The sequence below is a fragment of the Cercospora beticola genome, chromosome 6 (assembly GCF_033473495.1).
Source record: "Cercospora beticola chromosome 6, complete sequence".
NCBI lineage: Eukaryota > Fungi > Ascomycota > Dothideomycetes > Mycosphaerellales > Mycosphaerellaceae > Cercospora > Cercospora beticola.
In genome coordinates this window covers 1348279-2406745 of record NC_088940.1, presented here as the reverse complement: position 1 = coordinate 2406745, position 1058467 = coordinate 1348279, and the positions used below count along the sequence as shown (strand labels likewise).

The 1058467-nt window shown below is 52.9% G+C and overlaps 429 protein-coding genes and 4 non-coding genes across 433 annotated transcripts in view; 212 read left to right on the top strand and 221 right to left on the bottom strand.

The window, feature by feature from the left end:
* Window positions 1-1359, bottom strand: part of RHO25_010026 (uncharacterized protein) — a gene marked incomplete at both ends in the record, with an annotated part of 6051 nt that extends 4692 nt beyond the window's left edge. Inside the window, 2 exons of the mRNA XM_023601547.1 lie at window positions 1-644; window positions 692-1359. The exon at window positions 1-644 is cut by the window's left edge and continues 1094 nt beyond it. Coding sequence (XP_023453780.1) covers window positions 1-644; window positions 692-1359 — 1312 coding nt within the window. The remainder of the gene's footprint in view (window positions 645-691) is intronic.
* A 635-nt stretch (window positions 1360-1994) lies between these two features.
* Window positions 1995-3370, bottom strand: RHO25_010025 (uncharacterized protein; the record flags this gene model as incomplete). The annotated part of the gene is made up of 4 exons (XM_023601546.2): window positions 1995-2337; window positions 2386-2801; window positions 2865-3105; window positions 3168-3370. 4 exons carry the CDS (start codon window positions 3368-3370, stop codon window positions 1995-1997), a joined length of 1203 nt encoding a protein of 400 aa, XP_023453779.1.
* A 691-nt stretch (window positions 3371-4061) lies between these two features.
* Window positions 4062-5264, top strand: RHO25_010024 (uncharacterized protein; the record flags this gene model as incomplete). Its single annotated transcript, XM_023601545.2, has 1 exon — window positions 4062-5264. The coding sequence occupies one exon, from the start codon at window positions 4062-4064 to the stop codon at window positions 5262-5264; it is 1203 nt and encodes a 400-aa protein (XP_023453782.1).
* Window positions 5265-7293: 2029 nt separating this feature from the next.
* Window positions 7294-8160, top strand: RHO25_010023 (uncharacterized protein; the record flags this gene model as incomplete). The annotated part of the gene is made up of 1 exon (XM_023601544.2): window positions 7294-8160. The coding sequence occupies one exon, from the start codon at window positions 7294-7296 to the stop codon at window positions 8158-8160; it is 867 nt and encodes a 288-aa protein (XP_023453781.1).
* Window positions 8161-9633: 1473 nt separating this feature from the next.
* RHO25_010022 (uncharacterized protein) lies at window positions 9634-11531 on the top strand (the record flags this gene model as incomplete). The annotated part of the gene is made up of 2 exons (XM_023601543.2): window positions 9634-9765; window positions 9963-11531. 2 exons carry the CDS (start codon window positions 9634-9636, stop codon window positions 11529-11531), a joined length of 1701 nt encoding a protein of 566 aa, XP_023453784.1.
* A 1264-nt stretch (window positions 11532-12795) lies between these two features.
* Window positions 12796-13577, bottom strand: RHO25_010021 (uncharacterized protein; the record flags this gene model as incomplete). Its single annotated transcript, XM_023601542.2, has 3 exons — window positions 12796-13055; window positions 13129-13329; window positions 13457-13577. 3 exons carry the CDS (start codon window positions 13575-13577, stop codon window positions 12796-12798), a joined length of 582 nt encoding a protein of 193 aa, XP_023453783.1.
* Window positions 13578-15098: 1521 nt separating this feature from the next.
* Window positions 15099-15698, bottom strand: RHO25_010020 (uncharacterized protein; the record flags this gene model as incomplete). The annotated part of the gene is made up of 1 exon (XM_023601541.2): window positions 15099-15698. One exon carries the CDS (start codon window positions 15696-15698, stop codon window positions 15099-15101), a length of 600 nt encoding a protein of 199 aa, XP_023453786.2.
* Window positions 15699-15948: 250 nt separating this feature from the next.
* On the bottom strand, window positions 15949-17662 carry RHO25_010019 (uncharacterized protein; the record flags this gene model as incomplete). The annotated part of the gene is made up of 5 exons (XM_023601540.2): window positions 15949-16139; window positions 16196-16436; window positions 16488-16801; window positions 16853-17199; window positions 17382-17662. 5 exons carry the CDS (start codon window positions 17660-17662, stop codon window positions 15949-15951), a joined length of 1374 nt encoding a protein of 457 aa, XP_023453785.1.
* A 1853-nt stretch (window positions 17663-19515) lies between these two features.
* Window positions 19516-19821, bottom strand: RHO25_010018 (uncharacterized protein; the record flags this gene model as incomplete). The annotated part of the gene is made up of 1 exon (XM_065603238.1): window positions 19516-19821. The coding sequence occupies one exon, from the start codon at window positions 19819-19821 to the stop codon at window positions 19516-19518; it is 306 nt and encodes a 101-aa protein (XP_065459310.1).
* Window positions 19822-21583: 1762 nt separating this feature from the next.
* Window positions 21584-22799, bottom strand: MPG1 (mannose-1-phosphate guanyltransferase; the record flags this gene model as incomplete). The annotated part of the gene is made up of 3 exons (XM_023601538.2): window positions 21584-21603; window positions 21665-22732; window positions 22787-22799. 3 exons carry the CDS (start codon window positions 22797-22799, stop codon window positions 21584-21586), a joined length of 1101 nt encoding a protein of 366 aa, XP_023453787.1.
* A 1801-nt stretch (window positions 22800-24600) lies between these two features.
* On the top strand, window positions 24601-25170 carry RHO25_010016 (uncharacterized protein; the record flags this gene model as incomplete). Its single annotated transcript, XM_023601537.1, has 1 exon — window positions 24601-25170. One exon carries the CDS (start codon window positions 24601-24603, stop codon window positions 25168-25170), a length of 570 nt encoding a protein of 189 aa, XP_023453296.1.
* Window positions 25171-25792: 622 nt separating this feature from the next.
* RHO25_010015 (uncharacterized protein) lies at window positions 25793-27484 on the top strand (the record flags this gene model as incomplete). The annotated part of the gene is made up of 1 exon (XM_023601536.2): window positions 25793-27484. The coding sequence occupies one exon, from the start codon at window positions 25793-25795 to the stop codon at window positions 27482-27484; it is 1692 nt and encodes a 563-aa protein (XP_023453297.1).
* Window positions 27485-28410: 926 nt separating this feature from the next.
* On the top strand, window positions 28411-30183 carry RHO25_010014 (uncharacterized protein; the record flags this gene model as incomplete). Its single annotated transcript, XM_023601535.2, has 4 exons — window positions 28411-28652; window positions 28710-29338; window positions 29393-29908; window positions 29984-30183. 4 exons carry the CDS (start codon window positions 28411-28413, stop codon window positions 30181-30183), a joined length of 1587 nt encoding a protein of 528 aa, XP_023453292.1.
* A 187-nt stretch (window positions 30184-30370) lies between these two features.
* Window positions 30371-31102, bottom strand: RHO25_010013 (uncharacterized protein; the record flags this gene model as incomplete). The annotated part of the gene is made up of 2 exons (XM_065603237.1): window positions 30371-30536; window positions 30630-31102. 2 exons carry the CDS (start codon window positions 31100-31102, stop codon window positions 30371-30373), a joined length of 639 nt encoding a protein of 212 aa, XP_065459309.1.
* Window positions 31103-32150: 1048 nt separating this feature from the next.
* Window positions 32151-33482, top strand: RHO25_010012 (uncharacterized protein; the record flags this gene model as incomplete). The annotated part of the gene is made up of 3 exons (XM_023601534.2): window positions 32151-32273; window positions 32323-33087; window positions 33138-33482. 3 exons carry the CDS (start codon window positions 32151-32153, stop codon window positions 33480-33482), a joined length of 1233 nt encoding a protein of 410 aa, XP_023453293.1.
* A 466-nt stretch (window positions 33483-33948) lies between these two features.
* On the top strand, window positions 33949-34743 carry RHO25_010011 (uncharacterized protein; the record flags this gene model as incomplete). The annotated part of the gene is made up of 2 exons (XM_023601533.2): window positions 33949-34043; window positions 34122-34743. The coding sequence occupies 2 exons, from the start codon at window positions 33949-33951 to the stop codon at window positions 34741-34743; spliced, it is 717 nt and encodes a 238-aa protein (XP_023453294.1).
* A 632-nt stretch (window positions 34744-35375) lies between these two features.
* On the top strand, window positions 35376-36151 carry RHO25_010010 (uncharacterized protein; the record flags this gene model as incomplete). Its single annotated transcript, XM_065603236.1, has 2 exons — window positions 35376-35413; window positions 35617-36151. The coding sequence occupies 2 exons, from the start codon at window positions 35376-35378 to the stop codon at window positions 36149-36151; spliced, it is 573 nt and encodes a 190-aa protein (XP_065459308.1).
* A 979-nt stretch (window positions 36152-37130) lies between these two features.
* Window positions 37131-38559, top strand: RHO25_010009 (uncharacterized protein; the record flags this gene model as incomplete). The annotated part of the gene is made up of 2 exons (XM_023601532.2): window positions 37131-37346; window positions 37408-38559. 2 exons carry the CDS (start codon window positions 37131-37133, stop codon window positions 38557-38559), a joined length of 1368 nt encoding a protein of 455 aa, XP_023453295.1.
* A 54-nt stretch (window positions 38560-38613) lies between these two features.
* On the bottom strand, window positions 38614-39571 carry RHO25_010008 (uncharacterized protein; the record flags this gene model as incomplete). The annotated part of the gene is made up of 2 exons (XM_023601531.1): window positions 38614-39336; window positions 39395-39571. 2 exons carry the CDS (start codon window positions 39569-39571, stop codon window positions 38614-38616), a joined length of 900 nt encoding a protein of 299 aa, XP_023453289.1.
* Window positions 39572-40979: 1408 nt separating this feature from the next.
* Window positions 40980-41543, top strand: RHO25_010007 (uncharacterized protein; the record flags this gene model as incomplete). Its single annotated transcript, XM_023601530.1, has 1 exon — window positions 40980-41543. The coding sequence occupies one exon, from the start codon at window positions 40980-40982 to the stop codon at window positions 41541-41543; it is 564 nt and encodes a 187-aa protein (XP_023453290.1).
* A 694-nt stretch (window positions 41544-42237) lies between these two features.
* Window positions 42238-44215, top strand: ADE13 (adenylosuccinase ade13; the record flags this gene model as incomplete). Its single annotated transcript, XM_023601529.2, has 5 exons — window positions 42238-42335; window positions 42630-42929; window positions 42982-43711; window positions 43764-43912; window positions 43966-44215. 5 exons carry the CDS (start codon window positions 42238-42240, stop codon window positions 44213-44215), a joined length of 1527 nt encoding a protein of 508 aa, XP_023453291.1.
* Window positions 44216-44413: 198 nt separating this feature from the next.
* Window positions 44414-44890, bottom strand: RHO25_010005 (uncharacterized protein; the record flags this gene model as incomplete). The annotated part of the gene is made up of 1 exon (XM_023601528.2): window positions 44414-44890. One exon carries the CDS (start codon window positions 44888-44890, stop codon window positions 44414-44416), a length of 477 nt encoding a protein of 158 aa, XP_023453298.1.
* Window positions 44891-45346: 456 nt separating this feature from the next.
* RHO25_010004 (uncharacterized protein) lies at window positions 45347-46444 on the top strand (the record flags this gene model as incomplete). The annotated part of the gene is made up of 2 exons (XM_023601527.2): window positions 45347-45609; window positions 45670-46444. The coding sequence occupies 2 exons, from the start codon at window positions 45347-45349 to the stop codon at window positions 46442-46444; spliced, it is 1038 nt and encodes a 345-aa protein (XP_023453852.1).
* A 1408-nt stretch (window positions 46445-47852) lies between these two features.
* RHO25_010003 (uncharacterized protein) lies at window positions 47853-49183 on the bottom strand (the record flags this gene model as incomplete). Its single annotated transcript, XM_023601525.2, has 6 exons — window positions 47853-47959; window positions 48015-48064; window positions 48113-48767; window positions 48828-48897; window positions 48949-48993; window positions 49049-49183. 6 exons carry the CDS (start codon window positions 49181-49183, stop codon window positions 47853-47855), a joined length of 1062 nt encoding a protein of 353 aa, XP_023453850.1.
* A 1628-nt stretch (window positions 49184-50811) lies between these two features.
* Window positions 50812-52178, bottom strand: RHO25_010002 (uncharacterized protein; the record flags this gene model as incomplete). The annotated part of the gene is made up of 5 exons (XM_023601522.2): window positions 50812-50949; window positions 51044-51763; window positions 51842-51877; window positions 51989-52038; window positions 52115-52178. The coding sequence occupies 5 exons, from the start codon at window positions 52176-52178 to the stop codon at window positions 50812-50814; spliced, it is 1008 nt and encodes a 335-aa protein (XP_023453847.1).
* A 2467-nt stretch (window positions 52179-54645) lies between these two features.
* RHO25_010001 (uncharacterized protein) lies at window positions 54646-56664 on the bottom strand (the record flags this gene model as incomplete). The annotated part of the gene is made up of 1 exon (XM_023601520.2): window positions 54646-56664. The coding sequence occupies one exon, from the start codon at window positions 56662-56664 to the stop codon at window positions 54646-54648; it is 2019 nt and encodes a 672-aa protein (XP_023453845.1).
* Window positions 56665-57643: 979 nt separating this feature from the next.
* Window positions 57644-58027, bottom strand: RHO25_010000 (uncharacterized protein; the record flags this gene model as incomplete). Its single annotated transcript, XM_023601519.2, has 2 exons — window positions 57644-57772; window positions 57842-58027. 2 exons carry the CDS (start codon window positions 58025-58027, stop codon window positions 57644-57646), a joined length of 315 nt encoding a protein of 104 aa, XP_023453844.2.
* Window positions 58028-58241: 214 nt separating this feature from the next.
* On the top strand, window positions 58242-61121 carry RHO25_009999 (uncharacterized protein; the record flags this gene model as incomplete). The annotated part of the gene is made up of 1 exon (XM_023601518.2): window positions 58242-61121. The coding sequence occupies one exon, from the start codon at window positions 58242-58244 to the stop codon at window positions 61119-61121; it is 2880 nt and encodes a 959-aa protein (XP_023453843.1).
* A 397-nt stretch (window positions 61122-61518) lies between these two features.
* Window positions 61519-63027, bottom strand: RHO25_009998 (uncharacterized protein; the record flags this gene model as incomplete). The annotated part of the gene is made up of 2 exons (XM_023601517.1): window positions 61519-62604; window positions 62659-63027. The coding sequence occupies 2 exons, from the start codon at window positions 63025-63027 to the stop codon at window positions 61519-61521; spliced, it is 1455 nt and encodes a 484-aa protein (XP_023453842.1).
* Window positions 63028-65131: 2104 nt separating this feature from the next.
* Window positions 65132-66201, top strand: RHO25_009997 (uncharacterized protein; the record flags this gene model as incomplete). Its single annotated transcript, XM_023601516.1, has 2 exons — window positions 65132-65437; window positions 65497-66201. The coding sequence occupies 2 exons, from the start codon at window positions 65132-65134 to the stop codon at window positions 66199-66201; spliced, it is 1011 nt and encodes a 336-aa protein (XP_023453841.1).
* Window positions 66202-67020: 819 nt separating this feature from the next.
* RHO25_009996 (uncharacterized protein) lies at window positions 67021-68034 on the top strand (the record flags this gene model as incomplete). The annotated part of the gene is made up of 1 exon (XM_023601515.1): window positions 67021-68034. One exon carries the CDS (start codon window positions 67021-67023, stop codon window positions 68032-68034), a length of 1014 nt encoding a protein of 337 aa, XP_023453840.1.
* Window positions 68035-68526: 492 nt separating this feature from the next.
* On the top strand, window positions 68527-69396 carry RHO25_009995 (uncharacterized protein; the record flags this gene model as incomplete). The annotated part of the gene is made up of 1 exon (XM_023601514.2): window positions 68527-69396. The coding sequence occupies one exon, from the start codon at window positions 68527-68529 to the stop codon at window positions 69394-69396; it is 870 nt and encodes a 289-aa protein (XP_023454124.1).
* A 222-nt stretch (window positions 69397-69618) lies between these two features.
* RHO25_009994 (uncharacterized protein) lies at window positions 69619-70706 on the bottom strand (the record flags this gene model as incomplete). The annotated part of the gene is made up of 4 exons (XM_023601513.1): window positions 69619-70156; window positions 70218-70435; window positions 70493-70600; window positions 70677-70706. The coding sequence occupies 4 exons, from the start codon at window positions 70704-70706 to the stop codon at window positions 69619-69621; spliced, it is 894 nt and encodes a 297-aa protein (XP_023453537.1).
* Window positions 70707-72173: 1467 nt separating this feature from the next.
* RHO25_009993 (uncharacterized protein) lies at window positions 72174-72971 on the bottom strand (the record flags this gene model as incomplete). Its single annotated transcript, XM_065603235.1, has 2 exons — window positions 72174-72861; window positions 72910-72971. The coding sequence occupies 2 exons, from the start codon at window positions 72969-72971 to the stop codon at window positions 72174-72176; spliced, it is 750 nt and encodes a 249-aa protein (XP_065459307.1).
* A 1013-nt stretch (window positions 72972-73984) lies between these two features.
* On the top strand, window positions 73985-74638 carry RHO25_009992 (uncharacterized protein; the record flags this gene model as incomplete). The annotated part of the gene is made up of 1 exon (XM_065603234.1): window positions 73985-74638. The coding sequence occupies one exon, from the start codon at window positions 73985-73987 to the stop codon at window positions 74636-74638; it is 654 nt and encodes a 217-aa protein (XP_065459306.1).
* Window positions 74639-75620: 982 nt separating this feature from the next.
* On the top strand, window positions 75621-76910 carry RHO25_009991 (uncharacterized protein; the record flags this gene model as incomplete). Its single annotated transcript, XM_023601511.2, has 1 exon — window positions 75621-76910. The coding sequence occupies one exon, from the start codon at window positions 75621-75623 to the stop codon at window positions 76908-76910; it is 1290 nt and encodes a 429-aa protein (XP_023454103.1).
* Window positions 76911-77299: 389 nt separating this feature from the next.
* Window positions 77300-78934, top strand: RHO25_009990 (uncharacterized protein; the record flags this gene model as incomplete). The annotated part of the gene is made up of 1 exon (XM_023601510.2): window positions 77300-78934. The coding sequence occupies one exon, from the start codon at window positions 77300-77302 to the stop codon at window positions 78932-78934; it is 1635 nt and encodes a 544-aa protein (XP_023453332.1).
* Window positions 78935-79328: 394 nt separating this feature from the next.
* RHO25_009989 (uncharacterized protein) lies at window positions 79329-81075 on the bottom strand (the record flags this gene model as incomplete). Its single annotated transcript, XM_023601509.1, has 3 exons — window positions 79329-79986; window positions 80040-80882; window positions 80936-81075. The coding sequence occupies 3 exons, from the start codon at window positions 81073-81075 to the stop codon at window positions 79329-79331; spliced, it is 1641 nt and encodes a 546-aa protein (XP_023453333.1).
* A 1887-nt stretch (window positions 81076-82962) lies between these two features.
* On the top strand, window positions 82963-84430 carry RHO25_009988 (uncharacterized protein; the record flags this gene model as incomplete). The annotated part of the gene is made up of 3 exons (XM_023601508.2): window positions 82963-83811; window positions 83870-84279; window positions 84331-84430. 3 exons carry the CDS (start codon window positions 82963-82965, stop codon window positions 84428-84430), a joined length of 1359 nt encoding a protein of 452 aa, XP_023453336.1.
* Window positions 84431-85611: 1181 nt separating this feature from the next.
* Window positions 85612-87595, top strand: RHO25_009987 (uncharacterized protein; the record flags this gene model as incomplete). The annotated part of the gene is made up of 2 exons (XM_023601507.2): window positions 85612-85867; window positions 85926-87595. 2 exons carry the CDS (start codon window positions 85612-85614, stop codon window positions 87593-87595), a joined length of 1926 nt encoding a protein of 641 aa, XP_023453337.1.
* Window positions 87596-88697: 1102 nt separating this feature from the next.
* RHO25_009986 (uncharacterized protein) lies at window positions 88698-89348 on the top strand (the record flags this gene model as incomplete). The annotated part of the gene is made up of 1 exon (XM_023601506.2): window positions 88698-89348. One exon carries the CDS (start codon window positions 88698-88700, stop codon window positions 89346-89348), a length of 651 nt encoding a protein of 216 aa, XP_023453334.1.
* Window positions 89349-89616: 268 nt separating this feature from the next.
* RHO25_009985 (uncharacterized protein) lies at window positions 89617-91258 on the bottom strand (the record flags this gene model as incomplete). The annotated part of the gene is made up of 2 exons (XM_023601505.2): window positions 89617-90854; window positions 90934-91258. The coding sequence occupies 2 exons, from the start codon at window positions 91256-91258 to the stop codon at window positions 89617-89619; spliced, it is 1563 nt and encodes a 520-aa protein (XP_023453335.1).
* Window positions 91259-92303: 1045 nt separating this feature from the next.
* On the bottom strand, window positions 92304-94999 carry RHO25_009984 (uncharacterized protein; the record flags this gene model as incomplete). Its single annotated transcript, XM_023601504.2, has 2 exons — window positions 92304-92407; window positions 92458-94999. 2 exons carry the CDS (start codon window positions 94997-94999, stop codon window positions 92304-92306), a joined length of 2646 nt encoding a protein of 881 aa, XP_023453885.2.
* A 3930-nt stretch (window positions 95000-98929) lies between these two features.
* On the bottom strand, window positions 98930-100306 carry RHO25_009983 (uncharacterized protein; the record flags this gene model as incomplete). The annotated part of the gene is made up of 1 exon (XM_023601503.2): window positions 98930-100306. One exon carries the CDS (start codon window positions 100304-100306, stop codon window positions 98930-98932), a length of 1377 nt encoding a protein of 458 aa, XP_023453884.1.
* A 436-nt stretch (window positions 100307-100742) lies between these two features.
* RHO25_009982 (uncharacterized protein) lies at window positions 100743-101538 on the top strand (the record flags this gene model as incomplete). Its single annotated transcript, XM_023601502.2, has 2 exons — window positions 100743-101243; window positions 101290-101538. 2 exons carry the CDS (start codon window positions 100743-100745, stop codon window positions 101536-101538), a joined length of 750 nt encoding a protein of 249 aa, XP_023453891.1.
* Window positions 101539-102360: 822 nt separating this feature from the next.
* RHO25_009981 (uncharacterized protein) lies at window positions 102361-103068 on the top strand (the record flags this gene model as incomplete). The annotated part of the gene is made up of 2 exons (XM_023601501.2): window positions 102361-102617; window positions 102681-103068. The coding sequence occupies 2 exons, from the start codon at window positions 102361-102363 to the stop codon at window positions 103066-103068; spliced, it is 645 nt and encodes a 214-aa protein (XP_023453890.1).
* A 459-nt stretch (window positions 103069-103527) lies between these two features.
* RHO25_009980 (uncharacterized protein) lies at window positions 103528-105042 on the top strand (the record flags this gene model as incomplete). Its single annotated transcript, XM_023601500.2, has 1 exon — window positions 103528-105042. One exon carries the CDS (start codon window positions 103528-103530, stop codon window positions 105040-105042), a length of 1515 nt encoding a protein of 504 aa, XP_023453893.1.
* Window positions 105043-105464: 422 nt separating this feature from the next.
* On the top strand, window positions 105465-106227 carry RHO25_009979 (uncharacterized protein; the record flags this gene model as incomplete). The annotated part of the gene is made up of 2 exons (XM_023601499.1): window positions 105465-105683; window positions 105739-106227. 2 exons carry the CDS (start codon window positions 105465-105467, stop codon window positions 106225-106227), a joined length of 708 nt encoding a protein of 235 aa, XP_023453892.1.
* Window positions 106228-106271: 44 nt separating this feature from the next.
* RHO25_009978 (uncharacterized protein) lies at window positions 106272-107582 on the bottom strand (the record flags this gene model as incomplete). The annotated part of the gene is made up of 3 exons (XM_023601498.1): window positions 106272-106944; window positions 106996-107097; window positions 107197-107582. 3 exons carry the CDS (start codon window positions 107580-107582, stop codon window positions 106272-106274), a joined length of 1161 nt encoding a protein of 386 aa, XP_023453887.1.
* A 63-nt stretch (window positions 107583-107645) lies between these two features.
* RHO25_009977 (uncharacterized protein) lies at window positions 107646-109208 on the bottom strand (the record flags this gene model as incomplete). Its single annotated transcript, XM_023601497.1, has 1 exon — window positions 107646-109208. The coding sequence occupies one exon, from the start codon at window positions 109206-109208 to the stop codon at window positions 107646-107648; it is 1563 nt and encodes a 520-aa protein (XP_023453886.1).
* A 138-nt stretch (window positions 109209-109346) lies between these two features.
* Window positions 109347-111119, bottom strand: RHO25_009976 (uncharacterized protein; the record flags this gene model as incomplete). The annotated part of the gene is made up of 1 exon (XM_023601496.1): window positions 109347-111119. One exon carries the CDS (start codon window positions 111117-111119, stop codon window positions 109347-109349), a length of 1773 nt encoding a protein of 590 aa, XP_023453889.1.
* Window positions 111120-112729: 1610 nt separating this feature from the next.
* RHO25_009975 (uncharacterized protein) lies at window positions 112730-114603 on the bottom strand (the record flags this gene model as incomplete). Its single annotated transcript, XM_023601495.2, has 4 exons — window positions 112730-114033; window positions 114085-114305; window positions 114402-114471; window positions 114531-114603. The coding sequence occupies 4 exons, from the start codon at window positions 114601-114603 to the stop codon at window positions 112730-112732; spliced, it is 1668 nt and encodes a 555-aa protein (XP_023453888.1).
* A 605-nt stretch (window positions 114604-115208) lies between these two features.
* RPL8 (60S ribosomal protein eL8) lies at window positions 115209-116344 on the top strand (the record flags this gene model as incomplete). Its single annotated transcript, XM_023601494.2, has 4 exons — window positions 115209-115211; window positions 115444-115524; window positions 115581-116090; window positions 116144-116344. The coding sequence occupies 4 exons, from the start codon at window positions 115209-115211 to the stop codon at window positions 116342-116344; spliced, it is 795 nt and encodes a 264-aa protein (XP_023453363.1).
* Window positions 116345-116930: 586 nt separating this feature from the next.
* On the bottom strand, window positions 116931-118468 carry RHO25_009973 (uncharacterized protein; the record flags this gene model as incomplete). The annotated part of the gene is made up of 2 exons (XM_023601493.2): window positions 116931-118160; window positions 118226-118468. The coding sequence occupies 2 exons, from the start codon at window positions 118466-118468 to the stop codon at window positions 116931-116933; spliced, it is 1473 nt and encodes a 490-aa protein (XP_023453364.1).
* Window positions 118469-119355: 887 nt separating this feature from the next.
* Window positions 119356-120834, top strand: RHO25_009972 (uncharacterized protein; the record flags this gene model as incomplete). Its single annotated transcript, XM_023601492.1, has 1 exon — window positions 119356-120834. One exon carries the CDS (start codon window positions 119356-119358, stop codon window positions 120832-120834), a length of 1479 nt encoding a protein of 492 aa, XP_023453365.1.
* Window positions 120835-121351: 517 nt separating this feature from the next.
* Window positions 121352-123300, top strand: RHO25_009971 (uncharacterized protein; the record flags this gene model as incomplete). The annotated part of the gene is made up of 3 exons (XM_023601491.2): window positions 121352-121399; window positions 121538-121668; window positions 121725-123300. The coding sequence occupies 3 exons, from the start codon at window positions 121352-121354 to the stop codon at window positions 123298-123300; spliced, it is 1755 nt and encodes a 584-aa protein (XP_023453366.1).
* A 333-nt stretch (window positions 123301-123633) lies between these two features.
* On the bottom strand, window positions 123634-125139 carry RHO25_009970 (uncharacterized protein; the record flags this gene model as incomplete). Its single annotated transcript, XM_023601490.2, has 1 exon — window positions 123634-125139. One exon carries the CDS (start codon window positions 125137-125139, stop codon window positions 123634-123636), a length of 1506 nt encoding a protein of 501 aa, XP_023453367.1.
* A 499-nt stretch (window positions 125140-125638) lies between these two features.
* On the top strand, window positions 125639-126937 carry RHO25_009969 (uncharacterized protein; the record flags this gene model as incomplete). The annotated part of the gene is made up of 1 exon (XM_023601489.2): window positions 125639-126937. One exon carries the CDS (start codon window positions 125639-125641, stop codon window positions 126935-126937), a length of 1299 nt encoding a protein of 432 aa, XP_023453368.1.
* A 169-nt stretch (window positions 126938-127106) lies between these two features.
* RHO25_009968 (uncharacterized protein) lies at window positions 127107-127655 on the top strand (the record flags this gene model as incomplete). Its single annotated transcript, XM_023601488.2, has 1 exon — window positions 127107-127655. The coding sequence occupies one exon, from the start codon at window positions 127107-127109 to the stop codon at window positions 127653-127655; it is 549 nt and encodes a 182-aa protein (XP_023453369.2).
* Window positions 127656-129911: 2256 nt separating this feature from the next.
* On the bottom strand, window positions 129912-132040 carry RHO25_009967 (uncharacterized protein; the record flags this gene model as incomplete). Its single annotated transcript, XM_023601487.1, has 6 exons — window positions 129912-130246; window positions 130306-130580; window positions 130635-130948; window positions 131003-131116; window positions 131226-131585; window positions 131645-132040. The coding sequence occupies 6 exons, from the start codon at window positions 132038-132040 to the stop codon at window positions 129912-129914; spliced, it is 1794 nt and encodes a 597-aa protein (XP_023453370.1).
* An 885-nt stretch (window positions 132041-132925) lies between these two features.
* Window positions 132926-134482, top strand: RHO25_009966 (uncharacterized protein; the record flags this gene model as incomplete). Its single annotated transcript, XM_023601486.2, has 1 exon — window positions 132926-134482. One exon carries the CDS (start codon window positions 132926-132928, stop codon window positions 134480-134482), a length of 1557 nt encoding a protein of 518 aa, XP_023453371.1.
* A 213-nt stretch (window positions 134483-134695) lies between these two features.
* Window positions 134696-135751, top strand: RHO25_009965 (uncharacterized protein; the record flags this gene model as incomplete). Its single annotated transcript, XM_065603233.1, has 1 exon — window positions 134696-135751. One exon carries the CDS (start codon window positions 134696-134698, stop codon window positions 135749-135751), a length of 1056 nt encoding a protein of 351 aa, XP_065459305.1.
* Window positions 135752-135832: 81 nt separating this feature from the next.
* On the bottom strand, window positions 135833-136464 carry RHO25_009964 (uncharacterized protein; the record flags this gene model as incomplete). Its single annotated transcript, XM_023601485.2, has 4 exons — window positions 135833-135924; window positions 135978-136175; window positions 136235-136370; window positions 136429-136464. 4 exons carry the CDS (start codon window positions 136462-136464, stop codon window positions 135833-135835), a joined length of 462 nt encoding a protein of 153 aa, XP_023453372.1.
* A 508-nt stretch (window positions 136465-136972) lies between these two features.
* On the bottom strand, window positions 136973-138163 carry RHO25_009963 (uncharacterized protein; the record flags this gene model as incomplete). The annotated part of the gene is made up of 3 exons (XM_023601484.2): window positions 136973-137774; window positions 137827-138038; window positions 138098-138163. 3 exons carry the CDS (start codon window positions 138161-138163, stop codon window positions 136973-136975), a joined length of 1080 nt encoding a protein of 359 aa, XP_023453856.1.
* A 1053-nt stretch (window positions 138164-139216) lies between these two features.
* On the top strand, window positions 139217-140396 carry RHO25_009962 (uncharacterized protein; the record flags this gene model as incomplete). The annotated part of the gene is made up of 2 exons (XM_023601483.2): window positions 139217-139492; window positions 139584-140396. 2 exons carry the CDS (start codon window positions 139217-139219, stop codon window positions 140394-140396), a joined length of 1089 nt encoding a protein of 362 aa, XP_023453925.1.
* Window positions 140397-140506: 110 nt separating this feature from the next.
* Window positions 140507-141889, bottom strand: RHO25_009961 (uncharacterized protein; the record flags this gene model as incomplete). Its single annotated transcript, XM_023601482.2, has 2 exons — window positions 140507-141399; window positions 141661-141889. 2 exons carry the CDS (start codon window positions 141887-141889, stop codon window positions 140507-140509), a joined length of 1122 nt encoding a protein of 373 aa, XP_023453480.1.
* A 542-nt stretch (window positions 141890-142431) lies between these two features.
* On the bottom strand, window positions 142432-144765 carry RHO25_009960 (uncharacterized protein; the record flags this gene model as incomplete). Its single annotated transcript, XM_023601481.2, has 1 exon — window positions 142432-144765. The coding sequence occupies one exon, from the start codon at window positions 144763-144765 to the stop codon at window positions 142432-142434; it is 2334 nt and encodes a 777-aa protein (XP_023453928.1).
* Window positions 144766-145453: 688 nt separating this feature from the next.
* On the top strand, window positions 145454-146983 carry RHO25_009959 (uncharacterized protein; the record flags this gene model as incomplete). The annotated part of the gene is made up of 1 exon (XM_023601480.2): window positions 145454-146983. One exon carries the CDS (start codon window positions 145454-145456, stop codon window positions 146981-146983), a length of 1530 nt encoding a protein of 509 aa, XP_023453927.1.
* Window positions 146984-147535: 552 nt separating this feature from the next.
* RHO25_009958 (uncharacterized protein) lies at window positions 147536-149374 on the top strand (the record flags this gene model as incomplete). The annotated part of the gene is made up of 1 exon (XM_023601479.2): window positions 147536-149374. One exon carries the CDS (start codon window positions 147536-147538, stop codon window positions 149372-149374), a length of 1839 nt encoding a protein of 612 aa, XP_023453926.2.
* A 4012-nt stretch (window positions 149375-153386) lies between these two features.
* On the top strand, window positions 153387-154172 carry RHO25_009957 (uncharacterized protein; the record flags this gene model as incomplete). The annotated part of the gene is made up of 5 exons (XM_023601478.2): window positions 153387-153442; window positions 153501-153558; window positions 153617-153853; window positions 153907-154045; window positions 154102-154172. 5 exons carry the CDS (start codon window positions 153387-153389, stop codon window positions 154170-154172), a joined length of 561 nt encoding a protein of 186 aa, XP_023453932.1.
* Window positions 154173-157245: 3073 nt separating this feature from the next.
* Window positions 157246-160503, bottom strand: RHO25_009956 (uncharacterized protein; the record flags this gene model as incomplete). The annotated part of the gene is made up of 1 exon (XM_023601477.2): window positions 157246-160503. The coding sequence occupies one exon, from the start codon at window positions 160501-160503 to the stop codon at window positions 157246-157248; it is 3258 nt and encodes a 1085-aa protein (XP_023453931.1).
* A 228-nt stretch (window positions 160504-160731) lies between these two features.
* Window positions 160732-161101, top strand: RHO25_009955 (mitochondrial 37S ribosomal protein mS37; the record flags this gene model as incomplete). Its single annotated transcript, XM_023601476.2, has 2 exons — window positions 160732-160879; window positions 160935-161101. The coding sequence occupies 2 exons, from the start codon at window positions 160732-160734 to the stop codon at window positions 161099-161101; spliced, it is 315 nt and encodes a 104-aa protein (XP_023453930.1).
* Window positions 161102-162850: 1749 nt separating this feature from the next.
* Window positions 162851-163282, top strand: RHO25_009954 (uncharacterized protein; the record flags this gene model as incomplete). The annotated part of the gene is made up of 1 exon (XM_023601475.2): window positions 162851-163282. One exon carries the CDS (start codon window positions 162851-162853, stop codon window positions 163280-163282), a length of 432 nt encoding a protein of 143 aa, XP_023453929.1.
* Window positions 163283-164078: 796 nt separating this feature from the next.
* On the bottom strand, window positions 164079-165917 carry RHO25_009953 (uncharacterized protein; the record flags this gene model as incomplete). The annotated part of the gene is made up of 1 exon (XM_023601474.2): window positions 164079-165917. The coding sequence occupies one exon, from the start codon at window positions 165915-165917 to the stop codon at window positions 164079-164081; it is 1839 nt and encodes a 612-aa protein (XP_023453408.1).
* A 782-nt stretch (window positions 165918-166699) lies between these two features.
* Window positions 166700-167803, top strand: RHO25_009952 (uncharacterized protein; the record flags this gene model as incomplete). The annotated part of the gene is made up of 2 exons (XM_023601473.2): window positions 166700-167053; window positions 167117-167803. The coding sequence occupies 2 exons, from the start codon at window positions 166700-166702 to the stop codon at window positions 167801-167803; spliced, it is 1041 nt and encodes a 346-aa protein (XP_023453409.1).
* Window positions 167804-168009: 206 nt separating this feature from the next.
* Window positions 168010-169590, bottom strand: RHO25_009951 (uncharacterized protein; the record flags this gene model as incomplete). Its single annotated transcript, XM_023601472.2, has 1 exon — window positions 168010-169590. The coding sequence occupies one exon, from the start codon at window positions 169588-169590 to the stop codon at window positions 168010-168012; it is 1581 nt and encodes a 526-aa protein (XP_023453406.2).
* A 1995-nt stretch (window positions 169591-171585) lies between these two features.
* RHO25_009950 (uncharacterized protein) lies at window positions 171586-173933 on the top strand (the record flags this gene model as incomplete). Its single annotated transcript, XM_023601471.1, has 3 exons — window positions 171586-171739; window positions 171790-172594; window positions 172646-173933. The coding sequence occupies 3 exons, from the start codon at window positions 171586-171588 to the stop codon at window positions 173931-173933; spliced, it is 2247 nt and encodes a 748-aa protein (XP_023453407.1).
* Window positions 173934-174258: 325 nt separating this feature from the next.
* On the bottom strand, window positions 174259-175473 carry RHO25_009949 (uncharacterized protein; the record flags this gene model as incomplete). Its single annotated transcript, XM_023601470.2, has 1 exon — window positions 174259-175473. One exon carries the CDS (start codon window positions 175471-175473, stop codon window positions 174259-174261), a length of 1215 nt encoding a protein of 404 aa, XP_023453404.1.
* A 469-nt stretch (window positions 175474-175942) lies between these two features.
* Window positions 175943-177912, bottom strand: RHO25_009948 (uncharacterized protein; the record flags this gene model as incomplete). The annotated part of the gene is made up of 5 exons (XM_023601469.1): window positions 175943-176217; window positions 176355-176675; window positions 176805-177281; window positions 177403-177548; window positions 177671-177912. 5 exons carry the CDS (start codon window positions 177910-177912, stop codon window positions 175943-175945), a joined length of 1461 nt encoding a protein of 486 aa, XP_023453405.1.
* A 623-nt stretch (window positions 177913-178535) lies between these two features.
* RHO25_009947 (uncharacterized protein) lies at window positions 178536-179362 on the bottom strand (the record flags this gene model as incomplete). The annotated part of the gene is made up of 2 exons (XM_023601468.2): window positions 178536-179246; window positions 179309-179362. 2 exons carry the CDS (start codon window positions 179360-179362, stop codon window positions 178536-178538), a joined length of 765 nt encoding a protein of 254 aa, XP_023453402.1.
* Window positions 179363-179850: 488 nt separating this feature from the next.
* On the bottom strand, window positions 179851-181087 carry RHO25_009946 (uncharacterized protein; the record flags this gene model as incomplete). Its single annotated transcript, XM_023601467.2, has 3 exons — window positions 179851-180186; window positions 180245-180803; window positions 180861-181087. 3 exons carry the CDS (start codon window positions 181085-181087, stop codon window positions 179851-179853), a joined length of 1122 nt encoding a protein of 373 aa, XP_023453403.1.
* Window positions 181088-181638: 551 nt separating this feature from the next.
* On the top strand, window positions 181639-183770 carry RHO25_009945 (uncharacterized protein; the record flags this gene model as incomplete). The annotated part of the gene is made up of 2 exons (XM_023601466.1): window positions 181639-181769; window positions 181844-183770. The coding sequence occupies 2 exons, from the start codon at window positions 181639-181641 to the stop codon at window positions 183768-183770; spliced, it is 2058 nt and encodes a 685-aa protein (XP_023453400.1).
* A 788-nt stretch (window positions 183771-184558) lies between these two features.
* On the bottom strand, window positions 184559-185077 carry RHO25_009944 (uncharacterized protein; the record flags this gene model as incomplete). Its single annotated transcript, XM_023601465.2, has 1 exon — window positions 184559-185077. One exon carries the CDS (start codon window positions 185075-185077, stop codon window positions 184559-184561), a length of 519 nt encoding a protein of 172 aa, XP_023453401.1.
* Window positions 185078-186590: 1513 nt separating this feature from the next.
* On the top strand, window positions 186591-187322 carry RHO25_009943 (uncharacterized protein; the record flags this gene model as incomplete). The annotated part of the gene is made up of 1 exon (XM_023601464.2): window positions 186591-187322. The coding sequence occupies one exon, from the start codon at window positions 186591-186593 to the stop codon at window positions 187320-187322; it is 732 nt and encodes a 243-aa protein (XP_023453978.2).
* A 450-nt stretch (window positions 187323-187772) lies between these two features.
* RHO25_009942 (uncharacterized protein) lies at window positions 187773-190487 on the bottom strand (the record flags this gene model as incomplete). The annotated part of the gene is made up of 2 exons (XM_023601463.2): window positions 187773-189798; window positions 189958-190487. The coding sequence occupies 2 exons, from the start codon at window positions 190485-190487 to the stop codon at window positions 187773-187775; spliced, it is 2556 nt and encodes an 851-aa protein (XP_023453977.1).
* A 729-nt stretch (window positions 190488-191216) lies between these two features.
* On the bottom strand, window positions 191217-192060 carry RHO25_009941 (uncharacterized protein; the record flags this gene model as incomplete). Its single annotated transcript, XM_023601462.1, has 2 exons — window positions 191217-191507; window positions 191557-192060. 2 exons carry the CDS (start codon window positions 192058-192060, stop codon window positions 191217-191219), a joined length of 795 nt encoding a protein of 264 aa, XP_023453969.1.
* A 1420-nt stretch (window positions 192061-193480) lies between these two features.
* RHO25_009940 (uncharacterized protein) lies at window positions 193481-194387 on the bottom strand (the record flags this gene model as incomplete). Its single annotated transcript, XM_023601461.2, has 2 exons — window positions 193481-193995; window positions 194060-194387. The coding sequence occupies 2 exons, from the start codon at window positions 194385-194387 to the stop codon at window positions 193481-193483; spliced, it is 843 nt and encodes a 280-aa protein (XP_023453968.1).
* A 24-nt stretch (window positions 194388-194411) lies between these two features.
* On the bottom strand, window positions 194412-194861 carry RHO25_009939 (uncharacterized protein; the record flags this gene model as incomplete). The annotated part of the gene is made up of 3 exons (XM_023601460.1): window positions 194412-194642; window positions 194705-194751; window positions 194816-194861. The coding sequence occupies 3 exons, from the start codon at window positions 194859-194861 to the stop codon at window positions 194412-194414; spliced, it is 324 nt and encodes a 107-aa protein (XP_023453971.1).
* A 741-nt stretch (window positions 194862-195602) lies between these two features.
* RHO25_009938 (uncharacterized protein) lies at window positions 195603-199447 on the bottom strand (the record flags this gene model as incomplete). The annotated part of the gene is made up of 10 exons (XM_023601459.1): window positions 195603-196897; window positions 196986-197505; window positions 197564-197919; window positions 197981-198420; window positions 198476-198601; window positions 198661-198852; window positions 198912-198940; window positions 198998-199158; window positions 199220-199292; window positions 199343-199447. The coding sequence occupies 10 exons, from the start codon at window positions 199445-199447 to the stop codon at window positions 195603-195605; spliced, it is 3297 nt and encodes a 1098-aa protein (XP_023453970.1).
* A 387-nt stretch (window positions 199448-199834) lies between these two features.
* RHO25_009937 (uncharacterized protein) lies at window positions 199835-201262 on the top strand (the record flags this gene model as incomplete). The annotated part of the gene is made up of 3 exons (XM_065603232.1): window positions 199835-200893; window positions 200931-201047; window positions 201098-201262. The coding sequence occupies 3 exons, from the start codon at window positions 199835-199837 to the stop codon at window positions 201260-201262; spliced, it is 1341 nt and encodes a 446-aa protein (XP_065459304.1).
* Window positions 201263-201651: 389 nt separating this feature from the next.
* Window positions 201652-203646, bottom strand: RHO25_009936 (uncharacterized protein; the record flags this gene model as incomplete). Its single annotated transcript, XM_023601458.1, has 1 exon — window positions 201652-203646. One exon carries the CDS (start codon window positions 203644-203646, stop codon window positions 201652-201654), a length of 1995 nt encoding a protein of 664 aa, XP_023453973.1.
* Window positions 203647-204560: 914 nt separating this feature from the next.
* AQP9 (Aquaporin-9) lies at window positions 204561-205882 on the bottom strand (the record flags this gene model as incomplete). The annotated part of the gene is made up of 5 exons (XM_023601457.1): window positions 204561-204753; window positions 204805-205337; window positions 205394-205421; window positions 205478-205543; window positions 205593-205882. 5 exons carry the CDS (start codon window positions 205880-205882, stop codon window positions 204561-204563), a joined length of 1110 nt encoding a protein of 369 aa, XP_023453972.1.
* Window positions 205883-207800: 1918 nt separating this feature from the next.
* RHO25_009934 (uncharacterized protein) lies at window positions 207801-209519 on the top strand (the record flags this gene model as incomplete). The annotated part of the gene is made up of 3 exons (XM_023601455.2): window positions 207801-207937; window positions 207990-208980; window positions 209028-209519. The coding sequence occupies 3 exons, from the start codon at window positions 207801-207803 to the stop codon at window positions 209517-209519; spliced, it is 1620 nt and encodes a 539-aa protein (XP_023453974.2).
* A 2497-nt stretch (window positions 209520-212016) lies between these two features.
* Window positions 212017-213560, bottom strand: RHO25_009933 (uncharacterized protein; the record flags this gene model as incomplete). Its single annotated transcript, XM_023601454.2, has 2 exons — window positions 212017-212021; window positions 212072-213560. 2 exons carry the CDS (start codon window positions 213558-213560, stop codon window positions 212017-212019), a joined length of 1494 nt encoding a protein of 497 aa, XP_023453981.2.
* Window positions 213561-214290: 730 nt separating this feature from the next.
* RHO25_009932 (uncharacterized protein) lies at window positions 214291-215118 on the bottom strand (the record flags this gene model as incomplete). The annotated part of the gene is made up of 1 exon (XM_065603231.1): window positions 214291-215118. One exon carries the CDS (start codon window positions 215116-215118, stop codon window positions 214291-214293), a length of 828 nt encoding a protein of 275 aa, XP_065459303.1.
* A 1475-nt stretch (window positions 215119-216593) lies between these two features.
* On the top strand, window positions 216594-216919 carry RHO25_009931 (uncharacterized protein; the record flags this gene model as incomplete). The annotated part of the gene is made up of 2 exons (XM_023601452.2): window positions 216594-216741; window positions 216801-216919. The coding sequence occupies 2 exons, from the start codon at window positions 216594-216596 to the stop codon at window positions 216917-216919; spliced, it is 267 nt and encodes an 88-aa protein (XP_023454134.1).
* Window positions 216920-217049: 130 nt separating this feature from the next.
* On the bottom strand, window positions 217050-218897 carry RHO25_009930 (uncharacterized protein; the record flags this gene model as incomplete). The annotated part of the gene is made up of 5 exons (XM_023601451.1): window positions 217050-217332; window positions 217398-217744; window positions 217806-218580; window positions 218645-218793; window positions 218850-218897. The coding sequence occupies 5 exons, from the start codon at window positions 218895-218897 to the stop codon at window positions 217050-217052; spliced, it is 1602 nt and encodes a 533-aa protein (XP_023454133.1).
* A 1077-nt stretch (window positions 218898-219974) lies between these two features.
* Window positions 219975-220850, top strand: RHO25_009929 (uncharacterized protein; the record flags this gene model as incomplete). Its single annotated transcript, XM_023601450.2, has 2 exons — window positions 219975-220137; window positions 220207-220850. 2 exons carry the CDS (start codon window positions 219975-219977, stop codon window positions 220848-220850), a joined length of 807 nt encoding a protein of 268 aa, XP_023454132.1.
* A 744-nt stretch (window positions 220851-221594) lies between these two features.
* Window positions 221595-222510, top strand: RHO25_009928 (uncharacterized protein; the record flags this gene model as incomplete). Its single annotated transcript, XM_023601449.1, has 2 exons — window positions 221595-221980; window positions 222039-222510. The coding sequence occupies 2 exons, from the start codon at window positions 221595-221597 to the stop codon at window positions 222508-222510; spliced, it is 858 nt and encodes a 285-aa protein (XP_023454131.1).
* A 1218-nt stretch (window positions 222511-223728) lies between these two features.
* On the top strand, window positions 223729-226562 carry RHO25_009927 (uncharacterized protein; the record flags this gene model as incomplete). The annotated part of the gene is made up of 2 exons (XM_023601448.2): window positions 223729-224699; window positions 224750-226562. 2 exons carry the CDS (start codon window positions 223729-223731, stop codon window positions 226560-226562), a joined length of 2784 nt encoding a protein of 927 aa, XP_023453175.1.
* A 570-nt stretch (window positions 226563-227132) lies between these two features.
* Window positions 227133-228542, top strand: RHO25_009926 (uncharacterized protein; the record flags this gene model as incomplete). Its single annotated transcript, XM_023601447.2, has 3 exons — window positions 227133-227900; window positions 227959-228128; window positions 228197-228542. The coding sequence occupies 3 exons, from the start codon at window positions 227133-227135 to the stop codon at window positions 228540-228542; spliced, it is 1284 nt and encodes a 427-aa protein (XP_023453171.1).
* A 333-nt stretch (window positions 228543-228875) lies between these two features.
* RHO25_009925 (uncharacterized protein) lies at window positions 228876-230744 on the bottom strand (the record flags this gene model as incomplete). The annotated part of the gene is made up of 4 exons (XM_023601446.2): window positions 228876-229084; window positions 229153-230404; window positions 230469-230650; window positions 230708-230744. 4 exons carry the CDS (start codon window positions 230742-230744, stop codon window positions 228876-228878), a joined length of 1680 nt encoding a protein of 559 aa, XP_023454136.1.
* An 870-nt stretch (window positions 230745-231614) lies between these two features.
* Window positions 231615-232585, top strand: RHO25_009924 (uncharacterized protein; the record flags this gene model as incomplete). Its single annotated transcript, XM_023601445.1, has 4 exons — window positions 231615-231690; window positions 231743-232029; window positions 232079-232505; window positions 232557-232585. The coding sequence occupies 4 exons, from the start codon at window positions 231615-231617 to the stop codon at window positions 232583-232585; spliced, it is 819 nt and encodes a 272-aa protein (XP_023454135.1).
* Window positions 232586-233063: 478 nt separating this feature from the next.
* RHO25_009923 (uncharacterized protein) lies at window positions 233064-233917 on the top strand (the record flags this gene model as incomplete). Its single annotated transcript, XM_023601444.2, has 5 exons — window positions 233064-233173; window positions 233224-233273; window positions 233331-233374; window positions 233421-233710; window positions 233761-233917. The coding sequence occupies 5 exons, from the start codon at window positions 233064-233066 to the stop codon at window positions 233915-233917; spliced, it is 651 nt and encodes a 216-aa protein (XP_023453692.1).
* A 409-nt stretch (window positions 233918-234326) lies between these two features.
* On the top strand, window positions 234327-235472 carry RHO25_009922 (mitochondrial 37S ribosomal protein uS7m; the record flags this gene model as incomplete). The annotated part of the gene is made up of 2 exons (XM_023601443.2): window positions 234327-234596; window positions 234648-235472. 2 exons carry the CDS (start codon window positions 234327-234329, stop codon window positions 235470-235472), a joined length of 1095 nt encoding a protein of 364 aa, XP_023453853.1.
* Window positions 235473-236103: 631 nt separating this feature from the next.
* Window positions 236104-238018, top strand: RHO25_009921 (uncharacterized protein; the record flags this gene model as incomplete). Its single annotated transcript, XM_023601442.2, has 3 exons — window positions 236104-236468; window positions 236533-236880; window positions 236932-238018. 3 exons carry the CDS (start codon window positions 236104-236106, stop codon window positions 238016-238018), a joined length of 1800 nt encoding a protein of 599 aa, XP_023453579.1.
* A 2567-nt stretch (window positions 238019-240585) lies between these two features.
* RHO25_009920 (uncharacterized protein) lies at window positions 240586-242052 on the bottom strand (the record flags this gene model as incomplete). Its single annotated transcript, XM_023601441.2, has 4 exons — window positions 240586-240705; window positions 240755-240805; window positions 240859-241683; window positions 241735-242052. The coding sequence occupies 4 exons, from the start codon at window positions 242050-242052 to the stop codon at window positions 240586-240588; spliced, it is 1314 nt and encodes a 437-aa protein (XP_023453580.1).
* A 3629-nt stretch (window positions 242053-245681) lies between these two features.
* RHO25_009919 (uncharacterized protein) lies at window positions 245682-246813 on the bottom strand (the record flags this gene model as incomplete). Its single annotated transcript, XM_023601440.2, has 2 exons — window positions 245682-245995; window positions 246060-246813. 2 exons carry the CDS (start codon window positions 246811-246813, stop codon window positions 245682-245684), a joined length of 1068 nt encoding a protein of 355 aa, XP_023453691.1.
* Window positions 246814-249615: 2802 nt separating this feature from the next.
* RHO25_009918 (uncharacterized protein) lies at window positions 249616-250866 on the top strand (the record flags this gene model as incomplete). The annotated part of the gene is made up of 1 exon (XM_023601439.1): window positions 249616-250866. One exon carries the CDS (start codon window positions 249616-249618, stop codon window positions 250864-250866), a length of 1251 nt encoding a protein of 416 aa, XP_023453833.1.
* A 1156-nt stretch (window positions 250867-252022) lies between these two features.
* On the top strand, window positions 252023-252961 carry RHO25_009917 (uncharacterized protein; the record flags this gene model as incomplete). Its single annotated transcript, XM_023601438.2, has 2 exons — window positions 252023-252135; window positions 252199-252961. The coding sequence occupies 2 exons, from the start codon at window positions 252023-252025 to the stop codon at window positions 252959-252961; spliced, it is 876 nt and encodes a 291-aa protein (XP_023453581.1).
* Window positions 252962-253258: 297 nt separating this feature from the next.
* Window positions 253259-254181, bottom strand: RHO25_009916 (uncharacterized protein; the record flags this gene model as incomplete). The annotated part of the gene is made up of 2 exons (XM_023601437.1): window positions 253259-253404; window positions 253458-254181. The coding sequence occupies 2 exons, from the start codon at window positions 254179-254181 to the stop codon at window positions 253259-253261; spliced, it is 870 nt and encodes a 289-aa protein (XP_023453582.1).
* A 1489-nt stretch (window positions 254182-255670) lies between these two features.
* On the top strand, window positions 255671-257866 carry RHO25_009915 (uncharacterized protein; the record flags this gene model as incomplete). Its single annotated transcript, XM_023601436.1, has 8 exons — window positions 255671-255835; window positions 255888-256223; window positions 256303-256444; window positions 256503-256575; window positions 256626-256849; window positions 256944-257276; window positions 257346-257437; window positions 257492-257866. The coding sequence occupies 8 exons, from the start codon at window positions 255671-255673 to the stop codon at window positions 257864-257866; spliced, it is 1740 nt and encodes a 579-aa protein (XP_023453583.1).
* A 74-nt stretch (window positions 257867-257940) lies between these two features.
* On the bottom strand, window positions 257941-259572 carry RHO25_009914 (uncharacterized protein; the record flags this gene model as incomplete). The annotated part of the gene is made up of 1 exon (XM_023601435.2): window positions 257941-259572. The coding sequence occupies one exon, from the start codon at window positions 259570-259572 to the stop codon at window positions 257941-257943; it is 1632 nt and encodes a 543-aa protein (XP_023453584.2).
* Window positions 259573-260812: 1240 nt separating this feature from the next.
* On the top strand, window positions 260813-261541 carry ISY1 (NineTeen Complex (NTC) component; the record flags this gene model as incomplete). The annotated part of the gene is made up of 1 exon (XM_023601434.2): window positions 260813-261541. The coding sequence occupies one exon, from the start codon at window positions 260813-260815 to the stop codon at window positions 261539-261541; it is 729 nt and encodes a 242-aa protein (XP_023453193.1).
* Window positions 261542-263131: 1590 nt separating this feature from the next.
* On the top strand, window positions 263132-266504 carry RHO25_009912 (uncharacterized protein; the record flags this gene model as incomplete). Its single annotated transcript, XM_023601433.2, has 2 exons — window positions 263132-266175; window positions 266231-266504. 2 exons carry the CDS (start codon window positions 263132-263134, stop codon window positions 266502-266504), a joined length of 3318 nt encoding a protein of 1105 aa, XP_023453192.1.
* Window positions 266505-266876: 372 nt separating this feature from the next.
* Window positions 266877-267719, top strand: RHO25_009911 (uncharacterized protein; the record flags this gene model as incomplete). The annotated part of the gene is made up of 1 exon (XM_023601432.2): window positions 266877-267719. One exon carries the CDS (start codon window positions 266877-266879, stop codon window positions 267717-267719), a length of 843 nt encoding a protein of 280 aa, XP_023453199.1.
* Window positions 267720-269072: 1353 nt separating this feature from the next.
* Window positions 269073-271654, top strand: RHO25_009910 (uncharacterized protein; the record flags this gene model as incomplete). The annotated part of the gene is made up of 2 exons (XM_023601431.1): window positions 269073-271102; window positions 271171-271654. The coding sequence occupies 2 exons, from the start codon at window positions 269073-269075 to the stop codon at window positions 271652-271654; spliced, it is 2514 nt and encodes an 837-aa protein (XP_023453198.1).
* A 502-nt stretch (window positions 271655-272156) lies between these two features.
* RHO25_009909 (uncharacterized protein) lies at window positions 272157-274748 on the bottom strand (the record flags this gene model as incomplete). Its single annotated transcript, XM_065603230.1, has 5 exons — window positions 272157-273546; window positions 273592-273656; window positions 273714-273841; window positions 273892-274476; window positions 274559-274748. 5 exons carry the CDS (start codon window positions 274746-274748, stop codon window positions 272157-272159), a joined length of 2358 nt encoding a protein of 785 aa, XP_065459302.1.
* A 1709-nt stretch (window positions 274749-276457) lies between these two features.
* On the bottom strand, window positions 276458-277959 carry RHO25_009908 (uncharacterized protein; the record flags this gene model as incomplete). The annotated part of the gene is made up of 2 exons (XM_023601429.2): window positions 276458-277545; window positions 277605-277959. The coding sequence occupies 2 exons, from the start codon at window positions 277957-277959 to the stop codon at window positions 276458-276460; spliced, it is 1443 nt and encodes a 480-aa protein (XP_023453200.1).
* Window positions 277960-278868: 909 nt separating this feature from the next.
* Window positions 278869-280749, top strand: RHO25_009907 (uncharacterized protein; the record flags this gene model as incomplete). Its single annotated transcript, XM_023601428.2, has 1 exon — window positions 278869-280749. The coding sequence occupies one exon, from the start codon at window positions 278869-278871 to the stop codon at window positions 280747-280749; it is 1881 nt and encodes a 626-aa protein (XP_023453195.1).
* Window positions 280750-281592: 843 nt separating this feature from the next.
* Window positions 281593-283139, bottom strand: RHO25_009906 (uncharacterized protein; the record flags this gene model as incomplete). Its single annotated transcript, XM_023601427.2, has 2 exons — window positions 281593-282987; window positions 283041-283139. The coding sequence occupies 2 exons, from the start codon at window positions 283137-283139 to the stop codon at window positions 281593-281595; spliced, it is 1494 nt and encodes a 497-aa protein (XP_023453194.1).
* A 501-nt stretch (window positions 283140-283640) lies between these two features.
* On the top strand, window positions 283641-285762 carry RHO25_009905 (uncharacterized protein; the record flags this gene model as incomplete). Its single annotated transcript, XM_023601426.2, has 3 exons — window positions 283641-283802; window positions 283913-285110; window positions 285290-285762. 3 exons carry the CDS (start codon window positions 283641-283643, stop codon window positions 285760-285762), a joined length of 1833 nt encoding a protein of 610 aa, XP_023453197.1.
* A 641-nt stretch (window positions 285763-286403) lies between these two features.
* Window positions 286404-286646, bottom strand: RHO25_009904 (uncharacterized protein; the record flags this gene model as incomplete). The annotated part of the gene is made up of 1 exon (XM_065603229.1): window positions 286404-286646. One exon carries the CDS (start codon window positions 286644-286646, stop codon window positions 286404-286406), a length of 243 nt encoding a protein of 80 aa, XP_065459301.1.
* A 1090-nt stretch (window positions 286647-287736) lies between these two features.
* RHO25_009903 (uncharacterized protein) lies at window positions 287737-289653 on the bottom strand (the record flags this gene model as incomplete). Its single annotated transcript, XM_023601425.2, has 1 exon — window positions 287737-289653. One exon carries the CDS (start codon window positions 289651-289653, stop codon window positions 287737-287739), a length of 1917 nt encoding a protein of 638 aa, XP_023453196.1.
* Window positions 289654-290942: 1289 nt separating this feature from the next.
* On the bottom strand, window positions 290943-291989 carry SHO1B (High osmolarity signaling protein sho1b; the record flags this gene model as incomplete). The annotated part of the gene is made up of 3 exons (XM_023601424.2): window positions 290943-291464; window positions 291516-291794; window positions 291843-291989. The coding sequence occupies 3 exons, from the start codon at window positions 291987-291989 to the stop codon at window positions 290943-290945; spliced, it is 948 nt and encodes a 315-aa protein (XP_023453441.1).
* Window positions 291990-293888: 1899 nt separating this feature from the next.
* Window positions 293889-294786, bottom strand: RHO25_009901 (uncharacterized protein; the record flags this gene model as incomplete). The annotated part of the gene is made up of 2 exons (XM_023601423.2): window positions 293889-294316; window positions 294399-294786. 2 exons carry the CDS (start codon window positions 294784-294786, stop codon window positions 293889-293891), a joined length of 816 nt encoding a protein of 271 aa, XP_023453443.2.
* A 1218-nt stretch (window positions 294787-296004) lies between these two features.
* Window positions 296005-296486, top strand: RHO25_009900 (uncharacterized protein; the record flags this gene model as incomplete). The annotated part of the gene is made up of 2 exons (XM_023601422.2): window positions 296005-296236; window positions 296299-296486. 2 exons carry the CDS (start codon window positions 296005-296007, stop codon window positions 296484-296486), a joined length of 420 nt encoding a protein of 139 aa, XP_023453566.2.
* A 466-nt stretch (window positions 296487-296952) lies between these two features.
* RHO25_009899 (uncharacterized protein) lies at window positions 296953-297772 on the bottom strand (the record flags this gene model as incomplete). Its single annotated transcript, XM_023601421.2, has 3 exons — window positions 296953-297224; window positions 297299-297478; window positions 297760-297772. The coding sequence occupies 3 exons, from the start codon at window positions 297770-297772 to the stop codon at window positions 296953-296955; spliced, it is 465 nt and encodes a 154-aa protein (XP_023453433.2).
* A 421-nt stretch (window positions 297773-298193) lies between these two features.
* Window positions 298194-299298, bottom strand: RHO25_009898 (uncharacterized protein; the record flags this gene model as incomplete). Its single annotated transcript, XM_023601420.2, has 3 exons — window positions 298194-298817; window positions 298871-299185; window positions 299260-299298. 3 exons carry the CDS (start codon window positions 299296-299298, stop codon window positions 298194-298196), a joined length of 978 nt encoding a protein of 325 aa, XP_023453683.1.
* Window positions 299299-300478: 1180 nt separating this feature from the next.
* Window positions 300479-301451, top strand: RHO25_009897 (uncharacterized protein; the record flags this gene model as incomplete). The annotated part of the gene is made up of 2 exons (XM_023601419.2): window positions 300479-300761; window positions 300823-301451. The coding sequence occupies 2 exons, from the start codon at window positions 300479-300481 to the stop codon at window positions 301449-301451; spliced, it is 912 nt and encodes a 303-aa protein (XP_023453684.1).
* Window positions 301452-302309: 858 nt separating this feature from the next.
* RSR1 (Ras-related protein rsr1) lies at window positions 302310-303128 on the bottom strand (the record flags this gene model as incomplete). The annotated part of the gene is made up of 4 exons (XM_065603228.1): window positions 302310-302748; window positions 302805-302814; window positions 302870-303001; window positions 303050-303128. The coding sequence occupies 4 exons, from the start codon at window positions 303126-303128 to the stop codon at window positions 302310-302312; spliced, it is 660 nt and encodes a 219-aa protein (XP_065459300.1).
* Window positions 303129-304444: 1316 nt separating this feature from the next.
* RHO25_009895 (uncharacterized protein) lies at window positions 304445-307283 on the top strand (the record flags this gene model as incomplete). The annotated part of the gene is made up of 2 exons (XM_023601417.2): window positions 304445-307192; window positions 307242-307283. The coding sequence occupies 2 exons, from the start codon at window positions 304445-304447 to the stop codon at window positions 307281-307283; spliced, it is 2790 nt and encodes a 929-aa protein (XP_023453688.1).
* A 550-nt stretch (window positions 307284-307833) lies between these two features.
* On the top strand, window positions 307834-308742 carry RHO25_009894 (uncharacterized protein; the record flags this gene model as incomplete). Its single annotated transcript, XM_023601416.2, has 3 exons — window positions 307834-307903; window positions 307960-308259; window positions 308324-308742. 3 exons carry the CDS (start codon window positions 307834-307836, stop codon window positions 308740-308742), a joined length of 789 nt encoding a protein of 262 aa, XP_023453685.1.
* Window positions 308743-309138: 396 nt separating this feature from the next.
* On the top strand, window positions 309139-311324 carry RHO25_009893 (uncharacterized protein; the record flags this gene model as incomplete). The annotated part of the gene is made up of 2 exons (XM_023601415.2): window positions 309139-309585; window positions 309636-311324. 2 exons carry the CDS (start codon window positions 309139-309141, stop codon window positions 311322-311324), a joined length of 2136 nt encoding a protein of 711 aa, XP_023453686.1.
* Window positions 311325-311897: 573 nt separating this feature from the next.
* Window positions 311898-314561, top strand: RHO25_009892 (uncharacterized protein; the record flags this gene model as incomplete). The annotated part of the gene is made up of 1 exon (XM_023601414.2): window positions 311898-314561. One exon carries the CDS (start codon window positions 311898-311900, stop codon window positions 314559-314561), a length of 2664 nt encoding a protein of 887 aa, XP_023453158.1.
* A 996-nt stretch (window positions 314562-315557) lies between these two features.
* Window positions 315558-317339, top strand: RHO25_009891 (uncharacterized protein; the record flags this gene model as incomplete). The annotated part of the gene is made up of 5 exons (XM_023601413.1): window positions 315558-315733; window positions 315797-316221; window positions 316270-316437; window positions 316508-316859; window positions 316907-317339. 5 exons carry the CDS (start codon window positions 315558-315560, stop codon window positions 317337-317339), a joined length of 1554 nt encoding a protein of 517 aa, XP_023453157.1.
* A 444-nt stretch (window positions 317340-317783) lies between these two features.
* RHO25_009890 (uncharacterized protein) lies at window positions 317784-318915 on the bottom strand (the record flags this gene model as incomplete). The annotated part of the gene is made up of 3 exons (XM_023601412.2): window positions 317784-318143; window positions 318208-318381; window positions 318439-318915. 3 exons carry the CDS (start codon window positions 318913-318915, stop codon window positions 317784-317786), a joined length of 1011 nt encoding a protein of 336 aa, XP_023453156.2.
* A 247-nt stretch (window positions 318916-319162) lies between these two features.
* RHO25_009889 (uncharacterized protein) lies at window positions 319163-319774 on the bottom strand (the record flags this gene model as incomplete). The annotated part of the gene is made up of 2 exons (XM_023601411.1): window positions 319163-319576; window positions 319631-319774. The coding sequence occupies 2 exons, from the start codon at window positions 319772-319774 to the stop codon at window positions 319163-319165; spliced, it is 558 nt and encodes a 185-aa protein (XP_023453155.1).
* A 438-nt stretch (window positions 319775-320212) lies between these two features.
* RHO25_009888 (uncharacterized protein) lies at window positions 320213-321703 on the bottom strand (the record flags this gene model as incomplete). The annotated part of the gene is made up of 4 exons (XM_023601410.1): window positions 320213-320352; window positions 320397-321004; window positions 321067-321317; window positions 321383-321703. The coding sequence occupies 4 exons, from the start codon at window positions 321701-321703 to the stop codon at window positions 320213-320215; spliced, it is 1320 nt and encodes a 439-aa protein (XP_023453154.1).
* An 871-nt stretch (window positions 321704-322574) lies between these two features.
* On the top strand, window positions 322575-322646 carry RHO25_009887. The gene has a single exon. It is a non-coding gene; the product is annotated as a tRNA-Gly (tRNA).
* A 766-nt stretch (window positions 322647-323412) lies between these two features.
* On the bottom strand, window positions 323413-325328 carry RHO25_009886 (uncharacterized protein; the record flags this gene model as incomplete). Its single annotated transcript, XM_023601409.2, has 5 exons — window positions 323413-324543; window positions 324595-324838; window positions 324897-324970; window positions 325026-325090; window positions 325265-325328. 5 exons carry the CDS (start codon window positions 325326-325328, stop codon window positions 323413-323415), a joined length of 1578 nt encoding a protein of 525 aa, XP_023453153.2.
* Window positions 325329-326733: 1405 nt separating this feature from the next.
* RHO25_009885 (uncharacterized protein) lies at window positions 326734-329380 on the bottom strand (the record flags this gene model as incomplete). The annotated part of the gene is made up of 2 exons (XM_065603227.1): window positions 326734-326743; window positions 326811-329380. The coding sequence occupies 2 exons, from the start codon at window positions 329378-329380 to the stop codon at window positions 326734-326736; spliced, it is 2580 nt and encodes an 859-aa protein (XP_065459299.1).
* Window positions 329381-331428: 2048 nt separating this feature from the next.
* Window positions 331429-332080, bottom strand: RHO25_009884 (uncharacterized protein; the record flags this gene model as incomplete). The annotated part of the gene is made up of 4 exons (XM_023601407.1): window positions 331429-331488; window positions 331562-331572; window positions 331643-331816; window positions 331894-332080. 4 exons carry the CDS (start codon window positions 332078-332080, stop codon window positions 331429-331431), a joined length of 432 nt encoding a protein of 143 aa, XP_023453151.1.
* A 1746-nt stretch (window positions 332081-333826) lies between these two features.
* RHO25_009883 (uncharacterized protein) lies at window positions 333827-336321 on the top strand (the record flags this gene model as incomplete). The annotated part of the gene is made up of 7 exons (XM_023601406.1): window positions 333827-334477; window positions 334536-334574; window positions 334625-334823; window positions 334912-334985; window positions 335038-335182; window positions 335239-335556; window positions 335609-336321. 7 exons carry the CDS (start codon window positions 333827-333829, stop codon window positions 336319-336321), a joined length of 2139 nt encoding a protein of 712 aa, XP_023453150.1.
* Window positions 336322-336782: 461 nt separating this feature from the next.
* Window positions 336783-338135, bottom strand: RHO25_009882 (uncharacterized protein; the record flags this gene model as incomplete). Its single annotated transcript, XM_065603226.1, has 1 exon — window positions 336783-338135. The coding sequence occupies one exon, from the start codon at window positions 338133-338135 to the stop codon at window positions 336783-336785; it is 1353 nt and encodes a 450-aa protein (XP_065459298.1).
* A 960-nt stretch (window positions 338136-339095) lies between these two features.
* RHO25_009881 (uncharacterized protein) lies at window positions 339096-340723 on the bottom strand (the record flags this gene model as incomplete). Its single annotated transcript, XM_023601404.2, has 3 exons — window positions 339096-339869; window positions 339923-340151; window positions 340206-340723. The coding sequence occupies 3 exons, from the start codon at window positions 340721-340723 to the stop codon at window positions 339096-339098; spliced, it is 1521 nt and encodes a 506-aa protein (XP_023453643.1).
* Window positions 340724-342389: 1666 nt separating this feature from the next.
* Window positions 342390-344235, top strand: RHO25_009880 (uncharacterized protein; the record flags this gene model as incomplete). The annotated part of the gene is made up of 4 exons (XM_023601403.2): window positions 342390-342661; window positions 342833-343083; window positions 343138-343958; window positions 344011-344235. 4 exons carry the CDS (start codon window positions 342390-342392, stop codon window positions 344233-344235), a joined length of 1569 nt encoding a protein of 522 aa, XP_023453644.1.
* A 574-nt stretch (window positions 344236-344809) lies between these two features.
* RHO25_009879 (uncharacterized protein) lies at window positions 344810-345433 on the top strand (the record flags this gene model as incomplete). The annotated part of the gene is made up of 1 exon (XM_023601402.2): window positions 344810-345433. The coding sequence occupies one exon, from the start codon at window positions 344810-344812 to the stop codon at window positions 345431-345433; it is 624 nt and encodes a 207-aa protein (XP_023453639.1).
* A 170-nt stretch (window positions 345434-345603) lies between these two features.
* Window positions 345604-346395, bottom strand: RHO25_009878 (uncharacterized protein; the record flags this gene model as incomplete). The annotated part of the gene is made up of 1 exon (XM_023601401.2): window positions 345604-346395. One exon carries the CDS (start codon window positions 346393-346395, stop codon window positions 345604-345606), a length of 792 nt encoding a protein of 263 aa, XP_023453640.1.
* A 398-nt stretch (window positions 346396-346793) lies between these two features.
* RHO25_009877 (uncharacterized protein) lies at window positions 346794-347990 on the top strand (the record flags this gene model as incomplete). The annotated part of the gene is made up of 1 exon (XM_023601400.2): window positions 346794-347990. One exon carries the CDS (start codon window positions 346794-346796, stop codon window positions 347988-347990), a length of 1197 nt encoding a protein of 398 aa, XP_023453641.2.
* Window positions 347991-348514: 524 nt separating this feature from the next.
* RHO25_009876 (uncharacterized protein) lies at window positions 348515-349369 on the bottom strand (the record flags this gene model as incomplete). The annotated part of the gene is made up of 1 exon (XM_023601399.1): window positions 348515-349369. The coding sequence occupies one exon, from the start codon at window positions 349367-349369 to the stop codon at window positions 348515-348517; it is 855 nt and encodes a 284-aa protein (XP_023453642.1).
* Window positions 349370-349522: 153 nt separating this feature from the next.
* On the bottom strand, window positions 349523-350320 carry RHO25_009875 (uncharacterized protein; the record flags this gene model as incomplete). Its single annotated transcript, XM_023601398.1, has 1 exon — window positions 349523-350320. One exon carries the CDS (start codon window positions 350318-350320, stop codon window positions 349523-349525), a length of 798 nt encoding a protein of 265 aa, XP_023453635.1.
* A 524-nt stretch (window positions 350321-350844) lies between these two features.
* On the bottom strand, window positions 350845-351369 carry RHO25_009874 (uncharacterized protein; the record flags this gene model as incomplete). The annotated part of the gene is made up of 1 exon (XM_023601397.2): window positions 350845-351369. One exon carries the CDS (start codon window positions 351367-351369, stop codon window positions 350845-350847), a length of 525 nt encoding a protein of 174 aa, XP_023453636.1.
* A 957-nt stretch (window positions 351370-352326) lies between these two features.
* RHO25_009873 (uncharacterized protein) lies at window positions 352327-352515 on the bottom strand (the record flags this gene model as incomplete). Its single annotated transcript, XM_065603225.1, has 1 exon — window positions 352327-352515. The coding sequence occupies one exon, from the start codon at window positions 352513-352515 to the stop codon at window positions 352327-352329; it is 189 nt and encodes a 62-aa protein (XP_065459297.1).
* A 159-nt stretch (window positions 352516-352674) lies between these two features.
* RHO25_009872 (uncharacterized protein) lies at window positions 352675-353490 on the bottom strand (the record flags this gene model as incomplete). Its single annotated transcript, XM_023601396.1, has 1 exon — window positions 352675-353490. The coding sequence occupies one exon, from the start codon at window positions 353488-353490 to the stop codon at window positions 352675-352677; it is 816 nt and encodes a 271-aa protein (XP_023453637.1).
* Window positions 353491-353777: 287 nt separating this feature from the next.
* Window positions 353778-355076, bottom strand: RHO25_009871 (uncharacterized protein; the record flags this gene model as incomplete). The annotated part of the gene is made up of 1 exon (XM_023601395.2): window positions 353778-355076. One exon carries the CDS (start codon window positions 355074-355076, stop codon window positions 353778-353780), a length of 1299 nt encoding a protein of 432 aa, XP_023453638.1.
* A 280-nt stretch (window positions 355077-355356) lies between these two features.
* On the top strand, window positions 355357-357072 carry MCCC2 (Methylcrotonoyl-CoA carboxylase beta chain, mitochondrial; the record flags this gene model as incomplete). Its single annotated transcript, XM_023601394.2, has 1 exon — window positions 355357-357072. One exon carries the CDS (start codon window positions 355357-355359, stop codon window positions 357070-357072), a length of 1716 nt encoding a protein of 571 aa, XP_023453257.1.
* Window positions 357073-358354: 1282 nt separating this feature from the next.
* RHO25_009869 (uncharacterized protein) lies at window positions 358355-359740 on the top strand (the record flags this gene model as incomplete). Its single annotated transcript, XM_023601393.1, has 1 exon — window positions 358355-359740. One exon carries the CDS (start codon window positions 358355-358357, stop codon window positions 359738-359740), a length of 1386 nt encoding a protein of 461 aa, XP_023453256.1.
* Window positions 359741-359752: 12 nt separating this feature from the next.
* On the bottom strand, window positions 359753-360992 carry RHO25_009868 (uncharacterized protein; the record flags this gene model as incomplete). Its single annotated transcript, XM_023601392.2, has 2 exons — window positions 359753-359785; window positions 359868-360992. 2 exons carry the CDS (start codon window positions 360990-360992, stop codon window positions 359753-359755), a joined length of 1158 nt encoding a protein of 385 aa, XP_023453249.1.
* A 615-nt stretch (window positions 360993-361607) lies between these two features.
* Window positions 361608-362726, top strand: RHO25_009867 (uncharacterized protein; the record flags this gene model as incomplete). Its single annotated transcript, XM_023601391.2, has 2 exons — window positions 361608-362149; window positions 362201-362726. The coding sequence occupies 2 exons, from the start codon at window positions 361608-361610 to the stop codon at window positions 362724-362726; spliced, it is 1068 nt and encodes a 355-aa protein (XP_023453248.1).
* A 1602-nt stretch (window positions 362727-364328) lies between these two features.
* On the top strand, window positions 364329-364841 carry RHO25_009866 (uncharacterized protein; the record flags this gene model as incomplete). The annotated part of the gene is made up of 2 exons (XM_023601390.2): window positions 364329-364409; window positions 364470-364841. The coding sequence occupies 2 exons, from the start codon at window positions 364329-364331 to the stop codon at window positions 364839-364841; spliced, it is 453 nt and encodes a 150-aa protein (XP_023453251.1).
* Window positions 364842-366413: 1572 nt separating this feature from the next.
* On the bottom strand, window positions 366414-367883 carry RHO25_009865 (uncharacterized protein; the record flags this gene model as incomplete). The annotated part of the gene is made up of 3 exons (XM_023601389.2): window positions 366414-367041; window positions 367094-367423; window positions 367489-367883. 3 exons carry the CDS (start codon window positions 367881-367883, stop codon window positions 366414-366416), a joined length of 1353 nt encoding a protein of 450 aa, XP_023453250.1.
* A 1574-nt stretch (window positions 367884-369457) lies between these two features.
* On the bottom strand, window positions 369458-370084 carry RHO25_009864 (uncharacterized protein; the record flags this gene model as incomplete). Its single annotated transcript, XM_065603224.1, has 1 exon — window positions 369458-370084. One exon carries the CDS (start codon window positions 370082-370084, stop codon window positions 369458-369460), a length of 627 nt encoding a protein of 208 aa, XP_065459296.1.
* Window positions 370085-370158: 74 nt separating this feature from the next.
* RHO25_009863 (uncharacterized protein) lies at window positions 370159-371274 on the bottom strand (the record flags this gene model as incomplete). The annotated part of the gene is made up of 1 exon (XM_065603223.1): window positions 370159-371274. One exon carries the CDS (start codon window positions 371272-371274, stop codon window positions 370159-370161), a length of 1116 nt encoding a protein of 371 aa, XP_065459295.1.
* A 725-nt stretch (window positions 371275-371999) lies between these two features.
* Window positions 372000-372800, bottom strand: RHO25_009862 (uncharacterized protein; the record flags this gene model as incomplete). Its single annotated transcript, XM_023601387.2, has 1 exon — window positions 372000-372800. One exon carries the CDS (start codon window positions 372798-372800, stop codon window positions 372000-372002), a length of 801 nt encoding a protein of 266 aa, XP_023453252.2.
* A 458-nt stretch (window positions 372801-373258) lies between these two features.
* On the bottom strand, window positions 373259-375085 carry RHO25_009861 (uncharacterized protein; the record flags this gene model as incomplete). The annotated part of the gene is made up of 2 exons (XM_023601386.2): window positions 373259-374335; window positions 374399-375085. The coding sequence occupies 2 exons, from the start codon at window positions 375083-375085 to the stop codon at window positions 373259-373261; spliced, it is 1764 nt and encodes a 587-aa protein (XP_023453255.1).
* Window positions 375086-375949: 864 nt separating this feature from the next.
* Window positions 375950-376952, bottom strand: RHO25_009860 (uncharacterized protein; the record flags this gene model as incomplete). Its single annotated transcript, XM_023601385.1, has 3 exons — window positions 375950-376074; window positions 376134-376361; window positions 376418-376952. The coding sequence occupies 3 exons, from the start codon at window positions 376950-376952 to the stop codon at window positions 375950-375952; spliced, it is 888 nt and encodes a 295-aa protein (XP_023453254.1).
* Window positions 376953-377862: 910 nt separating this feature from the next.
* Window positions 377863-378927, top strand: RHO25_009859 (uncharacterized protein; the record flags this gene model as incomplete). Its single annotated transcript, XM_023601384.1, has 2 exons — window positions 377863-378458; window positions 378525-378927. 2 exons carry the CDS (start codon window positions 377863-377865, stop codon window positions 378925-378927), a joined length of 999 nt encoding a protein of 332 aa, XP_023453753.1.
* A 322-nt stretch (window positions 378928-379249) lies between these two features.
* RHO25_009858 (uncharacterized protein) lies at window positions 379250-380908 on the bottom strand (the record flags this gene model as incomplete). The annotated part of the gene is made up of 1 exon (XM_023601383.1): window positions 379250-380908. One exon carries the CDS (start codon window positions 380906-380908, stop codon window positions 379250-379252), a length of 1659 nt encoding a protein of 552 aa, XP_023453754.1.
* Window positions 380909-381833: 925 nt separating this feature from the next.
* Window positions 381834-383707, top strand: RHO25_009857 (uncharacterized protein; the record flags this gene model as incomplete). The annotated part of the gene is made up of 2 exons (XM_023601382.1): window positions 381834-382345; window positions 382396-383707. 2 exons carry the CDS (start codon window positions 381834-381836, stop codon window positions 383705-383707), a joined length of 1824 nt encoding a protein of 607 aa, XP_023453751.1.
* A 504-nt stretch (window positions 383708-384211) lies between these two features.
* On the bottom strand, window positions 384212-384766 carry RHO25_009856 (uncharacterized protein; the record flags this gene model as incomplete). Its single annotated transcript, XM_023601381.1, has 1 exon — window positions 384212-384766. One exon carries the CDS (start codon window positions 384764-384766, stop codon window positions 384212-384214), a length of 555 nt encoding a protein of 184 aa, XP_023453752.1.
* Window positions 384767-385969: 1203 nt separating this feature from the next.
* On the top strand, window positions 385970-387387 carry RHO25_009855 (uncharacterized protein; the record flags this gene model as incomplete). Its single annotated transcript, XM_065603222.1, has 5 exons — window positions 385970-386183; window positions 386237-386516; window positions 386571-386640; window positions 386708-386785; window positions 386848-387387. 5 exons carry the CDS (start codon window positions 385970-385972, stop codon window positions 387385-387387), a joined length of 1182 nt encoding a protein of 393 aa, XP_065459294.1.
* Window positions 387388-390386: 2999 nt separating this feature from the next.
* RHO25_009854 (uncharacterized protein) lies at window positions 390387-391328 on the bottom strand (the record flags this gene model as incomplete). Its single annotated transcript, XM_023601379.2, has 1 exon — window positions 390387-391328. One exon carries the CDS (start codon window positions 391326-391328, stop codon window positions 390387-390389), a length of 942 nt encoding a protein of 313 aa, XP_023453894.1.
* Window positions 391329-391548: 220 nt separating this feature from the next.
* Window positions 391549-392334, top strand: RHO25_009853 (uncharacterized protein; the record flags this gene model as incomplete). Its single annotated transcript, XM_023601378.1, has 1 exon — window positions 391549-392334. The coding sequence occupies one exon, from the start codon at window positions 391549-391551 to the stop codon at window positions 392332-392334; it is 786 nt and encodes a 261-aa protein (XP_023453748.1).
* Window positions 392335-392355: 21 nt separating this feature from the next.
* RHO25_009852 (uncharacterized protein) lies at window positions 392356-392932 on the bottom strand (the record flags this gene model as incomplete). Its single annotated transcript, XM_023601377.1, has 2 exons — window positions 392356-392512; window positions 392580-392932. 2 exons carry the CDS (start codon window positions 392930-392932, stop codon window positions 392356-392358), a joined length of 510 nt encoding a protein of 169 aa, XP_023453749.1.
* A 284-nt stretch (window positions 392933-393216) lies between these two features.
* RHO25_009851 (uncharacterized protein) lies at window positions 393217-394519 on the bottom strand (the record flags this gene model as incomplete). The annotated part of the gene is made up of 2 exons (XM_023601376.2): window positions 393217-393794; window positions 393868-394519. 2 exons carry the CDS (start codon window positions 394517-394519, stop codon window positions 393217-393219), a joined length of 1230 nt encoding a protein of 409 aa, XP_023453746.1.
* Window positions 394520-395251: 732 nt separating this feature from the next.
* Window positions 395252-397010, top strand: RHO25_009850 (uncharacterized protein; the record flags this gene model as incomplete). The annotated part of the gene is made up of 2 exons (XM_023601375.2): window positions 395252-396026; window positions 396076-397010. The coding sequence occupies 2 exons, from the start codon at window positions 395252-395254 to the stop codon at window positions 397008-397010; spliced, it is 1710 nt and encodes a 569-aa protein (XP_023453747.1).
* Window positions 397011-397544: 534 nt separating this feature from the next.
* Window positions 397545-398318, bottom strand: RHO25_009849 (uncharacterized protein; the record flags this gene model as incomplete). The annotated part of the gene is made up of 1 exon (XM_023601374.1): window positions 397545-398318. One exon carries the CDS (start codon window positions 398316-398318, stop codon window positions 397545-397547), a length of 774 nt encoding a protein of 257 aa, XP_023453222.1.
* Window positions 398319-398958: 640 nt separating this feature from the next.
* On the bottom strand, window positions 398959-400486 carry RHO25_009848 (uncharacterized protein; the record flags this gene model as incomplete). The annotated part of the gene is made up of 8 exons (XM_023601373.1): window positions 398959-399046; window positions 399104-399348; window positions 399404-399437; window positions 399498-399581; window positions 399638-399806; window positions 399858-400059; window positions 400113-400239; window positions 400293-400486. 8 exons carry the CDS (start codon window positions 400484-400486, stop codon window positions 398959-398961), a joined length of 1143 nt encoding a protein of 380 aa, XP_023453221.1.
* Window positions 400487-401220: 734 nt separating this feature from the next.
* RHO25_009847 (uncharacterized protein) lies at window positions 401221-403008 on the top strand (the record flags this gene model as incomplete). The annotated part of the gene is made up of 1 exon (XM_023601372.2): window positions 401221-403008. One exon carries the CDS (start codon window positions 401221-401223, stop codon window positions 403006-403008), a length of 1788 nt encoding a protein of 595 aa, XP_023453226.1.
* A 311-nt stretch (window positions 403009-403319) lies between these two features.
* RHO25_009846 (uncharacterized protein) lies at window positions 403320-403872 on the top strand (the record flags this gene model as incomplete). The annotated part of the gene is made up of 2 exons (XM_065603221.1): window positions 403320-403471; window positions 403506-403872. 2 exons carry the CDS (start codon window positions 403320-403322, stop codon window positions 403870-403872), a joined length of 519 nt encoding a protein of 172 aa, XP_065459293.1.
* Window positions 403873-405065: 1193 nt separating this feature from the next.
* Window positions 405066-406710, top strand: RHO25_009845 (uncharacterized protein; the record flags this gene model as incomplete). Its single annotated transcript, XM_023601371.1, has 2 exons — window positions 405066-406514; window positions 406570-406710. The coding sequence occupies 2 exons, from the start codon at window positions 405066-405068 to the stop codon at window positions 406708-406710; spliced, it is 1590 nt and encodes a 529-aa protein (XP_023453225.1).
* Window positions 406711-406812: 102 nt separating this feature from the next.
* Window positions 406813-408734, bottom strand: RHO25_009844 (uncharacterized protein; the record flags this gene model as incomplete). The annotated part of the gene is made up of 3 exons (XM_023601370.2): window positions 406813-408041; window positions 408099-408674; window positions 408731-408734. 3 exons carry the CDS (start codon window positions 408732-408734, stop codon window positions 406813-406815), a joined length of 1809 nt encoding a protein of 602 aa, XP_023453224.2.
* Window positions 408735-410855: 2121 nt separating this feature from the next.
* RHO25_009843 lies at window positions 410856-410939 on the top strand. The gene has a single exon. It is a non-coding gene; the product is annotated as a tRNA-Glu (tRNA).
* A 789-nt stretch (window positions 410940-411728) lies between these two features.
* On the top strand, window positions 411729-413370 carry RHO25_009842 (uncharacterized protein; the record flags this gene model as incomplete). Its single annotated transcript, XM_023601369.1, has 3 exons — window positions 411729-412645; window positions 412700-412963; window positions 413013-413370. 3 exons carry the CDS (start codon window positions 411729-411731, stop codon window positions 413368-413370), a joined length of 1539 nt encoding a protein of 512 aa, XP_023453223.1.
* A 1639-nt stretch (window positions 413371-415009) lies between these two features.
* RHO25_009841 (uncharacterized protein) lies at window positions 415010-416605 on the bottom strand (the record flags this gene model as incomplete). Its single annotated transcript, XM_023601367.2, has 1 exon — window positions 415010-416605. One exon carries the CDS (start codon window positions 416603-416605, stop codon window positions 415010-415012), a length of 1596 nt encoding a protein of 531 aa, XP_023453229.2.
* A 471-nt stretch (window positions 416606-417076) lies between these two features.
* RHO25_009840 (uncharacterized protein) lies at window positions 417077-418168 on the bottom strand (the record flags this gene model as incomplete). The annotated part of the gene is made up of 1 exon (XM_023601366.2): window positions 417077-418168. One exon carries the CDS (start codon window positions 418166-418168, stop codon window positions 417077-417079), a length of 1092 nt encoding a protein of 363 aa, XP_023453228.1.
* Window positions 418169-423321: 5153 nt separating this feature from the next.
* On the top strand, window positions 423322-424662 carry RHO25_009839 (uncharacterized protein; the record flags this gene model as incomplete). Its single annotated transcript, XM_065603220.1, has 1 exon — window positions 423322-424662. The coding sequence occupies one exon, from the start codon at window positions 423322-423324 to the stop codon at window positions 424660-424662; it is 1341 nt and encodes a 446-aa protein (XP_065459292.1).
* Window positions 424663-425952: 1290 nt separating this feature from the next.
* Window positions 425953-427875, top strand: RHO25_009838 (uncharacterized protein; the record flags this gene model as incomplete). The annotated part of the gene is made up of 1 exon (XM_023601365.1): window positions 425953-427875. The coding sequence occupies one exon, from the start codon at window positions 425953-425955 to the stop codon at window positions 427873-427875; it is 1923 nt and encodes a 640-aa protein (XP_023453227.1).
* Window positions 427876-430219: 2344 nt separating this feature from the next.
* RHO25_009837 (uncharacterized protein) lies at window positions 430220-432942 on the bottom strand (the record flags this gene model as incomplete). Its single annotated transcript, XM_023601363.2, has 2 exons — window positions 430220-430249; window positions 430312-432942. The coding sequence occupies 2 exons, from the start codon at window positions 432940-432942 to the stop codon at window positions 430220-430222; spliced, it is 2661 nt and encodes an 886-aa protein (XP_023453704.1).
* Window positions 432943-433332: 390 nt separating this feature from the next.
* Window positions 433333-434333, top strand: RHO25_009836 (uncharacterized protein; the record flags this gene model as incomplete). The annotated part of the gene is made up of 2 exons (XM_023601362.1): window positions 433333-433385; window positions 433439-434333. 2 exons carry the CDS (start codon window positions 433333-433335, stop codon window positions 434331-434333), a joined length of 948 nt encoding a protein of 315 aa, XP_023453705.1.
* A 926-nt stretch (window positions 434334-435259) lies between these two features.
* Window positions 435260-436498, top strand: RHO25_009835 (uncharacterized protein; the record flags this gene model as incomplete). The annotated part of the gene is made up of 2 exons (XM_023601361.2): window positions 435260-435826; window positions 435875-436498. The coding sequence occupies 2 exons, from the start codon at window positions 435260-435262 to the stop codon at window positions 436496-436498; spliced, it is 1191 nt and encodes a 396-aa protein (XP_023453706.1).
* A 216-nt stretch (window positions 436499-436714) lies between these two features.
* Window positions 436715-437657, top strand: RHO25_009834 (uncharacterized protein; the record flags this gene model as incomplete). The annotated part of the gene is made up of 2 exons (XM_023601360.2): window positions 436715-436871; window positions 436924-437657. The coding sequence occupies 2 exons, from the start codon at window positions 436715-436717 to the stop codon at window positions 437655-437657; spliced, it is 891 nt and encodes a 296-aa protein (XP_023453707.2).
* Window positions 437658-437815: 158 nt separating this feature from the next.
* On the top strand, window positions 437816-438268 carry RHO25_009833 (uncharacterized protein; the record flags this gene model as incomplete). The annotated part of the gene is made up of 1 exon (XM_023601359.1): window positions 437816-438268. The coding sequence occupies one exon, from the start codon at window positions 437816-437818 to the stop codon at window positions 438266-438268; it is 453 nt and encodes a 150-aa protein (XP_023453708.1).
* A 360-nt stretch (window positions 438269-438628) lies between these two features.
* On the top strand, window positions 438629-439628 carry RHO25_009832 (uncharacterized protein; the record flags this gene model as incomplete). Its single annotated transcript, XM_023601358.1, has 2 exons — window positions 438629-438773; window positions 438826-439628. 2 exons carry the CDS (start codon window positions 438629-438631, stop codon window positions 439626-439628), a joined length of 948 nt encoding a protein of 315 aa, XP_023453709.1.
* A 742-nt stretch (window positions 439629-440370) lies between these two features.
* Window positions 440371-441093, top strand: RHO25_009831 (uncharacterized protein; the record flags this gene model as incomplete). The annotated part of the gene is made up of 1 exon (XM_065603219.1): window positions 440371-441093. One exon carries the CDS (start codon window positions 440371-440373, stop codon window positions 441091-441093), a length of 723 nt encoding a protein of 240 aa, XP_065459291.1.
* A 656-nt stretch (window positions 441094-441749) lies between these two features.
* On the top strand, window positions 441750-442759 carry RHO25_009830 (uncharacterized protein; the record flags this gene model as incomplete). Its single annotated transcript, XM_023601357.2, has 2 exons — window positions 441750-441906; window positions 441963-442759. The coding sequence occupies 2 exons, from the start codon at window positions 441750-441752 to the stop codon at window positions 442757-442759; spliced, it is 954 nt and encodes a 317-aa protein (XP_023453710.2).
* A 374-nt stretch (window positions 442760-443133) lies between these two features.
* RHO25_009829 (uncharacterized protein) lies at window positions 443134-444303 on the bottom strand (the record flags this gene model as incomplete). Its single annotated transcript, XM_023601356.2, has 1 exon — window positions 443134-444303. One exon carries the CDS (start codon window positions 444301-444303, stop codon window positions 443134-443136), a length of 1170 nt encoding a protein of 389 aa, XP_023453711.1.
* A 1046-nt stretch (window positions 444304-445349) lies between these two features.
* RHO25_009828 (uncharacterized protein) lies at window positions 445350-445964 on the top strand (the record flags this gene model as incomplete). Its single annotated transcript, XM_023601355.1, has 4 exons — window positions 445350-445414; window positions 445487-445590; window positions 445646-445710; window positions 445767-445964. 4 exons carry the CDS (start codon window positions 445350-445352, stop codon window positions 445962-445964), a joined length of 432 nt encoding a protein of 143 aa, XP_023453712.1.
* Window positions 445965-446646: 682 nt separating this feature from the next.
* On the top strand, window positions 446647-447309 carry RHO25_009827 (uncharacterized protein; the record flags this gene model as incomplete). Its single annotated transcript, XM_023601354.2, has 2 exons — window positions 446647-446792; window positions 446877-447309. 2 exons carry the CDS (start codon window positions 446647-446649, stop codon window positions 447307-447309), a joined length of 579 nt encoding a protein of 192 aa, XP_023453713.2.
* A 695-nt stretch (window positions 447310-448004) lies between these two features.
* RHO25_009826 (uncharacterized protein) lies at window positions 448005-449567 on the top strand (the record flags this gene model as incomplete). Its single annotated transcript, XM_023601353.2, has 1 exon — window positions 448005-449567. One exon carries the CDS (start codon window positions 448005-448007, stop codon window positions 449565-449567), a length of 1563 nt encoding a protein of 520 aa, XP_023453734.1.
* A 94-nt stretch (window positions 449568-449661) lies between these two features.
* RHO25_009825 (uncharacterized protein) lies at window positions 449662-450911 on the bottom strand (the record flags this gene model as incomplete). Its single annotated transcript, XM_023601352.1, has 2 exons — window positions 449662-450367; window positions 450433-450911. The coding sequence occupies 2 exons, from the start codon at window positions 450909-450911 to the stop codon at window positions 449662-449664; spliced, it is 1185 nt and encodes a 394-aa protein (XP_023453720.1).
* A 2220-nt stretch (window positions 450912-453131) lies between these two features.
* Window positions 453132-454691, bottom strand: RHO25_009824 (uncharacterized protein; the record flags this gene model as incomplete). The annotated part of the gene is made up of 4 exons (XM_023601351.1): window positions 453132-453567; window positions 453622-453956; window positions 454013-454521; window positions 454574-454691. The coding sequence occupies 4 exons, from the start codon at window positions 454689-454691 to the stop codon at window positions 453132-453134; spliced, it is 1398 nt and encodes a 465-aa protein (XP_023453736.1).
* A 1243-nt stretch (window positions 454692-455934) lies between these two features.
* RHO25_009823 (uncharacterized protein) lies at window positions 455935-456928 on the bottom strand (the record flags this gene model as incomplete). Its single annotated transcript, XM_023601350.2, has 2 exons — window positions 455935-456856; window positions 456912-456928. The coding sequence occupies 2 exons, from the start codon at window positions 456926-456928 to the stop codon at window positions 455935-455937; spliced, it is 939 nt and encodes a 312-aa protein (XP_023453737.1).
* A 1125-nt stretch (window positions 456929-458053) lies between these two features.
* RHO25_009822 (uncharacterized protein) lies at window positions 458054-462814 on the bottom strand (the record flags this gene model as incomplete). Its single annotated transcript, XM_023601349.2, has 1 exon — window positions 458054-462814. The coding sequence occupies one exon, from the start codon at window positions 462812-462814 to the stop codon at window positions 458054-458056; it is 4761 nt and encodes a 1586-aa protein (XP_023453738.2).
* A 1581-nt stretch (window positions 462815-464395) lies between these two features.
* Window positions 464396-466147, top strand: RHO25_009821 (uncharacterized protein; the record flags this gene model as incomplete). Its single annotated transcript, XM_023601348.2, has 1 exon — window positions 464396-466147. One exon carries the CDS (start codon window positions 464396-464398, stop codon window positions 466145-466147), a length of 1752 nt encoding a protein of 583 aa, XP_023453739.1.
* Window positions 466148-466720: 573 nt separating this feature from the next.
* Window positions 466721-467968, bottom strand: RHO25_009820 (uncharacterized protein; the record flags this gene model as incomplete). The annotated part of the gene is made up of 3 exons (XM_023601347.1): window positions 466721-466993; window positions 467087-467319; window positions 467392-467968. The coding sequence occupies 3 exons, from the start codon at window positions 467966-467968 to the stop codon at window positions 466721-466723; spliced, it is 1083 nt and encodes a 360-aa protein (XP_023453740.1).
* A 418-nt stretch (window positions 467969-468386) lies between these two features.
* On the bottom strand, window positions 468387-468807 carry RHO25_009819 (uncharacterized protein; the record flags this gene model as incomplete). The annotated part of the gene is made up of 3 exons (XM_023601346.1): window positions 468387-468554; window positions 468624-468737; window positions 468784-468807. The coding sequence occupies 3 exons, from the start codon at window positions 468805-468807 to the stop codon at window positions 468387-468389; spliced, it is 306 nt and encodes a 101-aa protein (XP_023453741.1).
* A 199-nt stretch (window positions 468808-469006) lies between these two features.
* RHO25_009818 (uncharacterized protein) lies at window positions 469007-470446 on the bottom strand (the record flags this gene model as incomplete). The annotated part of the gene is made up of 1 exon (XM_023601345.1): window positions 469007-470446. The coding sequence occupies one exon, from the start codon at window positions 470444-470446 to the stop codon at window positions 469007-469009; it is 1440 nt and encodes a 479-aa protein (XP_023453742.1).
* Window positions 470447-471478: 1032 nt separating this feature from the next.
* Window positions 471479-472651, top strand: RHO25_009817 (uncharacterized protein; the record flags this gene model as incomplete). Its single annotated transcript, XM_023601344.2, has 2 exons — window positions 471479-472042; window positions 472097-472651. 2 exons carry the CDS (start codon window positions 471479-471481, stop codon window positions 472649-472651), a joined length of 1119 nt encoding a protein of 372 aa, XP_023453743.1.
* Window positions 472652-478393: 5742 nt separating this feature from the next.
* On the bottom strand, window positions 478394-480133 carry RHO25_009816 (uncharacterized protein; the record flags this gene model as incomplete). Its single annotated transcript, XM_023601342.2, has 1 exon — window positions 478394-480133. The coding sequence occupies one exon, from the start codon at window positions 480131-480133 to the stop codon at window positions 478394-478396; it is 1740 nt and encodes a 579-aa protein (XP_023453233.1).
* Window positions 480134-481718: 1585 nt separating this feature from the next.
* RHO25_009815 (uncharacterized protein) lies at window positions 481719-483158 on the bottom strand (the record flags this gene model as incomplete). Its single annotated transcript, XM_023601341.2, has 1 exon — window positions 481719-483158. One exon carries the CDS (start codon window positions 483156-483158, stop codon window positions 481719-481721), a length of 1440 nt encoding a protein of 479 aa, XP_023453861.1.
* Window positions 483159-484120: 962 nt separating this feature from the next.
* On the top strand, window positions 484121-486160 carry RHO25_009814 (uncharacterized protein; the record flags this gene model as incomplete). Its single annotated transcript, XM_023601340.2, has 5 exons — window positions 484121-484280; window positions 484333-484462; window positions 484521-484574; window positions 484626-484818; window positions 484883-486160. The coding sequence occupies 5 exons, from the start codon at window positions 484121-484123 to the stop codon at window positions 486158-486160; spliced, it is 1815 nt and encodes a 604-aa protein (XP_023453860.1).
* Window positions 486161-486614: 454 nt separating this feature from the next.
* On the bottom strand, window positions 486615-488204 carry RHO25_009813 (uncharacterized protein; the record flags this gene model as incomplete). Its single annotated transcript, XM_023601339.2, has 1 exon — window positions 486615-488204. The coding sequence occupies one exon, from the start codon at window positions 488202-488204 to the stop codon at window positions 486615-486617; it is 1590 nt and encodes a 529-aa protein (XP_023453859.1).
* Window positions 488205-488354: 150 nt separating this feature from the next.
* Window positions 488355-488618, top strand: RHO25_009812 (uncharacterized protein; the record flags this gene model as incomplete). The annotated part of the gene is made up of 1 exon (XM_065603218.1): window positions 488355-488618. One exon carries the CDS (start codon window positions 488355-488357, stop codon window positions 488616-488618), a length of 264 nt encoding a protein of 87 aa, XP_065459290.1.
* Window positions 488619-490232: 1614 nt separating this feature from the next.
* On the bottom strand, window positions 490233-491275 carry RHO25_009811 (uncharacterized protein; the record flags this gene model as incomplete). Its single annotated transcript, XM_023601338.2, has 3 exons — window positions 490233-490274; window positions 490354-490916; window positions 491011-491275. 3 exons carry the CDS (start codon window positions 491273-491275, stop codon window positions 490233-490235), a joined length of 870 nt encoding a protein of 289 aa, XP_023453858.1.
* Window positions 491276-492397: 1122 nt separating this feature from the next.
* Window positions 492398-493177, top strand: RHO25_009810 (uncharacterized protein; the record flags this gene model as incomplete). Its single annotated transcript, XM_023601337.2, has 3 exons — window positions 492398-492568; window positions 492628-492842; window positions 492898-493177. The coding sequence occupies 3 exons, from the start codon at window positions 492398-492400 to the stop codon at window positions 493175-493177; spliced, it is 666 nt and encodes a 221-aa protein (XP_023453681.1).
* A 761-nt stretch (window positions 493178-493938) lies between these two features.
* On the top strand, window positions 493939-496209 carry RHO25_009809 (uncharacterized protein; the record flags this gene model as incomplete). Its single annotated transcript, XM_023601336.2, has 2 exons — window positions 493939-493947; window positions 494050-496209. 2 exons carry the CDS (start codon window positions 493939-493941, stop codon window positions 496207-496209), a joined length of 2169 nt encoding a protein of 722 aa, XP_023453679.1.
* Window positions 496210-496672: 463 nt separating this feature from the next.
* RHO25_009808 (uncharacterized protein) lies at window positions 496673-498496 on the top strand (the record flags this gene model as incomplete). The annotated part of the gene is made up of 1 exon (XM_023601335.2): window positions 496673-498496. The coding sequence occupies one exon, from the start codon at window positions 496673-496675 to the stop codon at window positions 498494-498496; it is 1824 nt and encodes a 607-aa protein (XP_023453863.1).
* A 240-nt stretch (window positions 498497-498736) lies between these two features.
* Window positions 498737-500497, bottom strand: RHO25_009807 (uncharacterized protein; the record flags this gene model as incomplete). The annotated part of the gene is made up of 1 exon (XM_023601334.1): window positions 498737-500497. The coding sequence occupies one exon, from the start codon at window positions 500495-500497 to the stop codon at window positions 498737-498739; it is 1761 nt and encodes a 586-aa protein (XP_023453862.1).
* A 451-nt stretch (window positions 500498-500948) lies between these two features.
* RHO25_009806 (uncharacterized protein) lies at window positions 500949-502036 on the bottom strand (the record flags this gene model as incomplete). Its single annotated transcript, XM_023601333.2, has 2 exons — window positions 500949-501899; window positions 501956-502036. The coding sequence occupies 2 exons, from the start codon at window positions 502034-502036 to the stop codon at window positions 500949-500951; spliced, it is 1032 nt and encodes a 343-aa protein (XP_023453548.1).
* Window positions 502037-502703: 667 nt separating this feature from the next.
* On the top strand, window positions 502704-506021 carry RHO25_009805 (uncharacterized protein; the record flags this gene model as incomplete). The annotated part of the gene is made up of 1 exon (XM_023601332.2): window positions 502704-506021. The coding sequence occupies one exon, from the start codon at window positions 502704-502706 to the stop codon at window positions 506019-506021; it is 3318 nt and encodes a 1105-aa protein (XP_023453549.1).
* Window positions 506022-506562: 541 nt separating this feature from the next.
* Window positions 506563-507327, top strand: RHO25_009804 (uncharacterized protein; the record flags this gene model as incomplete). The annotated part of the gene is made up of 1 exon (XM_023601331.2): window positions 506563-507327. The coding sequence occupies one exon, from the start codon at window positions 506563-506565 to the stop codon at window positions 507325-507327; it is 765 nt and encodes a 254-aa protein (XP_023453552.1).
* Window positions 507328-508021: 694 nt separating this feature from the next.
* RHO25_009803 (uncharacterized protein) lies at window positions 508022-509842 on the top strand (the record flags this gene model as incomplete). The annotated part of the gene is made up of 2 exons (XM_023601330.2): window positions 508022-508941; window positions 508993-509842. The coding sequence occupies 2 exons, from the start codon at window positions 508022-508024 to the stop codon at window positions 509840-509842; spliced, it is 1770 nt and encodes a 589-aa protein (XP_023453553.1).
* A 497-nt stretch (window positions 509843-510339) lies between these two features.
* RHO25_009802 (uncharacterized protein) lies at window positions 510340-511164 on the bottom strand (the record flags this gene model as incomplete). Its single annotated transcript, XM_023601329.2, has 1 exon — window positions 510340-511164. One exon carries the CDS (start codon window positions 511162-511164, stop codon window positions 510340-510342), a length of 825 nt encoding a protein of 274 aa, XP_023453550.2.
* A 962-nt stretch (window positions 511165-512126) lies between these two features.
* On the top strand, window positions 512127-513520 carry RHO25_009801 (uncharacterized protein; the record flags this gene model as incomplete). The annotated part of the gene is made up of 3 exons (XM_023601328.2): window positions 512127-512252; window positions 512307-512440; window positions 512494-513520. 3 exons carry the CDS (start codon window positions 512127-512129, stop codon window positions 513518-513520), a joined length of 1287 nt encoding a protein of 428 aa, XP_023453551.1.
* Window positions 513521-514188: 668 nt separating this feature from the next.
* PIC2 (Cu/Pi carrier) lies at window positions 514189-515255 on the top strand (the record flags this gene model as incomplete). Its single annotated transcript, XM_023601327.2, has 3 exons — window positions 514189-514300; window positions 514361-515132; window positions 515195-515255. 3 exons carry the CDS (start codon window positions 514189-514191, stop codon window positions 515253-515255), a joined length of 945 nt encoding a protein of 314 aa, XP_023453556.1.
* A 951-nt stretch (window positions 515256-516206) lies between these two features.
* RHO25_009799 (uncharacterized protein) lies at window positions 516207-517899 on the top strand (the record flags this gene model as incomplete). Its single annotated transcript, XM_023601326.1, has 5 exons — window positions 516207-516359; window positions 516498-516605; window positions 516696-516885; window positions 516969-517020; window positions 517080-517899. The coding sequence occupies 5 exons, from the start codon at window positions 516207-516209 to the stop codon at window positions 517897-517899; spliced, it is 1323 nt and encodes a 440-aa protein (XP_023453557.1).
* A 336-nt stretch (window positions 517900-518235) lies between these two features.
* Window positions 518236-518741, bottom strand: RHO25_009798 (uncharacterized protein; the record flags this gene model as incomplete). The annotated part of the gene is made up of 3 exons (XM_023601325.1): window positions 518236-518458; window positions 518541-518634; window positions 518699-518741. 3 exons carry the CDS (start codon window positions 518739-518741, stop codon window positions 518236-518238), a joined length of 360 nt encoding a protein of 119 aa, XP_023453554.1.
* Window positions 518742-519829: 1088 nt separating this feature from the next.
* Window positions 519830-521087, top strand: RHO25_009797 (uncharacterized protein; the record flags this gene model as incomplete). The annotated part of the gene is made up of 2 exons (XM_023601324.1): window positions 519830-519944; window positions 519997-521087. The coding sequence occupies 2 exons, from the start codon at window positions 519830-519832 to the stop codon at window positions 521085-521087; spliced, it is 1206 nt and encodes a 401-aa protein (XP_023453555.1).
* An 896-nt stretch (window positions 521088-521983) lies between these two features.
* On the top strand, window positions 521984-523555 carry RHO25_009796 (uncharacterized protein; the record flags this gene model as incomplete). Its single annotated transcript, XM_023601323.2, has 1 exon — window positions 521984-523555. The coding sequence occupies one exon, from the start codon at window positions 521984-521986 to the stop codon at window positions 523553-523555; it is 1572 nt and encodes a 523-aa protein (XP_023454113.1).
* Window positions 523556-524209: 654 nt separating this feature from the next.
* Window positions 524210-525319, bottom strand: RHO25_009795 (uncharacterized protein; the record flags this gene model as incomplete). Its single annotated transcript, XM_023601322.1, has 2 exons — window positions 524210-525167; window positions 525219-525319. The coding sequence occupies 2 exons, from the start codon at window positions 525317-525319 to the stop codon at window positions 524210-524212; spliced, it is 1059 nt and encodes a 352-aa protein (XP_023454112.1).
* Window positions 525320-528256: 2937 nt separating this feature from the next.
* Window positions 528257-529630, top strand: RHO25_009794 (uncharacterized protein; the record flags this gene model as incomplete). The annotated part of the gene is made up of 1 exon (XM_023601321.2): window positions 528257-529630. The coding sequence occupies one exon, from the start codon at window positions 528257-528259 to the stop codon at window positions 529628-529630; it is 1374 nt and encodes a 457-aa protein (XP_023454109.1).
* A 648-nt stretch (window positions 529631-530278) lies between these two features.
* Window positions 530279-531439, bottom strand: RHO25_009793 (uncharacterized protein; the record flags this gene model as incomplete). Its single annotated transcript, XM_023601320.2, has 1 exon — window positions 530279-531439. The coding sequence occupies one exon, from the start codon at window positions 531437-531439 to the stop codon at window positions 530279-530281; it is 1161 nt and encodes a 386-aa protein (XP_023454108.2).
* A 1567-nt stretch (window positions 531440-533006) lies between these two features.
* RHO25_009792 (uncharacterized protein) lies at window positions 533007-534316 on the top strand (the record flags this gene model as incomplete). The annotated part of the gene is made up of 3 exons (XM_023601319.2): window positions 533007-533697; window positions 533776-534224; window positions 534275-534316. The coding sequence occupies 3 exons, from the start codon at window positions 533007-533009 to the stop codon at window positions 534314-534316; spliced, it is 1182 nt and encodes a 393-aa protein (XP_023454111.1).
* A 559-nt stretch (window positions 534317-534875) lies between these two features.
* On the top strand, window positions 534876-536903 carry RHO25_009791 (uncharacterized protein; the record flags this gene model as incomplete). Its single annotated transcript, XM_023601318.2, has 4 exons — window positions 534876-535010; window positions 535064-535134; window positions 535205-536724; window positions 536785-536903. 4 exons carry the CDS (start codon window positions 534876-534878, stop codon window positions 536901-536903), a joined length of 1845 nt encoding a protein of 614 aa, XP_023454110.1.
* A 374-nt stretch (window positions 536904-537277) lies between these two features.
* Window positions 537278-538540, bottom strand: RHO25_009790 (mitochondrial 54S ribosomal protein mL46; the record flags this gene model as incomplete). The annotated part of the gene is made up of 3 exons (XM_023601317.2): window positions 537278-537616; window positions 537682-538442; window positions 538495-538540. 3 exons carry the CDS (start codon window positions 538538-538540, stop codon window positions 537278-537280), a joined length of 1146 nt encoding a protein of 381 aa, XP_023454105.1.
* Window positions 538541-540124: 1584 nt separating this feature from the next.
* On the top strand, window positions 540125-540922 carry RHO25_009789 (uncharacterized protein; the record flags this gene model as incomplete). Its single annotated transcript, XM_023601316.1, has 2 exons — window positions 540125-540287; window positions 540348-540922. The coding sequence occupies 2 exons, from the start codon at window positions 540125-540127 to the stop codon at window positions 540920-540922; spliced, it is 738 nt and encodes a 245-aa protein (XP_023454104.1).
* A 148-nt stretch (window positions 540923-541070) lies between these two features.
* Window positions 541071-541640, bottom strand: RHO25_009788 (uncharacterized protein; the record flags this gene model as incomplete). Its single annotated transcript, XM_023601315.1, has 1 exon — window positions 541071-541640. The coding sequence occupies one exon, from the start codon at window positions 541638-541640 to the stop codon at window positions 541071-541073; it is 570 nt and encodes a 189-aa protein (XP_023454107.1).
* A 181-nt stretch (window positions 541641-541821) lies between these two features.
* Window positions 541822-543912, bottom strand: RHO25_009787 (uncharacterized protein; the record flags this gene model as incomplete). The annotated part of the gene is made up of 1 exon (XM_023601314.2): window positions 541822-543912. The coding sequence occupies one exon, from the start codon at window positions 543910-543912 to the stop codon at window positions 541822-541824; it is 2091 nt and encodes a 696-aa protein (XP_023454106.1).
* Window positions 543913-544481: 569 nt separating this feature from the next.
* Window positions 544482-545947, bottom strand: RHO25_009786 (uncharacterized protein; the record flags this gene model as incomplete). Its single annotated transcript, XM_065603217.1, has 3 exons — window positions 544482-544823; window positions 544872-545748; window positions 545811-545947. 3 exons carry the CDS (start codon window positions 545945-545947, stop codon window positions 544482-544484), a joined length of 1356 nt encoding a protein of 451 aa, XP_065459289.1.
* Window positions 545948-548777: 2830 nt separating this feature from the next.
* Window positions 548778-550175, top strand: RHO25_009785 (uncharacterized protein; the record flags this gene model as incomplete). The annotated part of the gene is made up of 1 exon (XM_023601312.2): window positions 548778-550175. The coding sequence occupies one exon, from the start codon at window positions 548778-548780 to the stop codon at window positions 550173-550175; it is 1398 nt and encodes a 465-aa protein (XP_023453492.1).
* Window positions 550176-550371: 196 nt separating this feature from the next.
* On the bottom strand, window positions 550372-551866 carry RHO25_009784 (uncharacterized protein; the record flags this gene model as incomplete). The annotated part of the gene is made up of 2 exons (XM_023601311.2): window positions 550372-550956; window positions 551015-551866. 2 exons carry the CDS (start codon window positions 551864-551866, stop codon window positions 550372-550374), a joined length of 1437 nt encoding a protein of 478 aa, XP_023453497.1.
* A 396-nt stretch (window positions 551867-552262) lies between these two features.
* RHO25_009783 (uncharacterized protein) lies at window positions 552263-553361 on the top strand (the record flags this gene model as incomplete). Its single annotated transcript, XM_023601310.2, has 3 exons — window positions 552263-552318; window positions 552369-552517; window positions 552577-553361. 3 exons carry the CDS (start codon window positions 552263-552265, stop codon window positions 553359-553361), a joined length of 990 nt encoding a protein of 329 aa, XP_023453498.1.
* Window positions 553362-553623: 262 nt separating this feature from the next.
* Window positions 553624-554985, bottom strand: RHO25_009782 (uncharacterized protein; the record flags this gene model as incomplete). Its single annotated transcript, XM_023601309.2, has 1 exon — window positions 553624-554985. The coding sequence occupies one exon, from the start codon at window positions 554983-554985 to the stop codon at window positions 553624-553626; it is 1362 nt and encodes a 453-aa protein (XP_023453499.1).
* An 859-nt stretch (window positions 554986-555844) lies between these two features.
* Window positions 555845-558484, bottom strand: RHO25_009781 (uncharacterized protein; the record flags this gene model as incomplete). The annotated part of the gene is made up of 2 exons (XM_023601308.2): window positions 555845-558320; window positions 558378-558484. The coding sequence occupies 2 exons, from the start codon at window positions 558482-558484 to the stop codon at window positions 555845-555847; spliced, it is 2583 nt and encodes an 860-aa protein (XP_023453466.1).
* A 1044-nt stretch (window positions 558485-559528) lies between these two features.
* RHO25_009780 (uncharacterized protein) lies at window positions 559529-561419 on the top strand (the record flags this gene model as incomplete). Its single annotated transcript, XM_023601307.1, has 2 exons — window positions 559529-560127; window positions 560174-561419. The coding sequence occupies 2 exons, from the start codon at window positions 559529-559531 to the stop codon at window positions 561417-561419; spliced, it is 1845 nt and encodes a 614-aa protein (XP_023453493.1).
* Window positions 561420-562451: 1032 nt separating this feature from the next.
* On the bottom strand, window positions 562452-563735 carry RHO25_009779 (uncharacterized protein; the record flags this gene model as incomplete). The annotated part of the gene is made up of 1 exon (XM_023601306.2): window positions 562452-563735. The coding sequence occupies one exon, from the start codon at window positions 563733-563735 to the stop codon at window positions 562452-562454; it is 1284 nt and encodes a 427-aa protein (XP_023453494.1).
* A 698-nt stretch (window positions 563736-564433) lies between these two features.
* On the top strand, window positions 564434-566385 carry RHO25_009778 (uncharacterized protein; the record flags this gene model as incomplete). Its single annotated transcript, XM_023601305.2, has 4 exons — window positions 564434-565032; window positions 565089-565931; window positions 565991-566055; window positions 566111-566385. 4 exons carry the CDS (start codon window positions 564434-564436, stop codon window positions 566383-566385), a joined length of 1782 nt encoding a protein of 593 aa, XP_023453495.1.
* Window positions 566386-566562: 177 nt separating this feature from the next.
* RHO25_009777 (uncharacterized protein) lies at window positions 566563-568321 on the bottom strand (the record flags this gene model as incomplete). The annotated part of the gene is made up of 4 exons (XM_023601304.1): window positions 566563-567150; window positions 567209-567475; window positions 567552-568056; window positions 568122-568321. The coding sequence occupies 4 exons, from the start codon at window positions 568319-568321 to the stop codon at window positions 566563-566565; spliced, it is 1560 nt and encodes a 519-aa protein (XP_023453496.1).
* A 1004-nt stretch (window positions 568322-569325) lies between these two features.
* RHO25_009776 (uncharacterized protein) lies at window positions 569326-571232 on the bottom strand (the record flags this gene model as incomplete). Its single annotated transcript, XM_023601303.2, has 3 exons — window positions 569326-570516; window positions 570643-570903; window positions 571005-571232. The coding sequence occupies 3 exons, from the start codon at window positions 571230-571232 to the stop codon at window positions 569326-569328; spliced, it is 1680 nt and encodes a 559-aa protein (XP_023454049.1).
* A 1138-nt stretch (window positions 571233-572370) lies between these two features.
* NUO51 (NADH-ubiquinone oxidoreductase 51 kDa subunit, mitochondrial precursor) lies at window positions 572371-573958 on the top strand (the record flags this gene model as incomplete). Its single annotated transcript, XM_023601302.2, has 2 exons — window positions 572371-572907; window positions 572963-573958. The coding sequence occupies 2 exons, from the start codon at window positions 572371-572373 to the stop codon at window positions 573956-573958; spliced, it is 1533 nt and encodes a 510-aa protein (XP_023454048.1).
* A 697-nt stretch (window positions 573959-574655) lies between these two features.
* On the bottom strand, window positions 574656-575269 carry RHO25_009774 (mitochondrial 54S ribosomal protein bL12m; the record flags this gene model as incomplete). Its single annotated transcript, XM_023601301.2, has 2 exons — window positions 574656-574991; window positions 575051-575269. 2 exons carry the CDS (start codon window positions 575267-575269, stop codon window positions 574656-574658), a joined length of 555 nt encoding a protein of 184 aa, XP_023454057.1.
* Window positions 575270-575511: 242 nt separating this feature from the next.
* On the top strand, window positions 575512-590028 carry RHO25_009773 (uncharacterized protein; the record flags this gene model as incomplete). The annotated part of the gene is made up of 2 exons (XM_023601300.2): window positions 575512-582600; window positions 582661-590028. 2 exons carry the CDS (start codon window positions 575512-575514, stop codon window positions 590026-590028), a joined length of 14457 nt encoding a protein of 4818 aa, XP_023454056.1.
* A 152-nt stretch (window positions 590029-590180) lies between these two features.
* RHO25_009772 (uncharacterized protein) lies at window positions 590181-590989 on the bottom strand (the record flags this gene model as incomplete). The annotated part of the gene is made up of 5 exons (XM_065603216.1): window positions 590181-590400; window positions 590456-590465; window positions 590535-590645; window positions 590700-590824; window positions 590877-590989. 5 exons carry the CDS (start codon window positions 590987-590989, stop codon window positions 590181-590183), a joined length of 579 nt encoding a protein of 192 aa, XP_065459288.1.
* A 1775-nt stretch (window positions 590990-592764) lies between these two features.
* Window positions 592765-594184, bottom strand: RHO25_009771 (uncharacterized protein; the record flags this gene model as incomplete). The annotated part of the gene is given in 5 exon segments (XM_065603215.1): window positions 592765-593418; window positions 593473-593703; window positions 593752-593893; window positions 593957-593993; window positions 594010-594184. 5 exon segments carry the CDS (start codon window positions 594182-594184, stop codon window positions 592765-592767), a joined length of 1239 nt encoding a protein of 412 aa, XP_065459287.1.
* A 1416-nt stretch (window positions 594185-595600) lies between these two features.
* Window positions 595601-597465, top strand: RHO25_009770 (uncharacterized protein; the record flags this gene model as incomplete). Its single annotated transcript, XM_065603214.1, has 4 exons — window positions 595601-596041; window positions 596100-596127; window positions 596187-596634; window positions 596691-597465. 4 exons carry the CDS (start codon window positions 595601-595603, stop codon window positions 597463-597465), a joined length of 1692 nt encoding a protein of 563 aa, XP_065459286.1.
* Window positions 597466-598116: 651 nt separating this feature from the next.
* On the bottom strand, window positions 598117-599509 carry RHO25_009769 (uncharacterized protein; the record flags this gene model as incomplete). The annotated part of the gene is made up of 5 exons (XM_023601297.2): window positions 598117-598568; window positions 598627-598771; window positions 598820-598888; window positions 598940-599444; window positions 599499-599509. The coding sequence occupies 5 exons, from the start codon at window positions 599507-599509 to the stop codon at window positions 598117-598119; spliced, it is 1182 nt and encodes a 393-aa protein (XP_023454053.1).
* A 160-nt stretch (window positions 599510-599669) lies between these two features.
* RHO25_009768 (uncharacterized protein) lies at window positions 599670-601276 on the bottom strand (the record flags this gene model as incomplete). Its single annotated transcript, XM_023601296.2, has 2 exons — window positions 599670-601117; window positions 601168-601276. 2 exons carry the CDS (start codon window positions 601274-601276, stop codon window positions 599670-599672), a joined length of 1557 nt encoding a protein of 518 aa, XP_023454052.1.
* A 1096-nt stretch (window positions 601277-602372) lies between these two features.
* On the top strand, window positions 602373-603629 carry RHO25_009767 (uncharacterized protein; the record flags this gene model as incomplete). Its single annotated transcript, XM_023601295.2, has 1 exon — window positions 602373-603629. The coding sequence occupies one exon, from the start codon at window positions 602373-602375 to the stop codon at window positions 603627-603629; it is 1257 nt and encodes a 418-aa protein (XP_023454051.1).
* Window positions 603630-603989: 360 nt separating this feature from the next.
* Window positions 603990-604538, top strand: RHO25_009766 (uncharacterized protein; the record flags this gene model as incomplete). The annotated part of the gene is made up of 3 exons (XM_023601294.2): window positions 603990-604091; window positions 604152-604220; window positions 604341-604538. 3 exons carry the CDS (start codon window positions 603990-603992, stop codon window positions 604536-604538), a joined length of 369 nt encoding a protein of 122 aa, XP_023454050.1.
* Window positions 604539-606301: 1763 nt separating this feature from the next.
* RHO25_009765 (uncharacterized protein) lies at window positions 606302-606881 on the top strand (the record flags this gene model as incomplete). The annotated part of the gene is made up of 3 exons (XM_023601293.1): window positions 606302-606336; window positions 606393-606426; window positions 606480-606881. 3 exons carry the CDS (start codon window positions 606302-606304, stop codon window positions 606879-606881), a joined length of 471 nt encoding a protein of 156 aa, XP_023453630.1.
* A 518-nt stretch (window positions 606882-607399) lies between these two features.
* RHO25_009764 (uncharacterized protein) lies at window positions 607400-609033 on the top strand (the record flags this gene model as incomplete). Its single annotated transcript, XM_065603213.1, has 2 exons — window positions 607400-608796; window positions 608883-609033. 2 exons carry the CDS (start codon window positions 607400-607402, stop codon window positions 609031-609033), a joined length of 1548 nt encoding a protein of 515 aa, XP_065459285.1.
* Window positions 609034-609300: 267 nt separating this feature from the next.
* On the bottom strand, window positions 609301-610771 carry RHO25_009763 (uncharacterized protein; the record flags this gene model as incomplete). Its single annotated transcript, XM_023601291.2, has 2 exons — window positions 609301-609421; window positions 609477-610771. 2 exons carry the CDS (start codon window positions 610769-610771, stop codon window positions 609301-609303), a joined length of 1416 nt encoding a protein of 471 aa, XP_023454159.1.
* Window positions 610772-611408: 637 nt separating this feature from the next.
* On the bottom strand, window positions 611409-613880 carry RHO25_009762 (uncharacterized protein; the record flags this gene model as incomplete). The annotated part of the gene is made up of 1 exon (XM_023601290.2): window positions 611409-613880. One exon carries the CDS (start codon window positions 613878-613880, stop codon window positions 611409-611411), a length of 2472 nt encoding a protein of 823 aa, XP_023453299.1.
* Window positions 613881-615873: 1993 nt separating this feature from the next.
* On the top strand, window positions 615874-617423 carry RHO25_009761 (uncharacterized protein; the record flags this gene model as incomplete). The annotated part of the gene is made up of 2 exons (XM_023601289.1): window positions 615874-616539; window positions 616668-617423. The coding sequence occupies 2 exons, from the start codon at window positions 615874-615876 to the stop codon at window positions 617421-617423; spliced, it is 1422 nt and encodes a 473-aa protein (XP_023454157.1).
* Window positions 617424-618729: 1306 nt separating this feature from the next.
* RHO25_009760 (uncharacterized protein) lies at window positions 618730-620639 on the bottom strand (the record flags this gene model as incomplete). Its single annotated transcript, XM_023601287.2, has 3 exons — window positions 618730-618766; window positions 618817-618891; window positions 618943-620639. 3 exons carry the CDS (start codon window positions 620637-620639, stop codon window positions 618730-618732), a joined length of 1809 nt encoding a protein of 602 aa, XP_023454102.1.
* A 565-nt stretch (window positions 620640-621204) lies between these two features.
* Window positions 621205-622989, top strand: ALG8 (glycosyl transferase; the record flags this gene model as incomplete). The annotated part of the gene is made up of 6 exons (XM_023601286.2): window positions 621205-621281; window positions 621342-621420; window positions 621473-622169; window positions 622218-622357; window positions 622406-622716; window positions 622779-622989. The coding sequence occupies 6 exons, from the start codon at window positions 621205-621207 to the stop codon at window positions 622987-622989; spliced, it is 1515 nt and encodes a 504-aa protein (XP_023454156.1).
* Window positions 622990-623995: 1006 nt separating this feature from the next.
* Window positions 623996-627212, top strand: RHO25_009758 (uncharacterized protein; the record flags this gene model as incomplete). The annotated part of the gene is made up of 6 exons (XM_065603212.1): window positions 623996-624118; window positions 624173-624231; window positions 624287-624305; window positions 624356-624421; window positions 624474-624576; window positions 624625-627212. 6 exons carry the CDS (start codon window positions 623996-623998, stop codon window positions 627210-627212), a joined length of 2958 nt encoding a protein of 985 aa, XP_065459284.1.
* Window positions 627213-627642: 430 nt separating this feature from the next.
* Window positions 627643-628953, bottom strand: RHO25_009757 (uncharacterized protein; the record flags this gene model as incomplete). The annotated part of the gene is made up of 1 exon (XM_023601284.2): window positions 627643-628953. One exon carries the CDS (start codon window positions 628951-628953, stop codon window positions 627643-627645), a length of 1311 nt encoding a protein of 436 aa, XP_023454155.1.
* Window positions 628954-629299: 346 nt separating this feature from the next.
* RHO25_009756 (uncharacterized protein) lies at window positions 629300-631327 on the top strand (the record flags this gene model as incomplete). The annotated part of the gene is made up of 1 exon (XM_023601283.2): window positions 629300-631327. One exon carries the CDS (start codon window positions 629300-629302, stop codon window positions 631325-631327), a length of 2028 nt encoding a protein of 675 aa, XP_023453120.1.
* Window positions 631328-631823: 496 nt separating this feature from the next.
* RHO25_009755 (uncharacterized protein) lies at window positions 631824-633404 on the bottom strand (the record flags this gene model as incomplete). Its single annotated transcript, XM_023601282.2, has 3 exons — window positions 631824-633155; window positions 633206-633331; window positions 633378-633404. 3 exons carry the CDS (start codon window positions 633402-633404, stop codon window positions 631824-631826), a joined length of 1485 nt encoding a protein of 494 aa, XP_023453119.1.
* Window positions 633405-633872: 468 nt separating this feature from the next.
* RHO25_009754 (uncharacterized protein) lies at window positions 633873-638012 on the top strand (the record flags this gene model as incomplete). The annotated part of the gene is made up of 3 exons (XM_023601281.2): window positions 633873-634285; window positions 634670-637308; window positions 637357-638012. The coding sequence occupies 3 exons, from the start codon at window positions 633873-633875 to the stop codon at window positions 638010-638012; spliced, it is 3708 nt and encodes a 1235-aa protein (XP_023453214.1).
* A 464-nt stretch (window positions 638013-638476) lies between these two features.
* Window positions 638477-639742, top strand: RHO25_009753 (uncharacterized protein; the record flags this gene model as incomplete). Its single annotated transcript, XM_023601280.2, has 1 exon — window positions 638477-639742. One exon carries the CDS (start codon window positions 638477-638479, stop codon window positions 639740-639742), a length of 1266 nt encoding a protein of 421 aa, XP_023453213.1.
* A 934-nt stretch (window positions 639743-640676) lies between these two features.
* RHO25_009752 (uncharacterized protein) lies at window positions 640677-641324 on the bottom strand (the record flags this gene model as incomplete). The annotated part of the gene is made up of 1 exon (XM_023601279.2): window positions 640677-641324. The coding sequence occupies one exon, from the start codon at window positions 641322-641324 to the stop codon at window positions 640677-640679; it is 648 nt and encodes a 215-aa protein (XP_023453216.1).
* Window positions 641325-644644: 3320 nt separating this feature from the next.
* RHO25_009751 (uncharacterized protein) lies at window positions 644645-645988 on the bottom strand (the record flags this gene model as incomplete). Its single annotated transcript, XM_023601278.2, has 1 exon — window positions 644645-645988. One exon carries the CDS (start codon window positions 645986-645988, stop codon window positions 644645-644647), a length of 1344 nt encoding a protein of 447 aa, XP_023453215.1.
* A 575-nt stretch (window positions 645989-646563) lies between these two features.
* Window positions 646564-648303, top strand: RHO25_009750 (uncharacterized protein; the record flags this gene model as incomplete). The annotated part of the gene is made up of 1 exon (XM_023601277.2): window positions 646564-648303. The coding sequence occupies one exon, from the start codon at window positions 646564-646566 to the stop codon at window positions 648301-648303; it is 1740 nt and encodes a 579-aa protein (XP_023453218.1).
* A 336-nt stretch (window positions 648304-648639) lies between these two features.
* Window positions 648640-649788, bottom strand: RHO25_009749 (uncharacterized protein; the record flags this gene model as incomplete). Its single annotated transcript, XM_023601276.2, has 1 exon — window positions 648640-649788. The coding sequence occupies one exon, from the start codon at window positions 649786-649788 to the stop codon at window positions 648640-648642; it is 1149 nt and encodes a 382-aa protein (XP_023453217.1).
* Window positions 649789-650287: 499 nt separating this feature from the next.
* On the top strand, window positions 650288-651358 carry RHO25_009748 (uncharacterized protein; the record flags this gene model as incomplete). Its single annotated transcript, XM_023601275.1, has 2 exons — window positions 650288-650306; window positions 650361-651358. 2 exons carry the CDS (start codon window positions 650288-650290, stop codon window positions 651356-651358), a joined length of 1017 nt encoding a protein of 338 aa, XP_023453220.1.
* Window positions 651359-651492: 134 nt separating this feature from the next.
* RHO25_009747 (uncharacterized protein) lies at window positions 651493-652216 on the bottom strand (the record flags this gene model as incomplete). Its single annotated transcript, XM_023601274.2, has 2 exons — window positions 651493-651858; window positions 651914-652216. The coding sequence occupies 2 exons, from the start codon at window positions 652214-652216 to the stop codon at window positions 651493-651495; spliced, it is 669 nt and encodes a 222-aa protein (XP_023453219.1).
* A 148-nt stretch (window positions 652217-652364) lies between these two features.
* On the top strand, window positions 652365-653966 carry RHO25_009746 (uncharacterized protein; the record flags this gene model as incomplete). The annotated part of the gene is made up of 2 exons (XM_023601273.1): window positions 652365-653088; window positions 653176-653966. The coding sequence occupies 2 exons, from the start codon at window positions 652365-652367 to the stop codon at window positions 653964-653966; spliced, it is 1515 nt and encodes a 504-aa protein (XP_023453917.1).
* Window positions 653967-654356: 390 nt separating this feature from the next.
* On the bottom strand, window positions 654357-656510 carry RHO25_009745 (uncharacterized protein; the record flags this gene model as incomplete). Its single annotated transcript, XM_023601272.1, has 2 exons — window positions 654357-655702; window positions 655964-656510. 2 exons carry the CDS (start codon window positions 656508-656510, stop codon window positions 654357-654359), a joined length of 1893 nt encoding a protein of 630 aa, XP_023453918.1.
* A 502-nt stretch (window positions 656511-657012) lies between these two features.
* On the bottom strand, window positions 657013-658890 carry RHO25_009744 (uncharacterized protein; the record flags this gene model as incomplete). The annotated part of the gene is made up of 1 exon (XM_023601271.2): window positions 657013-658890. One exon carries the CDS (start codon window positions 658888-658890, stop codon window positions 657013-657015), a length of 1878 nt encoding a protein of 625 aa, XP_023453915.1.
* A 634-nt stretch (window positions 658891-659524) lies between these two features.
* RHO25_009743 (uncharacterized protein) lies at window positions 659525-660218 on the top strand (the record flags this gene model as incomplete). Its single annotated transcript, XM_023601270.2, has 2 exons — window positions 659525-660126; window positions 660203-660218. 2 exons carry the CDS (start codon window positions 659525-659527, stop codon window positions 660216-660218), a joined length of 618 nt encoding a protein of 205 aa, XP_023453916.2.
* Window positions 660219-666916: 6698 nt separating this feature from the next.
* RHO25_009742 (uncharacterized protein) lies at window positions 666917-667324 on the top strand (the record flags this gene model as incomplete). Its single annotated transcript, XM_065603211.1, has 2 exons — window positions 666917-666954; window positions 667030-667324. The coding sequence occupies 2 exons, from the start codon at window positions 666917-666919 to the stop codon at window positions 667322-667324; spliced, it is 333 nt and encodes a 110-aa protein (XP_065459283.1).
* A 2818-nt stretch (window positions 667325-670142) lies between these two features.
* On the top strand, window positions 670143-671806 carry RHO25_009741 (uncharacterized protein; the record flags this gene model as incomplete). The annotated part of the gene is made up of 3 exons (XM_023601269.1): window positions 670143-670570; window positions 670640-671327; window positions 671384-671806. The coding sequence occupies 3 exons, from the start codon at window positions 670143-670145 to the stop codon at window positions 671804-671806; spliced, it is 1539 nt and encodes a 512-aa protein (XP_023453594.1).
* Window positions 671807-673780: 1974 nt separating this feature from the next.
* On the bottom strand, window positions 673781-675628 carry RHO25_009740 (uncharacterized protein; the record flags this gene model as incomplete). The annotated part of the gene is made up of 7 exons (XM_023601268.1): window positions 673781-674413; window positions 674466-674707; window positions 674759-674908; window positions 674960-675061; window positions 675115-675187; window positions 675258-675351; window positions 675402-675628. 7 exons carry the CDS (start codon window positions 675626-675628, stop codon window positions 673781-673783), a joined length of 1521 nt encoding a protein of 506 aa, XP_023453595.1.
* Window positions 675629-677069: 1441 nt separating this feature from the next.
* RHO25_009739 (uncharacterized protein) lies at window positions 677070-677901 on the top strand (the record flags this gene model as incomplete). The annotated part of the gene is made up of 2 exons (XM_023601267.2): window positions 677070-677361; window positions 677441-677901. The coding sequence occupies 2 exons, from the start codon at window positions 677070-677072 to the stop codon at window positions 677899-677901; spliced, it is 753 nt and encodes a 250-aa protein (XP_023453596.1).
* A 1472-nt stretch (window positions 677902-679373) lies between these two features.
* RHO25_009738 (uncharacterized protein) lies at window positions 679374-680917 on the top strand (the record flags this gene model as incomplete). Its single annotated transcript, XM_023601266.1, has 5 exons — window positions 679374-679696; window positions 679757-679964; window positions 680017-680176; window positions 680236-680387; window positions 680444-680917. The coding sequence occupies 5 exons, from the start codon at window positions 679374-679376 to the stop codon at window positions 680915-680917; spliced, it is 1317 nt and encodes a 438-aa protein (XP_023453597.1).
* A 108-nt stretch (window positions 680918-681025) lies between these two features.
* On the bottom strand, window positions 681026-682584 carry RHO25_009737 (uncharacterized protein; the record flags this gene model as incomplete). The annotated part of the gene is made up of 2 exons (XM_023601265.1): window positions 681026-682007; window positions 682061-682584. 2 exons carry the CDS (start codon window positions 682582-682584, stop codon window positions 681026-681028), a joined length of 1506 nt encoding a protein of 501 aa, XP_023453598.1.
* Window positions 682585-683316: 732 nt separating this feature from the next.
* Window positions 683317-686802, bottom strand: RHO25_009736 (uncharacterized protein; the record flags this gene model as incomplete). Its single annotated transcript, XM_023601264.2, has 1 exon — window positions 683317-686802. One exon carries the CDS (start codon window positions 686800-686802, stop codon window positions 683317-683319), a length of 3486 nt encoding a protein of 1161 aa, XP_023453599.1.
* An 88-nt stretch (window positions 686803-686890) lies between these two features.
* On the bottom strand, window positions 686891-687445 carry RHO25_009735 (uncharacterized protein; the record flags this gene model as incomplete). Its single annotated transcript, XM_065603210.1, has 1 exon — window positions 686891-687445. One exon carries the CDS (start codon window positions 687443-687445, stop codon window positions 686891-686893), a length of 555 nt encoding a protein of 184 aa, XP_065459282.1.
* A 1367-nt stretch (window positions 687446-688812) lies between these two features.
* Window positions 688813-689334, bottom strand: RHO25_009734 (uncharacterized protein; the record flags this gene model as incomplete). The annotated part of the gene is made up of 2 exons (XM_065603209.1): window positions 688813-689100; window positions 689158-689334. 2 exons carry the CDS (start codon window positions 689332-689334, stop codon window positions 688813-688815), a joined length of 465 nt encoding a protein of 154 aa, XP_065459281.1.
* A 480-nt stretch (window positions 689335-689814) lies between these two features.
* On the bottom strand, window positions 689815-690570 carry PRP38 (U4/U6-U5 snRNP complex subunit prp38; the record flags this gene model as incomplete). The annotated part of the gene is made up of 1 exon (XM_023601262.2): window positions 689815-690570. One exon carries the CDS (start codon window positions 690568-690570, stop codon window positions 689815-689817), a length of 756 nt encoding a protein of 251 aa, XP_023454029.1.
* A 249-nt stretch (window positions 690571-690819) lies between these two features.
* Window positions 690820-691968, top strand: RHO25_009732 (uncharacterized protein; the record flags this gene model as incomplete). Its single annotated transcript, XM_023601261.2, has 1 exon — window positions 690820-691968. The coding sequence occupies one exon, from the start codon at window positions 690820-690822 to the stop codon at window positions 691966-691968; it is 1149 nt and encodes a 382-aa protein (XP_023454152.1).
* Window positions 691969-692447: 479 nt separating this feature from the next.
* RHO25_009731 (uncharacterized protein) lies at window positions 692448-694220 on the top strand (the record flags this gene model as incomplete). Its single annotated transcript, XM_023601260.1, has 1 exon — window positions 692448-694220. The coding sequence occupies one exon, from the start codon at window positions 692448-692450 to the stop codon at window positions 694218-694220; it is 1773 nt and encodes a 590-aa protein (XP_023454151.1).
* Window positions 694221-694318: 98 nt separating this feature from the next.
* MEF2 (Ribosome-releasing factor 2, mitochondrial) lies at window positions 694319-697098 on the bottom strand (the record flags this gene model as incomplete). The annotated part of the gene is made up of 3 exons (XM_023601259.2): window positions 694319-696726; window positions 696824-696884; window positions 696934-697098. 3 exons carry the CDS (start codon window positions 697096-697098, stop codon window positions 694319-694321), a joined length of 2634 nt encoding a protein of 877 aa, XP_023454150.1.
* Window positions 697099-697293: 195 nt separating this feature from the next.
* Window positions 697294-699297, top strand: RHO25_009729 (uncharacterized protein; the record flags this gene model as incomplete). Its single annotated transcript, XM_023601258.2, has 3 exons — window positions 697294-697860; window positions 697912-698365; window positions 698417-699297. The coding sequence occupies 3 exons, from the start codon at window positions 697294-697296 to the stop codon at window positions 699295-699297; spliced, it is 1902 nt and encodes a 633-aa protein (XP_023454149.1).
* A 284-nt stretch (window positions 699298-699581) lies between these two features.
* Window positions 699582-700607, top strand: RHO25_009728 (uncharacterized protein; the record flags this gene model as incomplete). The annotated part of the gene is made up of 1 exon (XM_023601257.2): window positions 699582-700607. The coding sequence occupies one exon, from the start codon at window positions 699582-699584 to the stop codon at window positions 700605-700607; it is 1026 nt and encodes a 341-aa protein (XP_023454028.2).
* A 1516-nt stretch (window positions 700608-702123) lies between these two features.
* TPK2 (cAMP-dependent protein kinase catalytic subunit) lies at window positions 702124-703604 on the top strand (the record flags this gene model as incomplete). The annotated part of the gene is made up of 3 exons (XM_023601256.2): window positions 702124-702846; window positions 702898-703526; window positions 703577-703604. 3 exons carry the CDS (start codon window positions 702124-702126, stop codon window positions 703602-703604), a joined length of 1380 nt encoding a protein of 459 aa, XP_023454027.1.
* Window positions 703605-704832: 1228 nt separating this feature from the next.
* On the top strand, window positions 704833-705613 carry RHO25_009726 (uncharacterized protein; the record flags this gene model as incomplete). The annotated part of the gene is made up of 3 exons (XM_065603208.1): window positions 704833-705037; window positions 705097-705544; window positions 705583-705613. The coding sequence occupies 3 exons, from the start codon at window positions 704833-704835 to the stop codon at window positions 705611-705613; spliced, it is 684 nt and encodes a 227-aa protein (XP_065459280.1).
* Window positions 705614-705742: 129 nt separating this feature from the next.
* On the bottom strand, window positions 705743-707232 carry RHO25_009725 (uncharacterized protein; the record flags this gene model as incomplete). Its single annotated transcript, XM_065603207.1, has 4 exons — window positions 705743-706546; window positions 706596-706963; window positions 707020-707026; window positions 707074-707232. The coding sequence occupies 4 exons, from the start codon at window positions 707230-707232 to the stop codon at window positions 705743-705745; spliced, it is 1338 nt and encodes a 445-aa protein (XP_065459279.1).
* A 272-nt stretch (window positions 707233-707504) lies between these two features.
* RHO25_009724 (uncharacterized protein) lies at window positions 707505-708908 on the bottom strand (the record flags this gene model as incomplete). The annotated part of the gene is made up of 1 exon (XM_065603206.1): window positions 707505-708908. The coding sequence occupies one exon, from the start codon at window positions 708906-708908 to the stop codon at window positions 707505-707507; it is 1404 nt and encodes a 467-aa protein (XP_065459278.1).
* Window positions 708909-709870: 962 nt separating this feature from the next.
* On the top strand, window positions 709871-711854 carry RHO25_009723 (uncharacterized protein; the record flags this gene model as incomplete). Its single annotated transcript, XM_023601253.2, has 2 exons — window positions 709871-709915; window positions 709965-711854. 2 exons carry the CDS (start codon window positions 709871-709873, stop codon window positions 711852-711854), a joined length of 1935 nt encoding a protein of 644 aa, XP_023453516.1.
* Window positions 711855-713258: 1404 nt separating this feature from the next.
* RHO25_009722 (uncharacterized protein) lies at window positions 713259-715433 on the top strand (the record flags this gene model as incomplete). Its single annotated transcript, XM_023601252.2, has 1 exon — window positions 713259-715433. The coding sequence occupies one exon, from the start codon at window positions 713259-713261 to the stop codon at window positions 715431-715433; it is 2175 nt and encodes a 724-aa protein (XP_023453515.1).
* A 481-nt stretch (window positions 715434-715914) lies between these two features.
* Window positions 715915-717241, bottom strand: RHO25_009721 (uncharacterized protein; the record flags this gene model as incomplete). Its single annotated transcript, XM_023601251.2, has 3 exons — window positions 715915-716366; window positions 716422-716867; window positions 716919-717241. The coding sequence occupies 3 exons, from the start codon at window positions 717239-717241 to the stop codon at window positions 715915-715917; spliced, it is 1221 nt and encodes a 406-aa protein (XP_023453522.1).
* Window positions 717242-717971: 730 nt separating this feature from the next.
* On the bottom strand, window positions 717972-719917 carry RHO25_009720 (uncharacterized protein; the record flags this gene model as incomplete). The annotated part of the gene is made up of 2 exons (XM_023601250.2): window positions 717972-718618; window positions 718669-719917. 2 exons carry the CDS (start codon window positions 719915-719917, stop codon window positions 717972-717974), a joined length of 1896 nt encoding a protein of 631 aa, XP_023453521.1.
* Window positions 719918-720875: 958 nt separating this feature from the next.
* On the bottom strand, window positions 720876-720947 carry RHO25_009719. Its single transcript has one exon. It is a non-coding gene; the product is annotated as a tRNA-Val (tRNA).
* An 894-nt stretch (window positions 720948-721841) lies between these two features.
* Window positions 721842-722834, bottom strand: CBR1 (NADH-cytochrome b5 reductase; the record flags this gene model as incomplete). Its single annotated transcript, XM_023601249.2, has 3 exons — window positions 721842-721991; window positions 722042-722694; window positions 722750-722834. 3 exons carry the CDS (start codon window positions 722832-722834, stop codon window positions 721842-721844), a joined length of 888 nt encoding a protein of 295 aa, XP_023453524.1.
* An 822-nt stretch (window positions 722835-723656) lies between these two features.
* On the top strand, window positions 723657-724394 carry RHO25_009717 (uncharacterized protein; the record flags this gene model as incomplete). Its single annotated transcript, XM_023601248.2, has 2 exons — window positions 723657-723804; window positions 723868-724394. The coding sequence occupies 2 exons, from the start codon at window positions 723657-723659 to the stop codon at window positions 724392-724394; spliced, it is 675 nt and encodes a 224-aa protein (XP_023453523.1).
* A 1445-nt stretch (window positions 724395-725839) lies between these two features.
* On the bottom strand, window positions 725840-726565 carry RHO25_009716 (uncharacterized protein; the record flags this gene model as incomplete). The annotated part of the gene is made up of 1 exon (XM_023601247.1): window positions 725840-726565. The coding sequence occupies one exon, from the start codon at window positions 726563-726565 to the stop codon at window positions 725840-725842; it is 726 nt and encodes a 241-aa protein (XP_023453518.1).
* Window positions 726566-727691: 1126 nt separating this feature from the next.
* RHO25_009715 (uncharacterized protein) lies at window positions 727692-728934 on the bottom strand (the record flags this gene model as incomplete). The annotated part of the gene is made up of 2 exons (XM_023601246.2): window positions 727692-728771; window positions 728824-728934. 2 exons carry the CDS (start codon window positions 728932-728934, stop codon window positions 727692-727694), a joined length of 1191 nt encoding a protein of 396 aa, XP_023453517.1.
* A 745-nt stretch (window positions 728935-729679) lies between these two features.
* On the top strand, window positions 729680-730947 carry RHO25_009714 (uncharacterized protein; the record flags this gene model as incomplete). The annotated part of the gene is made up of 3 exons (XM_023601245.1): window positions 729680-730078; window positions 730129-730420; window positions 730481-730947. 3 exons carry the CDS (start codon window positions 729680-729682, stop codon window positions 730945-730947), a joined length of 1158 nt encoding a protein of 385 aa, XP_023453520.1.
* Window positions 730948-731241: 294 nt separating this feature from the next.
* RHO25_009713 (uncharacterized protein) lies at window positions 731242-733639 on the bottom strand (the record flags this gene model as incomplete). Its single annotated transcript, XM_065603205.1, has 3 exons — window positions 731242-731700; window positions 731790-731899; window positions 731995-733639. The coding sequence occupies 3 exons, from the start codon at window positions 733637-733639 to the stop codon at window positions 731242-731244; spliced, it is 2214 nt and encodes a 737-aa protein (XP_065459277.1).
* Window positions 733640-734677: 1038 nt separating this feature from the next.
* Window positions 734678-735235, top strand: RHO25_009712 (uncharacterized protein; the record flags this gene model as incomplete). Its single annotated transcript, XM_023601243.1, has 1 exon — window positions 734678-735235. The coding sequence occupies one exon, from the start codon at window positions 734678-734680 to the stop codon at window positions 735233-735235; it is 558 nt and encodes a 185-aa protein (XP_023454036.1).
* A 168-nt stretch (window positions 735236-735403) lies between these two features.
* RHO25_009711 (uncharacterized protein) lies at window positions 735404-736741 on the bottom strand (the record flags this gene model as incomplete). Its single annotated transcript, XM_023601242.2, has 1 exon — window positions 735404-736741. One exon carries the CDS (start codon window positions 736739-736741, stop codon window positions 735404-735406), a length of 1338 nt encoding a protein of 445 aa, XP_023453444.1.
* Window positions 736742-737100: 359 nt separating this feature from the next.
* On the bottom strand, window positions 737101-738172 carry RHO25_009710 (uncharacterized protein; the record flags this gene model as incomplete). Its single annotated transcript, XM_023601241.1, has 2 exons — window positions 737101-737756; window positions 737815-738172. 2 exons carry the CDS (start codon window positions 738170-738172, stop codon window positions 737101-737103), a joined length of 1014 nt encoding a protein of 337 aa, XP_023454031.1.
* Window positions 738173-738349: 177 nt separating this feature from the next.
* Window positions 738350-740331, bottom strand: RHO25_009709 (uncharacterized protein; the record flags this gene model as incomplete). Its single annotated transcript, XM_023601240.2, has 4 exons — window positions 738350-738411; window positions 738480-738507; window positions 738564-740126; window positions 740272-740331. 4 exons carry the CDS (start codon window positions 740329-740331, stop codon window positions 738350-738352), a joined length of 1713 nt encoding a protein of 570 aa, XP_023454032.1.
* A 485-nt stretch (window positions 740332-740816) lies between these two features.
* RHO25_009708 (uncharacterized protein) lies at window positions 740817-742988 on the bottom strand (the record flags this gene model as incomplete). Its single annotated transcript, XM_023601239.2, has 5 exons — window positions 740817-740931; window positions 740984-741111; window positions 741405-741506; window positions 741556-742539; window positions 742698-742988. 5 exons carry the CDS (start codon window positions 742986-742988, stop codon window positions 740817-740819), a joined length of 1620 nt encoding a protein of 539 aa, XP_023453434.1.
* Window positions 742989-744230: 1242 nt separating this feature from the next.
* On the bottom strand, window positions 744231-745685 carry RHO25_009707 (uncharacterized protein; the record flags this gene model as incomplete). Its single annotated transcript, XM_023601238.2, has 2 exons — window positions 744231-745150; window positions 745223-745685. The coding sequence occupies 2 exons, from the start codon at window positions 745683-745685 to the stop codon at window positions 744231-744233; spliced, it is 1383 nt and encodes a 460-aa protein (XP_023453435.2).
* Window positions 745686-747230: 1545 nt separating this feature from the next.
* Window positions 747231-747981, bottom strand: RHO25_009706 (uncharacterized protein; the record flags this gene model as incomplete). The annotated part of the gene is made up of 3 exons (XM_023601237.1): window positions 747231-747307; window positions 747363-747797; window positions 747861-747981. 3 exons carry the CDS (start codon window positions 747979-747981, stop codon window positions 747231-747233), a joined length of 633 nt encoding a protein of 210 aa, XP_023454035.1.
* A 512-nt stretch (window positions 747982-748493) lies between these two features.
* RHO25_009705 (uncharacterized protein) lies at window positions 748494-749195 on the bottom strand (the record flags this gene model as incomplete). Its single annotated transcript, XM_023601236.2, has 1 exon — window positions 748494-749195. The coding sequence occupies one exon, from the start codon at window positions 749193-749195 to the stop codon at window positions 748494-748496; it is 702 nt and encodes a 233-aa protein (XP_023453442.1).
* A 1470-nt stretch (window positions 749196-750665) lies between these two features.
* RHO25_009704 (uncharacterized protein) lies at window positions 750666-751541 on the top strand (the record flags this gene model as incomplete). Its single annotated transcript, XM_023601235.2, has 1 exon — window positions 750666-751541. The coding sequence occupies one exon, from the start codon at window positions 750666-750668 to the stop codon at window positions 751539-751541; it is 876 nt and encodes a 291-aa protein (XP_023454033.1).
* Window positions 751542-751700: 159 nt separating this feature from the next.
* RHO25_009703 (uncharacterized protein) lies at window positions 751701-752541 on the top strand (the record flags this gene model as incomplete). The annotated part of the gene is made up of 2 exons (XM_023601234.2): window positions 751701-751830; window positions 751889-752541. The coding sequence occupies 2 exons, from the start codon at window positions 751701-751703 to the stop codon at window positions 752539-752541; spliced, it is 783 nt and encodes a 260-aa protein (XP_023454034.1).
* Window positions 752542-754021: 1480 nt separating this feature from the next.
* RHO25_009702 (uncharacterized protein) lies at window positions 754022-754261 on the bottom strand (the record flags this gene model as incomplete). Its single annotated transcript, XM_065603204.1, has 1 exon — window positions 754022-754261. The coding sequence occupies one exon, from the start codon at window positions 754259-754261 to the stop codon at window positions 754022-754024; it is 240 nt and encodes a 79-aa protein (XP_065459276.1).
* An 823-nt stretch (window positions 754262-755084) lies between these two features.
* RHO25_009701 (uncharacterized protein) lies at window positions 755085-756365 on the top strand (the record flags this gene model as incomplete). Its single annotated transcript, XM_023601232.2, has 1 exon — window positions 755085-756365. The coding sequence occupies one exon, from the start codon at window positions 755085-755087 to the stop codon at window positions 756363-756365; it is 1281 nt and encodes a 426-aa protein (XP_023453982.1).
* A 160-nt stretch (window positions 756366-756525) lies between these two features.
* Window positions 756526-757275, bottom strand: RHO25_009700 (uncharacterized protein; the record flags this gene model as incomplete). Its single annotated transcript, XM_023601231.2, has 1 exon — window positions 756526-757275. The coding sequence occupies one exon, from the start codon at window positions 757273-757275 to the stop codon at window positions 756526-756528; it is 750 nt and encodes a 249-aa protein (XP_023453397.2).
* Window positions 757276-757806: 531 nt separating this feature from the next.
* On the bottom strand, window positions 757807-757896 carry RHO25_009699. The gene has a single exon. It is a non-coding gene; the product is annotated as a tRNA-Lys (tRNA).
* Window positions 757897-758276: 380 nt separating this feature from the next.
* Window positions 758277-759484, bottom strand: RHO25_009698 (uncharacterized protein; the record flags this gene model as incomplete). The annotated part of the gene is made up of 4 exons (XM_023601230.2): window positions 758277-758395; window positions 758445-758580; window positions 758631-759170; window positions 759251-759484. 4 exons carry the CDS (start codon window positions 759482-759484, stop codon window positions 758277-758279), a joined length of 1029 nt encoding a protein of 342 aa, XP_023453396.1.
* A 333-nt stretch (window positions 759485-759817) lies between these two features.
* On the top strand, window positions 759818-760396 carry RHO25_009697 (40S ribosomal protein eS24; the record flags this gene model as incomplete). Its single annotated transcript, XM_023601229.2, has 3 exons — window positions 759818-759894; window positions 759954-760201; window positions 760317-760396. 3 exons carry the CDS (start codon window positions 759818-759820, stop codon window positions 760394-760396), a joined length of 405 nt encoding a protein of 134 aa, XP_023453302.1.
* Window positions 760397-763913: 3517 nt separating this feature from the next.
* On the top strand, window positions 763914-765021 carry RHO25_009696 (uncharacterized protein; the record flags this gene model as incomplete). Its single annotated transcript, XM_023601228.2, has 3 exons — window positions 763914-764158; window positions 764212-764271; window positions 764331-765021. The coding sequence occupies 3 exons, from the start codon at window positions 763914-763916 to the stop codon at window positions 765019-765021; spliced, it is 996 nt and encodes a 331-aa protein (XP_023453395.1).
* A 591-nt stretch (window positions 765022-765612) lies between these two features.
* RHO25_009695 (uncharacterized protein) lies at window positions 765613-766932 on the bottom strand (the record flags this gene model as incomplete). The annotated part of the gene is made up of 1 exon (XM_023601227.2): window positions 765613-766932. The coding sequence occupies one exon, from the start codon at window positions 766930-766932 to the stop codon at window positions 765613-765615; it is 1320 nt and encodes a 439-aa protein (XP_023453303.1).
* A 206-nt stretch (window positions 766933-767138) lies between these two features.
* Window positions 767139-768537, bottom strand: RHO25_009694 (uncharacterized protein; the record flags this gene model as incomplete). Its single annotated transcript, XM_023601226.2, has 3 exons — window positions 767139-767309; window positions 767363-767731; window positions 767821-768537. 3 exons carry the CDS (start codon window positions 768535-768537, stop codon window positions 767139-767141), a joined length of 1257 nt encoding a protein of 418 aa, XP_023453979.1.
* A 1095-nt stretch (window positions 768538-769632) lies between these two features.
* RHO25_009693 (uncharacterized protein) lies at window positions 769633-771389 on the top strand (the record flags this gene model as incomplete). Its single annotated transcript, XM_023601225.2, has 3 exons — window positions 769633-769721; window positions 769822-771011; window positions 771064-771389. 3 exons carry the CDS (start codon window positions 769633-769635, stop codon window positions 771387-771389), a joined length of 1605 nt encoding a protein of 534 aa, XP_023453399.2.
* Window positions 771390-771811: 422 nt separating this feature from the next.
* On the top strand, window positions 771812-776359 carry RHO25_009692 (uncharacterized protein; the record flags this gene model as incomplete). The annotated part of the gene is made up of 1 exon (XM_023601224.2): window positions 771812-776359. The coding sequence occupies one exon, from the start codon at window positions 771812-771814 to the stop codon at window positions 776357-776359; it is 4548 nt and encodes a 1515-aa protein (XP_023453398.1).
* A 1010-nt stretch (window positions 776360-777369) lies between these two features.
* On the top strand, window positions 777370-779133 carry RHO25_009691 (uncharacterized protein; the record flags this gene model as incomplete). Its single annotated transcript, XM_023601223.1, has 4 exons — window positions 777370-778301; window positions 778367-778644; window positions 778698-778887; window positions 778947-779133. 4 exons carry the CDS (start codon window positions 777370-777372, stop codon window positions 779131-779133), a joined length of 1587 nt encoding a protein of 528 aa, XP_023453854.1.
* A 190-nt stretch (window positions 779134-779323) lies between these two features.
* On the bottom strand, window positions 779324-780016 carry RHO25_009690 (uncharacterized protein; the record flags this gene model as incomplete). Its single annotated transcript, XM_023601222.2, has 1 exon — window positions 779324-780016. One exon carries the CDS (start codon window positions 780014-780016, stop codon window positions 779324-779326), a length of 693 nt encoding a protein of 230 aa, XP_023453855.1.
* Window positions 780017-781906: 1890 nt separating this feature from the next.
* Window positions 781907-783781, top strand: RHO25_009689 (uncharacterized protein; the record flags this gene model as incomplete). Its single annotated transcript, XM_023601221.1, has 4 exons — window positions 781907-782072; window positions 782126-782247; window positions 782298-782402; window positions 782456-783781. 4 exons carry the CDS (start codon window positions 781907-781909, stop codon window positions 783779-783781), a joined length of 1719 nt encoding a protein of 572 aa, XP_023453835.1.
* Window positions 783782-784127: 346 nt separating this feature from the next.
* RHO25_009688 (uncharacterized protein) lies at window positions 784128-785451 on the top strand (the record flags this gene model as incomplete). Its single annotated transcript, XM_023601220.2, has 3 exons — window positions 784128-784326; window positions 784400-784418; window positions 784485-785451. The coding sequence occupies 3 exons, from the start codon at window positions 784128-784130 to the stop codon at window positions 785449-785451; spliced, it is 1185 nt and encodes a 394-aa protein (XP_023453837.1).
* Window positions 785452-785781: 330 nt separating this feature from the next.
* On the top strand, window positions 785782-787107 carry RHO25_009687 (uncharacterized protein; the record flags this gene model as incomplete). The annotated part of the gene is made up of 1 exon (XM_023601219.2): window positions 785782-787107. The coding sequence occupies one exon, from the start codon at window positions 785782-785784 to the stop codon at window positions 787105-787107; it is 1326 nt and encodes a 441-aa protein (XP_023453919.2).
* Window positions 787108-787785: 678 nt separating this feature from the next.
* Window positions 787786-788778, bottom strand: RHO25_009686 (uncharacterized protein; the record flags this gene model as incomplete). The annotated part of the gene is made up of 1 exon (XM_023601218.1): window positions 787786-788778. One exon carries the CDS (start codon window positions 788776-788778, stop codon window positions 787786-787788), a length of 993 nt encoding a protein of 330 aa, XP_023453920.1.
* Window positions 788779-789633: 855 nt separating this feature from the next.
* Window positions 789634-792101, bottom strand: RHO25_009685 (uncharacterized protein; the record flags this gene model as incomplete). Its single annotated transcript, XM_065603203.1, has 2 exons — window positions 789634-791967; window positions 792054-792101. 2 exons carry the CDS (start codon window positions 792099-792101, stop codon window positions 789634-789636), a joined length of 2382 nt encoding a protein of 793 aa, XP_065459275.1.
* Window positions 792102-794456: 2355 nt separating this feature from the next.
* RHO25_009684 (uncharacterized protein) lies at window positions 794457-795707 on the bottom strand (the record flags this gene model as incomplete). The annotated part of the gene is made up of 3 exons (XM_023601216.2): window positions 794457-795328; window positions 795422-795613; window positions 795677-795707. The coding sequence occupies 3 exons, from the start codon at window positions 795705-795707 to the stop codon at window positions 794457-794459; spliced, it is 1095 nt and encodes a 364-aa protein (XP_023453922.2).
* A 399-nt stretch (window positions 795708-796106) lies between these two features.
* On the bottom strand, window positions 796107-799198 carry RHO25_009683 (uncharacterized protein; the record flags this gene model as incomplete). Its single annotated transcript, XM_023601215.2, has 3 exons — window positions 796107-798824; window positions 798877-799063; window positions 799119-799198. The coding sequence occupies 3 exons, from the start codon at window positions 799196-799198 to the stop codon at window positions 796107-796109; spliced, it is 2985 nt and encodes a 994-aa protein (XP_023453923.1).
* Window positions 799199-800172: 974 nt separating this feature from the next.
* RHO25_009682 (uncharacterized protein) lies at window positions 800173-801189 on the top strand (the record flags this gene model as incomplete). Its single annotated transcript, XM_023601214.2, has 1 exon — window positions 800173-801189. The coding sequence occupies one exon, from the start codon at window positions 800173-800175 to the stop codon at window positions 801187-801189; it is 1017 nt and encodes a 338-aa protein (XP_023453924.2).
* Window positions 801190-802000: 811 nt separating this feature from the next.
* Window positions 802001-809230, top strand: RHO25_009681 (uncharacterized protein; the record flags this gene model as incomplete). The annotated part of the gene is made up of 1 exon (XM_023601213.2): window positions 802001-809230. The coding sequence occupies one exon, from the start codon at window positions 802001-802003 to the stop codon at window positions 809228-809230; it is 7230 nt and encodes a 2409-aa protein (XP_023453425.1).
* A 663-nt stretch (window positions 809231-809893) lies between these two features.
* RHO25_009680 (uncharacterized protein) lies at window positions 809894-811641 on the bottom strand (the record flags this gene model as incomplete). Its single annotated transcript, XM_023601212.2, has 5 exons — window positions 809894-810156; window positions 810219-810513; window positions 810633-810961; window positions 811014-811191; window positions 811297-811641. The coding sequence occupies 5 exons, from the start codon at window positions 811639-811641 to the stop codon at window positions 809894-809896; spliced, it is 1410 nt and encodes a 469-aa protein (XP_023453424.2).
* A 1287-nt stretch (window positions 811642-812928) lies between these two features.
* RHO25_009679 (uncharacterized protein) lies at window positions 812929-814216 on the bottom strand (the record flags this gene model as incomplete). The annotated part of the gene is made up of 4 exons (XM_023601211.2): window positions 812929-813204; window positions 813255-813423; window positions 813485-813545; window positions 813604-814216. The coding sequence occupies 4 exons, from the start codon at window positions 814214-814216 to the stop codon at window positions 812929-812931; spliced, it is 1119 nt and encodes a 372-aa protein (XP_023453427.1).
* Window positions 814217-814661: 445 nt separating this feature from the next.
* Window positions 814662-815778, bottom strand: RHO25_009678 (uncharacterized protein; the record flags this gene model as incomplete). The annotated part of the gene is made up of 2 exons (XM_023601210.2): window positions 814662-815632; window positions 815691-815778. 2 exons carry the CDS (start codon window positions 815776-815778, stop codon window positions 814662-814664), a joined length of 1059 nt encoding a protein of 352 aa, XP_023453426.1.
* An 889-nt stretch (window positions 815779-816667) lies between these two features.
* RHO25_009677 (uncharacterized protein) lies at window positions 816668-818400 on the top strand (the record flags this gene model as incomplete). The annotated part of the gene is made up of 3 exons (XM_023601209.2): window positions 816668-816699; window positions 816753-816908; window positions 816966-818400. The coding sequence occupies 3 exons, from the start codon at window positions 816668-816670 to the stop codon at window positions 818398-818400; spliced, it is 1623 nt and encodes a 540-aa protein (XP_023453276.2).
* A 409-nt stretch (window positions 818401-818809) lies between these two features.
* RHO25_009676 (uncharacterized protein) lies at window positions 818810-819898 on the top strand (the record flags this gene model as incomplete). The annotated part of the gene is made up of 1 exon (XM_023601208.2): window positions 818810-819898. The coding sequence occupies one exon, from the start codon at window positions 818810-818812 to the stop codon at window positions 819896-819898; it is 1089 nt and encodes a 362-aa protein (XP_023453428.1).
* A 6098-nt stretch (window positions 819899-825996) lies between these two features.
* Window positions 825997-827902, bottom strand: RHO25_009675 (uncharacterized protein; the record flags this gene model as incomplete). The annotated part of the gene is made up of 2 exons (XM_023601207.2): window positions 825997-827353; window positions 827406-827902. The coding sequence occupies 2 exons, from the start codon at window positions 827900-827902 to the stop codon at window positions 825997-825999; spliced, it is 1854 nt and encodes a 617-aa protein (XP_023453430.1).
* Window positions 827903-829833: 1931 nt separating this feature from the next.
* On the top strand, window positions 829834-830972 carry RHO25_009674 (uncharacterized protein; the record flags this gene model as incomplete). The annotated part of the gene is made up of 2 exons (XM_023601206.1): window positions 829834-830356; window positions 830422-830972. 2 exons carry the CDS (start codon window positions 829834-829836, stop codon window positions 830970-830972), a joined length of 1074 nt encoding a protein of 357 aa, XP_023453429.1.
* Window positions 830973-831517: 545 nt separating this feature from the next.
* KGD1 (2-oxoglutarate dehydrogenase E1 component) lies at window positions 831518-834733 on the bottom strand (the record flags this gene model as incomplete). Its single annotated transcript, XM_023601205.2, has 2 exons — window positions 831518-831556; window positions 831611-834733. 2 exons carry the CDS (start codon window positions 834731-834733, stop codon window positions 831518-831520), a joined length of 3162 nt encoding a protein of 1053 aa, XP_023453432.1.
* Window positions 834734-837721: 2988 nt separating this feature from the next.
* Window positions 837722-839125, top strand: RHO25_009672 (uncharacterized protein; the record flags this gene model as incomplete). Its single annotated transcript, XM_023601203.2, has 1 exon — window positions 837722-839125. One exon carries the CDS (start codon window positions 837722-837724, stop codon window positions 839123-839125), a length of 1404 nt encoding a protein of 467 aa, XP_023453953.1.
* Window positions 839126-839348: 223 nt separating this feature from the next.
* Window positions 839349-841334, top strand: RHO25_009671 (uncharacterized protein; the record flags this gene model as incomplete). The annotated part of the gene is made up of 1 exon (XM_023601202.2): window positions 839349-841334. One exon carries the CDS (start codon window positions 839349-839351, stop codon window positions 841332-841334), a length of 1986 nt encoding a protein of 661 aa, XP_023453954.1.
* Window positions 841335-842538: 1204 nt separating this feature from the next.
* RHO25_009670 (uncharacterized protein) lies at window positions 842539-844051 on the top strand (the record flags this gene model as incomplete). The annotated part of the gene is made up of 8 exons (XM_065603202.1): window positions 842539-842614; window positions 842758-842853; window positions 843036-843065; window positions 843194-843216; window positions 843311-843352; window positions 843535-843587; window positions 843789-843813; window positions 843875-844051. 8 exons carry the CDS (start codon window positions 842539-842541, stop codon window positions 844049-844051), a joined length of 522 nt encoding a protein of 173 aa, XP_065459274.1.
* Window positions 844052-844302: 251 nt separating this feature from the next.
* On the bottom strand, window positions 844303-845154 carry RHO25_009669 (uncharacterized protein; the record flags this gene model as incomplete). Its single annotated transcript, XM_023601200.2, has 2 exons — window positions 844303-844770; window positions 844834-845154. 2 exons carry the CDS (start codon window positions 845152-845154, stop codon window positions 844303-844305), a joined length of 789 nt encoding a protein of 262 aa, XP_023453964.1.
* Window positions 845155-845860: 706 nt separating this feature from the next.
* On the top strand, window positions 845861-846430 carry RHO25_009668 (uncharacterized protein; the record flags this gene model as incomplete). Its single annotated transcript, XM_065603201.1, has 2 exons — window positions 845861-846293; window positions 846363-846430. The coding sequence occupies 2 exons, from the start codon at window positions 845861-845863 to the stop codon at window positions 846428-846430; spliced, it is 501 nt and encodes a 166-aa protein (XP_065459273.1).
* Window positions 846431-847083: 653 nt separating this feature from the next.
* Window positions 847084-849931, bottom strand: RHO25_009667 (uncharacterized protein; the record flags this gene model as incomplete). Its single annotated transcript, XM_023601199.2, has 2 exons — window positions 847084-847359; window positions 847412-849931. The coding sequence occupies 2 exons, from the start codon at window positions 849929-849931 to the stop codon at window positions 847084-847086; spliced, it is 2796 nt and encodes a 931-aa protein (XP_023453961.1).
* A 2525-nt stretch (window positions 849932-852456) lies between these two features.
* Window positions 852457-852882, bottom strand: RHO25_009666 (uncharacterized protein; the record flags this gene model as incomplete). Its single annotated transcript, XM_023601198.2, has 4 exons — window positions 852457-852477; window positions 852532-852626; window positions 852681-852777; window positions 852835-852882. 4 exons carry the CDS (start codon window positions 852880-852882, stop codon window positions 852457-852459), a joined length of 261 nt encoding a protein of 86 aa, XP_023453962.1.
* An 878-nt stretch (window positions 852883-853760) lies between these two features.
* Window positions 853761-857327, top strand: RHO25_009665 (uncharacterized protein; the record flags this gene model as incomplete). The annotated part of the gene is made up of 4 exons (XM_023601197.2): window positions 853761-854137; window positions 854196-854275; window positions 854407-854454; window positions 854518-857327. 4 exons carry the CDS (start codon window positions 853761-853763, stop codon window positions 857325-857327), a joined length of 3315 nt encoding a protein of 1104 aa, XP_023453959.1.
* Window positions 857328-861931: 4604 nt separating this feature from the next.
* Window positions 861932-863273, bottom strand: RHO25_009664 (uncharacterized protein; the record flags this gene model as incomplete). Its single annotated transcript, XM_023601196.2, has 2 exons — window positions 861932-862844; window positions 862897-863273. The coding sequence occupies 2 exons, from the start codon at window positions 863271-863273 to the stop codon at window positions 861932-861934; spliced, it is 1290 nt and encodes a 429-aa protein (XP_023453960.1).
* A 6855-nt stretch (window positions 863274-870128) lies between these two features.
* On the top strand, window positions 870129-870773 carry RHO25_009663 (uncharacterized protein; the record flags this gene model as incomplete). Its single annotated transcript, XM_023601195.1, has 1 exon — window positions 870129-870773. The coding sequence occupies one exon, from the start codon at window positions 870129-870131 to the stop codon at window positions 870771-870773; it is 645 nt and encodes a 214-aa protein (XP_023453957.1).
* A 637-nt stretch (window positions 870774-871410) lies between these two features.
* Window positions 871411-874105, top strand: RHO25_009662 (uncharacterized protein; the record flags this gene model as incomplete). The annotated part of the gene is made up of 2 exons (XM_065603200.1): window positions 871411-873846; window positions 873902-874105. The coding sequence occupies 2 exons, from the start codon at window positions 871411-871413 to the stop codon at window positions 874103-874105; spliced, it is 2640 nt and encodes an 879-aa protein (XP_065459272.1).
* A 1059-nt stretch (window positions 874106-875164) lies between these two features.
* On the top strand, window positions 875165-876510 carry RHO25_009661 (uncharacterized protein; the record flags this gene model as incomplete). The annotated part of the gene is made up of 2 exons (XM_023601193.2): window positions 875165-875280; window positions 875346-876510. 2 exons carry the CDS (start codon window positions 875165-875167, stop codon window positions 876508-876510), a joined length of 1281 nt encoding a protein of 426 aa, XP_023453510.1.
* A 2273-nt stretch (window positions 876511-878783) lies between these two features.
* RHO25_009660 (uncharacterized protein) lies at window positions 878784-879315 on the top strand (the record flags this gene model as incomplete). The annotated part of the gene is made up of 2 exons (XM_023601190.1): window positions 878784-879229; window positions 879297-879315. 2 exons carry the CDS (start codon window positions 878784-878786, stop codon window positions 879313-879315), a joined length of 465 nt encoding a protein of 154 aa, XP_023453330.1.
* Window positions 879316-881784: 2469 nt separating this feature from the next.
* Window positions 881785-882543, bottom strand: RHO25_009659 (uncharacterized protein; the record flags this gene model as incomplete). The annotated part of the gene is made up of 2 exons (XM_023601188.1): window positions 881785-882324; window positions 882376-882543. The coding sequence occupies 2 exons, from the start codon at window positions 882541-882543 to the stop codon at window positions 881785-881787; spliced, it is 708 nt and encodes a 235-aa protein (XP_023453329.1).
* Window positions 882544-884404: 1861 nt separating this feature from the next.
* On the top strand, window positions 884405-885187 carry RHO25_009658 (uncharacterized protein; the record flags this gene model as incomplete). The annotated part of the gene is made up of 1 exon (XM_023601187.1): window positions 884405-885187. One exon carries the CDS (start codon window positions 884405-884407, stop codon window positions 885185-885187), a length of 783 nt encoding a protein of 260 aa, XP_023453328.1.
* A 64-nt stretch (window positions 885188-885251) lies between these two features.
* RHO25_009657 (uncharacterized protein) lies at window positions 885252-887508 on the bottom strand (the record flags this gene model as incomplete). The annotated part of the gene is made up of 2 exons (XM_023601186.1): window positions 885252-885392; window positions 885451-887508. 2 exons carry the CDS (start codon window positions 887506-887508, stop codon window positions 885252-885254), a joined length of 2199 nt encoding a protein of 732 aa, XP_023453202.1.
* Window positions 887509-889330: 1822 nt separating this feature from the next.
* Window positions 889331-889856, bottom strand: RHO25_009656 (uncharacterized protein; the record flags this gene model as incomplete). Its single annotated transcript, XM_023601185.2, has 2 exons — window positions 889331-889645; window positions 889701-889856. The coding sequence occupies 2 exons, from the start codon at window positions 889854-889856 to the stop codon at window positions 889331-889333; spliced, it is 471 nt and encodes a 156-aa protein (XP_023453327.1).
* Window positions 889857-890727: 871 nt separating this feature from the next.
* Window positions 890728-891866, bottom strand: RHO25_009655 (uncharacterized protein; the record flags this gene model as incomplete). The annotated part of the gene is made up of 3 exons (XM_065603199.1): window positions 890728-891225; window positions 891358-891574; window positions 891646-891866. The coding sequence occupies 3 exons, from the start codon at window positions 891864-891866 to the stop codon at window positions 890728-890730; spliced, it is 936 nt and encodes a 311-aa protein (XP_065459271.1).
* Window positions 891867-893415: 1549 nt separating this feature from the next.
* On the top strand, window positions 893416-894612 carry RHO25_009654 (uncharacterized protein; the record flags this gene model as incomplete). The annotated part of the gene is made up of 3 exons (XM_023601184.2): window positions 893416-893527; window positions 893591-893858; window positions 893925-894612. The coding sequence occupies 3 exons, from the start codon at window positions 893416-893418 to the stop codon at window positions 894610-894612; spliced, it is 1068 nt and encodes a 355-aa protein (XP_023453326.1).
* A 198-nt stretch (window positions 894613-894810) lies between these two features.
* Window positions 894811-899502, bottom strand: RHO25_009653 (uncharacterized protein; the record flags this gene model as incomplete). Its single annotated transcript, XM_023601183.2, has 1 exon — window positions 894811-899502. The coding sequence occupies one exon, from the start codon at window positions 899500-899502 to the stop codon at window positions 894811-894813; it is 4692 nt and encodes a 1563-aa protein (XP_023453822.1).
* Window positions 899503-900520: 1018 nt separating this feature from the next.
* Window positions 900521-902317, top strand: RHO25_009652 (uncharacterized protein; the record flags this gene model as incomplete). Its single annotated transcript, XM_023601182.2, has 2 exons — window positions 900521-901981; window positions 902048-902317. 2 exons carry the CDS (start codon window positions 900521-900523, stop codon window positions 902315-902317), a joined length of 1731 nt encoding a protein of 576 aa, XP_023453823.1.
* A 470-nt stretch (window positions 902318-902787) lies between these two features.
* On the top strand, window positions 902788-903318 carry RHO25_009651 (uncharacterized protein; the record flags this gene model as incomplete). Its single annotated transcript, XM_023601181.2, has 1 exon — window positions 902788-903318. One exon carries the CDS (start codon window positions 902788-902790, stop codon window positions 903316-903318), a length of 531 nt encoding a protein of 176 aa, XP_023453828.1.
* A 575-nt stretch (window positions 903319-903893) lies between these two features.
* Window positions 903894-904644, bottom strand: RHO25_009650 (uncharacterized protein; the record flags this gene model as incomplete). The annotated part of the gene is made up of 5 exons (XM_023601180.2): window positions 903894-903928; window positions 903992-904330; window positions 904383-904398; window positions 904461-904517; window positions 904642-904644. 5 exons carry the CDS (start codon window positions 904642-904644, stop codon window positions 903894-903896), a joined length of 450 nt encoding a protein of 149 aa, XP_023453829.1.
* Window positions 904645-905139: 495 nt separating this feature from the next.
* On the top strand, window positions 905140-906410 carry RHO25_009649 (uncharacterized protein; the record flags this gene model as incomplete). The annotated part of the gene is made up of 2 exons (XM_023601179.2): window positions 905140-905186; window positions 905240-906410. The coding sequence occupies 2 exons, from the start codon at window positions 905140-905142 to the stop codon at window positions 906408-906410; spliced, it is 1218 nt and encodes a 405-aa protein (XP_023453830.1).
* Window positions 906411-906634: 224 nt separating this feature from the next.
* On the top strand, window positions 906635-907897 carry RHO25_009648 (uncharacterized protein; the record flags this gene model as incomplete). Its single annotated transcript, XM_023601178.1, has 1 exon — window positions 906635-907897. One exon carries the CDS (start codon window positions 906635-906637, stop codon window positions 907895-907897), a length of 1263 nt encoding a protein of 420 aa, XP_023453831.1.
* A 68-nt stretch (window positions 907898-907965) lies between these two features.
* RHO25_009647 (uncharacterized protein) lies at window positions 907966-908841 on the bottom strand (the record flags this gene model as incomplete). Its single annotated transcript, XM_023601177.1, has 1 exon — window positions 907966-908841. One exon carries the CDS (start codon window positions 908839-908841, stop codon window positions 907966-907968), a length of 876 nt encoding a protein of 291 aa, XP_023453824.1.
* Window positions 908842-909343: 502 nt separating this feature from the next.
* RHO25_009646 (uncharacterized protein) lies at window positions 909344-911971 on the top strand (the record flags this gene model as incomplete). The annotated part of the gene is made up of 1 exon (XM_023601176.2): window positions 909344-911971. One exon carries the CDS (start codon window positions 909344-909346, stop codon window positions 911969-911971), a length of 2628 nt encoding a protein of 875 aa, XP_023453825.1.
* Window positions 911972-912456: 485 nt separating this feature from the next.
* Window positions 912457-912766, bottom strand: RHO25_009645 (uncharacterized protein; the record flags this gene model as incomplete). Its single annotated transcript, XM_023601175.2, has 2 exons — window positions 912457-912510; window positions 912593-912766. The coding sequence occupies 2 exons, from the start codon at window positions 912764-912766 to the stop codon at window positions 912457-912459; spliced, it is 228 nt and encodes a 75-aa protein (XP_023453826.1).
* Window positions 912767-913784: 1018 nt separating this feature from the next.
* ACU5 (Acetyl-coenzyme A synthetase) lies at window positions 913785-915906 on the bottom strand (the record flags this gene model as incomplete). Its single annotated transcript, XM_023601174.1, has 2 exons — window positions 913785-915786; window positions 915839-915906. The coding sequence occupies 2 exons, from the start codon at window positions 915904-915906 to the stop codon at window positions 913785-913787; spliced, it is 2070 nt and encodes a 689-aa protein (XP_023453827.1).
* A 1127-nt stretch (window positions 915907-917033) lies between these two features.
* RHO25_009643 (uncharacterized protein) lies at window positions 917034-918956 on the top strand (the record flags this gene model as incomplete). The annotated part of the gene is made up of 2 exons (XM_023601173.2): window positions 917034-918779; window positions 918843-918956. 2 exons carry the CDS (start codon window positions 917034-917036, stop codon window positions 918954-918956), a joined length of 1860 nt encoding a protein of 619 aa, XP_023453362.1.
* A 1871-nt stretch (window positions 918957-920827) lies between these two features.
* On the bottom strand, window positions 920828-922519 carry RHO25_009642 (uncharacterized protein; the record flags this gene model as incomplete). Its single annotated transcript, XM_023601172.1, has 1 exon — window positions 920828-922519. The coding sequence occupies one exon, from the start codon at window positions 922517-922519 to the stop codon at window positions 920828-920830; it is 1692 nt and encodes a 563-aa protein (XP_023453361.1).
* A 1108-nt stretch (window positions 922520-923627) lies between these two features.
* On the top strand, window positions 923628-926165 carry RHO25_009641 (uncharacterized protein; the record flags this gene model as incomplete). The annotated part of the gene is made up of 1 exon (XM_023601171.2): window positions 923628-926165. The coding sequence occupies one exon, from the start codon at window positions 923628-923630 to the stop codon at window positions 926163-926165; it is 2538 nt and encodes an 845-aa protein (XP_023453358.1).
* A 578-nt stretch (window positions 926166-926743) lies between these two features.
* On the top strand, window positions 926744-928158 carry RHO25_009640 (uncharacterized protein; the record flags this gene model as incomplete). Its single annotated transcript, XM_023601170.2, has 4 exons — window positions 926744-927071; window positions 927230-927487; window positions 927566-927821; window positions 927891-928158. The coding sequence occupies 4 exons, from the start codon at window positions 926744-926746 to the stop codon at window positions 928156-928158; spliced, it is 1110 nt and encodes a 369-aa protein (XP_023453357.1).
* Window positions 928159-928760: 602 nt separating this feature from the next.
* On the bottom strand, window positions 928761-929859 carry RHO25_009639 (uncharacterized protein; the record flags this gene model as incomplete). The annotated part of the gene is made up of 2 exons (XM_023601169.2): window positions 928761-929687; window positions 929764-929859. 2 exons carry the CDS (start codon window positions 929857-929859, stop codon window positions 928761-928763), a joined length of 1023 nt encoding a protein of 340 aa, XP_023453360.1.
* Window positions 929860-930891: 1032 nt separating this feature from the next.
* Window positions 930892-931744, bottom strand: SSP1 (protein kinase ssp1; the record flags this gene model as incomplete). Its single annotated transcript, XM_023601168.2, has 4 exons — window positions 930892-930901; window positions 931037-931153; window positions 931262-931665; window positions 931742-931744. 4 exons carry the CDS (start codon window positions 931742-931744, stop codon window positions 930892-930894), a joined length of 534 nt encoding a protein of 177 aa, XP_023453359.1.
* A 431-nt stretch (window positions 931745-932175) lies between these two features.
* Window positions 932176-932751, top strand: RHO25_009637 (uncharacterized protein; the record flags this gene model as incomplete). The annotated part of the gene is made up of 2 exons (XM_023601167.2): window positions 932176-932264; window positions 932325-932751. The coding sequence occupies 2 exons, from the start codon at window positions 932176-932178 to the stop codon at window positions 932749-932751; spliced, it is 516 nt and encodes a 171-aa protein (XP_023453354.1).
* A 108-nt stretch (window positions 932752-932859) lies between these two features.
* RHO25_009636 (uncharacterized protein) lies at window positions 932860-933517 on the top strand (the record flags this gene model as incomplete). Its single annotated transcript, XM_023601166.2, has 3 exons — window positions 932860-932942; window positions 932992-933047; window positions 933120-933517. 3 exons carry the CDS (start codon window positions 932860-932862, stop codon window positions 933515-933517), a joined length of 537 nt encoding a protein of 178 aa, XP_023453353.1.
* Window positions 933518-934128: 611 nt separating this feature from the next.
* RHO25_009635 (mitochondrial 54S ribosomal protein uL14m) lies at window positions 934129-934604 on the bottom strand (the record flags this gene model as incomplete). Its single annotated transcript, XM_023601165.2, has 2 exons — window positions 934129-934521; window positions 934590-934604. The coding sequence occupies 2 exons, from the start codon at window positions 934602-934604 to the stop codon at window positions 934129-934131; spliced, it is 408 nt and encodes a 135-aa protein (XP_023453356.1).
* Window positions 934605-935191: 587 nt separating this feature from the next.
* RHO25_009634 (uncharacterized protein) lies at window positions 935192-937707 on the top strand (the record flags this gene model as incomplete). Its single annotated transcript, XM_023601164.2, has 2 exons — window positions 935192-935302; window positions 935359-937707. The coding sequence occupies 2 exons, from the start codon at window positions 935192-935194 to the stop codon at window positions 937705-937707; spliced, it is 2460 nt and encodes an 819-aa protein (XP_023453355.1).
* A 1191-nt stretch (window positions 937708-938898) lies between these two features.
* Window positions 938899-940747, top strand: RHO25_009633 (uncharacterized protein; the record flags this gene model as incomplete). The annotated part of the gene is made up of 3 exons (XM_023601163.1): window positions 938899-939179; window positions 939253-939995; window positions 940062-940747. The coding sequence occupies 3 exons, from the start codon at window positions 938899-938901 to the stop codon at window positions 940745-940747; spliced, it is 1710 nt and encodes a 569-aa protein (XP_023453873.1).
* A 6057-nt stretch (window positions 940748-946804) lies between these two features.
* Window positions 946805-948148, top strand: RHO25_009632 (uncharacterized protein; the record flags this gene model as incomplete). Its single annotated transcript, XM_023601162.2, has 1 exon — window positions 946805-948148. The coding sequence occupies one exon, from the start codon at window positions 946805-946807 to the stop codon at window positions 948146-948148; it is 1344 nt and encodes a 447-aa protein (XP_023453874.2).
* Window positions 948149-950803: 2655 nt separating this feature from the next.
* Window positions 950804-952721, bottom strand: PYR7 (CTP synthase; the record flags this gene model as incomplete). The annotated part of the gene is made up of 3 exons (XM_023601160.2): window positions 950804-952536; window positions 952592-952624; window positions 952688-952721. 3 exons carry the CDS (start codon window positions 952719-952721, stop codon window positions 950804-950806), a joined length of 1800 nt encoding a protein of 599 aa, XP_023453878.1.
* A 459-nt stretch (window positions 952722-953180) lies between these two features.
* On the top strand, window positions 953181-954209 carry RHO25_009630 (uncharacterized protein; the record flags this gene model as incomplete). The annotated part of the gene is made up of 1 exon (XM_023601159.1): window positions 953181-954209. One exon carries the CDS (start codon window positions 953181-953183, stop codon window positions 954207-954209), a length of 1029 nt encoding a protein of 342 aa, XP_023453879.1.
* A 159-nt stretch (window positions 954210-954368) lies between these two features.
* ERG1 (Squalene epoxidase) lies at window positions 954369-955868 on the bottom strand (the record flags this gene model as incomplete). Its single annotated transcript, XM_023601158.2, has 1 exon — window positions 954369-955868. One exon carries the CDS (start codon window positions 955866-955868, stop codon window positions 954369-954371), a length of 1500 nt encoding a protein of 499 aa, XP_023453875.1.
* Window positions 955869-958079: 2211 nt separating this feature from the next.
* RHO25_009628 (uncharacterized protein) lies at window positions 958080-960660 on the bottom strand (the record flags this gene model as incomplete). Its single annotated transcript, XM_023601157.1, has 2 exons — window positions 958080-959449; window positions 959502-960660. 2 exons carry the CDS (start codon window positions 960658-960660, stop codon window positions 958080-958082), a joined length of 2529 nt encoding a protein of 842 aa, XP_023453876.1.
* An 804-nt stretch (window positions 960661-961464) lies between these two features.
* RHO25_009627 (uncharacterized protein) lies at window positions 961465-963386 on the top strand (the record flags this gene model as incomplete). The annotated part of the gene is made up of 3 exons (XM_023601156.2): window positions 961465-961498; window positions 961558-961936; window positions 961988-963386. The coding sequence occupies 3 exons, from the start codon at window positions 961465-961467 to the stop codon at window positions 963384-963386; spliced, it is 1812 nt and encodes a 603-aa protein (XP_023453882.1).
* A 402-nt stretch (window positions 963387-963788) lies between these two features.
* On the top strand, window positions 963789-964945 carry RHO25_009626 (uncharacterized protein; the record flags this gene model as incomplete). The annotated part of the gene is made up of 4 exons (XM_023601155.2): window positions 963789-963860; window positions 963932-964252; window positions 964310-964468; window positions 964604-964945. 4 exons carry the CDS (start codon window positions 963789-963791, stop codon window positions 964943-964945), a joined length of 894 nt encoding a protein of 297 aa, XP_023453883.1.
* Window positions 964946-966439: 1494 nt separating this feature from the next.
* Window positions 966440-971284, bottom strand: RHO25_009625 (uncharacterized protein; the record flags this gene model as incomplete). Its single annotated transcript, XM_023601154.2, has 4 exons — window positions 966440-968266; window positions 968414-970987; window positions 971047-971187; window positions 971276-971284. The coding sequence occupies 4 exons, from the start codon at window positions 971282-971284 to the stop codon at window positions 966440-966442; spliced, it is 4551 nt and encodes a 1516-aa protein (XP_023453880.1).
* A 477-nt stretch (window positions 971285-971761) lies between these two features.
* On the top strand, window positions 971762-973663 carry RHO25_009624 (uncharacterized protein; the record flags this gene model as incomplete). The annotated part of the gene is made up of 1 exon (XM_023601153.2): window positions 971762-973663. The coding sequence occupies one exon, from the start codon at window positions 971762-971764 to the stop codon at window positions 973661-973663; it is 1902 nt and encodes a 633-aa protein (XP_023453881.1).
* Window positions 973664-974090: 427 nt separating this feature from the next.
* RHO25_009623 (uncharacterized protein) lies at window positions 974091-976273 on the top strand (the record flags this gene model as incomplete). The annotated part of the gene is made up of 2 exons (XM_023601152.2): window positions 974091-974493; window positions 974637-976273. The coding sequence occupies 2 exons, from the start codon at window positions 974091-974093 to the stop codon at window positions 976271-976273; spliced, it is 2040 nt and encodes a 679-aa protein (XP_023453652.1).
* A 998-nt stretch (window positions 976274-977271) lies between these two features.
* RHO25_009622 (uncharacterized protein) lies at window positions 977272-978606 on the bottom strand (the record flags this gene model as incomplete). The annotated part of the gene is made up of 4 exons (XM_065603198.1): window positions 977272-977656; window positions 977817-978009; window positions 978096-978102; window positions 978352-978606. 4 exons carry the CDS (start codon window positions 978604-978606, stop codon window positions 977272-977274), a joined length of 840 nt encoding a protein of 279 aa, XP_065459270.1.
* A 1091-nt stretch (window positions 978607-979697) lies between these two features.
* Window positions 979698-980833, bottom strand: RHO25_009621 (uncharacterized protein; the record flags this gene model as incomplete). Its single annotated transcript, XM_023601150.2, has 2 exons — window positions 979698-980770; window positions 980821-980833. 2 exons carry the CDS (start codon window positions 980831-980833, stop codon window positions 979698-979700), a joined length of 1086 nt encoding a protein of 361 aa, XP_023453647.1.
* A 1116-nt stretch (window positions 980834-981949) lies between these two features.
* Window positions 981950-982959, top strand: RHO25_009620 (uncharacterized protein; the record flags this gene model as incomplete). The annotated part of the gene is made up of 2 exons (XM_023601149.2): window positions 981950-982065; window positions 982116-982959. The coding sequence occupies 2 exons, from the start codon at window positions 981950-981952 to the stop codon at window positions 982957-982959; spliced, it is 960 nt and encodes a 319-aa protein (XP_023453648.1).
* An 809-nt stretch (window positions 982960-983768) lies between these two features.
* Window positions 983769-984931, bottom strand: RHO25_009619 (uncharacterized protein; the record flags this gene model as incomplete). The annotated part of the gene is made up of 3 exons (XM_023601148.1): window positions 983769-983911; window positions 983971-984312; window positions 984373-984931. The coding sequence occupies 3 exons, from the start codon at window positions 984929-984931 to the stop codon at window positions 983769-983771; spliced, it is 1044 nt and encodes a 347-aa protein (XP_023453645.1).
* Window positions 984932-986199: 1268 nt separating this feature from the next.
* On the top strand, window positions 986200-986692 carry RHO25_009618 (uncharacterized protein; the record flags this gene model as incomplete). The annotated part of the gene is made up of 2 exons (XM_065603197.1): window positions 986200-986467; window positions 986520-986692. The coding sequence occupies 2 exons, from the start codon at window positions 986200-986202 to the stop codon at window positions 986690-986692; spliced, it is 441 nt and encodes a 146-aa protein (XP_065459269.1).
* A 324-nt stretch (window positions 986693-987016) lies between these two features.
* RHO25_009617 (uncharacterized protein) lies at window positions 987017-987399 on the bottom strand (the record flags this gene model as incomplete). The annotated part of the gene is made up of 2 exons (XM_023601147.2): window positions 987017-987326; window positions 987383-987399. The coding sequence occupies 2 exons, from the start codon at window positions 987397-987399 to the stop codon at window positions 987017-987019; spliced, it is 327 nt and encodes a 108-aa protein (XP_023453646.1).
* Window positions 987400-988447: 1048 nt separating this feature from the next.
* On the top strand, window positions 988448-988822 carry RHO25_009616 (uncharacterized protein; the record flags this gene model as incomplete). The annotated part of the gene is made up of 2 exons (XM_023601146.2): window positions 988448-988546; window positions 988613-988822. The coding sequence occupies 2 exons, from the start codon at window positions 988448-988450 to the stop codon at window positions 988820-988822; spliced, it is 309 nt and encodes a 102-aa protein (XP_023453650.1).
* Window positions 988823-989544: 722 nt separating this feature from the next.
* On the bottom strand, window positions 989545-991198 carry RHO25_009615 (uncharacterized protein; the record flags this gene model as incomplete). The annotated part of the gene is made up of 4 exons (XM_023601145.2): window positions 989545-990240; window positions 990433-990480; window positions 990735-991003; window positions 991087-991198. 4 exons carry the CDS (start codon window positions 991196-991198, stop codon window positions 989545-989547), a joined length of 1125 nt encoding a protein of 374 aa, XP_023453651.2.
* Window positions 991199-995349: 4151 nt separating this feature from the next.
* Window positions 995350-997004, bottom strand: RHO25_009614 (uncharacterized protein; the record flags this gene model as incomplete). Its single annotated transcript, XM_023601144.2, has 2 exons — window positions 995350-996446; window positions 996506-997004. The coding sequence occupies 2 exons, from the start codon at window positions 997002-997004 to the stop codon at window positions 995350-995352; spliced, it is 1596 nt and encodes a 531-aa protein (XP_023453649.1).
* A 1004-nt stretch (window positions 997005-998008) lies between these two features.
* RHO25_009613 (uncharacterized protein) lies at window positions 998009-998562 on the bottom strand (the record flags this gene model as incomplete). The annotated part of the gene is made up of 2 exons (XM_023601143.2): window positions 998009-998228; window positions 998330-998562. The coding sequence occupies 2 exons, from the start codon at window positions 998560-998562 to the stop codon at window positions 998009-998011; spliced, it is 453 nt and encodes a 150-aa protein (XP_023453258.1).
* Window positions 998563-998982: 420 nt separating this feature from the next.
* Window positions 998983-1000545, bottom strand: RHO25_009612 (uncharacterized protein; the record flags this gene model as incomplete). The annotated part of the gene is made up of 1 exon (XM_023601142.2): window positions 998983-1000545. One exon carries the CDS (start codon window positions 1000543-1000545, stop codon window positions 998983-998985), a length of 1563 nt encoding a protein of 520 aa, XP_023453160.1.
* An 805-nt stretch (window positions 1000546-1001350) lies between these two features.
* Window positions 1001351-1002579, top strand: RHO25_009611 (uncharacterized protein; the record flags this gene model as incomplete). The annotated part of the gene is made up of 2 exons (XM_023601141.2): window positions 1001351-1001783; window positions 1001834-1002579. The coding sequence occupies 2 exons, from the start codon at window positions 1001351-1001353 to the stop codon at window positions 1002577-1002579; spliced, it is 1179 nt and encodes a 392-aa protein (XP_023453159.1).
* Window positions 1002580-1003275: 696 nt separating this feature from the next.
* Window positions 1003276-1003823, bottom strand: CYT21 (mitochondrial 37S ribosomal protein bS16m; the record flags this gene model as incomplete). The annotated part of the gene is made up of 2 exons (XM_023601140.2): window positions 1003276-1003479; window positions 1003548-1003823. 2 exons carry the CDS (start codon window positions 1003821-1003823, stop codon window positions 1003276-1003278), a joined length of 480 nt encoding a protein of 159 aa, XP_023453166.1.
* Window positions 1003824-1004019: 196 nt separating this feature from the next.
* Window positions 1004020-1005876, top strand: RHO25_009609 (uncharacterized protein; the record flags this gene model as incomplete). The annotated part of the gene is made up of 1 exon (XM_023601139.2): window positions 1004020-1005876. The coding sequence occupies one exon, from the start codon at window positions 1004020-1004022 to the stop codon at window positions 1005874-1005876; it is 1857 nt and encodes a 618-aa protein (XP_023453165.2).
* Window positions 1005877-1007826: 1950 nt separating this feature from the next.
* RHO25_009608 (uncharacterized protein) lies at window positions 1007827-1009432 on the bottom strand (the record flags this gene model as incomplete). Its single annotated transcript, XM_023601137.1, has 4 exons — window positions 1007827-1008138; window positions 1008208-1008459; window positions 1008516-1008953; window positions 1009082-1009432. 4 exons carry the CDS (start codon window positions 1009430-1009432, stop codon window positions 1007827-1007829), a joined length of 1353 nt encoding a protein of 450 aa, XP_023453167.1.
* Window positions 1009433-1011562: 2130 nt separating this feature from the next.
* Window positions 1011563-1011916, top strand: RHO25_009607 (uncharacterized protein; the record flags this gene model as incomplete). The annotated part of the gene is made up of 1 exon (XM_023601135.2): window positions 1011563-1011916. The coding sequence occupies one exon, from the start codon at window positions 1011563-1011565 to the stop codon at window positions 1011914-1011916; it is 354 nt and encodes a 117-aa protein (XP_023453161.1).
* Window positions 1011917-1012581: 665 nt separating this feature from the next.
* On the bottom strand, window positions 1012582-1013252 carry RHO25_009606 (uncharacterized protein; the record flags this gene model as incomplete). Its single annotated transcript, XM_023601134.2, has 2 exons — window positions 1012582-1013037; window positions 1013094-1013252. 2 exons carry the CDS (start codon window positions 1013250-1013252, stop codon window positions 1012582-1012584), a joined length of 615 nt encoding a protein of 204 aa, XP_023453164.2.
* A 538-nt stretch (window positions 1013253-1013790) lies between these two features.
* RHO25_009605 (uncharacterized protein) lies at window positions 1013791-1014110 on the top strand (the record flags this gene model as incomplete). Its single annotated transcript, XM_023601133.2, has 2 exons — window positions 1013791-1013868; window positions 1013925-1014110. 2 exons carry the CDS (start codon window positions 1013791-1013793, stop codon window positions 1014108-1014110), a joined length of 264 nt encoding a protein of 87 aa, XP_023453163.1.
* A 318-nt stretch (window positions 1014111-1014428) lies between these two features.
* Window positions 1014429-1015499, bottom strand: NUC1 (nuclease; the record flags this gene model as incomplete). Its single annotated transcript, XM_023601132.2, has 1 exon — window positions 1014429-1015499. One exon carries the CDS (start codon window positions 1015497-1015499, stop codon window positions 1014429-1014431), a length of 1071 nt encoding a protein of 356 aa, XP_023453546.2.
* A 490-nt stretch (window positions 1015500-1015989) lies between these two features.
* RHO25_009603 (uncharacterized protein) lies at window positions 1015990-1017684 on the bottom strand (the record flags this gene model as incomplete). The annotated part of the gene is made up of 1 exon (XM_023601131.2): window positions 1015990-1017684. One exon carries the CDS (start codon window positions 1017682-1017684, stop codon window positions 1015990-1015992), a length of 1695 nt encoding a protein of 564 aa, XP_023453547.1.
* A 1618-nt stretch (window positions 1017685-1019302) lies between these two features.
* Window positions 1019303-1020487, bottom strand: RHO25_009602 (uncharacterized protein; the record flags this gene model as incomplete). The annotated part of the gene is made up of 1 exon (XM_023601130.2): window positions 1019303-1020487. The coding sequence occupies one exon, from the start codon at window positions 1020485-1020487 to the stop codon at window positions 1019303-1019305; it is 1185 nt and encodes a 394-aa protein (XP_023453538.1).
* Window positions 1020488-1020853: 366 nt separating this feature from the next.
* RHO25_009601 (uncharacterized protein) lies at window positions 1020854-1021813 on the top strand (the record flags this gene model as incomplete). The annotated part of the gene is made up of 2 exons (XM_023601129.2): window positions 1020854-1021673; window positions 1021725-1021813. 2 exons carry the CDS (start codon window positions 1020854-1020856, stop codon window positions 1021811-1021813), a joined length of 909 nt encoding a protein of 302 aa, XP_023453539.1.
* A 625-nt stretch (window positions 1021814-1022438) lies between these two features.
* Window positions 1022439-1026071, bottom strand: RHO25_009600 (uncharacterized protein; the record flags this gene model as incomplete). The annotated part of the gene is made up of 2 exons (XM_023601128.2): window positions 1022439-1025767; window positions 1025861-1026071. 2 exons carry the CDS (start codon window positions 1026069-1026071, stop codon window positions 1022439-1022441), a joined length of 3540 nt encoding a protein of 1179 aa, XP_023453540.2.
* A 5940-nt stretch (window positions 1026072-1032011) lies between these two features.
* On the top strand, window positions 1032012-1036129 carry RHO25_009599 (uncharacterized protein; the record flags this gene model as incomplete). Its single annotated transcript, XM_023601127.2, has 2 exons — window positions 1032012-1035898; window positions 1035958-1036129. 2 exons carry the CDS (start codon window positions 1032012-1032014, stop codon window positions 1036127-1036129), a joined length of 4059 nt encoding a protein of 1352 aa, XP_023453541.1.
* Window positions 1036130-1036455: 326 nt separating this feature from the next.
* Window positions 1036456-1036925, bottom strand: RHO25_009598 (uncharacterized protein; the record flags this gene model as incomplete). The annotated part of the gene is made up of 2 exons (XM_023601126.2): window positions 1036456-1036751; window positions 1036817-1036925. The coding sequence occupies 2 exons, from the start codon at window positions 1036923-1036925 to the stop codon at window positions 1036456-1036458; spliced, it is 405 nt and encodes a 134-aa protein (XP_023453542.1).
* Window positions 1036926-1038226: 1301 nt separating this feature from the next.
* Window positions 1038227-1038931, top strand: RHO25_009597 (uncharacterized protein; the record flags this gene model as incomplete). The annotated part of the gene is made up of 1 exon (XM_023601125.2): window positions 1038227-1038931. One exon carries the CDS (start codon window positions 1038227-1038229, stop codon window positions 1038929-1038931), a length of 705 nt encoding a protein of 234 aa, XP_023453543.2.
* A 301-nt stretch (window positions 1038932-1039232) lies between these two features.
* RHO25_009596 (uncharacterized protein) lies at window positions 1039233-1042347 on the bottom strand (the record flags this gene model as incomplete). The annotated part of the gene is made up of 2 exons (XM_023601124.1): window positions 1039233-1041486; window positions 1041536-1042347. 2 exons carry the CDS (start codon window positions 1042345-1042347, stop codon window positions 1039233-1039235), a joined length of 3066 nt encoding a protein of 1021 aa, XP_023453544.1.
* Window positions 1042348-1043311: 964 nt separating this feature from the next.
* On the bottom strand, window positions 1043312-1044271 carry CDC42 (Rho GTPase; the record flags this gene model as incomplete). The annotated part of the gene is made up of 4 exons (XM_023601123.2): window positions 1043312-1043340; window positions 1043406-1043830; window positions 1043882-1044001; window positions 1044252-1044271. 4 exons carry the CDS (start codon window positions 1044269-1044271, stop codon window positions 1043312-1043314), a joined length of 594 nt encoding a protein of 197 aa, XP_023453545.1.
* Window positions 1044272-1045306: 1035 nt separating this feature from the next.
* RHO25_009594 (uncharacterized protein) lies at window positions 1045307-1047374 on the bottom strand (the record flags this gene model as incomplete). Its single annotated transcript, XM_023601122.2, has 2 exons — window positions 1045307-1046166; window positions 1046222-1047374. The coding sequence occupies 2 exons, from the start codon at window positions 1047372-1047374 to the stop codon at window positions 1045307-1045309; spliced, it is 2013 nt and encodes a 670-aa protein (XP_023453745.1).
* Between the last annotated feature and the right edge of the window lie 11093 nt (window positions 1047375-1058467).

Here is a 1058467-nt window from a genome sequence, read left to right as displayed (position 1 = left end):
ACGCTGGGTGCCTGTGTAGATTGATGTCTTTTCGATCTTTGGGGCGGTTCCACTCGGCATTGAGCAACAGGTCTTTTGTGAACAACAGCTTTTCGATTTTGCGAGCGTGATACTTCGGCCCATAAGGGATCGTGAAAGTGTGGTAATCGGAGACCTCGTCGGAGTCGACCCATTCGGCGACTTCATCTTCATAGTCGTCCTTGATGTTGTCTCGGATGCGATAGCGGCGTTGGAGATAGCGGTTGATAGCGGGTCTTCCGCGTTCTGCGCGACGCTGATCCAAGTACGCTTCTCTATCCTCAGTCTTCGGTAGTTTCTCCAAGATCAAGAGCCGAGCCAGGCCTTCGGTACGACCAAAAGAGCGCTCAAAGATGGTAGGATCGATACGAGAGCGGTCAAGGTTCGGCCAGTACACTTCGAAACCACGACGCGCGTACTTGGAAAGACGATTCTCGTACGAAGGGCTTCGGCGGCTGAGGTCGATCGTGTTTATCTGCGTGATGTATGCTGCTATGGCACGAGGGCTGGCGTAAACCTGCTTTCCATCGAAAGCGGCACAACTGCAGTCGACGTCGAAACCGGTCAAAATCTCCGAAATCGACTTGTAAATGCGCAAGACAATCTGAATGTGACGTGTCGGGTACCTGGCAACGTATCAGCGTGAGCAGCGCGTTTTCTGGGTTGAACTTACTGGCTAACAATCGTGATTGCATTTTTCGTGCGCACGGTTGTGGTCTCTGTGAGAATCGCGTCTCGAATGCTCTTCTCGATTTCTTTGATCTTCTCAATCGCTTGCTCTTCTGTTAAGTCATACAAGAAAAGATCGACGTCGGACGCTACCGCAATTTGCTCATGGTAGTACTGGCGCAGTGCTCTCTTTGATCCGCAATGTTCCTCCGGGACTGCAAGCAGGGGTGTGACAACACTGGAGCCGGCGGCGACCACATTGTCCCAGTTCAAGTCGACCAAGGAGGACTCGGAGAAGACATTGAAGTTGGTGTGAAAATCTTTGAAAGACTGTGCGATTGCTGGACTGCCGTTGGGTCTGCGTTCTTCATGCTTCAGTGGCATGATGTATGAATCTCGCGCCTTCTCATCTTCTGCTTGCAGATCTCGTGCGCGAGCGCGAAGCGTCTTCTCCTGTCCAGCGAAGACTGGCACTACGCTGGGAGTGGCAATGGCTTCGTGGCTCGGCAGCTGAGCGAACACTTTTCGCATCTCGAAGTCATATTGCTGGAAGGGCTGCAGAAGCTCCGCAACAGATCTGTCTCTGTTTCGATCGAGGTATCCAATGAAGTCTTCGTGTTTGACTGGCAGCTTTGGCAAGTCAATTCGGACTGGTTCCGCTTGGCTCGCCATTGTTTGATCTGTCGCTGAATTTGAGTTCTTCGTAGTTTGTTGAATGAGTGAAGGGCAGAAGGAGAGATGTTGGACGAAGGCAGTGAATATGTACACTTAGGGGTCGGTTTGGGAGTTATGGGCCTCGAGTTCATGCACAAGGCAGCTATAGTCTTCAGTCGTGCTGTGGTCCAATGGATAGCGGTCTGTTGCCTTAAGGATCGCCACCCAGCCTCACCTGAAAGCAGACGTCGGCTAAGAGCTTTGCGCATGCGCTTACTCGCTGTGACTGCTCGACTGCTGTGGTCGCTGATGACAGAATGCGATAAACGTTTGTGTCGCAGTGAAGCAGTGAAGAGTTGTGAGTTGCAGCCTGCTGCTGGAGACGCGTTGCGGCGCGATCGCGATCACCCGCGCGGGCGCCACTGTCGGGAACCTCGCGAGCACCACTTCTCCAACACGATGCGACACGACACAACACGCTGCTTCTATTAGCTTCCATGCATGAATTCCTGCACTGCAAGCTCTTGCAGCAGTTTCCGCGTTGTCAGGATTGGCTAAAGGTTCAGCTCCAGTGGCATACTGGTGAGAAGCCTCGAAGTGGACAGCTCCGAAGTAGTCCCACGACTGTCTAGTCTTAGGTTGTGTCTATCGATTTATGAAGGCAGGGTTCTAATCACTGTCCTTACGATCAACCATAGCGCAAGCGCTGCAAAGAAGCTCACACAGAGTTGGAGCATTTCGACAAAGTGCCAAAGCTCGATCTTGGCTAGCATGGGAGCGCCAGAAGAAGGGAATTTGCCGGTGCGCTGATGTTGCTGCAGGAGTTGCTCTTTCTCTGCCCACCGCTCGTATAGCCACTTGTCAAAAGCCTCGGCGTCTTCAAAGGGGATTGTGGAGACAGCGAAGCGTCGCCAGTGCATATGGGCAGTCGGCGGCTTGCGACCTTCGAAGTACAGATTAGGAAGGTTCCACACATCTTGACTGTCCACTCCTGGCCTGCTTATTCATGAGTAATGTGACCACGATGCGGAGCGAGTTACTCACGGAATGCCATCATATGCGATAGTGCAGTCGTACAACCAGTCCACGGTGCTAGCCAGTTCACGCAGGCAGAATTGTAGACCACGACTTCTTGGGATCAAGCTAAGATCAAAGTCCTTGGTCCCAACCTTGTCGGCCCATTTCTTGCTCATGCTGCGCGATCGAGCTGTAAGATTCGTGCCCTCAGGAAAGAGTAATAGCCACATAGGTACGCGATCTTGAGCAAGTCGGCCAAGGCTACGCTGCATTTCAACCTCGTCTGTTTCCCATTTACGGGAGAGGAAAATCCAGTTGAAGAACACCAGGCCAGGGCCGACAATCGGAATCTTCTTCAACGCATCTTTCAAGATGACAATCAAGTGTCCATGGTGTCGGGCTGTGTATGCGGACCACCAGAGGTATATCCAATCAGTGTAAATCTGTGAGCATGAGCAGAAGTTCTCCAATGTTGTTATGTGACTTGAGGCAGGACGGAAGCGTACCTGATGATTCGCGATCAAGACCATTCGATCCGGCGCATTGAACTCAATCTTCCCGTTGGATGTCCACTTGATCTGTCCTTTCACACTTTCATCCCAACTGATTTCGGCCGTGGTTGGTGCACGCCACTGGTTCAGTCCGATCAGAAGTACGGCTGTAGACGACTTGACAGCGTCTTGCCAGGAGCGATAGAGCCGACTCGACCAGTACAATGGTAGACCGAAAAATTGTTGAATATGAAGACTGTGAATGGCAGTCAGCCTGTGGCGGGCTCACTGAGTATATGAGGCTTGGCAGAGCAATACCATGCAGCGCATGTCAGAAAGCTGACAACGACCAGGACACCTTTGAGTCTCTCCAGCAGCCACTCCATGCTCGACTGGCTCACATGCTTGTAAATTGTGGCTTTCTTGCCTATGGAGGGAGTGCCCGTTGGGGGCGACAGCGTAGGGCCATGTCCAGATTTGGAAACAGGCCTCTGCACGACAGCGACTGATGAGGCGGTCATGCCTGCAAAGCGAGTGAACAACAGCACAGATGCTGCAGATCAGCAGGATTTTCCGAACAAATCGAGATCAAAAGGTACCCGAGGCATTGTTACACTGGGCAGGAAAAGTGCTGGAAGAACGGTCAGCGAATGTGATTATTTATTAGAGAAGGCAGCATGCTGGGATGTATATCCCGCGCATGCCGAGGCGAGAGTCTGGCCACCTACAAGGGCGATTGGCGACATGGGGGTAAGCAGACGATGAGTGTACGTGTTGTTAATGCTGATGTGAACGTCTCGACGAGCAAGTCGAATTCGGTGCGATTACGACCTCCGAAGGCGCAGTCGTGGAAGAACGCCACGCTTTGTTCCTGGAGGAGTAGGCGCGAAACTTGGTTGCACCACGTCAGCCATCCCTGGCAAGACGTTGATGCTGTTCAAAGTTTGACCCGTTATTTGACTAGTCCAAGTCTTGCCAAGACGGAGCACTACGAGCTGAGCTGAGTTGCTCCATTTCTTTGCTCGCCCAGCCAGCCGCTCACTTCCATCGGCATTATTGGAGTCCGAGCTATGTATGCTGTATCTGCAATACTCTGTAGGGCGGAGACAGATTTCCCTGCGGCTACGACATGTCCGGCCTACGTCATCAACGCCTGCCCACTGTGAACTTCTCTGAGACAAAGCTCGTTAGCTAGCTAAAACAGCAAAAAACATGGACGTTGCCCAACAATTGAAGAGCTCCGAGAATGCCATCCACTGTATCGATATGCATACAACAGGCGAGCCCACTCGCATCATATACGGCGGCTACCCGGCACTATCAGGCACGCTACTAGAACAGCGAGCGCAAGCGAAGCAACAGTACGACCACGTACGCCGCAAGCTCATGCTTGAGCCTCGCGGGCATAGGGACATGTACGGCGCTGTCCTTCGTCAAGATACAGAACACACGACAACCGGGAAAGCGCACATCGGGGTGCTGTTTCTCACCAATGAAGGCTACTCAACCATGTGCGGGCATGCTACCATAGCTCTTGGCAGATTCCTCGTAGACACCCATGATAAGAACGTTTTCCCTAGACGGGATGATGTGAAGCATGATGCGACTGCAAGAACTGCAAAATTGGTTCTGCACGCGCCTTGCGGGCTTGTTGAAGTCACTGTACCTACAAATGCCGATGGTACCAAGTCGGATCCCACAAGGCCTGTCTCGCACATTTCTGTGCCCTCTTTTGCCACTGGACTGAACGTCCGAATAGACATCCCCAGCGAGTACCGATGGCCAGGACTAGGTGAAAGAGCACACGTCACTGCTGATTTCAGCTACGGAGGCGCATTTTATTGCCTTATTTCTGGAGAGGAATTGGGGTTTGCGAGTGGACTCAGCTCCGCTGTCGATCTTGCTGCTATGGATCTCGCTACAAGAAATATCAAGGCTGCTGTCAACAAGGACCCCTCGCTGCGATACCTCTTCACCCATCCTGATCATGAGGACTTAGGGTTCCTGTACTCCGTAGTAGTTGTAGACTCTCAAGCGGGGACCCCACTGCCTGGCACAGCACGCGCTGAAGTTGGATTGTGCTTCTTCGCAGATCAACAGACAGACCGCTCGCCAACTGGGAGTGCAGTCGCCGCCCGGATCGCTTTGGAATCCGCGAAAGGCCTTGAAGAACCTGTGACCTACCATTCCCTGGTATCGCATGCAAATCGAGGTAGAGGGGGCTTTGCTGGCAAACTGTACGAACAATTCGGGGCCACGAATGAAGGTCTGCCGATAGTTCGAGTGCAAGTCGAAGGATTTGCATCGTACGTCGGAACAGCCAGTTTCGTGGTCGAAGACAGTGACGCGCTGGGAGACGACGGCTTCCTCTTTGAGCGGCTGTGCAGGGCAGACGCCATCAAAGATCACGATTGAGATTTTCCTCTCGGGCTTGTTGGCCAGTACGCATAGCGCGATTTGCGGGTCACTTCCCACGTGTCGCCCTTTCTTGTCTCCCTCCTGGATCGCTTGATGCTGTACTCGCCTGTATCAGGGGCCTTTGCAAGAGGTATTCTCATTGCGTTCTCAGCATTTCGAGGTGCGAGAGCTCGACGCCTGTCGGCTGTGCGTGAATCATTGTGGGTCTGTAGAGGCGCTCTGTCTGGAGGTCGCGGAGCCACTGGCAGAGTTGGCTGTCGGACCAGGACTTTCGGACTAGAAGTTGATCTTGACCTAGGAGATACTCGCGATGTGCCATAGGATAAAGATGAGATCGGGTGGCCGAGAGTGCTGCTTCCAACCGCCAAAGGTCTCTCAGGCGCGGCTTTTCTGACCAACTGCCTTGGGACTCGGCTCTTCCGCTGCTTGTCTGTAGCCTCCATGTCCTCATTGACTATCATGTTCGCTGTCGCCTCTCTCAACCTTATTTTGAGCTGCTCGGTCGAGTTTACTGGGCCGACGGAGCGGACGGTGACTCTGAGGATCGACATTAGGATGGTTGAGTGTTGGGCGCTCGGAGTAACGGCTTACGTTCGCGGGGTTCTCTGTAAAGCCATTCTAGTGGAGCGGAGAGATGGACGTCGAGCAGGTTTTATCAACTTCCGGCCAGATCTCGTGGAGCATGGCGGCAAACCGCACATGAGCGTGGGTTACATGTACATATCGTCGATGCGCAGGATTTGAGGTCGCACAGGACGTACGAGAGTGCGTTGTTGAGGCAGCAGGTGCGACGGATACGCGGCCTTGCACTTCGAGTTGCGCAGTCAGGCACGTCCCAGGCCGGGGCGTTACCAAGAGTACCATAAGCTGGGACAACACGAATCTGTGTCTCAGAAGCGCTCTGTGGTACACTCATGTCGCTTCGTCACACAAGGAAGCAGAGACCGACGACCTTTCTCGGAGGGAGACAAGCTCGAGTACATTCAAGTGAAAAAGATCCTCCTGGGGTAACATGTTCTCTCTTGAACGACGAGACCGGCAAGATGTGTGCCACTGGTATACCAACCAGATATTCGAGGTAATTAATGTGGGAAAAGGCCACTGCAAAAAGAAATGCCACCCGCCGGAATCGAACCAGCATCACATAGAGGACAGAGCTGCGCCAAACGCTGCCAATCGATCAGAGAAAGATTGGAAAATACGCGGGAGAAAACCCCGGACGCGCCTCTACGTGCCTTAACCATTAGACCAGAGCGGCCGAGAATGGACACGTCTGATGCTATTATACAGAAGAAACCCTTGTATCTAGTTTATCGCTGTGATTCGTGTCTTGGAAAGCCAAAGTTCGGTCCAAAATGATCGAGAAGTGAACGAACCGAAGCAAAAGTATTGTCGACCGCCGGAATTGAACCAAACATCCCGCAGAGATCGCATACGGCAAGCGTTGCCAACTTCGCAGTACGAGACTGGAGCTGGACTTTTCCAATTGGACTTTGCCTGGAGGACTTTGCCAATGATCTACTACGTGCCCTACCGTTAGACCAGGTCGACAGAGAGCCGCCAAATATGGAAGCCTTTGAAGGCTGCTTTTTCTTTGCCGCGCTGCGCGGAATCAACGATGAGAGTGAAAAGCTCTGGAGTGTTCGACTGGGGAAAAACGCAGATGGTCTTTCTTCCAACCCTTGGGTGAAGCGTGCTGTAGAATGTGTCTATCGAAGAGACGGAGCTCAAAGCAGATTCTCAGATTATGGCCATCTGCTCTGAGGCACCGAAAAGGAAAAGCCCCGCCGTTTGCCTCATTGCCGCGAATTGAGAGACCGCATGGTCTTTGACCGTTTGCGTAAGTATTTGACGCACAGTATCATCGCCAATCGGTTCTAGCAAATGTGAAGTGAAACTGCAGATCCGCACTGCTTCACTTCACATGAATGGCTTGGCACAGCCTTCGGTTCCGACGCACTGACAACCGTCAAGCAATCTGTTCAAATACTCGCACACGACATCAACATCACGAAATAAGCACAACATGGACATGCCGGGCGGCGCGGCACTCACTGCGCCGAATCACAACACCAACGGCCTTCAACTCCGAGCCAGCTTGAGCACCATCCCTCGCGAGCTTCGCGACGAGATCTACCGCCTCGTTGGCAGTACAACGCCATATCAGTGTCGCGTCTGTAGCGAGATTGTCTACGGCGGTGATGACACAGTCAAGTTCGAGACCCATTCTCGTACTCGGTTGAAATATCAGAAGCCCGACTCAAGCATCAAACACAAGCTCTCCCGCTGGCCACACATCAATCATCAATGCCGCGTGAAGACCTGGCGGCCCTGTGGCCCCGCGCATCGCATCACTTTCTTGCGCATCAACGCTAGCGATGCCACTCCCCTCCATCATGCTCATAAACGCCGACTGCAGGACTCCTCTGAGTCCACGCAACACACCGCGCAGCGAGCCGAATTCCCAACACTAGCCAAAGTCAATCAACAGCTGAGGTTTGATGTCCTCTCCAGCATGTTTCTGAAGAGTCGGCTCTATGGCACGGTCTTCGTCAAAGAAAAGGACGGTGCTGCCATCTTGCACAGAATCGGAGGGATGGGACAGGAGGCTGCCAGCACAATCAGGAAGCTCTACGTGATCTACAGCAAGAAGAAGGATTACAAGTACATTTCGAATGAGCTCTTGCCGGGTCTTAAGACAGCGGGCGTTCGTGTGGAAGACGGAGTCGTGGATGTTGTTCGTTTGATGCAGGAAAAGAACGTACCGAAGCCAGCCGCCCCTCAAGTTCTCGAGGAGAGAATGCTTCCGGGATGCAAATGCGAGTGCTGTATCGTACAGTTCTTGCGTGAGAAAGACCGAGAGGCGAGAGGTGTTCAGAGGATGAAGAATTAACAGGCGTAGGTCTGAAAGGATTTTACCGAGTTTGATGTACCCAGGTGTTGAGACTGTCTTACATCAGAGTGGGAATTATTGCACGCAGTCAGATCCCACAAAACCAAGAGGGGACTGGTACTAGCGTGCAGATGGCAAGATAAAAAGGATGAACGAAATTTCTTACGACCCAACACGTCTAATTGCACTAGTTCCTCTATTCTCTATGTCTATCACATTCTAGTGGTCGCGTCTCTTCTCGCTTTCCGAGTCACAAAGTTGGCGCTGACGAATGGTCAGCTACTTGCCGACGCGCAGCCAGAAGTTATCTGAGAGTCAACTCGTGGATTGTGTTGTCAGGGCAGGCAACGCCGTTGTACAGATCCAAACACAATCACTCCAGCGGGCTGGGTGGACGAGTGCACAGAAGGCAACAACGTTGCGGGTCACTGACCAGAAACTAGATCCATCAACATCGGACTTATGTTCCGGTCGTCATTGCCTGAGGGAAATCTTCTAGCAGGAAAGAACGAGCTCATTACCTTTTACGATCAGTTGACTGCGACGCACACTCTCGACAACTCAGCACTACAAGACCTCCACGATGTAAGATCCCAGCAGTGAGCAGGTCGAGACGCAATGGAGCTCGCTGGGAAAAATTGCGGCGTTGTCGGAGCAGGTTGGTACCTCCGCTGAACAGACCTCTTGTGTTCCCTTCGAGCTGCACATTTACAGTTACCCTCGAAACCTCTCCCAGCCTCACTTCCACAGCCTGTTCAGCTTAGTTCATCTCATCAGCAAGCGCTTCACTTCACAGAAAGGGAAGGTCGCGTGCACACGGCTCTGAAAGGCCCGCATCTGGCATCTGCGGTCGTAACAATGGGATAATTGGCAAACTTTGATGTGACAATCTTCACATCTCGAGAACAGCAGATGGCGTGATGATGGCGGCAGAACTGAGGATCAGATTAGATCCTGCAGGGCGATTTGCGTGCTTCCATTCGCAGGAACCTGTGGAAGTCTAAACCTGGCGGTGGTCTTCAGCGCCGCGTTTACTGCTTTCGTCTTGTGCGCGATGTGAGCGAAACTCTTCGTTCGACCAACATCGGCACGACCTGTCGCCAAAGTCAACGTGGTTCGATGTCGGCAGCGAAGCATGTGACGCGGAGAAAAGACCGGATCCTTCTTTCACCCTCAACGTCCACGCCGACTTCGCCTCAGCAATGACGCTGCGCAGATCTTCCTCGACTCGCCCTTCACCCATCATTATTCATCAACATTCGCGCCGACAGCCATCCACCACAGTCTCCGCATACCGCTCGATGTTCGCTCGCGTCGCACAGCTCCCTGGACTACGCCGACAAGGGTAGCTCGCTCGGTTCGCAGGCTGCCAGCACATGCGCGACACTTCCCGACATCTCGATCGGAACCCGGTCCACGCGCACTTCCGTCACACCACACCTCTGCACACCTTCGCCGTCGAAAGTCCCCGCCATGGGCAGCGTTGAAGTCGACAAGCTGATCGAGCAGCTTGCGGCTGGTTTCGATGCTCTACAAGATGAATACCAGAAGTTGTTTGGGAGACATTCTGCCTTGGAGAGGAAACTGGCCACGGCAAGAGAACAGGTACGATAGCACAGCGCTCCTCCATCCATACACACTGCCATCTTCCCTCGTGATGAATCAACATAGCTCTAGATCTGTAGTCGTCGGTTCCGGCGGCGTTGACAGACTGTTTTCAAATTGACTCTGACTCGCTTTGCTTGCTGGATCGCTACATCTCGAAACGCTAGCTTGACTACAACTAACACTTCTGTGTGTAGTACAACGAACTCGCAAAGCTATACCGTACCGACGCCACGACCACGCCGCCACTGAGCCTCATCTCTTCACCCGCTACAGCAAAAGACGAAAACTTCCCGCCGAAGACTACGCCAGAAATACTTGACCGAAGCAGCGACGAGCGATCAAAAAGGGCGGCGAATAAGATTAGAACAGCCATAATAGCAGCCAACGGACTCAGACACGCCGTGCCAGAAGTGATAGACGAGGGGGCTGTCAAGATCTGGTCTGGTCCTGCTGCAGATAATCCCGAGGGCTCGAGCTCTCTCATGCCGAGTATCGCGGAATCGCCGCTGGAGCAGGACTTCACTGTGCCGGGCAAGCCAAGTCAGCTGGGCTGTCCATTCGCCAGCATGGCCAAAAAGAAGCTGAGCTCACATGCTGCGAGCGTACTGAGCAGATACGAAAGGAATGGTAGTGGAGGAAGCACAGGGACAGGCAGTACACCTATCAGTAATGCAAGTCATGTCAACGGGAGAGAAAGTTTCTCGAAACGGCGAAGCAGAAGGGCGAGCATGCTGGATCCGATCAAGGCCGAGATATGCGGAATGTCCGATCATAGCGAATCTCCAGCGCATGCGAAAGCTCCCAGCCTCGTGGCGCCTAGCAAAGGACCGGCCGAGAAACAGATTGAAAATGCTGAAGTTGGCGTTTGTCCCATACGCTTTCTCGATCAGCATTCTCCGGAAGAGGTTGCCACCTATTTCGAAAATCACAAACACGAATTGCCACGAAGCCACGAAGTCTGCGTGATGCGATATCAGAGCAACGAAGAACAGATCAGGCAACTGGACGCCAAATACGGTAATCTCGTATCGATGATCCAGGGCCTTGGGCAGAAACATAAAGAATTGCTCCCAGAAGACATTGCCGTTGAGGACGAGCAAGAGGATGATGGGAGTGAAAGGGCGCTCAGCGATGAAAAGATCCGCAATTGGGCGAAGAGCGTCAGCGCGGAAGTACAAATTGGGGATGAGCTGGATGATGGAGAGGAGGAGCGCGTACCGCACTTCGAAAGGCCTGTTCGCGAAATCCGAGTGGGGGAATCTCCCAGTCGTCCCTGGGGCATTCATGTTCCGGCCAAATACACAGACGCGCAGAGTGCGGACGAGGTATCCAGCAAGGCTGCGCAACTTGCCTCTGTGCCTCCAGCAACGTATCCAGAGAAACCAGACGCGAGCTCAGTGCCCAAGGGAAGCGGAGGCAAATGTCCGTTTGATCACACCGCTATGGTCGGGGGCGGACAAGGTGGCGGAGGTCCCGAGGACTTCGGGGCCGCCCTTCGAGCCGCAATGGGAAACATGAATAACACTACGAATGCTATTGCCGAACCCGATACCACATTCGTGGCCCCGAAGACGGCACAGCAACAGCAGTCTCCCAACCCGCCCTTGCTCCGGGTGACCAAGGATGCGACTTCTGCACCTGTGGCGGCCGAGAAATCAGAGAAGCCTGCGATTGTGATCAATGGCCCGGTATTCTTTGGATACTCACCCGAAGACACAATTCGCATTTTGAAGGAGAGCGGGTTGAAGATGGCTGGGCAGTGAGTGAGGACTGCAAGAGGGCGTGATGACTTGTGCAACTTTCTGCTTTGCGTTCTGAGCGATTTGTTTCTCATGCAGCGGACGAATCATGAATCATGTGAACTTAGCATTACCTGTAATGGATAGATGGCTGACAATGAGACGTTGTTTCTATTTGCAGCTCGCCGCACGCCGGCTTGGGTGACGGTCGCTTCCCAATGGCCAAGGCTTAGGCTCTTGAAAAGGTTCAGCAGCATTTGGTAGTCTCTCAAGAATGATCAGGAGATCCTTGCTACTCTTCCAAAGCTTGAACCGCCTCATAGAGTCGAGTCCGACAAGAGATCAGAGCTCCATTCCTCCACCCCATGCGAAGCTTCCGAAGCATCAGACGGCAGACGATTGCGCCTGACCTTGATTCGGAGACAATGGGCTAATATGAGCAATGGAAACTCGAGAGAACTCACGAAAGCCCAAGCAGGATCTCCAACAACCCCGCGAGCTCTCCATCAAGTCATGAACAAATCAAATCAAGGCCAAGCAACTCACAAGAGAGACATCGTTCTAAGCTCCCAGCTATCCCACCACCGCAACATACCAGAACCATCGAACAACAGAGACAACACTTGTCCGTCATCAATCTGCAACCGAGCCGTTTCTGCAGTAGAGACAAACCACATCCCGCACCTTCGTGGCTGATCACTAAACTTTTCATGCATGCAGGCTTTTATTGTTGGAACTCAAACAGTAGTGTCTACTACAATAATCAACCCACATATTCCTCTGCAACAACCAGCAAAAAGCACGCGTAGCACTGAGGCTGAGTCCCTCGACCAAGACTTCTTCCAAATATGCCGATCGGTTCTTGGCATGGAATGCAGCTGCGGATCAAGAGCTCCGCGCCTGCAGGAACAGAGAAAGAAGCTCAACTGCCTAAAGCTCCACAAACTGGTACAATGACATAGACGCAGAGAATGAGGAGCACCATGAAAACGATCAATGAAAGCTTGGGAATTCAATTGCATTGCATTTGCACTCACTCATCTACATGTCGAGATAGAATCTAGATCAGTGAAAAGGAGCGCAAATGCGAGCCTGTTCCGACATTCTTGGGTTTATTGTGAGCATAAATCATTAACAACATCTTCGCAGCTATTCCTGTCAGAATACAGTACCGTTCGTGTTTCTCATCGCAGTCGTAAGTAAGGACAGTAAAGCACTTTGTCGTGCAGCCGTAACCACTCCTCGTCATTGCTCAGCACTCTCTCGTTGAAACCCCTTTTCGCTGCCATTAAACAGCGAGAAGGGCGGCCAGAATAGCAACACCAGCCATGGGAGTTGCCATCGCTCCAGCGCCAGTGGCTTGCATTGGTGTAGAAGTCGAGTTCTGATCATCATCATCGCCAGTCTGACCTGGTGCCGGAGCTGGGGTAGTGGCAGAAGGGGTCACGGTGGTCAGGGATGTGGAAGTGGTCGTGCCACCTTGACCAGGCACTGGCACGGGTGCTACCACAGTGTCATCATCGGTATCATCGTCTCCATCCTCTGTTCCTTTGACCGGGTCAGTGACTCTGCATTGTTTCTGGAGCATTTCTTCAGCTCCGCGCGTGTTGCAGCCCCTTACCATCGTCCTGGTCATCTAAATCCTCCCCAGTTCCCGGCGCTGGCGTTGGCGTGGGCTCAGTGCCAGGCACGGGCGCAGGAGCTGCCCCATCATCGTCCGAGTCTGGAGTATCGGTGTCTGGTGTATCTGGGGTCTCCTCATCGTCTGTATCGTCAGGAGTATTTGCAGAATCGTCCTGGCGTTTGAAAGTGGCGGGCACCCCTGTAAGCTGTTAGGGATCGATCTGTACGCTCCAGGTACTGAGGTCATCGCGAGGCAGCAAGAGTAGAAGGGCCAGGACCGTGTGTTGAACCGCAAATTGGAGAAGGGCTGTAGCAAAGCGACTCACATGGACTTCCCAGTGCCGCCTCACGACGCTCAATCATGAGCGACCTGTCGAGTGGCTCTGAGCTGACGAGGCCGGCAGCGGCAATGCTGAAAGCAGCAATGAGCGCGAACTTGCTGTGCATCTTGAGCGAGTGTGGTAGTTGCTTGTTTGTTGTGTTCTAGTCTGTGTTGATTCGATGACCTGGGAGGGTTACGGCGACGGCGACGGGCTGCTCAAATACTCTTCCTCTGCTCTGGCGACTTCCTTCAGCCACAACAGGTTGCGCGGTCGACGACAACCATAATAAGATCCACGAGAGCGCATGAACCGGGTAGAGCAACCGGTTCACAGTTCGCCATGCTTGTGATTGAATCAGCGGCTGAAGCCATCACTTGCTAGCAACGCGCGGAAGTCAAAGCCACAGCCAAAGTGCATTGTGGTACATCTTCCAAGCCGCTTCAAGGAAGTCAATCGTACGCAAGCAGCGAAAGAAGCGGGACCTTGACAGGTTTGGTTGACAGCACAGAGAGTTGTGGCGTTGTCCAAGAAGCTCGCCCTAGCTCGGCAAAGTGACAGCAGCCACGCCCTCACGCCAAGTCCGCGGGTACTCGTGTCTTGACAGCACGTAACGTTCCTGGCTATGCCTGATTCTTTCCGCTTTCTGGATGTTTCAAATGGTCGAATGCAGTCTAGCTTGTGACCGCAGTCTGCAGATCCAAGATGGCCACGAGGTGCGAGGCACGGTTTCAGCCTTGGTTGTCGGATCAAGTTGCGTCTGGACAGCGGAAAGTCGGGTGCGAGAAATGCTTGTGTACGCTCGAGAACGAATGCACGTCGGCGACAAGCGCACGTGTGTGGAGGGTTTGAGGGCTGCGGCGAACCTGGGGACGTGTCGTGTTGTCTGTCGTTGACGATCAGCGGGGTCATCTTTGGCAACGACTGCAGGTCGACTCGGCTGTCAAAGGTGGACCATTACAAGACTACTTACCACAGCGTGGCAGTGCCGATCGGTCGGGTGCAGAGATGTGCCGGTGACATGCTCGCTGCCCGCGCGTGAGAGGCATTCCAAATGCCCAATGCCGTTGCTGTTGAGTGGTGCTGAAAAAGTGCGGGCGATGATGGGAAGTGGAAGTGGAAGTTGGAGATGGAGGAGGAAGAGCAGGCAGAAGCGAGCGCTGCTTCCACTCCCAGCAGCTCGTCTCTGCCACTGCCCGACCTTCCAATCAAAACGCGTTTCTTTAGCGAGCCAAGTGCACACGCTCGGCCTTCCATTGGGAAGCAACCATCACTCAAACCGGCCTCGGAATCATGATCAGGTGCAGTCGTCTGCCGTCTGATGTTTCGAAATCTCGGAGTGCGCGAGAGAAATGGAGCAATAAGTTTTTGTTGGACTCGATTCTGTTTGCTTTCTGCAAGAGCTGCAAGAGTACTCTGGCCATTTTCAGAGACTATAAAGTGCTGCTGAACCTATTCGAGAGCCGAATGCAAGCCTTGTGTTACTTGTGGCTGCCTGTGCAGCCATCTGTGCGAAGAATGCCACACAGCCCTTTACCGCCACTTCGGATGTGAACCAGAACAAATGAAAAACAAAGGAGATTGAAATTTGGAAATTCCTTGCGCACTTACTCGTTCACCTTTATCGCCTCTTTGCCGGCCAATGGACTTACGCTTTCTTGCTACTCTCGGCTTCCTCTTGCTCAGTACTGGGAGAAGCAGGCGCTGGTAGCAGATTGGTCTCTTGCGGCTTCGTGCCTGGAAGAGCAACCAATACCGTACCCAACAGCTCCTTCGAGAACTTGAGACGGCCATCCATATATAGATGTGCTGAACCGAGTCTGTTGGAGCCCTTGAGATCGCCTTTGCCGTAATGGATTTCGTAGTGCTCGGGGTCAGTGGTACCATCGCGCTTGCGTGTTGCGTGGGGCTCGCCTCTGCTCTCAGTGTTAGTCGTTGCAATAGTCGATAGAGTTGCATGTGGGCGTTGAATATTGACAATGCCCTGGAGATAAGCCTGCAATAGGCAAAGGAATTGGTTGTGGAATACGAACTGGATGTTCGCGGAGGTGATCTTGCCGTCTTCAATATCCTTCCTGAGTTTAGGCACCATAGCGAAGCCGTCCTCGAGGGCTTTTGCTGCGATTTCCGGTGGCATACCGACCTGAGCATCCGGGCGTATAGTGCCAGTCAGGTACCATGTCAGACGAAGGCCAAGTTCTTTGGTTGCCATCTTTGCGGCGGTAGCGTATGTGCGAAGACCCTGCATGATGTTCTTCGTTCGATTGAGTGTTCTGGTCTTTCTTTCTGTGGAATGGTAGAGGAGAGTGTCTAATGCTCGAGCCTATGTTGTTGACCAAGTGAAAATCCCATTAGAACTTGCGAGCTTTTGTGCTGAAGGCGCTGTTGGTGAATGCATCTGCATTGTCTCTTCATGCGCAGAATCGGTGAATGTGTGGAATGGCCCTCATTGCATGTGATCGCTCAAGGGACGCATTGCAGCAGCTCATGTCGCGAAATTACTGCTCCGGCTCATTGACCAGCCAGGGGTGCGTCAGCAGCTCCTTTGCGGTCTTGCGGTCCTCAGCGTCCCAGCACAACATCTGCTTCATGAAGTCGATGAAGGCCAATTTGTCCTCCCCGTCCAGCGCCGTGATGCTACCTTCGAGTGACAGGTTTGGCGGCAACAAATCTGGGAAAGCGAACGAGTCTGTTGAAATCGTCAGCATATCGAACTACAATCTGTGATTTGTGAGGAAGGCGCACCGTCTTCAAGGAAAAATGGCCCGTGGTAAAGTCCGACAAAGGTACGATGCGTCTCTCCGTCATCATCTGTGACTCCGTAGGGAAGTGGTATATCTCTGCACCTCCGCTCCACTTGCAACAGGCTGGGTGGAGGTGGACCCAGAAATGCGATCATGTTTGCGAGATGGCACCGCGTGCTGTATTTCCCGCGTGCATCTCTGGTGTGTGCGAAAAGATCAGTGCCTTCCAGCAACTCCCAAATCTACGCACGAGTCAATAAAGGAACACTGCCAGACTCCCGTGAGAAGCTTACCAGGACGCCCAGGTTCCAGATGTCCACTTTGTAGTCCCATACCACCCCAAGCATGACTTCAGGAGCTCTGTATAGATTAGGCTGGGACGGATGCCGAAATCCGAGCCCTGGTTCCATGACCTCAGCATGGCCAATATCATGGATCTGAGGACATGACCAGATATCCTTGAGAAGACCAAACTCGACTTGCGATTGATAGATCGTGCGGTCGCCCACTACCTTTTGCGCAACTGGCTTTCGGCCGAGATTTTTGACGTATTCGGGCAGCACGGAATTGTCCTCGAAGCTCATCATGATGTTGGGAGGTGTCAGATCTGTACGGGCGTCAGCTAGATCGCAATGTAGCACAGAAACCAAAAACTGACCTGTGTGCACCACCTCGCATTCCGAGTGCAGGTAATCGAGTCCATGTAAGATGAAGCGGACGTATACCTTGAGGAGCGGCGCAGGCACTTTGCCATCGGGGAAGCGAGACTGCCAAAAAGATATGGGCTCCCTCATCGGCTCAAAGACCTGACAGAGATGCTTCTGGCCTGCAACACCTTCGGCTGTGAAGTTATGAGTCGCGCGTCGAACGAAGCCATGACCGTCGTGCGCAGGGCTCCTGGTCAGCCGCTGCTCGACCTCGTTCTGTCGCTTCTCGTACTCCTTCGTAGCAAGCGCTGCAGTTTGGACTTTGACAGTGGCGTATGCCGGTTTCTGCCAGAACCATCTAGAATTCCGTCAGCTCATGCTCAACGAGATGATGAGAATGCCTTCCACAGCGACCGCAAAAAGACCTGCTCCATCTCCGAACTCATTGAAGGACGCTCAACTGCCTGGCTGAGCCTCGCACGAGGCTCTGCCGCAGAAGACGCTGGGAGAGGTCACTAGCTCCGCCCCCAGGATACTTACCGCGAACGATCCTTCGTGAGCCAGACCGTAGAATAGCGGCCATACCCCAGCTTCGTCAGAACCTCGTACTTGCCGTTCAACACGTCGCCCGGATGCACCTGCAGAAATTGCTCGGCGCGGTAGCCAGGCGCCCTCTCTTCTTCAATGAGTCGATCCTCGGGCAACAGAACCGGCGCGTTCGCTGTCGCCCCCCTCGCTTTCGAGCCCATCGCTCGCACGTACTGACTCGACTGAGCGCTGCCGAATGCTAGTCGTCCCGAGCGCAGGAAGTGCCGCATCATCTTGGTGGCCGACGCGTACGAGCGGGCACACGAATGTCCGATCCTTTCTTGACTGTAGCGCTGGTCGTCATGGCTGGTGAAAATGTAGTCGCTGCACAAGTTGTTTGCTCGCCGGATCACTCGCCCATTCACCACCCTTTTTCACTTCACTTCTCACCTCGCCCCCACGAGTGAAGCCAAACTGAAGAAAGCACCTGCACAATCAGCCTAAACCCCTTCAGTCCTGATCACTAAACACCCAACAACCAACAAAAGCCCATCAAGACATGAAGTTCCAGAATCTCGGACTTTCCTCCACACTCTTGGCAAAAACCTTCCTGCCGCGTCTCAGGCAGGAACCTCCACAGGAAAGGAAAGCGCCACAAATTGGGCAGCAATACATGTACATGTACAGAACGCTCAACCACAACGGCACACCAAACGGCGCGTGAAACTGAATTCGTACCTCACATGTGTCTATCACTTGCAAGAAATGGTCTTGGTGGCGTTTTGTACATCGCGCAAGTTATGCAGATTGCAGCCAGATGGCTTAGGGCTTGTCGGATGGATGAAGCGAAGCGAAGCAAGGGTAAAGTATAAATGTTTTTGTGGTGTGTGCAGGTCGGAGGCGTCAAGTCGAACAACAGTAAAGATCATCCGGTCGACAAATGGTCGCTTTGCGATTGGTTGTTGCGTACGTCTATGTGTGACACGTTTGGATGACACGAGTACGAGATCTCACTCGCTTAAGGTACTGTAAGTTTTCGTGGTTGGGCATGAAGAAACGAACAGGCCACCTTGTATGGCAGGCCCAGGCAGGTGCATACGCAAGCCTCTCCAAGAAAGATCGATCGCGCCAAGGCCGCCAGGCGCGGAGAGGCATCGTGGAAAATCGAAACGTAGTTTCGATGAGATGTGATGAGATAGGGTTATGTGATGGGGCCAGATCGAACTCAGATGCTAGTGGCGGGTAGCAGATTCGACGAGGCGTTTGCAATAACATCGTTGCAGCGATTTTGGCCTACAGTAATAATACATGTGCTATGATGATTACAAGCTGCAGCGTGCTTATGGACGTGCAGCTTAAGGCTGCAGTAGAGCAGCAGGGGTGAAATGTGTGCTGACGACGAAAGGCCCCAGTGAGAGAAGGTCGGAGCGAATTCCTTTTTGAGCTTAGATACAACCCAGCGCTCGTGCAAGACCAGCCAGAATTCTAACGCAGATTGGCAGTCCAGAAATACGCAAGAGAAACATCATGGAGGACTCCATAGATCGTAGCTGTTGTGCACATGGAATCCGATCCCCGCCATTCTGCCGTAAGCTGTGTAAGTGTTGCCAAACGATGCCTCGTCAAGGTGCATATCGCTTAACGGGAGTTGAGATTCCTTCGCTAGAAACCGCAGCAGCTATCCATCCTTGGAAAACTCTTGATCGCTTCGCCCCCAGTGTTCCGCCTCAGGATCCCGTGCTTCATCTATGAATTTGACAAGAACGCGTGCAAGTAGGTCCACCGCGGCAGGAAGGTTGATACGTGAAACTTCGCTTGGACTAGACTATTCCTTAGCTTGGCGAAACAGGTTTCCAAAGTATGGAGACGGGCAGTGCTGTCCACAAAAGCTGGCCAATTGGCGCGGAATATTGATGCCATCTGACGGATGAAGGCCTTGAGGGTTCGCCTGGAAATGTGCGCTCTGGGGCAAATCTCGCAAATGGCAGACTCAGTGTTTCTGAGCGTCGGAAAAGCTCATGGGCGAGGGCCGAGTTCATTGGAATAGAGCCCATTTCTAAGTCCAGGAATAGGTCGGCTTGTGCATGCTCAAAGTCCCAAGGAAGATTTGGTGGTCATATCATCCGCCACCATATGGGATGGCCTCTCAAGTGATCGATCCGGTGACAGAAGCAGACGAAGGAGTCGAGGCCATTGAGTTCGCGCGCGGCGGAGGCGGAGGCCTCCACCAACACCCATCCCGAAAGGTCACATAGCCTCGCAAATAATCTCTGACAGCAGTCTCTCGCTCAAATGCCACCCAGTACCACTCCTCGGCGATAAGTCTCTGCTCGGTCAAGGTGAAGCCTTTGTGCTGGAGGGCCGGGTAGAATTGGTTCTCTCTTGTAGGATAAATGTAGCCTCCCAGATAGCTGATGATGCATGGGAAGCATAAACACAATGTCTTGTCCATGTTGCTGGCGAGGTGCTTTGGGTCCGGGCCTCCAGAAAAAGTTCAAAGGGGGAATGGGCCGGAATTGTACTTCAAGTATCCTTCATGGTGTCCGACAGTCCACCGTCGACGTGAGAGAAGATCTGGATGGTGAGAGAAACAGAGAGGTTCGTGGTGCAGCTCGCGTGATGGCAGCGCCATGCGACATTATATTGGCTGAGCAGCACCTTGCGCTCCCGCCTGCAGGTGCTGGGATCCTTCGCAAAAAGAGGGCGCAGAGGCAGGATGTCGAAGTCGCGGTCGACGGACCAACCAGCGTGTGGGCAGTTGACAAGCCATGAACCCTATGCGCGTTAGTGTGGAAAGTTGACGCACGAGATGTGCAAGCAGGCTCTCAAAGCAGATTAGCTTTGCACGCGCGGTCTTGACTGTCCAAACATGGCGAACTCTATGCTCGAGCGTTCGCTCCTTTTCCCGTACCAATGATGCGCGAGCGGGTCTGCGAGGGCCACTTCGCTGTAGGCCCGCGTCGCCTACACGCGAGGCGCCAGGGAGGCCGCCCAGCGGGAGACGACGTTCGCAGGCAAACGTGCAGCCCACGCGATGGGGGACGTCGGGAGGGTGAGCGTGCACTCCTGGCCGCTGCTGCTGAACACTGCACAGTGCACACCCGGTCTGGTCTGGTCTGGTCCGCGCTGAACCTCGCTGCAGACGATCTCAGATGCGCGCATCGGCCGTCCGCGCCGCTGCACACCGGACGGCACGGCGACGATTCTGCCTGCACGTCTCTGCACGTAACGCAGGACGGCAGCCAGCGGCCAATTGCGAACACCACCATCCTTCGCGTCTTCGTCCGCGCCGGCAAGCGCGCGCTGGGAGCATCCCGTGTTGCTGCACGCCATGCCATGCCATGCACCGAGACGACAGCACAGGCACGGTACAGGACAGGCACGCCGTGTCCACCGGGGCCCGAGCGAGCCAGCCAGAACAAATAATGTTGCAAGCTTGTGCTGTACGGCGACGAATTTGGCCGTGAGATGATGTGCCACGCCTGCTCGCTTCCGCCCCTGCTGTCTCATCACTCAAAAGAGCAGAAGACTTTGACCAATGCGCGCGCGTGGAACGAGTGGGCCGAGGGGCCGGACCCCTGCGAGGCAGAAGTGTGATGGGCACTTCTGAAGCATCTGACCGTGGGACGGCGTTGCCGCGATGCTTCGCAACAACCACCACGGCCACCACTGACTGCCCACCAGATCCTGTCTCCCACCGCATCGTTAGGGCTGCTGAGAGGCCTTGTCACATGCTGCACACTGCTCACGTACCGCGGTCAAGAAAACACGAGACCAGGCAAGACAAGGCTGACAAGCCCCTACAAAATCGCTCCGACTATTGGCAGCGCCCCATCGGTGACGGATGGCGTGGAGAGCCATGGGGAAACGGACACAACCCAGTCAAGCATCGCAAACATGCGTAATAAATTAAGTATGCATTCATCATGCTCGCATTTTCATCCATCGCCATTGGACGACTCGCCACCCCTCCAATACAAGGACGGGTAGCCACATCGGGCTGCAATGTGCCAATGTCACACATCGAGCCACCGAGCGTGGCGTCCGGGGGCGCCGACTACGCCGCAAACGCCTCTGTGTCCTCGCCATGTATATGCCTCCTCTAGCCTGGACCAATGCATTTTCCCTTGTGGGATATATCAGAGCGAAGAGCCGGCACTTCGCCAAAGCGGCATGACCAAAAGTCGAAGAAGAAGGACGCAAGTCCATGTACCTTACATGATAATCGCGGGAGCTGCACATGTATGTTAGCGGTCGCTCGGCAAGGGGGTGACGTGATGTCCATAGGTACGTACTCTCGACGTTCGCCTTGATGCTCTTGTGTGGAAGCACCGAAGCGCCATTGCAGTAGATCTCATCGCCAATCGACACATCGTCGCCAAGCACCGAGACGTTCTCCATGCGTGCCCATCTGCCGATGGTGCTGTTCCAGCCCACGATAGTGCTCTTGATCCACGCATGCTCCTTGACCTTGCTGCCAGCCAGCAGCACTGAGCGTTGTATCCGCACACCGTCGCCAATCACCACATTGGGTCCAATGACCACGTTGGGTCCGATCTTGCAGTTGTTGCCAATCTTGGCGGAGGGGTCGATCATGACATTTCCGCTGTGGACGAATGGCTCCGATGGCGACGTGAGGAGCTTGCTGCCCTTCTTGGTGAGGGAAGACAGGTAGAGGCAAGTACCGGAGAGGAAGTCCTTCGGCTGACCCACGTCCATCCAGAAGCCTTCCAGGTCGAATGAGTGCAGTTGCCCCTCTTTGACCATTTCTGGGAACGTCTCCTGCTCGATCGATGTGGGTCGCAGTTCAATGCGCTTCAACACCGACGGGTTGAGGATGTAGAGACCGGCGTTGATTCGGTTGCCGACGAACTCGACAGGCTTCTCGACGAAGCGATCAATGCGTGTAGGGTGGTCGGGCTTGTGAACAACCACACCGTATTTCGATGGCTCCTCCACCTTGGTCACAATAATGGTACCCTCCCCACCATGTGCCTTGTGTGCGTCAGCAAGCTCTTGGAATGGATACTCGCAGATGACATCGGAGTTGAGAACGAAGAATGGTTCATCGCCCTTTCCGAGAATGCGCTCCGCAAGCTTGAGCGGACCCGCCGTGCCCAAAGGCTCAGTCTCCACCGAGTATTCAATCTTGACACCGTATTGTTCCTCGTACTTCTTCAGCGCTGCCGTCATCATCTCAGGTCGGTAGTTTACTGCGAGCACAATATCGGTAACGCCGGCTGCTGCGAGAGCCTCGATCTGGTGGAGAATCATAGGGCGGTTGCCGAACTCGACAAGGGGCTTCGGGAGGGTGAGGGTCAATGGTCGCAGACGCGTACCAAAGCCTCCGACGAGGATCAATGCTGCACTCCTGTTAGACAATATTCCTCGAGTCGTCTCCGCCGCACTGCACGTACCTTTGAGACCCATGTCGTCTGTAGTGGTCGATGATTCGGCTCTGGGGTTAGTCGCAGGAACCAGCTGCTCTGCGGGGATCTATGCGCCTTTCGGTGTGACGTGTCGGTTCGAGCGAAGGATAGCGACCTTGCGATGGAGTACAAGATCCAATGGCGACGTCTGGGCAGTAGTACTGGCGGTGTTTGTGACGAAGGAGTCGGTGAAATAACTTTCTCTTGAACACGTAAGTTCCTCCCCAGGTATTCGAGCTCCAGGGTCTCGCCTTCTGTGCTAGTGCCGATGGACCAATGAAGCGGGGGCTTGGCGGGCGTGCTTGCTAAATAAAGGGGAAGGTTGCATCGTTCCAGCGACATCACAAGACCGATGAGGGATTGGATTACCCATGCCGACGCCCTCAGCCCATTTGTGGCGACACGTTCACCGCACTGTGGTGAATTTGCAACTTGTGACACACCAGCAGCGAAGATGAATGAACCTGAATGCGTGGTCAATGGCCTGCCGCGGGGACTCGAGCTGCTGAATCGTCGAGAACCCGGATCCCACGTGTTGAGGACGGATCTTATCTGCGGAAACCGGGCAAGATGGCAGCAACCTTTGACAGGCCACGGACAACGTGCATGACCGTGCAAATATTTTCAGAGGCCGAGACTGAAGATAAACTTTGCAGCAGATGCGCCTCGCGCCTCGCGCAACCACAGCTTGCCCATGCGGAGGTAGAGATACAGGGAAAGGCACACAGCTCCTTTCTGGCACTTGCTCCGGTCTACAGTCCTTCATGCCAACTTAGGCCAACACCGTCCGAGAATGCGCTTATAAATGTTCTGGAGGCATTGCTCGATGGCAGTCTCTCTCCGCTCACATTGATCTTCCGATGTCGTTCAGGTCAGAGTGAGTCTGCAGGCTTCAGCCGACGCTCTTTTTACTCGAGACAGTCTCAAACCTCGAAGTCTCTGAGCATATCCCATAGAATCCTCTGAGGTCTTCCCCTGTGATAACTCAGAAACTCTACAAACGTCGAAAGAAGATGGAGCTCAGCGTGTGTCTCTTCACAAAGTGACACATGGTCCGCTGTCCGAGATCGGACTGCAGACCGCGATTGAGAAATCTATCGCTTGGAAGCATGTCAGGTGTGCCTGACCCAGATGCTATAGGGATCAACACAGTCGCCAGGAAGCGCATCTTTCTCTTGTCTGTTATGCGACTGTCTTCAGTAAACCCACATGCGGAAATTGGTTTTCTTTTCACGAAACTGTGTGGACATTTTGCTCTTATCGAAGAGGCGCGATGGCGCCGCGACAGCTGTCGGAGGTATCATTGTCATTATCTGGTAGTCAGGAAGTGAGAACTTATTAAGACGTTGGCAGATACAGAGTGTAGAGTTGCAGGTAAACGCGCTAGCGACGTGACAAAGGCTTGGCGACCGCTTCTTCACGCGGTAAGCACGCGGCGCCGAACCGAGTAACAACATCCCGGCACAAATAAATGTAGCTCCTTACCACCTGCAGGGAACAGGTCTAGGAGTCTACCGAAAGCGAAGGACGAAGCGCGCAACTTCTCGTTGCCTGTCGAACCTGTGCTGAAAACAACTTCCAACCAAAAACTTGTTTGCATATCAACAACCACAAGCTCGTGCACAGTCACAACTCGTGACTGGCTCAGGATCGAAAATCTCTCCAATAGACGATTAGGCTAGTGCGGTTTCGAAGTCAGACAGTCTCGGACCAAGTTCGCGCAACGCGCTGCGCGTGATCCTGGCAACATCTAACCACGACTCTGCAATGACCACGCGACTGAGCGTCACCGCGAGCCACATATGGATATCGCGAACTCAAATCTGGTCCAGTGGATCGCCAGCATACATGCTGCTGGCGACGATCCCTTAGAAGGCTTCGTCGACGCGCCCGAAGCATCTGGCATCACTCTCACGCAGCAGGAGATCAACCGCAACCTGATCGAAAAGGCCATCTCTACTTTGCGCGGAATTGAGTCGGAAGCAAGTTTTCAAGAGAAGGACTTACGAGAGCCTTTCGTGCGGAGCTCTCTCAGAGCACCACATCATCGCCTTCGAGATGGTGCGTTGCCTTGGCAGGTTGTTAATCACCGTTTCGCGGCCGAGAGAAGTGCTTCTGCGTCCGTGGAACCAGATGTGATCCAGACTACTGCGGTAGACAGAGGCAGAAAGCGTCCTCATCCAGGTGACGATGTCGCGGCCATGGAGAAGCGCAAGCGGCGGCGAAGGGTGTTGAGCGAGGAACCGGATGACGATGAACGGCCGAACCCACGATCCGCAACTTCCAAATGCCGACAGAGAGTTTTGGCTGGTATCTGGCCTCGTGATGGGTTCCACGGTGTCCTTCGGAGAGGCGACCTCGTGCGAAGATGACGACGCATTATGAGAAGTTTTGACGATTCGCAGCATTTCTCGCTGGCGCTTTGGCACAGAAGCGATATGGTTCTGATCACCGCACTTTCGGAAGTCCATCATCTTGCTCTGTTGTGAGCTACATGGTTGGATTCTGTGGTGCAGCCACCAGAAGCGGTATGGCAAACCATATTGGCCACATTAAGTAAGAGAAGGCCGCAATGACCAGTACTACGGCGATCCGCTGACATCGCCTGAGGTCGCAGTCTACATGTGTACAGCGACACAACACACTCGGGAACGTCGGCTCTTGGGAGTCATCTCGCGCATACCGGTCTTGACGCGGCTTCGTCACTGGCGGATACGCTTTGTCGCGTTTATGGCCGGCTCTTATTTGCTTCGGCGTACATGTCGGCTGATGTTGTTAGCAAGCAAAGCCGTGACGCCGTCTGCTTGTCATTTGTAGGGCGAGAAGCAGGCACAACAGGGTTTTGGCGCAAGAACCGGAAGCGGAATTGTTCCACGTTTCCGACCGAAATCTCAGTGTCGACACATCAAAAGCCCACAACTTGACAGTTTTCGGCGCTGACAACAAACGCTTCTGATCACAACGACGTGCTGGTACTTGCAACTGTAAATCAACATGACGAACGCGTCTGGAACAGATGCCGCTGCCGGCGCAAATGGCCAAAGCAAACTCGATAACCGCACAGTTCCGCCATTGGGCATGACGGGCAAGCAGTTTCTGGAAGCGGCAACATCTTCACTCAACGAGATTGAGCAGTACTATTCCGATATCGCGGAGAGACCTGTACTGCCTTCGATTGAGCCAGGTTATCTTCCCAAGTTGCTGCCAGATACAGCTCCCGAAGTCGGCGAGCAATGGACCGATATCCAACAAGACATCGAACGAACGATTATGCCAGGCATCACGCATTGGCAGCATCCCAAATTCATGGCCTATTTCTCAGCTAGCTCGACATATCCGGGAATGTTGGGTGAGATGTGGAGTGCTGCTCTGACCGCACCCGCTTTCAACTGGATCTGCTCACCTGCAATCACAGAATTGGAAACTGTGGTGTTAGACTGGATGGCCAAAATCATTGCTCTGCCACAAGAGTTCCTCTCAAAAGGCCAAGGTGGTGGTGTAATCCAGGGTTCTGCTTCGGAAGCGATCGTCACTGTCATGGTCGCTGCAAGAGAGCGATGGGTGCGAAGACAAATCGAGAGGGAAGGTCTCACAGATGCAGAAGACATCGAGGATCGTTCATGCGAGTTGCGAGGCAAACTCGTTGCGCTGGCCTCTGACCAAGCTCACTCTTCCTCTCAGAAAGCAGCGACTATCGCCGGGACGCGTTTCCGAAGCATCAGAACACGACACGGAGAGGCTTATGCCCTCAAAGGTCAAGATTTGCGCAAGAAGGTTGAAGAGCTCCAAGCGAAGGGTCTCCACCCATACTACCTGACTGTGTCAATTGGTGCAACAGGTGTTTGCGCTGTCGATGACTTCGAATCGATTGCTGAAGTAGCTCGCGACTATCCTGATATCTGGATCCACTGCGATGCTGCCTACGCAGGAGCAGCTCTTGTGCTGCCAGAGTACCAACACCTTTCCAAACAGATGTCTATGGTTGATTCCTTCAACTTCAACATGCACAAATGGCTTCTCACAAACTTCGACGCGTCATGTCTATACGTTCAGAAACGCAGAGACCTCACGGACGCTCTCAGCATTACGCCCTCGTACCTGAAGAACGAGTACACCGAAAGCGGCCTTGTGACCGATTATCGTGACTGGCAGATTCCTCTGGGTCGCCGCTTCCGCTCTCTCAAGATCTGGTTCGTGCTCCGAACATGGGGCGTCAAAGGTCTACAAGAACATATCAGACATCACATCAACCTCGGAAACCTGTTCGCGGACCTGGTGCGTTCGCGGCCTGATCTCTTCAGCATTCTTGCTCCACCTGCTTTCGCCTTGACTGTGATCACCATCAATCCTCAAATGTGGCAAAACCTCAAACTTTCGCAGTCAGCGAACGGAGCGGATCCGCGACCGGAACAGGATTCAGTGGACACCAAAATTGCAGTAGATTCAAAAGCGGACGTGGACGATCCCACGTTGAGAGCTGCAAATGATGTGACGAAGGAAGTGTTCGAGTTGATCGATGCGAGGAAAGAATGGTTCCTGACTTCGACGATGGTCGGTGGAGTCTATGCGATCCGAATTGTGTCGGCGAATCCTTTGGCAGAGGAGAAATATGTCAGACAGGTGTTTGAGGAATTGGTGCGAACCACTGAAGAAGTCATGTCGAAGCATTTGGAAGGCGGAGCTTGAGCAGCAAACAGTAGACCGGGAACATTGCAAACGTTACAAAGCTGGCACGACAATTTCGGTATCGTGGACCTGCTCCGTTTGCGAGGCCAGGGACTTCCACCAGAAGTGCGGCGAGGATACCAAGCGATTCTCATCTGGCCGAACACCGTATGCATCTGTTACGCGTACATGGATGTGATTCCGGAGCCATTGCAGCAACTGGATCAGAAATTCTGTCAGCATACCATCCAGCGATGTAGCCATGAGCTGTTCCGGTGCACGCCACGATCACAGCACTTTGAGGTTGTACGAAATCACGAAGATAAGCGAAAGGTTGCTCCTTCGCTACATTGAAAGAGACATGTGGGCGACAAGCGAGCACACAAGAAGTCGGCAGGTCGACTTCACACGACATCAAAGAATTTCCTTACTTCTGTAGATATGTATATGTATCCAGCTAACACGAGTTTCTGGGCTGGAGAAGCGATTCGATACATACGTACACGGCCAGTTGCTAACAGCATAGAGCTCGCATCTCCAGGTTTTGAGATGGCTACAGGTTCTGCGCGAGTCACAACAATCCAAGCCAAGACTGTGGCGCTTGGAGAACCGCAGTGTGCTCCGCCGGAGCAGCCCATCTGCAAGCAGGGTCTGAGCTTGCTGGTCGAGTGGCCTAGCATCCGGCTACAAAGCCAACACGGAACTCTGAAATCATGAGACATGCGGAGAAGCCCTGTGCCGATTTTGCGACCTCTCTCCCGCTCACATCCACTAGCATAAGCAAATGGTAGAGCTATACCGAGGATGAGTCGTTGCACAGAAAAGCGGAGAAGCATGGTGATTTGAACGAACTCATAGAAACGGACCAGAGCTTAAATGGTCAAAGATTGCTGCTTGAAGACGAGATCTGCTTGGCTTGTTGCTGAGCGTTTGGTCATCTTGCTATCATGGGTCGCTACATTCCCAATGCTTTCAACCTGGCTGTGGTCATCTATGTGGCACTTGGCTCCACGGCTTGCTCGTATGGACTTGCTATTCTCGGCAGTACGATCGGTCAACCATCCTTCTTCAGGTCTCTTGATCTTGCACAGCAAGGCGAGCCAGGATATGATCGAACTGCGAATCTGTTTGCCGCCTTCAATGGTGTGAGCAGTGCGGGAGCGTGTTTGGGGGCGATCTTCAATAGCTGGTAAGTGCGAGACAGATTGAGATTGAAAACTGGTGTTGCTTACTCTCTTGCCTACAGGTCCGCGGATGCACTATCTCGGAAACATACAATTCAACTGGGAGCCGCTATCCTGAGCATTGGAGCCGGACTCTGTGCAGGCTCTGTCAATGTTGGCATGTTTGTCTTTGCTCGTCTGTTCGCAGGCTTCGGAATTGGAATCCTCGTCACTTGTATTCCAATGTACCAAGCCGAAGTGTCGACGCCCGAAACGAGAGGCTTCATGGTCTCGATGCACGGCATCATGTTCGCTATGGGCTACAGTCTATCCTCCTGGATCGGTTTCGGAGTATACTTCATTTCTGCGTCAGGCTTCGAAAGCACTTTCCCATGGCGTTTTCCACTCGCATTCCAGGCAGTTCCTGCACTACTGCTACTTGCAGGCTCATTCTGGCTACCATATAGCCCTCGATGGCTGATGCAAAAGGGACGATTTGAAGAAGCTGAGGGTGTCCTGAAGAGGCTGCATACCCGAGCTGGTGATACCCACCAAGAAGAAGCCGCGAAAGAATTCTACCAAATGAGGAAGCAACTCGAACAGGATCGCGCCCTGAAAGCCAAGATCAGTCAATTCGAGCTCTTCAAGACAGCTTCCAACCGGAAGAGAGCATTGATCTGCGCAGCAATGATGTGGTTCAATATGTTCACAGGTACAGCTCACGCTAGATTCGCCACGCATGAACTCTTCTGACCACTGTCCCCAGGCGTCCTCATCATAGCCAACTACGCCGTAATAATCTTCACCGACCTCGGTCTCTCAGGCTACATGCCTCTCCTTCTTCTCGCCCTCTGGGTAACCGCCTCCTTTCCCGGAAACATCCTAACAGCCCTCTACGTCGACCGCTGGGGCCGGCGAAAGTTCATGCTCGTAGGCGCCGTCGGCCTAACGATTTCCCTCCTCCTCGAAACAATTCTTCAAGCTCTCTATACCGGCACTTCCAACGTCGCTGGCCAACGTGCTGCGATTTTCTTTATCTTTTTGTTCATTATCTTCTGGAGTAGTTGTTTTGATGCAACGCAGTATTTGTACATGGCGGAGATTTTCCCGACGGATGTGAGGAGTCAGGGAACGGCTTGGGGGATGGCGAATCAGTTTGCGGCGCAGATTATCATTGTTGTGGCGGGGCCAATTGCGTTGGAGAAGATTGGTTGGAAGTTCTTCTTGGTGTTGTTGTGTCCGACGGCGGTGTATGTTGGGGTGATCTATTTCTTCTTTCCTGGTAAGTTCACTCAGTCTCTGTTTGGTGAAGTGAGGTGTTTTGTGAAAGTGAACATGCTGATTGGCGTTGGTGCAGAAACGAAGAATCGATCGTTGGAAGATATCAATGCCGAGTTTGGGGATAGTGTTGCGGTGCACTATTTTGGTGCTACGGAAGAGGAGCAAAAGGAGTATGCTAAGGCGATTGAGGCGGAAGGAAGAATTTCAGCACATATGTCACATGTGGGCGAAAAGGAAAATGGGGTGCAGCAATTTGAGACTGTGACTAAGGTATGACATTTTCAGGATCGGGACCAGGCAGCGCATACACGTTGAAGTACCACGGGACAGCCAGAAATGAGCTCCCTGCAAGTACGACGCCATGACGAAAAATACCTTCCACGCACTCACATCCCGATCTGAAAAGTCAAAACCTTTTGTCTGCTATAGAAGTCGAGCAAACTTCCTCGGGCAAATTCAGGTATCACTTTGGAGGATTCAGCAGATAATTCAGATCTGTGAGTCCCAGGCTGGAGAATTGTGTTAGCCTGTCCTCACTACTTTCTCCACGCTCAACCATCCTCGTCTGCAAATCGACTTTTAACAAGCTCGTTCCCAGCCACTTGATAGGAGTCCCATCAGGTACAGCCCTGGGGACTGGTCAGCGATATACCTCTATTGGTCTTCAGAAAGAAGTGCACGTCGCTGAGGGGCCACGAAACAAAGCGTAAAACAGGACTTACACTCCCATATTGCCCTTATTGGCTTTCGCGGAACCTTCATATCTCACAGCGATCTCATCACAACTGGCAAACGCGTGTACAACCCGTGCTTGGAACTCTTTGTAGATGCTGTTCGTTTCTCCAGTCGAGATACCTTTGTACGCTTCTAGAACCTCGTCCCTACTGTTGAACAATGGAGTATCGGGGCCAATGATATGACATTGGTCTCTGCTGCCACGGCACAATATTGCGTCGCCATCGATGTCGACGTAATGTGGTGTGAGCAGACACATGGGGATGTCTGTGCCGGTTGGAGATTGACCGGTCGAGTTTGTGTTGAAGAGTTGGACGAATTCTGAAGCGATATGCTGTGCTTCATTATTTGTAAGGCAAGCGCCCATCTCGTTGGCGGAGAGCGGATGTGCGGCAATGCTTTGAAAGAGGAGCGAGAAGAGGATTCCGGCTGCGAGGCTTGAGAGGAGTGAACCGAGCATTTTGTCGAAGTTGATTCGATGTCGTCGGTGTGAGGTAGTCGGGTATCAGACAGAGTCACAGACCTCTGCGGTGCAATATTGTCCAGAACGAACTGAGTGGGCCAGAGGCGAACAGTGAACGGCTTCGAAGAAAGTGGTGCCTTCAGGCGTTCGCTGCGTCCGAGAAGCGGCATCATGGCAGTTCATTGCAGCCATATTTATAAAGATACGCTGAAGACATTCAGTCACGCTTTTTTGACTAATGTATCTGGTACTTAGATCCAAGGTTTCTTCACGGTAAAGTTCCATGCAGCTTTGGGATGTTGCTCTCTACATTGAGTAGGGCAAATGTCAAACGGGGTCGGTATAATGCGAAAGCTAGACGACGTTGAAGACTGTGCTGCAGGTAAGCTGTTTTGACCATGCTCGCCGACCGATATGTTAGCAGTACGCGGAGCAATTCGATCGAGACCGTGTCTGATCAGGGCATTGCATGGTGCGTTGGTCAAGGATCGCCTTCGTTGTCCCTGCAGAAGCACAACACCCGGGAGAGCTTAGGTTTCCAAATACGACATCGTGGCTCTGAGTCACGTAGGGCTCGGTGCTGCAGGGCTTGATAATGTAGGGTTCGGTGATGGCATTGGCGAGGAACAGTTGTTGCATGTCTTGCGAGAAGCATTGAGTTGCTGCACGTGTCAACGCCGCGTGGTCATTCTTCAGCCACGCGTCATGTGCTCGGAACCTCAGAAACTGAGACTCGGTTCCACTCACGAGGGCGGAAGAAGGTCGATCACTTCAGAAGAGGTTCTCAAGTGAAGAGATAGAAGTGAAGCGAAAGTAAGGAAAGTGGTCGCGTCTTGGCCGGGGTGCTGATCCCAGTCAATGTTTGAAGCTCAGAGGCAAGCTGTCCCAACTCACCAACAATTCTTCCGGCATTAACCCAAGCCGCTGCTCACAGGCATCTTCAGGAGATTCTATTCTCTGACGTCGCTTGGAGATGATGGAGAGTCCTATCTTGTACACTAAAGCGCCAATATAAAACGACTGCACGCGTTCGAGCACAGCAACCATGGATTCCGCCGATTCAATACCAGAGGAAGTGTGGGACGGGATGGAAGTGATTGCAGAGCAGTCGCAGGTGGTGTGGTGGATTGCCATTGGAGCCACGATGTTATCGGGATTCGTTCTATGGGTACAGCAGCTGAATACGCACACTCGGAGTCAGACTGACACTTGTCTAGCTCTACTCAATAGTTTGGCTGTTCGCTCCCTCTCCACGTCCGCCGACCAAAGCTGAAAAGCAGTACATTACTGTGACTGCCGAAGGACAAATCTCACCTCCACAACCACTTCCCTGTTGGTACGACAATCATGTTGCGGTTAAAGAAATGTCGCGGAAAGGCCTCATACCCCGCGAAGAGTCCCACCAGATCACCGACGCCGAATGCTTCATGACACTTGTGATCCCCGCATACAACGAAATGCACCGATTGAATGGGATGTTGGAAGAGGCAGTGGAATACTTGGAAGAGCAATACGGACATCACGGAACACCGAGCAGGAGTAGTAGCAATAGCAAATTGCAGGCCAGTGGACAGCAGGGAGATCCGCGAAGAGGGTGGGAGATCATTCTGGTCAGCGATAGAAGTACGGATAAGACTGTCAATGTTGCTTTGAACTTTGCGAGGACGCATCAGCTCAGCAAGCCTCCGCCGACATACAAGGGGCCATGGATAGGAAATGGCGGGGCTAAGCCGACGACTATTGCGCCTGGCACGATTCGAGTAGTGAGCCTGGAACAGAACAGAGGGAAAGGCGGAGCGGTGACACACGGTATGAGACACGCAAGAGGAACATACATTGTCTTTGCAGACGCAGATGGAGCAAGCAGATTTACAGATTTAGGCAAGCTGGTCTTGGAGTGCGAGAAGGCAAAGGACAAGAAGGGAAGAGCTGTGGGCGTTGGCTCTCGAGCGCATATGGTTGGCACAGACGCTGTTGTAAAGGTGAGCTCTTTGGTGAAGCCAGTTCCACTCGCGCCTACTGACCTGCTCAGCGATCCGCTCTCCGCAATCTTCTCATGCGCGCTTTTCATCTCGGAATCTGGCTCCTTACAACGCCCAAAGTGGCTCAGATCAAGGACACGCAGTGTGGCTTCAAACTTTTCTCGCGGCCGGCTCTGCCTTATATCATTCCATATATGCACTCGGAAGGCTGGATCTTCGACGTAGAAATGCTCATGCTGGCTGAAAGCGCGGACATACCAATGGTGGAAGTGCCAATCGGTTGGAAAGAGGTCGTAGGGTCAAAGTTGAATGTCATCAAGGATAGTATAGGCATGGCGGTCGGCCTTGCGTTGCTGCGCGTGGCATGGGGTACTGGAATTTACAGAAGAGATTAATTCCAACGAGCTGGAATCTGGTCGTGCTTGAACCCGCCTGCCGCTAAGGAGCAAGACAGAAACCGTGCCCAACGCTGCGTACTCTGTTCCGGAAGTTCGAGTGCTCTTTCGATCCTTACCCTTTTCTCTGCCCAGAGCTGTGTCGCTAGGAACACTCTGTCTCGAGAAGCGCACTGGGCGTGGAAGCATTGTCGCGGTAAGTGCTCGCCATGTCTCCGGGTCCCTGTTTCGCTTCACGAGAGTCACTAGCATTGTATCGCTGCATGCGCTTCTTCGCCCAGACATGGAAGCCATGGAGAACCAGGACTTTTTTGGGTCGATCCCTTCACCTTCCGGAGAGCTTAAACGCCCCTGATGGGCCTGACCCATGTCCCTTCGCACACGCATAAGACGCGTCGTACTTCGACTGAACGCGTTGTTCCTCGACTGACCTTGTCGACGAGATCTGTTTCCACATTAGTGCACAATGAAGCGCGAACGCGAGGAAGACGACTCAGATAGCACAGCCATGCCACCACCATCGACACCACCACCGTCAACACCTGATAAATTCCCGCCACCGTAAGCCACTACGCTCGCACGTCGCCATTCGTCGACACAATCTCCTAGTACTCGGCACCTGGCTGACAACTTATACAGAAGTGCGTATGGTGAAACGGTGCAGATCAAAGTCGGGACAGATCGCACCAAGACATTTACTGTGCACAAATCAATACTCACTTTCTACTCTGGCTACTTCGCAGCTGCCTTTCGGCATGGAAACGCATTTCAGGAAGCCGAGACAGGACTCTTTAACTTGCCCGACGAAGATGTCAGGACTTTCGAAAAATTCGTTTGCTGGCTCTATAGCCGCCGGATCGACCTTATCGCTTCGGACAGCTCTTTTTTCGTTCTGTCCAGGTTGTGGGTCCTCGGCGATCGTCGACAAGTGCCATTGTTGATGAATGAATGCATAAACATGTTCCGAGACATGATCGTCCGCATGTGGAAGATACCTACAGCGTGCCTGCCGCTTATTTACGAAAACACAATGGACAGCTCGGCTTTACGCCAATTTGCTCTGGACATTATTGCGAAGACGGGCACCGCAAAGTTCTTGAAGGAAGGCAATGAATCTTTTGTCAAAGAGGCGCTGATAGATATCCTGAAAATTGTCTGGCAGGATGATCACAAGAGGTGGGCCAAGCACGATGTCGAAAAGCTGCAATTGTGCCCGCAGTACCATGTTCACGAAGAAGGTGTGACATGCAAGAAGGAATGATCTGACGCCCTCAGTCGAACATCTGCTCCTCGCCAGTGCGCTCTGAATCCAGATCTTTGCATGCGGATTGACATTTGGAAACGCGTTGGCTACGACCGGGACCATGTGGCAGAAAACGTCTGTTCATCGAAATCGGCCTCGGCGTGCAGGAGAAAATCGGAGCGTTCCTGCTGGTGTAGATCACAGTTTGTATTGCAAAAGGCTGAAGTATGCGAGACATAGTTCACGTTCCCCCGAAGCCCTTAGCCACGCAAAACGCGCTCGACCAGAGATCCCAGCAAGAGGTGGAGTCAGACAGATGTTGATGATCGACATGAAGCACAGAGTAACAAGGCACAGCTTATGTTCAGCCTCGCCTGCTGCATGTGCTGAAGTCGCAGCTCTATCTTCACATGATGAGAGAGTGAGCGCCAATAGTGAACCGGCAAACCTGTCCAAATGTGCTTGTAGTTGTTCAGATTGCAGCATGTGAATGCAGGGCACTGCTCATGGCACGTGCGGCACAGACAAACAGCAGACGATAATGCACGACTTGCATGAACATACAGACACGACCTTGCAGAGACTCTTTCGCTTTGCACATTGAGTGCTTCTTCTCTTGCACCCTTCAATCTACGCAGATATCTGCAGCAATGGCGCCCGCATCAACGGCATGCACATCTCCACCAAGGTCAGTCACACAATTCACCGCAGTATGAAAGCCGCGAACTCGCTCCTTTCAACAGGATAACTGACAAGCCGTCTTAGAAGCGCCTACGCCGAGACAGTGCAAGTCAAGATTGGGCCAGATCCGGGCGCGAAGGTCTTCACGATCCACAAAGGCATTCTTACATTCTACTCCGGCTAATTCGAAGGCGCACTCCGCCATCCCAGTACGTTCACAGAAGCACAAGACGGCATCTTCTGGTTGCCAGATGAAGAGATTGACGCCTGGGAACGATTCGTGCTGTTTCTGTACACTGGGAAAATCGACTTGACCGACCCTCCGCTCGCGATCGCCGACTCACCCAACCCTTCTGTCGACGTGCTCTGTCGCCTCTGGGTACTGGGAGATCGCCGCCAGGTTCCATTGCTCATGAATAAATGCATCGATGCTATTCACAGCGAAGTCGTCCATACCTGGTGCCCGCCAGTTCACATGCTGCCGTACGCCTACGCCAACACCGCGCCTGGTTCGGCTCTTCGTCGCTTTGTTTTGCTGCTTACCGCCCGAGCTGGCGAGTTGGCATTCGATCCGTCTATTGCCCATTTTTTTGACGAAGAATCTCTCCGCGATATTCTCCGGCTCATTTGGAATATCGAAGACATTCGGATTTGGAGACCACTTGAAGTGTTTATTCTCAAAACCTGTGCAGAATACCACAGTCACGGAGCGGGTGAAAGGGAGAATTGTGGAGAGGAGGAGTAGCAATACATCATGTTCGCGCCACGATTCACATCCTATTGGATGTCTCGCATGATATGAGAAGTTGGACATTGGCTGCGCGATGGAACAGACACAGGCACTGCTGAAGCTACGCAGCGCGATACCGCGCTTCGCAGATAGAGTGTTGCTGTGGGAAAGACGCATCTCTCTCCCGATCACTTCGTCTTTCGAAGCTTCTCTCGTCAAATAGCCTCAGAGCTACTTCATTGATAAAACTCCAGACAAACATGACGTCTCTCCATACTCCGTTACAATCCTACGCTTCTCTTACTATACATGCTCGTCAGACCCGATTTCCGACATTCGGGCAGTGTACCGATTACCGATTGTGATCAACGACTGCAACTACCTCCTAGTGATCCTCAGTGTGGCAGCCCTGGCATGATGTACCGGACTTGGGTCCGTTGCAGCGTGCAGGGTGCGGTTATGACTGTGAGGACCTCGAGTACCCTTTCAATCCTCGTGTCTCCGCCTTGTGCAGCGTAGCTAAGGCGCTCCGTCTCGACAAACGAAGCTGCCGCGGGATCGGGTTCGTGAGAGAGGTCGCAAAGTGAGCGTATCGCCCGGTTTCTATTTTGCTGTCCGCAGCTAGGGTGCGGCTAGAATGCAAGCCACGCATAGCGTTGCTCGGTCAGCACCATGCACACAGCGAAATCTCACAACAACACGAGAGTTGATGTGACGTGACGGTTCGAGGATAAGAGAGCAGAACCAGGGACGAAACATTCTCGTTTAGGTACCGATGAATAGGAGGCTTGGCGTTTGGCGTGGTGGATGCCAGAATCGCTGCGGTGGGCCTGATACCCGCCCGTGAACGTCCGCGTGCCTCTTTATCTTCGCTACGCGACCAACTGCCAGCGTCCGCACACTGCACCGGCTGTCCTCCTCCTATGGACGTAAACATCTTCGCACCGCCTGCGAGCCCTCCGAGTCCTGGCGACTACACATCCTGCGCACCGTGATGTCGGCCCTTGTGCCTCCTGCCGCCAACGAGCGATTCGAGCCGCCTGCCCTGGACTTGGGAGATCATCGCAGTAACATTGCTTCGAGCGTGCGGAGCGGCGCCCCTACCACGAATAGCATCGTCAAATCCAGCAGATGGGCGCGGAGGACAATTGGGCTTTTTCTGCTCACCGTCACCATCTTGGCCTGGACCAGCACCAACTTTCTCGCGAGTGTACGGCCCCCCTTAGTTCCCAATCCTACATGAGGGAGACAGCACACTGACATACGAGCAGTCCATCTTCTCCGACGATACCTACTCGAAACCCTACTTCGTCACCTACGTCAACACAGCATTCTTCATTATCCCACTGGTACCGATACTGATCAAGAGGTGGCGCGAAAATCCCGAAGCATTCAGGGCATGGATAGACGAGCTGCGCATGCGCGCAAAGGGCAGATACTCTGCTTTGAAGCAGGAAGAGGGAGAGAATGACCGCGGCTATCACGAGAGTCCCATTTTACGCAGCACAAGCGCGCTCCTGGACGAGCCTGTTGAAGGGAGCCAGGTGCTCAGCGGTAAGGACTTGGGCATTCCACCTTCGGACGCTGCCGAGGCGCCTCTGACGGTACTGGAAACCGCGCGACTCAGCTTGGAATTCTGCCCTCTCTGGTTTCTGGCAAATTACTTTGTGGCAGCGTGTCTGCAGTACACTACAGTGGCCTCCTCCACCATCCTGACCAGCACGAGTAGTGTCTTCACACTCATATTTGGAGCCATGTTCAGAGTTGAGCGCTTCACAGTGCGCAAATTGCTCGGCGTGCTTGCGTCGTTGGCGGGAATTACTCTCATCTCGTGTCTGGATCTGTCTGGTAAGACAAACGACGATGAACATCGAGGCGACTTCCCGCAAAAGTCGCTGAAGGAGATCGCAATCGGAGACTTCATCGCATTCCTCTCCGCAGTCATGTACGGACTCTATGCTGTTTTCATGAAGAAACGCATCGGAGACGAAAGCAAAGTCGACATGCCGCTTTTCTTCGGCTTCGTGGGCCTCATCAATGTCCTCATTGCCTGGCCTGGACTCATTATTCTGCATTACACGGGCGCCGAAACATTTCAGCTACCTCCGACTGGAGACGTGACACTGGTCGTCTTCCTGAACTCGGCGGGGAGCTTGATTGGAGACATTGCATGGGCATACGCAGTGCTATTAACCTCGCCCATCGTCGTTACCGTTGGCTTGAGTCTGACGATACCACTATCTCTGATCGGCCAGATCATCCTGGACAACCAGAGAGCGGGGCCGTGGTACTGGTTGGGAGCATGCATCGTGGTTCTATCGTTTCTTTTCATCAATCACGAAGAGAAGAAGGACGACGACATACCTACGCCTGCGGCAGGCGAAGGGCCCAGCGCAGAAAGACAGGACTTTCTAGCGCGATGATGATCACGTAATAATATGAATTGGAAATCCGCAATTTGCTTCAATTTCATCTTGCTATTCCATGTACTCTGGCTCGGCCCTCCTACTGCGCTTCAGCAGCTCATACGCCAACCCATTGATCTCCAATATCGCAACCTCGATCTCGGGCTTATCGAGCAAGCGGTTATGCCATCCTAGCGTATCTGCCACTGCTTCTCGCATATCTTTGTCGGAGGGAGGCGTGGACGAGTATACGACATGTATTGCCTCCGCTAATTCGACCGCATCCCAGTGTCGAGTCAATTGAATCTTGAATTTATCAAGACAAAGCGCTTTCAACCCGCCAACTCCGTACTGCTCAGCAGCAGCATACATTCGGGCATGCAAGACTAAATGAGGTTCTTGCGTTGCCAGCGGTGAAGGCTCAGGCGGGCTAGTCACCATGCTTCGATTTGCTTGCTGGCGCCTTCTGGGCTGGTTGGTGTTGTATGCTGTGTATTCTGTAGCCCCGAGGGGCATCGCATGCATTGTCAGAGCGGAGTCTGTACGCGATCTGAAAGGTGGTGAGAATGGTGATGCCGGGCCACCGAATGCGCTGATAGCGGACGTTCCATATACGTGGCCATAATTTCCTGCATCTGTTCGCACGCTCGTGGCGTCGGAACTATGTCTTGAAGCTGGTGTTGCGGGATCTGGAAGCCGGATGATGGGGTCGTAGTCTAGGAGATAGAAGTATTCTACTATGAGTCTCACGACTTCATCGTCTTCTGGTAGGGTTATTTGTCCTTCGACGCCTTCCTGAACTTGAGATCAGCAAATGAATTTGTGGTAGCACAGCGCAGTCGGTATATCTTACCCTCCATCTTCCTTCTTTACAAGCCCGATAAATGAATTCTGACCTCGGACACACAATTGCGCGATGCACCGCGTGCCTCGTACCCTCTCGCCCAAAAACCACAAGATCCGAGAAGTCCCGAGACTGATATATCGCAGCGAGCCCAGCAAGTAGATCTTGCTTAGATCGTTCTCCCATAGTAAGAGCTGAGGTCGATCTCATGCAACCAGGCCTCAAAATGCCTAGAAAGGAAGCGTCGTCATCTGATGAGGCAGAGCTACAGTTAAAGAAGCTACATAGCTCTGTCTGTGTTTCTTCTTTGCCATTGCGGCTGTGCTCTTGTACCCGGACAAGCCTGCGAAACGCAGATCAGGGAAGGGAAGGATCGTGCTATTCTGGTCTTTGTGGCTCGTAGGATTAGTTAAGATTATGGTCATCCATCATGGGCGTTCCTTGAGTACATTCGGAGAACCATGAAGCTGTCGTGCATATGATACGATGGAGTGCGATCTTTGCGCTCTCAATGTTGACGTGGTCTTCTTAGTGTTTCTCAGCGACAGTCTTGCCTTGTGGAATGCGGCAGTCGTGAAGCGTGGGTAAGGTGTAGATGACCTCGGAAGCCTTGGCGTTCTTAAAATAGCCGGGATTCTACGCTTTCCAGACTTCACGCATCCTCTTCCTCCTCTACTTTGCACAGATCGTCCATGCTCTATATTGTCAAAGCCAAGCGTGTTGATTCTGATATTACCAAATCACAGACAAGGCGACTACACCGGATCGTGCGCCGATGTCACGATAGCACAAGACAAGCGAAAGTTGACGAATGGATCCAGGAAGGCCATTGCAGAACATGGGATTCAACACCGCGTAGGACGTGCTCATCGTATTGGTGACAAGAGCCCAACACCATCATTGAAATTATTCGTCAAGCTTCATCGAGCATACCAAACTTTCTCAAAAATTTGTGGCCTCACCCAAATATGCCTGCTCCGTAGAGACGGCTACGTTCAGAGCCATCAAAGGTACGGAATTCAGGTCGTAGCTATGCCGATGGGTGGCACAGAGCTGGCCATTACAGATTCACTTCTTCGTCTCGGTTGGATGTTGCGAGTGGCGACGAGCTGCTTGCGGAGTCAACGGGCCTCAGACCTCATCTTGCAGACAGAAATGACAAAGTGTACGAACTTGCACCACCAGCTTCTGCAAGTGCCAGAGAAACGTAATCGCCGGCATGCCTGCTCGTAGCCCCTCAGTCCTCATTTTAGGAACGGAAGTCAAGGTGGAAAATATCTCTGATGAGATTCGCATCAAGTGGCCTCGACATGCGGGGCCAAAGTGCTTCAGTCCTCGTTCCAGAGATGGCATCGACGAAATAATGGAACTCCACTGGACAGCCAGCATTCAGTCATCCTCATTCTCTTTAGGAAGTGGTACTCGCCAAAGTCAGTTCCTTGAGGACAACGCCCACAACTTCATATACTACATGCCTCCCACTGTGCTCCCACTCCTAATATCATAGCTTCGCTCTCGCATTGCCCGATACTCAAGCATAGCCAATCTCGAAGTTTTCAGAGACAACCCACACACACTCACACACAGAAGCAAGATGGGAGGCCTCTCACCACTCGCCCAACGCTTCTCAGAGATTCACCCTGACCGCGCCCCCGTTGCGATCCACAACACCAGCTCAGGCCAGATTGGAATGGCCGAGAATGCCCAAAGACAGTACGATGAAAAGCGTGCCTCACGTCTCCGCGAGGTTCCCCAGCCACCGAAGGTGCAACGCGGCAACAAAGTGCTCTGTTCAGGCAGCAGAGACTCCATCCTGCGTGACCCCTTTCATCGCGGCAACCCAGAGGCAACGTACAGCCTCTCCTACTCTCGGTCCTACGAGCAAGGCGCTCTGAAGGGCACTCCTTCCGAGCGGCCCCCTAGTATGCCCCTTGGAGCGATCAAGGAGTCGGGGCCAAGGTGCCACAATGAGCGGAAGTGTGATATGCACGCCAAGGGGTATACGGCGGAGCAGACGCTCATCTTGGCGAGAGAGGATTTGTTGGAGGAGAAGCCTGGTCTCGTGTTGGGGATTGGTGGTCTCAAGGCTCAGGATCACGATGATGATGCCGAGTGGGAGGATATGGAGGATGGATCGACTGTGATCCGGCGGAGATGAGTTTGGGGATTGATCCAATCTCCATGAGATTGATGTGCACTGAGACACTCGGTGAGAGCATTTGAAAAAGTTTTGGAAATGGGATTTCTGGGGATTGGCAGATCTGGGACCGATCGCTCTGAAAGATAGATCTCTGCGTAGGCATTGAATGGAACGATGTCAATAAATTTTATGCTGCGATATTCAGGAGATGGAATTCGTGAATCCGCGCACGCAAGCGGACCTCGGGGGCTAGACGCGTCGAGAGCATGTGGGCTTCGTTGGGCACACTTGCACAAGATTAATAGCGCGCAAGAAAGATGGAGAAGAAACTGCTGGAAGAGGACAATAAGTGGAGGACGATAGTGGAGGACCGACAGCAGATTGCCAAAGCTAAATCAAATCGAGTTAGAAAGCTCATCAATTGACAGTGGCTTTCGCCAAGACATATCCACAATTGATCGGAGACCGTCCACTTCACCCAATACAACGCTTTCTAAGTACAGATTCCAATTTTCAATCGCTGTGACACGGGGATAGATAGGTACAAAGTTCTTCGAGGTACTTGCTCTGCGGTACGAGCAACAAATTCCTCACTTTTTGCAGTTAACCTGTGTCGTCTCTCGCTGACTCAAGAAGATTTTCGCTAAAACTCGGAATCCAAGAATCCTTCCCCAAAGCTTAAGTCGTGTGCAGCACAAATTTGGCCCGCGAAATGTCGACTGCGTACAAGATGTTCGATGGTGTACTGAGTCCTGGCGTTTCTGGACAACCGACTTCCATGATGACGACCGACCACCATGTTTACAACAAGTAAGTGTATTTCAATGCTTGCAAGATTGCTGGTTGGAAAAATGCCGTGCTATGACACATTCGACAAATTTTTGCTGTGCTGCTGCGAAGTCGGATTGATATGAGGGGCGTCGCGAAAAGGCGAGATCCCAGCTCTGGTCGTGCTTGCAGCAACAAAAGATCAAAGGATGCGCTCGAGTCGATCATCTGGTGGCAAGAGCACCTGCGGCATTGAGAATTGGGTCCGGCGCCGAAATCCTTCAGGCGGCATGCGATTGGCATTGAGACATGGGCAAATGGACTAACTAATCGCAGCCCCCTCAACTCGAGATACTGCTCGACGGAGATGAAGTACATCTTCTCTCCCCACAACCGCTTCAGCACATGGCGCCAACTTTGGGTCTACCTCGCAGAGTCCGAGAAGGAGCTCGGTCTGCCGATTTCAGATGTTGCCATTCAGCAGATGAAGGATCATATCAGCATTGAAGGCGACGAGTTTGGTGCTGCTGCTATCGAGGAGAAGCGCAGACGTCACGATGTCATGGCCCACGTCCACACGTATGGCGTTGTCGCACCTGAGGCAGCTGGTATCATTCACTGGGGAGCCACGTCATGGTACGAATTCCGTCTCGTTGATAGGTGTCTTGCGAAGCTCACGAGTCCCCAGCTACGTTACCGACAACGCAGATCTCATTTTCCTGCGAGATGCTCTTGACCTCATCTTACCTAAGTTGGCAGCTGTCATCCAGCGCCTCTCGGCTTTCGCAATGGAGTACAAGGATCTGCCTTGCCTTGGATACACTCACGGTCAAGCAGCTCAGCTCGTCACAGTCGGAAAGCGCGCATCCCTCTGGGTCACTGACCTCCTCCGCAACCTCCGTGGCCTGGAGCGCCAACGCGAGGAAATCCTCAATTCCTTCCGTGGCGTCAAAGGAACCACTGGTACGCAAGCCAGCTTCTTGACAATTTTCAAGGGCGATCATGCAGCTGTCGAGAAGCTTGACGAGCTCGTCACCGAGAAGGCAGGTTTCAAGAACGCCGAGATTTCTACCAGCCAGACATACTCTCGCTTGATTGACGTCGATGTCCTCCACGCATTGAGCTCGTTCGGTTGCGCATGTGAGCGCATTGGCGGCGATATTCGTCACTTGGCCATGTTCAAGGAGGTCGAGGAGCCGTTTGAAGCCGACCAGATCGGTTCGAGCGCGATGGCTTACAAGCGCAACCCAATGCGTTCGGAACGTCTCTGCTCGCTCGGAAGGAAACTGCGCAACTTCTCTGCCGATGCGGAGCAGACTTATGCTTCTCAATGGCTTGAGCGCAGTTTGGATGATTCTGCGATTCGAAGAATCAGTTTGCCTGAGTCGTTCCTGAGCGCTGATGCCTGTTTGATCTTGGTGGGTACCTGTCTTCCACCACTCTCGTTGCAGATTGCTGATTTGAATCTAGCTTAACAACATCTCAAATGGTCTTGTTGTCAACAAGGCTGTGATCGCCAATCGCATCGAGCAGGAGTTGCCTTTCATGGCCACCGAGAACATCATTATGGCCCTCGTGGAGAAGGGCAAGTCAAGACAGGAGGTGCATGAGGAGATTCGGTAAGTCATCAGTCCTTCGTTCATTGTCGACAATACAGCTAACCGAATCGAAGTGTGCTTTCTCACCAGGCCGGCGCCGTGGTTAAGCAAGAAGGCAAGCCAAACGACCTTATCGAGCGCATCCAGAACAACGAGTACTTCCAGCCTATTCTGTCTGAGCTCCCTGCACTGCTCGAGCCTTCAACGTTCATCGGCCGCTGCCCTCAGATTGTCGAGAAGCTGGTCAAGGATGTGGTCAAGCCAGCTCTCCAGCCTTACGCAGCAGATCTGGCGAACGCGCAGGTTGCTGAGTTGAGCGTGTAGATGCGGTTCCTTCGGGATGGTAGATGAAAAGGGGCAATGACTAGAGCGGACGACATTAACGAGAGTGGATGAACGACCATAGACGTCTGTACATACGAAACTGATTCAGTCATGCTTGTCTCTGCTCTGATTGCAAATTTCAAGGCGTGACTTCTCGCCTTGAGCATCCAACTGTTCCGCGCGCTATACCGAGTCCGCTCATGACCTCGTAAAGGGCCACGGGTCGTTCCTACCCCAATACAGCAACGAAGCTCCAACTGCCAGGTAGTTGATCATTGTGATCCCATGTGCCGAAGCCAACGCTTCATATCCATACTTCTTCACAATCGCGGCATCAGCCAACGAGCTCAAAGCGCCATACAGCACCGCAAACCCCAGCGACCTTCGATCGCGCGTATAACATGCCAGCGTCAAGATCAGAGCTCCATTCTGAATATTCCTGAACGATACAGCTTGCACCAGACCCTTTTGCGTCTTTTGGTTCTGAGTTAAAGCTTTGTTCTCGTCTTCGACCGCGTCGATTTCGAGGCCGTAGCCTTTACCGAAGGCCTTCGCGTCTGAGAGACCGCCGATACCAGAGATGATGAGTTCGGAGCAGCCGACGAGGATGGCGAGACATTCGGCCGGTGGCGGGAAGTGCGCGAAGAGGCCTTCGCCTGGGTATCGTGAGGCCATGATGGACGACTGGTTGTTGCTATGCGACTGGTGAAGAGATGGGCGGTGCACTGAGCTCATCAATGACGATCAACTGAAGCAACAGGAAACAGGTCAACAGCGAGCTCCCAATGCGGTCTAGCGTGGGCCAATGCTGGAGCTGGCAGACTTTGGGACGCGGCGACAGTCGGAGACATTGGAACGGAGCTCTGGAACGTCGTCTTGTCTCGCACTGGCCGAGGGCATGATGTCAAGCTACCATCTGCCAGCGACATGTCCACAGCATCTCCTCAACGAGGCTGTGGAGTCACAACGGCAGGAAGTCACACGACACGCGAGTCCGCACTCGCGTCTGCTGCCTCTCTTCGCTCTGGCCGAAACTCAAAGGCCGACTCCAGCCGACCCCCATTGCTCATGTCGACAGGTCCAGAATTTCTGATATTGAGCAACGACATTGTCTAGACATAACAACTCCTCATGGCAGACCAGCGATACATCTTCAGCAACAAAGAACTCGAAGTCTATTTTGACAGGATATGCCTGCCGGAACACAAGCGAGTCTACGATGTGACTGGACTCTCCAACGATGATCAGCTCGAATTCCTGCACCTGCTGCAAAAACACCAATTGGTCAAAGTACCATGGGAGAACTTGACCCAGCACTATAGCTGGCACAAAGTCATCAATTGCAAGCCCAAACACCTGTTTCGCAAGATCGTGCGTCAACCAGGTCGAGGCGGGTAAGTCCACCTATACAGTAACGAGTCGCGTGACATGAGCCTGCAACTAATATGACCTAGCTACTGCATGGAAGCCAACCCCTTCTTCCACCACGTCCTCTTAAGCCTCAAATTCGACGTCTACATGTGCGGAAGCCGCATCTTCCATGCCAAAACCCAAACCTACGGCGGCTTCACCCACGTGGTAAACCTCGTCACAATTGCTGGAACGAAATACCTCCTCGACGGCGGCTTCGGAGCCCAAGGTCCCTCTCGCCCCATGCCTCTCCACCACCGCGAAGTCCTAACCCAAATCTATCCCGCCCAAATGCGTCTAATCTTCGACACAATTCCCCAAAACCTCAACAGCAGCCACAAAGTCTGGCAATACCAATTCCGTTACTCCTCCCCTTCTCCCCGCTCCTCCCCAGCAACTTCTCCGGATCGAAGACAAGAACCCTGGCAAACAATGTACTGTTTCCCCGATATCGAATTCCTTCCTGCCGATATCGAGGCCATGAATCTCGAACCTTGGCTTAGTCCTCATACATTTCTCACGCACAAAGTCGTCGCTGTACGATTTACTACAGCTCTCGAACGGAATGGAACTAAAGGACCTGCGTCTCCTTATGAAACGGAACTGGAAGGCGAAATTGACGGGGCTATAGTTTTGAATCACGATGTGCTGAAATGGCGACGCAGAGGACAAAAAGTCGCTGAAATTCCATTTCGATGCGAAGCAGATCGCGTAGAAGCGCTAGGGATGTACTTCGGGATCACATTGAGTGAGGAGGACTTGGAGGGGATCAAAGGGACAGCGGCGGAAATTGGGGCTGGGGCATTGACGCATGGGTGAGATGAGAATCGAAGTAAGTGTTGGTCAGAGGGAAATGTGCTGTGTTCTGTTGGCCAGACTTCGCTTCCGAGACCGCTTGTAAATAAAATTTGTTTAGAATTGAGGGAGAGGTGATTGGAAAGTGGAGAAAAGGATTGTACATACATTGGAGAGTCGACTTGTCAACATATCAACATCAGCCCATGATATGGCTTTACTTCCTCACGCGCATCCTTCGCTGCAAGGTCTACATATATAATGCATGAACAACAAAGCATTCCGCAAGGCCAACACATCATGCATCACGCATGAAGAACGTGTCTAAGGCTGTACAACAATGAAGGCACTGACTGACAGCACAGCACAGCACAGCACATCACAGCACCGAAGAAATGGTATTTGACAGGCAGATCTGCAGCCCGTGCGAGCTTCGACAGCCCACCACGTGGCAATGTCAAGGTCATGGGCATGAAGGGAAACAACAAATGATGGCCAAGTTTCTTCTTCAGTATCATCCACAAAGGAAACCCTGGACAAGTTCTGTGACATCTGCGCGCTGGCAATTTCGACGTCACTTTGCGATCTGATGGAGTACGGCCAAGGTAAGTTCAGACTCTCCTGTGTCATGCCACAACGACGGCTCTTGTCACTCAACCTCTGATAGCGAATTGTTTTTCGTTGAAGGATGCACATATTATTCTTGGCAGTATTTTCTTCCGCTCTTTTTTTTTTCTCATCATCAAAAAGAGCCACAGGTTTTGGTAAGTAGCTGATATGCACACATGCTCGCTCGCTCGCCAGCTCTTTTGCTCCCGAACAAGTGAAACCATCACAGGAGTCGCAATCGACGGTCCCAGCACAAAAGCTGCTTTCCTCCTTCGTGCTACACCCTCGTAGTAATCATCAACATTTCATCGCTACCCGCTCCATGTGGCCAATGCATCATGTCAATATCAAAAGTAAACGCCAATTTGTATGCTGAGCTGAACAAGCATAAGAGAATCATTACGCATCTCCGGAGGTCCAAGTGGTCGCATCCGGATTGCTTAACTTCGTGGGTATCGAGCAGGACCGCCCATGTATGGCTCAAATCCAAGTCAGGGAAACGCCAACGCTTAGAGTGCTTGCGAGCTCCATTGAAGATGTGTTTGTTTACATCCAGCTGTAGGTGTGGATGTCATGTGGCCATATCCTGCAAGGCCTGGAGCACAGTCCGCGAACGTAGTAATGCATGAGGCCAATGTGCCCGGGTAGTGTGATACTGGCCAGTATGGATAGCCACATGATGGATCATGACACGAACACAAGGTAGTGCGATCCATGCCAGAGCGCCAATGACGGCCAGTGTGCCTCCTAGAGTGCGGTTGCACATATCCATAACGGCCAAGCCCACACCGGAGTCCAAATTGTCCACGAAATGTGGACGCAATCACCTCCTGCGGCGGTCGCTAGAAGAAGTGCCAGACAAGCCACCAAACACACTGGCACGGTTTGTGCGCGAGGATCCAGAGCTGGGTTGTGGGTTGCTTGGTGCAGCTGGCGCGACCCGTCAGTACGGGTCTACGCCTTGAATTCGCTCATGTGAACTTACGTCGACCAGCATATTGATCGTACTGCTGTGCGGGAATAGCACCGTATGGACTACTAAAGTCAGTAATGCGCGAGGAACAATGACCTGGAGAAGCGAACCTTTGCTGTGGTGGACTCGCAATGGGCTCACGATCCCGAGCGGACACGGAGGACACAGTGGCTGCCGGACTAGGGTAGGCGTACCTGGCGGGGTCTGCATAATCGGACTGAGGAGGATACCTTGTTTCCCTTGGATCACGACCTTGTGGAGGCGGTTGTGGATATCCTCCTGCGCCATATGGATCGGCGCGACCTGGTATTGATGGAGCAGTCTCATATCCGGATACCGGTACAAAGTAGTTGCCCTGTCTCACGTAGCCTGGCGGGGCTCCATCATTGGACTGCTGGTAGCTTGGAGCATACCTAGGTTCCTGACCATATGCACTGGTGACGGGAGGCTGACCAAAGCCGGACATGTTGGTATCCGCAGGATATGATGACCTACCGTCCGGCGCAAACCCTCTACTTTCAGAGGGAAATGGTCGGCCGTCAGGCTGATATGGGGCACGGCGATCCGGTGCAGGATAGCTTCCTCTGCTGGGCGCAGGCGGGTCCACCTGCATTCTGTCCACTGGTATCCTTTCCCGTTCACGCTCGCGTTGGGATGGGGGCAAGCCATACGGTCCATCCATGTTGGGCGAGTCTCCTCCCGAGCGTTTTTGTGACACCCTCCCCGCACTGGAAGCGTGGTATGTGGAAGAGCCCACATAAGGTTCTATTGAGTCGTCAGGTACTGTTAACCCCGATTTGATACTCATGGTAGGGCTCTTGCTACCTCTTGTGCCTGTCTGGCGCTGCTCCTGCCTCCATCGTGCAGAGTCTGCGCGCAGATCCGCAATCATTGCCTGCAGTCACGGTTAGCGAAGGAACGACGTCTGAGGGAAGGTGCGACACACTGATGTCAAATTCCGGTACGCCTTGATCCAGTAGCCTTGCACGCCCTGCCACGTAGTTAGTATTGCTTGCATCCGAGTGCCCTCAGTGAGAGTGGCTGACCTGGTTCTCGCCGGTTCCCACACCGGGTCGGACGGTCGCATCGTTGCCCAGGTATCTCTGGATGTCTGCGGAAATCACATGTCGGTCGATGCCCTCTCCCGGCACGAACCACTGGCGGGCGATCTCCTGAGGCATGGTGGGCACGCCGTTGGTCCTCACAACAAACAGGCACTGGACGACGCGGGCAGAGTCCTCCTAGAAATGGATGGCAGTGGGAAGAGGAAGCAGCAGCACTGAGGATGCAGGCTCCTGAGAGCACCGGTGCGCCGAGAGTGGATCCGGTGTGGGCAGGTCCTGTGATATGGCGGAGGAGAAATAGCAAGACGCCAAAGAGTCGCAGGCTCTGGCGGACCGTGACGACAGACCAGCAATGCCCGTCTTGGGCAGCGCTGAATCGGAGCAGTAGGCCAACTCAAAGCACGCCAAGGTTCAGCAGATCCGGGACTGTCGATGAGACAGGCTGGGGAATGGGGAGGGAAGTGATATGCGACCAAAGACGAAGCGCGGATGTTGATGTAGAAAGATGTGTGTTTCGCAGCGCAGCGAAGTGGCAGGCTGATGAGAGGGGCGGCGTGCGTGGGACAGCGGACGGGTGCCCAACGAGACCGTGACTTGACAGGCCTGTGCGGACACTGCAACAGGCTCAGCGCGAGCTCCGCCGCTGATAGGCTCCACCGCCCACGGCCACCGCAGAAGTCCACACGCCCACACCGACACCGACCAATCGAGCCGACGCGGGTGGCTGTCGCAGTCGAGCCGAGGAGACGCTGGCCCTGCTGCGCTGCGCGATGAGATGCGAGACGAATTGCAGCAGAAATGACGGCAGCTGCACTGCGCGACGATGCCTTTGTGACGCTGGCAGACAGCAGCAGGCGTGGCGGGCGCGCTGGGCCTCGCCGTGAGTGGCTCCCGCCGTGCAGGCCTGAGTTGGGCAGCAAGGCCTTGCATAACAGCGGCAACCTTGGTGCCACACCATCACCAACCTCTGACCGGCCGCGCTCGCCCAAACACCGGCTTGCGCTGTTGACTGACTGCCCTCTGACTGGCCAAGTGTTCAAGTGCGAGTGCGAGTACCGCAGAGCGTCGGTCTTCCCACGGCCACTCTCCAGCGACCGGCCTTCTGTCCGCTGCGCTGACCACGACCGCCACAGCGCAGCCTGTGGACTACCTTTAACGGGCCCAGACGTCACGCACGTTGTGACAACAAACACCTGCCAGCGCAAAGAGATACTTCCCGAAGCGACTTCCTGCGCAATGATCGAGCGTGTCCAGATGCGGCGCGACGGCATGCACCATGTCTCGTCTATGCACGTCTCGTACTACCGGGGCGTAGAACACTTCCCCACGAGCACTCCTTCTACCGCGATCCACCTTTCAACAGCAGAGCACCTGCACAGAACTGCGCTGCGGCAGCGACATCTCGGTCTCATTCGTCCCAGCAAGACACCAGACGCAACGTGCAATTCAGCGCATGTCGTGTCCGGCTGCCATTTGTCACGAGCAGAGTCCGCGAAGGCTTCGTCCGCAGTGTGCATGTGCATTGCATAGCGCTGTTCAACCGCGCAGGCAACCCACGTCGGCACCAGGAAGCCCGGTGTTCTTTAGGCATCATTCTCACTTCAGCGCGTCTATCTGCACTACCCAAACGACACAAGAGGACGTCGCAGACCGACACTGGCCGCGTGTTGTCTGCCCGAGCTATTCGCATTTCGGGAGCTACCCCATCCGTCTCCCCAATATGACACAAGCGACTGTCTTCAGGGTTAGAGCCTGGCGCCTTCACGAGATGCTTCAACCCGAAATGCCCATCTCGGAGCGTGTACATGAAGTTCGGCGCCCGACTTTGCCTGGATAGCGATGGCAACTTCATCTCGCGTGAGCTTGACGAGACGGCCCTCATCCTGAAGTATCGCGCCGTCAGTTATGTGTCAAGTCAATTTCCGAAGAACCAACACCAAATCAGGGCATGAGCGGCGCCGGGCAAGAGGTACTCACCTGATGTTGTGGTAGTCCACCGCCGTCCATCGGGAACACCTTCACGTGTTCGCCCTTCGTGAGCCCAAGCGGATCATTGGCATCAACCACCAATTGTCGATCATGGAACGCCGCAGATGTCACGGCATCCACCGCCTGCGCGCCCTGCAGCCTCAATGGTTTCTGCGCACGCTTCGTAGCCGCGCGCACAGCATCACGGTAACGGTGAATCCATGCGTGAACCTTCGGATATTGCTTCTCGGAGAAGTACGCTTGGTCAGGCATCAAGTCGCCCAGAAACCATTCGAGTGCCCAACCCCCCTCCAAATCCGCAAGCGAAACATTCTCCGTATTCCCTACCCACGTCCTCCCGTCCGCGAGCAACGCCTCAATAATGTCAAAACACTGGCGCAAGTGGACTGTGCCTTCGGGCTTGATCAGCTGAGGATTCCGCTTTTGATCCGCCGTACGAAATTCTGCGCGATCTTTCGCAAACTTGGGATCTTTGAGCATGGGCAGATCCTGGGGAATCTGCGACACCACTTTACTGAACACACTGACGTCCACCATAAGCTTCTGCAACAGACCTGCCAGACCCGTGGTCTCGGGCATCGAGAGGCCAGGATGCTCCGCAGACGCCGGGAACAGCTCCTCAAGCTTGGCGATCATTATGCGCGTATCGACGTAGACCTCCCGACCAATGGCCATGACCGGTGATCTGCGATACTTGACACCCAATGCCTAGTAGAAGGAAGTTATAAAGTGAGTATATGCTTCTCCTTGGGCGCATGTGGATTCAAGCCACACCGATCAACTCACCTCCATATCCGGGCGCGGGAGTATCGGTGGCTGAAGCTACTTGTTCGCAAGCCTCTGATCAGCATATGTGCCGAGCCGTGCCATTGCTGTGAATTGATACCCAAGCGGCTGGAGCTTTTTTGCTGGGATCAATAACCTTATACGTACACATTCTGCATATGGGATGTTTCGCAGCGCGAGGTAAGATGTCATTCGGCCTGGAGTTCACATATGATCAGCTTCTCGGCTTTCTCTGTATCCTCGTCGATATATTAATGTTGGGAGTACACATACGCCCGTACGGTGATGCTCGGTAATGGAACAGGACAATTTCGTTGGGCACATTGATGCCCGACATCTTGTTGCTCGTTCGTGTGGGTGCTTCGTTCCGTCTTGGTCTTCCTGCGCGTGCTGTGGCGTTTGGATATTAGACCAGTAGTCGTAAGTTTCTGTAACAGTTCCTGCTTAACTATACATGAACGTGGGATGTGACTGTGAAAAGAACGAAGTCAAACGCATCTGGACTCGCTCCTACCGAAGGAGTTAGCCGTAGCCGACACCAGAACGACGATCTTTCCTCGGCTCACAACTTTCCACTTCACAAGTTCATCAGACTTCCCGCGTCGATCTTCGTCCACACACGTGTGGTCGACCACGTGCTCTTTATTGATTCCTTTCATCATCGTCAAGAATTTAATATATGAGACTTCTTCTACGTTGTCTGTTCTTGTCGTCTGTTTGTTCCTCTTACCCGGCGATGCACAGACACCACGTCTCCCATCATTACATGGAAGCAGTGATATCGCAGAACACAGTACTTCATTGCTCTTCACACGCCAGTATGCGATAGAATATACGCGAGCCAGAAGTTCAAATGAAAAATGACTCGCATTTTCCTTTACCGGCATGAACTGAAGCGACACACGCAAATAGACGACCGAATATGCAAGGGTCTCACGTCGACGTCTGCAAACCGCTCCGCCGGACGTCTCGAGACGAACGGTTTCTGACAGGTCCAATGCCGTGGATTCTGCTGAGACGTTGGACATATATGTTCGGCAATGTACTGCTGCCCGAAGACGGTGAGATTGAGTTTCTGCGTGCCTTTGAACGAAGATCGTTGTCGGAGGGCGGTGCATGGTGCATGGAAAGGTATGGTATGCGGACGTGCCGCTGAGGTGTGATCAGAGCAATGGCTGTGTGGTTCATGTGGCTATCTTAGGAACCTGAGACAGCTATGACCTGAGACCGCTATCGACGCCTCAGCGTATGGCGGTGCTGCGTGCTCGAGAGGGCTGGACTTGGGGGGCGGTGATGCTCAAGTTCAACAATTGGAAAGGTGCTATACTACTGCCGGTCATCGCCGTGCTGTATGGAGTAGAGGAAGTTCCGCAGCCTGCCAGCCACAGAGGACGACCTTCTCCATACGCAATCGCTGTCAAATGTAGAGGAGCGATGGCGTACGATACCTCCAGCTGTCGACCATGTTTTTCAACCTGTTTTGACCAACGATCGTCGAGCTCGATTCTGGCACGATCTCGACAGCAACGCCCCTTGTGGCTGTGACCTTGATCGAAGAAGGGCGAATGTACAATGAGGCTCATGCACTGCTCGAAACACAGGGAAATTGTTCTCGCCATGATCGGTCTCGAGTCCGTCCATCAGCTGCGCCACAGGAATCGCACCCATTTCCCAGTCTCACAGCCATGCGAGTGGCACGCCGTCCATCATTTCCGTCACAATCGCCAACAAAGGCGCTTGAAACAGCTCAAAAGTGGCTGTTCTGTCGCACGCCAAGTTGGCCTGCTCCAACTTTTGCAGCGCAGATTGCACGCTTGGCGATGACGACAGACAATCAAGGCGCAGCACGCGCCTGCTGTTTTGTTTGGCGATGATGATGAAAGTGTCACAAGCTTTAGATTCCCTTTCCACCTATTCACAAGAAACAAAGTGAAGCTCGCGAAAGGGGATATATACCTTGCTCCATTCCTCTGCCTCCGCTGAACCAACAAGACATCGCATCCACTTCTTGAACCAAACCAGGAAACAACCCAATCATACGCCAAGGTTACCTTCTAAGCTTGAACTCTACCTTCACAACACCGCAACCATGCCTTTGATGTACACCAAGGTACGTTCTTTCCCACCTCTGGCTTCGCTCACGTCAGCGACAGATCACTGACATGCTCCACAGAACTGGGGCAACAAGCGTGTCGGAGGCGGCATGCGCGTCGACAAGCACGGTGTCCACCGCAACCCATTCCGCTTCAGCCTGGGCAGGCTCAACTGCTTCCGTTAAACATCGACTGCCGAACATGCCGAACACGAAAGAGGCATTATGAGAAATACTCATCACGACGACACGAAGTGGAGACAACAGCGAGGAGTATCGAGCGATTGTTGCAATAGATGATTCATTGTATGATGGACGGAACAAACAGCACGGTTTCTGTGAGAAGAGCATGGTGGTTTTATATCATAGCGAAGGGTAAAATACCAAATGTGAAATTGAACGAAGTTTTTGACAACCATCCATACTGTGTTGCAAGTGCGAAGGGTTATTACTGACACTGCCAAACCGAAATGGTTTATCCAACGACTGGGATTGGAAAGGCACGAGGAGGGTAGAGGCAAGACACGTAGGCAATGAGGTTCAGGGATACGTGCAATGCTTCGTACACCCATACACGGCTTTCGTTATAAGCCTCTGTCTGCGCCGTCGAAGCCGCAAGTCGGCGTGCGAAATCATGGGGACACAGGCCGTACCCGACAGAGATCCAACCTCCTACACTCTCCTGTCGTCCCAGCTCAGCGGAGTTCCTCTCTTAACGACCCCTGCCACGCCAGCCCCTCCCACCACGCCCACCACGACCGCCACGACCGCCACGACCGCCGTTGCCTCCACCGCGCTGCTGTCCTGGGAAGAAGCTGAAATTTCCAAGCCCCGGTTGCTGCGGGACCATGCCGTCCGGCCGGCCCACATTCGGCTCTTTCTTCAACCTCAAATAAAGCGCCTGCTCTTGATTGAGAGCCCACTTGAAGTACCCCTTCTCCATGCTGGCGTACACAGTACGTCTCAGAAGCAAAGTGAAGTCGCTAGCCGTCTGCGTAGGATCTCTGTTGTGCATAACCTTGAGGAATTCAGGAAAATTCTTGACAAGGTGGATGTTCTTGATCGTGGCAGCCAGCTCGGCAGCAGCATTGTTCGGCGGAGCTCCATGGCGGTCGAAGAGGGAATCGCGAAGCTGGGGAAGAGTCATCTTCTTCACCTCCTTGGTGTTCGGATCCGTTACATTGCGAGAGTTGCGAACGGTCTCCTGCATGAATTTGAGAAACATGAGCAGGCGCCAGCTCGTCTTGGAGGCTTCGAACGTCTGATGGAGTCGGTACTTTGATATCGTATCGGTTTCCATGAAGCTGAGCTCTGGCATGTCTCTGCCCTTTGCGTCGAGCGTCCAGACGACGTTGCGAGTGATTGCCTCTTCGATGATGCCGTCGATGACGGCCTCGTTGATCTCAATGTCCGAGATGAGAATCATGATGAGCAGATGGCCAAGATTAGGAACGTGGTCCTTGGAGCGAGAGCCGGATATGAAGCCGTCGATGGTCCTGTCAGCATTGCGGATGATTTCGTTGTTCTCGCACGCAAGACACAGGAGAAGGTGGAAGAGATGGAAGTACGATTCGATGGCTTTTTCGCTCGCGTGCGTCAGCGTCGATTTCGCAGATCCGTCGTCCAGAATGTATCTACCGCCATTCTCGAACTTTTCGGCCTCATTTGAGAGCCGCACCACAACCTCGTTCATAAAGGCGTAGATGACCTGCTCGGCGCCTCCGCTGATGTTGGCTTTGCTGGCGATGGCGTTGATGTCGCGTGACGAAGATTTTCTGACGCGTGCCCAGTGACTCTCTGCGAGTGGAAGTGGCAGCCAGCAACTGAATGGCAACCCCTGGATACTGGTACGTATGCCGAGCTGCTGGAAAGCGTCGCGGGAGAGTAGATCAAACTCTGATGTCAGTGCGCGGCCTTCAACGCGTACACCTACACCAAGCTCGAGCTCACGGAAGCTCTGCTTAAGGGCGAAGCATTGCAGCTCGCGAGTCCTAATGACATTGTACTCGCGCATGATATCTCCGAAGCCTTCCCAAGCTCGAGCTGCTGTGAAGATGTGCTCGTCATCCAGGTAATCCAACACGGACAGCAGGATTTCCGCCGGGAGGTCTTGCAGCGTGACAGGAACATGATGCGGGTCCTTGGACGTGGTCGAGATGGTCGAGACGGGCTCGTAGGCATTGGCAGTGTGAGCGGGCAAGGCAGAAGCCGCTGAATGGCGGGCATCGGCATCACCAAAGCCACATGAGGTGCAATTATAACTGTCCTTGAGGACTTTCAATCCCATGCCGTCGGTGCCACGGGCCTGCCACTTCTTTCTGTCGACCTTGCCGCCATTCTCACCCCACATCTGCTCGATGGAATCGGATGCAAAGAAACTCAGCAATTGGATGCAGATACCTTTTAGCGTGTAAGCAGGCGTGTAGGCGTTGTCGTAATCGAGCATGTTGAGACAAAGTCGGTCACCAAAGATGTTTGGATGACTGACGCTGGACTGAATAGTAACGTCAGGTGGGATCACTGGGTAGTGAGAACTGAACTCCAATTGAAGGTGCAGAGCCTCCTCGCCTTCTGGAGTCAGCACCAAGCATGCCTTGGTGATGTCGGACTCGTTGACATGGAGCTCGATGCCAGGATATGGCTCGCGCTGCAACTCGTCGATGTCTTTGAGAAGACGCTTGCGCATCATGGCCGTTGTGGCCTCGGTCTGGTGTCGGCTCTGGAAAGCCATGATGAGTGCAGTCGAGCTTCTTTTGTGGCCAGATTAGCAACAGAGAGTGGCGCTGCCCTGGCAAAGATAGTGTCCGAGATGTCGTCCAAGCTCGAGGTGTCGCCGAAGTCGAATTGTGAAGCGAAGATACGCGTGACAGCAGGTGGTGTCGCAAAAGCAGCAGCGAGGACAATTACGGCTAGGTAGATGGGCGTTTGTAGTATTGGTTCCTGTGTTTGAAGGTTCGAAGTGGGTCTGGAAACATAAGGAGCAAACGGGCGACGGCAAGCTGCAGGTGCCTGACCTAAGCAACCTAAACCGGTGAATCACCGGTGTCCGGATTCGGTAGTTTGCAGGAGAATGAGTAGGAAGCAGGAGCTTCGCGCTTTGCCTTGAGACAATTGGTCCGGTTGAAGCAGCGTAACAGGCCAAGGTTGCAGTCTCGCGCAAGGGGCGTGCCATGTGGCGAGAATGGAGAAGTCAAACCTTTCTCTGCAGAATGAGAGATTTCATAGCTCACGAGGTTCGCTACGGTTGAAAACAGGCCTTAAGGAATTGACGGAGATAAGACTCGTGATCGCGAGAAACCAGCCCTGTCTCTAAAATTCTCTGCTTCGAAGCCTAGCGAAAAGGCGCGGTGGCTCAGCAGTAAACTGCCCGAGACAACATTGCTTGTGTTCCTCTGGCTGACGAATTTGGGTGTTCCAGATAGTCCTCAGCAAAGCTGTCCACCATCAAAGGTATTATGCCATCGCCTTCTCATGCAGAGTTTGGTATCAATAGGTTCGATCCTTCTGTTCAACCATGATCCGCCCCGGCAACATATTCATCATCCGCCGCGTGAAGCGCAACTTACTGAGCTCGCGGTCCATCAGCACTTGAGTGGGCTCGCGAGGTAGCGCTGGAAGTGACCAGATCGCTGTGGCAGTTTTGTGGCAGACTCTGTCTCGCCAATAGTCTGCTCGCTTGGAACGGCGCAGAGTAATGCCTCCTCTCCTCTTCAAATGTTTCCGCCTTCTTCTTTCCACTTCTTGATGTATTCCTTTCCGTCCAGCGGGCTCTTCGTCTCGGTGTGCGCATAGCTTTCGCGTTCCGCTCGCTTCACGGTGTTTGCGACAAATGGACTCAACTTATCTCTGTCATCAGCTCCTGTTCCCACTTGATACGCGCAATCCACCCCTTCAACATTCCCACTCACATTGAAGTTCGTCAAGTCTGGGCAGACATATGTCCGCACTTTGTTCCAATCGATCACATATCCTCCCCATTTTGTATGTCGTCCCATAGCTCCTGTCCGGTTTCCCTTGTAGTAGTTGTGCGGACCTTGCTTGGTCGTGAGCGCCAAGCGCCTGAGAGCGCGCTGCATAGGCTGTGTGGGCTGCATGGTGGGCGATTCGATCGATGTGATGGACGATAGGTCGATGCAATGCAAGATGGTGCAGCATGTAGTCGCCGCGGGAGTGTCGTCTGGAGTCGATGCCAAGACTTCGAAGTGCCTCGTCTCGAGTCGCAGCTTTCCCCAGCCAAAATTTCGAGGTTCAATCCAAGTCGCAACCGCCACACCACTTCTTACAGACAGTCGCTTGTCTAGAGTAAAGATGCCTCCGCGCGTGTCCAGATCGAGTGTGCCTACCAATGGGCCGAAGCAAGGAAAGACGGCAAAGAACAAGTCCAAGAAGCGCAGCTTGGATGCATACGCCAGAGCAGAGAAACTCGTTCCGCAGGAACGGTTAGGAATCGCAAAGCACCGTCTGGGAGAAATCGAGGACGATGGCCCACGGCACAAACGGCAACGAAGAGACAGCAACGAAGAGAGTGACGAGAATGAAGACGAAGAGCCGCAGCGAAAGCGGCCAAGCCAGCGACGAACGAAGGGCGATGATGTCGACGCCGAGTTTGGTTCCGACAGTTCGGGCAACGAGTGGACCATGGGCGGGTTGGCTGAAGACGACGAGGACAGCGACCTGGACTCGGACGAAGCATTTGGGGAAAGCGACGAAGAAAAGTTCGAAGGTTTCACATTCAGAGGGAGCAGGAATCTGAAAGGCAAGAAAAGCAAAGGCGGCAGGACACCAAAAAGGAAAAACCTTGACCTCGATGAGCAAGAGCAGGAAGACGAGGATAGTGGAGACAGTCAGGACGAGGAAGGTTTGGGCTTTGGCGATGAGGCTGTCGATCTGGCTGCAATGTTGGACGATCCTGCGTCTGATGATGATGCACAGCAAGAAGGAAGTGGTAGTGATGAGGAGGATGAGGAAGGATATGATTCGGAGTCTGAGTCGGAAGAGGATTCGGATGACGATGTAAACGACGAGGAGAAGGCAGCACGAATGCGAGACCGTTTGGAAGCGCTCGACCCTAAATCGTCAAAGGAAAAGTCAGGAGCATCGACACCTGGAGCGGATATCGATATGAACGATTTATTTGCCGACTTCGCTGAGGATGTGGCACCCACGACGGGCACGTCAAAGAAGGCCAAGAAGAGAGCACAGCAAGCGCCTATCTCTGCTCCTCTTCCAAAGCGACAACAGGTCCGGATCGATCGGGAGATAGCAACAGCGAAAGCGAAGGAGACCCTCGATCGATGGAAGAACACAGTGATTCAGAACCGAAGGGCAGAGCATCTATCATTTCCGCTGCAGCATCCTGATGACACTGGTGTCACCGTTGGTAAGGAGAAGTTCACACCCGCGACTCAAGGTGCGCCCGCGAACGAGCTCGAAGAGAGCATTCAGCGCATTATGGAGGAATCGGGGCTTGCCACACAGCGAGATGCTGAAGGAGGAGCGGAAGAGGAGGAAGACGAGGAAACTGCTCTGTTGAAAGCCGAGGGAATGGCTGAGAAGCACATGGATGTGGAAGAGGTCATGAGACGTCGAGCGGAACTCCGGAAGCAGAGAGCATTGCTCTTTCGCGAAGAGATCAAGGCGAAGAGAATTGCCAAGATCAAGAGCAAGAGCTACCGAAGAGTGCACCGTAAGGAGCGTGAGAGAGCAAAGGAGCAAGAGCAGCTGGCTCTAGGCGGTCTGGACTACGATGCTATGGACGAGGACGCCAAAGAGAAGCACGACCGCCAAAGAGCTGAAGCTAGAATGTCCACAAGGCACAAAGACTCGAAATGGGCGAAGTCTTTGAAACAGACAAATCGCACAGCGTGGGATGATAGTGCTCGTGATGGAGCAGTTGAACAAGCTCGGCGGAACGAGGAGCTGAAAAGGCGAATGGCCGGAAAGGACATTTCTGACGACGAAGGGAGCTTGTCGCCTGATAGCGATGGTGACGAGGAGGTCACAGCCGAGCAGCTTGATGCATTGCAGAAAGAAGCTGGCAGCAAAAAGGGCTTGGCAGGCCTCAAGTTCATGCAAAAGTCTGAAGAGAAGCGCAGAAAAGCCAACGATGAGGCTGTTGAGCGTATACGAAGAGACCTGGCCATTGCGGACGGGGACGAAGCTGAGAGCGAAGACGAGGACGAAGGACTAGGACGAGCCATCTTTGGACCTTCTTCTAAGGAGCAGAAGCGTCAGGATAAGCAGAAGCAGGAGTTCGAGGCGCCTGAAGATTCTGATGAGGAGGCCGAAGAGCGCGAGGCTGCTGAAGCTGGCATTGTTGTCGACAGACCGCAGTCGAAGGGTACTTCAACATCGAACGGAGCTTCCAAGAAGAATACACCAGCGAGCGGTCCACTTGCCAAGGGCGTATCGAAATCATCTGAGCAAGCAGAATCCAAGAAAGAGTACGGAGGCTGGCTTTCCACTGGTGGGAGCAAATCGAAGAAATCCAATGCAGCTGTCGAAGCCGATATCATCACTCCCTCAGCCATCGCCGCAGCGCCCCAGGAGCCCGCCAAATCTAATGCTGGACAATCAAAGCCAAAGGAAACCGACTCTGCCGCAGGCAACACGAATGGTTGGACCACCGTCTCATATAAGAATGATGCTGCCAACGACGATGAAGACGCCTCCGACGCCGAACCCACCAACGCCATCCTCAATCCCAAAGAAAAGCACCAACTCTCCCTCCAAGAACGCGCCTTCGCAGGCGACGACGTCGTAGCAGCATTCGAAGCCGAGAAAGCCGACATAATCGCCTCCGAAGACGAAAAAGAAACCTCAAACTACCTCCCCGGCTGGGGCTCCTGGACCGGCACAGGTCTCAGCAAATCACTCAAAAAAGCCAACAAAAAGCAACAACATAATCCACTCTATAAAACGAAAGTCGCGGGTGTGAGAGCGAATGAAAGGAGTGATAGGAATTTGGATAAGGTTATTATTAGTGAGAAGCAGGATCGGAAGGGGAAGAAGTATCTTGCTCCGACGCTGCCGCATGAGTTTGAGACGAGGGAGCAGTATGAGAGGAGTAGGAGGTTGCCTGTGGGGCCGGAGTGGACTACGAAGGAGGTGCATCAGAAGATGGTTAGGCCGAGGGTTGTGGTTAAGAAGGGGGTTAATTTGGAGGCGATTGGGAGGCCGGTTGCGTAGGGTTCTTTGATGATATGAAGGCGAGTTCAGCATGACAGGCTAGATGAAATAAGAGTGTGAGCCCATATTGTGCATCGAATATTTGTTCGAATGATGATTGGCAAGATCTGAAGACAAGTCCAAGAATCCTGTTGCATACAAGTGGACAATTCTCTGTCGTTATTCTACTCATGACTGTCGTAATACTGCTCGCCAAGCATCGTCGCTTCAAGCAAGCCTCATGAGTTCTGTACCAAAAACGCCAAACGGGTATCTATCGTTCAAGCGCATCATGCCTTCGTATGCTCGATGCCATCGTGCATTCATGACTCTAAGGTGCAGCAATCTCTCAAACGCCCTTACCAGCAATACATCTGGCCCAGCCATGAGCGGTGCTCGATCATGAAGATGCAATTTCTCAAAAGCCCTTCCGGTGACTCCGCCTTCCAAGGTGTCGTGAAGCAAAGCGCTTGGGCCAAAACGGAACATGTACCTTCGCTCTCGTCCCCTCAGATCTCGCTGGCAGACCGCCTTGACCTTCGTCGCCATTGCTGGTAACACCAGCATTCGTCGTCTCTGAAGGAGGATCCAATGGGAAAGTACTCGTCACAGGCACAACTTCAATCGTCACGTTCGGTCCCGTCAACGGTACACGATTCGCGATCGTCAAACCCCAGGTTTCGTTCAAGAGAAGAAGAGATTGGACAGTTTCGAGTGCAGACATAGACTGGCCGACACCTGCAGAGCCATCGAAACCTCCTGTGTACCACTTCTGACCGCAAGTCGAAGTCCCAGGTGCACCAGAGCAGGCTTGAGCTGCGGCGATGGCGGAAGCTCGCAAGCGCTTGGCGATACTATCTGTGATGCTGGGATAGACGACGGCGGATTTGGCGAGCCAGCGCGAGAGATAAGCTTTGAAGGAGAACTGATCGTTATTGCAGGTTCCGTAGGGCTCACAGGCTGCTTCGTACATGACGTCGGTTGAGTTGTCGATGTCGTCGGTTGGGAGGAAGAAAGTGTTTTCGATCGAGGTCAGGAGTCCTTCGGTTCGGTCTTTCCACACTTGCTCATTGGTGAAGTTAGCCATCATGGCAGTGCCGTAGAGAAGCATGGCTGGGTTGTAGGACCATTGCGTGTGGTCGAGTTCGGTGCAGTTGATGAGGTCGTCAGAGCCGTCGAAGACTTGGTATGTGGATGAAATGAGGCCGATGCTGTCCATCCAGCCCCAGGTCTTCTCTGCCCAATCTGCATATGTCTGATTACCGGTGAACCGAGCAAGGCGAGCGGAGATCTGAAGGAAGGCACCATTGCTGATCGAGTTGCGGTAGTTGAAGCCCTTGTTGGATTCGAAGATCTGCCATTTTAGACCTCCTCCGCACTTTTCAGTGTTCCAGCGAGCGACTTGGGTGTTCCAGACAGCGACCGCGAGATCGATCCAGCTCGACACTCGTTGTCCAGGAGGGAAGGGAAAGCCATGTTCTTCAGCTGAGAGAACCGCAAGGGCCTAGGATGACATTAGCACCGTATTCGACAGTATCGCTTCCTTGAGGACACTCACCCAAAACGCCTGATCATCGTTGCCGAGAGAAGTGTAGTAGGCTGGAGGCATGTAGTCCCAGTCTGGGCCAACTTGCGCGAGTAGTGCTTGGGTGGTGACATTGACGTAGCTTGTGTCATTCGTGTACGCCCAGTAGTCGACCATGCCTCCCCACAAAGCACCGGCTTGCCACCAGTAGAGTGGTGCAGGAAGTGTTCCTATTGCAGTTGGTGCCGTGCCGCTTTGGTTGTTCTGGTAGTATGACTGAAGGCCGTATGCGATGGAGCGCGAAGTGTCGCGAACAGAGACCGGGTCGTCGACATTGATCTCAAGCGCATTCGTAGCCCCAAGCGAAGCAGCTAGAGCTGCCAGGATCGATGTGAGTATCATGGCTGCTAAAGCTCGTCCTAGCTCTGATGTGCTCTGTAACTTATTATGTCTGCAGCGGAAACCACAGTCCAGCTGTGATCTGGGCGCAAAGGAAAGCTGTGTAGAATGTTGATTTCGAGATGCTGTTCAAGGAAACAAGTGCTGGTGGCGATCGTTTCGCCACTGTTTGCGCGGCAAACAAGCGACTAGCGATCTCAGCTTGAGCTTGTCTTGGGCAAACGAATACTTGGCCTGGCGAGCGAAAGATCAGATATGTCGCTCGCAACAAAGAATCTCCTTGTCGCACGACAAGGGGTACGGGCACGAGTCCGATGTGTGCTTGTGCAATAGACTTTACCTCGATTCGTATAGGGCAATTTGCGTCGGCCAGTGAAAGATGCAAGTGGAGTCGTGACGCACACGGCTGAGCGTTGCCGGCGTCTGAGGTGGGAGCCGCGGGGTTCTGTTCAGCGCGCGTGTTTCGAAAACACGTCCCGATGTTTGGCGCTAACGCTGCGATTGGATGTGATGTTTGGGAGCAGTCGAATGTTTCGAGGAGAGTTAGGGATGTCGCTGGAGTGGCAGATTGGCAGTAGATATACCGCGCGCTGCTGCTATTGTTAGGCGTCTGTCTATTGTCACTGCGAGACTGCCTGATTGTCAGTCGCTATTGCCTGTTTTGAAGACGCGTTTCGTGCACTGATGAGCACTACAATAGCAAGTCCATTCACTATTCTTGTCACGCGCAAGTTGTCGAAGTCACATGAAGGGAGTCGCTTTCCTTTCCAGGATTCACGACATCCCGTCCACCGTCCACGTTGACGTGGCGGGAGCATTTCCACATGCAAAGCATCGTGAGCAGTCGCTTCCCGTCCAGTGCTGGCTCCTTCTGGTCCGTCTTGACCATTGCTCAAGGAGCCGAAAGTGGTTCGCGGTGCGCGTGTTATCAAGTTTGAATCAAGGCGGGTGGCGTGAATCACATGATATATGCACGCGTTTCCTGCGCAGCAGCCTGACATGTGTGATGACACTGATGGATGAAGACGATGATGAGTTAGCTGATGATGGAAAAGGTGAAGTGCATCAGTCAAACATTGGGTCTGAACGCTTTGGCCGGAATGCCAAGGAAACCTTTCGACCTCGCCTCCCTTCCAACGTTTGGGCAATGCCTCTTCCTTTCTCTACATTCTCGTATTCGTTCGTACTTCCAGTTTTCTCGTGATAGTTGCGTCTTCTCGATGCTCAAACGGCGACCCAAGCTGAAATCTCTGCTGCGTCTTTTCAACCAACCCTGGTACAGGGCACATCAGCATCAAGTCTCTCAGCTCAGTTGGTCTTCCGCAGTCTGGAGCCTTGAATGTCCAGACCAACGAATACCAGTACACCGCATGGGATTTCAAATTTGCCAGAGCTTGATGGGACGAAAGATGAATAGGCTTTTACGATGCCATGAACAGAACGAGTCTCCCACCCAATGAAGAAACGAGAAAAGAGCTCACAGTAAGATGGCCAGCTGTTATTCTATTGCTGCAGCTATCAGTGCTCCATGCATATTTACGAACGGACGTATTCGGCCTCCGCCGAAGTTTCCCGGGGCTCGTCGGCTTTCCTTGCTCGTCCCACGCAGCCTGCCTGCTCACTTTGCATGCTGTTAGGGGCAGAAAGGCTTCAGGCCGAACGCTCAGGCGTCCAGAATCGTTTCAACCGCTGACATCATGAACAGCCCGCTTAATGACATTGTTGTTGCGCTCTGTCCGTGTTGGATGTTTGCTTATTTTACGCCTTCCTCATCGAGCAGACCGAGAAAGTGATGTGTCTGGTTTGTGTTACATCGTCCTGCAAGGTCCAAGCCCTGTCGTCAAGATAGACTTGCATAGCCTGGAACGCCTGAATTTCAGGATGAGCTATGGAAGTCAGCAACCTTCTGGACGTCTCATTGGGCGACTCTCCCCCAAAGCGGCAACTTTGGACGCCTGATCGCCATCTGTCGTTCAGGCTCCCCAGCGGCCATGTATGACAACAGAAAGCATGAGATGCTTGTATAAAAAATCAAAATGTATCGATGTCGAGAAATTGTCCAACACGCAATTCACAATTCTCGCTGCACTCACCGCGCCCATCCATCATGTTCCCACTTCTGCTCCTCGCCGGCGTGGCTTCCGCCTCACCAACTCCGCTGTTCAAGAGGGAAGTCTTTCAGAACGATGTACTCCCAGATGTCGACTTCCCAGATCCATCTCTTTTCTACAACTATCTCAATTCTCAAATGTACGTCTACGCGACCGCCGCGGGAGGCAAGTGTATCCCATACACTTCGACCAGAACTTTTCCTTCCCGCGATTTTGCGCCTGTGCAGGAGGCCTTTCCGAGTGAAAATGCCCCTGGTTGGTCGCAGCCTTGCTCGTCTTGGGCTCCGGATGTCAATATTGCGGTGAGATTGAGTCTTTCCCCTATTTTCGATCACACCGGACTGATCCTCATTTCTTCCAGCCCAACAACGGAAAGTCGCATTGGATGTACTACGCTCCCGAGCTCAAGAACCAAACTGGCATTCACTGTATCAGTCTCGCAACATCCACACAACCCGGTGGTCCGTACATCGACACCTCGAGCGAGCCCATGATCTGTCCTGCGGCGGATGGCGGCGCTATCGATCCAGCTTTCTACAGAGACTCCTCCCCGGCCGATGGATCGTGCTACGTTCTATACAAGATCGATACGCCGAACAACAACAAAGGCCACACAATGTGCGACGACGACACTAATCACATGAGAACACCCATCATGCTCCAGCAGGTGGACTGTGATTCGGGACAGCCCACTAATGGCGGCCCGACGGAGATTTACAACAACAACGGCGATGTTGACCGATGGAATATCGAAGCACCATCACTCTACCGTGGAAGTGACGGGACGTATTTTCTCTTTTACAGTTCTGGTTGTTATAGCAATGAGTCGTATACGTGGAACTATGTTACCTCGCAGTTCTTGAAGGGGCCGTACGGTAACCCACAATCGGTTGTTCGGTCGGGAGAGAAGGGTAATTCTGGTCCAGGAGGCGCAGATATTGTACTTGGAGGTGCTTTTCCGGGAGCTGTTGCGTGGCATTCGTTGCGAGGAGGTGATATCAAGAATGGCCGTCAGTTGAATGTGGGAACTATGCAGTACAACGGTGCCAGTGCTCAGGTTGTGTAGGCTGTCGGGCTTGGGTCATACGTATAGGCCGTACTCTGTTGCGACCAGTCTCTTGTTGGCCGTAATTTTACCTGGAGCACATTGAACAGCCAAGATACAATCGTGTGCTTGAATATGAACATATTTCCCAATAAGATATTGTTACGGCAGGTGCCTCTGAACCTACATGCCATTTCAAAACTTTGTCGGACCAAGACGGGCAAAAAAACCCCTCACTGAGCTGCACGACGCTATTGAAGTACAATTTGCCTCTAAAAGAGCGTACTTTGTCTGCGGTACCTCATTGACGGAAAAGAGGCTAGCAGTGCCTGTGTCAGCTTCGATGGCGATGAAGACGTTCGTTAAGACACGAACATGCTCAACACTGAGGCAATGACAGGCCAACCTGGTTCATTTGTGTTGTGAGCAAAGTGCAAGATGGGAGGCTTTGGTATGCAAACAATGGTGTACAGTATTGGTCGAGAGAAGGACCGTGGCGTGGAGCGAGGAGAGGTTAGTTTTGCACGCCAAGCAATGTGACTGCCTTAGGCTGCGAGCTCCGACTCCTCTGTGCGATCCCAGGAGGCATTCCATCCCATCAAGGCCTCTTCTTGACAACGCCGCCCACCCGGAAAATCTGTCGCTGGTGAACAGAACACTGGGCACCGCAATGGGACCCATCACGGTCCTGAGCACGAGAGCTGCATGCTGCTGATACTATAGAACAAGAGCCAAAAACGCCACTGGTACTGACTCATCCAAGCAAAATGGCATTTATGCTTCGCTTTTGCATTCAACGCAAGAGAATCGTCTTGCTTCCCTCGGTCCAGAAACACCACCATGTCTTCGCCTGACGTTCTCGTCACAGGCTCCAGTGGCCATCTGGGCCATGCTTTGATGCTCGAACTGCCCAAATACGGGCACATCCCTCTTGGCCTGGACATTCTTCCCTCTGAGCACACAGCAATCGTATGCTGCATCTCAGACCGGCCGCTAATTCAGAAGACTCTGCAGGAGAATCCATCTCTCCGATATGTGCTGCACACTGCAACTCTGCATAAACCGCACGTGGGCTCTCACAGCAAGCAAGAGTTTATCGACACCAACATCACAGGCACCCTTGTACTCCTCGAAGAGGCTGTGAAGGCCGGTCATATACAAGCCTTTATATTCACAAGCACGACTTCAACTTTCGGTTCCGCTCTCTCACCTAAACCAGGTCAACCGGCAGCTTGGATTGACGAGACTGTCACGCCGATTCCCAAGAACATCTATGGAGCAACAAAAGTTGCAGCTGAAGACCTCTGTCATCTTGTCTGGAAGGAGAGCCGCATGCCGACACTAGTCCTGAAGACATCGAGGTTCTTTCCGGAAGAGGACGATGACGAGAAATCGCGCGCTTCCTACCAAGATGACAATCTGAAAGTCAACGAGCTACTCTACCGCAGAGCGGACATCTCCGACGTAGTTTCTGCGCACGTTCAGGCAATTCGAAAGGCAAGGGAAATCGGATGGGGCAAGTTCATCATCAGCGCACCACCACCATTCCAGCGTAGTGAGGAATTGCTGCGTGACCTCGACCAGCAAGCCCCGAAAGCCATTCAGGATACATTGCCGGAGCATTGTAAAATACTGCAGGAGCATGGGTGGAAGTTACCGGAGCGCCTAGACCGCGTCTATGATTCATCTCGCGCTGTCACAGCTCTAAATTGGCGACCCAAGTACACGTTCCAGCATGCTCTTGAGCTCATCCGAGATGGGAAAGATTACAGGAGTGATCTAACGCACAAGGTTGGCAAACGCGGCTACCATGCGACGCCCACAGGAGTCTATACAGTCGACAAGTCTCGCTGACACATCTGTCTGCAGCGCCATGCGCACATTAGAAGAAGTTCATGTGGCTGTGCCTTTCGACGCAGCAACCGACAATGTCTGGGGCATTTAAGCTGCGAACAGTATGCGTTTCTGGTCGCCATTATCTGCTTCCTACTATGCCTGTTAGTTCTGTGAGCTGTATGCTTGAGCATCCGGCTTGGCCGAATTGCTCGGAAGATCAATGCTTATGTCCGGCGTGGATCACGAAAACTGCGTCACACAGAATCGCCCTGTTTCCTTATGGTATGCGGATCGAATACAACTTCTAAGGCCGAAGAGCACGCCATGCGGAGGATGCTTGCATCCTCTTCGGCCGAGCTCTGTACTAGCGCAAGCGAGCTGAACAGTGCTTGATCCTTCTGACCCTATCCTACATATAATCCACCTCACCTCAATGCTCCTTTCACAACCACACCCAATCCTCATTCTCTTGCGACCGGGTTGGAAACTATTGATCATCTGGCACCGAAGATGGCCAGCAAAGAACTGAGCACAACAGCGACGAACGCTTCGAACCAAATTGCTCTGATAAATGAATATTTGACCGGTCCTCCTGCCCAAGAACTTGTACGCAGAGCTAAGATCTTCGAACACAAAGACAATACAGACAGCCATCCCCTCAACATCCTCGATAATGCCTCTGGCATCGGCACGTTGATCTTCCGCGCCCTCATCCCAAGCCTCGCCAACGATCAAATCGGAAGGATCATAGCCGGAGACCTTGATGAAAACTATCTCTCCTTCCTTCGTGAACGAGCTGAAAGTGCAGGCCTCCCAGCAAAGGTTGAAGCCATGAAACTCGATCAGCAGAAGCCCGGTCTCGAAAGCTCCAGCTTCGATTACATCTTCAACAATTTCGGCGTCTTCTTCGCACCGAATGACGACGCTGTACTGAAAGAGACACTTCGCATGCTGAAACCCGGCGGCATTGCAGGGCTCACTTCTTGGCATAAAATATCTTGGTGGGACGAGATATTTCTACCGGCGATGAAACGCCACCTTCCTGAGGCGCCTGCCCTTCCGAATCCAGCCAATCTGTTCCCAGCGAAGGGGTGGATGGAGACGGAGAGCGCGAGGACTAAAATGGAAGGGGCGGGTTTTGGTGATGTAAGCGTTGAGATATGGAGTTTCACGCCGGATGTGACCGCGGAGGATTGTGCCAGGGCGTGTGCGCATCTCGTGAAAGCTGTGGTGGCTAGGGCCTGGAAAGAGGAAGAGAGGGAGAAGTTTGGAGGGGATCGGATAGAGAAAGCCACGTTGGATTATCTGAACAGCGAGTTCGAAGGCGGAAAATGGACTGGTAAGATGAGAGCTGTTCTGACATTGGGAAGGAAACTCTGATCGACCGAAGTCCTACGGGACATGTTTGTCGACGAAATTTTGCAGCCGCCCAAGCTTGTCGTCTGGTCGTAAGCTCGAATCTTACACAATGATTCAATACCAGCTTAGATTTTGACCTGCTGCACACTAATAGTCGAATAGAGACCGAACCGGCAATACCAAAGCACAAATTCATACTCCTTTCGCCGTCATCTTACGTTCTCCTCTTGACCTATCGCAACACTACCAGTGCATCACTCTCTCGTAAGTCTTCTTTGCGAGATGGACCTCACGCTTACCCACAGAAGAACGCTTCTTCAAAGCATTGCCATCAATAGTCAAGCAGCCTTCGATCTGCTCGGCCGAGCACAGCGGCGTCAACGTCTTGGTTCCCATATCACAGTACTGTCCCTTCGAGTCAACGAAATCTGGACCCCAGGAAGTCGCAGACTCGCAAAGCTCCTTTGCAGAGTGTTGCTCAATGCTTGAAATGATTAGCTGCTCCGTCATCCACTGTGGCCGAATCGAAACATCGCGTTTGGCCGGAGTGCCTTCCACAGGAGTGTTGTCAACTCCGTAGATGGTCGATTGACAAGCATGGTTGTTTGAGATGGTGTCGCCGGCATTCTCGCCGTAAGCTCGAGTGCGGAACTTCATCGACGCATGGGAGCCGGTTGTGTGGTCGCCATCGAACCATGTGCAACGAGGCACGTATGGGTTGCCGTCTTTGTCTTTTCCGGCCTCTTGGGTCTGTGTATACCAAGTCTCGCCGCAGAAGGAGCTATCAAGGATCGGTTGTCAGCAAACACCACTATGTGAGCATTGTGGAGGAAAGGACTTACCCAACATCACCTGTCCAGGCACCGCCAGGGCTACCATCGTGCATCTTCACCGTGATCCAAGCGACGCAAACAGCGTCATTATCGAAGGTGACATCCACGAAGTCAGCCTGTGTGTCCGGAGCACCCTGATCGACAGTGCTCGAGAATAGGCCTCCTTCTGCAACGCTGCCTCCTTTGCCCTCGCCAAGGTATTGGTTGTCAGCATCGTAGGCGTAGACCTGTCGTTGTAGTCAGCATATTAGTCTCAAAAGCATCGACTCTTTTGATAGCTATACCGCCTTGATGCCTCCACCGGCCTCAGTCAGATTGGCTGCAAGACCAGCTTTGACGCTGATGATAGCTCCGTTTGGGCCATTGTCGCCTGGAAAGTTGCTCTTGGCGAACTATTCGCAGTCAGTCGATGGAAGTAGTCTCAGTATGGAGAGTGCTTGCACTGATGATACCGAGCACGCCGCTGACCAGACCAACAGCGTTCAGGAAGTCTGTCATCTTGGAAGGTTGAGGCTGGGTTTCGAGGCTGGTGGAGGACTTGAAACTGGTGATTGATGTCTTGGATGTGCTGAGGACTGAGACATTTATTCGTGGGCTCTCATGAGGCTTATATGCAACGTTCTACAATAGTCCCTCATCTTCCTATAGTAATTTGTTCTTCCATGATCGGGTAAAAGGTAGCATTGCACTGTTACAAATCTCGTAGCGAAGCTGTTGGACCTGAAGGACAGTGAATCCTCCACCAGGCATAGCCGGCCTGCTAAAAGGAACATTGACAAACGATAGCAGCTCAAAAGCATTTTACCAACTCGCGAAGGAATCCGCGGAGGAATTTTGCCTACGCTAAGCTAATGGATTTGCCTACGCTAAGTAAAGCACACTGCCTACGCTAAATGAAGGACGCTTCCTTCGATCCACAGTGCCAGAGTCTGAGCTTGTATACATCACTCGATTCCTTGGATGCTACTCGATCTCACATCTTAAGAGCACCACAATTCCCCGCAATGTTCTCACCATAATCTCATCATCAATTCCAACCGCCCATTCCATCTTCCCCTCCCCATCACTCAATCCAAAAGATGTACCACCGCCTCCAACTCCTCATCCTCGCCATCTGTGCATGGTCAGTCCTAGCCGACGTACCAGCATGCTCCAAAGGCGGCCAAGTTGACGGCCAAAATCCCATTGGACCCTGGACCACTCGTAAGTCATCTCACACCTTGTATACAGTAATAAGCAACATTTGCTGACACCAAGAAGCCGAGAGCTGCGCGGAAAAATGTTACTTTCAGGAGACCGACAGTAGTAGCTCAAACTACCAGATGCAATGCAAAGGCAAATGTGGATATGAGGTCCCGGCTTGCGGTACTTCGGTTTGTCCGCCTGGGGCGTATACTTGCACTGGTGAGTTAGGTGTTGTCGTGTGCTGCTTGATCACGTACTAATTCGATCATCGTGGCAGCTGAGTAGAATACGAGAATTAAGTGAGGCCGGTTGTGTGCTGTTGGAGCTCAGGACTGCAGTATGGTTTGTGAACTTTGTCGTGTGGGCGACTTGGACAGTCAGAGAATGGTGATTGGCAGACTAAGATGCATTCCTTAATATTCTCGCTTCTCATATTCACATGTCTTCCGTGTCTGATCTCCTCAATCATTGTCGTCTTGTTCAACCATAAGAGATCGTTTTACCCATGTGATGGTTCGCTGACACATGGACAACCGTGATATGGATGCCGTAGAGTGGTTTGTAGTACTAGATGCCCGGTTAGCGTGTTGATCTCGGCATTAGATTGTTGACTGTTGTTGTAAAAACTGTATTACCTTTTCAGAACATGCACAGCAGTGCCGCTGCTATCAGTATCTGTATTGATAAATTCTGACGACGTAGCTCTAATTTACACTGTGGAAGAAAAGATCGGCAATCTCTTCAAAGCCCGGTGTTATTGTCTCTTGACTTTGCCTCCAGCTAAACAGCCAACAAGACCGCGACAGCTGCGGATACCATAACCGTAAGTCCCACACGACTACTCACGCTCGCAGCCCCATTGACACCCTTGTTAGACATGACAGCATTGACGCAGCCACCTTTATCACCAGGATGTTGGCCGTATTCGAGACTTGATACCAGTATGCTCTTGGCACTGAAGGGCAGCGTACTGCAAAGTCCAGCCTCATTTTCGCAGTTCCACGAGTACCAGTTGCCAGCATTCTCGTTGGTACCGTTTCCAGGGCAGCCGGGTTCGCTGAAGACGCGCAGCCATAGATTTCCAAGTCTCTCCGAATCAGTATCTTGTTGATTTGGATCCGCACGTCGTTGCGTGTAAAAGATTTGACTGTAGTTGAAGGAGTTGGGAGACCATGATGGCGCCTCACTGCCCGAGGAGTTGAGCAAGCTGTACCTCACGCCATCGAATTGCATTGCCGAAGCAGGAGGATCACTTGGTAGTGCATAAGTTATGTTTGGGTTCATGAATACTTCGTCAAGATCCATGCAGACTGGTTCATCGTAGCCACCGATGCGGACGATGATTGTGGCAGCTTCGCTTGACATGTCTGGAGAACGACCACATTCTGCCGTGCGTGGATCTGAGAACGTGATGTTCATCATTGTATTGTTCAAGACCGGCGATGGCAATCGTGGAAGCTCATCTGGGCTGTGGAACGTCAGCTCGTCCAACGTTGGTCCGACTTGGAATACTGACTTGAAAACAGCCATAGAGGAAGGCACTAGCCAGAGCGCTGCGAGAAGCACGCTATTGCCCATTATGGTTCTTCTGATGATTGGTCGGAAGGCGGAGTAAATTAATCGTTTGGCTGTTGGATATTTCCTCACGCTGTCCTCAAAGCCAGAGAACTTGAACGTGCAACAGAGATGCCAAACAATTCGGCTGCCATCATCGTTAGTTCTAGTCTGATATTTGCTAATAAGTTTGAGGTGACATCAGAAGCTGAGCGCCATGGATCGTGGGGGTAAATCCTTCCGCAGCGTTAGTCGAAGGACAGTTGCATCCGCTAGCTCACGAAGCTTCTGCGTTCTTGGCTCGCATAGCTTTGCGAGAGCGTCTGTTCCACGAACCAGGCCATCACTTGCTGGTCGATCTCCTGACTTCGTATCAATAGCCGCACACTCTTGCATGCTTTGCTTATAGCTTGGTGCCATCTAAGACTTTGTTGGCTTGGCATTTTGGAGGAGACTGTCTCGCGGAACCGACGCATGTGCAAATCTCTGTTTAGTGTTTGCTACTTGTTGGAGGCACAGCGAGGCGACAAAAGTTTAAGAGATTGCCGCTCGTGGCCGAGAGACATCGAACTGAGATAGAACATGTGCATCGCGATCAAAGTAATGAACGCGAGCGAGTTCTTAAACTTCTGAGCAGTTGCGGTGTTGAGTAGTCCTTGGCAGTGGTATGCCACAGGACTGATGTTGAAGTGCAGAATAAGAACAGTCAAGCTTAAGCAAGCCTTTTCATGTGCCAGGGCGGACAGCCGAGGACAAGCGAAGCTTATTTTAGTATTATAGCCATGCAGCCATCGTCTTCTGATGATCGATCGATGTACGCATGAAGATGCCATGCTGGAAGTGATGGATCCCACAAGGTAAACCCAACATAGAAGCCCATGCGAGTTGCTTGAGCTGCATTTACACGGCGACTATCGGATCCTTCGCCTTTGCTAATTGTGCCTCCTGGGAAGGATGCATACAAGCAGGAAGTTTGGCATCTCTGCTCGGCATGCAACAAAACGGAAGCTCCACGGAGTGCAAAGAGCATTGCTTGGATGCTTGCGATCGATGACCCAACGGAGCACTTCTTGAAGGGAAAATTGTACCAAACAGCCTTGTCCATGGCTCAAAGCGACCACATGGCATCGACAAATGCTTCGACCTCTCAAATGCAGTTATGCGAACGTGCACCAGGCCGAGCCCCGCGAGGATCTGCGTACATGGACAACAGAAGTGGCCTTACGCAATGGTCAGCGTGGGACAGTCAAGATCAGCAACATGGGCCGCAAGCAGCGTGGACGCCCTCGCAACAAACCAGTGGGCAAGTCACAACATCGGCACAAGCCTCAGCAGCGGAAAGAGCTCTGGCCAGTCTGGCGAGCTTGACAGACGCTGAGCTGCTGCAAGCTTTCCTATCCAGTCTGCAAGACACCCAGCTTGAGGGTGAGACCGGTGCCCCGAAATCGCCCCAAGCTTCATCTGAGCCCATTTGCTACGATCATGGCTGCAATGGACGCCGCTTTTCCTCCTTCGAGAACTACAGGCGGCATGTGAGGGAGAAGGACCCCGAGCGGACGGTCACATGTCTTCTGTGCGATGCGAAATTCACTCGCAAGAGCAACTTGATGCAGCATATAAGCCAGTCTCGATGCAGAGCTCTGCGAATGCTCCAGCGGCAAGATGGCTGCGATGGACGGTATTGTGCGTAACTCGGCTCTGGTTCATACTCCTGTAGAAGCAGCGGGCAGAGGGAGTGGGTGGTGCATAGCGGAAAGCTGTATTCGCGAAGCTTGAGCTGCCAGCTGTTGTAAGATTGTGCTCAGACAAGCACGGGGACCAGTTGTTCGTCCATACCATACAGCATCTGAGGAATGATGGAGGTTGTGACAAAGCTGTTCTCGATGTTCACGCCAGTTCGTGCCAGGCCCTATTCCACGGATAAGGCCTTGTTCGTGTCGTTAGCGCTACCGAATAGGCCTTATTTCATGTCGTGCTTAGCGTCTACGAATAAGGCCTTATTTATGTTTTAAGCCCCGTTTTGATGTTCGTGTAATTGTCGCTTTCCGGCCGGCAACTGTTTAGCGCTTACAGTACTGTACGCCTACCTACGTAGGGCAGCTACGCACATTGCGAAAATTAGAGTCTGCTCTATATAGTCGCTAGGACGACGTATGCTCGTAACGACGACGACGACGACGACACAGTCTCTACCTAAGTTTAAGGCGACGTATAAACTTCCGGAAACTCGACGAACTGCAAAGCCGAACACAATACAATATGCACCTCCGTATGCACCTCTGCGTCGCTTGGGTGTATTAGCTACCCTTGCTTCTATATCGCGCGTAGTATGGAAAAGGCTTTATTTTATAGAATAGGCCTTGTTCTATATAAGGCTGTTTTCGTGTCCGCATGAAACGGCACGACATCAAATAAGCCTTGTTTCGCGGAATAGCCGCTGGCACGAACTGGCGATAACATCGACGAATGATATGGAATTGATGGCAAGCCACGTCAAAATTTAGCCAGCACGACCGGCAATCCGATTGCGGAAGCACTTGCTACCCCAGGCCCCGCGTGCAGGGATCACTGCATAATCCGTGACGTCGAACTACTTCTTCACTATCGTAGACTGTCTTGTGTTCCTTGTCCACTCCCACTACACCTCCTCGCAAGCCTGAAAGGCAACAGAAAATGGCATCTGTAGAAGCTCTCCCACGAACGCACTTGCTATCTCTCCCACCCGAGGTCCGCGAGGAGATCTACCGTCTCCTTCTCTGTCCCGCAGCGAATTGCACGGTGCACTCCGACGAATATATCACGTATCGCTATGGACCCGCCCTACAGCTCCTTCTCACGAACCGGCTCATCTACATTGAAGCCCGCAAAGTCTTCCGCGACCTAAACCAATTCGTCCGCATCGAAACTCCATGGCCCGAGGCACGAAACCACGTAGCGACCGAAGGGCACGTGCCCATCATAATCGCTGACCAGAAGGCTGCAAAATTTGATAAGCATGTTATGGTGATGAGCATCGATGCCCCCCAGCATTCGAGTTTGCAATGGGATGTTCAGAAATTTGTCATCTTGGCAGACGATGTGGACAAGTTCGCGGAGATGTGGATGTATTCAGGTCTCACGCATCCTGGTCTCAACGAACACTTGCGACTGATCCTAGAATTGCGAGATCCGTATCGCCTGGAGGGCGAGGAGAAGAAAATTTCAGAAGCCTTGCAGAAGAAGTTGTTGTTGCCGTTTGGTGTGATCAAGAACTTGAATGCTGTGTCGAGGGAGGATGGGACAGTATTTACCGGAACACTATGCCCGTCTCCGAATATCGAAAAAGAGTTGAGGAAATTGCAGACCGAGCCATATCACAGTCCGGAGCATTGCCTACGGGAGGCCACGAGGCTGAAATTCGAAGGGAATGCAGAGCTGGCAAAACGCAATTTCCAGGGTGCGCTGAAGTTATACAATGATGCATGGAAAGCGATGCATATTGTGGTGAAGGGAAAGCAACGCCACATTCACGCCGATGCGTTCTTTGCGCGAGAGCTGAGGGAAGAACCGTACACTGGGAAGAATGGCCAAACGGAGCGCTTGATGCTGAGGATACAACTCGTGGCGAACACGTGTGAGGTATACCTGAGGATGAAAGAATGGTGGTTGTGTCATTTTTGGGGAATGCGGACGATCAACATGCTACGAGATGCGATACATACAGAGAATGCTGAGCTTTTGGCCCCTGAAGACGAGGCTGTGCGAGAATTTCCGGGCGCTGCTCAGATGGGAAAGATTTATTACCGAACTGCTGTTGCATCAAAAGAGCTTGGTAATGAGTATGAAGCTCGAAGACTGTTGAGGGTAGCAAGAGCCTACCTGCCGGACGATGAAGCCGTGAAGAGAGAGATTGCGGCGACAGCGCTGAGTCTTGGAGGCCCTTCGCCACATCCATGGGCACGAACTTTCGCACCGCAAAGCTGAATTCTCGCTGGGAATTTCCAGTGACTGACGTCGACCTCAATATCCCTGCTCTTGGACATTGATCGGTCCGGCACAATCTTCACATGCGACTTGCATTGATCAGGACAAGTGAGGTGACACAGGGATGCCAGGCGCAAACGAAGAGCTCACTTCTTAGTCACTCATCTCACGTGGTTCACAACCTCCAATTCGTTCCTAACATCCACCTCGACTTCTGTGCAGACGACACTGAGACCTAGGAACTTACACCATTCACCCACGCCAGTGAGGTACGGAACAGTGGCAACGGTGACGCTGCGCTAGCGCGATCACTCCGCGACGAGTTGACATCGACTTTGATTTCCAGACGCAACAACGCTACCTCAGAGCGCTTTCGTCCTACCAACACCATGTCGACAGCAGGACAAAGTGTCACTTCCACCGAGGGGCCTAGCAACTTGTCTGCCCAGCGCTCAGCATCTGATGCAACAAGTTACTCAACACCGCAATCGGAAGGATTCCGTGGACTCGAAGAGGTTCGCAAAATGTCGCGAGCCAATTTTTGTAACACTTCGTTCCGCAACGGTTTCCAAGACATCGCCTTCTCCTCATATGTCAAACGAGCTCTCGATCACCCGGAAGCACGAACGAGTCATGTCAAGGATGTTAATCTCCGAGAGTTTCTAGTGAAGAAAACAATTCAGGAAAGTCGGACCTTAAAGAGTGATCCCGAGTACGATGCCCTCCATTTCGACATTCCGCCAACGCCGCACATTGCGCCTGCAGGATATGATGAGATCCACCTCAGAAATGTTTTCAACCATGACATCGCCTTTGCAGCACTGAAGCACACCAGAGCGGAGAAGTTGATCGAAGATCACGGACTGGTGATCGAGTACTCTGTTGCTGATGCCCACTTTCTGACCATCTTCGGTCATCTTCGCACTCCATCACATGATCCAGCATTACTGGAGGGCATTTCGTCAAACACCAGCTATGAAGTCTACCACGACCTGCGAAACGGCGTCGATATTGAGACTCAATTCTTGCACTTGGGCATCGAAGGCCATCTTGACCTGGGCGCCGAGATTCCTGAATACGACTTGCCACACGTGGAGGCTTTGCATGATGTCTACAAACGACCTTATCTGGTGCGCCGCATAGAGGACTTGAATTTCATCAAGGCATGGGAGAGTCTGACGAAGTCGGATTGCATGATGTGGTATGCCAGAGATCTGAAAGCAGACAAGTCTGTTTGGGTTACGGTCTCCTTCCACGATGCGATTCGAAAGGGGGATGATGGTGACAGATTGGGCTTCACGATGGATTTGAACACTGTTACTCTTCCGTATCATTGCGATCTGGACGGTGTACGGAGAGAGGAGGCGATTGAAGCACACAGAGAGTTTGAGCGAATGAAGGCGGAGCGGGAGGCAAAGGAGCAGAAGGCGCTCGAGCGAGCGGCGAAGCTGGACGCAAAGTTGAAGGTGGAGCTCGACCGAGTAGAAAAGCGGAAGGCACGGGTTGCGGAGAAGAAGAAGGCCAAAGAAGAACGAGAGGCAGAGGCTGCGACGAAGCAGCAGACCAAGCACGAGCAGAGTTCTATTCCACCGGCTACGAAGAAGAGAAAAGTCGAAGACGAGCGAGAAGTACCGGCGGCGAAGGATCAAAAGAGCGAGCACGAGCAGAGTTTGGACTCACTAGCTGCGAAGAAGAGAAAAGCCGAAGACCAGCAAGATGCACAGGCTGCAAAGAAGCGAAAGACCGAGCATGAGCATGAGCACGAGCAGAGTCCAGACACACCAAGTGCGAAGAAGAGAAAAGCTGAAGACGAGCAAGAACCACAAACTGCGAAGAAGCAAAAGACCGAGCATGAGTCGAGCTCAGGCACACACGCTGGGACAAAGAGAAAAGCTCAGGACCACGAGATTGCACAAGCTCTGAAAAAGCAGAGGACAGAGAACAGACACAGCCCGAGTGCACAAGTCGTGCCTGGACGGCCGCAGTCTCAGCAGTCTGCGCTGAAACAACCCAGCATGGAGTAGAATCAGACCGTATGATGGAGACCGATAGCCCCCTTCCCATCCAAGAGCATTCCACAGAGTGGCGGCCCTTGTTTAGCAGCATGAGGAGCATTGATGCTCTGCCTACTCTTTGGATCCATAATGAGTAGAGAGAATTGTATAGATGCAGCACAAATCGAGAACATGTCTTGAATCATATGCAATTGAAATCTTATTCGAAGAGCTTGCTCGTTTCCCATAGTGACGAAGTCTTTCTGTTCTCCCAGGTCAGGCTCGAGTGAATTTGTAATCGGCGGCATGTGGGCATCAAATAATGCAAGTGCAGCATACGAAGGGCTACCAGAGACACATCAACCATACCCATCTCCTCTGTATCATAAACCCCACCCCCAAAACCAAACCCATCAAGCCCCATCTAAATCATAAGTTCCATCCGATGAATCTCCGAATCCTTCGTCCACCTCCTCAACCTCTTCCCATAATAATAAAGCGGAACAGTCAGTACAACCGGCAGCATAGAAACCGCAAACTGAACCATAAAAACCGTCGTCCACCCATCCCTCATCATAACATCAAAAACCCAATAACTCAAACAAAACCCCAAAACATTCTTCAAAACCGTTCCTACAACCATAATTTCTCCAGAAATAGGTTTATAACAATCAATCGCATAAGCAATCGCAATCGATGGGATAGAAGTCACAGCTAAACCCGAGAATCCGAATCCGCAGACGATGATAGCTTGCCAGGGCCAGTGCCGTTGATAGCCTACGGCGCCGACGACGTGGGAGATGATGAAGAAGCAGCAGTAAGGCAAGAGAGCTGGGAGGCGCATTTCGGCTTCGCGGATTCCGTTGTTTTTGAAGGTCATTTGGCGGGCCCAGTAGTCGGAGAGGGGGCCGGAGGTGAGGAGGCCAATGAGGCCGCCGACGAAGAAGGCGAAGTTGGAGTAGCCGACTGCTTCGGGGCTCCAGTTGTAGGCGGGGGAGCTGAAGAGGCCGGATTCGGTGAGGTTGAAGAGGAGGAGGAGGTCGGCGGGGCCGGCGAGCATGAGGGCGGACCAGAAGACGATTCTGGGGAAGGTGTTAGTGTATGGTGTAACATGAAATGCACAGCTGATACTTACGGGTTGAAGAAGACAATGATGGGCGTGGTGATGTCCCGAATGATGAAGCTCATCCATCGGCTGTCTGGTTTGGTAAAGGGTGCAAATTGGGACTTGTCAGGACGACCCTTGCGGATGTATTGTCCAGATACTGCGTCGTCGTTGCTGTTCACTTCCGAGTCGACGACCCTTCCTTGCGCTTTTGATTGATCCTCGTCGCCCTTCGGTCGCTGGGATGTGCGCGGACTCGAACGATGATACTTCGTCTCTGGGTAGCAGAAGACAAGCAGAAGAGTGACGAAAGCGGTGAGTGCGGTAGATAGCCAGAAGAAGCTGCGCCAGCCATGGTGGCTGCCAATGGTACCCGCCATGATGGGTCCGAGGAAGGCTCCCGAGAAATAGAAGGTGAAGTACGCTGCCATCCATGTACCTCGTTCATGGAGGAAGAACATATCCGCAATCGTCTGCACCATTATCGTTTCGCTGGTTGCAGCAACGATACCATTACATGCGCGAGCTGCTAGTAGACTTTGATGGCTCGAGGCAAGCGCCTGCCAAATGTTGGTGAGGACGACCAGAACGCCGAAGAAGATGGCCGTGGGTCGACGACCAAAGATGTTGGAAATCGGAACGATCAAGACATTGGCAAACCCAAGGGTGATCACGTTGAGGCCGGTAAGTAGCGAGAGTTGTTGCTGATCTAGGTGGAACTCCTGGCCCAGGAAAGGAAACAATGGCGCCAGAGAGAGGGCGGTGCAGACCAGTACCCAGACGTAGAGTAGTTGCGAAGTCGCAACAATGAGCTTCCACGTCGTACTCCAATTCAATGGATCGTTGGCGTTATTCGAAGGTTGCGGAACGAGGCTATCAAAATGTCAGCCAAGACGCTCATGGTCGTTTCGCATGTCTTTGCATACACTGAGCCTGTGTCGGCACCACCAGCATGCGCGAAATGGATGTTCCCAAAGTCTTTCATGACTTCGGTACCTGGAATGATCTCGATGTCAAGCTGCTCTGGAGCTGAACGCTCTTCCGACTTGTCTGCCATTGTCGCCATTGTGTGGGTGGAAATTGATCTTCAGTAGAATGCCGAAGCGACAGACGCGTTTCTTATATCAGGTCCAATGAGTGTAAAGAAGTCAGCAAGACTCCACGGCTCCCCCGACGGCAAAAGGCAAGCGGTCAATGAATGTCACAAGTAAGCAGCATGAGCTCAGAAGTCGGAGGAAAAGGTGCATGGGGTCGACGCGCAACGACCGAGTACATATACATGTACACAGAGGGAGCAGAGACCAACGAATGGCTGGGAAACGGCACCGAGCAGCGTTTCTCCTGTTCAAGCCGACAGTTTCTGGCAACGTCGCCGCGACCGCGAAGCAGTCGACTGTGAAGAACAGCGGTCAGCTACAACGGCTAGGCCGCCTGGGGAGCCTCATTAAATATTCCAAGTGGTCGGAAAATGCACCTGTACCAATCTGTCATAAGCGTGCATCCGACGAAGTATCTGTCATCAGTGGACGTCAGCTGCATCGTCGGGTACTACCATCTTACAGGTGGCGTAATAGGGCTCTTAATCGGATGTTTGCTCATCATGGCCAACATCACCGTTCATCGCGCGTTGAATTGACCATGATTGACAAAAGAAAAAGTGAGATGCTTAGAGTGGGCGAGCGGTTTGGCGAAGGGATGTCAACTCAGAGCAGGGAGGTTCGGAACTGTATCCGTAACGCGCCAGCAACGGCGTACGGTTTCGTCTGCAGCCCCTGACGACCGAGGCAGGACGAACGTAGAATTGAGGCCTGCTGGAAGGTATTGCTCTGGTAAGGCTGATGGAACCTGCGGCCGCTGAAGGATGCTCTGTTGCTGGACTCCAGTCTCGTTGGAGACTCCCGGATCCAGCTCCTCCATTGTCCAAGGCAGCTGCCTGAAGGCTGTGCTCCAGGTTGGCTTGAATGTCATCAGCGTGATAACGAGAAGAGGTCAATTTGAAGAGAATGACAACTTGCAGACCTTGACAGGTTGGTCATGTACTGTGCTCGTCTTTGGCGGTCGTTGAAGAAGGATGGTGTGTAGAGTGTGGAGGTTTGCAGGTCTAAGTTAGCGCCACATGGAACGGGCCTTCTGCACGTTGATCCTTGTCGACCTCACAACTCCCATGCAAACTGCTCGCTCACCTTGGCCGTTCCAACGCCACGGATGGGGTCATCGCAGCGTCACGGGCAACGTTATCGCCGTGCCTGGGCGTGTGGTTTGACACGATCTGCGATGCCATACCACCCCATTCCATCCGAGCCTCGCGGGCGTCGCACCGGCGAGTGCATGCGCTGTGCCTGCCGCCGAGCTCCGTCGCAGCAGGAGCAGGAGCAGGATGAAGAGGAGGAGGAGGAGAAGGAGGAGTGTCGTGCATGGCAGGACTGCAGTGCGCTCAACGCATGGACGGACAAGGATGGTTGAGGCAACGGCCCAGCTGTGCCATGGTTTGTGGCATGCTCGGTTCATGTAGCGACCGCGCAGGGCTCCAAAGCAAGTCTGTGGTTCAGCACGGCAGTGGTACGGTGACAGACATGCATTCCACCTCCATCATCGCCATCGATAGCTCTTTGCTCATCTTCACATCACCCTCCACGCAGGCAGGTCCTCAATAGTACTTACTCCGCCCAAGCACTCGCCCGCCGACGCCTTCCCTGTCGAGGCCGCGCGAGAACTCGCGTGACAAACAGACCACAGGTACGCCATTGATTGTTCTCAAGTCACGGTCACGGTCAAGCAATTCCTCAGCCCACCCCCGCGAGCACACGACACTTGCCTGCTACACCTGCGCCGCGAGTTGTGCCAGAGCAGTCCTGCGATTCCAATCGAGGAAGCTCTTTCCATCATCCTCAGCTTTCACCACAACACATTCTCCCTCGGACAGCTTCATCACCAGCAGCGACCTACAACTAACATGACCTCGAAGCAATCGGATAACCCCACCACTTCCCCACAATCTTCTATCGATGCCATTGTCCAGGCACCCGTAGCCAAAGTTGTCGAAGCACTCCGCCCTCTCGTCAGTCTTCGCCCGTCTTGGATTGGTCCCAAAGCTCCTGCTCGACCTGTCACCCCAGGCGCCGTCGCCATGACCATTCCCATCACCATCGAATACACATCGCCAGGTCTTCAGCCGCCTGTCTATATCGCAACGTCCCTCAGTGACCCACAATGGGAGCCAATCGAGATGGAAGGCACCAAGAACGACGGCGGCGAGTACAAGTTTTCCAAAACGTTCAATGTGCAGGAGGGCGAATATCAGTACAAGCTGCGTCTCGGTCCAGGAGACTGGTGGGTTTGTGACGAACATGAGCCACAGGTCGACGATGGCAGGGGTAACAAGAACAACCTGGTCACTGTGAAGCCTGGCCAGCCTCAACACGATCGAACGGACTCGGTACATGACCACGGCGTGCCATTGATGCCGCACGAGAGTGGCAACCAGCCTCCACCTGTTTCGCCATTGCTACAATCGGAACGCAATGCCCCTCCTGCCACTCCAGGTGTGGAGCATCAAGCGCCCTTCTTTGCACACGAAACGCTGGCACCAGCCAAGTCGGCCGAAAAACATGACGAGGAACCCGAGCATGAGCAACACAGCCCACTCCTTCCTCACGAGTCTGCCAGTCCTCTGCACGAGGCGGTATCACCTTTGTTCCATCACGAGAGCACAGCCATCGATGACCAAAAGCACGAAGATCACCCGGACAAGTCGCCTTTGCTGGGCCGTAGAAAGCACAGCGGAGACTCGATACCACAGGAAGTGAGCCAAATCATGCTTTTGGCGATACGTTGACGCTCGCATACTGACACTATCTTAGGCGGATCCCAACGAACCCGGACTTGAGCATTTCCCAACGGATCATAGGGGCATCCTTGATTCTATTGCTCGCACCAAGAAGTCGTTGGCCGAAGATCAAACGCACGATCACTCGCCCTCTCCTTCCCCTCCTGCAAAGGCTGTGAAAGCGTCTCCCAGCCCGCCTAGCTTGGCAGAGGACGCCAAGGAAGAGGAGCTGGCAGATGCGAAGAAGAAGCCTCAGGTCGCAATCGCAGAAGGAGATAACCGACCCGCAGCTCCTATCACACCACCGATGACACCCACGAAAGAAAAGCAGGCCGATCCGATCATCGAGCGCATCCAAGAGAAGGCTCAGACAATCAAGGAGACAGTGCAGGCAGCGGCAGGACAGGCTGCCGAGAAAGTTGACAAGACGAACTACTCCGCAATGTATGTGATTCTGCCAGCGCTGACATCTGCAATTTACTGACCTGATCTTAGCCTCACTGGATCGATGTTCGCGTTCGCAGTCGCTCTCACCGCAGTCGGGCTTTGGTTTTTCTCGGAAGGCGGCAAGCCTCTCGACATCATCGACTCATAAACATTGGCAAGAGGGGCGATCATACAATAACACGGCAGCACAACCACTCCTATTCCATCGAGCATTGACCCGTAGTGCTTGATTGATTGGGCTGGTAAAATGAATGATTAACGATGATGGCGTGACGAGACATGAAAATGTGGAATGACCAATTGGGCATGGGCAGGTCCTAGTATTGAGCACGGAGTACGCATTGTATTGGAGTAGGCTGTAGCGTACAATTCTACACTTCTTCTGCGCTTTTTTCTTCGAGAGATCATACACTCTTCGCAACAGCTCAAGAGTCATCTGTTCGGGGACGAAATCAAGGGCTATGTGCAGTGTGGCTGCTGTCAAGGTTTGGCACAGCAGTCTCAGGCCTGCATCGATGATGTCCACTTCATGGGGCATCGCTTTGCAAAACAGCTCGAGCATGATAAATGTGGCTGTTGCACATGGTTCCCGCACGGCGATCGCACGCAGGATGCATTCACGTTCCCGCTCCGACACGTGAGTGGTGGCTGCTAGCGTTCCCCATTTAGCGTCGAAGCTTCATCATGGACTCTCTCTGGAGGAAGCGCAAACCATCGACACGTCTCCTCGAAACACATGCACATATTGTTTGCGCAAAGTTCTTGACAAACCGCAATCGTCACCATCCCGGTCCCGCAGCGGCTCTGCTTGCCACGAGTTTCGTGTGCCAAACTCTGAACCTCCCGTCTCGTCATATTTTGGGGGCCACTTCGAACGATCGGCGAGCACACTCCTTGCACTCTGGACAGCGACCACGCGATTTGCGTGAAGAGTAGAGCGCATACTATCATCGAATTATTCGCGAATCTAGCTACTGTAACCGCGACAATTGTCCCCAGTGGACTCGACACCGAGTACATCCCCGCAACACGACTCGGCCTTTCTCCCCTGCAACGTCGATAAGTGCATAAACCAGTGCGAGCATACTGTACCGACGAAGAATAGATCCAAGAGCCTGGGAAAGCGCAGCTGTGGCGTAGTATACTTCAGCGCACCACGGCGCCGGCCGTGTGGCCACGGTAGTAGAAGGGAAGGAGAAGCCACGAGTACACTACGTGGCCAGGAGTTGAGGCAGGAGGAATCGTTGAACTCAGGACAGAGCGTTCTGCGGCCAGCGTGCCAGAGGTTGCGCTGTACGCAGCCAAGTCGGATGCGGTCTCCATCTTGCGATGGATCCGCAAAGCCAGTCTTTTACCCCGTCGTTCAACATCAATAACAACGGCAATACTACGGGCATCATTGGCGGTAGCAACGGTGATCACTGGAGGGTTCAAAACGATCTGCTCCGTGTACAGCAAATCCAGGCGGAACACGCCGAGAGGATAGCGAGGCTGGAGAGGAAACAGGACGACGATGCTCGGATGAAGAGCGTATGGGGGAACCAGTCGCCTTTTCCGAGTGTGCTGAGTGGGACGCCGCAACACGGTAGGTTCTCCATATGCCTACTGCGGGCTGTGATAGGCATGGACTGACGACTTTGCAGGGCCGCTCCAGCAACCTGCTGCAGATCGTTTCGCAGGTTTCGACGACGAGGCCAACAACCTCATGAGCAGCCTCCACTTGGATGCCGAAGAGGAGCCTCGAAGCAGAGCCCTGGGCGCTACTTCGAGGGCGAACAGTGTACGATTCGATGAGAGCGCGAATCAGAACCACTTTTCGCATTCTTCGAGGCCTTCTATGGATTTCTTCTCTAGGACAGGGAGCGGATTAGGAGGATTGCAGATGACCGAGCGGACTTCGTCACATAAGTCGGAAGGACGTGCCAGCTCGGTGCACTCAATGCGCTCTGCAGCTTCCGGTCGTGCAAGTAGCCTCAACTTGGATACTGCTGCTTATGGACTGGATTCTGCACGATCGCCCTCTGAAGCACCAGGCCTGGCTCCGGGGCTTCTACTGTTAGGCGCTGTTCCTGCTATCATACGGTGTTGGATGAACACGAACTTCAAGCATGATGCTTTGCTCTATGCTGCAGTGTGTACAGGATCATACAAATCATTTCTGGATTTGCGACTCATTCAAAAGTTGGGATTCGAGGATGTCATCGTTGCTCATGAGGAAGGCTATCGGACAGTGGAGCTACCTATCTACTTTCCAGAGGCTGTGCCTCACCCTGCTTCTTCCAGGTCGAGCAGTCCTGCGCCACAGCTACCTTCGCTCCGGGTCGACTTTCGCGTGATCGAACAAGTGACACAAGACGACAACGACAAGTCAATACAGATCTTCATCGGAAGCGATGTTCTTCGTGCACACAACGCGGATATTCTATTCTCATCCAACAGCATGACACTGTATGATGACGAGCGAAGTAAGCTGAGCATACCACTGTCACGGCCCGAAAACGAAGCCGCCTTCAATTCACTGCATGTTCTCAGCGGATCGCTACCCGGAGCCGGCGTGAACGCTTCAAAAGCACGAGTTGTGACACCTGAGCGGCCCCCGTACCTCAATGGGCTGGGGCGTGGTAGCAGCACGGCTTCTGTGTCGTCCGCGGCAGCGAGTCCGCCGCCCGGCAAATACAGACCTCCCGGCATTGTAGCAGCCGAAACAGGCGCCACGGACTTGACCAAATCTGGCACAACTGGCTCCGACTCAGATTCGCGCCCTGGCCTTCCTGCTCGCCCTTCCTTGGCGATGCTTAACACCAAGACTGATCGAGAAGATCCGTCTTCAGACTCAGGCGGCACTTCGACGACTACTGGCAAATCTACTGTGGCTACTCCTGCCATCTGGAGCAGTTGGCGCCGTGATGGGTCGACTTCAGCTTCGGCCGCTCCCTCGTCATCAGCCGGTGGGTCCCTCGACTGGGCCAACGCAGGTAAGAACCGCGAGCTCGTATACCAACGCAAAGACACAGGCATCAAAGTCTTGAAACCGAAGACCGCATCGAGGACGGTATCTGCTGCCAATGCCCCTATCCCGTCGTCTTCTTCCGGCACAGCGAGTCCTGCACCTGTCACTGAGAGCAGTAAGAGCCGCTTCTTTGACGAAGGCAGACGGATCAGCACTGCCATTGGTAATGAGAGACTCACGAGGGAGAATACGAAGGAGAACTCGGGCGCTTTGGCGACGCCCACGACGCCTGGAGGGAGTACGGTGAAGACGAAAGCGAATCCTATAGGAGGGGCTTCGGCTTTTTCTTGGTTGGGGAAGTAGGTGTGCTTGTTGAACATCCATTGTCCGGACGGTTCAGCTGTGTGTATGGGTTCTTTGGAAGCGTACGTATGTTGACAGCTCGCTTTGCTAGTCGCACGTTTGGCAGCTGTTGGAATGCATGATGACAGTCCTGCAGTGGGAATCTTCCTCTCGTTGCGTGTTGGGTTTGGAGAATGAGAGTATGCTCAGGGCTTCACATTCATGCTGACGTGCTGTGGTAGGATGTGTGTTCGAATTGTATCTTTGACGAATGATGGTCGCTCTCATTACCCATCCATCGTCATCGATCACCATAACACTCATTCCCCTCGTTTAGACACACGGCTGACAGAATTTCCTCGATCCTCCGTCGCCATCGTCGTGCGAAAGCTTGCCCTGGCAGCTGGAGACAGTTGAAATTGAACTCGAACCTTACGATTTCGTGCCTGCGTCTCTTCGCTGCAGGAATTGGCACTTATTGGTTCGTTCGCTCTGAAGCTGGGATATTGCCCAACAGTCTACAGGCATCAAGCTCTTCACGGAAGAGTTTAACAAGCATTAAGCTTCTTTGATGTGGTTCGTGCCAACATGGGGGATTTCCGCTTTGGGGAAGCACGGACTGCGTTCCGTGGACTTCATTCGTTTCTTGAGCAGGGCTTATAGATGAGTATTTGGGAGTGAGTTTTGACGTGGACCATGGTATCGCGGTGGGTGATGAGGTGGTCCCGGTGCAGGACGGTCATTTGTTGGTCTGCTCGTGGTCAGAGGTGAGGAGATTTCGAGAAGGATTGGTTTGTTGTTGGATCTGCTCGCCATCGAATCCTTGGGGAAATTCGTTCAGGAGCCGAGGATGCTGTGGATCGATGGGCGTGGTTAACATGGTTGGCAGGTTGTGCGAGGGCGTAATCAAGGAGTTGAGCTTTGCGCACTGATGAGCTGGCCTGGGAGGTATAATTGCATGCTCGCGCACATTATTCTTTCTGCTGCTGACGACTTACGCCGACAACTCCGAGACGGCTCAGACGCCCGAGTCCAAACACCACTCAAGAGAGAGCGAGCTTGAATCAAGACATCTCAGAAGAGCCGCGCTGTCGACAGATAGCCGACGGAAACTACAGCGACCATGTTTTCCCTAAGCTGGACCTCACTCACTTACTTCCTCCTCGCCATCACAACCTTCACCTCTGCGCTCCCCGCCCAAGGAGACCATCAAGAACACCAAGACAAGCAAGACAAAAACGAGAAATCTGCCGTCAAAACCGTCTCCGATGACCTCCAAAGACTCAACAACGACGTGACCAACCTTTACTATGCCCTCCTCGCCTTTGATGGCTTCGACCTCCTAAGCGCCTCAACCAAAGGCCCCCCAATTCAAGCAGCCAACGACCAACTCCTCTACGACCTCCAAATCGCCACCCAAAACGCCTTCTACAACCCAATCGGACTCACAGAAGCCCTCACAATCCAATCCTTCGTGCAAAACAATTTGGCACCCAATATCGCCGCCACAAACCAACTTCTCATTTCTAAGAAGGGAAATTTCGATACGACTGGATTGTCTGCGGTGGTGTTGGACAATTTGGGAAAATTGTATCAGGCAACGCAGGCGTATGGGCAGGCTTTGCAACAAGCTAATCCGGGCATTGTGGCACAGGGTGTTCAGCAGTCTTTGCCGCAGCTTACGGGGCCGGTGGTGCAGGCTTATCAGGCTTTCCAGGATAGTAGTTCGTTTTCGTTTGCGAATGGGGCTGGGTTCCCGCCGCCGAGGGGTTGAGGGGTGATGGCTGGAGAGTGGACAGTCTGGAGAGGAGAGGGAAAAGGGAGGAGAGAGGTAGATGTCATGGTGTGTTGAAGTTGGGGTTCGAGAGCGAGAGAGAGAGAGGGAACGGCGGCTGGTGTATTGTAGATGAGATCTTCTTTGTTATCTAAAGTATAAGAATTGTTCGACTGGGTCGATACTGCTGATGTTGGTTCACTACTCTGGCCCTAGATTGTCGCTTCCCCAACTCATTGGTAACCTCTTCCACCATCGCCATTGATGTTCACACTTTCTTTAGATCAAAAAGTCCGTGCAAGGTCAGCCAGACTCTAGAGAACGTCTGGTCGGCCTGCTCTCGCTTTGCCAACTCATGTAGCTGCCACGAGCGCAGAAGCCAAATCGCCACTGCTCCAGCGAGGAAAGTGCAAGCCGTGAAGACTTGGGCGCTGACATATCCGCTCGCCGAGACCAATTCCAATGCCACTCCTTCGCCAAATGTGGCTGGGAGTACAAGTGGCAAGCAGATCATACCAAATGTGCTGGGCAGTCTCTGCAGACCAGTCACCTCAGCGGTGACCGGCACCACAGTTCCCCAGAAGGTTCCCGCCACGGTCCCACCTAAGATCGCGAAGAGTATGAGCACCCCGTAAGATTTGGCTGGAATCCAGATTCCAAGGCAGAGGATCCCACAAAGCGCGGTCATGCCCGTGGCAACATTAATGCGTCCAAAAACATCCGAGATCCATCCCACCAACGGCCTTCCAAAGCCCAACCCCAAACTCAGCATTGCTCCCACCACAGCACCCTGCTGACTCGAAAGCCCAATCGTCTGCGCATAATTCGGCAACGAATACAACAAGACCACAAATCCCAATTCCGTCATGAACCCCCAAGTGATCAACAACCACGTCTCCACCCTCGCATACTCCCTCACATCAAAAGCCTTGGTGCTCGGTCTGACAAGTCGATTCCGATCTTTCAACAAAATCGCACTCGTCAAATTCGTCACCAGCGTAGCAATCGCCAAAATGCGATACGTCCACCTCCAACCCAAAGTCTCCAGACCGGCTCCAGCACCCAAATTATACGCCAAACCTCCAAACCCCGATCCCGCAGATGCAAGTCCCATAGCCAAGCTCCGGCGTTTCGAGAACCATTGTGGTAGAATAGCAGCAGCGGTGATGTATAAACATCCCATTCCCCATCCGAAACATACTCCTTGGCTAAGAAACAGTTGCCAAACTTCCGTTGCGAACGAGGAAGTCAGCATCGAAGCGGAAAGCAAAAACGTCCCGATCAGAAGTGTAGTTCTTGTACCGAATTTCTCGTTCGAAAGGGCCACGAGGGGTGTAACCATTAAAGCCTGAGAGATGGAGAGACCTCCTATAAGAGCATATTCCAAATGTGTCGCGGAGCGAAATGTTGAGACTCGCAGGAAATATGCCAGAAAAACACCCCATGCGGCGTTGACGCCCCAGGTGTGAGCGTTGATGAGGCAGACGCAGAGGGTACAGATCCAGCCTGCGATGTGAATTATCAGTAAGTACGTTTCATCCACTCACTCGTTTGTGAGCAGAAGAAGATGAGTAGACAAACTCACCGTACCCCCCATCAGGCGGAACATCCTCTCGCAACGCAAAATTCCCCTCCGTTTGCCTCGAGGCAAAAGCTTGCAATTCGACATCTTCCTCTTCCTCCGCGCGGCTACTCGTCCTCGAATGCGCTCGGCTCACATTCTCAGACCAAGTCATCGGAGCCGCGATCTCAGCCGGCGTTTGAGGTTCATGCGCTTGTGCTTGAGTCTGTGAAGTCGTCACTTCGTCGCCGATCGACGACCTTGCCATTTCGATTTCAGTTCTTGTTTCGCGTTCGTTCTGCATCTTCATCGCGTTATCTCTATTCGTCCCTGCTTCGCCTTCAACCATGATCTTCCACAATAAAAAGTCTTCGTCGCAAAAGAGATCTATGCATAGACGCCGCTACAATATTCGTACTTGTTATCTTCGTCACTGTAGAAGAAAATCTGTTGTCAAGAAAGTGAAGTGAGTTGGCGGGAGTCATAGCCGCTATTTTATCGTCATGTGCTAGTAATGAAGAAAGGCTTGATGAAAGGGCGCAAGGCGTGCAGCAGTGTTGTCCGGGCCGGCGTCAACTGACGGTACAGAGCTCTGCCGAATAGCATTGGCGCTCCATTCTCCAGTTTTGTGCTGTCACAGTCGTTGAGAGTTCCGCTAGCTTTTCTCGGAAACAGAATCCATTCCCGCGTCTGCAGTACTGCAAACATTTCACTATGCATTCGCCATCTCAGCCCAACACAAGTAGGTGACATGTCGCGACAAGGGTGTGAGAAACTCAAAGCTTGAGTAAGTGAGTGAAGTCAACAGCCGTGCCATTTCATATTCCATGCTACGTCTACTTCGAGATTCGTGAATGCCATGCATCATATAACCGTAGGAGATAACAAGGGCTCCGTGACCCTCATTGTTTAGATGCCTGTCTGCATCTCACATGCAATTTCGATCGCTTTCATCCATATATCTTCCAACTGCCTTCGTAAAGTGATAAGAGAACGAAATTGGCAACATCTTCCAGAAGACAGATTTGTCAAGATCGTGATCCGTGAAATCTTCAACCCATTATCGAAAAGAAAAAATTGAAACGGAAAAAGTGGGAGAGCAAAGTCCATCCCAGTTCGGTGCGCTGAATGGTATCGTCGCAACGACATGTTGAGTCAACGCCTGGTAAGATGCAAGGTGGTACAAGGTCGTAGCTCCGGTAGGATAAGTTCAATGCGCTTGGTCCGGTAGCTCAAGAAAGGATAAATAAGAAACTGTGCTTTTCGTTCCGGTTCGTTTGTGTGTATTGCGGCCGTTATCGATGACTCGTGAGCACGTTGGGCATAGTCGAGTGCCGTCATGTTCTTCGTAATCGTTGAAATTGTAACACAGTCGGGGTTGATCAGGGGGGTGCCTAGTTCGCTTTGATAACAAGCTTGCTGAGGAACTTGTTGCTGAGGCAGTCAAAGTCGTCGCGGTTGAATGTAGCCGACTGTGCGCGCTCCCTGAGGTACTTTTCTGCACAACTGTTAGTGTCGAATAAGAGGACGGATCAGTGCAAAACTTACCATGTTTGTTGATGTGCCCGCGCACTTCGGTCAATGCATCACACACGGCCGGATTTGAGCCAAGCAACTGGTGGTGCTTCTTGGTGTCCCACTCCTGGAGGCCAGGCAGCTTTGTGGAGATGGCTGCGAAGAGACCAACAATCACACCAACAGGTGTGGTCTCCATATCGTCGCAGAATTTCTGCACAGCCTTCTCGTCTGGCACGCGGTAGTGACAGTCGAATTGCATCTCCTCCCAGATAGCAAGCAGGATGGTGGCCAGCATGAAGATTGTTGGCCAGTTCTTGAGCTTGTCACCAGAGTATACTGATGAGTAGAGAGCAGAAAGTTCCTCCAGAATGTCCTTTTGGAGTTCGCGCCACATGTCAGCAAGCGCGCACTTGACCTGGAAGTTGATCATCACGGGCGCGATGGTCTGCCCGTAGAACTTTGAGTGTGTGTCGTTGATCTTGCCAACGAACTGTTCCTCTTCTGAGAGACCAGTGACCATTGTGACATGTAACGTCAGGTTGTACGCCAGGACAAGCTTGAGAGCCTTTCGTATCGATGGCGTCTTCTCCTTGCGATAGTATCGGTAGCAAGTGATCAAGATCTCCGTCAGAAACTTGGTACCCTCGAAGTATTCATGCACGAACTCCTCAAAGCCCTCGTCGAGATGGCGATCAAGGTATTCTGACAGCATGGCAGTGCTGACGCCCTCCATACCGGCGCACAGCTTGGCAGTCGTAAGCTCAAATTCTTCAGGATCTTTGCTCTCGGTGGTCTCAACCCAGTCCATGCCAAAGCATTGATCGTCCTTGACGTAGACCTCGCGCGCATTGATGGGTAGGTAGTGGCCATAACCGTGGGTGATGTACAACACACGCTCATAAGAGCTGTAGCCCTTGACGTTGCCAACGCTGAAGCCGAGTGAAACATGACGATCGTAGTCTGCCTTCCAGTCTTTCATGAAATAGCCAATGTCCTTGATGTCCATGCGCGTGCACGGCACTTGCCACAAGCGGGCATGACTTGGTCGACAACCGCCACATGGCTCACCCTTGTCGCAAGTCTTTTTCAAGAACTTGCATCGCAAGCACGCACGGAGTTTGCGGATCTCGTGTGCTTGCAAGCGCTGGTCAGGTCGAAGAGGACCGCGTCTGCGGCCGACCTTCTTCTCGCCAGTAGCGGCATCGCGGCGCGTAATAGTCGTAGGCGAGTTCTTCTTGATGACTGCCTTTGTCGTCTTGGCCTCGAGGGGAGATTTGCGACGTCGAAGCGGTGGCGACACTGGACCAGATGAAGCGGGCGAGGTCGATGATGACCCTGATGACTGGTAAGACACGACGTTGTGTGGGCTGACAGCGGTAGACGGGCCAGAGGCAGACGGTGATGTGTGCTGATGTTGGTGCATGGCCATGTTGTGAGCGTTTTGTTGGTAGGCAGCATACTGTGCGTCGAGATAGTCTTGGCCGTGGAGGTCGTGTGGCGAATGCATGGGCCATGGGGCGATTTCCTCGTAGCTACCAGACAACTCTGCAGAGTGAGGCCCATCAGACGACGATGAATCTGAACTCGTGCGAATGTGCAGGTTTTGGCTGGGGTTCGAGACTGTGCCGAATGAGTCTAACGACGCGCGGTGGCTGTGATAGTTCACCATCGACCAGCCCTCGTTATCTGACAGCGACTGCACTTCCAGAATGGTGCCAGTCGGTGAGCTTCCAGGCAGACTTGAGTGTATTGAGTCGGAGGCATTTTGGGTATGCTGGGTGTGTTGCTGGAGGGCGGCCTGGTTCAATGCCATGGGAAACATCATGCCTTGCGAGTAGTCCTCAAGCGGATACACGAGAGCGTTCATCGACTCCATCGGGCCAGCCATGGTCATATAGTTCGTCGGGTCCATCCCAGCAGTGACGGCGTAGGTTCCGACAGTCGTTGCAGGCATGAAGTCGACCGGCGACGCCTGCAGCGATGTCCCGAATGAGGCCGGGTTGTAGGCGGTCATGTCGTTAAATGCCGGAGCGGTGTGGGCGGCGAATTGGGGCTGCTGCTGGGCAGACTGTGGGAATTGATACTGCCAGTTCGTGTCGGACATGATGCCCGAGTAATCGAGATCGAGGCCATGGGAGCCGAGATTCAGCGGTTGATTGCTGTGATTGCTGCTCGGACGACTCGTCTGGGACTTTTGGTCTTGACTCGAGGAAGCGGCCATATACGGCTGCTGCTGTTGCGGGTACTGAGCCTGCGCCTGCGCCTGCTGGTTGTGCTGCTGCTGTTGATGCTGCATCGCGACTTCCTGCGCGTACCGTTGTTGCTGCTCTAGGCTCACGAGTTGCTGCTGCGTGGGCCAGAAGGACTGCGGTTGTGGGTTCGACGCGGGAACGAACGGCGGGTATGTCTGCTGGAGCTGTTGTTGTTGTTGATGGAGATGCTGCTGCTGCCGCTGGTGTTGTTGCTGCTGCGGTTGCTGTGACGGCGGGTGGTGGACGGCAGTGGTGGGTGCTAGTTGCCCGCCAAAATCGAGAAATGCATCGTGGGCGGAGTAAGCAGCGAAGTCGTCCATGGTGGAAGAGTTTGGGCGCGCACGCTACGCTGCGGTGAGAGGGCGCTCAGATCGGACGGTCGGTCTGGCGGGCGTGTGGGCTGGGGCAGCGCTTGGTCGTCGCGGGCCTGGTCGAGTGCGCGCTCTTTCGTGCTCGCTCACCGCCGGACGCTGGTGGTTGTATTGAGGATGGTGAGAGCAACGGTGTCGCGGGTGGATTGAGCGGCGCCACGGCTTGCGCAGTCTGGCAGTCGAGCTGGCCACAGACAGCCTGCCCGCCGTGCGATCGTGGACCCGCAGCAGCGAGTAGCGACGTGGGAGGAAAGAGCGGTCTGCAGTCTGCACCTCGCGCATGAAAGGCTGGAGAGACCTGCAGTAGACCGGGGTGGCATTGGCTCGGCGGCTCCCGTAGGCTGCTCGATGAGCTGGCAGCCGCCTGTTCTCGCGGGCCATCCATCGCGGGCGCGCTGCTCGTCACCATCCTGTCGCGCAGGCGATGGGCAGACATATATACGGATGGTGTGAGGTGCGAACAACCACATCTCGCCCTCTTCCACCACCGCCGCCGCGCACCGCGCCGCTGCTGGCCTGTGTTGCGCGCGCCGACGAGCTCTTGCCTGCTCTGCCCGCCCGCACTGTCCCGCCAAGGCCCACGCAGCTGTCCCGACCAGGGTCCAAAATCGGCAAGCCGCGATCGACTGCGACTGGGAAGGTGCGGTGCAAAAGCGCCCATCACGTGCAACACCGCTACTTCGCCCGCTTTTGCTTCTGCTGCTGGTCTGCTGCTGTCCTCGATCGGACAAGGTCCACTCGCGCAATATCACGAAGCTTGCGCCGCTGCCGTCCAATATCACTTGCGCTGCGTCCTGCAGGGTCGCTATAACACCCACTCGTTACTTCCCACTGCTCCCTCCGTCGCTGTACCACTATTCCCTCAACCCGAGACATCTGCGGCCCCCAGTGCGCTCACTGTCAATTCCACGCGCGCGTGTACGCCGCTCCAAGACATGCCGACACTCTGCCCTCTCTCTTCCTGCTTCTCCCGACCGCCGGCCCTGCAGCAGCTGTGTCTCAAAGTCGCATGCGCTGGGCGAGGCTCTGTTCCTCCACGGCGTGCTGCCGCAAGGTCATCCCGAGCATCCAATGCGTGACCTGCAAGCCTGCACGGCCGACTAGTCCCATCGAATCTACCGGTTCTCTGAAACGCATGGTCGTGTAGCTTTCATGAGCCAAGTTCGGCGCAACACTCGAGAGAAGCTGTCTGCGGCTTAGACTCCGTTCACCGTCTTTCCTAGTCGCCGTCACCATTGCCCTTCCCGGACGGCTCGCTGCGTGCCTTGCTTCAGCTTCATCTCAGCTTACACTTGACGTAAGAAAGTCGATCGTGTACGACACGCTCGCTCCGAGCAGGATGCTGGGAAAGCTAAATGCAGGAACATGAGGGCCCGGTGATCATCGAGCCTACGATAGCGACGTGATGCTGCGCACTGTCTCACGACGTGTGGCCTCGTGCTCGGCGCTCACTGCAGCAGGCGACAGCGAGGTCCGGCGCCTAACATTCGTGCAGTCTCACCCTCTCACCACTCGGCTACGTGCAGCACAGCCCTCGTATCATCCGCACTTCCAGCGACACGAACCAGACTTCGTCGCGCGCACATGATCACCTCCAGCATCAGCACTATACGACGCGCGCGCTCTTCGAGTCTGGAGCGTGGACCATGGTAGATCCCAATGTCACATCTGCAGAGACATCAAATCAAGGTGCGTGTAACCAGAACGCATGCGTCCCCATCCGGGACATCAACGGATCCGGCCATCAAGTCCCATGCACAACACCCCACCCATATGCAGGTCATTCGAAGAATTCAACCACAATCAACTGGCATCCATGCACGACGAGTCAGCTCTTGCGCCATACAACGCACTCCACGTGACATGCACGCAGCACGATGACCGTCATACTGCTGCTGCGTGGCAACTCTGCCCTTGCCGCTTGGTTGTTTGCCTGCGCGTGGGTTGGTGTGCGCTGGCATGTCAAAGATGTGCTGCGAGCATGAGCAGAACTTCCTGTCACTGCACAGTAGATCGCGCATGCTTTGACGTGGTTCGATGGATGGAGTCTAACTTGACTACACACCAGTATACAATAGGACATGAGCGCAACGATAGCATGCCCGAGCCGGAGATGAGAGTCTCATCGACAGCAGAACGCCCCAGTTTGGGATGCCGAGTCGAGGCTCGCCGGCAGGTGATCGACTACCAGATCTAGTGGTACTTGCGCAGTGGCGAACGCGTATGTATCCGTTCTGCAATGAGTCTGCTGCTCGAGCAACTGTCGCTGATCCGTGGTCGTTAGCACAACGCAAGCTGGATATGCTTTCGACGCGTACTGCGAGATACCTTCAACTGCAGCTCATGCAACTGAACGAAGACCCTCATTGATCCTTCGTTGCCACTCTCAGCTCGAACCCCGGATTTGCAAGCTACGGACCGCGAGTGCTGCACTCAGCGTATGGTCATGAGACTTCGTCGGGCATTGTTATCGGGCTACAGTGAGGGAACGTAAGCCACCACGGTCTGGTCGGTGCCGGCGAAGGCGCTTCTCGGAATAATGCATCGACTTAGCAGAAACACTGCTTGGCATAGCAGTGGATGATCTTGGACTGACCTGCTACCACAGCACCTCACCTGAGTTCGCCATAGTGAGCAGCGAGAAACGCCAAGCCTTCCCAACCTCACCTCACCTCGACGCAACTTACCTCAATTTTCGCCTTATACCCACAGTATCATCATCTCCATCCGATATCCCTCCACCTTCTGCACCTTCTAAATCTTATCGGAAAGAGATGAAGTCCAGCCTCGTCCTCCATTATCCTCGTTACTCTCCACCCTCGTTCAAGGCACACCCCTGCGAGAGAACCTCCATGTTTCAGATATTTCTTAACAGAATAGTATTATAGATCAAATATCGCAGTCAAAGCTTCTTGCTCTGTATGGAGAGGGAAGAACCCGTTGAAGTCGGACACGAAAGGCACGATCTCTTCTCGACTCGCGATGACTTCCGAGCACATGGCGTTCGTCACCACGCTTGCCGGTATCTCGTTCATTTTGACTCGTGCTCAGTCCCAGGCGCATGGCTCAACGGTTTTCTATTGTTCTACTCTCTGTTCGTGAGTCGAGATGGGTCTGGAGTAGTATGCTTCTCCTCTTTTCGGGCACGCTTGCTTGGGAGTATGTACTACGTGGATGCCGTGTAACCGGGTCGTCCATCTTAATCGAGACCTAATAGTGCATATCTTGATTTCCATTTTGAATTCTCTCTCGCGAAGCTTGATGCTAACAAGAGACCCATATCGCTTCCGCCTGTGGCCATCTTTTTGAGGAGTTGAAAGTGGCTGGTCACCGCTCTTTTTTTTTCTTCTCGAGATTTTCAGAGGTTGAATGTATTTTTTTCGATTCGGTTTCTGACACCTCCAGTCCATCTGTTTCAATACCATCTGCTCCTACCTCCAAACCCTTATCGACGCGACCTAATCATTGAGAACGCGTGCTGGTGATCGAAGCATTCAGTGTGGAGTCTCGATAGACCAGGCTTTGAGACACAAGGGTTTGCTTGCGTGGATATCCGGGTCTGCGAGTCATTTCCATATGGCGCAATACGCGCCGGGCCTTATCCGGTCCTCGAGTCAGTGGCATCAATGGCAGCGATGGCAGTTGTGGGAGTCGGTGCCTTGCGTCTGGAGTGCATGCATGCTCGAGGAGAATGTCCGCGTGATCTGCTGGGGAAATGAATAGTTCTGCAAGCTGACGAGGAGGTTGCACAAAGGCAGCTTATTTGCGACCACCATTGTGGAGGGAGCTCGTGGCTTTGAGAGGAGGACGCGCTGTTGTCGCCGGCAAGAACAGTCATTAGGCCATGTCATCGAGCGTTGAGTACTAGCACCTTGAGCATTATTCCAACTTTTTGTTTTCCGGTATAGTTCCATCGCTTCCCTTCTCCTGCCACAACTGCCCTATAACCTGAGCAGTCTCCAATAATTGTTGATCCGTAAATCTCGCGGAAACCAACGACAACCCAACAGGCATACCACTTTGCCCTTTAAATCCCGGAACATGTATCACCGGACAATGCAGAACAGTCCACATCGAATTAAAGCTCATATCGCCCGTCCACTCCAGTCCAAGCGGCGCCTCATCCGGCACAGAAGGTACAACGACCACTTCATATTGCCCCGCGATCGAATCCCATACAGATCTTAATCGGGCACAATTATCATATGCTTCTGACTGTTGTTTCCGTGTGTATTTCTTCCGATCCTCGACGTGGCCCTGGATGGAATCTTCGAGTTTGGATTTGTCTGCGAGGTAGGCTCCGAGGAATGATGCTTGACCTTCTTTCGCGATGATGATGTCGTGCCAGTCGTTGAGGTGGGAGAAATCTTCTGGGAGTTCGAGATCTGTTATTTGGGCGCCTTCGGTGGTCAACAAAGTTTTTGCTTTCTCCCACGCGCTCTGTGTTCCAGGTCCGGCATTGGGCCATAAGGATGTTTTGCAGAAAGCGATGCGTGAAGATTTGATAGTGAACTGTCGTGGAGGAGTGTCATCTTCTATGCTGTATGCATCTAACAAGAGCTTCAGATCGTCGATGGTCCGCGAGAAGAAGCCACATGTATCATTCGTCGTACTCCACTGTCCAATTCCTTCTCGCGAGACAGCTCCCCAAGTCGGCTTGAATCCGTAGCACCCATTGAATGCTGCAGGCCGGATTATACTCCCTCCCGTCTGCGTTCCTAACGCCACTGGAATTTGAACATCAGCTACAGCTGCTCCTGAACCTGAAGAGGATCCTCCTGGAGTTCTATCTTCTGCATGAGCGTTCCTCGTCAGATTCTGATGCCAATTTCCTTGCTTCGAAGAAGCGAACTCAGTTGTGGTGGTCTTCCCAAATATCAATGCCCCTCGAGCTCGTAGCACGGCAATTGCTGCCGCGTCTGTTGCAATTGGTTCTGTGCTTTCGAATAGCTTCGAGTTGTACTGCGTCGGCATGTCTTTGGTCAACATGATATCTTTGATGCCAACTGGCAAGCCATGGAGGGGACCACGTTGGCCGACAGGTACTCGGTCCAAATCTTGTGCTTGATTCATGATTTGTGCTTTATCGAGATGCACCCAAGCTCGTACGGCTGCATCTCGCTCGGCAACTCTAGCCAACAATGCTGTCACATAAGTCTCGCATGTTAGCTCGCCAGATTGCATCAAGGAGACTGCTTCGGCGCCGGAGAGTTCATGGAGCGTACGATGCTCGATGCCGGTCTGCTTGTTCGCCATGATGAATGTTGATTGGAGCAAATGATAGTGAGTAACCTGAGCTTGATGAAATGGTCGAAGACTGCTGCGGAAAAGAAAAGGTGAAAGTGCATATTGGCCGACGGCGCGCCCTGCTCATCAAACGTCGGCTAGTGATACTCCGAACACTCATTGAACCTCACGATGATATCCTTGCCAGTCCATGGGCTAGGTCGACCCGGCGGCATGGTGTGCAGTAGTAGGAGCCGACTCCGCTCAACCGAAAGCGAAGTTCACGGCTTCCAAAGTTCATCCGCTCCCGTTCGCATTGACGACATTCGTACAACAATCCGATGAATCCTTCTCGCGAATAGCTACGAATCCGGCCGTGGCTGCGATAGCTCGCAGGCTACAATGGCGCGCGTCCTAGAATACACCAAATACTCATTGAGTGCAGGAGCCCCATAAAGAAGGCTCTATGCTCTTAGGTTCGTTGACTTCTCTGTCAGTGGACCACATCACACGAAACTTTCAGCCTGAACCTATTACCAACCCTGGCAATCCTGCAACCATGAAAGTCATCCTCACAGGTGCAACAGGCCACATTGGCGGAGCAGTTCTTCAACGTCTCTTGACCGTGCCGGCAGTAACATCTATCATCGTGCTTTCACGACGAGAACTCACCATCAAAAACGCCAAACTCAAGACCATCATTATCAAAGACTTTCTCCATTACGACAAAGATGTTCTGGATCAGCTTGCGGGGGCCGAAGCCTGTATTTGGGTCCTTGGCACTCCGACTCAAGGCAAAGACGTCCACAATGATATGACATTCGCAGCGACCAAAGCATTCGCCGAGAATGTCCTGCCGACGCTGGAGAAGGGGAAGCAATTCCGATACTTGTATACCAGCGGAGCTGCTGTTGTACGCGACCAGGATGCGGGCTTGTGGTTCCTGGATAAGACGCGCAAATTAAGGGTAAGATGTCGCTCTTGCACCTGGAGTTCATGCTGACGATGCACAGGGTGTGGTCGAAATTGGCGTCGTTGATCTCGAGAAGCAGCATGGTGAAAAATGGAAGTCGTATATAGTGCGACCCGCGGCTGTGACGACCGGCAAGCCCTTGTGGTCGTTCGTCTTCGGAGGTTGGTGGATTCCAAAAGAGGAACTTGCGGCGGCGATGGTTGACATTGCTGTGAATGGTGGAGAGAAGCAGACGCTGGAAAGTGCTGAATTACGGCAAAGAGGGCAGGCGTTGTTGGACCAGCAGTGACGGACAGCCTCGTTCAACTGCAATGGCAGGACATATCTGCCATATAGCACATTCTGCAAGTGCTTGGCAACCGGTGGTCTTGATGCGCATCCTATTCGCCCACATCGGCGCGTCTTGCGGTCGTTGTTTGATCGGATGATAATGGAATGGGAGTGTGAACAGATGGAGACATCAATATTTGACGCAGTCGGAGGTCGGAAGCATACCACCAATGAGCACCAAAGCCGATATCGATAGCGTCAAAGCTCACACTAGCGCCGTGTCAAGCATGAAGCTCGAGCTCCTCCAGCCATCTGATATTCGGATGCTCGAGCTCCCAAGAAAAGAAGTCTTCACTACCGCCCGTACCGAACAACATACGTACGCCAGACTGGGCATCGTCCAGCCATGATCAGTACGCGTAAACACCATACGAGTCCGCCGGGCTTCGTCGCTTCCCTGCGAGCACTGCCCGCTGCCCAGTGCCCAACAGAAACTCACAAGCCGCGGAAGGCCGGGATAGTCCTATATGCAAGCTTCCGTCACAAGAAGGCTGACCTTGATCGAGGTGGATGCGCATGAAACTGGTAAGAGCGGCTGACCTACCGACCTTCCTTCTTCCTTTTTCCTATCCCCAACCTGTCGTTCACCTGTTCTCCGTTCGTTGTCGCGAAAGTCTATCGCCTCGTCTGCTTGCGTGCTGGGTAGGGCTGGAGGAGGTTGCTGCCGCTGTGTTTGCTACTGTATTGCTTGCCGGGATTCGCAAACAGAATACACCAGACGGAAAAGAAAAGCCCTTCGACGCGATTTACACAAGCTTGAGCTCGAGCCCGAATCACCAGGATGATGCGCTTCAGTTGCGATGCGATGCGATCGCGCATATGGAGTGCGATAATCTTTGCGTTGAGCGCTTCGACGATGGTACTGGCACAGAACGTGGAGAACTTCACTGGATCATTACAAATTGTCAATGGGCAAGGGACATACAGTGGGACGTCTGGCGGTGGTAATAGTGGGAATGCAGCCGGGTCTCCAGCAGTGCAGGCGCAATGTCCAGCGAACTACCCTGTCAGCTGTACAAACATACAACAGCCTTACTAGTAAGTCCTACCTTGCCCGATGGGTATCTGTCAGAGGAGCATACTAACAGGCTTGCTCTTCAGCTGCTGTCCAGCCGACAACTACTGCTCTTGGGCAAATAGCCAGGTCGCCTGCTGTCCGAATGGCAAGACGTGCTCAGGCTACGCGCAACCGACTACCACTGTGTATCAGCAGCAGCAGCCTACAACTGTAGTGGTGGCCCCGGCAGCCGTGACTACGTACTACCAGCAACCTCAGACTACAGTCGAGAACCAAGGATACGCGGGACAGTATTGTAAGACGCTGGTTGCGGTAGGGCCCGGGCTACCAACTACAGAAGCAGGAGATTGTGGCACCATATTGATTGTCGAGGCGGACGCGATACGAGCAGCTGTTGTAAATTGGATGAAGGCGATTGGCATGGTCGTTGCGTTGCAGCTGTTGGGCGGCATTGTGCTCATGAACCGATGACAGGAAGTTTGGCCTTGAGAGTTCTGAAGCTTTGCATCATACGACAGTTACGCGACCACGAAGACATACGGTTCACACCAGAAACGGCAATTTGTTCCTATTCCCTAGCCCGTTAAAGAGCTTGGACAGGCATCATGAAGCTGGAGCTTGAGCACCTGCGTGGGTGTTATATTGCTCCGACCAAGTCTCCGGCCATGGGCTCTTCAAATTCAGATACATACCATCTTCTTCAACCTTCTACTTACCACAGTCTCATACTCTTTTACCATGGCTAGTATGCTCACTTTGGCACATACATGCTTCTTGTCCCGATGTACTGCCACGCGACCATGATAATCACCTACGAAATGTGACATCATCCTCTGAATCCTTGAATTCGCATGTGCTTCACTTTCTCCTTTGCGACATGCAACATGCATTCGCTTGCAACACACCTTTGTGATCCCTAGCCCTCTCATCATGGAGCCGCTGTTGTCGCGGCTGGCTGTGAGAGCTGCTCCGCGCGCACAGGGCCTACTCATATCGAGGACGGGAGCTTGGAGAACCGCCGCGACATCAGCCACCGCATCGCAACTTCGCCTCCAACGACTGTTCGCTACAACCGATCCTTCTAGAGTCAGAGAACAGAAGAAGCCATTCGATACAGCTTCTGCTCCCGACAGTCATTATTCCCAGCCTGCCTCGAATCTATCCAACAATGTCACGCAGCAAGAGAAGGATCACTTCAAGCGCGTACAGGAGCAGTCGAAGGAACTGCAAGCGCGAAGTCCGTGGATGCACGATGGTAGCGATGTGCCTCCAGTGGCAAGGCAGCGGAGTGCTGGAGCCATGACTAAGGGAAAGCTCTTGACAACACCGAGCAGGATGCTAAAGCTGATAGTACCTCTGACAACGAGAGACACCAACAATGACCGCAAAGATGTGGAACCACTGGCACTATTGGTTCATCCTCAACAGCCGTTGAGCTACTTAGAACGACTGATCCAGAGCGAGATTCCCTTCATCGAGGGCAAAGATGGGAAGTCACGGCCACCGAACGTGACGTTTCGAGCAGAAGACAGCATGGAAGAAAGCATGGGGCCAGACGAGACACGTGAAGAGCACAAGAAGGCTAGAGAAGCGGCAGAGGAAGTTGAGCAAGAAGAGTCGATGCAAAGTGCGGACGAGACTATGGTGGACGGCAAGCGGGAGAAGACCGGAGTCATATCAGGCTCACAGAAGGACAAGCGAAGCGAGAAAGATGAACAGGCACCACCAGCAGATTCTTCGCATCCTAACTTTGTGCGCTGGAGCCCATCCACCGAGATTGGCGATTTTATTCGAGACGCGGCTAGAGGCAAGGAATTTGCTGTCGACATCGAAGGCGCCCCGGAACCCATTTATGTCGGCGTCCCCAGCTTTCACGACCGCACATACTATCTTCGAATGCGATTACGAAAGGTCTCTAAGCGAATCTCGAGTATGGCGGATATCAAGCAGGAGTGCGATGAGCTCGCCCATCGCGGAGCGAAGAACGTCGCCCGTCTCGGCTTCACAGGCCTCGTAGGCTGGTGGGGAATAGTATTTTATCTGACTTTCGAAACAGAACTAGGATGGGACACGATGGAGCCTGTCACATATCTGGTGGGATTGACTGGTATCATAGGAGGTTACATGTGGTTCCTCTACCACAACAGAGAAGTCAGCTATAAGAGCGCTATGAACTTCACTGTCAGCCGGCGGCAAGCGCAGCTGTACAGCGCGAAAGGTTTCGATCTGCCTAAGTGGGAGATGTTGGTCGAAGAGGGCAACCGCTTGCGCCGGGAGGTCAAGATGGTCGCGGAGGAGTATGATGTTGAATGGGATGAGACGAAGGATGAAGGGGATGAGAAGGTGAGAGAGGCCTTGAGGAAGGAAAGGAAGAAGTCGGAGAAGAAGAAAGAGCAAGATGATGAGAAGGACAGTAAGAAGGAGAAAGATGATGACGACGATTGAGCAGATGAGGGGCTTGCGAGTACCAAACATCGACAGCATCGGACTTGAGGATAGAGGTTCCTGGGATTCAAAGCATAGCGAGGCTGGGACAGGTTGGGCCGGACGTAGACCTTGATGATACCCTAGACTTTAACAGAATGATATTGTTAACATTTCTACCTGCTTTCCATAGCAGCGACAGCAGCGAGGCACAGGACTCAATTTCTTATGATCAATCCGGATGGAAGTCTATGGGCCGGTGCCGCGGGATATGGTGGGTGGAGTGTCAAGTGCGCATGCGCGCCAAGGAAACGAAGTGAAGTGAAGTGAAGGGCGAAGCAAACGCTGCACACGCAAAACTTGAAGTGGAGCCCCAGGCGGCACAAAACAAGCACAACCTCGAAACCTCCGCGACAACAACTCCATCGCACTCTACCACCAACATGTCTCGCGCACGATCCAAGAAGGCGAAGCGCCTTCGCGAGTCGAGCGGCCTGACTACAATACCGCCACCAGCAAAAGTTCCTCGTCGACACAGAAAGAAACAGTGGGCTTTTGCGATGCTCGAGGGTGGCTCAAGCAATACTTTCCAGCCCAACACCAGCTCCGCATCGCAGCAGGACGGAGTGACAATGACGGACACACCGGAGAGCGACTTAAATGTAAGTTTAATCTCTTGCTCACTTGAGCCAACTCACATGGACTAACACGGCTCAGATTGCGAGTGACGACGAGCATTCCTCCATCGCAATGTCTACATACGGAGGCGACGAAGTAGCCGACGACGAGCCAGAGGAGGTGGAATACGATGGAGTCACCTATCGCATCGAAACCCACGGCAAGTCCTTGTTCAACAAAGCTCTTTATTTGTCCTACATCCGCGCGCGCTGCGGGATAAAGGCAGAAGACCTGATCGATACGGGAATCATTCCCAAGACCAGTGACACGGACGAGCCAGAGAATGAGCTGGATTGGAGTATGCTACTGCTCAGACAAGTCGTCTGGCTGGTGGAGATCACGGTCGATGTCAGGAAGATCAATTCCGAGCTGAAGCGGGCTGTTAAGACGCGTGTGGATCGGCATCGTACAAAGAAGAGCTACATCACGCATGTCATCGTCGGAGAGGTGGTAGAAATCTTCAGAGAGCGAAGCATCGCTTGGGCCAAAGAAGAAGGGGTAGAGTGGAGAGAGAAACTGGGATTGTAGGCGTGTAGCTGAGCAAAAGGTAGCCGCGCAAAGAGGCAGTAATCTCAGCGACCCCAAGCTCGGTACTTGTCATGCTGGTACAGCAAGACTTCATCTTCTTCGCGTTTCTTCATCTTCATAGGCTGTCCGAACGGTCCTTTGAAAGTCGCAACCTGAGCTTGAATATTCTTCCAAAGGACGCCACACTTGATCCGATCGTTTGGCTCAGTCTCTAGGCATTGATCAATCAGCGCAACCATTCGAGGCGGCAATCTTTCTTGCACCCCAGATCCGTACGTGGGAGGCGCCATACCAAACCGGAAAGGTTTCACGTTGGCCTTGTCAAGATTGGCCAGTGCAAGCATTACCCGACCGAGTGACCAGATGTCGGAGGCTTCCGAGGGCTCATGATGCCCGTACAACGAGTGATCTGATCCTTCATATGGCAAAACCTCTGGCGCCATCCACGCGGCTGTGCCTCCCCGCCGTGTGAGGTGATCGCCGGTGCTCTTTGGAACCACAAGGCCCCAGTCAGCGAGTTTTACAATCGGAAGCTCGGGCCAAACATCAGCATGTGGAGCCGCCAGCAGTATATTTGCAGGCTTGATGTCTCGATGTATCACAGGAACGATTTTCGGCCGTCGGTGGGTGTTTTCAGGAAGACGTCCTTGGTGAGCGAGGCATAAAGCTGAAGCTAATCCTTCGAAGATGCACCAGAGCAAGCGAGGTGAGATTCTCCTAGAAGTGTCGTCAGCTCAGCAGAAGGAGTGAATGAGTTAGCGTAGTTACCAATTTACAGCAGTTCCTTCGGCGGTCTGCAATTCCTGTGCTTCTCGATGTGCCTCCATGAGATCTTGAAGGGTTCCGTGTTCGGCATACTCCATGTAAATTCTGCGTCTTGTCAGTGAGTCTGCTTCGTTGCACTCTGTTCACAATGGCAAATCAGAGCTCCAGGGCGTTTGGTTCTCGTTTCGCGAGTGATAGACTGACCTGTACATGGTTTTCTCAGCGTAAACCGTTGTTTCGTAGTATTCTACGATATTTTCAGATCCGGGTAGAGCTTTGAGCTGCGTGACGATCTCAAACTCCACAGGTTTTCGAGAATCAATATTACCTGCCCAGTAGGCAGCATGGTTCCAACGACCGTCGATGAGGTACGTGTCTTTAAGGACTTGTCTGTTGATATGTCGGGCTTGGGCGTCTAGCTGGACCCATAAAGTGGCGGTGCCATAAGCTCCAGCACCGAGCTCGCCTTTGTAACACCAGAGTCCAGGCTGGCTTCCGTCGTACCCAATTTCCTTCGCCGTTGCCACACGGTCTTCCGGAATTTCATTAGGACGATATGTGAAGTCGTTGTCGACAAAAGCCTTCTGCATCTTGGCAAATTGCTGTATTAGACGTTCCTTTTCGGCGGGCTGCGCACTTCGTTTGCGTCTGTTTCATTCTGCTATGTCGAACTTGGCCTTTTCCAATTTGACGGTCTTCTTCACGAGATTGAGCGCATGGATAGCGATCGTCTCACCGTTCAGACTCGGTGGCATTATTAGCTCCTCCGGCTCGAAGTTGGAGTACTTGTCAACTATCGAGCGTTCCTTCCCAATCTGCGAGACATCAGCGTTGAGGTTGCTCTCAAGCCTCGAACACAGTAAATTCCAGCCTGCAGCCCAGCGTGCTCGCGCGGGTGCCATGCATCTGCGCTCCCGATCATCATAAACGCAAGCGCGACTCTTTTCCCACAGCCAGGAGCGTTTCTCTCCTTGATTAGCTTCCGCTTCCTCGATATATCGATTCCATTCTGGTGCACGAAACAGCCACGCGGCGCCGTAGGGGGCAGTCCCTTCATGGAGAACGTTCTCCATCATCTGCTCTTCCATCCGGCGGATCTCAACTCTCTCTCCAGGGAACCTTTCGGCATACTCGCTCCATTCAGATGCCTTGAACCAATCCTCAAAACTACAGGGCATTTCTCCTGCTTGTACAACTCCATCGATCATGTTCTGTCGTTGTTCTTCTATGCGGGTCGCCTGCTGATTGTTCTTCGCATCACGGCTAGCCATCTGCCAACTTGCTTGCCGCAGGTATGTATCGAAATCTTGTGGCTGGTGAATCCGGTCTGCCATGAGATCTTGCAGCATCCGGTCTCTAAGCACAATTGTTTCCTTTTTGTTCGACGAGTCTCTAATGGCATCTTCCCAAGACTGCACTTCCAGAAACTCTCGCGGAGGTCTTCCGGTCTCCAGTGTTCCCTCTCCAACAAGCTTGAGCATGACAGACCTTGATTCTCGCAAGCGTGCCTCTCCAATAGTGATACCTTCTTCCACTCTGTTCGCATCAATGTATTCTTCCCATTCCTTGTCGCGATAGAAAGTGGGCTTGACGACCGTCTGGTAGAAATCAAGCCATTCTTTAAAGTCACGGCCAGAGTGGCTAGTGGTCCATTCCGTGAAGAAGTTGCACGTCTGTCCGAAGTTCATGCTTTCGATCTCTCGGAGTTTCTGAAGCAGTTCGGGCAAGGCTTGGCTCGTGTCAGTGGCTGGATCATTGTTACCAGCACCAGAAGCTTCAGGGCCCGAGTCACGAATGCGGTCAGCACCCGCCTGGTCATTGAGAATCATGCGGCGACCTGGGTTTTGAAGCTCTAAATGCTTTTCATTGGGTTCGTGGTTGCTATCGCGCGCTACCATGTTTTTGGCGCGACGAGCTGCGCTTACGCCCATGGCTTCTGACAGACGGGTTCCGACGTTGTCGCGACTGGTGTGCTCAGCATCGGAGGCCCTCTCATGCCCGATGCGAAGGTTCTCGTTACGATCATGCTGTGTTATCTCAATTTGCTCTTCTCGGTCGTCGTTGGGATTGTTTTGTGGTGGAGCGATGGGTGCTCTCTTGGAAGCTTTCTGCCGTTTCCTGCTCTCCAGCGCAGGGGCGTCTTGCGAGCCATCACGATTCTTCCTCTTTCTCAAAGTACGACCTCCAATCGTGACAGAAGAAAGTTGCAAGTTCATTGCACAGTAGGCGTGCTTGCATAACAGTTAAGCTTTGTACGAGTTAGTGTTGGAACCTTTGCCTGTATCGATCGTGCACGTCTGAGTCTCAGTTGCACGGAAAGATCTATACGCGGCGAACAATGCGTATATTCTCTTTCACCAGATGGGTTCCAGAGTCCGTTTCCCCAGCAGAGAGGCTTCGACACAGTCCCTTAGGCATCCAAAGTGCACTTTTCTTCCTACAAGACCCGTTGCATAATGTGCATACTTTGCCGAATTCGTCATAATGTTTTCTTGCGGTCGATTCTCGCGCGTGATCGTAGACTCCCGAATCATGCACCAGCACGTATCTGTGATAACTTCCGCGCCAAACGCATCAAGCATCATTGCTATATTCTTCGAAGTGATCCTCTGGTGAACATCACGACTCGTCGTGATCATAAGGCGTACGCTGCTGGCTTTCATTCTCATCTTGCCTTCGCTGTCATGAAGCAACTGAGCCAACGTTTCGAATTCTTCGAAAGAGAAGTGTGGATTTCCGAGAGCGATGACACTCACAGAAGGCTCAATTGCAGTGTTGAGTCTCGTGAAACACTGCCTCAGGTCTGTTATTTCGAGGCGCTGCCTAAGCATCTCCGGGCGGAGAATACAATGCTCCGGCGTGACGCCCCTAACATGAAACATGCTCGCGGAAGAAGTCGTCGCGAAAGCTGCTCCAAACGCTTTCAGATCTGATATTCTAGGTTTGCTGTTTTCGAGGCCGAGCACGAGTGGGATACGATTGCCGCTGAGCTCTCCAACACAGTAGCCGAGTATGGACCAGAAGACATCTTTGTCAAAAGTTGTGGAATCTGGGGGAGGTGCATTAATAGCGATCGAGGGTAGGCGCCCTGCAGCTGTATGACATCCAGCCAACGGAGCACGGCCAACAAGTGCGATGCAGACATCAATGAGATCCGGATACTTCTGCGTCTTGGCGCCCAAAACGCTATTCGCGAACACTACTGCGTTCGACTCCGCCCAGGCGACTTGCTCGCCGGCCGAGGGAGCGCTATCAAGCAGATAAGGGGCACAAGTGAAAGTGGGTCTTGCACCCATCGTAACATAAGCATTTGCCAGTTTGTTGGCATTCGCTGCGAACTCCTCATCGATGCTGTGACTTTGCCACCGCTGCTGATCGATGCTGATTGCATTCATAGTCGTAGGCACGGTGAACTTCGCATCGCCAAGAGCAAGGAGTCGCTCTGCAAACATTAGAATTGCAGGGCCTGTGTACAGCACGGAGTCCAAGTGTGCCTGAGTAACGTCGATCAGCTCGGTCGCTCCCTGAACCTTTGCAAAAGTAATGATGATTTTCATCGCTATAGCAGCAGCGCTTCCTCGCTGCCCCTCCAGTACAGCAAGGTCGCTCGCATTCAGATTGATCCCAGTTGAATCGAAATGGCGTTTTGCGGGGACACCGTTCGGTGGACCGAATTCCATCGGCGCAGCTTCGTAATTGCGCCGCGTGGTGATGATCCCGTTCCGAATGCTCACGAATTTTCCTTCTTTCCCTTCCAACCTGTCAAATTTCTTCTTCTCATCTGTGATCACAACCGGCAGCTCGTGCCCAAATAGTTCTCGGGCAACAATCACTCCTGCCGTGACTATTTCCTCCCTCTCTTTGAAGATCAAAGCCTTAGGGGCGGTCGCATTCAATAGCATCTCCAGTATCACAGTGCTTCCCGTGCAAGAACCCCTGCTCCCAGGTATCGCCAGGATTGTGCCCTTTAGGTTGATACCACAGAGGTCATGATGTGCGTCAACGACTTTGCCAGTAGAAGGGTCGGTGCCGCCCCAGAAGCTCAGAGGGACTGGAGAGAAGAGTAGAACGCCAGTATCGCTACTGGGCTCCTCTTCTGAAAGCAAAGAATGGCAGCGGATTTCCATATTGGAGGCGAACTGGTGGAGATGGCGTTCATTGGGTGTGGGCCGGAAGGTGCTAGGGATACTTGTGCATTGCTTGCTCGTGCCGACCCAATGATTCAATTTGTTCGTACTATGCAGATTGATCGTGTCGAAGTGTTTGTTCGATGAAGCAAGTTAGGCCGGCAGTGGAGACCGTCAATCGTCGGGGCTCGGCCCGGTCGGCCTGCGCCCTATGCTTCGCTGCTGTCGCTGCTATGGCAAGCACCACCTCACGCATCACAGACCCGTGAATGGCCATCCGGATCGACAAGAGAAACTGGAGCCCACAGTACCTGTGAGCGAGGCCCAGAACCGAATGAGCCATTCAGTTCCACACGCTTTTGGACCATCGCTACTACCACCACCGGATCGATACTGACCACGACTTGGCACTGGAGAAGGTGCGTCAATCGAAGCACTTCTGAAGCGGCATGATCATTCCTCTTGCTTTCGAGAATCCTTGCAAATCAGAGCTGCATATTTGTCTCTCGCGTTGTCTCGCTCGGGGTACTCCTAGCGGGCAGAACATGAGATGCCTTGCAACTCAACCGCTACACCGGAGTCGCCTCTCCCTTGCCAACATCCTCGCTGTATCGATGGTCTCTGCTTCCTTGAGAGACCAATTGCCCCTGCTCACAGACATAGTCGGGTTCCAAACCGTTGGATCCAATTTTGGCGGGAGCAAGTGATCAAGCGTAGGAACCCGGGCGATGAGTGATGGGCGTTTGTTAACGAGGTTTCGGTAGTTGCTCTTAAAGCGTGTGCTTGTTCCAATGAAAGCACTTCGAGATCTGGACCAGTATTCGCCTCGGCCTGCTCACTGACCCTGCTTTTGGCTGAACGATGATCTGAGCCGCATTCTTCATAGTTGGGAACTTGTGGTTCCGGAGCGACTGGTCAGGTAGCAAAACCAACAGGGGTCCAGCGAATGTATCCAGCACATCCTCGACCGCTCTCTGCATGCCTGGAGCCCAGTCCGCGCAATCTGGTCGAATGACCTGCCTTGCGAGCAATGAGACCACCTTACAACTGCAAAAGTCGTGCCCATTGTGTCAATCTCTGATGTCGTGCAACTTGTTCTTCGCTTGCTGTTTCTATCGTCGACAACCTGGATCAGCACGCATCTTCTTGAGAACGACCTGCACGAAAACTTGCGACTCCGGGAACGAGTTCCACTGCGGATCAGGTACTCTGAGGATCCGACTTGCTCTTGGCCTCGGCCGCAGGACGGTGATAAGAAAATTGCGAATGCCTGTGCGAAAGGCCTGAGAAAACGAAAGAATCTTTACCATTCCGATCTCTCACGATATTGATCCCAAAATATAAAGCAAATATAGCAAGCAACTCGCAGCCGAACGAATGATATAACATCGACTGTGGGTATCAAGAACGTTATGCAAATGCAAGACCTGCGCCCGGAAGGAAATTGCCTCACCCCTTTCCGCAGCGCACCACCATACACTCCCCTCTTGCCCAGTCGCATCACCTCAAAGGAGGCACAGCTTTGCTAAGCCACCACACGGCACCCCTATGCCGAAATCTCTCTGCTCGTCTGCAGACAAGAATGCTATACCAAACTTTTCTTCCCTTTCCTAAAGATCAATTAGACTCTGACCCTGCTGTTGCTGCTGCTGGCCAGGTCTTGGTCCGAATGGATTACCTCCACCAAAGCCAGCTCCGGGACCGCCGAATTGCGCCGCGGGACCAGTTTGTGCGGGATACTGTGTTGGGGGCTGGCTGAAGAAGGGGTTATTGCCGGTCTTCGCGGCCTCCAATCTGCCCATAGAGCCAGCACCAGCAGAGTTGACATATGTGCCAGGAGCTGTGTGTTGAGCAGGAATACGGAGATCTCCAGTGTTTCCAAAAGTATCTTGTCCTTCGCCGCTCGACAACAATTCGTTGAGCTTCGCCTGATAAGGATCGACTGGCCTTTGCGTTTGCTGAGGCTGAATTGGTGATGGGGTTGGTTGTGGGACCGAGAAGTTCTGGATTGGGTTCGGCCTCGTCTGGAATTGCTGGGTTGTCTGTTGCTCTCGGAGCGTGTCGAGTGTGGGTTGTTTGAATGGGGAGGCGGTCTGTCGTTGGGAGTGCGATGCAAAGGGGTTGTTTGATCCGGTTGGCTGTGGGGCGATGCCCGATTGCGTCTGGCTGTTGTTAGTCGCCCATGGGTTGTTCGAGCCAGCTTGAGCAGTGGGCTGCTCCTGGATTGGCTGTTGCTGTTGCCCGAATGCACCTCCATTCATCTGATTTGCCCAAGGGTTAAAGGTATTTTGTGGCTGCAAAAACTGCTGAGCCGGCAGCTGCATTTGTTCCCAGCCCGTTTGTTGGGGCTGTTGGTAACCATAGCCGTTCTGGAATGCGGTCTGCTGTTGTTGCAAGCCGGTGGGTTGACTGTAGGCGTTGTTCAAATATCCAGTTGCCTGGGGTTGCTGCTGCTGCAAAGGATTGCCGAACCAGTCTACAGCGGCTTGTTGCTGATAGCCTTGGTTGAAGCCTGTTGGCTGAGGAGCCTGATCCGGAGTGTTGTCAAAGAGCAAGTCCTCCTGCTGCTGGTCCTCTAATTGCCGCTTGCGAAGCTCTTCCTCTTCTTTGCTCAACTTTATGGCCTTCGCCAGGTCATCATCGGTGTCAAAGCCACTGCGCTGCGCTCTCCTCGCAGCATCCTCCTCTGCTTCATTCTTGGAAGCTTCAATGGCCAGTCTGTATTCGAGATCGTCGTCGTCGTTCTGTGGTCGCCTTCGCTGCTGCTCTCGCTGCTTAGGCGTTGGGTCGCCCCCGAGACCAAATTCCTCAAGTCCGGTAACGCGCGATTTCCACGATCCCCTGTTCGCTCGTTCAGAACGCAGTCGCTCTTCGTCCAGGATCAAAGATGTCAGCTCCTTGGCAGAATGTCGGACTGAGTACTAGTCAGCATTTTCTGCGTGGCTTGCGCCTCTTCAAGACATACTGCTTGCTCCAACATCCCTTCCGTCTTCATCAATGTGAATGAATTCACGCAAGGTCTTGATGATGTAGATGTTCTTCCTAGCCCATGTAACCACCAATTCCGAGCCTTCATGTAGACAATAGTCCAGGACTTTCAGACTCTTGAGCACGTGCCGCCAGTTCTTGCCCTTGTCATTCAACCGCTTGTCCAGCATGTCCATGACCTCGTAGAAATCGGTCGAGCTGCGACCTCATAGTTAGCAAGAGTTACCGTGTTGCCCAGCAAAGACACGCAGGATGTGACAACGGCGCAAGGGCTTTGATCAGGAAATTCCGCACCTGTTGTAAGTGATTCGGGCGACATCCGCCATATCTGCGCCCGTGGGCCCCCATGGATCATTGCTCGTTGCTGGGTCGCGCGGTCAGCAGCCGTTCTGTAGTGATACCTTTCTGATTACTGTCACCCACCATTCCGGACCTTCACTTGCACGGAAGAGTAGCCCTTGGTGACATTCTTCACGCTTCGTAGAACGGAGGACATCTCGGCGGATTAGGCTGCAACCAATGTTGCGCTGAGGGGCAGTTGCTGTCGCCTTGTTCGTTCAGATCGCTGCAAGGCTACAGATTTGGTCTAGAAGTGTCGGAGCGCCGGACGTCGCGGGTGGTGGAGTTGAAGAAGTGTTTGTTGGAGCTCTGCGGAAGATCACTGACTGGCCTTCCACAATGCGCGGCAGATGATGTCAGCTGGGAGCGACGAATGAGGCTCCTGTGGCAGTCGGCTTCGCTAGGAACTCGGCGGCGCGGTGGCAGGATACACAGCCGCGGTCTGATGAGAAGATGACTTGAATGATTTGCGCAGCAGCAAGTGGCGAAATGAAGCTGCCTGGACCAATTGCTCTCTGCAATGCTTGGACGGGGACGTTGCTTGCGCGTTTTCCTCGACCCTCCAAGAAAGCTGGCGCAGCTTCCGAATCGGCTCCCAGCCCAGAAAGCGGCTAAACCCCCGGCCCGCGCGGGACTCTTGGCGCTGCCCACCAGAACTTCAATTCTGTTTGCGCGCAGCACTGTCTTCTGCTCTGCAAGCTCGTCGAAGCCAGAACAACACCACCCATCACCCTCCCTTCCTCCGAGCAGCACACCGTCAATATGGTAAGCATCGCACGAACCGGCTAGTCATTTGCCTCTGCTCGCTGATGGACATCTGCGCGATCTCTTTCGCACTTGGCGATTCGGCGGGCATGCAAATGGCAATGATCCCAAATTTTGCATCCACCATCGTCTCTGCGGAGCGATGCGTGTGACTATGGCTTGAGCTGCGTCGGGCAACCGCGCAGGCTCTCTAGAGAAGGCAACAGTCGCTGATTGTTCTTCTCAATGACAGCCTCCAAAAGCTGGTGGAAAGAAGGCCGCTCCGGCGCCTTTCCCTGCCTCCAAGGCCGGTGTTAGCAAGAAGCAGGCCAAGGTACGTTTCGCACTTCCCTCCCGTGTCCGCTAACAGACTACTCACTGCTTCTGCAGAACCCTCTCATCGAGCGCCGCCCACGCAACTATGGCATTGGCCAGGACATCCAGCCACGCCGCAACCTCTCCCGCATGGTGAAGTGGCCAGAATACGTCCGCCTGCAGCGCCAGCGCAAGATCTTGAACATGCGTCTCAAGGTCCCACCGGCTATCGCTCAGTTCAGCAACACCCTCGACCGCAACACCGCCGCCCAGGCTTTCAAGTTCCTCAACAAGTACCGACCAGAGACCAAGGCCGAGAAGAAGGAGCGTCTGCACAAGGAGGCCACCGCCGTCGCTGAGGGCAAGAAGAAGGAGGATGTCAGCAAGAAGCCATACGCCGTCAAGTACGGTCTCAACCACGTTGTGGCTCTGATCGAGGCCAAGAAGACTGCTCTCGTCCTCATCCCTAACGATGTCGACCCAATCGAGCTCGTTGTCTTCCTTCCAGCTCTCTGCAGGAAGATGGGTGTCCCATACGCCATTGTCAAGGGCAAGGCCCGTCTCGGAACTGTCGTCCACAAGAAGGTGTGTAGACAACCCGGAATGCGCTATTACGCACACGCTAACGTCTGCTCTAGACCGCTGCCGCCCTCGCCATCACTGAGGTCCGTGCTGAGGATAAGAACGAGCTCTCCAAGCTCGTTCAGGCCGTCAAGGAGGGCTACCTCGAGAAGAACGAGGAGGCCAAGCGCCACTGGGGCGGTGGTATCATGGGTGCCAAGTCTCAGGCTGCTACCCGCAAGGCCAAGCAACGGGCCGACCGTGAGATCAAGATCTAAATGTCCTGATCTTCTCTCTTGTGTATCATACGAAAGCACGGCGTTCAAAATAGCACGACAAGGGCTGTCTGCTGGGAGGGTTTTAGCTTATGGGAATGATACCACGCTGAATGAAAAAACGGCACTCAATACTGTGGCTGCTCTCCCGCAGCAGGACGTTCATCATGATCTCTTGTCTGTTCGTTTCTCTTCCACAATTCATCCATCGGTTCACCTGGAGTCGTTCTGACAGACTGGTTCTCCATCGCAGCTGTACTTTTCAGGCTCTCGACCAAAGCCCCGAACCTTGTCCTCGTAAACCCTACTTCCAAGCGAGTGTTCGGAGTCACCAGCGCCAGATGTTCTTGTCTAACCAACTGACCATGATGTAAGTCGAGGAGCACAGAAGCCTTTCCAGCAAGCATCTCAAGGTCAGTGGCGGAAGTGCCTTCCTGTCTCAATTGAGTATTCAGAACGACCTGTTGGTGAGGATTCAAGCTAAGCAGCAGAGAATCCCCAATGGAGAAAAGTTGTTAATCTAGCGATTACTCTGGCGTCAACAATCGTGGTAGTTGATATCAAGAAGTCACTCATGAAGCACACATGGCTACTCCGAACTCGCTCCCTCCACCACCGTAACTTCCTTCAAAGTAAAATACCGATTCCACACCTCTTCATTCCTAAAACTCTCTACTTCTGGCTTCACCAACCCGATATGAACATAACATCCCCTCCCGTCCGGCGGCAACTTCGGACCCACGAAATGCGCGCGTTGGTATTGCGCAGCGAATGCCCCGAGGTCCGTCGTAGTGAAATGCTTAGCTTCGTGACCGAGATGTTCGCCCCAGTCGACAAGAGGACCACCATCGCTGTCGCTATTCAGGAGAAGTTCGGAGTGGTAGAAGCTGGTCAATGCGACAATCTCAGGTTCGCTGGCGACCATGATGGGCCACCAGGAGAGAGAGAAAGGATGCCTCTTGCGAAGAGTGATGACGCCGTGGACGTGAGAGGGCGTGACAGCGGACATCGCGGCGCGGATGCGGGAGGCGAGAAGAGGAAGGCTGTCGGGTTGAGTGATCTCGCGGACTGTTGCGTGGGCAATGATGAAGTAGGTGAGGTTGCCAACCCAGGTTGAGGGGAGGCTCAGATACTTTCTTGCGTTGTGCGGAATGGTGAAAGAGCAGAGTTTGTCGATGTCAGTGAGTTCGCCTGTCGATACGCGAGAGATGATGAGGTTTCGCCAAAGGGCTGCAGAGATGGCATCATGTGTTGAGACGGGCGATATACTGCTGGCATATTCTTTGATCGCTTGCGCATTCTCTGCTGAGATGTTGTAGTAGTGTGGTTGGAACTGTGGTGGAGGCAATGGCTCGACACCATTGACTTCAAGAGGAGCTTCATCGTGGGATACTCCCGGTGTGAACACTTCTTCGCCAATCGAGTATGCCCCATGATGACTGATGTCGGTCAACCCTTCTGGTACATCGAACACAGCACGGCTGGTATCAAGCACATGTGGCGGAAGGTCACCCTGCGTCTCAGTCGCCTTCTTGCAATTCTCGGCCAGAGCTCGCATGATCGCATTCATGCCATTGCCATCGGTGAGGTGGTGATATATACACGAGCTCAAGAGAACACCCCCTCCGATAAAATTCAGCTGGAATTTCGAAACGGCGGCAGGTTCGGGCATGATAGGTCCTTCGATTGGCATGATCTCCGAGTCTCTGAATTCTGACAGCGGAAATCCAGAGCCTTCCAGTTGTTTGAAATTTGGCATGGTTGCAGTCAGGTCTTTGACCACCAGCTCGATACCTTGCCCGGGTGCCAGTTCTCTCCACTGAAGAGATCATCAGCTTGATGTAAATCCCAAATTTGAATATTTGCGTTTCCGCACCTACTCACAGGCTTGGTAGGATCGTGCAGAGCAGCATTTTGCACGACTATTGATGTAGCACCCAGCTCTGGTGTTCCCTGCACAAGTGCTTTCAGAGCACGCTGGAATACGTCCACGACCTTATCCTGGCTCAAGCTCAGAGGAAGTTCAAAGCACAAGACACGTCGAGAATACAACCCAGGAAGCCAGATATCGTTAGGAACCAACTTGAGTGATGGCTTCGGCCCCGTGAGAAATATGCTTCTGGTCATGATGAGCAATCCCTTGTAGCAGACTCGCAGACGATAGAAGAGCAAACGAGACGTCGTTGTCTTTCAGATTCCTGCAGCGCAAACTTATGCGGTTGATGGAAGAGCAGCACTTGGCAATTCGTCGTCTCGATCATACGGCGATATGGTACGATATATGTAGTCGCGCAGGATTCAGCCCCGGGCAGTTGCTTACATGCCGAATCCTTCGAGGCCTATTAGGTTTACAGACAAGAAAAACAAGCTAGGGCTTGCAACGATCGACGACCTTCCTATTGAGGCCCTAATGCGGCTGGAGCAATTGTCGCTGAGGAATTGAAGTATGCGGCAACAGTTCTATGCCCTGTTGTTCTCCACTCAGTCGGTGCCTGAGAAGTGAGGAAGTCTGCGATTCAACCTACAGCTCTGTGCAACAGTAGCTGCCACTTGTGCCGATCGTTCCGCCCTTGCAGCATCGTCTCGGACGGGGTGTGCGTCAGCCATCAGACTGCGTTATGGCAGAATGAGCACTTGAAGATGTTTGTCAGTGAGGTCGAAAAGGAGCGGCCTCGTGCTTCAGGTGCTGTCTTCTGTCAGTGCGATAGGCAGCTGTGGGGTGAGCTTGTTCTTGTGGTGTGGCAGCTTGAGCTCCCGATAAGCTCACATCGACTGGCAATTATTGGCACGCCCTTTGCAACTGGGCGCCAGGTCAAGATATAGTCTAGGGTACGCCACAGATAGGCACACGACGTACAGAATTGCCGTTTGTGGAGAGCAAGTCCAATCATGCTTCCCTCTCAACGAAGCTGCTCCCTTGGCGCCTGAGACGACCATGTTAGATAAGCAAGACCTCTCGCACGACCACACCTACGTAAGTTCAAGCTGAACTACATTCGATACACCTAGCCATCATGCTCTCTTTCGCCATCTGGGCGTTGCTGGCTGTGCTGGCCGGGTATGTGCTCTACTTCGCGATTAATGTTCAAGCAAGGCAGAAGCTTGCCGACAGATTGGGCCTTCAGCGAAGGCGCTGTTCTGTTGCAACAACACCACCGCGAGATTTGCCTTCGAAACAAATCGCGGAGGTTGATGCGAGCGCATTATACGTGCATGCGTTTCCGCCTCATCGCCGAAACGCGTTCGCAAAGCTCCCATCGACAGCAGGCAGTCAGCTCTCCAGATCTCCGCACGAACTCAGCCAACTTCCAGCGAACTACGAGAGACTACTGTCAGACAACGTGTCGCCGGATCCATTCCTACATGCACTTCACGCCACACCCACGGGCTTCACCCTGGCTGAGATTGAACAGCTTGGCCGGTTTCCAGATTATGCCACTCTCAGCGGAGTTCCGTTGCCCAAAGCCTGTCATGAGTTTGACATTGGTTCCGCACTATCGAGGCCGTACCGTCCCTTCAGATGGGCCTACCACCAGACGATGTCTATCACAAAGATGGAGCCGGACTGGTGGCTCGAGCTGAACCAGGAATACGCAGACACTATCAGGTGGCGAGTGCAGATTTTCGAGCAGCAATGTGATACCGTGTTGCAGACTCTTCCGGGATCCGAAGTGGCAACAAGAGAATTGATGGAAATTTGCTTGCAGTTCCTGTGCGCACGATGTCCGCACTACTTCCGTCTTGACCTGGAGCGAATGGTGTTCCATAACGACATTTTGAAGACTCAGACTGATCTGGCCTCTACGCCGCCGATGTTTGTACTGCTCCACAACGTTCCAGAAGACTTCGCCATCATGCTGAGGGATCCTGAGACTGGCTTGTACACCTTTCGAAGTGGCATGATCATGTCGAGCTTGGGATGGTCTCTGGGCACCAAAATTGGTCTGAAGCTGAGCGACATCCACAAACCCGTTCCGGACTACAAGGAGAAGATGGAGTTCTCAATGGACAGGTATTTCTCCAAAAAGCCAACTGACAAGCCGATCCAGCGCGGTTCCTGGGGTCTGGAAGTTGACAGGCCGCTGTTCATGCCACCTGGCGATCCGCATAGCATTGTCCGCGAGGCACAGAATCCTGATCACTCCATTGATCGCATGCACCTGAGAGTAGACTGGCAGACACTGAGGCGGCTGCCTCTTTCGGGGGCCATCGTGTTCAATTTCAAGGGTCTCTTTACGCCTGTGACGGAGTTTCGAGACGAGCCATATATCCCCTCGCTGGTGCTGAAGGTCCTAAAGGAAGGGAAGCAGAGTATCATGGAGTACAAAGATACTTGGCATACCGAGCATGTCGTAATTCCATATCTGGAGCAATGCGAGAGGGAGCAACTCGAGAAAGGTCTGATTGAGGCAGATTGGAAGCCCGAGACGCTGAGCGAGTCGCCTTTCTTTCCTGGCTGGGAGGAGAAGTGGCATAGACAGCAAGGATTCTGACCAGGTTGCGCGGGTAAACGCGTGGTGGCCGGGTTGTCGATTTCTCATCAATGCTGATGGTCAGCATCTTTATCAACCTCACCTGTGATGGTTGCGCGTATATCATGTTTATGTGCAACAACTTGCCTCAACTCAATTGATAGACTTCTTGTGCATGAATTGTACAGAAACCGTCAGGTTGGCATGTCGACGCGTGCTGCCGGTCGGAAGCACTTCGGCTCCACACAACTCCGCTTTTGAGTGCCGTCCCAGAGCTGCAGCTCCTCTTTCCCACTCGCGCCTCGCGCTTCGACATCCACCAAACGACTCGAGTGGCACTGCAAGTCATCCGAGGGTAAAGCAAATGGCGGTACGCGACGTGTACCGCACGGCAAGTATTCCGTAGAGCCACTAGAGCACCTCTCCTCTGTGATCTACATCCATCCTAGTTCATCTTCCACCTCGCTTTCAAGCTCACACTTCCTGCATCTGTATCTTTCTTTGAGCACAGACAGTACTACTCATACGACAGCTCACAATGGCAGGGGACAAGCCATGGCCAGAGGTGCCAATTGGCAACCAGAATGTAAGCCCAAGCAATGCAGTCCTCTACAGACGTCTCTTCGACTACAGACATGGACTGTGGTGGACAGCTGGACGACAGATTTAATGGGCTCTACCAATCTCCTTGGGGATGTGCTAACATTGTATCGAACACTCGCAGCATGCGAACGCCGCAGTTGTCATCATTGGTGGAGGCATCTCCGGCATGTGTGTCGCCATCGACTTGATCAAGCGAAACAACTGCCGGAACTTCATTCTGGTCGAAAAGAGTGCGGGAATTGGTGGAACATGGTATGCTGCGGCAGCGTCTTTGACAACTCGCACGCATTCACACTGACCTTGCGAAGGCTCGACAACAAATATCCAGGATGCTGCTGCGACGTCTGGTCCACCCTATATTCATATAGCTTCGCAAAGAACCCTGACTGGACACGCGAGTATCCTGGTCAAGAGGAGATCTTACAATACCTTATGAAGGTCGCTCAAGAGTTCCAGCTTTACCCACACTTCCGATTCAATACGAGCGTCGAAGGCGCGAAATGGGATGACGAGCAGAAGAAATGGATTGTGAGCGTCAAGACGGCGCCAGGTTCGAAAGAGGCAGAATTCAACCCAGCATATGATATCAAGGCGGACTTCGTGGTATCTGGTGTCGGACAATTAAATCAGCCCAAGTGGCCTGAGATTTCTGGTATCGACGAGTGGGATGGAAAGAAGATGCACTCTGCTCGATGGGACTGGTCTTACGACCTCGAGGGCAAGAAGATCGCCATGATTGGCAATGGCTGTACCAGCGTCCAGATCTTGCCCGAGATTGCCAAAGTAGCGAAGCACGTCACTGTCTTCCAGAGAACACCAAACTGGGTCGTGCCTCGCCTCGATGCCCCAGTGTCGCCTGTGATGCGATCGGTCTTACGATATGTACCCGGCGCGATGTCACGGAAGAGAGCAGCCCAGATGGATTTCCGTGAGAGCACACATGGTTTCATCTCACAAAAGGACGAAGCGCTCGGCCAGGCGTTCACGGATGCGCACAAGCAGATGCTGGAGTCACAGCTGGCTAATCGTCCAGAGCTGTGGGACAAGCTCACGCCGAAGTACAAGCTTGGATGCAAGCGAATCATCATCTCAGACGACTACTTCCCTGCCATTGCCCGTGACAACGTCAGCTTGGAAACCCGCTCAATCGACAGCATCCAAGGCAGCCAAGTAAAAGTCAAGAACGAAAACGGCGAAATCGTCGACAGCCTCGAAGGCGGCTACGACCTCCTCGTCTGCGCCACAGGTTTCAAAACCACCCAATTCCTCCACCCCATCGAATTCACCGGCCTCAACGGCCGCACACTATCCGATGTCTGGAAAGACGGCGCTCAAGCCCTCTACGGCATGACAGTCGAAGACATCCCCAACTTCGGAATGCTCTACGGCCCCAACACGAACTTGGGACACAACTCCATCATCCTCATGATCGAAGCCCAAAGTCGCTACATCAACGGCTTAATCAAACCCGTCCTCGAAGCGCGCAAGAACGGTAAAGCTTTAGCTTTGACGCCCAAGAAACAAGCTCTGAAAGAATTCAACGAGACTATCCAGCATGAATTGCAGAATTCTGCGTTCAATGATCCGAATTGTAACTCGTGGTATAAGAATGAAAAAGGTCTGATTACGAATAATTGGAGTAGGACTGTTGTGGAGTATCAGCAGATGGTGGAAGACGTTAATTATGAACGCGATTTTGAGGCTCATGGGAGCGGGAAAGAGTTTGTGCAGAGGAAGAAGAAATTGCATGTTGGGAGGGTGAAGGAGGAGACTTTGGTTTCGGATAGGACCTTGTTGGTCATGGGTGCTGTGAGCTCGGCTGCGCTTGTGGGTGGTTGGGTGCTGAGGAATTCGAAGTATTTGCAGGGTTTGAGGGCGAGGTAGATGGGGTGGTTGAGTGAAGGTCATGGGGTTGGTTTGTCATGATAGTATGAGTTTATGTTTTTAAAGCTGGGAGTCCTTTTGATGACAGAGCTATCAAATGGACTATATGCAACAATTGTCTCGTGTCAACAGGACGAATGATCGGGCGCCTCTCCAAAGTGCGAAATAGGCTATCCCGATGCGATCTTTGATTCTTCTTTGCCTCGCATCCCTCGGCAGCCGTCGGTTATCATGAACTCGGGATTCAAACAACTGTGTGTCATTCCAGCGCATACAATGCAAGATCTGTGACTGTTGTGCAATGGTTCTTCCTGTGACTGTAGCATTTCTCGATCAGAAGCCACCTTTCTGGAATTGCAATCTTGTCTTCTCTACCACGTCCATTGGCAGCACGAAGACGGGATGCACAGGCAAGACCAAGTCTTCCTTGTCAATCGCCCATGTATTCATCTCTTCGTTCGATGGCCCTTCAGCTATCCACTGGAAAGCAGCAGCTAACCTCCCACTCTCATCAACGGTCTCGCCTGTTACATCGTATTGGAAGTGGTTCATCGCCGCACTCAAACCAGCCAGCGAGTAGCAAGTGTGGTAAGCATCAGGTCTTGTGGAAGGTTTATCTCTCATACCGCCACGCTTGCCGGGTTGCTGACCGCAGCAGAGCAAGTATCTGATCTGACCTGCTCGACTCCAGAGATCGATCTGCTTGCCTGTGTGATTTGGTCCTGCGATTGCTGCTTGAATCAGCGACCAGCAGCTACCGACCCAGTGGCTGTAGCATGCGTCAACGAGCTTGTTGGTTCGCCCAGCAAAACCTCCTTCGGGTGATGCCTGGATACCTGCGAGCCAGGATAACAGGGAATCAATGTTGAGGTATTTGGGAATGCTTTTGTGTGGGGCATCGATAATGCTCAGGCATGCCAAGGCACAGAATGCATAGGCTCCGTGAGCTTCGTTGGTCGGTGCACCAGCAATGCCACCTTCATAGGTTTGGCATCTTCCAACCCATTCTCCGAGGCCGTCGAGGAATGTCGTCAGACCTGCCTTGCGAGCTGGTGCATCTGGTGGCAATTCAAGGGGCAAGTTGAGGATCGTGATGGCGGTCATTGCGCAATATGCCCCTCGAATGTCTTCCTCAGCATCAAGTGCCATTCGAAAACCACCATCTGCTTGCTTCACCTGGCCCAGGAAGTGCCACATTGCTTTGCGATCAACGACTTCCAGACCACCTACGGCGGAGAGCGCGAGTAGAGTCGCGTAGGTTGCCGCGCAGTGACTGAGTTGCCCGTGTCCGCCGCCGAACCCTCCCGATCGATTTTGCAGAGGTGTGACCGTCTCCATCAAACGTTGCTTGTAATTCGTCACGTCATTGCCCATGAATGTAAGCCCAGCCATCACCCAGTAGAAGACCCAGGGCCGCGATGCATCCATGGCAACGTACGGAGCCGGAAGGCCAGTCAGCCAGTCTTTGAGGAAATAGGCGTGCTTGTTCTGATTCAGATGAGGGATGCCGTGACTGTTGAGCGGCAACCCCAATGACTCGTCGCCCGTCAAAAGCGCTAGACATTCTGCTTCTGTCTTTGCTTGCGCCTCCGAAGTGGTTGTCTGTAGATCGTCTGGAATCAAGTTGAAGATCTCGCGATGCAGCAGCCAGGGTGGTAAGTTGAGTGGCTTCGATGGTTTCAGAAATGGTTTGCCAGGGAAAGGCACACCATCGATGCCATCGGACTCGACGTCTTCGTAGTCAGAGTCATCGTCGTCGGATGGCAATTCTTCGACTCTTGTATCTTTGATCGCTTCGTCCAATGTATCCTCGGCGTCTGTCTCTCGAAGCTCGACCATGTTTCCGGTTCTGGTTTGTCAAGTTGCTGTCATCTACTGGCACGAAGCTGACAACTTTTTTGTAGTCGTCGAACAAAGATCGCTTGGAGTTTGGCGATTGCTTAGTATTGTTTGCCTGGCATGTCGAACATGCCCGTTTCTGGGCGCGCGAGGGACAGGCGTACGATGAAATCCCAAAAGGCTTGAGATTCGCTTTATCTTACCAACAATCTTGTCAAGCTATTCCGCTCGTCGTGAGCAGAAGTCATGTAGGCCAAGAGTGTTGTGCAGTGAATGTGACTTTGGCTTTGGTGGAAGCTCGCCTAAGTAACGTCCCACGACTTTCAGCAGCCATAGTGGCTGGGATCTGCCTTAGTCGTCATCGCGTCTTCCACGAAATGAAGCTCAACACAACCACATCAACGACGGTCTCCGCCGACGTCTTACTCTCCCACATCCTCGACATGTGATAGCCACGCCGAGCAGCCCTCGAGCTGCACATACCACACGGTCGAGCAACATGGCGCGCAACACAGAGGCTCCGCGGCGCATTCTGCCCTTCCGCATCCCCATCTTCCGAGTCTTCTACAGCTTGACATATACCACGCTGTACTTCCTGACGCTCGTATTTCTGGCCATTAGTCCCGTCACAATGATCTACTCGGCCATTACACAGTCGGCAGTCCAATACACCTTCATGATCGGCGGCGTCTACGTTCTAACGGCCATCATTGCCATAGTCCTCTACAGCGGTCGACTTTACACGAACCGAAGGGTTCTATCTGATATCGGCAAGCCGTATATTCCGGTCGAGGATGGCGAAGTGAGCCGGCTGGTGCGAAAGATGATTGTTAAGCAGCTGGACAGGAGCGCGACTGTGGCTTGGGAGAGCCGACCGAGGGATTTGTACGGCGAGATTCTGCTTGCAGGGCAACAGGGCATTCTCCCCAACGATTCGGACAGTGTGAATGTCAATGAATACACTGTGGGCTCTATCATACAGGTGGATCCTGCTAATCCGCCATGGGGAGACATACAGCACCCGGGATGGTCGTCTCCAAGTCATCGCCCTGGCAACAAGAATCCGGACGTACGCTTTGCCGAGGTCGTTGCAGAGCTGCCGAATCTCATTGAGGCCCGAGCCGTTTCACTTGCTCCTCCAGATCCCATAATGACGCCAGTTCAAGACCAGCCACGAGTTGCAGATCCCGCGGTCGTTGATCTGCTGACCAGACCAAAGAACATGCCATTGCGCGACTATATGACCCAACTAGGGCTCTTGGGTCTTATTCAGCCGCCAGGGATCGGACAAATATTCGTCTCACAGTATGAGAGAGCTCGTTTTGGTTTCTCACCGGTAACGGTGAGTGAGTTCGATAAGCTCATGGCCACGTTCGCAGAGCTTCTGGCTGGCATGGATACACTCGATCCGGCGATTGTAGAGGAGATTCGCCTTCAGAACAGCGACAAGATCTCGATCCTGGATGTGCCATTCTTGTCTCTACCGGAAGATGCAACAAACGATGATGATCATTCCGAGATCCCAGCACGAGCTGTCACACCACAATCAAGCGTGATGAGTCCAGTGACAGCGCGGGAAGGCTACACATCTCGCATCAATACTCCTTATCTCTCCGACAGCAGCGGCAGTCAAGATAGTCTGAACTCCGTGCTCAGACACACCCCAGTCGAGCGAAACACTCCTTCACGAATGACTGACAATCGGGAATCATTCTACACAGTGCAAAGCCTGAGCTCTTCAACGTTGCCAAGTGACTCTGGTAGTGTCCTTGTTCACGACTTGGAAAGCGGCGGCTGAGATATGGCAGCTGTGCAAGACAGAAGGAGTGCGGCGCGCAAACATTCACGGGTGTATGTTTTGCGGCCGTTTGCATTTGAGACACTGATTGCTCATCCTGGCAAGTAGGATCTGCATGATCTTCTACACTTGTCGTCGCGGCACTTACAGCACCCATAACGTACTCGCGATGCTGTACAGAGAGTCCGCTGCTGTGTCTGGCAACAGCTCGACGCGTACTGTACCACAGATGAGGCGTCCGAAAGACGTTGTGGCTCCATCGAGCGACACCGCCAGACCCCTCAGTCCAGCCTCAGTAGGGTCTGCGAGCCAGCGTGGCGCGACATTGGCGTCAATAGCGAGTGAAGCAAGGCAAGATCTCACCGACGCTGTTGCCGTGTATGGCGCTGCGAGCAACTGCCATCACGCACTTTTCTGCCGCTACCTAGCCCTCGCCGAAAGACTCCGCGATAAAGTTGCAGGGAACATGATGACCACATTGGACAGCCTGGAGTGCGTCGCTGAAACGCTGGAAGCGTCTGCCACGAAGCTCAATGCCGCAGAAGTGGTACACGAACACCCGATTTCCGTGCTGGATGAAGGAGAGCTACGAGAAGTACAGCATGATATCCGCGAAGCAGGGAAGGCTGTCCATTATGTCCGCGCGAGGATCGACCGCCTTCAGAAGGCCATTGAAAGACTGGAAACAGCGAACGAGGACCGGCCTTTTCAACCTTGATCTGGATGGTGCACATCAAAACATGGAGTCTGAAATTGCCCTGTCGAGTTCGGAAATTCAGCTGAAGTCTCATAGTCGCATTCTCTAGCACCTTTGGTTCAGTTGAATGCAGATATCGCGTATTGCTGTTGAACCACGACAGTGATGGATTCTGATTGGATAATGGCTCATAGTCCATGAACAACGTGGAATCTCGGGACTTGCTCCGATTGCGACCGCACTTCTTTCTCACGTGAAGAACGCTGCGTGTTTTGCTAAATGTCACCCAATTGCGACCCCTTCGCCACTCGTCACGCTTGTATCCATCTCATCCTTCCAGCAGTGGTAGTTTGTCAACGGGATCTGCACTGCATTGCACTTCAACAAACAGCATCTCGCCATCGAAGCCCAAGCAAAAGGAGCAAAATACCCTCATCTACCACGAAGAAGTTTGGCAAGCCTGCCAGCCCGGCAGCAATAGCAAACCTGGCGACGAAGCGTTGCCAAATTCCGCAGCCTGGTCAAAGGCCTTGGCTAAGTCCTTCTGGTTCTGAATAATGCGTGTGAGAGGAGATCAGGGGCGAGCGTATTTACTCGTTGCCGAATGCAATGTAGCCCGTAGTCTACTACCTTACACTTCAGGATCCCTCTCATACGTTTGCACTATCACTGTCTCTCTTCATTCGCTTCTCCAGCCTAGGTAACACGACAGCGATCTTGGAGACACGATCGTTCCACAAACTTCGTCATCACTGTTTCCTTAGCAATCAAGCAAATGCCATGTCGTAGCTTCTTTATGACAACGCCCACCCTCCTCGGAAGCTCACTCATAAGTTTTTCCCTCATCCTCGCTGCATGACATAGGCCTGGTGAACGGATCCAAGCATATGATATAATCGTCGGTTGAGCAACGGCAAGCTAGATCTAAAACTGACGCCCTTACCGACCTTGGCATCGGTACCGGAGTTCAGCCAATGCACAGTCGATCCAAATCGCATCATCGCTGAGAGTGATCGATAAATATCATAGACGAGTTGAACGCGAGAAAAAAGCGACGGAATACGAACGCCACTCGAAAACATTGGAATGCCGGTCAAAGTGTTACCCAAGCGAAGACGAAGTCCGAATGTCACATCCAGATCTCGTACACAGGATCAGAATTTCTCACGACAAATCGACAAATTCGTCGTCAAAAGTCGAACCTGCCAAGAAGCTACGGACACTGCCACTTATTGCAGATGTCTTTTCGAAGATGTCGACATCGACGGCTGAAGACAAAATTTTGTCCAATACGACCATTACGCTAGCTTCGCTGGAGTCCTCGGACGGTTCTGGGAATGCAGGTTGCACAAACGACAGTAGCAGCGACAAAGATAAACCGCCGCCAATGCATCCTCCCACAGTCGATGGAGCAGCAGCCGATACTGCGTGGACAGCAGCGTTGTATAAATCTGACTGGAATGCCAAGGGGGCAAAATTTCTGGCCGAGGGGAAGTAGTGAATGATTTGAAGCATTGGGCGCTGCAATGAGCAGCATACTTTCCAGGAACAAGATCGCCTTCCTCATGCTGCTACGTGAAAAGATGCTAGGATCTATCGTCTTCACGGAGGACATTCGACTGCGAGCCATAGTGCATAGCGAGAGTCGCCTCTTCCTGTCATGAACACGGCAACAGATAAGCATCTCTGGAAGATATAAGAAATTCTGCCAGCGCGAAATGTTATCAGAAGTTCTAATCAAGCAACGGAAGAGACAGAAGACGAGTCGAAGCAAATTGTCACCCCTTGATCCAGCGGAAAGAGAGAACCATGTCCGAGTCGAACAAACTCCCACCTATGAAGAGCCCTCCTACTGCTCCGACAGGGTTTGCGAAACCTCATGCAAGAGAACCGAAGACCGAGGCGGGAGGGTGGGCAGATACGTTTTGGACGGCGGCGCTGTACAAACAGCATTGGAATAAGAAAGGGGCAGAGTACATAGCGCGTGGGAAGTGAGAACGAATGTATGGGAGACTGGATCGGTACGATGGCAGTGTTGACGAGCAAGCTGTTTCGAATTTCAGGGAGCACATCGAATGACTGAGCATATTGTTGAGGAGGCTTGCTCACAGCGTTAGGTATATGTAGCAATGTTGCGGAAAAGTGTATTATTAAGCGGCGATATTGCAGTCGATAGCCGCAGTCTCTCGTGCATGTGCTCACGCCAACATGGATCCAATTATCAAAGTGCATTTGTAGATCGTTGACTTTATTAACTCTCCTTTCTCGCAGTCCAGCCTAGCTCTCCGCAAACTTGCTTCTCGCTCTCAGTTTAGCGCCGAAGAAGTACAGAATATACACACCTGCTGAACAGCCACAACACAAGCCGGCGAGAAGCGTGACCCCTTTGTCCACGCCCATATTATCGAACATCGGAGTCGAGAACAGAATGGCAGCTGCGGCAAGCATTGCTCTCGAGAACCCATTTGCTGCGTACAGCGAGCCGGCGTACTTGGGATAGGTGAAGGGCAGGTAGATCAGCATGCACTGGGAGATAATGAAGACTCCGGCGATTGTGATGACGACACCAATAAGGGGTACCATCCAGTGTACAGATTCGCGAGATGTCCATGCTGTGACGGAAGGTTAGTGGTTGGGGGTTTGATGCAACTCGCAAAGATATTCAACTCACCATATAAAAACAATCCTGCCGGGATGAACCAGGTGAAGATCAGACCAGGTACAAGTCGAGCTTCCGGTGGTGGCATGGCTCCTGTAGCCATGATTTTGGCAAACGTCTTGTCGGCATAGAAGTAGAAATAGCCCACCCAGGCCAGGAACCCAAGAAGGACGCCGACAGCAATTGATAGAAAGGCAACTCCCATAATGCCGAATCGGAAGTTGTATATCTCCCCGAAAACCATGGGAAATGATTCGAAATAGGAGTAGTAGATCCCATACGTAAGCCTGCCAAAAGTGTCAGTGTAGTCAGAGACTCAGGGGGACGGGACGGCTCGTTACCCAGTATATACGGTCGTAAAGAGCACGGCAGGATCTTTCGCATTGATTTCCCACGGTTTTATGAGGGCGTCATACAAAACAGCTTTTCTGCTCTTCTTGCGCTGTCGCACTTCGCATTTGGCTTTGAGATCGGAGCGGCCGGTCAACTTACGAAGCCTTTTCGCGCGCTCCCGCAAGATCCAATCGGCAGAAGTCTCTGGCAGGGTGAAGAACATCAGCAGGAAGACAGGTCCACTAATCCAAAGCAGTTCCCAGAATGGCCAGCGCCAGTTTTCGCCTACGACGGCGAAGTTACCAATTACTGGCCCCAGAGCCTGTGTGTGTGTGGTCAGTGCTTGGAGAACTTTGTTGAGATGAGTAGACCTTACTGGACCGCATGAAGCGCCCGCTACCCAGAGTGCAATTGCATACGGCATCGCAATTGGACCGCAGAAGTCGCCATAACTGGCGCCACCTGATGCGAGAGCTGGACTGCCAAATGCCTGAAAGCGTCCCCTTCAAGTCAGCGCGCGTCTCAGCCATCATTTGTGGATACATCGAGTCAGAATGGTGCCCGATACACTCAAAGCTTCAAGTGCATGTTCGACTTACACCTGTGAGAAGTCGTAGCACAAGCATGCCAGCATAATGATCAACCATGGCCGTTGGGACGCACAGGATCACAAAGATAGCCATGCCGATGATATATGGCGGATTGCGTCCGATTGACGGAATCTCGGATAGTGGTGAAAGGATCATCGGCCCCAGGCCATACCCAACGACGTACAAGGCCATGCCCGCAGATGCTCCGACGGTACTCAAGTTCCACTTCTCCTTCATGGCTGGAATGGAGGAACTGTAAAGCGATGCGCCGATATAGACAGCAAGGGTGTAGAAAAGGATAACAGCACCGACCCATATCTTCTTTGTATTGCTCCAATTATGAGGGTTGTCTGGATCAGTGTCGGAATACTACAGCAACAGTAAGTAAGCACATTGGCCAGACGAGAATCTGCTGCAACTGCACCTACCCAAGTCACGATGGTGGTGCTATCATTGCTTGGCTGCACAGCGAGTGGCTGGAAATTTCTTTCTACATCAGCGGCAGAGTACTCCTCTTGCTGATCGCCATCCCATCGGATGCCACTCAGCTGGTCGGATGGTGACTCAGAAGGAATGTCTGATTTCCGTTTCTCCTCAAACTCAGAGGGAATTGCGCTTTGGCGTCTGTCGTCGGGTTCAGATGGTATCTCTGAATTACGCTTGTCATCGTTGTCGCCGGGCTGGATTGGAGTGGGAACTGAGACCAGTGCATATTTGGCAGGGAGTGCAAAGCTTTGTTTCTCTTCTGGCGCAGAAAATGTTCGACCGTTCGACAAGAACCGAACAGCTTGGCCGAAAGGGGCATCTCTGATCGTGTCATACATCGAGGATAGAACTTGGTACGCAGCGTGGGTGACACATGTCAGAAACACATATGGGGGACCGCCGTGCCACGATATATACTTGAGTCGATGGGCGTGGCGCTGCCCTTGTTCGAGACCGGGAAGGGAGAAAGGCTTCACACCATCCTGCTTGCAAAACTTATGCAGATGCCGCGCACAGAGCTCTGTAGAATGTCATGGACAGGTATACTGAACACACGAGTGGCTTGCCCTGCTCAGGCATTGAATTCTATGGTCGACCATGTGCCCCATTCGTGAATGTACCTAGTACGCAGGCATGCCGGATCGCACCGGAGGAGGTATGCACTGCACTGCTATTCCACGGGGTGGTTCAGTGATCTCGGACATAGCGCAGCTTACTGATATCTTCAGCACAGCGCTACATCCGTTCGTTGCTTCACAAGCGGCCCGGCGCATGCAGCCTCGATAAAGGTTTGTAGCAAAGGTCCATAGGCATGCACCTCATGCTGCTGATTCGGCACGCGTATCAGAGGGCTTGCTGGCCTTGCTCGTGCTGATGTCAGGCTCGGGGCCGCTCATAACTTTCTTGGGCATATGGTCATCAGTCTTCTTGGCAGGCGGACATTCGCAGTCTGCGGAGAGCGAGATGGAAGTGTGTTTCGATGTTCGCTGTGATGTAGTGCCGAAGGTGATGGAAGTTGGATTGTTTGGGAAATTGGGACGAAGCGCAGTGACAACGGACCGGAATTCGCTCCGCTTGTGACTTGTGACGTGGTGGGGCTGCGAGGCACATGTTTCGTGCTTCGAGAAGCTCGCAGAAGGGCAGACCTCGAGCAGCAATTTCACTGAACAGACGAAGCTTGCCGACGAGACATATCTCGGACTGTGAAGAGTGATACCGCCACCATGCCTGTCGACTACAGCAAGTGGGACGCGCTCGAGCTGAGCGACGACAGCGACATCGAAGTGCACCCCAACGTCGACAAGCGTTCCTTCATCCGCGCCAAGCAGAATCAGATTCACCAGCAACGTCTGGACCGAAAGCATCGCATCAACACCCTCAAGTACGAACGCGTCGTGAACGATGGCCTACTCCTCCGGATCGACGCCCTTCTCAAGGCCCTCAACAACCACAAGCAGGAGGTGCAGGACAAGAAAGACGCCGAGGGCATCGATGAGGCCGTATTCGATAGCTTGACCGATGTCGTCGGCGACACAAGCCTTGGGGAGGACCACCCGCCTGGACCTCCCCCAGGGGTACATTCCAAAGAAGAGCAGCCAAGCTATAGTAAGATGATGGGCGCATTGGTCGACCAGGTCAAGTCCGAGGTCGACAAGACCAATACGCAAGGTGCCGGCAGGTACGATGCATACATCCGTGAGATCGAGGGACACAACGGCAAGGTCAAGGGATTGCAAAAAGACCTCAATGTGGAGCTAACGAAGTTGGAGAAAGAGGAAAGCAGCAAAATCACCAGCGAGTCAATACACACCGGCTTCGACACATCACACGTTGCCAAAGCAAAGGCAGAGGAGGCACAAGCCGCCGCTAAGAAGACGGAAAAGAAGCCCGAGTTGCTGAACGCAGGCAGTGTGCAGCAAATCGGTGGCCCAAAGTCAGGCTATGAAGCAGGCGCAGAGGATAATTCGCTAAACCCTGCTCCTGGCGAGGATGAGGATGACATTCAAGAAGCTGCACCCATTGCGAAGAAATTCGGTGCAATCGCATATGGCGACTACAAGACTAGCTTGGCCTTCATCTCGTCCAATCCCAGCATCATGTCCGAAAAACACACCGATGGTCTGCTTGTGGAAGCTTTCACAGCCCAGCAGAACGCCAAATCCAAGAAGGAAGAAGACTATGCGCGACAATGCGTTCACCAGGCACTTTTGCTTCAATACTGCCGCCAATTGGGTAAAGACGGCGTTGGGTTGTTCTTCCAACGCGTGCAGACGCCGAATCACCAAGCACGCAAACTCTTCCTGGATGACGTGAACTCGACCTATGCACGAATCCGATCGCGCACAGCCGAGCTGGCGAAGCAACAAGCGGAAGAGGACACTGGTGACAAGGAGCAGATTCAACTTCATGCTGTTGATCCAAATACCACAATCAACATCGTCACGCCGCCCCCGATGGATCAATGTCAAACGGAGGATGAGAAAGCCGCGAGGACGATCTTTGAAAGTTTTCCACCAGGCTTACAGCGAGCGCTAGAAACAGGAAGTCTGGACAAAGTCAATGAAGTATTGGGCAAGATGAGCGTGGAAGAAGCCGAGGAGGTGGTAGAGCTGCTGGGCAACGGCGGCATGTTGAGCTTAGAGGAAGGAGTGATCGATGCAACCACCGACGAGGGCAAGAAGACCATCGAGGAGATTGAGCGGACGCATAAGATGCCGGGACAGCAACAGCAGCAGCAGCAGCAGCAGGACAGGGTGGTTGAAGTCGAAGACATGGACTAATATGTAGACTTGTAGACGTCTTGCAGGAGCGCGCTTGCTAATGTATCACAACAAGCGCCAAGAACCTGCACGTTGACACAACATGCATAAAGCTCCTTCCTCAGTTCCTCTTTCCCTTTCCCCTCCAACAAATAATTCTCGAACAGCATTAACTCACTGAATGACTACTCACCCAAACAGACTCCCGACCAAAACTTGAGAAAGTCATCCAAAATGTACAACATCGACCCAACCTCCCTCACAGTCTCCGGTTTCAGCGCCGGAGGCTTCATGGCCGCCCAACTCGCCATCGCCTACTCAAGTAACTTCTCCGCACGTTTCGGCGTCTTCGCCGGAGGTCCCTACGACTGCGCCCGCACTCAAGATTTCTGGACCGCTTGTATGCACAACGCAACACCTTCAATCGAAGCCTCGCTATCCAATATCAAACGATGGAGCGCAGAAGGCAAAATCGACAACATCGAGAATTTGTCTTCAAGTCGAAGTAGGGTTTACGTTCAAACTGGATTCTTAGATGAAACGGTCGGGGTGGGTGTAACAGGGCAGTTGGTCAGGCAGTTGGAGGAGTTTGGGTTGCCGGAGAGTAGGTTGAAGTATGTCGAAATGGGAGGGGCGGCGCATGTTTTTCCTACGGATTTTGAGGTTTCTCTAGAGGGGAAAGTTGGTGTACCTTGTAATGAGTCGGTTCATCCTTTCATCGCTGATTGCGGATATGATGGTGCTGGAGAGATGTTGAAGTGGTTGTATGAGAATGAGACCTTTGCGTTGCAGCCGAGAAAAGCGAGGGGTAAGTTGTCAGGTGTGCTGGAGAAGTATGAGCAGACTGGCGCTTTGGGTGCTATTGGTTTGGCGGAGTCGGGCTATATCTATGTGCCAGCCAGTTGTGCTGGAGATGGACAGTTTCGTCACGGAGTGGCAACTTCGTGTAAACTTCACGTTGCTCTTCATGGGTGCACGATGTCGTTTCTCGATATTGGAGAGACCTGGGTTCGTGATGCAGGTTATCTGGAATGGGCTGATACAAACGACATGATCGTCGTATTTCCTCAAGCAGGCCATGACGATACGAAGCGGCCGATCTGGTTTCCAAATGGGACGGAATATCCTGGTGGGGCCATTGCCTGTTTCGATTGGATAGGGTGGTCAGGCGAGGATGCAGACTGGAGAGGTGGAGCACAAATGCAAGTGATCATGAATGTTGTTGAAAAGTTGCTGCAAGAAGATGATTCAGTGAGCGCGAAACCGAACTGGCAACACGAAGAATTGTAAGCATTATTAAATGTATGATTTGCGTGTGAAGCTTATAGATTCTTCAAAACAGATCTTCGACATGCTCTTCGGTAGAGCATCCTACAACTGGCCACGAAGCACATTTCCGGCCTTGATGAACAAGGTGAAGATGATTCCCAACCCAGTCAAGTATGCCACACTGCGGGCGTTGGCTGTTCCTCGGTCAGCGTTGAGTCAAAAGCCAATCCTGAAGGCCCAGACTCACCCATCGCATCCGTAGTATTGTTGATGTAGATAAGGTTGTACGCCACTCGACTGAGCAAATAGCCACCAGACAAAACGTTCAAGGTCCAATTGTCCAATCTGACGATATTGCCTGCAACGACAGCAGCAGCGAAGAGTCCGAGGTTCTCGAAGCCATTCTGCTGGGCTCCTTCAGCGCGGACGATCTTCTCTTTGGTTGCTGTTATCACGTTAGTCCGCAGTTCACGAGACTTTCAGTAAACTTGAATCATTCGGCACCTTTATCGATGCTCTGATCGTTCGCGGTCTCCTTGGTATAGGTTCTCGGGCTCTTGTTGTCAAACTTTCCAAGACCTGCGGCGTAGAAGTGAGGCGCGATGGCCACAACCCATGCTGCTGGGACTGTATAGAAGGACTATCCACATTGCAATTAGACGTTTGTTGTGTTCGCAAGGCTAGTAGAAATTGCGTACAAAGTTGCGCGTGAGGTCCAAAGCTGCGGCTGCCATTTTGGTGGATGAAGTGATGGATGTTGAGTTTAAGAATAGGTGTTGATTCGACACTGTTGGGATGGAATGGAAAAAGAAGAATTGGGTCCAATGTGAAGACGCGTGAAGTCAATGCTTTCCACGCTCCTCGCGAGTAGTGACGTACATAGCGTATGCAAGACCCGTGCTCAAATTATTTGCATTCGTATGCACACTAGGCCGGATAAGCCCGTTGCCGTCTGCTCTAGGCGCATAACGTGGGAAGTGGAGTGAGAGGCACTGTGCCTGCAGCTACCGTCTTCGATTTGAGGAGCATTTGACTTGTCAAGAATCTTTACTGTATCTGTCTGCACTGACCCGCGCTCGATTTGCTGCAGTAATCCGTACGTCAATGCACCAGAGGTGCGAACATCGTGCTTGCTATGTGGCCATTGAAGGACGGTACTCGGAAACTATAACACGTCTGTTGAGTGCGACTGGAGAACAGTCCATCGCGTCCAATACTGATGCAGGGAGCAGAAAATCTCGCTCATTCCATCTCGGGCGTGATGATATTGCTCTTACCACCATCTATCAGCACATCTCTTAGTGTTTCACAGCTCTTGACTCGAATATCGACGAAGCTTTCCGGGCTGTAGAACGCCGTATGACATGTCAGTACCATTCTGCCCTCCAGCCAGGGCTCTTTGTTGCGATACGCCTTGATCAGGGAATGAACATTGTCCTCGGGTATGGGTTCGATAGGAACGACATCTAGTGCAGCACCAGAGATGATGTTCTCTCGAAGACATTGTTCGACGCCGTCCAGGTTGAGCACCTCTCCGCGAGACGTGTTCACCAGCACTGCACCTTTCGGCAACAGCGAGAGCAAGTCGTACCCGATCATGTTCCGCGTCTCTCGCGTGCAAGGGCTATGCAAGCTCAAGACATTGCTTCTCCTGAAAAGCTCTTTGATATCCTTGGTTCGCTCAATGTCCAAGCTCTTGTCCACACCGTTGGGCACGTACGGATCGTAGAAGAGCACTTTGAAGCCGAATGCCTTCGCTCTCAGCGCCGCTGCTGTTCCAATTCTCCCAAGACCAAACACGCCGAAGGTCGACTTTTGCAATCGTGCGACTAAAGGTGTTTCGATGGGCATCCACGGATCGGGAGGGGTCGCTCGTTGTCGTTCGTTGTGTAGCAAGATGCCACGCCGCAAGGATAGCATGAGCCCAATGGCATGGTCGGCGATTTCTGCTGTTCCATAGTCTGGCACGTTGCAAACTATCACACCTTTCTTTGCCAGGGCTGAACGATCAAGGCGATCGTAACCCACGCCCATTCGCACGATACTGCCAGAACTTAGCACCTGTCACTCGCGGGGGCTGAGATGTGGCCACTGACACTTTCAGCTTTGGAAACAGCTCTACGTCTGACTCTGTGAAGCCAATCTTCAACACCATGATGCCGTCTATCCTGTTGCGAAGCTCTTCTGGGATGGCAGACCACGGCTTCGACTGCGGCGTACCGGTTGGCCATAACCCTGTAGAGACGAAGTCGAGTTTGTAATTCTGTCCAGGACGTGGAGCGAATATCTGCTGTTCGACTGAATCATCCTACAAGGTCGGTGAGCATGCTGCGAAGTCGTGCAGCCATGGTGTCTGTTGCTGCTGACCGGATACAGTCCGTCTGCCTGGATGATCGTAAAGGTGGGAATGCCATCAGCGTTCGAGTCAGCCATCTTGACGACCTACAGAGTAATAGAAAATGTAGCTACGAGGCAGTTGCAGCATCGAACTGAGCATATGAGCGATCGCCTACGCTGCCCGCCATTGCCCGCAAGCCTGCCCTTCGGCATCTGCTGCGGTGGAGCAGGAGCCGAGATCGGTGCAATGCGATGTCCTTGCCAATGTTGCCATCGTCTTGACTGGTGGGGCCCACAAAGACAGCGCGAATGGCAGGCTGGTATTGTGAACAGCGGATGTAAGTGAGTCCAGTGGTTGGAGAAAAGCATGGAGGTCGTCGCCAGGGAAGAGCACTTCGGACATCGGCAAGGTGCACGACCCAAACGGCGGGCGGGATTTGACGAGACAAATTGAAGGCACTCTTCTGCCTTCCGCATTCAACCTCGCCTCTGCCTCTGATCAACGCAAGACGAAGGATATGCGTGTCACCAGAGCTCGGAAGATGAGCAACAGCAAGGCCGACGACACAGGTGCGATGGCCGCCTCTGAGATGCACGAAGAAAAGTAAATGGTTCAAATTGATGAGCAAGTGAACTGCCATGCTGCCTGTTGCTTGCGATTCAGGTTCTCCTGTTCCCCAGTTCCATTCGAATGCATATCTCAATGTTCTTGGCGCCGAAAAGACAGCAGGTGCCTAGGTGCCTTGACCGCAGCACAGCGTAAGCTGATTGCATCGCAAAGGCCGAGTCAGCGAAGAAACGATCTACATCAATATTTGCTTAAGTCTCCAGGTCAGAACAGCGTGCCGAGCTCCAGGGCTGTAAGCCTCACGCCTCGGCTTTCAGCTGACTAGTTAGCTCACACGGTTATGGTAGCATGGGAACGGCATCCTGATAGGTCACTTCGTGACCTCTATTCACGAAGAACAACCTAGTTCATTGTCGCCGCCACATTGCCGAGTCTTCGAAGGTCCCAGATAATAACATAAGGATACTCCTCACTTCTGCACTCATCAACATAAGGGCTTAATTCCCACCAAGGACTCCGCCACGAAACACTCTGGTGACCAGTAACATCCGGCGTGGTTTCACCATTCCTCAATCTTCATCATGGCGCCCCTAACAACTGCGCTGACGACTTTACTCAAAGTCCAGCATCCTATCATGCTGGCAGGAATGGACCAAGTCGCCGGTCCCAAGCTGGCAGCCGCCGTGACTGCCGCCGGAGGCTTCGGAACTGTCGGCGGAGCACGATACACGCCAAAGATGCTTAGAGAAATGCTCGCCGAGCTCAAGGACGAGCTGAAGGCGAGAGGTTGCGAAGGTGCACCATTTGGAGTCGATTTACTGCTCCCACAAGTTGGCGGCAGCGCCAGGAAGACGAACGTGAGTTGTACTCGGTCATATGATAGGCTCGTGATCGCTATATGAGTCGAGAATGTGATTCTTCAAATTCACATTGAGCTGACTTTAACAGTATGACTACACAAGCGGCAATCTGGAGGAACTGCTAGACATCGTGATCGAACATGGCGCCACTCTCTTCGTCTCAGCAGTAGGAGTTCCCCAGCCTTGGGTCATTGAGAAACTACACAAAGCCGGAATTCTGGTCATGAATATGGTCGGACATCCCAAGCACGTGCACAAAGCCTGTGCCGCTGGCGTGGACCTCATCTGTGCTCAAGGAGGCGAAGCCGGAGGTCATACTGGTGACATCCCCAGCATGGTTCTCATCCCAGCATGTGCAGATATTTGCGCCAAGTACACTTCACCTCTGACCAAGAAGCCGGTCGTTCTTGTCGGAGCTGGTGGTATCAATGACGGGAGAAGTGTGGCGGCAGCGATGATGCTCGGCGCAAGCGGCGTATGGGTCGGCACACGTTTCATCCCAAGCGTGGAATCCAAAGCACCAGAAGTCTTCAAGAATCAAGTCATCGCTGCTGGGTACGACGACTGGGTGAAATTGGAAGTCTGGTCTGGAAGACCTTTGCGCGCTTTGAGGAATCCTTACCTTACAGACTGGGAGAAGAACCGACAGGCTGAGATCAAGGATCTGACTTCGAGAGGAATTGTGCCGCTACCATATGAGCTCGACCGATTGCACGCTGCTGGGAAGTTGACAGATGAGATTGAGGATGGTGCGGCTATGCGACCAGCCGGAATTGTGGCGGGATCGGTGAACAAGCCGAACCAGACTGCGAAGGATATCGTAACGGAAATGGTTGACGAGGCGAAGCGCGCACTTGATCAAGCCCGACAAGTCTCGCAAGGGACCGGGTCAAAATTGTAGTGGTATCGAAGAAGAAACCTGATATATGATTGCTCAGCAACTGGCCTCCAGCTTCAATTTTGACTTGACTTCAGGGCGTCTGGCTGCGATACATTATGGATGGCTTAAGCTCAATAAGTCTTCTCAAAAACTCTCTTCGCCAGCCCAGCAAAGTCCAACTTCTCGTTCTCGTCCACAATCTCCCACAAATTCGGCTGCGTGAACACAGCCAAAGTATTACGTGCAATCTTCCTCTCCTTTCCATCATCACCCATCACGCTCGCAGGTCCTCGCACGAAGTGTGGCACAGCTCTGAACTTTCCTCTCGTAATCAATTGCAAAGCCTCACCAGTCTGAAAAGCAAGACAGTCTCGTGGGATATCCACTTGCGTTGTCCGCCCCGCGCGGTCTTTGATCCACAGCCCAGCTTTCGGATCAGGATGTTTCTCCAATTCCGACAAATCTGCAAGGAGACCATTCTTGTCTCGTTGTGCTTGCTTCACATCAGGAGAATTCGTCGTTTCGTCGATGAACATATTCGAAGTCAACCCAGTCAAAGCACCAAGATCCATATGCGTTCCACACCAATCATCATCGCCCTTGTCTTCGGCCCCAGCAGCTTTCGGAGGCGGAGGAAAATAATGTAACAATCTTGCCTTGGTACTGACACTCCCTCTCACAATCTTCTCCAGAGTCCCATTTTGATAGCCATCAAGTTTCGCCACACCATAGCGACCACAGCTTCTTGCAACGAGCCCTGCAACGTCGACGATTAACCGACATAGCTGTTCGAAGATTTGCTCGAAGCCTGGCATCGCTTCCTCACTCGGCCAGACATTGGGACTTGTCATATCTGGAATGTGCGGGAAAAGTTCTCGCGCCTTGGCTTCTAGTTTGCCGTCTTCTGAATGGATCGGTTGGACATAATATGAGCCTTTGAAGGTATCGAATTGTCCATTGTCGAGTTTCTCTTTGCCGCAAGACCAGCCGACATTGTAGCGTGCTTCTGGGATTTCGACTTTCTCTGTTATAAGTTGTCAGCTTGACGACTTTCATACGAAGATTGCGCATGGCAATCGCAACATGTCATGATTCCCTCGTGATCCTTCAGGAAATAAGGAACCAACAATCCAGATCACAAACCACTCATTACGTCCATTACCGCAAGCGAAATGCGGATAGCCCCAGTCAGATCACTAACAGCGCCCAGCTCAGGAACCACTCTTCTACCCAATAAACCGCAACACCACGAATCATCCAGAAGAAAAGAAATACCAGAACTCACCCAACTCCTCCCTAGGCAAATTCGCCAAATAACTCGCATAACTCAGCACCTTCCTCCTCAACCCCACAAACTCCTCCGGCAAGTCCCTCACAACGATAATCCCCAGACTCTCAGGTCCAAACGCCCTTTCCAAAGTCTCCAGATCTACACTTCCATTCTTCAGTTCTTGCAGTGAAACGGAAACGGCACTGGGGCGGAGGACATCCTCGTCGTGGGGAATAGAGCCCATGGTTGCTTGTCTAGATATGGGAGTGAGGAGGTACGAAGACAATCAGCAACGAGATTTCGCGACTTGGAGGGGACAGGAGATAGATTCGTATCGCACACTCGGTTGTTCACGCCGAGACCTGAAGTCCCCCCCAGAATCTGCGCCTAGAACTACCGCATGTCGGAGCTGACCGACGAAGAGCAAGAACTAATCAGTCGCCGCACCTGCCGTTTCGGGAAGGGCAGTCAGTAAATATAGCAAGCGAAGGACAACCAGCTTCACGTGGAGTCGGAGAGAGATCTTCTTCATTCTGATGAACTCTCTTATTATGTTAAGTGGCCATCGCACAAGACGCCACTGAAATTTGCCATATAACGCCATGACCTCATCTAGACTAAGAATGAATCCATCCCGTCTTCTCTTTTCAGAATTTTTCGCTGATGAATCGATCAATCGACTTGCTTTCTTCTACACCCAAACACCAACGCTAAAGTTTCCATCAATCGCTTCAAACTCCAATTTCCAGCTCTAAAATTTCGCTAAATTCATGCAGCCCATCAGTTTCAGGGCTGCCCATCATGTGTATTATATTGTTCGTCTCCAAAACATAGCATTCGGACTTCACAGTCCTCACTTCCACTAGCGACACGACTGTCGCTCAACCAAGAGCACGTCACCGGACCTTGATGGCCCGTGAAAGTTCTTTCGCACTTGCCCGTTCGGGGGTCCCACACTTTCATCATCCGGTCCTCGCTTCCGGAGATCATCCTGAGATGGTCCGCTGAAAGAGCCCATATGCCTTCGACGTGACCAAAGAAAGTGCGCACGCACGCTTGAGCGCGAGGCAAGTGGGAGTTGGTCAGAGGGTCTGTTGGCAGGATGTCGAATCCAGATGAATTGAGGTGTGGCGAAGGCTCCCGTGTGGGCTTGCTCCTGAAATGCGTGTCCCAGAGACGGATCGTAGAGTCCAGAGCGCCAGTAATCATGTAGCGAGGTGGCGCTGGTCTGTCAGCATCGTTCGGCCAGAATGGATCGGAATCATTAGGGCTGCTATTGATGTGTTCTCGGTGCGACTGGGCGATCGTTACAGAGCTAACGCTGGTTTCATCGTCGTCCTTGTCGTTGGGAGTGAGTACGATGTCGTCCAAATTGAATTCAGGAGGCATGGGTACGACTTGTTGCACTTGACCAACATGACCAGTGAACTCACGGATGCACTCGCGCGTATCCAGATCCCACAGGCGAACAGTCAGATCGTCCGAGGCAGAAAACAGCGTGCGTGAGGCATCGTCGATCTTGACACTGTTCACCCAATCTGAATGCCCTCGAAGTGTATAGGTCGAGCCATTCTTGTGGTCCCAGACGCGGATCGTCCGATCTCGCGATCCAGATGCCATATAACGTGATGTGAAAGTCACACTGATGACACCATCGCTGTGAGGGTGGAATGACCTCAACAGTTCACCAGTTCGCCAGTTCCAGAGCTTTACTGTTGAGTCCAGACTGCCAGTGACGAGCTTCTGGTCGTTGAATTGCAGGGCCCGAATGCCGCTCGTGTGGCCGGTCAACGTTCGAATTTCTTCTCCAGTATTGATGTCCCAGACCTTTACTGTCGTGTCGTATGAGCCTGTGATCAAGACGTTTTCATTGAATTGCAGGCACATGACACCGTTGGTGTGGCCCTTGAATACTTTCGTGGAGCATCTGCCATACTTCCACGCTGTCCCAACCTTGAAACGAGCCTTGTAGACATCCTTCCATGGCCTCTTTCGTGGCGCAAAATAAGCGTCATTCCCGTCAACACCGACGACACCACTGTCCTGGGATGATGTGGAACAATGTCGCTTCGCGAGTTCTGGCGAGCCCACGGAAGTGGCGTCTATGGATCGCTTTGTGCCGCGGCTGCTGCCTGCCTCTCCGTCCAGTGGTTGAAGTGGAGGCATCGAAGCCTCAGCATCTTCCGGAATCGGAGTAATGTCTGGTGACCATTGGTTGAGCCCCCTGCCTGTCGCGCGCAATTGTATCTGTCTCTTCTCAATCCGCAATCTCTTTCTCTCCAGCAAAGGCAATCCCCAACCACATTTGGTGCACTTTCTATCGATATGCTGTTCGCACATCTTGTGCCATACCACATCATCATCTGCCAGGCTTCTCCATCGCTGACTGACCTGGGCGGCCTTGCACAGCGAAGTGGTGTCCAAATAGCAGAGAATCTTGAAGCCAAGCTCGGGTGGAAGCGCAGACAAGAAGTCGATCTTGATCAGATCGCGGATGTTGGCTGAGATGAAAGAGAGCTGCGGGAAACAGCATTGTGCGAGGATGCCTTGCAGCATGAGGTTGCGGTGTTTGGCGGGGGCGGCAGAGAAGGAGGACCAGACTTGGGAGATGACCTGCTGATCCATTTGCGGGAGTCCCGATAGCTCATGCTGCAGTTGTTCCATTGACGTCTCATTTGCTTGCCGCCGGCACTTCAGATCAGGTCGGTGTCGGTAGCAGAACTTCGTGTTCGGTCTTTGCTCTTCGGCGTCGTGGTCGCGGTGGTCTTTGTGGGCGTGGGCGCTGCTGTTGTCGCCAGTGGGATTGTAGGAGCCCGGGATGTGCTCATGGAGAAAGGAGGAAAGATTCATATCGGCGTGCTTGGTGTGTGGAGGCGGGTGTTGGAGGGTGTCTCTCTTCAGGCTGCTTTCGTGCTCGTGATCGTGATGCGAGGTGTAGAGCTCACCATGTCCGTGCTCGTGATGGCGTGACGGTAGCGAGAAGGGTTCGTGATTTTCTGTTTTGGCGCTGGTGTCGTCGTCGTCCCCAGGCGTGGGCTGCTGCTGGGCGATGGAGGGACGAGCGGCGGCGGTGGTAGCGGTGTGGCTCCGGCCTGCGGAATTATGATGTAGCACAGACATGGCGACATAAAGCACGCCAGCGCTGGGTAGTGATGGCGTCCCAGGGGACGAGAGCCTCCATGCAGTCCCGGTCCTGGCGCGCACAGTCGCTCTCGTGTGCTCGTCTGTGGCGGAACAGATAGGCGGGCCGGCGTGATCCTCGCACGTTGTCAATGGGGAACGCAATCCGAATGGGCGGTGTCGTTGTGCGATTACTGGGCGGCCGGGGTGGCGACGCGCAAACAGTGTCGCGATGTGAACTGCTTGCGAAGTGAGGTGCTTGCTTGCGATGTGAGGTGCTCGCGATGAGGTGATGCTTAAGCCGGCTGTCGCAATTGCCAGCAAGCTTTCTTTCACCAATCGCGGGCCTGCACCCCCGAAAATCTCGCGGTTGTCCCGGTTTCCTTGTCCACTGATCCTGAGGTAATAAAGGCTCGCTGAGAACTCTGTGCCGTTTGCACCGTTCACTGGGAACGACCCGGCAGTGTTGAGGCGGTTCAGCAGTCGTGCAGAGCAGCAAAGTCGGGTGCTTGGCGGCGGGCGGGCAATCCCTGCATCTCGCTCGCTCGCTCTACGCTTTCCACGTGTGAACGCCACCTGACCTGACCAATCTCTCACCAACACTTCATAGTCGAGATAGCCTACCGCCAGCACTGCTGTTCTGGAGCTGATCCCGCTCGGCCATGTTCGGCAGCGCCGCGATATCGCCATGAGCAGCGACTCATCTTCGGCCGAGCTATCCGCTTCGCCATCTCCATCGCCGCCGCGCTCGCCGGTAACGCATCATCTGCCTGGCCTGCAAGATCTGGTCGTGCACTTCGTGGACGCGAAGAAATCTCTGAGCGCCACCAGCCATGTCTACCGTGCCAACGAGGTGGTGACTAACTCCAGAGCGCTGATCGAAGAAATCGCTGTTCTCAATGCGAAGAACACCTATGCACGCCGAGGCCTCGATGAGCAAGTCAGCACGTTGGAGGCCATCAGAGAGGCTCTCGTTGATGATGGGACCAAGATTTCAGATGAATTTGATGTTACTATCGCCGACTTGGACAAGGCGCATGCGAGGCTCGATAAGACCTTGAGTCAGCTGAGGAAGACTATTGTTGCAGAGCGACACTCCCTTTCCCGACAGCGCACTAACGACACAGTTACGAATGCGGCAGAGAAGTCGGACGAAGATGAAAACAAGACACTCTTCGACTTTGTCGACGAGGACACACATGAGAACCTCTTGTCTACTCTCCGTAGTCTGATCGATCAGTACAACGATGCCCGTGGTGACCTCAACGACAACCTGTCTAGCTTCGAATCCTCGATACATTCTATCAAGGACAAGCTACTAGAGAATGCAGGGGGTGCTTCGACTCTCAAACCAGAGAAGCCCACGATCTATGATAACCCTCCGCCCTCCATATCCTCCATCTTCGAGGGTATGGAGGAACATGCCACAGAGATGGCCGGCCTGCTGGAGAATCTTGTCAACCACTACGATTTATGCGTCTCAGCCCTCAAGCATACTGAAGGAGGCGGTGAAGCTGCGCGCGCCGCTACTGCGGATATGAAAGAGGCCACACCTGGCACCGAAGAATCCTTGTACGATAAGACTGTCGCCGAGGCCATTTCCGATGAGGAACGAGTTGAAATGTTGCAAGTTCTCCTGAAGGATGCTCAGGAAGTCGATGATGTGGTGGCCGAAATCCGCGATAGGGCGAGCGAGATGGAAGACCAATACTCTCTGCTGACAAAGTATGCCAAGAAAGCAAGAGCGCAACATCAATCTCTACAGCAAGTCCTGGAGACGATGCGTGAAATTCGTGCTGCCATTCCTGGTCATTTGGATGCTGCGGGTCACTTCCGAGAGCGATGGCAGAGTATCAGTGTTGATATTCGTGCAAAGACACAAGAGCTGGCGGAGCTCAGTGTCTTCTACGAGCAATTCCTTGCTGGATATGGGAAGTTGCTGCGGGAAGTGGAAAGGAGAAAAGTGAGCGAGTTGGCTATGAAGAAGATTGTGGAAAAGGCGCGAAAAGATCTGGATAGGTTGCACGAAACGGATCGAGTCGCTCGGGAGGAGTTCATGGAGGATGTAGGAGCCTATCTGCCACGAGATTTAGGCGTTTGGCATGGATTGGATGAGGAGCCGCTCAGATGGGACGTGAGACCGGTGTACGACGAAAGATCGCTTGGAGAAGAGGACGTTGGCGGGCAGGGATCGCCAAGATTATTGGATGGGTCGTGAGACATTCATATGTGCCGGAACAATGACATATGCTGTTTCCCACCCTCCATCTCGAATTTTTGCGGGAGTGCAGCCTCGTTCCTGAGACCTCCACTCAATGACATGAGCTCACTGCTATTGCTTATGCAGAGTCTGAACGGTTTTGTAGGCCAAGATGGCTGTGCAAAGGTCAGTCCGAGCCCTTTGTGACGCATTCGACAGTCAAAGGCATGGACACTGTCAATGTCTGATGACACATAAGATAGCGCAGCGGCTGAAGTGAAGTGAAGTGTAAAAGTGGATAGACTCTACTGACTCATAATTTGGATCCTGAACGCATCGACCATCGTTCTTCTAGCACGACGGTACTTAAGATGAGTCTCCACTGGCACAGGTCTTCTTACTACTCCACACTAAAACACTTGTAAAGTCAACAACTGAGAACAACTACTGTCAAAACTGGCCCTATTTCGTGATGTTCATGCAACGCTAGGAAAGATGTGCTGACTAAGCATGACGCACATCCTTGCACCAGCACACACTGCATCAAGACACCTCACACTCAATCGCAATATGGAAAATCCTAAGACGAAGCAGCCGACAACCTTTGGCGATCTTCCACCTGAGCTCTGGGATCACATCACCAACTATTTGCCGTCCGCGCGGTCCATCGCCACCCTTGGAAGAACTTGCAAAAGCTTACACACCTTCGTGGAGAAGGACGCTTGGAAGTCTTTCGTGAAGAATCGCTTTCCGACGTTATGCCCTCAAGACATCTCATCCCCCAAGGATGTGGCGCGAACGCTGACGAGCCTTTCGAGGGCTTGGGATAGAAGAGCGTTCGTGGCGACTCATGTCGAGCCTCGACTCAAAATCACCACATTTCCAGGCAGGAGGAAGGCTGAGAAATGGAAGCGGCCACGAGGTCAGACCATTGGCTTCACACCGCAAGTGGATGTATACGAGGACATTCAGGCGTCATGGCGCGATAGGACAGAGGTTTTTGCGTTCAGTGCTGGTGCCGAAGTATGCATTCGCCACACAACCCGAGGCGCGGGACCTGATGATGTGAGATGGAACACATATCGGCCATTATCAGCACGTGAGGGTCGAGATGATATCACTGCAATGCATTTGCTACGACCTGGCGCCAGTATTGGAGACGAGCGACAACATGTACTGACCGGTACTGCAAACGGCGATTTGCAACTGCTTGGCATTCCTATCGATGATCCCTACGACCAGGACGTGCGAACTACATACTTCACAACACAAGGCATGCCCGTGAGGTCGAGTAGCTTGTTACAAGAACAGTTCCTTCCCTCGCTTCTCGCTGCGAATTTGGGAGACTCCCGTATAGCTCTCTACACTGTGGACCCAGAACAGTCCAAAATTGGTTCCTCGAGCCAGTTCGACCTCAAGCCAGCATTGCGAGCAGATGGCAACCCGTCTTCAAGTCATCGTGCGTGGTCTACCAATTTCTTATCAAGAAAGCTGTTAGCCGTAGGCGCTGGGCCTTCTGATGAGCCAATCCACATTTACCCAATCACCGAAAGTGGTCTACATCGAGACGACGTGAGAAAGATCAGCCTTCGCAAAAATTTCGATGCACAAAATGGCGACATGGTTCCCAACGGAGTACCGAGAAAATCGACCTCCAACGTGTACACCACGGTGCCATTGCCAGCCGGCATGGGATCTTCAGGCAACGGTGAGGTTTTCCTCTCCGGCGCATACGATGGTATTGTGCGCTTGCATGATTTACGCTCCGACCGTCAAGTAGAGCAAACTTATATCGATCCAGCGGACGATAGCGCAATCTATACGATCTTGCCTCGAGGCCAGGAGAGGCTACTTGCTGGAACTAGTCGGCACAACCTGCTGAAAGTCTTCGACATGCGACTTGGCGCGAAGTGCTACAGCTACTTGGATGTTGAGGGTCAGGAAAAGAGCAGTTCTGGAGAGCGTGATGCAGCAGACGACTACAATATCTTCCTCCGAGCGAGCAATCCAGCTTTCATCGCTCGCGGTAGTAGCTGGAATCGTAACAGAGTTCTCGAATCCAGTGTCTACTCGCTTGCATCGCCATCAATGCATTCTCCTTATGTCTTTGCTGGGGTGGAGAATGCAATCATGTCGCTCGCGTTCACCGAGATGCTCGATCCGCATCCCGACCCCACCTTCTTCAGACCACATTCCGGCGAGCGAGAAAGCAATGGAGATCTTCCTCACGAAGTCGACAGCAAAGACATCCTCAACCTCGCCATGTACGATCAGGACGCGAACATGAAGCTTTACGTCCAGCGTAACGTGTGGGAGACCCACCGGATCAAGGGGCTGAGATCGGGCGATGCGGGCCAGCGGAAGCCACTCGATCAGAGGTGGAGAGGAGCAGATGATGCTTGGCCTTAAAGCTATGTCGCCGCTTCGTGGCATCGACTGGAGCACGTTAACCGAGGGATTTATGACCAGACTCTTGCATATCGGGGGCAGAACTGGTCTTGAGGTTTTGCTGTCTGTCTATCACCGTAAAGCAAGATAGGAACATAATAACTTTCGGATTCATACCTTCTCGACTGCATCCTCTACCATGGGGAAAAGAGTACTTCTCTCCGTTTTTGGTGGACTTGTCTTTTGGCCAGCAGATTCAACACATTCTGTGTATTCTGGTCATCCTGGCAACACACTGCAGCCAACAATGGGCATGAAGTCGATAACCAAAGCCAGTAGTTGTATCCAAGGCCGGTTTTGATGGGCTAGTCAAGCCAAGTGGATGCTGAGCTACTCCTTCGTCGAGATCCGGACTTCTTTCCACGCCTTCGCGTATAATACGCTTTTCCTTGACAAACAATGACAGCGTTGTGTGATTGTGTTTCGACAGCACATCGATCAATAATTTGGCCAAGCTAGACGAAGCACGAGTCCCGACAAGGGTCAACAAGTGGTCCTCCATGTGGCTCTGCTCGCGTGTCCTTCGTGAAGAAGCCCTCCGCCTCGAATTACAGATCCTCTCTTCCCAGCGCAAAGAGCGATGCAAGCGCGCATGAGACTTGTTTCGAGGCGTCACATGCGTTTAAGCGGGTCTCCAGCATTGCAGTTGGACGTTTAGAGGTATTCCAGACGCCCCTATTGGGATAAATACGACGGCTAATGCAAGCATCCAAAAGATTAGTAGATAGCATCTCGCACTTGCGTAGACACGAGGCCCAATATCGGAAGCTGCGTCGATACGATCAAAGCGTCCTATTCATTGATTCTTGCACTCAACCTATCGACCTTGTGGCCAGATCAATAGTGGTTCTCCAGGTCTTGACAACCTGGTAGTCCATTCCTCGTCAGCCAGATGACGAGTCTGCACGATTACAGCACTGTGATGCTTCAGTCCCCACAATCATCCAAGCTTCGTTCCCTGGACGGCGGGATCGGAGTCATCTGGAATCTCCGGGAGATGGGAAGCCACAGTAGCACCAAACGCATGTGGTGCTTGCCGTGAAAGAGCACTGCCTTCATTGTAGCTACTCGTCGAGGAGGCGAGACGCAGACGAGGCTCGCCAAAGATGAAGCACGGCAGATGGTTGCGTAGGCTAAACGAGGTCTTGTTACGAAGTCTTACGAAGGAGACACAATAATCGGCAATGCGGTTGACAACAACCACGGTGGGTCTTCTTGGGCAAGCGAAGAAGTGCTCGGGCTCTACGCGATGTATTCCATACTGTCAAAGCTCAGGAGCTTCTAGGATGTAGCTGCAGGAGGCAAGCCGCGCTCCAAGTATGGGGGCAAGAGCTTCCAGTGTTGGGTGTCGTGCCCGAAATCGAGACCAGCCTGGCCGCCTAGGTCTGGAGCCGACAGTACTTTGCCCGCCAGATCATTCGGGCGCGAAAGTCTGTCTGTCTATCTGTCAGTTAGACTTCTTAGGCCGTCTATGCTTCGACGACTGCTGAGACCAACCACCCGCAGCTCTCATCTCCTGATCAGCGATCACACGCGCAAATACCGTTCCTCTTGCGATTCTCTGAAGGATGGATGGGTCCCCCAAAATTTCAAATAGCGTGTTTCAGCAGCAAATCATTTTCCCTGCTCAATGCAGCAGCTCACAAGTTGTGGGTCCCTGTTGCGCTCGTGGTCACAGCTCGTTGGGCGGACCTCCCGTCAATGAACCACCTCGAGGAGATTGACCGTCACATTGGATCCTTCCGTCCTACGAGAAGACCGTTTGTAGCCGTGCGCTGGTTGTCTCGCCAGCTGTCACCATGACCTCTGCGCAGTTCCATCATGAGTTCTACTATGTTCCTTCACCGGTGGCCCTTGAACTGCTCGTGTTCTGCAGCAGCTCTACATACAGGGAGGCGGAAGGGGGAAAGGAAGGTTGCCGCTTTGCTTTAATGTCGGTTATCCGCTAGTAATGGACATGCGATGGCATACTTTATGAGCGTGCTGAGAGCGACAGAAAAGCATCAGCACATATGGCATCGCACAAAGGCCTAAAGTCCGGGCATCCAAGTTCAATCTGGTTGCGCATCTGATTTGACGGGTTCATTGCACTGTGATTCCAGCTGTTCAAATCTGGACACCGACTTTCCCTTCTTCGGGAGGATCCTGGAGAAGCAGAGTGCTGTGCGACCGTCAGTGCATCTCTTCGCTACCTCTGAGCTGCTGTGAACTTGCTCCCTCCTTCAAAGTTCTCCTCTAGACATGACTCGTTAGGAGATCACGCCACAGTGTTCATGCTAAAGATTCGTCATGAAGCAGCGAGGATGCAGACCGAGAAAGAAGACGGACGGTTCGTCACCAGTTTCAACGTCGCTGTCGCTGCACTGTATTCGCACGGAGCATTGCCCATCAGGACATGCAGCATTGGTTCAACGCGACGCTATGAGTCTCGATTGGAACTTATTGGACAAAATTGCAGGGTCTGTGAATCAGCAAGAGCGATGACTGCGGCAGTTGAGAAATTTTGCTGGCAAAATCGGAGCAGACGCCGAAAGGGTCAGGCGTGGATCGTGCTGACCATGAGGCAGGTGACGTGGAATTTCATCCATCTGTAACGATGCGATCGCACACTCACATCAGCTATTAAGGAAACTGGACACACCGCCTTGAAATTTCCCCCGTAGCATCGATAAATACACAGCATGATGCGCGAAAGAAGGCTCGTCGTTGAGCATTCAGTATCGTCCAGCGTTGCAAGCACGATTCATGGGGTACATGCAGGAGCTTCCTCTCGCAGCTTGGCGCTGAAAAGGATGGCAGACAACGACTTGGCTTCGGCTCGGGACAATATGACGACGTGCGGCGTAGCATATCGGGCTGTCCACTGTGCGGCTGCAGCCTGCAGACCACGCCTACCCGCCTTGGTGTGTGCATGGAGACGGGATTCACGGCAAGCGGGCTCCACATATTTTGGCATGACAAGCAGCGAATTGCCTTTTTCTTTAGGCGGGCTCTTCACGGGTGCAGGTGCATGTGCATGAGATATGTGACCACGCTTGGGCCACTTCGTCAGGATTGCGTGCCATTGCAGCCTCTGCACTTCTTGCGAAAGGCAACGAACAAATCACAGTATGCTACTTTGAGGATCATAAATTGCCGAGAGTGAGGCTGCTCACGTCGGTCCCGACGAAGAGGCCGGGATTCGTCAAGCCGTAGCAAGTTGCAAGTATCCGATTCGAATGATGGGGCTGAAGAAGAGAGAAATTCCGTCAATCTGTGAATCGTACCAACCATATTGTGGCGCATGAAGGGTGTGCAACCAGCAAATATGCTGGTGGCGATGGCGAAGTTGTCTGGTTGCCGCCAGTCTAGTTCTAGTGCATCCGTGCGTCTGTTGATATGGCGGACCAGCCGTATAACGACCTCGCCATTGTGACGAAGCGCAGAAGCACTGCTTGCACTGTACTGTTCCACTTTAGTGGGGCAGCAAGAACTAGGGGCCTCCCGGGGGTCACAGGCGTTGATGCTGTTGGATGGTTCCTTTGTCTAGTGCCATGCGTGTCGGCATTGGCCCCTCGCCACCTGCCGTCCTGGTTGTGGTGAGGACACGCACGAACGGAAAGGGCAAGGAACGTGGTCCTGCGATGGCTACTGTCAGGCGGGCTCGTACTGCCGTCCGCCTGAAATTGGCCAGATCGAACTGTTCAATGGGTTACACAACAGACAGGTTTATCAGCGTCCCGTCACGCTTGAGATCCTACTCGCGGGCGAGCTGCTCCGCCATGCACTCATCTCGCCCTCGACCACATACCCCAGCGTGTTGCTCAATCTATGAGTGCAGATCACAGCCAGCTCAACCAGCTGCGGAGGCTCGCTCGCATGTGTGGTTCTGCAGGCTTCAACGCGAGATCCATAAGACCAGAGCGCCCATCTATGTGCTGGTTGCTCCACGATCGTCTTGAGTTCTGCTCGTCCAAATTTGTCCTCTCACACCATGTCGCCAGCTCTCCCTGCTCTTCCGCGAAGCGATAGTAAAGCCAGGCTCTTGAAGTGAGTGTGCGGCGGATATATCGTTGCGCGGTGTGTGGGTTAACGTCTGCCACTCTAGCCACATCGGTCTAGACATGAGGGACAACATGCATCGCCGGATCTATACGCTAATGAAAGTGCGTGGTTGTCTTCTTCACAGAAACTAGCGCAGCTTCTCACAACAAGTTTTCCCAGCTCGAAGCCAGCGAAGGCCGAAAACGAATCATTGCAGTCCTCGATGCTCGTGCAACGGCGGTCGGGGCCGTTCCTGGCAGCAGCAGGCAGTCTTCATATAGTACTTCGCAAGTCGATGAAGAGATCATGGATGAAGAAGTTCGGCGGATATATCACACGGCACAACCGACCACGAAGACACTATACGATCTCGCCGTAGATCCGGAGCTCCCAGAACGACCGAACTGGATCATACGGGTGCGTCAAAGCCTTTCGCGTTCAGCTGAAACGTTGTTTACAGGTTTTCGCAGTGGATGCTCTGGCATGTTTTCAGGTATCGCGATGGTCGACAAGCACAGAAACCTGTTGGCGCAAACGACGCTGTCGGAAACGGCGATGAGTCGCCCTCGCCCACATCGCAAGTTGCAGTGCCAGTGACAATGACGCGAGGTACGAATTCGGGAGTGGCTCCGAACATGATGTAACTAACTGATAATCGCTGCCAGGTTCTGGTGCTGACGGTCATGGTCATTACCGTGGCTACTTCGATCCGGTCCGTGGGAGGTATCGGAATTGAGCATCGGCTCTGGAGGAGGAATCCTGATACGCCAAGCAATGCAATACATTGATTGCATTGGTTGCCGCAGAATGCTCCATGTAACACATTCGGTGCGAAGCCCGTCGCTACTACTTGCCGCTTGGTGCTATGGATCCCGCGCCGCGAGCCAGCTTGCTGATGGACTGTTGTAAAGCGTGGCAGCCATGAGACGATGAACGGTGCTAATATTGGACCACAAATTACGATACAATGCGCAAATAGGAAACTTCTATGGCCATAATCACAAACTTCTCCAGTGCTAACAGCCAAGCTGTGCCGCATGCGTCTGAATGATGTAGTGGCTGCGAGATAGTATCGGTTCTTGGACACATCTGCGGGACCCACAATGGGGGGGGGCTGTCGCGGACTCGGTCCTGTGTCCTGCACAAGGGAAGTGGAAGCCGCATGTGGTATCCACGTGCTAGACTGCGCAGGGATGCTATCTGTCGACTTCTTACTGGCACGACTGGGCGACAAGATTGCTGCCCGATTGCAAATGGTAGGTGATAGCTGTAGCTCCTGCAGCAGATGCCCATTTTTCCTGCGCTCAGTGGCGTGATGGTTGCTCGGTAGCTGAGGCACAGGCGTTTCCAGAAATACATTTAAACAAGCCACCTGTATCGTACAGTGTAAGGCGTATGAGGTGTAGACCGTGTTCGGCTGTAGGCTTCTTGAGCACTCCAAATGACATATCCATCGAACTTGTCAGGGCTGAGCGAAAAAGAACACTCATCTATCGTCTGTCTCTTGATCGGGGAGGCCGGAACCTCAACATCACAAGTGCTCTATTGCACCAAAGTGACCAGCATTGGACTGCTGTAACGAAAGACACTCATTGCTCCGGGCCTCTGAAAGTGGCTCTCAGAGTGGCAGAGTGAGAAGCTTTGACATTAGTTGCCAATCGTGGCAGCTGGCTGGCACTGCAGCTAGTAAGAGCGCTGGGACGGTCTCGCATAGCAGGCTGTTTGGAGAAACTTGACGCACGAGTCGTGTATATGCAATTCCGGGTCCGGAGATGGAGCTTATTGGTCGCTTGACCTAGCTTCTACGCAGGTAAAGCGTTGGACACACTTGAGAGTGATGTTTGATTTTCAAGTCCAGTACGAAATGTTGTTGCCTCAACAAGCTCAACAAAAGTTGGGTCCCGGTACTGGTCTCTGAAAAGCCTCAGAGCAAGGAGACTTCAATGCATGATCGTCGCGCGGAAATGCAACGCGGACTCGGCCTTTTCGCCGGCGTGGCTATACTCCATCTTACATAGTCCACAGTAACATCCAGGGGTGCACATTTGACATATCTCAAACCTTTGTCGAATGTTTGCACTGGAGGGCGCGGTCAATCGTCCAACCCTAGTACGTCTTCAATTTTGGTTTGCGTAACTCTGCCTTGTCCGGCGCAGGGGGCGACGAGATGCTGGAAAGTGAGAGGCAATGAAAGGCACAATCTTTCTCGCAATGTTCTGATAAAGCTGGCACGATCTGTGAACTGTTCGAATCCCGGAGAAAGGCTTGCGTTGGGCCGTTCTGTTGAAAGGCTGCCACTCATCATCGTTGATACCAGTCCCGGTGCTGCCGTGATATCTCTGATGGCATTTTCCTTTCCGAATTGAGTGAGTATGTCTGGCTTCCAAGGCTTTAGTAAGCCCTTGCGTAAGACAATGCACATACGCATACCGCCCTTCACCCCCGGAAAACGAGATTGAAGCACATCATACAAGAACACAGCCAGGAAGCAAGCACCCCGAGCACCATGTCACAAGTCTAGTCAAGCTGAGATCGTGCCCTGCTCCATTGAACCACCCTGTACTTGGAACAAAAACATACGTGGGACATGGAGCTGGCCGTGTGGTGTCCCGGTGAAGTCGGATCGCAGCGACGGAGAAGGGCCCGACTGCAGCTACATCAGCTAGCCTGACGCCGCACGTATCCAATGGAAGTACCGCCTAGTCCAAGCTATCCGCCATTGCAAACTTTCCAGTGTGAAACTTGCATTTTACTCAGGATCTCCTGCATACAGCACAGGGATGTGGAGTCGGGTCTGTGAGCAAAGTGCGAGTTCGACGACAGTCCTCTCTGCCGTCGATTCTGCTGCAAGGTGTTATGTAGCTGATTTCGTTGATTATTTGCTGATCATGGAAGATCCATGTTCGCGAAATCCTCAATGTGGATCTGGAAGAATGCAGGACCAGAAAGCGTGCGCAGGCGCGACTTTCCTCGGGAGAGGACTATCGGATTGGACGAGCTGAAGCAAGCTTCCAAATGCTGCAAGCTGCCGATACCGACAGGCGACTTTCCCCAGCCGAGCAATGGATTCATCGGAGGCGGGCACGAGGTGCGAATATGCAAGGAAGGAAGTGGGTGCGCTTCGGATGTGAGCCGACGATCATGGAGCTTCCTCCGGGCCTACGACGAGCCTATTTCGACCTCACTTTCATGCACCGTGATAGCGCCATATCTAACGCCGGCCCGAAGCAGGATTGCCCGAGAGAGATCCGTGCTTCCATCAAAGAACCTCGTTGGACTGCTCGTTCGCCTGGACAGGTTCTCACTACTGAGTGATGATCCCAGATTCTGACGATGCTTAGGCGTAGTCCCGGCCACTGATCCACCTCTCCCGCAAGCGAGCTGCTTTGCAACGCAGGTCGATGGGCCTTCATGTGGCTACGAACATTGTCATATCAAGAGTATAGGGTTGTGACACCAAGAACTCTTGGCTGGAATCTTGGAGCATCGCACCGGCCTCGCAGCCCTGAGGTCATGCGAAACTGTAGGAGAAATTCCACTCGTACTCGTGGGGGAATGGATGGGCTAGGGATTGTGTGGCGTGACATCGTGACTTCGTCAAGAGAAGTAAAAATACGTACAAATTGTGGTCAGCTGCGTGGGAACAGCCGCGCTTGTAACGCGACTTGCTAGCAAGACGAACTGTTGGATCGTGTATGAGGCCCAACAATGGCAACCGGCACATTTGCAGTCGATTTCATTCGTGCAAGAGGGTCGCCCATGAAAGTGGTGATCTGCAGATGGTGCAACAGAACATGGGGCCGACCGCCTTAGCTGATCATCCGCCTGGTAGTCCTTTTCTTGGCTGGGCTTTTCAATGACATTTCACCATGCTTGATGTCCTGATCTTCAACCCCTACTCCAACACCGAGCACGATGCCCCTTGCCACCTCCTTCCCTGGTAGCATACGTGCACTCTTCTTTGGTGGGCTGGATATTAAGCTTGCCTCGGGCCCATCATTCCCTGCGCGGCCTTTGGATGCCTTCTGAATGTCAAATTTTGGAGCAGCCGCAAGGCTCCTAGGCTCGCCTGACTGTCCCAATTTCATAGGCGCCGCAGCAGCGTGAGCGGACGTCTTCGTCATCCGCTTCTTAGGTGGAGATGCGATGAGGTTGTTCTCTTTGCCGGTAGTGGGAAGCGTGGCAGTCGGCGCTGGCAGCCTGGTCCCGGTCGTCCTTTTAGACGCGGGGGTTGGAATAGATCTCTTCAACTTAGCCACAGGATGATCTTGAACGGTTGAAGAGGCGTCAGGTGGCACAATGAACTGCAGAGTATCGTCACCGGCCACGACTGTGTCATCGTCGTCAACATTTGATGGCGCACCTCGCTTCGGCTTCGCAGGTGTCGCGATGCGTGAGACCTGTCGCTTTACTGACGTTGAGGATCTGGGCTTCTTGTCCGTGGTCGTGGCCGCCTGAGTCTCACCTTCGGTCACCGGGGCCGATTGCCCAGCTACGGGCTTAGCTTTGACAGGCGTGCTCGCAGTCCTTGATGGTTTCAGACGTCTCATTCTCGGTTTGCTAGGCGTTGCCCTGGCAGGCGGTGCTTCTGTCACAATTCCTGCCTCCAATCCAGTGACGGTGTCATCCTGTGACGAGAGTGGATCTAGTGAAGCATCTTCCGTCATTATGCTGATTTCAGGCTCCTCGCCTTGGTAGAATGACACCAAAGTCTCGGACCACGTGATGCCCTTCCGTCCTGCTGGCTTTTCAATCTCCATCATGTCGCTTCCAAGTTCGGGACTGCGTTTTGCTAAAGCCTCCGCTTCCTCGCGTAAGGTCTTGAGTCGCACCAATGGCATGACAGCACCCTTCTTGTTACCCTGAGTATTTTTCCTGGTCTCCATGGCCAACCTATGAGCCTCCGTCTGCTTGAGCACAACGCCCTCACTTCTGCCCTTGATGGAGATCTTTGCCGGCCCCGAGTACGTGCTCGCTGACAAAGTCTCGGGCTTCTTCTTGGTTCGACCGCTTTTGCGACTCGCTGTGGGCCTTGGGCGTTGGATTGTCTGTGAAGCAAGTTCATCCTCGTCATGATCGTCTGAAATTGGATCTTCGGCATTCGACGGCTGATTGTGCATCGCAACGTGAAGTGTCATGGACGCCTTGCGCGGAGATGGGCTGTTAGGGTCCAGATCTCCCAACACATCCTTCGAGGTCGGCGCGACTTGTACAAGGGAACTGCTGGCCAGCGCTTGGGGCACGACTGATCCTTCAGCCTGCCTCTCAAAGGATTCGCGTCTTGCCGTGTCCGACACCCGCTTAACGCTCTTGCTCTCAGAAGCCCGCTTGAGAAACGCTTCGAGCAAAGCAGTGTCGTCAGATATGCGCGGCTGCTGGTGTCTTCGCGGTGACATCTGTGGCTCCTCCGGTGGTGCAGAAGATGATCGTGCGGCTCGATCAGGGTTATCATCTCCAATTGCGATCCCTGATGGCACAAAAGGTAAGGGCGAACTATCACCACGGAAAGCGGCTTGCTCGGACCTCTTGATGGGTGTGAAAGCAATCAAATGAGGTTTCTGCGTGGACTTCAAGATACTTTTCCGCTTGAAGGGGCTGCTGGACTGTCTTCTAGGCGAACGTCGAAGTGGTAACCGCGGATGTGATCCAGCGATGCTGGGGACTGGACTAGAGAACCTGGCCGCCGTAGAGTCATCTGGGACACGGGCCGACGGACTCGACGTCGGAGTAGGTAGACTCTCGGTTGACTCCATGCTATCTTCTTGCCCAAATGTTGTTTGCCGCTGCTGCTTGATGTAAGCTTGCTCAGGGGTGAGAACGCAAGCGTCTTCCTGCGGAGAATCGTGCTGCTCATCAGGAACGTTATACCTGGAGTCAGATTGCGCGTCGTTTTGCACGGCCGCTTGTCGTGCTGCAAAGTCCTTTGGAAGTGTCCTCCGTCGACTGGCGTTCTGCGCTTTGACCTGGCTAATCGGGCGTCTTCGGGCGACGGCAGGTGAGACGAAACCGGGTGGTAAGCTCGTCTGGTCATTCGACAGCACTTTCGATAGTCTGTCCGTGGCATCTGTGGAGCCGGAGTTCTCACGTAGATCTGTCGTGTCGCCCTTTCTTGACTCCGAAGAGCTAGGAGAGAAGCGTCGAAGGTACTCGCCGAGCGGAATGCCCAAGGATTTAGCTTCTTTTCTCCTCTCCTCAGGCAGCTCATCGCGTAGCTTCTGCCATCCTCTCGCGCTTTCTTCTTCGTCGTCCACTTCTGTGGCATCATCATCGACATCGCTTTCGGCGAGAGACTCTTCGCAACGTGTCGTTGGAGGAGTAGATCGATCCTGCTGGGGCGCGGCTTCTGACTGATCAGGTGTATGGTCAATGTCGTCTGAGTCCGAAGCATCATCACTTTCATCGGTCCATTCGTCGTCATCCACGTCATTAGAAGCAAGGTCCATCTTCATACCGCTCTCATCGAGGATCTCAATCATGGTTCCTTCAGGGTCGTCTGGGGTTTCGCGTTCGAGTGCGTTGTCGGCGACAAGTGCGGTCACGTCCATATCATTTGTTGGGCAATCTTGATCCTCGTCTTCGTCCGCCAATGCAATTAGTTGCTCATCGCCACGACCACTTCTCGTCACGATTCTGCGATTTTGCGGACTGCCCCGCCCGTCCCAGTTGCTGACAATGCTCGATGTGCGATCCGACGCACCGCTCCCAACGCGCATCTTCTTGACCGCCTTCAGCGGCGTGCCTTCGGTGGCGCCTGTGTTTGCAGGCTCGCGAATGTGCACGTTAAACATGCCGGGAGGTGCGAGTGTGTTGCCTGACCCAGTCCGCTTCATGATCTTCCCGACTTTGAATCGTCGCCTGGCAAACGGCGATGCAGGCTTGCGCTCCCACGCGCGCTGCACCTTTGCGATGTGAACAAGATTTGGCGCAAGCGCAGCGGCATCGCCCATGTCCCACTCGAGTTGCGCCGATGCGGCGGCGGAGTCGTCGTCGGAGCTCGTGGCGGTGGGGAGCATTGCATCGGTGGGACCGGTATGGATGTCGTGTATAGATGTCGTGTCCGCGTCCATGGTTCCTTGTTGCGGTCGGACGTGCAGCGGCGCGTGTGGAGTGTGTTTGTGCCTGAGAGCGCGGCGAAAGTGGAACCCCAAACAACAAGCTCGTGCCCGTGCCCAGGCGACAGCGTCTCGCCAAAAACACGCTAGCATGTGACTTGCATCTGAATCGAGACACACGCCGCGGGAGTCGTCCACTGCTTGTGAGTGCGCTGAGCAGCGAACATCACCACATCCGTCAAAATGGTGGCCGGAAAGACATCTCGTGAGGCTCTGGCCAGGGCTGCGCAGACAACGACGCCGAAGCTCCCTCCCTTACCGAAACTCCGCGTTCGCAAGCCCAACAAAGGCGAAGCAAACCCATGTCTGGGCATCATGAGCAGCATGCTAGGTACGCTCGCATGGTGTATCATGAAGCAGTCGCATCTGGCTAACTGACCTCTCAGGATGCTGGGCGTCATCGGGTTATAGTGCAGCAGGTTGTGCTGCTCTGGAACAACAACTACGAGGATGCATGGATGCTCGAAAGGCGACGCAGCAATCCAAAAGCTCAATCAACCACCACTTGTCGAGATTCTACCCACAAATTATTGGCCCACACAAGAGAAAATAAAGTATTCTGGTGGCGGTGGACACTAGAGCATCGCCGACAGGCGAAATGTACAGAAGACGAATGATACCATTAGCGGCACGGGCGGCGTTCTGAGGCAATTGATTAGGAGAACAGATGATACGAATCATCATGTAAAAGTACATGCTGTGCGACTCTCGGGCAAGGAAGGAAAGTTGCAAGCTGCGATGTATGGAGATGCTCGTACGGACGCGCATCGATGCCAATTGGTATACTGGACAATGTGCCATCTTGGTGCTTGGAGGGCGTCTACACGGCTACTTGTCACACAGGGAGTCGCAGCTTTCCGCAGTCGCTGACATGAGACAAACGGCCCGGGACTGCTGCGAACGGCACTGGAAAGTGGCCATCAGACGGGACAGGCTTGTAATGTAACTCTTCCGCAGGACTCACTCCTCCACATGCAAGCAGCAGAACCGTCCATCTTTTCTGTCCCCTCCGAAGAGTGTCGCCTCATGTGGCCTGAAGATCTCACATAGAGCACGGTCTAGACATTTCTGCGTCTTTCGAAGTCCATCTCATGCTCCAACACTCCTGCGTCTAACCATGCTGCATTTCCCGGAGGTGTAGCTTGTGGAAGCGGATTTAGGCGCATGACCAAGCAGCTTCGCAGGAGTATGATACCTCCTATTACGCAACAGTTTAAACTGCACTCGGGAGGATGGCACATACTTTCATGAACTTTCGCTGTACTCACGGAACTGGCATGCGTTGCGCACAGCATACGCCGAGCAGAGTTGTCATCGGATGAAGTTCCGAAGCATCGTCGATCGCCTGCATTTTGCATGATCTCCTTGCTGTGTTGGGCAATCTTCGCTTCGCAAGCGTACCTCAAGTCGTGCAGTCCAATGCCAGTCAAGATCTTGCGAGTTCACGGCACGCGCAGGGCCATGCTCGCCGTTGAAGGCCCATAACGATTTGCCTCCGTCCTTACCTCTGTTGAGAACCTGTAGAAGCTGAAAAGCGTCTGGAGAAGAGCGTCTGCCAGACCATGTGAACTGCATCTACACAGAACTGTCGATGCGGCGGTAAGAACGTCGTCGAAGAAGGCAGGATATCGCTCAAACAGTGTGTTACTGCAATCAGCCAATGCAGAATCTCTACGTTTTCGCCACAGTGCCATAAGCTCGCTCCTGCACGTGGGCAGAACCGACTCCATCTCCCGGGAGGCGACCGAGAACTCACCTGCACAGTTCCGAGGCCCACAAAAGCCGTCGCAATGCACTGATCGGGCAAGAACTCGGAGTTTGCGTCTGCAGCCTGTGAATCCGTCCTGTTTCATTATATGAGTTCGAAGTTCAGCAGAGCCTCCTCGCTCAACATTGCCCAGTCAGAAGCTCAGGCAGCGAGCAGGGATGCTAAGCGGTTCAACGCAAGCGACTTATCGGCACACCTAGTTTGCCACTTCCAATCCATACCTAAAATCCAACCATAAAGCGAATCAACCCTGATCCTGCGGTACATGTCTTGGAAGAATGGCAGACAATCAATGCACAAAGAAGCGACAGAAGCGAAGCCCAGGATCAGCAGATCGACCTAAAATGTTGCAAGTGGCTTGTTGGACGTGTCGACGAAGGAAAACTCGCGTATGTGTCTTTTCATTCCCCGCTCTCGAGTGATGAAAATTTCTCATAAGCTATTCAGTGCGACGGAGGACGTCCATAATGCGCAAACTGCGTTGAGAAAGGGGAGCCATGTATCTACGAAACTCAAGAAGGCGAAAGTCGCGGCATGGCCATGCGTCGAGAGAACGGATTGCTACAGGATAGGGTCAATCAGCTCGAAGCCGAAGCTGAAGCCTCAAAACCGTCGTCGCTCTCTGTCAACTCGGGCAACTCGTCAGCCGGCTCGGTCTTCGACTTTTCCGAACAACAGCGAGCAGATAATCTGGCCGCAGGACACACATTCTCCCGCGCCATAGACCTCCTGCATTACATGGCAACAAGTTCCGACCAAGATGCTTCTATGATCCTAGCGAAGCTTCGCTCGGGCTACAGCTGGGAACAATTGGCTGGTGAAGCTGAAGCTGTATTGCGAGAGAAAGTAACACCGGATGCGTCTTCGAACCCAACCAGATCAGGAGCTTCCAGCGCGCAGCCACAAGACTGGCAACGAGACTTCCAGCAAAACTTGGACCCCGCACTACAAGGTCCAGGTCCATGAAGGCTGAACCCTTTACGCCAACGCGCAACGGATATCATACCCATGCTCGACGAGAGCATCAGGGGAAACAAATTGGCTCATGTTGAGAGCAATCAACGCACCGATGAAGAGCGTAGAGCGGCGATGCGATTTCATAATACCGCATCTGCACTATGTTTCGCGGCCATTTTGGGCGCCAGTGAGACATGAAACTGTTCGATGAAGAACCCAAAGTGCAGGGGAAATAACGCTGTCCACCACCAAGAAAAGCTGTGGCCAGGACCAGCGAGGCCTTTGAGTGTGAAACAGAGCCACATAATCGCAGTGGGAGAAAAGCAGGAAAAGAAAAGGCTGGTTTCAGCTGACCGAAAAGATGTGATTCTTTCGCAACAAGCTGATCGTTGGCGACAGTTGTCAACTCCGCGACAGCGGCAAGGGCTGACAGCACACAGAAATCCCGCCGCAGCACATTTCGAGATCACTTCGCGCGATCAACTTCGTCCACGGAAGGAGCTTTGGTCAATGTTGTGCTCTAGCAAGAAAGAATTGCAAGCTGTCCGTAAGCATGAAGAACAGTAGCCGAGGGTAAGGTTATTTCGTACTTTTTCACAAACGTCAGAACAGACAAAAGAGCAAACTAGTAACAGTGGGAGAACTGAAATGGACCTTGAGTCCTTGTAGCGTTATGTTATTATTGGTAGCGAATACACAGCTACTTATTTCGGAAGCGTCGCCGTGAAGCACATAAGTGCACAGCAAGTCCATGATCACACCTACTGATAGAAGCTTGGTGCCATGGCTCAACGGGTGCCCCTGCTCACTTTTCTCCGCCGTTGTCGACGTAGCTTGGGATGACGGGCAGGACAAGCTTTTCGAAGCCACTCATATCGCCGTTAAGCGTCAAGTAAACCTTCTGAGCAAACTCCTCCAATTTCTGTGCCACCTTTTCCTGATCAGCTTTCTTCTGCAAGTCCGCAAGAAGGAGGACATTCGTGACTGTGATCTCTTCCAGATTGCCACCCAGAGGGACGACCTCTCCTGCTGATGACAAGTCAAGAACGGCAAGGGCTTTGAGCATGCTGAGCAGGGCCTTCTCGGCCGCATCGAAATCGAGTAGCTTGGAATAGATTGCGAAAAGGCGAGAGTATGCTTCTGCTACGACAAGACGTGGCAGTGTATTGTCGTCGTACTCGGCATATGTTGCTTCAGCGTCAGTGACCAGAGCTTTCGAGTCGGAGACCAAAGCGGCATCGAGCTTCGCGGGCAATGGAGCAGAGACTCGAGCCCGGAGAGCTTCGCGGCGGTTCAAGAGATCTTCTGTGTCACGCCCCTCTGCTCTGCATAGCTCGCACTCGCACTTGAAGCCCCAGATGCGGTAGAGAGCGCGTTGTTTCTCGGCCAGATTGCTGAATTCGCCGTATGAGATGGTAATCTCCTCGTCCTCTTTTATGGTGCGAGTTGCTCGTAGGGTCAGCACGCCATTCTTGATGCTCTTTTCTGCGTTCGGCATGCAGGAGTGATTGCAGTAGGCTGTGCGACACCACAGCCCTGAAGCTGATGCGATGTCCTCGGAGAGGCGGCCGGGAAATGCCTTGTCCTCAACAGATACCGGGCATGCAATCGCGTTTGTGGCCCATACCTCGTGAATATGGAAGATATCGAGAACAGGCTTGCCATCGACGCGGATCTCAGCGTCGCAGGGCGCTGTGATAGCTCCTGAGTAAAGATCGAACACCTTGGAAGCCAGGGTGGAATCGTGCAGGAGCTTTCGTGCGAGCTCTTTGTAAGGCGCACCAACACGATCATCCGTCATCATGTTCCTGCTCAGGTCATATTTGAGAGCGTGATAAGTGTTGTCATCCTTCACGGACATCAAGAATGCTGCGCGTTCAGCGAGAATCTGATCCCCGAGCTTGAAGGACTTTGCTGCGAACAACCCTCGTCCCGCTTGTGGAGTGCTACGCACTTCCGTCTGGTCAGTCTCGTCAGAATGGTCCTTGACGCTTCCGGTGATCTCAATGTCTGTCTGAACCACTGTCGAGGCCATAGCGTCGGACACTGCAAGTCCATCGATGCGCCAATGAAGTGGGACCACTTGATCCACAGGGTCCAAAAGAACCAAATCGGTCGGGTGAGAAACCTTGATGCGAGCATCGCCCCTGCCATCGACTTTGCAAAAAGGCTCCTTGATGGCGAAAGCTGCGCCAGCCGGAAGGATATCGTCTCCGGCAAAGTTGAAAGCATCTACCAGAAGCAGCTCGGTGGTTCCCTCAGCATCCTCCACACCGTATGTGCCTCCGACAGCATTCGTGACAACGGAACCGAAGCGGCGTAAGATGATGGCCCTTCCATCGTGCCGGGTCTCGAGAAGCATGTCCTTGATTGAGAGCGTACAATCGAGTTCTCGTACTGACTTGGAGCATGCTGGGTAAGGATGCCCAACGATCAAGACATGTAGACTGTTCTCAGCAGAGTCCGCCGTCTGCAATTGTTGCTCGTGGCCAGCCTTGAGAGTTTGAAGAATTGCATCCCTGCTCAGGAAAGGCAGCTGGTTGCGTGGCTTTCCTTTCAGCTGGTCGGCTTGTTGCTTCTGAGCGGCACACGCGGCGCGAAAGTGATCGACAACAGAGTGCTTCTGTTGCTCCATTTCGGCCATCTTGTTCGAATGTCCTGTGCAGTCAGTGCGGAGAACTGCAGACGATGGTGGTAAGTAGACAGCGCTGATGTATCCGCTGTTAAGGACGAGCCGCGTCGCTCAGTTTGCTGCACGACAAAATGGCTGCTTGTTCCCATCATCGTTTGCTTCACTTCACGCCGCTTCTCGCTACTTCGGCTTCACTTCACTTAACTTCAGATGCATTTTGCCGATTGTTCGCTCACAGCACATAACCGGGTCGAGCCATTGCTGAGAGATGGTCTTCGGCACGAGCGAGTACTCTGTATAGCAGGAGATGAAAGTCCCATTGCCGACCGTTCTCGTGATGAAGGGCAAGAGAAAGGAAGCGCGTAGAAGTGGAGGTGGATCTGCAAGCCACAAGCCACCTCGGCTCGGCCTTTCCTTTTGCCGACTCAGGCACGCGTGCTTCGTCGTGATTCTAGAAACGCAGCTTCTGAGAATATGTTTGAAGCTGTGGTCTGCTCTGTTACTCACTGACGACTTTCAGATGCTTTGAAAGGTGAGTGCATATTCTTCATGGTCCAATCCAATCACGCCGGTATTCCTCACACCACACGAGATGTTGCACTTCTACAATCCTCGTTTAGCATGGCTCAAGACCTCATCCTTCCCTGCTATCTTTCTCTGCTGGCCATTGGCTTGTACCTTCGCATATAGCAAGCATGATGTTGACTAAATGTCCAGGTGTACCCTATCAGATTCCAACGATTCTTCTCTTCGAAACAAATCGTCCCCTCCAGTAACCCCACCACCCCACCAAGATGGTCCTCCACAACCCAAACAACTGGCACTGGGTCAACAAGGACGTCTCCACCTGGACTAAGGACTACCTCGACAAGGACTTGGTAGGCATCAAAGCTGAGAAGAATGGCGTCAATGCAGAGGTCAGCAAAGTGCTGAGCATGGACGGTGATGTGGAAGTCGCACAGCGGAAAGGCAAGGTCATCACCATCTTCGATGTGCGGTTACAATTGGAGTGGACGGGCAATATCCCAGTGAAAGAAGAGCACGAAAATGACGACGGAACCAAAGAAGAGCGCGAAGGCACGAAGGACGTGAGCGGAACAATCACGATACCAGAGGTCGCACACGACACAGAAGAGGACGAATATGTCGTATGTTCTACCCGATCAGCCAGTCGATCAGTCAGAGTCACAGTACTAACAGCGTTCTTCTAGTTCGAAGTAGAGCTCTACTCTTCATCCCTCGAAAAAGAACCCGCCAAAGAGCTCGTCCGCAAAGAAATCACCCCTCAACTTCGTTCACACTTTCAAAAGCTCGGTCCAGCCTTGATCGCAGAACACGGCAAAGACGTCCAGCACGCCCCCGGCGAAAACCCCTCCGCCAAGTTCACCGCAGCGAAAACCTACAGCAACTCCGGCATCAACAAATCCGGCGAGAAATCCGCCTCCACAACCACCACAACCAACAACGGCAACACCTCCGTCGTCAACACAACCACCCTCTCCGACCAACAAGAATTCCGCACAACAGCCGACCAAGTCTACGAAGTCTTCACCGACCCCCAACGGATCGCAGCCTTCACCCGCGGTGCGCCCAAACTCTTCGAAGGCGCCCACGAAGGCGGGAAATTCGAGATTTTTGGCGGAAATGTCTCAGGCAGCTACGTGAAACTCGAGAAGCCGACGTATTTGGAGCAGAAGTGGAGGTTGGCGCAGTGGCCGCAGGGACATTACAGTACGTTGAAGATTCGATTTGAGCAGAATGATGTGGATGCTGTGACGATTATGAGGGTGGATTGGGAGGGTGTGCCGATTGGGCAGGAGGAGCCGACCAAGAGGAATTGGGATGAGTATTACATTCGGAGTATCAAGACGACTTTTGGGTTTGGTACCATCCTATAGGTGGCGGGAAGGGCGAATAGGTAGGGAAGAAAGAGGCAAAGAAAGAGAGGAACGATGCTTAGACGTGTAGATGATTAGACGAGATCAAGGATCAGTGAAGGTATTGAATCTTCATCATACAGCTTATCGCTCCGTTCATTCATCTGGCATTAATCATTATTATATCCACCATATGGCCTGCGTCTCCAATGTCGCAAAGGTCCTGTTCATCCATCGTCACGTCCTGTCACAGCCGCAACAGCAAGTTCATCAATGCGTTGCTTATACAATTCCATCCGATGCATTTCCGGATCACCAAAGATTACATCCCTCAATTCCTCATCCGTTACCTGCACAGCTTCGATAGCTCTTCGTTTGCTGCCGGGTTTCTCTCGCAACAACACCATTCTGCCCGCATTCGAAAGAGTAGCCGGTGGGACTTCCCATCGTGGTGGTTGGTATTTGTTTCCAGGTTGGTATCCGCCTTTCATTGTCTGTCGTGAAGCATATTTTCGTAATGTGTTCGTCGTGGTTGGGGTTGACATGGGTGAAGGAGCAGCTACGATTCGCACGATGGTGCTCATGTAGGATCTGTCCGCTCTGACGACGACGTCGCCTTCATTTGCGAAGTGAAGGAAGATGTTGCGTTCGTATCGCTTTCCTGATGGCTTCTGCAGTGGAAGGAAAGAGACGGGCGGTGTTCCGAATGTGATGCAGTGCACGCGCTTGAAGAAGCCTGTGAGATCGTTCAGTTCGGATTCGAAGCTCGTCGACATCATGTGCATGAAGAGCAGACTTGCTACTGCTCCGCCAGCACTGTGTCCGGTGAGGATCAGTGAGGGAGGGCCACGGGCGTAGCTTTGCTCGAGCATACTTCGCAGGCGAGAGGCGACGGGCGCGACCATGGCGCGGGCTATCTGCAGGAAACCAGCGTGAACAGCATTTCCAGTATCATCGAGAAAGCCACTAGGTTCAGTGGGTAGTGTTCTGAAGTTGATGGCCCAGTCGACGGGATTCCATGTTTTGCTGCCTCGAATCGCGAGCACGATGATGTTCTTATCATCAACGGGACGCGTTTTGATGACCATGGCCTTCGTGCCTCGCTGCCAATCTGCCTCGACGAAGTCTTCTCGCTCGCCTCGTCGTGGTCTGCGGTATACATCTGATGAAGCTTGTGCCACCATGCAGATGATTTGCCATGTGGGAATGTAGATCTTCATGGGCAGCATGAACGGCGGTAGACGAGAATTGGCATACATCCACGTCTTCTTGAAGTCTACTAGAGGCGAGGACTTGCTTCTGCTGGTAGGCTCGTTCTCGTTGATCGTCATGAGTCCTCCCGTAGCTTCTTCGAGCTCGTCGTCGCTCTCCCTTTCGCTGTCGTCGATCCGCGCGAAAACATCGTTCACTCTGGCCGCAACATTTGCTACTCGGTCACACAAAGCCGAGCCTTGATTCATGGCTTGTACTAGAGGACAATCATTCTGTCTTGGAGCTGGTCGCGTTGGCAGAGGGGGTGCACTGAGATTCACACTACTCTGCCATGCTTGCTGCTGTGATCCGGTGTTCTGATACACTTGCCCAAGGTCGACTGTAGATGCCCATGCCGATGCCTGCCTTCGAAGTCTGCCATCTTGTCTTGCTATTGCTTCTGCAGGCACATGCACCCGTTGCTGACTCTGCACGGGCCGCAGATAGAATGCTCTGCTCGGCTGTTGTCCGTAGTCATACTGGTTCTGGACGGGATCGTACGGCGGCGGCGGCGTCATTGGGACGTGCATTTGGCTCTGCGTGTAGTCGCCAGGCATTGCGTGCCCATTGCTGGTATATACAGGATTGCCGTGGGCATACTGCTCCGTCTGCCAGCTCTGCCAGGCTGTGGGAGGGTGACTGGATCGCGGAAAGCAGCTCATTCTCGACTGTGCTCGTGCCTGCAGATCTTGGTGCCGAGTGAGGGCCCTTGCAGACTCGTGGCGACTGGAGTCCAATCTTGGCCAGTGGGAGGACGACACATTTATCTCGCGCCGGCTCGTCGCACACGCGTCGACGGTTCGCACAATGTACCAGGATGCAAGAGTTCGCGATGCAGCAAGGCGATATCCACGAGGCCGCGCCGTTCCTGCGAGGTGGGACGGGGAGCAAGAAGAGAGCAGAAGCATCTGCGACGAGACGCCGCTGCGCCTCGTTTGGTCCACTCAGAGCTGCAAATGCCGCCAACCGCGCACCGTGGGACGATTCAAGACATCGACGCTGCCCAGACGTGTGGCACGCCCGGCCTGAGACGCTTCCGCGCACAGCGACTATTCATCGCTGCGGTGGCTGCTTCTGATGCAGGCGACTCCACGTTTGCAGTCGGAGAGGCACAAGGCACTGCCTGTCGGACTCCATCCGCATACCGCGATGCAAGCTGCCGTCTTCAGCCCTCCTTCCAATAGGTCAAAATCGGTGCCAGCGAAGCGTACAGCAGGTCAACCTGCTCAGATGATGACGCTTAGAAGACATGCGACTATCAGACGCCTTCCGACACTGAGCCTGCATCTCCAACGCTACACGGGAGGCTCACAAACGCACGAAGCAGCCTTCAGGAGCAAAAGCAGGTGACCTTCCGCTGGAGGACCATGGCTCACTAGCCGTAGGGCTGAGTAGCAATGTGACCTGAAGCATGAATGGCGGATATTCATTCGGGAGCAATTGTTTGCTACCGCCGACTGCCAGTGAGCACCAAAGAGGCATATGCGGCCTCCATGGGTCACGATCTGTGATGAGAGCGTAAGAAGGACATTATCGACACGTGTAGTATTAACATGAGCCGCTGCCACAGTGCTCAGCCCTACGGATGATTCGAAGATCATACCGGCAAATACATCGCACAGGCCTCCCGATCCGGTCTTGTGGACATTCAATGGCTCTCCAGGAGCCACCAGTGCTACCAGGCTGTACACTCCACCGCCCTCTTCACTTACGCAAACATGCTCATCAGATGCATTTCAGCCTGAATTTGCTCTTGTGACAGCGTCCACCCACGCGCCAGAAGCTGTTGTGATATACATCAAAATGTCCTTCTGGTGACGATAGGCTGCCCCATGCGTGGCGATGCCCGTGTAGGCAAGCGCAGTGTGCTCTGGACCAGTCCGCGGGTGGGTAGAACTACACCGGTCCAAAGCAAATGAATCTCTGTCCAAACTGCCCCACGGATTCGTATTCTGGTCCGATTTGCAGTAGAAGCTGCGCAGGAGCTATGAGAATTGGCCCAGGTCCATCTGCAGGTGTGGCGTTTGGCGTACTAAGAATTCGCAGCTAACGGTTCATTGTCATTGTTGAAATTCGGCAGTCAGTTGTGCCTGCAGACAGCGAGGGGTCGGTCCTCACAGATCGCAGCAAGACAAATCAGCTGGTTGCTTGCCCGCTGCTAAGAGATGCAGCCGTCTAGGACCAAAGATGCATTGCTAAGGTCGTGCGACATTACTGGGAAGCCGTTTAATTCTTCTGACAGCAATCACGCACATCGATCTTAACATCATTATTCTAGTTTCAGAGCGTATGCCTTATGGCCTTACAAAGGAGGCGAGCTCATCGGATGGTGTCAGAATCACCCGATCAATTCTCTTCCAAATTATACAGCGTAACAACAGCAAGAACCTAGTCTAGCATACCCAAGCAAGCGCCGTCAACACGCCTCAGAGCTTGTACAGGATAACCTTGCCCTGTCAGCGGGCATCAGGAAATGGCAGCCGCGTCCCGCCGACTCCGTCGCTGCCAACATCGACCTCACCTGTCCAACGTATCCTGTCTCATACATCAACATGGCGCCTCGTTTAGCTACGATCTCCAGCTGGAGTTCTGCTATTGCAATACTGGCATCTACCACAGCACCCGTACAGGTTGAAGCTTACAAGACACAACAGTACAGTTGGTACAAGAACTATTATCCACGCGTGGATCAGTACTGCTTTGAAGGTGAGATTCATGCTTAGCGGAAGACGTAACCAAGACACTAATTGTCTCAGGTTGCTTCAATGCCATCAATGCCATTACATTCGACTACAAACCCGCCAGCAATGATAGCCAAGACTGGAAAGTAGACCGATGCTCCAATACGCTGAAGATAAACTCTGGTTTCTACTGCGCACAAACATATTGCACTGTAGCAGAGAGACATGCTGGCCTGACAACGCTAACAACACTTTGCGATGAAGTGGGAATTCGCATCCCGACCGTCGAGGAAGCTGCATTGCCAGAATCAGAATTGCGCGATATACTCGTGCTCGACCACACCGCAGCGCACACCACTGCTGAAACGCCGCTCGTTGTACCCGCTATCCCGGATGCCGAATGGCAGGCACGCGCCACACGCACCGTGAGAACATTCTACAAAGCATGGGATCTTGGCTTCAATTTCTCGTTTCTGCTCGCGCTATTCTGGATCGCCGCGATTGCAACTGGCATAACGTATCGAGTTCAGCAGTCGACTAGGAAAGCTGCAGATGACACGTCGTCCACCTTGTGGTTGTATGTTCGCAGAAATCTCCTGTTCCCGGCGACCTTTGGCAGCAAGGAAGCTGTAGCGATCGGAAACGTTGGGACGATACCACCGCGGCTCGAGAGCATTTTGTTTACCGTGTACGTGGTGATCAATTTTATGATGTGCTTCCCCGGGTACAGCGTCTTTACTGAACATGTCTGGTATCCTGACAAGAGGGTCCAATGGGCACGATATATCGGCGACAGAACTGGATTTTTGTCAATTGCTCAATTGCCGATGGTCTGGGTATTTGCTTCTCGCAACAACCCCATTATGTGGTTGACAGGCTGGTGAGTTTCCCGAAAACTTTGTATCCGGCAGTAGTCGCTAACAGTCTCCAGGTCATTCGCAACCTTCACCAGATTCCATCGTCTCGTTGCCAGAATTTGCGTCATTCACGCCGTTGTCCACTCCGTGGCATGGACAGCCTTCGCTCTCCTCTTCGACGTATACGACGCATACAAAATCCAAGCCTACTGGCGAAATGGAGTTGCCGCGACCGTGATCGGTTGCTTCATGCTTCTCGCATCGATCTACTACCTTCGCGAGAAGTACTATGATTCCTTCCTCGTGGTCCACATCGGCCTGTCAGTCCTCTTCTTCGTCACAACCTGGTACCATGTCATCATCTTCGATGGCGAATTCAACTATTTTCTCTACCCGTGCATAGCCATATGGGTCCTGGATCGGATTCTGAGGCTCAAGAGCCTGGTCCTGGTATCTGTAATGCCTCGATTCTTTAAAGGCGTCAAGGCTACTGTTACCTGCAACCCAGAAATGGATATGGTTCGGCTCGATATTACGGACTTTCTTGACAACACACGGATCGCACCTGGTGTGTACTATTATTTGTACATACCTGATGGCTTACGCGGTTACGAAGGTCACCCATTCACTCTTTGCTCTTGGCGAAGGCCGCAAGCTGCGAACTCCGAACCACTGTCGCCGACTGAAGTCATTAAAGAGAAACAGAGCGATCTGAGCATCCGACCGGCTTTAAGAGAATACGCCGTGGGCGGCGAGATTGCCCATACGCTGCTCGTACGGCCATACAAAGGCATGACGGGCCGAATGCAAAGGAAACTGCTTTCCAGAGCCTCACTCGGGCCAGCACAACAGACAGTCTTCCTCGAAGGACCGTATGGCCGAAAGCTGGATCTGTCAACCTACTCCGAAGTGCTCGTCCTATGCGGAGGCTCCGGCATCACGACAGCAGTTTCACACGCGAACTTTCTCGCCGAAAAGAACTCTCAGACCCGTATGCACATTTACTGGGCCGTCCCACAGCGTGAGCTAGCAGATGACGTTTGCGCGAACGAGCTCGCAGCAGTGCTCGAGGCCGGACGTCTTAACATGACTGTCCACTTGACAGCTGACGCGGAAGATGAAGAGGGTATTGCAGAGCATCATCGAGGTCGTTCGAAGCATCGACAGCCATATGAGGTGATACTGGGCAGGCCAGATATTGAAGCTGTGATGCGGAGACATCGCAATCTGGCGACGAGGAGTTTGGCAATTCTGACTTGTGGGCCGCCTCAGTTCAGTGAGGCCTGCCGAGCTGCGGTTGTGAAGATCCTGGGTGAAGAGGGAGTTGAGGTTGGGTGGTATAATGAGAGCATGACTTGGTAGATGTCGTGAGCTGCAGTTCTGGCATGAGTGGAACTTGACAGCATGTCCAAAAGTAAAGATGAATAACTCTGTTTTCGTGAATATACTGTTTGAGATTTCGCTGAGACCTTTCTGCAATCCTATATGTGCCTGTTGCGTGGCGGCCAGGGCTGCCGCTGTTGATGTTCTGGTGGCCAGTGCTATGCTCGCCTCGAGCTTGTGCGAACGCGCAGTCCACAGTGGAAGATCGAGCAGCGCTAAGGCCATAGTGTAACTTCGTTATCGTAGGAGTAAAGAAGGGTCCACTTCTTGAGTGGGGATCGTCAATCCAGTACAGGGAGGTCCTTCATCCCCATCGGCCACCACCGCCACTCATGCCAAATGTCTCCAAGTCAGCAGCCTGAGTGAAACCTCCCAAATAGCCTTTCACATTCGAGCATCCGGCCGCGTCCATCTTCGCCTCAGCCTTCGGCAACCACTCCCTAATCTGCTCCATCCGATTATGACTGCTCGGATGCGTGCTCATAAACTGCGGCGGCGCCCCACCCATCCTCTTCTCCTCCGCCTCCATCCTCTCCCAGAGTCCCACCGCCGCCTGCGGATCAAAACAACTCTCTGCCATCATCAACAGTCCAATATAATCCGCCTCTTGCTCCTGACTCCGACTTCCCGGCAAACTGAAAGCAATCTGTCCCACTTGCCCAGAAATATTCGGATCGATCCCAAAAAGCCATCCGACCAACACCAGAGGCAACATCCACGCCGATTGACTCATTCGCTCTGCAGCGTGATGAGCTACATTATGTGCGATTTCATGGCCCAAGACAGCAGCTAAACCATCTTCCCCTTGACAAACATCCAATATCCCTCGAAACACAAAAACTTTCCCACCAGGCACCACAAACGCATTCTTCATATCATCATTAATAACATGAACCTCCCACTCCTCACCTTCCAATCCACAATGCGGCAACAACCTCTGCAAAACCCTCTCCACCATGCGATGTTCCTTCGAACTCGGCGGCATAATCTGTCGTCCATATTCTTGTACAACTTGCTGATAAGATTGTATTCCCATCTTTTTCTCTGTTTCGGGGCTTATAATATTGAAGCGTTTCCGGCCGGAAACGGCGACTGTTTCGAGGTTGTAAATGTAGATTCCTACGACTCCGCCGGAGAGGAAGGCGACTTCGTAGTAGAAGGTTGGGCGGGCTGCCCAGCGTCGGAGGAGAGTTGAGGCCATTTGGAATTGGCTTTGGTTGAACATGGGGCGGGCATATTGGCGTTTTTGTTGGTTATGCGACTGCTGCCAGGCGCGCTGCCAGTTTGTGTTGCTTCGAGGTCGGGTTCGGGAGGCTGAGGAGAAGGCGTTTCGTTGTGCGCTGCGGTATATGTCGTGCCATTGTGTTCGTGTGGTAGGGCGGGCTCGTTGTAAGGTGCCGGAAGCGTGTAGAGAAGGCTGGTAACGCGCGTTGATGGTCGAGGTGGAGTAGCTGGGAGTGTTTCGAGGACCGGCCCTCAGCAGCGTTCGCAAAGACGCTGCTATTCTTTGCGACGCCATTTCGCAGGTTCTGGAAGGCGGAGATGGAGGTCAGACGTCATGAGAATGGAGAACGGGCGAGGTCCAGCTTAGTAGTGAAGCTGTGAAGACGAGAGACGGCGATAGCCGGAGTTAGGGTCACGATGAAGTCACGGAGGTATGGAATATGGTGGAACATGAGAAGAACACTGCTGTCATTTGTGACATGCTCGAAACGCTATGGCGCATTGTAAGAAGCCATGTGCGCCCATCTTAGAATATTTGCGCTGTCTTCTCTTCCCATGATCCCGACCAACTTGTATGGCCCACTAAACCTCGGCAGAGGTTCAGGTAGCGGGCAGGTGTATCCAGCGCAGACACATACCCAGCCAGGTTTGTCATGAAGAGCCAGTTCCAATATAACCCACAGACTTCTTGCTGAGGCATAGCCAAGTACTCCGGTGCGCCCTCGCTAAGATGTTGAGCGTCTTCTTCGGCTCGGTTTGTCGACCTATTCGTCAGCCATGACTTCGTCCTCGCCCTTGTTCTCGTTCTCATTCTGGATCGGCACTGCTCCGTCAGCCTCATTCTCCTCTGCATCAGCAGCACGAAGAGTAATTTCAGCCTGGATTCTGGCGATTGCGGTCTCAGTACGCCAGCCCGGTCGGTCCACGCGTGCGCTCTCGAAGATGAGAGGCAGCATCTCTTGGTCGACGGCATCGAAATCAGCATCCTCGGCGGAACCCAGTGATGTGAGTGCTTCTTGTAGACTCATGCGCATTGCAGCTGTTCCAGAGAAGATTAGCATGTCTCAGACAGATATGACAATTCCTTTGTTTATGAAGTCAAGCGCCCGACCACAGCTTTCCGCCCTGCAATTAGAGCTACTGCACAGTGCAGGTTCTGTGATGATTTGAACTTACCTGAGGTAACCTCTGGCCTCGCCTTGCCCTCTTGCTCGCCATTGACATCGGGGACAACTTCACGGCAAACCGGACAAGTGTTGTGGTGTCGAAGCCACTGAACAAGGCATTCCTCGTGATACTTGTGGCCACATGAAAGTTGCAGCAGTGTACAGTCGCTCTCGAATGACTGTAGATCGATCGGGCACAGCTCATCTTCTCCCTGGAATGTGACCTCGCTACGCTTCTTTCGAGGAAGGGCGGCGATCGTCTCTTTAGAAGCTGGCTGAAGGTTCACGATGGCATTAGGATCTTGGGCCTCTGCCCAGTGCTCGTATTCTCCTAGAGTAAGTGTCAGGGGATGTTCATTTCCATCGCGTCTCACCTTCGCGCATTTGCGCTTGCTGCCGCCGCCGCACTAGCCAGTGGGTTGAATCACAGGATGAAGATGCACAGGGTGTCTTCACTTACCGTCGTCATATCCGTCTTGGTCCTCCGAGAGCATGTCCCCAAATGCCATACCCCAACGCCGCTCATCAAACTGGACGAACTGATAGCCGAGAGCATTGCGGCGCGCTGCAACCATGCCGTGGTAATCGACAATTGCCGTGAAGCGCATAAGGTTATTCACCAACAAATCATGTTGAAGACCTTGTTGCTCTTGCAGAAGACCTGGCCCAATACACACGGGGCAGAGCGGCTTCTCCAAGAATGCCGGGACCACTCCCGCATTGCTCTGCTCGTACACCAACATCTCCGGGGTATAGTTCTCCACCATGTCGCTGAGGCAAGAAAGACTATCGAGAAATCCGTTCGTGCAAGTATCCAAACAACGCCGAGGGGACATGATGACGCTCCTGATGTAGTCACCAGTTGGACTTACCAAGAAGACGGAAGCATCCGAGGCAACCTGTTTGATACTAGTGGCAAAGGGGCACGTTTCGTCGCCTGAAAAGATGGTCAGCATATGAAGGGCTCCCGTGAGGGATGCCGTGGTGCAGTTGAGCCAATGGGACTCAGATTCCGTCATTTGTATAATCGAACGGGGACACCAAACGGTGATACTCACATTCATGGGATGCCCCGCACCGATCTCCGAAGATATGGTAGTTGTGTCCTCCATACTGGGCACCGACTTTGTCGCTGAAAGCCAAGGGTGCGATGCTGATGTCGACGATCTCGTCAGCATCTTTGGTGATGCTTACGATGATGTACCTATTGAGCTCCATTAGCATGTATCTCCGAAATGCTTGCGTCTAGCTGATCTTCCGTCAAGCTGCATTTCACTGCTTGCGCCTGAAATGGGGGCGAAGAAAAATGCTCCATCGCCTACTTACATGGTTGGCTTGACGGACTCGCCGTCGTCGGCATCGCTCTCATCGTCGTCGCTGGTGGAGCTTGAATCATCGCCGTACTCGTCGCCGTCTTCATCACGATCGGATTCATTCTCCTCGTCGCTCTCGTACTCCGCGTCGTCATCTGAGTCGTACTCGACCTTCTCCACGAAGATGAGGTCGCCGACATTGACGCCCTGAAGGTCGACGTTCTGCGTCACTGTAAGCCCCTCGATAGCAGCCATTTTGAATCCAGTGGTTTGCCAAATGTGCGATGTCCGATCCGGCGCGGTGCGCTGTCCTTGGAAGCCAAAATAATGTGTACGAAGAGGCCAAGACCTTTAGAGCAGTGAGTGCATTCGCTGACGACCGCGTGTCGTTGCGCGGTGGTGGCGACACGTCGAAGGACGTTGTGGGTGTGATGGATGGCAGGAGAAAGCTCGCTTATGACTCCAGCAAATGCAGCGCGAGGTGAGCGCAAGTGAAGGCGCCCAGCGCTTCACGTGGTCGTCCAGTAACGGCCGCACGCACTTCGTATCGCTGAAGCGCGCCGTCGCTCCAGCGCTTGGTGGCTCGCGTGGTCGCGCGCGCGTTCTCGAATCCGCTCCCTGTGAGTATGAAGGTGCGAGATTAGCAGCAACGAGTTTCGAAAAAGAGGAAAGCTGTTGTGGCATGGGGAAGCAGAAGCTTAGCTGCCAGCATGCGCAAAATCAGAAGTATCAACTCCATCAGATTGCCAATTCTAGTGGCAAGGCTGCGGCAGCAGCCTGCGGTACCAAGGACAGATCAGGCAACAACTCACCTTGCCTCGCACCAACACCACGCCTATGTACACGTGTATGGCATTCAATCGTATACCGAGTCCACTCTACAACGCGCCCAATTCCTTGAGCTTCGAGATCATGCCATCGACGTCCTCCACTTTACCGCCGCCTTGCCTCGCCGCTGGCTCAGCGACTTTGATCGTCTTCAGCCTCTTCTCGCCGTCTAGCCCATAGTCCTTGAGCGTCTTCTTGTCCAACGGCTTCTTCTTCGCCTTCATAATATTCGGCAGCGACGCATACCTCGGCTCGTTCAACCTCAGGTCCGTGGTGATAATCATGGGCAGCTTGGCCTTCAAAGTCTCCACTCCGCCATCCACTTCCCTCGTCACAGTGACCGCTCCGTCGTCTGCAATATCGACCTTGCTAGCTTGTGTCGCTTGCGGCCAGTTGAGGAGCCCCGCAAGCATTTGTCCCGTCTGATTCGCATCATCGTCGATCGACTGCTTGCCCAGAATGACCAGATTCCGGTCTTCTTGCTCCACGACCTTCTTCAGCAGTTTCGCGACACCCAAGGGCTCCAATTCCACTTTGTCTTCTTGCACCAAAATGCCCCGATCGGCACCCATAGCCATCGCAGTGCGCAGAATGTCCTGGCTCTTGGCTGGCCCAGCGGAGAAAGCAAGGATGTCCTCGACAGGCTTTTTCGCTTCGCGCATACGGACGGCCTCTTCGATCGAAAGTTCGTCGAACGGATTCATCGAGTGCTTGACGTTCGTCTCGACGCCCGTCTGGGCCTTGTTGACGCGAGGTTTGACCTGTCATGACACGATTCAGTCGTTGCCCAGCAGGGTGCGATACCATTGGAGGGCGAGCCTACAGCATAGTCAATGACACGCTTCACTGGCACCAATATCCGTAGTTTGGTGGCCATGTTTGCTGTTCTGAAGTAATGCAGACAGTTCTCGGACGGTTTCTGTCAAAGAAGACGTCAGTTACGGCTATGCGATCTCGGCATAAGAAACAAGAGCTCAGACGATTTTGTGGGGACGTGCAGAGCCGAGGGCAAGGATGCATACAACAAAGCTTCACCGATATGCACATGCAAACACGCAAACCACAAGCCCCGGACCAAGTTCTGGAGTTGAAAACTTGCACAACCAGGTTGTCTCAATGTGTTCATATCTAAAACTACATCGAATACAATGTGCAGAATGGCATAAACTCGTCGCATCTCATGTTCAAATCGATGTCAACATTGAGCGGTGTTCTTCTTCCTTTCGTTTGTCCCACCGCAGCCCGATTTCGCCCAGAACTCTGCAGCGTATGTCCATACCAGATAGCCAAGATGCTGCATAGAACAGGCAAGAAGTGGAGGAGAGGCAAGACAGATTTTCAGGCGCGCTAGCGAGAATCTCCCGCTCAAGCAGTGGCAGTGTTGACGTTGGCAGAGCCCTCAGCAGTCGATGGCTCGGCGTCAACGCCAGTCTCGCCAATTGGTGCGTTTGGGTCCTCGTCCTCCTTGCCTGGGCTATCAATCGCGACCTTAACGGCAATTTCACGTCCCTCGATCTCTTTGCCGTTCATGTCCTCGCAAGCCTTCTGTTGGAGCTCGGTGCTAGCGAGCGTGACGAAGCCGAAGCCGCGACCCTTGCGTGGCTCGTTGCGTGCCTGAAGCTTGCGAACCATGAATTTGGGGATGGGGCGGAGCGCAATCTTAGCGGAGGTGGGCTGGTAGTCGGCGAAGATCTCAAGCAGCTTCTAAAAGGTCAGCATCAGGCAGGAACGATTACTCTGAGACTCAGTGGAAACATACCTTCTCTTCGCGAAGATCGTAAGGCAAGTTGGCAACCATGATCTTCGTCTTGCTTGGAACGCCGTCCTCTGGAGGTCCGCGTTGCTTGCGTGGCTCGCGTGGGGCACGGGACTTGCCCTGCTTGCCGTCCACGGTGATGGTACCCTCCTCGCCCTCTTGGCCGGTAAGAGCCTCGTTTGTGGTCTGTGTCAGTGGGTTGACAGCAGCAGGAACGTTGGTGGGGCCGTTGGTGCCCTCGGTAGCCTCGCCGTTGGTCTCAGCGCCTTTGCGGCCTCCACGACCTGCGCGTCCACCTCGTCCACGGCCGCGACCACGGCCACGGGTAGATGAGCGGCGACGCTGTTGGCCTTCACCACCCTCTGCGTTCTCGGATGTGGCAGTCTTCTCGGCAGCAGGCTCTGGCTTGCGGGCGAGCTGGACGGAGACCTTGCGATCCAGGATGGTCTTGCCGTTCAACTCGTTGATGGCACGCTCAGCCTCGGTAGGGGTGGACACGTCAACGAAGGCGTATCCGACTGGGCGAGTCGTGCGTGGGTTGGTTGGGATCGAAGTGGTTTCGCTGTAATAACAGTCAGCACGCGACTTCCTGTGCAACGAGGCGGCAGGTGCAACGTACACAAGGTAGTCCTTGAAGAACTCCTTCAACTCTCCCTCGGTGGTCGCGTACGCGAGGTTTCCGATATACAGTCGCCGACCCTCGGCGGCGCTTGCGATGACAGCCTCATTCTGTGATGCGTTGATGGGCTTGTCGCCGCCAGCTCCGACACTGGCGCCTTCCGCGGTGCCGGTAGGCTCGTTGAGGGTGGTGTTTGCCAATTGGGCGGTGGCAGCTTCAACAGACATATTGTTTGCAGGTTGATGACACGAAAAAGGTCTTTGTGGGTATGGTATTGACTGGGGTCGTGTGGTGGTTAAGGAAACTAGGTGCCCTGGTCCGCTGATGGAAACAGATTGTCAAGCTGTAGAAAGTGTGTCAGTCAGGACGATGCGCTTGTCGCGTGCGCGGCGTTTCTGCGGGGGCGACGTACGGAGAGTTGTCGTGGCTAGCTTCGTGGCCTGATCGTGAGATTTTGGGTGTTGTGGTGATGGTGTTGTTGATTGACGATGGAGAGAAGGAGAAGCGTCGGAAAGGAGTTCGAGAATCATCAACATTTCGCATGCCAAGCGGGACCCCTGCCTTCGCCGCACAGCAGGCGCAACTGGAGGCGGGAGCTAAAGTGAACGGAGCCAATGACGCTCACTCGACCCGGCCATGTCGTGTGCATGCTGGTGAATTTTTGCCCGTGGCCGCCACCGCTCGACCCATCATGCGACGATGATCGAGCCTCAGCAGCACATTTGCTCTTCGGCCCCTGCACATGTGCCAATGAGTTTGTCGCTACACCGCCCTCACGATGCCATTCACGGAAAGCACTGGCCACGATGCAGCAGCAGGAGCGGGCGTTGCTGAGGGCAGGCAGAGTCAACGGTACGGCACCACAACACCACCTCCCTCGCACTCGCCACAGTCGCCAGCACTGCAGCAGTAGGCGCGTGTGACACGGCAGCCGATGCCTTCTTCCTCCGCCAGGATCACGACGCTGATGCGGCAAGACGCAGGAGCCCGCCGCGCACTGCCCTGATTCTCTATGGCTCTGAGACAGGCAATGCTCAGGATGTGGCAGAGGAGATTGGTCGCATGACTGAACGTCTGCGATTCGACACGACCGTCCTCGACCTCGACTCGGTCGTGTTGAAAGACCTCTTGCGGCCGACGATAGTCATCTTCTCCATCTCCACCACCGGACAAGGTGAGATGCCACAGAATGCCCGCGGCTTTTGGAAGAAGCTGCTCAGCAGCGCCTTGAAGCCGGGCATTTTCCGTAGACTTCGTTTCTCTTCCTTTGGTCTTGGTGACAGCTCATATGCACAGTACAATGTGGCCCATCGTCTCGTCTGCGGCCGCCTCACCCAACTTGGAGCACAGAGCTTTTGCGAACGAGGTGAAGGCAACGAACAACATCCAGAGGGTCACAGTGCGGGCTTTCGTGAATGGATCGTGCAGCTCAAGCAGAAGTTATTGGAAGCATTTCCTCTGGCCGACGACGTCGAGCCGATAGCAGATGACTTCTTTGTCGAGCCCAAATGGAAGCTTGTGGCACAGCCGGCTGGAGATGTGCTACATGCTAACCTGAATATCAATGGCGTGCACAGTACCACGGATGCAAGCGCAGACTCGGCGGATGCGGGCCTACCGTCTTCATCTCTGCTGCCAGTAGTCGGCTCATATGCTGCCCATATTGAGCACAACGATCGCATTACGCCTACGAAGCATTTCCAGGATGTGAGACTGCTAGATCTCCGCGTTGAGGAGCAGGTGACTTATGGTCCAGGCGCGGTCGCAGTGATATATCCCAAGAACTTCCCGGAAGACGTGCAAGCTTTCATCGAACTAATGAAGTGGCAAGATGTCGCAGACCTTCCGCTGTCGCTCATTACCAATCAAGATATGTTGAACAACAAGCTCTCCACGCCTTCGCCGTTGCGGAATTTCAAGTTATCAGAAGTGAATCTGACCTTACGATGGCTACTGGAGAATGTACTCGACATCATGTCCATACCTCGGAGATCATTTTTCGCCGGATTGGTGCATTTCGCTGGGGAAAGTACAGAAGATGAGGCGTATCAAAAGGAGCGTTTACTAGAGCTTGCCAATCCAGAGCTGATCGATGAGCTGTGGGACTACACCACGCGACCGAAACGAACGATAGTCGAAGCTATGATGGACTTTACCCTTATCAAAATCCCTTGGCAATACGCGCTGACCGCGCTTCCTATCATGCGAGGCCGGCAGTTCAGTATTGCTAGTGGTGGCGCATTGAAGGCTGACGACAGTGGCCGCACAAGGGTACAGCTCTTGATTGCCATTGTCGACCCTCCCAGTCCGATCATTAAGTATCGCAGGCGATACGGCGTGTGCACGAGGTACATCGCCACATTGAAGGAGAATCAGAAGATCAGTATTGGGCTCCAGGCAGGCTATCTCGACGTCCGGCCTTCAGAACTTGAGGTTCCCGTGGTCATGGTCGGGCCTGGTACCGGGCTGGCGCCAATGCGTTCGATGGTCCATGAGCGACTGTTATGGGCACAGGAAGCGCAAAGTGGAAAGGATCCGACGTCTCTGACTGGTGATATTCTTTTCTTTGGTTGTCGCAACGAGAACAGCGACTACTTCTTCCGCGACGAATGGCGGGCATTCGCGGAAAACGATGGACTTGCTGTTTGCACCGCCTTCTCTCGTGACCAGGACAAGCCGAGACAATACGTCCAAGACCAGATTCGAGCCAATGGAAACAAGGTCTGCGAAGCTCTGTTACAGAAGCACGGCAAAGTCTATGTCTGCGGATCGTCTGGGAACATGCCCAAAGGTGTTCGTCAAGCATTGATAGATGCTTTTATGGAACACGGCGCAATGTCTGCAGAAGAAGCCGAGGCATACCTGGAGAACATGGAGAAGAGCGGCCGCTACAAGCAAGAGACGTGGTAGACATGGCGGCATTGTGGATCTCAGCGACGAATAGAAAAATGTGCGGACCAGCCAATCCGCACTCTCAATAGAAGAGTTCGAGGCAATTGGCAGCGTTGAGCTCCATGATTCGTGCACAGCACTATTATAGCACGTGCTGGAGAGAATTGTACAACCACGGCCATGGGCTAGTCTACCACTATTGCAAGCCACTCAAAGATGAGAGGAAACGTTTGAGATGGTTTGGGGCTCATCGCTACCACTGGTACTGCGTGAGCTTAAGGACGATAAGACATGCAAACGTTTGGGTCTTGGCCGATCCACCCACGTACAAGAGCTAGTGTGACAGTCTTGTGAACCTGTCGGAGTTTGAAGATGGCAACGATGTCTCTGATGGGCCTGGCTCGCTTGGGCATCGAGAGAAGGACGTTGACTAGTGCGCCGGTTGCAATGGCCAATGTGATGGGAATCGAGAACAGAAGGTCGAATTGGTACCACCACAAATATGGCAATTTGATGCCGGGTACATATGAAATCGATGATGCCGATGCGTCGATGCATAGATGAAATCCGCCTTGATGCCATGCTCCACCCTACGAGATGCAACAGAATGCACCCATTCGCCCTTTTGCCAAAATTGCGTCCTGCGCATTTGGCATCACTCTCACATTTATGTGAAAGTGCCCCAAAGTTTCCCTTTTCTCCGTTCCCATACCGTTGAGAGCAACGCATTGTTCCCACTCAACTCCCCTCCTCCCTTCCATGTAACCCTCAAATGATCTGCAGTCGCTCACAACCCAGTGCCTCGTCTACCGTCCCTCCACCTCCACAACCCCCTCCAACCCTCCACCCCTCCTCTCACTCCCCGTCCCCTCATGCACCGGATCCCGACTCAAAGTCTGCAACCTATACCTCTCAAAATCACTAATCTGCCCATCACCATGCACATGCGCATTCAACGGCAAAGGCGGTACTTCCCCCGCCGAAATCCCAAATGCATTCCCCTCCGAATCGTTCTTCATATTACCCGGAGCATTCAATCCCGGTCCACCATATTTCACGAATGAAGCCGGTGAGCGTGTCAAAGAAGATTTTCGAGGCGTTCTGTTGCGGAAGGATTTGGATCTTGTGGGAGAGGGGACGTGGGTTCCGTCTTGAGAGCGTCGGTATTCGTTTTCGTAGCGTTCGTCGTTGAGTTGTTCCATGCGTTGTTCGGCGGGGGAGAGGTTGCGGTTCTCGTAGTCGGATGATGTGATGGTGCTGCTTTGGGTGGAACTTGCTGTGTTGCTGCGTTTGCGGACGGAGAGTTTGCGTTTGAGGAAGTCCATCTTCACTGTTGCTGTTACGAGGTGAATTGGTGGACGCGTATGTTTTCGAGTGAAGAGTGGAAACGAGGACGTGGACCGGGAACGGGAGTAAGATCGATGATTTGTACGCTATGACAAGGAGTTACAAATAATCTGATCACTTTCCTAGTCGAATGGATGTGTTGGATCCATGCGTCATAGGCCACATCATCTTCGCAACGGTCGCGGGGAGCGGGTATCTTGGTATCGCATTCCTAGCCTGGGCGGCGGGCGGCAATGTCTTGCATGCGAATACATGGCTGCGGGAACTCCGGATGTGAGGTGAAGGCGTTGTGGCATGGTTGTAAGACGGAAGCTGGAAGCTGCAGAAAACGCCGGACGTATCGGAGTCTTCGCGTACGTGAGAGCTCCCACCTGGCTCCTTCTCAGTGCCATCCGTCGATCCTGATAGGTGTGAAATTTGATGGGGATTTGAGGGACGTCAATCAATTATTTGATGGATACGACGAGCACGACACCAGAAAGAGTGTGAATGGGAATCTGTCGAGCCGAGAGAGTCATGAACTAGCTTGCTCACTGCAGTCACCATTCATCATCGAAGCGCAAGAACGTCCGTGCCTGACGTTTGTCCGACAGCCAAGACATACATGAGCTAGCTCCGGCTGAGCCCGCCAGCGGTGATTCGTTGGCAGCCCGGAAGCCAGCCGAACAGCTATTTTTTCCACGGAGCGCCTTCCAGCTTCGAAGTTCTTCTCTCCAACATATGGAGACTCACTACAGAAGACCACGCAACAATGTGCTTAGTGGAAATCATTTCGTGTCGTCGTCTTCAGCAACATCACGAACCTCTTCCTGCTGCACTCGTGCGACTTCTGACAACTTTCACGCACTGTCGACTGCAGCGGTCACGATGTCTCTCAAACCGATAATGATTGTGCTGACCCATTGAATCGGACGTCCTGGTACTAGCTCAGTCTGCCCTCTCCGTTCCTTCGGCCTCCTTGAGTTGAGTTACCGCGGTCAAAATACAATGCACTCTCTGAATAAAGGAACACGCGAATTTCTTTCAAGCCAAACTCACAATGGCACAAGAGAATAAAGAACACAACTTCCAACAATGCACCGAGTAGCGGCTGTCAAACGAATTCTGAAGTGTGAGAGCATCTCATGGTATCTACATAAATATGAACACCCACCCTGTGTACGTTCTGCTCATACCAAGCACCTCGACCCGCAGGAACCGGTCGAGCAACATCAACGAACACATCGCTTGAAATCTCTTGACACACCTACAGCTCGGTATCACAGTATGACGACCCTACCACCGAAGATCGATTTTCTCATGGGCGACGGACTGGTTCCGTGCCCACCAACCGACTGTCTGATCTGCTTGATCAGCGAGGCCATCGAACCAACCAAGATCTCAGTATGCTCTCACACAGACGCCTACTGCGGCACATGCATCGTTCGCTGGCTGACAGACCACAGTAACTGTCCCTCGTGCAGAAAGAGGCTCTACGAACATGACCACGACATGGACCAGGAAAGCGTTTCCGATGAGGAAAATCACGAGTACTTAAGCCAACTGGACGACATGGAAGACTTCTCACATGGAGACCAGGTCATGAGTGAAGAACAAACCGGCGAAGAAGCAAATTTCGTCGACGAAGCAGCAAGACGCCACGAAGTCACTCCCAGAGAGTCCACCCTCGGCCTCCCAGTAAGTCTCCAACCCAACCACCACCACTACGTCCTCGACGAAGTCGAAAATCCAGACTGGATGAACCGCTTCCTCGTGCAGTATGCTCGCTGGCGTAATAGCCTTCCCGACGCATCCTTCTCCCGCCCCGTCACCGATGATATTTCCCGCCCCTGCCTAATCGAACCCAACATCCTCACAACCCAACTCCTCCAAACCGCAAACGCAACCCTCGCCCACAAATCCGCCTACTTCACCACCATCGAAGACGAGAAATTCGTCTTCCAAACCCTCATCACCACCACATTCGATTGTATCCTCCTTCTCGAAGGCCAGAATTTCGAATCCCCTGACGCACTCTACTTCCATTTCGCAGAGCTTCTCTGCAAAGAATTGAGTAGCCGTTCGCCGGCTTTTGAGATTTTCGTTACGGCTGAGGGTGATTTGATTGAGACTTTGCCGGAACAAATGAGTTTTACGCAGGAGTATGTTTGGCATGTGATTAAGGAGGTTGTTGGTGAGGCGGAGAGGATTAAGGAGTTCATGGATACTGTGCATTGGGAATAGAGGGGTCGCTTGTAAAGACGCAGTAGAAAGAGCATAGGATGATTTCGTGGTTGATCTTATAAAGAGATAGTGGGAAGAGCATAGGATAGAATCGTGTCTGATCGTTTAGTTTTCGGCAAATGGTATGATCTTCTGCAAAAATGGTTACCCTCTTTCATATTTCACATCATTAGCACTCAATTGACAGAAAAGTCCAGGTAACGAGCTCAATCTGACCTCAAGTCAGACAATTGATGTAAAATAATCTAGCTCGGCATGTGCAAGAATAGGGTATCCGCTGTCACACTCATCTCACTCACTAGGGAAGACCCAAAAATGCTCAATATCCAACGTGTTCCAACAACGCCATCGCTCGTATGCCCGCTATGCAAAAGGTGACTCCCACGAGAACCTCGCAGTACGCTCCACAGCCTTGCGCGAAACATCAAAACGCATCAAAGTGGGGCATGCTCATTCAGCAATCCCGTTGGCAACCGGAGGCTCTTCCGCAGCAACAGGCGGAGACAGTGGCTCTCCCATGCTCTCACGCTTCTTTCGCTCCTTCTCCTTGGCTTGCGCCTCGGCGGTCTTTCGCTGCTTTTCTTGCAATATAGCGAGCTTCTCCATCTTCTTCTTTTGCTTCTCCTCCTGCTCACGCTCCTTTTGCTTTTGTTCCTCAGTCTTTCCCGCATTCTCTTGCTCAGCCAAGTCTTTCCAGTGTCGCCATCCATCGTAGTCGATGATCGCCATCATCGAACCCCACTCCTTGACTTTGCGTTCAAGCCAAACGAAATTAACAGGCTTGGTCAAGAAGTCATTGCATCCGGCGGCCAGTGCCTCATGTCGATCGGACTGCAGCGAGGATGCAGTAAGCGCCACGATGATGATGGGCGACTTAAATAGGCCCTTCGACATGTCGAGCTTGTCATCGTCTGGATTATGGGTCTTTTCCTGATCCTGACCGCTGCCATTGGCGTCCAATGGGCCTTTCTCGGTATTACTCCCGGGAGTCGAGCTGAAAACACCTATCCCGTTGACTCTTTCCAGTCTCCGGATCTCTTTCGTAGCTTGCAATCCATTCATGACTGGCATTTGAATGTCCATTAGCACCAAGTGATATCCTCCTGTCCTCCACTTGTCCACCGCTATCTGCCCATTCATCGCTGTCTGCCATCGAACTTTCAACCTCTTCATCAGGCCCTCCAGGATACGGAGATTGATGATGTTGTCCTCGACAATGAGCACGTTGATTGGCGGCACCGACCCATCTAGGACGCTCGACAGACCTGCTATGCTATTATATGTGTCGAAATGAGGAGTGCCCGTTCGTCCTTTGGATGACAATTTATCGGGTGTAGACCTGCGCGCTTTACGGGGTCGAGGGCCGCGCATGCCATTGAGAGCGCCCGTGTTTGGAGTCGGGGGACCAGACCCGGGTTTGCCTGTTGGCGGAGCTTCTGGCGCTGGGGGAGTGGGAAGAGGAGGTGCGGTCGGCGGATCGTGAGGTCGGTGTGTGGCCTCCGATGCCGAGGAATCGACTCGAGATCTAGTCGAGCGGGTCAGATGAGCAGAGGCGGCCGCCGAGGCAGGAACGTTTGTTTGATCGGCGTGCGAGGCATGCGTGATGATGGTAGGCGAGGAGGTATGCTGCCTTCCTATTCGAGGTCGGTGTTCGCGTTCTGAGCGGTGCCGGCGCCCGACAGTGCCAGGCGATGGGAGAGGAGGCACTTGGCCTGTGGTCAGCACTGCCATTGACCTCGGGTGCTCGCTCGACAGCGATCCGTGATGTTCACGAGCAATGTGATTGGGCAGTGCAGGCTGGACGGTGACAGGCATCGGGGGAAAGTAGTCGGAACCAGTTTCCGGGGGCCTGAACTCATCCAAGGCATGATAACTGTGGTGTATTGCTCTCGGCGAGGGACGCGGAGTCCGCTTTTGTGGCAGGTCTATTATGAGTGCCTCATCGACAGTTTGGCCGCCTGGGTAGTATGAGTCTATTGTTCTGCAGATCTCCTCTTCAGGTCCCAACATGCGTGAACTCCGTGGACCAGCATGTTCTGAGCGCGTGACGATGGTCAACGTGAGATCTGGAGCGTCGAAGGTCTTGCCCAACGAGTTGGCATACTTGCGCAGAATCATGTCCCGCACGTCGTCGACCAGATCGTCATCGCGGATCTGCACCAGCGTTGCTGATGCGTTCGGCCGCTTCACCCAGATCTTGCGATGCATTGTAGCAGCCATTTTTGGTGCTGCGGACAGAGCACGCACCGAAGGGCTCGCAGGGGTGGGCTCGTGCTGGGGCGGAGGATCAGTGAGTGCGTCTACGACGTCGGCATCGGAGCTGCCCACAACGCTCCGAGGGCGCGGTTGAGCTGAAGCTTGATGGCGTGGGCTCTGCGGCACTGCGGTGGATGGGCGAGGGTATGCCAGTCGCAGGCTCAGGCCGTGATCTCGTTGCAGCGTGCCCGATGATGAGGAAGTTGGTCGTGAGCCGGGGCTATAGGAGAGCATGTGTTAGTGAAATTTGGCGTCCGTAAAACATGCATCTCGAATGGGTTGCAGAAACATAAGGTTTAGCGCGATGTGCACACACAGCTCGGAGGAGCTCCATGCACAACATCGAGATCACGATCACAGCGCTCGCAGGACAACTCACTGAGGCGGTTCTCGCTGACGAGCACTTCGCGCACCCAATGCCTCGGGAGTGGGCTCTTCCACGACCAGCAGGGGGTTCTCGGGCAAGGTGTCGCCGTCCAGGGCGAGCGCGGATGGCGGAGGTGGTGGTGTGGCAGGCTCGGCGTGAGATTGCTGGTCGGGTCGGCTAGCCGCGTGAATCGCTCCGATCGGCGCCTGCCCGCCGTTCTCGCTGCTGCTGGCTGCTGGTGCAATGAGTTCTTCTTCGACCACGCCCACGCTGCTCGAACGCGACTCTTGGTGGGCGGCGACAGCAGCTGCAGGTTGGTCGCCGTCTTCCAGCTGCCGGACTTTATCCTTGAGCTTTGCAAGTGAGGCGGATTTCCGGGCCCGCCGCGGCTTGGAGGAGGACGGCGGGCCTGGGGATGGAGAGGGCGATGCGGAGGTCGCGGCGGTGCTGTGGTCGCTGGGATCGCTCTTGGTGGAGGCGGCGGTGGTTGAGTGCTTGCTGGACAGCCTCCGCAAGATAGGCCGGAAGGAAAAGCGAGCCATCACATTGCAATGCCCGCCCTGGCCGAGCTTACGATTGGGGAGCAGGTGTCAGGGTGTAGCAAAGCCACGCTGGCGCCATGGGTATTGGTTGGTCCGTAGGGAGCTGCCACGAGGCGGTGCTGAATGATGCCGCCGTCACTGATCACTGCACCGGTGGAGAGAGAGGAGAGTAAAGGTGAGACAGCGTGGTCAGCGGACGGAATACTGGCAGCCAGCACGCCTCATTAGAGCGCAACTTGGCTCGTTCTTGCCCGGTTGCTGTCGATGGTCGGGATCGGGCGTGGCGGCCAGCATCGACGGCGCGCACCAGCACAGCACCCACGCGACAACACGGCAGGCAGCGATACACGTCGCGCTAGTTTGGCGACACACGAACAGGTCGCTGTCGACTCATGCCCACTCCGCAACAACAAAGCAGGTTGATTGCGGCCTTGTTACAGCACATCGACGATGAATTCGATGGATCGTCGTCAAACCGTCTTCAAAATGCCCCCCAGCAGCTTGCCGCTTCCGGCTTGAAACTGAAATCTCCGATCTCCCTCTATTCTACTTAGTTCTACATTCCTGCTGTGAGAACGCCACTTCACACTTGCTTCCGACACGCGTCGGCCTTGTTATTGTCAAACCGCGGCCAGCGCACGTGTTTGATTGAGCTACAGTATTGATGAACTCGTTGCCTTGGCGCTTCTCTACTTCGTCTATCGACCAGAACCTTGTCCGTCTCGAACATCAACGTTCTCTTCCCGAATTGAAGAATCGGACGAACCAGTAGTAGCCACCCGCGAGCACAGCTCCCAGCATCGGACCAGCGACGTATATCCAGAAATAACCGGGAAACTCACCTGCAGCGACACATGGCCCCAAAGACCGAACGGGATTGAGCGAGGCCCCAGTGTAAGCTGCACCAGCAAGCTCGGCAATAAATAAGGCGATGCCGATGCCTATCGGGGCCATGAACGTTGCTCGCCATTTTTCTGCAGCCAGCATCAGGATGGTGAAGACCAACATGGAAGTGAGGAACTGCACACGAGTCAGTAACTTGGTCTGACTTAACACCAGATCAACTCACCATCTCGAGAAACAGGCCCTGTGCAATGCTGACTTCGGCAGCGAGCGTAGTCTGGACCTGCCGAATGTCTCCCGGAATCATGGCTTTCACGATGCCAGCAGCGCTCATTGCTGCGACGACTTGAACCGGCAGGAAAACGACGCCTCTAATCACTTCCAGCTTACCAGCAAGCACCAGCCCGAGCGTGACTGCAGGGTTGAACAATCCGCCACTAACACGAAACATCGTCCAGGCATTGATCAGCAACGAGAACCCGTAGCAAAGCGATATGTATACCAAGGTTTGGCTTGAGGCTGCACCGTTTGGTCCACTGTCACCAGCCCGCTCTACAGCTACGCTGTGACCGAGGAATGCAATCAGGAGAAACATGAAGGTCCCCACGAACTCTCCTGTCGACGCGACGAGAGTGTTGCGCCACGCTGGCTGGAGGCGTGGGTCTCTCGGTTCTGCAAATCCAAGACCTGGCTTGGAGACTTCAGGAAAGTAAGACGCCATGCCGTTCATGCTCTTGGAGGTCAATACTGTTCTGGTAGTTGCAAGTGCAATGGCTCAGGCTGAGACCTCTTAGGAGGGAGCACGACTATTTGACCTGCCTGCCGAGCAGAAAAGCGGACACTACATCACCTGCAATCCACGCCATGTGGGAGTGCGATACGAATCTCCTGCGATGCTGAAGCCCACTGACGATGACCATGCATCGCGCTTTCATCCGGTTGCATTTTCTTACAGCATCAAGCGAGGCATTTTCACTAACATAGCTCATCCTTCACCAGCTCTCCAAACAGACCCGTATAGAAGAATGGTAGGCGATGCTGTCCTGGTGGCGCATATCCTGCTCAGCATACCCTGGCCTGTCATGTCAAACTACACCCTAGCACACCACGCTATCCTTGGCACAGAGAACTCCGAGCAAACGATTCACGAGGCTGCTGTCGGACCACGTTGCCGCAACAGGTAGGGTTCTGCAAGATGCTGCAGAGATCGTGCTCGAATTATGCTGGCTTTGAAGCGGTGTGGGAGATCCAAGGTCAAGTATAGACGAACATGATCGCTGCTTTCTGGCTATACCCAGCAACTGAACTGAAGTGCAGAACCATTGGAGCTGACATGCACAATAATCGGTAGCTCTTGAGAGGTCTTTGTTGTCCAAACCACGGGTAATGTGCGCAGAGAGAGCGCGTGATCAATGCATGCTCTGCTTTACTCTGATCACATTGATGTGCAGTGTCAGAGTTCCATGACGAACGTTTAGGGCTTCCTTCACAAGTGGATTGTATTAGTGTCCGTGGCCTTACACAAGCCAATTGCAGAACTTGCCCGAGGAGAACAGCAACTCTGATGCAAGAGATCTCCGAAGGCGACATAGATCGTGTACAGTCATTTCATCATAGAACAGAAAAAGAATATGAACCATCATCAAGCACAATTAGCCTAGACTAAATCACAATCATATCCCTAGAGAGATCAGACCCAGCGCTCTACCTTCTCGAACCTGCCGCATTTCGACTCTAGCTGATGCACGTATCGTGTTGTAATGTAACGGCCGTGAAGATTGGCATGGGTAAGTCCAGGCGAATGCTACCAGGACCCCGACCTCACAATCATTCCGCTATCGATGAGCAGTCGAGTCGAATCGCACCTTTGCTGAGCAGAGATTGTTCGCCTCGAAAAGTCGAACTCTGTTCTTCGTGTGAGATGAGTTGTCAACATCCTTAGCATCAGCCATTGTAGAAGGATAAAAGCTTCTACATCAATGTCAGCTTGAGATAGCAAGCATTCCTTGCCTTCATGAACTTGAAAGATAACAAGAGAATTTTGTTCTGCTTCACAGCCGTCAAATTCATAATCCATTCGTTCAACTCGTCTCATCTCATCTCATACTAGACTACATGCCAATACCCACAGCTGCTTCAATGTATGGAACCTAGTAATTCCTGTCGTTGTTGTTTCCAGATCCATAGCTGTCCGATCCTCCGTATGTGTTTCCAGACGAACCATAGCTGTCATTATCATTCCTGTTATTTCCGCTCCCACCAATCTTCGCCTTGACCTTATCTATCAAGCCTCCGCCCGAAGAGCCACGGGAGCTGTCCTCTCCGTAGTTCGTTCCTGAAATCGGATCGTCTGGTTGATCAGAGCGCTTGCTGGACAACTTGTCCTTGATCTTCTCGCCGATTCCGCGGTTGTCGTTGTTGCCTGAGGAGCCGTAGTTGGAAGAGGAGTTGTTGTTGCCTCCGTATCCACTGCTGGAGGTATCTTGATCGAAATTGCGGCCTGTCACGGGATTATCGGGTCGGTCGGATCGGTCGCTGGACAATTTGTCTTTGGCTTTGTCGGCTAGACCGCGGTTGTCGTTTCCTCCGTATGAGGAATCTCCGTATGAGGAGGTGTTGTTGCCACCATATCCACTGCTGCTGGTATCCTGGTCGAAATTCCGGCCTGGATGTTTGTCAGATAACACGTCTTTCGGCTATTGCTAGCTTGCTTCTATTGAAGTGCGTACCTGTAACAGGATTGTCTGGGCGATCAGATCGGTCGCTGGACAGTTTGTCTTTTGCCTTATCGGCTAGACCGCGGTTGTCGTTTCCTCCATAGGAAGAATCTCCGTATGAGGAGGTGTTGTTTCCCGAGCCGTAGCTGTCGCTCTGTCCGTAGTTCGTTCCTGATACTGGATCGTCGGGTCGATCAGTGCGATCGCTGCTCAACTTGTCTTTGGCCTTTTCGGTCAGGTTTCGGTTGTCGTTGTAGTTGTCGGAGCTAAGAAGGTTCTCAGTGCCTGATGTCTTATTGCCCCAGCCTGGACCACTGGTCGTGCCAGAGAGTTCTGCCATTGTTGCTTACCTCTGTGAGAAGAGTTAGCGAGGTAGCTCAACATATATCTCCGTTATCTGAAGGAGTGGGTCACTTACTCCATAGCTGTCTCCTCCCGTGCGTCCCGAGCTCCCATAGGTGTTGCTGCTACCATATGAATCGCCTCCTCCAGTACGATTGGAAGAACCGTAGGATGAATCGCCTAGGCCTTCGTTGCGTGAGGAGCCGTAGCTGCCATCGGCGTTTACGCCAGATTCGCGCCCGACATCATCATCCTGCTACTGATAAGTGTCTGTCGTCTGAGCCAATGAGCGAAGCTCCGCAATCAGGTACATACACCGTAGCTACGACCGGCACCGTAGCCAGCGTCACCTCCTTGTCGACCTGTGTACTCGTCAGATAAGACTGCTTTTGATTGTCGATAGCTTGCTTCAATGGAGGAGCTCACCAGAGCTTCCGTAGCTGTTGTCGTTGTCGTTATCGTTGTAAGACATGATGGTATGATTTCTTGTTCGTTAATTCTATGTGAAAAAGTCCAAGTAATCTGAAATTCTTCGAATTGCGAAGGAGGGCAGGAGTAGCAGTACTCAGCACTCTTTATACACGCGTCCATGGCTCTGGACTCCCCAAACTCAAACAGAGAGCTCATCCAGCTAAGTCGCGCATACAGCTCAAGCTGCGCTGCAAGCCACAAGCCCGACGTCACGCCATAAGACCCTCTTCTACGCCCATTGAAGCACGAATGTCGTTGGCCATGCATCCACGTGGACACAAGCAATACTGGAGCCGCAATGATCGGCTATAGGGTCCTGGTGGACTTCGTCATGTTCGTCATATCGTAGGGCAGAAATCAAGGAAGTTGGGCGTTGTGCTGATCGCCAGTGCTGCTGTTTGTGCCGACGATGCAGAGCTTTGTGTCATTGGTTCCGAGAAAACAAGGCGCAGGAGCAGCATGGCTGACGTCCGGCGTGTGGCTTGCGTTCTAGACGGCGGTGGAGCTGGTGGCACGCAAGCAAGCAGATGCAGAGCTGCTGGAGCTGGGACGACGTGTCGCTAAGGATATTACTGACGTTTTCATCAGCGGCGCTATTGTGAAGAGAGTTCGATGTTGGTCGATCAGTTGCGCGTCGTCTCGCGTAGACTTGAAGTTTGGTGTCCCTCTTCTGACTGCCTGAGATTTCAGGCATCCACATTCCACCTGCCTTCCTCCAACACAACTTCACTTCACCACTCAGCTATGCAACTACATTACCACGTGACATGGTGTCAATGGGCTGTGGAGCACGGCTTTCATCTTCAACGATTCTGTCCCACGCATCTTGATTCGCAGCCCACCGTGCATCCCACTCTTCAGCCGTGCAGACTTCCGAGCCATGTACCACGTCCATCGTGGACTCAGTACTACGCTCAAAAGCATGTTCGGACATTCTTGTCAATTTGGCCCCACGCCGGACCACATGTCGCATCGCGTTGAGCTCCTGATCACGGAGCTTATCGGCCTGTCGCTGGATCTCGGCACCCAGTCCTGGAGAAAGAGCTTCCACGGACTCTAGCAGATATTTGGCAAGTCTTTGCCGACTGGAGCTGTTCCACATGAGAGCTTGAGCAAGTGCTTGTCGTTTGGTATGGGGCCGACATGTGTCGAGACAATAAACCAGAATAACCTGGACTGCCTGAGGAACACCCTTCGATGACCATGGGTGGAATAATACCGCTGCCACGGTAGGGAGATGCACGCCAAGTACATCTTCCGTAAAGACCTTCACAGGCCCACTAGAAAATGCAGAGAAGGCATATTGATCGATCTGGCGAATGCACTCGATACCGAGGGAGCAGGTCGCGGCCTCGGTTACGGAAGATGTTGAGCCATCCGTCTCATCGTCCCAGATCTGCTGAACTCTGTGAGCCACAGGAAGCGCAGCAACGATACTGTATTTTTCGAAGTGATCCAAAGATGCGCTGTAAGAGTCCCGGATCTCAGTGACTCGCAACGGAACAGTAGCTTCAGCACCCCACAAAATGATCAACTGATCACCACCAACGGAAGGCGACGATCCTGATTGTTGCGACACCGGCAGAAGCAAAAATAGTTCCTGAGGTAAAAGCTTGTGTAGCTTGCGAGACGCCGCTTTCGCTTGACTTTCGATGCTTGGACTTAGCATTCCATTGCAACGCCGCCGCCGACCAGCCAAAGAGAACACGGTTGGAGAAGAGCTTCCCATGTTGTTCTGCTTTTGGTCCAGGATAGCCCCAACGAAATCAGAAATGCGGGTGAATTTGGCCGACTTTGGAACCGAGGCCAATGTGTTGGAAGCGTTGTGCGCGACTTCGAAAACGACCTGCTCGAAGAGCTTGTTGCTGGTCCTATCATCATGGAGTCCAAGGAATAGAAATGAGGTGCCGGACGACAAGGATCGACGAATCTGCCTCGAATCGCAGAGCTCAGGAGTTGTCCTGGGCGAGTTCTGGAACAGGAAGGGTTTGCCTAACAGAATGACAGTCTTTCCGTCGTATTTGGTAAAGAGATGGGCTATCATTGTGTCAGTAAGTCATCTCCACGCGAATCGGCAAAATCGAGTAGCATACGGTGCACCGTGCCACTTTCAAAAAGTACTCACCCAGCTCGGCATCTTCATCCACCTGCATTCCGCCGTTCTCGTTCACATCTAGACAATCCACTGTCATGTTCAGCTCTCCTTGGATGAATTGATGCAGCGCTAGAACACGGCCTGGTGGGGTCGTCGAGTTGACCACCATCACGATACCGGCATTCTCATTGAAACAATAGCTTTTCGAGACGTTGACTTCGATCTGAATCATCTGAGCAAGGATCATTTCGACTTCTGAAGCTGCATCCACTTCCTCCGAGCAGACGGAATCGGCAATATACAGTGCTACTGTAAGGTAGAATCGACTCGGAGCTCGACCTTCGGGTAAGATCTTGAGCACTTGCGACGAAATACTTGTGGCTTTCGGTTCGATATGAGCCACTGCTACCGGCACTTCGTTGGAATCATTGACAATGGTCGTGTGCTCTGAGCCAAGAGTGCCATATTCTCTGGGGACCGAAACCACGACTTCGATAGCGCGTGGAGATGTGGCTGCATTGCCAATGGCTTTGTAGCTGAGATTTGTGATCTAGGTCCATGTGTGTTAATAAAGTATCGATGCCCACATCTGTGCCACAGAATCTTACCTCCCACGAAATTGTGCTCGAAGAACCAGGGCTAAGGCTTGGTAGGACCCGGAAGTTGGAGAGTGCGCAAGGGAATTGAATATCGAAGGTCCTCTCCAATTCAAACTCCGGAAGCTCAACATTCAGCCAAGGAAGCACTGCAGCAAGCGATATTTTCGCGCCGCGCTCCATGTATGCAGTGTCGGCAACGATTTCTTCGGCTTGTCGTATCTTGGCACTTATATATCCTTCGACAGTAGCAACGGTACTAGGCGCAATCGAGGATGGAAGAAACAGCTTGACTTCGTCGTCTAGCAAAAGATGCTCAGATGGCTTTATGAGCAATTCGATTCCTTGTAAGGGCGACGGCATTCCCCCTAGAAATTATCATCAGCGATTTGCTCGATGAATGGAATGTTAGAGGTGGAGAGACAATACCAATGTTCTCCACACAAACTCGACGTATGATGATCTTCTCACCAGGCTCAAAGATCCCATCACCATTCTCGTCTTCAATATCGAAAGACACGAGTCGGAGTTTCCAGGGCTTGTCATACTCGCTGATCGTTCCATCGAGGTTCTGTACCAGAATTACCATTTTGCCAGAAGCGCCTGGTAGACCGGCCTTTAGTACGCTGGTTTGCTCGAGACCATCTCGTCCAGGCTGACCAGGCTGCCCGGGCACTCTGTGGAGTGATCTGGTGATAGGCTGACTATCGCAGCCAGCGCAATCACCTTGTCCCCCAGCGCAGTGGCAAAGACCCTGACCCACGCGTCTTTGAGGTCTGGCATGATAGCGAGCAGCGATTAATGCTACGGCCGTGTGGAGATCGCTGCCGGCCACGTTCTCAGATCCTATGGCTGCGCGAGCGCGAGTGCTAACGTAGCAATGTTAGTGTTTCAACCCTCATCAGTACCGCTTGTGCGACTCACCCACTTCTCGCTAGCGATGTACTAGCCATAAGCAAAGCATTCGACGGCGAGGTAGTTCTGATCTCTTGAGTATTCTTGCCCAGGCAGTTCGGCGTACAGCGATATCTGTAGCCAACGAATTGGTCCCTGTGCTAATTTGTCAGAATGCTTTGATGCCGTTTTGGCACACGCGAGTTTAGACATACCAATTCGTGCCTTCGCCTCCAGCACCACCCGCACCGCCTTTCCCGGCACGACCATGCTCACCTGCAGCTGCACCGCTTCCGCCGGACACATTCCAGTTCACGACGTAGAGGAGGTGAGTCATATCATGGCCTAGGAGTATCTGGATTGAGCCACCGTCTCCTCCATTGCCTCCGTTCGTTCCGCGGCCTGCGCTGTTCAGGAGTCAGTGCCTTAGCAGTGCCACGTACTCGAACCGGTATAAAAGACTCACTTGCCGCCGTTACCTCCGTCTGTGCCGTTCTGTTCACGATCTGATCAGTCACAAGCCCCTAGACAGCATTGAATGAAATGACAAACTTCAGCATCCGCCATCTGCGTCGCAGCCGCTCCGGCAGTACCAGAAAGCCCTGAATGGCCATCTCCCCCCTTTCGACCAGTCTCACCATTACCACCAATCGCAGATAAAACGAGCTTCCGCCGCGGAGCGACTTCTGTATTGATTACAGGCTGACGCAAACCTGCCAGCATGTATGTAGCCTACTTGTTCAGTGGACTCAGAGAGCTCGACAGCTAAGCTACCGCCAGGACCGCCTGTCATAGGGGTTGAAGCATCGACTCCGTGCTCGCCATGCTTGTCTCGTTGGCCGTTGTACTTATATGGTTGTTAGGAATAGCTTCGGTCGGACGCGAAGGTCTACTAACCCGGACGAGTGCTTCACAGGCATGGTCCAAGTTGGACTGCCTTTTTACAAAGTCATCGCCATGTTGACCGTTCACCGAAATGACGGTTACTGCGTCTTCGTCCATGATGGCTTGAGGATCTGATCTCTGCGATCAAGATTCTGTTGGAATTGAGATGAGAATCAGCATCATCGGCAACTTCTGCGCCTCCTCCGTCGATGTGAGATCGCCAGGTGCTGTGCAGCCTCGTCCAGCCTGACTTTGATCGCCTTCTCTTGGCGGTCCGCAGCCTGGTCCACGATGGCACAAGCCGGGACCAATCGCATGATGCCACAATCACAAAGAGGCCGCCCTTTCGTTTTGGAGACGCAGAATTCGACGCCCCGCTGCAAGAGAGCCTGAGATTGGTAGTCTGAGATCTGTGCGGTGCTGACAAGGCGAAGCACGTTGGATCCTAGAGATTCACTCAATGAGCAGTTGGGTACTATGGGCTGATACAATAAATGCCACACCATGGATCCAGCTCCAAGGGTGCGTAGTCGTAGGTATACACCTAACTTACCTGCGCGGCGTACTAGCGTTCTATATGGTCGACCCCAGTCCCAAGCCACGCAGCCTCGCGAGAGAGCAGGGATCGTATGGGATCTTGACAGTCTGAAAGTGATCCAAGACGTGGAGCAAAGAGCCGAAGTGTCTTTGGAGAAATGGAACGATCAAATTGAGGCATCAGAAGAGGCACTGAAAACGCAGAAACAGCAGCAGCTCATCTCCCTCCGCGGAGAGCACGAGAGGAGAGAAAATGCTCAGCAAACAGCAGAAGCAGAACGCATGCTCAGAGTGCAAAATGAGCAAATTCGAAGAGCACAATTGCAACGTGCTGCTGTTGAAGCCGCATTAGCCATCGAAGCGGAGAGACTTGTCCAAGAAGCAGCCAGGGAACGCAGAGATGCGGAACTCCAGCAGCAATTCGCAGAGCAACAAGAGCAAGCCCGTGCAATTGAAGCTTCTCGTCAAGCACGAAGAAGAGAAGAAGAGCGAAGACGCGCAGCAGCACAACATGCTGCTCGAGAGGCTGCTTTGGCCGAAGAAATTGAGAGATTTGCAGAGGAGGCTGACAGGGAAGCCAGAGAGGCGGAGGTGCAGCGTCTAGTGAGGCAGCAAGCAGAGCAACGAGCTCGCGTGAACGCAGAGCGGGAAAGAGTGAGAGCGGAAGAGGAGGAACGTCGGCGACTGGCGGCAGAGTTTGCTGCTCGAGAGGCTGCTGTAGCTGAGGAAACTGCAAGGCGTGCCCGGGAATTGGAAAGAGAACGTTTGGAGGCGAGCTTGCGGCGTCTTGTAGAGGAACAGGAGGCTGTACAAGCGCGAATAAATGGGGAGCTGCGAAGAACAAGAGCGGCAGAAGATGAGCGCCAACGAGTGGCTGCCGAACATGCTGCTCAAGAGGCTGCGGCGGCGGCAGAAGCGGAACGGCTACTCCAAGAAGCCACGAGAGAGCAAATGGAAGTGGAGTTTCAGCGTCTTGTATTGGAAGAGATGGAGGCTCAAGCTCGCGCAGATGAAGAACGGCAGAGGGTACGCTTGCGAGAGCAGGAAGCTGAAGCTCGTGCAGAAGAGGAACGTCGGAGGGCCCGCTTGCGGGATTGTGCAGCTTGTATGGAGCAGCACGATTTGTCTGAGGTCGTTCAACTTGCATGTGCACATTGGTATTGCCGTGATGCTTTACAAGGTAGGTCCGCGCTCTTGAGCACTGTAAGAAAATGGAAGCTAACATTCCAGGTGCAATATCAACCGCATGTGCAGCTCGTCGACCGTTTCAGTGTTGTCGGCAGACAGTGCAAGCAGATACTATCCAAGGGACTATCGCTGTCGCGGTATGGACACAGTACCAAGCATTGCTCGAAGAAACGCAGGAAATCAATCCGGTGTACTGCTCTCGTGTGACGTGCGCGACCTTCCTGCCATCTCGGCTGGCGACCAATCCGGACGATATCCAGTGTCCACGATGCTATACCAGGACGTGTCGACATTGTAAAGGGCCTTCGCATCCGCAATCTGAGTGTGTACACGATGTGGCAACGCAGCAGGCCAGGGATTTGGCACGCGCACGAGGCTGGAAGTCTTGCCCGCGTTGCCAGAGCTTGGTAGAGAAGTCGAGTGGCTGCATGCATATGTCTTGCCGTTGCGGCGCTCAGTTCTGTTATCGGTGCGGCCGCCCACTTTCAAGATGCAATGATAGATGTGCTTAGGAGATCAAGCAACTCATCTACTGACATTTCTGCTATGACCTCCTAATGTGAATGGAGCTTGTAGTCTGGCAAATGAACATCTTGCTATGCAAAGCCCACTCTTCTAGATTTCTTCTTGCTTGAAAATATTTCAGCCTTGGCCATTTCAGTTCGGTCATGAAGGATATCCTCGAGAAAGGAAGGTTCTTTCGGGTGAGTGCGAGGATATGCCAAGTAACTCGCTGCATCCTGCCGCAGAATCGCGTCCAGTATCAAATCTTGATGATTCATGTAGAAGTGCAGAGTCCGTTGGAGGGATACGTATCTTTTTTTTGCTCTTGTGTGCATATCTTCGAATCCGCCGAGCAGCATTTCGGGGCTTCTTCGTAGCGATCCGTCATAGCACAGTTGTACAGCCCAACCTGCCAAGTAGGAACGGCGTGTCTTATCATCTACTAATGATAGCAGCTGACTTGACTTCCCAGCAGGTCGAACGATGGGGCAAAGGAATTCTCCATGTCGTTGGCTCATCGAGGGACACAGAAGCAGCTCATCTCCAATTGCAGTATTGGCAGACACAAGAAACCTTTGCCCACTCCTATCTTTTCTGGCAATCAAAACTTTGATCCGTAGGTCTGGAGGCAGTGCGGAGAAGACAAATCCATGTGAATGTGGAGCCGAAGAGTCCAGCTCGGGGTCCCACTTGTCAAAATCCGCCGTACGCTCAAAGAACCTCTGGATTTGTTCGATTGTCATGGCATCACTGAGGTACGTCGGGATAAAGTCTGAGTACTCGGGAAGAAGTGACTCGTCCTCTACAAGTTGATGGTGGTTGTCCCACAGAGCTTCTTGATACAGGTCACGAGTATGCCCGAGAACCTCTAATCGCTGCCACACCTCCATACGAATGAATCGTGGGCTGTGTGCGGACATGGCCAATTGACCGGGTTGTACTGCACGAACCATACTTTGCTCGTCTATTGTCCTCCAACGAGATATGAAATCAAAGACAGCAGCGTCGGAAAGCTCGGAGTGCAGCCAATGTTCAATCATTTGTGCCATCGAGTCCCAAAATGTGTCAGGGACTGTCCGAGATACAGGATGGGTTTGAGTCGCAGTAAGGCATTCCTTGATGTAGCCCTCAATCATATTGAGACAAAGCGGCAGAACCGGAAGCGTGTAGTCGATTGTGAATTCCAGTTCCATCAGTGACTGCTCCGGCAGAAGGGGCAAAAGGGCATACACTTTGTCGCGTGGGTCTTGACATTCTGAACCTCCATACTGATTCAACAACCTCCAAAGCTCAGCCCAGGGCCGCAATGTAGAGCCTTTCCGGCTTAAGAACGCCACATCTTGAGGGGACTGGATACTGACGTGGCGCGCTATCCGGCCCTCCACGAGCGTCATGTGAACATCGTTGGCAAGATCGCTGATTTCCGGACGCTGCCATTGAATCTGTGCAAGTAATTTCATGTCATCACTGGAGCAGCTGTTTAACACTTTGACATACGTGTTCCAGTCAAGATTGTCCATGCCACAGAAGAGGTGGATCTCTTTGCTGAGAATAATTTCTTGCTTGATCCAAGTGCGTCTGAAGTAAGACCTATGCTGCAGCTCCCAAAGAAGGCGCTTATCAGCCGCAAGAATGCTCGATGTGGCGTTCCCATATTGATCTGGCCGCAAAAGCCTTTGGGCGTGGGCAAGATTGCGACCAGGGCCAAGGCAGCAAGCCGTCGACTGTGCTTTGCTGTATATCTTTCCCATGAGCGAGACCTGTGCATTTTTTTCCTCGAGATTGGATTGATCGATGCAGATGGAGTCGATCCAGAGAGGCCCAGAATGCTCGTGATGTCGCATTTGCCAGAGAGCGTACCAGCAATTCATGCGCACGCGACAGCTGCCGCCATTGATGTATAACGTCATCTCAGGCTTCTGGTCGCCCCATGTGTACGAAATGGCTCTGAAAGGAGGGCAATTATCCAATCTGCACACTTCCAGTCTGGCTTGGATGTCCGAATCATCACTCGCAGGTTGGAGGTATAGTAGCCGAATCTGTTTCTTCGGTTGAGGCAGGTGAACACTATCGTAAGTGAAGGCCATGTTCGTGACGTGCGTCTTGTCGACTCAGATCTCAAGGTGTATCATAATGTCAGTACAAATGGCACTCGAAATCGCAGGCTCATCACTGCCCGTGGGTGCACAAGTGTTGATGTTCCGGCAAGGCGTCAGTCTGCCTGATCTGGGCCTTTTCAAGCCTCATCATCTTTGGCGCAGTAGAACATGCTCTGATTCGCCGCCCCTACAAAGGTGTCGCAGCACGATATGCAGGCGACTCTGCAAGGCTGAGATTCCGGAGCCATTGTTGCCGCTGCGACTTGCCTGATGAGATTGGTCTAGCAAGATTCGATTCGACTCGCGGGTGACGCAACTTGATAGACGTCCGCTGTGTTCCTGAATGCTCGAGAGATGGAAACAATCAATATTGTGTCTCGCTGCACAGTGGTCAGCGTGCACTCTTGTAGAGCGATCCACTTCGAAGAACAGGCTTTCCACAAGTGCAAGCCTTGGCACACGGCCTGAGGCAATTTTCGTGCACGAGATGGAAGGAAGCATCTGAGAAGAAGGTACATTGCTGCTCAATGGGTAAGGGCATTTCTGCATGTCCACAATATGTCTTTTGAACGCCGTTTTGTGCACAGTACTAGTACAGTGGAACATCTCATTGCACTTCATCATTGAAGCCCAAAATCGACCGAAATTCTGGGCGACGGACCTCGCTGCCTGCCGCAAACACTCCAGTCAAGTCCTTTGCTCTCAAAACGGCTCGCCTCCGTTTTCAAGATCTGTCGGAGTCATCTTGGTACCGTTGCTTTTACTTCCATGATACGTCTGCGGCGCACCTGCGCTGCTGCTGCTGGCAGGTTTGCTGCCCGAGTGCAGGGATGATCCTTGGCAATCGGGAGAACCTCGCCAGCGAAACAAAGAGTTGACTACACGTCCTTCGGCGGCTGCGCTCAATCATCGCTCTTCAACGACTCTTCATCCCACCTCGTTCCCGCGTACTTTCTGCGCAGACTTGGTACAACTCGATAAAGGCCCCAGTACGGCGTGTTGATCGGACTTTGGCCGGTGAACAGGAGAACATCGTACAAAAAGCCACCGAAGAGGCACCCCAAGAACGGTGAAACCATGGGAATCCAGAAGTAGCTGTACAAGGGGTCAGTCTGAGGCTCACGAGATCTTCTCTGGTCAACTTACTAGCCACCCGCGGACCAGACCTCCGTGCCATATCCGATCATATACGATACGAGACGAGGTCCAAAGTCACGGGCCAGGTTGATTGCGTACCCGGTCTCCCAACCGAAGCAAGCACCAATACCAAAAATGATGAAGAACAATGCTAGTGGTGTGAGGTTCTTTGCACCGATGTTGTGGTCATCCTTGATGGCGTAAATCAAGAACATCAACAACGTGCTGGCAATGAATTCCGAGAAGAACATGCCAGTCCTGGTCATGAATGGTGCAGGGTAGGTGCAGAAGACACCGGCGGATGCATTCTCTCCAGTCACGGTCCGGATGCCGACGCCTCCTTCGAATTCATCAATGGCAGACTTGTAGTTGGCGTAAACGACAGCGGCAGCAGCCATTGCCCCCAGAGTTTGCGCCAACATGTATACGGGAAACTTCCTCCATGGAAATTTGCGAAACACACAGTTTGCAAATGTGACAGCTGGGTTGATGTGGCCTCCAGAGATACCGGATGAGTACACACCAAGCATGACACCAATGCCCTACGTCAAGTCAGCAAAGCAACGAGCGACAACAACAACCCATGTCGAGTACGTACCCATCCCCACGAGATGGATTGGTAATCGCTACCATTCTATCAGCATTCGCTTGTCGTGCCACAAAGATTCGCGAGCGAGCCTACCCTTTCTCTCCACGACTTAGTACGACTTGGGCCACGACGCCATCGCCAAACATGATAAGAATGAATCTGAGTCCAGTCAGTCACCTGCTTCGCAATGATGAGACTCTACACTCACACTCCCATGAACTCAGAAAAGGGATCGCGCAATGTCCGCCGAAGTTTGCTCCATGTCAACGCTGAGTTTGATTCCTTCTTCAGCTCCGCTGTCAGACTACGGTTGATGGGAGCGCCTCGCTCTGCGTATGCGGAAGAAACGGTGGCAACAGTGGCACCTTCTGACAGTAAATCCGAATCGGACATTCGCTCTCTGTGGGTTATGTTCATGATCCCGTCCTCTTGTGAGTGTGGCTTCTCGGCATACTGAAAGTCGTGCTCCATCGTCGGGGAGTGCTTGTTCGCCGCCATCTTGTATATCGATGCGAAAGTCACTCCTGGCCAGCGTGTTACTCGAGACGATATCAGGTGAAGCTGTTGCGGCACCGAGAGAACCTGCTCTTTGGGAGCTTTTTGGCAGGACAAGAACGACACCAGAAGCTGGCCACAATCAATTTGGCTTGTCCACCTGTGCCGCCGGCTGGTATCCAGTGATTATATTACCACGTAGGACCGGCTCGGCCCCAGGAGGTTGGCTAAGCACGACCATTCAGCAACGCACGATCGGCAGCGGGTGGTGCAGGGTAGTCGCGTGGACTGCACAGCATAGGCTTCGAAGCTGCTGGTACGGGCGGCGAGCGTCTTGGTAGGTCTGACAGGCAGCTTGCAGAGGATCCTGCTAGGGAGCTAGTACTGCCATGCCACAGCTTATGCTGCAAGCTGCGCGAACCAGGCCACATTGAGTCTCGCCATCCGTCAAGGGCCGGAAACCTTGCGCGAACAAAGGACATTCGCCGCATGCAGTCGCATTCACCATTATTTTGCCACGACCGTACCAATTCCCCACCATCGTGCTAGTGAAACAAGTTTGACATCGGTTCCAACGAGAATGCGGCCGGAAGCCCTGAGCGAGAGCAGAGCACATTGCGAGATGTGTCTCACCTCACCTGGGAACAATGGGAATGTCACACGACAGCATTTGCGGTACACAATCCGCTGCATTGCTTTTCGCACATCCGATCCGCGTCACCAGAATTCCCTACGACTGCGCGGGAGGTGGCATGAGGATCTCGTCTTGCAACCCATGCTTGCAGGCCCAGCAACTGTGTGCGCGGCGAGGTGCGAAGGAAGGCAGCCCAGGCATGCAAGTACTCGTCAAAAATCGGCGCAAAGTCGCATCAGCGGCAGATAGCAAGTGTCGCTTCTCCAATGTGCTGAGGGCCGTCAACAACCGCGTCGACGTGGTTGGTTACGTCTCCGCTCTGCAAACCAGCCGTGGCAGCTCCTTTGGCAGAGCTCCAGGGTTCCGCTGCTTGCCTGGCGAGCGTGGCATCCGCGGCAGCTGGGAGTCGTATCGGTAAACGCGCTGCAGAGGGCAAGCTAACCGGGGCGTACGAGCTTAGACGAGTGGCACGCAAAAAGAAGACATGCGGCTTACTGCACGAGCGGACTGCGTTCCTGCGCATTGCGAGACGCGGTATGCCCATTGTTGCTGCTGCAGACATTGTCTCGACGCAGAGGTGAGTGAGAGTCTAGAACGTGCGGGCGAAACGCATGCGGTCTTCGCATTCCTCGTCGCAGAGTGGAACGCTCCACAGCTGCCCCATGGCGGAGTGCGTGAGCACCTGGAGAATCCTGACAACGAGCTGGGGTCGTCTGTCTTTTCAGGTGGGGTCGCTTGGCTGCCTTTTGGCCGCCGACAAGACGCCGAACTCCCGTCTTGTTACCCGCAACGCACGACATTCGCGCCACGCGCCACGACTGCGATTAGTTACTTTTCTCCCCGCAGACGCAGCTGCACGGTCTGTGACTGCTTCCATCGCCCAGCTCATCGGCTCACCTGAGATACGACGCGATATTTCCGGCCGCGTGAGCCCGCGCTCTCGGGGCATGCGCAGCCGAGCACACGTGCGTTCCAGAAGAAACCAAGCCTTGGGTTCTGACGCGAGATGTGCTAAGTTAGCCACGCTGACTGGCCTCGGCGGCTATTATGATCAGGTGGCCCAAAGTCAAATGCGGGCAGCTGCTCCTCCGTGACCCCCACCATCAGAGGGGCCCCAGAGGATTATCACATGCGCTGGGGCGACAGCTTGCTGCTGCTGGCTCGGGCCCGGTACTGACATGTGCACTGAATAAACAAAGACCGGCCGCGTCTGGCACGCGAGCATTGTTGCATGTACATTCCTCTCCCTTCAGCACCCTCGTCAAGTCTGCAGCTCGAGATCGCATCATGGCGTCGTCGGAGGAAGTCTTCGTGGGCAGCATTGACCAGGGCACGACCAGCTCGCGGTTCTTGATCTTTGACAAAGCAGGAGAGCCGGTTGCTGTGCATCAGGAAGAGTTCAGCCAGATCTATCCCAACCCAGGGTCCGTCTGCCTCTCGATGTCCAAGGAGGTGTATTTGCTAACCTCCCTCCAGCTGGCACGAGCATGACCCGGATGAGATTGTCCAGTCGGTGCAAAATTGTATCGAAGGCGCCTTGAAGAAGTTTGAGCAAGACGGTCACTCCAAAGACAGCATCAAAGCCATTGGAATCACCAACCAGCGCGAAACCACAGTCGTATGGGACAACAAGACCGGCGAGCCCCTCTACAATGCCATTGTCTGGACCGATACGAGAACAGCTGCTCTCGCGCGCGAGCTGAAAGCACGTCCAGACAGCGACAAGCTCACCGATGTCTGCGGTCTTCCCATCTCCACATATCCATCTGTCACCAAACTGCTGTGGCTTCTCAAGAATGAAGAGAAAGTGACAAAAGCGTATGAGGCTGGAACACTGGCGTTTGGCACAATCGATGCATGGCTCATATACAAGCTCAACGGCGGGCCTACTAACAACGTCTTCGTCTCCGACCCCACAAATGCCAGCAGAACCATGTTCATGGACATTCACAAGCTCAAGTACAGCGAGCAAATGCTCGACTTCTTCTCCTACGAGTTTGACGTTCGGAAGATTCACCTACCCGAGATCGTGCCATCTTCTGATGCGAAGGCTTTCGGAAAGATAGACTCGGGATCACTCAAGGGCTGGCCTATTATGGGATGTCTCGGTGACCAGTCAGCAGCTCTGGTCGGACAAAAGGGGTTCGAGCCAGGTGCGGCAAAGAATACATATGGCACTGGATGCTTCTTGCTATACAATGTTGGTGAGAAGCCTGTCATTTCCACTCATGGGCTGCTGGCAACAGTGGCGTACGACTTTGGCACGCCGGTATACGCACTCGAAGGCAGTATTGCAGTGGCAGGCTCAGGAGTGAAGTTCCTCATGGAGAACCTTGGCTTCAGCCACGCAAGCCACAAAATCACCGAGCTTGCAGAGCAAGTTCCTGATAATGGTGGCCTGGTCTTTGTGACGGCTTTCAGTGGCTTGTTCGCACCTTACTGGATCGATGATGCTCACGGAACGATGGTAAGTCGCTAACTCTGTAGTCCTTGATCATTACTCACGCTATCTAGTTCGGTATAACACACCACACCAAACGCGGACACATTGCTCGTGCTACACTCGAAGCTGTTTGCTTCCAAACGAAAGCCATCCTCGATGCCATGGAGAAAGACAGTGGACACAAACTGGCTGAACTCAAGGTCGATGGCGGCATGAGTAACTCGGCCTTGTGCATGCAAACCCAAGCAGACCTCGTACGAATTCCCATTGTGCGACCGAAGATGAGAGAAACGACTGCACTTGGTGCTGGTATCGCTGCTGGTTTCGCTGCAAAGGTATGGAAGAGCTTCGATGAGCTAAAGGAGATCAATACTGCTGGTGAGACGAAATTCGAGCCTGCAATGGAGGAGGCAGCAAGTAAGAAAATGTTTAAGAAGTGGGAGAAGGCTGTGTCTATGAGTAGGGGCTGGCTCGCGGAAGAAGAGGCTGAGGCTGGGCATAAGGAGGAGGCGAAGGAGATTAGTGAAGGCGCGGCGAAGAATGAGGAGGCATCTGAAGTGTAAGTCCCAGCACGCGGGAGCTAGAAGGAGGATGTTGTTTCGGGCGATTGATGAAATTGGTCGGAGGGGTCCTACCCGACACTGACATATATTTATGATGATTTCAAACTCATGAACCCTTTTATTTTTTCTCCAGAGCTGTTTCGATATGAACAGCTCCCTGTACTAATGTTGGATGCAGTAGGGCGAAATTGTAGTCCCAGCGTTTCAAGGTTCCCACAAACTCAAGCTCCTGCACAGCGTCTGTGAATTCTGGGAAAGCATCGGGCCTGCAGCGACAGCTACGACGCTCCATCTGTTCGAATTTTTTTTGGTCTCAGAGCATCTGTGTCCAGGTCGCCTTGCAACCTGTCCACACCGAAGAGACAAGGAGTGGGGATTCGTTCACCACTAATTCTGCTCCATGTCCATTTGGCTCACCTGAGTAGTCGAGTTCATTACTCCATCTGATCGAGCCCTGGAGTTGGACGAGGCATCTCAGCGCACTGGCCTACAAATAACCGTACCCGGAGAGACGAAAGGCGAGTTTCATTCACTACTATTCATTATAGTCTTATCTCCGTTCATCACTGCCTCGCCAATCTCCCACCTTCTCCACCCTCCTCACCTACGCATAGTCAGTCCCATCCGAAGCATTCCACAATACTGCCCAAATCACCAAAAGTGAAACTCCTCACCATCTACCCCTCCGCAAATTCTGCTCCCTCACAATATCCCTCTCCGCCCTTCTTCCAACCCCCATAAACCTCTCATCCGGATCATCGCAACCTTCGCCATCGTCGTGAACATGGAGATCAGACATTTTGTTGTCTGTGTCATATTCCAGGGTGAAGATTCGTTACCGCCCAATTTTGAGCCGGGGAAAGATTCGGTCAGCAACCGTTGTTACTTCCTGTTCTGATCATCGCTAGAAGTCGACAGTTGCTCAATTAGTCTGTAGTTTCAAGATTAATTTGGCATACTCTGTCAACGTCATTTCTGTCCAGCTGAGGATCTATCTTTGTCCATTTGCTTACGAACAACGCTTTCCACCAATCTCCTCCAACCTCCTCATTATCTCATCATCGAGAGACACATTATCCGCCAGACTTTCTCCATTAAATCTATGGCCTTTCGGCTCGTTGTTGGCGAATTCTCAAGATTATATTTCGAGTCGGCACTGAAGATGTTCCTCAAGTTGCTCCTGCTCAAGTTGCTCCTCCTCTCGCTCTTGTCTGACTTTGGCTTCACACTCGTGTACGATTGCTACGAGGTCGAACTCTAGGACTTCAGCGCTTTCTTCCTCTTCACCTTCTTCCTCGTCATCGCGGGCGTCTTTGTCTTCAGTCGATGAGAACATATCGTTATGGCCGTTAGTGAAGTCGTTTCTGGCAGCTTCAAGGATGCTCTGGGCGCGTTGTATTAGGCGCCTAGGCTTGGGAGTATCGCTAAGTGTTCTGAACAACTCCAAGGCGCGCTCGGCGTGCTCGCTGGGGTGTTTGTAAGCAATCTCCGCGAATGGATCGTAAGTCGATCTTACACAAATTGATCATTGCTAAACGCCATGAGCAGATAGCGTCCACTCTCCTCATGCTTCAACCGCTCACTCAGATTCCGTATCCGCTTGTCTCTAATTCTTGTATCGTAGAAACAAGTCCCTCTGGGGTCGCGCTGTTGCCGCCGACGAGAGAATTCCAGATCAGAGAGCGGTATTTTTGATTATCGTTGATAAACGTTGCGCGGATGAGCTCGACGAGGAGGGCGCGGAGATGGCAACCGGGGTGAGTTCTTCGCCAGAGGGATTCGATGCCCCAGCGGTCGGGTAAAGTACGAAGTTCTCTGATCTTTTGGGCGAAGAGGTCTATGGTGATGTTTTGGATAAGTGGCATGTGCGCATAGTTGACAGCTGCCACCGCCTCCCGCCGACGTGCCGACCTGCATACTTTCACGTCCATCAGCACGAACCTCAATCCACAGAACTTGCCTCCGACGGCTAACTCTGGCGACAGCACAACATGTCTATGCCCATCGGCAACATCGATGGACTGTTGCGGCCTCGTAGAAACGAAAACGTGGAGCGTGATCAAGACAGGCCGGACTCTCAGCGTGGCGCTCGTCTGCGGTACAGACTCCACGAAGGCCAATGGTTTCCAGTGACGGACAAGGTCCTCGACAGCGACAGAGCTGTGGAATAACTTCGCGTACCTCCATTGCTATTTTCTCGTTATTGTCCTCATCATCCTCCTCCGCCGCCGCCAAACAGCTCGCACAAAAAGAAGAAATTTCACTTATCAGTATGTTTTCGATCGTTGCTGGAGAGAGGAAGAACGTGCAAGCTTCCAAAGTTTTTGTCATATCATTTTCCACGCTAGCGCAAGCCATTGAACAGGGATGTGCGCGATGCGCGCAGGTGAAGTGAAGCCCAGCTTCTCCGTCGTCTGTCCGATTTTATGTGTTTCCAAGGCAATCCCCAGAAAAAACGCTCTCCATTACAAGAGCTCGACCGAACGGAGCGACAGATTTAATCTGCTCGCGTTAGCCAGGTGCACACATATCTCAAGTGACGTGCAACTCACTTGCAACATTAATAAGCATAGCCTTGGTGACCAAATACTCATTAATCCCCTGCGTGCCACCCTCTCTGCCAAACCCCGACCCCTTCACGCCACCAAACGGAGACTCACACGCGCTCAGCATACCGACATTGACTCCGACCATTCCAACCTCAAGTGCTTCAGCAACCCTCCAACTCCTCGCCTGATTCTCCGTAATAATGAAACTCCCCAATCCAACATCACAATCATTCGCCCTCTCAATAACCTCCTCTTCAGTTTCGAATTTATACAACCCCATAACAGGCGCAAAAGTCTCCTCTCTCGTCGTAATCATCTCCTCCGACATATTCGTAATCAGCGTAGGTTGCAGAAAATACCCTTTTCCGAATTCTTTAGCTGGTGCGCCTCCGAGGACAACATTCCCGCCAAATTTTTTCGCATCTTCGATATGTTTCATTGCCTTTTCCACAGCTCGATCATGCGTCAAAGGGCCCACGAAAACACCCTCTTCCGTCCCAGCACCGACTTTCATCTTCCCAATTCTTTCCGCTAAGCGCTTTGCAAACTCCTCGTAAATCCCCGCTTGAACGAAAATGCGATTCGCCGTGACACAAGTCTGTCCACTATTCCGAAACTTGGCAAGAACAGCCGCCTCAACCGCTGTCTCCATCTTCGCATCATCAAACACAATAAAAGGCGAATTCCCTCCCAATTCCAACGAGAGTTTCTTCAACGTTGACGAGCATTGCTTCATCAATAATTTCCCCACCCTCGTAGACCCCGTGAAAGATACCTTATGAACTTTCGGATTCGTACACAATTCCTCTCCGACTTCAGCGACAGTTGTCAAACTCGTTATAACATTAATCACACCCTTCTCAAACCCCGCTTCTTCAGCGAGCACAGCCAACGCCAAAGCAGTCAACGGCGTCTCACCCGCAGGTTTCCAAACAGTCGTACAACCCGCCGCCAAAGCAGCACCACACTTCCTCGTAATCATCGCAGCAGGAAAATTCCACGGAGCAAGACAAGCCGCTACACCAACAGGTTGCTTAAACGTCACGATTCTCTGATTAGGATTCGCGGGCGGGACGACTTCGCCGTGAGTCATTTCAGCTTGGGTCGCGAACCATTCGAGGAAAGAAGAGGCGTAGAGGATTTCGCCTTTGGATTCTGTGAGGGTTTTGCCGTTTTCGAGTGTCATGATTAGGGCGAGGTCGTCGGCGTTGGAGAGGCAGAGGTCGTTCCATTTGCGGAGGAGACGGGCGCGGGAGCGAGCTGTGGTTTTTTTGTAGGATTTGAAGGCTGTGTGGGCGGCGTCGATGGCTTGGGATACGTCGGTCTTGTTCATTTCGGGGAGAGTGGCGAGGTGGTCGAGGGTGGCCGGGTCGATGACATCGAATGTGGCTTTGGAAGAGGACGAGGAGATCCATTCGCCATTGATGAGGCCCTGGGTGCGCAGTAGTTTCTGGTTCTTCACGTCTTTGAGACTCTTTTGTTGGGTAACCATGGTTGCGGTGTGCAATGTTCTGTAAATAATAACGCGCCGGTCAGTAGCCACACGATGGGTCAGAAGACGACGAGTAGTTTGTGAATAGCGGTCTTTGAATAGGCCTTGACGTATCGAATGTTCTATATATTCGCTCCTCATCTGGTGCGCCTGGAGTAGGTGCGGGGCAGGCAAGGTAAACGGCAGACGCGGGTAGGCTTCCCCTGCCTATTCGGGTAGGAGAGCCCGCCGCCCGAAGACCGGTGCCAAAAGAACAAGTATAAAAGACTTGCAGCCGTAGGCACCAATTCTGTTGACAGGACGGCCGTGCACGACCTCGTCGAAAGTGCCGTCGGACTTCGTGACAGAGCGGCGCGAGAACGAGTCGTAAATGAGATGCATCTTGGCATCATACCATCGTCAAGCGTATCCATAAGGACCGTCCTAATATCCATACCCTTCATCGTGCCGCCAAGATGCTCGGATCGCTCATGATGGATGTCGTTCCCCGTGGTTCGTAGGCCAGCGTTCTCAGCATAGATGCGACTGATAGCAAGGGCAGGTACGTTTTTGTGCGCTGCAAAACGTCCACTTCGATGTCAGATGACACCGCTGCAGATATGTGCTTCGATCGAAGCAAGTCTCTCGACGACGGCAAAGCACTTCGCATGCCAGTCTTCGAGTGGCCCCCAGAAATCAGTAGGCCATGGCGGAGTATCGTTACAGTCATTCGTGATCAGTCCGCCTTGGTTCAGAAGTCATCGCCCGAGTCCTTCCTCTTTCTCCCCTTCTTCTTGGGCTTGGTGTCTTCAGAGTCGCTGCCTGCCTCTTTCTTTGCTTTCGTTGGCGCATCTGGCACCTTGCTTACGATTTCTTCCAAAAAATCGAGCTGTGGATCCGAGGCGATTGCTTTCTTCAAATGCTGTGCCAACACCCTCCTAGGGCCTTTTCCTGCCCCACTAGTCCCTTCAGGACCTCGTGCCTGGTGTGCAGCCGCTGAAATGAGCTTGATCATGAACAGCTCCAAGGCACGACTGACGACCGTCGGGGTCACTTGAGCGACCTTGCCGATGTCTTCATCCGCCTGCATGATACGCTTGATGCGTGCTACTGGGAACGAAGTCTTGATCTGACAACCCAGTGTCGGATCTTTGTTGGGCTCGCTTTTGATGGGCGCGGGTGAGGGTACTGGCTCGAATGCACCGTTGTGAAAGGGATCCATCGGCTCTTGCTTCACTCGTCTTGCCTTCTTGGCAGTAGGTGCATCGGGCATGAAGTCATCATCGTCGTCGGGTTGCTCGGCGTAGTTGACCTGTTTTCGTCGCGTCGTGGGCGGCATACCGGGATGCGGTTGTGGTTGGTAGTGGTAGGTCTGCGGCGATTGTTGTGGAAAGGAGGTGACGGGTGTCTGGAAGTCGGCGTAGTTGTTATTGTTGTTGAAGAAGTGTTGTTGTGGCACAAAGGACGGGGAACCAGAGATGGGAATTTCCCCAAGCTGTCCCAGCTGCGGACTGACCGGCCGATACGAGGATTCGGTGGACAACCCGGACAGGTCAGGGCTCTGTGGCCGGTATTCCATTGCGTGCTGCTTCCTGGTGCGCTTCGCGACACCACGGTTGACTCGAAGCTTGGCCGGCGACCAGCGCCGGCGCGCTGCTTTGTCTTTTTGAAATGCGACCGCCGCAGCAAGACGTGTTGCGACTTGCGAAGACGGACCAGGCGCGCGCCGAGCCGAGATCTGAAACAGAGACGAAGAGGTGGAGGGTTGGAGGGGTGCCTGAGGCAGGAGTAAGGGCAGAGCTGTGCGGCGGAGAAACCTCTGATCAGAGGGGCGGGCGCGGTCCAATTATGAACTGATTTATACGCAACGCGCGCCATAAGCCCCTTGTCGAAATCGCGCGCTAGTCCGCTTTCGCTCTTGCCTTTTCTTCTGCAGTCAAGAAGACGGCATGCGTGAACAACGCGGCAGGCACTGCACTGCGCGCACTGCTCGTCTTCACCACGTGCACCGCGTCGCATGGCATCAGGGAAGGCACGCTCCTCTCGCCTCGCCGCCCGCTGTCGATGCTCAGCGCGCGCAGTTCCCCGGCGATGAAAGTGCTGCCTGGGAAATGACACACTTGGCTTCAACGCTCTCCCGACTGCTTCCACAACTGGTCCACCTCGCCGCCAACGTGTCTATAACGTCGACAAGCGCGTCACAGCACGTGTTTCTGCTTGGAGAACCGTGGTTCGCTCGCCCACGTCCACCACGGTGCTGTCTGACCATTGGCTCTGCCACGTTGCGCAAACGCCTTGCTCAGGACGTGAAAGAACACCGCCTCCATTACGACAGCCCCCAAGACGCTGCTACAGGTTCATGTTGGAGATGCTGAAGAATTCAAAGTGCCATTCGGATCATCGCAGTCCAGCTCCTATCGTCACGAATCGCGTCCTCTGTCGGAAGCTCGAATTCAAGGCTGTGTTCCATAGGAAGTACGACCATGGCAGCGTTGAGTGCTACCCATTCCTCAGCTCCATCATAGACCCTTGGCACGCTCTTCCAGCAGGCTGTGTTCCAGCATCGTAAGAGGTAGGATGACTTCAGAGCAGACTGCGACTCTCTTCGTTCTGCAATAGGGTCTCGCTATCTGCTCATAAAGTTGGCAACACATAGCCAGCAAAACCAGTTCCAGTCCCAGCACCGGCTTCTGCCCAACCACATTCGCCAAATATTTGCTTGGCAGGTTTCGAAAACACGTTGGGTTACACAAAACTGCTGCGCCCGCGTGGAGCGCGTCGACTTACCCACATGCACTGAACGTCATTAGCCACGTATGACGTCGAACCGACTGGACAGCTTGCTATGTGCAACAATCATCAATGCGAACCACAAGACATAAAAGAACGACAAGAAGTAGCAGATTGATTGAAGGCGGCTCAACTAAGCGACCTGACACCTCTTCACAAGACAATCAGATCAACAACTTAGTACGACCTTGACGAGCCACTACAACACTCTTGACATGCACTGACATTCGCACAGCAACTCAACTTCGACCATCCTCTACCAATATGCCAGTCGGACAATCCAACAACGGTGGAGCTGAAGGCGCTGCAAAGGGCGTCACTTCCACGCTCGGCAACCTGACTGGCGGCGTTGTCAAGACCGCTGGCGGCCTCGTGGGCACAGCTGGCGAAGGCCTCGGCAACACCATCAACAGTGAGTCGTCCTACTGACATCGCTTCGGACGACCATACTAACGAACGTTGACTCCGTAGATACTACCGGCACCAAAGCAGTCGGTGATGGCCTCAAGGGCGTGACTGGTGGTGTCAAGGATGGGGCCGATTCTGTTGGCAAGGGCGCTGAGAACGCAGGACAGTGGAAGACGTCGTGATGGATGAGCGAGGATGATACCCACTGAGTAACGAAGTTACAATTCAGAACCTGGCTTGATATCGTTCGAGCAGGTCGCTCCTGCTTGACGCACCCACTCGCTAGTCTACTACGAGCTTCTCAGATTTTATTTAATGATTCACGGCATCTCTCTTCGCTTTCTTCAATTCTTCCGAGACTCTTCTGTCTTCGATGCCTCGTGCCTCATCCGGACTGACATCATGAACCCAGATATCACCAATATCCAACATCTTATTCTCCAACTTCTTCGTCATCGTCTTGACAATGTCAGCATAACCTGGCTCATTGTACACATTAAACAGTTCCAAGGGATCCTCTTGCGTATCAAATAACTCCCATTCCTGATCTTCTCCTCCAGCTTGTGTGCCTGTATTATTCAAACCTAAGTTGTACCTGATACCACAGAGTCAGCATCATCACTGCATCCCAGACGCAAAGAAAAAAAAGTTCAAACTCACCAATAAATCAACTTCCACCTCTCATCCCTCACCCCATAATGCGCATAAGAATTATGAATCGCATCCCGATGCATCCAGTATCGATGATACGCCAACTGGTCCCACTCCTCAGGCGTCTTTCCTTGAAGACTACTTCGGAAAGATTTTCCTTGCATGTAACTTGGTGTACGAATTCCTGCGACGTCGAGCATTGTGGCTGCGAAATCGACGTTTTGGACGATGTCTTTGACGATTGTGTTGGGGCGGATTTCGCGAGGGTAGCGGGCCAAGAGGGGCATTTGGAAGGAGTCTTCGTAGATGAAACGTTTGTCGAACCAGCCGTGGTCGCCGAGGAACATGCCTTGGTCCTGGGGAGGAGGGGGAGGAGATTAGCGGGTCATCCGTGTGGTAGGGGAAAGGTGGGCTTACGGAGGTATACATGATTAAGGTATCGTTCGTAAGACCTTCTTTATCGAGCCAGTCGAGCATTCGGCCGACGTTATCGTCTACGGATTGTACGACTCGGAGGTATCGTTGCATGTAGCGCTGGAATTTGAATTCGGCGAGTTGTTGTTGTGTCTCGAAACGGAAGAGTTCGCCAGTGTTTGCATCCGTTAATGTTAGGTTACGAGGGTCTGTGGGATTAGGAACTTTGCGTTCGAGAGAAGTGCCAGGGAAGAATAGAGCGCCGACTTCCTGGCCTCCTTGAGGTTGAACGAGGCCGAGATCGAAATAAGTCAGGTCATCCGCCACACGCATCTCGGCCTCTCGTGCAGCATTCGCTCGATTCTTGTAATCATCTGTGAAAGTATCGGGCAGTTTGATCGGGTCCTTGTAGAGATCTGCGTATCGTGGATGCCATTCCCAACTTCTGTGGGGAGCTTTCTGGTGATACATCATGAAGAATGGTTGCGATTTGTTCCTGCTTTCGAGCCAGTCGAGGGCGATGTCTGTAACGATGTCTACAGCGTAACCGGTCTTGGTGATCTCCTCGCCGTTTTCGATGAAGTCGGGATCCCAGTAATCGCCTTGTCCGGGCACAACATTCCAGTAGTCGAAGCCGGAAGGTTGGTGCTCGCTGCCTTCGCCAAGATGCCATTTACCGATCATGGCAGTCTGGTATCCGCCCTGCTTCAGGCTCTTGGCAACATTTGGGAGACGATTGTTGATTTTATCGTTGAGCGTGAAGACGCCATTGGCGTGGCTGGTGTCTATAATTAGCTTCCATGGACTTGATATAGAGCCTTTCTTCGACTGTGTTGGCTTACCTGTGCATGCCGGTCAAGATAGCAGCTCTGCTTGGTGTGCAGATTGAGTTCGTAACATAACAGTGATCGAATCTTGCTCCTTCGGTAGCCAGCCGGTCGATGTTCGGTGTGTAGTTTATGCCATGTCCATAAGCAGATATCGATTTGGCCTGGTGAAACCTCCATCAGTATATTTGCTGCTCATGTGCAATGATCTTGTACACACTGCATGGTCGTCAGCCATCATGAAGATGATGTTTGGTAGTTTCACCATCTTGACGGTATTGTGAAGTCTTGCCGAGGACTTTCTATATGAGAGCGATCGAAAAGCGATCAGGCTGGCTCCTGCCTCTGTTTATATAGTAACATCGTGATATGACTATACCCGCATCAAGTGGACTCCCTCAAGGATCTTCGAGCACTAGTCTCCATTCTTCGCATAGCCATGAATAGAAGATGCCGTGCAGTCAACATGACCGATTCGAGGTTGTTGGCAGCATTCGTCCAGTATGCAATTCTGCTCCTCGATCAGTGTATTCTGCCCTCTCTTGGCACGAAGGAGGTTTATACATGGCGTAGCACAAGGCTATGCATATCGCTCACCTCAAGAAACGCTCGCAACATCCGCCCTCAATCCCTGGCAGAAATGCGGCCTACGGCGTGCCAAGATGTATCACGCAATAATGGACGACTCATGTTGGAGAGTTGGAATTGCTTGTCAGCCACATGGCACAAACAGACTGTACTTTGCAGATGGAGAACACGTTCTCTTCGTTGCGTGGCTTGTCACCAACGCAGGACGTTGGGACAGAAGCAGGCCGAGAATGGCGGAGAAGTATCCGCTTGACTCGGGCTTGAAATGTCACGAACTGTGCAATGGCATTCGGGGCATTCTGCTCTCATACCGGACAGCTCTTGATAGCCCGGAAGATTCCAAATGATATGAAGATGGAAGATAAGTGCTGTCAGATCGCATCTGTTATTTCTAGCAAGAGCAGAGCAGTCGTTGTCGAGGTCTCCTCCAGCGGCTGGTCCCGGCACAAGGCGGCTTTCCAGAAAGTCAATCTGCATGCCCGCATCCATCCATCCCTCCGCGCCGCACGTGCAGAGTGTTCGGTTATTCCCCCATCCTGTTCTGCCTTTTTCCCTTCCATGCAGACGCAACTGATAGGCTGTATCGTACGTCTATCGTACGAAAGAGATGCCGTCTTTAGACAATGTACATTTCTTGACCGCGCGGCGCGCGGCGCGATCGCATGTATACCACCGGTAGGTCGGCTGATTGAACGGCATAACTTCACTACAGCTGTTTGGTTTCTTACGCTTCCTCTCTCATCGCTCCATCTTCACCATGGCGTTCGATCTACCCTCTCCTCCATTCGTGGACGTCCCAGGGACCGCGAACTTTCGAGATGCAGGCGATGGGAAGACTTTTAGGAAAGGTCTGGTCTATAGGTCTGCGGACCCGAGTAAGACGACAGCAGAGGGCATGCAGCTACTGCGCAACGATCTGAGTAGGTTGGAATCTGAGCGCGCAGAATCCATCTCAAGGTCAATACTAATTCGATTCTCCAATCGCTTAGGCATATCCGCAATCTTCGACCTCCGCTCCCTCCCCGAAATCCAAAGAGACGGCCCCGAATGGCAAGGCGCAGACGTCGACGCCGCAGACCCCTTCGCAGAACACAACATAAAACGCTACTGGACTCCCGTCTTCGCAGCACAAGACTACGGGCCTGAACAAGTCGCCCTCCGCTACAAACAATACACTCTCGCAGGTAGTGAAGGTTTCGTAAAAGCCTACACAGACATCCTCCTCGCTGCTCCCGAAGCCTACACGAAAATCTTTCGACATTTAGCTGCGCCGGACGCGAAGCCTTGTTTGGTACATTGTACTGCGGGCAAAGATCGGACGGGTGTGGTTGTGGCGTTGTTGAAGTTGTTGGTTGGGATGGATAGAGAGGTTATTGCTGAGGAGTATGCGTTGACGGATCAGGGGTTGGCGCATTTGAAGCCGTTGTTTACGGAGAGGCTTTTGAGAAATCCTGCGTTGCAGGGAAATCCGGAAGGGGTAGCGAATATGACGAGTAGTAAGAAGGAGAATATGCTTGCGACGATAGATATGATAGAGAAAGAGTTTGGCGGGGCGGAGAAATATATGCGGGAGTATTGTAAGTTGAATGATGGAGAGATAGAGGCGCTGAAGAAGAATCTTGCAGCACGGTGATTCGGCAGCAGCTGCTAGAATTTGAGGTTCTCGTTTCGATACATCTGTTGCGGTCTCGCAGAACTCAAGCTAGACATGCGCCAGCATCGATCCTGGTATGGCTGAGGCGTACTTCAGCTCGGCTGAAACAAGCATGCCGAGCATTTTGATCGCTTGCATACACCTCGTGGCATGATCAGGAAACCCATACCAGACCAACGAGCAAAATTTTGCGAATCGACAATGGAATTGTGTAATCGAGCATTGCTCGCTCCAGACTCAAGACTAGAGAGATTGGCCTCAAGGATCGCACCTAGGTAGAGCCGCAGTACATCAGGCTACGTGAGGTCGAGGAACTTCGCCCGCCCAGAGCGCCATCAGCACCTGTCAGCCAGCCCTGTCCCTTTGGCGTTTTAGGCAGTGGCTGAATTCAAGTCCAATGATTGACTGATATAGGGCCACACTCTCGTGCACGATCCGTAAGTGGAAGGTGCCGCACGGCGAACGACTATGAAGCTGTCTTCACTCGGCGTGCAGCTTTGCATTTCACATGAGTGATCTCGAACCTGTCGGCTAGCCGCTAAGGCCACAATGGCTTTGCGTAGGCGAGCCATATCTGCATCCAAGATGGGCTGACGATCTTGGCCACGGGCACGCCGAACAGCTTGCCATTGATAACAGGAGATGGCGCCAGAAGGGATCGAGTCTGGGTGCAGCATAAAGCTGGCGAAGTCCCAGCTCGTCCGGAAGTCACTCACGAGCAGAATGTATCTCTTCCCACTTGGTTCTTTCGCTGCCCTTGCCTGTATCACAGGATGTGCTTTGGGAAGTCCGCTTGTTATTGACAGAGAATGGAATGCCTTCGATAATGACCACGGCCATGGGTGCCACACCTTCGATTATCAGCACCAAGAGAAGTGGCCCGAGTTGCATTTCGAGTCAAGGCAGTGTGCCAGCGGCCATCATCAGTCACCGATTGATCTCTCGAACGCTCCGTGGTCCACGCTCCACAAGCCATCGTTTGCGTTTCCGGGAGGCCATAGCGTAGACGGCTGGGTATTCAATCGTTGTTTTGGTCCAGAGTGGAACCCGAAGGCCCAAGCACACGCACCTGCATTGCACTTTGATGGCCAAGCATACAGTTTATTGCAGTAAGTGTAGTTTCGAGCAGACTTTTGATCACCGAGATAATAGCTTACCTTCTTAAAGATGGCATACCCACACTCCCAGCTCTGAGCACGCAGTCATCGGCGGCAGAACTGCTGGCGAGATCCATTTCGTCTTCGGCGATGGCTCTGGGCCAAAAGCAGTCTTCGGTGTACCACTGGTCCACGGCGGCTACAGCAACTTCTTCAGCTCGGTGCTTGGCAATGGTTCTCTAGCATGGCCTGGAGTCAAAGATCCCTACACAAGAATAGAGATCGCATTGAACTTCTCTGAATTTTTCAATGATGCCCACACCAACAAGTACTGGACTTACTCTGGTAGTTTGACGACGCCGAATTGCACCGAGGGTATCAGGTGGTTCATCAGTGGCTTCAAGCATCCGATGAGTGACCAAGAGTTCACCAGACTTAACGATGTCAGCATCGATTCTGTGCGAGATCTCCAGAAGATTGATCGACAGTTCGTGGATAGCTCTCTTGATGACGGTCAGCGGGTCAGGCATGAGGACATGTAGGAGGCGGAGACGAGTCTTGATCTCTTGGCTTTGTTCTTGCGATTGTATGTTGACCGGTGCTCGAGATGCAGTTGCAGCACGTCTCGGTTGTGTCGGAATAGCACTCAGCTAAGTGTTGAGACAGCAACATGGCCATGCTGGAGTTTTGAAGAATTATGTCAGAGGCTGAAATCGCTATATTGCTGCAATTCCACAATTTCGGTTCCTTCAGCAGCATCTTTGTTTGCAGATAGAAAATGTTCCACGGGCGTGTCAATGGCGTGGAGAGGTTTCGGAGTTGTTCCCGTGCGTCCCGAATGCTCGATTCCAGTGCGCTCGATCTTTGCGTGACGCAATGCTTCAGTATGACGAAAAGAAGAGCACAAGGTCATGTTGCCTTTGATGGAAGTCCGATGAAGAGATGACGAGGCCTGTGAGCTGGTCAGCGCCTGCCCGCTGGATTTTCGTGGCCGAAAGCAGGTCCCGCCGTGCTCCCGAGCTCGATTTCCGACTCGACCAACATCTCACCTGCAAGCTATTTTGACAACACTTTTCACGCCATGGATCAGACTAGCCTCATTGGCAGCAGATACATGTCCAATGCTCGAGCTCCAGCAGCGACATGAGGCGTGCTTGGCGTGCATGTGCTTCGCAGGATGCTCTCTCAATGGAAATGGGAATGGCGACCGGCCGTTCCTTCGTCGCATCACTTCTGGAGCAGGATCCCACCGAGCTGACAAGCTGCACATATCCTGACACCTCGACTTCGTCCAGAGAAGAGTCCGAAGTACTGAAGATCTCCTCCTGCAAGTCCAGCAATCAAGCGGGTGAGCACAGCCTTGTGTATGCAGCTGCGGCCAACCATTCACGCCTTTACTGCAAGCCATCCCCGATTCTGGAGCAAATCCACGCGGTGTGCACCCTCAGTCCAGCGAGCGCATGACAGTCCCAGTCTAGACACACGCGAGCTACAGCCTTATTGCCGCCACAAAGGCTGAGGCTGTGATCCTTGGTACATACTGGATGTACACAGCCCTCCAGCCATCATATTTCGCTCAACTTCAAACACTCAACCGCGCTGCACTTCTTCGTTTCATCAGCGTCGCACAAAGACATCCTGCGTCTTGAAACGAGTGACAATCTGCAAGCCGCCGTCGACCGGACCGAACGACGTGCGTATTGCCGCTTTAGCGCGATGCGCATGTGAATATTTGATTTGAGTACGAGGCATCGCAAACGATGTCGACACCTGACCGCGCCGAGCAGCGCGGACTTCTGAACGATGCATCACCAATACCAGCTGCCGGTCCGACTTCACCAACTGTCACGTCCCCAAGACATCGCCCGGGATATCAGAGGGTGCCGACAGTTTCCTTCAGCGACACTCCGCCGACAGAGGCGACCACAGCCATGGCGGCGGAGGAAGAGAAGATTTCTGCGCGACACTCCAATGACAATACCAGGCGCAATCACGGACTAGGCATTATCTCAGGAGGCACTCGAGATCATCAAGCAGACATCACACCCGCGACACCACAGCAAAGCGCTTCAGCAAGGAACTCGAGCCGGATGGACCAGAGTTACACTCCCTATTCAGCGTCCTCGAGTGCGGCCATGACTGGTTCTACCAAGTTCGAAGAGTCGTTCGATATATCTTACGACCCTAAGCATCATGCTTCGCGAACGTCACTTCAATCTGGAGCACCATCAATCTATGCGAAATCAGATGCTGGCTTGCTGTCGGTCCGCACAGCCTACAACGAGTTTGCGCCGCACAATCACTGTCCCAGCAAGAAATCATACAAGCACGGACGATTCAGCAACTGGATATCGATGACCATTTTGACATTGGCCATATTCGCGACTGTTTTCTCGCTCATCTTCCTGATAATCGCCATAAAAGGACCAAAATATGGGCGCAAAATACGCAATGGCGGCTCATTGACGCCCTCATCGGCTGCGTTCCTCACTTCATTCTTCGCCAAACTCATTGAACTCTCCTTTGTCACCGTCGTGGTAGCCTTCATTGGCCAAGCATTGGCACGTCGCGCGTTCAAACTTGAACGTGCCCGAGGCATCACCCTCGCTGAGCTGAACATGCGAGCATGGATTCTGCAACCTGGCACAATGCTCACACAATGGGAAAGCGTGAAATATGCTGGAATATCTTTTCTTGGCATTGTCTCGTTCCTTGCAGCACTGTTCGCAATGTAAGTTCTCCCCTTCGACATTAGGCCCCGGAAGTGCTGATAGATTTCAGTCTGTACACCTCGGCCGCCACGGCTCTTGTGCAACCTCAATTAGTGCTTCCGAAATTTGAGTCCAAATTGCTACAGGGAATGGTGAAATCGTCATATGCGAACCCGAATTACATCGCGGAAAATTGCAAGACGCCCATCAAATCCGCGTACGATACGGAGTTTGGCGATGCGAGCCGCGATGCTTCCATGACCACCTGCTTACAGATCGAGTATGCGGCCAATGCCTTCAGCAACTTCCATACGTACCTTGCCACTTGGCGAGATCACGCCCTGGGCTACGGAAATGCAACAGATGACTTGCGGACAAGGCCTCCGGGATACGCTCAATTCAACGGCAATACCACTGTGGCCGCGCCTTGGATCGAGCATAGAAACGTCACTCAGGACGCTTATAAGGGTTATATCATCAACAATGTGACCATGGCCATGCCACACATGGGCATTGTGCAGGCTGCGATTGACCCGGCGAACGACATAATGCAGCCGTCCGAAGTCCAAGGTGCACTGTACAACATACGGGCCTCTGTACCATCGCCGATGGTGAACGTACTCTGCTTGACGATGGATGAAACGATGCTGCAACCTTTCGTGTACACCCTGTGGGAAGGCAGAAACGAGTCTGCTTGTGACGAAGATACTTGGGAATCGAACGGGGCATGGCCAAGATGTGCGGATTTCAGTGGAACGAGCCCAGACCTCACGAACCGGACAGGTTGGGATGAGAAGCTTCAGGATATTTTTCATTGGGGTCCCGAATGGGGACCAAATAACTTCCCGCCGGTGTTCCCGCGGCTACCAAGTGACTACAACACGCTATTGAACGACACGATAGGGCTGAGCGCCACCTGGGGAGCGACGTCCATCTATCTTCTCCTCAAAGGAGGCCCAAAGGACGCGAATGGGAATCCCACTGAGATACCTGGCGGACCCAACGGCACAACGACGCAGGGCAAGAACTATGCACTCTGTCAGCTGAAAGCGGGTCTCACGCCAAATTGTGTTAGCTCATACAATGCAAGTATCTCTGGAGGTAGTATGGAAGCTGTCTGCGAATCCGGCGACTCCCTGGAGTACATCCGAAGTGAGCCCACTGCTTTGCAAGGCAATGCCACACTCAGTAAAGACTGGGTCAATATTGGTGGTGAATGGGCACGCAGTCTTTCTCTGAACGCTGGCCTAAACAACGGCAATGCATCGAATGCACGGCTACTCTCACAACTCATCGTTACAACTGAAACTCTCAGTAAAGCTTTACCGTCCACAGCAGAGGCTCTTGCAGTGTTGGCAGGGAACACTTTACTGCAAGGCTCAATGGACACACCTTTCACAATGTTCTGGAACTACACAGACGCGGTCATAGATGGGTCCCCACAGTACTTCAATGCCTCGGTACGCATCCAGCAGTACGCCAGCGGAGGGTCAGCAGCATTGCAAAAGCCATTTTACGTTGTGCTTGTGGCCGTATTTGTGATCAACGCAGCTATACTGGCCTATTTCCTTTGCCATCGGGACTGGTACACGGACTTCTCAGAGCCGGTGCATCTGTTCTCATTGGCAGTCAATTCGCCTCCGAGCTACGAGTTGGCTGGCAGTTGTGGGTCTGGTCCAAGTGGAGAGATGTACAAGACCAGCTGGAAGATGCACAGAGATGGCGAGCATTTCTATGTGGACAGCCAGAAGCAGACTGGCAGCACCACGATGGAGGTTGACAGTCCAAGGTTCAGTCGAAGGAGGCTCACGCAGACGTTCGAGATGGGGTCTCCGATTGTGGGGAAGCTGAAGGATAGGTTCTCCAGGCAATCATTCACTTGATAATGTAATTCAGATGCTGTTAGAGAGATAGGACTTTCGGAGGGCATTTCTCCCCGAACACGCAGTGCGGCATTGCCGTTCACGCTCATCGGCTGATGCACTTGTTTCCGAATTTGCTCTCCACGGGCGCTCTGTGGTAGCAGAGCATTTCCCAGCAAATAGATAAGCCGTACTGCGTGCACATTGGGCTGTGTCGCGTCACATGGGCGACCCGGGTGCTGCTTTCAATGCAGACACATATCATCGGATGTTGCACGTCAGGATGCTCGTAGACCACGTTCGGCTAATGCACCTCCACAGGTGTTGCTTATGCGGAACTGAGTTCGCGGAGCTGAAGGTGGCGTTGAAGCAGCCGAGCGCCTTGGTCTGGCCAGTGTGGGCCATTGGGTCAGCATCATTGACAAATCCCTGCAGAATCCACTGTGCTATCTTCGACATCACCACAAAGGGCTACTGGCCACGCTCAAAGAATTCGAAGACCACAAGTACTTGTGAAGTGCGAGCTGCATAGCACAATTGCGCATCGATCAAACACCCCGGCAGGGCGACTGTACAAGCAAGACCGACACGATGACTGCAATTCCAGAATTCGCCTACGGGTCATCACCACCTGTGCCGGTGAAACCTCAAAAGCCAGAGCAGGTAACGGAAGGCGTGACACTTCTCAAACCGCTTTCAAGAAGGGGCCATGGACCTGGAATGATCATTCTCGCACCAAACGACGAACGAGCCGCACCTGTCGAAATTCAAGATGGCATCCCTTCACTACGAATGAAATGGGCCGAAGAAGGATATTGTGTTGCTGAAATTCGACCAAATGCTTCATCCGGAGCTCTCAAAGCTGCCGTGCAAGCTCTGGAAAGCTGTACTGAATGCGAACCAAAAGACAAAATGGGCCTCATCTGCTACGACACAGACTTGTGGTCCAAATCCGCTTCCGCTGTGGAGTCTCTGAAAGATCGCATCGTTGTCGCAGCAATATACGCAAAGGCTTCGCAGTTCAAGCAGATCTCTACACAGGCTTCTGTGCCTACGATATACCATTTGGCCGGCAAATCGGAGACAAAGTCGACGGCTACTGCCAACAGCAAAATTTACGAATATGCTACGACGGAGTCGAGTTCTTTTCCAGTACCGTTTTATGAGGACTTTCATTATGCTACGGAAGCTGTTTCGCATTCAAGAAATCTGTCTTTTTTCAAGCCGAGAATGAATGGACCTTATTTTGACCTTGAGTTGCTGTGGGATGAGCATACGTACTATGAATTTGAGAATAGGAATGTTGAGCATACGATGGCGACGATGGTGGATGAGCCATATGTCAATCATGTCCCGACGGTATGAGACACCACTTTTATGGGCCTCCAAAACGAATTTGCTGACAGAAACTTCGCAGCTCACCGGAGGCATCGGCCGCAAAAAGCTGACGAATTTCTACCGCGATCACTTCATCTTCAGCAACCCAGACGACACCGAGCTTGAACTCATCAGTCGAACTGTAGGAATTGACAGAGTCGTGGATGAATTTATCTATAAATTCACGCACGATAAGACACCGGATTGGCTGTGAGTCCTCCCCAAACCTCTCTACACCCACCTTCATATCACATGCCTAACATTTTTGCCTTGTCTAGCTTCCCCGGTGTCCCGCCCACATACAAATATGTCGAAATCCCCATGATGGCAGTCGTTAACATCCGCGGCGATCGCCTCTATCACGAGCATATCAGCTGGGATCAAGCTTCTGCACTACGACAAATTGGAGTCCTACCAGAGACATTGCCTCTGACAGTCGAAGTACCTGCTGCGGCGACGAATGGGACGAATGGGCATGTGAATGGCAATGGCGTCGTGTATAGTAATACTAAGCAGTATGAGGTTACGTTGCCTGTTGCTGGAACGGATACGACGAATAAGATGCGGGATAAGAATTCTGTGGCGTCGAATGGGATGTTTGAGTATAAGGCGAGGGAGGTTTGAGAGTAGGGATGCTGATGCAATGATAAGCGGTGTGTATAGGTAACAACGAAATTCACGAATTCAATGCAAGATTTTGTTGCTTCATTGTTCAGTTTTCGCGAGCGTGGTTGAGAAATTTTGACTCCACGATCCTGAACTGTTCGAGTACGTGTTCCGCTCAAGATCTTGCTGGGCTGTGTGATGATCGACATATGTAAGCCTTCAACTAGACTTCATATCACACGCGCGAAGAACAGGACATGATTTGCAAAACAGGTTTCATAAACTGTCTTTTGGGGGTATATACAAATGCTCGAGTACATGACGGGTTCAGACTTGGACAGATCCAGTCGATCACGATTTCGTCGCACCATGCTTCTCAACCCACTCATCAATAAATCCGCGATAATCTGGAGGACCATAAGGCTGCGTGAAATCCGCCCAGCCATTCTTCCTATTCACTTTCAAACCCAGATCTTTCATCATAAGATCCGTGTAAGGAATAGCATCGAAGACGAAATCGGGAAGACTTGCTCCATAGCCAGTAGGGTATCGCCACTTACCTACAAGGTCACAAAGTTAGCTTGATTGTTACAATTATTTTGGAGACTTAGGATCTGATGGAGCTTACCCCATTGTGTGTGCAGCATGATTTCCTTGGTGATATCCTCTTCTGTTTCTGCAATGCGGTCTAGACGGCCGTCGAGGAAAGCGGAGATCCAGAGGCCTTGAACGGAAGCGCAAATGGAAGTTGAGACAGATGAGACCATTCCAGCGAAGGCAATGTTGCGGTCTTCGATGCGAGCGGGTGGGATCATGAAGCGATAGAGGCGGAAAGGGTCGTTCTTGGGTTTGAAGTTGAGGGGAGGTTGAGTACGAAGGCGGGGATATAGCGATAGAATTTTCTCGTCGTATTCTGTTGCGAGTTTGGATTGTTCTGGACGAGGTTTTTTGAGACCGATGCCAGCTGTGCCGAAGTTGAGGAAGCGGATTGAGGGTTCTTTTCGCCAGCCGGTGGAGCAGACAAGGACGTCGGTTTTAAGTTCGGTGCCGTCTGTGAGATGTACTGTGTGGTCTGTGAGACGCTCGACGTCTGCGTTGTGTACGCGCACTTCGCCTCGTTTGATCATGTCGAAGAAGTCCTTGTCGTAGTTGTGAATGCTGAGGCCGCTTCCGATCCAGAAGGCAGGGTTCCAAGGCTTGATTTTACCGAGTTCCTTGTCGTTGTCATAGCCATTCTGTGTGACAACTTCGCCGCTCAAGCCAGCCCAGAATTTATCCACGATGAAACGTCCCACAGCTGTGCCGTGTAGAAAGTTCCTTAGTTTGCCTGCTAGCCAGCCTGATTCAGATCCCCAAGGACACGGCGAGAAAAGCTGCATCCATCGCACGTGCAATAGCTGCTCGAGTCGTTTGCCTCCCATCACGTATGGGTATGATATCCACACTGGGCCATTGCCACTGGGTCTGATCACAAGGTCCACAGGCACGCCCTGCTCAGCATATGCGTATGCCACATCGAATGCTGACTTGGCACCTCCTACAACGACAGCGCGCTTCGATGTCTTGATTGTTTCTCCTTGGCGGCAGAAATCTTTAGCATGGAAGTATGGTGCGTTGAACGACTCAGCTCCAGGATAGATCGGAAAGTTGGGTGATGAAGTGAGTCCAGTCGCTACGATGACTTTCTTCGTGAGGACGCTCGTTTGTTTATCACCCGACTCGGTCTCCAGTTTCCAGCCGCCGTCCGAGGTTGGCTCCAAGGAGTTTACTCTCGTCAGGAATCGAGTTCGTTCAAAGACTCCGAACTTCTTGGCGAAGTCTGTTAGGTATTTATGTAGTACCTTGCCGGGAATGTGATCTGAATGTGTGATGCCATATTCCTGCATGTGTGGCAATATTAGTGCATGGCTTCCAGAGTCGAGATCCTCAGTCAGGCAAGCTTACCTCTGGCACCATTGGGAAATCAGGATATTCGTAGGAGCCGTGAAGATTGTTGGACTTCAGCCCGTGATACAGGCGGTTCTCGCTCCATGTTCCGCCACAGCTGCTTTCTGCTTCTAGGACGAGGATGTCCTCTGTAGGATGGAGCTCAATATATGTCTTCGCAGCCGCCAACCCAAACCAGCCTGCGAATCATATTCAGTATGTTGAGTGCGTGAAACGATGGGGATTGCGTGACTGACCAGCTCCGACCACGACCATGTCATGTTTGTCAGCCATGTTGAGCACTCTAAATTATGATCGGGGCAAATTTCAGAGCTGAGGGCGAGATGAAAAGGGTGCCTTCTGAGCAATGTCTGTTCCGAGTCTCAATGGCCTTGATATCTACGCGCCGCCAGCCTGCTGCCTTTAGGATAGAATACAAGCCCGGATATCTGCCTCCTGGACTGATAAGAAACACGCGACGCAGCAGCCATGCCGCCGCTCTTCTTGAGGGGAAAATCGCCTGGTTGGCATCTCGGCACACTCGGTAGAATCCTTTTCGGTGGGTGCAACTCGATTCCCAGTCCAGGCTGGCACAGACGTGCTAGGGCAAAGCCAGAGTCCCAAGTGCGCGGTCCGTGATCCACTTCTGCGCTACCCCACTTCAATCTCGACTTCACCTCCAGTCGCTTCTCCAGAAGACACGGATCAGCGGTCGACCGTCGAACTCTGATAACAAAACGTGGTACCTGCAGGGCCAAGTGCTCCCCGCGATGGCAGCGGCAGAAGGCGCAGCTCTGAAGAGAGCGCGGTCCGAGTCACCTGCTCCATTGCCACTGCCAGCTGTAGACCGCATTACAGGACTGTATCACGCCCGCAGGAATACGAACAGCCGCGAGACTCCGCGATAGCGAAACAGCGGCGTGAGATATTGTGGAAGCTGACGAGGAAGAGCAAATTGTTATAGCTGCCCGCCTTGGCCGACATCGGATCCTAGCTACCAGTAGAGAAGGAAGCATTTGAGATCCCGTTCAAATTCAACGCATCAAGTCAGGAAGAAGTGGGGACGTACCGCGAGGATCTTCTGAAGGGAAAGTCTCGACTATAGACATAGACTGGCTTGCACCTGTTCGACTTGCCCAGATCACAACTCGACTCCCAGAAAACATGGCAGCAAGCATTGCATCGAAGTTCTCGTTGAAGGGCCGCAACTATGTGGTGACCGGAGGTGCCATGGGCATCGGTACATATGGCCGCAACACTACGCCTTGGCCTCATTTCTGACTTGAGTGTAGGATACAGTATCACAAAAGACATTGCAGACGCTGGTGGCAACGTTGCAGTTATCGACTTGCGAGATACTCCTCTCGAGGATGTCTTCGGCTTGGCCAAGCAGTATGGAGTGAAAGCAGAGTATTTCCAGGCAGACGTCAGCAATGAGTCCCAGTTGACCTCGGCCTTTGAGAAGGTGGTGCAGTCATTTGGCACGATTGATGGCATTGTAACAGCTGCTGGTATTGCCATTGACAAGCCATTTGTTGACCAGAAATGGGAAGAGGTTGAAAAAGTGTTGCAGGTCAACGTAAGTCTAACTCCAAATGGCAATTCAAGCTCATGCTCACACCATCTAGACTCTCGGTTCCATGTTTGCAGCACAACTTGCAGTAAAGCAAATGCAAAAGCAAGGCACTCCAGGCAGTGTCGTTTTTATCGCCAGTATCACAGCACACGTCAACCTTCCAGGCTACCGAATGGCAGGCTACAACTGTTCCAAGGGAGCCATCAAAATGCTGTCGCAAGTACTGTCTGCGGAGCTGGCACCTAAAGGCATTCGCGTCAACTCGATCAGCCCAGCCTTTATCGAAACGAATCAGACACGGGGTGCACGCGAACACACGACAAAGGCGTGTGGCGACCTCATGCAGACAGCTCCTCCGATGGGCCGGATAGGACAGCCTGATGAGGTTTCGCCCGCAGCAATCTTCTTCTTGAGCGATGCAGCGGCTTATGTGACAGGTGCTGATATTCTTGTGAGTGGTGGTATCCACACAGGCAGAGGTGAGTTCGATCATATTTTGCTGGCACGGCAATTTACTGACTATTTTCCAGGCGGAGATTACGACATGTGTGCGCAATAGAAATGATAGAAAAGATATACTTCCAATCAATATGGATTTTCGAATCGCAGCATCGCCACACACATGCGAAATCTTGTGCTTGAGGCATTGGCCCAGTTACTGCGTCTTGCACAAGAGTCGAGGACCTCATAACCGAAGGTTACACAACCTGAGATCACATTTAATTATCCGAACACAATGGGGAGCAAACTTGATGACACAACTCCATTTGTTCACACCTGCATATTGCAGCTTGGTCCCACCTGCCTCGCATGCTCGCGTAACGCCAGTCTCATGTGATTGGTTCCTGCCAATATCCACCTGCTGACCGTGCTTGGCAGGATCCCATCCTTCAAGCCTTGATTGTGGCCTCTTTCCCTGCTCGGCGCCGAAATATTAGTCGTTGCCAATGCAATTGTGCTTTTGATGACATCTCGCATTTGGTGTCAGTATCTTTTTAACCTCAAACTTCCCTCGCCAGAACTTGTTGCCAACAGATATGGCGGACTTCGACTGGAAACGCGAACGAGAGGTCCTTCGTGGCCCCTTCCCTTTCTTCGACAATACCATGATTTTCGAGCTATTGGATGTGGATGAAAGCGAAGCGACGTGAGTTTCCCTAGTCTGAGTGTACGAGGATCACGCTGATGGAGTCGCAGAGCTTTGATGCGGATAACTTACAAGGGCAATGACCCACTACTCAAGAAAGGCTAGCTGAAATGGACATTCAATTCCTCATGGACAGTGGCTGATCTGATCTGATCAGGCCGCGGTCACCCACTCGTACCGCCTTTGCATCTGCACTTCAAGGTAGGAACACAATGTGATTGCAGATGCAAGCGCTAAGCGATCATAGCAAACCGAGACCTTCAACGTAATTCAAGGCGAGATGGCTATAGTGACCGGCTGGGATGAGAAAGAAACCATCCTTCGCCCAGATAACACGCCCAAGGATGTTGAACCCATGCTCCCACACACGCCTTACTGCTATGGCGGCGATGTAGATACCATTGTCCTCATTCGAGCGCACCCAGCTGCCGAGAACGATCCATTGGGCGCTGTGTTCTTCGAACACTTATTTCGACTTTTGGACGAAGCACACAGGGCTAAGAAGGCACCCGATGGGATTCAAGTCATGGTGATGCAGTAAGTGAAGCCCAATGCTGCTGTCAGACATCTAGCTGACTTGTCGCCAGACACGCCACCGATTCCGCACTTGTTATGTTTCCGTCTCATGAATGGCTTGGTAGCCTGCGTTGGCGGATACCATGGCTATTCCAAGCTGGCCTGGCGAATCTCGGGTGGCTGCTGGGCTATACGCCAGAGATCAAGAGGTTCATGCACTTGGATTGAGCGAGCGATGATACAAATGAAGGGAAGCCAGTCAGCCTTCAACGCCGTATGACGGAGCATGATCATATGTGAGTCCAGCAAAGCGTTCGCGTAGTCGTGCATCTGTTCTCACAAGACAAGCTCGTTTTTCTTCTTTCCTCAAAGAGCTTGCGTGAAGTGTTCTCGTGTTAGAAGACATCGTCATATTACACCACAACTTATGTCTGTCTGCGATGAGTCCAACCCGAGGTTCACAGAGGACGAGAAGTTTGGAGCAAGATTTTGGATTGAATTGAATTGTATCGAGTGAGCATTGACTTCGTCATTTTTGGAGCTCGGTCTTGGCACAGCTTGGCTTCTCCGATGAACTCCTCCCTGCACGCCTTCACGTCAGTCGGTAGGCAGAGCATTGCCATTGACCAACACAACCATGCCTCCCACCATCAACCCATTTCCGGTGCTACGAACCGTCGCCTTGCGACCGCGACCAATCGTGATTCAACGCAGCGATGTCGTGAAAGGCGCCGTTGGGCGCCGCACATTCGCGGAGAAGAGCAAAGATGTACCAGAAGCAGAGCAGGGAGCAGTGGGGCCAAACATGCAGCAGGCAGAGCACGTCAGCGAGGAGGCAGCGAAGATGGCCAAGATCCAGGGCGGTGAAGGACCAGATATTGAGGGACAAGGGACACCCGTGCAAGATGTGAGTGAAAGATGCAGATGAGGCACACGCGCCTATACTGATAGGATACAGATCTTGAAGGATGAGAAAGAGACCAGGAAGAATGCACCACAAGTCCTCAAGGAGGACGTCAAAGCAGGCAACACTACCAAACCTCAGACCAGGCAATTCTCGACGTATGCGCGGAGACGGCTGGAAATGCAGTCGACCTCTTACGCACCGCCTGAGATGGAACAGTCATTCGCAGCGGCATCCTACGCGCCCTCTCAGACTGCTGCCGATCACACCGCCACGACGCAGTCCGTTGCTGACGTCGAACCAAAAGGCCACAAGTTCCCGCTGCCACCCATCCCACTTCCGCGAGAACTGGTCAAAGATCACAGGTACGACCCAGTCGTCAATCAAGTGACCAACCTGCTCATGAAAGACGGCAAAAAGTCTGTAGCCCAGCGCAACATGTCCGTCATTCTCAACATCCTCCGCACGGCACCTGCACCTACCTACAATGCCAACCGACCTTTACTACCAGGCGCGCCGCCCGCATCGCATCTCCCACTGAACCCCGTACTTTACCTCACGCTTGCCGTCGATAGCGTTGCGCCTCTTCTGCGAATTCGATCGCAAAGAGGTGCAGCTGGAGGTGGTGTTGCGTTACAGATCCCTGTTCCACTTGGCATTAGGCAAAGGAGAAGAACAGCGTTCATGTGGATACTAGATGCGGCAGTGAAGAGGAAGAGTAAAGGTTCAGGCAATGACATGTTTGCGACAAAAGTAGCTGATGAGATCATTGCTATTGTGGAAGGGAGGAGTTCTGTGTGGGAAAAGAGGACGGCGGTACACAAGCTGGCGACAACTGCAAGAGCAAACTTGAACTACAGTATGCGCGGTAGACGTTAAGCGCGCAGGAGGGAGACCAGAGTAATGTAACAATGTATTCAACTCGCCTAGAGCACTCAGCCCGGCCGGATAAATCCACAGGAGTGACCAACTGACCAGGCAATACCTTTGGAAGCATTCGCTGTGACGAAACAGCTACTGACCACTTGGGCTCGACGCCATAGACGCTTGCTCGGGGTTAAGCTTCTGACTCCTGGTGCTTAACAACGACGACTCATCGACGACACATTGTTGATTCGCGAGATTAAGTAATGATCTGCGGAAAATAGTGGTGAACTGATCCTGCGGAGGACAGATGACATTCAACCGGCACCGAATTCTGCCTACAAACGACTCCTTGGGCCCGAAAGTCCGTCGTGGCTGCAAGCCATCTCGCATGGCTCGGGCGTTTGCTGCGGACCGGCCGAGGAATGCGCCACTTTCATTGGCTCCTGCCGGGTTAGAAGCACATGGCAGCGGTGGTTCGGCCGACCAGTTCGTCTACAGGAATCCAGATCGTGCACCCGCGAGACATTGTCTGTGTACATTATAATGTAGCCGTGTCTGCCCAGGCGACACAGTTACCCCTTCATCGGCGCAACGAACGTTACACTCGTGCAACTAACACGTTCAAACGTCGTTTCCGACAACAATGGCGACCGTTCCAGCAGCCACTCCTTTGGAGACTACAGCACCTCTACCACAGCCAGTAACAATCACCAAACCAGAAGAAATCCACGAGAAAGCCGAGAGCGTTACATCGAGTGACGATGAGGGCCACGAGAAATCCCATCAGCGCAACGAAGAATCAGCGAACAATGACGATACCAATGGCGACGACCTCACACGAGCGCCTTCAGCGGCGCCGTCAGAGGTGTATCCGGAAGGCAAACAAGTCGTTCTCGTTATGATCGCCATTCTACTCGCTGTCTTCCTGATGGCCTTGGATCGAACCATCATCGCCACGGCAGTACCCCAAATCACCAATGACTTCCACTCACTCGACGATATTGGATGGTACGTAAAACTTGCCTCCTCCTCAACCCAATTTCGGAATTCGCTGACACATCTTTGTTTCCAGGTATGCAAGTGCATTCATGCTCACAGCCTCATGCTTCCAACTCCCCATCGGCAAAATCTACACCTTCTACTCCCCGAAATGGGTCTTCCTCACCGTCATCGGCATCTTCGAAATCGGTTCCACGATCTGCGGCGCAGCACCCAATTCCGTTGCTTTTATCATCGGAAGAGCGATTGCCGGAGTGGGTTCCGCGGGAATAATGTCCGGGGCCATCATTCTAATGGTTAGCGTTGTTCCGTTGGCGAAGCGTCCAGTGTACCAAGGGTTCTTCGGAGCGGTTTTTGGCGTGGCTTCTGTGATTGGACCTTTGCTTGGTGGAGCTTTCACTACGGAGGTTTCCTGGAGATGGTGAGTATGACTGTCTGTTGATCCGTGGGGGCGTTACTGAGTGTGTAACAGGTGCTTTTACATCAATCTCCCCATTGGTGGAGTCGCGATGCTTGTGATCTTCTTCATCCTGAAAGAGACACCAGCCGCGCAGCCTGATCTCACTTTCCGACAGCAGTCGGCTCAGCTCGATCTCCTCGGCGAGCTATTCCTCCTGCCCAGCATCATCTGCTTGCTTCTGGCGCTCCAATGGGGAGGTGCAACATACCAGTGGAGCGATGGGCGCATCATAGCTCTGTTTGTCGTGTTTGGCGTGACGCTCATTGCTTTCATCGCCGTTCAGATATGGAAGCCAGAAACCGCTACTATTCCCGGACGAATCGTCAAGAACAGAAGCATCATGGCCGGAATGCTCTTCGTCTTCTGTCTGGCCTCTGCCATGATGATCTTCGTCTACTACGTGCCCATCTGGTTCCAGGCTGTGAAGGGTACGACAGCAGTACAAAGTGGAATTGATACGATCCCTATGGTGCTCTCCCTGGTCGTTGGCGCCATATCATCAGGACAATTGATCGGCCGCTTCGGCTACTATACGCCATTTGCCATGGCAGGCTCTGTCCTCATGCCCATCGGTGCGGGTCTAATGACGACCTGGAACCTTTCGACGACCAGCGGCTACTGGATCGGCTACCAAATTCTCTTCGGCTACGGTATTGGTGTTGGCATGCAACAAGGTGGCATGGCCGCGCAAACTGTTCTGAACAAAAAGGACGTCCCGACTGGTGTGTCGCTCATGTTCTTCGTACAACAACTCGGCGGAGCCATATTCGTATGCGTTGGCCAGAATGTCTTCAACACATCGCTCATCAACGGCCTCGTAAGACTGGTCAAGGACCTCGACCCAATGCAGATCGTCAACACCGGAGCGACAGAAATCAGAGACATCGTGCCAGAGGGAGAACTAGAACAGGTTCTTGTCATATACAATGGAGCCCTTCGACAAGTATTCATCGTCGGCGTCATCGTGGCTGCACTTTCGGCGCTTGGGTCTTTTGCATTGGAATGGAGAAGTGTAAAGGGCAAACAGGGCCCGACGGAAAAGAAGAGTAACGACAGTGGGAAGAAGCGAACAGAGACTTCTGCGGCAGAAAAGGTCTAGCAGTTCTAGACGTCTGCATCAGTGTTGTAGAACTTGTTGTACTTTTAGCGATGATACCCAGCTCTGGCAGAGTTAGCATACATGCAGACGGAGAAACGAATAACATAATATTGAGAACCATTTCGGCTTGAAGTCTATTGCATATGGTAGACTGCTTGTTCGCAAGCCCAGTCCGGTGTTTTTGCAGTGCTCAATCTCTCTTATCACGGCTCTATACGATGAGTAGAATCGAATTTAGTGGTGGCAGTTTACCTGCTTCATCATTGCAGATTGATGTTGTGCTGCAGAAAAGTTCGCTTCTGTCAGACTTGCCTGCGTGGAAACTTCTGTGAATAAATCCGCGCAAGGCCTGAAAGTTTCGGCAGATTGATCAGACGGAAATGGACATCATGATTTCGAAAATTTGGATCACTTAGGCCTGCGCTCGTTGTTTGTCGTCATGCGTCTCCCAGGCTCGGTCGGGTTTGCTGACTGGCGCTTTCCCCTCGCCTGAATATGATTCAGATCTCAGCGTGCAACAGCCTGACCCGTCTGATAGGCACAACACGAGAACTATGCCGTCCCGTGCATCTGTTGCACAGCTCCACCTTTTCGATGCAGGTACCGCGTAGTCTTTAGTCAATATTCCCCCCCATCGGCCATTTTTCCGCTTGCGGCAATGCAAGACATCATCAACTAGGAAAGCTGTTACTGGAAACCGTCCATAACGTAACGCCGTAGTGTTTCAAGTCCTCGTCAGCGTCTACCGGTCGTCGTGCAGCAACTCGGTGGCCGTTGATCGTAGCGGTGAGCGTTCCTGCCTGCCTGCCTGCCGCGAACTATTGTTGAACTCCTGTTATAGAAAGGTCCCTGGAGGAAGAAGCGACGTTTCGACCCTGACGCTGATGCTCACGACGTCGCAGCATGACAGAACTCAGTTTCGGAGAATTTCTGGCATTTTGCGACGTGGGGCAGCATGGGGTCAGAGCGGAGCGGATCGATCTTGCTGCCGCTGAGCTGGGCTGCTGCTGCTCCAGCCACAGACAAAGCACCCGTCGTATATGTAGGTCGGAAAGTCAACTTCAATCATCATTCAAGTTTTTGACTCCATGCCACGGCTGTCTGGCCGCGCGGTGCCATGTGGTATGTGTCAGGTTTCTTGCTAGTTTTATAGCTCAAATTACGCGTGAACCGGAAAAACTTCGTCGTCGGTAGTTGTTTTTGTTATTGCTTGATAATTGATTATAGAAAAGGTACTTGTCAGGCAAGAGTCTCCCTGTCACCAGGGCGGACGGGGCGAAGCCTATAACCGACTATTGCGTGCTCGAGACCGGGTTCCTGACTTGCAGACGAGTTCATGCCTGCGAGATGGAAGCAAGGTTGTGGCGGCCATTGAGTCGGAATGCCGGGAGCTAGTAGCTGTCGACTAGCATGGCATGTTCGGGAGGACTTCTGTCGGTTGCTGGAAGCCGATATCCTTCTAGCGCACAGTGATCTGGTGACAGCGAATCATGTATGTTGGGCACTGCTCTGGAAGGCGTGCATGAGACCTATGTTTACTAGCACAACCTGGACGGAAGAACGACGACGAACCTTGTGCAGGATTTCCAACCTAGGGCTCCATCTTGCCCTTCTCTATTAACCTTTTGCTTTGTGAGCGGTGCTGTGACTGCTGTCGCTAACAGTCTGTACCTATGCGGCGCCAGCACGGAGCTCACACGCTATTGACAGCTCATCACAGCTTTTAACCACACGTCACAGGATGACATTTTCGCTCTAGAAGCGACTAGCGGCAGGTCTGGACATGCTCGACGCATGTACCGTCAACGCGCGGCGGTTCATCTTGACAGTGGTGCATGGCAAACATCGCAAATACACTTCCATCACAGCATCTGCTGTGGCTGGAGAGCTGTCACTCCCCGAGGCTTTAGAGCGGTCAGACCGCAACCGATCATCGATCACTGCCGGCCGTTGAGCCTACATACTTCCCTACCACCACAGATAGCACAGCTTTATTTAGGTGATGCTTTAGGTGTTGCTTTCTTCGACAGGACATAGCCTCAATAAATCTTCTTGACTGCAGCATCTGAAACACAGAAATGCGCCTCAATCCTAGGGAGACAGCTCTATCTTTACAGCCTTTCCATGCCCTTACTCGTCCTCGGCATCCACTCCGATGGCCTTCTCGGCAAGCTTCGTTCCTAAGCTTTAATCTTGATATCAAATCTTGGAACAAGTTGTGATAAGCACAGCGGAGTGGTTGCCGCTTACGGATTCTTGGACGTGACGATTGGTTTCAAGGTTGCGACTGCGCTTTTCGTAGATCAGCATTCCATGCGTGTCCTTTGAGCGACTTCGTGTGTTCTTGTGAAAGTGTTGCCATTGCATTTGATATCCAGTATCATCCCAACCCTGATCGTACCATGTCTGCTTGCTGTGTCTTTCGTCTGTGTCTTCGTCACCCATCCTATTTTTTTTTTAGGTGTCATTGCGCCATAAAGTCCCGACCGTCTACCCTATCTATGAAACATTGAAGCTTGAACAAGAATGAAGTAGAAATACAAATGAATGGAAGTCAAATCAGCGCCTCAGGAGTCGCAGTCCCGGCTGCTCCCCCGGCTTTTTTCGCGCTTGTCGCGTAGCTCTGGGCAACGCCGGCGGTGGTTGATAAACCAGTTGCTGACTTGGGTCATACTGATGCCCGTAGCCTGTGCAGTGTCAACATATGCGATGTACATCGGGGGTCTAAGCACGAACGTTGGAAAAGATGGCCTTTTGCTCCTCGCTGGGATATGGGTTGGCTATGTTCTGCTCAACTATTAGCAAAGTAATTCGCAAGTTGGGATTCAGGGGGAACATACCTGATCAAACCAGGTCTTCATAATTTCTGTTGACTGTTTCGGCAAATTACTTCTCTTTCTTGCCTTGCCATGCTGGTATTCATAGTGACTCGGCATGAAGAATGGAGGCGCATTGCTCTGGTACGGATGGGATGGAAAGCCGACCGGACGAGGCTGCTGTCCCTCTGGTCTTCCGTATCTGGCACTGTCTCGTGGATCGTTGTAGATGTCTCGCGTTTGCTGATAATGTCCTGGTCTGGGTGGCTCTCGTTCATAAGTACGTGGTGCGTACATGCCGTAACTGCTCACAGAGGATCTACGTGAACTCGGACGGTCGCTGGACTGTCCAAAGCTTTCTCTGATTTGTCGTGTAAATGGATCTGGCGCGGTGCCAGTAAAAGGATTGACTCGAGGATATGAGGGTTCAAGCATGGTGGATGTAGGTGTTTGTTCTGGAGTTCGGTAGTGGCCAGCACCGCTATCATAAATTTGACGTCCGCCAGCGGACTTCGGAGGTTGACAATGCGCTCCCCACGGCGGACTGTTCACGGCGTGAATACTCGTTCGATGACTATCGCTCGTTTCCATTGGTGGGAATTGAGACATCGACAAGCGCGAAGAGGTCGCATGAGCGTTCGATTCGAGTGTCGCTGTGGGCGCAAAACGTGGGCCAGCCATCGCAGGTTCGGGGAACCCAACAGATCCGGTGCGCTGCTTCTTGTTGGGATACAAAGAAGGTGGTTTGTACGTTGATGTGATGTAGGATGGCTCTCGTGGGGCCAACTGACCGGGACTTCCGCCCGGACTGGGTGTCCTAGGAGGACTCGAGATGTTGTTGCCGAGGACCTGCTTAGAAGTCAGTATCACGTTGATCCCGCTCGACAGCTTTCAATATACCGTTTTGAGAGGAGGCAGTGATGGCTTTTGTCCGTCACCATTCTGGTAAGGAGGAGAGTGAGGAGCGTTGGTATTGCGACTGTCTCGACGAGAATGAGTAGGCCCGTCGGGTATTCCTATCGACCTTTCGCCCAAGTACGGGCGCGTGAGAAGTGGCCCGTTGTCGTACGCAGTGTCCAAGGCTTCTTTGCTACTGCGCGACGCTTCTGGAGTCGGTAGACGTGGTGAGCGGTATCTCCGATCTCTCGACTGGTAATGTCGCTGATATGGCGTCCCTTCGTTTAGTGTGAGGCTTTCCATAACGACAGTGTCCGGCATGTCAAGACGTTGGTGTCGATTAGTGAGCAGCCAGTGTATACCGAGCAAAGGTCTGATAGTTGACGACGCCGAGGTGACGTGCGGCTGCTTTGACAAATCGGCGACCACAGACGCAAGGAGGGCTAGCAGCAGCTTTTGAACAAGTTAGATCTTTCGAGTTAGCCTGGAGCATCGAGCGTTAAGGTTGCTTCAATCGTTGTTCGGTAAGCGCTTCGCTCATGCTTAATAAAGAGGAGAACTCTCGAGACAGCAGCTTGGCCAGGGTCAATGTTTGGAGAGGCCAATAATGGGTCCTCGTGCGGGACTCGACTAGGAGTACACAACGGGAGCAGTGCTCCTGCTCAAGGCCTGTCGAGAGTGAACCAAGATCCGACGCATTGGCGTTCAGCGTGCATAGAGTCGCGGGCGGGTCCTGCAAGTGATCAGGATCTGCCTGACGGACTTTGCCCGTCGCACTCATGCGGCGACGAAACACATTGCGCAAATGATGCAGGCAAGGGTGCAGCACTTTCCAGGATGCTGAGATAGACTACTTTCACGATCCCGTGCGTACCCTCTCGAGATGCCGGACCAGTCCCAGCTCCCAGCTCCCATTCACCGGCCCGCATGGCGCATGTCCCATGCAGTGGCCGGGCGTCATAGCCCGTTACCTGAACCAGACAAGTGACCTGTTGACACGCGCTTAGTGCTCCAGAGGCAACGGACCCGCCGAGCTAGGGACAGTGCCAACTTGGGGTATCGCAACACTGTATAGTGCGATGGTATCAGCCCGGATGACCATCCCTGGCCACGAGATCCAACTTGGCGGTCAGTCGGAAGGGTGGTTGAGGCGCAGACAGCGCAGCAGTGTGCGTCGCCGCGGCAGCAGCAAGAAAGTGGGGAGGCTATACAGTTCGCAGTATACCACGATGCCTAGTTTCCTCGCGCGATGCCAGGCCCGTCACAGACGAATCTCCAAGCCTAACCTTAAACCACTGACAGCTGAAAGAATGACTGTGGCTGCAAAAGGCATTGATCGCCCACGAGCGCGGCAGCCGGACTGATTCCTGGCGGCCGTCTATCTTCGGCCTGCCACGGCGCCGTGGTGAAAAGCGTGTACTTCCCTGTCAGAGCCGCCACGGCCGCGAGCGAGCACGCCGCACGACTCGAGCATGCCCGCTGCCGTCGTGCTGTGGGCGAGCGGTGAGTGCGCAATAGGCTGCTTTGCGAGATGCCTTCTAATGAGCTTGTCGTCCCGACTGCAGCGTGCAATTAATGACGAACCCGGAACTCTGCCAATGAGTGCAGCGCGTCGTTGCATATTGACGATCCAGTGAAGACTCGGCTGCCACATGATCGGCATGTGGCCCAAATGATGAATCCACAAGATGGCAACGCGCCCGGCTCATCGAGAGTTGTCAGGCCGGGACCCAAGTGCACTTACTCCACATGGCAGCGCCGTCCATTATGCGATAATGACAGGCACAATCTCACCCGCCCGTGGCAGCGTGCGTGCATTCGAAACAGGGCCCGTTGTGCTCACGCCCCCAACTCTCAGGGCCCGCTGTACGAACCTCTCCAGCGGGCGCGGTGTGAAGGGCCTTGCTTGCTCCCACGATGATGAACAGGCTCGTTCCGAAGCAATTCGGGGCCCTCTGGGACTTTGACACATTGCAGGGTTCGTTGCGTAACAGACGGGCGTGCCAGATCCGCGGGCGGCCTCGACGAGCAATGCGGTCGTCGCCGTCGTGGACTGCAGAGGAGGCGCTCCCACCGCCCCGCGACGCCAGGTTCGCGCAGGCAGGAGGTCGCCGCGCCGCCATGAGGTGACGTGCGCGGTCTTCGCGGTGGGCGCTAATGCCGTTGACAGCAGCGCAGCGGCGTGACAGGTCGGCAGAGGCAGAGGAGGTGTGCGAGGTGGTGTGCTGATTGGACGCGGCGTAAATGGGAAGAGGTCCATCTCAAACGTTGCAGCGCTGTGCTGCCTGACGACGGCAGCGTGATTGGCAGCAGGGATTGAGGCGAAATGTCGCGTTCCCAACTCCACGGACCCGCGACATCCAGCAGCACCTCACGCCGGCGCGATTGATGAGATGCTGCATCGGGCCTTATCACACGCAAGAGCCATGGCTGCTGCAGTTGCTGGAGCTTGGCCTCCCACGCTGTCGCCGCCCCGCTCCGCCGCCTTCCCGCCGCGACGCTGCGCTGGGAGACAACAACGTGGCCGACGGGCTGACCTCGTCGTCTTCCTGCAGAAGCGGCGCCTGGTTGCTTGGCGCACAAATCGACGAGCGTGCCCGCCTGATGGCCACAGGCATTCGACCTCAGCACCGTCTGGATCCATTCCGCACTTCCGCCGCCCTGTCAGCCAACAAGAGCTCGACCGAGCATCTGCGAGATGTGCAGTGCATGCCTAGGTCGCCAGCGCCTTGGGTGCGAGAATGCTACCGCTCGACCATGCTGTGGCCAAATGTGGCGGCGAGCACGCCAGCTCCTTTGCTGCCCGAACAATCTATCTCTGCTGCCCTTTAGATTGCACGTCATGTGCGATGCACCACATCTCTGCGACCGCTGCACCAGCGAGCTGCACGCTGCCGCCCATCGACGCATCATCGACGGCTCGGGAGCCTCGATGCACTCCTCGCAAGCGCGCTCCAGGTAATGGGGGCGCGAGTGCATCTTCCCCTTTCGCGCAACGCCGAAGCTGGGGCATGTGGGACGAGAATCGCCTTAATATATCCTCCCCTCGCGCGCCATGCAATGCAACCAACGACATGTCCGGGAACGGCCCGGATCTGCCATCTTGGTTCGGATCATTGTGATCTGGTGTATGGACCTGGCAGGGTGGGACCGCCCACGGACCAGGAATCACTCCTCTGCCTCGCTGCGACTGGTTCGCAGCTTTCCCACCACTGCGGCACTGGGGTTGGTGCGAGGTGCACAGTTACCACTCGCTTCAGCGCTGTGCGATGCAACGCCTTGTGAATTCAAGTCAACATTGGTCGACGGACATGTTACAGAGTGGTAGCGCAAGCAGCAAGGCGCAACCTCAGGATAAGGCGAACATGGTTGACTCCAACGAGAGGCATCAAGGACTTCGCCCTCGTACTACCATGCCGACTTAAACGAGCATGTCACCCGACGGAGCAGAGTCTCCGCTCTGAGTTTTGGACGTCGCCGTGTTCCTGATAGGTTACCGACCGTTTCTCCTCGATCATATGCCATGTTGTGGACAAGGGAACGGCGTGTCATGTCATGATCCAAACTACTACCCCATACAATGGGAGTCTGATGAAACTGCAGCTCGTGTCGAGTGCAACATGGCAGACGCCACGCTAAAATGCGGTCTGGACGACCGGGCGGGCGAGCAGACCCACGAAAGCTTGCAACGGGAACTTAGCTATAGCAGCCGTCATATCTCGCCATCTGTTCACGCAAGCAGAGCCACGAGAACACAAAGGTGATGTTATGAGCAGGCTTGGAGTGCATCATTGAAACGCCCTCCGAATCTCTATGTCTAATCTGATGTATTGTTCTAGGTGCCGCGCGTCCCACAGTCCGGCAGACCGCTATTCTCAACTCCATCGCTATGCTCTTTCCAAGGTCGTATCAGTCATCAAGCGTTACATTCGTCACGAAACATTCGTGTCTCACAACAAGATCCAAGCAAGCAAGGCCGCGCTGAAGCCCAAGTGAACTGTCGATATCCTGTTCATTGCTGGCACACTTCCCGAAGTCTCGCTCAGCAAAGCTGTGGGTACCGTTGTCCGACCCGTTGCGGTGATGCCATTCAATGTATCCACGGCCTCGATCGCCGGACCAACGTTGAAAAAGTCAACTAGAAAGAAGTTGGGCGCTCTGCCGTAGAGAGCGGTACACTCTGATGCTGCAGTGCCGAGGGTGCCTACGCCACTGCCAGGGGAGTTTGTGACTGGCGTATATGTCTCGTTCGGACTTTGAATTCCTGTGACTAATGGTAAGCAGACACATCGAGGATAATTTTGGGGAACTCATCATATCGCACTTACCAAACGCTTGATTCTCGTAGAGAAAGTGGTTTACCAGCGTCATGTAACCACTGGAAACGGCTGTCGCAGCCTGATTTGCGAGGCTCGATGGCCGGCTCACCTGACAAGAGAAGTCGGTAGGCGCAGAATTGTCGTAGTCGTTCTCGACGATATAGGTGAACTCGTTCATCAAGTATGTCGCTCCAGCATTATCACTGAGGCTCGCCACGAAGTTCATCGATCGCGTCCCAGCACTGATCAGAGTCTGCAGTGTAGGCCAGTCGCTGTTCGCGGTAGTGTTGGTTGGCGTATATGCATACTGATTCATACCAGAGGCAGTGTAAGCAGCCCCGATCTCACTGGCAGAGGCGCCCGCTCCGTTCACAAGCAAGACTGTAACAACATCATTGGGATTCGCATCCATCCAGGTTTTGATCTCCGTCAGCCAGCTCTCCAGTGTCCCCGCGTCAAGTAGTGAGCAACTCGTATGGCAGACATGAAGGCCGGAAGCCGTGTCGTTGGGAGTCTGTATTTGCGCAGATACCAGTCGGACGCCGGCAGCTAATTGTGTAGTGGTATTGTAGAATTGGTTCCCGGATGTGGAGAAGCTGGTCGTTTCATCGCGGAGAAAGGGACTGTTGTGTGCTCCAAGGTAAGTTATATTCGAGTATGATCTTTCGCAGAGATCCGGGCTGTTGTTGCATGCTGTTTGTGCTACCACTGTCTGGAGTGTTATGCTGGCGAAGAGAACTGACTGCCAGATTCGTTTGAACATGATTATGTCTTGGCCTGCGGGGCTACTTGACTTCCAGCACTTTGACTTGAAAGGAAAAGCTGCCGCTCTTGATGGACCCGATTCTGCTGTACAAGCGACTGACAATGGCGAACTCAAAAAGACAGATACGCCATGGATGTCGATGCAAGATGGCAAGAAAATGTCAAGAACATACGGTCAAATAGCGACAGTCCCTCTTGCCGCAGCGCTGCATCTTACCTCACTATGTGGGTAGCGGGAGGCGAATGAGCTTTCCATTCGGTGTACTCGTCAGCAGCTCTGTGACGACCAAGCCTCTAAAACAGAGGCGACGCGTTGCAGCTGGCCTTGGTGCGACAAATGCACTTCTGCTTTGACAAACATCCATTGCATCATGATCATCTATTCGTCAGCATCGGAGCAATTTGGCCTGATGCATTGGGGCTGTGAAGCGGAAGCAGTAGCATTGGTACATGTATTTTGATGGTCAGCAGTCACTGCTGAGGCTCATGCGAACACGGGAAAGTGCGACGTCCACACGTCCACAGACACGTGCTCGGCTGTGGCCGAATGTCATCCATGTCTATTTCTGGCCAGGGTCGAGACGTCACAACGACACGAACACTTCAACTTGTGGACCTGCCACGACGCTGCACTTCACCTTCGACGCGCTTCGCCATGAGATCTCCACCGGCCACCTGCAGTACATTTTGGTCGGCGGTGGCTGAACTCTGCGCAGATCACGCTGGCGAGCACCTGCTGCAGCAGCGAGTCACTCCCGTCGCCTCGACGACTTCGGGATTTTTGCTCTCCTGAAACCGGCTTGCGTTGAGGTGCCGAAAGCAAAATAGGCAGCCCTGTTGACTCACAAGTAGGGTTACGTCTGTCAACCATCGAAAAGACTTCCGACTCGGTCGCAGTGTGCCCGAATTAGCACTCACCGCAAGAAGAAATCCATTGTCAGCACAAAATACTGGGTCGGCTTCGCAAGCGTGTGGCTGATCAGCATGTCAATGCAGGAGCGCATCAACTTCAATGGTTTGCACAGGTCTTGCTCCGGCCAGAGACTGCGGGCTCTGCTGCTGACATTGTTACATCAATGCAGCACCGCTGAGCTGAACTTGGTGCGCTGTTCTGCCCACGCCGCATGGTACGGGGAAGTGCCTGGAAAAGTGCCTATGCATGATCTTCGTGCAGACAGCTGCGCCTAGTGGCGATCCCGTAGAAAGAGTCAGCTACGGGCGTCTCGCTTGAGCACGATTGACGCGCGCGTGCTTGGGGTTGCTTGCATTGACTTGTCTCCACGCGCGCTGTCGCAGGATCCGACTCAGCGACCAGCATGGCCTGAGTTATGGCGGCATCTGATCGAACCCAGACTCAAGAATCCTATCGTCCCGTAGACAAGCCTTTAAGGAAGCGTCTTTGACAAATTCTTCCTTTAGGCTCATCCGGTATCTTCTCACATGGCTGGTATCCAGCCGCAACCGGGTGCAAAGACCAGCTGTAGCCTTGCAGATCGAAGATGACAGGAGGTTGTGGAGGCTCGCCGCCCCTCGACAGCTAGGCGAGCTCTGTTACCGGATGCTGGTGGTTGGATGTGAGCTGTCTGGTCGAGATACAGCGATTGTCCACGCCGCTGAACAGGATCAACAATCGCAAGCGCGCGAACCTTCTCCTTCACTCACAATCACGCCGAATTCCGAGTACCTGGGGTCTGCCCATGCGGTGACATCTCCTCAGCGCAGGATTTCGAATGCAGGACCTTGCCATCTCACGAGTGCGCGTCGGACCAAGAATGATCGTGCCGGAAGATATGAGCCTTCTCAACGTCCCTCTCCTGACATCGCTCAGTGAGCAGCATGTCGCTGACTGACATGCGGCGCAGGATTAGAACAACTGGCCCGCCTGACCATGCCGCCACTCGCTGGCTCGTTTGCGATCCGAATCATCACTGCAACGCCAGTTTCGCCATGTTGACGAGGAGCGCCACTCACTAAAGAAATCAATAGTCGGGCGGTTGCGCTGCCGTTGTCTCATCGAGCGAGAGGCGTCTCAAGGTGAAGCAGCAGTTGGCACCTGTCGTGCGTCTTAGGTATAGGCCCTGACTACGAGACTCGTCAGTCTCCCGGTTCTTCCACCATCTTTGCCGCGACATGATGGACGATAGACCTGATAAGATCATGTCAGCCAAGAGAGGTGTATCCTGGAACACTGATTCGAAAATCGCAGCGACATCGGGTTTCCTCGTCAGATTCGTGCAGTGATTACCAGACGCGTGCCAGAGGACCTCCTTCGCCAGGCATGCGTCGCTGTTCCTTTATGTTCAAAACTGCAGTGTCATGGTCTGGGAGCCCAGTATTCCGACATCATGCGATAGCTACAGTCACGATAGTGCCGTCTTCAATGCGGAGCAACATCGCTCTTCGGGTGCAGTGAGCGCATCTTACTTACGAAAACGTCCCTCGCAATTAAGGGAGAGGTTTTGAGCTGCCGTTTGGAAGCGGCTTGACTTCTTCGCTTCTCTCGGAGACCGTGACGTTACTGTATGCACAGCCTCCACTCACTGATATGCTATTTACCCGTCCCTGGGCTGTATACTACGTGTTGTGCTCATGCACTGTCTGATTTGATATCGTGTGCTGCCAACCTTCCTAGTCTGGAATGTGCGCAGGAGCTTGCGAGGCGACCTCGACACATCATCTCCTACGTCACCTCTGTGCAAGAAAGCAATTCATCGTGCCTAGAACACGTTCAGCGAACAACATCATATCTGCCAGCACTGACTCGCTGGCATACCACCTTTTTCCCGGCACAGTCACCAACATGACGTCCACCGTCAAGTCAAAAGTCTCCGGCCTCGCAAGCTCGCTCGGAAGCAGCTCAGCTACGACAGAAGAAGCAGAGAAATACAAACTCTTGGTCACTGCAGGACCTTCATACGACCAAGAAAAGCACCGAACAATAAAAGTCAACACCAATGAAGCCACATTTGTCGAGAATGAATTCCTACGAGCCAAAATTTGCGTCCGAGTGAGAGGTTTCCGCGGACTACCTTCTGCCTCACCTCCCACGTCAGATTACTTCGACAATCCCCTACATGAGAAAGATCAATACTCTCTCGGCTTCTCTTTCGTTCCTAAACAAGATCTTCCGAGCGTCGATACAGTCTGGGGTAACGATTTGGATCATCCAGTCCGCGATAGGCTGCCACCGGGATTCAATACTGCGTTCAGGATCGTGAAGGAGTTCATCGATCCTGGTCTTGCTTGTGATGTATATGCTGATGAACCTTGGCTGTATGGTCCTTCTCTGTCCTGCTGGTTTGCGTTGAGGATCGGAGGCGAATACGAAGACAGCGCGGATTTTCCTGCACCGGGGGCATTGACAGATGGCGCAGATGACAGCGGGCAGGATGTAAGAGATCATTTGGGCCTGCCAGAAAACAACGAAAAGAGGAGGAAGTTCTTCTTGAATGCTGAAAATAGGAAGAATTTTGTGTTCCAGAAAGGGAGATTGTATCAAGGTGATTTTTACAATCCTTATCTGGACTTTGCCAATTTTGCTCTCAAGCTGCCGGGATTCAGTTTGAAAGTGATCAAGTATATCGGCGATAAGACGCATTGTTTGCGTTATGTGTTCAAGAACAAGGAGACTGGAGACGTGTATTTCAACGTGAATTTCACGTTGCTCTGGGGCGAGAAGTTGCAGCAGGCATTGCGAGAAGACCAAGAACAAACATCCAGCTCAAAGAGTGGAGATTTGAACGCCGTCGTGACAGACTATGTGAAAGGCACTGGGGCGGATGGGACAGGAGAGCACAAGTCGACTAGTGAAGACAAGTCCCAGCAACCTGCGGACGGAGCTGGACAAACTTCAGAAGAGCAGCAACAAGACCAGAAAGTCGGGAATTCTGCTCCAGATGAAATGCGACTACACCCTGGTGATCAAAACGCTGCTGCCGATGCTCAAGCCGCGAAGCCTCAAGATGATTCGATCGATGAGATCGATCGGCTGCTGCGAGAAACGTCGACTCATCAAAAGAGAGAGGGTCGAATTCTGGACGACGTTGATTGATGTGACGGTGGTGGTCATCTGAAATTGGAGCAAAAAACAACATGGCTTCTCTTCGCACGTCCGAACGCAAATGGCCATCCTATCAGAGACATCCTTCGGTCAAAGCCAAGGAGAGTGCAGACCAGCTGAAGGAAATACTGAATGCCCACGACATAAGAGACCTCTCCTGTCACTATCGTGCTTCGGAAAAGCAGTCTGCTCAAAGTCTCAATCACAGTCTCGTCCGGCACTTCTGTGGCATCGGAAATGGGGTTGAAGAAGCCCGGAACATCTGGTTATTAGCAACAATGGGGCTGAGATCTTCGAGAGAGATGGCCTTGGGCACTCTTGAGAAGCGTTTCCTTCCTCGCATCCTACATATCCTCGATAGCAAGTACTGTTCGCCGACGGAGTGCGTCCAAGTGCATAAGAACAAGTGGGCTGTCGAGGGACGAAGCCGATCCCCGGTCAAGAAACAGAGCATTTCCACCAGCTTATTGCAGACACAAGAGCAACGTCTCTTGTGAGGAGCAGAGAGAGGACCCGGTAAAGTACTCATCGATTTCGAGTGGCACCGAGACCCACTGCGATCGCGCTAGACTTATTGAGAGGGTCTCAATAGTTGGATGTGCATGTAGACATTGGTTGCCATCATCGTTAGACCCGCCATACCCATTGCGTAGCTGCTTCGGGAAGGCATAAAGAGAGTTCATTCTGGAGCAGTTGCAGGCCGACGCAGGCATCAGGCGTCGATGGCTGCCCACGGCTCAAGAACCCGATTGCCCATGCGTTTTACGTGCAAGATTCAACAGCATGAAATTTACTAGATAGAAGATAGAAGGGTAGAAGTAGATGAAGCTTCCGAGGTGTGCTTTGCTCATGAGAGCGTCTCACTACCACCGTCAAATATTGAGTTTCACTTGTCAAAATTTGATGTGCAGATGGCGCTAAGATAAGGTCCACTGCATGATGTAAACGATCTGCTGGAGCTTGACCAGAGCTTCTCACCATCTCGTGAAAGTCGACGCGTTCTCCAACATCTTCTCCCACCTTCTCCCGCACTCTTCATCATCGACTGACACCCACTTCCGCTCACACCAACCGAGAGCACACGTCGGTATCGTGAAAATATTGAAAAGGATAATACGAAGGAGAGGATCAGCCATTGGTTTTCCCAATGGCTACCACAGCAGCAAAGAAGAAGCTCGTCGTATGCGGCGGCAATGGCTTTCTCGGCAGCAGAATATGTAAAGCTGCTGTAGCTCGAGACTGGGACGTCGTCTCAATCAGGTACACACATCTCCACGCTCAGTTATCATCCCGTCCAGATCGCTAACACTAAGCTCCCTACAGCCGCTCCGGCGAACCCTCCTGGCCCTCCGTCTCCTCCCACACCACCGCCCCAACCTGGTCCAAATCCGTAACTTGGCGCAGCGCCAACATCCTCCAACCCTCCACCTACGCATCCGACCTCCAATCCGCCGACTACGTAATCCACAGCATGGGAATCCTCCTCGAAGCCGATTACAAAGGCGTCCTCCAAGGCAAAGAATCCCCCATCTCGGGCCTCCGCCGCGCTTTCAGTCCCACGAAACAAGGCTCCAATATAAATCCCATGCAAAAAGGCAGTGCCATTGAACCCGGGGAACAAGACGGACAAATCACCTACGAACTCATGAATCGCGACTCGGCAATCGTCTTAGCAAGAGAAGCAAATGAAGCCGGAGTGAAAAGTTTCGCGTATATTTCCGCTGCGGCTGGTGCACCCATTCTCCCTGCGAGATATATCAAGACAAAGAGGGAAGCGGAGGATTCCATCGCAACGAATTTTCCAAAGATGAGGAATTTATTTTTCAGGCCAGGATTTCTGTTTGATTCGAGTCGAGGGTTCACGATTCCGATGGCGGCGGTTACGTATGGGGGTTTTATTGTGAATTCTTTGACGGGAGGGAATTTGACTTGGTTGATGGGGGCTGGTGGGGCGAAGCCGCTGAAGGCGGATTTGGTTGCTGAGGCGGTGGTGGAGGGGTTGAGTGATGAGAGTGTTAAGGGGCCGGTGGAGGTGAAGGAGATTGAGGAGTTGGCGAATCGGGGTTGGAGGAGGGGGATGTTGTGAGGGTTGCATAGAGAATGCTGAGAAAAGTGTGTTGATGCGTTCAAGCGAGGTTTGTAGTGTAAATTTGAGTGGCAGCGCCAGAGATGGCTGTAATCACTGTACACACTAGGCATGTGTAACTCTCATTTTCTCAATGTTTTCATTACGGTGACATCGACAAGGAATGGGGGCTGGCATTGAACTTGGAGATGCAACTTAGGATGAATGCACTCATTCTCATAGCTTCATTATTCATTATCGCGCGCACAGGTGGACAAACTACGAGATGAATTTCGGGCATGAAATGTTGAATCTCATTCACTTCTCGACTACGTCAGGCTTGACTTCATCCTTCTTCTGCTCGGTGACTTCGTCTTTAGCATTCTCAACAGGCTTGGTGTCCTTCTCAGCCTCCTCCTCAACCTTCGCCTCGGTCTGCACTGGCTCAGCGCCAGACTCGACTACTACGTTTAGTTAGCAAACACATGCAAACATGACCTGTCAGGCAATTACCCACCTTTCGGAGTAACAATCACAGTATCATCTCCCTCATCCTTCTCCTCCTTTCCCTCGGACTGGTCTTCGGGCTCAACGGCAACGGCCTTCTCCTCGGCGACGGACTCTTCGACTCCGCTAACAGCGCTCTCCTTCTCATCGGTGGAGGCGGACTTCTCAGCCGCTTTGTGTCCGCAACAGCAGGTCTTCGTCTCTCTCTGCCCCTCGACCGACTGCGGCTTCGACTCCTGCTGCTGCTGCTGCTCCCGTGGAGGCAATGCGGGCAACTCCCTCGTGATGTGGTCATGGATGACTTTGACGATTTTGTCGTAGTCGTCGACCTGCTTCGAGGAGGAGTCACAATCCTTCTTGACAACATTGTCGTTGTCAGCAGTCGGGTTGTTGCTGTAGGGAATCGGCGTGTCGGCCGAGCCAGACGCTGTTGCTGATGGGATTTTGCTTTTGCCGATAGGTGTGCTGTAAATGGACTCGTCGTCCACAGCATCTTGACCAGTGTTGGTTTTGTCTTTGCCCTTGCTGTTGCTGTCGTAGCATGCGTTGGAGAGATATCCTGAGTCGTCGAACTTGAATGGGTCTTCTAGACTGGTCTTGCCGATGTTGAAGTCGGACTTGGGCTCTGCGGATTTGGAGGTACTACCGCCTTCGAGTGACTTGGAATATTGCTGCTTCTTGTTGGCGAAGGCGTCTTGGTACTGGATCTGATTCGCGATCGCGCTCGCCGACATTATATTGAAAGAGGCTTTGGATAAATCTGATGTTGTTGCAAATGGGAACTGCAATCAGTTGCAGTGCAGAAGGTCTGGTGATGTGATCGTACTTGGTTTGCTGAGTAGGCATGGTGGACTTGATGTTGCGCTGTTCGAGCACTTTTTATGTGTGTCTCGTTGCTCATGTTATGTGTATATCGACGTTGCTGCAGTAATATGTCAACACAGGATGTCGCTGCTCAGTGAGCGGTTTTGTGCCAAGTTGTCCAAGTTTAGACACTCGTTGCCTGGCTTCATCCCAGTCGCGCAAGTTGACGCGGTGGAGTCATAACGCTCCCATGTGCACTACTTGGCGCGTGCATGTAGGCTGCATCAATTCCATCAGGAATTTGTGTATAGGAGAATTCATTTGACTGGTTGTTGGTTGTGCTTGTCTTCTGGGCTGCAGGCTGCCGCAATTCTCCTGTGGCTATGTGAGCCTGTTATGCAATCCATCGGACCTGGACTGTAAACATTATTGGAGCCTGACTGGGGAGCGACTGGCAACGGCAAGTCCGCCCAAGCAACTTCCAATCTGCAGTTGGGCAGCCCGGGCACGTTCTTGCTGCGATTCGGACTCTTGGACAACAACATCTCTCGACCTCCTCGACGCCGTCTCTTCACGAAGACTTCTACCGGTTGCCTTTGGAGCAACGATAGTAATCGGAGGCGACACAAGGACGACTGGCGCAGCCACTGGACGTATATCGGAACCGCATGCATGATTCTCACGCCTGAGATGCAAGGCAGAGGTGGTATATCATCCGGCGAAGTGCTGTCCGGTAGCATGCCCAAGAAGAGCGGTCTTGATGTTATGCATGCGTGATGCACAAGCAAGAAGCAGGTGAAGGAGACCTATGTGACACAAGTGCTGCACAACAACAGCCGAAGAATACGCTATTGGCTATCCCCGGACTCTCCGCTTATTACTTTGGCTCCTTCAGCCAGTTTCCAACACGCGAACTCGCGGGTTCAGCTCCTTCAAGCCGAGGCAAATAACAACCACCAGCCTCGAAAGGTCGCGGACGACGCTTACGCGAACTACAAACACGTGGAAGGAAATGTCAGGCGTCTCACGCTGTTTCCGCCATAATTTCGGCCTCCCATATCCAGCTTCTGTGACGCGCTTCCACGAGGCCTTCCATGCCGTGCATGTGCGCACCCCGTCATTCTCCGCATCTCCACGCCCAACCTTAACGACGTGCAGCCATTGAGAAGCAGCAAAAGTCTGGCGCACGCCCCTTGGTGCTTCCGCTTGCCACTTGGGTAACTTCGTACCAGCAACGCCTGCATCATACCCACCCCGGATTGCTCGATGGGGCAGGCCGGCGCTCGTATGCACTGCTTCTTCGCGTGGCTTGACTGCTGATGGTTAAAACGCTTGTTGATATCTTCCTCCTCTTAAGCTTCGTCTTGCTCTTTTCTGGGGTTTATTGTGGGCTTCCATCGAAACTCATCAGTGAGCAAGATGGGCAAGAAGTTCTACGGCCTGCGAGGCCTTCACCTCAACATCGCCATCGCCGTCGTGGCGGGTGTGGATTTCGCCCTGTTTGGCTATGACCAGGTGAGTCCTTGCCACTTCCACATTCACTCCAGATTTGCCAAGACTAACCACCAAGGTAGGGTGTTATGGGTATGCGATCGATCTGAACGGCTCCACAATTGAATCGGCATTGATGCTCTAGCGCGCAGGCGGGTTGTTGACCTTGCCGTCTTTCCTCGACCACTTTCCCGAGATCGATACACAACATCCAGAACGGACAGGCCGAACTGCCAGCGAAGTCTCCAATATTCAAGGTATTACTGTCGGTGGATACACTCTAGGATGCTTCTTCGGTGCTGTGGCCACCATCTGGTTGGGAAATCTTCTTGGTCGTAAAAAGACAATTCTGGTTGGCAGCGCTATCATGATCGTTGGCGCTGCCCTTCAAGCCTCGTCTTTCGAACTTGGACAGCTCATCTCATCGAGATGGATCACCGGATTTGGCAATGGCATGAACACTTCCACTGTTCCTACGTGGGTAAGTCGCATCACTGGGAAGCATACTGAAGCCCAGAAGTCCTCGCACATGTCACATGCACATCGTTAAGCCGAGGTAGCAATCGGAGACTTCCAAATCGCATCGAAGAGGCCAGATGGTCATGATCGAGGGTTCGCTCATCGTATTCGGTGTCATGCTTTCGTATTGGATCGATCTGGGATTCAGCTTCCTGGAGCCCAGTACCATATCGTGGCGCTTCCGTGAGTCTGCTCACACACCTACATGTTCCACTTGTATCGTGGTTCTAACAGTCCTCAGCAATCGCGTTTCAGATCATATTAGCATTGTTCATTGTCGCGCTGATCCCAGGTTTGCCTGAATCACCTCGATGGTAAGTCGATGCTCACCTAATTCATGGTCTCAAAACTCATCTTGTTCTAGGCTTGTTCTGAAAGGCAGAGACGCTGAAGCCTTGGAGGTGCTGACCGCACTCAACGATACGACTGAAGATGATCCAAAGGTCCAGGCTGAGTTCAAGGCAGTGAAAGACACTGTCTTTGAGATGGCCCAAGGCAGCTTCATGGACTGCTTCAAGTTCAATCGCAACAGAAACTTCCATCGTACAGCTCTCGCGTACGTCAATCAAATGTTCCAGCAAATTTCTGGTAAGTCACATCTGACCAAGAGGTTCACTGCCGTTCTTTGAGTCTGACTTGTTCCTTCTAGGTATAAACGTGAGTGTTACAGAAGTCTAATCAGCACTGCGCCTTCTAACTGATGCACAGATTATCACGTACTACGCGGCCACCATCTTCGAGAACTCCATTGGCCTTTCGCCTTTCCTTAGTCGACTGCTGGCCGCTTTGAACGGTACCGAGTATTTCCTGGCTTCCATCATCGCCATCTTCACCATCGAGAAAGTGGGTCGTCGGAAGTTGATGCTTTTCGGCGCCATCGGACAAGCCTTATCAATGGCTGTTCTCGCGGGAACGACGTCCATACCTTCCGACGATCCTCGAAGTCAAAAAGCAGGAATCGCTGCAGCCGTATTTCTGTTTGTGTTCAACAGCTTCTTCGCTGTCGGTTGGCTCGGTTAGTATCGTATGAGATGGAGAAGGACGCGAGAAAGATGTGCTGACGAACGACTTTCCTACTGTGCAGGCATGACATGGCTGTATCCTGCTGAGATCACACCACTTGACATCCGTGCGCCAGCGAACGCTATCAGCACAACGGCGAACTGGATCTTCAACGTGAGTTATTATTTCCCAATTGCCTATTTCAAAGGTCTGGCTAATTCTCCTTAGTTCATGGTCGTCATGGTCACACCCGTTGCCTTCGCCAACATTGAATACAACACCTACACCGTGTTTGCCGTCATCAACGCTTTCATGGTGCCTTGCGTGTACTTCTTCTTCCCCGAAACTGCGTACCGCTCTCTTGAAGAAATGGACGAAATTTTCCACAAGGTGCACGGCTTCCAGGGTATCTTCGATGTCGTCAAAGTGGCCAAAGAGCAGCCGAGAAGATATGGCAAGAAGGGTGAATTGCTTATTCCGTATGAGGATACCGAGGAGGCGAGGGAAGTTGCAAGGAGGAGGAGCTCGGTGGTCAGTGGATCGAAAGGTGCTGGGACTGATGTGTACAACACGGAGAAAGTGGAGGATGTTACTGGGAAGTAAATATCAGACAAGGTCTTGCTCCACTAGTTGAACAACCGTCTATACTTTTGATGATATATTTGTCTTGGATCTTCCTACAAATCAATCCACCTCGCCATCCAAAAATTCACAATCTCCTTCGCTTCATCCACAAGCCCCATATCCAACAACAACTGCGTCGTGCCCCTCACAGCACTATCCAACGCCGAAAAAATCCAAGCGTGCGTATAACTCGTATGCTCGCCCACAAAAACCGTATGTTTCTCCGTATGAAAATAAGCCGGTAAATAAAGATCTTGTTGTCCTACAATCGGCCCACACCAAGCTCCAGCTTGAAATTCTTCATGCTCCCAACAAATCCTATCGTAATTCCCCGTCCATTGTTCCGCGGCAATTTTGCCGTGCACTTCGACCATGGCGCGTTGCACGTGTGCGACGTGTTGTTCTTCGGTCATGGAGCCGACGGAGCGGGCTCCTGTGCCGGAGATGTAGGAGCCGAGGATTACGCCGGGACCGGTGGAGTTGATTTTGTAGGATGGGTAGCAGATGCTGCTGATTTGGGGGATGTTGGTTGAGCCGCAGCCGCCGATGATCGGGTTTTCGAGGTGTTCCCAGAAACGGGTTTTGTAGTGGAGGGCGACTTTGCAGGAGGGGTCGTAGTTTAGTCGAGCAATGGCGCGGGTGAGGAGGTTGGTGTAGGAGGGGAGACGCCAGAGGCGGACTTTGCTGAAGGGGACGGCGACGACGATGTAGTCGAATTCTTGGGATTCTGGGGTTGGGGAGAAGAGGTCTTTGTTGCGGTATTGGACGGACATTTTTTTGGTTTCTGAGTTCCATGAGAGGCCTTGTACGGTGGTGTTGTATTGGATGCGGCCTTCTACGGCGGGAGTGAAAGCGTGGGGAAGACGGGAGAGGCCCTGGTCGATTGTGCGCCATTCCGTGGCAGAGAAATATACGGAGTCGTATGCCCAGGCCGCATCAGTATCTGCGATGTCGTCGACCTGATCTGTAATGTTGGCGTCGAGACCGAGGGCGTAGTTGAGATACCCGGCTTCGCTGAAATGGAAGTATCCATTTTCTACGCTCCATTTGTGCGCTTGGTAAACATTAGTTGCAATGGCGCGGAACGCTTCTCTGTCCAAGCCCATCCATTCATCGTAAGCTGCTCCCGCTTCTGTCACTGCAGTGGCATTCGAATAGGAGGAGTTGGCGTTGGTGGAGTATGCTGGGTTGGTTGCGACTTCTGCCGTTCCTGGAACAGTGCCATCCGGCCTACGCCTTGAGGTGCTCGACGGGTCGTTTGCCGCCGACTGGATCCATGGGATGAAATTCACAGCATATTCGGACTTGTTCCCATTTTGCTTGTTGAGCTCGTCTGCAAGCTGGAAGACCATGCGATGATCGTTGATTTGAATGGTCTCGGCAGGATCGTCATAGGTAATGCTGACTGGGAATCGCATGGGTCCCATCTCTTGATATTGATAGTCACTTGGTTTGGTGCCATTCAGATAGCTCGTGTGCACACGCCCGCCAATGCGTTGACTTGCTTCGATGATTTTCCAGTTGTGGAAGCCGACGCTTTCCAGTAGGTGAGATGTCATTAGGCCAGACATACCTCCACCCAGAATGCCAATAGTCTTCGACTTTGCTGCTGCAACGAACCTCTCATCAGGCTCCTTCTCCTGCAAATATGCAACGCCGTCGAACCAAGGTCCCTCTGCATCCATAATATCGGCAGCCTGGTCATATTAGCAGGCGAGAAATGCTCGATGCTAGGGGTCAGAACATACTGCCAGCCATCTCTTCTGCTTCCTTGATTGTACAGTGACCGGGGAAGATCGTCCGACGAGCGTTGCACCCGAAAATGCATGAAGACATCCTCCAGACGTGATGTCGCTTGGCGGGAGCCAGACAAATCTCGTGGGTCTTTGGTCAGCATGTGCTTCGTGTCGTCGTGCTAATGCGTGTGTTCCGACAGATGTCCTGCCCAATTCATGATGACAATCATCGGTGGTCTGCGATTCACAAGAGCCGTAGTGAAGTGATAGCTCTCCGTCCAGTGGACTGTTGTAAGTAATTTGCACATTGTGCACTCCTCCCGCTTCAGCTACAATGTTATGATCAAAAGAAATGGTTGTAGATCTCGAAATAGCGTTGGCAGCTACAGAGGCAGCCAGACAAAAAACGGGAACAAGACTCTTGACAGCCATTTTTGCGATTGAGACAGGGAATTCAAACACCTACCGCATAGCGATTTTATACTATGGGAAAGTCGCTGCCGCGCAATGCGATTGCAACTCCAACGTCGCCGTGCTGGCGGGCCGGGCAACAATGTACGACCTTGGGTTGCATAGAGTATAGCTTTTCTCGACTACGCGAGGGACATGTGGACCTATCTTGACCCATTGTGGAAGGAAGTAGCGGACGCTCGCTGTGAGATAAGGTCCCTTTGCTGCGTAGCAGATCGTTTATCTTGGCCTATCTCGAAATTTTGCCTCTTGTCGTCGACCGCGTGGCAGGGCGTGCAGCAACTGTGGACTCGATAGCTGACGGAGCTGATGCGATGACTTTTTCCATGAGTCTTGCTTCCGACAGTCGATCGCGTTCCGTCGTGTCGTGCTATCGGGAAGAGTGTGCGTATGCGCGTGTAGAACCTGGCAACTGGGTGGGTCCGCTTTCTAGCAGAGTGAAGAGCGATCATGGTGCTTTCAATGGCACAATGGGAATTCGAACTTGAAGCAGCACTGCATTGAAGCGGCCTCAAGAAGCAGTATGAGCGTGAGAAGTGCAGTAGGATGATTTATATATCATGGTGCCTGCGAGCGATGAGGTGATGGCAGGGATCAGGTGCGTACTGAATTCGCCAAGAAAGCACGAGTCAGGTCAGCAAGCCGCATTGCAGACTTTACACTGCTTCACGGCAGCTTCCACCTTCATACGGTTCACCTACTCCGCACATTCGCAACCATGGCGCGCAATGCTGAAAAGTCGCAGTCGATGCTGTTCCGCTTTAGGGCGCAGCAGGCAGCAGATCTGGGCATCGTCGACATCAACCGCACGAAGCGACCGAAAGCCATCTCTCAGCAAGAACACATTCCCACCTGTGAGCGATGGCGCGGGCAAGTGCTCAAGGAGATCAGTCGGAAAGTCTCCAAGATCCAGGACCCGGCTCTGAGTGACTTCCAAATCCGCGACATCAACGACGAGCTGAACAAGCTGTTCAAGGAAAAATGGCAATGGGAGATGCGGATACGAGAGCTAGGCGGGCCGAATTACATGCGCGGAGGCGGCAAAATGACTGACGATGAAGGGAGAGTGATCGAGGGAGGTGGGAAGGGTTATCGATATTTTGGCCGGGCGCGAGAACTGCCTGGTGTCAAGGAATTGTTCGAAGCTGCGACGGCAAAACCGGAGAAGGAAGTCAAGGAGACGAGACACGACCTGAGGTTGCGTGTCGATGCTGCGTACTATGGCTATAATCTGGACGAAGAAGATGTGACGTTGTTACAACATGAAGCGCAGAGGGAGAAAGAGGCATTGGAGGCGCTCGAAGGCGAGGACGACGCTGCAGACGGGGACTTTGAACCTCTGCCCGGCGACGCTGGAGACGGCATAGCATGGAAATTACCTACTGCAGAGGAAGTCGAGGTTGAGCTGTTGGAGAGGCGGAAGCGGAAACTGCTTGACAAACTCTGAAGGTCCTACGAACCTCGAACCACCAGCCAATCTCACCTTGGGAGACATGCCTCACCACAGCAGCTGCTGCGTTGTCCCAGCAGAAATTTTGCTGCGGCGACAACTGGTCTTCGCGCATCACGCGCCGTGCAGCAGTGAGACGATATTGGATCGACACTTCCTCACTGAAGCTCGCTGAAATCGCGCATTCTCAGCATTGTCTACCTACCGCGAAGCCTGGCATCCCAACTCAGAGTTCTCGCGATAGTCATCGGACATGCTCGTATGGGTCTCATGGTCTTACAGAGCTCCCTTAGTTCCGCTAAGGAAGGCGCCTTGGAACCATGTGTGGTCGATCGGGATATCCCAGGGTCCGAACCATGCTCTTCGAAGTTCTGCCAACAGACTCTGCCAGATTCCAGACATCTTCCATCCGCGGAGTTCATGCCCACGAAGGATCGTGTATCGAAATGCCTCTGGACCAAATGTCGGCCGCGAGCCTGGAGTAAGATAGTCATATAAGGCGCCTCAGAAGCATTGACTTGAAAACATATATGATAACGACCTCCTGTCACGTTCGAGCGTACCCTGGACTTTCACTGCTTCCCTTCCCTTGCTGCATAGCGTCTGACACGCCAAACGAGCAGCCAATGACCAGCCAGAAGGATGTCACTGGAGTCGCCGTGTTGCATGTACGACCACCACATTCCGATGCCTTATTATCCCACGAGGGCCATGCGACGGCGGCCCGAAGCAGGAAATGAATGGCGCGGAGCATGAGAACAAGTTTCGTGCATTTCTTCAACTCCTCCACGTGTGGTTGTTGCGAAGTCTCACATGCAAGGGATCTAGCATTTAAGTTTTCGGCTAGGAAAAGCTTGGGCAGGCTTCAATCCGGTCCACGACGGGACGAATAAGTGACCTTGTGCTCACCTCGCCGTCAGAGCGGTTGTCGATGGTGGAAGAGTTGACGCGACCATATGTTCTCAAGGTCTCGCAGGCGTCAATGTACGTGCTGCACCACGTCGCATGTGCTCTGCTATGCAGATCTGCGTGGAAGAAGAGTGCGTGTCAAACGCGGATCGTGTCGCGCCATTTGCTGCTTCTGGGCTAACTAGCCGCTGACCAGCTCTTGAAAATGCCTCATACACAAAGCCCTCAGCTTCCTTTGGCGCATGACCGGAAATCGCGCAGAGGGCACTTTGCATTGCACAGCCTGCGCCGAGCTCTCAGCATTCCATAGCTCTTGCGTGCAGGGACCTTGTGCCGCCGACTGCAGGGCCTCAACGATGATGTGCATGGCTGCACTCGCCATCCTCCGCACACGAGGTCACATCGCCGTCGCCGTTGCAGGCTAATTTGATAAACCTGCTGTCTACGAAGCGGCAACCTAAAGGCCGTTTCTCTTTGTCAACGTGAGGACAAGGCACGTGGAGGACTGCCTTACCGAGCCTAACCTCGCGTTCACATGGCGGTGGCTATGCTCGGTGCGTAGAGCTTTGCGTGCAGCTCTTTTCGTCTCTGCTATATCGTCTTGCCCTTCTCTCTTCCCTTCCCTTCATCGTCACACCTCCTCTATCGTTCGATTCGCACAGCATTATCAACAACGCAATGGCCGAGCCCGAGCCTGACCTGCCCAAGGCGCATACGTACACTGCTGCCGGGCTCGAACGCGCACCGAGCGCGGATCGCGGCAGAATCACGTATGCTGACGATGTGCGACTTCGTCGTAGCAGTACGCAGCAACAACACTTCGACAGAGGTCGTGGTGGCAGTCGTGTCCGCTCAAGATCGCGAGACTCCTCCATATCAATACGAACGAACCGAAGAAGCATAGATCCAAACATTGTCCTGCCACCGCAGTTCAGAACTCTCTCCTTCGGCATCGAAGAAGACAAGCGAAGATTAAGCCTCGCGAATGCCGCCGAAAAGAAAAAGCCCAAAACCAAGAAGCAAGCCGCACAGATTGAGATCGGAGACATCGATTACCACAAGTCCTCGCCAGACGAGCTTCTACGCCGCCTCGAAACGTCTCGAAGCGCAGGTCTCTCGTCATCTGATGCGGTACAGAAGTTGAAGACCGTGGGCAGGAATGTTCCCTCGCCACCTGCTTCGCAATGGTTTCGGAAGACTTTGGGTTACCTCTTCGGTGGCTTTGGTGCTATACTCTTCGTGGCCGCTATACTTGTGTTCATTGCCTGGAGACCTCTTGGCGAGCCCAATCCAGCAATCGCCAACCTTGCCTTGGCGATTGTCCTTGTCATAGTCTGGCTGGCACAAGCTGCATTCTCATTCTGGCAAGACTTCTCCTCCTCTCGTGTCATGGCATCCATCACCCAGATGCTGCCTGAAGACTGTATTATCCTTCGCGATGGGCAGCAGGTGCGCGTGGACGGCAGAGACGTGGTACCTGGAGATATTCTGAAGATCACAATTGGTAACAAGCTTCCAGCAGATGTCCGCTTCTTGGAGGTTTCGTCCGACGCGCGATTCGACAGATCTATTCTGACTGGTGAAACTGTACCGCTCCTCGCATCTGTCGATTCCACAGACGACAACTACCTCGAAACTGCTTGTATCGGTCTTGCTGGCACGCACTGTGTCTCGGGCAGCGCTTGGGGCCTCATCGTTGAGACAGGAGACAGGACTATTTTCGGGCGCATTGCGAAGCTGACGAGCACGCCGAAAGCCGGACTCACTCCACTGCAAAAGGAGATCTTGTACTTCGTTGCAATCATCGTCGGTCTGATGGTGACAATGGTCCTCGTCGTGATCGGCGTCTGGGCTGGGTGGCTGCACAAAGAGCATCGTGGTTGGATTACTGTGGCCAACCTGATCATTAGCTGCGTCTCTGTTGCAGTCGCTTTCATTCCCGAAGGGCTTCCCATCGCGGTCACGGCATCATTGACAATTACTGCAAACATCATGCGCAACAATAAAGTCCTCTGCAAGAGCTTGAAAACGGTCGAGACGCTCGGTGCGGTGAACGTGATTTGTTCTGACAAAACCGGCACGCTTACCAGGAACGTGATGACTGTCACCGATTTTCTGGTCGGCAAGCTCTCAATATCTGCAAATGATGCTCCAGCTCGATACAAAACATGCGAGGGACTTCGGCAGCTAGCTAACACATGCGCCGTCTGCAACGATGCCGAGTTCGTCGCCTCCACAATGGACTTACCCATTGCTGATCGCAAGATCAATGGTGATGCCACAGATTCTGCAATTCTCCGTTTTGCGGAAGGTATGAGAAGTGTGTCTGAGCTTCGGGAGTCCTGGCGCTCGATATTCAAGGTCGCTTTCAACAGCAAGAACAAGTTCGCAATCAATGTTGCCAAGGGCGAGACGTCAGATAATCCCTTGCTCATGATCAAGGGCGCACCCGATATCCTGCTTCCTCGGTGCGCTTCCTATATCGACGTGGATGGCACGGTCAAGAGCATGACGGAACAGGACAAAAGGACCTTTGAAGGCATGAAGGATTTCTGGTCATCGCAAGGAAAGCGTGTCATCTTGCTGGCTGAGAAGCCGCTCAAAGACTTGCCATTCGATCCCGTCGAACAGCCTCGAGAGTATGAACGTGATATTCTTGGGCGAGCCGCCGGTGACTTGGTCCTCAGCGGCTTAGTCGGTATTGTTGATCCTCCACGACCAGAGATCCCAGAAGTCGTGAGCACTCTACGCGGAGCCGGCATTCGTGTTTTTATGGTCACTGGCGACTTCAAGCTTACTGCTCAAGCCATTGCTGCCGAATGTGGAATCATTACCTCGACACCGAAGAATATTGACGACGTGACGCATCTATCATTTGAGGCAGGGTACCTGGATAGCGCTGGCATTCCTGAACAAATGTCAGAGAAATCCAGTTCTGAGCTCAAGAAGACCAAGTCGATCGTGCTCTCTGGCTCCGATGTCGAGGTTCTGGACGATTCGATGTGGGACAAGCTTGCTCTTTACGACGAAATTGTTTTCGCCCGCACTACTCCCGAGCACAAGTTGAAAATCGTACGAGAACTACAGCAACGTGACCTCACAGTCGGTATGACCGGAGATGGAGTCAACGATGCCCCTTCGCTGAAGGAGGCTGATGTCGGTATCGCCATGGGCTCTGGAAGTGACATTGCGATTGAAGCTGCCGACATGGTCCTCCTCGATTCCTTTGCAGCAATCGTCGAAGCTGTCAGATACGGACGTGTTGTTTTCGACAACCTCAAGAAGACCATCTGCTACCTCCTCCCGGCCGGTTCGTTCTCGGAATTCTGGCCTGTCATGACCAATGTTTGGTTTGGTCTCCCGCAGATTCTGAGCAGTTTCCTCATGATCATCATTTGTTGCTGTACGGATTGCGCTGCAGCTACAGCCCTGGCATATGAAGCTCCTGAAGCTGACGTGCTCATGCGACCACCACGTAACGCCAAGAAGGATCGACTCGTCAATGCTAAGCTCATTTTCCAGGCATATGGTTTCTTAGGTGTGATCATGTCTGTGACCTCGTTCGCGATGGCCTACTGGTACGCCGAGCGTAGAGGCATTTCTTTCTCTACCCTCTGGTTCGGTTTTGGCGTTCCTCCGGCTGGTATGAGCCAAGAGCTTTACCTGGACATTCTCAACACAGCCAGCTCTGTCTACTTCGTCAATCTGGTTGTTATGCAATGGTAAGCCCACACGATTGACTTGACATCACTCAATAATTGCTAATACTCCTGCTAGGTTCAACCTGTTCGCCATCCGTACCAGACGGCTCTCGGTTCTCCAGCACCGCATGAACTGGCTCCTGTTGCCTGCCATCGCTTTTGCGCTCGTCATCGCCATCTTCTTCCTTTACATTCCCAAATTCCACAGCGTACTGCAAACGTCTGTGATCCCGGCGGAATACTGGGTTTTCCCCATGGCGTTCGGTATGGGCATCCTGCTGCTTGACGAAGGACGAAAATTCATCGTTCGCAAATATCCCAAGAGCATTGTTGCAAAGGTCGCGTGGTGATCACCACCACAATCCTTGACCATTTTGTTAAGAGGCAGAGAGGTTATGCATTTGAAACGAGGTGAATGAAAGTAGCATACATAGATACCCTGGGAGGAGTGTTCCAACGAAATACATTTAGAGTTTCATACCTCTTAACCATGTCCATGTCTCGGGGCCTAGCAATATTGGCGGAAAGATTCGGAGGTTATGGTCATGTACAGCACCTATGAGATGTAATGTAGATTTCGTGGCATTCGAGCCCAATTGTGTTGAACAGCTGTCGTGTCTGTTCGCAGCGTTGTTGCCGACAATCTTCCACGCCAAGCGCGAGCGCTCTTAGTGTTTCCTTCCGAGATGCGGTTGTTCCGCCTCTTATCCGCTGCCCTCATCATGAACATCAACATCAAGTACAGCAAAGCCTCAAATAACGAAACCATGGTTCAAGCGCAGTACGAGACAGAACAGTTCCTTCTCTTCGGAGACAGCATCACCCAGCAAAGTTTCTCACAAGAACGCGGCTTCGCGTTTGGAGCCGCGCTCGCGAACGAATATGTCCGTCGTCTAGATGTCATCAATCGCGGTTTCTCGGGCTACAACACGCGTCAAGCACTTGAGGTGCTACCTCATGTCATTCCGCCCCGGTCTTGCACCCGTATGCGCTTCATGACTGTCTGGTTCGGAGCAAATGATGCTCGACTCCCGAATACGCCTGGAGAACCCCAACAGCATATTCCTCTGGACGAATATGTCGAGAATACGAAAGCGATTTTGGCACATCCTGATGTCAGAGGACATGAAGGTGTTCGAATCATTCTCATCACCCCTCCGCCCGTGGATGAGCGGAAAGGTCTTGCGGCTGATCAGGCTGGGAAGCCGAACAATGGCGATGTCATTCGTCGCAAAGCCGTTGTGACGAGAGACTATGCGAGAGCGATCGTGCAGCTTGGGCAAGAATCAAATGTTCAGGTTCTGGATCTCTGGAGTACTATGATCACGCGTGCGGGTGGTGCGGTTGAGGATCCTATTCCTACTGGTGCGATGGAGATGCCACAAAATGAGATTCTGCAAAGTTATTTGCATGACGGCCTCCATTTGAGTCCGGAGGGCTACCGAGTACTTTATGATGAGTTCCTGGCGCTCATCAAGAGAGTATGGCCTGATCAGGACCCGGACCAGCTGCCTTTTGTCCTTCCTCGATGGGACTCGCCGGTTTGGAAGAGGGGATCGCTGTGAAAGGTGAGGAGCACTTATCAAAGTGCTGAGTGGAAGGGATAGGGCTACAAGGTGTATGGGGCCTTTGTCCTTCTGCTCCTCGAATCGATAATCGAGACTGGAGACACTGTCAAAGCTGTATCTTATCGACCGACACACTCGTGGAACTTAGGCTCACACCAGTTGACATGCATGCAGCAAAAACGACACTCTTCGTGATGTACAGCGCATATACCTCTCATCGCCATCGTGTCTCGGCTTCCACTCACCACATGCTCAGAGCAGATACCAAAACCTCACCACTAGACAGTATTGCTCACACGTAGCGAGGCACTGCGCTACATACAGACTCCCAGACTGCATATACATGGCAGGAGCAAGTACACGACTGTTGAGGCAGTCTGGCTGGGACTCATGGCCTAGCTGTATAACCCGCGACTGCCACATGGAGCCCTGAACGCTGCTGTGTCTGCAAGCGATATTTGCTGTCCGCGGACCACATACGCGAACAGATCGCAGACCAATGAGTGAGACATAATGATTATACACTATTTCATGCGTGCGTGGGACCACAGCTCTCGTCAAGTCGGAGGCATGCCCAATCTGGTCAATTGTATCTCGATCAGACTATCGACTGCAGGGCACGTCTACAGCATGGCCGCCTGACGATGTGTCTGCGTGGCAACGGGAAGTATTCACGCTGCCGAGCATGTATGCAGGAGTCTCGAACGACGCCACAGGCGGCAGAACAGGTCGAGATGTCGCCGAGCACACCAAGAACCAAGGCTGGGGAAATCTCGTTTCTGCAGCGATGCATGACTAGCTTTCGAACCTGGTTGACATGGCTGGACAGGATGACTTTGCACCTTATGATGGACGGACACGCGATGTCAAGTGTGGGAAACGCGTGATGCACAACGAGGGGTCGCGATTCTGGAAGGACGGCGCCACAGGAGTGAAGGATCCACTCGGCCACGTCCCGCGCCAGACCTGACGCTTGACTTTGCGGAAGCTTTCAACCGCCTGCTAAGAATCTTCCGAGGTGCCGATGGCTAATTTCCCTTCTGTCTTGACAACTCATAGCCCGACCAATCTCATCGCCGCCTCGCCTATACACGCCTTGACATGGCGTCGTCTGCTTTCCGTAATGGGCAACAAGTCTTTCCAAGACTACGCCTCCCGTTGGATCTGCAAGACGCAAGAAAAGCGTGGCCGTCGCTTACTTCTCATGGCTGGCTGAACGCAACGGCGACCACCTTCATATCAAGGTGGTCAGCCGCCCGTTGCTGGTGACCTTCGACTTCGACACATTGTCGCCTGTATAAGGCCGGGACAGGTTGGTGGTCTTCTCATTCATTTCGCTATTCATTCATCATGCATTTATTCAATACTCTTACTTTACTCAGTGCCGTTGGCAGCACTGTTGTTCAAGCCCAACTTCTCCAGATCCCGGCGGTCCAGCAGATCGTGGACCAAGCCCTTCGGATCTTTGACGACTACGTGGATTATGATGGTGTCACTCCTCAGCAAGCCCAGGATACTTCGAGGAAGCCTGCACCAGCGACGGCGAATGTTCTTGCTGTGGCAGCAGCTAACAGTTGCGATGACTACTGGATGCAAGCCGCCCGCCATCAAGGCATTGCGGCTTTCAACTCAAACCCATCAGGCTACCAGGTGTTCCGCAATGTAAAGGACTTTGGTGCAAAGGGAGATGGAGTAACAGACGATACGCGTGCCATCAACAGTGCCATCTCGAGTGGCAATCGCTGCGCACCTGGCGCTTGTGGATCCTCTACTACAACTCCGGCAGTTGTCTATTTCCCAACCGGTATTTACATGGTCAACGCATCCATTATCGACTACTACTACACTCAGATGATTGGTAACCCAAAGCCTGGATGTATGCCAACAATCCGCGCATCCACCACCTTCACTGGCGGCCTCGGTGTTATTGATGGCAACCAATATGGAGCCAATGGTCTGGGATACGGTGCTACGAACGTCTTCTGGCGTCAGATCCGTAACCTGATTATCGACACCACACTTGTTCCAGCTGCGAACGCGATCACTGGCTTGCACTGGCCCACTGCACAAGCGACCTCGCTCCAGAACTTGGTGTTCAACATGAACAGCCAGAGGGGTACCCAGCACCAGGGTATCTTTATTGAAGAGGGAAGCGGAGGCTTCATGAACGATCTCGTCTTCAACGGCGGCCTTTACGGTGCCAATTGGGGCAACCAGCAATTTACAAGCAGGAACTTGACTTTCAGGAATTGCGTAACTGCGATCAACCAAATCTGGGATTGGGGTTGGACCTACAAGAGCATTAACATCAACAACTGCACGACGGGTATTAACATGACCAACGGAGCACCCAACGGGCTCAACATTGGCAGCCTCACTCTTCTGGACTCCAGCATCAGCAACACCCGCATTGGTATCAATACTGGCCGTACTCGCACCACCAATCCACCAACTGCTGGCGGATTGGTCGTTGAGAACGTCCGCTTCAGCAACGTTCCGATCGCCATTCGCGGGCCAGACGGTAACCGAGTCGGCAATGTTCAATCTATTGCTGGCTACATCGAAGGCCATGCGTACACCCCTACTGGACCTACCGAGGTGCAGCAATCGCTCACTCCTAACGTTCGTCCATCTGCGCTCCTTCAGAGCGATGGAAAGTACTATGAGCGCTCTAAGCCACAGTACGAAAACCTTCCACTTTCTTCTTTCGTGAGCGCCCGAACTGCCGGTGCCCGCGGTGATGGCAGAACAGATGATACTCGAGCATTGCAGGCTGCCATCAACAGCGCACGAAGCCAGAACAAAGTCCTGTACCTCGATCACGGAAACTATATCGTCTCCAACACAATCTACATCCCCGCTGGCTCCAAGATTGTCGGCGAGACCTTCTCAGTCATCATGTCATCAGGAAGCTTTTTCAACAACATCACCAATCCCCAACCAGTGGTCCAAATCGGTAGACCAGGCGAGCAAGGCTCAATCGAATGGAGTGACACCATCGTCAGCACACTCGGCCAACAGAAGGGTGCGGTCATGATTCAGTACAACCTCGTAGCACCGGCCGGCGCCCCCACCGGATTGTGGGACGTGCATGTTCGTATTGGAGGCTTTGCGGGCTCGAAGCTTCTCGTCGCCGATTGCCCAAAGACGCCAACTGTGCAAGTCACACCCGAACGCATCGACCAGGATTGCATTTCGGGTTTCTTGTCTATGCACATTACCAATGGCTCGACAGGCCTCTACCTTGAGAATGTCTGGCTTTGGGTCGCAGATCACGATATTGAGGATCGTGCCCTAACTCAAATTACAATTTACACTGGTCGTGGATTGCTCGATCAATCGCAAGGACCCGTGTGGATGGTAGGCACAGGTGTTGAACAGTAAGTCATATTCAGCATCACCGCTTAGTCCATTATTCAGATCACACTAACAATCTTCTTTGTTACAGCCACGTCCGCTACGAATACCAATTCGTCAACGCCCGCAACGTCTTCGCCGGCCAAATCCAAACCGAAACAGCCTACTACCAACCCAACCCCAACGCCCGCAACCCCTTCCCCGCCGTCTCCTCCCTCTCAGACCCCTCCTTCAACGACGCCACAGTCACCGACCAAGGCGCCACAATCCCCGCCGCAAACGGCTGGGGACTCCGGATCAAAGACTCCACCGATATCCTCGTCTACGGCGCAGGTTTATACTCTTTCTTCAATAACTATAGCACGACGTGCTCGAATCAAGGTTCTGGATCGGTTTGTCAGAATCGGATCACGAGTATTGAGGGATCGAATACGAGGACTTCGATTTATAATTTGAATACTGTGGGGACGAGGTTTCCTGTTACGGTTGATGGGGTGAATAGGGCTTATTATAATGATAACCAGGGTGGGTTTACCCAGGGGATTACGTTGTTTAGGAATAGGAATGGGGTCTGAGGAATCAGGACAACCAGAATCAGAATGGAAGAAGGGACAGCTGAAAACAATTGGTGGGATTGATTGATGTGGATTGTGCATGTATTCTCTCACTTGCGTGATACATAACACGGTACATCCTCTTTCTCGCTCTATGATCAGATTCATTTTTATGCAAAACGTGCATGCAACGCTCTATGCTCAGTTCTTCGTGCTATTGTGACATATTAATTTTGGTCGTGTAAAAATGTGTGGCTCTCTGCTCAAAAAGCAACTTGGTGCTCGTTTATGGTTGTAGTAGTCCTGTTCGGCGGTCCACCGAGCCACGTCTCCAGTTCCCATGTGTGTGCTTGTCCCGTGGTAGGATTGCGTTCTTGTTCTTCATGCGGGCTGATCGAAGCCGCAGTGCGGCCCAGAGTCCTCCTCCAGACTAGAGCAACCTAACAACGTGTTATGGGTCCTCTCTTCAAGCTTCGACAGCCATCCTCGCCATCGAACTTGCATAAGCGTGTGGTGCGTAGCTTCAAGGCTGACGTGAGCGACTCTGGCCAGGTCCCGGTCCGGGCCCAGAACTAGCACCACCGGAGCCTTGCTGTCCTGGTTGTGACTCCATATTGACAGGTATATTCCATGGACCCTCCGATATATTGTATTCTGTGGGTAGCACGAATTGGCTTGACCACATCAATGAGTCAAAGTAATCCTCTGGCCATGCTTGCCATTGCTCGTTGGACGAAAAGTTGAGCTCCGATCCAGAGTGCATAGGATGTGGAGCAGTATTTGATGGTATCGTAGGCGTGTATACGCTGTTCTGCCCGTGCGCTGCCATAAGGGGATGGGGATGATGAGGGTAAGGCCGAGGCGCGTGATTGATATGATAGCCGTGCCGCTGTACACTGTCGATGTGTGAACTCGATTGATGAGGCGGCCGCTGCTCCGCCTCGGCCGAATCTAGGGCTCTCTTCGATGGCTTGGAATCGCCGGTGCGCCGCGAGGACTGCAGTGTCCGTATCATGTCCGCAGCAGACTTAGCAGGTTGTAATACCTGCGCATAGGAATCGAGTAGCTGCACGCAGTTCGCAACGTCTGCCTCGAGCTGCTCGTTATCGGCCGTGGCACCTTCAGTCGTTGCAGTCGGATATCTGCTCGCAACCAGAAGAATTGAGCAGGTACCCACCACGAATGGAATGAAATGATACCATGAATAGCTGTGGGGCGGCATGTTCGAAGTGCGGTATAGCATGCGTGCTACAATCTGGGCTTCAGCGATGCAAATCTGGCCCGAAGCCACAATTTGCTGCCGGACGGCACTCTCGAGTTGCGTATTGTCCGTTCCCACGCACACGTACGGTCGGTGAATCAAAGCGCGAAGGTTGTGGAAATTCCAGGCCAGGCCACAGCGCTGTCGGTCGAAAACGGCATCCTCTTCAACAGAGTGCTCAAGGTCGAAGCGTAGATGTGGCGGCAGCCCATGCTTCCACGCCAGTAGCTTCTGGTCCAGGGCTTCAATAACCGCGATACTCGATCGGGTGGTGCGAGGTCGTTTCGGTGCATATAGGTCGTGAACAACGTTTCTTATAATATGCGACAGCGTCAAGTGGTGCACGAGGATCGTGCCCGGTTGTGGTCCAGGTGACATCGGTAAGAACGTATCGTTCTCATAATCGAAGAGCGAGTCGTGGTGAGCACTGGGATAGTTGACTATGCTGTCATTCGGATTGATACAAGGTGGTCGGCCCAGCTGTAACGCGAGAATGGTATCCAAAGTGTAGCAAGCATGCCAGACACGTCGCCGCAGCTCTTTCTCGATTTGAGTGCAGACAGGTTGTGGTCGATTGCAGTGAGGATCGTCGATGACATGAAATCCGAGAATCTGAGCCATTCTGACAGCGAGGCTGAGCACCATCCAGCACCTGCACAATCAGTGATGTCCGGCGGATGTGTGCGGTAGTACTTACCGATCGAATTGACAAGTCATGATCAGATATTGGCACTGCAAGATCATTAAAAGTACGACCGGTCTCTGCAGAACACATAGTAAGCAAGAAATTTCGACGGCAGATTCGCGTTGCGCGCTCACCGAATAATCGTTGTCCAGCTCTTTTGTTGCGTGCCAGGCTTGCGCGTAATAGGCCTCGTGCTTCCTACTCCTACCTGCGGACACATCCATCAGATTGTGATATAGGTCGCTCACGGCACAGATGGACACTGCGGGCATGGTTAGCCGCGGTCCTCGCACAGTGGCCACATCGACATACACAGCGTCGGCAAGAAATAATCAGGCACGCCATCGCAGGACCCCATCTTCCAATAACGCTCGTACTCGCGCCGGAATGTCCTCTCACACATCAAGGGAAGGCTCCTGTTGTATTTGCGAAAGAACCATTCAACGTCACGATCGGCCTCTTCGCGCGTGGGTACAACTCGAGGCACCCCGCCATGGTTCACTCTGTAATCCCGCTGGTAGCTCTCTAACCTCAGCGGAGAGCTCGTTCGCGCCTGACCTTGGATGGCATGCTTCACTGCATGAAAGAAGTAAACGTCGCTGGCCTCTCCGTGATAACTATCTCGAGGGCCGTCAGCAGGCGGAGAATGAGCATTGTCCAAGTCGCCTGGAGAATCCGCATCGGCATCTTTCGGGAGCAGCTCGTGAGGCAGGTGCCTTCGTATGCTTGAGAGGATTGAGTCGATGTTATTCCTCTCAGCATCGGGAAGCCTGGCTCGCAGTTGCGTTGCCAATTCGTCGTAGGCCTGGACTGCTGACCGAAGTGATTCCGTCTCAGCCGATGCTGCTGAACTGGTTTCAGGAAGAGGATTCGTTCTGGGAGGACCTCGCCGTTTGCCTACTTGCCTGCATCACGCAACGTACCGCAAATCAGCGAAGTTCTTCAGCACGCAGGTATCGGAGGGCCAGGTAAGACGGACCAGTTGCAGGTATAACCGTAGGCTTTGCACCGAGTGCAGACGGGCTGCTTGCCATCGCACTGTTTCCGTTAGTTCCTGGAAAGTGGCAGAGGTCGCGATCTGCGCCGCCCTCGGGTGAGTGGCGAACCTTGCTTTTCAGGGCTCTGCACCTGTTGCACGCCTGTGTGACGCGTCGGCGCTTCAATTCCATCTTCGCGTGGGCAGTATATACATAATGGCGCTTCTATCCGCTCGCTCGTGCTACCAGAGGTCGTTTTTCGGTTGGTGTTGAGCTGAGAGCGATACGGGACCAGCGGCGGAAGTATCGAATCCCATGGGCCGCTGTACCGGTTTTTCCGTATAAGCCTTGGCAGTTAAGCTTGGAGTTTGTGATGCATGGGGAGAGCGTCCATCAGGCGGGCGCAGTGCATGCGGTGTGCCCTAGTTGGGCGGGTGGTGTCTGATTGCCGCGACGTTCGCGCAACCAGATTGGGCTGCACCGCGATCGGTCGTGCAGGGACAAGCATGGCCGGTGTGACCACGGTGGGAGCAACCCGGTCAGTGGTGATGATGGTGCGAGCCTTGGGTGCGGGCGCGGGCGCGGTTGCGGTGCTGCCCTATGTGCGGACATGGTGGGGAGGAGTTAGTCGAAACACGGCTGTGGGTGGGCGGACACAGCATCGGTGTTGAACAGATGCCTCGCCCACCGCCCACCGCCCGGTGGTCGCAATGCTGACCCACGAGTACGAGAGAGTTTCCGGAACTTAGCTCCGTCATGTCTAGTCAGTGTCGCTCTGCCACTGCATGTGCTCGTCATGGTCGAACCCGTGCTGATGCACCTGGCGCGGTGGGAGGCGAGCGCTCGAGCGGTTCGACGAGAGAGAGAGAGAGGTCGCGCTGAAAGTCTTGGAGGATGTGCGAGAGGTCGCAACTCTCGAGGTCAACGGATATATAGATGTCGACGGCACATCCGGCAGCACACGGCTGAATCGGTCGCGGTTCTCTATGACCTCTCTCGCTCTTGCTTGGTTGCGTCCTTGGCGGTTTTGCCGGCGCGAGATCACATTTTTCCGTGCTTGCAGCTCCCGGGTGTGTTCTGGCATCCACATCCAGCACTTCAGAGGGCCGGCCGAGTGGTAGAAACGGATCCTGATGGCGACTGATGCGGCTGGCCCTTATATACCTCTCAGGTGCAGCGGGGTGCCGGCCTTTGCTCATTATGCAGCCCTAACGCCTTCGTGGGCCTTGATTGCCTCTTATCCGTGGGACTGTGCAAAGCCTCTCACAACTCGATGCGAAACCTGTTGTCAGTTCTATGCTCGCTTATGCATTCGGCACACCCAAATTTCCAGGCCGGGGAAATGAGCGACAACAGACTGTGTCGATACTGTGCCACGCTTATGCAAACTGTCCCGCGGAATGAGGTCTGAGCAGTCATTTCGTTGTATGCTCCCTCGCAGAAGTGCAGTCCTCGATGTTGATGAAGCCAGCAAAGATGGATCAAGCGAGTCATGTGATACCAGATCTGGAACCTCTCTGTGTGCCAAGTTGGTTGTTCTACCAACCACAGCTCCGCAAATTGACGCATTCGGACGAAGCGCCTTTTAGCGTCATGGAATTGATAAATTCCACATGCCATCAGGAACGAATCTCGACTTATATCGATGTTTTTCAGTGTATGAAGGGGTACGCTTCGCAAGGCATCGCCAGATGGCCTGCAGCAGTGGCTCCAAAGTAGACAGAACAGGCACCGAGACCAAATCGACGCAGAGCTCCAGCCTTGCTCTGTCGATGGCATCTCCCACTGTTGCAACACAGTGATGTTCCCTTCTCGGTCTGACACGAACATTGGCCAAGCCGAGACTGGGATGAAACTGGTTGAGAGTAATGCACTTTATGCACTGGTAGTGACCACTAATATTACGCAGGCGGCATGAAGCTAGCATATAGCCCACCTTGAACGATAGCATACATGACACTCAATCTCACAAGGCTCTGTGCATGCCTGTGAATGAAGCGCACAGCGCTGCCTTCGACTTCCAGGGCCCTGTTGCCTTGCTGTATTATGACCGCCAATACAATGTACCACACCGGATAGCCAGAAGAAATGCGATTGATTATTTGAACATGAAAGCTCGTCAAGGCCAGCAATGCAAGCACGAGCTGTGGTAGAGCAAAACGGCTCATGATGTGTCGAAATAGGCCATCACTATGCGACTGTGCTTGGGCGCCATCGCCTTTTGCAGTCCTTGCTGCATTGACAAGGCTGTCGATTTCTGTCTTGTTCAACGCCATGTACCCCGTACACATAAAGACTCCCAGCATAGGGACTGCAAGAGCAAACAGAGGTGCGTTGGAGAGAGTCCAGTACTTGAGGAAGCCAACTCCCCAATAGTGAGCCTGTACGAACGAGTAAATGCTGGGTAATGTGCTGTGACACCAGGGTCTGTCGTTGCCCTTGGTGCAGTACTCCAGATAAGCAAAGACCTGGGGCAGCGCATAACCAATACCGACAAATAGTCCAGCAGCAAGGCTACTCAGCAGACCATTCAGTCTGACCCACTCGCGCTGGCGTAACATCTGGCCAAAGTGTGGCACAAAGGCCAGTGCGTCCCAGGCGAACAACAATCCACTGAACAAGCCATTGCTGCGGATCATGGTCGATACGCCGATTGCGAATCCAGATGCGAGAGTCCATAAAGCCGACAAGACAGGCGCCGTGTTGACAATTCTTTTAGCTTCCACATAACACAAGAGGCCGGCAAAGTGAGCCATGGCGAACGCAGCTTCGCCGTATGGTGCTGATAGAAATAGGCCTGCGGGAGAAAAAATGTGGAGACGCGCTGCGATGTAGGCAATCCGTCCTTTCGTCTCATGGTCCGAGGGTATTATTTTGTAAGTGAGCTGGAATAGCAGTATGACTGCGATGAGATGAGAGAGATGAGAGAAGAAGATGGCAGCCAGAGCGTGGGAGGCGATGCTTGGTTCATGAGCAGTAGGAAACAATACTGGAGAGTAATACTTAGCTTGGCTCGTCGAGGATGGAGCGTACAGGTAGGTCACGCACCTCCAGCGAAAGTTGATGTGACTCTGGTCAGGAAGGGACTGAAGGCCCATTGCTGTTCGAATACTTGGCCATTTGCGGATGCACTTGCGAAATACAGGCCATCCCAGCGCGTCAATCTTATTGCCAAATGATCCAGCCACGAGTTCGCGGTGTTTGCATTTGGGCGAAGGAGCAGCTGGGTAGACGTGTCATAGCCCGGACCTGGGCTCGCAGCGGCTATCAGCACGAGGAGTAATTTCCAGAGGCAGAAGCATGTAATCAGTTGAGTGATCTTGTTCGTTGACGTATCTGAATTGGTGTAGCTTGTCCGTCCAGCAGCAGCAGTAGGCCCGGCATTGTCAGCGGCGCGGCCCATGACAGGAGACGGAGTCAAATTTGGTCCGCTCGGTAGTAGTGAAGGGAGCGCGGCTTGCGCGGATTGTGTCGCGCAGTTTCACTATTGACCTGCATATACGATTCGGAGAGCGAAGTGATTGAGACGCTTGATACGCAGGAGGATTGGGCTGACGCGTCGTGTCGCGTCTGGAAGGGCGCCGTCGTTGAAGGCTTGAGCTGTTGGCGGGCGGATAAGGGATTGGCCAGCCTCATCAGCTCACCAGGAGGGAAAGGGGTTGCTGATGGACCAGAGACAGCTCGACAGGCTGCGCAGGAACGGGGTGCGCTGGCGGCGGTGTGGCAGGAGAGATGTGCAGAGCAGAGAGGGGTGGAAGAGCGGCGATCCGTGGTGCCGGGACGCGTGAGAAGTGCACGCCAGGTCGAAGCGTATGCAGCCAGTAATCATGATTACATGTGCAATGCTTGGCCGAGGGGCCTGATCGTTAGGCTGTTCCAGAGCGCGCGACAGGCGTTTCCACGCGTGTCAGACAAAGAAGGCTGCTGCCGGGCGGGCGCTGAAAGCAGACGTTTGGTGGGCTGAAAGATACATCTGCGAGGCCAGCCTTGCGCACTTCACAGCCACTGCCTCCCTCAGCGCAGCGCACCAGGCGGCCGCAGAGGATTGCAGATTGATTGCAGGTCGCAGTGCTAAGCACCAGTCGGCTATCGGGGACTCGTGCAGCGACGGTCTGACTTGACCCATTCAGGCCATTCAGGATTCGGCCACTCCGGCACTCGCACATCCGCTGCCAACAACACCAGAGGAGCACTACCACCACTCAGCTCCGACTCCTCTCCGCCTGTCTGCCACCGCCGTTCTCATGTCTCTTCCTCCTCACCACACCACCCTCGACGCTCGCTACTTCTCCACACCCTCTATGGACCGACAATGGCTGCGGCAACGACGGATCCGCGCCCTACCGGCCTGACATCATCACCACAACAAACAGAACCTTCCATAGCGCAGGCGCGATGGCCGTCCTTGCCCACAAACCTCATCAGCTTGCTCAACCCCTTTGGTCAGGCGAGCACCAACAGCAATGCCAACGGCGACGAAAGTGATCCCGCAAAAACGGCGGCCCAGCAGTCACAGCGCAATGAGTCCGAGCTCTCCACCCTGAAACGGCCAGTCCTATCCACTATGCAATATAATGGCATGACTGGCTCTACGCCCCCTTCGCCTACCAGGAGCAGCACCTCCGTCATGTTCGCCGAGCCAGACACGAGGAGCACAAGCGATGATGGGTCACGAGATGGTAGCGTGAGCGACTTCAAGCGGGCACGCAAGAGCACGAGGCCCAAGACGCGCTACAGCATATGCCATCCAGTGCCGGAGTCGAAGGTCAAACAGAAGCTACACCGACAGCCGCGATCGCTCCTACAGTTGCACAGGTTGCAACCCAATGCGCGGCCTCTACCAGCATTGGAAGTGATACCCTCAGCGAACTTCAGTGTCCGCTTGACCCGCGCCATCACCAAAGTGTTTCAGGCAAAGCACGGATTCTGCGTCAATGACCTTGTCGTCCTCAAGGCAGAAAAATATGGGACGCAGGACGAAGAAGCTGAGGCTCGAGATGTCATTGGCTTGATCTGCAAAGGGAGTCGGGAGGAACAAAAGACGGGAAGCGGCAAAATGCTCATTCACATGGCATCTGGTCAACAGTGGGAGGCCTATACCACTTCCAATGGCGCCTACGAGTGCTGTATGACCGACGAGCATGGTCTCAAGGAGGTCGTACGATGGGTCCCGAAGAAAAACAAGGATGGCAAGGGGGTCACGTCCAATGGCACGCGCAAGTTCAACTTCAGCACTATTTCACCTCACAGCCGCCGCCATCCCGTTATTGCATCATTGCAAAAGACTGGCCTCGAGATCAACGACTCTTATAAGATCCCTGAGCCCACGATCAGAACACCACTCAGCACTCCCCAGTTGAGTGCAACGGTCCTTGAGGACGCATTCGATGAAGACGCGGGTGATCGGGGTCAATCTGTCGTCACTGATGATGCTACTCGACAAATCGTAACTCTGACTGCTATCTGGGTTGCGATGCGTGAGGGCTGGTCGCCGAACTTCAGATATGATGACAAGCGCGACTCACTACCAACGGACCCTCCTAATTCTCCGGGCAGATTCGTCGCTAGTTCTGTGCTCAGCCCTCCCGGATCTCCAGCACCTTTTGCTCCGCTCGAGAAGCGCGCGAGCATCAGAAGTTTCGGTTCCGGAATCGTCCATCGAGCAAGTCACTTGGGTCGAAGTAATCGCAATAGCGTATCTTCGGTTCGAGGCGATTCTGATGTTGAATCTCCCGCTCCCAGTAGAAGCGCGAGCATCAGCCTGGCACCCACTGGACGGACCAGAGCAGATTCTTCCTCGACTGTTCTTGTACATCGTGCAGCCAGCAACCGACGGAAGAGAACAGAGGCCTTGCGCGAAGACTCTCTCGAAGACCTCACAGCATCGGGTTCAACAGCTGCGCAAACGCCAAGGAAGACTCAGTCATCACCTCTCGCCAGGAAGTCGGTTGGCGATGGACAGTCATCAGAAAGCGACATGCCCAAGCGTCACAACGATGCTTCACCTCCTCCGACAACAGGAGGGTCGCGATCAGGTACTTCTGAAGATAAAGCGGGTAACCGCACATCCACCACTACCGAAGGGACTACGAGCACGAGACGGGCCAACCATCCTCCTGTACTAGAGATGCGAGCGCAGCCGAAACGGAGAGGTTGGAGGCGGTTGCTACTTTGTGGGTCAAGTAAAGCGTAGCAAGGGCGATTCTTACCAGGCCAGCATTTGGGCAGCGCACTGGACGCCTCTCTACGCTCATTGTACATAACACCTGATGGAAACGGCCTATCAACAAAAGTGAAGGAAGGGGAAGACAGATTAACTATAATTATCTTGTACATAGCTGGACTATCAAGCTGTCACCACCACCGGCACGATTAACTTTTGTTTTCTTGCCACATTCACATTTAGTATCTCCTTGTGAAGTTCGTATCGCAGCCCTCTTGTAAGGCTTAGCTGCCAGTCGAAGCTTTTGCAGAGAGGCTTGGGATGTAGGCCTTGGCAGACGTGGCTGGGAGGTGGGGGTCGACGAAGAAAGCGAACGTGCAACCAGGCGTGACACTATGATTAAATGCAAAGGTGCTGCAGCTTCTTCGTTTGTTCTTGAGCTTGATTGTGGTCGGCTGTTCCTGTTGCTTTGATGGTGGCGTCTGCGAAGAGACGAAGCTTGTTGGCGACATCGATTACTCGGTATTTGATCTTTACTTTCAAGGCCTGAGATGATGTTTCACCTGGTCATCGGGTACTTCTTGTTTGGGCGTTGTCTGAATCCTGTGAGTGCTGGACAACGTGACTGCCCTTCGTCTGCGGGCATCCTTGCAGCATCCCCGGCTTTCTTCTTTTTTGACGCACGATATTGAGCTTTCGTTGAACGTAGGCAGGTCTTGACGTCGGGTCAAAGGTCCCATACTGCCAGTGGCGAGATGTCCTGTTCATCGTCCAGCTTGGCGCAGAGTGGTTTCGTGCGCACAATCATGTGCGTGTGATATGCCGGAGAGCGACGGCATTGGATCAAGAGACAATTGACCATTTCTCGCTAGTTCAGACATGCCAGATACCTGGGACGTGCTTTTTCCAGAGCTCGTCTGGATCGTATCGATTCTTGACTTCCCTCAACATGCCCTTTACGTATGGTGCGAGTCCGGCAAAGGGATCCTGATCTAGGGAGGCGTATGCCGGGTAGATGAACTTGTGTAGAGCACGCAAGCTTGTCAATTCCTGTTGCATCGCGGATCTCAGTTTCCGCGCTTCTTGCTCAAAGTAGTCATCTCGTTGCCTGTCGCTCCAGGAGAACTCAATTGAAACGAGAAGCAAGGGACCATCTGCGTAATGAAGACCAAAGATATTGGTCTGTGAAGAGCCTGCTTGGAGATGAGGCACTGTGATTGGTTCATAAGTCGTGATGACTTGGGCTTTGCCATCGAAGACCAGCTTGGTGGTGTATGCCTTGATGATATCGTGCAGGACCTGCATGGTTTTGGGGGAAGACTTGGCGGTCAGAGTGAACTTCAAGCGACGCAGACCCGGGGTCTTGTGCTTTGCGTTCTCCTCTGCGATGTCTATAAGCGTTGCGGCACGGAGACTGTTGCTACGCGAGGGTACGTTCATGAACATATCCAGAGCCTTGTTTTGCTTTCGAGGTTCGGTGTTCAGTAGATGTGCCCTATATCGCCAGTCCTTCTTGCCTGGGAGCCGGCCAAAAGAGAGGTACGCAGACTGCGCTGGGTCATTGTTGGCATGGTCAGCCGTTGCTTGCAATGCTTCGAACAGCAGTGGAGCCTGATCTGCTGCATGAGTCGTGATGCCACCAAACATATTCCGATTCTTGATAGTCGGAAGCTTGATCTCGGTCACGACACCGAACGTCCCTAAGGATCCCTTTGCAGCCCACAAGAGATCCTCGTTCCAGTGCTCGTTCGCCCACAGGATTTGGCCTTGCGGAGTTACAAGGCCCAGCTCGTACATGCCATCGCATGTCCAGCCGTGCTCGTCCGCGAACCAAGAGATACCACCGCCAAGAGCGTGGCCTCCCACATGGTCGTCAGCTATTCTGCTACCTGCCACTGTTAGGCTGTACTTGGCGAGCGTTCTGTAAACATCGCCCCAGCGAGCGCCAACTCCGATGGCAACAGCTTGGCCGTCATCGACCAAATATGTGTGATTCAGTCTGGACATGTCGATGGTGATTCCATCTTGAACGTTCGAAGCGCCAGTGTTTGAAGACCGACCACCGGAAGTAACTGCGATAGTGACATTGTAGGGGAGCAGGATATCGGCTAGTGCTTCTTGGATCTCTCGCGCGCCCCTGGGGTAGAAGCGGCAGTCTGGTTGAAGGGAGGCTTGTTGTGCTGACCAATATGCACTCTGGCTCTCTTTGTATTGCTTCTCGTTGATCTTGGCAACTGAGTCCGGGAAGGTAGCGGCGAGAAGCTGGCACTGCCCGAGTCATCAGCCCCATGCCTGGACAAGGCCCTGCTGGATCACATTACCGCCGTCGGCACTTGCAGTGGTTGCTGCTTGCCCTGTGACAAGAGTTGCGCTGCCGCAAGTTGCGCTGCGAAGAGCAGCGGGAAGACCGAAGTCAGCATTGCTGTAGTCAGTGCAGGTCAAGAGGCTTGAGGAGATGCGAACGGAAGGTGAGGTCGATAACAGAGATGGAGGTAGCAGGGATTACAGCAGTCCGTCGCTGGATGCCTGTCCTGTGCTGTGCTGCCGTGAATGCGCAATCGTCTTCACATTCGCGATAGCTGTGTGACGTGCGGACTGCTGTTGCTGTTTCGTGCCTGCGTAAAGGCGGCTGTGGACCTACCGTGTGGAACGAGGTCTATGCCATACACGGAGCGGCGTTGAGACGCGCTCGTGGGCAGTACACGCGGCCATTGCGCGGTGCACAGTGAGGAGCGCGCAAGATGGAAGCTTCGCGCGGCCGCTGGCGTGACAGGCATCAAGTCGTCGTCAAGGTCCGGCCCGGGACATCTCCGGCCGATGCTTCCCCAAGAAACGCGTGCCGCAATTGACTTTCCCTAGCTTGCACACGCTCTTTCCATTGCACCACCGCAACCGCGACAATCGCGGTCCACGACATCGGCATGGAAGACTTCAACATCGATTGGAGCAACCCCATGGCCATGTTCGCCGCCGCCGCGCCGATGCAGTCCTATCCTGCTGAAGAAGTCGACGATGGCGACGATAGCTTCTACGCTGCCGACAACAACAGCACCACCAATGCCAATGGACAGTCGGAGCCTGGCGTAAGTATCTTGCACTTCCCTCAACACATTACCGATTCAGCGCGCTACTCGATGTTTGACACGGGCGGGAGGGGCGGGCAAGCGTTCGTGGGTGGACTGACTTCCAACAGGCCGTGGAGCAGAAGCCACCAGAGGCAATCTCGCAGTCTGATGCAGCCAAAAAGCTCGAGAACCAGAAACGCGCCGAGATCCTGCGTGCCAAACTGGTGGCCATGCGCCAGAATACACCAGCAAAAGCGTCGCCGGCAGCGGCTTTAGCGCCTGCTAACGCCACTTCTACCAACACTCCCACCAAATCATCGTCAAAGTTATCTCCTACTCCTGTCCCACAATCGCAGCAGCGGACGCAAGAAGAGATACAAGAGGAAAAGGTCGACAAGGACTTGGAGGCGTTGTTGGCAGCCGGTAAAGCACAGGCCGATGCTCATATCGCAGCAACAAAGCAGAAGGAGTTGAAGACAGGTGCTGCTGAGGGCAAGGACCAACATCAGACCTCGACGGACAACGGAAGTGGCCGGGACTCGGCGGCGGCCAGAGTTGAGGCTACTGAGCAGCTCGCAGGGCACCACATGACTGGGTCTTCACCGTCTACAAGCCCCCCGACTAACCTCGCAGGTTCTTACTACACTGACCTTGCAGCATGGCTTGACATGACTGGCTACCATGACGTCGAATACCGCAACTCAAAGCTTCGTACTTACAAGGAGAGGAGAGCTTTAGAGGCAGAGGCCGCTCGCATTGCAGAGAAGCTCGAAAAGCTGCGCGAAGCCGAACAGGCTGAGATGCAGCAGATGCGGATCGGTACTCCCAACGTCAAACGTCCCAACATGGCACCGCCTCCGCTACCCCAGTTCCTGCCAAATGGCCAGGCCACTGCCCAGCAGATCAACGGTACCAAGCGTGCACGGTCGCCTGAGACTACACTGGCGGAAAAGCGCCAGCGTGAAGAGAATGGCTTCCGCATTCGTGGTGCCAAGGATTCGCCTCAATCGCGTCCAGGCAGTGCTCGTCGCGGGCGTCGTTCTCCAAGTCCAGGGTACGAGCGTCGCGTCGCATATCCAGATGCGCGGAGACGTTCGTCGATAGATGACAGAGGTTCCCTATCGAGTCACAGCCGCGATCCTTCTCTGGAGCGTCGTGCCCAATACTATCGTCGGGATGACGACCAGCAGCCTCGTTACGATCACTACAATCCTCCCTATGCGCGATCCTCGGGCGCGTTCAACGCCCCACGCCAAGGTAGAGCAGCTGGTCGTGAGGCCGCCTCGAGCTATCGGCCGAGTGCAGGACTGGAACTTCAGAAAGGCGGTCAGTCCAAATTTCATCCCCGCTGATATCTCACATTCATTGCACGATTTTGGGATATACGTTGGCAGAAGAACCTGATATGCAGCGTTGAATGCTGCAGCTTGCGATTACCTTACCGAGTTCCTCTCACCATTCGTCGCTTTGTTAGAGCAAGATCTGTCTCCTAACACTGACCCCAGGTGTAAGATATTTCATCTTGAAGTCCTGGAATCACCAGAACGTAGAGGAAGCTCAACGAACGAACATTTGGGCCACTCAAGAGAAGAATGAAGAGATGCTAACACATGCTTTCAAAACGGCCCGACATGTCATCTTGCTCTTCTCAGTGAACAAGAGCATGGCTTTCCAAGGCTATGCACTGATGACTTGTGCGCCTGACCCGAGGATTCAAAGGCCTGCTTTCACTGCCAAATTGAACTGGGCGACATCGCCAGCATTCACGCTGAGGTGGCTCGCTAAGACACCCATACACTTCAAACTGGTAGGTCACATCAAGAACACTCTCAACTACGACGAGGATAAGGGCGAACCACACGCCGTTCTGGTGGGTAAAGATGGGCAAGAAGTCAATGCGGACGCCGGCAGGGGCGTTGTGAGGATTCTCGACGATGCCGAAGTTGGCGGCCAAAATGGCAATGGCACGCGACTGTAAAAACACCTTGTAATGATCATTGGGAGACAGCTCGGTAGAGCCAAAAAGCAATTGACGGAATCGGCAAAAAGTGTACCATACATTCCAAAAAGAAAAACTCGTGCCATGCATTCTTCTCGTCTCCAATACTCCCCCATCTCCGGGAAATCGCAATCGAGAAAAGATCCCAAATCCACACAGTCAGTGCCTTCGAAGAGATCGATTCCATCGAGATACACTTGACTTCACAATTCATCTCCCTCGGAGAACAGTCCAACACATCTTCTCGATCTCCCCACTGGATGCGTGAGTATCACACCAGTTCGCGCAGAGCGGCCAATTTCTTGTATCCGTTTCTGGGAAGCCCTCATCGAGAGAGCTCATCAACTTTCGGCCTTCATCTCTTGAACAATCACAGGCCAAGAACTCTTCCGCATCGATATCCACTCATCAGTGCCTCCGGAAGAGGGATTCTCGTCGAGACCGAATCTCATCTTCGAAATATTCGCGGTGCCAGAAATGGTTTCTGCAGGATGCCTTTCGTTCAATGACTTGGAAGGCCTCGTGTCAATTTCTTCGAGATGGACCTTCAAACATCAAATTCTTCTCATCTTTGCAAACACGCAGCCCAACCCCTTCTTTTGTTTTCTCCTCATTTCACCTTACTTCTTCCCGAAGAGCGTCTTGACTGCGTCGGAGATGGACATGTCGTTGAAGAGCCATTGGTTACTGTGTCGTCCCACATCGGAGAATTGTACGGTTTGAGCCTTGGGTTTCTTGGGCTTGTAGGCTCTATTCTTGTTGGTCGTTTGCGATGAGGTGGTGGATTTCCAGGTGAGTTTTGATGAGGAGGAGGCTGCGGTGGTGTCGGAGCCAAAGGTGTCGGCGCGGTTTGGAGATTTCATCAGCGCTGTAGAGAGAAGCTCGTTTGATGTGGATGTAGATAACGTTTGGGTGTGGTTTTGTTGGTTGTTCTGGTTGCTTGATAAACGATTGATGGGCTTGGTATGGAGAGTTGATCGTTGTTGTGGCTGGTGATCTGTGGAGATTTGTCTAGATGGGGGGCTGATGCCTATTTATGTTCTCTCAGCATACCTGTTATCTGCACCATTCGTTTGGTCTTCTCCTACGCAAATAGCCTGTTCGGAAGGGACTAAGAACTCCGTGACCCACATAATCCTATCCACATGTCCTCGTTCAGGCCGTTGCAGCCACGCAATCCGTGGCTAGTGACGCATTCGTGGCTAGTAATTGGCCGCTATTCACCTCTACGGGGCCGCTTCGTCACATGTACAGCAGGGGTCTTGCGCTATGCATGCTGGAGACCGGTCAGGCAGACAGAAATGCTTCCTTGGCCCAAGGTTTCGGAGACGCTATCATTGTTGAGATACCAATCACGGGTACAGACTTGCAGGAGCCAAGTGGAACAGTCATTCTTGAGGGTTGCCGTTAGCCGGTGCGAAAGATTCTTGGAGCTCTTGGGAACGACGTAGTTGCTGCAGAGCAATTGCGTATGTCTTTCCCCGGAAACACCGAGTGGTATGTTGTTACGGCGAGGTAACAATTCATCATCAAAGTATGATGAGGGTGAGCGCTAACGTACTTCGGTCTACCGCCTCCGATTTCGCGCAAGTTTGAGCAGTGTAGAGTGTGATATTTTGGTAGCTGGAAGGAAGTTGGTCGTGGATGATGCCAAGGTTTCTTCGGAAAGACCAAACGAGAGCCGAGCGAACCGCACCAGCCGATGGCTTGGCCCTTGCTCTTGACCCTGGTGTGGCTGACGACTACAGTCCATCAATGTGAATAAAAATTACGTCGTGTGTTCGACCTGGAGTTTTGGAGGCTCGCGGTAAGCAAAGGCCTTGCTCATGGCTAGGTCAAGACTCGAGAACTTGGTGGACTCTCTGTACAGTATAGAAGGTGGCCTAGCGACTTCCGCTTAGACACTCTGGAGGTAAGATATTGCAGAAGACCTTGCGGATACCCGAACGCTCTCTAAGCTACTAACTCAACCTGGAACCCCTCGAGGCTCCCTTTCGCTACATACTCCTCAGTCATCTCGCGAAAGTCTACCGGCCCAGCACCCCACGGCATCTTCTTCGCCTCATTGAATTTCTCCTCCTCGGACTTCTGCTCCTGCTTCTGAAAACTCGCCGCGCCCTCTGCAGTAAAGTATCCAGGAGTACACGTCGGTAGCGCACTAAACCATGCAGCTCGTTTCGCAACTTCCTCGCCATACCGCCTCTCACCTTCTTTCGAAGCTTCGATGACAACACGCTCGCCGTCTCCTGCCTGTCTATGCGCTTGTTGCAAAATGCCTTTTATGAGCGTCGCTGCCATTTCCATGATGGACACAGAATTCCACGTGCCTGGTGAGCCACGAGGGAAAGTGCCGAACATATTGGGAAAACCGGGCATTGCTATTCCGAAGACCGTACCGGACTCGGGTTGTTTCCAGTAGTCTTTCATGGTTAGACCATTTCGTCCTTGGATGACTGTACCCATCTTTTCGGATGGGTCGAGTGCAGGGTCAAATGTGAAACCTGTAGCTAGGATGAGGGCATCGATTTCATATTCGACTCCATCGAATAGGATCGCGTTCTTGGTGTAACCGTCGAGACCTTTGCCGTCTGTGTCAATGAGGGTTACGTTCGGCTTGTTGAATGCTTGAAGGTATTCGTCGTGGAAAGAAGGCCGCTTGCACCAGCTTCCGTACCATGCTTGGAGCTTCTCAGCCGTGCGTTTGTCCTTGACTATATCTTCAACGCGTTGGCGAATCAAGTCCGTACGTGGAAAGTCAATCGCATACAGCTCCTTGATATGTTCTTCAACTTTGTCGGGTGTAACGAGCTTTGAATTGGAACCGAGAAAGCCAGACCCGGCTGGAGTTTGTGTCCAGCCATCGTTGATGACGTCGGGGCCAGCGCCTTTGCTCATACTCACGTATGCATCGTAGATAGTCCTCCGCTTACGTTGCCAACCCTTCTCACTCGTGATCTTGGCCCAATTCTCTGGGGTAGTTTCTACTTGTCCCCGTGCTCCAACGTAAGATGGTGTCCTTTGGACAACGTAAACGTGGTCCGCCCATTTTGCTAGCTCGGGCACGATCTGAACGGCTGTTGCACCAGTGCCGATGATTGCAACACGCTTCCCTTGGAGCCTCACGAGATCAGGCTTCTCTTGGGTACCACCAGTGTAATCGTAGTCCCAGCGAGCCGAATGGAACACGTGTTTCGCCTGATAAAGCTCCTCCCAGCCGGGTAGTTCAGGCACTTTTGGTAAGAGGAAAGGAGCGTTCGAGTGGAGAACGAATTCTGCATGAACGGTGAAAGTCGTGGAAATGGACGGCTCACCAACCGTACGTGTCATAGTGACAATCCAGAGCTTTTCGTCTTCATCCCAGATCTGCGAGTCAACGCTCGTGCACAACTGTCCCTTGATTCCGAAGTGATCGACGCTTCGTTCAATTTGACCTCGGATCTCATGGCCATAAGAGTATCGATGTCGAGGCTGATAACCCGTTTCCTCGAGAAAGGGGACGTAGCAGTAGCCTTCGACGTCGCACATGACTCCAGGGTAGCGATTGTAGTACCATGTGCCACCAAAGCCTCCTGCAATGTCGACGCATACGACATCTTCACGACTGATGCCAGCCTCAATCAATCGTCCTGCGAAGACAACGCCATTTATTCCGGCACCCGTAATAAGATATTTGATCCTGTCGCCGTCTTTAAGAGGAGGGTTTTTGACTCTGGGATCGTCGTAATCAACCCAAGGATCTCTAGCAAGAGCTTCGAGGCCTTGCGATCGAACATCGACGTATTGACTGAGGCCCGACTCTTTCAAGCGTTTGTTCTTTTCTTGTTCGTATTTCTTGTGCAATGCTTCGTTGACTGTGTTTGGAGGCGACATCGTACGGGTTGCGATAAAGCGGCAGCCAGCGTGCGGTGAGAATAAGAGACAAGTTGTTGCACTGTCAAGAGTTCACCCTTGTGCTAGAAGATCTGTCCTTTGTATCAACATCAGATCCATGAGGCTGCTGCCGAGCGCGATGTCGAGCATGTCGCGCATGTCGACCGTTCTCAAATGCACATCGGATGCTCAAACAGCAGCACAAATCTGCATTGCGATCATTAGTCCCCCTGTGCAAAGCAAGCCGAGAATTGTGAACCCAGTATGGGACTCTGAATGGATCGCATGACCGAGAGACTATAGCACCTTCCCCTGTGCAGTTTCATCATTCGGATAGCGTATACTGTGCGTGCAATTCGATGCACAAAGGATGCTCAACTATAAGCACGAATGCGCATCATGATTAGTATTCTCCTTGCTGTAGTGTTCTAGGCAGGCAGGCAGGCCGCGAGTTAGTATGACTTGGCAGAGCCATTGCGTGTTTCGCAGGCTACATGCATCCACTTCCACGACATCTCGTCCCCCGGAAAGAGTGCAGTCCGTGTCCGGTGGGTGAAAACATAAAACTGGCATGCAGCAGAGTTCGGGTATGGCGACTGTGCTATTTCCAAGTCAGCATCATTGTGCTGAAGTAAATCTCGGCCTTTAACCTTATCTCCACTGCCAGAAACATCATACCGGCATTCGCTCGCTCCTCAGAATCACTAAACATCAAGAAGAAGAAAGAGACTCCTTCCACCGGTTCCCGAAAGAAAACGCCATCGCCCTCGCCATCGCCATCGCCAAACAAGTAACAATATCGAAAGAAAACGGATCCCTTCTCCAGCAAGGCTCAGTCTTGCGTCCAGTCTTGCTTCAGCTGATCCCCGAATTCGGCAGCGAAGAAGCTGCAGATGCCTCCACCTGGCAGGAAGGAGATTCTCTTTGCCTTCCTATATGTACCGTGGCGATTGCCGTTCTCTTTCCTGCTTCATCATTGCATCCAGCGCTGTCATTTGGTACCAAACTGCTGTGTCCAGGGTGCAAGCGCTTGCAATCGTGACCAGCCGTGAGCCTTCATACTAAAGAGTCTTTTGAAAGTTGGTAATAGTGTGGATTGCCGGAAACTTCGTTATCATGACTAATTCTCACTCGCACTCTCACTTTCACTCTCTGTGTGTGTGGTCGTGTTGCACTTTTCTTCCCGCACATGGACTTTCTTTCTGGTAGCATGTGTATACTTCCTCTGCACAATTTCTTTCGTGCAATCCAAATTCAAAAAAAACAGAACCAAAGTGTGGTGCGCTCTCTCACAACAAAATCAGGTAATTTGACGGGGCAATACCCGTCTCGCCGTTCTCCTTCTTCGCTTGCCACCATCTTCCAGACACATCGCTGACTTCGAGAATTTCATGCTTGGTGAAGGATATTTCGTTGGCGTCATCTGGGTTTGCTTCGTAGCTGTATATTGCTTTCGCTCGGTATGGGTATTCTGTGGGCTGCGAGACGGAGCTGTCTGGTACTCCGGTTGTGTTATTAGCGCTCATGCCGGAGGCGCTTGGCTCTGATCGTAGTGGTTGTTGTGGGTATCCCTTATTCTGCGCAGCGCCAGGATATCCGGTCATTGGGGAGGCTGTCTCGAATCCTTGGAGGTTGTTGGAGTTGTACATCTGCGGCTGTTGCGCGTTTGAGTGCAGCGTTTCCGGTCGGTATGACTGCCTCATTGCCCTGCTGTTGCGGCTGGGCGCGCGGTCCTTGTGGAGCGCGAAAGAGTCAAGCGTCTGGCGATGGCTTGCCTGCGGCTCGGCGCCAAAGTAGAACATCCAGATGATCTGGGTCAAAGTTAGCAAATTGTGGAGTCTGTATGAAGAAGTTCAACATACGCAGTCAATTGACAGCAGAATGAATCCCGCCGCGGCGGCCTCTTTGGCGGCTTCAGGGAAGTAGATCAGCGCATTCACAGCGGACGTTGTAAACACCAGACCAGCAGCCAGGAAGCCCGTCAAGGCAATGCGGTAAGTGTAAATTACATCCGCTCCCACAGCATATATGACCCCGATGATGCATACTAGCATATATGCCAGACTCCACCAGGAGTAGTTTGGGAATGTAGAATTGATGTCGGCAATAATGGAGGCGACGAATGCGATCATCCAACCAGCCTGTCCGATGTTAGTCCCAATCCATAGCATGCACGCGCATTCACTCACAATGCCAATGCCTATAGATCCGAGCCAGAATGGATCGCCTGCAATGTTGCCCAAGCTGAACCCTCGGCCCGCATTGTATCTGCCGTGGCCGCCCATCTCCATCTTCTGCAGCGACGGCGAGTTGGTGCTGCTGCCGAAACTGGGCATGAATTACTGAAGTCGCGCGCGCGAAGAAACCGGGTTAAGCGAGTGTCGATAGTTGGGAGAGCGGTTCTGGTGGGCGGCTGAGCGCACGCGCGGCGGATGTGCAGCGGTCACAAAGAACGTGGTCCAACTGCTCGCACTGGGCGCCGGCGCTCTGACTGTCGCGTGCTCGGCGGGCGCGAGAGAAGAAATGGAAAGTCGTAAAGGAGCGTGAGTCGTCTCGGGGTCGGTGGGCGTGTGTCGGTGGTCGGCGGTGGTGGTGCTGCAAGCGAGTGAGGGCGCGGCGGTCTCGTGCCTTTCCTTTCCAGCAGGCGGCGGGAGAGAGAGAGTCGGAGGCGCACGCAGGAGGTGTCGGGCGTGCGTGCGAAGTGGTCGTCGGTGGTCAGCGGTTGTCGCAGAGGAGAATCAGCGGTCGCAGCTTCCAGAGAGACATGAAACACGTTCAGGCGATGGCTCGATGGGAGGCTTGCGCGGCGGCAACTTCTCGTTCGCCAGACGCAGAGCGCGAAGCCCGCTAAATTGCCTCCGGAGGTTCACCAACCCTGCATTCTCCACCACCATCCATGCGCTGTCTCTCCCGGCAATACTTCGAAGAACCCATATTGCGAGTCCAGACGCCCGTCTGCATGCCATCTTCTCCCGTCAACCCACAATGCCTCCTCACACGCGCGTGCGATCGTCTCTGCATCGACATCACTCCACGTGCATGGCCGCAACAGAGTTTGCGCATGTCCCGCGTCCTCCATCACGGAGAGAAGAGCCGAGTGTTTCAGCACTGAGTCTTGCCTTTCCACCCTGAAGAAGCAGTCTTCTGGCCATCCTCTCTTCGACGTTGCTGCCCGCCGTACCAGAGTTCGCAGACCAGACCCTCCGTACTGACCGCAACACACCCACCCATCGTATAGAGCGCCCTGTCAGCGACACGAATCTCTCCTTGGCAGGTACGCCATGCAGCGAAATGATCCTTCACCACCAATCATATCCAAATAACGGGACACCCGCGAGACCCCCCTCTATACTGCGGCTTTACTCGTGCAGCATGGCATACCACCGGAGATCCAAACACTTCATTGCGCGAGATCCCTGCTACACCACGAACCGTTCCGGTCTCCAATCCTGCAGCGGATGAAGCTGGCAAACGAGATGACTGGTTGATATTGCACCCTTTGCGGGAGCTACCATATCCCATCTCTGTCAACTCTGGCAGTTCCTCCACCCGACTGGTAAATTCTGTCGCTCATGGCAGAGTCAAATTGCCATATCTCCAGTGTGGAGAAGGGGTAAAGTCACGAGCTTATGAACGTCTCCGGTTCTCATGATTTTTATGAGATGCTCATCAACACTGCAAACCCAATTAGACATGGCTGGTCAGCCACTCTGCACACTCGCATGGAACGAGCGGCTTGCGCAACTTGCTCGACGATCAGCTTGATTTGGCAAACCAGGCCGGAGTAATCTCTCAACCACGCAACCAGATCTGCGCGCATGAATCGTGAACACACAGCAATGGGCGACCACTCGCGCTTGCTGCACCACAGAATCCCTTCGTACACCTACCCTTCAGCTGGCTTGGGCCACACACGTTGTCCCGACTTTCACGAGGTGTACGAGGTAGAACTGCGTTGTGATGCTCGCCAGTATGATCCGCAAAACAATCTCCTCACTTTCCGTCCGCAGGTCTCCCTGAATGTCGGCATAAGCGTCGGATATTTTCAACGTTTCACCTTGAGCCTAATCCTACAGTTAGCCGTGTCCTCTCGCGAACCACATCAAGAGCAATGGCCAGGAGGAGAAAGACCTTCGACAACTTTTGCTGCATGCACCGCATACACCAGGTCATTTTCAAGATATTTGGCATTGCTACTTCCTCCTTCACGACCTGTAACAGTCACACCAGTCACCTCAACTGGTCTTGCCGATAGCATCAATGGCAGCCTGCACCAACTGCTTGGTCTCCTCTCTCTTCACCTCACCTCTGATGTTATCCAGCCTCTGCTGCCATACCTGCCATCTCGCTGGCGAATAACCTGTCCAGCCCGCATCCTTATGAGCAAATCCACCTTTCGCCACTTTGCCTTCGAACGACTTCTGGTTCTTGCTGAAGTTCAATAATGCAGAAGCTGCATAGATGAACCAAACACTGGCTGCTGCCACAGCAGGATCTGATACGTTGTCTTCCTCAAGAGCGTCTCGGATTGTCCAAATGGCGAAAAGCGAAAGGTCGGGATTATTGTTCGCCTTATCTTGTAATTGATCGACGAGCGTGGCGACGAAGGCATTGACGTTTATCCATCGCTGCTTCTCTTCTAGGGGAGCATTGTCCTCAGCGGCTATGAGAGATCAGTCAAATCATCCTAAATGTCGAAAGCTATACACTGCTTCCCTCTCGTCCACAATGTTGATTGAACGTACGGAAATTCCAGGCATCTCTCACAGACCATCCAAATGTCGGCAGGTCCTGCCACACTTTCATATCTTGCACTGTGCCATACGAGCTATCAGGCTGTTGCCCATCTGCTCGTTTCTGCGACAAGCTGACCAGAAATGCAGCCAGAGCGGATCGACCACTTTCTCCATGAGGTGTAGCTGCTGCTCTTGTGATGATGGCTTTCCAGCCAATGTTCAACTCTTCTTCTATCTCGTCTGGTGCCTCATTTGATTGTAGCTTTTGCTCGACTGGCTCACAGAATCGTTGCAGAGGGCTTGCTTCGGCGGCGTTTGTGATGAGGCCTTCGAGGGCAGAGTATTGAGTGGATTGCCGTACTGTTTCGTTGGCTACGAGGCCGGATTTCTGAGGCATGTTGTGTAATGGTCTGGTCGAGCTTGGTAGGTGACGTTGTTGCTGAAGCTGTACTGTAAATGTCTTCAGAGCTCCAATGTTCGATTGTGTTGTTGTTACTCTTCGCAAACTGGTAAGGAATGTCGCTCTCATCCTACCTTTCACATGCAGGACAAGATATCAATGACGTCTAAAAGTTCCCGCCTAGCAAGTTGTACGCCCGCGTACACGAGCACGAGCACCACGTCCGACTTGTCGTCCAGAATGCAACAACGGGCGGCGCTCGCCTCTCGCCTCGGCGAAGTGAAACGCAACCTCTCGACGAACAGCATCGCAGCACCCGCGCACACCTTCAGCTCCGTGCCTGCAGCAAGCGCAACATCAACCAAGGCAGCGCTGCTGCACGAATGAGATCTTGGGAGCAATAGGACAACACCATCCGGAAGCTCCTTCTGCTTCTGGGCAAACGCGCAAAATCCTCATGCCGATCTTGGCTCCAAACCTCACATCTTTCCTGCAACATCTCCGAACTCTTCGTTTTTCTACTGGACGACGCCCTCACCTATCGTAACATGATCAACCCTTCTGCAGCGCTTCCGTCCGAGACACAGCACGAGCGCGTTGCCCGCTTGTCCAAACGGGGCCCAAGAAGCTAACATCACCTGTGCCCATGTGCGCCAATGCTCAATGCTGTATGGTCTTATCTCTCCAAGCTCTTCTCAGGTCAATCCAACGTAGCATTACTCGCTGCATCTGACCTTCCCTTCCAAGCTGCACAAGCCTTGGGGCCATCGCCTAAATTGTCGATCACTACTATCGTGACTTTGCAGTCTACTGCCATTCACGCCGGCTGACTGGCTGTTTCGGTGCAGCAACGAAACATTGTTCATGCCGCTCGTACTCTGGATCAGCGGTCGTGCAGCTATAGCTTGGCAGCGCTGTCCTCCGTGTCCTACATTCTGCCATGCGATAGGGAACGTGGTGCGCTGCTTCAGCTCGACTTGGCTATTCGTCCGCGAAGTGATAGACGCTGCAAAACAGTATTAGCGAAAGCTACATTGACTATGGTATAAGTACAGGATCTCCAACTCCCCTCATCAACAGCCTTCCTAGGAGACGAGCAGCAGAAACCTCACCCAGAAATCCCCAGGTCACCCAGCCAGAACAGCCCAGCCCAGGCGAAACCGCCTCTCACTCGAACCACCTTCGCTCCTCAATATCATATAAAGAAAAGCCAAAATGCAGCTCACATCCTTCATCACCACCGCTCTGCTCTTCGCAGTCAGCACCGTCTCCGCCCCAACCGCAGCCCCAGCCGAGCTCATCGAACGCCAATCCGCCACCCGATGCGGTAGCTTCTCCTACTCCTCTGGCGCCGTCAGCGCAGCCCTCAACCAAGGCTACAGATACTACCAAAACGGCCAACAAGTCGGCAGCAACGACTATCCTCATCAATATAACAACCGTGAAGGTAAGAAACAACCTACAATTTCCACATACTTCGAAGTTTCGACTGACCATTTGAAAATCTAGGTTTCAACTTCGCTGTTTCAGGTCCATACCAAGAATTCCCCATCCTGCAGAGTGGAAACGTCTACACTGGTGGCTCACCCGGTCCAGACCGTGTTGTGTTCAATACTGCTGGACGATACGCTGGTGCCATTACTCACACTGGAGCTAGCGGGAACAACTTTGTTGGATGTTCGGGTACTTCTACATAGATTACTTTGTCAATCGAAAAAGTGTGGATCGATCTACTGGGCTGCTCAAGAAATACTGGCATCTTGAGTGAAAGCGTAAGAAATCTGGTGCCTGGAATGGCTGGGTGAAATGCACGTCTCGGCTGGACGTGTCTTGCTCTGTTGGAGCATTGCTGGGAATTGAGGATAGATACATGTGATCTCAAAAGCCATATCGCCTTTCATGTCATATTTTCCTATCTTCAAGCTCGTTATCAATGCGTGTTCCACAAGGTGAGACATCGTGCTCACAGTGCAGCGAGAAGAACAAATATACCATCAACTTTGTGCTTTTGCCGATAGTATGTATGTACTATTCATCTACACATACGTCTTTTCTCATTCACATCATCGTATCATCATACCACTACTGCTGCCCATGTGTGATCACACCAGACATATCTCCCTCCTCATTGCATTGATGTATCCATTGCCAATCTGGCAAAGCTTATGCAGCAATACCAATGACACCGCAAGCTGGACGGCCACCAGCGTTACCAGTCTTCTTGCTCTCAGCGTGTCCGCCCTTGCCCAAATCATCAGTGCCAGCGTGCACAACAACAGTACGGCCGAGAACGCTCTCTGGACCGATCAGCTTGATGAGCTTGTCCTGGACAGAGCCCTTTGCGTTGCCCTGGCCATCGGTCTTGAAGTTTCCGAGATCGCCGACGTGGCGCTCTGAGTCCTCTGGTGCACCGTGTTCCTTGTTGTGTGGGTTGACTGGTAAGAGAGTGTCAGTCAGCCGGATGCTACTCCACAATGGACTAGACAGAGCATGTCGGACAGGTACTCACAGTGAGGACCAGCACTGGTGCAACCATTGGTGTTATCGCCAAAAGCGTGAACGTGCATACCACGCTCAGCGTTGGCGTCGTGACCAGTGATATCCCATTCCACCGTCGTGGCCGAACCCTCGTTCTCCTGAGTAAAGGTCACGGTGCCCTTGATGTTGGAATCACCACGGAGGACGGCAACTATGATGGAGATGACATATCAGCACAAGCACAACTGCGGATCAAAATTTGTGACATTGATGGTCTCGGGCCCCTCGCCGTGAGAGCTGCCACCGCTGACGCAGGTCTCCGCGTTACCCAGACGCACGCACGCGCCCGTCACGTTCATTCACCTTGATGAACAAACCGCCGCGTGCATCGAATGAGGAGTAACAGCAAAAAACCTGCTCATTCTTGCGATGACTAGCTCCACCAAACCCCGGCATTGGGCGAATGAGAGACTGGTACGCTACTCGACGTACCTGCTTTGACCATTGTGGCGGTGTTTTTGTCGGTATATATTTGGTTTCGGGTTCCCTTTGATGTTTCTTGATGAGTTGAACGTCTGTTGTGTTTGGAGAAAAGATTCGAAGGCAGGCAGGAAAGTGTTGCAACAGCTCGGAGATGGAGGGGAAAGCGCGAACCCCACCTCGCCATGACGTGCCCTGAAACAACCGATCGCGGCCGTGAGATGCTCGCTGTGGGCATTCCTGATTTGCAAGCGAATTGGCCAAGTCGGACATTTTAAACGCGGATACAGTCCGAGAGTGATTTCTTTCTATGGCACAGCTTCTGAACAAGGAAATCTGGTGCATTTGGGTATTTTCATTCATTCGCTACAAAAAGGCATTCAATCTCGTTAATGCATGTGGCCCTCAGTTCCTCATCTGCTTTTCACAATCCAGCCCGTCCCAATCTATGCAGAGTTGATCTTCTCCTTGAGGATATCCTTGAGCGTGACTGCGTCAGCTGCAAACTTGCTAATGCCCTCAGACAGCTTGTGCACGGCCATGGTGTCCTCGTTGAAGTCGAAGCGGAATGCTGGCTCGTCATTGAGGTAGCTCTTCTTCTCGATGTCGAGCTTGCCTGCATCTTCCGAGGCGAGCTTCTTTGGCACAGCATCAGTGCTGTTGTAGAGCTGCTCGAGGAGGTTTGGAGCGATGGTCAGGTAGTCACAACCAGCCAGCTCGGTGACCTCGCCAATGTTGCGGAAGGATGCACCCATGACAATGGTCTTGTAGCCGAACTTCTTGTAGTAGTTGAAGATTTGCTGCACCGACTTGACACCTGGGTCGTTTTGCGCGTTGTACTCTTGCTTGGTGTTGGCCTTGTACCAGTCGAGGATACGGCCGACGAATGGAGAGATGAGGAAAGCACCAGCCTCAGCAGCAGCAATGGCTTGCACGAGCGAGAACATGAGGGTGAGGTTGCAGTTGATACCGTGCTTGCTCTGGAGCTCGTGGGCGGCCTGGATACCCTCCCATGTCGATGCAAGCTTGATCAGCACGCGAGACTTGTCAATTCCCTCCTCCTTGTAGAGCTATTCCCACAGTCAGCATTTTCCTGCGCACACCTTACTCATAGACCGCGTACCTCAATGATGTGTAGAGCCTTGTCAATGGAAGCTTGCTTGTCGAACGAGAATCTCGCATCAACCTCAGTCGACACCTTGCCCGGCACAATCTTCAGAATCTCCTTGCCGAATTGCACAAGGAGGTTGTCTAGTGTGGCATCAACCTGCTCGTCGATGTTCTTGCCGTGCTTCTTTCCGTATTGAACAGCCTCGTCGATGAGCTTCGCGTACTCTGGCTTCTTCGAGGCGGCGAGGATCAACGATGGGTTGGTGGTGGCATCCTGTGGCTTGTACTTGCCAATGGTAGCAAAGTCACCAGAGTCGCAGACGACGGTCTATAGATTTCCATCAGCTTCGAGTCATTCATATGCCGACGAATGCGGCGGTGGAAGGAAGCGGGAGTACGTACGGTGCCAGAGGCCTTGAGCTGGTCGAGGGAAGAAGACATGATTGCAGTGTGTGTGGATGTTCAAGTCGCAGTCGTGGTAGTTGAGTTGCAGTTGTTGTTGGTGTGAGTGAGATCAAAGATTTTGTTGAGCCTCCGCTGAATGTTTTGGAGGTGGAGGGGTATTTGCCAGGCTGGAGACCCTGCTTCGCTGTTGCCACGGGATGACGCTACAGTGGATGCTTAGCAAGACCTGACGAACAACGCCGGCTGCAATACGGACAAAATATTCTGTCTGTCCGCTGCCACGACTATGATGTCGACTGTCTTTCATTCAGACCAGCGCTCGATCACTGCTCAACATATATTTCTCCAATCGCTCACTGACTTCCGCCTTGTCGGAGCAGAGTGAGAAGCCGCATCCTCATTCGCCGACGCTTGCCCGAAACACAGAACAGGCACGGATAGGCGTAGCCATCTGTCGCCAACACTTCTGCTTCTGACTTGCCTCTCATCTCCGATGAACATCAACCTGGCGTTGCACAACACTGCATCCGTTCTCTCGCCACCAGCAAGGCATCCGAGCTTGCCGTAACAATGAAGGCGTGAGCGTGTTTGTTCCGCCGTCGATGGCAATCACAGGCTAAAGTGACCATTGATTCCGATCGGCTTCTGCCGGTCTGCGCTTCTTTCTGCTTTCTTTGGGGGCCATTGGAGGACTTCAAATTGCTCACCTCCACGCTATCTCGACAACTCCCGCGGGAGAGAGGATCACGGCATAGAGTCGGAGCATGCAGTCAGACCAGCAACAACAGTGCGGACCAGCACAGCTCGGCCGCAGTCACGGCTGCAGCTCCGAAGCCAGCCAGAAGCTTCAACGAATCTGCAGAAGACCGCCAGCCCAGTAGCACAGTCCAGTCATTCCCTTGCAAAGTGATAATTGCACTTCGACGTGAATATCGCGATAATATCTACACTGTCCAGTCCACCATATCCTCAGCTTGCTCTCCCAGGCATAACCTTCTTAATCGGTACTGGCGGACTTCGGCAACGCAAGCCGCTCTGTAAACCGACCCAATGCCTTCCGCAAGAGTCACTTCAGATGGCGAACAACCGACAACAATAACAACAAATGATCAGACATCACCCACATCTGCCCCAACAAAACGCGTGACCGATTCTAGAGCATAGCGGCAAATTGATCTCACGCCGTGAGAATCGCGAAGCAGTGACATAGCACAACATGTCCATCAAGTCTGTGGTCCAGCTCGGAGCCGATGGCAATATAGGGCCAAGCGTCTACAAGGCCCTCAAAGACAATGGCTTCGACATCACAGTCCTGAAGCGCAAGTCCTCCAAATCAAAGTCAAAATACCCAAAAGAAGCCTTCGTATCCGACGCATTCGAAGTAGATGAACTGGTCGAAGTGCTCAAAGGCCACGACGCCGTCGTCATCACCATCAATGGCAATCAAGTAGACATTCAGAAGCGCATCGCAGACGCAGCCGTACGCGCCGGCATCAAACGTAAGTACCTTCTCGACACTTCCTTTACTCATTCCATAGCCGCCTTGCTCACCACCCACAGGCCTCATCCCCGCCGACTTCGGCTCCGTCGACTCCTCCAGCCCCCTAACCCAAGACCTCGTCCCCTTATACCGCAACAAATCCGCCCTCCGTGAATACCTCATCTCCTTGGCCAAAGGGAATCCCACTTTCACCTGGACCAGTCTCGTCTGCGGCCACTTCTTCGACTGGAGTCTCGAATTCCTCCACATCTGGTACCCCACCCGATCCATGGACATTCTCGACTCCGGCGACGTAAAATGGTCCGCATCATCTTTCGCCCAAGTCGCCCTCGCCACAGTTCGCATTCTGCAAAGACCAGAAATCACTGCGAATCGAATGATTTATGTGCAGAGTTTTTGTATTTCGCAGAATGAGGTGCTAGGAGCTTTTGAGAGGGTTACGGGGGAGAAGTGGAATGTGAAGAGATTGGATTCGGAGGAGTATAAGAATGAGAGGGTGAAGAAGAGGGACGAGGGGAGTAAAGAGGCGATTGAGGATTTGGTTTGGTTGTTGGGGGCTATTGATGCGAATTGGGAGGGGAGGAAAGATTTTGCGATGAATGAACTGGGACTGGAGAATGAGGATCTGGATGTTGTGGTTAGGAATGTTGCGGAGGGGTTGGAGATGGAGAAGAAGGAGGTTGCGTGAGAGAGTGTCTTTTGCTTGGCTTGAGAATGCGTAGAGATAGATCGGTCGTGCTATGTTCACCTTATCTTCCAGCTGTGTGCATGCTGTTTGGAGCTGAATAGAGATTTTACTTCACATGTCGTTGACTTTGCCTTTGTGTCCGTATGCGGGAGAACTACTCATGGCATATCCGCGACAGGTCGGCATGCCGAGTCGTTCAATGTTGCAAAACTTCCACGTTCCGTTCCGCGGTGTTTCAGTGAAATCCCTGACCGGCAGCCGGGTATAGCTCGTAGTTGTGAGTTTGTTGGACCTTCAAATAGGTTCACTAACATTCGTGATTGCAAAGTTCCAGATATCGCGCGAGGGTGTAAACATCGGTTTGTCTGTCAGTCGTGTACTTGACCATTTCGGAAGCCGCAAAAAAGCTCCCATGACTCGTTCCGTGTCGGTTTTCCGCGGCACAGTTTCACACCTACTCGGTCGTATGCATCGTGTACTTCGGCGCGCGGCGCGACAAGGACTTGACTTGCAAGCTCGTGACCTGGTTGTTGGATGTCCCTTGCAGTATTTGCTAGCGCTAGTTGCTTTTAGTATGTAGCACCTGCAGACTTTTTGCGTGCAGTCTGTGATGCTGATGTCACCACCGAGATAAGCCCTACACCTTTGTTCAGCACCTCTGTACCTCACAGTGGAAAATGCACTTGTGGGCGTGTCAGAAGCGTTGGTCCTGACAGGTGTAGCTGACAGGTGTAGGTGCAGAAATTCTGCGAAACACCGGGTTCTCGGGTAATGTGTATCATTATAGCCTCGAAGCTTCACCCGACATGCGACCTTGCGATCATGGAGTGCTGACGAGACTGTCGTCGTTGTGTTTGATCATAGTATCGTACATTTCGAGCCGCCTCTGTCTCTGCGGCCACGATCACGGTCGTGATGATCCCCATTTTCTCGATGCTTTCGTCTGCGCTCCCGGTGTCTTCGATCCCCATCTTCCGGCCTTGCTTTTGCCAAATCTTTCCTGATGATCTGCCTGCAGACATCTATGAAGACTTCGTTGATGTTCGTTGCTCTTCGTGCGCTCGTTTCGTAATATGGAATGTTGCCCCAGCTCTGTGACAGCTGGAATGCTTTTGCTCGTGACACTGCTCGATCTTCCTCGAGGTCTGATTTGTTGCCTACCAGGACAATGGGAAACGACGGATCGTTTTTCGTTCGTACGATTTGCTCGCGGAGCTCGACGAGTTCGCGGAGGGAGGATGCAGAGGTTATGCTGAAGACCAGTAGAAAGCCCTGGCCGAGTCGCATGTACATGTCTCTGAGCGATCGTCAGTGAAGGCTGCGCTGCACCAGTTCGCATAAGTGTTTGCATACCTCATTGCAGCTGTGAAACGTTAGCCGCTGCCTTGTGCTGATCATCTATCAATGTGGATACTCACTGAATTGCTCTGTGCCCGCAGTGTCCATGATCTCCAGGACCACATGTCTGCCGTCGACGTCGATATGCTTGCGATATGAATCCTCAATCGTTGGGTCGTATCGTTCTACGAACACGCCCTGCACGAATTGCACTGCTTCTGGTTAGCGCCGAGGACGTTGCGCGAGGATGGCAGGCTCACTGGTCAAGCAGCTCTTGCCTACACCGCCCGAGCCCAGCACGGCGATGTGGTATTCTCTCTGATGCCCTGCCCGAGACATGATGCATTGGGTGCTGGAGAGGCTGTCTCTGCTGGCACCGTGAGGTTCTGTTCAGCACCGAGCGTGCGTATTCGGGACGACCGTTTGGTCGAGGTGCGTCTGTCGCACAGAAGTGTATGCTGCAGCAGCTGCACCACGCCTGCAGGCCGCTATGCAGAGGAGAACCGACTTGCAGTCCAATGTGACACGAGGACGAGGGCGCGGAGGCGGGTTCGTGCGGCGTGGTTGGTCGCAGCACTAGACGGATACGGCAGCAGCAGGATGTGGAAGAGGGCAGTGGTGGTGAGAGGAATGGCCACTCTTTGTGTAGAGTGCAGTAGCTCGGGGAGCCATTGAGTCGCGTTCCATGGCAGCGATCTAGGAGTATTAAGTTAGGGTGCCTCTTGCGGCGCCGACGTGAGGGCTTCCCTGACAAGGACAAGACAGGAGGAGACTATAATTCTCTCCATGTCGTGCCTCGCTTAGGAAGCTAGCAGCGCGACGCATTGAGCTGCGCCGCCGATGCCCGTCGGCGTCTGTCGCACCTGCAACAGTCTCGAACAGCTAGATTCAGCTGCCTGGTGCATTTTTCCTGGCCGCGCAGCACCTCATTCGCTGCCCGCGCACCTATCGGGTTGCGCAGCTGCGGCGAAGTGGTTGGAAAGGCTGGAAAGCGGTCCAGTCACAGGCCTGTTGCCCGCCGCTCGTTGAGATGGACTAGCAAAAGCGGGCAGCGGAGCAACAGCCACGCGCAACCCAAAGCCGGATGGCACCCGACAGTATGGCCCTGGGACGCTTCTGTATGTGGACGATAATCAACAGAGGGCTGTCGCTCGCGCGATCTCCGCGTGGCCGACGCCAACAACCACATCTTGACGGATCATTCATGCAATCCTGCAAGCCACCATGGCCGCTATTTGACTGCAGATCTCGTTCCCAAACGCGAAGCCTGCGCAGCGATGGCCGCCAGTTCGCGCACACTCTCCTCATCCACGTCACCGAGGTGCGGGCGGCGGGCGCTCTCTGCTCCAATGCTTTTGCAATGGCAAAGATGAGCCGATCGGCCGTCAAAGCATCGGTCCAGTGGCCGGGAAGCCGATACGCTGTCTTGAATCATGGACAGCACCCTCAAGACACGGCTCGAACTGCCGCATCTCTCGACCCTGTCTTTTGGGGCCGATGATTAGTGTACAGCTTCTTGCAATGATGTCTTCTTGTCCATGTTGCACCGCCGGTTCGGGCCGAGACGAGTGCCAAGCCCGTGCTGCGATGCCCTGCTTCCAGCGTCGAAGACACCTCACGCAATGTAGCACGCCCGCAGCTCGGAATTGAACGCGATGCGCCTGCCACTATTCGGAGTGGCCACGCTGCTCCTCAGATCGACGCACGCAATCTTTGCCGACGAGGCTTGGGATGTCGACTATCACCATCCACTACTAGGCCTACCAAAGGAGGAGACCACACTGTTTCATCAGCCAAATCCCGCGTCCAAGGCATCTCTCATCTACACTCTTTCCGAAGAAGGCATAGTCGGAGCTGTCAACCCGCGAGATGGCTCGCTAGTCTGGCGCCATTCACTGCCTAGAAACCTTTCGGATGCCGGTTTCTTGCGGGCTGGCTCAGGTCAAGATATTGTTATTGCTGGAGCCGGCCACCAAGTTTCCGCATGGAGCGCTGCTGATGGCCGACTTGCCTGGAGCCGAGAATTGGCGCATGAAATCAAAGACCTGGAGATTCTGGAGCTCAGTGATGGAAAAGATGTCGCCACTGCCAAAGACGCAATCATCCTCACGGGCGGCGAACGTCCTGCACTTCATCGCGTCGATGGAGCATCAGGTGATGTGAAATGGACGCACAGACTCGAAAGCGGAGATGAGCCTTATCAGCTGTCTGCTTCAGCCACCGAGGTGTTCGCGATCCAGCTGCACAAGACGATGTTGGGATACATCAAAATAAAGGTGGCCGCATTAGATCCTGTCACGGGCCGCAAGATCGATGAGCATGCATTGAGTTCGGAAAGCGAGCTAGCATCAGCAGACACGATTATCTCGGTCGGTGCTAACTCCGCGTCTCCCATCATCGCGTGGACCGATTCTGCATACACCGTGCTCAAGGTCAACATTGTTGGAACGAAAGCGGTGACGACCTTTAATATCGAAAAGCACGAAGATCAAGCTGTGACTCGGGTCCGTCTTCACGCACCGTTTCACACGACTGCTGTCGCGCATTTCTTAGTGCATTTCGAGACAGAGGCTTCGCATTGGGCAGAGGTGTACCACATCGACCTGACCAAGAACAAAATTGCAAAAGCATATTCTCTACCCCGAGTTGGCGGCCAAGGCGCATTCTCGACTAGCAATCTGGACGCCAATGTCTACTTCACCCGCATTACGAGCAGCGAGGTCGTCACGGTGTCATCAGACTCCCATGGCGTTCTTGGTCGCTGGACGCTCGGTGACCTGGCAGTTGGTGCTGTACCCGGTGAAATAGTGACGCCGGTACATGCGGTGTCCGAAGTATCTGTCAAGGCAGGCGAAGTCTCCGCAGTCCGGACAGCCCTGCTTGTGTCGACCGGAGACTGGGTGCTCATTCGAGGCGGCACTCCAGCATGGCAGAGACCAGAAGCACTCGCAGCGACCATCTCAGCTACGTTCGCCACCACAGCACAAGTGGAGTCGTTCGCACATGAGCTCGAGCTGGAAGCTCACTCCAATTTTGTCAGTGCTTACATTCATCGCGTACAGCGTCACATTCGAGACCTGAAGCACTTGCCCGAATTAGTGACCAGCTTGCCTCAGAGAATCCAAAACGGCATTTTCGGTACCACCGCAGAGAGCGTCGGTCACGACGTTTTTGGTTTCCATCAAGTCATTGCATGTGCGACCAAGAATGGCAGAGTGGTGGCAATTGATGCTGCCTCGGCGAACAGAATTCTTTGGAGTAAGGATGTTGCACACCTCAAGAACGGAGAAACATGGCGGCCCACGTTGGAGACCGGCGCGAATGGAGCAGTTGTCATCACTGTAGAAGGTAGCCCTCCACTAGTGGCCTTGAACGCTACCAACGGAGCAGTCGTTGCCGATCCTGGAAGCGCCAGATCTCCTCTCCCGGAAGCCGATGCCATCAGATTCGGCCTTCAAAAAGATGGCTCCCTGACAGCTTCCAAATCTGGGCTGTCTGCAGATGGCGCACTATGGCGATTTTTTCCGCCCAAGAACGAGCGAGTGGTCACCTTGGTGCCCAGGCCAGTCAACGACCCAGTCGCGTCCATTGGCAAAGTGCTAGGCGATCGAAGAGTACTGTACAAATACCTCAGCCCGAACGTCGCTTTGCTTGTAACAGCGAATGATGCCGCTCGAAGCGCCACTTTCCATGTCATTGATACAGTGACCGGCGCTACGCTACATGCCGACATTCAACACAACGTCGACCTGGCCGAGCCAATTCCCGCGATCATTACGGAAAACTGGTTTGCCTATTCTTTCACTGCTGAGTCGGCAGAAAGCACTCCTAAGGGCCACCATTTGGTAGTCGGAGAGCTATTCGAGTCATTTGTGCCGAACGACAGAGGACCACTGAGCGAGAAGGCCAATTCATCGAGCTTGCAACAGCCACCGGAGCCTTTTGTCCTCAGCAAATCGTACCAGATTCCAGAAGCAATCAGCAAATTGGCCATCACGAGAACTCGACAAGGTATCACGAGTCGTCAACTGCTTGCAGTCCTAGCTGATTCGAGCTCGCTCGTGGGCATTCCTTACCAAGTACTTGACCCTCGTCGCCCAGTAGACCGCGAGCCTACGAAGGATGAGCAGATGGAGGGTCTCGTCAAGTACATCCCAACCATCGAATTCGATCCAAAGTGGTATCTCAACCACAAGCGAGAGTTGCTGGGCATTACGAACGTTATCACAAGTCCGGCGTTGGTCGAAAGTACTAGCCTCATCTTCGCCTATGGACTTGATCTTTTCGGGACACGACTTACGCCAAGTTCTAGCTTTGATGTTCTCGGCAAAGACTTCAACAAGTTTCAGATGCTGAGCACTGTTGCAGGGCTTGCTATAGTGACATTTGTCGTGGCACCATTGGTAAGCTCTTCATCCGCCTGACGCACACAACCGTACTGATTCACTATAGGTTACCCGCAAGCAAGTCAACCAGAGATGGCAGTTCGCCTGAGCACATGTGCCCAGTTTGAGAAAGACCTATGTCTGCAGTCACATTGGACCCCGGCAGTTTTTGCCGCGATACCTGGAAAACCGCGCACTGCTCGTGCACACCGCAGTCCGTTCAAGGTGTCTTGCATGATTGCGTACGCAATGAGATTTGCACCACGGGCGAGCTCTTTACACGTCTGACTAATGCGACGACTTTGTCATCGTGTATTCGACCAGTCGCTTACAAAAGATTCGCGCATCGGCCTCGGGACAGCGCGAGACTATCTCGTGACAGCTTGATGCAAACACAGCGACGCGCAGTGCGCCAGGGATGCCCAATGAACTAATCCAAAATATACGTATATGATTGCCGAATGAAACCTGTATGATGTGGATACCTTGCTAACCCCGCTATATCCGTCCCACCTCACATTGACGGCATCTTCCAATGCCACATACCACATGCCACATGCCACCACCCAGACGTTGCGGACTATAAGTACTGATCCTCGCAGCTCACCTGCCTCAGGAATCGACATCCACACACACAACAAGCTGGCGATCCAACAACAATGACCGACCAAACGAAATACACTCAAAAGCTCAAAGGCGCAAAAGTCCTCGTCATTGGAGGCTCATCAGGTAAGGCCTTTTCCATCATCTGCGAATTGAGCTCTCCTACTAATCTCTCGCATTAGGCATTGGCTATGCCGTCGCGGAGGCCTCAATCGAGAACGGCTGCACTGTGATCATCTCTTCTTCCAATCCCGATCGTGTTCAGAAAGCTGTTCAGAAAATCCAAGCCGCATATCCTTCTGCGAAAGACCGTATCTCGGGCCATGCGTGTAACCTTGGTGATGAAGCGACCCTGGAAAGTAATATCAAACAACTCTTTGAGAAGACTGGAAAAGGTATCGATCATGTCGTGAGTACGGCTGGGGATAGTTTGGCGATGATTAAATTGGAGGAGCTTGATATTGAGAAGATTAAGAAGGCTGGTGGGTTAATTTTAATCTTGATCATGACTTGTTGGAAACATACTGCTAACGAAGGACATCAAAGGCCTCGTCCGCTTCTTCGCCCCCCTCTTCATCGGCAAAATCGCCCCAGCATATATGAACTCTGGCCCCTCTTCCAGCATCATCTTAACAACCGGCGCCGTCTCCGAACGTCCCATTCCCAACTGGGCTCTCGTCAACTCCTACGCCACAGGTCTGCAAGGTATGACGAGAGGTATGGCATTGGATTTGGCACCGTTGAGAGTGAACGTTGTGAGCCCGGGGCCGGTAGATACGGAACTCTGGGCGGGCTTGGGCGAGGAACAGAAGCAGAAGATGTTCGCGGAGACGGTGAAGAAGTTGCCGACGGGGAAGGTGGGGAGGGTGGAGGATGTGGCGGAGAGTTTTGTGTATTTGATGAGGGATTGGAATGTTACGGGGGCGATGGTTAGTACGAGTGGCGGGTCGTTGCTGGTCGGGTAGAAGACTTTAAAGACAAGGAGCTTCGGCGACTGTTCTGAAATCGACTGGTAACACCATCAGCCGCAATCTTGGAGTGGCGAGCCCCTGCCACATTGACGATGCTGTGCGACACACCCGCAGCATCCTGTGACCGCCCGTTGCGTTTCCCTATTGGCTCACACCTCTCTCGAGGACTTGGTCGCTAAGCCTTCGTGCGGTAACGTCGCAGCTGAGCATGCACAGCCTCACCAGGTATTTACTGGACATTCACGCCGGAAGGTACAGATACAACTCTGCGTCAACCTGTGCGCTTCAGTGTTTGCATCGCATCGTCGTTGCTTGCCGGTACTGTTTGCTCAGCAAAACATCAATTTCTCAGAGTCTGTTGGTCAAACCGAAGTGAAGCTGCCATCGGCTATGGACATTGCCAATACACAACATGGCAGTCGACAAGTCGGTGACAAAGCATATCAAGCACCAACGACTTTGGACATTGTCGATCCAGTGACAACAGACATTTCACAGTCAGTCCTTGCAACCGAAGAGACGGTAGTGGGACGGAAACATGTATCAGCAGCCTCCCACGAGTTATCCGAGCCTCAGCTCTTAGTAGATCCGGAGCCTAAGCAGTCACAGCACTCTTCTGACTGGACCGAGTCGAGTAGCTTGCAGCCAAAGACAACAACATGCAACATTCAACCTGCACACAGGTGGACGGACAATCTGGAAAGCGCAATTTTGTCGTTCGCAGTGGCTTTGCTTGCCGTGTACTTCTTGGTATTTGCTGGGCTTGCAGTCAAGAATGACGGAATTGAGATTGAAGAAGGCTCTCAGACCGAATGGTTGCTACAGGCTGCGGGTTATGTAAGTTGTGCTTTCCATTTCCTGTGGATAGAAGCTCATGGTCACTGCAGGGGCCCTCGGTATTTCCTATCCTGTTTGCTGCAGTGTTCGGTCAGCTTATGGCCGCGATCGCCTCCTGGAAATTGGAAAAGAGCATCACCCTTGGGCTCCTAGAACAAATTCTGGCTAGTCGCTCACTTGGCTCTGCTTTCTTCTCGTTACTTAGTCTTCGCATATTCTCTCTCTGGACTCCGGTGATTCTATTGCTATGGGGTCTCTCGCCCCTTGGAGGTCAGTCGGCGCTTCGTGTTGTGTCCTCTGAAACAGACAATGCCGAATCAATGTCTGACGTTTATTATCTAAACGTACACAACGGCACTACACTTCTGGACTCCTTCCGTGATCGGCACAAGAGAGCGATTAACACAGTCTTTGCTGCAGCTCTGGCTAGCACGAATAGTTCGAAACGCGGGCCACAGGACGTCTTTGGCAATATTCACATTCCGATGCTAGAGGCTCAAACGCACGAAGCTGGAGCAGATGGCTGGTTGGATATGACTATGAATACTGCATCAATGGATGTCGCATTGCTGGGCTTACCACATATCGGTGCTGCTGCTCAAGCCAACTCGTCGTTCATGCTTGAAACGTCATATCTCATGCTCGACTGCGACGTGCATGTAGTCGACGGCGAATTTCCGTTGAGGCTTAATGAGTCCAAAGTGTATCAAGCACAGCATTTGCCTGGCTCACGATACGCGCCCTCCCAAGCGTTGTACAATAATCCAGACTCCATCTACGGTTCAGTCTTGCGAGACCTCACAGCTGAACACGAATGGAACGATACGTTGCCTCGTCGGATCGGGTTCCAGTCTAGGTCTTATCCGGCCCAATCGAAGGACACTAGAGCCTGGTGTAACATTACGACGACCTATATTGAAGCTCACACGGTGTGCGGTGGAGGTCCACGAGACTGCATGGTAGTTGCTATTCGTGAGCTTCCAAAGCAGCAGTGTCCACCGACCGCAACTGCGCTGGACGAAATCAACAAGTTCAAGTGCAGGGACGGCATCTATGGAATCAAGGGCAAGTATACGGCTGCCACTTTCTTCGCTCAATTCATGAATGCAATGCCATCACGATACGGCGAATACACACCAGTCGAGCAATACTTTCTGACTCCAGAGCTTCCGTTTGTGGTTGGAAACAATTCCATTCCAATCGGCTCGATTGGCAATACGCTCTTTGCGCAAAGATTCTCTCAACTGCTCAATACTTACTGGCTAAGCACTCTTGCTCCGTATGCAATTGCTGGCAACTTTACTTATCCTTTGGAGGACACAAAGCAGAGCAGTGAGCCTATTGCGGACGCAACGCCCGCTTATGGAGTCCGAGCGACTGAAGCTACTGTGAGAGAACAGCGAACTGTGTTGCGCTGCCACAAACTATGGGTGGCCGTACTCGTCGTTATCTCGGTACTGCTCATCGGCGCAGGGCTTACTACTGCAGTGCTTAGCATCCTCAGAACTGGCCCGCTGGTGCTGGACGATTTCGCTAGTTCGTTGCGCAACAACCCGTACGCACTGCTGCAGCAAAAGAGCTCGATGGAAGATGGCACTGATGTTGCAAGACGATCTCGACACGTCAAAGTGCAGCTCGGTGATGTCCAGCCTGAAGAAGAGGTAGGCTACATTGCAGTCGCCAGGCCTGGTCCTAATCAAATTGTTGCACGAATCCGGAGAAACAGAGTGTACGCTTGAGAATGCTCAGTTTGTTGGTTTGTGCTTAGAATCGGTTCTGTCTGTGCACATTGACTTGTACGGGCATGCATCACTGCTGCTTGTCGTCCTTCATTCCTCCTCTGATCGAATGCTGCCGCGTGTACGTGCTATGATAGTGCCGATACGCACATCTTATCAGTGCATCTCATTACTTGTTGCAGTGGATGACTTGAGATTCATTGGGTCTTTGATCCTTGGTCACAGGTCGCGATTCGATGCTTGTGCTTCACATATTCAAATGGAAGATCGTTCTGTGAATGCTGAAGTGAGCATCAGGGTCCTCTTGGCGTGTGATGAAAGGAAAGCACGATCCCTGCAAGTGAACGCGGGGAGGTTGTGCACCGGGCACGCGATATAAAAGTTTAGAGGAACAGCTGTCCTGCACCACCGACACCCACTCCACTCCTCACACGACACCTCACACGACATCACACACCACCTCCATTGACTCGACAGACCGCATTGGATACTGTCGGTGCCTTTCTACCTTCCCGTCCAACCTCACCGCCGAATCCTCGACTCCCCATCTCATTCCTCGAATCGCTACGCATCATGTCTGGCCTGCAAGAAGGAAAAGTCAAGAGCGTGCTCTCTGGCGACACGATTGTAGTGCGGAACAACAGAGGCCAAGAGAAAACCATCAGCCTCGCCTTCATCAATGCACCACGCCTGCAATCCGACGAGAAATGCAGCTTCGAATCACGCGACTTTCTTCGAAAGCTCCTTGTGGGCAAAGTGATTCGCTTCTCGGTGCTCTACTCCATCCCACAAAAGACAGGCGGCGCATCTCGCGAGTACGCTGTCGTCAACCTGCAAACGGGAGAGCAATTGCCTGATCTCGTCGTGCGAGAAGGTTGGGCATCGGTACGTGACGATGCGGATCGCAAGGCCGAATCACCTGGAGCTGCCGAACTGCTGCAAAAGTTGGAAGCGTCTCAGATGCATGCGAAATCGGAAGACAAGGGCATTTGGAACACATCGAAGCCAAAGGTGGAGAATGCTCGTGATCTGCCTGATGCGAAGCAATTTGCAGAGGACCACAAAGGCCAAGCCATTGACAGTATCGTGGAGAGAGTGCTCAGTGGAGACCGTCTGATCTGCAGACTCTTGCTCTCGCCAACGCAGCACGTCCAGACTACGATCCTGATTGCTGGCCTGCGTTCACCTACGACTGCTCGAACGAACCCTTCAAATGGCCAAACACAGCCTGCTGAGCCATATGGTAACGAAGCGCAGCAATTTGTGGAGAACAGACTGCTGCAGCGGGAGGTAAAAGTGCGGGTGCTTGGTGTGTCACCAAATAACTTGCTTGTTGGAGAAGTGCTGCACGCAGTTGGAAATATCGGCGAATTCTTACTCAAGGCCGGCCTTGCGCGATGCGTCGATCACCACTCTACATGGCTTGGCGCAGAAATGGGCAAGCTACGACAAGCAGAGCGTGCAGCGAAAGAGCAACAGCTTGGTCTGTTCCAGGGTGCTACGACAACGAAGAAGGCTGGCAGTGAGCAGGAGGCTGTTGTGAGCAGAGTCTTCTCGGCAGACACACTCTTCATCCGCAACAAGGCTGGGCAAGAAAAGCGCATCAACCTGAGTTCTGTGCGCCAGCCAAAGCCTTCAGACCCAAAGCAGTCGCCATTCCAAGCAGAGGCCAAGGAGTTCCTCCGCAAGAAGCTCATTGGCAAGCACGTCAAGGTCGTCATTGATGGCAAGAGACCCGCTACAGACGGATACGATGAGCGTGAGATGGCCACTGTCACACAAGGCGGCAAAAACGTCGCTCTCCTGCTCGCTGAGAACGGATATGCTTCAGTCATCCGCCACCGAATGGACGATGCTGACCGCAGCCCTATTTACGATGAGCTACTTGCTGCAGAAGAAGCTGCTCAAGCTGAGCAGAAGGGAATGTGGGCACCAAAGCCACAAAAGCAGATCAACTACGTTGACTACAGTGAATCTCTTGAGAAGGCCAAGCGTCAGTTGACGATGTTGTCGAACAAGAAGAAGGTGCCATGCATTGTCGACTTTGTCAAGTCCGGCAGCAGATTTACCGTTCTGGTGCCGCGCGAGAATGCTAAGCTCACGTTCGTGCTGGGCGGTATTCGTGCACCTCGTAGCGCTCGTGGACCCCAAGACACCGCCGAGCCATTCGGTCAGGAAGCGCATGACTTTGCTGTGAAGCGATGCATGCAGCGTGATGCTGAGATCGATGTGCACGACACTGACAAGCAAGGAGGCTTCATTGGCGACCTTTACATCAACCGTGAGAACTTCGCAAAGGTGCTCGTCGAGGAGGGTCTCGCATCAGTGCACGCTTACAGCGCAGAGAAGTCCGGCAACGCGAACGAACTATTTGGCGCCGAACAGAAAGCGAAAGAAGCACGTCGTGGACTTTGGCAAGACTGGGACCCTTCGCAAGAGGCTGCTGAGAACGGCGACGATTACGTACAGGCCAACGGTGGAGCAAACGGCGCATCAAACGGTGATGCACCTGCTCCTAAGCGCAACACCGAATACAAGGATGTCACTGTCACCTACGTCGATCCTGAGAGCGCGCGGCTGAAGGTCCAACTGCTCGGATCTGGGCAAGCAAATCTGCAATCGCTTATGAAGGAGTTCGCGTCTTTCCATATCTCTCCTGGCAACAGCCAACCACTCAAGGATGCTCCAAAGGCAGGTGACATCGTCTCCGCCAAGTTCAGCGCCGACGGTGTATGGTACCGTGCCCGCATTCGACGCAACGACCGCGAGAAGAAGACTGCGGAGGTTGTCTACATCGACTACGGCAACAGCGAGACTCAGCCCTGGTCTGCGCTCCGACCTCTTGACCAGGCCAAGTTCGGCCCACAGCGTCTAAAAGGCCAAGCCGTTGATGCCGCTCTTTCCTTTGTGCAATTCAACAACGCGCCAGAGTACCTTAAGGAAGCCGTGAACATGCTCGACGAGATCACCGTGGGTCGCGAGTTAGTCGCCAACATCGACTTCAACGATACCAAGGATAACTTGCTCTGGGTCACGCTCATGGACACGAAGGCGCCAAACCCGCTCGAGACGATCAACGCTGAAGTCGTGACCGAGGGTTTGGCCATGGTGCCCAAGAAGCTTCGCCCATTCGAGCGCGCTGCTCCTGAAGTCCTGGCTGACCTGAAGAAGCGTGAGCAGGAGGCTAAGGATGAGCGTAGGGGTATGTGGGAGTATGGTGATCTTACTGAGGACTAGAGGAACTGTATCGTTGCCACTTGATCAGTGAATGCATTTTTGGGTAAGCCTGGGTTGAGGCTACGACTTGCATTGCATTTGTAGATATGCAAAAGTTGAAATGAAAGGCATCTGCATATGCCAGAGCTTACAGGGCTTTTGGAGCCTCCAAGCAGACAACATGTCTTTCCCATTTCTTCTTTTCTGGGTTGCGAGTGTGAGGTCTCCATGACTCTTGGCAACCACAAATTGTTCGTGCCGCCCCTATTGCTGGTTATCTGGTCCCTTCTTTGGTACATTTGAAGAGACGTCTTGCTGAGCTCTGAAAGGGAATTTCGAACGCCTACATCATGAGACCACCATCCAGAGCTCGTCGATGCAAATCAATTCAGAGTAGACCGTGATTCGGACCTTGACAACAGGCCGAGTTCTCGGCGCCGAAGTCGTCGGTCACCTGCGATTGGCTGGCCCTTGGAAGGTGTTCCCTGCTCCATCTCTGCCGACTCGTGGTCCGAGTGAACTGTTCAACACCGTCAATCACGACAATGCCGAGTACCACCAGATTCCGAGTCGATGAATGCGACCACTACGAAGAAAGTCCGTGCATGCACTACATGCCATGCGCGTAAAGTGAGCTGCAACGCGAGCACTTCCGGCATTCCCTGCTCAAGATGTAGCAATCGAGGTCAAGCATCATTGTGTCAACTGATCGAGCGGCCAGCCAGACGACGTGTGCCGCGTTCCTCGGCGGCGACTTCTAATGTAGGACGGCAATCAGGTGTCTCGACTGTTGAGCCTGGGCCCGAGCCCGCTCCGGCGCCGACGACGAATGGCCTCTATCCACAATGCTTGCCAGCTGCGCCCCAGTCGTCAGCGATAGTTCCAGAAGATGAAGCCCAGCTGAGAGTCTGTCTGGAAATGTCTGGCCGATCGCCGGTTGATGCAGCCACCTCTGAGCCATCCTCACATGATCCACGTGGAAGGGAAGTCATTGAGTATCACGACGGTACGAATCCGATGTCGATCTTGAGCTCAGCTCTCGGGGTACAGAAGACACGAAGAAGGGTAAGGATTATTGTGCAAGACGCAGATTGCCTGCAGGATCCATCACCGGATGTTGCTGGACTAGATCGCATGGATGCGGAGTACCTTTCACGTAGGGGCGCCTTCGACTTTCCTCCAGCAGACACAGTGTAAGCCCTGCCGTTACCATGGGAAATGCATGCCCTGAGCATACTAATGGCCTGAGGAACTAGTGACGCACTCCTACATGTCTATTTCGAACGCGTGCATCCCAATGCTCCGATTTTGCAACGAGCTCATTTCATTTCAGACTACGAGCAGCGGAAATTCTCGCCCTTTCTGCTGCAGTCTATGCTCGCAAACGTCGTACCGTACGCGTCCGAGGCATTGATTCAAGATGCCGGGTTCCCAGACCGAGCAACTGCTCAGCGTTCGTTCTTCCTCAAGGCCAAGCGACTGTATGACTTTGGCCACGAAAAGAGTCAGCTGCGCCTTCTCCAGGGTTGCATCATGCTATCATCGTTGTCATTCTCATACTCTGTAGACTACGACTTCCATTTCTGGTTCAACAATGCTGTCAGAACTGCCACCCAATTGGGTCTCCACCGAGACTCCACGATCGAAGCCACGCCTCATCTCGAGCGGACCCTGTTGCGGCGTATTTGGTGGGTATTGTACTATTGAGACAAGACGTTGGTAATTTCAGGACTCCAGAACCTCCAAAGAATACACGACTCAGACTTCGACACTGCACCATTGGACGTGGCAGATTTTGAACCGGGGGACGACGATGGTTTCGCCCACGCCATCCTGTGCAAATCGACCAACATTCACAAGCTCTACCTGGTTCATGCATGTCAAATTGCCGTGATGAGTAAGTCTTGCAGTATGAGATGATGTTGACGCATCATGCTGCGTGGAGCTAACCGGAATTTGTGGTCTAGCCAGCCGCTTCGTCTCCTTGCTCTCACGCGGCGTCGAAGAGTTCGACCTCCAAGGCGCACAGCGTCTGGAGTCTGACCTGCTCCATTGGCGTACAACACTGCCGACTGAGTTGCGCGCGGACATCGTCTACGAGTGGTCTGCCGCCAACGTTTGGATTCTTGTTCTGGCCGGGATCAGCTACCGATTTCAAAGCTTGCTATACAGGACACTGGCTGAGCAATACCGCCTTCTGAATCATGACCTGAGCGCGTTGCGTGCGTTACTCAAGCAGGAAGCTGCCATGTTTGAGCTAGGAACCATCATCCGTCGCATAATCCTTCACGACCTCATTCAGACGTGTCCCTTGTCTTTGTAAGAGCAAACCCCATCTTCCTGGACGGGTCAAGTACTGATGGCAGGACTACGCAAAGACTGACTTGTACCTCTACGCTGCTGGCATTGCGTATCGAGATGGCACTGAAGCCGGACTCATCGCCAATTCGGAAGCTGAGATTACAACCCCAAATGTACGAGGACCTGGAGCATCTGAAAGAATCTTCCAGATTCTGGACCCCTCTGAGATGGCCGGTGAAGATGTTCGAGGTCGTGCTGGCACGAAATGATTTGAAATGGAATCCTGCACAATCGAGTGTTCGCCAACCGCCTACTGATCAAAACGTGTCGACATCGACGTACAACAGCCAGTCCGCTTCGCAAACCGCGGGCCAGAACAATTATGTTTCGAGCACAGATGATCCGTTCTCGGCAGAGGGGCTGAACGCAAGCTTCTGCGAAGATCGTGATACAGAGTCTTGGCTGCAGGAGCTACTGAGTTGCGGCTTTGCGGTGTGATGCGCGAAAGATGTTGATACGGATCTGCCGCTTGTTAAACACAGATTAACTGAAGGGTACTTCTGGACCCATCGAGCCATCGATTGCGCGCAGGTTGCCGTGATTAATTGGAGAAGGATCACTACAAAGCGCACTTTTTTCTGGAACGATGAATGCTCCCGAGCTCACAAGTGTGCAGCCAGGTATTGTGTGGAATCCAAATCCTTTTGGTGAAAGCGATGCCGACAAAATGAGCTTACTCTCCGCAAGCACGGAGAGTTATGTGCTTCTTAGCATGATCAAATGGCATAAAAGCGCTGCAGAGAGCTATTTGAGACACGTCAACGTGGTCCTCCTGCTGACAACATTCAGATTCGCCTGTATTGATATAATACTACAGCAACTATACGACAGCAGAAACCTTCGCATACGTCACAAAACGAGCGCACTAGGACAGCGACTGCTCTAGGAAGATCGTTGATACCTCTTGGCTAGTTTGCCCATGGTTTCGAGAATCTCCGAGCCTAGCACCTCAGTTTGAACCGTAGGCGAGTCCAGCTGCAAGTCATAGGCTTTTCCCGCGTGGACATACAGCGTTTTGCCATTCATGGAGGGATCGCAATTGGTCGCTGCGATAACGTTGCCCACGTCCTCCGAGCTCTGTACCGGGATCTCTGCGTCTTCGAACATTTTGATCATGTGGGCGGCGACGGCCAAAGGCGTACGCGTGATTGATGGGCAGATGACGTTCACGCGGATCCCGTGTGTGGTCGGAAGTGTCTTGGACAGCGCCCGGCCCAAGTAATTGATTGCGGCTTTAGAGGTCTGTTCACGAGCAATGTCAGCACTTCAGTGGCAGTGGCCAAATGTCAAGAGCTTGTTTACTGACCCCATAAAGTGGAGTCTTATGTGCCACATGGATTCCGGCCGTGGAGGAAACAATTGTGAGCGACTTGTCGTCGTTCGTCGGAGATGTGACCCCCTGCCGCAAATACACGGACGCGATATGCGAGAAGGTGGTCACGCCACGAACATTGACATCGTACACCAGTGAGGATGGCTCCTGCAAATCTCTCAGCATTCTCTTCGTTGAACGCAGAGGCGTACGCTCTGACATTACCTTCTGAACGCTCGCCAGATCAGCTGTCTCCGGAAACCACGAATCTGGCTCATAAATTGCAGCGTTCGCTATGGCATGATCCACTCGACCGTACTTCTGGAAAGCTGTCGCAAACAGATTCAATTGGTCTGCATAAGATGTCACATCCGTTGGAACGAATGTAGCACCATGAGCTTCTGCGACTTTATTGCCGAGCACCTGATCTCGATCGCCAAAGACGACATTGGCCCCATTAGCACGAGCGACGCGTACGTAGCCCTCGCCAATACCGCTTGCGCCGCCGGTGATGACTACAATCTTGCCTGCAAGTGCGGGGAACTCGGTCGGGAGTGTGAGGACGGACATGATCGCTTCGTTATGAATGATGAAACAGTTATGAGAGCACTGAGGTGCAGTTGGGGACGGTCTAAAGCACGTTTTGTTCAAATGATTACAAAACGTCCAGGGGACTTCGGCGCCGCTCGTGCTGGGGCCCATGTCGATTCGGTGTTCACGACTCGGCATCGAGATGGTAGTGTGCTTGACTTCGAGCATAGTATCTCGCCAGACACTTCAATAAGATCCCAGCTAGATCTGAGCTTTGCAGAGGTAGCATCGCCATGATTCGAATTACACGTTCGTGGTCACCAGCAACTTCATCTTGGAGTCGGCCATGACAATATGGCTTGATATTGCAAGTGAAGCAGACCATTACTGAGTAACGAATCACTCTTGTCATGATGTCTCACAGGGCAGACTTGCCCTTAAATTGTATGCTCACTTTATTATGTTCGCAAACACACAATACTCTCCCATCAGCTTTATCTCGAAACTCGCCACGAATCGTCGCGAGTCGATCTCCAATCTGTAGCACCTCGCATCGGATCTCGATTCGCATGCCCATACGGACAGGCCGCAGATACGTCACATTCAGTGTTCGCGACACACCGCCAAACCACCAGAAGTCTTCTCTGGCGTAAGGTGCTTGACACATGGTAGTTGCCATATCGAAGACGAGTGCTATGGCTCCACCGTGCATGTTTCCCATGCGGTTGGAGAACTGCTGGGATACTTCTAGTTCGAAGACACACGAGACTTTCGGTGGCCCGGTTGCGTCGATCAAACGGATGCATTCTCTCATGAGCGGCTCGTCTATGCCCTACGAGGAACAAGATTAGATGCTGTCGAGATGCGTATTCCTTGACTGGCGCACCTCAAATGTCTTTCCATTGTGGGATGGATTTGCATATTCGTCAACATATGCTTGTATTCGCTGCTTTGGATCTGGTATGTCTATACGAAACTTCATCCCCGGTACGTCCATCAATTCTGTTGTATATCGTGGTGCGCCAGACATGATGAAGACTTTTGCTGTTTTTCAGGCGTTGTGGAAGCCGTCTCGCTCGAGATGCGGGTAGATCGGTTGTGTGGAGTGTGGAGGTGTTGGTGAACGCTGTGGTCGTTTCCGGCAAGTCGGTTTCGGCAGATGTGCTCGGCGCCGAGATGCACCAGAACTGCACTGCATTCATCTCGGGCCGAGCGAGCCTTCTTCGCGAGCAGTCGCAGTCGCCGGCCAGACTCTGCTTCCTCATGTGAAATTACATGCGGCCGCCCACGATCTCGACTCAGTAGAATGGACGGAAACTGACCATTTGCTACATAGCAACGCAGCATCATCTGGAGTGTTAAAGAGCAACGACAGTAGTGCTCGCGGGAAACGAAGCAACGAGAAACCGCTCTCACAAGATCGATACTTTCCGTTTGCATTTCACAATTTTCGTGAGATGAAGATAGCTTACAGCCGAGACGATTTCGCCAGCTCAGGCTGATTGAAGCTCGAATTGTAGACCTTTATGAGCTGGCGTACTGCCAGGTCGAACATAACATCCTCGCTACCGCCAGGAATTCGTGCACCATTGATTTCGCGGAAGATTTCTGCAGATTGTTAGCGAAATTTCGAAGAAGTACAGAGTACTCACTTTCAACCAGCTCTCCTTGACCAGATCTCGTATAACCAGCTCCTCCGTGCAAAAGCACAGCACAGCTAGCACATTTCTCCAGGACTTTGCCAGCCTTCGCTTTGACCAGAGCGATCAAGCCACCAAGCCTGGCGTCCGCCTGTTCTTTGCCCAACTTGTGCATCTGGTAAGACAAACTCTCCAGCCATGCGGTCATCGTCTCGACTTCAGCGCCGCATTTGGCCAGTCGTTTCCTGATGACGGGCTGGTCCATCAGCGTTTTGCCGAATGCTTCGCGCTTGAGACAATACTTGACAGTGGCATCAAGAGCCACACGAGCTTGCCGGGTGACAGTAATCGATACCGCCATACGTTCATGATTGAAGTTCGCCATGATGTAGGACATGCCTGAGCCTTCGCGTCCAATGAGATTTTCTATGGGGACTTGGACATCTTCGAGATCAATGTATGCGGTGCCGGCAGTGTTTCCTCCTCCGAGTGGTAGTTTTCTCACTGTCACGCCAGCTTGGCCCTTGAGTGGCACAACCAGTAGTGAAAGCCCTTTTGCACCCGGACCTCCAGTTCTGACCGCCATTGTTGCGTAGTCGGCCCATAGACCATTGGTAATCCTCATTGAAAGTGTCAGAAACCAGGTGTCGTTCCGCACCCGACAAGATGTGGCATTGCTCACCATTTCTTAGCTCCGTTGACAATATATTGTTTGCCATCTTCGCTCTTCTCGGCAGTAGTAGTCATACCTGCAACATCGGAACCAGCCTCTGGCTCTGTCACCGCGATGCAACAACGTTTCGATGCGGTCAGAAGTTCAGGAAGCATCCGCTCTTGTAGCTCAGAAGACCCGTAATGCAGGATAGGAGGCACTCCATACGCCATACCTGCCATCAGAGATCCTGGAATAGCCAACAAGCCTGATCGAGCCATCTATGGAGTGAAATGCCTCAGCATGTCGTTCTGTCGGCCTCATCATCTCAAACAGGTTAACATACCTCATCGAAATAAATGTACGAGTGCAAGTCATCGTAGTCTTGCACTTGCACACCGCCGGGAAGTCTTGACAGGTTCAACTTCTTCAGCCATCCCACAGGCAGTGGTGCTGCAAGGGCGGGAATCAACATATTGGCTTCGCCGAAGCGCTTCCATACTGATTCGGGGACGTTCTCCTCTCTTTCCCACTCCAGTGCATGCGCATTGAGGTTCTCATCAATGAAAGATCGGCATGCTTTCTGGAATACTCGATGGCTCTCTCCGAAATATGGTGAAGGCAAGTCTTGCTGCCAAGATGGATTCTCGAAGGGACCGTACGCCATGGTAGTCTGAGTAAATCTACGCGTATAGGTAGTATGCCAGTCTATCCGGCGTCAATGGTTGATGCTGCCAGGACGAATGACTTCGCATGTGCGGTTGTGATATGGCATAGCAGAAAGCCGTCCAGCCGAGCTCGGCGCCGAGAATCGGTCATATTACCTTCAGGCTCTTCTGAGCAACCGGTCGCGATGGATTGACCTAACGGATATCTTGCAAGGCCGTACAGGATGGGTCCATTGGCCGTACATGCCCGGACGCGTGGCAGAATTTTGGATGACATCAGCACGGCTTCAGCTCTATCAGTATTGGCGAAGTGAAGTAGATCCTCAGAGAGCATTTGCCACGTTCGGCGTGGTCGCAGCAGTAGCCAAAACCACAGCAAAAAGAGCTCGTGGGGAAACCTGATCTACCTCCCAAGTCAGGCGCGTGCCTTCGCACGTTTGTTCTTGCCACTAGGTAAGATGGAGGGTTTGTGCCTTGGGCCAGACGCTCTCGCGAAAGAGTAGGCACCAAGCTGAACACCTCACCACGCTCACAATCACTGAATTGACCATTGGCAAGATTTCGAGAGAGCAAAGTACTCTGGAGGTACTGTCCCGGGGAGAAACGTCTTTCAGAGGCTGGAGTCGAACATGGCCGGCCCGATGCATTACATAAGCACCAACTTCGGCTCTTGATGAAATTCTCCACTTCAACCCTAATCCCAAAGATCGATCAAGAGTACATACGAACGTCTCGGCGCGTAGGTAGCTCCACGGAGGCTGGCACTAGAGCAGATCGGCCTGTCTTTGAGCCTGTGCTGGCGCTGTATCGTCAGCTGCTCTGGAAATGAGCTTCCATATTGCACCATCCAAAACCAAGACTCATCCAAATGCGTCGATGGTCTAGTGGTTAGGATTGCTGCCTTCCAAGCAGCAGGGGGGGGTTCGATTCCCTCTCGACGCATTCGTTTTGGCCAGGAGAGAGCATAGCAAGAGGTTTGGGGGCGATCGGAGCAGGTTTGGTCAAGATATGGGATGGTGAAGTGAGCATGATTGGTGCCAAGAGCTTTTGTTCTGGAGTGCTTCTGGACGCTATATGACACTCGTCCGGTGCTTGGGCATCGGTTCGGGTACTTGACACAGGGCCAGAGCAAGAGCAGAGCCGGATGTTGACATTTTGGCGTAGGTTCCTTTCAAAGTGAAAGGACTTCACGTAGATCCAAGCTACTTGACGCTAATACAGGTGCTGATCGACTCGTAGAATGGAGCTGTATGTTCTTGCGAGTCAGAGAAGCTCTTCTGCATTTTCTTTTGCCTTGTCAGGCTTTGACAAAAACTGTAGGTTCCTTGAAAATACGGCTGCCTCTTCAATGGGCATGGCCGAGAGTGTTTATAACATGATATAGAGAACCGCAGCCCCTCTGGTCCTCATCGGCTTCCTTCGGCCCCACGAACTGCCTCGCAGCTTCGATTGAGACGCCTCTGGGCCCGGACCAGATCAGTTGAGGCACGCAACCTGAAGCAAGAACAAAGCTGAACAAGCGTGGATCAAAAACCCGCCTTAGTCTCTCATGTCCGCATCCAAGCAAGCATTAGCGATTACTGGCGAGGCCAACTTCTGCACTGGTCATTTGTGCCATTTGCAGTCATGAATTGGCTTGTCGATGAATCTCTTCCATCGCATGCATTTTTCCAGCTTAATTCAACTCAAATTGAACCTTCTCAAATGTCTACGGTTGCTTCACAACCGGCACCCCATCCGTTACCTCCCCAAACGGTACAGCCGGATAATCCCCATTACAACTCCAATCATACTGCGCCTCCTCCAACATCTTACTCTGCACCTCCATAAAAGTCGTCAACTCACACCATCCATCATCTCTCTCCCCGCATTTGCTCAACGACTTGCCCAAAGGAATTGTTCTCTGATTCAGAATGAAGTGGATATATCTCGTCACACCACCTTCTTCATAAGAATTGCCGTCTTTACGGTTGCCACTGAGTGGTTTTGGAGTCTCGATGATTTCCATGTCAAGTCGCGCGCCAAAGGGTTCCATGTGTGAGACGATGAGAGAGCGGTTACGTTCGATGCGGTCGGTTGGTAGGACGGGTGCGAATTGCGTGAGACCGAAAGCTGTCAGGATAGCTGCGATATTTGTGTCGTGGCTGAAGTCGAAATTTAATGTTTGGCCGAGCGGGAATGTGGCAGGGTTGCTGTCCAGTGTGACATTGACTTGCGCTACGGGCTCTGTAATGAGATGGTGTTGAAGGCGAGCGAGGATTTCGACAACGTAGCCGATTCCCACTGCGCGACCGGTAGGAGATTGGAACATGTTGTTGCCGGCAAAAGCGAGGTCGATGGAGTATTCGTAGCCTTCCCATTCGGAGTAGGTGAAGAGACCGCAGAAAGCGGAGTAGCCGAGTGCAACGGTTTCGTAGGCGCAGAGCGACTGGGCGTTGTACGCATCTGCGACAGTCCAGTTGAAGCCCGAGCTGTAGTTGTTCAGTCGCGCAGGGGCATCAGCAAGGTATATAGAAGACCATTCTGTGCTGGCATTGCTACCGCCGGCTGAGACTCCCGTGTTTGAGTTGTTGCAGTTGTAGTAGCCCGCGAGAGTATTATTCCAGACGCCGGCATCTTCCTCGATCGCCAAAACCAAAGTGGCGTTATGGGTCCATTCCAATCCGAAGAATCCAGCAAGGAAGTACTCGGCAGACTTGAGCATACGATCTTGTGTAGTAGATCTTGCGGTGATCTTGGTGCCGTTGTTCTTGTACAGGTGGCCGTACATGATTTGGTGTAGCGTACCCGAATCGAAAAGTTCTTGCTTGCCGACAGGGACGAGAATCTCAGCACCGAGCTAGCACTGTCAGCATAAAAAAGTCTGATCTTACATATATTTTGTGCTTACCTTATAAGTCCACTCATTCAAGAATTCTAGCGGCCCAGAAAACGTCGCATGCCCAGACACTCCAGTCGTATAATTGAAGATCTTCTGCCCAATCTTCTCAGCACCAGCTCCAGTCGTGGGATACCGAGAGCCGTGTCTCGACAGCATATTCAGCTGCACGATCGAAGCATTCTTCGGCAGAGAATACTCGTCAACTCCAAACCCTTGTGGGTTGGGAAAGTAGTGTGACAGCTGGCCATGCATTCTTTAGTCAAGTCAGAATTGATAACATGATCGAACGACAGGTGAAATGTATTTCGTACTGGAAGATGTTGCCATTGTCGTTGTTGCCCACGATTGGCACTTGGGTCGCCAATGGGCTATTTGGGATGTAGGTCTAATCATATTCATCAGTATCACTGTGTTTTGCAATAGCATCGCATGCCACTCACCGTCCCAGCAAAAGGTGCCGGATTCGTCTGTGCCAGAAAAGCCGCATCTCCAGTAGGTGTCGGACCTATCCATTTCCATCAGTCTCAGTTCCGATGATCATCTTCACACCATGACTCGCAACCAAGATCTCCGAACTACCCCGACCGACCTCACTCTGCCTATCAATCTCACTCTACCAAGCACATCCTCAACTTTTCACAGATCGCCCTCTCCTCTTGAAATCAATGAAGAAACATACCTGGAAACAACTCCGGCTTCGTCACAAAATAATCCGGCACATCACTACTACTGCTCTTACTCATCGAACCTCCATACTCATGCCCATTCCCATTCCCAGCAACAGCAACAGCCACATTCCCCTTCACCAACGCCGCAACAGCGAATCCACTCGCTAAGGCAAATTTCCTATACATGAGTATAAACTGCAGAACAAGAAGAATAAACAGTACGATTTGCGCGACGTGAGTCGCGCGGGATTTCTGAACGCGTTTTAGAAGTGGAGAAGAAGATGTCGTAGTTGAATCCAGAAATGATTGTGAAGGTGAAGCCTGTGTTGTTTCTCTTGCTTTACTCGCTGCTGTTGATGGTTGAGCTTGAGGCTGAAGTGACGACTCGGATGAGGCAGACCGAGGGCCAGGATGATGGTATTTAGAAGAAACCGGGATGTCGTGGAATGGCTCATCAGTCTCAGCAGCGAAGGGCGTCCCCTCACTCGGGGTATTTGTATTTGTACTCCCAATCCTTTGGATCCGTGCCGTCGGCGTCACTACTTCTTCACCTTCTGCTTTTGCTGATGTTTCCCCGAAGGCGGAGGACGGCTGCGACGGCATCCCAATGCGAATGCGCGAAGCCAGGCGGGCGATACAGCTTGTTTGCGCGAAAAAGCTTGCTTAGCCGCCTTGTACCGGGTAAAGCAAAGCAAGAAAGTTGTCGGCTGTAGCTGTGGTGCTCGCCCGGGTTTCTGTTCCTGGAAGCTAGTATTTCGCCTGCCTGAGCCGGTCGCTGTCGCGTGTTCGCGGGACAGCAACAAGCAAGTGAGAACTCTCAATGCCCGCACGTGTCGCGTAGAGAACCTCCGAGGTGACGATGGCCCTATCTTTCTTTTGCTCTAGAGCACAATATTTCGGTCAGACATACGAAAGAGGCGTAGATGTGTTGAGCTGTTGATGTGAAAGACGCGTGGTGTTGAAAAGGGCCATGTGGTTCGCGTTGGGGATGCGATTGGGCCGGGTAGACTACCTTAATGACCGAGCAGGCTTGATGCCATGAAGCTTTCGTCAAGCATTTCGGTTTGTTTCAGTCCGGCGATGCTTGGTCAACGCCAACACATGTGACTGAGACATGTCGAGGTTGCTACAGAAGCAGTAGAGCGAAGGCATCAATGCGCCTCTGTGGCGAAGTAACACTGCCATTCAAAACGAGGAAGGTGCTACTTAAGGACATCAAGCACAACGCCGGCATGGTAGGTTAGCATCAAATTCGTGGAAAACACTGTATTTGAATGTTACGCAAGACTCATGTTTCTCCAAAACCCTTCGACCTTACATCGAAGCCATGTACGTATTATTGTAATACCCGAGAATAGTATACAGCGGTAATGAGTTTTGCCATGTCGTCGTGTTTCAGCCATAAAGGCATTCGTAAAGTCATCCCAATTTGCCCATCGTGTTTTGTTTTGTTACGCTTCCATCATGCACAATGGCTCATTCATGGCCCTCTTTGACACAGGTCAGTAATCTACATGCGCGTACGAAGAAAGCAATGCCGGTATGCTGCAAGTTTACCTCCATGGACGTCTCGAGGCCATGACGTCTCTAATGCTGCCTCTGCGTTTCTGAAGACCGACTCGCGCCGGAGTGTCTGATGCTTCAAGTTCTTCTGTAGGGTCTTTCTTGGCGCTTTCGTTGCGTCTAAACAAGAATCGCCTCTCTTTATCGGTGGCAGCTGCTGATGCTGGCCGTGCTGTATTCATTTCAGTCTTCGCCCTCGTCGGAGGCGTAGGTCTACTATCGCGACTGCTAGGAGGTCTAGCGACAGTGGGGCTGACGTTGTTGCCTCGGGTCAGGCGATCGGCGTGGCTGGTCTTTGGTCGTGGTGGACCAGATTGCGCGTACACAGAAGACGGCGCCGTGGTCAATGTCGGCAAGACAGGCTTTTCACCAGCAGCCATAGTATTGCTGAGGCGCCTGATGAAGCCTGGCATCTTCTTGCTAAGCGTTCTGGCTGGTGAAGGCGAGGTTCCAGAGCGTGGTGACGCGACGCTTGTCATCGCTGAAGGCACTGGAGATTGCGGCTGAGCTTTCTCTTCGGCTTCAGTAATCGTGCGATTCCCCGACGAGCTGGAATGTTGTGAACGCGCAGAATGTGGACTGATCAACCTGTCGACAGGGCTCCTGCCATCGCCGCCGAAGCCATTCACAGTCAATAATGTTGGACTGGTTTCCATGCGGCCAAAACGGGGCTTGACAGGAGCTGAGTGGTTTTGACCGCTGGATCTCCTACGTTCTATCGTTTGAGGCCTCAGTGTCGGCGATATATCATTGCGATTGAACATGACATCATCAGGTTGTCGCGAATGTGACTGGAAGCTGGTCGATATGCCCTGGTCGATTGACTGCCCATTCGCAAAGTCGTAATTCTGATCAAAGGCGAAAGCCTTCACCTCATCGTCGCGAAGACTCTTTGGCTCCTGCGGAATGTACTCCTCGTCTGAGCTGTCGTCGTGGTCGTGCCCGTCTAATGCTGTAGATCGAAATTGGAGGTTGCTGTTGTAAGCAGTGCGAAGCTCGACTGAAGATCTCATCTGACGTGGTGCAGTGCGAAGGCCAGACTCGGGAAGTTCGAAGCTTTTGAGCGGCGAAGGCACATTATCGACCAGACTCTTATCTCTGACGATAGAAGATCGCGACTCCCGAAGCATTCTGGTGCTTACGCTATCTGGCGTAGGTGGCATGTTATGTTCACCAAAGGCAGGACCATTATAGCTAAGCGGTCGAGGTTGGTTTCTGCCAGGCTTCTGCTTGCGTAATTGGTGCTGGAACTGTTTGAGCTCAGGTGCCGGCTCTAACGTTGCTGGCTCCTTCGAGGCTGCCAGCGCATTGTTGAGGGACTGATAGCGAGGACGGTGCCCAAGGGGTTGGTGATCGGACTCATCTTGCAGGGGTGGAGAGATGCGGTTCGACTTGGATGGCGTCGTTTCGATCGCATCACGCTCGGACATCCACTGGCTGACCCGTTTGATGCTATCCTGACGCATGTGTGCACGAGAGCCCAGGGAGGCGGCCATACTCTTCGTCTGGTCAGTAGCTTCCCACGCATACTTATCGGGACTGACGGCTTTCTTCGGGCTGTAGAGGGACGGAAAACTGCTTTCGCTGAGGGCGCTCAATCGTGGCGAACTCGGCAGCTCATCGGTGTCGTCTTCAGTCTTCCCCTCCTGTCTCTCCAATAGCGACTGGAAGCTCTGCACCGGTTTCAGCGATTTCGAGGTTTCCAGATACACACTTCGCAGCGCCTGGGTGCTGGGCTTTCTCGAACTCAAGACTGATGGCTGCCTCTTAGGCTTCGCGGGAGTCTGTGTGTTGAGAAGGCCTTGGAGCTTCTGGGTTGCGGCTGAAGCATGATTCGAAGGTGGTTGAACCTTGACGGCTGGTGTCTGGGATACGCCAGCGGCGCGTGGTGGTGATGAGCGCAAGTCTTGGTCATGGATCTCGGTGCTCGCATAGCCAGAGTCTGCCTGTGCCGTAGAAGGCCTGGTAGTGCTGCCACGTTCCTGCAGATCGCCCACTTGATCTTCAAGGTCGCAAATGATGTCCATGGCTTCTTCGACTGCCTTGTCGCGCTTCTCCAACTCAAACACCAGCTCGCTGTTGATGCGCAGCAGTTCCTTGTGTTCTTCCTCCAGGACTAGCGCGCGATCGACTTGATCTTGCATGGCCTCCATTTGATCTCGCAACTTTTGAGTCAATTCGCGGCGATGATCCAACTCCAGCTTCAACGCGAAATTCTGCTTGTGCAGGCGGTCCAATTGCTCGTCCATGTCGCGCACGCCCGGTGCTCTCCGCCTTCGATCGCTGTTTTGCGACCCAGCGTCCGAGGCGCGACTGCTCGCAGCGGCCAGTGGTGAGCTGTCGTACATCCTAGGATTGCGGCTCGCGTTCGCTTCGGCCAGGAAGATGTCATCGTCGCGGCCTCTTGTGAACTGGACGCCAAAGTCGGTGTGTCGCGCGCGTTTGGGGCGCAATTGCCGTGCGCGTCGTTCTTGCAAACGTTCCTGCAAGTATTCGGAGGCAGGCAAGACATTCATGCCACGCTCGCCCAGCGGGCTCCGCTCCGAGGCCTCGTCGCGAGACATTGTGGGTCCGGGCGCGGTCGATGATGAGCACTAGCCTCGAACGGATTTGCGACGCATGTCAGGGCGCGAATTGTTGTAGATGGTTCCTGAATATGAGTGTTCGTCGTGGAAGGATGGGGTCGGTGTTGGTGATGAACAGGACCGACGCAATCACAAGCGCCAGATGACGGTGGTGACTGTGTGACCGCGGGGTGCTGGCGGTGATTCGCTATATTGCGTGCAGAATCAAATATGGGCTCGGCTTGCGCCTCGTCGCGTGTGCGTCGTCTCAGAATTGTCGCAGTCGTGCCGCGGCGGCATAACAAAAAGGGTCCTGGGGGACGAGGGCATCAGAGGGCGTGTCGCGTGTCACTCGGGCGTGTCGTGCATGTTGTCGGCGGGCAGTAGAGGCATGAAGACGATTCGCGTGCGCAGGCCGGCGAGGAGGTCGACGACAGGGAATGTGATGGAGTGTGGCCGTAGTGTCACTGCATCGTGGAGAAGACGGTGGAGTGCGCTCGAGCCATTCGCCAGCGGCGCTGAGGCATCCTGGCAACCGGGGGCGCTAAGACGACGCGAATTGTGTGTGCCGGACGCGCTAGGAAGTAGCCATCCACAGCGCGGGAAAGGGGAGCGGCCATCCCCCAAACTCAATGACCAGCCAGCGCGCCCTGCCATTGGCCCTTCGCCGCCTGCGCACCTCACGCCTCGACATTTCGCTGAGATGGCGATGCTCTGCAAATGTCCGCCGAGGGGCCACCGCCAACGGTTGCCGGGACGAGACGACTCTGGCAGCGTGGCAGCGCAACGGGCGTTCGTCTGGACGACAGCTCTGTTCTGCGCTGCTCCAACAACCACCGCTCTCCCAGGACAGGCAGCCCTTGACCGCCGCCGCCAGCAGTGCAGCGAGCCGACGTCTTGGTCCCCATCGAAACACGCCCCGTCGACGTACCTGCATCACGCCGGGCAACTTTCTTAGAGCGCTGGGCACCGACGACACAACAATTTCGACCAGCCCTCGATCGCCCTTCACACGCCGCCCCTGCGTTGCACATGAAGCTGCTGCACCACGAAATCGCCATCGCACACTGGACTCTTCCTCTCCCACGCTGAGTATACGAGCCTGCGACACGCCAATTCCTTCCATGCCTGCACCGAAGCTGACCGTGCGCACCGATGTCGAGCAGCATCTGCAATATAACGAGGGCTGAGTTCAATGCGAGCAATCTCACCCCGTCATTCCGCTCCGGACCACAATGCTTGCCGTCTTCACCAGCATGCCCCGTTCCGAGCATGTGGTAGCAGGATCAAGCTTGCCGAAGACAGCGGCGCTCGTACGGACCGCCAGTTCACCCGACTGTAAAAACTTGGTCAAATAAAGGCCGGCGCTGCAAAAGTAGCAAGCCCAACCAGGTCTTCCTGTCTCACACGTGATCGAAGTTGCATGCACGACATGGATCTTCCTCGTGCAGAACCTTCTGCGAAGACGTAGTCCGCTCCGCTTCTCCTTGGGCGCACAGTAACCCAAGGCTAGTTTCACGCCCAACAAGATGCGGCACCTCTGCACGAGGGGCAGAGCCAGAGCCCCTCCTGTGGACACCAGAATGGACGCCAGCTCAGGCTACTCTTGCTCTGCGCTCCGGCGTGACTGTGTTTCCCTACCGCGCTCTCCGATTGCGTTCGCTGTTGAAAGCGCACAAATCTCCGACCAGACTTTGATAACCACAACGCTTAGCATGGACATAAGGCATGAGTGAGTATATGCTGACTGTCTATATCAATCCTCAGTTCCCGGGTTCAGCAGTTTCACAATCTGCCACCATTTCGATTCCATTGACGTCTCCACAACCGTGTGCTGAAACCATCAGATTCCAACCTATCGGGAGATTTCACATGCCAATGCTTTTATTTACTTCACATGAGACTTACCATGCAAGAGATCAGATCTTAAAGAAATCTCGATCTTGACGCCAGCGTCCCGAGGGCATTATACTGAAACGATTCCGTACCGGAGCCTTGGGAGACTTCTCACGATTGATTTTGCTTCCAACTTCCTTCCCGATGTGAGATCAATCTCTCCGAGCTGGCGGCTTCCATCCTGCAATGGCCTGATCGAAGTTCAAAATATTCTGCAGTATCATATCAGCCACACTCATCAAATCTGACATTGCAGCAATGTTAGTATTCATCAGAATCACTCACCCCATCAAGATCTGTGCCTCGATTGTCAGCTCTAACACTGTAAACACATATCGCACCACTCAATCACTTTTATGAGCTCACCTGTCACAGTAAAATGCTTCAATCCCCAAGGCATCACCTTCACTTCTTCTAGGACTTTCACTCCATTCGCGACGAATGTCTCATACAACTTCTCCAATTCATCTTCTGCTCCATCTACGCGAATGTGCACTTTACCGAATTCGACGTCATTGGGAATCGAGGGGAAACCTCGTCCTATTTGCGAATTCAGATTTGGTCAATGATTGCGTGTGTGAGGCTGTTGCGTGTTGGGTATTTGCCCACTCACTTACTTCTCAAATACACATTCACCGGAATGGAAGCCTTTTCAGCATCTTGACCTCCTAGTCGGAGCCAAGTATGGTCGTCGCGGTCGCGGCCTGAAATGCGGAAGCCGAGTTTGGTTGTGTAGAATTCTATGGAGTCTGGAATGGAAGTTACGGGGAGGGAAGGAGTGATCTTTGAGAATGTTGGGGGCATTTTGTCTGATGATTGTGCAATAATGAGCTTGGATTGTAAGAGTGGTTGGAGGATGCACAGTGAGCTGATGGAGCTACGGAGCTATGAGCAACTTTCCTGGGGCTCAAGATGATGACTAAGATATTGTGCTTACTGTGGGTGGAGAGTTCGGTAGCTGGCGATTGTGGTCTTTGGTTGTTCGTGATTACTTCTCTGGGTTTCCTTATCCCCGCATTGAAGGAGCATGTGTATACAGAGAAGAAGTATAGAAGGATAACGGAAGAGCGAGAGATGTGATGTTTGTCTAGACTTCTGTTTGAGCTTACACTGGTCACTTGCACAAACGTTCGATATATATGACCGGATGATCCTCCAGGCTTTCGCTCGTGTCTACTGCACCACCGACTGGATGAATGAGTTTCAAGTCCCGCTGCACTGCTGGGGTGGTTTCGACAGGAAGCTACGGCACGGTCGTCGAAGTCGAGGTACCTCACTGGAATTTCAATGATTGATGAGATGCCTCCTGCAGTTGTTATCGCAGTTCGTGCATGCCTTCACCTTATGAAGCTCGCCGGCATCGATGCTGACAGCGTTTGGGTCATTCTTGATACTCATTGCTGTTTTGTAGCGGAGCTACGGGTCGCCAAAGCCACGAGTGTCACTTGCCAGAATCAGGCAACGGACGGCAGTCTCAAAATGCATGTCTGTACCGATTGAGCTGTCGTCTTGAGGAAAGTTTCTGGTGGCTCGTGAAGGCTGTGGAGGGGAAGACGACACACGTGGCCTGGCCGCCGCACTAATGCTGCAAGCCCTGCATGCTCTGTTCGCAGCAATGGCTTTCCGCTGGCCGCTTGGAGATCAATGAGGTCGGTAAGATGCAGGATGCTTGAGCGATGTCATTGATACACGGTCGATGGAGGTCGTGATTTGGTCGGTGGTGATAGAAAGCAGGAGCGGAGACAGCGGAGCTCTTTCCGAGCCAATGAACGAGACCTTGCTCTCCTCCTCTTTTGCGCCTCGTGCGAGCTCAGGTCTCTGTTTCAGCCAGCCACGCGACATCAGCCCATCGCTCTGCAGCATGTGTGGGAACGTATCGTGCCGCTACGGCCTCGCCGACGTGAGGCGCCTGCCATGGGGAGGCATCCCGTCAATCATGCTCCGGCCGGGCTGTCGCCCTCTGTTCACTGAAGGCATCGCACGCGAGAGGTTACGCATGCTGCAGTTCCCATTGTCCACCACCAATTGCTTCCAGCTGACGCCTCCACCACGAGCGACACACGGCATACGCCCAGCTGACGAATGACTCCTGATCTTGCAAGAAAACCCACGGCCAGGAAGACTTGGAAGGCCTTCGGATCAATGGCTCCTTTCGAGATAACTGTCGAGCATCTCAGCGGTTCTCGAAGCAAGACTACACCGTGTCAATCGGGAGACCAGCGCCGTAGGAAAGTTCTCCATGCAAGCCACTGTGCCATCACATAGCTGAAGCAGCCACAAAGACTCATCCAGATGCTGCAAGAGGCTGTAATTCTCACGTTGACAGATCCGACAGCTCGCTAGTGTTTGTGGCGCTTCGCAGTTCTGTGCAAGTACCACAGCTCCAATGGCGAGCTGAGAAATACATCACAGACCATCAATTGCCTTACACTTAATCTGCAGAGACGCCGGCACCCTTCTCTCTTCTTCACGACAATTTATTTTTTTGTCATTACTGACAACAGAGTTGTCCAACGTTGGTTTGAGCCGTGCGTATCTCCATCTTGCATAATGGCGCCGGTGCGGGCCATCTGGACTAGGATTGTATACGTCCTCGATTTTTTCGTTCACGGATCACAGAAAGTCCCAGACTTCGATACCAGTACTGCACTGCAAGTTCCTATCAAGTCTCCAGAAGCCACAACCAAAGGAGGCTTCCCAATCTACAATCCACCAGACGACCTTGATGACGTTGCTGATCCCACATTCATATGCAAGTATCCAGACTACCGAAAGGAAGACGGCTGGGTTTCTTGCAACACGAACGGTAACAGGACTTGCTGGCTGAAGAATACCAAGACTGGCCAAACGTATGATATCGGCACAAACTACGAGATTGATGGTCCCACAGGAGTCGTGAGAGAGTATTACCTGGAGCTTTCGGAGTCCACCCGCAATCCCGATGGCGCCGGAGACGTATATGTCCAGCTCTTCAATGGCAGTTTCCCTGGACCGCGTCTGCAAGCTTGCTGGGGCGATGAGATTAGAATCACAATCAACAATACTTTGGCGAAGACTGCTTCTGAGCCAGGCAACGGGACTACAGTTCACTGGCACGGTTTTCGACAGTGGAAGACTGGCCAGATGGACGGAGTCAATGCTGTGACTCAATGTCCCATTGCGCCAGGAGAGACGTTCACCTATGTTTTCAATACAACTCAGGTAACTAGCGGTTTTGCTTCAGTCCATCTCCAGGTATCTATGCTGACGGCATAAATAGTATGGCACTTCGTGGTACCATAGCCACTACTCCCTTCAGGTGAGTGTGACTATCATTCCCTAATAGACAAAGCTTACAGAGGACCACAGTACGCAGCAGGATTGCTGGGAGCGTTCACTGTCTATGGGCCGATGTCTAAAAGCTTCGACCATCAAGTAGCTCCCATCATTCTGAGTGATTGGCTGCACATGCCGTATGAAACCCCACTTTCTGCAGTACTGGGCGTCACTAACCGATCATATAGCGTCTTCGAGAAGTGGGAATGGTCTATGGTGACGAAGTGTGGTCGTATCTATATCGACAACATGCTGCAGAATGGCGTTGGCAAGTCCTCTGCGCGTTCTTAACATAGGAGTCTATGGCTAACCGGTTGAAGGTCAATGGCCTCTTCTCGATGCATCCAAGCCTGTTCCAGAAGGAACGAAGTTCAATGAAGTAGTATTCCAGAGAGTAGGTCGCATATTGAGTCCCTCTGCAAGAGATAGAGCTGACCTGCAGACAGGGAGTCCGGTACCTCATGCGTATCATCAATGGCGCGGCTGACACGACATTTGTGTTCTCCATCGACAACCATTCCTTCTGGGTCATCTCAACAGACTTTGTCTCCATCACGCCGTACTATACGAACAAGATTGTGGTTGGCATTGGTGGGTATCGACCAGGTCTAATCTGCAGAAATCGCGCTGACAGAGACCTTCATCAGGCCAGCGATACAACATCATAGTAGCAGGAGAACCCACTATTCCCTCCGAAGACGTCAACTTCTGGATCCGCACATCGCCAGCCACAAACTGCACTGCTTTCAATCCAGGACCACTGGACAAGGGCTGCAAACCCAAGGACCTCAGCTTTCGACAGCCTGATGGTCGCACTGGTATTCTGCGCTATTCTTCAAACACAGACTTCCCGACCACTAGTCGACAGGAAAACATAACACTTGACTGCATTGACGAGACGTACTATCCGGATGTCCAGACATTGTCACCAATTGTCAAGTGGAATGTCAGTGAAACTCGGCAAGGTGAGACAATGATCATACCATACTTTAATGCACCATTCTAACCACTCACCAGTACTACCCGACTTCCACCTCGACTTCATGAAAACCAACGGGACCCCATATTACCCCTGCAAAAAGAACACCTCCCACTTCTATCTCGTCCAAAGCCACCCAATGTGGCTAAACTTCAGCGACCCACCCCTCCTCAACCCAACCCAAGACTTCACCAAGAAGCCCTGGCTTACAGTCATCGACTCCGGCGACGCCGACGAAGACGACTGGTTCCAACTCAACATCATCTCCGGTGCAGCAAAACCAAAGAACCCCTCAAAACCCCATCCCATCCCCAAAAAACCCAGCGCAGCCTACTTCCCCGGCCAGCACCCCATCCACCTCCACGGCCACGACTTCGCGGTCCTCGACCAATGCGTCCCCGACGAATCCCAAGAATGCGACATCGCACAAGCAAACCTCACACTCCACAACCCACCTCGTCGAGATGTAGCTTTTCTTCCCGATGGCGGGTATCTGATCATCGCATTCAAAGCGGATAATCCTGGAGCGTGGATTATGCATTGTCATATCGCGTTTCATGCTTCAATGGGATTAGCGGCGCAGATTCTGGAGAATGTGAAACTTTGGCCAAAGACTTTTATGCCTGGCTGGGATGAGCCTTTCTTTGATATGTGCAAAGCTTGGGATAAATGGAGTCCTGATGATTCGAGTGATCCTTGTATGCATTTGCATCCGGACGTGTTGCCTTTGCAGACGGATTCGGGGATTTGAGGGAGGGCTCGGCTCTCACTTGAAAGCAGAGAACAGAAGTCAAGGCCAATACTGGGCACTCTGCTTGGAGCATTTGAGTGCTCTTTATACACTTGCATCTCTCTGCCTCACGCGGTGTAGCTGAGGCACTGTGTCTTGAAAAGCGAGGTATGCGTGGAACCAAGGCCGTGGGCGAGAGAATGCGATGTGAAGTTTTCTCAATTTTTATTTTCCTGTCTACAGCTAGGGAAGGGTTGGTGATGGGTGGTCGATAGTTTGTAAGTGAAGATATGAAAAATAGGATGGGATGAAACCTGCGTGAATGGCATTGAGAGCAGCAGATTGGCAAAATTCTCATATCTCGTCGTACGTGCCGAAATCAAAACTACAAAGGTGTAACATCCCTCGCCAATTTTGCAGCAAACATTGAAGAAATAGTCGTTCATTTTTGCTTATAGGTGTCTCCCAGCAGAACCAATTCTCTACTGTCCAACGGCCTTCTTAGCAGCCTCAGCAGCAGACAGAGCAACATCCTCGACCTTGTGCGCAGCATCCTTCGCAAGCTCCGCCGCCTGCTCTTGGGCCTTTGCCAACTCAGCATCCCACCTCTTCGTCAACTTCAACACAACGTAGTACAACTGCACAACACCAACGTGCACGCCATCCTTAGCTGCCATGGTAATACCATGCTGAAGGAAACCTTTGACGACTTCGCCCTCTAGACCAGAATACATTCCCTTCGCGCCTTCATCGCGATAGATTTTCTTCAACGCGACAAAGATTCGCGTCTGGCCTTCGAGGAGTTGCGCCACGCGTTTGATGGCTTGTTTGACTTGGGTTTTGCGGTCTGCGGAGTCGTTGACTGAGACGTAATGTTCGCTTGGGTCGCCTTCCTCGGGGGAACTGCCTGCGGCTTGGGCACGCGATTTGGCGAGCATCACAGGGTATGTGATTGTGGTGGCGATCACTTTGGAAAGTGCTGCCACGAGGAAGGTCGCACTGGCGTTGTCGCGTCTGTCCTTTGGCACGAGTCCTTTGAGGAGATTATCGACTGCGAATGTGATTGCAGGATTAAGCGTCAGAATGAGCTGCGCGCTGTAGCCAGCCCAGAATCCCGCAATGCCTTTTTCGTTGCGAATCTGTAGAGCGACATCTTTCACGCTCAACCTGTCGCTCTGAGCGGGTGTTGTCGATGAAGTTGGATCTCTTGCAGCCACGAGAGCGGCCGTCTGTTGCCTGACCACGATGTTGGAAATTGGCTGTGTCACGGCCTTGGAGATCCCGCCAGCCAAAATTCCCACGCTCAATTCCTTCAAGATGGACATTTGCTTTCCGCCCTGCTTCTTCAGCATCTGATCCCTCACGGCATTATACGCCAAGAAGAACAAGAATGAATCTGCAATTCCCTTCACCACATCCGAGTTCAGCCCAGCATAGAATCCCTTCAGTCCTCCCTCACTTTTGTAAATCTTCTTCGCCGCATCGATAGGGTCCTTGTACTCGGCGTCGGCGTTGCTAGCGGCACTCGGTGCCTCCTTGTCGCCTTTCAGCTGCTTCTGCACTTGCATTCGCGTGACAATCGTATCGATCGGGTAGACAGTCGCCTTCGCCACTGCACTCGCAAGTCCTCCAGCTAAGGCATGGCCCAAAGCTGGAAGGATTGGGCCGACAGCAGCTCCGGTTCGTGAGCCATATTGCTCTTCGGTGACGAGATGATAGAGGGTGAAAGCGTCCTCGGGGGTAAACTTAGCGCCGTTAAGGCTGACGATTTGTTCATAAAACGAGCTCACAAGTTGGGAGTTGTATTCGAAGAAGCCGGCGGCCTTGCTTGACATCTTGAGAGATGATGATGAGGAGCAGCGCGTAGTAGTCTACGTCAAAAGCTTTTAAAGGCTCTTTTGATAGATATACAGCTTCTTGCTAGTTCTTCTTCTCACTCAAGATGTCACGAAGGCAATCGACACGGCTTCTCACGATTTCTCCTTGACGAAGAATGTAGTTCGTCGTGGTAGTAAGAAGACTAGTGTCTCATCTCCCAGGAAGGTGTCAGCATCGACTAGCATCCCGACCAACGCCCCTCTCCGCGTCTTCCTCTCGTCGTTCGCTGCCTCAACCCATGCTCATTCATCTTGCATCCTCCCAGCATCGACTTCCATTTCCCCACATTTCGGAAGCCTTGTAAGAACCCAGAATGGACGTTGACTTACTTCGATTCGCTCGCTTGCCGCGTATCCTGGTCGCAGCTACGACTGCCCCAGGTCTTCCGGGAGGTTTCGTTCGCGTCGAGACGGTATCAATGGTTTGTGCTCCCTTCGAGAGTGAGGGGAAAGTGGTACGTAGAGTGAGGAGAAATTGTAGCTTGGCTGGGCAAGGACATGGTTCGCACGACCGACGTGAGGTTCGAGCGGGCGGGCTGGGCGAGCATGAGCTCTTTATGATGATGCGAGCGAGACGCGCGACGAACCGTCGTCATGATTTCCCCAGACGAATCCCGGCAAGCGCGCATCTTGCCCGGATTGGTCCGCGCCTCGGCAGCCTTCGGTATCAGAGCCGAGAACCCATACTGTTTCAAGGCTTTGCCTTTTCGCGATCATCTTTTGGAGCGCGACTCGCGTCAATTGTTATCAGGACCTGCGAACACAAGAAGCATGGTGATGGTATCGGGACTGATGATACTGGGTATTTGAGTACCTCTCTGATGGCAGTGACCGTCAGGCCAGCAATGATCTTCTCCTCCCACTCTATCGAAACACAACGCAATGCAATGCCGCCATGAACGCCGTCTGAAATACATATTATCGCCCATGTGCGATGTTGATACTATTTGTGATGAGACACACAATCATCACGGAGAAGCCATAAATTGCGAGTGCTAAGCTGCACTTTCGCAGCAGCTCACCCTTTGCTTGTCGGCCGTTGCTGGAGCCGCCCTCCTCGACAGAGGCAGTGCGGTCATATTCCTCATCTTCTTCGTCTTTGAGAAGTCGTTGGTGGTGCGGCGAATCTGGCGCACTAATTTTGTAGTAGAACAGTCCAGGCAGGATAAAAGAGATGGCCGTGCTTCCTGTTGATCCGACATACGCGAGTACCTTGTCCAAGCTGCTCACAGTCATGGCCACGATGTATGACATGATGATAATGCATGTCGTCAGAATGGCAAAGCGCACCTCGCTCATTTCTGTCGGTGTCGGTCGTCCAACAGGTACCTTGCCAGTCAGGAGGGAGTTCCTCGAAGGCGATCCTCTAGATGATGGCGCGGGAGTGAATTCCTGAGTCTGCCTGTTGACGGGGCGCCACTTCAGCACTGCATCGAGCGAGGCTCGGCAGGGATGTACCTGCAGAGGATAGCTGAACATGACCAGAATCACTATGGCAGCTCGACCGACGGTAGACGCCACGTTCGGCACGTATTGCGCCACAATGTTCCCAAGGACATTGTCTCCGAATGTGAGGTATCCAGTAACGGCAACCAGAATATAGGTGCTGGCTGCGGTTCCTATACTCGCGGTGACGACAGCAGTGGTCCGTTTCGGGCTGTTGTCTGCAATCTCGTTCAGGATTGAGAACATCTGTGACCATTAGCATGCAGCCTCATCATCCCAAGATGAGTGACGTTGCTCACATTCTGATGGCATGTATACGCAAATACAATGACCGGAAAGCTGGAAAGGGTGGATCCCAATCCTTGCCATCTGACCCAGTGTACAGCCCCCTTCTCATGGCCAGCATCGTTCGCAATGAAATGGTAGACCACAAGTACGACCAAGTAAGATATGGAAACGAGCGCGACCATGGACGTATACTTCAAGCTGTCCAACTTGCGCAGAAATGAAAGTGGAATCACAACCAACCTGCCTTCCGTGTTAGCTTCTGGATGACCGCCCCTTGGTTCTCGCACTACTCACATAAACGCCGTCACCCAAAACTGTCTGTCAACCAGATACAACTGGTCATTCACATTGCCCACAAACCCTCTGATAACGCCGGGCATGAGATCCCCAATAATAATGAGATAGGACACGCCCACGCCAAAGCACTTCAGCATGATGGCCGCATCGAAAACGACTGCTGCTCCAGGATACGTGATTTGGCTGAGCGCAAAGAATGAGCTCCCGCCTCTATCCAGATACCGCGCACATCTTGTCTGTAGATATAGCCCGAACCCGCTTGTGAGACCAGCCCAGCAGATGACAATCACACCCAGCGTGATGCCCATATTCGAGAGCGCATGAGGCATGGCAAGCACTCCTGCTCCCACGATTGTGTTGACGAGGTTTATGACCGAAGAGAGCCATGATGCCGAACCACCGCCGCTGTTCAGTTTCGAGTGTCGTGAGCTCCTGCCACTTCGCGAGGAGGTGCTATGCGGTCTTGAGCCGCCATGCTCGTCAGGCGAACTCGTGATCGCAGCGTAGGAGGCCATTGTCGAGGTCGGGTGGGCCTGTTGCCGTGAGGACGCCGTTGCGCGAACCCGAGTCCTTTTCTTCTTCTGCTAGGTTCGGACGCCCGTCGGGAAATTCAAGGACTACCGCATGGGACGTTCGGTAGGCAGAGCGACACGAGCGCTCTTCACGACAGGGCGACTGTCTTGCGCGACCACGATTTGGGGGTTTGGGTATTTGTCGGAGCGGGCGGTGGCAGTGAAGATGATGTTGGGAAAACGCCATCGCAGCGTTGCCAGATGACATCGGCGGATGCCAAGGGGACGGGGGCCGAAAGCCATCCTGGTGTAATGCGCGTAATTGACAGTTCATACGTTTTCTACTGCTACTTGCTCCAAGGACAACCCAAACTTCAGAAACAGATGCCATAATCCCGTTGTCTCGGCCTCCATTCTGAGCGTCTCATCCAGGGCATCTGGACCCATAATGCCTCATCAGCGATTCGAAACTCAGAAGCATCGCCAAAATGAGCGCTAGCTGCCGTTGTACTTCACGTCTGTCTTCTTCTTCTCGAAGTCGGATCCATCAGGACAACATGTCACGACCACCGACGCTGTCGGTCATGCGTTCGATTCACAAGTAGTGGCATCCACTGCCCGGAGCCTCGTGTCGGTAGCTCTTCCAAGTGGGCGACAGACGCAGGAGGTCTATTTCCGCGGCCACGAAGTGCGTCAACGTGGAGAACATCCCGTATCCTGAGCGCTCAACGACACATCATTGAAGGAGCAGTAACAGTGAGACGCAAGCTCGCGGAAGACAACTGACACGAGATCGACGAGACACGTTCGCCACCTCGGCAGGCTGAACGTTCAGGATCTGGATCGCCAATCTGACTTGAGGTCCTCAAGCACAGAAGGACCATGATATACTGGCTGCAATTTTGGAGTGGCCCAGGCTGCAGATTGGACACTTGATTGACTACTTACAACGTGCTGCTTGTGTGACTTGGCGTGTCCTCGCGATCAAGATCAAGGAAAGAAATAGTTCTTGCTCCGACCACGTGCTGCAGGTTTCTGTGCGCAAATGTCACCCCATGGGCTGCATCGTAGAGACTTGGTTCGTGGAGCTGGCGAGATTCCGGGGCTCTATGCCCGGCACTGCATTGGTCTCGCAGCTCAAGTGTCGTGGAGACAAGACATACCTTGGCAAGACCAAAGCCTCGGGCTTATATGTGTCAAGGGAGAGCTGACCGGCATCGAAATCCAACGTTCGTGAAAGCATCGGGCCGGTGGAAAAGCAACGAAGTCGCATAGTAAGATAGGTGCAGCTTGTGCTCCAAGCAAGAATCACACTGCTCGACCGACCTGATTGCCGCTTGAGCGACTTGACTAATGTGCGGATAACGCAAGGACCTTTTCCGCGAGACAGGTTCTTCTCAGTGGTTGACTTCCATGGAGCCACGATTTCCGCAAGGAACCTACTTTTCCGCCCTCCTTTTCCGCAGACACCTACCACTTGGCCAACTTGGCACATGTTCACGCGAGTGCTTTGGCTACACCCGCCAACCTCCACAATGCTTCTCCGCGATCCACACATATCAAGTTGGCATGGTTCCCCGCCCCGGTCTCCGCAAGTTCGTCTCTTCTGGGGTCAGATTGGCAGCACGTTTCTGCACGTGGTCCTTGGCGGATACTATATGAGTATGGCATGAGCACAGTGCTGAGACTTGCTCCTGAGGGTCTCAGGATCTTGCCAAACCCAGTCAACATAATGGGTCGCGAACACGACGAGGCCTCGCTGGCCAGCAATGAGAAGGACCTCGAGAAGGTCGAGATCATCGAGCAATACAATGTCAACAAGTATGCCAACATCGGCCTATCTGCAGAGGATGCAGACTTCTACGAGAACTTCCCCGAGGATAAAAAGAAGAGTATGATTCGGAAGATCGACATCCGACTGGTGCCGGTGCTCGCACTGCTGTACTTGGCCGCACATATCGACAGGGCAAACATTGGCAACGCGAGTTCGTCTCCCCTTTCTCTGCTGAGATGTCGCATTCAACGGCACTGAACTGACTTTTGCACAGAGATTGAGTGAGCAGAGCTTCCAGAGACATCGTGTCTGCGCCTCAAATCTGACTTTCTGAACAGGGGGATGACCGACGATCTCAACCTCACCGGCATTCAGTACAACATCGCTCTCTCTATCTTCTTTGTACCGTACATCTTGCTTGAGGTACCGTCAAATATCATTCTGAAGAAGTTCAAGAGACCATCGACATACATTGGGATCCTGGTGCTCGCATGGGGTATCGTTATGACCTTCACCGGATTAATCACGAACTTCGCTGGTCTTATGGTTGTCCGAGTATTCCTTGGTATTGCAGAGGCTGGATTCTTCCGTACGTAATTGCGCTGCCTCTTGCATGGTTGTGCACCACTGATTCTAGTTCTAGCTGGTGCCGTCTATCTGATCACAAGATGGTACGCGCAACGTCAAGTACAAACCCGACTTGCCCTTTTCTACTGCGCGAGTGCACTTTCCGGTGCCTTCTCTGGCCTTCTTGCATTTGCCATCGCGAGAATGGACGGTGTGGGAGGCAAGCCCGGCTGGGCATGGATTTTCATACTCGAAGGCATTGCTACAGTCCTGATCGGTGTTGCTTGCTTCTTCATTATGCCAGATACACCAGCCCTCTCCGGTCGGTGGCTCAATCAGGAAGAGCAACGATACCTGGAAATTCAGACAGTCATCAAAGAAGGAGGTCGATTTGCGATGGAGAACGACGACAAGTTCAAGTGGACCTACCTCCGCGACCTACTTCTCGACTACAAGGTTTATATGCAGGCCTTCATCCTCTTCACCGCATCGATGTTGGCCTACGGTCTCAAATTCACGATGCCCAGCATTACCAAGTCGATGGGCTACACGTCGGCAAATGCCCAACTGATGACCATTCCGCCATACGTCGCCGGCGCTATTTCTGCGATCGTCCTATCGAAGGCTTCCGATCATTACCAATGGAGAGCGATCTTCATCTTCGGTCAAATGGCCGTCGCTCTGGTTGGCTTCTGCATTCTGCTTCCTCTCGCGCCGAACATTGTGAACCAAATCGGTCCTTGCTACTTGGCTGTCATGCTTATTTGCATCGGACAATATCCCACAAACCCAGCAGGTTCCGCATGGATCTCCTCCAACCTGGCAGGCGATACGAAACGGGCTATGGGAATCGCACTCAACATCTGTCTTGGCAACACTGGTGGAATTGCAGGCTCGGTAAGTCGGATGGATCCCATAGCAGAAGCAATCACACTAACAATAGTTCTAGTACATCTTCCTCGACAGCGAAAAGCCAGGCTACCCAACCGGCTTTGGCATCGGTCTCGGCTTTGCCGTTGCGACCCTCTTCTGCGTCGTTGTTCTCGAGCTCTCGTACTGGCGAATCAACAAGTCGAGAGACAAGCTCGACGAGGAAGATGTGCGACGGCAGTACAACGAGGAGCAGCTTGCGAGACTTGGTGATAAGTCGCCGTTGTTCAGATACAAATATTAGAGAAGCATGGTCGACAGCACAAGGGTCTTGTATACGAATACAGTATTGATGCTGCTGGGGAAGGCAGCGGCTTCAGCTTCATACCATTAGATGTGAGACGTAGTGCTGCGATATGAACGCCTTGATGATCGTGAACGCGTTGAAGGTTTCATTTCTTTGGAGCTTCTCTTCGTACAGATCGTGGTCATCAACGGTGACGGAAGATGATGAGAGTATTCTAGCTTTTTGTTTGAACTTGCTTCGGAGCTGTTGACTCGTTGTGGAGGCAGTGTAGGTCTAGATGGCTTGAGTGAGACGCTGGTCTAGATTTGGAGACGATGATGTCGAAACACGTGTTCTCTGGAGAGACTATCAAGAAGGTATGGAGTATAGGAACATTGGGAGAACGTACACGGGAAGCACATTGATATTGAGTATCGTCAATTACAGATTATTATGTGTTTGGGAACGTGGCGTACTGGCGCGTTGCCAGATGACATTGGACGCCAAGGATCTCAGCACCTCAGTCGCGTGCCTCGCTGCGAGCACCTGCTCCACACTGCAGCAGAAACATGTAAACAGCTGACAGCACACGATGGCTGCGACAAGCGAGACGGTGTCGGACACGCTGTCCATGCTGGAGCAGCGACTGCAGTGCATCGACTATGCGATAAACGGCGACAGCCCACAGACGCACGATGAGCAGCCAAAGCCGACAGCATCAGCCGCGGCGCGTCTACGACACCTCGAGCGGACGTTGAAGGCGCTCTCCACAAAATCTCATGCCGTTGCAGATGTTCTACAGATCCACAAGCAGTATCCTGAGCTGTTCCGTCCAGCAGACGAGAAAGCTGTACCGAGTACACTTCATCCCGCCGCGTTGGCACAATTGATTCTTGCCCACGAGTCACTGTACAAGACGACTTCGGCTCAGTTGCAGACGTTGCAGGACAATAGCACGATTCCAGAATCGGCACCATTGGTCAAGTCGATTGGGCTGGAGCCGCGTCTTGAGAGGATTGAAGCGAAGCAGATTGAGCAGGCAAGGGATTTCGCGGAGCTGAGATTGAGGAGCACAAGATTGCTGGAGAATTGGTACAAGGTCGGAGTGCTGGATATGGGTGAAAAATGGACAGACTGGGAAGAAAGACTCAGAGATTGTGAGATCCTGGTTCGGAGGAGAGAGGCTGCAAAGAAGAGAGAGGAAGGGATGCAATGAGGAGGAGGCCAAATGCCGCACCATATCCATTGATTACAGGCTGTCAACTTCTCGGTCGCTGTATCAGCCACACCAAGCCAACGCGGTACCATATCCACTGTCCACAGGCTGTCAAGTTCTCGGTCGCTGTGTCAACCATGCAACGCCATGCACACCCAAACACAATCCTTCTAGATGAATCCACCTCCAAAGCTGGAATGAACCGATGAGTGGCGGTGCATCCCACTATCCGTCCGACTTCCACGCCTACCAACACTCCTCATCTGCAAATCATGCAGTTCTGACACCGCCTTGTCGAGATTGTTGCGAAGGTCGTTGCGCTCCCTAGTCAGATCTTTGATGATGTATTTCATCCCAGCAATCTGATTCTCGGCGACTTTGAGAGTCTCTGCGGCTTCCACCAGACGCTTCTTCAGGCCGCGCCATGGCGTCCATTTGCTGGTACTGAGTCGCTTGACCTGGGCGCGAAGCCGCTCGTTCTCAGCTCCCACTTCTTCTTGGAGCCTCTCGTTCTCAGCTTCCAACTTTTCTTGCTTGGCCTCTTGTTTCTTGGATTTCTCGAACAGTCGCACTAGATCCACCTCCATCTCTGCCATGGACGCGTTTCTGCGTTCGAGGTCTTGCTCTGCCTTCTCCAATTGTTGGGCGAGGTCGAAGTTGATGGCTCTTAGGCGCGCAATCTCTTGAGCTGGGGTTTCGTGGCTGCCGAACGGAGCCGATGCTCTCCTTGCTGCTGTGGTGTTGAGCATCGTGGGCGCGGCAGTGTCGCTTTGGTAATGGAGTGGTCGCTGGAGGCTGTCTGGTAACTCATCAGTCTCACTGCCCGTTCCAATGGTGTAGTACGAATATGTGCCGTCAGAGGTTGAGGTTTGGCTTGTGTCGCTATTGCGCACACCTCTCGGAGCTTTTAGCTTCGTCGATGTACGCGGAAAGGAGCGCGCCAACAGAGCTCGAAACTTCATTCTCGCGAAGATGCAGGGTCAAGGTTCGAGCGTTGCGGCACCTGCACAGTCACCGCGGCAGACGTTTGCCATGTTATATCTTCCCACCGCAGGCAGCATGTCTCAGTCGTGTTGTTTGCTCCATTGAGGAAGATCTCGCACCTGCAGTTATCTGCCGGCGGTGAGACATACTCGACGTGATCCACCATGTGCAAGAGGGCCGGGTGCTTGCAGTGAGGTGGTGTTGTGTAACATGGCTGGTGGATGCGTGCGCGATGCATTGGAGCAAACGGCGCGCGTTCTTGCCAAACACGGGCATCTCGCCTTCACTTTTGAAGACTTGCTGCCTGCTGTCTGACTTCTACCCTCCATCGGCACCGACTCAGTATCAAAAGATACAAAAGACCAAGACGCCTGTTATGGCTCCACAAGACACCGTCGCTACCGTCGCAAGTACACCACATCAAATCGCCCAGAACATCGCGGCGGCGAAAGGAGACCCCGCCTTCACTTCGGGCATAGTCACAATCGCGATTCTCGTACACAACGAAGACAACGAAATCCTTGTACAGAATGATTTCGACCTGACTGCTTCCCCATCTCTGGCCGTCACCCATTTTCCGACCCACTACGTCGACCTTCAGCCGTTTGCTGCTGATGAGGATGCAGACATATCTCTGAAGTCTCTCACAGAAGATGCAATTACCTCCATGCTCGGCCCTATTGAGGTCGAAAATATGACGGTCCTTTGCACTGTTGGCACAGTCTCGCCGATCAGAGGCGCCGAGATCTTCGCCTTTGTCGCCAGTCAAGTGGACTCCTCTCACGTCCCAGATGTGCTCATTGGTGACATGCATTGGCTGCCGGAAGCAAGTCTCCAGAAAGTTGACCTTCGTGCCATTGTCTCACAGCTCGGTGGTGACAGCGTGGGCAACCTGCTCCGCGCACGCGAAGCTTGGAAGGAGGATTTGGACTCTTCTCTTGACAGTGTCCCGGACCTGGTTCGCAGTCTGCCATCGGCATCATCAGCAACGGTCACGCGCACAGGCTTGACATTTTGGGACGGCGATATCGAGTCTTCTGAAGACACTGGCTATGAACGTGATGCTGAGAGCTCGACCGACACCGATAGCACATTGGATGCCATCGACCGTGACCAGGAACGATCACATGCCAAGGTCGAAGATCTGCTCGATGACCTAGAAGAGGTTGTGGAAGGTGTCGTCTACGGCAATGAATCTGCAAAACAGTCGCAGCGTCAACACTCCAAGAGCGCCTTCGGTGTCAAGGTAACTGACGACGATGAAGTTGATGGAAACTACAACACGTCCAAGCCGATCAGTCGTCGTACCTTCCAGCCCGATCCAGTTATCACCCGTGGATGCCGCCAGCCACGCAAGCAGCAGAAGAACCCGCCGCTCATGGTTGACCCGTCGTATCACTGGGCCGGTCCTCGCTTCGCACTACCTGCGCAGAAGGTGGACGGTCGGCGTTTCGTGACCAAGCTTAACAAGACTGGAATCTCGACGGCGACGGACAAGGCTGTCACCAAGGGCAAGCTCATGTGGGAGGACTTGCCTAAGGTTTCGAGTGAGAACCGATTGGTCAGACGGTGATTAGAGGCCTGGGTATCAAGATATGGATGAGGAGGCATGGCTACATGCTGATTGACAGTTCGTCGCCACGTATGCCCGCGAGGCTTGGCCAGGGCCGAGATATCGAACGCACAATGTGTGCGCAAATTTGCACCACGTATCGCTGGCGTATCGGGCTGTAAGCATAAGACACGGAATTCAAAACAAGTACCACTGCCCATTCCCCTCAAACACGTAGGATCCCGTGCGCTGACGACGTCGGGAAAACCTAATCACACATCATTGCCTCGTCCCAAGGCCATATGGGATGGCAAAGATTGAGTGATCTGCCGGTTATCGATCTGGGGGAGATGGAGAGAGGAGATGGTAGCTGATACTGATGCTGCTGAAGTTTTACATTCTGAATTCTACGATTCTGGAACGCTGATTGTGCGTTGTGCGACTATTTCGGCCACTGACCAACTTCGTCGCAACAGAAAACTTGCCCCCAACACGCACTGCTCTTGGGCTTTGCTCCACTCGTCGCTCCAAATACCAAATCGTCACTACCTGCCCCATTTCTCGAGCCACCAGGCATCCGAGCCTGGGAAAGAATCAGGCAATTTCTTCCTTCCTTTGCCTGTTCTCAACTTCTTCGCCGCTTCACCTCTTTCCAGTGCCTGGTTCAACCATGCTTGCGAATCAATTATATCGTCATTATCTTTCAAGGCATCAATCAATAACTCCAAATGCTTTTTCTTCAGCTTTCCACCTTCGCCGATGATGATCTCAGCGACAAGCCGCACTCTTCCCCAATGAACGTCGGAGGGGTCAATTTTCCCGGGCCTTCTGTGGTCCTCAAGCATCGTCAATTCGGCCCTGGCCACTTGTAACCTGTATTTCACATAACATCTAGTTCCAGCTTGTATGTCAACAATCCGCACTCGATCAATCATCTGTGCTGGCAGCCTGTCCCAAGCTGCTCTCTTGCTTCGAGTGAACTGGCGGCGAAGAATGACTCGAAGTAACATCATCAAGTCCAGCGGTCGATTCAAGCCAAGCCAGTTGAGATATTCTTCGCGCACTTGCTTGGAGACTAGGGCGATGCTCTTGGCGTACTCGTCCGGGAAGAAGACGTTCCGGTCGACAGAGATGTACTTGCCGTGGGAATGTATGCGTTCGATGTAGCGATTGTAGATCATTTCCCGAATTTCGACAAGGAGCCGGAGGAAGTGCTTGAAGGGTCGCGTGGTATTCCAGTATTCGATAGTACATCGTAGTCGACTTTGACGTCTTTCAAGTTGCTTTTGCTTCTGTAGTATGGTTGTGGCTTGTGCATTGACGACTACCAGCTCATCGTCGATTGTATCGCGTTCTGCCTGCCAGTCTCGGACCAGTTCCAAACTGGACCTGTCCGCCATGTTGTGCGTACGTGTGCGACGAAAGATTGAAGGCGGATCACAGTCTTATTATAAGATACTTGGTCGAGGGAGCCTGGCGCGTATGGTAACACGAACTTAGGCTGCAGCGCTGTCTGTGTTCCCGACATCTCGGTGGCGTGATGTAATGGCGGGTCAGAGACATAGCCGCGGTGCATGCCTTTCGAAGAGACCGTCCATAGCCGTCCTGACACGCGGGCCATTGTCTATCTCATACTGCATCTCTGCCTCGAGATCTGCCAAACTCTGCTCCCCCCTCGACGCAGCAGAAATCCACATCAAGTGCGATCTCTTCAGACCCGTACCTTCTTTGGCTATCATTGCAGCAACAAGCTGGAATGCGTCCCAACGCATCTCAACCTTGGCCTTTTGGCGGCCCGGTGGGGTCGGTGGCCGATTCAACCTCATCTCGCCGCTCGCCACTAACAACGTGGAGATGCCCTGGGGAGGTCCATTTCCAATATCGATCATTCGTACGCGTCTGAGCATCTGTGTCGGCACCCTACTCCAACCTCTCTGCTCTGCATATCGACTTTGCCCGTGCCATCTGTACGCGTTCTGTATGACTGGGCAAATATCAACCCAGAACAATGGCCGGTTCCAGCCAAGCCAAGATAGAAATTCTTCTCGTATTGGCTTGGAAACCAAAGCCATCTTCATGTTGTAGGCTACATGGAAAGACAAGCCGATTTCAACATAGCAGGCATAGATCATTTCCCGAATCTCGAGAGGCAGTCGGAGGAACGGCGCAAAAGGTCGACGACGATGCCATTTCCGAATATTCTTTCGCAGCATATCTCGGGTGAGTTCCAGCTGCTTTCGTTTCTCTTCCAGCTGCGCTATCTTTGATTCGATCGCTGAGATTTTGCCGTGCACCTTGTCATGTTGAGTGTTCAAGGTCCTGATCACATCCAGATTGGTTTCGTCTCCCATGTTGGGTGAAAGCGGGAGCTGAAAATGCTTGTCCAAATTCGGACGCTCGTCAGTCCTGTTATAACGTGTTTGGCGAGGGGGCCTTGAGGCGTCGTGGTGGCACGAACTTAGGCTGCCATGCTGCAAGACCCTCTCTGTGTGACCTCAGTTCCAGTGGCGTGATTTCGATCAGTTCCAGCCTCGTGGGTAACAAGCAGTAGTCACTGCTCACTGCCGTCAATCCTCTGAGTCAGACGAAGAGAGAACGGACGCTGAAGCAGATGTAGAAGAGCAATCCTCGAAGTCGGCCGAAAAGAATGGCAACATCTCCAAGGTCCTTATTGTCTCGCCTTCTTGCAATTCGCTGCGCAGCTATTCCTGGGGATCAGTTGGACCCGTATCAATTCTCGAGGCGGCAAAAATTAAGTCAATGTGCTCTTTCTTCAGATCCCCACCGTTTTCAGCCATGAATTCACCGAGAAGGCGTAGTCTCTCGAAACATACACTCGACTTGGCAGGGGCTTGTCTCCAACCCTGTTCTTGAATCAAATCGTCGGCCCCGTAGGTTGGATCAATCTCACTTCACCGCTCGCCACATTTAGTCTGCAGTCTGCTGCTGCTTCAGGTCTGGCCTTGACATCGACAAGCTGTGCGCGACTTATGATCTGAGCCGGCATGTTGGGCCACACGCTTTCAGTTTGGCCTCGTCCGATGTAACGGCGAAACAAATAGCAGAGCCATCTGTCCACGACCAAGGGTCTGTTCCAGCCGAGCCAGTCGAGATATTCCTCGCGCACTTGCTTGCATATCTGAGCAAGATTCCGCAAGTAACCCTCGTGGTAGCATGTCGTGTCTGAATTGTAACGGTCGTATATCATTTCGCGGACATCGCGAGGAAGACGGAGGAATTGCTGAAAGGGCCGATTTTGTTTCCACGTCTCAATTCGCAAGAGGAGTGGATCGCGGAGTTCGTCCAACTGTCGTAGTTGTTCTCGGAGCTGCTCGATCTCTGCGTCGGTGGTTGCAATCTTATCCACTGCTCCAGTCTGCATCACTTCCGCGTTTTTCATGTCGCACGCGTGTGTCCGAGGCGATCACCAGAAGACAGAATGTTCTCCGAGGACACATGGAATTACTGGAGACAGGAACACCTTCTGGCCACGGCTTCGGCTTCGAAAGCTTGGCTACTTGGGATTCCGGGAGGTTGATTTGTCCTCGAGGATTTCACAGTCTACCTATGTCCCGCGAGCTTGGCGTTTATGGTGATACACACTGAGGCTGCAATGCTGCATTTCCTGTGGGCCCCCACCCTCAGTGGCGTGATAAAGTGTCAGCCCAATCGTCTCGGCTCTCGTATTCCAATGACAAGCCGGTTCCGTTGTCGTGAACTCCTTTGCGTCACAATCAGAAAACGGCAAACTCTCGAGCCACCTCAACGATAATCTGGTTTCAACCTCACGATGCAATCGTGCCTGTATGTTTTGGCCTTTCTTCTCCGTAAACGCGCTGATCACCCACTTCAGGTGCGGTACCAGCAGACCCAGGCCCTCTCTGATGACCGCGGCGCCCAGAAGTTCCAATTTTTCCCGACAGCCAAATGTCGTGTAAAAATTCCGCACAACTATGACGCGCACCGGTGGCTCTATCAGCTTCACTTCACCGCTAATGACGTGTAATCTGCAGCTTGCAAGTTCTCTAGGCTCGATTCGGATGTCCAGAAGCCGGACGCGACCAAGGATCTGCGTTGGGATGTTGAGCAATTTGCTTTGCTTGACTTTGCGAAATGAGATTCTCCCTAGGTCGTGATATTTGACTCGCAAAGGCAAGACAAGAGGCCGATGACGGCCGAGCCAGTCGATAATCTCATCGCGGATTTGCTGAGATCCCAGCGTAAGACTATTCTTGCAGCCTTCCGCGAAGGTCTCCGTGCTGGGGGAATAGTGGCTATAGATCATCTCGCGGATTTCCAGAGGCATTTGGAGGAATTGCTCGAGTTTGCGGTCAAAATTCCAAGCGCGAGTCTGACGCTATAGATGAAATCCGATGTGGCCCAAGTCCCATAGCTTGTCTTCCAGCCGCCGTCGTTCGTATTCCAATCGTTCTTGCTTGGCTTCGAGCTGCATGAGCTCTGCTTCGACCGTGGCAATCTCATCACGAGTCTGCTCGGTGCTGGGGTTCAAGTTTCGGATGACTTCCAGGCTCGTTTTCGACCCCATATTAGTTGTGGAAATCCAAGTTTCGGAGGCTGACTTGGCAATGGGAAGTGTGGAAACGGGAGCTCGGCGCGTCTCGTGACACAGCAGCTGCGAGAGCACTTTCCGCGCAACCCCCAATCTCGGTGGTGTGATGTAATGCGTAACCAGACCCCCCGATCTTCATGTGCACCAGTCCTCTGAGCCACAGTCAGAAAAGGGCAGCTGGTTGAATCCGGTCGGCAATGACAATCTGGCTTGTACTTCACGACTGAGCTTCCGCTCCATGTCTGCCAAGCTCCTCCCTTTCTGCGTCAGAACTCGAACTAGCCACTTCAGATGGATATTCCTCAGCCCCGAACCTTCCTTGGCAATCAATGAACCCACGAGCTGCAGTTTCTCTCGGAATGTCTCCGCGATGCCTTGAAATTGTAATATTCCCAACCCGTTTGATGATTCAATGAATCGGACTTGCCCGCTCGCCACGTACAATTTGCAACATACATCCCCCCCGGCTTCAATTCGGATATCGAGACACCGTACGCGATCAACAATCTGCGCTGGTATGTCGGACCATACCGTTCTCAGGAAGTGATGGGGCTTGGAAAATGTGGGTGCCGAGCCGGAACTGCTGTATTTGAGCTTCAGAGGCACGAGAAGAGGCCGATTGATGCCGAGCCAGTCGAGGAACTCTTCGCGCATTTGCTTGCAGACAAATACAATGGGCTCATCGTAAGCGCTGAGAAAGGTGTCTTGTGCGATATAGTGGTCGTAGACCATTTGTCGAATCTCGAGAGGAAGCCGAAGGAACGGCTCGAATTTGCGATTGTAGTGCCATTCTTCGATTTGCTTTTGCACGAAATAGTTGGTGAGTTGCAGCCGACTGCGCCTGCCCAGAAGCCACTCAATTTCTTCTTCGATCTCTAAGAGTTCATCCTGGGTCTTCTCGGCGCGAGCATCTAAGGCTCTGATCACTTCCGGACTAGTTCTGTTCTTCATGGTAGGTGGGTGGGTGCGAGAGGTTAGGAAAGTTGAAGGCCGTTTGATCTGAGCTTAGGCGTCTGCCAGATTGAGTGGTTTGGCGAGCTTGGCGCATGTGTGAAACGCAGCGGTTCACCGCAGCAGTCGTTGGAGACAGCCTCGCTCTGAAATTCGCCGAAGAGCTTTGCTGCCTGGTTTGACGACAAGGCACGACCGGGCCGCAGAGCACAGTGTGAGACGTAATGCTATCAGAAGTTGCAACTGAACACATCGAAAAGTGAGCTTTTTGTCATTTCCGGCGTCAGCTACCGTGTCCCATACTCTTTATTGAAGGCTCTCCCAAGTACCATTCTCCTGACTTCACTCGTGCCAGCACCAATTTCGTATAGCTTCGCATCACGCATTATCCGCCCGGCAGCCATCTCGTTCATATATCCCATTCCTCCCAAGCACTGTATCGCATCCATGCCGCATTCAGTTGCTCTCTCCGCAGCGTAAAGAATAGCGCCAGCACAATCCTGGGTCTTGATGTCTGGATCCTCAAAACTCTCATCAATCGCCCGAGCGACAGAGTATGTGAAAGCCGCGCTTGCTCTGTACTTGGTGTACATGTCTGCCAATTTGCCTTGAATGAATTGATTGTGTGCAAGAGGTTCGCCGAATTGTTTCCGCTCATGGACATAAGGTAATGTAACGTCCAATGCAGCTTTCATGAGTCCGAGAGGACCAGCAGAGAGCACTAACCGTTCGAGATCGAGACCCTCCATCAGCACCTTGACTCCTCTGTTCAGAGGTCCCACCACAGCTGAGTCGGGCACGAAGACATTGTCGAACAGCAGCTCTCCCGTATTTGACCCTCTCATGCCGAGCTTATCCAACTTTCTAGCCACGCTGAAGCCTGGAGTGGTGGTATCGACCAAGAAGACTGTGATACCCTTGCTCCCTGCATCAGGTTCTGTCTTTGCGTACACGATAATCACATGTGCATCAGGTCCATTTGTGATCCACATCTTGCTGCCGTTCAGTTGATAACCGCCGTCGACCTTCTTTGCAGTCATCTTCATGCTCACGACATCGCTGCCTGCTGTGTGCTCTGACATGGCAAGTGCTCCAATCTTCTCTCCTGATAGCAAGCCAGGAAGCCATTGTGCTTTCTGCTCATCGTTGGCATGCAGTTGGAATTGGTTGACGCACAGCTGCGAGTGTGCTGCATAAGAGAGACCAATACTGCCGGACGCTCTGCTCAATTCTTCCAACACAATGCAGTGAGCTTGGTAGCCCATTGCCAGGCCGCCATAGTCCTCGTCTGCGGTAATTCCGAGAAATCCAGCTTCGCCAAATTTCTTCCAGAGCTCGTTGGGAAATTCATTATTGTGATCTGTTGCCTGTGCCAGGTCTTGAGGGATCTCTCGCCGGACGAACTCAACTGTTCGTTCCCGTAGTTCTTCTAGCTCGGCGGTCGTGGGTGGCTGAAATCCCTTGGGATGTTTCCGTGTCGATGCATGCCGTTGCCATTGGGTGGCGACGAGGGACTTGGAGGCTGTTCGCGTTGCCGGACGGGCACACTGCAGAACTGCAGTCCGGAGGGCTGTTGTAGGAGGCATAATGGCGTTTGTGAGGATGGAATAGAAGTGAAACAAGACGCGCAATTAGCAGCAGTTCATCTGGAGAAAGTGTGGAGAGCGATCTGATCTCATGAACCCTGCTGTTGTGCCGGCGATATGCGCGTCCCTCGGCTCAAGACACAGCTTGCTCGCCGCGGATGCTCTGCCCAGCACAACGGATCCGGGTGCAGGGCGAGATTGGACGACGAACAAAATCTCCGTCGTATAAGAAACTCGTAAAGCCGCTGCCATCCTCGCAGCATGTGAGTCCGTCTCCGCCATGGCCGCCCTCATGCCCCCACGAGCCCTCGCCCGCTCGCTGCAACACGTCTCCCGCCGACACGCTCTCCGCCCCGCCCAATGCCTGGTAAATCAGCAACGACAGCGAGCATCAACATACGCAAGCCCTCACCAGGCGGCTCAGCTATCGATAGTACAGACCGCCGTTGATACGAGCAGCAATGGCTTCCAAGAAAATGCCGCAGCGATGGGCGAGTACATGTCCAAGCTGACAGCTCTACACGAGAAGGCTTCGAAGGGAGGGCCAGAGAAGTCCAGGCAAAAGCACGTCGAGAGAGGAAAGCTGCTGGTCAGAGATCGTATAACTGCTCTCGTCGATCCTGGGGCGAGCTTCCTTGAGCTGAGCGCATTGGCCGGGCACGAGCTATATCCAGGCGAGGATGTACCAGCAGGAGGCATAGTCACAGGCATTGGAACAATAGAGGGCGTGCAGTGTATGATTCTCGCCAACGACAGTACAGTCAAAGGAGGGTCGTACTATCCCATCACAATCAAGAAGCACCTCCGAGCACAAGAAATTGCACAACAAAACCGCCTGCCATGCGTGTACCTCGTAGACTCTGGTGGTGCCAATCTCCCACACCAAGCCGATGTCTTCCCTGATCGAGACCACTTCGGCCGCTTCTTCTTCAACCAAGCAAATATGTCTTCCCTTGGAATACCGCAGATCAGTGTGGTCATGGGTTCGTGTACAGCTGGTGGTGCTTACGTGCCCAGCATGTCTGACGAGAGCATCATTGTGAAAGAGCAAGGCACTATCTTCCTGGCTGGTCCACCACTCGTTAAAGCCGCAACAGGTGAAGAAGTTAGCGCTGAGGACCTAGGAGGTGGCAAGCTCCACTCCGAGGTGTCTGGCGTGACAGACTACCTAGCCGAAGACGATGCACATGCAATCGTTCTTGTACGAAGAAGCATCTCCAACCTGAACTACCCCAAAACCGGCAACCCATCTCGAAAAGAGAACTGGACCGAGCCTTTGTACGACCCTGAAGAACTCGGCGGTATCGTAGGCACGAATCTCAAGCAGTCTATCAACATGCACGAAGTAATCGCTCGTATCGTCGATGGATCCGAGTTCTCCGAGTTCAAGCCTTCTTATGGCACAACACTCCTCACAGGCTTTGCCTCCATCTACGGACACCCAGTAGGCATCATTGCCAACAACGGAATCCTCTTCAGCGAATCAAGTCTCAAAGGCGCACATTTCATCCAACTCTGCAGTCAAAGAAACATCCCTCTGATCTTCCTACAAAACATCTCAGGTTTCATGGTCGGACAAGATGCAGAGAAAGGCGGAATTGCCAAAAACGGCGCAAAACTCGTCACCGCAGTCGCGTGCGCTCAAGTACCCAAGTTCACAGTCCTCGTGGGTTCATCAGCTGGTGCAGGGAACTACGGTATGTGTGGACGAGCATACTCTCCTCGATTCTTGTGGAGTTGGCCGTCGGCGAAGACCAGTGTCATGGGCGCCGAGCAATTGAGTTCTGTCATGGCAGCGGTGGGGAAGAAGGTCGATCCGGAGCTGAAAGCGCGTATCGAGAGGGAGAGTGAAGTTACCTTTGGCACTGCGAGGTTATGGGACGATGGAGTTATTCCTCCAAGCCATACGCGAAGAGTTCTGGGTATGGGGTTACAGGCTGCTATGACTGGTTCTGTGGAAAAGAAGGAGACGAAGTTTGGTGTGTTCAGGATGTAATGTATCGTCTGGATGAAAGGATGTCAGGTATTCTCACGAGATCAAAAGTCGTTCAGCTCCGCGTGCCTTTTGTTCTCAGGTTCAATCGGATCGCGCGACGCAAGTGCTTGGGTGCTGTCACGCGACTCAGAGCAGATAGGAACGCGTCTTCCGGCCAGATTGGGCACTGACTTTCTCAGGCCACGGCTGAGAGCCGGCGAAGAACAGCGAGCCGAGAGTGTTTACTGTCGGTGGCCTCGTATACCTGCCGTCTTGGGTCCTTGGTATGCAAACAATCACTCACCAACGTCATGCTACGTTGTGCGATGAGAGCCTTAAGCACGCCACCAGCAACGTCTGCTTCTTCTCAGCGGTGCTGCCTTGAACAAATCGGGCATCATACAGAACTAATTGACGCGGCATGCCGTGCACTTGCCGGCGACGGCTGTCAATTGGTACAGATGTGCTGACTACTGACTTGGGAAAGACGGCTGAGATCCAGCTTCTACCCTGAGCCATCAATACAAATCATCCAAACCTGCTGCGGAACATACATCTGACTTCACGCAAAGATCAATTCCTTGCCGAACATACGAACAAAGCCCTAACCATGGTGGTCTATAATAGTTCTAGCATTTGTCACCGTCTTTGAAACTCCACTCTCACGTGTCCAAGAACATCTTTCTGCAAAGATGTGACAGAAACATCGTGATGAGACACACTTTGCATTTCAACGTCTTCTTCAAGAAGTCCAAGACGGAATAGCGCAGAAGGTGCCAGTACAATGACTTGCAGACAGCGCGTCGAAAGAGAAAAACAAGGTTCAGCGTGAGTATCCGAACGTTCGACGGCACAGCAGATCCGGCAGGATTAAGCACACCGACTTCAACTTGCCAAGTTCCAAAGCAGAACACGAATGACTCTCGCCCGCGACACCCTTCTGCAATCTCCTGCTCTGAACTCAAGAACAAGCTGTCGGAGAAGTTCTGTGTGAGATACTTTGTGAGCCAGAGAGGTTTATACTTTCTCGCGGGAGGGTATAGCGGACCCTATAACAACCACGCTGTCGGATCCGGTATGTGAAACGGGCGCAGATCTCTGGCGTCGAACGCCACGAGAAAGCAGCTCTGTCGTGATAAAGAAGCGGTGTCGACCTTTGCGGACGCGGTTCGTAGCTTGTTGAGAGTGAAAAAGCCGTCCGGATACGTGCATATTCGATCTTCATTCTTTCCTGTTCAACGTCGTTCTTGCATCTTCAATTCAATTCAATCATTCCATTCAGTCGTTCATTTAAGTAGACAGGATGCCGCGACCAATATCTTTGGGTCTTACTGCTAGCCAGCCAAGACGAGATCATGGCGACAGCAGTACTCCATCGCCGACTCCAACTGTGAAGAAGGCGAAGTCCAGGTTAAGCAGGCTCTTACTCCATCGCAAGAGTTTCGATTCGGAAGACGACAACCACACTCGCAACAAGAAAGCCGACAGCAGGAAGACCAAGTCGTTGAATCGTCGGACCATGGCCGCCCAGCCTGTTGGTGGCGGAGTTCGCGACATTCGATGGGATCCATTGCCACAACGTCACCAACACGATCCCCATAAGCTAAGCATGGTATCTGAGCGCGAAGAACCGCTAGAGCCGATACATCCCAGAGCTGTTGTCACAAGGACGACAATCTGTGAAGTACCTCGACCGGAGATCAGGCCTGGTTCACGACCCGAATACCGGCCGGACTCTGCGAAGTCATCAATAGTAAAGTTCACCAGTGCCACGACAAGCAAGCACGACAGCATGCTCACAGATTATTCCGAGCTCTGTGCTATTCCCACCGACGAGGCGGAGGAGCAGAACGAATTGCAACGAAGTTTGCGACAAATTCACGAGTTGCCATCGACGGCCTTCTCGCGAGGGCACAGCCGTACGCCATCATCCAGTGCTCCGATCCCTTGTTCGCCTTCTGGATCTGGGCTGGAGAGCTCAGCAAGTTCCCTCTACTCCGATGCGGACGAAAACATAAGGCCAGTCTCGCCTATTGCAATTCAAGCTCTGGATTTTGTACCACAGGTGACTGCAATGGATGTCGCAAATCTACCAGACTTCTCTTGCGTGCCCAATGCAATGCGTCGCAAACATCAATCAGAAGCCGCTTCGGTCATTACTTTCCAAGGTTCCGGGGATGTCGTCACTGACTGGCAAGTCGAATGCTATCGTCTTCGAAAGCAGCTCAAAGCGGTCGAGCTTCAACTACGATACAAGGCTGAATTGCTCGTGAGCGAGCAGAGCCGTGTCAAAGCCGCCGAGGCTGAAGTGGCAAGAACCAAGACTGAACTCCAGCTCGTTCGAGGAGAAGCCCAGCTGCTCCGGGTATCCAACGGCCTGAAGCATGACGAGACTTGTGCACTGAAAGCTGAACTCGACTCCATGCAGAACGGCGATCAGACCAAGAACAAGGAGTTGACGTTCAAGCTTCGGGCCATGGCCGAACGGCTTTCTCTTGAGGAGGACGCCGTTGCTGACAAGGACCTTCGCATCAAGTGGTTAGAGAAAGAACGAGAAGAGCTCGAGCGCGAAAACCAGGTGCTGAAGAACGTTAAAGGCGCCTTGTGGGGCCACATGGAGCAAGCTCGCAAACGCGACTCACCGACCGCGCCTTCTGTTCCCGAAGGCCAGCCACATTGGTGGATATGATACCCAACATGACTACTCGGCTGCTACGTAGTAGTCCACGACTTCCTAGAATCACATGTATTTAGTAGATTATTCCTTGCCGAGCAAGTAGCATCGTTGCTGGCGCCAGCGATGCAGTTATTCTTACCTTTCCATACCATTTTGTCGCGACGTTTCTGTGAGACCGGATCCATTTGCGCAACTGACTTTCCCCAAGGCTGTCCCATCTGGGGTCGAGAAAGCTGGAGGTTTCGTCATGCCATGTGCCAGACTCTTTCCTGCGGCGCTTCACCTCATCTGGGATATAGCTCCTCACTTCGGAGACAGTCATATCAAGTGGTAGTCCTTGGAAGAACGGTATCGAGTAACGCACGTCGCTGTTGGGCCCAGGACTGATCACGCGATGTATGGTGGCTTTGACTGCGCCCTCTGTTGCAGCGTCAAATGCATTTCCAAAGTTGACCACGAAGCTATTAGGGATGGGAGATGCCGGCAGCCAGTCACCAGAGGCCGACATGACTTCCAAACCGGCCTCCTCGCCCACTTGATAGAGAAAGGTGAGCCATCCAGATGAGTCCTTGTGAGCGCCTACGCCTTGGCCTGCTGAAGTATCATCCTGAGAGGGCGGATAGCGTAATAACTTGATGCGATGCTGAGGAGGCAAAAACTTTCGCAGTCGTGATTCGTCTTCAGTTGAGGCACTTTGCGAATTGGCGAGTCCAAAGAAATGGTCGAATGTGCCAATAGGAATACCGACTGCCTCTTCGACCAGATGCACAAATCGGTAGGACAGTTCTTGCACTGCGTCGTGATAGTTCGTGAAGGCGGTTCTGAAACCAGGAACAGAGTTTTCCAGTGGCCACTGGTTGGGGCCTCTCAATCGCCAGTAGAGCTTCCGAAAGTCGCGCTGACCGGTTGCTTCGTCCGTGACTGCGGTATTTCCAAATTCATGATACACAACCGGCAGCTCGGTGGCGAAATCGAATTGTTCTCTCAAACCCTGCTTCCCTAGAGTGGTTTCTTCTGCAAAGCCACTGTAGCCAAGGAAATGTGGACTATTGAGTTTGCTCAAGGCGGCCTTTTGCTCATCTGGCAACGCAAACAAGTTTGGTAGTCGATCTGTGAGGGCTTCGATGATATTGGAGTCTACACCGTGGTTGACGATATATAGGAAACCCACTTCGAAAAGCGCTGCTCGAAGCTGATCCAGTAATTTCGGTTTCCGATCTGGGTCGTTCGCCCAGGACAAATCTAGGACTGGGATCGAAGCCATTTTCGTCGACCACACGTAGCTGCTTTGAAACAGAAGCAATTATCCCGGAAAGTCCAGTCTTGCTACTATGAATTGAGACTTGCTCTGCTGGTTGAGCGTCGCAACGGCGTCTTCTCCATTGGCGGCAGGTGAGGTAGATCCACAGGCTGATCAGCTTCTGCCTGTGCGCGAGTTCGTGCAGTCCATCGCGATGTCAGGAGTGTATTGCTCAGCACAAAGATGATGCTGCATGGAAACGGAGGCGCAACGGATTCATACAATGTTGCTGCAGAGCACGCAATGTCGGCCAGGAGGCAGAAACGCGTGGGGGCCGGAGGCGCGCCGGTGATGAAGTCACGCGCCGTTTGGGTTTAGCGCGGGGTCATGTCGCCAGTCGCGGTTCAAGGTTGCCTCGTGCCTATTCACGTTGGCCCGAGTCGCTTTGACAGCGACAACAACAATCTTGCTGATCTTGCACTTCGCACCATACCAGTTGCGAGAGTGCCAGAGACGCCAGTGTTGCCATCTCTCAAGAGCGCAGCAAGCTTGCCACTTGACTGCTACGTCCTCGTCGACCACTCGACGCCGATCGGCAGCAACGATAGCGACTAACAGGTCCATTCTCTAGTCGCAACCATGCAGAACCTCATCCACAGCTTCATCGATCCGCTGCGCGATCGCTTCGCACCAATCAACCACAACTCCGACTTCCGCAGCACTGGTCAGATCACCCCAGAGGAGTTCCAGGCGGCTGGCGACTTTCTCGTCCACAAGTTTCCAAGCTGGAGCTGGGCCGATGCCGCCTCGCCAGCTCAGCGCGTCTCCTACTTCCCGGCGGGAAAGCAGTATCTCGTCACTCGAGGTGTGCCATGTCGCAAGCGCATCAAGGCCGATGACTTCGCCGGCAAGGACAGCGAAGACCAGCTGGTCCTCGACATGTTGAAAGAGACGGGCGAAGAGGTCAGCGGCGAAGATGATGGCTGGCTCAAGGCCGGTGGCGACAGCAGCAGAGAGAAGGCCAAGAGTGCAGAGCTGGTCAAGGATGTTAAGACCGTTGACGACGATGGAAAGCTTGGCGAGGACATCGACGAGGATGAGATTCCAGACATGGACGATGAGGATGACGAGGAGGCCATCATTCGCGATGTCGGTGCCGGCAACAAGAACGGCGAAGATACGTAAGTTCACACTGATGCCGTAAAGGCGACCTGTGCTAACGAACATCTCAGCTTGCGGACCTACACCCTCTACATCACATACACTCCATACTACCGCACTCCACGTCTGTACCTGCAAGGCTACAACTCAAGCCTTCAGCCACTTCAGCCGCTCGCCATGATGGAAGACATTGTGGGTGACTACAAGGACAAGACTGTGACGCTCGAGGACTTCACCTTCGTCGACCCGCCGATCAAGACCGCCTCAGTGCACCCATGCAAGCATGCAAGCGTTATGAAGGTCTTGCTGGATCGTGCCGACGCAGCACTCAAACTCCGCATCGAGAAGATGAAGCAAGGAGAGAAGCCGTCTTCGGCAGGAATGGAGGGCCTGGTCGACCAGACTACCAAGCTCGACATCAAGGACAAATCATCTTCGCCAAAGTCCAAGGACGGTGACGCCGAATGGGAGATGCTGGACGGCACCCTGGAAGAAGAAGTTCCGGCTATCCGTGTCGATCAGTACCTCGTGGTCTTCCTGAAGTTTATGGCTTCGGTGACCCCCGGCATTGAGCACGACTTCACTATGGGTGTCTGACTACATCCGCCGTTGAAGATCGATTGGAGCGAATGGGTACAGCCCCATGCAGGGTTGGATTATCCCAGAGAGGTCGACTGGATGGAAATACGACGTTGCTTCGGCGGTGCTATCATGGCCGTGGGGTTGTAAATGCCCACCGCGCTGAGAACGTCAAGGCCTTGAGGCCATTGAATTCGATTGCATAGCGAGGCGGCGCACTGGTTAGAGGGAGTCCGCGGGATGTTAGAACTCAATGATACCAAGAGCGCTAATGCAGATACGCGACATACGATGAATGAAGAGCAATGCCACTTGTGCCTGTGTGCGCAGTGTAGTCCAGCAATACGAGGTGCACTGTGATATGTGAGCTCTTGTCGCTGCACTGTGATTCTTTGACGAGCGAGCACATGTGCATGTGATGCTCTTATGTGCTCATGTGATCCAGGAGCTAATATGAAACTACTGCCTCCTGGCAGTTTTGGCGTGTTTCAGGTTCAACTTTGCCAAGAATAACAACGTTCTCGGTAAGACGGCGATGAAGCCCTCCGCAGCTTGTCGGCCTTGACATTGACAAGCGTCGTTGAGAACTTGATTCTGTGAAACAGTAGTAGATGAGATCGAATCTCGCCCAGATAATTCTTCAGATGTGGCACTGCTGGTGCAATGCAATGTCCTCCCTCTGATAGGCCGACTAAATTTGTGTACCTTCTGCCGCCAAAGTAGCGCGATCATCCTTGCACCACCGAAGATCCTCACTCGTCGCTCCTACTTTCAACCCTCCTTCCTAGATTCTGGCAACTATTTTGCGCCATCGCAAAATCCTGGATCTTAACACGCAACGTTCACAACGGCCCCCGCCTGTCATCTCCCATCACCTCGGTGAAGAAAGTGCGTCTGATGAGGAGGCCGGCCGTGATGATGTGCACGAGGAGGAGGTCAATTTGCAGAAGAGATGGGCGATTGTAGCCCCTGGCCCAATCTCTCTCGTTCGGCATACTGATTGCTGTCTCGGTGCTATGCAATGCCGCTTTCCCTAGCACAGTATGCATGCCGGCACGGAGGCCCGATCTTTGTCCTTTGTCCCTTCGAAGCTCTCTCCCTGTACGTCACGAAGCTATAACCTGTTCGCGGCTAGTGGCGTGCCAGGTCAGATCGAAATTGACCTTGGGCTTGCCTTGCCGTCATGCGAAATCTCATCGAGAAGGAACGTGCTTGCTGCCTGCCCACTTCAGGTTTTTTGAACTCGATAGCCCTGCCTGTCATCGTACCTGCTGCTATTGCTGTCTTTCATTGCGACCACTTTTGACTTTACTTCATCCTGTCGCAGACACGCGGGAGAGAGATAACACAGCCAGAACCGACGTGAAGAAACCGACTCGAGACAGTCTCGGTGCATTCGAGAAGAAGTTACTTATACCTACCATCGATGCCGACTTGCATCATCGAAAACTGGAGATAACCAAGGCGCTTTCACGCTCAGACACAGACCGACCCGTGAATAGCAACCGGGGAGAGATGCCACTTCCGTCGTCTACCACTCCAGCATTTCTGAGGTCGACTTGAGCGCCATATCAGATCTGCGCTTCACCTAAAGTAAACAACACTATCTCGGATGTCAAGATGGCCGCAACAGCAGCGACCTCAGCGTGGCTCGCGCGGACTCAAAAAAGGCAAAATGGAGAAATGGGCATGTTCATCAGAGTACGTGTACTTGACGACCGCCGCTCACCTGTTCTGAAGTAATCACTAACACAACACTAGCGTCCTTCAGAAGCTAAAAGTACCGGAAGCTCAAACAGCACTGTGACCAACAGCACACATTACACAGACACCACAGATGCGACATGTTCGCCGCCCCACAGTTCTGTCAGCAGCACCAACAGCAGTATACCGGAGAGCTTTGAGAAACTACAAGCCCTGCAAACCCAAGTACAGAAGAACAATGCCCAAATTGCGGCTAATGAGGAACGCATGCGTGAGATTATGCGTCGGGATGACGAGCGAGGAGAGATTCTGTCTCGGCGACTGGCGGAAGTGTCACGACTGAATCGGCAACTTGATCTTTTGAGTGCTCTGTTTGCGAGAGCTGATCAAGCTGTGCACGGTGACTATCATGCTGGACTTTCGAATTGAGAGATTGCATTTTGTCTTTAGCGAGGCGTTCAGGTACGGACTTCCTCTTGAAAGTGGGGGTATACAGTGGGACGAAAGCTGACTTTCCAACAGGTGTTCAGGACGAGTATCGCGGCGCAAATAGCAATGCCGCGGGCTCCGGAGTTGCAAGTCCACGACGGACTAAGAGTGTTGGCAACTCGCTCGTTAATCATTATTGTTCATGATACCCAATGCAATGCAGTACTTCCCATGCATACCAACTCTATTCCAGCACCTTCTTCGCTGCCATCGACCCGAAACGAGCCAGCGTCGCAGCGCGAACAACCTCTTTTCAACCCCCAATCCCATTGCAAGACCTGCTCTCAGTGCGACAATCCCTCACCATACATTCCTTTACCTCCTCGGACTCCTTCCCCGTACAACCCACCCAAACCTCAACCCCCCAACAAAATTCCTACTCCTCGCCATCCAATTCCTCCTCCTCTGCTGCCTTTCCTTCTCGGCAGCAGCTGCTGCAGCAAGACTTCTCGAATCCGTCGCAGCCGCAAATGAACCCGGCCCTTCAAATGTTCGCGTTATGGGGAAAGAAGGTGTGAGATAGCGGAGGTTGAGAGTGGAGAGGATTTGTTGCTGCGCGAGTGCATGTCAGCGAACGACAAATGATGAGAGGGTCCGGTCAAAACGAACATCAGATTGCCCCACCGCCCATCGTTTTTCTATTTCGCTGAAATCACTTCCCCCGCCGGGAAGAGGTATTGAGTGGACTTGCGTGATAAATATTGAGAGGATTGTTGCGGTAATGAGGAAAAGTGTTGTCGCTGGTATCCGGATTTGCATGATTGTTGATGTTGATGTTGGCTGTTCACGGGAAAATGTTTATTTGTTTTGTTTCGAAGAAGCAAACGGATTACAGCCAGGACTGAGGATGGCCGCTGTGCTGTCTATCTGTCGACTAGGAGGACAGAGTATATTGTACTATCTTTGCCTGGATGCTGGGTTTGATCAGCAAGGCATGGCAGGAACTTGCCCTCCTATTACCAGATTTGCAGCAGAAAGGCGCGGGCGCGAAATGTGTTTCATGTTGTGGCGGGCGAGGAGTGGGTGATCATTGTAATGTAATGCAAGAGATGCGCATCGGTATGTGGAGAAAGGTGAGGTGTGTGACATTCTGCAAGGGAGGCTGAAAAAAGGCTGGCTTTGTCACATTCCAGTCAGACCTCCCTCGATCGATTCAAAATACTGAAGGAGTGTCTTTTCTCTCATTCTGTTTGACCATTCTAATGGTGCTAGTGGTCAGTCTCTTTAGACAACCGAAATTTCTCTATTCCTATTCCTGCTTCTATTCCATCAATAACGCGAGGCTCTCTGGCCTGTTTGGGGTATCGTTCCTATGCGGTCCCGCCGTCCGTTTTTGCTGCACTCTGCGCCCATGACCCATGCTGTTCCTTTATTTCTCCATCGCGCCTTTTCTTCCCTGTCACTGTCCCATGCTGTTGCTTTCCATGACTATAGTAAATTATGTTAAAAGAATGAATGATGAGTTTCGGTAGATTGCCCATAAAACTCTTCAGACCCATTGTCGTTGTCCTCCTACGACATCTTTCTGATAGGCAAGCCGGCCAGCGAGCCGAATGGAGCACCAAAGTTGGTGGACGTCTTCTTCTTGAGCCGGATCCCGCCTTGCTCAAACTCCTGATGAATCTTTGCTTCGTGCTGTTCCTGTGGCGAGAGTGCACCGCTTGGGCCTGGGGACTTGGTGTTCGACACCGATGGACTCAAATTTGAGCCGAATGCCGAGGATGGCGACTGTATCGCATTGGAGTCCAGTGCGCGTGTATTGGCCGGCGAGATTGGGTCTTCAACAAACGGTAGGATTGCAGAATCGGCACCCTCGTTTGCATCCTCGGCGGGCGAGGCTAGACCAGGACTAGGCTTGGCGTAAACCAGAGGTTTACTTTTCTCCTCCTCAGGGTGTTCTGAGATCTCCTGCAGTCTAGAACTGAGAGCTTCCAGGGTGAAATTGGTGTCATCAGGTCTGTGCGGGAGTTCAGGCATGTTCAAGGGACCTTTCAAGGGCATGTCTTCTTCTTCGTCGCTGCTCTGAGTCAAATAAGTGTTGACGTGTGTGTTGTGGCGAGTTGGAGTGTCCTCGATCCCATCCATAGACAAGCTGTTCTCCGGTGGCGGAGTTGGCCTTCTTGGGACTTTTATGGGCGTACTGCGATCAGGTAAGCCTACGATGCAGGCGCATACAGGTTCAATATACTCACTGTCCCGCAAGCATGCGATTGACTGGCGGAGGCGGTGAAAGACCAGCCGAGGGTAGCGGAAGGGGAATTTCCTCGACTTGTAGACCTTCCGCGTTCGTGAAAGAGACAACCGAGCTCTGTCTTTGTCGCTCCTCGCCCGGCACGGCCATGATGCCGGGAAGTGCTATCGATTGTGGCGCTCCATCCCGTCGCGCGGCGAGAGGCTGAATGTTTTCGATCTCGGCAATGGTAGGCAAGTTGATGCCTGGAGGGTGCGCTGCTCGCGCTTGCGGCGACACAATGCCATTGCCGTTGCTCCTGGTGGGTGTGGAAACGGGCGACTTTTCAGGACTACGCGCGCACGTTAGGGCCCATCACAGTTGCGTCATTGTGGACAACGGTCGGCTCTCGCTCACCTGTGGTGCTCGCCATTCTTAAGGAGCTGCTCCAAACTGCATATGCGCTCAAAGAAACGCTGGCGCTCCAGGTCCCACGACTCTCGCTCTGCCTGAAATGCCTTGTGCAGTTGCCTCAATGCCTCGGCCTGCTTGTCGATGATGGCCTGCAAGGCGAGCGGACTCTCGGACAGCGGACTGAGACGGCCCATGATGGATTGCGAAGGCGACGTCGGGTGATTGGCCGTGAGGGCATGTGGCGACGAGTTGCGCGCGAACAGTGAGTCGTTGGAGGAGGGAGCAAAGGCCAGCGGCGGTGACTTGGGTCGGTCGGGCTGGTGGTGGGCGGTGGAGGAAGTGGGAGGTGACACGGCCAGCTCAGCGTCGAGCGCTACGGGTGGTGATGAAGGGTTCATCTTGGGCCGTCATGCTACGGCGACGGGGGTCGCGGTGGTCTGGATGACTGAGGTTTGTGTCGCTTCGCAGATTCGTCGCGCCTCTGCGCCTGCTTGCCAGCGCAAGGATGCACAGAGAGTGACATCCCGACCACAGCGCGGTGCGGAAGGACTCCCCGGCGCGACCGTGCGCTTAGGAGGCGGTCCGATATGCAGCCGTCAGTCCGCGCTATTCGTCAGCCTTGCTCTGCACATGTCTCGGCAAGAGAAGCAGACATAGACGGCTGTATAACTCATCCAAGAAGCTGCATACGCACCACCGTCCCGCAAGGTCCGAGAGGATAGCGTCCCTGACGATCGGCGGCACCAGAAGGCCGGGGAGAGAGGGTGTGATGTGCAAGGTCAAGGAGTCCAAACCTGAGAGCCGGGTCTGCAGTGGTCTCTCTCTTTCACATGTGTCAGCCGCACCACCGCTGGATTCGTCGTGCGCAGAGTCGGTTTGCTGGAGTGCCCCTGGGAAACGTTGGCGTTGACGGCACAACAGTTCGTTGGGACGCGGCATCCACGGTGGATCTCCCACCGCAACGTCCGCGACAGCAGTCGGCAGCCTGGCAACGTCATGCGCGCTGCGCGTCTCCAGCGCCCGACTGTCACGGCATTGCATTTTCGCGCTGGCCGTGCGTGCTGGCGAGAGAGGCCATTGAACTCACCGCTGCATCCTGGCCATCCACGAGCAACTCCCGGAGCGCACTGTCGGCTGAAGAACCTTGGCCGTAAGCCTCCGCGACCGAGGTCTGTGACTCTGTGACTCTTACTCACATGCTTGCCAACGAGTCGGACGACCGAAATATCTCAAGGACCACGAAGCTGCGAGACCAGAGAGCCTGGCTTGGATTTCAGAGTGTGATTCCAAGCAAGCTGGGCACACCATGATAAGGAAACAGGTTATCTTCGGTTCCACTCTCCTCAAACACGGCTCGTGATGGCACGAGCGTGCTATCTCACTGAGCTGCCAACAGAGTTCACGAAGCGTGTGCTCTCGTCCGCGACGACATGTGCCAGCTACCTCGCGCCCCCACTACGGCGATACAACATATTCAGGCTGTCGCTTGAAATTCGTCACAGCGCTCTGCGCACAGCACGACGCTGGCACCATATCCCACGTGTACCAGTCCCGGGAATCCACTCGAATCGGCTACGTCCTCCCAGCACACGAACACCTGAAGGGTCCGAGCCTCGCATTTAAGCCGTGGTTTTCATTGGCCTCACGTCGTTCATCGTGTCTCAGTGAATGAGCACGTAGCAACGACTAGTATGCTGACGTGCACGGCAGATGATGCGTTGGACGAATGAGACGCTCTCGCCTATCTGATGGCCTGTACATCTTCATATGGAATCTCTTCTACCGCTGCACGCTTCTGTATTAATGCCAAAACAAATGGCAAGACAAAGGAATCCAGTTCGGTCTCATAGCGAACGTTGTCTGAAGCCTGTTGCTTCAACGCACCTACCCGTGGGTCCAAAGAAGTGGCCGAGGAGCTATGCCTGCTAGGCCGTTCAGATCATCAAGTTTTTCTGGAGAAGGACACTGTGCTTCACACCCTCGCTTCGCCACCGTTACCGCTCCAATGCTTTCGACCTCCCAATTGCTGTTCCATATCCGCAATTTTGCGTGCCAGGTCTGCGTTGGTCTGCTTGACTACACCCAGCAGCTCCTCTCGATCACGAAGCTCTCTTCTCGCCAGCATCAGTTTTTTCTGGAGCACGGCGTCGGGTGCTCTACTCTCGCGCTTGATCTGCTTGATCTTGTCGCGCGTCTGTTCGCAATCGGCTTCTGCTTGATCCAGACACTGACTGAGTCGCTGGGCTTTCTTTGTTGCCTTCGCCAGCTCTTGCACTGGGTCCGCTTTGGGGTCAGTATGCGCGGCGTCCTCTTGCTGTGCGGCTTCGAGCTGAGTGCGCATAGACTTGAGGTCTTGCTCAGCAGTCTCCAAAGCTTCAACAGCGCGCGCCTTTGCCTCTTCGGCGATCCGTAAATCTTGCGTTCTGTCGTTGATGATGGACTTTTGCCTCTCGAGGTCTTTGGTACAGGTGGCGAGCGAGTTCTGCGCTTCCTTCCACTTCTTCTCCATACACCGCAGCTCGGCCATCGTAGTGTTGAGCTTTCTTTCCAGATCTCGGATTTGCATCTTGAGCTCGCCATGGATCTTGCGCTGACGCATCGATAGAACTTGTGCTGGGACAGACGGCGAACACTCCCATCGGAATACCCGCAGGCTGCAGAGCTCTTTGGACGTTATGCTATAATTTCGCATAGCTTCTTCCTGATAAGGTGCACAAACACGACGTCAGCAACCATTTCGGAGATTCCCAAGGAAGCAAGCCTTACCATTCCCTTCTTCATATTCGTGGCATGGACCTCGAGGCCTCTGACGTGCTCCTCTCGGATGTACAAGTCCTTCTTCGAACGATACAACCTTTCCTTCGTCTCAGCAAGCATCTGGTTCGCATCATCTACCCGCTCGGCGGCGGCTGCCTTGTCCATAATCAGGATCGAGCACTTGTGCTGGAGATGCGCCTTGGACCTCTGCCGTGTTATTGACACGACCCGCTCTTTATTATCCTGGCTATGGGATATCGTGTTCGATCGCCGCTTCGGAGACCCAACAGCATCTACAGTTGTCGGATGCGGATTGTCCAGTATTAATGGCTGCGCATGATTGTCCAGACCAGCTGGGTGCTGTGGAATGCAATTTTCGTACAGACGTTGGAGCTCGTATGGTGACATGCAAGTCGGCGAAAGCGTGTCGGAATCTTGAGTTATTCGTCGAGACTTGACGAAGTCGGCAATAAGCTCCACTGAGACGACGGAGTGTCGACTGATCATTGTCGACCTTCTCGTCCTGGCTACCGGGGCTGGCATGAAGAAAGGCCTTGAGAGTCGACAACCAGGAAGGAAGTCGAATGCTTCGAAATCGAATTGGACGTCATCCGGGTGGACAGTAAACAGACTCTTGGTATCAACGACGAGCGACACATTATCGACTGGTGTGCTCAAAATGCGCTCTGCCTCCTGCCTTGAAACTTGCGACTGCCTCTCCTCGTTGCTCAACTTGGAGACTTGCGAGCTTCGCTGGTCGGTGCTCAGCTTCGATATGTCAGACACTCTCTGGCCGCCATCCGACCTTGATATTGGGGAGCACGCTTGATCTTCGCTGAGCTTCGAGACTTGGGAATTATGCTTGTCGTCCCGGAAATCGATTGCTGAGTCCTGACGTGGTTTCTCCAGACGCATGTATTCTTCAGATCGCTCCTGAAGGTATCTCCACGACCGCCTCTTGACATCCTTTGGTATCATCTGAGAGAACCTGTGGTCCGGAGCGCTCGGGAACGCCGACATGTCGACCGCCATCTTGACCACCGCTATGATTAGAGAGTATACGCAAGAGTGTGGTATAGCGGCGATGATGGCGATGGCAGTATCAACGCTCTGCGTCGAAGGGAGGCATGCTGGTAGTCTACCACAACGGGATCCGGCCCTTTGCAGTATGCGGGATTCATTTGCAAGAGTCGGATTCTGAAACGTTGTGGAAGTGTATGCACTTGACTAGCTGTTAAGGCGGCGCGAGTCAGCCCGCGCTCTGCGAAGCTGCACTCACGACGCGCCTCATCAACCGGCTGTCATTGCACACGCGTTCTCAACATTGCGACCGCGACGCAAGCAGTGGTATACCACATGCAGATGCATTGCATGAATGCATAGCTGTGAGCGGCACGCCTGCGGATTGCGTGACCGACAAGCAGCACTGCACCTACATCAAGTATCAGCCCGCCGTTGCAAGGATACCGACAGCCGTTGCGCACCGCATCCACAAATCGAAGACTATGCTCTTTCGAGAACTTGCAACTTACCCTGAATGGCGAGAACGGACTATCAAAGTCAACGACACCGGAAGACTGACAACCACGTCTCTACTACCGAGCAAGCCACATTCAGCCACCACGGCACTCTTCAACAGGCATCGTTCAATAGCCCAAACGCTGTGCACCAAAGGTTCCGAAAGCATTCCAATACGATGCCGCAACGACATAATACATCATCTATACATCCGTCCTCCCGCATTCCCGGCCGGAAATCTAGAGCCACTGCTGGTTTCCATAGTGCGAGACGAACGCACCACCGAACTCCTCTACCGTCGCCCGTTCAATGACCTCAAGCTGCTTCGTCACACTCTCCTCCGCTGTAATCGGACCCTTCCAGTGCGGCGCCACCTCCGCAAACTGAGCCATCATCCCCCCAACAACTTTCTTCTGCTCTTCAGTCAATTCTCCAGTTTGAGTATTCACCACCCCAGGACTGATCGAAAACACCAAAATTCCTTCAGATTTTCCGAGTGCAGCGTGGTATTTCCCCACAAGCAAATTCGAAGCTGCTTTGGAGACTGCGTAGGGTGTTGCTAATGCAATAGAATATTTGTTGACAAGCTCAAGATCTGCCATGCCACTGGTGATGACTGCAATTTTCTTTTCTTTGCCAGCACGGATGAGAGGCAGAAAGGCGTTGAGAACGTAGGATGATCCGACGACATTCGAGTGAAATGAATCTGTCAATTCAGTCGCGAGGTCCTCGGGACTCTGGCCTAGGACTGTGGTGAAGGCGCTGGCGCCGACTAGGAGAGCGGCGTTGTGGATGAGAATGTCGAGACTGCCGTTTGTCACTTTGGAGACTTCCTCAGCGGCGGCTTGCAGTGCCGGCAAGTCTGTGATGTCTGCTTGAAGGACATGGACATTCTTGGTGTCGTCTGAGGACAGCTTCTCCTCTGTTGCGGCTTTGTTGCGCACAAGTGCGAATACAGTGTTGCTTGAGTCGGAAGATAGGTGTTTGATCCAGGCGTATCCCAAACCACGCGACGCGCCTGTTATTAGATAAGAAGGCATGATTGAATGTGTCTTTCTTTGGCGACTTGGGGATCGATAAACGTGTTTGCGTTGGCTGTGTCTGTACGGTCGTCGACAACGAAACTTTAATCCATACATGTATATATATCCTTGACCTCCTCCTCTCAGCTCGACGCTCGCACGACATCTGAATCCTCTCTGCTTACAGCATCAAAATCGGGCGCGGAATTGAGTTTAGTCATTGTTGCATTACGAAAACCGGCCATGGAGGTAGCTTCAGCTCCTTTGTAGGATCCTCCCGCTTACAAAGCGGACGTTCCGTTGGAGCAACAAAAAGTGCCGTTCGCCGAGTAGGATCAATCTGGGGGTCATGAAGGTTGTACAACATCTCTCTCTCTTTCTTTACAGAAAATATACAAGATCTCTCCTAACATAATAGTGACCAAGCGAGCAGGCAAATCGAAGTCCATGCATATCGTCAACAATTTTCCTTTCCACTACAACTTCGCGCCTTGCTTCTTCATCTTCGCTTTCTCTTGGTCTCGAACCAAACGACGCAAGATCTTGCCAGAGGGCGACTTTGGCACAACCTCGATGAATTCGATACCACCCGCAAGCCACTTATGCTTACTCTTATGCTCCTGCACATGCTTGTTGATCGATTCTCGCAGCGTGTCATCATTTTCCTTCTCTCCAGGATTCTTCACAACAAAAGCCTTCGGAACCTCGCCTTCGCGATCAGATGGAATTCCAATCACAACGCAGTCGTTTACAGCAGGATGAGCAAGCAAATGCGCTTCCAATTCTGCGGGAGCGACTTGCATACCCTTCACTTTGATCAGCTCCTTGATACGATCTGTGATGAAGATGTGTTCATTTCCTTCGGGAGATTTGGAGATCATGGCTTCGTCTCCGGTTCGCATATAACGCCCATCGGGCTCGTCGATGAAAGTTTCTTTGTTGGCGTCTGGGCGATTGAGGTAGCCGAGGACGACGGCGGGGGATTTCACCCAGAGTTCGCCGGGTTGGTCGTAGCCTGTGATTTCGTTTCCTTCGACTGTTACGAGGCGGGCTGTAATCCCAGCCAACAGGGAGCCGGAGCTGCCGAACCAGATGTCGTGGGTGGGAGTTGCGCAGACGACGGTGGAGGTTTCAGTGAGGCCGTAGCCTTGTTTGATCGCCCATTTGGGGAATGTGCTGGCGAGGTCGTCGGCGGTTTCTTTGCCCAGCGGTGCAGCACCAGTAAAAGCCGCTCGCACGCTCGACAGATCATACTGCTTGAGAGTATCCTTCGCCTTGGTAAGGTGAATAATCATCGGTGGCACAAGATACAACATCGCAATCTTGTGATCCTGAATCGCCTGGAGCAACCACTTGAAATCGTACTTGGGTAGCACAACCACTCCATCTCCGCGGAAAATACCCGTGTGACAGATCACCACGAGGCCGTAAATGTGCGACATCGGGAGCAGTCCGAGACAGTTCTCTGTATAATGTGTTCCTCCTTCTTGTCTGTTGATTTCATCTCGATCGAGGGATTCGTGAGTGTTCATTTGTAGGGTGTTCGCGATGACCTGTAACCATCTCAGTCAGCAACTCCATTCCTCAACTCCAGGTTCACGGCACAATAAACTCACATTATAATGACTGATACAAACCCCCTTCGGCAACCCCGACGTCCCACTACTATAACACAAAAACGCACACCTCTCCTTCCCATGCCCCTTCTTCCACTTCGAATCCGAAGGCTCAAAGCGATCCAACTTCTTTCCCTCATTCACCAAATCATGGATCGTCTTATGCCCACCATTCTTCGCTCCTCCAGTTACAATATCCGGCATGGGCAATAAGTAAATCTTATCATCTCCCAGCCCAACTTTCTTCGCTCCATCCTTGCAGGTTTGGAGCAATGGCAAGCATGTGAAGACAGCTTTGGCACCAGAATCTTTCAATTGAAATTCGAGTTCAGAGGCATTGTACGCCGCATTAACAGCCGTCAAAATCCCTCCAACGCGATGCACGGCCCAAGCGAGGGAGAGGTAATCGATGGTGTTCAGACTGAAGCACGCAATGACTTTATCCCATTCGGAGCCAGAGTGAGGGTCGAATCCGAATTCTTTGACGAGTGCTCGCGACAACCAATCTATTCGGTCCTTCAAGTCGAGAGCGGAGTAGGATTGACCTGTCAGGCCGTCGACGAAAGGTGGTTTGGAATAGCCGAGAGGGAATCTGCCGTAGGACTCATTGAACATGAAGGTCTCGATGGAGACTGAGTCCGGGATGTCCGGGAGCTGTGGAACCCATGATGGAGGGTGGAAAGGCATGGTTTGAGGTGGAGAGGTCTTTGCTGTCGTTCGTGTGTAGGTCGTTCGTGAAGGTGTTCAAGCCGGAGCTCTAGACCTCGGGTCTTTGAGAGCGGTCCACTACGCCTCGCGGGAGCTCACGCGACTGTATCTATGCACAATGGGGAGGATAGAGGATCGGATATGTTGGACAGAATTTCAGCGAGAGGAGGAAATTCGTGTGGGAGAGGAGGAAGATGAAGGTCAGAAATGGAAATGGTCTAGGATGCTCTGCCACAGTACTTACCAGGTCGCGAGGCGCGCCCGCCGCGGCCTTTCATCTCGAGCTGACAGCGCCCATCATGTCGTCTCCGCTGTGCCGGCAACGCGACAAGCTGCTTTGGCTTCGATCCCCGCTTTTCTCCAGACGCCAGGGTCACATGCTGGCCTGTTGGTCTCGGCACCCAGACGCAGGGATCGGAACGAAGATGACGGAGAAGACATTGGAATGCTATCGCTGAGCTCGACCTCAGCTCTACCTGTCCAGTCCATGGAGAGGATCGAGTATTATACAGATCTCAACACCTGAGTGCTGACAGCGACTTCGAAAGCGATCGTGAACGAGCTGTATTGTTACAATATGGACAATCGGCTATTGAGCAGTTTAGCCGAACCGAGCCAAGTGCGAGACACAAATCCGAGTTATCTCCATGCACAGTTTGTTGTTCGCAAGAAGTTCCTTACACAGCGTTGGCTATGTCTTATTAGCCACGTAGAAATGCAGAGTCAAGCGGATGTCCCAGACAGAAGAAGCAGATTGCCTCTACCGACGCCAGTGTGGCCCACGGCACCAAGAGCTCTCAAGCAGAGTCCAGGAAGTCAAGACGCGGCCAGAGATGCTTCCTTTCATCTGTAAACAGGCAGAATCCCCGCTGGTGGCCAGTTGGGTGGAGCTGGATGGCACGCGCAGAATTGGCCGTACTGGAACACCTGGACGCAGCGCCAGCAGAATGCTTTGTTGCATTGGGAACCTGTTCTGATGTCAGCGGACCTCCGAATCAAGGTGGCATGGAGGCAGTGTCAAACGTACATGCCATATAGTCGCAGCCGCCATTCTTCTCGATGCTCTTGTTGCAGGATGGACACTTCTTGAACGAATTCCTTATCATGGCCAGAGATGCCTCGTCTTGCTCAGAGTGCGTGCGGTCCTTGTACTCCTCGCAGGTCTCTCCCTCGTGCCAGGGCGCATCGCATGAAACGCAAGCCTTCGCGCCGCACTTGTTGCATGTGCAGATGTCGGGAGGCTTTGCTGAATCTCCTGTCAGAATGTTAGCTAACTGCTGTGATCAGCGGAGGAGGCCTGTAGGTTCGCACCACCCTCGGTATCCTTCTTCTTGCCTCTGCCCAACTTCTTCTTCGAAGCTGTGGCCGCCTCCACCTTCACGTGCTTCTGGCCGTTGTCGCAGAGCGGAGCGAGACACCAACGCCAGCCTGGTATGTCTTCTGCCAACTTGCGTTTGGCAACCTTATCAAACCTCTCATACACGGCCTTTGACGCTGCTATCTCGACGTTCACCGGCCTCATCACCTCCTTGCATTCCACGCATTTGATGCCGAACGTCGATGTTTCATTGTCGCCCGAGACGCGTAGGAAATTGGCGCTGTCGACCTGCACCTCGACCCACTGCTTCAGGCACGTACGGCAGGTGTTGATCAGGTGGTCGCAATCGGGTGTTGGTGTGTAATTCGGGAACGATCTGGAAGTCTTCTCGTCGCCGCAGCAGGTGCAAATGTACTTGGGAGCGGTTGACTTCTGCTTCTTGGCTGGCTGCTCGCCAACGGTCGATTTGGAGGGGGCGGCGGCAGCCCTCTCCGCGGCCGTGTCGCTGCGGAGCTTCCGCGTGGACATGTTGTCGTGTAGAATGGGAGCGCGAGGATGGAGTTGGAGGTGGCAGTCGACTCGTCAGCCGGAACGATTGTGATCGCGGAGGTGTTCGCTGATGAATGAGGCGCGTGTCCACGAGCGAATTGATATGACCGCGTCGCGTGCCGGTTCGTGAATGGCGAGTGAACCGACATGACTGATCACGCGTCCGTCGACGCGTCAAGGTAGTAGCGAGTTGGTTGGCAGGCGTGAACTTGTCTGTGGCAGGTCCATCCACGACAAGAACGCATCTGTAAACGGAGCAGAACATCTTCTTGCAGAAAATCGAACCCAGCCCGAGCGTATCTTGAGCATCACGACGACCCGACTTGCTACGTTTCATGGAGTGGTCGGCATCAAGCGTTCTAACATCAATGCACTGCAATGTCGTTACTGAAAACATGAATTGCTGCCGGTTTCGAAACAAAGGAGCAAGAAAGATCGCGAAACTGCATGAAATCACAAATTTATGCAAGGTACGGGCATAGCAAACATCGAGTCCATTATAGCAGAGAGTCTGCCCTCTCTTTCAGCTCTGTGAGGCTTCCTTCGTTCTCGTCCGATCAGCAGCAATTCTGCTGCTATACACAATGCTTCGATAAGTATATACACGATGGCAGCTCTGCAAAATCCGGGGTGGCAGATATAACGATACGCCATCCACTGATTGAGTGCTTAGGGATCTATGGTCTGCATGATTCACGAGTGAATGGACATTCACTGCGGGCCCTGCTCCCAATTCACCAACATCACGCTCGTGAATCTTGGCATGGCCCGTACAAACCTGACCCAATCTGCAACCTCGTCTTTCTTCCTAACCATCATCACCACTTCCAGACCTGCGCCTTCACAAACAAAACCTGAAGAACACAAGCGCCCTTCCAACACCGCGACCATGTCGCCCGACACAACGCATCCCGTCGTCGTCCTCTTAAGCACTAAGCGTCAACGTTTGTCGAACCTCGAAGCCCGCATCAATGTACTGCGTAAGCACATTCGCGACCTGAATACTGATTCATACGGCGACGCGGGTGCCACCCTCATGGGCAGACGCGATCTTGCTGGCGGCAATTACAAGAACGACAAGGGACTACAAGCTCAACAGAAGGTCGTCTACTGGAAGATCGACCGCACATTCGAGCACATGTGCAAGCAGCTTGACGACAGGCTCGGTGAGCTGTATCTCGAACTCGACAATGTTTGTTCCGAACAAAAACGCAACGCGACTCGAGTCCAAGAACTCGAGACCGAGATCGATCGTGATGGCATCCAAGTTGTTCCTACCCTGGCATACTCAACCGCCCTCCATACCGACAACTCGATACCTGCCAAACCGACTGGATTTCTCGATCTTCCCGCAGAGCTGAGAAACGAGATCTACAAGCTTAGCGGCTGTTTGGAGCTCGCTGGCTACGGCAGACAGTGCTGGTGCTTCCAGCCTGCACGTTGCGAATGCTACGCCGTATTCGGGCATTACAGTAGAATGACGATGTAAGCGAATTATCTTTGGACAAGCAGTGTCGGACTTTTCCCACAAGCAAAGCTGACTTTACGCAGTGACCTGAGACACACTGGAGCAGACTTCCGATGGGACATTGATGCAGCATCAACGAACGGAAACGTGCATGGCGGAGTCAACCACCAACCGTCATTGACCAGAGTCAACAGACAAGTACGTACGGAGACTCTGGCAATGTACTATGGCAACTTGCGTGTCTTGCTCGAGTGGCAATCTATCTGCTACCAGGCTGCACACCCGGTTTACGAGTGGCTTCGTCGAATTGGCAAGCAGACCGCAGCCCTCATCAAGAACTTCGAGGTGAGGATCGAGTTGTGGTGGAGCCTGGATAAGCAGGCTGAGTCGGAGTACTTCGACGGAGAGAAGGCGGCCTGCATGAAGGTGCTGGGAGAGCTTGGAATTGTGATGGAGCAGTGCGAATATGTTTTGATCACACACTAGGTCACTCATCGGGGAGCTTGACTTCGAGAGCAGACCTTGACTTGGGCATGTGTCTGCCGATTCGTGTGCAGTTTGAGATTGAGCTATCGAGCAAGGACCAAAGCAGTCAGGTGCTTGAGGTTCATTTGCGCTCGCTCAACGGTTCAGATGAAAGCATCACGCACGATCCTAATGCTATGCGTACAAGCCGTTACACCACGTCCATCACCTGTTGTATCATGCAAAGGCCAGGCTGAAGCAGATGCTTTGCGATACGACGAGAGAAAGTGCTACAGTACACATTCATAACGCAGTCCGACCAACGTAGTTTTTATACCTAACCCTATCCTGGTCTATGAGTACCATCACTTCCCATCTCAAATCTTGCAGGCTCACTGCCATTAACCTCTGCCAATCGACCACTCTCATGTCCAATCGGAGGCGTATTGAGCTCTGCCGCTCCATCGTATGCCCCAGCGCCCGGAGCAGGCATTTCCTGCACACCATAAACACCCCACTTGCTCGTCGTTGCGTGTAATTCTGTTGGGTCCCGCTGTCCGTACAGTTCCTCGGGCTCAGCTATAGGTTGATGGTTGAAAGTGTCGACTTTTGCATCGTTCTCAGCCCAAGCAGAATCGCCTTTGGTGGTAGCTGTATCAACAGCTTTGTATTGCTTCTTCTTCCTTCGACGACGCAAGAGAGCCCAGCAGATAGCTGCGATGAGTAATGCACCCACTAGGGCGCCGGCTACGATTCCACCGATCGCGCCGCCACTCAGTGCCGATGACTGATCTTGATCTTCCACTGTGCTATTGCTCTCGGCAGCGACTGGCCTTTCGATGGCTCTAATAGCTTTGGTCCCCAAATTATCAAAATTCGCCTGCCCAATCGAAAAGTTACTCCGCTCAAAATCCGCAACCACATACGCCTCCTGAAACAATGTCCGGCCAATAGTGTACTGACTATCGTTCGAAGCTCTCCTAATTGGAAAATATGGTGTCTCTGTCTGATAGAATGGATATGAAGCATTCATATCGAAAGCTGCATATGGCAATACGATATTTGTTGTTTCTGAGCCATCTTCTCTGGCACTTTTCCCGAAGGTGAAGGTAATCGCTGGGCTTAATTGAAGATTGCGAGCACGCATGGTTTCGTTGATTAAGTAGAGATCTGTTGTATTGTCGTAGGATAGTCCGAACGCTGAGACGAATGCATCGATGGCGTCGTTGGGTAGCCAGATGTGTGGAAGGGTGGAGTCTACGAAGTGGAGAGTACCAGTTGGGAGTAAGTTGACAGTACCGTCTTGTGTGTTCTCGGCTGTGATCTTTTGCATTCCTACGAGCAGTGGTCTGGAATTGTCCGGGCCCATCTCGAGGGATATGCTTGTGGTCATTCGGTTTGCATCGTAGCCGCCGAAGGTCAGAGATCCAGGGCTGCGGTTTCGGTAAGATGCTCCAGCTGTATACGCCCATGATAAGCTGGATATTTGCGGGTTCGTTTCGTTCGCCAGTGCGCTTGGAAACCACAACCTTGGAATCGGATCGTTGAAGGTCGCAAAGTTGCTGGGCTTACGCCCAAGTCCCATCAGTCCGAGCCACCAAAAGGGGTCTGCAATGCCCGCAACGACTTGGGCTGGTAGTTGGGTTGTGTCCTTGCCACTGGTAGTGAACAGACCGACAGTTTCTAGTCCAAAGAGTCCATTACCTTCGTATCCCAATTTGGCTTGCTGAGCATCGAGTGTGTAGATGTCTATATTCTGCCAAGTTGTGCTTTCGTTTGTGGCGAAGCCGGAGCTATTCCTTCCTTGAAATGGGAGCGTGCCTCGCAGATAGCCGCAGTGTCCAGATCCGTCTTGTGATGCTGATCTACAGCCTTCTGGCACTGGGCTCCACACTCCTTGGCCTGCGGTGGCAGGTACAACCCGAAAGTACTGTGGGGACGTGGCTGCTTCAACGATAAATGTGCTCCACAGTTGCCTTCCCAGAAATGTGATGGCTCCCATGATACTGGGGCAGGCACAATGCTGCCAGCCATCGAAAATGATTGCAACAAGATCAACACAGATGCAAGTATCTGCTAAAGGTGACACAGACGGTACGCAAGCTCAAATTGCAGGCATGAACGCGCAAGAGATTCAGCCTCAGCCTTGCGGCAAAGTGCATGATCGGTGACACATCAAGCCAACAATAATTGGACCTCCGCATGCGGGATATTTCGGTCTTTCGACAGTTTCACACGGCGTTCTTGGGTACATATCATTGGAGCCAAGCGCTGCAGATCGGAAGTGGGTTGAGTCTGCAAGGCTGAGAAGAATTTGAAGACCGGTGAGTAGCATGTAGGCACGTACCTCGTATGCACCGATCCAAATCCGAGCGTGCTGCTCTTTTAGACGGACTCTAATGACACTTGAGATCAGGAAATGTGCGTTGCAGCGCATGGTAGGCAAGTTGATGTAGGTTCACTGGAGGCGCGCACCAAGCCGAATGCATGATAGGCTATCATTGCATTACCTGGTCCTGGTGGCTGATATGGATAGATATTGACTGGAATCCGAACAGACGATCATGCGTGCCCATCTTGAACGATTGGATCAGGTCTTCCTTCTGGCGCAAGCCGATCTTCATACCCCTGAGTTCTGGTGCTTGACAGACGAACAAGGTCTCCGGTGAACCTGCACGCATGCGTATAGGTCGGAACAGCCTGATCTACGCCGGGATCTTGCGTCGAATGTAGGACATGTCCTACAAACAAAGTTGAAACCTCGAGTAATAAGCCACTTTGCGTACCTGACCCTGCCAGAGTCAGCCGCAGTAGGCCATTCAGAGCATCAGAGGAAGCTCAAGAGGAGAGTTCGACCCACCTTCCACATGTCGCTTCATATCCTCGTCATCCTACGATCTTGACACATCTGGCTCACAGAACATCAGATGCAGATGTTTACTCTCTGGGCGTTACAAGCGGTGCTTGTCAATGGACAGCATGCAGAAAGAGCAACTAAAGATGCCAGCGGAACGGCTACAAGCAATATTTCCACCATCAAGTCGGCTTCCTCAAGCCTGAGGCCTGAGTACACAATATCGCACCCGACAACAGCCCCTCCGTGTTGCTGGTTTGCAGGCTATGCCGAGGGAGACATCGGTGTCAAGGGTAACTTTCATTACAACACTAGCGTTGTGCAAACCGTGGCTACTGTGTACAGCACGATATTGGACTATGGGGACCAGGAGGAAGTGGCCAACGTAAGCACAAGCTACATGGCAGAGGAAGAGATATACACACGGTTCGGGTTATGGATCAGAGGTTTTGATGGCCACCACTATAGCCTGTCTAGTGTCGAGAGTGAACTCGGACGACTAGGCGTACCTCTCACACTGGTCTCCGGTAATTCATACGCTGGCACACATGTGTATCAAGCCGGCTCGACAACCGAGATCGATGCGTACGTCTGACCTTTCGACACCTTGCAAGAAAGAGATTAACCTCTGACAGTCCATATCCTACCCCGTGGTTGGCGTGGAACCGCGTCCAGGTCTGGTACGACACCTCAAGCTCATGTGGCTCGATAACGTGGAAAGATTATTCGTCGGGAAATCCAATCACAACCCATACGGCGCCTTTCACATCCGGCTTTGTGTATGTTTTTGGCCTGTACGGTATTGGTATCGGGGACGATGTGCCAGGTGCCTACACATCGCGAACGATGACGCAGACTGGACAAACGTTCACATCGAGCCACTTTTATATCCAGACACTGCCTCTCGATGCTCCATTACCAACCCCAGGCTTCTATCCCTTGCCATCCGAAGCTATTGAACGCTACTTGAGTTTTCAGACTAGTGCCTACCCTTGGATGACTGACTGCATCCCGGTAGACACGCCGGGCGAGCCTACGGTGCACATTGCTGTCAATCAGCTTACAGAAACATCACGTGTGACAGTCATGATGGCCAGATCTACTACCGACTCAAGGACTCAGCCTCAGCCTCAGGCTACTGGGGATGCTTCACAGCCGCCAATGACACCAACTCTTAGTCCTTCGGCTGATAATGGCGATGAGCCTCTGCCAGTGCAGAGCCCAACTGTTGCGGTTTTGGAGAGTGCGTCGAACTCTGTTCCTGAGGTGATTTTCCCACAGAGCGAGGGACCGGAATCTGTGCTGGATGTGGCCACCATGCAAGATCAAACGACTCCTGATCAACAGTCGTCAACTATCTCTGAGGAAGCAAGTTCGGATTTTGTGAGTCCTGCCACAGTACCGTTACCAGCAACGTCAAGCCCTGGGAAACCCACTTCCAGCCAAGGTGGTCAAGTTCCCGCCGACAATGCCGGCGATGATAACCTTACAGGCCCGACGGTGGTGAGTCCTGGAGATACATCTACTTCCACAGCTGTCCAAGATGACACACTGGCCAATACAGCCAACTCTGAACCGTTGGCCACGAGTGTATTCGACGAGACTTCGGATCCTATCGTCGCAGTCTCAAAGTCGATCTCTGCTTCCTCAACTGTGGAAATTGGCACAAAGGAGCGAACAGCCGCATCTCAGACGTCTAGTCTTGTTGTGGCCGATGAGAGCAGGCCTTCGGGAGGAGGCTGTGACAATGAGAGCATACCTCCGGCAGTGGCAAAAGACAATGAGAGTGAAGGCGCTGCTGGCAGTATCGGTAGTGCCGCCACGGCTACAACATCTGGCGCCGTCGTATCCGATCGGACCCCACGTCCGGGCCAGGGCACTGATGTCCGAGCCACTGGTGACGTTGGCAGCGCAAGAGGCGGTAGTGTCGCTTCAACTCCTGGCTAGTCTGCTGCGGCTAGCGGCGTGGGAGATGCCATCATGAGCGGCCTTGGGCGGACTGGAACAAGGAACGGCAGTACAGGTTATACTGGGCCAGTTTACACAGGAAGTGGCCCTGAAATGATGGTGAACATTGTGGTTGCTGCATCTCTGGGTCTGGCGTGGCTTGCATGGGGCTGCATGTAGCTTTCGAGCAACACGAACCTGCAAATGGGCCCTGAGACTGACAAAGAAGCACGACGCGGGATCTTGGACACAATCTGCAGTCTTGGCCGTCCCAAGACAAAGTCTCACACACTTGAGGAAAGTGTCTTGGTCATGTCTGGGAAGTTCTCGAATGTGATTAGAAATTCCCTAAAGCGTGTGAACAACCAGCTTGTCTGATCAAGAAGGGTCGTATTTCCGACCGAAAAGAGAGCGCCGACTCACAGACATCTTGTTCGCCATCCAATTTCGAGTTCTCAGCCGCCATGATTCTCGCCGACAGTTGCTATTCTTTGCGCCTTGCCATCAATTACACTCCACTGCCGAGTCAAACTCGACTTCCTTCTTCTCCCTCATGGCCATCTTCTGATCTTTCTGATCATCTTCTCGCTTCACCTTCACAACGCCCTCCTCCTCGTCCAAAAGCCTCACCGTCTCCCACAACAAATTCAAGCGCGGTCCACACTTCGCTTCCGCCTCGAGTGTCTCTCGAACCCACTCCTGCGCCTCCGCGACTTCTTCCTCCGCCTTCCAAAGATTCTCTTCCGCCGCTATGCACTCACCGGACTCCCAACCCTTCAATACTCTCATCAGATCTCTCTCGCGCTCCATGTTACATCGACGTTGCTGCGTCTGATTGTAGCATTGCTGGGCTTCTTTGCGGTCGTCGATTGCGGCATCGAGTGCTTGCTGGGCTTCCAGTAGCTGAGCTCGAGGGTCGCGACGAGAAGGAACTGCGGCTTTCTTGGGTTTCTTTGCTTCTTCCGGGAGGGCTGATTTCTTTGCGCGTCTCTGAGGTTGGCGAGGAACGTATGCTGCTTCGTCGGAGTGTTTCGCCTTGCGTTTAGGTTGTGGCGCCATTGTTGTTGTAACAGTGCTTGTCTGAGTGCAGGTATTTGATCGGAGATGCATGGTGACTGTAACGGTCGAGCTGGGACTTTAAGTTCGGGGCGCGCGTTGCACAAGTGAAGTTTTTCGAGTGCTGTGAATCTTGAAGTTGCGGCGGTTCACTGTCTGCGCGAAGTCGCTCGGGTAGGATTGTGCCAGTACTATAGCACAATCATGAGCTTTGAATCAATGCCTCAATGTAGGTGTTCCCGGCATCGTCGCTGCATGATCACAAATGGCGGACGGTGTCCTCCGGGATGTGTTAATCAAAGGAGAAGCTAACCTGATTTCCCGTCTTGAACAGGCTGTAGTGATCTTGAATATGGCTCAAGCCCTGCTATGTATTCATATATCATGAATCGTACGCTCGCCTGTTTGTCGATCAACCACATGCATGTCCAGAATCATTTCCTCGTGAAGCTGAGATTGCTTGAGATCGTCCAATGCTGAGGAACGACTACCTTGAGTCGTCAATTCTGCTTCAGGCGCTCGCCAGCCCAAGAAGGCTGAATCGAATGGCAGCTTGCTCTCTGAAGAATGTCGCGCACAGGATGTGCAATCAGTGGCTCAGACGAAGATGAAGTGCTCACCCACAGCCGTCGCTGCTCTTCAGCAGGTCGACGCGGCTTCAGGTAGCTGCACTCCGAGCACTGCAGCTTCTCGACACTGCTGTACTGCTCTTGCCGCCGTAGCAACAAGCAACGCGTCGCTGCCACCCGACCACAGTCAATCTTCGCAGCTCATCCTTGAAGTCAACAATCATACACTCACCATACGCACATCACCAGCATTCGCCAACATTCATTCTCCATCCGCAATCCACATTGTTCAGCCATGGCTAGCACATGCAAGATCCTTTCCCTCGCTGCAACACTTGCAACCCTCATCCACGCATCACCTCTTCCACCTCCGGATGATCTAATCCCAGAGCCGCAATTCGAATTCGGGTCACTTTCTCCAAAATTCAACTGGACAGATGTGAGCACCCCACGAGAGTCACCTCAGAACAAGAGGAAGAGACAGAGGGTACACAGTGCTGACAGCGCGACAGATCAAACCAAGTCCCGCTCTCAAGTATGAGAACTGCGGCGGCGGCTTCCAATGCGCCAGTGCATGTGGGATCCCGCGACGAATCCAAATGCTGGATCCAAGATTGCCAACTTTTCTTCTTCAGCCATGGTCGTCAGAGATATGGTGGAATTTGTCGAGCGCCATGGCGAGTGGAGAGAAAAGCAGGCTATCGATTCGCTGCAGAAAGTCGCTCTCAAATGGAACAAAGGTGAAGAACCTGTTTCGCTCTTCGGCGCCTCCTACGGCACTGTGCTAGGAGCGCTCCTCGCCGCCATGCAGCCAAACAGAGTGAATAGACTCTTGTTGGACGGGGTCGTTGGTGAGTGCAGCGGTGCGCCCTTGTTATCGATGCGGCTAGCTGACAAGCAACAGACTCTGAGGCGTGGTTCAAGGGGAACCCCACCGTCAGTTCTTTGACCGCCGACGATCCAGTCCATAAGTTCTCCGAATATTGTGCCCTGGCAGGTCCTGAAAATTGCTCGATGTGGGCCGGAAATTCTTCTCGCGACACCGAGCGACGATGGGAGAACATAGTGCTGGACTTGGAAAAAAACGGTCCACGTCCGGATCCCATCAACCCTGGGAAGACGATCGATGCCTCTAACGTGAGAGCCATGATGGCACGCCTCAATAGTCGCCCACTGCTCAAGTGGTACGAAGACCCGCATTTCTTGATAACGAGCCCATGCTGACCCTATGCCTCTAGGCCAGCAGTTGCCGAGGTGTTGAGTCGATTGCCCACAGGCAATGCCCCTCTTGGAACAAACGAAAGTTTTGTAAGCATGCTGTCTTAGAAGGGATCGAGCGCAAGTGCATAAAGTGCTGACTGACACGGCAACGTAGGCCGGAAAAGGCGACGGAGGCCGGAACAGCACTCAAGGAACAAGGATCCCGCTCGATGCTGATATGTCGAATGACAACGTTGGTAAGTCGTTCACCATATCTTGTCGCACCCAAACTAAGCGATATCAGCCCCGAACTAGGTGATTCGAGGCGGTGATTTGACCGTCCGCTTGTCACCGCAAGAATTCAGAACACAGCAGTTGGAGCCGCTGCGCAGAGTCATACCATTGACCGCAGATGTCCAAGCCTCTCGGGGTATGACCTACTTCAACTGGCCCATCCAATTCGGCTGGCGTTTTGGTGACAAGCATGCGGTTGCCTCAAACGTCACAGCCAATCCCATACTGTTCAGTAGCAACCTCGTCGATGGTGTCACTGGTTTACCAGCCGCACAAACAATGCAAAGTCGTTTCAAGGGATCTGGTCTCCTGATCACGGACGGAGAGGGCCACACTGGTCGGGCAGAATCGAGCCTCTGCTATGCCAAAACGGTCCGACGTTACTTCCAGAAAGGAGAGCTTCCGGATACTTCGAAACATTGTCTGCCTCTGCGTCGACCATTCATGGGAAAGAAGGGACCGAATGTTGAGGTGATCGACCGCACAACTTGGACGAAGGAGGACAAGATGCTATTCCGCGCAATCGACGCCCCGTGCCCATGGGAGAGCTATTGCGATTGAGCACCTCCGATTCCTAGACTACTCATCATCTCACATGTAGCCTGTTCAATACTATAATTCCCTACGTACCGATACGTCTCTGTCTGAGTCTTTGGTCGTCGCACATGTATGCTCCGAGTGCAGAACAGATCCTCTCTGTTACCCATTCAGTTACTTGCCAGGAGTTGTTGTGCCAATGTGACTGGGGAAGTTCCTCGCTACATCCGTGACCTGAATCCCCGGTCTTCTAGACCTCGGCTCCAGGTGCAAAAATTATCTCGATAGACTTCGATGGTGTTCGCTCTGTGGACACCACCCAATATCTGAATGTGAAGATGAGCTGCGCTGTGCTCAAAGACAACATGATGTCGTTGGCTGGCACAGAAGCATCGAGGTGTGGGTCATACATATGCGCATGATCTACGATCTGTAAAGAGCATTAAGGCTCATTCTCATGATGGGTGCGCGTGCGTTGTTGATGGAGAGACGATGTGTTTGAAGACTGACCGCAAATTCCAAAGGAGACTGGGAAGACATGCTTGTCTGGAGGGAAGCATCAATATTTGATGGGACTTGGACTGACTTTCTTCGATCCTCTGGCTAAACCATTACCCGCCTCCAACGTCACTCTCACCAGTCTCGCCACAACATCCTCTCCTCCTCCCCTTCCCATACCAAAACTTCAATCATCTGATCTCATCAACGCAGGAAACTCCGACACGATGGCAGACATCGAAGACTACCCACCACAAGCTTCGGTCCTCTTCACAAAATCGAATGTCCAAACCACATGGCACGCAAAAGACAATCTCACAATTCTGCAGCTTGCAGAACAAGCTGGACTGAAACCTAAATATGGGTGTCGAAGCGCGATGTGTGGTTCTTGTGAAGTGAAGATTGTGAAGGGACAGGTTTATGGTCCGGAGGGAGATCGGCCGCAAGGGATCTTGTCAGAGTCGGCCTGCGACGGGGGAGATTGAGATTGAATTGTGAGGATGGAGTGGGGAGGGTGTGATGGCCGGGAGAAAGATGGTCAGACTGGTAGAGCAGGATAGTAGGCGCTTGGAGGTGGCTGTGCAAAACATGCGAAGTCACGAAGGCAACTTTTGGCCAAAGCACAGCCGAGTGCTTTCGCTCACGAGGAGCACTGAGCCTGCACTGATCTTTTCAGAACGAAGCGAACAAACTGGCCAATGGCTCAGTCGTCGTTGGAGGTATTGAATACATTTTCATGGCGCTATACGCACGCCATGTGAAGTGATGTCGAGCGCAACCGATAACTCAAGCATTTCTCTGGAACGGAAATGACTGATTGAGCATACCACTACCCCATGACCGACCATTGAGAAGACAAAGCTTTAAATCACATGAAAAGCTACCAAATTCTTGAGAGAGAGAATTCTTTCTGGAAGCCTGGAGCAGAAGGAAACAAATGGCGGGAGTAACAGTAAACTATGCGGATGGTAAAGTTCGTACGGGTTCGGGAGGCGAAGACGAACATCAAAGGACAAAACATTCAGCCACGTTCCGGACCAAGAAGGAACCCTGCCTCCTCTCTCGAGCTCTGCTGAGCGCGCGACCTCGAAAAGTATTCTTGCTATTTTCCAAGCATTAGGCATGACGACTTACTGGCTAGGCCCGCTAGACCAAGACTGATGGCTCAGAAAGGCGGTTCGAACTTCTGGTAAAGCTCTGACAAGGTAGGTGGCAACCAACGCAGTGGACAGCAGAACGAGGTTCAGATCAGAGGTCAAACTTGCGTCGAGGGCGACTTCTCCTTGGTTCCCAAAGCGAAGCGAGAATAGATGTGTATGGAAAAGTAGGAAATTCAACGACTGTAGCATGACTGACAGCAAAAACAATCATCCTCTCTACATCGGGGAAAAACCTTCAGCATCGCATCGAAGGCTCGAGCCGCTTGAACGAGGGAAACATTAATGACGACGTTGAATGGACTGTATCTGAAGTGATCCAAGCGCAAAGCAAGCAAGCTTGTTTGTTTGCTGGCTGGTTACTGAGCCGTCCGCTCGACCAAGAACAATTGTTGGTGACTTGGCACTTTCATCTGCATATGAAGCCCCATGTGCTGTCGATACGGGCGAGGAAGCAAACGTGACCAAAGACTCGCGGAGAGGGACAATGCGATGGAAGCAGAAGAAAAAGACAAACGAGAGCAAAACAATTGTTTTTGGTAGAGGTTCAGCGATGGGAAGGCTGCGACACAGGCTTGTGCAGGCCTAGGATCGTGTCCAAATATCGCCGTAGGCTGGACGCCAGCAACCATGCTGGCGATTTACTTGGCAGACCGCTAGACCAAGAACGATCGTTGGGGTTCAGAGGTTTTGTTTTAGTAGATGTGCACTGTCACAATGCATGAGGCTGATCAAAAAAGGTCCACCATGCTTCATTTGTGATGAAACATAGCGGACGGTGAGGCAAAAGAATCTTCCTTGGCTGAGCAGTACAACTCGCACATCAAGGCTCTCTCGAAGAACCATCGAAAGCCTTCGAACTGTCCTGAAGAGGCTTGTGGAGTACTAGGCGCTGGCAGATATGCCCGCGACTTATGAACTTACCACTCGGCCAAGGCAGGTCGTTGGAAGCAGGATATTTCGACCGTATACTAGTGCCACTTACACTGGTAGACAACGCAAGGCGAAGAGATTGTTATTGCTGGGAATACCACACGGCTGAGATAGATCGTCAGTTAGCTTATCCTACGTGGAACGATGTGAAGATCAACGAAGGCTGTGAGGCATTCGGAGTAAGGGTAGACGATTGCATGATGCCATACGGGATCTTGAGCGAAATAGCAGATAGACGAGGACTGCGACACGTCTCTTCGGGTGAGAGATCGGGCGAGGGGACCATCGCTGTAGCTCTGTAATATTTGGCTTCTGTAATCAATCCACGATTCCATCTCAGTGTTTCCAGTATGCAGTCTGGGTATCACTGCGCCTGAACGCCATGCTTATCAGTACAGTCTATCATCAAATTCAACCAGAAGAGCAGGTTACTGCTCACTTCTTGGTCTTAGCCTTCTTCCTCGCACCCTCGACGGTATCTGCCTTCTTGCGGTTCGCAGCAAAAGCCTCTTCAAGCGGCTCATCCATAGCTGAACTCTTCCCTTTCTTTCCCTTCGGTGCATACTTCTCCTCGAGATGATCGAAGAAGTTCTGCTCACGCCCTTTCTGCCTCTGCTGTATCAATGCAGCAAGATCACCCAGGCCACCTCCCGACCCATTCTCTTTCTTCCCCTTGCCCTTCTTCTTATTCTTAATCTCCTCCTCTGCAGCCTTCGCCTCGCCAGCCTCGCTCTCCTTGTTCTTCCTCGCTTGAGCGATTCTCTTCTCCCTCTGCTTCTCTGTCTCTCCCAAATACTTCTCATACCCTTCAACCTCTCCGGTCTCGATTGCCTCGTCAATGATTGCACGAAACCTGTCCTCATCTTCCGTCATATCACTCAGCATGACCGTCTGGTAGATCTTCTGCATCCTCCCTTCACACTGCTCATATGCCTTCAACAGATCTCGCTTCTCCTCTTCGCTACCCTTATAGCTGCCCGCGAACTCGTTGATCCTCTCTTCTGTCACCACGTTCGCAAACTGCGCGCGGAAGAAATCTGCCCAGTCGAAGTCATCGTCTTCAATGTCGAGACTCTCTTCTGTGCGGCCGGTAGTATCGTAGCGTTTCCGCCGACGCTCATCGGATAGGATGGCGTATGCGAATGCGACTTCCTGGAAGCGTTGGTGTGCAGCATCTTTTTGATCGGGTGACACCTTGTCAGGATGCGATTTGAGAGCTGCGCGGCGGTAGGCTTTTTTGATCTCATCGGCTGAGGCGTCTGGAGGAAGGTCGAGGACATGGTATGGGTTGATGGACGTGGGAGCTGAACCAGCGGAGACTTCCTCTTCCTCGTCCTCGAGAGAGATTTCTTCGGCTTGTTCCTTGCGTTTGGGCATGATGATGGTGGCGGAGATAGTGCTCGCTGAAGGGCGTTCGATGTCAGTATGGAACACAGGCAGTTGGATGGAATGGAAGTGAAGTGGAAGTGGTAGTTGCCAACGCGTAAGTTTCGTGTTTGACGCGGTCGCGTTGCCGATGACGCACTTTCTGCCTCGACACTGTAAACATCTTTCCTCATCGATCACGACGACTCCACTCTCTACGTACGACGATGACATGACCACCGCTCCCTCGGGTGTTCAACAGTATGCTGCCCGCTACTTTGATGCCTCGCCAACCTGGTTCCGCTGGAACAAGCTCTCCGCCGCCGATGTCTACAAACTTCGCGAAGAGCCTGGCTTCCGCGGGCAAAATGTCTGGTTTTGGCTGAACCACCCTATACAGTTCGTGCGAATTGTCGGATTTGTGTGCCAGATCGATCAAGTGGCCGGAGGAAGATACATTCTCATGACTGTCGACGACGGGAGTGGCGCCAACATTGAGGTCAAGTTGGAGCGGCCCGTGGCATATCGGGAGCAGAACGGAGCAGTCTACTCTAGCAAGACAAGTCTCGACAATGTCGAAGTCATGTCACACTTCGGATTACCTGTATTGATCATTGGCAAAGCGACAGTCGACATGGGCACAGTCATCATTGCTGAAGGGAAGGTGGAGAGCTACAACCAATCTCGCCAAATCATCGCTCTTCGTCTTGGACTGGTCAAAGATACCAATGAGGAAGCGATACACTGGTCCAAGGTCGCAGATTGGAAGATAAGAGTCTTGAACAAGCCTTGGGTGCTGTCATCAGACCAGAGGACAGCCATCGACGCGAAGTTGATCGAGGCAGAAAGGGTGACAGAGCAGCAGTCGCGACGACGTAAGAAAAAGTACGCAAAGCTCGAAGAGCTGAGGAGGCGGCATGAGGAGAAGATCGAGGCGAAGAGGAAGCAGCGCACCGAGTACTACAATCAAGGTGCACTCCCAGGTTCACATATTCTCAAGATGCCCTGGGACGACTGATCAACCTGACCTCATTCTCCGTCACCTCCGATCCATCGACCGATTCTGGTGTATATCCTCTTTCCGAAACGATTCAACAAGCCCCGGAGACTCGAGCGACGTGGCTTTCCACCAAACTAGCTCTTCAGAGCTTTGCTTGTGTTTGCCGAGATCGTGGTCGTCCCTACTGGTGTCTCGACTGAGTTGGACAAGAGCTGTGAGTACAGTATCCACGCAAAGTTCTCATGATTCAGGGGACAGTATACCTCTCTCCATTCTTGGCACCAACCACGTCGGATCTCACCGGCTCTGTTTGTCGCCGTTCACCAGCATCTGGCCTGGTTCTTGTCTGCGCAACACTCTTGCCTAAGCGCAACGGCGAGGAACACGGCAGTCTGGTCAACGACAATTGATTGAAAGCTCTCTGCGCAGTGGAAGTCATCTTTGCGTAGCTGAAGGTTGTGGAGGAAGAGGGATGAATGCGGCAGAGCAGAAGATGACCAAAGCCTACAGTCAGTACAGATCGACAGTACTTGTCAATCGCCCTGCCTACGAGGAAGCACATGAGCCACATCCATGCAGGTGCGAAGTCTGGACGAAAACCGCCGTCGATGTTCATGTGCTTCGCTTGGGCGTCAAGTTGAGCTCAGGGTAGCTGCAGTGTCGCAGACTGTGCATAACACTAAGCAACGTGGCAAGCCGAGGTCAGGATGCGTGGTGGTGTCAGCATGTGATTCGCATCCCACGAAGACCAGTCGGAAGCACACACATGTGCGTGGAATACTGCTTTGGAGCCGCTGCAATAGCATTCGACTCACAGAGCGCCACGCTTCGAGCTCAAGCATTCATCCGCAGAAAGCGGCCCGGTCGCGGGCTTCGATCCGAAAGTCAATTTCTTGTTGTCTACGATTGCACACTATTCATCACCTCTCCCATCCACGGGTACACGCTGCCGTTCGCAGGCGGATATCCCATGTGTAGCAGTCCAGTGAAAAACCTTCCTTCTTTTGGCCTTCCGTACTCCATCATCAACATGCTATCCTCAATTGGCATCAGCCCGTCATGCGTTCCGTTTACCATCAGCAGTCTGCAGCTCTGCATCTCGACAATCTTGTTGTCCAGCAAGCTCCACTCTTGTTGTGCGTGGTCCAACATCGCATCTTCAGTTTCGTATCCAAACTTCTCACGCAGTGCAGGCAGAGCTGTCCAAGGATATTCGTGGTTGGCGGCCTTCTCTAACCAAGCTCGACTGAAGAAGTGATGTGTTCCGGCTCCTTGGGCTACGGAGCCTATGATGCGGGACGCGTGAGTATGTGCCACACGAGTGGCGTTGTAGCCACCCGCCGAAAGGCCCCAGACAAGAACTTTACGAGAATTGAGGTGAGGTTGCGTGGAGATCCAGTCCAGGATGGAGGTCCACAGACGATCGGCACTTGTTGGATCAGAGCGCAGCGCAGGACAGTCGGCCGTACCAGGGATGTCTATACATTCGGCACTGTTAGCTCTGCCTTCGGTGAAGCACACGATCAGGCCTGCTTCCTGATACAGACTTACCGGCAATAACGCTCGCCCACCCTCTCTTCAAGAACTCATCGCTTCGTACAGTATTGTCTGGGCGATGTCCGTCCAACCCACACATCAACAATACCACTGGAGCTGGCTTCTCGTTGCTCGCATCCTTCGGCACGCGAACGTACAATGGCACTTTATCTCCCTCATCTTGACCTGCGATCCCCGCTGTATGCTCAATTTCAACATCTTCGATCGGAACCTCAAACAACGCCGCAGCTTTCAAATATGCCTTCTTCTGCGCCGCATAAACATCCCTCTTCAAATCTGAATTGATGTACGGGAATCTCGCTATCCGGTATACCGCACACGCGCGAAGGTAGACCTTAATCACTTCTTCCTTGTCTTCTCCTTTCTCTAATTTCTCATCTGCTTCGGCGACTAATCTCTCAGCCGTCGGGACGAATTCGCGAGTGTATGCGTCTGTGTAGCCATCGTGGATTCCCTTTGAGATCAGAGATTCGAAAATCGGAGCGAAGTCTTCGTAAAGGCCATCGTGGAAGGGATAGAGGGATTTACTGGCGGGAAAGGACCATTTTTTGTGCCAGAGGTTGGAGATGCTGCCCAGGTGAGGGTAAATTGAGTTTAGTTTTTCGGCGGGGAGGATCCAGGCGCTGCCTGTGCGGGGGTCTGTCATGATGAAGAAGAGTGTAGAGGTCGGAGGGGATTAGTTGGCTGAGGCTATGGTATGACAGAGAAAAGAGCTTTGAGAGAGGTGATGGGGTGTTAGTTGGAGAGAAAGTGTCAGAGATTTGAACGGGCCTCCTTCAGCTATGAAGAAAGCTCGCCGTGGATACTTATTTATATTGGATTGAGGAGTTGATGTTGTGGAAGGTTGTTTCGTCGCGAAACGCTCTTTGGATGGCAGTTATCCCCGCCAGCCGATGGTATGCTGCATGAGCTTCGGACTCTGTGTAGAGGCCGAGCGAGGCTTCGGACGAGACATCGGACGACGCATAGAGGATCATGAGATTTCGAAACGAGCACTCTGTCTTCAGGAAGTCTGAACTTAGTTTTCGTGAGATGCACAGCGATGTGAAGCAGATGAGGATGGTGATGTTTGGCAGTCCGAAGTTTGAAGTCGAGAGCTGCCGAACGCCAAGACCCTGCGCTCCGTGCCTCTTCACCTCCTGCCCTCGCTTTCTGTTCCTGTGGTCCACGCAACACTTCTGCAATGAATCGAGCTCCAGCCGACGGCTAGACGAAGGCTTGAACGAGACACTCATCGTGTCTCTGTCTGATCTCATAGTCGCAGGCGCATAGGTACAGCCACAGAAGTCGTCCATGGCCAGCCATCTTATCATGGCCGGATTGACTGCTAGTGTAGGTCCTGCATCGTCAATACTGCGGTGTAGCCGGTGCAAGCCGCATGCATCTTATGTGGCAGCAGCAGACAGATCCATCTCGCGTCATCTGGCTACAGGAGAAGAACTCGAGCGACTATTCCAGTACACTTCTGGCAGGTGGCTGTCAGTTACACATTTTGTCCACCTGCTCTGGACTCACAAATCTGCACAGATACAATGAAGAGAAGCGGTTTGAGGAACGCAAGCGTCTCTTTAACGTGTTCGAGCTGAAGACGCTGGCCGCGAATGCCATTCACCGAGATGTCAAAGACATTGTCTACTTCGACAAGCTTGGAGAAGGAGCTGCGAACCGAGCTTTCCTCATTCGCATGCGAGACGGCTTTTCCCTTGTGGCTCGCATACCATATGCCTTCATCAAACCTCGTGATATGCTAGTCGCCAGCGAGGCAGCAACGTTGACCTTCCTCCATTCTAAGGGACTGCCTGTGCCGAAGGTCTACGGCTACTCGGCGACAAGCGACAATGCTGCCGGTGTTGAATATATCTTCATGGAACACAGTGTTGGCCAAGACCTCTCTTCCATCTGGTTTGACACGACTTCTGAGCAGCGACGTCAATTTGTCAAGAGTCTCGTTGACCTGGAGTGCCGTATGGGCGCCATGGCATTCCCTGCCAGCGGGAGCTTGTTCTTCAGACGGGACCTTCCTGCTGGTACCTCTGGCATTGCGATAGATTCGAATGTCGAGGAGACTTCAGGTCCGCTTGTGGTTGGGCCCAGTGTCGCTCAACCATTGTGGTTTGGGAAGCGGGCCGACCTCTCGATCGATCGTGGACCATGTAAGCTGATCACCTCTCGATACAAGAGCGCGGAGCTAATTGTCACTAGTCAGAAAAGCGAAGCAAGTTCTGGAAAGCGGCGCTAGAAAAGAGCTCGAGTACTTGCGGAAATATGGTCGTCCACTGCTGCCATTCGATCGTATACGCAGAGAAACTTTCGATCTCGAGCGACAGTTACCGGAGACTCACGCCGACAGCCTCGAGAAGTATCTGAGTATCATCGACTATATCCTATTGAACGGGGATAAAGATTTGTTGCTGCCCACATTGAGGCACCCGGATCTACGACCCGCCAACATCTTTGTTTCTCGCGATTTCACGATCACATCGATCATCGACTGGCAGCATAGCGTCATTCTTCCAGCGCTGTTGAACGCAGGCATGCCAGACGACCTCAACAACTCTCGCGACCTAGTCTCACAAGATCTTGAAACGCCGCGACTCCCCACGAACATGGAAAGCATGACAGAAGACGAGCAAGCCGAACAGCTGGCAATCTTTCGCGAACGCGAACTTCACCACGAATACGTCACACGCACTGCTGAGAAGAACCCAGATCATTTGAATGCACTGAGATACCCCTACTCGACTGGCCGGCGCAAGCTCTTCCATCTGGCCAGCGCCCCTTGGCAAGGAGACAACATCCCACTACGATCAACTCTCATCTTCTTCAAACAGCGTTGGGACAAGTTTTCGACAAATCCAGACGTCCCATGTCCAATCCTCTTCTCCGAAGCCGAGGAGGAAAAATGCATGCGTTTGGACGATTCAGAACGTGAAGCTGAGGAGCAAATGAGAGATACGAAAGAAATGCTCGGCGTTGGACCGGAAGGCTGGGTACCCAATAATCATTACGAAGCGGCCAAGGAGGCTGTGGGGGAGATGAAGAAGCTTGCGCTTGAGCGCGCGGAGACGGAAATAGACAGGATTGCGGTGAGTGAGCATTGGGTGTTCGATGATATGGATGAGGATGAGTACCTCTGAGCAAGGGCCTTCGATGGGAGGGATACCTTTGTGGCCTGGAGCAGGGCTGAATGAAAATGCGACTTGATGTGTGCATTCAGTATGTGTGGCGCATGAGTAAGTGGTGGCAGCCGGTGTCATCAACGAACAAGCACCACGCTCAACTAAGCAAGATTCAGCTGCCATTGGAAGCGAATTCCACGAGGTCAAAGCTTGCAATACTCGGAGAAAAAAAGGGCTTCAGGGCTACGTTATCATGAGATCGACAGGCGCATGCGCTTGACTATACATTACCCAGCATGGCGGACGCAGACCAACCCAAAACGGTAATCGTCGTAGAACTAGGGAATCCCTTGAGGACGGTCAAACAATCAGAATGGGAGCCACTTTGAGGCATTCTCGCATTGTAGGCATTAATTCCACTATGAATGAGCGGCGCTGGCTCCTCATCACCAGCCCAGAAGTCTTGTATTATACGAAACTATGTACGGCAAGTAAATTTCGGCATTATTGATGGAAGTACACTGTCGCACAACGATCAACCGCGTTGGGTCCTTAGTAGTGCTTCTTTGTAGTCGTGGCATATGGCTTCTTCGCCTCCGTCGTAGCATATGGCTTCTTCGCCTTAGTCGTGGCGTATGGCTTCTTCGCCTTTGTCGTGGTCTTGAACTTCGTTGTGCACTTCGTCGTTGTGGCTTTCTTGGTTGTGTATACTGCCTTGGTGGTCGTAGTTGGCTTGCATGTAGTCTTTGATTTTGTCGTGCTGGTGATTTTCGCGGTTTTTGTAGTGCTTGTGGCCAGGGTAGTACTGGTGGTTGGAGAAGCACTGGTAGTCGAGGACGCAGTAGAAGTCGAGGAAGCGGTAGATGTCGAAGAAGAATCAGTGGTTGAAGCAGAAGTTGTAGAAGAAGCAGTTGTTGTGGAAGAAGTCGTCGATGTAGCGGTACTCATGGAAGTAGTAGTAGTCGTTGAAGTACTTCCAGCCGCCGTAGTCGTAGTCGTGGTCTCAGGCAAGATGCTGCCCGAGCAGTCTACAGTATCGACATTGGTGTCCGGAACAGAATCACTGCTGGCTTCTTTGAAATAGCAGAATTGATTGTCCTTGCGAAATTGGGCTGTTACACAGCGGACATCTGCTGCGCAGGCTACTTCGCAGGCCTCGAAGGTCACGGTCTTGACTCGGAAATAATCATTTCCAGGACGATCGGTGTTTTGGAGAACTGCGCAGACACGAGGATCTGATGTCGTTCGGCGATGGTGTCGGTGATATGCGTGAGCAGAAGCTGTTGAGAGAAGGGATACTGTGGTAATGAGTGTGGTGAAATGCATTTTGGGAAATGAGAGTGTGATTAATGAGCGCTGGTGGAAAGAATGGGAGTGAAGAAGATGGAAGACAGAACCTACTGATGACGAGCTCCTGATATCTAGTAGTATATTCCATCTTCATCAACATCCAGACCAGTGTGGCTGCAGTCTTTTAATCTGTGGCTGAGGGGCGTAAAATTGCATGGCGCCATCCCTTCAAGTTGACATGAGGCTAAGTGAACTTAAAAAGCGGCTGGCTATGTCGTATCAAGCCAAATTGGGAAGACAGCGGCAAATTCCATCTGCCTTATCGCTGGTTTTGGAGGAACGAGATCGTGCACGATTCGTGGTCCCGTTATCGAGTGTTCGGCTCCATTCAATTGGAGAAAGTCTGCCACAACGCTGCCGAAGCTTGCTTTTCGATGCGCCGGCAGCTAGAAGACCGAAGCTCGATGACCATCGGCTTATGCTGCCACAGTCAGCCTGAAGGATGAGATCAGTAGAAGATAGATCATCACACCACACGAGTTCCGGCTTTGGGCGGGTGCCGAAGTTGTATGGAGAATTTTGGGAGTCCAATGTACAAGATAGAGAGGAGAGGTCTCACTCTGCGTTGATCATCATCACGACATCTTCAAATTCGTCGCCATCCAGGATGCTCACCTCACATATCTCCGACCTGAACAATATACGAAATGGCTCCACCGATTTCCTTACTATCGGCAGCAACGCCGTATCTCGCCGATTCGTAACTATACTCATCAGCAAATTGCCCATAATTTCACGACTCAAAAGTCTGGAAAACTTACTGCCACTTCAAGTTCCCCAGGATCAAGCTTTTGTAGATGAAGGCAAGCTTGCTGAACTCTGCAGTTTTCTCCTGCGACGCGTTTGCGTGATCAAGAGTTGCTAATAACTTGCTTTCAGCGAGGTCCAGTTCGATTCCAGCTGCTTGTATTTGTCTGGTGGTGCGGTTGATAGCGGATTGCAGATCGCACTGCGGGCCTTCGCTAGCAGCTGGTGTTGGAACCAAGTTTTCTAGCTGACCACTGGCCTAGTTGCACAAGTTAGTACTAGGAGTTGAGAGCTAAGGATTTGATGAAGGCTACCAGTTCTTTCTTCAGAGAGATGAGCTCGTTCGGGCTGTGTAGATCGTCAGCCAGGCTCTAGGGACATCGATCAGCGTGAAGACTGGAGACGTACTAGAGGACGAGCCAATTTGCCAGCCACGAGATTTCGCCAGCCAGTTGCAGATCTTTTGCGGAGAGGTTGGTTGTCATCAGTGGTCTGTAGCAGTCAGTCGATCAGCACATGGTATCGACAGACTCACAGTCATATCTTACAGTCCAGTTGCGAAGACAAGGCCACAAGCACCGCTATTGTAGCGAAATGTCATGAAGTCTTGCACCGATGGCAGGTCATCGCTGTTCCTGTAACGCTGCTCGAGGTCGCAGGCGTTGATATAGTGATCAATCTCATCTACAAGAGCTTCGCGATGATCTGTCAAAAGTTCTAACTAGTCAGCGTCGAAAAGCCGCGATGAACTTGAGAGAAGGCGTGTACCGAAAGCGAGCAACGGAGTGATTACAGCAGCAATTTCTTCTATCCAGTTGACGTTGAGCCACTCAGTGCGATTTGGTACTCCGTGTACCTCTGGAAGAAAGCACTGTGCACAGAGTCGCGAGGTGTCTTCTCGATACTGCTTAGCAAGCTTGGTATGATGCACGAGGTCGCCGTCGTCAAGTCTGTCGTCAAAGAAGAAGATCTGAGAGTTATTCTGTCAGTTCTTGCTCTTTAGCATTGCTTCCGTAGACATACCCAGTGAACAAATTTGACAAGTGCTATGAAGACTTCCAGATCATCAATGAGCGGGTAGAAGTATGCGGCTAGGCCAGTCATATCGGCCATAATTGTGCCAACTTGTCTTTTACTGCCCGCGACGACTCTGCATTGGTGCTCAGTATACACCAACCCGTACGATGTTTCAAAAGCGCTCACTCTGTGATCCATTTCTCGATGATCGGCTTCGAAGCGGCATAATGTTGGTTCTTATGCAGGGGCCAACCAGGCGGGAGAAAGGTCTCAAGAGGCGGTATCGTGACTGGCTGACCTTGAATTTGAGCAATGACAGCCTGCTTCTGAAGGACCTGCGGTGAGTTGGAAACAGCGTCGCCTGGTCCAGTGGGTGGCATTCTGGTGCGGAGAAACATAATAATTCGAATTCTCAACGGAAGGACATGGTCTCAACTTGAACGATGTGTCAAATCATATTGGACAGGGACTAGCAGGTTCCAGATAGCAATATATACTTAGCGCGCACTGGAGCTATCCTCCCCTGGCGGTCGACCAGAGCACGCAAGGGCTAGAATCTGTCCACGGGGCGCCATCTGCACTGCCCGAACACTTTTGCATTTGATAAGTGTAGGCGAATGTACAGCAGAGAGTGGTATCATGCGAATCATAGGCGCAACTGCCCAATTAGAACGCCATGCTGCTTACGTTAATACAGGCGGCGCGGGTGACGCATAGGTAGTAGCCGGGCGCCGAAGGGAAGTAGAGAATTCCGCTGCATGAGGCTTGAGAACGTGCTCGTATATCTGCAATGTGGATGTCGACAATGTCCACCGAAACATGCCTTGGTTGATGGGGAAATCGACGTACGTATGTAGATGAAGGTCAGGAGAATCTACGACCTGGAAACGACGGAGGGAGGGATTTGCCCGGTCGAACTTCGGCTTTTGTCGACCCCGCGGCAAGTTCCCCGAGCAGCAACTCGTTCTCGCCAAGACCAAACACGTTAACTTAGCGCTTGCAGACCTCACGTCTTGCACGTCTGCCATTTGCTTCTCTTCTTAGAGGCAATTGGAGCACAACACATATCATTTCTGCATACCTGGTGCATAATTGTCCATTCTGAAGAGCGGACATGTCTGAAGAGAACGCTCCGCCGTCTGTTGTGGTCGACGAAGCCGCTAAGAAAGACTCCGCAACGTCATCATCACCAGCGGCGCCGCCCTCGGCAGAACACGAGCGCAGCGCACCGACTGGCCGGCCACTAAACCATCACTCAACCGCACCTGCGACCTCCTCGCCATTGGCCTCTCCACCGCAGTCTCCGCCCGTCTCGCCGCCTGCTGAGAGTGACACCCGCCACGCATCGGACTATTACTCCAGCCGAGGGACCCACGACAAGCTTGGCAATCCATTGCCAGAAAAGCGAAGGCAAGCCGCAATGTCCTCACGATCTAGAATGTCACTGCCTGGGGATCTTGGAGCGAAGGACCCGCGACGACCCAAGTCGCCGGCTCCGAATACTCTACCTGGAGATCTGGGGCCGAATGATCCGCGACGAGCCAGTAGTCGGCCAACGAGTCCTGGTGGCAGCCCTACACCTTCGGCAGCCTCAAGCCATGCCCGACATGCGAGTGATGATGTGGCCACTCGACTAGAGGAAGATCCTCCGGAGCTCGCCCATCGCCAGGATACAGACTCGGACGCCGATGCAGACAACGACAATGACACTGATGGTGATGACAGTAAACGTGGTAGGGCCATGAAACGTCCTGTCCCGGGCAGGACTACTTCTGGAAAAGCAATCAACGTTCGTGATGATAGTTCCGATTCCGATCGTGAGCAGAATAACGATGCCTCTACTTCTTCTAAGCCGGATCCTACCAAAGGACAGAGTAAACTGTCATTTGCGAAAGACAAGAAGAAAACACGGTTGACCAGCACCAGCCCGCATGGAAAGAGGCGTGTGCATCCTTCGACGGCGTTTGATGCTGCACCAAGTGGCGCTAGTACACCATTGCATTCGGACGATGAATCTGCTTCAGAGCTACTGGCTGCGCAAAAGCTGAGCCTTTCTGTGAGTCAAGTTCACAGCACGCCATCCGCCCATCGTGCTATTCGACAGATCTTGCGAGGTGACTTTGAACATTTCCAGCGAGAAGCTGAAGATGGACGGAAGCGCCAGCGGATGTACTTGGTCGCAACAGATATCTCGCCCGAGGCCGAATATGCACTGGAATGGACTATTGGCACAGTTCTCCGAGATGGCGACACGCTTTTTGCAGTTTATGCGGCAGACGAGGATACTGTGGGAGACGATGGAGGTGTTCAATTGGGCCACGGAGCTGACAGCGTTCGTGACACTGCATCCATATTGAAGACTATGCCTACCACTGTACAGCCGCATACCAGCACTCTCGGACCCTCACCGCTCAGCAGATCTAGTCTCGGCGGCGACGCCCGTTCTAGGAGTCGAGGTGTCTACAACAATGCTGATGCAGAGCGACGAAAGGCTGTGGAAACCATCACCGAGCGGTGCGTCAGGCTTCTCCGCAAGACACGACTTCAAGTCCGCGTCGTGGTCGAAGTCTTCCACTGCAAATCTCCGCGACATATGGTCACCGAAGTGATCGACTTTCTTTCGCCAACTTTGGTCATCATCGGTTCTCGAGGACAGAGTGCCGTCAAAGGTGTCTTGCTTGGATCATTTTCGAATTACCTGGTCACAAAATCAAGTGTGCCGGTCATGGTTGCGAGGAAGAAACTGCGGAAGCACAGTAAGACTGCTGCGAAGAGACATAAAGATGGCTTGGACATTGCGTATCAGAATACTGGAAGAGGAGGCAGGTTCAGTAATGTCATTCAGGTTGCTAAGGGCAAAGGTCTGAGGGTTGAGAGTTGGGATAAGGTCGGCATTGATTAAGAGGACTGACATGAAGATCAAAGCGAATTCAAGGCAGGCATTTTTCAATCCAACGATCAAGGTTCTTTGCAGGCTATGCGCCGAAGCACAGAAGGACGGCACGTGACACCGAACTAGCGTCGCCCTTCCAGTGCTGCATAAAATCTCGGTCGTGCCCCAATCCCATTTCTGCTCTTTTTTCGCACTTCTACTCCAGCTGCACACGGTCGCCTGATCGCTCACCGCCGTGGTAGACGAATTACGAACGACCTCGACCCTCCAAGCTAGCGTCGCCCTCGTGGCAGCCTTTCCCGCAAGCCCGCTACATCACTATGCAGAACTTGCATCAAGAAGACGATTTGGGCTCGCCATTTGTCGCCCCATTCCTTTGGGACGATGATGATTGGAAGCTCTGGAACGCCATGATTGCTTCCCGGGACCAACCTCCTGCAGTAGCACCTCGCTTAGAGGCTGCTACTGCCGGGTGAGTTTTTTTTTTATCATGCTGACACTTTAAGCTCACTTGCATTGGGTGTCGAGGATGTACAAATGACCACGATCACTGTCGCGGTCATCACTTCACCGGACACTCGCAGTCAGAACACGACTCATCCAGCCCCAGTCGTCTGCCACAGCATCGCCTCCGTCCCACCAGGCCGCCAGCCTTCTGCCATTCTGCAATGCGGAATGTGTATGGATCCTCATCTCTACGCTCGCAAGGCGGACCTCAAGCGACACATGGAGACACATTTCCCTGCCACTCACTTCTGTCACGTCAACGGCTGCAATCGTGGTCCAGGCAAGGGTTTCACTCGTGTTGACAAGTTGCATGAGCATCTCAAGAAGATCCATGGGCTTCAGGGAAGCTCGTCGTCTAACAATTAAGGATGCCAGGAAGAGATGATCAATTTCCGCTTACTGTCAAGTCATGAATGCTTCGGCTTTGGAGAGGGATGAACTTGACGACTTTTCTTTAGGTAATTTGTGCAGGCGTTGGTGGTTGTTTAACCTTTCTAAATCACAAAGCTTTGGCTGCCCATCTACAGAACGGCTTCCTACTCAGTCAGAAGTGATGATGCGATGTGTTGTGTATTGCCGTTCTACATCTCTGGCAGGGCATAAAGTCAGTTACACAAGGGCTCGGCACGGCTGCGTCCTCCCGGCCGATGGAAGCCCACTTCAACATCGCATGTTCAAGTTCTTCCTTTCTCTCCCACCTCATCACTTTTTTGCAAGCCTGCTGTGGGCGTATGTACATCCCCCTGACCCTGACACAGTAAGTATTGCGAGCCCGAAGACATTATCCTACAGCCGCTGCAATTTGGTGCTTTTCTGTCACTGAACGGACATCGAAGACTTTCACAGAGATGTCTTCGGGCATCTGACCCGCAGACCGATGAGCTACCAGTCTGTTGAAGCTGTGCCAATGCTGTCTTATTGCTCTGCGCACATCACGAGCGCAGCAGCGCTCTCTCGACCGGCATTTGCAGGATATCAATCCAGACTCGCAGGCTCCTTTGTCCGGACGTGATCGAGCGCAACGACGACAATACAATACTGCAGCGATGAGTATCTCGATTACGAGCGGTCACGAGTCAACGATAGAAGCCGTATGTGCAATTAAACTGCCGTCAAAGCAGCCAAGGTAACAGGCGCGGCCACTCCGCTCCTTGGCAATCACCGCCCTGGTCAACAGCTCCACTCTTGGCAGCTTGGGCATGATCATCGACCTCCGCCCCATGGGGTTTATCACGGCTACTGTTGGCCTTCAGGCTAAATGCTGTACCAAGTCCGGTGTTGGACGTACTTTGCAAATCGAATGAGATCGCTACCCATTCTTTCGCTACGACCACGAACGCGTATGCCTAGGCCTTGGCCTACTATGGTATGAGAGTCCACGCCTCATTTACAAACCCATGGGTACGAGAGAAGGCCCACTGTTTAGCCTAAAGCACACACGGACTTGGATGTCGCTGTATACTTATCATGGCAAGTACCTCCTAATTGAGTTCAGCTAAAACTGATATTGACTGGTATGTCTCACGACTCCTCACTGGTACCACAGTCGCGAATCAGTCATGGTTCAACAAACACCCACTACTGGCAGACCTTCGATCGAAGCCAGAAGACAGCATACGAAGCTTGAAGATGTGCTGCCCCGAGACCAGCCGTCCTGGTGGAAGGTCCGGCATTTGGTTCTACTCAACCTATGCCTCGTCGTTCCAATGATGACGAACTCTTCCAATGGTTATGACGGATCTCTGTTGAACGGCCTACAGTCTCTACCTCAATGGCGGAACTACTTTGATACTCCGACTGGAGCAATACTGGGCGCCCTGTCCAACGCATACACCCTGGGCAACTTTGTCGCATTTCCGGTCGTGGCATGGTTTAACGATCGATGGGGAAGACTGGGTGGACTGCGAGTCGGCTGCCTGATCAGCGTCATCGGTGCTGCGCTCCAAGCAGCTGCTCAGAACTACGCCATGTTCTTCCTCGCACGATTGATCATTGGATGCGGATCTGTGATCGCTCTGGTCGGTGGTCCAACTCTGGTCTCAGAACTCGCATATCCGACTCATCGAACGACTTGCACTGCCCTATTTGGTCCATCTTGGTATACTGGAGCTCTCATTGCCGCTTGGGTGACATACGGAACACAAGATATGCAGTCGACCTGGGCATGGCGACTGCCGTCTCTACTCCAGGGCGCGATTCCTCTTCTCCAAGTTGTCCTTTCATTTTTCATCCCAGAATCACCGCGGTTCCTTGTCAGCAAAGGGCGCGAAGACGAAGCTCGAGCAATGCTGAACAGATACCATGCCGGCAATGATCCAGCATATGCAGCACTTGTCGAATTCGAAATCGACGAGATCAAAGTTGCCCTCTCCGAAGCTGAACAAAGTAAAGAAGTGTCCTACGCAGCTTTCATCAGCACAAAAGCCAACCGCCATCGACTTTTTGTGGTCATGTTCCTCGCCATCACTTCGCAACTTTGCGGTAACGCCCTCGTTTCCTACTATCTGAACCTCATCCTCAACAGCATCGGCATAACCAGCGCACAAGAACAACTCGAAATCAACGGCGGACTAATTGCCTACAATCTCGTAACAGCCATCGCAGCAGGATTCCTCGTCGGTCGACTCCGACGAAGACCAACATTCGTCTTCGGTCTCGGTTTCATGCTCCTCGCATACATCATCTGGACAGTTCTCAGCGCTATCAATCATCAACGGAATTTCGAACAAGCTTCACTCGGACGAGGAGTTCTGGCTATGATCTTCTCTTACTACATTAGCTACAACATCAGCATGAATGCTCTGCCGAATTTGTACATCACGGAGGTGTTACCATATTACCTTCGAGCAAAGGGCACGACGATTTTCGTTTCGACGCAAGGACTTGTGCTGGTGTATAATGGCTTTGTGAATCCTGTGGCTATGGATGCGATTTCTTGGAGGTACTATATTGTGTTTTGCTGTTTGATTGCTGTGCAGGCTGTTGTGATTTATTTCGCGTTTCCTGAGGTGAGTCTGCGCCTTGCGCTGATCAGAAGTCGTGCTTACCGATACGCGATTCTAGACACACGGCTTTACCCTCGAAGAGACAGCTCAGGCCTTTGGTGATGGCGCGTTTCATACCACCTCATCTCTTGAGTGCGGATCCGCGAAGAACGATGCCGACGCGGCGCCCATTGACGATGTTTCGACTGCGAAGCACTGAACAGACTTGATGCGGTCTCTGGGTATCGCACTGCATAGAAAATAGGATGGGTGACAATATTGAACATCTGAAACATCTTTAATCTTAGTTATCGAAGCTGTTCTACTCTGAAATCGACTTCTCGCGCTGATGCGAGATCTCAGCAGCATCTGGGTTGATCGAGTTCTTTCGCGCCACAGCATTCTCCTCTGCATCATTGAGCGAGTACTCCTCCTTATCAATGTGTCGGAAGAGGAAGTAGAACGTAATCGTGACAATACCGCCAGCAATCGCTGGTCCACCAAAGTCCCAAGTAAGGTATGGATCGCGGATCACAGACGAGCAGGCCAGACCGATTGCATACGCGAATCCAGTGTTGAGGAGGTTGATGGCAGAAACCAGACCTCTCATGTTGGCAGGAGCACGAGAGTACGCGATACCGTATGCTGGGACGTTGACGAAGATTTCGGATACACCACCGAGGCCGTATGGGATGGCCATCCACCAGATGGTGATTGGAGCGACACCGGTCCCGACTGTGCAGTTGTCCGAGCCGTATTCGCCGCAAGGAGATTGCTTGTACGCGTAGTAGTTCAGCACTGCGTAAGCGGCACCACCAACCGAGGACATAGCAAGACCGGTCGTGATACGTGCAACAGGACCGTAGTGGATTTTCAACTTGCGGAGGAGCGGGTATAGACCGTAGTTGAAGATCGGTACACTCAGGATAATGCTCAAGCTGTTGAAGTTCTGGATAACGTCGTTGGGAACACCGTTCGTTGTCAACATCGTGGACAGGTAACTGGCAGCGCTGCCGATACCATTGTCGTTGATGTACTGAATCGGGAAGAAACAGAACATTCCAGTAGCCTGGAAAGCTCGGCGGACGTCCTCGACAAATTCGTCATTCCATGTCGTTTGAATGCTGAGTCCGGAAGCAGCAATGTGAGTTGGCTTGGCGAGGTCCCAGAATCCGTGTCTGCCAATTCTGAACAGGCCACCGCGGCGGAAGCAGACTCCAAGGACGCGGCACACACGACCGAGTTCGTTGCCTCCGGGTGGGTGGTGAATCAGGCGTGGCTTCATGAACCAGAGAAGAAGTGGCAGAGGTAGGTAGAGCAGAAGTGGGAGCAAGAATGCGAGCCAGAAACCGACATACTTTTCGGCGTATGTGGTTGCCACACCCATGAAGCCACCAACGTTGATCAGGAGGTAGAACCAAAGCATGACTCTCTCTGTTGTCGATTCGGGGTCCTCAATCACTCTTTCGCCATTCTTGGCTGTGATGACCTTTGGAACTCGGGTGGTCATCTGGTCGAGCAGGAGTGGGGATACGTTGGGCTTGAACATTGCTGCAGGACAGTGTTAGCAATGGAACATGCTGCTTTGCATATATGAGGCCGACTCACCAGCACCAACAGCCAAAATGTACAACGAAAGCAGATATGGCGTCTTGGCGCTTCCGTCTGCGAGGAGAGGCTTTGCAGCCGAGACACACATGAGGACGTGAGCAACACCGAAGACCACGACACCCCAGCAAATGAGCCTGAAGCGACCAGTGCGAGTATCTGCGAGCCAACCGAAGAAGATGGGGAGACAGTAGACCAACATGGAGAAGGACTGCGAAACGGCATTGGCCTTTACGGTACCAAGGCCGAGGGCGCCAGCAGTTTCCTGCGTGCCTCGTGGAGGAGCACCATATCCATTGCCGCCTTCTGGGAGTGGCCGGTTCACAAAGTTTCCAATGAGTTGCTGGACACCGTAGTATGATGCGCGCTCGCAAAATTCCACGAAGCAGATGAGGTAGGCAATCGCTGGCATCTTGCCCGGCACTCTTCGCAGAGTCTTGAGCTCCTCCAGCGTTGGCTTGCCCTCATAGTCTCCAGCTGCGGCCAGGACATCGTGGTAGAGATTCAGGTCGTCCGATCCGGTCTCCTCGTCTCCGGACGGCGAGCGCTTGACGTCGCTGGTGATTTCCTTGCTCGCTGTGAAAGAACAACTGTCAGTACATGCCTCCTCGGATGCGACCGGGTATACTCACCCATCTTGATGGTCTTCGCAGCAAAGACACACTTCCCTGATGAGCAGAAAGAAGGAGGGAGAGCTGCACAGCACCACGCGACACACGGCTGGGGTAATAAAGCAAGATTGGAATGGTGTTATCGCACGTCGCCGCAGTGCCACATGGTTGCACTCGTGTACCCAGACCCGCGATGCGCTCCCTGCATTGATCAACCATACCCTTTACGAGGTAGTCCCTCCGAGTATCAGGATAGCCTGTCCTGGTCATTGGCTGCACAGTCTGCGAATCCCAGGTTGAACGGCAACCCTAACTGGGGGACCTACCCAAGAGGGCAAGAGCCTCGGCATGCAGAGCTAAGACAATCTTGTTGTACGAAGCAATCGGCTCAAGCCTGGCCAAGCGTGTGTCCAGTTTTCTCGGCGGGAAAGTAGAAGCGTGGTTAGACCGAGACCTTTTCTGTGCTCTGATTGTTGATGTGGCCAGTTAGAAACGAGGGATTTGATAAAAGTGCGCACGTCATCTCGACGGCGTCCGCGCCAGAAAAAGAAGGTGACTTCGAAATCGAATCCTCTGCGAACTCAATCCTCTTTCGCCACGACCAACAGTGTGGAGCCGAACTGCCGGGTAGAATTATGAAAGTGTGTGGCGGAATAATTGGGAATTGCATATTCCTTCGAGGTTCCTTCGTACTCGACGTCCATGTTGTTATCAAATTGTTGCTGCGAAGGATTGGCAAGCAGATGCGATCGGAGTTGCGGAAGAACGAATTGAGCAGTGCCGAAAAAGCGCGCACGACCCCATGAACTGCCGTTCTTCCCGATGCACTACTACAGTGTCACAGTAACCTTTTGACGACCTTCCGGCCGTCCGTATCGTTATCATGAGAGAATGTTTTGACAATTCGAGATGCTGTATCTTGTGTTGACAGTTCGCACTCCGGCATGTCAACAAGTGACATGCTCTCAAAATAGACACCACGATGCAGCCGGGATTTATGTTTGGGATAAGCTCGCTGTGCTCGTGCTTTCGGCAGACCCAGCTGGACATGGACATGGGTCCGAAAAAAGCATGTGGATAAAAACAGACATGCTCAACATAGCTTTGGGTTGTGAAGATACTTACATCTTAACAACAAGGACTTCAGGCCAAAATTGCAATTTTCCATGCAATTTCGAAGCACGCGGCACATACACAAGGACTACGCCGAACAGAGATCGGTGCAAGCCTTTGCGGGTTCTGATCTTGAAGTATATGCGACAAAAGCAGACACGAATCGCAGACCGGACCACGAGGCAACAAGTTCGAAGAGAACCTATCGACTTTGGAATTCTGCCTAGCTCGCAAAGACGGCTTGGAATCCTCAGCGACGGTGCTTATGTTGTCGTCGACATAAACGAGGTACTAACCCAATCAAGCACTCCACAACGGAAGAGCAGGATAGCTATATCTCGCCTACGCATGCTGCCGGACCCGCTTGCTCATGTTGTTTATTTTGCACTGCGATGCAAGTTGACACTTAGCAGAGGACGTATTGTATGAGCGTGGCAACGCTTGGCACTCCATGCGTCCAACGATGAGCTATCTCTAACACGTGTTGTACTCTGGCTAGGAAGACTATCCTCCGTCAAATACTACAATGGCTGACATATGGAGTACATCACTTGGACCATGCTTCAGCGAATGGAGCGATACGTAGCAAAAATGAACACGAAAAGTCTGTTCGACCTCTGCTTGTGATTGTACTTAATCCTCCATACCGACAAGCCATACACCGAACTTTCCAGTGAGCTCACATCGAGGCATTGCTAGATTTTGGCAAGTCTGATTTGCCCGGTATCGAGCTTTCGGAGACAGGTAAGGTTGCGTGAGCGAATTCTCAATATCAACGAAACAAAATTCAAGTTATGACTGGAGTGTGCTGAATTTTCCTGCCGCTGGAGGATGGTTTGAACATTTCTACACAATGTATGACAGAACGACTATTCAAACATGGTGTCGATTCGAACTGCATCTCGCAACGAGGGACATCCAGCTGTTGGACTACACTTCCTTTGCCTTGTTGTGGGTCCACGAATAGCAGTCATAGTGGGATAGCACAGCTCTGTTCATATCAAATCAGCTAGAAGCTCTGGCAAGATTCGAATCCGTAATGGTCTAGTGGCTAGGATTTGTCGCTCTCATTCTTCGATGGTCCGACAAGGCCAGGGTTCAATTCCCTGTTACGGAATTGTCGCTCTCGTAGCATAGTAATTGTTTTTGGCCCGACTAATGCAGGTTTCGGTGGAGTTGCGTCCGGTTTTCTCTTTTGTGCCAACAAACTTCACTTCGGGACTCCCCGATCCCGAGCGGGACGAGCCGCTGATACTGGCAAGGTGAAATCCTTTGCGGACTCATTACTTAAAGTGAACTTTTGTCAATTCGTGCTGTATACTTTAACATGTCTGCGCAACATAGGGGCATGAAACTCTCGACCATGGCATCCCTCGCCATGAGTGCACCGCTACCCTCGCCCGTGGGCGCCGCTCGCCCAATCGATCGGCTGGAATACAAGATCGTGGTGATGATAACCCTGTTCTTCGCACGCTCCTGCGGCGAGGAGCACTTGTAGACTCTCCTGGCCGCCGTTGATGCTCTCCAAATGCATGACAGTGCTAGTATTTCCTCTGCCTACTCATCTATTGACAGCGATTTGGGGTGTGGTCATGCTAGCAATGCCGAGTTCGAACAAGTACGGGACATTGATGGATGATGCCATGAACGAAGGGCACGACAAGATCTACCTCGAATGTTACAGAAGTAGCTAATGCAAAGCAGAGCCGTGTAGCCTTTGGCGCAAACATCGACGACTGGCGCAGTGTTGAGAAACCCTAATTCGCCCATCTTCGCCCAACACGGAAATTCTCGAAGCACTATGATGACATGGCAGCACTGTCGTCAACAACACCGAATTCGAAGTCCAATATAACGATTATGAGAGACAGACCCCTGTCGACTTACACTCCAGAGTGCAGCAAACATGAACGAGAAGGACCTTGAGCACAACGCTCCGGACGACAGTAGCAGCAAAGATACCTCCCGGCGAGGATCGTATCAGGAAGCCACCAGCCATGGATCAGACCAGTCAAAAGCGCCAGTTACACCAAAAGCACCAGCACAGAATACCTCCTCCACCACCCTAGATTGGGACTCCGAATCCGACCCCGACAATCCTCAAAACTGGTCTGTTGGCCGAAAATGGTATCAAACGATCATGCCGGCATCGATTGCCTTGGTCGTAACACTCGGCTCCTCGATCATCACGCCTGCTCGCGAAGAAATTCAAATGGAATTCTCCACGAATTACACTCTCTCCCTCATACCCTTCGTCGTCTACGTCCTAGGCGTGGGCTTCGGGCCCTTCATCGCCTCCCCGAGCAGCGAATACTTCGGACGAAGAGTCATATACCAAACTTCAATATTCACATTTTCGCTTTTTGTGCTAGGATGTGGATTTAGTCCAAATGTCGCCAGTCTCATTATCTGCAGATTTCTGGCTGGATTTTGTGGAAGTCCTGGACTGTCGATTGGCACAGCGAGTATTGCTGATATTTGGATACCGAAGGACAGAGCGCTGCCGATGACACTTTTTATCACGACGCCATTTTTGGGTCCAGCAATTGCACCGATGATTGGAGCCTATGCGACGCTTGGAATGGGGTGGAGGTGGACGCAGTGGACATTGCTGCTCTTCAGCACAGTCTGTCTTGCAGGTTCGGTCGGGATGAAAGAGACGTACAAGTCTGTCGTCTTGCAAAAGAGGGCGAAGAAGAGGGGGATTGCCAGTGGTGAGCCTGATCTCGCCTATGCACAGAGGGTCAAGAGGTTTGTGCAGGGACAGCTGAAGAGACCGGTACACATGCTGTTGGTTGAGCCTGTGGTGGCGCTGTTGACACTGTAAGTCTGCGTGAAATTCAAGACCTGATGATGGCTCCGCTGACATCTCAAAAGGTACGTGGGGTGCAATTTTGGCGTACTGTACGGCTTCTTCACGAGTTTTCCATATATTTTCCCCAAGGTGTACGGTTTCGGTATAGGAGGAACTGGTCTCATGTTCCTGAGCATTGGCGTGGGCTGCTTATGTGCTGCTCTTCTTCTGATCATCTGGGCACGTACGGTAACGCCTAGGCTGATGAAGAAGCATCAAGGCAAGCCACCGATAGAGCACAGGCTTTTCTATGCCATGATTGGCTCCATTGCACTGCCAATTTCATTGTGAGTGGTGCTTCCATGTCGTGCGCAAGCGATTGCTAACAATAAGCAGATTCTGGTTCGGTTGGACAGCCAACTTTGGAGTACACTGGATCTGTCCCGTCATCGCAGCAACGTTGTATGGATTCGGTAACATGCTGGTGCTCATGTCTGCCAACCTCTACATTGTCGACTTCTATGGGGCAAGATTTGGAGCCAGCGCAGCAGTAGCAAACAACTTTACGCGCTATGCTTTTGGCTTCGCATTCCCTCTATTCACTGTACAAATGTACGAGAAATTGGGGATTGGTTGGGCAACGAGTCTCTTAGGGTTTGTCCAATTAGGGCTGACCGCAATTCCCTGGGCATTTTATGTGTACGGACCACGCTTGAGAGCAAGAAGTCAGTATGTGCAGGGAGGAGGTTCATGATTCTAGCGTTTATCAAATTACAATAGAACATAAAATAGATCAAATCACTACAGTCTTGCTTGTACGCCACGTACTTCTTGACCTCCTTCCACATCAATCTCACTCAAATGCTCCATAACCGCACACTCGGCATGATCTTCTTCCTTCCACTGCGGCTCATACCCATTCTCACAACTCTTCTGGCCCTCCTCCATCGTGACAAACCCAGCGACATGCCAATCAAATTTCCGGTACAACTTCTCCACAGACCGATTGTGATTCGCAAGAGAACATCTCTGTCTCATGAATAGAACTTTCCTGCGATCCCTCTTCGCCTTCGCACCAAGTAATCGTCGCGTATAATCAGTGCAGAATTTCGTACGAACAGAATGCATCGTTTTTGTCAATGTGCCGCCTTTTCGATGCTCATGTTTTACGTAGAAACTGAATATATGCCATCGAGTTTCTTCGTCGTCGGAACGCAGACCTCCCACATTAGGCCAAGTCCAATCCGTAAGAGGTATAGGCCCGCGTAAATGATAGAGACTGATCCACTCGCCTCGCTCGAGGGCTTCGTTCGTGTTGTTGTATATCTGTTGAGGATCATGAACAATTGCGAACACATATCGTCCAGGTTGATTTAGAAGATGCTCATAGTGCGAAATTGGAAGATTCTTTTCAACTTCGTAGGATCCGGCTACAGCTCCGTGGGATTCTTCCATTCCGTGTATGCGCAGATCTCGATATTTTCGGGCGCAGGTAGAGAGCATCGGGCCTGATTTAGGGAGGACGGACACGATGTAGTGGTCTTCATTCTGCCGTTGTTCTTGATTGTTCATGATCGCTCTTGAGTCTTCGAATAGGCGAAACGTGAAGTCTGCCAAAATTGTCTCGCCTTCACAAATCGATACTTCTGGTCAGCCACGCCACGCTACTCACGTGTCTTCCACCACAACGGTGAGACGTGTTCGTGGTATACTTGACGTCACGGCCAAATCGATCGACTCGTCGCTGTCGTGGACCTGCCAAGAGTCCAATGTGATGATCATTATGCAGATCAAACGGGAACTGTAATTGCCGAAAGAGGTTAATGCTTAGGAGAGTCTGCATTCTTGATCATCATGACGATCGAAGCACAAATCATACTCAGTTCGTGGTGTACGCCACGTTCCAGTTCGTATGGCAGAAAGCTCGAATACATGCAAGATATGCATCATTGCACGAAGATTGACTTCACGTCTAGCGCAGTCCATCCTTCATGCGTCTAGCCGGTTGAAGTGGCGCTTCTGATTGACGAAGGATGATTTGAGTTGATCGTGTCGATCTTGTGGACCCTCAGCGATCCCGTACCTATAACAAGTCCGAACCAATAGCATACCACGCTGATTTCGATTGAACATCTGTCGAAGTGATCACCTCAACGTGATACTTCGGACGTCCGCGTCTTCTGGGACAAGTTGAAAACATCTGATATGTCCTGCGACTGTTCGGACATCATTCAACTCAATGGACGATGCAGCTCGCAACAAAAAAGCATTAGAAGTAATGCCGTGCGCACCAAACTCCGTCGTCCTCATAACATAGGGCTGAAATACCTCACGCCCGCGCATATCAGCCATGTTGCTGCCCACGACCATTCGAAATCCACTCGACAGCGTCACTACATTGAAGCTGGTTTCATCGCCTCGATGCAAGAAAGCTGAGCCAGCAGCGATAGTTCATTGAGTCGTGCCGGGTCGAATATACTCCTTTTTATAATGCGTGAGCGGAGTGAGCCCTCGTCGTACGACCTGAAGCCATCGTGCTGTCCGCGCAGTATCCAGGTTTCATCCGCAGGCAGAAAGGTCGGCCAGATGTCAACGGCATCGAGAGCCTCGACAGCGTATAGGATGTCGCGGAGTCTAGACATTTGAGTATCGCGGTCGTACAAACTGCCCTGTACGGGGCTATGGGCATCTGGTTCTTGCAGCCAGTCGGGTTCGATAACTCTGTGGATGTGGTCCACTGTAATATGAAGCTTTTTATCGGCACGCCTTATTGTCCAATCTTGCTGGGTGACAACGCGTTCGATCGGGCCTCGTAGTTTGAGACCTTCTGTGGTCAAGGAAGCTGTAGGATCCTTGTCAACTTCGTAGATGTGATGGCGCCACGAATCTGCTATCTCGTCACCTTTGATAGGTAAAGCAGCCCAGCCGAGACCGTTGAGGCCTATGAATGGATTATCGACCTGGTGGCCAGCCTGAAGGAGCGAAAAGTCCCTATTTTGTATAGCGAGCACGTTCACTATTTTGGCAACATTCGTGTCTGCATTGACGCTCATATTGCCTTCTGTGCTCGGAAATGCCGTCAATCTCCGATGTGGAGGCGTTCGCACCAGATTTAACACCAGAGCCACCTTGTCGAACACTTCGTAACACTCCAGATCCTGCACGACTCCGTATGCCCAGGCGAATGAGCCAACGAAAACCAGGCCAGCGATCGGTTGATACAAGCTTGCAATGCCTCTCATCTCAGGTAGGCGAGGCACTGTTGCATCGTACATTCGTGCTTTGGTCACCCATGCAGCCAGAACTTCACTGGCAAAATCAATTGGCTCCCTGGGCTTTCCTGTCTGATGCACGTAGAACATCGTGCCGCGACTCAGGAGAAACTCTTGCGAGCACCAGGCTCTTCCAAACCATCTACCATTCAGGATTTTGCGTAGCAATGTGACAAACCTCGCGCGCTCTTCGCCTATCCTTCGCTTGTATGACCTCAGGAAATCATATTCCTCGGCAGTGAGTTCGACGTCTTCCAGCATGACAGCAGTAAGGCGCGCGCCAGAGTAGATGCGGTCCATGATTGCGATTTGCTCTTGCTTCTCCTGGTCATCGTCTTGGTTGATACATGAATGATCCACCCACATGTGTAGCTCTTGACCATCATCATTCATTGAGGTCATTGGTAGCAACTTGTCCAATACATGAAGCATGAACAAGCTGATGTGTTCGGAGTCACTGCAGTGCTTCCCATCCCAGACCTTAGTGGATACATTGCTGTCGTACAGTCTCGTCCATGCCTTACTGGGCCATGTATAACTCACTGCAACATAATCTTGTGCAGAGTAGGCTTGGGTGTGTAAGCTGTTGCTCTCTGTGCCTCTCTTCAGACATCTTAAGGGCTTCTCTGGTAGCGCTGTTGACGAAGACGACTGGTTGGTTTCGACATATTCAAGTACGTCAACGAGCGACCACGCGGCGTGCGGTTTATTGAACATAGTGACAGAGGCAAGTGTCGCGCATTCAATGTCGCAAAAGGGTGCTGTGAGAAAGAGCTGAAAGAGCTGAGCTCGTGGTTCGCAAAGCTTCGCGTGGCGCTGCCAGGCATCGATGCAAACGCCGCATGGGCTCGGCATTGTACATAGGTTCAATGCTTTGTTGTGCGGCTCAAGGCTATGTCAAGTGTTGAAGCCGCATAAAGTCCACTTTGAGTTCGTGAAAAGGTAAGCTTCTGTCGCAGCTATCTTAAAGGATTCTTTCTGCGCCGTCCCGGTCCGGTCTATTGTCCTCCTAAGCCTGGATCCACGACGATGTGTGCGCACGGGGCTATTTCGGTAGGACGTTCGTTCCTTGAAAAGTGCATGTTAGGAGACTTGACTTTCGAGAGAGCTTCGCTCAAGCCATTCTGACACCATGGACTTGAAGCAATAGTCTGTGCCATGATGCACGAACACGAACAAATCGCTCCATTACGCATACGACACGCGCTTTCCGCTCTCATGGCTTTCATAGAGCGCATCAACCCAAGCATGCCGCCTCACAGCCCATTTCCAGTCCGGCAAATTCTTTCCATCTGCAAAAGCCTCATAGAGCCTTCCAATGTTTTCTGGTGGGCCGGCGTCACCTCCTTCGAAGTCGATGTCCTTTACCTCGCCGGTTGCAAAGTCTTGGAGCCTGATCTTGACTTGCCCGGACATACTCACAGCAAAGGCTGTCTCGCCACGGAGTTCAATGATGCCCTTATCGCCCTCAACTCGCCATATAAGAGCCGGCTCGCCCTTAAATGGAGCACTGCCGTGGACGATCGCTGAAGAGTGTGCGCCGCTTGCGAGAAGGCCAGACATGGTGACCTGGTCGGCCGTCGTTCGCTTGATCGTGTCGATGACTTTGCCATCCGAGGATCTCACAGTAACCTCGGGATACTGTGTTGATAGAGTCGCTGAAAGATATTCGAGCTCGCCCAGGACATAGCTTACGCTGTCGTAAAAGTGCCCGAAGGGGATGATCATCATATTCCCGCCAAGTTCCCTGAAGTTGAGATATTCGTAGCCTTCACGAGTTTCCGCAGTACTGAGTGCAGTCCATAAGTCAATGCTGCTGCTAATCACGTGGCCAATTGCGCCCTGGTCGACAAGATCCTTCATCCGTTTGATTGGCGTACTGATCTGACCTTGCAGGCCGACCATGGTCTTTACACCCTTCTCCTCGGCTAGCGCTAGTAGCTCCTTGCAGTCCTTCGAGTTGGATGCCAGTGGCCACTCCACAAAGACATCTTTGCCTGCTGCAATCGCGGGTTTGAGAGCATCGTAATGGCGGTCGACGCGCACTGCGCAAACAACCAAGTCTATCTCGGCGCTGGCAGCCAGTTCGTCCGGGGTTCCATATGATTTGGCATCTTTCAGAGAGTGAGCGTCAATTGCCTTCTGCGACGATTCCCGGGACGAGTTGCAGACGCCAGTGATGGTGTACTTTGGCGAGGAGATGAGGTAAGGAAGATGGGCTTGTACGGCCCAGGAGCTTGTGGCGGACAGACCTAGGATGCCGACCCGGATCGGAGACATGATCTTCCGGTATCGAACTCGGGCTGTGTGCGCTCTTGGAGAGGGAGTACTACTACTGTGCTGCTCTGGTTGTGAATCGTGGATGTGCCGATGAGAGCGAGTGCAGAGTTAAAAGGTGATGAATACTGCACAGTCATAGCACTTTTATGAGGTTCAAACAATCTAAGGCAGCTTGATATCAAAACTTACTAATCATGGTGGGCGGAATTTATGCACGCATGCATAACTCAGCGTGTTCACTTTCCTCTTCGCTCCAGCTTCATACCTGCTACCTACCACTGAACTTTCATCAACAGCCCGAATACATCCGGGATGCTGCATGTATTTTCCCACAATTACCTCGCTAGTGGGCATAGCGATGCTATGCACATGGTCCCGGCTTTAAATGGAGCCTCCTCCATAGCCACTTTGGCCACGCCTCACCCTAATATGGGTCTGCAAGAAGAATCAATGAGTCCGAGACCGAGCGAAAAGTGATTGGTACTCATGGCATGACGACTGCCCTGCACTAAACCCGCCGAATTGCGCATCAGCATGGTGATACTGCCGAACAGGAGACAGAATCCCGGAAACCATACGCAGTCACAAGCTCTGCTGAGCTGTTCTATCACTTTATCAGAAACTCGCACACTGCCGCTCCCGGTGAGCGTACAGAAGCGAAGCATCATGCTCAAAGCCCACTGCTATCCGACCTGGATGGCGCCAGATTCATGATTGTCACGCGTGCCTCGGGGAAGGCCAGGCAACTCTGGAGGAAGCTCAGCACACGAGAGTAGGACTACGTGGCGCCCAGCAACGAAAATTCCTTCGCCTTTCGGCATCCAATCTGGCAATAGAATACTTCGCTGGCGGTTCCGCTGACACCTCTAAGGTACTTAACAACCTCTTTGTGGCGCCTTCGCGTAGCCACTATCGACATTGGCCGCTAACTCTGACAGTCTCTGTTGCACCACAGGTGAGTCTGTGAATAGAACATAGCCACCTTGTCTTAATCGGGCATGGTTGTCATGGTAGTCTCAAAAACACCGCGCATTTTACGACCCTAGTATACAGAATTGCTTTCTAACAGCAGTCCTCCTCCTGGCCACAGCCAAGGCAGATGAGCACGAGAACGAAGACTAGCTCCCTATTGGCGTCCAATCCGGTGCACATTCAAATCCACAGTCCTTCTGCGCAGCATCGATTGACGTGTGGGCCACGGCCTTCGCGTAGCACCAGCAGGTTGCAGCATTCCCGTTTTTCGGGTCCCTTCTCCCTGAAAGGCAGACGGCGCGTCAGTCCAGAAGCAGATGACTATTGTAAACTCCCAATTTGTAGGTTGTACTTACAGCAGCAAGTATCGTTCCAAGTGCAGGGCGGACCACAAGCCTCATTTTTGACTGGGCAATTGTTACCCGCAGGGAATACTAAATGGCCGCCGACATAGAGATCGCTGTTGCAGAGGCAGCAGGTTTGCCTTAGATCGTGATTTATAACCTGATCTATGCAAGTGTTAAAACTGAACAAGAACTTTCCAAGTACAGAAGGCTCATACAACAACATTGTGCTTTGATGCTATACCTCGGATTAGTATAATAAAACCTGAATCCTTCGAGGTAGACGACCTACTCGGGTCTCCCTTTCGGACCAAAAGGGATTGATCCTTGTCCGATAGCTACAGTTACAAAACTTAGCAGCAGCAGAGATTGAACTAGTGGCAGATCGGATGGATAAGAAACGAAGTGAATCAACAAGAACAGAGAGACGTGCAGTGCACCGCAAGATCATATACTAACTAGACTTCATGTAGTTCCCGGACTTCTCGCCTTAATCTCGTGTCTCCCTGAACTACAGATACTAGTACGTTGCTAGTTGAAGACGAATTCTTGTACACTAAGACTTTGCTGACCGATGCCAGGCTCGCTGTCTGCAGCTGCTATCTTGATCAAGTATCAAATACTGTGATACTACATAGGCAGAGCATGGACGTCAAGCAAGGGATCCGGTCAACGGCTGTAGATGAACATTTCCCATTAGCTCGTACTGCACAATGTCGCGTGTCCAGCAATGGAAGAAACTGTGATGTATACAGGCTGACAGAGCATGATAAATTAGGGCAACTAGACAAGGGGACACCCGACATGCTTGTTGCATTGTCCAACTACCCTCGTTCTTTGCTCTGACTCTAGCGCTGCGTGAGCACCGCCCTTGTCAACCATGATACCTAGCAGATTGTGAGCCCATGTTGAAGATGCGCTTTCACGGTCTGCATGATTCAACGTGCCACCTGCATTTGTGAATCCGGTAGTAGGGCTATCAAGTCCTTACGTCTATTCTCAAGACCTGAAGTCGCTGATTCGGGACACACCGAGCTTTCTGATTGCGAGGGATGCATGCAAAAATGCAGAATGGATGTCCTGGTACGTCCCCAGTATTCGTTGATGCGAACGACACTCTGTACACCTTATTGTTCCGGAACGATGCTCAGCAGGATCCCACAGGTCTTTCTTTACCCACAGAAACTGCCTTCTGCGTGTTTCACCCGGCACTGTCCGTGTGAAGTTTCACATGCCGCCACGAATGGTGTCAGGAAAACCTGACTAGGCGATGGAGAGGCCTATCCGGCACGGCCGCAACAAAGATTGAGCACTGCAAGAATGATGCTTTATGTGAGTGAAGAAGTCTTGCCTCTGCGCGACTGTGAATCAGGGCGGCGAACAAGATCTAGAATAACCACGTATGGAGGCGGTCGCACGTTGACGATGATGAAAGCCCATGGCGCTTCATACTACTCCGTGTGTCAGTGACAACGAGCAACGAGCAATATTCGACCCAATGGCGCGAAGGACAATTTCCAAATAGATGGAGCTCAGATGCTGGTAAATCCAGTGCCCAACTGTACCTTTCATGTCATTGTTAGCAGGCTGGCCATCAAGAGAAGACATTTGGAGGCATCGTCTGCCACAACTTGAGCCACGAAATCAGTGAAGGACGACAGCGTGAGCAGGAGCTGCGTGGCAAGATTTGATTGATAGTGTCTGAATGATCGGGGGTCCCGAACGCTTTGTGATTATTCACATAATACAAGATCTTCTAGACAACCATACGGATCTGATCTAACTGTGGCCTCAGCGTACCACCAACAGTATCAGTCCACTCTCAACCTGTTTTCATTGACGCGCTCCCTTTCACGTCCGTCCGTTCAATGCCCCTTCATGACCGTATACCGGCCATTCACCCGAACAATCCTCAACGGTGCTCCATGTGGTGCTGTCAGAGCTAGGTTGGAGCTGTTGAGGATGCCTCGAATTTCGTCGGAGCTAATTACTTTGCCAGCGACCCGCGATAGGCGAGAGTGATGGGCATGATCATCTGTGATATTCTTAGCATAAGAGGGCCTGTCTGTACGGCGCGAGTGGTGACTTACAGATGTATCCGTGCCCTGGAGGATGTGGGCCGTGGTGAGTTGGCATTTTCTGCGAGGTATGATTTTGGCAAAGATGGAGAGTGTGTTCGAGTCTGCTGGGGAAGTAAGTGAGTTACGAACAGAGGATATCGTCGATCCTTATAAGCGTCAGCCCTCCTTCTACACCTCTGCGGGGTCGCGATGTAAGGTTGACTTTTAGCACAGAGGCGCAACATTGAGTTCTAGCCTCGTCCACCTTGGTGCCAGGCTTGCCAATGGTGTTATTTCTTACGCTTAAGAAGTTGTAAAACACAGCCTCGAACATGGCACGTGCAGGGACGCTCCATCCACAGATGCGATCTGGATGTTCAAAGTGATAGAGGCTTGCAGCTCCAGGTCGGAGCTTCTCAATGCCTGCAGGTGTCGCGTGTAACTAGCGCTGTGCAGCGAACGGCTTTGTATGGACGAAGTGAAACATTCACTATCGCTGTCCGGAGGTGCCAGCGTCCAAATTGTCGCAGTGCAACTTTTGTTCCAGAGACGATTTTTTTGGGCGCCAGAGACATACTCACGACAACCAGTGCCCTCTCGAACAGGTCGAATCTGCTTCCGTTCGCGATCTGTGCCGTTCAAGAGGCGATCTAGCATTTCCTGCTACATTGTTACATGCAGCCTCACAGCCTTGTAGGATTACAGCCTTGCGGGTCGAGAGCGGTCGAATAGTCTTCGCTGACACCTGAGCACTGCACGCCAGCAAGGATGCGAGGGATGGATGTTATGCCAAAGGTGAGTACTCGCTGACGTCTGATGATTCTGGTGAAGCCAGTGATGAGAACCAGCTTTATGTAGACGGAAGAAGAAGGTGAAGTCGGGCCTACTGTATGCCCCCGCTTCGTGCCAAGCCGCTCGTGCGTGAGAACGTGGCGTGAAGCGAATCAAACTCTACTCGCGCTCCGCCACACCAACATGTGCACCTGACGCCTTCGAAAATTTTCGGCTCCGCAAACCAGCATCCAGCGAGCAGTTGAGTCGAAAGGCGGAATACGGTAGCTCAAGATGCGATCTGGTGCTCCGCATTACAAGATGAGGCCGTCGCGCGGTAGAGTCATTCTCCATGTTTGGAAATCGCTGGCAGCTCCCTAGAGCAATGTGCTTTCCGGTCGCTACGAGAAGCTGGCCTGCCATCTTGCAACGAAGCACTACTGACTGCTGGCAAGGACAGCGAGCCTCGAGAACGTGCGAATCGTGGCCAATTTGATACCATCATCAGATTGGCTTCCGCAGAAAGCCCAGCACGAAAGCCATGAGCAACGCTGCCATGTCTCCACCATGAAGCTCTTCGTACTTGCATGATGGAGCATTCGTTGCACTCCTTTACAAAGTTCATGACACGATGTCAGTCTGAAGACATGTAGATTGATCACTGGAGATGGCGTTGAAACTAAAGGCCAAGCACATTACCAACCGAGGCATCTCGTTCTCATTCTTGACCGTCTTGATATCTTGGCAGCGCTCACATATCTGCGTTACGTTTCTATCTGGACGTGGACATCGTCAGAACAAGTATCGTTGTACATGATGTCTGCTCCGCTTCTGGACGAGCTACCAAACGAGGTATTCGAGGAGATCAATGTACGATTGCAATTATGTGACCTCAACAATCTTCGCATGGTCAATCGCCGCATCGCGCACATGGCGACTCAAAAGCACTTCGGCACCTTTTTGAGACACAGATACGTGGAGATGGACTAGGCCTGCTCTGGAATTCATGGCCGAGCTGACGGCGAAAGGCCGCATTGGATGTTTTGTTGAGAAGCTGACACTAGTTGGAGTGGTTTACAACACTGCTTTGCTTGAGCATCAGCTTGCGAAAACAACTCGAACATCAGCAAAACGCATAGATCTAGCACGCCGAATACCTTACATGCCAGAGCAGCCATGCAGTGAGGCAGAGCTAGCACACGCAGCCGAAGAACTCCAATTGTTGCGAGCGAAACGCGCCGACTTCGCTTCTTTTCACGGGGCAGGAGATGCCGTCAAATTACTGACACGCATCTTGCTCAATCTTGCCGCTCGCCCACAGCAGCCTGGGCTGAAACGCATCTCGACAGATGTCATAGTATACCGTGAAGACTCTAAGATATTAGAGGACATGTCCCGAAGACCAGGCTGGAGGTCTGTATGGCAGAAGGCTGCGGAAACGTTCCACACTCTTATACTTGCGCTTGATACTGTCAGCCTACGCGTCCAGGAGCTCAAGATTTTCTGCAATGATTTCTCTGGGAATTGCAGCCTACAGTGCGTTGAGTTAAGTCGTTGTAATTGGCAAACGAATGGGATCGCTTTTACCTTGGCCAACCTGGAAGTATTGTCGATCAGTGTCTCTGACCGTATACTCAATGAGACAAAATACGATGTCTCGTCAACTGGAGATCTGATTAAACGCCTGGCAGCAGCACCAAGCACAACCAAGCTGCTGCCAAACCTTGGAATTTTGAAAACACAAGCGACGAACGAGGCAAACTTCAGTGGGCTGGGAGCTTTGTTGAACGTCTGCAAAAGCTTGAAACAGCTTGACTTGAAAAGATGCGAGATAAGGCGATCTCGACGCGAGCTTGACAACTACGAAATCCTGAGCTTTTTGCAGCATCTCACCCAAGCAGTCCATCTTCCCACTTTGCGAGTACTTGCGCTACGAAATCTGGAGGCGAGTGAGCCAGACCTGCTATCTTTCCTAAAGCGTCATGCAATCAAACATCTCACACTGCAAAAGCTTGGATTGGCTCCTGGTAGTCAATGGAATGCGATCTTTGACTATCTTACAAGTAAGGATGCTGGACTGGAGACATTGCATCTTGAAGACATCTCCCAGAATCGTTTTCATGTCCAATTCTGTACAGGTCGAGGACACTTTGCGGATAACCACACAACAGGCATACTGTGGGGACAGCATGTTCACAAACAGCAACACGGCAACATGAAGCCCATAGTGTGGCGCGTTCTGCAACGTCGCTCTGAGCCGTTGGAACCGTTCGTACTCAATCATCGGGAAAGGCAGCTGAACATGTTCGGCCCTCCATCATCGCAACTCAACTATGGCATACCCTAGAATGCTGCATACTCAGGTGATGAGTTGAATATGAGCATGGACAAGCTCAAGAGACGATCTCGGGAGATCGTATGGCTCCAGACGAGGATCACACTTTGGGAAGACGTCTCAGAACAGCTCGTCGAGCGATCCCAGAATTTCTCCGCCGTCGAGCTTGTGAGTAGTAATTTGAGCCCGCCCAATCGCAATTGGAAAGGAAGAGCAACAAAAGACGTGAAGCACTCCGGCGCAAGCGCGGCCAAGGTACGTTCCGCAAGCCTTGGCCAGCACTACGCAGAATCCGCGGTGGGATCACGCAGAAGAAATTCAAAGACATCCACGTGTCGAACACTATCTAATGCCTGCGGCATTCTTCGTGGATTACCAGGAATGGCGCAGTGAGTCCAGGCTGCAGCGAATTCCTCATTGGGGCAGCCCATTGATGGCTTGGTCGTACAGTCTCGCCAATTCAGCCTTCTGCCACTTTGAAAGGTCGGCTCCGCCACACCGAGCCACTGTGTCTCCATGGACGTTCAAATTTTGCTCGACATCCTCCCGCTCTCATGAGCCATCTTGGTCACGCCGCCAATAGCTCACAACGGTTCACATGCAAGCTAGCCCCTTGGCTACGCCATGATCACACGAAGCACGTTGAGCACGAGGTCTTCGATCCTATTCATTCGAAGGCCAGCGATAATGATCAAATCCTTGCCCGGGCTGAGACTTGGTGCAGTCGAGCGAATTCAAGCACTCAAAACAGTAGCCTGGAATCCAGCTGCGATTCATGTAGGGTTCGACAACTTCTATTGCAATTTTTGAACAGCCTCGCTGGACGTCGAGATGATCGTGGCGCTCTTCCACAACTTCTGAGGCTTTGACTGTGGAAATTCGAGTAACAACGGACACTCCACTATACTGTGGCGATTTACTTCAATGTTGTTGTCCATCGACCAGGACCCTTCTAGGTTGGCTCCGCAATCCGCAATGTTCGTCCTTCGCTCGTAGAGTCTTCGCACCTCTTGCCCCTGAACTTTATCGAGCCGACGCCCATCACTATTATCGCATGCATTTCTGAGACCACGACCTCGGAAAAGAAGCGGCGGCCGAGATCAACAGCTTCGCGCAACGAAAATGATCATTCTAAACTTAGTGTCTCAACAGAGCGTGATAAATACATCCTTTGGCTCATCGAATACTCTAATTTGCTCCTCCAAGTCTTTCATTTACTCACAGCTGGGCGAGCAGCCTTGATTGTTTCCTCTCATACTTCATTAAATCCTTCGATACGCGGAAGTCGCAGCGTTGATCGACATGGCAGGATCTCTGCTCTGCATTTCTGTTCTGCATGTATTGCTTGCGCAGGGCCTCCCACTGGACACCTTCACCACAGTGTCGCAAACGGCAGCATACGGCCTTCCCCAACAGTACGCTCGCAAGAGCTCTATTTGGGATGCTAGTGCGAGGGGCACAAACTGCGCCCATGGAACATACACAGGTGGCTCATGCTATTTGCGCGACGAAGATGAGCCTGCACCATCGACCCTGTACCAACCTAAAACTCTAACGTCAGCGTCACCCTTGACGGCCGCTACATCATACGTCAACGGAACGCGAGGCGAAGACTGTACGACTGGCGTAGATTCGAGACTCTACAGCACGTATGCACCTGTTGAAACATATTTGAGTACCTTCCAGACAAGGCCAGGAATTACTCGAACGGTCTATCCACAGCAGAGCAGCGAATCAGTGCCATCCCAACCGCAGACAACGTCTTCCGATATTACTTCCAAGGGCCAAGGACAGTACACCTTCTCTGACATCGAGACCACGTTCAGCAATGATCTCACATCGACAACATGGGACGCACTGCCCACGAGTCTCACTTCTCGATCGGATGTTAGCTATGTGACAGTAACGTACACGGATAGTCAGTACAACACAGCAGTTACGACTATTACTGCTTCTCGATCGCGCTCGTACGGACCGGCTACCAATACATGGACAGACTTGCCAACCTTTACTTCAGACGATGGGACCCACACGTCCGACGCATATCCGCACCCTACAGGCTATGGGGATAATCTTTCGCCTTCGTATGATCCTGCCCACAGCAATACTGGGACATGGTCATTCAGCTTCACAAGTGTAGATATCAACCCGACTCAGACGATGGATCCCACGTCAGAATCAACCACTCTTTACCCAACTTCAGACGGTCATTCAACGAATTCATACTTTTATGGTCAACCTCTACCTTCAATGTCATCTTTCTACGATTATAGTGGCAGCACAAGAGACCCATACGCTTCACAATCTCGATTTCCGCAGTCCACCAGGACTCAGCAAAGTGTGTATCCGGATCCGGAAAGTTCGAACAGCTTCAGTCTGGGGCCTACCATCACGCAATCTGCTACGCCTGACACTACTGTCTCACGATGGACTGTCTACCCAGAGCCCAGTTCTTCCTTCGCAATCATCAGGGATCCAATCATCACAGCGTCTGAGTTTTCTTATACAACATGGTCGCCCCGAACGATCTATCCAGACCCAAGCGTCTGGTCCACAGCTTTCTCGGAGCCCAGTACCAGCCAGATTGATCTCCCATGGTCAACGCATACGAAATACCCAGACGCTGATGGATCCAGTACTGCAGTTTTCGATCCAACTCACATAAGATCCGATTCCCTCCAACCTACGCAGTCACAGTACACTGTCTACCCAGATTCTAGCAACTCAGCCACGTTCACTTGGGATCCCACTCCCACACAGACTGAGTCATCGTCGCAATACACAGTCTATCCGGCACCAAGCAGTTCAAACACATTCATCTGGGACCCCACCGTAACCCAAACGGAGACTTGGTCGCAATACACAGCCTATCCAGCGCCAACCAGCTCCAACACGTTCTATCTTCACCCAACTATTACTCAGAGCACTCCATGGATCTATCCTACTGCATACTGGCAGCCAAACTCAGATCGATCCGATTTACCAAGGGCGACACCAGTAAGAGATCCCAGTCATCAGGACACGACATTCGTGACTGTCACCAGAACAGCCTTTCCGACAATGTCCTCGGGTTCCGATTACGGGCTTCCATCATACCACCATCACACAGGAGCTGGATGGCCTTTCAGCTTTTGGCACAGGCTGAGTCGCTCGTTCAGCAGTGAACGTGGCCATGACGGTGCATCTTGGGGAAGAGATCGTGACAACGGGCCTGCGGATAATTAGAGTTGGTGATTGATAAATTATCGCAACGCCGATAGATCTTTGAGCAGGTGACGGGCTTTAAGGAGTTACGAGTGATACACGAGGAGTAGGAAGAGCTAGATAACATGTCGATTTCTTTGTACGGGACTTGGGAATGTACACTAGTCATTTGAAACACAATCCTTTGGATCAGAATTCTATTAGCAAAGGTCTTTCCCCAGATGGGTCACAACGCCGCCCTCGCTCCGTGGTCCGTCGGAAAAAATCCAGCTGGTTGACGACAATTCACACGAGTCTATCCCTTTGCTCGCCACTCCTGTCCATTCGCCATTGTCTCGTAACCTCCTCCATCGCATTCACATTTCCTGTTCTCTCATAAGCCTGTTCCATTCTCAGCAGCAGCAGTTCCAAGTCATCATCAGCTTGTTGCTGTTCGGCAGATTTTGTCACATTCTGTGTTGCGTTGATTCTCTCTCTGGTCTGTAGTTGCATCATTCGTCAACACCGCGCGAAACCATTAATCCATGTGTGGAATGCTAGGAACCGGACTTACCTCCTTGTCTATCGTCGCTGGAACGTACATCAGCGACCGGAACTCGAGCCTTAGACACATGTCCGAATATTTGACGGCGTGATTTGGGCTCTGGCAAGCAGGGTCAGAATAGAGTTGGATGTAGTCGGCCCCTTTATCATTCGTATCTTCTAGTCCAAAGGCACGAAGCGACGAAAACTTCGTACTACAAGTTGAGAAACATTCTTCGGGCTCTAGCATCTGGTTCGGAAGGAAGAACAAGCTTTCTCAAATATCGTCGAGCCAGCCGGTAAAAGATATAGTTGAAGAGATTGCTCGAGGTAGATTAACGAGGAGCAGGACGAGGTAGGTCCGAGGCCTGAACAGCATTCGCATGGCGTGTTTGGTGAACTCTTGATCGTGTTTCTTCGAGCCTTGTACCCAAAAACAGAAAGCAAAGCTGCTGTTAAGACAGCCATGGCCTAGGCTGCAATGTTTGAATCTGGAGTTCAGGCAACCACATTGATGGAAAAGTGTAGAAGCTTGACGATCGTCTGCGAACTTGAAACATTGGCGGATGTGTTCGTGGAATAACATTATTGGACTTAACGAAAAGAAGGAATCTCACCTCGCGCCATATATATACATCCTCCAAGTTACCATCCGAAACAGCAAAAAGGAAAAAAAAAGATAGAAGCATGATGCTCGACGACACTTTTCAACAGTCAGAAAGTGCGCACTGAAATGATGATGCAGCAGGACATACCCTGTGTGATTCGAACACTAATATTCAATTAGAATTCATTCAACAGTGTCGAATTTCGGCGCAACGTACCACGCTCCCGAAGGAACTGGCTAGACAGTTGAATACGACTTAGTCGTATAGTTCCAATAGCAGGCCAGCGCCTATCGCAAAGTCAGATTGGGGTTCGCATCAAATTTTGATGGTGAAAATTGCTTACGTTAACCACTCCGCCGTTGGGGAAGTTAGCAATTTGAACAAGAGCGAAAGGTAAGATGGAATCGTACCAAAGTGCCAATGCTGATTTGATTAGTCAGCATGATTGTTTGTGCGTATATGACCTGCTTCATAAAACGCTGAGGCAGGTGTCGTGGAGTGCATTTTACCTCTAAGGCCATTGGAAGCCAAAGTCACATTTCGTGTACGACAACTACCACATTTCTCCTGGTCAAGGGCGTGCAGTGGCCAACGAGGTCTGATTGTCGCAGATGGAAACCTAGAAAGGTGACACGAAACCAAAATTCTCCAACTTCATGCCAAACAGTATATACTCTGTCTGCACTCTCACTACCGCTCCGCTCTCCGATACCCCCTTTCCCCACCAGCTTCCCCTCCCTACGGTGAAAGAAGAACAGAAGAAAAAAGCTGGTATCATGCATAAAGCAAAACAAAACATCGTCCACTTGAACGAAGTCACTCGCTTCCATTCCTTTCTTCACTGCCGCAGCATTCAAACGGTAAAACCAAAAATCCCAAGAAAGACCTTCGCTCGCATGCAACGCTCCGTGTACGCCATGTGTTCTGATCCTCCAATGCTAATCCCACCACTCGCATGCTAGTCGTCTCCGGTCGTCGCAGGATTAAGTCGAAATATGTGAGAAGAAGTACGAAAGGGGTGATTATGAAGAATGCTGAAGATCGGGGTGGCCGTCGTGGCTTGTGCTTTCAGGTCCAGGTGAGTTGCCTGTGTGCTGAATGTCCGCTTCGCTTTCGGGCTGAAAAGCAGATGTCGTGCGTGTGTGCATCGCTGGCGCTCCCTGAGACGAGGCAACGCGGCTGCGAGGTAGCGCAGAGTAGTGAGTGCCCTGGTCGACAGCATCGTTGTGGCCATTCTATTGTCCACGTCCGATATTTTGGCGAGCCTGTAAAAGTATTAGTCGTTGCACTTCCTCCTCTGCGCTGAAATAAATGGATTGCCACATACCTTCATCATCTCGATCCGCGCCTTGAGATTTTGGGTTACTTCAGCAGCTCTCCGCCAGCTCTCCACGCCGTCACCACCACCTTGACTGCCCCTCAGACTGCTAGCACCATCGCCATTCGGTGTGGCTCGGCCACTTGATCCTCCTGACAGGGCTCTCGAGCTTGGTCGTTCGATACCTGCACCAGCACCACCTCTTAGCTTATCGTCTGACAAAGTCCTCGGACGGTTCTCCTTACCTTCACCGTTCGAGTACCCATTAGCAGCGTCGAGATTACCATACGCGCGCGAGCTTGGAACACCATAAGTTCTCTGCGTGCCGTAGCTGGGCCGTGGCTGTGGTGGCGGTGAAGCTGGGCCACTGCCATAGCCATCGACAGGACTGTCACGACCAGCAGGCGATCGGCCCAGTCTGGCAATTTCGCGCTTCAGCCTGTCGATCTCGCGCGAAAGACTGTTGGCACGGTCCTCTGCAGATTCGGCGTCTGACCGAGCTCGTACCAATTGCGTCTCCTTAGCTTTAATTTGCAATACATCTCGCGTGTGATCTTCAATAAGCTGTGCATTCTGGACCTGGAGCTCCGATACTTGTGAAGAAAGCCTTAGTTTCTCGTTGCGTAGGGTGGATGCCTGTTCTCGCACAAGGTCGATTTCTGCCCGGAGATCTGTCAACTCTTGCCGCTCGATCTGGCTCAGTGCTGACGATGTTGATTCTGGTTGTCGTTGTGCTGGCGGTGAGGCTGGCGCAGCAGCCGGCTTGGCTAGTGATCTACCTGCAAGACCACGACCAGCACCAGCGCGGGGAGTTGTAGGCACCTGTGGAGGCTCGTCCAATATAACGCCCTGGCGCTTCGGTGAGGCTGCACCAGCAGCAGGTGCTTTGCCATACCCGGAGCTCGGTGGCTTGAGCCCTCCTGGAGGTCTGAGTCCACCCGGCGGCTTGACGCCAGGTCGTGTCGTGGGGCGCGGTTGCAAAGGTGCGTCTTCGGTAAGAGGTGGACTAACCGCCTTCGGAGGCGCTGACTTCTTAACACCACCTGCTGCTGGTCTTCTTGTCCCAAGCGCTGGCTTCTTGCCTGCCGGGGCTGCTGCTGCTGCTTTGGGTGCTGGCGCGGCCTTCGGCTTCCATTTTGCTCGAACTTCTGCAGCATCGCGCATTTCCGTAATTTTCGTCTTGCGGATATCATCCAACCCCTCGAGATGTGCGAGCATGTTTCGATCGCCCATGATCTTCCAGAGAATTCCAAGTACTTCAGCGCCAGCATCTCGCAGCGGTGCCGCACTTTCCGTCAAAAGCTTCTTGCATCCTTCCGCAACTTCTTTCGTCTGCTCTGGAGTTGGTGCATCCCGAGTCGTTTTCAGCGCGCGTGCGAGAAATTTGGCGGTGTTCTCCTTAATTTGCGGGTTCTTGTTCTTCAGTGCTTCCAGAATGTCACTTTGGACATCACCAAGGCTGGTGGCCGCAAACACGGCGTCGCAGGCTGCCCCGATCGCGTCGGTGACTGTCGGCTTCTTCTCCTTTAAACGCTCGAGCATCGATGCAAGTATTTGACTTCGGTACTTGCCAAATGACTTCTTTAGACCCTTGGCGAGCGCCTCGACCACGTTTGCAGCGACTGTGACCACTGCAATGTTGGCATCCTTCATACTTTTCGCGCACCCTCGGATGAGATCGTCGAAAGAGCCTTCCTGGATTGCTGGAACGTTCACCACTGCAAATACTTCGTCCATGACCTCTTTGCGGTCCTTCCACTTCGTACTGCCTATCCGGTCGTTGAAATCTCCTGGAATCTTCTTCAAAACGTCCACAGCCTCGTACTCGGGCTCCAGATCGATTGCGCCCTCGTCCTCGCCTTCATCTTCTTCGCCACCTGCAGCTGCCGCCGCCTCTGCTTGTCGCTCTTTCGCAGCCTGCTGTGATCGAAGGAGACGTTCTTGCTGTGGTGCCGGCTCTGCCTGTACTGGCTCGAACAGCTTGTCCAGATCCTTTTGCTGCACCTCTTTCAGCTCACCCCAGAAGAGCGGCTTCATGGCCTCGCGCAGCCATCTGTACAACTCGACCGTGAGAGCTTGGGCCTCAGCGCGCACATCCTTGTTCGCATGCCCGTACATCTTAGGCATCAGCTTGAGAACAGGCTTTGGCTCGACGACTTTGCAACCGTATGCATGGTAGATCTCCTTGAGCGCGGAAAGTGCTGCCACAATCATCTTCGGCGTTTTGTGTGACAGAAATGGCAGCAGCTCTTCCACGACCGGATCAGGCTTGTCCAGCTCGATCAATAGCAAGATCGCCTCCAGCGCTGCCGCCTTCGCTGCCGGTCTTCCTGTAAGGCCCTTCTCCACGGCAGGCGCGACTGTCTGATTCCTCGTCTTGCGCGCACCATCTGCGCCTGCTGCATTCAGAAACTCATTGTATGCAACCAACGCCTCCTGCTGTGCCGCAGCGTTTGCGTCACCCACTGCGCCCTTCCATATCCCGCTGTCGAATGTGAAGTCCTTGACAATGGCGTCCGTCGGTTGCGCGGTCTTGAATTCCTTCGTGGCAGTTTCGTAGCCGCCCTTTCGAGCCTTCCAGTTCTTGTGCTGGAACTGCTCTATCAGCGGCAGCTGTGAGAAGTCCTCCTGGTCACCCATGCTGGGCTGAAGTTAAGTGGGTTATATTATGTTGTGTTCAGTATGCGCCGGCGTTGTGGGATTCGCTGTCGGTGCATGTGGGGGTGACTCGTCTTTTGGCTGTGGTGCGAATTGCTGCCTGACCAAGGGGAGGGATGTCGCTGAGTCGTAGAGTCCTTTCCGAGGTCGTTCCGGTGTTGTGGTATCGTGAGCAACTCCTTGCGACAGAGTCATGCACAACGCGTGGTATAGGAGGAGGTGCCGTTGGGCTCTGACTTTCTCGGAGCTTGTTTACCTCGTATTGACGACAGTTGCCCTGGCACATGATTTAGCGCCGAAAAGGCTTGGCACGAACCAAACACAGCAGAGCCGCATTGAATATCCCCGCAGCTCCAAAACTCCAACAACACCATGACGGCAGCACAAGATCGCTCCTTTCTGCCAGTTATACATGCAACAGATGAGTTCGTGGTCTGTCGCAGCGTCATCTGATATGCATCACTCACTACCAACACAGCTTCCCGTATGGTCCGGCTGCTGATCAATACTACGGGCTATATCTTCCCAATGACGATCGCCCTCATGGATACCTGTTGCCAGAGGTAGTGCAAAAGATGCCATGGACTTCGAAATTTCATATCCAGCATGAGCATCCGCGCCGTGTCAGTGTCTTGGACTCTTCGAATGGGACAAACACTGCAGAAGCCGTCAATGCTGCTTTCCAGGAAGTCGTCACACCAGCCATTGACCAAAGACTATTCCACGTATTCAATGGTCAGCACAGTGAGCCCTTCGCGATTGCAGGCGCCAGATATGACGGCCAGGTGAAGATTGAACGCTTCGCCACGCCACTTTTCGGCATCACTACGCGTGGCGCACACATGATCGCGTACACGAACACAGACAGCGGCATGAAGCTGTGGATCTCGAGAAGAGCCAAGCACCTGTATATCTGTCCAGACATGCTAGACTCGACAGTGGCAGGCGGCGTAAAGTCAGGTGTACCACCGTTTCAAACCATCATCGAGGAGTCAGACGAAGAAGCTTCGCTGCCAGCAGACCTGATCCAAAAATTAGCCAAATGCCGTGGCGTTGTCTCTCACATGAGCACGACCGGGAGTCTCTTTCCTGGAGAAAAGGGTCTAGTATGCCCTGACTACGTCTACGTGTATGACATTGAACTGCCAGCAGACGTGATCCCAAGGCCGCACGACGATGAAGTCAGCGCGTTCTACCTGATGGACATCAACAAGGTGCAGGAGGCTCTGCTTAGGGGCGACTTCAAGCCTGATGCTGGTGCAGTCGTAGTCGAATTCCTGATCAGACATGGCATAATCACTCCGGAGAATGAGCCCAATTTCGTGGAGATCAATATGCGGCTTCACCGTCGGCTGCCGTTCAGGACTGGATGAGCTGCGTCGCAGATCGCTAAACGACCACGCCATTCCGGCATATGCATAATCCGTACATCCAGATCCGTTGTAACGGGTACCTCTTCGGGAAGGTAAAGTGAACTTCGGGCTTTCGGGTGACCCGTTTGTGCCGCGGCTCAGAGCGATACAATGCGACATGGACGACAACACCTTCTTCCTTCGCATTTGGTTTCTGCGTCCCTTGGACAGGGTCACGATCGCATCCATGACACGATGCGACTTCATGAGCAGGCTGTACGTTGGTCGGCAATTCGCACAGATGTTAGCACAATGCGATGGAAGAGTAGCCACAGAACGGGCGAACCAAACGAGCTGTACGTGTGCGACACCATCATTGACCATCCAGGTGCAACAGATTCCAAGTTCTCGACCACGAGCTCCTCTACGTTGTAACAACCGAAGTCTCGAACAAACGAGCTCCACATTTCCAAGGCTTCGGAAGCACTTCCACTCTCGGACTCGGCTTCTCGCTTGCGGTCGTCGACCAAGCCACACACGTTCAATGAGCTGTACTCTACGGATAACGACTACTAAATGCGCGAATCACATTCTGAGCAGCCCTGATTGCGTTGTTCGAACCTCACTACACTGCCGAATGGGACAATTCTCTCGCTCCTTCCCGTGTCCCGAGCTCCACTTCTTCACGATATGGCCAGTCGCTCTCTTGCAGTGGTCCACTTGCCAAGCGAGATGAAGACACAGTGGAGTATGAGTTTCGTCTTGACAGCGAGAGCGCCTGATGCAACAATATACTCGCTACTGAAGGCCGCGCCATGTGAACCATGGCTGGATTCGTCCCTGGAACGCTGTCGAGCGCAAGATACATAAGAATGCTTGGTCGAACCAGCAGCGACCTGGTTCACAAGCACACACACCTTCCTTAGACTTCTCTACATTCATTCAAAATGCTCTCGTTGCCGATTCTCGCTCTGGCGCTGGCCGCCAGCCCTCTATCCTTGGCGCAATCTGTCGTCGGCGAAGCGCCTGGTTTCGCAGCAGGTACCACTGGTGGAGCTGCAGGCAAGACTGTCACACCTACATCGACCGACGAGCTGGTCGACTACCTGACCTCAAAGGATACGCTCACCATTGTCCTTACCAAGACCTTTGACTTCACCGGAAGAGAGGGAACCAAGACTGAGACTGGTTGTGCTCCTTGGGGCACTGGCGCTGGTTGCCAACTCGCAATCAATGCCAATGATTGGTGCGGAAACTATCAAGAGGGTGCTGGAGCAGTCAAGGTGACTTACGATGTCGCTGGTACATCGGCCATCAAGGTCGGAAGCAACAAGAGCATCATCGGCTCGGGCTCTTCGGGTGTGATCAAGGGCAAAGGCCTCTCCCTCTCCGGCGGCGCCGAGAATGTCATTATTCAGAACATTCAGATTACTGAGCTCAACCCCAAGTATGTCTGGGGAGGAGATGCTATCACTCTCAACGGCTGCTCAAACGTTTGGATCGATCATGTCACAGTAAGTCATTGTCCCAATCGCTGTAAAGCGATCTAACTTATGGTGCAGATCAACAACATTGGCCGCATGATGCTCGTCGCCGGCTACGAAACCAACACCGGCATCGCCATCACCAACAACAACTTCGATGGCCAGACCAAATATTCCGCCAGCTGCAACGGCGAACACTACTGGGGACTTTTCCTTACCGGCGAGAACGACCAAATTACCCTCAAGGGCAACCACATCCACCACACCTCCGGCCGCTCGCCAAAGGTCGACAAGAACACTCTCCTCCACGCTGTCAACAACTACTGGTCCGACAACTCCGGCCACGCGTTCGAGGGCTCGTCGAGCTATGTCTTGGTCGAGGGAAGTGTTTTCGACAATGTGAAGGCCGCAGAGCAGGACTTTGCTGGAAAGCTCTTCGCTGCAAATGACAAGAGCGCGGCGAGCAAGTGCAGTAGCGGTTTGAAAAGATCTTGCGCTGTGAACTCTTTTTCGGAGTCTGGGGAATTGGCTGGTAGCGACTCGGGCGTTCTGAGCAAATTCTCGGGATTGACTATCGCAAAGGCGGACGCGGATGTGCAGGCTGTGCCGGATAATGCTGGCGTGGGGAAGTTGAGCGGTGGGAATGCGAAGAATACGACGAAGGTGAGGAGGTCGATTCTGGAGAGGAGGGCGTGGTTGTAGATGTTGTGAGCTGGTCTTGCAGGTGCTGGTAGGTGCTTGCCGCCATCCGGCTTCACTTGTGGAAGTCGCGCTAGCGGGGCAAGGGTTCGCGCGCGTGGAGCGCGGGTTGTCGCCTGAACGTAGATGAGGCAATCGCAACTTCACATCTTTCACGACTTCGACTTCGACCACTCGCTGCCTGACTTAACACTGACAATAGCGCACCACCACGCCCCCATGAGCAGCACGATGGCAAAACCGTCTTACGAACAGCTCGAAGAGCAACTCAAGGCCGCGCAGGAGAAAGCAGATGCCGCCACGGAGGAAGTTGCTGCTGTGCACGGACATCTCGAAGCCGCTCGTCGCGTGCTGAGAATGCACAACGCTCTTCCAGGTATGATACACAAGACCTCGTAACGGAACACTGCAACTGATCTTGGCCACAGTCCTTCCGAAGGCTACTCTGTTGTTTATGATGAAAGATGTTACCGATGCTGCAGGAGTCTTTGTGGAGCAGCTCGACGGCATCAGCCAACGTGAGTCTGGCGAAATCGACGAGTTGATCTTCTTCCAAGAGTATTACGGCTGCCTTGGAGACTTCGCCTTGCTGGCGGAATTACCGGATGATGGCCCCGATCTTGCCATCGAGAAAGTCATTGAATGTGCGGAACAGGAGCTTGATGGTGGATTTCGCGGCGCCGTTTCTTTCAAAGAGCTTCCAGACTACGACTACGTCACGCTCGCTGCTGTGTGCAGAAAAGCCAGCAACGATCATGCCAACGAAGCAGCCGAAACATACGACCTGCGATCTGAGATTGACAAATTTGTGCAACCGAAGAAGTTTCTGCTTCGTAACATCGAAAACTTCGTTTCGAGCAAGCGCTCCAAGAGTTCCAAAGCAGCGCAGCCCACAGCTAGTGGACCCAAGCCAGCAAGCGGTCAGACACAACGTTGTGCCCGAATCCTCTTCAATAAGGTGTGGTTTCCGCTGACCTTGAAGTTCTTGCACGAATTGCAGCGCAAGGAAATCGCCGAGTTCCTAGTGCCACTGGTTGCCGAGGACGTGTTACCGGTGGAGCTCATGGACATGATATGCGCATTCTGCTATGACGGGGATTACATTGCGCAGGCACCGTCTATTGCCGAGAAGAACGCACCAAAGTACAGCTCAAGGCGATGAGTTTGGAGGTTGCGAAGGTGGGTTGACAGGATTGACTCGGGATGGGCAAAGGGGCATCGAGAAAATGGGCGGCACGGGAAGTCGATCTTTACTACCTGAGCAGGTCGGTAGATAAACTGATTGTTCTTGATCGCTCGTTACTTGCGGGATTTCACACGATGAAAAGTCGAAACGATAGCCGAAAGGAAAAGCGAAACGACGAAAAGACATTCGATCCTCAACCCGATATCGACGCACTTTTACAGGCGAGGCAAGATGTCCTTCCGTACTTGGAACGTCGCATGAAAACACATATGCCAACGTACATTTTCCCGCGCGAGATCATGGACAAGAAGAGGAGTGTCAACAAAGGAGGTACTCCATCATTTCTAAAGAAGATCTGGTTCCCGCAGACTTTGAAGTTCCTGCGCGGAATTCGAAGGAAGAAGGTTACTGACTTGCTTATGCCGATGATTGCTAAGGATAAATTACCGGTTGAGCTTATGGATACGATCGCTGGCTTTTATTATGGTGCGGAGTTCATGGCGAGGGCGGCGACTGTTGCCAAGCAGACTGCTGCGAAATACAGCTCCAGTGGGTGCAATGCTGAAGCGCGGGCTCTCCGATGGTGAGCGAGGGTTGAAGATGGATCAGCTGGGTTGTATGTTCGCGTTTTCGCAACGGAATCTCAGCCACATCGAAAGAGTATTCCTCGTAGGTCCAGCGGTGACTGATCTAGTGTGTTCTGGCAGAAGCAGCTCAAGCACTGGCTCATATGGAGCCATCGGATGGCAAACAGAGTCTAGAGCTGGTCTCGTAGTCCTGGCCTGGGCTCTGGTGTTGCACAGCATTCACTTGTGTAACTCGAGCCAGGCGGGCACAGAGAAAGTGCGTGGCTGTTGCCTGGAGCAAATTGGAGCCGACAAGATTTTAACTTGGACTATATTCCGCTTCTCCTCCTGCGAAAATTGATCGCAGAGAAAAGACAGCCAATGGCAAAGCCAACTTACGAAGGACTCAAAGAGCAACTAAAAGCCGCGAACGAAAAGACAGATGTTGTCTCCGAAGAGCTGGCAACTGCCAAGGGACACCTCAAGAATGTGCTCCAGGTGCTCAAAGCTCGCGAAATGCTCCTCAGTACGTATGGACACGGATCTGAGGAGAACCTGATCGTTGACTCTGCAATTAGTTCTACCAATGTCTACTGTGCTATTCATTCTCAAGGATACTGGAGAGCCAGCCAAGATCTTCCAGCGCCAGATGGAAGATAGCCTACGATACGAGTTCGCATGGCCATTCCAGGCCGTCGAAGATTATGATACCAAGATAAAAACTCCCCACAGGTACAGCGATACGCGACCCGAAGGCGAGCTCTACATCAAGGACCGCGAGCGATACCTCGATCACCTCGCCATCTTGGCCGAACTACCGGCCGGAGCACGCCATGCTGTTGAAAAGACGACTATGTGCGCGCATAGCGATTTTGAATGTTATTCATTTGCTCGAACCCACGATGACCTTCACAAACTCGACTACTTCGCGTTAAAAGTGACCTGGACCGAAGTCCGTCTGGGCCGCGGCTTGGAATGGGAAGCGTACGGCCAGCTTGAATCGTACATCACTTTGATTCAATCGTTTCAGAGAAAAATGGCTGAATATAGCATAGAACATCTGATGAACCTTGTGCAGGGAAAGTACGGGCAGTCATATCGATTTTCGCCTGAACGATGGGAGGAGGTGAAGGATCTGATGCATCAGACTGATCACGAAGCGTTCGTGAAGGAAAGATGGTTTCCATCAACCTTGAGATATCTGCGTGAGGTCGAGCGACAGCGAGTATGCGATTTTCTCCTGGAGCGCATTGCAGGCCATGTGTTGCCAGTGGAACTCCAAAACGCGATATCTGCGTTCTTTTATGACGCAGACTTCGTTCTACGGGCGCCGATTGTCGCAAGAAGAGCGACAATAGACAGGGTAGAGCAAGCCAAGTGATGGTTGCAACTTCAGGGATACAAGTGGGACGAGAATATCGAAAGAAACGAATCGAGGAGTGTGAATAGATCAGCCACTCTCATCCTTTGTGGTATGGATCATCAACGCATCGATCTCCAATCACCTCATGGTCTCTTGCAGATGCTCTCGAGTCGCTCATTGCTTGAAGAGGGTCGGTTCCACAACTTTTGCTTGTGTAACCCAATCTAGGCGGACGCTTGCTGTTGCCTGGAGGAAGATGAATACGAGTGCCTCTTCCTCCCTTGACTGGACTGTCAACCCTCGTGTTCATGCTACGACAGATTCCCACCACTAAAGCCAGCACTGTCGGCCTAATGGCAGATCCGACCTACGAAGAACTCAAGGAGCAACTGAAGGATGCAAATGAGAGAGCACATGCAGCGGAGCAGAAACTAAATGCTACGTCAGAAGAGATATCTTCTTAGGTCGCAGCGGGAGGTATGAGGCGGAACGCAACGCCCATGGAGATGACAACGCTAACTTATGTGGAAGATCTTCCATGCTCAACTATACACAAGACTATTTCGAGCCCAATAGAGGGTGAGACTGAATGTTCTACCGCAGAACCGGCGAACAAGGTGCAAGAACATCACGATGTGCTCCTCGATCTTCTCTGCAGGAAGAGGATTCTATTGTGTGCGTTGTCTTGCGGCTTCTCTGGCGTCAGTCGATCAGTTGCTAACTCTACTTTGAAGTGCTGCCAAAAGAGACTCTACTATTTATGCTGAATCTCTCCGCCGACCCAGCAGCTATCGTTACCGGCCAAATCCACAATGCATATGGAGAGTATGGAGAGGCCTGGGACAAGAACAGTAAAGAATGTCTCAAAAACCTGACCATCCTCTCCCAATTACCAGTGGATGGCCCAGGCTGCGCTATCGTATTGGCAACCGAATGCGCATGCGAGGCATTTGATGCGTACGGTACGCCCAAGTGCAATAAAGATCTCCAGATCCTCGACCATTTCACGCTGGCGATTGTGTGCGATGAGGTCGGCCATGGACGCAAATTGGAAGTCGATTGCGATGAACTGAGATCCTACGAAAATGTAATACTTGGCATGGGTGCCTGGATGTGGGCTTACGATTTGGTCAACGATCTAATGGAATATATGCAAGGAAGTCGCAGATCGGACAGATTCTCGGACGCTCAACAGCAAGAGCTGGAACATTTGTTGCACGAAAATGATGCTAAGACTGTTACCAAGAGAGTCTGGTTCCCGCTGACCATGAGGTATCTATACGCATACCGCCAGGAGGAGATTGCCGACTTCTTAATACCACGCATTGCGGGCCAGATCTTGCCAGTTGAACTGCAGGATGCGATCGCAGCGTTCTGTTACGATGAACAATTTTTCCTGGAGGCGTCAGGGATAGCGCGGGAGAATGCTGCAGGCACGCATCTCGTCGGAGAGATGGAGGACACCGAGAACGTGAGTGGTTGATACGACTAGTGGGAGGATGGGAAAAACGCAGGGATGATGATGTAGCGAAATTGAAGGACTGTATGCCAGCGTTCTGTATACACTTTAATGGCTCGATGTTGTCCGGTTCAACGAGCTCCACATGTGTAACCCAATCTAGGCGAGCACAGGGATGGTTGCCTGGAGGGAGTTGGGGGTATATCAATGTCTCTGCAACGTCTTGGACTCCAATTTCATCTCTTGACCAATATCTCACTGACGCCCCCACGCATTGAATCATGGAGCATCTCGAGATAAAAAGTGATGGAGCAGGAGCAGCAGATGATGAAGCAGTAGAGACCGTACGCAGGATTCCTATTGCGAAACAACGTCTTCATGAGATACTCAATGTGCTCAAAGCTGGCAGACTGCTTCATGGCATGATTCAACGCTGTCCCATCCTGTACAATTGATTCTGCTAACATCGTCAATAGATTTGCCAGAGGCTGCATTGGCGTTCATTCTGATGGTGACTTCAAATTCTACAGAGCCGAGAGCAGAGATAATTAGAAGGGACCCGGCTGAAATGCGGAAACATCTCAAGATTGTTCTCGGTCTGCTCAAAACTCAAAGGCTGGTGTTGCACTATCGTACGATGCACATGTAACTCAAGAGGCTCACAGTAGACACTGACTTGCATGAAAGACATCCCTTCAAATGCCAGTCATTTCATCGAGGAGATGGTCCGGGCTCATCGAACGCCGAGACTTGCAGGTTCCCTCGTGGAGGCGGCAAAGGAGCAGGAACATCTCAATGGGGTCATCGATATGCTTAAAGAGCGCGAACTCTTACTGAGTACGTCGTGTGAAGAAGCCGAACGATTCAGAAGCGTACTGACTGTTGCTCCAAAGAGTTGCCAGCGGCTACAATTTTGTTCCTCCTGGAGCACACTCCGGATCCCGCAGACATCATCTACAATCAAATCGAAACTCTTGACTTTGGCGAACGCCGGTATGGAGAGAATTGGTCCATAGATCGTCAGAAGTATCTCAAGAATCTGGCTCTTCTATGCCGGCTGCCGAAGAACGGAGTCAAACTTGCTATCGAGCTTTCGATCGAAAGTGCAGTGATTGAGTTCAAAGAATATTCGCGCCTAACGTCACACGACAACCTTCAACTACTCGACTGCTCCACACTGGCCCTTGTTTGTGAAGAAGAGAGACGAGGTCGGCCAATGGAACACAATGATGGCCGCTACCCAAGAGGTTACCTGGAGATGATGCACATGGACCCCTTACATTCGGCTCAAGGCTTTATGGAAGATATCATGGAAGATGCACGTACGTGTCAGGTAGCGGGCGACCGATCGGAGGAAATCGAACACTTGATACACGAGACTGATCACAAAGCATTCGTGGCGAGATTCTGGTTTCCGTTGACACTGAGATACCTCCGTGGCATTCGAAGGAAGCGGATAGCTGGATTTCTAATGCCCCGCGTAGGAGGTCACGTACTCCCTGTGGAGCTTCAAGATGCAATTTCTGCCTGCTATCACGATGCGGATTTCCTCACGAAAGCACCCATCTTGGCCAGGGAAGGCCTTAAGGATACATTTAAACGAATCAAAGAAGACATGGTGAAGACGGCGGCATCGCTACAACTTGACAAAGCTTCGCGAGCACGATCATTTCGTCACGCAGGTGTGTGATGGAGAAGAAGGAAGTGCCTCAGCTTGCTCTAGATCCATCAAATATATCGATTCAGGCTCTAATCACTCGTAACAGCAGTGGCAACTGCCTATCTTGTACGATTGAGTGCCGATGAAGCACAAATTTGCAGTCGCCAATATCGATAATGAGCTTCCTCACTCCAGATGTTTACTGCGAATCGACCGGGTTGCCTTGTGGTAACAGCGAGATAGCATCGACTGCGTGAGCGGAACGAAAATCCTTCCAGTCTGTCTCCCTTCATCAAAGCAGTTCCCGGTCCGACATCCCATCATCTTCCTCTCCCTCCTTCTGTTCTTCCCTATCCCAATTCGAGATAACAACCCATCGAATCTTCTGCGTAAGTTTCTCCTCCCTATCCTCCGTCAACCTCTTCCAGTCTCTTCCGTGTCTTCTCCAAATTCTTCCTCGACTCTTTCTCCATCTTCTCAAATTCTTTGCTGATCTTCTGCTGCTTTTTCTCATCACCTGCTGCTTCTGCAAGCTCATGCTCTTTCCTTAATTTCATGTCGTCGAGTTCCATCACCATGGTTCGCAAATCATTTACAGCATTGGCAATTGCGTCTTCGGCACCCTTGATGCTCTCTGCTCGTTTTCTGGCGGTCTTGCTTCGCTTTCGGATATCTTTCTTGTGCTGGCGTTTCGTCATACGCTGAGCTCGCGTGGCCGACATTTTGCTGAGGATGGTTTCGGGGCGTACTAGTGCCGGAACGTCGAAGTCTAGGGTAGCGACATAATCTTTCAAAGCTTCCATTCTTCGTGTGCAAGAGTCCTTTTCAGACAACACCGAGAAGCCTTTTGCATCAGCAGCTGTCTTGTCCTTTTCGTCGACCAGTGCTGCATCAAGTTGTGCGTCCCAATCCAACGCTTCCAATTTCAATTCGCCCTCAGGAAATTCGATCTTCTCCAACATCTCTTTGGTATTGCATACTTCAGCATGTAAACCCAAAGGATGAAACAATTCAGCATTGAAATTTTTCAGAAAGGTCTTGGACCGGTAGTACGACGTCGCCGCGCTACTCAATTGTGCTGCGACTTCTATGCCCGCGCCAAGGAGCATAGCTTCGACTGGACCAGTACATCCAATGGCAAAGCCCACCAGGTCGACTGCCTCGAAAGCATAATGGGCGACCCAAGATTCGTTCAGGCCGTTGATGAAAGAAACGAAGTCAGAGCGGGAGATGCCGTGTTGGGCGAGATCGGGAGCGTAGGCTCGGACGAAAGGGCTGTAATAGGGGCCTCTGAAGGATCTCGTTGTTTGCGGGATGACGATTGGGGGCTGGAGTGCTGGGTGAGATGATTTTGATGAAGTGGCCCGAGAGGAGTAGGATCGCAACAGTTCGAGCTCATAGTTGTCGCTGCGTATGTGGCTTTCGAAAGCGGGTCGTTCGAGTTGGTACGCGTCTTGATGAAGACACTCGGTGTAAGGAGGCGGCGGCTCAGCCGGGAGGGCTTTTGGGGCTTGTATGGTGCCTGAAGTCTGTCCACCGTAGGCAAAATCAGGCTGAACGGTGTGCATGCTCATTTTCGTGGAAAGAAACGCTGCTTGTAAACTTTGTGAAGCCAGCAGAGCTGCTATCGATGGAGGCGATTTGTTCGCAGTATCACACGCTTGCGCATCATTGTCATTGCCCTTTATTGACTTCACGGCATAAGGATCAGATTCTTCTTGGGCCTTATAGCAAGTTCACACGGCAACATCGATGGCTGTGTTGGAGAATCGGTCCTCCAGCGAAGACCCGAAAGCCGCGTGGCCATGTAGAGTAGATCCAAAACTTGCAGCTTGTCAAAGCTTAAGCGTTGCTTCGCCCTGCAGTCGGTGAGAAACATTGCTGTGAAGTATACGTCTGGCTGGCCAACGGATCGTCGGTACAAGCCGATGAGTCCTCGCGTTCCGCGCTCTCCAGGGACGTAGCTCCGCGCTCTCTTCGAGAAGCCTGTCGCTGCTTGATTCAGATCCCATCATCGCGGGTTGCTGTCTTTCGATAGAGCCGATCGGAATACGTTGACCCGTACTTGCAACCTGACAGTTGTCGCTGTCAACGGATCTCGGAAAGTGGCTTGAAAACCATTCTAGCGTCTGTACTTGAGCATGATGCATTGCTCGACACTCATCAGGTAAGTAATACTGGGTTCAGAGTCTGATCAGCATCGGAGTATGTCGACTGTGAAGGAAAACGTGATACTGATCCAGCAGGCAAGCGTCACCTGCTCCATCCTTTTGATGCCTGCTCGGTCATCCGTCTACCATCGTAAAACTGAGACATCTCCCCAGAACCGTCTGGGCCAAGGATTATTTCCGTTTCTATCGCTGCTCCAGACCAGAATATAAACAAAGAGCTGGTATACTGAGAGTCTGAGTACACTTGTAAAAGCTGTATGCTGAAGTTGCGCGCAGGCATTTGTCAGTGACACCATACTGGTACGGATTGGACCGTATACGAGGTGGTAAGACCGGGAGCCCCGGATGTGGTGCAGGATAATATAAAGCTTACCTCTTCGCAGCACTGCGCTCAGTAAGAACATTGGTATCGCCAAATCTGAGTTCCGTACTGAAGCGATCGTCTCGCCATGGTAAATTCTCAGACTATCCTGAAGGCTTTGGCTGGCACCTACGCTCTTGTCAATACCACGACGTAAGTAGGGCAGAAGGAATTTTCGGCGTTGTCCACGATGGAGTACTCGCTAACCCTACGCCGCATTATCAGTCTATACAATGGCGTGCCAGGGAAGGATACTGAGTTCGGCGCAAACCCAGCTGGCCAATTGATATACACCAAATCGGGCTATGTTTCGGTGGTGATCACAGATGGTGTGCAGTCCTCTTCTCACTGCTCATTGTGAAAAGGTGTCTGACGTCGCTCCAGCTGCAAACACAACGCTGTCATTTGCCGGACCTTTTTACATCGATACTGATGTTCCATCGAATAAGGTATGTTCCAGCCCTCGCATACAGCCCTTGACTTGCCAGGTACTTACTGTGTCTAGACTGCAGGCCAGCTCTTCTATGGTCCCATCGTAGCATCCGATTATCCTGATCTCATCGGAAGCAGGGAGCATACGAAGTACGATGTCGTAATCTCCGATGGTAGAATTGGGTTTCCGCATGGTACAAGAATTTTGAGTACGCAAAGCCTCGGCCATAATGGGACAGAGGAGCTTGCTGTGTGGAGAAGTATCGACTAGCGATAGTAGAATTCGTTGCAGTCTGTGAAGTCCCTCCTTGTGCAATAGTCACCATATTGTTCGTCATCGTCCTTGTGTACCAGTACGCGAAGATCCGGTTGGGGACAGGTGGGAAGCTGGCCAACGTGTTTAAAGTAGCATGGACAGAATGGTTCCCGAGTAGCTCTGCAGTGGCTATACTCGCAACTGCGTGTGTAGTGGTTTTGTCTCCTCCGTAGAAAAGCTGGCATCTCTGAGAACCAGTGCCGATCGGCGAACGACTCATGCGAACCATGACGATGAAGCTTACCTCGAAGGTTGGCAGTCATCCTTGCGGCGGATCAGGCAGCCAACGAAAGCGGGCTCTACCGCCTGGCTCCATCCAGTCTGCCTGACATCTGCCGAGAAACCAGTGCTTCAAAAGATGGACATGTGAGCGATGTGGTCAAGCACCGCCGAGTCATCGTGAAGGACAGTAGCAATTCCGAGAGACCCTTTTGCGGGGACGGCCAGATCGGTCCTATGCACGAGCCGGGTATAATGAGACGTAAGTGGCCGGGACAAGGAATAGAAGTGCGGATGTTCTAGGGAGCCTTGAAAGCATAAGGCCAACGTGATCTCGTGGGGTTAGTATAAGATGTAAGGACCACGGACTCTTTTCCGTCTGCCTTTTGCAGTCTCCTAATGGAGCCTTATGTTCAGTATGCGTCGACGAACATCAAGCCCGAGTGAAGTGGGAAGTAGAAGTGAAGTCAAGGAGACGAAGACGAAGAAAGCAGGACGAGTGAGGTGTCGAAGCGATCTGTACAGTCAGCCCAGCCAAGCGCGGGACCTCGCCAAAGTCACCGTGTAAGTTCCGCTTCTCCACCGTGGCTTCCACATTCTTCCCTCTCCATCTACCTTCACTCCACCACTGACGTTCTCGCAATACAGCATCACCGCCGTCGCCATGGAAGCCCGAATCGATCGCGATCAGTACCTTCAGCAACTGAAATCCTCTTCTCGTCTGCCTCAGCAGACCTGGTACGAATGGTTCTGGGGGCTGAAGCCGAAGGGTGGTCCAGCCAATCCGACCGATGCCGCCAGCAATGAAGCTGTGAAGAATGCATTCGTGCAGATGCTGGATCAGACGGAGCCGCCGGCTGTATTCAAGCCGAGTGAAGTTGCTCTGCAGCTGAACGATGCGCAGTTGGCGGAGCTGGGATATGAAAAGTGGGAGGAAGTGCTGCCCGCTGTGTACGAGTTGGCTTTTGAGATGAGGGAATTCGGCGACTGCGAGATTCTGAGGAAGGGACAAGTCTTGCCTGAGAGTGCGACGATTGCGGACTTGGATGGGCCGATCCGAATCAGGAGGGTCGTTATGTGAAGCTGTGGCTGCGGAAGAGAGGGAATAATAAATCATACCCCACGCGATGGTGGTTGTGGTGGAACACCATCGCCAATATACCATTGGAATGCAAACGGGAAGACTGGGCAATATCTCTGGCTACAGACAATAGCAAGAATCCACGACATTCAACATGCTATGCTAGCACTCTGAGTCCTGCCTGCAAAAGACCTTCCTTTGTACCACGCCGATCCAGGTCGCATTTCGGAGGGATTAGCAGCCAATCGAGAAAGCAAGGATAGTCTAAGGATGGCCTTAGTCAGCACAAACCGATGGATCTGTTTGACATACCGAGCGCAGTTGAGTCGATGGTGGCTAGAGTCTACCTTTGCAGCTGGCCGCTGAGCTCTGGGCGTTCTTGTTCATTTGGTGGTCCACGAACATCACACCTCTTCGTTGACATTTTGGGATATGCTTGCAACGGACGCTGTGTTACGCGACTTTCAGCACGTACTTTGCATGTCCACAATACATGCACACGGCTGGTGCGGGGCAAATCCGCGACGCGATACCTCAAGCATCGCCTAGAATCGCCAACTCAACACGCTAATGAAGCTCAGAAACAATTTCTCTCAACCTCATCTTTACCTACACGCCGTGCTCTCTCATCGACTTAACATGACTGGCATCAAGTTCTGGTCATAGACGATCGACCTCAATCAATAGTTGCAACCATGGGCACGGCTGCCATAGCCCAGGACGATGTGGCGAATACATCACAAGCCAAAGCTTCTGATCGCAGCAATGTTCATACATTGCCCGAAACCTCAAGCGAATTATCTCTCGGCGACGAGGCACGCGAGTATGATGCATCTTTAGAACGCAAAGTCCTCCGCAAGATTGATATCTTCTTGATGCCGGCTATGGTCATTGGCTATGGACTCGTCTACTACGATAAAGCGATTCTGGGCAGCGCAGCATTGTTCGGTATGACGACCGATCTCAGCCTTGCCGTCACCGACAGAAGTACGACACCGCCTACAGTAGATACTTCGCGCCTATCATGGGCCACATCGGTCTTCTACTTTGGTCAGCTTGTTGGTTCCTACCCAATGACCTACCTTCTCCAAAGACTAAACCTACGCTGGACGCTTGGACCAATGGTCATGATGTGGGCTGTGGTTTGCGCCGCTACAGCAGGTGTCACATCTTGGCAAGGTCTCATCGTCATTCGATTCTTCCTTGGCTTCACTGAGTCCATCGTGCCGACATCCTTCATGATCATCGTCTCTGGCTACTATACGCAACGTGAACAAGCTCTTCGTCAATCTTGGTGGTTCTCAGGCACAGGCTGGTTCACAGTCATCGGTAGTGCTCTCAACTACGGCTTCGCCCAAATTGAAGGCGGAGCTCTCGCATCTTGGCAATACATCTACGTACTCGCGGGAGGGCTTACCTTCCTCTTCGGCATCTGGTGTTTCTTCCTCCCAGACTCTCCGCACACAGCTTGGTACCTCACCCCAGCCGAACGCATCGTCGCTGTCGAACGCCTGCGAAAAGGTCAAACCGGCACCCGGCACCTCACGCATGGCATCAAGAAATCGCAAATCAAGGAATCCCTCCTCGATCCCAAAGTTTGGCTCGTCTCCCTCATCATGGGCTCAGCCTACACCGTCAACGGCGCCGTGTCCGGATTCGGTCCCCTCATTGTGTCCACATTCGGCTACACTCCTCTCGAATCGATCCTCTTCCAGTTTCCATTAGGCGCGATCTGCGCTGTCGGCATACCTTTGGCCGGCTACCTCGCCTCTCGCTTCAAAAACATCCGTATAATTCTCCTCTTACTCTGTACCCTTCCCGTCATCGCCGGCTTCATCACCATCTGGCAATCCTCTTGGGGCGTCCGACCTGTCGCGCCTGTCGTAGGCTACTCTCTCATCGGCTTCTTCGGGCCTGTCGTCAGTTTGACTGTGACCCTCGGCGCTGGAAATGTTGCAGGAGAAACAAAGAAGAGTTTCATGGCCAGTGCAGTCTTTGTGGCATACTGCGTGGGCAATATTGTTGGACCACAAATGATTCGAAGCCAGACGAGAGCGAGGCATTATCCTGAGTTGTGGGCAGGGTTGATCGGATGTTATGGAGTCACAATTGTGGCGGCCGTCACGTTGTACTGGGTACTATGGAAAGAAAATCGAAGAAGGGACAGACTGGGCTTGGATGATGAGAAGGAGAAGGAGAGGTTGGGGTTCAGGGATCTGACGGATAAGGAGAATTTGCATTTTAGGTATGTTCTGTAGATGGAAACATGTCAGACTGGGCATTCCGGATATTCATATTCCGCCGTTGAAGTTCAAGACAATGCGAACGAAACAACAAAGTTGCCCTAAGAGCTTATGCTACGCCATTGAACGCAAGCCTGTTTGGGCTTCCTGACACATCCGTAATCACATCCTTCGTGGAGAGGTCGATAATGCGGTTGCACAGCTCAGAACCGCTTCGATCCCCTTCCAAAGCAAGCAAGTACGCTCCGAGTCCAGCAACATGAGGCGCTGCCATGCTCGTCCCACTGATGGTGTTAGTAGCATCAATGCCCCCAATCCAAGCGGACTGGATATCGACACCTGGAGCATGGATATCAATCCCTGCCCCATAGTTAGAGAAACCAGCTCGGGCGTCCTTCGCGTCCGTAGCTCCAACGGAGCACACAACCGGAACATTAGCCGGTGCCATGAGCTCTACAGGAATGTTGAAGTTGCCCGCTGCTACTGACACGAAGACTCCAGCATTGACAAGCGCAGCGGCAGCTTCTTCGAGCAAGTTGGTACCGCCAAAGATAGTCACCGCGCCTAGAGACATGCTGACTACTGATTTGCCGAAACGACTCTTGGACGTAATGTCGTTGAGAATCCAGTCCAGACCAACGACAATGTTGGAGAGTGGCCCGCCTCCGGTTTGGTCAATGACTTTGACGTCGACAATGGATGCATTCTTTGCAACACCGTACTGGGTACCAGCGGCAGTGCCGGCACAATGGGTACCATGGCCGTTAAGGTCAGTGTTGGGCTCATTTGCGATAGCGCTGAAGCCAAAAGAGACGCTAAATGTTCGTCAGCTCCCGGACATCGCTAGTGCTGGGAGAGGCAAGCATAGAGGGTGACTTACCGGCCACCGAAGTCGATGTGCTCGGCATTGATGCCCGTATCAATCACATAAACGAATGTGTCTGATCCAGCGGAATCATCAAACCTATACGTCGAGCTGCCTGGCGTGCGGCTAGAGATCCTTCCAAGTCCATATGGCGCATTCTCCTGTGACACTATGGCATCAACCTCGACACGCTGATCTTGCTGCAGGCCTTCAATAGAGTCTAGGGCCAAGATTGAATCTGCGAGCTGCTTGGAGCCTGCAAGAGTGAACCCGTTCAGATCGCCAATGTGGAATTCCTTCTCTGGCTTGAACTCGCTAAGACCAAGCACATCGGCAACCTCAGCTAGGACGTTAGAAAAGTCGGAACCGCTCTTGGTCTTCACGAGCCATTTGTCGGAGATGAGCTGGCTGGCTTGACGTCGAGCCAGTGAAGAGAAGTGCGGTGCAGCAAAGGCGGCTGGGAGAAGGCCGAGAAGCTGGAGGAGTCTGTACATCTCGCTTGCTTGGGGCGGGTGGAGAAAGATACGTAAATGCGTAAGTCTGTACGAGCGACTGAGTTCGAGAAAGTGTGTGGATTCGAGGACAACGATATAGCTTTTATACACCTTCAACGATCTGGCATAACAATCGTCCTCACACACATTGCGGCACTTCCAGGCACAGCTTGCTGCTTGTCTAGTCTGTCATGATACGAGGTGGTATAGCAATGCCCAGCATGTTTTCTAGAAACTTGTTGATCAATGTCACCCGATTTAACGGCAGATCTCTCTAGCTGTTCACCATTCGAGGCAAATGCTGTGATGTGACCTTAGTGGATGTTGCACGAATACATGTGCCGTAGCAATCCGGGTAGCCAAGATTCCTTAGTGCTATACAAGTCGAAGTTTGGAAAGGAAGGTGTTAGAATGTTCCCTTGGCACCTTCGTACAAATGCGGAGAGTTACTCTAGTATTGTCGATCGCTACTCCGTATTTGGCAGTTGACGAAGTAGCTTTCACTAAAACAAATTTACGAGCGCTCAAGCTTGCCCAAGACCTACAGAGTCACAGCCAAGAGTCCTCCGTTCGTGCTGCACATGGATCACATGCAGACCTTTGCAGCTATATAGGCCGAGTGAAGCCGGATACGAAGACTTCATCGAGCGACAGTAGCGCAGTTAACGTAGGCCGTCCTAAGCAGCATTGCGGAGCTATGTCAACAAGCCTCTAGCTATCGATAGACGCGTGCAACTGAGTCGAAGGGTCCATCGTCTTTCAGTCTGTGTGCTAGGCTATTTGGACACCAGGGTCTCGAGAGCAAGGCTTGCTTTGCTGTGTGCTTGGGTGGATAGTGCTCGTGGCTCTGGTTATGCTGGTGGCTGATAACATAGTTTCAAAGAGTTTATGAATGGCCATTGCATGGCTCTGCTGAGCCATATGCGGGACTTAGAATGTGCCTGCATCGGCCATGGGCTCAGCAGATTTATATAGTAGCTGGAATGATTACGCTAAAGAAACTGGCCGGGCCATAGTTTAACTATCAATCACACACGATGCCAGTTAGTATGGCTCCGTCATTCGCGCTCGAGGCGAATAGCAGTGGATAATGAGCGCTCGCGATACTAAAGGAAACTATATATCCTAAGACGCCCTCGATTCACGTTCGAGCAACGCGCAGCGCACCACGTCCCATTCGCAACCATTCCCCCACCGGCATTTGCCATCTCTACATCGGACAACAAATGCAAGCTCCTCGTATAACAGACAAGCACCTTGATTGAACTCCATGGCCGAAACTTCAATCCGGTGCAAATTAGCCGTCCAGAATGCCCGCCTCATAGCCTCTTTGATCGTCTCCGTTCCGCAGCCTTCGCCTTGAACCCTCGGAAGAATACTGATACCCATTCTAGCAGTTCTGTAATGTGTCATGGATGGCGGCCGATAGATTGGATATAGTATTTCGATTGGGATGTGTTCTGCTTGGGCGTCTTGGGCCTACAAACAGATTACGATGCATAGGAGAGATTCGCTGGCCATGCGCCATGTACTTATAGGCCTTCCATCTATTCGAGAAGCTGCGTACGGGCTGCTTGCCAGCTACATGATGGCCATGGTCAGCCGAAGATCTCGCATCAATCAGGAATTGCAGATTAGTTATGCACGACTCTTGATGGTAGAGATGATGAAAGGAGATACACGAGCAGCGATGCATGGGCTTTCCAGACATTGCGCCGCACATTAGATGCGGGATCACTGTAATCCGTTTTCTCGCGCTGCTCGCAGCGCCGCTACGCATCAATTTGCGGCTCGCTTTTCTGGTCTCCGTCAGCTTGTACCAGGCACACGGATGACTTTCTGTGTGCCTGTCGCTATACGGCACCTCGACTCCGGCTTCTTCGATGTGTCAGGCGAATATTAGCTGGAAATCAAGCCGGATACACCCTTCCACATCTGGCATTGATGAGGATTCGCACTTTTGTCTGGAACAAGTACCGTTGCATGGAGGAAGCCTTTGCTCAAGAAAGCGTAGAGCAATATCTGCGATACCCAGTATTGAAGGGAAGGCCTTGACTGATCCCCGGCAGGCGCAAATTTACGGATCTTACAAGCGCATTTTGTCCTCCACTTTGTCCTGGCACATCTGCTGCGATCGGATACTCATAAGGGGATGGCTATTCTCGAACAAAGACTCACTGCAGCGGAGAAGTAAGATGATCCGCACTTCACATCCCACCCTCACAACCCATCCAGAACGGTCAAGTACAAGGCATTCGAGCGGATGGAGTTGTTCCGTTCGGCTTTGTACTGATAGCAGCCTGGCGTTGTCGGGGCAGTGAGCTGCAGGTTGCCGTTGGCATCGGTTGTAGATCCAGTGCCCAACGTGGCACCTTGCGCTGCGGTGTCGATGCCATTTCTCGAGTTTCGCGACGTGACACCCACAGTGATTGTCTCTCCTGGTCTCACGACCGCGATTGACGGGAAGACCCTGAGGGCGCCAACATTCGGCGCGAAAGCGTCAAATGCCCAGAGGTTGTCGTCGTCATTGAAACTTGGTAATCGGCAACCACCAGTTTCATCGCGGAGGAACCGGTTCCTCAATATACGCCAGGACTGGGTTCCAGTCTCTGTTGTCGCGGATATTCTAAAGATGGAGAAGTCTTCAACAGCATTGCTGTAAGTACCATCAAAGTCAAAGCCTTCCTGCGCACCAGTGGAATCAAGTTACGTGGTGAGGGTGCTTCCTGGTGCTGGGTTGGCGTTGTTGTTTGTTCCGTCGCACTTGTGTGTTCCACCCGAAGGGGTGGTGACATTGCGAGGTCCGGAAACGATGCAGTCGTCAAAGATGGTGCCTTCGGAACCGCCTTCGATACGGAAGTCTGCGTTTGTCTGTCCGGGGGGTGCGACGTTCGTGCATGTGCGGGTTATTTCCGTTGTGTAGGTGGAGGAGATAGGGCCACCGCAACTGAAGGCTCCTGTGTAGGTGGTGGTGGTGACCGTGGTGGTTTGGCAGTCAGTCGAGGTTGGTATGGGGTCCGTGACAGTGGTAGTGGTTGTTGTTGTCTACGATGCGTCAGTCAGCAATTGAGAAGCGCGAATGTCGGCAAGTGTCAACTCACTCCTACGGGGACAGTACTGGTCGAGGTGATGGTGGTAGTCACAGAGACAGTGCTCGTGGCAGTGGAAGTTCGTGTCTTTGTCGCTCCAAGCAAGCAAGAGCATGCACTGCTGATCTTCGAGGTGAATGGTTTGCCGCTGCCGCATCCCGCTCCAAGGACAGAAGGAACGTTCACGGTGGGTACAGCTCTCTTTTTGAGGTCAGGCTCAGCTCCTCGCGAAACGTAGTTCACAAAGGTTGGGAAAGGTTCTTCCACAGTCTTAGTTGTAGTGGCACAAGTGAATGGATTCGTTACTGTTACTGCTGGTGGGGTGGAAGTGACAGTAGTGGTAGATGTGATGGTAGGCTGCGTTGGTCTCTGGACCACCTTGGTCGTGGTCGTGATCGTAGTAGTAGAGGAAGTTGTGGTGGTTTTGGTGACTGTAGCCGTGTACTTGATGTACTTGCTACAGACAGAAGACGCGATTTTCGCCACGGGCTTATTCAAACGAATCTTGGAGAAGCACTTATCTATACGCTCTTAGGAATCGTGCACACTCTGGCCAGGGTGAGCATCACTTACCAGCCGGACACGACGGCTTCTTGCCATAGCCATAGCCAGCTGGACTTTGAGGCTCAGGACTTGCAAAGCCCTGCTCGAGGAGCAGAGCGAGGCTCACGACAGCGGCAAGTATCTGCATTTTTACTTCCAAACTCTTGCGAAGTGAGAAGCGCGCCTGAGACCGCGGGGAGTGAAAGCCTCTTTATGGAATCGTGGCCGACCAGGCCTGCGGCCCTCCGGCCGATTCAGTACAAGCTAGTCCAAAGTATCAAATGTGGCGCCCATTCACAACGTGGGGCGCGGGATTAGCACCGTTAGTCCTGGCGTAGGTTTCATTGCCGCCGTTCCCAATGCAATGAGTATTCAGGTCTCGCCGTGAACATATTTGCGTGCGCCAATCCGCACTACTGTTTGGATTTGTCGAACGTAATATAGCAATGGGCTGTGGCTTCCAGAGAAGTTGAATGAACGAAATGGGTGAGATTTTGTCAAATTGGGTGGCCTGAGCAAGCCACGAGCTAACGCAATCACACCCGACCTTCCAAGACTGGTAAGCTCGCGGATAAGGTTTTGACATCAATGTGAGCAGCATGGAGCTTTCCGGCGAGGCGATATTGCAAGCCACAGGGCGGTACATGCGGACTATCTGAATCGAATATGCAAAGCAGCGCAGCTTTTTCCATGTCGATGGGTGCTGAACAAGGGTAGACGCCGGCTTTTGGCGTATGTTGCAACGTTTGCAACACCGAGTCGACGAGTGAATATTTGCTGAAGATAATCAATGGCCCAGGAGGAATGCATGGTCACACTGAGCAGCGTAGCTGTTTCTTCGATTCGGTTCATGCAATGTACTTGCAATCTGTGCCTGCCGGGTGTTAGCTTTTCGAGTGCCATCCTTTGAAGCGAGAATCTGGTGGAATATCCAGGACCATAGGCGTTGTTAAGACAAGTCCTAAGAGAAGTCCAATGATACCACGACGTTTTTGCTCCATAGGATGTTAGGAGCCCACGCTGAATCGAGTCGGCGCAGTAAGCTGTACGTTGCCGTTAGTATCGGCTGTAGTTTTAGCTGTCTCCATTTCAGACTGCACCTTCCGAAGCCGTTGTTGGAAAGAACAATGTGGTGACGCGGCGCTTCTGTCCGCCGAACGTCGCGCCGCACCAAAGATGTTCCGGTCGACTTCACTGCCAAATGTTCGCAGGGGCGCCTGGAAGGAGACAGAGATTTAGTACCTACCGCAGTCTTCGATGCTAAGGTTTCCGCGCCGTATGCTTTCCCAGCTGAGCTCCGTCAAGGTTCTAACCAGTAGCGAAAACCCACACAGCTGCAGAGGCACCCGCGTCAAGCACTCCACAACCACGACCATTATGTTCGTAAGCTATCAGTCCTTCGTCGTACTTCGGTCACCAAACATCTTACGTAGTCCAGTGTCATGATCCTCATAATCTTTCTTCCAAGTGCTTCTCGGAAGCTCAAACATTTCCGACATTCGAGCATAGCTTACTCCACCAAGCTGCCCAACTGGCCTCAGTACTTCAAGATCAATGTGACTACCTTTGGAGTCAATCGCATCAGCTCTGACCCAAAAGTTGATCCCTTCAATGATCGCCAGCTTGCCATGCGCACCGACTGGATTTCTTGATAATCTGAAATCCACCACTTCGCTAAGCCTCCCTTCGACAGAGAACACTGATTCTTGCACACGCGAAGGCTTAACCATCGTGGAAGGAGCCTGGTGCAGACCCGAAAGATCCCATTCCGAGACACCACGAGGTGCATCTATAGACGCAGCATTTACAGCCTCGACCATGTGCTCAGAAACTGTGTTGATAGTGCACTCTCCGGTTTCTTGCAAGTTCCTTAGTGTGTCTTTTGACGCACTGCTTCTTCCAGAGAATCCGATGGTGAAAACGGGAGGGTCGTGATCGACTACTTGGAAATAGCTGAACGGGGCCAGGTTTGGCTTGCCCTCCTTCGACAACGTGCTAACGAAGCCAACTGGCCGGGGCACGATGCCAGAGATAAGGAGCGAGTAGTTGTGAAACATGGGTCGACCTTTGGCAAAAGGATCGATTTCAACGTGCTTTGCACGCAGCGAAACACCATTGTCATTGGCACCACCTCCATATTTCCAGTCAGGTTTCGGAGGTGTCGTGACTGAGATGGGTTGAGCCGGCTTCCAATTTGGTTTGTGTCCAGTTGAGCCCTTTAAAGAGCTGAAATCTGCGGCCAAGGGCGCGACGCCGCTTTGAAATCGTTTCGCGGTAGACGCAGCATGTCGCGATCGGAAATGGCACACCCCCCTATAGGATGAATTAGCTGACACGATTTTGCACCAATGAGTGGAGTGGAACATACCGAACGGAAAGCGACATTCTTGCTAAGATGTGTTGCTCTATCGACTGGCGGCTCGGACTTGCGCAGACTTGCAGCTCCAACGTTTCCTGTTGTCCGGCTATCAGCCTCTATGCGTTTGAGACACCACGCCCTGCTGAATAATCGATTGTTGGCATAGGCTGCCGACGCCAAGAGCGATGCGACCGAGGCAATTTCTAGACCACCACCAGCGACATGCGTACCACGTTTCGTGGCAGTATGCGGTGTCGCTCTTCCTGCTGACTATCACGTTGTATCGGACTTCATGCTGTTGACTTCATGAGCATTATGAAGAGGAAAAAGGTTGCCATACCAATTTCCCGACGTTGGCATGACTTTCGGCATTGAAAGCCGTGCTTGGTCGTGCTAGGCGGCAAGAAACTTATCTCCATCGCAGCAGATACCCGCATAATCTCCGACATCGTTACTGTTATAGTGCGCGATTCGGTCGAACTTCGAACCCATAGACCTGTGTCTACACTCCTATAGCTATCTCTTTCTACACGGATCTTTTGAATTTGATTCTAGTTTTGCATGAAAGTGAAACGACTTGCACGCACTGGTCCAGGAATTAGGTTGGCATAGCTTTCGGCATCAAAAGCCGTGGTTGGAGGTGCCAGGCGGCGATGACTTTATCTCCGGTGCACCGGGGTGCTCTTACCAGTAAATCTCGATATCTATCCAGGACTAGGTTATGCTGGATATACAGTATGGGCTCGAGGAGAGTGCAAGCACAACCCCGCGGCGCTGCAGATGGGGACTAAGAGAGATCTAGATTCGGAACGATTATACCTTATCAAAGCCCGCTCTTCACAAGACCTGAGCCCAAACCTCATTGAGCAAAAATGCTAACATTCCTCATCGACTATACATGGTATCGTATCGATGAAGCAGGCAAACGAACTATGCCCTTCTCTCTAGCTGTAAAGCCCCTCCTCACGCGCACTATCCACGCGTCTCGGCGGACCAGAATGTATCTTCTGCTTTCGATCTCTGCCCTCATCTCGCTCCTGCACACCGACCTCACCATATCTCATCAGCTCAGCCGCGAGGTCATTCCCAAACAGCGCAGCAAGGTCATCACGTTCCTCCGCAGAAACCACACCATCCGCCAGCCGCGATCCCTAATCGTACAAGTCCGGCGTTTCGTGATGTTCTGAAGTGCCCTTCGTCGTTCCCCTCCCAATCTCCTCCAATTCCATGCCATCATCAGATTCGAGATGAATCTCATCTGCCATCGTGTCATCGTCACCCATATCGTCATCAGTCAGGGAAATCCCATGGGTCGCATCAAAGTGCACGTCGCGTGCAGGAGTGTTTCTGCCTGCGTCACCAGAAGATCCATAAAGGTCCTCTTCACCAGCTGCAAGGCTCTGCAACGTGGGGTGCCCGACATCCATATCCATTCCCGAATCGTCGTCGTCGTCGCCCACCTGCCCAGAGACGCTATCAGCGCCGTCACTAGCAGCGCCAACGCTCTGGAGGAAGCTGTCAGCGGCGTCTGCATCAGCGCCGTCATCGCCGTCAATGGCATCAAAGCTCCATCCAGCGTCGCGGCTGAGGTTGAAACCAGAAGCAGTCGTGGCCGCATTACCCTTCGTCCCCGTTGTCCTCGTTATCAGACGCCCCTCTGCTGCGGCTCCAATCCCACCATCGGCGCTTAGAAGTCCCCTCTGGCTGCTGTTGTTCTTGTTCGCCCCGGCTCCTGCTCCGGCCAAGCCGCTCGACGACCCCGAGCCAGAGAGAGTTCGGCCGCCGAGCTTGCCTTCCCCCGATTCCTCGTCTTCTGCTTCCTCGGCAGGCGCAGCAGGATTGCGATATTCGTTGACGAGGTTCTGGAGGTATTCAGGTCCAAGAGGTTGGTCAGAACGTCGGCGATAGAAGAGAAGGTAAGCGGCGGCAGAGTGGACACGATCTTCACCGCCAATCTTGCTGGTCATGGAGTCATTATAATCATACCACTCGCCGTCGTAGAAGTTCTTGGCCATGGCAGTGTAGTGTCCACCACCAAGACCTCCGTAGTGATTGTCCACAGCAAAGAGATCATAAGTGTAATCCTTGCCGTCCTCCTTGCGGCCGACTCTCTCATTCATATCCAGACCGGTGATGGGGTAATCGACAAAGAGGTCAATCTTGTCTCTGAACGAGCGATTGCCGCCAAAACGCTTCAAATGTACCACGAGGATGTCGGGTAAAGTCCAGATCTCCAGTGTCTTCGTGGCTCGCCGGAGTTCCTTGCATCGATTGCAGTACCAGGCATTGTCTTCCGAAAGCACCTCAGGTCGACTTGTCACGTCAAAACAATCATCTAGCAGAACGCCTTTCTTCTTCCGCAGCTCGCGCTTGGCTTTCTTTGCGTCCTGCTCAGGATCTTCGAATACTTTGATACCGCGTCGCCCATTGTCATCGCAAGTTGCGTGGCCTCGCAAATCTTTCTCAACATTTGCACTTCCGCCATACAAGCTGTCGAAACCTTCAGCCTTCCAGTCCAGCACGATGCCTTCGCCGAGCCGAATATAGTACGGATTGTCGTCATCATCGGCCTGTTTGCTGCCGAAGAGCCCACTACTACCATTGCTGATCGCTGGAAGACCTGCTCGAGGCTTGCCTTTCTTGCTTGTCGTTCCGACTCCGTTCTGGTTGGCGCCACGCTTCTTGCCTTTCTGCTTCTTGCCTCGGTTCTTCTTCCGTCGGCCTTTGCGTGATGTGGCAGTGACCTCGCTTGGTTCCATGATAATATCACCTCCGGCTGTCTCATCGTCGCTACTATCCTCGATGACGGACTCGGAAAGCGGAGTGGCAGCGTCGGCATCGCCTAAAGTGATATCTGGCTCATCGCCTTCGAAACCATTGCTGACTGCAACGCTCTCTTCATCAGCCTGGCCGTCTGTGGAAGGTGTACCTGGCGTGGACCCTGCTGACGAACTGGAGGAATGCATCGAAGATCTCCTAGAAGATCGCTTGACACGTGAGAACATGGGACGGATAGTGTCTTCTTTCACACCACTTTGCATCCCATCGGAGCAGTGCATGCCACCTTTGCCTTGTCCGAACTTGAGGTCGAAGAGCTGGTGTCGCAGCGCGGGTGATACATAGTAATTGGGATCCATGTAGTTGGTCGGGATGTAGACTTCACTCGCTTTCTCGGTCTCGTCCACAGTCGTCCCATTCGTCATCATTGCATCGTGGCTGTGCTGGTCGAGCGACACCTTAACATAGCCTTCCTCAGATTGTGCAGAATGGTCGCTAACACCCACTGATTCCTCTGAGCCATTCTGGTCCTGATCCTCGTCCTCAACTTCTTCGACACGGCTCGCGCCAGGATCTTCCTCGAACTCCTTGAGAATCTGTCGGCTGGTCGTATTGGCAACTGCAGCGAGCACCTTCTTCAACACAATGTCATAGTCCTTCGCTTCTTCGCGTGAGACCGTGATGTAGAGCGGATAATTCGCGAGTGAATACGACGTGAGACTCCTGTCGGGTGTTCGCTGAAAGACCGGGACAGAGAACACCTCCGCTTGAGGAGCATCCATGCCATCAGTGGGCACCGCATTGACTGCATTCCCATAATGATATGACTTCCTTGCAGGGTTCTTCGGCACTTGCTCCAGCTCGTAGACAAAGATGTTATCATTGCCTGTGATGCTGTGTTCGGATAAGCTGCTGCCGTCGTCGAAGATCTTGTAGACCTTATGCTGGTAGATTTCGACCATCCACATGCGATTCGCATCCGCTCCAGGGTGCTTCTTCGCTAGTGACTCCTTGAGGGTCTTGATGGAAGCATTCTTGTCAATATCGATGTGATGTAGGACGGGTCTGCCTCGGAGAGGAATGTAGGTGATATCGTGCTGGAAGGCGATCTCCATTGGCAGTTGCACGGTCACCAATGAGTACGGGTCAAATGTGATGCTGACTTTGTCACACTCAGGACACTCCATCTTGTTCTTGTAGAATCCACTGAACAGGTCCATAGCGATGGAATCATTTCGCTTCTTATGGTTGGTTCGGTACTGCTCTCCCAACTCGTGAATATACGATGGATCATGGACTTTGCTGTCTTCGGAGTCTGGGTTCTCCACATATGGCTTCTTGTGGATGCGGTTTAAGTCCTCGTGAATGGCGTCAACCAGGAAACTGAGGAACTCTTGCGAGTCTTGTTGCCCATAACCCGAGAACATGGGCTGATGCCGACCGAGTGTATTCTTGAACTCCCTAGGTGAGAATGATCCGCCGGTGTTGTTGCCATAGATTCCTTGGATCACAGTGTGGTACGCATTGGCCATGGCGCCATGATAGCCCAGTGGGTTGTCGTTGTTGATTTCCGGCTTGTAGCTCTTCAGCATGAAGTAAATGGCGAGCTCTTCGACACTTCTTATGCACTGCAACGCCGAGTTCATGTAGCAAGTGTTGCCGAGATTTTGAAGTCCAACAGTACCACGCGTCTTTCCATTTTTCAGCGCTCGCCCTCGAGTCATCATGCCTCCGGGCGCAGGGCTGCTCGCTCTGGAGTTGTTGGCTGTAGTTGCTTTGGAACCGAGGTTCTTGTTGACCACACTCAGCACGCCCTTCTTGGAGTCTGATTGGAACTCGCCGCCTGCAGGACCCCCAATCTGCTCCTCAAGAAGCATTGTTGAATCTTCAAAGAAACCAGCAGTGTTCATGGTCGATCTGCCATTGAAATTGTCGTTGTGCGTCTGATCAGCGAGTGGTACCTGTTCGAGCTCGGTGCCAACCTCCATCTTCTTGAAGTCTTCAGGTGGAAGCACGAGCTTTGGCAATACAGACTTTGCTGGCGAAGCGGAGCGTGAGGCAGGAGGAGTGATGGCCATGGCGCCTGAAGATGTGGTGTTAGGCTGATCGACTGCTACTTGCGCAGGATCCTTCAAACGCCACACTTTGACCTTCGTCGCTATGGGTATGCCCGCAGCATTCTTCGCGCGCGTCAAAAAGCTCTTATACTTTTCGGACCGCGAGCTGACAATGCGCAGAGCGTCAGTTTCGTGTTTTTGGCCAAATTTCTCTCTGCCTTCCCGTCGGGCTTTTAGTGCTTCAGTGGCAGTCGCTCCAGGCTTTTGCTTTGGCTTCTCCTGTTCTTCCGCGTCCGGCTGTTGCACTTTTCGAATAGTGACGATCGGAGGATAGAGCTCGTATTGAACGTTTTCGCCCGCCGCGTCTGCATCCGCAGTGTTGTGTGCGTATCTGTAGATTGCTATTTGGCCAGAGGTCGACCCGTAATTCGCGGCAATGTCTCCATAGGCAGATGCAGGCAGGATTGTAAACTCGTCGTCAGGTCTGAGGCCAGGTCTCAATGGAATGAAGTGCTTTCCGTGCGCGTCGTGCAGATGCGGTTCTTCAAATCCGCCCTCGGGGACGATATCCGAATTGTCGAGAGGTCCAACTGGTCCTTCTCGCGCTTCCTTGGGATACTCCTTGTTCTGAAGGCCCTCTGCAGTTCGGGACAAGACTCGGACGAGCCACTTGTTAGAGATGCAAACTCCCACATCGCCCTCTGCAGGCGCACGTGCTGCCAAAGTCCTGACGTGGTCGACCTGCTGCGTGATCTGCTCCGTTGTATATGCATCCGCACCCTTTGCATGCACGCCCTGGTCTTCTTTCGAATACGGAGGCAGCTCTTCATCATCTGCAGATGTCGACCCGTTTGTGCTCTGCACCTTTCCTGCACTGCTCTCTTGCATCTCCGTCATCGCGACATCAAAGTCGGATGCTTGCCCTGTCTCTTCCCCTTCCTTCGGGAAACTCCCAGGCGACGGAGGCGCAGCGTTGACCGAAGCAGGTGCCGCATCCGCCGCAGTGACAACAGCACTAGACGTCGTTTGCTTCTTCGCGCCCTCCATTTCTTCAGCAGTGCGCTTTGCCGGACTCATAGACCTGCCCCCACCAATCGTCCGCCCAGGACTCACCACCGCCCTCTCTTCCATCCTCTCATCCGCCGCACCTCCAATTGTGACCTCAGCAAGGGCAGCACTGGGACTGCTCGCTCTTTCCCCAAGTGAAGACGGCGAAGAAGGTCCTCCTTCCAGCAGCGGCTGCTCGCGACTCGGCAGAACTTCGTCGTGCAAGTGCGGAGGGATGAACCGCGGGGGTGAAGATCGGACGTCGAGTTGTTCGAAAAGGCCAGAAGTGCCTGTGTGCAGAGTCTGAGGTGGGTGTTGTTGCTCAACGGCGTCAGCAGTGGGCGAACGGGTAGGTGACGAAGAGCGATCGTCGTTGGAGGAAGAGACAGTCGTCGGCCTGGCAGCGGCGAAGGGAGCGAGCTTGCGCTTTTTCTGCGACGAAGCCAGGGTGGGTTGTGGTGAAGCAGACAAGTGCTTCACGAGGGCAACGGGAAAAGACAGTGCGGTTTGTCAGTCAGCGTGACAGCGCGGCCGATGATGAAAGCTGTTTGGCAAAATGCTGGCTGCTTCTTTGGCGGGCCGCTGCAGTCACTTCGGTCGGCGACAACGGCAGATGCTGCGACAGGGACGTGATTGCGGAGTGCAGTCGTCACGTCGGCGCCATGTGGAATAAGGAGCGCGGTGGGTGTATCGATTGAATACGTCCAGGTCGCGGGGAACGGGAATGTTTGTGTCGCCGGAGGAGGAAGAAAGTGCCACCACCCAGGGCCGATTGTGGAGGTGAGCTGCGGCGTGCGTCAATCCGTCGGTGAAATGGCCACCCGACACACTTTTCACCACATCAGCTGCACTTGGTCTCGTTCACCAGGACACGTCGTTGGTATACCTCGGAGCGGAAATTAGGGTAGAGGCCGCTCTGGGGACCGAGAAGGAGCTTTCGATGCGGCGAAGTCGTTGTCATAAGCTTCCTGTTGCCTCAACACCGCCCAGCCCTAGTTACCGTTGTTACACTTCACCAACACGCGAAACAACAAGCATAAAACCACAAAAGACGTGACTAGCACGCGCCATTCCGCGTCATTCACCACCTCCAGAAACCCCGCGCTGGGTTATGCAGTATCGGATCGGATTGCCCAATCGATGCTTTACCTTTGTGTACCGGCCTATCTTATCTGTCCTTGCTTGGGCGTCACAGCTTCTCGTGTCTGCGCCTGTTCTTAACATTAGCGATCATTTCTCGTGTAGACTTAACATTAGGGCACAGACTATTCGATTTGATGACCACACCGCTCGTTGGCTTCTCTTGGAAGACGCTTCTCGCCTCAACTCAACATTAGAAGAACTACAAGCGCCTGCAACTGCAATACACGGATACCGCACATCAGAGAAAACAGTCATAACTTGAGTTCGGTTGGGCGATGCTTTGAACAAGTGTTGCTCCGAGGCGTGGCATCTAAAGGAAGGCAGAGGTGTATAAAATACCCTCGGCACTGGCCTTCGAATTTCCCTCTGGTATTTCAAAGACCAAGTCCAGCAAGAAAAGCAGCATCTATCACACTGCATCAAGAAGACCCAGCAACACTCAACAATCCCCAAGACAGTCAGCGACCAATGTCTCTCCCACTTATCCCCACTCTTGCCCTCTCCGCCCTCCTTCTCGCCCTCTTCTACAAATACATTATCCACCCGACCTTCCTCTCCCCTCTCTCCCGCATCCCAAACGCCCACTGGTCTTCCCCAATCTCAAGCCTCTACATCCTCTCCCACCGCCTCGCACAAACCGACACACCCCACATCCATCATCTCCACACCCTCTATGGCCCCGTCATCCGTCTCGCACCCTCAGAAATCTCCGTAAACTGCGTCGATGGCGGCCTCCGAACAGTCTACCTCAAAGGCATGGAAAAAGGCACTTGGTATAAGAATGTGTTTTCAAATTATGGAGTTGAACCCATGTTTGCGATGAGTGGACATGGAGAGCATTCGAGACGGAAGAGGATGGTTAGTGGGGTTTATGCGAGGAGTGCGTTGAGTGGGAGTGCGAGTTTGACGAAGCAGACGGAAATTTTGGTGGGAGAACTCCGCGAACGGGTGAGAGATGAGATTGTGGAAGATGAGAAGCATGGTGGGCAGGGAATTGAATTTTATGATATTTTCTGCGCTGTCACGATGGATTTTGTGGCGGGGTATATTTTTGGTTTGAAAAATGGAACCAAATTTGTAAGAGAGGAGGAGGAGGAGGGGATCCAGTTGTTTCATGATTTTAAGGCACGGCAGAAATATACATTCTGGCCCCAAGAATTGGCTAGAGTGACGAGACTTCTGGAGAGGATTGGGCTGAAGTGGTTGATTGTGCCGAGTTGGGTTGGGGAGGCAAATGTTGGGCTTGAGAATTGGTTGATTGGGTTGGTGGAAAGGGCGAGGGAGACGAGGAAGGTGATGGATCGTGACGGACAGGATCATGTGGCTGTGGAGGATGTTCCGACGGTTTATGTGCAGTTGGAGAAGGCTTTGGTGAAGGAGAAGCTGAAGAAAGATGAAGCCGAGAGGCTGACGGAGAAAGAAAGAAAGTACGAGGATGTGGTGGATGAGCTGAAATTGGAAATCGCATCGGAGCTGCTGGATCACACACTCGCCGGGTTCGACACTTCGAGCATCACTCTCACCTGGCTTGCATGGGAGCTCAGCAAGCCAGCCAACACGACCTGGCAGAAACTCCTCCGCGCAGAGATCTCCACACTGGAAGGAAGTCTCGACGCCAAGGCCATTGACAGTCTTCCAGTCCTGCATGCAATCCTCTTGGAGACTCTTCGACTACACGCGGCCATTCCAGGTCAACAGCCTCGCATGACACCGGAAGGATGCCTCACCGTTCTCGGTGACCCTGGGACCGGCACCGCATACCCCAACATCCCACCAGGAGTCCGCGTCCAAGCACACGCCTACTCGCTCCACCGCATCCCCAGCGTCTTCCCATCTCCAGACTCATGGCTCCCAGAACGCTGGCTCGACCCTCTGGACACTTCTTCTGACCCGTCAAACCCATCATCATATCAACTACGCTCCCTCGACGACCCAAAGAAGATCGAAATGCTCCGCCATTTCTGGGCTTTTGGCTCCGGAGGACGGATGTGTGTTGGATCGAACCTCGCGATACTGGACATGAAAGCTACAATGGTGGGACTCTGGGGGAGATTCGAGACGGAAATTGTTGATGATGAGGGTATGGTGCCAAATGGGGGTTACATGGCGGAACCTTTGGGGGTGGGGGCCGGTGGGGAGAAGGGAATTGGGGGGAAATATGCTGTTGATGGAGAGGGGAGGAAGTTTTTGAGACTCAAGGTGCGGGAGGTGGAAGGGTGATGGAGAGGTATTTGGTCAATTCAGGGAGGCGGTATAAATATGCTGTGTTGTAGGTTCTCCATTTACAAGTTACATATGCCGGTGTCTTGGTTGCCTTTTAGGCTTGTATGAGTTCTCGGAAATTATGAGTCTTGACCGATACAGTCTCCCCTTCTCAAGCAAGACATCCAGTCGATGTTGACCTGATTCTGCTCCGAGTTGGAAAGAATCATACTCAGCTGGCCGCTTCGAAGCTCCTCTGCTTTGGACGCTCAATCGAAGCCATCAATTCGCCGTCTCAGTATAATACTGGTGATTCAGATCGAGTGAACCTGAACTCAAAGCTCGAAGTCCTGGATGCAACCGGGCTTTCCAACATCTCACTTCTGTCTTCGAGGCTTCTATTCCGCAATCATGATGAAAGCACAGCAGAATTTCCAGGTATGAAGTTTCCGAGAAAGACGACCAGAACAGCACAGTAGCTAGGCAGTCCACAGCGTTAGCAGCATACAATTTTTGATTTCGGCAATGCCAGACTCCAGTCGACACTCTCCATCCAACCACGATCCGAATGTGAGCAATGAACAGAGATACTCACGCAGCAGTCGCAGCAAACACTTCTGCTCGTCTCGCTCTTGTGGCCAAGCTCAGTGCCAGACTGAAGAAGAGCGTAAATACTAAAATCACGACGATCTTGACTGTTCCGCTGTCTTGTTCTCGAAATAGCACCACGACGGGGGCAAGGAGGAGTCCGACTGCGAGGCATGTCATGATTAGGCGGATGAAGACGTCGATGCGTCGTTTGTCGTAGAGGAAGAGGTTTTCGTCCGTGCTGGTGGCGCGTTGCTCAGCGTTGGAGAAGAAGAACTGTTTCCAGTGTCAGATGACAGTTTTGAGAGGGTGAAAAGAAGAGAGAGGAGGGTGTTATGGTGGTGCATGTGGGGAGGGAAGGGTTGATACCTGTGTCACTCGTTTACAAGGTAGAAGGGTCAGAATGTCTTCGACAAACCCATCGAAGGACTTGGTCTCATGCTGCTCGACCAGGGCTACGAAGTCCGAGTCGTTCATGAAGACGTCTTGCTCTCGTTGCGCGATCGGAGCGTGCTTGTCGATGTGGTTGCATACAGATGTATAATTCCTCCTTGTGGCTTTTGGCAGTGAGGACATTTCTTTGACCCGCCTTACTATGCTGTCTGTTATATTGTCAGAAGGCTGCTTCAGATCGAATGCATGGACGATCAGGCGCAAGCTTGTCAAAGTCTTACCATACTGCTCCAACTTCTCGTCAATTTGCTGAATGAGCTCCTTCCTATATTCGCCCGAATCTCCTCGGGCAAACATGCGATGATCAACCAACGCAGGATCCTTGGACTCCTCGTCGCCTTCATCGCATAACTGAAGTTTGATCTCCAGTTGACGAAGTTCGGATTGCCGATATAGCATTACGCGGTTGTGAAGCCAGCCATACCGTCTAGTCATAAGGAAATTCTCATCGCAGTTCATCCATGCTGCGAATCGAGGGAAGCCCTTCGGATAGTCTTCCAGTGATCGAGTGTCACGTTTCTCGTTGATGTGATTGGGTTTCCAGTGAGGTGGGATTTGATCGGAGAAGGTTGAGCTGAATTTGCGGAGGACGTTGATGACGCTTGGTCTTCTTGTTGTCGCTGATTGCGATTCCAGATCCACAGAGCCTTGAGAGGAGTGGCTTGAGGTTGTGTGCGTGCTTGTTACATCGTGCTCAGATGCAGCTCCGATCACTGCAGACGGCTCTTGTCCGTTCCCGAGCACTGTCGAAGTGGGCGATACTGAAGGTGACTCGCTTCGAGATTGAGGTTTAGGCATCTTGGAATAGTGTCAACTCCGATAATAACTCTTGGCACGTGCGCGTGTGTGGGTGGATTATGCTGTTGTCAGATAGCTTTGTTGGGACCCAAAAGCTGTTATTCAAAGCCTGCGCGAAGTGAGGCCTTCTGCTCGTGCCCTCAGTGTGGTTGCACACAGAGGCAGTGTAGCGCAGCTCGGTTACGAAGTGGCTGTCACGGGCACAACGGGGGCACAGTTGATACATGGTACATGTTGTGTAACCACGCTTAGCTGTTGCCACAATGCGAGCTGATGGTAGCCGTTCCCTCCACAAAGACCTCCGGCAAGATTTCCTCGCCAACTGAGCGGCTTATCATGACGCACAGCGCAACGTGAGCTGAGAAGAGATCGCAGAATCGCACTCGTATGCCCGATTTGGATCGAAACAATTACTGCCCTATTCTATTTTTCCCTCCGGCACTCGTAGCTTCACAGTCTTGCCATCGTCGTGAAGCAGATCGTAAGTGTTATTTGAGTAGTGGACTTGGGTCACTTTCCACTTCTTGCCTGGGCCACGATCTTCCAGTAGGCCGACCTTTTCGTTTCTGTGATACAATGGATCAGGCTTGTGATGGTCAGCGAGAGCCCGGCAGCACTAATTGTTGGCGTGACAAGCCTTAGCCTTATTCTTCACCCCTTTCTGCACGGATCTTTTGTCGGGCGCCTTGTCCTTCTCGTTCTCGTCAGGCGATTCCCAGTCTGAGCTATCATCCTTGATGTCCTGCTCAGGTGGCGCCAAATGCGCAGACTCGTCCCTGTTAGCGTTGCACGCTTTTCGTGCTGACCGCGCTCACCTTCGTATCTGTGTTTGCAGACATGATCACCCGTCTGAAAGGAGCAAAAGGTGCGATGAAGAGTCGTTTTATCGTTGGCCGAGATGTTATCGCGTTCCTAAACTGGAATATGCAGAGTAAGGTAGCTAGCTACAGGGTCCAAAGCACAACATGCAGTGTACTGTCGCGCAATATAAGCAAGCTGAGTTGTTTGCGTCGCCACCTTCGATGATCTGTGCCTGACTCAGATCAAACTTCCATTTATCGTGGTAAGAGATGGCAAATCCGCCACGTTTGCGGCCTCATAGCAAGCAGAGACTGGCGGCTCAGTACCAATTAATTCATCCACATGAGGCTGAGGCCGTGCGGTGACAGGGCCATGCACTTCTATCGATGGATTGCGCGAGTGGCTAGGTCCCGCACCATTCTCTTGCGCCTCACTGACACCTTCGTCGTTCGGATCGTGGGCATCTTTGAAGGATTCGTTCCAATTGTACAGTAATGGCGAATGGCTGGGATCTGGCGGCGGCGTTTTCACGCCCATTCTGTCACGCCCTTCAGCAACTCTCTTTTCCTCTAAGCGTTTGCGCAGCCTCTTGATTAGGGGCCGAATTTTCATCGCTTGGGTAACCCCTGTCATGAATCCCTCGATCTCGAGCCGAGGAGCGTGCATCTTTCTGAATGTCACCTCTTTGACATGCGGTAAGAACTGCAGTTCACGCGCGAGATCGTTCATGGTCTTCAGCTTCGGCTTCGCACGCATCCGCAATTCCAAGTGAACACAAGCGTCGCCCTGAGCTGATGGCTTCCACTCATCGCGAACGATGTCGCAACTGTCGCCCAGTGGCTGTATCCAGATCCTGCCCCAGTCATGAATACTTTGGTCGAAGAGGAAAGGCTTGCGACTCGCATCTGCTTTGTGGTAAACATTGCGGTAGAGCTTGGACGTCGTGAATCCGGTCGGCTCGGGCGCCAGTTCTTCCAGCGCCGCGCACAAGATTTTGGTGAAAGACTTCGTCCCAGTGGGTGCATCGGCATCTTGTCCTGGCCCAGTTGCAGTAATGATCTCGAATCTGCGCTTGCCGACCTCTGCTTGGCCGAATGCAAGAGCGGCATGACAACAATCCGTGATGACCAAAATATCGGCGTCACATCGGTGCAAGTGGTAAGTGATATCGTCGAATGGGACGTGAACATGTCCGTCGTGGTTCTCCCTGGCTCTAGCGTACAGGCTGAGGCGGCCTTGATCATCTCCAGCGCCATGACCTGCGTAGTAAACTATGCCCAGGCATTCGGAGCTATCATAACGATGGGCAAAGTCGGCGACTTTAGCATTGACTCCAGTAACTGCTCTTTCCGTCGGAATGCGATAGTGCTCCACCTCGAAGGAGAATGTTTTCTGAAAGACGGCTGCAAGATCCCGAACTTCCTTCGTCCACACATTCATATCATCGTCCTGCCAAGTGATGAGCAGAACTCCAACTTTATCGTAGATTGCGGAACCATTGCGGTAGCGGCCCTTGATGGTTTTCTCAAATGTCACGCGCAAGTCATCGTAATGGCGGTGGTTCCTATCTGCACTCGTCTCCCGTCTACGGCGGGTTCTTGGGCTTTCGAGCACGTCAAGTTCCTGGATCACAGTCTCCGTGTGTACCTGCTTGGTCGACGTCAATATCGCTGGCATGTCAGCTGCTATGGCCACTGAGCGAGTGTTGAAAGCTTATGAGCGTTGCAGGTCGGGGCAACCTCTGCCCTTGCATATAATACATCCCGAACACCACTCTGGACAAGCGAGGCTGTGTCGATTCGCAAACTCAGCCCTGCTTGTGGTCGCACAAGGAGGAGTGTTGTAGGCAAGCTCAATCAGAGCTCGCTTGACAAGCGATCTCAGCTCAATGCGTGCTCTGTTCATGCTCTGTTGAGGAGCAATCGCCGCTCTGTTCCGCTCTTTGCGTGTGTCGTGATTCGCCCACCGATCTTCTGCTTCATCTTGCGGCACGACCCGGTAGGTACGGCGAGGGCAGTCCCGTAGGAAGGTGGTTTGCGGCCAGTCGATGTCTATGGCAAGCTGTGTCGAACTCAGCTGTGCGAGTTGGAGTACTGTCCACGCGCAGTGGATGCGGAAGGTGTACTTCACTGCGAAGGAGATCGCAAGCCATCAAATATTGATTAGCGGATCCCGCCGGGTCTTGGCGTCTTCCCCCAACTTCGCGCTTCCTCCTTCCTCTTGTCACCATTGCTCCGAGAATTTCATTCACGTCTTTTCGGGCCTGCGATGCATCTGATTGATTCAACAGGCAAGTGGTGTCTGCCATGTTTCTGAAACTAGAGACGTTCGAGAGCGCCCCAACTCTTAACGTCTCGGTGGCGTGATGTCTGGAGTCTGGACTTCTCCAACTTTGACTTTTGGCTACTGTGAGGCGTTTGCACGTGGCTCTGGCATGATCATTCTGCATCCGGCTGGACTGCACCGTGCTCATGCCTATTCGAGGGCTGTGGCTGAGCCACATCAGCTTATAGCGCGTTCTGCTAAGAAACATCCAGGCAAGGCGACGCCTTTGCGGCGCCGCCGTGATTTGGAGGCTTCAACCGCATGGGGTGCCATTGGCGAGACCGCTTCCAAGAACATGCAGACATGACAGTACATCTACGGCCTGTGCCCGTCGAGAGCTGATGGAGGTTGCACCCGACTTTCCGCGTTTATTCAGCACGCAAGATGTTCAAGGCACTCCTCTTCGCAACAGTCGCTGGCGTTGGAGCTGCCAATGGTCCTGCTCCCGCACCAGAGTTGATCGCCAGGAACAATAATCCGCCGTCATACCTTTGCTCAAATTTCAACAAGAAATGCTCCGGCAACAAGGCAAAAGCGTCAGTGACCGCGTACTGCTCTTCGCTGCTCAAGGTCCCCAAGAGCACTACGACCAAGAAATCGACTGTGTATTGCACCACAACCAAAACCACAGTTGTTGCTACAATCACAAAGCCGGCGAGCGTTGTCACGAGCACTGTATCTTGCGCTGCTCCGGCCACAACGCCACCCATTGACGATGAACCTACCGACGGCGGCGACGAGACACCAGATCCGGAGGCCAAGATCAAGCGCGATGCCAACGCACCCAAAGGATATGGCCCGAATACTGTGCACAAGCCGTCCTGCTTTGCCAGCTATACCAAGTCTGCGCAGCTTACTTCCGCGTGCAAGTGTGCTTCAGTCAAGCCTCAAACCACCACAGTAACATCGACTGTCAAGGTTACCAAAGAAGCGAAATCTACAGTCTCCGTACGTTCAGATGATTCGAAAAGGTCCGACTCATTCGCTGACTTAGGTGCACAGGTTACCTCTACGGTCACCGCAGATGCCACCACCACCTATGTTGTGCCTACTTTTGCCATCGCGAACGAGGATGACCAATACTTGCGAACTGGTACCGACAAAGCTACACGAAGCGGAGTTGCCTTTGATGAAGAGGACGCAGCACTTTTCTTCGAGCTGACTGAGACTGGTGTCCTGGTGTCTGATTTCGGTGAAGTGGCCGTCGAACCCTTTCGCGATGAGGGCGACCCTGAAATTTATCTTGAGGGTTCAGGTTCGCCTCTTCTCGAAAACCGCGAACCTCTTACCTGCAGCATTTCCTACCAGGCTACCGACTCTACTTGCCCTCTTGTCTGCCAATATGAGGGCTCTGCGGATCGAAATCTGGTGGTGCCGGAAGACCGGGTCAGGCTTGGAAGGCCGCCTTGGTATGTTGCTGAGCCCGACGAGGAGAAGGGTTTGACTGCCACTTTCAAGACATACGCGGTCAGTCGCGGAGAATGTGGGCGTGGCGGCCGCGGAGGCTTCGGATGTCGTGGAGGCTCGAGAATGAGGTCCAGGAGGACAATGAGGTGAAGGAAAGGCTGATATTGGTTATGGTATATGGCCGGACGTAGTCTGGCTGACATTGTGATTGGTATGCAGCCGAACGAAGTTTATCTTACATCATGTTGTCTTGTAACATCTGAAACGTTTCATCACACCCGACCTGCAGGTTCCTCTTATTCTCTCCATGAATACTCGTGTTCAATGACTCTCCCCCAAACGCCTGAGAAGAGTTCAATACCCGCTGAGTAGACAACACTTCCGCGCTGTCAAGGAATTTGTATCCCAGCAGTCGCCTATTGTTGGAATCAGAAATGCAAACACGAAGCCACATGAATTGCATACCACATCGTTGACATGATATGGTTTCTCGCCGCCGAATCTTCAACGGACATCGCCGTTGTTGTCTTGTGTACCTTGAACCTGAGACGGTCAGCTGACGTTGCAGACTCAGGCTGTTGTTGGGCTTGGACTTACACCAGGACAGCACGCAGTAGCGCACATGTCTGCATGCGTATTGGACTCTGATATGTTGGCACATGTCGATGGGCACTCGGTGCAAGGGAAGTGTCGGCGGATTTGTTGTAGCTGTCGAAAGTAGAGTGCTCCGAGTAATTCTTGCAAAAGGTCATGCAGCAATCTATGGCTGTAAGAGATGGTGTTTGCCCGTCAACGCTGATCATGGGATCGCTTAGAACGGAAGTTATGCAATGTCGAGATTGATCATTGCATCAAGGTAACTGACACCATAGCCGCCAAGTCCTTTCTGCGCCCGAGACCATCGGAGTTTGGTCTCCTTAGGGTAGCCATCGAGGCACTACAGCGGGCCAGGCAAGGTCTTGATCATACTGATCGCGCAATGTGGATGGGTGTCTTAGCTCGCCGATACCCTTTTTACAATCACCCACTTATTTCTTCACTTTGAAGATCTGGGCTGATGTAATGAAGGGATGTGGGTTCACTCGGGACTCGGCTATCGAGTGAGTTCGATTTCCGATCCTAGTGGGTAACACCATAGCACTCTTCAGCAGGCCTGACAGTCTCAGATGTAGTGCATGTTTTGACTCTTGAGATATATGGATGTTCCTGCTTCGAGGTTTGCGTGAAGATCAAATCGCGGGCCGGAACGAAGATCAACCATCTCTGCCGTCTTGAAGAGATCTCCTCGAGCGAATTCGCTGCCCCGCAAGTGAGATGGTCAGACATAGCCTGAAACATCCTCCTCAGCCTCTTCATGAGCTGCTCCGCCTCTGGAAGAGAGGGCCGCCTGCTCCATCTTTCTTAATTGGCCGAGGGCCATCGGATGGCCATCTCAGATCTCGCGTCGCAGCTAGAGAGTCGCGAGGATGCTTGCAGGTAGTGTGCAGAGCTAAACCACGCAGGAGCACTGCCCAATTTGAGAGCTTCCGGTGTGCAACGGATGCGCTATGCGCGCGCGACTGGTCTTGGATCGGTCTTTGGGCGACGAGGTCCGCTTCAATGACGACTCCATTCCACAGGCGCGAAATTGGAGGTCGAAGTCAGTCCTCTCGCGTAGTACGGTGGCGTAGAGGCATGGATGCAGCGGTGGGCTTTCTCCCACTTTGCAAGTCCGTGGTCTATGGAAAGCCCAGCCATTACCGGATGTCGGTGCTCGAGTATTTTACATTTGACGGGTCAATGGACCGGTCTTCATCTGGTCCAACGCCGAAGGAGAGTAGCGAGGCATGTCCACACCAGCTTCCCTGGTGAGGAGAAGATCCTTGTACGGGGTGGTTGCCAATGTGTCGGCAAGGTGCGGTCCGAAAGTTGCAAGAGCGATCCGTTTCACGAAGCCTGATCCTGGCTCGGATCAAACGTTGGCCTTGACACAAACTTCTTCGACAATCATTCCTTCCACTTCACCCCACCGAAAGCTGCACCAAACGCACTGCTGCCCTTTCGCCGAAGTCCACTCGTTTTGCGACAAAGCCATTCCGTTTCCGGCTTCCCACGACAGCCAAAAAGGGACATGCGTGGGGTGGGGAGGTGTTGCGCAGGAAGGCGTGGAAACGACATGCGAATGGCGACTTGATTGTGCCATCCACAGCGGCTCCATTCTCGGGAGGGCCAGAGGTCTCTAGGATCAGCTCCCTTGAAAACGCTGGCAATTTTTCCACAATGCGGACTTGTCAGGACTTGCCGTTAGCAGTGCCCCACGGAACGCCGTTCACTCTCCAGTTCAATCCACTTCAGCAGCGGCAACAGATATCCCGTTCTGTCGAGGCTACAGCCGACTCCACGAAGACCCGGCTCAAGAACAAGCCTGTCAAGTTTGCCAGGTGCACACGTGGGGTCATCCAGCTGCGGCTGGCGCAGTCTTTGCCCTGATCACAAGCCGGCGACAACGCATCACATTGCTGTGGCCCCAGCCCTCTGCAATCCAATGATCACAGGATTACCTCGTGAGCAACATGTTCCCTGATTCTGGTTGCCGCTGCGCTACCCTGCTGCAATCAGCCTCGTATGACAAGCTTGCTGCAGGGCGCCGTTGAGCACAAGTCGTACACGATCCTTCAGGTCCAGCCCCGTGGTCCAGCTCAAGCGCATGGTATCTGCCAGTCGCGCGGGTCAGCAATGCCGCCACAATCACGCTCGTGTTGACGAAAGGTTGGAGATGAGACGGAAGCTTTGATACCTCTCGATATTTGTCCACGAGCGATATGCCAGACCTGAGAAGTTTCTACCCGACCGATCCTGTCCCACGCCTCGCTTCATCACTGCGATCTTTTTGATGATGCGCCGTCCTTCTTCTTGGTCGACGCCGTCGACCCTTTTCTCTTCAGCGTGTAGAGCGGCAAAGGGCTTTCCCTGCAGTCTCCTGCTCCAACGTTAGCCATCAGCTGCGGTAAGATAGACCAGGGCTTGCAATCTTACCACACCTCTCGCTCAGACGGTATTCGACTTCTACTACGTTTGCTGGACAACGCTTGTGCGTTTCTTGATACCTGGTGCCTTCGCGAATATCAGCGATGATACGACGGAAACTGACGAGCGACTTACACCAATAGCGCACTGTGTAGCGCAGGTGGTTGCAGGCGTACTGGACTTTTGTATAGTCACACATGGTTCTTGGGTCGAAAGGCTAAAAGATCGGTGGCCGTAATGCTGAGCTCGCCAGTATGTGGTTGAAAGGGATCCGAGAAGTGTGCTGAACGACTTGTGGCGACTCCAAGATGGTGGTCTCGGTGTCCAGCTAGCAAACTGGGGACTATTTGTCTTGCGGTGCCGTGCCTGCATCCATGTCGGCACTTGAATGCACTACCGGATGATCGGACGACTGTCGGTCGGCTCCTTCTAGATGATACAGATCACACTGTTCTCATCCACATGAAACGGATTGTGCGCCGGTAACCACTGTTGTACTTATTAGACGACTTGTTGGGCAGGTTACGGCAGACTTCGGGCGAGAACATGAGGAGTGGGGTGTGGGCAGGTACACAAAGTCCACGCAAGATGGCTGAGGATGATGAACGAGACGCCGTCCCCACGAATGAGGTTGCAGGGGCCTGTCTGAAGCTTGCGATTCGTTCATGCCGGCACCACCGGCAGGTCATAGTAGTGCTACGGCACGGCAAAAAGGACTCGTAGTCTTGGAGACTGCGGACGACGGGCCTTGCCTGCCGTGAGCATAATCAATCGGCATATCCTCATGTGCACAGCGCAGCATCGCCATTCGACGTTGTCATGAATCGCAAGGGCTATATCAGTGCCGTCTTCGTGCCCAAGATAGGGCTGATGGCGCTGGCTGCATGACCTGACAACTGAGTCTCCAAGACTGTCGTGGTCGCCTGTATGGGTTGCCTCTCAGACCCACTGGCACGGGACGTCATCCGGGATCAGGTATAAGGATTTCATTCTGGACGACCTGATAGTATTCCTAGCGCCTTGACGCATCAGCCCACTTGACCCAAGAGTCCGGTCACCAACCCATTGGGAAACTTGGCAGCACAGGGCAGCAGTCCCGACTCCGCAAGTGCCACAGCCTGTGATGTCAAACTCTGCACTGATCACATTGTCATGACATGGTCTCTTGTCAGGCCTTCAGGGTTCGGGGGCGGGCGCTGCCTTTGCGTCTCGTCTTCTGTCGTAACCAACGACACGAGAGCTCAAGACGAAGGTCGGAAGGGAGCCGACGCCACAAAACCCTCGCACGGTCAGGCGATCGACCCCCCGGGTGGCATTCCGAAATAGTTCGATCTGCATAGCCACGGAGCGGTGAGCCCTGCTTTCGAGATCCATGATTAAGTGACATGACGGGCTTGTTGCTACTACACCAGTGACACTTGATCTCCGTGAGTACTCTTCATCCTGAATCACGAGCGATTACCGAAACGTGCACAACGTGTCCACGCATACGGCACCGTGGTTGCACTACGCCAGGTGTACAGTCTGACAGCATCTTGAGATCCTTCTGATTCGGCCACTGCGTCTTCAGCGTGAGGGAGCGCAATCAGAGAGTGATGCAGTTGCCATCGATCTAGGCTTTCGTGGAACTGTCGCAGTTTCTTCATCATACTTACGGCGTACAGTGCATTCATGGCGCAGTTCAGCATATTGCATTGCACACCGTCTAGTTGCAGAGCTCTCATCCGATTTGAAGCAAATGCAGCGCGTCTCTGCGTGTCATTGTGCTGGAGTCGTGGCATGGCTTGTACATGAGCACATGCAGCTAGCAGGACGATGTCAAAACGAACCGCGAAGGAACGAAATCGTGGAATCTCATCCCCCCAGAGGGCCAGACTCTTACGGTCGAGATGCCACGTCAGTCGCTTTACACGAGCGAGGTCGTCGGCTGAGAGCCGTACTGCGCACGGCGAAAGACCATACGGGCCCTAGGTCGCTGTGAAAGAATGGAAGATGGCGCGTCCCACTCGTGCTAGCAGGGTATCCAGCCTCTGCATCGTAAGTGGATCAGTCCAGATACAAAGGTCGGATGCTGGTCTCTGACAGACCGCAACTACGCATGACAAGATGTTGCAACACCCGAATTACACTTTTGGCCTCGGTACCAGAATCTGCAAGATGCGGAAGTATCCGGGTCTCTGCGAGCACGAACGAGTTGAATATAATGATCGGAAAAGACCAGGTCGGTGGGACAGATAAGCAACGACACCGAAAGGAAAAACGGTCAATGAAGATGGCGATGTACCACGAGGCCCGAGCGTTGGTCAGGGTAGAAGCAGGCATCGTGGCACCGTCCTTCAATGTAGACGCCGGCACGCGTCACACGAGACGATGCACGGCATAGCTTTGGACCATGCAAATTTGATACCAGAACTGGATACGGCAAGCATCGCGAGAGGCTGTCGGAGGCTTTGATGGCAAAGACATACCGTGACGAGAGCTTTCTAACAAAGCTCGTGCACGAAGATACCACTGGACTTTCGTCTTCTGGCCCGGATATCGACATAATCGATCTATCACTTCGCTCCTTAGCTCATGCACTAGGGTTGGCTGCCTGGTCGAACACGAAAAGTTGCACTAATGACAGAAGACCAAGACGGAACGAGCACGGGAACATAAGAAGACGTATCACTTTTCGGTCGGCAACTTCGGTCTCGACATCGCGAAGAGCTTTGCGGCGAAGATGAACCGCCATTCACCACCACCGGACTGACAAGACGACATCTCGCGGCAAAGGTGGACATTCTATCATTTCCGGGTCGGCGACCTCATTCTCCTCAATATCTATAAGTTCCACGCAACAAACACAACTTGGTATCTTTCACTAGCAAAAGGAATACTAATCTCTCAGTCAAACTCGCCTCCAGCCTCGTCGGGATCCAGCCAGCCTCTGCACATCTGGACTGCGCGACTCCACTTCTCGTACATCTTCTTCGACACTTCAGGCGTGCAGTCTGGGTTGAAGATGACTCGGTCTTTCTGGTTGATAGCCTTGAGCTCCTCAAACTCTTTCCAGATATCAACAGCAAAGCCTGCAGCGATGGCGGCACCAAGAGCGGTCGTCTCACGCATTGCAGGGCGGTCGACCGAGATGCCGCTGATGTTTGCTTGCGCCTGCATGCACAAGTTTGAGCTGGACATGCCTCCGTCCACAGCAAGACTGGTAAGTTTGTGCCCACTGTCCTTCTCCATGGCATCCAAGATTGCTCTGGTTTGGAAACAGGTTGCTTCGAGTGTTGCTCGGGCAATGTGGCCTCGCTGAGTGTGCTGGGTAATGCCGAAGATTGTTCCCTTTGCATCGTCGATCCAGTATGGTGCGAAGAGACCAGAGAAAGCGGTGACGAAAACACAGCCTCCGTTATCCTCGACAGTTGCTGCGAGATCTGAGATCTTGTGGGAGTGGGTGATGAAGCCCATGTTGTTCATCAGGAATTTGACACCTGAACCAGCCACGGCAACTGAGCCCTCAAGCGCGTACACGGGCTTCCGGTGTCTCCCGAAATCGTATGCGATCGTGGCTAAGAGGCCGTGAGTCGAGACGACAGGCTTTTCTCCGACGTTGTACAAAAGGAAGCAACCAGTGCCGTATGTGTTCTTGGCAGAGCCAGGAGTGAAACCTTGTTGCCCAACGAGAGCAGCAGATTGATCTCCTAGGCAGCCTGCAATTTTCATGCCGGCCAAAGGACCAGACGCGATACTGCCGTATGCGTCGGCATCAGAAGAAGGCACTATGCGCGGTAGGTGCAGCTTGTTAATGTCGATGTCGAAGAACTCCAGAAGCTTCGGATCGTACTTCACAGTGTGAAGGTTCATGAACATAGTCCGCGATGCGTTTGTAGAATCCGTGACATAGAAGTCCATCTTCTTGCCATTGAGGTTGTAAAGCAACCAGGTATCGACAGTGCCAAATGCGAGTCGGCCATTGTCGTATGCTTCTCGCACCTTCGGCACATGCCGCAGCATCCAAACCAACTTCACTGCAGATGGGTAGGTTGACAGTGGCATACCAGTCAACTCTGAGAAGTTCATTCCGAGCTCTTCTTCTTTCTTTTGTAGTTCTCGAACCAGACCTTTTGTTCTAGTATCCGGCCAAGCAATTGCATTATGAAGTGCTTCGCCAGTTTCGCTGTCCCATACAAGAGTGGTCTCTCTTTGGTTGGTGATACCAATCGCTCGAATGTCGCTGATCTCGTGACCAAGATCCTGGAAAGTCGCCGTGGCTCTTTTGATGCAGTTCTCGGCACTGGCTATGAGTTCCTGAGGGTCGTGTTCGTGCCAACCTGATTGCGGATAATGTTGTGTGAATTCGTGCTGATGACTGGCGACTGGCTGGCCTGTCCCATCGAAGATGATGAATCTTGTGCTGGTCGTTCCTTGGTCAATCGCACCAATGAAGAATTGTGCGAGCACATTCTCTTTACTTGTTGTGAAGCGAGGCATGCCGGGGCGCTGCGCTTTGGGTTGTGCTTGTGCATGTTCGTCTTTTTCCGCTCGTGTCGTGCCTCTGTCGGCTGCTGTCATGACATTCCGTGTGGCATCTGGGGTATGCGACGGGAGGGCTTGCGCCGCATCTTCTGGAGCTGTCATATTTCCGGATGTTCGCGATGCTGAATTAAGAGTGGTATGTGCACTTGAAACAAAATGCGCCAAGTATGTGATTAGGTGTGCAAGGAAACAGGAAAAGTGGTCACTGTCAGACGAGATCTGTCGCTTTGGGAGAGCAAAGGGAAGGAACACAAAAGTGAGAGGGAAGCAGTTACCTGTCAGCGGTTTTGAGGCATTGAGCAAGAGGGTCTCCAAGGTTCCATCAAGACCCAGTGAGGAAACCCGTCATAAGCGGCCCCCAAGACGACGACGCGCGTGACTGTCAGGATGGAGAGAAAGTGCAAGAATATCGGGTCCGGACTGCGTTGATGTAAAGATTGCAATGCAGAAGATCCACTCTCTCCACTTTCAACTCCATATAGCGCGGCAAGCGGTGGAGCATTTTCCGATTGACGTGGAGAGCAAACCGGGTCGCCACCGAGGCCTCGTCGCTCTGTTGTGAAGATTGTGTCTGCTGACCCCCAATTTGATGAGATGGGCAGCAAAAGCTGGTCTGTTCCAGGCCACGCCATCGTTCGAGTGCCGTGGTATGTTCGGCAGAATGCTAGGCCACGACAGCAAATCTCCCAAGGCAATAGTGTCAGCGTCGTCGGTGCCCGACTGAGCCTCCACTATCCGATTGCTTGGGCTTGGACTTGCATGTGAGACACGTTCTAGGTCGTAGCTTTAATTTGGAGGCTCGTTCTTCGCTTGATCGCAATTGAAAAGGACAATTGCGTTCAGGGAGTCGTTCAGGAGTGCGCATTTTGTGTACACACGGAGAGAGACATTGAGGCAGAGAGCTCCTGGCAGTGATGTAATATGGAGGGTGTGAGCCAAGAGGAGGGGCTGTGTCCAAAAATAGCAACAAACTGAGGGAGCTCAGTTTCAGCTTACATATATGAATTGTTTCACCCACAATTCATATCAAGGCACTTTGGTTAGTACAATCACGATCCAACTTACGTCTTCAATTGCTGACTTCCCTACGGGCGGAGTGGTTAAGTAAGTTGACTTGAACTGTCAAATGTCTATTCATTATTCTAATGAACTTCCAGCGCGCTGGCCTGCTATTGGAACTATACGACTCAGTCGTATTCAACTGTCTAGCCAGTTCCTTCGGGAGCAAGGTACGTAATTCTGCGGTCGAACCTGCCATGGACAGTCGCTAATTATCAACAGAGTTCGAATCTCTTAGGTGTCGTGAATGATCCTGCTTCTATCTTTTTTTTTGTCGTTGCTGCATGGACGGTTCCTCTAAGGGATGAGTACGGGGTGACATATGAGGTATTTTTTTTTGAGTCGGATCCCAACCTTTTGACTCCTTTACCTCTCAGTTCAGCTGCACGATGCTATGTGATGCTGCCGCTTCGGTTTGATAGTGCTCTGAGAGTATGCTGAATCTTATGTTTGGACATATGGGGGTAGAGCAAGTATGAGTTTGCCTCCTGTGTGACCATGCAGTCTGCCCTATACTTCTGACTCTTCATCTGGCCATGAAGGCTTTCAATCAATGGCGCGTGGCGTAGAGGTCAACGAAGCGTGCAGCATATCATCAATTTCTGTAGTCTATACACATCTGTCGATATCAGTCACTAATTTCGTACTTTCCCCTCAATCTTATCCTTGCGCCAAACTTCCAAAACAACCAAGGTATAGGTGCCATAACAGCTGTGAAACCCGCCAGCAACGTCGTAGCCCAGCCGACTCCTAGCGCTTCAAACATGGGCAGAGAAAAAAGCGGGAAAGCTGCACTCAGCGTGTACCTGCTCAACATGGCTGCGCCAGCAGCAGAAGCTCCGTAAAGTGGTCCATATGCATCAATCATGAACAGGTTCGAAGGAGCGTAGATAACGACAGAAGCCATCATTGCCAGTCCTTGGAATATGATGGGACATGCCCAGTGAACACGAAGCTCAGCTGTCCACGCAAAGAGGACGAGAAAAGCTGGCAGAAGAGGCGCTGCAATGATAGCTGGGTACAATCGATGTTCTGGAGGGAAACGCTCGGCTGTACCATGTGCCGCAAGGTAAGCTTTGAGTCGAGGTTGATAGATGTAATGGTCGAGCAGAATCTGCGGAGCCGGAGCCAGTAATGCACCCATGATCAGGCCCAGGAACGAGAGGCTCTGTCCGGTTGTGCCGAAGCCATAGTAGTGTTCGTATACCCAGGGCGATGCAGTGACGAAGCTGTAGAGCAGTCCAAAGAGAAAGCCGCTGTACATGCAGACCAGAGTCACAATAGTCTCTGTGAAGAGCATATGTGCCGGACGCAGGAAGAGGACAGTAATGAAGTATTGCGTCCATTGCCATACCGTTCTTTGTACCACGTCGGGTCCTTCGATGTTGTATTTCTTAGCGCGTTGCTGGAGAATGGTCTTCTTGTATGTTTCCTTAGTGAAGAGGACCGGAATATAAAAAGCTATGATGAAGAAGATGGTCGTCCATTGCGTCCATCTCCATCCTTTGCCCTGCACAACAAATCCACCGATGAGGGGACCAAGCACGGCTCCAAACGTCGGAATGGCGTAGTAGAACGACATGACAACGGAACGATATTTGCCAGCAGTATAGTCGCAAATCGTCGCGGAAGCATTGCCAATTGCGGGTGCAGCAACAGCACCGGCGAAGAATCGACATATATTCAGTCCAATGACACTGTTCGAGAATCCAGATCCCAGAATGAAGAGCGCAAACATGGGCGTTGTGACCAGCACCACGACTCTACGTCCTGCTGTCTCACTGAGAGGCGACCCGATTAAAGGTCCAAATGCCATTCCGACATTGTAAAGAGATAAGGGCAAAATTGATATTTCTTCTGTCGTGTTGAATTCTGCTTTGACATTTTCCCTGCCTGCCGCGTACAGCGACGCAGCGAGAGTGCTGACAAAGGCCAGACCAGTGTATGCTACCGTGGAGAAGATCTTCCGTGCTGTGGAGAAGTTTCTTGGGTTTTCATGGTCGTTGGGTCCTGTCCAATCCTTGGCATGTTGGTAGGGTGAGCTCGGCGAAATGACCGAAATGTCCATCTTCTTGATGTTTCGTTGTCTGTCATGATAAGTGAGCCATGGCAAACGAGAGTATCACACGCGACTTCTATAGCATATCAAACAGTCACGGGCGGCAAAGCAAGTACAAAGCCGAGTTCGGAGGAGCGTTTGCGAGGAAGTCTTAGGGCGTGGGAGGAATTCCTTCGCGGCGATCGTTGACACGGAAGCCGGCATCGTGCATCTCGGCATTCATCGTTCACTTCCGCTGTCTTCTCAGCCTCCCTGGTATCCATTGCCTCCGCTCTTGGCAGTTCTTACTGTTGAGTACAGCCTGTACAGGTGTCGACGCGGTGGGTAAGAGTCGAGAAGCTGACAGTGGGATTGGCTCTCACCAGAACATGTGTCAGGCTCCCAAAAGTGGTGAGACGTTCAGCCAAGCATTAAGAGTCGCACTTCACGCGTCTACGCGTCTCCTTGTACACGATCACAAGCACGCACAATAGACCCCAAACATGTCTGATCGCAGCATCTTGACGTGCTATGGAGACCGAGGCGCGCTATGCATCATAGGGATCAAGCTCTCCGTCCAGACTCCATACCAAAATTTGGTCCCGCTTCGAGAGCTTTGCCTGAGCCATTGATGCTATGGCCAAACCATCTGGCTTCATGCTGACTGGCTGGATATCAATTATCCAGCTAGCTCTCGACCTCGTCAGTTCGGGTTCTCGCTGCGTCGCTCGCGGTCTCGTCCAAGTGGAAGAAAACTGATGACATTCGGCTACACGATGATGTCAATGGACACTTCTACGAGCGCGAGATCTAGGCCTAACGTGGAGCTTCCAAAACACCGCGGTGATGGCATTGAGGCCGAGTCGAGAGATCAGAGAAGTTGAAGTCTGCTCGATTTCCTTTGGCATGACTGTTGATTGACACTTCTCGGCCCTTTTCTCCCACCAATGCAACAGATCTCGAAGATCTAGCAAGAACTAACGACAAACAACATGCCAGCCGATCGAGACTTCGAAGAAGGCCATGGCAGCGTCGACAAGAGCAACTATGACTTCCGCTACAACTCCATCGCCACCTCAGGCTCCGGCTACAGCAAAGAGCACCACTCCCAAGTAGAATATGCCCAGCAAGGTGGGCCACATATAGCGATTGGTATATTGGACAACTTGACCCTTAGCACGCAGTCGACTGAGTAGCAATCTAGCTGCTGCTCCACATCCACACCGCGACCAACACGACGCAGAAGCTGCTGCTTTACATCAGAAGCTGGGCTTGAGACCCAATGAGCACATTCAGATTATCGACTGGAATGGACCAGATGATCCAGAGAATCCGTGAGTCCGATGCGAGCACAGCATCAAGCAGAGTATCAGGAATGCTAACCTTGGACAGGTTCAATTGGTCAAACGCATACAAGTGGACAGCGACATTGACAACATGTTTCATGTACTCGCCTCTCCTGAAGATTCGAAAGTTGTCAGACTGACAGGAATGCAGCTCCATCCTGACTGGAATCCCAGCTGGAGCGTACGGCGCCGCAAGCAACCAGATGTCTGAGGCCTGGCACATTGATCAAAGTGGCTTTCCATATCTATCTTTCGCACTCACCACTTGGAACATAGGCGCAGCTTTCTTTCCGCTGCTCTTCGTACCATTGACAGAGAGCACGGGTCGCATGCCGGGCTATTTCGTACGTCCATGAAAGCCTGCGCCCATCTCACCTCCTGTTCAACGCGCTAACAGCATACTACCAGGCCGCCTACATCCTCTTCATAATCTGGCTTATCCCCTCCGCCCTCTCCCCCAACTTCGCCACAATCCTCATAACCCGCTTCTTCGGCGGCGGCGCCTCCAGCGTAGCAATCACCATCGTCGCCGGCACGATCACCGACATCTGGAAAGGCGACCGAGCCCGCAGCACCCCGATGGCCGTCTTCGGCATGACCTCCGTTGTAGGAATCGCCCTAGGCCCTTTTGTTGGCGGCGCAATCCAATCCTCCTCCACCCTCTCCTGGCGCTGGATCTACTACATTCAAATCATCTACTGCGTAGCCTTCCTTCCGGCCTTCTACTTGATCCTCTCCGAAACCCGCGGCGACGTAATCCTCGCAACCCGAGCAAAAAAACTCCGCAAACAAGGCCATCGAACCGCTTACGCTCGCTCTGAACTCAATAAACCCAGTCTCGCCACCGCTCTTAAAATCTCTTTCCTCCGTCCGACAAAAATGCTCTGCACGGAACCTGTGGTTATCATGTTTACCCTCTGGGTCAGCTTCGCCTGGGGCCTCTTGTTTCTCTTCCAATCCAGCGTCCCACTCGTCATGTCAGCGATTTACCCCCACTTCACGACTTTCCAACTCACATTAATCCAACTGGCGATATCCGCTGGAGCAATCATCGCTTGGCTTTTAAACCCTTTTCAAGATCGTCTCTATTTCTCCTCCGCGGGAAGGAATACCGAACGGCCGGGGAAACCCATCCCAGAAGCAAGATTGTACACTTCAGTTCCTGGATCCCTTATTTTCGGCGCGGCGATGATTTGGTTTGGAGTTAGTAATCATCCGAATATATCTTTTTGGGTACCGACGATTGCCCTTGGAGCGTTTGGGATAGGAGTTTATTCTATCTATCTCGCTGTAACAAACTATCTCGCTGACGCGTATGAGAAATACGCTGCTTCTGCCCTCTCAGCCGCTGGGCTAGGACGAAATGCTCTAGGAGCTTTCTTGCCGTTGGCGACGCCGGCGATGTATAACAACTTGGGCTTCGTGACCGCTTCTTGTTTGTTGGGTGGACTGGCGATTGCTTTGACGTTGGCGCCTTTGGCCTTGCTATGGAAGGGAGAGGCGATTAGGGCGAGAAGTCCTTTCATGTTGGATGCGACGTTGGATGAGGGAGAGGCAGAGGAGAGGAGGGAGTCGGTTGCTAGGAGATGGAGTGAGCATCATGGAGGTGCGAGTATGGTTGAGAGGAAGAGGAGTTCGGTTTTGCCGGATTCGAGGGTTGGGACGCAGAATTTTAGGGGAGTGTGAGTTTTGTCTTCGGGGGCGTAAGAATGTCTGTTCAAGTTGAGTGCGGTCGTGGGTTATGTACATCAACCTTGCACGATCTGCGGGCGTTTGGGTGTTCGACCGACGGACGAGGTACAAGATCAGGAGAATTTAGTTCATACAGACAGTTCTCAAAAAGCTCATGTTTCGCCCGCACAATATGTCGAAAGTCGCACACCACAAGCCACCTGAAGGAAGCAGAGAAGTACGTGAAGGAGTGACAGATTTGATGCGTTGCTGCGGTATTTCAACGCGAGCAATCAAAGCTCGCCGGCAAAGCTCGCTACAAAAGGGGGTATCTTCAATCAAAAGAGTTTTCCTCATTTGCCCACCCAAGACAAACGATCGTATATCAGAAGCCAAAGAGCCCTCTAGATGTAACCTCCTGTATATCCTCCTCAAAATGGACACAGATCCGCCGTGTACTCGCATCACATCATGAACGTACTTGCGTCGTCTGATCGCTCGCTCTTCGTTCCTTCATCATCCTCGCCGCGTTCATCGCCATGAAGGACTCGCCCAGACTGCCAGGGGTGAAGGAGCTCTTACTCGTAGGCCTGTTAAATGACGAGCCATAGATCTCTTTCGTAACGGCGTTGTGTTCTGCGCGATCGTAGTCCCGGCCAGTATATACCGGATCGTGGGACACGGAAGGACGTCGGAAGCCAGGATTATTGGTTTGTTGCACAGACCCAGGGTGAAATTCAATGTGTTGCGCGTGAGCATCAAAATCGTCTTCTTCGTGTGAGTCACCGGTTTCGCGATCTTCGGGTAGAATGCCCTCGCTCGGTTCGTACATTTCGTCGTCATCGGCCCTTTTTATTCGGCCCATTATTTCGTCCGCGCGGTCACGTGTGTGTGGTGAAGAGCCTCTGCCATCGGGGATCATGTCCTCCTCATCCAGGGCGAAATCCAAATCTCCGTCAATGGACGGCCTGGATGAAGGTTGCGGTGCTGCCTGATTAGCATTTTTGACCGGGTCGCCAAAGACAGGTTGTTTCCCTTTATCGCTTCTCCCGCGATGAGGTAGCTGTGAAGACATGGTCAACTCAGCCAGCGGCGATAATGTCATCTTTCCCGAGGCAGTCTGTTGTGGTGAGTCCTTTGGCGGACTCGTTGATTTAGCGACCTTTGGCGATGTTTCTCGATCCGCTGGCGATCGTGTTCGTGAGTGAGAGGGCGTGCTATTGTTGGATCCCATCGTAATTGGAACATTGTCCGAAGGTGCGACAATGGTATCGCCGACTGCCAGCGAGACTCTTTTTCGTTTTGATCGTGGGTGCGTTGGCGACTTGAGCGCTGAAGCAAGTCTGTTATTCCCGTCGGCAGATGAACCCGAGGAAGACGTGCGGCTGGCCAATTGTAAATGTAATGGCCGTTTCTGCTGCGCCTGCACATCCGTGTCTGATTTTACACGATGTACGTTGTTCGGATCCGACCCGTTCGTGGTCGCTGCAGCTGGGGAAGGAGGTGCAGAATCTGCACGTGCCGGGCTGGAACTACCTCCACCTCTGCCATTGTCCAGTGCAGGCAAGAAGGTCGGCGTGAAAACTCCAATGAACTCCTTGTCGCGGTCTTCGCTGGCCCGTCGATCGGTCAATCCGGCCAGCGAGGGCCTGGCTTCTATTGTCGGTGCTGCACCATCATCGTCGACCACCGCTACTGAATGCGGCTGGCCAATGTGTTCTCTGCGCACGCCCGCTGACACTAGCGCGGCGACCACGTTTTGCTGCTGTCCACGCTGCTTGGGCGGCGATGCTGTTGTGTCCTGTGTTGACTCTGAAGATGTTCTTCGCGGTCGGCTCTCTCCATGCGCCAGGCCAAGCTTGTGTCTCTGAATTTCGTCCTTTTCGAAGCTCTTGTATTCTCGTTCTTTCGCAGCAATGTATTTGTGTATGGACTCATCGAGCTGTTTGCGCTTCGCTTCCAATCGTTCGAGGGCTTCCACGGGCAGACCAGCTTCGGCGAGAGACCTTCGGAAGGATTGTCGTCGTGAAGAAGCCTCTCGGCATGTCCTCTCGGCCATCGGTTGCTGGACGAATCTCGAGTCAGCACAAGCGATCCTGCGAATGTGCGCTGGGCCGCTGGTGGTGGGTGGAGTGGGCTGCGCAGGAAGCAGCGACGGACGGCGGAGCGGGTGAGGAAGAAAGCGAGGACATCACATACCGAGTCAGAAATGCGACAGGCACAGCGACGAGCGTCGGTCTACTTGCAGGCTTTGGGATCATGTGAACTGGCAAAGGGAGCAGCGCTGCACTACTTTGGAGGCGAGGCCGCCGCGCCGCCAGATAAGCTTCGACCTAACGGCAGTGTGGCAGCGCGCACCACGATTGCCCTCCACCGCCAGATTGAAGGGCCGAGCAGCAACGCCGTCGTCTTCCTCCACCAGCACTACTCGCGCCCGAACTCACGCAAATATCCCGGTCTGCGCACCGTGTGACTCGTCCACTTCCGCCCTGCGCAGCGAGCCTCGAGGCTGATATGTTCCTTTTGCCGGGCGTGTGTGCGACTGCGAGGGCCGGTATGTAGGTCGCAAGCCCCCCGGCACTGGAACGGCATTTGTACCTGTTTTGCCTTTCGCCTTGCCAACCCGGATGGTGATCGCGACCTGTCCTCCCGGGAACGCGGTTCACACTCGCTGCCCCATGGAACGTCGAGAAACACGACAACGTCAACCACGATTCAGTCTCTCCCATTCCCATCTCCCCGAGCAGCGGAGGCTTGCGACTTGCACATGCTGCACATGCCGCTCATACACGCATGCCGCATGTCAGAGTTGCAGATGAATCATCATCATGCTGCAGACGTGCTGCGCCTGCAATCATGACGGGCAGGAGGCAACAGCGCAGCGCAGAGCAGGAAGAAGGCATCTGATGCAGTGATGCATGTGTTGTCCGACGCTGACTCGCCCGCCAAGCGCATCGTGTGAGAGCGCCGACTATTTGCTTTGCGACAGGTATACCGTACCTGTCACGTTGTCTACTTCCTGCGGCCGTATGCACAATCAACACAAGTACCTCTCCACTGCGCGGCACAAGCACAAGCACAACCTTGGAAGGCAAGGCGAAGAAGGAGAGCGGGGAGATGCACGTTTCTTGTCCGCCGGCCTTCGCCGACTTCACTTGACACTTTGACCACGTGCGACCCGCATACGATCCGCAAACTTCCTTGGAAATCGCGAATCGGTCGTTTGGATAGACGGCCGGCCGGCTGGGGATAGGAAGAATGTACGAGAACGCTTGATAATTGTCTACTGGCTGGAACGGTCCAACGGCCTATTCATTTCACCATCCACTTGCCCTGCCACATCTAGTGCTCGACGCCAGGCTGAGCACAGGCCTATTTCAGCCGCACGGCGCAAAGCAATATCTGGCTCAGAGTTCGAGACTGTCTGAGTATCAACAGGCTTCCCCACACAGTTTGCATATCGAGATCAACACAAGCACTCACTCTTGACACTGAAACGCCTGAGACAGTGTCCTGACACGCAACTTCATGACATCAGTGTTCCTTGAATCATCTCTATTGCAGACTAGATGACTATATTTCCAGATCTGGATAGTCATACACTGGCTGCAGCCGGACAATGTCTGTCTCACTTTCGCCGAGACTCATGCAGGCTTCATGAATGAGACCCAAATTTGGCAATCGCTGGCCGCTTAGAGCAGTCCTCAAACCGTCCGCCTGACAAGTCTCAATAGCTTCGCAATCCAGCTGACCGAGCTCGATTTCCGCGACCTATGCAATCGACCATGGCAACGATGCGCGGAATTCCTTTACTCGCAGCAGACTTGCATAATGGAATAGCACTTGGATCTGCGCTAATCGCCGAGTCGCTGTCATGACCTTCGTGGCCTGTTTCGTGTTGAATTGTAGGACTTTAGGTCGAAGCCTGTTGACTTTGCTGGCTTTAGCGCGAGAAAGCTTCGCAGCAGCAGATCCAAAGTCAAATCGACTTCTGGCTCACTTCAGCGCGTGGCGATGACCTCCAGGTAAGAAGAACTGTATCTTTCTGCCCACTTGATCTGATTTCTCCGAATCTTCACTTCGATTTTCAAACATGCTCGTTCGCGCGTACATACTCCATGATGGCATCCTAACCCAGCGAGATCAGCACTTATCATGAAGGAAGAACAATGAGCGTGTTCAGGAAAGGAAGGAAATGACCAACTTACCCAACTCTTACACTGATGCTTCATTCCCCATCCATCCACCACCCTACTACCACTTCTCCTCAGCATACCATCGTTCTCCTCCTCGGACACAATAACACCCTCCAAACTCATATCCCCAGCACACATGATGCCCTGTCTCAAATAATCAAAACAATGCTCCATATGCCTTTCCTGCTTCAAAGGCTGAAGTAGTCGTTTGAGGGAGCTGATATCCAACTTGCCATCACCAGCCGAGCTTTCTCTCACCATCTCACTCATGGCGAACTCAACCAATCTTACATGTTCCCTGACCTTCACCAGACAGTGTAGTTGATGGAAGACAGAGAGGTCGTAGAATGCTCCTTCTGATCCCCGTCCTTTTTGGTCTCTATTTGGTGTCTTTCCAGGCGGTAGTCCAAAATGCTCAGGCGTCTCGACGAAAATGAAACCTTCGCCGCTAGGGAGAAGGGATGTCCAGGCTGCATCGGATTCTGCTTCTGAAAGAGAGCTAGAAGAAGAGTTTGAGAAGCTCGAGGAGAAACTGAACTTGGGGTCGGGCTGAAAAGTCACGGATTCAAATGGGACTGTGAATGGAGACGTGTCAGCATATAAGTCCGCAGAATTATCCAATCAACGACGATGTAGCAGGAGAGCAAAAGAGGAGAAAAGTCGACTGACTTTTTGGCACAGGCGAATGCTCGCCATCTGCATTGATGCTATCAATGGATCTCGCAGTATAACTTCCTGCGAAGAAAGCTGCGAGCGAGCAGATACACAGCACACCCGAGTAGAGAAGCGTCTGCAACCAAGAATGTCGTTGCTGTCGGCGGGATGGATGCCGATAATGCGGATCATCATCAGAATATCCTATCGAGCTGTCCAGGATGGGTTCGATTTTGCTGTAAGCCGCTTCCTTGTCATCTTGGAGTGGAAAGAGTGCCATGTTTCTTCAGGCCATGAGCCAGGTGAGAGTCCTGTGCAGGAATGTCAGAAGGCAAGAATTTCCTGGCCTGCCGAGTAGCGAGCAGCTCAGCTGCATCGATGACTGAGTACCAAAAGCACAGGATACCACCGGAAGCTGTCGTGTTCGCTTGATTTGACCTCACGTAGCTAGATCGAATCTCGTGTCAGCTCGGCCCTATGTCTCTTCACTTCGGCTCGCTCGCGTAGATTAGTCGACTAGTCATTTGCATGGACTAAAACCACGCGACTGGTCTTAGCTTTCCCCGCACATCAGTATCGAAAAGCGTCAAACAAGCGAGCGAAGTTGCATTGCATGCATACAGTACGTTTCCCCCACATTCTGCAAACCGTCGATCCGACGGAGTGATAGCTTTATGCGGACCTTGATCCGAGCGGACATAGAAGAACCGATATTTCGTTCTGGCAAGTGCAACTTCGAGCTGTCATGGCTCGAATAGATGTGTGCAACATTGCAGATGAAGCAGCCGTAAGTATTCGAAGACCTGTGTGGGAGAATCTGTTGAGTTCTCGCAGAATGACATTGTCGCATTGATCAGAAATCCATTCGCTTACCTCCACAACCCGAGCCGTATACCGTACGGCAAATCCTGGGGTCCCGCACTCTTGGCACGACCAGATCGTATAGTCGTCCGAGAAAACCACCAGTGCACTAATCGCTCACGAGCTGTCCACGTGCACATCGTCGGACATTGCTGATCAAGGCAGGACAGAGCTGCTAGTAAGCTTTCGGAGCCCATGTCGTATTGTATGCACAGGTTTTACTTTTTTCTTGTTGTGGCCTGCCATTCTAGGCCGGCCAAGGTGTGGTATGCTGCCTTAGAGTCCTGCAGGAACGCAGCAGAGTACGTTTTGAAGTGTATGGTCCGACTCATGAACTCGATTTGATCTCACCGAGGTCTGCTGATGTCCGGATAGTGGTAAAGAAGCTGTTTGGCTTGAGCTGTATTCTTCCGGAAAGCAATATAAAAGTGATGGACTCGAACGCCCAATTGCTCAAGGCAGGTCTCCATCGTTCAATCGCTCATCTGTTGTCAGTCGCTGCTCAAAGAAATCCTCGAGAGGTTCATCTGTTCCCATCAATATGAAGGTCGCCGCTATCGCTTCGTTGCTGGCTGCAACAGCCATTGCAGCTCCCACAGAGATGCTTGAGGCCCGGCAGGCAGTCGGTAACAGTGCAAGTGAGCTTGAGAGCGGTGCATGCCGACCTCTGATCCTCATCTTCGCCCGTGGCTCAACTCAGCCCGGAAACCTGGTAGGTGACAATAGACTTCGATCGTGGTTGTTCGAAGACCTGTACTGACTGCTTATTAGGGCGACCTTGGTTCAGCCACGTGCAATCAGCTCAAGACCGCATATGGAAGCACTCGCGTAGCCTGTCAAGGTGTTGGCGGAGCGTACAGCGCTTCTCTGGCTGCCAATATCCTGCCAGAAGGAACCACATCTGGAGCTTGGAATGAAGCCATCAGACTTTTCAATCTGGCCAGAAGCAAGTGCCCCAACTCGAAAGTAGTTGCAGGTGGTTACAGGTGAGTTCGGGCTGAATAATTGATCTTCGAACTGTAGGCTGATTGAGCCATGTAGCCAAGGAGCAGCGGTCATCACCGCCAGCGTGCGACGTCTTCCGGCAGCCAGCAAGACAAACCTGGCCGGCATCGTCATGTTCGGAAGCACGCGCACGGATGAAGAGGGAGGACGTATTCCTGGCTACCCGGCGGCCAACACACTCAACATCTGTGCTTCGAACGATGGAGTCTGTGATGGCGGTCTTGATGTGTCACCAGGTCACTTGGCCTATGCAGATGACGTGCCAACTGCCGTGAACTTCTTGCGCGGACGTGTGACGGCGGCTGGCGGCATCTAGATGAGATTACCGTGGAGGAGAAACGCAGCTTCGATGTAGTGCAGAATAGCGGCCTGAATTGAACCTGCCTGGACTGAATTAGCTTGCACACAGTTATCTTCGCAAAGTTGAACAGCGTCATGTTGTGCTCCGCGTATGGTTATGGGTCATGCCGTACAGACATCTCCGTGTGCTGGGAGCGGTCGAGGAAAGCGGTGTGCTCCATGTCGTGACTGCCGCGAAGCAATGTACTTCAGCGTTTCTCCCATGGCGCAGCCTCCATATTCTGAGCTTGCAGTTCTCGCTGTCATTTAAGGAGTTGCGCAGAAGGACAAGATGAGATGCAGTCTAGAGCTGTGGGGTTGATGGGCATGGTTTGTTCCTCACGCTGGCGATCCCTGCCAATTTCGCATCCATGTCATGATCGGCGATGCCGCTGTGCCCTCAGTTTGTCGACAATGCCTGGGAAGCGTGCGGATGGATCGAATGGGTATGCGTGACGGGTCAGCCATGCAGGCGGAGGAGAGTATGCAGATGTAAATGGTGTAGAGGAAAGAGAGGAGCCGAGACTAGTGTTGCAGTAGCTGCATATCTGCACGTCAGCCACCAGCGTGGCTTGTGGAGACGACGACGCGCAACCCTTTCGCGGGCTTGGACTTCGTCGTGCGCACACCTCTCACAGACGTCCATCCTCACACTCGTTCATGTCACTCATTCCGCTTCCCACGCCGCTCGCGTAGCGACACACCACCCCGCCCGGAGACATGTTCCCTTGAGCCACCATGTTGAGCGTGAGTTGCGCCTGAAGCACACAGCGGCGCATCCCGTCGCAAGCTCTCCTTGGAGCGCAAATAGCTCGCTGGGCGCTGCTAACCATGCCGCGACGCCATCAGTTCTTGTCGCTGCCTCCAGCGTTACTCGCCTTCATCGCCGCCCTTCCACTGCCTACGAATGCGCAGTACCCGCTTCCGCCCTCATATCAAAACATTCTCAAGTCGCCCATCGACCCCAATGTCACTATCTCATACAAGCAGCCGTCCAATGGCACATGCACTACCGCGTTCGAGACTCAGAAGCAGTATACGGGATACATAGGGATTCCTCCGTACACCCTCGCTCCGATACAGCAGAACTATTCCATCAACACATTCTTCTGGTTTGTGGAGGCACGCCAAACACCAGAGTCCGCGCCATTGACGATATGGCTCAACGGAGGACCAGGCTCGAGCAGCCTGTTCGGCATGTTCAATGAGTTGGGCCCATGTGAAGTGGTGCAAATGGCAGATGGATCGTACGGGACGCAGATGCGGACATTCGGATGGGATCGTATATCAAACATCCTCTTCATTGATCAGCCCAACCAGGTTGGTCTATCTTATGACACCGCGACAAACGCGTCATTGAACCTCTACACCAACGAGATTTTTGAGCCGGCGACCGCGCCAATTCACGACCTTCCGAGCTATATGTACTTGAATGGGACGTTTGGCACTGCCAATGAGAATTCGAATACACCTTGGGCCACGACTGCCAATACCAGCGAGATTGCAGCAGCAGCTACCTGGCATTTCTTGCAAACATGGCTTTCAACTTTCTCACAGTACAACCCGGCCACTCGCCCGAACATCACCACTCCCAATTCTGACGAGCCCGCTGGAATTCACCTCTTCACCGAATCCTATGGCGGCAAGTACGGTCCGACATTCGCTTCGTACTTTGAGGATCAAAACGCAAGGATTCGCAAGGGAGAACTGTCTGCCAACGATACCCTGTCGATCAGATTGCAGTCGCTCGGCATTATGAATGGACTTGTGGACGATCTGATCCAGGACTACTATTACCCGCTGTTCGCGTTCAACAACACATACGGAGTCCGCCTCATTGATCAAACGACCCAATTGAACGCGATCAACAATTACACTCGGCAATGTGAGCCCGCGATTCTGTCGTGCAGGAATGCAACTCAGGATCCATACGGCGACAATGACGCGACCAACGAGCTGTGCGAAAGCGCGCAGTACATATGTAACAACTTAACCGCCCTCGCATTGGGAGCTGGGTACAACCACTACGACATTCGACAAGAGTTGCCCAGCCCTGATCCACCAACAGCTTACGTCGAGTACCTAAACAGTGCATCTGTGTTGGAATCAATCGGAGCGCCGGTAAACTACACTGAGAGCAGCCCATATGTGCAGGCTGGTTTCATCTCCACGGGAGACACTATCCGTGGTGGCGCTGTCCAGGACTTGGCCGATCTGCTTAGGCTCGGGGTCCGGGTGGCCTTCATCTACGGCGACGCGGACTACATCTGCAATTGGGTAGGCGGAGAAGCTGTTGCATATGCTGTCGCCGGGGCTTTGCCAGAATATCCTTCACCAACAGGTGTGGCATCCACCGGAGCCGGTGTGCCTCCATCGTATGCGAGCGGCTTTAACGAGGCCGGTTATGCGGAGATCGTGGTCAACGACTCTTATGTTGGCGGTGCAGTTCGTCAATTTGCGAATCTGAGCTTCAGTCGAGTCTACGATGCCGGCCATTTTGTGCCATACTACCAGCCTGAGACCGCATTCCAAATCTTTGCGCGCGTCATCCTGGGCAACGACATATCCACGGGTGCGGACATTGACCTTTCATCATTCATGTCTAACGGCACGGCCAATGCCACGCACACTAATGATGTGTCAGACGCACCAAAGGCAACATGCTGGGTACGCAACTTTGCAAGTTCATGTACCGATGAGGACGAGGAAGATATGCGGGCAGGTAAAGGGATAGTCCAGCACGGAATCTATTACAAAAACACGAAAGACATCACCCTGCCCAAAACCACGGTAGCTGCAGGAATTCCTGGTCTACCTATGGTCACCAGCAGCAGTGGGAGCACGAAGAGCAGCGGCAGTACAGTCGCTTTGACGGGAGTCTATACAGCGACAGGAACGCCTAAGAGTGCGGCGTCGAGATATTCAACTCCAGCAGGAAGTGACATGGCTTTCGGACAAATCGCTGTCATTCTTGCGGGTTTGAGTGCTGGCGTGGCTGTCATGCTGTGAGAACAATGCGTTTGCTTGAGGAAATAACAGTACTAGTATACAGAGACGACGATTGGTTTTCGCGAAAGATACCCAAAAGCAAGGTCGGAATAGAAGAGGAGTTGGAACATGTTATATGGCATTTGAAAAGTGATAGATTACGAGGTTTTAGTGCGAAGCGATTGTACATCTACGGAGAGTAGTGGGGTTTGTGTGAAGCGCAGGCAGTCTGTATAATAACACATGGAAGGATGTCAGCTCATTCTACTCCCACAAGACATCACAGAACATATCGAGGATTCATGGATGCTTGAAGCCATTGCACAGGCCGTTCCGTTCACAACCAATCGGGGCCCAAGCTTACAGCTGACAAGCGATATCGCAGCATGGGTCATAATTTAATGTTTAGCCACTTCACACCTCTTCCCCGAGCTCCAGCTTGCGTGAGCCATTGGCACCTTTTTCTTCCTTCAACATCGCCACCATGTTCGCCCTTCGCTCTGGCACGCTCTCTGCAGCGCGGCCATCATGGTGCGCCCGCAGTCAATGGCACACCCGCTCGCTCTCCCTCACCGCGCGCCGCCGACAAGCGACACCCATCGACAACGACGCCTCCAACCTCAACAATGTCTCGAAAAATATCACCCAGCCCAAATCGCAAGGCGCTTCACAGGCCATGCTGTACGCCACAGGTCTCAAAGAGGATGACATGAATAAAGCACAAGTCGGTATCTCCTCCGTCTGGTTCTCCGGCAATCCATGCAACATGCATCTCCTCGACCTCAACCACAAAATCAAGGAAAGCGTGCAAAAAGCCGGTCTCTTGGGCATGCAATTCAACACCATCGGTGTCAGTGATGGAATTTCAATGGGTACAAAAGGAATGCGATATTCCCTCCAAAGTCGAGATATCATCGCCGATTCGATCGAAACTGTCATGAACGGACAATGGTACGATGCGAATATTAGTATTCCTGGCTGTGATAAGAATATGCCTGGTGTGGTCATGGCTATGGGACGTGTCAATAGACCGAGTATCATGGTTTATGGAGGTACGACGGCGGCAGGTTGTGGTCTGCAACCGAAGAATGAGAAATTGGATATCGTGTCGGCGTTTCAGGCGTATGGACAATTTTTGACTGGGGAGATCAGTGAGGTGGAACGAGCGGATACGATTCGACATGCGATCCCGCACTGTGGTGCTTGTGGTGGCATGTATACGGCGAACACGATGGCTTCAGTTATTGAATTGATTGGTATGACACTTCCGGGATCATCGACAAACCCAGCTATGAGCAAGGCGAAGCAGTTGGAGGTGCAGGCTGTGGGACCGGCGATCAAAAACCTGTTGAAGGAGGACATCAGGCCTTCGGATATCATCACACGGGATGCGTTGGAGGATGCGATGGTGCTGTTGAACATCACCGGAGGCTCAACGAATGCAGTGCTGCATTTGATTGCCATTGCGCACAGTGTGGGCATTGAGCTGTCGATCGACGACTTCCAGAAAGTGACGGACCGAACGCCATTCTTGGCCGATTTGAAACCCAGCGGGAAGTACGTGTTTCAGGATCTGCATGAAATTGGTGGCACACCAAGTTTGATCAAGTTCTTGATGAGCGAGGGACTTCTCCACGGCGACCGAATCACGGCTACGGGTAAGACAATCAAGCAAAACTACGAGAACGCGCCTACGTTCCCCGAATCTCAGGATATCATCCGGCCACTCAGCAACCCGATCAAACCCACCGGACACTTGTGCATCTTGCGCGGATCTCTGGCACCAGAAGGTGCCGTTGGCAAGATCACAGGAAAGGAAGGTACCGTCTTCACTGGCAAAGCCAGGTGCTACGATGCGGAAGATCTGTTCATCGAGGCGCTCGAGCGAGGCGAAATCAAGAAGGGCGAGAAGACCGTTGTCATCATCCGCTATGAAGGTCCCAAAGGCGGTCCAGGCATGCCTGAAATGCTCAAGCCTTCTTCGGCCATCATGGGCGCTGGTCTCGGTCAAGACGTTGCTCTCATCACCGATGGACGATTCTCTGGCGGCAGCCACGGTTTCTTGATTGGACACGTAACACCTGAGGCACAAGCTGGAGGTCCGATCGGTTTGGTCAGAGATGGAGACACTATTACCATTGATGCAGAGAACAGAGTGATTGATTTGGTGGATGTGAAGGATGAGGAGCTGCAGAAGAGGAAATTGGAATTCAAGGCGCCGGCTTTGAAGTATCAGAAGGGAACTCTGTACAAGTATGCGCATGTCGTAAAGGACGCAAGTCATGGGTGTATCACGGACGGGATGTAGAGTGGAAAAGAAGGAATAAAAGTGTGTGTAAAATATGGCATGGAAGCTTTTACCTTGAGCAGCACTGGATGGCACAAGGCTGGCACGGCGTTTTGGCGCAAGGAGGTGCTGGTGCTGCAGGATATCTTGTCTTTTAGAACATAAATGTGTGTAATTGAAAAGAAGGATCTTACTTCTTATCTCACACGTTTGCTCCTCCTATGCAGCGTCCCAAGTCAAGACTGCTCACCTTGCTCACTACTATTCATCCTCATCATCTTCAGGATCTGCCAGTGGATCGTCCGGAATCGGATCATGCAACTTCCATCCCACCAGGAGACGACCCTGCAAAACATTCTTCGGCACTCCATCATAGTACCAATCCTCATCGTGCGCAAAGTTTCTCAAGAAAGTCTTCTCGAACTGTCCATACCCTCCCGTCATGAACTTCTCGTGAATTCTCTGATTCACTGTGTCCGGACGCTTCTCCCCAAACTTCATTGCCGCGAAAAATTTCATGATCTCGTAGAAAAAGTCTTCTCGACCAAAAGTCTCCGCCAAGCGCAATTCTTTGGCAAAACTTTCTGCGGCAAAGTGGTCAAAATCACCGTACTGCGCTGCCCGGCTCCTCAAGCCGAGGACATGTTTGTAGTGTTTGAACGTTTCGTCTTTCTTCTTCAGACCCAACATATCCAGAAAATCCAGCGTTGACCACATCGGGGACATCCAAATATTCTCGCAGATCTCGAGGACATTCTGCGGAGATTTACTGTCAGCATACTTGACCAATTTCACCAAAACATCAATCCACGCCAACGTCTCCGTGTAGTCCAACGTCCCTACAGCTTGACGAAACTCAATCGTTTGCTTCGGCTGCTTCTTCTCCCCAGCGACTGGTCGCTGCGTATGACTGATATTCACCACGCACCATTTCATGGCGTCCCAATGGATATCATGCAAATCATTCAAAGTTTTAGCACTTGCGATTATACGATTCCAGGCTGGGATGTTCATTGATCTTGCATCTTGTTCGATAGATCGATTGCGAGAGAACTGGTTTGCTGGGTAGCGGAGTTGATCTGGATCGATAGATGTTGGGAGTCCGATTTTGGCCCTGTCGGCCATTTTGATGAAATGGGAGGATTCCGGGCAGTTTTTGACTTCTTGGTCATTTGGTTGGTGGGGGCCGCCTGTAAGGAGGGCGCTGCCGTCGATTCGGGTGCTGGAATGTAGGTTGTCGATTTGGCGTTCGTTGGCGAGGTGGAGGTTGAGGATGTTTTTGACGACTCGGAGAGGGAGTCTTCGGTGTGGTCCTCCGTTTCCGATGTGGACGTGGAGGCCACAGGAGTGGTTGCTGAAAAGGCGCCATGCTTTTTCTTCTGCTGAGAGGTTAGGGTTGAGAAATTCTTCGTGTAGGCGCTCGTAGACTGCTCTGATCTCATCTTGGTAGGAGATTTCTGGTCGATATTGGCAGTCGCTTCGTTGATCTGCTTTGATGTTGTGGCCCGCGACGTGGAGGATTCGGCTGCGAACTTCCAAACCATATTCGTTGAACTTGTCAAAGTCAGGAATGAAAGCTTTGTCGAGCAGTGTCTTCACATGCAAGAGGTCCGTACCTACAGTCCAATTGTCATAATTTGGTTCACATCCGCCCTCAAGCCACTCGCCTCCCACTTCGTTTAAAGGCAGTTGCCATTCGTGAACATCACAACACTTACCGCAGACAATTTTCATGGGCTTGCAAAGAGCAGCATGGATGACCTCTTGGCCCAACCAGATTTCTTGTTCATTCAATGGCAATCGGCTGTCGATAAGCTTGTTCTGGAGCAAAACGCATTCGATCTCAACGCCCAGCGTGAGATCTAGTGGACCAGCCACACTTGCACTTTCTTCATCGTCATACTGTCTCTGCCAGTTGTCGAGCAGTGGCTCCTGTTCTTTCTCGCTGAGGGCCTTGAACTCTTCAGAAGACTCATATTGAGGGTCGTTGGGGTCAAGCTTACCACTCTCAGATGGGTTCATGTTTGTAGGAAGAATGCTCGGAGCGTCCCGAGCTATGATTTTATTTGCCGTAATGTCGTGAACACGGATTGGAATAGTCGAGTCGGTTTTCTGAAAGGCTTCAACAATCCAACGACAATTTGGGGCTTTGCAACTTCTTCACTGTTGAGGCCATCACGAGCGTACTCGGGGACTTATCATGGTATCATGAACAAAGACTGCCCTTCCTTTGTAAGCTGGTGAACAATGCTTGCAAACAAAGACGTCTGACAATGCATTGGTCTACAACTTGACCGGTCATCGTCTTGGTGCGATCTACGCGCCACGGTGCAGAGACTGGAGTGTACAGCTACTCGAAATTCGTGATGACCGCAAGCAATGCGCCGTGCGTTGATCTGTAGGAGATATTTCGGTGCTGAGAACCAGAACGCTGGAATCATGGGTTTCTCCTTGTTAGTCAAGCTGTCTCCGTCTAGTTATTGCTTAGTAACCATTGAAAGCCGGAAATAGTGTCTTGCTCCCATTGTCTATACTCTGGAATCCCTCCCAGCGCAAGCCAAAAGCAGTGTGGCAGTCCAGGATACAAATTGACTCGCGACTTCCCTCCATTCTTCTTCAGTATATCATCGAAAATAAGTGCTTCGTCACGGCTGTAGTCTCGGCCGCAGACTTGCTGATAGACCTTCGGAAGCCCCTCGTGTTTCTCGTTACCAGGCCAGAGCAGTGGCATACAAGACTTCGAGGTCGGATCAGCCTTAGCGCAGTCCGTCATGAATTTCTTCATCTCCTTCGAAAGCACTGGATTGTCTGCACATTCTGGCTGCGTGCGACTGAGGTACCTCTCACGATAGACAGGATCGAGGTCTCCCTCGTTCAACGGCTGTATGGAACCACATGCTGAGTACACGCCAGTGATTTTGGGCTCCAGGTTTTCTTCCTTGGCCATGTGTGCGATCACCAGCGCCATATGAGCACCGGCGGAAATACCACCGATGATGAAGTGTCGTTCGGCCTCTTCATCGTACTCGTTTCGGATGTAATTGAAGCTATCCCAAGCATCATTCAAGCTAGTGGGCCAGACATGCTCGGGGGCAAGGCGATAATTAGGTGCGAGTACCAGGCAACCGAATCGTTTGCACAGTGATCGTGCGATACCTGCCGTCATTGTTGGACTGCCAATCACCCATCCTCCGCCATGCCAGAGCACCACAATAGACCCATTCGGAACAGTGTGTCGTCTTGACGTGAAGATTCGAAGAGTGAGCTGGTAGCCATCCCTTGCAGGAAACTGGCGAAAGGTCTCCTCGACATCTCGATCTGGTTCGTCCAGTTCGTCTGCGAGTTCGGTTTGCATACGGACCTTGGCCAGAGTACTTTTCGTGTCCTGCCAGTCGATCCTCACAGGCGGCCAAACATCCATCATCTGACGTCGGTCAGAGTGCTCTGCTCAGTCGGTCATAGAGGGCTTGGTGCGTGTACTTCTTGATATTCTTCTGTTGGCTCTGCCAGCTGAAGAATCTCTTCACGAGACATGCTCGTGAAGTCTTTTGTGAAGAGCATATTGGCTGGTTATTGGTGAAAGTTGAGTTCTTTTCCTAGGTCATTACTCAACTTATTCAGTCCTCTCGCGCTTCGGGCTGTTCGGGGCGATGATGGCACAGAGAGTTGGTGAGCTGGCGTCAAGGAAAGTTTGGCCGAAGCCGGCGACAACGTGGGCTGACGCGAAACGCGCTCGCAGCTGCGACTCAAGTCCATCAACAACTCATCATCTTCCTGGCCTTTCGCGAATACTAGCACCTCGCAGCTGAAACACGCGTCTCGCGATGAAGCTGCATGGTCCGCTGCCGGTTCTTGTGTGGACTCGCCATTGTCACTCAACGCAGCAATGTCTGTCACCATGGCGGTCTTTCATGCGATTCATGCGCCCTGAGCGGCTGCGAAGTGGGCGCAGCAAGGCTGCACAACAGTAGCTCTCGGCCACCTGATCAGCTCTAGAAGTGGCCCTCAGGCGAGGTCTACTCACTGCCTTCGCGGAGTACACCCATAGACGAACATCACATTTTGCGATCGCAAGTGACGGGATGATCAGTATACGCTGGCAGCATGCTGATACTGACATCAACAGCGCGTGAGCACGAACAGGACAGCTGACATTCATGAATGAGATGACACCATTTGCTAGAGACGCTCGCAGCACACACTCTGGCCGATTGCAGGTCATGGCAAGATGCGGCTGTTGAACAGCGACTTCGAATTCTGCGACTACGACGACTCTCCACCGCCATACGCCATCCTTTCTCACACATGGAGCGAGAGGAATGAGGAAGAGGTGACCTACCAAGACCTGAAAGATGGCATAAAGGACACAACGAAACCTTTGACCAAGTTGAACTTCTGCAAAGATCGGGCGAAGGAAGCCGGCTATAAATACTTCTGGATCGACACCTGCTGCATTGATAAACGAAACGATGCTGAGGTCAACTATGCAATCAGGTCAATGTGGCGGTGGTACTTCGAGGCAGGTGTCTGCTTCGTGTACCTGTCAGATCTGTCAAAGAAGAGAACGCGGGATACAGACTGGCGAGATGCGCTCAAAGACTGCAGATGGTTCACAAGAGGATGGACACTGCAGGAGCTTATAGCATCGAAGAAGATCGAGTTCTATGCAAGAGATGGCCATATCGGCAGTAGAGAAGACTTATTGCCCGCGCTCAGGAGCATTACTGGCATTGATCTTGGTCGTTCCATGCCTAGTCATGCGACGAGGCTGGGTTGGGTTACCAAGCGTTCCACGAAGAGGCCCGAGGACAGGGCATACTGTATGCTTGGCATATGCGATGTGTCCCTCGACCCTCGATATGGTGAGGGAGGAAACTCAGCTTGGCGACGACTGCAAGATGCGATTACACATCGACATGGAACGATTGCGCTGAGCGTCCAACGCGAAGTGACCAACGACGACCATCCAGCGACGATGCTCGAGGCTCTAAGGTTCGACGCCCTCGAGACAAGGCGAAAAACCGTAAAAGAACCCTTAACGAAGACCTGCAAATGGATTCTCGCCCATCCCGCCTGTGCCAAATGGTTAAAGCTTGAGCGCAAGTTTTTCTGGATCAAAGGGAAACCGGGAGCTGGCAAGTCAGTGCTGATCAAGTACCTGGATCAGCACGTTACACGCAAGCTGAAGAAGTCGAACGCTATTGGTCTGCACTTCTACTTCAATGCTCGCGGCGAGCAGCTTGAAAAGTCCTTCATGGGCCTGTACCGTTCGCTATTGGTGCAGCTCGTGGATCTCGTGCCAGAAGTTGCGCATGAGCTCAATGCACTCGGTATGCCGTTCGATTTGCCACAGCTACAGAGCGTCCTCACTTCTGTCATTCTTAGTATTGATAGACAGGTCTGGCTCTTCATTGACGCACTGGACGAATGTCGCGAGGGCGACGTCCGGGATCTGATCGAATTTCTCGATGGACTGCAAGACGCAAAGCTCTATGTGTGCCTTGCTAGCCGCCACTACCCTATCGTCAAAGTGCCGACGGACCTACAGCTCGTCCTTGAAGATGTGGATCAGCACAAAGAGGACCTGAGCACTTATGTCCAGAAGCTTGACCTCGAAGGCGAAGAATTGGCTCAGATGCAGCACGACATTGTGGCCAAGGCGAATGGCATTTTCCTTTGGGTAGTTCTGGTTGTCAACATTCTCCAGAAAGACGTAGAACGAGGCAGGTTCCACGCCATGCAGTCACGACTGCGAGAGATACCTGAGGGTCTACCAGATCTGTTCAAAACCATCATTCTTCGGGATGATGAGCATAAGGAAGAGTTTCTGCTCTGTCTCCGGTGGATTTTGTACGCTAGGCGGCCTCTGACACTGAAGGAGTGGTATTTCGCGATGATGTCTGGTGTTGATGGCAGCCTCGAGTGGCACGGCGGGATCACAGACCCTCGTATGGAGATATTCTTACTGACTTCTTCAAAGGGCTTAGCGGAGCTGACCAAAGGCAAGACGACCACTGCACAATTTATTCATGAATCTGTGCGCGATTTTTTGATTGATCAAGGTGGCTTTGAGGAGATCTGCGGTAGTCACGAGTCATTTGAGAGCGTCGCACATGATCACTTGAAACGCTACTGTTTGCGAGGGATGGCATTTAGCCTACCAAGACAACTCGACCAGCGTAAAGGCAAGAAGCAGCTGCTTAACGAAGAGGAGCGCAGCTCGCTGAGGGCTCGATATCCATTTGCTGAGTATGCCACCACCTATATCTTGCATCACGCAGACCAGGCAGCAGTTGGATGTCCTCAAGATTCCTTCCTAGCCAATGAGTTCACGATATCGGACTGGATGAGCGGGTTTAACGCTTTGCAGACGAGCAAGCCGGTTGTCTACAGCGATGTTCCCAGCTTAAACTATCTCTGCGCTGAGAGGAACCTCGCAAGTTTGGGTTCTCGACCGACTGCAGCCCTGAAGATGGAAAAGCAGCAAAGGTATGTGAGACCGTTGATCGCTGCAATTGTCCACGCAAGCTGGGACGTACTGAGGATATTCTTGAACGACATGAGCGTACCCAACATCGAAGAGACCATTCTCGAAATACGTTCTAAAACCAAATTGGTACTTTCGTCGAGGTGGGGTCTTAACAGAGTCTGGGACTGGAGCTGGGCAGTCAGGAATGGCTTGGTACATTTGTCAAAACACACTTTAATGTCTATATACGAGCTAGACCCTGGGGCTCAGAAGATGCAATGGAGCCAAGCCCTTGTGACTGGATCAGAGGGGGGTCACGAAGGGATGGTGCAGATGCTGCTGGATATGGGTACAGAGTTTCACGAATATGCACACATCGAAGCGCTGTACAATGCATCAGATGGCGGCCACGAGAAGGCGGTGCAGGTGCTACTGGATGCGGGGGCAACTGTCAATGGTCGGTTATATAAAAGTTCTACCGCCCTGCAGGTGGCGTCAAGTAAAGGCCACGAGAGGGTAGTGCAGGTGCTGGTGAATGCGGGAGCAGATGTCAACGCTCAAGGGGGGGGCATTTACGGCAATCCGTTGGCGGAGGCATCGCAATGTGGCCACGAGAACGTGGTGCAGCTGCTACTCGATGCGGGAGCAGATGTGAACGCCGAGGACGGCTCACGCGGCACTGCGCTGCGGGCAGCAGCAGTCTCTGGTCATGACACTGTGGTGCAGATGCTACTCGATGCTGGAGCAAATGTAAACTTTCAGGGAGGACCTCACGGCAACGTACTGGTGGCCGCATCAGTATGTGGCTACGAGAGCGTAGTGCAGATGCTGCTCAATGCGGGTGCAGATGCCAGTGCACAAGGAGGGGACTACAGCAATGCACTAGAAGCGGCAAGATCTAATAATCAGGCTGATGCTGTCAGCGCATGTGGAGAAAGGAACCCGGCGCCGAATAAACTAGCTTGTCGATCAGTTCGACAGGGGAAGCAGATTCTCGGTCTAAGTGAAAGATTTCGAAATTTTGATATGGTACAGCTTGATCTATCCCGACTGAGTCAAGAGAATGGCGAAAGCTAGTGTACACTGAATTCGAGTCTCATAACGCAGCCAGAAAAAGTGAACACGCTGCTGGGCTGCTGGGCGGGCGTTCCTGTCTCCCTTCCAGATCGGCCTTTGTCGCGGGGTTATGTTGCGACGTATTCTACCTCTCATAGTATGCTGCTCTTTCACGGTCGCGTTGACTTTGGCAAGATGTGGCGGATACTAAAGTGGAAATTGTGAAACTACAAAGTACAGTGCAAATGAGTGTGCTCTAGTCTCGCGACAAGTCTCGCCAGAATCATGAGTGCTTCCAGTTTAGGCCGAGAAATGAAATTGGCCAAGGCTGCGCTCAAGCAAAGTCGTTCAATCCCTCCACCTCCACCCCTCCACAGGATCTCCAACATTGAAGCAACGCACTTGCTGTAGCAATAGCGTCGCAAGTTTCAAAGCCACGGACAGCTTCACACTTCCTTTTCCGCTCAGTGGCACCTTTCTTGGAGAATCCGACACTTGCGACGAGCGCCCGGAAGCAGAATTACCATGACCAGAAGGTCAATCACAAGATCATAACCAAAAGATGAGCACATCAACAGAAGAGAGTCAGCTCAATGAGCAACATGACTTCATCACATCGAGCCTCGGCTATCATATCCACCCAACGATAGTCAAAGCACTGACTGAGGATGCGAAATTGCTGCCAGAGAACATCCGAATTGCAGACATCTCGCGAGGCGACCAATTCAACGGAAGCGTCTCGATTGACGCACTTGCGCAAGCCAAAAGAGTGAAACTGCCGTTTGGAGGTTACAGCAGCAACAGAAAAGACCTACAAGGCCAATTCGATGTCGTCGCAGTCCGCGTTCTCCACACAAACCTCAAGCCCGACAGATTCAACGAAGCCCTCGACGAACTCGTAGCACTTCTCAAACCAGGCGGCTGGCTCCAATGGATTGACTGGGACCCCATGACAGCACGAATAGCCACTGTCAAAGCGGGAGCGCCAGATACCGTGCTTCGCGATGTCTTGAATCGCTTCACAGATGCTCTGCGGGCTCAAAAAGCAGGCTCGACGTATAAAATCTCCACAGCAATGAGTTTACATCTGGAGGATGAGGAATCGGATATGTATACGGTGACTCCGGAGGTGCGGTTCACGGAGAATGTGGTTGCGGGAGCGCTGCTGTATCTTGAACGCAGTGGGCATTGTACCGCACGGGAGGCGAGCGAATTGAGAGCAAAGGTCAAGGAGGAGATTGAGAGCGCGGGATCTCTGCTGTTCTACGATCTTTGGTGTCATATTGCGAGGAAGCCGGCGAATGATGCTGAAAATCTGGAAGCGTGATATTTTCAGTAGCGGTGCTGTGCTATGTGAGTCCTGCAGGTGCCGAGGATGGGGCATGCCATCTGCATCTCAGGTAATCGGCGCGGAGGTGTCAGCTGCGAGGCTCACGCGGGTCCCGCGGGCCAGATCGAGAACACTGTATGTTCCAAAAAGTATCGTCCTCCTGCATACTTGTGCATATCGATGCGGCTCCCATTGCCCTCTGCCAAGGCCGATGAGCCTAAGCTTTGTGCCGAGACTGATCAAGCAACAAGTGCATTTCTTCTGCCTGTTGAATACAACCAAGATCCTAGCAATACGTTCCATAGCGATATAGAACTTCTCAGCTCGTATAGGCGTTCACTCCGTCCCACACGCCACGTAGATCTGACCTCACAAAGAGGGCGCTATAGTGAGCGGAAATAGTGGCTGACGCGAAGGTTGCAGCGGGGAAGGCACAATGAGCGGCAATTACCCAATGGATCTGCTCGTCTCGGGCGCGACCGGGCGCCTGTCATCAAATCGAAGTCAGGACTCTTCCCCATTACGCGTCGAATAACACCTCGATGGTCTACTTTGGTCCGCGGTGAGGCAGTATCGCATTCCTACGAATCACACCTCGGACGCCTCGCTGTCGCCAACTTTCTTCGCAGTCGAACACCTTGCGACTCCTTTGTCTTCCTCTTTTCTTTGTCTGCGGCAAAGACTCCGAAGCATGAATTGTCCATCGAGAACCGAACCGGACATGCCTCCGGACTGGAATCAGAATCCAAATCCGCTCGCTGAAATCACGAGAAGCGAACTGGGCAAGGTGGCGAGTGCCAGAGTCCAGCACGACCACAAGCTGAAGAATCAAAATGGAGCAGAGTCCGGATTCGCAGAGATGCAAGGCGATCGCGACCACCAGCCGCCGGAGAAGGGCATGTCAGTGGACGGCGATGGAACTTCACCCATCGCCACCCCAGGGTTTGGAGGTCGCATGCTCGAGGACACACTCGGCACCACACCACCAAACCCACGCAAGCTGCCACCTTGGCAGCAACCTCTGGATCGCTTCCGAAAAGTGATCTGGAAGTACGTCCGCTTCATCGGACCTGGTTTCATGATTGCAGTGGCGTACATCGATCCTGGCAACTATGCGACAGATGCGGCAGCAGGAGCGACGTATCAGTTCAAGCTCTTATTCATGGTACTTCTTTCGAACATTTTCGCCATCTTTCTGCAGTCGCTATGCATTAAGATGAGCACTGTCACGGGAAGGGATCTGGCGCAGATGAACAAGGATCACTGTCCTCCATGGCTGAACTATTTTTTGTTCTTCTTCGGCGAAGCAGCAGTCATAGCGACGGACATTGCAGAGGTGATTGGTTTCGCGATCGCTCTGAATCTCTTGGCCCCAAAACTGCCCGTCGTTGCAGGATGTGCGATCTCAATCGTGGATGTCATGTTTATATTACTGTTCTACAGGCCAGAAGGCTCCATGAAGGCACTTCGACTATTCGAAGGTTTCGTGATGCTGTTGGTCCTGGGCGTGGTAGTGTGTTTCTGTTACCAGCTATCATTGATCCAGGGAACAACGCCCGGAGAGGTCTTCAGAGGGTACCTGCCATCGAGCGCCCTCGTAGAAAGCAAAGGGTGAGTACTTTCCACAACATCGAGAAATACTCTTCATCTAACACGTGTCAGTCTGTACCAATCTTGCGGTATCCTCGGCGCGACAGTCATGCCTCACTCCCTGTATCTAGGCTCCGGACTCGTCAAGCCACGCCTCAGACACTTTGATCAGAAACACAAAACCTACAACGTCGACAGTGAGCTTGACGATGACTCGGCTAGCATCGACCGCAAATACCGTCCCTCCATGGCCGCCATCAAAGCTTGCATGAAATACAGCATCATCGAGCTCGCGATCTCTCTCTTCACCTTCGCTCTGTTCATCAACAGCGCAATTCTCATCGTTTGCGGTGCCTCGCTCTATAAAATATCCGGCGCAGATGATGCCGACCTCTTCGGCATCTACAATCTCCTCCGCGAACAGATCGCCCACGCTGCAGCAACCGTGTTCGCAGTTGCACTGTTGCTATCAGGCTGCTCTGCCGGCATCGTCTGCACACTCGCTGGTCAAATGATTGCCGAAGGCCAAATCAATTGGAAGCTCAAACCATGGGTTACCAGACTTCTGACACGTTCGATCTCCATCGTACCTGCGATTCTGGTCGCGGGAACATTGGGAAAGCAGGGCTTGTCAGATGCGCTGGTGGGAAGTCAGGTTGCGCTGAGTGTCATTCTACCATTTGTGAGTGCACCGGTCATTTACTACACAAGTAGGAACAAGTATATGCACGTCGTTACCACCACCACAACGACAACGAGTGCAGGGGGAGATCGGTCTGAGACTGAGACGCCAGAGACGAGAAGAGAAGTGGTTAATATGCGGAACCACTGGCTCGTGGCTGTCATTGCTGGCGCGATTTGGCTGATCATTGTTATCATGAACGTGGCAAATATCGTCTTGACTGGACTGGGTGTGAACTAATCCACAAAGACGACGGACAGGTGAGACGAGACGAGACGAGGACAACACCTGTTAAGGGACAAAGATCGATCAGAACACCGACATTTGGACCATTTTAATGTGAAAAATGATGGCGAGACTTGTCTGCCAAGATTCTCAGATAAGCTTGTTCGTTTCCAATCATATGGTACACATTCAGTGGAGCATATCAATGCATAATTAATACAAGTCCGCGTCCAAACAGGGCTTACATGAACGAGATGAAAGGACGCCATGTGTGAATTCCAGAGCACCAGGATGTCCAAGATAACGTCTCCAAACTCCATCCGTCGAACACCAGTACCAATGATCAACGAGTGGCTCCATGCACGTATGCAAAAGGCTTCCAGCCAAAACACCATATGCTAAACAAGTGCGCAGGGAACGCTCATCAATCCAATCCAGTCCAGCCCATACCCAACACATTCGTGTCCATCCAAGTCCGAGCAACTTCATAAATGCAATGCAAACTTCCGCGTTCAAACTTGCAGTCTGCCCATTCGATAACCAACCTCCCTCAGACTCCTTCTCAGCAACTTCAATGCCGCCTCAAACTGATAATCTCCTTTCTTGCCACAGAAATCTACGCATTGCTCCAATCGCCTAACCAGGTGTGCGACAGTAATAACTTTCTTCCGTGCTCGGTGAATCATCATTCGCATATCATGTCGCGCAGCCGAGGTTTTGCAATCCCAGTCCCAGCTGAAGAATTCAGACTCGCAGAAGGTGACCATGCGTGTGGTCTTCGTGACTTCGGATTCAATGATAGAGAATGTTTTCGGCAGATGAGTGACGAGGTGGGAGCGGGCGAGGGAGTCGGTTTGTTGGGATGGGTCTGTCGGACCCAGGACGACAATCGGCTCGGGTTCGTAGCGCTCGGAGCATTTGGCTGGGGAGTATAGCTCAATATGGAAGTCGGGGAGGGAGGATGCGTCGCTGCTAGACCAGGAGGATTTGTGGAGGTAGACATCTTCGTAGCCCAGAGGGAAGAGCACGCGGTATCGACGTTTGGTAAGAGGAGAGGAATTGTGAGGGGTGGTCGCGTTGGTCATTAGTGGACCATTGGTGAGGAGCTTCCAGGCGGAAGGGTCGGTCGTGGACTTTACGAGCCATTTGGCTTGAGGTGGACGTTCGCCTGCAATGTCCTTATCCTGAGAGGGCGTCGTTGATTCGAGAGAGCCCGTGGGTTCTATTTGGTCTCCGTAAAAGTGTTCGTCGTGGAGTGTGATTTCTGACTGCAGATTGTCGATGGTAATGGCGTCATTGTAGCTGGGAGGAGCTTCGTCTTCATGTGATCGCCTCATGGTGTTGGTCTCGGAAGACGTCCTGAGGTAGACAATGTCCTCTGTAGTGATGTGCATTCGGACTGCTGGGGTCAGTGTTTGTGGAGAAAGAGCTGTCTCGTCGCTTCCGGCGAGCGGTGGGCGAGGACAACAAAGGAAAGAAGAGGGAATAGAAGGTTGGCAGGAAATGATGGCATGTCCGATTGCGTGTGATTATAGGGCGGCAGACATGGGTGAGGGGTGTGGCCTGGACAGAGTTTCATGAACTCTGAGCTTCTCTCCCACTGCCGGGCTCTCAGCGCCAATTCTTGGGGAGAACTGCTGTGGTTCCTGCAAACCGGACGCAACGGGTGAATTGACTGGCCGCGGGCAGGGTGGAAAGTGACACACCCGGCTGAGGTGGAGCGGAGGGAAATGGGCATTCTAGAAGTGAAAGTGGCGGGCGCAAAGGGTGTACGATGGGCGCAGACGCCAGCTGCTGCACGATGTCAGAAGGATCGGCATCACTTCGTGCAGAGTCGATGCGGCCAGTGGATGACAGATGTGCGACAGGAGACGGGGAAGTCAATCAGGCAAGACATGGCTCGCGTGGCCCAGCATTCCTGGCCGTCGGTCTCCGAATGCGAGCAAGCCTTGTCTGCAGACGCTCCCGGTTGTTTTGTACCGATCACATGATGATAGTGAAGCGAAAAATGATGTGAAGCTGTATGCTTGAGCAGTGAGGAGGAAACAGATGAAGTGAAGATGGAGGAGGCGTTCGCGCGTGGAGTGCGCGTTTTCGTCTACAGTTAGCTGCAGGCTGCAGTCGGACCGACGAGAATCTTGGAACGGCAGGATCGCTCGTCGGAACCCCGAAAGAAACTCGTGAGAGCTTCTCAACCAACCCCATTGAGCTCCGCCGTTGCTGCATCTGCGACAAAACACCACCCTCCCAGCCCGTTCTCCTCTCCGTCACTCTCTCTCGCCGGGCACAGCACTCAGCCATGCTCTCTCGATTTGCGCCTCGCGCGGTGTCTGCGCCAGTGCGATCACTGCGCCGGACTCCCGCCCTCCGAACTGTCACCACCGATGCCGCCAGCAGTCACGCGGAAAAGAGCGATGTCCCAGCTGTATGTTTGGAAGCTGTCTTTGTAGGGAAAAATTGAAGCTCACTGCAGCTACAGGAAGATGACAAGCCTTTCCAAGTCCGCCTCTCAGATGAGGCTTTCGAGACCTACGAGATGGACCCACCTTCATACACCCTCGATACCACCAAGAACGAGCTGAAGCAGATGTACTACGACATGGTCGCCGTGCGGTAGGTCAACAGGAAGGACATCGCGGTACAATGGACAACTAACACTGGGATAGTCGCATGGAAATGGCCGCCGACCGATTGTACAAGGAAAAGAAGATTCGCGGCTTCTGTCATTTGTCCACTGGACAGGAAGCTGTCGCTGTTGGAATGGAGCACGGAATCACAAAAGAGGACCACATCATCACAGCCTACCGATGCCACGGTTTCGCCATGATGCGCGGAGGTACAGTCCGATCGATCATCGGTGAACTTTTGGGCCGAAGAGAGGGTATCGCACACGGCAAGGGTGGTTCCATGCACATGTTCTCCACCGGCTTTTACGGCGGAAACGGTATCGTCGGAGCTCAAGTCCCAGTCGGTGCGGGTATTGCCTTTGCCAACAAGTACGAGGACAAGAAGAACGTGACACTGGCCCTGTACGGTGACGGTGCCAGCAACCAGGGTCAAATCTTCGAGGCGTTCAACATGGCTAAGCTGTGGGACCTCCCAGTCATCTTCGGCTGTGAGAACAACAAGTACGGTATGGGTACTGCTGCCCACCGTGCCGCCGCTCTTACCGACTACTACAAGCGTGGACAATTCATCCCTGGTCTGAAGATCAACGGAATGGATGTCCTTGCCGTCAAGGCCGCTGTTCAGCACGGAAAGAAGTGGTGCGCTGAGGGCAATGGTCCTCTCGTCCACGAATACGTCACCTACCGATACGGTGGTCACTCCATGTCCGATCCCGGTACCACCTACAGAACCCGTGAGGAAATCCAGCGCATGCGATCGACCAACGACCCTATTGCAGGCCTCAAGCAGAAGCTCATCGAGTGGGAAGTCGTCACAGAAGCTCAGCTCAAGGAGATCGACAAGGAGGCTCGCAGCCACGTGGACGAGGAAGTGGCCGCAGCCGAAGCCATGCCAGTTCCAGAAAACACCCCACAAGTGCTCTTCGAAGACATCTACGTGCGCGGATCCGAGCCACCATTCCTTCGCGGCCGCATTCCAGAGGAGAACTTCTACTACCCAGAGCGGGAATTGCAGATCCCCAAGTCGCCAGCCCAGACTCTTGCACCAGGCGGAAGCAGCTTGTAGAGACATGCGTTTAGAGTTTTGAGATAGGGAATAGCATGGAATGGGACGAATGGTGTTATCCGGGACTGCGAGGCGCCGGGTCTATGTGTGATATGATACTGGAACTTTTGAGGCAGCATTGTATATTGAGAGAAAGCGTCGAGCGTCGAGACTACCACTATGATCTCTTTACGGCACAGCTACAACTACCGTCTTCCAAAGCCATTTCTTTATCTTAGCTACAAAGTTACTTGATTCCGGCCTGAGCACAAGCCTTCGGTGGTCGGCGTCAACGTCGGCTAAGTGGTGCCGAGACGTGAGCTTGTTCTGCTGACTGAGAGGACGAAAGCAAGCCCTGCGACGTCATGGTTCACGATCGGCCTCTGCCATGTCCTCTTCCATCATTGTTGACCGTTGCGGAAGTCGACGGGACGGTGACGAAACATTTCAGCGATGCCGAACATCGCACAATGGTGACCACCTGCCTCCGACGATAAGTACTTTCTTGCGTTTGCTCTACTACTTCCCAATTGATTTGACGATTTGGCGTTTCTCACTTGCTCTTTCTCTCTACTCCCCTCTCCGTCATCATTGGGTACTTGAGACGTTGCTTAGAACGAATTAGTGGCACAGTCTAGCTTTGGGAGTGCGATCGGGCAAACGATTTTAGGAAAGAGCTCCAAGCAACAATGGCAACCAAAGCTCTAGGCGGGCAAGGCGGCGCCACGCAAACGCCTAAGCAGAAGATCGAGCTCTTCAGTCCCCAATACTTCGCAGCATGCACTCTGGGCGGCATTATCGGTAGGTCCTCTTGCTGCTAGCTGGACACTGTCTGAATTGAGCAACTGACAGCCTTACCAGCTTGTGGTCCCACGCACACCTCAGTCACGCCGCTCGATCTCGTCAAATGTCGCCGCCAAGTCGACGCCAAACTCTACACCTCCAACCTCCAAGCCTGGTCCAAAATCTTCCGCAATGAAGGAATGCGAGGGATCTTCACCGGATGGAGTCCGACCTTTATCGGCTACAGCTTCCAAGGTGCCGGCAAGTACGGCGCGTACGAAGTCTTCAAATACTATTACGGCGAGAAATTGTTCCCAAATGCTCCAAAGACGATTGTATATCTCGGAGCTTCCGCGACGGCCGAAGCGATTGCCGATGTCTTCCTGTGCCCCTTCGAAGCAATCAAGGTAAGGATGCAGACGACAATCCCACCTTATGCGACGACCTTGCGAGAGGGATGGGGGAAGGTCGTGAAAGAGGAAGGATTTGGTGGGCTGTACAAGGGACTTGCACCATTGTGGGCGAGGCAGATTCCCTACACAATGGTCAAGTTCGCGACGTTCGAGAGTGCTGTGGCACAAATCTACAAGACGCTAGGAAAGAAGAAGGAAGAGTACAACACATTGCAACAAACTGGAGTCAGTTTTTTGGGAGGATATATTGCCGGAATTGGATGTGCTGTCATCTCGCATCCTGCGGATGTGATGGTCAGTAAGTTGAACGCCAACAAGGGAAAGGGTGAAGGTGCGGGGCAGGCTATTGGAAGAATTTATAAGGAGATTGGGTTCAAGGGGTTATGGAATGGGCTGCCGGTGAGAATCGCGATGATTGGTACATTGACGGCGTTCCAGTAAGTTTGTTCTGGCCAACTCTTCACTCCGTGAAAGTTTACTAATCAATAATGCTTTACAGGTGGTTGATCTATGATTCGTTCAAGGTGTACTTGGGATTGCCCACGACGGGCGGACATTAAGAGACTGGTTGAGAAGGTAAAAGTACGACGGACTGCGGATTTTTCAGCATGGCGTTCTTGGAGCTTTGAGAGATCGCGCGACTGCACTCATGATAGAGGATACAGAGTAGTACACCATGATATGGGTAAAACCATTGTCGACAGCCTTATCATCGTGTCCTTAGGGATGCGCAAAATCTAGGCCATCTCATTAAGCCTTCAAGCTTTTTGGCACGGCCACCAAGCTTTCAATTTTGCTGAGCATCCCACTGCTAAGACCACAGAGACTACGGACGTGACAGCTCGCAAGAAGACCCAAGAACGGTACTCGGACAACAACTTTGAGAGCACAGACGCAGCCCTATCTTGAGCTTTGGCGTTTTGCGGAGAAGGGTTCATGGGTACCCTGTTCGAAACATCGAACTTCACGGCGGGGACATTTGACAGAAACCTAAAAACACACATCCCAACTTGCTCTCCAGTCGAAGCCGAGTCTCTGGATGGAGGCCTCCAGCGACATCAGATTCTTTGAGTGTTCACAGAATAAGCCAAAGCTGCATGCATTCTCAAGCTGTTTCCACATTGTCAACCGAAGCTCAAGCTTTACGAGCATAGCATGGAAGAATGCGATGCGAGCTGATGAGAGCCAACAGACACGGGCTTCAGACATGGTATATCGCCCAGGCTCTACCCAAGATAACGCCATAACTCACAAGGGCACAGGAAAAATCGCTTCTTCCCCCAAAAGAGTGATTACACTCCACGACCCTCCCCTTTGCAATCCCCTTCTAGGCCCAGCACTATCTCGTTCCAAGCACAAGTTGACGACCCAAGACTTTACTGCCGATCTTTGTTGCCGCGACTGGAAGTAGCGAAGCACGACACCTTCGACCAGAGGAATCCAAGACAGCACGCGTTTATCGAATCAAGCGCACGTCCGTGGCATTTTGAGCGTCGTCATCGAATACCGCCATGCTTCATGGCTGGGCGTCGCCCACTGCTGTCGTGGCGACATGTATCATCATGCCATTCCTCGCGGGTGTGGCAGTCATATTGAGAATTTATGCGAGATTCTTCTGTACGAAGAATGCTGGGTGGGATGATTACAGTACGATGGTTTCAATGGTAAGAGAAAACATGCTGCCCATCACTAATGCTTTGGTCACTGCTGCGATCGGTCGTGTGTATCGCGAAGGAGGAGAAACAGGGTTCATCGATGCAACAAAGTGACAAAGCTGACGTGCGACCCATTGGGTGCTATAGCTCTTTTCAATAGCGACGACTGTTACGATTATTGCGCAAGTGGAGACTGGACTTGGAAAGCATGTCAAGGAACTCTCGCCACATGAGGCGTTTCTGCAGAAGAGGGCTGTAAGTCACACTTTCCAGAGCCAAGGAGAGAGAAGTACGACTTGGTCGGCTGTTCCTGACGTGGTGCTAACCATGTTCTGGCGTTGACAGTTCTTCGTCATGATCATCGTATACAACATCTCCCTCTGCTTCACCAAACTGGCCATTCTGATGCAGTATAAACGACTGTTCCCACAGAAAGGCTTCAAGCTCGCGGTCCACATTTCCATGGCGATTGTGATCATATATGCGGTATGGAGATTTTTCGCGGCGATCTTTGTGTGTTCGCCTGTGGCTGCCTGTAAGTCTTTCCCCAACATCAATGAAATGTCGAAGAGAGGAGTGAAAGGAAAGACATGGGTTGCTGAACTTATACATTTACAGTCTGGGATCGCTCGATCAAGCCGTTCCACTGTCAAAACAAATTCGCAAACTCGTAAGCATACCGCCAACTCAGCTTGCAATGCTTGAGAAAGCTCACAGTTAGCCCTCCAGGATGGCGTCCTGTGCCCTCAACATGTCCACCGATATCCTGATCGCCGCTCTTCCCCTCGCGATCCTCCACAAACTTCAACTTCCTCCTCGCCAGCGCTATGCCCTCATGTCAGTCTTCGCCCTCGCAGGCTTCGTCGTCATAATCTCGATCCTCCGCGTCCCTTCCATTGTCACCCTCTGGAAGACCACAGACATCACCTACGTCAACCCCATGGTCATGGTCTGGAGCGACATCGAAATCAATATCGGCCTAATTTGTGCCTGTCTCCCAACACTACGATGCCTCTTCCCCAAAATCTTCCGATCAATGACAAGTGGGAGAAGTACAGACGGAAGCAACAAACTCGGCACAGGCGGCTCAGGCGCAGCCGCAACATTCGAGTCCAGAAACGGCGGAGGAGACGGAAGCGTAACATTCAACAGCGGGAGCCGCAAAGATCGACGAAGTCGTCGAGCAAGCGGAATGCACGCAAATGGCGGCATGGGATCTTTCGGAGGGAAATATTCTGTTCGGTCAGATGAGAAGAAACATGTCGTGTTGGAGAATGTGGAAGAGATTGAGATGGCGAGTACAAAGGGGATGTTGATTGGGGAAGACGGTGAGCAGGGAAGTGGGAGCCGGCCTTCGAGTCCGCAGCACCATGTTCACCATCACCAGCAGCATCAACATCAACACCAACAACCACGAAGGCAAAATCCGAATGAGATTTTGGTGCAGAGGGAGATTCAGCAGGTGGAGAGCTTTCGGCCTGTGGCGGGGAATGGGAGGGCAATGAGGAGTGCGAGGGATGTGGAGCGGATGGAGAGGGAGATGGTTTGATGAGGAATTTTAATGATTGATGTATGAGATGTACTGGTACGTCTTGTGGTCGCTGAACGAAAGATAAGTTTTTGAATTGTATGAATCTTCTTCTGAGCTCTGAGCTCCAATGTTCCTGCGGATTCGGCAGTGTCAAAAATCATACAGAAGCGATTCCATGCAAGTCTCATTGGCGCCAGCTGAACCAGCCACAGGCAGCCTGCGTTCCTACGCAGCAAGTTGTGCGCCGCCAATCGCTCACATCGTCCCTTTGCGATCGCGACACCATGCGGCCTAGCTTGTAGTGTTGAAGTCCCCCTTCAGAGCTCACTCGCCGCAACTAAGACCTTTCGCCTATCAGATCTCAGTGTGTTTCTGCCCCTTGTCTTCGGACATCTTCCTCAACTCCGCCAACTGCTTCTCCGCGCCCTCAAGCACACACGACTTCTTGTGGAAGTAGTTCGTGTACGGCTGGAAATGTTCCTCTTGCACTCGCATCTTCTCAATATCTGCCTCCAGAATCCGTGTCACCGCAACAACAGCTGTAGGGTCCGCTAGCTCGACCACGAGAGGTTTGTACCTACACAGCCAGTTAGTCGGATCTTCTCCACCCGGTTGCGGCCTTGTGGCCACTGGTCAGGCGTATGAGGACAGACACGTACTTCTTCCAGCGGTTGATCGGCACCGCCTTCTTGACTTCGTTGGCAGTCTGAATAGCAGGGTCGTGTCTCGGAAGTGGGATGCCGTCTTTGACGGCTGAGTAGAGAGGAGAGCTGTTAGTGCAGGCTTTTGAAGGAAAAGTTCGAGATCGAGTTCGCACCTAAAGCGTGAGAACGATGATATTTCTTGCGCAGTCTGCGCATTTTGGCTGGGGGCTGACGAGCACGGCCTTCCGATTTCGCAGACATGCTAATGTGAAGGCTTGAGCTGCGGCGCGCAAGATGGGAGGTGTGGATGGCGCCGCTGCTTTGCTGTTGATGTTGGTGAGAAGCCGAGGATGGGAAAGGCGCTGGAGGCACGAGTTGACTTTAGCAAGTTGGCGAGTCGCGGCTCGAAGTTTCCGGTGGACTCGAGTTGGGATCGAGGCACAGTCTGTGGGCTGCTGGACCATGCCTTGTCTGGCGGACGAGAATATAATATGCACATGGTGGTCTCCGAGCCCCAGCCTTTGGCTGAAGAATCGATGACCTACCGTTTGAGCCTACAAGTCATCACGCACGCACGGGGGAAGGAGAGGAGGAGAATACGAGAGATGTGCCAAAGGAAAGGGGAGGGGAGGGGAGGGGAGGGGAGGGAGGCGAGCTGGTGGAGGGCTTGGGTGTTGTCACTGTGAGTGCGATGAGGTCGAGTGGAGGCGTAGACCAGGCGTAGACCAGGCGTAGACAAGGCGTCGTGTTGTGGTTTCGAATCTGCCGAGCTGTTAGCACTCCTACAGCTATATACCTTTTCCTCGACCGTTGTGGAAGCCCCAGATGTTCCTTTCAGGTCCTCGCAACCGGTATTTCCACCGCTCCGGATGTTCGACCCGCTCTCAGTCCAGGCCCGTGTTGCTGGGGATCGGACCCAACGCGACAGGCCAACGCATTTTCCTGCCTCCCATGACGAGCGCGCCAAGGTTGAATTGAAGCCATACTTTGTACGCATCGACGATCTGAAGGTAACGTCAACCTGTGACGGCCGTCTCAGAGGGCAAGACCTGCACAACCCCGAATGATGTGGAAAGTTGAGGGAAGGAAGAGGAAGCAAGTTCGGAACGGCGGCCATTTTATAGCCCACACGCGCTAGCGGCTAGCTTGTGGAACATGCCAAGACCGCTCGAGTCCACTGCACGGCGACAACGACAGGACCCTCTTCGCCAGCTCCGTCTCGAGCGCAGCCGTCTCGATCTTTCAGCAGTCCGCAGCAGCATTTATCATCAGCAGCAGCAGCACGTCGGCAACTTGTAATCACGATGCCGTGGTCGCAGCACGCAAACCCAGCAGCTTTGATCACCAATGACAGCACAGATCATCAGGCCGCCGGTCGAAACTGCCCATATATTGGAGTTTCGACGCATCCATTGAATTGTACGTGCAGCCGTGTGGCGGTCATGGCTGAACGGACGCTGATATGGGCCAGCAGTCTCTACCTCGCCAGCTACCACCGATGACGAAGATGAAGAAGTGGAGTGCGACGACCACGACCGCGAACTCGAGTACGACGAGGATTACGCCGATGGCCTTCCGCTTGACAGTCACGAGCTCAGCGAGTATCTCACGACCTGCGGAGACAATGTCGGCGCGCGGTTGGAATTTCTGGAGCAAGATCCTGTGGGGAATGCCATGGCGACAAAAGAGCAGCTAGAAGTCCAGGATCTAATCGAATACTACCACGAGGACCGCGTCAATGCATTCAACCGGGATTCCAGCCCATTACAAGATACCCCCAACGCCTCCCTGACGGAAGTCGGCATGGACCGAGAGCGCAGCCCATCATCGAGAAGCCCCGAGCTGCTCGAGAGTGACATTCGCGCTAAGTCCTGTGGAGTCGAATATCCCGTGTTCTATCAAGGTGTGGCTCCTGAGGCTGTACGAAACTCATACACAGTCGAATCATTTGAGGGCAAGATACCCAACCTTGATCTCTTCCTCCGCGACAACATACAAAATTGGTTGAGCGACATTGATTTCCTGGACGCTGCGCTTCCGAATGGGGGTTGGAGTGATGGTGTACTGCAAAGGAAGGGGGCCGAGAAGAGACGTTTGCACCAAGAGCTCTTCGACATGATTGAGACCGGTCGAGCGTACATCGAAGATGCCCCTAGACCAGAGATAGCCTCGACAGAAGAACTAGTCCGTCAAGTAGAGGCTTGGGGACCAGAGGCGTTCGTCGACATTTTTGCCGACGTTTTCGATTCTGATCCCGAGGAAGGTGCCAACGAATTGGACCGGCATGAGGTCTTCTGGCAGAAGGGCGCGAAGACATCCGGACTTCTCCCAGCCAGGAAGTTCTGCGCTTCAGCCCGTAAACATCATCCCATCCGTTGCGCTGAGGATGCCAAGATTCACAGCGTCTTATTCGATGTCTCCAAGTTCCAGGTCGCCAGGCTACACGGTATAGAAGCCTTACTTGGACGCGTGGACGAAGCACTGTATTTCGGAGCAAGGGCTGTCCCTCCTAGTGAGGCAGAGGAACTTTTGCGGCTGCAAAAAGGATCACTGATGCTCTGATCCAATCTGAAGTATGAAGCCCACGGGCTCTTGCTGCCAGCGGACGAACGAGAGAAGCACTCTAGCGAGCCAGCTCCCCTGCTGTCGATCGAGTGCTTCCGAGAATATTGGGGAACTGCTGCAGCCATAGCACAGGCTGAGGAGAATACGGCGCGTGCATTGAAAATGAAGAAGACTCCGAAGAGCTTGCAGGCCACATCGGAGGTGAAAATCAAGGTTGAACCGGAGGATGATTGATTCGTGAGCTACTTGTGATTGGTTTTTTGTGCAGTTTTCTTGTTGGCACCATGGTAAAGGTTTTTCCTGCAGAGCGATTGGCAGAGATGGCGAGTTGTTTTAGTGTGATACCCGTGTGCGCGGAAGAATCAAAAGTTGATGCTCCTCACTTACAAGAGATTCACTCTGCAAACTTTCATCGTGTCTCCATGCGTCTGCCCTCACGAAAGCAGCTATGCCTAGATCTGGTAGCGGTAGGCAATCGCTTTGACACTCAGAGGTAGCGAGACGATGGAGGACGGGAGGGCGTTCAACGTGCCCCTCGCGAGAGTAACTCCATGAATCCCGTACTGTTCAGTGGCGCTATGGTTGGAGGCAGTGCCTGGGCGACTTTCGCAGCGGAAACAGAGGGACAGAAGACGCACCCGGTCTCTCCGCGGATCCACTCCAGTTGCATGCTGCTGAATCTGCACAAGCTGCACTGCAACCATCAATGAGGCAGACGGAGACAGAATGTGTGAGACAAAGGAACGTGAAAGCAGAAGCGAGAAGTGAAGTGCGGTCGGGCCCCACCTGGGAAACCTAACCGGATTAAGGTTAATTACGCTCAACTTAGAAATATGTTGTCGACGTCCATTGTCGCTCTGCTCAATCGTTCCTCTCTGAGCGTCCACGGCAAGATGAGCGCGCCTCGAGCTCTGCGATACTTCGCCAGAGTGAAGCAGTCGCGGATATTGCCGGAAACGCCCCGAAATACGCCGATACGATACTTTCACAGCAACACCTCAAAGCAGGCCCAAGCATTCGCGCAGCAGCCTATACAGGAAGACAAGCCTGCTGGCTCGTCCATCTCCAATCCCCAACTCTCCTTCCCATGCCTGGATAACGCCGAAGATCGCACGCGCCAGCTCTCCAAGAAGCGCTCATTGTCGGGACCAGAACCATCGTACACCTCCGGCAAACACGAGACCTTCCACTCGGCCGAACCCTTTCTACTCGACTGGGGTGGAGTCCTGCCTTCGTATGACATTGCATGGGAAGCATGGGGGACTTTGAATGCAGATAAAAGCAATGCAATCCTGCTGCACACCGGGCTGTCGGCCAGCAGTCATGCACATAGCACAGAGGCCAACTCGAAACCAGGTTGGTGGGAGAAGTTCATTGGGCCTGGCGCGCCATTGGACACGGACAAATACTTCGTTATATGCACAAACGTGATTGGAGGCTGCTATGGGAGCACTGGACCGAGTAGCATTGATCCATTGACTGGCAAGCACTACGGCACCAGCTTTCCGATCTTGACGATGCAGGATATGGTGCGAGCACAATTCCGATTGCTCGATGCAATGGGTATCAAGAAGTTATATGCGAGTGTTGGCAATAGTATGGGAGGCATGCAGTCGCTCGCACTTGGAGTCTTGGACAACGAACGCGTGGGCAGAATTGTGTCGGTATCGGGCTGCGCGCAAAGTACACCTTCAAGTATCGCAATGCGACATTGTCAAAGGCAGGTCTTGATGAATGACCCAGCCTGGGCCAAGACAAGGGGCAACTATTACGACAGCATCCCACCACATACGGGGATGAAGTTGGCGCGAGAAATTGCGACAATCACGTACCGCTCTGGTCCAGAATGGGAAAAGCGATTTGGGAGGCAAAGAGCAGACTCCGCTAAACCCCCTGCGCTTTGTCCCGACTTCCTCATTGAAACATATCTCGATCATGCAGGTGAGAAATGGTGTCTGGAATACGATGCCAACAGCCTCCTCTATGTCAGCAAAGCCATGGACCTCTTCGACCTGGGCAAGGAGCTTCAAGATGCGACTGCGGAACGCAGAATAGCGAATGCGGACAAGCTAAAGCATGCAGTCAGCAAAGAGCAAGCAGAGCTCGATCGGTGTGTCCTGAGTATTCCAGATGAACCATACGAAGAACAAGAGTCATCTGCCGATATCATGGCCGCTTCCTTGTCTGACTCTGCCAAGCCAAGACACCCTTGTTCTGGTCCGCCTGAAGATTTGGTCAGAGGTCTGGCACCATTACGAGACATTCCCACGCTTGTTGTAGGCGTCGCATCCGATATCTTGTTTCCAGCGTGGCAACAGCGTGAGATTGCGGAGACTCTGAGACGTGTTGGCAATCGCAGCGTATCGCACGCTGAGCTGGGAGAAGATCGCAGTCTGTTTGGCCATGACACTTTCTTGCTGGATCTTGAAGGTGTCGGCGGGGAAATAAAAAGGTTTCTGGGCTGAACAAATGTTGGCACAGGCTATTCTGTTCTGTCTGCAAATCATGACCAATGCCACCGTAACCGTGGCCAAAAGGTCACGGCGTGACGATCTGTCACGACTTATGCGCGTTATCGAGTATGACTCCCTTCATTCTACCGACGTCGATCGCCAGCAGAGGCGATGGCAAAATCGATATCTCCGAACGTGGACATGGAGTATGGGAGACAGCCCTGTGAAAGGGGTTTTTGCCTGTTCGCCACTTTCAAAGACGCATACTTCGGCTGCTTGTTATTGAAATGGCACGCCAGCGACACCATGTGCCGTTGCTGGTCATCTTTTCAGGAAATGCTATCAATGCCTTCACCTTGCCACAGCCTGTGCCTCCCAGCAGCGCGAAAGTCTCGCCGACAAGCGCTTGATTCAATACGACAAAGGTAAGGGCAGTATAATCAGTCCAACCACCGCTGAAGGCCTGATATTGCGTGTCGAGGCAACGGCAAAATGCCGCTCTCCTCGGGTAGAGATGCGAAAGGCCAATACAACTGCTTTGAAAGACGTGGCACGACCAGCGCTGGAGTTTGCCGCAGAGACCTTGCAATTTCAGTCATTCAGGTACGGGACTACCGACGATCCAGTGCAGCTGTCGTAATGTACATATTACTGAATTTCAAAGGCTCAAGTGGACGCCTCTCCAGTCTTCAATCCATCAACACTAAGCCCAATCTTTCCCTTCACCCCACTCTCCTCAATTTTCCTATGCGCATCTCTTACCCCTTCAACCGTCAATGGTAAAGTCTGAGTATGATGACACTTAATCCTCCCCTCATCAACCCACTCAGCTAACTGCTTCAGAATCCTCCCATGTGACTCCACATCAACACCATAGTACGGCTTCGTTCCCAACAAACACCATGTAAACGTCAAACTCTTCGCCATCCACTCTGTCCCATACATCGGGATCTCCTTGTCCTGCACGATCGAGCACACTTTCCCAAACGGTGCACAAATTCTCGCCGAGTCGAGGATATACTTCGATGCGGGCGTGTGCGTGATGAACACATACTTGATCGGAACATCAAGTTTCAATGCTTTGACTTGTGTCACGACATCTTCGCGATGGTTAACCGTATGCGTTGCACCAAGACTCTTCGTCCATTCTGTCGTTTCCGGTCTCGAAGACGTGGTAATCACGACAGGAAGGCCGAGTATTTCTCTCGCGATCTGAGATGCAACACTTCCTACGCCTCCTGAACCATTCACGATCAGTATTCCAGCTTTCTCTCCTTTCCGAATCTCTAATCTCTCAACTAGCGCTTCCCAAGCCGTAATCCAGGTCAATGGCATACAAGCCGCTTGGACGAAATCTAAAGATTTCGGTTTGTGCGCTATGCTGCGAGAATCGACGAGCTGGTAAGAGGCATTAGAGCCAGGACGAATCGGGGAACCGGAAAAGAAGATTTGATCTCCCGGAGAGAAGCCTTTGACATCGGGCCCGGTCTGGAGGATTGTGCCGCTGCCGTCGAAGCCGATGATTTGAGGGAGAGCTGGTGTGCGGTCGTAGTAGTCAGGATAGTCGTCGTAGGTTCCCGCGCGGACCTTCGTATCCACAGGGTTGACTGAGCAGGCTTGTACTCTGGACGTTTGTTAGTTGGATCCCAGTGATGATGAAGGGCATTGTACGGACTGGACAAGCACATCGTAGCCTTTGGGATCTTTGGGGTTATCTGACTCTATGCTAATGAGGTTGTCGATTGAGCCATATTCTGATACTGCGATGGCTTTCATCTTGACTAAAGCTTTAATGAAATGTCGGATGAGGCTTGGAGTGTTCAAAGTATAAGCTTGCAACTGAAGCATAATGCATATTAATGATCGTCTCCAGGAACCTCCACGGAATGAGCGTCATGTTGCGTCACATATGGCTCTCTCTCCACTCTTGCTGATGCCTGCCGTTGACGAAGCCTTGTTGAAAACTGGCAGGCGTATCAGGCAGTTTTCTGGATGAAGAATTCGACGGAGTTTGTGGGTTCGATGTTCAGTCCTTGCAGCAGATACATTTTCCCGGGGTCACAAAGATCCCCAAGGACCTCAACCCACATGAGGAAGTAGTGCGTCGGCGAGGATCAGGCTTACAAATTCGTCCGTCCCACTTCATTTCTTGCCTCATCAAATGCAATCTCTCATGGGAGCATCGAAAAGGCGTACAAATTGAAAAGCAAGTGGTCGCGGGCAGGCTGAATGTTACTACCCAGTCCATTCGCGTCCATGGAAACATGTTATCGAATTCTGAACTCAACTTCCGGACACGACAGAGCGTGTGAAAGCACTTCAGGATCGTCCAAGTCTTGCGTGCGATAATATAAGAGAGATGCATTCGGTGGAAGTTTGCACACCGGAAGCATCCGGAAGAAGTCGAACTTGCCGCCTTGGATCCAATTTTGACAGAGCGTATGCCTTCCCACTAAACGATGATTATCCCGTTCGGATCTAAGATACACAAAGGTGCGGAAGCTCTGAAGGATACATATCAAATCACCTGTGTTCGGCATTTCGCTAGGATGGAGATATAAGTGCCGAGGCACGCCGTGATCGCTTTCAGCGAACTCTGTGTTGTCGTGTAGACGCTGAAGATTCCAGAACCAAGGCGCTTTTACCCGATCTAGAACTCTTCCTTTAACAATGAGCTCCAGTCCATTTTCGGATATGGTGAGAGGGTAAGATTGGTCGGGGTAGACCACAGATGGTATTCTGCTGTACCTCTGGGGAACCCATTCTCGGTATGTACTAGTCCAGTTTGGCACCCAACTTGGCAGATTCAGTCTGTTCTGCGACAAAGCCGTGAAGCCAATTATGTCCATGTTTCCATACAGGGCAATGTGTGCTTTCGCGAAGTTTCGATACAAGGTCTCCATGGGGACTTTATAGTCTGCACGAGGAAGGAGGGTCCAAGCATCGGTCGCCAAAGCAAGCTTGGAGTACAATATATCTCTCGCGTCCATGCACTGGTGAGATCCCTTTGTGTCTCGTAGAAGCTCCAGTAACAGCATCCGGGGCAAATATTTCTCAGGGTGTGAGCGTGTTTGGCATTTGACGGCTGCAATCCAAGCCATGCTGTTTCCCCCGTGTATTCCATTGTACTTAGCACCTAGCGCTGACCACCTTTTCCAGTCCATCCTGCATTCCTGAATTTGTCGAAAGCGAACAACAGAGTCGCAGAGCTTGGCAAAGTCAATGCTACGGGTCCCGCAGAAAAGCGTGATCTCTCTGCCCAAGATCACTTCTTGGACGATCCACGCTCTCTTCCAAAACCTGTTACGAGCCAGTACGAGATAGCCGCGATATTCAATTTTTCGAAGCCACTTGACCCTTTCCCTTCTGGCGAGCCCATCGTAGAGTTTCGATATGTCCTGTGGCGTTCCGGTTCCTGCTGGGACATCAATTCCTTCATGTACACAATCCAGAAAGGAGTCAACTCTTCTTGTTGGTGAACCGAGAATGACGCAAACTTCGGAGGCGCAGCCATAGATCAAGTGCATCTGCGCTACCTGTACGGACTTTTCCGTGTCATCCGTTTGATTGATACTCAAGGCATCGATCCAAATAGTCATTCGTCCAGTCTAAGAATGAGCGATCAGCTTGCGTGTTCGAGGTCAACGTTTGTTCGACATTGACGTACGCGTAGCATTAGATTGAGAATATTTGCCACCTTGTCAGAGACCTGAACATTCTCGTTGTTGATGACGATCAGCTTGGGCGAGTTGTCGTGTCTTCCATACCAGAAACGGTCGGCCGACGACCAAGTATAGGATATCGCGGTAAAGTGTGTGCTTGACTGCGATGTTGGAAGCGGGATGTGCTCGAATGAGCATTGGAGAAGACCGTGGTCCGAGAAGCCATGTAGCTGCACGACTCGAAAAGACTCTGCTCCCAAAGATGTGTAGATGTCAGTCAGGCTGCGTTTTCCACTGGTCTTACAGCTTGATGGTCTGTACGGAACGCCGGGCAAGCGATGTCGATGCTCATCATTGCTGTCGAGCGGTTGGCGTGTATTGGGAGAACCGTGTGTTGCTGAGGTCCATGCTCTCGACATCAGGGTCGCAGATGGATAGAACTCGGGTCTCGGAGTAAGCTGGCTTCACTGGAGAGAAGTGCCTTGCCTTTCTCGGAGCCAGCGTACACACTGTAGATTCCAATGCTGGCAGGAGGTTGTTATTGAGATGATTAATACTGGACTCTGAGCGTCTGCGCTTCACGCCAGAGGGGGCCGCCATGCGCTCAGCCTCGCGCAGCGCGTGGTGTGGCTTGCATCCTATTCATGATTGCGGTAGTGCACAGCAGCACAAAGTAATTGCAAGAGCTCTCATCTGAGCTCAATGAGCAATATTCTCGGCATCATAGGGTGGAATGGGCCTCAATATCACGAGCTGTACGATAAGGAAAGCCTGACGGGTGTTGTTGCTTGCTGACCCCATGAATCTCGCTTCCCGCCAAGGTTCACATGACGACGTTGGCCCTCGTGACGAGGCGCGTGTCCAAGCGTGACTTGATGATGCATGACCGTATCTCTGAGACACGAGACACCTCGTCTTCTGATCACCGACCGCCTCACTCATCACCACCACTGCCAGTCTCGATCATTGATATGGCAGTCCAGCATTTGTTGTTACAGACCTGAACAACCGGGTATAGCTTCTCCCTACCACAGAACACCCACCCACCACCATGGACCGCCTCCGGTCGCTCTGGCAGCGTCAGCCGCAGCAGTCCTACGCCCCCGTAGCGGAGTCCGAGGACGACAATGAGCTCGTCAACAGCACCTCCGCCCTCCAACCCAAACCCCACCACGAACCTCCACACAGCAGTAATGGCTTCTACATCGAGTACTCCATCTTCCTACTCCTGGGCGTGTCTATGCTCTGGGCTTGGAACATGTTCCTCGCAGCAGGTCCCTACTTCCAGTCACGGTTCCGCTCGAATCAGTGGATCTTCGACAACTTCCAAGCAGCGGAGATCTCAGTCTCGACATTCACAAACCTGACAACCATGCTGGTGCTGTCAAGGCTACAGAGCGGAGCGAACTACGGCAAGAGAATAGTCTTGGGTTTAGGGATCAACATGATTGTTTTCTCCTTGTTGGCTTTGAGCACAGCGATAGACACAGGAGCGGGCGTATATTTTGCATTTCTGATGTTGATGATGTTTTTGACAAGTTTCGCAACCGGCTTTTGCCAGAACGGCGTTTTTGCATTCGTGGGCGGGTACGGAGAACCCAAGTTCACGCAGGGAATCATGACAGGACAGGCGGTAGCGGGCGTGCTACCTTGCATTGCACAGATTGTGTCAGTAATGAGCGTGAGGCTGCGAGAAGGGGAGGGCCAGCAAGAACCGCATGGACCACCGCCAGTGAACTGGAAAGCTGCCATGGCATACTTCATCACAGCAACTGCGATCAGCGTGGTCACCTTGCTGGCTTTCTCGGTACTGGTCGCAAGAGACAGAAGACCTGCGAAGATTCAGCTACCAGATTCTGGTGAAGTGGAGGAGCCTGTGGAGAAGAAATCGATACCGCTGCTCTATCTGCTGAAGAAGCTCATATGGCTGGCCGGTGGTGTATTTGTGACATTCGCAGTCACAATGGTCTTTCCGGTCTTCACGCAAATCATCGTATCTGTTCGCCCGCCTTCAGAGCAGCCACCGATACTACAACCAGCTAGCTTCATTCCACTGGCCCTGCTTTTCTGGAACGCTGGCGACTTGGTCGGGCGCCTGCTCACTGCCCTGCCGTCAATATCATTGACCCGCTGGCCGAGACTCGTTTTCTTGTTGGCACTTTCACGATTGATATTTGTTGGCCTCTATCATCTCTGCAACATCCGCGACGAAGGAGCTATCATCTCAAGCGACTTCTTCTATCTGGTAGTTGTACAGCTACTCTTTGGTCTTTCGAATGGCTATCTGGGAAGTACTTGCATGATTGGTGCCAATGAGTGGGTGGAGGAGGAAGAACGTGAAGCTGCCGGCGGCTTCATGGGACTATGCTTGGTAGGAGGACTGACTGTCGGCAGCCTCCTGAGTTTCTTCATCACGGGCACCTGAAGAATCAGAATTCTCTTTTGACACCAGTCTCATCACAGATCTGCGCGTTGTTATGACATTGAGGCGCATTCCATTTCCCTGTCCCGGCATCATTGCTTTGCGAAATAACGGAGTTCCCAGTCAGACGAGGGTCGAACGAGGCTGTAATTCGCCCGAGTTCAATCAATTAGCACCAGTCTCTTTCAATAACGCCAAGAACATCTAGAACGATAGAGAATGATGATGAGTGTGGAGCTGGAAGGACTTGCGTCGTTTCGGACGGTACGTGCGTGGATGAAACTGATGAAACTCTCCCAGTCAAGCTTCCGATTGTTATTACTTGCAGATGGACTGGCTGTCCAGCGTGGCAAACGTGCAGTGGTCAGAAATGCACGCCGAAGTCGTGTGCATCTGCAACGGATTGTCCTACTGGATCTCCCTGTGTAAGTGGCGGCTGCCAGGCGCCGCCTTCGGCATAAGCATGTAATGAAGATCTGGGGAGGTGTGGTTACGCATACTGGGTGACTGGGCGCCTCTTTCTGAACAGGAGTTTGACAAGCTGCTAAGTGCGAACAAATGTTCTCAGTATAAAAGGAGGAGAGTGTTCAATTGTTTGCAGTTGATTGAGGTGTAGATAGTGGACAGTATTCGAAATATTGAATGACCGCGTCAATGCATCACATGGAAGTGACTCCTATGCCATCCATTCAGCCAGTACAATGCTCTCTCGCAGTTTTCCGTCATCCGTGGCGCTCTCCAAGCACGACATCCAGCTCCCACGTCTCCTCCCTGGCAAGACTCGTCGTTACCCTCGTCAGAAGCGATGACTCCCTGCGCAGTAAATTTCCCTTCCTGTAGCCGCTGGTGCCCATCGAGTTGACACGGAGACTTGACGACCTCCTCGCTGCCCTGAAAGGGCTCTTCGGGAATATCAAACTTTGCAGCGTCTGTGTTAGCGTGCAGTTGTTCAGAAAGTTGCAGTTCTTCACGAAGCTTTTCGTTTTCTGTCTCTAGATTGCGTATGCGTTGCAGATATTGTTGTTCTCGACTCAGTGGATGGATTTCTTGCTGCGAACGGTTTGGCTGCTCTGGTGAGGGTGACGAGTTGTGTGTGCCGCTGTCATGCGTTGACGGTGCGACGACTTGGGGCGAACTTGGGGTACTGCTGAGTGAGCGGCGATGGTCTGCAGGCGCTGCGTCTTCGTTGCTTCCATTGACAGAGTCTTCAGCGACAGAGTCGCTATCGTGCCACGCTTCGAGATTGACACCCAGTATTGACTGCAACTGGTCGGTGTAATGAAGAGCAGCAGTACGGCGCTCTTTTGCGTCGCGTAGGTCTTCGAGGACAGCGTCGTGCTCGATTTGCAGTGCTTTGAGGGCAGAGTCCGCTGCTTCAAGTTCCTCAAGCAGAAGGCGAATATCAGCTTCGTAATTCTGACATTCAGCCGACTGCGCCTGGGACTTGTCGATGAGTTCTTCCGTGGTTCCAGTGGTGGCTTCATCATCAACCAATTGTCGCTTCCGAAGGGCTTCTTCCAGCTTGGCTATGGCCGCCTGGTGTTGTTGACGCTCGTCATATATGGCGATTTTGAGATCGACAATTGTCTGGGTATCCGTCGCCTTTCCATTCTGATGCACTGGCTTTCTCAAGTGAAGCATCTCCCGCTCGATTTGCTCGACGCCATCTCGAACCCAAGGAAGAGCGCTGTAAGAATGTTTTTCGGCGAGCTGGCGCAGCCATCCTCGACTGCTCTCAGTTGGACGATTGTTCGCCAAGTCGCAAAGCCATTTCCCGAGATGAGATAGAAACTGTTCAGTAGCGTCGCTCATGTTGTCAGTGTGCTGTGGCATGATTCTGCTGTGTTGTGATTCTGCTGTGTTGTGATTCTGCTGTGGTGTTATTCTGCTATGTGTGATATGTCTTGAGTACTCGCAGCGGAGGAGACTTCACTTATAAGTGCAGTATGCCGTTACTTTGAATGGGAGCAGGCTCACACAGTCTCGCATGTCTCATTAAGTGGTCAGTCTGAGGCACGACAGGACATCAAGACATGCTTGACACGCTGGAGACATTATGGACATGTCTTGTTGCTGCATTCCTGACATCCACACGGTGTATAGCAGTAGGTCATGCAGTGGCGCCCCAAGTGAAGTCCGTTCGGGCGACTTGCAACTGAGTGTCTGGGACATACAGCTGAAGAGATTGGCCACTTCGATCGTGACATGTGCAACAATGTGCCGTTGCAACAGCAGGTCGTCGGTCTCTACACGAGCCATGCGACCATAGCGACGATCATCGAATGGAGTCTTGATTGACATCAAGACCTGAATCGTCACAATGTCATGGTGGAGTCCTCGGTGAGTTTCAAACGTCACGCGCGACTGGGATCCTGAGGCATTGCCAGAAGGGCCGTAGATGTCGCGATATTTGGCAGCGGAGTTGGCGAGAAATCGAGCAGCGGGCAGGGAGGGTTCGCAATGTTCCTTGCTGGCGCGTGGGCTGGTAGGCGTCAGCACCTTCGTGCGCGTGTGAGCCCTGGGCGATCGGTTGAGAGATTGTTGTTGCTCGGTGTCGGGTCGGCATGCGAAAAGCATCGTAGCTACCACTGGACCCCCAATGGACGATGCCCTTTCTTCCCACGCACGAGATGGCCTCTTCGCGTATCACCGCGGCACTCGCGTGCTGCGATATCGATAGTGCATCTCTGACCACAGCGACTGTCGCGATTGTGGGAGATGAGTGATGAAGGAAAAGCGCAAACAAGCAAATCGGCGAGTGTGAGTCTGCGTGCATCTCGACCCGCGGCCCCTGCTCGGTGAGTGGCATGGTTGCGTGGGTGTGGATTCGACAGCTGGGGGCCATGACGTCCGACTGCACAAATTGAGCAGCAGCAGCAGCGAGCAGAGAGCAGCAAAGCTCGCCGCCGCCGACTTCGTAGCTTGTCAGTAGGTCATCGTCTAGCTTCTGCTGGAGCGTCAAAGGCCCAAACTGTGCCAGACCCGACCCAACATTCTCCCCCTCGTCCGCACCGCACCACCCAACATCGCACCGCCGGCACGCCTTCAGCTCGCACAAAGATCCAGTTCTATTCTCGTGCTTGTGCGCGCGCGTGCAACCCACGAGCCACCGAACCACCGGTACTCGCGGCTGAAAGAGCTGACCTTACCACGAAAGGACGTTTCACTTCGCTGTCCCGATCGAATCGCCGAGGAGCATGCGGTGGTGGCAGTAGTCCAGTTGGAGAAAGAAAAACACCCGCTGCCCTACAGAACTAGCCGAGGACAACAACAGCGTCAACACCAATTTTTCCAGAGAACTGCCCCGCGAGAAACAAACGCCATCGCGAGAAAACATATTTTCCCGTATCGATATCGATAGCAGACAACTTCGCCCAGCATGGCGCCGGGCGTCGTCCACAACATCGCCTCGCGATTCCACCGAAGCAGTTCGCATAGCGCGAACGGAAGCGCAGATGCAGCCGAGCATGAGAACGAGAAGCAAAGACTGTCGGAGTGGGAGGCCGACAAGCGACCATTGGAGCCGGATGAGATTGTCGTAGATCCGCAGCACAAACCAGTGGGGCACTCGAGCAAGCACCTGCGCCGCGACGATTTTGATCTCGTCAAAACGCTGGGCACTGGCACATTCGCGCGCGTCTGGCTCGTGCGTCTGGCGAATCGAAAAGAGGAGACCAAGAACAAAGTGTTTGCGTTGAAGATTCTTCGAAAAGCAGATGTCATCCGGCTGAAGCAGGTTGAGCATGTTCGAAACGAACGAAATGTTCTGGCCGCCGTGGCTGGCCACCCTTTTATCACGACCATGGTCGCGAGTTTTCAAGACCCGGAGTCATTATACATGGTGTTAGACTACTGCCCAGGCGGAGAAGTATTTTCCTACCTACGACGAGCACGAAGATTCAACGAACCTACATCACAATTCTATGCCGCAGAAATTGTCCTGATACTGGAATTCCTGCACGAGCGCGAAGGCGTCGCGTATCGAGACCTTAAGCCGGAGAACATACTAATCGACGCTGAAGGACATCTAAAGCTCGTGGATTTTGGTTTCGCGAAAAAGATTGAGAATCGTATGAAAAATCGACCCATGCACCAAACGACTGCCAGCAATGGTGTGAGCCACGCATCGGAGACTGACGAACATACAGGCGAGACTTATACGCTATGTGGCACGCCCGAGTACCTTGCCCCCGAGGTGATTCGAAACACGGGCCACGGCACAGCAGTGGACTGGTGGGCATTTGGAATTCTGATCTACGAGTTTCTAGTTGGACAACCTCCATTCTGGGACCAGAATCCTATGAAGATTTATGAACAGATTGTTGAAGGCAAAGTGCGATATCCGAGTGCCATGTCGAAAGACGCAAGAGATATTATTGGAGGACTGTGTACAGTGGATGTGACGAAACGATTGGGCAACATGGCAGGTCGAGCGACAACGGTAAAGCAACATCCGTGGTTTTCAAGCATCAACTGGGATGATTTGTACCACCGGCGGATGAAAGGCCCCATTATACCACATCTGAAAAGCCCAGATGACACGCGCAACTTTGACGAATATGATCCAGAGCCTGAAAAGAAGGAACCGTATACAAAGGTGAGTGAAACCGACAAAGTTGCCTTTGCCCAATACTAATCTTGTCATAGGAAATGTATGAAAAGTACGACAAGATGTTTGCAGATTTCTAGAGCGCGAAGTCTTCAGACGCAGGTGTGATGCCAGGAAGATGACTTTCGGTACTGCATTGTAATTATGAATCGGCATTGGAGACGAGGCGAGCAAGCATGGTGTTTGGCGTACTGGACAAGCCTATGTGTGCGATATGTGACGGGACGATGGGCATGAGATCGGCATTATTGTTGTTACGACAGTGGCATACTCGATAAACAAAATGAAGGACCTGGTAGATGGACACGAGCTCCGACATCACGAAGCGAGGTACTCCGCTACATACGAGAACGACCAGATATGACTTCTGGTCTGCAGAACGAATGGGACTGCACAACAACAAGAAACAGCTCATACTGCACGACTCTTTCTCGTTCCTTCAGCATTCGGCTCTCGGCTCAAGCCTCGCTTCATGATCGTCGTCTCGCGGCTCGTGCATTGGCGTTTCCCCACACGAGCTCGACTCCGCTCAAACGGATCCGAAGCCACTTTATGACATGCAGTGCCCCTTCACCGTCTTCACCATGCCATCACGACTGCAGAAAGCTCCGTTGAGCTTCATGAAGCTGTGCTGGAGACATGTTCCTCCGGACTTTGGGTAGCCGGAGGCTAGGGAGCTCTCTATGCTTACCATCGTTATGGCGACGACAACCGAGGATCGCCAATGGGCAGCGGAGCTTGCTCACTATTGCACACGATCGAGGGCCTTCTGAGGTGGGAAGCTTGAGGACAATGAATGGATGTTATGCTGATCTGACGCTTCAAAGCCTCCACTGCTCGAACAGACTGTGCCGGAGCACTTTGCTTCCATTGTCTCGCGTTATGGCGACCGACCCGCGTACGTCCCATTCCCACCTTGCTAGAGATGGATGAAAGAGATCAAGAGCTTGCATTGAGAATCAGAACAGTGTATCAACGAGACATCAACGTATAACACTTACCTACGAGGAGCTGGATCAAAAGTCCAACGCGTTGGCCCGAGGCCTGCAAAACATAGGCGTGAAGAAAGGCGATCGTGTGTCTGTCTCATTGGGCAACAACATCGAGTTCGCGATTGCAACATATGCCATATTCAAGCTGGGTGCGATCTTGAATCCGCTCAATCCGAGCTTCAACGCCAACCAGGTCGTGAGCGCCTTGAACCACCTGGAAACTTCACATTTGATCATTGGGACCGAGACACATTTGATTCGAAAGGACCCACGAAACAATTCGGATATCTTGAAGCATATCGCCCCTGGCATCGGAGGCAAGAAGCTGGAATCGGAGCTCTGTCCATCGCTCGAGGAGATTGTGTTGGTCGACAACTCCCATGGCCGAGTCGATCCCGGAGCATTGGGTGCAACAGTACCTTTCCAATCGATCCAAGAAGGACAGTCGGCCCAGTCGATTTCTTATGAAAACCTGCATAAGGACGATGTTGTCAACATTCAGTTCACGTCCGGTACTACTTCAGCTCCAAAGGCCGCCTGCCTCTCACATCGCTCAATTCTCAACAACGGCGCACAGATCGGAGCTCGCATGCTCCTCACTCCAAAGGATGTCATCGTCTGCCCTCCACCTCTCTTCCACTGCTTCGGATGCATTCTAGGCTATATGGCCACAGCAACACACGGCGCCCAGATCGTCTTCCCCACCGAAGCCTTCGACCCACTCGCCTCCCTCCAAGCCGTCCAAGACTACAAAGGCACAGGTCTCTACGGCGTAGCCACCATGTTCCTCGCCGAACTCGAACTAATCGCCAACAAAACAATCCCCAACGAAGGCTTCCAGCACCTCCGCACAGGGATCGCAGCAGGCTCGTCTGTCCCCCAAGAACTCATGAAACGCCTGCACAAAGTCCTGAACCTCACCGAACTCACCATCTGCTACGGCATGACCGAAACTTCCCCCGTAAGCTGCATGACCCGCACCGACGACCCTCTTCAAAAACGCATCGAAACCGTAGGAAAACTCCAACCCCACGTCGAAGCCAAAGTCGTCGACCCCTTCGACCACTCCCGAACCCTCAAAGTAGGCGAAAAAGGCGAGCTCGCCGTAAGCGGCTACCTCCTCATGAAAGAATACTACAACGACCCCAAAAAGACTAAAGAAGGGATGATTTCTCTTCCATCTTTGTCCGGCAAAAACGAAACTTTCATGCTCACGGGCGATGAAGCTGTCATGGATGAGGAAGGTTATGTTGCGATCACAGGACGAATCAAAGATCTGATTATTCGTGGAGGAGAAAATATTCATCCTTTGGAGATTGAGAATTGTTTGTTGTCGCATGAGGGCGTGAGAGAGGTTAGTGTGGTGGGGCTGAAGGATGAGAGGTATGGAGAGGTTGTGGCGGCTTTTGTGGTGAGGAATCGGAATCCTGAAGGGGAAAAGTTGAGTGCGAAGGAGGTGAGGGATTATGTTAGGGAGAGGCTGAGTGGGCATTTGGGTGAGTTCTTTGCCCTGTTGCATTTGCTTTGTGATGAGCTGTGCTAACTCTTTGACACAGTGCCCAAGTTTGTTTTCTGGACAGAGGACTACCCCAAGACGGCGAGCGGGAAGATTCAGAAATTCAAGTTGCAAGAGGAGGGAGAAGTAATGGTTAAAGAAGGGAAGGGTCTTGAGTAACAACAAATTGCGACAAGAGGGCGAGAACTTGCATAGGCTGTATTGCCAAAGGAAGAGGCTCTTGATCATGTACGTATTGTACAGAATCGCTTTGTGCATATTGCGGGTAAAGTGCGGCATATCAGTGTCGGTTTTGTCTTCACCTTTGCAGTCCCCAACGTCATGCTATGCCTCTTTGAAAAACGTGATTATGACCAGTCTGTGAACGAGCTGGGCTCTCTTCTCGTAGCTTGTTCCTTTCAGCTTTTGCCTATATATACAGTTCATACAGACGCATCCCCTCTTCTTCTCTCTTATATGACGTGCTAGTGGCGCCACCCGATAGTCCTACCAGTCCCATTCGCAACCGTGTATGCATGTCTCTCGCCTGCCTATTACCTCGCCGGCAACATGCCCCTAATACTCCTCCAATAGGCCACATCAACCACCTTCTCGATCTCTTCACGTGTCAACCACAAAAAGTCCTGATCGCCATATGCGTTGTTGGTCAGATCGGCTTGGCCGGCCATGATCCGGGCTTTCATGAAGAAAGCCTTCAATCCGTACTCCTTGCGCTCGAAAGGCTGGCGTGAAGTCGTCACGAGCTTGTTCGCGAGGATTGTGGCTTTTTGAGGTGACTTGAACATTTGGTCGTGGTAGCCTATGGGGTGGTTGCCGACGACCCAGGTGTTCATGTTTATGCCGGCGGCTTGGAGGAGGACGCGTTCGGTGGCCTGGTCAGATGTTAGTTCATGCTTTGGCGTGCGGGTGTCAGCAGAAGTGTGGGAGAAGGACATACCTGATGCAGGTTCTCCCGACCGTAAATGCGGTCCTGTGGGAAATGCCATGCGCCTTGCTTGTCCCGTATAAGGAGATATAATGTCCGGTCCATTGCTCGACTCAGACTCTTTTGATCATTCTTCTCATCTGCTTCCGTCCTCCGCGGCGCGGGACGCTCGATCACGACGTCTCCCACAGGTTTGCGAACTCCCTCGCCTTGTTTTGCGTCTCCGGCAATTTCCTCTCCGCCGGTCTCCGCGTCTCCAACAAGGTCATCTGAGATGGTCTTTCCCTCGGCGTCGCGAATGAGCTTTTCGTAGATATCTTCGGGTTCACCAAGTTTGCTCCCTATCGGCACTTCGTCATTCCATCCATCATCGGCATATGCGTTGTATGCTCCCACATCTCGCGCGGCCACGCCTCTTCGTGCTGGCGCTTTTCGCTTCCATTCGAGATCTGCTGGTGTACCCTTTTTGGTGTAGAAGTAGCGCGTGAAGGGCAGGGCTAGCCGTTCGTTGAGACGCTTTTGATAGAGAAAGAAAGCTTTCTCAAATGATGTCAATTCCCGGGTGATTTGAGGTGGCCTGGACAGAACAGGACTGCATAGCACTCGGAAGGCCTTTCGCGGTTCGGGTCGTGTGACAGGAGGATTTACTTTGGCTTTTCGTGGAGGTTGTGCGGGCTTCTCAGCTACTGCGGCCGCGGCGGAAGCATGTCGTCGTGATGAAGGATGGGCGAGTCGGTTCAAGCAGGAGGTGCATACGGTGTCGCGTGAAAGTGCTGGCAAAGTGTTAGGTGTCTTCCCTTTCATCAGTATAGCATTGCAACATACCATTGCCTGACGCCAATCGCCGCGCGCTCTTCTGTCCAGCATTCATCGCTCGATGTTCACAAGCCGTCCTTCGTCAATGTCGTGCCTACTTCCCCATCGACATTTCGCGAGAGACGGAGGAAGTTGCGGGCGGAGGTCCCGAAAGAGGAAGTGGCCTGTGCTCAATCTCTTCCGCACACTTCAGTTCTGCTTGTCTGCCTCTCCGACTTTCTTTCATCCACGCCACAATTCCTTATCATTTGTCACGCTGCATTCGTAGCTTTCAGATCATTTACACCGTGGCCAGACCGACCATCGCAGTCTTTTTTCGCTAGCGGCGCCTTCACAATCTCCAAAGGATCGCGGTTAGATAGTTACTGCTTACATCCATTTCCTGCCCCACGATGGCAGACAGCCGTTCGCCCAGTTCGGCCAGGAATAAGACCCGAGCAGTGAAGCCACATGTGCTTTCAAAATAACGCCAGGCCGTGGGTTACAGATCCAGCTCGCTATCGCCAAAACCGCACAGTTGTGGAATGCCCACCTGATGGGAAGAATATCAGACCCAGCACCGTATGACCGGTCGAAAACGACTGCACGATATGCGTGTTCAGCGCGATGATTCATAACACGCTCTCTGAAATGCTGTCCTGCCACCCGCTCCCAGGTCGCTGGGCTATCGTCGCCGTCGGTTCCCTGCCTTCGCACCGATCTGCGGCCCGATAAAACCTCGCACCAAAGAAAAATTTCAACACTACCACCCCACCGCTACCCAGTGCACCTTCATATTCACTTTACCATTGCCCGAAGACATCAACAGCCCCAAGTTGCCGGGGTAGCTCAATCGGTAGAGCGTGTGGCTCTTAAGCAATTGCAAAGCATTGCTCATAGACACCTCAAGGGTACATATTACCTGCTTTCACATGGCTTCTAAGATCATCTTCTGACTTCTTCTCCAGTCGTGGGTTCGAGCCCGTGAGTACTACTCCATTAGTTCATCTCAAGGATGCAATGTCTGACATACATTAGCACCTTCGGCTATTCCTATATTTGAAAGTCCTTGAGACCAATCTTTTTGCTTCTGATGCTTCCACAGGCTGCACGAAAGACAGAGTGTACTATAATACTTCGCAAGTATATTCGCGCCTGTTCTTTTGCTTCGTTGCTGCTTTACTGTGTGCTTACCTTCCTCTGGCCACCGCTCACACTGAGAAGTAGGTTGTCCTTTTCGATCGTCGGTGAGAGATGATATCCTTCAAGGCACGGGAGAATTTGACGAAGCTATGCCATTATATTGCTTGTCGCTTTCACCTTGTGGCATGTTCCCACACATCCACAGTCTGCTTTCCCAGACTCGAGCATGCAACGCCCAATCTAGAGCCATCGTCGCTTCTACGAACCTCCTGCACTCATCCTTTGTCTAAGACAATTTCCTGTGGAGATGAACATCTAAGATCACAAGACCCTATCATAGCACAAAGACAATTCTTTGTCCTGCAGATGTCACCACCTCAAGACATGTATATGATACAAGTTCAGTGAGACTCCCTTCCTGTCTTGGATTCCGTTCTTCAATCACGTTCTCTTATTCGCTCTTACTTAATTTCCCTTTTTTACCGCGAGTTGATCTTGCGTTGTTCCTTTTGTCAAAATGCGCAGCACTGTCAACCGTAGAATCACCAGAGGAGCAGGTCTCCGCCGCGGTCCTTTCGATCGTCCAGACCGCATCACACGCCGTGTATGGGGAGACGAGCGAGATCTTCCCCGAGCATGCAGGAGAATTACGGAAGGAGAGTATAATGTTTCCGGACGACGTAAGTTCTGATCAAATACCTTGATACTTGCCGGCAGTCTCACTGACTAAACCTCTCCAGGCGCCCCACGCATCCATGATCAGCGCAAAGACCTCGACCACAACAAGTACTATCGTGGACGCTTCACTTCCGGCACCATCATCGGCTGGTACACTCATGATCAAGACGACTGGGAGAATCGTAAAGTCAAGACTCTCCTCCGTCGCAAGCTCACCCTGAGAACCCACCATCTCTCCAAAGAAACCAAAGCCCGCTACCTTAAACTCAAACAAGGCTACATCTCGACTGATTCGATTCTGACTGAGATCGAACAAAATCAGATTCGAACGAGTTATGCGAATGCTTTGGCTGCCGCGCAGTACTCTCACGAGGACGAGTACAAGGAGAGGAGGGCGTTGTGGCGACAGCAAAAGCAACAGGAGAGGGAAGAGGCGGAAAAGGCGAAATTGCAAGCTATCTTGAAGGCACTGGGCGGTCGCAAAGGTGCTGCTGTGCCTACACCTACGCCGGCTCCTGCTCCTGCTCCTGTAGATGTGTCTAAGGTAGACTCTGGCCGTGCGACTCCAGCTAAATCACAAGAAGATGCTCGCGGGCAGACGGAATTTGAGAAGACCTTGGGCGGCATCGCGAAGTGAGGGAGGGGCTTCTTAGCTGATTGAGAAGGGAGACCGGCTGCGGTTTATTGGATTATGTAAGAATAGCAGTATCCAAATCTGACATTCGTGTTGTTGGCAGACTTCTTCTTCGTATTTCTTCTTGGATGACAGCTAAGAGGAGGCCGCTTCACAGCGACTCTCGGATAGCACGTGAAACATCTTTCAAATCATTCGCATCAAGTTCGCTTTGTTGTTCGTCAAGGGCCACGACAAGTTTCTTTGCCTGAAGTAGAGCCTCCCGATCAGTGGCTTGATCAATGTAAGCCTGTGCTTGGTTCGCCAAATCTCCCAGTGCTTGATCGTGACTGGAAGAATGCAGCCGAAGTACCACCTTCTCGGCTCCAGCATAGATCTGTCTCAATTGTCTGTGCTGCTCCATCGCCTCAGCCTTGTCTTGTTGATTGATACAAAGTGCATTAAGCCAGTAACGATCGTTTTCTTTGCTGGTCTTCGCGGCATCAGCGAGAGCACTCCAGGCATTGGAGTCGATCATTCTTGTTCTGCCATTCAGAGTGATGCCTGTCCGATCTACATCCTGCCCAGCAGGTTGGTAGGAAAGCACTGAATAGCGAACACCTGGCTCCCAGTATCTCGCTTGGTGTTCGAGTGTTACATGCACATCGTTGGTTTTGGTGCGAGTATGAAAGCGAATGAGTCGAATGGCGTCTGAGCCAAGCTGCGCATATTGGAAGAGCATGATAAGAACAAGGAGGGCAGATGAAGTTACCGAGTGAGGTTATTTTGATTTGGTATTAAGGCTCGGCAAGCATCGTCCGGCCGGCACGAAAGCTATAGCTTGCCCGCACTTCTTGGCCGCTGACCGCATCATTCCGATCGAGACTGTAGTGTTGCGGAAGAAAGATGCGTTGACGGCGATGTCACTGGCCACAATCAGCGCGTTCAGGCTTCAAGCCGACCTTCCTGCGGTACGCATTGACTATGTCGAGGTTTGGAAAGCTTCCTTTCGGCTCCCACGTCGCTGCACTTGCTGGATATCCAACCCATTTCACCTTGTAAAGCATCGTCTGTGGCTTTCCCGGATGCGTTCTCGGGTCGGACATGTGGTGTGCGAGGATTTCCTCAATCTCATATCCGTCTTCGTCTTCATCCTCTTCGCTGCCACCATCCGATGAAGTGGAGGCCGAATTTGAGCCTGGAAGCTTCGATCCTTGTGCCAAACTCGGTCCCGCGAGGGACCTGCTACTCGATGCCACGACTGGTACAATCCTGCCAGGGCTCTTGATCACCTGCTTTGGGTTGTCTAGTCCAGCACGAGCGCGGTACTCAGAGACAGTATTCTGGTCAACGAAACTGTCCGCTGGCTCCCAAGTAGGTTCATCGTGGCCCTCCCACTTTGTTTTGTACAACATTATGGACGGCCTGCCGGGATGGCTCCTCGGGTCTGACATTTTGTGGCCGACGATGGCTTCTACAAACCACTCTCCGTCATCCAGATCAGACTCGTCATTGTCAGCTGCCTCGTCCTCCGCAGGGTGGACGGCCTGCTTTGATGCAATAGGATTGAGAATGCTAGTCTTGCCGTGAGTCGGAGTGTTTCTCACAGCGGGCTTCTGTTTGAATAGCTCTGAATCGTCTGTGTCAGATTCATCCGAAAGAGTCGCAGAGGCTTTCAGAAATGAGGCAACTGTGACTCGTTCGCTAGAGGAACCTGATGACGCTGTATGCGCTGTAGGATGAAGCATCGAGGTCCTTGGAGTCGGTCTTGTTACACCAGGAGATGGAGCTGAGATTGCCTTGCTTTGTTCTTCCTTCTCGTCATTCAAGTCGTCGGTCTCTGATAGATCAATGACGATAGTTTTCTGCTGTTGACGGGGCGTTCCTCGTGGTGAAGCCTGGTGTGGGCTATTGCGAGTCGTATTGGCTGAACGAGTATGATCATCTGCTGAAGATTCTGATGCCAGTTTCACGCGCTTGGGCTGCTGTTCTTGGGAGATACTGAGTCGTCGTATGGATGGGCTTAAGCCAGCTGCTTTTCGGGCCACAGGATCGGTCTCCGGGTTGTACCTCCAGCCCAGTGGCATCAGTTCGCGAGTGATTGGATGCCGTCTCCGTCTGGGACGTTTGTTCGGTTCCAGTGATACGGGTAATTCTACCTTTGGCACGGAGGCGACAGACGCCTCAGAACTTTGCCCAAGTTCATGCGGTAACGGCGGCAGAGGAAGTAATTCTCCAGTCACTGGGTCACGTTTCCGTCGGCGACGTTTTGGCAGCTCGCCACCTCCATACGCAGATTCGCGGCTGCCTGATGGCGGCAGCTCTTGGTCGCTGTCTGAGCTGCCCATGGGCACGCAAGTATCCATCTGATCGTCTTCGTCACTTAGCGGTAACAATTCTCCGGTCTCTGGGTCTCGCTTTCGCCGTCGACGACGTTCCTGAGGTTTCTTGAACAAATGTTTGTAAGTAGGTCGAGCGCGCCCATGGCGCCCAACTACCTCGTTAGGATCCGCCGAGTCGAGTTCCTCGTCGTCGACCTCTTCAAAGAGCACAATGCCCTTCCGTCTGGCCTTTTCCTTTCGCCGCTGCCGGCGCCTCTCCTCCTCAGCCTCAGCTGCTGCCAGCGCCACGGCGAGTGCCTCGCGTTCCTCCGCGAATTGCTCATTTTCGAAACGCTCCAGTTCATAAGGCGAGACATACTCCAGAATTTCGTGGAGAGTAATGTCTTCGATTTCGACGTCTCCCACTTTCAACGTGAACATGGGCAGCTTTCCCGGCTCGGCCACGCGCCCAACTATACGAGCATCTCGCGGGGCTGTTTCCGAAGGCTTGAAGGGCAGCGGACCATCTCCGTAACTTCGCGGTTTGAGGGCATTCTTGCTCTTGGCATTGGTACCTCGCTCGGGTGAGCGAGAGATAACGCCGCTTCCCAGCACGACTCGCTTTTGTAAGGGCGAATGCTTGAAGACTGGCGTCTTCTCGCGGTAAAGGGTTGCATCAAGGCTAGGCGGCATCTCTTTCACGGCTTGGCCGTCGCTGAAGATTGTTCAGCCGGTGTCGCAGAACACGCGTCTGGTAGCTTCTTGGCTCTACGCGTCGTGCATCCCGTATGGCACTCTCTGGCGCTGCGTCTCTCCCGCGATGCAATCCGGATGAGGAAGTTTGGGTTGGACTTGAGAGTGGGTGTATATGTGTGAAGGAGGAAGCGTGGTGTTTGAGAGTGGCAGCTGCGACATGACCTTCGTGACGCGCTAGCCGTAAATGACGCCGCACCACCCTCACTCGAGCCGACAGTTCACTTCCTGCCATAACCCTGCTGCTCGGCCTGCTAAGTCAGACACAAGCATTTCATTTGAGCATGTATCGCGGAGCACGAGATGTCTTAGTAGGTGGAAGGTTGAGAGTACGAAGATGAAGTAATGATACCATCATTATTCGAGAGTGAAAACATCGTAGCTCAGCTTGAAGCAGCTTTGAGACTTTGCAGCAAGACTACTCTCGTGAAGCAGAACAAAACGCCAATTACACTTGGTTGCTCAACGCCAATTACCATCCAGCATGCCAGTGTCTTGCAGTACGCTAATCAACAGATGATCACATTCTGAGGTCGCTTCTGCTTCGAAGGCTTGTGTGGCTTCACAGCATAATCATTAATGTGAAAGCCGGTATAGCCATCTCCCATCGAAGCATGTCCAGCATACCCTTTGGGGACTTTGTATCGCCCAACAAACTCAGCGTCTTCGGGCTCCGAGTCAGAACCTTGAACGCTATCCTTCTTGCCGTGATCGATGGTGTTCATATTGATAGGGCTAGGCGAGCGAATTGGTGTGCCGGGCAAGCTGGGCTCGACCAGGTGTCGGTATGTGCGTTTGTACTCTTCGATCATGTCTGTCGAGACGTTGGATCCGCCGCAGACGACGATGACCTGTGCACAGTTAGCGTTGCTCAAGATGTGGCACGGGCTGAGACGTACGAAGCTCTCCTCTGGTCGTGGTGGACGACCGAGTACCTTCTCCATTCTTCCACCATAGCAAAGAGCAATGTTGACACCACAGGCGGCTTCCACGATGATGCGCTCCTCTTCAGCGAGCTTCCAGCTACCCATGGCAGCTTCGGCATCAGTCAAGACAATATTCTTGGCCTTGCCGCTCTTCAGTGCCGGTCGCACGATGTCCCAGGTTCGCTCGCTGATCTTCACGCAGCCTAGTGATGTAGCAATAGAGGTAATCTTGTCGATTGCCTTGTGCTCGTTCCACTCGAGAGCCTTGTTGAGAGAGTCCGCTCCTTCTGTCTCGACAGCAATAACACCTGTCTTGGCCCATGTGTGACCTTGTCGTTCGATGCCACCCATGACTCCATTGAAGAGTCCACCACCACCGCAGCTACAGATGATCCAGTCTGGAGGGTGATCTTCGCCAATCTCTTCGAATTGATCACGCATCTCGTCGACGATGCTTTCGTGGCCCTGCCAGATGTCGGGATGGTTGAAAGGATCGACGTAGAATGGCTCTTCGCCGTTCTCTCTCGATTGTGGCATCAGCACTTCGTTAACATATGCTGTAGCCTCAGCGATGTTGGCTCCATGTTGAAGAACTTCTTTCGCGCCGGCGGCATAAAGCTTGTCGATCATATGTTTCTTCGTAGTGACAGGAACGACGACGGTCGCTGGTTGGCCCACAAAGTTGGCTGCATACACGCAGCCGAGTCCAGCATTTCCGCCCGAGGCAGCGAAGTAGTGCAGTCGAAGCGGATCGGGTGCATTGTTGTAGGATTTGAGGACGAGGTTTCCCAGCCCGCGAGACTTGAAGGAGCCCGAAGGTTGCAAGTTGTCGAGCTTCAGGAAAATTCTGCTTCTGCGGCTTACCATCATGTTGCTTTGAAGTAGGGATGAGAGACTCATGGGTCAACGTACCAGCCTGCTTTCTCAGAGAGTCTCGTGGACTCAATGAGGGGTGTTTTGCGCCATGGCTTCTTTGTATTTCGAGGCCTTGGTGCGCCGTTGTTCGCGAGCCATTGAGGCTGGGTGTCCTGTGGCATGTCGATGGCCATTGTGCTCGTGAGTTGAGTTGCTGACTGTTGACTAGTTCTTGAACAGAGGTAAAAGTTCTAGGCAGAAGCACAGAGAAAAAAGAGAGACGAGTGCGAAGACGAGAGGCGCCATTAATGTGACTGACCTGTCGGGTTGGTACCCTCGTCAGTCATTATCTATCTCCCTCAGTGTGCCGGAGAGAAGCCCCAGAGACGGTTTACGGCCCCGCCTGGCTCGCGACTTGCGCCGTATCAAAGCAAGCCCATGGCGAGTATCACGGATAGCACAGCTGTGGTGATAGGATTCCACTCAAAAGTCAAAGAGGTGACGTTCCCCATCTCTTCCGTTCCGCCCGATCTGAGCCGATGGTAACCACAAGGATAGTATTGCCAATCGTAGAATCCATTACCCCATCGTGTTCGTGCTGACCTCGCAGCACATGCAAGCAACTGGTATTCATTACCCCATCATGGTGCGTGGTTGGTACGCTATTACCCCATACTGCGCTCTTCTAGAGCATGGCCAAGGCACACCGATGCAAAACTTGCGCATGATAGAGTCAGAATGAGTCCTGTCGCTCACGTGGTCCATACATCAGCTGTATCCAGGCCTAGACGCAGCCAAAGACGGTACCCAGTCCATAGACCGCGTCGCGATAATGGGCAATGATCGTTATCGCGACACAGCAGATCGCACACGAATGGCCTGGACAGCTCGCGCCGGAGTGAGAATTCGGCACAATGCCAGTCTCCGCGACCTGTTACCCGGCATATTCGGTGGTTTGCACTGCAATGTCACTGGAAGCTGGGCTGATTGGCGATTGTGGTCTAAAGATAGGAAGCCGTTGGTGAGATGAGTGTGGTGTTGTGCTGTGGCAGTCGCCAAGCACTCGCGATTGCGCTGTTTCGAGCAAAGTTTCGCCATGCTCTCCGCCAAACACTCCCACAAGCTCCTTCTGATCTCGCCAGGCTCACCGCCTTCCAGCTTCAATGTGGTATCCGGTCTGACACGCCTGCCCAAGGCCTCTGACTTGCATACACCTACACAATGCGTCGCAGACCACAACTGAAGATTTCGGACATGAAAATCATGTTGCAATCGTAGGTATTTGGACATCACGACGTCTGCCCGCAATCTATCTCTGCAATGGCGTGCGGGATTGTGGGTAAGAGCCACAATTCACCAACGATGTGAGCCTGGAAGACACAGGCCACGATAATTCGCTCACTCCTACGGGATCCCTTTGGCACACGAAACATCGCGGGTTCAGACAGTTACCCTATGACGCTTCATCGCACCCGGACCACGAAAACACAGCACGGAGGGAGTACTGTTAGATGGGTGCCGTCGACTACGACGCTGTGCCTCCGCAGCGTAGCGGTACCCATTGTCAAATGTTCATCCGTACGTCGCCGATCCATGTGAAGGCAGCTACCTGAATGCTCCGAAGTAAGCTCGTGGTACCTTGCAGGCTGTATTACATGAGGCGAACATGTCCTGCTTTCACTACTCCCTTGATCAGGAGTATAGTCCTCGAGCGTCATGTCCGATCGCTTTAAGCGTTGGCCGGAGGAGCTTTGCGCTGTTGATCGCTCGGTCATTCGTCCTCGCAATGATTTCCACGGCTTTACACAGTCAGAAGAACCTCGAGCGGTTGACGCGTCCACTCCTAGAGAGATTTATGAGAATCCCAAATCTTCTTCTTTACTAGATGCGTTCAATGCGCTGATTGCAATTGGCCTCTGAATCGTGAGGGAGGTTGCCTGACTCAAGCGAAGCTTACCTTCGTAGGCAGCCCCGTTCGGGATTCATCTTTTGCCGTATGATACGAATCGTTGTCCATACCTGTTGTGTTTTGGTGTATACACTGGGGTCCGCTGATGCTTTGAGCATGTCTTGCTTTCAAATCTCTGCCTATACTGGCCCTACCATTGCGATTAGAGCCCAATGCCAATCACCGTACTGAGACTAGTCATAGGACGATGAGGATACTCAGTGTCAAGCTGACACTCTACTCGTGGTTTTGAAGGACTTTCCGGCGCGAGCATGGGTGTGCTGCAACCCATATCATCATCACTATCATGATATTTGTTGTAATGCCGTGCGGGCAGTGCTCCTTGTGTTGCGGATGCCGCCAAGGCGAGACGATGGCGAGTGGCATATTGTTCGAATGCTCAGATTCGTGGCAAGCCTCCACGAATGCGCAGTCTCGTGGCGTGTCAATTCATACAGGCCGGGTGCGCACAACTCGAGCAGTCAAAAGACTGTCGAGAGATGTCGAGATTCCTACAGGCCAGACATTGTGCTTCCATCTTCGTAGTGAAGCCTCGCAGACTGTAGCCAATGGTTTGCTGACGTGGACTTCCGAAACAGTGCTCTCGATGAACCCGACTGGCTCGGAGGATGAACGTGGAATGATACAGCAGCTTCGATAGCAGGCAGGACCGACGAGATGGCTCTCTGCTGTATCAGAATTGTTACTGACGCGACATGAGGTGAACAGCAGCAAAACTTGGCGATCGACAGGGGAATTGTGTTTCGGGGCAACGCGTGTCGACGTGCCGGCTGTTCCTGGCACGTGGGCATGTGATGACGGACTGGCCTGGCTTGCTTTTCTGTAGCATTCTGAAACTTCCTCCACGCTTCGCTCCAACTCTACGTGTCGAAGCATTTGGCAGGCTTATATCTTGGGCGCTCGATTTGGAGGTGGCGACGATGGGCACACCGGTACATTGCGATTGCCACAACGCCTAAGTGGCTCATTCCTACACCTCACTCTCGGAGACTACGAACCGCAGCAACGACATTGAGACTACAGTACAGTCTATTACCCAGCAGACCGGCCGAGAGATGGAGGAAACGCTAGGCGACCTCAAAGCTAAGCTGCAGGCACAGCGATATCCGGAAGCACAGAATGGAGTACCTGAATACGCTGCGCCTACGTCACACGCTGGGGCGGAAAAGCGACCGTTGATTGATCAGGTCACGAATCCATGGCAGCAAGAGAAGCGACCGACATCCGATGATACTGAAGACGACGACGAGCGAGAATTTGGTTGCTGTGACTTGGAGAACGACAGGAGTTGCCCGAATACCGCACGCAAGCTCGTTGCCTCCCGTCGCGCGCGCAGGATGTTTGCACTATTACTTCTCTTCGCACTCGCCGCCTACTATGCATGGACCAGATATCTGCAGCCGATAGTGGAAGAAGAGTGGGCATACAAAGAAGGTTTCATGTCTCAGGATAACGGCACATATGGGATCGCTCGTGGTGGCCATGATAGAGACCTGGTACGGATTAAGAGCCTCGATCCTGCATTTCTGCCTGGCGGACCGGCCGATCCAGAGGGCGAGAGAAGATTGGTATTTATCGGCGACATCCACGGCTGCAAGAAAGAGTTGTTGAAATTGCTCAAGAAGGTCGACTTCAACGAGAAGACAGATCACTTGATCCTGGTGGGAGACACAGTCACAAAAGGTCCGGACAATCTGGGAGTGCTTGACGAGCTGATTCGTTTGAATGCCACCAGTGTGCGCGGCAACCACGAGGACCGCCTTCTACATGTTGCTAAGAAGCTCCATGTACAAGAGCCACTGCCAGTCGAAGCTACCAGCAGCAAAGGCCTCGCGAAAGATGCGGCCCTTGTGCGACAGCTCGAGCCACGCCATCTGGCCTACATGCGAGATATGCCATTGATGCTGCACGTCCCTCGGCTCCCTATGGCGCGTGGACCAACCAAGAAGTCCAACTCGCCAATCACCGAGCACATCATCGTGGTCCATGCTGGACTGGTTCCTGGTGTCAGCCTCAAGAAACAAGATCCTTACTTTGTCATGAACATGAGATCCATCAACCGCCGAACTCTCGTGCCTTCGGCAGTCCGTGATGGCAAGAATGCGAAACCTTGGTACAGTGTCTGGTGTTGGTACAACGATCGGATTTTCAAGGGGCGTTCGATGGAAGGCCTCATCACGACCGATGACTTCGCAGACGATGAGTCTGCAACAGAGGTGCCAGTCGGACTATTTGGTGGACTCTGGAAGAACTTCTTTGGCAAGAAGAAGTCGCACGCACGTCCACAAGTCGTCATCTACGGCCACGATAGCAAGACTGGACTTGTCATTAACAGGTGGTCCAAAGGATTGGACTCGGGTTGTGTCAATGGCGACAAATTGACTGCACTTGTGCTCAATGCGAAGGGTGAGCAAGAGTTGTCGCACGTGAAGTGTAAGAACTATCGCGATTGAGCTGGCACGATTGTCCCTCGTTTTATTTCGTGTTCTATTGCGTTCAAGCGAGGCGTTTGATGAATCGGAACTACACTAGACTCGATACCCCTTAAGAGACTATAGAACTGCAAAAATGCATTGCGTGTACCTTAGCCGGTACTGGCATCTAATTTATAGATTTCCCATGCAAGCCACCACGCCGCGTGCTGGAAGATCACAGGTTCGCAGACGGTATCAAGAGGTTCTCCAGCGGCTTTGTGTTGATCATACTCGGCGACAAATCCGCAATCGTTCTGGCGCCCAGGAATGCCATGTTCGTTTCGATCTCGCGCCTCAGGATCTGGATCATCCTTCGAATGCCATAGTGCCCGTATCCTGCAGACATGCTGAACAGCACAGGTCGACCTATACCAACAGCATTCGCTCCCAAACACAAAGCTTTCAGCACGTCCGTCCCACGCCTCACGCCTCCGTCCACGAAGATCTGCATCTTCTTGCCCATGATGTGGGGTGCGTAAGTCCGGATCTCCAGTAATGTGAGCAGAGGTGGCTGCGAAGTATCTTGCGATCGGCCGCCGTGGTTGGAAAGGACGATTGCATCTGCACCATGGTCGTAAGCTGCGACAGCGTCTTCCACGCAACCAATTCCCTTGACCACAATAGGGAGCTTTGTGATCGATCGCAACCATGCGATGATGTCCCAATCCACATCGCCGTTGATAAAGCTATTGTTCGACGCTGCAACGCCAGCGCCGCCGCTCTTCATATCGTTGACCACATCTTCCAGGATCTCTTCTGTCTGTTCGGCGTCAGCAGATGCAATCAAAATTCCAAGTCGAAGATGGCGAGAAACTTACATCGTCCTCAACGCCCTTTCCCCTCTCATCTCTCTCCCGGTTCCCTGTCACCGGACTATCAACAGTCAACCAGATCGCTTTCACACCCGCCGTCTCCACCCTCTCGACAAATTTCTTCGACTTCTCCAAGTCTTTATCAAGATACAATTGCCAGAAAACCGGCTGATCGGGTTTCACTCTTGCCTGCATAATCTCTTCAATAGTGCAGCTCGATACCGTATTCACAACCTGACAGATTCCTTCTTCTCCGTCCGCTCTCGCTATCGCACATTCTCCATCCGGATGCACAAGTTTGCCCAGTCCAACAGGGGAAGTGTAGATTGGCAGACTGCTGTTGATTCCCAGGATGTTGGTTTGCGTGGAGATGGAGCTAATTTTGCGAAGAATGCGGCCTCGGAGGAAGACTTTTGAGTATGCGAGTGCGTTTTCGCGTAAGGAGACTTCGTTGTCGGAGCCGGAAGAGATGTAGGCCCACGCTAGTGGTGTCATGAATTTCTCGGCGACCTTTTCGAAATCGTGGAGGTTGATCATACTGCGGAGAGGAGGCCGTCTGGGTGTGGCATCTTGGGGGCCGAGTGGGATCTCTTTAGGTTTTGTGGGTGGTTTGATCGAAGACCTATCGATCGTTCCTATCGCGGCTTCATTGCCCAATGTCTCCTTCACGAGAGCTACATTGTGGAACATGCTGTATTGTTCTGTTGCATCTTGCCCAGCCAATTTGAGGATCAGACTGGCGCCACCTGGGTGCTTTGGTGCGAAGTCTGTCACATCCCAAACTGTGTCTCCAATAGCTATCCAACAAGACTTCTTGCTATTGTGTTTGGTGAGCTCGTCGGCGCTGATGGTGGTCATTTTGTCAGTTCGGTCTTAGTCGTCGACTTAGCTTGGATACCATGCTCTAGAGAACTCTGGTCACGGTCGACTGAGGTGGTCTACCCTACCATAGGCGGCTCCAATGTCAGCAGATTCGCCGAAGCAGCTACAAGTACCTGACATGGGTATTACAAGAAACGTGATCATGTTCCGACAAAGTGAAGCGGAGAATTTGGGGGACACGGTGGGGGTAGGCGCTGGAGTGGATCCCACCTGCATGTGGTCAGAGCTTCGAACTTCGACTTCGCTTGTATCTGGAAGCGACGCTCGCCTGGTGAGAGTGTTGGTCAAGTGACAAGAACTAAACGACATTCACGACGTCGTGAGAAGGACTTGGCGAATCTAGGTTTCACAAACGCAAGCCACTCGCCCCATATGAGCACACCTGGGTCAGACCGGCCGTGCAAAGTCTTGCTGTTCGGCCTAGGAGCGTGAGTCGATGCAGATGGTGTGCCAGAGCTGCAGCTGATCAATAGGTCAGCATTGGTGGTTTCTACGCATACATACTAGGCAAGAACAAGAATGTATCACTGTCCGTGATAGCAAGATCGAACTACGATGCTGTGAAGCAACACGGCTTGAAGATCGACAGTGACGTCCATGGGAAGTGCGACGTGAATATCGATCACGGTACGTTGGACGATAGCAACATCATCGTCGTCAGCAGCAGCCACTGACAACACGTCCAGTCTACAAATCAATACCAGACATTGCCAACACAACTTTTGATTTCATCGTCTGCGCTCACAAAGCCATTAAGCCCGCCACAATCCCTCCCCTCTTCAAGCCTATCACCAACGACCAGACGACATTCGTCATAATCCAGAATGGCGTCGGCAACGAAGAGCCCTTCCGCACAGTTTACCCCTCGAACAGCATAATCTCCTGCGTAGCTTGGACCGGCGCAGTACAAAAGACCCCCGGCATCATAACCCACAGCACGAACGAAAGCCTCTTGATCGGCATCTTCCCCAATCCGACCCTCGACCCAGATCTCGAACAGACCCGTCTCCAAACCTTCGCCGACCTCCTAAAGCAAGGAGGAACAAACTACACCATCGAACCTGACATCCAAATCGCTCGCTGGGAAAAGGTCGTCTGGAACGTAGCCTGGAATCCACTCACAGCACTAACAGGCCTTCCCGTTCAAACCTGGTTGGAGACTTCTCCCGAAGCAAGAACGTTCACGAAGCAATTGATGGAAGATGTCATCGCTGTGGGGCGGAAACTCGATGTTCCGTTGAAAGACGGATTGGCAGACGAGCTGATCGCGCGGGTGATGGCGATGAAACCTTTGATCTATAGTTCCATGTACCAGGACGCGCAGTCGGGAAGACCATTGGAAATGGATGTTATTGTCGGATTTCCAATGCGGAAAGCAAATGAGTTTGGAATGGAGGTGTCCGCGCTGAGGGCCATATTCGCTTTGACGAATGCGGTCAATTCGAGGCTGACGAGTGGCTCGGAAGGCTGAAATCAGTTGGGAAGTTCGAGACGCTCAGTGTTGGGGAGAGCGTTGTTCACAGTGAAGTTGTGCAGTTTGAGTGCGCTGATATAAAACCTTTGCGCGGCATAGGTTATTCTCTGCCTCTTCGGAGACCGGGGAACAGATAGAAGTAGTCGACATCTCAATATGGAGCATCGCTCCATTTCCCGGAGTCAAGACCATCTTCCCATTTTCCATTGGAGTGATCCTTCGTTGAATTCTTGTCATTTTGGTCGAAGCGCTCAGTCTCCTAGTAAGGACGCCTGCCGCCAGAGCTTGAACCGCGATAGTAATCACCACCACCGCCACGGTAGTCGCCGCCGCCGCCTCTGTACTCACCACGACCTCTGCCCCTACCACCTCTGTATTCTCCGCCACCTCTACCGCCACGCGTGGACTTTCGACCGAAAAGTCCGAAGTCTGCACCACCATCGACGAGCTTGTCGCCATCCTCAAAGGTGTACCTTCTGAGCTCTCCTTCGCCATACAAAGATGGGTCCGACATTCGATCCTCCCAATCACCGCTCGTTCCCGATGTTAGTGTCTGCTGCCTGCTGTCCGAAAGCTCTCGCGCCACGGGCTGATAGTAGATCTTCGGTTTGCATTGGGTGAATTTGTACCGGGAGTCGAGGGTGTCGAAAGATTTGCTTTGTGCAGGCTGCTCCTGCTGGGGACTGGGAGGAGCGTCTTGTGAGCCAGACACTGTAGGTCGTGTGTTGCCGCCGTTGAAACTTTCTCTGCGGCCAGCACCAACTTCCTGTAATGTGGCCGTGACAGGCGAGTGTGTGTCAACGCTTTCGTAAACAATCTCCCACTTTGTATCGGGTCGCTCTGTCTCCGTGTCTATCCAGTCTTGCACCTTCTCCTCAGGCACAAAGTCTACCCATAGTGGCTTCCGCATTGAAGGCTCGTTCGGCCAGATGTGCTCATGAAGAGCTGATCGCGCGCGCGAAGCTGCAGATATTGAGTCGAATACCACCAAAGCGTGTGTCCGCAGCTTGTCGAGATGGAAGAGTTCCACGATCTCGGCGGCGGATGCAGAGGTCGCGCCAGGCGGAGATGCGATTTCGCGGAGGTGTTCTCGCAGTGCATTCGGTTGTAGCGGGCGGACAAGCTCGCGAATGTAAAGTGCACGGGTTGCCTCATGCCTTGATGCAGAGACAGCAGCATCTTCCATCGCTTCATCCTGCTCCGGTTGTTGTCGTTGTCGGCTATCGACTTGCATCACATCGTCGCTGCTGCCGTACGGCTGCAACGTCGTAGCACTTTCCTCGTCCACGGCTGCGGGCGCATCCTCAGAAATTGTGGCTGCATCTGCAGTCTTTAATTTCTTGTTCACGCTCTCATCGCTGACGGGAGGTGTTGGGCTCCGCCTTTTCCTCTTGTTCGTGCCTTCAGTGTCACTGCCCATCACCTCATCCTGTGCATCGCCATTGCCATTGCTATGTCCGTCTCCTTCTCGGTCCTCCGTCTTCTCTGCTCCATCCTGTGCATCATCCGCAATAAGCGCATCCACGTAATGTTTCTTTGATTTGAGCCCTTCGGCTGCGATGCCACGTTCTTTGACCAGCTCCTCCAGCTCCGGCACCTTCATTTTATCGTAGTCGGCCATCGTGGCGATGCTCAAGTAGTATGGGCCGAAGAATGGCGATGCCTGGATGCGATATGTGGGACGTCAGGCTGCGCGGAACGCATTGGGAGAAGTTCCCAGGGAAGACGAGTGAGCTGTGACGCCGCGTGCATGATCTTGCAGCGGCAGCCTCAGGCCGTGCCTTCCCGCAGGTCTTTCCCACAGCTTTTCCGCTTACGCAATCCGCGCTAGCGAATCTGCAGTATTTCTTAAGCTGAATCCTCGCGCTCCTCTTTGCTCTGATCAGCGATGTGAGTGACCAGCCAACCCACCCCAAAGTTTGCAACAGTACTGACATGGAGTCGCAGTTTACTTCATAGAATCATTTCTATAGTAAACATCCACAACTGTACTTCTCACAGAAGCTACAGACTCCAACCTGGCTGATGAGTCGAACCGCGGCGCCCAAGAGTGAAGCCAATGTGTCAGCCCTTTGGGTCGATGGCAATGATCTCGCCCTGCTCGAGTGTCTGGCTTCGGCCGGCTTTTGTAGGTGGGTACTGTCGGTCGTCTGACAGGTTTCCTCAATTTTTCATCAAGAGCTTGGTCACACAGACTGGGAATTGGAGAAAGAAAGAGGTGCAGAACAGAGAGGGAGCGCGCGAATTGCGAAAGGCACAGCTTGACGCCGTTATGACCGTCTATGTACAATGCTGGCTCCGTGTGCTCCTCGACCAGGATTGGCAGAAATGTGAGAATATGCGACCGCTTGCTCGACGCGAAGCACGATGGCCCGGCACAGGTACTTGTACACGCCAGAAAATTTGTGTGCTCGCGCAACGCGATTTTCTGTACATGTCCTCGATCATCCCGCGACTCGAAGTCGATGCTGTACATGTTATCACCGCCCCGAAGTCCCCGTCAGTAAGGTTTCACGACAGCTCTGCAACCTCTTCGCCGCTTCCTCGAAAAGTTCCGGTTCTCCATTCGCCAAGTCTTGCGACACGACGCTGAGGATCGCCGCACAACCAGAAACAGAGAGCATCGCGAGCACTCGCGCCGGATCGTCGATATTCGAGAACGCAGTCAAATACCGACAGCAAAGCTCTCGCTCATCTTGTCCTTCGATCAGATGTTGTTGCGTGTAAGGACCAGAAAGATGCAGACTCGACGCTCGTTGGTACGCCCAGATGACCAGTGATGCAAGATACACGCCCCATGGCCGATACATCATGGGATCATTGCGAGAGCTGTAGCTGATGAAAGGCTGCATATTGGAAGCATCATTTGTTCCGTTCTTGCCAGGCCGGTTCATCATGACAGCGGCCAAAAGCTTGAAGGAATGGAGTACCGCATGTCGGGCTATTGGCGTTGGCTGCCATGCTTTCATTCGTTGGAAGACGTTCAGAAAATCCTTGTCTGATACCTTGCGGCCCAGGAGTCGTTTCGTTCCGGAAAAGATTTGGATGTCGATAATGTCGGCATGCATCGTGAGATGCGCAAGATGGAATAACACAGTCGGAGCATTGGCGTCGGTGGTCTTTGCAGCACTGCTTCGACTCTTGCGTGGGCCAACCGCATCGTCAAAGCTCTGTCTCCAATGTCCGAAAGCTTGCAGCAGCATGGAGCGCCAGCGCCCTTGCTCTCGTACTGATGGCACAGTCTCTAGGAACTGCAAGTGCTTTTCGCGACGGCTCATATGCCAGCCGACAGACAGCAGTCCTGCCATCAAGAGCATGCGTGCCGGAGCATGGGTCTGCACGTCGTGTGCGTGAAGACAACGCTTCAGTCCGTCGAGAAAGTTGATTGGGCGTATTCCGTACATTTTCAGATTCGCGTCCAAACGATGCACTTCCTCGGCGCTGTCTGCTCTCCATAGCGAGTCATCGCAAGGAAGCGGCAGTCGAATCTCGTACGGTGCCATGTCCGCCCCGTGTCCGTACATCAAAGCATGAAGGGTATCAATTTGGAAGGCCGTAAAGACGACTCTGTTGAATGATTCATTTCGGACCCAATGCACCCACCATGAGTCGAGCGAACTTCCAGTTGGCTTTCCAGGTAGCTCGTCGCCCGTCGGACTGGCACATCTGGTCGGCATTCCACTGGTGGGACTTTCGCTATCTGACCTTCCGATCAAAGGACTACCTCGACGGAGTAATGTCAAGGTGCTGGCGTGGTGGATGTGTGCACGCTCGTGCAATTTCCTAGATGACCACTGCTTCTCGTAGTACTCGAGCAACAGGAGTGCCTGCGCGGCCCAGAGCTGAACGGGCGGCTGAGCTTCAGGATCCGTGAAGATCTCCCAGCGCAGCTGTGTCGCGATGACTTCGGAGAACTCTTGATGGTCCTCAAGTAAGCCTTTCGGTTTCTGTTTTACCATGTCCGCCGCACCCAGCATAATAATGGTCACAAGCAAGAGAACGTTGCAAGAGTTGGGTGAGAACGTCGGTTGATGCACAACTGACATTTGCTGATCCACATTGGCCCAATAGTTGGCGACAAACCTGTCCAGAACACCAACACTAAGGTTAGGGAAATTCTGTGCGTCGGGGTTGTATAGCAGTCTCGTTTGATCCGATGCGGCATACAATCGATTGCGCTGTTTCGTCAGGAAGTGTGACAGTATGCGTAGAACATCCGCCCGCCTTTCTTCTGACACACCACGTGTAGTTGTACCTGCTGCAGGATTGTCTCTGAGACTACTGGGAGTCGCATGGTTTGCGACACTCCCCGGTGGCTCGGACGTCGATGCGTAATCTTCGAGATTCCAGACGTCTTTTGGAGAGTATTCCAAGCCGAAGTCCAAGAATGGCATGTTAGCTATGTTAAAGTCATCATACTGTGAGCCTGGGCTTTCAAACAGCCAGGCTGCGAAGTTGTCGCTCGCCTGGGCAGCCGTGTCGACTGTTGAATTCCAGGTGTTCATCGAGGGTGCCGCAAGCGGCGACGGAGCTGCCTGAGACAGTATTCCAGTCAGACCCGCTACGGAAGGTGTCTCCGTACTCATCAAAGTAGGATCTGGTGTAGGCAGCGGTGGTCTATTCGCAGCAGCCCACGTTGTCAAGGAGCTTAGACTCGTGGCGGCAGCTAGCCTCGCATCTTCAATAGATTCTTGACTATCCTGCCGACTGACACCATACTCCGAGGCGCTCACGGGCTCTTGCATCGGAGCTTCGAATCCGATCTTGGATTCAGCAGTGGTAGGAGTGCCTGGTGTTACTGAAGCAGCTCGACTGGATGCAGTCTCATTGTGTCGATTCTTGTGCCTGATGAACAGATCAGGTCGCACAAAGGAATGACCACAGCCTGCTACCTCGCAACGATAGACTTCTTTCGGGTTGTGGTTGAGCTCGTGCCTGTGTAAATGCTCGGCTCTTCTATGGATACATGCTTAGCATCTAAGCACTCCGCAAGGTTTGATCACTGGAGCTCACGAGTATCTTTTATCGCAGCCAGGATGCGCACATTCAAATCTTTTGGCCTGGCCTGCTCGACTTGCTCTCTGACGTTTCGGCGAAGGAGCCTCGGGGTGTTCATTCATCTTGGACGCCCAAGCTTTTGCAACACCCTGGGGTGCTCAAGTGGGGGTCTGGGTCGTGCTTCCTTACACGCTTGGATCGCAAGGTGAAAACTTCAGTATTTGTTCAGATCCAGCGTTGAACGTGATTTTCCTTGATGAAGATGCCGATCTCGATGGCACATCTGTAGTGGCAATGCGAATGTAGCAGGCAGACTCTGATGTGACCCCCAAAAGCTGGAGAGGAGAAGTGGCGGAGATGGCTTGCCGAGCAAGGCGGGCACGCGGCTCTGGACCGCTCCACGTCCCTGCAGCACGTCTCTTCGACATGCATGACCTTTGCAGAGAGCTTCTACGCGAGACCAGCTCCTGCGACACTCGCCAGGACTCACAGAATGGATCTGCAATGCCAAACGATTTGTTCAAGATCCACCCATGCACGCTCAAACGCCAACGTCTCCTTCGCTGAGAACGACAAGAAAGCCTCCTGCATAAGACAGGACTACTCACATGATCCGAGGTTAAAATGCGTATTCTTGCGTTCTCCTTGCGGCCAGGTCCTGAACTGATGTCGACTTCTTCCCAGTTACATAGACATATGCGGCATCTGCATATCCGGCTGACATCTCCACCAATCATAGAAAATTGAGCTCTCGACTCCATTTCTTTTCGTTTCTGGAGGCGAATGTTGATCGAGCTGTAACAGGATCACATGTGTCTTCGCGTACGGCCCTGTCTTCGAATGCACGAGTCTCGGGCACTCGCAGGTCATCGCGTTTGCCTTCAACCCAAGATTTCGCAACTGCCCGGACTACTTCGTCACCTTCTCCACGATACATGACCATCACATGCATCGCGTCTCCTAACAGAAGGACTCACCCGTCGTGAATATATGAGGCGTTCCTCTAGGCATCCAATCTGTAAGCTCAGGAGGTTTGGTTTCCGCATCATTTGGTCCATTCTGCACGGCTCTGCCCATGCATCCTCATCAAGCACCGCTTCGCAGGGACCTGGTTTGCCAACTGACAACTTCACACCCAAGAAGCCGCGCCACTGGCCGACAGCCCGATGTCGGAACATGGTCTCTATCGGCCACTCGACTCTACGAGGCAAGAGGTTAGGCTGCTAGATATCTTGCCCTTTTCGAAGAGACCCGAAGATGCCGTTGCGTGCACGCTGCGAGTCGTGGCACTACAGGACGAGCCCACGCCTCGGTACCAGACTATCTCCTACGTGTGGGGAGATCCAACTCCATGCTGTTCCATCATTTTGAACGGCAAGATCTTCATGGTGCCCAGATCGACAGATCAGGTCTTGCGTCGTGTATCAGATCGGGAGAATGTGCGCACGGTATGGATCGATGCGGTGTGCATTAATCAGGCCGACCTCCAAGAACGTGCACAACAAGTTACTTTGATGGACCAAGTATACTTCTTCACGACTGGCGGCATAGTGTATCTCGGACAAGGAGAGCAAGGCTCTGCACAAGCTATTGCTAACCTTGAAGACCTCGCGCGGGAGGTGAAAGAGATTGCAAAGACACCATATGAAGAAGGAATGTTATTTCGCCCTAGAGGGAGCTTTGCCATTGCGCCGGATACTTCCCGACTGCATGTCAATCTTGATGTCGATGCTTTGACAAAGTTTCTCGCTTTGCCTTGGTTGAGGTCAGTGACCTTTTCACTATCTGCTGACGGTGGCTTACGTACACAGACGAGTATGGGTAATCCAAGAAGCCGTATTGCCGGCCCAAAGTGAATGCTTATTAGGCGACTCCAAGATCAGTATCGACACCGTACTCACTGGATGTGCCTGGCTTATGTATCATCGAACGCACCTGCCTTCGGCACTGAGAAACAACTTGGGTTTGTTGGCTACACAGTCAATGTGGTCAAGCAAGTGTGTTCGAGACTCTGTGATAGCAACACTGGACGATAGACGCAATATCATGTCCTCAGGCGAGCCGCTCGGTATTCTGGTCCTCAATATTCGCGGATCATCGACTTCTGATGAACGAGACAGGGTATTTGGTCTGCTCGGCCTGGCGGCGAAGAAACGCCCGTTGCCAGAATTGATCCGCCCTGACTACACTAAGAGCCTAGCAGAAGTGATGCGAGACGCGACAAGGTACTTCATCAGCGTCGAGGCTCTGCTTGGCTTCTTCGTCGTGCCCTGCATCTCACACCGTAGGCGAGAGGACGTGACCGACCCAGACTGGCCTTCCTGGGTACCACGTATACACCGGACCGATCAATCGCGAGATCCCGCTGCATTACCTGCTTATTCCATGAATACCACCTCCGAGGCTGTCATTTCATGTGACGCCAATGTCCTTCGGCTCAAAGGATACGAAGTCGGTGTCGTCGGCTTCACTTCAGATATTCTCTTCGAATCAGGTCTAGGAGCGACAAATACACAGCAAGCCTTGTCAAGCATCCACAAATTCGTCGATATAACAAACTCCTCAAACACCGCACTTCGCCGCACACTACTCGCAGACGTCAATTTTGCACTCGAACGCTGCTCGGAAGCTTCCTATGCAGATTACGACACACTCCTAGCATACCTTTTCCAAAGCCAAACTCAAGCCTTCAATCCACAAGACATTAGCCTAAGTAGCCTTGGCGAAGTAGATGCAAATTCGCAAGATGCTGGCATGAGAATCAGTCGCTTTCTTATTGCCATGGCCCGAGCCTGCAAGGATCGGAAATTCGCCAGGACATGGCGAGGCCACTATGCACTCGTGCCCAAGGTCTGCGAGCCAAGAGATGTCATTGTTATGATCCCCGGATGCCGGACGCCAGTCGTGCTTGGACAGCTGTGGAGCGAAGATGATGAAGAACGGCAACTGGGATTCGTTATGCTTGGAGAATGCTACCTCGATGGCCATATGTGGCCAGAAGATATCGAAAGAGTGAAGAATAGCGATCGCAAGCTATACCATTGGAATATACTATGAATTTGGTTTCCTGACACAGCCCAAAGTGCTCTGCTACATGGTGACAGGAATCTTGATTCCGCGTGCGATTGCTCGGGAATGGAAGCATTGGGCTGAATGTCCGTTGAGCGACCAGCTCGTTCCTGGTCTACGATGTATGGACCACGTATGGGCGAACGCATTCACGCGATCTGTGAGCACAAGATATGCTATTGCCCAGATCGTGTGTTGTGCCCAATCGGTCTTTGTGCTGCGTACGCGTGTCACCAAGAGAAGATGCTTGATCACAATGCGCCTCTATCTTCGGACATCAGCCGTAGGTCATCTGGACCAGAAATTTGACCACCAGTACCTCCTATCGAAATTGCTGTCCGTTCTTTCCTCAGGCACCGTTTACGTCAGGATTGCACACTTGTACTTGTACATGCTGGTGGACCGTCCAATGTCCTCGAACGAAATCGTAATTGTGCAAGTGAGACAGAGAACTGGCGCGTCCGCGTGTTGCGGCTTGATCCTCGAATGAGCTGTTCACTGCTCTTTGATGCCCACTATCTAGACTCATTGGCTCAGTTCGCGCTCATGAGCGACTCGTATCATGCCATCGTAATATTTTGTCCTGTATTCCAAAATTCTGCTCGGAGCTAAGCCAGGTCGTATGGTCCTATGCCAAATTGACCTGCTAACACAACGCGAAAAGTCTCCATCTCGGCTCAGCCAGGCCTATGCAATGCAATCGCTGAATCCTAGGCCGGAGCTTTGCTTGCCTTGTGCTAATGGGATACTGCTCGCCACAGCGTTTGCGAGGTACGCTCGTGCCTCTTCCAGGCGGGCCGACCACTTCGTTCCTGCACAAGACGCATGTTGCAACGCAATGATTGAGTGATATCCGAACCTCTCCTCTCGTTTGGTTTTACTCTGGGCAGACGGGTGGACTTTGGGTATCGCCATAGTGATAGATCCTTTTCGACGATTTCCGTCGGCCGAGGCCCGGAAAAAACTCCGCGCAGCATCGATGTTGGAGCTTGTGTCGGTACTCTTTATGCCAGCCATTCCTCAATCAACGTATGTCGGACCATCATCCTCTTCTTCTCTGGCAGCTGGCTCGGGCTTATGTCTAGCGGATGCCTGCGCTTGCTGCTGCTGTTGCTGCTGGTGGGCGCGAGCTCTGGCCGCCTCCTCTCTTTGCTTCCAAGCGGTTCGCACGGCGGTGTAGCTATCGATGAGGTCTTGCTCCGTTACAGCATCTTCTATACTCTGCAACACGCTCTCGACCACGGATATGTGATTGGCATGCTCTTTGTCATCTCGGAAACGTGGTGTCCCATCCTCGTCAATCTTCGGTCGCCAGTGACCCGTCTCTTTCTCTCGCCAGCATTCGATGATGCGGTGGTCAAATTGCTCGCCTTTGGCTTTCATGGCCTCCCACTCTTTCTCGGTGACATGTAGCGGAGCGAAGGTCTGGTAGTTGTTGTTCCCGCCGTGAAAGACCAAGAGCTCGATTTCGGGAATCTGATCAAAGTCCTCGTACTGCCCTTCGTCGTCTTCCTCCATTGGGAAGGCGCCGATTTGGAGCTTGAAGTCGATCGTGTTCTCGTGAGGCGGCTTCCACTTCAAGATGTGTTGATCGGTACCAGTGACATACGGAGTGTCCTTGCACGTGAAGATCAAGCCATCGTTGCCGTGGGGAAGCCTGGGCAAGATCTCCTTGAACATTTCGGGGGCGGCGTACGAGAAGCTCGGCTTCTTCGCGGTCAGCTGAAAAGGTTGTGCCTTGATGTCTTCGGGATAGTCCTTGGCAAAGAGCTTGTAGGCACTCAGCACGCCGTCCAAGATCTTGCCCACGCGGTTTCCAAAATCTCGATCGGTAATGCATTGCCCGCGGAGGACAAGAATGTCGAAGATGATGTAGGTGAGCTGCTTGTGGCCATTGGGAAAGCGTTGCTGCACAAGCTCGCCGTCGAGCAGGGTGTTGACGTGCCAGCTGTGCAAGTCGTAGCCTTTGGGCGGCTTGGGGAGGGGAATGTGCAGGTAGCCCGTTTCGACATAGTAGTAGTCGTTCTTGCGGTCGATGAGGAATTGCGCCTCCTGTGGTCGTCCATCGGGGCCGTGGGTCTGAGTGAGGAACAGCAGCAGGCGAACGCCGTCTGTCTTCTCGGCCAGAAAGTAGTCGGCGCGCTCCAGCTCTTTCAGATGGCGGCGCGCGAACGAGACCGGTTGCGCGCCTGGAAACTTGGTGTCCCTCCGACTCAGCAGATCGGCCACGGTGTCCCTGTGGAACTGCGCATCCTCCCGTGGCAGCTTGACGAGGTTCGGGACCTTGTCCAGCGAGATGGCCATGCTGGGCGAGCGTGCCTGAGTTGTCGTACAATCGGTCGTCGCGCATGCAGACTGGAGACGCGAACGGAGGCTTGGCAAGAGCGGCTCTTTCCGATCGGCGGCGCTAGTGGACAAGCGCCGATCGACCGAGATGCGGCTGAAGTTTGCAGACTTCGTCCGTTCGCATCCGCCGTACGTCATGCATTGTGCTGCGAACCCTCCTGTGCCTTCGCCCGCGGCGGAGATACAAGACAACCCTACCTCCGACGGCGATGAGGAGTCGTAATGCGAATTGCAGGGAAAGACGCGTGGGTGAACTCAAGAATGGCACAGGATGGCTTCCAGCACGACAACAGCTCTCCATCACGACCAGACGGACCTTGTCATCGAACACAAGAAGCACAAGCACATGTGCCGAGTCCCTTCCGGGTGTTCGGCCCACACTTCAATCAATCAAGCGCCAAAGCATGTCTTGGTGTGCTCTCTCTCCTACTGGCACTTGATCCAGCGCTAGAGCTGCTTTACACAATGTCGTCACCATATGCTCGAATTCTCCTAGAACGCGTGTGTTGAGATGGAGACGTCACACGCGGCACGCTCTTTATCCATTGTCCCCATTACTGTAAGTCTCGCTTGTTCGCGTCTTTCCTTGTCAACAATTTTGCTGGTCGAGTTTGCCGTCAGAGTTCCTCCGCACTGCTGGCCGAATATAGGCAGTCATGTCGGACCCATCTGGCCATGACGCGCCAACAACGACGTACTCACCACAGCCTGCTCGCCAAAAAATGATCCGGGACGAGAGTGGTATTCCCATCACCACAGACGATGGCACCGTGCAATGGGCGCGGCCATCTTCAGAAGCCCAACAACCTACATCAAACTGGGCCACCTCTCAATCAGAAGATAACAATCAGCAGCCCGCCACACTTCGCAAGATGCCAAGCGATGAGAATCTTCGACGACTATCCAGGGACAGTGAAAAGGAGAAAGACTCGGACCTGGAATCACCTATTGCACCACCTGCCGGTCAAGACGCCAATGTCGACGTCGAGAAGCAAGGTGGTCGACAAGACCACGGTCACGATAATGCAGATGAAGAGCGCGATCCGAACCTCGTTGACTGGGATGGTGATGACGATCCAGAAAACCCGATGAATTGGAACCCGGTTCGAAAATGGGCCATCGCGACGTCCATGGGCTCCATGACATTGGTCGTGACCTTTGCTTCCAGCGTCTTCAGCGCGGCCACGATGGTGACTGCCCAGCAGTTTGGCGTCAGCAGTGAAGTCATGATTCTGGGAGTTGCGCTGTTCGTGCTGTAAGTATCGATCGCCCAAGCTACTTCCATCGTTGACATCAACTAACATTGTGCAGCGGATTTGCCTTTGGCCCCATTGTCTGGGGTCCCTTCAGTGAACTCTATGGCCGAAAGGCACCCCTCTTCGTCGGCTATGCTATCTTCGCCATCTTCCAAATTCCGGTCGCAGTTGCAACAAATCTGCAGACCATTTTCATCTGTCGCTTCTTCGGCGGATTCTTTGCTTCTGCTCCCCTGGCCGTGGTTGGAGGCGCCCTGGCAGATTTCTTCGACCCCATCGACCGCGGTGTCGCTGCATGCCTCTTTTCCGCTGCCACTTTCATTGGTCCCACACTCGGACCGATCATGGGAGGTTTCATCACCATGTCATACCTAGGCTGGCGTTGGACACAGTGGATCACTATGATCATGGCAGCACTCTTCGGAACCATTGGCTTCTTCGTCATCCCCGAGACTTTTGCGCCTGTACTGTTGCAACGAAAAGCAAAGAAGTTGAAGTACAAGACGAAGAACTGGGCTCTGCGTGCTCCAGCTGACGAGAAGGAAGTCAACCTCAAAGAGATCGCCGACAAATACCTCCTCAAGCCTTTCAAGATGCTGGCACTTGAGCCAATTCTTATCCTGGTCACGCTGTACATGTCGCTGATTTACGGCATCATTTATGGTTTTTTTGAGGCGTTCCCGATAAGTTTCCAGGAGGAGCGCGGATGGAACCTGGGAGTTGGCTCTCTGCCATTCATCTCAGTGCTTATTGGTGTTGTATTCGGCTCGGCGATCATTGTCGGCATCACCAAAACTCGCACGAAACGCAAGATGGAGGAACATGGCGAGATCATTCCCGAGGAACGCCTCATTCCCATGATCATCGGAGGCCTGTTGTTGCCAATTGGACTGTTCTGGTAAGTCCTTAGTATAAACGAAACATCGTGAGAATTGACGCTAACTCATGCCACCTCAGGTTTGGATGGACCTCAAATCCAAACATTACACCTTGGCCTGAAATCATCGCCGCTATTCCTATCGGTAAGTTCGGCTCAACATATATTCAAGGAGCCCGATCACTGACAATCCATGACAGGCGCCGGTATAATGATGATTTTCTTGCAAGGCTTGAATTACATCATCGACGTTTACAAGATGAATGCGAACTCCGCCATCGCTGCGAACACCTTCTTCCGTTCGTGGGTTGGTGCGGCATTCCCCATGTTCGCAACCCCCATGTTTCACAACCTTACAGTACCATGGGCGATGAGCTTGTTGGGCTTCTTGTGTGTTGCGCTGGCTCCAGTGCCGGTATTGTACTACATCTATGGTGCGAGGATTAGGAAGTTGAGCAAGTATACCCCGGATTGAAGAGACGAAAAAAGAATAAGAGTGTAGGATAGACGTACGTTCAGCGACGAGACAAGATGGATCACAGGACAAGAATAATGCACATGCATGAACGTAACAACTTGTATAGAGTACGATTGATGAATAGATGTAAAGCAATTGGTGTATCATCGTAAAAACTGAACCTCAAAAGTCTCATTAGACCCTAAATCTCCACCTCAAATCCTCATCACCTTGCCACTCCCCTGTGAGAACTTCTGCGCCTTCTCTGGCGGCAATCTCATCTCTCTCCCTGTTGATCTTATTCAACAGCCACCACAACGTCGACACAACCACAAGGTTACCGACCAAATATGTAAGAGCCACACTATGTCCCACAACATACTTTGGCGCATCCGCCCCTCTATACAGCTGCGTGCCAATCACGGCACCCAAATTACCAATCGTAATCTGCAACCCGTTCGCCGCAGCACGTTTCGTCTGACCCGAAACATTCATCGCCGGCCACGATAGACCCAACGCGACAGAAGGATAAATTCCAGCAGCGGCGAGGAACACTCCGACGTAGGATTGAGCGGGACGGGTTGTAGGGGAGGGGTTGGAGAGGAGGAGAATGTAGCCTAGGATGGCGGTGGAGGTGGAGAAGAGGATGAAGGGGGCGCGGAGTTTGTAGCGTTCGGAGACGAAGGCGTAGCCGACTGTGAGGATAGCGGCCAGGGCGTAGGGAGGGACGGTGAGGAGTTGAGCTTCCCAGGAGGCGTAGCCGAGGGCGGCGATGATGGAGGGCTGTGAAGGCATATCATGTTAGTGGGCACTTCCGGAGAATTGGGCGTGGAAAGCTTACCAAGAAGAGGGATAGAGTGTAGAGTGGGAGGGATAGAGTGTGGAAGACTCCGTTGTACAGCCAGACTTTCGGATCCTTGAACGCGGAACCCACGTTCGCCCAGGTGAAGCCTTCGTGTTGAGTCGCGTCACTGTCGTTCTTCAAGCGGGCATTGATAAATGCTCGCTCTCCTTCTGTAACGAATTTTGCTTTGTTTGGCCAGTCTGCAACAAACCAGTAGGCTGCTACAGCCACGACACAAGTCAACAAGCCTTCGAGGATGAAGATCTGCATCGTACGTCAGCCTCATATGAAATCTCCAAAATCGTGTCGATCGTATTGTTGATGATAGGGAGTATCTTACCCATCTCCACCCATTATACCCTCCAACACCTCGCATATGTCCAATACCATACGCCAAAATACCACCAAACGCACCCGCCAAACTCGCCATGGCAAAGAACAGCGCAATGCGGAATTGTCTCTCCGATCTCTTGTACCACATACTCAAATAAAACACCACACCAGGGAACAGCGCTCCCTCAGCAACTCCAAGGAAGAACCTCACAATCAAGAATCCCGCGACTCCATTCTGTCTCTGCACCACACCTTGCAATGTCGCGACAATTCCGAATGCGAGTGTTGTGCTAGGAAGCCAAATCTTAGGTCCAATGCGTTTGAGAATGACGTTCCAGATGACTTCGAGAAGAATGTACCCGACGAAGAACATTGTAAGGCCGGTAAGGTATTGATTTGCTGTAATGCCGAGGTCAACTAAGAGGCCTTCGAGACGGGCATTGGCGACGTTGGCGCGGTCGAGGAAGGAGAGGAGGTAGAGGATGCAGACGGCGGGGAGGAGGTGGACGTCTCTGTGACAGAAGGTTAGAGAACTGTGCCAGTGATGAGAGGTATACAACGACGGGTTGTGGTTTACAATTTTCGAACGAGGCTCTTCTCGTTAATGTTGTATGCTGCTGCGATTTCTTCTTCATTGCGAACTTCGCCTGGAGGAGGAGAGCTCGTTTGCGACTTCTCTGCATCGTGGTCGAGGATTTCTTTGTCTGCTGCTGTAGGAGGATCGTATTTGTCTTGTTGTGCTGTAGCTCCAGTAGAGCTAAAGTGTCCAAGGACCATGGTCCCTACAACTTTGCCTTCGCACAGAAGGAATAATCAACAGTGAGATGGACGGCCACAGCCTTATCAGATGTTCACAACAAAAAGTACCAAAGGGCATGGATATAAAAGCGATTACTTATTTATGGCGGGAACGGGATGACGGTCTTCGGCATCGTTCGTTTCAAACGGCAGACATCGCGTGCTTTCCCACGCGCAGCTGTCGCGTCTCGGCAACTGCTGGGTTTGGCGTCGCTCACTGGTCAGCATCATGATGGGCTTGATGTCGTGATTGAGGATCTGCAAACCTGGAGACGAGCCCGGTAAGGTCGAAAGGCGGAAATCCGAATCCGAAAAGTGGAGGATCGGACCGCTTCTTGTTCGTTCTTACTCTTAGGTCTTGTTTTCAGTTGTTGCTTGCACACGTGGATGCTTGGATGGACGATCCTGGTCTTCTGGGACAGGTGGACTGGTTCTTCAATGTGTGAGAAGCTCGTCTTGCATTGAGAACAATGTTCATCTGGTATTTGCTACGAGATGTTCTGGATTGCAAGGCCAAATCGTGCAACCGACGACCCGGAGCACGACATTGCGATCCTTGCAATCTTGTTCATCCTGTGCATCACAAATGGTTTTCCGGTAGTGCTCAAAGTCGGTACTAGCACCGTATATGGGGCGTCTCCGCACGTGGGTGCGATCGCCCTCGATTCTGTTGCTAGCTAAACTACCCTTTTTGGTAAAGCATGTATGTGTAGCGATCGTGAACTTTTTGTTGACAACTCTGATTACACTCTGCTCTCGCCTGATGAGTCCAGGGAGCGGACAGTGCCGTGAATGTCGAGTGTCGTGTAAGAAGAGAGTGGTAATGCAAGGGAGAACAGAGGCCACGAATGTCGTGCTCTGAATACTCCAACTGATCTCGCTCGGTATGCCGCTGTCCACCCTTTTGGCTCATGCCGTGGTGCATGTGTTGAACAGGGAGACGTGGGCATTGTCGATGCTGAAACCGCTTGGTGAGAGCGCTTCTACTGCTGCAGCAGTTTCCGCAATTCCGCTTCCTTTCTGTCGACGCTTAGCTCCAGCAAAGTGTTCTTACGCTTGAGCTCGACGATTTCCTGCCCGCTAGCCTCCTGATCCTCGCGTAAGTCGGCGAGCTCTTGCCCCTTGTCTTCAGCAATTCGCTCCCATTTGCCAGCTTTGTGCTCGGCTGCTTGGAGCTGCTGCTTCAGCAGAGCGTTTCCTTTCTCAAGTTGACCAACCTTGACCTTCGCAGTCGACAAGGACTTGGCCATGGCTTGGACATCATCCTGGTTTTGGATGCCGCGAACCACCTGCGCGGTCATGCGATTTTCGAGGTCACGGCGCTCAATGTAGGACAGTTCGCGAGGCACATCGATTGGCATCTCTTCAACCTGTGGCACTGATGGAGAGGAGCTCCGGGTGGCCGATGCACCGCGGATGGCGGCAGCAGGCTTCACTGGCGGACTGTTGCTTGAACGAGCAACAGCGGAGTCGTCCCTGTCTCCAGCTCCTGTCCCCTGCACGGCTTCACGCGCCCGGAGAGCAGCTCGGAGATCCTCAACGCTTGCCTCACGAAGGGCCTTTTGAGCGTCTTTACGTACAGCCTCGCGTGCGATCTGGGCCATGTCTCCGATCAATCGCTTTTCTACAAAGATTGGGTTCTCGGTGCCTCTGGTCTTCTGATGCGGCTTTGGCAGTGGCGGCAATTTGTGATGCTTCTCAACAGGCTTTGCAAATGACGGTGCTCCGAACTTCACCAGCATGTCCTTTGGAGTGTACTGATTGTGCCCGTGAGCACGGCGGTTTGGCTCCGCGTCGAGAATGTCGTCGTACTTGCGCTTTGGCTGCACGACTTCTGGCTCTGGAGGCTTTGCTACCTCGACTGGAATACGATAGTGCACCGGCTTCCATTCAGAATCGCCGCTGAAGTAGTAGACATCTTGTCCCTTGCCGCCATGCTGAGCGAAGTGGTATTTTGCGCTTCCCTCTGCTTTCTCATCCTTGACGGCAGGGCGCCCGATGTGGCGACGATGGCGACGAATATTGCATGGCTGACCGAAGTCGTGCTGCCAGAACTTGCAGATCTTGGCCTTGGGAATATCCGATGCCAGCACCTGCTGGGCAGCCCGGTCATCAAGGTACACGAATTTGGGTGGTACATTGCCGTCCCTCCAGCTGATCCTGCCTATGTCGCTCTGTAAATTGTCAGTACTCGAGTTCCAGCGTATACGCTGGGCCTGTATTATTGCTACTCGAGTGACCACCGCAGGTGCAACAGAACCAGAGAGGATCGCGAGGAACAGGACTTGATGCAAGCTTACCTGAAAGATGCGCCAACGCTGCTCGACTGGTACCTTGGGTGTCCGGCCATACCAATCTGTAAATTCGTCCCCGTCTTTGTCGCCCGGCTTCCAGATCTCGTACAGGTCACCGCCGATACGCATGTGCTTACGAGAAGCTGTGGTTGGATCAAGCAAACTGGAACCGTTCATCGATTCATCGGACTCCACGCTGGGAATGGCACCCGTAGATGGTGGGGCATTGGCGGCATCGATCGTGTCATCGGCGCTCATGGCTTGTACCTTTGTCAGTTGCGTCAGCGATTTACCGCGGAAGAAACGAACATGGTGCCGCGAGCGGCAAAGGACGATGATTAAAAGAGCAAAGGACTTAGAACACTTACCTCCGCCCAAGCGTCGACTTCATCGCTATGGGGAGAAGCCTCAGCAGCCTGAGCCAGGTGTCCTGGCAAGTCCTCCGTGGCCGGGACTTGATGCTCCTGGGCGAAAGCGCCAGAAGCCGGCGGCTGCTCGAGTCTCTTCTTCTTTCGTGGCTTCTGTCCTTGCGAGCCTCGCATAGTGGCCTTTGCGTCTGGCTGCACCGTAGTGATCACGAACTGATTGAAGTCCATGGCGAATGTGCAAAGCGTCGACCTCTGACTCGAGTGTGGGAGAGGTGTGTTTGGAACAGGTTGGCAAAGGATGACTCAAGTCTGGGTTTGGTGAATAGCTCTTGGGCTTGGCTTGGATCGCGGCTGAATGGAGAAGGGGTCGGAAGAGTCTGCGGTGTTGAGCTGAAGTTGTGCCTTCTCTTTGCTAAAGCTGACAGTGCTGCTCGACTGCGGTGATGTCGCAAGGCTGGAACTCCTGGAATTAGAAGAAAGCTGAAGCCTAAGGTGGTTGCGGCCAAATGGTAATCAGGAGGTCGCTTCACATGCCAACGTGCAGCAGCAGATGCAAGTTCGGCCTCACTTTTCCAGGGCGTTGCCGGCAGTCAATAGAGACTTTTCAGAGTGCTCAGCGGTCGAGTCTGATGCTTGTTGCTGGAGGGATCGTGGCATTTCGCATTACGGTGAATGGCTGGGTTGCTCGACATGTGACCCAGATCTCTCTACAACGCCATTTCCCGCTCATGGATCACGCCTCTGCACGTTACTGCAGCTACTTGGGTGAATAGAGAAGGCGCTGAGCCTGGCAGCCTCACCAGAGGGAGCATGTTCAGCCCCAACTCGCCTACAAAATGCCCGTTATGTCCTTTCAATCACGACGTGTAAAGGTACTACCAAGTTGCTTCCAGATTCAGATCTTGAATTTTTAGGACTCTGGTCCTTTCCAGCTCCAGAACATTATTGTCGTGACTCGTGGGATGCCATATTGAGATGGTTCACTTCGGCCGAAATGGAAACATTGCAATCGATGTCATCACGTGCCATCCTCGAGACAAGCACAATGACACACGGCTGTTACAGCTCGACAAGCTAGCATTGTGAAGGGTTCAGCAGCGGAGAGATGGAAGAGGTGTGGAAGTCTCGCTGCAAGATAGACTTTCTGTGAGAAGAGGAGCGAGATCTCGCAGAAGTGGAGACCAGCGGGTGCTTCCTGCCAATGACAATGTTGCTGACTGCTGGCCAATGTGTGCTAACTTGATTTGCCCGCATCATTGACATTGCCACCACCTCAGACGTTCAATCGCAGGCAATCCATCGTCCTGCGTCCAGGCGACGAAGCCTCGCTCACCCTTCGAATACATCGCCGACGACGACACCCACGATGCTGAGCACTCCAGCGAGCAAGGCCGCCCTGCGCGCCGGCGCGACGACCTCTCTCCCGAAGGTCGCAGCTCGCACCCTCTCGACCACCACTCCCGCTCAGGCCGTGGCACAGGATGGCCAACAGAAGCGAGGAATGGCTACAGTGCAGGATGCACCGCCGGTGCACCGACACGGCGGCTTGAAGGATCAAGACCGTATCTTCACCAACTTGTACGGACACCACGGGGCAGATCTAAAGAGCGCCATGAAGTATGGAGACTGGTACAAGACGAAGGAGATCTTGCTCAAGGGTCACGACTGGATCATATCAGAGATTAAGGCTTCTGGCCTGCGCGGGCGAGGAGGTGCAGGCTTTCCATCGGGCATGAAGTGGAGCTTCATGAACCCGAAGGGCTGGGACGAGGACACCAAGCCCCGATATCTCGTCGTCAACGCCGATGAGGGAGAGCCGGGGACGTGCAAGGACCGTGAGATCATGCGAAAGGATCCTCACAAACTCATTGAGGGATGTTTGGTCGCTGGCCGTGCCATGAACGTAAGTAATATCGTGCGCGAGAGTTCTTGAGGTCGCGCTAATGGAGCAAACTCAGTGCACAGCAGCGTACATTTACATCCGCGGCGAGTTCTACCACGAAGCTACCGTGTTGCAACGAGCTATCCAGGAAGCTTACCAAGCTGGTTTCCTCGGCGAGAACGCATGCGGATCCGGCTTCAACTTTGACGTATTTTTGCACCGTGGCATGGGTGCTTATGTCTGCGGCGAGGAAACGTCTTTGATCGAATCACTCGAGGGCAAGCCGGGAAAGCCACGTCTGAAGCCTCCGTTCCCAGCTGCTGTCGGTCTCTTCGGTTGTCCTTCCACTGTTGCCAACGTCGAAACTGTTGCCGTCGCACCCACGATTTGCCGACGAGGTGCTAGCTGGTTCAACTCCTTCGGACGCGAGCGAAACTCAGGCACCAAGCTTTTCTGCATCTCCGGCCACGTCAACAATCCTTGCACTGTTGAGGAAGAAATGTCCATTCCACTTCGGGAGCTGATCGATAAGCACTGCGGCGGTGTACGTGGTGGCTGGGATAACTTGAAGGCCGTCATCCCTGGTGGTTCATCGACACCGATTCTGCCTCGCAAGATCTGTGACGACCAGCTGATGGACTTCGACGCACTCAAGGATTCGCAGTCTGGTCTTGGTACCGCTGCAGTCATTGTCATGGACCAGAGCACAGACGTTGTTCGCGCCATCTCGCGTCTTTCCAAGTTCTACCACCATGAATCGTGCGGTCAATGCACACCTTGCCGTGAGGGCAGCAAATGGACAGAGCAAATCATGCACCGCTTCGAAAAGGGCCAGGCACGATCACGTGAGATTGATATGATGCAGGAGCTCACAAAGCAAGTTGAAGGCCACACCATTTGTGCGCTGGGCGAGGCTTTCGCTTGGCCGATCCAAGGTCTCATCCGACATTTCAGACCCGAGTTGGAGGCGCGGATAGCAGATCATGCTAAGAAGAGTGGTGGCGAGGCCCTTGCTGGCGGCTGGCAGCATGATGCAGTGAAGAAGGGCATGCTCATTGCACCAGGCCAATAGAGGAATTAAGGCGGAATTGAAGTTGATCGAAATTTGTCCTGTGTATGAACCAGCGCCGAGGAGTTCTGTATCTGCATATGTACATATTCCCTTGCGTTATGTGGCGTGTTAGAAGCAGCAAGACAGAGTACTTTTGAATGTTCACACTGCTGTCACAGCTGATTCCAGCACGCGTATATTGGCAGGAACTAAATCACCATTCTGCATGTCGACGCCCTCGCTGCACACGAGTAGAGCGCGTCACTCGTATTTGTCTGAGGCCTAAAAGCAGAGATCCAGAACCTGTCATAGAGGCTTCGGTAAGTTTCAACAGAACTGCATGCTTGGACAACGTCGAGAGGAGTATGTGCCGCGGTGAAATGTCTATACACCTCCTGTTTCCTTCGCAGTCCGCGCATCGCTTCGCCCTTTCCTCTACTGTGGCGCTGTTTGTTGGTGGTGTGAGGCTGGTCTGCGGTACTTGTGCTTCTCTGAAGACGAAGCAATTGCGCTCATTCGATTTCAAGCAGTAGTCATGTGGCTGATAGAGCGGCGCTCCCAGTCTAGTGCTCAGCTCTGGCGCCCAGGTACGCTCGTATACTGTACAATGATATCTTCCTGTATGTCCGCAACCCAGCTCATGCAGAACAGCGCCTTTTCCGATGCTTTTGAGCCCATCATACATCGCAAGTATTGCCACAAAGTCGTCCAAGTCCCTCTACTCCATCTTCACCACACCACCCAGCGCCTTCAGTGTCTCGATAATCTTCTCAGCCTCCTCCTTTGGCACACCCTCCTTCATCATCTTTGGCGCACTCTCCACGAACTTCTTTGAATCTACCAAGCTCAAGCCGAGCATTGCCTTGACCTCCTTGATGATCTTTGGCTTCGCGGCCGCGTCGAATGATTCCAGCTTCAAATTGAACAATGTCTTCTCTTCCTTCGCGGGAGCAGCCTCTTCGGGCTCCTCTGCTGCTGCCGCGGCAGGAGCTCCGCCTGCAGGTCCAGCAGCAGCAAAGCCACCAATTGGCATGTCAGGGATATTTAATCGTGACTAAAGAACAGATCATTAGTACAGGAACAAGCCTTGCTTGGTGGCGGCCATTGTCCTACCTTCAGCGTCGATACAAGGTCTGCCGTCTCAAGAAGCGTCAATTGGCTAATCTGGTCTACGATGCTGGCAATCTTTGCGTTCTCGGGAGCAGCAGCGGATTCCGTTGACTGCCATCTCCTTTGCTGTGTCCGTTGTGGGATTGTGCTGGCTGCGAATCGGGACGAAGATCGGATACATTGGCGGCAGGCGCGCGCGGCGTAGGAAGGAGCGAGCGACATATCGGCGAAGATGATGTGGGCGTCGATGGGGGATGTCAATACCGTGTGCTCGTGTGTCTCGTCGTCCACCAAATCGAACGTCCAATGCGGCGTTCTCGGGGGTGCACGCGGCACTTGCCGCCACCGCCAACCTGATCGACTTCGAAGTCTGCACTTTTTTCTGCTCGACGACATAACACACTGGCTCTGCCAGATTTTCCCTCCACTTCGCTCACGCATCGCGTGACGTTGTTCGCACTGCAATGGAGTGCGCCTGGGACACCGAGTTGCTGCGCCAGGGCGGCCAGCTCCCAGAAGGGTTGCTGCAGATTATTCAGAACGGCAGCAACGAGCAATATCTTGAAGCTCTCACGAAAAGTGCACTGGACGCTCGATACACGTACATCCTGTTGATCCACTGCGAAAATCTGCTTGCACACATTTGCGCGTCCCTACGGACCCACGGATCTTTGGCGTCCTCGATTGCCACATTAGGACGAATAATACCTTATGCACCTTTCCTCTCCTCTCTGGCCACTCACATGTTGGAACAGGAACGCTATTCACTGGGCCAAAAAGATGCCGACAACGAGGATTTGCTGTATTTGCTTGGCCTGTTTCGCCTGGTCAAGTACGACCGCCGAATATTTGGCAGATTCGTCCCACGTACAGAGCTGGCGAGATTACTGCAACGAAGCAGTCCAGCAGTCACGTATCTCATCATCAGAATACTACAGATCCAATTGAAAGGCGCAGATCATTGGTTTGAGACCACTCTCAAGCAGTATTTAGGCGAAGACCGGCCTGGTGCTCCCCTTGACGGCCCTTGGGACGACAGAATCATCGACTATCGGTTCCTGACCCTCTGGGAGCAAGAATGCAGTGACGCGGTGTTCACTGCTATCTCTGAGGCTCAGAGAGCGAAGGTATCAGCGCCGTCCTCGAACATCCGACGCATCCCAGCGGAGTGTTTTCACTCGTCCACGACACTTGTTGGAGGCGTGCTATTGCCCACGTTGGCCAACGGGCACTCTGATCGAGGGTCCAGCGAGTTGGTTCATACCTTGACTACGTCAGACAACGTATCATGTATCGCACACGCCCTTAAGAGACCCGAACCTCTTCTGCTTACTGGCCTTGCTGGCTCTGGAAAGAGTTTACTAATACGACATGTTGCCAAGACCCTCGGCAAGCTTGGTCAAATGATCACTTTGCATCTCAATGAACAGAGTGATGCCAAAATCCTACTTGGCCTTCATACCACCGGCGATGTGCCTGGAACATTCACTTGGAAGCCTGGAGTTCTGACCACGGCCGTGCAAGAAGGCAGATGGGTTGTCATCGAGGACTTAGACAAGGCTCCGAATGAAGTCTTGGGTACCCTACTTCCACTCATCGAAAAGAGGGAGCTCTTGATCCCTAATCGCAAAGAGACGATATATGCTGCCGAGGGTTTCCGCATCGTCGCTACTGTTCGTAGTTTCCGCAATCATCGTGGGGAAGAAAGCAAGCCACTTTCACATATGGTGGGAGCACGACACTGGCGGAAGCTCTCTATCAAGATGCCTGAGCCTTCAGAGCTGGCAGATGTTGTCAGCAGCCTCTATTCCGGTCTTGACAAGCTCGTCCCACAGTTCATGGCAGTTTATGGGCGGCTCAATGCGGCAAGTCAACAGTCGATCCTTGTGGGCCAGAGCAAGACAGGTGTTGCTCGCATTATTGGACCTCGAGATCTGCTGAAGTGGTGCAAACGAGTTGCGACCAGCCGACATGGTCGATCCTCGTTCACAAGCAAAGATATCGATGATTCTTTTCTTGAAGCCGTGGATTCATTCTTGGGCGCACTACCAGACGACGAGGTACGAACGATGCTGGCTTCTCACATCGCAGAAGAGCTTTACATCGATCCTCAACGTAGAGACCACCTTTTGCGTGACCGGGAGCCTGAATACAAAGCTGCCAAAGAAAGCGTACGAGCAGGACGTCATGCGATCTCACGGAGCAAGCAGAAGAAGATTGTCGAAAGCTCGTTTTCAACCAATCCACATACCTGTCGCACACTTGAGAGTGTTTTGGCAGCTGTAGTGAACAGAGAGCCGCTATTACTGGTCGGTGAAACGGGGGTTGGGAAAACCACAGCTGTTCAGCATCTCGCCACTCAGTTGGGCAAGAAGCTGGTACCTTTCAACTTGTCCCAGCAGACTGAAGCTGGTGACTTGCTCGGTGGCTTCAAGCCCGTCAATCCTCGTGCTTTGATGGTCCCTCTGAAGGACGAATTCGACGAGCTTTTCAGCGACAGTTTCCCGTCAGCAAAGAACGAAAAATTCATTGCCCTCCTGAAGAAGTCGATGGACAAGAACAACTGGACCGGCGTGTGTAAGCTCTTTCGTACTGCGATAGGAATGGTCAACCAAGAGCGGGCCGCTACGCCACCGAGAGACGAGGGTGAAGCTCCAGCCAAGAAACGCAAGACAGGGAGCAAAAGGGCCATCGACTTTGCCAAATGGGACGTCTTCTTCCTCAGACTAGAAGCGATGGAGCAGCGACTGAGCTCGGGCGATAAAGCCGTAGCATTTACGTTCATTGAAGGCAACATTGTCAAGGCTGTTCGGAATGGAGACTGGGTGCTCTTAGATGAGATCAACTTGGCGTCTTCCGACACGCTCGAATCGATTGTCGATCTGCTGGACCCGAATCCATTCTTGCTGCTCACAGAGTCTGGTAATATCGAGCGCATCGAAGCGCATCCAGACTTCCGCGTTTTCGCTGCGATGAACCCTGCGACAGACGTCGGGAAGAAGGACCTTCCGCCAGGAGTTCGGTCACGCTTCACCGAGCTCTATGTTGAAAGTCCGGATAAGGATGCAAAGTCGCTGGAGAGCATCGTGCGTACATGGCTGGGCGCTGCAGCAACTTCAGATGTTGCAGTGGCAAGCCACGTGCGGGAGCTCTACCAAAGGATTATCCTGCTGTCTCAAGACAACAAGCTTGTTGATGGTGCTGGCCAGAAGCCACATTTCTCATTGCGCACATTGACGAGAACTCTCAGCTATGCAAAGCGAATCTCACAGATGTGTAGTTTGAGGCGTGCCTTATACGAAGGATTCCAGATGAGTTTTCTTACGTTTCTGGACGCAGAATCCATATCCTTGGTGCAACCTCTGATTGAGGATTGTCTTTTCAGGAAGGCTAAGATCAATGTCAAGGCAGAGCTGCAGCGGACACTGCGCAAGCCAGAAGACGGACATGCGTATGTACAGGGCCATCCCGGTAGCAAGCACTGGATTCGCAGAGGTGCAGGCGAGCTGCAAGACCAACCACAGTACATCATTACGGATTTCGTTCGCCGAAATCTGGAGAATCTTGTTCGAGCTTCCTCTACTCGGCAGTTCCCTGTACTGATACAGGGACCTACATCGGCCGGCAAAACAAGTATGATCGAATATCTTGCACAACGCACCGGGCACAAATTCACACGTATCAACAATCACGAACATACCGACTTGCAAGAGTATCTTGGTACCTACGTTTCCGGGACAGATGGCACTCTGCAATTTCAGGAAGGCATGCTCGTCAAAGCCCTTCGCGAAGGCCATTGGATTGTGCTGGATGAACTGAACCTGGCGCCTACCGACGTGCTTGAAGCTCTGAATCGGCTGCTGGATGACAACCGCGAATTGTTAGTGCCTGAAACCCAGGAAACAATCCGGCCACATCCAGATTTCATGCTCTTTGCCACTCAAAACCCCGCAGGACTGTATGGTGGTCGGAAAACGCTCTCGAGGGCGTTCCGAAATCGATTCCTGGAACTGCATTTCGATGACATTCCGATCAGTGAGCTTCAAGAAATCCTTCAGCGACGAACTCAGCAGCCACCCTCGCGATGTGCTCGCATCGTGAACGTCTATCGAGAACTTTCGGTCATGCGGCAAGAGAGCAGATTGTTCGAACAGAAGAGCTTTGCGACCTTGCGTGATCTCTTTCGCTGGGCCATGCGACCGAATGACACGATTGAACAACTAGCAGTCAACGGCTACATGTTGCTCTGCGAGCGTGTGCGTAAGCCCGAGGAGCGCGATGCTCTTAAGACCGTCATCGAGAAAGCCATGAGCGAGAAGGGACCAAAGGTCAGTATCGATGACGACACGCTGTATGCTCAGAACGCGCCCGAGATTTTCCAGCACGTTCAATCTGGCGCCGACCATGGGGTAGTCTGGACCAAGGCCATGCGAAGGCTTTATGTGCTGGTATCGCGGGCTATTGCGAACAATGAGCCCGTTCTGCTTGTTGGCGAGACCGGCTGTGGCAAGACCACGGTGTGCCAGATGCTCGCTGATGCCATGGCTAAAGTGCTCCATACGGTCAACGCCCACCAGAACACAGAAACCGGCGATCTCATCGGATCGCAGCGACCTGTTCGCAACCGTGGTGCCGTTGAATCCACGCTCAGGCAACATTTGATTGCTTCGCCAATGCTTCAGACATCCGAGGACGCGGCGTCTAGGTCAACGGACGAGCTCCTTATCGACTATGATCGCGTCGTGAAGTCTTTGCCAAAAGACGAACGGATAAGTTGGCAACATAACCCTACCCACCTGGAAATCCAACTCTGTCGTACACGCTACAACGCACTGTTCGAGTGGGCCGACGGCACTCTCGTTAAAGCGATGCGCCAGGGTCAGTTCTTCCTGCTGGACGAAATTTCCTTGGCCGACGACTCAGTGCTCGAACGCATCAATAGTGTTCTAGAGCCATCCCGAACAATACTGCTTGCCGAGAAGGGTAGTCTTGATGCCTCAATCACGGCCGCGCCGGGATTCCAATTCTTTGCCACGATGAACCCTGGTGGCGACTACGGAAAGCGTGAGCTCTCGCCAGCTCTCAGGAATCGCTTCACGGAGATCTGGGCGCCCGCCATGTCTGACTTAGACGATGTGCTCCAGATAGTGCAGGCGAAGCTTGTGGCTATCGCTCGGCCACATGCTCATGCTATGATTCACTTCGCCAGCTGGTTCAAGAAGAGATTCGATACATCAGCTAGCTCCGCAGTGTCCATTCGGGATACATTGGCTTGGACACAGTTTGTCAATTCGTTCCAGCACGCTGGGGCGCTTCCAGCTATAACACACGGAGCTGCCATGGTCTACATCGACACTCTTGGAGCAAATCCAGCAGGTCTCATGAGCACGACGTCGTTGAGTCTGAACGAGGAACGCCAGGCCTGCTTTGCCGAACTTGGTCGCCTTTTGGGTACCGATGCTCTTGCGTCTTACAAAGGAACCTTCGAAGTTCTCCATGGCCCGACAACATTCAGTATTGGCCCATTCCAGATCGAGCGTTCGTCAAATGTTGTCGAGGGCGAGGTGGCATTCACATTCGATCCGCCTACCACACGATCTAATGCAATGCGAATACTCAGAGCATTGCAATTGTCCAAGCCAGTACTACTCGAGGGGTCTCCCGGTGTCGGCAAGACGGCACTCGTAACGGCAATCGCAGCCGCGACCGGGACACCGCTGACAAGAATCAATTTATCGGACCAGACCGACCTGATCGATCTGTTCGGCGCCGATGCTCCGGTTGAAGATGGCTTCGGATGGCGAGATGCGCCCTTCTTGCGTGCCATGAAGAGTGGCGAGTGGGTTCTGCTTGACGAAATGAATCTCGCTTCACAATCAGTCTTGGAGGGCCTGAATGCTTGTCTCGATCATCGAGGAGAAGTCTTCGTACCTGAACTTGGCCTGTCTTTTGCTCGACACCCTCGCTTCCGGCTGTTCGCTGCCCAGAACCCCCATCACCAAGGCGGAGGTCGCAAAGGGTTACCTGCTTCGTTCGTGAATCGATTTACTGTCGTCTACGCCGACACATTCAAAGCCGAGGATCTTCTGATGATCTGTCAACGCTCGTTCTCTGAGCTCGATATCGACTACGTCAAGAAGTCAATCGCTTTCGTGACGCGTCTCAATGAAGAGGTCGCTGATCGAAGGACCTTCGGCGCCCTTGGCAGTCCATGGGAATTCAATCTGCGCGACATCACTCGATGGTTCGCACTTGCTGCATCCCATGACGGTCTTCTCAGAGCTGGTACAGCTCGAGACTTTGTTGAGATGCTGTTCATGCAACGCTTCAGGACGCCATTGGACAAGACGTGCGTGCGCGAGCTTTTCTGTTCGATCTTCGAGGGCGCACAGCACCCAACCGATCTTTTCTACAATACCTCCACGCAAACATTGCAGATCGGCCTCGCCCTTTTGCCTCGAGATACTGTGGTGGCTAACGTATTCAATGGGTGTTCCAGCCTCAAAGCCTCATCGCAGCATTTACGAGCTCTGCAGTCCATCATGCTATGTGTGCATAAGAGATGGCCTGTCATCCTCGCAGGTGGGTCTGGCGTTGGCAAAACGACATTACTGGAGGGACTTGCATCCTGTGTTGGCGCTGATATTGTGACGCTCGGAATGAGCGCTGAGACTGACGCACTCGATCTCATCGGAGGCTACGAGCAGCATGACCCTCACAGACGTCGAACACTCGCACTTTCCCGACTTCGGGCCCAACATGAGCTTCTCGGCAAAGCAGCGCTCGCACAGGGGCTTGTGGCTGACTACGCTGCACTTGAGCAGGCTTTCCTGGAAGTTGAACAGAAGGCAGACGATGCTTCGGTCTCTCGTTTGTTGAAGCTGCTGCCGGAACAGATCGCCTTGCGACTATCTTCTGTGCTCGATGAGCTCAAACTCGGCCAAGAAGCAATTGACAAGGCACGGTTCGAATGGATTGAAGGCCCTCTCATCGAGGCTATTCAAGAAGGTAAATGGGTGGTACTTGACAATGCTAACTTGTGCAGCCCATCTGTTCTAGACAGACTCAATGGTCTCATGGAGCCCAGTGGAGTCTTGATCGTGAACGAGCATAGTGCTCCCGATGGCTCCGCACAGATCATCAAACCTCATCCTGGATTCCGGATTTTCCTGACAGTCGACCCAAAGCTCGGAGAACTGTCGCGCGCCATGCGCAACCGCGCTGTAGAGATCTTCCTCGCAGATCTCCGGCCAGACACGGTTGTCCCAACCACTATGTTGCATCCTGAGTCGTCGATGACCAGGTTCAGTGCCATGAGAAAGATTACTGCCTCGGGAGCAGATGGCTTCACAGAAGGATTGGCTCGCGACCATCGCGGTCTGGCTGACGAGCAGCTTATGCATCGCTTCGAACGTGACACAACTCGCACTGACCCGAGCTGCAACGCAGCCGAGACAACACCATCGTCGCTAGGAGATCAAGTCAACGTCCAAGACCTATACCATGGAGTGACAAACGCATTGCAGGCGCCTGCTGACTATGCTCGTGTACAGGTCAGTAGCCCAGTGTCTCCCAAAGTAAGTATTCTAGCTGACGGTAAGTGTTCTTTACAGACTGTACATCCTCTCAACAACCAACCCCTTATTCAACAATCTCAGCAAGTCTACACGGCTGCTGTTTCACTCGCAACACGTTATGACATCAATGTTCAGCTCACCGCAGTTACGGCAGCATTGAATCACTCCAAGGCTGATCGCAAACTGGTTGATCGTCTCTCTCGTTTCTGGCAAAGCGCCAGGCAGCAGACACATTTCAGCAATGCCAAGACAAAAGTCAATCTGCTGGATGTATGTGGCAAGCTACTGCTCCCGCTGCAAGAATGGTCGCAGCAGAGTCATGATCTGCCTGCGCATGATCTGCACGCGGTAAAGAGCGAACTATTGAGCTTGGTCGCCTTCTGCTGGACTCTCTTGCGTGGACTGGGCTCGCCAATGATGGACGTCCCGACGTTGACCGCGATCTCGATGGTCGGACAATCTATCTGCCGCCAATTACAGTCGCTCCCTGATCTTGAGGGGACAATTGCTCGATTCCAGAGCGGTCTGGACGATCTGGGGTTGGTCCCCAATGCGCAGGCTCGACACGCGTTCATTGCAATGTGGCAGCAATTCCGGCCAGCGATGCCCAAGACAATGGAAACCTTGCAAGCGCTGCTGTCCTTTGAAGATGTGATGGCAAAGTTCGACGAAGTCACCTTGAGCTTTCGCGTGCCAGTGAAACACATTGCAGAGCTGCGTGTCCAGTTCCGACGAGCTCTCGACGTCAGCCATTCGGCTGATGATCTACGCAGTCTGGCGGACAAAGCCACCCGAACATTGCCTGCTGCTGCACTGGATGATGAATTGGTCGACAATGCTGTGACTGCGAAGCCCCACTTTGCAGCCAGCTTCGAATCCCTCTACCAGAGACTGGTCATTGCAAGCGAGGAATATGCTTCAGATCCCATGGGAATGGCCAATCTAGAAGTTCTGGCGATGAGGAAGACAGCAAGAGGACTGGCTGGAGGCGTCGGCGCGACACCGTCACAGCTCGCCCTGAATCACATACGTTCGATTTCATCAAGCACGAGCGCGGACGACTCTAGTGATTTCCAGAGCTTTGCAAGCCTGAAAATCATTCTTGGCGATCTTGCTACCACGAAAGAGGTCAGCCTGCAGGCTTTGGGCTTGTTGGAATCCGAGACTGGAATCCTTGGTCACGCTGCTACCACTAGAGCGCGGCTTTTGGAAGACGAGGCCGTGAGACATCTGAACACCAAGCTACGCATCTTGGTAAAGTCTGTTGCACAAGCGCTGGCTCAGCAGAGCGAACTGGGCTTTCTCAGAGACCACGCAATCAGAATGTTACGCGATGAAGACATGCAAGACGCTGCGGTTCAAGCGGTCGCTTGTTGTAGTGACGAACGCGCTGCAGCGGTCTGCCGGCGGCTCAGCGAAGTGAAGAGGTATCTTACGACGACCTCCGAACAGGCGGCTGAAATGCAAGCAAACGCTGCTTACGCGTGGGCGTTACTTGCAAGCGCCTGCCTCGATATATGCTTACCGGAGCACACCTTCGACCCAGTGCAAGAATCGCAAGTGTCAAACACTGTCTTCCAACACACCAAAGATAACTTGCAGGCTCAACTCAAGGCGTTGCGGTCCTACAGGCAGGCATGGGTCGGAGAGCCAGACTCGTTACGCGCACGAATCTTAGAAGAGCAAATTGCAGCACTCGGTGAGGGACCAGCAGTGGTAGAGGTATGTCGACCTGAGGTCTCTCAGCTTTCACAGCTCCAGGGTGATCTCAAGGCTTTATCGCGCCTCATCTTTCCTCTGCGACAGGACACAAACCCACAGAATTTGAACGACGCTGCGTGGAACAATCTGACTGTCATTCGCGACAGACTAGATGCACAATACCGAGCATACGCGGATCTCACGGCACCTGTGCTGGGATTCGTCGACTGCTTATTCGTGGCCCGCCGACTGTTACCGTCACCCACCCATCAGGCTCAGGTGCAGAGCTCCCTCGCGAGAATCGTTCCGTTCTTAAACGCAGGTATCGACGACTGGACCAACGAGGCTTTGTTCGTCCACGCGCAAGGTCCCTGTCGGTCTAAGGAAGAGCAACTTCTGTGGCTCTCTGTCACAGCAGCGAGATGCTCGATCGTGCCAATTGACAAGACTTCCCAAGAGTTCCGTACGACGCTTAACAATACTCTGCGCTTGTTTTACGAAGCCTGGGCCAAGGAGCTCGATCACGACCAACGTATAGCTGCCCGCAATTCGAGTCTGTATCAGTTTCGTGGTACCGATGATGAGTCCGAGGAAGCAATCGCAGCCGATCTTCAGGCGCTGTTCCCAGCTTATGATGGAGGCATCCAGGAAACAAAGCAGACACCTAGTGTGAATGCTCAAGCCTTGGCTCCGATTATCCAGGCAATTCATCGAACTATCCACACTGGGAAGGGCATAAGTCAAGAGATACTGCTCGATCTACTGCATAAAGCAGCCGAAGTGCCTGCACTACGGGACAGTCCGAGTGTCGCAGCCATCATCAGCGCTTTACACAGATTGTCTACAGAGCTGTCGGCACCCAAAGTGAGCAAGAACATCTACACCGACCCTGATGTGGGACAAGCGAAACGACTTGCTTCACTGCTCGAAAAGATTCAGAAGCGCTTTGAGCACATCCACAACGCTTGGCCCGATCATGCAACGCCAATCGAAGCACTTCGAGCTTGTAACACAATCCTTGCGGTTCACTACTCAGAACCATTGGCACGCTTCCTACCATACATCGAGAAACTGCACGTCATCGTCAATGAATGGCAGAAAGTTGCTAGCTCCGAGTACTCTGTTTCCAGCCTGTTGGAGGAGATCACTAGCCTGGTGGTCAGCTGGCGGCAACTTGAGTTGTCAACATGGGCAGGACTCTTTGATCACGAAGACAAGGCTTGTGAGAAGAATGCTTCATCATGGTGGTACGTTGCGTACGAGACGATCATCATCGCAGCGGAAAGCGAAGCGCAGTCTGGCGCGGCGCTCCAGAGCTTCTCCCGACAACTGCTCGAGACTCTCGCCTCATTCCTTCAACATTGTGGCCTGGGCGAGTTTGCCACCCGCTTGTCAATGTTGACGTATTTCGCAGCGGATCTGCGGGTTAGGGCCATGGACAACGCCTCACTCAATCCTGTTCATGCCGCATTGACAAGCCTCATCCAATTCTATTCGCACTTCACTGCAACCGTCTCAAGCCACCTAGCTAGTAAGCGGAGCGAGCTTGAAAAGCAAATCAAGGAAGTGGTGCAGCTTGCTAGTTGGAAAGACCGCAACATCGAGGCCTTGAAGAGAAGCGCGAAGAACTCGCACAATCGACTCCTGCGCAGCGTTAAGAAGTATCGCATGCTGCTCGCTGAGCCAGTAGCCCCGCTCCTGCAGTCGGAATTCCCAGCCATGGAACGACAGCTGGACCCAGAATCTGAGCAACTCGCAAACGTGGTTGCTGCCTTAGAGTCCACACCTGTACGTCTTGAGGCCTGGCTTGGCCGGCCTCGAGAATTGAACGATCTTGCATCGGTAGCCTCTCGGATTACTTCTCGAGCGGAGATGGTCAAGCATGCACTGAAGGTGACAAAGCGTCTCGATAGGTTTCTGCAAGAAACCAACGATGAAGCAGCGGAACTTCGCAAAGCAACACCGAGTGTTGCTACGGAGAAGAACAAGAGCGTTGTTCAACAGCTGAAAACGCGCAAGCGCCGTCTGCTCGCTGACGTTTTCCGCGAGGTTCAGGCTATGGGGTTCCAAAGAAATATGGCTGAAGACGTCCTCGCACAACAGCAGTCATTACAAGGTGTGCTGTCGAGGTCAATGCCACTGCAATCGATCAGACCAACAGCAAGTGCTGCTCTTGCGGATTATGAGCACCACCGCTTCGCTCATCTTATGCCTACCGTCCGCGAGAGTACGATCAAGCACAATGAAGACCTTACACCTGCGGAGATTGCTAGAGGCAAGACTCTTCTGGAGAGTATGCTGCATGTCACCATCCAGCAGCGAATCAGCATCAGCAACGGCCTCGGCGACCTCGAAGCTTTCACGAGCGCGATGCGGCTGCTTCGTGAAGTAGCAGAGGTAGACAACGTCCATTCCGAGAGTGGAATCGCTTCCGACATTGGGCTATGCCGTGCCAACATCCTCGGTCTGCTTGGTATTGCACAAACAGCATTTCGAATTGTGCACATGCAATCACAACTGGCGAGCATAGACTACTCCGAGGTTGCAACGCAGTTAGCAACGAACATCGAAGGGCTGCAAGGTCTGCAGAAACAAATCTCCACTCACGCCGCCCTACCTGCTGGCATTAGTACGCGTGTCCTCCGGAACCTCGCACAGCAGTTCAATGCGATATCTGCTCAACTTCGCACTCATATCCAGAATGCCATCGCGCGACACCAAGAGCTTCATCCTGTGTTGAAGCATGTCGCAAGATGGACCGCGACGGAAACCACAAAGCCGCTCACAGATAGTGCAAAACCCATCAGTACCGATGACTGGGTTCAGATGCTAGTCGGACTCATTAGCGATATACAAGCGCCATTGACTGCGAACGGTGTTGGTGTGAACGGCTCGACCCAGAAGTCCTGGCTCCTTGATGAGCAGCAGCATCTGCAGTCTTTTGTTCACACTCTGAAATTAGATGTTGCCCGGTCCAAGTTAGAGAATCTGATCAGCTTGCTACCATCGCTGCATTCAGACACGGGAGACCAGTTTGCGGCCGAACAGGATCTGGTTCAGATCGCATTGGTTTGTACCAATGTACTGCCTGTGCTGGACGCTTACGCCAACAGTGCTAGCAATGCGCTGCTTGATTTTGCGAAGCTTCACGCCACCACAAGCAGAGTGGCATTCCATCTGGCGACATCCTTCGTGCAGCTTGCAAGACAAGGATTCTGTACGCCAACAGATAAGGCACAAGGCGAGGAGCAGCAGTCCGGTCAGGTTGAAAGCGGCACTGGTCTTGGCGATGGCGAGGGTGGCGAAGACATTAGTAAGGATGTCGGCGCAGATGAGGATCTGTCTGAGTTGGCCCAGGAAGCCAAGTCGAAAGAGAAAGACGATGACATTGAAGCTGAAAAGGACGCCGTCGACATGGCAGACGAAGACTTGCAGGGTGATTTCGACGAAGGGAATGGTTCCGAGGAGGATGACCAACAAGATGACAAGGAAGGCGGTGAGGACGCTGAACTTGATGAGGAAACCGGCAAGATCGGCGAGAACGACGACGCCGTGGATGAGAAAACGTGGGATGATGGGAAGAAGGCAGAGGAGGCGGACAAGGAAGCGGACAAAGGCAAAGGAACTCGCAATGACGATCAAGCCGCTGCAGAGAATGCTGAAGCCGACGACGCCCAGGACGATGAACCAATGGAGCAGGAAGCAGAAGCTGGCGCCGAAATGGATGCTGAAGCCGGGCAAAACGAGCCTGATCAGGCCGATCCGCACATGCAAGATGAGCAGAATCTCGACCTTCCGGAGGACCTACAAATGGATGGAGACCGTGACGAGATGAGTGACATAGAGGCGGAGGATGACATCCCTGACGATATGGATGACGCTGGGTACACTGAAGAGGAAGCAACGACAAAGCAGGACCCAGCTGATCTTGATGCCGAAATGGGTGAGGATGATGGTGCCGAGGAGGCCGAGCAGACAGGTGAAGCCACCGCTGCCGAAGATGATGACCCAGGCCAGGAGAAAGAAGAAGGCGACGATGCGAACTCTGACACAGCCATGCTTGACAATGAAGATACGCAAGAGAAGCCCGACGATGGCCTAACTTCCGCCGACGCGGGCCAAGGCCAAGAGGAGGACGTAGATGATGCGAAGAATTCGGGAGCAGTATCCAGTGCTGAGCAGCAAGAAGATGACCACGATGCCAATGAGCCAAGCGAGCAGACGGGTGCAACTGAGGGAACCCAGAGGACTCAGACAAATGAGGCTTCTGGCCAAGCAGAAACCGGCGATGAGCAACAGCAATCGCTCCCATTCAAACAACTGGGTGATGTGCTGAAGCAGTGGTACAATCAAAATCGAAATATTGAGACTGCGCAGGAACCTGAAGAGTCTCAGAAGGCTGCAGAAGAAGAGGTCGACATGAGCGACCCACGATTCGAGCACGTTCCGGAGAATGTCGATTCTGACATGCAGGCTCTCGGAGCTGCCAGTGCTGAACAATCAAAGGCACTTGATGACCAGAACGCAATCGATGTCAACGAGCAAACCCTCGATGATGCTCCACTGCCCGAAGAGCAGGCAGAGTTGCCGGAAGAGGACGAAGCGCAACAAGAAGCCGAAGGCTCAGCAGCGAAGGGCGAGAACAAGGATGGCGGATCGAAGCAAAATCAGACCATGGTTGGCAAGCCCAAAGACTTGGACACTGCAATGGATGGTTACGCCGATATCGACGAACCAGATGACATTGAAAATGTTGATGAGCAGCTGGACCAGACACATCTGTCGCAAGAGAACCCAGAATTGAAGTCAATCGACGACGCCCGCAAAGAGTGGACAGATCACGAGAACAGAACCCGCAACATGGCAATCGTGCTCACCGAGCATCTTCGCCTGATTCTCCAGCCAACACAGGCCACCAAAATGCGCGGCGACTTCCGAACTGGCAAGCGGCTCAACATCAAGAAAATCATTCCCTACATTGCTTCTTCATACAAGCGTGATAAGATCTGGATGCGTCGATCAGTGCCAAGCAAGCGCACCTACCAGATCATGCTGGCAATCGATGACTCGCAGTCGATGAATGAAGACGAGAGAAAGGGCCTGGCTTTTGACACACTCGCTCTGATCGCCAAGAGCATGGCCATGCTTGAAGTTGGAGAGTTGTCTGTGCTGGGCTTCGGCGAGACAGCTACGGTCGCTCACGCCTTCGACATGCCTTTCACGTCTGATGCTGGTGCAGAAGTCGTCAGACAATTAACCTTCTCGCAGACCAAAACGGATATCAAGCGACTCCTCGAAAAGTCGATTGAACTGTTCCGAGCTGCACGACTGAAAGCGACCGGATCATCTAGCAACCTCTGGCAACTGCAGCTGATCATTTCCGACGGACTGTGCGATGATCATCCGTCAATCCGGCAGCTTGTACGTCAAGCTCATGAAGAGCAGATCATGGTCGTCTTCATCGTCGTCGATGCTGCAGCTCAAGAGACTACGGCTGCGGGTTCGAAGCAGAGTATACTGGATATCAATCGGGTGGAATTCGGCATGGACGCGAATGGCGAAACTCAGGTGAACATGGTCAAGTACCTGGACACATTTCCGTTCCGCTACTACCTCATTGTGCGGGATGTGCTCGAGCTGCCCAATGTCCTGGCTGGCGCTCTACGGCAGTGGTTCGCAGAAGTTGTGGGGAGTGACGGATAGCGTCGCCAAACCTCTGCTTTTACATAAAAAGTCACTATCCTAGCTATTTGTGTACTCATACGGACGCATGCAAATGAATCTCATTCAACGAATGTTCGAGGCTTCCGTGGCGTTTTCGCTTTGGTCTGTCTCCCTTTTTCTGCCTCTCTCACCTAAGTATAAGTTGCAGTCTCCAACGCTGCGGGTGCAATTTTGGGGCAGTTGAGGATGGCGTCGTCAGATAATCTCAGGAACCATTGCGAGTTCTTGGTGCTCGCGCCTCCCGCTTTCTCGATCGGCCACAGAATGATTTCAGTCTTGCTCGTGACACCGCCTGCGACACCTCCTCCTTTGATGTTGAGAGTCAATTTCGTATTGAGAACTGGGACGATCCTGCCGTTACCAGAAAAGTTAATGTCTGGGCAATTTGATATGGGAATAAACTTACCAGTAGGCACCTATGGAAGTAGAAAACCCGCGGTAGGTCAGCGATCCGCGGTTTTACCATCTATATTTATGCGGCATACCTGTGTTATTGCGACATGGAACAATGCACCATCTGCTTCTATTGGTCCAGGGTGTAGTAGGATTCGCCGTCACCAGGAGTTCGGTGTCTGTCTTGCTGATGACATCGCTTGCTAGAGTACTTGAGCATCTCCTTCCCATTCCCAAGAGCCGAATTATCTACTCACTAGGTGAGGTAAGGTAAGTGCCGCTCTTACGGTTCATGATATGGTACTCATATTTGCCGCTCGAACCGATTCCTAGGTGCACTATAGACCAGATCGCGTTGGGATTGTCACGATCTGGTGCATCCCTGAGTGTTCTCGTGAGCGGAGCGAGCGGTCGTGAAGCAGAAAGAAACCTACCAGATTTGGACTTTTGCGTCAGGGGCAGCGCTACCTGTGGAGAGGTCTATGAATGCAGTGTCCTTCATACGAGAGACGATGTAGTAGGTGTTGGGGCCGATCCAGTCAGACATCTTGAAGAGGCTTCGTGAAGTAAATGGGGCTGGAAGTGTTGACTTGGCCTTTGTGATTCGAGAAGGCTTTTTAAAACGAGATCAAGTTGGTGTCAAGCCTCGAATGGATGGAGAGAGGAGATGTTTCTTATAGTTGTCGGCCAACGATCGACAATGTGCTCACTTGGTTTTCACATCCTCGATTCCAGACCTCTTCCGTGGCTCAGCTTCAGTACATCAATGCACGCTGTAGCTCCTCCTGCACCGTAGCATTGTACGCATATGAAAGTGGCGATTACTCGCTATCGAGGAGGATCGGCAGCAGTTGACTTTGGGTTGAGTAAGTTCCTCTCAGCCGCTTGCTAGCAGTGCTCGAGGGGCCGAATCACTGGCGCCGGAAGTGTCTCTGATGGACATGACTACGATGACCTTTGCAGCTAACCACAGAGCAGACCACTGCCATCATCAGCATGCAATCGTTGAATGCCACACGCGTGGGTGATGAACGCTCATTGTTCAGTTGGTGCAACAATGGCTTTACCTGTTTAGGACTTTGCACGTGCCGTGTTCCACAGCTTTCATGCGAACGATGCAGCAGCTTATTGTCGACCAGAGCGAAGTCCATGGCGGCATCACTGCCCAATGAATGATGTGGATGCAGAAAGAGGAGATAAGCTGGCCTGGAATACGAGTTGTTGTGAGCTCTTCTGCAACGCGTACGCACCCCGCATGCTGTGCACTCCGCGGTCATTTCTGTCATTGTTGCTATATCTTAGCAGCATCTTTAGATATCCACTTGCAGTGTTTGAGAGATCCAGTCGGTCCGTGTTGCTGGCTGCTGAGGATATCCGATCGCTGGAGCAAAAATGACCCACGACTCGACGGCACGATTTGGCGATCTGTGTTTTCCCATCTGTGGATCATCGAACAAATGCGTACACATCTGTGAGTTGACGGTGCCGCAGCATTATGCAGTATGCGGACTCGCAGCGTTTCCAGCATTCTCACAATGCCCCTCACGATCCGTTACGCCGCCACAAAGTGTTTCCATGTCGTGCCATTGCAGCATATGCTCCCACATCGCGTCAAACATCGCTACAGCTTCGTATTGGAAATCAGTACCCGTATACATGGCTGCTGTCCAGTCCGTCGATAGCCGTGAGGTGCGCATTGAGCGAAGGTACTCTAGTATCTAAGAGACCCCGTACTGCAAGGCCCGAGCAAGTCCGAGTAGGAATCAATCATACACTCAGCAGATTTGAGGTGGGCGTCCTTCAGCTGGTTGGTCATGCCTAACGCCATTACGAATGGACCTTCGTATGTGCTCTCTCGCTGCAAGACCCTGAGCACGTCGCGAGTACGTAAGTCTTCCAGCTTGACGAATGTCAAGTACCACTGGACCGCTATCGAGGTGCTGGAGAAAGAGACAATATTTGCATTGCATTGCAGGTCGTAGCAGCGACGTTGCCAGTATGCAATGTCCTTGCCTTCGGCACCGATCTGCTTGCGCCATCGTGTGCCTCCGCACTTCTTGTCATGCACACCTTGCCTGAGTGTACAGGCTTGACCAAGACGCTGAGCCAATCTTGCGAGGTGAAACCATACGTACCAAGATGTCAAACGAGGCTATGATCCGCTGCAGCAGTTCAGAGCGACCTGCAGTGATCTTGAGGAGCCATTCGTGGGCAATTCTTGCTACTATTATCAATATTTGTCAGTACACATATCAATATTCTGGTTCCCGACAAAGTGTCCGTCCTTTATTATACTGCAATTCCTTGCTTCTTTCCTCGATCTCACGGCAACTCGTGCACGTTTCGCCAAGTGCCGTTGTGCTGCGGAGTCCACTGTTTCGAGAGGTGAATGATCTGATCTTGTGAGCCCCAGCTTCGCCGATCGTCTTCCAACGCACATGTGGCCGACGAATAATGACCAGGGTTCACGGATTCGTGCTCCTTTTCGGGCTGCGGCGGAATCTGGTTGTTGTAGCTCGGGCGATTAGGCATATATCTCTCGAGCATGATATCGTCATGCGCCACTGCTCCTCCTTGTTTCGAAGCTCGTTTTGGTCCCAAGCTGCCTCCGGAACGTGACGCTGAATAGCCTTGTCCCGATCGCCAAGTATCCTCGCCCACCTTGTCGAATGGTCGCATGAAAGCTTTGAGGCAAGGTAGCGAGGCTGATATGATAGACCATAATAGTTCCGCCTGCATCCAGATGATGGGAGGTATGATGCCTGTGCCATAGTCGCTGGTGTTTCGCAGAAGGGTGATCTGATAGAAGTTGAGTCCTGCGAAGACAATATCGACCAGTCTGCAAGCGAAGATAGCTGCTACTGTGATCCTGGAGGACCGCTTGTTGAGGATGCGGACCAGAAGTATCATCGGAACAACTACCAGCAAAGTCTCAGTGGCGACATCTAGGCCGAGACTGATCTGCCAGCGAAGTAGCTAGAAGTGCAGCTTGTCAAAACGATTTGTAAATGGCTTTTATAGAATACATACCAAGTTTGGACATGAACCACTGTCAGGTTGTGGAGTTGATGGGCTCTGACAATTAATAGCAGCAGCCAAGACACTACCCACACCATATACCGCAGAAAGAATGACCAAACTCCTTGAAAGTAGCAAGCTTCGGGCTCTGCCTGTTTCGAATAGTTTGAGTGTGAGTAAGGCAGTCGAGATCTTCGACATGGTATGTGCCAGGAAGAAAAGAAAGACGTGAGCTGAATTGGACTGCTTCGATTAGCTTTCGCACTTGAACCCGAGACTGGAGTAGCATACTGTTTCGATTTTGTCAATCTGCGTCGCTGATAGTAGTCTTGTTGACTTGCCCAGTCCATGGCTAAGACCAAAGAGGACAGCGATGTACTGGCCAACGGCAAGGACGGTAGATGCCAGAAGCGCCCAATCATCGTAGCCGTATCTGAACACATGAGGTCAGGCCAGATCATACTTTTAACAACACGATACAATGCTTCTTACAAACCTAGCAATCGTCAGTCTTGCAATTTTCGATGCTGAGCCTGCAGACGTGCTTACCATATTTGACAATGAATCGGACAACAAAAGCGACCAGGACGTAGATCAGTGACATAACAGTGATGATCCATAGCCAGCCGCTATGGTCGTCGTCGGAGATGCGGACAAAATATCGTGTTCCAGGAGACCATTGTGAATGACCACTGTCGCCGCTGCTGTCGAAGCCACCGGCCATGTCGAGCGTCGTGGTAATGCCGTGTGAGTGACAGTTCTATGTGGGCTCCTTTGAACATAGATCAAATCGCTATACTGTTGCTGTTGAGAAAGAGCGCCATGCGTCATGGAGATACAGAGCAGAAGGCTTGTTGCGCAGAACGATGAGGCTTTGCGCCTCAGTGCTACCCCTAGATGAATAGACTCCACTGCTGAATGCCATGATCTATGGACTCCTGTGCGGTGATGAACTGATAGAGAAGAAAGTCTTCTCGTTTCGTTATCGAGGGTGATTGCCTGGGTCGCGATCCGGTGTCATCCCAGGACTGAAGGAGCACCAACACCAGCCCCGGACCGGCGTCTGACGACGGCGATGTAACAACGAGGTTCGAAAGCAACGGCAGGATCCCATGGAAGCGGTCTGAGTGGCAATGGGCGTCCGGGATGTTGTATCAAAGTGCTTCTGTAGTCGATCGCTTTCAGAACTCATCACTTGCCACCACAGACACAGCAATCTGGCCGAAGACCACATATCGCTCGGAATGCTGGCCGCTCCCCGCTGTACGACGATGCTCGCTTCCGCTCACCGCGTGTCCAGCAGTGATTCCGAATGGATGCAGGTCTTGTGCCAGGGCTTGGCATGCTCCTGATGTGCCACTAGCGTTTCGTCACTTATTGCTTGTATGCACGTCGCCTTTTTGATCGTGAGGATTGACGCCAAACGACACATTGACTCACACCGCGGCCATTCGCCTCCAAAGTGCAGATCCTAATCCTGTGAAGACAATCGACAACCAGCGACAACGTCACTGCAGCGCTAGATGTTTTGACGTGTAACAGCGTTCAAATGTGATGTTGAAGGATAGTGCCAGTTCGCCGGGAAAGATCGATCTTGCTTACGAAACGGGCGCTCTGCAGACAGCATATGCCGCTGTGTCGCAAACAATCGTGCGACCTCCAGAGGCATCTCTTCTCGCAAAGCATGACCAACCGCTCCCGTCTCCTGGATGGTGCGGACTGGCCGACGGGTCCACGCATCTCGCCAATGCAATCCCCAATCGAACACGTCCAGTCAGCCACTTCCGCGTTGCCATGTGCCGCACACACAGCACCCGCCATATTGGCACTGCGTTGAACCCTTCGCCCGTCTGAACCCTCCCGAGCCTCCAAGCGTGCCGAGCATGCGGCTGCGAGTAACAGGTGGAGCAACGAATGGCGAACCTCTGCGGGTCATGCAGAACCTGAGAGTCTAGCACCTTGCGACGGTTGTCGTTGTGCTCACTTCGTGCATCTCTAGCTCTCCCGTTGGAATGCGAGGAGAGCGCGACAGAGTTTTCTCTTGCTGCACACCATCGAGTGTGCCTTTTAAAGGCGCTTGCCGCCCAGAGCTCCAGTATAAGCTTAAAGTTCAACTCGAAATTTGTACTGGAGATCCAGAATGTCGCACACCCCAGCAGACGGACGACTCTCCTTCGGGATGAAGCCCCCAGAATCGAAGTTCTCCGCTCGCAAGAGCCAACCTTATGTGCAAGAGAATTTCGAGCCACGCATCGGAAGCATGAGGACGACCAAAGATATTCAAGAACAGCTCGATGAAGTGGACCGGCTAACAAACAACATGTCCGATCCTGGACGAATGACTTCTTTCGACTTCCGGGACATGTCGCGCATGGGAAAGCGACAAGAAATGCGCAGAGTCTTTCGACAATTCTCGATTTTGTCCTTCACTTGCGTGATCATGGCGACTTGGCAGTTTTTGCTGACCGCAAACACGCAAGGCCTGGTTGATGGTGGCAGAGCTGGTCTCTTCTGGAGTTACATCTGGACGCTGGGTGGCTTTGGTCTGATTATCGCGAGCATGGCGGAGATGGCGAGTATGGTGAGTCTGAACTCATCGCTGAAATCAGAATCCGGTATTAATTGAGATTGGCTTCCAGGCACCCACAGCAGGAGCTCAATACCATTGTAAGAACCATCGAGTCTGCGTCTAACTCCCGATTGCATAGCTGACATTTCCTGCGCAGGGGTGAGCGAACTCGCACCAGAAAAGTACCAGAAATTCCTCAGCTACACCACAGGCTGGCTCTCCACAATGTCATACCAAGCTGGCAACGCCTCAGGTTTCTTCCTCGCAGGAACAATCATCCAGTCGCTCGCAATGGTCAACTACCCAGACAGATACACAGCATCTAATTGGCAGAGCACGATGTGCGTTCTAGCTGTTGTGGTCGTCTCCGGGATCTTCAACATCTTCTTTTCGAAATTCTTTCCGATCCTCAACAACATCTCGATGGTGTTGCATCTTTCTGGATTCGTTGCCGTCGTTGTGGTTTTATGGGTGCTTGCGCCTCATCCGCCTGCGAGGGAAGTCTTGTTGGAGTTCTCGAATACGGGAGGGTGGCCGACGATGGGGCTCAGTTTGATGGTGGGCCAGATCAGTGCGATTGCTTCTCTTGGATGTTCAGATGCAGCGTGAGTACACCTGGAAGCATAAGGCCGGCGATGTGCTGACTTACCTATGCTTATAGAGCACACATGGCCGAAGAAGTCAGCGACGCAGGGCTTTCCGTTCCCCGATCAATGATGTGGACGTTCTACATCAACGGCTCCACCGGACTGGTCTTTCTCGTCTCACTGCTCTTCGCAATCCCGTCAGTGGAAGACGCACTGAATGATCCCACCGGCTACCCTTTCCTCTACGTCTTCAAATTGGCGATGCCAGAGAATAACATTGGCATCAACATCTTGACAGTCGTGACAGTCTGGTGCTTACTGGTTGGCAACGTGTCCTTCACCGCCACTTGCGCGCGTCAAGCCTGGAGTTTGGCCCGAGACCGTGGACTACCATTCTCCTCCTGGATATCGCGGATGAATACACGATGGCATATCCCCGTGAACGCAACATTGCTGACGCTCGTATGCACCGTCTTGCTATCTCTCATCAATCTCGGATCGAACGCAGCTTTCAACGCGATTCTGTCGTTGCAACTCTCGGCTCTCATGGCTTCGTATGCCATTTCGATCACCTGCATCGCCCTCAAGAAGTTTCGCGATCCGGATTCCCTCCCCAAAGCCAGATGGTCCTTGGGAAAGTTGGGGCTTCCAATCAATATCATGGCCACCTGCTATTCCATCTTCGCCAGCTTCTGGACATTCTGGCCGAATAGCACTCCGGTTGACGCCGAGTCCTTCAACTGGGCACCAGTGATTTTCACGGCAGTCATGGCATTCGCCATGATTACCTACGTGGTGCAAGGACGACATCAATTCGACGGTCCTGTTGCCTTGGTCAGGAGGATGTGATGATACATGTCTTCTGCTACATCGTGGCGTTTTGGGAAGGATTGGCAGAGTTCCAGTGCCGATCGAACTCTGTCGCGACGCGAGATCTGTACGCGTCCTCGAAGGCAGCGCCGTTCCCGTTGCCATTGCAATAGGCCCTTGGAATGAGGAGACCGCGTCGAATGCCACAATCCCTTCGCTCGAAGCAAATGCACAGCTACCTGCTCGCAAGAGGATGTGACGTGCCATCAGTGATGGTGGAGCCCAGGCATACATTGCCACACGAACCCGGCTTTGAATAATGATGCAGCGGTTTTTTTGAAGACTCGTGGTGACTTGATCCCGCAATCGGACCATACGCCGTAAAGCCAGAGCAGATATCTTTCAGAGAATTGGCGTATATGTCAATTCCTGGGTCCAGAAGCGACAGAGATGAAAAGGAGGAATGGAGCTGATCTGAGGGAACTACTAATGATCAGCGTACCACGAATATGAATTCATGTGATGAATACTTGCTGAAGCCGCGGGCTCGCGGCCCACGAGTGCAAATGCGAAGCCAAGTACGGTCAAGTCCGCCCGTGTGCAGCGTTGATAGTTCTTATTACATCGAACATCTGGCGATCCGAAATAATGGTATCAATGACTTCGAAGTAACCAGTCGACCAAGGCACATTAATAGATGACGTTGTCTTCATCTCCTTCAACCATATGGTCTCCATCATCATCGATGTCTTCCTTGTCTTCTTTAACGTCGCTCTGAGTCTGGGGTTCTTCGTTACCGTCCCGGTTTGGGGCGTTATCGGGTTTGTCGTTCTGTTCATCCTTGGTCTGTTGCACTGCGCCAGATTCCTCCGGTGTGTCTGTTCCGAGCCTTCCTTCCTGTTTCTCATTCTCCGCATCGTCTGCAGGTTGCGATGACGCTCGTACTGAATCGTTCGTTTCGGCCGTTGCCTTGTCAGCCTCTTTAGCACCGGTAACATCGGCATCGGCGTTGGTCTCATGTTGGAGTGGACTATTAGTCTTTCCATTGTGCTTCGCTTCGAGCGTGTCGGCGTTGCCCGGCTCCTCGTCGTTCGCGGTGTTTGTACCGGCTTTCGGCGGTGTCTCGTTCGTGTTCCGTGGAGCTGGTCAGATATCAGCTGCTGAGTTGTGTGTGTGTGACAATCGTTGGTCAAGACGCACCTTTTGACTCTTTAAACTCGTTCAAACGCCTCTCCTTCTCGTCTTCCCATTCGACTAGCTCTCGGTCGATCTGGGCCTGTGCATCCTTTATCTGCTGCTCAACAAGATCCTCCTCATCAGGCAAGAGATCCCATGGTCGATAATACTGCCTCTAGTTAGCGCATGAATCCTCTACACCAGGTATCGTACGTACAAGCTTAGGCTCTGCTCTTGTCTGCAGGAAATTTGCTTTGCTTAGCAGATTCTTGTGCCGGACATGCATCTGGCATCTGTCAGTCTCTCACTACACCCTTTCGTTGTCCAGAATACTCACATCGCGCTCATCAACATCGATCTGCTCTTTCTTACGCTGGACGGCTAGCCGCTCGAGCCTCTTCTGTCGATCCTCGAGGCGTTCATCGTCCTGCTTCTGAAGCTCAGCTTTCTTCCGTTGCTCTATTTCTGCCCGTCTCTTTGATGTTCTATCACTGGGCCTATTCAAGTTTCCAAGTAGTGCTCCAAACAACCTCTTGCTGCGCTGCTTTTCGTCCGCGCCCTTCGCTGAGCTCCTTCTGCGAGCATCTTTGCTGTCTTCCGCTGGCGTCTGCGCCTTGCTTGGCTCATTCTTCGACTCGACAGGTGTAACTGATCGCGGTCGCGCGGCCGACGACACGACTTCTTCTTTTCCCTTCGTTTTCGGTGATGTCTTACCAGGGCTTGTCCGCTGCCGCTTGCTGCTACTCTCGGCGTCTGCTTCTTCGGACTGTCGTCGCTTCAAGCTGTTGTCTCCTGGCTCGGCGAGGTCCTCCGGCTCTGGGAGTGCAATCGCGGACTCAACGCTGAACGAGGCTGTCAGCTGTGTCATTTGAATGGAGAATCAAGGGGGGCCCTACACTTCCGCCATAGTATGCGTCTATTCGTTAGTGGATCAATGTTGAGGAGCTCGATCGGCGCGTGGTGCGAAAGACGAGTCGCAAGTAAAGTTGCCCAAGCAGACGGGAGCTGGAGCATCGCTGACTAAGCCGGGTTCAATGCCGACCACTGGGTATGATTCCCCCCAATCTCTATATGATCTCTATCTTTGCTGCTTCAGCCCAAGTGCCATTGCCTTGAACACTCTCCTGTCTTATTCTGTACAGCTCGTCGATCAACGCTGGTACAAATGTTCCAGGTCCCCTCACATCGTCTCGAACAGCAGCACGTTCGCCAGCAATCTCGTAGATTAGTATAGCCGTCACTGCAGCAAGTAATGGATCTTCTCGCTCCACAGCTAGGACGCTTGCTATGGTTGTACCGAGGGTGCAGCCACTTCCGGTGATCTCACCAAGCAAAGCGTGCCCATTGCTGACTGTTATCGTTCGCTGACCATCCGAGATCACATCTGTGGCACCGGTCATAAGTACAACGTTGTGTTCTCTTGCCGCCGTAGCCTTGACTAGCTGGATTTTCTCATCAAGAGAGAGCTGCGAGGCTCCAGAGTCGACACCATGTTGCTGGAAGCCTGTAGCACCAGCGACAGTACGTACTTCGCCCTCGTTGCCCTTGATGACTGTGAAGTAGCCACCAGCCAGAAGTGTCTTCACACCATCGCGACGTTGCTGCGTGGCCCCAGCGCCTACAGGGTCATACAGCGTCGGCCCTCCCACAGCATTGTATGCTGCCAATGCTTTCAGATAGTTGTCCCGCATGTCAGGTGTCACAGTGCCCATGTTGATCACGAGCGAACCTCCAAGGCCGGCCAGATCTGATGCTTCGAGCCCATTGTTCGACATGATCGGCGAAGCACCTATAGCAAGAGCGACATTGGCAGCAAAGTTCTGAACGACCAGATTCGTCATGTTGTGACATAGTGGCTTCTTGCCAGCCATCCGCTTGATGAGCTCTGGCGCTTTGATGCGAATGTCCTGCTGGGAGAGCGCTGGTTTTGAGCTGCTGGCGGCGAACAACGGAGGCTTGCGTACCAGCTCTCGAAGATGGGAGGCAGCTTGTCTGGCATCATCTGCTGCGACTATAGCACTCACAACAGCAACCCCATCGAGCTGCTTTTGCGCTGATGCTGTCTGGAACAAGACCCGCTGGACGTTCGAAGCATTGATGCCACCGATGCAGACAGTCTTGACATCGAGACCTTTCTCTGCCAGAGAAGCAAGAATGAGTTGCACACCAGCAGTCCCGATGATGGACTTGGTGTTCTCTTTCGTTGGCGTTGCAAAGACAGTTCCCAGTCCGAGGTAGTCGGCACCATCTTTGGCAGCGATGATGGCCTCCTCTTCGCTGTTCGCGGTCACGCCAATGATTGCATCAGGGCCGAGTACTCGACGAGCAGTCTTCAGATCCAGGTCGTCCTGGCCAATATGCACGCCTTCCACGCCAACAGCCAGCGCAACATCGATGCGGTCGTTGATTAGCAAGGGCACACCGGCCGCTCGGGTGACTTCATGTAGCTGCTTCGCTATGCGTACGAGGTCCGCGGTTTCTGATGTCTTGTCGCGGTACTGTATGATGGTCGCGCCTGATGCGAGCATAAGAAGAGTCCTTGTCAGTCATGTTGGAAGTGCGTACCTCCTGCTACAGCATTTTTCACTACCTCAACCAGGTCCTTGTCACCCAGTATTGCAGGCGTGGAGTCAGTCACCAGGTAGAGAGTGTAGTCCACGTTCGGCGGCGCCATGACTCAGAGCTCTTCGGGGTTGTGTCGATGTTGGTAGGGCCAATGCACGGCATATGGCCGCATAAAACTTACTGGAGCTTTTTGCTAGCCGAGACGCAAATCGTGACGTGCTGCGGGAAGTACATCATCAAAAGCGCTTTCCACAAAGTTCTACGTACTTTCCTGCTTGCAGTGCGGCTGACTCCCACCGGCGCAAAGCACGTTGAGACTGTAGAGGGGTCACTACGCGTAGGTGCAGGCAAAACGACGGGGAACGGCAGATTGGATCACTTCGGGCGCCGAGTGAGCAACGCGTGCCGGTGGTAGGCGTGCACATCAAGGCAACAAGCCAGACAAAGGACATGCGGGCCAACAATAGTAGCACAGTCGATGGGAGCTGAGATGTAGCGCCAACCGGACAGACGAGGCCATATGCCCGCATGCTAAAGACAAGGCGGAAAGAGCATTGTATTGCGCGGTGGAGTCGTGTGGCCTGGATGAGCACGTGTGTGAAAAAAGGCCTGTTGTGTGGCGCCCGGCCGACTTCCGGACCCTCACCAAGTTTAACTACCACTCGCCCTCCTCTTTCCTTCCTTCTCCTCCAACATCATCAACCACCAGCACGCGCAACCTGCATCAGCACCACACGCCTTGGTCCTGCGCACAGCAGCCGACATCGACACTTGCTCCAGCAAACAGCAAACTGCCCTCCTGATAGCCGGCGAGCCTCCGTCGCCCACCCGCCATCACCATACTCATCCTCCGAGGACTCGTGCCAACCCAGATCCATATTCCCGTCCAGAGCACAGGGTTTATGTATTCGTCCCACGCCAACGCCTTTCCAGCCGATCCGCCGCCTGTGCAGCAACCATTCCGCATAACGCGAAGACCCCGTAGTAGCGGCCACGAGCGCAACAACGGCTGACTCTCCGTCTGAGACCTTCTAGTTGAAAGAACTTACTCCTGCCAAACCGTCTTCCACAAAGACGACCGCCTCACTGCACGGTAGCAGCAAACGCTTGCTCCCGACTACCGCATGTCTCTTCGGCCTACAACATAGACACCGCTCCCGGCACGCTCTCCAACTTGCCCATTTCACCATTCCAATACCGCAACCATGGCTACTGTCAACATTCGTCGCGATGTCGCCGATCCCTTTTACCGCTACAAGATGGAGCGCATCCAGTCCAAGGTAGAGGGCAAGGGTAACGGCATCAAGACCGTCATCGTCAACCTGAGCCAGGTGGCCCATCAACTCGCACGTCCTCCAAACTATGTCATCAAGTACTTCGGATTCGAGCTGGGCGCCCAGACTAACATTGACCCCAAAGATGACCGCTGGATCATCAACGGCGCTCACGAGGCAGGCAAGCTGCAGGACTACCTCGATGGCTTCATCAACAAGTTCGTGCTGTGCAAGGAATGCAAGAACCCAGAGACCGTCGTCAATATCAAGGATGGCGAGATTTTGTTCGACTGCAAGGCTTGCGGCAAGATCAGCAAGGCTGACTTGCGTCACAAGCTGTCGGGCTACATCTTGAAGGATGCACCAAAGAAGGGCAAGAAGGACAAGTCCACCAAGAAGGCAGACCGCAAGGCTCGCAAGGAGGCTGAGCGCAACGGCACAGCCGAGAAGGACGGCAGCCCCGGTGACAGCGGCTCTGATCCTGTCGATGAGGAAGCTGAGGACGAGGGTAACGCCAGCGACGATGATCTTACTAGGAAAATCAACGCCGAGGCCAAGGAACTCGCCGAAGTTAAGGAGAAAGAAGTCGAATGGTCCGTGGACATGTCTGAAGCCGCCGTCAAGGCTCGTGCTCAGGCTCTGCCTGACGATCTCAAGAACACCCTCGTCATCGAGAACGGCGAAGACGGAGAAGGCGGCGACAACGTCTATGAAGAGCTTGGCAAGTGGATCGAAAGCAAGGCTGAGGAGGAAGGAGGCGTTTCCAAAGTCAAGGATGTCGACATCTACTTGAAGGCTAAGGAACTCGGCGTCGAGACCAAGCACCGCACTCCAGCTGTTCTTGCTCAGTGCATCTTTGACGATAGCATTGTCAAGCAGATCGAGGGTCGTGCATCCATGCTCAAGAAGTTGATCACCTCAGACCGCCACGAGAAGGCATTCTTGGGTGGCATTGAGCGCTTCGTCGGCATTGACAAGCCAAATCTTATCCCATCGGTCAGCGCTATCCTGCTCAAGGTCTACGAGAACGACCTCGTCTCCGACGACAACCTCAAGGCTTGGTGTGGCAAGGCCAGCAAGAAGTACGTCGACTTGCAGACCTCCCGCAAGGTCCGCAAGAGTGCCGAAAAGTTCCTCGAGTGGCTCGAGAACGCAGAGTCGGACGAAGAGGAATCTGACGACGAGTAATGGGAGACTCTTGACTCTACGTTGATGTCTGGCTGTAACAGAAATTGTCTGATCAGAATGTGAACTCCTCTCCTTGGTGTTTGTGGTGGCTTAGTTAATTCGGTTTCATACGAGTACATCGTACCACACTCCTTGCGCCTACACACGGTCTTCACATGGTCTTCCTCTCTGCTGTTACCTCGTGCTTGTTGTCCGTGTTCAAATGTCCCGCTCAGATGCTTGGCAGTCCCCAACTTCAGTTCGTAGTTAACTCCACATTACTCCCACCTCTCAAGACATTCACTCTCGCAAACTTGTTCAAACATATCAACGTGCAATGCGCAATCGAATCTCTTGATCACATCGAGTTCGACCACCAGCATGGACTCATCTCTTCGCAGCGCCAAAGGCATGCAAAATGAAATCGACAGATTACAGAGCAACCTCTTGCGCCGCTTCACCAATCTCGTCGCGCTCGCCAAAGTACGATACCAAAATCAAAACCACAGATATCTTCGACCATTCTAATGCGTCAAATCGCAGGTAAAATCCACCGATCGCGGTGTCTCCGCCACTGCGCAATACCAACTTCAAGCAGAAACCGCGGCACTTGTAAGCACATTCCATTCCACGTGTCTTCAGATCCAATCTGCTGCAAGCTCTTCTTTTGTTATTCTTTTTGTACCTACCGCGTGACTTGTGATGAGGTCGCATACTGATGATTGAGAATAGATACGCGGCGCGGAAGAAGTTCAGACTCTCATTCGACAAATGCAAGAAATGTGGCTTTTTGGGCAATTGAATACGCTTGGTGAGAGTAAGATTCAACAGGAAACTGATGAGAATGCGAGGGTTGTGGCGGGTTTGTTGAGGGAGCTTACTGAGAAGGGGTTTGGGGAGGTCAATGGGGTTAATGGGCATCATGATTGAAGAAGCCTTGACCTTGTGTGCTATGGGTGGAATATTGAGGCGGCAGATCTCCGATTTTGTCAGACAGAAGGCACGACTTGAGGTGGATGAGGAGATGCGTGGATTATCGAGGCAGCGGATTTCAGGTTTCCACAGCACAAAGCATGACTTGGACTGGATGCGAATACTGGCCGAGTATCATATCCACGGAGATGCTACACGCCAGTGCCAAGGCTAGACTCAAGAAGATGAATGGCCACGCTGGACACGACAGATATTGCGAAGCGCCTGTTGGAATTAGGCCTCCAACAGGTCGAAGACGCGCCCAAGTCCGCCATCTTGCACAGGCCAATATGCCCCAGCTTCGCATACTATAGAACCAGGAATATTCTACGCAATGATTTGGAACGCTTCTCATTCTCCCGAGACAATGCACCAACGGCTTAAGCTCCGGATAGGCTGCTGGCTTCAATGCTCAAACACCTTAAGGCAAGTATCCGTCAGCCCCGATGTTGGCCGAATTCCACGTGGAGGAACGCCGTACTACAAAGATCGGACGAATGTTCTCCGCGTTACGCTGCAGTATGTTGTGCTACCTTAGGCACTGCGGACACTATAGCAATACGCTCATCTTTCTTGCACTTTCCTGCTTGGCACGGATGGTCAGTGATATGAGAATGGTGCAATCACCCAATATTCCTGCTTCGAATGTGAGCCCTAAAGCCCTATCGCGAAAGCTTCTGATGCTCCTGAAACCCGTGGCAGTGGTCGTTCTCCGAACTCTAAGTAAGTCAGGACAATACGCCTGTCATTTACCGCGTCTGTGGTTGATTCTAAGAAGCTCACGCAGAGAATCTTCGTCACTGCATGGTACCTGACTAGCTGCATGTAGCGAGGGCGCGTACCTACACGATATCGAGGTCGCGCTACTACTGCATATATTCCGTCCTTGCATATTCTCTAGACCTCACCGCCGGTCTCCATGCTGTGTTCGGCATCATCGTTCGCGCGTGCGGGTCCTGAGAGGCGAGCTCGCGCACACCGTGGCCCACACGTGCGGCGCCGGCGAGGCTGGTGGCCTGTGGGCTTCAAGATGACAATAGCTGCGACATGCGCTCTCCACTTGATCACAGATGTAGTCGAGAGGCTGCGAGCCGCGTGACTGGAACAACAGAGACGGAGATGAGCTGCGGTCTGCCTCTTTCCTGATCCAGACAGGCATCCTTGCCCTCATTTCTCCACCGCTCGCTTCTCACAACACTCCTCTCCCACTTCGCTCCACAGCCAACAGTCTGCGCAAACGACCCAACGCATCGTCGGCGAGCAGTGTCTCATCTGCAGGCAGCCGGTACATGGTGATGCCGGCCGGAAGGTTCTGCTGCACAGCATCCCGAATCGCAAGACCCGAGGCAGAGGGCCCCAGACGAGAAAGCGCCGCGTCGTGTCGACAGCCGCCAATGTGCGCCCACGCGCCGCACGAGAGCGCTGCCTTCGACGGCATGGCGCGAGCACGCTCTCGTATAAATAGCTCCACCAGTGCATGCGCGCAAGAGAGATCGGCAGGTCAGTTGAGATGAGGGCAAGTAGTCGCAATCGTTAGCGGCATTCCTGGTTGCTGAAAGCGTCTGAAAGCCGTTGATGATAGCACAATAGAGTTCTCAGCCTGACTCTCCGTCCTACTTATCGTTCCGATGCGCAAACCTTGCGGAACATCTTAAATACTTGACACTTTCTCCACTCTCTGCAGACTTACTCCGAGACAGCTTGAAGAGACCTCCAGCAAGATGACTACCACGATTACAGTTCCCAAGGAATATGGGTGAGATCTGCCTGGAGGAGGAGGAAAGACCGCGAGGCTGACGCGTACACGTACAGCTATGTTGTTGCTACAACAGCCTTTACCTTCTTCGTTAGTCCAGACTGCTTCGAACGTCCTCGAGGTGGAGACTCACAACAGAACAGCTTAGTTTCTGGCATGGCGCACGAGCCGGTATGAGTCGCAAACCGGCGCAAATCAAGGCCCCCAAGGCATTTGCAGACAGCGGTGACATGGACAAGGCTGTGGACAAGCAGCATATGCAGGCCATGCACATGTTCAACTGCAAGCAACGAGCCCACTACAACTACCTCGAGTACCAGCCATCGACGGCGTTAGCTATGCTGATCGCAGGTGTCGAGTACCCTATGGCCTCGACATACCTCGGCATTGGATGGATCGTTGGAAGGATAATATACGCCGTGGGATATACGGACGCTTCGAAAGAGGATGGAAAGGGTCGCATCTATGGATACGCAATCAGCCAGCCTCTGGCTTTCGTCATTTGGGGCCTTGCTGGTTGGAGTGGATACAAGCTCACTTTGTAGGAGCTGGCTTCGAAATTCTTGCGGCATTGGATACATGCTTGGACGACAGAACGATTTGCTCAGAGATCTTGTTACGATATGCCGAGGATGGAGGACCTGACCAGCACTCTCAACTCGGATGCGGCTTTCTTGACGATACCCTTGTGCTTGTAGGTGTCGATGGATGTAACGACTTAATACGATAATATGCTGTTTTTGCTGAGAAGCTGAGGTGGCTTACAAGACTCACACTTCTCGCAGCAGGGTGAATAAAATCGACCTCTGACCTTGTGAACACAGCATCCAGAAAGCAGCCCAGCGCGAAGTCACGCAACCAGTATCAGCATGGCGCTGCATCGAAGAAGTGATGTTTGTCGAAACCGTTGCATCTGAAGCCGCATAACTTCACTCGCTAAAGCTGGAGGCAGCAGGTACCCCTGTCAGCGCGCAGCGAGGGCGAATGTCTTCACATTCGCAGTTTGTTTTGCTCACAAACAACTCCACCTCACAACTCGCCTGCCAAAGCGAGATTGGGCAAGATGGCGCCCTCACTACATAGACTTCTCCGGAAGACTTCTCTTCCGGCAGTGAAGACTGAAGAAGTTGAACTGACCAGCTTGCAGCGCTCCAACAGCGACGAAGCCCTCAGTCGACTCCGAGAAGACACACTCCGTCAAATTCGCGCCGCCAACCTTGCCGCCGGCAAACGCCAGCCACTCTCTGGACTTCCAAGACCAGAGCCCGTCGAAGTTCGTCAACTCGATCGCTCTGTCAGAAGCAGCTCCAATCGCCAACCACTCTCCGAACTTCCAGTACCAGAGCCCGTCGAAGTTCGTCAACTCGATCGCTCCGTGAGAAGAAGCTCCAATCGCCGGCCTCCGCTCCCGCTCGTCGAGAGCAGCAAGAGACGCCCATCTCCAGACACCCCATTGATCGTCGACAACTATCGACTCGATCGTTCCGGTGGAAGAAGCTCCAACCCGCCAGATCCACTCAAGAACAAAGGCAAGCTTCAAGTGCCGAAGTTTGCTCTTCCGCCGCCACAGAAACCACTGAGTTCTCGCGTCACCAAGCGTGATCCAATCTCGGACCGCGACCTTTTCGAGTTGTCCATAGGCGAAACTGGAAGAGATCCGCCACCAAAGACGAAGCGCGTAACGGTTCGAGGTCGTGAGATCGAAATCGTCGTCACTGACACAGACGGCGACAATATGGCCAAGCCACTCGAAGAAGACAAGACAGTCGAGACGGAGAACTCGAGCCGCCGCATCACCAGATATGGCGGGCGCCGTCCATCAGTCGCCGAGTCACAGCAAGAAGAGCTCGACGACGTGAGCGCACGCGATTTCGCCTTGAAGCCGCGCAATGACGCGCTCCAAGTTCCAGCATTGAACATCAGAAAGGTTGGCAAAGGCGACAAGAGCCCAACTCGCATCCCATCGCCTCGCTCTGCATCTCGCTCCCCAGCCGAAGACTTGCCTGTCCCGCCACAGACGGCCGAGAACATGCGCCGTATCTCCCCAGACGCACTCACCGACCCAGAGTACACTCACCAGCCAAAGAGCACCCCATCACCAGCTCCAAGCGACTCATCAGACTCCAAGCAAAAGGAGAGCATCCCCCCACCGCCACCTCCAAAAGACCCAGTCGGCCCCACCAAACACCCAAAGAGCGCCGCTCTACCACCAGCTCCAACCGACACCAGCTCCTCCTCGTCCCTAACCTCCAAAGCCGTCAAGAAATTCGGCTTCCACACCAAACAGCGCGCCGCAGCAGCAGAAGCTCGTGCCGAGAAGCCCGCTTCACTAAACACCAAACCCTTCATCCCCAAGAACGTCCCCGTCTTCGTTCGTCCTCCAGTCTACAACCCCAACCTCCCCGATGGTCTGCAGTGGTGCGAAGCTGGGAAGATGAGTAGCAGAGCGGCTGTGCCGTGGTAAGTACAACATATCCTAGATTACTAATCTTTTCTCAGCTCTTCGAGCTTCGAACAACATATGCTAATGTTTTATGTGTGTTCAGGGACTGGACCCCACGCTGGACCTGCTGCAAATGCGAAGCCACGACAATCGTAGAGAACAAAGTCTGCGCCAATTTGTCGTGCATGCACGATCGTTGCCCCAAGTATTGCCAGGTCAAGGGTCGTCCCAAGAGAAAGGGGCTTTTTATGTGATGAGGGAGAGGTCGCTTGGTTGGCTCAGCGGTTGGTATTGACGGAGAGAGATGAGAGATGAACGAGTGGGAAAGGCTTCACCTGGGTAGAAGGTAGGATGGATCACAGATTGATATTGGCGACACTGGACGTCTTCTCTGCTATGTGCGAAAATGCTAGGGCACCGAGTGCGAAAACCCTAGGCATGGACGCGAGCAGAGAGATTTGGAGAGTGCCACTATGGTCACTGTTGTGAGGCGCTTTCTCACAGATTAGCGTCTAGGAAAATCAAAAATTCTCAACAGTCAGTCCAATGTTCTTCTCCTTGCCCACTCGTAGAAGCTCGTTGCCAACCACAATATCCATCAAGCCTAGGCCAACGCTCTTGTATATGACATTACCCCGGGTACTGCAGAAAGACATTAGCGATCGTGTTCGAACAATGAAGGAGGGGAAGCACTTACAGCCACTCCTTCAACCCCGAATTCTCCTGCAACTGACACCCATCCTTCCCTACATCCACTTTCTCCCCTCTCTCCGCCGCTCTCCGCTCAGCATCACGCTTTAGCATAAACAGTTCTCCAAGCTCAACAACCTGATCTGGCATAAGCTTAGCCTGAACAACCTCGCCCGCATTCTTCAAACACCCAGACACAGTATCGACAAGAATAGCGCCACCTTCCTTCTGCCGCTTGTGAATATGCCGATGCTCATGATGCGGAGCAACTGCGTATTGCAAAATCGTGGGATCCAGCTCGATCATATGGGACTTATAAGAGCCTATGCAAGCTATGTATCGTCCTTTCTTTCGGCCTTCGGGATTCGTGAGGTACGAGCCAGGAAATAGCGGTGTTGTAGAAGGTGTCGTGCAGAAGATGACATTGCTAGCTCGGACGTATTCTTTCAATAAACGTCCATATTCCGTATGTGAAGGTGTCAAAATGCTGGTTTTGGTCTTGCTGTTGTATTTTGTGCCAATGTGGTTGATATAGTTCGGATCGTCTGGTTGCGGATTGTATAATCTCATTACGCACTTTCGGGCACTGTCGAAGTTTCTTGTTACGATGTTCAAGTGGTGGATTTCGTCTCCGCGGAGCAGTAAGGCGAGGCGTGCGTGCCAGTATGCTTGTTTGCCGGCGCCGAAGATGGTTAGGTCATGGACTGAGTGTCGTTTTTTGAGGAGCATTGTTGATGCGAGCGCCGTGCGGAAAGCAGTTACTTCTTCAGCGTTGATGAGGCCGACGGTGTTGCCAACGTTATCCAGCAATGTGAGTGAGCCTTTGATTGTCGATACGGCAGACTGATCCGGGTCGGGCTTGGAAGTGAGAGATAGGTTTCCGGTGCTGTCTGTTACTTTGGTGACTGATGTGGGCACAGATGAAGTGCTTGATCGCTCTGACTGCGTGCTGGCGATCGATGCATTACGATCACCCGAGCTGATTGAGCTGCGTGAGTCTCCATCAGAGGCAGTCTCGGATAGAGCAGGAAATCCAGCATTGTCAGGCGGCAATATGTTCAGCACTTTGACGCCTTGTCCAGTAATGCCACTCGCGGGCAAGTAGAGAGTTGTGGAGCCATCTTTGCGCTTCAAGGCCGTTCTCTCGGGCTGATAGTCCGAGCAGCAGTCGATACCGTCTTCGGATGTGCTATACCAATGCAGAGCATCAGCGAGTGTAGCTTGCAACTCGAGTATGCCGTCTTTGGTGAAAGAGTGCAAGATCTTGCTGACATGGTCGGCGCTGAGAATCTGCAGGGGCATCTTGTGATTCGGCTGGATTGATGTGCAGCTGATGCGGGTGTGAAGTCAGTTCTTGTGTCGAGTCCAGGTTCAGATCGCGGTGTCAGCTTAGAATGAATGCACTTCGGGGCGGACAGCAGAGTATATGTCGAGGTTGCACAGCGGCAGGTGCTTGAGAGATGAAGAAGCTGCTTAGTCAACCGATTACCAAACAATGACATCTTTTGCCTCGGAGTGGCACTTGGTCAGGACATGAGATGCATGTATCCTCCGACTGCGATCTTCCATTGAGATGAACTACCTACTATCCTGTTCGTGCAGCCTCCATCCCTCCCGACTCGGCATCGCTCATGCTACTCTCACAACGCAGTATCCACAGCGGTGCAGACAGTTATACCAAGATTCCAACTCACGCGTACAACACTCTGACGGCGGATTATCCCAATTCCACGCCATCCCAAAGGTCTCCCAGAGACCGGTGTGCTTTGCTCCCAAACACCAGTGAACAGCGGACGCAAGCACAGCGACCCTGCCATTAACAAAGGTAGGCCGCCATACATCGCGCGGCAAGGTATTAGTTGTTTTTCTGAAAAATTGATGATGATAGTAATGCAAGACAAGAAGATTTGCTACACCCACGTCGCAAGGACGCCTTTCTCTATGCCACCTCTTCCTCAGCCCAGCCTGGCAGACCTGGAGACACGCCAAGACCGTAGCCTTCAGCGCTGTATCCCAAGCCAGAAAGCTGCTGCGATTGATTTTGCTGCGCAGCCTGGAGAGAGAAGGCGGGCAAGCTGACGGCGCGGCTATGAGCGCTTCGCGAAGCACTGCTTTGACTCGCCTGGTTCGAGTAAGAATTGAGAGCATGCATGCCATTCGTGATGTTCACGCTTTGGTGGCTTCCATGACCAAAGTGGTTGTGGGAAGGAGGCTCCAGACCAGCAGATCGTGTGGCAGCAACCTCATTAGGTGAGCTGTAGAATGCTTGCTGGTTCGAGAGGTGAGTGGCGGACGATGGCTGAGATTGCTGGAATGATGCCTGGACTCCATAATCCGAGGGGCTCAAGCTGCGCTGGAGCTGAGCGGCTTGCTGTTCAGCGACGGCCTGAGCGTTCTGCTGGGTGGCCGCAAGGTACAAGGTCAACGGATTATTGCTGCCAGTATTGAAGATTGTCGACGCGGTCGGGCCTTGCAGAGGGTTGTAGCCACCCGGACCAGAGCTCGCTGGCGAGACAGAGTGCTGAGCTCTGTGCGACTGTGGTGCCAGACCGTTCACGGGAGAGGGTGATCCCACGCCGTTCTCACTCGACTGTTGTTGCTGCTGCAAGTGCTGGTTGTTGATGATCTGTCTTGGTGGGTTGCCGCATCGATCCTTGCCGAAATTGACCTTGAATCGCTTGTACTCCTCTTTTCCTCTGACAGCCTCGATAGCCTTGATTGCGTTGGCGATGTTGGTAAAGTTCACAAATGCACAGCTCTTCTCCCTCAATGTGTTCACGAGCTCGATTTCACCATATTCCTGGAAGTCCTGTCTCAAGCGGTCCTCGGTCCAGGTCTCGTCCAAATTACCAATGTAAACATTACGCGAAGCACCACCGGATACTGCCAAAGCAATGGCAGGTGGAAGTGCACCAGAGTGCTTACCCCAGCCAATCTTCAGGCGTCTGTTGTGAATCATGAGTCCCTGAAGATTGCTCAGGGCGTAGAATGATGCTGCCGAAGTTGGGTCGATGAATGTGACGAAGCAAATGTGCTTGTCTGGGATATATCGAATGTGGTGCAACAATCCACCGCGCACCACGTTGCAAATTTCTTCGATAGTGGTTTCTGGGTGGATGTTACCAAGATAGACAGTACGGTTGCCCAGGTTGTTGACGCCGCCCGCGGTGGTCGCTACGGCGGCAGCAGCGACGGATTGCTGGGCCAGAGCATTAGTAATGAGGTCGCGGTCGGCACCATTCAGGACGTGCGCATAACCTGGAGCAATGCCCAAGTACTGCGCAGCGTTCTGCTGCTGTGTCTTCGACACATATGCACAGCGATCTTTGCCGTAGTACACACGACGAGGCGCCTGCCATTTGGGCTCTTGTGGCAGCTGAGTGACAGCCTTGATTGCGTTGCCAATGGACAGGAAATGGACGAAGCCAATGGCCTTCTCACGCACGATCTTAACAGTGTCGATGGGGCCGAACTTGCTGAGGTCCTCGCGTAGCTCCTCCTCAGTGACGTCCTCGGAGAGGTTGCCAAGATAGACATTACGGGATGCGCCCGACTGCTGGACTGCCAGAGCGACTGAAGTAGGCACCGAGGATGGCTTGCCCCAACCGATCTTGATGTCCTGACCCTTGATTGACAGCTTCTTCAAGATTGCGTCTGAGTGGAAGTGAGTGGCCGAGCTAGCGTCCAGGAAAGAGATGAAGGCGCAGTTCTTGTCTGGCAGCAGGCGGACAGACTCAATCTGGCCACTTCGGACATGACCAAGGATCTCTTCAGCAGAAGTGTCCGGAGGGATGTTGCCCAGATAGACAGTTCGGCTGGTGCCAGAGACGATGCCAGGAGAAATGCCATGCATGGCCGTGCCGTATGCACCGAGTTGTTGGCCTTGGAAAGCATTGAAGCCCGTTGTTGGCGACTGCATACTTCCAAAATACGACGAGGATTGAAGCGGCGGCGAGCCAAGTGGCTGGTACGCACCTGGCGACAGGACCTGCTGTTGTCCGAAGGCTTGGCTCATCTGGCTCTGGTGACCGCGTCCATTGGATTGCGTCGGGAAGCTCTGAAACTGCGGGGATTGGAAGGTGGTCGGCGAGCCTGGCTGAAAGGGGCTGCCCATCAACAAATTGGTGGGGAGAAGTGGTGTAAAGTTCATGTCGTAGCCAGTCTGAGGAGTCTGCATGTCTTGCGGGTTGTAGCTCTGGCTCATGCGGCCAGTGTTGATGGGCTGGATGCTATTCCTGTTGGTGTGCCGGTTTCCAAAGCCACCCAGAGATGGCTGAGCCTGATGAAACGAGCTCGGTGGGAGGCCATTCTCATCAGGACTCATCGATGGTTTGACGGCAAAGGATTGGGTCTGGCGATGGCCATAGGCCGGACCAGAAGCCATGTTCTCGCCGTTCTGCATGCCAAGCATGTGAGGCGGGAGCACGAGGCTGTCCCGCGGATTTGCTGATAACACGGCCGTGGTGATGGTGTTGGAGGTCCGGATCTCTCGACCGGACACACAAAGGGTTGGTAAGAAACAATAGAATTAGAAAGTGGTGCACGACTTGCAAGGTGCCTAGCAAGTGTCCCCACGACTGTTGTACAAGAACCTTGTCAGCCTACAACCTGCAGATGATAAATTTCCCGTGTTTCCGCGCTTTTGGAGAGATGCAAGACGAGAGACTGCTACTCACATGCTCGGTGATGTCGACAAGACTGTGATGACAGTGATACAGTGCCGCGCGAGAGTGTGTATCCACCGCAGCTCGAGCGAAATCAATGTCCTTTGCCGATGCCCAATGTATGTACACTCCCGTCTCTTGTCGACCCTGCTCCCGATGTCTCTTTCGAGCTCGCTCCTCTCGTGCAGCCGCAGGCGATGGCGGCAGATGGTGGCCGGGGGTATTGGGATTACGGGGCCGCTGGGTCTCGACGGGCAAATGGGCAGCAGGTATGCGGCTCGAAGTCAACAAATCAAAGGGCGAAGGAGAAGGTAGCAAGCAGCAGAAGAAGAAGGATAATGAGAGACAATAATGCGGCGAGCAAGATGCAACGCTTGGGAAGAAGACGAGAAAGAAAGGATACAGCCGCGTAGCGAAATGTCATCGCCTGGACCCAGCATGAAGACAGGAGGATAGGAGATGAGAGATGCTCAAACGGGCTAGCTCGGCTGTCCGATTCTCGAACATGGTGCTTTTCGGCACGGTCCACGCCCAGGATTGTCTTTCATATACGCGCGTGGGTGCAGTGCAATGTGGAGGGCTCGCGTGGCGTCCTGCATCGTGGCGAGCGTGAGTGTCATTCACGTCTTGCTGTGCGATTGGTATCGAATATCGCAAGCTGCATGCAAGCTGTCGGCGTTCCTGCAGCCCTGCGACAAGCTCGTAGGGTCGGAGCTTTCGAGCTCGTCGTTCCTGCAGCGGGCGAGAGCGCTAAGAGATCGTGTATGGACCAGCCACAGGGCAGCAGCAGCAACGAGCCGCCCGTTTCTGTCGCTGGTGCTGGCAGAAACGAACGGACGGGCGGGCCTCCGCCGGCGGGCGAGGGAAGCGACGTTGCAGCATCATCCCCGCTGCCCGTCCTGTCGTTGCACGTCGCACACATTGTTCTGCTCTGCTCCGCTGGTTCAATACCTCCTATCAATGCACTTGTCGTTCGCCTGCCTGTCGGGCTTGGCACAACAACCTGCACCATCATCAACGTGTGCTGCCGATGGGACGTGGCTATTTCGGGGGGGTGATGTGCGCGCGGGCAGACACTCGGTGCGGTGGACGTGTGATGGTGGTGCACTGCGAGGCCCGAGAGCAGAGTTTGCTGACTTAGGTTGTGGCCGCCAATTTCCCTTGACAACGCCCTCCAGCACGACTCGAGGGTCGACATCTGCCCGCATGACTGGTGCTGGACGGCAGGAGAGCACGATCTTCAGCAATCATCAGCGTCTTGTTGTTGACCAAGTCAGACTTTGTGTGACTGGACGTTGCCCTCGCACGCCCGTGGCGCCCGTCGCTGGCTGAAATTCATGTACCACCACGACACGTCTGGTCCGCCACGAGGCGGGCTCATATCAACACAAGCCTAGCATGCCTTACATCGAAATTGTACGCGGAGCTGCTCCTAGTAGATCGCAAGTGTGCCGCTCCTGCCTGCCCTACAAGGCATTTCAGTCGTCGTGTCAGGCGAATTCGAGCTCTGGCAGCCATGAATGGCAACAATCAACGTGTCAGACGGCGTTCACAGGGACAGCATCACTCAGCATGTCGTCCCTTTCCTTGCTTACAGGCAGAAGAAAATCACCCGTATAAGCGTGTTCGCCGATCGTGACCTCGGCGAGCACGTCAAGGTTGGGCGGGGTTGTCTGTCTGAAGAGTAAGATGTGAGCTTTGACAACCAGATCTCATATTTCGTCTGCGTTTGCCAAAAAGATGGAGTACGACAAAGCAGCAGCAGCCGGAGTGCCTGAAGCTCAAGCATATCCTCACCAGAGCGTCCAAGCGGGTGACAGAGATGGCGAGCTCCGCATCGATGGTCCCAAAGTGGACACTTCTCTACCAGCAGAACCCATCACATTTCCATTCTCAGGTCGCACTGCGAAGAACCGATTCCTCAAAGCGCCCATGACAGAGCGCTTATGCCACTGGAATAAACCGGATGAACCCATTACCAAACGAGGCTATCCATCGCCAGAATATGAACATCTCTATCGACGCTGGGGCGAAGGCGAGATAGGCGTCATCGTTTCCGGCAATACAATGTTACGCTACGATGCCGTGGAAGCCTTTGGCAACCCAATCCTGCAAGACGATCATGATGGTAGAGTGGAAGCATTTCGAAAAGTGACCAAAGCTGCCCAAGCTCATGGCAGTCTGATTGTTGCACAGCTGAGCCATCCGGGAAGGCAAGGAGGAGCTGCACTGAACCCTAACCCTGTCAGTGCTTCAGATGTCCAGCTAAACATCAAATGGGCTGGCAATTGGTTCAATAAACCGAGAGCTTTGAGTGTTACTGAGATCCACGAACTCGTGAGGCAATGGGGTGAGACTGCATATTTGTGCTACAAAGCAGGTTTCGATGGAGTCCAAATCCATACTGTAAGTCGAGATCGGATTGTGCACATGCATGATGCTTTGCTTTCAGTATAGCGGTTATAGCGCCAATGATGAGAACAGCCGTTCTTTGACTGCAGAGAGATGCATATCAAGGTACTGACAATACGCAGGCACATGGCTACCTCCTAGCTCAATTCTTCGCCTCCACTACCAATAAACGCACAGATGAGTATGGCGGCTCGCTAGAGAACAGAAGCAGGATTATCTTTGAAATCATCGACGAAGTCAAGCGACGCGTGAACGATCCCAAGTTCATCATCTGCGTCAAGGTGAACTCAGTCGAATTCCAGCCCGGTGGCCAGACGCCCGAAGACTGTCGCAATCTCTGCGTCAAATTTGAAGAGGCAGGAGTCGACTTCATCGACTTATCTGGCGGAACATTCGAAGGTCGAGCTTTCGAACACAAGAAAGAGTCTACCAAAGCAAGAGAATCCTACTTCATTGAATTTGCCGAGCTCATTCGACCTTTGCTCAAGAAGACGAAATTGTACGTTACCGGAGGCTTCCGGACGGCGTCTGGTATGGTTCGTGCTCTGGAAGACCAGGCGTGCGATGGTATCGGGATTGGCAGACCGCTGGGTGCGGAGCCGTATCTGTGTAAAGAGATCCTTTCTGGAAAGGTCACAGGCGCTATCGAAAATTTCGTGCCTTTGCCAAAGAACACTCAAGCGACAGGGATGCAATTGTACCAAATTGCGAACAGTGATGAGCTTATCAGTGATTTCAGCGAGAAGAGTGAAGTGCAAAGATGGCTGGAAGCAGATCAGATCGAGGAGAAGAGGAAGATGAACGTGTTACCAATTGTCGATTCTTCAGGCTACGCGCCTATCAAAGCCCACGCAGGATTCGCATATCTGAGGTCATGAGTTGCTCTATCAGACAGCCACAGATCTAGATAGAAACCGGCAGTAGAACAAAGAACAATAGATTCACCATCCACCCATCAAAAACTCACACCTCTCATCCCCCTCACCGAAACTGAGCTCGAACCATCTCCCCAACCCCATTCCTCTCCTTCCCCTGTTCATAAACCTCATACCTCTCCCTCCAAAACTCCTTACTAACCCCCTCCAACTCCTCCAACTCCCCCCTCATAATCCCCAACTCCCACTGCAGCACCTCCCCAACCTTCCCCCTCAACCCCTCCACAACTCCAACAAACTTCTTATAATCCATCATAAACCTCACATGCCCACTCTCCCTCGGCATCCTCCCTCTTATCGGAATCGCATAATGCCAAGGTAATTTATCCATTCCGGTAGCACGATAGGTGATCCAAGTTCGGAGGGAAGCTTCCAAAGTTTGATCTCTCAAAGGAAGAACAGAGGAATTTGGAGTTGGAAAAGTCAGGAAGATTGTTAGATTGGGATTACAGCGGAGGGATTTGAGTTCGGTGTTGTAGAGGCTTCCAGTGATGCGGATGAGGTTGCTGAAGTTGAAGTTTTGGATTGTGATTGAGATGTAGGCGGTGGAGAGGAGGATGGGGAGGTATTCGGCTCGACATTGGCGGGAAGCGAGGAGGAGGCCGGGAATAGGGCGCTTTTTGTATTTAGATTGGCTGGGTTCTTTGGAAAGGAGACGGAGATGGGTTTCTAATGCGGCGTGTTCGTAGATTAGATTGCGTAGTTCTGCCGGAAGGTCGAAGAAAGTTGTTGGTTTTCGTCGTGTTTGATCACTTCGGGTGGCGATCGAGGATTTGCGCGGCTTATCGTCAGATGATGACGAGCGAGCGATTTTGCTCGAACGACGGAAGCGATTGAACATGAATAGAAATGTATAAAGACAAGATAGTAAAGAAGCCAAGCATGTGAGAGTGAGTGGCGATGACTTTGGTCAGAAGCTGGAGATGGGTGCGCCACAACAGCGAATGGAGCTGTCAAGCGGGCGGGGTCTGGATTCCTTACTCTCTACTGCAGCGTGCGATTGCAGTCAGATGTGTTGAAGGTTAGCTGCAGCTTTTCTGATGGCATTAGGTGGCCCGTGAGTCCTCATCTTAGCGATGCGGTATTTTGAAGCTCACTAAGTTCAGCGGTCTAGTCGTACACCGCGGAATGTCTATTGGAGCGGATCTGAGGTCGGCGTCGATCATGGTTCTATCACTTTTCATGAGCCATTACAAATACTTTTCGATGATCTATGCAAGGATCGAGATATCTCGGACTTCGTCATATCCTACTTGGGCCGCAGCAGCGGATGTGCTTCGGTGTTGCTATAGGTGGTCAGCACGAATCTAGTGATGTGACTTGCGACGGAACTTACAATACATAGTCATCCAGACTAATCACGTCCGGTTCGCTAAATATGAGAAAGAAGTACTTCAATGTCTCAGCGGTCCTGTTAAGTGGTCAGTATAGGCACGTAGGTGCATTCAAGCTACTCGCTCACCAGAAGCTCTCCATATTATCGATGAGCGCCTTGTCCTCCTTGGTGACATCTTGCAACGCAGCAAACGCGATAGACGTGCGCGTCGCATTCGTTATAGCCTGGAACATTTCCCAAGCTTGGTACTGAAACCTGATATCACCTGTAATTCTGTACAAAACGAAGACTGATTCGATGGCCTCTGGTCGTAAGATATAGCGAGAGTCAGTGACACGGACGAATCCTGGGGCCAGCTTGCTGTTGGCAATCACTTCTTGAGCAGTCTCCATATATTGTGCACGGGCAACACCAGTGCTCGATTTGTCGGCCACAGCACGATACCAAGCGTCTTCGTCCCAGGCGCAGTCTTCCCAATCCGGCTTTTCACACGGAAGTGCGGTAAAGATCTCGGGCATGATCTTCGTTGTGGTACTGTTATATGCCCAGAGGCAGCCGTCGACAAGCTCTCGGGCCGTATCCATTTCCTCGGGCTGTTCGAAGACTTTGGCAGCCAATGCTACCATGCCGCCGGCGAAACAGGCGAGATGTTCAGCTTGAGGCTGCAGTTTGCCCTTACTTTTGTAAGAAGGCCGCTTCATTGTGCCCGAGAGAAGCATTTTACGATTCTCCGAGTTCAATGGGCGGAAAAATATACTCTCTTTCGCGGTAGCGAGAGCAAGTTTGAACATGTTACGATACTGATCGGTCCGGCCGGCCAGCATAATGTGTTCCTTCGGTAAATATTCGTACAGCGAATCGGCCATCCCCCCAAGAGTGAAAGTGGAGTCACGCTGGAAGTCATTATCTCTAGCATTGACAAAGGTCGGCCATAGCCCTGGTAACCTGGTCGTATTCTGCGCTTTCTCTAAGACGTCCGTCACGCGAGCGACGGCGTCATACCACTTTGGATCGCCAGTGAGCTGGGACAATCGTGTGAACTCCAGTGTCAGCGACCCTATCTCGGCAAGGAGGGAGTGGACCTTGGGCTCCTGATCCTCTCCCAGTGCAGCCTTCTTCCAGTTCCACCTCGTCACAGGCATCCTGTTTGGCGTGTCGAAAGCAAGAATGAGCATCTCGCCCAGCTCGACAGACTTATCCAAGAGCACTTGATATTGACGACCGCTTACATCATAAGCAGCAAGCATGCCGCCAAGATAGCGTATGGTGGTCTCAAAGACGTTGAGCTCTAGCAGTGCCGGGGTCGTCAAGTCGATCTTCTTGATGGCGGCCACCGCGCTCTCAAACTCATTTTTCATGCCCAATATCCATAATGTATCTAGCGAGTCCACGAGCGTTGCACCCCATCCACCAAAAGGGTTCCGGGCTTTCCCACTCAGCGGAGAGACCTCATCTTGCAGCCATGCGTTTTTCTTGTAGCCATCCCACGAGTGCCGAAATGCTTCTTCCACCGCTCGCAAGCGATTCCTCCGCCAGAGAGTGTGCCCTAAGGATTCGGGCTCGAAGTCGTGCTGTACTCGAGGGATCTCGGCATGTGGGCCCGTGGGTAACTCGGTAAGCTTGGTGTTGGTGATGGGGTGCTTTTGCTTGACGTCTCTCCACCTGAATCTGGGCTTGAACCAGCCGGGGTTCAGGACTCTGTCGATTGCAGGTGGGGCCCGACGAGGTGATCTGCTGTGAGTATTGGACAAGTTGGAGAGGATAACAAAGAAGGCAATGGCAAGGAGAGTGAGTGACAAGTAGCGGCGTGACGACGGGGGCATGACGGAGATGAGGCCGTCTGCAAAGGAGCGTCTATGGATATGCAGTGAAAGAATGATGCGACATCTAGAATCAATAATGGAGAAAGAAGGAGTGGTCGGAGCGCTCACCGCGCAAGCAGTTCAGTTCAGCGTGGTGCTGCTGCTCCCTGCCTCATACTCAACCCTCTCCTTGAAGCCAAGCCTTCGCGAGTGGGGCGGAACGACGAATGCGCTCTCCGCCATAGTGTGCGCCATGTTGCTTGCAGCCGGGGCGTCAGACCGCCGCTGAATGGGCGGAGACATCGCAGTGGTGTTGCTCTTTGCTCGAGGAACTGCAAGGCCAAGTCACAGTCGCGTGGTGGTGGGAGCCTCACGTCGCCATCTCGCTCTCCCGTTGGCTTCCGTGCTGAGCTTGCCCCAGTCGTCTAGCGCCGGCACTTGCTTCCGCCGACCGCGACTTGACCTGCTCCCGTCCAAATGTTTTAGATGGTTTCATTTTTTTGGTGAACGTGGCGCGAACCAATGCAATAACATCCGACCACGCGCATTGGTCAGAAGAGGCCATTGTGCCTGCCACCAAGTCATCATGACCGCGCTGTATCCCACGCTGCCACAATGTGCTGCAGTCGCCACGGCATTGAAGGTACTCCTGTGGCCGGCCTAGTAAGTGCAAGCTGCTGCAGCGGCCGTCTTGGGTTTTACCGACGAGCTGACGGGCCAAAGCAAATCGACGGATTTCGAAGTTCATCGCAACTGGCTTGCAATCACGAACTCCCTGCCTCTTAAAGAATGGTATTTCGAGGTTGGTGGCACCGCACTTCTGCATTCGCCTCACCAAGCTGAGATCCGGCCAGAAAACCTCAGAATGGACTCTGGATTATCCTCCCTTCTTCGCCTACTTCGAGTGGGCTATGTCCCAAGTCGCTCACTGCATCGATCCGAATATGCTTGATGTACAGAATCTCGGCTACGACAGCTGGCAGACCATTTACTTCCAGCGAGCCACTGTGATCATCACGGAGCTCGTTCTCATCGGTGCTCTCTACCTCTTCGTCAGCTCGGCCAATCCCAACGAGAAGAAGCGAAGTCATGCTGCAGCACTTTCCATCTTGTTGTCCCCTGGCCTGCTCATCATCGACCATATTCACTTCCAGTACAATGGTGCCATGTACGGCGCACTCATTTTGTCCATTGTATTGGCGCGCTATCAGAGAGACGGGTTGCTGCTCTGCGGAGCCGTGTTCATGGCTCTGTTGTGCATGAAGCACATCTACCTTTACTTGGCACCTGCCTGGTTTGTGTACCTGCTTCGCGTCTACTGCCTAGGGCCCCGTTCGATATTCGACATCAAGTGGTTCAACTGCATCAAGCTGGGCCTGAGTATTGTGGCCATCGTTGCAGCAGCAGCAGGGCCCTTTGCTCTTGAAAGCCTGGAGCAGTTGCCACAGATCATGAGCAGGCTGTTTCCCTTCAGCAGGGGACTGTGCCATGCATACTGGGCGCCCAATGTCTGGGCGATGTACTCTTTCACTGATCGAGTGCTGATATATCGTGGGTTGCGAATGCGATTGACATATGGACTCTTGCTAATTCTTGTAGTGGCCCCATACTTGAAGCTCCCTGTCGATGCAGATGCTGTGAACAGTGTCACCCGTGGCTTGGTCGGCGACACTTCGTTTGCCGTCTTGCCAAATATCCCGCCACGACTCACATTCGTCCTGACTCTGGCAGCGCAGATTGTAAGATCGACACAAATCGTTCCATGACTCCGTACTGACACATGAAAGCCGGCTCTCATAAAATTATTCGCCCAACCGACATGGGACAACTTCGTGGCAACGATCACGTTATGTGGCTATGCCTCATTCTTGTTTGGCTGGCACGTCCACGAGAAAGCCATCCTCTTGGTTATCATCCCGTTCAGTCTGCTGGCATTGAAGGACAGACGCTTTCTCGGTGCTTTCAGACCTCTGGCGGTTGCCGGTCATGTGAGCCTCTTTCCACTCCTGTTTACCGCTCTGGAATTCCCAGTCAAGGTGGTATACACGATCCTATGGCTTGTTGCGTTTCTCATAGCCTTCGATCGTCTTGCGCCCGCGTAAGTAAACACACTAGCTCTGAAGTCGTACTGTTTTGACGCAGTCGCTGACCAAATGCCAGATCGGAAAAACCGCGAATATTCCTGCTCGATCGGTTCTCTCTGCTGTATATTGCAGTGGCGATACCTCTGATCGCATATTGCTCGCTACTACATCAGATAGTATTTGGCGCCAAGTACGAGTTCCTGCCTCTGATGTTCACCAGTTCATACTGCGCAGTAGGCGTGGTAGGGAGCTGGTTGGGCTTCTTAGTAGTGTTCTTCACTTCGTAGCAGGAGATACAGCGCTTTTCGAATTTTCAATAATAGGGTTCATGCCCATCCTCTGTTTGCTTCATATATGCTTTCTTGTAATCCTCATAAGCTGGGCTTTGTGCTTACTGGTCGCTGCAAAAGATACTGCCATCGATCCTAGGGGAAGCCATCGATGCAACGCGTCCAGACATGTTCTCGGCGCGTTCGCGCGTGTTAGCAGACTATTTCGTGATGTTTGTGCGATTCCACTCGTGGTCAGTGGCTCCAAAGGGTCCCGCGGCCGACCAGTCGGGATATGACGAAGGTCAAAGCAAGGGAACAGAACGGGAGTATCGCATCATCGATGTACGAGCAGATACAACGGAGTCGTAGGGTACAGATGAGGGTATAGAGTGAATGAGCCAATTGTCGTGATCAAAATGAGCCCAAACATGGCCAGTGCGAGATGTTGCGCAGGCATTCGAGCCGCGTTGAAAGATGGGATGGGTAGACGAGAAGTGCCAAGACGAGGGAGCGCCAGCGCGAGCGCGACTTAGAGTTAGGCTACCCGCAAGCCGGTTGGCGGAAAGGGCAGAAGGCAGAGCACCAAGCATGCATCAGACTGCGGACTCCACAGAACATCGTCCGTCATGTTGTCTCCCCCAAAAGTCTGTTCCTCTTCTAATCCTCACCTCAAGCCACCCACCGCCCCCGCGACCACAACACCGCCCTTCTATCGCCATCACCATCCACCGCGCCCTCCATGAGCTTCGCGCCATTGCTCGACTAGCTCTTCTGACGCGTTTGGTCTCGGCTGCCTCTGTATACCGACTGCACCCCGGAGTTAACTTCTGCGACCACACGCGCACTTCCTGGACCTACCACTCAATCCATCCCGATCACATGCCTTGATCACTCGTTCAACTCCAAGAAGTACTCCAACCACGCGATCGATCACCAGTATATACATCAACACATTCTCCGATCACCTCCACCCCGCTGGACGCCGCGCGTAGGACCCAGCTGCGCGCTGGGCTTGTACAAAATGGTGCGCACATCGAAAGAAACATTATCAGGGCGCGTAGCCAACAACGAAACACAGGTTCTCAATAAGAGGAAGCCAGTCAACCTCATCACGGCGACGCCTGACGTGCCAGACAATGTCGAAGTAAGATATAAGCCCAGCTGGAGGCTGAGGTTCTGGCTGACACGCGCATATCAGGTTTATGTGATGAAAGGCACGAACGAGGTCTTCACGGACTACGAGAAATACCTCAAACGGTATGCTCAAACGAATTGTGTTGTAGGGCACAGTACATAGCTAATACTCGCACAGCTTCGATTGGCTCAATCAAGTAAGATATACTTGCATGCAACACGGGACCTGTTTGCTAATGCCTTGCAGAAAAAGTTCACAGATGCGGTCAATGGCAAATCCGGACTGACGTACTGGGACGCGTTAGAGTCTGAGGTAAACGGTTCATGTGATCGGATCAGCCGTTTCAACTGCTGACTGTTGCCAGACTAAAAGTCAAGCGAACATCGAGACCCTATTTCCTGAAGTACTACGTGATCCGATATTGAGAAGCGTACAATTTTCGACGATATCGCGCATGGATGAACTTGGTGAGGCAGACCGCCCCAACCTGAATTGTCCCGCTCATGAACTTTTAGTCAACAAAGTTTTCGACGATTTCAAGAGTGACTACTTCCCCGGCGAGGAAGTGGTGTGCACGCTTGACAATGGCGAGCAATTTGAAGGTACAATCCGTGAGAAGGCCAAATTTCCGATGATAAGGGGCGCGGATGGTAGTGTGCAGCGTGCGCCCTTCTCACGGTACTTCATTAAAGTGCATCATACTCCCAATGAAGAGGCGCTACTGGACGACAAGCATATTCGCCGCGATCGTAAGGTCTTCACCAAGCAGAATCTCCGCGCGTTTCTCAAGAACTCGTTGCAGCGCGAGGCGTGGAGTGGGGCTCCATGGCTTGTCAAGGAGCACCTGGCGATTCAATATCGACTGCCGATGGAGATCCCGCAGCACCTGTTCCAAGACGCGAAAATGATGGCAGCCAAGACACAAATGTTGACAATGCGACCGCCGAAGAATAAGAAACCGAAGAATATGTCGCCGGCAGAGTTCGAGCGCTTGCGACATGAGGAGTTGCAGCTTATCCAGCGACAGCTTCAACATCAACAAATGCCAGGCGCCCCTCCACCACCAGTCGGACACTACCAACAGCAACAACAGCAGCATCATCAGATGATGAATCAAGTACAGCCTCGAGCGCCTCCGCCACCTGTCATCAAATATCCTATTGAAGATCTCGATCTCCCTCCGAAGCGCAATGGGACCACGCGACCGGAGCTCAAATTCTTCAACGACGAACTTGCTGAATACATGCGCAGTGGACGAAAAACTGCTGTGCAAGGCATTGAAATGAAGTCAGTCGGTATGCTGCTTGAAGTGTGGAACACCCTGAACGTGCAATGCGAGGTCTACGTTCTGGACAGCTTCACATTCGATGATTTTGTGGAGGCGATGCAATATCAAGAGCTAGACTTTCCCTGTGAGCTTCTTGATGAGATCCATTGCGCAGTGCTCAAATTGTTTGTTGATGAGAGCGGCAAGGTTCTGGTCAAAGACATGCCGCGGAAAAAGGTCGAAGAATCGCCGGCGGACGATGACACAGACGGCCAGGACGACAGCGAGATCTCCACACCTCTACCCGACGTACCTGCACGATCGACTCGCAGCAGGCTCAGCCACATGGAGGTTGCCGAGCCCCAGAGTCCAGTTGCAGAAAATCGAAATCAAGCCGTGGAGATGATTGGTGATCGTACATGGGAGGAACGAATAGCAGCCCGGGACTTCAGCAATGGCGGCTGGCAGGTGATTCTTGTTGGCATACTTCACCAGCTTTCTCAAATCCCATCGTACAAGGAGACGTGCGAAAAGGTCCTGGCGCATCTTGCACCGATTGACGAGCCACCGACGCCAACAACCGCGATGGAGCAATATGCGTCTATGGACGTGAACCTGAGGATCGCGGCTCTGCAGATGCTAACAGTACTTACCATACGCACGGAAGCGATCAAGGACTTCCTTGAGACATGCATGGACGATATGACCGACGTGCGCAAGCGCAAAATCGAGCATCAACGCGAGAAGAAGCTGGCCATGGAGGAATTTGCTGTCAAGGATCGCGAATTCAAGATCCTTCTGCCGGACCACCTGCCGCCGTCGCCCAAGACCGAGCCAACAGAAGCGCCAGATCAAGAAGCCACAGAAGATTCGATCGATCTCAACGGGAGTTTTAGTAGCCCCGAGCCCGGTGAAGGAACTCCCGGAGGCAGGTCACTTCGTCGTGGCGGTGACCGAAAACGCAAACGCGAAGAAGACCAGGCTCGTCGTGAGAAGGAGAAGGCTGAGAAGGCCGAAGCTGCCAAAGCGCATAACAAAGCTGCCAAGGAGTTTAAGAAGATCGAAAAGGAGTGCACAGAGCTCAAAGAGCGGATTCGACTGCAGGAAGAGAAGATTGCCGAATGCGACTCGGACTTGCGTGAGGCTAATGTCCAGCGAACGAAGGTGCTAGGCAAGGACCGTTTCTGCAATCGCTACTACTGGTTCGAGCGGAACGGACAGCCTTTCGGTGGTTTACCGAGCTCGAGCACGTCGTCCTACGGCTATGCTAATGGTCGCATCTGGGTGCAAGGACCGGACGTTATGGAACGAGAGGGACTCATTGATCGCACGCCAGAGGAGCAAAAGGAGTACCAGAGAATCTTCCAGACTACTGTGCCTCAACGCCGCCAGCAAGAAGAGGGTGGCGTGCCTCTGGAATCTGCGGAAGAATGGGGTTATATTGATGATCCAGATCGTCTCGATAACCTAATCGGCTGGCTTGATGACCGAGGCGAGCGCGAGAGAAAGCTGCGAAAGGAACTCCTCGAATGGCGCGATCGGATTGCACAGTATATGGAAGCATACAAGAACTTCATGGATCAAGAAGCTGCGAAGAAGCTTGAAACGGAAGAAGAGAGCGGCAACCGAATCTCCACTCGACACAAGCAGGCTGAGGAGGAAAGCGCGCAGAGGGCACGCTGTCTCCGCTGGACGAACACCATGGCGATTGACGAACAAGGACATATTCACTCACAGCCGCCGAAGCCAAAGGAGAAGAAGTCCAAGAAGCAGGCAGCAGAGCGAGAGGACAGAGGGCGAGGAGTGGCTGTGCCTGTGAACCGTGGCAAGCGTTGATGGCGATTGGCAGAAGTGAGATGTTACTCGAGCAGGTGTTGGTTTGCTGTTTTACAGGTGCATGGATAACTGATCAAGCGAGCAATGTGGCCCGCCGAAGGGCGCAATGTCTGGCACGGAGGCTTATTTGAAGCCAACTGTTTTACATCTGGTATGGGACGGGAGAGGATAGATGAGGATACCACGACGAGGTTCGTGCGTGTTTGCTTGTTATGCATAGCGAAGTGGGCCGCACGCGGCGCCCTGGATGATAGCTGCGACATGGAGATAGCACAAGCACTAGTAGAGTCTGCTGTATGGCTTGAAATGATACCACTCTAACCATTAGAATCAATTGAGCGGATCCGATACCTGTTTCCCACTCTTCCTTTTTCTGATGCGATATTTACACAAGATATAACGCTAACGTACACACCGGCTGGAGGCTTGTTCACAGAGTCAACGCTGAGTTGCCTTGCTGGTCACCTTGGCCCATGAAGAAACGCTTCGACTCGAGACATCTCTCGCTCGTGCAACCTGGGCATCTCAAACCCATCTGCTTGCTGCAGACGACGCCAGACTTGAGATGGTCGCTCGCCAAGTTTGCCAAAGCATTGATGAAAGTTGTGCTGCCATTCAAAGATTCACATCGTCTTACGCGTCCCTCAGCGCCCATCTCGTCTGCCTCGTGAATGACTTCTTGGTCGATTTCGTACAATGTCTCAATGTGATCCGAAGTGAAAGCGATAGGGATGAGAACCATATCCTTCTGTCCCTTCTTGAGCAAGTTTGGCACGACTTCTGCTGTCTGCGCTCCTAACCAGGCCGATGGACCGACTTGCGATTGCCAGCACAGTCTGTAGGGATTCTTGTGTCCTAGCTTTTGCTGAACTGCCCATACAGTCGCTGCAACTTCGGCTGGATATGGGTCTCCTCGGTTCACGACGGACATAGGAAGGGAGTGGGCGGAGTAGAGCAGAACAACGCTGTCGCGGACGTCCTCGGGGTAGGATTCGAGTCGCTTCGTGATATTCTCGGCGAAGGCATCGACTAGGCCGGGGTGTGTTGGCCATCGGTCGATTACGCTCCATTGGATTGAGCCTTCTGCAGGTGCTTCAGCGTTGCGGGTTGGCGATTCGAGACGTTGACGCCATTTCCAGAGCTCGTTTAGTGATGAGCCAGTGGTCGAGCAAGAGTATTGAGGGTACTGTGTGAAAGCCACTGCACGTCCGCCTCTGCCTTTACCGAAGCCGTCTTCGAACAGTCTGTTGTACATCTCCTCCGTCAATGGGTTTGCATAGCGGAACGCCACGTAAGGCTTGTGTGGTGCCGTTTCTGGGTTCGTCTTGTCCAGGATCTTGCACATCTCTTCAGCCTGGTACTCTGACCACTTCCGGATGGGGCTGCCTCCTCCAATGTCGGAATACTGTTTCTTGATTTTGGGTGTTCGTCGCCTGCTGATCAGAGGTCCGAGGTAGTTCTGCAGTGGGCCCAGTGGGATCAGGTCGGCGTCTGCGAAGAGGCGAGAGAGGAAGTCTCCCACTTCATCAGTTGTGGATGGCCCGCCCATGTTCATAAAAACCATGGCCGTCGGGCCTTTCTTGCCAACCTCATTCTGGGTGACGGGTGGCGCGACAGTGGCCATGCTGCGTTCGCTACTCCATATTCGCGGCTTGTGGTGAGCGGGCTTGGGGGCGAGTTGAAGGCATTGGGCGGCGGTCGCGCGTCGCGTGAACGTCTTGAGGGGCTGCTGCACGCTCATAGTGGCAGATGGCGATGGATATGGTTGTGCAGTCTACAGTCGACGACGACAACAGGCCAGAGAGGGCATGCTAGACATTCTTGGGACTAAGCCGTAAGCAGCTTCCAGCTTGAAATGATTTGTCCGAGGCATCGATCGCGCCCACTGCCCACTGCATCATCGAACAGGGATCGGCTTGGACCGAAACTCAATTTAGGCCGTCATGTGATGGCGCGTCAATTGTTAGAGCTTGACGCGTTGCTGCCTGCTGGTTCGCGACTGTCAGTAAAGTGTGCATCAAACGCCATGAGTACTTAGCCTCACACATCAGTGAAGCGACCAGCAGCCATCGCAAACACTGAGCAAGATGCCTGGTCTTCCGTACCGACCTGCCGACGGCGACAACAATTACGGTCGCGGCGGCGACGATGAGGAAGATGAAGATGACGAGGTTGAAGATGCGTCTGGCTACAAGACCGTCAAGGATGCCGTCCTGTTCGCCATCGATGCTTCGAAAAGCATGCTGACCAAGCCCTCTGAGGCTGATGAGAAGAAACCTGACACAGCTCTATCTCCCACGCTAGCAGCATTGAAATGCGCCTATGCGTTGATGCAACAGCGTATCATCAGTAATCCGCACGATATGATGGGCATCTTACTTTTCAACACCGAAAAGAGCAAATTCGATGAAGGCGATGACTCAGGAAGGAGTTTCCAGTATCCTCACTGCTATCTTCTTCAGGATCTCAACGTGCCAGCCGCTGAAGACGTTAAGCAATTACGAACCCTAGTCGACGATGAAGAGGAAGCTTCAGAGATACTGCAAGCCAGCAAAGACGAAGTCAGTATGGCAAATGTGCTGTTCTGTGCCAATCAGATCTTCACCACTAAAGCGCCCAACTTTTCTTCGAGACGACTGTTCCTGGTCACTGACAACGACTATCCGCATTCATCAGATCGAGATGCGAGGAATAGCGCTGCTGTACGCGCCAAAGACTTGTACGACCTGGGCGTGACCATCGAACTCTTTCCGATATCACATCCGGACCGTGGCTACACGTTCGATCGCAGCAAGTTCTACAACGACATTGTATACTCAGCTACGCCCTCGGATCCGGATGCGCCTGCTCCTCTGACATCAGATATCAAAGCTGCGAGTTCCACCGCAAAGGACGGCATCAGCTTGTTGCAGTCATTGCTGTCATCGGTGCAGTCGCGCAATGCTCCGCGGAGAGCACTCTTCAGTAGTGTGCCGCTGGAAATTGGACCAGGTTTGAAGATCGGGGTCAAAGGGTACATCATCTTGAAGAGACAGACTCCAGCCAGACAGACGTACATTTATCTCCCTTCAGACAGTGAGAAAGCGCAGATTGCAGTCGGGCACAGCGAGCTTCTGGATGAAGCCACTGCCCGTACGGTCGAGAAAACTGAGGTACGCAGGGCTTACAAATTTGGTGGCGAGACAGTCTCGTTCTCTCTGGAAGAGATGGCGAAGATCAACGACTTCGGCGAACCGACGATCCGTATCATCGGATTCAAGCCTCTTAAACTGCTGCCCACGTGGGCGAACCTGGAGAAGTCAACATTCATCTATCCTTCGGAAGAAAGCTATGTGGGATCTACTCGTGTCTTCTCCGCTCTGCATCAGAAACTGCTTCGGGATCAGAAATTCGGTTTGGCTTGGTATATCCCGCGTCGTAACGCAGCTCCTAGACTCGCCGCCCTCATCCCAGGTGCAGAGGAGCGCAACGAAGAAGGCGAGCAGCACATGCCTCCAGGCATCTGGATCAAGCCGCTACCGTTTGCAGATGATATCCGTGACAATCCAGATGTGAACCTTGTGAAGGCGCCAGATGAAGTTGTTGATGCAATGCGCACGATCATCCAACAGTTGCAGTTGCCGAAAGCGGTCTATGATCCTCTCAAATATCCCAACCCTGCGCTACAATGGTTCTTCCGCATCCTGCAAGCAATGGCGCTGGACGAAGATTTACCTGAGCATCCAGACGACAAGACATTGCCCAGGTGGCGACAAATTCACAAGAGAGCTGGCGGATATGTCATCGAATGGGGCGAGAAACTCGACGAGGCGTTCAATCAATGGCTCACCGAGAACAATGCCAGCATCAAACCTGCTGCTCACGGAGGCGCCAAGAGAACTGCACTGGCTTCTTCAGCGCCTGCTAAGAAGAAGGTGAAAGATGAGGATGACGATGAAGCAGGCATTACTGATGCTGACATGAGAAGCGCCTATGAGAAGGAGACTTTATCGAAGTTCAAAGTGAATGATCTGAAAACGTGGTTGAAGAGCAAGAGTGTAGGCGCCACTGGAAAGAAACAGGATCTTGTGGATGCTGTCACGAGCTATTTTGAGACGAAGATGGAGACGGATTGAGGTTCTGCTGCTCAATCTACCTCGCTCTGGACATATGACCATGCACGAGTCTCACCAAACATCATATGCACAGCGCACGGCACGTCCGCGCATTGTGCGCAGCCTAGTCTTACAGCACGCGCCTAGAAGAGGCCTGCGAAGGACATGTGGTTTCTCCAGATTGGTGCGGGAACAGCTTGACGGAGATAATCAACTGGACTGGTCATCAGGGTTTGCTCGGCAGCATGGGTTATGCTGGAAATGATCATGCATGGCATTCAGATGGAAGCAGAAAGATATCGCAACAGACACAACTCTCTGTAGAGGCCTTGCGGGTCAAGAACTACTGGAGAGAAGCGATAGTGATGATCGGTAGTGATATCCAAGCATGACAGGGGTCTCACTCTGAGGAGCAACCTCAACGGGTCAGGCCAGCTGCCTATGTGTTGGTTCTGACAGCTGTCCAGCAGCGACACACTCCCAGCAGACTTGCTGTGGACCAAGAGCAACGGACAGATTAGGTACTCTCCATGACCCCAGCCGGCACTTCTGCCGCCTTCTCACTCTTCTCCGCCTTCGCTCTCTCTTTAGCTCGAGCACTCTGCTTGATCTCTTCCCACTTTGACTGATACTTCTTCAAAGTCTTCTCCTGCTTCACCGCGAGATTCTGTATCTTTTGCATTTCCTCTGCCTTCTGTTCTAGTTGTTGCTCGACCTGCCGCAAGCGTGCTATAAGCGCAGGATCGGTTCCTCCTTGCGGAGCATGGCCCTGAATGCTGGCCATGCTTTGGGTCAAAGCTGCCATCGAAGCATCCTGAGCATGGGTCTCGAATTCTGATAATCGAGTTGCCAATTGTTCCAGTGTGTGCTTGAGTGTGACATTCTCCAGTTCCAGCTCCTCTTGCGTGCGTGATTTGCCAAAGGAGTCTCGTGGTCCACCACCTCGCGAGGAGAAGCGGCTGTGTTTGGGTGACGTTTGGGCTTCGCGAGCATCCACGAATGCTTCTTCATCGTCCTCATCGATACCTTCTAGCTGTTGCTGTTGTTGTGCTTTAGCGATGTCGGCGTAGGAGTAGGTGCCTCCACCAGTTTGCACTACGTAAAAGCTCTCGGCAGGACCGAAGGCATGGCCGTGGTGGCCGCGTTGGCGATGCTCATCTTCGATAGCCTCGAGAGCAGCTTTCGAGAAGATCTTCTTGACATCTGGGGAATCGCTCGCCGGCACTGTCCTTTGCGTCAATTTTTGTGGCGTTGGTGGGTCAATCTTCACGTCGTCTGCAGTTAGTGGTAGACCAGCATATGCGAGCACAGAAGAAAGTTTTGTCATCGTGCCCGTAGTGATGCTGCTGTAGAACTTGGCAAAAGCATCGTCGTCTTCTACTTTTTTCGGGTCGCGAGCTGGCTTCAGAGTTTGGCTGTCCATGACTGAGGGCGGAACCTTGGGAGCAGGACTGGGTCCTGATCGGGTTCTGCGATGGGACTCGGGCGATAGTTGTCGTGCTCGGGCTTGGGCTGCCGCTGATGGTGGATTTCGTCCCGGCTGTGGAATTCCACGCCTGGACGCGATGTCTCGTGCTAAAGAGGGAGATGAGTCGCGGACAGCACTACCGAATCGTGCTGCGGCTAGAGCAGATGTGGTTGGTTTTGACTTTGGCGAGGCAGGATCATTCACCGAGGATGGGGAAGTTGCGATCGTATCTGCCCTCGCAAAATCGTGTCGGGATACATCGAGACCCGCGGGTGTTGCATCTGTGGTGGCATTTGACTGAGGCTCTGGGGCGTCTTGGGCTCTGATAATGGTTGCGAGCTTGAGATGTTGTTCCTCCAGTAGTTTCAAGATTCTCAGGGCCTGCAAATAACGTCAATATATGTGATTTGAGTGAATGCAAGGAGTCCCACCTCGGAGTCTCCAGTGCTTTTCGCCGCTCGCGCGAATTCTGTCGCTGCTTGGCCATGCTCTTCGGCCGCCTGCGTCCAGTTGATCTGTTGCGTCTCCTCGGCAGCCTTGCGGGCGTGCGCTTGGGCCTGCCTAACGTCAGTCGACTTCAGCGAGTCTTGCCGATGTACTCACCGCCGTCAAAGCTGCCGTCTCAGCCATGATGCGTTGCGGAATAGGTTGTTCTGTTGAAGCGCAGGTTTGACTTGGATTGCTATCGTCACATTGATTGTCCAGGGTCAGGTGCATGTGTCCCAGACAGGCTAAGCGGACTCGCCTCCGGCTTCACGTGTCGAGCTAGCAGGGAACACTTCAGGATGAACCACAACGACAACGGTATGACGCAGGCCTTACCATCCTACAATCTCAACTTCATACGCACTTCTATTCCTCGGCCACCGTCGGTCTTGCTGTAATCCAGTCACGAGAGCACAACGCTGGCCCTCAATCATCTCAGCGATTCGCATCATACAATACACATTGCCAGCGCGCCGAGGAATTACCACTTCCTAGGTTCACAATCCTGGCCAGTTGCGCCCTGATCCTGGTTGCACAGATCTCGAGAAGACATGCGAGACGCGGCGGCCGTCACGTCCGTAGCACTACTACTGCACTGGTGAGCGCACAATAATGACGGAGCCTGGCTCTGGATCATTGGCGTCACTTCGTCCTCCCAGTCGCGCCGCCAAAGGATTTGCCAATTCATCAACCACCTCATTGCCCAGCAGCAGCGACGATGCCGACAATGCGCTTGGATTTCGATCTTCTATGGACAGGGCCATTAGCAAGGTCAAGGACCGCTCCAGCCGAAGAGGCTCCGTCGACAGCCGCCGGGACAGCGAGGACCCCTCGGCGCGTCGACTGTCAACTTTCGTTGCAAAGACCAAACGGAAGATCCGCACAGGTCGTACCAACGAGATAGAGCGCACATTGAGCAATGATTCGAACGGCCTGGATGTCGAGCACTCCGACTCATCGCTGCTGCAAAGTGGAAGTGGTCGAAGCAGTCTGTTTACCGACGACGAAAGAACTGATGATAATAAGTAAGTACGACTTGCACACATCATCTTGAGTGCGATGGCATTGCATCCCCTGAATACGAGCTTTCGACAAGAGAGCTCAAACACATCTGGCCCTGGAAGGGGAGACCCAGTTTCAGTTTCAGCCTGGCCTGTCACAGTCGAATCGGAACGACCCGATGCACGTGCCGGCTTGCTCAAACGGATGCTTCGGTCAGCCGTTGGCTATCAGATCTGCACTCACGATCACAATCACCAACAACCACTTCCTCAATACACGTCGTTCGAGCTGCGTGGACTTATGTCCTATCATTTTTGACAGTTCTGGCTGGCCCAGTTGGCACATTTCGTTCTTATCATTCGCGACCGAGCCTCTGTTCTTTATTGACCTCATTGCTTCCTCCACAGTAATCCTATCCGGCCATCTCTTTCCACACACAATTCACATACCGGCTATCTGACGTACTCGTCGCCCGAGATCAACGCGCAAACGAGCTCAACCCTACGAGAGCCTGACGACCTCATTCCTTCCGTGACGGCCGAGGCACTGGCTAACATTCCACACATCGTCGAACCCCCAACCACCACCGATACTCTACCCACCGCATCGCGAACCGATCGCAGCCCTTCACCTGCCAGCAAATTACGTGGCAAGCTAAACTTATCTCGAAAGAAGTCGGGCGACGTAGAGGCAGTCAAGTCAGGGAGTGGAAGTGGTGGCCTTGGGGGGCTGTTCAAGACCGTAAGCAGGAGGAATAGTGTCAACGATTTGCAGGAAGCCGAGGATACGACATCAGCTTCGCCGGCCAAACAATCATCGCTGCCTGTCGTCAATCAAGAACGGCCAGAGACCCCGAAGCGAAAGGGCAAGCAGCAGCTCGAGACACAATCGCCATCGACCCCTCACCTCCTTGATACACCGACCACACTGGTAACTCCTCCCACGCCAACTGAGTTCACAGCCGCCTCTGCGACCTTTCCCTTGATATCACCTACTAAGAGCTCACCCGCGACACGTGCCTTGAGCTCAGTCGAGGCAATACGGCGTCGGCGAGCTGAATCCGCGGCCAGCCTGCCAAGCAAGCTCTCTAATAGCACCGTAGTCCCTTTGACGCCGACTGTCGAAGAAGCTAAGACACCCGGTGGCACATTGACGCAGGGAACTCAACACGAAGGGGCATCAGGCTTCTTTACTTCGTTCTTCACGGCCACACAGAAAGCCGCAGGCTCAGTCGGAAGCGGCATCAACATTCTGCCGTTTCAGAAAGCAAAAACCAACAGCACTCCTCAGCTCGTCGATGCTGGCGAAGGTGGTGAAGAGGTCATTCCAGGTTCAGAAAGCAGACCAGCAACTGGGCTAGGCGACGGCGACAGAGCTCCCCCTGCCATTGAGACACTCGGCAAGGGTAATCTGAACTTTGGGCACTTGGGCATTTCTGAAAGCGCACCGGATCTCATGGCTGCGGTGAGCGATCCTCCAGCAATCGGGCAGATTGATGGGTCCAACCAAAATGGCGAGAAGAGCAGAGCAGTCGAGGAGGATGCTGCTGCTCGCGCTGTTTCCAGCGCCTACGAGAAACAGCCGTCTGAGACGGGGACCGTGCTCAACGGCCACAACCGACCTTTGTCGATCGCATCAAATGAGCGTCTAACGTTAGGAGAGCAGACCCCTCCTCGGCCAGCTGCAGGTGCCGAAAGTACCATCGGCAAACGCTCTAATAGCGTCAGGAGCAAGCTGAGTGGTCGCCGGAAGCATCGTGGTAGCTCAGCAACAGCAGGCACTGGCAATTCCATCGCTGCAGCACTCAAGGATAGCACCACGGGCCTCGCTCAACCAGGTGCACATGGCACTGGCCATCGGCTTACGGGCTTCGCTGTTGCGAGTAGTAAGCGCAACAAAGATTTCCATAACCAATTCCGCAGTGTCCCTGAGGACGACTATCTCATTGAAGACTACTCCGCTGCATTGCAGCGAGACATCCTGCTTCACGGACGTTTGTATGTTTCCGAAGGCCACATATGCTTTTCAAGCAACATCCTTGGCTGGGTGACAAACCTTGTCATTAGTTTCGATGAAGTTATCTCCATCGAGAAGAAGAGCACTGCAGTCATCTTTCCAAACGCGTTGATCATCTCGACTCTCCAAGCACGTAACACTTTTGCGAGCTTCGTGGCGCGCGACTCTACATACGAGCTTTTGATTGGTATATGGAAGATCGGCCATCCAAATCTGAAGAGCTCACTGAACGGCGTGGTGCTTAACAACGCGGGCACTGGCGATAAAACAGAGGTAGCAGAGGAGCCCGGTGGAGGGCACGACTCCACAGAAGGTTCCGATGACGAGGTCTACGATGAGGACGCGGATGACGACGAAGATGATGCAGGCAGTTTTACCGACGGGGGTATGGGAGCCAGCGATGTTGGCAGCAATGTCGGCGATCATAGTCTCAGTCGTAAGACTTCTGCGATTCCAGTCGCTCCAGCGCCACAAGTCAACGGGACTGTACCCAAAGGACTCGAGGGTGCAGATACTGCCGTCACCGGAGCCGCTGTGAGCAGTGAATTTCCTGGAGCGCCCGCTCACGAGCCGACTGAGTGCAGCGACAGCGCAGAACATTACGACAGAGCTTTGATCGACACAACGATACCAGCACCCCTTGGCCAGGTGTATTCCCTCATGTTCGGTCCAGCTTCAGGAGCGTTCATGAAGAAATGGCTGGTGGAAGATCAAAAGTCCCGCGAGCTGAACTATGCTGATGACAAGATCGGCTTGGACAATGATCACAAGACCTTCACATTCGACTACATCAAGCCGTTATTCAATCCTGTTGGGCCCAAGCAGACAAGATGCACGACTACGAACACTTTGAAAGCATTTGACTTAGACAAGGCAGTCTCCGTGGAGTGCAGCACAGTAACTCCAGATGTGCCGAGCGGCAGTTCTTTTACTACAAAGACCAGATATTGCCTCATGTGGGGCCCGAATAACTCAACCAGGATGCTTGCCAGCTTCACTCTCGAGTGGACAGCCAAGAGTTGGTTGAAGAGTAAGTAAGTGTGATACATGGAGGTGACCAGCTAGCTGACCCGTTCAGGTGCCATCGAAAGCGGTGCTTTATCTGGACAAACCGAGTATGTGAAGGCCATCGTCGCCAGCATCAAAGCTGCCGTGACGACCAAACCTCCAGTCAAGGGAATTCCGCGGAAAGGCAAGCGGAAAGGTGGGAGGAAGGAAATCTTCGACACGACTGAAGTTGTCGCACAGCGCGAAGCTCCCGCTTCACAAGCCGCTTCGCAAACCCACTGGGGCCCTTTGGAACCCGTGCGGCCACTGCTGGAGCCGATTGGTGCTCTACTTCGCCCATTCTTCAACGCCCAGGTCCTTATTGCTGTGTTAGTCGTCCTGTTAACCTATTCGTGGTTGTTGCCAAGCCGAGGAGGACGTCAGGTAGGCGTTCCTGGTTATGCGTCACCGGATCGTATCGCAGCATACGAAGAGCTCTGGCGACGGGAAGAGACGGCTTTGTGGGATTGGTTAGAGGATCGCGTAGGCCTTGCAGGTGTGCATTCATCCTCGAGTCAACATGATCGCTCGAAGGGACCTAAGAGCAAACCAAAGAATGAAGACCTTGACACGCAGCGCATGAGCGAGAGGCAGATGGATGCCGCAATCAAAAGCACTGAAGAGAAGTTGTCTGCTTTGAAAGAAGCCGTGGAAAGACGGAAGCAGAAGCGCGATACGAGGAATTAGCGTTGCATAGATATATCACGATGATCCTGCCAGCCTGTGAGCGTTCTCGTTTCTTCGATTTAGATACTATCATTTTGAAGATCAAAAACTTTCTCTATCCATTGCCCAGATTACGTCCTTCCAAGCCGTGTTGGCACATTCACAGCTGCTGCCCTCCGTGTCTACCTACCATGCCTGAGCCAGCTCGTGCTCTTACCTCCTGTTGCTTAGCATGTGAAAAGTGGGGGTTCGCACGTGAAGTGCAGGAGAAACCAAGTGACGCAATAAGGGGAACAGACAGCGGCGCGTGACATAACCCTTTCCAGACCTACCATATTCGGACTCGCATCTTTCTTTCACTAGAAAGTGTTTCATCTTCCACCGCGTCCTGCATGGGCATCCTCGGAGAACCTTGAGAAGGAGCTGTGAAACAGTACAAAGTGCGAGAGCTCAGCTGCATCGAAAATCCTCAATCCGCGCCAAACATGTCGACAGGACCGCAGTTCATCGCCATCAAGCGCAAAAGGGGCGAGGAGGCACCCGCGGCATTGCTCGTCGAGAGAGCAGGAAAGAGAAGGGTGACAGAGCCTGGGTTTCACTATGTGCTAAAGGAGAGCGGCGAGAGTGATGGTACTGTAGTGGAGTCGAAAGAAGCGAAGGAGCAGGATTCATCGAAGACTCTGAGTCTTTTCAACGCAGACGATGTTCAAAAGCGTGTCGGAGAGAGCAATGGCCATCAGCGAGGCAAGCTGTCGCGCAATATATCGGGCAATGGCATCAGCCAGGGCACAATCACGAAGGAGAGGCGCACCTTTCATCTCAAGCGCGTTGGCACACCAGAACCTAAGATTGGAAAGCGGAAGGGCAAGGCAAGTAGAGAACGGGGCATTGCTACATTCTCGGAGAAGCGCGCGAAGAGGGACATGAATCGAAGCGACTCGAAGGCGGTCGCCGAATTTGCTGGACGACAACGCTCAGCAAGTGTATTGTCTACGCAGGGAGTCTCTGCAGAACCTGTCGATCGCCCACTCAAGCGACCTGGCAAAGGCGCTGCTATCAAGACAAATGGGAACGCAGCGTCTTCTTCCGCCAATACAAATGGCAAGACAGATGCAGAGATGCAATCCATGGCGGACACGCTGCATCAATTCGCCGTGCATGAAGCCAGCAGAGAGAATGGCGGTATCACTAATCGTGTACCGGCTAAACCCAAGATCACAGCAATGCCCAAATTGTCTGCACAACGTAGTCGCGCGATCCACCAGCAGCGAGTCGCTCAGTCGTCGGCGCCCCTCTCGAGGTCCCCACAAACCGATGACGCGAGCATGGACGAGGAGGGCGATTATGTCTATGACACCTATGTTCTAGCCACAACTTCGGGTGCTGCACAAATAGACGCACAAGACGTCGGCAATGTAGGCTATCTCATTATCACCGAGGAAGATCAGGCTCAGTGGGAAACCTACATGGACGACGACCTAAGCGAGGAGGAGCCCAGTGACGAAGACGACGAAAATGCTGAAGACTGGTATGGCGCCGACTATCCAGACGACGAAGTCGCTTCGGACGACGAATTCGATCGCAACGCGTACGGCTATCGCGCGGGTGGTTCTGACGACGAAGAATATGATGAGCACACTTTTAGCGAGGACGAGTATGAGCGCCAGATGAATCCTTGGTTGAAGAAGACTCCACAGCAATTCGCAAAGTACTTCAAGGAAGAAGACGGCCACGAGGCCGGCGACGATTGATGAGAGACGAAGCGAGCTGCGAGATCGGTCTCCACTGTTCTTTCTGCTATCGACGCGAGTACAGACTACAGACACCCTAGTACATCTGCACGAGCTAAACCGGAACCAGACACATATCAAGAGCCGACCCAAAACTGCCCCCAGTTGCCATATTTGTCACCTCTTCACAGGTTGTCGTTGAAGACCGGCAGATAGAATTTCTTCGGACCTTCCGCCGAACGGAATCCCTTACCCAATGCGTGAGTTTTGTATTGGGATAATCATGACGACTAAGTCTCGTCACTTTTTGTTCGGTGAATGAGTCGCGAATCCTCGGTACTCTCCTCCGTAGCCTCGCGCGAGCGGGAGCCCAACGCACTTCAGGCCGTTTACCAATGATCTTTGGATCTCTGTCTGCAGCGCGATCCCACCTGTGCCACCGTTCCCACGGAACAGCGGAGATTTGGTGCTGGTGGAGGTGGACTGGTGGTTTGTTGTTGGGGATGCCTCGGTGCTATGCATTATACTGTTTTTTTGTTCCATACAATCGTGGCTGTCATCAAAAAGGGGGGTATATGCTATTGCGACTTTTCCTGGTCGTCACGATACCCCACACACACACACTCTCTCTCTCTCTCGTTTGTTCCTTCATAATCGTCGTGTTTTTGCCTCGAATCCTGAATGCTATGTTGCTTTCCTCCCTCCCGTCGCCATGCTATGTTAGAAATTGCGCTGCCAGATCATATTTGGCGGCTGCTGGTGTTGACACCATCCGCTATACGGACGCGAAAGCGTCTTCCTGATGCATCAAGCTTTCCCGGTGTCGCAGTACACGGATGGAAGTTTGAGCCAGATGCGCATCACGTAGGGTCCCATGGTAAAGTTCTCTGAACATACAAGGGCGCCGATGAGCACTCTCATGTGTTCACTTGCAAACCCATCTCTCGTGTTTCATTCAATTCATGGATTGCAAATATCCAATCTGTGAAAGGAACTCACGCGAGAAATTGGTCGCTCGCTTTTCCACTTCTCTGCAATCTGCAGCGTACGAACCGGGCCCGCTTTTGAGCACCTCCATGAGACCCCATTCCCTCCGCACGCGGTAGTATACGGATGTCAGACCACCCTTTGTCCTTGTACCAAACAGCTTCTCGAACCTGTCCTCGATCTCAGGCCAGGTATTATCTCGAATGATGCGGGCGTACATGATGAAGAATTTTTGCTCTTCGCTGTAGGAGGGTCGCGGCGGTCGCGGTCTTCTGTCGTTCATGCTGCCATATTGGAACGTGGTTTGTGATTGTTGTTGTGGTGAGGTTGTGGGTGTCTTGTCTGGTACTGTGTATGCGGTGGGTGGGTTACGGGTGAGGCTTTGAGGCGGGAGGGTGGCAGTTCCTCCTGTGTAGTAAGATGACGGTGGTGACCCGAGTGAACTGGTTGGCGAGCTGCCGTAACTCCTTGCTTGTGAGGATGGATCGTAGCCACGGAATTCATCGTGGCGAGACCCGTGGGCTTGGGGCTCAGGTTCTACCTCATTGAGGATGACGCTGAGGGGTATCTTGCCTGATGAGCGCTCGTAAGATCGCCGTGAAGCCATGTCTGCCATGTTGGTGCTGGATAGAGTGTGTGAAGCTGGTGAGGTACTTTCGCACCAAAGATAGTGGTCTCCAGCATCGACGGGGTATATCAGGAGAGCAGAAAGTGGATTTGCTTGGGGTCTTCAGCACAATCTAGTGCGCTGGCAGACGAATCTGTACGATTTCGATTTGTCGGAGAACACTCCAGAGGACGGAGTGCATGCCGACACGGCCCCCAGCGTTGATCAATCAATTGCGGTTGAGGGTGACCTAGTGGCGCATGCAACGGGCGATTCAAGGTCAACCGACTCTCAAAGGCAGCAAGTCATTGGTCGCTTGCACGTCGTCGCTGTGAAGATGAGTCGCAGGTTAATTGCAGCATACGTAAGGGGACCGTCATGGAGGGTATTTGAAGCCTTGCCACGGCACAGCGCACATGTGCAGCAGGCCCGAGTCATTCGGACCTTCTGCCGAAGCAGCTGTACGAAGCTGCAGAGCTGCAGAACGCCCGAATCTGTCACGGCCGGTTTTCGACACGATCGTCAATCCCTGATTGTCGACGTTGGATCGGTGCGCGCGTGGACCACTCTTCACAAGGCCTCGGTTCTTAGCGCCGCGCCTGGTTTTCCAGCTTCTTGCGGCGGTTGTCCCGAATAGTGCACTACGGTACGTGAGCACTTAAGCGTTGCATAGATCCGCCACCGAAATGCCTATGGCGCGCGGAGGTCGCAATGTCCGTTGCAGCCAGAATGTATTCATCACCATTTGTTGCATGCGAGGCGGCCGCTACACCGACAATGGATCCATGTCCCCTCGAGTCTACGGGAGACATCGGTGCGACTCTGAAGAACAAGTATCATGCTCGTCATAGATAGGTGCTGGTGGTGCCGTTCGTCCACCTCGCAGACGCCTGCACAGGCCCCACCATCATCACACACATGTTACACGTTCCCTAGACTCGACCGTCCAGCGTCGACCGGCATGTGCGGCCGGATGCGCTAAGCGTCAAACGCCGCTGCCGCGCCGTGCAGCAACGAAGCCAACGATACTTTTGGTCTTGCATTTCGGGGCTTGCTCTTTGATGCAAGCATCGAGCCGGACGTCGCCACTCCGCATGATTATTGGCAGCAGCGCGCAACTGTGAAGATCTTGATCTCGATCGCTTGATCGCATTCTCCTGCCTCTGCAACTCGGGAGGCGGTGGAGGCAGTGCTGCGCCCGTCACGACTTGCTTACTGTGCTGCGCGTGCTGTTCTGGGGAGAACTGCACTGGGCAATGGGGCCGTTTCCGAGACAAGCGCTGACTTGTCGGCTCGCTGCCGCACTTCAGCACAGAAGTCCTTCCGCACGCCTTTGCAACAAAAGCTGCTTCGCTGCGACAAATGCCACTTGCCGCGGAGAATCGTACTGGCGGCTCCAGCCCTAGTCGAGCCCTGAGCTAAGCTCACTAGTTATAGGATCTACATTTCCAAAGAAGCCGGCCGACCGTAAGCGCGCCACACAAACTTACGCGCCGTATCTCGTTCTGCAGACTTGCACTGATGATTAATGAAACCAGCAACCACCATGCAGCAAGTGGAGAAGCGCAAGGAAGCCAGCCTGACAAGCATTGCAGGGGGTGGGCTTGATGCTTTGAGCCCCATGTGGCCGCACTGCGCTTGCTTGAACTCTTACCTGCCGTTCAATCGGTCACAATGACGATACAGAAAGCGGGATCGCGGCTGAGCAGATGCCCACCAGTCGACAGGTCGTGCCAGTAACAAGTCACCAGACAAGGCGGTGAGGATCCATTCATTGCTGTGCACACGCCGGAACCGCCTGTGAGTGCCAGATGATGAAAGCCATGCGGGTTACAATCATTTAGTTGCGATACCGCACGTGCTTCGCACCGTGTGCCGCTCGACCCGATAGTAAAAGCAACTATCCTCGGGCGAGACGGTGCTTTGGGACTCCCCAAAGTTGGGACCTGCTTGCCCATTCAAGAAGTCCTGCAGACTTCACTGAACTTGGCGGTCGCCAGCACACCACTCCAGCAATAATGATGAAGGCAGCGCCACGGAGGGGTTGTGAGGAAGCGGGCCGCTTTACGTGGTGATCGACAGCCAGACGCAGCAGAGCCCTCGAATTAGAGTTTCCAGCTTAGTGCCTAGGGTGCAAGCGTGAAGAAGTTCGCCAAACGGCCAAACTTCAGTCCGGGCCAGCTTGATGCACGCATGGACGCCACTGTGCTGGAAGAGCTGCAAGAAGGATCACTCAGCTGATCGGCCCGGGTTACAGGTCGAAAGGGCCGTGTATGTGGTGATAGTCGCCGCGGGTCCGATTTTGGAGATTCCGCATTACGCAGCCGCGTAGTCGTGCAGAGACTACAAGACGGTGAGCGGAGTCTCAAGTCTCGGTTTGGTATGGTAAGTCAGGCATCTCGCGACCCACAATAAGTCGCAGTGGAGACGATGTTTTGACGATCGATGTGTAGGTTCCAACAGTCGCTGGCGCGTGGCAGCAGGAGTGCAGAATGACGAATGACCTTTCATGTGTGTTTCGGAGCCGGTCGCATGCCCGCTCGTCTCTGCTGCACGCCCAGATGATCATCTTCTGCACGATCTGAACTCTAATGGCAGCGAGGAATTCGTGACAAACAGACGGGGAGTATCGCGAGCCTTGGATCCTGCAGTGTCCAGTTTGGGAAGTAGTGAGCATATCCAGCGTGATCTCGGCGCGCATAGACCTCGACCGTTGTGCATCAGGCCTTGTAACCGAGGACAACGATATCCTGAAGTCTGCAGCACTGCAAGCCACCGTAGGATTGCCTTTGCAGGAGACCCGAGTACCTGATTGTATGGTCGCGCCAGTTGTTGAAACTTGTTGATTGCAAGGTTCGGCGCCGCAGCACATGTCGCGCGCCTTCGCAAGCGGGCAGTCACGATTGCGGAAAACGAAGTGGTGATTGACAAACGTCTATGTAAGAGCGGAGCTCCTTCCCGCTCATGCACAACCACACTTGCCTTGGACACATACCGTATGTGGGAAAGCACCTCTGAGACAGTATCGACGCCTGCCTTTGGAGGCTATGTGCGCGAGTCATGGAGGAGTGTGTGCTCTGCTCGAGCAGCCCAGCCTTCGTCGTACATGTAGGCAGAGCGGGTAGGTAGGCAGAAGCCGAGGAGACCTATAAGTTAGAAGCTGCAGCCGGTCTTGGGTAGACACCCGCCAGCCAATAGCAATTGGCCAAAGCCCAACGCCTAGGACAATGTCGACCACTGTTCTATATGCGAGTACGCTCGTTTCGCTTCGTATCGCATGAATCAAATACTCTCGCAAGCTCGAAAGAAAGTTGCCACTAGATTCTCCGCTAGATATAGGATACCTTAGTGCCCATGCCTATCGTCTGCTTAACCTTCATCCATCCATCGTCAATTGCCCTTTTCAATTTCATTCGGAGATCTCGTCTCGCCATGATCAACAAGAATGCAACCAGAAACATCATTAAGCGGAACAGTGCCGTACTATTGCCAGTTATTCCTCGACTGGCTTCCAGTACCATCTGTTGAAGATTGGAGAAGACGGTTGATGCGCGCATGTACAGATTGGGAGGTGGAGCACGCGTCTTCTTCTGCGGCTTGCTTGGGGGCTTTGCAGTTGCGTGCGAAGTATTTCGTGAAGCACTCGCAGCTCCATTGCCATTCTTAACGTGTCCATTCGTTGGTCGGGACGAAGAGGAGGCATTGGAAGTATTGGTACGTGAGCGCTCAAGCTCTGCGGCCCGTTTGCGTTCCTCTTCGCGACGTTCATTCTCTTTGCGTTGAGCTTCTTCCGCTGCGCGCTGTTCTTCCAGCTCACGTTCTCGCAGCTCTTCTAGTTCGCGCTCGCGCTGTGCCGTGCCGTCCTTCTCGTCCTTGAGACTTGCTAGAGCGTGGAGAAACGCTTCGCGTCGCTCCTCGTCCAACATGTCGCTCATCTCAATGAACTGCTGTGCATATTCCCATTCCTCATTGGCAGGCAGGACGTGCAGTGAGTAGAGCTCCAAGATCTTCAAGCGTGTGGTCAGCTCTTTGGGCGAGGACGTGCCATTGGACATGGGGGTCGCGATGCCTTCGTTCAGGTAGGCGAGCTGGGCCGCATCGGCGGACGCAGAGAGGTATGCTTCGATTCGTTGTTGGTTCAGCTTCTGATTCTGCATGTGTCCAAGTAGGAGCGTGGCCAGATTCACGACGACGTCAGGGTCGACGTCTCCTTCATTCCCACCATAGCCTAGCCGAATGATCTCATCCCACACTGTTCCATCCCTTGCTTTGGCGGCCAATTGTCTCCATTTCGTTGATCCAAACTGATTCTTGCCATCCTCTGCACCCAGCTCGATGATCGCATGCAGTAAGCTCAAGTAGAAGACCCAGACCTTCGTCCGGGTACCCTTGGAGCTCTGCGCGACGAGCGCGGCGCCATCACCTGGGCTCTCGCTGTGAACGCCATTCGTGCCGAGCACATCACTTTCGCCAGGCTGTTGTGAGGTTACGATGGGTTCGAGGGTCTCGAGAGCTTCTTTGAATCGCTTCGTGAGGTAGAGCTGCGTCGCCTGCTTGTAGGTCCGCACGATAAGGGTGTTGGCCGATCGCGATCGTGACAGACTTGAGATGGAGCTCGATAGGTATTGCGAGTTCAGTGCATCCTGATATGTGACCGTCCCCGCGGATGCCATCGCGACCTGCACGATGTCCAGAGTCAAGTGGACAATGCGGGCATCGCCAGGTGAGGAGTGTTGGTGTCGCGCAATCGGCGGCTATAGGTAGATTGCACGGGGACGGCGAGCCTCGGAACAGCGTCACGTGCAGACGCGATGAATGACATCGATATCCCTGCTCAATTGCTCACTTCCGCTCCGCCAGGTGTTTGCGTTGGTAGCAACACTTTCTCTGACGCGTCGACACTGCCTCTCGCTGATTGTGCTGGCAGCGAACAGTGTGTGTTTCACAGAGCCGGTGGTCGTCCGCTGTGGCTTCCGCTCTGGCCAGGTTGAGACTGAGTCGTCTCACCTGCAGACCGAGCAGGCAAGTTTGCTACTTCTCTTCTGCTGATAACGGCGCGTCGCAGCGGGTGGTGAAGGTGCAGACGACACGTTCACTTCGGACAGCACGACGCCCTCCCGCTGCACCTGCCACGGGCTTCGTTTCTGCGCTCTCCAACTTCCTGTTCAAGCTTCTTCGTCCTTTTGCCACTCCCGAACATGAGCAGCAACTGACTCCGGACATCACTACACGCAAACATATCCACAGCATGGACGTCGACAAGGTTTCCTTCTACCCGTTGCTGCCGGACATCCTCACCGACATCAGCAAATCCCATTTCGTTGCCATTGACCTTGAGCTTTCCGGCGTGCCCACCAAAGCACAATGGGGCGACGGCAAGCCAACGCTGCAGCAGCGATATGCGGAAATCAAAGACGCTGCGGAGCGATATCAGATTCTGCAAATCGGCATCACGTGTGTTGAACAGGACATTCTCTCCGACAAGTACATCCTGCGACCCTACAATTTCGATCTGTCACCAGTCATCAACGAAAAGGGCCTTGACGTTGAGCGCATATTCTCGTTTCAGTCCGGTGCAGCTGAGTTCCTGCTCTCAGTAGGTTTCGACATGAACCGGCCATTCGCGCGTGGGGTGCCATATCTGTCACGGGCGGAAGCGAAGGACGCTCGGGCGAAGTATGCCAAGAGACAGGACAAGAGTGCAGTGGCGGACATCCAGATCAAGCCGACGGAAGTCGAGGCACTTGCTTTCATGGATCGCATCCGAGGCGAGATTGAGGCCTGGAAAAAGTCGAGAAATATGAACACGCCCGAGTACCTGATGATTCTGCCAGCCAGCACCCAGTTCCTTAAGGAGGGCGAGGTTCCCGCTGAGCTGACTCGGTTCGAGAAGAGATTGGTCCATCAGCTAGTACGTGCAGAGTATCCGGAATTTGTGACCATCAGCAAGCGCGGCGCCATTCAAATCGTGCACTTTAACAAAGAGCGCGAGGACAGACTGGCCGCGGATCGTGAGCGACGAGTTGAAGAGCAGATCAACAGGCAGAAGGGTTTCCGTTGGATAATTGAGGCCTTGCACGGAGGTAACATATCGGGTCTTGATCTCAAAGAATCCGCCAAAGACGCCATCACAGGCGAGGACATCTTCGTCGACTTGAACGAGTACAAAGCGCAATTCCATCGTGCCCAGGCCTTGATGCGTGGCAATCCGCGAGTCTTGGTAGGTCATAATTGCTTTCTGGATCTTGTCTACATCTACAGGACGTTCGTTGGCGATCTTCCGGACACGGTGGAGGACTTTCAGAAGAAGTTACACAAGCTCTTTCCTGCCATTGTGGATACGAAATACATGTGCACGCACAATTGCGGTGACATCAGTCCAGCTTCCTCACTGGAGCAGATCGCTGAGCAGCTCAGTCCGCTTGAGACGCCGGTGGTTGAGACTGATCCACAGCATGGGAAGTACAACAACGTGCAGGCATTTCACGAAGCCGGCTACGACAGCTACCTCACAGCTCAGGTGGCAGTGAGGCTTTCTGCCAAGCTTGAGCGAGAGGGCGCGTACGTCGAGGTCGATAGACGGGCGTCTTCGGTGCAAAACGGCGTTGCGAAGATCGATCTGGGAGCCGATGAACAAAACGATGTGACTGACAGCACCAATGGTCAAAGCAATGGACTCAACGCAGAAGCTGTGGGTTTCACACCTTCGGTGGCAGGCGCCAAGTGGAAGAGACGTGGCGACGAGAGTATCGGGCCTGCTGCAAAGGATGATCCGTTTTACAAAGACCCCAGCAAGCTGAAGTTTCACATGCAGACGGAAAACGTTACCATCCCAGACGGCATGCCGAAGTTTGGCAGCGACTTCTGGCGAGTCTATGGAAACAAGTTACGTGTCTTCGGTACGCAGGAAGCAGTCTGCAGCCTTGATGACAGCGAGGACAAGTCAGGCCTCGAGAGCTCTGATGATGCTGGGGGTGTGGATCTCTAGGCGCTGTCGTGGCCCCCGTTGATCGAGCCCAACAAATCGCCGTTGCCATCATCCTGTCCTCCATGGAAGGGCAAGGTCTGGACCGGCAGTAGGGATACATGGTGCGCCAAGACTCCCATTGTCTCTTGGTTGCGTTTCATGCTAACTACCGGACAGGAGAAGGATTCACAGCGATGAAGCCGAAGCGGAAGGAGTGCTCTTCTTGCGGCGTGCATTCCGTCATCATCTGTGCGTTACCAACAGCAAGGCTCATACGTAGGTGCGAGCTATCCTAGAGCTTGCTTTCACTCTGTAGTCTCATCTCCCCTATGACGATGACACTTGAAACCTTTTCTGCTATAGCCATACAGGTGTGGCAGCTCCCACGACCTTTCCATCTTCAGTTTTGCCCAGGTTGACCTTTGCCACCTCGGAAATCTTCTTCCCGTCAAATCTGAGGACAGAGACCCAGCCCTCTTCACTGTCACAGAGGGCAAGATACTCGTTCTCGCCGTGAGCCTGGCTCCACGGTGCCGGCTCGATGGCATTCGCAATTCCGCCACTCGTCGGCGTCTCCCAAATATCGATTGCTGTCTCGCCGGCGAGCGTTCCATCCTCTTTGAGGCTGTACGCCGCCACATACCCATTCGTACCCTTCTCCAGTCCACGATTCGATGCAAACAAGTGTTTCGGCTTCGAAGCATCTGGTCCAGTTGAGAAACGGACCTCGTCTGCCCAATAATTCTTGCAATCCTTGCCTTCGGGCAACACTGAACAACCTTGAATGTGCTTCAAAGTCACTCCATCCTCCGCAATGGAAAACACATCAACCATGCTACTGTGCTCCTGAAGGGAGTAGAGGATCTTCCCATTCGGATGTGGCCAAGTATGTCTCGGCCCATCATGTTCCCGAGGCGAGATATGCTTCGTCCCAAATTCCAATGGTGGATCATCCGTTCCTCTTCTCTCATGAGTGATTTTATACGTCCAAATACAATTCCTCCCAATATCCGCAATATACAACGCCTTCCCATCAGGTGAAAGATCGACACTGTGCGCTCCATGCCTCAAACCACCAAAATCTCCATGCGCGACTTCCCCTCGCGCTTCAGATTGATTTGAGCCCTGGTTTGTGACGAAATCGAGTTCTTGGACTAAATTCCCGAGAGAGCCATCGGCTTCTTTACGGAAGACTTCGCCACTGGGACCGGAGACTGAGAAGACGTGGGTGGAATTGTTGCAGACGTAGCCGGGAATGGCTTTGACGTGTTTGGCGTTGAGGTATTGGATGTTGCGGCCTCCGTTGAGAATTTTGTAGGCTGCGCAGGAGGGTTTGGGGGAGGTCCAGGCTGTGCAGTAGAGGTGTTGTTTGTCTTTGGAGAGGGAAAGCCAGGAGTGGCCGCCGATTGCGGGGTGTTCTTTGATGAGTTTTAGGGTTGAGGTTGATGGGTCGAAGGAGAGGAGGTAGAGACTTGGTTGGTTGAAGGAGCCGACTAGGAAGTCCATTTTGGGAGGATGTTGCTTTTTGTTGTTGTTGCTGTTGATGCTGTTGATGGGCGTTTGGTGGATGTATTCTTGTGGTAGGGTCAATGGCCTTCAATTGTAGTTTTCAGATATGCAGAGAATCAAGGTTTTTGTTGTTCAGAATGCGAAGATTGACTATAGCGAGATTTTGAGTATCGTCGGAAGCAAGATCAATGTGAGGTCTGAAGTGGAGAGCTCTTCGGCAATAGACAAAAGGTACGCGGTCCGAAGCTTACACGATTGAATCTCAATTAGGGCAAATTGATTCATTGTAGACATTCGTGGGCTGGCAGAGATATGCGCCCGTCTCATTCTTATTCGCCATGCTCAACAACATGTTTGTGATGGATTGTGGCTGGAGCAATGGCTGATGGTGAAGATGTTGTGCAGTGGAGGAAAGTTCGCTTCAGCCGAAGCTTCCGATGATCGTTCCGATGCCCGCTGACGTTGCCTGTCCTCCACCATACAAACATCTCTGAAGATGCAGTCCGGAATCTCAGGTGGGCGACGGAGCTTCATATAGTCGCCAGCTACCATTGACTAATGCTTTCAAGCCTCGCAGGAGCTCCACGATGCCTTCAATGGCTTCGTCTCCTCCAACAGCCAGCGGGCCTTGCTCGCAGGCATCGAGAATGAGAAGCTTATCCCCATAGGCATGATTCCACTGCAATCGCAGGACTTCACCGAGGACCTGTCGCAAGTCGCTGCGGAAGCGAAGCTTGACAAGGCACTTTATGTCCTGCTCAAGGTCGAACCCTCCGCCGCGGATGGCTTCGTTGCGATCACATACGTTCCCAATGCTGCTCCCGTGCGCCAGAAAATGCTCTTCGCCTCCACTCGTCTTACGCTGGTCCGTGAGCTGGGCATTGAAAGGTTCAGACAGACCTTGTTTGCGACAGAAGCAAGCGAGCTCACAGCAGAGGGCTGGAAGAAGCATGAACAACATGAGGCACTGAAGGCACCATTGACGGAAGAAGAGGCGGGGCTGGCAGGAGTGAAGGATGCAGAAGCACAGGAGTCCCAGGGCACATCTGCTCGTCGGGGTCATGCTCCCAACAAGATCAATGTGCCCACTGGCGAAGGCGTGCTGGAGGCTCTGCAATCGCTGAATGAGGAGGGCTGTAGGGGGACACTTGTGCAGCTGAAATATCAGCTGCCCGACGAGACTTTGATGCTCGACTCGTCGAATGACAACGTCGAACCCTCGCAGGTCGCAGGGCTCCTCAGCGCAAATGAGCCTAGGTATAGCTTCTATTCGCATCCTTCGACCCAAGCTGCGGACGGCAAGCCAACGATATTGTTCGTGTACACTTGCCCGACCGCGTCGAAAATCAAGGAGAGGATGGTCTACAGTACTGGCAAAAGCTGGACTAGGACTGTTGCTGAGCGAGATGCTGGCATCACAGTGACAAAGTCTCTGGAGGCTACTGAGCCTAGCGAGCTGACAGCGGATTTGTTCGGGGAAGTCGAGAGCGCTGGCCAAGGAGGCAGTGGAGCAGAAACCCCAAAGACTGGCGGCTTTGCAAGGCCGAAGAGGCCTGGGCGGCGTTGATCGCCACACGACACTGTGCGAATCAGAAGACTTATGAGTATAGATTTGCTGCATGAAAAGCTCTCAACTTGGCACAAGTGCCGGGTATCATTTGGTATTTTCGGGTCCTTGGCTCCAGGCAACAAATACAGTCCTCATATGAGCTCAACATCCCCTCGTTTCACTCGCTCTGCAATGTTGCTCCATCTCAGGACCCATATATCACCTCGAACCATATCTATTCCGCCGTATACAGGCCTCTCCACATAGCAGTCTCTCAGCACTCTGCAAAAGACTGCCGCATCCTCGTCGGGCTTGTCTACCATGTGCACACCTCCACTCGAATCGTCCATCCTGTGCAAGTTTTGCGGAAATACTGACAGGAAAGAGGCGTGGTAGTGCTGAGTGAGTAATGACTGATGTGCTTCGAGGTATTGCGACTCCAATGTTGACAGCAGAGGTTCATCGTCAGGTTCGGCTTGCAGTAGTCGTTGTCGGTAATGTATGGGGAACTTATCGACCTGCACATGCACTGTTCAGCCTTCATATGTGTCCCAACTGACACATATCTCCTACCTTTGCTATCCTTGCCCGCAAATAGCTCCTCACGAGGAACTTCATTCTTTCCAGCTCTGTCTGCAATATCACCAACGTGAAGTTCTTGCTGGGATCCATTGACCCTGTCATATCTTCTATGATTTCTATCTGCCGCTTGATGCCATCATTCGCTCGCTGTATGAGATCGGTGGGGTAGGGAAGAAGATCTGGTGATGTTCGCTCGTTTATCCATGCTCGCGTTAGGGCCTGAAGATCGAGAGTTCGGTGGTCGATGGACGGGGCAGAGACTGAGGCGAGGATGTCTGATATGTCGGCGTCCATTGTGTTTGGAGAGTGAGGTGCGAGATCGCTGGTGAGCGCGTGCTGGTGGGGTGGGTGGTCGGCAGTCGGGAGACGCGACTGAGTTTCGTGGCGCGTCTGCCTCCACGTCGTGTCTTATTTTCCACACATCGAACTTCCTGAGAAGAACATGGCGCTCACTCTTGATAGCCTTCCGGATGAATTGGCGGGCCTCATCATCGACTTTCTGTCCAACGACTCAGATGCTCTTTTCAATGTGGCTGTGACAGCTTCGCGCTATCAGGCCCTTGCCGAATCAGTGCTGTGGCGACGCCTCTTTATCCAGACAGGCCAGGGGTGCAAGCGCATCTTGCAGGCTCTGAAAACCCGCCGCGAACGGGCGACTGCCATCCACGAGATCGAGCTTCGGGCTACACCTCGCGAGGAAATAGGCTTGCAGAAATTCCATAAGATACTTAGCCTTACCCACAACTTGCGGGACTTGATCATCGAGAGCCCGACATGCAACCACCGGCAGTGGAGCAAAGATGGGAATTGGCCGATCATCAAGCAAGACATTGAGGCTCTCCTGCTGCGCTCTGGCAGCAATGTGCCCTCAACAGTTGGTGCCGCCCAGCCGCCTCTTCAGCTACTGAAACGCTTGACGATACACAGCAACGGTGAAAAGACCCGATACTGGAGTTCCATGGCCATCTTCCCTGGTCTCTTTCTGCACCCGTGTCTCGAAGAACTGACCATATCTTGCGTGAACTTCGATCTCGGCTACGAGAACTTCCCTGCCTGCCAAAAAGTTACACCGTTGAAGCGCCTGACTTTGATTGAGTGCAACGTCCACTCAAGAGCCCTGCTCGCAATACTTTCTCTGCCCCGCGCGCTTGAGCACCTATATCTCGGTACGAATCGTCATGATCACAAGATAGCACAGATTTAGATATCATAGATTTCCCTCATTGCCCCAACACGCGCTGACACTTGCATAGGAGAGAATCGCGATCATCAATGGGAACGGAGTCATCTTCCATGCAATGACTTACTGTCAGACGACGAAGACGAATTTTTTGAAGCATTAACGCAGCAGGCATGCTCGCTCAAGACGTTCGCATATCGGCCCAGAAAGCCAGAAAAGCTCACGGCGTTCTCCGGTAGGCATTGTTTTAGTGCAATGCAGGTTTTGGAATCCGTCAGTATCCATGGCAAATTAGGAACAAGCAATACGCTGGACGCTTCCATCCTGTCAACGAGCCCGAACCTCCAGACACTCGTGCTTGAGCTGGATCTTGATACGCATTCAGAAAGAACATTCGACTCGCTAGCATGGGTGACAGATGCGGAGTCCATTTCGAATTCGGTATTCTCTCACCTGGCCAAATGCGTCGCCACTTCCAGCACCCTCAGAAATGTCCGTGTTGTGGTGTCCAGCTACCGACCACCCTCGGACTTCCACTCACCCCATATGATTGCAGTCATCGATAGCTTCACACGGTCTGTGCGAACGAAAGACATTCGTGTTACCATACTTTACGAAGTTCGGCGCGGATGGACTACGATTCCTCCGTACTTATACGACGAACGAGAGCCAGTGCAGCACGTCATATTCGATTCCGCGGATAGTGGATGGACGGCTAATATAGATGGCATTGGTCACATCTCTGAAGACGAGAGACGATGGCTCGAAGCGGAGAGGCAGGAGGCGCTAGACACTGAGGACGTACTGAATGAGCTTAACAACGAGCTCGATGACCTGAACGATCTCATCGAGCTCGATGAGTAAGACTGATGACGCTGTTGGTCGTTTGCACGACTGGCGAGGGACAGATCTACCAAGGATTTTTTTTTGTTTTCTTCCTGCCTTCAGTTATTGAGACGGCCACCCGGCTGCTTACCGAAGTGGAAGCGGCGGAGCAGCTCGAGATCTTTTGCTCAGGGTGTGCTGCGATTTCTTCGATTCCAAGATTAACGTCAAAAGGAACGTGAATAGTAAGAAGGGCTCACGATACAATCTCGAGTTTCTGATGTGTAACTTTCATCCTCGTGGGTACGACTCTGGGCCAAGTATATAAAACTGATGAACGTCAACGTCTGAAGGTCTGATTCGCTTTTCTTACAGATGAACAAACGACACGTCCTCTGAGATACTTGCACTGGTACCCGGCGACCCCTGTCAAGCTCTACTGTCTCTATGCTTCGGCATCGAGTACAGATACTCGAACCCCGTGACTCGATCAAGTGGACTTCCCGGGACCTTCATGTCCTCATCAAACGGCCCATCTACAGGCGATGGAGTTCCCATCCTCTGCAAACTCCAATGACTTTCCATGGCGTCGTTGTTGAGGATCCCATTCTGATAAGGTCCCTGATCAAATCCCCTTTCTTGCGCAATCACTGGACTGTCTGGGAAGTTCGACCTGTAGATCATGCTTCGTCGCTGGCGCTCTGTCAACGGCTGGCGAAGAGCTGCTGCGAGTGGAATGGGAGGAAGAGGACTGGTCGGTGGAGGTGTTGGAGGCATCGGATCGTAGAGACTTGCGAAGCTGCTTCCGGAGAAAGGTCTGTGTCCTGACGTCGGAGACTGATCTTCAATCCCTGAACCCCTGCCATCGATGAAGTCTCTGGTAGCCTGCGGTTGGTTTCGACTGGCATTACTCATCGTATCGGTCCAAGCTTCATAGGGAGCTTCGTTTCGCTTCTCGAGATTGAGATCTTGTGAATACGTCGAAGATGGTGGCCGGATTCGAGTTGAGGAAGACTGGGATTGTGGTCGCAAGGACTTTCGTCTGGGAAAGACTGCTGCGCCGCCAGTCAAGTGAGCGTCGTTGTTGCGATCGATCTTTTCCATGGGGAATGCTGCTTCTTCATTACTAGCGTCTGGTTTTCTGAAAGGCCAGAGCTTGTTTTTCCAAGCGAAGAAAGCCCAGATCAGGAGAAAGGCGAGGAGAAGAGCGAACGATATTCCTAGAGCGACGCCAATTTGACGCGATCGAGCGCTTGAGTCTCCTTCGTCTGGAGTTCCTGTGAAGCCTGGGAGTGGCGGGGTGGTTGAAGATGGGGTGATCGAGCTGGGATTCATCGACTGTGTTGAAGAAGCTTCCGAACCAGAAGAGGTGCCCGTTGCCGAAGGCTTCGTCGTTCCATGCGACGTGAGTGTAAGTACCGCTGTTGCTGTCGTGGTCTCGATTGCAGGAGCTGGTGTTGAAGCAACCGCTGCCGGAGGAGGAGGCGGATTTGGAACACACTTTGTTTCCATGCCCACCACCCAACAGTTTGTTGGGATAGGCACATAGGAGGTCGATGTGCCGATCGTGGTGACCGGCCACATCGAAACTGTGTTTACTGCTGTGGCTGTCGCGATGCCCGCCATGTTGGTTCCTTGCGGGTTGTAAGGGGAGGGCAAGCCATAGGCGGATGGCGCCTCTTTAACCGCATCGTTGGCGGCCATGCTGCCGTGAAGGGCAGATGTGGATGTGGAAAGGAAGGGCAGACATGGGGGAGAAGGGGTATACCATTGAGCTTTTTGCAGGGAGCGGGCTCAAGTGAATGCGGGAAGAAGACATCTCCATCATATGGAATATGAGAAGCATGTGTTAACATGTGGTTGAACTGACGAGTGTGCTAGTGAGGTGTTGAGATCTAAGACTTCTTCGATGCTGGCTCAAGTGAGCTTTGCGCTCAAAAGCACATGCGTGAAAACAGATGAAAATTGATAAAAAACATGTGAAGAACCATGCGTGAAAGCGCACAACTTGGAACTTGAATATTCATATTACTTACGCACAACCCTCCCCTCATCAACAAACAAATACTTCCTCGAACCCAAATTCCTCCAAACATTCGTCGGTCGCTCCCTCGCCGGGTTCTTCACCGGAAGTTCCAACTTTCTCTCTGCCAACGACACAGACATATACGGCTTCGTCGCAAGATTCGCTTTCGGTAGACTATACGTCAGCGTTAGAGGATTGAAACCTCCGGGCACTTCAGGTGTCTCGGCAATTGGCGAGAGAATATGCTCGTGATGTTCGAGCTCTTCTAATCGGTCGGCAATCTTTGACTCGTCAGCATGCAAGACATATCCGTGATCTTTCACGTCGTTGAGAAAAGAGTCGATCTCGAGGCACATGTTGCGGATCAGTTCGAGGGAGTGGCGGCGGTCTGCGGAGGGAGACTCCACGAGAGGCCGGGTGGGTTTCTGTGTTGGGGAGAGGAGCTGTGGTTTACATGAGGCGGGAGGAGGTGATTTAAGAGACTTCTGCTTGACAAGCACCTTTGCTGTGTCTGCTGGCTTCACGGCCTGCGTGAGCTCGAGAGGAGCGGAAATCATTGCCTTGGAAATGGAGGGTCCTGTCCTTCGGAGAGAGTGTGCGGTACCGTTGACTTGCATATTATGTATGCTTCGCTCGATTAAAAAGTGGAATAGGCTGTAATTGAAGGAAGAGTGCTATGAGACCAGCTCGTGCGATAGACGTGAAGTTCGAAGAGGCCTGAACGATGACTGTTTCGAGACCTCGTTGTAGGCCATGCCTTTCATTTAGACAACTCCAATTGTCCGGCAGCTTTGTTCGTGATCAGTGGGGATGACTGATATCTATTCATAACTGTCAAAGGATCGGCTCGCAAACAATGCTCGCCAGTGCCGCGTAAATGCCATGGTGTTTTCTTTGTCCTTCGAGTGGCCGTCGACCAGCGTTCCGTAAGTCGGATCGATGGTGATAGTGGTGATTGTGAATCTCCGAAACGCTCTGCGTCTGGGATGCCAGTGTAACGAAATGGCCGGAAACGACCTAAGAAGGATACAAGAATTTTCTGTCTCCAATGTACACAATCTATGTTACAGCATCATCACTGATCTGTGATTCTGTCCAGCCCATTCTCTCACGATCATCGTCACAAATCCTCGCATATTCTAACAGCAGGCGTAGTACGTACACGCTCATGTCTTCCCTCCTGAGCACCTTTTCCGTCCATGCTTTGCCCTCCAATGCTATGTTTCTCGCAACATCGTCGTGCCCGGCCAAACCGAGCAATTCATTACCCACGAAATACTCCATAATGCCATATATGTCAATAAAAGTGTTGTCCATCGGCACAAAATGCTTCCATGGAACAAGCCGAGAATCATGCCATTCTTGATAAATCGTTGCTTTGATGGGAAGGGAGGTCGACCCCAAGAAGCCGCGATAGCGTCCCGAGAACGAGTTGCCATCGATATCTGGTAAGTATTTGTTGCTGTACTGCTGTTTCATGGGCATGGCCTTGGCCACCGAAAAGTAATGGTCAGTATATGTGCAGTGTGGTCCTGGCGGATCCTCAGGAAAGCAAAGCAGATGCACAGCAGCTGCGTCAGAAAAGGAATCGACCCAGTCGCTGAATGCATGCTCGGGTGCCTCCGGCTTCTGGACAGTAAGGCTGTAAGCGTCGCTGTCAGGCAATACGAAGTTGATGCCTTTTTGCTCCGACTTTTGCTCGAGTTCTTTGATACTGGTGGCGTTCAGCATTGAAATGAAGCGGTGACGTTGAAACCGGGTCCAGTTCTCCTTCCTGTTCCTCCCGCCACTGGCCGAGCCACGCCAGATGAGCTTGTTCTTCTTGTCTTCCCACACACCTCCGTGGTCATTGCCACCCGAGTAGAACGGGTCTGTAGTCCAGTACATGGCGGGTGGCAACAATATTTCATTATTCATGGGCAACTTGGATCCTCCGAAAAGTGGAAAGAAATTCTTCGTGTTCGCAATCGAGATGGGCTCGACAAACGTGCCGTGCAGACCCTGTAGGTCAGGATGGTCACAGGGCGAACATGCGTACGTCCAGTTTTGTACATAGCCCTCCAGTGTGTTAGGCGGACTCTGCGTGGAAAGTGGAGGGGGCGTGGAGAAGTCAGTCTCCTCATATACCTTCCTCGCTGGGCTTTCTGGTGGACAGCCAACGACTGCAAGTCTCCAGTACGGACCTTCGCCCTCGAAACCTGCATCGAAAGCAGGCGGAGGATGTCTATCCATGTCCTTGATCGCAGCCTGAAGCCCACTGAAATCTGTCTTCAACTCGCTTGGCGGTACGACTTTCTTTGCCAGCTCCGCCTTGGTCATGTAGCCATCGATCTCCTCCCACGGAACAACAATGCGGCTCTCATCCATGACGTTGATGGGGATGTCCATGTCTGGAAGCAGAGGCGCCACAATCCGCACCATGTCTGTCCATAGCTCTATCCATTCTCTTCGCTCGATGTCTGTCCTGCCAGTTGCATTGCCATTCCGCACGGAAATCCTGTGAATGAAGTCGCTGGCCTGTTCGCGGATCTGCTTGGGCGAAACGCCCCAGAATGGCTCCAGATCATCGTAGATGCGGTCGAAGAAGTCCTCGACTATGACGGCCGAAGAATTGGCGGCGAACTGAAACCACACGTCAAACAGTGGCGGTGGCTGGCGTCCTCTACGCGAACGGTATGCTTCGGCGGCGTCGTGGACATTTTTCGTCTCCCTGGTCAATAGACCCTTGTACGCGTGGTCCGCACGGGACGTCAGCGTATCGATGGGATGATCCGGTCGTGGCGCTATGGAGAAGGTGGGTGCGGCGTGCGGGCGGACCACATGGCGGCGCAGCGAGATGGGGGTGGGGAGGAAGACGAAGGTGAGGGCGAGGCCAATGGCGACGGCGAGGCCCAGCTGCACGAGGCGGTTGTGAATCGAAGCGGCCGAAATCAGCATCGTGGCCCACTGGGTTTGAAACGCCCGTCGCGCTCTCTCCTGCTCAGCCCTGCGACGCGCTCGGAGGTTCGGTGAGAGATGGCCGCCGCCTCTTGCGCATCTTCTGCCTGTCGGTTCGTTCGTGGGCGGGCGAGAGACGAGGAGAAGGCGTGCAGTGCGACCACGCGAACCGTCTTATCATCCTCTTCTCCTGACGTCTTCCTCCGCGAGCCGTGGCTGCATATCCGCCGCCCAGCTGCCAGGGTCGTGCTTGGCCGATTCTTGCCAAGCATTGTCGTGAAGACGACCTGAGACACTCACCTCCGCCTCTCCGCCATCTCCAAGCGTACAATGGCGCTATCACGTCATACCACAATAAGAACAGCAGCAGACAATGAACTGCATTGTCACAATTTGAGGGACAATGAACATTCATCTGCGCCCATTCACGACAGCCTGGTGACCTCTTTCACTCTTTGTTCTCAGTATTCACAATGCCTCCCACTTATAACCCAGAGCCATATCCATACTCTTCTTCACCACAGTTCCTCCGCAACGAGTCAAAAGCAACACTTTACTCCGGCAGTAAAGACACAACTCACGCACACACACAGAATTGCATCCGCAACTCACTACACTTCCCTCACCAGCAAACATGTCGCCAAAAATGTACGACTTCGACGACTCGGACGACACTGAGTTCGAGCCTCTCACTACGGTCCAGGAGACCAAGCCACGACCTACCGCAACTGCTGTTCAGGCTGATGACGAGGACGAGGAGCCTGCCCCAAAGAAGACACCAACCCCAGTCTTGACAGAAAAGTCCATGACAAAGAGCTCTACCCCAACCATCGACTCTATTCTTCCTACCACTATGGCAACACTCGTAAGCTCCAGCGCAACCTGGGACTACCCGTACCCAACCACTGTCTCCAAATTGGCCAACTCCAATGACAATGACAGTGACCGACCCAAGAGCATCAAAGGCAACGACAGCCACAACGCCACCGAGGAGCTTGAAAAGGTCAAAGCCAACTTGCACACTTACAAGATCCACTACCGCAACATGATCATTGCGCTGACCTTGTTTGCTCTCCTCATCGTCTCGTTCGTGGCTTTCAAGGTCTGGTGGTTCATCCAGAAGCGCAAGAAGGCTGCTGCTGTCGGTGCTTTCAAGACTGGCCGTCGCTGGTTCAAGAGCGCACAGGCTCGTCGTGACCGGGCACCAACGGGACCTGGAGGCGTGCCGATGATATAGTAAGTGGACCGGTGAGCATTCATTATGTCTTTCAACGAATTTTCTTCAGATGGAGCGTTTGAGCGATAAGCATAGCATAAACATGACATGACTGGGCGGACTCTGTGGACCAGATGTTCAGCCCTAACGAAATGGAAAGTACTTCTCTTCTTGTAACGCTCCTTACTCTCTATCTTTCCTTTTTCTTAGTCACACAGATATGCGAAACCATCATTGCTCTACCAAGTTCTACCAGTATCAGAAGAAACTCGGATTTCCCCATCACTGCTACTCTTCCTCCTCAACATAGAACCTATCTTTCAACCCCCCAATCCTCCCCCTCCACTTCTCAAAAACCCACCTCTCCACCCGATCCACAACCTTCCCCTTCTCCTTCCCAAACCCCATCAAACCCACCCCAAAGCTCCAACCACATATACTCCAAATATTTCACCCCAAAATCCAAGTCCTGCATTGTCCCTTCAATCTCCCCCACCAACGCTCTACAAGAATTCACAACCTGAATCAAATTCTCATCTAACTCCTCCAACTCCCCTCTCACCCTTTTCACCCTCCTCTGTAATTCAATCCACTTCCCAAAAAACCCATCATCCTCCCACTCTCGAGTTTCGATCCCGAATTGCTGGTTCGCTAATCGACACATCTCTTCTTCACTCATACTTGCTCGAGCATGGAAGGGGATATTATGGTAATCGATTCCGAGTTCCATATATCTTTCCATAGCATCAGAGAGATATCCGTCAAGATTATCAAGACTGTGTCGAGCTCGGCCGCGCAGTTTCCGCGAGTTGAGAAGATTGCATTTGGATTTTCCACAGAATCTCTTTGTTGTGGTGTGAACATCTGTCGGGGTATGCCATAAGGCATCGAAGGTAGTGAGAGTTTTGTTGGAGTCTTTGTCTTTGGGTGATTCGTTGTTGTCGGGAGTGGTAGTGCTGGCTGATGTTTTGGGTGTGGGTGTGGGTGTGATCGGAATGAGAGCGAAGTGTAAGCAGCCGTAGGTGTGTAGAGTGTGCTTGACTGTCATTTTTGCGTGCGTAGGAGATTTGTTGAGCGTTCTCAATATTTGGTGTTGGGATTAAGTGTTAAGAGGTGAAGATGCTGGAGCTGTTTCGTGAATTCACTCTGGGTTTTGTATTCCATTCACCTTCCAGTCGCGAGCACCGGAGACTGTCTCTGCTGGAAGTGTCTTTGAGCAAAGAGTGTGTCTTGAATTCAAGCCCCGTATAAGACACCGTACTTCACGAGACAGTTCTGCCACTCTCTGCATGTGCGAGTACTACTTCACACATGAAAGTAGTGATGTGTAACTTGCACGCCATGATAGCTTGTTTATTGTCTCTTTGAATCATTTGTGCATTCATGTCCTACAGGCCTGCTTTGAGGCCGTTCTACATGTTGTGGGTGCTCATGTGAGAGGTTTTTCGAAGCATAAATCTCTGAGAGCCCTTATGTTTTAAAATGTCCAGTTAAACCATAGCCTCTTCCCACTTCCCAATTTTGGTATTTTATTGTTTGTGCAACGGCAAACATCTCTCTTCGCCAAAGACGCTGTAGTGTTGATTTTCGAGATCGACGTACCGCTCGTCCGCATTTGAGAGCTAGTCGATACGCGAATGTTGAGATTGGATCAATTTCGACCGCCCAGTTCGTGAGGTGAGCAGGTCAGTTTTCGGGTTTCCGCAGTGCTGGATGATTATGGCGTGTCTTAGAGTCGGTATTGGCTCGTCATGGATGTCAGTGTGTCGGAGGGTGCTTCCGTTGACATCCCTCGTGTCATCCCGCTCACTTGTAGGCCCTACCGTGTCAATACCGGCTCGTGCAACCTGGTGTCACCGCGGACCTACGATCTTGCTGGGGACTTGTTCAAGGCCTCCGACCTTGTTAGCCCCATGGTCACTTTTCGCAGTATTCTTTGTGTTGAAAGTTGTGGATCCGCTGTTCCTCCACCAGCAGCTGTCTTCTGAGATGTATGGGGATCGCACGAAGGTCTCGGGCGTGGAATTGGTCGATTTGTGGAGTTTGGGAGGCCTCCGATATGGGGGCCGTTCTGTCAGTCGCTGTGTCTGGGCGACGTGGGAGACACATGGACGATGATGAGAAGGATTCGTGGCTCGCGGCACATCTGTCAGCAATGTCGAGACATGCAGTGGCGAGAGTTTCCTCGGTGGTCAGCTGTGAACATCGAGCAGTTTTGCTGCAGTGTTCTGAGTGCTTGAGATGCTTCTCGGCACGTCCATTGTGAGGCTGCTAGAACCCTCTGGCGTACGCCCGTCGAATAATGGTTCCGTGATGAATCAGAATGGCTCACGCGCCGAATGCCATCAAAGAGTATTCTCGATCTACAGTAGCAATGTGAAGGTAGCACGGAGCGGTCGGCGTGGACTGGACAGCTATGAGCACTGCAGCCACTCTTTATGGCAACGCAAAGTCGTCAATTTGTCGTTGCGGTTTGAGGGGGTCGCTGTGATTGTCCGGCAGCCCATACCGCAGTGTTCTGCATGCCTTGAGATGCTTCTCGATGCATTCAGCGGAAAGCCGCTGGCACTCGCGAGTCCGGTACGGTCGAAAGTTGACCCCATGATAGACGAGCAGGACTCAAGAGCTCTGTGATCTTCGATAGCATCCTCACCATCTCATAAGTAGCTATGGAGTAGCTATGGAGTAGCGATTTGAAAGCGGTGCCGAGGGCTGGTCTGCAGGCATGAAGCTGTGAGCACTAGGTCACTCTTTGTCCCCAGGGAATAGTTTATCGTTGCAGCATGATGCCCGCGGGCCCATCTCATGGCTGTGGAGCCAGCGCATCAATACACCCACCATACTGACGTGGAGTACGCATCTCCTTGACGACGAGCGTCACCGCAACGCATCGCTGGTCCAGCTCATGCTGAGGACGAAGCTGCTACGAGATCCATCACTCGCTCACAACTGCCAACGATCCACCGCCGCCACTGCCTTGACGCCCAGTACGCTTCCCTCGCAAACGAACACCACCATAGCGCACAGCTAGACCATCTTGTGGTCCGGACGGAGGAGCTGCGACGATACCAACTCCTCACGAGCCCGGGCGGCGGCTTCATGCCCGTAGTCTCATGGCAGCCAGCGATCCACCGCCCCCACCGCCTTCACGACCAATACGCTGCCCTCGCAAACGAACACCACCATAGCGCACGGCTAGACCATCTTATGGCGCGGACGGACGAACTGCGACGATACCAATTCCTCACGAGCCTGGATGGCGGCTTCATGCCCGTGATCTGATGACAATCGACACTCCACCGCCGAAAGCGTCTTGACGCTCAATGCGCTTCCGCCGCAAACGAACACCACCATAGCGCATGGCTAGACCATCGTGTGGTGCGGATGGATGAGCAGCGACAATACCGACCGCCAACGAGCCTGCGTCGCCGGTTCTTGCGGTAGGATATCCAGTCATGTCGCTGCGGCTTCATGCCTGTGGTCTCATTGCAGCCAGCTCTGCGCCGCCACAATCGCCTTGGGACTCAGCACGGGTCCTCTCGCAAACGAACACTATGATAGCACGCAGCTGGGCCATCTTGTGGCGAGGAGGAAGCAGCGAGAATACCGACCGCTCAAGATTTTGCGAGCAATGATCGAGAGCCGCCAGAGCCGTCCGCAGGCATAGAGCAGCCAGGGCTTCATGCCAGCGCTGTCATGGTAGCCAGCGCTCCGCTGCCCTCATTGCCCTGCCTTCATCGTCACGCAAACTGATGCCACCACCACGCACAGCTTGATCACATCGTGATAAGGACGAACTTGCGCCAGAGCCTGCTGATTGCGTGGCGAGCAGCGACCCAGATCCGCCATGGTCGCCACGAACTACCATGCTCCGACACAGCACGACCGCACAACCGAATCAGTCCGCCACTCCTACTCTCGCACTCCCGCACTCTCGCCGATGACAGACGATATGCCTCGTGGCAGGACGGTCCCAATACTGCACCGGCAGTAGACTTAGTCAGCAAAATGGAGGAGGGGCGGCGGACAAGCCATACTCAGGAGAGGGACAACGCCCGACACGGCAAGGCCTTTGCCGTGTAGGTATCTTTTGGGAGTAGCACGGCTCGTCGATCCAGCACATCCACTCAATTGCATGAGCACCGCTCGCATTCACCGACGTCAGACAATATGCCTCCAAATCAGGACGCTCTCGGCGGACAACTGGCGGTAGAATCGGCCTGCAGGGTGGAGGAGGGACTGCAGGACGGGTCTGCTTGTCGACTCAACACACTGGCTGGCCATGATCATAGCCTCCGGGAACGGGGACTCTGAGGTCGCTAAGTCCATCATCAAAAGCAGCATGATGCCCGACAGGGCAAGGGCAATGCCCTATGATTGTCTTCTGGGCATAGCATGGCTCTCCGCTGTTCCTTCAATGCGTGGCGGCTTAAATGGCGTCCAGCACAAAAGCTACACGGCCAGCAACAGTATGAAGAAGACCAGTAGTCCTGGAGGAGCGGTATCGTCAGTCGTGATGGCAACAGCAAGAGGACGACACGGCGGCAACATTGGAGGAAGGAGGGCTGCTTTCGGATCCGGTGGGCGCACCTGCCTGCCAAGTCAAAATGGGACACATCTCCACTTTCCGGCTTCATGTCCTGACGTCCTCCGGGCATGCTCATCGCAGATCACAGCGCAGCGCGTCGTGGCTGCGCATACGCTTACAGACCTCCGGACCGCGATTGACATCGAATGGCATCACCATAAGTTACTGGAGGGACCGTATATCAAGACTGCCAGAGTGGTATCTGTGCACCGGCAGTGCTAGGCAAAGACCTGCTTGCACACCCGCGGAAAAGATGGCAAGAGCAGGGTATACTTGGAATATCGAGAAGTGATTCCCATGAGTCAAGATCCTGTATGTGATGGACCGAGTGCGCTTATGCGATTGCGCTGGTAGAAGCGATTGCGGCTAGACCGCAAGTTGATTGCGATGAAGCGCTTAGCAAAGCAATATCGGATAGCGTTTTACGCTCAAACCCGGCGAAAAGTCTTGCAGCGACCCATCGGACCGCGCTCGCAGCTAGAGAGCGTGGAGACTGAAAAGAAGCGTATACACAGAGGCCAGATATATTGAACGCGTCTCGTTCCGGCTCTCTGGTCGGCCAGCATAGGACACAGTCCCTGAGCATGCCCGGCTTGTAAAGTTCTGCAAAAGGATACTGGGAAGACTGGACACCAGAAATGCCTTGACGCGTTTCAGCATTGGCATGAGCACTCTGTCACTCCGTTTGACTATGATATCCCAAGTCGCAGTCTCGCCATACGCGTTTTAACCAGATTCGCAAGGGATCTCACCTGTCGAGGTTATCGATGAGCATCGCGCGACCGCGCGGTCCAGATATCGCCCATCAGGATATTCAGTGTGCTTTCTTGGAGTTGTGGGATCGAAACATGGAGCTCCCATCCTTCATGGTTTCCACGTCCAAGAGAAGGGAGCCTAGGTGCCGCAAAACTTCAAGCGCTTGTGGATCGCCACTACCGCCTTCGCCTGGCCCTTGCTGGTCCGCGCACATCTGATCGACATATGGACTTTGTATCAGCTATGACGCTCCGCCAGTATGCCGGTATCCTACAACGCATACGTGCCCTGCCATCTTACTCTTGCTCTACGTCATTCTCGGCCTGTATCCCAGCAGTGCCTAGATAAAGCAGCGTTGGGTGTTGCGTACGATCGGCTTGCCGCTTTCGACTCCTAAGAAAGCGGCTCCACGGAAAGGCGAGTATACACGCCACAAGTGCCCAAGCACGTGGAGACGCAATCTTGTGTAGACGTGACTTCCTGCTGGGACGAGAATCGCTGCTCGATATGTGGGTCTTGTCTACTCGGCAGCGCTCAGCCAAGACAGTGGAGCCGCCTGAGGTATACGTCTTCCACCATTCAGCTCTCGCTCTGCGACGTGCTCAGCGAGTGTTCCAGTGGTTGGCCGCATACACGCTTGGTCTTCATTGGGTTCCAGCTTGATGTTCGAAGGCACCGGTGTCCTCTCCTCTGCCCGCCTCTGGCTCTCTCTGCGCTCTGGCTTCCGAGACGTATCAGTTGTCCTTGCGGCCGCCAGTCTTCCTCGGTGGAAACATTGGCAGACAGCGCGCCTCGGCGCTCGACAAAGCTGCGCTGGCTGTTTGTCTGGTGCCGCTGATGGCGGGTCCAAGTTGCATCGTGTTGCAATGAGCCAGTGCCACGCTCCGCAGACTGTCCTCCTGCTCGACTGCTGTCATGTTCACGGATAGTGCCACCTCTTTCAGCTGCCCGTGCTCCTACCGCGCTGGCGGCGGAGTGCCTGTTCGTCCGTCTCGTACTGTCTCAGCTATATCAGGTTGCTCGGTCGAACGATCGCTCTCGTCCTGGACAACGGCGCTCGGCGGGGAAATCGGAAGTGTTTTGGTCTCGTAGGCCGATGGGTCGAGACACGTCCGATAGAGCTGTGAAACCCCGTGGCATGTAAGGGAGATTGCGGCGCGCATCTGCGAACGTGTCAGTGTCGACTGCATCTAATACCACGCGTCCTCGAGGATAGATGATGGAGCTGTAGTCCACCGCTTTCGTTGAAGTCTGCCATCGTCGCTGGCGCTGCTGGTCTCGCGGATCCTGACGATGCCACGTCCGCCAGGTCTCAGCATGGCCGTCTCTTTGTTCTTTACCATCTTGACCTCCACGTGCAGCGCATAGCTAGGCCATGGGACTCTGCTCACGGCGAGAATGCCTGAAGGCTGGCCGTCCGCCTCTGCTGCCGCCATCAGGGCTCAGGAAGGATCACATCGTTGGCGATGGCCGCCGGGAGTCTGCCCGGCTGCGGAGGTCATCAGTGAGCCGAGGGCCTTCGCGACAGGGTGAACGGCACGGTGAACATGACAGCGGCGACCACAGATACCTCCTGTAGACGTCTGCTCGCAACCAGCCGCGGGCGCGGTTCTACGGTCGGGCGCGCTGCTGTGCGCTCACGAGACATGTGGCTATTAAAGGCAGGACAAACCTCAATGGCACAGCGCATTGCAGCAGATATCAACACGAGCATTGGCTTCATCATGACTACGAGGGCGAGCCGGTGCTTCGCCTCAGCGCTGTCGAGCGTGCTGGCGCCCACCGACACGGCCGCGACAGACGACGCGATGGAGGCATCGCAACAGGTTGTCACCACTCAGGCAGCAAGGCGCAGAGACAGATACAGTCAGTGAGGGCAGACAGAGGACGAGCATCTTCTCCGAGCCATGGCCATCGGCCACAGCGACGATGAAAAAGTTTGACGCCAACCACGAGGGTTGACTGTCGAGAAACATCAAAAATTATGCCCAGTGACTTGCCGAAGGCCACAGAGTACAGCGTCGCGTTGTGCAATGCATCGCTGGACCCGAGGTGCCCGCCACGTGAAAAGGCCCTCAAAGCTACTGCCGTTGCCTCCCACCGGACGGAAGGTCGTGCAGGTATGAAGAAGAAAAGAAAAGAAAGGAAGAAAGAGAGAGGCAGAAGGAACTTATAGTAAGGGAGGGGCACGCGCAATCAACACGGCGCTAGCGGCAATACCTGGCAACCACCTGACCCGGCCAATGATGGCTTGTTGCTGCAAAATCACCACGGCGACAGCTATCTGGCAGACCTTTCCGTCATCGTTCGCCGGGGTGACGGCGGTGATGCGAGGCTTGGCGGCCGTCGCTCTCCCTACGGTGGTCTTGCCACGAGACACGCGTTGGCAGCTGCTGAAGAAATGCCATCAGCATGCTGTAGACGTGGATCTCCGCCTTCGCATTTGTTTGTCATGTCTGTATCTTCAGTGGTGGTCGTCAATTGCACGATGTGGGCTGCTGGCTGCCGCGCTGCCTGGACCCAAATTTGCGCGGTATCAGACCGTGAGATGACCGCTGCGGAGGTCTCGTGCAGCCGCTCAAAACAGTTCGCACGAGCTACACGTGTGATGGCGTCCGGTCACCTTGCGGAAACTCCAGTGAGAAGCTCGAATAAGGGGCTTCCCACCGCGTTGTGCTGCTATCTGTACCTGAAGGAGTCATGACCGCGAGCTTTGCGCTGTGCCGCTGAATGTCAGTCTCGCGAGTTGCCGCCATGCACTCTCATTGCCCTTGACGCAGTCGGGACACCAAGCGAACAAGCACTTCCACAGTTTGCGCATGCTCCGTCACTCAAAAGATAATTGTGAATGGCAGTTGCTCGGCAGGGCAGCAGGTGCATCGCGCCTCGCTGTCTCACGCCAGATCCATGCGTGCGGCCAATGTCTGCCTCCGCCTGGTCAGGAAGGCTGAAGGCTGGCGGCTGTGCTGATAATGTCACTGTGCCGCTGAAGTCGAGCTCTTGGAGCCGCTGCAATACTCACTCAGTGGACTCGAGTTTTTCAATACGTACGCTGGGCCCCTGAGTCGCACGCAAACCTTCGCACACTTCTCGTGCTTCTTCTCCTATGCCATATGAGTGGAAGCTGGCCAGCAGGCGTGACTGCTGTCGCTGTGTGCCGGCTCGTAGCCCTCTTGCGGCTTTGCGGTAGCCACAGCTGGCTGGCGTCTCGGCCGAGCGTACTCCGCCGCTCTCGTTCACTGCACGCTGCCAACACATTGAAACACGAACATGCAGCGCCCTGCAAATGTATCTGATGGTCTGATGAAGATACCCATCCAGCTCCCTCCCTCCTCCAACTCAGGGAGAGCGTGTTCAGCCGTCAGATCGCCGTGGAGACCGGTTTCTTCGCAAAGGCGGATGGACCCTGTCTGACTTAAGAGTTATAAGCCACAAAACTTCGGTCACTCTCGCCCCGTCTCCGATAATGGCGGATTGGCATAGCGGTGGAATTCGTAGTCACGGTAAGTCTTGGGTCCCGTGCTCCCTGTGACATGTAACAAAAAATCCTCTCGCCATGATCTAGTAGAACGGCCGGCACCGCACTCTCTAGTAGCATTGGATTTCCCTCGAGTCCTTGGGAAAGACTTAGAGTTTTGCTGTTCGAACACACATTTTTTGCACCAGCTGGTGATATCAGCTGGGTGCCACGCTTTTGCTGATCACCTTTTTGCTGCAGTCAGCCGAATGTCCATTTTGCTAGCGAGAATGGCACGGGAATCTATGGAACCCACTGTTTTTGTGACGGCCATGAGCACTGCACAAGTCAGTCCTTTTGCAGCGGATGTTGTTGCTAAGTACGACATTTTGCTGCGCCGCCTTCTGCTGCAGATCAGCAGATGGCCTTTTGGCTGGCGAGCATTTACACAGAGATGCTTGGACGGCGCTGTCTTTGTGACGGCCACGGGCGCTGCACAAGCAAGTTATTTTGCACCGAGCGCTCATGCGCGATCTTTCACTGAGCCACCTTCTGCTACAGTCCAACGGAGGGCGGTATGGCTGGCGAAGTTCACACAAAGATTCGTTGACGGCACGGTCTTTGTGACGATCATGAGCGCTGCACAAGCAAGTGCTTTTGCACCGGGCGCTGATGCCGACCGCGATCGTTTTGCTGGCTCGCTTTCTGCTGCAATCCAGCCAGTGTCTATATTGCTGGCGGCATTGGCACAGGCAAACATGGTGACCGCCGTGTTTATGCAGCTGCGAGCACCGCATAAGCACGTCCTTCTGCACCAGCCCCTGATGCTGAGCGCGACCGATTTACTACTCTGCCTTCTGCTGCAGCAGGTGATGGCTGTACCGCCAGCGGACATGGCACAAAGAAATAGGGATGCCGCCTTGTTTATGACAGTCTCAAGCACTGCACGAGCAAGCAGGCATGTTTTCACGGGCCACGCAAGGACAGAAAGGGCCTGTGAAAGGGAAGTGAGTAGTAAACAGGTGGGTGTTTCCTTTCCCGCGCGTTCAAGCTTCATTTGCGCCACTCAGTCACAAACTTCCGCCGCGCTGCCTGATTTTCTTATTCACCCTTCACCGCCCACCCTCTGCCTTTTCTTCTTCTTCCACGACAACCACCACTTCCATCACAACACCAACCCACACATCTTCTTACACACCCTCTCACCCACCGCGCATCCCCGACCGACCACCGCCATGGACCAGCCAGACCCAACAGGCCAGTCCTTCCCCCAGTTCGCCGACGGCGATGTGCGCATCTCGCTCTCCGGCAGTCGCCAGTACCAGCTGCACAGCGGCGTCCTCAAGAACTCGTCGTCCGTCATGCGCGAGCTTCTCAGTGAGGACTACGCCGCTCAGCTGAACAACGCAGCGCACAGGAGGGGAGTCTTGATCCGCCACAAACTCGTGCTGGCTGAGAACCCATACATCGACGAGGAGGATCAGAACTTGACCTACGTCCTTCAGGCGGTGCCTCTCGATCCCAATGGACGCCCTGTACCAGGCGCACCCACTGGCCTCGGACTCGAGTTGGAGAACGGCCGTGAACCTAACCCGATTGTGCTGGCGCACGACCTTGTGCTGGGCGCCTTCTACAATCAGCCCATTGATCTTGGTGACTCTCAGTAAGCTCTTGTCATCCAGCTCCAGCTGCTATATATCTCAGCCGCAGACCCGCTGACTCGTGCTTTTAGGGAAGATGGCCTCGCCAAACTCCTCGCCACCGCATTTCAAGCGACCATCGTGGCAGAGAACCTCGACTGTGTCCGCATCGTCAGCAAGCCGATCGAGGCTACCTTACTGGGCGCCGGACAGACCGTCTACAAGGCCATTGCTGATAACCCGACTGCCTGGCTCGGGTTTGCCTCTCGCGTCAAGTCCCGCGCTATCTTCAAGGAAGCCCTCATTCACTCCGCCGGTCAATACAACACCGATCACGTGCAAGCTGCTTTGGTCAACGGATCTCTTCCAGATGAGGTAGTTGAGCTGCTCAGAAAGAAGGGCGAGTGGGTCAAGAAGACAGTGAGCGACTCCTCGAGATACCTGGCCTCATACTACCCCTCCATGCTCCTGCGCGAGTTCAAGCCCGGCGACAAGGACAACGTGTCTCGTGCCTCATATGGCAACGACATCATGATGTGGATCGCAGTGACCATCTTCCGTCACTGGGTCTGCGACTTGATGGCCTCCGATCGCACTCACCACGCCAAGGACGGTGGATGGGCCTTCTGCAACGCTATCTGCAAGGGCGGCGACACGTATCTCGACCGCAAGATGCTGCAGCTGAGCTTCCACGCTCGCTTCCCGATGACTGGCAAGGGCATGGCTTGTGTTGAGCATCGTCTGTCGGAGATCAAGGAGGACGTCAAGCAGTGGATCCTGGTAAGTACAACCTTCACTTTAATTAATCACGCATTCACTTCTAACATATAATATAGCCACTCAAGAAGAGCAACTCGGCCCTCGACCTCAACCAGTACCCAGTCACCCACTTCTTGCACGTCCACGTCTACAGCGAAGACTACCCATGGGACAGCGTCACCCTCGAGCCAAAAGACGCCTACTACGAGGCCCGCCGTGCAGCCGCAATGGCTGAGAGTGCAATGGAGGAAGCAGAGGAAGCGCGCTCGGAGGTACCGGAGGAGCTGAGAGGTGTACACCCAGCCTTGAGACCAACGGTGCTCAAGAAGGCTGGCCCCTTCCAGTACGAGTCGGAGGAGAGCGAGGGGGAGGACGAGGACGATGCCGGCAGAGGCACGTCGGAGTACCGCTCGGAGTCTCCAATCTTCAAGACGCGCGGAGCCGGCGAGGGTGACGGCGACGAATTCGATTTCGAGGAGGGCGAGATGGAGAATGCTTGAGTGAGTGTTTTTTGGGGTGGTTTTGCTGCTTGTTTCTGCTGAAAATGCCAGTTCCGCGCCCTCGCGGGCACGACTGGCCGGCAATTGACGTTTGTATTTGCGATAGAAAGGTGTCTTGAAATGGAACTTGGAGAAAATATATTGTCCTGGTGGCCTCAGCCCACCTGTTCTACCTTGTAAAAGTATTGAAATTTGGTCTTTGAAGTGGTCTTTTGCCAATGTTTCCCTGGCACTGCAGGCTTGGAGGCTGCCGTGTATGCCCTCAATGTGCGATTCAGAATCAAAAGAAATCTGGAGAGCAGGAGAAATTCGGCATTGTAGGAACAAGTCACACGAAAATTTGGGGCGAATATGGCAGAAAACCCGCTGACTCCAATCTAGATTGAGTCTCAGAGCGCAGCAAGATGGAAATCCTAGGCGATTCACTGCAAGCAGAGCAGCGGAGTGTAGTCTACGCTTCTCGATCCTGGCACATCTGGAAGCTGCCATGCATGCCCTCAATTTGCGATGGAGGATCAGAAAATTTTCGGAGAGCAGGAGAGATTCTGCATTGGAGGAACAAATCACACGAAATCTGAGGTGAGTATAGTAGAAAGTCTGCTGACTCCAATATTAGGATTCATCTCAGAGCCTACGCACCGGAAAATCTCCAGCTGTCATCCACAAGGATAGAATAGGAAGCCTGCTTGTGCTTCTCGGATCCGGCGCATCTGGAAGCTCCCTTGCATGCTATCAGTGTCTGATTTGAGATCAGAAGTCATTTTGAGAACGAGAATGAAATAGGGAATCACATGAGATTTGAGGTGAATATGGTATCTATTCTATTGACTCCAAGAACAAATCTCAACTGCGAGCGAAGCAATAAGAAGATCCCAAACTGTCTGCCGCAAGCATAAACATGGAAGCCTAGCGGTGCTTCTCGAAACTGGCACATTTGAAAGCTCCCGTGCATGCAATTGGTGTCTGATCCAGAATAGCAATCGATTCAGAGGGTGGCACAGATGCTAAATTGGAAGAACCAGTCACATGGAATTTGGGGTAACTTTGGCAACAATTTCGTTGACTCCAATGTCGAGTTGATTTGAGAGCCCAGTCATTGGAAAACCCCAGCTGTTACTCAGAAGCATGAAGATGGAAGCTTGATCATGCCTCTGACGACCCATAGGCTTGGAAGCTGCTATACAGGCCGCCCGTGTTTGGAAAGGAATGGAAATTGATTCAGAGAACAAGAACGAATCCGAATTGGAAGGATAGCCCACACGATAATTCAGGTGAATTTGACGAAACTCCCACTCTCTCGGATTTCGAACTGACCTCAAAGCTAAGCAACCAGAACATACCCATCCGTCTCCCAGAAGCATTGAGATGGAAACTATTTCATGCTTCTGAATATTGAAATAGTTGGAAGCTGCTATATAGGCCGTCAATATTCGGATCGAAATGAGACTTGGTCTGGAGTCAGAGATTGATTCTCGATTGGAAGGATAATTCTCTCAAGATTCTGGGTGAACCCGGCAAAATCTCTGTTCGCTCCGGTTTCAAATTCATCTCAAAGCTCAGCAATCAGGAAATCCCCATCTGTCTCCCATTGCCGAAAGATGGAAGTCTCCGTATCTCAAAGAGCGCATCGCAGAAAATTCTGAACCGGCTGCAATCAAGGAGGCAGTGAAGTCTTTATTGATCCGGAGAGAAGTATTCGTGGCGAGGGTGATTGCATTGCATTAGCCGTTTCATCATGCCTTTCTCTGAGAAAATTGATGGCTCCCCAGCTCTCAATGGTAACGATGACCAAAAATTTGCTGTCAGGAGCTGTCAGAGATTCGACTCCTTCTATCGAATTCACCGTGAAAATCAGCTCGCTCTATGGAAAATCGAGGAACTCTGTGCTGCTTAATGTAAAGAAGAGGCGCAAGAGCCACGCAGAGAGCTGCCGGAGACTCGGCTACATGGGTATATTCTGCCTAAAAAAGCACTCTAAATCGTATACATGAATCTTGGATTCTCATCGCCCATAGCAAGAATCTCCTCCTCAGTCTTGCCTTCCATCTTGTGGTCGCGCTTGCCTGCCTTTCTCTGCTTGTTCTCCCAAGAGAAGTAAAGGTGAAGTGACGCGAAGACTATCACACCAAGAGCGACCAAAGATAAGTTGATGGAGTGGCCCTTGATGAAGCGTGGCTTGTCCTGAGTTGGGTACAAGAAAGGAGCTACAGTTCCCGCGATATTTCCCAGCATGATTTGTGTGCCGGATGCGGTTGTACGCTTGCCATAGCGAGGGTTGTTGGTGTTGAGCCAGGCGATGTTGAGACCGAGAGCGACGTAGATACCGGTTGCTACGAGGAAGCAGCCGAAGTAAAGGACGCCTGGGGCGCCGTTGCTGAGAAGAACTCCGTAGCCGATGACTGAGACGGCGCCAGCGGAGGCTGCGATGGGACCACGAAGTTGCAGCTTGTCGGACAGCCAGGCCAGGCACACGTATGTCAGGGCTCCTGCGAAGTAGCAAGGCATTGTGAGGAGCTGCGTGATTGCGCGGCCGGCATCTGGCATGATTTGAAGGATAATGGTGGGCAAGAAGGTGCTGTATGAGTAAAGCATGCAGGCATTCACGAACTGAGGGAGTCAGCGTAGGAACTCGAACATGTCTTTCAGCTATTAGACTTACTTGTGAAACAGAGAATGCGTAGGTCTTCCAGTCCATGAGAGCCTTCCGGGAATCTGCCCAGTCGAAGTGTTCCGTGACGCCGGTCTGAGCCTTCTGGCGAAGACCAACCAGTTCGCGCTCCTCCGCGTTCAAGAAGTAGGCATTGTTGGCGTCATCGGCGAGATAGAACCAGCAGACAACGGCGAGGATGATCGTTGGGATACCTTCGATGATCAAGATCCATCTCCAGCCAGAGTATCCAGCTGTTCATTCATTAGTTTTGCAATGCCAGCAAAAGACAGGGTGGTACGTACCCAGCCCATCCATGAAACCGATTCCGTAAGCGAGAAGACCTCCGATGGAACCAGCAATGGCTGCTGAGACGAAGAGGTATGCTGTTCGGAGCGCGAGTTCGTTCTTGGTGTAGAAGAAGGTCAAGTACACCACCATGCCGGGGAACAGACCTGCAAAGGATTAGCTTAAGTAGCGACTGTGCTAGCGTAATTGTTACTCACCAGCTTCTGTGGCTCCGAGAAGAAGTCTGCAGACAAGAAGTCCCGCGTACGACTGAGTGAAGCCAGAGAATGTGGCAACCAGACCCCAACCCATTGTGATAGCTATGCCCTCGTTCAGTATTCGATTATCCACACTGATTTCCATCGTCACTCACAAGCAATCCATCTCGATGGACGAACGTATTTCTTCATGACCAAGTTGCTAGGAAGTTCGAAGATAACATATGTCTGCAGAGAGTCGCGTCTCGGTCAGTGACTGCTTTACCTCTGGGCGCTTGCAGGCGTAGGCTGTACTTACGACGAAGAGGATCGACACGGCGATCTGGAACTGGTTGCCTTGCATACCAAGATCCGCTTCAAGGCCGTAGAGACGAGCATTACCAATGTTGACTCTGCTCATCATCAGCATTATCCATCATCTCGGGACACTGGCAAGTCGTACCGATCGATGAAGGAGTTGAGGTAGAGCAGCATGACCAGGGGCAAGACATGCCAGTCGATCTTGCGAACCAGCTTTCGCTGCTTCTCAGGATCGATATATGGAATGTCGTTGCTAACGGCATCAACCTCAGCCTTCTCGATGTATGCGATATCAGTCTTCTCGCGGATAGGTGTCACATCGCCGGAGCTGGAGTGACCCATGTCTTGGTTGACAATGGTGGTGGCCATGATTGGTTGAATGGGAGAAGAGTTCTGAGAAGAGCGACCTTGATCGAGTGACAAGGGGGACGATCATGATGGGCTTTTATATCAGTGATACGGCAGCATGCTGCCCTACCTGCTCCATTGGCAGCGCCATCTGGGGGCGTTATACGTGCAGCAAGAATAGTCCTGGCCGCCACCGTTCGCTAGATGCTCTCGAACCAGAGGCAACAGTTTCCGAGCGAACTAAGCATTCTAGCATGCCTCCCAGCCCCGCGGCTAGGACATTGGCCTAGAGCATACGAGGCATAGAAGAGATCACTTCGTGTCTTCTAGCGTGGTTCTGATGCCATTTGATCCCATGCAAGCGGAGAAAATCCACGTGTGCAGACTTCCGGCCGTGCGTCTGGCCTTCCAATGGCTCGCATATCGCTAAAGCTGGTCGAACATCGCATTAGTTCAACTCAAAAGTCCGGGGCCCCATATTCATCGACGCGTCCAGGCGTGGCCAAGATGGACTATAGCTGTCGGTGTAACTTGGCAGACATCGAACATAACTCCTCGTCGGGACCGGAAGCGACTTCTCTGGCTGTCGGTGCAGCATGGGAGGATGTTGTGGCGTGGTACCGATATGTGGCTGCTGAGAGGCTGCAGATGTGGACGTTCGCAGAGGGCTAGGAGGACATTCCTCCGCTGAAGCAAGCCTTGTTTTCATCAATGCAGATTCAGGCAAATACTTCATCCGGACTTGGAACAAGAACAGATCGTACTCCGTGCCGTGGCAACACGCTCTCGAAGCATACTGAGAGAAAGAGAGCCAGCAGTAGCTGTTCTCATGTTTTCGCACGTTCTTAACAGTGGAATGATTCGTGTAGATTCCTTGAACCAAGGATTTGTCGCCACTTCTTCGAGAGCATATACCACTCGGCCGTAGCAGCTCGATCCTGCCTTTGCATAAGCGCCGACTCGATGATGATGAGTAAACGCTCTATCAGGTCGTCGATGTGACATTGTGGCTGCGGTCAGATGGAAGAGCATGCACTCCATCGACATCCTGTGGAAGCTGTGATGAGCACAAAGTCAGTACGATGTGTGGTAGGTAAGCTTTCGGAACCTCCGAGACGCAATCATCGGATCCGTGCCCAGCCCACCATAGAGGGGAGCGGGCGCTGCCAACCTCCGCCACCAAGCCGACCTCCTCTGTTGAGATTAGCCTAGGATAGCCTCGAAGCAAACATTGCACCGCGTAGGCATATCGCGGCTGGATGTACTCGTTTTGCTCGTTTCCAGGCAGTGTCCGTTCGTGGAAGTAGAAGGTGGACTCAAAAATACATTTCCCACGCGCCCTTTGCATGCCCATTTCGACTGGCGAAGATCAGCCATGAGGCTTGGCAGCCGAGGAAGTGCGCGTCCGCTTGCACCTCGCGTCGTCCCTCCAATGCACCAAGATACGCATTGAACCAGCAAAATGGACACCCAAGTTCCCACTCTCATCAGCACGACGACAGTGCTGTCTCTAGGAGCGACTGTCGCTATTCTGGCAGCAGCATACGCCGCGTCTCTTGCCCTCCTCCAAAGAAATGCATCTGCCAAGATACGCGTCCTCTTCGTGTGGCATGCCTTCGACGCCTTGATTCACTTCATTCTGGAAGGCTCCTACCTGTACAATTGCTTCTTCAGTTACGCGAATGTTGCCGACCTCGTCGACAAGATTTCTCCCAGTGGCGGGTCGATATTCGCAAGTCCGTACCTTCCGCCTGGTAAGCTGCACTGTTTTTGCCTCTCGAAGCCAAGACTCACCCCTGTGCGATCGTCTCATGCTCATGACTTGTACCTCAGACATATTCTTCTTGGGACGTAGTGATCGCGTTTACGGCTCAGACTACGGCACCAACCCTTTCGCTGCCTTGTGGAGGGAGTATGCAAAGGCAGACAAGCGATGGGGCGGAAGTGATCTCACGGTCATCAGCCTGGAAATGCTGACTGTCTTCCTTGCTGGACCAATCGCTGTCATGATATGCAACAAACTACGCAAGCAGTCAGCAGATGCTTGGTTCTGGATGACGGTCCTGGCTACTGGAGAGCTGTACGGAGGCTTCATGACTTTCGCGCCAGAATGGTTGACTGGGTCGCCGAATCTGGTCACGGACAACTTCATGTACAAGTGGATCTATCTGGTCTTCTTCAACGCTGCGCTGTGGGTGGTTATTCCGTTCTGGATCTTGTTTGAGTCGTATAGCAGAATTGCCGCGGGATTGAAGCTGCAACAGCAGGCCGAGGTTGGCAAGAAAGGAAATTGAGCAATCACGCTGCAGATCAAGTGCTCGCCTGATACAGAAGGCAACACGCTCTTCGAGTGAGCGGCCCCTTCCGCAAGCAACCACAGGCTGCATCGACTGCGAAGGCGCGATGACGAAGAAGGGTTAGATTGTTGAGACAGCACTCCTCTCCTGTGGCAAGTGCAGCTTGTCAATGTTTCGCACAACATCTTTGGCATGAGCTCGGATGAAATTGGCAGAGCCATTGCCAAGCTCAGTCTTCCTGTCCTTCGCACATGTCGCACCCAAACAGACTCCAACAATATGCCTTCTCGGGTTCGATCGCAACCGTTGTCGACACGGCCCAATAGAACTCTCGCATCTGAACTCTCATGGAGTATCTCGTTACGAGCATACGAGCGTCCGGGTCATGGAGTGCAAGCTCTATTCGGATGAGACTGTTTGACTCCGCATCCTGGTCCCCTGTGCCACGTCCCCTTGATCGAATGTCAGCGAATGCCCGCTCGCATGCCTATCGCTCCGCATCTCCGTGGCAGAGGTCACTCACTCAATCGCTCTGCTCGAGGCCTCCAACAACTTCACGGTAGGGAGCTTATAGCTGGTATCGCGTTGGGTCCATTCTTATCGCTCTCGAGCTTCCTGATTGGACTAAGCAATTACTACAATCAGTGAGCGTCATGCTTTCTGTAGTAATTGCATGTGCAACGAGGCCCTCGCTGACCAGCATCTCGATAAAGGTGCCAGTTGCGGTTGGGCCAAATGTAAAGCGTTCAACGACCTCCAGGATGCACGGACGATTTTTGGTCCGAATCATACTGCTCGGCGCCATATACTGTTCCAAGCACGTCTTGCCGGCCTGTCCCTTGCGTTTCTCCCGATTTGCGTTGTCCTCAGCGAGAGTGATGAAGGTCAACAAAGGCATGACGTCCATGGATACGGTTCCTTGAACGCCATGAGCCCAAGGGCATCTTACGCAAACGTCCCTATAGGAAAAGGCCTTTCGGACTGACCAATAGCATTTCGCACAAAGCCACCAGACACTCGGGCCGGCGACATTATATGCTACATCTCCGTACTTGCGTTCGTGCCCTAACAAGGCTGGCCCTGAGCATGCAATTCGGACTTCTGTCCGACCAGGATAGTCAGCCTTAGTTGGACATAGCTCGACTCATGAAGCTTTCACCGATTGAACCGGCCATAGACCCTCGGCGATCTACGGTATAACAACACGCAAATGCGAAATGATATGAGATGACTTTGTCAACCCCTCTTCAGCATCGCAGGGAATGGTTAGCTACACGACAGTTCACTTTCCTTATATTGCCGGTCAAAAGAGGGGAAGGTCGCGGTCGTGAGGGACAAGTCGTTGACGACGAGGCAAAGATATGCATATAAAGGGACTCTGCGATGACGATCAAAGTGGCTCACAAGCTCTTTCGATATCTCAACTCTGCAAGCACAACACGATATCCACCTAGCGAATCGCCTACAAGATGACTATCGATTTCTCCCTTTCGCCAGAGCAGGCTGCTCTCAAGGCCTCTGCACGCAAGTTCGCCGAACAGGTGATTGCACCATGTCGTGCACAGTACCTTCAATTGCCCAATCAGTACGAGCGCTTCCGTGCTACTCGAGATGCCTATCGCCAAATGGTCGAGGGCGGATGGATCAAGATGCAAATCCCGGAAGAGTACGGCGGTACTCGTAAGAGTCTTGTCGATGTTGCCTTGGCATGCGAGGAGTTCTTCGCGCAGGACTCTAGCCTGCCAATCACTTGGTTGGTGGTTGGCCTTGGACTGGCTCCCATCTTCATGTAGTAAGTTGCACTGAACGCTGTTGTTGTGGCGACTTGAAGTCGACCACTGACAGACTGCAGTGGCACCGAGCAGCAGAAGAAGGAGTTCATCACACCCTTTCTGACTTGCAAGGGAACACCTCTGGCTGCGCTCGGCTTCTCCGAACCCACTGGTTCGGCCAATTGGCTGCAGAACGAAGGCGGTCGAGGTGTGCAGACCCTTGCACGCATTGAAGGAGGAGATGTGATCATCAACGGAGGAAAGATCTGGGCTTCCAACAGTGGAGGCGTAAGTGCAGAATCACTTATCCCTTGGCTCTACAGCTGACTTGATCCTTCAGTGGGACTTCAAAGGCCCCGAGCTTCTCTGCCTCGTGTGTCGCTTTGGGACTCGAGGTGCTCCAGCAGACACTATTGGAATTGTGGTCATCACTCGCGAAGAATTCGACGACCCAAGGAACGCCAATGCCTTCCGTGTTGGAGATGATATTGAAACTCATGGTAATTTCAATCTCACTTACGAGCCTGTCGTTTCGGCAAGTACTGACGAGCGGGCGTAGGATTCAAGGCCCATTCCGGACCACGCACACACTTCACCAACTTCCGTGTCCCAGTCAAAAACATCCTTGCCACTCCTGGCAAAGGTGCTATCGTCAACGTCGCTGCTTTCACCGAGTCTGCAGCGTTGGTTGGTGCCGGTGCAGCCGGACTGGTCAGTAACTCTGCCCCAATGGGTCCTGAGGAACACACGCTGACGCAGCAAGCCAGATGAGATCCTGCTTCGAACACACCCTCAAAATCGTCACGACCGAAAAGCGCGGCGGCTCCCGCCCTACAATCGAATATCAAAGCGTCGCAGACCTCCTCATCAGCATGAAAATGCGCCTCGAAACAACCCGCTATTTGACCTGGAAAGCTTGCGACTACCTCGACAAAACAGGCGAGGCTGAGTTAGCCTATCAAGCCAAAGTCTATGGCTCCGAGACGGCGATCCAATGTGTCTTGGAAGCCATGCAAGCAGTTGGAGTTACGGCCTACGATGTCGATCAACCATATGGTTTGATGATGGATGATGCGCTGTGCTTGCCACTGTTCGAAGGATCGAATGTGGGTATTCGAAAGCGTCAGATTCAGAAGATTTTGGCTACTGCTGGGTATGATCCTGACTCGACCGCGAGCAATACGAGCTGGAGCGAGGTGAGACAGGGATTCCCAAAGGGATTCTTGAAGTGTCATCTTTGATATCGTGGGCTTTAGTTTTGTGCGCTGTCATGCTTGTTTGATCCGAAAAGTCACCATTTGGTAAATCAACGACACTTTCTGTTATCGACCACCTTCATCGATATCCTATCAACCCTCACAAATCCCCTGAAACTTATCCCCTGCCACTAGAACAGCCTCTGTCGTCCCCTCCCTCCCCAACTCCACCAAAGTCTCCTCACTAGGCACATACCTCGGCCACCCATACTCCAGCAACCCCCTCTCAGGATCCCTCGCAAAAGCCGCCCAAGCACCCTGATAATACTCACTAACCCCCCTCTCCGCCTCCGTATCCTCACCTAACAAATCACTCGTCCCAAAAATCATCGGGATATCACTCGAATGATATGCTCCCAACCAAGGCAAAGGGTTCAGATTTAGCCATTCACCGAAATATCTCGTTCGCCAAACTGGAACTCCTAATGAAGATTTCGCCGCGGCGGCTTGGTCACCTGGACAGCTGAAACCAGAAGCGGAACGGAGATCGACTTCTGTTTGGTTGACGCCGCTGGGACCGGTGTAGGTTACGAGGGTGACGGCTTCGTTGTTTGTGGTGCTGTAGAGTGTTGGAATTTGGGCGAAGAGGCCGCGAGATTGCAGGTCTGTGTAGTTGGTGAAACGGGTTTGATTATCGGCTGCTGTGCTGAATGAGAGAGAGCGGCCTTTGTTGAGGGTGGAATTATATTCGTTGTAGACTTTGATGATGGCTTCGGCGTTGACTTTTTGCATGCATTGGAGTTCGGCTTCTGGGGAGGTTGTGTTGCCGCAGCCGACGAGGTTGGCGACGTAGGTGAAGTTGGAGCCGGTGGGGACGGGTCCGTTGGAGGCGACGCCGGATTGTGCGATGAAACCTTTGACGAGGGGGTCGAATGGGTAGGCGTATGAGTACATGTCGACGGAGCTACCTCCGGCTGATTGGCCGAAGAGGATCATCTGCTCAGGGTTTCCGCCAAAAGCATGGATGTTGGCATATGTCCACTCAACAGCTTTGCGCTGGTCCATCAGGCCGGGATTGAGGTTGCGGCCGTCAAGAGCTGCAGCACCAGGATATCCAAAGATGTTAACGCGGTAGCTATGACTTTCATTAGCGCGAGCAGAACTGACAAGAATGAAGAGTTCTCTTACTTCATCGCAACAACAATCACATTCTGATCAGCAGCCAACCGATCTCCATACTTATAAGGACTCGCCGCCCCACCAGAAGTATGCCCACCTCCGTGAATCCAAATCATGACTGGCAGATCATCGCCAGCCTTCGCATCTTTCGGAGCCCACACATTCACTGTCAAGCAATCTTCACTTTGGTTCTGACCCGGCGACAGCAGAAATCCAGTCAAGTACTCCGAGTATACCGTTGGCTGGCCATTGTTGTACTGTATGCAGCTAGGACCAAACCAAGTTCCGTTCTTGACCTCCGAGCTTGGGGCCTTGGTCACTGGAGGTCGAAAGCGCAAGTTACCAATAGGACGTTCCGCGTATGGTATGTTGCCAAAGAAATGCACAGCGGAATTGTTTGGCCAGACTGTTCCTTGCACAGCAAAGACATCTGTTTTGATCAGAAGCTCGTCATGAGGACTGTGGACTGGAGAGGAAGTGGCTGAGCTTAGCAAAGCAAGCAATGCCAACAGCGGTCGACTCAGTAGCTTCATATTGGGCAAAGGGAAGGCAGTAGTCCATCCATAGTATTCCCACCTCACGGCACGCTTTTATACAAACGCTTCCCCTCATCTCGCAAGTCATGCAATTTTGTCGCCGGTGCAATAGTCACCGGGCTTCCGAGGTTGAGGCGATTGTCAATGGTAAAGGTGCATTGTAGGGGTAAAGACTCTTCCATAGCTGTAACGAAATCTTGACAAGATGTGCAGATCCCCAGATTTGCTCCACATCCGCCGCCACACCATCGGTGGGGCGCATGGAGACCACTTAAGACAGTTTCGCTTGAATTTAGTCACACGTGCTATCGCAACAATGGCTGCTGGATACTTACCATGCACCTTGATCAGTGCATCAAAATTGGTCGTTCGCAACTGCATTTGCTCATAGCCATTGATGTTGAGGCGACTGCGCTCGATCGGGACCGATCAGGCCGTAGATTGATGTGCGGGGAACGTGACAGCAGTGAGATCTTGGAGGAAGAGGAATCATACGAACTGTTCATTGTCAGCCGAAGCCGGAATATGCAAACATCATGCTGATTAGAATTTTGTTAGATCGACGTTTGTCCCCACCCGGAGCCCATATATGATGCCGCTGAAATGTCAAACTCCATCCCGATGCTAATCTTGATGTTTCGTGTACAAAGCAAGACCGTATCTCTTCATGGTCACTGGCCGTTCGCTTACAATTGCGCAAAATAATTTGGAGGAAGGCGTCGGCAGCATCTACGCCGGTGCAATATTCTGTCTCCATCGCTCAATGGATGATGCTTGTGCCGGATTTGTGAATGCTGTACCATTCATGTTGGCAGTCATCGCAGGTTGACTGGGGAAGGCTTGTTGTTGTTGAGGTTGGTGGTACCCATACCCGCCGGTAAGTGCGTAGTACGCAGATGGGTTCACCGCCTGTTGCTGGTACTGTGGCATTGCAGGATATCCCATCATACTAGGTGGAGCACCGTAGCCGCTATAAGCCATGCCGGCTGTAGGGGAGGCAAAGTAGCCTTGGCCGCCAACATTCATGCCATACATGGGCATCGAGCCAGATGTTGGCAATCCTCCGCCCATGGCGTTGTGAGATTGTGGCTGGAAAAGTCCGTTAGCAGGCCGGCTCGGCTGCTGACCGAGAAGTCCACCAAAGCTCGTGGACCGGTTCATGGCAGCCGGCGAGAAGGTTGTATTTACGCCGCCCGTCGGCTTTGCGCCAACAAAGAGACCATTAGCAGGCCTGCTAGCCTCGTTGCCAATGAGCCCGTTCGACACATCGGCCGTTGCGCGTGGCCGAGAATCGACAAGTGGTTGGTTGAGATCGTAACTGGTTGTCCGAAGATTGCCAGCGATCAAATCTTGCTTCTGTTTCATTTGATGTTGCTGACTTGCATGCAACAGAGTGCCTTGCGCGGCCTCACTCTCGCGACTGACTTGACGAGATCCGACAGGGTTTCGAGACAGCAAGTTCGCCATGCTTGAGGAGGTGTGCAGAGTAGGTCGACTCTCGTTTCCTGGCGCCTGGCCAGATGCCTCACGCTCTTTCCTCAAACGCGCAGCGCGCTGCCCAAGCGTCTCGTTCTCCTCAACAGGAGGTTGTTCAGCTTGGTTGGCTTGCTCCTTCACTGTGGATTTATCAGAGGCAGTAGCGTCCGGGTTCGTGACTTGGAGGCCACCAAATTGTCCCAGTAGGTCATCGCTGAAGGTGCTGACTGGTCGTTTGCCGCCCTCCTGCACGTCCGAAATCGCAGCATCAAGTGCGAGCCTCCGTCGTCTCTGCCCCAAAGTTTCGCCCCCCTCGGCTTCGTCTTCGCTTGGCATGTCTAATTGACCAGCCAGGTGCAAGCGCGATGCCGATTGTCCTCTGTTGAGCGCGGGCGCATTTGGATTGAGCCGCTTTCTCCTATGCCCTAGCGGTTCATTCTCTTCCATTTCGCGCCGTTCCATGAGTCCCATCGGTCGGTCCCAGTCGCCCTCATTGCCCATCTTACGATGTGCGTTTCCACTCTTTGAAGGGAAGAGCATTCCTAATGGAACATCGTCTCGATCCTCATCACTGTCCTCGGGATTGCCCTGATGATCTTCCCATGCCAGCGCGATCTTCTTCTTTTTGCGCTTCTTTGCTTCAATGGCCTCGACCGCATCAAGTTGGAGCAGAGTACTATGCATGCCGTTCGGAAATGCGGTCGCGGCGGTTCGATTCCGCGACTTGAGCTGTGCTTTGCGTACTTGCAATTCTGCCAGTAGAGTGGTAGGCTGCGCAAACACAGGCTCTTCAATATCCCAATCTTCTCGTTCCTGTTGATCTCGGAAATCTTGATCGATTTGATCGCCCTCATCCAGTGCCTGTGCTGTCCGATGCAGGCTATCCGGGTCGTGACGATCAGTGTCATCTCCCACAGGGTGATCCACGTTGACCGCTTGATCAATAAGACCTGATTGCCTTCTGGAAGAGTTGCCAAGATCCTGCCGCGATGTACGCCTGGCGCGCTCTGCATCGTCCAGATCATCACCAGCGCTCATCTGGCCCATGCTCATTTGGCTTCGCCTCTTCCGTAGCTTATTGCCTCCCTCGTTGAAATCTAGCATACTGCCGCGACTGTGTGGACGAGCTCGATCATTTGTCTCGCCGTCCAAGTTCGTGCTGCTCCTCTTGAAAAAGTTTCCAATGCTGCTCTTCCGCCTCGCTTTCTTGTCACTCTTGGGAGATTCTTGCTTAATTTGATTCAACGTGGTGCTTGTGCTGCGTCGATTGTGCATCGGCTTCTCGGGAGCGTAGACAGTGCTGCGAACATCCCCGGCATACGGATGGTCTGTGAAGGCAGTCACAGGTGCATTGGCTGACGAGGCGAGGATGGCGTCCAAGGTTGCGACTGCTGACCCGTTCTGAACCTGGACATCGTGTGGCACTGATGAATGCTGGAAGAACATGGAAGCGCGCAGTTGGGGCGGCAGACTCTGTTGATTGACTGTGCTCATTCTCTGGTTGAGCATGCCTCTTGGATTTGCATCTTCATATGTAGTCGAGTGTGAACCCGAGCGAGCGCTTTTGGGTTCTCCCTGCTCTTCCTCGCCAATGCCCAAGGGAGGGATCCAAGGTGCCGACTCTCTGTTGGCCCGTGGCATGGCCTGTAGCATCTCCGAACGTCTCTTCGCCTGCACATGCGGGGGCGGTTGCTGTGACAGTCTCTTGGGCATATTCAGCATCCGCGGCACAGGTGCTGGGTAGTACACCATGTCTTCGCCTGGCGGCGGCGCTCCAAGGGCCATGGACATGGGTCGTCCGGAGGACATTGGCCTGCCCTGTCGTGGTGTTCGTAGCATTGACGCCATGTCTCCCAACGTGCCAGACGACGTCCGCGCAGAGACGCGCCTAATCTCGTGCCCCTCCTCATCGAGCTCGACATACTCCTCTGTATCAGGGTTGTAGTGCACGCCGTCGAAGTCTCGAAAAGCCAGCTCGGCCTCTTGGAAGGTGTCGGCCGAGTGCGGTCGTTCGATGGGATCGTGGTGATCCATGTTGGCTCGCTCTTGCTCTTGCACTTCGATGGGCGGACTGGGCGGGATGGTGGCGAGGGCTTCCTCGATCTGCCCCGCAATCAGGTCGTAGCGGCGGGCGAAGGAGGAGTGTGAGGTTTGGCGCGAGATGGCGTGTTCCTGCGAGTACAGCGAGGCGCTGCTGGGGGCCAGCGGACTGTCCAGCGGTCGTCCCTCTTGCAGAGGCTCAACGACGATGTGACCACGGCGCGACGACTTGGAGCCCGAGGCAGCGCGTTGGAGAGAGGCCTGAGTCCAGCTCGAGCCTGACCGGAGGCTGCCAATGGGCGAGGTAATGGGGGCGGCGACGGGAGAAGCGATGTGGCCCGCAGGCGAGTATCCTCCCCAACGCGCGTGGGTGTTGACGTCGACAATGCTGTTGGCATACGAGCTGGCACGGCTGCGGCCAGCGGTGGGGTGATGATTACTATTATTGAGCCTCCTGGACAGCGAGGTGCCTCTAGCAAACTCTCCCCCCTGGTGGCTGCTCTGGATGGAATTCTGCCGCGATGCACTTCGACTCGCGCTCCGCTCCCTCTCCCGTATCTTCCTGATCTCCTCCCCGATGTCGCTGCCGCCCGCCGACAGCTCCTCTGCGCTGCGTTCCAGCCGCGTGATGGCAATGCCTCCTTGCGCCGCATCGGGCAGCGGCGACTGCAGCCGCGCGTTGGACACTCGCCTCTCCATGGTCGCAGGTCGCGTGTGTGGAGGTGCCTGAGGCCCGGGGCACACGCCGAATTGCCCAATAGGGGATCGCAGGCGCGGTGAAAGGCTCTCACGACGGCACGGCGGCGTGCTGTCGTCGGTGTCGAAGGTCGATCAGAGGGGAGCTGGCGTCGACGAAGGATCCATGGGCCATGTTGCAGTGGGAGGAAAGCGTTACGGTGCGAGTTTGGCGCAGGCCATGTTTCGCACGTCCGTCGGTTTGCGTTGCTTGCTCGCCCACCACGCGACGCTTCAGCCTCACTTCCCTGCTGTCAATCACCCGCCCCGGCACTTTCCAACCGGCCGACAAGAGCAGAGGATCAGCCTTCGCGCGGGCAACAGATACGAGCTGCAAGTCTTCCCGAACCAGACGCTGCTGTCTGCTGGGCGGCGAGAAGGTATTTATATCCTCCAGCAGCCCGCCGTTGCAATCATGCTTTCTACGAGCATAGCTAGCACCGCAAGCACGACCTGTCTCTCGTCGCTTGTTCTTGCACCACGCTGGAACCTCTTCTCCGCCGCCGCGCACAGCGGGAGATGATGTGCGACAAACACCTGTCGGAGCACATAGGGGAGTCCTGGTTGCTTGTCGGATAGCGATTGCCTCCTCGCCCAATGGCTGCATGCTGACTCAAGCTTTCTGCCCGGCAGTGAAGGATGCACACGCTGCAGTAGCCCGCTGCGGCCAAGCCAATACTCTGCATACATTGTGCTCCTGCAGCACCACCCATCTGGCTTGCATCGAAGCGAGTCGTAGCCATCATCTTCGAATTTTCGTCCTCAGCATCACCACGGTCTGAGAAGTGTATCAAGACGTCTACGCATCTCTGAACATGGACATCCCTCTCGCCTCAAGAAACGGCTGGCCAGAGCGCCGAGACGTTTTCTGTTAAACTGAAACAAATACATGTCCACACCTTGCCCACCGGCCTCGCCTCCATATTCCGAATATTGCTCGCTGTCGAAATAGGGCAACGACCTGCTCCATGATAACTCGTCAGCATCGAAGATCGGCCAGCACTTCTGCACCCGATCAGCTTGCCGACTCCACGACCACCCGAAGCGTGCTAAGACAATGATCCACCGCAGCGCAATCTAGAGACACAAGGCCTGATGAGCACTCCAGCAGATGCAAGAGCGGAGTGACATCCAACGCCTTCCGGATCGTGGCTGACACTTGCGTTATCTGCGCAGCAGCAGACACAATGGGAAGCCTACATGCAAGTAAGATTACTGCTGATAAACAAGCAGCTACGTGCAGGAGGATCACCAGAGTCGCAATCATGGAAAGACGCCCACATCTGCCAGATATTGCCTGAAGACGGCCACCAAGCCAGCACGGCCGCGTTGCACGTCACGCAATTCGGATGCAGTTGTCCATAGTCCACGTACGGCAAGGCACAGAAACACCATGCAAATCATAAGCCGTGTCACTATTGTGTCTGCTGTGTTGCCTCGCGTGCGGCAGATCATGGCACTCTACAACGCCAAGACAACGAACAAGTGGGCTGCAATGACCACGCCAATTCTACAGTACACGATTTGCTCGTTCAGAGTGGACGCACAATGCTCACAAGCAGGTAAAATGCTTCCGCGCATCGAAAACCAGATCCGCGGAGGAGCTGTGGGATGAGGTCACGTTCACTAACTGACCACCTTAATCGGGTAGTTAGTCGGATCAAATAAGCCATTAGACGAGCGACCAAGTCAAGGAAAGTGTCGCTGATATGATGATACTGTAGCCGCAAAGGACAATGGCTTTGCCGAGGTGCGACCCTCGGTGAAGTCACAATGTCACAAACAAGTTTTGAGAATAATCGCTTGCTACCGTCGAAGGAACCTTTCACCATCCCACCATTCGTTGCCGTACGATCAATACTTGTACGAAACTGCTCTGCTTGCCCGTTCAGTAGCGCGTCGCTAGGGGAGCAGGAACTGAGAGAATCAGCTTCACAACTGCTACGCTGTGATACGTTGCCGCAAGACCAGACGCTACAAGACTGACTGTGCTTTCTCGTCGCTCGATGCTTCATTTCTGTGCGTTCCATTGCTCATTTCTTGCCTCTTGTCCTTCCGCCTGTCAACCTCATAAGACACTGTATGCAAGAAGCACCAGGCAAGATGATACAAAGCCACTCCGCGGGGACCGTCGGAACCAAAGAATACGCCGAGTGCGGAGCTACTTGCAAATATCGCGATGCTCGTTGCAGTCTTATGGAGAGACGTCTCGCCGGCGAGCAAGAGGAAGAGCGCGCCGATGACTACCAACTGCCAGCCATGCTAGACGTAGAACGTCAATCAACTTGACATGGACTAGATCTCGTTACATGTACTAACCTGCATGGTGGCTCTGTTGAGAGCAATATTCAACGTAGCGTCGCAACTATGGCTTCCTTCCCACCCAGGCGAGATCATCCAGTTGAAGAATTCCTTGGGATAGAATGCGCCATAGATTCCGAGTAAGATGCTGACGAGGCCGCGTGCTCGTAGAGTGAGTGCTACGTAGGCACCCATGATGGCGTTGATATGTGACGAGCAGATTGCGAAAGAGAAACAATCACTTCTTTATAGGTGTCACAAGAGCACACGCCGCAGTTGGAAGGCTGTGTACGCAGCGGTGCAGCTGGAGACCCTGAATACTGCACGCTGATCGATCCTTTTGGGTGCGACCAAGCAAGAGCTGATGGAGTGGAGGCCTTGGCGAATGTTCGGTCTCGAATTCAGAGGCCATTTGTGGATTTGTCTCTGCAGGAAGCGGAGCAGTGGGCTGTGTATTCGCCATGCCTGCACTTCTTATGCTGTTCTCCACGGAAGAATTGCTGGACAGCACATCTAGTCGCTCGGGGTGAGAGAGGGTGCCATTCCGGTGCTCGATAACTAGGCACGTCCACAGGAGTACAAAGATCCAACATCGCCTAGTTGTGGTCGTAGTCGAGTCCCGTCATCAAGAAAAGTGGTGTAAAATCAACTTTCGCTGGCAAAGACGGACGTATCTCAATCGGCATCGCTCATGTTCGCATCGCTCCCGTCTCTGCTTCTCTCAGACCCGCTGCGACTGTCTCTGTTGCCATTGGAGTGTCCGTTCTCTTGCACTTCTCCTTCACTGTTCTCACTGTTCTCAATGTGTTCCTCATCGTCCCGATCCAGCTCTTCTAGCTCATCCCCGAGGGCACTTTCTCTCGGCTCCAGCTTATCAGCATCCTCAAGCTGCAGTCGCGGGTTGATTTTGGGCAGTGTAGTAGCGCAGACTCTTGTCTTGTTTAACAGATCATCCATGAACTCATCCATATGTGTCAATGCCCATCCTTCTCTTGTGCGCCTCTTCAGCTTCCTGCTATCCGCGAGATATGGCTCGAGCGTTGCATAGACCTCTTCGTCCTTCTCCCACGCCAATCGAATGTAAAAAGCTGCCAAAGCTCGGAGGTACTTGAACTCTTCGCCTGCTTTCTCGAGGTAGAAGGTGATGATCTCGCGCTCCGGAAGAAGTTGCAAAAGCTTGAATGCCAGGCACAAGAATGGCGTCGGTTTCTGCGCAACACCGTATGTCCCGCCGATGAAGGTCAACTCTACTGCGCGATCAAGCAGAGTTGCAGCGTTGAGGCCAAAGCATTGCTCTTTCCAGTAGTACGAATCGACAATGCGGTCGCGAACGGGCTTTTCGAAGAGTTTGAGCGGGTTGTCGCCGCGGACTAACGTGCCCGTATACCCTCGCTCATCGAGCGCGCGTTTCGCGTCGGCCTGATGTGCCATCCTTGCCAACAGAGAGAACACGAGCTGCGTCACCAGAGAGACTCAATTGTTGGCAGCGAAGAACTTTAGTCGTCGATGCGATTCATGTGAAGGTCTTGGCGTTGCCATGTCCGACAGCATATTGACAACTCTATTTATCCGTGTCCCACTTTCGTCACGCTTAATGCTCGAGGAGACCATGCAGCTAACCGTGGCACAAGAAATATCTACCAGCATTCTTATCATTACTGTCCACTTCGGAATGCAGAAATGAGACTACTGCTGACACAAGCACAAGTCTCGGTAGCTCTCTCTTCCACCATTGTTGTTTTCTTCACTCTGCTACTCTTTCTCTCTGGATACGTGCTTCAGCAACGGACTGTCAAGGGACTGCAGGAGGCATTGAAACCTCGCATTCCGCAGCGACCGGCATCGTTGCAGGATGAGCCCGAGTTCGTGGAACTGCACCGGTCGCGGCTGTTTGGGAGAGATGGAGGTGCGAAGATAATCAAGACAGATTACGACCGAGATGTTCACACGTCGGATGCTCAACGACTCGATTGGAACAGGCTGGCACATGTGCAACTCGTGCAGCGACACCATGACCTTTGCGCTGCTATCATGGTGCTGGCAGGGTTACACGAGATGAGAAGTCCGGCAAAGAGGATTCTCATGATACCGAGTGCGTGGGTGCAACAGAAGAAGAAGGGGGAGAGCGAGGACCCATACCTCGACAGCACGAGAAGACTATTGAGACTAGCGCATAGACGGTATGGAGTCTTGCTACAGCCAATGGAGCCCATACGGAGCAATGAAGAGGAGGGAGATGTATACTCGCTGGCGAGTGCATATCAGCTCTACGGCAGCATCGACCGCATACTCGCGATAGAAACGCCAGGACTGGTGCTCGATGCAGAACCTCTCGATGCACTACTGGGCTTCACCGAACCTTCGCCCTTCGTCATGCTGCACGATACTGTCAAGAACGACAACATACATTCAGAAGACTTGTTCCTCATACAACCTTCGAAACCGACGTACGCCCGATTGAACGCAACGCTCGAGACACCGGAGTACACCAGCTACCACGACACATACCTCTCATCCCTGTTCTCAGAGCCAGTACTTCTGGACTCGAGTACGGATACCGGAGCACTAATCCGCTCCATTGGCACACTGCACGATGTGGCAGCAGAATCAGAGTTCAATCAAACGGCATACCTGGACAATGTCGCATACATTCGTTTTTCAGATCCGAAATTGCCTGGTCCACAGTACGATGTGCCTTTTGCGATGAAGCGGGAAGCACGTCCGAAGCACAAAGATGCGGATTGGGCGTATACGAAGTTGTATGGCGAATATGCACAAAAGCGTATGGATATCTGCGGGCTGGACCTGGAGAGTTGGCGGCCGGAGTGATAGTCTTTTGATGAAGCGAAGGCGTTTGGGATTGATACCAGGTTGTAAATGCAAGAAGGATAGAATGGTACAAATCACGACAGCTTGTTCACGAGCTGTGAAGCAGCGTGCCATAGACATGAATAAACCATACCCAAGAGGATCTGAAACCAGACTCTCAAATGGTAGCAAATGCCAAGAATCACTTCTTGGACGTACGTCAACTTCAGCTTCGCCATGTCTTGGAGACGAAAGCTTATCATGCCACGTGCTCAATTGCTGCATCAGTGTAGGAGCACTTCAATGCCAAGCAAGAGGGACAAGATCTAGATAGGGAATCTTTTCTGCCACCTTCACAGTGGCGGTTCAGAGCGGCTTTTGACATACAGTAGCAGCCATGGCCAGATCATCAAGTCCTTGCGCACCAAACGACTTGCGAAAGCCTCCATGAAAAGAGGAGGCGCCTTCATGCGGATGCAAAACTGAACAAAATCGACAAGATGTCAGCGACCGGCGGGAAGAAGTCCTGGGTCACAAAGACCGGGAACCAGTTCCGTAAAAATGGAACACTTCGTCCAGCTCGACTCCTCCAGCAAGACGTCAAACAATACCTTCAGCGATGGCCTACAGACTGGTCGATCTTCAATCAACTCGTGCTTGCCAGCGCTGTGTACGTCTTCTTCACAAACTTGTTGCCCGGCATCACTTTCGCTTCCGATCTCTTCCAACGGACAGGCCAAAATTGGGGTACGATTGAGATAGTTTTCGGCACTGGTTTATGCGGCATCATCTTCAGTCTCTTCTCATTACAGCCATTGGTCATTCTGGGCATTACTGGTCCTTTTACGGTGCTTGCTGAGAATATATACAAGCTATGCGCAGAAACCTTTCAGGTGGACTTCCTCCAGTTTATGGCTTGGACTTTGATACATTCGGGGTGGATGCATATCCTCTTGGCTGTTTTCAATGCCCATGACTGGACTATGCTCTACGTGACGGAGTTCAGCTGCGAGATATTCAGTTTGCTGAATAGTATCATCTACTTCCACAAGGCTGTACAGGAGTTAGAGCGAGCCCACAAGACATTGGACCAAGCAGCATTCCTGTACGCAATCATTGGGGCGGTGGGGACGTTCATGCTCGCACTGTTTCTGAGTACTGCAGAACGCTGGCCTCCGATTATCCACAAGTACTTCCGCATGGGTCTTCGAGAATACGCGGCGGCGATAAGCATCATCTTCTTCATCGGCATACCGTACGCAGGTGACCTCAAGTCAGTGAACAAGGACACCCTCTACACATCCAGCGAAAGGTTCCGTCCAACTCGCCCAGGACGAGACAACTTCTACGTCCCATTCTGGCAGCTATCTGCACCCTGGGTCTTCGCCGCCATGATCCCTGGCTTCATCATCACAGTCCTCTTCTTCTTCGACCACGAAATCAGCAGCATAATCTGCACAATTCGTCGCTACGGCATCCGTAAACCAACCGGCTACGCCCAAGACATAGTCCTTCTGGGCTTGACCACCGCCCTCTGCGGCATCCTCGGCATCCCACCAGCCAACGGGCTCCTCCCACAAGCGCCCCTCCACTCCGAAAGCCTCCTACACTCCGACCCCTCAGAAACCACCACCGAAATCATAATCGACAAACACGGCATCGAACACGAAATCCAAACGCCCGCCCAACGTGTCCACGAACAACGTTGGTCTCACTTCCTCCACGCAGCCGCAATCCTCGCCTTCATCGCTCCACCCCTCCAACTCGTCCTCGGCTTGACCCCAACTTCCGTCCTCGCAGGCCTCTTCCTCTTCATGGGTCAACAATCTCTCTCCGTAAACCCAATCCTGGACCGAACATTCCAACTTTTGACTCCACCTTCTGACCTCCCACCTCTGCCAGAGAAAATAAAATCTTGGTGGCAGATACACACTTATACTTTGTTCGAGATTTTGATGGCTGTGGTGATTTTTATTGTGACGTTAACGGTTGCTGGACCGGCGTTTCCGTTGATAATTGCGGCGCTTGTGCCGTTTAGGTTGTTGGTTATGGGGAGGATTTGGTCGAAGGATGTTTTGAGGTTTGTGGATCGGTGGGCTTGTAGGGAGGGGACGCCGGAGGATGAGGGGCCTCCGGGGAGAGGGGATGGGGGCGATGCGGTGCTACAGGCTACTGCGGTGCAGGATGTGGAAAGTGGAGTGGTGAATGAGAAGAGTGCTGTGGTTTCGAGTGCTGACAACGGTATTGAGCGGCGTGATTTTCGTGAACGATAGATGAATAGATGAAAGTCATGTGTAGAGCTGGGTCTTCCGTCCTGATGTACATCTTTCTTATTGTTACATGTGTGTTTGTACAGATAGTCGCGAGAAGGCTAGGCATAATCGCCTCTCATCTCGTTGACGATGTTTCGTTGTCGCTGCGCACTCATCCTCTCGAAGCGATCAACAACCATCGTGAATGTTCCTCTGCCCGCAGTCAGGCTTCGAAGATGTTTCAAATACCCTACCATCTCCTTCAGAGGGACTCTTGCCACAATCTGTCGCATGCCCGATCCTCCTGTGCCCACATTCCCCTTCAATGAAGTGCTGCTGCCTGCGAAAGGATCCGGGGGAGTGTATATGCGAGCCACATCAATGTCTGGAGAAGACGTGTCTTGCTCGTCAGCGCCGAGAGACACGACGGAACCTCCACGCGCCGAAGAAATGTCGTGCACGACTGAGCCCAGCGAGTCTTCGTCTACCGAAATCGTGACCAACATGACGGGTTCCATCATCACGGTCTCGGAGGATGTAGCACTGGATTTTAAGGCAGATTGCGTCGACAAGCGTGCTGCAGAAGAAAGTGCCGACGGCGTCGTGTTCGGGAAGATGTGTCGCGCTGGGTCGAAGGTGAGGTTGATAATCGTGGAATGCAGCGGGTAGCCATGAGTTGGACCTCGCGCCAGCGCTGCTGATACACCGTGACGGAGAGCCTGAAGAATCACTGGGAGCGGTAATTCCTCCGGCAGACCAGGTTGCTCCTCTTCTATTGGAGAGCCATCGTGTTGCAGAGTAGGCGTCGATATGACGAGATAATTCTCGTCGTGCATCTCGAAAATATGCGTATGCCTGCCGTTCTCCTGTGTTGGCTGTTCGTGAGCGTGCTCAACCGCAGCCGTACAGGCTGCCTTTGCGCTCTTACCGCCAATGTCACGATCGTAGGTTTCTGTAGCAGCTCCACTAGCATCCGTGATTGCTTCCCTGTAGCCGATCTCGATATTACCGATGCGAGCTTTGGCTTTGAAGTCGTTCACCAGTCTGTCGCGGGCAATCTCGAGGTGCAGCTCGCCCATGCCGGACAGGTGGGTCTGACCACTCTCCTCATCAACAGACACATGCAGGCTGGGATCTTCACGGAGCAGCAGTGCCAACGACTCTGTGATCTGCTTTTGTTCGGAGAGGCTGTTCGGCTCTACGCTGACAAAGAACACTGGCGGAGGTATATTAATCGGCCGCAGTTGCAACGTGCTGACTGGTGGCGGAGGTCCAGTCTTGGGGTTGGCTCCTTGGTACGAAATGATAGTGTCGCCGGTCCTTGCAAATTTTAGGCCCGGAATGACCCCAATTTGCCCGGCAGGAATGGAGTCGATATCGACCGCATCGTTCGCGTACATCTTCAGCAGCCTCTGAGGTCGTTCGATATTCATGAGGTTCGTGTTCCACAAGGCGGCATTACGGTTGACTGCACCAGAGTAGACACGCACATAGACCAGGACTCCACGTTTGGCATCTGCAACAACCTTGAATGCTAGAGCACAGGCTTCCAGCTTCTGAAGCGACATGGCAGCCTGTTTCTTACTCAAAGCTTTGCCAGACGTTTTGCGGCTCTCGCTGGCTTCGACCACGAGTTTGCCGGACAAGAACGCGCCAAGTCCACCTTTGGTAGTCGCAGCAAGACTGACCTCAGGATCTGGTCTTTCCTCCGGAAAAGGTAGAAGGTCCACTACCGCGTCCAGGAGAGGTTGTACGCCAACATTTCTGAAGCTGGCTCCTGCAAAAACTGGGGCTACTTGCTGTGGATGCTGCAAGACGCACCTCCGCAACGATTCAATGATGTCGGTGGCACTGATAGCCAGGTGATCTTCGTCGGTTTCCAGATATTTCTCCACCATCTCGTCGTCATGCTCGGACAGCCGCTCTACCAGTGCTATGCGCGCCTTTTCGAGCTCCGATGCCAGGTTTGGGTCTTCTTTGGACAACTGCTCAAGGTCGAAGACGGCGATATTCTTGCCATCGCCGCCTTCAGCATATTTAAGGCCCTTGAGTCCGATCACGTCGCCGACGCCTTGCAATCGCCCATCAGCAGTCCACCAGGGAATGCCGCATACTGCAGGCCATGCACCTAATCTCAATCCGATCTCCTTGACTGTCCGGGAAAATGCCGCACCATCTCGGTCGAGCTTGTTGACAAAAATGATCTTGGGAATCGCGTAAACTGAAGCTTGAGCCCAAACCTTCTCAGTCTGGGCTTCGACGCCAGCGACTCCGTCTAGAATGCAGACAGCGCCATCCAGAACTCGTAGTGAGCGTAGTACTTCGAAAGTGAAATCCGCGTGTCCAGGTGTGTCGATTAGATTAATGTTATGTGGTACTGAAGACCTGGGCATGCCCGGCTTGAGAGTCTGCAACTTGTCCTCTGCGGATGGTGGCCATGAGAACGAAATGGCCGCCGACTGGATTGTGATGCCTCGAGCTCGTTCAGCGGGCAAGAAGTCCGTTACTGTGCTGCCTTCGTCGACATCTGCAACGCGTCAGATATACAAACCTCGAGCGCCGCAACACGCAGCAGGCCGTCCATTGCTTTTTCTTCCTGGAAATGAATAGAGAGCAGATCCTACCTCCTATGCGTCGCGTGAAGCCGCTATAGTAGAGCATGCGCTCCGTAGTTGTTGTTTTACCCTACCTTGCGTGAGAAAGTGGTCCGACTTCTAGATTCAGCATTACATACAGCATCAATATGGGCAATGATACCGATGTTTCGCGTTCGCAATGCGGCCCCATCTTGTGTTGCCTGCGCGCTACGTGCAAGCGAGCTCGTATATGATCGGACATGTTTGAGGTCGGCGCCGCATGCGCGTGCAAGGTGCTGTCTACGCAGCCATGATGCCCGCATCACCCTCGCAGAGATGTGATGGACAGGCCAGGGCGGTAAAAGGAAAGGAGCTGCTGCCGGTACGCGAGTCGAAGGACGAGACGAGAATCACACAGGGAGAGTTTGCCGTCGTGTTCTGCTTCTCCATCACCCAACCCATGTCGTCGGTGCTCGCTTCCGAGAGCACCGTGATCCACCACCACCATTCCTTCCACGATGAACACCCACGACTACGACAGCCCGACTCCAGGCAGCTCTTCCAACGCCGCCGGCAAACAAAAGGTCGCGGATCCGCCCACACTATTTCGCTTCCAGCGCCGACAATCAGAACGATATTTCTTGGAGACCGAGTACCGCGAATCCGAGCACACGCCCACGATGGAGTATCCCAGCGGACAGAGCCCATGGGCCTCGTCGCCCGAAGCGAGTCGCCAGAGCTTTGGTGACGACACACTACCTCGAGAAGACCTGCCTGCGCCGGCAGTACAGATGCCCGACAACGAGCACGAACATGCGAATGGAGAGGGCTGGTCTTCACAAGCGCAGCAGAGTCAATGGCAACAGCAGCAGCCGCAGCCTGAGCAGCAACCTCAGCAACAGCAAGCGCCGCAGCAGCGTGTGGGCTCAGGTGAGGAGAATAGGAGACCCAACTCGGCCAGATACCACAATGTACAGCCACCGCAGCAGCAACGACAACATGTGCCTCAGTACAAGCTGCAAGCCAAGATTACAGGCCTGGAGAGGTCCGACAAGAAAGATCCCATCTTGCGGTTCGATGTCTATGTATGTCGGACATGCTAGACTGGTCACGAGCTGTTACTGACTGTCCTCCAGACCAACCTGCCTAAATTCCGAACAACACAATTCCGTGACATTCGCCGCAAGCACTCCGAGTTCCAGAAGCTAGGAGCTCATCTGATCGCCTCAAATCCTGAGGCGCTTGTACCTGCAGTCCCACCCGGGTCATCGAGCGCTGGAATGGGGACGGATGAGGATGAGAAGATCACAAAGAAGGCTCTGCAGCGATGGTTAGACGTCATCTGCTCGAACGACGTTCTTATGAGGGACGAAGAAATGGTCTTCTTCGTGGAGAGCGACTTTGGATACAGCCCAGTAGTGCGCAAAAAGCAGGCAGCGACAGGCATGAGGAGGAAAGTGCTCAAACAATTCGCACCACCTCCGGACGACACACCTGAATTGCTTGAAAGCAGGCCAATCGTCAAGGCTTTCTACCTGGGTTCCATGGATGCGCAGCAGAAAGTCGACAAGGTTGTCAAAAGCAGACGAGGTAAGACTACATCATGCAACAGTTGGTCCTTCTCATACTAACCCTGTGCAGCACTCGGTACAGCAGAGTCGGATCTTGGCACGAAAGTGGCGGCATTATCCAATAACGAGCAGCACAATGGCCTTGCAAATGCATACCGAAAGCTGGGAAAGGTTGTACAGAATACTGGAGACTTTCACTCAGCTCAGGGCACAGCAGAGGCTACGACGCTTTCGGACCCACTTGCATACCACAGCAGTGATGCTTTTATCGTGAAGGAAACGCTCACGAACCGTCACATCCTCCTCCGGGAACTGGCACAAGCGCAGAATGCCACGCGCAGCAAGTTGCAGTCTGCAGATCGACTAAAAGCCAGCTCCAGTGTAAAGCGCGACAAAGTGGACGAGGCTATCTCGGCCTTGGACGAGGCAAGGAGCCACGAGGCATATCTGCAACAGAAGACACAACGCGTAACGCAGAATCTGGTTCTCGAGAAACGCAAGTGGTTTGCCCGAACGGCAGCAGAAATGAGGACGGCAGTGCGCGAATACGTGATCCGAGAGATTGAGGCCGAGCGCCGGACGCTCGCCACGCTTGAGCAAGTCCGTCCTGAAGTGCGCAATATCGACGCATCAGGAGGTCTTAGTAGGCTTGGACGGGAAGCGCATCCTGTCGTGCGACGCTCTAGTATGGCTTCCAGCCAAGGTCCCAAAGGCGACGCTTGGTCTGGTGTACCTCGCCGTCCAGATGGCCTAAACAGGAGCATCAGTGGCAGCTTTGCCCCCGGCGTGCCTGGTGCGGTACCAGAAGAGGGCGAAGAGGATACTGTTGAAGGAAATAGGAAGCGTGCAACAAGTTCGGCCAGCAGCCTGGGCAAGTTGGCAGAGGACGATGATGATGACAGGATCGATGCGCGGAATGCAGCAAGTCGACTAGCACAGACTACGTTCTGACCGCGATGCCGTGCGGAGATAAAGGTGCGATGACGACTGGGAACGCCGGGTAGACCTAATGATAGCGCAAGCGTTGCATGTATGATCAGGAGACAACCGCATTTCTTCTTGTATATATTGTTGTAGTGCTACGTGGACTTCGACACATGTATTGAGCGGAAGGCACGTGCAGGAACGTCGCTTACGACTGATAACGCGGATTTGTAGCCGAGGCCGGAGCAATGCACTCTACTTTGGCCAGATTGTGCAAGCACGCAAGTCTCCCATTTTCCACACTCGACATCATGCCTACGCGTGTCCTCATAGTCGGCGCTGGCGCCATTGGAGCTTTCTACGGATCGCGACTTGCAACAGCATCGAATACAGCGGTCTCGGCACTTTGCAGATCCAACTTCAAAGCTGTCAAAGCCGACGGCTTCAAAGTGTCGTCACCTAAATACGGCGAGCAGATTTTCAAGCCGGAATACGTCTTCGGCTCACCTGAAGATGCAAGGAACGCGAAGGTGAAGTGGGACTATTTGCTTGTTGCGACAAAGGCACTTCCCGATGTCAGTGACGATTCTGCTCTGTTGGAAGGCTTAGTATCGCCTGGGACTAGCATAGTACTTGTGCAGAACGGCTTGGGAGTGGAAGAGCCATATCAGAAACGCTTTCCGGATGCATCAGTTCTGAGTGCTGTTACCATTGCCAGTGCTGCTCAGCCCGAGCATGGCATTATCCAGCACAATCGATGGACGAGGATCTCAATTGGCCCATATTTGCCACATCTTGACCGAGGCGGTTCAGGAGCAAAAGACACCGACTCCAAAGCTATCGAGAGCAACAGAACGATAGTGCAACTTCTTCAAGAGGCTGGGATCGCAGATGCAGAAGAGTACGACCATGCTGGTTTGCAATTCGTTCGCTGGCACAAGATCGCCATCAATGCAGCCATGAATCCATCTTCGGTGCTCTCTGGAGGCTGTGGCAATCAGGAAATGTCCTTGGAACCAGAATTATCTCGCCATATACTCGGCATCATGCACGAGGTACTGGACACCGCTCCAAAAGTGCTCGGCAAACCTCTGCCTCCCAAGCTCGCAACGGCGGAGAAGATCCTAGAGTCAACGAAACGGAACAGCTCTGGCAGTAAGCCTAGTATGTGGGGAGATTGGTCGAAAGGAGCGAAGATGGAATTGGAGGTCATCTTGGGAAACCCCATTCGGATAGCGAGGGAGAAGGGGATTGAGATGCCAAGGCTGCAGACGATGTACGCGTTGATCCGAGCGGCACAGAAGAATAGAGACAAGGCGAAGGAGAATAAGTTGTAGAAAGGCCGTGGGATTGGCCGCGTAGCACTCGGCGTGTTGCGCGGAACACTTTATCCTTCAGAAAGCGCATGCCATATGCCGAGCCTTTGAGGGATTTGCTGTCGAGGCATCGATGAAGGCCCGATAGCTCGTGGAGGGCAGTAATGTTAGGTGTTCTCGCCCAAGGTCTGCAAGTTTCGGGGCCACTGGGTTTTGACCACACATGAAGCAGCACATGTTTTGACGCATGCGAGCAGTTCGGTGGCAGTGGCTGGGACGGGTCAGAGTGAGACATTGACTGATGCAGGCCGAAGTTCAGGCCCCATCACCTGATGACTGACCGGGTTGCACATGCACGTGTGATGTAGCCGCAGGTACAAGGGACAAATATAGTGTCGACGTCGTCAACGCCGATTTCTCTATATCTCCGCGCTCGCCGCGAACAATGGCAGCAGCGTCCATTGTTACTGTCGAGCAGACCGAGTCGACGGCCTGACGCAGGTGATCCGCCCTCTCGCTAAAACGCCTCCGGGCTGAAGATCGCATCGAGCGAGGCATTCCCCGCAGCACAACCTACAGCTCCATCGTCGACAGTAGCGTCTGCGCTTCTGCCTCTACCTCACCTGTCACTGCCACGTGGATTCGCCTGAATAAGAGCACCAGCGCTGGTCGAGACTGTTGATGACTGTGGAGAGATCGAATTCCCCAGCTTCCGATTGACGATACGCAGCTCGAAGCACGCACCACCCCGACCCGGCTACGTCAGGACGACCAGCGAGAACGAGAGCCTTGCAAGTTGCATTCCTCCCACTGCCCTCCCTCCTCGCTCTGCTGCTTGCGTCCCGTCGCCGCCCTTCCTCCAGCCCCACCGCCTTTGTCCGGCGGCGAAGCCTCCTCCTGGGCGCACACGAACCGCCCTCCGCCTGCGCAGCCTCTCCGCGCACCCTGCGACCGCGACGCCGCGCTGTCCAGCCATTGGGCACCAAGCTCCCGGCCTTCCGCCAGAGCTCCCCCACTGCGTTGCACTGCACCTCCCGGGCCTGCTCCTCGACCAGGCGACTTTCTGGCACGCACCCCGTCGCCCAGAGACAAGGAATAGCCCAGCTCGTCGGCACCTCCAGACACCTGCAGTCAAACGGATCGTGTGTCGCGGCACCGAGATACACGCAGCAGCAGCTGGCCGCATCAGACACCACTCCACCCATTCATTCCCGCTGCGTGCACGTCCGCCGCAGCTGTGAAGACGGGCAGCGTGCGCTCGAGACATTGGGACTGCTCACGTGCAGCGTCTTTGTGCGTCCATTGAAGCAGCATCAGCTGCGGTACCGCCGTTTTAGTCTCCACCTCCACCACCGCCCGCCCGGCACTGCGCGCGATCACCGCAGGAGCAGCGCATTATCCTCTTCGACATTCCCATCCCCGCTTACACGAGACGGGCGAGAAATTGGCGACCCCAAAGTCTTTGCCCCAAGATCCCTGCGTGCCACGGAAGCGGAAGGAACCAGCCGACACAGATAGCAACAACACCGCCTCTGTAATGCCGTCGCTCGGTTTTCTCAAGAAAAAGCGCACCAAGGACTCGTCGCAGGGGTCCGAAGGCCCAACTTCGCCCACCATCGGCTCTCCCATCACCCCCACCACCACTAAACAAAGTGCCACCCTGTTCACGGATCCCGACACCCTGCAGCGTTCGCAAACACAGCAATCGCAAACAGCCAACGTCACCGACACCCCGCAGCAGACCTCCGCCACTGTTACACCTGCGACAACGCAGCAGGCCAACGGACAAGCTATGGGGACCTCCGTTCAGCCTAGCATTGCGAATCTCATCAACCAGCCCAACCAACATGCGCAACACGACTCCGCCTACTCTTCGGCCAACTTCGGCGACCAAAATGTGCCCCAGATCAATGCGCCAGCACAGAAGCCTACCACGAACCCACTGCGCGAGACGAGAGGCAAATACACGCTGCAAGACTTTGTCATCAACCGCACATTGGGCACAGGCTCGTTCGGCAGAGTGCACTTGGTGCAGAGCAAACACAACCAGCGCTTCTATGCCGTCAAAGTGTTGAAGAAGGCGCAAGTTGTCAAGATGAAGCAAATCGAGCATACCAATGACGAGCGCAAGATGTTGCAAAGGTGCAGACATCCTTTCCTGATTACACTCTGGGGAACGTGGCAGGACTCGAAGAATCTGTACATGGTCATGGACTTTATTGAAGGTGGAGAGCTGTTCAGTCTTCTGCGAAAGTCGCAGGTAAGCGTGTAACGACCAGCACGTGGTTTGTGCGAAGCTAACAGTAGCCAGCGTTTCCCCAATCCAGTCGCAAAATTCTACGCTGCAGAAGTGACACTCGCTCTGGAATATCTGCACAGCATGGACATCATTTACCGAGATTTGAAGCCCGAGAACTTATTGCTAGACCGGCACGGACACATCAAAATTACCGATTTCGGCTTTGCGAAAGAAGTGCCGGATATTACCTGGACACTGTGTGGTACACCTGATTATCTCGCACCTGAAGTGGTGAGTAGCAAAGGCTACAACAAGAGCGTAGATTGGTGGAGTTTGGGCATCCTCATCTTTGAAATGCTGGCGGGGTTCACGCCTTTCTGGGATTCCGGGTCACCTCTCAAGATCTACGAAAACATCCTCAAGGGTCGTGTCAAGTACCCGCCATACATTCACCCTGATGCGCAGGATCTACTTTCGAAGCTCATCACCGCGGACTTGACCAAGCGACTGGGTAATCTTCACGGAGGTAGCAAGGACGTCATGAACCATGCTTGGTTCGCCGAGGTCACATGGGATCGACTTGCGAAGAAAGACATCGATGCGCCATACGTGCCACCAGTTCGAGGAGGCGCCGGTGATGCAAGCCTTTTCGACAAATATCCCGAAGAGACTGAAGCGTACGGACAGACCGGAGACGATCCGTAAGTGGTGAAATGCGTGCTCAACATGAAGCAAACTAACTTGCCTACAGTCACGGAAGGTCTTTCCCCGACTTCTGAGAGAATCGTCCTGCAGATGAAGACACGCGATCTGAGCTTCTCGAAGCGATCTCTCATCGCCTCTTACAGAACCACCAATCGACAGTCACTTACTAATGACCTGGCGACCAGTGGGGCATATCGAATCCGGGCTACAGCGAGCAAGAAATTAGAGACTGTTCAGGCGACGATACAGCTTCTTGCACAACACACTCGGATCAATGTTTTGGAAAAGATCTGGGAATAATTAGCAATGATTTGATTTGAGGGGAACGCGCGCACGCATGCAAAAAGTGGCAATCTGTTCTTGGTCATTGGAATGGATGCATGAGCACACGAGCACACACACATTCGGATCTGGTTAGGTGCGTTTCCCTGAGTGCGATTCTTGGAACGCGGTATTTGAGTACGAACGAAAACTTTTCTGTATGGATAGCATGACCTGTTTACGAAAGGGGCTCTTCCTAAGCAGACGATTCAATGAGAATGCACTTGTGCAAGCAGTAGATTACACAAGACAGTGGGACGGAGTCGAGAGCCTGGCGAGATTCGAAGCACATGACAAGCTCGCATTCGCGTTTGACGGCTTTACTTCATGACGTCGTTGTTTCCGAGGAGCCACCGTAGAGACTCGCAAGTGAATAATAGGCACAGCTGGGCTACACGACTGATGATTGAAGTGCTCACCAGAGATTTGCGATGAGTATGACGAGACAGATGGTCAACGTCGAATACGCTGTATACCGCTTTGAGCAAGAGTGCGTATTCACCCGGATCGAGCGATCGTCTTGGCATGAGGCTTGAACACAAACTCGAGGAACAACAGGACGAAACGAGCTGAGCTTCTTTCCAGCGGCACAACATCTGAGAGTGGTTACTTTTCCACCACTCGAGTGATCTGCACAAGCTGTCGCAAACGTATACGCATATTGCTCCTTACGGATTGAGAGGCACAAGTCAAGACGGCTTTTCACTACTACTTTCACGATCAGCTCTTTTTGAGTTCAAGTCTAGTCCAGAAGTAGACCTGCGCGGACTCGCTTATGAGTGGCATCCAATGGGCATGTGTTGGCGTAGAAGCGCATGTTTGTGTGTGCGGCCACAGACGCCATCATCATGTCGAGTCGAGTTGTGGTATATATTGTGGATGCTAGACGCTCTGGACGAGCTCTAGATGAGATATAAAGGAACTCACTCAGCCCTACCTGGCAGCCCAATCTAATTGTCAACAACTGCTTACGGCGTCAAGATGGCAGTACAAGGCTACATCGACCCGAATTTTCCCAACCCTATGGGCCCGAACGATGCGACAATCATCATTTATGGATATACGCCTGCACTAGCAGTTGGTGTGCTCGGAGTTGTGCTATTCTTCATCGCGGCTGTGGCACATCTTTATTTGCTCATTCGACACCGAACATGGTATTTCACACCGATGCTCGTGGGAACAATCAGTACGTTTCTCACCCTTCCCATTTCTAACAAATGCTAATACAACATTTCTCTCCTACAGTGGAAATTGTAGGCTACACCTTCCGCCTCCTCTCCAGCCAACAAAATCCCTACTCCGTCCCCTACTTCGTAATCCAATACTTCTTCATCGTCGTCGCACCCGTCCTCTTCAGCGCCGCGATCTACACCATCGTCTCTGTGATGATCAATATCTACGGCCGAGAATTCGCTCCTTTGCCGCCGAAAGCCGTGCTGGGAATTTTCATCACTTGCGATATCGTTGCGACGATTGTGCAAGTTGCTGGAGCGGCTCTTGTGGGTGTGGCGTATAGCAATCAGAAAGATCCCACGACACCGAATAATATTTTGTTGGCGGGATTGGCGTTTCAGGTTTTCTCGTTTGCGGTGTTTTTGGTTATTCTGACGTGGACGTTGGTGAAGGCGAGGAAGAGTCCGGAAAGGATAAATGCTGGCTTTGTGGTAGGACTGGTCATGGCGACTTTGGCGGTGTATTTGAGGACTGTCTTTCGTCTCGCTGAGACTGCAGAGGGATTGATGGCGACGCTCTCGACGCATGAGGTGTATTTCGGATGTCTGGAATTTGCGCCGATCGTTGTTGCTGTCTTCATCTTTACGTATTGGCATCCTGGACGTTGGCTCAAGTCTGGAGTTCTGGCGGAGAGGATGTTAGTGCAAACTGAGAAGGCTTAGCTGGAGACCAAGCGCAGTTGGTACCACATTTCGTCAACATTGCCATCCTCGAACACGGACGGGAAGGCCATAAGTTCATCAATCTCAGGATCCTGGACTCTCGACAGAAACGCGATGATTGCACCGCACGCAGCTCTCGCCTTCTTCGTCAGCCACCACTGATCAACCTGCTGTAGAAGTGCCAGCCAGTATGAGAGCAATAACAGTCCTCTCGGATCACGAATATAGACAAGAGGCTTCAGAGATGGCCAAGTCCTGCCGAGAAAGGCGAAGAGAGTTGCAAAATTGCTAGGGGCTGGCTCTAGACACAGAAGCGGTGCAAGTCCCCGAACAATCTTGTGATAAGGGTTGTTGTGGGATGTCGACGTCTCATCCATCTCGCACAGCTTGACGAAAGGCTCCGGCAGACCCTCGATACCAGGTGCCTCAGATGTGAAGGTTCCAGCAGAGTCATCAGTCCCGTACAATATGGGCAGCCAGCTCGACTGCGCATTGTTGTCGCGTGGAAAGAGATGAAATAGGCTTCGAAATCCTCCGGTCGTCTCCAGCGGAGTGAAGAAGTGCTCCAGACCGTGCTCATCGGAGAGAGTAGTCCCTTCAAGGCCTTCTTCGTGCATAGAGAATGTATACATGATCGACAGAAAGGTTGTTGCGACCAGCGCGTCCCATTGATCGATGCTTTGTCCCGGCTTCATAGTGGTCAGATTCTTACGATGGAGCTGCAAACCATTTTCCCAATGTGTTGCTTCCGCCAGTAAGCTTGCAGAATGACCGACGTGCCTCTGATGCGCACATGAAATCTGCGCTATCAGTTCAATAGGGTCCGATGTGCAGCGTGAAGAGACTTACTGCAAGGACCATGTGCATCAGGTACGGATGATCCCATCCTGAACTGGCGACACATGACTGCATGACATTGCTCGTCCGCGGGCAGCCCAGGGTGGTGGAGACATATGATTGAAAGTGCTGGAGTATTCGAATGTCGCTGACATAGGCTGTACGTATGGGCGGATGCTCGGTGCTAGGACATAGCAGGCTTTGTAGGTCAGTCTGTGCCAACTGAACAGCCATGCTGTACATTTCTGAGCCGAGATGTGGTGTGGCGTTGTTGATCGGAGTTCCAGGACAGGTCGAGGACGCGCGTGGTGGCGTTGCAGTGTGCGAGAAGATGCACCCTATCTCTAACTTCACACATCGACCACAAGCGGGCAATGTTTCTGTGATGTGCAATTTAGAAGTTGATATGAACATTCTTTCAGGCCATCGAACCTACCATCGCACTGCACGTATGTCAGTTATTGCGCGAGTGTGGGTTCAGTCCACTGACCTTGATCCGGCGTTTCTTGCATGCTTGACATCCACCACGAGACTTGGTATGTGCCTTGCGAGGAACGAATGCTCTAGGGGCGTGGGTGTTTCGGGCACGATTGTGGGCCTCTATCTTGAATACCACCTGAAAAGGCTTGATGTCTTTCTTCGCGACCATGGTGTGCCATCGGTGAACTGGAGACAGTCAAATTCCTGATATCTTTCGCTTCAAACCTGCTTTTCCCGCTGCCGAAAAAAGCTGGAAATGTCAGAAATCGTAAAGAGGTTCGATGTTCATAGAGTTGATGCAGTTGAATAAAAGTCGGATGTCGAAGTCACACTGACCACGGCCAAGTAAGACAGCTTGGATAAGGTTTGTGCTTGTTTGAAGGATGCGCGATCTGCCAGATATGGCTAGATCCAAACACTCCCTCACGACCTACCCTCCGTTCAGGACACATTTTTGAGCACGTTGTCCACCATGACCTCGCTCAAGCCCAGATAGTTCGCAGGATCGCACAGTCGTTCTAGCTCAGCATCGTCCAAACCGGCCCGTTGGACCTCTTTGTCTGCTTTCAAGAGCTCCAGCAAGCTTCGGTCCTCGACATTTGCTCTCCTGCAAAGGTCATACACCAAGTCGTGCGCGTATTGCCGGCCGATCGACTTGCCAAGTCCCATCATCACCGCCTCACTCACTATGGCGCCTTTGCTGAGCTCCAGGTTCTTCTTCATGCCTTTCTCATCAACCTCAATGCCATCCAGCAGATAATGGGTCTGCTTGAGGCAAGCATGACTCAATGCACATATTTGAGGCAGCATGATCCACTCGATCTCCCAAGGACCAGTACTTCGTTCGAAATCTGCGACAACAGCCTCTACAATACCACTCGCCATTGTCCTTACACTGCTGGCCATGGAGCAGATATACGCACAACCAATCGGATTGCGCTTTTGAGGCATGGTACTGCTGCTGCCTCGATGAGGCACATACGGTTCGCGAGCCTCAGCGACTTCAAGCTGCATCATCAACTTAAGATCGGTGGCAAATTTGGCGCATGTTGCGGTTAGTACAGCCAGATAGTTGGCGGCCTCTGCGAAGTTGTCACGCTCTGTGTGCCAGGCAATCTCTGGGACAGCTAGGCCAAGGTGAGCAGCGAACAGCTTCTGACAGCGAAGTCCGAGAGGCTCAGTCTCATTTTCAGAAGACTCTGGAACGGAGTATGAAGTCTCTGGCGTTATAGTGGCCAAGGTGCCAGCAGCCCCGGAGAATTGTGCGACAAGAAGGCGAGGGCGCAACTCGGCAAGACGTTGCTGGTGACGCTTGAATTGAGCTAGGAGGCGTGCCATCTTGAACCCGAAGGATATGGGGACGGCCTGTTGCAAGTTACTTCGTGCCGCCATGGGCGTGCTTCGATGCTTGTCGCACAGCGTCGCCAAAGCTGAGGCGATGTTCTCGAGAGCCTTCTCTACCAAGTTGAAAGTGTCTCGTAGCTGGAGCACGACGGCTGTATCTGTGAGGTCCTGCGTCGTCGTGCCCCAGTGGATCCATTCTCCCAGACCAGGCTCTACAGCATTGATCTTCTTGACGAGCTGCTGGACAACAGGTAGGACTGGGTATCCTATCAGCTCAGTTTGTCTCCGCAATTGGTCGAAGTCAAGGTTCTCGAGTGTGCTGTTCTTCACAATCTCATCGCACGCCTTTTGTGGAATGATACCCAGCTCCGCTTGTGCTTCGGCAAGTGCAATTTCGAAGTCTAGGAAGTATTGTGTTCTTTGCTTGTCCGACCATATGGCCGCTATCTCTGGCGTGGAGAAGACATTGCCAAAGATTTGCGAGTCGAAAACCGAAGTCATTGCTGCTTGTTAGCTTCGTGAGAGCGTTATCGAGAGCGAGTGGCGAGGTTTCCGAGACGTGAGCAGTGTGTAGTTCGGGTTGGTCGTCTGTGAGTGATATATCACGCTGTGGACTTTCCGTCATGCAAACGAGCCGATCTCGGTCAAGCACACAAGCTGTCGCTGCAAGGTCCCCGCCGCGTGAACAGATTGGAGCCGACAGTGAGCTTCATCAACAACGTGGGTTTATCACCTGCTCTGGCGCGTGTCACAGCGAACACGCGCTTCATGTTGAGCTGCTCTGGATCTGGAAGAACGGAGGAAGCTGCCAATCTGCGGCAAGAGCTGTCGTCGGCGCTCGGCATCAGCCCTGGTTCTGCGCACAGAGCAAAACCAACACGGCAAGCACTTCTCTCCTTCTCCATTGCACCTCCGACAACGACGGCACAGAAGAAGTTCACAAACCGCAAGAAGCACTACATGAGAGCAAAAGCATGTGGGGCATTTCTTCACCCCATTGTCCATGTCCATGTACGGTCCAGACACGGCGTCGCTGACGTATGAAAGTGGTCCCAATGCTACAGTATCCGAACTTCTCGCGGCCGGAATATGGCCTCTTTCGCTGGACCACCGCATGGTCGACATGACGTTCCTGCGTTATCGATTACAATCACTGCTTTGCGTGTCACCATGCCTGCAGCATTTTCCTATCTGGCACCTGAGATCTCAGCATGTGGATCCAGTCCGCTCGTATTGCCCGTAGCAAACGTCAGCCCTCTCCATCACACGGCCCAATCGGCAACATCGCATAGAAGTGATGGGGCAGCGTGAGTAGCGACTGCACTGGTAAGTTCGACTATTCGCATTTCTTTCTTCATTTGCTTTTGGTTTGCTGCACGCGACACAAACCTATTCGCTGCATATATTCTTCATCAAACAGAAGAGCATAGAGCGCTGGAGCTTGATACGCGAAGTGGATCACAATGGAGGGAGAAGATGGGCCGGGCAGTGGGAGAGTAAGATCAAGGGTGAGAATCGTGCATCCATGAGGATTACAGTCGATTTGACAGATCATAGTCGGAGGCAATGCCTTCGCAGACTGACCACGAGGCGAACAATGGAGACCGAAACGAGCCACCCGAACAAGATTTGCGCGACCAGGCTAGGCAGGAAGATACAGGGCGACCAGGAAGATCAGCGACTGTCTCTGCAAACGACTTTCAACCTCGAGAACGAACATCTTTGCACCGCGAAACATCTGCAGGCCTGCGTCGCCGAGAAACTGCGGAAACCAGAAGAAGTGGCACACAAGGAAAAGCGAGTACAGTAGCAGGTAGGACACGAGGGCTGTCGCTCGCGGGGCCACAAGAAGTGCCTGTTATCCAGCAAGCGTACGAGCCGTACGTGCATCCTGGTTACACGGAACTGAACCCAGCCTACGAACAGCCCGCAAATGCGAAGCCGGTATGGAGTTTGGCAAAGCCCCTACCTCGCGTGTTGCGACCAGGGATGGTGCCAACCAAGAGCGAGATACTGCAATCGCGGCAGAATCCGGAGATGCCTGCAGAGCAGACGCAGAAGGCGGACCTTGATGTTGATCCAAATGACTTGGAGGCAGGTAGGATCGAGCTCGAATTGAACCCCAAGAAAGTTTCCGCTCAGCTCATCGACTCAAGGGCGCAAAGAGAGAATAACCTCATCTCCAGCATCGCAAGGCGAGGTACAATCCCAACAAGGCTCGAGAGCCGGCCTACGAGAGCGTCTTCGACGGCTTCTAGGATCGGCAGGGCACGAGCGTCGAGCGCGGCGTCGCAACGATCGATAGCTGGCCACATTGCGCCTCAAGAGGAGGCCGGAAAGGCACAGGAGCCTACGCCATTGTCTCCGGCAGAAGATCGCCCGACAGAACCACCACTCGACGCAATACCTGAGCACGGCTTGCCCCCAGTGCAAGGCACGGAGCAAGACGACAAAGATGACTCCTCGCTTGCCACTCTTGCGCTTGAGGACGATGCTGCTATCTTGCAGGACATGGATCCCATCGAATTAGTCGAGAAGCCAGACGGCTTGGAAGAAGTGCACAACAACCACACGTGGTGGTCTGTCGTCAGAACACAATATCGCGAGTTTCTGGCAGAGCTTCTGGGCACGTTCGTGCAGCTCACCATCGGCTTCTGCGGCGATACGCAGGTGACATTGAATCGTGGAAGCAACACCCACACCACAGCCTGGTTGTGGGGTATGGCAACAATGATCGCGATTTACATTGCTGGTGGCATATCCGGCGCTCATTTCAATCCATCAATCACCACGGTTCTCTGGTTCTACCGTGGATTTCCGAAGCGGAAGATGCCCGAGTATTTCATTGCTCAATTCCTCGGAGCCTTTCTGGCCTGCTATGCTGCGTATGGGATATACTATGCTGGCATCCAGGACTATCTACAAAGTGGTGTTGCGACTGATGTGGTCAACGGCTTCGTCACCAGCCAGCGGCATGAGTTCATTGGCGTTGCCACTGCATTCTTCAACGAGTTTCTCGGGACGGCTTTCCTAGCATGCACCGTGCTCGCACTCGGCGACGACATGAATGCACCCCCAGGTGCAGGCATGAATGCTTTCATCATCGGACTCGTCATTACAGGACTCAACCTCAGTTTTGTTTACAATACTGGACTCGCCATGAATTTTACGCGTGACTTCGCGCCGCGCTTAGCTTTACTGTCGCTCGGATATGGATCGGAACTATTCACGAACCCTTACTGGGTCTATGGGCCTGGTATTGCCACGATTTGTGGAGCGATGACGGGAGCTGCGTTGTACGACATTGCCATCTTTACCGGTGGCGAGTCGCCGATAAATTACCCTTGGACGAGGACGAAACGAAGCTGGAGAAAGGGAAAGGCGAAGTGGAAGAGGAGGGCGAGATTTCAAAGGAGAGAGAAGAAGGAGGAGAAATTGACAAGGTGAGATGTTGAATGTCAGCATGTGCAGTTGTCGAACCGTTTATCGTGCCATGCTTATGTGAGATCATCATGATTTGGATACAGGGCTGAATGGGCTGGAATTCTGGCAACGAACGAGATATCCCCAACAGATTTCGCAGACAGGCATCATGATCGTGTACAGTCGGAATTGTGAGGCCGGACCATACAACTTTGTATCACGTGCAGTCTCGCTCTCGTCGTGCAGTCCGAGGGCGGCGACCCACAAGAATCGGGAAGGCTATTCGCGGGAAATTGGTTATCTGATCATGCCAAGGTTCGTCCGACATGGCATTTGCTCAACATTGTTGAAGCGTAGAACGCTGCCATGTTCAGCGTGTTGCGAGTTTGCAGGACAGATGCAACGTGTTCTCCATGTACTGAAGGGGAAACAATTTGATGCATGATGCAAGCTAAGGAGCGCAGCTCAAGTACCGAGGCGGGAAAAGGAGCGCGGGCTAAAACAATCAGCCCTGGGAGTTAGTCAGTAGGACTTGCTCGGTGTGCGGACATGCATGCAATGGACGCGATCCAACTCCGCGATTTCCAAGCAGACACGTAGCAATACCGCACCATCTGTCAGCTCCGACAGCGACGAACAGAGTGTGAGCAAAAAGGTGTAACCATGAGGGAAAGATTTCCGCACTGCAGAATCGTGACGAAGTTGTAAAGAAGAGGCTTGGCGGGCAGTCGAAAGTTAACTAGTAGGGCGATCGCGGGTGTCTCACGGTTTGAGAGTGAAATCATGAACCCTTGGCTTTCTTAAGAATCTCGTCGTGTCGTGCACGACTTCTCTCTCCATCGAACCATTCTTCTTCTCCTGAGCACTGCTGCGTACGCTTCTTGATACACGCCACACAGGTTGCGTAGAGTACGACAATACTACGCAGGAACACGCAAGCTCTTTCTTTGTTCGACAGTCGGTGCTGGAGGCAGGAGCTTTTGGTCGCAACTTCCTTATCAGATCATCAGATCCGAAATCGCCTTGCCACGGCAGGCACGCGTTCTTTCGTGGTGAGTCTTCTTCCCCACTCGCGCCGAGCGACGTTGGCGGACGACGAGGACGACGACGCAAGACGACGACGGCGGCCACTGCACTCTGCCCGCATCTCTCCTCCGGGCGAGGGAAGGAGCGGGCGCGCGTATGTGGACATGCGACGAGGCCAGACCCGTCCGCATTGCTTTGCCTTTTTTTGGCCGAGCAGCCCTTGACGTCTTGCCGACGTGCCCCTCCGCCCACCAGCTGCTCTTCTCGGCCTGCGCCATCGGCTACTGCACCATCTTTCTCGCTGCTCGTTCGCACGCATTACCAATGCTCGCTCATCTACTGACAATGCCCCAGCCCTATACCATACGCCTTGCGCAATAACATTCACCCTGCTTACACACCATGTCTTCACTACATAAAGCCCATGGCGCTCGCCGCCACTCCTTCTCGGCCTTTGGCAAAGGCATTGCAGGACATCGCCACAAGAATATTCCACACAGCGCCACGAGCGACCCGAACAATCCTATTCCTATCGAACCGCGCAACACGAATCTGTCCAAGGAGGAGAAGCTACGACTCAGCGCTCTCACCAGCGCAATGACTGCCACTGCGAGGTCCAGCGGCGAGAGCCTCGGCTTCTACCCAGACGATGCTCACACGAGTGACTCCGATGCGCCCTCGACTCCACCCACCGAGCCGAGCGATCTCGTGGAAGACTCGATCAAGAATATGAATGGCCTGTCGTTGAGCGAGCAAGATCTTCCTGCAACACGGACAACGAAGAAGAGGAGAGCGAGCACAACATACGCCTCCAATGTCGATGACATTCGAAAGCTCATTGGACAAGGGACGGGAACACAGTTCCTACAGAAGTACTGTTGTGGAGAGGGATGTTGTATGATTGAGTCGTTGCCACTGCACACAGACGAAGTTGCATACGCACCCATCATCACACCCGCCAACGATGCATACCGAGCGCTCAACCTCGACCTGCGAGCACTTTCACTGGACACAGATCTCACAAAGCTCCCCGATCCACCAGCACAGAAAGTCTCTTTCGGCGGCATCAGGAGACAATCGATCGTGGAGAAGTTCCCGAACGAGTCAATGCACAAGCACGATGCCGACGAGGTCAATGAGTACCCACCCGAGTATATGAAGCCACACCCGCCATACAGCATCTTCAACGCACCCGTCTATGGCGCACGCGAATTGACCAAACCTGGTGCCGAGAAGCGAACATTCCACTTTGATATTGACGTCACAGACTATCCGGAGGAGGGTGGCGTTGACTTCAAGGTTGGAGGTGCGATTGGTATCTGTCCGCCGAACGACCCGGCTGTCGTGGAAGACATCATGGATCAGCTTGGCATCCCACGATTCCAGCGGGACAAGGCCGTTCGTTTGCACACTAACGAAGGAAGATGGCCTACGATCTGGGGCGAGGAAGAAGCCAGAGAGCTGGTCACCACGCGACGAGAAGTCCTCACTTGGACAGTCGACATCTCATCTACCGCGCCTACGAAGCCCCTATTGAGCTTGCTTGCCGAATACGCCACCGAGCCCAACGAGAGAAAGATTCTGCAGTACCTCTGCAGTGCACAAGGACAGGCTACGTTCTGCGATCTCCGCACAGGTCCTCACATCACGCTACAGCAATTGCTTCATGCATTCCCGTCATCGAAGCCCCCGCTTGAGGCATTGTGTGGTGTGCTCAATCAACTCATGCCACGCTTCTACTCGCTCTCGAACGACCCACACATTTCATCAGCCAGAGAAGGGCTCGCTGGTCGACGCCTGATCGAGATGGCAGTCACAATTCACGAGACCGGCAACTTTACTGGCCAGCAGAGAACAGGCGTCGGTTCTGGCTTCATGGAACGCGTTGCCAAGCGATTCATCGAGCACGATGAGAAAGCGAGGAAGGAGGCTGAAGCTCGAGGCTTCATGCTGCAGGAAGGCGTTGCTGGCCGACGACTCAACCTCCACGTTCCGATGTTCCGTGGACTCATGTCCAACCCACTTTCCAAGAAGTTCAACGCCGACGGCCCGATGGTGTTGATTGGTGCTGGTGTCGGCATGGCTCCATTCCGTGGCTTCATCCTCAACAGACTGAAGAATGCCAACTGTGCCAACAAGATCTGGCTCATCCAAGGCATTCGGGATACCATGCTGGATGAAATTTACAAGGGCGAGCTTGGCGCGCACGAAAAGGATATCAAGAAGGTCGTTCAGTCGAGAGCGCAGACATTGCCACCTGTCGCTGAAAATGACGATGGCGTGATTGATCACACGGACGACGACGAGCCTGCCAAGGTCGCCGACCCACGTAAAGCGGACAAGGTGGCCAAATACGTGCAAGATGAAGTACGACTTCAAGCCGACATCGTATGGTACGTCATCAACGCTCTCGATGGCCGTATCTTCGTCTGTGGCTCTAGTAAGGGCATGGGCGAAGGTGTCGAGGCTGCTCTCATCGACGTCGCCATGGACAAGGGCAACTTGGACTATGAGACTGCGAAGCAATTCTGGGAGAGCAAGACTAAGGCTGGGCAATACATTGCCGAGACATGGTAAATTGATGGTCTAGTGCCTGTAGGCATTTGTTCGACTTCTATTCATTGTCAATCGGGCAGGTGGTGGTGTACGAAGACGACACAGGGAGTGGTAATTTGATGTTCAGCGAAATTTGATAGCGTTCTCGCAACCGGCATGTAGTGCCTTGTACATAGCTTTGAAAGCACATTAGCTTTGAGAATCGAAGGTCTCGTGAGACAGCGATTGATATCAACGTTACTTTTCCGTTGTTCCACGTTAGACTGTGAGTACAATCGTGAAGGCTGCTTTGAGGAGAGTTTGTCAAGGATATACCACGATCATATGGTATACCGGCGAACGAAAAGCTCGATGCTAGAACCGAGCATTACCTAACTTGACTACATACTCCCGTCGCTCCATGCCAGCAGTTCTGTTCATCTCCAGAGAATCTTCGTAATACTCCTCCAGGCAATCTATTTCCCCATGCCCTCCCCTCCTCACTTCCATCTCCTCTCCCACTTCAAGCCCACTTTCCCAACAAAGCCATAACCCCCGCCCCCAACAAAACCGACCCCACCATAAAAGCCAACTGCCTATCATCCTTGGTCCTCTCTGGATTAAACAAAAAATCCCTCGCCAACAATTCCACAAACCCCGTATACAACAGAATGCCCGCCGAAATTGAATCCAGCACTCCAGAGACGATATTCGCCGCCATGGAAGATTCGTTATATGTCGTGCGGATTCCTAAACCTACGGCGATGGCGATTGGAGTTGTGAGACCGTAGCCTGCGCAGAGGGTATAGGGGAGCCAGGAGAGGCGTTTGGGGAAGGGGATTGCGGAGAGGCGGGCGCCTAAGCCGAGGCCTTCGAAGGATTGGTGGAAGACGATTACAGGGTATAAGACTGAGAATTCGGAAGAGGCGGCGCTGCCGAGGGTTAGGCCGATTATTACGGAGTGGAAGATTATTCCTGTAGAGGTCGTTAGCACAGTGGGCAGGGAGGGGAAGATGGGGGCAAGAAGTACCAAATTCCAGGATCAAGAAGGCAGAGATCTGTTGTTTGAAGGATCGGTCAGCGATCTCGTCCTGATACTCTTCGTCGAGAGAGAGGGATTCGATGTTGTCGTTGGGTTTGTTGACATTATCTGTGCTGCTGCCTGCTTCGACGCCTTTGGGATCTTGGTCGCCGGAGTGCAGGTGTTGGTGGGTTGAGTTCTGTCGACCAGTCTGGTAGCGGAGAGTCGCTGCGTCGACGGAACCACGGTGAGAACCAATTCGCTCGAGGTCGGATGGTGTGCCGTGTGCAAGGCCATATTTCTTCTCCACGTATCGCTCGGCGCCAAAGTCCATGAGGAAGACGAACATGCCTGAGGTGAGGGCGAGAGCTGGAACCCAGGAGTACTCTGCCCAGCCTCCTGTCATGCCTACGCAGGTGTTTGGGCCAATTTCAGAGTATGCTGGATCGAGAAGACTGTGCAGTGGTCAGTCTTCAGTAAAGGAGGCAATGGTCTTCTCAACTCACTGAATGAATGCCGTCGCAACGATGACTCCAGCGCCGAAGTACCGAGCGAACAAGTACACATAGAGTGGGATCTTGATCTTTTTGCTTCTTGTCGCTAGCACAGGAAAAAACGTGACAGCCGACGAGACGACCAGAACCACGAACAACGCAGAGATGCGTGCTCCCAGTTGACCATCATATTCGTTCTCTCCGGCTTCGATAAAGCACACCACATCGCGGACCAGATCCTGCGCAACGACCTCGGTCAAGTTGACATTTCCAGGTTGAAGGGGCGTGAGGTCTCCAGAAGCCGGCGGCCAGGTATTAGAGTCGCTGTTAGACATGATGAAAGAGGTAGTCAAAGACAACAGAAGCTTGTTTCTTCCATCGTAACAGCAGCAGCAGGCAGTGCAACTTCGACCTTATTATAAGCCCATCCTCAAGGCTCTACAGACCGGAGCAAGCAACCAAGAAAGTGACAAGCTCCGAGCCAGAAGGCTTGTCTTAACGACGAACAGGCCTTATTCCCATCTAAGGCGATGCCACGAGGCATAGCGTGGCCGTGAAATCCACTTCATTCGTTGCGGGCTGCGTCCGCAACACCTTGATGGACCGTAAGCGTGGGATGTGGTCCCATCGTATTTGAAAAGCCGAAGTCCCGTTGGCTGGCCATTCAAGTTGTCTTTGAGAACTTCGTGCTCAACAGAGACAATGATGGTTGCCGAGTTTCCGGAGGATTGTGTTTGAAAAATTCGAGTGCTTCGAGAGTGGTGGGTTGCGAGAGAAGAGATGGTAATTGTTCAGTTGCTGGGTTTCGGGAGGTATCGCTCGTTCGAGGACAGAGAATTTGCATCGGAGATACAGACAGATAGGATCCTAACGCTCGTTAAATCAGTCCGCCTACTTTGAGGTGGTCTTGGTCTGAATATTGATTTTATTTCAGTTCAGACATTGATGGCCTTTATGGCAGCTCCCGAGTGCGCCACGCCCAAGAAGCATGAACGAGCGACCACCTCTATGTCCATTGCCGCAACGTCCGTCTAGATTATCAGAAGGAGTCCCATTCATCCCACGTCACCGCCCATTGATCTCATCAAAGCTCACTTGATGCTTGAACCCGATCGCGCACATTTCTGGAGCATAGACGTACACTTCCTTCAGTGTGTCAATGAGATAGTCCCATTGTCGATGCGATAACGTGCTGTACAATGCCACAATCTCGATCTCGTAGAATGTCCTTTCGATAGAGTCCTTCGTTCTAGTGCGGATATCGTCGACATTCAGGCCAAACTCTTCGCAATCTCGTTTCAGACTGTTGACAATGGGCTCCGGTGGACGGACAGAGTACTGGAAATGTATGGTCATCATTCCTGTCTGAAGTGGACTTTTGGGCAAGGTGTAGCGATTTGGGCTGTGGTTGCTGCTGGACGAGGTAGTTCCGGGTATGGATTGGGGAGAGTCGACACTGGTGTTGATGGTGGGCTTCGGTTTTGCTGTTGTGGCGGACTTTTTGTCCGATTGCATTCTCGAACTTTTGGGGGTACTACTGCTCCGTGGCCTGAACTCGGGCGGTTTGAGTGAGTCAGTCTTGGGTTTTGTTTGCGACTTTGTCCGGCGTGGCAGGCGATCAGAGTCTTGGTCTTGTGCGGGTGACGCCTTCCTCATTTCGGCTTCCACAGTCGTGAAACCGTCGCCGGCTTTCAATCTGTAGCTGATGGGTTCTGTATATGTTCAGTCACTGTTCCAGATTTCTGTGCGGGTCTTTACTCACTCATGTTGTTGTAGCTTTCTGAAAGTCGTAGCAGCTCATCTATGTGTGCTTTGCCCAGTGCCAAGGGTATAATGATCTTGTTCTCTTCTTCTGTGTAGACGTAGTTCAGATCGTCCAGTGCCTCTCGTCGTACAAGCCGTTTCGGAAAGCGCGTCAGTCCTCTCTTTACACTGTTCTGTGCAGCGGCAGGATCTTTCGAAGGCGCCTTCGGGTAGGGTTCCTTTTTGTGATCGGGCTCCTCGTCAGCATCTTGGACAGTGGCTTGAAATATTGGTACGTCGCTCCTACGCGACGAGTTTGACGCATAGGCGGAATCGGGCCTCGATGCGTTTGCTGGCTGCGCGGATGACAGCAGCGACACAGTGCAGGGTGCCGGGGTACGTCGTGGGCCAGCAACGCTGAAGCTGTCCGTGTCATTTCGTCTGAGTGGCTGATGTTTCTTCTCGGTCTCAATTTCGTCTTCAAGTCTCCAACGTGCTCTCTCTTTGCCCTCGCCATACTTCAGGTTCATGTATACATCAAAGATGCCAAGCAAACAATACGACATGTCTTCTCGCTCTTTTGTCTGCCGATTCCGAGTCCAGGCCATCCTTTCCTCTACGCTTAAGGCTTTACTGCTGCTGAAATCGTACAGTACCATTTGTGGAATACCCGTGATCTCAGAGACCCTTGCATTCAGATTATCTCCAGCTCCAGGACAGCGACTGATCTGTGCACTACCAGGCCTTACGCGTGTGCATTTGTGTCCATAAACTTCCCAAATGCTTGTGAGGAATACTACTGTCTGCGGAGCCAGCAACTCTTGGAGCGTCCATCCGCGGGTGAACCACTCGCTGTTATAGAAGCTCTCTTTGACAGCATGTCTGCCAGAGGGATGATCAAGCGCCTTGAGGTCCGCCAGGAAAGCGAAACAGCATACGGCTTCTGAGTAGTACTTGAACATGGAGTTGATGGCACGCTGAACTTCCTGGCTGTTCGACTTGTCGATACACGCCGTGTCGATCCAGAGCCAGTCACATCTGAGATCCGGGCCATTGTTGTAAGCCGCGAGGTTCACTTGTCGTACGAAAGCACAAAAGGCCTCGATTTTCTTGTACCCAGCTTTGTGGGTATTGCGCTTCTTGAGGACATCCTTGTACGTGCATTCGTCCCCGACCCATCTGTGTGAGGCGATCACATACTCTGGCGCGTTGGCACCACTGAACTCCTCCAGCTCCAGGGTATTGACGTTGAGTAGTCGAATAGACATGGCGCGTCGGGCGATCACACGTCTGATTGATCAGGCATTCGGGCAGTCGTACGTCCTTATTCAACCAGTCGCGCATGACGATGACTGGCTCAGCCGCTCGGCGGCCCTTGACGTGCATTGCAGGAGGAGTCGGCTCGCCTGCGAACACCATCCCACCACACTGCGCCACCACTAGCACCGAGGAGGGCGCACCTCAAAGTACTGACTGGGCAGTAGGCCGCACCCATCGCTTACCAACAGTCATATTCCCGCAGCAACAAATGTGATATCGCCAGATAAGATGACGCTGGAACGCGTCGGTGACCCAAGTTCGTGCTGATCGACGGCCAGAAGCCGCCAACTGCAGGCGTTTCTGCGACCTTGCATGGGCCTGCGCCACGGAATTTCGGACACCACATATATCCTTCCCAGTCACCGCGCATCGCAAACTGCATCTCAGTTAGAGCGATGAGCTCAAAAGATCGGTTGTATTGGGTGCCAGTCCATTCTCAGAACCCAGTCCAGACAAAATCCGGAGCGAGCAATTGGATTCCTCGTCTATGAATTCGGCCCCGATTTGTGTAAGCTGTCGAGAGGGTTGTTCGCAATAGACAATTGAGCCTCTCCCATGATTGCGACGTTGCCTAATCAGATGGCTAACGAAGCGTGAGCGCCTGTATGGACCGCCGCTATTCTGATGTACCCAGTCGATCATGGCCAGGTCTTCAAGAGACAACAGAGCCAGCCCTGAGAGCATCAGTCCTTCCATACCCTTTCACGGACGACAGGGTGACGACTCAGAGGCAAAAGATACAGACCCTCAGTTGGCAATGGTGCTCTCTTGACCAAGAATCTGGACAGTTGAAGTTGTTGAGCAAGTGGGTACCTGAGGCCAGGTGGAGGTATTCGTTCACTTCACCAAGAAAAACCAAAAAATTGGTGCGCAGCTTCTCAAAGCAGCTCTTCTTCAGAAGACTGATACCTGCACTGGGGATCGAACCCAGGACCTTGTCCGTGTGAAGGACACGTCATACCGCTAGACCATACGGGCGATGACTAAGCGCCTTATCGTATCAATAATGATCCCGTAAAACAAAGTGAAAAGTGTGCCAGGAAGGAGAGGATTCTTACTGACTTGGCAATCGCTTGGTACCAACTCCGCTGTGCTCCTTGAGAGCCATGGAAGATCTCACCTCCATTAGACTTGAGCATACACTGTCGGCGAGAGACCGCTCATGAGAGACTTGCCGTGATGGTGAGAAGGGTGAGCTATCGGCCTCTCAAGCAGCTGGTGGAGTGGGACGTCTAGCGCCTCCCAGTCCTGCCCTACAGGAAGTCGTTGGCTGAAGGTAATCATGCCTCAAGCAAGTTTCCATGCTGCTGGTGGTCAGAGCCAAGCTACTGAACGCCGTTTCGTCTGTTGCTCGAAAAGAGAAATTCGGTTTGGGAATTCTGTACGCGAGCATGAGAGCATCGTTGAAGCGAGGCGATCTCTTCAATCATCGTTCGACATCGACTTTTCGTGCTGGTGGTTGGTAACTGGTGCTCTCAGCACACAGGTGTGAACTTGGTAGGCCATAGGAGTGAAGAGTTCGCGGTTGTAAACCGAGCATGAAAGAGGGTCACAGCGATTGTTGCCATGCCAGTGGAAGTTTCACTTTGATTCGATGGCTCTGCTTGAGACCACCTGCCACGCCGCTACGATTCTCTTTCTCTATCGTTAGCTCGAGCTGCGCCACGTGCCGTTGATGTGTGCATGTGGTTGCCACTCATACAGGAAACCTGCTCACTGACTCCTTGCGTCTAGAAGATCTTCCAAGTGTCCTCTGCTGGACTGGCCTTGTAGATGTACAGAAGCCAGGGCAACTGTACACCGGATATCGCAATTCTCAAAGCGTTGTATCTTGTTCTCACGCCTTGGTCATGCGCCTTGTGTGTTGGACATCTAGAAGGCAAAGACTTGGTCCTCGAGCTTGCTGACTGGTCGTGCCTTGTCGTAGCCCATCGACTCGGTTGCCTTCTTGATGGCGGAGACCATAGGTGGAGGACCGCAGATCAGAATCTTGATGTCCTTGGCTGGAGCTGGAAGACGTTCCTGAGAACTGTTAGCATGACTCCCAAGTTGCGTGCAGCAAACGTGCATACCTTGATGATCTCAGCAGTGACAAAACCAACTCCACCAGTCCACTTTTCAGGTGGGTTGTTCAGCACGTAATAGACATTGAAACCTTCCTGCTTGGACAGAGCCTCAAGATCATCGCGGAGAAGAATGTCCAGCTCGTTCACGTTGGCAAAGATGAGATCGACAATCGTCTTGTCTCCGTTCTTCCTTCCGCGCTTGATGGCCTCGGCGATCTGAAGCATTGGAGTAATTCCGCTACCGCCAGCAATCATTCCAATGCGGCGGCACATGTTTGGTGTGTAGACGAAAGCCCCCTTGGGTCCCTTGATCTTCATGGTGTCGCCCACGCTCAGCGTTGCAATGTGTCTCGAGATGTTGCCCTGTGGATAACTCTTGATGAGAAGATCGGTGTAGCCGGGTTGTTCATCGCTGGAGATGGGAGTGTACGATCGAACGACTTCCTTGCGCTCGACATTGCCAGTCTTGGGATCGGTGACATCGAGGGTAGCGGCGAGGGAAATGTGCTGGCCAATGGGCAGGCCGAGAATGCTGTCTTCGGTAGGCAGCTTGAAGCGGTAAATGGCGGTGTTGTGCGAGATCTGAGTCTTTTTCGAGATGGGAAACTCTTGGAACTTGGTAGGGTCAAGCACCTTCTTGTACTTGGGCTTCTTCTCTTCTGTGTTATGCCGATAAGCTGAATGTTCCAATACTGGTTATTTCCGGAAACGTACGAGTCAAGAAAACGAAGAGACCGCCGAGCAGGGCCAATGCTGCGACCAAGATGGGCGCATACTGCACCAGAGGATTGTCTGCCATTGCGAAGCTCCCACGACCGCTGGGCGTTGTTGCGATTGTTGGTGTCGGTTCTGACGTTTGGTGTCACTTCTCCAGAAATGTTGAAGAAGTCGCCCCGCTGATGGTCTGGGAGAGCTCACTTTTTGGCGCCGCCGAGGCCGGCAGAGCGACCGGGATTCACATGCACCCAGGGTCTGCGGAAACTCCGCTGTCCGATGTGGGCGGAAGGTCTACACAAGAAGAGGCATCAATTCCGTCTTCACTCGACTTCATTCCACCACATCTTCACCACCTTCGCGGATGCACTCCGAAAGGGTCACCAAAAGAGACAGGAGTGAGCTGGACACGATCGTGCTGCCCTGGAAATGGGTTTGTGAGAATGCCCACCAAATCCAGCGATAGTCTTGCCAGCAGAGAGGGGCGAGATAGAGCATCCAAATTCTGGTCGTGACAGGATCTTCAAATTCCAGTGCGAAGACGTATCTCAATGTCTCCGTCGACGACACATAGGCGGTCCTATCGCGGAGCTACGTATGAATAGTCCTGGCTTGGCGGAAGCAGCGGGACCATCACCTCCCACCTCGCATAGGTAGCCTCAGACGACCCTATGCATTACTTTCACAGCACATGTTCGTGAGAACAAGATCATGTGAGGTCTGTGAGATGGTTCCTACACATCAGATGCGTGTCTTCAACAGGTATACAGTCGCCTGCAGTCGCTCCCTAGTTCGCATGTAACAGTTACATTGGCGGGTCTCAACGTCCGAGTCGATCCTGCACTATGCCATTGACTTCGAAGAGGTAGGACTAGCATCACGAGATATCGGCATACACACCACCATAATGGGCGAACCCTCACAAGAGCTCTCAGCAGACGACATTGACCTCAATGATCCGCCATTCCCTCTGACTGCCATAGATCGCGAGATTCTCGCAACAAAAGATGAGGACTACCACCGAACCACCTGGGAAGACCTCAAGCACATCATAGGTATCACCAATTCCCGTCCAACCCTCGAGTTCCAACAACCACCTAACTCATCTCACCCCACAGAAACCAACACCCTCGAACAGCTCAAACGTCTCCCCTCCGACCTCCGCCGCTACCTCGCCTGGTCCCACAACATCAAACGCACCTACGGCAGCATAACATCCTACGTAATCCAGGAACGCCTCCACTGGAAACCCCTCACCACCACCCCTCCAACTTTCTCCCATCACTCCCCAATCCCCTTCTCCGACCCACGAGACTACGTCGTCCTCCTCAACGACTGGCCCTACGGCTTCGAACCTGGCATCACACATCTTCTCGTGTGGAGCAAGACCCCTATTGCAACGGATCAAGAAAGAGGAGATGTCACAGAAGCGAGTCGGAAAGTTATAGAAGAGTTTGTGGAGAGGTATTTTGTTGCGGAGTTGACAGATGCGCGGCAATCGAGAGAGGATGCGAAGGAGAGGGTATTGTGGTTTAAGAATTGGGTTAGTTTGCAGAGTGTGAGGGGTGTGGATCATGTGCATATCTTGGTCAGAGATGCGCCGGAAGCGGTGTTGGAGAAGTGGACGAGGAGGCATGATCTGTAAAGTGGAGGCACGACACCACGCAGAAAATGAGGCAATGAGGAGGATATCAGAATGTCTAGATCGTGATAGATTTGAGGTATCGCTCATACATGTCGAGCCTCAGGAAGGAAGTAGTCCACGCTGCCGAAGTCGAAGCCGCAATTGGTAGCGGCAATGTGGCGCCATGCGGTCCTGAGCCTCAGCATTATGCTGCCCTCAGCCTAGCATTTCTCGCGACATTTTGCGATAGGTCTGCATCGCGAGAAAAGTGCCAGGATGACGTCTGGGCAGATCGTGCCCTGAATCAACCGGGCCAAGATGCGCTTCTGATCTAATCCCTATCCTGTCTTTTTCATATGGCTGATCCAGCCGCGGAAATACGAATGCGGTTCTGGCGCCCCGGAGATCAAGATCCATCTGGTCATTCGTTTGCCCATATTTGGCGGCGCCAGACAGCAGCTGCATGACATCCTCTGTGACTTGCTGATGGGCACTATCTCTTCTCCTGCGTGTATCGCGCTCTCAGCTGTGCTTGACACAGCCATAACATGCACCTTTCACATTGTTTTCCGCATCCAACAGCGACTGCTAGAGCTGTGCTCCGCACAAGTCCGCATTTAGGCAAAAAAGTCTCCTGGGTGACAGTCTCCCTCTCCGCTTGGTGACCGGCATATGAGACCCTATCGCTTTTGCGCTGTAAGGGATGAGCTGACACGTTGAGTCATGCTAGATCCTGGCAAAGCACTCCCAACTCGATTGATGATCATGATACTCGCGCCCCTTGAGCGTTCTCATGTTCCATTCCCAATGGCATCACAATCAACTTCGAGTCGCATGCTTGTCTGCTTCCCGGCCCGAATAGAACAAACTTCGGCGCCAGGCCAATAACAGCACACCTGTCTCATGAGCAGGTGGGAGCGGGCTGTTGGTCACCTTGCTCCTTTCGTAAACGAGGCCAACACCAGAGTGACGACCGTTGCAAACAAACTTTCGCGTTCGTTCTGGCCGGATTTTCGAGTGGCAAGTACCGAAGTGATGTGTTGTATGTGCTAAATCTGGAGGCATCGCGACGGCGAGCGAGCACTTTTGGCGCGCGGCATTTGTGTTTCGTCATGCATGCGGAGCTGGAAAGCCTGGGACCCCGGTCCTGGTAGCAACATGTCCGGGTTGCCTGTCTTAAACTGATCGGTGTTCGTGCCATATCGTAGCATCATTACTCCGTAATAACTTGTGCCGTGATGAGTTGGAATCGCACAGCTATGCGCATCGCATCCAGTTTTGCGGAGATGAGCACAAGTCCAGGCAGATGGTCGCGGTTCGTCGTCTTTCTGAGGGAATGGCCTGGATTTTTCGGCGTGTAGAAAGATAGACATCATCTCGTCCATTTCGTGCCGTTGATACCATGTTTTGCGGTTTCGCTGGGTTCCTCAATTGTTGGGAAGTGGTCATCTCATCACGTTTCAGCTTCAAAAAGGTCCGGCAAAGCCACCGATCGGATCTCCATCACTTGTATTTTGGATGCCAATTACTTCTTCCACTGTGAAGCATCTCCACGCGCCATCCCGTTTCCTGAATCGAAAGATGGCAACGACGTGTCTGACCACGCCGGGCGGCACTCCAATCACGTCGCTCGTGACAAAGACGCCGGCGTGGCCATTCTTGTAGACGTGGGTGTCCAGTCCTTGGACCACCATTCTGTACTCCGTTTCTGCTGCCAGTGAAATGAGTCGTTTGAGGTAGGCGGGCAAGTCCTCGGTGCCCTGAGGCCAAGGCGGCGGAGTATTCGCAGAGAACTTCGGGTCGAAAGATGCAGTCACAGGGTGGTCGGGCGTGAGCATACGGTCGTTGATGAGGTCGATGAATGTGCGCACAATATCTTCGAGGAGAGTGACAATAGCCTGTACTGAGGGTTTGGCCTTGGAGGCGACTTCAGACAGGTCCGGAGGTGCTTTGGACTGCAAAAGACTGTCGAGAGAAGTCAAAGAAGGCTTCACGTCTTCTTCTGGGATGATGGCGTCCGGGTCTTCTTTAAAGGACAGGCTGGAGGGAGCCGGCGAAGATAGGGAGGCCGGGGTGGGAGCTGTGCTGTGACTGGTGTTGGTATTTGCTTTACTGCTTCCTGCTGTGCTGGACCCAGACTCAGACTGCACGAACATGTCGAAAGATTTGGCGTCGAGGTAGTGGTCGGCCATTGTCGCTGAGTCTTGATGGGTTTGAGGAGGTCTGGTTGCAGTCGAAGCAGGACATCCGCCGAGCGGACTCTCGCTGCGGATGTACAAGTACTGCTGAAAGGTTGCAGCCGCGTAGTGCTCGCTTCTCTATTCAGATGTCAATATTCAGGTCCTGGGACAGAGTTCAGGCAGGTTCATGGTGGCGTCGAGGTTTGGCAGCGGTGATTTGGCACGTCGCGTTCGATGCCCGAATGACTCGGGGCGGACTGCGGCTGGTGACGTTCGGGACCTGTGCAGGCAGCTCTGCGTGTGGCGGTGTTGGGAAATGCTGCGCAGTGGGCGGAGGGCTCCAAGAGCATCGCTCTGAACTTAATAAGGTTGCTGGCGGCGGGGGCACAAAGGGCATGGATGGCACGAAATGCCGACGCGCTGGAGATGATGCAGGCGCGGAGCACAGTCTGGATCGCTGGTTCGCGATCACCGCCGGGATCAGTGTCGACGAGGAGTCTCCCCGTCGCTGCGACGTCGCGTGGCAGTTCACAGAGCGTGAGGTGTGGGCCAGGTTACAGGTGTGTGATGACAGAGCATCCCCGGTCGACGCGGGAAGCATGCATTAACCCAACGAGCCACTGCGCGCTTGCTTGGCACCAAACTAGATCTCTTAGTCATTCTCGTCATCCTCATCATCAACGACCTCGACTGTCGCGCCCGCTGATGGCACCTCGCCAAGACACATTGTCCAAGGGTGTCCGCTCGCTCTCACAACGACCGTGTCCAGATCCAATGTGGCGGAGTCTTCCATCTTACCTGTTTGGGCGTTTGACGGTGCGATACTTCGGCTCCAATAACCCACAGCACACGTCTTATCACGCCAAGCCTGTTTTCGTAGACTGCGTGGCTGGACCGTCGCCATGAAACAGCGACCACTAAAATCTCCGTTCAATGTGCGGCGAGGCCGGAATGTGCAAAGGCCGTCGCGCCGGCACACAGTCAGACTGCATATGCTGTGTGGAGACGACATCAGGAAGCAGACGGCACTTTCACTTCCTGTGAAAGCGTTATGTTCTCAAGTATGCCATGCAACATACCTCCTACCGATCCGGCACAGATGCTAACGCCGGACTCCACGCTTATTCAACACCGGCATCTACCAATCCTTGCCCCATCCGTCATCGTCCTTTTTGCTGGAAGCCGCACCGCCCGAGCTGCTCGCACTCGAGCCGCCCTTCATTGCACTCGTTCCCAAGCCACTGGGTTTGGCTTTTTGTGTATTCGTAGTCTCGCCTGCCGCAGCAAACTCATCCCAGAAGTCCTGGTTCTCCTTCGGCGGGCCAGCAGGCGCCTGCCCAAAGCTCTCCCAAAAGTCTTCCTTTTCATGTTTGCTGCCTCCTTGTGGTTTGTGATCAGGGTCCACGAACTTATTGAACTGATCGCCCAGACCCTTGGTCCCTTGCTGGACCGTGTTTCCAAGATTCATTCCAGTCTGTCGGATTTGCGCTGCAATATCGCTTTGCTGGAAATTCTTCATGCCTGGCTGAACGTATGTGGAGTTGATTGTGGCAGCTTGTTTGGTGACAGTACTTGACAGCCAGCCGAAACCTTTCGTGAGAGCTGCAATGGGGTCCTTTTGGAAATCGTCTACCCCAGGCACTCCGCCTTGTGAGCTGTCGTTGGTGGGCATTGGTGAGGAGCCGAATCCAGCGTATTTGCCGCCCTGGCTAGGCGCTACTCCCTCCGGTCTGCTCGCATTTGCTTCGCCCATTCTCGCAAAGTATGCTTCGTTTTGTGCCTTTTGCGATGGTGTAGATGTCCGCTGCGGTGTGCCCCTCGCTCCCGCCAGCGGTGTATTTCTGCCTGATCCAGCAGGCGTTTCTGATGCGCTTTCTACAGTCGCCTTCTTTGGTGCAGTCCTCGGCTTCGGCGATCCCGGAACATATTCGGTGCCCTCCACCTTTGCTGTCAACCTCTCTTTCCATTCCTCGCCCGCCTCGCTGTCGTATCGTTCAGAGATGGTACAACTGTCGAATTCTCGGCCGATCATTGTGTTGCTGCTGTGTGCGTCGAAGAAGTCTTTCCATGGCTTGTTGCCCCCAAGTTCCATGCGCTTGACCTCGCCCGTCTTGAACGAGTCCATGGTTACCGAACGGACGAACGAGATGTGCACGCCCAAGGATCGATGTATCCCGCTGCACGCGAGGCAAAAGAAAATGCCGAACTTGGGAGACGCCTAGCCGAAGTCAATACAGCAATCACGTCGACTGAGTGCAGGTAGCGTGTACCCATTGTGGACTGGGGGCGCCGCAGTCAACGCATCTGTTGTTCTCGTTGGTCTTGGAGATGGTGAGCAGCTTGCTCTTGGTCTCCGGATCGACCTCCCACAATTTACTCATGTTGGCGGCGTCGGCGCGATCAGCATGTAGAACACGTCGTCAAGAAGCGACCAAGGGCGGAAGGGAATATGAATGCTGCGTTGTAGCAAGGTGTTGTCGTGGCTATCAGCGATCCCGCCTGTCAACATTCCACCCTGTCTCGTGCTGCCAAGCGATTCGGGCCCACTCCGCGGTTCAAGCCCCCCTCCTGAGGCACGTCTAGATCGCGACTGCACTTCACGACAACAACACAGCGAAATGTTCTAGATTGCATCCGTATGCAGAGCACTTCATATACCAACAGTGCCGACATGTCCACTGCACTCGAAGCGTGTGGCTACCAAGCGATACCACCTTACCACCGGATCCTCCGATCTTCACCGTCAATGGCGTTAGCGACGTTGGGCCACCTCCTCGTACCGTACCTACTTCTGAAGAAGATCTACATCTCCGTGCCGATATCTTGACCTTTCCATCACGCCGCACCCACCACGTGAACCGTGAAACTTCCTCTTCCGGTCCGTTGCTGAGAGGATAAGTATAGATAATTCGCAAGCCACTCCTGCAGCCAGATGATCATCTCCTCGCCACGGCATCTCAGATCCGCACTCGGAAAACGTTCATGGCTGGCCAGTACGCTTGAAAGACTTAAGCTCGCGAAGCCGCCTGGTCTACATTGCTAAGCTGCTTCAACAGCTCAAAGTTCAGTCTTTGTGGGTTCTGTGCGCGCTCGTTTCCTCTCTTGCTTGCTTTCTATTCCCATATCATGCGTGTCATTTTCTTTTGGTCGGTCCTTCTGGGTCTAGCAAACGCGGTACCAGCAGGCCATACATCTTCTATCGAGAAGAGAGCAGACCCATACAAACCTCCTCGCAATGCCATATATGTACAGACATTCAGAACAACCTCTGGCGACAAGCTCTCTCTGCTGCCACTTGTCGAGCAGAAGACAGATGTCACGCACATCTACCTGAGCGCTGTGCATGTCAATGAGGAACCAGGAGACATTAACCTCAACGATGACAACGTGAACAGCACTGTTTGGGATACCGTCTGGCAAGAAGCTGCACAATTACAACAACGTGGAGTGAAAGTCATGATGATGCTTGGAGGTGCCGCTCCAGGCTCATATCCACGACTTTGCAGTGGAGCCAATGGAGCAGTTGTCAGTATGCTAAAGACACTGTGCACTACAGCGACTGATCCCATGTGCAGGATGATTCGTACTACGTACCGCTTCGTAATACCCTCAAATTTCACAATGTCGAAGGGCTCGACCTCGACATCGAGGAGCGCGTGCCGTATACCTGCCCACTGAATCTACTACGCCGACTACATGCCGACTTTGGACCCGATTTCATCTTGACAATGGCACCAGTGGCGTCAGAACTCCAGCCAAACCCCATCGGTCTCGGCGGCTTTAGCTACAGGACTCTTGACGCAGAAGCCAACGCTTCAGACAGGCCCAATGGCAAACTTGTCAATTGGTACAATTGCCAATTTTACAGTAAGCATAAACCTCAAAATTTGATGTTGGAAGTACGTGGCGCTGATTGTGATGTCTCAGATGGCTGGGGTGACGCGAGCCGACCGAACGGATACAACTCCATCATCGCAAATGGCTGGGCTGCAGATCGCGTAGTCATGGGCGTACTCGATTCCCCGAACGATGGCGGAAGTGGCTGGTACGGCGTTAGCACATATCAAAAGACCATCGCAACTTTGAAGGCCAACTACGAAAACTTCGGATCGGTGGTAGGATGGGAATACTGGGATGCTGGCATCAAGGACGGCTACAAAGAGCCTTGGCAATGGGTTGCGGCTATTGGTCAAAGTGTTTTCGCTGGAAGACCTGGAACTGCTAACAGGGACAAAGGTGGCGACTCTGGTCCCAGCCCGTGGCCAGTGTTGACGGACCAGCTGGAGGCACTGGGTGTTGAAAAGCTGTTGGCTGTGAGAGCATTGAATATAAGCGATGGTAGCTTATCGGGTGCTCTGCAGGTCTTGGGTCTATCAGACGTCTTGCCTCTTTAAGAAGAGTGGCGGCACCATATATTCGAGAACTTGAGCAAAGCACTGCAGAGTCGTGACCGAATTGGAATAAGTTCCACGTAGCATGGCCAAAGAGTTCAAAACTGAAGCCGCATCCCAAACTCGTTCCAATTCTGTCGAACAATACGCGATCACCTCTCTTCTTGCGCACTCAATTTCCAAGCGACAGTCACGAGCAGGAATTGAGATTTCGCTCGCAGGGTCTAGTCAAGCTTTGAGAAGACTTTTTTTGTTCTTTGGAGCGCATTTTCCTACATAGTTCACTGTGGTTGTCATCTAGACTTCCTCCTTAGTGCCATATCCACGCCCAAATGCTTTTTCTTCAGTCCACAGCCTTGCAATGCTCGACCTTCTGGTATAAGCTTCAGCTGGACGTCTAACAGCCACGCCAACGCCGAGTTCATCACGCGACTCTTCTTCCTCCAGTTTCTTCTCCTCGAACTCCGCTTTCTGATTTGTCGACCATCGGCGCAAACGAATGGCCGCAGGGCTACCTTTGAGCTCATCTGCCGATGGATCCGTCGACCTGCGACTATCTCTCCGTTCAATTGCCTTCTTGGCCTCCCAAGCAGCGTGGTTTTTTGGGCGGCCACTGATCCACGCAAAGAAGTTCAAGGCATGTTTGAAAGCATTCGACGTCTTCTTGCGCCAGAATGTCATGCCTCGTACTGTGTTGAGAGAGCCTATCAGGATGAAGAAAGGGATGCAGACTGTTGCTGTAACGATTCCGAAATGCTGTAGAAGTGGTTAGTGTGAGGCAGTTCGATGTGCTGGACAAGTTGTCGGGAGGTGGGATGTCGCGAGTTGGAAGTGATCCGACTTACCCAGTACTGGCGCTCCTCCGGCATGTTCGTCATGCCGAAGACAGAAGTCACGAAGGTCAAGGGCAGGAAGAAGATGGAAACCAGGGTCAGCAGCTTGATGTTGTGTCCCTCTAAAAGACACGTCAGTCAGCAGCTTGATGTTGTGTCCCTCTAAAAGACACGTCAGTCAGGACCGAGACAGTGCTCAGCAATATTTTATACGTACGCTGAATCGTAATTTCCGTATTTTTGACAGAATTCCGGCTTTCCTGTATGGAAGTGCCCACGAAGAGTTCTTCTCTGAGACCCACAACTTCCTCTCGGTGTTCGTATACTTCCTTTCTCAGTTTGATAAAATTCGCGATCTCGCGCTCGAACTTCTTGCGAAGTGCGTCCATTCTCATTCTGTAGTATTTATTGCGAGGGCTCGTCTCGTCCATAATTGGCCAGATGGTCTTATGATTGCCTTGCCATACATCCTCTGTGAAAGTGTCTTCGTACGCATCGACCATAGACTTGATAGAGGCCATAATGGTACCGAGAGTTTGATATGCCCAAAAATATCGCCGCGTGTAAGTGTACTGCTCATCCTCAAATTGAAGCCGATCTCTGACTTTTAAATCGAACATGAAGTCGTCCGGCGGCCGGGTGATGCGCACAATTTCTTCAGTGAGCTTCTCGAAACGTACCAATGCATCGCGAAATTCGCCCAACAAGGTGACGAGGAAGGCTTCCACACCGTTGACGTAGTGCTTGCTCGCGTCGTGAACATCTCCGTTCGACTTCAGGTCTGGAAAAGCTTGTACATTGAGCACCTGCCAAGGCGAGAATGGATCGTATGCGCAGCCATGACTCTGCTCTGCACGTCTGGCACTGTTCTTGACCTTTTTGATCTGTGTACCCTGAAGTGAAAGCGCCACGATGGAGCTACAACGTGAGATGCGGATATCATAGCTGTTGTCTTTGACTTTGCGGTCTGCCAACTGCCAGCTCATTGGCCTGCAGCCGTCTCCGATCAGTGTGTAGTATTCGAGGTTGAACACAAAACTTCTTTGCCTGCGCTCGTCGCCGTCAAACGCGCCGTTGAATACTGCGGTGGAGCCTCCGCTTTCAACGAGTTCATCGAACATGTGATCCATATCAAAGAACTTGTTATGTGTCAGGTGAATAGCTGCAAAAAGGGCTGGACTTGGTTCTCGAATGATTGTGATCCTCCCGACCGCTTTCTGCTCTTTGGTAGCAGGGTTGAGGGTCCGAAGAGAGTTCCAGATCCTCATAGCTGTGGACAAGTCCTCGGTCGATTCGGTGCCCACAGCAATTGGAGCACCATCATCACCAACATCCCAGAACTGATAATGTGTGAGATCACTTCTGTCTCCTGCAAGGCCTCTTTTTGGGGGAAACAGACCGGGCTGAGTTATTCTGGTTGGTACCCCAATGATTCCTTTCAAAATCTTCTTGCCTCCCTCCCGCCAGATGTGTTTCATTAGGTGATCCCGCAACATGATGTCGTCGTAAGTTTGCGTTTGCAGTGGCTCATGCGCATACAAAGCATAATCGCAATCATCGTCATCGGAGTCTTCACCCGTGCCCCGGGATGCAGTGGATGCTGGCTGGGTGTGCCGACCAAATGATGACTTCCTGTGACGGAAGCGCGAGCTGGAGAGACGTGGTTTATGCTCTGTGCCTAGTGAATGTGGTCTCACAGCTCCATTCTGAGTAGATGGCGGCAAGGTTGTGCCCGAGGAGTCTGTCGAAGATGCCAATTGCTTCGTGAGGAGATCGTGCATCTGCTGAAAGGTCGCCAAATAGGCATCTCGATGATCGTCCAGCTGCCTGAGCAGGGCATCGACATCCTGCGGGGTGGCCATCGTGTATTGCTAGATCTGGCCACACAGCCAGCGGTCAGCTCACGCAAGATATGAGGAGGACGTAGAGAATCCCCAGAATGTGCGAAAGGTCGCCACCAAGGCAAGGCTGTAGGCCGACGGTTTAGCCGCACATGGCCTTCTCCAACGGCGCCGAAAGCCATAGCTCTTGCAATGCATAGAACTACTGCAGCCGCAAGGCTGCGTCTTGGCTGGGCGAAGTCCACGAAGGAGCCCGTGGTGGAGCATCCACTTGGCGGCAGGGTCAGACCGCCTCAGGCCGGCAATTTCGCCATGGGCACTTCCGACTGTCTACCGACGAGTTGCCATCACCGTCGAAGTCAGATCGCATGAGAAGTGAATACATGTTGGTGTCGGTGTCGTAAGAAAGAGAAGGCGAAGTTGCGCAATATTTGCCAAGCAGCGGGAGCCAAGCTTTGCCACGAGCCGCAGAAGCAAGATCAGCTGGTGGTCCGAGGCTTCTAGTTAGATCGAGTTCATCGTGTACAATGTACATGCGCACTTCAGGTGAGGCGGCTTTCCTGCTCTGGATGGCCTTCATCGAGGGGCAAAGCGCTCTGTCTGCCATCCTGAGCACCGTCTCCGGCTCCGAGGCGTAGGCCCCGCCCTCCCCCGCCGCTGGACATCGAGATCTACTCAGCAATATTAGCTACGTACAAGCGCGCATATCTTCGTCAATGGCGCGGCCACGTTTCCGTCACGGCTGATATGGCAGCTCAGACACCCTTTGAAGTCACGAGGAGTGACAGTCTAGGGTACACTCTCTCCTACCTTGCAACTGAAAGGTTGTTGTCAATAGACAGGCAAGTCCGACTGAGAAGCTTACGCTAAAATACCGTACGGCAACACGAAGCTGGTCATGTCATTAGAGTGTCCTTCGCATCTTCCTCAAAGACTCAGGAGGTCGCTTCCAGATCTCTGTAATTTTCAGCTGATTTTCCACATCCTTCACGCTGCACAGCTTGAAAGGAAGCGAGCCACGAAACGCTTCGCGCGATAGGCAGTGTTCACAAAACCAAGATGGAAAAGAGTCCATCCGACCTCGCTCCGGAATCAGACGCCTCTTCGACGACACAATACGCACCCAAAACAGGTTTCACTTGTCGCAACGCCAATGCTGAGCAAGTGCAGCAGGCTTTTAAGCCGACAGTCTCGGTACTTCATGAGGGCGACATTCCTAGGTATGACAAGAACTTTCTCATTCTCGAACGGTCAACCCGCAGAGCACTTACCCACACGGACCACGGCCTTCGTGTCGCGTCACTCGAAGATGATGGGCCAAATCTAAGAAATACGTGGCTGTGCGTTCAGAGGAACAATTTCATGGGATTTATGAACAAGCAGTCCCGTTGCTTCTTGGGTCACGATGGCAAGGGAAGCTGTAGCACTGTGCACGCACAAGTGAAAGGCATGGGCAATTGGGAATGCTTCGTGCCAAGACCGTTGCCAGACGGAGGCTACCAGATCCTGTCACCCTTCTGGCACACCTACATGCGTTTGGTTGTTGTCGTGGATGAGGAGGGTCGTGTAGAAAGATCCGAGCATGGAGATACGGCCTGGATCTTTGAGGAGATTTGAAGGTTCAAAGCTCAGAACAACAGGCAAGAAGTGTCGTGGGAATGGTTGGAGCGATTGGGAACATGCAGAGTTCATTGCTCCTTAGCCACCGGGGCGACTCACATGTGCGGCGCGTTGCTTGTTGATTCCTTGGAACACAATAAGGACAATCTGATCGCTCTTCCAGGCTCATATCATGCCCACTGCCTGGCCATCCCGCTTCCATACTCTGCCATCCTTCATCACGAAGCCAACGCGTCTCAAAGCACCCAGATCACTCCTCACATCGCCGTCCAGAGCGACAATGTCAGCTGCAAATCCTACTCCAATCCAGCCAAATCTCCTACCCGCCCATTCAGCTCCACAGGCCTCCCAGCCATGCAGAGTGGCAGCGGCAAGCACCTCCACCAGAGGTACACCAGCCTCAACAAGAAGCTCCAGCTCTCTGGCGTTCCCCCCGTGAGCAACAGCACCAGTATCCCCGCCAGTGGCCAACTTGACGCCAGCATCAAACGCTGTCTTGGTCTGCGCCATAATTTTGGCGAACTCTTTCTTCTTGTCTGCCAGGCCATATCCAAAAACGCTCAACGTAGGTACAAAAATGACTCCATTCTCCTTCAGAGCCTGTAGCGCCTCAGTACCTTTCCAAGGCTCAAACCCATGCTCAACAGAAGTAACACCAGCCCGAGCAGCGAGAATCACAGCCTCAGGGCACTGTGCATGTGCAGCAACCGGCGCTCTGGAAGCCTTCGCCTCTCGCACAATCTCATTTGCTTCTTCCTGATCGAATTGCAGCAAATTCGGGTTTCGATCATTATACAACCCCCTCCAGCCCGGCGGATACTGTATCTCCGGCTCACCAGCCCAAGCACTTTCCGGAAACCGCAGAGCACGCTTTCGATAATCGGCATAGAATTTGATGATGTCTGCTCCAGCACCCAGCCTTCTGCGAACACCAGCTCGGACGCCGATTACGCCATCACAAGCATCTGAGAGCCGTGGTGTCTCGACGCCATTGATTCGACTTTCAATGCGGACTTCGTACCCGCTGCTGCTTGCTAGTGGCTCAGTCGCACATAGAATGCGCGGACCTGGGATAATGCCTCGATTTATGGCATTGCGGATGTGGACATCTGCGTCACTGGCTGCTTCTGTGCCAAGGTCGCGATAGGTGGTGAAGCCGGCGAGTAGTGCTGCGCGACAATGGTTTGTAGCTCGGATTGTGCGTTCGATGATGCTCTCGTCACGTTCTTGATTCAAAGATGGGGTTTCTGAGTATGGATGGAGAAGGATATGCGTGTGTGCATCGACCAGACCTGGCAGTACACATTTCCCGCGAAGGTCGATGTCCGGAGCTTCGACCAAGAGTGGCAATGGGTGCTTGCGTTCGTAGACGTCAACGATGAGGCCAGTATCAGGATCAACAACTATTGTAGAGTCTTTGATGAATGTTTTCTGCTTCGAGTCAAATAAGCAATCGGTGTGGACGCTGAAAGTCTTATCATTCTTCACTGGCCTGACGACCATCTTGGCAACGAAGCTTGGTGTAGTGTGTGAGTGAAAGAAAATGCTTGGTTCTGTGCAGTTGTAACAAGCTCGTTACCATTCAAAGTATCGGTCAGGCAAGACAGAGGGGACCTCACAGCTACCCTAGCTAGCGATCGACAGGATCGCGACTTCCACCATCCTTTGTCCGTACCACCTTCCTGATTCAATTGATCGTCTTAGCACTTCTCTGCCGCCATATGCGCAGTCTCGAAGTCTCCAGTCCTCTGTTCCCCTCCGTCAGTCCGAGATCGCCTTCCTTCGAGCACATGGAGGCTTCGTTGATTGTTCGTGGGCACCAGACGAAACTCGACCGTGGAGATCTGGCCTGAGCAGCGACTTCAAATACCCTCCCACCTATCCACTCGAGCCTGGAACTCTAGGGCTGCTTTCAAAAACTCCACTGGGCCGAGACCGTGCGGCTTACGCGCTCGATAAAGACGGCCGCCCAGTTCGGCCACAATCTCCATATCGATCTGCTCGGGACTGTCTTCGTCCTCTATTCCAGAATCAGACTGCTCATCTTCGTCTGACGAGGCCTGATCGAGAATTTCTCGGGGCTGGAACTCTAGGGCTGCTTTCAAGAATTCCACTGGGTCGAGACCGTGCGGCCTACGCGCTGGATAAAGCTGACCGCCCACTTCGACCTGAATCTCGGTATCAGGCCATTCATCCTCGTCTGACGACATCTGCTCGAGACCGTCTTCGTCCTCGATTTCAAGATCAGACTGCTCATCTTGTTCTGACGAGGCCTGATCGCGACTTTCTTCGTCCTCCATCTCAGAATCGGACTGCTTGAAGTCGGACTCCTCATCATCGTCATCTTGTTGAGCCTCTGGTGCGGCAGTCGACTCGAATTCAGCTCGGTCAAACTCGGCCTTGCTGAACTTGGGACGGGGACCTGCAGGCAGTGGGAGGTTGAGCCTGCTCATTGTGGCGAACCGAGTCATGCGCAGCAGTTCGAAGCGAGCGTGCAGTTGCTTTTCGGTCACGGTCACTGTGCAAGCAGTCAGTCGAAATCTTCGTCGCCAAAACAGGCATTAGATCCTGTTTACCGCCGTAATTTTTCGCCAAGCCTTCCATCAGGCCTGTGTAACAATCTTCCATATCTTCAATGTTACCGAAAGCAGCAGCCAGCAGGAGGTCTCGCTCCATTTCGACGGACCACGTCAACTTGCGGGTGCCCGCTGGAGGTGGCGAAATCTTGTCGGACAGAGTAAGTGTGAGCTTTCGCGAAGAAGCAGGTGAAAGTGTGCGCGACGAAGCGGGCGAGAGTGTGTGCGACGAAGTTGGTGAGGGTGAACGGTTTGAAGTAGAAGATGTCAGTTCATCGTCGTCCCACATGGCTCCAGACATTTTCTCCGCGGTGGCGCCGCGGGACATGCTTGCTGTAGCAGAGAGCAAGCTGTCCATGTTTTTCGAGAGAATTTGCGAAAAGGAAGCTCGAGCTTGTTATGTTTGCTTCCCTCGGCCAAGACAACCGTGCCCGGCGCTGCACTCACTCACTTCAATGTTCACTCTCTCCAACTGTCGCAGAGCTATGATGACTTGGCATGTCGCAATGTTGCGTTGGTGTCGAAAGCGCGATTCTTAGGGCGGTAAAGTGCAATGCCACATGTCCTCGGGAATTCCAGAGCCAGAGTCATCACCTTCTACGGAATCAGTCAGGAACCCCATAGGAATCTCGTGTGGTCTAAGTGCTCATTCAGACACAACTTACGTTCGAGTTGACTGGCCAGTATTGCCGCCTGCAATGTAGAAAGTCAGTACACCGCACACCGAACTCATATCACATCTTACCCACCTGCTGAATTCCCAAAGTCTGATGTAACGTCTTCAATACCCCAATGACCCATGTCCGAATCGGACCACCCATGGGGTCAGCAGCGCCCGCGGTGAAGAGAGGGAACTGAGTTTGATAGCCTCCTGACATCCTGACCCACGGTAAAGTACCACGATCCTTTTCAGCTTGCTTGAAGGGGTGATGGTCTCGCGAGTTGAAGTCCACAAGCTGATCTTGCGCCTGACCACTCGAATCCGGCGCATGTATGATCGGAAAGGTGTGACTCAAGTGCTGAGGTATAACAGCCAAGATGCTCAACTGCAACTGTCTGATGGTGCTCATGTAAAACTGTATCTTGTCCAACTGTTCTGGATTGACTTTTCTTCCTGAGGTTCGTAAATTTACCAGTGCCTTTCGTAGAATGTCGATGAGCATGATTCGAAAGCTCCAATTACCGCAGATGATCTGTGCTATGACATAGCTGTCGAAGACATAATAGTAGTCGGAGTATACCATACGTCCCGTTGCAGCAACGTAGTGAGGTTTCCAATTGGGAGGGGCGTCAGCTAAGATGGATTCCAGTTCAGCGTAAAGGAAGAGAGCGTCATCAATGATGAGTTGCGCTTGCTCTGACGATACTGGGTAGTTACCAGGCAGTAAGCGGCTGTTCAGATCTGCGATCTTGAGACTGGCCAGATGGAAACGCCAGACACTCTCGCGAGGGTTAGGTATGAAACTTTCTGCGATCTTCTGCATAGCACGCACGTGGGCTGGGATTGGCAGTCGTCTGCTCAGACAGCTCATGATGAGGTTCGTACAAGTTTGGAGGAAGAGGCGGCATCCCGTCTGAGTCTTGAACTGCTCGCTACCGCGCAGTTGTAGCAAAGACGCTGCCCCATTGACATGCTCCCGCCAGGAGTCCAAGTTTCGTTGAAAGCCAGAGACGCATTCGAAGACGCCCAGTATAGTGATGGCCAACAATGTGCTGTCTTGAGTCCGACCTTGTGGATCCTGTAGGGCAGTGTTGATCTTTTGGATAGCAGAAACGTAACGCTTCTGGGCTTCAGGCTCCAGCATCCGCCCTTGGCCCATATTCTTGACAGCGTCCACGGTGCCAAGGGCTTTGACAGCTGCCATGAGGCAGCCATTGCCGACATCAATGTCCCATTGATCTCTTTTATCATGGTACTTATACACATACTTCTCGAAGAATTGGGCAATCGCCAGATCATCGAGGCCAGCATGAAAACTCACTGGTGGTGGTCGTGGTGAGGTGGGCGTGATGATTCCACTTCCAAAGCGAGGCACCTGTACCACCGAAACTTGGGGAGTAAGCTGCAGTTCTTCTTCGCTCGGTGCTTCAGATACTGCTGATGACTGTGGACTTGGTAGTGCCGTGGCAGCTGCAGTGGAGGCGGCGGTAGCGTCATCTTCTATGCGGCGTCGAGTACCCTTCTGGGCGTGAACCTTCTTGATGATACGGTCGCTCTCATCATGGAACAATAGAGAGGTGAGGTCCCGATATCCCTCACACTTCCATCCTGCCTTCTCGCACTTCTCACAGCCAGATTCACGTAAGTCACACTATGCGCAGGCTGGTCAGTAACAGCAGCCAATGGAAGGGGCCAAAGACTCCACATGGCCCTGGACTCAGCTCACTCAGAGCCTTGCCGGTTCACCATGTGCGATCGCCGTGTGGGATCGACAAGCGCTTCTGGCTTCTTCATACCTTTATCTTCCGGCGTCGACAGGTCTCACATCCGCGCGAGGGCCTGCCTCGGAAAGGCATCGCCCCTCCAGAATCTCTTGACGTCCGTTCTATCGCCGCATAACCTGGTGGCTGGGATCCTTGATGAGGATGGGCCGAAGCGTGCTAGGTCTTGCGAGCTTGCCGTGGAGAGGCGCACGAATTCCATTTGAGCGTGCTTGGGTTTTCCGATGCGGCTCTTTTCGAGCGTAAATCTCGGATCATGAGTAATGAGACATGGGTGTGCCAAAGTCAGCAGACTCAAATAAAACCAACAAGACGAGGGTACACCGACCAATTGAAGTCCAAAGATCCTTGTATACAGCCAAAGGTTGTTGGAACAGTGTTCATCAGTACGAAAGTCGTCATGCACATTTGGCGGAACACGTGAAGTGCTGGCATGATGGACTGGAGGTTATCTATTCATAAGTGCTGTTGGAATGGCGGGAAGTGCTCATCGGCCGGTGAGGCGATTTCCCTTTCATATGTACACCAAGATGCGGTGCCTCCAATGGCCTGTGCATTGCTCATGAGCTTCGACGGCCCATGGGCTCGAAGGGAAATGAGGCCGCCACCATAGCCATCACGATATATAGTGCGGCACAAATGTAAATTGGAACGGCAGTCGACGTGTCAGCAAAACTAAGGATGTTCGTCAGCGATGCATGGGAGTTTTGAAGGATGCGACACTTACGTGGCAACGACTGCACTCATGATTCCCATCAATCTATTCAATCCAATTGAGATGCCGTTACCGGTACCACGATGAGCTGAAGGCAGGACTTCTGGGGTGTACGCGTAGAGGGTGCCGTAGTAGATGTTCTACGCCACGGATTAGCTTTACATTGGACGCGCGATAAGTCCAACAGATCATAGCATAGCGCCAAAAGCGTAGCTTGGTGCAGGTGTTGGAGTCCGAGCGACCAGAACGTGCCGTGTGTTGCCACGAGTAACCAAACGATGACTTTGCAGTTTCCGATCCAGGACTGTGTGTTCCAACTTGTGGTATAGCTCAGGGCTCCGATATTTGCAGCGCAAGCGTTCTTCGCGATCGTCTGTCTTCGGCTCTACTCGATTTGGAGGCTGGGAAGAGAGAAAAAACGAGAAACACTTACCAGGCAGAAATTGATGGCGCACGTGAAGCCCAAGTTTTGAGCATCGGTCCTGACCTCAGTATAGGCGAAGAAAAATGTCATTGCAGAAAGAGCACCAATGATCTGGACCTACAGTTAGTACAAGAATTTCAGAGGCTCGGGCATCACATACCATAGTTCCTCTTCGTCCCCAGAACCATCGTGATTTGCACATGAAGCCAGCCAAAACCGGACTCGGGATACCACACAAGTTGGCAATTGCGTAATTTCGCCATCTGATGTTCTGGGAGAAATTTCCAAGCTGCGCTCCTCGAGTGTCCAGGTACACGGGCAAGAAGACGTTGAAGAGAGGATACGCCAGACCAATGAGTAGCCACGAGAACCAGATCAAAGACGTGGAAAGCCCGAGCTTCTTGGTAGTAAAGAGACCTGAAATATGCGTTCCAAACTCGCTGAGAGACCACTTCGATTCGGCATGAGCAGCTCCAGCAGAGTCACGTCTGCGGTAGTCGCCAGTGACGCCGCAAGCCTGGAAATCTTCAATGGTGAGGCTGCAAGGCCTGTTGTACTTCTTGGCGATGAACTGCAAAGTCTCGACGACTTCCGCGTCCTTGCCCTCGCCTACGAGGAATTTTGGGGTCTCACGAAGTCTGATGATTGTGACACGCAAAAGACTCAACACGAGCACTAGCGAGCCGTTCGCGAACCACATGTACCTCCAGCCAGGGTTTGTGTCCCAGTTGCAGGGCACACCAGTTTCAACCGGATCTCCAGGACAGCTGTAGTTTGGCATGAACGCCCATGCGAAGAGACCAGCAATAAGTTGACCTAATCCCCACCAAGCGGCCATCAGTGTAAGAAGCCACTGGTCTTTGCCGGGAAGATACTCGAGAAACACGGCGGTATCGAGCACCAGGTTGCCTCCAGCACCGAAGGCAGAGAGACAAACGAAGAGGCCGAGAACGATCCAGTTGGGCGCTGCGCCTGCCACAATACAAAAGATCGAGCTGATCAATAGCGATACGTTAAACGCATACTTTCGCCCGATAATGTCTGCTGAGATGCCCCAGAACAGAGCCCCCACCAACATTCCGACGTAGACTGCGACGGTGAGACCGTATTGAAAGCCAGGCTTGAATTCATACGCGGCTTGGCCCTATAAGTGGTGCGGAATAAGGTAAGCATAGTCAACATACGTATCTCTGCGCAAACGTTCGCAGCCTTGCGGTGAGCCCGTTTCTGGCTCAGAGCTCAGATATAGCCGTGGAGCTAGAGACATTGGGGATAGGACTATTCCCCAGCGATGGCACTTACAGCGATGATACTCTGGATGAGCAAGATCAAAGAGTCCACAGCGTATCCGAATCCATTCAACACAAACAGCTTCCACTGGTATCGCGTCATGCCAATCTCGTCAATCGCATCATTGACGAGCTTCATCTTCGCATCAAGAACCGGATCAACATGCTCTTGCGCCAGTAAATCGCCCTTGTTTATCATGTATTCATCCTCGCTGCGTCTCACGGCAGCCTCGTACGTCGGAGCTGCTAAGGTCCCGGACTGCACATCGGCCTCGCTCTTGGTCTTATCCTCGGTGGACGCCATTCTGGAAGGGGAAGGGTGGAGGTAGGAGGACTCAGCCAGCTCGATACTGTGCCTGCTCGAGGAGGCGAGAAGATGTTCGGACTCCAGGATGGGCGGAAGGAAGGGCACTTAAGTAGTACTACGAAGAGCTGATGATCTGCCGCAGTGGCGCGTGGGCTGCATGAAGAGGATATCGTGCTTGGAAGTTTCGACGCTATCGCTTGGTGAGCTTCGAGGGTACAAAGTTCACACAGCTCCGCGCGAATCACGCTCCCGCTGTATCAGCTTTAGCTTTTGAGCGATGTTGCCATAATATGCTTTGGCGCCAATCTGGAGACGCACGTGGGCGCAAAGCGTCAACGCGGTTTTAAGGAATGTCTTGGAGCGCTCTCGTGGCCGCGTTGCCATCTCGGGCCATTGTGTAACCTGTCGGGCACGATGTCACTCCACAGTGGTTTGCGAGGGTGCCCTGTTCATTCTCTGGATAAGATCCAGTACAATTGTTCGCAGAGAGACGATGGGCGGGACAGCTGAAGCCAAGCTCCTCGGCAGGCGAGCGACGTAACCTTACCAGCGGATAGCAGAGACAGGAAAGCGAGAGTGGGGAAAACGCCCTAGCGCCACTTTGCCTTTGCGGTATGGCCGCTAGTGTAACCGGTATAAAAAATTGTGCCATGCTCGTATGCCAGAAACATGTAGGAAGAATTTCTCGCCTTTCAGACAATGGCAGCTGTGCTTTGCTGGGGAGTCTCGCCAGTCATGAGCAGATCGATTGTGATCATACTGCAAACGGCACGATGGGACACTCTTGACACATTGCAGCATGCGCACTCCTTCTCATTCAATGTCTGAATCTTCTGTTTATATGCAGAGCGGAGGTATAGAACGCCAGGGAAATGTGTGCAATGCCGGCTTATCGAAACACAATACAAGAAAGCCAATAACCGAATACAATCTCGCGCCTGCCAACGCCCGACAAATCTCAGAACAAGAGGACCTGATCTCACCATATGTACAAGATCTTCCGCGGGCAACTGAGGCTTCAGCCATTTATCCAAGCATTGTTCCAATGTCTCTCCTTCGCTCGTTGACTTCAGACCGCCCAAGACGGCTGGCTCTTTCCTTGCTCAAGTCATCATAGCCAAGACTGTAAATGAAGAGGAGCAATAGGGCTAGGGTTGTGTTTTGTATCAGGCGGGAGTCGTGAGGAGCGAGTAGTTGCTGGAACGCAGCCAAGGCCAGCGCCGCTATGCCCGCGGTAAGCTATACATGATGCTGGGGTCTGGCGCCGCCACCAGCTGCGATGGACGCGGGCGTGCTAGCCGGCGCTGGAGGAGGGTATTCCTGCGGGTATTGATCATCCGGTCCAATTGGTTCGTAATCGTCTTCGGCGTAGTCTTCGTCATCATAGTACTCTTCGTCCTCGGGCGGCGGTAGGTTGGGATCGTAGTTCTGTGGGTGTGAAGGAGGTGCAGGCGCTGAAGCATTGTTGACATTGTTCTTGCCGCCCTTGCCTGCGCCCTTCTTGTTCTTACGTCCCTTCATCTTTGCCTTTTCCAGCAGCCTACGCTTCTCCTCCGCCTTTTTGCGTTCCTTCCGATCTTTGATCTCGTATGCACGAATCAGCGCGTATGGTGGCACTCCGTAAATGTCTTCGTATTCACAGAACTCGCATATCCACATGTCATCGGGCTTGGGGCGGTGGTGGTAGTTTTGGTATTGTTGATTCTTCTTGCGTTGCGCTGCCTGCATCGCGTACTCTTTGGCGGGATTTCGACGAGGTCGGGGCTTGGGCGGCGGTGCTTGCTGCTGTTGGGGATGAGCCGCGGGTGGTGCATTGTTTGCAGGCGGTGGAGGAGGGCGCTGGGCGTTGATGGGAGGGTGCTGGCCGCGCAGAGGTGGTGATGTCTGTGTGCCGTGCGTGTTCTGTGGCATCGACCTCGCCGGCGTGGGCGTACCGGCGAGGTACTGGCCCTGCTGGTCGAGCATTTTCGTGGCAGAGTCGGACTCGCATGTAAACGTGAACTGTGATTGGGGCGTTGATGAGCTAATGGCGTGGTGAGGTGCAGATGGATGCAAGCTCACATTCTCGCGACCCTTGGCTGCTGGTGTCAACGGGCCTTGTTCGGCAGCAGTTTTGATGGCCTGGGAGATGATTCCGCCGGTGTTTTCTACGCCGGGGTCTGTGTGTTTTTGAGGTTACGTCAGCCAACTTAGTTCAAAGAACGATGTCTCATCGAATGCGCGGAATTTACCTTCTCCGTTCCTTGCATCGCTGCCGCGTGGCGAAGCGCGCGAATGATAGCCATTGATAGTGTTCATGGTACTGCTTCCCAAAGGTCGTCGGTTTCTGCCATCTTGTCGCCCATATCGACCTCGTCCTGCGCCACTGATTCCTGTCCCTGAGCCGGCCGAAGGCGATGCATGAGGATCGTAATGCTGTTGCTGTGTTGCATGCACGGCTTCTTCATCCGCTTCCACCCGTGAACTGCTAATGCCCATGTTTGCAAGCTCCGCGCTCAACTGACTTTGATGCATGCTCGAGGCTGATGACAGAGGTATCTTCCGCTTCTTTTTGTTGCTGGTGTTCTCAAAGCTCTCATATCCATCTCCTGAAGAACCTGTTGAGCCGGGCGGAGGCGGCTTGTTGGCAGCTCGTGAGGCTTCCACTAATCTTCGCTGAAGAGAATCGGGCTTCAGTCCTCCCCCATTAGGCATCGGCGCAGTAGCATAGCGGTAGTCGGGATGATCAAACTCTACCTCGTCGTCACCGCTGTCTCCGTCATGATCGCATGTGCAGTGGTCATGGTGCACCGTGTGATGGTGATGGTGATGGTCGTGATCATGTTCATCATGGTCATGATCGTGGTCGTGGTCGTGGTCGTGATGGTGATGGTGGTGATGAACGTCGCCGTTCGTCAATCGGGGCTGCTGTGCCGGTGTGCCAGTCTCTTGCACGCTGAAGCTGAGGGTAGGCGATATGGGTGGTGGACTGGGCGGAAATACCAGCGAAGAGACCTGTTCTGGCGACAGCTTGGACCGCAGTCGGCTTCGAGGCAAAGGACGAATAGCTCGGTCAGGGTAGACGGATGATGCCTGGTCTGGAGAGCGGCCTGGCGAGAGTGATAGAGATCTGTGATAGCTATGCGCAGCTAAGTCTGGGTGCCGCGTCAGTGAATATCCCTCAGAGCCTCCTCGAGTACGCAATCCAGCCCTCGTGCGGCATTGCCATCACCAAGCGTGTATCCACAAGACCAGGACTCCGTAGACAATGTTCCCACCATTTACGAAAAGCTCTCCAAGCAGTGTAAGGTCCAAGATACCTCTGTGCTGTGGAGGGGTGCTTGCCACTTGTTCTCCTCCTCTTGCATCGTGGTAGCGCCAGGAGTATGTCTGGGCTTGCCCCAGTATGCCGCACTTACCGGCAGTCGTAGCCATATTCCATCTGCCTGCTCTTCACTTCCAGTATCCCGATCCAAATGCGAATCAAAGGCCCCTCCTCTATCGCGCACAAGCAGCTGCAGGGTTGAAAAGGTGCTCGATGGTGACTCAGCAGTTGGACGGCGTCGGAATTTCGAAGGCCGGTCGTGGACTCGAGCGGGCGGGCGAGGTGCGTACAATGCTATACAAGAAGGACTCGGTCGTTCAGCAGTATAATTTGCAAGGTATAGATGATGATGTCTGTTGAAGCAAGAAGCAATCCTCCTCGTCTCGTCCTCGGAACTTAGATCCTACTAGCGCGGATGCACGCCAAATTCCCCCTTCTATTACCATCAACCCGCGCTCAACGCTCCCTCCTGTTTGCTACCATCGAACCAGTCACTCAAATACGATGGTCACTCTGCGATCAACTCACAGGCTATTCGGGAGCTTCTGGGCACAAGCACATCTACGGCAATACCTTGCAGCACCCCACGATCCAGATTTCATGCCGTGCCGCGGCACAAAGGTGTAGCTGCATACTAAGAACAGTGACTCGGGCAGGCACTGCTGACCTCTGCTTCGCACGATCGGATCTCTACATTACTTAGGGCGTATAGGCTCGTACAAGGCATTACAAAACTTGCGACCGAATCTGACAACAAATGGGGCTGCCCGGACACGAACTACATGGACCAGGAACGAATCTCGATTTCAATTTTCATTCAAGACTGGCTTATCAACGTCTGCAGCATGCTGTGTGCTGAAGCTCAGCTGTCATGCTGCACTTCCGCAGGCTATCTTGACGTGTCTCCTCGATATCGAAGGACATATGCCTTGACTTCACTGCGACTCAGGAATGACTGAGCTGCGGCCAGAGTTGTAACCGCTGTCATAGCCAGGGGCTGCATCCTCCACTTCTGCATTGACGTTAGCCATTTCCTGGTCTCGAAGGAACCCACTTCTGTCACTCACCCTGTAGGCTCTGTGGCAAGGACTGCCGCCATACGACCTTGGAGAGAGCGCGCGGAATGTCCGTGCCCATCACCGCCTGACGACACAACATAGCGTACGCCTCTGCCCCAGTCAGGTTCTTCAACTCCTCCTCCAAAGCTTCGTAACACTCCAAAGCATATGTCAGCTTCACTGCACGATCCTCGGCTTCGATGATGAGGTGTGCCGCAATGTTGAGGCGTGAGATGGCGAGTCCATACTCCTCGCACAGAATTGCTGCACGAGCGCGCGCGAAGGCTTCTTTGAGCATGTTGATGAGCTGGATCATATCAGGCAGCTCACGCGTGTCGGAAGAGATGAAGGCATCGACACAGTAATCGCGCCAGTGCTTCGGAACCAGGGCGTGGAAACGCACGTGGAGTGGCAGCTCGTGGTAGGCTTCGCCAAGTTCTTTGTCTACATCGGAACGTTAACTGGATTCGTTGATACGTTTGACACCATCACCATCACGCCGCTTACAGTATTTGGCAATTTCGGCAACGACTTCCGAGAACGATTGGAGAACGCCCTCAAGCTGAGCTTTGCTGAGCGAAGTTGGCTCGAAGAGCGGATCTGAGTATGAAGCCATCGAGCCACCCATGTCGAAATCGGGTTCTTGGGTCGGAGTGAATGACGAGTTGTGACTGATTGGCTCGACGTCCTTGGTTCAAACCTCCTTCTTAGGTCGCGCTGAAGTTGGGTCAATGTTGTTGTGGTTGGAGTCGCAAACAGCTCGATGCCAATGCTGATATGCCGCAGCTTTAAGGTCACGCTGGTGTTGACAACAGGTGGCTGGTGTCATTGTGACACATACGCCTGAGACAATAACCTGCACGTATCGCTGCTGCTGCAAGAAGGCACGGGCCGCACGTCACGGGTAAGTGAAGGCATTCACGTGGCGTCGGCAGCCAACGGTGTTTGCGTGCGGGTAGCAGCATGTTGTTTTCCCCTTTGCGATACGCAGCGCATGTCCAAGCGAGGTCTTGTTCATGGCAAGCCGCATTGAAATCACGGAACGAACGAGAGATATGATCAAAGATAAAGAATGGCTTCGCACACTCGCTAAAAATACAGCAACGCTAATGCAGAAAAGAGGTTTTTGGTAATGGTATCTCAGATGCGTTCACCCTTAGTGCGTCTCCGCATCCGCTTCAGGGGTCCATCGCGTTTTCCGTCATCCTCACTCGACTGCAGCCTAGAGTCCTCGTCGTCAGATGGTGAGCTCACTTGGCATCCAGCGCTTGCTATGAGCAACATCGCTTCCTCCTCACTTCGCACCTTTCCATTTCGCAGCCAGCGACGCACCTGAGGCAACGCCATCGTCCAGTCCCGCAACATCTCGAACTTCTCGCCCCCTTGCTCTGGCCGGAGCGCCAACCGATACTCAATTCCCTCCTCAAACTCCACCTCATCATCGACCATGTCGCTGAATTTTCTGTGCAGCTTGTTCACAGAAATCTCGAGGGCCACTAGTTGATCGTTCATTGCTTCCAGTATTTCCAGACCGGTACACAATGTTCTCTCTGCGGCTTCCGGGTCCACTTCTTGGAGGTGATGTGAAGAAGCGATGCAGAGCTGTTCGAGATCTTCCAAGTACCCGATACAGTCGTTCGCAGGCATAGAGTCGTCTATCGTGAATGCTGTAGCGCAGTCGACTTGTGGCCGTTCGCGAATTCTCCGAAGTTGGAGCGGAAGAGCGTGGTATTCTAATCCAAGGTCAAGATATTTGGTCTCTGTTGTTGTAATGCTTCGGCGAAATGAGGCTTGTGCATTGTGGATTCGTGTCATTGTAGCAGCGCGTTGTCGGATGCCCATTTTGATTGTGGAATGGCGAGTTGATTGGAGAGGGAGCAGCAATATATGTATTCTCCCTCCTCTTGTCGAAATAGTGCTGTCTCAGTGTCCAGTGCTTGCAGTATTGTGCCCTTGTTGTGATGCTTTGTCAAAATGTCTGGAACTGCCTTTGCTGCACATTGATGAGATTGTGAATGGATGGAAATGTCTCAGCTGCGTATCGAAAGTTCAAGTCAATGATATATGGAGCCCAAACGAGAATCTCCTACCAGTGGCAAGTCGGTATTGACAAGGGCTTTATGGTGCTACAGCTCACTAGATCCGCGTAGCACGACGGAGCGCGTTTGCCTCTTGCACGGCTAATGACTTCGGAAGCCTTGCCGGTGCCCTGTTGTCGGTTTCGCCGGCATACGAGTCCAGCACGTCGCAGAGAGACGACATAGGGGACTCCAAAGATCGTCATAATAAGGAGTCTCGTACTTCGGTGTGGCTGTGCATGCCTAAATCCAGACCGAAGTTCGTGCGAGGAGTCTAGTGGTTCTTCTTATAGCGGAGCTAGGCTGGCACGCGACATCTGGTAGATCGGTGGAACATCTGCACGAACCATTTTTGGCTTAAGGTCTGCTGCTGTGCTGCTAGAGCAGAATGGACCATCGTAGGCTAGGGGGAGCCGGCTGATAGTCTAGATGGCATTTTGTCCACTTCAGGGTGGATACGAGGCGGCCGGACAGAAGTGCCAGATCTGGTTTGAATATCTATATCCGGGATGCGTTCGTGCCACAATTCGGTGGGTTGAGGCGAACCATGCAAGAGCGAGAGAACTGCCAAGGAGTCCTGTTCCTCAAGGTCAATGAGATTCAAGGCGCCCAAGCGAAAATGGACAAATGTTTGGACTCTGGAGTTCAAATCTGTATTGGGACAGAGTCTCCGACAGTTGTTCGAGGATCATCCCTCCCGGGATGAGTCTAAATGAGAATGGAAGGAGGTTTGGATGAAGTTGTGGATCGATGCCTCAGGTTCGCATCACGAATTCGCAGACAGTTCTCATGTGCAAAACGTTCGACACCACCTCACAACTCACATGCTGAGTCGTTTCCTTCTCAAGCCCCGCCTTGCTCATGCTATTCAGAACACGGCATGATGCTCCAGAGCTAATGAAGCACCAAATCGCGCTAGGTTGTTGAAATCGCGCAGGAGAAGTGTAACATCGTTGCGCAGTGCTGCCATCAAGTGGTGTCGAGAGCAGCCCGGACGTTTTGTAATCGAGACTACCTCGGACCTTGGATGTCACGACACACCACTGCAGACCACCTCGGACATTGGGAGACATCGCAACATTGCATAGTGCGGAGTGTCTTCACAGATCAGATGGTATCCCGGGTATATAGAAAGAACTCCTACTCATCAACAACAGCAGCGGCAGCAGCAAGACATATTGAACAGTAGCTGACACCTTCCCACCATTTCCACATTGAATCATACAATATCAGAATGGCAAGCACAGTGCTCTACTCAACCTCCGCTGATGGAAGAGTCGCATACCTGACACTGAATCGACCAAAGCAATTCAATGCCATCAACGCTGCATTGCCACAGGACCTGCGGAATGCAGTCAGAAGAGCCAATGCCGATCCTAGAGTGCGCTGTATAGTCCTTTCTGGTGCAGGACAAGGTTTCTGTGGTGGCTATGACCTCGATTTGTACGCCCAATCTGCCACCAGAGGCTCGACTGAAGGCAGCCAAGAACTGAGTAAAGGATACGATGCTCTCCTCGATTATCAAGGCATGCACGAGAATACGGAATGCTTCATGGAGCTTTTCAGGAGTCACAAGCCGACCATAGCCAAGATACATGGCGCTGCGGTAGCTGGCGGAAGCGACATTGCGCTCTGTTGTGATCTTGTCATTATGGCAGAAGATGCGCGCATCGGCTACCCGCCTGCACGGGTCTGGGGATGTCCCACGACAGCCATGTGGGCTTTACGCTTGGGTGTCGAGAAGGCGAAGAGGATGTTGTTTACTGGCGACCTCATATCCGGTACTGAAGCGGAAAGGATTGGCTTGATCTTGAAGGCCGTTCCACTGGCAGAGCTTGACGACGCTGTGAAGTCGTTGACTGAGCGAATTGCATCAGTTCCAGCTGACCAAAACTGGATGCACAAGCAAGTGATCAATGGCTTCGCGGAAGGGCAACTGGTACAAGCGCAGAAGCTGGCGACAGTCTTTGACGGAATCACTAGAAACAATCCTTCCGGAGTTGCCTTTCAGCAGCTCGCACAGAAAGACGGTTTCAAGGCGGCGATAGCCGAGCGAGATCAGCCTGGCCGGACAGACAAGTACAGAAAGACGTGGAAGAGTGTCCTCTGAATGTGTTGGATGCTTCTCCTGGATTCGCCTTCTGAGTCAAAGCTGGGGGCGTTTGTTTGCTGCGTGCCACCAGTGACGCATCGGACCACCTCCCAAAATCCACCTGCCACCTGCCACCAACTTCATCAACACACGCCGGCCACCTTCCACTCAGCAGCCATGTCCACGTCCACCGCCGAAGGCAGTGAGCCTGCCGATACGGCCGCATCCTCAGCGCCCTCACGCGCGAAGCCAACGTCCTTCGAGCATCTGCCAGCCGAGCTTCGCAATAGCATCTACGAACTTGCAGGTCAGTAGCCTCGCGTGCCGCGAATCTCTTGATGTTACACTCTGACCGTTTACTCTAGGCTGTGGCAAGTACTATGAAGAACCTGTCAGCTCCCATTTCCGCCACTCCGTCGAAGGAGACTACACTGTCGAGCATCATCACAAAGCCCATGGCTGCAAAGACCGCGCATCGTGTTCGAATGCACCTTGGGATGATTTTCGCTCCTGGTCTCCGGCGGCAATCATGGTCAATCCTGCCCGTGACAGCACCACTCGAGTCAACGGGTTTCTCCCTTGGCCTCGAACATGTAAATCCGACCGCTGGAGAAGGCCACTGCGCTGCTATGAAGCAACAACCGACCAGCCTGCGATTACTCGCGTCAGCCGCGTCGTCCGTGGAGACACACTCTCCATCTTTTACGGCGGCCACCCATTCATCTTCCGATTGATCAGTACCGATGGCTCCGATAAGGACAAGATTTTGCAGTATCTCGACACGATTGGGTTAGTCAATGCGAGCAGACTGGAAGAAGTGTATATCGTCTATGCTCGCAAGCAGCAAGAGAAAGAGATTGAGAAAGACCTGCTCAGGGAGATGAAAGTTCGTGGAGTCATCACTGGTGGTATGGACAAGTTAGGGGTCGTGCGTCTGACGAGGCTTGGATATCCGTTCTCCCAGACTGACTCCGGAGTGCTTGACGCTGTTACGAGGGCGCGCGGTCTGAACTACTAGGCTCGGAGAATGAGTGGTCGAAGTGCTCTCGGCAGAGGAACAGAGAGGCGCGTCAAATGAGCTTGGCATTCAGTCTTGAGGCATCTGGGCCTGTACAAAGGCATTGCAAGCCACGATAAGGTGTTACAACTCGGTCGCTATGCCGGCAAGACAAGCATCGAATTGAGGCCAACGAGTATGCCAACATGGACGATTGAAAACAGGCCAAGTTTAGCCTTCTGACGAAGAAAGGATGGAAATGATACTGCCACTGTATGCACATTGGGCAAAAGTGTCGATGATTTTATGGTTGACTCAACTCGATCGCTGCACTGCTCTTCAAGCGTAGTGCTGTTGACTATTCGATGCGTTGGTTCCGGGATGTGTTGGCAGCCAACACTTCCCTCCGGCATCTTCACTGTGACAGCGTGTCGCCTGCTGGAGCCAGTGTCTGTGACTTTAATTCGCCAAATTTTACCGCACAGCTTTGATGTGTAACAGTAGAAGGAATGTCAATTAGCTATCTCCGACAATTCAATCACCATTCCAGCCCAGCTTGACATCGAAGAGCAGATTATTTCCAAGACCGAGCCCAGACTGCGCAATCAAAGCAGCCAGGTTGTATTCAACAAAACCACCAACAACTTTGGATCAGGCGGTACAATCGACAGGTCCAGGCTAATGAACCAGGTTGTTACAAGGACAGCTGCTAATCTCTGCAGAAAGACGCGCTCAAACCCGACAGGTAAGCAGAAACCATGAGCCTGGAACATGTATGAGCAGGGGAGCTTCGATGGTATAGACATGTGACTCAGCGGTATGCATCAAGACAATGGCCCCGGATGAAAGTCCGCGATGCGCGAAAAAGTGCCCAAAGTCGGAATTCCGCCTGTATTCCACTACGCAGATGCAAGATAATGCCGCTGGACGATCTTATGCAAGAGAGGAAGTGGACGTGGCAGACGAGAAGATCGCCCTTCGTGCCGATCATCGCGTGCTCGAAAGCTTACCCACGCCGCACGAAACCGATGACAGGGATATAGCAGTGAGTGAAATGCCAAAATAGTAGTGGCGACACGTAGGCAAGAGTGACCACAACTTCCATTCTGAGTAGTCATTAGACATTATTGCGATTGTCTAGTTTGGAAAAGGCAAGACGATCTCCATCCTCCATAAACTTTTCCAGCTCATTGCTGCATTCCTCAACCGATTCGAATCCCTCCAACTGCTCCGTTGCAACAGCTCTCAAACCCTGCATGTGCTGCCGCTCTGCTGTTGGTGTTTGGAGCGGTCAAGCTGTGCAAGCTCGGTCTAGATCGTGCCTGGTATCGCAGTGTCCTCCCCGCCTTTTCCATCTCTGTGCGGCACTGAATGGTCAGCGCTGGCAATTCCCTTGTAGCATATCCTGCTCGATTGTGTTTGTTCTGCGCTCCTCGGCCGTGTGCCTTCGCGCCATGCTAGTTGAGATGCATGGCACTGTTTGTAGGTGTGGCCTCTCAGCTCACTCTCGTCCTGCAGAGAGAGGCTTTGCGCTCTTCCATGGCTCCATGTTGATCCTCTTGCACTTTGCGAGCAGTCTTTGCTGGCGAGTCTCCTCCGACATTGCGTAGTTGTCTTCGCGAGGTGCGAGTGGCAGAGTGTTTGCCAATAGGGTCTCGTCTATAGATGTGCGAGATGAGTTGGTACTGTCAGCGCTCGGGGACGACGTGCGTCTGCTGCTGCTGAACTTGGAAAAAGGCATTATGGTGGCCGTTTGGGGTATAGCAGCTGAATATGTAGTTGCTCCAGCGTAAAGGTTGTGTGTGACTATCAGTCTATGTGCCTTATGGTATGCCTTGCGTCGAGGATGTCTGGTGGGATGACTGCTACGCGCGGCTAAGGGAAGGCGCGGGCGCTGTACTTATATGATGCTTACCTGGGTGCCTCGTGGAGTTAGGACCCAAGCCGGTGGCTTCCCCCCAGAATATTGGCAAGCCACCTGGCGGAATACGTATCAACGAATCATAGGTCGCAAAACACCACCCAAGACGCCAGCGACACGGCCTCATCGGCGTTTCACGGACGAAAGTTGTGGTTTGGCCGATGCGGACACGGCCTAAAGCCACTCCAAGGATTCGCAGCCTGGGCATCCAAGATACCGGTCGAATGCTCATTGGACGTCCGCTCGGGGGTATGCAGGCTAGCGAAGGCCGAGACCCAGCTCTTTCTGGCATGCGTGTGGTCGTAACACGTAGGACACGCAATTGTCTCAACCGATTATATGATCGCGGACCCAAGATCGAAGCCTGAAGAATGTGTCAGGTCTACGACCAACTTAAGGCAGTGGACTGCGCTGGTCGAGCATACAGTGGCACCTGCTGCATCGCACTGCTCGCATTCAACCCTAGGGCAGGCGGACAAATCGGAAACCCCACTGCCAGAGCTTCTGTCGTGCTCCCCTCATCATGATGAGGGAGCATCATGCTTTCCTGCAAGAAGCAAAACCAATGGCTTGTCTTCCAAGTGAAGTCTTTCAGCTTATCACAGCAAATCACCACTAACCTACGCGGCCGCTATTGTCTTCAATGATGTCAGTGCAACAAATCCAGTCCAAAGGCATCTTCCACGGCTTGCCAGTATATCCGCCTGAGCTCGTCGGACTTACGGCGATAGTCACCGGAGCAAATGGCATTAGTGGACATTACATGCTCAAAGTTCTATCAGAGGATCCGAAGAGATGGAAAAGGATCATTTGCCTGAGCCGCAGACCACCTCTGATCGCGGGTGGCTTGCCGGACAATGCTGAACACATACCAGTTGACTTTCTGCAGGAGCCGAAGGACATCGCAGATGTATTGCAAGCGCATAAAGTCGAGGCAGATCATGTCTTTTTCTTCAGCTACATCCAGCCCACGCCGAAAGAAGGAGCTGGACTTTGGACCAACGCACAAGAATTGGTCGAGGTGAACTCCAAGCTTCTCAGTAACTTTCTTGAAGCGCTGAAGCTTGCTGGAGTGACTCCGAAACGTTTCATGTTGCAGACTGGCGCAAAGAACTATGGTGGCCATCTAGGCCCAACAAGACTTCCTCAAGAAGAGACCGATCCCCGGGTACAACTGGAGCCAAATTTCTACTATCCACAGGAAGACCTGGTCTTCCAATATGCGAAAGACACGGGCTGTGGATGGAGTGTGCATATGCCCGGTCCCATCGTGGGCGCTGTCCCAGACGCTGCCATGAACATCGCATTTCCACTTGCTGTATATGCTACCGTGTGTCAAAAGCTTGGACAGCCACTCGAGTTTCCGGGCGATGCAGCCTCGTGGCAGATGCACTCGTCAATGTCTGCTGCACAGATGAATGCTTATCAGGAAGAATGGGCGGTTCTGCTGGGTCCTCCAAATCAGCAATACAATACGTGCGACAATAGTGCGTTCACCTGGGAGAAGGCCTGGCCGAGGATAGCTGGCTGGTATGGAATCGATTCCAAAGGTCCCCAGGACGGCGATCAGTACGTGGAGTATCCGAGTCGATTCAACCCCAGAGGTTATGGGCCAAAGGGCATTACGAGACGCAAGTTCAGAATGGTAGACTGGGCAAAGAAGCCAGAAGTGCAAGAAGCATGGAAAGAGATCGTGAAGCAACACGGTCTGACTCAAGAGTTGAAGGACGTTGATCGAGTCTTTGGCTTCTTGGACGGCTCGCTATGCCGCCCTGCACCATTACTGTTCTCCATGGACAAGAGCCGGAAGCTTGGTTGGCACGGATTCGTCGATTCATCAGAGGCCATTCTGGAAGTTTTCAAGGACTTTGCGAAGCTGAAGATGATTCCTCCAGTGCCTTTGGCAAGAGTCAGCTTCAACTGAGCGGGCGTGGCTTGTGAGCTAGCTTCAATGCCTCGGCAAACAGCAGGATCGGGCTGCGAACAAGGTAAGCGTCTCGAGCGAGTTCTAGGACTTATATATGCCCTAAAAGGGACTGCCTCCTCTGAGCCTTCACTGTTCCAAATACCTCGCCTAGCTGATGTTACAGAGCCAATTTCCTTTCTCTATCTAAGCAAAGCTTCCTATACGTTTTCCTCTTCAACAAGTCCGCAGCTCCAAGGGCACCAGCAAATATCGGATCCACACCATCTTGCAACCACATCGGCTGGTTCTCTTCTCCCAGCACCTGGTACAAGACTTGTCTCAAAACTGCCTGGAATTCCTTATCTGTACATCTGTCCCCGTATAACATCGCCATCCCGGGTCTCAAACCGGGATGCTCGAGCAACGCATTTCCAATAAATTCTCGGACATCATCCCAATAAGCCTCCTGCTCGGAATCCCGGCCAGAAGAAGGCTTTGAGCTGTATCCCAGCGAGTAATTGCTGTATGTATATGACTGGAGATGATATACGCTAGTGGTCTCCTCGGTCAAGACAATCTCGATACCATGTGCGTAGTAAGCCGCCATAAGATACGTCTCCTTGGGCAGCTTCTGGTGTCTTTCGCATACGCAATCCTGTTCGGCTTTACAAGGTTGACAGAGGCCGAGACCATGTCCTGCGAGGACTGCGGGAGAGGCATGTATGTCGCCGCTGGCACCTTCGACGGACGAGAGGACTTGTTCGTAAGACACAGGAACGATTGCTTCGATCTTTGCGAAGGCCTGACGCATGATGTCTGTGCCAATGTTGTTGGCTACTAGACCGGGAATGTTGGGATAGGAGACTGTTGCTGCGTGGACGTATTCTCGAGTACGTTCTTCTGAGGCGGCCACTAGTTTTGAGAACATTGCGGAGAAATTATCGATTTCTTCTGCTCCGACGTGGTGTTGGGTGTCGTTGGAAAGGTGGGACATGGCTCGCCTGTAAGCTTCGTTTCCATCGAGGAACAAGATGGGGCCATTGGTTGTGGCTTCTGTCCCAGATTTACAGCTGAATGCTGCAGTTCTGTTTCGTTCACGGTCATCATGAGGCTTCAGAGTATTGTCTTTCGAGGAAACTCACGCATACGATGGTGTCAGCTCAAAGCCGATACTGCAAAACCAAAGTTGGCCAGGGATCCAAAGAACCCGTTTGAATGCGTCGTTCACATAGTATATAACGATGATCGATAGGCAGAATATGAATAGCATTACGATGTGCAGAACCATGCGAAAAGATGGGCAATAACGAGGCGCCATCGCTGGTAGAATGATTCGAGTATCCAAAAGAAAATAGCATATACTGTCTACACTGCTGTTACCACTCTAGCATACTGAGTGTTCTATGACAGCAAAAAGCAAAAAGATCAGATGTTGTTGTCAAGGACTTCATATAGGAATAGCCGAAGGTGGGGCTCGAACCCACGACCTTGAGGTTTCTGGACCGTAGTCCGTAAGAGCCACACGCTCTACCGATTGAGCTACCCCGGCAAGGGGATTTGATCTGATCGATGGAAACTGCTCGCTCTCAATCGTATATGACTGCTGTGTACTACCAGCCCCAAGAGCAACGGCATGAGAAGGGCCCTTCTACCACACTACTGCGATCTGTCACGATGTTCCGTACCATGGCTACGCAGCTTACGTTATAGGATCCCAGAAGTAGACGGACACTCGAGATTTGAAGTATCTCTCTCACAGAGCAAGTCTTGTCCATGTCAAAGACCTACAGGTCTATGGCGCTGTCTATGGCGAGCACTTCTGTGACACATCATAGCTGTAACCAAGCAGGATTAAATGGTACTGCAGATTCATAAGACTGTCGGGGAAATTGATCGTAGTGAAGCGATATCTACGTAGACGATGTGTCATTAAGGCTTCTTGATCGACAAAATCTTGATCGGAAACGCCTTCTGATAGAACAGAGACGTTTGCTGTTCTATTGACTTGGGCTGAAAGTCGATCTCAGTGACCTCGAAATGGTTACGCACTATGCTCTGGTCAGCATTCAACTTCGAGGATATGATATCTGGACTTACAGCAGGACTGTCTGAACGTTTCGAAAGTGTCCAGATTTCTGACAACACCAGAGATGAGCATGTGCAGTTGTGGTCTGAGCTCGAAAAGAAGCCGCAAAGTGGCCACCAGCGCTGAGATGCCAGTCTTATCGTATGTCTATGTTATGTTAGCACGTTATGGACATGGAGAATTAGAGCTAGACTCACTATGTCAGCACCCAGTATCACATCGTAAGGATATGCTTCACAGTCCTCTTCAACCCAAGTAGCTTTCAAGCCTCTGCCCCATCGGAGCACGCTCGTAAGCACTTTCGTCTCATCATCTAACCCGTTGAGGAAGAGATTCTCCTTGAGAGCCTCTACAACACCTTCGTCGCCATCTGTCGTTGTGACATGCTTTGCTCCGAGGTGTTTTGCAGCTAGAATCGCCAGAAAGCCAGTACCAGCTCCCAGCTCAAGCAGGCTCTTGCCCTTGATTAGGTGCTCATTTTCGGGAAGCAGGAGGTAGGAGCCAAGATGAAGTGCTGCTTCCCACGTTCGGAATCCTGTCGTCAGAGAGCCTGACAGCAGTTGGGGCCTCTCGAGGAGAGTAATCGTCGGCTCGTCCTTGTAGTCTTCTCTGATAGTAGCTGTAGGTGGAAGACACGTGAAAGTGACATAAGTCTTTTGCTGCACGGCTGTGGCTTCACCTGGCAGATCTGCAGACATGAGCTCGCCCAGATGATTCATGAGATCGTCCGAAATCTCCTGCCAAGCAAGAAAGACAATCAGAACAGGACGAATGGAAGAAATAAAAATGAATTGAAAATGCAACTCGCAGCACCTACATCTTCTTCAGGATCTTGAATGGACTTTTCAATTCTCGCAAGCAGAGGCTTGAGAACTCGCAACTGATATCGCGGTGGAGGCAAGTACTGATTCTTGTCGCTGTCAAATAAGTGCTTGTACAACCAAGCTTGGATGGCAGAGTCTCGCAGAAGCTCTTTCGGGGGCCATGCCAGGAAGTCTGGCTCGAAAAGCTGCAGGTACTGCCTTCTAAACAACAGGAGTTGCGAATCCATGACAAAAGTTCGGGGCGCCTCCCACCGCTCAAGAGCAAAGCTTCAGATTGCCTTGGAGGAGTATTCAGCTGCCACGATGTTCTGTCAATGCGACTTTGGCCGATTGCGAAACATTAGAACGAGCACAGACGCGAGTAAGAAGTTGTGAGGGAAGCAAGGAAAGTGAAAGGGTTGAAGCGCAGATTCGCCAAGGCTCGGAAACAGCCGAAAATCCACACGCGAATTGGGTGTGCGAACTTCAGGCAAATCTCGACGACGAACTTCGTGAAGCGCTCTTTTCTCGCACGACGCCCCGACATCCTCTCGCCCAACGACAAGTCGACAACCCTCACCATGTCGGAATCCCAGGTCACTCTGCGCACGCGCAAGTTCATCCGCAACCCACTGCTGGGCCGCAAGCAGATGGTCGTGTGCGTCCAACTACCACCTCCGCTCACCAATGCCGGTATTCTAACAGCATCTCCCACAGTGATGTCCTCCACCCATCGCGCCCAAACGTCTCCAAGGATGAGCTCCGCGAGAAGCTCGCCGGTCTTTACAAGATGAACAAGGACCAAGTCTCCGTCTTCGGTTTCCGCACCCAATTCGGTGGTGGCAAGAGCACCGGTTTCGCCCTCCTCTACGACTCCGCCGAGGCCATGAAGAAGTTCGAGCCACACTACAGACTTGTGCGCTACGGTCAGGCCACCAAGATCGAGAAGGCCAGCAGACAGCAGCGTACGTCAACAATACCACACTACACATACCCATACCCGTTTCGGCGGAGGCAGATGCGTCATTTGGTGAGCATCATGCGAGAAGGATCTCGAACTGACATTGTGGTTCACCATAGGCAAGCAACGCAAGAACCGCAGCAAGGAGTTCCGTGGTACTGCGAAGACCAAGGGCCCAGCCAAGGACAAGAAGAAATAAGCGACTCGCAACAGCGTGTAGGGATTTGTCGCGATGGGTACAGACTCGCATCATTCGCCTGCTGCAAAGCGCCATTCAGTTTCTCGGCCTTTATGATCAGGCTAGAACAGTGCGGCAGCACCGACTCGGCGTTGGGTGGCTTAGAGTGTAGTTATACCCAAGCAATGAAAATCGCTTCCTCCTTGCACGATTTTCATCTCTGTTCAGCGCTCGCTTCGTTCTAAATGGCCGCCGACGCTGGATCTCTCCCGGCGCTTCCTATTGCAACCAGCTGCTGCAAGAATCTACTTACTGTCTACAGATACAGGGGCCGAAGCCGTTCATCTACGACCTCAACATGCTACACCGCAACACCAGCAGTTGCACCGAGGTCTTCAAACTTCATGCCGATGATGGTCTTGTATCACTCTCGTCCTTGTTCCATCAGAGCCCGCGCACAGCGCCAAAATCTCTGCCGGACGTGGCCGATCGGCATCTGAAGGTCATGAGACACGCTGGACTATCAGACACCATGTCCCTTGCTGCTCAGTACTCTGATAGCTATCATGACCACTTCGCAAGTAACCTTGGGTGTCACAATTCTCCTACCGGTAAGAATGGCGGTTTAGATGCGAGCTCGTGGGCGAGAAACGGCAAGATAGGAGCCAAGCAGGCACGAGAGTCGGATTCCGAGACCAGTCGTTGGGTGCCGGAAAGGAGCGCATGAGGGAGGGAAATCAGGAATCGTTCATGGTGATGCGCCAAAGGTTCGCATAGCAATGAAGCAGCAACTACCGTTGTGACACTTATTGATTAGCCTAGGCAAGCTTCTTCAGGAGACAGCACGGATTCGATGCAGAAAGACTGGAAACAACGGACGTGGTCGAAGCAGCAGCTTCGATCTTCGAAAAAACCAATGTTCCCAAAGAGCCGGTACCACATAAAAAGACCTTGCGAGTGCAAGCCCAATGTTCGGCGATGTTGTAGATATCCTGGGTGCGGTTGAAGCGGCAGCAGTAAATGCATCGTTGTTAGAAAGACGACGTACGCACTTTTGAGCACGTTTACACGGGTGACGCTTCCCAGGCACGAAAGCCATGTGGACATGTCAGCATCGATTCCCGTCCCTTGCAGAATCCCAGCCGATTATTGCTCTCCTGCGCGAACAGAGTCAAGAGACCGAGTTGGCAGAGATGACCGCATGGGCGGGATGAATGCAACCAGAATGAACACCTGCATGGAGTACTGTAATGACTTGATCCGTCATTTCGATCTCATCACGAAAGACCGAGGATTTGGGAAGACCATACATACAGACAGCGCATGTGAGGAAATGCATCGGGCCAAAGTCCGGATTGAGCTGTCGCACAGGCTGAACCTCCAAAGTCGCAATTGCGTTGGCGAAGCTCTTGTGGAAGAAGTATCGTTAGATGAATCTAACAGCTGACCAACACATCCTGGTTGACCGCTGTTGCGTTAATCGACATTGCCCAGCACGGCGGACCAGGATCCCGAACGCCTGTGGCACGCAAGTTTTGACGCCAAAGTGCTCATCGATGTCGAATTGTTCTTTGACACGTTCGTAGACGGGCGAACCGTGATACGCGCGCCAGATGCATTCATCGAACAATGCGGTGTACGTCTGATGATAGCTTTTACCGCTGCAGCCGATCGAGGACCTGAGTGGTTACTTGATAGGAATTGGCCGGACAGTAGCGCAAGTGGAGGTATGGAGCTGTAAGTTCAGCGAATTGGCAGCAATGGCGGTAGGCTTCCGCAACAGCAGCTACCTGTTCTGTGGTTGACACTGTTTCCTCACCAGCGGCTCGGGTTGCGTTTCGCTGGAAATTCTGTGACAGCTTCTCAGGACAATGGATGCATGGCGACACTTGGGAGCCGACACAGCCAACAGGTTCGATGAAACTCCTGACATGCACGCAGGGAATTGATGATGTGTTCGTCGTGTTTGTGACGTGGAGTGCAATGGTCTAGAACGTGTTAGGGAGAAGGCACAGAATTTGACCTCAGGCAAGGTGATGTTTCGAAGAACCTCAGGCGGTAGAGGCTCGGATGGTGTTGGCATAGGTCGGCCATGACGATCCGTCATCCACTCTGGGCAATCCTCGGCTAGGACGTGTATCAGAACCCCAGGCATCCTGTGGTCTAGACGTGGGAGCGTGGACACCGATGCTATGCGAGGACTGGTGTAGGAAGTAGCACGCACGCGGGGACCTGGCAGGACGGTGATGAAAGGGCGCCTCGTTTGGCGTCCTCGTGCAGGCAATGTTGGGATTGGGCGGTGCACTGCATGAGATAGCTGCACTGTACCGCACCGCTCTGCTATTGCAGAGCGAAAACACGTGTGAGATGATCGGCCAATGATGGGAGGCAAGCCGGCGACACCGATGGCCTCTAATCATATGCAGTGACCGTGTTGGGCCGTACAGAGCCTGCGAGCGTCCGAGCAACGTTGGTGTCGGGCGTCGAGGAGATGAGGGCAATTCGTCATTGCGTCGTCGGCGTCGTCGTACTGTTCTCCTGAACGAGGGCGCCGCGGAGAGCAGGTCCGCTGGGAGACAAGACGGAGGCAGAATTGGAGGAGAGGCGCTGCAAGTCATCGCGGCGCCCAGCAAAAGCCTCTTCTGGCGGGTGAGCGTGGATCGACGCGCAAGCTGGCAGGCAGCGCCAAGCGAAGGCTGCTCCCGCGCCAACCATGCGGGCAGAAACACGCTCCCGCTCGTGTTGTTGCAGCGTTCTCCAAATTCGCGTCGTCGTGGGTCTCGCAGCAGCTGTGGCAGCAGCGACAGGCGCGCGCCAACGAACCATGGCCGCACGAGAGGGCCCACCGCGCGCGCACAGTCAGACGGCGACCCACCGCTGCACCGAAGCTTCGACCGTGTGTGATGCCGTTTCTGCGCACCGCGATGGTGTGCGCCCGCATCGCCATCCCGGCCGCGAATGAGCCCACAAGGTCGCCAGAGTTGACGTGCTACAGGCACCGACCGCGACAATGGCCCTCGCTCTGACTTTGTTTGTTGCCGCTACATCTCTCGCTCCTGCCCTGCTCTTGCTGCACTGCACCTTCCGCATCCTCTCTTTGTCTGCATTGAGCAACGCCATCGGCTAATCCTGGGCTGCAATCGTCCTTATCTGCACTCGCTATCAGCAGCAACTCCCGGGGATCATTGCCCACGCCCAGATTTACTTATCACCCGCCAACAGCCATCGTCCCCGAACCAGCGTCACTCTCGACCCGTGTGCCTCTGGACCGCGGTATCTGGCGTGCTGCTGACTCGGAGTGGTATCTTTCGACCCTCATTATTACCACTGCTGGCGCCGAGAAAGGCTTCCTGCGGCATATATCGACAACGCACAGCCTCACGCTAGATCGCGGTATTTACTGGCATTATTGGGCCCTTCACGGACTGCACTGCGATCGATCACGCAAGCCAGTAGTCGATTCAGTCCGCCTTTCCGGCCTGCATGCCCAGCGGGACCGAATAAGCCGACACCGCGAGGCATTTGTTTCCAGGTCTCAATGACTACACGACATCATGCGCGCCAGCCCTCTCAGGGTCGAAAGCTACTGCCGCCTCATGCTCGACCTGCAAGACCTCCGCCGTTGACGCAACGGAAGAGTTATAGTCATGCCCACTCCAACTCCACCCCTCAGCCATCTCCAAAGAGACTAACGAGTTCGGGGTCCACGAAGGCCGGAGCGGAGTACCTGTACTCGAGGGACGACGACGAGGAATCGGGCATGGCGAGTTTCTTGCAGTTCTGGTAGGTCGGAATTTATTGATGTGGTTGACATGACGTGGCTGACCTCTCATTAGCACCACCTGCGAGAAGCAGATACTCACTCCTGACTCGAGTATCTTGTATTGCTCAGAAGCGTTCGTCCTCACCCATGGCCTGAGCTCAAAATAGATCTAGCCTCTGACATATGTCGCAGCTGCCGCCGGAGAGACTCCCGGCCGACCTCACTCCAAGAGATTCAGAGCATACAACAGTCGATTCAGTCACCGCCTCCGCTGTCCTCCACCAACTCTTACTTCGACCAACCGATTCCCGAGATTGTTCCTCAGCGATCACCTACTGTCCTGCGCCCCATGTCCAGGACATTCTCCGACTTCTCAATTGCCGACCTGAACGACTCTTCATCGGACGTCAGCCACGAGAGCGAGGCTTCGGACCACCACGATCATTTGACGCTCAAGCAACATCGGCCTAGAACGAAGCGTTCATCTACGACAAGCACCGGTGCTCGTAGTCGCGGCGATAGCAGCACCAATTTGCCTTCGCTTTCGCACTCTCCAGGATCCTCGTATGGCACTGTCGCATCAATGGCCTCGATTCGTCCGGTCATGAGGCACAACCCTTTCTCGACCACATCCAACAGGAAGAGCGTCGAGTTGGTAATTCCATACCCAATCGAAAGCACCAGCCCCACTCAACTTTTGAAGGACGCTAGTCTGAAGAGCAGTGCTAGCACTCTGACACAGTTCAGAGTTGCCGAAGCAAACACTCTCAGCTACGAGGCACCGTCGCCCGGGTCGAGGAGACATTCGAGAGAAAGAGCAGACCACTCATTGAAACAATTGTTCAGCCACGATGCCATGAAGGCGAATCCAAGGCACAACTGAAGATGAAAGAGACATGTTGGAGGAATACATGGGCATACATTATACATGATAGACTGCTTCTTCTGACCTTGTATATTCAGCGAAGGAGGTTGGGGGTATACTGGCGCAATTTGGGACGGATCTAGAACAAAAGTGATTTTTTTGGAGGGCGTTGCGGGAGAGGCGGAAATCTAGTACCCTCTGTATCTGGGCTGGGAGGATAACTGTGTTGGGTACGATACCCGTAGGCTCTCCAACGAGCCTACTTTTATGGTGTCTGAGCTGACGATGGTCCTCAATGAGAGGCCTGGAGACGTCAACTCCTTTACGTACATCATTCGAATGTATTGCCGCCGAGGCTAATATGTCGTCTTTGGTTCTCTTTCCATGTCTGCATCCCTCGTCTTCGTCACTTACATTGTCACGCTGCGGTAGGCTCCCATCTAACTACCCCCAGGAGCCGAAGACCCTGATCTGACTTACATATTTAGTGCCATCTTGTCCTGGTCAATCCCATTACCACGTGCACTGGAGTAGCAATTACCACATTCGGAAATCGGAGAAGATGGTCGAATGCCCAGACATGCCATTATTCGATTTTGTGCACCACATCTAACTTCTCGAGCTCTCGCCAACAGGCTGCACTGCCGTTCTCACACCATCGCTCTTCCCCCTATCATCACGCCACCCATTCTCATTCTCCGCATTGCCCTCATCCAAAATCTGTGACTGTAGCTCACCATCGCCGTCATCGGCGTTCACCGTAGCCAACCTCTTCCTATCGACACTCCGTCTCCAAGGCTTGTACAACAGAACAGATAGCAAACCAAAAACGACGAAACTTCCGCAAATCGCTCCTCCAATAACATCATAATGCTCTCCCGCTACATCCACTCCATCCCAAAAGGGTCCTTCGAAATCCGGTCGGACATTGTGGATCATCGTGAGGAGTTGAATGACACCAATACTTATCGCGACAGCGACCGTGATGGCTGTCAAAACGCATTGGTAGTACAAGACCGCGATGGCGTCTTTGGCAAGTCGAGCAGAAGTGTACAGAGACATCATAGCCGCTCCGTCGAAGGTATCAAGGAGACACATTCCGGATGTGAAGAGAATGGGGAAGATGAGAATTAACCAGATAGAAGTCCCTTGCGCGGCTTGGATACTGCTGATTCCGAGGAGGGCGATTTCGGATGAAGTATCGAAACCGAGACCAAAGAGCACTCCCAAAGGGTACATTTTCCAAGGGCGATCGACAAGTTTGAAGGTTCGGCGGAGGAGCATGGTCATGCAGCCACCGCCTTCGAAGCTGAAATCGAGGGATTCCTCGCCGATGGGAGACGCAATGGCTCGTTGGAGTTGTTGGTAGAGTTTGTAGAGGATCCAGCAGTTCATTGTTCCGAGGATGATGAGGAAAGCGGCGGAGACGGAGGAACCGATGATGGAACCTACGGTACTGAAGCCATCGAAGCGTTTTTGGATTGCTGCGCTGCTGGCTGCAACGACGATGCTGGTCACGATGACGATGGTGCTGTGGCCGAGGGAGAAGTATGTGCCGACTGTGACGGGTTTCTGACCTGAGGCTACGAGGCGGCGGGTCATAAGGTCGATGGCGGAGATGTGGTCGGCGTCGAGGGCATGGCGGAGCCCGAGGGTGTAGGATAGTACGGCGGTTGAGATGAGTGCTGTGTGGAAGTGTAGCACAATCCCTACAGCTACCCAGACCACGACTTGGACGACAACCAGTAGGAGGATTATTCCTACAGCGTTGGCTGGAAGCTTCCTGATCCAGGGTATTTGATCATGGTAGTGCTCTGCTTGACTCCTAAGCTTTTCAAGTATGGGTTTTCGCTCCATGTCGAAGTCGTTCGTGGTTGCAGTGCGCCCTGTGGCTGGGCTGCGAGGTGGGAGCAGACTTTGTGTTTCCATCGCGGTGGTGGCACGAGGCGTTGATCTTTAGCAGTAGTGCAGCAGGTGGCCGCAACAGCCGCTGGCACTGAATTGTAGCGAAAGTCTCTTCTGTTGTGCCGGTCCACAGATAACGCCTCATATCCCACCAATAACGTGGGATGGGTGGGGTAGCTTTGACAGTGGACCATTAGCAAAGCCAGCACATCCAGGTCGAGACCATCACATCACTTGTATTTCGATACACAGATGCTTGCGTTTGTGCCACCGAAGCCAAAGCTGTTCGTAAGTGCTGCATTGACAGCGATCTGCTGTGGAGTGTGGGGAACATAGTTGCAATTGAAGTCAGAAGCCGGATCGCCGGGGTTTTCGAGATTCAGTGTCGGTGGCAGAACATTCTAAGCATCTCAGTCAGTAAGCAGCTCGTCGCACGCTGTCAGATGAAGCCTACCTCATGACATGCAAGTATGGTGAAGATAGCTTCAACTGCACCGGCTGCGCCGAGAAGATGGCCAATCGCACCCTTTGTGCTGGAGACATTGACTTGAGCAGCAGATGTTCGTCCCTCTTCGCCCAGCAACAAACGCTTGATAGCATTGTTTTCAGCAGCATCGCCGAGCTTGGTAGATGTTGCATGTGCGTTCACATAGTCGATCTTGTTAGGCTTGAGCTGGGCGTGCTTCAAGGCTTGTTTCATCGCCAAGAACGCCCCATTGCCTTCTTCCTCAGGTGCCGTCATATGGTGTGCATCTGCTGAGAGACCATAGCCACGGATTTCTGCGTATATATTTGCGCCTCGTGCCTTCGCATGTTCCAGTTCCTGTAAGGAAAGTTAGTCCATTTCCAATAGTAGTGACTGCCCATGCGTCATGCCTCCAAGATGACCACCCCGGCGCCTTCGCCAATTACGAAACCGGCCCTTGCACTGTCGAAAGGGCGTGACGCAGCATATGGATTATCATTCCAGTCCGTGGCTAGACTACGTGCGCGAGCAAAGCCGGCGATGGCCAGAGGATGGATGCAAGATTCGGCACCTCCAGCGACCATCACATCGGCATCGCCAAACGCAATGAGGCGAGATGCATCACCAATGGCATGTATTCCCGTTGTGCACGCAGTTGTTGCCGCGTGGTTCGGTCCCATGAAGCCGTGCTTCATAGAGACGTGCCCGGCAGCGAGGTTGATGAGCAGCCTTGGCACGAAGAGCGGCGAGACCTTGCGATAGCCAGACTCATGAAAGGCGACAGATGTATTGTATGCCTCGTCGAGGTTGCCAATGCCAGATCCAATGGCCACGCCAGTCGCTTCGAGGTCTTTTTGCTGAGTAGGATGCCATCCTGCGTCATCTAGGGCTTCTTGAGCTGCTGCAATAGCATATTGGGCGAACAAAGCCATTTGGCGCTCTTCGCTCGTGGTCAGCCAGTCTTTGGCCTGCCATCGGCCATCGTCGCGACTGCCCTGAGGGACAAGTCCCGCGACGCGACTTGGGAGAGCTTCAAACTGCGAGCCTCTCGAAGTAGTCGAAACAATTCCGCTGTGCGACTTGAGCAGACGCTGCCACGTCGGCCGTACGCCGGCTGCGAGCGGAGTGACAGCACCCAGGCCAGTCACGACAACCCTTCGCATTGCTTATGGTCGACATGTTGTTGTGATCGAAGGACGGGAAAGTTCGCAGGCGCAGCTAGGCTAGGAATAGAAACACAGGCGAGCTCGCACGTGCCGGCAAGCCAACCCCAGCTCCTGAAGAAGTCTGTTTCCAACTCTCGCCAACTTCGCCTCATCGAGCCAGCATCGCTTTTGTCACCGAATCGCCGGCACAACGGAGCCCGCGAAGGCGTGAAAATGCAGCTGTCAGCAGCGTTCGGGGCCTAAGCGATCGGCAGACAGCTTTCTACAATATATGCAAGGCAGACTCGGCTCAGCCGCTGTGTTGTGCAGATCTGGTGTACCAGTCGGAGCTCGCTTGCTTCGCTCCCCAAGATAAAGAGTCGCGCTCAAGTGCGAGGTAAGCACTGCAGTGACAACGTCAACCTAGAATGCATGTCAGGCTTCTGGAATCAGGTCTCCGCATCGCAATGAAGAAGCGAACGCGACACAGCGTTCGCAAATGCAGCAAGTCCGGCTCAATCGGTCGCAGACGCAGTCCTTGAGCTGGTCACACTCTATTCTCACGCTGCTTCTATAAACGACACGAGCAATCCTTCAACAGCAGAAGACAAGATGTTCTTCCGCAACTTGTGCGACGTTCGATGAAGGCTCCAAGGACGATGGCGCACTTCGCATCCACAGGCCAAAGAGTGGCTGATGAACCAAACAAAGAAATACCACCTCCATCCCGACCGAAGGTTCAGCTCAAGCCGTGCGGGATGGTCCACCACATCACCGCAGCACAACCTTGCAGCTTGAGCGCACACTCCCATTCGCTACGACCCTCGCTGACACGAGATCCTGAGCTCTGCTGGCCTGATCGGACTTTGTGCCTATGGGTACCACATTTACATGGTGTTTGGTACGTGAGCAAGCCAGATCTCACCTTGCAGCTGCACCGCAAGTAAGTAGCACTTGTCAGCCCGGCACTCGACCGGGACACGCGAGTGCGTTCTCTTCTCTTTCTTCGTGTGCCTCCTCCACCTGTGTCAAATCTCTTGCGCTCTTGGATGCTGGACATCGTAGAACTCATCTTCAGACCTGTGAAGCTGCATGAGAGACCTCAAAATCGCCATGGAGATCGAGACTCCACCTTCACCGCACAGTCCACCGCCAAGGTTTTCTGTGTCAGAGGCTGCCACGCCGCGCTTCACCGAGCACATGTAAGCGAGAGCACTATTTCTCACGTCGCATGGCGATACAGTCTTGCGTGGAGCTGTGCGGGATCATACAGGTACAGGAACACTGACGGTGGTCGAGCAGCCATGATTCCCCACCATACCAACAGTATCAAAATTTCGACGCACAAGACACTGGAGTTCCTCGCTATGGCTCAGATGCAGGCACACTCGTCGATGGCAGGCTATCGAAAAAGGACAGACCATATTCTCCCAGCGAGCTAGATGACATGCCTATGGCGGAGACTTACCGTAACAAAAATGACGAGAGTGAGAAAGAAGTGGTCATACCTCCCATCGCGCCAGAAGCTTTCCCCCAACAGACAGACAATACAATACGACCTCAAAGGAGACGCATCTGCGGCATTTCGGCAATACTATTCTGGTTGATTCTGGCTGCCATCATAATACTAGGGATAGCACTGGGCGTGGGGCTTGGCGTCGGGTTAAATCAAGACGATGAGGATGATGATTCTTCACGAGGTCCAGACGTGAACGCAACATTTTTGATCGGTGGCGCGATAGATCCCGAATACTACTCGAGCGAAGGTGCTTTCAATGGATCTGGCATTGCCTTAGCTTCTCAATCCTTTTCTCGGGAGCTACAAGAAGGCACTCAAGGGACTCTCGTCATGTACTACCAACACTACAATGGCGATATCCGATTCAAACAACTTGCCAATGATGGCAGCTGGAAAGGCGGGGACTTTTCAGCAGTTGTTGCGCAGGACGCGAAGAACAGCACTCCTCTGTCTGCCGTGTCGTACGTGCTGAACAATGCCAGCACCTGGCACGTGTTCTACATAGACCAGAATAACACTCTGAAGCAGAGATCGAACAGTAACACGACCAATGTATGGACAGACGGGCCTATCAACAATCTGAATCTCCAGGTGTATGATGCAGACATGGTCGGCATGCAGGCCTGTTGGTACGGCAGCGAGTATGGAGACAGTGATTACGCTCATTCTCCACTTCCGAACGAGGACCCAAATGCCAGTCGTAGTGCAGAAGCGGGCATGCACATGTGGTATGCATCGGACGCTACGACTTTCCAGCAGCTCGGATGGCGGAACGGCGACGACACCTGGGAACATCAGTTCACTTGGGACTCCAAGAATGGTCACGCTGGTGTAGGCTGTTATTCTTGGGGTCCTGGGACAGTGACATATGTGATGTTTGTCAATGAGCAGAACGCCGTGGAATTTTGGTGGAAGGACACGAATACGAATGTGACGAATACGACAAGCCATCCTGTGAACGTATGGACGAGATGTAAGCCATGGCTGCACCTTTTCACTGTGTAACCACACTGACCTATTCCCAGCTTCAATTGCAATCGACAATGTACATCCGGCGACGAGCCTTGGCTACACAAACTACTTCTACGCCCAAGATGCAGATTCTCTGCTCTTCAAGGGCTACAACATCTCGTGGGCGGCAGAGAATAGTTCAATTGTCGGCGAACCTTTCGAGGTTCCAGGCGATCCTGGTCTGCCTGGGACGCACTTGAGTGTGTCCGCCTTGCCAAACGCATCTGGCGGGAGTGACATTGTGGTGTTCTATCAAAAAGAGGGCGACGACATCACTGTACACCAGAGGGATCTGGTCGCTGGGCCATGGACGGCCGCTCAAATTCCTCTCCTACATTGAAAGTGGGCATGAGAACATGGAAATCGTCGTTTATCATCAGCGTGGTGTTTGGGAGTTGCCATCAAGCGACGAAAGGGAACATTCGTTGATAGCTTCTGTTGTTCAAATTTACGATAAACGGACTTTCCGTCGAATGTTTTCATTTACATTATCTTAAAGTCATGCGCACTTCGATACAATTCGTAATGTGTATTGTAGTGCAAAGTGAAGTTGCTGGAGCCTTCGTGGTGGACCCTGGGGAAGTCGTCCTGGACCCACCTGTTCCGTGAGACACGCGACTTGACGCGCCTCGACCGGCAGCTTCACTTCTCATCGATCAACTTCTCGACAGCCGAATTATAAGACTCCGCGCGGACTCCTCTCAAGCATGCGCCACTGTCGCCCGACGCTTGATTAGACGTTCGCGCATCCACATATTCGCCATGCCACGCGCAACAAGAAAACGGGCGTCGCAACCCGATCCTGAGCCAGAAGCTGAAGTAGAGGTCGAGGAGCAGCAGGAAGAGCAGGAAGAGCCGCAGGCACAAGATGCGATGGACGTCGACGAGGATGGAGAAGAGGAAGAGGAGGGCGGCGATGCGCTGCAGAACGATGAGCCGCTGACTTGGAAAGCTGGCAAGCCCATTGCTGTTGCGACTCTGTTACAGCGACTCAAGGCATTGGCTACGGAACTCCGACATCTGGAACAAGGCGACTGTGCGCGAGCGTCATTGGAACCGAAGGCGAAGGAATTGTCGAGTCCACTACTTCTCGGCCACAAAGATTATGGCGTCCAGGTTTACACTCTCCAATGCATTGTGGAAATGTTCAGACTGCTGGCTCCGGACGCACCCTACAAAGCAAGTCAGTTGAAGCAAATCTTCAATTTCGTAATTTCAACAGTCGTCCCTGCTATCGCGGATCCCTCTCATACGTACAATGCGCAGCACCTGGCCATCATCACGTCTCTTGCGACTGTGAAGAGTATAGTTCTGGTCCAGGACCTGCCAGGCGCAGACCAGATGCAGAAGATCCTGTTCACTCACTGCTTCGATGTGCTGGCCCTCAACGTCCCCGGTGGCGATAAAGAGCTGCTGTCGAAGAATGTTGAGTTCAACTTCACGAGTCTACTTTGCGCCCTGGTGGACGAGGCTCAGACTGTACCTCTCGAGATCATCGAGGTCATTCTCGCTCAATTCCTACGGGCGGACCCTCACGCTGTTACAAAGAAAGGCGAGACACGCTTCTCAGAGGTGCTCAAGGAGGTATCTCCTGCATACAATATGGCCAGGTCTATTTGCAATACGTGTGAGGAGAAGATGATCCGTCACATTGGCCAGTGGTTCCAGGCCGTTCTGATCGACGCGAATGACGCAGCCGCGGAGTCCAAGCCAACGAAAGCAAAAGGCAAGAAGCGAACACATGATGATAGCGACGACGAGTCAGATGCTGCCTTGGTTGCGCCTTCAGCAGACGATCTCCAAGAGGCTGAGAAGGCACATCGCTTACTACGAGAGCTGTGGAGGGCATGTCCTGGAGTTATCCAAAATGTTTTGGCGCAGATCGAGAGCGAACTCAATACGGAAAATACCTCGTTGCGTCTCATGGGAGTCGCTGGTGTCGGCGACATGATTGCTGGCATTGGTGCAGCCGGACCTCCGCCGCCTGCGGCGCTCGATCCTGCAGCATATCCATCGCAAAGCTTGGCTGACTACTCTCCGCCCGCGCAACAGAACGTCGTTTTGATCCCGGCAGCGCCGCAGGCATTCTCATCAACCTATCCGACCACCTATCAAACGTTTGTCGATCGCCATCGCGACAAATCTGGGCAGGTCAGAGCCGCGTGGGTGACCGCGTGCGCTCGAATAATCCTGACTTCAGCAGGTGGCAAGGGCTTGGATTCAGATCAGGAAACACAGCTTCTACGGATATTCTCGGACTTGCTGACTGACAACGACGAGAAGGTCCGCCTTGCGGCCGTCACCGCAGTGTCCACGTTTGACTATCAATCAATCGTGCAAAAGCTCGGCAGTCATGGAGGTGCCGGCCAGGATGGTTCCGTGCTCTTTCAGTTGACTGCGCGTATTAAAGACCCAAAGCCTCACGTCTCCACGACTGCCCTCGAACTTCTGGGCAAGCTTTGGGGAGTCGCTTCAGGGGCGATCATCGAAGGTAATGAACGAGCCCGAACTTTGTTCGGCCCCATACCCAGCAATATCCTCAATGCCGTGTACATAAATCAGCCGGTCTTGAATGCGCTCATCTCGAAAGCCATCTTCGATTCTTTGCTGCCGATCAGCTACCCTCCTATCAAGACCAAGTCGAGTGGGAATGGAGACTCTCAGCGAGTGCCCGACAGTCAAAACAGCCAGGCAAGAGGACTAGACCCTGATCGTATCCGTAGCGAGCGGATACTGGCTTTGATCCGCGATCTCGACGAAAAGGCCAAGAAAGCTTTCTTCGGCATGCAAGGGCTCCAGGTGTCACAAGCAAAATATGTGTCAATCATCCTAGATCTGAGTGAGAAGCTGGGCGGCGATATCAAGAGCAATAAAGAGGATGCCCAGAAGCTACAGAAATTCGTTGCAGCTATTGCGGACAGATTCCCGGACAAAGTCGTAGCCAAAAATCACCTCACCGCTTTCTTCGGCCATCACGATCGTCGGAATTTCGCACTGGTCAAAATGGCCATCAGTGCTGAGAGCGACTACAAGAAGAGCCGCAACGCAATAGCGGAGGTTCTCAAGCGACTTGAGGGTGCCTCGCCTAACATTGCCAGCGCGGCAGAGACGATGGAGCCACTTTTGCGGTCCACTGCTGTTCTGGTCTATAATAGAAGCCATGTGCCTGCGATTGTCTCAATTTCTCGCACAGATGACAATGGACTGGGCAGCGCGGCGCATGAGGTGCTGAAGCATATCTCTACGCAGGCGCCACTGGTGTTTGAGGTACACATCAAGGAATTGTGCGAGACCCTCAGGAAGCAAGCCCCTTCTGCAACGTCGCCCAACGATATCAACGCAGTGGACACGCTCAAGGCATGCGCTGGGTTCTCAAGGCAATTTCCTGAAAAGATGCCAAAGGACCGAGATTTCTTCCAGGCCATGGCGAAGTTCGCAAAATTCGGTTCCCCTCCATCGGTTGCGAAGCATGCTGTCACAGTTATTGTTGCGGCGGCAGATAAGAAGGACATGTATGTTAACGACATCATGAAGCACTGCCTGAAGAATTTCGATGTCGGCCACGAGAATGCCGCTACAAAGCTTGCTGCGATCAGTCAGCTGCAGCGGCTAGCCTATGTGCAAACAGAAGATCATGCAGACGCCATCCACGAGATCCTTACGGGTGCGCTGCGCAATCGACATGCAGCAGAGGAGACTGACACATCGTGGACGGCTGACATCGACTCTGATTTGAACGTCAAGCTCTGGGCCCTCAAGGCCGTGGTCAACGATATCAGTGGTCAGCTGCCTGATTTAGATCACACTTCACTCGACAAAGAGCTACAAGACGCTGTCTTGAGGACGTTCAAAGTACTGAACACAATCATCGAGCGAGATGGTGAGCTGGCGGGCGAGCCTTCTCCGGAGAACCACAAAGCACGTATGCGGCTGAGTGCAGGAAAGCTGATACTCAAACTCTGCTGCAACAAGCACATCAACAAGATCTTTGCTGCTCGAGACTTCAACCGACTAACGAAAATTGCCCAAGATCCCCTACCCGAAGTTCGCAAAGGATTCGTTACCACGCTGAAGAAGTACACGGGCATGCAGAAACCACTTCATCATCGCTTCTTCAGCTTGATGTTCTTGTACGCATTCGAGCCGACGAAGGCTGTAAGAGAATCTACTGCAACGTTTCTCAAAGCCCGTGCTGCTTTCTATGCAAAGGAGGAAGTGCCAGTCCTGGAAAATGTGTTCCCGTACTTCATGAGTCTGTTGGCACATCACCAAGACTTCTCGCTTGCTGAAAAGGACATCTCCGACTTCATTGAGTACATTCTCTTCTATCTCAAGGCTGTGGCGACTGAGCAGAACCTCTCAGATATTTACGCTTATGCCCAGCGCGCCAGAAGCTTCCAAGACGCTATCGAGCCTGAGAAGAGCGAGCTACTCTGGACTATGGCTGATCTCGCTGAGGCTATCATGCGTGCATACGAAAGTGCCAAGGGCTGGTCACTTCAGCTGAAGCCCAGCAAGCCGGCGATGCCGAGTAGCGTATACCGACAAATCCGTGATCAGGACTTTGCAGATGAAGTCTCGCACAAACGTTTCCTGCCAGTTGAGATCGATGAGCAGATGGATGACTTGGTTCGGGATCGACTACGGCCCAAGAAGAGGAAGCATGTCGATGGCGACTCGAAGCGACCAGCGAAGAAGATCCGAGCATCCAACGGCGACGAGAAGGCTGTGCGCAAGAAGAAGGTTCCAAAGGCACCGAAAGCGCCAAAGCCAGCAAAGACGCCGAAGAAGAGAGCAAGTGATGCCGTACCCTCTTCCGCAATGCGCAAGAGCACACGAGTCTCGAATGCGCGGAGCTACGCCGACATCAGTGATAGCGAAGATGATGATCCGGACAATGTGGCTTCCTGGCGGTACGAGGATGAGAGCTCAGATGAAGAGGGTAACAAAGAGAATGTTGGCTCATCAACCCCACCCACCAGCGATCCCACGGGCCCTAAGAGTCACGCCGAGGATAGCCGCGGGCACGAAGATGACGAAGAAGAAGAAGAAATCGAGGTCGAGGAAGGAGGCGAGGAAGTCGTGGTCGCCAAGCCAGCAGCAAAGACCAATGGCAAGAAACCGACAGCGAAAGTCAAGGATAGCACTTCGAAAGCGCGCGAGTCGAAGAAAGCAACGCAAAAGAAAGCGACGGCCACGAAGGAGTTACCAGCTCGTGGAGGTCGGTCATCCGCAAGGACTGCAAGCAAGAAGAAGGATGTTATGGACGTTCCGAGTGATAGTGATGAAGACAGCGCTATGGAGGCATAGGTACGGTCTACAATCCGAGGCAAGAGTTACGGAACCATCACCGCAGCTGTGCGATGTCGATGGGCCGTTTGTAAAGTGTGGATAATACCCAACGAGTGCAAGGTGGCATGGCTACATACTGCATCACGTTTGCTAATAGCTTATTGGTGTACAGCGTACGAGCGTGAGCGTAGATCACGAATGATATTCTTCCCAACATTCGCCATTCCGCGCCCAAGTGCTTGTGTGTGAAAGCGAGCTATACGACAACCAACGTGAGATCAAGCTTGTACAATGGCGCCACCGTCTTTGCCTAATGATCCTTCAACAGCAATCTTCCCCAGCTTGACAGCGAGGAAAGATCACTAATAGGCGTGCCGTACCCCGTGGATCACACGGCATGTCCCCAAAAGCACTTTTGGGTTGTCGGCATACCAGGATCAGCTTTAACTCTAAAAGAAACTGTCCGCAAGTCACATCTCTATTTTCTCGACATGCAACTCAATCACACTCAACACCAACATGATAACAGTTTCTATTTCCGACTTGGAGCCCAAGAAGACACTTTCTGAAGACAGAAATTCTGCTTCATGACCAAAGATCGGCTTACCACGTCGAGGCTGCCTCAGAGCCGCACGACTATGCTGGACAAACTGCACGTCCAGCACCGAGGAAGATGAGTAATACAACCGTGACAAGCCCGGGACGATCAATTGCGATGCAATCACAACGCATCAAGCCAAGAGACTCAACTCTGTGGTTACTCCGAGTCCTAGTCGGTCGAAGCCAGGACCACCTTACAGAAAGGTTCCCACAACCGGGGACACTTTCCATGGATCCGATCGCATAGGACGAAGTTTCGATCTATCCGGCCTGTCCGCCCTATCCAATTGAACCGTGATGCTGTGAGGCGCATTGGCAGCGAGGCAATGTTTAGATCTTTGAAGGCCCCTGTGCTTCTGTGAAGAATCGCAATTTCTCCGTCTGGATACTTGCCTTCTTGCGTCCAGTTCTTGTGACGACCGCCGAATATGACATCCTTCTCAACTCACACGAGCGATCTCTCAGCTTCAATAAAACGCGGCGACAGTCAACCCGATAACAAACCCATCTTAGAGAACGAGAAAACCCATGTCTTCCAAACAGCACAAGAAGAAATCTCACCCAGCGCAAGCCTCTCATGTCCCTCATTCACCGAGCAAGAACAGAAATCCATCATCCGACGCATAGATGTTCGCGTCGTACTTCTGCTCAGCCTCATGTACACCTGCTCTCTCATCGACAGGGTGCAAATCGGTCTAGCCATGATTACTGGTATGGGAGCGGATCTCAGTCTAACTGGAACGCAATACACGACTATCAACGCCGTATTCTTCGGGCCATACGTCGTCCTGCAGTTCCCATCTACGATTCTACTGAGAAAGATTGGACCGAAAAAGTTCTTGGCCAGTACAACGCTACTCTGGGGAATGGTGACAATTGCTGGTGGGTTCGTGAGAAAGTATGAGGATATGATTGCACTACGCTGTATACTCGGAGCGTGCGAGGCTGGCTTCTTTCCGGCATGTTTATACCTTCTCATGGTCTGGTATCCACGCTACGATCTCCAGAAACGGAATGCTGCCCTCCTCATCATTGGAATGGTGAGCAGTGCTTTCTCCGGTATCCTCGCATTCGGAATCTCCCACCTAAGTGGCCACGGAGTAGGACCCAGCTTCTGGGGAAAATTGAACATCCAGACTGGCATTCGTGAGCCTGGCATCGCTGGCTGGCGTTGGATCTTCATCCTCTATGGAACAGCCACATGCATCGTCTCCGTACTATCCTGGTGGGTCCTTGTAGATTTCCCAGAAAAGATCGCTCTAGGCACAGCGCACAAGACCTTCCAATTCTTGACAAAAGAAGAAGCCACCTGGGCAATTCAGAGAATCGAAGCAGATCGAAAAGATGCGATGCCAACAGAGTAAATGACATAGCATCTCCCACCCTCAACTTTTCCCTTGAACCAACGCTGATCGTGTAACACAGATTCAACCTCAGAGAATACATCAACAACGCATGGGACCTCAAACTCTGGGTCTTCAGCCTCCTAATTCTCTGCCAAGCCACAGTCGGCTATGGCATAGGATTCGCTTTACCCTTCCTATTGATGGAAGGCATGGGTTTCAGTCTGACAGTCTCGCAATGTCTCTGCACCCCACCTTATGTGCTCGCAGGCGTTAGCACATGGTTTGTAGCATACTATTCCGACAAATGGAGAATACGATCACCCTTCATTTTGGTGAACAGCTGTTTCGCGTTCGTCGGTAAATTCCACTCAGACGATGCATACTTTGAAAGATACTGACTAGAATTCCAGGCATTTGCTTGATCGGATATGTCGAAACTGCTGGAGTCAGGTATTTTGGCGTATTCCTCGCGGCAGTCGCGGGGTTGGCGAATGCACCTTGCCTTTTGACGTGGCAGGCGAACAATGTGCGCGGACAGTGGAAGCGAGCACTCGTCTCCACATTTGCGGTTGGCGCAGGTGCCATCGGAGGCGTTATAGGGTAAGCCTGGTGAAGGAAAACGACAGAGAGGATTCCAATCACTAACATCAACTTCGCAGATCATTGGTGTTCAAGCCAGGCGATACGCCTCATTACACGATGGGAATTGCGACTTGCCTCGTTGCTCAGGGCCTAACAATATTCTTGGTTTTGCTGTTGCTCTGGAAGTTCACACAAGCGAACAGGCGAGCGGCAAGTGGTGGCAAGCTCATCGGAGGGCTCCCGGGTTTTCGATACACGCTTTAAGTAGCAGCCCGAGCAATAGATGAAGGCCCTCGCAGTGGAACATGGGTAAATCATAAACACGCAAATCGTTGATCATTCTTCGGGAGATCGAGGGTATCTATGAGCTGCCAATCAACAAGTCTTGTCAAACACCAACCATGCCATCATATCTTCATCAAAGTCATCGTATCGTGCCGTGCCAAACACTCTCTCACAGGGCTGCCATCAATCCAAAGCCCGCGATAGCAGCACCGGCCATCCAGCCAGCAACTCCCTTGGTTGGGGCAGCTCCCTGGCTGTTGAGACTGGGCGATCCGCTCGACGTTGGTGCAGCCACATTCACAACCGAGGTGTATGTTGAGGTTGTCTGTCCATTGGCGCCACTGAAGGTTGCAATGCTAGTGAAGGTTGATGGCGTGGCATGCACAGTTGGGTGCACAGTCGTCAGAAGCACCGAGGTTGCGTTGTGAGCTGTCACTGTTGTGTTGCTGTAGAGTGGAGCGGAGGAGGCCGATACTGTGTGGGTGATGCTTGCCGGAGCAGGGGTCGTGACTCCCTGTGGCAGACTGGCGCAAACCAGGGATCCGATCTGCTCGGTGTTGGTTGAGATGCGGCTTGGTGAAGTGCTGTTGAAAGGCAAGGCCGCATTGCCGGTGGCGTTGCCGTTCTTGAAAGGTGTGCAAGTGACCGAGCTGAGGTCCACACCTTCCGCCTGTGTGAGATACAGCGTGGAAACGGCGTCAAGAGCAGAGTCGGTGTAGATGGTGTTGACTGGCACAGTGACGGTGGTGTTGATCAAGCCATTACTGGCGCCGCCATGGCTGGTCTCGACGACGACACGGACGCTTTGTGATGCTGCGGTGGTTGCTGCGGCGAGGACTGCGACTGCGGATCTCGAGACCATGTTGTGTTTCTGGGATGGAATTCTTGAATGCGTTGAGCAGGTTTTGGTGAAGTTGTCTTGCGGCTGTAGTCTGTGGTAGGTGTATGCAGGTGCTGTGGTACAAGTAGGTGTCGGGGGTAATGATGTGGTGAGTGTCACAGGTACAGCCGTGTCAAGCTTTTGCGGTATGGAATGTATATGTACAGGGCGAAGTGCGGGAGAAGAAGTGGGAAGATAAAGGGCTGCTGCTGCTCAGCGGGCATGCAGCAGTCGCACTGCAGCGTGCAGAAGGCAGCTCCTGCATTGAGGCATGCTTCTTGCCCTTCCACTGTCGTCGCTACTGCCGTCGTCAGCTGTGCGATGGTGCGACCCACGCCTGTTTGACCACCGGCGCTTCAGCTGCAACGGCAGCCTCTCGCTCGCAGAAATAGCAAGCCCGGCCCTAATGCCAAGCCTGCAAGCGTGTCTTTTTCGCGTCGTCGCCGCCGCCCCGCCCCTTTCTCTTCTCCCGCCGTACACTTCCCTCTCTGAGACCACTTGGTCGCGACATCCAGTGCGGAATTCGAGCTCATGAGCCTCAACGGCGACCACCGATCCAAGTGAGCGGTGGCAAGAAAGATATGAGTTTCCACCGTCAATCTTGGGAACTGCAAATTCTGAACTTCGCGACAAGTGCGACTCAAGATGCAGAACAACAGACCGTTCTTCACCATTCGCACCTTGACATGGGCGGCGGTCGATTGCTCATCGCAAATCCAGGGAGGCTCACTCAGATGATTTGTTCATACTGATATACTGTGCTGGCAGAGTTGTCGATAGAACAAGATGGGCGACATGGGTCTGACTACACCTCACTTCGTTCACTAATCCTCATGCAGTGGAGTCGGGCAGCTCTCGCTTTCCATACACCATGAATTCGGCCAAATGTCAACTTTACTTACCTAACTAGTGCACTATGCGTCGGATCGTCGTACCGTCAAGACTAGGGTTGCACAATGGCAGAGAGCCAAGCGACATACGCCCGGCCTAGTTCCAGTGTATGCGGCAAACTGAATGCAGAGCTTTCTCGGCTCGGTGACCGTAATAGAAGCCAGTCTCTATCCTTCTCAAAGCCACAAGTCAGACGCATTATGCAACGCTTTCGCGGTGTTGGTCATGACCTGAGCCTGACCAACCTCGAGGCCGTGAATCACTACAACAACATCGCAAAAGCCGCCGCGCGAGTGGATTAGTCCACGTGGATACTCTCCGAAATTGAGAACGTGTTTCCACGAGGCCTTAGCGATCATACAGTGGGTTCTTTGGATGGCTTTCGCGCGAAGACTCGGAGCCGTGGCGCTGGACGGGTCACGATGCAGCATGAGCTTAACCAATGCCGGAAAATAGCCAACCCGTCAAGAGGCTTTCAGGTCCATAGCCGATCGAGAACAGGCAGAAATCGCAACGAGCCGGCCTACAGAACTACGCCACAACTAGACCTGTCTCCGCCCAAATGTCCATTGAAGAGCTCGGCCGAATATGAGCCGAGATGGAGCGACCGACATTTTCTCCACAATCCCCGCATCATGTGGCATGGAGAACAGCAACTTGTGTAACCGCAAGCTGCCATAACAACTGCCGCTTCATGTTAGCACTTGCGTAGACCGGCACGATTGCTCGGCTACGGCACGAACTTGAAGCTTTAGAAAGCGCGGTTGGCTGCAATGGGCAAGCCTGCCGCGTAGAAAGCTTGTTCGCCGTCCTACATTGCGTCACGCCGCCTCAATGAATGTCTGGCAGCATCGCAATGATCAATCCGGCGTGGAGCTGCAGCGTAGGCGACTGGCCGAGCCCAAGAGCTATAAAATGGTCGCGCCGCGCCTTCTACCTTTGCTTCACCAGTGTCTTGGCTAGGCACTGTCAAACGCACTCATGAAGTCCTTCATTGCTGCTGTGGGCCTCGTCGGTCTCGCATCTGCGGCCCCTCGTGTGCAGACGCACCAGAGACCGCATTCCTATGGCGGGCCAACTGTCACTGTCAAGAATGGAACAATCGCTGGCGTCCACAAATCTAACTACAAGCAGGACTACTTTTTGGGTATGCCGCATCATAGTGAGGATGCGAAACGCACTGACAAATTTTGTGTGCAGGCGTTCCATTCGCTCAACCTCCTGTGGGACCACTGCGTTTCACGAATGCCCAAAGCCTCAATTCCTCTTTCGATGGCACGCTTCAGGCTACCGAATACGCACCAATGTGCTATGGATATGGGGTACGTTGTACCGAAAGCATGCCCAAGACAGTGAATTGACGTATCCAAAGGGCGACCAAATTGGTTATCCGCAATCAGAGGACTGTCTGTATCTGAACGTCATCAGGCCATCTGGCTACGAAAACGCGTCGTTACCGGTCGGAGTGTGGATTCACGTAAGTCACATTTCGTGTAAGTGCTTCTCCAATCTCAGACTCATTGATTACAGGGCGGCGGTCTGTATATGGGTGGTACTCAAGACAGGCGCTACAATCTTACTTGGATCGTGCAAAACAGTGTCGAAATCGGCAAACCTATCATCGGCGTTTCGATCGCATACCGTCTAGGACCTTGGGGCTTCCTTGCGTCTCAAGAGGTCACCGGCAGCGGCAACACCAACATTGGACTTCGCGATCAACGACTTGCTCTGCACTGGATCAATGAGAACATTGACGCTTTTGGTGGCGATAAAAACAAGGTTGCTATTTGGGGCGAGAGTGCCGGTGCTGGTAGCGTGGGCTTCCATTTGACCGCATACAACGGCCGCGATGACGGTCTTTTCCGAGCTGGTATCATGGAAAGTGGCAACCCCGTCAATTACAACAGCTATGCGACAAACGTCAGGTACCAACCGAAGTACGATGCTTTGGTCAACGCGACCAACTGCAGCACCGAGGCAGACACCTTGAGCTGCTTGCGTACCATCCCAGAACAGACTCTTCAGGACCTCTTCAACACAACCTCCAGTCTGTCGTCTGGCTGGAACCCGGTCGTGGATGGCGACTTCATTCAGAGATGGGCGTCCATTCAGCTCAAGGAGGGTGACTTTGTCAAGGTCCCGATGATTGATGGCGCCAACACAGACGAGGGTACGTCTTTCGGACCGGACGGCATTGATACCGATGAGGAGTTTGCAGCATACATCACGAACACTTCGCAGCTTACGAATCTGCCTGCGGCTCTTGCTCCACGAGCACTGGAGGCGTACCCTAACGAGCCATCTTATTTCATTCCACCTGTGGAGGAGGTCCCACTCAACTACACGTATCCTCCAGAGAATGGTGCGCAATACAGACGCGCCAACGCTTACGCAGGAGATGTTGCCTTCCACGCCAACCGTCGAGGCGCGATGGAGGCTTGGGCCGCAAACAACGTCTCAGCATACTCTTACCGCTTCAACACTCTTCCTACAGGAGTTCCGTGGTACGCAGGCGTTGTCCACTTCCAGGAGGTTGCATTCGTATTTGACAACACCCAGGGTCTGGGATATGATGCGGAGCATGGAACTGTCAACCCATTCCAGAACAAGTCGCAAAGCTACTACGACCTTGCTGATTACATGAGCAAGTCATGGGTATCGTTCATTCACGATCTTGACCCGAACTATGAGGCAAAGCCTGCTTCTGCTCCAACTTGGCCGCAGTACAGTCTCGACCAGCCAGAAAATATTGTTTGGGATGCAAACAGGACGGAATTGGCGTGGCTTGAGCCTGATACGTACAGACAGGAGGGCATTAGGTTTATCCTCGACAATGCTTTGGCGTACAAGAGGTAGATTGATACGTAGCTATCAGCGAAACAGCCTGACGATCTCTACTTGAATTCATTCAAATCGTGCTCGAAGCTTTGACTACCATATCAATCATCTCACTGTTCAGAGAAACATCTCCCTCGACCGTCTCGCTCAGACGAAGCGTCCTGCTTCTTGGCCCCTGCATCCGCCAAAAACACGAATCTGACGCGTACGTCGCTCTCGGGTTTCAAAGCTTGGCACCTGCCAAACCCTGCCTTGCCTCCCAGCTCTTACCATCACCAACAATACCTTCCTTCCCAAACATCTCTGACCTTCATTCATTCCTTCTATCATCTTAAATGCCTCTCCGATAACGCATTCCATCAGCATGGCGGACGAAGACCGCCCATATCAGCCTTCTCTCCCTTGGCGAATCACCTCCTCCGCTACCATCGGGACAGTGGGTCTCTTATGCCGAAGCTTTTTATTCGCGCTCAACAGAACCGAAGTCCATGGTCTTGATCGATTTCTCGAGATTCTTGATGATAGGGAAGATGACAAGGGGAGGACGAGGGGTTTGGTGACGGGTATGTAGTCATTTTTCTACACTGTAACTTGTCCTTTTGTAGGGAATGCATGATTGATGGGTTCTTTCAATAGTGTCGAATCACACGAGCGTGTAGGTGAATACCATATGATCACTCTCACTTCGTTTGAGGACTCGCGATTGAGACTGCATTTCTAGACTCGATGACCCTCTGATTTGGGGTGTTCTTCCGTTTCGCTACCACTGGACACCGAATAACATGCGCTGGTCGATGGGAAGTTACGATATTTGTTTCAAGAATGGAATGCTGTCCGCTTTCTTCAACTATGGAAATACATTACCTACTCATCGGTCTGCGCATTCGAAATTCGGAGGATTGTTTCAACCGACTATGACGGAGTGCATCAAATTACTGAGCGATCCGCATCGGTCGAAGAAGGGACACGTCGCTCACATAGAAGATGGCTCATTGTCGTCACCGTCTTCGATGGTATCAATACCCACCTCGGACCCTTTTACTTCAGGAGAGCTGTCGTATACCTACTCTACCAATGGCACGGACAGCTTCCCTTCGCCTTCGGCATTTCCTTGGCGAAGACACAGCTGGGTCCATATTTTTCCGGAAGGCATGATTCATCAGCATCCTGCTCGTGTGATGCGATACTTCAAATGGGGCGTTGCACGATTGATCCTGGAGTCAGAGCCTTGTCCTGATGTGGTACCGATATGGATTGATGGGCCTCAAGAAGTGATGGACAATGAGAGGGGGTGGCCAAGATTCCTGCCCAGGGTAGGGAAAGATGTGAAGGTGGCGTTCGGGGAGAGGGTCGATAGGGAGAAGCTTTTGGAGCCTTTTCGGGAGAGGTGGCGGAAGTTGAAAGAAAGGAGAGTGGGAAAGGAGCAGAAGGAGGTGGAGCAGTTGGGCGTCGTGGATGACGAAGAATTGAGATATGGGAAAGAAGCGCAGCAATTGAGGATCGAAGTCACACTTGCGATTCGTGATGAGGTTCTGAACGTGAGGAGGCAATTCGGACTACCTGATGAGGACCCCAAAAGGAGTTCGGCTGATAGCTACCGGGAAGAAGGCATTTATGGCCGTGATGGCTTTGGTGATATTCATGGTGTGAAAAAGCTTCCGGATGGCAGTACCACAAAAGACATGTAGATTACAGCGATGGTAGCCGTGGCCCAGCTCAATTGCACAATAGTTTCAAGGCAGCAGTGGTTGCAGATAGGGCGAATGCTGCTGAGCATCCTAATGGCTCCTTCTTTGTCGACGTTGTTCATGCCTGCCAACCTTGAACTATCAGAGAGCAAGCACGAGTGTCGCTGCCTCATGTTAGCCAACAATTGGCTTCATTTGACCATCGACTATCCTCACAGTCTGCAAAAAGTCGACATCTTTCCGAAGTGGAGTGTCGTGTGCAGTCAGTGAACTGCATATCTCTTGGCGACAGGGTCCCGCAGCTGTGGCTGATTGCTGCCCGCCGCCACGATGGCTTCACGACTTGGAGTCAACATTGGTCGGTGTCCTGACCAGTACAACTTTGAACACTACGGAGTACCAACGGCCTCGAGGCTCACCGGCCATCGAGACTACATTCCACGACCTATGGCGGCGCCCTCGCTGCTAATCCCCGGCCGCCCGGACACGTCGCTCAACGTGCAGCTACACCCGCTCGTGCTGCTCACCATCTCCGACTACATCACCCGCCATTCGATTCGCAACCAGTCGGGACCAGCGGTCGGTGCTATCCTGGGTCAGCAGAATGGCCGCAGCTTCACGCTCGAAGTCGCATACGAGTGCAAGCTCGACGACAACGCCTCGTCATCTGTGCAGTTCGATGCCGACTGGTTCATGACGCGCCTCGAAATGTACAAGGAAGTCCACAAGGAGCCTGCTCTCGATCTCGTCGCTCTTTTCTCGACCGGCTCGATCAAAGGTCCCAACTCAGCGCACCTGCCAGTCTTGCAGCAAGCGAAGGCACTCACAGGCTCGGACAGTGTCATGCTGCTCCTCTTCCACCCAGAAACAGTCGAGGGATTGCAGGGCGGAAAGCTGCCCATCAGCTTGTACGAGACAGTTGAGGAGGGAGACAGTAACGTCAAGTTCCGAGAGCTGGCATACGATGTGGAAACGGGAGATGCGGAACGGATAGGCGTTGACTTTGTCGCCAAGGGTGGTGGTACTGCCACTGCTGTTGCAAAAGCTGGAGGAGCAGACGCTGCTGCAGGCGCATCCAAAGACGCTAAGGCCAAGGGAAAGGGCAAGGCAAAAGCAAAGGACGATGAAGCTGAGACCAACGGCACAGCAACAACAAGCGTGCTATCTCCAGAAGACGACGAGCTCATCTCCTCGCTCCAGGCGAAGGTCAACGCTATCAAGATGCTGAACGAGCGCATCAATCTCATCCGCACATATCTGAGCGAGCAACCCCAGAGCTATCTCACAGACGCAACCGTCTCAGATGCACCACCGGACAACACAAATCACCAGCTTCTGCGCAGCGTACAATCTATGCTGTCCCGTCTACCACTTCTCGCCCCACCACAAGCCCAGCAAAGCGTTGATACTTCGGAAAGCCATAACTCTTTGCAGCAGGCGAGCGAAAAGCAGCGACAGGATGTTCACCTGACCTCGCTTTTGGCCACTCTCACCCGGTCAGTCGCCGAGGCACAAACACTCGGAAGCAAGTTCAGCATCGTGCAGAAGGAGAGGCAGAATAAGGATCGTAGCGCCTTCAGCAGCGGCAGACCACCTAGAGGCGGGTTTGGCGACGAGACCTTGTACGTCAATAGGGGTAATCAGGACATGGACTAGCAGTCTTCGTCCCTGTATTCATCACTATTGGCCAACAATCGGCCGTATGGGAGCAGCTCAGCAGGCTTCGGAAACGGTCATTGGAACAACACCTATCCTACTGGAAGCTTTGCCGGGAATGGTTCGTCCTACCTTCACACGCAGGACCGCTCCGCTGGCGGCTCTTCATCTAGGAGTGGAGGACGCTCGAACTTCAATGGCGAAGGTCGTTCACTGGGGTAATTGCAAGCCATGGGCAGCTCAACGGCATTGGAAGGAAGATGACACGATACGACAGACATGAGACACGACCCATAGCACGCGCTGAGGCGTGAAGCTTTGCAGAAGGGCACAGTCGCACCGACTACGACAGGCTATAGAAGTGCAGCAAGATAGAAGAGGCGCGCACCGGCCATAGATGTAACACGAATGCGATGATTGGAACATCCCAACATGGCCGATCTATCCATGTTCCTCCTTCGCTTCGTTCGGTATTCTGACGCCTCGCATGCTTATTAATGAGTGGTTCCCAGAGGTTTCCATATTCCCCTGTGCACACGCCTCTATGTTAACAGCTGGGCAGACTCACTAACATGAAGTGGCATGATTTCAAGAGAACTGAGTGATTCGCAGGTTGAAACATGCTTCATTTGGAAACTCTGAGTACTGGGGCCCTGGGTTCCGATTATCATGCTCCAGTCAATGCACCGCAAGCAGAGTATCCAATACGTCGAAACTTCTCTCCTCCCAATCTTTCCCAGGATCCTGCTCAACTTTCTCATCGATTGTATTTACGCCTCCCTTTTCCGGGTTCGAATCACAAGTGGGCGATTGATTGGTACGATCTTCGACTCGGAAGTCGGAGTTATCTTCGGTGGTGCCAGCCTCTTTGATTTCAGCTCTGCTCTTGGTCTCCTTGACCGCTTGATCCGCTGACCATGACTGATACAGCGCTTCCTCTTCTGGACTCTTCTGTCCAGCCCAAGGACCCCACGAGACAGTGATACTAGCTGCTTCTCTGGCGGCCTCATTTTCTGCGATTTCGTCTGCTAGACTCGGCCACTTTCCCGAGGATGAATCTGCCCAGCCCCAATCGGCGTCGTGAGAGGAGTATGTCTCGTCCGGAACAAATGGGAGAGCGATGTCTTCTGGTAGGACCTCTGTTCTCAGTTTACTTGGTGGACGCTTTTGTGGTCGTTGTGAAGGTGTAGATCCGACGGGGCTCCAAGAAAGCTCAGGAGAACATGAAGAAGCTCCCACAAATCCCTTCTCAGGCTTCACAGTATTCTTCTTATACCTCCAGTCCGGAAACTCCTTATCAAGAACGAAGAGCCTTCGATCCCGTTCTTCTTGAAGCCTCACCAATTCTGTATCCCTACACTCATCAGCTTCACCCTCGTCCTCGGTTCCATCGCAACCATACTCCTGCTCGCCGCAAGAAGTCATCAAGACCAGCGCCGCAACTTTCTCGTCGAGGGCCTTGGTCACTCTCTCCTTACTGCACGGCCCACATTCTTGCTGAGAGTAGATCGTGATAGCTGCATGTCCAGAACAAGAAGGCTTTCGTTCCTCGCGAGAAGACTTTTTGTTCTTGGTAGACGAGCTAGGAGCAAGGTAATGGGCGTGGCACTTCGAGAGGCGGAAAGTGCAGAAGTGGGAGCAGGTGTAGCTGATTGTGCGGGTTTGGCACATTTTTGGTTACAGGCAGATGGACTGTGTTGGGTCAGGGTGCTGGCTTCGATGTCGTTGGCGTGACTTGAGGGTTTGTGAGGTGGTTCTGCTGGCGCCTTCGACTCTTGTTGGTGTGGGCATTGGAAGCCCGCGCAGATCGTTGGGTGGGTGGCGTTATCAGCGCCGTTTGAGAGCTCGTTTGGGGAAGTGTTGCCTGGGATGAGTCGGTCATTTGATTGATGCTGTGTATGATGTTGTCATTGCGGTCGGGAGTGTCTCGTGGTGGTTATGGCAAGTTCTTGGTCCCGTGTGCAAGTGGCAGGCGATCGCGTAGCTTGAGCCAGGCACGCCTGAGGTGAACACTGAGGTGGAGTCGCTGTTGCCTGCAGTGTTCAGAACCCAGCAACAATAAGGGCAAGATAGATGCACGTGAGTGCAAAAGTCGGTGAGTGTGTTGGAAGTGACTGCCACAATGAAGAAAGTGAAGAACGATACTATTTCCACTAAATGCACGAGCATTTGAACCCCGAGTTGATCATAATACAAGAGACTAAAGAAGATCTTCCCTGCCCTCGAGCGATTGTAGTGGTATCTCTGAAAAAGCACAACCCCCGTGCTCTTCTCCACGAGCTCACAAAACGCCCGACCCCTTAGCCAGCAGCCAATGCCAGCTACCCAATGAAAGTTTTTCAAGGCCTCGCTCTGAATCGCCTTTCCATCAAAGATGTCGTGTCTCGTGCAATTAGGCCACGACTCAGTCTGTGGCAATCGGATCTCCTTCCAAAGTGCTCCTCCGTCCCAAACACATCAACACACTCTGGCGCCGTAGTGGAATCGTAAATCCATCGTACTGAAGCGCCTTCGCGCGCAATCTTTCTAAGATCGTGCTGAATGCGCCCCAGCCACACTATCAAGGCCTGTCCCTCTCCTGGACCCAAAGTGTGGCACATGATCCATCCAGTTCGCCTGGCCTTTCTCCCTCTCTTTGGCCTGCCACCAGTGCTTTTTCTTCTCCTGTCCGAACTCAGTCGTACTGTCCTGTCGACTTTGGTCTGCGCTGCGGGCACTTGGTGCGTGCGACCTGTCGCTATTTTGACGAGAGTGTCCGGATGATATGCTAGCCGTGGTACCTGCAGGACGCTGACCAGTGCGACCCCAGGCCCTCGAGCTCCCGCTCAACGGAGGGCCTGCTGCACGACGATAATCTGTTATGTGGGGTTTCCTGACGCGCTGACCCTGCTCTGACTCGTGCTTCGATTGAGGCGAGTCACTACGGGGCATATCGGCTCGCGCAGTATGCTCACGTGTGCTGTCCTGCCCGGAAGAATGAGCTGACATTCGATCAGTGCTTTTAGTGATCGAGAGCTGCGAAAATTGCTCAACCATTGGAGAGCTCGTTGCGGAATTACCATACGTGGCTCTCGTGTTTGGCCGCGGGCCGTCTGAGTCACCATAAGTCTTCCTCGATTGGGAGGAATTGGAAGAAACTTGGTCATCCTTGTGTGGGAAGACAGGCGAAGCCGGGCTTTTCAGCGAAGCACGAGACAAGACTCTTCTGAGTCCATGATATGCTGGAGTCAGACCACCAACGAAGGAGGGCGATGATGGGAGCTTTAAATGTGAGGACGGCTCTGCTTTTGTGCCTTGGTGCACAGTGGCCGGTTCTTCATCCTTCCAGGAGTCTAGGCCAGGGAGAGGGGGAAGTTCTCGGTTCAGGTCCACCTGCGTTTTCGCTGGAGTTCCACTGGCTGGCCGGCTGGAATCTGCTTGCGTCACGTTGGTGAATGCCTTGGTCGGCGGATGCCACTTCTTCCAGTCTGCTGCTCTATCCGACGAGGTCCTTGTTTCTGATGTTGAAGTTTGCATCGAGCCGATAGACTGGTTGCGTACATGGCCACGCGTGTATTCGCCGCTCGGCCTGCCGCTTCGAAACCCGGAAGCCGTGCCTGGTCTGAAATATTCCTTCATGCCATGTGCAATCTCACGTGCTCTACTCGGCGGTCTTTCAATAGGGTCCGCTGTTGCTCTGTTAGACTCGTGGCGGCGCACATGGGCAAACAGATCCTGAGTCACGCCTTTGACATCGGTGGCCGCCCGGCTCGCAGCTCGTGATGCCCTGCCTAGACGACTATTTGAGCGGACAGGCATTCGTCCTCGGCTGTCAGTGTCGATATCAATTTGGGGTTGGCGGGAATCAGTGCGAACGGCAAATGGTCGTCCCCGTTCTGCATCGTGCTGGTCTTTACTTCCAGGCCGCGTTTGGTTTTGATCTCCCGGTCTACTTGCAGACCGTGCTGGAACTGGTTTCCGTGCAGGAACATGTGAGTAGGGAGCCGGCAGAACGGGTGTCTGCGTTGTCGACGTGTTATCACTCTGATTCGAGGGATCGATTGTCTTCGCGCGTTCCCTTTCCTCCATGACCTTTTTGTGCTTTTCCAACTCAGCGCGCAGCCAATCGCCATTGGAAAAGTCCGCCTGAGGTGCACTGCCACTTTCCGAAGTCGGTGGGATTGCCTGTCCAGAAGTGCGCTTGGAACGGGCAGGCGTATTGACAGCGGATGTCAGGCCTGTAGAAGCCGACCAGGGATAATCCGTGGAATCTGTGTGGGGTGTGGAGCCCGAAGTGCCGACTGAATCTGATCGCTGCAATGGCTTGGACTTTTCCGTGTTACTGGCTGGAGGATGTGATGTTTCCGATGGCTCGACACGCGGTCGCATACGTGATGGCATGTTCTTGACAGCATCGCCGGCCATCAACATGTCTGCGCGCGATCTCGCATTCCTCTGGACATGTTTGCTGCCATGGCTCTCACCGTTGAACAAATCCTCGGTCGCTACATTGGGCTTGTAGGCGTATCTCGATGAGTGCGGCGGCTCTTGTGAACGTTCGTGTCTGTGACGCATGCTACTCGTCCTCGCTGGATGCACTGCTTCTGCCACTGGTCCAGCCTTGATTGCAGCATAGTCCAACGCGGGCTTTGCTGCTTCTCCTCCCCATACCTCATGCGAGGGCTTTGGATGTGTTATAACGTAGGTGCACGCGGCTCGCAATTCGGCTTCAATGTCGTTGGGCATTGGCGGTCGCACACTTTTCGGCGTCGGTGGGCGCGACTCGGGCGGGGAGGCATAGTGGTCCTTCCAGTCTCTGTGTTCGTTTCGGTCTGTTCGATGGGATGCATTGTGGCCAATGATGCCAAGGTGGCCGATCTTCTTCACGTGCGGCGTGGTCAGCAATAGTTGATGCGTTCGAGACGCGGGCAGCGATCTCGCGATCAGCCCGAGGCCATGGCACGTACCAATCTGGGAATGTCAAAGGAAAACTTTCGTTTCATCTTGGAAGCCATGATGGAATTGCCCCGCGCGAGCGAGGCGTTGACGGCGACAGCAGTCGCAGAGGCAGTCGGATGGGCCTGGGGCGGAGGAGGTGCGCAGAGGGCGACTGGAGGTGGCTTGAAGGGTATCGGTGTCTCAGTAGGATATGTGGGCCTTGGGGGGCATGCAAGCCGACGCAACACGCTCGTTTTCTGGGAAGCACACTCGTCTGCAGCTGACCTTGGCGGAGCAGGCCTGTGTTGCCGTGCGCCGGTCCTTCAGGCGTCCCTCAGGCGCTTCGCTTGCTGGGCCGGTTATTAATTGTGCGTTGGTGGTGGTGCTGCTTCTGGCAGGTGGGAGTTGGGCTGGCCACTGGGCGCGGGCGGTGGGCGGAGGCAGGGCGGGCACATAAGAGCAGCAGTCGTCTCTGGGGCGGGCATGGGGGCAGCGAAACCAGGGCACGCGCAGTCGCAGCCGGACGGGTGACAGTGACAGGGCTGCATGCGACTCAGCGCGGTGGTGTGCGAGAGAGGAAGAGAAGGTGTTTCATCTACCCGCGCCCATTTCTCCATCAGCGCTGGCGTCGTGCCTGCCGACCTTCAGCCTCAATGCAAACCTGCCCTATGCGAATGCCTCGGCCGCGCGATCCACCGAGCGGAGCGCCCTCATGATTGCAACAAACCGTCTGCGCATACTTTCTCGCGCACCGCTGAAGCTCCAGGATGGCGTGTTTTGTGCAGGTGAAGTTCAGGTACCAGAAACCTAAAGCGCCCGTTGCCAACCTTGAGCTTGCTTGCACCTCACACGCGCCGGGCGTGGCTCATCAAGCTCCAGCGAGCCGGCCGACGCCGTGTCCTTCACGGACCGAACTGCGCTCCTCGGCCGCCTCTCTCATCAGCGACTGCGCCCATGGCACGCCTCAGGCCCGCCAGCAGCAATCTCGCGAGACTCACCGCCGCGCACACCGCTCGACATGTCTCGCCCTCGAACTGACTTCCCTCTGACCTGTACAATGGCATGGTGACTTGCTCGCCGAATCAGTGGTGGAGCCAGCGGGATGGTTCGTCCGAGCTGCTGCTGCACTTGCACGACGCAACAACACCAAGCACACAACCCGACAATGCTATGGCGGTGCAGCACCTCCCGTCCCTGCTGGATCACCCTGCGCATGGATGGTGTCTGACGACGGAGCCGCACCTGTCTGCTTCACCCTGACCACACTGAGACGTGTAGCGGACATGAATTCTCCGGACACCTTGCACCTTTTCGCGCCCATCCCGCCATCGCACAAGCTCCAGATGGGCAAGTTCTGCAAGGAACACCTCTCGGTCATCATGTCGGTGCCACAGATGTGATCATTGCAGCTCGTTCTCGTCGCACCGAACTCCAAAAGCCAGAACTGCCCGCAGCTGCTAGTGCCACCACGGCTTTCGAAACACGACATGCAACACGTCGACCAGCCCACTTGCTCGCTCGAAACAACCTTCAGCGCTCGAGCCTTGCTGACACTGCACCAACGTACCTCTCAATACCTCCTACAACCGGAGGCATCGCGAAACAGCCGCAGCCCAAGTGCAGCCACTCTCAGCAAGCCTGGCATGCGGAGTCCAGCCACAGCCGACGTTCTGAAAACTGGTTCGGACCTTCTAGCGCTGCCTGCAGGTCCCAGTTGCAGTTCTTCGCTGTACTTACCGCACCCGGCATACTGGCTCGCCGATGCAACCCTTATGCTTCACAAACTGCTGAGGGAGCATTGCTTGCGGCATACTTTCTTGCACGCAAGGGTTCTGATCTGAAGCACAAAGTCAGGCCTACCGCGCAGCAAACAACGTGGTGCCACGCGCCATTTTGCCCCTCTCGGCGGGTCCAATATAAACTCTGTGATTGGATTCGGATTGTCCAGCACGCGCTGAGTGAGATGCTGTGGTGTTGTGTGGTATCGAGGGTTGTGGAACTCCTTGCCGCTCACAACGTGATGCCCACTACCTCGGAGAGTGCGGCAGCGAAAGCGCTAGCACTATTGTACGCATGAGATGCAGGCCCCCGAGCTGCACGCACACCTTCGCGAGACGAGGGGAGAACCTTGTCAAAATGTACAGCAGGTGAGCAACGCGCCCCCCTACGCTTTATGGATGCACTTGCGGATCCGCATCCAAGTTCTCATCAAAGACACCACACTTACGGAGCTATGCAAAGTCAAGCAGATTGTGTGGTCTGCATTTGAGATGAACGAGTCGAATGTGCATCTGTCTGTACCGGCATCTGTAACAAGCAGCAGCCAGACTTGGAGCCCAATCATGTTGGGCAGAGGTGAGCTTGCACTATATGAAGCTGAGTTGTCTGATGGCCTTGTTCTAAAGACAGAACCCTACAAAGGGCTCAATGTTCTAAAGATCACCAGCAGCGACTGCGGCATGGCCAGGCCGGACGCCTCGTCTCCTCGCCTCATCTTCTACAGCCCTGAGTATCTCATCCTCCAAACTCACCCCTTCCGGCTTCCAGCTCAGGAGCTCTTTCCCACGCTTGGCCCTCGCCCTCGAATTAGCACCCCACAGCAAGTGCCCAGCAGGTGTCCTCTCCGCCGCATCCTCAGCTGTAATAGACCTCACATCAGCATTATCGATGAACTTCTGCTTCTTCATCTCATCTGCAACCAACTGCGAGACCTCGCCCCACACATGCTCTCCATTCTCACAGAAATAATAGCCCTCAGCACCCCACACTGCAGGCTTGCCCGGCCACTCCTTCGTCGACCCACCCGCAGCAGCTTCTTCTACAAGCTTCAAATACAGTGCAGAAAGATCATGCACGTGAACATGTCCCCAATACGTCTTCCCTTCATTCACCTTAGGAACATATCCCTTCTCCAGTGAAGTCCGAATCAATTCCGGAACTTGATGCGATCGCTGATTATCCGGTCCTCTACCTGGGCCATAAATACAGGGTGGAGAGACGATGGCCGTCTTCACACGATCTGCTAAGTCCTTTCCCGCTGCCAGCACAATCTTGTCGATTTTGCGATGGGGCGCGTCGTCTGGCAGAGACGTGACATCGGAGACATTCTCCAGATCGTCGTAGATCTTCTCGCGGAATTGAGAGCCAAAAATGGCATTGTTGCTTTTTCCTTCTCTCATGTCTTCCCACATCAGAAGACCTGTACCGGAGGTATGAATGTAGAAACCTGGAGAAGAAGCGTCATGGCTTGAGAGGCCTCTGATTATGGCCTCGGCTGAAGGGGCGTGGTCTGCGTTTGCGAAGTCTTCAACCAGTCAGTCGTCTGAGCTCGACACAAATGTGAACGATTAAAGAATACAAAGAAAAATTGAAAGATATGAGGGAAAATAGTACTCACGACACACGATATCCGCAACTTTGGCTTCCTGTTCGATTAATTCCACGCTATCGAGATCTCCGTATACGAGTTTCACACTGGCGTATTGGGAGGCGACTTTGGCGCCTTTGTCGCTGTTGCGTACGAGAGCTGTGATATCGTATTCGGGATGCGATGTTGCGATTGCGTAGAGGGCATCGCCGCCGATGTAGCCTGATTGTTGTGCGATGTGAGGTTAGCTGTGCTTTTCCTGCGTTGAGATGTCAAGGAATGTACCTGTCGCGCCTGTTACGAAGATTTTAACCATTTTGTTGTTGCGTTCAGGCAATTTGTGAGGTGAGGGAGGTGGAACTTCTGTTGTTATATTGTGTTGCATTGGTCAGCTTGAAAGTGGTTGGAGTGACGTCGATCATTGATTGGCAAGTGGAGGGGCACAAAGCGGTTCAGATGCCCACTACTCGTCAGGGACACCACAAGCTGTGGAGGAGACTCTTGACAATGCGAAGTGCCAGAAGAGGTAAAATGTAGCTCGAATGCTTCTCGATATATCTCGACCGCATTCTCTTCCCTCTCTGCCTTCTCCAAATGCTCCAAAGATTCTTCCCGCCCGAAACTCCCTACTTGATGCATGCTGCTGCCGCTCCATAAATTCTGCTGCGCACTGGTGCTCATCGACCGCGAAGTTTCTCTATCGCTCTTGCCCATTTCAGTAAATGCCTTGCGTCCTGTACTGGAAAGTGTCATATAATCTCGTGTAGTAGCTCCCAATACTCTTGTTCACGAGTTCTTCCACCAAATCTCTAGCCTCCTCTTTGCTCTTCTCAAGCGCAAATCTCGCACGCAGCGCGCTCACGACGTTTACTAGACCTCCTCCATAGCAAGCCATTTTGCTTTCGCGGCCCATGAGCTCGACCAAGGTAATGAGTCGTTCGGCCTCTCTTCGTAGTGCCTGGAAGGCGTCTTTCATGAGTTCCTTGAAGCGGCTGAATGCCTCGCTCTCCGGCCCGCCAAGCACTTCCACATACTCGAGAGTCAGCTTGAACGGAGCGGCTTCGAAGCCCATGTTGCCCGGCGAGTTCGACAGCATGAACCCAAAATCGATATGTACGACGTGACCTTCGGAATCGATAAGAATGTTGCCATTGTGTCGGTCCTTCAGCTGCAAAATGTAGCTGATAATGCTGTATGCCGCCAAGCTACGAGTGAAGCAGTCGAGCGCTTTGACGTACGCGGGCGAGTCGGGAGAGCCAAACGTCTTGCTGTAATGGTCTTGCAGTGTTGCAATTCGCTTTTTGGGGTTCGTGCCAGCGGCGATACCTGCGATGGTGAGAGATCGCTTAATGGAATGCAACGAGACTGCGTTGGTGATGGTCTCAATCAGGCCGGAACTTTCACCGGTGACCAGAATGCGCATGTTTTTGACCCACACGTCCACATTGTGCTCGGCGAAGATTCTGTCGCAAACAGCAATCAGCTGGCATGCGAACGCTTCTTGCCGGAGATCCGCGCCGGTCTTCACAATCACGGAAACAAGATCCCACTGCTTGACCCAACCATATGGTGATGATCTACGAATGCGCTCTTTCTTTTGTTCCCAGGCTTCTCCGAACATTGCTGCGCTTGGATCGTCTCTGTCGCCTTTGCGCTGGATGCCACCAGTCATGGCGTCGTTCTCCATGCGGGCAGCTCCTTTGCCAGTGTTCACGAGATCAGCGTCAGTTTGATCTTCCAAGGATGCAGCGAGATCTTCTGCTTCGGCCTTCGCGGTGCCCGCCTTAGCCATGATGGTGTCGAAACTTGGTCCTTGCTCCTCCGCGAGAAAGCTTTGCTCCTCTAGCGACTGCATGCTCGCAATGATCTTGGCTCGGATGGCTGCAACTTCCGCTTTGGGTCGCTTCGCCGCGCTCAAATCCAGTTGTGCAAGCATTTGCGATGCCGTTCGCATGTGATCAGCGAGGGCAGAAACGTCAGCCTGGGTCGCATTTTGTGGTCGGAATGGAGATGCACGGTCGGAGCTATTGGGCCTTGCAGTCGTCAAGCCTTCGGAGTTCCGGGGCGTCGCAACGCTCGCCGATGTTGAAATGGTGCTGACGCCACTCGACAGACGCGGAGGCTCTCTTGAGCTTCCTTGTATCCCGCGAGGACGCGGACTATTCGTTCCAGATCTTGGCGTATCGTCCAAGTCTTGAAGAAGGGCCGTACTTGACAGGTCACCACTAGTAGGCTCCAGCACGCTGTCAACTTTCACTTCGTCTTGCGGCGACGTAATCGCTGCTTGCCGCGCAGCATCAGTTGTATCGAAGAGTCTGCGCTTCTGCTTGCCTCGATCCGACAGAATTTTGGATAAGAGTTCCTGATTCTGTTGACTCTCGGGGTCGAAATCGAAATCCTCCCGGATTACTTCTAGCATCAGCAGGTATGGTACCTTCTCAGCGCTATTGAGGCTGGTCGCTTCTGCGGGATTGAGACGCACGATACGGTGATGCTTGCTTCGACTCGCCGAACCTCCCAGCAGGGTTGCTGGGCACAAGAAAGGTATATCCACTTCTGTCGGAAGGTCCTGAGCGATTAGACCTAGCTCAGCACGCAAGGCACTCAACCGGGCAGGCTTCGGGACTGATACAAGACGATTGGAAATGCCTTCCAGAGCAGTGAGGAATTGGCTCTGGTTTCGGAAATAATTCTGCCGCAGCATTCGGACCTTCTGGCCTCTCGACATTGTAGATGGCGTTGAGGGGCGCAAATTCTGTGAGTGCCGCCGGGTGATCTCTCCTAACCGCCTTGGGACACCAGGAGACGCCGGAAGACTCATGCCGACACTTACCTTCCGGCGGTCTTGCTTCTTGTCTGGCAATGAAGCACTGCTGACAAGGCCCTCAGCGTTCATGCCGAGGGCGAGAGAATGTCGTGCAGGATTCCCTGCGGAAACGTGCCGCGTGCTATTCGATCGTGACTCCTGGGGCAGCGCTGGAGTGTTAGGCGTCGAAGATGAAGGCATGTTCCCATTGACCTGTATGTCTTGTGGCCTTCGCGACTTTCGTCTTGGCGGCTCTTTCCCGTCGCCCGTTCCAGGTCTGCTGCGTCTCGCGGTGCTTGCGCCAACTGTCGCGCTTCTGCTTAATGTAGGCGTGGCCGGTGATACTTCGCTCGCGCCTTCCTCGATCGGCCGAGGTCTCCTCGCTTGCGCGATTGCGAGCGGTCCAGCGTGTTGTGGCAGAAGAGGCAGTCCAACTCCCGCCAGTACCAGACTCGAAAGAACTGTGACTGGCAGCACATTTTCCTTTATACGTGCTCTTCGCAGAGGCTCACCCCCTCCAAATACGATACTTTGCACTTTGTTGTACATGCGGCGGCAGGTCTGGAAAGCGTGGGACGAGGGCTGGCTGGATAAATCGTGCAGATACGTCTGGAACAGCCAAAATGTCTCGAGGCCGGGTCAGCACCATACCCTGGTATAGCTCACATCTCTAACCTACCAGCAACGCGCCATTGACAGACTCCTCGCACAGATCTACGAGGAACTCCTCCAGCGCCATCGATTCATTGTCGATCGAGATGACCAGGTGGCATAGCTGTGGGAGAAAGAACTCAATCTCCTCGTAGCTGAAGCCTCGCAGCTTCGAACAGAGAACATAGTGAATACCAACGTGCTCGGCGTAGCGACTGCGTCCCGGTCAGCGCGTGTGTCCCTGGATGGGCGCATCGATCGAGTCCTCACGCAAGGTATGAAACGGTGAGCGAAGGGTCTCTGTTGAAGTGCTCGGACTGAATGAACCGCTCAAGAAGGTTCCAACTCATGAAGACTGTCTCATCAGGTAGACAGGTGCGGGTGTGGGCCGGGTGTATCTCATCTTCCGATTTCCATCAGAGTCGGTGACAGGTGGCTCGCAGCGGGTTGCGATCGCGCGCTGCGTGGGCTTCGGACGGAGGGACAGTGTCGATTTGAGCGCTCGAGGAGGACTGCGAGAGTGCGCGGCGGGGTCGTCGTTGCGTCTCGAGGATTCCAGTATGTACAGAGGGTTGAGAATATGTTGCACGGGGAATTAGCTCCACGCATTGATCGAGGACATGCCTTGCAGCTGGGGCACGCTGCCAAGCGGGCTGTTCGGAGCTGCCGTCTTCTCTCCTGCGGCGATTGTCCGCGTTCCGTGCACCTCATCTGCCTCCTGACCGTGTCTGGAGTTGTGCCACTTTTGCGCCTGAATACGCCGTCTGATACAGTATGGCTTTCGTGCTCATCGGAAAGAGCGATAAACCTCGATGGATCCGGAGCCACTGCTGATGACCACGCTGAGGCGTGAAGCTTCATCAACAGATGTGCGAAATGGAGAGAAATACGCGAATTCACGGGCAGAGGCTAGGGAATAGTCGATACCGCTCGCATTGCGATACGCGATGATGCGAAAGCACTTCCTGAATCTGGAGCCACTCGCTTGAAGCGACATGGAGGACTCCGTTGGCTACGTCCTCGATAATCGTAGATGAACACTTTAGCGTCGCCGGCTGATCACGCTCTCAGACGACCACCGCACCTTGCTCGTATCCGTAGGTCACTTCGTGGTGCTGACCAAACATGTTGGAATGGACAGCAATGATTGATGTCGCGGCGTTGGGTCTCCCGATATGTGGCGACGTTTGCTTCAGTTGCTCGTTGCTCTGCAGCGGACTCAACAGACTTCTGCGCGACCAGCGCTTCCTCAGTCACGGCCACGCCCCTCGTCGCACACTCACCCTTCGTCCTCCCACTGTCGATCAGCGGCACGTCTATCAAGATGGTGTATCGCGAAGACGGCGACGAGCTCGAGCCTGCAAGCCTCTCCTCAGAAACCGGCGGCGCCGTTCAGCAACAGTTCGAGTCGACTCTCACAAACCAAACTACAACACACTCGACGACATGTTGTCTGTGCAAAGGCCCGGAGTCTCTGTCCATGATTCAGTGCAATGGCTGCGCTGACTGGTTCCACTACTCGTGCGTTGGTCTCCAACCTGCTGATCCGCCGAAAATAAGGCAATACTTCTGTCCAACCTGCTATCGGACCGGAGTTGGCCAATCCACGTGGTACGGCAGAGCAGTAATCACCAAGCATCAGAATAAGCGGGTCAATGAACAGCTGCTGCGGCTAGACACTGCTAGAGAAGCGGCCAACAGTGCTGTTCAGAGCCGCGTTCGCCCCCTCGACGCATCCGTCCGCCGCCTGAGATACCAGCAGAAACGCCAACTTTACGTGAGGAAGCATGCCAATGGCCAGCTCATGACGATGGACGGTATACCGATCACTTTGGACCCTCCACACAACGCACCTCTCCCAGCGCTCGAACATGCGACTCCAAGGGCCTTCACTTTGTCGAGAGCTCCAACGCAACCTTCCATGAAAGGGCAGCACCGCACTGGAATCAACAATAACCCTTTTGGCGGCGACAAAGCTCTGCCGTTGCCGACACACAATCCGAGCGCTCCGCAGCTGGCAATGTCTGTGCATGATTCTCTTGGAAAAGGCGTATCATCGAACATTCACGGAACGGATCGCCAGCTACCAGGAAACCTACTGCAGCCCACATGTATTGCACGGAAGCAATCTTCGCAAACGCCGTCCGCCAGTGCCGAGGCGAATCTAGACAAGATGGGAGACAACCCCAAACCACTTGCGAAACCGAAACACAACATCAAGAAGCCAGCGAGTGGTTTTGACATGAAGTCCAGTAAGCTAGGCAATAAGGACAAGCCACGCAAAAGCTTGGTGGTGAAATTGAAACTCAGCGGAAGTAAGGGAGGGATGCAATTGGAATAGTCGTACAACGTGATCACCGGGAGTGCCAAGTGTGGGTGCAAGAGGCTGTATGGCATGGGTCAAGCTGTTGGTTCGCGATGGAAAGCAGGCGAGCATAGAGGATGCATGATAGGCGGAAAGCAAAGCAAGAGCTAGAGTCTATATACTACGTGCTCCCCAGAGGGACTGGAGTTCCTCTTCTCTGTTCGTACCTAGGCTCGAATGTGTAGATGCTTCTGTATTTATTACATTTCGGTGTTTTGCAACCAGTCTGTGTCAGGAGGGTGTGCAATGCGTTCTTGTGAAGCACTATCCAGCTGTCCCTTTCGTCGTCTATTCCTGTTTCAGCTGCCTCATTCACCTGGTCGCTCCAAACATTGTGACACATCCATATTCACCGTTGCCTTGCCTGCACGTGAACGCAAAAGCCAAAAGCGAGTGGCTGACTCAGCCACACTTGTAGGATCTAGGGCCCCGCACCTGCCGCCAAGCCCACCGTTTTCCCGCTGCATCCTTGAGCTTCAGCACTGACTTTGAGCATCAACGCGTAGAGGCGCGACGACCGACGCGATCTACTAAAAAAGATTATTCGCTTTCTGCTGTGAATACGATTGCTTCACTGGGAGTTTGGGCGTTCTGGGTCAGGAGCGCACAAACAGTAAGCCACGGCTGAACGCGCAATCAGGCTGCCGTCGTCGCACAAAAGAACGTGCCCTTTCGTCACGAATCTCGCTGATCGGCGCCACCACACCTACCGCGACTTCATCGACTGCGCTTTCTTCAACGATCATGCAGGGCCCAGCCCAGTGATTGCTGCCGCGCTTATTCCACCATGACCGCTGCCGTCAACGGCGACTGGAGTCGCGACCACCTCGCTGACGCAAATCCCGACCTCACGCGCAAGCGACAACGACTAAGTGAAGAGGTCGAAGCTTCACCGAACCCTAGCGACGACAGTGTCGTCGTCGAGGCACTTCCACCAGACGAGGTCGATCTCGTCCATAACATCAGCAGTGCCATCGAGTTGCAGGATGACAACAACATGGAACTTTTCAGCAGCACTTTGCGCCTAGACCCGAACCAGCCAACCATTCGTCCTATTGATCAGATCAACTTTTTGATCAACACTGTCAACGAAGCGGAGAGCAATCTGTCAACGATCTTTTTCGACCGTCTTGGGACGTGGCTAGACAACCATGTCACACAAGTTTCTCCCGACAGCTCTGACATCCGTGAGAGGTACTTGGATGATGCCGACTTCTTCTCTCAACTGGGTGTACTCTGTTTCAGCATTTTCCAACGGCAAGGGGATCTGTTTCCGGAGGACGAAGTCACGCGCTACGAACTCGATGCATTGGGTCGCAGTGTCCGGCGATTCACAGAAGCGACAGTGGCGCTTGCCCACCGACTGGTGGCATACCTCCCAGGTGTATTTGATTCTGCTGTTTCGAGGAGAGACTCTGCACAGACAACGAAGACTCGCCATCACGTGCCCATGCTCTGTTGGATACAAGTCCTCGCACAGACAGTGACTTTGCACGGAGCGTTCTCTTTGCGAGCATATTGCCACCACAAGCTGGGGTTTGAGGCGAAGGTGCACGCCGAACAGTGGAGGCGAGACTTCTGTTCGACGACACTAACAGCGCTGTCACAACTCTTGCACGGACTGTCTCAGCACGATCGCGAGATCGACAACTCATGGCCAGTCATGGACGCGATTCTTCGCATTGTCCATGCGCTCGACTTGACAGTCAGCAAAGACATCGATCGCCTTCTAGCCACATGCCATCTGACACTGCTTCCTCTGGTGTGTGCCAAGCATTCACGAGCTCTTCCGGAGTGTTTCCATCAGCTGCTTGTCGAAGTTTCGCAAAAGTTGCTTGCAGTCATGATACGGTCTGCAGATGAAGAGGGCATCGCCAACCTCTATCGACAATATGTGAGGAGCGATCACGATGGGCTCCTTGCCGAGCACTGCCGGGAAGACGAGTCGCTGGCCCAGTTGAAGGACGTGAGCGAGCACAATGAGGACGTCTTGAGGGGGCTGATAGTGACCTCGTGGGCCCTGCAAGCGTATCGATCTTACGTCTTCAGCGACATCATGGACGTGCGAAGTAACGGCTTGACACTGCTGAGCGCGCGCTTGCGGCAAATCTTCCATGAGTACAAAGTCGCCAACGGCGGAGTTGATCACCCCGTGCCACAATACGCATCGCGTTTCCTTCGGACGAACGAATTCACAAAATACATCTTTGGGCCAGATTCTCACGCAAGCTTGGTCAAGCATAGTCAGGACGTCATTGGCTTTCTCGCCGTGACAAACGCATACACGGAGTTCGAGACCGATATAATATGGAATTCTTGCACCAATAGCGTCGAAGGAGAGTTCGCAAAAGCCGCTTTTATGATCTTGACCGATGTCTCCAAGTACTTGGGCTTCGACAACCTTTTGTATTTGGCGAAAAAGTACACCACCACAGAGCCGATCAAGCTGGGTCAGGATGTGGTCGAGTCTCTCACAGAACTGTTTCAAAAAGTTCAGGTCAAAGCCGATTCGGAGTCGGGTAGCTGTCAGCGGCTCGCGACCGCATTCATAAGCATCGACATCATGATGCGCGTGGATGCTACAACCCGAACAGCATTGTCAGCCCATTTAAGGCAGACGGCCAAACTGGAGCTCTTCCGCTTCACAAAATCACCTCAGTCCGATGCCGAAGATCGAGTCGAGATTTTCCGCCGCTGCATCCCGCATATCGTCGAGTCCACAAGGCACGCCACGACTTGCATTGAGATCGTGGTGATGTTCCTGCATGATGACAGATCTGAGGAAGAGGTTCGAGGTCTCCTTGGTCTCCTCTCTGTCGAAGCCGCCGTCGATGAAATGGTGCGGTATGTGTCAGAGAACCGCATAACTTCGATCACTCAGTTGCAGACCTACGATGTGGGCGCCATGGACGGAAGGCTTGAGTTGCTTATTCGCCTCCTTCAACACGCTGGGTCAAAGCCGAATGAGGGACTGTCCAAGCTGATCTTTAAGTACACCATTGGTGACCTGGCGATCTGCAATGCTGCACGCGAACGAGCATGGCGCACATTTGCTCGAGATACACCTGTGGCTCGCCAATTACTCACGCAGTGGCTTCGGATTGAGGTCATGGATCTCTCGCCGCGGTACACCACGCAAGCTTTGCTTGATCACTTATGTCACAGGTTGCAAATGTGGCTGCAGCGTGAACAAGCAGATGAGGAGTTCTCTCAGATACTGGATCTCACAACCTGGATGAAGCTGGTGCAGGTCGCTGAAAGCCCATGGCAAGTGTCCGCGATCGCTCAAGAACTAATCTGCCAAGTACTCTTCATCCTGCCAAGGGGTGGCGTCAGCAAGAGCTCGATCCTTGCATGTCATACCAAATTCGCCGAGCGACAGATTGGCAAGGCATGCGAGCAGTCCGCGAGAGCAGATCTACCTGAGCATAGGGAAGGTGTTGCTGATGTGGTTGGCAAAATTGGTCTTCTCCAGGCCGTACTCAACGGCAGCAAGCAACATACTGATCTGTATGACGGCACACCGGGTCCAGAACTTTGCCTCGACGGTGATGCCCAGGACAGTGTCGTGCAATACACTTTGGAAGTTCAGGGCGTTGGACACCATCATCCACGTGTTGTGACCGTACGTGCAAATGCTGAGACTAAGGTGTCTGAGCTGCTTTCCAGGCTACCTGACATCACGGGGGCTGCATCTCATCGTATGATTGTGGCAGGCCATGAGGTTGCTTTGGAAGGCCGTGCAGACAGCCTCTTGTCAGATCTTGGTGTGCAGATCTCAGGTGTGATTGCTATCAGCCCCAAGCATAGCATTTTAAGTGATGTTGGCAAGTTGTTGACATGCACAGGAGCTATTGAGCAGCAAATTCTGGAGCACCACGACCAGCTGGAAGAGCTCCTGGATGCGGCAGAGCCGATCGCGGCGAAGGCTTTTGGGCTGCTGATTAGCATTCCAGTTCCCAAGCATATCCGCACGAAGCTATGCTCTGAACAGGTTTCTGCATCTGTCCTTTTCCCTCCTGAGTCCCGATGGAGAACCATGTTCTACCTCAACACAATTGAGCGACATCTGAAGGATCTGGCCCGGCTAGGCGTTGCTGATGAGGCTTTCGTTGTTCGTGGTATCGCGATGCTGGTCCATACCCTTGAGCACCACACGCTTCCTGAGCAGGAAGCAATCTGTGTACAAATCATGCGCATCTTGACCGCGTTCCTGCGGGAGAAGCCTCCAGCGCCAACAATCGAAACCCTCATAGATGAGCCGGTGCAGTTTGCTACATGCATGATTCGTATCTGCGAGTATGCTGCTTCAACACCTCAAGAACAGGTCCGTACCCGGCATGAGCTGATCAAGGGAGCATTCGAGCTCTTGCAGGAAATTTGTCGACGGCAGCCGCTGGCCTGGCAAAAGTTCACGGAAGACGTCTACGTGACCGAACTGCATGCTAAAATTCTCTTTCACGATGATATCGAGCTGTCTGCGTGTGCCGCGGCCCTCGTCAAGAACTTCAGCATTGACCAAAGCACCCCTGATGTTGCTATCGAGTTCTACACTAAGGTTGTGCTGGACATACTGCCGCGAGCTCTGTCTCATGGCGATCGTGCAAAGCAGTTCTTCGATCTTGCCACTCAGCTGCTGCTCAACAATTCGAAGCTGTGGACCGACGAAACAAGTGCTCGAGAAATCACGAAATCGTTGCTCGACACAATGTGGGAATACGAGCATGACGAGTCCGAGGACCTTCCTATTCTTGATATGGTCGTGACCGGATTGTTTGGACTTGTCAAGGAATCTATCAGCATTCTGCGCAGTTTCAAGAAGCCCTTGGAATTGCCGGGACTGGCTGCAGAGATATTCTCACAATTCTTATTCGCGCATGACGCTCAACACGACGCGGACGACTCTCCTCGGATCTCCAATGCAGGCTCGACCGCGTTTACATCGCGCCAACTGTATCATCCACAGTCTCGTCACGAAGCCTATGAGCTCCTCAGAACAGTCTGTGTGACCAAGGAAGACTTTCAGGATCTGCTGAGCGCGATGGACAAGCCTCTTCAGGCGACACGCAACAGTCCTGCCGACCGATTTCCAGGGCGCAAGGATTATTTGCGCCCACCCGCTCAATGTTCCGGTCTGACAAATCTGGGCCAGACATGCTATATGAATTCTCTTCTGCAGCAGTTGTTCGCCAACGTCAAATTTCGCCAGTTCATATTCGATACGCCGACTGACAACATGAGACCGAACCAGCAGATCCTGCTTCAAGAACTGAAAAGCCTCTTTGCTTGGATGCAGAACAGCGCCGACCCAGTGGCATCCACATCTAAACTCGCCATCGCACTTGGCACTGAGGTCGGCTCGCAAGAGGACGTGCACGGCTTCTACGAGGACTTCTTGAGCAAGCTCGAGCTCGAGATGCCTAATCAAGCCGCGAAGAAGGCTTTGGCAGAATTCTATACCGGGAAGTTGATCACCCAGATCAAGGGCGAATGTAACCACGTCTCTCCACGGACGGAGTCCTTTGTGGATCTGCCTATTGTAGTCAAGAACAAGAGGGACCTCGCTGAGACTCTTGACGAGCTTGTCCAGGGTGAGCCGATGCAGGGTACCAATCAGTATCGGTGCCAATCCTGCGATCCAGATGGCGATGGACGTCTTGTCAACGCCATGAGAAGGAGTTGTCCAGATGTGATACCTGACAACCTGACATTCTGTCTGAAGCGCTTCGAGTTCGACCCTATTAATGGCATTGAAACCAAGGTCAACGATCGCTTTGAATTCCCTCAGACCATTGATATGTCCAAGTATCATCATGCATACCTCGACAATCCCGAAACAAGCGTAGACGAAGATCTCTTCGAGCTTGTGGGTGTCATTGTGCACATGGGAACCAACGGCTTCGGACACTATTGGTCATACACTCTCCTGCGCAACACTGGAATTCCTGGCTCGCGGACTTGGATCAAGCTCGAAGACAGGAACGTGACGACTTGTCAAGACGGCTTAGCACAGGTGCAGCACGAATGCTTTGGCGGTCTCAGATTCAACAGCGGCAATGAGCGCTCGGACAATGCATATGTGTTGTTCTATGAACGTAAGCGTGTCCTCGAGGAACAAATTGCTTTACCATTCATCTCTCTGGACCCCGTGTCACAAGCTGTGCTTCCGCCGCGGGTAGCCTTCGATAACGATCTGGAGGACGAAATCCGCAAGCACAATGCGATGTGCCATCGAAACGCCCATTTGTTTGACGCGGACTTCGCAGCGCTCATGGAATGGATTTTGGCGCAAAGTAAGCTGTCTGGCTTCGTAGCGCCATCGGGCGACTCGCCCAGCCCTGAAGCTTCATCCGACGCGGGCTCCGACAATGAAAAGGCTGAAGATGGCGAGCAGCAGCAGTCGCATGAGACTCGCGAAGAGACACCTCTCGACGACTTCACGAAGGCACTGAGCAATGTCAGCACGACTTTCATCCAGCGTATCGCCTCTTGCGATCCAACGCCGGTCAAGAAACTCAACATGTGCTTCAATGGGCTCTACGCAATGTTCCCCGACAATCTGAAGCTGGTTGACGCTGTGCTCCGGGATCTTGTGAAAAACACTTGGTTCTGGGGCATCCTTGGCAGTGGTAAGAAGGCTGCCAGGGCCACGATACAATCCTTCTTGTACCGTGCGCTGTCCAAAGTGCGAGGGCACGATCGGGCATGTCACGATTTTGTAGTGAGTCAGCTTAGAAGTCTGCACGCATACTACATTCACAGGCCCGAATCTGTTGTGGCACTGGACTGGTCCGACTACCTGTCCTTTGCAGGCTCCTTGGCAGCGATCGGACCTTCGGACACTGCTGCAATGCTGGATTGCGGTTACTGGATTTGGGCCTTCGAGATGATCCGTCTGCCTTTCGACAAGGCAACGAGAGCCAAATATCCGGGGCTATTTGATCAGATACTTGCACTTCCCGAGAAGATGGCCGCTGTGTATCAATTCCTTCTGAGTCTTGTTGAGAACCACCTCGAGACACTCGATATCAACAACTTCAGCCCGGACACGGAGCCACATGTCGTTCAGAATGGCAAGACACTGTTGAAGGAACGCGAGCTTGCCCTCCTGGCACAGACTTCTGGCGTCTCTCACGTGTTCACGTGGCTCCGCGCCGCCAGATATGCAGAGGTCACCAACAGTGGAAGCTGGAAAGACTTCGCGCCGGGTAAATTGCTTGGAGCTCTTGTTGGCCCGAATGCTAGCCCGGAGCTTTACAGCGCTACTCGAAACGCCTTAATGCAGCATATCGACAGTGAGGAGGAGCAGTTTAGTGCGCTGCTGAGCCTGGCAATGCACTTCTGCACGAACACTGAATCGCAAGACGATGCTCAAATAGTGTTCGCAGCGGTAGCTAGAGTGACGCCAGCCTGGGAAGGCTCCGAAGGAGAGCTTCTTCAGATACTGCCCTCGGCGATGGAAGAAATTCCAACTGTGGTTCTGATGACACTCGATTTGTGGGTCAAACACCTCTTGCTCATCAAGGCGAGTGGCGTCCGCGAACCCGCAGCGAACTTTGTCGTCCAGAACGTCTACGACCGGAATCCGGACCTCACAGAGCCGAATGTGGTTACCGTACATGCGCGACTCGCTGCCCAGCTTGTCCGGGAAGGCGGACTTGAGATGCAGCTCGCGTATGATGAGGGTCGGTCTCGCGCACGCTTTGAGAACATAATCCACGTTTACCAGTACATCGCGCCGTACTTGGAAAGCTTCAGAAGCCAGGTTGCCGACGAAATCCGCGCCGGCAACGAAGGTTCGCTGCCATTGGACCTCAGAATAGAGTGGGAAAGGGCACAGCAGACATTGGCAATGCTTGAGGAGCTGGGCTCTGTTGTTGCGCAGTGGGAGTCGGAGACGACGGGATCGGCACTTCCTTCAGGTGTCATCAGATCGAGAGAGGAAGATTCCGACGAGTACGAAAGTGATGACGAAGATGCCGAAGATGGTTGGGACAGCAGCAGCGACCTTGCTTAGAAAGCTGCCTAATTCGCTTCTTGGACTGATCAGGAGAAGATGGACCATGTTGCGAAATTTGGCAATCGGAGCCCTTTTCATGCTTCAGCGCTCAGCCGTGTGTAGAAAAAGGATTACGACGTGGAACGACAGTGTAACATAGCAAGGTCAAACAGTAGCCTTGGAACGATGAGATGTATTGGTAGAAATTCATGAGACATGAATGAAACAGACAATTGGTCCTCATTTTTTTTTTGTGCCTGTCGTGGTCTTCGTGTGAAATTTTCGTCTAACCTGAGACTATAACGTGAAATCTTCTGTCGTCTCTAGCGGTGGCAATGCAGGAAAGCAAAACAGAAACCAGGGTTAAGACTGTGTTCCGCTGCCGGCAAATTTGGAGTGTTCTTCGATCCTCGTATCTCGGCCTTGAGCAGCGTAGCCAGGGCGCTCTGTCTCGACAAGCGAGGCAGCTGCGGAACCCAGTTCGCGAGAGAGATCGGAAAGTGAGCGTATTCCCCAGTTTCCGTTTTGCCGTTCGGCGTGGCAACCTCTGAATACAACTACCTCTCAGTGCAACCGCAGGTCGCTAAGCGAATCAGCAAAGCTTTTCATGAATCGAGAGGCAACTTGGTTAGGCGCTTGCACTCAAGACATAGTTGCATTCATCAAAGGTATCCACGGCTATCATGCACAAGTCTTGCTTGTCATTTTGACGACGAACGCGCCGCGCTCGATCGTGTTGACGAAAATGTAGCCTGACTTGAAGTAGGCGTAACTGCTCCATGTTCCCAAGAATTCGATCTGGCCACCTCCTGCTTGGTTGTCGTCTTCAGGGTAGATGTCGAAGAAACCTGCTTCGCAAACACTCTTTCCTGTTGGGTCGCTTGGGATGGAGCGGACGTCGAAGACACGGACGCCTGCGCCGTAGGATGATTGGTATGAGTAGCCTATGATATATAAGTTAGTCACTGAGTTTCGTCTCGCATGATCGAGACATGATGTGGCTTACCATCAATAACATATTGGTTGTGGTCAATCGCGCGGTGACGCATCTGGTAATTTCCGGTAATTTTCGGGTTGCGGAGGTCACGAATGTCAACAATGTATGTAGTGGCAAACCCGTTGGCGGAGACGCCTGTTCTCTCGAGCTCGTCGATCTCGTCGTCCATGACAATGAATTGTTGGTTGTTGCGGTCGAGGACCGAGCCTTGGTGTACATAACGCGCACCAGGGTAGGTCACTTTGCTGATGATATTTGTGACGTTGGCCTTGTTTCCCACATCCATGATAGTCAAAGTGTCCTCCTGTAGCGGTTGTCAGAATGCCTTCTTGTCTTTATAAAATAAAAAATAGATTTTTTTTTGGACTTTTTGGGGAAAAAAAGTCAACGTTCAGGGCAAGGGAAGGAGAAGGGGAGACAAACGTTGTACGAATAACATATATCCCGACCAGTGTAGCGAGTGTCTGGGCCGCGGTATACAAGGCATTCGGCGTCGTGGACATATCCGTCGCCTGCTGCGCAACCCAGGGACCGTGGGCTTGCCGGGTTGGTCATGTCGAAGAAGGCGAAGCCACTACGGCAGACATCAGTGCGAGGGAGTGCTCCGACAGCAGCGAAGTACTGTTTCTCCTCGTTGATGACCACGTTGTGGGCTCGGCCGGTCGGCAACAGAGTTCGGGTCCACGATGTCAAATCCGCTTGAGTGAATTGACGTGGCGATGCTGGGTTGATGTTGAGCAGTTTTCGCATGTCTTTGGAAGAAAATTAGCCAGCTGCGATAAAATATGGTCCTAGCAAGCTTACCAAAGATCTGAATGCCATGATTCTGGGCCTCGCTACCAATCACCATATAGTTCTTGTAGGAGCGGATCTCGCGCCATTCCGAGCCCACGGAGTATGCAGGCAGGCGACCAAGATACAACATCTTACCATCGCGGTTGATCTCGACGAAGGCTGTGCCTCCGAACTGGCCAATCGCTACCTGCAATGCCTTATGTCAGTACTTGCGATCGGAATGTGCCAGCCGTCGACCAAGGGGCCGCGAACTTGAGGAGACATATTGAACGGGCAAGATTGCTTGACTTACGAACTCTCGTCCATCTGTGTTCGTCCAACCCCACGACGATGAGCCCTCCCCGCGGGTGTCACCCAATGTGTCGTGGCTGAGAAAGTGGTGGAGGTCCATATTCTGGCATCGAAAGGTGTTTGCAGCACCACCTGGGCCAGCCACTGCACGACCATTGACGCATTTGGTATATCCAAGCTCCGGATACTGAGCAGAGGCGAAGACGCCTGCCTCTTCGGCCTTCTTCCATGATTCCAGCTTTCGTTCTCGGAGACTCATGTGAACTTCACCAGAAACGTATTCTTCTTTCGAGAATGACTCTCTACCCTGACCGAGAATGAGATTGCCCACGGCCGTGCTGGCCATGGCTGATGCAAGCCATACTAGACGGACCATGATTGAATGCAACGGTGAATTGAAAAAAGAGAAGGGGATTGAAAAGAGCAAGAGGCGAGCCGCTCTGCCTGAAACTGAAAGTGTCGTAGGATCAGATGAAACCCAGATGTCTGTGGAGGCTAGGCATATTTATCGCTATGGCAGTACACATGTCCGTCATCGCTGGGACCCAGAGCCCGACGAGCTCTAACCTGCTGTGGGAGGTGGCAATGCGACACTATGGTGGCTATCAGGTAGCCACCACGAAGCGAGACGACCAGCCAGTACCAGCCAAAAGGCGTAACATGCCCAGAAAATGTTCATCTTCGATACCCACGGGAGTCCTCCCAGGAAACGACGTATGCTATTGTCCTTCCTTATCCAGTAGATTGCAGCAGATCAACTCGTGTGGGTGGTGACCTTACTGGCTGGCGTGAAAGTAGTGTATGCATACCAAGAGGTCAGAGGTCAGCCACAGCTCGGGCCAAGCGTTGAACTTCGCCAGTTCGCCGTTGTAAGCCGTTCGCAGCCTACGAATGATATACGAGAGATAAGGTGCCAAGATTTTGCACGTTTCACAAGATTCTGTGAGCGCTTCTTCTTTGCAACATTGGTGTTTGGTGTGTAGTCGCGGCTAAAGTCCTTCTGATCGGCATGGCCTGGCTGCGTGAGAGACCGAATACTTTGAGACGGGCCAGATTTATAGTTTTGCGAAGCGACAACGAGGACTGCAGTAACTGGAATCCCTATGAGCCGCCTGCCCTTTTCGGCCTGTCGACGCTTCTGGTGATTGAGCCCGTCTGGTCGGACAGCGCGGCGAAGACTCCACGCTCGTGGGCATAGTCGTGCAGATGCCAGCCAATGAAGACTCCGGCGGAAATACTTATGATGCTCCGCAGTCTGATGAGTCGGAATAGCATGGTGAGAGTCTGGATCGATGGGAGAGGTGTAACGGATTGATGGTGCTGGTGGTTGAAAGAGCGCCGCAGATCACAGATGGTTGTCGCGTGCTGCCAAGACTGTCAACCTCGTGACGTGCAAGCTTCGCGCCACCACGACGATCACCGCACGCAAACACTAACTTACCCTGGAACAATATTCCTCCGCCACACGATCGTCGAGCGAGATCCTCTCCATCGCAAGGCAAGGCACGGAGCCCGCCTAACTCGCCAAACAAACATACTGGCGCATCATTGGTATCGAGATGTGCGCAGGGGAGCATGCGGACGAAGATTCTATTTGACAGCTCTATTTCTCGGGTATAACAGGGAACCACGCTCACGACACGCTCTTTTGTGCCTTGTATGATCGGTTGATGGCCGATTTCACTGCTTCGGTCACTTCCTTCGTGCCAGCAGTGCCTCCGAGGTCGCGTGTGAGAATGCCTTGCCCGCAAACCTCTTCCACGCATTCGAGCAGTCGATCCGCAGCCTCTTCCTCGCCGAGCCACTTCAGCATCTCCGCCGCCGTCCAGAAAGTCGCAACTGGGTTCGCAACGCCCTTGCCGGTGATGTCGAAGGCTGAGCCGTGAATTGGCTCGAACATGCTTGGGTTCTGAAGAAAAGTGAGCACGCAGGGGACGAGCTGGGAAGAAAAGGACATACCTGGCGCGTAGGGTCGAGGTTTGATGTGGGCGCAATGCCGATAGACCCAGCGAGTGCTGCTGCGAGATCGCTGAGGATATCTGCGTGCAGGTTCGTTGCAACAATCGTGTCGAGCGAGTTTGGCTGCAACACCATACGGCATGTCATGGCGTCGACAAGCATTTTGTCCCTGCAATAAATGGTCTGGTCAGCAGGCTGGTCAATAGCTTCATGCTCACATCTCTACTTACATCTCAACATCTGGGAACTCCTTGGACACTTCAAGCGCGATCTCGTCCCACATCACCATTCCTGCATGCAAGTCAGCGGCCCACTGCGATATTCATGTCGCTGTAACTTTGGTACGAACCATTGCGCTGTGCGTTCGATTTGGTCACAACAGTGATGTGCTTCTTCGGCCTCTTCTGTGCTGTCTCAAAAGCGAATCGCAACAGCCGGGTCACAGCATGGCGTGTGAAGATAGACACCTCCGTGCTCGTCTCCCAAGGTTGACCACGATGTGAGCGGCCTCCCTGTCCAGCATACTCGCCCTCCGAGTTCTCACGAATGATCACCCAGTCCAGATCGCCAGTGCTCGCATTTCTCAGAGGTGACTGTGTTCCCTTGAAGATCTTCGTCGGTCGAACGTTGGCGTATTGCTGGAATGGCTGGCAGATTGCTAGCCTCAAACCCCACAGCGAAACATGATCTGGTACGTCTGGAGCTCCCACTGCACCGAAGAGAATCGCATCGTGCTTCTTGAGACTCTCCAGTCCACCGTCTGGAATGTATTTGCCGGTTTTCTTGTATGACTCTGATGACCAGTCGTAGTTCTCGAAGTTGAGTTTGAAGGCGCCTGAAGCAGCGCTCAGTGTCTTCAGAACATCAACCCCGGCATCAATGACTTCTGGACCGATGCCATCTGCTGGCATGCATGCTATGCTGTACTCCCGAGAGTCGTCTGTAATAGCGATTGGAGACATGGTGGTAGATGAAGCTTGTCCAAGTTTGCAAAGTATTAGATGCTGCGGAACAGATTTCTTGCTTTCTGATATCTGGTTTCGATGCTCTATGGTCGCAACATATATCTATTCTCAACCTCGATACAGGCGGCAAAAGTCGTGCTTCTCGGCTTATGCGCAATCGGATCTCTCAGGCAAATCTTTTAGCCGTGGCTTTCTTCTGGGCTCGCAGCGCCCCGCCAGCACACGCTTGCTGTCTTGGCTGCACCATACTACCATTCAAACACCACAAAGATTGTACGCACATTGCGTGGCGCTATGCGCAAAGAATCTTCCATGCCTATGTTGTGCCTCAAGATTCTTCAGGAGTCGATGTCCGATTTTCGGTAGAAGGGCAAGAATTTCAGTATCTGGTCTGCAAACTACTTGCGTACATACTCTGGAGCAGATTCGATATCGTCCTTCTTTAGAAGATGGCCAAAGCATTTGGTGGCGAGCCAATAGCACCTGGCACATTCAATGGCACACTGGTCAACAAGAAAGAATATCGGTTCAACTTGGCACAAGTCTCGCTCAATGCCTTCAGATCCCAGAGCTCGCCAATGCTCATTCCAAACAGGGCCAGGAAGTATTGATGCAACACCAGGTCGGAGACTGGTACTTCTTTACCATCGACCACGGACGGGATGTGCTCGAATGCGATCATGTCGCCTGCGACTGCCGAGAAGTGCTTGTTCCAGAACCACTTGGCCGCCTCTGGGGTGCCGACAACACCACAGACACGGTGAGAACCCATGAGTTTCTCTTGCTCCTCGCCAGTCTTATCAGTCAAGCCCTCAGTGAAGCCAGATCGAATGATGATGACATCGCCTTCCCTGAACTCAACACCCTGCTTCTTTGCAATGGTCTCGATGTCTTCGATTGTGATCTTGTCATCCGTGTAGGGATTGAAAGCTCGGCCAGTCTCATCGGCATATTTCTTGAAGTCGATGAAAACTCCACGTGCCACCATTCCGCCACGATCGTGCCAGTGGTTCAAAGTTGCGATCATTTTATCCTTGTCTTCGTTGCCATGCGCTTGCACCAGTTCCTCTGCAGTAGTCTTGATGCCATTGTAGCCTGACTGACTTGGTTGATGATGGAAGTGCATCAGAGAATCCCACTGGGAGCTGCACTGAGTATTGAATTCGATCTCATCATCGTAGCCGTGGGCCGCCAGAGGAGTGTCGACGAAGGAGAAAGTCTTGTGCACAAGTCCTTTACGCATGAATCCGGGTGTCTTGATGGCTCCAATGGGCCAGTTCAAGGATACATGGACGCCTTCTTTAGCTTCGGCGTAGGCAGCCTTGACAACTGCTGGAGTGAGGAGGTTCAGAGTACCATAGATATCTTTCTTTCCGTCCTCTCGGAATTTATCCCAGACTCCCCACGCGCAGCCTGTACACTATTTAGCTCTGTCCACATCCTGCGTTGAAAACATCGCAGTTCTTCTTACCTTGTGGCATTCCCTCGACCTTGGGAAGGTCATCGAAGTCTGGGACTGTTTTGCCCATGCCCAAAGCTGATTTGACTGCGTCGACCATTTTCGCTTCAAGTTAGATGTACTGCAAGGATGATAAAGATACTGTAGCGAGCTTCGCAAGATAAGATGGTCCGAGATGAATGAGGATAGGCCTGCTACTTATTACAACAGAATGACCTACCTCTTGAAGCTCTGGATTTACTGACAGCGATGGAGCTCGGTCATTGAGCGGGGTCGAAGAGGAGATCTCTTGCTTCATGACCTGGCTTTCGGTGGAAGGGTTGTTGTTCATCGCCATTGACAAGGTCGCCCAGTATGCGTGAAGTGCAATCATTCCTGGAGCGAGATTGGCCTGACCTTTTGATTAATACACGCGACTAATCGACCTTGATGGCGAGATGTGCAGGCCCGCGTATGAATGATGGCTTCCTCCGGGTTCGGCGAACTCTCGAAACAGAGTTCAGGCAATAGTGCCTAACCTAAGTAGGCAATACCGAGTCGCTCCCTTTCTCGTTAGCGCGACTGCCACTCTGCCGCCACCGTTCACCAACATCAACACTCGTGTCTTCAAAGCACTGTCATCATCACCGCTTAGATGATCGTGGACCTCACTCCCATGAGCACAATTCACTTCGCTCCGTTCGTTGTTTCCAGACATGGTACTTTCCTTTCAGCCGCTCAGCACGCTAGGCTACCACATGCCAGCATCCGATGGTAGGGTTGCAAGATCCTTCGAGCTGAAGTACTGTGTGCCCATGTCGGACAAGAAGTGGTCTAGGAGCGCGCAAAGCCTGTTGTCAGCTGGATTTGCTGACTGGCGCCAGCTGATGCACAGCATATAACCGCCATCCCGAAATCTCTGTTCCTGATCTCCTACCAATTTTGTATTCTCCGTGTTCATGTACAGTGACCACTAAACGATAGCACTAACTCGGCAATTTGGAGTGAGCATGGCGCCTCGTGTAGCAGTAATTGGTGGCGGGTGAGGATTGCATTGTGGACATGTGACAGTTCTGCTGACTGATTTTCTTGCAGGCCTCTGGGTCTCATAGCTCTGAAGACTTTCAAGCAAGATGGATTCGACGTCACACTATACGAGGGTCGGTCCTGGGTAGGAGGCTTGTGGAAGCCTGATGCAGACGAAGCTCTGTCGGCGCTCAAAACCACGCAGTTCAACTCCAGCAAATACAGGTATGCCCACGGCTGGTTGGCTTGAATCAGCTTTCGTCTTATATCACTCTCCAATAGGTCCGCCATTCCTGATTTTCCTATGTCCGAGGAAATGGATGACTTTCCCACCGCGGGTCAACTTTACAAGTACTTCAACGACTATGCCCAGCAGTTCGAACTATGGCCACACATACGTCTGAGTACCAAGGCTACAGAGCTATCGTGGAACGGTACGAAATGGTCTTTGTCGACTGTCAAGAATGGCCAGTCTCGACCAGTCGAGCTTTTCGACAAGATTGCCTTAGCGACCGGATCTTTTACGAAACCGAAGTTTCCCAAACTCGATGGCATCGAACTCTTCGAAGGACCTGCTGAGCACTGCGTCAAGTTCTACGACCCCGCGAAGTACAAGAACCAAACAGTGCTGATAGTTGGTCTCCATGCGTCGGCTCAGGACACAATTGCTGCTCTCGCGGGTCATGCTACCAAAGTATATGTGGCCCATCGCTCAGGCCTAACTCTCCTACCGCGATACAACACAGACGGATCAGTCTTCGACCGCTTGCCGTCGTTGAATTTTACGATTTTCCTGGTCTATTTGTCTGGTCTTTTCCCGGCTTTGCATACGTGGATGATGGATTTCCTTCTCAATATGATGTCAAAGAAGGCCTATCCCAATCAACATGCGAGCTGGGGTCTGAGTCCTGCTCCTTCTTTCGCTGTCACCACTCCTCTCATTGCTTCCGCGATCTGGCCTCATCTGGAATCTGGATTATGCGAACCAGTGGCGGCTGTCAAGCGTTTCGTAGGACCGAAGAGCGTTGAACTTTCGAGCGGCCGGATACTAGAAGAAATCGCCTCAGTGATTTACTGCACTGGCTACGACGCCGAGGTACCCGTAAAGTTGCCTGCGGAAATCGAGCCATACCCTGTGCCAGGAGAGGCATCGAGTTATTATCGCCATATGTATCCGATCCATCCGGACCCTCAGCTCCGCAACTCGATTGCTCTCTGTGCGCACGGAGCTTTCGCACTTCCAGGATTTAGCCAATTCTTCGTTCAAATCAACGCCATCTCCCAGATATGGCTGGGCAACTCATCACTCCCTAGCCTGACAGAGATGGAAAGCTGGAGACAAAAATACAGAGCTTGGCGTTCGGCTGTGGCCAAGAAGTATCGTGCTCAATCGACATTCTACCCATTTATGGTGCCGATGGCAGACTATGCAGCCTGGTTAGATCGCACCGCAGGTATCGGCATCAGAGAACATTTTGGCGTGGTAGGGAGATGGGTGAACTGGTGTGCATGGAAGATGTGGTGGCAGGATCGGGAACTGTATAATATCTGTCAGAGCGGAATGACCTCGCCGGCCATATATGCACTGTTTGATGTGGGCAAGAGACCAGCGTGGCCAGGGGCACGTCAGCAAATTTTCGCCGACAATGCCGCGGTGCAGCGACAGCAAGCAACGAGACAGGCTGCTATGATGAAGGAAGGTAACAAGAGTGAGTAAGTGTAATGATATATTACCAGAGGATGTATAGCGTGGTATTTTGGATTGCATCGATGCAAGTGAATGGCCACATCGTGTATAGCAGTGCATCGTCAGCCAAGATGTGGCTGAGAAAGAGCGGCGCGTCATCTGCAGGGTTTCACTCGTTCAGGCGTGGCGGAAGGAGCAGCCGAAAGCCAACTCTCAGCTGGCACATTGGAAACAAGTCGAGTCCGCGGAGCATTGACAAGAGAGTCTTGGTGTCTATTGCGCAGGCCTGCGCTCAGCCACGTCGCAGCTATTTCCCACAACACATTACTCCTACGTTTCCTAATGCTGCTGCCTCGATGCTACCCTCAATAAATCGCAGCACATCCCGACCGCTCCGCTGACTGAATTTCCGATTCGACCGCCTACCTTCATATACACCATGACGACAAACCAGCACAGCGCCCATCTACGAAAATGGCTTCTCTCCTCGCCTCCGGTGGAATGGGGGATCAATCAGTTGCGAGAATTGCTCATCGGCAGTCTGAAATGTGGTCCCATACCGGAACATGTCGCTTTCGTCATGGACGGCAATAGGCGGTGGGCACGACAAAGCAAAGTCGAGACGATCGAGGGACACAACATGGGATTCGAAGCGCTGGCGCGAATCCTCGAAGTCTGCTACAAGAGTGGCGTGCGCGTCGTGACGGTCTACGCGTTCAGCATTGAGAACTTCAAGCGCAGCAAATATGAAGTTGACGCGCTGATGGACATGGCCAAGACGAAGCTCGTACAGCTGAGCCAGCACGGAGAGCTCTTGGACCGATATGGAGCGAGCGTTCGTATACTGGGCGACAAGAGCTTGGTGAGGGAGGACGTTCAGGCTCAGATGGATCATGCTGTGGATATGACCAAACACAATCACAATGCCGTGCTCAATGTGTGTTTTCCTTACACTGGACGGGAGGAGATTACGCACAGTGTGCGAGAGACTGTCCGAGACTTCAGCAAGCCGCCGACGCGTCCGCAGCTCAAGAGGCCGTTCAGCGAAACCCACATCCAGAGGAACATTCTCAGCCAAAATCTACCAGCCGTGGAGGAGGAGGACTCACCCAAAGAAATTTCCCATGCCACCTCCGACGCCGACTCAGTATCGACACAGGATCTCGATAACTCGTCGCACATGGATCCAGCTTCGTCACAAACGTCGAATTCCACATCACCAGTGCTCAAGGCTGCAACAAGGAAGACAGCAAATCTGCCAGACCCAGAGAACATCACGGCAGAGACACTGACAAAAAACACCTATACACACGATGCGCCGCCACTGGACTTACTGATCCGTACATCGGGTGTTGCGCGCTTGTCCGACTTCATGCTGTGGCAAGTGCACGAAAACACCGAAATCAAATTCCTCAACATCCTCTGGCCAGACTTTGATTTGTGGCATTTCCTACCCGTACTGGTTGAATGGCAATGGCGTCAAAAGAAGCTTGCAGGAGAAGGGAAAATTGGGCTGAAGCATGCATGATGTTTCCTTCAGACCAGCCGGATAGATTGTATTAATACCGAAGGGCTGCCGCCATAGATAGCGTTCCGTTTGTGCCAGATTCTGTATAGACCAATGATACCCTTCGATGAAGACTTCGCACACAAGCGCACTGACAAGAAATTGATGAGCCCTATCTCGCGAACAGTCTTGGGAATGAACTCAACACATGAAATGCGGCTTCCTCGTGCCTGCAGTGCCTGCGTCCGCTGAACCCGGAGCTTTGTTGCCAAGACATTTCGAACGTCTTCCCGCTTTCCAACGTCACTCGTCTTCTTTTCCTCGCACCAACATGGCGCGCAATGTTGCTGAGCCACGCATAGATGTGCTTCCGAATGCCACGGATGCAAGCTCATCCGAACGCCATCGCATACACAAGCACACAGGTACGCCCGGAACGAAGGCCTCGATGAGCCAGCGAAGACAACTTCCAACTTTGGGAGGGCCGTTCAGCTGCTGTGAAACAGTGCCAGGGCCGCGAACAAAGATCCTTCGTCCGCCTCTGCACGACCAACGGCGCTGCTCTCGGTCTATGGAGTCTTCCAGAGAAGCTGAGCGCTGTTGGGTGGCGTCGAAACGCGAAGCCACAACGCCCGTGCGACCTGAGAGATCAGCGACTATCCTGTTCCTGTCGCGCAGCCACAGCACGGATCCATGTGTCTCTTACCTCACTTCTCACATGCGTGACCGGATGGGCTTTCGTTCCAGGGACATCGCACGCTTCACATGGGTTCTATGTAGCCTCTTCCGGACTCTGGTCCGGAGCAAAGTACGAGCTTTTTTCAACTTCATCTCGAACGCGGAATTCTCGCTGGCTCTGTCTGTTCCACGCGCAGTCTCATGCAAGTCGTACGCATGGGCGTGCAGTACAAATGATGGTCATACTTCATCAGCCGTTGGGTCAGACCTCGGTATTGTGCTCTGCGAAATCTGGGATCGTGGACTCCACTTGGGCACCAACGACGCCTCTTCACGGCCTGGAAGCCTTCAGCTGGAAGGATCATTGTAGTCATTTCCAATGCCTTTCAAAGCAGACAGAAGATCTGGTCTGCACAAGGACGTTAAAGTCCCGCGCAGCAGCGAAGGCGACAAGCGGTGAAGTGGCTCCGAACGAGAGGTAGCGACCGGGGCCGACATGCTACGCGTGGCTTCGCCTCTCTTCGCGACCCTGGGAGCATAGGGCCGTCGCACGTATGACGGAATCTCACTTCACCAGATCAGACGAGCATCGTCGGATCAGCGCAACTCGTCGAAGCGGTGCACGACTAGTTGGACACCAGAGACTGTCATCGGCACTGGTCGAAGTCCATGTACGATTTCTTTTCGCGCATTACATTGCGACCTAGGTCCGGTGTGGAGTAGTAGATGAGCCTTGAATTCACCCGAGGCGATTCTCGCTCTGTGCACCTACTGCCACGTCGTTCACTGAAGTTTGTGTATGCGGGAAGCTCGCGCTGCGACATCCATGCTCGGCCAAAGATCCGCATTCGAACATCGCAGCATGTGCGGCATCGAGTAAGCGATAATACTGCAACCCATCCTGACAAGATCAAGACCCAGCGACACGGACCATGCAGGAGTATAGCGACCGCATTGGGATTCTTACCTATCGAGGAATAACATGATCAGCCTCGTCGACCCTCCCTGCCCCAATCGGCAATTTTGGCATCGTCTTCCGTCCAATTAGGGGCACAGCCTCGGAGTATCACCTGGCTGGCTTCCGCGTGGTCGGTGATTGGGATGTATGAATTTGGTCAAGCTTGCATCCACTTGCCACCTCGTTCATATCAATCTGTCAGCTTCACATGCATGACTACAGTGCCCTCGGTACTGCAGCACGGCGATTGGCTTGGATCAGATACACAAATTCGTGCATGCCCTAGCGACGATCACTGCCATTGCCCGTTCCTCGAGCAGTACTGTCTCAAGTGGTGAGCGGTACTTCGGGCTTACAAGGTTCCAGAGTTCACGATGTCTCCCTTGTCCAATAAATTCGGAATCATTGGGCACGTTCAGGTCTTGATTGCTCCTTCAAGGCGGCACAGAGTGAACAGCAAAATCGTCACGTCGTGCGGAACACGTACCAGGAGTCTTGGAAACGAGCGACTTGCGCGAATACGCTCAGCCACTGGATGCCCATGTGTACAACCATCGTGGTGCAACATATCCGGTGTTGGCACTGTGATCGCATCAAGCGCCGAGGACAATGTATATAAGAAGGGCCTCTCTTGCCGCGATTCTGAAACCACAAAACCAAGATACTGATCTTCTGAACGACAAACACCACTGACAACACTGAGCCACTCACAAATATTATGTCTATTCCAGCAGACTGGCCCCAGTTCGTAAAAGTGCGCTTATGATTCTGGGTCGAGGACTGACACCGCTACAGGGGCGACGCAGCCCTGCAGTGCATGGGAAGTCAATTCTCTCCCGGCCAGCAACCAGCTGGCGACAAGCCGGCTCCCGTCAAGCCTCCAGTCGAACAGCCCAAGCCGAGCCCGCCAAAGTCGAAATCCGATTCATCAAGCGGTCACAAGCGTCGATGACCGTTCTTCGACTCAGGATACCTTGCCTTTGACACGACTTGCGGAACAATCGATGTGCGTGTAGCAAAGAAGAAAAGCGCTCGAAAACATGTCGCTGCCAGCTGGTCTGAGTGACGCACACAATCACTTGTAGATGTTATATTGTACGGCAATGAATGGGAAAGATTGATCAATCCTCACTTGTTGATCCTACTGCACATGTCGTCCGACTCCTTGAGACATGCTCCCCTTGTCGATCTGCACGATGCCTGCCACGCTCACGCAAAGCTGCATGAGCTGGTAGCGAAAGGGCTACGGAAGCGCACATGACATTTCAGCCACTGAATACCAACAATGCTGCTCTCTGCTGCTTTGGAAAATCCTACCTCTGCCCAGTGGCCACGTTCGCGAGGATCTCACGACGTAGCATGGTACAGCTTTTTGTTGCCAGCTGAAGCTGCAGTGCAGCTTACGGCGATATCTCCGGAGACTGTGTTGCGATGTGCGAGATGCTGTGAACCAGGTTCCAGATACTATGTGTGGTAGGCAAACGTCACAGCGAGATTGTTTTGTGAGAAGTACTACAAGTACGTAGGACGCGGTGGTAGCAGCATGCTGTATCGGTGTCCGCGTTCGAGTGAACTTGGAAGCTGGCTGCGGAAAAGCAGCGGAAAAGCAATCCAGCTCACAAAGCGTGCGCTGAAATTGTGACATCTGCAGTCATAAAGTATGCCGTAGCACTTCAACAGCGAAAACCGACCCTCAAAAGCCGACACATCACGTGTTCCCCCAAAAGCCGATACTTCATAACGCTGCTATAGCCTCCCGTAGCCCAATTCTTCCTCCACAACCACATCCATCCAACACCACCTTCACATCGTGTACAAAGCCATCACTTTTGACAGACTTTCTCACACAGTCTCACGCTAATGCAACCACTTTACGCGTTCCTTGCTCGACCTGATTCCGGCCCAACAACGCGCGGGCGGGCGTCGTGTTCGCGCGCACAACGACTTCTGAACATTGAGTCTCGCGCATCGCAGCACAGCGATTGGAAGACACAGTCTCCTCATTGTCGCTCAGACTTTCGCGACATGGCTCCAGCTTCGTCCAACTATACCCTTTTCTGGTATCGAAGAGGCTGGGTGCCGTCCCTTCTGATGTCAAGTACCTTGTCTGATGGCACTTGTGGACTTGGCTTGGAACTTCTCTGCGCGCGAGAGCAGGGTCGGTGAGCTGTCGCCGGAGTCGGCGATATGGTGAGGTCTGAAGTGTACTGCTTGCTATATACTCCTCCGCGCTCACACACGCACGAGAGTCCCGACATTACCATGTCTTTGCTCAACCTTCCTGCTGGCATGGCCGAGCTCTTCCCTCCTGACGCGCCGCCCTCAATGGCACGCGGATTGCAGGTACCTGGCGCTAGTCGCCTTTCCTTATTTCTTCACCTTTCGTTGCCCGGTTAACGACTTTCTTCTGTAAGTGAATATTGCGCTCTCTCTGAGATGTCCTCGGTCGTTCTTGCAGATTCCTTTGCGGTATTCCTACTTCGACTACGAGATACGACGAATTCAATCAATCAACCCAGCCAGGTTCGTTCGCGGAATCATCCGAGGTTGCTCACTGCTTCGAGCGCAAAAATTGTGTGCTTGGCCAATGGAAAGCCTTGTGTCGACGGAAAGTGTGTGTTCGGAAGTGGCAGTGGCGGAGTTCAGAGGACAGGATCTGTACTGCAGGTGAGTTCAAGTACAGTTGTTGAAACCGTCGATGTGTGATGCTCATTCATCAGTAGTGATTCGGAGTCACTGCTATCTCAAGTCGGGATGCAGTTCCCTACCACGACAACGACACCCTGGAGTTTCTACTCCCATAAACTTCAAATGCGTTTGACATGTACGCCTAGTGTCATTCCCGCTCGAGGTGCTGGATCTCTCAGACTCAGTGTGAAGTCTGAGATTGCAGTTCGTACTTTGCCCTGCACGATCGTTCCAGGTGTACTGATTCACCTTGCAGATGTGTAGCAAGCGCAGATCGATACGAAAATGGATCAACGATACGGATGATGGAACCTCATTCTGGCTCAATCAAGGTGGGAGCACCGTAGACTCGGCATCGCCCATGGCTGGTCGTAAGCGGCCAGCAGACCTAGGATCTTGGATGAAAACAGCGGAGGTGCGCAGCAAGAGGCGAAGACTGATGACACCTCAGACTCGATACAGGCCATGAAACACCAGACACACTGGAGTCGTTCAGCTGGCGGCGTGCCAGCTCGAATCTGGTAATCTCCTGGTCCCATGACCAACGAATAAGCCGACCAATGTTACACTGCATGGCCACTGGGCCGGAAGCGAGAGGGCTTCCATCTTGCAGGCCGCATCGTCAGACGCTCTGGATCTAGGCATAGGACGTACACGATCTGCAGAGTGGCCGCTCAGTGGTCAACAGTTGGCACCCGTCATACCGCTTCACGCCTTGAGACAGCGTAAGACAGTCGCAGATTGCACGCCAGGCGTCTATTCGGCACTGGAATAGCACGCATCTTTAAGCCGAGCCGGATATATGGCGGTGATGGCGTGCCCGGTTCTAGCAGGCTCGGCTCAGGCGCATGTTCATGCAAAGACGTCAGATATGCGATCTTCGAAGCTATGTCGCAGACGACCTGGAGCGCCCTATCCAGCTCGATAGGCCCTATCACACTCTGAAACAGATTCTTCGCTTCCGTCCGAAAGATAGCAGCAAGGCGCATCGAGTGAGCTGGCAGCTGGGTCGCGGGCTCGCTACCTGAAATGACTCTCCGGAATATCCAGACGTTGCCAGGCAAGACCCATGTCGAAGGATCGATCATTGTTCACCGCCGGCAGATCTGCCTTTTTGGGGGTTTACGTTTCCGGTTGGCATCGTCGCCAGCTCGATGGTACATGCAGCTGGAAAGAAGTATATGCTCTGCTCTTCGATGACTGGTCGCAAGATTGTGTGTGCTGCTGTTCCACAGAACACGTTCATACACCGCTTCGAAATGACTATTAAGATGGTCGAGTTGCCCGCGGGCCGCAAGAGATATATTCTTGCCAGCATTGCATGCGTTATTGTACGATAAAGCGGGGGACGAACATGCCGCCCTCCGTTACTGAGCGACCACTCGTTCCGAATAGTGGTCAGGCTGCCAATGGCGACGGCCCTCTGTCGTAGGTCTTGCTGAGGAAAAGGTCTATGCATCAGGGACTGATACAGTCGTGCAAAGCGTGAGGGAAGAAGTCCTAGCAGGCATCGGCGCGCAATTCGAGCATGGAAGACAAATCGGATGCACTGCGACCACGACAGAGGTACCACGGGAGCAATTTTCTGAAGTAAGTTGAGTGAGCTGGTCAGAGCAAGGTGGTCTCTAAACAGCGACAGGTGAAGCCAGTCCCCGGATTCAAAGGTTGGCTGGCAGGTCGAGACGACGAAGCTGCGTATCGGAGGAGCTATGGAGGTTGAGTCGGCACTGTCTGCTCGCCTGAGGACCAGATCGTTCGCCAGAGTTTGGAATTGCATACTGCCACATGCGCTCATCTATGATCGAGAGGTGATGCCATGTAAATATATCACGGGGCGTGGTAGTTCCTGTGATTCGCTAACAGGCACCATCATCGGAAAGCTCTCGTGGACCAGCATTCTTCCCCCTACCTTGGCGATGAACTTGGCACTCCAATTCTGGTGGGCCCAAATACTATTCGGGCTGGCTGCTGCTGCTGCGCGAACAAGGTCCAACAAGTCCTGCGCTTGCTCCAGCTCAACAGCGTACAGAGCGTCTTCCACTTCTGCAATTCTATCGACACAGAATTCTGGCAGAACGAAACCGAATGTGAGCTGGCAGTAACATATTAGCAGCACAAAGATATCCTCCTCCCAACCAGCCTCTCGTAATTGATCCAGATCAGAGGTGCCTGCATTTGCCACGACGCCATCTGCGAAATCTCTCGCGGCTTCAATGCTAGACCGCCCAAGTAGTTCGATCAGGCCTTCGATAGTCGTGATAAAGGACCCATCAGGAAGTGGTTCAGGATGTGGGAAGGAGATACGAAGCATAGATCGCAGGTAAAGCCGCAGACTATACATCACTGATTCCAGTATGACGACTTGGCTGTCTCGATAGATTTTCGCAATCTCCTGCCGTTTGTTGCTTGGCGGCACCGTAGGCGTAGTAGTCTTGATCTTGTCGAGTTTTGGCGCCAAAGATGAAACGATCATCCGCGTAATATGAGGTAGATAATGGCGGCTCGGGCTGCTCTCGTCGACAAGGCTGTGCAGGACATGATCTGTGAATTCAAATGGCAGTCTTCTCTCGTGGCGAATGGTATATGTCAGCAGTTCCAAGAGTGAAGAGGGCATCTGCAGGAAGATGTCTGCTGGCTTGTCGAACACCGGTGCCGACTTGTGCAATGCGAAAGTGGCCTTCTCCCTGCTCCACTGCCCAGCCGAGTCAAAGTATCCCGGCTGTATTTGTCGTATTTCCGGTTGAAGATGGTCTGGTGGTGCTTTGAGCACAAGCAGAACACTGTCGTTCGGGTTCGAAGGAATGCAGAATCCGTAGCCAAGAAGAAGGGCGTCATTGCCTTTTGGCCCATAGTTGTTGAATACTTCGCCGCCTTCAGCCACTTCATCGCTAGTTGATACATTGAAGCGACCCGAGTCGAAGCTCCAGTCGACATGGGCATCGTGATGATGGTTCAGAGTGTCAAGGACTGGGAACAGAACAGGAAAATCGAGATCTTCTGCAGGGCTGCGCGACAGGTCAAGCAGTACAGTCTGTCTGCGACCATCAGGCGCAGACTTGTATGCCGACCAGTACTTGCTGTCCTGCGGGTAAAGTGCACGAGATGAAAAGGAGCGCGATGTGAACATGGTTACCGCCCACTTGTAGAGGTGCCTGAGAATGATCAAAATTGAATTCCACCTACCTTGCGCAGAGGCCGACTCACCAAGTATATGGCGCTGGGTCTACCTGGGCATTTTGAAGCATAGCAATCGCCTGGTTGTAGTGGTTCTCATGCAATATCTGCCGCGCCTTGGCCGTGAAGAGAACATCGGTCTCTGTGAGCCAGAGTAGATCTTGCTCGTCAAACCAGAGAGGCGTCAGAAGCTCGCTATCCGGTGAGGGCAATGTGTCCAGGTAGGGCTTCCAATATGAGGTGTCGCGATTGATGTACTGATGCATCAGATAGAAGTGGCCAATGGCCTGAGGCGCAAGACCGCGGCTTCGAAATACCGTGAACGAGTCGTCCACGAGGGCATTGAGGGTGGACAGCGCGATGGAGTGCGGTATCATGCATATCCGCGCATTCTTGTCGAGGCGTGCGCTTGCACGACCTCGAATGCCAGCGGCGTCTGTGTGTTCCAGAACAATGTCGGGATGCAGGTAGCCGCCATTTTCGCTCAGCCAGTGGCGGAGCGCTACCAGTCCTTCGGCTGAGGCCATTGTGCACGATGCGACGCCGTCCAAGATGGGGTTCCCGGACTCGTTGCGGAATCGGTGAGACCTGTGGCGCCTTTAATTGCCCTTCTCAGTAAATGGAGGTGATTTCGTGGAAGGCTTGGTTGTATTCCTCACGTCTGCCGTTAGAGGCCGCGCGCATAAAACGAATCAAAAGCAGCACGGTACGTCATCAGTGGGTGTCGCTTCCGCGCCGCACCCGGTGCTTGTTGTCTTGGCAATGGGCGGAGGTCCGGATGGTCTGTGCGTGCGGCGGTCGCTGTCAAGTCGTGTCGTGTCGCTGTTCGCTGAAGGTGCTGGAGCATCGTGCTGCAACACAAGCTTCGCGAGCGCTGAACGAGGCCCTCTGTGGCATTGGGACGGCGCTGGTCACGCCGATTCTGCGCCCGGATCGACGTCTAACGCGACGACATGTGCCCGAGAACGTGCAGTAAGAGCAGAGGCATGCTTTTGGAATTGGGCGGCAAGGTGGTAGGATGAGCAGGCATGAGGGAAGAATACAAGAGAACAGTCGAGGTTTTGGGAGTCGCTAGTGGCTTTGAAACGGACAACCTGGACGCACCGACGCTTCCTCCTTCCTCTGCCATTTCCATCTGAAACGCGATCAATCGCTTGCAAAGCCGGCATGAGCGACCATTGTCAGAACATGTGGAAGGTGCTTGGATGACCCGGGCCTTACAACTCCGCATTCGAGATTCTGCTCAACGATGATATGGACATCTCGTTCGCCTGCTCCAGCTGAATGAGCGGAGTTGCATGGCCAGCGACGCGCGATTTTCGTCGAACCATCTGTCCACGCTACGGCACATGGAAACCGGCAGACTTTCAGAGACGTTTCTAGTTGATCTCATGGCTGCTCAGGTACCGCCCCGCCAAAAGCTTCGAATCCAGCTCCTTACGCAACGCTAGAATATTCATCACATGGGCTAAGGACGCACTATAGATCCTATCTCAAAGGCAATGCGGCTCCTCGTCGCCGACGATTGAACCCATCGTGCGCGGTCGAGGTGGCTTTTATGACGTCGTGGTGAACAAGCAGAGTGGAACGAATTCACATCATGTTCAACCTGCATATTGATGCTGCAAGTGCGATATATGCTCTCCTGCCGCAGAGTCGTGACACGAATGCTTACTTTCAGACATGACCAGATCGGGAATACCACATCTGCGGTGTATGTGACAACTCTCTGCAAGCTCAAGGCCAGCCTCGACTGTTTCGAGAGCTTCCAGAGCCTGAAGCGGCCTGAAAGGAACGTTAAACCTATGCAGTGCCTCGGAACTTACCAGGGCGATTTGACTTTGAGAATGACAGATCTTTGCCAGATCGAGAGACTGGGACTGGCAGCACGACCGATCCAGCCGTCCAGCTTCACAGTTATTGTTCTCCCGGACGCGAGAGTCCTTCCCACGTGGTCTATATCGTGGCCATTGTCTAGAGGCTGTTCTCTGTTGACAGGAATGTTAGCCAAGCAGCCACACTTGTACTTCCCAGCATGAACTTCACTCCATCGGCCAAATCTCAAACCTACGCTCGGACGCCATTGCGCTATCAATTCGGCCTGCACCTAATATCACAAGCCTACGACACCACGTACTAGCTGGACGCGGTGCTTTGGCAAGCGGAAACGTGATGGTGGCTACACCACGAGCCAAAATTTCGAGCGACGACCAACAAGTGCTAGACAGCCCCCGAGCTCGCCCCAACAGGCAAGATGAGGCTTGCAAAAGCACTTTACTGACCCAAAATGGACATTCATGTAGCTAGTCGCACACCATTCGGTCCACGCATGACTATGATGCTGAGTATGTCGCGGCTCAACATGAAATTATAAAACGTCCATCTCCTGGGTGTTTTTCACCTCCATCACCAGCTTCTCCCCTTCACTCTTCTGCGTCGACATACGTCCCATCGCAACATGAAGTCCTTCATCGCCGCAGCGGCTTTTGTAGCCGTAGCAGTGGCTCAAAACCAGCAGATGAACGCAGCAGCCATTGCAGCAGCACCACCGCCAGCAGTCACCCAAGCTCCAGTTGGCGCAGCTGATCAAGGCGATGTCACGTACGACCAACAAGCTGCCGCCAATTCAGCAGCCGATGTCCAGCCAACCTCTGCACCTGCCTCCAAAATGAAGCGTGCAGCCTGCGACCCTCAGCCAGCCGGTACTGCACCAAACACCTACCCAGATACTCCAAAAGCCTTCCAGAAGAATCCATACTTCCACGGACAGGCCAACTCGTGGCCAGTCTACATCCCATCAGGCAACTCCTTCTACGCGGAGCGCTTCCGAGACAAGAACGGCTCTACCCAGCAGAACTCTTACTTGACTTATTACGTCTTGGACAAGTATTCTCCTCCCGAATGCGCCAAGAAGTGCGATGCCGTGAAGCTGTGCACTGCTTTCAACATCTACGTCGAGCGTGACCCAAGCCTTGAGCCAGGTATGTCACTTCCTCCTTCTCTTCTTCATCGCCTCTCTAGACTAACATTGTTCTCCCCCTCACAGGCCCAGCCTGCCCCAACCCCAAATCTGTCTCCAACTACAAATGCGCTCTCTGGGGCTCCGACATCTCCGCCTCCACAGCAACCAACACCGGCCAATACCGCGACGACTTTCACGTCGTGATCACAGCCTCAAACGGCTACTCTCGCGCCTCATGGACTCCACCATCCCTCATCCCAGGCTTTCAACTCGCCCAAAACCTGTCCAACAAGGCCATCACTTCCGCCTCTAAATCCACCTACCTCGGCTGGAAATTCATCCCAGGTCCTTATGATCCAAGTCTCTGCGGTTCGTACGCTGTAGCTCAAACTGCGGCGAACAAGCAGGATGCGAAAGACAAGGGATATAAGAGCTACCAGCCTTGTAATTTGTTTAATGCTTATTATGTTTACAAGAATCAGTATGCGCAGGGGACGTATTGTCAGCTTTTCAATGCTGATATTGATGGGGTCAAGGCTTCGGGACAGGCGGACACGACATATGATGGGGATAGCTACAGTGTTGGGGCCAGCTATACTTGGAGGGCGAGCCCTCAGAATGATGGACAGTTGTAGGGGTGCGGACGAGATGAGGGAAATGACTGGGTTGAACGAAGTACGAAGTTTACGATTGAGATTCCATAGAGAATGGATCGCGCGTAGTCTTATGCTGGACGTGTGTTAGTATTGACCGCAATTGAATGTTTGTCGCGAGCTGCTACGCCGCCAAGACTCAATTAACCATGTCTGCCGCAGAGAATTGGGTGAGAACGTGACCAAGCAACAGAAACTTGAACAATCAGTGAACACATGCAAATGCAACCCCGAATAACTACACCATGTAATATGTACAATCATGCAAGACTTTCCGTCCATTCGCTTTCAAAGTCAAATACAAATCAACCTTGGGACAAACACGCCACGCGTCTGACTTCCGTGCGTGTACCATCTATCCGCCATTGTTTCTTTCACTGGGACAAGCAACCTGATGCTTGTCGAGCATGATTGTGCTTGGCATTGAAAAAAGTAGATGCATCTCCGCCACTTCGCGTGCTTCGTGTCACTCTGGCTCTTCATTCGTTACCGCATCACAGCAGTACCGTTGTTACATTGTCGGACGCTTACTCTCCCTTGAGCTTATCCTGCTTCACTTCGTAGGCCTAGCATCAAAGTTAGCTTTTGCTCATCACAACATGGTATTAGGAGTATCTTACCATCTTCAGCAGGTTCTGCTCCTCGAGCGTATGGCTGCTCTTCAGACCAGTAGCCACCGATGCGCTTGGGTTTCGTCCAGCGTACATAACGTGCTTGCGGTCGTGGTGTTCAGTGTGGTTGAGAAGAGTTTCAATACGAGGTTGCGTAAAGCTCCAAGCACCGGCATTGAGAGGCTCTTCTTGACACCAGACGATAGTCTTGGCGTTAGGGTAGCTGTCCAGGTTCTCCTTGAGTTGTGCCCACGGAAAGGGGTTGAGTTGTTCGATACGAGTGATGGCAGTGTTGGTGATGTTGTTCTGTTCACGGTGCTTGAATAGAGCAGCAAAGACCTGTCCAGAGCACAGAATGACGCGCTCGATCTTGTCGTGTGAGTCGATCTTGAACTGAGCGTCGGCATCGTGAGCGGGGTCTGGGATGATCCACTGGAATGAGCTGTCACCGGTGAAGTCTTCAATCTTGGAACGCGCAAGTGGGTGGCGCAGCAAACTCTTACTGAAGAACGAGATCAGAGGCTTGCGGAATTGTCGGTTCATTTGACGACGGAGGATGTGGAAATTGTTTGCCGGGGTAGTACAGTAGACAATTTGCATGTTGCAGTCCTGGTGCTGGCGGTCAAGCTTCTCAGGCGATGGGAAGATACGTGGATCCTCGTTACAGAGCTGGAGGAAACGCTCCATGCGACCTGAACTGTGCTCAGGACCTTGTCCATCGTAGCCGTGGGGCAAGTTCACCACGAGACCGGAACGTTGCAGCCACTTGACTTCTCCGGATGCAATGAACTGGTCAATGATACATTGCGCATTGTTGGCGAAATCACCAAATTGAGCTTCCCAGATGACAAGGGCGGTAGGCGAAGAAAGCGAGTATCCATATTCGAAGCCCAAGGTACCGTACTCAGACAAACTCGAGTTTGCAATGACGAAAGATGCTTGGTCCTCGCTGATGTGCTTCAGTGGAGTGTAGGTGTCTTCGTTCTCTTGGTCGTGCAGCACCGCGTGTCGCTGAGAGAAGGTACCACGCTCTACATCCTGTCCAGAGACACGGACATGGTGGCCTTCCTGTACAAGCGTTCCGAAAGCGAGAGCTTCTCCAGTAGACATATCGATGTTCTTGCCTTCTTCCACAGTCTTCGTCCTGTTAGCCAAGATACGCTTAAGGTTCTTGTGGACGTGGAAGCCTTCCGGAGGCTGTCCGATAATCTTGGCGACGTGCTTCAAGACTTCTGGCTCGACAGCGGTTGGCTCGTGAGGAAGCACTTCTGTTGCCAATTCCTTGGGCGACTTGAAGCCATGCCAGGCGCTAGTCAACCATTCTCTTGAGTTTGGCTGGTAGTCCTTAGACTTCGCGAAAGATTCTTCGAGCATTCCCCACACCCAGGCCTTGTGCTCTTCGATGTCCTCCTTGGTAAAGGTCTTGGCCTCGAGCAGCTGCTTTGTGTACTTGTCGAGCACCGGCAGTTGCTCATTGATCTTCTTGTACATGAGCGGTTGAGTGAACGAGGGTTGATCGGTCTCGTTGTGGCCTTGCTTTCTGTAGCAGACGATATCAATGACAACATCCTTTTTGAACTTGGCACGCCAGTCGGCGGCAAGCTGACAGACAAAGTTCAATGCTTCAACGTCATCGCCGTTGACGTGGAAGATAGGAGCCTCCACAAATTTGGCGATGTCAGAGCAGTATGGAGTGGAACGAGCAAAACGTGGGTCAGTCGTGAAACCAATCTGGTTGTTCACGACAATGTGGATGGTGCCGCCGGTCTGATACGCTGGCAGACCAACGAAACCCATAGTCTCGTACACGATACCTTGAGCAGCGAATGCAGCATCACCGTGAAGGAGAACGCCCATGGCAGAGTTCGCCTGCTCTTCGTCCTTGTTGTAGTGTAAGATAGCGCGAGTCTTGCCAAGCACAACTGGATCCTCCGCCTCCAAGTGCGAAGGGTTGGCGACCAGAGACAGCTGCACGCGCTTGCCAGAAGGAGTGGGGCGCTCGAAGTTCATACCCAAGTGATACTTCACGTCTCCCGAGCCCTCGTCGGACGGCTCAGCGGAACCACCGAACTCGGAGAAGATAGACTCATTTGGCTTGCGGACCACATTGGACAGCACGTTCAGACGACCTCTGTGGGGCATACCGATGACAATATCCTTGACTCCGTAATCGACTGAGCGATCGATGAGAGCCTTCATGCCAGGAATGAGTGACTCACCACCTTCGAGACCGAAACGCTTGTCGTTGGGGTACTTGGTAGCAAGGAACGTCTCGAACGAGGAAGACCAGATGAGTCTGTCCAGAATTCTGCGCTTCTCGTCCACTGAGTACTTGTATGGCGATGGAACCTCAATGCGCTCACGGAGCCAGTCGCACTGCTCTCTGTCCGCAATGTGAATGTATTCCACACCGTACGGACCACAGTACAAGCGCTCGCAAGCATCAATGATCTCGCGGAGTGTCATCTTCTCTCGACCATCTTTTGCAAACCTGGGCAGAATACCAGGTCCGAGGGAGAACTCCTGCTCCATATCTGATTCCGAGAAGTTGTATGTAGCCAAGTCGAGCTCTTTCGGTGTCGATCGATTCAGGTCCTTGATGCCCAGCGGGTCAATGGCGGCCTTGTGGTGTCCACGCGCCTGGTATGCTCGCACGAGCAGCTGAACCTTCAAATGATTGAGGACCTCGCTGCTTTGGCCCTCTGCCACACCGACCGCACCGCTTGGAGCAATCACTCCGCCAGCTGGTTGTGGAACAATGGTCGGTGGCGGCTGGAAAGCTCTTGAGACGGGCATGTCTCCCGATTCCATGTTGCGGAAGTAGTGATTCCAGCTTACGTGGACGGAGCTGGGATCGCGCTTCCACTCAGAGTACATCTCGTCGACGTAGCCGGCAGTGTTTCCGGTCAGAAACGAGTCTGAGGGGTCTACGCCCTGATCTGTCCTCTCCGCCGCCTGCGCATAGTTGCGGTACTGCGAAGTGAAGGCATTGTATGAAGCAACACCGAGCTCACGCCTGTTTGCAACCAGTACCGTTCGAGGCGCGCTCTTGGGCGCGATGGAGGAGAAGGCTCTCGCGGAGCTGCCGGTGGCCAGGCGTTTGCTGCATGCGGAAAGCTGGGAGAGCAGCATGGCTGCGAGTTCTTGATGGGCGCTCAGCAGTGTGCGAGTATTAGGTGGACGTGGAGGGCCTCATGCGCTGAAGCTGCGCTGGAGTCCAAGAGGCGAGCGGGAGGGTGTGCAGGTGATGGATGCTGTGTGTAGCGACCAGCTGCAGCTTTGAACTTGGAGGTCACTCCCATCGGCGTCGGCTGGAGCCGGAAAAAGGACCGCTCTGCTTTGCTGCGCTGCGGCATTGCACTCCGGATGCTCTCTACCTCCTACACACACGATACTGCTGGCCGTCTATTGCTAGTCTGCATTTCTCGCACAACCAGACGCCTCCGGTCGCCGCCTGTGTATTTCTTCAGCATGCGGCCACTTCCCACTCGTCCCTCGCACGTGCAGTATTGCTGAGCTCTCGACTGACTCCTCTTCCGGCACAGAACTCCGAGCTTCCAAGGCCAAGAACGCAGTCGCTGCAGCTCCAAGACATGTCTAAAGCCGCTGACAATACGTGTCACCGGTTTTCCTAGGCGTCAAGGGCAGTGTTCTTCTGCGATTCCCATGTAGCAGGTCGCGCCGTATAGGCATAGACTCCGGACCACGCGTCGACAGCAGGAAGTCACCCTTCCGCCATGAACACTGCTTCATGCCTTGCAGCGCTCACGAACAGCATTACAGCCACACCTCGAGCTCTATATCAAAGACTATATCGAATTCAGGCATGAAGAGGGCACTCGCAGTGTTAAGCTCCGACACGCCTCAAGCATGGAACAAGTATCGCCTCGCCTGTTCACCACTCTCACTCTCACCGTCGATGCAATGCGCGTGACTGCATGCAGGCTGACTTCAATCAACGCTCGAAACAGTTGGAGAAACCTGGACCTACATATTCTCATGGCATGCTGCTTGTTAACAGCAGATGCACCGACCATGTGCCTTACGTTGCTGCTCAGCTTGTACCTGCCTGCCAAGCCGCTTGCACAGCTTGCGTCGGTTAGAACTACACAAGTCTCAAAACTTCAGAAGCACGAAAGGTTTCACAACTCGTTCTTGCAATAGCATTGTGAGCTTCATAAGGAGCTACAGTAGTTCAAGCTGAGATAACTCACATGATGAATTAGCTCATACATTTTCATGATGTTTGTTGTTGACAGCAACTTTTGCAATGCACAAAAGGAGCGCAAGTCCATCGGAACGTGAGGCTCAAAACCACATGGCAGCCACGCGAAATTTGGAACAGCCAACAGCGATGCTACAGAAGAAGTCACAACACGTCGCGCCCGCGGCAGAGCATCGATGAGGAGGTAGAAATACAATGGAGCTTACCTTTTTTGAAGCGATTCCTCAGGTGTTGTGATACATGTCTGGAAAGTTCTTAGATGGTTCCGCTATAGGCTCGGTGTGCCATGAAGCGAAACAGTCGCAAACTTCCGTGGTACGGCGAGGACAAACACTCTAAAAGCCGCAATCTACTCGTCTGCCTTACATGATTGCCCTCACAGCATGGCGTAGCTACTCAGAAATCCATCTTATCACGTGCCAATTTCGCTCTCCGAATTCATACCATAAGATCAGTTAGCTCCGGGACCTTTTTGCCTTTTTACGCGAACATCTCAAGCAACGACGACGTTCTCGAAGCCTTCTCCAAAGCTCTCCAACACCGCTTCAGATCATCAATTCGAGCAGATCAGGATGCCTCAACAACAGAGCATCGTCAGGCTATGGCCGCCAGGGTTCTTAAATCCTGTTCTTTTCGTCGGCATTGTCGCTTTCTGTCTTATGCTGAAGACCTTAGAAACGATGCAGTTGGGCATTGAGATCTGTAAGTGGTGTCGAATGTGCTGTGTCGTGGCCGTGAGCTGAAATATTGTCGCACAGAAGTAACATTTCCATGAGATTTGATTTCAAGCGAGCTTTGGTTGCACGGCGTATGGAGGGGAACATGATATTCAACATTTTGGCAACTTCTGCACGAGTGGCGAGCACGATGTATCGCAACCACAGGGAAGGAGTTATGTTATTCGGGTGGGGCCACAGGAGTCCTGGCATGGCAGGATGTTTGGCTGGCAATAATTCAACATTTTGGAGGGCGTTTTTCTCATCTTCTTGATACTTGCAGCTTTGGGGAGGGTCATGATGTCCAGTGACTGTGTAGTATCGCCAGATGCTTGGTGGTTCAGAATGCATCGGCCGCAAAAAGCTGTATTCACTCGAGCAGGTGACCACTAGCTTTGGCAAGCTCTTTTCGTTTCGCTCCCCGAGACACGTACATCCGTTAGCGTATCTCCCTCAGCAACCTGTCATAGCTGAGCAGTAGTATTCGGGTCTTCCATCCCACCTTGACTGAGTTATAGCTCGCATCTGTGTTTCGAACTGTTCTTGCTTTCTGTCGCTGGGCTCTCGGCACCTATCGCCAGAGGACGGCAGAGGACATTGCGCCGATCGAGAAATTGCGGGTGTGATGAGAACCATGAGATGGTATTGGAAGTGGGCTCTGTCGTTTCACCTCGGCATTCAGCCGCAATCGCCAAGTGCAAGGTCTTTGGCCCATAATTCTCCAGATATTACGACTCGATGACATTTTTGTCGTGGGCAAGCAGGTTGCTCCGCTTGACTTGTGACCTGCCAAACTGCAGAGCCACTCCCTAGCGCGTGCCGTTCGTTGTCCACTAGGAGCGTGAAAAGAAATGCTTGTCTGCTTGTTGTGATGAGCTTGTTCGATGACGTTGCTTGGCTGCATTGCTTCAGGTTCCGCTTTTGCCAGCCACGCTGCGATCGATGCACCCGAACATCATTTTCCTCTCTCACTTCGGGACATTACTCCACACAGCACGCTTGACGTAGCTCTTTCCAAGTTTTGTAGGACGACCAGCAAGATCGCGTCAGGCATCATGCAGGTACAAACAGTATAGATCTTCAATACAAAGGTAAGCTAGTTTGTGCTACTCACAAACAAACACCACAGATCTGCCCTTTCTCTGGCAGCGGCATCCCAGTGTGCTCTTACTATCCGGTATGGCTATGTCTACACTAGCTCTGGTCGTGGCCCTCGCGGCGCTGTCCATGGCCTCGAGCCAACAGCAACCCCTGTACAGCGAGTACAGCTTCAACCCGCTGGAGCACTTGGCTGGTATCGCACCATACTTCGAGCCAAATGATCCAGCACGAGAGCCCAGTCCACCTCAGGGCTGTGAGGTCGAGAAGGTCGCATACCTTGTTCGCCATGCCGCTATCAATGCAAACGACTTCGACTACGAAACCTACCTGGAACCTTTCACCGACAAACTCAAGAATACTACAGTAGACTGGTCGAAGATTCCCGAACTGTCATTCCTCTCAACATGGACCCCACCTAAGCTGGAAGAACAAGAATTGGTAACAAGGAGCGGGAAGCTGGAGGCTGCTCAGCTCGGTGTTCAAATGTCCTTCAGATACCCGAAGTTGAGACTGCCGAAAAGAGTCTGGGCGAGCACTGCTGAGAGGACAGTCATCAGCGCGAAGGGGTTGATTCGAGGCCTCGAGACAGATGAGAATCAGATCAACTTGGTGCAGATCTACGAGGGCAAGGAGTCTGGCGCCGACAGCTTGACACCATACAAAGCATGCCCCGCCTACTCTTCTTCGCGCGGTTCTGAGCAAAGTCAGACCTATGCGAAAAAGTACACCGCGCCCATCCTGGCAAGGCTGAAGACCTACGCGCCAAACTTCAATTGGACGGTCAACGATGTCATCGGCATGCAAGAATGGTGTGGCTACGACACCGTCGTGCGTGGCTGCTCGCCTTTCTGCTCGACAACGCTGTTCCGCCCCGATGAATGGCTGCAATTCGAGTACACTCAAGATCTCATGTATCACCACAACACCGGCTATGGCAACCCAATATCTGGTTCTCTTGGATATGGCTGGGTTAATGCTACGCAACAACTTCTTTCATCCGACGACGACGATGACCAGGATATCTATGTCTCATTCACTCATCGTGAGCTGCCACCGACTGTGTTGGTTACACTGGGATTGTTCAACAACTCCGATTCGACTGGGGCAAACGACATCAATGCTACCATGCCACTGGACAAGGTCAACTATCACCGCCAGTGGGTTAGCTCATACATCCTTCCGTTCTTGACCAACATCGCAGTCGAGAAGATGAACTGCACGGGCTCGTACGGCTACCAAAACCAGACTGACCCTACGTACTATCGCGTTCTGGTCAACCGCAGCCCACAGACCATCCCTGACTGTCACGATGGGCCCCAGGAATCTTGTTCTGCTGCAGGATTCAAGAGCTTCGTGGAGGAAAGAGGGCAGATGTTTGGCGATTTCGCTGGCGCTTGCGGCGTGGAGTACGACAACTCCACGAGCGTAATGAGCTTCTACTCGTCGCCAAACAATGGCACGATTGTTGGCAAGAAGCATTGATAGACTAGCACGAATGTAATGTGTAATGATGAATGACATGCGATGTGACAGTACTTTATTTTTGATTGCCAGAACTATTCACCTTCCGATTCGAGTAAACATGCGAGTGACATATGTGCTGCACAGAACCTCTTGCTTTGATGTTTGTCGTGGTGGTGCCTGGCCAATAGCAATGACGCCGACTTGAAATTCGCCTCTCCACGCCTCGCTTGCACCTTCAACGATGCCTCCTACAATCGCGACCGCCGTCTTCAAAAAGAAGGATGGCATCCTCACTGTCGCCGAAGACCGCAAATATGTCTTCTGGAGTCCAGCATCGCCACCGTCATCACCGCCCTCGGTGACAATACCCGTCGCCGATATCACGAACCTGCAACAAACGCCTGCCACATCGAAAGCGATCGCGCTAAAGATTGTAGTCGGCGAAGCTAGCTATGTCTTCACCTTCAATCACAAAGAGAATGCGCGCAAGGAGCAGGAGAACACGACGGAGGTTTTGAGGAACACTATCGCGGCGAACAAGGCCAAGGATGCTGCTCAGCTTGTTGCGCCTGCCGCTGGAGCGGCTGCTGCAGGCGGTGCTGGTGGCGAAGATAGCAGTGCGAGCGCCGCGATGGCCATAGCAAAGGCGGTCTCATCCTCAAAAGCTGACGAAGGCTGGTATGATGATGCGAAGTTGAAGTCGGACATCAGCTTACAGCGCTCGCTGCTCGAGTCGAATCGTGCATTGCAAGAGAGATTCAATCAGGCGCTGAAAGACAAACCTGAATCAGTGTCACTCGCACAGTTCACAGGGCAGTTTTGGATCGCGAGATTGCATCTGCTTCGGGCCCATGCCATCGAGAAAGCTCAAAAGCAGGGAGAGTACAATGTCCTGCCCGAGATCAAGTTCATCGTGAAGCCGGCGGAGAAGGCGGGCGAGCCAGATGTCAAGCATTTGGCAATCACAAAGGAGCAGATCCATCTCATTTTCAAGCAGTACCCCATAGTGAAGGAAGCCTACAACGACAACGTGCCTCCACTCAGCCAGACGGACTTTTGGACAGGTTTCTTCGGCAGCCGATTGCTAAAGAAGCTGAAGGGAGAAAAGATCGCGCAAAATGACAAGCGAGATGCCAGGTTTGACAAGTACCTGGACCGGGAATCGACTGGACCCGCCAGCATACAGCACATCCCACATTGGATGGACCTGGAAGGCAATGAGCAGAATCACAGTCAGCGAAAGGGTAACAGGCCTGATCAGGATATGCGTCCGACTTCGACAGACAAAGTGCCGATCTTGCGAGTGCTGAACAACCTCTCGGAGAAGATGATGGCTCATGTAGCGCCTGAAGATGGCGAGGCTCACGCGCCAATTGGGTTGGACGAAGAGACATTTGAGCAGCTGCGACTTCGCGATCTTGCCAATGAGGACGTAGACAATCGGGTCAGGCTAAGTATCAAGGAGCAACAGCGGTATCTTGGAGGTGATAAAGATACTCTGTCTGCTGACGCGAAGCTGTACGCGAAACAAGATCCACGACAAGTTCTCACAACGATGAACAGCGGCCTTCAGCCAACGCAGCTTGGCAGTGATGTCAAGGGCACCCTCCGGCTCGATCATGTCATCGGATACCATACGGATGACGATTCAGATTCAGACGATGAGGCGTCTTCAGCACAAACGAATGGCAATGCAAGGAAGAAGAAGGCCAAAGTTGGCTCGCACGCTGCGATGGACACCGCGTCGACGACAATTATGTCTTCGATCAAGTCGCGGCGTGACTTCAATTCACCGGAAGCGACGTCTCTGAATGGGCTGAGTCCCGAAATCTACGACAATCTAGTCATGACAAACAACACCACGAACGAGTTCCTGCACTACTTCTGGAGCTTGTTCCTATCAGGAGACGCCTCAAAGACCAATGAGCTTGCACAGCTTGTATCGACGCTCGACCGCAGCGTAGATCGCATCAATGCTGTCGGCGATCAAGCCGATGCTGAACGGGAGCAGAAGGTTGGCAAGATCAAGAAGCAAGTAGAAGAATACTACCAGAGAACCGGCAAGCGCCGGAAAATCGATTATGATAGCACGGTAGCTGGCGGAAAGAAAGCCGTGGATGCTATGGTCAAGCCGACGCTGCAAGCGCTTGCGCAGGCGACAAGTGCATACCGAAAGGCGTTTGAGGAACAGAGTAAGGAGGCCGCTGCTGCCACTGCTGCTGTGTAACACTAACTAGCTCCACTGTGAGGGAGACTGGGTCGGATGGCTTTGAATCAGTGCTACTATCCTGCTCACTTGGCCTCTGTGCTTTCCGTCTCTCAGCATCAGGGATCTGGAACACATTGACAGACAGTTGTAATTGTACCACATTCTCGCACAACGAGAAAGAGTTGGTCGATCCCAAATTCTGCTTGAAAATAGTGTTGTCAGGTTTGTGCGACAATCACTTTAGGGTCTGCTCCTATATTCGTACAGTCATCGAAGCAATAATTACGCAGACGCGCTGGTGCAAGCATTCAAAAGTGAAGTGCGTGCAACACGTGAGTGATGCTCAGTTGATATGTCGAAGCGAGGGTGAAGTTGTCTACTAAGGCAGCAATGCCAAGAAGGGGAAGGAACCAGCCGCAACTTGACCCAAGCTCCATTTCCTTTGCTCAAAATTCTCTACCGAGCAACTTCAGCCGCGCCTCTCCATCCACCTCCGACCTCCAACATCGACATCGCTGCAACACAGCACTCAGTGCTGTCGGCAACACACCCAACAATGCCATGAAGTAGCCAATGCCTCTCGGTAAGCCATATTCCTCTTGCTCCCCTCTCATCCTGATGACAACACGCACAACCGCAAACTAGAGTCTCTGACCTCTTCGGAGGATTGAAGCTACATTGCTACGTCAGTCTGAAAGACGACGCTCACCTCTCACTGCAAATCTGGAGTGCTTGGCGATCTCTTACTGACAGTAAGCAGGCTCTGCCGAGATTAGCTTCACTCTGAATGGCACGATGCCACGGTGCATGTCAGCTGGACTTTGCCATACCCGCCTGAGCTCCACGCGCTCCGCACTCAGTATCAGCAGCCGCAAGCAGACGCAGACATGACCAGGCCCGTTGCTATTACAGTCGGTAAGTCAGCACTCCTAACCAGCACGACTTCCCGAATGATGATCCAGCAAAAATTGGAATTACCGCCTGAGGGTTTTTTACTCATTATCCTTTGATGCGAAAATGGCTCAAATCCTGACTACACTCCCTCCACCATGGCTCAACGAATGAAATTGTTGTCGAGCATGTACTGACGTGGATATGGCAGCAGTGACCCGAACCCGCGAGTTCACCGAGTCGCGTGCAGGCCTCACTCATACCGCGTTCGCACATCCTTTTGTTATTACCCTTTCACCGCGCCCAAACAATCGGATCCACTACCACCGACATGGCCACCGACACCATGACAGAGGAGTTCCGAATCTACCTCCAGTCTCGCATTGAGGACAACAGGAATGCGCGCCGTGCCAAATGCAGCACCCAGCATGACTGCCGTCTGCACTGAGCTTGGGGAAAAAGCAAGGCTACAAATGGCAGACAACTGCAGTGAGGGCATGGCCACCCAAATCACTGGTGCGCTGCAGCAAGCAGGCAACCGCCAGGTTAGTGGAGAGCAGGCACGGTGCCACTGGTTCTGCCGTGGCGAAGACCGAGAAGAAGCAGCGCATGAAGGCGAAATCTGATCTTGATCGAGGCATATATGGTAAGTCGTCACTTCCTTCCCGACTCGTCATCTGATGAAGCGGCACTGGGCTCCGACACAAACACATGAGCCGATACGCCATTCTGTGACAGGCCTAGAAAACCTCGTCCACTGATTTTGACATTCGCGCACAACTCTCCTCTCGAGAACGTTTTTGGAGCTTACAGCTGACCTATGACTAGTCTCAATAAACTCGAGTTCCTCAACTCAGGGTATGGCATCACCCTCTCCTCTCCTCCCATTCCACCCGAGATTTCCTGATGAATCTTGATGACGAGTCTGATTCGGCTTTGTCGATGCAGACACAAACATTACCAAACCATTCATGCCTAACTGATAGCAATCTCCACATCACGTCCTCCTGTCGCTCACATTTGCTCGGTGCAACCGCTGACGAGACAGAACAGCTCGACCTTCCCTTGGTCTGCTTTCTTACACGCATTTTGCGAGGTGTTAGCTGCCTCGACACCATGTGTTCGTTCGGAACGTTGACCTGACGGTAAGCACTCTCAACCTCGACCTTTACTACCATGATGATTCCAACAAAACCAAATGACAAGCATATGTCCAAGCCACTGTGACAGGTGGCGCAGACGAGAAGTTGCGAAAGCCTGATCTCTTGTGGCTTTACATTATGCATCGCGATCTCGTACAACGCGCAATATACTGACTCAGTCGCAGGTCAGCAGTGGTCGACGACAACGCGAGGTCAGGATAACATTACATGATATTTGGTAAGCAATTTTCCTCGTCCTCTGCACACAAACATTCCATGATGATTCCTTATCATATCTCACGACGGTCGGCCGAGCAGTCAAAAAGTCTGCATTGACGAGATGGCCCCTGACAGGGCCTTTGATTCTGATAGCACCATTCCCGTCCAGCGTACCTCAACATCAGATATTAGTGTTGAACACTCGCTGACTGGGCTCCAGGTTTGTTCGATTACTTGGTCTTCATGTACAGGAGCCACCATCGTCCGGGAGGCGGTGCGTAATGCTAAGCTCCTCGCTCCATCTAGCGCTCTATGTCTTCTCATGCGGCAGTGTGCGCCGGCGCTGCCAGATGGCGATCCGAGAAGCCATATGTCGTAGAAGAGTACAAGAGCCGAGCTGAAGAGGAGAAGCGTCAGCACGCAATCGCCCATCCAGGCTATCGGTATCAGTCACGCAAGCCATCTGAGAGGGGAAGCGCATGACCAAGAACAAGTTGGCCAAGCTGGTCGCGAACTCCGGCATCATCAATGCTACCATGGATGCGCGACGTGTTTTGGCCACGAAAGTAGGAATACTTCATTAATTGAAACGTGCTCATCAAACAAATTTTCATACGAATAGTCTGCTCTCAAGTGCTCCGTAACGCCTTCGCTTACCCATCGACCCATGCCCCATTGAGTGCTCCAAAGACAATGAAGAACTAGACCAACACTGAAGAACACTATGCATGTCCTCACCCGCCCAAACAGATGCCAATGAACTCCTCCTGCGTGATGCCTCCCTGCCCTCGCACGTCGAATTCCTCGATCATAGCCGCCAGCTCCTCTTCTTGCAGACCCTCTCCCAGTTCACGCGCCACTCTCCTCAAGTCCTGCAGTTCTATCCTCCCCTTGCCATCGGCGTCGAAAAGCTCAAACGCTCTCGCGATTTCCTCTCTTGGATCGCGAGCCAGCACGCGCTGTGCCGCTATGCTAACAAATGCTTGATGCGAGAGCAGTAATCGCGACGGCCCTGAGAAAGTCGGTTGTGCTGGTGGAGGTACGGCTGAACGAGTCCCAGTGAGTGACGAAGCTGGTACACCGTGTTGCTGGAGAATTTGTAGAAGTTCGGTCTTGGGAAGTTCGAAGCCCAGGGCTTTGAGAGCAACTTTCAGCTCGTGGTAGTCGATATGGTTGTCTTTGTCTAGGTCGAAAAGTTGAAACTGTAGTCTCAATGTTAGCTATGTGTATGCGTTTCGCGTGTTCTCCGTTGTGCGCTTGCTTACAGCTTCGTTAATCTCTTCTCTTTGTTCCTCGCTGATTCTATCTAGCGCATCACGCTCTTCTGCTTCTCTTCTCTCCCGTTCGAGGCGCTCTTGTCGTTCGCGCTCGAGACGTTGCGCATCGCGTTGTTGTTGTGTGGTGCCGGAAGGTCCTGCTGTGCCAAAGCCTCCGCCTGCGCCGGTCGCGTTAAAGCCTGAGACTGGATTTTGCTGAGGAGCTGCGAAGGGTGTTTGGGAGGCGTAGGGTGTTTGTGCGCCTCCTGCGCCCCGTGTGAGGCCGGTTGTATATGGGCGAGAGGGAAATGGTTGATGTGAGGTTGCCATTGTCGCTGGTGTCGATGCGCCAGCGAGTGGTTCGTGGTACGCTCAGTGCGCTTTGGAGGTTCGATGTTTCTTGGTTATTCAATTTCTCTTCGCATGCGGAGAAGTGTGGCCAGGAATGCTTTTGGCAGTCGCTGCGCATACAATAGGCTTTGCGATAACGCGTGATTTCTCGAGTACTTTGTTGATGGTTAATAAGTTTGCGGTTCACGCGTCGCGCGTTGCCGAGCGATGGAGAGATGCCAAGGATCGGCAGCTTCACTTCACTCCGCATTCTATTCTGCCTTTGTCACCAACAAGCAACATGACCTCATACCCGCCATCTCTGGAAATAGAGCAGTGATCTAGACGCTGGATTATCGGCATGTTCTACAACAAACTCGCTTCCATGAGTGCAAATACTCGCCGCTCTCCGATTCCAAAGGGGACAGAAGTCTGGTAGATGCAGGACCAATAAGGTTGAGTGCATGACATTAGATCAGAGCTGTCGAGGTGGCATCGAACATGCCGGATATCTCGGCACATAGGATGCGCAGACTCGAATGCAAATCGACGGATCATGAGCCACTTTTGGAGCGATGAGTACGCAGCTTATGCGAATAGAGACTTATAGGTCTTATTCAAATCTGCCCAACAAGGCATACTCCAGCTACTACAAGCATCGACCTTTCAATCTTCGCCTTTCCCATTACCACATCCTATCTCTAGCATGTCGCAAGGCCTTACTCTTCCCTCTAGCCCACCATGGTATAAGACATTCTTCACCGAAATTCTCCCAACTCTCCACCCCTTCCACCCCTTCCTGGTCGACCTGTCCCACCACCAAGCTCTCCGCCGCATGGACCCACAGGACCTTCCCAGACTCCAACGACTTCGTGAGATCCTCTCTGGCATAGACAATTCCTCCGCAATAAGATCCTCAATCATCTCAGCCATCCTCACATCTTTGGGCGGCCTGCTCTTCCTCGCTGCATTCTTCCTGCCTTGGATCCGGCAACCTGAGTCGCTTGCCTGGTATCACTGGTATTGGCTGTTCCTGGGCACGATGAATATTCTTTGTGGCGTAAGGGCATTTCCATGGAACGGAGAGACGTTGATCGGGAAGAAGATGGAGTTGGACCATTTGGAGAAGTGGGAGAGGGGTGAGTTTGTTTGTTTGTTTGTTGGTTGACGACTTGCTTGCTAGACCATTCCCGCTGATATCGTTGCAGAGAGGAAGAACCCGCTAGAAGGACAGGCAGATCCTGTGAAGATGGTGCAAGTCGAGTGCAAAGTATAGATATCTCCCAATGACACGAAAAGTAGAAAACAGTGCTCTCTTTTCAGTCGCAAGCGTGGCACCTCATGAGTCTCCGAGCTTTGCGCTCAATGTTCTTTCTCTATACACAGTAAGAAGAGGCTAGCTAGATCAGCCCAGCACATATTTATACATGATACAGACCTTCCGTCTCGTCATTGTCTGTCGTCTCCAAATTTTCAGAATACGCCTCCAACACCAAATGTAATGTTTGTTTCCACATTGAGCTTGCAAGCGAAATGCAGCCTTCATCGAACGCTGCTGTATATGAAATGCATCAAATGGCCGTAAGGTCCCGACCGCCCATGTTGCCCACGCTCGGAAGCGGAGTCAACGCAATGATTGAAACGTGCATCGATATGCCGCCTGCTCCCATGGTCTTTTGAAGTACTTGCAATAAGCGCCTCCTCGCAATGCTCGTAAATGTGGCAGTAGTCCTCCTAGATGGTCCACTCGCAAGCACCAGGTAATGTCGTGTCTTTGCCACGTTCCACATAGGAAAACGCAGATCTCGGATCCGGAACAGAATAATGATGTGTGGGAATAGCAGTGCAAAGGAGATGCCTCTACTTGCCAGGCAGTACAGAGAATCCATTGGCAGCCTTTCGTAAATATGGCGCCATTGACGGTCACCGTCAGGTGGCTTGTGGCTGTGGCTGTGTCTTAAGGGCCTCGTTTGATGGTGGCAGCCCAGAATTAGGCAAGTTCATTGTGGTTGCTGGTGGACTTCCGAGGCTCGTGGCTGGTGTCGATCCGTTTGTAAGGTATGATCCACCCTGAGATGATGCAATGCTGTTGAGACGGTTATGTGCGAGGCTGCCAGGTCGACCTGGGCCACGGCCGAGAGGTGAGTTGAGTTGGCGAGTCTTTCGAACCTCAGTCTCGAGTCGTCGCCGTTCTTCTTGCTCAGCCTGCACCGATTGTCAGCATAAAAACAGTTGAGGGTACAACGACTAGACATACTCTGAGTAATCGGAGTCCTTCGGCTCTCGACTCTCGCATCATTTTCTTGAACTCTTGCCGAAGCACCATGACACTGGTGCTTTCTTTGACCACGCCATCAGCGCCAGGAGATTTGACACCCATCCATTGCACTTGGTGATCACTCAATTCTCCTTCCAGTTGTTCCGTCCTTTCACGTAGCGTGTCAATAAGGTTCTCCAGCTGACCACGTTCCTTCTCCAGTTCAAGCGACTCGCGAGTCATTTCCTGGAACTCCGTCATCATATCTTGCAACTCCTGCTCGAGCAACTTCGTCTTCTCAGCATGCTCACGTCGAAGCTGAGCGATTTCCTGGTCCTTCAGCGCAGCAAGGGCATCTAATTCTGCCTCGCTTGCACCAGCTTCCTTCTGCCGCTCCTTACGCGAGCCATAGGCGCCTTCCAGCTCCGCCTTCGCCATTGTGAGCTCAGTAGTCAGCCTGACAAGCTCGCCCTCCATATCTTGCATCTCCTGTTGAACGTCTTCGAGTTTCTGTTTATGGGCGTCTCGTTCCGCTCCAAGGGAGTCCCGCTCAGCAAGAATGAGAGCATGTCGCTCGTCAAGAGCCTTGCTTCGTGCTTCGGCGGCCTCTACGGTCTTGCGCAATTCGTCAATCTGAGACATGACCTCTTGCATGTCTGTCTGCGCCTGTTGCGCCTGCTGATCGGCGAAAAGATGATTCTCCACGGCCTTCGCCAGGTCCTGCTGTGTGGCATCGTAAGAGCTGTTCAGTGCTTCGTAGCGAGCCTGAAGCTCTTGAATTTCCCGATCCTTTTCCATATCAGACTTGCCATTGAGGTCGCGCTGCTGCTGTATCTGGCGACGAAGAATTTCTTGCTGTTCCTTGGCGCTGTTTGACACGTCAATGAGATTTTGCACGCGTGAACTGAAAGCTTGCAAAGAGAAGTCTTTGCCACTTGCTCCCTCAACTGGGCTTGACCGGTGCTCGTCGGAGAAGAGATCCCACAACCCTGCAACAACTGTCTCATACTCCTCTGCTCTCTTTGCCTGTTTGGCGGCAGCCGACTGGGCGTCCTGGATTCCTGATGATGCATGCTTGGCGATTTCCAGCTGCTCGTTGTGCTCCTGCAGGAGCTTTTGCAGCGTGTGCAGGCTATCCTCGAGGTACTGCACCTGGTTCTGGTACCCATGGCCTGTTGCCTGGGGTGGCTCTCTGAGATCCTTGAGAGCCTCCATCACTGACGAGATCTGCAGAGTGCTGTGAAGTTGGTTGTTGACGTCCTCGAGCTGCTGCTCGACCAAATTTCGGGTTTCCGAAGCACTGTCTTGCACACGTGCATAATGCACCTTGTTCTTCTCTCGTTCCTGTTGCATGATGTGCATGTTCGCTTCCAGCACAGCGAACGTGTTCTCGAGGGATGATTCCAAGCTTTCGGAAGGAGCAATATGTGGCTCTGGCTCCGGTTCCTGGCCGCGCACCTGACTGGCATCCGTGATCACGCTTCGCAACTGTGCATTGAGCTGTTGCATTCTCTTCTGCATGTTGATCATTTGTTGCTCGTGCTCTGCTTGCATTCGCTGAACGTCTGCACTACTCTTGGAAGCTGCGGGTGCACCCTTCAAGATGTCTCTTATGCCGTCGAACTCGTCAAGCCCGTCTGGCGCATGTCCGAGCACTTCGTCATCGCCGTCAAGGTTTCGGTGTCCGTTGGCAAGCCAGGCTTCTGAAGGCTTGTTCGCTTGATCTGCCAGCACGGCAGCAGTGTGTCTGAGTAGAGATCTCTCCACAACTTGTCGTCGTTCCATCATGGTCCTGATCTGCTCATTAAGCTCATCCACTTTCTTGATGCTTTGCGATAGCTCGTCCTCAGCTTGTATAAGACCCCCCGCACTATTGTTGCTGCTCGTCCGTTTTCTGCCCCCCATCAGGCTGTGCCTGTCCTTGTCTGGGCTTTGCGGAGTGTCCGGCCTGCCATCCTTCTTACCGGCGGAGTACAGCCTGTTCAAGTTCTGCGCGGCATCCTTCATTTTGATCTCCAGGACCAGCTTGCGATTCGCAGCGTCGATCCTCGAGTTGAGCCTTGCATGTTCTTTCTTCAATTCATCGATCTGGCCCATGTCCAAAATCTCGAAAGCCTGCGTATCCAGCAATGCGGTCTCGTAGAGCAAATGCCGCCCAACCGCATCGTGGTTCTCGGCATGTGCGTTCGTGTTCAGCTGCATATGGTGGCCTGCGATCTGGTTGTCCAGGCCGAACTTGATGTCCTCAAAGTGGTTGCGCGCATTCACACTGGCATTCGCGTGACTTGATGGCAGCCTGGGTGGCTCCGGGAAGCTCGCGTCAAAGTCGAAGTCGCCGTAGCCACCATTTGTGCTCTGGCTCAGGGCGTGTGCTCTTGCTGGCATTGCTGGCGGTGGTCTGGTGGCGTAAGAACTCCGTGCAGATGATATAGGACTCCCGTAACCACTCCCGTCATAGCTTTCGTACTCTGGCACTGATTTCCGCCCGTGCTGGTAGCCGTTACCATTGCTCTGCATCATGTGCTTCTCTCCGCGTTTTCCGGTCGGTCGACGGCGCCAGACAGTCTGCTCGGCTACCCAATGCCCGTGCGATGCCTGTGCCGCGTCTTAATCTCTCAAAGGCGCCCTGGGTATGCAACACGACCAAGCATTCTTCAAGCGGGCGCGGTGGAGGAGTGAGAGGCGGCGGCGGTTGCCCAGGTGGCACTGGTGGTGTGCTGGAGGATCGAGGAATGTCAGCTGGAAATTGGTGTCTGTCAGGCAGTTCGTATGCACGCCGGCGCACGTAAGAAGCAGCCCCCAAAGATGGCACCCCGGGCTGGCGGGCGGCAGGGGTGATGCAGCACACTTTATTGCCAATTGCTCTTCCTCGACGGCCCCAGATATGACCTGCTCAACGCCGACAGCCAGGCCTGCGCTGTACAAGTCCAACGTGCAAATGTCCAAGGAGCGGAGCACGAAGCGTCAAAGAGTGGAAAATGGAAACGCAGGGCCGCTTCTTCAACGGCCGTGAAGGAGCGGAGCACACGCAGCGCAGCGCAGCGCTGGCCTAGGAACACGGAGAGGCGATAGAGTTGCGCACCGCCGGCCGGCACTGCCGTGAGTGAAGACCGCTCATAGGCTCACGCGGCTTTTTCGCGCGCAGAGCCGCCGTCTTTTCGCAAGCACCAAGCAGGGGAACTACCGGCCCCTTTTCCACGCGACTCAGCGTATCAATATCGTCCGCACGCGTACGCCGGCAGACTCGTGATATATTTAAGTGCGGCCTTGCACGCGGCAGGGCTGCTAGTCAGAGCCACTTTCACGCTGGTCAAACACGGCCACTCCCACAAGCCTGCAACCAATCGAAGATCGGCAATGCGAACTGTGAAATATGCCAGAGCTGAGGGTGTCCGGTCATGACACATGTGATCCCCGCGAAGCAGATGCTGTCACATAACCTTGATCATAATTGCAAAAGTAACGGTGCGCAATGATGATGCCTGATCCCCAACGCCCACTACCGCTCACGGGTTCTGCAAAAGCGTGCTGCGCGGAGCAGGGCAGATGGAAAATCACCGGCCGAACCACAAATCCGCACAGTGAAGGGTCGTATGGCCAGTGATCTTTATCGAGCCCGAGATCTGTCCCATCATCCCAAATGCAGGTCCTGCTGTCCAGACGCTGGCCGTTGCACGCATGGTCCATTGCCTAAAATTGAGCTTCATCGCGCTATCTTGGGATCCTGAGTCGAGAGCAACTGGCATGACTGCGTCTCCGATATCCTCATTTCGCGCATCTGTAGCAGGTCGGGCCCGGGTACTTTAGCACAAAGTGTTTCTGTTCAAAAATGCGAGCGATCGACACTCTGTCCTCACGCTCTTCGCAATATACGTTCAGCTTACGTATCATCACCAGAAAACCAAGGCAAAGCCAGCTACGCACTTCGATACTCTCTACGTGATGTAGCACACGATAACATGCAGTTCCCAAGTCGTTGATGGTGACCAGCGTCTAAAAACGCGGGCCATACTCTTCAGTATTGCATTGACCATTCTAGAAGCCCTCTATATGACAACCTTTGAACGCTGCGTGAGCCATCAATCACATGGCAATGATGGCATTTGGCATCATTTCATCGGGATCGTGGCGTGTTCATGGCTACACGCTTCACACATCGAGAGTGCGTTTGCGGACGTTGCGTGCGAAAAGGGCAATCGCGATCGCGAGCAGCTAGTTTCATCGGGGCGAATTACGTTGACTATTTCAACGGCGCACTTGGAGCATGTTGTACGTCTTGTGACCGCAGTGAGAACTGCGCTCTCATTGTAGGACCACTCTCACTTCTCTCCCCGGCTGCTGAGAATTGTGCGCGATATCTGCAATGGGAACCAGACATCATATCAAGCGTGCTATAATAGAAGGGAGATGACGCTCGATGGTGGAATCCGTTCAAGCTATGTCGGTCGTGCGCATACGCGATGTCCTATTCCTCTCTTTGAGAGCGATACTCACTAGAGCGAAGCTGTACAGAAGCTCATACTCATAACAAGCGTTGGAAGTCGATGAGCACGTATGAACCAGTAGAATGCATACTCCGGTAACAGCGTCAATGTTCTGCCGCGACTTCGAACTTGTCGTCCTCGATCAACAAGCACAACTGTGCGGCAACAACTTGAGCTTTTGTCCCAGTAAGATGTCTCGCACATCACGTCCCGGGAAGTGGCCTCTTGAGGATCGCAGTCCCAATACGACTTCGAGGTCAGTGATCTGCATTCCTGATATACGCATGTTGGATTCCTTGTTACACAGCCATGCTGGCGTGACAGATCTTTCAGGTCGTGCTGTTCGAGGGACCCGGGAGGGTGCTTCCCGTGTTGTAGACAAACCTCTAGTCCAAACGTGCACAGAACTTTACCGTCGAAGGAAATGCTATGAAGCCTAATCGAGCTGTAATGTGAGTTGCGGCGTACTGTGTTGAATGGAACCAAGTAGAAGCTTGTCTTGTGATAGGTTCAAAAGTTCTTTGGTTCAAGTATCTTGGGTAATGTACAGCACATCTGCATCTATGCAGTGCCCGGCTCAAGCTGCACATCGTCAATTAGCAGGTGATACAAGTGTGCAAAATATGCACAACTTACTCTCCATGGGTTGCTTAGCTCAAAGCCCTTTGGTGCCTTCACGTTGTCCGTCTGCCCTCGCAGGAAACCTGTAAGCCGCCTGTCTCGGTCCATCACTGCGCGCACCCGTCAGTAGTCTGTCCCCGTGCTACATCTTCTGCCCTACATACTTTGCTTATCCCACTGGTCTACTGAGTGTCGTTGTCTCTTGCCACCATTTTGCATGTGTCGCAGCTTGCTCAAACCCGCGCCCGACAGACCGAAGAACTGCGGAAGTTGTTAGTGGCTTCGTAGTCGGATGGAGTGGGAGGAGCGCAATCGTACGCCGAGGCAGATGGCATATGGGAGGAGTGCTTCGAATGGCACGCCCATGGTGGTGTGGAAGGCAGCGCTCGTTCGTGGTGTGGTCAATGGCGGAACTGCGCTGCTGCAGCAGTCGGTGGTGATGTTGTATGCTGGAGTTGCTCGGCTGGGGCCAAATATCGTGGCTCGTGAGGAAAGGCTGAAGGACGACACTGTCCGCCCTGAGTCTGTCTTTGCTGATGGAACAGGTGACTACTGCCTGGCAGTAAATCGATGCTGCGGTCTGCTGATACAACACGTCTCGCCTGCAAACAGACCGCCGTACTTGCAGTTGCAGAGGGAGAAGGAGCTTGGTTTCACGACTTTTGCGGGAGCCTCGCGCGGGACAGCTGCTTGATCGCAGACGTAGGGAGAACGGTGGGGACTTGAGACACGCATTTCCAGACAACAGCAGCATCAAACGCCATCTCGACCACTCTACCAGTGTCGCATCGCCTCAAACTCTTCATCGAGCCGCAGAACACCCTCCATCGAGCCTGCCAAAAGAGAGCAGCACCGCTTTGCGGGCAAGCGCGGATTAGTCAGGTGGAAAGCAGCGACGACGACAGCGACAACGCGCTCAAATCAGCTCGAGCACAATCCATATCAGCTACACGACGTCTGTGGAACAGAAAACGCGTGCCAAAGCTCAGACATCACGTCCAGATACCAGTCTTGGCGGATGGGTCTACACCTGGCCGCGGAGCAGAGACCGCTGCGCAACTGAGGCCGCGAGCGAGGCGCACAAGCAAAATCACGAAGGCTAGAGGCAGACGGGGAGGTCACATGGGATAAATAGCGGTCCGACAGGCAAGGTGGCTACCATAGTGCTCAACCACGCCCACCCCACCCCGAGCAGGGTGCGCGGCCGTGGTGTTAACTACAAGGCTCACTTCGCCGCCGAGAAGATGGAGCTGGACGAAGACGCCGACGCACCAGGTGAAGAGGAGGTTGAGGAGGACCAGGAGTTGGAATACGATGACGAGGCCGATGCTGAAGGCGAGATCGAAGAGGAAGATCTGGGCTCCGAAGCTGATGCCGAGGGCGAGATCGAGGATGACGACGAGGAAGGCGAATTTGTGGGTGCTGTGAAGACACGATCCAGTCGAACAAGGTCCCGACGCTCTCCAGAAGACGAAGACTCGGAAGGCTACGAGGGAAACCAGGAAAATGACTCCGATAGCGAGAGCTCTCAAGCGGACGAGGGCAGCTGGCAAGCTGCGGACGATGCTGAGGAAGACGACGACGACACCAAGATTGAAGGCGCCGACGCTAATCGCTGCATGTAAGTTGCTTCGGTGCAGAAAATGTGTTGTATAGAACCTCGCTAACGAATACTGCAGCTTTTGCAAGCAGACCGAGGAAAACGATCCCGGTGAGGAATTTGAGGAATATCTGGCGTGTGCAGTTTGCGGCGACAATGGTAAGTTGTTGTGAAGTGAGCGAAGCTTGAAATCGAGTTTCGAGAGGTAAAGGATGGAAGAATTGCGGCAAAGCAACAAATGATATCAAACGTTCAAGGGTCCGAGCACGCGCTGACTTCCGTTCCTGCAGCCCACCGGCAATGTGCCAGAGATGCAGGCTCGCTAGCTGCCGACCAAGGTGCGTACCGAGACCTGAATATAAAAATCCCACAGTCGCATATCTACTGACACGATCTTTTAGAGGCTGCACATTGGCGATGTCAAGACTGCGTGGCCAATGGCCTCGAGGAAGATTTCAAAGATGTGCCCCAGATGCTCTCAAATCGGCGGCGGTCGTCTGCGCCAAAGATGGCCCGAGATCTATTGCCGCAAGCTCGCGGTGGCATCAAGCCTGGATCGCACTCGGTATTTAACACTCTCATACTGCCCGACGACGAGATGGATGGGTCGAGATCGCTCAGGAAGCGCAAGACTCCCTCCGAAGACGTAGATGATGCTCTGCGCAGCAGCAACCGAAAGCGTCCGAAAACAACAACGCCCGAAGACGAGCGCAAGGACCACGTGCCCGAGATCGTTGTAGAGCAGGCTGAAAGCGTCGACGACGACGATGCCAAGGCGACATCCAAGACGCGATCTAGTCGACCCCAAAGGCAGAAGAAAGATAACCTTGGATGCCGGATCGTTCATCGCTCAGACGACCCCAAGAGTATCATCATCTCCTTTCCAGTCACCGTGGCGCAATTCGAGACGATCGAGAAGGATGTCTTGAAGAAGCAGAAACGTCGCGAGCGTGATCGGGCACGACGAGCCCGCAATAGTCGACGCACTGTTACTGCCGAGCCAGAGGACGGATCCGGAAGTGTCTCGACGATACCCATCGTGCAGACGACCATGTACAACAACCCATTCTTTCCCTTCCAGGATCGCAACGTGGACGAACATCAAGGCAAGCCTTATGGCGGGATACTCACAGACGCAGAAGCCGATACAAAAAAGACGTACCCGGACGACACCGATCGAGCGGCTTTCCAGGCTGCGAGGGAGAAGGCTGACGAGGAATGGAAGCAGAAGCTTGCACGACAGAACGGTGAAACGCCTGCACGACCCAAAAAGGCCACGCCCGCGAGCAAAATCAAGTGCATCAATTTTGGACAGTACGAGATTGACACGTGGCACGCTGCGCCATATCCAGAAGAGTACAGCCGCAATGAGCATCTCTACATCTGCGAATTCTGTCTGAAATACATGAATTCGGACTATGTCGCGTGGAGACATAAACTGAAGTGCTCAGCGAGGCATCCTCCAGGCGATGAAATTTACCGCGACAACATCATCAACCCAGACACAAAGCAAGAGACAACCCTTTCGTTCTTCGAGGTCGATGGACGACGCAACCCGCTGTACTGTCAGAACCTCTGCTTGCTGGCCAAGCTCTTCCTGGGGTCGAAAACGCTCTACTACGACGTGGAACCCTTCCTGTTCTACATCATGACCGAGAACGACGAACACGGATGTCATTTCGTGGGCTACTTTTCAAAAGAGAAGCGCGGCATGGGTGCACCTGCGGCTCCGATTGAACCTAGGACGTCTTTCGATGAGAACGCGCAGAGTGCTATTGCTGCCGATAACCAGGCAAGTCTGGAGGGCACAGCACAAGATCCTGCACTGCAGAACCCAGGCAACAACGTGTCATGTATTCTGGTTCTGCCCGTACACATGCGTCGCGGCTTTGGCAGAGTGCTCATCGAGTTTTCTTACCTGCTGACACAAGTTGAGGGTCGAACTGGGTCACCGGAGAAGCCATTATCTGACATGGGTCTGGTCTCCTACCGGTCCTACTGGCGCAATGTTTTGTGCAAGCTGCTGCTTCGGTTTCGCGACAAAGAAGAAGAAACAAATGCTGGCAAGCAGCTTACGGTTGTACAAATTGCCAAGGAGACTGGGATGACTCCTGATGATATCGTCTCGACGCTCGAAGGACTTCGAGCATTGGTACGGGATCCTCATACTGGAACGTACGCACTCCGGCTCGATTACGATTACATGCAAGAGTATGTCGACAAGCACGAGAAGAAGGCGACGATCAAGATTAATCCACACAATCTCTGCTGGACGCCGTACATTATGGGCAGGCCTACGAACTTGTTCGCCATGGGCGAGGAGACGAATCAGCCTATCCAAACGGTAGCGTCCCGGGCAGATGAAAATGCAGAACTGCCTGCGCAGCCAGAAGAAGGCGTGAAACAGACTTTGAAATCAGAGGAGACTGCTACTGATGGCAGCCAGGCGAATGGCGATATCGCCGTTGCGACCCCGACAACAGAACTCCCACCACCTGCGCTCAATGATCTGGAGGTCTCGCCCAAACATCCCAAGAAGACGCCGCCTCCTCTCACGCTCACCCCTCAGACCTCTTTCCTCGTGGACAAACAGAAGAGCAAGGACAAAGACTCGCCCTCTCGCCGCTCCCCTCGCAAGACACCGAACGGGCATACAACTACGATGCACATTCGTACAAAGTCTCAACAGCTCGCATCCGGGGAAGCCACCCCCAATTCCGACTCGACCGGCTCGCAACCCACTTCCGCAGGACCCATCCCACCTTCTCGATTCGAAGTCTTCCCTCCTATTCCTGGCCAGCCGCAAACAGTCAAACGACGTGCGAATCGTCCATCGGCGCGACGAACAAGCTATCGTAACGCGTATGGCACTCCAGCTCGACGACGAAGACCGGACAATAGGACCAATGGAGATAGCCCCTCCAGGCCTAGAGACCGTAATCGAACGTCATCGTCTACCAGAAGCAGAAGTAAGCCTGAGACCCCTGCTGCGGGACCCAGCAGTCTGCGGAGAGGTCGAAGTAAGCTAGGTGATATCGTCACGTTGGCAGATGTGGATCGCATCACCGAGGAACAGGACAAGACTGCAAGCGAGATGGCTGCTGGTGATGATGTTGCCGACGATGATGAGGCTGATGCTCCTGGCGAGGAGGAAGAAGACGATGAGGCAGACGCCCCGGGCGAGGAGGAAGAGGAGATCATGTACGAATGATGATGACGGGTGCAATTGCTAACGCTTGATGCGAGTGCGAGAGTACCAAACGTCCGTTTTGTCGCGTTGAAGCGAGTCGGGGAATTCTATCTGTTTTTGGAGGTTCCGCCAGCCAGCGGACCAGCTTGTGTGTGTTTCTTTTGCGAGAATGACGATCGTGGGATTTTGTCTACGGGTGGAACAGGAGTAGGGTCATGTCGGATGACCCTACGTACGATTGGGAAATGGGAGGATGTGCTCGACAGCAGGATTCTCGTGTCAGGATTAGGAAATCGGCCGGTCTCGGTCGCTGATTGTAATTATACTTGTTCTTCTTCTTCCCATCATCAGAAAAGGGACAATGAGATACCCCGAAAAGGATGGATGCGTTAGATAGCTCTCTGAGGTGGAGACTCAGGGCCCGAGTGCGTGTATACTATATTGAGTAATGGCAATGAAGGATCAGTTTGGAATGACTGCTTTGGGAGTGTCTCTTGCTTTCCTGCATTGTTTCGGGCCTTGTGCTATGCCTGTTTGGGTAGCTATCATGATGATACGAGCGAGCTCAGCCGGTATATGGAGCCGGAATAGAGATGGTCAACGATCATCTGCTGTCTGTCGATCGTTCTGAGGCAACGCGGTTGTGATGTGCTATGGCAAGACTGCCCAACAATTTGAAGTCTCGGAAGGTCATGGCAGAAGATTGAGGTTCTTCCTCATGGTCGTTGATATCGTGAGCGGGCGGAGAGCAACAACAGGACTTGACAAATGAAAATCCCGGTCAATCTCCTACGCAGCTCGATCGTTGATCAAGCGATTCTGACATCTCGGCTGCGAAGACCTCGTCGGTAGGACTTGCAAGGCTGCGCGCTAAGATCAGCCTTGCGAAATCAATGTCATGCAAGTATGTCGCGCATCGTGTAGAAATACATCCACGCACGAGCACGGAGCTTTTCCTTGGTTACGACATGCGAGGTCAAGGAGTATTAGCTGACATTCTTTCCCCATGTAGCTTGTGCCTTCGGAGAACTCCATCCGGTCTGACGTTTGTCATAGTACTGTACGCCACTTCTGCTGTTCTTCGTATGGAACACCGCGGAGAGTAGTCCGCGGCTGCCGGTGAATCGATTTATAACCCCAGTGAACCAAGAGTTGCGTGTTCAAACATAGGTCTTGGTGGAAGCATTGATCCAGGTTGCCGGAATTTGTGGTGGGTCGGGAAGAAGTTGGCTGCTGCTGCAGCTCATTGAAGCTTCTACTAGGAGTTGGCAATATGTGAGCCGCTGTTTGTGATCGTCAAGGGTTCCACGACCTGCTTTGAAGGATTCGGGAGGGATGGTTTTGACAGCCGCCAGAACCAAGGTCTTCTCGCGCGGCTAAGTCGTTGGCGCAGGGGCGGATAAGGTACCACCAGCTGAAGTGCTGAATTTGAGAGCTCGGAAATATGGAACCGAGCACGACCGAGTTCTGTACTGCTGCATGAGGTTCACTTGAGCAAGCGACGTGCAGTACCTGGACTGGGCGCGAAATGCAGCAATTATGTGTGCATGCGGGTCGAGCAACGCATTCGAAGGTTCCTCGCTCTCAAATTCATATTGTGATCACCAATACCTTGCCTCTGTGCTGTTCTCAGTCTGGGCAAGTACTACGATCAGTCTTTCCAGGTCAGTCAAGGCGGACAACGACTTTGTCATCGTTGGCCACTGGCCACCTGAAGTTTTCTGACAGGAGTGACACAGCAGAGTCCCGAAGGCGTCGCCCAGAATACTGCGGGAACTAAGACGTTCGCGCAGATTGGTGGGAGGCCCGTCTGCATACTGTTGCTTGGATGCGTTCTGGGTCTCGTGCTCTTGAAATTCAGTGCGGAAGGCAGTGAAATGGCGGATCATGTTGGAAAAAAGGCAGAGAGTCCAATGCGTACGTGCTCGGAGCTCCACATCTTTCGTAAATTGTCAGCAATTGTTTCATGGCATAACTCACAAAGAATGCGAGCTGTAATTGCATCTAAAGATCAGTCCTCGAGTCGAGTCGCAACGTAGAGTCAACAGAAAGTCAAACGTCCTCGTCTTGTCCCAGGTAGCGTGCGCGTGCGTGCTGACTGCGGACATGCTTGTGACGAAACTGTGCGTTTCTTGTCACAAAATGTGCTAATCAGTCGAGCATTGGGCCCTCTGTGCTACACCATCGAGCGCAGCTCTGAAGGCCTTGAGGATCGACAAATGCTGCTAATCTCATGCTGTACAGGACAAACTGTTCAGCAGCGTGGTCAGTCTTAACGTGAGCACACCGTTGCAGTCGTGTCGCATCCAGTGTACACAGGACTGAAGTATGACCTCGTCGGAGGCAGCGATCGCCAGCCCAAGACAGATGCAGATACTGAGTCCAATGCCAATCGAAGATGAGACCTGCAACTCCACGCGAGGGATGCAACGCGCGTCTCTGAGTAGCATTCGAAACTTCTCCGCATCGCACACTGCAGTGTTGCATTGCTGTGTCGCTATGAGCCCCGTCATCACAACGTGCTTTGATCAAGTGACAGATAGGCATAGTAAATCGGATGGCCGGTGTGAGGTGTTTTGACCATCCTGAAGCCCGATCATGCCTTCTGCAGCCAGGATATAGAACCTTGAGCAATGTGATGTCTGAGCTCATCGAGCCTATTGGAATGGTCGCGCGACGCAGTGAGCTCCACGAGGGCGGTGTCATGAGGCCAGTGCTGCATGTATGCCCTCCTGCACACTCCTCTTTGGGAAGACACGCTGTGCAGCCGCTTGCAGAGACCGAGAGGCCCGGGACATGTCATCCAGAATTCGTCGTCAGTGCTTGTCAGTCAGTGTAGATCACCATCGTAGCAGCGGGCATTGACCTTCCGCTGGACGGGGCAACTCCTCCTGCCAACTTCGCATATCGAATGCCAGCCAAGCCGGAGCGGGTCGTCTCTGACTGACCTCCGAATGACTGTTATTGTGCTGGCCTGATCACTACTGCAGTTGCACGGACAGCGGAACAGCTCATTGCGTCGCCAAGACTTGCCCTCCGATATGTGGTCGTCACTGAGAGCTCCAAGACGCGCGAGCAGTCCGAGCTGGCAAAGGAGGCGTCCGTGTTCTCAGGGCGCTATCACTATCGTGACCTGGCTTGGACTGCTCTGGTGGGTCGTCTTCAGGGCACAAATGGGATCCTTCGACTTCATGCTCATGGATCGCGGTCTTCTCGCCGTAGCGTTGAGAGAGACTTTGTGTGGCTGTGACTAGTTCTTCACATGTCCATCCGGCCAGGCTCGCATCACAGCCACAAGGCGCGCCAGTCGGTGGCAGTGTGCAGCGTCGAGGGCGCGTCGGGATGGATTGCACCGCCCAGAGCAGGTGAAGCGAGCGCAATGGCTCTAGATCGTAGCCCGTCGCCAATCTGAGACAGTTGTCTCTCTTCCGAGATAAGGACACGAGCACGAGCATCAGGCAGTAGCTCGTGCCTGGGGATGTCGAGCCTTCCCATCCCGACTGCACCGCGCGCTTGAGAAGGAGCAGTCCGTCGTGTAGCTAGGAAGCAATAGTCAGCATAGGAGGATGCAGCTATTGATTCACAGCATCAATAGGACGTCAATAGTAGCTTGAATTCGGGCAGTCCTTCCGCCCGTTCATTCGCCTGACGTCTGGTCGCGCTCGAGCACGGACTTTCTGCGCGCCGGGGAGCGCCTTCCAAGCTCGTCTTCCCAGCATAGCGCCAAACTCAATTGCCACAGTATCGTAGATCACCGTGGTTGGTTTGCCTTCTGCTCGGCTCGACGAGAATGCCAAGGCAATTCGTCAGAACTATTGAAATTGAACAAACTGCTCAGGCGCGACCTCGGTGTCCAAATGAAGTCGTGGTCTATATCGCAAGCATTATAACCTGATATTTTCGACTCGCCAAGCCCTGTGCAGCTGAGATGAGACCTGACACACAGCAGTTGGGAATTCCGCTTTTCTGGCCAGTAGGAGGCGAGAGAATGTTTGACGCTTGCTCGACAGGCGGATCACCGCTACCGTAAATTCCAGTTCGTCGAAGCTCCAACGTGCATGCACGCCTTGCGCAATTTCTCAAACCTTTTGCTGGCCCTCACCTGCAAGCGGAAAGTCTATTGCACCACAGTGCAATCGTGACGCAGACAGATTTGTAATGCATGGTCTTTGTTTCAGAGCAGAAGAGCAAAGCGTTAGTAGCAGTGATTGTTTCGGAAGAAAGGCTGAGCCAGTGTTGTTTAATGATGATTGGTATCCAAAAATGTACATGTGAAGAAGTGAATCTGTAGAGGACGTCCTGTTGACCGTACAGAGAGTCGTACAATCATGATGGTTCATGTGCAATTGCATCCACCTCCCTTTTTTTTTGAATGCGCGTCCCATACCACCAACACCTCGCTTCCCAGTGCGCAAACATCGGATCCAAGCCCTCGCTCCCTGTAAAATCAAAATGCTGTGTCGGTTCCGGATTAAGTCACCATATTACCCTGAGTCAACCATGTGCTGTAGCCCCGAAAGCAAGACCGGTCTGATGCAACAGATGGCAATGCGCCCAGCGAGCCATCAAGGCTCTCGCTGCGGTTACCATGGTCGGAAACTACCATGAGTACGTGTTTCCGGATCCTAATAGGCACGCGTTTGCGAATCTGCATATGCATATCCGCCCGACGACTCTGGCGCTTCCGAGCCGTACAAGCCATTTGCCTGCAGGTAAGCTGTGTTGTACGGATGTCCCGGTCCTGAAGACAACGAGTTGCTATCTGAGATGGAGCTTCCCGGCATTTGCAACTCTGGGTAGTGATGCCCATCCGACGATGGCTGGCTCGAATAGTGAGCTTGCTGAGGATACGGATAAGAGCTGCTAGGGTAAGAGTTCCTCGGGATGGTGCTCACTCCTCCTGGATCGCCGAACATGGTGGACTGCTGGCTGGTCGTGGTTGGATATGGGCTTTGTTGTGGTGCACTGACAGTCACACTCGCGGTCGGTGAGGGAAGCGCGCTATTCTGCTGTATCCCTTGCCAACCCGCGGACTGCATACCCATCGACCGACCACCCATACCCAGCGTATTCGGCGAATATTGGCCCCCGTAGCTCCCGTAACCGCGTTGGTACTCGTTATTTCCCATCGCGTAGCGCGTGCTGCTTGGCAGCGAGCCGGCGTAAGTCGAGTTCGGTGTATCTGCTATCGAAGAATTCTGGTACATGGAGCTGTCGTATTCGCTTGAAGATCGATGTCGCTTGACTGCTGGCGACTGCGCTGTAGTGTTGTAGTGATAGTCTTGTACTGCGCCTCCATGCATGGTGGAGTGCACAGAAGGCGATGTGGTGTCAGGTGGAGATCCGTTGTATGCGCGCTTCTGGCCGCTGATGCTCGATATTGCTCGATTGTCCTTGCGCACACGAAGCTTGACACCTTGATCCGAAAATGTACGCGTTAGGTGCGTAGACTCCGACATGCTTCCGAAGTCTCTTTGAGCGACGACCGGGAATTCGGCAGAGTCGATAGAGCCTAGAAAGACGACCTCATCGGTTTCCCTGCACTCGTTAGCTATGTTGAGAAGAGCGACGTCTACAGGGTTGCACTGACTTGTTGGTATCGAACAAACTGAAGCGCAACTTGTACTGGCCCAGCTTCTTTGCCGATATGTCGCCGAAGACGAAGAAGCCTCCATCCTTGTTGTTGATGTCCTTCAATCGGTGTAGCGATGACACGGTCTGCCCTATCAGGAGTTTTCCTGGCGGTTGCTCGTGTTCATCCTTCACAGAGATCAAGGTGACCATCATGAACGTTCGAGGGCTGACGAGCCATTGCGCGTTGTTCGGGTCGTCACGATCGTTGTACTTGAGCTCGATGATCGGCGGAGGGTCGATGGGCTTGCGGTTCTTGGGGTTGTTCTCTTGTACGACCTGTGCCCTCTTCGGTTCCTGTCGTACTTCGAGCCGAATCTGATCTCGCGCCATCATGTTGCGTTCCGCCGAGCCCAAGTCAGGTCGGCCAGACGATTGAAAGCAGTGAAGTTTCCGGTGGCTCGTGTGAGAATGCAACCAGAGGGTGTGAAGATTGGTCCTAGAACGAAGCTCTTGAGAGAGATGAAGGAAGCGGTAGACGTTGATTCAAAATGCACCGAAGCTGCTACGTGGAGGAAGGCGATCGGCCACCCAACTTTGTACGGCGTCGGTGGCAGTAAAGTGGAGGGTTAGGTGGGCAACTGGTGAACCAGAAAGCTTCCAGGGCGTGACTCCAGTAATAGTTGTGATGATGGTCAGGTATACCCCACGTGCAGAAAGTCTGTCGGTGGAAGGGCGTCCAGCGTTGCTCGCAAGTCAGCTGAATACGTGATGAGAGTGTGGGCAACGAGACGAAGGTTTGTGGTTCGTTCCACTCGACATGGAGATTGAGAGCTGTTGGAAAGTCGAGTGGCCAGTTATTGTACAATCGTCGGACCACAGTCTGAAGCTCTGAGCACCTCGTTCGGCAAATGGCACCTGCTTCTCCTGCAACGTCTGTTGCGCAATAATATGCGACTAAATGACCTCTTGCCGCGCCCTGCCGTCGATGCTGGCAGAATGGGGGAAAGATCACGTTGTCGCAAGCCGGGTGCTCGATTCCTAGATTGTCGTGTGGTGAAGCCTTTGATTCCTCGATCGACCACCGTTGCCGCACCCAGACCTGTGGGCGGAGCGTGGAGCGCAGCTGGGTTCCCGGCTCAGGCGCACCCAGAGGGATATACCCGCCTCCCCGTGCGATCGACGAGGCGGCTGTGGGAGGGTCGAGTCCGGTTTGAGGCAGGCAGCGGTTTGGGGAGCGATGCTCGATTGGGGAAGAATGCAGGTCTCAGATGTCAATGCAAGCGGTGGGAGCGTACCAGAGCGGGCGTCGAGAATAGTTTCGGTTTTGCTGTGCTTGGGTGGAGGGGAAGGCCCCACTGTTGACCTGTGCCAGCCAGCCTGCAGGAGCAATCAGTGCTCTGCGTGCGTGCGGTGACGAGCAATGGCCCTGAGATCGCCTTCCTTCCTCGCCTTCCGCAACGATGACCGCGGTTGACCGGGGAGCAGTCACAGCAGCACGCGGCTCGCTCTCCCCATTCACTGCTCGCTGTCGGGCAGGCCTGCGAGCGAGGACAACAAGTTGACAACGCTCTTTGTGCACGCAGTTGCTGCACGCCCGTCCGCTGCAGCGCCTCTGGTTGGCGGTTAGAGTGCAGAAGGTTGACAGCCCGGCTCGCTACCAGCGCAAGCAGGCTATGCACACTCCAATTCAAAATCCGCCTGTGATGAAGAAGGGCAGTTGCCGGATCGAATCGCCGGCTTTCCGCGCGCTCTTGGTCAACGACCTTGGTCAGTCAGCCGGATGGCGCGGTCCTGGCGGGGTGAGGATATGGCTGAGCTGGGCTGCGGTCGTTCGTCCAGCACAGTGCGAGTGCAGTGCGGTGCACAGAAGAGCACGCACGACGAGACGATACAGAACAGCATCAGCGCGGCGAGAGCAGCGCCGGCAGGTAAAGAGAGCCAATTGCTGCACCAGTGACGCACCACAATTCATTGATACTATGGGGAGATCCGCAAGCCATGCCCAAGTGGGAGCTCAGCAGCAGCAGGACGTTGCAGGGGTGATTTACGCAGAACGATGCGCCGGCTCCGGCTGAGGGCTCGTGAGCCGCGAATGAGGATGGCGATGCTGGCGATGCCTCATCACCGCTGCTGCTGCTGCTGCTCGTCGCCATCGTCGGTGTGGCCACGGGCTGCGTATTCGCTGCGTGCGGGCGCCGTCGCTGGGCTGGATGCCGCCATGGTCGATGGTGCTGGAGGGCGTGAGTGATGAGCGAGGCGAGTGGTGGTCGCCAGGCGGCAGAGCACCCCTGCAGACACCGGGCACAGGCGTGGAGGATGAGCCTAGCACCGAGCTGGAGCGCAAACCGGGCTCGCCTCTCCTCTGCCTGGCCACCGAGGCGTCGGCCGCTCCGCTGAACGCGTGAGGCCAGACGGCAAAGAATAGCAACACTTTACGGTGCGTTAGGTTTGCTTGGATGTGCTCCTCGCGCTTAGATCCCGGCAGCATATGCGCCTGACGCACGTCCGCGCGAATAACACGCTGCAATTGACTTTCTGTTGAGGAGACGTCTTGCCTGGGCATTGCTCTCGCCGCCGTCTGCGCTGCCTTGCGTCGAATATACATGTACATGCTTGCCACCGCCCGTCACGTCACATGCGCCGAGGCACCGCAGCCAGCGCCAATGCATCTACGCGCGCTCAAGGACGAGCACCGCATTCGCATGTGCTGCCCGGCCCTGCTCTGCTCTGCTCTTGGCCCACAGCCCAATCCGACGTTGCGTTTGTCGTGCCACAAGCCACGTTTTCGCCGCACGCCAGCATCTATCTTCGCGTGGCAGCCCTGTCTTGTCCAGCGGCACTCGTCGTATCAGCAGCCAGACCATTGGGCCATGTCCAAATGACCGTCAAACTGCCGTCGCGAGTTCTGTCGCTGTTGCAACACCATCTTGTGGCAATAGAGCGGCAACCGCACGTACTGTTGTCCCGCTCCGCAAAGGGTTTAGGCGTCTGGTTGTTCGATGCACGCCACAACTCTATCACGTACAGGACTGTGGCAGCTGATGATCCGCGCTTGAGGCTTCTCGCCAACACTACCGACTAGTCGCCAGGCAGAGCGAAACAGCAGACACTCTCCGCCCAGCGACGGCGTGGACGGTCAGTCTGCTTCAGTGGAATGGTTCCGCAGCCGTGAGGCTCTACATCGGTGTCCGGCTGAGTGGGGATGCCCACGCCTGAGGAACACGCAACAGGAGTACGAAGCAAAAGACGAGACTGCGAGCACTGCCGCAGCTCGCATCACCCCGAACTTATGGCCACGGCATTGTGCGCAAGCGATCCCGATCGATACTTCACGAGGGTGTGAGCGCACCAAGACTCACAATGAACACGCGACTGCCATGGTCCACTCTCGTCGCCCCAGAGCAGGGATTTTAATCTCCCGAAATCGCGCGTCTCAAGCTTCTGGAATGGTTTTGGAGAGACGAGCCCATCCCCCGCCAGCGCTGGCTACCGACGGCATATCAGCGGCCGTGCGAGTATTCATTGCTTCTATTCACTGCATATCTTCCACTCCTCACACCGCGACAAAGTCACCAGTGGTCCCGAGGTGCCCGGTAGGCCGTGGAAGCAGTCTGAGAGGCGCGCGATCTCAATCCTCTGTCGCGCTCGCTGGAGGCGGAAAGCAGTCACGATGTCGATGTCGGTGTGCCTGATTGGCGTGTCTTGCTGCTAGAGGTCGCACACTCGTGAGGAGACGCCAAAGCTCCACTTCACTGCAGCTGGCGGCCACGCGACCTTCAAGGAGTGCATCTGCAACCAGGTTCGAAGTACCACCTACCATGGCTCTGCGAAGATCATGAAGCTTCTCACCACGCCCACTCGAGTGACCACATGTCGCCGTCACCTCAGTGTCCTTCTCAGCGTCGGTGCTTATCTCACGAGGCCGATACAGGCAGACGATGGACGACTCGCAGAATCAATGTCGCACATTGCCATGCATTATCATGGATCTCTGATGGATGCACACTGCTTTTACTAGGTGTATTCATATAACCTCGCAGTTTCACATGCCACCTGGACCGCTGGTTATGGAGCCTTGCAGACACAGACACGACAGGGTGAACTGCCACGTGGGCGCCCAAGATGCCACAACATACTCACGCATAATATATTCGAAGCGTTAGCTACACGCTTGGCACTGTGTCCTAAAAATTGACGAGTGGGACCCACTCGATTCTTCAACAAGGCACATCTCCGCACGCGAGCTTCTTCAGTGGTCGCCGTGATAATTACAGTACGGTGTGCACATCGGTGTAGTCCCTCAGCCCTTGCTACACGACATCTACGCGAAGCATACGCCAACATCAGTCCTCGACAGACATATGGCATTCTCGTGTACTCTACACTCTGTGCGATGGCAGGTCACACCACACGGATCCAGGCAGCTGACAGATATTATGTGCTGTGTGTGCAACACCGCTCTTTAGCTGCTCTGCACAGCCCAAGCGAAGCCATTAACGCGGTTGCATCACTATTCGTCATGTCCTCCACCATGACCAGCGCTTCCAGGCATGAACAATCGAATTGATTCGAAATTATCGTTGGCGTCGCACAAAACTATGCGCACTTGGGCTACTGCTTTTTCTGACAGATGCGGTCAGCCTACCTGCAGGATGCGTTCGTTGATGATGACTGACTGCTCGCATCGTGCCCACTTTCCGCGAGTAACGCTTCGTTCTCGGTGGCTTGCCGGCTCGGGATCTCGACACGGGAATTATCTCTCTATCACCCGCGGACAATCCATGCATCGCATTCCGGTATCTGCGGCACATTCTCGCCAGACTTCTCCGGTGTGAACATCGGCATTGTTGATGAGGATTCTCGTGTGAAGTCACCACGCCCTTTGGCTGCGGCACTGGGCTCATGATGAGAGAACAGCAATCAAGAACGATCAAGGCGTCGACCAAGGTCCGCCATATTCACTGGACTTGTTGGCAGCATACCAAGCTCATCACATTTTGGCTGGTCACTACGGCCAATGTAGATGATCCTTGACTTATCTACCGAGTGTTCTAAGGCTTATAACATTGACAATTTGTGCAGCTTTGTAGCGCCTTGAAAACCTCATCTTTCTCGACTGCTTGCTTTGCAACTGATTCTCCCGAACAGCAAAATATCGCGAAACTTGCCGGCTATTAGAAGCGAAAGCGATGCACAATGCTCGGCAGTAAATCAATACCGTCAGCGGCAAAATGACAACAAAGCCACGACAAGACACGCTCGATTACACCTTGCCCGTGCCGGACATAGTGCTTTGCGTGCTTGCAGCTAGCTGATCGTGGCTTGATCATCGCGATAGCACTGTCCCAGGTATTCATTCGTGTCTCGTCTCTGATATAGTTGAGACTAGTTGCCTCTGAGGTAGGTCATGAGCGTGATCCTCGGGGCAAATGCGATCGGGACGTTTCGCCAACCGCAGCTGCATCAATTCTACGTCCCTGCGGTGATTACATTAGTACGGAGTCTTCAAAATTCCTCGGCTAATACAATAAACGTCTTCAACTCCATGCGCAGCCAGAGTCGAGGTCACTGCTGTGCCGGGTCTCGCCCTCGCAATGATATGGAGACGTCCGTTCAATCACGACAATTGCTGGCGCATCGACTGCTTCAGCACGGAAAGCACGGATCGAGAAAGTACGATCGCAACGAGCGAAGTATTGCTCTGCTTCATGTTGTATTGTTACACCGGGACGGAGCCCTGCTTCTGCCGACTTACGAGGCCACGTCCTCTATTGCTGTGTCTCCTGGACGTTTAGAAAGATGGAAACTCGAACAGCAGCATCAATTACAAGCTCTCTTCTAATACAACCTTACTACATGCCGATTAGATCTTCTGGGGCTTACATGCCCAATCGTTCAGCTGTGGAGTTAATTTGTTCCCCGTATTCTAGAGCCAGCAGTACCCAGAAACTGTTGAAATCAGCATCATATCAGCAGAAGAATATCCCTATCGGTCGCCAAGTGTCAGAGCTCGCTTTCAAGCAAGGCTACGGTGTTTGCATACATCTAGCAATTTGTGCCAAGACCACATAGAGGTCTTGTTGCCGCTCGGCGGGAAGGCCGAGAATAGGTGAAGTCCGATCAAAATATCTATTTCTGGAGCGAGCATGCACAAGAGCGTTTGCGCGGTGCCAGTTACGACTTTGCTACCTGCCGGCGAGTTCTAAGGCTCAATCCCAAACTCTTCTGCGATGGCAAATTCTTTACCGCAAGTTGTGAAAGGCTAATGCACTCAACGTAGCTGACTCAGGACTGTTGAGGCTGGTGACAGGGATTGCACCTGCGAACTCGACTAGGAACCCGAGATCTTAGTTATGTTCGCTGGCGGCAAGCGCAGCATGAGGTGAAGTCGAGATATGCATTGCTTTTAACAGAAGTTGGCATGGGATAGTCCAGCAGAATTGCCTCTTTGAGGCAGCGCGGCGAGAAGGCCGAGACATCTTGGCCAGAGCTTGCATCGCGGCAAGTCTTAATACACTTTTGCTCCTGTTCTTCTCGACCACTCTCTTCGTCAACCGTGAATCGTCAGCCCGTCTCTTTCGAGCAATACTGACTTTCGGGAAGTCGACGTTCGCATAACCCAAATGTAGCCGGACAATCCGGACTTCGGACTCGCAATGTGTCCGCCAAGCAGTGGGTTCGAGCAATCGGAGCGAGGACAAAGATGCACCAGGCCCCAACGGATGATGAAAAGAACGAAAGCATCTTGATGCATCTACTCAACCAGATTATGCATCGGATCTGACATCTAAGTTGCTATATTCGACCTTTCTATACCTCTCACCACGCGACGATCCTGGCACGCTCTTTGAGATCCGTGGTTCTTCGCTCACAACCGATTTTTGGCGTTGTCCGCGTGCCATACGACAGAACTGCATGAGCCACTACAAGGTCATTGTTGAGTCTAGATCTGTGTTACGGGATCGAATCGCAAGAAGCCGACTGCCAACGGCACACAAGGTGAGTGTCGCCTACGTGCTGCACCATACTGCAACATCTGTAGCAATTCGTTACACGAACGCGACTGCTCTTATCGTGACTTCCCCATCATCCCTGCTTCTGGTGTGTAACGCAAGGCTGAAAGCTATACCGGACTAAACCCAGAGCTTCTACCCAGCAACTGCATATGACCTCCCCAGCACTTTCCTCCTCACGCTGAAATCTTCAATATTGCTGCCGACCTGATACTGCAATACACACTGATCGATCATGTCCTCACCTACAGCAGACGCCTATCATCACTGCCTAGATTGCAACAAGAAATGGGCCAAGGAAGTGGCAACTAAAGATCCTAACTTCTTCCCAACATGCTCCAAAGGTCAAGCTCCGCCAATTCTTTGGATCGGTTGCGCAGATTCTCGGGTCCCTGAGACGACGATTCTGAATTGCAAGCCTGGCGAGGTCTTTACACATCGGAATATCGCAAACATCATCAACAGCACCGATATCAGTCTGCTTTCCATCGTCCAGTTCGCAGTCTTCCATTTGAAGGTCAAGCACATTGTCGTAGCAGGACATACTTCATGCGGAGGCGTCGCCGCATCACTGGCCAATACTAAGTTGGACATCCTGGATATATGGCTGCAGCCTTTGAGAGCGTTACGAGAGAAGTTTTCGGACGAGTTGGACGATATGGACGAGAAGGAAAGGGGGACATTTCTAGCGAAGAAGAATGTACAAGCCGGAGTGGAGAATTTGAAGAGGATTCCGACTGTGATTGATGCGATGAGGGAGAGAGGATTGGATATTCATGGTGTGATTTACAATATTGATAAAGGGCTTTTGGAGGAGGTGGATGAGCCGGAGGATGAGAAGTATAGTGTGAGGAGGGTAAAGGTGTTTGAGCGGAGATAGGTCTGCGACGAGGGCCTTGGAGAGTTCACGGGACGCGTTTTTGACGCCCGACATGGATACGCGTTGTGGTTTGGAGACGGAGTATCTTGTCGAATATTCGGCTTGCCTAAGCACACAGCGACGTCAGTGGAAAAGAGAGTCGTGGTATCTGCTCTTGCTGCAACACATCGTATCCGCCGGTGTCCTTGATTTTCTTGAGCCTCTCGTGCAATCTTTCGAACAGCTCGTGGAAGGGCTCTACTGCGAACGGTAGGACCCGGACCCTGGCGATTTTGCGTCACCACGGGGAAACGTTGTGCCGATGTGAGCGGCATTTGGAGACTCTGGCGGCGAGGTTGGAGTAGGTCATTCTTCTCGCTCTCGAGCTATCTATCGCTCCGCAGACCGCCAGCGAGCATTGCAGGGCACACGGGCACAACGACACGATCAGACACGCCATGTCGCTGCTGCTGTGACGCTTGGAGGCTGCTTCGCGCAAGACCCCCAAACTCACCACTCGCCGGCCTCGAGCTTGTCGAGCGCGTCGCATCTTTCGCCCTCCAGATCCCTCTCTCCTTCATTCTGCTCCGCCCCCCGCGGAGCACCGCCGTCTATCATGGCACCGCCCATGTCGAGCCTGCGAAAGACGTCCAACATCATGACCGAACCCAGCCCGAACCCACACTACCTCAATCACAATGGCGTCCCACCACCGCGACGCAGCACCGCCGGCCGCGCGATTCGCACCAATACCACGAGACCTACCAACTACTATGCTCGCCCATTCGGCTCCATGACCGCTGGTATCGACCCAGACGCGAACATGGCCGACCAGTCCTCGCAGCCCGCCGGTTTCTTTCCAGCGTTGACCTTTTTCACTGACGCCATCACCGCTCTGCCGAAAGAGGTCATGAAGCATTACACGCTCATGAAAGAAGTGGAAGCCAAAATATACAATCCTACTGATCAGCTGGGTGATTTGATAGATACTCTCATGGAGCAGCCAGTGCCCACGCGCAAGCAGACCGCGAGTGCTGGAGCTCAGGTGGGCACAGCACAAGGCCTGCTCAGCTTGACCGCCAACAACAGCACGAGTGGTAGCGCCGCAGCGAGCCTCGTGAATGGCATCGGTGGGCGACATAGCGCGCAGCCCTCCATGGCCGGTTCCTTGGATGGTGCCGAGGCACCTGATAGCGAAGAGGAGCTCAAGCGCAGACATCAATACCAAGAGCTTCGCATGCTCACGCACTCGATGCTCGGCAACCTAGACGAGAAGATTGTCGTGCTCAATGAGGTGAATCGCGTCCTGGCAGCACAGAGCATGCGCATTGATTCGGTTATGCCTCACATTGAGGGCGAGATCAGCGAAGAGGCGCGGTTGGGCAGCATGACCCATTGGGCATATAGCGAGAATCGACAGAAGACGAAAGCAGCTGCGACTGGCGCGAACAGGCCTCGAGACGTGGCCGCGACAAACAACCTCGCGGCAGCGGCGGCAGTCATGCACGAGGTGGAAATCGCCCAAGCGAGGAACGATGCTCAGAGAGAAGCAGCCGGTGCTGGTCGCGGAAAAGGCAAAGGCAAGAGAGTCGTGGAGGCTGCTGGCGATTCTGACTTTGACGATTCGGCGAAGCCTCGAAAAGCGCCAAAGGTTGGCAAAGGAAAAGGAACAACAGCTGCGAATATCACTGGATTGGGCATCTCTACCAACGGCGAGCCTGCGCCTGTTAAGAGGAGGAAGAATGCGGATAAGGCTGCTGTTGTGGCGCCTGGCATGGAACGGCAACCCTCAACCCAGAAGGGCGCGAAGGGCAAAGACACGCCGCGAAGCACGCCCGCGATCGACCCTACGGCAGCAAAGGCGAAGGCAACGAAGGCGAAACCTGGTCCGCCCAAGGGCAAGAAGGGCATGCCGGGTTCTGCTCACAACAGTCCAATGTTGGCTAGCAGTCCACTTGCCTCCTCTTTCAACCCAGCAACCATGGAAGCACCTCCCGGCCCACGACCACAGAGTTCCAGACTTCGACAGAACAGCACTGCAACCAATCTTCGTCATGAGAGAGTCCAGGACGATGAAAGCGCGGCGAGTCGGCCCGCATCGGCTGCCGGCAAAGCGAACGGTAATGGCAATGCAGAGAAGGTCAATGGCAGGAGAAAGGCACACGAAACGACAGAAGAGCACGATGATAACACCGGCGATGAGCAAGCTTCAGTTCGCGCGCGTCTCACTCATGAGGTCAGCCAGAAGCTCAAACGTGAAGAAGCAGATAATGGAGACACCACAGGCAGTGGAAATGAGCGTGGACGGCCAACAAACTCGCGCTCTGGTAGTGACCGAGGTAAGAACAGCGGTCGAGGCTCCAAAGTCGGGACGCCGAAAACGGAGGCGTTCCCCAGTATTGGGTCAGCGGCTGTGGCGCGTGTCCGGAGCACGAGGCATTCGAGGCATGGAGATCGAGACTCCAGTTCTTCTGAGCCACAGATGCAAGGAACGAGCATACCGAAGCATAAAAGGAACGCCAGTAACAGTCATCTTGTCAAGCAGCTGGCACCGTTCAACAAGTCGCCAAACCTTGACCGGCACAGGTTAGACGATGATGACGACGAGGAAGAAGACGAAAATGGAGACGTAGCCCGGCCGAATGAGGGTGCCAATGCTGAAGATGAGGCTGAAGCGGAGGCAAGAAGAGCAACGCGAAGATCGACAACTAGGAGGCCGATTTCACGACGCAATACTGCCAACTCGGGCACTCTCATGATGTCGCCAGCGGCTATGAAAGACTCTCGAGAAAGTTCACCTGGTGCTTCCCCGCCACCAACAAGCGCGCGGCTGTCAACTAGGTCATCCGGCCGCAACGATCATACTCGCAGCGAGAACAGCTACAGTGCTGCGGCCGCGCGCATGGACGAGCCTCCTGCACTGGAAGACGATGACAGCGACGATGAAGACGAGGTTCCAGCCGAGCCTGAAGAAGACCTGGACGACGATGCTGCTCGAGACGCTGATCAAGAAGGCGATGATAGCGAGCACGATCCGGATGATCCCAACGAACAGAAATATTGCTACTGCAATCGCGGGTCATATGGCGAGATGGTGGCCTGTGACAATGACAATTGCGCAAAAGAATGGTTTCACCTGGGTTGTACAGAATTGCGAGAAACTCCTGCAGAGGATGACAGCTGGTTCTGTCGAGATTGTCGTCCGAGACCCGGCAGAGCAAGAGGAGGCCGTGGCGGAAGGGGTGGGCGAGGTGCCGGATCTTAGAGAGGCCGTGCTGGATCCAGAGCTCGCCGTCGCGCTCGGTGATGTGCTGTTGCTTGTAGATAAGACGAGAGATGTGAAGATCGGATGAGACTTTAGCATGGCAGCCTAACGAGAAGAAGAGTAGAATAGATATCCATATGACAAGCTCAAGCTCAGCTCAGTATTGGCAATGGCGGCACAACGAGCCTCAACATATGTCGTCTGCGAATGTGTAATCATTCAAAGGTGATTGGTCCAGGACTTTACGAATAAGTGTCTAATGATTCGCGGAGGAGAAATTCACAAGCCCGTCCGCGGACTTATACAAGATTGTGGCTGGTATCACCAAGGAGACGTTGGAACTTGTGGCGCAAGAACTGCGAATTGGCTTTCTTTTGTTCAAAGCTATTTTACGAGAGGCTATGCTACGCCTCATGCTGTGGCTATGGAAGATGCGCCTAAACTAGGAAAGGTGGAATCTAAGACCAGAGTTTTGGTCAGCTTATTGGGAACTGGGTGTAGTTTTCCGATTGATTACCGAACGTGACACCAGCGTAGGGGAAGTGTGTGGTAAGTTTCAGAAACAGCCTCTATGAGTTTGCAGCATCATGCACCCTTTTGGGGATGCATTTTGAGTGAGCTGGGTAGCAAATAGTGCTCTCATCATTGTGTGGTTGTGTATGTGTTGTGATGGGAGGATGAGAAGAGACTTACCGGTTTTGAAATGGGGTCGGTGGGGGAGGTAAGGCCCTGTCGTAGGTCTGTACGCACGTGAAAAGCGAGCAGGTCGGCCGTGTCTGCCACTGCACCGCCCAGTATATGGACAAGTGATCACAGATATGTTATGCGAAGATGAGTTGAGGAAAGGGAAGACGTCCAGAGAAGAAGTGGAATTAGGAAGGAGGCAGAAAGTTTTGCGCACTTCGGCCCGATCCTGCCGCGTACATCATCTCTGAGCTCGAACGCTCCTTTTGCAAGAAGACACGATTTCATCAGCAAATCAGGCAGACAACTTGACGATGCATCGTCGCACACGGCCGCAGCGCATGTTCGGACTTTTATGATGCGACTCTCCGCACTGCGACTGGACCGAGAAGGCGTTGTTTGTTTGGAGGAAGCCAGCCATTACCAACGTTGAACGCGTTGAAGCCTATTTGCCAAGGGGACAATGTCACCTACAGGGACTGTGTCGAAGGACACGCGCAGGACCAGCATACGCGCACCAAAAGTTGGCCACAAGAAGTCGCGCAATGGATGCCAGACTTGCAAAGCACGACGGGTAAAGTACGACCGTCCCTGCCGATTCTTCATTGTCTAGGCATCTTTCTAATCGACTGTTTGATGTTCAGATGCGATGAAAAAACTCCGGAATGCGGTATATGTCTGCGACTGGGTCTGGATTGCACATACGTTATACCGGAGCCGTCAAAATCTCGTCCAAAGTCAGGCAGCAGAGAACCTGCATCGGGCCCGCCTCTCATCGTCTCTCCTGCACACTCCATTTCTCAAGGAAGCCCACCCTCGACTTACGGAGAGCCAGCTGCCCAGCAAGCGACCACAGGCCAAACGCCAGATCCTCTGACCGAAGAGTCAGAGCAACGACGATATCTTGAACTCCGCCTTTTGCACCACTGGATGCTTGCCGTCTCAAGGCCATTTGGAATGACCTCGCCTCCGGCCTGGAAGGAGCTTTGGTATGGGGAAGTACCACAGGTGGCGCTGACCAATAGAAACGTTCTATACGCCATGTTCACCATGACGGCGACGCACCTCCTTGGCACTTGTCCCAATGACATGCCGCTGTACCAAGCGAGGGAGAATTACTGGGTCTGGGCACTTCGTGAACAACGAGCAGCAATCGTCGATCTGGATAATTGCAACACCGACGCTGTTGCATATGCTGCTCTTCTGATCAGTATGAATTCTCTAGCGATGCTTCAAGAGCGTTCAATTGAGCCATACACTCCACCCATCGAGTGGCTAGAGGTTGGACGTGGCACATTCACTGTTCTGCCACCTCCTGAAGCTGTGCCCGAAGGCACGGGCTTGAGAGTCCTCATGGACACAACGGCCAACATATGGCAAGCCAATGCCACATTTGACGCTGAGATGCAACGAGAGTTTGGCGCAATTCTCAACCGAGATATACCTTCGCAGGATGTGTGGGACCAGGAGACTTGTGAAAGTTATGAGACCACTCTCAGCTACATCGGCTCATTCCGCCGAGGCGTTCTCGCTGGCGAGGCCGCTGACATCAATCTACGATGGATCTGCATGTTCCCATTCATGGTTCCCCGCAAATTCGTTGACTTTCTGGTCGAAGGCCGTCCTCGGGCTCTGGTTACACTGGCGTATTTCTTTGCAGTGGTTGGTCTTACCGATGCTTTACAGTATCTTGGCAATACAGGCGACAGAACGACAGCGAAACGTGAGATTTACGCAATCAGAAGCGTCCTCTCACAAGAATGGCAAAGCTTGATGCAATGGCCATTGAACGAGATCGGCGGAGGTTGAGGTCCTGGCATGCAGATCTAGCAATATCGCGTGATGCTCGTCTCCGCGGGCGGCGCTGCAGCACGAAGAACAGAAATCGAAGTGTCGGACAGTTGCGGTATGCTCTGCGCTGCCCGATTGCTTTTGCACCGCCGCCCAGCTCTCACAGAGTTCGCCGACGGCGAGCGAAAGCACAGCCATGATCACTGAATCATGTAGCTGGAGCCGTCCGGGGAACTTAACCATTGCCGTTCATCTGTCTGGACAATGACAGTTGACACGAGCCTGGGATCATAGCAAGTCAGTATACGGCCCTCAAGGAGACAAGCAGTGTCTGTTTGGCATAATCGGTGACCACAGTGACCTGTGGCAGCTTAAGCAAGCGGTATTGGAAGCCACCATTTAATCTATACGATCATCCCAATGCGGCCAGATTTGGGCCGCCCTTAGCTTTTGCATGACGGGATGACTAGGAAAGCTGCAAAAGCATCTGGAGACGATCGACCCTTCTCGGCCCTTCTCCAGTGGCTTATTTGGTCGAAATCATAGATTCTGCACCTCGCGCCACTTTCTTCACATGTTCTGATCGTGAAGCTGATTACGCGCTCTGGATACATGAGGATACGCGCCAAAGAGGTCAGACGAATTGGCCAATGATCGATGATCAGGAATGTTTTCTTCTTGCGCGCAGGCGGCAAGCCATTTACCGATTTAGCCGTGGCCAGTCACCTTTTTCTTACAGAGGTAGCACAACTGTCATCAGTCATTCTATCACGATGTGGACGAAATACCATTGATGTTGCAACGCGGATCGAAGTCTCCGGGCCGTGCTACGTTAGATCGGCCACATTAGGCGCAGGCTATAGCGGCCTATTTCAAGCACTGTCGAGAAATGGAACTTGCCAAGTTGCCAGCACATCTAGCCTACCGAACATTCGCAAGTTGCAGACTAGGTAACATTAGCGGCGAAACTTGCTGCTTGACGCCTATTCAGGTTGTTACATCGCCATCGGATGCCGATGCATGGCTGTGAAGCGGACAACCGGGATGTCCTCGTGGTCCAGACACACATGCATTTCGCGCGACTCGATCTCTGTCTGGAATTCCGACTTGGGCGTTCATGATGGCTTCATCCCGCTCGTGCACGACTGGAGAAAATCGAATCGTCAGCAAGGCGATCTCACAGCGACTGTTCATTTCGCTGCAAGGACGAGACGCGCTTCGCAAGTCAAGCAGTGAGAGGACATGTAAAATTCCTGACAGCAGCTGTCACTTGGTGGCTATGTGGCACATACTAAAGCTAAAGTTGATGCATTCCCGGCAGGTTGCGCACGACGGCAAGCACTCCAAGCCAACGAACGTGCAACTGCGTGATGCGCTCCACCGAAACCGGGATTTAGTACGCAATTCGGGGACCCCCTTCAAGCCCCATTTGTCGTCTTTCTAGACCCCTTCGGTCTCCTCGTGCAGTAGTCATCGAGCGAACGTCGACGGACTCATGCAGCCGACGTGTTCCAATGGATTCTGCAGCACCGCATTCCCATATTATCTTCACGGGACTCAGCGCCATCATGCATGCCGACAGGATTCTGCGTGGCCAATATCGGCTGGGCTGAGCTCGTGTTTGCGGAGAAAAGTGCTCCTCCTGCGGCATAGGCTCATGCATACAATGTCGACTGTGGTAAAGGCTCAACAATGGCTTCCACGCACTCGCTTGTATTACGCTGGCATTGGTCGCCGCAGTGCGATCGCGCCTTGGCCTGCTTTAAGCGATGTTTGCAGAAACCCATTTCGTTCAAAGCCGATTGACGCCTGACCATAATAGGACGCACATTATTCGCCACAGCTACCAACAACCGAAGCTCTTTCGACCACTTTCGGCTCCTTCTATGATAACACTATCATTCGCCAGGACATTACATCGCCTGCATCCCCCTCGCGATCATTCGTGGATTTTCTTTCAACATGTCGGCATGTGCTGCGGAGTGGCTGAAGCCTGACCAGCGTGTCGGGTTTGATCAGGACACACTCCTCGCGACCTAGGAATCAAGGTCGCCTTGGGCTCGTGAACTGTTGTACACAGCGAGGGTGGTTGTCTTCTCCTTGCTTCGGCGCATGGTTCCGTGATTATGGCGTAGTGGCCACACTTCTCCCACTTGATATTGGAGAGATAGCACATTGTGCTCTTGGTAATCGGTTTTCTGACGGCAGTTCGAAAGCTCGGGCGAGTCGTGAGGTTGCCTTTCTGCAACGTCGATTGCAACTGTGCAAATCTTGATCTGGAGGCAGCTGCGATGAGAAGTCTCCTGGAGGGTCTCGGAAGTTCTGTGGTCCTGCCTTGTACTCTAATTCTGGGGCGAATCGTTCAGTATAGCGGCGAGCAAAAGCGAGCGTCGGATTCGGCACTGTTGGAAAAATGGGACGTAATACTCTGCAGTCTTGAGAGATGGCAGGGCGGTGCTTATACGATCTGTCGCGTGCTCTCTGTCGAGCAAGTGCAGCGAGCTGTGTGGGAAGAGCAAGCGAGCTGTCTGCACCTCTGTCCACCCGCCTGCATGAACATCCACGAGTCCATATTGATCGGCTCGGCTGAAGATGGATCGGCACTACTGCCACAACCTCCAATTGAGTTCCATCGGAAGTCTGCAGACATAGTAGTAGAGCTGGACCGTCGGAACGACCCACTATACACACTGCGAACTAGTGTTGTAAATATACGGTACACCAAGGATTTTCTACTGTACGTACGTACACTGTACGGGTACGTACTAGTACGCACAGGTCGAGCTAAGTCCAGGTTGGTATAGTACCTACAAATCTGAGTGAAGGCCCCCACATGCCAGTGGATAATTCGATACCCTGACCTTGTATAGGGTGGCATTTTACGGAGCTTCATCTGTACGTACAGCCTATCAGTCCAGAGAGGCTGTACGTACTGTGCACCATACACGTACGGTGTACGTACGGCTTGTGATTAACAACACTACTGCGAACAACGCACACGAGGGCCTAATGTGCCCTTCGGCGGGTCCGTGAGGGGGACTCCCACCCTAGTTCTGCGCTCTTACGACCCAATGATCTGGTCGATGTTGTTCCTTTGGTCTCTTTCCTCAGCCGGTCTTAGCTCCGATGGGTCACACGGCGTACTGTAGGTTGTCCGAACATGCACACGTCTTCCACGTGCAACGCTTGTTTTCACAAATCTTCTCGCCTCCTCCAACTTGCGAGCAGAAGCATGGCTGTCACTTGATCGTGGTTGGAGCCAAGCCCCACCAAGGTTCCGGGGGGGTTGCTCCTACACTATTGGACCCCGAAAACGACACTCTTGAGCTCTTCGGGCACAAAGCGAAACGAAGCCGTCACATTTACATTGTCGCTGGGAAGGTAATCGATCGAGTGGCTAGGATCGTTGCACTATGTTGCTAGACAACAACTTCTGCTGCTGCACTGCGATGGAACGAAGCCAAAGCAAAGAAAGTGAGCACACGAGGAGCCGGGCTGCTCCGTAATAGACAGGAGCTACGGGCGTAAGTGACGTTTGTCATTGAGCACCTGCAGAAATGTGCAGAAATGGGTAGTAGAGTCGAGCTGAAAGTCTAGGCCATTTGAGGCACTGGCTGCGCCCACACTAATGATACGACACGGCCAAACTCGCAATGAGCTGACGACTCGCCCGCAATGAAGCCGCATCCCTCGGAGAAGTCGACGACTCGTCGATGATTTGTAGCAAGAATGACAAAACACTTGCATGTAGAAAGGACATTGCTACAACAAGAGAATGCAGAATTCCATTTTCTGTCACAGCACGACACAGCGTAGTTCTCTTAACAACGACTGGGACGACGCTCAATGCCCTGCCGAGCCTTGCCCGAGGTTACCTCAAACGACCAACAAGGTCGAAGGATTACACGCAAGTGTGAAGAAAAGGCTCTGCAAGCTTGCATGCAAGCCCAGCAAGCCCAGGCGTCACTGCACCCTGGAGGGCACCGGTAGGAGCGAGCAAGCAAGCAAAAAGCAGCTAGGCACCAGGAAGGAAGGACAACAGGGCAAGCTGAGGTCTTGACTACCTCACACGCCACTTCGATGTCCCGAAAATGGAATGTGCGAAACTGCATCTCAATTTATTACACTTCAAATTGACAATTGTGAGGAAGATCAGCAGTAGCAGCAGCAGCAGCAGGAACAACAACAAAATCCGCAGCAAATCCACGATATTCCCGAACAAATGTCCTCTTCACCTGGAGCTCACCTCACCTCAACTCATTACGAAGGCTGACAGTAGCAGGAAGTACATATCAGCTGAGGAGAGCTGTGGCACACTCTAGAACAACAAAACGACAAGGATGTCTGCTCTTCCACGCGAACGAAAAGAGCCCCAAAACAAAAGTTCCGCGCCTCATCACGCCTCACGGATCTCGGGCCGATGGTTGTGGATGGCGTCAAAGGCCGTCCAACCAACGGGCGGAAAGACGTGGCTGATGATGATGCAAGCAAGCATGTCAGATGGGGATTCCAGGTCCACCGGGCACCGGGGATCGGAAGCCGCTGGTTCCTAGCGACACTACTCTGGCGACACACACACCTTTTTCTGTCTCTGAACTATCGTACAAGTATACTTGGCGATCGTGCACTACTGCTCACCCACCAGCTGACATCCTTGCAAGTCGAGTGCACGCGGACAGTCTTCGGGCATTATGAGGAAAATGACATCCAGTGAGGATTAGTCGGGAGTTGAGGAAGTCGAACTTTCAAAAAGTTTCGAAATGGATGAGGGATATATAATAGCATCGTGGCTATCTCCTGCAATGCGCTAGAAGTACAATTATTCGTAGCACGCTATTACGCAATCATCCTCCCTTCGCTCACTGTCTTCGTCGTACATAAGATGAAATTTGCATCCGCACCTGCGTGCGACTCCGATCAAAGTTGGGTATCGATGATGCGCTTCGAACGAAGTGCCAAAATATGTTGGCAATTGTCGCAACAGTCCGGATCCCTCGGCTTTCCTCCAGTCGTGACAGCGTAAAATCGTAGATTCGTGGTAGTGGTGAGAGGGTTGGATTTTCGACACGGTACTGGAATCCGGACAATCGTGAAGACCAGGTCTGCGCGAAACAGTGGGCTTGCACCTGCTTGCGAATGGAAACCAGCTGTTGGTCTGCATGACCCGATTCTCTCGTCGATTAAGGCGACTGTGAAAGTGCTCTCCGAAGGAGAGACGACATCACCTCGGAGGTGTTTCCATCGCGGTGGGGTGCCTCAAGTTCAAGTTGGCGGCCGTGGTCGCTAGGTATCTCAAGTCATGACATGATCCCAGAATACTGATTTCCGCGGTGTCGTAGGAGTTTCCAGATGTGCTGCCGCTTGCCTCGGTTTAATTTTAACGTGATGCGGATAGTCGTTCTCCCAGTCTTCACTATCACTCGTCTCGTACTGCGTGACCACTGTCTTGATCCACGCTGCTTTACTTCGCACTGGATTGCAGCAACTGACCGGTGACCAATCCATCCCAGGAGAGCAAGGAGACGTGACTGAACGATCCTCTTCGCCTGCACTGCTCGCCGCCCGGTTCTCCTCAGCATGTCGTGCTTGAATGACATGCCACAGCATCCATCGGACCACCCAATTGTGCCCATTGGCGGTCCGCGTAAGGTCGTAGATCCCTCTGGTCTGTCGAGACGCGTTCTCGTAGATGTTTTCCACTTCCCGTTGAAAGGCCAGTTCGGACATTTGACTGACACTGTATGGTGGCGTGACCGTCTTGCCACGTGCCGCAGATTGATCTAGTGACTTGGGATCTCCAAACAGTCGACGCATACCCACTTTGGCTTCTTCCTACCTTGATGTCAGTGCTGAGCCTCGTGCTTCAGATTACGTGCTTCGTACCTTCATCTTTCTATAGAGCATGCGGTGCCGGTAAGCGTTTGCTTGCAGGCCAAGATGGTGGAAGAAGTTCGTTCTGCTGTCATCCTGGGCAACAACCACTCCTGTAGGGCCATTGAAACAGAGGAAATCGTCCAAGCTCAACAGCGAACACAACTTGTTGTCGCTCATCGGTCTGCTCGGAGATGTTGTAGCCAGTATATCGACTGGCAGATATTAAGCAACTCGATAACAAGTTGTTCTCAGTCGCTGTTGTGCTACCCTCTGCCGAGTCAGAAGACGGGAGCGGAAGGTCTGACGGTGCGAATATACCTGACAAGGAGATGACATGTCATTCTTGGGAGGATGGCGATGGATCTGGCAGCCGGGCGATGGGGTCATGCATGTCATATAGGATACAGGAGAGCAAATGGAAAAGTTCGGTCCTTCCATCCACAAGAGCCGTCTAGCGTTCAAGCCGTGGCGAATAAGGCGAGTACCATGTCGCGAGAGCGGAGCATGAGATCTTGGAGTCGCCAGACAAGGCGCAGCTGAGCCGGGGGTGGTGGTCCAGCAGTTGCCGCACGAACAACCAGAGATCTGGAGAACGGAGTATTACCCGATTGTTGGATTAGACTGGGATAACGGCAGTGTTGGCAGGACGAAACAAGCGCCATTGGTTGGAACAGGAGAGCCCGTTGCTCCCGGAAAGCTTGCAATCACGCAGACATGGATAGACGCTCGTTGTATTTGGAAAGGCATCTCGCGCCGCCGCAACCTAATCTGAGGTGCTGTCGCAATTGGTGCGTGATCGCTGGGTCGCTTAAGCACTTTGCAACGGAGAGTCGGCGTTGCAGGCTAGACAGCACATCTGCTCAAGTCAAATATATTGCAATTCGGTGGGAATCCCGGCGCCGGAGCAGATGGAAGTCGATATAAACAGAGCACGCCCGTTGGCAGATGAGAGCGAACGCAGCGTTGTGGTGAAGTCGGTCAGCCTGAGTCGCAATTTCCAGCTTGGACGTCCGCAACGACGAGGTCGCCCGTACCCGCACCTCGCTTGTGGTCCGACGGGGATGTCGCGCACGTGCACGATCGCCAAGGCAGCGATGGATTGTGCGTATCCTGCGTAGGGGAAACAGCGCACGCAGGGCAATGATTCATGCCTAGGGCACTCGGCTTGCTTCTGCTTCGCATTCGGCCACGATCTGCTGAGGGGCTCTGGACGGCAGTTCATTGTGGCTGCTCCGAGACGCCCTGGCGCCGCTGCCCGTCCACATCTGAGAGGATCGACGCCGGCCCGACACGAAAGTCGTTCGCTGCTCGTTTTTGGTCGTGATTCAGGAGCGAATCTTTGAATCTGTCGTCAACTTGCGACAAGCAAGAACTACCGACGGGCCAGGTCAAGGATAGTTGACAAAGTGCGCTTGCGCTTGCGGAAGATCTCTCTGTGAAGCCAAATATATTGCTCCGCGTTCTCGGCCGCTCCCGTCATGGTCGATGCTGGCCAGCATTTGAAATGCAAAGGACAGACGCTCCATTTCGCGAGGTGATGAGGTGAGGTTCGAACAAGGACAATCAAGCGCACCGTCCAGCATCAAGCCCGTGTCAGCCATGAACGATGCAGCGACGAGTCACGCATTGCCTTCCTTCACGGGGAGACCTTGCACTTTCCACGAAGCGACATGTTCACCTTCGGACTTTGATACGAAGCAAGACGCCCGATTCTGGATTCTCGCCATATTGCAGTAACAACCGACTCCTTGACTGCGCACCACGCCGGTGTTTGCAAACGCACGAGCTATCGAAGACCGTAGTATAGTGTATTTTCGCATTCCAAGGCTGTCTAGGAAGGTTGGAACACGGTCTTGGCACTCTAGCTCGTGTCCCGTGGTCCCCATCGAACGTGCTATCAAATCACTACGTCAGTATTTTGTGACCAGTTCATCAAAATCCTCCAAGCCAGTCCACAAACGATCAATCCCGTAGTTGCAATCAAATGCCATCGTTCGCACCACGATCATCTCAAATACAGCGGCAATTATTGAAAGCAATGTCGAGTACGGGTGGCTTGAGCTACTCTGCAACGCTCTCTCAAGGGCTTCCAGCCACATCGAAGCAGTTCAGCTCAGCCTCATCACAAGCTCAACAGGCGCCGAGTAATGATCAGTCATCAGCACAGCGAAGCCGAGGGCAACAAGCAAGCCATATCGACAGGGCAAATCACAGCCAGCCAGAAGCACATCGCAAACGACGACCTTCACCCTCCCACATCCCACAAACAGGAAACGAAGAACAAAACGTCTACGTCCTCACCCTGCTCACAGACAAGCCCCTCCACGAACGCATGACAGACTTACGAAAACGATATTTCCCAAAGAAAATCAACAAACTCGCCGCCCATTTGACACTATTCCACGCTTTACCAGAAAGTAAACTAGAAAGCAAAATAATTCACACTCTGCTAGAAGTGACAAAAACTACTTCTCCCTTTCGCGTTGAAGCAACTGAGCCTTTTCGATTGAAGAAGGGCTTCGCAATCTCGGTATCGAATCAACATGGTGGGAATCAAGCCAAGTCGATTCATCGACAGTTACAGCAGGCTTGGAAGGGAGAGGGCTGGCTTTCGCAGCAGGATGCGGGAGGGTGTCGGGTGCATTATACGTTGATGAATAAAGTGGATGACGAAGGTGAAGTTCAGAATGCACTGGATGAATTGAAGTCGTTTTGGAAGGGCGATGGTGGGAAGGCGGAAGGACTTGCGTTGTGGCGGTATGATCGCGGTTTCTGGAGATGGGAGCGGAAGTTCTCATTTAAAGGCGAATCTGGCTCGTGATATGCAAGTCTCTGTTCTGCGTCGAGAACGAGCAAGTGGTGCGGGATGATGTGATGAGATATGACTAGAACACCGATGGGAAAAGCCCCGCGAAGCCGAACATCGATCCTGCGAAGAGCAGGTACAGCTCCTTTGCGAGCTCCTCGTATTGACGCGCAATACCACCCCGGCCTTTCGCTTCCTCGATCTGTGCGGCATACATGGCCTGTGCAGGGTATCAGTTAGAAGAAACGAGGAAAGAACCCTGTCTGCATTGGACTTACTGCATGTATACCCGAAGCATCGAGTCTAGCGTTTGACTTGTCAACGGACAGGGTGCCATTGTGTTCAGAGATGCCAAAACCCAAATCTCGAAGTACGAGCCTAGCGGCGTCGAGCATTGCATCACCCATGCTCTGAGTAGCGTACGCCATACACAGCCAAAGATGGACCACGTGCAGCATACTTCTAGGCAAAGCTTTGAAGAGAGAGTCGTTGTATGTGCGCTCAATTCCCTTGCAAAGTTTCTCGACCTGGTTGATGATTTCCATAGATGGAGGGCTCCATTCCAGAACGAGATTCTCATTCTGGAGCTCAATCACTTGCTCAAGGAGCGAAGCGCGTATGCTTCGTTGATACGGCGGCGTGTTGACCTCGGCTGTGCAAAGTCGACATGTGCAGGAAAAGTTCCAGCTTCTTCTCAGCTGCTCATGGAACTGCTCAATTGTGTTCTCGGGATTGATGTATCGCATAGTGAGTTCTTCGCCAGCAGAGATGCGTCTGTTGGCTCGCAGCAAGAGCATGTCGCCGAGAAAAGTGCGGCTGACGTTTCCGATGCAGTCGTGGTTGATGGCGGAACTAATGAGCCAAACTCCTGTGCATTTGCTGCCCTCATCCTCTTCGTCCATTGTGATAGAAGATGCCGATGAGGGACAGGAGAAGCCATTTGCCTTCAATACGCTGATCACCTGAAAGGTATCGACGGGGACCACGCCGTCGACAAGAGCGGGGGACGGCCTTGGTTGGTAGTCACCATCGCATAGCTCAAGGAAACGAGCTGCTTGCTTGGGACTGTACAGCAGTTTCTGTAGAACCTTGACGAGTCGCAATGCATGCGTGCCAATTGACATCGTGCTGTCCAGTAGGTTGATGACCCTGCTCTCCTCAGCTTTCTCCTCTAAGCCAGCCACGCAGAACGCCTTTTCACACATGACCAGTTCTCCCGCTTCCAAATCACAAGTCGCGAAAAGTCCGCGGCCTTTCTCACTCGCATCTTTGATCTCGACTTTGGAAGTGAAACTTGCGTGGTCCAGAATTCGCAGCTTGGGATCCTTGCGCAGCTTTTTCGTTATGAGCTCGAGATTGTACTGCCCACTGGCCTGTTCGTCGAGACGAGCCTTCGTACGGCGGAGCTGAGATTGCGCTTCTGTGTCCTTGGGATCGAGTTCCAGGACGTTTTCGAAGAAGGACGCAGCTGATGCGAATCGCTCGAGCTGGTATGCTGCACAACCGGCTCGGTAGTAAGCCTTTCCATTCAACTTCTTCGACTTCTCGTTGAGATCTTTGGTGGAAATCACAGCTGCTTTGGCGTCCTCCAGCGCTGCCTCGTGCCGCCCAAGATACATGTTGGCCATGGCGCGGTTGCGACGGAGGTCGTACTTGACAGTGGCCGCGGCGTCACATATCTCAAGCCCTCTGCTGTAGAATCGAACTGCCTGGCTGTAATCTGTCTTTTGGTATGATTTGTTGCCTCTCTCCTTATACATGTTTGCGCCATCGACAGACAAGGAATCGAGCTCTGCCTCTCGTAGGGTCTTTGGCACGATCTCGTGGCCTTCATGTAGGACGATGATGTTACCCGGGTGATCAACACGAATCACACAGCCACCATCAACGGCGATCTTGTAGTACGGGTCCTTCACTGCCACCAGTCCATCTTTCCGCAGAATGTCTTGGCCGCAATGATATACCACCAAACGATCGACATTTCCGTGGGCGTCCTCGACAACGTTGATTACCCCGTCCTCAATCTTGGGGTGGCCAATAGTGCGTAACACGAGTCGTCTGCCATGGTGCACAGTCTCCAAACACAGGTCGCCGATGGCGATGTCTTCGAGTTCCGCGAGCGGCCTGGTGGACGGCGGATAGATGTGGCCGACGATGATTCGATATGGTTCCTGCAGGCCGTCCTGCTCGTTGGCTTTTCCAGCCGCTTGGAATGATTGCAGGAGCTCCGTGCGGGTCGGCAGGTTTGATGGACGTGGTTGCCCCTTCCGTTCATTCGCCGTCTCGAAAATGTCTCGTTCGCGCTGCACCAACGCAAGTGCTGCTTCGGGGTTCATGTTGTATCAGCTTGGGATGCAGTGCGGGTGGACAAGTGCAGTAGGCAGCGAAAGCTCTTGTAGTTGCGTTTCGTGTTTGCTCGAACGGCAGGAAGGCATGGCTGCGAGTTTCCACTAGCGCGTTTTGGATTCGACCCACTTCGCACAACGGCAACGAAGTGAAGCTGAAAGCAAGAACATTTCAACTTGTGTAGTTGGCCTGTTCTGACAGAGACTCTTCGCCAATTCCAGCGTATTCTTCCTTGATCGCATCCACGTTGACCCGGACGCGGAGACACGATACATCTCAGGACCCGCATAGTGCAGACACATCACGAACTATTACTCTTCGCGCAAGCTCTTCAACTCGGTCCTGAGCACTGAATCGTGCTCTGGTGGCAAGTATGCGTGGGGAAAGTGTGTATCGAGGACATCTTGTGCAGTCATGGGAGATTGATGCAGCCGAGCAGACCATCACTACCCTCCGCGATTGTACAGCTTTCTGTCTTGCCGCACAGAATGGAGCCGAGTGCTACAGCGACGGCCTGCTCTTTTCACGATCCCAAGAGGCGCGAAATCTAGGGGCGATGTCCCAGGTGCTTGTTGTGTCAAGCCAGCCCGTCAGGCCGCTTTCCGTCGCTGTAGCATGACTGTACGACTCGGTGGTATCGGCCGCCGTGCAGTGGAAGCTCCGCGTATTCTAGAATGGCAGTTGGTCGAATCGCAGTGAAAGCGATCTTCAACCCCGGCAGGTACCGACACCTTGCTCGCACTGATCATCAGCAAGGAGACGATTGTTGGTCAGTCCAAACGAACGCTTCTTGTGAGGGCAGTATCGCTACTTCCGCGTAACGTTATGCCACATGTACCTCCAGACTCTTGGTGGAGACAGCGGAGGCTCCTGGGCTCAAGTGCCAGCACGATCCGGTGAGGCGTCAGTAGTATATTGGACTGCGATGGAAACGAATTGACTTGAAAGAACTTGAAGGATAGATGAGCTGATCTCTAGCACACGCTGACGGACGGCAAGACCAGCCGGAAAATCCATGGCGAATTGCAGTGATTGGCTTAAACCTCACGCCCTCGTGCATAGTTCAACCAGGACTTGGCCCACATGAGGACCGCTCCTCCACCTCTCTTGGACCCTGCAAAATACTTTGTGATATGTGGTGAATTACGTTGCTAGTCTTGCACATAGATCCTGTCCAATGGTCCTGTCCCGTCCGAGTTGTCACCAGAGCCTAGTCGTATCACATGTGCCACTCGCAATGAAAGCTGACAGGAAGCCTCGACCGTCTGACGCGGGCATTTCTCTCCCAAGCTTTCCACGTGCGAGTCGACACATGTTCAGGTTGTCAGACCGCCATCTTCTTCACCGTCAGTGATCGAGCGGGCGACGCCATGGAATCTTATCTCGAACGCGCCAGACATAGTGAAGAAGCTAATGAGGCATACTGCTGACTTTGAATTTCCCTTAGGTACAAGGGCTTTGACTGCGTCCATTGCACGTTTGGCTGTTTGGTCTAAGTGGCTCGCGGGCTTCGCGACGGGACTCCAACGCTGAGTACGGCCGGTATGATGCGTCAATATGACGACTGGCGATAAGCCATGGATCATCTTGACGTTGTGTGAAATTCGGAAGCCTAACCGCACTTCAAGTTCTGTTCAGGGCCGACCCTACGCTCTGCATTGCTGCGGCAGCAGAGCACCGAAACTAACATGCCCTCATAGCCTGGAATACCGCGACCTGCGTCCGACATGCTGACGTGCCAAAAGGACGTAGCAGGCGGCACGTGGGCATCCCAGTGGCAGGCAGGATCATTTGGTGCCGGATTCGCGACGGTCATGGAACGCGATCATGGTCATTGCGTGCGCCCGCAGCACGACGCAGCAACAGATCCGCCTCTTGCACAGCACGAAGCACTGCAAAGGGGTCATTGGTGTTGGCCCGTATCAAGTGAAGTATCCGTGCTGCTTCCACCTCGGACCTCGTTGCCAGGGCTGCATAGAGCTCCCTCATGGCGCTCAACTGGTCTTGCATCTCCTCGTTTCGTCGTTTGGCCGCCTCGAGCTTGGTGACGTCGGGCTCGGCGACGTCGTACTCACACTGCAGCCTGCGCTGGCGACAACGGCCACAGAAGGGACGCACGGCGTCGCACTAGACGGCGGGCTGTGAGCGGCATCAGAGCAGCAGAAATTTGGTCGCTTCTCACCTTGACCTTCTTGCTGCGGCACTGGAGGCACGCGGCAGCGACCTGCTCCCTCTTGGGCGTCTTGCCGTCTCGTCCTGAGCGCGAACTGCCCGAGCCGAATTTGGAGCCGGAGGAGCCCGTTGAGTCGGACGGGGTGATGTAGTAACTTTCTGCCATGAGGTGAGTGCGACCTCCAAAGGCATTTTCACCGGGCCGCGGGAGCACTCTTCAATGTCTGACTCGGCTCTGGATTGTGTCGAGCAAGGCGGGAGGCTGCTGCACAGTCACCGGTGTTTGTAGTGAATGACAATTGGCACGGCGCAGGAGCGCGATCCGCTCGTTGTCATTGAGCCGAAGCTTGTGAGTGGAGCAAAGCCAGAAGCCTCCATGCGGCGGCCGTGCAACACGTCGTCTACACGAGGCTAGCAGAGCAGTCTCGCAACACTCTTCACACTTCGTCTGGAGCGCGCGAGAGCTGCACGGCACTCCCGGGACACAGGACACGATCTCACGCACGGGCAGCATAATCATGGCAGTGTTCTAGACGCCGCCCATTCCCTCGTGGTTGTGTCGCTTGGCCCCAGACTGTGTGCTGTGCCTGCCCGCCCACCGGCCATCTTCGCTGCGGGCGTGACGAGCATGCACCTGCGCCGCGGCCACGGCCCAGGCCTTTTCCATCGTTGATGCTCTTTCTGCTGTGCGGTGCTGTGCGATGCTGTGCGTGAGACTGCAATGCCCGGCCCTGCCATGCCATCGATCGTTCTGTGTGACGCTCGCCCGCAGTCGCCACGCCCGTCTGGACGCGCTGCACTGCTGCTTTTTTGACATGATGCCTAACTTACCCGTCGATCCGCCAAACTTTCTTCCCCCATTGCTTGCTTCCTCCGCCGTGTCTTCGCCGCTGTGCACTTTCCTGCACGGTCGCGACGGCTGGCTTTGACATTGTCACTCACACTGAACTCGACTGCAATGCACCGCCACGCCCGATGTCGCCCGAGACTCGCCGACGGCTGCTGTGCGGTCCTCGAGCTGCGAAGTGGAAGCGATTTCACACATCGGAGTTAGCGCCGGTAGCTGCATCCCATCCTCTGCAGCCCTGCAGGGAGCAGAACAGTCGCACGGTACTTCTGGCCATCTCCCGCGCGACAGTACATCGTGCCGGGCACGCAACAGCTCGGGCGCGCCGACAAACATGGTCCGAGAGGCTTACGCCGAGGTGCTGCGCTGCGTCGTCTGGAGTCCGGCGTGCTTGCATCTGTATGCGCTGTCCAGACGCATTTGCCCAATTGAGCTTGGCTGGCCCAGCAGTCGCACTGCCTGCTTCACCTCGAGCGAGACGAGGACTTTGCCGCAGCAACATGCCACTTGCCCTCCCAGCGGGGGCGACATGCATGAGAGCTGCACTTCGCGTCGACACGAGCTTGCGCGCGTTGCCTGGACAGTCCCGGAGGCCGTGCAACTCACCTTGCCCATATGGAGCGACTCCGTCTGAGAGCACACGCGAGCGTGCTGAGCCCCACGCCTTGTCCTCCGCACGCGCGAAAGGCTGTACGCACCATGCTGCCCTTTCCTGCTCCCGAATGTGCCGCCTCCTAGCAGATCTGACCCGTTTGACCCGCAGCCTCTATACCGGTATGTTCGAAGCCCGTCAACAAGAGCGCACAGTCGAGGCTCTGACCAAGTCCAAGGCGTCGAGTACCCCTGTGCCTCTGCATTGTCCCTGCTGTGGGACATCTGCCATACTGCGTTGGCTCGGTCCAGGAGGTCGATGCGCTCGTGGAGATTCCTCATCAACATGGAGACTTTGTGATGCCTTTGGCGTTCCAGTGCCACCTGGCACGGCAGATGTGATGAGTCGCAAGGTGAAGATACGCTGCTTGGTTTCGTCCGCCGATCTGCGGGACTCGCATTGGACGCAATGAACCGCGAGCAGGAGACTGGGAGTACTTTCTTCAGCTACGCTCACTCAGTGACAGAGGTATCGTCCATGTTGCGTTCCAGACATTGTAGCTCGACGGATACTCGCTGCCGATATGTGAACCCCGAGTACGAGAGCCTTTGTGAGTGATCTTTGCAATGCGATTCGGTCGATGCCATGATGGGCTGTACTGGTCTGTTGAGCGGGAACATTCCTGAGGGGATGGCGCGAGCGGGACAATCTCGCTTTCTGGAGAAGCCTTCGTCCATGTGTGAAGATTATCGAAGGTAGGAAAGGTGATAGTTAGCGATGTTGTACTGGCTCAGGTCCCAGGTCATTTACACCGTTGCGACAAAGTTGTGATAATCTTCGGAGGCAGCCCCGGTACATCGCGAAGATGATCAAATGTCGCTAGCCCATCTGGCAGGGTTCAGTTGATCCATCATCGATCGCAAAACAAGATTTAAGGCAGGCGCGCACCCTCTGCCTGCCATCGTCCGCTTCTCCCACACGATCGGAAGGGATGAGCGACACCCCAAACACGATCGTGCAGTCCCTGAACGCAGGTCAGTATCATTGCCACGTCTCTTCGGAAGCTGAGAACGCTGCTTCATCGGCTTGACCACTAGTAGCGGCATTGTAGGAGTCAGAGGCGCAGAGAACGCCAACACGAAGCAAAGACGCAAAGACCTACGGGGCAAGGACGTCTTCTCTATTAACAACCCACCACACCACGGCGCTAGCGAGAGGGCTGCAGATGTGCCACAACTATGATGCAAAGAGAGACGCGAGCCCGAATTGCCTCACGCGCCGGAGGTCCAGAGCGCACATCGGACGTACCTCCATACTCTGCGCTGTGCCATACAAGGGAGTCGCGGCGACGGGACACACGGTAACTTGCATTCGGCAAAAGAGGCGGTCCACGAGCGTCGCCGTGCATTAGCTACATACGACGAAGCTTGCTGTGGCCACGCTCGTCTGCACCACCAATGCTGATTGGCACCAGCGCTCGTGGGCGGCTGTCGCGTCGAGGCCTCGAACCTGGACGCTCCTCACAATTCCGGAACTCTGAGCCATCGAGAGCGCCACATCTTCCCCGTCCACAAAGGCAGCGTCTGTTCGCAGGAAGTGCTGACCACCTGGGGAAGGAGTCAAGTCTGGTCTTGTGCCGCTAGGAAGATAGCAACCATGATGAAGAGTAGACTGTCGCGTAGCGATGAGCGCAGAATTGGCACCTCAACAAACTGCTTGTCAGCGCAGACCGTTACATCGATTACACAAAAGCCTTGGTCATTTCTTCTCAACACGCGATAGCAGGGTTACTTCCTAAGCAGAAGAGATGTTGGTCGTTCTCGACAGCTGGATCATCTCTTGGGGTCCAGATTTTGCAGCTCGCCTGCTGTTGCTCCACATCGCGGCGGGCGATTGTATGCGCTCAAGTTTGCGGGTCGATTGCATGGCATAGATGATCGTCAGCGTGTCGTTGTACATACATATGTTCTGCATGTCTTGGCAATCGGCCGATCTCCGTTCCTTGTCACAGGCCAGCCATTCACGAGTCATGCCACTTCCAACCTCTTGTCGCACATGACGAGGCGCGCTTCTTGCTGTCGATTTGTGACATTAATCAACTCTTGCAGAACTTGGCACAGATGGCGTGGCATCTACAGGTGACATCCGAATGCGAGTTGCTATTCGACGTTCGCGATCTAGTGCCTCGGCAATGAGCTGTCAGCCAGTTCGATTCCATGCCAAGCTCAATGCCGACTGTACAAAGCTCTTCAGCATCAGCACTTCTCCTACAAGTCTCAAGAGTCAATGGACGGCGTCATCGACCCGCCAGAGACTATCATGGCACCCAAGATCCAACCGAGCGACATTGGGACAAAGGTGAAGCGGGAGTACATTGAAGTAAATGGCTGGAAGTGGTGTAAGCGAATCTGAGAGCCCCTCACTTCTACATAGAACAGCTGTATATTGACACAGTCTCTAGCATATCTCGAAGCCCACGCTGAAGGAACACAAAAAGCCGTAGCAGTCCTCATCCACGGATTTCCAGATCAGTCACTAGCATGGCGATACCAAATCCCGCTGCTCACATCTCTTGGCATTCGAACTATCGCCCTCAACTGCATGGGCTATGGAGAGACTGGAGCATCCGATAACTTACGAGACTATGGCTTCAAATCCCACGCAGATGTCGTCGCTGCCATAGCTAAGAAAATCGGCACCCACAAGATCATCATCGGCGGACACGACTGGTAAGACAACATCATTACCAAGATCTTTCCAAGACCAAAGAAACTAACAACACCCATCAACAACAGGGGCGGAGCCACAGTCTACCGCGTAGCCCAATGGTACCCAGATCTAATCTCCCACGTCTTCAGCGTCTGCACCGCCTACGCCCCTCCCACAAAATCCTACATCAGCACCAAAACCCTCGCCGAAACTACAATCCCCCAGTTCGGCTACCAACTCCAACTCGGCAGCGAAGACCAAGTCATCGAAAACGTCATAAAAGACCGCTCCACAATGAAAAAATTCCTCCACGGAATGTACGGCGGTCGTGTAGCTTCAGGAAAATATTTCATGCTCCCCAAAACAGGCATCGACCTCTCAATCCTAACCTCCGAATCCGAAACCATCGCACCAACCCCCTTACTCAACGACTCCGAACTCTCATACTACGTCGACGAATTCATGAAAAACGGAATCCATGGTCCATGTAATTGGTATCGAACGAGGGAAATTAATTTTCAAGAAGATTTGGAGCTTCCAAAGGAGACGAGGAATTTGATCAAACAGCCTACGTTGTATATTTTGGCTACGAGGGATATGGTGCTGACGAGGGAAATGAGTGCGAAGATGGAGAAAGCTGTGCCGAATCTGACGAGGGGAGAGGTTAAGGCTACGCATTGGGCGCTTTGGCATGCGCCGGATGAGGTTAATGGGATTTTGAGGGAGTGGTTGGAGGGGGTTGTGTTGGGTGGGGGGAAGGAGAGTAAATTGTGAGGTTGTTGTGGGGAGGGAGGGCGTTCGACGGGGAACAAGAGGAAGGAGGAAGTATTGTAGGCACAGTCACTCAATTCCATGACATTCCCAGGGTATCATCTCGGTAATTCCTTTCCACCTCTAAAAAAGTACACAAACTTCTGCACACACATACAGAAGCGAGGACATCGCTGTTAGTCCCCAGTATGATGCTCAACTTCACCTCGACTTGATCGTTTGCGGACTCGCATTCAAGCTCGAGCTCATACTCCTCAACTCCTCATCGCCAATCGCCCTCACAAACCCATTCTCCCCTTCCACAAAAGAACTCCCCGCGCTATGATTGGATTCCCCGGTTCCTGATGTAGGTGACAAACTCCCTTGCGCCTTCGCTAATTCTTGAGATGATGTTGAGGGACCAATGACTGTGCGCCTGTTCTCTCTACTCGCGAAATCGAGTTCCGGGATATCAGGTTCAGTGGCATTAAATGGTGGACTGGTCGAGTACTGTGAGCCTGAAGTAGATATGTAGCCGTTCTGTACGGCTTCTTCCACGTCCTCAATGTTCCCATCTTGGCCTTTTTGGAGACTGCTGAAACGTCTGTGTTTGTATTGGCTCTGATCAGGGCTTACGGGCGAGAATGGTCCGAGTACAGTCGTCCTGCGATCGGGGTCCCATTCGGAGAGGTCGACAAAGCCGGGGAATTCTGTGACGTCCTCCTCATTAGAGGACTTTGTTTGAGGCCTATCACCAGCAAGTGTTGCAGCGGCTTCTGCATCCGAAATGAAGCTCTGGGCAGATACTATACTGGCCGTGTCGTCATCCTCGTCGGTTGTGCCGCCTCGGCTCAGGTCTTGGACGACCGGGCTAAACATGCCAGCACGCAGCTGTTGCTGGGCTTCCGAACGTTTTCGAACAAAAGCTGCATCCATCTGGGATTGGAATTCTGCAGAAGGACGTCCAGCTTCGTAATTTTCTCTCCGCAGCTTCATACGTTCCCAATCTCCTCCGAATTGCACGACCGAGGCTTGCTTGCCGTGAAGCACAAACCGTGGTTTATCACGAGTAAGTCGGGGCGTAGCTTCCTCGGACTCCTGGCCTTCAACGTGGGCTGAGCGCACAGTGCTGTCACTCTCCTTGTTACGCCGATGGCGATGCGACAAACTTGGAGTGTGATGATCGCGCAAGGTCTTCTGTAGGCTTCTTCGCACACCTTTATGCTTGCTGCTTTCAGGTGAAGTACCTGGCGCCGGACCGTCAATGCTAGCACCACCGTCTCGCACGACATGAGCATCGGGTATCATCGTCGCTCGTGCCAAAAGCTGAAGCTCTCTTTCATCGACACTGGCAGCTGGCGTGAGCGCGCCGCCATTGCCGGTACCAGAAGTATCAGTCGAGCGAGTGCGAACCTGGAGTATACTAGAAGCAGAGTGTGAATGTTGCAGGCTGCCTCGATTGGCGGGAGGGGATGCCGATAGCAGCGTGCTGCTCACAGAGCCTCGGTGCTCTTTCTCACCCTGGGACGTGTTAAGTTCGAGGGGAGGAAGACGCCACGGTTCGTCTTTCTGTGGGCTGGCAGATTGTGGTGGAGTCGCTGACTTGTCAGCACCTGTCTCGTCCTCGGATTCACGAGTTGGAGGTCTGTTGAAAGTCAAGCTCGATGGGCTTTGCGGTGGGCTCTTTGGCGTTCGTTGTGAGCTGAACCTAGTGAGCACCTTCGGCTTCTCCTTGCGCGCTGACTCTGGCTCGCTGGGCCTTAGCTTCTCGAGTTCGGCAGCGCTCATTCCGTCGATTCTGACGTCCATTGCAAGAATGTCGCGATGGCACTTCATGCGCCACATATCGCGCCGCAGCCATTTGATCGTGGCGTCAGCTCGGCCAGCTGCGAGAACGACATCCTCTCTGGTGCGCGGTGCTATCGGCGCCAGGATTAGTAAATGCCGTGCGTTTCGCAACATATTCTCGAGCTGGCGATTAGCACTCTCGATTTCGCTCTCGATCTCAGCAATCTTCTGCATCATAATTTGGCGTCGGGCTGCCATGACTTGTTGTTGCAATTGCGGGCCGAGACCTCTGTGAGTGACAGTGACTTCTTCGTCATCAGTTTGGAGCGACCGGGACGAGTTTGTCGATCTCAGCCTTTTGATCGATTGAGTGGAATCTTCATTGCCTCCTGTCATACCCCGAATCCGCACACCCGCAGCGCGGAACGCTGCGGCATAATTGATGAGACCGAGCCAGTCGTGTAACTCACTTTCGTTGTCCGCGAGGAAGACCTCTTCTTGTCCGCCGTGCCTGACGAAAGTGAAAGCGTTCTTATGTCGCGTATATGTCGAATCAACCAACGCCACTGCATTGTCCGTTTTGATCAAAGCATCCGGCTTGAAGTCCTGCAAGGGCGGCTTGAAAACTACAGGTGTTCTCGATCGACCAGGCCTCTGCTGATTGATGAATTGATGCATCAAGCCTTTCGCCCAGTGTGAATTACGGAAAAGGTATAACTGGGAACCAGTGAGAATGGCGCCCCACTCCTGCCACGGGCTTCTAGTCTTCTTTTTCTTCGCAGACTTGCGCCAGAGAAGTCCAACTTTGGTAATCTTCAGATCCACAATGCCTTGCTGCGTCTCTGTCGCATTGGTCTGGCCATTGATGAACTGGCTTTCATATGCTGCCGGACGCGATCTCGCTGAGATGATTTGTATAATTCCGGTATGGGTGAATGCGCGTTGCAGATAATGCGGATCGAGCTCGCCTTGGCTGCCACGATAGTCAAAAGGATCGTCCATCAAGATCGTATCCTTGATGGCCGGACGAAGCGCGTCCAGCTTTTGTTCCACAATGAGATTATATGGGTCCACAGGTCCAGAGGGCTTTCTCGAAATGTCCGACGCACCTGGAATGGCACTCTTGAGCTTGCCACCAGACTTTTTCGGTTGGGTGAAATGCAATACGCGTTCGCCATTGATGTCTACATCCTCGTCATAATGTATGAAGGGCGTGTAGCAAATGTTATCGTAGAAACAGGCCAAAACGTCGTCGGAGATGCCTTGGCCGGACGTATTCTTGACATAATCTTGTTTCTGCATTTTGCGCTTGTTGTTCCGATTGAAAGCGTCTGTATGCAGCATCATGATCGAGAAGGCGATGAAATATGCACTATCGGCACTCGCATAGATGCCAGGATTACACTCGTGGTACCGATCTGCAAATGCTTGGATGACACGATCGACCTGCTGCGTTTCTTTGGGCAATTCTGCCTCAAGCAAAAACTTGCGAAGTGACATGTCAATGGGTTCTGTGAAGAAAGGAAACCGCCTGGTGTAGCTGCGTAACACGGCCTGAGCAAATGGGTCTGAGGACTTGGACAATATCCCAGCAATCACACTCCGTGACACGGCATTCTCCAGTCGCTCCAGATACTTCCCTGGCGTGTCTCCTTCTTCGCGCTCAGGAATGACAAGCGCTTCGCGGCTCATTGCGAACGAATTTGATTTGCTTCGCGTCCCTGGCGATCCATGCCGTGGCGAGTACGGCTCTGAACTTTGGCGGAAGCGTGAAAGATTGAGCAGACCGCCCAGACTTGACCGTCCTGCCGTGGAAGTTGAGGTTCGGCCACTCGCCGAAAGAGGCGGCGTCTCTGCATCGTGCCCACTACGCCCACCAAACGAGCTTTGCGTGGAGGACCTATCCCTCAGGCCGAGTCGCATGGGAGGCTGCAGTGGTGACGAGGGATTCGAACTGTGAGACTGAGAAGACGTCTGTCGAAACAAAGTGGTGTCAGGTTCCGCGAAGACCAGCGATCCTTTTTTCGGAGATCCTTGAAGTGAATTCGGCTGGGGGCGCTTGGAAGGAGTCGCTTCGGTGTGCGCTCGTCGCAGTGGGCGGTCAGCCGGTAACTCTGTTGACGGCGTGGCATCTGTTTCTGGCGCAAGCGATTGTGTTGATGCGCGTGGGGTAATGGGGCCGTTTTGATCGTGTTTCGAATCATCTGGAGGCGGAAGTTTCACAGGAAGCGGGAACAGCGAATTGCGATTCTTGTTTCGGCGAGGCAGCTTGAAAAAGGTAGTATGTGTCTGGACAGTATGCGTCGTGGTTGTGGTGCTTCCATAGATATGTCCATCTCCAGAACTGCCGTCCGAGCGGGAGGATTCTGAGAACCTTGGATCCGTTGTCTGAGAGACAGGAACGGCAAGCGCAGAGTTTGAGTGCTCGCGGTACGAGGGAGGTGCACTATGCTGGTCGCTGATGTGCATAGCTGAGAGCCGGTGCAAGTCCTCAAGACCGCTAGTCTTCCCTCTGCGAAATATTGACGACCCCTTCTTCGCGGTCCTGCTTCTCTCGCTCGAATCTCTGCTGATCTGATCTGATGCGCGCGATTTCATGGCCGACGACCTCCTAAACAGCGAGGGCCGCGCCTGCCTCTCCGTGTCCGCCTGCTGCGCGTCGGGCACCTCGTGTCCCATCGTTGGCGCAGTCTTGACAATTGTTGGCACGACGCCGTCAGGAGTGACTGCGGGCACCGGCGGCAGCTCTTCGTTCACCTTTTCCCGCTCCGCATCCAACTTCGCGCGCGCCGACAAATGGGACTCTGAGTAGTTGCGGAATTTCATAAGGCTGAATCGCTTCCGGGACCGAGTGGCAGCATCGTGATCCGTGCTGGGGCCGGCGATGTCATCTGGGTGGAGCTCGTGGGAGAGTCTCGAAGCTGGCAGCGGCGCAGAGTCGACGCCGACGGTCACTGGTCGTGTGTAGGCAGCATCAGGCTTGAGAGATGCGTTCTTCGCGGCGGCAGCGCTGGGAGGAGCGAGGGCGTCATGGCGGGCATGGGGATCCACCACGATGTTATCGGTGCTGCTATTGCTGTTGCTCGGCACGCCCAAGACACTCTGGCGTCTCATCAGCAGCGGCATTCCCGGCACGCCTCGCTGCACAGGCTCTGGGCATTGGAAGGGCAGCGGGCGGAGGTCCCCAGGCTGGCGGAGGTCGGGCAGACAGGCGGGCACAATATGTAGGAATTGAGCGAGGGCTAGGGTGGGCGTCCGGGACGCTGGTCGTGTGGATGATCGGCCGTTGGGTGTTTGTACGACAGGGTCCAGCGGCTGGAGTGCAGGGCTGGGCTGGGCCGACGATACGAATGGAGAGGGTGGTGGAGGCGGCGGCGAGGCAGATTGCAGAGGAGGGGAGGGCCAAGCAGAAGGCTGTATCAGGTGGGAGTGGTGTTTCGATGCATGCACAGCAGAGAGCGGCGCAAGAAATCAGATCATCATGGCAATACGCGTTCCAGAGCACACACATGAATGCGACGCTTCCCCTGAGACGCATGTGCTTCGACTGGCGCGATGCTCGTTACAACCTTCTTTTCCCCCAGCGCTGCGTCATGGCCCGGCCTCTCCGCCAGCTCCGCTCCGCTGCTGCTGACTGTACAAATGCATCTCAGCCTGCTGCGGCCGGTACGTTGACGTCTGGCCACGGAGGTGAGCATAGCGATGCTGCGGCGGGCATCGGCGGCGGTGACGACGCCATCTCACGCTGCACAGGCCTCTCCCAGCTGGTCTGTGAATCTCGCTGGGCCGCCACGCGAGAGACCAACACCCGGCCTTGCACAGCGCACGATCTCGAATAGATAGACGGCTGCCTGATGCCTGACGCTGATGCCGATGCTGATGCTGATGCCGATGCCCCTCCTCCCGCGAGCCGGACAGCAGGTGCGCGCGTGTCTCCTGCAGTAGCAGCGGTACTTGTCCTCTCCGCGCCCAGCCAGGCAAGCAGGCCTGCGAGGCGGCCAATGGCAGCTGCCTGGCCTGTCCCACTTGCATCGCAAACCTTCAACGTCGGTGGCAGTGTTGCCCTCTGCCACGCGATCTCACTTCACTGCGCAATAACTCTCTAGGCACGGCCTTTGCCTGCCTTCCCTCATGACCTGCCACCATGAAGTTCCATAGCGCAACGCTGCTGGCAGTATGCGCTCTGACCATCGCCGCACCCTCTCCCCGCCACGAGCCACAACGACTATCGCGATGGGCAAGCATCAAACAACACTTTCTGCAATCCGTGCTAGGCTTCGAACAATCCAAGGATGAGCGCATTGTGTTGTCAAAGGACGGCTGGGACCGACAGCTGCCAGCACATACTGTTGCAAGATATGGCGGGGATCTGGTGCTGCGATTCAACATCAGCACTTCAGAAGAGTCGGCCAGCCTGGCAGAGGCAGCGGATACGTTGATGCTGGATGTGTGGGAATTCGCGCATGACTGGGTCGACATACGCCTGTCGAAAGACAGCGTACCTCTGTTGCTCGGGTTGCTGCCAGACTCGCTCCAGCACGCGCACAAGCCGTTGATCGGAGAGAAGGAATTGTCCGAGGCCATCATTGCCAACTATCAAAAATCCACACACCGCAACACACCAGCCTTCAATCAACCTACAGGGCGACCGCTCGGTGCCCTGGAGCGCGCCTCGGAAGCCGATACCAACATCTTCTTTGGAGACTTCCAGCCTTTCAATGTGATCGAGCCATGGCTGCGCCTGATGTCTTCTCTCTTCACAACGCACGTCAGACACATTAACATTGGTCTGTCATACGAGGGCCGCAGCATCCCAGCTGTACGAGTGGGTGTCCATCCAACCAACAATGATGACCCAAATCCTCCTCGACGAAAGACAATCCTCATCTCCGGAGGCCTACATGCGCGCGAATGGATCAGTACCACGACGGTCAACTACATCGCATACTCGCTGATCACCGGATATGGCAAGGACCATATGACCACACAGCTGCTGGAGAATTTCGACTTTGTCTTCATCCCCACTCTCAACCCAGACGGCTACATCTACACCTGGGAGACTGATCGTCTGTGGCGCAAGAACCGCCAGCAAACAGGCATACGGTTCTGCCAGGGAATGGACCTCGACCGCTCCTTCGGTTTCGAATGGTCCGCAACAGACAACCCATGTAGCGAATCCTACACTGGTGAATCCCCCTTCGAAGCCGTCGAAGCCAAACGCCTGGCAGACTGGGCCAAAAACGAGACCAAAAACAACAATGTTGATTTCGTCGGCTTTCTGGACCTCCACTCATACTCACAGGAAGTACTCTACCCCTATAGCTATTCCTGCGATGACGAGCCACCCGGATTGGAAAACCTCGAAGAACTCGGCATGGGATTGGCCAAGGCTATCCGTGCCACACATGGTCGTAACTACGAAGTCATGTCTGCGTGCGAGGGCAATTCTGTTATGACTTCGACTAACAAAAAGGTCCACTTGCGGCCTAGCGTAGAGGCCACGGGAGGTTCTGCATTGGATTTCTTCTATCGCACGATTGGAGTGCGATATGCGTACCAGTTGAAATTGCGCGATAGGGGTACCTACGGGTTCTTGCTGCCAAAGGTGAGTTGCTTTGCGATGCAAAGAGATTCAGAGCTGTAAACATTGGGCTGACGTGACATGCTACAGGAACATATTATTCCCGCGGGCAAGGAAATTCTCAATGCTGTGTTATATTTCACTTCCTTCTTGAATGATGTGTATTATGCGTCTTCTGACAGTGGAAGCAAGGCGCCAAGATTGACGTCGCTGGTGCCCGAATTTGAGGAGGCGGCGCGAAGCCTGCTGGACCAGTCTGACATTGCGAGAGATGAAGAAGATGATGATCCGTGGGTGGTTATCGAAGACTTGGAAATTGAAGAAGCAAAGCTTGATTTGAAGCGGCGACGGAGGAGATAGTCTTGAGACTGAAGCAGAACTATGTTTTAATGAAATCAAATTTTTCATCATGCAGCATCTCAAGACATGCTTGCACGGTCTCGAAGGACAATCCGGCGCAACGTAATGCGCTAAAGCAAGACTGGCCACGATGGTATGTTCACAACAAGCAGAAGCGACAGGTGGACCACAAACCACAGAGCTGAGAACAAGAGCGAGGTGAAGCGAGGTACCAGGTTGTGTGGGCAACCTAATATCGAGCTGCATGGACTAAGCTCGCTCCTGGCATTACTGGAGGGCTCCTCACCGGTCTCTGAGCTGTTTTCCATCCGAGCCGATGCGGCAGAGGGGAGAGAAGCTGCTTCGATCAAAACACATGGAATATTGATCCGAGTGCTTGACTCCCGTTTTCTGCCAGTCCCAACTCATCTCTCGCAAGCCTTATCCAACTTGCTCAAACCAGTCACCACTCGTTAAGCTCAAGCTCAGCTATGGCACCAAACAGCAAAGAACAATTGCTGCAAATCTTCCGGCCTCATCAATTCGCAGCCAACGAGGAATACATCGACCTCTTTCACGTCTACGACAACCTATCTCAAACGCCTTTCAAGCTAGGTATCGGCATCCAATGCAAAGATGACAACGACTATGTAATGAATGCATGGAATGTCATCACCCCACTCACAATGGGGCAACATTTGAATTGGTGGAATCGCAAAGCTACACAATTCGTGTCTCTTTACAGCGACCCGGTAGCCGCACAACGTGAGCAAGCAAGGCGAAGGAACCAACCTTTTGTGCCGGGCGTCGGGTCACGAAACGTTCATTCTGTTCGCATTGCACATGTGCGCATTCCTCCAGGTACGGGAGTTTGGTTCTTCTCGCGATCCGAGATGTTGGAGATGATGGCAACTTTCGGCGACGGAGCAAGGCATGAGATGTTTACAACGTCTGCTCCTAGTGAGTGGTTCGTATGGGGACGGGTGCCGGAAGAGTTCATTGTGAATCGGAGGGCGCTTTAAGTGATTGGGAATGAAATAGTCATACTACGTAAATGTCGTGCACGGTTTTTGTCGTGTGGTATAGTTGCGGGACCTGAACTGCCACGGTGGGCTGCCACGTCGGAGGGAATGTTGTCTGGATCAAGCACAACTGCGTCACTCAAAAGCGATGCTAACGAGTTTGATGAGTACGGCCAAGAACATAAGAATAACTTGACACCCTGCAACCCTCTTTGGTTTTGAGACAGACGTTTGAGATTCGGCTAGCTAAGAGAGTATCCTAGAGCACTGCTCAATTTTTGCCAACCCAGAAAAGGTGATCCAAGTAGGACTCCAGGTAGCACAATGCAGACGTGATTGAAGCGATGACATGCTTCCCGCCGCGCCGCTCTCAAAAGGTGTATATCATCTGCATTCGATCTTTCTCAAGCCTTCTGCCTGCCAGGCTGGGAATGAGGTCGTGGAATAGCTGCAAAAAGAAGATGGGGGATTGGGTGGGATATCGTAGGGCCGTTTCGTTGCCATAGCTCGCGAACGCGCTGTTCTTTGACTGGAATGTACTCGATGTAGATGTCGTGGCTTCAAGAAAGCAGAGTCTACTTCTGCATCATCAACTGAACGAACTCATTGTCTGTTGCGGTGTTAGTCAGAGGTCTAAGTGGCACCGTCTGGTGGTGTCCGCTTCTCATCTTACAGTCAATTCTTCCGTCGCCATCCTGGTCAGCCTCGCGGATCATCTCGTCCACCTCATCGTCTGTCAACTTCTCGCCGATGGAGGTCATGACGTGTCGCAGCTCGGCGGCACTGATGAAGCCGTTGTTGTCGCGGTCGAAGACCTTGAAGGCTTCACGGATCTCCTCCTCAGAGTCGGTGTCCTTCATCTTGCGGGCCATCATAGTGAGGAATTCGGGGAAATCGATTGTGCCGTTGTTGTCGGCGTCGACTTCGTTGATCATGTCCTGCAGCTCAGACTCGCTGGGGTTCTGGCCGAGGGAGCGCATGACAGTGCCGAGCTCCTTGGTGGTGATTTGTCCTTCGGTCGAGGTTAGTTCAGTACATTCGCAGAGGGTGGGCGCACATCATACCATCGCCGTCCTTGTCCTGTGTTGCTGTCGTTAGCTCTGCCTCGCGGCTGCCTGATTGTTTCAGAAAACTGTACGTACGAAGAGAGAGAAGGCCTCCTTGAACTCGGAGACTTGCTCCTCGGTCAATGAATCCGCCTATCGCGACCGCTAGTCAGCCATGTTCCGTTTCCAAAGTATTATGCGTGCGGCGCGTGTTGTCGTGCACTGCTCAATGTTCCCGACACGCACACCACTAGTGGGGTATCCGAATTGCGCGTACCATGATGTGTGTGCGGTGATCGCGGGCGTTACGAGGTCGATGTGTGAATGTCGCCGAAGCAGAGGGCGCGAAGATCAGGTCGAGTCGTTGAGTCGGTGGACAGGTGTTGGGTGTGACAGCAGGAGGGGGAGGTGTTGTTTGCTCGACGGCGGAAGTGGGCAGGAGCCAATTCACTTTCCAGGGACTGACGCTCAGCTCATCAACGGTGACTTCCGACACAAGCTTTCCCACGGGCAACGGCCTGCATGTGCCAGCTGCTTCGCTGTCCTATTTCTGTCTGCCCTTCCGTACAGTAGCCTATACCCGTCACACGCCCGACGCTCTGCACATTTCCATCGTCTTTGTCGTCGGCAACCGACATCGCGAGCCGCCATCTCGGGACACGCCCGCGTCACAGTCCATCCCAGCACGATCCAACGATGATGAGAGAGGTCTAAGCAGGTCGCGAGCTTGAGCACTACACATGATGCGCGTCTGTCACCACATTACCACGTTACAATGTCGACGGCGGTAAACCTGGGGGCGTGGCGCGATCGGACGAACCTGTGAGTGGCAACGTGTGCTTGGGAAGAGACCATTACAGCTCACGCCTGTGTAGCTTCATTTCCTATCGACAGTCCTACACACATCACCCAGCAAAGCGATCGCGCATTGCAGGTCCTAGCAATGGCCGCTTCACCGATGCGCCAGACGACTCCGAGCGGGCTGGGCTCATGTCTAATCTCGACAATGATGGAGATGCGGTGATAGAAATGGACATCCTTCCTCCGCGATGGCTGGACATCCAGGACGAAGTGTCACAGACTTTATCAAACATCACTGCGAAGATGAAGAGGCTGGACCAGATGCACGCGAAGCATGTGCTGCCGGGCTTCGACGACGAGAGCGTGAAAGCCAAAGAGGAAAGGGATATTGAGAATTTGACCCAGGACATCACGAAGGACTTCATTACGTGTCGAAATTCTGTCAGGAGAATCGATCGTCTGCAACAAGAGCAACAACAGCAGTCGGGCGGCGCCATCGCTGACGCTGACGCGACCATGGCGAAGAATCTCAAAATGTCGCTAGCGAGCCGTGTAGGGGACGTCAGCACACTGTTTCGCAAGAAACAATCTGCATATCTGAAGAAGATGCGCACACTTGGAGGAATGAATTCCCCGTTAGACAGAGCTGGCACTCCGATGGCACAGAATCCATACAACGATCCGGCCATGATGGAATCAGAAACGGACCGCTCGGCAGCCCAGTCAACGCTGCTGCAAACCGCACAGGTGCGGAGAAGGGGAGTGATGGACGCCCAAATCGAGCAACGAGAACGAGAAATTGAGAAAATTGCGCAGGGCGTGATCGATTTGTCAAATCTGTTCCAAGAGCTGAACACCATGGTCATCGACCAAGGCACTGTGCTGGATCGCATAGACTACAACGTGGAGCGGACGGCAGAGCACGTGAAAGAGGCAGACAAGGAGCTGAAGGTAGCAACCGGATATCAGAAGAGAAGCACAAAGCGCAAGATTATACTATTACTGGTGCTGATAGTGGCTGGCATGTTCATCTTGCTGCTCATAAAGCCAAGGCGAAGCAGCTCCTCGACGCCAGCACCACCGCCAGCGGCACCCGCAGCACCTGTCCCGAATGAACCAGGAGCTGGAACGCCGCCGAAGATGCTAAGAGTAGCAGACACAAATAGGCCTATACCTGGAGAAGGGCTTGATGAGAGACTGTCGGAATGGAAGAAGCGACGACGGCGAGTCGTGGCCCATGCATAGATACCCTTCTGCGAACGAATGAATCAACATTTCATTGAATGGTGCACAGGTTGTATGATTTCGTGTCTTGATCATAATGGTCCCACAATTCCGGATTCTTCGGCTGCAACCTCGACGTCACTCGGCGCGCGCTTTCTCACCATCATCAGACAATTGACAGCTTGAGTGGTTACGGTAAGTCCACAACTCTTCTTCATTCACACTCATTTCACAAATCTGCTGCAATGGCCAAGATAATCCTCGCTATCAACGCCGGCTCAAGCTCAGTCAAAGTTTCCGTGTTTTCCTATGAATCTCCTACGAAAGAACCCAAACAGCTTGCAGAAATCCAGATCTCAGGGCTCACAGCACCACCTGCCAAGCTGAAGTACACACGCGGCGAACATAAGGTCAAGGATCAAGAAGTCCAAGAAGTCGACTCTCAAGAAAGTGCCTATGAGTACATTATCAAGCACCTGACCGAAGATCCTGGCCTCCCAGAGCTCCAACACCGCGATGACATCGAATTCGCCTGCCATCGTGTAGTTCACGGAGGCGACTACGACCGACCTACCAGAATCGACCGAGACACCTACCACCACATCGAAAAGCTCTCTGATCTCGCCCCTCTCCACAACGCTGGCGCTCTAACAATCGTCCGCGCAGTCCACGCCAACAACGCCAAAGTCAACAACATCGCCTTCTTCGACTCAGCTTTCCACTCCTCCATGCCAAGACCCAGCACTACCTACGCCATTGACCAAAATATCGCCCAACACAACAAACTTCGCAAATACGGCTTCCATGGAATCTCCTATCAATTCATCACCCGTTCCGTTGCATCATATCTCCAGAAACCCAAAGACCAACTCAACATCATCGCCCTTCATCTCGGCTCTGGGGCTTCAGCTTGCGCAATTCAGAATGGTAAATCTCTCGATACATCAATGGGCTTGACGCCTTTGGCTGGTTTACCTGGCGCCACTCGATCCGGCGACGTCGACCCCTCACTAATATTCCATTTCACGCACGATGCGGGGAAATTGAGTCCCAGCAGTACGAAGGATATGAGTATCACGCAAGCAGAAGAGATTCTAAACAAGAAGTCTGGATGGAGTGTTATGACGGGCACGACGGATTTTGGGGTGATTTCGAAGAAAGCTGAGGAGGGGGATGAGAAGTGTAAATTGGCTTTTGAGGTTTTCGTGGATAGGATTTTGGGATTTGTGGGGAGTTATTATGTGAAGTTGGGTGGGAAGGTGGATGCTTTAGTTTTTGCTGGGGGCATCGGGGAGAAGGGAGGGCAGTTGAGGAAGGCGGTGGTGGAGAGGGCGGCGTGTTTGGGGTTTGAGCTTGATGGGAAGAAGAATAAGGCGCCTGGGGAGGATGTAGTTGTTGATATTGGGAGTGAGAAGAGTCGGCATCGTGTGCTTGTTGTGCAGACCGATGAGCAGTCGGAGATGGCGAGACAGTGTGCCAAGCAGGCGGATCAATTGAGGAGAAAGTAGTCATTCGACGTGTGATATACGAACAACTTTTCACTGTATAATTTCTGACGTAAATGCTGTCTGCGAGATCAAGCGGAACTACCCTTCTGCTTTTCGCCCAGTTTCATCGCATTCAGCGTCTCACCAGCTTCCTCTTTATACTCCTCCAACCAACGACTCTGCGGCTTTCTCTCATAAACCACGTCTCCCATGGTCCACGTCATCCTCTTCCGATCTGTCTCCCAATCTACATCATTATCCGGACAAATGACATAGAATTTATCTTGACCCATCTTCTGGTACAGGTAGTCTGCGACCTGCTCTGGAGCCCACGCGCCATCTGGTTTAGTTGTGGTCTTCCCGCCTCCCGTCAATCCAGTGAACGTCCAACCTGGCACGAGCAGATGGACCGAAGTCTTGGGTGAAGACTTTGCAAGGTCAAAATGGAGATGTTCGGTAATGGTTTTGATCGCGGACTTGGAGGCATTGTATGCTGGGTTTCCTGGTGGGTTTGTGATGCCTTGTTTAGAGCCTGTGATGATGATGGATTTTGGCGATGAGGAGTTATTCTCGAAGTGTGGAAAGAAGGTATTGATTCCATTGATCACGCCAAAGAAGTTGACATCGAAGATCTTATGGAAGTAGGCAGAGTCCTTCCAATCGCCATTGGCACCAATGCCAGCGTTGAGATGGAGGAAATCGAGTTTAGTGCCGGAGCTCTCGAGCTTTTGTTTGAGGTTGGTCCATTCTTGGAGGCTGGAGACGTCGAGAGAGTGGGTAGTGACGGTACCGCTGGATTGGACCTTGCTTTTGGCTGCGTCTAGAGCTTCGGTGTTGTTGTCAACGAGATGGACGTTCATCGAGTGCGAGGCGCATAGCTTGGCGACTGCGAGGCCAACGCCGCTCGCTGCGCCTGTGATGAGGGCGGTGGCGCCGCCGCGAAAGACTGCTGTGGGTGAAGACATTGCGTATGAGAGCTTGCTTGGTGGGTGGTTGTCTAGGAGAGGAGGCTTGGAGGGGTATAAGAAAAACGGGTGTTCGAGCCATTACTTCTATTACCCCAATGTTCGGGGCACCCCAATGGCTACGATGACGATGGAGCGGCGGCGATAAGGGCTATCTCCGGCACTTGTCGAGCGCGAACACGTCGGCGAAGAGCATGGCGACGAGGAGCCGCGCAGCCTGCACGATGAGTTGGCAGCAGCAGCATACCGTGGTCGAGGGCAACGTGGTGGTGCATTCGCGAGGAGATTACCGTGGAAAGTGAAGCATCGAGATGCAGACGCGAACGGGTTGCTATGGAGACGCGTCGGAGCGTGCATGTTGATTTCATGTGCTAAAAGGCTTCCACTACCCGAGACACGACGCGCTCGAGTGCTAGCGCCCGACGCCAGCTCCTCACGCCTGCATTGAGTCTATCATGTCCACTGCTTGCTTCTTCTAGACGATCCGCGACTCTCGACTGCCATGGCCGACGTCAAGCACCACACACCCGGACACCGTCGCAATGCCTCCTCCAAGTCCAACATCTTGAGATCGCTGGTCTCATCTAAAGGCCGCCCAGCCAGTCCAGAGCAGACCGCCGCCAACGCGAAGCAGGATGAGAAGTCATACAGAGGCCCGATGGGTAGCCGGGGCGTGCTCGGCGAGCGACAAAACAATGTCCAGTCGCCTCCATCTTCACCAAGCAAGAAGAAGGACACCTTGGCGAGGAGCAGCAGAGACAAGACGAAGGACAGTCAAGCCAAGCCACAGAAGTCGAAGTCGTCAACAAATCTCGCCGGGGTCTTTGCGAGGATGAATCGATCAAGCAAAGACCTGTCAAAACAAGTGAATGTGGAGAAGAACAAGGAGAACACTTCGCCCATCGAGCACGAGCCCGCGGCACCGACGCCGATATGGGCCCAGATGGCTACCACGAACCACTCGTCCGCCCAGAGGGACCGTCCCAGCACGAGCAGCAAGCCATCCTCAAACGACCTCTTAGCTGAGATCGATCGTTATACCCCTCAAGTGTACAACGTTAGCAAACAGCGGAACTTCAACGGAACATTCGATGAGCCCACCCTACGACCTTCATTGTCGCAGCAACGACCACAAAGCTATCATTCGTCTAACGGAGAAGGTTTGTTGAGCGCATTGGGCCGCAAGATGAGTGGAAGCAAGTCAAGCATGGAGAGTCGAAAGTCGGACGATTCAAAAAGGAGGATGCAGAAGGCGCAGGACAACAGAGTCTCTTTTGATCGGGAGCGCATTCTGGGACGCTCCGGACCCGATCGAAAAGTGAGTGACGGCAGCACTGAGATCCCTGCTGGCAAAGAGAAGATCAACTTGACGAAGAGGGGCGGGAGAGTGATGGCTGCTGTGGCTATGTTCCAGGGTAAGACCAAGGAGAGATCATCAAGCAAAGAGAAGGAGAAAGAGGAAGCACCACTAGATCCGAAGGCAGTCGATGCGCAGTTCGAGGCAGTGCTAGCCGCTCGCAATATTCCAGAGCCCATGCGACAGAAGATGCGGAGCTTGACCATGAGGGTCAAAGCAGACTTCATTCGGCAGGATCAAGGTGCTGGTAAGAACAGTAGCCCGCTGGCCACAGTCACCAGCTTGGAGAACACCAGCGCTACTCATCACATCACCACTGAGACCAAGGTGCCCATTAAAGACGAAGAAGACAGCAAGTCAACAAAGCGGTCAAGGACGCGGAGTCGCACGTTCACGTTCTCGCGGGGGAAGAAAGAGCAGAAAGACGATGGCTCGCCGGCAAAGAAGCCACGCTCGCAGAGTCGCAGCCGCCCTACTTCAATCATCATACCAAGCAACAATGTTTCCAAGACTTCGCTTACGCCGACGACGCCCACTGGTTCGTATGGGCGACAACATGCGAGTTTGGCCGTACCTGGAGACTACATTGCCTACTTGCGCCAAAACCCAGATCCCACTAGAGTTGAGGTTGGTCGGCTGCACAAGCTCCGAATACTGCTTCGCAATGAGACGGTGTCATGGGTAGATGCCTTCATCACGCAGGATGGAATGCACGAGATTATTGAGCTCTTGAAGCGCACGATGGCTATTGAGTGGCGAGAAGATCACGAAGACCAGCTTTTGCACGAATCACTGCTTTGCCTGAAAGGATTATGCACAACTGAACGAGCCATGGTGGAACTGCACAAGTTTGCAGACGATCTGTTTCCAGCTTTGATCGCTATGCTGTTTGACGATGAGAAGAAAGGCCCGGCAGAATACACGACTCGGACGATCATCTTCAACATCTTGCTCACTTACCTGTCGTCCGACATGAACAAGTCCACGGCAGCTTTGGAAGTCAGAGCGCGGAAAATCCTCATCTATCTAGGAGAGCCCGCAAAGTCGGAGAACGAACGTCCAGTGGACTTCGTTCTGGGCATGCACACTCCTCGACCATATAAATTGTGGTCACGCGAGCTCTCGAACGTCACGCGGGAGGTTTTCTGGATCTTCTTGCACCAGTTGAACGTGGTGCCACTCCCTAAGCCGAGCAGCTCGCATTCGCAACAGAATGGTGTCGACGAAGAAGAACGAAAGAATATTCTCGCCAGCACTTACACACAGCGACACTTTCCGGGCTCTCGTCCTCCGGTACCAGCTGCTCCATACATTGGAGGCGTTGAATGGGATGCTACTACGTACATAACAGCACATCTTGACCTTCTCAATGCAATCGTCGCATCGATCCCGAATCAACACTCACGAAACGCGCTCCGCGAAGAACTCCAGCAGTCAGGATTCGAAAAACTCATGGGCACCGTCCTCCGCACTTGCAAAGAGAAGTTCTACTCGGGCGTGCACGACGGCCTGAAAGCCTGGGTTGCTGCTGCTCACGAAGACGGCTGGGAGACACGCTTCGTCCGCGAAGGACCCTCAGAGGAAGAAATCGTCGAGCAAGCGATGAAGGCTCAAAAATCACCCAAGAAGAGTCCGAAGAAGAAAGCGGACCTGCCACCGCAGCTTGACAATGCTTTACCGCTGGAGCCCCCGAAGTTAGACCTAGGATTGGATCTTAGCCTGACGAAGACGAATGGAAAGATTGATGATGATGATGATGGGTGGTTGGGTTAGGGACTACGGCCTGTTTACGACTCTCCTCCTCTTTCTCGCTCGCATTTTCTCTCTGACACGGACGAACGAAAACATAAAATCAATGAATCGCAACCACAGAATCATGTTGGACGTTAATGAATCAAAAAGCATACAGTAACGAAAACCTTTGGAAATTGGCATGGACATGGGGACCACTGTCATTCATTACGCACTCTGGGTTTCTGGTCGTAATTGATGCGGCGATCGGGCTCTTTTCGTACTTTCTCTCTCATGGCATCGGCGTTGGTGGTTTGAGGGGAGCATGGATGAAGGCGAAATACACAGTAACGAACTTTGGTAAAACTGCGATCGATATTGTTCAATCGAGCCACACTCATATTATGGACTGTTTCTTCTTCCTTGCTCTTCTTGTTGCTCATCTCTGCTTGTACCTGGTGACAATTTTATTGCACTGCATCGCTCCAACTATCGCTCTCCTTCATCACCATCGCTTCTCGGCACCACTACGGGCAATCTCCACAAAGAATGTTGAACTGGCATTCGGAATTGCTCGTGCACTGTTGCATCAAGGAAAATATCTCGTCAGTCTCGTTACGGTAGCAGACCATTAACGAGATATCTATTCTCGCTACGACTTACCCCTTGGTTCTGATCGAGTATCTCGTATCTGCATCCTTGCTTTGGTTGCCACAGTGCTCGGCAAGTACCAGTTGTCGAGCCGGCGGGCTTTCTGCAGAGGTTGTTGATGGGACCTTCTTTTGTGCAGGCGGCCATTGCGCCCGTTGCGGCGAGGAGGAGGGTGAGGAGGTTCATGTCGGCTTGGTTGGAATTGTCTGAGCAGACGGGCTGCAAAATTTGAATGATTCGGAGGATTTGGATGAGAATACTAAGGGAGATGAATGAAACATGAGATGGGACGAGAGAAGGAGAAGGGGGCTAACCACCTGCTTTGGTGACCCACTTCATCAGTGCTGCGAACGACTGGAACGTCGGTCTCCTGCCTGAGCTAGAGTCGGGTTTGTTACGGCTTGGTCGTAAATAGGACTTGGCTTTGTAGAGAAGAGACGGACGCTTCGAACCCTGCTGTGGTTCCTGCCGCAATGGCCGCAGCCTGGACTTTCTCCTAGGCTCCTCTCGTTCGAAGCAGTCCAGTGCGATCGGAAGTCTACGCGCCAGTCTACCGTAGTGCCAGACCGAGGCACCCTTTCGGACGATCCGAGAATAAGTGTAAGAGTAGGTCTCACTTCCACGAGTTAGCTGCACGACAGGGCGATTTAGTTCGTCAGCGGCGATCTTGGCATTGGGAAAGCTGTTCTGAGCTCCTGGCTGGACTTGACAATTCGAGACAGCTTGTGCAAGTTTCTGGTGCTCATCATCTGGCTGTCTGAGTGCAGATCACTGAGCCGTGAAAGCAAGAAGTGTCTTTGCAGTCGAATATTGTCGTGAGTTTCTAGGAGCGACAGTATTTTCCTGCACCCGTACTCGGATGATATGTTAGCAAGTTTATTCGTTGGCTCAGTACAGCAGTCGTGCAGAGATTAGTGATCTCTTAGTGATCTCTTGTGCAAGAACGACAGTCGTCAACCCGAGTAGTGCGGTCGGTTCAAGGCAAGTGATGCCAAGCCAAGGACCCATGTCGGTATGAGGCATACGACAGCTAGGATGCAATATACCGCCGAGCGCTTGAACGGGTTGGCGCAGCTCCTTCCTCTTCCACACACCCAACTCTGTCGACGACACAAGTGTGGAATCTGGAAATATCAACAGGACGCGTGCAAGATGAACATGGTAAAATACTGAGAACTATTGACAGCAAGACACGAGCTCGAACTCAACAGATGGACATCCGCCGCGCCAAGTTCTGGAGCTGATCGATTTCCGTCGGCTCGGGCGTCTGCGGTGCTCTGCCTGGGTTGACGGCGCTGATGATGGCAGGAATGGCCGCCGGATTCACCAGCGTCGTGATGTCGCCCAGTTGATCCTCCTCGCCGCACCAGATCTTCCGCAGCAGTCTCCTCATGATCTTGCCCGCTCGGTTCTTCGGCAGGTCCTGGACGACCACGACATGCTTGGGCGAGGCAAACTTTCCAATGCTGGTGGAGACCTGCTCTTTTGCGATTCTGACAGCTTCAGCATTGTCAATGCTCCGATTCAAGGAGACGAAAGCAGTCACGGCCTGGCCAGTAAGATCATCTGGAACTCCGACAACCGCGACTTCAGCCATGTAGGCGTGCTCTAGAAGTGCTGCTTCAATCTCAGCCGTTGATAAACGATGAGCTGCCACATTAATCACATCGTCGACGCGTCCTTGGATCCAGAAATACCCGTCTTGGTCTCTGATCGCGCCGTCGCCGGTGAAGTAGTATCCAGGATATGGGTTGTAGTAGACATTCATAAATCGATTGTGGTCGCGCCAAACCGTCCTCGACATGCTTGGAATCGGCCGCTTAATGGTGAGGACTCCCTCAATTCCAGGAGTTGCGATCTCAACACCTGTGGCAGGATTGAGTAGAGCGGGCTCCACTCCGAAGAATGGGAGTGTACAGCAACCTGGCTTGGACGGAGTCGTACCGGCCAGAGGCGCGATGAGATAAGAGCCTGTCTCTGTCTGGAAGAAGGTGTCAACGACATGGATCTGACCTCGGCCGACCACATCATGTACCCACTGCCACACGTTCGCCGCGAGTGGCTCTCCCACAGACCCAACGACTCGCAAGCTCGACTGCACCGCGTCGCTTTTGACGTACTGATCGCCAGCGCGCTTGAGAAGGCGAAGCACTGTTGGCGCTGAGTACAGTTGGGTGACACTATGCTTCTCGATGATCTCCCAATATCGCGATGGCGATGGATAGACCGGAGTGCCTTCGTATATCACAACATTGCAGCCCAGCATCAGCGGGCCGTACAATGAGTACGAATGGCCAGTAATCCAGCCGATATCAGCTCCACAGAAGAAAACATCACCGTCGTCCGCGTGGATGTCGAAGACGTATTGCGTTGACAATGCGGCACCAAGCAGATATCCGGCGGTGGTGTGCATCAATCCTTTCGGCTTTCCAGTCGAACCCGAGGTATACAGCATGAAGAGCGGATCCTCAGATGACATCGAGACCGGTGTGAACACCGCAGGCCACTTTTGAGTCTCTCTGGTCCAGTCAAAATCTCGCCCTGCCTGCATTGGCACTGCGCTCATCGTAGCTCGATAGACCAGACAGCTCGCTACATTTGGGCATTGGCTGAGAGCTTCGTCGACAATTGACTTGAGAGCGATGACCTTCCCGCCACGAGCCCCCTCGTTGGCTGTCAAGACAACACGGGCGTCGGCATCCAGGATCCTGTCGCGGAGAGCGTTGGCAGAGAAGCCACCGAATACGACCGAGTGGATGGCACCTATGCGTGTGCAAGCCAGGACAGCGACGAAAGCCTCCGGAACCATTGGCATATATATGGCAACAGTGTCGCCCTTCTTGACACCAAAGTCACGCGTCAAGACCCAGCTCAAACGTGACACATCTCTCTGCAGCTCTTTCCACGTCAAGGATCGGTTCGGACTGCTTGGCTCATCAGGCTCGAAGATGATTGCTGTAGCATTTGGCTTGCGCTTAGCATGTCTGTCAATGCAATTGAACGAGGCATTTAGTCGGCCTTCCGGAAACCAGGCATTGTCGCCATCCTTGAAGCTGCCTTCGTGGACAAGATCGCCAAAATCACGCTCCCAGGTGATCAGCGAGCGTGCTTGTTCAGCCCAGAACTGATCTGGCTGCTCGATCGACTTCTTGTAAAGCTTCTCGTATGCTTTCAAGTTCTGCACACGTGGATGGGGCGAAGACTTTCTGCACACGCATGAGATGGTGTCGCACCACGTGCAACATTGAAAATGCTTACCCGAAGCGCTCGAGCGGCACTAACAGTGCGTCAGAGTGCCTTGCGGCGATGGGACCTGCGTCGCCCATTTTTGCTGAGATGACTCGAATGTTCGATTTTTGATGGTCTGCAGGCGTCTGCCGATTCTCTCAGGGAGCGGAGGTCCCTCTATTTACGTTCACACTGTGGTGCAATGCCCCACGCTCACCTCTCTACTCGGCCTATACCGTCTTTCACGGAGGTGCCGCAATGCGCTGTCCTCATTCGAGAGCATGGCAACACGCCACCATACCCCAATGGTACCGGCGGCCGCAACGAAATAACATGGCAGCTCATGCATCGTACGCGGCCGACGGCGACGGCCTTCGCAATCAAGCCTCTCAATCGACTGACTGCTTTGGTACAAAGCACAGAGAAAGTATGGAGAACGTCTTTCAGCCATTCATGAGCTCCGTGGGCGCGGCAAGCCACAAAAGCTACTCCAAACTTTGTAATATTTGGGACTTTCGCCTAGTCTAACTACGTTCGGCACCTGGCACACTGTATTCCAGCACCCGTTGCAGCTGTCTGGCTGAAGCTTGTCGAGCCATCTGGGCGTACACATCTTGGAACTAGTCGAGATTCTGGCCTTTCGAGCCGGAAGTGGTATGGCTGTCGATCTCGAGCGGCGGTACGCGAGTCTTTATGGTTCTATAAGCGAGCAGACCCGGTCACGCATGGCACTGACTTGGTTTGAAGAGTAGGGAGCCAACATTGGCCTAGAAGCTGATCGCAATGGAAACGGATGCGGCTACAGCAACAGCAGAAGAAAGACACTACCTATCCGGCACATTCTCACATGGTGTACAATGGCAAGCTCCGCTGCGGAGAAAGCGTCTTTGGCCAGTGTCCTCGGATGTACCTCCTAGTCCCGCGAGTGTCGTGCGGTGTGACAAGCAGCGCCTTTGGCGCGACGCATAAACTTTCATGTTGTGGCTGGCTGAAGCTGATAGTCTCACATGGAAGTCTTAAGCTCTACGCTAGAGAAAGGCTAAGCTCTTAGTGCCAAAATGTTCTCTCCTGATGCCGAGTGGCCAGAGAAGCTGGGTCGCAGGGCGCCCATCCACCAGAGCGATTGGAATATATTCCATACCTCACACGTGTGCGTGTTGACCACATTTGCTTGGGAGAGCACGTAAGAACAAGTCAAGCAACTCTTCGCATCCTAGGCAACGACATGTTTCGAAAGGTCTCATGGCAGAAGGATGTGGCGGAGGTTCAGGCGGAGGAGACGCATGAAGGAGAGATGGCAGAGAAACAGTCGCATCCAGCAGTGGTCACATCAGCTGATGGAGCCACTCCGTTGCAACAGTCGCCTGCGATACCAGACATTGCTCACGTCAGGCATCACAGCAATAGTGTTCGGAGAAGCTCAGTTGTCTCGTTCGAGGCACGACGGGGCTCGATTATCCAATCGATCGCCGGCGATGGCAATGTTGGACAAGGGACAATCAGAACATCAACAGGCCAGATGAATCGCGACGACCGACAACGCTCGATCTATTCAATCAAAGCCGCTCAGGAAAGCTCCGAAACTGACATCGCAAGCCTTCACGATGGAGACCTTCCATCGCCCGCGCAAGACTTGCTCCGAGCGCAAACTGCCGGGCAATACAAGTTCACAATCACAGAGCATACTGAGAGCGCCGAGAAGAACGAGAAGACGAGAGTCAGTGTTGAGGTTTCGCCACTGCAGTATACCGAACATATCGCAAAGAAAGAATTTCTGGACGCCTATGCTGCTAAGTATCCTCTGCCAGCGATTCAAAGACGATTCGCCTGGTTTCGATACGGGTGGTTTACAGTGTACCGAAGGCTGTTTGCCATCGTGTTCACGGCCAACATGTCTGCCATAATTGTGCTGGCTAGCCAAAGAGCACGATATAGCGCCGCTGCGATTGGTGTGGGAAGCAACATATTCGCTGCTGTCCTTGCTCGCCACGACAACCTGATCAACGCCGTGATCAGCATCATCCATCTGGTGCCTCTAAGCTGGCCGCTGGCAATCCGCAAACGATTGGGCAAGATTTACTGTCATGCGGGAATCCAGGCCGCTTGTGGAACAAGTGCTGCGGTGTGGTATCTTTACTTCACTGTCCTGCTGGCAACAGATCCAATTCCTACCGCGGTAAAGGAAGGCGTACGAATCGGCATCTATGTCACCACAGGGCTCATCTTTACATGCCTCTTGATCCTCGTAGGCATGTCCCATCCCACAGTCCGAAGTCGCCATCACGACCGATGGGAACAATCACATCGCTACATCGGCTGGCTCTTGACAGCCATCATCTGGATTCAAGTTGGACTTCTCACCTCAGCTTCAGAAACACCACTTTACCGATCACCACTCTTCTGGCTCGTCCTCGGCGTAACGCTCCTCCTCATCTACCCCTGGGCCATGATGCGCAAACGTTCCTTCACCACGACCCAACTCTCCAGCCACGCCCTCCGCCTCGAGTTCTCCCACAAACTCTCCCTCACAGGCCACAACATCCGCATCGCACAATCTCCTCTGTCGGACTGGCACGGCTTCGCCACAATCCCCCGCAACGACGGTCCAAAGGGCTTCTCCGTCATAATCTCCAATGCGGGCGACTGGACACGCTCTATGATCAATGCCGAAAACCGCAAAAACACGATCTGGCAGCGTGGAAGACTTTTCCTAGGAATCATTGAAGTTCCAATGCTGTTTTCGCCTTTGGTCATTGCTGCTACGGGGTCGGGCATTGCGCCTTGTATGGCTTTTATTCAGACGCATCCGGATTGGCCGGTGCGGATTGTTTGGTCGGCGAGGTTTCCGGAGACGACGTATGGGGCGCACATCATTGAGACTGTGTTGAAGGCCGATCCCAATGCGATTATTATCGATACAAAGGAGACGGGGAGGCCGGATATGGCGGCGTTGATTTATGCTGCTTACAAGGTGAGTTGTGTCGTACAACGTGTGTGGGAATGGTTTGAGAGATGCTGACATGAATTGTGATAGGAAATCAAAGCTGAGGCTGTACTTTGCGTTAGCACGACGAAGGTTTGTGAGTCTGTGTCGTATGAAATGGAAGCGAGGGGTGTGCCGATTTATGTTCCGATATTTGATTCGTAGAGATGTGTAACAGGATGAACACCTAGGACTGCCATAAAAAATCGTTCTTGACTCGACGCTTGTGCCATTGATTCCTGCTATCGAACAATCACCGCCTGCGATATCGTAACTTGTACAGATACTATCGTATTCACCCAACCCAAATACTTCGCATGAGCTTTTACAGCCACCGCATCGCCATACTGCAAATTTCGCACCCAATCTGCTTCTCCTTGATTCTCAGAATCTGCTAACCAAGTTACATATTGCGTGATAAAGCCGTTGCTCGTCGTTACATTCCTCAACACTTCTCGCTCATTATGTATGTCCCCGCATCCTGGCCTGACAATTCCAGCTGTGAACCATGTCCAACTCCCAGAACCAGGATATGCGACATAGCCTTGGTCCTTGGATGTTATGGAGAATTTGACAGAACGTATGGGAATTCGCGTTGCTGTGTTCGACGCTATCTGAGGAGTAGTTATGCATGTCCGAGGTGAGTTGTTCACTCGAACGACCATGTAGGCGTTTGAGATGGTGTCGATGTTTTCGTATAACTGGGCATGTCGAATTATGGAATGGATGAGATCTGGGACGAGCTTTTGTCGAAGGAGAAAGGCGATGTGGTAGATTTCGGATTTTGTGTACTGTTTTTGGGATTTGAGGAGAGTTTGTTGCCTTGGAGTGTTGGGGTCGTGAGTGTTAGACGTGTTGCTGCATAGCTTGACAGCAATAATAGTAGCAGTCTCAACAAAACAAGTGATCGAAATTTGAATTTTGCATGAAGCGGACTGCCACTGAGCTCTAGGAACAATGTCGGAGATCATCGTTCAAAAAGCCATTTTTCGCTCTCAAGCACTTCTTCCCTCAGATTGGCGGATCCACCACGATGGTGGCTGCATGCTCAAAAGCACCCAACGGTGCCTCCGGCTAGCTCGTGTGAGCGCAAGCACTAGTTCAACGGGAGTGCCGAATTGCTGCAGGTGCCTGATAAAGCTTCCGCGCACAGCACGCGGCACATTTGCGAGAGGCGAGAGCGCTACTGAAGAGCTTCTCGAAGGCTAGTGTCAAGCCATGGGCCGTCGGCGGTAAAGTGCAAAGAGCGCGGCCGTCGGCGATTAAACATTCGCGCTATGCGCGCGTGGCTCATGATCTTGTTCAAAGTTCGTCGACTTCAAATCATCATATGAAGCAAAAATGTGAGCTTTATGGTGGATGAGAAGTCGATTCGTACGTAATGACGCTCTTCCTGCCTTCCTCGAATGATGTCTTACTGATCCAGAGATGACCTGTCCCTCTCAATGTACCCAACAATGGACGACCTCAAGCTCACTCTCGCCAGTTAGTGCAAAGCTTGAGAACGTGGCTGCATTACAGCGAAAGAAAGATCACATCCCATTCCTGCCCTAGAACGCAGGAACCGATCCTCAAGAACTATCGCGGCAAGCACAAGTCTGGCGTGATCAATGCTGGAAAGAGACTTTTCTGGCTCGCAGATGTGGCTTGATCAGCTGAGGTTTCGTGTACCTTGTGCCTTCTCCGTTCTCCTTCCTATTCAGGAATTAGCGCCATGCGCCAGCCCAGCCTGGTAAGGTTCCTGGTGGGCTGATGAGGCTTGTTGCGGTGCCAGGGTTCGCTGAAAGCTTTTGGTTGATACCAAGCTTCGGGTGTCTGAAAGAGAGGAGAGAGAACAACCGACCATGAAAGGCTGTCGCAAATTGAGCTGCGGTTATTGAGCAGTCACGAATGGGAAGTGATCAGGTTGATGGAGGCCGAAATTGGGTAGCTCATCTGGAGCTGGTTTTGTGAAATTGCCGCATTGAAGCGGAACTTACACTTCCGAGCTGACTTTGTTCAGTGTCGACTTCACTCCTCAAACTTCGCGGGGCCCACTAGCGGCGATAGCAGTACTTCTGGAAGCAGGCATCGCAGCCCTTTGGCAGCTTGCCCCTTCCATCTCGCGCTTTGATCCCGCAGGCAAAGCATAGACCCCAATTCGCGTCGCCATTCTGTGTTGCGATCGCATTGCCATTCTGAATCATGCCATTGGTCTCTTCCACCGAATACTGAATCTTGCTTGTGGGCTGATTGGACGGATACGTGTAATTAACATTCGGCAAATAAATGAGGAACACCGTATTCGGCTCATCGCATCCGAAGAACACCGCACGTTTGTTCAACCCCTTTGCGACAAATTCTGCAACATCAGGTATGAAGGGCATCCTAGTCAGGCCAGCAGCCTGAGCATTCTCATATGTTTGTCGGATTTCTGTGCCGTTGGGAAAGTTGTCTGTTGTATCTGCGCTATTATCATTGGCAATGAGAACATCGATCTTGCGAGCGGGCTGAATGAAGGGCCAGATTGGCACGTTCTGACCTGCCAAACCGCCATCGGCCATAGTAATGAGCTTATCATTCTTCACTGTGGTGCTTCGAGAGTAGTTGAAGAAAGGGTTCGGATAGATTCCAAAAAGATCTTGAAAGGCAGGACGCTTGCTAACGCTGATGATATCCTGCAGGAAGTTGGCCAGATCTGCATTGCTGCTATTAGAGGGCGTCAGAACTGAGCAAGCAGCAACGAAGATATCACTGCTCGTGCCGAAAATGTAACCGATATTGTCGTAGTGCTCGATGCATTTCCCAGCATTGGTCGGTCGGCCATTCGTGAGATCAGATCCCATGTATTTGGTTGAAGCGAATGCAGATACGCCTTGGTCCCAGGAGCCGTACTCGTAAGGCGCAAATTCGTATTGTGTGGCATTGATGGTTGGCACACACTGCCCTTCTGAGCTGTCGTCCACTCCAAGTGCTGTCATAATTGGGTAAGGCACGTTGAAGCTGGTGAAGTTGCTGAAGGAGGTCAGGGTAGACAGACGAATATCGTCACCGCCATCCTCGCCGTAAAGGAACTGATAAGAGAGCAACCGACCCCATGCATCAATAATCGTGTTGTCAAAACCCGCGAGCTGCTTTGCCACAATATCTGTCGTGACTTCGGCGTACTTGTCCGTTCCCTGGAGGTTCGCAGGGAGTAGTAGACTAGCCTGGAACTGCGGCTCCCACAGGCCGTCACGAAGACTGCTGACAGTAGGCCAGTTGTTGCCACTGAAGCTACTCAGAAACCAGGCACCGCCAGACAGCCCGGCCTCATAAGTGAGACCTTGGAAGATTCCGCTCGTGCTGAAATTGCCATCACGACCGTCGAGGGCCTGCACAACGCCAGCAGTCTCCAGCAGAGCACGATAGCCACCTCCCGAGGAAGTAAGGGCAACTAGTGGCTGCGATGAGGTCGAGAACTTTCCCCTCTTCGCGAGCCAAGCGGAAAGGCCTGCATCAGCTTTGGGCTTTCGTGATCGAATATACTTGGATTCGTCGGAGTTCAGTCCACTGGCAGGTCGAACCAGCTGAGTGTTTGGGCAAGCCACGTCCTTTGGAGCATAGTCTTCATCAATAGTAGGCAGTTGTCTGCTGACGAGATCGCCACTTTCATCGCGGACTTCAATGACGTCCACTCGAGGTTGCGGTGCTGCACCAGTCAGTGCGCTTAGGGAAGCGAGCGTGATGAGTAGTGAGCGAAGGGCCATTGTGTATACGAGAAAGGCTAGAGGGTAGGAGTGGAAGGACAAGAAGAAGCCTGTGCACAGAGCAGCGTCGAAGCGGCTGGCATAAGGTGTATGTACAGAATGCACTGAAACCCGCGAAACGCGCGCTCCGGAAGGGGTAAGATCCGTATCACATATGTCCGAAGAGATGCCTCTCGTGCAGCAGGTTCGGGCACAGGCTAAAGGAACGTCGTCGGAGCGGAATCCCAAACAGTCGCAATATGCTGGAGGAGCACAGCCTCGCGGGTCCGACTATCCAAATACCAGTTGCGACATTGCCTGTCGTCCTGTCAATCGGGCAGGTGCAAACTCTATCCATTGCACGGCATCTTGGAACGGTGTCTGGGCCGCGTGTCAGCAGCTGCTTTTGCGAGTGGCCTGGCTAGCCTCGGTGCGATAATGCCAATCAGCCTGTTAAGCGAGGCATCGTGTGCGGAGAACGGCATATACCATCCCGTTCCTGAGCTCACAGCGTGGAGAGGGGAGGCATTGAGGCGGCGGTGAGGTTGAAAGAGCAAGGCAGAGGTGGTGAAGCAAGTGCTGTTGATCGGCGCACGTGGTGGGTGGTGGCAGGATCCGAGACACGCGCACGCAAAACAAACGCAATCTCCATGAGTCGCCAAGCGATCAGTCCAAAACGACCAGGTGAGGTAACCGGGCCAGCGCGAACCTGCCCAGCGCTCCTTCTGCCTTCGTCCCATCTCGCCTATGGGGCAAGTTGTGATATCGAGCTATCGTCAATGTACGAGGACGTCAGAAAGCGCAGCAGGCCGATGCCACGCTCTCTGCGCTGGCTGGCTGCACCGTAGCGAAGCCAAGCGGCTGGCCGTCGACGTCGTCTCTGCTTGTGCGTCTGTCAAGCTGCGCGAGAGCAGCTGTCTCTGCGCCAGCTGTTCCAGCCTCATCTCGTGTTTCTAGCCATCTGTTGCAGATGTCGGCCTGGGGTGCACGCGACCATTTCGCCGACCCTCAAGAGAGAAGCTGACCACACAGCACACAGCGCTTTCGAGCCCAGAGCACCGACATCGACAGTATCGACTTCAGCGACTCACGCCTTGAGTCGTAGTATTTGGGTCGCAGAAGACCAGTCATGGCGGGAGCCGGAGACGGGGCCGCTGGCGGGCTCTTGGACGTGGAGAAAGAGTTGACTTGCTCGATATGCACCGACATCCTGTACCAACCGCTGACGCTGTTGGACTGCTTGCACACCTTTTGTGGAGGATGTGCCAAAGAGTGGTTTGCGTGGCAGGCGACAAACGCAGTCAATAGCAATAAGCGGCTCATGGCAGCGCCATACACATGTCCATCATGTCGCGATTCCGTGCGAGGTACCAAAGCAGACTGGAGGCTGACAGCACTGCTGGAGGGCTTTTTGAAGGCGAATCCGGGCAAAGGAAAGACGGAGGAAGACAAGGCGGAGATGCGGCAGCATTACAAGCCCGGGGACGACGTGCTTCCGCCCGTGGAGGCCAATCGGGCAGATGAGGATAGCGAAGATGAACGACTCGTGGCCGAGATCATGGACATGAGCATGGCTTCGGTGGACCCGGACACGGCACGCCGGCGGACAGAACGAGCACATCGGGACCGGCAACGAAGACGGCAGGAGCGTCAGCGCACACATCGGACGGAAGATGTGTCTCGGGAAGAGCAGTCCAGCAGGTGGGTTGCACAGCAGTCGGAAAGGCGGCAGCAAGAAGCAGAGCGGCAGGTGGAGCATCAGCCATCGCTGCGAAGTCTTCTCAGCAATTCGGACATCAGCTCCGAAGACGTGCAGCAAGAGATCTTGCAGTCCATCTACTCGGAAGGCCTCCTCAATGGCATTGACATCGACAATTTGACGCCAGCGCAGGAAGAAGAGCTCACCGAGAGGATTGCCGAAGCGTACCGAAGGCGACAACGCCATCGCGACCGGTCACGAAACCGCGAGCGAGACAATGCGTCTTCGCAGCCTTCGACCAGAAGAGCCACGAGCCCTCGCACGCATCTCGCTCAGACGCAACAATCACAATCTCGGGCCAGGCCACCCATATCGCGGCCACATTTGTTCGAACAGCAGACGACAGGAGGAGCGGAGCGGCACCATCGCCGATCCGCCAGTGCCAGCAATCAGCACACCCGTCGCAGCGAACAACGTCTACATACCGGCTCGACCGTGAGCCCCGCGGCTCGCTCTGCTACAGATCTCTCCGCGCGACCTCAGGGCGAGGATGTTCGGCGAAGTCAACGACCGAGAGCGTCTTCCAGCAACGCTCGAAGTTCAACAGATCCTCCTCGCATGCGTGAAGATGTACAACGCGTTCGTGCAACTTCCAACACGGTGAGATCTGATGCTCCGCGAGGCAGTGGCGAACATCGAAGCAGAGATGCTCAGCCGCGAGAAGTCACGCAGAGCACAATCGGAACATCAACGACCGAGCCTTCACCAAGCCTCCCGCTCGCTGGACAGACCGCTGTTGCAGCAAATGCTGCCGCACAGCAAGAAACGCGCCCTGCTGCACCAACTTCGGACCCGGCGCCTGAGGCAGCAGCCTCGCAAGCGATGTCAACAGTGAATGCAAGCGCTCCGGTCGCTTCATTGGCATGTTCTCGCTGTCAGCGCCCTAACATTGGCTTCATGCTTCACTATAACTGCCACAAATGCGATTCGGGTAACTACAATCTATGTTTGCGTTGCTATCGTGATGGCAAGGGATGCCACCACTGGTTCGGCTTTGGGCTGGCTGCCATATACCGCTGGCAAAAAGCAGCCGAAGCGGCAGAGGATCCGCGTCGCTTTGACTACCCTCACGTACTCATGCCTCGCAAGTATGTGCCTGCTTCCGCCTCACACACGGACGCGATCGCCACCAGTAACGAGCCTATCCTTCAGGAAGGAGCTTTCTGCGAGGCCTGCTTGACTTTCACAAATTCGTGCTACTGGTATTGCAACATCTGTCTCGAAGGGGCTTGGGGTTACTGCAATTCCTGTGTGCTCCAGGGGCAGCATTGCACGCACCCCCTGCTGGCCATCGCGCACATCAGCGCCCAGAGCAACTCTGACCCTTCTAGAATACCGCTCTGCCTCCCCGTGCCTCATCTCAAGCAGGACTCGTACGTTCTTCTACCAGTGCTGACTGACTGCGATATATGCAGGCAGTCTATCAGCGAGCGAGAGACTCGCTTTCATTGCTATCAATGTAGTGATGGTGACTATGATATCTGCAACGAATGCTATCACTCACTCGTAGCAACGGGGAAAATCTCTTCGGCGAATGGACCAAACGGCTGGCGACGTTGCTTACAAGGTCATCGCATGAGTGTCATTGGCTATCAAGACACTCCGACCCCGGCTGGACCAGGCAAAGTGCGTGTCACGATGCGCGACCTCGTTGGTGGCTGGAGACTGAAGGATGATGCCGCTTCAAGATCCAACAACAGGAGAGCTGTGCCTGTCGACTCTGGTCCCGAGTCACGAGCCTTCGCGATCTGGTCCAGGTGGCCAAAGGAGGAAGACAGGGACGAATTGGCCTTCCCTAAAGGGGCAGAGTTTAGAGAAGTTGAGGACCTCAACGCTGATTGGAGCGTCGCAGTTTATGCTGGCAGAGTCGGATTGGTACCGAAAAATTATACCAGACGACTTTCTTGACCTTGCTTGGCATGCCGCTTTCAAGCAGAGTGCATCGCACGGGCGGACGGGTTGCACAATTGGCAGGCTGCTGACCGAGGGCGGTAGCAAGAGACGTATGCTGTAGCAACGTACCAAGAAAGCATTTCCCCTTCCAGTACAACGCGGAGTTACGCAAAAGAATTTCCATCGGTCGGTGTCAGGACAGACCTCAGAAGCAGCGGGCGTCCTGTCCGTATTGTGTTCAAGTGGCAGTCCCAGCGTGGCTTGAAGTCCCGTGATCGACATTCTTCTCCTCAAGAGCGAGCTGTGGGCGCGGCTCTTGTCTGGTCGGTGCGTGTGAAGCATGGCAAGAGTGCAGTCAGAATACTTTGAGGCCGCGCACTCTACCATTCGTGGAACCGTGAATTGTGCTGGAAAGTGTGGATCCACGGAATGACTTTTCAAATCTCAGGCCACGGGGACGATATTTTTCACACGTAGATATTCTCTGCGCCCCTTTCAACTTCTCTCTCACCTCACTACATCTCTTCCAACCACTTCCTTCCACCATCCATCGATAACGGACCTCACGACAAAAAGGACGAGTATCAGCAGAGATGGCGGCTCTCGTAACTTCTGCAACCAGCATCCTCGGCTCATCGTTGCCAACTCCTCTTCCCTCCCTCAGCGTGACTGGAATCAGTCCACCAGTCTCGAAAATCTCTGTCGCTGGACCCGCTAACTCAGACGTACGACGCATCGTTGAATGCGATGCCGTTCAAACCCAAGTCGTGACCGAGACGTTGAGTCTGGTTCAGGAGAGGATGCACCACCTTATGGCGAAGCACGATAGGGAGCTCTCTGATCCTGCTTCCCATACTCGTCGCCTCCTGGAGCTCTTCTTTGGGAAGGGCCTTACTGAGGAACAACTTGGGTTTATCACAGGTATGGATTTTTCTCTCTCAAGTGGTGTCGCTTTCTCCCGTAAGAGGAGAAGGTCTCTGCTCGTCAGCCTTCCCTCAAGCAAATTTTTGCCGCAGAGACTCACCAGAAATACCTCCCTCTTGTGACCCTGTACACTTGACACTGACTCCATCTTACAGATAAACTCCACCGTGTCATCACAGAAGCCGGGCAGCCAACTTACCACTGCAAAAACAGCTGCCCACCAAATGTAGTAGCGCAATACACCTGGAACGGCAACCGATTCAACGACACGAGAGACAAGAACATCCATTTCTGCCCATCATTCTTCTCCTCACGCAAGGATTTTGGCCTCGAAAAGGGAAGCTGGCTTCAAGCACTGTACGCCATTCACGAGGGTATACACTCAATCGTCATTCCCGAGTCGCCGAATGATAGTAAGTCTCATTTCCCCCCTTCAACAACCTATCAGAAAAACAACTGTACTGACCCCCTTTTTCTTCTTTGCTCAACAGTCGGCGATACTCCAGGCTACTGGTCCGAAACAGGCGCTCAACCAACCGGCCCAGCGATTGTCGCCTACGGCCACATTCTCACAGAGCAGCTCGCCGCGTATTCTTCCGAAGCTGCCATGTTCAACGCCGAGAACTACAGACAATACGTAGAATTTCTCTATGAGGCGGATACTACTGGAAAAGTGCAAGAAGCCGACGGGAAAGTTCACTACGGCGAGCCTCCGGCTTGGACGACGATTTGGAAGGGACATATGAGGTAAGTCTGTGGATCTAACGCTTCAGTTCCTCTGAAGAGTAGGACAAAATTAACACATTATGGTTACAGAACTTCCACAGTCGCACTCGGCGCACCGACACCAACGCCAACAGCAACCGAACAGCCTACAGCTGCGATGTTGACGACTTCAGAAACGACAGCGGCGGCCATGGCAGGGATCGTGTTTAGGATTCCTCCTCGAGTAGTGCCAAAGGTTCGACCAGGAAGCAAGCCACAGTCTTCAGATGCGGTCTCGACAGCAGGGGAACATCTCAAAGTCTGGTGGTTCGCATACGGGCTTGCGGGGTTGGCGGGTTTCATGTGGGTTGTTATGTGAAAGACTGGCAGCACATAAGTACAGACTGTGGATCAGCTCGATAGAGTAGCATCACCTCAGAGCACGAGATTGGGAAAGACGTTGGCAGAGGGTACTTAAGGGACGGAAACAGAATCAGAACGACAGCACGAATGATAGAAAGAGATGAAATTGAAGACCACTTGGTCGGGAACCTGCACTTTGCCATTGATCGTTAAGCTCATTATACATCTCAAAGGCCAGCGGATGGGGTAGAAGAGGATGACGCCGACGAACCAGCGCCGCACGCCCTTTTCCTCTTGCTTTCCCGCCTGCTGCCTTGCCTCGTATTCATGCTGCCGGGGTATCTATCTCGCTGGGTATTCGCCTCTGACCATAAAACACATAGTCGATGCATCCATTGTTGATCATCGGTGTCAAAAGAAAAACACATAAAGCAAAGGAAAGCACAAACGCCCAAGCACCTTCGCTAAACCATTTCCCAGAACGCTCAGAACGCATCGAAGATTCCCTGATGCACAGCAGCGGTCGTCATCATCCGTGAAGTCGTTCCAGTCCGTGACCATGATTCCAAAGCCTGCTTGACGAGTGTTTTTTGACTTGGACCGGAGTGCAAGCATGGTCTAGACTGGCAAGCCACTAGCCAGCCTCTCGGCGCGGACTGTATCGAGATTTGGCATCTCGAGCTCGCGGATCTTCTCATCGAACTGCGCGACTTTGGCTCTCATGCCACTCCACCACTCATTGAACTCAGTCAAGACCTCCTCGTTGCCATTCTCCATGCCTAGCTCGACACGAAGTCTGTCGACAGTGTAGCCCGCTCCCTTCAGGCGTGGGCCTGAGTTGGTGTTGATGTCGTAGAGCTCGGCGCTATAAGTCTTCAGGAAAGTCTCCCAAGCCGCTTCGTCGAATGAAACCAATCCTGGAGTGGAAGGAGCGGTGGAGACATAAGAGCCAAAGGAGCTACTGAAGCCGTCGGAATTGGAGGCGCCGGCGCTGGTAACAGACTCGGTATATGTGGGGAATCTGTGAGGGATGGCGCGTGCGTCCGAGATGGTAGCAGGAGTGTGGTCGGCGTGCACATCTGGTGTAGGACAAGCAGGAGTGTCTGCTGGGGTGAAAGGCGGGGACTCCATACCCACCACTCGGCGCAATGGCAGCTGCTCCAGCTTCTCGAGCCGGAGCAAGCTGGCTGGCAGCGCGATTGGCGTAGGAGACGTTGGAGAGCTCATCGGTGAGGTCTCAGCGCCGACGGCTGCTGACGACTGGATCGACTGGCGACGCGAGAGATGTGCCAGCGTATTCTCAGGATAGCCGCGGTACAAGCTCTCGTCATCGAGTTTCTCAATACGGACCAAGGCAGTGCAGACAGCAGCGCCAGCATATCTCCACTCCTTGACCGCGGCCTTGAGTTCCGAGGGCAAGCGGTCCTCGAGCTCATTCGGAACTGCCCACTCAGCCAAATGGGTGTCGTCGTAGCTATAATTCTCGGCGCCATCGTCTGCCTGCGAAACACGGTCGGCAGCAAGGTTTTTGCGCATGTAGATCTCCTGAATGTGCAAGTCAGAAACTAGACTCGACGCGCCTCGCAGTTTGCGGTGCTCTCCATTCGACATATGTACTTACGTATGATTTCGGCGACTGTGCCCAAGAAGGGCGACGGTGGACGGGCTGGGACTGGGCGGAGGAGCCGGTGCGGGGACGTTGTTGAAGGAAGTCCATGTTGATGTTGATGTTGTTTGGATGGATCGACTTGGGTCGGCTGAAAAGGGGAGTTGCTTTCGACTCGGTTGTGGAAGGTAGTGCACTAGGGAAGAACGGAAAGTCTGTCGCTGATCAAGGTCATCCACTAGTCGAGTGAACGAGTCGAGGGCCGCAAGTGAAGCCGATGAGTAAAAAGTACGTCAGAGGTTTGATGCTGAATATTAGGTGCTGGGACAAGAGCTGCGGTAAGCGAAGGCCGACTTAAATCGTTTCGAGGGCGGTTGTGTACCTTGGTTGAATGGCGCTGCTGTTTGTCAAGGAAAGCGAGCGGTGGTGAAAGAGTGAGTGGGCGCGCTTTTTATCCGTCAAGGAGCGTCGGGAGTTTCGATGCGTTGTTTGTGGTCGAGCTCGAAGTTGTTGTGGAAGGTGGGCCTCAGGTGATTGTGGTGCCGTTTCCCGCAAGTCGCGGCTGGGCGCAGACCTGCACGCTAGTCTGCCGATCTTTCTTCCTATTTCGAGTGAATGCTGACGGGAGGATTAGAGCATCGAAAGCTATGGAGTACAGCGACGCTTCTATCTGTGCGCCACAATAGCGATATTATGTTGCGGCAATGTGGAGCGCTGCGTCCGCTCGTTCAGTGATTGCCCGGGGAAGGACGCGCAAATCGAGGCTTCTCCAGACGCCTCGTAACGTGAACATGGGCAGTGCTGGAACGATCTCCAGAGGTTCGTAGGAGTTTTGATCGATGCGTGACTCAACCTGGAGTAATGCGACAAGGTGGACCCTACGGAAGACGTCGGGACAGATCGAAGTTTCGACTCGAGACAAAGGGGCACCACTTGCACGCGTTCAGAACTTTGCAATAGTCCGCATTCAGGAAATTACGTGACTGCATGCACATCGCCTATTGATGACTTGCTTGCTTCTTGCTGTCCAAAAAGTCACTCGGCTCAGGGATCGTGACACTAACACAGGTCTGTTGCTCAGATCGCCATGGGCTCGAGAACATGTCTCTGATACTGTATCTCTGTGCTTTGTGCGCTCGGAAGCTACTCCAGTCTGAACAAGGAAGGTCAGTAAGTGCAACCCGAAGCTGGAATGTGGCAACCCCACGCGGCGCACAACGATTCGTTTCCGCGAACATGTCGTACGCGTGGGCCACACGTGTAACAGAGTGTCGTGATTACGGCTTACCTTTCGATAAGATGCAAACCAGACTGTGTTTCGATGATTTGCGAAATCTCCCCGGGCTTGAGGGCAAAGGAAGCCTGCTCAAATTCTGCCTGCATATCACCCTTGCCGAAGAAGCCGCTGTGATATTGTCAGCATGTCTGACACGTGTGACTAGTGGATGTCTCGAGGCCGTGGTGCATCATAGCACGAATACAGCTTCGAACCATGGAGATGAGAGGAACTCACAGATCACCACGCTTTCTAGCCGAGGAGCAGTCGCTTTCAGTGACGGCAAGATCGCCCAGACTCGTCTCACCATTCCGGATCTTGCTCTCGTAGCCGCGGATGATTTCCCTGGCGTCTTCCTTGGAGCGAGTGATCTCAGACTCACGCCATGATGATGGTCGGCGTGAGTCCTTGTGCTTCACGAGCAGATGCGCAGCGCGGATCTTGCCGTCCAGGTTTTGCTGCTGGGCACCATCAGCGCGCAGGTTGGCAGTGTGGTATTGACCCATGTAGTGCTTGAGAGTCTCGCTGTCAGTCTCGGCCGGAGGCTCCCAGCGCGACTCCTTGGTGGCCGCATTGAAGTAGTACGGCAAATTCTTGCTGTTGCTATGGCGCACTTCCCAGCCTGCTGGAAGTCCGGTAGCCTGTACGCGTCACCGTCAGCGGGCGCGGACGATGGAGCAGCGCGGCGAGGGCGGTGTCAGAGATGCTCTTCCATACCATGATTGCGATGAATGTGGGGAAGCAAAACGTGATCGCTGAAAGCGGTTTGTCAGGATCGCGCGGGCAGGCCAGATCTCGAGCTTGATAACAAGTCCCTGGTCGATCAGGCTATCTCGGCTGTCACATGCAACAGCGCGCTGGTTCCGGTGTGGACGAGAGGGCAGTAGTGTACGCGGAAGTAAACAGTACAGTCTGGTGAACGACCTGCGGCCAGAAAGTTGGTGAGTGAGGATCGCTCGTGCGTGCGTGCCTGGCAACGCGATTGCCCCGCAGCGGCTCGCGGGAGGGCTTCTAGATTTTCGCACTTTGTCTTTTTTGGAACCCGGCAAGCCCGGCACGCGCCGCTAGTTCTACTTATTAACTACAAGTTCATCCACACCACTCACCTCCACCATCGTCACAACATCGGTCCACGCAGACCACCCACGACCATGTCCGCCTACGACATGAACGGCTCACCCGCGCCCGAGGGCAAGGGCGACGACTCGAAGAAGATCAGCTTTCGCTTTTGCCGCGAGTGGTACGTATTGTCGCGCGAATAATGAATCCACCACGCGGCGGAAACTAATGTGACGCGCAGCTCTAACATGCTCTACCCGAAGGAGGATCGCATGAGCAATACGCTCATGTTCGCCTGCCGCACCTGTCAGTTCAGCGAGCAGGCGACCGCTTCCTGCATCTGGCGTAACTCCCTCAAGGAGGACGTCCAGGAGACGGCTGGTAACGTCGACGACGTTGCACAGGATCCAACGGTGGGTAGCGATTCTCCATCCGATACATACATGACAGAGGACGAAGGCGACGACGACGACCTGGACATTGAGGCGCAGGACTTCGAGCCCGAGATGTGCACCATGTGCGGACAAGAAATCCTGTGTCCCATCTGCGAGCGACCGACCGATGCGCACCTGTCCCTCGAAGTGCCCGATGAAGCAGAGCTCCCGGAAGAGGAGGCCAGCGATGCGGTTGAAGCGGAGAAACGAGAGAGACAGCAGAGCTCTGCTTGAGGGGGGAGGCAAGAGGAGGACGTCTTCACATTTACCAACACTGCATATGGTTTTTCGTCATATCTGGTCGGCGACATGTGCTGACGAATTGGTGTTTCCAGCTCCCGCATGCCGAGGAAGAATGCAAGAAGTGTGGTGCACGAGACGCCGTCTACTTTCAGTCGCAACAGCGAACCGCTGAAACTGGAATGGTGGGTCTTCGCGCTACTTTCCTCGACAAATACCTACTGACCATGATAGGCCCTCTTCTATGTCTGCTGCGAATGCCAAAACGTCTGGTCGACTCTTGACGCTAAGTATGTACAACCTGTGGCAGCATGCCAGCCGACCGATCTACGTACCTTTGCTAACCTTTCGACCGCAACCAGGAAGTAGAGTGGTACGAATTCAGCTTCCTCTTACCACCGCACCCAACTTTCTGACTTCTTCTAGGCTTAGTATCAGGATCGGAACAAATGAAGGCTTGGATGATGAGAGACATGACGCCATCCACATCCATATCAACGACAGTACAATCTCGTCCTGTTTTTCAGGAGAATATCTTGAACGACGCACCAGCAAGAACCCCAACCTTGCACATTGGCAGAGAAGGATTCTCATCGCCCCCGAGTGTCGCGAAGACATCCAGATTTCCCCGACAGAGCGCGTATGTCTCGAGTGTCCTTTTGCGCCCCCCACCACAGAAGCGTCGCAAGCAGCAGCAGCAGCAGCAGCATCAGCAGGAGAAGGAGGACTCTGTCGTTCCAGAGCAGAGAGACAACGATGAACAGTACGGTCTCGGTATTTTCTGACCGGTGCTACTTGGGCCGCACAAATTGGCTTCGCATCAGCTAGCCATGAATGCTTCAGAATAGTGAGAGACAGGGTGCAGCACAGACACGAAATCAGAACTTCGTCAATTGATGAAACTGAAAATTTGTTCATCCTGTCCATCCATGCCGTTCGACTCGACGTGATCGCTCATTTGCGTCCTGTTGTGGTAAATTCGTTTTGTCTGTGAATTCCTCTGCATTGAACTTTCGCTCCCACCAGCTGTGAGTGGTGAGCTCTTATTGTCCCCAAGACAATTCTTCATCATGTCCGATCATCGTACACACTTGACCTCCACCTAGAGTCCCCTGCGCGAGTCTCGTGTACCAGCTGAGATACACAGTAGCATATCGCCCTTTGTGGTTTCGGCCTTGCCTCAATCCTCGACGCGTTTGCGCGGGTACCTGCCACGATCGCAACTCTTTCGAGCCATCATCGAGCATCGACTGCTGGCAGGTTTTTCGAGCAGAGTTTTTTTTTCTCTGGTGGCCTCAATACCACCGCGTGTCCACTCCCTTCGTCCCATCCAGTATCTCAATCCCATATCCTTCTCTTCTCATTCTCCCTCTACAAATGCATCGGCGCCAAACTCAAAATCTTACTCCAGCCCTTCTCCCTCACCTCTCTCGCCACAATCCCGTTCAATCTCGTTCCAATCGGATCCCCACCCTTATTGATTAACACGCAAGCATTATCATCAAATCGCACCACGCTCCCGTCTTTTCGCGCGAATTCTTTCTTCGTCCGCACGACGACTGCGTGTCGAATGTCTCCTCTTCGGACTTTGTTGGCTGCGGAAACGGTGACGCTGCCTCCTCCAGCGGATTCTGGACCAAAGTTGCGTTGTTTTTGTACTACGACGATTATGCGGTCGCCGACTCGGGCCGGGGTTTTGCGTTTGAGGACTTTGATGCATTCGGCGACGGCGGCTCCGGAGTTGTCGATCACGTTGACCATGGTCTGCAGGTGGGATTAGATGAGATGATATTTTTGGTGGATGATGGATGAGGATATGGAGAGTGGATTACCTTTAGTTGGATCATGTTGTCGGTTTTGGGGGCCTGAAAAGGCCTGGAGCCTTGTTCAGCAGCAGAAGGAGATGTGTGTACGAGTATACAATGGTGCACCGTGATGATGGATGGTATAGGTGCGGCGTGCTTCGGCAATGCCCCGTCGGTGATGCATGGTTCATGCGGCTCTGCATGCGCGTGCCAGGATTTGCCGAAGTCGTGATTGGACGCCGGCAAGGGATGTCGAGCAGTCGCCAGCCATCTCTCCAAGTCCGCCTGGCTGTCTTCTCGAGTCCGTGAGCCTCAGCCTTCCCCATCGACACCACCGCACGTTTGCGCCAACAACGACTCACCACGCGCCAACTCTACCTCGCTTGTCCGTTTGCTTGTCGTGCATTTCTGTGCGTGTCTCAGCCGATCGATCAGGAACCATCGAGAATGCGATTTCGCGCCAAACACGTCTCGTAAAGTGGTTCGCGTGGAAAGGCCTAGGAGGAGCGGCGTTGCGCTGGAACTGGAATGAATGCGCGGAGCGTCGCCCTTTGTCGGACGCTCGTCGCATCTTCTTCCTCTCACTCCGGTGACTTGCTGTGTGACGGTCACGCAGTGCCATTGCAGCCATGGCTCGTCAAGCCGCGAATCTCGAAGATGCGCTGAACAAGAAGGGTGGTCTGACACTGTCCCAACTCGCCAACTACGACGACTGGGCCACCGATGCGCTTGTTGACAAGGTGGGTGTACGCGTAGCAAGGGCCATGGTATGCGCAATATTGACTGAGTGCAATAGATTTACTTCTGGTCTCACATCCGCAAACTCAAGGCCACCTATCATGGCAGTCGACATATCACTCAAGAGGAGATGTGCAAGATATTACAGCAGGAAGTTGTCATTAATCAGAATGCTGGCAAGGCGCAAGAGCTGTTATTGAAGACCAAGGGCATTGCAGCCTTCCACAAGGCTCTGCGCACCGAGGATGAACGGGAGCACTTCGTGCGGCACCTGCGGCAGTATATTGATATGTGGCTACCGAGCTGCCCATTCGAAGTATGCACGACCAATCGTTATACCATCACGACTGCCGAAGCAAGCATTGTGGCGCGGAAGAATATTCGCAAGGATACCGAGATCGAATTCCTGCGAGGCATCCAGGTGGAGATGACGGAGCAGGAGGAACGCGAGCTATCCAGCAACACCGACTTCAGCATTGTCATCACGAGCCGCCGTAAACGCCCTTCACTATTTCTTGGCCCCGCGCGATTCGCCAACCACGACTGCAACTCAAATGCTCGGTTGCAGACTAAGGGAATGCACGGTATACATATTGTGGCACGCAGAAATATCGTCGTTGGCGAAGAGATCACGGTCACATACGGCAAGGACTACTTCGGTGAGGATAATTGCGAATGTCTGTGCCACACGTGTGAGAAGCTCCAGCGCAATGGCTGGGATCCGCGTGGTCCCATTATCCATGACGACAGCTCTAGTGAGGAATCCGACGATGAAGAAGAATCTCGGCCATCGACACCAAAGAGGCGCCATACGGACAACAGTGCGTCGAGGAAGAGAAAGCGCCAGGATGAGGCTGAGGACCTTGATTCTAGCTTGATGAGTCGCGGAAGACCGCGGAAGCTTGCACGGCCGGATGATCAGCTCACCGGCAGGAAAGAAAGCCTCGACGAGGACCGCAATGAACGCGATGGCAGGGGTCGATTTAAAACGAAAGACACACCTCCTTCGCGAGGGAAGAAGGGTGCGCCTCGCTCCGCACCAACAAAACTTGGCAAAGTCACAAAGAACAGGAAGAGTGATCCCGACGAACCATTGCTCGAAAAGATATACCGGCTTCTTGGAGGCGTAGCGGATCGCTCAGATCGCAAGCAGCGTGGGCTTTCTGCGACTGATCCGATTGTCATCACGCCACCAGAAAGCTCGGACGAGGAAAAAGAAGAAGGCGCTGATAAGGAGCAAGATGAGAAAAGTGGAGATGAGGAAACAAAGCACGTCGTGGAGGTCAAGGCAGAGATCACATCGAACAATCGAACCGTTATTCGCGGCAAGGGAGGCATGTTTGTGAAGAAGTCTGCACTCCAAAAGGTTGAAGTCGACACTGCAGTGAAAACTTCACCGGCGCCATCGAAGTCGAAGTTGCCCGCGATTGGAAAGTCGCGCAGTCTTTCCAACCTGCGGAACGTTGTCAGCGTGGACGACTCCACCACCGACCTGTACAGCGTGCCGCAGTCACCAGCATCGAACGAAGAAGCAGCACAGAAGCGAATCCGTGGCAGGACGCGGAAGTATGGCGCTGACGCGAGTTCGCCGTCTTCGACGGGAAATGACAATTCATCATCTGCTTCCTCTGGTGCTTCGAGCGCCACTTCTCTGGAGACTTTTGCGAACGGCAATATCGCGCAAGGCATCTGCGATATGTTGACCACTGATATTCAGCCTCAGGAACGAATCACAAAGGTCTCGGTTTCAGAAACCAAGACAAGAGTCAAAGGCGTGTCCACGGCCTGCCTCGACGACGACGAGCGATCTGAGTCGACAGACAAGGCAGAACAAAGTCGCACAGCGCTTCGCAGGAGTGTGCGAGGTGCGGTGGACGGGGCGACCCCACCGGTGACCAGTATCGAGAATGAAGAAGAGGACGAAGAGGGTATCCGCCGCGGCACGCCTCGCACCCCTGGTGATTACCATCTCTGTCGGACTCTCCTCGCTACGACGTACCACCGCTGGGTCGAATGCCGGAATTGCGACGAATTCTTTGTGCAAGAAGAAGCCTTCTTGACACGAATTGCGTGCCCGCGCTGTGAGCGCCACAGTAAACTGTATGGGTACTATTGGCCTAAGACAGAGAAAGAAGGCAAGCATGACACAGAAGAACGAGTCCTCGATCATCGTACGATTCACCGGTATATTGATCCTGAAGAGGAGCGCCAGGAACGCAAAGGACGAAAGACTCTGGCAGAGCTCCTGCGAGATAAGCAGCTCAGCGAGAGCCGGGGCAGCGAAGAAAGCGAATCGCCTGAGAACGTCAAGATCACTCGCAGTCGGCAATTCCGTATCACTAGCAGGCTTCAGGAGCCTACGCCTGTGAGGAGCGATAGCAACAGCAGGAGAGCCAAAGCGAGTTAGGGTGATGATTTATTGTGACAGTACAGGTGTCGCCCACGATGACAAGATGGAATGAAGCATGATTGAGAGCATAGCTGTGAGGAGGAGAAGTGCGGGAGGGACAATTTTCAATTGGCGGCATAGCATTGCGAGGCATTTCCTTCGCGTTGCGCTTTTAGCCCTCATCTTCATACAGACGCTTCCTAGCAGGCGTGGCAAGTCTGGGATGGCAAAATGTGCGCCACGACGCAGCAGCGTTACAGAATAACGGAAGATGATGTACCAATATTGACAATCTAAGCATATGAAGCAGCAGCAGAACACGAAAGCAGCAGCGAATTTTTACCTGCGCGATACCTTGCAAGTTCAGCTGTCGAATCGAGCCTGGTCTAAGATCACCATCTTCTTCGCCACTTTCCCGCGTCACGCGAGGACTCCCACACGAGCTGATCCTGTCTATCTTATGTAGGACAAACATGACTGCAACACAACAGAATACACCAATGTAGCTTTCCGCTCCGCTCTGCCCACTTATCTTCCAGCACCGTGGATTTCTGGCGCTGAAGAAAGAGCGGTCGGCTGATGGCCTGGGAAGTTTCGAAATGATTGATTGTCCTTCCCAGAAAATCCGCCGATCTACGCAGGAGCTGCAGCTTTGCAGGCAACTTTTGTTTGCTTCCTTCGAGACCTTGCAAGAAACCAGGTGTACGGTCGTGTGCGAGGAAGCTGGCCAGCGCAGCGGATGAGTTCTCGCTCACCGTCTGTTTCTCTTCACGACTGGTCTGAGCTGCCTCAGTTTGGTTATCGGCTTGATTGCTTGCTGGGTGTGGCGGACGCTTCGAGTCCGTGTGCGCGTGCCTTTCGGACAGAGAGCATTGCAGTTCCAAGATAACGAAAACCCTCCGAGCGGCAGTATTGTCCAGAGGCATTATTGCTTTTGGGATTGACCAGGTACGATCATGGGCATCCAACCCTCCAAAACCGAACTCTACCTCCCCTCTCAAACCCTTCGCGAATGCCATCCAGATCGCTGCTGGTGCGATCGGCCATATCATCGAAGTAGTCGATACGTTTACGTAGAACGAGGAGGTACGTGGTAATTTACCCCGTGGCGAAGTGCATTTCTTCATGCCAGGCCTTCTATTCTCGTTGCTGATTTTGCTTCGATTCGAAACAGGCGACGGCCGCGAACGCTATCAAGACCCCGTAGACATGTTCTCTTCTTTCCTGATGGGCGCTGGTCCCGCGCCGCAGATGCCATGGAAGGATCCGAGAAGTTGGACTGTGAGAGACTATGAGAAGTTGGGCGAAGTGATGGAAGAATGGGCGAGTAGAGAGTATGGAAAGAATCACGGTTCGAGTAGTAGAGGAGGAGGAAACGGAGGAAGTGGGTATCCGCCTTGGCCGGGGATGACTGGCGGAGGTGGAGGATACTGGGATGGTGAATATGGTAGTGGAGCAGGGAGACACCATGGTGGCAGGAGGAGCAGACGGTGAGTGAAGACACAGCAGAAACCCACTTTGGTTTGATGTGTTAGGTTGCTGACAGTTCTGGCGTGTCTTCAGATACGTCCCCTGGGATCAATTCGAAGACCTCAAATCCAATTTCCACCAAATGGCCGAGCAGTACCAACGCCACATGTCCGAACAAGACGCATTCTTATTCGGCTCAGATACGGATCGAAGGAAAGAGCAATATCGACAGAATATGCTCAATCAGCTGAAAGAGATGATGCCCCAGCTGGCGCAGATGATGTATTCCGGAGGAGGCATGGCTCAGCAGCAGCAGCAGCAGCAATTTTTCCCAAGACAGCAGATGCCAGGAATGATGCCCAACCCTATGATGCCGTGCACTGCTACTGGAGGCACTATGCCCGGGATGGGCATGGCAGGAGTGGCACCTACAGTAGGTTGTGGAATGCCGGCAACACCAATGCCTGATCCTATGCAAGCTGCTGCCATGATGAATGGCATGATGAACAACCCTATGGCGGCCGCAGCTATGCAACAACAAAGCATGACACCAGCTGCCTCCATGCAGATGGGCGTGAATCCAGGTATGATGAATGGTGGTGCTGGGGTCATGCCACCAATGATGAACAATGGTATGATGATGAATGGCATGATGGATCAGCAGCAGCCACCCTTACCACCAGCGAATATGAGCAGACGCGCACGGAGACGAAACTTCACCGCGTACGATGATGGTTTCGATGACGATTACGACGACTTCCGGCCCAGACGAGCTGGGTTTAGAAGACGGAGAGACTGGAGAGATGATGGCGATATGCTTGGCGGGTATACTGGCGGTGAGTACGTAGAACTTTGATCCCAACTGAGTTGCTTGGAAACCAGCCTGCTGATGAGTCAGTTAGATATGCGTGGGCCTAGAGGACCTATGCCTGGTGGTTCTGGGCCTCATCGCCCGGCAGGAGGAATGGTATTCGACGATGACGTCGAATCTTTGCATGCGAACATGGGCGCAGGGCATGGAAATGGACCTCTCAGGGCGCAGCCAACATATCCGCATGATGCGCCCCCGACACATTTGAACGGAGCTGCTACCGCTGCTTCAAACTTTTCACCCCCCTTAAGGAGGCCTGACTATAATGCGGCTGACGCAGCGGCATCAGCAGATGCGCAGCAGCACAGGAGCGCGATGTACGGAGCGGACACAACCTACGCCCCACCGATGGAGGCCGCAGAAGGCATGTACACTCGGATGGCGTTCCAAGCAAGAGCAGGCGCGGCCGACAGCGCTCCAGACATGGAATATGGCGGGTTGTATCCGGCTGCATACGGTATGGGCGGAGTGCACTCTGGCATGGCAGCTGCTGCGCCGTACGCCTCAGCAAGCACTGGACCTGGCGTTCCGACAGCAGCCGCAGGCCCGTCAACGATGAGGTCTGCGATGAAGCGTACCGTCAGTTTCGATCCTGGAGTGCCGACCGAGACACCCCATCTCACTCGACCGCGCCAAGAAGAAAGTGCACGAGGAGAGGCTAATGCAGGCGCTCCACCTGATCCGCGCGACGGACTTGGGAAATCGAAGGGAATCTGAAATTTGCTAGACAAGCTTTCGCGTTCGAACTGCTCAGTCGCTCTACGTGGTAGTAGCTAGCGGTTTTGCTAAATCGGAATCCAATCTCACTAAATCAGAATCTCGGATCAAGCCGGCTTTACGTAGAACTAAGGCAGGCCATTTCGAAACGGAGCACTCTAAATAATTCCCCAGACAAGCGAGGCGAGCTTGCGAGCGAAGTGAGTACTCGGAGCTGCGAGCCTGCGAGCAATAGCGACGACGTACGATACCCGAGCGCGTGAGGCATAGGCCCCTTAAAAAGATAGCATTATTTCTTTTAGGCAACGAACGAGCGCGAGCCGGTAGGCGAGTGCGAGAGAGGCGGCAGTGTCCCTAGAGGAGAGGGTATCCTCTAAGGGTATACGATAACTGGAATAGGCCGCAAGCAGGTTATGCGCAGTCGGCGTTGGATCCGAGATTCTGATTTAGTGAGATTGGATTCCGATTTAGCAAAGGCGAGTAGCTAGTCGCAGCTAGTCGTAGCGCCAAGATGGACAAAATCGGCTTTAGTTCCCTGAGTTGCTTGTTTGCAGATGGCGGTGTCTCATCCAGGTAGGCAGCATGTGAAACCCTAAGTCCAGATCACCAAGCTCTTGAATGTTGCGATACACACCTCAAGTCACGGCTATCTTTGGCTTCAGGTCATGTACGACACTTGGGCCGCGCATCTCCGCCTTGTATCCGCTGCACGCGCGGAGATGTCAAGATGGTCTCGATGAAGTCTTCTGTCAGATGTCGAAGGTCCCGGCTCGAGGCCACCGAGTCGAACCGAATCGCCATGGTACTTGACGGCTTGTCGCGCATGGAGAGAATCCTCGCAATGCTTGGCTTGAGATCTGCGTGAAACACTTCATCATAGCTATGAACTTTCGGCAGTACATTTGGGTTCCCCTGGCTGATCATTTGCATATTACTTCTTCGCCCGCATTGGAAATTCTGTGCTGCGAGCAGCCTCTTAGGGAGGCAGCGTAGCAGATTGTTTGTCTCTTTTTTTTCCTTGATATTGTCAGGAGCGTATTGGGGGTTTGTCGGTCGAAATATGAACTTCCAGAGTGGAGCAGCCTATCCTGCCGATGCCTGCATTAACAGCAGCACCCGATACATCATGCTAGAAGCATCCAGCCGGTACGAGACTTGGTAATGCTCGTTTGTAGCACCTGCGTCTTCGGAGGGTATGATGGCTGGTCGCAGTGTTGTACATGGCAGCAGCGCACTCGTACACAACAATTTACCGGGTGTAACCAGCATGTCAAACGGGTTCCGACCAGCTGGTATACTTGCTCGAGTCAACAAGTCTGCGTAGACGATGGCCAAGGGCAGCAAGAGGCATAGCCACGAACACCTTTTCGTAGCTCTTCGACCCCAGTCAAAACTGAACCTCGCTCGTCGCTTGCAGCTGCGGAGACACCAAACCATGGATCGCGTGGTGCTGCACGAATGAGTGGTAGATCGCGTGGTCAATTTCTGCTTCCGAGCTGCAGCGCGTAGGCGGTCATGAGAGCCGGCACTTCTCACTTTCCGGCTCTTACCACGGTGACTGGACAGCCAGTGGGGACGCGCTCAAGGTTGTCGATGCGCGAGAATGTGACCTATAAGTTGCCCTCATAAGGCCGTAAAAGTGCTTAGATGAGAGCGGTGAGCGTGAGTTGCTGAGACTGGCGATGCTGACCGTCTCAAGAATTTTCGATATCTTTCTGTTCTTATTGGACTCAAGCAAAGAAAGCGGATCCGTTTCATCCTTTGCATCATTAGGTGCTCTCGTGCGGGCGCGACTCATACAAGGATTTGCATGGTGAGTGTAAAAGCTGTAGCTCCGTATCTTTGTGTCTGAGTACGATGACACCACAAATGAATTGGGAGATGAGTTAATGAGGGCGATGCGTTGGTACAAGGCATCTGTTCCAGAAATCCTCTGAGTTCCGGGCATGACGAATTGGTCACGCAGGGCCTATTTGGGACGCAAGAGAATGCATGTCTCCGGATTCGTAAGTCGTTCACTGCCAGGAAAGGCTCAGTGCATTGCTGCCAGCGCGCTTTGCGCGCCAACGCAACAGAGCGATAAACATGCAGGTCGCGAACCGACGGTACTGGATCCACGAAGCATGTTGCATCATGCGACACCCTGGATCTATTCCTGCGGACAAGAGAGTTGGTTCTGAGGTCGCCGCGTGAAGGCCTCTAGGAATGGCCGCCAGCCGAGCCGCACAGAGCGAGGATTGCAGGAGAAGGCATTGAGGTTTGACCGATCCAGTATCCAGGGGATGTCAGTAAAGAGTCTTGGTCACCGCGTTGATGAACACGCTAATGGATGCGATATAGTCCAAGAGTGAAAGTCTGACTGTCGCGCAGAGAACGAGGCAGCTCATGCTGCGCTCGCTGAGGCCCATGAGCGGCATAATCGACAATGCATGTCATCCAATATTCGAGTTCGTTAGTGAGGTGCAGTATGCGAGTAACTCTACGGCCATCAGTATGATTTGCTCACCATGATGTTCGCATGACACACTTCAGTGTGGTGTGTTTTGATCGCATCTCTCGCTCTAATTAGCAGTCCCTTGATGAATTCAGTAGTGACCGTGTGATTGCGATACCATGCTGTGCATGCAGGGCCCACATGTGCAAGACTTAGTGCGGCGCTTTGCAGAGGCGGGGAGTGATAAGGTAGTCCGGGAAGTATTGAACTTCGGGGCAAGCAATCATGATGTGCCCAACTGCCTAATTCTCGGGTCGGCCGAAATTGGGCGGAAAGTCTAGAAATGTTCGACGCAGTTTCCTGTCAAAGGCCGTCCTTTGCCAGTTCTAGCTCTTGAATAGCATCGGAACAATTCCGATTTTCTCGATGTGCAGCTCGCGGCGCACACGTGTGCGCTTCCCAGGCAAACAATCAACGACAAATTGCGAAACGCGGCGCTCGCTCTCAAAAGGCCAGCGTGACCGCTGTGCTGGTACAAACACGAGAAGCGATGTGGATGCAGCAGCTGGAGCTGCGTCATCATTTTCTGCTCCAAATTGTGCGGAACCAGAGATGTGGTACGCTTTGCTGGGGCTTCGTCGCGACTGCATGTACGAGCAGCTCGGGCCGAAGTTTGCGCATCCTCAGCAGATTGGTGGTGACATTGCTCTTGAGAGTCGAGCGACCAGTGTCGCTTACGAGGCGACGTTCACTTAACGCTCAATGATAGCGCCGGTAGGAGTGGACCGAAACGTAGAGGTCGTCAGGACGGGCCGGCTAGTGTACGGGACTGCGAATTTTCAGTAGCTGCCGCGGTGCAGCCAGGGTCTCGTCGGTCGTGTGAATGCTGAGCTTGCACATGATGCGACGAATGGAGTGGCTGCGGAAGGTCGATATTGGCCATGCTCCAGTCGAAGGGGGACGCGCGCAGCTGTCGATATTGGGGTGAGCGCATCTCGCAGCTCGAGAGCGAGGAACAGCTGCAAATGCTGTGATGGGGCCAGGCAAGGTGCTGTGGGCAGGCAGTAGGCGGGGAGTTGTGGTGGATGCCGTGCAGCGCTGGCGTCGTCGCTCGTCACATCGGCCTGGTCAGAGCGGGCGCATCGAGGAGGAGTGGGCGTCGCCGGTGGACGCAAACCTGGTTTCGTCGACTCCGCAGTGCATGAACGGGCGAGGTGAACGTCGGCTTGCAGGATGAGCGTCGTGTCGTGTCGTGTCGTGTCGTGTCGTGTCGTGTTCGAGGAGTCGCGACCGCGGCGGCTGCCTGGCTCGCGAAGCGCGAAGCCTCCCGCTGTCGAAAGCGCCACAGCCGCCTCCTCTTCCACCATCCACCACGTGCAGCAGCACTTTCCTGGCTCTGCTCTGCACCTCTTCACCCTCTTCCACGACATGACGACCGCATTTTGGCTGGGCCGTTGATTGGCACTCGCTCACAGGGGACGACAGCAGCGCTAGTGCTCTTCGCGCCGGGTTTGCACGTCCGCCGGCCTTCCACTCGGCCACTGCAGCGGCGCCGCAAACGGGCATGCAATCCTCCCACGCAGCAGATGGGAGTACCGCGATGGTGCGCGTCGACTTGTGCGCGACGCGCGCCTCGCGACATGCTCATCAGCGACGACGGAGCGTGAAGGCACGGTGAGCCCTGTCCGGTGTAGGGCCAGCCATCGCGGCTTTGACGCAACACAATGGCATGGATCATGGTTTTGTCGGTTAGCGCAGCCGAGCACAGCAAGTGTCGTCCATCTCGTCTCAAGAGGTCGCGAAGTGCAGCAGCGGGCGGAGGCGGAAAGCGGTCCTAGTTTCCACCCACACAGGCTGCGCCCATACCCCATCCCATTCACCCACCGTCTGCCTCCTCCACCACCGCCAACGGCAGTGCTGCTGGGGACTGCGCAACCCGGGCTGCATGGTTCTGCTGCATGTTTTACTTCTACATCACAGCTGTGACCGGGATCGCATTGGCTGGAGGGGACCTGCGGAGTCGGTATCAGATCCATACGCCTCTCACCAGCAGCAGAAGGGAGTGCGCCGTCTGTGAGCAGCAGCTCCGCATTCTGTGAGCTCCGGAGTGTGCCTTTCGCACACCCGTCTCACAGCGACACCACATCTGCGGCCCTCTGACACGGACGCGTTCCAGGGCTATATGTGGCTGCAAATGCGGCGCGCGGGGGCATGAGAAGTCGGAAAGGGTGGGTCGCACAGAGTCGTCAATCTCGACTGTTGCAATGCGTGCTGTGTGCTGCGCGTGAGCATCGCGGACAGCCACCCTGATCAGGAGCTGCCTCCTTGCTGGACGACGGCCATCGCGATGGACGGGCATCTGGCATCTGCTGCTCCAGTACCAGTCTACAGCATACAGCATACGGCCTACTGATAACGCGCGACAGGCCACCAGCACGCAAACCGACGGACGAGCAGGCTTGGCGGCGCTGCCCCAGTCGACCAGGCGATGCGTGCGCTCGATTCGCTGCCTCAGGATTGTGCTGTGCGGCTTCTGCGCTTGTGCAGAGCCCTGGTCGTGCGCGTTGAGTGGTTCATGCCGCTACTGTGCCTCTCGCGACTGCGTGACACGACGGTGGCTTGAGATTCGGTAGCGCCCTCGGACACACAGCTCGCAGCTACGAGTTGGCAGTCCGATAACCTGGTATTGCGGTAAGCGCTGCGAGCCACCCCGGCCCCTCTAGGCTCCTTTGAGTGGTCTCTTCTCGGGATGTGTTCTTCCATCGCCGGCTAGCGACATGATGGTGTCGGCGTCCCACCTCGCACGAATCGCCCATGTCGGCCTGCCACTACGCACCGCTTGGCCCTGTTGATGCAATGCTGGCGCACGGAGAATCTCACAAGCGATACCACCAGGTCCTACTTGCATTCTGCCAAAAGACCGGTCCTGCCAACCCTGGCCACTTCGCTACCAAGCGCTCGTCTACGTTGTCGCTGCTTTCGACGCCTTCGTCCTGGTGCATCACCACCGAAACCAGGGTATCTCGATCTGGGAGCCAGTGCCTTAGCGCCTCGCCGTGTGTGTAGCTGTGGAGGACATTAAGTAAAAGGGACTATCCCTGCGCTAACACCATACCCACCGCTCTTCTTGGTGACATTGTGCACGACGCCGCTTCAGCGACGTGCCACCAGTTCCCCGTCGTCCTTTTTTCGAACTCGGCAAACACGAACAAGCTCGCATTATCGTCTCAGCTGCCAAATCCGCACGCATGATCTTCGGGTGCCTCCTCCATCGTGCCCGACTTTCTTCGACAGACGACCACTGGTCTCACTACACGCCCATATCAAGCCGTCATCTCGTCTCAAGTACAATAAGCCAAGAACAATCCGGTCTGCGTCCTGCACGCATTAGTCGCACGTTGCATACGAGCCTACATTTGGCCGCCCTGGCCGCAGATCCTCACGCCACTTCGAACACGCAGCTTTGCACTCGTCGAGCAACACCATAGATATCTCTGGTGTGCTGCTTCTTGCCGATCGTTGTCAACTAGCTACCACAGTCAAGCACTGGAGCGCGAGCTGGAGTCTTGTTCCCAATGTCTCGTCCAGTGCCGATACAGCCTCCGTACGATGACCAAACCAGAATGGCGCAGACACAACGTATACCGACATTTCCGCCATCAAACTATCTAGGCCGACCGGACCAACGAGCCTCTGGTCCCCAGTTGCCCCCAATACATGCTATGAGGGCTGCGCCTGAAGATGGTGGTCGACCAGTCCAGCTGCCGCCCATGCAGATCCCTCTCCAGGGCCCAGTCTCCCCGCCCAGAGCTCCGTCGAGATCAATACCTGTCGCGCAGCTCCTAACGAGCCCGCCTTCACCGCCGCGTGCACGCCAGCCTCCTCAGGCGCCATACCAGAGGCATTTCCACCCCGCGCCCGTCACTTACGGTAGTTCGGTTGGCGATTATCGAGCTGCACCGCCACCGCAATTACCTCCATATGCTACTCAACATCGTCTGGACCAGATTCCGGAGCCATTGAGACAACAGCAATATCAACAGCAGCACCCGATAGAACAGTACCAACGCGCAGCACAGCACCCACCTCCTCCACCGGTCCAATTCGAACGTGCTGCATCTCACCAGTATAGCCCCACAAGAAGTGTCTTCTCGTCTCCCAAGAGTTATACGCATTCTCAGCCATCTCCTCGATCGTCATTCCCACCTTCGAGCCAAGCAGGGTCTACACCCAAGCCGAAACCTCAACCGCCTCCACTCAACTACAATCTGGCTATCAGACAGCAGCCTGCAGCCGCTCGCGCTTGCGGTTTCGGCGAGCGAGATCGCCGAGTCATTGATCCACCGCCTATCCTAGAGTTGAAGATCACTGACCAAAATGGCTTACCTGAGCTCGACCCCAGTGGCATGCTCGCGCTGCACTGCACCTTACTGAACGCTGATGGCGCCGAGGATGAAACCGAGCTCACACCGTCTATGCCGGATATGCCATCTACTCGACGACTCATGGGCACGCTCGTCGCTTCACCCTACCAAGCCAAAGACGAGAATGGGCTTGCAGGCACCTTCTTCGTCTTTCCGGATCTCAGCTGCCGCTCCCCGGGCCAATACCGTCTCAAATTCAAGCTCATTCGCGTGGATGGGACCAACATGACGTGCGTCACCACCCACAGCAGTATTGTTTCAGACTCTTTCAGCGTGTACACCGCCAAAGACTTCCCCGGTATGCGAGCAAGTAGCTCTCTGCTCAAAGCGCTGCGACGGCAGGGCTTGAACGTTGGAGTGAAGAAGGGCTCAGAGGCGAGGAAAGGCAAGACGAAGGCGAAAAAGTCGGCGCAGGAGCACTCGGGCGGTTCGTCGGACGGAGGAAGTGACGATTCGGACGTGGAGATGGAGAGTGGTTCAGCGAGTGGGAGCCCGAGAGTCAAATCTGGTGGCAAGAAGGGAAAGAGGAGAAGAAGGGATTAAGAAACGTGATTGACGAGGAGGAATCGAGAAAGGAATTTGGGTCGACAGGAAGAGGATCTTCTTGTGCGCGCCCTGATTTTCCGTCTCATCAGGCGAGCGCCTTCATGCACTCATCTACCAGGTCCTGACATGCGCAAAGCGGGGTACGAGCAGGTGTGGCGGTGCTGCTAACGCCGCAAAACGCCGTTCTCCAACCATATTGTTACACCAACACTTCAGCTGTACGCCTCGTGGGCGGACTTTCCGACGATACGCAAAGACTGTACGATTCAACCCCAGGAACGATGTCTCTTTTCGGCTTCTCGGGCCTCTCTTTTGTTTGCTGGATCTGGACGATGAGCGAGCGAGCTGAGTCGAGTCTACACTTTGGGCTTCCCGGGGCGGGTAACGATTTGCAACGAACAAGAACACCGTAATGGTCCGCATGTATGGTGGCTATGTGTGCGTGTCTGAGGAGCATTGCTTGGGCTCTTTTGCTTTTCGTTCTCTGACGAAAATATTCTGAAACGTTCGGGCTAGGTCTTTTATGTTACCCATGAACAGTATTGTAGCGTATTGTAGCACCCAGCAGTATCGATATCTCTCCTTCTTCTGCCCAAGCAGCTGCACTCATCTCCAAAAGCCACATCCAGGTCGAAGCAGAAAGGTACTTCCCTTTGCGGTGCGCTCTCGAGCTTGCAGTTCCGTGATACTGGCGATTATGATCAGGTGTGCAGAGACTGTGGTGTCTTCAACGGCGACACTCGACGGCCTTATCTCCGTGACCTGTCTCCAGATGACTCTCGTCGCGCACATCGATCTACTTCTGCAGAGTACAACCTCGTATGTACACCTGCAACAGGGGTCCACAGGATACAAAGCGAGAGCACGAAATTCGGCCGGATAAAAAAGTCATTCATTCATCGATCGGCTCAAGTGGTCGCTGAGCCCTACCCTTACTTTGGAGCCGGACCTAAGACAGTTCGCCAGGATAAACACATCTTCGATTCGCGATAGCGTACGGTGCAGTACTATCAATGCCGTGACGATCGTCGTGGGATGAATCCGGATTCGTTGACGTACGATAAGTTGGAAATGTTCGCCGGCAATTTCTTGGTGGAATGCTTTGATTGAAATGATTAGAAAAGAGAGAGAGAGAGAGCCGGCGAAATCTGTCCGGCTCTCTGTAGTTCGGTTGGCGATTGGGCCCAGCCTGACTGCCGAGAAGGTACAAGAAGCTAGATTAAGATGATGGGGTGAAGATGAGTACGTACTGTACTCTTTCCGTGTTGAAAGCTTGTTCGGCCGTGGAAGCCCTAATGTCAGCAATTGATTGCGGCAAGTGAAATCGGAGATCATGTTCAGGCCAAGAACTATCGATGACTGAACAAAATAGTGTTTTGACTCCTCTTTTCTTGCGTACGACCGGTGAGAGGTGCGTATTTGACGGGACGAAGAGCGGCTTTCAACAGATTCGAAAGCTAGATCCTGGTATGGCATGGTTTGTCGCGCCAAGATGACGCGGCAGAGACTAGGGTCGATTGGACGATGTTCGTTTCGTCGCTGATGGTTTGCGTGATGGAGCGCTCGTCATGGCGTGGTGGTGGCCTGCCAGTGTCAAATGTTATCCCGCGCAAGAGTATGTATCGATGTAGACTTTCTCTGTAGAGAACGTTCGTATGCAATAACGCGCTTCGGCAGATGCTGTCAAAGCCTGCTGTTCTGCAACGACCTATAAAGGTTAGGGACCGGAGCAACAGTGGACCGGTCGTTCGCACGGGATGTATTGTGAAGTGTACCGCTCACTCGCAACTGTGCTGCAAAGATCAGCACGTCACCCTCGATGCACCAGGTCAATCCTGCCTTGCGGGATGGCTCAGGCTCTCGTGCTACGACTATTAACGGTACGGATGGTGAGATCCGGTTTTGCAACAACCGGCATAGAGAATCCGAGTCGCATCAAGAATGCGCCTATTCGCGGAGAGTCGGTCCGGCGGGTGGGATGTCTCTGACCGGGGACGATAGAGTTCCCCAGGACGCCCGCCTTTGTGACGGCATCGCCTGCATTCACTACTTGTGACTTCTGTCGCGCCGTGTCGGTCCACATTGACGCCCAGCAAAATGAGGATGTGTGTTATTGTGACGCCCTTCGACACCTTCGGGCAGGATCATGGTCGTCCCTCAAGCACCAGAGCCAGTTCGCGTCAGGCCAGCCTAGTCTGAGTGAGGACATTTCTTGGCGTTGGTTCAAACACTTAAAGTCAGACTGTGGCATTGCTGCGGGCTCGTGGTTGTTGCCAAGGTGGCCATGGAAACACTCCCCGGTTGTGTGTTGGAGCACCACTAGGCGAAGTCTCAGCAAGCCCGGCTGACCAGATTGGTGGTCCTGTGGCAACGCTAGATCGAGCAAGGAGGGAGTCGGTGAGAGGAAAATCGGTCAAGGCTGTGAACTCTAAGTTTGAATACCTGGTATCTTTGGCGTGCCAGCCATGTGCGCTGCATCCTGCAGCCAGGTCCCTTACGCCGTAATCTAGCTTCTTTTTCATCGTCATCCACGCCAAACCCTGAACGCCAAAGCTTCGTTAAGTCAAGAGCGTCGCTCCAAAATCAAGTAGGCGGTCGGTACAATTGAGGTACGCGCATGGCCCACGGATCGCGTGGAGTGCCAGACGGTCCTCATCGAGTGTTACCGTTGACATGACCATTGCTGATGTTGGACTCCTCAAGCATGCCCAAGATTGGTGAGATTCGTCCGGAAGAGCTGCCCTTGCGTGTGATTTGGTCGAGCATTCGGGCACTCGCGGCGATGAACCCTAAGTAGGGCTTAGATGGGCTCAATACACGACTGAGATATTCAGGATGGAACTGCACGCCCACGAAGTAAGGATGATCCTTCAGCTCGATGACTTCCATTCGCACACCGGTCTCATCCTTTCCGATGAAAGTCAACCCGTGCTGTTCGAGGCGCTCGATGTACTCTGGGTTGACTTCGTAGCGATGTCGGTGTCGTTCCATGACACTGTCGTTCTTCAGCCCGTAGAGGGCGCGGAGCTTGCTCCACTCTGTGTTTGGCTGCCAATAAGTTGGTTTGATCCCCAGTCGCATGGTAGCGCCCATCTGGCCTGGATTGTGTTCAGGCATGTCGATAATGACTCGGTCGGAGTCCGTGCCATCGAACTCGTACGAGGTAGCCTGCGGCAGTGTCACACCGCATACTGACCGCGCAAACTCAATGACCGCAATTTGCATACCCAGACACACGCCAAAGTAAGGAACCTTGTTCTCTCGCGCCCAGTTCGCGGCAGCGATCATGCCTTCGGTGCCTCTGCTACCAAAGCCGCCAGGGATGAGGATGCCAGAAGCGGTGCACACATCGTGCCAGGCCTTGTGGAAAGCGGCGGGGTCGCTGCGATTTGTCTGCTTTTCCAGATGCTCAGCATCAACATTCTTGACCCGCAGCTTCTTGCGGCAGTACATAGCAGCATGCTCGAGAGACTTGATGACAGAACAGTAGGCATCTGGCTGCTCAAGATATTTGCCGACCAGGACAATCTCGACCTCTTCGTGCACGTGTTCCAGACCCAAGGTGAGGGCACGCCAGGTGTTCCAGATCTGCTCGCCCTTTTCGAGCGATGCTGGTGACAAGGTGAGTGCATCTAAGCGCAGGGTGGAGGTCATCATCTGGACGAGATTCTGCTCGTGAAGCAGGATCGGCACCTGATATGTCGAAGGCATGTCTCGGACAGCCAAAACGTTCTGGTTCTCCACCTGGCAGAAACGAGCAATCTTGTCGATGGCGTTGGGATCCAATGGTTTCTCGCAGCGACACGCGATGAGGTCTGGGATCAGACCAGCTGATCGCACAGCTTTGATGGCCATCTGTGTTGGCTTCGTCTTCTGCTCGCCGTGGATGACGGGGACATAGGAGACGTGAATTTGCATGAAGTTGTCGCGGCCTGCCTTTCGACGCAGCTCGCAAAGTGCTTCCACGAATGCCATGCTCTCGATGTCTCCAACAGTGCCTCCCAGCTCGATGATGCACACGTCTGGCTCCTCACCACTGCCATCTACGGGCACTTTGGCGACTCGGGCGATCCATTGCTCGATTTCTCCGGTGACGTGTGGCACAACCTGCACGGTCTTTCCCAAATACTCGCCGTTCCGCTCTTTGTCAATCACGTTCTTGTAGATCTTTCCCAGCGTAATATTGTTCTGGCGCGTGAGGGTGATGTTCAGGTATCGCTCGTAGTTGCCCAGATCAAGGTCGACCTCGCCGCCGTCGTCCAGGACGTAGACTTCGCCGTGCTCGCGTGGGTTCATCAGCCCCGCATCGACGTTGATGTATGGGTCGATTTTGATGCTGGAGACCTTCAGACCCATAGTCTGAAGCAGCAGAGCCGCGGAAGAGGCTTCATCGCGTAAGTCTCGTTGCAGCACAGCGCGACAAGGGGAGCAGTATCATACCAATAATGCCCTTTCCCACGCCGCTGATGACGCCTGCCGAAGTCAACATGAAATCCTGCCATGTCCTGCTCGCCGCGGGAAATGCTCAGCTCTTACCTCCTGACACGAGAACGTACTTCATTCCGCCCATGTTGAATGCTATTACACCTTGTGGTGGCCTGTCTCCGGTTCAGGGAGCGGAAAGAAAGAAAAGCCCTTCCACCAAGCAGGACTCGAAGATTTATTACCCGAAAGAAACGCGCCAAGACTTTCACGCGCCGCGGGACTAACTAGCGCGTCCCTCCGTTCGTGTGCCTGGGTCCGACGTCACGTCGTCGTTCACCTCTCGTATGAACATTCTGCGTGTGGAATCACATTTGCAGGCCCTCGTACGCTCACCTGTATCAATTTCACCCTCAGGAAGTGTAGTGTACTCCGAGGACGCGGTCAAGCTCAATGCAGCTGCCCGATGAGCCGCTGACCTGCGGCTATTGCATCACGATCACGATCCATCCTGGCACGACGCGAATCAGGTATAACTATTGTGCTTCATCTACAATGCTTCTGCGTGTCCCTTTCTGCACTTTTCATCACATTTCCTCTATCCAGTATGAAAGGACTATCTCACCTTCTGCCATTAGCAGCTTTTGTCGTCTCGCAGGAGCAGCAGATTCCTCTCTACCCCGCTGAGCAGAAAGCACAGCCACTGACACTGGATGCTATACCACTGCTGGGCTTCGGTACTTGGAATCTCAAGCAGCCAAACACCAGCGAAGCAGTATCTTGGGCGATCCAAGTCGGCTATCGCCACATCGACTGCGCAGCCGCGTATGGAAACGAGGAAGAAGTTGGTAAAGGCCTGGCCGATGGCTTGAAGAAGACCGGTCTAAAGCGTGAAGACCTCTGGATCACCTCCAAGCTATGGAACGACCATCATGCCCCAGAAGCCGTGCAAGAAGGCCTCGATCTTTCCCTTCAAAAACTAGGCCTCGATTATCTCGATCTCTACCACATGCACTGGCCCGTAGCATCCGGAGCTGGCGGCAAAAACCAAATCTATTATCTCAAAACCTGGGAGTCCATGGTCAAGCAGTTCGAAGCCGGCAAAACACGCCACATAGGAGTCAGCAATTTCAGTCCCAAGCAACTGACAGACTTGTTGAACAACACTTCCACGCCACCACACGTGCATCAATTCGAGACTCATCCTTATCTCCAACAAAAAGAGTGGGTCGAATGGCATGCGAACCACAACATCCACGTTACGGCCTACTCGCCTCTCGCAGGAACAAATCCAACATACAAAGAAGGCGATAAGCCAGAACCGCTTTTGAGAAGCCCTGTTCTGCACAAGATCGCGAAGAAGCGCGGTTGCACGCCTGCGCAAGTTGCTTTGCAATGGGGAATGTCGCGAGGAACTTCGGTGATCCCAAAAAGTATACACAAGGAATACATCGAAGGTAACTTCCATGCATCAGGATGTGTGCTGAAGAAGAAGGATTTCAAGAAGTTGAGCAAATTGGGCGAGTACTTTCATCGCTACAACAATCCATCGGAGAGCTGGCAGGTTCCACTCTACGAAGGACTCGAAGACTCAGATGGAAAACACAAGCCCGCGACATGGTTCAAGCACCACTGAAGATGGCACGACGCTATGATTCTCATGAAAAGGGTATCTCGAATTATGACTATTTACACAATCTGTACACCTGAAAAGTCCTTCTATCGTAATATTACATCTCTTTAATGCTGCTCGCGATGCGCTAATCTGATCTGGATGGCCCACATGTCTGGTTCCTCATGGCCTCAATTCGCTGAAAATATATGGGAAGATGACAACACAAGCTTTCCAGAACACGCCAATGCTCGCAACAGCTCGAAGCGGAATAAGCAGAGGATTGCCGCTCGTGATGTAGATCCAGATGGCGTATAATGCCACGGCGAAAAAGTGGTAGAACAGGACGAAGGGCTGTCGGATGATGCCAGCCAGAAGTCCCACAGGTCCATCAATGCAATTTCCTCCGAGCTTGAAGTAGTGGAAGCAACCCATCTGGAGGGCCTTGAGTTGTGCATCATCTGCGCCGAAAAGAGCGTAAAGTGCTTGCGCGAGGATGTTAATCACGCTTGTCAAGCTCTTTCGTCTCCAGTGGAAGGTTCGCATCTGTTGGAGGATGAGTTTGCTGTCACTCAGATCTGGGACGACTTCCGGTGCAAGCAGTTCCGAGAGAAGTACGGCGTCGTTGAAGGCGACCGTCATGCCACCACCGGTGAGGGGATGTCGCATATTCATTGCATCGCCGAGAATGAGAAGGCCTGGAGTCTTGTTTGTTGTTGGCGGTAGCCATGAGTTTGGCATTGATCGTAACCTGTCCTTCTCAATTGCTGCTGCGAATGAAGGCTGCACCCGCTTGGGCAATGACGGGAGCACAACATTCTTCAGATGCCCTTTGACCCCGCCGTTCTGGACGCTTGCCGAGGGCAAGTCGTTCGGGATATCAATCAAAGCTCGTGTTTCATGTGTGCCGATCTGGTACAATAGAACTGGTTTGCCATCTCCCAGAAGAACATGCCCGTGATTCGGCATGGGCAAATCCGCATCGATGAGCTCGAGAGCCCAGAATTTTGATTTGGCCACGGGCGCATCGGATCTGAACTCTTTCCTGAATTTGCTCGCATACCCATCAGCAACGATGGTCAGACTTCCAAAGTATGAATCTGCTTCGCCGTTTCGCGTGGCCTGCACTCCCAGGATGTCCCCCGTGTATTCGCCTCGAATAAGGTCTGTAGCCGTTGCTTCGACGACGGTCACGTTGGGGTTCGACTTCGCTTTCGCTCGCAGGTTTTGGATGAAGCGTCCGTGGTGAAAGGATCGTCCTTCTGGTCGCTTCCTCTTCGTCCCTCGGTATTCGTCTGTGAGGCTCGTCTTCTCGTCCACTTCCGGTGTGTCGCTCGCGTTCATAGGATACGATATCCGCACTTCGTCGCCATAGTATATCACATCGTAGCCGAACACCTTGATCGCATCAATGCCTTCAAGACAGTCTCTCAGTCCCAACGTCTGTAAAGCCTGCACGCCCCCTGGCTGCAGCAATTCTCCCACAATGCGATCGGGCTCCTTCAGCGATCTTTCCAGCAGTATGACACTTCTTCCCTGGTTCCCAAGCGCCCATGCGACTGCGCATCCAAAAATGCCAGCGCCCACAATTACCACGTCGGCTTCGTGGTGCATCGTTCTGTTTTCCTCGGCTCTGTGTGCGAGAGCAGGTCGTGCTGGTATGAGGGAGGAGGGTAGATTCATGTTGGGCGACTCTTGTATATGTCTATGCGCCTGAGTCGCAACCAATAGTGAACGTGTGTTTGGGTTGTGGTGGGCGATTTAGAAGAGAAATAAACGTCTTACGACTTTTGGGTTGTGCCAGGGACCCATGAGGCAATGGCGAGATGCGAGATGCTCCGGACCCTGTTTTCCGATCTCCGGCTGCAGTCTTCGAGGAGATCCACGTCAGGCACGATCGAATCGGGACTTCCCGTTTGCTAGCTTTGTTCACGTGTGCTGCCTCACTTGTCGACCTCATCGCCACAGTGATGCTGAGCCACCATCTCGACTCATGCGACTGTGCTGCTCGTCGATCCATGCTGTCAGGAGTGTACCGTGATTGTCTACGGCATCTGGTCTGAGGCCACGACATCGACATCGGGCCAGCAAGTTCCCTAGTCAACGATGTGCAATGCGCAAACATCCACCAGTATTCCAAGGCGAGATGCTGTGCAGGTCCTCTGATAGCATAGGCGGCATGGAGAAGCTGCCGAAGCTTAAGCTACACTGAGTCGCTGCACGGCATCGCCCAACGTGCTGAGCTTGGCAGTTTGGCTCACCCTACCTGCCATCGCCGCACCAGTTTACGACTTAGCACAAGGGCCATGGGAGCAGATGACGCGGCAGCATAATTTAACCATTGGATACGTGGGAGCCCGTACAAGTCTCGTCGGATGGGGCCAATGGTATGCGGGTCAATTTGACGGGGCATTGCCAACCGATCTTTGGAGGCAGTCTCTATCGCGCGTCCCCAAGAGTTTGCGTGTGAGTCCGCTGATCGGAGACTTTGCGGACCATATATGGTATAGCACGAGCTACTGGGAGCGCATCGACAGACTCCCGATCAACTTGGCAGTAGCGGCGAGAAGACAACCCCATAGCAAGTGCAAGCACCCTTACATTCACCATTACATTTCGCGCTCGTCATTGTGAAGGACATGGGCATGCTTGAGAACCCTTGGACAGGTTGGCCCTCTGACAAAGAGATCCTTGATACGTGGAACTGGACCGCGGCTGGTACCATGAGAATTGGTACATGCGGTATGTAAGCATCAGCAGCGGTTTCCATGCGCTCGCGAAGCAGAAAAGGTCTCTCATATCGAATTCACTTTCATGCAGAGACTTCCTGGCACTCGAGATAACCTGACGTACAACGTCTTCACTTGTTGGTCTGCAGGTACGAAGAATAGTGTGCTGATTATTGCGACTTGGGAGAGGTTATTCGTCAGGTCACGTTGGAACTACACCTCCCTAGAATGGACATGAGCGGCGGGACGATGAACACAGCTTCAATGAGCAAGATCTTCACTTTCACCAAGAGCCAGAATCTCCTCAACCCGACCGAACTCCAAAGAAAGTGCTCCGCACAAGATCAAAAGGCACAAACGACCGTGCACGGACCACCGCCCACACTTCACTTCACTTCTCATGCAGCCTTCCCCGCCGCATCCAACGTTCCGATGCACTTCATTCCGCCACAAATAGCCGCCGCAATCGCAATCCCCCCGCCACCCTCCACACAACAGCAGTCTTAATAAAAGCTCCAAAAGTACTGCGCCTCGACCAAGCTACTTTGGGGAGTACAAAACACCAATAGGGGATTCGCACATTGCATGAACCAATTTGAAAAGTACTAAGACACAATCTCAATTCGTACTACGCATATATCGGTATAAGATATCGATCGGTCATGATTTTCGAGCAAAATTGCGCACTAGAGTAGCTTGGTCCTTTTTTTGTTTTGTTTTTGCCTTTCTTCACTTTACTTTGTTTTCTTTTTGCCATTGTTTTGGAGGTGATGAGTGAGGGATTGCGGAGTTCGAATCTTGTTTGCGTTTGTAAGTTAAGGAGTTTGTGATTTTTGCTATTGTTTGGTCAGTTTTTTTGGGCGTGTTTGCGACCTCATCTGCTGCCTTTTGCGCCTTTCTCTGGGCGAGCTGTGTTTTGGCCGCCAACAAGGCGTGCGACGATAGCGATGTAATGACGACCAATCGACCAGGAGAGTGGCGCAATGACATCTTGTGAGAACCTTTCTTCAAGACACCTCGAGATATTTCGAAGCACAAGAACGCGGAAGTGACGGTAACAACACGATCTTGGGATCGGAACTGGAAATGCCGTGGAGGTGCTATTTCGCAGCTGTTGAGCATCACGGAGACACGTATCTAGAGCTGGCCTTTGCGCGACATCTATTTACAGCACACCAAATGTGGCTGCAAGCAATACCACGCCCGGGATGTTCGCCCATCTTGGACTCACATGGCCCACTCCGCCAGTCTGCTGCGCAGGCAAAGATCCACCACCTGATGTTCCATTCGCAGTGCCATTCTCTCCGTCCAACGCGATCTTGAACACCCAACTATACATATCGGCATTTCTCACCTCCTCGCTAATACTCAACTCCAAACTTCCGTTGGCCAACAGCCGCGAAGGCACGACGCTTCCACTCATGTTCCCGCCTACAACCCGAATCTCATCCCCTTCCACATATGGCACCGGACTGTCCAACACAAGCGTCGCATTCGGCGGATACAACGTCAAAATATAAAATGCCTCCGGAGTCTGCGTGAATCGAATCGTTTCACCTTCCTGCGGTGTAATGAACCAATATGTCGTATTGAAAATCGCCTCGCCATGAGACTTGATCCATCTCCCGGCTGCGCGAAGATTATCCTGCTCGACTTGAAGAATCGTGCCGTTGGCCATGGGACCAATATCGAGGAGGAAATTACCATTCTTGCTGACGATGTCGATGAGAGAGGTCACGATCACATCGGGTTTCATGTAGGCTTCGATGGGTGTGGCGCGGTTGTAGCCGTAGCTGTAAGGATCCATGCCTAGGTTGCTTTCCCATTTGCGCATTTGAACGGCATCATATTTGGCGTACTCGGGCGTGTCGAAGTCGCCTGGGAGACCGCAGCGGGCGTTGATGGAGACTTCGCGGCCTTTGGCGGCGTTGTCATTGAAGTATTTAGCAGCCCATTCTGCTGTCATATTTGGACCTCCAATGTCGCACCACATTATCTCGGTGCCCATATCGGCGAGAATCTGCATTTCTGGCACCATGAGGTCTGTGATGAAGTCGCTGATCGGGACGTAGCCAGTGTACGGCAATGTCTCATTCGTATAAGGATTTGTTGCATTACCGCCTGGCCACGAGCCAAAGCCATACTCCTTGTAATCCGGATGGAACCACTCTGGGGTGGAGAAGTATGTAGCTTTGTGAAGATGGGGCTGATACTGTTCTGCAGCATCAAAGAGCATCTGAAGAAGATTCTTGTGGGGAGGCAGAGCAACGCTCGTGCGATTGGTGATGCTAGACGGAATATCGAAAATCGCGTACCCTTCGTGATGCTTGCTGACTTGCACGAAATATTGCGCTCCAGCATCAGCGAACAGATCGACCCACTCCTTAGGGTCATAGGCATCGGCTGTGAATTGGGGGATGAAGTCATCGTAGTTGTGATCGGGACCATATGTGGCAAGATTATACTCCCAAAACTCGCCCTTAGTCTGGTTCTTGCCTTGATTCATGTACCACCAATACCATTCCGCGTATTGCTCTGCACACTGTTAGCGAACATACTTGCACCAATATGTCTCTGAGTCACGAACCTTTGTCACCAACGTTGCCCCATCCTGGCACGGAGTATACACCCCAGTGCAAGAAAATGCCATACTTTCCGTTGTTAAACCACGAAGGACTCTCGTGCGAGTAGATGCTTTCGTAGGTCGCCTCATATGGGCCGATGCCGAATGTCGCGTTGAAGGTTGAGCTCGCACTCACTCCTGTCCCAGTAACACGCACGGTGGCTTGGCCGGGTGTACCAGGTGCAGTGCCATCCTGATTAACAACACCAATGTTGACAGTTGCTTGATCACCTGGCCGAAGGCGATTGATCACGCCAGGTACAGCGGTCTCTATTCTAGATCCTTCTATTATTACCTGCACCCCATTCTCGGCCATGATCCATTCGTCGCCAATGTTGTTGACCTTTACGGAAAAGATCTGAGTCTTGTTCGTGCCTTCCATCCACATGCTGGTAGATCGTGCATGCTGTATGTCCACGTTGATTCCCGTGCCCTCAGCTGGGACAAGAGACATAGCGAATATGTGTAGTCGTGTCTCTTCAGCTGCACCTCCTGGAGAGCTACTCGATCCGGCAGTAACATTTGGGAATTTGATACTGGCGATTTCCTTTGTACTATCGACCCAGCTTATGGTTTGAAATATCATGGAACGATTGTAATCAATGCTCTCATTCGTCAGATAGTAAGGAAAGATGATATCACCTCCATAAGGATATGGCCACGCCCAGAACGGATCAACGAGTATCGGTGCCACTGTTGTGGAGTTGTCGGCATACGTGGTAGTAATGTTGCCTGTTGCAATTGCTGTTTCGGCCGCTGCAAGCATGTGAATGCTGAAGTACTTGCCCGCAGGAGGAGTGATGACTTGGCCTTGCGCTAGTACATTATCGTTACCAGTCTCGCGATATTGTGGGAAGTCGTAGTTCGTTCCAGCATAGGTGAAATTGGCCTGAGGTATGTATTCGGCAGGGTAGCCGCTGTGCACTCCATCGAAGTCTGCGTCACCAGGCGAAGCAGCGAAAGCCCTGTTGTTCACCAAATCTGACAAGTCAATGGTTATGGATCGTGCATGTGCTCCTGCTTCGTTATCATCGGCGCTCTTGGGGTTCACTACCAGACCACCTTGCCCGAGTACTAGCGTTATCAGGCCAAGTTGCCCAAGCACCAAACGGGAGCAGCGCATGTTGAAGCAAATGGCGTGAAAGCTTGAGCAGAAAGAGCTCGATCAAGAGATGGGGAGAAGCTTCGCATACTTGTACCTGCATAACACGATTGGATACTGATCAAGTGAAAAGTCTGGATAAATGGACTGATCGCACATGGGCAGATAATACGAGAAGTCGACGATAGCATGCTGGTCTTCCCCGCGCTCGTAGCGTTGTAGTGCATGTTAGTGTCGTATGATCAGCCGTTATGTGCCATTTGCAGGCATGATAACAGCTGCTGGTTGCTTGCATTGGGCCTCCAGTTGCCGGACGTCATGTTCTGCACAAAGGCGGGACGTCTCAGATGTGTTCGGCTGTGCGGGGTATTCAATCGGGTTGTGCCTGAACACTGCTGTTTTTCCGTGCTCTGGCAGTCTGCGGTCTTTGATTGCAGCAGTGCCCACGTAGGTCGGATGTGAAGACGACGCTGACCCGGAACATGCCATGAATGTGCATGGCCATTGACTGCTCCAGATGATGAACGGGAACGGTGGAGAGGAGAAGTCGGTGGACGAACGACTGGAGAAAGAACATGGAAGGGAGTGGTTGAGGCTGAAGAGAGGCTTGGCATACAGCTGCGCCACGCGAGCCAGGATCAGCGCAAGCGGCGGCAGCGTCTAGAGCTCATCGTGAGACGAAAGCGCCAGATTATTGTTTTGTTGTATCGAGCCTCCCTTTCTTCCCTTTGTCGCACAACTGCCACGCCCTGCATCGCGACCGTTGAGCGTATCCTCCAACCACCTCCCGCCTCGGTCCTCCTCGACCACCGCCCGCTGTGCGCCATGAGTGGCAGATTCGTGCGTGCCTCCAAATACCGTAAGCTGTCAACATCCGGCCACGCTCTACCCTCCGCCGCGGCTCACATGCATGCACAGGGCACGTGTTTGGCCAAAATGTCAAGCGCGAACAATGCTATGACAATCTGCGCGTGTCGCGGAATGCCTGGGACAGCAACCTGATCAAGGCTAACCCCAAGTACATCGCCGTCAACTGGGAGTCTGGTGGTGGAGGCGCATTCGCCGTCATCCCCCTGGAAGAGCGAGGGAAGCTGCCGGATGCCATCCCATTGTTCCGAGGACACACGGCAGTCGTGCTGGACACGGACTGGAGTCCTTTTGACGACAACATCATCGCATCCGCCTCGGACGACGGCAAGGTCTTCCTGTGGCAGGTGCCTGAAAACTTCCAGCTGCGCACGGATGCCGAAGAGCCTGAGGATGTAAAGCCTGTCGGCAAGCTGAGTGGGCACTCGCGGTATGCTGAGACCGAGCAGGCTGATCTTCGTGGGAACTGACAATGGCACAGAAAGGTTGGCCACGTGCTCTTCAATCCTGCCGCCGAAAACGTCCTCGCTTCCTCCTCCGGCGACTTCACTGTCAAGATCTGGGATCTCGAAGATGGCAAGTCGAAGCTCACCTTGAAGGGCAACGACATCTTCACCTCCATGTCATGGAGCGCCGACGGAAGCACCTTGGTGACCACTTCAAGAGACAAGAAGCTACGCTTCTGGGATGTGAGACAAGAGAAGCCTGCGTATGAGGTGCCCGGACACAGCGGTGCCAAGATTAGTAAAGTGCAGTGGATGGGCGACCACGACAGAGTTGTGACTACAGGCTTTTCCAAGATGAGCGAGCGACAAATGGGTCTCTGGGACACACGCAACCCGACAACACCCATTGGTGACTTCGTGCCACTGGACTCTGGCTCTGGTGTGGTCATGCCATTCTGGGATGATGGCTCACAGATCCTCTACCTTGCGGGCAAGGGTGATGGCAATATCCGCTACTTCGAATATCAAAACGACAAGTTCGAATTCCTGTCAGAATACAGATCGCCAAACGCTCAGCGTGGTCTGGCTTTCATGCCGAAGCGTGGAGTCAACACGCACGAGAATGAGATTACACGTGCATTCAAGTCTGTGGACGATGTATACATCGAGCCCATCTCATTCGTGGTGCCGAGGCGTGCAGAGACTTTCCAAGACGACATCTATCCACCTACGGTTGGCACAGAGCCAGCCATGTCAAGCGGAGAGTGGTTCCAAGGCAAGAGCGCACTTCCGCCCAAGCTCAATATGGAGGACCTGTTCGATGGCAACGAGCCAAAACTGGTTGCCGCAGAAGCACGACCAAGGACTGCCACGACATCCGCCCCAGCCCCAGCGCCTGCGCCTCTTCCAAAAGCAGAGCCGGCGCCAGAACCCAAAGTGGAGCCAACTCCAGCGCCAGCTGCTGCTACACGAGAACTCCCCAGCGTGAACCAGAACAAGCAGTCAATGGCCACCATGGCAGACAAGTTTGCCGACAAGGACGAGGAGGAAGAAGATGTCCGCGATGACAGTTCTTTCGAGGAGATCCAGAAGCCAGTGGAAAGGCCTTCTGTGATTGCGGCACGACAGGCAGAAGCGACCAAGCCATCTGCCACTTCTTCTGCACCAGCTCCTGAGCCAAGGGCTGAGCCGAAGAGCCTCGCAACGAATACCGGCGAAGGCGTGCCTGCAGCAGCTGTCAAGCCAGCCTCGGAGCTCCGTGATGAAAGCAAGACAGCGTGCGCATCTTCTGCTGCAGCACCGTCTGCAAGTGCCGCAGCTGGTGGTCTCCGCGACGTTCTTAATGAGATCCGGACCATGCTGCAAGTACAAGGCAAGCAGATCGAGCAACTCACGTCGGAGGTGGCTCAGCTCAAATCGAAACTCGGAGAGTAGGTACCTCCAGCGACTTGTGCGACCGCCACAAACGACATTCCTCCACGACAGCCTTCAACTCATCCAGAAGTGATCAAGACGCCCTCCGTCTCACATTTAGCTGGCAGAGTGAGCACCATCTCGAGCAGAATTGGTGCGATGCAGTCGAATGCCCAGCACGATCGGTATCGCTATCACTTCATACCAGAGCTACCAAAGCAGGCAAGAGCGACGTTTTGATCAGGTAAAGATGTCTTGTTTTAGCGACTTGTGTAAGAGAAATAGAGATGCTGTACGAATCAACGGCCATTCCAGTGATGTCCTCGATGCAATCGTCATAGAAATTCCATGCGCTGTGTTCATAAGTACGTGCCGTCCCCGTTTCAAGCTTTGATGGTAGACGCCACTTCCGCGAATCCTAACATGACTTCCTCCTCACCTACAGAACGCAACACCGAAATGGTCAACCCACGCGTGATCATCGTCACTGGTGCTGTAAGTATTGTCTGCATCTCACAAATTTGACTCAAGCACTACGACAGACTGACATCAATGATTCTTCACAGAATAGAGGTATAGGACGCGCCATCTGCGACAAGATCCTCTCAAGACCCAATGTCGGACCCATCAAGCTATTCGCAACATCACGAAAAGGCGATGACCTCGCAATCAAGGCACAAAGTCCAGATCAGAAAGTGCTTTACCCCAAGCTAGACATCTCTGTCCAAGACAGCATTCGCGACTTTGGCGCGGAAGTCCAAAAGCTCCATGGACCTGTTTCTGTACTCGTGAACAACGCGGGCGTCAATCTGGACCAGCCTGCGAAGAGTTATGGACCGGAGAACGCAAAGAAGACGCTTGACATCAATTATAGAGGGACACTGCAGGTGAGTATTTTCTCCTTCGCGCATATTTTTTCAGAAGGATGCTGATTCTATGCAAAGATGTGCCAAACGTTTCTTCCACAACTCAGCGATGGCGGCAGGATAGTCAATCTGTCCTCGATTGCTTCAAGCATTAACATCTACAGCCCTGAGATCCAACAGCGTCTCCGCAGTGCAACCACGTTCGAAGAACTGGAACAAATCGCCCAAGAATTCGAGGTACGTACCTCATGCTCATCACATTTTCAACCTAGTCATCATGCCACGAACACACCACTACCTTCTGTTGTATATCAACAACAACAAACAACTTGAAACGCGAAACTAACACGACATCTTTTCCAACCCGAACAGCACTCCGTCCGAACCTCAACCGAAGCATCCTCAGGCTTTCACTCCACGCAACGAAGCTACAACGTTTCCAAAGCCCTACTTCGTGCAGCAACACGCATCCTCGCCTCTCAGAGCCCCCGGCATCTGATCAACTGCTGCTGTCCAGGATGGATAGACACCGACATGGGCGGGCTGATGTCTTCGCGTGGAACGCGTCCGCCCAAGACCGCGGAAGAAGGCGCTCGAATCCCTGTCCGCTTGGCATTGGACGATATCGGCGGCGTCACGGGTGAGCACTGGGCGAACGATTCTGTGAGGAGCCGTGAAGAGGGGAAGGTGATGAAGGATTGGGAGGAGAGTTGATGCATACTGTATGCATCATGCACTGTGATACAGAAAGATTAATGCTTGCCTGCAGAACTGCACACTGCAATGCACGATCTTAATTCTTCTTCCAGAAACCAACACCGACCGTCTTTTCGTCCTACCTGCCCTTTCGATCATCACGCCATGCTTCCATACGAACAACAACAGCACAACAGCAACGGAAACAGACTTTTCGTTTCTTCGGCTCCAAATGCCCAAGCATGCACACTCATCGCACAGCACAACCAAACCTCCGAGGAAAGAAAGAAAAAAAAACACAGCACAATAGTAATACCGAGATGAGATCTCCATTCCAACTGAACATTCTAGGTTCTAGCGCGGCATTGACAATACCCTTCTCCTTTCTGGCTGCCACGTGCGCAGCATCCAACCATGCTAGTGCACGCTCTGTGCTCGAGCAAAGGCCAACAATGACGAAATAGGGGTGCATTCAGCAATGATGAAGCGAAGTGAAGAACCAGAACAGCCGACATTGATGCTGTATACCAAACACAACAAACAACAGTACATGCTTCTCACCTCGCCAGATCGAAGCTCTACTCGATCGCCGCGCGAATCCATGTCCAATGTAATGCAATGCAGAAAATACCCCTCCATTCTAGCATTCTGCAGCAGAAGAAACGAGACAGACAGACAGCAACACATCATCCGATCTCACGGGCCCGCGCGAGCGTGGGGTGGATTCGCGACAAGGCACAGGAGATGCAGTCTCACCATGAACGTCAGCAACCAGCACTCCAAAAGCTGCAAGATGATTGCTCAGTATCCCATCACCATAGCTACTACCGAAGAACACGCAGCACATCACAGGGATCACGAATCCACGCGATGGACGATCACACACGGCGTCGGTGATGATGGTGGTGTGCACGTTCAGTCGCCAGCTTATCCATGCACGTTTTGAGAGACAGTCTGAGAAGTTCAAAAGGTGTGCATAGTCCGTGTCAAGTGTGCAAAAGTCCGTATGTAAGTAAAAAGTTACGAGTGGGAGTCTGTCTGTCGCTGCTGGTGCTGCACTTCGGGCATCCTTTTCTTCTTCATTACACATTTCCCAGTACTCCGCCCAGCCAACCATCCTCCCTTCCGAACTCCTGGAAACGAATACAAGAAAACTGTTTTGAACGAAGCGCTCGAAATGCATCCAACATTTTCCAACGCCACCGACGACGCTCAATGATCGATTGAGAAGTATCGACACAACAAGCGTGCAAAAAGAAGAGATCGCTGCTGTCATCAAACACACTGCATCATACAATGATGTGTACAAAGCCTCGGAACAAGAAGCGACAGATGAGAGATGCTTGGTGACAAGCACGTAACGAAAAAGTCCGTCTGTCCAACTCCAGACGATTGACATGTGATCGAACGACATGGGAAAGACTGGTGTCTTGTACACTTTCAAGGACCGTCCAAATCCTGACTTTGGGCCTTCGAAGCTTCAAAAGCGAAGCGGCGCTCTGAGCACTCCTCCTAGAAGATCATGCTCTTGACTGCGTCTCTTGAGCGATGGCCTCGTCGAGGGCTCATGGGAGGCGTCTTAGGTCTCATTCCAGAATTTGCGAGAGGTGCAAGCGGGAGATCCATAATTGAAGCTGAACCTTTCACGGGACTGTTTGGAACGCTGCTGGCCACTGGCTTACGGTCACTCAGCTTGCGAGCTGGGGCAGGAGGTTTCGTGAAGTCGCGCACGTCCGTGCCTGAGGAAATTTGAGGCGTTGATGGGATGCCTTCGGCTTTCTCCCTCGACAGGACAAGGTCCGTCCAGGAAGCGGACTTCTTGCCCGTGTCAGCTTTGCCGATGACTTGACTCAATGCCACCATCCAGTCTGCCTTGTCTGCTGTCTTGTCGGCATAGAAGTCGATTGTCTCTCCATTGGCGAAGCGGATTCGGAAGCCCTCCTCCACGTAGGCATATCCTTCATCCTCTTCTGCAAATGCAGATTTCCGGCGGCCACCTTTGTTTCCAGGGTTGCCAGACTTTGGATCAGCTACAAGGGTGCTCTTGTCGTCCACCAGGCGTGTAGCCTTAGTGAGATTGATCACGGCCCGCTTTTGCTGAGTATGCTCGTGGTATGCGGTCAACCGCGGGCCTTGCAGCCGGAAGAATCGCCGTCTCCAGTGAACACAGTCACCACCTTGCTGACTGAGATGGCCCTCGTGTACAACCTCGACACGCTCGCTTGCTCTATTCATCTCCCGTACTGCACTGCTCATGCTCTTCGGCATGTCTTCGTCCGCCGCTCCGGCTGGCTTTGGCACGTAGAGAAGTTCAAGTTGGAGGAAGCCGACAATGTACGGTGGTCGTCGAACTGGACCAGCATTTCCACGCTTACTCCGCACACTGTTGACGACCTGCGAATCCCGCTCGAGAGCCCATTCGTTGTAGCATGGCACATCGACTATCAACTTGCGGCCAAAGCATTGCTTCTCATGTGCGCGCAAGTTGACGTACGCGCGTGCGAATGAGCCGTCTTGAGCATTCACAAGATCGTGCAGCAGATCCCAAGCTGTTGGTGCAACAGATGCACGCTTCCGACGCTCCTCCTCGAGTAAGCGGCGCTCTTCAGCCTCTGCCGCTTCTCTCTCTTGGCGCTCCTTCTCAGCACGCTTCTTTGGACTCGTCAAGAAACGTGACAGACTGCTGGTCTTTTGATGCTTCGAGCCCTTCGTAGGGGAAGTGGGTGCGTTGAGCGGAATATGCTGCTTTGGTGGTGGCGGGAGCTTGGTGTTCAGAGTAAGCTGGAACTCCAGGTCATTCAGTACTACCAGTTCGAATTCCTGCCCGATTGGTGCATTTCGTCCCAGCTCCAGGCTGGTCGTCGTAACACAATGGAGTCCGTTGTCGAGAGTAAGCTGGAAATACAGTCGATCGTTCTTGGGCATTGGCAAATCCAGTTCCTTGACTCCCGCAACCTTGACGAAAAGTCGGCCACGTTCGATGCCTTCTCCGACATCGTCTTCAAGGCTACTCGTGCCTGCGGCAAAGTCTTCGTTGACAACACCAAGAACACTCGCTTGACCTGGTAGAGGTGGAGCAGGACCGGTCGAGTGCTGTGCCGCTGACGCCTGGCGTTGGCTCTTCCTACGTGCCTTGCCATTCCATGCTTCCGTTTCGAGGATCCCGCTGCCCTTGCGAGGGCTCGAATTCGCACTGCGCCCGCCACGAGAGCTTGGTCGTGCTTCTGCTGTTGGTGACATGGGAGGCTCGTTGGACTTCGCTGTCCCATTGCTGTCGCCAGAGAAGTTGCGGTTAGTAGCCACAACGAGCTTCGTGTTCTGGCGCATGAGGTATCCTTTCTGCTTGCGAGGAAAACGGTTAGCACCAGCACTAGTCTGATGTGACGAATAGGGAGTCACCAAATGGGAAGATGGCTCTGCTGTCTGCCCTTGTCGACTGACAAGATCAGATCTGCTAAGAGCACTGATAGGAAAATGGTGCGGTACCTTTTGGTTCTCGATGACTCGCTCGAACTCGTGTTCAAGTCCAAGGCCATCGTCATCGTCAGCGGTCACACGAGGAATATCCAGATCAAGCTTCAGCTGCTTTCGGCTCCCTCGACGACGAGTAGTTTCACGAGTAGTCTCTTGAGTGGACTCAACGGCAGAGTCTGCTTTCGATTCATTGCCGTCTGACGAATACTGCGATGGCTCCTCAATCTCGCTGGCTTGTTCAACCTCTGCCTGGTATGCTTGCGGGATGGGTGGAACAGGATGACCGGCACTAACGATTCGTCGCTGTTCAGCCATCATGCGCAAGTCGGCTGGAGTCGCGGATGGTCGAGCTTTGAGCTGACCGTTCGTCTTGATGGTAGCCCTCCGCTCGGGGATTACTGGAACTTCTAGTTTGGACTCGACTGGTGGAGGAAGCTCTTCGAAATCGTGCACCTCACTGCTGGAGTGATGTATGACCGAATCAGGACTGCCTGGCGGAGAGAACTCGCCATCATCGTAGTCAGCGCCATCATATGTAGGACGTGGCAGATCCTTGAGAACTGGTTTGGCTTCAACCTGCGGCTCGCTTGCGACCGATGGCTGCAGAACTGGCGCACTTGAGACAATATCCGTCTGTTTGGTTGACTCCTCTGGTGCTGGTGATCGGACAATGTAGTCCTTCATGCCGAAATCGAAGTCATCGGAGGCGAGGTAGGATGGTAGACCCATGAAGTCTCCACTGGTCGACTTCTGTGGAGCTGACTCAGCCTGCGAGTAGTCCTTGACTGTGAGCAGCTGCATGGCATCCTCTAGCTTCTCCTTTACATCATCAGCTTCCGGCTCTTTATCAGACTGAGCCTGTAGAACTGTGCTCTCGGCATCCGGCTCAACAGAGGAGTACTGGCTCTCGGAGTCGTCGTTGTTGCTAACATCGTGACGAAGGACAGAAGATTGGCGTTCGTAGTCATCCAAACGCGAAGGTGATCTTGCTGGTTCAGACAACAACGACTCGTCAGCGACTGGGATAGCGCTCAAGTCAATGGCGTCGTCATCTTCAAGTGGCTCATCCTTAATCTCGACCTCTGCAGACTCATATCTCTCGTGGCCAAGTGGGCCAAGAGAGTGCTCGCTCACGTCGTGGCTATTTTCTCGCGATGGAATGGGCTCATCTGGGTGCATCATGGCCAGCTCCTTGTATGATGGACGCTCCGGACTGTCGCCCGCCTCTGTTGGGGTTTCTTCTTCGTCCTCAAATTCGTATCTGGAATTGCGAACCTTGCGCAGAATGCTTTCTCTGGAAATGGTGGGTGGCTCATCATCGTCGAAGTCAGGGAGGTCCGCAAGGTGAGACTCTTCCTCAGGCTCTTCTTCCTTGATTGCCACGTCGGACTTCTCTCCCGTGTCCAGATTGGTTATGGTCATTTCCGCATGGCCTTCAGAGTGTTTCGAGCTCGGGCGATCTGCGGATTCTTCTGTGTGAATGTCCTTGCCGCACGAAGCCCGCTTTGGTGGAGAAGGCAGGTTGCGTGCAAGGTTCGAGGCACGCTCAGCAACAGCTGCAGCTGACTCTCGGCGGCCATTCATGAAAGCAGGAAGTGGAGGCAATGGGCGGGACTCGCCTTCTGAAGCCAGGCTTCCAGATCGCGAAAGATGCTGCCTCTGCACCTCTATAGAGGAGCCCTCGAAGACATCGTCTCCATCGTCAACAAGATCTCGGCGAGCTTCGTCGGGCGACATGCGCGACCAGTCTTCTGGCAAAACGACAGGCGTCTTGTCGACATTCTCCAAGTCTGCGTCAAAGCTGTCATCATTGTGATATGGCTCGAGCGAACTCCCACGCTCGAAGCTGTATTCATCGTAGTACTCATCCGAGTCGAAGCTACCCTCTCGGGAGCCAGATGCTGCTGATACTGAGGGCTCCGGTGTGGGGTTCTCGTAGACGTTGATCTCTGGCTCGGCTTCGTGGAAGGTGACACTTTTGTTGTGGCGGTGTATGGCGCGAGGAGTAGGCGCGCGGTCGTCACCGTCAGACCATGGCCCACTGTCGTGCTCGAAAGAACCGAATTGACTGGTGCGTGAAAGCGAAGATTTGGTAGGTGAGGATGCCGGCTCCTTGGATGGTGAAGAAATGGACTTTGCCTGTGGGCTGCTGGGGATGGAGACAGCCGTCTCGCTCTCAGTGCGCTTATGTGCCGATGGCCTTTTGGGGCTCTGCAGCGGGTTGTTCTCTTTCTTAAGGCTGTCATATCTGGTGAAGTGGTTGTTGGCCAAGTTCCCGCTCAGCGGGCGGTTCGCACTCGGGCGCTCGACGATGGGTAAGCTCGATGGATCGTACGCATCCTTGTTCTCCAAGGCAAAGATGTTGCTCTGCTTGACGCGGCCGGCTTGCCTCAGCCTCTCAATGCTGGCTCTTCGCTTGGCCGACAGGAGATTGGGCGAGTTCTCGCGGTCGGATGAGGCCTCGTTGTCGAAGCGAGAGGGCGACATGGGGTCCCTCGTCTTCCAGAAATCGCGCGGCGAGGAGTTCTCGTTGAGGAAAGAGGAGTTGTCGGTGTAGGGCGAGGAGTCGCGCGAGACGATCATCTTCTGCGCGGACGTGTCAGTCAGTAAACACGGGCAGGCGGGGTCGGGAAGTCAGCTCTTACCCTCGTCGCCTGGTTGTAGCTGGGGGAGTTGCGTCGTGGAGAAACGCTGGTGATCTCGGAAAGCGCAGCCCGAGTGGCGGCCATCTTGTTGGGCGTGGATGAAGGCGTGTTGCCGGACTTGGAGATGCGCAGCGGCTGGACCTGTCGCACCATGGTGAGTAGCTGTCCCCAAAAGTGCGAGCGCCCGTCACAGTCGCGGCGACGAGACGAGAATAGGCTAGATGCGTACGGAATCCATTGCGCCGGGAGAACAGCGTGTGTCGAGTGCACAATGCAGCAGCACGGCTCAAACGCTGGAATGTTGTCGCTGGCGAGCCGAACTTCACACCGGCGCCGTTGCGGCTCTGCGCTCAGATGCAATAATCGCGTTGCGGAAGAATAACAAGCGGTGTGAAGAAGAAGCTGTGCAAAGTGCCTGCTGATGCGCCTGTCATCTCATTGCCCAAACGAATGAAGACAATGTTATTGTGAGAGTGTGAAGACGGCGCAGAACAAGAGGGCAGATGCACTGCATATTCCTTCTTGTTGGGCAGCCCCATTCGCATGTTGATCGTGGGTCGCGGTTGCCCGTTGCCCTGGCGACTGCCCAGTCCAAGTTTCAGCGCGTCAGCGTTCCGATCCGCTTCCGCCACTCTTGGCGGCGATCGCGGAAGATCTCCCTCGAGAACTTTTGGGGAAACATCTCTGAACTGATGATCCGTGAGTGGCCATCGACATGCAGCGCCTCTCTGCTGCCCTCTGCCCCTTCTGCGAGGCGCGGGCTCTCGCAAAGCCCTTTCAGCCCGCATGGCAGCAGCAAGCGCGCAATGCGGCGACCCTGCAGAAACGCAAGCCCTCGCGCATGGTGCTGTCAGAAAGAGTGGCTAAGGGGCCTTCGAGACCGGCGGAGGATGGTCATGGCCGACCGACAAAGATGCGGACGAAGAACAGTCCGTTTGGAGGTATGAACGTGACGGAGGTGCCCAGAATGCTGCAGGTGCAGAGGAACAAGATTTCTGAGGCGGAGAGGAAGAGACAGGAGAAGATGAAGCCAGGGAACGGTAAAAGAGAGCAGACTCCCAAAGACCCAATGAGGGCAATGAAGATGCAACGCCGGTTGGCGAACATCTCGTACGAGAAGCGCAATAGGATCAAGCAGGAGATAGCTGAACGAGAGAGCTTCAATGACTTTGATCTCTTGCCCATCATCAAGGAATCCATCAGCACCCAAGCGCTCGCCGGACAGCTTGACATTTCCCCCTCCCCAATACAACGATTAGCGATTCCCGCACTTCTCGATACCCCCGATGGACGACGGCGAAAGAAGAGGCACGTGCAGGATGAACCATCGAAGGACATGAAGCAATTCCTGCTTGCCGCAGAGACAGGATCTGGAAAGACGCTGGCGTATGCATTGCCCGTGATTGATGCGATCAAACGGGCAGAGAAGGTCGAGGCGCAGGAGCAAGAGCGTCAAGAGAAGGAGAAGATGGAAAAGAAGCAGGCAGAACGACGACTGTTTGAGTTGGATGAACCTGAAGTGGAAGATCTGTCTAAAGGGCGGCCACGCGCCATCGTTCTAGTTCCTACGGCTGAGCTGGTCAACCAGGTCGGCGGCCTTCTGAAGAGCCTGTCGCATACCATCAAATTCCGGACAGCCATGGTCAGCGCTGCCTTCACAGGGACTGTTATCCGCAGCCGTCTCTTTGGTCCAGGAGGCGTGGACGTTGTCGTTGCGACGCCTCACTTACTCAGCAGTATCTGCGAGAGCGATCCGAACATCCTGTCACGAGTATCACATCTGGTCATCGACGAAGCGGACAGCCTGCTTGATCGTTCATTCAGCCCAATCACATCTGGGATTATTGATCGCGCCGCTCCCTCGCTCGAAAAGCTGGTCTTCTGCTCGGCCACGATTCCGCGAAGTGTTGACTCGTACTTGAACAAGCGGTATCCAGAGACTAAGCGACTTGTGACGCCAAACCTCCACGCCATTCCTCGTCGCGTTCAGCTAAGCGTGGTCGACATTGAGAAGGTGCCATATCAAGGAAATCGTGACCTGGCCTGCGCGCAGACGATTTGGGACATCGGCAAAGAAGCTGCAGAGGCAGACGAGGACAGGGAAAAGAAAATCGTTGTGTTCGTTAACGAGCGAGAAAAGACAACAGAGCTAGCAGGCTACCTCAAGTCCAAGGGCATCGATGCGACCGCATTGTCCCGAGACAGCGACGATAGAAAGCAAGCAGAAACATTAGCTGCTTTCACTGGTGCTGCAGTACCGACGACCAGGCATAGCGCAGAAAAGGCCACGCGCAAGGAACGTAACGACTCAAGTCAAGCCATCAGCGCAGGCGATCTCGCGGAGAGAGCCAGTTCGGTCCCACCTCCACGACAACTGAACAATACCAAGGTTCTAGTCATGACCGATATTGGCTCGCGTGGCATTGACACTTTGCTTGTCAAGCACGTTATACTCTACGATGTACCGCACACCAGTATTGACTTCATACATCGCCTCGGTCGTGTTGGCCGTATGGGCAAGAGAGGTAGAGGAATCGTGCTAACCGGCAAGCACGACCGGAAGGATATTGTGAAAGAGGTCAGAGAAGGCATGTTCAAAGGACAAGCGCTGATTTAGACAGCAGTCGCGCGAAGATACCCTGTAAAACTACGGCATTACATAAATGTACAGTAACGAGATTCCCTCTCCCTAGCCAGTGTCGAGTACGTCCTGCTGGTGAGAACTAACTTTCTCTTTCTGTACATTGCCAAGCTTGTCGATCTTTACAAGCTGCAGGCTGCAGCAGAATACGCGAGGCCGATCGATCCTGAATGCACAGACACGTATCGCCGGCACACAATGCACAAACATCGCAAGCATCACGCGCAACGATTATGCGTGAGCTTCACTGGCAGTTCAAAGGCTGGGCTGTTTAAACTTTACGCGTGAGCTCATAGTGGGTCATTCCTAGAAATGGCAAGGCCGATTTCTTGGAGTGGAAAGCAGGATAACAACTCCAGTAATTCTTCCCACGTCCACGACTTGACAGCAGACCTCGATTGTGATGCCTCGCTCTCCGGTGGCCGCAGTGGCTCTAATCTGCTTCTGTCTCCTCACTTGCGCTCACGCCTTCGGCGCTGGCGAAGTACCAGAGGACAACGAATGGCTTGGCTACGTCTGGCGACATGGAGATATTGGTAACTTGTTACCTCTGCTGCCAGTCAGCTTCGTGAGCAACTATGCCTTCACAAAATTACAAGCCAAGCAGGTTTATTTCGGCAACTGGTTACGGGACTTTTCGCAACTGCTCGATACCACTTGCTTAGACAAGGTCCACGAGTCAATTCTGCGGGCTGTGGTTGCGATTTTGGCGTTTATGGAATTTGGACTCGCTACTGATGGCTTCGATGTCACAAAGGAGCGTCTTGGAGTCTATCGACATGAGGAGCATATTGATAATCCGAAAGGTATGTAAACGTATTCTCTTGACGCATGACGATACTCTCGAACATGATAACAAGTGTAAGCTGTGTTCGAGAGATCTGCAATTGATAACTTTCGATCGCACAACGTGTGAGAGGCTCATGCTGACCTTTGATCGAAATTTCAGGCTACGCTGACCTGCCGGACAAGGACGCCACAAAAATCGATGGCAGACTCCGTGGTCCAGTCAGGGAAGTGGAGCTCGAAGTCGACCCAAAGACTGGCATGAAAAACTATATTGCAAACTCAGGAAAGGATTGGACGACATCAGCTGACTATATCCGTAAGAAGCTGTGGGCATGCATTGAATACAAGCGTAACGAAAATGAGGCGGATGCGCTCATCAGCCTGGGAGCGGCAATGCACACTATAGAAGACTTCGCCGCCCACAGCAATTTCATCGAGCTGTGTCTCCGTGAATTTGATGGATGTCAGGATATCTTCGCATTTGTGGGCGACAAGAGTTGGATAGAGGCACCTGGCTCGCACAGCAAAGTCCCTCCGTTAACAACAGGCACATTTGGCGCTGTTGATATCCTGCACAGCTTTCTAGGAGAGGCCGATGACCGCGCGGCCATCATCAACAGGGGCGAGACGAGAACTACCTCTTTTGGCGACCTGTCAAATATGCAGTCCAAGCTCTTTTCATCCTCGAATTTCAAAAGTGCCTTCCAGGCCATTGCTTCAGTTGCTGAGAAGATCTCGTCACTTACGCCAGGGAACAGCGACATTGCTGGTCAGCTGCAATCAATCAATTCTGCTGTCACGGATGCTCAGAACAATTCCAACCAGACCAAATCCTCAGATGAAAAATCCGATGAACCTTTTCCCAACTTATGGAATGCAATCCACCCAATCTTCAAACTTCACGACGACATTCAGCTCTGGACCATGAAGCATGATGATGGACCTACCTTTCCTGGGCTGAGCAAAGCTATAGAAGACATCAAGACACAGGCGGACAATCTTGCATACAAGTTACTGGCTGCGTTCATCGAACCGGCGCTCAACGAAGTCCGTGCAGCTGCAGAAATGGCCAAGCAGCAGACAGTCGAGATGAGTAAGGCGTCAGAAATTTGGGAACCAGGCTCCATGGACTCCAATCCAACACATTCAGAACTGGCAAAAGATCATTTCAGCAATCTTTTAAATCAGCCAGCGGGCATCATTGCCACTATCTGCCTGAACTGGAGCACTCAGCAGATAGTGAAATGCTGGGATGATCCTTCATTAGATGTCGAAGAGACGATCGAGGATATCCTCTCCATCATGCACCATCCTGCATTCGTGCAAGAACCAAGCGACATACAGCGATACATGCAAGATTCTGTCCGCGAGTGGTGGGACGCCCACAGCGAAGATCAGCACATATACTTGCTGAAGAAGCTCTCGAAAGAATCCGCCCAGGACCGATGGAATCACCATGATCACACAATGACTGCTCGAGACATGGCGGGTCGAGGCACGAAGGGCTTCGCCTCGTTTCCAGGAGCCTGGCCAGAGACTACTCCACGACCAGTCGACGATACATTACGACAGCAGTTCGTGAAGAAAGTCCAAGAGGTAGCGGACGGGCTTCGAAACGCTAGCGAGAAAGTCGTAGATGCAGCTCACACAGTTGGAGACAAAGTCGGAGTCACCAAGGCGTTAGGGCTAGGCAAGTCGGAGGAATTGGATGACGCGGTGACACGACTTGCGAAAGAGCACGACATCAGTGAGGGAGAAGTCAGAAAGAAGCTTGACTTAGGTGGACCTCACTTGTAGAACTTTGGACATTTGGCTTGGACGAGTATAGAACTTACATTGCTAAAGCACAAAACTACTAATGACTATTCCAATTCAATAAAAATTACTTTCGCCTCACTGGCTACACAGCTGCGGCCACTAAGGGCTTGTCGCAGATTTCGCTGAGCGAACGAGCAAATCTTGGATCATCGTGAAGCTAGAGCTATAAATTACTAATCGAGATCTCGGTGAGCGATGTCTTTCTCGGGGAGATGCTGGCGAGGTATGCCACCGGAGGAAAGGAAGAGGAGATGTGAGCGGTCAAATTCAAACGGCAACTAATGGGAGACTGCATGTTCGGCGAGCGAGCGCTCACATGGTTGTCGCGTTCTCGAAAGCATCGGTGCTTGACCGAGTCTTGAAGGTCCGAAGGAAGAGAGGCAAGTACTAAGATTCGATATAGGCACAGATGAGCCGAGAATGGAGTTTTACAATCACGTACGCGCGTACAGATTTTCTCTGGCTTCCGCTGGATTTGGTGCGTGATTGAGAGGATCAAAGGATATGTGAGTTACACGGCAGTGAGAGCTTACCATAGACAGAGTCCCCAGATGTTCGAACATTTAGGAGATAGCACGTCTAGTGTACCGATGTAGGTCAGAGAGTCGAAACGATCATCGACAATGCATTCCCAAAGTGGAACGAACAATCCCGAGATCGAGAAGAATCAATGCAAATACTCATCGACCACACGAGATCAACCCCAAAATTAGCATGACGATTGCACCGGGACCGAGACTGGGACCGCGCTGCTTCTGTGATACATCGCATAGCGATATGCAGTTCGAGCATTGCCAGAAAGAGAGAGTGGTGCAAAGACGCAATACAAGAAGGGCAATAGAGATTTTAATTCTACTCTAGCGACTTTTTTTCAGCCAGTCTTTGGGCCTATCATTCACATGCGTTCCTGACGCATTCTTTGTCGATATCTTGGTATCTCTGATTCACAATCAAACGCCTCGCCACCGAGTAGGCATCTACCGCCCATTTCGGAGCTGGCTGAAAAGCGCAGTAGCACGCTGAGTCTGGCCAGCAGTGAATCGATCCAGGCAGGAATCATCACTGTAGTCCATATAGTTGTGAATGCTGTCAACACCGCCGCCGGGGCAAGTATCCTTGCCAACAGGGCATCCGCTGGTAAAGGTTCGTTGAGGTGGGGTGTCGCTGACAGAGTCGCCGGCTCCAGTGCAGCTTTGGCCCTGGAAGACGTGGAAGAGACCGAGCCAGTGGCCGATTTCGTGAGTGGCGGTGGCACCCTCGTTGAAGGGTGCAGCAGCACCACCTGGAAGCGAGTCTGCAAGGTTCACGCAGCCGTCGAGGGTGCGGTCGTTCGTGGTTGGGTTGGCGACTGGGAAGTAGCACCTGAAAGCAGAATGTTAGAAACAGCTGGGGAAACATCCACACTTGCAGTCTCTCAACGCGACCTGGACTCCACGCTTGCTTCGCTTGTCGACACAAAGTGCCTCGGATACGCTCGACAGGGCGAAGATACTAGAAGCAGAGAAATGTGAGAGTTGCTTACCATCCGAGGGTATCGCCTGGAATGTCGGAAACGAAGTAAAGATCAAGCTCATCATAGCCTTGGGCTTTTCTGAGCGCAGTCTTCATATTACGCTCGTTGGCCGTGCCAAGGTTGGCAGTTGCCCAATTGTTGTTGACGGTGAAGTCGGTCGACGCCAGCCTGAAGGTGAATCCCATACCCGCGTAAGCCTGGTCTATCAAGTGAAGTCAGCAAGAGGCACGAAGATGTCTAAGACAAGGCTCTCGCGCGTTGGAGATGCCTTATAGCGGCTAATCTTACTCATGGCCTATTGCATATTGTCAGTCAAGATTCTTTCCCTAGAATACTTGTAGAAACAAAGTGTTGTTTGGAACCAAGCGGAAGAGCAGAGAACACCCAGGATCTCCAGAGAGAGACGAGTTTTCAGGTGAACATTGCGGCATGTGAGTCCAAGGAAAGAAGCGTGTAAGCTTCGCCCCCACTGGCACTACTGGCGCTCTCTGCCAGAAATTGCTCGACCAAGCCATCGAGGGTTTAGAAAAGGCGAAATACGTACACTGATCTGGCTCTGAATCATAGCTTGGGAGTAACGACCTTGCTTCGAGGACGAAGTAACGACGTGTACGTATGTTGGAATTGTCGCAGCAGCCATTCGAGAAATTTCGAGATTGGCAGCGCCCTCAGCCGCGGCGGCTTCGAGGGCAGCAACTTGCTCTGCTGCTGGTGCACCGAGGGCACATCGCGTATAGGTAGATTGCGCAGATGCGATGCTGGCGGCGGCGGCTGCCAAGAAAGAATTGTTGAACTTCATGGTTATGATTTGCTGCACAAATATTCTAGGCGAAGCGAAGAGAAGACGACCTTGATGGAATCCAAAGGCATATCATGCGTGCCGCTCCCTCGCTTTTTGTATTCTTCTGCCCAACACATATTGCGACTGTTGCCGGCACATCTCCATGCCCTCTCAGCCTACTCGCTTCAGATAGCGACACCTGCATCATCGTGTATCTGCTTGGCCAGCCGGACGCTCGTACGAAAGTGGAAGTTGTCAAGACCATCACAACGTGGAGACGTTATACCGTTCGCTCGTGGCCTCGCGAGTGATGTCGCTCTCTTGCCACGTTCGGAAGGTTGCAATATGCGTGCATGGTGGGACAGCTGGGCAAGATAGGATTCGGGCTTTCAGACTGGTGGTTACTGTAGAGTTAGCGGGCTTGGACTCGTAACAAGCCCGCTGATCTCCACCCCCTCTGCTAAGATCTCTCGGCGCCAATGAGACAGCTATCGCGGATTTCGCCAGTTTGCTTGAGCTGCAGCACAACACAGGGCAAGAATCGGTGGCGATGCTTGAGACGGAAGGAGATGTGCGTTGTGGCTGAACTAGCTGGCGAAATTGTCTTGTCAGAACCGGAGGACGGACAAGAATGAGGTTGATGCAGTTTGGCGCTAGTAAGTTTCCCAAGACGGGCTAGCGAGGCGAAAGCCACCAGTTATATGCGAGCAACAGTCCAGCATGACAGGACTTTGTCTCGTAACTACGTCTGTCGTTGTACGACTGCCGCTGAAGCCTGAAGGAACGAGCTGCATGCTCTGTCAACCCGATCATGGGCCAATCCTCTGCGACCTTGCTTGTTCGTTCCTGCGAGTTGTGCACAGGGGCCGATGAAACAGTCTGATCAGAACCAAGATGGTCGCGTTACCTGGAAGCGTGGACAGATGATCGTCGGCCCTGGAGCACATGATTGCCTCGCGATAATATCCCGAGCTGAATGGCCTCTTGCGGCAGTGCCGAAGGTTGCTTGCAGATCGGCGATGCATTGCACGCCCTGCACTGCAAGCACTGTATTGCGATATCCAGGCCATCATGGCCAGGTCGTACGGCTACCACGAGAGCATATGCAATCAGCACTGGAAGGCGACACCATGCTTCTTCACTTCACTTTTGCCACCTCCAGCGAAGCCAGTGCCATCGGTGGCCAGCTCGACGAGTCCACGCTCTGTCTTGCTCTCCTTCTCACCCGTTGAAGCGTCCTTCTTCCGCTTCGTTTTGCGACCAGGAGTGATGTCTTCTTGGCACACATAGCATCGCACGGAATCGTCATGCTCCTTGTCGTGCGAAGACTTCTCAGCTGCTTTTTGAAACTTATCGCTGCACGGCTTGCACAAGACATGACCACAAGGCTTTGCGAGTACGGCTTTCGTTGAATTCGACAGTGCTTTATTGCACGCAGGACAGCTCCGTTGCTTGGTGTTCGAATCAGCGGATGACGCTTCTTCGGTGAACTTGATCGAGACCAGTGATTTCAAAGTGAAGTCATGGGGCTTGTCGGACGAAGCTGCTGGACATGTCGGATGTTGCTTGATCGTTTTCGAGTCCGCCTTCTTGTTGTCTGGCGTCTCGCCTGCGACCCAGAACGCTGGCAAGTGTGGCTTGGAGTTCTTCTCGTCGTCCATCAACTTCCGAGCCTTGTCGCGATCCTCGTTGGCAAGTCGCACAAGCTCCTCTTCATCCAGCTCAAATTTGCGTTTCGTGCCCTTCTTTGCGCCTTCTTCCACCTCTTGCTCCACCACGACTTTGCCATTCTCTCGTCCAACGATGTTTTGGCTAGCTGTTGCCCCAGGCCTGGCGCTCAAACCGGCCTGCACCTTCTCGAACTCCTCGATGGCTCGCGCTTGCGCCTCCGCATCCTCCAGCTGCTTCTCCTCTTCATCCTCTTGCTTCCTGCGCTCGGCTTCCTTCTTCAGCCTCTTCAGCTCCTTGTTTTGTGCCAGCAGATTGCTCACGGCACATTCCCTGCAGTAGAGATGGCCATGACTTGAGCAGGACACCGGATCACGTGCAGGGAGAAGGCATAATTGACAGCTTCCGAACGGCAAGAAGCTATCCCGAGTGAGTCGAGTAGATTGAGAGCCCCAATGACCCTTCAGCTCATTGCGCTCGTGTGCGGTGAAGAATGCCAGCGAGGTATTCCTTTCTTGAATCGTTAGTACTTGCAGTTAATTCCGTCAATGAGAGTCGACCCACTACTGTGTGACATATTTGCCGCCTATCGGAGGATGATGTCCGTCCCGTGAATCAGTGTTGTTGCAGGTCTGACAAGGCGAAAGAGTGCCGTAGGACTGCAACCCATGTGAAGAACAGGGAGCACCCGAGCCGGCTTGGCATAAAACTCAAACCTTGATCCCTCCATAGCTGCCGACTGCACCTTGCTACCTCCTAGCAACACCTCATCGTCCCGCCGTCACACACAATATCAGGCTGCGCTGGTTCCCCTCGGCCCCGTTACTAACTTGCTGCCTACTTCTTCTCGACGTGATGTCGACATCTACCCCACAGCTGAGATACACGGTCACGAGGAATCCATCGCTGACATCTGGGGGTCTTCGGGCGGACCAAGCAAAGGAGGCCGTCCAATCCTTCGCAGATTCACCGTCGACAGATGCAGTGGCCACAGTCCGAAATGTATCCCCGAGTATCTGTCGACCGTCAGCTTGGAGTGACTGCTTTCTCGTGGACCTTCATGATGTGTTTCGGGACAGTGGATCTCATAGTCTGCCGCCGAAGAATAGACGAACAGCCGATCGATGCTCGAACCGAGAGTCTGTCTCCCTATGGGAAATATTCCAGAAAGTGAAGTCTGCTCCGCTCCTATGGGTCGCTAGGTGACCAGCGGACAAATCAGCTTCGCGACTCCATCCTACGGCCCCCCACATCTATGTGAAACCATGACAAGCCTTGCCAAGATGCCTCGAACTATGCATCGACCGTTTGGAGTACATGAGCCTGGCTTCTTTGCGCCTCGTCGGTCTTGTTTCGGACGTGCAGCACATATCGCGTGCGACTGACTGGGCCCCCAACCGCGAGCGCGTTACACATGTGGACAATTCCGTTGCGGAGCCAGAAGAACGTGGCGTGGACGGACGGACAAGCGACATGAAAGTACAGCAGGACCGATTTTTCCAAATTGCAAGTAGTAGTTTTCGTGATGCATTGATGAGTTGCACGACTGCATTGCTGGGCGACAATTGGGAGTCGTCGAATACAAAAGAGACGACAAGCCCCTAAGGTTTGAGACCAGAACACCAGCTCACTACATCTTCTTCACAGCCTCTCTTTCCTTCCTTCCCTCAAACCAACCACTCTCTTTCTCACCATGAAGTTCACCTCTTCGATCGCCCTGGCGGCGATGGCTTCTTTGGCCACTGCCATCCCCACAAACAATGCCAAGCGTGCCGATGGCCCTGTCGGATACGCATCCCAGAACGGCGGGTATGTCGAGCAGCCACTGACCTTGTATCTGCTTTTGCTAACATTCACAGCACCACTGGTGGTGCAGGTGGTACTACTACAACTGTCAGCTCCCTTGCTCAGTTCACTGCCGCTGCCCAGGCCGACGCGCCAACGGTTGTCTACGTAAAGGGCACCATCAAAGGCGATGTCAAGGTCCGTGTCACATCCGACACTTCGATCGTCGGTCTCGACTCCTCCTCCAAGCTTGAGGGCATCTCCCTCTACATCAAGGATGTCAAGAACGTCATCGTCCAGAACATTGCCAGCAGCAAGGTCGTTGCTAAGACTGGCGATGCCATCGGCATCCAAAAGTCCACCAACGTCTGGGTCGACCATGTGGATCTCTCTTCCGACCTCTCGGCCGACAAGGACTACTACGACGGTCTGCTCGACGTGAGCCACGCCGCCGACTGGATCACCGTTTCCAACTCCAAGCTCCACGACCACCACAAGACCTCTCTCGTCGGCCACAGCGACAGCAACGCCAAGGAGGACACTGGCAAGCTCCACATCACCTACGCCAACAACCACTGGGCAAACATCGGCTCTCGTGCACCACTGCTCCGCTTCGGAAGTGCTCACGTCTTCAACAACTACTACGAGAACGTCTCCACCAGCGGTGTGAACACCCGCATGGGCGCCAAGGCACTCGTTGAGAGCACCGTCTTCAGCAACGTCGTCAAGCCAATCCTCAGCGTTGACAGCAAGGAGACCGGAACAGCCGAGACCAACGATGTCGATCTCGGTGGTGCTGAGAACACTGCACCAAAGGGCAGCTTCGGCACTGTTCCTTACTCTTACACTCTCCTCGGAAGCAGCAAGGTCAAGGCCGCCGTTGTTGGAACTGCTGGCAACACCTTGAAGCTCGGTTAAGCGTGGGTTGCAGTGAATGGAAGTATGAGTCTCAGTCTCATGGGGCTCGGTCTGGTACACAGAGCTCGTCGGCGAGCTTCGCATTTGTTATGCGGGCAGCATTTCGAAAATTTGGTCAAGCAGTGATTTTAGTAGTAAGCGACAGATGTTAGTTTCAGTCATTCAGCCAGGTGCTTCTTATGCAACGAACCAGTCGATTGCTTCTACAAAACCTTTTTACGTGTACTGCCTGCTCGCTCCCTCACAAAAGCGCTCGCTCGAAGCCATGGTCTTCTTCGACCCATCACCACTATCTGCATACCTCCTGTTGCCTCTGCCAGTCCATCTTCCATTGCTACTGGGCTAAGCCGTTAACTTGAATTGACGTATCCGTAGTCAGCAGTGAGTCGTACGTTACGTCGTACATGAAAAACAGACCGGGTCCCAGTTTGAATAGAATATAGACATCCCAAAGGGCAATGCAATCGATCATACTCGCAAACAACACGATAAACCTACTGCGGTACGCCACACCCCATCTCCACGACGAGGACACTCATATCATCAAGATACTTGACCACACTTCTAAACCCACACAAGCAACGCTCTACCGCCATCACGCAGACTAAGTGTCAACCGAATCCCAAACGTTGAGAGAGTGCCCCCTGTTCGAAAGCGTTCAGCTGTGCAAAAGTGTACAATTCGTGACTACGTAGTCTCATTTTCCTTTCTGTCTTGTCTGTCGATAGCGAGCGCTGTATTTCGTGCTTTTTGAAAAGTCCAATTCGCTGTGTACAAAGGCGTCCCCCCAGTCGAATGAATGATGGCATTCAAACCTTGACCTTGCCAAGTCCAGCATTCTTCTTCACGACCGACTCAACAGACTTGAGTGGAGTCAAGCTGTACTTGTAAGGTGCCTTCTTGAAAGTACCCACTTGCGTGATGTTCACATCGGCTCTTCCGAAGTCGTTCTCTTTAAAGGTTGCAACGTCAGTATGCCTCTTACATCTTAACACACAAGGGTCAACTTACTAGCACCCAAGTTTGCAAAGCCATCAAGTTCCTCGTCTCCGCAGACACAAGTGTTTGGGGAGTCCTCTGGGATGACCAATCCGTAAGTCGACAAAGCAGTCCTGGTGTTGCCCTTGAACTTGTTTCCTTCGACCAAGACTTGGTTGTCCGAGCGGGAGTGGATGGCTTGGTACAGGAAATCCTCGTAGAGATTGTTGTAGATGTGTTGGTGTCCGAAACGTCCTGCAGGACCACGGGTACCGCAGTTGCGCCAGTAGTTGTGGTGGTAGGTAATGTGCAGGTGGCCTTCGTCAACTTCGCGAAGCACGTCAGAGTTGCCGACGAGAGATGACTTCCAGTGGTCTAGTGCCGAACATTAGCGATTTGATTGAAACTCTCACACTCATTGGAGTAAATACTTACCATGGAAGTAGTTGTGCGAAACAGTGATCCAGTCCGAGGCGCGGACGATGTCGAGCTGACCATCGTAGAAATCCGGGCCAAGCTCCAAGCTGATCTGGCTTTCGAACTCGTTGTGGTCGATCCAGACACGAGTAGTGTTCTGAATCGTGATTCCATCGTTGTCTTCCACAAAGCGAATGCCGATGTTTCGGACGATGACGTTGGTCGCATTGATGATAGTGATACCCTGGCCAACGATGTTGGCTCCCTTGCCCTTTCCAAGCAGACTGACGTTTGAGCCGACTCGGAGACGTGCAGTTGGACGGAACTCGCCCTCGAGGTAGATCGTCTTCTTGCTGTCTGTAGCTGCAAGAGCTGCCACGAGTGCAGCATCAGTCTTCACGTTGAAGACCTTGCCACCTGAGCCACCTGTTGTAGGACCGAGTGGATTGTCCCAACCAAAGCCCTCCAGTCCAGCAGGCTGTCGCACGCGATCTCTTTTGAACCATTCATTCCACGCTGGGCTCGCAGAAGCGCATGCAGCCAGCTGAGCAGCGGCGAAAAGAACGGAGAACTTCATGCTGGTGGTGTCGTAGCGGGTTGAAGCAATGGAACCAGTGAGCCGCACGAATTCTCTACGACGGCAGGACGGCAGGACGGCAATGCCTATATACCTCCATTTTCGTGCTGTCAAATCCAGTTTTCCCAATCGATAGTCTGTGCCTTCCTCATTCTGCTTGTGATGACCCACAATCAAATTCGTGATTTTGCATCTCGCAACCGAGCCGAGGGACGAAGGATGCTCAAAATGGGGGTCGGCACGGCCAGGCCGTCTTAACGTCGTTCTCCAAAGTCGACGGGACCAGCAGCAGTCTTGCTGTGCTGGTATTGCGGGCTGAGGACTCGGTGCAATGTGTACCCCCAGATTTCTCCGGATGTCTTGGCTGTGGAGGTCGAGCTCCTAGCTCGGGTGTATAGATTGTTCCTGCATGCGGTATGCGGGGTCAGATATTGGTGCAGAACTTGTTGCCAGGTGACCATGACAGGCCTGGATGCAAAATCCATTCTGCGGCGCGGGAATTAGTGTTGTGTTTGTTTTCGTCCTGTTCTCCACCGACAGGCTTTACGATGCGCACGAACATGACACAGCGAGGGGCCCAGTCATTGTCTTGGGCGGAATGGATACTAAACTTGCAGTCTTGCGCTTCCAGTCTGTGCGGACTTGAGACACGTTGACAAGACGTTGGACGGTGGGCTCAGCGAGTGTGCAAAGCGGTGTGTCTTCGGAACTTCGCAATTCCAGGTGGATTGAGATAAAGTGGAGTGGAAGTCTTTGTGTATGCAGGTCCAAGTCAAGAGCGACACAGCTTCATCGTCGTTGAGATCGTAGTCCCAGCACTGATCTGGATATATAGCTTTATACTCGAAAGAAGGTCGAAGTCTTGGGAAGTGGAAGCCTTAACGGTCGTCTCACAAGACCCAGAACTCAACTTCATCTAGAATCCCGACAATGCGGGAGTACAAAAAGTTCTCGCTGAGCACTTCGACGTCTCTGAGAAGAATGTCAGCGATACGATGAGTTGTATATTGACTCCATTCTTCTTGTTCTCCAGTTTGTTGCCGAAAAGCCTATTCTTCAAATGTTGTATTCGCGAGCGAACGATATCATCATCCTCATCTCCAGCGTCGTGCTCGGACTACAGCCAGGCGCTCACCTCGTTCGAAACGATTCATGTCCCACAATCCGTAGCGTACAGCGTCCGAAGTGATCAGGTCCCGTACCTGCAGAAAGCGCTGCTGGATATAGCACCAAGCCTTGGCTGCCCAGAGCTTGAAGCTCGACAGCACATGCCCAAATCTACAAGGCACGATACACAGATCGTGTTCGCTGCCAGAGACGCAGCAGAGACGCCTTTGCCACAGGAAGTCTTGATGCTGTCATCTGGCAGGGGCGCCAACGTTCGTATCCTGCACACAAGCACGCCGGTTCGATCAGATTCCGGCTGGTATGAGTGGACGAATGACACCGCCGCATCGCTCGGACTGCAAGAGATCAAGCTGCCGCATGCGATCTGTCAAGAAGACCTGGCGTCTATGTTGCGCGTGCATGCCTCACGTAAGTGCATCAGCCATCAAGCTCCCTACTCGACCGCTACTGACCATACTAGGTTCACGAGGACTGCAAGAACACAGGCGCGACACGCACCTCATTGATCGAATCGAGCGGCTCTTCGCGGACGTGGTTTTCGTCTTTAGGAGGAGCGCACGCGCCCTCAATAGCACGCCTGAGAACGTATGTTCGAAAGTGAAGGGTCTGGAGACACATGAGTACACGATTTGATGATTTCCGTTTGTATGCCATACCATGACTTATGCAGCCTGACGACTCAATGAACAAGCCAGGTGCTTGCCAACTGCTTTCTTGATGTGTTTTGCTTTCCGTCGCAGCTGATTCCGCGATCTCATCTCAAAGCGGGAGAACTCCAACCTGTGCTTGCTGCCCGTTGCCTGTCGCCCTAATGCTTGTGTGGGCATCTGCAGCTTCTTGCATTGCAGGAGCTGCTCTTAAGGTCGTGTGGCAGTGTGCGTCCTCCTTCCAAGCCGTGCTGCGAGCATGGCCATATATCCAGTTCCCTTCATTCTAAACCTCTTGTCGTCCCTCCTCTCAATGATTCCTAAAATTCTTCTTCTGGTAGAACAGATCCGTCCTCGAACTACCAAGGTTGATAATCTTTGGACACCCATCCCTGTCCTTCTCGAGTCGCGTGCACTCGAAGCAGTAGAAAGCGTCCGAGATGCCTTCGCCACCACAGACCACGCATTTGTTCTGATAGTTTCCGAAGGCGCATTCGTCGCAGATTCGGACTAACGTCGTAGGTCGTACGTAGGAGTCGCAGACAGGGCACTTCCCGTCGCACTTATCGCAGAGTCGGCCGATGGAGATGCCGGACGTCTTGCGGCACATGACGAGATCGCTGGACAATTTGTTAGCATCTGCCTTGGAAGAAGTGGTAGCAGCAGCGGTACTTACGGGTGATGGCGCGACATTTTGGCGAATTCTAGGCAGCGGATTCTTTGATTGCAACGGACTTGGTAGTCAAGAGTAGTTTGGTGGGAGGGCAGGTGAGTTGAGTGCAAGCGGACGTGGTCTGCGGTCTTCATGTGCAACAAGAATCTCGTGGAAGCGGGGCTGACTCAGCATCGTGAAGTCCCGTCGGTCCCACCTCACTCGTCCCACCTTCCGGGCATCTCGATACCAGGCGACCTCCAGACAATTCATATTCCTTCTCGAGTCTTACACAAGGTGGTCCAGACAAGGTGATGGGTGAGCCAATATTGCAGCACACGCGAGAGAATCAAGCAGACTTGCGACCTATAGGGCGAGTATCCTACAGTATCCCCCGACCAACGTCCAGTACAGGCTTGCGAGTCTTCGCAGTGATTGCACTTTATCAACCAGCACCGCTCCCAGTCCTGAGCAAAGGTCAAGCTTGACCAAGACATGCTCAATGCAGTGAGCCTTCTCATGACACAGATCAACTATCAGTCCGTTCGACTCCAAACGCGGACCTACCTCCTACCAAACATCAAGCTCACGTACGTACGTAGAAGTGACGATATCGAAGGATTGCACAAACGTGACAGACTTCCATGTTCACATCACCCGATCTCCACGTCTCCACGTCGCTCGCACATGTACTTCGCCTCAACTCGCAAAAGGACACGACGCTTCACGATAGCTAGAGAATGTCGCGGTCATAATGTCAGCAACGTGGCAAAGATCAAGTACGACTCGCGGTAACTCGCATTCAACTCCAATTTATCCCATGATTGCGAGATCGCCTCTCTGCATGACGACTGTTGTTGCCTGCCACGTTGGGGAGCGGCATCACGCGGCTTTCACATGCCGTTGATCATGAAGAAGGATGCTATTATGATGCTCTCATTCTGCAGTGATCCAGCTTGCTGGGAGAGGCAGCAGGGACAAAGGTACATATATAGTAGTGCAAATGTCTCACATCGTGTTCCAGAACATCAACATCATCTTCACACTTCTCAACAACAACACCCACCTCACAAACCAATAACAACAATCATGTCCACCACCTCCTCAACCAACCAGCACGGCCAAGGCGCCTCTCACGCCACCGACCCCCAGAACGCCAGCAGCGTCCCAGGCAAGGCCCAAGAAGCCGTATGTCCCTCAACTCTCCTCACATCCCCCTCACACCCTTTCGACCCAAGCTAACACACACCACAGGTCCCCGCATCAGTCGAGCACAAGCTCCCAGACGCCCTCCACGACACCAACAGCAACAAGGAGACAGGCAAAGTCTCCCACGCCACCGGGTCTTCAATCGTCCCACAGACTCTCCAAGAGGGCCTCCCAGAAAAGGTCGAGAAGGTTGTGCCAAACGCAATCCACGACACAAAGGGTGCCACTTTCAGCGATGGATCTGTTGGAAAGTAGACAACAAGCGGATCAGCGTAGTAGTGAGGATGGGCAGCGATAGAGCCATATTTGTACTATAACATTTCATCAATCAATGAATGAATGAACGACTTTGACTCCAACCCGAGTCTGAACCTTACTGCTTGCCGAACAATATCGTCTTCGTGGTATGGCTTGCTGGTCACTAGACATAGGTCAGTACGATCTGGGCGCGCAGTGCTCATGATAAGAGCCTGGCTGCCCAGTACTGCACAAGATCGAGACAGGCACAGGCAGTGGGGGGCTGAAGTCAGTAAGAGACAAGAGGCTGATAGCAAACAGAAGTGAATGAGGTCCTGCCAGTATTGTCATCCATACGATACAAACATAATTACGTAGCGTCCCAATTAGAGCCGTCGTCTTTCCTCTTTGCTCTGCATCGTCGAGAATGTCTGGTACGTGCTGGTTCGCTGTATGTATTTCGACAATCTTACATGTCGTCCCGTCTTTTAACCCTTGACTGGGTTTCTTCGTCAACAGCTGAGATGCAAATGTGTGCTTGCATAAGATGTAAAGTGGTTTGGTGCCGGTCCCACGGTGAAGCGCGCACCACCATTGCTGAAAAGAAAACATGCGTGAGCATACAAAGCCCCGCCTCTTTCTCTCTCCCAAAAACGCCTTCGCTATGTGCATTCCGTCGTCGTGTAAATCGGTGTGTAAGGAAATGTAATATCGTCATCGTCGCCGTTTCGAAGGCATGATCAAGCTCTACTCATCCTAGATTCAAAGCTAGGCCGCGGATCCGGGTTCACGACACCGAGTGGCCGACTGTAGTCTTGTTGATCTTGCATCGATATCCGGCTACCGTTCGCCTCTGCATTGGCGAAGAGAGCCGACGGGTTGAGACGTTGATCGTACACCATGGGCTTGGACATCCTCCTGCTGTTGTCGCTCCCGTGGCTACTACCCAAGGGGCTCGCAGGATTGACGCCTTCGCCGGCGCTTGGTCCGAACATCATCGAGTGTCGAACACTATTCTGGCCCGTGGCAGGTGTGACGTAGTACGAGTCGTCGTGTTCGCCCATGCTTGGTTGGGTCCGGGCTAGCAGTCCAGCTTTGCTCAGGACGCTGACATTCCGTCCCAAACGCTTTCCACCGGCCACTGCGGCGCCATCACCATCCTCGGTTGAATCTTGCTTCCGCCGTCTCCAGCAAAAGAAGAGTGCGGCACCCAAGATTGCAAAAGCGGCGAGAATGCCAATGACAATTCCAGCAATGGTCCCTGCTGACATGTTGTCACTCCTGTGCAACGGCTGCTGGCCATCATTGGACTCCGGCGCAGCCACAGGGGTGCTTGTAACGGTCTGTGTCACGACAGCACCCGAGATCGTGGTCATGATGACCTCTGTGACCGGTTCGAATGTCGATTCAGGGGTCTCCGAGGTGCGGGACGATGTCTGCGGCAAGAATATGTCAGTACGTGTCAAATGCTGCGGTCAGACATGTCAAGCTTCAGATCGGATCCGGTTCCCGCCGCAATGTTGTGCGTGAGATGAAATACGTCGCAAGCATACACTGGTCTGTTTACTCGTGCTGAGAGTAACAATTGAGACTGAGACTTCCGCGCTCGGCGTCACTGTTATACTCACATAACTCGTCTCTGGTTCTTGTGTTGGAGATGGTGCTGTCGTTGGTCGCTGCAGTGCCATCGGTCAATACAATCGCCGGAGTGGAGAGATGCGAGTGCGTAGGTGAATCATGGTGGGTTGGTGCATCAGTGTGCTTTGAAGACGTGACTTCCGGGGGGCCGAGATGATCATGGACGCTGCTCCAACGAGGCAAGATGGGCTTGCCATGGTCTCACATCTGACGAGAGGGATGGACAGGGAGTCCTTCCAAGGATCGGCTTGGAAGTGCTGTGCTCACATGCAATGGGGAGGAGAATACTGACCTGTCGTGGAGTCGTCGGTGACGGTCTGGACCCGCCTGCTGTGCTAGTCGGGCTTCTGTTGAGAGCGATGTAGCCATAGAGGCCACTATCTCTGTTGCCGCATTTCTCTGAGGGATATCCGGGACAGTCTTCGCCGCAATCGCTCACGGAGGTCGTGTCGCCGGGCGCGACATTGGTGCACCAACATGACTGCCACTGCACGACGGCGAATGCATATTCGGACGCGCATGAATCGCGACACGCTCCGTTGGACTGGTAGATATTGGTGACTAGGGGTGAGGTTAGTGTTGGGGCCTGGCCAAGGAAGACGCGTCGTGCGCCTTCCATCATCGTCCTGGTGGAAATAACTTACTTGCACTGAAGTCGGAGCCCGTATTGTCGCTCGAGCAATACTGCTGCACGAGACCACTCTGGGCTAGTACCGACACGCCCGAGAGGAGAAGGACTGCTCGGAAAGGGAGCATGTTGTGCATTTTCATGACCGTGAACGGCGGTGAAGTTCGGACTGCAGGGAACAGCAGTCCACGGGGCCGTGTAAGAATATCGCTGGTCTGGCTGCCGCCTTCTGGCTATAGTCGCGATGAGCTCATACAGATGATGTCCTTCAATGGCTCGAGTTCCGATGTTTCAACGAGGCTTGGCGACCAGGAGTTCGGCCACAGCGTGTTCGAGAGCGAGACGTCTTGCTGCAGGCGAGTCGATGTCGGCAGGAGGGTGAGGAGCGTCGTTCGGAGATGCGGTCGGCGGAGTATTAGGCAAGACGGGGTCTTGCAGGTGGAGTATCGAAGCGTGCTTGACCAGCAAGTCGTGCGGGTGGAGTAGCAGAAAGCGAAGGAGATCCGATCAAGAGGTCCTGGTGGGTGCCGCGAAACACGTCGTCGGTCGTCGTCGTGGGAGTGCGATGGGCGGTAGTGAGGACACACGCTCGCACCAAGGAAAGAACAGAGCGGAAGCAGTAGCGGTGGGGAAAAGCGAGCGTTGGGGTGGTGAAGAGAGAAATGTCGCAGGTGCTGGTCGAGCGACAGTCAGGCCAGTGCAGAGCAGAGCTGGGAGGAAGCAGCAGCAGCAGTGCGCGGCAGGCGGCAGAAGCGAGAGGAACAGCGCCCAGCGCGCAGATTGAGATGCAGCGCTAGCTCCAACTCTGCGGCCCACTCCGGCTCGATCGGAGGGCAGGCGCGCTGCTGGGCTTGGGCGGAGCGGCGACGACTCCTACCGCGGGGCGACGGCGGCGAGGTCTGTCGAGGTGTGTGCTGCACGTATGGCGAGAGAGTGGTGGTGCGTAGATGAGCAGTGAGCAGAATGCACTGATGAGAGACAGTCGAATGTTGGTAAGAACAGCGTCGAGGATGTGGCTTGCGGAGCCAGCGTTTTCCGGTTGCGATGGTGCTTCGTCGTTCGCATCACCCCTGCACTGCCAGATCCATGTCTCGTGCGGTCCGGCGAATGGCGCGCAACGCTCTCGTGACGATCACTTCGTCCTCTCGCAGAACGTGCTGGTCGATATGCGTGAAATGCCCTTGGGCGACCACACCCAAGCCCACTAGCTGCTGCCTCTGCCTTGGCTGAACCTCGCACAACGATACCAGCCTTGTCGCATGCAATGCCTCCGCAAGCTCCTCTCAGCTCCAAGAGTCCCAGCCCGAGCTACCTGCTTGCTGCCGCTGGCGGGGTGGTGGACAGCTGCGCGTTGATTGCGTCTTGTTCCGCGGTAGCTCTGCTCGGCAAAGCCAATGCCTGCGCGGTCAACGAAGAGGAGGAATCTGGAATCTCACGGGGTGAATCAAAGTGGTGAGAAACGGACGTGGTGCGGCGTGCTAACTATCAGCACCAGCCCAAAACGTGCTACTGTCCACAGGCCTGCGCGTAGGGCGAAACACTGGAATGCTGCCCAGTGCCTAGGAAACATTGTTGCTCCGCGCCCACCAAAAATCATCTCGTCCTCGGCCTCGATGGCGCGAGTACGAGTACCTGCCAAACACGAGTCCGAGCTACTGCACGGCGCTACGTCGACCAGATCGCATTGAATCCTCCATCTGCTGCTTTTAGCTGTGCGAGCCCTCTGCCGTAACTTTGCCACCACACCTCGAGGACACTCCCGTGTCTATAGCTCTGCACTGTGCTCGGATGACAGAACTTTGCCATCGACCACCGTATTTGCCACTCCAAGCCTGCCGCTTCATGAGTACACAGATACGCGGGACTACATGTATGGCGGCGCGATACGAAGACAGCATTGCTACCGGGATCAGTACCACATGATGAGGCACAATCACACAATGGGAAGCTACGGTGTGCAATGCTTGCCAGGCACGAGCGCACATGAACGAAAGACCAGACCACGTTCTCCAGTTCGCAGCATCCCACTCGCAAACAGCCTATATCCTCCCACCCTTCATGCAGCCACGCAGCTATACCCCGGTACACTCAGCAGCGGCCCTGGACAGCCGCCATCCGAGTTGGGATCCTGTGCATTGCCGACCTCACATCATGACGAGGCTTCCTGCTGAAACTTGCATTGCACACAGCTTCACCGTGGCTTGGTCTGCCGTTCACCAAATACGCCCTTCGGCGTCCTGTGGACTGCCCGAGCTGATCGGGGTTTTTTCCGGACCTCATTCTGTGCCTCGTCCTTACCCCGCGCACGACCACGAACATGTTCGGAAAGAGCAATTCGCATCAGTACAGTCACTTCCCACGCTAGTGCACTGACGGCAAGAACAGCTTTAGATACAGACTTGTCGTGGACATAGGTAAAGGCCGAAGCCGGTACGTCTGAATACTTTCAGCAAATACACCGCTCACGGGTATGGCACCGCCGCCGGATTATGCCTTTGGATGCCAACGGAGATTTGAAGCCCACCCACCCAAGATCTCGCCTCGCGTAGCACAACAGTTCTCCCACCCCATTCGTCCTGTGCGCATGAGATACCACAATGCATGCTCCAGCGCTGCGACCAGCACACATATCTGGATCAGCAACATGCATCAGACACGCGTCCAGCGAGCCAAATTCTGAGCGCATTATGATTCGTCGATTGGAGCACCTCTCGACCTGGCTGCGAAAGCGATCATGCTAAATCCCAGGCGAATTGCAACGTTGCGTCAATCAGATTTCACGAAATGTTGCACGCTGTGGTCAGCCATGCGGCGGGTAAACTGGATCTCACTCTCGATGAAACACGACGAGGTCGCAGTTCAGATACTCCACGATCTTCTGCAGCTGGATCGACATCTTGTTTCCGCGATGAACCCAGTATCCAACAGCTCCGTCAGAGCTGAAAGTTGTATTACCACGTTACCTCATCAATTGCAGAGCCCATGTCGAAAGGTCTTCTTCACATGCTCTCTCACACCACCCGCGCAGCCCAGGCATCGAACCTCCCACAGACTGCAGAGCCGTTGCTCAATCATATTGCCGACATGAACGAACACCATCTTCGCTTGCTCATAGTGGCCAATGGCGCTCGTGAAGCACCTCTCACCTCCTGACAATGACTTCATGTCTGCATGATCACTATATCCAACGACCCCGGTCACGACCAGTCGTCACCTCGTGGGTACATCGTGCGTTCGTGTTGCCGGAGCACAAAACAGGCAAGATCCACCTACATAGCCACAAACTTGTAAACTTGTAGACGAAACGCCTTGGCAGGGATCTCAAGCAACTCAACTGACCAACCAACGAACGCCGAACCATCAAACACAAACTACAGAACCAGTTGAGAGAGCGTGCCACCCACGCAGCGCCAGACGTCCAACGCAAGAATTGCGAAACACCGAACTTCCCTTCCTCCCTCCGTGAACCGCGCTCGCGTGCCCGGCGCGAAAGGGAACAGGAGTGCAGGACACGTACTTCTCAAAAGGGTAATTTCAGTAGATCTTCATCTCGCGGCCCGAGCGCGCACCAAAGATTGAAGTCCAAAAGAAGGGGATCCTACCCACAATTTTTTCTGTTACCTGTTGAGTGCGTCTGCCGTGCATCATGAGTCGCCCTTTCCGTTTCGCGACTTTCTCCTTTTGTCGTGTCCGAGCCGCGCTGCACAGATGACGTAGACCGTTTACGATGGTGTTGGCGGCAAGGCGGTTGTTCTCGTCATCGAGATTTGAGTTTCAAGGAAGGGATGCCAAGTGTGGACTTCCGATGATTCTAATGGTAATAAGTTGTTGATAAGTCTGTAATGATGTGTAACAAGAAGAGAGCCGAAGTTCTTTTGCCGCTGTGGTTCTGAGCACAATGATAGACCAGGTGTCAAGTCGAACAACACATGTTTGGACACGAGGCGCAGGAACATGAGAACCCTTCCGGCTCTAAATTAAATGAGAACGACAACGCACGCTATGAAAAGTGATGCAGGGCCGCAACGGAAAGCGATGAGAAACTACCGTGAGAGTGTGAACGAGGAAGGAGTCTTTTCCTGGAAGCAGTGGGCGAACCGGAGTCAGAAGATTCGCTTGGTCTGGTTCGCACAATGTCAAAATCGATAGCAGTGGTATCTTGTCCCGTTCCCCAATAACGCCTCGCAAAGCCCAGATGCAGCCAAAGCAGATTACCCTGATCCGTAGCCAAAAACCATCCTCATCAACATTCATGAATCTATCGTCATGATCATGGCCGTCATCGATAAGGACTCTGTTGCTGTTCACCTTGCACGCCTCCCCATACATTCCACTGTTGCTGCTGCTGAGGCGGAGGCTGCGGACTTTGCCCACGATAGAGAGGATGCACATCGCCCTCTCTTCCCACAGGTATTGTCGAGCCAGGCGGAGGTCCAATGCCAGGATGATACCCTACGGCCGGCGCCGTGTCTTCATGCTCATCTCTCCAATCTGAAGGTTTCATGTCTAAGCCGCCAGTCATAGCAGCAGGAGGTGGAGAGTACCTCCTCACGTCGTAATGATCGTCCTGATGGACTTTCGCAGGAACTTGCGCCCCACCAAGGAGGCCGGTTCTATCGTCTTCACCATCTAAAGGCGCTGCTGCGGCGTGCCGACCAGATGGTCGTTGCAGCTCAGTTGCGGTCTCTCCATTTCCTGCGAAAGAAGGTCCATTGTAGCCAGTCGTTTGCTCGGTCAACTTGTTCGCGGGCATGTAGCTCGGATCATTATGTCTCTTTCGGACACCCACGAATAGCCATCTGAAGCCTCTTGCGCTAGCGGTGATGATGTCCCACGGATTGAAAGAATCTGCGATTGCTCTCCAGCCCATGAAGCCGCCAGTATATCTTGGTACGTTTCCATCTCCATTGTAGGAAGATCCCGTTGCAAGCTTCGGATTATGTTTGAGTGAGTAGGGCTTCCATGGGTACGCAAACATATGCATAACTGCGAAAATGGCCATCTCCACGCAAAGGAGTACACTGGGGATGCCGATTTGGATGTCTCCTTCCGCAAGCTTCTCCGTGGGTTTCAGCACACCGACCGATTCAGAGGATAATAGTGATATGACTATTGTTTGCCAGAAGGAGAAAAAGATGACGAGCTTGATGCTGAGGACTTTTAGGAAGGGCTTGTGTTCGGCGAGATCCTCCTTAAGCTGGATGTAGAATTGGACCACCATAAACATGGCAATGGTCACCGAGATACACTCGAACACCAGGACCCAGATGTGTGCGAATGCGGGCGACAGAGAAGCTTCGCAGTATTTGTCGAAAGCCTGCGTGATCACGGACACGATTGTGAAGAAGACTCGAATGAAGCAGTATTGGAAAATGCCTGCAGTAGACAGTCAGCCGTTGCCATGAGCAATACCACGCACGTTGCTTCCCACTCACCGACCCATATCACGTTGAACCACGTCAATCCGCTCCTGGGCTTTCTAAATGGCCCTTTGTTCTCTCCTCCCGTACATTTCTGCAGCCCAAAAACTCCCCAAAACCAATTGACAGGTACCACATGCCGAAAGTATCCCTTCTGATCATGCAGCGTCGGCGCACAATAATGGCACAGCAACGCGAAGAATGAGCTGATCGCAAACGCTTCATAGCAGTCTCGTAAAACATCAAAGTACACCGCGTGTCGATAGTAGAGATAACTCAGGAAGCTGACGACGGAGTACACTGGCACCATGAATAATATCCTTATGATGTGTTTTTGTTCGCCAGGAACGAGGTAGTGTGTTGCGTGTCGCCAGATGAGGAAGAGTGATATTACGACTGAGATCAGGCCGAATATTGCGGAGATTAAGAGGCCAAAGTGGTGGAATGTCATGCCTTTCCATAGTGGTGTTTCGTGGATGTACGCATCTTCGAGCGTGGTGTTGCAGATTGCCATTTTCGATTTTCCCGGCCGCTTGGATGCGATTGTGTCAAGCAGAGCGACGTGCTACCGCGAGATGAGTGTCACCATCGGTTGTCCGCGTGTACACTCAAGTATGTGGTGCCCAGAAGCCACGCTCGTTCTTCCTCTCCCACCTGCAATGTCTGTCCTGTTTTCAAGCTCTTGTTGTGTTGCGTCAACTCAGAATGATGTCCTTGTGTACGGCCGGCCAGCAGCTTATGATGTTCCTTCCCTCTCGTGACGATAGCAAAGCCACTCTATTCTTGTCGCTTCGTCGAGCAACGCAAACTCGGCAGTGCAAAGTGGTATCCTCCGGTACTTCCTGGCTTCCAGGGTCGTTTTATAGACTAAGCCTCGCGCAGCTGCAGGTTGTGTCTCGGCGCGTTGCTTGATCGGTCTTGTCTCTGGCCTCGGCGACGTCGCACAAGTTCCTTCGGAGTCCCTGTGTCGTGTTCTCGCGGGCCAGCGGAGTTTTGATGTTGCGCGATTATGTTCAGGCTGTGACTGGGCTAGAATTCTCTGTTGCGCAATTGAAGGAGGCTGTGCTTGTGTGAGAGTTGTCGCACTGAACGAGTCCGGGCGGGTGTGCCGAACACGCGGACGCGGGCGAGCGATGATGATGTGGCTGAAGAGCAGGGATTGGTTTCACGAATTCACGCCAGATCTTCATGCCATCTCCTGCAAATTCACTATTTTCTCAGTGCTGACAACTCGGACTCTGGGTTGGCGGTTCCGCTGAAGGTCTCGTTCGTTCAATGCGCGGTAGATGGCTTGGGAGACAGGACTTTCACTTGATACCCACAACGACCAAGGCCGACGAACATTTTCTCGCCACAACCCTATTGTTCCGGTCGTTCGACGGCATGTCAACCTCTCGTGACCAGCAAGTAGGATAGCAGCGAAACATAGCAAGATACTGCAGTGTGTACACCAGACTCTCGATCTCCACAAGCTTGCATTCTCCTACACATTGCCATAAACGTCCTACCACAACTCGCTCACACGCAATCGGTCTTGCCTGCGGTAAACTTTCCATCCTTGCTATCCTCACACCCACACTCTCCAGTGTTCGGATCCTTGATACATCCTACCCCCTCGCCAGGCTCAGCGCCATACCCTTCCTCCCAGAAGAACGTCCAGTAGTTCACATCATCCTTCATTTGTCCAGGCGTCGCGGGAGGCTCGCAAGTGTATGCGGAGCAATTGCCGTATGGAGCACTAGGAAGTGTGAGCAGGTGTTACAGACAAGGCACTGGTGAGTAGCATCTCGAGTAATGACTCGAGTATGAAGTCGAGCGCATGCAGCAGGGACAGCTTACCCATGGTTGTCATCATACTGATGATCAATAACGAAGACAGCGAACGTCTGTTTTTCGTGGGTACGCGTGTTGTGAGAGCACTCAGCGGCTTGGATTGCTATTGACTTCTTGGTGGCATCGCAGTTGTATTTTGTTGGGCGTTGTCCTTCAGAGTGGGAAAGAGCCGGGTCAAGGGTTGCTGTGACGGTACATGCCAGTGTGGCCGCCAGAGCTGTGACGATAGTGAATTGCATTTCGATGTTCTGAATGGGTTGCAGGATGTGACAGGAAGGAACAGAATCTAAGGAACGTAGTCAATAGTTTCACCAGGAAACAATTTTGGAGGTATGTTCAAGAAGAGAAAGTGCCAAAGGACGAAAGGCTCCCTTATAGGGGACGCAACAGTTCATACGGATGATGCGGGAACTGTGGTCCAGACTCTACGACTGTCTTGCGTAGAGCGCCCGTACCCATATTTCAGCACCAGCAGATCTCGCGCGTTTCAACTTTATGGACATGTTTCGGTGGTACTCCGGCCCAATGCCAATGCATAAGAGAACCGTGTCTCCGACTCCAGAACACCATCGCTGAAAAGGTCTTCTCCAAGTCATCCGTCATGCGCCATCCATGATTCGTAATCCGTAATTCGTAATCCGTCATCCGTCATCACTCCATCAGTCCGCAAACTGACGTGTGAGGTATCTTCTGAATCCTTTGTTCAACAAGGCCCATCCGCCTCCTGGATTCGACTCGCTGGGTGCCATCGGCAGCAGGTCAAACAGCTCCCAGCGAGCGTCACTTCCTCCACCGATCACGTACAAGGAAACACCATTATCGTCGTTGTGGCCTTCAGCGGCAGGCTGGAAAGCCAATATTCCCTTTGGTGGTCGCCCACTCGGGTCATTTGGAAGAGGCAACACCGGGTTCGTGACGCGCTTTTTCGTGCCGTTTGGTGTGACTGTCCAGATATGCTCTGGACCTCCTTGCCAGTGCGGCGGATCTGTGCCAGTGTAGAATGGTGCGGAAGCAACACTGCGTACGTCGCGGACTGCTCTTGGCATAAATGGGCTGAGCTTGAGAGCTGCCATTGCCGAGACGGCGGCATCTCGTGCAGGAGGCGAAGCCGATGTTGGTGGAGCCCGAAGGCCATAATATTCCTGAACACTGCCATGATAGCCAGTTCCGGGACCTCCGCCAATGGCGGTGGATGGCGCCGGAGATGCTAGACCTCCAGACATGCCCGAGAGTGAATCATGGTCAAAGCCGGTGCCTCCAGACAGGCGATGGTGAGCGTAAGATGGAGCTTTACGATGTTTCTTCTGCTCAGCTTCACGCTCTTGTGCCGTATTCGCAGCTTCTGCCGGATCCTTTGGGTGCAGGTCGAAGACGTGAAGCGTGCCTTTGTCACTCGTCGATGCCACGAATCTGTTGCCCGGGCTGAACGCCAAGCTATAGATGACTGAGTGGTCCATACCACGGCGGAATTCAGCCAGTTGATCTGTCGTTTTTGTGCTCCAGACACGTATCAGCGTCCCTTGCTCGCTTGTGGTTGCCAGTAGTGAACCATCGGACGAGAGTGCCATGCACCGGAGGGCGGAGTTGTGTGCTTTAAGCACCCGCTTTGGACATGCACCCTTCTCAGCCAATGTGATTAGTTGTACTTGCCCTGTGCTTTCTGCAGGTAGCACTAGCAGGTCGTCGCAGAGTGCTGCAAGTCCGTACGGGTTCGCTGAAGTCCGGTAGAGCGAGTGCGCTTTGTTCGGCGCAACGAATTTAGCGTCATGCACCACCTCAGTCTGATCAGAGCCACTGCCATCGCCTTGCGCTGGTGTGCGTGCCTTGTGTTGCAGCTCCTGGTACATGAACACTATGGCTCTCTCTTTGAGTACGACGGCCGACCATGAGTACCCCAGTCGCAAGCCTTTGATTGGCTCGTGAAGATCGTGTCTCTTCGTCTCCTGGCCGAGCACGGCATCATACCACACATAAATGTTGGGACTTGCGTCCTGAGACTTGTTCTTGGCTACGAAAGCAAACCATCTGTCGTCCAGAGCTTCTACAATCGCTGTGGCACCGTGAGGCGGAGAGTCCGCCCGGCGTGTGAAGAAGCAATTGTCTGTACGGAACGCGCGAAAGCCATCGCTTAGGCCAGTCACGAATCGCCTGCGTGATGTCGAGTATGAGATGGAGAGTACATTCGGAGTGTTCGACGGCTGGATAGCTTCACGCGTATTCATCGCGGGCTCTTCGACGTGTTCTGGAGTTTTGACTCTTTCCGAAGCTTCGATTTCAGCAATGCTTGCTTGCGGCCTATGTATCAAACTGTTAGACTATTTGCCATATCGACAAGGTCCGGCGGATCTTGGCAGGGTCGATGGCAAATCGGGCACGGAACGGCAATCTTGACAGGCAACGGCAAGGTGGTTGTCGACGCGCTCGGGCGTTTATCTGGGATGGCGGCGAAGGAGGGTGAAGTTGAAGTTGAAGACGAAGTTGCAGGTGATGGACAAGAAAGACATCACATGCACGCGTGAAGCACGCACGGACAAACGAAGTTGTTAGTGCTTGCCCCAGACCGCGAAAATGGATGGCGGCGGCAGCACCCGCCGCTGCCAAGCGCGATCCCTGTGCGAGCCCCCTTTGCGCGACTTCCCTTTGCCTGCTCCCCCCAGCACTCGCGCGGTCCACAGCAGTTGCCCGTTCGCTTGCTCGTCTGCTTCCATACATCGTCTCCTGCTGTCTCATACCACTGCCCAGCGGTCTGACTCGGATTCGTCTGTTTTGCCATTGCGCATCGGTCGCGAGAGCAAATGTGAGTTGTTTCCCAAATCCAATGGCCGCGCAATTCGGGGGAGGGCGGTGGAGCCACGTCGACCGCAATTCCAACACATGAGCAACTCCGCGCTCTCCATCGTTGCATATCCCATGCAGTAGCTGACAGTGGCATTATCAGCTCCATCCTCCTGAACATCCCTCTCGCTCCTCCGAGAACAACCGCTCAGGATAGCCTCCTGGCGCTCGAACTCGCCCGCTAGCACCAACATGTCTACCTCCACCTCCCACATCAAGCTGCGCCGCAAGAAGAATGTCAAGAAGGGTATTCAGTTCTGCCTGATGGTCTGTGGTGCCTCCGGCACAGGCCGAACGACCTTCGTCAACACTCTGTGCGGGAAGCAAGTCCTGCAACCCATGGATGCCGATGACCCGACTACTGCGCACATTGAGGAGGGCGTCAAGATCAAGCCTGTGACTGTGGAATTGGAGCTGGATGAGGAAGGCACCCGAGTGTCGTTGACCATCGTTGATACACCCGGCTTTGGCGATAGCATCGACAACGAGGCTTCTTTCCACGAGATAGTGTCTTTCTTGGAGAGGCAGTACGATGACATTCTGGCTGAGGAGAGCAGAATCAAGCGTAATCCTCGATTCCGCGACAACAGAGTCCACGTGCTCCTCTACTTCATCCAGCCCACAGGTGTGTCGAACCAGCATGCTCTGCAGTAGCGCAAGCTAACAATGATTCAGGTCACGGTCTTCGCGAGCTCGACATCGAACTCATGCGCCGTCTCAGTCCCCGCGTCAACGTTATCCCCGTGATCGGCAAGGCCGATTCGCTGACACAATACGAGGTCGCCGAGAGCAAAAAGCTGATCATGGAGGACATCGAGCACTACCGCATTCCAGTTTACAACTTCCCATACGATATCGAAGAGGACGATGAGGACACAGTTGAGGAGAACGCGGAGCTGCGGGGACTGATGCCGTTTGCCATCGTTGGATCCGAGGATGTGATTGAGATCGATGGACGTCGTGTACGCGCTCGTCAATACCCATGGGGTGTGGTCGAGGTGGAGAATCCCAAGCATAGCGACTTTTTGGCGATTCGATCTGCCCTGTTGCACTCTCACTTGGCGGATTTGAAGGAGATCACACACGACTTCCTCTACGAGAACTACCGTACCGAGAAGCTTTCCAAGAGCGTTGCGAGCGCCAACGAGGCATCTGGCATCACCACTGAGAGCGACAGCCTTGACCCACAGTCACTCGCCTCGCAATCTGTCCGTCTCAAGGAGGAGCAGCTGCGCCGTGAAGAGGAGAAGCTGCGTGAGATTGAGATCAAGGTGCAGCGTGAGATCAACGAGAAGAGGCAAGAGCTGCTTGCTCGCGAATCGCAATTGAAGGAGCTCGAAAGCCGAATGGGACGCGAACACACTCCGATCCAGCCAAGCGTCCACGAGGATGACGAGACCGACGCCGGCGCACAGCACTAGAAGCCTGGACAGATGGTGGATTCCCCCGCATAACTGCGCTATTACCTTTGTCTGCCAGCGTCTGGCGTGGCGATTTCACTCCTCCACGACTTCGGACGGGACAGACTATTCTGCAGCAGACAGATACCACTTCAGATCCTGTTTCATATGTATCTTGGCTTTTCGAGAGCGTTGTTTGGAGGCGAGCAAGTGCGAATAGCGGATGTAAAAGACAGCAATACCCAGACGAGTACCCACTTAGCTAGTTTGCCGTACTGCAGAAAGTAATATATTTTACATGTTGGTCATTTGTCCACTCCAGATCGAGGACAATTTTGCTCGCGTTTTGTTGGTCTCTCTGTGGTTGTGCATTGCAGCTTTCCACTCTCATACACGTTGCTCATGCGGATATGTACAATTTCCTGTGCAGTTGGCAGCCTGCGTCGGCATATTTTGCCTTTCATTCTTGGCTCGCTGTGACCTCCCTGTGCTCCAATACCAATTATTTCTGGCAGGCACTCGATCAGAGCATGATCGTACATTGCGGCTCTCGGCATACCTCCAACTCTTCCACCAGAAGAGCGCTGCTATGTCGTGGAGAAGCGGGCGTTTGGCCCTGTTCTCACGGAATTTCCTCCTCTCCTTGGCCCGTTCTATCGCTTCACACCGCATTCGGGTTCATAGGACTGGTGGTGCTTGCTGGCGCAGCTTCTTCCACTATTGTCTTGAAGACTTCAGATCCTCGACTGCCTGTGATACTGGTCCGTTGCCTGACCTGAACGGCGCGATGCGTTTCCTTATACGTTCCAAATTATCTTGTTGTTGCTGTTGTCTATCTTCTCTTGGTAAATGTGTTGGGAAGCGGGCGGCTTTGAGGGTCTGAGGGCCTGAGGGCAGATATCGTGGCTCGAGGAGACCGATCTGTATATTTTACTACAGTTAGCTTTCATGTGCAATCCACAGGGAAGATGTCTGGGATCAGGACTTACCATGCTCAATAACCTCCAAACCGTATCACTAGGTTGCGCTCCGACTCCCAACCAGTATTTTGCTCTGCTAACGTCGATTTTGATGTCTTTTTGTTTCTTTTGGCCAGGTTCGGCGCCTACAGGAAGTTTGGGTATGGGGTCGTATGTGCCTAGGACTTCCATGGGTTTGGAGTCGCGGGCGGTCTTGTCTTGGGCGAGGACGATGTTGTAGAAGGGAGCATGGCGCTTTGCGCCTGTGGGCGTGGAGACGCGCGCGAGACGGAGTCGGAGGACCATGGTGGATGTGTAATTATCTGGTGTGGTGGCAGCAATGCGATACTCTGTCCCTCGAGATGTCGGACGGAGGTGAACGAGTTCGCCGGTTGCTGCACGTGACTGGCGCGTTTACATGTGCAAGTGGCAGGCAAGCTCACGCGTTTCCCGTGAAAGTTGGCGAGACAGACTACCAACTCACAGCATGGCCACCACAACAATGTCTCGTCCCACGTCGATGGTCGAACGACAACCGAAGCGCAAGAAAGAGCAGCGTACCGACATCTGGTCGAATCTCCTCCGCCAAACCCGAGACGCCCAAGCCAGGAATCGAACACAAGCCGTGCAGCATCGGGAACTAATTGTCTGTGGAGGATCGCCTGACGACCAACGCTCCTTCATTCAAAGTCTTGCTCGACCGCCTCCTGCTCAACCCCCGACGAGGAACCAGGATAAACGGCAACAAAAGCCGAAAGGAGAACTGCGATTGAGCAACAAGTACGCGTATGGCTATGGGCATGTGACGCTGTATTCTCCGCCACAGCAGAGCGGGACTGGTGTACAGGTCCTTGGAGCAGAGTCGGAGGAAGTCGCTCGTCTGGAAGTGCATACATTGCCAGAGCCGACGGAAGAATATGCCGGGACACTGAGAGGGCTGTTGCAGGGCAAGAAGCATTCAGAGGGAGAATCACCAGACGCTGAGCAGAACGAGAGCGAAGACACCACCACAGAGGGACCTCGACTACCAGGAGTGTGCATACTGTTGAGTTGGAAGGAGCCTTGGAAGTTCTTAGTACAATTGAAACGCTGGCTACAATTACTCGCCCAGGCACTATTGCAACCGGGGATACCTGCAACGGACCCGCTGGACATATTGAAAGAGGCTCAATTGTCTATTACGGTGGTAGCACAGCATACCGAGGCACAAGAAGAGCTGTTCAAAGAGGGATACAAAGAGGAGGACTTTGACTACGTTTCCCAGTGCTTACGGACCGTGATACTTCCTTTACACCCCCTAAGTGCACTGATATACACCACGTCTGCTGCACCACCACAGCCACCCGGCAGTCCATTGAGTGAACCTCAAAAGGTCGTTTTCAACTCGATCGGACTAGATCTCGCCACATTGAGCCCGAAGAGGACCCGCTCCGGATCTGCTGCTGAGAAGAAGGAGGAGCTTGCTGTCAAGCATGAATTTATGGATCGCATGGCCATTGTGATTCCTGCTGGATGGGATAGTCCTGCTTTCATTCGGACTCTGAGTGAGACCTTCTCTCCTGAGGATATTGTCAATGGGTGGCTAGCCGATCTACAGCCTCCACCTCCTCCAAAACCACAGGCTTCACCGCCAACGGAGGATTCGAAATCAGGGGAGAAAGCAGCCAGCGGCGGCGCAGAGGTCTACGAAAGCTCTCCGGTCCTCGAAGATGCCGACGACATGGCAGAGCCGATGTCACCTTCAAAGATGCTGCCATCTGCTGTGCAGTCTTATGAGAGAAGGGTTCTCGATCCTCAAGCACACAAAGCGCCAAAGCCACCCCAGATCGAAGTGGTCACGAAACCAGATCAGAGATTTTTGGCTGAAATGCGAGAGCACCTCCAACAGCTTGAAGCTCAAGACCGTGAACGCGAGTCGAAGGGGCACAATTCTGGCGTATCTCACACAGGACTATCAGGCAGCTCGACTCGCGTTGGGGGCCTTCCAGCAGGCGAATCTACAGGCGCTCTGAGCGAACTCGGCGAAGTGTCGTTCAACGTAGGTGGTGTGAGCTACGACACGATTACCGCTGAAGCAGCTATCAACGCCCTCAAACGACCACAGACGAGAGATAATGGTGACGGCCCGATGAGTCCTCCTTCCAGCACGAGAACCCACACTCCTAAGCCAAGAGGGCCAGGCGGGAATAGAATTGATGCCAGCGGTAGTAAGGAGACACCTGGAAGTGGTATGAAGAGTCCGGAGAGTAAGGCTCCGCTCGATGTGGATAAGTTGGAGGAGTACTTCCAAAGTCTACTAAACAAGAGTGGTGGGAGTGGAAGCAAGAGCTCGACGCCATCGAAGAAAGCTGGAGAATGAAACGCCTGATGGTGAGCATGTATGAAGACAAAGCAGTGTAAGAGACGAGATACCCATTTAGCGCTTTTCTTTCAGTATTCAAGAGAGATCGAAAGTTTACGGCGTAGACTATGCGGGACTACCTGAAACTTTCGCGGAAAGGCACCGACGTGCACTAGCCCTCAGTGCTCAAGCCTGAGCAACTATTTACTTCCATGCCATCATAGGTCATCTCTTCGCACAAAGTTCGCTTTTGAACGCGGCTTCATCTTCCTGTTCACACTTCTCCCTTCCCTTCATCAGAGATATCCTCTCATTCTCGTCTTCTCCTCTCCTGCGCTGCATGTCCAGCTCTGCACATCAAGATCACATCATGAATCGAAGGATGGCGCGATTGGCCATCGTCCCTGAAAAATGGATCGTTGATGTACGGATTGAGAAGATGTACTAAGCTCAACGTTGAAGGAATGTCGTCTTCGAGGTCGGGTGAGTCGGGAGGAGAAGTGTTTGTCGAGGTAGGGCTTGTTGGGGTCGTTGCGGTTCTTGGGGTCGGCAATGTCGATGGGATTGATACGAGTGACGGAGTAGATAGACTTGCTGCTCTTGTTGCTGATGGAGGGGATGAGAGAGAACGTGATGAGTTCGTGATGGAATAGAAAGAGGAAGGTGGGGAGGGTATGGGGCGGCGGTCTTGCTCTGATGGCGCGATTGCGTTGCGACGCTGAGTTGTATCCTCTTGTTCCTCCTCTTCGTTGTTGGTTGGTCTGGGTGGCTGCTGAGGTGGTGCTGCTTGTTCGGGACGGACTGGTGAGCTGCGAGCACGATGAAAAGGCAGCCGTCTTCTAATAGCTCGTGCAAGGCGGCGTAGAGACATTCTCTGATCCGCCATTCTTCTGTTGGAATTCCAAGGAGGCTGTTGGCGATGAGAAAACCGGCTTCTCGATCGCTGAATAACCTGAGGAATACTGTTCCACTCTCGGTTGATCTGATGTCTGTTCGCTCTTGTGTAATACGCACTACGAGGACGAAAGCGTCTGGGAAGCAGATAAGACGCACACCTGTGCTTTCTTGTGCTTCTGTCTCGGTACTGAAGCACACAGCCTGTGATGAGTATGCTGGCAAACATGGCTTTCGGTAGCTCGCTAGAACGTGCAGTCTGTGGAAGCAAACAATGTGGTTTGCCCGATCGAGGAGGGTAGAAGCCTGGTTTTGTTATCGCATTGTTGCTCGCATCGTGATGTGCTGGCTGTGTCTTGTCAGTTGTCGTTCGAGACAGTACCAAATCAGAAAGTATTTTGTTTTGCATCATGAGTGTTGCAACACAAAGCGTGTCTCTGAGAAGTGAAACGTGCAGCGTGTTCTCTTTCTATTCTGTGAATGTTCTGGATTCGAGTACCAATTCCTTCCTTGATACCTTCTGACCGATTGCTTGCAGCTATTCTTACATCGAGGTCATAATCACTTTTAGTCGTGAGAGTCCAGACATGCATCAGCAGTGGACTCTTATCGTGATGCATCCAGAATGCACAAATTCTGTGCCAATGTCGACTCAGTTTAATAATGTCACTGGTCGTCTGCTACGAGTGCGGGATTTCGGCCTTGTAGTCCACACGTGATCGACTGAGAGCCGGCCTGTGGAGACATAGGATCCAAAGCACCAAGTTGTGCCGTCGATGCGGATCTCCTTTCAAACTCGCAATAATCTTCGTTGTCTTTCGTGCTTTTTCGAAATGCAGATAATGCTCACGGTAGAGCTTGGTCATTGCTGTCGTCAGAGTAGTCAATGCGCGATTGATCGCACGTAGTCTTGAGGTCCAAAGCTGTTCCAGCGTCTTGTTCATCCTCCGGAAGTGAAGAGGCCACAACATGGTGTTACGTCTCCTGAGAGAACCTTGCACCAAAGACAGTACAGCCGATGCATCCAGCGCCGTCTTCATAGATTGCTTTCTGCAACCAATTGGCAGGTGTCAATCACACCACCATCCAGAAGAAGGTACCGCTCAGACCGCCAACGACTAAGACAGTCAAGACCCAAGCGCCGGCTCGATCTGCAGTAGTGATAATGCCAGGCACTGTGTACGGCTCGTCGCCGCCTGTCCCGGCGTTGACGTCTCCTACAGACGTCGCGCCAGTTCCATTGCCGAGCGGGCCGCTGACCGCATCGATCATGTTCGACTGAATCACCTCGAGAGCATTCATTTGCTGTCCGACACCGAAGGCTCCGTCCCATTCGCCGTTGAGCCAGTCAGTTCCGCAAGTGGTTCCGTCGTCACCTCCAGTACACTAAATGAACACTGTCAGCCTCATTTTGAAGAACTCTCTTGTCGGTAGATCGTGGGATAGATATCATACCGACTTTGCAGCGGCTAACGCTGACTGCCTGATTAGAGGCATGATTTTGTCATGCGTCCATGGTGCTACCTTGACCGAGGCTGCCATCCATCTAGAGAGGTATGCCTTAAAGGTCTGTTGATCAATGTTACAATTGGCCCCCTGTTCGCAAGCGACTTCGATCATAATCTGGTTCTTGAAAAAAATTGCAATGGCTCCGTCCAGAAGACCCTCTGTCCGTGTTCTCCATTTGGCCTGCGTGTCTCCTTCGGTCTAGAGTGAGAAGTCAGTACTGTAAAGTCAAAATGACATGATCAAGCTCTACTTACCACATTCCACATAACAGCGGCGCCGTATAAAAAGACGCCAGCGTTGTAAGACCATTGCAAGTGACTGAGCTCAGTACAACCAAGATCTGCATCGGAACCATCGTAGACGTAATACTCCTGACTGATCATGCCAACTGGTCCGACCATCCAGTCCCAAGTCTTCTCTGCTTCGGCCAGATAACTCGCGTTCCCGGTATACAAAGCCAGGCGTGCGGCGAGATTGAAATAACAGCCGTTTGAGATGGCGTTCTTGTAGTCGTACCCTGTATTAAGCGGGAAGATCTGCCAGCGCAGGCCTCCGTCGCAGGTTGCGGTATCCCAGCGCGCCAATTGGGTGTTATACACAGCTTGCGCCAGTGCAAGCCATTGAGGCTGATCGGGTTCTGGGTTTGGAAAGTTGACCTCTGCCGCCGTCATCGCTGCAATGCCCCAGAACGCCTGTAATCAAGAGATCAGTATGTGATTCTGTCATGTCGCACCAAACTTGTCGCACATAATGGCGGCGCAAGGTTGTGCACGATATGGCACTGGTATATTTCAACATGTCTGAAAGTGGCAGGACTCACTTGATCATCATTGCCTAAAGATTTGCTCTGATTTGGAGGCATGTAACTGTCACCGGGACCGACTTGGAAAAGCAGCGCTTCTTTAGTGATATCGTTCCAGGTGTCATCGCCAGTGTAATACCAGTAGTCAATCATGGCTCCGAACATTGCGCCTGCCTCCCACCAGTAATACGGTCCTGGTAGTAGACCTGGAATACCTCCTGGCGCACTGTTTCCAGTATACCACTTCATCATGCCTTGCGCTGCTATTTTGGCGGCATCTTTGATGGAATTCGGGTCGTCCAGGTTCAGGTCAATCGCATGACATAGTTGCGCCACCAGCGGTGCGGCCAACAGAGTAGGCAGCTTCATCCTCAGCTCGCCTTGCCTGTCGACGTTTCGTTGATGGACTTGAGGATGTCAAAAGAATGTGAACTGGGATGACGAGAGACATCCTGAACCTACCACATTAGACTCCAGGCGCCATGATGGTCATCGCCGGGCTGCAGAGCCTGTCGGCATGCTCTCGTGTTCCCCTCCACCACGCGGGGCGCAGCGAACGCTCGAGGCAGAGCGGCTGGACGTTTCTTGGCGCCCAGTCGGCTAGCTTTGGAGCGCGCAGCTCTTTCTTTGTCAAGCTTCTTGCCAGCCACGCGGTCGATCTGATTGCGGAGAAATGCTCTGGCTATAATCGTGGAAGCTTCGCGGTGACTTTTCTTGATGCGATGCTTGTGAGTTGAAGATTGAGGCACCCTGTCGCATCCGATGGTGAGCTGTAGGAGTGAGATCTTCAAAGCGTTTCCGGTTTCACCGACTGTGGTATACGAAGATGCATTCCAAATTTGGATGGCTCATGCCACCCGAGGTATCGATCCTACGGGAGCATGCCGTCACAGCTGGATTTATGGTTCGACTAAACGCCTAGTGCGGCGAGGTGACTGCATAATACGATTGACAAACGGCACAGGTACTGTTCCAAGAATCGTCCAGCACTTCTTCGTGAAGACATCGCCATCTGCATACACGTCAGCTGTCGCTTCTTCACACTCGCTGTCGCATCACCAGAATCAATCATGTCGTCTCTACGCCTCCTCTTCGTGTCTCTCATCGCATGTGTTTTGGCGGCGGATCAGAGCCCACCTACGGCATTTGGCTTGACTCAGCAGTATCGACCAGACACACAATGGAGGTCCTGTAAATCGACGGGCAATGTGAGGACGAACTGTGGCTTCTGCTACAGCAAGTCTGGGAGCTTCCAAGGCTGGAACTGCAATTGCGACAAGTTTGTACGTCTTTGATCGTATCAAGCGGAAATGTATGGTTCGCTGATCATTTTGCCAGTGCTCTGGAACTGCAAACGATTGCTATTATATCCTGGAGTCAGATCCCAGCAACTACGCCAAAGTCACTTGCCAGGGAGCCGTGGTGCCTGCTTCGTGAGCTGTCGCAGTTCTTGCTGGAGGCGACAGCTTTTGGCTGCTTGCTCCGGCCAAGCTCTGCTGGAAGTTCGATCACTCGGTGGCGTCGGGCTGGAACACATATGTGCTGGCCCAGACTCTTGACGCGCCATGTCTCTGCCGGATGTCTCTGCTCGATGTCGTTGACGAGCTCAGAATGTCGGCTGCCGAACAGCGATTGCAGTTTCCCAGGACCGCTGTCCTGCCAAGACGCGACCGGGGTCGTGGTGGCGTGAGACAAAGCCTTAGGCGACAACGCTCCACGACATCAGGCCCAGTCGTCCTGCCCATCAGCTTCATTGTCCGAAGAAGTAGGTCTTGGAGCACGATTACGATCATGCTTTACGAGCAACCAAAGACAGTCTCAGCCTCAAAACAGGCGCGCAAACACTGGCCACTCTCATAGCTCATGCCATCTGCCGCTCAAATACAGCCCCAAGACCAGCTTGGGCGGTTCTCTTCACCCACCAGTCGATCCTCACTCAACATGATGCATTTTCATTGGACAGGACTGGAAGGACTCGAATCAAAGCACTGAACAGTACCTTTCTGCTTCCTACACAGTCATTGGAGAAAATGTTTATCCGGAAGCACGACCAGTCAAGAAAAGCATTGTCGCAGTATGCATGCCCTTCGATCTTGCAATATGTCGGCCTTTCAGCATTACTGGCTCGATGGGGCTCGTGAAGCCGCGTTGACTGCCAAAGTCACTATAGACGCTTTGTTCACAGCGCTCTTTGAACACGAATGACTTTCGACCATTCACTATACTCAGCTTTAGCGAATCATATACGCATTATCCAATACGTACAAAGCCTTTGTACTGCCAGAAGTGAACACCATTCACAATCGTCTTGTACTTGCAGCACCGTCGATTGCCATTCTTAAGGACCTCTCTCACCCTCTACTTTCGATCCTCACCAAAGAACGAGAAAAGCAGAACGAAGCAACAGCACCGCAAGCCCCAAACTCTACACAATCGTCAGGAACGATTCTCGCAAACACACACTCATCCAACCCACACCAAACCTCCACCAACGCGACAATGCGTTTCAACCCCAACGCACAGGGCCCGACCGCCGAGGTCTCCGCCGCTGAAGCGGAGGAGTTCATCACGCCAGCCCTCTCGAAATCCACACAGCATGCCCAGAAGATGGCAGCGCTGAACCAAGAAGAAGCTCTTCCCGTCGGTGAAGACGGTAAGACCACGAAGCTAGAGTATGCACGCCGTAGACACCAGGGCTTGTGTTTCTACTGCGGAAAGCACGACGCAACGGAGCAATGTCGCATACTTACCCGGAAGAACGCCGCTGCTGCGCTGAAGGCATCCAAGGCAGCTGGTGGGGAGGGAGCTGCTCCAGCCCCTGCCCAAGCCGAGAAGCGAGACAACCGCAACTAGAGTGGGCCCTGGCCTCTCTACGTGACGGTGACCCGACGAAAACCCCCCAACAACCCTTCTTGAAATCCGCAGACCCATCAAAACTCTCGAGCTGTGCCGTTGCAAGCAGCTCTGACAACTAAGATTCAGCTATACCGATGCGACTAGCTGACAATCTGAAAACAGCATGGCTATACCGTTGTGATTAGTCGATAAAATAACAAAGAAACCATAGCTATGCCTTTGTGATTAGCTGGCAATAAAAAACTTTTAACCAAAACTTTTTTCGTGTTCCAATCTGTCATTGTTCCATTTTCTGTACCGAAAGCTCAGTCTATGAACTCGAAAATGAACTCGAGTGACCCTGAACTACGACCAGTTTCCTGGTCGGTTTGAAATGTGTAACTGACAAGTGACCCTGATGATCCCGCGTGTGCTGTAAATGGGCCTGCTTCCTGCCAAGCGCAACCCAAAATTGACTCGTCTCCGTTCAGGCCGAAATGCCCCCTGAGCGGTTATTTCCCTTTCGTCGTTGACCTGCTTTGAATGTGCTGATACCATCATGTCACGGAACTATGTCCAAATGCGGAGACCATGGTTGCAAAACTTCAGACCCCTCCAGAACCTGCGTTTCCTATTGCAGTTTGGGCATGCGGCAAGAGAAAGTGGTTCAAGACTCATGCCTCTCACGACGCATTGTTTTCCTTCAACCACGCAACACCCATCGCATCTTCGTTCGACTCATCAGGCGGTAGGTGAAGTGGACGCTTGACAGCACGCTCCCAGTACATCATGCTTCTCTCAGACACCTTCCCGCCTTCATTTGCCCGAAGAGCATCGTAGAAATTGGTTGCAGCCGTTTCGAGTCCAAGTATACGCATGCATCGAATAATGCGTGTGATGCGAAGGTGGTTGTGATCCATACGTGTGAGCCACGTCTGTCGAGCCAGCTTTGTGAAATTTGCTTTTGGATCGAGCGTGGGATCCTCCTTGGTGCCAGACGCATCGAAGGCGTAGAAACTCGCCATGCGAGCGAATGCGCGAAAGAGGTTGCTGCGGAGGAGCTCTTGTTGCAGAAAGGCGTCACGGACGGCTTTGGTGATGATGGGTGCGCTTGGGTTGATTGGTGAGCGTTCAGGAAGCTGTGATATCGTTAGCTTCAGCAACACTTCAAGAAGGGAGGGCGTTTGCAACATACTGGAAAGATGACTTGGATGAAATCATGGTGGCCCTCCAAATCGTAGTCGTCGAAATTCAGAATCTCGTCAAGGTTGCGACCATTGCTGTCGCGCTCGGCTTCGTTCCCGTAGAATCGGACAATGAAAGGCGCGCGTGGCTTCTCGTCGTTTGGAGACATGCTTGAGTACAGTCGGCCTCGAAAGTGTTGGTTTCTGTAGATGTGTTCTCGTTGAGTGTTCTTGAGTTTCGAGCAGTAGACAATGTGGCGTGTCTGTTTTGAAAGAAGTAATTTTGAACTTGAAGATGAAAGCACGCGAGTTGCAAGAGCGAGCAAACGTCCCTGCTTCATAAGTGGCTGCTCATTCACCAAAATAACCTCAAGAAGGTGAGTCGTGACTTTGATGCAAGATCTCTAGCGTCGCGCATGACCTCGCTGCACCTACCTCGCAGATGATAGATCTGAATTTGGGAACAAGATTATGCCTGATATCAGCCAGCGATGGAAGCTGTGGAAGGAAGAGAGAGTTGTTGCTGCAGTCGTGACGAAACACGCTTCACTTGACCAGCGCCGAGAAAACTCCGATCGGCGAGCATCTTTCACCTCCGATAGACATCATTGACAGCTGATCACACACCCACACACCAACAACTTGCCTACGCCTGTATATACACACCTTAAATCCTTCTCCCAGACCACGCGACCCAACACCGAAATCATGGCCGACGCAAAGCAACAAATCATGGAACAAGTCCGACAACAAGTCGCTCTCGCAAATGCACGAGCACTCGTGGAGGTGTGTAACCTCACTCCCATCTACTGGACGCCCACCATTCTAATACATTCTGATAGAAAGTCAACGAGCACTGCTTCGAGCGCTGCGTTCCCAAACCTGGTACTTCCCTATCGAGCGGCGAGCGAACCTGCTACACAGCCTGCATGGAAAAGTACATGTCATCATGGAATGTTGTGTCGCAACAATATCTCGGACATGTGCAGAGGCAAGTGGGACAGGGGAATCAGTTTGCTGGGGTATGAGGGATGAGATGGGAGGGCGAGAATGTCTGATTGTGATGTGAGGAGGGATGGCTGCTACAGGTCGAGTCAAAAGAAGCATTGTAAAGGGTTTCAGCTGTGCGCCGGCAACATAAATTGTGTGCAAAAAGCGAGGGTGTAAGAGAGAGAATGAGGACGCAACAATACATTTGCACATAGTGTACAACAGAACTATGCGTGAGCATAGATGATTCGCGGGTTGTATAATACCAAAGAAGCTTCGCTCAATCGCAGCAGATCGCTCAGTAAGCAGCAGCAACAACAGATGCCAAAAACATTTGTTCAACCTAACTCCCTCGATCATCTCGAACCCCAAGGCGTATGCGCAGGTGGCTGCGCAGGGCTGGGCTGAATTTGTGCCGGACTCTTCGTGAAAGCCTTCTGCCTTTCCGCGTACTCCTTGATGATGACACTGCAGCTCACTTCCTTGCACAGCTGCTTCCTTCTCGCTGGGGGCAACAGACTCGCAAACTCCAGTCCGCTTGCCCTCTCAACCGCCTCAATGGGCACCTCGAAGTCTGCCAGCGGCTTGTCGTTCGGAATCTTATCGTTGGGCAACACAAAAGCTCCCAAACTCACTTTCCCTCCAGCCTTCCCGTCCTCTGCAAAGATGATCTTGTAGAAGTGCGTCGGCACAGCCACATTTGGCGGGTGTCCAACAACCTCATAACTGACCTTCCACTTCTGATCAACGGGATCCCGTTTCGGCAGATACAAAGGTCCTGTGACAATTCGCACGCTAGGATAGTACGATGTCAACCTCCTGCAAAAGTCCTCAAAATGTGCCCAGTAGTCCCGATTGAAGCCCTCTCCGACCTGCGGACACATGTTTGACAATGCGAATGTGCCATCCATCGCCTCTTGACTCCATTTCGCATCTGCGGCAGGAACTTGGTGTCCACGATCATAGCCTGACCGGAAGTAGTCTTTCAGCTTCGCTCGGAATTTTTCTGGGATCGAGGCATCTTCTGTGAATTGGCTGTGCCGGCGATCGCCGTTCTGAATGAGAAGAGATTGGGGTGTGATGTGCTCTGCGACCCAATGTGGGTTCCGTGTTGCGCGATTGTACGAGCTTGTGAGCGAGGGAGCGTTGCGAATATCTGAGACGGGACCGGGAAAACCGTATTGAAATACACCAGCAGGGTCGACAGGAGGCAGCATTGGATGTCTCGGGTCGTCGCGCTGAGGAATCGGTGGAATCGGGGATGGAGGAGGTGGTGCAGTCTTCGATGTTGTGGAAGTAGTTGTCGAGGTTGCAATTGTGTTCGTTACAGTCTCTTTTGGTCTGCTGATGCCGTAGATGGCTGCTGTCGTGGCTGCTCCAACTGCAGCGCTGGCGCCCGCTACAATAGCAAGAGTGGCCTTGGACATGGCGGAACCTGACATGCAGAAGCGGTGCGATGCTCGTTGTCCTTATGTCTGTCGCTGCTGCGATCACATGCTCCCATACTTTCGTAGCAACGTGAGCCAAACGCGCGCGTGAGGAAAGCGCGTTCCTTGCTGCCCAATCAGCATGCAAAAGCCGACAGGGATGCATGAACGTGCAACGAGCTCATGTTGACATCTCTCGACATCTGCCAGACGTACAGATCATTGCAACACTTGCAGTCAGAATGATTGAACAGCCTGAGCCACTTGGCTCGCGAGAGTTTGATAGAAAGTATCGACAAAGAAGCTCCAATGCTATATCATCCACAACCAGAAACACCATCTGAATGCTGAACGGCCGTACCCAGATCTTTTGAATAACCACTCACAGCTGTCTCTCCAGCACTTGGGATCAGCAATGCAAATACAAACTCCGCTCCAAGTCAGGAGGGCACCACGCTAAAACGCAAGCAAATAAATCAGATCGCATCGATCAGTCGACAGGCGGCAATTTCTCCGACGCCCACTTTCCCAGACCATTGGAGGGGTCCTCGTTGATGTATAGCATCTTTCTCGCCCCACAGAAGCCTCCGGGAAGAGCAGTGCGTTTTACTTCTTTATATGTCCCAGTGAGGCTAGAATGTGACTTATCGGTGCCGTTGCGGATGGCTGCCAGACTTTCTGCGTCCCAGGTCCACACTTCGTCGATCACTTCGTCGCCAGGTTCTTGGAATTGCCGTGGGTTGAAGGAAGGTCGTCTGGCTATCCAGTCCACAATAGTGTGAATCGGTGTGTACAGGCGCTCAAATCTCTTGACGAAGTGCAGCCAAGGCAACACTGAGCTCGAGTACGCGACTCGAACATATGGGTTCATATAAATCCCAGTTTCGTTGACGGGTAGTGAGGCCGGGTCCATCGCTGTGAGGTCGGCATGGATCAAACAACATTCTGACCCATCCCAGTAAGTATCGTGCTCCGCCCGGAACCGTAACGAGGAGTTGAATGTGTCAATGTGCAGCACTTCATGACTAGCGTCCCGCGGGTCAGGATGATAGCTCAGATGTGCTGGCTGAGTCTTGGGTAGCCGAGAAGGGAGGACATTGTCGCCCGCGAGAGTGTGCAAATCCATTTGGAACCACATCGCTTCGAATGCCACCATGCCTCCCCAGCAACTCTTAACTCTCACGGCATCCTTCTGTTCAAGAACATCTTTCCTGCTCTCCGCTTTACCAGCTCCAGTGAACCAGGGGTAGAAAGGCACTCCCATGTCATAGCCTTCCAGATCTCGCGTCGCAAATGTGTCGTAGAATTTGAACGGCATAATGAAGTCAGTCGCACAAGCTGCCCGATACTGTGTCCTGCCGGTGAGCTCGTTTGCGTTAGTCGAGAACAGCAAATTCGCCGCATCGATCGGGTCAAAGACCACATCGTTGAGGTACAGCAGCTTATCGTATCGAGTGCTGTGCGCCACCGAGTTTGCGTCCTCCAGAGGCCGTAGCGCGCGATTTCGAACATCCGCTAGGAATTCGATTCTCTTGAGTCGTTTTGTACCATCCGGTGTGGAAACATGGTGAAGCTTGCTAAGATCTAGTGTCTCTGCGACAATGGATTTTGCACAGGTCACATTCTTCGAGAATGAATCGAGCGCGGCCTTGGCCATAGGATCAGGGTCGTTTTCGTATATGCTCAAGAAGACGTTCTGTGGTCCAAGAATATTGATCAGATGCAGTACCGATTGGCCCCATTCGCCTGAAACTACTTCGCCCTCCTGGTCGTATAAGCTCGCTGCAATGAAGACCTTTTCGTTGTGAATGTTGGCAGATTGTCCGTACACTAGAACCCGATCGCGCAGTTCCTGGTAGCGCAGGGGCGCATGGGAGTATCCTGGGAAGAAGACACCAGCGATCAACAGGAGTCCGAATATCAGATAGGGAAAAAGTGCTATGAGCTGCACCAATCTGCACAAGGGTGACCGTCGCCGCCGGGGCGCGTGGAAAAGAGGACCAGAGCCTCTCCTTCGATGTCTCGACCTCCACCATTTTGGCGTCCGTCTCCTTGCGATCGCTATGATTGAACCAATGCCATTGTAGTCGTCCAGCTCATACTCGGTATCTGAGTCGTATTCCGCACTGCTGCCAGATTGCTCGCGGTATAATAGTGCCTCCTCCGCTCCATCTTTCGCTGCCATACTGGCAGGTTGATCCCCGAATGCCTTCCGTAGCCAGCGTTGCAAGTGCTCGCGATCCAGGGGCTAGAGGACCGGAGTGAACAAAGCAACAACAAAGGAATTCCGGGCTCGTATTGTGCGGTGCCGTCGGTATTGGTAGCTGAGTCAATAGGTTATGAGGACGACCATGGTAGTGCGACCAAGAAGCTGTGAGTGGAAGATGCTGAGCGTGCGATGCACTTGTACTGCGGACCTGTAACAAGCGCTGTCGGACGCGGATGCCTGGACCTGGTATGCATGAAGGAAGACACGTAGGGCGACGACGGCGAGGCGAGGGCAGCTAGGTACACAAGTGTAGTCGGAAGCGTACTGCGCCTTCTTCGTACATCATCGGGTTGCCAAGGGGGGTGAGGGTGAATCCATGCACCGAGTCTCGCTAAAAGGTGAAGGTCGCAGCGTCGGCGCTTGGTCGAGATCGAGCCCTGCAACTCCAGACGCGAGCCAATTGAGTTCCGCGAAACAGTTCCACCTCCACGCGTCGACCCGGCACTCTCACCTTAGCCTCTGCCCTTTTGAAAGCGGGCAGCTGCTGGAGCAAAAGAAAACCGCCATGTTCAGTCGGCGCGATCCTTCAGAAGGACCGTTGCTCAACGCCTCGTCCACGCGACCATCGAAGTCCTGTACCAATCGTCGCCCGAGAGCTGCAACGTGCCGCATCTCTTGGCTGCTGCCCCTCGCCCGCGATAGATCTCAGCGACTATGCTACACCACGGGGAAATCAGCGGAAATACCCTGAAAGTTAGCTCGCTCCAGGATGACACATGAGGCCACCGTAACAGCCTGCGACAAAAGCGTTGGCAGATTTTCGATCCACCAGTCACAATCGCCGCGACAAGGAGACTGTGAAGCACGAAGGATGGCGTACACACACAGAGAGAGCTGCACAGCCCACAGCGCGTCGTCATTGTGCCTCTCAAGCATCGCACGCAGGAACACGATCCCGGTGGGTGAAACCGTGAAAAGCGACACGCCCGGCTATGGTGTGCATTTCTCGCCGTTTCCTCGCATCTCCAGCATAACCCTGGCATACAGCGTAATAAGCACTTTAGATCTATGCTTCTCTCATGTTGTGCTGCGCCGCCGCGCGCGGTGAGCGCGGGCTGGGTCTTGCTTGTCAGTCACTCTCGCTACAGGCAGCGCCAGCCGGCGATCACTCGACGTCGCGCTCGGCGTATCTTTGCCCCCTAAGCAGAACGCATTTGCGAGTCACGCTGGAAATTTGCTCGGAATCCTATCTCTTCATGAGCAAGACCTCCGCGCTGTGCGCGCACCCACAGGTCCACTCTCAACGCCGTGGGGCTTTGCGGAACCATTTCGCTCATCGCTATACGAAGAGAGCCCAATGCGTCCCGCATGATCACTTGGCGTCTGCTGAAGCAGTTTTCATGCTGCGTTTGAGACAAGGAGACAAGGTCTACGACGATTCTGCTGCCCGGGCTGCGCTCAGTCTGTCCTGCACAGTGTCAAGGACACGTCAGCAACGGTAGAGGATTCAGGAACAGTAAGCTGCGCGCGGTAAACGTTGTTATTATAGAATATGCTGTGCCACAGTCCTAATGTTGCAGTTGTTGCGTTCACTCTAAGCCTTGCGCTCTGCTTCGAGCAATCCGTCTACGACTTGGAAGACCCCCGTCACAATCTTCATCGTGCCCTCATCGACCTGTCCTCGGAAGCGTTGCTGCACTTTGTCGGGATGCCATCTCACACGTTCAGCTTTGAGCTGCTGCTCCTTAGTTCGACCATCTGGATCCACAGGTATATTGCGCATGAACTCTTCAATGTTCGGCTTTATCACTGGTTTCGACTCCAATACCGGCCAGGGGATCCGCTTGGAAGGAGGCTTTGCATCATTTTGTTGTTCGGAGCTGTCATCGCCCTTCAGTAGCTCATGCTTAAGCGTATCCCAGGCAGCCAGATATCGCTTCCACGAATCAGCATACTCTTGCGAACGCGCAGACCCTTCAGAGGTACGCTTCGATGCACTGCCCTTCCTGTCGTCGAAGTCAAAGACGTAATCGTAGTCGTGGCCCACGCCTGCGAATTTCTTCGCTCCGTCGTGTTGAGCACGTTCCCAGGCTGCTCTCTGCTTGCGCCGGATGAACTCCTCTCGCTGTCGGGCCTTCTCCTCCTCCTCTTCCTTTCGTTGCTTCTCCTTCTTCTCACGGTCAAGCACAATATGAGGATTGTTCTTCTCCCACATCTTGGTTTGCACATAGGCAGCATACTCTTCATCGTTCATCTCTTCCAACTCGCCTCGGGCATTGACCACGCTGGGGCGCGGGAAGACGTGGATGGGCTGACTGTAGACGCTCTCCCAATATGCAGCGCCTTCGTCATCCGCGAGCGCGTCGAAGAGAGACTCCTGAAAGGCAGCATTGGCGTTGCCGTTTGCGTCGCGGTCAGGATTCGTAGGCTCTCGCGGGAACGGGTGTGCTGCCTCTCCATTCGAGTGTGCTTCATCGTGTCGCTCTTTCCTGTGCTTGCGATGTGTTCGACGCTCTCCATCTCGCGATCGGTGTCTTCGCTTTCTGGGCTCAGCACCGTCCTTGAAGCGGAACTTGGATGTCTTGCGCCCAGAGCCATCCTCCCTGCTTCGATGGCGCTCGCGATGTCGCTCGGGCACGTAAGGCTCTTCTCTCTGTTCGTTGTGATGATCGATCTCGTCCCAGAGACTGGCAAGGACTGCGTCGTGATCTACTTCGTGCCGTTGCTGGCTCTTCAGCCCAGCTTTGACTTGCCTTTTCGCCTCCTCAATGGACGGCATTGCTGCGGTCCGGTTCTATCGACCACGACCTCGTACATTGCGCTGAATATCGCGACTTGTAGCACGTCTGACACTCACATGCGCATAAGTGAAGATCTTGAAATGGAAGTCAAAAAAGGTGAACAAAGAAGGCACGAGCAACGCTCGCTTAACGGCGCGCCAAAAGCCGAAGTTCCCTGTCAAGTTTGCCTTGCTCTTAGGATTGTGCACGTCAAGAAAGCAGATGACCGGATACAGACGAAACGAGCCAGCGCATGAAAGACGCTGCTGTATGACTCTTCTTATCTGCGACTTCCAGCATGCGTACGATTCACTTCCACCGACCCAAGCACCACTTGCCCGACAAGTAATAATAAGAAGCCCACCATGGCCCGCCTTTCGGCATCCAACTCCGCGGCTGCCAGCAGCGCCAACGGTCACATTTCGGCTCCTTCAACCGCAACTTCGGCAGATCCAGCATCATTGCCATCTACCTCACACAGCAATGTCGGCGACTCGAAGCCCGTAGAAGATGACATCCCGGACACGGACTGGGAGGACGAAGCGGTCGATACAGCGCCTTTGCCCATGGACGACACTCTCTTTCCAGGAGGCACTCGCGACCTCTCCTACATAGGGGTTCAAGCTTTCTTCCTGGGAACTGTCTTTGCTGCTGGCATATCAGGGACGATCACAGCAGTTGTCCTGGGATCCGCGTGGTGGCGCCTTCCAGCCTTCGCAACGAGTCTCGCGCTCTTCCATTTCTTGGAGTACTTCACCACTGCTCGATACAACACTCCGGCACTGCGAGCGGAGAGTTTCCTGCTGTTCAACAATGGCAGAGCTTACCAAGCCGCTCATGGATGTGCAACATTGGAGTTGATCGTCAGTCGCTTCTTTCCCCAATATGGCCAGACATTCGTCAACCCTCTCACCATCGCCCTGGGCATTGCTTTAATCGTTGTCGGCCAGCTCGTTAGAAGCCTTGCAATGGCGCAGGCCGGACCAAGCTTCAACCATGTAATCGCAAGGGAGCACAAAGAGCACCACAAGCTTGTAACTCACGGCTTGTACTCCATCTTCAGACATCCCAGCTACTTTGGCTTCTTCTGGTGGGCCATCGGAACGCAATTCCTGGTCGGCAATAAGATCTGTTTGGTGGGATACATCATCGTTTTGTGGCAATTCTTCTACAGACGTATTCAGGGTAAGTGTTCATCGTAGCAAACAGGTACCGTTACAACTAACAATCTGGCAGGCGAGGAGAAGTTTTTAGTCAACTTCTTCGGCGACAAGTACATTGAGTACAGGAAGAAGACTGGGACGAAGATTCCGTTCATACGCTGAAAGCGACGAGGAGTGAAATGGTCGACACATGCACAAAGCGTGGAAGAGTACAGTGCCAGTCTTCGCGCATGATCGCAGCCCAGCAGCATAGCATAGACGTTGCATAGTCACGAGCTCGTCTCGAATGAAAGAGACTGTAATTTTAATCTTCCGTGTTCAATCACTCGTACTTGAGTAGTTCGTCTTTAATGGCAGAAATCTGCGAGAGCTTGGCGCAGCTTTCACGTGTTGCTCAGACCGTCTTACAAGGAACAATTAGGCGATGAGAAGAAAAGTAGTACAATGACAGAACAATATCGACATTCAGATTCAACACAATATGGTATCACGTTCTAAAAGCACAACCATATCTTATCTTCTCAGCTCACAATATCGTCACACAAAAATCCTGGCCAAAACTAATGCGGTGCTGTACATCCCAATTGGCCCTCTCCTTCTTTTCGCCCAGCTATACATAAGAGAAAAGATCCAAATATCCACAGCTCGAGAGCCTTAATAGGCGAGCTTCAATGATAAAAGTGGCAGAATTCCATGCTCACATGTAAGAAGGATATATGTGTATCACGTTTGGGTCGTAAAGTCATCATGTCCCGCCCTTGGGGCAGTAACTGTGAAGGGGGTATCTTTAGCGATAGTGTTGAAAGGAACCGGTAGAAGTGTTCGGCTCTGAAACTTCCACGAGGGCTTCGTCCTCGCCAGCCTCGCGCCAATCGCGACTGCGATCCGCGAGTTGTCGTATTCCTGGTACTCGTTGTGCCCAGAGGTTTTCCGATGGGGTCCGGAAAGTGTAGCCACGCTGGGAGCTGATGACTCCAATGGCTTGAAGGACGGATTTGCGAGTGTCACGCCCAAATACAGTGGGATGACAGATCCACTCCAGGCTTGATTCGAGTTCCGAGTCCAATGCAGTCATGGTTGCTCGGTCAATGCTTCCCCCAGAACTGATGGGGCTTTGCGAATCTCTCATCAGAGGTGAGGGCGAGCGTCGCCCAGAAGGTGTCAATGAAACGCCCGATTCGCGAGGGGAGCTTCTTGCAGAATCGATTTGTCGTGGTGTCGCAGGCAGAGCGCCAGTAGGGGGAGGCGTTGGCAGTGGGGGAAGACCGCCTTTGCCAAGGCCTTTGAGGATTGATCGCGTCTCTGCAAGCAGATGATGTGCGCGATCATTCTGACCTCGAGCCACAAGGCCAAGGGCACGTGAGAGCATGTCAGATGTGAGTAGCTCCATGCGCCGTTGCACCACAAGAGGATGGGGAGGAATAGGAGGCGTCGAAGGCTTGAGAGAGCTCTTTCTAGACGAGGTCGGCAGCATGGTGATCGCAAGCAGCGATGGTCGCGGAGACTGCGACATGATGCCGTCACGAAGGATATCATTCCAGGTGAGGTCGGCTTGCAGGAGTGGAAGCTCTTCCACGGACATTGGCCGAGACTCTTCGCTTTCCATTGGGCCTAGCGCCTCGAGCCCTGAGATCATGTTCTCCCAGGGATCTGTAGGTATAGAGTCGGGAGTAGACGTGTCAGGCTGTATAGCAAGCTGTACCAAGATGTCGCGCTTGTCTCCAACGCGCAGATCACCAAGCGAGGCTTCCGCATCTCGACCTGTGGCGCGCTTCGTGATCTGGAGAGCGCCGCTGATCTTGACAAATTTGGCCGGAGAACCTTCAGGAAGGCGCAGTCTGACCTTCACATTCTGGTGAGATGTGCTCTGAAGGGAGCCCAAGCAGCCCGCCAAGCACTCCCGTAGCATCATCCAGTCCTTGACATATGTGTAGCTTGCTTTGGTCTTGGTAGACATGGCGACCATGGTGTCTGGTTTGTGCGTCAGACCAAGGCCGAACGAATGGATCGAGATCTTGGCGGCTTCTGCTCGGGAGACGACGAAGTCCACACTGTCGTGGTCCGAAGTTGAGGAGTCGCTAATGACTAGAACATGGGAGAGCTGATTGCGAGTCCTGCGTTGCATAAGTAGATCCACGGCAATATTAGCGCCATCGACCACATCCGCGCGGATATTCTTGACTCCAACAGGTCGAATGGAGTCTATGACCTTTGCCCATCCGTTCCAACTCCTTGTGGTCATGCCGACAAGGGGAGCGGCGCCACTGCTGGATCCAAATGTAACCAGGCCTATGCGATCCTGCTCGCCCAGACTCGACACCAGAAATCTAAGCGCGTCGCGGAGTAGGTTCACCTTCAATCCCTGCATGGATGGTGTGACTGGCACCACAAGAACAAGATCGATGGGTACATGTAATGAGGTTCTCTCCAGAGGAAGTCCTCGGCCATCGCTGCGTGAGTTACTATATTCGGTGGGCGCTGTGCCCTGTGAGCGACCACCGTGAGATGATTGAATCGACGACACCCTCTGCAATCGTTTGGGATGATACTCGTCCTCTTCTGACGATGCCGGATCGAATTCGTGATGCGTCGAAGGGGCCGGCACAGGATGGATGATGTCGTCCAGAGATCTCCGCCATGTGTCCAACAAATTAGAATTGCGGAAGCGCAGATGGAATACCGGAAGTTCGGCGACTGTAAGCTGTAGTGTGAGCACATCGCGCTCGAACGATGTTTCGACGTGGCTCAAGTGCTTCTTCACCAAGATTGATCCTTTCAAGGTACAGCACGATTTCACGGGCCCTCGTTCTGAGTCGTCCCACGACTGACTCTCATGCGCAACGATCTTCTTCTCCTTCACACAAATCAACATTTCAGCGAAGAGGAAGCATTCGAGTTCCTGCCAGGTCTGCCGGTCTTTGCCCACTTGTATGATGTCGTGCAGTAGTAATTTGCCAAACTTGCCAAAATCCAAGCCATGCCAGTTATCGACGCGTCGGAAAAGGTCTTCTCGAGCCTTCAATAAAGCGCTGTCTTCGAGCACGCTATCTACGGCTCTGCTCTGGTCCGAGATAGGCCGTAATCGAGGGGCTGGTTTGATGCTTCCCTCTCGTGTCGACAATGCGCGGTCCGGGAGCTGACTCTCGCGCGTGCGTGTGTGCCATTGGCCATCGGTAACCTCCACCGTGACCAAGCATGTCAGACTCTGCTGGTGGCGAGATTTGGTGAGCGTCGGGAATTCACTTCGCACGGTGACAAGTGGCGGCGGCGTGGGACTGCTGCTAACGTGTCGAGGGCTGGCAACAGACGCTTCCATGGACTGGACATCATATTCGTGCCGCCTCCAACTAAGTGGCTGGCTTTCTGCGTAGCCGCTAGATGCAGCACCAGTCTCGCCACTCGCGCGTCTGGCTCGAGGTTGTTGTGCGGCCGCATGTTGATCAAAGCGAGCATTTGCTGATTGAGATGGGCTCGAGATAAGGTCTTCTCGCGAAGATCTCGATCGTGGAGCGCTGTGAGGTGCCGTTGTTGCCGTCTCGGGCCGTTGTTGGTACAGATCGAGTTCTCTCGGCACAGGTAACGGTTTTGATGCGGCATCTTGGGCATGCTCTCTCGGTTCGGGTTGTTGAGTGGTTTGCACGAGTTTGTTCAAGTTATCGAAGTCGACGTTGGCGCTTCGGTTGTTGTCGTATCCCAATGGCTGGTCACATGAAGGGCAGTTCTGAATCTCGAACTCCTTGATGAACTCGTGGAAGCAAGCCTCGTGGGCGACATGGCCACATGAAAGTTGCAGGATGCGCTCCCCGCGAAGAATATGCTCCAGAGGCTCCTCGCAGGCGGCGCAGACCGTGCCCACAAAGGTTCTTTCGCGTCGATTCGTACCCTTGGTGCCCAACATCTCGGTGGGACGAGGCACTGGAGTGTTAGCACGCAGGCTGCGGTCGCTGTTTTCCACGCGCAGCGACTGCCTCGACGTAGAAGCCGGTGGAGCACCGGCGATGGTGCTGCTGCTGGAGCTTGATGAGGTGTGCTTCTTGAACGAGCGGATTGACTGTTGGTCCAAATTTAGCCAGCGAGAGGGAAGCACCTGGTAGACTTTGCTTCGCCGGGGTGGTGCTAAGACAACAAGCTACAGTCAGCCTTCAATGCTGCCACATTGAGAGTCGCGGTGGTGATGGCGCAAGACAGATCACTGGGGATGTTTCGTACCTATCTCATTGACGCTGGTGCCGACCAGGCCGGCAGTTGTTCGCTTCTTGCTGGCCGGGGCCGGTATCGAGTTTGGGGCGACCAGGCCAGTGGCAATTAGGTTCTGAACAGTCTTCTTCGAGTAGTATTCCCTTTTGGACCGCTGTTGTTCCGCCGCATCAAAGTTTGCGTGCTGCGCGCGCCAGGCGACCTGATGCGGCGATGAAGACATAAGAGCTCCGCGCCCAAGGGGTCTGTTCTTCCGTATGAAAGTGGTTCGCGTAGTGTCATGCTCTAAATTAGAGTGGCAGTAGCCCTCAGACACCAGGCGACAACCCTGTCTGGCACGCGAGAGAGTGGACTCGGGTCAAAGTGCAGACTGAGAAAAAGGCCGCTGTGCCGCAATGCTGCTCTTTGATCAGAGCAGCGCAGCAATATGACCTGGAGCGAAGCATGGCTGCCACGTTCGACACGTCCAGCGATCTCCACTGCGCGCGCTGCGTCCGGACGGACAAGCTAGCCCGGTGAAGATGCTGCGCAAACCTACGCCGCGCGCCAGCAGCACAAGCACAGGCAGAGGCAAGCGATGGCCGAGAGGCACGCTTGCTCTCGCCCGGACGACTAGCTCGATCCACGCCTGCAGCGAAAGCTCGGTGCATGTCGCGGGAGGAAACGACGAACAGCGCGTGCATGGGCCCCCCTTGGTATTGCCGCTGATCAGTCCACAAGGCCGCATTTTGTCCGTGGGCCACACCGTCGCTCCTCATCAATCGGGCTCCGTGAGACGAGCGTGAGCGCTCCCACCGCCCGGGACACGCCCGTTTCACTGCATCGTCGACGCGTCTGCTGATGCATGGGATGGGCGCTGAATGGCCGCCGTCACCACGCACGCCGCCCAGCGCCGTGGTTCGCCGTCGTTCGTGCCTCTGCTGCGGCGTGGCAGGCATGTGTCCATGGCATTGGCATCTCTCGGCACGCGGCTATCTGCCGACGCTCGTGCAGCGTTGCAGCTCCATGTTGATGATGACTGCACGAGCCGGTTTGTGGTTATATTGTGGACGACATGGTGACGATGCGCGGAAGGTGCAATGCGCGGCGACGGGCAGGCGTGAAACCACGTGTGGACAGAGCGGCCGTCCGCTCTGGGCAGGCACACAGAGTGCGACCGTGCTCGAGCGGACGCATCATCACGAAAACACATCGCTCCAAGCTTGACCCCAACATTGCACACCTCGAGCATCTTGGCTGTCGTGGGTTTGATCACTGTCTAGCCTGCATTCGTTGCTAGTCTTCAGCCCAGCTGCCACGTTCCTGTAACGATTGTTGTGGAGTGGCAGAACACTTCGACCGAGTCTCACTCCATCCCGTGCATCCTTCACCATTGACAGCGACGGCAGAGATGGCGCACTCAGGGATACCCGCACGCCACAATCAAAGATTGCCCTGCCAAGCACCAATACTGCTGCGACGACTGAGAACTCATGTCGAGTGGCGCTACTCATCCGCACTTTACCGTGCGATCAGCACTCCGGTGGATGATGAGATGAGCTCCATCATCATCCCAGACGTACTGCTGAAATACTGTCGGTCCGGTAGATCCCCCTATACTCTGCCGTCCTGCAGACAATGATGCACAGCGCAAACTCTTCTTCCGCCAAAACCGAGAGCCTAGATTCCATCATTGTGTTTGACCGACACGATGGTATGATCAAAATCGCTACTCAAAACACTCTTGTTCCAGGCCAAAACACCTATCTTACCAATAAAATGGTCGCTCGCTCCAGGAAAATTCTTCATATATCCTCTGCTCTGCAGACTCATCACGTCCGAACATCGGCGGGACTCTATGTAAAGTTCTAGGCCACTGACTGCGAACGCAATGGCAGGAAGGAATCTGAGATTTGTGCTCCAACACACTCTAGTTTCGCTGCATCCTCATCGCCGTGAGGCCCAGATCCTATGCATGGGATGACAAGCGGAATCCACTCCGAGCAATTTACCACGACATGCCAGTGTTCCACCAGCAGCCACCTGTCGATTCTTCCCTCGATGCCACATTTCTTACGATGGCGACATTGATGAGCAAAAGTCCCAATAATGTCAGCACTGGGCGAGCGGTAACCACAAGGCTCTGATCATCACTCACACGGCCGCAACTCCGGCCACCTGTCACTTCATTGCCCTGTTGGGGCCTTTGAGAAATCAAATCACTGTTCAGTGTAAGCTCAGAGTGACGAAGTGGCTCGAACAGCTCCCGGGAATGTCGGGAGATATGCGATGTACCCTATGTACGCTCGAGACGGCCATCAGCCATCGCAACACACGAAGATGATGATCTTTTTCATCACCCAAAAGTCGGGCTTGCTGCCTCGTACCTGCGTATTGCAGACTACAAGCTGTATGGTTCCGACCGTGCAGCTCGGAGTCCTCATGCATAAGCTTGGGGCACAAGGTGCTCCATCTCTGCATACGCAGTAGCTAAAGAGGCAAGTCGCCCTGCCGAGCAGCACGTGGGATCTCACGGCGTGTTCGTATTCTCACATGGAAGCTGGACTTCCTTCTCTCATTCTTCTGATCAAATTCTAGCGAAATGCCCAGCAAACCTGTTACATAGCGCCACACTGTATCTGCACAAAGTGGAGTTGATGCTGATCGACATTTGATCGAGCGGTTCCTCAACCGTTGGGCAATCATGCTGTGCCTCCCGCTGCCGCTCTGGCGACATGCTCACGTTTTTTCTACGAGCTTCGAATCTGGTACGCTTCACTTCTAGTGGCTTCACGAGTACGCGACGTCGAACCTTCGTAGTCCACAAGACGCGCACGGGACGGCATCGATTCAAACTTCAAGGAGCCGAACTGTTTTATGCAAGCCAGGACGCACGAGCTGCCATTCCCCGAAATCCTTCGCGTCCACAGCTTTGCCATCTTCAGTTCTTCACCCTTCGGACGTTGACACATCCCCCTCGGTGTGATGTCAAATCGAGCAACAGAAGCGTGCCCTTCGGCACGAGTGCACTCATGGGTCATCCTGGTCAAGCATGTGAAGCACAGTGCATCTTCATCACTATTCTTCTGTGACGTGCTGCGGATGTAACGCTCGTACTGTACACTTCTGCTGCAGAAAGTTCGTCACCATTCATCACAACGTTTGGGCCGTTTCATAGAACAACGCTACCTCGTGCGCGCACACGCGAATCCCTTCCCTGTTCCACGTGAGCGCATGGGTGGACTCTTACTGCGACAGAAGTCAAATAGATTAACTGCCTGCCAAGGGTCGTAACAAGAACATCGTATCGCCATTCGACAGAAGAACAGAAAATCTGCTTTCTGCTTGCAGCGACCCTGGCATACCACAAACGCCGCTGATGATCAGACGGCAAAAATCGTGAGGCGTTCTTGTGATTTGGAAGCTAGCCGTTCTGTCACTTCTGTGCTTGCCATTTGCGACGTAGTAGAGCACGGCACAATGTGTGAGAACGTCACCTGCTAGTCTGAAAGGCTTGAAGCCTCAAGCGTGTTTGTGCCGCCCATCTCTCCCATACCTCTGTGCCTCATTATTTCCACCAACAACTAGGACCCAGACCTTCGGTGTGATGTTGCTGGGAGCTCGAGTCATGACAAGCTGGGAGGATTGTTCCGCGCGACGCCCCCGGCGCGTCTTCGACGACCCGTGTGTGCCGCGAAAACGGCACGTCGCCTGTACTTGCCCATGAAAACGGTCGATCAGAGGTGTGCGAAGTTTGCGAGGCTTGAAGACTTGGTAGATCTACTGCCGTCCCTGCCGCCTTTGAGATGAGATTTGCCCCAAGACACGCGGTTTCTTCACGGCCGGGACGAGAAATCAGCCTATAATGGTGTGAAGAAGACGGGCCTTTTTGCCAGTAGCAATGCAACGCGACCCGTCGAAGGGCGGGCACGCGCGTCCTGTCATCAAATCATCAGTCAAGGGCGGTCTGTGAAGCTATGAGCGAGCCTTCGAATCAAGCTCGGCATTTTTTGTTCGCACGTCGCGCGCATGCTACATCTTGTGATACATGTGCAGGCACGGAGGCTGCATATGCTCTGCTGCTCACATCCGATTTTTCCCCTGGACATGCATAGCATAGATCGTCTTCTCTGCAGTATGCACGGCGTGTGTAATAGTGAAGGCCACCAATGAGCAGTTGCGCACTCGATCAAGCTTCTTCCGATCCCACCTGCCAGATAGGAAAGATCTGCAAAGGCCTCGGGATTTCTCAGCAATTTGCGATCTAGTTTGAGTACCGACCAGATGGAAATTGCGCAGAACTATAGTGCCAGCACCCGGGTTTCGCCATCTGATAAGCAGAAGCCTCCTCGCGGCTACGTGTAAAATCGTATGCTGCCGCAGTGCGCGCGATCAACCGCTCTGGCCTCGGCGCATTGTATTCTCGTTGTGCAGATTGCAGCAGATGGCAGTAGGGGCTAGCAGGCATTGCCGCTCATGTCGATCGGAGCAATGTCGAGACCAAGCTGTACAAGTAGGGCAAAATTAACGAGAAGTCACGAGATATGCAGGAGATTGAGGTCTATCTCCACACGGCAGCGGAAACATCTCGATCTCGTGCGTGCCGCTGCTCTTTCGAACGGCTTGTCGACCGGAAAGGACGATGCGCGATTTTCGGCTTGGAGACTTGTCGGCGGCGATAGGAATCCTTCCTCGTCCTGAGGCAGTGGCCAGAACAGGACTTTCTGTCGTGTCGGCTTCGCATCAACGGCAACATCGCAGCATGGGGACATGAACCAAACTCATCGGCGGAAGGTAGTCATGTTCAAGAGCGGTCTCTGTGGCACAGCTTTGCCCGAGACCAGCCAGTCAGCTCTAAGCCCTGGATATGCTTGGAGGAAGAGAATGCTTTTTGGCGATTGCTTTTGGTAAAACCGTAGCCTTGATGGTGGCATCCCGGTCTCTAAGGGACATGGTTCCGAGCGAGGTGGTTGTGAGTCTGGTTGACCACTTTGCGACTGATCGTTCACACGGGCGATGTGCTCATGCTCAAGCTAGAGGAACTGTTGTTCTATGACCCTGTGACAGGTTGCGTGCACGATCCCTGCTCTCCCGGACCGACACGTGCTCCAAGTCGTTGCTCAGGAACTTCGCGATCAGACTCTTTGATTGCGTCTGTATCCGTAACATGGCATCTCCGGGGCAAGACACAGATGTGAAGCTGAAAATGTGCCCGCAACAAGGCTCCATTGTGATTGCCGTAGAATCGAAGATTGCACGGCGCTGGAGTGCTGCTCTGCTGGTCTGCCAGCCGATGCTCTGATACATATATCAATGGTCGCAAAGATGTCTTCAGCTCTTGACCAAGGAAGCGAGCCACAAGGATGCATCGTATCAGACGTTCTCTTGCTCCCCCACTTTCTTCTGCCCATGTGCCTGCTGGAAGGGCGGTGCATCCTGCCAGTAGCCTGCGCTCTGGGCCACGGATCTAACAGTAGTAGCTTCTCCAGTGACTGAGGCAATGGCATAATCCGCGAGCAGGACGATTCCGAGGCCTTGTAGTACAAGTAGCGCCATTGTTTTCGGTGGTGGTGTTGGAGTGCGTTGCAGCCCCAAGAACGTTCTTCTCTGGTGGATGTTGTGAAATCGCCGGAGCGACATTCTGTTCGAGAGAGGTAGCATGATGGTATATCGGCTTCGTCGTACCGGTCGGTCGGTGTTGAACGTTTCGGAGTCGACACGTGCAGAGGAACGGAGACCTTCGAGTGGCTTGCTGGCTGTGGTCTTGGCGTTCCGTCCAGGACTGCGCCATCACGCTACTGCGGAGAGCTTACGTTGTTGAACACGACGTGCAATTCACGGCTCACACCTGCGAGAGCGACTGCGCATTCGCCGTCAACACAGCGCCAGGGATAGACGAGCAGCACGAGGCAGGATTGCCACACAATCGCTGAATACCACTCCGTACAGACCACGATTGGCACCACGCTCGCTCCTCCACCGACCGGCCGACCCTGAAAGCATCCTCACACCCTAGCCCTCAGGCCACCACTGCGCTCAGCTCGAGCGCATACCGCACCACTCCTCGTCCTTCTGCCTGCCGGTCTCTGCTCCAAGGATAAGTGCGCGCCAGGCACGCGGTCGCTGATGGTCGATCAATAACAGGCACACCTTCCTGGCCGGCCAGTAGAGCCTGCGCCCGACAATGGCTGGCAGGCCCGCCCACCATGGCAACCGGGGCCAAAGCCAGGACGACGACGACCTGCTGGGCCTGGGCGACCCCAATGATGGGCCATACTATAGCAGCGGACAGCGCCCTCCCGTGACCGACGAGCGCATCCTCCACGACTACGACACTCACGGCCGCATCAGCACGTCGCACGATGACTTCGTGGGCACTCGAGGGATGCAATCTGCCTCCACGCTGCCTGGTGGACCAGGGTACAACCCCTCAGGCCTGGGCTCGCCGCCCACGTTAGGCCACCAGGGACGCAACCTATCGCAGACCTCAGGACTGAACAACTATCAGAGATATTCTGATGCAGACGACCGCTTCTCCGACACAGCTTCGGTCCCAGGAGGATACTATGCAGCCGGAGGTGGTATAGACGAAGATGCGATCCCCATACAACATGGACAGGGGAAACATCGAAATCGCAACAGCATCATGAGCTTGGGGGGAGGCATAATGGGTAGGGTTAAGAACACTTTGGGAATGGGGCCCGACTACAGTGAGATGGACCTGCCATTGACAGAACAAAGAGCGCGAGGAGATACCACGAGTACTGCTGGGCCACCTGGAGAGCGGACGACACCAGGATCCAAGTTCAAATTTGGCTTGCCTGGATTCACGAAGAAGGTCGATCCCTCGACTCTTGGACCGCGAATCATACATCTCAACAATCCGCCTGCAAATGCGGCAAACAAATGGGCTGACAATCACGTTTCGACGACGAAATACAACGCCGTGACCTTCCTTCCCAAGTTCTTGTTTGAGCAATTCAGCAAGTATGCGAACTTGTTCTTCTTGTTCACAGCCATTTTACAGCAGATCCCCAACATCAGTCCTACGAATCGCTACACCACAATCGTTCCCCTCGGCATAGTCTTATTAGTCTCCGCTATTAAAGAAGCGGTCGAAGACAACAGACGACGATCACAGGATAGAGAATTGAACAAAAGCCCCGCACGTGTATTGCGGGGCACGAGTTTCCAAGACGTTCGATGGATAGACGTCAAAGTTGGCGACATCATTCGAGTGGAGTCGGAAGAACCATTTCCTGCAGACATCGTACTCCTTGCGTCCTCGGAGCCCGAGGCTCTTTGCTACATTGAAACTGCAAACTTGGATGGCGAAACCAATCTCAAGATCAAACAAGGAATCCCGGAGACTGCTGGTCTGGTCTCCGCCTCAGAGCTTGCCAGGTTGGGCGGCCGTGTGCGCAGTGAGCAGCCGAACAGCAGTCTATACACATATGAAGCAACTTTGACGGTACAATCTGGAGGAGGCGAGAAAGAGTTGCCCCTTCAGCCTGATCAGCTGTTGCTTCGCGGCGCCACTCTCAGGAACACCCCATGGATCCAAGGTGTCGTCGTCTTCACTGGGCACGAAACGAAGTTGATGCGAAACGCAACAGCAACACCCATTAAGCGAACGAATGTCGAGCATCGCGTCAATTCGCAGATTCTCATGCTTGGCGGCGTGCTGATCATACTGTCCGTCATCTCCTCGGTCGGTGACATCGTGATCCGACAAACGATTGGCAAGAACCTGTGGTTCCTGTCATATGGCGACACCAACCCTGCGCAACAATTTTTCAGCGACATCTTCACATACTGGATTTTATACTCCAACTTGGTGCCTATCTCGCTTTTTGTGACTGTCGAAATCATCAAATACTACCAGGCTTTCTTGATCAGCAGTGATCTTGACATCTATTACCCCGTGAATGACACACCAGCAAACTGCAGGACGAGTTCTTTGGTAGAAGAGCTTGGGCAGGTTGAGTATATCTTCTCGGACAAGACTGGCACTTTGACTTGCAATATGATGGAATTCCGACAGGCCAGTATTGGAGGCTTTCAATACGCTGGAGACGTTCCTGAAGACCGAAGAGTCGTCGAAGGCGAAGAGGGCGGCAATGGGATTTATGACTTCAAGGCCCTGGAGCAGCACCGAAGAGGCGGTGAGCTGACCGAGAACATTCACCAATTTCTCAGCTTACTTGCTACCTGCCATACTGTGATTCCAGAAGTGAAGGGAGACAAGCCTGGCCAGATCAAGTACCAGGCCGCTTCACCCGACGAGGGCGCTCTGGTCGAGGGCGCGGTTGAGCTTGGCTACAAATTTGTAGCTCGAAAACCGAAAGTCGTGACGATCGAAGTTGGTGGCGAGCAATACGACTACGAACTACTCGCTGTCTGTGAGTTCAACTCGACGAGGAAACGAATGAGCTGTATCTATCGATGTCCAGATGGCAAGATTCGATGTTACACCAAAGGAGCCGATACCGTAATTCTTGAGCGCCTTGGCCAGCGGGATGAAATGGTCGAGCGAACCCTCCTCCACCTGGAAGAGTATGCCGCCGAGGGCCTGCGAACGCTGTGTCTGGCAATGCGTGAGATCCCAGAATCGGAGTTTCGCGAGTGGTGGGATGTGTTCAACACCGCTCAGACTACCGTCAGCGGCAATCGAGCCGAGGAGCTTGACAAGGCTGCAGAGATCATTGAGCACGATTTTACCTTACTTGGCGCGACCGCCATCGAGGACAAGCTGCAGGATGGCGTTCCAGACACCATCCACACGCTGCAAACTGCCGGCATCAAGGTGTGGGTTCTGACTGGCGACAGACAAGAGACGGCCATCAATATCGGCATGTCTTGCAAGCTCATCAGTGAAGATATGACCCTACTGATCATCAACGAGGAGAACGCGGCTGATACCAGAAATAACATACAGAAGAAGCTGGACGCCATCAATTCGCAACGTGCTGGAGGCGTTGAGCTGGAAACGCTTGCCTTGGTCATCGATGGCAAGTCGTTGACGTACGCGCTTGAGAAAGATCTCGAGAAGATGTTCCTCGATCTTGCCGTCATGTGCAAAGCCGTGATCTGCTGCCGTGTGTCACCACTGCAAAAAGCACTGGTTGTGAAGCTCGTCAAGCGTCACCTCAAGGCAATCCTTCTCGCCATTGGAGATGGTGCGAACGATGTCTCCATGATTCAAGCCGCGCACATCGGTATCGGTATCTCCGGCATGGAAGGTTTGCAGGCTGCGCGATCAGCAGACGTCTCGATCGCCCAGTTCCGTTTCCTTCGAAAGCTGCTTCTCGTACATGGCGCATGGTCGTATCAACGCATCAGCAAAGTCATCTTGTACTTCTACTACAAGAACACAGCACTGTTCATCACGCAATTCTGGTACTCGTTCCAGAACGCCTTCTCAGGTCAAGTCATCTACGAGTCCTGGACGCTGTCCTTCTTCAACGTCATCTTCACTGCTTTACCTCCCTTCGTTCTCGGCATTTTCGATCAGTTCGTCAATGCTCGACTGCTTGATCGGTATCCTCAGCTTTACCAGCTCACGCAGAAGGGAGTCTTCTTCCGAACACACAACTTCTGGTCTTGGGTCGGGAATGGGTTTTACCACTCGCTGATTCTCTACTTCGTCAGTCAAGCAATCTACTGGCGCGACGGAGTGCTCTCGGACGGCAAGATCGCAGGTCATTGGGTATGGGGAACTTCACTTTACACGGCTGGCTTGGTCACAGTCCTCGGCAAAGCCGCACTGATCACGAACATCTGGACCAAGTATACCGTCATCGCGATTCCCGGGTCCCTGGCCATTTGGTTCATCTTCCTCCCAGTCTACGCCACCGTCGCTCCAATGCTTGGCTTCTCGACAGAGTACAAGAACGTGTTGCCCGTCCTCTTGACAGATCCTGACTTCTGGTTAATGTCATTGGTCATCCTTCCAGCCCTCTGCTTGCTTCGAGACTTTGCTTGGAAGTATGCTAAGAGGATGTACTATCCCCAGGCATATCATCATGTGCAAGAAATTCAGAAATACAATATACAAGATTACCGGCCCAGGTACGTGCTTTCTGCTAACATTCATCTTCGAACATTGCTGACCAATCCTTTTTCAACAGGATGGAACAATTCCAGAAAGCTATTCGAAAAGTTCGCCAGGTTCAACGCATGCGCAAACAACGTGGGTATGCCTTCTCGCAAACCGACGAGTCGCAAGCGAGAGTACTGCAAGCGTATGATACCACGAGAGAACGTGGAAGATATGGTGAGATGACCAGCGGGAGAAAGTAAGCTGTGTCTTCTCTATTCGATGCATGCAGTGCTCAAGCATGAGACGCTGTTGGACGCATGGCGCAGGCGTTTGTGGCGATGTGTTGTATTCCACGGGAATGTTATCACTAGGCCACGGCTCAAGTGAGCACGCTTTAGTTCCGCAGAAGTCCAAAATTGCAAAGGACGGAAAAGGGCTGCATTTATTACTACCATCGCCACTTCGAGGTGCATGTTTCATGTATGTGTATACTGCGGCTGTAGGAAGGGGAACGTCATGGGAGGAAAGATCATGAATGATACCATTACTATCTCAATTTCTCTTCCTTTATCCAACATTCTCGAAATTAGGAGAACTCGGGCTTCTGGTCCGCGCCCTCAACTGGTTTGGTATAGCTCAAACGATCTTTGTTGTAGAACTCCACGGCAATCTTGTGGTCTGCAGCTCCACCATCAAGACCGCCAGACTTGATGCAAGTGACATCTGGCATGATCTCCAACTCAGTGTACAGCGAGGAGCCGCATGTAGAACAGAACCAATGCTTGTTGATCTTGCCCGATGCTCCAACGGCATCGTAGTCCTTTGGAGAGCCCTTGGTTACGTTGAAGTTACCGCGCGGGACGACGACGTTCGAGGTGTAGGCTTGAGATTCGTGTTAGTGGGTCAAGAATTTATCGAGGCTGCTTTCAAGAGCTTGGGTTGCATACCTGCACCTGTCCACTTCTGGCAATCTACACAATGGCACAATGCGGTCACTGCTGGTTCGCCTGTGTATTCGTAGTTGATGGCACCGCACATGCAGGATCCTTTGGCCATGGTTGCGAGGGAAGGGAGGTTATTCAAAATTCAATAGTTGAGTGTATGGTACAAATGTAGTGCGAGGTTCTCAATTTGAACAAATTTATACGTATGACAGATCTCAAGCGTTTGTGGACGAGGAATTGGCTTTTGATGAAGGACGAGACAATGTGAAAGAGCTGAACCTACTCTTGTATGCTGTTCGTGCGATCGCTCTAGATGGCGCCTGCTGGGACCTGACTTTGTCTTCCTGTACCCCTCAGCAAGGCGTCGCGGGCATGCACCATGGTTTGTCATGGCCAACGGGCGTCGCAGCGCGTAGGCGGAAAGGAATGTCCTCAATGGGACAGGTCAGCTTGTGGAGGAGGCAGCTCAAGTGGGTCCAGGCTTGACGATCTTGTTCGGGCAGGAGGAAGCCATGCTTGGGTCGTCCGCGGACATGAGAGGAGCCTTGTAGTTGACATGGCTCTTGAGATGGAAGAGAAAGGTATGAGATGAGACTAAAGATTGATATGCGCGGAGTTTCGGCCTGGAAGGTGCACTCCAGAAGCACGCAAGAATTGGCCAATCCGAAGGCTTGCGGAAGCAAGTCCGACCATCAGGGTGTTCTTCCACCGCTTTCCGGGCATGCATAAACTGACCTCACCCTCGTTCGCTCACAACTGCAGTCCTGCTGTCGCTTAATTGCGGAGACGCTCTCAAGACGACGCCCAAGAGTAATCTTGTCCCGATCTGCTCCAAGAAACGGACCCAAGTGAAGACCTGATGTGCCAAATGGATGCCTCAGCAATGCCAGCATCCATTTCTGTCACCACAAGGGAGCTTGGGATCTAGCTGTGAGAGTTGTCGCCATGATCTACAGATAGCATGGAGTGCCTTAGGTCAGTTGCGAGAATGTGTCGTCTCGTTCGTGAGGCAGCTCGGTGAGTCAACTGAATGCCCAAAGCAATCTTGTCCACTGCGAATAGAGCCAGAATGCGTGAAATGAAGCACGATGCCTCCATAAGATCGAAGAGGAAAGGGCACGAAGCCGCTTATGCATCCCTCAGACCAATTTCCTGGTTTGCTTCCATGCAGAGTGGATCTTTACCGAAGGTGAGCTTGGACAATAGTGCTCACTTGACTATCACCCAGGCCATGCTCCCAGCATGATTTGACCAGATTGCTTTGTCTTCTTCCACGCTGCCTTCAAAGCGCCACTCCTTACACCAGCTCGAACTCTAGCTCGAACACGGAAAATGCACAACAGAAAACGAGTCGTCGCCGACTCGAACGGCTCGCCAAGATTCACCCAAACCGGACCACTACAAGCAGCAAAGATGAAAAGCCGCACCAAAAGCGAAGCAATCCACAGCGAGAACAACTACAAAGCACAATGGTACGCTCCAGAATCTCAACACAGAGTGGATAGTGTCATCGACTCGAGCCAGCGCAACATTCAGCCTCCTTGCACGAAACACACAATTCGACACTGCTATTGCAAGAGCCCTAAGATCTTTCGAGAGCTCTCACAAGAAGACTGGAAGACACATGTGCGCCCAGTAATGAGTCCGCAGCGTCGCAATTTCGGTGAGCCGTACGACACTTTTCGGCAACCACTTGATCGATTCAAGGGAGGTTCTGTCTTCGAGGCGCGAGATAAGTCCAATCGATTCGAGATCAAGACTCCACCAGATCTGGACGACTTCTACGACTCTCTGCGAAGCCAGAGATACATGCGTTCTTGGGCTCCCGTTGAGTATGGAGAGAATGGCTGGGGGAAGGAGCCGCGATGCCCAGAGGATGCGGAGGATGGAGAAGGCACACAATGGGGCCAGGGCCAGGAGAACGAGGGGACAAAGTCAGCAATCCATTCAGGATATGAGGATATGGAAGTCGCTCCGAAAATCGTCGAGCCAGACAACACGGACGATCTTGCCATTGAATGGCTTCAAGGGCAGTTAATTGCCGAGAGACGGAGAAACGCTGCCCTTGAGAAGCGAGTGAGAACGTTGGAAGAAGAGTGCAGTGATCCTTATTGCTAGAGAGGTAATTACACAACAATCAATGTTGGTCGCTCTCTGGGTATCTCTCAATTACTAAAACGCCTGGAAAGGTCCATCAAACGGCGTGGAGCGACGCTGCGAACTGCGAGCGTGCTATGCCGGACCTCCTTTTCTCCAAAAATCAATGCATGCCAGAAAGTTCGGCGTGGTGCTACTCAATGGCTCAGAGTGCACTGCAAAACGCGAAACAAACCCCAAAACACTCGTTATCCTGCCCAACCCAACCCTTTTTTCTGATTTCCTGCTTTTTCTTCTCAATCCTAATGTCCCAACGTAACGCCTAGTGCTCCGAGCCCTGGCCAGAGCGCTTCAAGTCCTTGATCTCTTGCATCATTTGAAGCATCATGGCTTGTTGTTGCTGCATCACAGCCATGAGGTCGTTGTATCTCGTGTCGGTATTGGCCGCCGAAGGCGAGACAGGAGTGGTAGACTCCGATGCCTTCTTGGCTGGTGGTGTTGCAACCGGATTCGGAGATCCAGGCGGGAGAGTTGGAGAGTCCTCGCGTGGAACTTCCTGTGGCCGAGGCAGGTCTGGGATAGCTCCGAGCTGAGGCATGTTCGGCGTCAAGATGATGGTCGAACGCTCGCTCATTGGGACACTGTCGGTCGGCGAGATGGGACCTGTCTTGGTCTGGTTCTGATAGTACTCGTGCGCAAAAGAGGTGGAGATGCGCTTCGCCTTGGTGTCATCAACTCTGGCTGACTGCTTTCCAGCTCTGCTTGATTTGTTCTCCTCTTGCACGGCACTGCTGATCTTCCTGCTGCTATGCTTCTTCTCGCGATCCTTGATCTCCAGTGAGGCAAGACGCTGATGCAGGCGAGTGTTCTCATACTTCATCTCGGTCTGCAGGTCTTGGATGGCGGTATCTCGCTCAGTAATCATCTCAATCAAGTCGTCTAGATCGTGGAAATCGTCAGGATCCTCAGGAAGCGGCATGGAAGGAGCCTGTGGTTCTGAGGCAGTGGTCGCCACCTTCCACGGTGATTCGAACGCCGATACTTTGCGACGAGTGGTCGATTTGCGTGGATCTCCGGGAGTAGCTGGTGCTTCGTTCGACCAGCGCATGCCACCCACTGGTGGAGACTGACGGACGACCAGCTCATCACCAGTGCTTGCAGCAAGAGCCGGCTTGTTCTTGAAGATGTCTTCTTTGGGCTTTGGGCGACCGCTGGGAGTCCATGGTGGATCGTAAGGCGACAGCAAGGTCTCGCTGGACGCCTTTTCCTCAATCTGTGGTACAGTAGCTGCCAGGTGCGATTCCTTGCGTGAGCGTGGCTTCGGTGGCGAGAAGGTCGTCTGTGGCAGATAGATCTGTCCATCACTGTTGCGAAGCGGAGACGGTACTGCACTAAGATGATGTGCCATTGGTGAAGATGCGACAGTTTGTTGTCTGTGGAGCGTGCTGTGGGCCACTGCTTTTGAGCTGAATGCTGGTGGGGTAGTCTCATCGAAGGACTGAGGACGCTCCACTGGTATAGCGAATAGACCGTCCTTGGAGTCTTCAGATACATGGCGTGTAGAAGTGCTCGCTTTGCCTCCGAAACCTGCCTTCGGAGTCACGTTCAGGTTGGCCGTGCGCTGCTGGTCTTTGGTATTGAGCATCTTCTCGACCTCATCGAAAGCACGATCGGTGACGCCAGGCTGTGGTGAAGGAGACGGTGGTGGCTCCATGCTCATGAAGGATGCAATAGATGGGTCTTTCGCCAAGTCGGGATACACCATAGAAATGGTGCCCATGTCAGAATTGCTGCTCTGTGCAGTATGAGGTGACCCGCGCTGCCGCATCTGTTCGAGGCGGTCTACTTCTCTCGGAGTGCGCAGTGAGGACAGTAGGTGGCCGGACTGCTGAGAAGTGGACATTGTGGCCGCACGCTCTGGGAACAGCGCCGCGGACCTGCGGAAGTCGTCGGGAGAGTAGACGCTGGGGCTGTATGCAGCAGTGTAACTGCCGCGACGTGTTTCGTGAGGCATGCTGAAGCCCTCGATTCCTAGTCCACCAATACGCGAATTTGCATCGTCCAGCTCTGCTTGATCCATTGCTCCCGGCACGACCGAGGCACGTAGCGAGAACATGCTAGGCTGTGTGACGAGTTTTGCAGCTCCTCGACTGCTGTTGCTGCCGATGCGACTCGGACTCAGTCTGCCCGAGCTGGTGTATTCGCGTGGCTTGCTTGGTGTCTCGTATGCAAAAGCTGGTCGCTGTTGAGCCATGTTGCGGATCGGCGGCTCGTCGGGCGGCGTGTCCTTCGCGGGTGGAGTAGGTGGGACGGCGTTGTCGATGTACTTCAGACTCTGCGAACGACCCAGATTAGATGTGCGCTGAGCAGTGGACGACCTTGAAACATGACGGCTTTGTGCGGCACTAGGCTCAGGCGTGTCAAAATGGACACTTCGCGGTGTGCGATGACCGAGTGAAGTGGCGGCGCGGACTGGCTCTGGCTTTGGCAAGTCATTGGCATCTGAGCGTCTTCTGGCGAAGAAAGACTTGGTCTTGGATGGTGAGCGGCCGAGGCCACGAGCAGGTGGTGGTTGTCTGGGAGGCATGTGAGTACAATAGCGCAACAGTGTTGAGGTCCACTTACTGAAGCACTGCGCGCGCTTTTGGCGGCAAAGGCAAGTCAGGGGCCTGATCAGCATCACTCTTTTGCTTCTGCGCATGCGTGTGAGTGCGGCGAGCTGTCCACTTCGTCACACGTTCCAGGAATGTCGTCTTCTTTGGGCTCTTGTGACCCGGCGTGCGCGGCTCGGTTTGGACTTCATTCTGGGAGACGGTGCTGACTGCGGATGCAAACTCTTCGGCCGTCGACTTGGGCGTGTGCTTGATAACGGGGATGTGTGGCTGCTGACCGCCGTGCAGTTCGAGGTTGTCTCGAGTTTCGAGCCACTCGCGTTGAGTCGGCACGGGAGTGTGCTCTGGAGTGGTGCCCAGATCGATCTCAGGCGGGTTGAGCATGAACTGAGACAGTGTCGTCTGGGTGGACTCGCGGTGCATCTGCCCTGAAGTGGCGACCCGGTCGGTCTCGAGCGAGTTCTTCGGGAACTGCAACCTCATCGTCGGCGACTCTTCTGCGTGCGGCAGTCGCTCGGACGGATCGAGTTCTGGAAGCGGCTGGGTGGTGTCGAGAAGGTTGAAGCCCGGGCGGAAAGCTGGATGAATGACAGTGGGGGGTGTCATTTGGCGACGGGCAAATTCTTGTTGCGCGAACGCGTTGCCCGCGAGCTGGTACCGCTCTCGCTTGAGTTGCCGCTGTTCAGGTGTGGGTGTCTCTTCTGATGATCGTTCGGATGGCCGCTGTGCTGGGGCGCCTTCTGGCGGTTCCATCTCGGAGATGGTCGCGAGCGATGGTGATTTCGCGGAGTGAGAGCTCCGAGCGGATTTACGTCTGCCACTCATGTCAGCGACTGTTTTGGTGATTGGTGAAATCACCAAAACGAGCAAAGTACGACCTAGCAACACGTCAGTCAATCATTCGAGGCGGCGTGAAGGGGGTCGATTTGAACTTACTATATAAGTGGCATGTCGAGGAAGAAGAGAGCTGCGAGCGCGAAGGCGTTTACATACCTCCTCAAGTGAGCCTTCACTAGCGATCATTTTCACAACGCTCATGCAGTAATGTGAAGTGAAGTGCTGGGGCTGCAGCGCGACGGCCACAGTCAGGGCAAGAGCAGCGGCCGTCCTGCGCGCAGTACTTGATATGTTGCGCCTGGTGGCTGGGCGATATCGTTGGAGCTCCCGACACAAGTGAACATCACGGACAAGATTTCTACCAGTGGTGTCGGCTGCGCTCTTCTGGACAGCGAGCGCACAAGGTGCGGTGTCATTCAGCTTGCGGCTCGAGGTAGGAAGGTGCTGGACTCGTCGAGTGGGACCTAATGAAACGGCTGCGCCTGAACTATGCTTCACTTCACATTGTGGAAGGGAGGTGGCTGCCTGGTGGCAAACAGTCGACGTGCATGAAAACGAAAGCTAATCGCTGCATTTCCCACGAAGAACATCATCAGCCTCTACACGTCCAAGTTGCTCCCAGAACGGTTACTGACCTATGCAATCCAGGGGTCATTGTTCCGCAGCAATATCAGTAGTCAACCCAATGAGACAATTCAAAACCAGCACACACACTCTCTCTCACGCAACATCAAAGTGAAAAACTGAAGTTTCGAAAGAAGGCATATAACCTGGATTTGTGTGCCTTGTGTAGACCTGAAGAAAACAGTGCTCCATTTCAACTCCACGCGCCCAACTCTGGTATTGTCCGCAAAGAAGTTAAAAAAAGGTGTTGTCTATCTGAGACAACCCGCATGGTGTATTCACGTTGAAGGTACATGGCATTCGCATTCGCATCAGACTAGCCGCGAGGCTATAGCAATATGCAACCTTTACCCTTTCCTGTAAGCATGTTAGCACAATTTCAGGAACAAAAATGGTTAGTACCAGAGACGGCTCAATCTTACGCTTTGGCTTCTTCACTGCGGGCGGCTCTAGCGCTGCCACAATCGCCTCATCGAACACGTCCTTCAATTTGAATTGAGTGAGAGCTGAGCATTCGACGTACTTGACGGCGCCCAGGTCCTTAGCCATTCGCTCGCCGTCTTCTTTCCGCACGGGCTGCATCTTTTGCTTTGCAAGCTTCTCTCGGACTTGAGGATCGTCTCTCAAATCTGTTTGTGTACCGACGATTAAACAAGGCACTCCCGGGCAGTGATGGTGGACTTCAGGGAACCACTTTTCTCGGACGTTCTCAAATGAAGCGGGTGAGGTGACGGAGAAGCAGACCAAGAAGACGTCGGTCTGTGGGTATGAGAGCGGTCGTAAGCGGTCGTAATCTTCTTGTCCGGCAGTATCAAAGAGTCCAAGGGTATATGGTTCGTCTCCAATCCTACACAGCTGTCAATGCGGTTCAGGCGAGGAGGCGCTGCATACCACTTACATTACCGTCACCGCATAGTTGTCGAAAACTGTGGGCACATATTCAGACGGGAACTTGTTCGTCGTATAGCTTATGAGCAAGCATGTTTTGCCCACGGCACCGTCACCGACCACAACGCACCTAGTAAATAGCTGGTCAGCGAATGCTTCTACCCAATCCTGCAATGCCACAACTTGAGAGGTATCCTTCCACCATCTTTCAACAATCTCGCGTGGGCCACTGATGGTCCTGCGAGCCGCAACTTGCTCTTGATCGGCCTCACAAGCCTGTCGCGTTCACCGCAAAGTACTCGTCCGCGCCACGGAAGTGCGGCAGTCCACGAATCCATGAGGAATAGATATGGTTCTGAAAGGAAACGGGAATGGCATACTTTATCGTAGCAACCACCATTCTGACCTCCTGTGCACAAGTTCTGGACTTGCTGATTGCCTCTCGTGCCCTCTCTCACGTGTCTGTAGCCGTCTGTTTGTCGATTATGCCGCCTGACCTGGTCGACCTCCTTGGCTCAGCGGGTTCGGATTCCGTAGCACCTGATGTGGAGCGCGCGCCTGTCGCAGTGAAATGTTATGTTGCGGTCTGGGAGTACGTGGCCGAGCGAGGGGAAGCGAGGGGAGTTGGAAGTGAGAGTCGAGATTCGGTGCGAGAGTTGGGGCGGTCGCGGCAGCGCAGTATCGACGGTCGTACGTCTCCTCGGCTGGGGCCCGAGTATGTTCGATATGGTACGTGTCAAGCGTGACACAAAGCGCACAGCAGCAGGCGCTGTGGTGGCGCGAAACACGGTCGGTCGGTTGGCTTGACACGTGAAAGGGAAGAGAGCTGTCACAATGGCGGCGCAGAGCTCAGATCAGCGGTCGGTCGGCGCGAGAAGGAGAGGTGGGCGGCGGGCTGTCTGTGCTATAGCGAAGGAGGACTAGTCGCAGCGCGCTATTTCATCCACGAGACACGTCCAACACCAACAGTGTGTTCTTCAAGATACCAAGAGCATGTGTAGAGTAGGACGGAGTGCAATAGGCGATGTGCAGCGTGCGCGCTTAGCACAATACCAGCAGAGCCTGCTGCCCGCCCACCACGCTTTGACAGGTTTGGTGCATCTCCACACACGCCTAGAACAGGGCCGGGGCAGCAGAAAAGAGCGAACGTGAAACAATGATCTGTCGCACTTAGGTCGGAACATCACTGTGATAGGGTATCTAGAACACTTCGCTAGTGGTTTTGCGCCCATTCAGTCATCCCCTAATCGCCGAAGAACGCCTTTCCTTGCCTCTATGCTGTCCCGAGTGCCCAAAAAATGCCAAATGCTCGCTTGCAGTGCAACCAGTATGCAAGATGCAGCCAATTTCAACAGCATCGTCTACCGTGCTCCACATCCGATCACGCCTTCTAAGTCCCAACAAATGCATCGTCATCTATCTATCCGCGAAAATCTCATGATGATTTTCTTATGAGCCTGGTTCTTGAGTTCTGTGACTCCTCTGAGCCGTCGTCGTCGTCGTCTGCTTCCTCATACTCGCCGGATGTACGCATCAGCCTGGTCGTTGACGGTCCTGCGAACTCCTCGCCGCCATATTCGGTGCCGTCTTGTGTGGCGCCAATGACAACGCCCTTGACTCCCTGATCAATTTCATCGAGCTTGTAGTCGTGCATCATGAAGGCCAAAACGATGCACGGTAGCGCCACGAACACCGCAACAGTCAGTATCTTCGTCATCGTCTCCTGATAAGCAAGGTTGATCGCGTCTCGCGTTGGGCTGCCCATGGGCCAACCTCGTGATGCGAGCGTGATGTTTCCGTAAATCTCATCAGCCATGTCCTTGGTCTCCGGTGGCAGATAAAGTGCCAACTTCTTCGGAACATTCGACGTCCAGATGGCGCCGGATATCCCGCTCCCGACAGCTCCTCCGATTTCCAAGAAAGTCAAGAACAGCGCAGTTGCTGCAGCCACTTCCGAGTGACTGGCTGACGCCTGCACGCCAAGCTGTGCAGGTACGTGGGTCAGACTGCCACCCACACCAAGGAAGATCTGCGTACCAACGATCATGGCTGGTGTTGATTCTTCCGTCCTGTATCGGATCATCAAGGCCAAACCGATAGCATACAAGATGGTGCCCGCGACCATAAATTTCTTATAGGACTTGGTGTACTTGATGGAGATCGAAACGATTATGGCCGTTACGGTCGATGTGAATGTGAAGGTCTGTACAATTCGGCCAGCTTTGGCAAGAGGAAGATCCTGGACGACCAATAGGTATGACTGGAAATAAGGATAGACTGAGAGATAGAATGCCACTATGCGATGTCAGCGAGAACGATTCTTTTTTTTTTTTGACATGATGAGACTTACTGAAGTAGAAAAAGGACAGTCCAAGTCCACATAGGAGGGTGCGGTTTTTCCAAAACGATCGGGGAAAGAAAGCATGAGGAGCAAGCGTCTTGTTGCGCTCCCAGAAGGGAATAGCTATCAGGCATGCGGCACCGACCACGAGCATGGTGACCAAATTTGGATTGCTCCAGCCAGCCTTCGACGCGAGGGTCAAGGGAATCAATATGAGGGTGAAAGCGACGCAGATGAGGAACAGGCCAAAGAAGTCCATCTCGAACCAGAGCGTTTTGACGACCTCCCACGCAGACTCGCCTTGAAACGGTGATTCAGGTAAGATGCCTCGTAGGGCGGCTTTTCGCTGATTCACAATCAACGCGAGTGCGAGCGGCAAGAATGCCACTGGCAGGACAATCGTCCATATGCCGTAGCCCCATCGCCAGTTGAGATTCTTCAATACCGCTTCTGCGATTGCTGGACCCAACCAGACGTTGACTAAGAAAGGGATGTCTGGGATCGTGGAGCACAACGCTCGGTTGACCAGGTCACTCGTGTCGGCGATGAATACTTGAATCAAGATCTGGAGTCCAGTCTGTCCTGCTGAATAGAATATTTGTGCCGCTGCATATGTCACAACGGTGTCGGAAGCTGCTTGCTGGATGAAGCCTGCAATGTAGAAAAGAATGGATAGCGTGAATGCTTCGAACCGGCCGAAGACATCGGCGACTTTGGCCATAGGAGGTTTGACGACAGACAACACGACTCCCTGGATGACCAGCACCGTGGAGACCATCGAATGTGACTTGAAGGCGCTCGTTGCGTAGATGGTAAGGTTCGTGGTTGTTTGGCCCTCTAATGACGTCGCATACGCCAGCAGTGCCACGCCCAGGTAGGCCATGTACAGGCCTAGTTTGGACCATGTCGTCGAGATGGCCTCCAGGCGCTTGACACCAGCCTGTCCGGATTCGTGACTGCGTTCGGACATGATGGATCGTCTGTCGGCCTCGGACTGGGCGTGGATGTCGCTGTTCTGCTGCTCTCGCTTGTACGAGGGAGCGATGACGGAGGAGCTCGGAGTGTGAGCGGCCGAGGCAGCAGCCTGTTCCACGTCGTCGTCGCCACCACCATTAGTTGTTTGCGGTCCTGAGGAGGGGAGGAGGGTGCCGTAGTTGGGCATGGCTACGGTGCGAAGTATGCCTCCGCCCAGAAAGATCTTATCATTATCTGATGGGGGGCCGGACGATCTAATGAGACGCGCAAAAGAATTGGTGGAGCCGAATCGTGCTACTGCGGACCGACGACATATATGTAGAACCCTTGCACGTGTGCATGCCGCATCAAATGACAGCCCGCCGCAGGCCAGGTCAGGTCAGGTGCGACGGAGTCACACAAAATCGGGGCGCGCAGCGCGCAGAATAGGGATGTCTTGGGTGGCTCTCTGCACGCGCGCCAGGATTGGCCACGCCGCCCGCCTGCGATCCTTCTGCTTGTTGCTGCGGACAGTTTGGGAATCAAGGCGGCCGTTGATCAGCTGCAGAAAGGCGCGGGCGACAGCCTCCTAATACGTCCGATGACGAATCAGCGTGGGTGAAGGCAGGCGCGGCAATGCCGAGCTCGGCCACCGCGTGGGAGGAAGCAGGTTCGCTAACGTCGCGTGCGTGCAGCGCCTGCGAAGGCCCTGTTTACCTCGCGGGCATTATCGCAAGAATTATTAGAATTCTTGTCGTCTTAGCGATAATAGCATTCGATAATTCTGCTGTTTACCTCGTAATAAGGCATTATTCGAAGGATTATTAAATTATCGCTAAGTGTAGCTAGAAGACTTAAAAGAGTAAAGGAATCTATAATAATTATAAATTCCTATATTATAAGAATTATATCCGTATATAGCGGCTTAAACTACTATTAAGCGCGTGTCGTAGAGTATAGCTATTCTAGTCGATTAGAGATATATTTACTATATATATTATTTATAATTAAAAGGTATTTCTTATTTACTAATTAGCTACTATAAATATACTAGAAGAGGTAGAGAAGGTAATTTTAACGGCCTACGAGATACTAGTTTATTAGGTAGTAGTAGAGTAGTAGTTAGTAGTAGCGAGTAATAATAACTATATTAAATAGATAATTCTTATACGCTAGTCTACCTCTTTTAACTAGAGTAAGTAGTACGCTCTATAGGTTTCGGTCGGAGGAAAAGCCTTCGAAAAACTCTTATATATCTCTTTATTTATAGCCTACGTAGCCGCTTCCTTCGCTTCTATTTTCCTTTAGATAATACTAGGTATCTAGTAAGTCCTTCTTTTACTAGACTCTATCCTTCCTATTCTCTTTCCTCTTATCCTTCTATACCTTTTCTCTTATAAGTAAGAATTAGTCTAGAACTCCTTCTTAAATAAGCTACTTTACTATTATATATAGCTCTCTCTTTATATTAGCTAGATCCTTCTAGTTTATAGATACCTCTATCTAGAATAGTATATATCTTCTTTCGTTCTATTTTAGATAGAATATATATATATATATATTTTAGTATCTTATATCCCTATCTATATTTATAGTCTAGTATAAAACCTAGGACTCTCCTTTTAGTAAGATATTACTTTATTCTAATATACTCTATCCTTAAGAGTATAACTATTATACTCTCTAGTCTAGTAAGTCCTTTATATAGAGTTAGTCTAATAGTAGAGGAAGTAGTAGTTTTCTATACTAGTAGTTATTCCTCTTCTACTCTTACTTTTCTTTTCTTCTTATTCCTTTCCTATCTTCTATTCTACTAGTATTTAGCCTACTATATCTTATAGCCTAGGTATACCTATATCGTTATTTCTTAGCTTTATACTATTTAGAGGATTTTCTTCTATCTAGTTTAAGTTAGTAGTATAGATTGCCTAGCTCTCTTTCCTACTTATACTTGCCTTTTAATCTCCTTATACCTATCTTTAATATACTAGTATATAGGTTAGATGTCTTGCTTTTTAGATACTTGCCTAGCTAGGTCCTAGATATATAAATAGAGAGGAGTAATATTTACTTCTCTCTCTAGAATAGCTATTATAACTAACTTATATACTCCTATAATATTCCTTAGAACCTCTCTCTAGATCTTCTTAATAGGTTTAGTAAGGTTCCTATAGTAGCCTTATATACTCTCTAGATTAGACTAGACTTAGTAGCTAAAAGTAATAGCTAGTCTTACTACTACTATATAGAGGTACTTTACTTTTTAGAAGAATACTTCCTATATAGACTTATATAGTCTCTAAAGTAATTATATTTAGTAGGCTCTCTTTTCTACTACTTATTTAATATATAGGCTCTATTTAAGTTTAGTATCTACCTATACTCTAAGGAGTCTAAGTAATAGTAGTAGTTCTCTATTAAATCTCTAGATTTAGACTATAGCTTTAAGGTTATATTTCCTACTCCTAGTAAAGTAGATTAGCTAGTATTTCTATAGTATAAATTCTACTCTATATCTCCTTACTTATTCTTTATATTTCTAGTAGGCTTTCTTAAGTTGCCTATAGTTATCCTCTATTAATATACTATATATAAGGATATTAGAATTATCTATAAATCCTATTACTAAAGTAGTCCCTTTATATAGTATTAGAAGTAGAGTAGAGGTAAAGAAAAGGAAGAGAATTAGAGATAAAGTAGAGCCTTAGAGAATTCCTATATTTTAGAGCTTTAGTTAGTCTATAAATTCTCTAAGCCTTAGGTAGATAGTTCTATCTTAGAGGAATAATTAAATAAAGCTAATAGTATAGTCTAGGAAGCCTTTTATTCTAATATTATAAAGTAGCCTCTAGTAGGAGACCTTATTAAATGCCTCTAAGATATTAAGGTAGAGTATAGATACTATAGCTCCTAGCTTAGTTTTCTAGATAGTTTTTACTTACTTAGTAATAAGGTCTAATACTAAGGTAGTAGACCTACTAGGCCTAGTATCTATTTATTCTTCTAGGAGGAGCTTCTATTCTTTAGTCTTCTTAGATATCCTTTTAGTAACTATAGCTTCTAGGACCTTTACTATTATATTAAGTAAGGCAATAGGTCTATATACTCCTAGCTTTAAGTAGTCTAGTTTCTATAGTTTCCTAAGTACTACTATTATAGAGTACTTAAAAGCTTTAGAGTAGTATACTATCCTTAGGTATATAGTAAAGAGTTTAGCTAGAATTAAAGAAAGTTATTCTCTATACTCTTTAAGTAAGAGGTTTAGTATTTAGTTAGGTCCTAGAGCTTTATTACTAGATAGTTTCTTAAGGACTCCTTCTATTTCCTTTAGTTAAACCTTAACCTCTATCTAGAATTAGAGTAGTAGTTAGGTATATTAGATATTACTTAAGTCTGCCTCTCTTAGGTCTAGGAAGAAGTATCTTACTAGGATTATAGCCTTCCCTTTATTAGTATCTCTATTATACTCTATATTAGCTAGGCTTAGGAAGTATAGTAGCTAGTACTCTTAGTTAGCTCTCTCTTTTATCTATTTAGCTATTTTCTAGATTTTCTTAGAGTCCTCTATAACTTCTTTTATTAGTCTCCTCTAAGCTAGGTTTTGCTCTCTTCTTATAGCTTTACTTCTTATATATAATATCTTAAGGTATAGCTTATAGCTCTATTCTATCTTATAGTTCCTCTATTCTTTTCTTCTTCTTCTTACTAGCTTTATAGCCTCCTTATATTCCTAGGTCTATACTATCTTTATATAGCTTAATAGTCTAGCTATTAGAACTATCTCCTCTATAATCCTCTAGATAGAGGATTATATTCTATAGGCTAGTATATCTAGGTATTCTCTTATATTAAGTAGAAGTTAGTTAAGTTAGTTAGTATCTTAGGCTATAAGGTCCTAGATTCTATCCTAGTTAGTAGCTTTCTACTACTTTCTCTAGCTTCTTCCTCTCGGCTCTTAGAAGTTAATATAGAGAGTTATCTTAAAGAGGATATAGTTAGAGCTATATATCTCTTCTAGGAGAGCTTTATATTCTTAGATTAGGTTTTAGAGAGAGAAAGGCTAATAAAGACTAGGTCTAGTATTTAGTAGCTAGCTATATATCTTTCCTATATAATTATCTCTAGCTCTAGAGCTAGCTATAGTTAGGCCTCTATAATTATTTTAATAAGCTTATCTACTATAGTATATTAGGTTTAGGTTATATTTCTCTCCTATTTTAGATAGTAGAAGTTAAAGTCTCCTACTACTATATAGCTTACTTTTATATCCTCTAGAGTTTATAATAGTACTTCTTAGAGTATAGAGATAGTCTCTTCTTATCTATAGCTTATTAGCTCTAAGAAGTTATAGTAGTTATAGATAGAGATAGTTCCTATAGATATCTAGACTTAGATAGTTACTAAGTTACCTATATTATAGAAGAGTAGTTTCTAGCTATTAGTTCTAACTTTATCTAATATAAGTATTACTACTTTTAGGTTCTACTAGAGTAGGAAGACTATAGAATATCCTTTCTTAGCCTTAGTCCTACTATTTATAGTATTAAGCTATAGTTCTTATAGTACTATTACTATAGCCTCTTCTATAGCTTAGCTATTTAGTAGTAGAGTTTAGGTAGTATTTAACCTATTAATATTATATTAGTAGATTATTAGAGTTTAGCTACTTATAGAATTTATAGGATTCTTAGAAAAGAAGCTTAATTAGGTTAATATCTATATCTTCCTAGTAGGTACTTATTACCTCTTAGATATTCTTATTCTTCTATATAAGAGGGAAGTAGAGCTTACTTACTTACCTCCTACTAGCTATCGCTATTACTATAGTACCTAGAGGCCTACCTTTATATCTAATATCTCTCTATAAAGACTTAGCTAATAGAGCTTTCCTCTTAAGGATTAGAGGTTCTATATTACTATCTTCTTATACTAGGCCTAAGGCTATCTCCTATTGCTTTTTAAACTACTCTAAGAATACTCTTACTTTAGCCTTTATAGTAGCTTTATAGCTATATTAGAGAGAGTATACCTTATAGTCTCTCTTATAGTTATAGTATTTAATTTTCTTCTTCTTATAGCTATCTATTCTATACTTCTCTATATAGTTTCTATATATTTCTTCTATAGCCTTATAGTAGATAGTAATATACCCGAAGCTATTATACTTAAAGTATTATATAATTCTCTACTATAGGTAGTATAGTTCTACTATATACTATATTAATCTAATAGTAATACCTCTCCTATATATTTCCTTTATAGTCTATCTATCCTATACTACTAATACTACTAATAAGAAGTTAGTCTCTTCTTTTACTCTCTAGTTCTTAAGCTAAAAGGCCTTCCTAATTTTAAGCCTCTCTAGGAACTAGATAAGGTTATCTTAGTCGAGCTAGACCTAGCTATTTATATCCTCTAGCTTCTAGGATATCCTAATACTATATATAATTACCTAGGTACTTAGTATCTCTACCTAGGCCTCTAGGTATATAGCCTTAAGCTAAGATTAGTCCTTCTCTAGCTTACTTTTCTCTTCTTCTCTATAGAGAATAACTTTAAAGTCTCTACTTAGGAGCTTTTATATAGCCTTAAACTACTATACTCCTAGTTTCCTTCTAAGCTCTTTATAGCTTATCTTCTTTGCTATTTCTTTTTCTTCTTAGTTTCCTATCTTTACTAAGATAGTTATAGATACCTAAAGCTAGAGCCTTAGTATTATATATCTAATTTAGGCTATCTAGGCCTATATTTTAGAGGTAGTAGTAGTAGGTATTAGGTAGCTCTAGAGAGTTTTCTAGATAGCTTAAAGAGTCTAGGACTCTTCCTAGTAGAGAGCGAGATAGAGGAGAGCCTATTAGGCCTATTAGAGAAGGAGGAGAGTTAGAGAGAAAGAAAGAGTTATCTAGATATCGAGGTAACTCTAGATCTATTCTATAAGTATTTTTAGGTTCTTTTAGATTATTAGTTTTAGAGTATTAGTATTAGTAGTTATTTCCTAGCCTTATTAGCTAGAGAGAGCTAGTTATAGGCAGATTTAGGCCGCCTAGGAGTTAGAGTCGTAACCTCCTCCTTCTAGACTTCCTTCTCTACTCGTAGTATTATAGTATCGGTCGGAGGGTATTATTATATATTAGGAGGCCTCGAGGCCTCCCGCCGTCGTCGTCGTTACCTACTAGAGCACGTTTATAGAGAATATCTCTATTATTAATATTAGAAGGCTTTTAAGGTAATATTAATAAGATTATCGTTTATATAGCTAAAGTTCTAATAGATTACTATTTAGCTTATAATATACGATTTATACTTCGTATATACTAATTACTATCTATAAATAGATTAAGAGTCTTAAGTACTATCGCTCTAAGATTATACTTATACGCTATAGTAGTATCTATAAGTAACGTAATAGGCTAAATAGAACCTCGCTAGCTCTTAGACGCTATACTAGATAACTAGTAGTTAAGTAAGCTCTTATATAATATAGGTTGCTTATACTATTATAGTAAAGTAAAAGTCTAATAGCTATCTAGAACTTATAGTAAGTAATTAGATTTCTAGGCTATACGTAGAATCGATTACATAATAGATTAGAAGAAATTCGACTACGGAAGCGGCCTCGACCTATAGATATTAATAGTATTCTTAGCTACTATCTAAATAATCCTAGCGAAAGTATTAAAAAACTATTTAGTAATATCGAGAAGGCTTTTTATAAAAGAAACTAGCCTTCTCTAGTAGAAATCCTTAATCTATTTACTTTATCTACGTAGTTCTCCGGTCTCGACTTCTATAATAAGCCTACGTAACGAGTAGTATATACTACGCTATAGCTTAGCTCCTATAGTATATATTTAATAAGAATTTATAGCGTCGTCGTTACTAATACTATAGATATATATATTAACGAATATAGAACTACCTACTCGGAACTAAAGCTAGCTCTAGAGTACCTATTAGGCGAGTCTTTCTAGTAGTCTTCGAATTCGTTACGCCGCTAGAGAAATAGTAGAGAGTAGCTTATATTATTCTTCTATATAATTCTCTTCGGCGCTATCTTTATATTAGGTTAGTATAATATAGTATAGATACTTCGGTATCTCGCTTTATTTAGGTACTAACGTAGCGTAGTTAGAGTAATAAAATTAGACCGGAGTATTAAAATACTATTATTTAATATTATTAATTAGTACTAGAGTTTACTAATTACGCGGTATACTTAACTCTAGTAGTATATAAGGCCGTTCGGGCGTAGGCTAGTAGATGTTTATACTACTTTAAGAGAAGCTCTATATTAGAAGAATTACTCTATAAGTAAAAGAAATAGTACGTTTCTAGCTCTAGAGACGTTTTAATAGCGTATACGTCTCCTATTCGAGTTCTCGGAAGATATATAGTAGCTATCGAGAACCTTACTAATAATTCTATAATAGCTAATCTATATCCGTCTGCTATTAGTCGGATATCTATAGGTATATATCTATTGCCCGATACCTTTAGTAGTATAGTTAGTACTACCTCTATATATCGTTCCGAGCGATTTCTATAAAGTTCTAGTAAGTGCTCTATAATAAGAGCTCTCTACTTTAATTAGCTATAGGTTTATATAAGCTTACTCGAAGTAGTTATACCTACTAATAAAGTATTTAAGTCGAGCGTTAGAATTAGACTAGGAAGCGATAGAGCTCTTCTTTAACGCTAATATATTTAGGTTTCTAATATTATAGGTAGCGAAGTCGCTATAGTATAACTTTGCTCTATTTATACCGGACTAGCTTCTCTATAAACTCTATTACTATTTTTAATATTATACGAAGATATACTCTATTATATTAATATTTATTTTAAGTATTACTATTAGAGGATAAGATTTAACGACTTCGAGACTCTAATTACTATACGTAGTACTAAGTTTCGAAATAATTTATATACTAACTTCGATTCTTACTACTTTACTACTACTATACTTAAGATAAAGGGAGCGTATAAGAAGTTCTGCCTTACTCTTACCTAAGTATATATACTAGTCGAAGAGATTCTTCGAACCGAGTATCTAAGAATACTAGCCTACTTTTTCGAAGTTTTTATTTATCTTATTTAGAGTAAACTCTCTAAAGTAACTTTACTACTACGAGACTATATTATAAGAATATCTATAGGAATCGCTAGAAAGGTATATATTTATACTCGAATATAGTAGCTCCTATATTAAATAGATATAGAATATATCGAAGAGGCTATAGTATAAGCCTAGAAGTATATAGTCGATATATTTAATAAAAAGTTAGATATAATCTATCGACTTATAGTATCTATATATCTAGACTATATAAAGTAAGTAGTTATATATTACTTAGAAGAAGAATAGTTTCTTCGATATCTCCTTAAGTACTTTATAGGTATAAAGAGACTTCCGACTCTACGAGTTATACTAAACTTAGTAAATAACCTAAATAAGTAGAGACGTTATAGTAAAGTAGAGGAATTAGTAAAGGAAGTCTAGTCGATATTATAGGACGACGAGTTATATAGTAGAAGAGTCGAAGAGAGTATAGAATATCTAAAAGTAATATCGTATAGCTAGTTCTTATAGAGTAAGGCTAAGGAAGTAGAAAATTATCTATAAGAGGCAATAGATATAATTATATAAGAGTAGGGACTATAGTATTCTTAGACTCTCGAATTTATAAATATTCTAAAGAGTTAGCTTCGAGTCTAGGATCGCGAGAATAATACTAGAACGCTACGAGTAGAAATCGATATATTAATAGGCTTAAGAGAAAGAGACGAAATTAATATATAGGTCGATTAGATTTTTTTCCTAGAAGAACTATAAGTAGAGCTAAGAGAGAAAACGATTCGTAAGTAGATAAATATAGTAATCTTACGAATTTCTTACTAGTAGTTCTAGTAGCTCGATCGAGTTTAGCTTAACGGCACCTCGGCTATTACCTCTCTACTCCTATATCTTTCTATCGTTATAGGCTCGTCTATATAGCTCTAATTCTCCTCTTATTATAAATAGGTATTCGATAATATCGACTATTCCTTATACCTACCTAGTAGTAAAAGATATTACTATCCTCTTTTACTATACTACTAAGTATCCTAATAACGCTAGGCTATTAGGATTACTAATATAGTATTACCTAGAGAAGGAACTATATCTATATATAGCGCTATAGTATATATAGCTATACTTAGACCTTATAGATAAAGAAGAGCTTACGCTCGATAACCTACTAGTAATAGATATTATTATTACTAAAATAGCGCTAAACTCTAGCTTAGATAATATCTAGGAGAGCTAGCTTAGAGGAATTTAGGTTCGGAAAGCGAAGTTTCGTAGAAGAATTAATTAGTATATAATAGTAGTTAACGTACTATTCGGCGAAGATATAGTCGACCTACGACTACGATAGATACTTATATAATTATTACTTCGACTAGATAGTCCGCCCGAGATATCTATAGCTAGACTATCTATTTACTATAGCCGAGCGAACTCGGCTCTAGATTTATATATAACGTTAAAGATAAAGAAAGATAGTAAGTTTAAGATTATTTAAATATCTAATACGTATATAGTTACTAGTATAGGTATATATAAAGATATAGTCGATACTATAGAAGAGTATCTACTAGAGAGTACGGCAGACCTATTAATAGTTAAATTTATTAGGACTACTCTATTATAGTTCTACCCGCCGAAAGGTCGACCGACTAATCGAAGTCGAGTAGGTATAGTAGCTAAATAGAGTACCTATTAGGCAGACGCCGGGCGCTCTACTACTACCCGCTCTATACTCTATTACGCTCTATAATAGAGAGCGTAAGAGTACTATAGAGTAGATAGCTAAGGACTAGCAAGTCTTATTTATATTTAATAGCGATAAGTATCGCCTCTCTAGATAGTTATTATATATAACTTACTATTCTATTTTACTAATTAGAATTAAGTAACTCTTTCTACTTTATTACCTTCCTCTAGACTACCTAATAAGCTTAAACTCCGATCGAGCTTAAGCTTCTACTTAGTAAGATCTTAGGTTATTAGCCTAGCGCCGATAAACCTAATAGCTTTATACGCTCTTAAGAATATCTACTATAGGAAGCTCTAGAGAGAATCCTACCTCTAGCGAAGTAGAATCTAGCCGTAGTAAGCTAGTTTAAGCCTTAAGACCGACTCTACCGAACGACTCCGACGATAAAGATAGTAGCCTAAGACTAAGAAGCTTTAAACTAGCGAAGCCTAACTACTACTATAGAGATCGAAATAAGTTCGACGATAAGGTTAACTAGATAGATATATATCTTATATTTAACCTAGTCTAAGTAATACTTAAGACTATCTTTATAAGTACGTACCTTAGAGGTAGTACTTAGAACTAGATTAAACTCTATTTTAAGGTCTACTTAGATAGCTAGGGAACTTAGAATTCTACTAGTATATTTAGAGACTATACGACCTTTAAGGCTAAGCTTAAGAAGATCTTCGGATCTTCTAATAAAGTAACCTAAGCGATTAGAGTTATCTAGTACCTCCGATAGCGAACCTTAGTATCTAAGTATATAGCTAAGTTCGAGGAATACTTATAAGTAACTAGATAGGACTAATAGATATTAATAACGATATTTAGATATAGTCTTAAAGACTCGGTTAAGGACTAGTTAATAAACTATAGAGGAATACTCGATACTCTAAAGAATTTAACTAAAGCGGCTATTAAGATCGATAACTAGCTCTATAAGAGAGCTCTAGAATATAAGTACGACTCTAAAGTTAGAGGAACGGCCGAGTTTACTCTAGACTATAGAAGGAACTATAGATACTATTCGAAGCTAAATAACTAGTCTAATAAACTATACTATAGACTCTAACTAATAGAACTTAACGTAACCTAGAAAGGTCGTAGGATTAAAGGAAAAAGTAAGCTAAAGAGTAGGCTAAGTAAGAAATAAAGTAGCGATAAGACTTATTATAACTATAGTAAACTAGGCTACTTCGTAAGAGATTATCGTTCTAAGAATATAGTATAGTAATAATCTATTAATATAATATAACGAAAAGAAGAAGGACGAGGAGGCTATAACGATAATTAGTCTTCTAAGGAGGTCCGACTTCTAAGTATAATAACCTAGAAACGTAAAAACGAGGAAACTATAGAGGAAACCGACCGACTCGTTAAGCTTACTAGGCTACGAATCCTCCTAGACGAAATCTTATAAGAAAAGGAAGAGATTTACTTTTAACTATAGTTCTAGGAACTTAAATAATAATAGGAAACTTTAGATAGAAGATAC